The 1127139-nt window shown below is 39.1% G+C and overlaps 7 protein-coding genes, 3 long non-coding RNA genes and 5 pseudogenes across 55 annotated transcripts; 8 read left to right on the top strand and 7 right to left on the bottom strand.

The window, feature by feature from the left end:
- Positions 1-124193: 124193 nt before the first annotated feature.
- LOC118705529 lies at positions 124194-125374 on the bottom strand (annotated as a pseudogene).
- Positions 125375-175612: 50238 nt separating this feature from the next.
- On the bottom strand, positions 175613-594636 carry DST (dystonin). 33 transcript variants are annotated; one of them, XM_045573100.1, is made up of 104 exons: positions 594441-594636; positions 593809-593870; positions 545426-545626; positions 505857-506064; positions 420086-420147; positions 401893-401982; positions 401262-401360; positions 399625-399702; positions 397565-397657; positions 372905-373071; positions 355049-355161; positions 354852-354958; positions 352291-352410; positions 349460-349555; positions 349248-349375; positions 345500-345593; positions 345049-345203; positions 343207-343669; positions 342987-343115; positions 342728-342805; positions 342484-342645; positions 342290-342394; positions 339817-339912; positions 339120-339245; positions 338350-338502; positions 338051-338205; positions 337707-337833; positions 336818-337001; positions 335683-335840; positions 334696-334874; positions 334045-334183; positions 333120-333313; positions 331616-331778; positions 330829-330912; positions 329547-329654; positions 328962-329060; positions 318493-318621; positions 316229-316317; positions 315087-315222; positions 308716-314019; positions 308440-308589; positions 308022-308237; positions 307688-307837; positions 305862-306095; positions 304462-304614; positions 302513-302746; positions 301760-302026; positions 300476-301018; positions 299212-299388; positions 290162-290285; positions 287073-287281; positions 286127-286444; positions 285056-285222; positions 283318-283474; positions 282288-282414; positions 279717-279773; positions 278884-279125; positions 277705-277834; positions 274189-274388; positions 272347-272842; positions 269274-270745; positions 252639-252800; positions 250925-251095; positions 247853-248019; positions 246450-246609; positions 245910-246236; positions 245306-245390; positions 243656-243897; positions 242260-242466; positions 234007-234126; positions 233674-233781; positions 231778-231996; positions 228375-228578; positions 226722-226953; positions 225251-225477; positions 223742-223864; positions 223525-223626; positions 221090-221191; positions 218967-219140; positions 217714-217869; positions 214717-214914; positions 214237-214365; positions 211355-211525; positions 210113-210268; positions 209694-209900; positions 206996-207115; positions 203644-203813; positions 201712-201871; positions 198839-199033; positions 197949-198077; positions 195558-195701; positions 194721-194909; positions 192758-192887; positions 190977-191143; positions 189938-190100; positions 188520-188674; positions 188269-188343; positions 186814-186831; positions 184031-184148; positions 182701-182772; positions 181574-181773; positions 181063-181173; positions 177980-178103; positions 175613-176875 (listed from the first exon to the last, which is right to left on the bottom strand). In XM_045573100.1, exons 1-104 carry the CDS (start codon positions 594619-594621, stop codon positions 176613-176615), a joined length of 23289 nt encoding a protein of 7762 aa, XP_045429056.1. In that variant the 5' UTR covers positions 594622-594636; the 3' UTR covers positions 175613-176612. The 33 variants fall into 33 exon arrangements, with proteins under 33 accessions (XP_045429056.1, XP_045429058.1, XP_045429062.1 ...); XM_045573102.1 differs by having other exon boundaries at positions 593836-593870; XM_045573106.1 differs by lacking the exon at positions 181063-181173.
- Positions 499515-506083, top strand: LOC118706178. The gene is made up of 3 exons (XR_004983925.2): positions 499515-499980; positions 501084-501129; positions 505938-506083. It is a non-coding gene; the product is annotated as an uncharacterized LOC118706178 (long non-coding RNA).
- On the top strand, positions 594498-648838 carry BEND6 (BEN domain containing 6). 4 transcript variants are annotated; one of them, XM_036415487.2, is made up of 8 exons: positions 595284-595400; positions 613355-613513; positions 619498-619714; positions 626513-626690; positions 635609-635835; positions 637677-637869; positions 638931-639067; positions 647630-648838. In XM_036415487.2, the coding sequence occupies exons 3-7, from the start codon at positions 619595-619597 to the stop codon at positions 639056-639058; spliced, it is 846 nt and encodes a 281-aa protein (XP_036271380.1). In that variant the 5' UTR covers positions 595284-595400; positions 613355-613513; positions 619498-619594; the 3' UTR covers positions 639059-639067; positions 647630-648838. The 4 variants fall into 4 exon arrangements, with proteins under 4 accessions (XP_036271381.1, XP_036271380.1, XP_045429074.1 ...); XM_036415488.2 differs by lacking the exons at positions 595284-595400; positions 613355-613513 and adding an exon at positions 594498-594622; XM_036415486.2 differs by lacking the exon at positions 613355-613513 and having other exon boundaries at positions 595285-595400.
- Positions 643005-651718, bottom strand: LOC118705996 (annotated as a pseudogene).
- A 3315-nt stretch (positions 651719-655033) lies between these two features.
- ZNF451 (zinc finger protein 451) lies at positions 655034-740789 on the top strand. Of its 8 annotated transcripts, none has more exons than XM_045572680.1 (15): positions 655043-655325; positions 655821-655904; positions 665516-665596; positions 686338-686463; positions 691349-691460; positions 693512-693662; positions 694717-694843; positions 699003-699156; positions 699579-699726; positions 704303-705906; positions 707758-707898; positions 708893-709023; positions 709894-710080; positions 719183-719251; positions 740683-740789. In XM_045572680.1, the coding sequence occupies exons 1-15, from the start codon at positions 655305-655307 to the stop codon at positions 740694-740696; spliced, it is 3150 nt and encodes a 1049-aa protein (XP_045428636.1). In that variant the 5' UTR covers positions 655043-655304; the 3' UTR covers positions 740697-740789. The 8 variants fall into 8 exon arrangements, 6 of the variants coding, with proteins under 6 accessions (XP_036271378.1, XP_045428636.1, XP_036271375.1 ...); XM_036415480.2 differs by lacking the exon at positions 740683-740789 and adding an exon at positions 726583-728718 and having other exon boundaries at positions 655150-655325; XM_036415482.2 differs by lacking the exons at positions 655821-655904; positions 740683-740789 and adding an exon at positions 726583-728718.
- LOC118706180 lies at positions 659063-660369 on the top strand. Its single transcript, XR_004983927.2, has 2 exons — positions 659063-659232; positions 660288-660369. It is a non-coding gene; the product is annotated as an uncharacterized LOC118706180 (long non-coding RNA).
- LOC118705429 lies at positions 701008-702157 on the bottom strand (annotated as a pseudogene).
- Positions 715633-717013, top strand: LOC118706179. Its single transcript, XR_004983926.1, has 2 exons — positions 715633-716649; positions 716890-717013. It is a non-coding gene; the product is annotated as an uncharacterized LOC118706179 (long non-coding RNA).
- On the bottom strand, positions 717250-717836 carry LOC118705428 (annotated as a pseudogene).
- BAG2 (BAG cochaperone 2) lies at positions 731619-749644 on the top strand. Its single transcript, XM_036413857.2, has 3 exons — positions 731619-731843; positions 740683-740792; positions 743668-749644. Exons 1-3 carry the CDS (start codon positions 731731-731733, stop codon positions 744078-744080), a joined length of 636 nt encoding a protein of 211 aa, XP_036269750.1. The 5' UTR covers positions 731619-731730; the 3' UTR covers positions 744081-749644.
- Positions 747926-769697, bottom strand: RAB23 (RAB23, member RAS oncogene family). Of its 2 annotated transcripts, none has more exons than XM_036413856.2 (7): positions 769434-769697; positions 763543-763762; positions 761341-761426; positions 755626-755782; positions 753962-754044; positions 753057-753149; positions 747926-751374 (listed from the first exon to the last, which is right to left on the bottom strand). In XM_036413856.2, the coding sequence occupies exons 2-7, from the start codon at positions 763695-763697 to the stop codon at positions 751235-751237; spliced, it is 714 nt and encodes a 237-aa protein (XP_036269749.1). In that variant the 5' UTR covers positions 763698-763762; positions 769434-769697; the 3' UTR covers positions 747926-751234. The 2 variants fall into 2 exon arrangements, with proteins under 2 accessions (XP_036269749.1, XP_045428638.1); XM_045572682.1 differs by lacking the exon at positions 769434-769697 and adding an exon at positions 768604-768699.
- LOC123651399 lies at positions 769669-782817 on the top strand. Its single transcript, XM_045573158.1, has 3 exons — positions 769669-770016; positions 773203-773296; positions 782621-782817. Exons 1-3 carry the CDS (start codon positions 769669-769671, stop codon positions 782815-782817), a joined length of 639 nt encoding a protein of 212 aa, XP_045429114.1.
- Positions 782818-846530: 63713 nt separating this feature from the next.
- On the top strand, positions 846531-1125149 carry PRIM2 (DNA primase subunit 2). 3 transcript variants are annotated; one of them, XM_045572855.1, is made up of 15 exons: positions 846588-846700; positions 847600-847773; positions 849332-849435; positions 853541-853620; positions 855022-855142; positions 895198-895293; positions 897501-897638; positions 1006864-1006931; positions 1032529-1032601; positions 1037020-1037205; positions 1087650-1087776; positions 1093340-1093422; positions 1093501-1093549; positions 1115881-1115949; positions 1124550-1124687. In XM_045572855.1, the coding sequence occupies exons 2-14, from the start codon at positions 847626-847628 to the stop codon at positions 1115934-1115936; spliced, it is 1329 nt and encodes a 442-aa protein (XP_045428811.1). In that variant the 5' UTR covers positions 846588-846700; positions 847600-847625; the 3' UTR covers positions 1115937-1115949; positions 1124550-1124687. The 3 variants fall into 3 exon arrangements, with proteins under 3 accessions (XP_036270664.1, XP_045428811.1, XP_045428810.1); XM_036414771.2 differs by lacking the exon at positions 1093501-1093549 and having other exon boundaries at positions 846531-846635; positions 1124550-1125149; XM_045572854.1 differs by lacking the exon at positions 1093501-1093549 and having other exon boundaries at positions 1124550-1125149.
- Positions 983255-985599, bottom strand: LOC118705729 (annotated as a pseudogene).
- Positions 1125150-1127139: the final 1990 nt, after the last annotated feature.

Below are 1127139 nucleotides of genomic sequence, written 5' to 3'. Positions count from 1 at the left end.
AAAAAAGACTTGAGGTATATAATTTTATTTATTTAAGTAAGACTTGCAATGTAAACCCTCAAAGTTAGAAAAAATATGTGCTTGCCAAGTAAAATTTCTCAGTTTTTGTCTTAGAACATAATTGTAACAAAATCCCCAGTATTGCCTCTTCCTCATCAGCAACAGAGATCTAAGTCATAGACTTCAAATATTAGTGCAGAAGAGACCAAAAGAATACTCATTTCCTTTATAGTCCTACAATCATCTGAATCCCCGAGTTACTACATGCTAGAGCTTAACAAACTTCTCCCCTATTGAATCATAATGATGGCCAACTTCTCAGCCCCAGATAGATATCTTTTCTGTCCTCCAGCCTCCCTCATCGAGATAATTTTGCACATTAGGTTTTGTGACTTGAAGCATCCTACCTATGGCCCTCATTTCTTTATCAATTAGGACTCCTTGGTTGTAAGCACAGAAATAGTTTCTAATTTACACATAAAATGAATCCTTTGAAAATATAGGGAGTAGCTCACAGAAGGGCTAGAAAGCCACATTTAGGCAAAGAGGAACCAGGTAAAGCTGCAGAGGTAGTAGGAATTACTTAGCAATCTTAAAAGAATACCACGAGTGGTAGAAATGAGCTACCTCCCCTCCACATTCATATATTGATTTACTCAGTGTATAAGGATAGTGAGTTTCATTGGCCTACATAATGAACAGAGGAAGGCATCTAATTGTGGCCTGCTAAAATTGCTCGCAGTGGGGGGGGAAAGAAATTATCAAAGGAAATCAGGATGCTAGTACCATAAAAAGAAGAAATGAGTTCTGGGTGGGCAAAACAAAAACAGAACCACACACACACACACACACACACACACACACACAAAAGCTATCCCATTTTCTTAAGACATTTTTAGACCCAACTATAGGAGCCACCTCCTGCTGCTTCCAACACCTACATATACACACCTCCAGTTTGATGGATAAATCCAAAGGTCCTGATGTACAATAATTGTATTCTATGCAAGAAGATAGAGCACATAATAGCCATACCTTAAAAATAATTGAATTGGAAAACACCTCAGGTTATCACTACTGAGCTACAAGACCTTGAGCTAGTATTTCTAGAAACGTCACAGCCCAGAGGACATCATCCACATAGACTAGCTTAAGGATGACACATGACACATGGGCTAGAGGTTTTCTAGGACTTTGGAAGGAAGGTAAAGAGGGTTCTTTGTTGGTTTGGTTTTTTTTTTTTTTTTCTTCAATTTTGAACTGAAAGGACTATGTAAGCTTAGATCTTCCCAGGAGAGACCCTGGCTGAGAATGAAGCCAATACAGACAAGAGCAGAACTGCAGAAAGAGAAAACAATCAACTGACATCTTTTGAGTATCTACAGGTATCCCCAAAATGTATACACACTTGGAATAATTATAAAGGCAGTGTTTATTAAAACACATTTTCAAAAGGTAATAGAATCTACAGACATAGCGTGTATACATTTATTTTTGGAACACCCTTTGAAACTAAGCATATTTTTAGATTTTTCCCTTTTGTGAGCCTATGGATACTTTTTTAAAAAGCTAATTTGAATTGGACTTCTATTGCTCTCAATAAGAAGAGCTCTAACTTGAACACCCTAAAGCAATTCCAACGCTAAAAGACTTAAGAAAAATGTCAACATAAAATCCTTCTGTGTGTCAAATTCTTCTTAAATGTATAGCTTTAATTCTAAATAGTAACACTTCATATCACAGGTTGGCATCAATAATGAACATTTTTATAAGTCCTCTTTGGAGTCCAAAAATCCAAGATAATTTGACTCATACACTAATATGGTTGGATGATCTTCAGATTTTTTTTTTTTGATGGAATGTTCTTAGACCCAAATGTGACATCCCAAATTGTCAGGTAAAGATGCAAAAATATATATAGATATACAAATATACCCAAAAGTGCAGTCAGAGAGAGTTTGAAGATAATTCTCCCATTTCATAGTTTATTTCATCCTCAGTTTCAGAATACCAAGTCCTTTTGGCCAAGAGAACATTAAATGAATTAATATTCCCCAGGCTTTGGGTCATGTTTCTTATATTTTTATCTTAAGGCTTCATGGAAAATTCAACCACCCTTACAGTGAAACCATAGCATAACAATGAGAAACTACTTCTTTCTAATTAGTTGTAGAGATGATTTCTTATTGGCCGTCCCCCTACAGAAACTCTTCAAAGATGCTTCACTGTGATTAGCCCAGTGCAGAGGGAAGACAAGAGGTGGTTGGCCTCAGTGTTGAAGTCATTCACGTGCAGGCATCTTCAATAGTAAAAGAAAGATATAGCCTTTGTTGGTGAATTTGCTTATTATTGAAATGTTGCATCTAAAGTGAAACAACATATTCAGGACTGGCTTTCCTTTGAGTTACAGTTGAAAATTGGAGATGTCTGTTATAAATGTATGGGTGGGTTTTCTGGTCTGTTCAAAGAGGGAGTCCCCAAACTAATGTATCTAGCCATAAAGTTTATAGTATTTGTTTAGTAGGAAATACCTCTAAAATCAATGATTGTGTCTTAATGATAATAGATAACATTTAATGAATAGCATACACATATGTGCAAGAATTATTTTCTCTAGAAACAAAAAATGGAAATAGCTTCCTATTGACAAGGACTTTACAAGTCTCTGAATTCTTTATAGAAATGGTTAGTAACAGGCTGGGGTAGATTTTTTTAAAAAGAGTATTCCATTGGCTTTGAAGTTAAAATATCAATATATAAAAATAATTATTTCAAGATCCAAGATAGTTGTGTGCAAAAATGAGAAATATTTTAAGGTTTTAAAGTTACTTAATATATACTTTCTAAAAGTTGTAACAAACTAAGTTCTCTTAATTGGTCTTAAAAGTCATTATTTTCTTCCTCCAATCATTATCTTAGTGCTCTTCTGAGATGTCTTCAAGTTCTGCATAGGTCTCAGAATAATAATTCACGCAGGAAATTATTAGTGATGACCTCTTGGAGAAAACATTCAGTAAGTATGCTGCTTACTTTTAAAATAATCCTATCCTGTTTGGGTTCTCAATTCATTTTAACAATCACCAGATTTTCCCCCCCTCTCATAATAAGTCCTTTATTATCCAGTCTACATTCCCCGCCAGGTAAATGACTCAGCACTCATTTCCTTAAATTTTAATTCTGTTTAATTCCAAATATATTTTTAAAGGTCATTTTGACCAGATTTGAGAGATATTTCATCATAGATATAAAAAATCCAGATGATGGATGAAATCATGTCTATGGTCCCTTTCCAGCTCTGACGTGCATGGCCTTCTTGGGGATGGTCAAATCTTAGTTACAATCATACATTACAACCTTCCTTTTTATCCTAGTTCCCAAGTTCTATAAATCAAAGTTAATTTAACAAGCTATTTTAGATTCATCACTTTCTTTTTCAATTCTGGGTAGAAAAATCTTTCTTTCCTAACCTTCTAAATTGATCATTATTCTTGAAAGTGAGAGTGTATGTCTACTTAGTGTTTGTATGGATTTTTCCACAGTCCAACTGCACAGACCCCTGTAAGGCTAATCTTTTCTGAACAATATACATACCTTTAAAAAAAATCAGATGCTATCTCCAAAACATACCTTCATAAATGATGCCACCGCCCTGCATAACATCCTGTGGTTGGAAACAGGGAGAGCACCTCCTCCTCCCACTTTGCCAAAGTTGTTCCCTGGCTGAGAGCTTCCTTGGGAAGCCTCCTGGAGCAGCAATGGGCAGGATGAACGCCTTGGCTGGCTACACGCAGACTTTCCAAGGTTCCAAGTTATTCATCCCTCCACTGTGCCAGAGTCCTCTGCTAGATCTGTGTACAAGGAGATGTGGCTTTCCCTCAGCCCTTTGAGAGACTGAGTTTGATAATACCTTCAAACATGAGTATGAGAACACTACATTGGACCTGATTAAAAAAAAAAGGGGGGGGGTCCCAGCCCGATCTGTCACCCTACCTGGTCTCTGAGAGGCATAGAATGTACAGGAGAAACTATCTTGGTTTCTCCCAAATGTGGACTGGACAAGCCTTGGAGGTCTGCTTGGCTCATCTGAAAGAAAGAACTTCACCAAAGGTTCTCATCTAGTCATTGCTGGAGCCTCTGTGAAGGTGGAGGTAAGCAAACAATTCTAGAGTCTCTATTGGAATATTTCTGATTTTTTAAAATATTTTTATTGACTTCAAAGAGGAAAAGAGAGGAAGAGAGGGATAGAAACATCAGTGGTGAGAGATAATCATTGATTGGCTGTCTCCTGTATACCCCCACTGGGGATCAAGCCCACAACCCAGGCATGTGCCCTGGTTCAGAGGTCAACACTCAACTACTGAGCTATGCTGGCTGGGCTATTTCAGATTTTTTTTTTTTTTTTTTTTTTTTTTTTTTTTTTTTTTTTTTTTTTTTTTTTTTTTTTTTTTTTTTTTTTACCATACAGAGCTAAGAAGCTCCAGAATATTTTTAGCAGAGACTTTAACTTTTATAGGAATAAAGGAACGAGGTTCTCTAAATGACAACTAGCCTGAGATCAGGCTAAAATTAAAGGCGATTATTAGTCTCATTACACTGTTTAGCCCTAGTTACCTTCATCCTATTCTTCTTTAGGAGCTGGGAAATTTTACTATGATGATGCTCTTATAGGGCTTCAGATCCAGCCCCCTTATTTCTGGTGGAATTAGGGATATGGACAGATGGGAAGTACTCATCTCATAAACAACATTGTATTTTCCTTCATATCCTAATAAAATGTGTTCCTGCATTTTTATTCTCAGTAAAAATTTGTTTTATGTAAAAAAAAAAAAAAAGAAAGAAAACTTTTTTACTTGAAAAGTGTTTTCCATATGAATAGAAAAAAATTGAAAAGTTTTAAATTAGTGTCAACTTACAAGTAATAACAAGTATTGAGAGAGGTTATGGAGAAAAAGAAATCCTCGTTCACTGCTGCTGGGGATGTAGACTGGTACAGATTATGGAAAAACGATATGGTGGTTCCACAAAAAATTAATAATAGAGCTACCATATGACCCAGCAACCCCTTTCTGGGTACCTATTTAAAAATTTTGTTTCAATATATTTTTATTGATTTCAGAGAGGGAGAGAGAGGATAGAAACATGATGAGAGAGAAACATTGATCGGCTGCCTCCTGCATGTGCCATTGACCAGAATTGAACCAGGCACCCTTCAATCTTTGGGCTGAATCTCTACCCACTGAACAAATTAGCTATGGCGATTTTTGAAAACATGCATTCACTAAGATATATGCACTCCTATGTTCACTGCAGCATTGTTCACAGTGGTGAAGACATGGAAACAACCAAAGTGTCCTTTGATAGATAATTGGATAAAGAAGACATGGCACACACATACAATGGAATACTACACAGCCATAGGAAAAGATGAAATACTGCCATTTGTGACAACATGGATAGACCTTGAGAATACCATGCTAAGTGAAATAAGTCTGACAGAAAAAGTAAAAAACCATATGATCTCACTCATATGTGGAATATAAAACTGAAAGCAACAAATGAACAAACAAGCAAAATAAACAAGTAAATACTCATAGACACAGACAATTACATGGTGGTTACCAGAGGAAAGGGGGTGAGAGGGTAGTCAATGGTAAATGGGATCAAATATATGAAGATGAAAGTTGATTTGATTTGGGTAGTGGGCACCCACAATGCAATATTCAAATGATGTATCACAGAATTGTACACTTTAAATCTATAAAACTTTACTAATGAGTATCACCCCAATAAATTTAATTTAAAAAATTAAATAAATGAAAATCAGTATCAAATTAGATTTTTGAAAACCTGACAAGCAAATATTCAGAATCAGGAATAATTTTTGTGCAGTGTCAAAAGTAAAGCATCAAACAGAAAGAGATTCAAATTGTACCCTTTACAATATAAATCTATTTCATATTAAGGAGGGGTAAAATCTAGACTCAAGATTTTGAAGCCTAACTACCAATTCTCCCACTGCTCCAACCAACCAACATTAACACAAGTGTTACTCAGTCCTTTTCAGGGGCACAGCTCTATCCTTTTAGTGCCACGTGGGAGTGAAGCTAACAATGCTTCTCTGTTCAGGAGGCAAATCTATTCTTCAGCTGAAGGAGTAATGAGTGTGGGCATGTTCAGTTAGAAGGTGTAATGTTCACTCTAACATCAATCATTCAAAATACAAGTAAAGTCATGCGGACAGGCAAAGGACCCCTACTCTCAGAATTACATAGAATCAGATGCAGACTCTGACAAATCTTATATCCCCGTCATTTAGCAAGATTTTTCTTTATTAAACACTCCTATTTATAATGACTGAGGAGTAAACAAGTTCTATGAGGTCTCACAATAGGATATGTTGAGAGCAGAAGCTGCATAGATTCAGGGCTGCATTAAAAAGAAAGAGAAAAATTATAAAGCATGTGGCACTCCTCCAGCAAATTCTCATTACTAGCAAGGTAGGACTTGATTAACACTGTTTTATTATTAATTTTAAAGTAGTTGAAGGTAGGGTGGTATAGAGGTTATATTGCAAAAAAAAGAAAATCTTTGTAGCTCCCAAACAGTTTCATTGGGAGTAGAATTTAGTTTGAGAACTTTCTGGAAAGAAATTTGATATTATGTATCAAGAGCCTTAAAATATCCAAATCTTTTGATATAGAAATTCTATTTTTAGGAAACTACCCAAATAGAATAATCAGAAAAATAGGCAAAGATGTATGTGCATAGGTAACAATGAAACATCATTTATATAATAGGCAAAAGAATAAAAACCAAAGGAGACCCCAAATGACAGATTAATTAATTCACAGGTCATCACACATTTTCTGTAAAGGCTTGAAGAGCAAATATTTTAGGCTTCACACACAACTACTTCTCTGTCATTGTGGTGGGAAAGCAGCAGAGACAACTGTAAGTCAGTGAACATGGCTAGGTTCCAATAAAACTTTATTAAGGGACTGAAATGTTAATGCATATAATTTTCAAATATTGTGAAATGTTATTCTTCTGACTCTTTTCAACAATTTAAAAATGTAAAAAACATTCTTAGGTCCTGGGTTTTACAAAAACAGGTGACATACCAGATTTAACAACCCATGGCTTAAATTCAAACATCATTATTAAATTTTTATGTTCATTACTTAATATGAGTCAAAATTACACAATTGAGGGAGAGGAAAGAGAGAGGATGAAGAGGAAGAGGAGGGGAGATTAGAAGCTAATAAGCCAAAATACTTATAATAGTTATTTCTAGATTGAGAAATTATAGATGATATGGTTATTATTTTTTTTTATACTTTTGGACTTTTCAACAAGAAGGTATATGTTATTTTATGATTCAAAGTGATACTTTAAGGAGAACATTTTTGGCTCAAAGGATTCATTTCTTTCTCATTTTTTAGACATTACTCAAACTTTGGCCTTTCTGAAATTCTTGACAAAGCGCACACTGTTTTCAAGCAATAATTTTTAAACAACACTGTTTTATTAAACATAACATAACAATTCACTTACTTTTAGGGGCATATTATTTTTAAAATTAAATAACTTAGGTCTTAGCACCGAAGTCAGAGTCTGCCTTCCTTCCTTTTTCATTTCCCTCCCAGCCATGTGCACCCTTCAGCCTCTTTCTATCTACTGGGCAAGTTCGTGCTGCCCTAACTCCCCCACGCTGGCATCGGAACACCTCCAACTATTTCACCCTACCTGCACCCAGCAGAGTGTCTCAGATGCACCCATCTAACCTCGGATGCTCACATTCCAGCATCTCTAGCTCACCTGTTATTGGGGTTACATACCGGATAGTGGGCTGACTCTGTAAGACCTTCAGAAATATCTTTATATTTATTTTAACAGGAAGTTTGGAATCTGAATATCTTAACTCCATTGAAAAATTAGCTGATGACTACATTTCAAGCATCCAAGCCAGGATTTCCCAAGCATATTTCACAAACACTTGCCCTATGAGATATTGCATGGGGGCAGAAGGGAACCAAGATCTGTGTTCATATCATTTTGAGAGATGCAGCATATAGTACTTGTATTAAAAATGCATCCATTTTTGAGACTCAAGATTCATATTAGCATATGAAAGGCTTTGCAAAGTCCAAAAGTAAAGATGCCAATTTAACTTTGTGCAAGTCATTGTGTTCTAAATTTATTTTTCTGCCTCTCCACCCTTCCCTCCAGCCTTTTGTTTGAAGAGAAACACTTAAACATCCAGCAGACAGCTGATGGCAGTGTTTCCAAGGACGGCTCTTGGGAATATCCTAGCCTGGCCAATAAAATAGCTGAGTTGGATAGAATAGACTCTAAAGTTCCTCGAATCACTTTGCATTGAACTATGAGGGTCTCAGACTCTGAATCACACCATTTCTTTCTTTCTTTCTTTTTTAAATATATTTTATTGATTTTGTACAGAGAGGAAGGGAGAGAGATAGAGAGTTAGAAACATCGACGAGAGAGTCATCCATCAGCTGCCTCTTGCACACCCCCTACTGGGGATGTGCCCGCAACCAAAGTACTACATGCCCTTGACCGGAATCGAACCCGGGTCCCTTCAGTCCCCAAGCCAACACACTATCCATTGAGCCAAACTGGTTTCGGCTGAATCGCATCATTTCTGGCCTGGGATGCACTGTAATGCTTCATCATTACTGTCTTTGCATTTCTACTTAACAACTGAGTTCTTTCTGCTCCCTTCTTCTCCACCTGCTGCTTTTTAAATATATATATATATATATATATATATATATATATATATATATATATATTTTATTGATTTTTTTACAGAGAGGAAGAGAGAGAGGGACAGAGAGTTAGAAACATCTATGAGAATCATCGATCAGCTGCCTCCTGTACACCCCCCACTGGGGATGTGCCCATAACCAAGGTACATACCCTTGACCGGAATCGAACCTGGGACCTTTCAGTCCTCAGGCCAACGCTCTATCCACTGAGTCAAACCGGTTTCGGCCACCTGCTGCTTTTTCTTCTAGCAGTCTCATGGACTCCCTGCCACAGGTGCTTTCACTCTAGTACACGGCCATTATTGATGAATGTTCACTCAGCAATTGTGTGTTTAAATTGACATTAAAATCACCATAGCTTCCCTTGGCTGCTGCCAAAAATTAGCATATGTTTTCAGTATCATGAGACACACACAGCTGACATTTTTTTAAAATTACATGGTATCTATAAAAACATATGCATCCAACTGTGGTGAGATTAGATGATCCCAAATTTATTTTCCTAAGAATTTAGTACATCCAATATACTCTTCTCTGAATGCATCTCATTGTTTTTATTTTGGCAATATCTTTCAAATATCCCACAACCAGGGAGAGTTATGCATTAACCTTTAATTCAATTAATAGCTTCTTAGAAAAACTTGTATTTCTCCCAAAAGCTAATTTCTATAGCTAGGCTAAAAGTACATAGTTAGAATATTGCTGCTACTGTCACAAAACCAATTCCAGATTGCAAATATGTACCCCTTATAGCTAAAGCTCAAAGAAATACATGGCCGGTTCAGCATTTGTCAATTTCCAAGCCACAACATGATATCCTGGATTTGTTCTGGTCATTTTCAAATAAGTCTTATTACCAAAGAGCAAAGACATACTTTCTCATATTAACATCTGTATTTGACCCACTACCATCCCACCATACACACTCAGCAGGTTTCAAATTAAACAACAGTGAGAAAGAGAGTTGGAACTGAATAATGAGTCTGGTTTAACAGGAGAATATTACTCATGAATTTAGGCTTAAGTTAAATTCTAGTTTCTCTTCCCTCAAAAAATAACTCTGAATCTGATAGAGGGGTTCTTCTGTAGCCATGAATTTCACTCACAAGGAAGCCTCCATGAAGTTATGACAGTGCTATATTATTATGGACAATGTGGAAACTCCAAGGAGGATTTTTGAGAAAGTAGAAGTAGAAGGAAATTTTCTTCTCAAAGAACCTTTTTGGAGTAAAATTTGCTCTAAATAGTAAAAGCAAGTTTTATGTGTATAAATAAATTCTTCTGTCTTTTTTTTTCTTTCTTGAAATGTCCTTGCCTTCACTTTTTTACAGAAAACAGGAATTAACTATAATTCCACTACAATTCCAAAGATCACTGATGATCTTTGAAACCTCAGCCTCTCAGATCTCATCTCCTAACACTCTTCTCCCATTCACTCTGCTTTGGTCATAATATCACTCACTTGCACAAACCTAAGAATGAGTGCCTCCTTCAATTCTGCACCCTAGATCCTGCATGCTTGCCTCACCATAGACATGACCCTGACCCAGAAGCTAATATTGTAATCAGGAAGATTAATCATTGTATTAGTAAGGATGAGCTAAATCAAGCTGCAATAACAAAGCAGTCCTATAATTCTGCTGGGCTTAACTCAACAAAGGAGTGTTTGTTGCTCTCAGTACAGGCAGGTTAGCTGGAGCCTCTGCTCCACTTAGGGAACTGAGTGATAGAAGCTCTACCATGTTGTATCCCATTCATCAGAAACATGTAGTCTCTGGTAACTGCAGTAGAAGAAGAATATAGACTTTATAGTGTCCTCAACCCAGCAGTGACACGTCACTTCCTTGATTTCAATATCCAGAATTACAAGAGGACTGGGAGGTAGAGGAAAGAAAGTGAAATATTTGATAAAATTTATTGTCTCTGCTAAACGCATATATATGAGTAGCTGCAAATAAATGTAACAGATAAGAGTTTTAGCCAAAGCCGGTTTGGCTCAGTGGTAGAGCATCGGTCTGCGGACTGAAAGGTCCCAGGTTCGATTCCGGTCAAGGGCATGTACCTTGGTTGCGGGCACATCCCTGGTAGGGGGTGTGCAAGGGGCAGCTGGTCGATGTTTCTCTCTCATTGACGTTTCTAGTTCTCTCTCTCTCTCCCTTTCTCTCTGTTAAAAATCAATAAAATATATTTTTTTTTAAAAAGAGTTTTAACTATTAATGCCTCCATTCCCCAAATCTATGCTCTTTCTTATCCCCAGGCTTTCAAATGTAATGATCCTTCTGTTTGGTATACTCACAAATGTACTCCACTATCAAATCTACGCTTGGCTACTCAACATTCAGGTCTTGGCTCAGACAGCATTTTTTCTGAGAATCTTTAAATAATCCTCCTTAGTTCAACCTAGATCCTTCTCCTATATACTTTCCCTCACAATGATAGCTAGCATTTGTTACCTACTCTATATCAGGTACTCTCTGAGCACTTTCCATTTAATTCTCACAATAGGCCAATTAAATGGTATCTTAGCCCAAGTTTCCTTAAAAAAAAAAATTGAGCTTTACTCAAAGCATATATGCTAGCCCTGTGTTAGTGGGTGATCCAGGGAGACAGGAGGGTAAGAAGAGGGCAATGAAGCAGGGAAAGGCAGAACATATATTAGGGACTGGGATATATACCTGGCCATAGCTATGTGACAAGCTGGGTGCTCATAAGAAATCAAGAGGGATGGAGAGAGAGAGAGAGAGAGAGAGAGAGAGAGGGAGAGAGAGAGAGAGACTAACTACTGTGTCTCTGAGAAGTCCATCCCATCTACAATTAGGCAGGGCAGCCACTGCAGGATCTGGGTCTGCAGTAGTGGCAGCAGCCTGGAATGCCCAGGGGAAGAGGACGAGCTGTTACAAGGACAGCTCCAGCTAGAGAGCAAGGTGAGGATATGCATCTGGGGTGGCCTGCACACTGAGACCAACAATATTTCTTTCAGTAGTTGTGATTTATCTCCAGTTTTCAGATGATGACACTCATGCACAGAAATATAAAAATGTCAACAAGATGACACAGCTAGAAACAAACATAGCCAGGATGCAAACCAAGAAAAACTGGCCCCCAAACATATGGTCTCAACCACTACAATGCCACAAAAACACAAACCTCAGAAAATTAAGAACTACTTTGTCCCCAGCGCCTGTCACAAATATAAAATCTGACAGAGTAGACACCCAATAAGCATTTATTGAATGAATAAATTATAAATAATTGATATTTCAAGAAAGATTTTTTTAAAAATCAGGAAGAAGGCAAGATTTCCTTGTGATACATTTTATGGATTTGGTCTCGAAGGTTCCTCAGCAGAAGTCACATCTGAGCCAGATATCCTGGAGATTTAGAGGGGAACAAATGCTATATTTGGAGGTTGCAGTTTTACTGAAAGAAAGGATTGAAAAAGACGAGTGGTGGGAGATAAGGTTTAAAAAGTACATTGGCATCAACTTGTAGAAGCTTTGCCATCTTCAGGGTGAACAAGCTGCTTAAGTTAGAGAGAAGAATCGTGTGCATTCCAAATGCATGTCTCACTTGTAGCAAAGCCCCCAGCCAGGGAAGCGAAGAGTATGCCCCAGAATACACCCAAATCATGATTCATTTAAGCCACGTTTTATTCTGTACTGCAGGAACCCACCATTGTTCATTTTGTTGTAGGAAACAACTCTATTTTTGTTGTTACCCACGTTTCTATGGCTTACGATGAGGCTGTGTTCTTGTTTTTATCAGGAGAAATAGAAAACAGCTGCCGAACATGCTCTTTATAATAAGCTTTATACAATTCAGGCAGTTATTTAAATGTTTTCCTGATATTTGATCATTAACCCAGCACACAGCATAAACAATAGTGCAAGAAATCTTAGAAGAAATAACAAATGACAACTTTGGCTTTAGAAAACGAATTACTCTCTTTCTCACACACACATACTTTAAAAAACCTGTGAAGAATGAAATTATATTCCTTTATGGGACGACTCCTCGTTTATAATGTTTTCCTTGTGATACATAAAGCAGTGTCTTTATGATAGATGAAGCTTTTCTGGAATTGATTACAACACACATAGGAAGCAAATTGCTGAAATACATTTTTATTTAACAACATGAACCTCTCAAATAGATCCACAAGAGTTTCATTATGCTTCCATTTGCATATCCATTTAGATAATGTCCTCATCATAGATAGGAGCAATACAAACAGAATAATCTCAAACCACCCTTCTGCCACTTAGTTCTTATCCTACCACTTCTGTCCTATGCATCTTGTCCACCCTGGAAACCATCTCCTGGTTTTCCTTTTACATCTATGGCTGCTTCTTCTCAGTCTCCCTTGGAATGCTTATTCCTATTCACCCAACCACTTACTGTTAGAATTCCTCAAAGACCAATCTTAGACACCTAATCTTTCCATCCCAAGCTGTCTCCCGAGAATATCGCATTTACATGACTCACAAATTTGTATATTTTAAGACCTGGCTCCTGGAGTACATGTAACTAATTGCCCATGTGACATTTCTGCCTGGCTGTCTGCACCAGAACTCAACATATCAAAAACTGAATCTGTGGTATAAGATTCAACCTGATCCTACTCTGCTGTTCTCTCTCATCTCTTTCTCCTTTATTCCCTCCTGTACCTAATCTAACAACCTACTCATCACGTCCTATAAATGTGATCTCCTAAATATCTCTAATCTATCCATTTCTATGCTTTATCACCACCACTATCACAATAGGATGTTGAGTGGGACTTCCCTGTTGCCCAGGAGTCATCAGTAGTTCTTGGTGAAGTCTTTCCCCTTCTTTCCACACAGGGATGGATCGGTATCTATCACAACACAGTGAGGGAGAGACTATAAAAGAATCACTCAGAGAATTGGAGATGCCTATGTGAAGGGAGACTGGCATCTCATTCCATACTGGATATCTGCTTACACAGAGGTCTTATGGATTTTGTCCACAGAGCTTATTTGAACGAGAGGAAAATACAGTTGGAGTGAGACAGCTGGGCTAAAACTGGCCGGCAGTGAAACAATCTACAAACTATTTGAAAAAAAATCAAGAATGTGTGAGTTTGCCATGGGTTTGGATGCCCTATAACCCTTGGTGAGGTCTCCAAAACACTCCAGAGTGGACTGCTCAGGGCAGAAGCTAAGTGTGGAGCTGGAAGATGGAATAGAATATATGCAAGTTCTTCATGGGGAACTAGAATTTGGATGCTTTTCCACACAGGACTCACCACAGGTTAGTAAATGTTAGTCCAAATAAAACACAGGGACCAGCAGCTCAAGGACTACATAGAACCAACCAAGGAAGAGACACTGCCCTCTATTCTCTCCTTCCTCTCCACCCGACCTACCAGAAGGACATGATTCAAGGGAAGACTATGATACTCACCACCCCCATAACAAGTGAGTCTAAAGTCTAGTTCAAACACATTTGTCATATAAACAAATACTGTAGATAATTCCTTTACTTAGAGAAGGCTCTATATCCCACGGTTCACATGTGGGCAGGCCTGCTTCTACCTGCATCGTTTAATTCTGCCTCTTTATGGGTGTCTGCTAGGTGCACAGGGATGCTTCTTATTTTTCACTCTACTTGCTGATGACAACATTTTAGAAAACAATCCCTCCTAGGTAGTTCGAAAACATTAAGTAAAATGATTGATGCTACCCAGAGACTTACAGTGCAAATCTTTTGTAGTAAGAAAATTAAATTCCATCTACCTACGAAAAGAAAAATTAAGCAAATACACACAACCAAAGTTTCATCAAAGGCTGATTTAGTAAAAAAGAAAAAAGAGGCTTACAAATCCTTCTTTAGCCATCACTGCAGCCTTTCTACCAGTGCTTTTAATGAGGCAGCTTTTCTCTGGGTTACCAATGCAGGCCTGTGATCTACCTAAATGTGCCAACACAAGTAAGATTTATAGCTTCATTAGTGCTTATAACAAAAGACATAATCAGTCAATGTTATATGAGGTCATGGTCATTGTTCCCACCAGAAATCAAGGGGAAAGTAAAACTTCAAACTTTGTAGCGAGAAACCAGTTTCATAAATGTCAGAAACATCTAATATCAAATTAGAAAATGTAACCTTTTCAGAAAGTACAGAACATTTCTGACCAGGAATATGTAAACTATAGCCCATGGATCAAATCAGGGTTGCTGCTTGTGTTTGTAAATAAAGCTTTATTCAACACAGTGCTAGTGATTCATTTACATATTGTCTACAGGTGTTTTCATACTGAAACAGCACAGTCAAGTAGCTGTGACAGAATGTGCATGGCTTGCAAAGCCTAAAATATTTACTACTTGGCATTTTACAGAAAACATTTGCTAATTGCTGACCTAACTGAAATGCAATCTCTCTAGTTAGGTTAGAATGACTGTTCTCCTTTGAAAGAAAAGTACCAGAGTACTTGGACCTTTTTTAGGTTATTATTCATTTAGGTGATGATAGGTGAATAGGTGGGTGGATAGATAGAAAAATTAGATGATAGATAGATAGATAGATAGTAGATAAATATTCTACCCACGTGTAACGTTTTCATTCATACCATCTAAAGCAAGCAGGTCAAACTCAAAAGCTAACATGGGCCAAATAAACAAGGTTTAAGTTTATGTGGGCCACAAAAAAACAAAAGCTTCAATTTTCATAGAAACTTAGGTTTCTTTCTATAGAGACAAGTTGAATACAAAAGGCAAATAAACCTATTTTTCTTGTTCTCTGAAAGTGAAATATTTTCTGTTGCACAGACCAAAAAAGTCAGTACAAGACTAATGACTTGGCAATCGGCTGCTAGAATATTTGCTGCTATCGATAGTATTAGTGGAGAGAAATGGTATGCCTATGTGTAAGGCATGTCAGGGAAATGAATGCAACATAATTATAGTAATCAGTCATTAGTAAACATTGTAGTTCGTTATTAATAATTATGTTTAACAGGATATTGTAAAAATTAAGTTATGAAATTTTTATTAAAATGTTTCTTATATACTGTTATATTGGCTGGGCCGCAAAAATATTCGTTTTGGGCCACATGCAGCTCATGGGATGCGAGTTTGACATGTGTGATCTAAAGGAAATGATAAAAGGATATTGGAAGTGCTTTAGTAATCTCATTTTAAGAGTCATTTTATTCTTTAAAAAATGTATTTGATGAAGATTATCTACCTCAACTATGTTCAGGAAAAAGAAATAATTTCACCATTCTTTTCCTTTGCACAGTTAACTATTAATAGACTTAGTCATCTCTATACATTTTCCACTGCATATACTAATAGCTCAGACCTGGATGTAAATAGTTTAAAAATCTAGTTAATTCCTGGCTGGGTGGCTCAGTTGGTTGAAGCATCATCCCATACACCAAAAGGTTGCAGGTTCGATTCCTGGTCAGGGCACATACTTAGATTGTGGGTTCGTTCTCTAGGTGTATGACTGGGAGTTTGACCTGAAGTTCAACCAGAGGGGCAAGGCTGGCCCACCAACTGCCCACGCCCCCACCCATTAGCCCCACCCCTGGTCAGGACCCAATCAGGGGTGGGGCTGGCCGACAAACCAACCATGGCCCCTCAACCCAGCCAACTTGGCCAAATTGGCCCTGATTGGGGTGGGCCAGCTAGACCCCATCTGTGCATTAATTGATGCACAAATTCATGCACTGGACCTCCAGTAATCAATAAAAAACATAACCTTGAGTGAGGATTTTTTAAACTTACACTTGACTTTAAGGAACAGATTAGGAGTATCCTCTTTAACACCTTCCCCAAATAGGGGTGTAGATTATTAATCTTGGTTCTCAATATGGCACATATTCACCAAAAAATGTTTTATACTGCACATCACTTAAAATACAAAGGCATATGCCACAGGTGTCAGGCGCAAGCAGCAGAGAGAGTCCTCCTTTGTTAATGAGTTAAGTATCTCTGATTTTTCATACCCTTGCAGTCTGGCAGGCCTATTCTGGCCACTGACTTGCTCCCATTTGTGACTGACAGGTAAGCATATTTCTATGTCACCCAGTCCTTACTGGGAATGTGTCCATTGTCCAGTCCCTTTCCCCAGCAATCTGCAGGGGACAGACTTGGAGAATGTTAACTGCAGCTTTTTGGCAAAGCTGTATAAATGGCATGAATATATTATCTAGTCTCCCCTTTACACCTTTTCTGTTAACAATAACCAGTTTATTATAACAGTATCAAATGGACATAATTTGCCTCTTTGAACAATATTATTATATCATGCTCCAACAAATAAAAGATACTCCATAGACCTTTAATGTTGATGAGAATTATATAAAAACTTGTGAGAATTAACAAATAATAATTTAAGTAGAATCTGTATAATTAGTTGCCTTTGTATAACTGGTGCAAATATCATCATTTCCTTGTCATGAGATAACTATCAGTCTGTGTGTTATTAACCAACCTCACGTCTCATCTGAATTCATAAACCATCACTGACATTGTTATAGTTCACATGATTATATGCAACTTTTTTAGTATTCTTTTTTTAACAAGGATAATTAATATCTGAAATGACTTACCCAAAGGTGATAAAAAAAAAAAAAAGTGGATTCCTAAGATAAGTAGTTTAGGACATTTAAAAATCTTCTACACAGTTGCAAAAAAAGCTATATGAACTAATGTGTTTTTATAAATTATTGTGTTTGTTGATCTCAATAGAAATGACTAGTACATATGGTAGATATTACACATGCATAGTAACCATAATAAAAATACCTCTTGATTAAATTACAATGCCTGCTAGAGTTATTGTAACTGTGATAACAAACAAGTCTTCAAATGTATATGGGTCAAATATTATAGAAGCCTGATGCTACACCGGACCCCATTCCACCATGGATGGTAAACTCTGGACACTTTTGCCCTACTTTTGCCTCTGCTGGAGCCCCACCTGCATATTTTCCAGGATTGGTTTACCCAAGAAATACAATTCCACACCAATTAAAAAAAAAATTCACTCTCCCGTGAGAGTATTAGAAAATCCATTTTCTAAAGATATCGTGGGAACCCCACTCCCATGAGCGTCAGGGAAACTGGACCTCCTGATTTCTCCAGCAACACTTCATAACTGGACTTTACTTACAAACAATTGTGGATAGTTTGTGCCACTTTCATCTTCCCTTCCTCATAAGAATTCTTCCCACCACTCTCCTCTCCCTTGAGCATTAGGTCTGCCTCATTCAGATTATGTGGCTAGGCTAAGAGAAATGGTGCAGTGTTTACAATACTGGGAAACAACTGCATGGGGTTACACTTCATGATTTCAGAAAGCATTCAAGCTGACACATCGCTGTGCGAAGGCAAAAGGGAGCAGGAGGTTTGACAGCAGGAAGCTGGAGAGGGAGAGAAAAAGCAGCTCATTTTGATAAGCCATTCTTTGTCTTCTCTCTCATTTAGTGTTGCCTATTGAGAAGCCTACAAACAAGGCACCCCACAATGAGCCAAACTCCTGATAATGGCCAGAGAGGCTTCTTTTCCCTTATTCCCTTTTCTCCTTCCCTCCAGATATGCACAATATAAAATATACATCTTTGTGCATGCACGCAGCCCACTCACCTCTGTGCTCAAGAACAGCCCTGTGGCTGAGTAGGAGCAAGGTCATAATCCAAATGAAGAATCGAAACTCGGGACTGGCAGTGAGTCCCCACATCACTGGTGAATGGCTGGACTGCGAGACCCTCCACAGACCTTCCTAAACTCTCTCCTACACACTCACACACCACCACCTCCCTAAACACGTGTGCTCTTGAGATAGTAATAAAATATTCTGACCACCTAGTCCTTTGACAAATGTGCTGTGCATGAGAATGAAGCCACTTAGCATTGAACTGGGAGTTAGTGGCCGTAGAATGAGGCTGGTGAAGTTTCTGTGCTTGTCTGTAGCGGTGCTGGGGGCTGATATCCTTGCCTGGGACCCACAGTTCCTAGGATCACTGACAGCAATAGCAGGGGTCAGAGGTGTCTTTCTCTTGGAAAGAAAGCAGCATCCACTCCTTTGAGATGTAGTCCTCATGAGAATCCTTCGACTCCAGGCTTGTGCAGGAGAAATAATGGGAGTGCCTAAGGGTGACTCACACACCTCAGCTGCAAAATAAAAACTGTGTTCCTTTAATTGCTTAAAAGGGCAAATGAAGTTTATTGGTTTATGCTGATGAACAATATGGTCGGTGAGTAGGTGAACTAGGAAGATGTATTGTCCTGAATGAGGTGCCATCTCATCCTCTGAGCACCCACAGATTGTATCTCAGCTACATGAGTCAGGTGAGAATTTTCCCTTTTTCTCCAAGACCACCAGCCTCCCTCAAGGATGAAAATGAATGTTGAATAGCAATGACAGTGTCACTGGTGGGGAGAGGTCTTCATCTCCACCTGCTGCTCATGAGAGTGGAATTCTTGTGAAAACCCAAGAAAAAGAATTTTCTGAGACTTGCATGGGAGGACCAGTGATGTTTATTTGTGTGGAATTTTATCTCCGAGTTTCCGAAGTTCCATTTCTCTCAGTCCTGCCAAGGAAGACATGTAGTGTGGCTTGACTAGGGCTACAGTCCAAGCCAGTGTCCCTTCCATGTCTGCACAGTCCAGTCCTCCATCAGCTCGCTTAACTTGTATTTCCTGCTCCTTCTATTAGTCCATTGCATGTGAGGTCTGCATGGCCGTGGCCATATTGGCAAATGCAAGAGAGCAAACTCCTTTGTTTAGGCTGCAGTGGTTCTCAACCTTTCTAATGCCGTGGCCCTTTAATATAGTTCCTCATGTTGCGGTGAACCCCAACCATAAAATTATTTTCGTTGCTACTTCATAACTGTAATTTTGCTACTGTTACGAATTGTAATGTAAATATCTGTGTTTTCCAATGGTCTTAGGCTCTACAGCAGCGGTTCTCTACCTGTGGGTCACCACAACTTGAGGAACTGTATTAAAGGGTTGCGGCATTAGAAAGGTTGAGAACCACTGGTTTAGGGCATTATATAGTCCCACATTTTTGCAGTGGGCACACCCACTCTGGCCACTGATCTCTGCTCTCAGGTTTGATTGATGAGCACCTTCTCTAGGTCACCCCAACTTTACTGCACATGTGTCTGTCTCCCTTTTGTTGGACCCCTAATCCCAATGATTTGCAGGGAATGGGCTGGTGGTGCCTTGGGGAGTGTAAAACTACAGCTTCCTGGTGAAAGTGCCCAAATGACATGTCTATGTCTGGCCTGTCCATTACTCCTTTTCTATTCTTAACTAGAGGCCCAGTCTAAGAAAGTCATGCACTGGGGGCAGGGGTCCCTCAGCCCGGCCTGCGCTCTCTCACAATCTGAGACCCCCTCACTCCTTATTGCCTGCCTGCTTGTTGCTCCTTACCGCTCGGTGTGCTGCTCCTTAGTGCTGCTGCAGAGGAAGGAGAGGCTCCTACTACCACGGCTGCGCTTGCCAGCCATGAACCCAGCTTCTGACTGAGTGGAGCTCCCCCTGTGGAAGCAAACTGACCACTAGGGGGCAGCTCTTGCATTGAGCATCTTCTCCCTGATGGTCAGTGCACATCATAGCAACTGGTCATTTTGGTCTTTTTGCTCTAATGGTCTCTTAGGCTTTTATTATATAGATAATTAGCTAATTACAATGATATCAACAGGACATTAAGCTTGATAAATCACTCAGTTCCTCCGTGGTTCATCTGAACACCCTTTCCATTTCCTTGCCTGCCCTCACACTCCCTTCCTCTCTCTCTCTCTCTCTCTCTCTCTCTCTCTCTCTCTCTCTCTCTCTCTCTCTCTTACACACACACACACACACACACACACACACACGTGGCATACAAACAGTTACCATTTTCCATCACATACATCACCTTGCATATAATCTGATTTACTTGACCACCATCTGTGAATTTGTTGTGTCTTCTGTTTATTTGATCACGTTTTCATTGATTCAGTGACTATATATCCAGTGTCCAGTACCTGCCGAGCACTCAGCTAGGCGACCTAATCCCAATTCCACACGCCTTTCCTGTGCAAAGGTTCTCATTCATACCATTCACTCAATGGATATTAACCAAGCTCTGAACTATCTGAGGTAAGTGACCAGGTGGCACAGGAAAAGGCTTTCCTTGCTCTGTTCTGCTTCTTTCCAAATTTCTCAACTCTTCTCCAAGCATCTGGCATTATTGTAGATTCCTCTGCACAACTGAATGCAGTTCAGTGTAACTGCCACTCACAGAGACTCCAGTCTCCGCCCGGAGCTGAACTGGTTGGTAGAGATGAAAAGTGAAGAAGAGGCAATCCCTGCCTGGAAGGACTCAGCAGTCCAGTAGGTGAGGATAACATGCTGAGTGAAGTGCCACCAGAGAAGCTCAAAGGCTTTGGCTCTTAAGGCAGGAGGATGGAAACACCCCTGGCTTGTATGCTCTGTGACCAGGTCAGGAACTTTCATGTTTCGAACATGAAAGATGTTCTATTACCACTGTTGTATAGGTGAGAAAACTGAGGCCTGGGGAGGTGAAATAACTTACCAAAGGCTGCCTGACCAACAAGAGAAGTGTTCTTTCCACAGCACCACACTGTCTCTCCCGTGATCCTCGTGGGTTGACATCTCTCCCCTCCGTATTTCCTGCAGCTCTCATATCCAGTGGTTCCCAGGTGGAAAGACTTGGAAACAGGAGCACAGCAGTGTGTTAGGCCTGACAAAAAGGAAAGAAAATGGGAGATTTTATGTCATGGAAGATAATTACATTTTCACGAACAATAACAATATCAAATAACAGTTAGAAAGTTACAGTTTATAAAGAAGGCTTGCAGTAATGCCCACATGGTAAAAACCATGGGAGGGTACTGAGAAAGATTTCATGTTTTTGTAAATAATGTGGTAAGGAGAAAAGCAAGGAAGAAACTTCCCTCCTAGCCACCACCAATGACATCATCCTCAACCAAATAAGCATTCATGGTATGTGAGATCTAGACATCAAGAATACTTCCATAGTTTTATAAAAAATAAAATCTGCAGTTCTGCTGATATTCTTCCTCATCATGGACTGAGTGTTTTATTATTGCTGTATTACTTTATCCACTTCCTTCTATAAGCCAATTAACTTAATGCTGCTGACCGAGAGTGGCCGCTCCAGGGCCTGTGAGCTGAGTAGCTACCTCTATACCTTAAAGTGAAAACTTAAGAAACAATTTAACTACCCAATTATTGTTTTCATTGAGTTCATAATATGTGGGAGGCTGGGTGCAGGTATGAATCAGATGGTGCCTAGAATTGGCAGATAAAGCCTGTAATTATAATTAAATAAATCCCATACCCTAAGAAAAGGTGAGGTGCCATAAGAAAGATATGGTAAAAAAAAAAATATCCTGAGAGTTTAACCAGGAGAAATACTGAATTCTAGAACCTCCTAAAAAAAATGTCTTCAATGCTGCATAATTTCGCTATTGTTTAGGGAGATGATGTGTCAGGCATGGGTTTTTAGGATTGCTGTTTTCTCAGTGGTAAGTTTCCATTGTAAGTATTTTGGGAGGATTTCTAAAAGCCCTGGTGCCTTCAAATTACAGTTCTAGGCATGCCAAATAAGCAACTGTTGATTGGAGTCACACACAAAAAGTCTGTGTTCCCAGATTCCAGAAACACCTCAGAAAGCCTTAGTGTTGGTTACCATCAAAGCTTGACTACAATTACAGGAATCAATGAGAATTCTGATGGAATCCTAAAGGAAGAAAGAAAAATGTTAAGTGGGAAAGGATAAACAAGCTCCTTGTTTCTGTTGGGGGTGGTGGTAAATTTCATTTAAAAATAAGATTTCATCTTCTTTTACATGCATGGTTTTCCATAATAAGAAAAAATAATTTTGGAGCAAATGTTCCCCGGGGGAAAAAGTAAATTACAAACAAAGGTACAAAGAAAGACCAGTGCCATAGTTCTATTGTTCTATTATTACAAAACATGTGCAGAGAGAAAAGCCCGGGATGCCAGATCCATGAATAAATGGTTCGAAGTTTGTCCAGCACAAGCGTATGATGGGAAAGCGCCTCTGTGGTCAGACGGGCATGCAGACCATGGCACAGCATGAAGACTTCTTCCAGATGCATTGCTCTGTGTTGGATTAAGTAAACTAGATCCAGACCCTTGTTAGCCTCACTCAATTTTTGATATAGAAAGGCTTTCCAAGAAATGTATAGGTTGATTTTAATTATCCGATTATTCCTTACTCAGTAAGTAAAATTCCTTGCTACACAAAACCACATTGCCAACCTATTGTAGGGCCACTGAGCTAATGAACTCTGGCTCTTTAAAATTATTTGTATTGCCAAAACCGGTTTGGCTCAGTGGATAGAGCATTGGCCAGTGGACTGAAGGTTCCCAGGTTCGATTCCTGTCAAGGGCATGTACCTTGGTTGCGGGCACATCCCCAGTAGGAAGTGTGCACGAGGCAGCTGGTCGATGTATCTCTCTCACCGATGTATCTAGCTCTCTATATCTCTCCCTTCCTCTCTGTAAAAATCAATAAAATATATTTGAAAAATTATTTGTACCAAGCCCTAGATGGTTTGACTCAGTGGATAGAGCATCTGCCTGTGGACTGAAGGACCCTGGCTTAATTTCAGTTAAGGGCCACATGCCTAGGTTGCAGGTTTGATCCCCAGTGGGGGGCATGCAGGAGGCATTCTCTCTCATCACTGATGTTTCTATATCTCCCTTTCCCTCTTCTTTACTCTCTGAAATCAGTAAATAATATATTTTTAAAATTGAATAAAAAACTATTTGTATCAATGATCTTCTTCATGACTATAAAAAATATAAGAATATAGCCAAAACTGGTTTGGCTCAGTGGATAGAGCGGTGGTCTGCGGACTGAAAGGTCCCAGGTTTGATTCCTGTCAAGGGCACATCCCCAGTAGGGTGTGTACAAGAGGCAGCTGGTCGATGTTTCTCTCTCATTGACGTTTCTAGGTCTCTATCCCTCTCCCTTCCTCTCTGTAAAAAAATCAATAAAATATATTTAAATATATATGAAAGAATATGTTGCATCCACTTACCAGGCTACATATTAATCTATTAGTGTTAACTTTTTTCCCCATGGCTTTCTCAGCATGGATTTACTTTTTTGGATTAATCCTTCTCATTAAAAAAAAAAAATGTTCGGCGTAAGACAGAAGAAACTCCTATTATAATTAAGAAATATCGAGAGCATCACAATACATTCTAACATTCTGTAAATATGCTCAAAATTTTTGAAAAGTAATTTAACAATAATGACCTTCAAAGATAAATGCGCTTTAACCCAGTAAATGTCCTTTGAAGAATCTATCCTAGGTAATCAGAATTTACACAAAGATTTAAGTACAAGGTTCTCAGTGTAGCATTATTTATGGAAGTAAAGTTAAAAGGTCCATCAAAAGAGCATAGTCAAAAATTATTATGAATCAATTTATTGGAATAATATACAGTCATTAAATGTTAGTTTTTAACAAGTGTTTGATCATGTGGAGAAATTATCATAATCTAAGGTTAAGAGAAAAAATAAATAAGGAGAATAATGATTTAGTAAGAAACCATCTCCTAACTTTATGAATTAGTCTAGGTGTGAACCAAAGGCATACTTGAAATATACTAAGATTCTAACAGTGTGAGAAAACTTTATTGTGAATAAGTCTTATTTTCTTCTTCAACTTTCCTACAAGTTATAAGTATTTACAAGGAACATATACTATTTTTTTCTTCAAATTGTTCCTGTCATTGGTGCCCAGTGATTTAAAAAAAAAAAAAAAAAAAAGGCATGATGGTTGGCCATATATGAGAGGACCACAAATAATAAAAATTATGTTGCTCAAGAAAGAAATGAGTGAAAATCACACACAGATCTGAGTAGCTATCTGTGGGAGGAATCAATATTTTAAATAAACCTCACTGGAGAGTGTACCATCATTCAAAAGTTCCAATAAAAAAGAGATCCAGAAAGGCAGGGACACACACACACACACACCCCTCTCCAACTGGAGAGAGAGAGAAATCAAACAGTACTAACAGAACAAAGGTGGCTACCTGGAGCAAGCTTGCCAATTGTTTTGATTTTTTTTCTATCAATAGACATTAAAACTGTACTTACCAGGATGCAGATGAATGTCTGGAGTTTTTTAGTTGATGTTAAAAAGCTATCTTTAAACCTTAAAGCATGATCTGGATATTTTAGTGTTATCTTGAGATTCTCTTTTTCTCTCATTGGCCTCAGCCAATTGGTTAGCCAGACTGTGAGTTTATTCCAGAAATGTCTGTAGAATATCACTTTCATCTCCATCCTAGAGCCAATGCCTTTATTCTCCTGGACTAATGCAATAGCTTCCTGTCAATAGTGTTTTTTCCTCCCCACTCAGGAGCCCCACTCATTCCAGAATGACCATTCAAAAGTACAAATCTTATTATGTCCCTTCCTTACAATTCTTCCTTTGCTCTCAAAAACATTTGAATGAATAAATGAATGAGGAAGCCATCAAAAAGGTGAACTGGGTTGACTTTGCCACAACTTCTAGATAAAGTTTTTTCAGCATCAACCCTATTGATATTTTGGGTGAAATAATTTTTTGTTGTGGGGGAATTGCTGTGAGTTATTGGGTGCTTTGTAGCATACCTGGCCTCTCCCCATTATATGCCAATAGCACCCCCTAAAGTTGTGACAATGAAAAATGTCTCCAGATATTGCCAAATGTTCCTCAAGGGGGGGGGGGGGGGGGGGGGAGGAGAGGTGACAAAATTGTCCCTTGGTTGGGAACCAGTGGTCTTGAACAGAGATCCTCAATTCTAGTCATCTAAGAATCACCTAAGAAATTTTTTAAAAAAACAATGCTGCCCAGTGTTCTCCGTGGTTGAACATTGACCCATGAACCAATCATGGTCTGATTCCAGTCAGGGCATATGCCCAAGTAGTGGACTTGATCCCCACTAGGGGGCATGCAGGAGTAAGCTGATTGATGATTCTCATCATTGATGTCTTTTTCTCCCTCCCCCTCCCTTCTCTCTGAAATCAATAAAAACATATTTTAAAAATATTTTTAAAAAGCCACTGCATAGGCCATACCTCAAACTAATTAAATCAGAGTCACTTGGGGTGGCATCTCATCGCTCCCAGGTGATTTGACTGTGCTGCCAGATGTTGAGACTCACTTCTCTAGCTATTTGCTACTGAAATTGTGGTCCATGGATCAGGAGTTGGTATCACCTGGAACGTGAAAATCCTATATAATAAAAGGCTAATATTCAAATTGTCCCCTCAGAAGTTCTACTGACCAGGAGTTTGACCATTTGCTATGATGTGCACTGACCACCAGGGTGCAACATGGAATGAAGGAAAGCCCCGGCCTGCAGCCAGCAGCCAGGGGAAGGAAGGCTCCAATCAGCCCTGATTGCATATTTCATGCACCAGGCCTCTAGTTTCATATAAAGAATTGTTAACTAGGTATAAAGTTATTACCTAGGTAATTTAGAGACTAAAAATCTACCTAATAAAAGAGTAACATGTTAATTGACCATACCTTTGTGACACTCATCAGCCAATCAGGAGTATGCAAATTAACCCAACAAATATGGTGGGTTAATTTGCATACACAGACACAGAGCAGCTGAGGGTGGGATGGGATGCTTGTGTCATCAGCTCAGGCGTTCTGCACCACCTCAGCCACTCCAGGCTCTGGGCAACATGGGAAGGCAGAAAGGCGACTCGAGCCAGAGCAAAGGAAGGCAGTGCCGGAAGTCAGGGGAAGGGAAGCCCATCCTGGCACAAATCTTTGTGCATCGGGCCTCTAGTAAAACTATAATATATTATGAAGATAGCAGCTGCAGAAGGTAATTACCACTTGTCGAATGAGAGGAATAAAGGAAAGAGGTTGCATTCCCAGTGCTGGGATCTCCTACAGGTATAATAAAATTCACCCTAAGAGTGTTCAAAGCTACAAACTGGAAATTGCTACAACATAAAGGGATTGTTGCTATAGGATTGAAGAAACATTGCCTGGGTGACACCCACAGGAGCAACAAGAGGACTGGTGCCTTCTTCCTCCTCGAGCTTTGCAGTCTCCCTCTAGCACCCCCTACTGGTAAAGTTCAGTACAGAACCTGCTGGCAAAGCATAGACGTGGTTTGCTGAGTCCAGCCCCAGTAACACAAAGCTTAGAAGGGCAGGTTTGGAGTTGAATGACAATATCTTAATGATGAGTATATCTACTGATTCAGACAGACTCTGAATTTCAGCAAGACCCTCAGGGATTCCCACACAGGTAAAGTGTGAGAAGTCCTGCTTCAGAGGCTATGACTTCTTTCATCTACTCTGACTTGTAAATAAGTTACCTCAAGTTAATCAAAAGCTTAGCAGCCACCCGTTTCAAAATAATCACATACTGTTCCCTGACACCAAGGATACAAACCATTACTCTATTGTGGTTTAGCATCTTACCTGTAAAGACCATTTTCAAAGAGAGAAAGAAAGGTATTCAGCCTCTGTGTTCTCATAAACGCTAAATATTTCCTTGTCTCATTTTCACTTCCTACTTTAAGTATTACAAGCAAATCATCATCCTTTTGTTTCTTAGTCCTTCCTTAAATGGCTGAGTAAAATTCAATAACCTAAATTGTGCAGTTAATACCAACCAAACAGCTTTCCCCCCCCCCCCCCCCCCAATTGGCTCTGGGTCTTTTAACTCAGCAGGACTAGCATGTCTGAGAACTCAGTATTTCTTTCCCACACGGACAACTGGGCTTCTCTGAGAGAAAACCCCGTTCACCAGACAGACAGGGTGTTTCGCTCCACCGGGCATCTGCAAATGTGACTTTTTAGCCACAAGGGATACCAGGTGGGAAGCAAGGCAGCCCAGGGCTTGCACACAGCATCGCAGAGGAAAAGAGTTGGCTAGCGAATGTCCTCCTTGGTAGCATTGCCTTGGCACAGCCTGCACTTTCCCAGGGCTGGGTGGGGAGGTCTACTTGTGAACATTTCTGATACACTTCTGCCACCCAGTGGATGTCCCAAACACTTAAGCTTAGACTTGAGTCACAAATCTAGCATTTAAAACTTACTCAGAAGCTTAAGTGTAATTGTTCCTGAACATTGCCAATCCTTTCAACATGTATTTAAAATTCATTTAAAATGGAATATATTCACGCATGGGGATTAGTATAAACTATATATGTATAGATATCCAATGTAATAATAGGGAAATTTATAGTATTCTTTTATCATGAGAGCACAACTCACATGAAAGTGTGAGTTTTAAAAGTGGCCTCTTTTCCAATGTGGGAGATTCTTCATAGTCTAAAGATACACTAAGAGGATCACAGTTCCATCCATATGAACATGTTCGGTTTTTAGTTTCAAATGTCATAAATTACATGAAGAAAATTAAGTAACATAAAAAGTGTCAATGATTTTTGAATCAAAGGTTCACATCTGTGTAACAGGCTTGTCAAAACAAGTTGATTCTATAAGACTATAGGGTGATTTTCCTCACAGGTTTTATCAGCCATGATTTCTGAGATTTTATATCTTCTTTAAATCTATCCATGATATATGACACCTAGGAATTCTTTCATTTGAATGTGGGTAAGTAAACATGCTGATAAAATATTACTGGACAGTCTTCAAAGAACAACCAAAAATGTATCTATAACTTATAAAAATCATACATTTACTATGAAAAGACTAGACCAGGTGTCCTATATTAAAAGGGGGAGAATCTGTATTATACCATGTTATAAATTTATTATTATTTTTTATAATCAATAAGATAAAATAAAATTTAGATTAAAATTCTTCTGAAATTCTCTGACTCAATTGCTAACATATTCTAGAAATGCTATTCTTGATTTCAAAAAGAAAATTATCAGAGAAATCTAAAAATGATTAAGAAGAATTCAAGAAGGAAGGGCAGACACATGAAACTAAGTTTTTGGATTTTTTGGTTTCATCAAAATAATGGAAAAGTACATGACAGTTTCAAAACAGTTGGCTAATTATACAAAACCCATTCAGGAAGGAGAAGGGGGAAAGTTTCTATTGTGTTATGTTTCAACTGAACTTGAACTATACCAGCTGAGATGTTCTGGCTCCTTTTGGAATTTATTCTGGTTCATCGCAAAGCACATACGGTGAAAACTGCATGTGGTGAGTCAAACTCAATTAAAAGAAAACCACAAAATTGATTTGAAATGGCAATTTAGTTGAAGCAGAACTGGACCCAAATTGTTGTATTACTCTACCAATCATAATCACTCCAAACTCCTATCTTCATTTTGTTAAATACTGAAGATATCATTCTATTATATTTTGATATTAAATCATACAGGAAAGCAAGATTGAATAAGTAGCAATTCTCTGCTACTTTTGTGAGTTTACTGCAATGTGGGATGACATAACTTTTTTGCCTTTTCAGTCAAAGCTAAAAAAATAAATAAATCCCACAGAGAAAGAACATTTAAAGTTTTGAGAAACAATGTATATCAAATATTTTGCAAATTTTTCTTTTCATTCCATAGGTTGCCTTTCAAGGTTATCAGTTTTGTTTTTGTTTTTGCTATGGAGTTGTAGAAATTTCTTATATATTTTGGATATTAAATGTGGAGTTGTTCAATGGGTATGAAGTTTCAGTTATATTATATGAGTAAGTTCTAAAGATATGCTGTACAATAGAGTGCCTATAATAGTTAACAACACAATATGTGCCCTTCAAAACTTAAGAGGGTAGATTTCATGCCAAATTTTCTAGCCACAAAAAAAATTGGGGGGTGGACACAAGGAAACTCTGAGGTGTTAAATATGTCAATTATCTTGATTGTGTGATCATATCATGGTGTTTGCATATGTCTAAACCAGTGATTTTCAACCTTTTTCATGGCATGGCACACATAAACTAATTATTCTAATTCTGCAGCCCACCCTAAAATATATTTTTTGCCAATATGAGGAAAAATAATTATAATTTTGATTCATTCACACATCTACTGTTGTGTTGGCTGCTGTCACTTTTTTTTTATTTGACAATCTAAGGGAAAAGAGGTCAGTGCCATGACTAAATATTCAGGTACTGCATGTTTTAAAAGTTCTTGCAGCACACCAGTTGAAAATTGCTGGTCTAAACTCACCAAATTATACACATCAAATATGTGCAGTTCTTTGTATATCAGTTATATATCAATAAAGTTATTTTTTAAAGAAACAATACATAATATTGTCCTATATAATAAAAGCCTAATTATGCTAAGTGTCTAGTCGTCTGGTGATGCATTCAGCCAATCAAAGTGTAATATGCTAATGATATGCTAAGGCCATTCAACTGCTCATTATGACATCCACTGACCACCAGGGGGACGACGCTACAACTGGTAGGTTAGCTTATTGCTGGGGTCCAGCCAATCTGGACTGAGCGAGATCTGTCAAACATGCCCTGGAGCACTGCCGTGGTCCCTCCCTGGCTGGCCATTCCCCCTCATCCCTCCTCAGCTCCGATCATGCACCGGTGAGATCCTTCAGCCTGGCCTGCACCCTCTCCCAATCTGGGACCCCTGGGGGAGTGTCAGAGAGTCAGGTTCAGCCCGATCCTGCAGGCCAGGCCAAGGGACCCCACTGTTGCACAAATTCTTGCACTGGGCCACTGGTATAATGCATAATTATATAATGTCTTTTCAAATGGAAACTAATTTCACACTCTTGCTTTTTAGGTTTATAGAAAAGTACAGATTTTCCCATCTACTCCATTCTCTGCCCCCTCTACACACAGAATTTTCTCTATTAACATTTCATGTTAATGTGTTGCATTTGTTAGAAGTGATGCACTATTGATACCTCTTTACTAACTAAAGTCCATAATATGCATTAGTGTTCATCAGGTTGTACATTCTATATGTTTTCACTAGTTTATAATGAATGACATATATCCACCACCATTACCATATGATACCAATGAGTTTCACTGTCCTAAAAATCCTTTGCACTCCACTTGTTCATCCCTCCTTCCATTTTCTTGAGCCCCTAGAAATTACTGTTTCTTTTACTGTTACAAGAGGTTTTTCTTTTCATATATATATATATATTATTGATTTTTTACAGAGAGGAAGGGAGAGAGATAGAGAGCTAGAAACGTCGATGAGAGAGAAACATCGACCATCTGCCTCTTCCACACCCCTTTACCGGGGATGTGCCCGCAACCAAGGTACATGCTCTTGACCGGAATCGAACCCGGGACCTTTCAGTCCGCAGACCGACGCTCTACCACTGAGCCAAACCGGCTTCGGCAGGTTTTTCTTTTCTTGAATGTCATATAGTTGGGATCGCACAGTATGCAGTCTTTTTAGATTGACTTCTCTTACTTAGCAATATGCATTTAAAGTCCTTCCATTTATTTATTTATTTATTTATTTATTTTTTGTGGCTTGACAGCTCATTTTTTAAATCACTGAAAATATTCTATTGTCTGGATGTGCAGTTCATTTATTCACTCACTTAATGAAGCAACTTCCTGGTTGCTTCCAACTTTGGAAAATTATAAATAAAACTGCTATAGGTATCTATGTGCAGATTTTTGTGGCATGAATTTTCATTTCTTTGGAGAAATACTAAAGAGAACAATTGTTGAATCATATAATAGAAGAATGTTTAGTTTTGCAAGAGACTAACAAACCAATGAATGAGTTCTTATTGCTTCACATTCTCACCAACATGTGGTGTTAGCAGTGTTTTAGATGTTGGTCCTTCAGATATGTGTATTGTGGCATCTCATTGCTGTTTTAATTTACTAAATAACAAGTGGTGTTGATAATCTCTTTTGCTTAGTAACTTCTTTGGTGAGAAGTCTGTTCAGATCTTTTGCTCAAATTTCAATTAGATTGCTTATTTTCTCATTGTTGAATTTCAAGACTTCTTTGTATTTTGGATATCATTCCTTTATTACATATGTGCTTTGCAAAAATGTTCTCTAAGTTGGTGGCTTGTTTTTTCATTCTCTTGAAAAATATTCACAAAACAGAAGTTTTTCATTTTAATAAAGTCCAACTTCTCAAATTGTTTTTTCATGAATCCTGCCTTGGAATTGGAGCTAAAAAGTCATTGCCAAAGTCACAGCTTTCTAGATATTCTGCTATGTTATCTTATGGGAGTTTCATAGCTTGCATCTATGATCCATTTTGAATGAATTTTTGTGGAAGTCTGTAAGTAGATGTCCAGTTGTTCCAGCACCACTTGTTGAAAAGATTATCCTTTCTTCATTGAATTATCTTTGCTCCTTTGTCAAAATCAGTTGACTATATTTGTGTGGGCCAATTTTTAGGCATCCTATTCTGTTCCACTTAACCTATTTGTCTATTAGTTCACCAATACCCCACTGTCTTGATTACTGTAGTTTTATAGTAAGACTTAAAGTTTAGTTTTGTCAGTCCTCTGATTTTGTTTTTCTCATTCAATATTCTGTTGGTTATTCTTGGCCTTTGGTCTTTTCATATACTAAATATTATGGCCAGTTTGTCAATATCCACAAAATAACATGCTGGAATTTTTGTTGCAGTTGTGCTGAATCTATAGATCAACTGTGGGAAAACAAACATCTTAATAATATTGAATCTTCCTATACATGTACATGGATTACCTCCCCATTTACTTAAATCTTTGATTTTGTTCATCACAGTTTTGTTGTTTTCTAATATAGATCTTAGACATACATGTTATATTTATACCTATTTTTCTTTACTTTTTTGGTGCTAATATAAATGGTATTGTGTTTTTAATTTCAAATTCCAATTATTGATGCTAGTCCATAAAGATGTAATTGCCTTTTGTATATTAACCTTGTATGCTGCAATCTTGCTATAATTCCTTATTACTTTTGATTTTCTTGTCTTCTGTATGTGTCCAGTTGTTCCAACACTTGTTGAAAATACTATCCTTTTTTCACTGAATTTTATCTTTGCTCCTTTTTCAAGATTTATAGTATGATGAACTTATAGTACGATGTTGAATAGCAGTGAGAGAAACATCTTTATCTTGTTTGTGATCATAGTGGGAAAGCACTATTAAATGTGATGTTAGTATAGACTTTTTTTTTTGTAGATGTACTTTATCAGGCTGAGGAAATTCCTTTTCATTCCTACTTTGCTGAGATCTTGATTTATTTTTATGTAAATAATAGTATATTTCAACATAAAAATAAACAAAGTCTGTCTTAAAACATAATGGGTAATATGTCATCTTTTCTTGTTTAACCTAAAACTTCCAAAGGAACAGTATATCCAACATATATCATATTTTAAAATGAAGATAACTAATCAATCCAAATAATTTCTAATGAGCATAATTAAGTCAATAGCATTTTTCAGTCTTAGATGAAAACTATATTTAAGCAAAATTACCCTTCAACCTCCTGGTCAAAATTACTTCTTTAAGCTATTGAATATACTAATTATTTTAAATTTTTGTACACATTTAAAGATATTTTTAAACTATTATTATGTTTTCTCTTGAAAAATACATAGGTGCCAGGATAATAAACATGCAAAGGTGATTTTGTAATTTGTTTCCTTGGCTTTAAATTGTTGACAGATAATATTGTATGTAATGCTAAGCTTCAACTTCAAACAGTATTTAGATTGTGTCTTCATTATAGTAAACTAACATTTGGGGAGGAAAATACCAACACATGGATGACCAGATGAGAAAACTTCATGTAAAACTCCCATATTATTAACCACCAAGAAGAGTTTCTCAAGAACAAAAACTAGTTTTACATTTCATCTTCAAATAAATATTCATAATTGTCCACAGTATACTTGAAAAATGTTTTTCCTCAGACACTAAATATATTAAACAGATCATAGGAATGAAAATATGGCACATTTTATCAAAATGAGGATGGTTTTCCAAAATGATTTACTATCCATAGGCTCTTGCTTATTAATAGGTCTAACAACACGAGGAAGGCTCACCATGGACTATTACCATCCATGAAACATCGGAAATCCCTGTACCCACTTCTTGAATTTTCAGTCATCAGAACTCTTACTGTAGCCCACTGCCATATTAAATTGTCCATATCCCATAAAGATCCAACATGGACCACCTATATTTTCTAAATTTTAAAGGAAGGGGAACATTAAAAATAGTCTGAACTGCCTGGTCGGTGTGGCTCAGTGGATGAGTATCAACCCATGAACCAGGAGGGTATGGTTCAATTCCTAGTCAGGATACATGCCTGAGTTTCAGGCTTGATCTCAGCGTGGGGTGTGCAGGAGGCAGCAGATCGATGCTTCTCTCTCATCAATGATGTTTATCTCCCTCTCTCCCTCTCCCTTTCTCTCTGAAATCAATACAAATATATATATATATATATATATATATATATATATATATATATATATATATATATATATTTTTTTTTTTTTTTTTTAAAAAACAACTACAACAAAAACAAAAACAGGCTAAACTGACAACACACTTTGATAGAACAATGACTGAATACAGATCATGTTACAATGAAGTAGAGTTATGCGGAATAAATAAAATCTTGGACAAGTAAAAACTAGTTTCTGTCATTCTCTGCCCTTCCAATTCATCTCAGTAAACCCTTCCCCAAACCAGCATACCCAGAATTTTCTTCTTATTCCATTGTTTTGTTTATTCTCTTTGGCTTAAATCAAGTAAAACCTGAGATTACCTTTCACTGACCTTAAAATTTGATCAGTAGCCATCTGCTCTTACAAAGGTGGGCAGGTCCCTGTATGTGGGCCAACATATATATTTTTATTTTTGCTTAATGTTTTGTTGTATTGTGAAATAGTTCCAAGCTAGAAAAAAATGTAGTGAAGAATAATTAAGACATTTATTATGTTCTTTCATGGATTGCAATTTCTTTTTTATTTGGTTTCATGGGCAACTGATTATTATAACTCTGCCCAAAGAATGGAGCTTAGTTTCTTCATTGATGACAATCTGAAAATTAAAGTACTTTAAAAATGAGCATAGTTTATGCTGATAATAAAATGAGATGTTGGAAGCAGAAAACAATTTATACACAATGAAGTTATAGTTCTCAAAGGTCACAGCACCGTGGACTGATGGCATCTAAATGCCATTAATTCTGACTCAGAATTTGTTCCTCAAACAGCTGAACATTGTTACAGCTGGGGTCTAAAAGTTGAGCACCTTCTATAATTTTACCCTGTGTTTGTGTCTTAATGCTATACTGTTTCTTTTTCTTTAGACCTGAAGAAAAGGCATCTGGATGTGGGTGGAACCCTTGTAAGGAGTCAGAATTTCTGGGTTTAACATGCAAGAGTTGTGTTAATGAGAGAATTTTTGTTTTGTTTTGTTTTCCCGAGATTCAGTTTCTGTTAAGCAATATAGATGCTACAAGAAAAAAAAATACTTTGCACATGGTTATCATCGTGTAGAAAAATAAATTGGGAGGCACCACGTCAAGTGGTGAGGGAGGCTATGGCCACAGTTGATGAAACAGATGATGCTGACTAGAACCAATATTATATCAAGAGGTTTGGAGAGCAGCAAACAGATTGGATATATATTTATGGTAGAATTAACAGAATTTGACTTGACTGAATCAGGTCAGGTAGAGAGGGGCCAAGTATCATTCCCAGGTTTTTGTTCTTAGCAGTTGCAAACTTGGGGTATATTTCTGTGAGACAGTGAGCACAGGACATGGAGTAGATTAGTCAGTTGGATGGGAGTTAGGAGCAATTGAGTTTGCTGTGCCTGTACAAAACCTACCAATGTCACCCCAATAAATGCAATTAAAAATGAATTAATTAGCCCCCAAAATTCTACATGTGCATTTGGAAACTGGATGTGTGGTCTGAGGATGGAAGAGAAATGATCTGAAAATAATAATGGGGAATGAGAATGACTCCGCCCCTGCTCTCAATCCTGCAACTAGAGGGTTAAGGGAGTATATTCAGGTAGAACAAAGTTCCAATGAAAGCAAGGAAGTGAAGGATGTCTTCAGAGAAATAGTAGAGGGTGTGAGGAGATGACTGTTATTAGAAGTCTTTTGCTCAGCACCACTGTAAACACACCATCACCTTCACTAATATCAACCATGACAGAAACCAGAGGCAGGCTCCTAACCCTCTCTTCCTCCCTCTATTTGTATGTGATCTTCTGGAAATGTTTGGCTTCCTTTTATCACATTAATATGTAAAAACTTAGTATTTGATTTAAAAAAATTCAAACCAGGATCTCACCTTATAAATTCATCACCATAAAGCTTACAAGGGCCTTAAAGTCATATACAAATATCCCCTGGAATTTTGAAAGTTCACTTTGCCATTTCACTTTTAGGAAAGGCCTATGACAGTACCTATTTTTGCTAACAGGAAGACATCCTTAGAGGAGATTTTCGCTGTTTTGAAAATAGCACTCAGGTTTGTTTTGCAGTGAACCATTCATTACAGAGCAGCACACACTCTGACCAGAAGGCTGGCCACACTCCTTCCCTGGGAACTACATTCAGCATCTCAGCATCAAGCTGCCAGAGATTTGAACTGTGCGTTGTCCAGTTTATTTTGAATACCTATTAGGAAAATGTGTCACCCTAAGGTATCAGAAAAGCCTTAGAGAGTTCATGAAAGTATTACACTTAGTTTAAAATTAGACACGATTAAGCCATGTTTATCATGGTGAATGAAATAAAGACATTGTTTGTGCCTTGAACTTGCCTGCACCCACTATCTCTACTGTTTACATATTGAGAAAAAACACCTTGAAAATGGCTAAAGTAACTATTGGTTCTATTGGTACCAAATTGCTCTCTTTTAGTTGGCATTTACTTATGGATGACTGATGAGTGTACAAAGCATGTTGTTCTGTTAAGTAATCTTATACTTAAGGAGAAATCAATCTTTTTAATATGCTGAAATGAAGAGTACTGACTATAGTTGCTGCAAGTTCTGCAAACGTGGAATTTAAAGGTAGCCAGGGGTGGTTTGATCAGTTACTGAGGTGAGGGCAGCTTCATGGCTTAAAGTTTCCTGGAGAGAGTGCTTCTGCTGATACTGAAGCTACTGAAATGTTCCCATAGACCTGGAGAAAGTAATCATAGAAGGTGGTTTCTATGAAGCAAGAGACTAAGGAAGTTGGGTTTGTGGAAATTGATGAAAATGATGTTTAGGAGATTTTGGCATCTGGTGACCAAGACCTGACCAAAGAGCTGATGCAATCCCAAGAGCCAAAGATACAAATGGAAACCAAATACCATAGCAAACAGCCCAAAGGGAATTCATCCAGGAACTGAATGTGAAACACTTACATGAGTTTTTGCTATGACTAACAGTGCTACAATGATTGCAGGAAGAAAAAAAAATTTTTTTTCTTTTCCTCCCCCAAAAAACTATTTTTTTCTATTTTTTAAAAAATATATTTTATTGATTTTGTACAGAGAGGAAGGGAGAGAGATAGAGAGTCAGAAACATCGATGAGGATCAGCTGCCTCTTGCACAACCCCTACTGGGGATATGCCCGCAGCCAAGGTACATGCCCTTGACCGGAATCGAACCCGGGACCTTTCAGTCCCCAAGCCAACGCTCTATTCATTGAGCCAAACCGGTCCTGGCTATTTTTTCTATTTTTGAGAGGGCATATAGGTATAGGGCAGGCTTGCAGGATGTTTTGAATGCCTACAAAAAATGTATAATAGAAAAATGTGTGAGGCTAAGCAGTCAAGCATACTGTCATTTTTCAAGACTTCTACATGAGCTACACCAGCCACAACAGACGACAAAACTTGATCTTCAACATCAAGGCAGACATACATACAAGAAGTCATATAAGACAGACATATAAGATGCAAATTCAGATGATGGATTCTGATGATGATAAGTTCATATGTAATCCTCTTCCTCTCTCTCCACTGCCCCAGGGTCCTGTACCTGCCACCACTCCAACCTCCCAACCTTAGACTAACACACCATCATCACTACCTCTCAGCCCTCCATGGTGCTTACTGGCTTCCCAATTCTGGTAAGTGAAGCTATACTGTGCATCCATCATTTCTACTTCATACGGCCTGTGTATTTATCAGATCATTCCTGTTTTATTAGTGTTATTTTAGGTTTTATGTGTTATTTGGTATGATTTGGTAAGTTATTTGGGGGGTCTAGAAATACTCAAACTTTTTTTCATATAAATAAAGGCTTCTTCACTTTACATCATTTCAGTTTATGAAATGTTTCATGGGAATGCTTTACTTTTGGATAGTGGGAGAACCCTGTAACTGCTTAAAACAATTCTTATTCAAAGTCATATTACTTAATTAAGTATCTGTTTCTATACCACCATAGCTAACAGAATCAAGTAGTTTTGTTGATTTGCCACTTGATATAAAACCTCATCTTTTGTAATAAATGGGATGGGGGCACCAACCTGCGAGGTAAGAAAGTTGGTTTCTTGTTTCTGAACTGGCACTTTTTAGCTAGGGGACCCTTCAGGAATTCATTTAATCCAGAGACCTCAGAGCCCAAATATGGAGCTGAATTAGATCACTTTATATTTCCTTTATAGCTAAAAATATTTATTCCGAATAAAACAGATTCAAAAATCTTTCTGATTTCAAACAGTGGCATAAAAGGGAATTTCAGCTTGATCAATTTTAGAATGGCAAATTTGGACATGAAAAATTAGAAATTGATTTTATTTGTTTCTCCAAATATTTAATTTGTATTTTTTAATAAAGCACTGAATTAATAAATTTGCTTTGGTTCTTGATAGTTTAAGATTACAAGACAGAAGTAAAAGGTAGAAAGATAGAGACAACTATAAATGATGTATGATTTTAACATAATAAAATCATCATTCTTCTTCAGCCCAGCCAACCCTGATAATGTGCCCTTTTGTTATTATATTTAATATATTGAAGAAGGTCATTTATAAAAACTATATATAGATATATATGAAAAGATAGTATTTTAGTGCCCAAAAGAAACATTTCATATTTTTTAATGTTTTTTAATTGATTTTAGAGAGAGAGGAATGGGGAGGGCGAGGGAGGGAGAGAGAGAGAGAGAAACAGTAATGTGAGAAACATCAATTGGCTATCTCCTGCAAGCACCCCAACCAGCAATCAAGCTTGCAACCTGGGTATATGCCCTGATGGAGAATTGAACCCATGACCTTTGGTGCACAGAACGATAGTCAAACAATTAAGCAATACCTAGCCAGGGCCATATTTTAATATTTTATAAAACTGTATTTTGTATGGCTTCATATTTTATGATCAGACTTTCACTTTCATCAATAGTTTATTTCTCAGTTCTAGGTTAGAATTCACCTATTTCTAGAAGAAATTTTCCTTCAGAATATTCCCAATCCTGAAAGTCCTTTATGTTCCTTCTTAAACTGAATTATATATGTTTTACCTTAAGATTATTTATTATGTGCCTAAAATAAAAAGAAATAGAGCTTGGATTTTTCACTCATATTTCCCCTGTGGTTAAGAGCTCCTCTTTATCCCCTTAAGTAAAAATGCAAATATTGTTTTAACTCTACTTGTAATCTCATAAATTTCCACTTTGTAAGCTACTTTCTAAAATATGAATTGAAGTAATAGGAAAATTAAACAAGGCTGGCCTGTTTAGCATTTTCTATATTTAGTTCTGTTTGTCTTTCAGTACAAAATTCCACATAAGGCAAAGAAAAGACAGTAAATGTCAGAAAGATTATGAAGCCAGCAAAATGTGCAGGAAGTCCACATGAATATGAGGAAATTCATTAACAAATCTGCCAAAATGTGTTTATAAATGATTAATTTTCTAGATAAAATTATGTAATTCTGGGATTTGCTTGAAAATAATCAGGGTTAGGGTGGAGATGGAGCTGGGGTAGAGTGGAAAGTGAATAGATTAAAATAAGACTGGCCTTAGGATGATAGCTAATTAAGCTAGGTCATAGGTACAGAGGATCTGTTATATAATTCTTTCTACTTGTATGTATGTTTAAATTTTGTGGAATACATTGTTATTAAATTCTTAATTTATAAATTAATAAATTACTCATTAGACATAAATAAAAGTAATAAAAGCTTAATAAAAGTAATCATATAGATTTTTATATACTAACTTTCTTCATCAAATAATGCGTAAGTTCTTGATTTAATTCCTAGAGAATCATGCTGCCATAGCCCATTAGCCCAAGGTACATATTTAGCTAAAATAAACAAACCTCAGCCCAATTATTCAATCTATATTTGAGTTGTGAATCTGCCCCAAAATCTGTTTAATGGGTTGCCTGATCAAGTGATTATTGAATATTTCAGTCCATGAAGATGTTCAAAATTAATTTACTTATTCCGGACCCACTTTGTTGCTTCATTCACTCAATCAGCATCTATCAAATACTCTCTCTTCTTTAATTTACTTTAATAACCTCATTCCACCAAATGTATTTTGAGTGCATATGGTGTGAAAGACACAGCTTTATCCTAGGAATTAAAATCAGTAAGACCCACTTACACTCAGAGAGTTAGATAGAAAATCTATAAGGCAAGGCAGAGTCACTACAATAGTGCGATAGGCTGAATAATGGCCCTCCAGAGGTGCCCACATCCTAATCCAAAACTGGTGAATATGTTATGTTACATAGTAAAAAGCACTCAGAAGATATAATTAAATTAAGGGATTTGAGATGAAGAGATTGCCTGGATCTTTCGGCTGGACCTAATCAGGTCAAAAGGGTCATGATAAGTGAAGGAGGGAAAGAAGGAGGAAGAGACGTGACACTATGCTACTGGCTTTAAAGATGCAGGGAACAGCCACAAGCCAAGGAATGCAGGTGACCTTTAGAAGCTGGAAAAGACGAGAACCAGAGTCACTATTAAAGCCCCCAGAGAGAAACAAAGCCCTCCCAACACCTTGTAAGACCCATTTTGGACATTTGACTTTTAGGAACTCCAGACCTCCAGAATTCACACTAATAAATGTGTGTTCTTTCAAGCTACTAAATTGGGGTAATTTGTTACAGCAGCAATAAGAAACGTACCGATAGGAACAAGATTACTTCTGTCTAGACATATCAGATGCAGTCTTCCAAAGGAGATTAAATGGAAATATGAAGTTACCACTTCTGTATCCTTTAGATCTGTGATGTCTAATACTAACCACATGTGACTGTTTAAATTTAACTATTTAAATTTTAGCTGAAATTTTAAAATTTAGATTATTTTTTTAATATATTTTATTGACTTTTTTACAGAGAGGATAGTTAGAAAAGAGAAAAGACAGATAGTTAGAAACCTTGATGAAAGAGAAACATCGATCAGCTGCCTCCTGCACCCCTCCCAGTGGGGATGTGCCCGCAACCTTGACCAGAATCGAACTGGGACCTTTCAGTCCACAGGCCAACACTCTATCCACTGAGCCAAACCAGGGATAAAATTTAGTTTATTAGTTGTACTAGTCTCATGTCAAGTGCTTAGTAGCCATGTTTGGCTAGTGTATACTCTTTTGGACAGGGTAGAGACAGAACATGTCCGTCATTACAGAAAATTTGGAGGGCAGCCTGGCTTTAGATACTTAAGAGTGACAGTAAATTCTCTTATTCTCTGGGACATAATATGCTGTAGATTAGCTATCTTGGCCAGGCTGGAGGGCTGAGGGCTGGGGCAAATAGACAGGCTTCCATCTGACCTTCAATTACTTGTTAATGATGCTCAGCCTTTTATTCTCAGTGCTGGCTGCACACTAGGATGCACTGGAGAGTTTTTAAAAACATTAATGCCCAAGTTCTCATCAAACTCACTGCATTCGAATCTCCAGGAGAAGAGCTTGAGAATATATCAGAATTTTCAACATTCCCCAGGTGAGGATATTATCCATCCAACATTGGGAACCACTGTCTTAATGCCTGACAAGTAGGAAGTCCCACAGAATTGAAATAAATTTCCCCACTGCTAAAACTGTGCCCCGTATTTACTACTAAACAAAAATTTTATGTAAATGTACATGGGATCATCTTTCTTTTTATGCTTATATAAAGTTACTTGGAGACCATTTCCAAATACATAATGAGCCATAATAACATGTATGGCAATTAAGTATGACTTCTGGCAAAAACTTTACTGTCCAATGCCAAGGGGTATGTCCAAAACAAAGGAATATATATATATATATATTATTAATATAGTAATGTGTTTACTATTTAAATATTGTTATGGAATATTTAAAATATATTATATAAGCATATTGGTATTAGCATATACATTAATATATTTTTCCTATCAGCAAAAACCTATTTGGCCCATGAGTACATTTGAGGAGTAGATATTTAAAACATTCAAACATTTAATCCCTGGCACAAATGTAACAAATTAACAGAGACTTAATTTACAAAGCCAGTACTAATAAACAGTTGTAGTTTAAAAAATACATATAACATGGATTTAGCAATAAAATGCCAATGTATTTAAAAGCACTTTTCTATAAGGAGAAAACTTCCAAAAATCCTAATGGTAGCCCCTCAAACACTAGTTCTACAGAACACATGACTCTTTTCCTGGCAAGATGAACACACAAAGACTGTGAGTAAAAGATTAAGCCAAAGAATACAGGTCTTGGACTAGTGAGTAGAAACTAGCTCCAGGACATGAGTTGTTACATCAGGACATTTGCTTGAAAACATGTGCTGCAGACACAATGATGGGAGTGGTCCAGGGCAGAGCCCCTTCCTTGGCAGGGAGTCACTTGGGCCCCTGCAGTGCTACCCTACTTATTTTAATGCCTTCCCTTGTTCCTTATTGGATAAACAACGGGAAGGAGAAAAAAGCATTGAGAATAATGCTGTGGAAGCCTTTACAGTGGTTAAGTAGAGGAAAATTACACTCTGTATATGCATGACAAAGTACATAATTTTCCTTCTAATGATCTGCAGTATAGCTCTAGATATCTATATTAGTTTTCCTATACTTTTGTAGACAGCAGTTACTAAATGTGCTTATAACTATATAAATAGATATACATATATGCATGCATATTACATGATTATATGTACATATATTATTATTAATACTAAAGGCCCGGTGCATGAAATTTGTGCATGGGTAGGGTCCCTAGGCCTGGCCAGAGATCAGGGCCAATTGGGGCCTTCTGGCTGCTGGCTAGGGCTTCCCTTCCCCAGCTGGGGCCTTCCTTCATTCTGTGCCACCCCCTGGTTATCAGGACATGTCATAGTGAGTGATTGAACTCTAGGTCTCACGGTCAAACTCCCAAGGAGATAATTTGTATATTATGCTTTTATATACATAGATAACTAATTATATAGTATAATTAATAAGCATAATTAATATAATATACATCTAAAAACTTAATGGTGGCTCACAAGGTATTGAAGTGGGAGGTTCTGACATAAACAGCCTGCCCTTAAATAACCGCAGTCTATCAACCATTTGTTAGGACCCATTAAGCATTGGGCTCAGCCCACTGACTCTGAAGAGCAAAGAAAGACACACATTAATTACAAAATGTTGGGTTCAATGGCAGAGGATTCTATATTAGCACAAAGAAAGGACACCTAACCCAACATCACCTAACCTTAGGCTTCTTGGAGGGGGTGACACCTAAAACGTGTTTTGAAAATAAATGAGAAGTTATAGGCATTATTCTTGCTGAATGAAGGTTTGGAGCAGCAGTGACTAATGAACAGAGGAAAGTGTTTAGTGAGCTGACCAAAGGATTATGTGAACAGGGAACTATAAAAATTTAGCAAACCTGGAATCTGATATATGTATGCTATAAAGGTGACTAGAGATGAGGCTAGAAAGAAGTCAGCAACTGGATGATAAGGACTGGATGCACCTTGTGTTAGAGATTGAATTTTCTCCTTTACAATGGATTATATTAGTATTTTAGATTATTTAGTCTCGCTGAAGTATGAAAGATTTAAGTGGATCAATAATGGAAGCAGAAAGAAGGGCAATGCAGGCAAGCAATAAAGAGATTGTGAACCAGAGTAATGGCAACAGGGAAGGAGAGAAAGAATAAAGTCTGTGATAGAAATTGGTGATTGGCTAGATAAGAGAGAAAAGGTAGAAGAAGAAAAAATAAGACTGACTCTAAGCTTTCTTGCTTGGGTGACTGGGAAGTTGTTGATATTTCTGGGTTTGGGAATGATCAGTTTGAGTAAAAACATTTGAATGAAAACTTCTAGTTTTGATGTACAATTTGTTTGAAATAGCTCTCAGAGATTCAAAGGGAAATATCCAGCATGTACCTGATACAAGGATCTGAAGCTCAGGAGAGACTTGAAGGCAGAAAGGAAAGAAAGAGATGGTACGTGGAAGGCCTAAGAATATGGGTGTTAGTAAAATAATAATAATAATAATAATAATAATAATACATAGGACATTAGATGCCCAAAGAAAAAAGACATTTAGAGTAAGAACAATGGACAGACATATTTGGGGAATACCAATGCCACGGCAGTTCTTATGGAGGAAAGAGTTCCCTTGAGGAGACAGGGAAGGAAGAGTTAGATAGTTAGAAAGACAGCCAATAGAAATTGGTATCACAGAAACCAAGGGAAGAGAGCTTTACAAAAGAGGGGATGGTCCACGGTGGCAAAACCATCAGAGAAGTCAGTAAGAAGTCAGTAAGAAGTCAGTAAGACTCAGCAGACTCTCATACTAGGAAGACCAGCCACAGGGTGCATGTCTTTTATTATTTTGACTACTGAGCCATGCTTATAAATCTCCATTGATTTCTTTGGATCATTAAAGGTGATATGGGGCAAGAGGGTCCAGCTAACAGGCAGCTAGTAAGTGAACTAACATGGCCAAAGCATAGTGCCATGGAATGAATGATCTAGGGCACATGTGTCAAACACAAGGCCCGCGGGCCAAATCCGTCCCGCCAGGCCTTGCAATGTGGCCCGCACCGCGCTGTCATCACTGCACTCCGCTGCGTTTCCATCACAATGACAGTTTATGGCTGTTCAGTAAACCATTCGGCCCGCGATTTAGGCTGGATTTTAGATTTTGGCCCCTTCTCTGATTGAGTTCGACACCCCTACTAGGGCTTCAGAATCATGCAAACTTTGGTTTGATTTGTTGTTCCACCACTTACAAGGATGCTAAGTTATCCTCTGAGCCTTAGTTTCCAAAATTTGCAAAGTTAAAATTAAATAATGATAGCAAGTGTGTAGCACAGTGACTAGCATAAAGTAGGATTTTTATCTGGCAATGTGCCATGTATAGAATACCTGCTAAAAGTGGCATTGACAAATCCATTTCTTGTGAACCCTCTCTATAGCTTCCAGAATGTGAGAAATACAAGGCAAGACAAAAGCAACCACTTACCTGGAGACAGTAGTAGAGATGCTCAGCTTCTCCTATGCTCCGCACAATCCTCCCTTATTTCTCAGAGTGATATCCTGAAAAGGAGAGGGATGGAGTAAAGAAGAGAACCTCTATGTGTCCTGCTTAGTCAGCTTGAGCTGCAATACAATAGTGTGGGTGGCTTAAAGAACAGAAATTTATGTCCTCATAGTTCTAGAAGTCCAAGATCAGGCTGCCAGCATGGTCAGGTTGAGAATTCTTCTGGGATTGAAAATGGCACCTTCTTGCTGTGTCCTAACATGGTAGAGAGGAATATATATATATATTCCTCTTATTATAAGGTGACGTTCTATCTGATGAGGGCCCCACCCTTATTTTATGACCTCACAAAATTTTATCTCCTTTTTCCCACATAACCCATTCTGTGAATAAGGAACAGTACCTGGGTTCAGAAACAGGGACAGAGACACTCCCGTAGACCTTCCCTACTTGCCTCTGCCTTGCTCAGCATATTTTCTCCTCTCTCCTGCTTTGCCCAGAAATAATGCCCCAGAATCAATAAGGAAGATAATATTTTTCTCATTTTTACAGAAATGTGCTTTATTTTTAAAAGAAGTCTATAAAAGTAGAAATCATATACAAAAATACAGATTGACTTGTTAGCAAAATAGCTTTTGTCTGGACTTGAGACTGGAAGTATTAAGTTTTGAGAGCATCTGGAAGTTCGAGTCTAACCAGATCCTATCCAGAGCCCTTGCCACTAAAATGGAAACAATAATCTCAAGTAGTATTTAGAACTTTTAAACTACCGCAAAACTGAAACATAATCATTTCTGGTATAACTACTTTAAAATGTTCTTCCTTAGGTAGGCAGATAAGGGCACTTCATATCTTTGTTTCCAATATTTGAAAAACCTGAATAAAAAAAAAAAACAATGTTAATAGAAATGATAGGTTTTGGCTTTTCTGTTCCATTTTGAACATATGGGAAAGGTCATCAATTTAAGTAAGAGATTAATTCTTGGTGTTTCGTATGGTGTTGTTTTTTTAAGTAGAATTTAATCTGTATGATTCTATGTGCCATTTTTTAAAAATCACTGACACTATCAAAAGGTTCAAAGCCTGAGTTTTAACTTTTCTGCAGGTACAAGTTGTCCTTACTGAATATTTTTCCCTGAGAGAGAGAAAGCATATACCCTCCCCTTCCTTCAGACAACTGATAGATTAATTTTCCTTTCTTAGTATTATCACATCTTATTTCTTTATATAATAGCCTAAACCTTGAGCCCTCTCCCAAGTGAATATGCATGATTGTAATATTTGGTTAAGTACAAGAAAGATTCTCTGCCCAGGAGACAGGGCACTTGGATTCTAGGCTCAGTTCTACTGGAAATTATCTGCAGCACTTCAGCCAAAATATTTAAATCTTGGAGCTTTCTTTCTCAACTTTAAAATGGCTGGGTTGGATTCAAAGGCCTTCAACTTCATTCCATTCCTGATGTTGTATAGAATTCTAACAACATTGAAAAGCTTCTAAGGTTCAAACATTCATCCTCCGTAGAGTTTGATGAGCCTACTTTGTGATTTCCCACGGTAAGAAATAAATATTATTATATTATTCAGTGCATTTTCTAAATAGAACAGAAAGCAAAGAGTTTCCCTTATAATTTAGAATTAGTGCAAAGATTGCTTTCTATATGTAGCAGGCAGTACAGTAACTGTAAATCCAAGAGAAAACCACAAGAGGGCAGTACAGTAACATTTTTTTTTTTTGGTATCTTGATATTTCCTCATATAGTGGGTCAGCTGTAGACATTATGTAATTGCTAGACTCTCTGAGCACTTACAGTTTTATGGAGTGTCACTGCAAACACAAATTAAATCACTTAAAAAAAATGCAACCAGGATTTAATGCCAACATTAATATAGACATTTTGAGTGCCTATAAATGAGGCAAATTCATAAATGTCAACTCAAACTGACTTTCTTTTTATCTAATTACACAACAAGGGACATCTACATTCTGTCCTTTTTGAAGGGTTAATGACTCAGGAAGGGGCCCTGGGTAGGGTGGCTCTCCTCCACCTGCAGAAAACCCTCCCCTCTCCTCAGGCCCAGTCCCCCGGCTCTTGATTGGATCCCACCAGAACAGATAGCCCATAGACTGGCCAACCAGCCATGAGGTAATTTGATACAAAAGCTCTACTTAAAGGTGGCCAATGATGACTGGTGGCATCATAAGAGTCTCTGGTTCTGAAATTTAAATTGATAACTAAGGAGAGAATCAGTCAATTTATTACAGAAGTATACATGAGAGGAAAATGAAGAGCAATGATCATTGACTCCTTCAACTGAGGGGCATGATAAAGGTCTATCTTCATCTCTGGGGTGAATCTTTTCCATTTCCAAACTACAGTCCCCATTTTTCTCCAGAGGCTGTGCCTAGCTTCCTTTGAGATTTTTCTCTTCCTCCCTTCTTCCCTCCTCTTCCTCTCCCCCATCCCAACTCTGTTCTTGCACAGGGATCTTTATCTGAGCTAGTTTGAGTCCTTTCTCTTCCCCTCTGAAGAAAACAACTTAAAGTCACATTCACAGGAAGTGTGATGTCACTGCTAACCAATTTCCTTTTTGCACATGTGTTTCTATATTACAATTTCATGAACTTGAATTGCAAAGGGGTTCAAATGATAAATGTATATAAATTACACAACAAATTGAAACACATTTCCAAACAGATTACTGTTATTTAAAAATAATTATAGTTTCATAAAAATACTCAGGGATTTGACATTAAAAATTCTGAGCAGCAGACACCAAACAGCAGGTGTCCAATTTCAAGCCTAGACTGAAGCTCACCACTTCTCCTGAAGTGTACTTAGGATTGAAGACTGCAGCCTCCAGGAGATTCTCATTTTCATTCCAGTCTACACTCAACCTCCAGCAAGTCATCGACATGATCATTTAAGTGTTTCCACCAGGTCATGGCTCTCGTGGCTTCTGCTCCAGTTAAGCAGATCTCTGAGTTCACTTGTGAAGGTCTGAATTCAACTCTCTCTAGATCTCAGAGTGGTAGTCTGCCCCACAACCTCAGTTCTCTGAAGGTCAAGAAGAGTCACTTATTTCCGGTTTATTCAGCTTTTTCTTGTTGTAAGAATGGGAATGATGACCTCTACACTCTTTACGGGTCAGAACTAAAACAATAACTTCAAAAATGATTATTGAACTTTACTGTGTGCCTGAATTGCATAGAAGCTTCTATGCCATGGAGCAGACCTGACAAGCTATCACACATAATATCTGTCCGGATCCTTAGCAACTCCTCCTTAATTAGACCAGGTCTACACTATTTCTCGCATTTGAATTCATCCCTATCCCTAAGCTTTGGAGTATCTCAGGAATCATTAGAACTCTTCCTCTCTTTTTTATTTATCTTGTTACTAGTGGTTTTGTCTAGCCTCACAGCTTTATAAATACCAACTAGATATTTACAACTCCATGATCTTGTGTCTAACTTGACATACCACTTGAATATTTAATAAGCCTCTCAAAGCAAGACATACCCAAAATTTATATCTTACCCTCCCCCTAAAATTGTTCCTTCCAAAGCCTTCCACATTGCTATAAAAGGCTGCTCAGTTCTTCCAGGCTCCTGCTCCAAAACCCTAGAATCATCCTTGATTATTTTCTTCCCCCTACATGGTCTTCCCACTTCTTCTCTTGTGTTTCCTCATGGTATTTTCAACCTATTATCTTATTTTAAAATAAGAGCTTGGCACTTCTTAGCTCAAAGCCCTTCAGTGACTTACTATCTTATCCAGAGTGAATAGTAAAGTTCCTACAGTAACCTGCAGCATTTGACAAAACACACACACACACACACACACACACACACCACTTTCTCACATTATTTTATACTTCTTTCCCTCTCACTCCCTCTACACCAGACACATGACTCCCTTGCTGTTTCTCCAACTCACCAATTAGGACCTGCCTCAGGGTTTCATATTTGTTGTTTTGTTTGCCTAGAAATCTCTTTCCTTTAATATCCACAGAGCTTATACCTTCACCTCTTTCAGTCTTCTGTTCCAACATCACTTTATGAGAAAAGCCTAACAAATGTTTTCTAGCAATGCATTCTCCCCCAACACTCCACCCAGAAAATCTTTTTCCTCCTTCTCTGTCTTATTCTTTCCAGAGCATTAACATCTTTGACTCACTATAAACTACCGAATTTTTAAAATTATCAATATACACTGTGTAAGAGCAGGGATTTTGCTGCTTTGTTTACTACTTAATTCTTAGTGCCCAGAAAAGTGCCTGAACACAGGGAACATTCAATACATATTAGTTGAAAAAATACTAAATTTTATAGATGAGAACACTAAATTTTATAGGTTTGTTCACTAGGAGTAGAGAACTGATAGAAATTGCAAAACACAATTAAACACACATATTCATCACACCACAGTGAGGAACCAATTCTCCATGGGTTGCCCGTGTTTCTGCCATCTGATGAGCAGTAACTCTGACTGCACTTTGTTCCAGAATACATTTTCAAGGCTATTTGTCTTCCGATCAGTCCTAGAAATTAGAGATATCTCCCTGCAGACCATAGGGAAGGCCTGCTTCCTACCCATTATAAAAAACTGGGGTTCCCTGAAGTCAAGATCTCTCTCCTGTAATGAAAACTACCACATGTATAGGTACCAATGGATTTAACACATGGTCCCCATGGAACTATGGGCAAGGGAAATAACACAAGCATGCTGTAAAGTCCTCTGTCTCTCCCTTCCTGGCCCTGAACATGAGGTGGAAGAGCGTCCTACACTCCTGGATAGGAAGGTGTCAGTAGCATGGAAGAAAGACCCAACCCTGACCCTAATCAGGGGAAAATGAGATTAAAACAGATGTCCCACCACATCTGGACAGCCATGAAACTGCATTCCACCCACTTCTTTCACATTAATATAATAAATCAGATACTCTATATAACTGTGTCCTTCTTCTAACAGTCATTTGAAAAATATTCGCTGTGATAACATTAAGAATTTTAACGCAAAGGTAGAGCAGTCTGGGAAAACCCACAGGTTCTATTTTAATAAATTTGATTAGATATGTTGCCTTTTATTATTAAAGTTCTTCACACATTTTAACTAAATGCATATATACAAAGTGAAGAGCTAATTAAAATTTGAAACTCTTTTAATCCTTCTGAAAGTAATCAATGGCAGTAATTTTGAATAATTAGATTCTTTAGTTAGCTTAAATTTATTATATTGAAATATAATTTATAATTCATATATATTATTTTAAACAACCTGGAAAATTATTAAAAATATACTGATTTATAAGCAACAGGATAATCATATTTTTTCCCATTTTAGAAAGTATACCCTTTGTTTCTCCCTTCTTCCTAATTCCATTAGGCTCTCAAATCTTGCCAGAGGAAAGATTCTAAAAACAAATCGAATTACAATTAAGTGATATTGCAATGCAATAATGTAAAATAGCATCACAAATCAAAATGATAGTCCTATTTTTCTCTCTGGTTATCGATATTACATGGTGATCAGTTGACACTATTCTTAGAATTTTTAAAAAATATATATTGCTAGCAATTGTAACTGTTTTGATTAAATCATAGAGGAAATTCTGAAAACCTCTTTGTAAAAATAAAAACATTATTAATTCAATTCATACATCCAACTAAAAACATATTTAATTCTATCTTGACTGGATCAGGCACAATAGTGTGAAATACAGAAATGACTCTGTTTTGACACTAGACATGCACACCTACATCTGTCCCCAAAAGTTACTTCCACTAAAATCCTAGGCTCCATAAAAGGGAAATCTTAACAGTGAAGAGGAAATGCTTTCATTTCAACTATATATATTTAGGAAATGGTTGATAGAGATGCATGCTTCTTCAAAATGGATTATTTTTCCTTTTTATATAAACCAGTATGATCAAGTTAACCTTCTAATTGGCAACAGATGGCATAAAACTTTATTACTTTGATGTAATCCTTTTTGTGAACCTCTCTTAATATTCTGTACTGCCTTCAAACTTCCCAAAACTCTGTAAACATTTTTAAAATCCAACAACTTTTAGATAAGCTCTGGATTTCAGAACATGTGCTTACAAGTGAGCAGAAATAAACAAGTATTATCTCAATACATTTTTAAAGGAAATTAAAATGTGAGCTTTATGACACATGGCCTATAGTAAAGTTGAATAATAAAATGAAATGGTCCAGCCTAAGAATGGAAGAGACTAAAACAATGGATTCAGAAACAAGAAAATGGGCCTTTTTCCAGAAGCCCACATATGGTGAAGGGGAAAATGAAGCATATGAAAAAAATATCAAGTAACAGATCAGCAGCTAGAAGCCCTCAGGTGGAAGATTCCAAGTCAGGAAAGGAGTGATCTGAAGTCAATGAGGCACTTAAAAACTTCAGAGAATTATACCCATCTTGGAATAATGGTTGAGAATGTGAACTCTACAGATTAAACAGTCCTGATATAAAATCCTGGCTCTACTAGTTAGTAACTAGCTACTCTTAGGCAAGTTACTGTCCTAAGAGTTTTTGTTTTTTAGAGTAAATAGAGATAGTCACAGTGCTTGCCTCCTATGATGGCAGTGAGAAATAATGGGATAGTCATCCATATAATGCACTGACCATAAGGCCTGGCTGTACGGCCATCTCAATCTGGGACTAAGCCGGCAGCTGTAGGGAAGATGCATGTTGAGAAGAGGTGGCTTGGTAATGAGGAACCAACTTGCTATCTTATAGAATACTAGAGGCCCAGCACACAAAATTTGTGCATGGATACAGTCCCTAGGCCTGGCCTGCAATCTTTCCCAGCTGCCGGCAGCAAGCCCTGCCCCCCGCCCTCACCCACCCCTAGCTCCTCATTTGCATCTGGCAATCAGAACCTGCCAGCCAGAGGAAGAGACCCAGAAGTGATCAGTGCGCCTCATAGTGACTGGTCAAGCAGTCGTTCTGCTGTTAGAGTCAATTTGCATATTACCCTTTTATTATATAGGATAAGTAAGACAGGGTTCAAAGTTGCCAGTTCATGGAATATAAATAAGACAAAGTACAAACCCATAAATCTGGGGTCAGGATGCCCACTGTGGATCCTGGGAGTTGGGTAATTTGCTAACCATGTTAAAAAAAAATTACATATTCCAAATAGTCAAGAGATAGGAAAGGTGACATAGAAACGTATCCAACATATTTTCTAATGATACATCATTATTCCAATAATTCATGTTCTGTGACTGATAATCACATGGTTTCTAGAAAGTGACTGAAGCATTAGTATGAATCATCTTTTCTAACATTTTATGTTATGTCTTTAAATTTTGCTTTGTCTAAATTAAGCAGACTCATTGCTTTCCTTGTCTCCTTTCCTTGTAACTCCTTCCTCCACCAAAGTTCTCTACATTTTTCTCATTATATTCTTAATTATCTGAAAACTGTCCAGCATGAGCTAAGAGATTTAATAACTTCTCATCCAGAAAGATAGTCACATGCCTTTCTCAACATATAGATTAGGTTCAGCTCAGTATCAAACTTGGAAAAATACTCTTCTTTATCTTTTACATGTGAAAATTCCCCTTTAGGGAGGGGATATGGGGGAGGGAGGGAGGGGGGCAAAAAAAAATCATTAAAATATGTAAAATAAATAAATTAATTAATTAAAAAAAAAAAAAAGAAAATTCCCCTTTTCTCTCTTATCCCCCAACTTCCAACATCAAATATAAAAAATGAGTAATTAAATAGCTGCACACACTTGACATTCCGCTGAAGGTGTAGTCATGGTTTGCCCTTAGGATCAAACATTTTATTTTATTTATTTATTTATTTATTTATTTATTTATTAAATATATTTTATTGTTTTTTTACAGAGAGGAAGGGAGAGAGATAGAGAGCCAGAAACGTCGATGAGAGAGAAACATCGACCAGCTGCCTCTTGCACACCCCCTACCGGGGATGTGCCCACAACCAAGGTACATGCACTTGACCGGAATTGAACCTGGGACCTTTCAGTCCGCAGACCGACACTCTACCACTGAGCCAAACCAGTTTCGGCAGGATCAAACATTTTAAATGTTTATATTTTAAGCGGCTCAGGATTTATCCCCCCAAATTCTTGAATTATTTCTTAGACCTTTAATTGCATGAGTTAAAATAAATTGAACATTATATAAGCCAAGTATATAAACTTGTCTTTCAGTGGCAGCTGCAAACACTTTTAAGATCAAAATTTTTTTTAAATAGGGATTCTTTTCAATGAATAACTCTTATCTATTTTTAAATCTATTCCAATTCAAATTTGATATGACAATATGCACAGTGACCTCTAGGTACAACACAAGAATAGCTTTTGCACCACCAAAGTTGGTGCATAATTGTCTCTTCACTTGCCATTAGTTTTAAGACAGATTCCCAATCACAAATGTACATTACTTCACCTGTACCAAGCAACTGAAAGGGGTTACAATTCATCAGCTATTTGGTAATTATTTTATCTGTCCTTTGCACTGAAAAAAGAATCAAGTAGAGATTCTGCTTGTCATGTTTTCCACAAAACTGGCAAAGCCCAGGAGATGTTTTTGAATGAATGGCAAGTCATTCTGAAGCATTAGTGAGTCACATAATGATCAAATGTCTTTCAACTGGTAAAAGCTGTGTTTGCCAGTGCATCAAAAGCAGAAACACTTGATTGGATTATTTATCTTCCTTTTATTTAGTTGTATAAGCTGTTTGTAGATGTTGGAGATTAAACCTTTATCAGTAGTATCATTTGCAAATATGTTCTCCCACACTGTGGGCTTTCTTGTTGTTTGTTGATGGTTTCTTTTGCTGTAAAAAAGCGTTTTATTTTGATGTAGTCCCATTTGTTTATTTTCTCTTTAGCTTCCATTGCCCTAGGGGTAGTATCAGTGAAGAAGTTCTTTTGGCATACGTCTGAGATTTTGCTGCCTGTGGATGCTTCTAGTATTTTTATGGTTTCCCGTCTGATGTTTAAGTCCTGTATCCATTTTGAGTTTATTTTTGTGAATGGTGTAAGTTGGTGATCTAGTTTCATTCTTTTGCATGTGTCTGTCCAATTTTCCCAACACCATTTATTGAAGAAACTGTCTTGACTCCATTGTATATTCGTGCCTCCTTTGTCAAATATTAATTGAGCATAGTGATTTGGGTTGATATCTGGGTTCTCAATTCGATTCCATTGATCTATATGTCTGTTCTTGTGCCAGTACCAGGCTGTTTTGAGAACAGTGGCTTTGTAATATAGTTTGAAGTCTGGTATTGAGATCCCTCCTACTTTACTCTTCTTTCTCAGGATTGCTGTGGCTATTCGGGGTCTTTTATTGTTCCAAATGAACTTTTGGAGAGTTCTTTCTAGGTCGGTGAAATATGTCATTGGTATTTTAATGGGGAGTGCATTGAACCTATAAATTGCTTTAGGAAGTATGGACATTTTGATGATGTTGATCCTACCAATCCATGAACATGGTATGTTCTTCCATCTCCTTACATCTTCCTCTATCTCTTTTTTCAGTGTCATGTAGTTTTCCGCATATAGGTCCTTTACTTCCTTAGTTAAATTTATTCCTAGGTATCTTAATTTTTTTGCTGCGATGGTAAATGGAATTGCTTTTTTAGTCTCTGTTTCCAAAAGCAGAAACACTTGATATCCTACCTATTACACTCTCTTTGTAGAATTGATGACCAAAAAAATTACTTTGTTAAAAAATATTTTCAAATTCTTGAGAGAAAGAAGTTACTCTAAATATTGATCTCCACTATTACAGTATGTTTTTTCACCTACTATTTAAAAAATATATAACTAAAGAGCATACTATCAAATGTTTGGTATGGAGAAAATATTATACAAACCAGTTAATGGCTAACTAAGCTCACTGCCTGTGTCTGTTGGGGGGTTCAGTGACAACACCAGGATCACCTGACCAGCTGAATCCAAATTCTCCAGGAGCAGCAAGACTCCTGCTTCATGGAAACAGTTCTAAAAACAAAGGACCATATACTGTAATTCAGAGCTGAGGTTTAGGGCCAGCACACACCTTGGTTCAAATCCCAGCGTGGCCACCTACTAGCTGTGTGACCTAGAACATGTGATGTTACCTCTCTAATTTCAGCCTTCACATCTTTAAAATAAGAAAAGCAACATGTATTTACAAATTATAACAGATGAGGCACATAGTACAGGCTCAGAAATGATAGCTACTATTGCTGCCATTACTATACAACATGCACCTACAGTTATTTCAAGATTAAAGGATCTTCAGTTTAAGGACTACCTTATTAAGTATTTTATGTATGCCAATAATCATTCTCTCTCCCCCTCTACACACACACACCCTCACACACACAGTGATTATGGCACCACCCTCACTGGTTCTGTAAGCCTTGCCCCAGCTACTGTGCTGTTGGGGAGGTTAAAGGGGGGTGGAGGAAGTCAGGAAATATAGTTTACATTAGTACCTAGTCAAAAGCCAAATCTGTAAAACCACATTGTACCACTTCCTATCTTGATTTTTATATGACTGCCTGAATAATAGAGGGCCCCTGAACTTTTTTTCTTTACAGCAGTTTCATTTAGAGGTGAGAGGAAATGAAAAGGCTTGTTTGTCAGGAAATAAGGTCTCTTTATTCAGCTGAGAACATGCAGCTGATGACAGCTGTTTATGTAGCAATGTGCCTATCTAAGTTCACAAACTCAAGCTGCGGGTTTAGGTCATGCTATCATAAACTCAGAACGCACAAACTCTCAGAGGAAGCTCAGGTAGTCTGCTTCTGTCCTATCACAGGTGTGTCATGTAGTCTCAGATATTTGAACTAAGTTTTATAAAGTTTCATATTGGCCTGTGATTCTTATGATGGTCTATAGTACCATTGTAACTTCAACATGGAGAAGATATGGCATAGACCCATAGAGAATGCAGTCTTAACCACAAATTGACCCTTTGCACTCCGCTGTCCCCTCTCAGGGGACATCGGAATTCTAGCATATCACTCGGATGTCCCCTCTCAGGGGGGACGTTGCAGTTTATTAGTGATTACGGGGAATTGAGTTAATTCAACACACGTTTCCGCCGCAAAGTAGCGTCGAGTAGCTGGTAGCCAATGTCCAGAATGGTTCGGAGTGCAAAGGGTTGAATTTTCTCCAAGGACGTAACTTATCACGAATCTTATTAATGAACCTTCTCTGTAGATAGTTTGATTATCAAACACCACACACCATTATAATATCAAAAATTAAAATTACTACCTGCTTTTTTTTTTTAAGTTTTCTATTCATTATAGCCTTCTATTATATCTTAAAATCATAGGAAGTCTAGAAGGATATTTTGATTTGCTATATTGTGAAAAGTAAGTCAAGAACAAGGAGTTGTTCTTGAACATATGCATATATTTATCTCAAAATATATCATTCATATTTTAAAACATTTAATTCCTTAATCTAAATTTTAAATATTTAGAATCATGCAAATGAAAAATGAAGTTTAATTACTGTAACTTGGAACCAAGAATTTAGAGCAGATCTTAGTAGATACCCACTATTAGAGAATTGGGCATAAGAAAACAGGAAAAAAATAAAAGAACTCAAACACAACCAGGTAAATGCAACTTCATGGAATCTGAGGATAGAATTTCAAGAAGGCTGGTTAGTCAACAGTGCCAAGTACTATAGAGAGATTAAAAAGGGTAGACGTAAAGGCAACATTTGGTAAATGGGTTCTGAAAACATTGCAATGTAGAGTTCATTTCTAAATTCCTCAGTGTCATGGTTCCCATGTTAGTTAGCCTTTCATAAATGTTTTTAAACACGCCAGAGCATCATCACTATATTGTGAGAGGCCAGTTTCAGTAAAAATTTATAAGATCTCAAAAGGCTACAGAAAGAGGGCTTTGCCTGGCTGCCCAATCAAATTAGGATCCTCTATCCTTTGCAGAATTTATCACAATTTCGAATTATATACATACTTGTCCATTTGCTCTCCTAGAACACTGGTTTCAAAGTGGGCCCCTCAGACTAGCATCAGCATCACCTGTGAACTTAGAAACCCAATTTCTCAGACCTCTCTATGCTGAGGGCCTCAAACCAAGGCATACCAGAGGCCCTTCTTTTTTTCCATCATAATTCTTCCCCACTCTCTGCCTTTGATTCTCTGTCAAAACACAAGTGATAGTGTCTGACTCTCTTGCTGTTTGAAGGTCAGAATAAATAGCCTTTGCTTTTCTATTTGGTTGGTCTTTGTTTATTGCACAGTGTGTTGTAAACCAGGCTGGGCTGCCCACAAGGAGGCCACCATGGTTACCCACTTTACTTTGTTCTATAGTAATTGCTCAGGAATGCTGAAAAATGCCTCCATCTTGTGTTAAGTTTATTATTTTAACCGTGAGAGTTTGGGGGACTGCTTTTCTATGGATTCCATTCATTATTATCTGCCTGATGGCAATAATGATGACAATAATGAAGAAGAAGACAATAGGGATAATAACAGCTAACATTATTGAAAACTTGCAGAGTATTCTGTCTTCTGATAGCACTTACTTACATAATTAATTAACTAAATACGCCCAAAATTCCCAAAGTGCATCAGCCTGAGCACTTACTAGAAATGCAAATTCTCTGTCCCTCCCCCACATACTAACTCAGCCTCCAGGGGATTCTAAGGCAGCAAAAAGTTTGAGAACCACTGGAATAGCCCATGCATTCATTTTAATCCATATCATTAAAAAATTAGAACATTGAGGCACAGGGCAGCTAAGTAGCTTGCCCAAATTCACACACCTAAAAAGGGATAAAAGCTGGTTTCAAACCTGGGCAGTCTGATTTTTTATACTGTCTCTCTAGTTATGAAAAAAGATATGAAAAGTTTCCAGTCTTCTTTATCTATTAGTCTATGTAGATACTATTCACCTTGTGAGATTTTAAGTAATAAAGTTTTTTTTAAAAATAAAACAGATGAGAAGAAAATATTCTTATATTAAAGATTTCCCCCTAAAGACCTAAAGAAGGGCCAGCCATTGGTATTCTATAAATTTTCAAGATCAATTATTTTTCCCATTTTTTCGTCAAGGTTATGTAACAGTGCATTGCTGAAGAATACAAATTAAGGCCAGTCTCAACCAAATGAGGTCACTTATATGAAAATACTTTTTAAGGAATTATATAAATTCAAGTGACTGCCATTATTGTTAGCTAAGAACCTATTAAAGTATCTGCAAAGTGATCCTCCTTGGTACCTCCTCCCTGCCCTGTGATTTGTGTTGTGTCTACGCAATGCCAAAATTTTGGTCAATGCCCCAGGAGAAAGAAATTTGTCGAACCAGTTATTTTGTCCTCTCTAGTCCAAAACAATGGGTGGATTGTTTTTCATCTAGTTATTTTGACCAAACCAATATGGCCTCAGCTGCTTTGTTTTAACTAAGTAAATACTTTCTATGCCTTTCTCCACATTTAAATCTCCATGAATCCTCATCCCTTAATTGTTACATGGAACTGCTCTTCCCTTAGACCTTAGCTTTTTAAAGAGGTTTGTCTCATTTCTTTTTCTCTTTCAAACATGTTCTACAATGTTACTTTTCTTGGATGTTTTTCTTGATCCACCAATATAACAACCACTGAGTGGACAGGAGAATATCGGACAGCCCAAGTTTTTAAAATCTCCTAGGCAATGAACCTCTTTGCTATTTAAATGGGTTTCTCAAGAACTCCACTACATAACAAAAATAACAGTATCAATAACAACCATTACCATTTATTGAAGGCCTGAGATGTTCCAAGATCTTTCAGCGCTCATCCCTACTCTGTAAGACTTCCGATGCAAGGTATATTCCTTAGAAAATAAATGATTTCTTCAAGCTGTCCTGCCTCTAAACAGTCCTTCACATTATGTGAAAATGCTACACCACACTAAGAGTTATGAATGTCAAAACACTTCACCTTTGTGATTCTTAATTCTTGTTCTCCATGCACCACCTTCACAGTGTGCTACATCAAACTTTAACTTCATTTTGGAGATATACCATTGATTTGAGGTCATCTGCAGATATTAAAATTCAAGTCTCGTCTAGTCCAGACCAACTTAAAATTATAGCCTGACATTCACTTTAATGCTCATTTCTTCCCCTGAAGTGTCATTAACAGTAACTGGCTTTTTAAATGGAATTTTCCTCCCTGGTTCCGAATGGCATATGACTGAGTTCCTTTGTATTTAATGCTAAACAAAGTTATGTGGGACTAGGTTTGAAAGTTCTGGATTTACATTCTAATTTGTGGTTCTAGTTTTTATAAATAAAAACTTAAAAAAAAAAAAAAAACTTGGTTTCTGCTGTACCCTGGGGACAGAGCATGTAATTCAGGAGCAGGCAAATTTGGGAAAAATAGAAGTTTAGTTCCAGACATGTATACACATGGCTTGTATTATATTAGAAAAGTTACTCTAAACATCCTGGATTATTATGACTGCATCAGAGGCCTGGTGCACGAAATTCATGTGCTGGGGGGTCTCAGCCCAGCTTGCACACTCTTGCAGTCCAGGGCCCTTTGGGGGATGTCCACCTGCTCTCCCTGATGGTCCTGGACTAAGCCGGCAGTTGGACATCCCTCTTGCGATCTGGGACCCCTCACTCCTTACTACTTGGCTCTCTGCTCCTTAGGACTGCCACAGAGCGGGGAAAGGCTCCTGCCACTGCCATTCCGCTTGCCAGCCATGAGCCCACCTTCTGGCTGAGCAGCAGTCCTCCTTTAGGCCTGGGGCAGCTCCTGCATTGAGCATCTTCCCCCTGGTGGCCAGTGCACATCACAGCAACAGGTCGTTCTGGTTGTTCTGCCCTTATGGTTGCTTAGGCCAGTGGTTGGCAAATCGCAGCTTGCAAGCCACATGTGGCTCTTTGGCCCCTTGAGTGTGGCTCTTCCACAAAATACCACGGCCTGGGCGAGTCTATTTTGAAGAAGTGGCATTAGAAGTTCAAGTTTAAAAAATTTGTCTCTCAAAAGAAATTTCAATTGTTGTACTGTTGATATTTGACTCTGTTGACTAATGAGTTTGCCGACCACTGGCTTAGGCTTTTATTATATAGATGATTGAGTTCCACCCAGACCACCTAAGCATTTGTTATTTTGCTTCAATTCATCCTAATGTCCATATTACTAATCCTGGTGACCTGAGACAAAACTGCCCTGGTCGTCCCCACTGCAGTTAAATGCTCATGGGAGCGAGCAAAGAATTCACCACAGAACAGGCAGCTGACCTGTCTGTGTACTGAATGTCTGGTGCTACACGGGCAAGATGCAATCAATGCATGCACCTTACTTTACACTTCATAGAATATTTTCAACCATATTAGAATTTTACCACCTGGCTTATATGTCATCTACTTCCATTTTACAGATGGAAAAACACTCCACAGAGGTCAGAGGGGAGGGAAATAGGGGGGACTAGATGAAAGAAGGTGAAGAAATCAGCCCAAGAGCATATATGCATAACCCATGGACATAGACAACAGTGTGGTGATGGCCAGAGTAGGGTGGGGAGAGGTGGAGGCAGGGTACAGGTTGATAAAGCTGGGTAAATAAATAAATAAATAAATAGGATGGGGGAGAAGAAATCACTCCAATGTGTTCTGCTCAAAGTGGCTTGGCTAGTAAGTATCAGACCGGGAAACAAACATTTTACAATAAATAAGCTGCTATCTGCTTTCAGTGGACAAGGAACTGGAGATATACAAACTTTGCAAAGCACAAGCCACCCTTCAGGGTAAGGAGACTAGCGGAACCACCATCTAAAACTCTTTTCTTCCTCATGCATTCTTTTGTCAACAAACCACACTGAAAGGTCCCTGCTGGTGTGATTGGCTGTTCTCAGTTCTCAGCACTTGTGGGGCAGAATCTTGCAGGACATTTCCAATTAGAACTTCCTGGGCACCTCAGTCAGTTCCTCAGCAGGAAGAGACTTTGAAGCTCAGTGCCATGGGGCACACCACTCACAGCCCACAGCCCACAGCCATCCATTCATGTGAAATTTTAAGGTGGGAACAGCTAACGGAAGGACTCCAAGCCTACATAGGGATAGACCTTGGATTGTTTCTCAATGGGGCTCTAGGAAAATGAAATTTGTATTCCTGTGGACCCAACTCTGAAACATCCCAGGGTTGAGAGAAGAATTTACCCTAAAATTAGTCACCCCTGGGGCCAACCAAGAAGCAAGGCAAGCCTATTAATAAGCAACTCAATGTCTGTACCTGGTCTTTGAAAAGATACACAGTTCCATGAGAGATATTTTGCTTTCTGTCACAAGGAGCAGCAGTTCCCCAGTGCAAGTGAAAACTCACTCTTCTAGTCCCATTGCCTGAGAAGTTAACCCTCGCCTTCCTAGTCTGTCATTTTAAGAGCCTCCAAATAATAATTTGGACCCCAAATAATAATTAATGCCAAGCTGTAAAAATTTGCATTTTTCTTGCATATGGAAGCAATAACTGTCAACTTCCAGCCCAATTTAAATGCTAAACAATTCTATTTTGACCCTGCTTAACTGATTTTGTCCCTGGCTCTTTACACATTTGTAGAGTGGAGATGGAGACTACTTCACCTATCTCAGATGCCTCCCTCGGCTTCAGAAGCAAAGTCACAATAATAACTAGCTAAGGTTGGAGGTTGAGAGGTGGTGGACAATCGTTCTTGACTGTTGGTTTCAGCAGCTTCCCTTGTGAAGAGCAACTCCACTTTCAGAGTTCAAATCTGCCTTCCAAGTTTTCCTGAATTCTATTTCTGTAGCTAAAGTTATTCAAATAAAATACATTATTCAGTTTCATAGAGATCAAAGAAAAATTATTTTTCATATAGTCATTGACATGAATTAATTATCTTTCTTGTGTATTTCACCAAGAACATTTTTCCACTGTGTGTTTTCCATCATGTAATAGTAACAATCTCTTAAAATGTACTATTATGGGGTCAGGGTAGAAGAAGGTAAAGGGGGTTAAGTGGGGGTGGAAGGAGGCTTGACTTAGGGTGGTAAACACACGATACAATACACAGATGATGTATTGTAGAGTTGTATACCTGAAACCTGTTAACTTTATTATTAAACAATGTCACCCCAATAAATTCAATTTTAAAAATGTACTATATGAGGAAAATACCAAAAGACTCTATTTCCAGAAGTAATGTTTCCAATACAATTACAGTTTTCCTATTTTCTTTCATGACTCTGCTATACAAAAGAGAAAAAGAAAGATGTTTTGCAAGAAAATACCATGCTAAAAAAATTTATAAAACTAAATTCTTTAGATGTTTAAGTAAAAATTTCATCTAACCCTAACACAACCATTTCTGAACATTAATGATAAATAATCTGTTATTATATGTATATTTACATAGTAATATTCCTATAATTTGTTTATAATAAGCAGATTATTCATTCATTTATCCCACATATATTGATTAAACATGTATCATGCTTGGCACTATTCTGACACTGGAGATAGACCTGTGAAAATAAGAGAAACATCCTCCCTCAGTGTATTCCATAGGTGGGTATATTCTAATGTTGTGCTTGCTTTTGTAATTTCTATTCCCCTTATTTCAGTAGAAGTCCCTCCAAAACAGTTTTCTCAAGGCCTTCCAGTGGACTACTTTGTTGCACAACTCAGGAGGGTACACATACTGAGATGCTAACAAAGCCTATTGCGGTTGTACAACTTAGCAGTCCTGCAAGTGGACTCAAATGTAGTGCACCCCACTACCCTGAAGGAAGCACATGGAATAAGTCTAGCTAGTTCCTACTGCCAGAACTTGGTGCCCACCTCCAAAATGACTCCAGTGATCCTTGCCTTGTGATATTCATGCCCTTGAGTAGTCTGCACTCACACTAAATCAAGGCTATTTGTGTGACCAATAGAATAGGGCAGAAGTGCTGTTATGTAATTTCCAAGGCTATGTCATAAAAGTATTGCAGCTTCTGCCTGCTTTCTTAGATTGCTCACTCTGGGAAGCCAGTCTCCATGTTGTGAGGACACTCAAGCAACACTGTGGAAAGACCTACATGGAGGGGAACTGAGGTCTGCCATCAACAGCCAGGACTAACTTGACATCCATGAGCACCTTGTCAGATAACTACAGCCATCTGATACCTAACTAATTTAATAAGAAATAACAAGTCAGGACCATTCAGCCAAGCCACCTTCCCAATTCTTAACTCTCGTTGTCTGTGAGAGATAATAAAAGATTTATTGTTAAGACACCGAGTTTTGGAGATGATCCTTACAGAGCCATAGATAACTAATAAACAGGGTTAGTATCAGCCAAAATCTTGTCAATCCTTAGGCACTACCATGTTCTCCCATAAACTATATGTTGGAATAGCTTCTTCCTAACCTCAAGAAACGTTCCCTGGTAGTTATTAAGCAGGTGATATGATAAAGTTATAGGGGTATAAAATATTGCAAAAATACTAATAGTAAATATTTTCCTTACTAACACAATTGCAGTTTTAAAGAATCCTTCAAGTTAACAAACAATAGGTATTTACCTATATAAATCACTGGGCAGGACCCTCTGTGGGTTGCACAGGTGAAGAGAAAATACACTCTTCCTTTAAGTACTTTATAAAGTAACAAGGGAGATAAAGGGCAGAATATAATTAGAAGCAGAGAGCATTTGAGTTGGGAACTGGGGAAAAAAAAAAAAAAAAAAAGAGGATGCCAGAAGAATATCCCTGTGTAAACCAAGACCCAGGACTGATGGCGATATTTGGGTAAGTAGTCATTTGCAATCCTATAGCCCCCCAAAATAATAAGGACTCATTTGTTGAGAGATGGCCATATGCCAAGTTCCTATGTATGATCTAATTTAATCTCCACAGCACAATCTTTAAAGGAGTTCTCTCCTTCTACAGATGAAGAAACCAAGGTTCTGGAAGACTAAGCAGCCTCTGCAATATCACTCAGGTAGAAAAGGTAAAGTCAGGTGCTGAATTCACGTCTTTTTTATATCGAAACCATTATTTTCCCCACTTCACCGCAGTGAAAAGAAGCAACTTTCCCAAGGTCTCAGAGCATACCCACGCACGATCCCTGGTTCTTCTAGGGCCACTTATGGCACCAATCTTTCCTCCCCAAAATACCATTAGGATGTGTTGACAGCTCAGCTTTTATTTTAAAGGAGCCAGTATGTCTTTAGACAAATCAATTCCAGGAGGAGAGTTTTGGAAAAATGCTGTGGTAACAGAATGACATCTAAAAATTTCCAAGACAAAAAAAGAAGTTGTCAGAGGAGGCCCAGGGACTTTTGGTGAAAACACATTTTCCTCATAGCTCACGTCTAAATCTTCTGTCTTCTCTCTCCACCATTCCAGGGGGGCTTGCTGAGTAACCACTAGTGCATTTAGGCACCACATATATTTTTGTCTGGCATCATTCACTTCTTAACACTTGGCTTTATATTCTGACAATTTAGCCCACATTTTTTGGGTGAAAAATGAATAGAGCTGTTTTCTTCTTTTACTCCCTACATTTTTAGTACTTTCAAATTTTTGATTTATATACAATAAAATACACAACTCTTAAGTGGACAACTCAATGACATTTTAATTGTGTCTACATCTATATGTCTGCCACCTAGATCAAAATATGGAGCATACCCATCAACCAGAAAACCCCCTCATGCCCTTCTAGTTAATAAGACCACCCTCACCTCAATGATTACTTCTATTCTGACTTCCATCACATAGATTATTTTCAACTACTCCTCAAATTTATATTAATAGATTGATGGAACATGTGCTCTTTTGAGTCTGGCTTCTTTTGATCATTGTTTTTGCATTTCACTCACATTGTTCCATGTGCCAGCAGTTTCTTTTTATTACTGGGTACCATTCCACTGTACTAAAAGTACTTTATATAAAACCAGAAGCCTGGTACATGAAATTTGTGTACTCGGCAGGGTCCCTCAGCTTGGCCTGTGCCCTCCGGAGTCTGGGAGCCCTTAGGGGATGTCCGACTGATAGCTTGGTGCTGCCACAGAGGTGGGAGAGGCTCCCGCCATCACCACTGTGCTCACGAGCCATGAACCCAGCTTCTGGCTGAGTGGTGCAACCCCTGTAGGAGCACACCGACCACCAGGGGCAGCTCCTGCATTGAGCATCTGCCCTGGTGGTCAGTACGCGTCATAGTGACCAGTCATTCTGCTGTTCCATCAATTTGCATATTAGCCTTTTATTATATAGGATAGTATTGAGAAACTATTTAGACCTACTTCTGAGTTAATCCTTTATATTATGTGTGTCATCTCAAAAATTTACACACCAAAACCCAGCCTTATAAGAAAAATAACTTTGTTATAATTATTTTTATCTTGCCCTCTTGTCCCTAAGGTTATTGATAACAGAAGATATGACAATTATATCATATTCTGGCTTAAACCAGTGTATATTGGTCTAAATTGATTTGGAGTGAATATTGATTCAACTCGAAGTTCCAGTCCTTATGAGAGCTAAGTATTCTGAGAGTCATAATTGTATAGAGCGGAAGGTGTTCTTGCCCACAGGGTAGCAGGAAGCAGAGTTTCTGACAATTACCCTCCAGGATTTTGCTGCTCTGTTGCCCACTGAAAGAGTCTGGTCCCTCCTGGTCTCTTGGGTATTATGATGCCTCTTACTGTAGTGCTCTCTGTCAGAGCCTCTTGCAGGAGGTTTCTGCACTCAGGAATCTCCCATCTCAATGTGGGTTTATCTAGTCAACCTATTCTGTTGCCACTTCTTCATCCCCATTGAGTTCCAGAACTCTCAGCAGCCTTGGGTTCTGCAGGCTTCCTTCTGGCCCACCCACTTAGTCACACTCCTCAGATATTCCTAAAATATCACCTGGGCAACCTCATGCTCAGCACCAGGTTGAATACAAAACCTGACTATGTGGCTTAGGATTGTCCATTGAAACATCTGAGAAACTATGACACCCAGGCATCCACCAACGTTTCAGGGCATTTTTACTGACTTACCGACCCTGATGCCAGGGTTCAGTCCTCAGGAGAAAGTCATATTATCCTGTTTGATCTGTTTGCCCTGCTCTCCTGTTTCTCCCTCTCTGGTGGAGTGGGGTCTTGCCATAATCAGATTGTCAGGCCTTGAAACACTACAGAGATGTTTACAAAAAGTGTTCTCAACTTGGGCTACACATTAGAATAATGTGGGAAACATTTAAAAAGCAGTAGTATCTGACTTTTATTTTTATCTTAGAACAAATACAATAATTGAATCAAAGTCCCTAGGAATGGATCTGGGCATTAGTATTTTTTAAGGCTCTCCAAGTGATTATGATATGCAAACAGGGTCAGAAACCACAGGTTACAATAACACTCTTGGCTTTGAGTTAGCCAGGCTTAACTCAATGAGTAAAATGAAATTTCAGGGATTTATAAAATCTCTTTCTAATTATGACATTATATTGTTAAAAATGCAAGAATGTCAGCTCTGAGAATGAAAATCAAAAGATAACTTCTCTTCTCTAAGAGTACCTATTATTTCACTGAAATAACAAAACACATTGGTTCCATGTGTGGGGAGCTGAGGAGTATTATTGGTTTAGGAAATTTAAAAACTTAGTTCAATGTTTTCAAAATGCCAACCCCATATTCCATTCATTTTTTAAAATTATTAATTTTCTCACTCACTATGGCCCACGTCATTCTATAGAGGAATGGCTGGGGACCACACTAAATAGAGGGGGAATAAATAGTCACTTGCATATTATACTAGTAAGTGCAACAACAAGAAGGTCCTTTTCATTTATTAATTTGCTGAACAAACATTTGCTAACTTGGGGTCATGAACACATAGGAAGGGCAGAATGGAGAAACCTGCTCTCTCTCCTTAAGATTTTTAAAGTCCAGAGTGAAAGGCAATCATACTGAACTAGAGACCGAAGGACATAACTGTGGCTGGGTGAGTTGAAGAAGGATTCTCGAGAGTTCTAAGATGACATGTAGAGACCAACTCAGGGCAGACCCCACATTGACTCTCCCTCCTTTCCATTTAATTTCCCCCAAACCTAGGAGCATTTTCCACATAACTACTGTGTGGGAGTCCTTACCTCATTCATCAGAAAATTTTCTAGCCAACGTAAGATTTCTGGAAGAATGAGAAGGAGTGAAGACAAGTTGAGTGGATCTCCAGGGAGGTAAGAGAAGTCAGTGGGAAAGGATGATTCTGTGAGAGACCTGAAAGAGTGAAAAGAGCCAAGAACTACAATCAGAAAGGTGAGGGAAAGCAAAGAAAACAAATGCAATATCCTTTACACAGACTCCCTCAGACACACTGGGATTCCATAACAGGGAAATTTCCCTCCTTTGGAAGACAAAGGGATGGTGTTTTACAATCCTAACATTTCCTCTTTGTGGACTTTTCTTTTTTGATCCAGGATTTACCATAAAATTTCTCGTATCATATATCTATGAATTTAAGAAAGGCAAAGGAAATCAGTGTTTTTATTTAATTTGAAGAAGATGGAGAAAGGTAGGGGTTAAAATTTAATGGGAAAAGTTAGCCTGATTAAGTCAAAACATAAAGATGCCACACATGTCTCTATTACTAAGAGAAGAAGGGGAAATAGAGTTTTCCTTTACCAAATGTTCCTTCCAGGTGGGAAATGTCCCTAAAGTGAGAAAATAACAAAGAATAGATTCCGAGGAAGAGGACTTGAAAGTATTTCTATTCCTTGGGCAGGGCACTAAGAAAATGAATCTTAAAAATAATTCACTACATGAGAATTATCAGTTTAGTGAGAAGGCACTGTCTTTCTTATCGGGCACCTTGATACTAAACATTAAAAGAGAGTAAAATGAATTGAGGTAAGAAATGGAACTTTAGTTCCTTTAATTTTATGTTTCTTAAAGACAGAGTTTGATAATCCATGAAGATCACACCCTCACAAAGAAAAACAAAAGTTAACCACACAGACTGAAGAGTTGAGTCATCATAAATCAAAAGAATGTTTAGAAAACAAAATCAGCCTGAAAAGCCATAATTATCTCAAGTTGTAGTCTTGCCAAAAAAGTGGTTTCTGACCAAAGAAATTGGAAAGGCTAGGGCAAACACCAAAGTGGTGATAGATACCCCTATATATGATTAAATGCTTAAACATCATCAATCAGAAATAAAATAATTAAAAATTTCAAAGCACAGAATTTTAAATTTTATTTTAGTAATGAGGGAAGAGGAGCAAAGTGATAATTTAGAAAAGATGTAAAATTAATTTGCCTATCTTTCTAATTAACCAGTCAGAATTATTTGCTGTCTTCTTTTATGTTATTGGTAATAATTTTATGTAGCTTGTAATTAATTTTGTTTTGTCATTTTAATCAAGAAAAATTCTGTTGTTAAAAAGAAAACAAAGAACACAGAAATCCACTAGAGTTGGCACTAAAAGGACTTTTACCCTAAGGAACTGGGGTAGTTTCTGGAATCAAAGGCAAAAGTAAAGCCACCTCAGGGGAACCTGGGACACAGTAGAAACCAGATATAATTCTCTCTCCGTTTCTCTCCACCTCTCTCAGGGGCTGACACAGACTCTTTACTCAGCTCCTCTCTACAGGCTCTTCTTCCTCTCTCTGCAGTGTAGACTAATACGTTTTCCTTACTAATGAGCCACCTGGCCCCAAAGTTCTGCTCAAAGTGGCAGTTTTTTTCCATCTGAAGCCACATCAGCAGGTAAACCTAGCCAATTCAGAACTTGGTCTCAATTTAAAATTATCAGTAGAAGGAATCTAACTGGCCAGCTAGGTCAAGGGTGCGCTTCTAGTCCACTATAAATTGGGGGGAAGGAGTAGAGGGCTGCTGAGAGTCCCATGGTCTGCCACCAATTTAGCGGGGATAAGGCAGCCTGAGATGACAGCATGGGCAGCTGAGAAGGACAATGTGAAGGATAGGCAGAGATGACTCAGGAAGGACTAGCTACTCTCAGAGCACCTGTAGTATAGGATATAGATGTCTTAGCATCCAAGAGAACGCTAGCTGGTGGAGAGAGGAGAGTGGGGCAACGACCACAGCTTTTTAAATAAATATTTCCTCTTATCCCTCAAAGAATGTTCAGGTTGCCTCTCACAAAATACACGTTAAGCAATGTGTACTGAGAGAATAAGTAAAAGACAAGCTAACATGCATTTCAGGGAAATGTTACCCAATGAGAGCATTAGTGATTTTTCAGTTGAGTTTTGTTTTCTGGATCTGAGTCAAAGGGCTTGACGTCCTGACGGCTCTCCCCCAGATGACCTGTCTAGTAATGTGGAAGAAGAGGGTGCAGCATTGCTGGGCATGCACCGGGATTGGATTTCAGATCCCCCATCAGCTGGGTCTACTTTCTACAAGCTAGTTACCTGGGCTTTAGACTAGAGCCGGACAGCACGGAGACAGGCTAGGGTGTCATTGCTGAATCCTCTCACCCAAGGACACATTGGCCTCCCGCTCAGCCCACTCCTGCACAGGCCAGCCACCAGAGGTCCCTGTGTCTGTTCTGACTAACAGAGACACCTGTGTAATGAAAAATTAGCTCATTTATGAATTTTAGAACTTTGGGATATAATTTTCTGTAGTCAAACTTTATTTTTTTTAAATATATTTTATTGATTTTTTACAGAGAGGAAGAGAGAGGGATAGAGAGTTAGAAACATCGATGAGAGAGAATCATCAATCAGCTGCCTCTTGCACACCCCCTACTAGGGATGTGCCCGCAACCAAGGTATATGCCCCTGACCAGAATCGAACCCGGGACCTTTCAGTCCGCAGGCCGACGCTCTATCCTCTGAGCCAAACCGGTTTCGGCTGTAGTCAAACTTTGAATAGTTATGGTGCTGAAGTCTGTCACTGACCACTTAACAGATACTGATTGATACCCTCTCTGCACCCAATCCAGTGCCACATAGAGACACAGACCTGATACACAGGCATGGATCTGACAACCTAGCAAGTCTGTGGGTTCTACAAAGGCAGTTAGCTGCCCAATTTGACATAAAGAGCCTATGTTCTATGTGGCATCAGCAGTCCTGCTAAATTCTCTTTTGGGTCTCTATTCAGTCTCTATTTGTCATATTGAAGGATACAGCAAAGAAAAGTACATACTTAAATATTCTGTAATGCAGTGACTGGTGCTGAGAGACAGAAAAAGCCATCCTTAATGTGGAAAGAGAATGAGGGGAATTCACATTATGTTTTTCCTTTCTCTTGCCTCTTGCAGCATCTCCTGAGGGCAGGCCCAATCACTTGTAAGAGCACACTAAAGCCTCATCTTTCTGGGCAGAGGGGTCAGTAAAGGGGAATGTGGGAGCGAGGGAGTATGGCTGAAATCTCAGCAAGGGATCCCCAAATTCTGTGTATGAGCCAACATAGTCCTAGGCTCAATCTCAAACTGCCACATGCATTTTCTTTATCCAAAGAAGCAGAGCAAGGCACTGAGAACTAAACTACAACATAAACCACCACCCGGTCCTGAACTAACCCTGGTGGCCAGTGGCAGACACAAAGCATGGCAAAGCCTCTGAAGTCTGCACTGATGTGGAACCACCACTGAAAGAAGCTGTGAGAGAACATGCAGCCTGCACCTCACCGAGCTGAATGCCTGCTCAAACAAACAAACAAACAAACAGACAGACAGACAGACAAGTCAGCACTTTCTAGGTGAATTTAACAGAACACAGACTTGCAGCATAATAATCAAAATGTCAGGGCTCGGACTAGGATGAAGTCAGTGAAACATGCCCCATTGGGTGCAAAATTCAAAGGAGATGACAAAGGTAATACTCACTAATCAAGACAAATGACATTTTAATTCCGTATCTTAAAAAGTGAAAACAGATGCAAAAAAAATTCCACAATGTACAAAATAACAGAATCCTAAATAAAGACAGGATCAGGATTACTAATTTTTCCTTGTATCAGGCTCTGCTATGGCTCACACAGCACCATTACTGATGCTGAAAGCAGAACCCAGGAACCCTAGGTCTTAAGCAGGGTAGAGAGAAATGGAAAGTAAATCTAGAGATGTGACAGAAGACATGTCAAATACCTGAGAAAGACCCAAGACTTACAAGCACTAAGTCTTGGTGTTTATCTGAAAACAGAGATGTGTTGGAAGGGTTTACATGGAGCAATTAGACTACCAGCTCCCCAGGGAATTTGAACTCAGAGAAGTTGCTCAGGAAAAACAAATGCAGTTGAAGAAAGGAGGATTAAATGAAAACCTGTTCTCTGAACCATGGTCACTCCCACAAGCCAACTGCAATCTCCTTTCTCTCTGCATCCCAGTCTAAGGACACCAGCAGATGGGCCTATCCAACACTGACCTACTGCCTGATAGACTTATAGACTGGAGAATTCATCTTAGGAAGAACTCAAGAGCCCTAAAGACAAGACCTGCACATATCAACTGCACTGGCTGTAAAACATGTCTACAAATGACAGCATTCATTCCATCAGGGAGTGGAGTCCAAGTCCCGCTATTTTAATACCGACTGGCCTTAGCGGCTCACTCCTAGTGCCAGCAATGCTATAGAGGTGATAGGGCATGGTTTCCCAGGCTGTCAGAAGAGACCATCCCTAGAGTTTCCATCTCTATGGTAAGATAATGCCTTCATGTGTCTTTCTAGCCCAGGAGCCAGATGTGAGAGTGCCAAATCTTCCTTCTGACCCAAAACCACTCACTCTGACAGCAACCTACTTGAGTCTATTCAATCCTCAGAATTTGAGAGACTATAATAATAAATATGCTGCTATTTTTTGCACTAAGTTTAGGATGATTTATTATAAAGCAACTAGGTAATCAGAATTCTAACATTTCTAGTTCTCTCTGAAATAAAAATGTGTATTCTCATCATTACCCAACAGTTGCTTCTAAATGACTATTTTATATTTAAATATAAATAACCAGAGTCTCAGGGAAGCTAGTAAATAAAAGGCAAGGACTATAGTAAAACAATCAGAAGGAAAATGACCTGGATCACAGAGACAAGGCAGTAAACAGAAGAAAAGGTGAACATAAAGTTGAGAAAATCCACCACAAAGTAGAACAAAAAAAATTTTTTTTAACAAGCAAGAGAAGAGAATTGAAAAGTTAGATAATTCATCCAAGAGGTCTAACATCTGGTAATAGAGAATGAATACACTATTGTTACACATAAGAACATGGATGCATTTCATAAGCAAAAGGTTGAATAAAACAAACCAGATGTAAAAGAGAACATACTGTATGACTTTGTCTATATAAAGTCAAAACCAGGCAAAATGAATCTATGGTGCAAGGAGTCAGGTAGTGGTAATCTTTGAATGGGGTAATGACCAGAAAGGGCCAAGGCATGCTGATAATTCTCTTTTTATTGATAGGGCTGTAGGCATTTTTTTACTTATATATTATACTTCAATAAAAATAGTATTTTAAAATTGTTTTAATTAAGGGAGAAAATCAAGCCATCCATTTATATTGCATGGTAAGGCCAATAGAAATAGTGTCCATTTCAGAAATGAAATAGCTGTCTAAATTTAAAAAAAAAAAAAAAAAAAAGGCAGGAACTAACTTGAATAGATTCCCACTGGCCACAGATGGGACAACTTAACTTGAACATTAAGAGTAATTAGAATAAAAATAAATAGAATGGAATAAAATACAACCAACATGTTTAAAGTCCATGATAATAAAAAGCAGTTTTCATTTGTCACCAGAACAATGATGGGAAAACAATTCATTATTTAATAAGGGGAAGAATCAGGCTTTTATTCTGCAGTTCCTGTACCAATTAAACCTCAGAGGGACTTCAGAGTTGATAAGGAGATTTCTCTTTGTGTGTCACTCCAGCTAATCAATTAAGAAGATACTAGAGGCCCATCGAGTGAAATTGCAAGAGACCCAGAGTCCCGCCCACCGCTGCCGTGGGACCCACCAATGCACCTCCTGGTGACCAGTCGTTTGGTCATTTCAGTGTTCTGGCCACTGGCTTTTTATAATATAGATGATATAATTAGAATATCATCATTTTGAAACCCCTAGAAAATTACTGGATGGGTGGTTACTAGGATCACAGAAACAGAAGCTAGTAATCATTCCATGTCCATATTGTAGGCACTCACCACCACTTATGGGTCAACACCTCAGAGAAACCATAAGCACAATCCAGAGTGTAGGAAACTCTAAAAGGCAAATCACTGGCTTTTCAGTTAAAAAATTACAAGGAAAACAAAAGAGAAAAAGATGGAGGAGCCTATAGATTGAAATTATCTTAGGAGACACATCAACCAATTATAATGTGTGGATCTTAGTTGAATCCTAACTACAAAAAATATATATAAAATATGACTAAGTAAATAATAAAAGAAGGAATTATTGCTCATTTTTTAGGGTTTTGATAATAGCATTGTGATTTTTTTTAAAGCATCTTTATCTTTCAGAGATACACAGGAAGTTCAGATGAAATTGGCTTCCAGGAGACTAGGAGACAGACATGGAAGATGTGATAAGAATGGAGTTGATGGTTGCTGAGAAGGGGTTATTACACTACTCTCTCTATTCTTGTTTGTAATTTGTAATTTCCTATCACAGCATAAAAGCCTTTTCTCATCTCTTGGGTTATAGTTATTAAGGTAAGAACACTGATGAAGCTCCTAAGGCCTTGGCATCAAATCTGAACTCTCAGAATGGGAGCAGAGCAGAGGCCCAGAAGCAGAGGGAAAGAGACGTGCAGAGGGCTTCGAATAATGATCACTCCCTGTTCTCCTGGCCTGTTAGCAGACAGCACCTTGAGAAAGTGTGTCAGCCAAAGTTAGGTGGTAATTAAGTGTGTAAAACTAAGTATAAATAACTAAAATGTCTATACTTTTATTATTATTCTTTAGTAGGCAGTCTTTGTTTCTTTACTTGGTAAAATGGCTTCAGAGTTATTAAGTTTTTCTTCTTCAAATCAGTAGAGAGATGCAATGGACAGTATTTTTGTCTTTTTATCATGCTTCCTGTCCTCCTTCTTCTAGTTCCTTCAAGGAACTCTTTAACCCATGTGGCAGCAGGTGGGCTATTATCCACAACTTCAGTCTGTATCACAAGAGTGATGTTCAGATGTAAATACACCAGTCAGCAGTCTCCATTCTCCTAACCACAGGCACTGATCAGTGTTGGTCTCAACCCCAAAAAGGCAATTAGAGTCTTTCCAGGTATTGACATATGAGACATTTCTCTTCTCCATGGCTAAACTGGGAAGATGTAAGTTTGGGACTTCCCATGGCCATCCTTCCCAATATGTGGAGGCAGTCTACACACAGAGTTACGTCAAGTTACGTCAATACAGATGAAGACCCTAATCATGCCTGCAGCTTGATCTACCCTGACTTCAGAGTTATATAAGCCAAAAAGCTTTTGTAATCATTAAACTAATAAGTAGAGTTTTAGGGATTTGGGACCAAGGAGCCCCAATTTATAGAAACCTTCCCTCAAACACATACTTCTCAAGCAACCACATCCCCTCTTACGAGAAACTTTATTTCCCATAAAAGTTAGAGGTTCTTCTAAGTAGCTTGGCCCATGTTACATTCCTCTGAGCTTTTCAATATGCAGTCGCTGAAGAGATAATCCCTGAGGGCTTACATGCTCTTGTGCAGTGGACACCAATGCTTTGCCTGCTCAGTATGCCTCTTGTTCTAGAAATTGCTCTTGCCTTTAGCTTTGTCCACCATTGAACAGTTCAGGATGGACAACTGACCCTAGGTGGCCAACACGGGAAACAGAATTTCCTCAGAATTTTTGAACTGGACCCCAAAAGAGGGGCCTATTCCCTTTCAGGGGAGGCAGACATGAGCCTGAGAACTCAAGAACTGTCCATGGCCATGTTCGTCATGAGGAAGGCTGCAGGTCACACAGAGAGAGAAGCAGGGACAGGAGACAGGGAGAAAGACTTGCCAACTTTCGTTGTTCCTGGACACTACAACCCTGACCCTGCTAAACCCAGGTTTTCAACATTTCCTGGGATTCTTTATTTTGCCTAAACTAGCTCTAATTGGATTTTTGCCACCTATTTGAAATGACGTAAAGTACTCAGGCGCAATGCCAGTGTGTCTGAGGACATAATAGTGACCAAACCAAACTCCCTATCTCCACGGAGCTTCAAGTATACTGTGAAGGCAGGTCAGTAAGAGCAGCTGGTTTCAGAACAGAGAGGTAAGCTCTGTGAAGGTGACGAGCGCAGGGCCCAGGGAAGAGAAGCCCAGAAAGGCTTTCCAGAGGGAAGACTATTTGCTGGAGCTGAAGAACAATTAGGGACTAGACCAGGAATCCCAACCTCGGGGCCATTGACATTTGGGGCTTGACAATTTTTTCTCCTGTCACTTGGATGTGTAGCAGCATCCCTGGCCTCTTCTATGCACTAGATGTCAGTAGTACCACTACCACCCACCTCCAGGCCTGTACATTAAAACGTCCACAGACTCAGCCAAATGTCCCCCGGTGTGTGTGTGTGTGTGTGTGTGTGTGTGGTTGTGGGGGGCAGGGTGTCATTTCTATTCTGTCTCTGTAATAACATCAGAGAGGTGCTGCTTGAAAGGTGGCCAATGGAAAATGGTGACTGCCTTATGGAACAACAATGTGATTTCCTCATCAGAGGTCTCTTTTGTGGCCAGATGTTGACAGCTTGCTAGCAGCTTACGTTCCTCCAGCATTGCCTTGGCGCATGCCTGGGGAATTTGTTGACACATTCTTGTTTCAACGGATAAATCCCTTAGCCACCAAGTCCTGCTGTGAACCACTTCCTTCTGAAGGCTTTTGTGTTGTGGTGTGTGTGTGTGTGTGTGTGTGTGTGTGTGTGTGTGAAGAAAGGGAAAAGAAAGAAGGAGAAACATCAATGTGAAACCTAGGCATGCGCTCTGACTGGAAATCAAACTCCAGACCTTTGGGTGCCCCAGACTATGTTTCAACTAGCAGAGCCACACCTGCCAGGCAAGGCTTTTGTGTTTTTACTGAAGAAAAAGTTTCTCCGTAGAGAAGCCCAACCGCCCATTTAGAGAAATAACACCAAGTACCCAGTGGTCCTGACCCTGAATCAATCATGGCAACTTTAATGGTTTTGGTTCAGGATATGATGCATAAAAAAATTATGGAATGTCTCTTTATTTGTTTTTCAGAAATCATAACCAAAAGCCACTTACATTTTACCAGTGCTTTTGTAAAATCTGCAGTACCTGTGAAATTTTTTCTGGATACTCCCTATGTAAGAAACTTGTTTCTCTATCAATAGGAAACCTGATTCCAGGTAAGTGAACAAGTATAACCACTTTTCAGTTCTTCTAATAGTTACTTATGGAAGGACCAACTCATCCATCCTTCTCATGAGGTCTGTTTTCTGTATTCTTGAATAGTTTTCCTGAGCGAACTGTAAATTAGAGGGAATCATACCTACCTCACAGAGTTACACTAATGATTAAAGGGTAGCACTCCATACTTCACTGAACTGAGATGTGCACGATTATCCACAACTGAGCATCTGCAGAATGGGAATGTATCTTATAACCTGCAGCATCTTAAAACCCTATTAGCAAGGAAGCAGTCACTATCCAGCTGTCCACACCAGCTCACTGCAGGAACTAACCCTGGGGCATGCTTGGCAACTCCTCCACTTCCAGTCTAGACCACTTCAGAATGGTTTAAAGAAGGAGTGTGGGCTCTGATAGTTGTCTGAAAACCTGCTCAAGAAGGCACCCCCCCAGCCTTGCAGAACAGGTGTCAGCAGCAAGGAAAGAAATCCCAGAGGTCCTAAGGGAGCCTCCTTAAGAAATGCCGTAGCCAAAACCGGTTTGGCTCAGTGAGTAGAGCGACGGCCTGTGGACTGAAAGGTCCCAGGTTCGATTCTGGTCAAGGGCATGTGCCTTGGTTACAGGCACATCCCCAGTAGGGGGGTGTGCACGAGGCAGCTGGTTGATGTTTCTAGCTCTCTATCTCTCTCCCTTCCTCTCTGTAAAAAAAATCAATAAAATATATTTTAAAAAAAGAAAAGAAAAGAAAGGCTGTGTCTCCTGCATTCCTAAGAACAGAAAACAATATTAAATAGAGAGACAAGAACCTCAGCAACTCTGAGTCAAAAAGTGATTTGATAAAAATAAACTCTGAAAGTAAGAAAAAGAAAAAAATATTTTAAGAATTCCCCAACCAACTGAATTTATTTATATATATTTTTCTCATGTATGCACAAGAGTGATATGATTAAATACACCATCATTTAGCTAAGTCCAAAACAACATTTTTAGTATGTATACAACAGATAATCCTGTGTGACATGAAAACATCTAATAATACTTCAATTGCATATTTTTAAATTCCTTAGTGATTGATAAAATATGGTGCAACTGACATTTGTTCTATATTTGAGGAATTACAATGCAGAGAAGGCCAATACAGTGGCTCACACTTAGACTGTTCTCAACAAACTGTAGGTGTTATTACAATTTTATAGCTCTTGTTTGAATCAAGAGACAACATTTGAGGATAATCTGCACATTATTAAGTAAAAAAGTCCCCCAATTCAAATGTGAGCCAGAGGATGCTATAGTATAACTTAAATGTTAATGTCCTCTCTAAGCTATTAATTTCATTTGTGAATTTGAATCCTCAAGCCATGACTGTGAAGTGTAATTTGAACCACATCCTCTTTTCTTCTTTAGCCAGCTATCTTATCTATGTGGTGGCCACTCCAACAGTGTGTAAGGAGGCAGGCAGGGCAACAGAACTAGAACTTAAAATTACTCTATCCCACCAGCCTATGTGCCCTTAATTCATTATGTCATTATGCTCCTAATGCTTTTAATTAAGTCTCACTGGAATTTAAAGGAAGAAAAGGAAAAACATTAGAATATGACATTCCCCAAACATAGCTCAAAGTCAGGAAAACTACTCAAAGAATATAAATTAAAGAAGGAAAGAAAAGATCTAAAATCTCGAAATAGTCTAAAAAAGAAGTCACTTTTATTAATAGTATTTTAGATTGCGAAAAATATACTCGTTATGGCCAAATGGATAAACAGACGTGTAAGAATGTGTTTGGAATCTTTGTTTTAAACAAAAAGTGCGGAGTGCTGTCCCTTCTGAATACCAAAGGACTTCCATTTAAAAGATGTTTACCTAAAGCAAAGCCACATTTTGTATTCTTTTAGTATTGTTTTCTACTTATACTGAATAATTCTTTTAAAATTTTATTCATAGAATACAAATTTTAATTGATTGATTCAATTTCAAAATAAGTTATTAGAATATTTCAGCTCATGACACATCAAAATTACTGTAGAAAAGTTTTCCTGATAATAGTTATTTTCTGAAAACTAGTTCAAATATATATGAGTATATACATATTTATATATTTATTCAAATATATATTATATATATATATAGAGAGAGAGAGAGATAGATAGATAGATAGAGAGAGACTAAGTCCTCACTTGTCATCAATTGGTCCTGCGACTTTAGGCAAAATAGCATTTCATAAAACCAGCTTTAGCATAAGACAATTGATATCAACAAGAGTTAAGTTGAATGAAACATTATTTGAGGACTTGTGTGTGTTTGCATATATACATGCATACGTGTGTATATATATTTATACATATGTAAACATATGCAAAAACGTCCAGTAAATTAGCCCACTGCAATTCTATGGTTCCCTGAAGTCTGAATCAGTCACGGGACCCTGGGACCTGGTTTCCTTCCCTATAAAGCCTGGGGATTGGAACAGATCAAGGCCCCTTCAAAATGAGCCACTAAGCTACATCTATGTTGTTTATGTTGTTGAGATGATTGGCCGCCAGAGGGCGGCAAAGCACCTCAGAATACCTTTCTTCCCTTTTTTAGTTCAAGTCAGATCATGGAATTCAGGTGCTTGCTTTTCTATTTATGACTTCTAAATAAAGTTACATTTTTAAATATTAGGTTTTAGGACATAGGTGACTGATTTTTCTAAAAGAGCACACACCCAAATTTCTCTTTATGAGTTATGTTCCCATTTTTCAGTAGTGCTTAGGATTGGCATATTAATACAGGATGAAAGATAAAGACTTCCAGTCCTAACCATGTAGCTTATTAAATTAAACTGGGTGATTTTGGCAGAAGGATCCTTGGCAAGATTGATGTTCTCTTATCTGAGTCTGAAAAGCAAGACAAAGGAGACTGCCAGCCTCTGAAGTCTTGCCGAGGCCTACATCAAAGGAAATGAAACATATTCTGTAATCTAATCTGTGGTCCTCTTTCAATATAAAGTCATTGCAAACTGAGGAACATAAACTATCAAGACAGGATGTGCTCAGAACACCAATGAAGAATGTTATTTGCATTGTGAATAAATAATCACATAAATGAATGAATATTTGTTGATTATCCCCAAAAGAATGACAACAGTGATGTTGTAGCACTGATTCTTTTTCATAAGACTTTAAATCATTCTCCTGGGATTGGAAGAGATGGTGGCAAGAAAGCAGAGAGCAGATGACTAATAAAAGCAACAAAGAAGGGATGGGAGGGTGTGTGTTACCTGCACAAAGACGGAATAAAGCCGGGTGTGTTATGCCAGACCTCCGTTTTGGCTTCACACCCCTGTGGTGACTGGACCATTCTGAGTAGTGGAATTGCAGCATCAGGGGGAACTGATGCTGCAGACCCGGGATGTGCATGAGAATATTGCAAACCTGATGAAACATGTGAAAAGGCCCTTTTATTAAAAAAAAAAAAAAAGAAAAGAAAGAAAGAAAGAAAGAAAGAAAGAAAGGAAGGAAGGAAGGAAGGAAGGAAGGAAGGAAGGAAGGAAGGAAGGAAGGAAGGAAGGAAGGAAGGAAGGAAGGAAGAAAGAAAGAAAGAAAGAAAGAAAGAAAGAAAGAAAGAAAGAAAGAAAGAAAGAAAGAAAGAAAGAATCCTCTGGCATGGTAAATGCTGTGAACCTGAGAACTAACAGAGGTGATGTGGCAGTAAGAGTTCACAGACATGGAAACTAAAACAGCAGGCCTAGGACAATGCAGTGGCAACAGGTAAAAATGTGTTGGCAGACAGCTGGCAGCATGAATTTAAAAGGCATGGAAGAGGTTTAAAATGAAAATGGTGTCGGGTGAAGAGAGCAAACAGCCATGGTAGCTTTTCATGCACCAATCCTCGGAAATAACGCAAATACATCTGAATAACAAAAACTTATTTCTCTAAGCCGCAGGTAGATAGAATGCTGGAATTATTAGTAGCAACCCCGCCTTTCTCTTCCCTTATCTCATTTTTAGATCTAAGACTACTGAGTTTACACGTTAACAGATAAAGGATACAAGACAGGAAGTTGGAAACCTGTAGTTGCTATTATTTGCTTGCAATGTCACTGGGACAGATAGTTTAGCTTTGCTGAGACTCAGGCTCCTACAATATAAAATAAGAGGTTACTCTGAATCAGTCCCTCAACCACAGAGTCACATGTCCATCTCCCGATTTCTTCCAACCCAGACTCTGTCTCATACACAAATACCAGGGCATTTATTAAGCATGACTTTGTTTGTAGGTGAAACAATTATGTGCCTTATTTATTTATTTATTTATGTATGTATGTATGTATGTATGTATGTATTCCTTATTGTTGACAGCATTACAGATGCATCCCTTTTACCTCTCCTCCCATTGTCCTCCTCCACCCAGATCTCACCCACCCAGAACTTCACCACCCTATCGTCTGTGCCCATGGGCGATGCATATATGCATATAAATTCTTTGGTTAATCTCTTCCTGCCTCCCCTGCCCCATTTCCCTCTGAGATTCATCAGTCTGTTCCATGTTTCCATGCCTCTGGTTCCATTTTGTTCATCAGTTTATTTTATTCATTAGGTTTCTTGTTTATTTTTATTTTTAGATTTAATTGTTGATAGATATGTATCTATTGCCATTTTATTGTTCAAATTTTTTACTTTTTTTTTATTTTTCTTAAAAAAAAACACCTTCAATATTTCATGTAATACTGGTTTGGTAGTGATGAATTCCTTTCACTTTTTCTTGCCTGTGAAGCTTTGTCTGACCTTCAATTTTATTTTATTTTTTATTTTTTTAAAATATATTTTATTGATTTTGTACAGAGAGGAAGGGAGAGAAATAGAGAGTTAGAAACATCGATGAGAGAGAGTCATCGATCAGCTGCCTCTTGCACACCCCCTACTGGGGATGTGCCCGCAACCAAGGTACATGCCCTTGACCGGAATCGAACCCGGGACCTTTCAGTCCCCAAGCAGACGCTCTATCCATTGAGGCAAACCGGTTTCGGCCTGACCTTCAATTTTAAATGAGAGCTTTGCTGGGTAATCTTGTAGGTCTTTGCTTTCCATCGCTTTGAATATTTCTTGCTACTCTCTTCTGGCCTGCAAAGTTTCTGTTGAGAAATCAGCTGACAGTCGATGGGCACTCATTGTAGGTAACTAACTGCTTTTTTCTTGATGCTTTTAAGATTCTTTGTCTTTAACCCTTGACATTTTAATTATGATGTATCTTGGTATGGGCATCTTTGAGTTCATCTTGTTTGGGACTTTCTGTACTTCCTGTACTTGTATACCTATTTCTTTCACCAGGTGGGGGGAGTTTTCTGTCATTATTTCTTCAAATATATTTTCAATATCTTTCTCTCAACTCCTTCTCCTCTGGTACCCTCATGATGTGAATGTTGGTACACTTGAAGCTGTCCCAGAGGCTCCTTACACTATCTTCATATTTTTTAAAATTATTTTCTTCTTTTTTGCTCATCTGATTGGGTGTTTTTTGCTTCTTCATACTCCAAATCACTGATTTGATCCTTAGTGTTCTCTATCTACTATTGATTGCCTGCAAATTCTTCTTCATTAGTAGCTTTACCTAATACATAGAAACAAATACAGGGAAGCAGCCAAAATGTAGAGACAAAACAACAACAACAACAACCAAACAAAAAAAAATGTAAAAAATGAAAGAACAGTAGAAATCTCCAGAAAAAGAACTAAATGAAATGAAAGCAAGCAAACTACTGGATACAGCATTCAAAACAATGGTTATTAGGATGCTCAAAGAATTTAGTGAGAATGTTAAGGAAAATTGTGAGAACATCAAATACATGAAAAAGACCAGCCAGAAATGCAGGATACACTAACTCAAATGTGTAACTTTATTTTTAATGTGATAAACATTATTTGAAAATAAGTCTACAGTTTAAAATAAGAAAGTCAATGATAATATATTATTTTCCTTTATTGTAATACATTCAGTAAAGTACCAGGTATTCATGCAAAATGATGTAGAACGCTATGCACTGGCCTGAGGGAAATGCTCATACTAGTTTGCTACCGGGAGAAAAAGAAACTGCAAGCAGAATGATCACACTTTTGTTTTAAAAAGAATAATGGCATCTAAATGTCAACAATGTTTATCTCTGGTTGGTGGGGTCATGTTATTTACTTGTTTATTTTAAATTATTTTTGAAAGTACAACATATGTCCCCTTTCTTCCCCCTTGGCCCCTTCTAACCAGCTCTTGCCCCCTCCCCAGACCTTCAACACCCTTTTGTCTGTGTCCATAATATATGCATACAGTTCTTTGGTTAATCTCTTCCCACACACCCTCACCATTCAAAATTCCACAGTCCATTACATGTTTCTATGTCTTTGTACCTATTCTGTTCATCATTTTATTTTGTTCATTAGATTCTGCATATGAGTTAGATCATGGGATGATACTTGTCTTTTGCTAACTGGCTTATTTCACTTAGCATAATACTCTCCAGGTCCCTCTATGTTGTCTCAAAGGGTAAGAGATTTTCTTTTTTTACTGCTGCACAGTATTCCATGATGTAAATGTATCACAGCTTTTTTATCCACTCATTTACCAAGGGACACTTAGGCTGTTTCCAGATCTCAGCTATTGTAAATTACACTGCTATGAACATAGGGGTGCATACCTTATTTCTGATTGGTATTTCAGGTTTCTTAGGATATATTCCTAGAAGTGGAATCACTGGGTCAAATGGCAGTTCCACATTTAATTTTTTGAGAAACTCCGTACTGCTTTTCATAATGGCTGCCCCAGGATCATTTTAAATGAAGAACAAAAGACTAAGGTCCAAACATCAAGAATTTCACAGCAGTTTTTGATCTGTGGAATTATGGGTGATTTTTACTTATATTTTATCTGTAGATGTGCTTTTCTATAGCACAAACAACAGAAAGATGACCAACATCTTTTCAAAGACTCCAGAAATCCCAGTTCTACCTAAGCCCATACAAGGAAACAAGGCTCAGAGTGGCCATGGTTCACCCACAAGGTTACTGAGCATTGTTTGCCAGCAGACGTAACCTTTTCCTTTGGCCCACTGGCCATTTGGCCTCCCATCAAGAACCACCACCTTCCTGGTCACCGAGAGGATATGAATCAGGCCTCCGGCTCACGGAACACAATGAGCCCTGGCCCCTGGCAGTCCTTGCCTGACCTCACACTCCACAGGGGCCCCTCTGATTTTACCAGAAGATGAAACACTGATGAGTGGCAAACTTGGACAAACTAGAAAGACATAGTCTTGCAAGTAAAAAAGAAAAGAGTATATAAAACGTGGCCTCAGTTTTTTATTAAAAAAAAACCACAAACTTGTAACAGTGATAACACATGAAGGAAATTTACCAAAATATTAATCATGATTATCACTATGTGGTGGGATTATGAGTACCTTGAACTTTCATATTTTTGCTTATCTCTGTTTTATAATTTTCTACAATGGTGTATTTTTTATAATTTTTAAATGAATAAGCTATTTTGTCAATTTAACCAAGCTGATACTTTAAGATCATATTTTTATATAGACCAACATAGGTTACAGATCTCTAAAGGATCTAATGGTCTAAAATATTGGAATTTTTTCACCCTGCCAGCGTGGCTCAGTGGTTAAGCATCAACTTGTGAACCAAGAGGTCACAGCACAGTTCAATTCCCAGCACATACCCAGGTTGTAGGTTTGATCCCCAGTAGGGGGCAAAAGACCTCCCTCAATATTGATGTTTTTCTCTCTCTCCCTTCCACTCTGAAATCTATAAAAATATACTTTAAAAAATAAAATATTGGGATGTTTACTAATTCACAGTAGCAGTGACTTTGAGTTTAAAGAAAACCAGGTTTGACTTTCACCCTATCTGACTGACATTCCATTTGGGCCTTTCCTTGAAAAATTGTCTCTCCCCTATTCACTCACCAAGACACTTTCCTACTTTACCTTTGAGCACAGTTCCTCCCATCCCTGCTGATTTTTTAAATTGAGATATAATTGACATATAATATTGTATTAGTTTTTAAGTGTACAACATAATGATTCAATATTTGTATACTAGAGGCCTGATGCACAAAATTTGTGCAAGAGTGTCCTTTCCCTGGCTGCCAGCACCGGCTTCCCTCCAGCACCGGGACCCGGGCTTCCCTCACAGCCCTGCTTGGTCCAGAAGGTCATTCAAAAGGACGTTGGTCTAATTAGCATATTATGCCCTTATTTTTATGGATATTGTGAAATGATCACCACAATAAGTCTAGTTAACAGCATCCCTGTACATAGTTACAAAATTTGTTCTTGTGATAAGAACTTTTAAGATCTACTCTCTTAGCAACTTGCAAAGGTACAGTACAGTATTATTAACTATAGTCACATGCTGCACATTACATCCCCAGGACTTATTTATAAATGGAATGTTGTACCTTTTGGTCCCTCATCCACTCACTCATCTCTTCCATCACCCACTCCCAGAGCACCCACCTTCTGACCTTTAAACACAATTGCTTGGCATGGATCCACCCTCTCTGCTCCCACCTGCTAGGCCCTCAGCCCCCCGCCCTTCCCTCATCACTGTGCAAGTCCCTATGTGTTTGTATGTTTGGATCCCAGATCAGTGCCTACTGAGAGGATTTATGATTCTCTCACAGGGCAGAACAGCCTTCAAACTCATCCTGCCCCATCTTGCCCCTCAAGCGAGTCTCCAGGGCTTACAGAGCCTGCCTCTCCCTAATGCCTTTGACTCTCTACCCTGAATCTCTAACAGGGCTGGTCTTCACCAAAGGCCAGAGGAGACTAGTTCTGCCTCCATAACTTCTCTGGGGCACCCTTTCATGAAATAGGAATGGATGACACCTGTTCTGTGTAACCCTGAATGGAGAACAAACTGGCATCTCTACACTGACAAATGAAGGCATGTTTTGAAAGACCAAGGACTCACTTTCTTGAACTTCTGGGGACCAGGTTTAGGTGTCCTTGTCCTAAAGAGGTGTCACCAATAGCAGAAGCAGCTGGCCAAATAAACATTATGGGTATCATGTGTACACATCTTTCTTATTTACAAAGTGACCACACACTCATCTCTTTTTAGGCTTATAACCATGTGAGGTACCTTTAATGCTTTCATTTTACTGATATGGAAACAGGGGTTTTCAGGGGCTAAGACACTGTTAGTGTCAGAAAGAGACTTAAGTACAGGTCTTTTTGACTTTACACTCAGAGCAGTTCATTGTGGGAGCAGTTCATTGTGGGAGTGGTTTTGAGGCCAATCACCTGTAGCATTACCTGTTAGTTGTGTGTTTCAGATTTGCTTGAGATGGAGATGAGTGGGATGCCTAGGGAGAAGCCAACCTGGGTCTGAGAGGCAGATATGGAGCAATATTTCTCCATTTGTACTCACCTTGGACATTTTGGGTGGGGGAGTCTTTCATTGGAAAGGTCTCTCCTACTTGTTTTAGGGTGTTTAACATCCTTGATTGCTGTCTACTAAAATCTGATTGGAACAATCCAAAATGTCCTCCCGCTCCCTACCCAAACCAACCCCACCCACCCACCCACACACACTTTCACACTTTCGAACACTCCTGGGTCAACTATGAATTCCCAAGTTGAAAGCTACTGCAGGAATCTGAGAACGTTGACTTAAAAGCAATATCTATATTGCTAATAGGTGACAAAGCAGAACAGTCATTAGATCAATAGAAAGATAATTACTGAATAGAGCAGATAATTTGGACCAGATTGATCTGGACTAGCTCATAGTTCGCACTGGACATCAGATTTGATGGTTGATGTAATCAGCAAGTATTCAATAGGTTGGCTGCCAAGATAAATGCATTACAAGCATAGTGAGTGTTGTGTAATTTCATTAGAATGAAAAAAACAAAAACAAAAAAACAAATATCTACATCTTTGACGGAGTATGTGTCTCTCTCTCAGAGGGCTGTTGATGCTGAGCTCTTTAATGTTAAATTATTTCTCATTGGCAGAGGGAGCCATGGAGAGGGTACTAATGGATCCTGGCAGAAGAGACGGTCAGGTGCTCTCAATGAGAAAAGCTAGGCAGCGACCTTTTAGAGAAGAGGCAGACGGACAAGAATGAGAAGCCCGGTGATGCCTCCGCCTCCATGGAAACAAGCCGTCTCTTTCAGGAGCACACAATGCTCTCTCACAGATACCATCTTCCAGGGCCATTTTCTCCTGGATGTTGTTCACAGATGAATGAGCTTTCCTGTTTGACCAGGAGAGGGGATTGTGTGCTAGGCCCTGTGGAGGGACCCCTCCCATAAATCCAATTTATCTCCATCCACAGCAAACCATCTGACCCGCGGGAGCAGCTGGTGAAAGGGGCTTTGTGCGGAGCTGCCTTTCGCAGCCACAGCCTCCCCGGTTCTCAGACAGCTGGCCTCGGCGCCTTTCATTTTCCCCTGGGCGGCTCTGGGGCTACAATTTGCTTTCCCCTGAGGAAAGATGACAAGGTAAAAGCAGCTCAGATCTTATTCTACCCAATTTGCTCGATGGTATCTCTCCCTTTAAAGACCCCCAGAAAAAGCAGCAGTCTGATCTCTCATGGATATTACTGGGCACGTTTTCAGGCTTCTAAAGAGGGACTATAGGAGTTTCAAGAGAGTATTTTGTTTCTGAGTCACTGGTGAATGAATGCTCTGAAAGCCCTGTGGGGTTGGTTGTGTAAAACCCTTTCCCCAAGAGAGGATGTGGGGGGCTTATGTTATCTCTCTAGAATCTTGCTTTATAGGTAATGATTCCAGAAAACGTATATTTGGAGGTTCTTAAAATGGATTCTAGCATCTCGTTTAACCTCTGGATTAAATCTGAGACTGCTTCATCTCTAAATAGTCGAGTCAAGTTTATCAGGAAAAAACAATTACAACTCACCACAAACGCTCTCCCTAACCTTCTCAAATCTCTAATGATCTTAAACAGCTATCCTCGTTTTCCCAAAATGACTCACCAGCAATAAATCACTTTATCTTCTGTGTTCTTCAATGTTTCCTATATAAAAGTCTACATGAGAGGTTCCTGAATTGAGAGTGAGGATTTCCCCCCGCCCCTCTCCAAATGAATGGACAATAGAGATAATAAGACCCGTGTACCCTCAGCCATCTCTTGATTCTAAGGAAAGTGCTAAGGTTTATCCTTCAAAGAACAGTTTAGTAAAAGTCACTTTCTAGTATATACTCTGACCTTTTAACTTCTTGGTTTTTTATTCTTTTTTCTCCTCTTATTTTAAAGGTTTTGCTATTGTTTTCTTAGAATGTTTTAAGGTAAGATGCCTCCCCTCTGCTTTGGCTGTATGTAGGATATAAATATGGTGTTTAGGATTTTCTAAGTTATTTCTAATAGTTTAGTTTATTCAAATAACTACTTTAGTCAGATTTATTCTCAATCTAGTTCACCAAGGCCAGAAGACCACCCAAGGTTACAAGACTACGAGTTCCAATATGGTGGTAAATGTTCTCTCAGCTCATTTGTCAGAGCCTAGTGGAAGGGGTGGTTGGGGGGCTGGTTTGCCATCGAGCAGTTTCATCGATCTGATAGATTTGACTCTGAACCTTTACATCATCTGTAACACTCCATTCTTTCCAGGTCTGTTTTCATTTCCCCACAGCCCCCTCTCTAATACTAGGAAGGCACTTCAGAATATAAGAGGATTTTGAGGTTCCCCAGGAAAAATTTCACCCCCTAAAAAAGAAAGCAAGAATAAAATCTTTTTCCTGGCTTTTACTGAAGACTAAATGTCATGATTAGAAATGTGTCTCACTTGAAAATTTAAGGGGAAGATTAACACAAATATGTCCCTAACCTTCTAGCACTTACCCCTGTATGTGACCGAGGTTACTGGATTCCTTTTCTGAAATCATATTTGAAGGAAGGAAAGGCATAAAACAAAATCTCCTGGCAGAGACAAAGGAGAGAAGATGGAAGTATAAAAGGACTAAAAGATGAGATGGTCTGATTTATCACACAAAACCGTGATTAGGGCACAGCCTTGCCAAAGCTGATGTTCCAGTGACACCTCTCTGCACGTTGTAGACCCCTGGACCTGTCCTGGGGCAGGCTTTCAGCTTGGACAGTCAGGTCTAACAGCAGGAAAATCTGATGACTGTCTGGCTGAGATCACATCAATTCTCAGAAGCCGAGTATCAGAAATGAGAATGGGCTGCTCCCTCTGGAAAAGACTTACGTTTTTTAAAAATATAGCAACATCCAAATGTATAACCAACCGGTGCCAAAAAAGCAACTAACCAAGAGGAGGATGTCATGTAAAGTCGTATTTCTCTCTTCCCTTGCAAACAATATATCTTGAGGAGCTCTGCCCTCTGTCAGGTTGCAAACAAAGGGAGAATTCTTCACTCCTGAGACTCTGTGGCAGGAGCAATTAGGTGATGGTATTTGGTTTGAACTCTAGGCCAACACCTCTCAGAAGTGTTGCAGGTTTCTTCAGATGAGTGTTTCCATGGTACCATGAGTGGAAAATTGTTTCATGGCAAGAAAAAGAGTACAGTGATTTTAGCAACTGATGAAGCAATAGCTTGTTTCAGTCCCACTGGGCTAATTTGTCTTTAGAGGGAGAAGTGGTCAACCGTGGAAGACGAATGGCACTTCTAAAGTTTTGGGGTGTCCTTTGTACTATTAAAAACCAACCTGTAGTCCTTGCTGGTGTGGTTCAGTTTGTTTGGCCTTGTCCCCTACACTGGAGTATTGCTGGTTTGATTCCAGTCAAGAAACATGCATGGGTTGCCGGCTCGATCATGATGGAGGACATGCAGGAGACTGCCGATTGATGTTTCGATCTCACATCAGTGTTGCTCTCTCTCTCCCCTCCTCTCTCTCTCTAAAAATCAATGAAAAAAAATCTTTTAAAAAATCCACTTGTATAGATACTGTACCTTAACTTATTTAACAAAAAATGAAATCTCCTCAAAGTTACATCTAGATAAGAAGTTTAAAATTTCAAGAATTACATAAGGTCTCTGTGGTCTTACAGATAAATACATAGCTTAATGGCACATCAGAAATATGTAAACTAAGTAGCTTTTCCTTTTTACTTAAAATCAATATTAAAATATTTGAAAATGATTAAAAATGCCACTATTCCCTGCTTACTCAGCACGTATGATAGCCTTCTCTGTCTTTCTTGCTTGTAGAATCCCAGATTTTTTTTGCTTATTTATCACTTCCCCATGTGACTCAGAGTATAAAACCTGATGAGTCTAAACTCACAATGGCTGTCTTATTTTCCTTGCCAGTGATTGATCAGGAGTGGGCACATGGCCCAGATCTGGCCAATGAGATGCAAGGAGAAGACTTCTGGAAAATGTTTCTCCCTCTCAAAAAACAGGAGGAAGAGAAAACAGTCACATTCTTCTACAGGCTAATTCTGTGTCTTGAAATAATGCTTTGAGACAATGAGGAGATGACCAATCCCTTACAAATACCCTGAGAATGCCAGAGCAGAGAAAGAATCGAGAAGGTCAAGCCAATGAATAAGCTTGGTCTGGAGCAAACACCACTGCACATCTCGTAATGTGAGCTGACCAATACCCTTATTGTTTAAGTCCACTCATCCACAGTCTCCTCTTACTTGGAAATGAAATCATTCTTAAAAGTGCATTATAAATAGCCATAAGCATTTGAGTACAGTTGCTTTATTTAAAAAAAAAAAACACTATGAAATGAAATCAAGCATTTCTAATGTGTACTAATCTCCACACTTTAATCAGAAATGCTCAACAATCTCTCCTTTGACTCAGTAGGTGGCGGTGGGGGTTGGTATTTTCAGAGTATTTGTATTTTCATATTGAATAAATGATTCTAAAAATTAAATAAATTATTCTAGAAGAATATTACTCTTTTACGTTATTCCATCATTTGTTGTTCTATAATTTCTGACTTATGAACTAGACAAAAATAAAATTTTAAATATATAGCCTTTAAAGAGATATTGTTTAGGTATAAGAATTAATCAAGAAGAAATAAAATGACTTTTTTTTTTCATAGTAATTTTAGGTGGATGATGAAATACCAACTGCACAACTGCAGTAGAAAAATTAATACTCAATGGTTTGACTTTCTTTCTTTACTTATTTCTTTCTTTCTGTTTGTCTTTCTTTCTTTTGTAATTGAAAGGAAGACTTGGTTAAAAGTGCAGAAGTGTGCATGCAGGGCAGGGATGATTTTGTTGTTTGATTAATATTGCAGTTGGTCATAGTTGGAAGCAGGTCCTCACTCCACACTCTCTTCTTCTCACTCCCATTAAAATTCATTTACATTTTCCTTTGTTTCAGAATTATCTGCCTTTGTCTGATAGGGAAAGTGTGTTTATATTTCTTGGGAGAGTAGTTTCAAGGTCACTTCCTACCATTAATCCCCTGTCAGGGAGGGTCACTGGGGCATTTCCTGTTCATATTCTCAGTAATGCTGAGGAAGGAAAATTCCAATTCTCTAATTTTTAATTTTCCACAACAGCCTTCAAATATGGACTATACCATTCATTTCATTTAACTGTGACTATCGGATTAAAAAAATATCAACATAATTTCTCTAGTATCATATAAATCTGGTTTATTTCTTGCTGTGTTGGACTCTATCTGTAGAATAGGCAGCACAGTGTTTTCTACCATCTTTGAAAATTAACTAGATTGAGTATAGATCACTTAGAAGTCAATCCAAGTAAATATTAGGTTTAAATCCAAAATATCAACTATTAGCTGAATATCAAGAATTGATTGTTTTTTGCCAAAACCGGTTTGGCTCAGTTGGTCTGCGGACTGAAAGGTCCCAGGTTCTATTCCGGTCAAAGGCATGTACTTTGGTTGCAGGCACATCCCCAGTAGGGGGTGTGCAAAAGGCAGCTGGTCGATGTTTCTCTCTCATTGATGTTTCTAGCTCTCTATCTCTCTCCCTTCCTTTCTGTAAAAGATCAATAAAATATATTTTTTAAAAAGAAGAAGAATTGATTGTTTTGGTCATCTTTATTAACTAAAAGTAATAGACCCCATTGATTCCATTAAGAACATTCAATTCAGTTAAAAATTACTTTAAACATTGATAGTTTTGTAAAGAAGAAATAATTCCTTAATATTATGATAGCTTTCACTTTCTTTTTTTCTTTTTTTAATTTTTTTATTAAATTATTATCTTTATGCATATACCATTGCCCCTTGCCTCCCATACATGCCCTCCCTCCCCAGAGTTTTGTGTCCATTGGTTGTACTTATATGCATGTATATAAGTCCTTCGGTTGATCTCCCCCAGATCTCCCTAACCTCCCCGTTGTAATTTGACAGCCTGCTTGTTGCTTTACCATCTCTATATCTATCAGCTTTCACTTTCTGATTGAATACGCAAGATCATAAGGTGAAAGCTTATTGAAACTTTTCAGTAAACACATGGGTGAAAGCTTATTAAAACTTTTCAGTAAATACGTTACATTATAAAGAGCTTTAGATACCTGATCATGTTTGACATATGTGATAAAAAGATAGATCTTTTTATTTTTATAAAATATCTGATTTGATACATTCAGATACTAGAAGTAATTCTTATCTATTCTATGAATGTTCAGAAATCTCCATAGTAGATGGTGACCTGTACAGTAGGAAATTATCAACTATTTTGTTCTATTATATTTGCATACAAACTGGGTGTTTAAAAAAAATTAAATTAAGCTCTCTTTTTTCCCCCATAGACTATCTGTGTTAAGAATTATGTGAAAAAAATTACAAAAATACCAAGAGAGAATATACAAGACTATTTAAATAAAAATGGAAAAAACCATTATGTTCCTAAAGGGGAAATTTTCCCAAAGGCAATTTGATAAAATTCTAAAATTTATGAAAAAAAAATTCAACTGGCACAAATAGCCAAGGAAATTCAGAAGCAATAGAGGGATGTCTTACCTTCAGATATGAAGGCATATTATAAAGTTATAATAATTTAATCACTGTGGTAATGGTATAAGAATAAACATACATCAATTCAAAATAGAAAATAATACTCAACAATATGAACAATTAAAAACCACCCTGCACATCACACAGCAAAAGAAATACCTGATATAAAAAGGAATTATATGTAAAATTGAATCCATGAAACAGCTTTAGCCGATTTGGCTCTGTGGCTAGCGTGTCAGCCTGTGATCTGAAGGGTCCTGGGTTCGATTTCTGTCAAGAACATATGCCCGGTTGTGGGTTCGATCCCCAGTAGAGGGCATGCAGGAGGCAGCCAATCAGTGATTCTCTCTCATCATTGATGTTTATATATCTCTCTCACTCCTCCTCTCTGAAATCAATAAAAATATACTACAAAATAAAAGTAAAATAATAATAAAATTGAATTAATGAAATAACTGAAGAAACTTGGGTGAAGAGTTTCCAATCTTGGGACCCAGAGGCTTTTCTGGGCATAAAAGCAGCAGAAGAAAACATGAAGAAAAAACCTGACATATGTGACTGTATAAGTATGTAAATCTTCCTTAAAAAAATCCCTGGCCCTGTCTGGGTAGCTCAGTTCTTTAGAGTGTCCTCCCAAGGCTGCGGGTTCAATCTCTGGTCAATGTTCAACCCCTTCTTTAGTTTTTTAAGTTCTTGATCTCTCACTCATTTCTCCTGGTCAAAGCCCTAAAGGCCCCACCCCCTGGGCTTCAGAGAAGGGAAGACATCTGATAACAGGAAAGAGTGTCCAGCACCCACCCCTGGGACCCTGATCGGCAGAGCTGGGGGGAGTTTCCTTGTGATCTGGGTGGACCCGTGACACAGGGAGGCCAGAGGGTGAAGGGAACATGACAATAAGCCCTGTACCCTGGGGACTGAGGAGACAACGCCAAGGAACTCATTAGGAATACATACAAAAAGCAACCCCCCTCTCTCTCTCTCTCTCAAAAAAAAAAAAAAAAAAAAGGCAATAACTTAAAAAAAATAACAATCCTGAACAAAACAGAAGGCAAAGAAATGTGTAATCTATTTGCAATGCATGATAAAAGGAGCCAATAGGTTTAACCAGAAAGAGAACTATCTTTCAAAACAATTTGGATGAATTCAATGCCCTCCCCAACAGAAATATGGGCAAAGGGCATGAATAGACAATTCACCAAAGAAGAATTCCATAAATGGCCATAAGCATGAAAAAAAAAAAAAGTTCAACCTCAATGATACTCAAATAAATACAAATTAAAACAACCACAATGTAATCATAGCCACTAAAACTTGTTTCCCTCTAATTAAAAGCAAGGGAAATGCTCATGATATGTTTTCATTGGAAAAAATCTATTATAGAACATTTAATGTTGAATGTTTGTTAATTACAAAAATATATGCTTGTGTGTGAATTCATGCAAAGAAAAGACTTGAAGGGTTATTCGGGGAAGAGGGGGGAAATACACGGTTATTTTAAATTATTTTTTAAGCTTTTCTGTATTTGTCTTTTACTTTATTAATCAAAAAACAGGTACACAAAATGCCCCTCATGGAGTCTGCTATCAGACTCTTTCTCGCCCCCGTTCACTCTCCCATTGCAACCAGTTGGGGATACTTCTGCTCTGTGGCTGCCCGATTCAGACCTGAATATTTTAAAAAGTCTGTCCCCAGCCTTTCTCACAGGGTTCAGCTTCCCCTGGCTTTACGTTCCTCCCTGAGCACACATAGTGGGAACTAATCAGAGCCCTTCGGTAAAATGTGAGATTTGTCAAATCTATGAAAACTAAGCAGTAAAATTTGACACACCAGCTAAATACAGTGGTGCTGGCCTCCAGTTTAAAATAACTCCGGCCCTCCATGAAGGCATAACACATGATTCACACAGAACTCTACCCGATGGCTAATGTTATTCCTGCATTTTTCACATGCTTCTACTCGAACCTTTTCAAAATAACCCGTGGAATTGGGCTTTATGTGCTTATATGGCAAGGTTGCTCCCTGTGATACCGTCTCAAGGCTCAAGTATGAAATCGAGTGGAGTGTTCGTGCCAAAGCATGAATCAGTTGCAGCAGAATATTCCGAGCTCTGTTCTTCTTCTTTTCCATTCTCTAATATTTCTTCACATCGCAGCCCAAACAATCGCTCATAATTAAACTGCGGGAAGGAGCAGGCCCTGGCAGGAAATGTAGTTGGCAGGGATCCCGTGGCTCTTCGCTGTCCTCCACGCAGAACAATTACATCAGTTCCTTCCCCTTCCAGGGAAAGAACAGATTTTGCAGAGCAACAGATGAGACTAAGAGGAAGGAGGCCGCTTATTTACATACTCCTAATCGGATTAATATATGATGTTGTTATGGGGAAAGGAAATGCCTTAAAGAATTGAAGGGTCATTGTGCAAACCTGCTTTCACTTCCTCTAGGATCCACACCATATGCCGACCACAACCTCTGCTCACCCGTCACTCCTGTTTGCTGGAAGCCTTCAGGTCCCGAGGGAAATGTAGCCAACAAGTGTGATAAGTTCCAGAGTCTGAAAGCTTCAAGAGAAGTGAAATGCCATCCGTGTTTGAAAAGTTAAAAATGTATCGCCACTTCGTTCTTCAGCACCTGCTATTTACTCAGTAGCTTCTACTGCAAATTCTAATGCAAATGTGGATTTAGAGTCTGGATGTGTACCCAGAGATGGCGTGCAAGGAAGGGCATCCTACAGGTTGTTTGGCATCAGCTCAGTTAAAGGACAGCATCGTGGTCAAACTGCTGCCTCATGGTGGTGAATGCCTCAGCAGTTCCTGGCCATGCCAGGGGCCAGAGGCCTCACCCACCTCCACTGCAATCCAGGCCTCACTCACCTCTACTCCAACCCAGGTTAACCCGTACACCCTGATCATCCTTTCTTCTGGCATTTCACCAGCTCTTGGCAGCCTGGAATTAATCACAGTTCCCTAAGAAATGCCAGTTTGGGTTGAGGGCCCAGTTCTCACAAACCCCAAAAGTGTCAGAGACATGCAGAATCTGTAGTCCAGCCTCCCAGGGACACCAGGTGAGAGAACCACACTCTCTGTGGGAAAGTCTCAGGCATTCAGGAGGAATGAGCACATTTTTGGGTGCCAACAAGACCTTAGAGATTCCCTTCTTTAGTTCTTTAAGTTCTTGATCTCTCACCCATTTCTCCTGGGTCTTCAGAGAAAGGAAGACATCAGACAAGCAGGAAGAAGAGTCCAGCACCCAACCTGAGGGCCCTGCTCAGTAGAGCTGGGCCAGTTTCCTTGTGATCAAGGTGGACCCGTGACCTAGGGTGGCCAGAGGGTGAAAGGGACCAGACAATAAGCCCTATGTCTTGGGGACTGAGGAGACAACTCCAAGGTATTCATTCATTCCTCCAGAGGATAAATCTTGGGATGCATCCCACACCAGAAAACTAATTCCATGGCACCCAAATATACCAATTCCTGAAGGGGAAGGATTCAACCCTGATCCTGTTCTTACCAATCTACAAAGTGAGTGGACACCTTTACCCTGCCATCGGACACACGGCTGGTTCTCAGTCTCTCCAGCTGAGAAAAATATTTTTTTTTTAAATACAGGAGTCTGGAGCAAAGCTAGGGCAAATCTGGGAGTGCTGTCTGAGGCAGCATGCACACAGGATAAGGCACGGTGGTTCTCTCCTCCTCACCCAGGCTTGTCCATTTGCCAGCATGCTGAGAGTGTTCAGAAAGCCCTGGCAGAGGAGACTCAGTAAAAATGTCCCCACCAAGGAGCAGGAATATGATTTCAACACTAATAATGAAAGCAGCACCATATAAGGCAGGCATCTTTTATTTACAAGTGACAGATGCTCAACTCATAGGGAGTTGGTAACTTATGCCAATGGGGGAATTTTATCAGCTTAAACAAATAGATCAGTGTTTTGTTTTGTTAAAAAGTCTCAGGCACATCTCGATTCAGAAGCTTCGATAATATCATCTGGGTTTTGTCTGTCTCTTCATTTCTTGGCTTTTCCTTCTCCACCTTGGCTGAATTCTGCAGAAGAGTTCTCCCATGACTAGGAAAAGTAGCTGTTGTAATCGTGCTGATCATTGTTTTGTTCTGTAGCATCTGGAACTCCTCTCTCTGTTTGGGAATTTCCCACCTCATAAGTCTTGGTGGGGCACGTGCCCTTCCAATGCAGAAGAGGGAAAATGTCAGATGCTTGATTTCCCAAACTCCTATGCAGCTGGGGTTCAGGCATGTAACCCAGACAACGCCAACCAAACACAGCCGTCCTAAATTTGGAACTAGACCCCGATAAAGCAAAGAAGTAAAGAAGAAGAAGAAAAAACACATACACAAACAAAATGGCAAGAACTTTGAGACCTTCTCCCTGCCGAGCCCACGTTCCTGGGGTGGCTCTGTGCTGGTGTCTTGGATCCTGTGCTCATGTCAGTTCTGTAGGCTGGAGGGCTTTGTGCTTAGCCACAGTGGCAAAGGTGTCCTCACTGGACCTGTCCTGGGTCATAATTTGGGGCCATGTTCCTGGTTGTTGAATAGAGTACCTGATTCTCTGGCCATCCTGGGAATTCCTTCTGCTAGCCAGTAATGTTCTCATAAATGTCTGCTTAAATCATCCAAAGCGGGTTTCTATTGCTTTCAGATGACTGCCACAGGCTCACACCATTCCAGCTTCACAACTCCAGGTGAGAAGTAACTTATATCAACCCAGCCAAGAATACTTATTGATCTTTTGGGGACCAAAGGGCAACCCCTAGAGAAATGGGACTTTATGATTGGCTCAACCTGTGTGAAACATCCATTTTGGTGGCCAAGGACAATGGAGCTCACAAACACAAACTCACAAGGACCTTATAGCTTGGAGGAGGTGACATTTCCAATGGAAATAGCTGCCCATGATAAACATTTTCTTTTTATACAGACTTTCTCCTGATGATTCACCAGGCGTTTAAAGTGTACAAATACCGAACTGCAAAGAAGTGAATGAACAAACCTTGTTTGCTAGTTTCACCTCCTCAGAACAGCAAACTACAATATACCTTCAAGTGAATAAACCAAGAAATACGATGAATAAAAGGGATCTTGTGCATGTAATTTCTCAAAGTAAGATATATTGTTTTTTTGTCTCCAAGCCTTAGAAGGTCTGTAGAAAGTATTTTCAGCAACAGCTAGACATTATTAGGAAACCACTGCTTCTAAACAAGATCCTCACCCCATTCTCTTTAATCTTCTACCCTTTCTGTCACCTAGAATACAGTAAGATTCTTCAGTCTCATGGAAATTTGTTGTTCTTTTTATTTTCTTTAAATATTTTTTATTGATTTTTTTAGAGAGAGAGGAAGGGAGAAGTAGAAACATCGATGAGTGACAAACATCATCTATTGTTGCCTTCTGCAATGCCCTCCCCACCCTTACTGGGGATCAAGCCTGCAACCTGGGCATGTGCTCTGACTGGGAATTGAATCAGTGACCTCTTGGTTCCTGGGTCCGATGCTCAACCCCTAAGCCATACCAGTAGGGCTCTCATGGAAATTTGAATCCTCTGGGAGAAATTTTCCAGAAATCTAATCTTTGCTGAGAGAAATAAACAACTTCAGCCATCACATAGTGTCACTGTGCCCCAAAGAGCAGGAACCCTACCACATGCCAAGTAGAGTCTCACTCATGGCTATAACTCTTGGGAAGCGTGGGCTCAGCTGGAGGCAGAAAGCTAGCTTAGAAGAAAAGTGGGGAAAAGCCAGAACCAAAGGGACTAGAATAGAAAGAATGTTAGGGAATGAGAAAGGGGACATGTACAGATTGCATCAAGGTCAGCAAAACCCCAATATAAATAGTAATAGCTGTATGCTGAGTCCCAGCAGCAGGAGCTGTGCTGGATATTTTCCGTTTGGCTCTCCAGATCCTCTCCCCTTGCTTATCCACTCTGCTCACTGACAAGCTATAGAGAGTGTATCAACCAGCTGTCTGTCTGTCTATCCATCTGTCAGCTTGCCTCCATCTGGGTTCAGCAAGAGGGAGGCACCAGCAGAAGATAGATAAGTAGAAGAAAAGTCAGGTCTGAGATATTGCTTCTCTGCTTGCCTGTCCACGAGATCACAGCTCCTTCTCTATACAACCATTCTCTGGAGGTTCTGCCCAGTACTCACTACTTGATCCTGTGCCTTCTCAGGATTAAAGTGGATAGCACTCTCTGCTACCCTAGCCCCAGGTCACTGCTCCATCCTTTGTAGGCTTCCCTTACCATGGCCACTCTTTGTAAAGAGTACCTTCACACAGTAGTTCTTACATCCTTTAGTCATAGCATTTAAACATGCCATCTGTTTCCTGCTGGATCCATGACTAATACAAAACCCAAACACTTAATGATTGACCATGTGTGGCTTGGGGTGGGTGGGTATGGGGAGCCAATGAGTAAACATGATGGCAGGAAGAGAGCTGAGAAAATGGGAATGGGGACAGTAGATGTGCTGCATTCAGTCCAGACATTATCCTATATTGCATCCAAGTGGAGATGTCAAACAGGTACATGGGGGTTGGGAAGTCACTTTTGAAGATGGAGGTTTAGGAATTTCCACAAGTAGGTAGTTGATAAAACTAGGAAAGGAGATGTGGTTGTTCAGGAAACAATAGGAGGGGGAAAAGGGATAACTGGCACTTTAAAAGTTTCAAAGAGCTTAAATTTCAAATGTGTGATAGAAAACACTTCATTTCATTTATCAACTTTTATAACTGAAATCCCTGTAAATGTTGTGTACTTTTCTCTCTCTCTTTTTTTTTTTTTTTTTTTGGCAGTTTTTGTTGCTGTTTTTAAATCAAGGAAGTGCTTTGTCAGGACTTCTGGTCTACTTAAACATCAGCATGCCTTTCTATAGAAACCTTAACCATTGCTGCCATCAAGGTGACAAAGTGGCCCAGAGATAAACCTGTCCTCTGCAGGAAAAGATTACCATTCTTACTTAGAAGCAATTTCCTTTGGGAAAGAAATCATTTAGAATTCAAATTTAAAAAAAAAATCCTAAGTAATTCCACTCAAATATGCATGTACTTAGGGTACTTTAAATCATTTTTTTTGTTTTCTGACAGTGTATAGAGAAACCTATATGTCCAAGTAACATGGTAAATGACAAAACATGAGTGAAATTTAAGTTTAAGAAAATGAAACAATTAGCAAGTGGCATTAAGAACAAAATTTTGGTGAGAGAGAGAGAAAAAAACAACAACAACAAAAGAGGGTTTAGAAAACATAAATGTCTATCAAGAGCTGAGTGGATAAACAAAATATGATATCCTAATATATATATATAAAAAGCCAGGGGCTATCACGACCAAAACAACCAGATGGCTGATGGAACAGCAGGCTGTGTGGGACAACCAGGCCAGCAGTGGGGATAGTGAGGGATGACCAAACTACTGAATATCAGGCTGCATGGGGTGATCAGGCCGGGGGTGGGGCTGGAGGGTGTGGGGGGAGGGGACAGTGGGGGTGACCAGGCTGGTAGGGGGGAAGTTAGGGACAACCAGGGCAGTCAGTGAGGGGAGACCAGGCTGGAGGAAGGGGGGGAGGGGGCAGTAAGAAGCAACCAGGCCAACGGGGGTGGGGGGAACAGTTAAGGGCCACCAGGCTGGTGGGAGAGGGCAGTTGGGATGACCAGGCCAGCAGAGGGGAAGTTAGGGGCAATCAGGCTGGCAGGCAGAGGAAGTTAGGGGTGATCAGCCAGGCAGTCAGGTGAGTGGTTAGGAGCCAGCGATCCCAGATTGTGAGAGGGATGTCTGACATCCCCTGAGGGGTCTCAGATTGAAGACGGTTCAGGCTGGGCTGAGAGGACCCACCCTTTCATGCACCAGGCCTCTAGTATCCATATAATAAAGTAGTTCTTCATAGAAAAAAAAAAGTCTATTACTGATACAATCAAAAACATTATAAACTAAAATATTATGATGAAGAAAAGTAGCCAGAAACAAGAGTCCACAGTATACTATTCTATTTCCTAGTATATAAAACCCCAGAAATTGCAAATTAATCTACAGTGACAAAATGCAGATTTCATTAGTTGCTGAAGTCAGGGATCAGAAGAAAAATAGACAAAAATGGAAACCTTAGGTATGATGGAATTATTCTGCATCTGGATTGTCCTAGATTCATGTGTGTATATATTTGTTAAAATTCTTTGAATTGTACACTTTAAGAGGGTACTACTTATTGTGCAAAACTTATACCTCAACAATGATTTTTAAAAGAAAATGAAAACAGGGTGGGAAGAGCTGTGGGAGCTGATGTGTTCCCCAGAACATTAGTGTTCTCCGGTAAAAGGAAGAATGGAGACTGCTGGGACCAGTCAAAATGTAGGAATAACACCAATGGAGAGATGTCACTCAAGCCTCAGGAGTCTGGGTTTGAAGAGGAAAGAACTGACTGGTTAATAATGTGAGTATAAAAAGAGAGCTCTTAAGATAATAATTGGAATTTATCCGTTGGCTACAACATTTGAGGACACATTTCTAACTTTGTGAGAACAGTTTCCAAAGAGTGGGACTGTGAACACCAGCTGGGAATCCCAACATTCAGAGAAAGGGAAGAGATGGAGGCAGGATGTAGAAACTTGAATTCAGGGCATCTTGTATGAGAAAAGAAGACAGAATAAGATCTGACAATAACCAGAAAGTGGGGGGCAGGGGTGAGGGGAGAGAGTGTTTTGCTTTATGGAGAGAAACATAACAGTCAGTCTTTATATGCAAAGGAGATTAAATCAGTAGAGAGGGAGACTTTCATCTTGTAAGGGGCCAAGGAGAGGCAGGCTCCAGAAAGGTGAATTCAGGGCATCTTGAAAGAGCTTCATCCCTCGTGTGTCACGGGGGTAAGTAAGGATGTGCTGATGAGATGTAGACAAATCTTTCAGAGAGGGACATCAACTAGAGACATTTTATACCTTATGGCCTCAATTATCTAAATAAATTAAGAGGCATGGAAATTTGATGTGAGTTGTTGAAATAGGATAGGGGTCCTGGAGATTTGAATAGTTATATTTAAAAAAAAAGAAAAAAAGGAGAGGAATCTGTAAATACTTTGACTGGTCTACAAGGTGATGCATGACCTAAATTTTTTATAATTCAAAACCCAGGGGAGAAGTCTTTAGCAGAAAGAAAGAGTTAAACATAGATATGATACAGATTAATATAGATAATATGTAAGTAAATAAGTAGACTAAGGCAGGATAATCCGTAACATCAGTTTCCCACCTTCTCCTCACTGTACTCTCCTGTCCCAAAATTTATATTCATAACTGTTAAAACTCTAAGTTTAGAGGAGGAGGGGATGGGAAGAAGAGTAATCCAGAATCTACAAGTAGACAGATATAATCACATAATAGGTTTCCTATATAATAAAAGGCTAATATGCAAATAGACTAAATAGCAGAACAGCGGGTCATTATTATGTGTGCTGACTACCAGGGGGCACGCAGGGAATATGGCAAGCAATAGCAGCAGGCGAAAGAGCGCAAAACTTGGCAGTGGGATGGTGGAGGTGAGCAGGGCACCAGACCAAGGCGGGACATGGGTCACTGTCATCAGGTCTAGCCTCTGGTGGTTACTGAAAATTGTTTGCTCCCACTCGCTGCAGTCCTGCCTGACACTAGCACCTGCTGCTGGTGCTGGACCCGCCCACACCCACTGATGGCACTGGCCCCAATTGCTCAGTGCCGTCAGCAGGTGTGAGCACCAGATGCCAGCCCCAATTGCCTCTCAGGACTTCTCAACCTTCCCCTGCTCCTGAGGGGCAATCAGGGCTGGCAGCCAGCCCTGCTCAAACCTGCTGCCAGTGCCAGAGCTGCCACTTACACCCACTGCTGGCATCAGCTCTGCTTGCACCCGCAGCTGGCACCCAGAGCCAGTCCCAATTGCTCAGTACCATCAGCAGATGAAAGTGGCAACTGCTAGCCCCAATTGTCCCTAAGGGCTACTCCACCTTCCCCTGCTCCTGAAGGGCCATCAGGGCTGGCACCAGCAGTGGGTATGAGCAGCAGCAGCAGGAGCAGGGCTATTGGCAAAGAGAAAACCAGGCAAAGTGCAAAAGATGGGTTGAGACCCACCCCTGTGCCCATTACTTTCAAGGTGCATGAATTCATACATTGGGCCCCTAGTTCTTTCATAAAATTGAATACCATTTACTAGTCTTGATGTATCTGTATCATCACTCCTTTAACCAGAAACTTGTTATGGACATTTAAATTATTATCGAGATTTTTGCCTTTTTAAACAAGGCTGCAGCTGCAATGACTAACATTCTATATCTGTCATTTTGCGTGGACAAAATGGGAATATATTTGGACTTGGACTTGCTAGGTGAAAGAATATATGGTTTGGTATTTAATATCCTATACCTTTGCATTCCCACAGACAAAACACAACAGTGCTTGTTTCCACATGACCTCTCCAACATGGTGCTTTAACGAAATGTTCTCTCTTTACTAATCTGATAGGTTCTAAAATGGCACCTAACATAATTAGCATGAGCTATGGCACTCTTAGCTATGAGTTCAGTGTTAATGAAGGAATAATATATAGTAAATAAGGTGTCTTGAAACAGGGACACACATAAAATGAGGTTGTGTATCGATTGGTTGACAAAAATGTTGTGACCAAAGGCTTGTAGGAAACTACACTGTCTCCCCTAGGAGCAATGGTTCCGTACTTGCTAATTCAGTGTTCAAATTAATTTTATAGAACAGAACTACTGTGAATAATGACAACCACTTGGGAAATCGGCTCTTTGTTTTATAAGTTGCAGTTCCTGTGTCTAGCTTGTCGTTTTTCTTTCAGTTTCACTTATTATTTTTTTGACAAAGATATATGTTTTACCTTTTTTATGTGGTCAAGTTTAAATATTATGAAGTTAATATTAACCATATACCGTATTTTTCGGACCATAAGATGCTCCGGACCATAAGACGCACCAGTTTTTAGAGAAGGGAAATGAAGAAAAAAAGATTCTGAAACAAATAGTGTCCTAAAATATTTTATGTGCATTAAAACCCAACATCACAGTCATAAACACATGTAATCAACCCTGTAAAGTAAACAGCAGCATTTAGAACCGTTTTAGAGCCGGGCAAGCACACAGAGACCACACAGAGCTGGGTAAGTAAAAAAACTTTTTTTTAAAAGTATATGTGAAGGCTATATTTGGACCATAAGACGCAGGGACTTTTCCCCCCCACTTCTGAGGGAAAAAAAGTGTGCCTTATGGTCTGAAAAATACAGTACCTCTGGCTATTGTGATTTTGTTAGAAAGGGGGAAAATGAATGAGTGTGATCAACACCTGAATCCAGGTATTACTTGCCGTCTGGCCCGTGGATCTCTGCCTAAGCAGAAACCTTCTCTGTTGCCATCCACTTAACTAAAGCCCACCTGATGGAGATGAAGAGAGAGACTATATGACTGCTATTTCAAAGGGGAGCAATTAGACTCCCAGGAGTACTATTTCACTTTATCCTTGAAATATTTATTTGGGAAGAGTGTGAGACCATGGCCTCAGTGACAAAGAGATTCATGAAAACTTTTACTTCTATTTTTACAAGATTTGCAGAAGGAATATTGTAATATTTTTGGTTTCACATTAACCTTCACCTAACACAAGTTACAAAAGTTGCTGGAGGCAATCCTAATAAAACTTTCTCTTTAATCAGTTTGATGGGAATCATCCCCAAATGAATGAAGACCTACCTTCTAGCAAAGTGAGGACTATTTTTCCAATTGTCAGCTAAGGATCTACAGTTGTATTTTAATGAAGCCAAAAGTGACAAACTGACTCCAAATTGGAACTCACATTTCCAGCACCTCGGCTTGTCAAATCTCAGGTGATGGCTGATGTTCAGACTCTGATAGTGACACACTTACAATGGCACCATGCAAAAGCTTTCCCTGGCTCTCATCCTCTTTGCCAGGAATTTGACTTCAGCAATAGATATGAATCTGTGACCTACATGCAAATTATTCCTGATGACATGGATACAGAATTATAAAAGGAAGAGTAACAAAAACATCTGGTTAGACAAGCAGTCAAGTGTACCACCACTAGAGCAGTAAGCAGACCCCACTTGTCAGAGCTCCGGAGTTTTATTATATATGATCTGCACAGTAGTATAATTTCCAGTAAGTTGATGACTAATCCCATATTTTTTCCTGAGAACTGCATGTGGAATGCTCAAGTTCCCCCTTCTAATTCACCACCGGTCATTCCAAAATACTTGTCTTTCATGTAAAACAAAAGCACAGTACTGTCTCCATATTTCCATAATTCTATAGGTAAATCAAGTGACTTTGCTGCTATTGTTCTTTAAGAAGACAGCCTTGTAAAGAAGCAGGTATTGCCTAAGGTGAAATTGGGAGATAAGTTCTCCTCACCAACCCGCCTGCAATAGACTGAACTGTGTACCCCCTCCCAAATATATATTAGATATATTGAAGCCCTAGGAGATGGGGCTTTTAGAAGGTAATTAAGGTTACATGAGGTCATAGAGATGGGGTCCGCAACTGGTGGCCTTCTAAGAAGAGGTAGACTGGCTTGCTCTCACCTCCCACACACACACACTCCCTCTCTCTCCCCATTTATGCTCCAATCAAAGGCCAGGTGATCACACATCCAGATGGTGGTGCCATCTACAAGCTGGGAGGAGAACTCTCACCAGAGCCTGACCATACTGGCACACAGACCTTGAACTTCAGCCTCCAGGACGGGGACAATAGTTTTGTTATGGAAACCTGAGCTAAGGCACTGCCTCTCCTTGACTCCAGGGGCTGGGGCTTCCATGTTGGTTCTAATAGTCAGTGTGCAGCCTCACATTTCCCCAAACCATCCTCCAGTCCTGCCCCATCCTAACCTTTCCAGCCACTTCCTTCCTCCCCCTCCCAATTTAGTCAAAACCTCTCCCTTCTGACTACCCTTCCCCTGGATCCTTATTTTCTTAAGTGACTGGATGATCTGATAAACTCCTCCATGATATAGTGTCAATGTCTGCTAATGATTTGAAGTCACATTCACTTCTCCCCTGTCTCCTATCATAGGTACTTAAAGGCAAAGTAGGTCTCCTGATTTTGATAAGGGCAGAACAAGCTTGACTTCCCTAGGCTTATTCTGGAGCTGGGCAGAGGATGGAGCTTAAGAAGCACTATTCTAAGGGTTAATAGCCAAGGAAGACCACCTCTTTCATAGCCTGGTCCCGTGCTCTTGGGAAACAGCCCAGTTCTTTGGCTTCCTCTTTAACAGTCCTTCTAGCACACAGCTACCTCATTTAATGACTTTATGGCAATAATTTCCAAAAAGCTAAGATGTGATCATTTCAGATACTGAAGGAGGTGGCCAGAGGAGCTACTGGAGGACAAGGCAATCTTTTAGATCACCTCCCTGCAGCTTGATACTTTTGTTACATTTAATCAGAAGGTGAGGTATTGCATATAAACAGGAGGAAAGGCCCACAATGGTCGATTTCTCCCTGGTGTCCCTGAGGTCCTCACTGGTGAGCCCACACAGCTCCCTTGAACAGGCATCTCTTTGCTTCTGCACATGACTGGGGTCCAGTGACTATTGTCCAATCACCTCTCACACCCTACTTCTCTTCTTTGACCTTTCCATTTGATCTAAAGAGAGGAAACCCTCTCCTCCTCTGATGGTCCTTAAATGAGCTTCCCATGAACTTGTCCAAGCTGAGGCTTCAGAAAAATAAAAGCCAGGAAGAGAAAGAGCTTACTGAAAACGTCTGCTTCCGGCCCAATAACAAAAACTTCCTCTACACCCAAAGAGCCTCAAAGGGCTTGGTTACACTTGTGGAAATGGGGAAGGCAAAATCAGAGAGGAAAAGTGATGCTTTTCTCAATTACCCCGGTCCACAAACACAAGTCCTTAAGAGAAACAGCCAATACAATTACAAGCAAGTAAGTTCTCCTTGCTGAGTGCTATCTGCCAGCTCCTGGCAGCACCAGCCTAGAAAGAAGGTTGACTCCCAGCTGTGTTAGCAATTCCCTATAAGTGATGTCACCAATCTGGACTAAATTTTGTCCATTATGAGTTCAGCAAACTTTTATAAGCACTGCTTTCAACAGGAATTTGGAGAAGCATGTAGTATAGGTCTTGGGGCCTAAAACTTGCCATGAAATCAAGTTGTACCTAACCCTATCTAATAAAGAGAGAATATGCTAATTGACCATCATGCCCTCACAAAGATGGTGGCACCCACAGCCAATAAGGAGGTAATATACTAACTGACTGCCACACTCTCAAAGATGGCAGCACCCACAGCTACAATATGGTGGCTGCCCAGCCGCCTAGGGCCACCCAAGGCTCAGGTAATCAGGGCCAGCCGAGACAGCAGCAGAGTTATGATGGGGGTGTCACCTTCCCCTGATCACCAGGTTGCCTCCTACCCCTGTGGGCTCCTGGACTGTGAGATGGGGCAGGCCGGGCTGAGGGATGCCCCCTCCAATGCATGAGTTTTCATGCACCGGGCCTCTACTCTGTACATAAGTCAAAGGATGCAATTACAAGGACAGCACACACCCAAGGTGCTATGGGAACACCTAGCTTGAAGGGGAAAAGTCTAAGCTGAGTCTTGCAGGAGTAGATAAGTGGGGCAGCACCAGCAATAGGAATGATGAATGAGGCCCCTGGGAAGGCTGGCAGGGATCAAATTCCAGCACAGGTTACCTGCTACAGTGAAGAACTTATCTCCCAGTAATAATGAAGTATCTTGGAACAGCTTTGAGAGGAGTGGTTATATGCTATGATTTTTTCTTAAGCAGCTTAAACACTGTTATATAGTTTTGCGTCATCAGCATGGCCACAACACAGCATTCTGCACCGCCCCAGCCGCTCAGGGCCTCGGGGCAGCACGGGAAGGTGAAAAGGGTCTCACTGGGCAAAATCAAGGTGTTGGCAGGGCTGAGTTCCTCTCTGGAGACTCTAGAGGAAAATCCATCTCCTTGCCTTTTCCAGCTTCTAGAAGCCCACCACATTCTTTGGCTCATGACCCCTTCCCTAGTCTTCAAAGCTGGCACAAGCATGCTGAGTCCTTGCACACTGCATCACTGTGAACTTCTTTTCTGCCTTCTTCATCTACTTTTTAAAAACATTTTTTTATTTGAAGTGAAATTCACATAACATAAAATTAACTAATTTAAAGTGGCAATTCAGTAGCATTTTGTACATTTACAATGTTGTACAACTGCCATCTCTATCAAGTTCCAAAAAAATATTTTTTTAATTTTTGAAGAGGAGGGAGGGAGAGAGAGAAACATCACTGTGAGAGTAAAACTTCAGTGGGCTGCCTCCTACACTCCCCCTACTGGGAATCAAATCTACAACCTAGGCATGTGCCCTGATTTGGAATCAAAACTGGCAACTTTTCAGTATACTGGATGATGCCAACCAACTGAGCCACGCTAACCAGAGTAAGTTCCAAAACATTTTAATCACCTAAAAAAAAACAACACCCACCTGTATCCAGTAAGCAGTTACTCCCCTCTGTCCAGCTCCCGGCAATCACTAATTTACTTCCTATCTCTTTATATTTACCTATTCTAGATATTATATACAAGTAGAATTATATAATACTAGACACCTGATGCATGAATATTTGTGCAGAATGGGCCTTCCTTACCTGGCACAGCCTTTGCTCAGGCCCAAAGCTGCCTTTCTGCCTTTGCTCCACCCAGAGCTGCCTTTTCACCTTCGCATGCTGCCCCGAGGCTCTGAGCGGCTGGGGGCGGTGTGAATGCCTGTGTTGTCACCATGGCAATGATGCAAGCATTCCACCCCAGCCTACTGAGCGCCTGTGTATGCAAATTAACCCACCATCTTTGTTAGGTTAATTTGCATGCTCACTCCTGATTGGCATAAGGAAGGTATGGTCAATTTGCATCTTTATCTTTTATTAGTGTAGATGTGACCTCTGTATTTGGTTACACTTACCATAATGTTTTCAAGGTTATGGCATCTATCAATACTTCATACTTTTTTTAAGGCTGAATAATATTCCATTGTTTGAATATTCCACATTTTCATCTATCCATTCAGCCTTTGATGAACAACTTGTTTCTGCTCTAATGTGAATTAAGTAGCTAATGTGAATTATGCTGCTGTGAACATCTGTGAACAAGTGTTTGTTTGAGTGCCTGTTTTCAGTTCTACTGAATATATACTTAATTGTCAGGTCACACGGTACCTCTTTGTTAAACTTTTTAAGAAAACACCAACCTGTTTTCCACAGCAGTTTCACCATTTTACATTCCCACCAACAGTGTATGAGGGTTTCAAACTCTCTATATCCTTGCCAACACTTTTCTTTTTCTATTGGTGTTGGTGTGTGTGTGAGTATGTGTGTGTTATAGCTAGCCCAGTGGGTGTGAGGTGTTACCTTATTGTGGTATTTATTTGCATTTCCTTAGTGACTAATGATATCTAGTGTCATTTTAAGATATGCTTTTTAAATAACTGAATTTGGAGGTTGATGAAAGATGGATTTAAAGGGAATGAAAAGAAAATAGGAATACCAGTTTTCTAGATAAAATCTTATGAAGCCATGAATAAGCAATGGAAGTAGGGAAAGAGAGGGAAAAACATATTGGAAAAATATTTAGAAAAGAAAATTGTCAGAATTTGGGCACCAGTTGAATGTGGGGGTTAAAGGGAGAAATCAAAGCACCCTCATCTTCATTCATAAAGTAAAAGGGGTTGGCCAGACAACCTGGTATTAACATTCTTTCTCAGAGTGACTTTACCTTGGAAATATAAAAAAGATTTATAAATGAAATTTACTTGGGCCCTTTTAAAATTGATGTTGCATACATACTTTACTAGTAGCTGCTACTAAGATAAGCCCTTTTCATTGCAGGGAAAACTGAGACAAAACAAAATTTAAATGGAAATAATAAAGTGTTAAATTATTTAAATAGCCTCTATGTCATTGTGTTTTACATAACATTTCACAAATCAAGTGCCAGGGATTTGTCACCCTAATTAAGCCCATTAAAATGAAAATGTGAATTAAAAAGAGAATTATTTTTTAGTCTGTACAAAGGAAATAAGTCAATGCTAACTCACAATAAAAGGCATAAAAGTTCTGTTTCAAAAATAACATAATTCCCTGATAAGAAGAACAAAGATTACATTTAGATGAATAAATTTTATAACTTGCAATTTCCCTGTTTTGGGTTCTGGTTTCTTCGTTCTTATAGAAAAATGCCAAGATTGGTATACCTCAAAATTCACCTTACTCGTGACTTAATTAGAGTCAAAACAGTTTCAATAAGAATGTGTCTTCAAATTTAGAATTGAATCAATAAAAGATTGTTCATTATACAATCTTTTTAAAAATTTAAAAATGAAACTAATTTATAAAATAAGTTTAAGTGGTATAATTTCAACAAAAAAAGAACTGTACCTATTTTTAAAGATTAAAAGTAATCATTTTATCATGTGTGTTAATGCTAAATAAATATAATTTTGGTAGTGGACACATGAGATTATACACTAAAACCCACCCAATCACTATAAAAATGACTCTTGGGAAGATTGATGATTCCTTTGGTTTTATTATCACTAGGTCATTAAGATAGTAAATGAATGGAAAGATTTTGCCCTTCGTAAGCTATATTAAACATTTTTCACTTTCTCAAGTACTTTTCTCCTGTTCATTCTTTCACAACTGTTCATTATTTCTTAGCTTAGTCCTCTTCAAGGCACACATTCCATTCAACCATTAAATTGAATTACCACCCTCTCTAATTTATATTCTCTCAACATTATTCCTAATAAGATATAAGATGTTCATTTTTCTAGGACTCAACCTGATCAAAAAATCATTTCCACTAAAGGTTCATGGGGAGGCCATGATAAAAGTGAACATGGGTAAAGTGTGAGGTTGTGAAGAATGGAATTAAAGGAAAGGCTTCCACTGAGCTGGTCTTCTTCAGCTCATATACCTGGAACTTCTTTACCCTAATGAGCTCTGCTCATGTTTGGGCCTGCCATTGTTCCTGAACCAATCCTGCAGGGTGAGCAATGATCATAGCTTCTGATCACCCCTCTCTTCTCATTCATCAGTTCCTCTCTACAGGATATTAGGGAATTACAATATGTCCCTCCTTATCAGCAGCAATATTTTTTGTCTTCAAGTCTATGTTGTCTCATCTTAGTATGAATACTTCAGCACTCTATGGATGCTGTTTGCATGGATTATCTTTTTCTACCTATGATGTAATAAAAAAATAAATATTTGGTCTTTGTGTCTGGTCTCTGACACTGAGCTCCTAAAACCTCTGTAAATTATGTCTTTCATATGCTAATGAGATGATTCTGCTGGAGGGTGGGCATAGCTCCAAGAGGGAGGCTGACTGTCAGAAAAATCACCCACATGATTGGAAGGTGATCCCCAATCTTCAGGGAGGATGGAGGTTGAGTTTAATCACATATGGCCAGTGATTTAACCAATTGTGCCTACATAATGAAATCTCCATAAAAATCCCCAAATTATGGTGTTTGTAGAGCTTTTGAGTTGGCGAATAGTATACCCATGTGTCAGAAGAGTGGTACACACAGACACAGACTACATGGGGACAGAGACCCCTGTGCATGGGATCCTTCCAGATCCAACTCTATGTATCTCTTCATCTGAGAGTTTGTTTGTATCCTATGTAATAAACTGTGATAGCAAGCAGAGCACTTTCTTGAGTTCTGTAAGTTGTTCTCAAGAAGTATCAAACATGAGGTGACGGTGAAGTGTCCGTTAGAACCCTGAATTTGTTATTAGCTGGACCTAAGTGTGGGTTTCCTGGGAACCATACTTGCAGCTGGTATTTGAAGTAGAAGCAGTCTAGTGGGATTAAGTCCTTTAACTTGTGGTATCTGATGCTAACTCCAGTTACGTGGTGTCAGAATAGAATTGAATTGTTGGCCATCTAGTTGGTTTAAGAGAATTAGACAATAGGTGTGGAAAAATGATGCATATTTGATGTAAAAAATGTACACCGCTCTTTAACCTAGTTGTATTTTTAGATTGCATAATCTCTACTGATCTATATTCAAGTCTGCTAATTTTTTCTCCTACTAGCAAAAATACTCGTTGAATTCCTCTAGTGGATTATTATAAGAATAGTTCTTGACATCACTTTATGCTCATTTTTTTTTCTAAACCCAGCAATTCAATTTTGCCTTGCAGAGTGCCCAAAGCCCAAAGCCCAAAGCCTAATTATTCCCTCCTGAGAGATTTCAGGACCTTGTCCCTACCAACTTTCATAGAAGTTTGGCCAGCATCTTCCAACTCTAGCAAAAAATCATTTACTGTCAATAAGGCAAAAGCTATCACTACTGTTTAAATAAATGACAAATTTAGGACCCAGAATTGAGAAATAATTTTCCAATAAATAAAGGACTAGAATATTAACCAAACCACTTAACGAGTATGTATAAGAATCACCTAGGTTTTTTTTTTTAAAGTTCATATACTTGGCTCCAGTCATTCTGATTCACCTTACTCATGACTTAGTGTCAAAACTGTTTCAATAAGAATGTGTCTTCAAATTAAAAACTGAATCAACAAAAGGTTGTTCATTATACAATTTTTTAAAAATTTAGAAATGAGACTAATTCATAAAATAAGTTTAAGTGGTATAATCTGAGGCAAAACCCAAGAATTTGAATTTTTAACAGCACCAGATTATTCTAGTATACGGAATCTGAGAACATTAATATAATAGTCAACTAGTTTTGGTTCCAAAGTACTTGGAAGAGTACAACAGCCAGGCCAAGCAAAACCAAATATGAAAAAAAAAAAAATAGAAACATTTTCATTTTCTAATAGAAAGATTGTTACTAATATGGAATCAAGAGTAAGGACTCCAAAGTAGGGCCTAGTGACCACAGAGTTCTTATCTTTAATAAGAACCAAGTAAGAACATTATTTTAGTTAGATCATTATCCTGAAGATGACTACTTTTCTCAACTCCAATTAATTTTAAAGAAAAGTCTGCCCTTTAGAACATTTGAAGCCTTTAGCAGAAATGAGAGCTTCAAAGCCAGATCTATAGATTACATCTGGAGGTGGACAATTTCCTTATTATTTTTTAAAATTTTTATATACCATCTTATTCCAATAAGGTTTAAGATTATTTGTGAAATTTATTTTGGTATGAAAACTTATTCTGGCTTTTTATATAAATGGATAGAATAAGGCCCAGGCCTCAGTGACTCAGCACACAGGGAGTTGAGCACATTGAGTGAAACACAGCCTGTGGAGGAAGGCAGCCCTGAGTCTCTGTCTAGCTCCTTTCTTTATTGATGTGAAACCTTGGGCTAGTTATTTGACATCTTTAATCCTTGGGTTCTTTATAACAGAGAAAACAACATTCTCTACTTCACTGGATTTTGTGGGAGTTAAGTAGTTTAATTTGGAAAATGTTCAAGACATGACTATCCTTGGTTAGACATAAGGGGTCCTGGTGGAACACAAAGGATACTTGGGAGCCAGAGAGCAAGACAAATGTCTTTGCTTTTCCCGCAGGAGGGTGTGCACACTCAGGGTCTAGCAACTCACACACTGTTAGGATGGTCTGCTTGGGGTTTTATGTCTGATGCAGGACCTCTGTCCCTCATTCTTTTTTTTCTTTTTTTTAAAAATATATTTTATTGAGTTTTTACAGAGAGGAAGAGAGAGGGATAGAAAGCTAGAAACATCGATGAGAGAGAAACATCGATCAGCTGCCTCTTGCACACCCCTTACTGGGGATGTGCCCGCAACCAAGGTACATGCCCTTGATTGGAATCAAACCCGGAACCTTTCAGTCCGCAGCCCAACGCTCTATCCACTGAGCCAAACCGGTTTCAACTGTTCCTCATTCTTGATTGAAAGAGCTTAGGCTCACAGCAATTGGCTAATTCAAAGGAAAAGGGGAGGGGTTGACCTTTGCCATTTCAAAATGGCGGCCCTCAGGGGAGCTACAAGTCAATTGGGCAAAAACAGCAGCTGCCTAAACTGCCTTCTTTGACAGAAAAGATGACTTGTTTATTCTCATATCTTCAAAACTTATAGTAAACATAAGACAAAAAGTTATTTAGCTTACTAATGAGGAAACCAGCAGGTTATATTGACAGAGCTAATATAAAGGAATATGGGAGCCTAATTTACATTATAAATGAAAAGTGCTGGAATAAGATTGCCAAAATATTTGTAAAACTGGTTACTATTCTACCAGGTAATAAAACTTAATACTTGGGATACCTTTTCTATAAAAACGATTTGCATCTCTACCATTCAAACATTTTTTGTAATGTATCAACGTGCTACAAATTGGCATCTAATTCCATCTGAGCCTGAAATTTATTAATAGTAAACAGAAGGTCAAACAAAGATGCATTGCTAGAGAATAAGATAATCCTTTGGGTGTGGGAGGCAGGGGATGTCCTGTTATACAATGTCCTAGCATGAAAAGGCATGCAGTCATCATTTTGCCTTATTTCCAAGGTTTGGATATTTTTCATTAATATACATAAAGTGTCTAGCAAAGAGCCTGCTACAAAGTAAGTACTGATAATACGATAGCATATTTATTATTTCTATCTTTATAATCCTATCTCTGCCACATACTGGCTGGGTGATCTTGGGCAATATTCTCTCGTTGCTCTAGCTTTCTCTTCCATAAAATGGGGATAAAGGTGTTTTCTACCTCTCAAGGCTATTGGGAAAGTAAAGTAAGGATTTAATCTGTGCAAAGCAGTGTCTGGCACGTAGTAATCACTAAATGTGTGAAAGCAAATGCTGTCACCCTCCAGAGCGTTTGATGTAACACTACAGCCAACGTTTTCACAATATTAGGTAACTAAAGTCTGGGGGGTGGGGGTGGGGGGCACTGTTTTGGTGCAGAGGCTGGGCACAGCTGATCAGTGGATGCCCAAAGACCTTCTGCAGCTTGAACTTGGACTAAAGATCAAGCTATTTATAACTGGGCTGGGAAACCAGCTCTCCCTTGCCTCAAACATTATTAAAATGGACATATTCCAGAGTTCTGAAAGCAAAGATAAATTTTATACTCTTGTTTGTCTACTTTTGGCCCTCATCCTGACACAGTAATAAGATGCAATAGACTTTCACAGGTTACTACAAGAATAGCCTGATGTTTCTAGACCAAATCCATGACATCTTTCCCCGGGGACAAAAATGTTAATTATTCTTTACTAAGAGCAGCTTCCTCAACATGTTTGACTGCCTTATTTGATGTGGAAATAGAAAGCAAATGTCATCACCAACCAAACACTCCGCACAATCACTGCCCAAACAGTCAAGAAGCTACAGCTATTTTCCTATTTTCCCCTCTATGCAAGGAGCATCTGAAATGCATATAAAGCAGACAGATGATTATCTTCCCAGAAATCTTCTCCTGGCATGGGTCATTGGGGAAAGCACTGTAGGCATCCATCTGAGCTTTGTGGACTTCTCTTTTCCATGAGTCATGACATGAAAAATGAAGAACATGATTATAAATACCCAGAATCCAGAGGCAGCCCATTTAGGTTTTGTGTTTTGTTTTTTTTTAAATACCCGAATATTGATGAAAATAGATTTGATGGCAGTTACACTGGATACAAGTTACTAAACAGCCACCCACAATTGCTTCTCTCTCCTCCAAGGTCGTGTTTCCTGTGTTGAGAATGCAGGGTCTGGGAAGCCAGGGAGCTCAGTATACTGCGACTGTCACAGAAGTGCACTTTAATGAACATGTTTCAAGAATAAAGTGGTTTATAATGCGTCACCCTGTAGACAGGTGATTAGGGTTAGAAGATTATCATGGCCTTTACAGAAGTGATTCATCTTTTCTACTTGTTTATTCAGCTAACTCATTTGTTGAGTTAGTCTCTAATGATAGAGGTAATAAATGTGTTACCAATATCAGATAATCTGCATATCACAGAAAATACAAAGGAATTGCCAAAGATTCCACCACCCAAAAAAACAATGTTACCAACATGTTTTGGCTTTTTGGGTGAGGGAGGGAGGAAGAGAGAGAGAAAGAGAGAGAGAGAGAGAGAGAGAGAGAGAGAGAGAGAGAGAGAGAGAGATCATACCTTTGTAGATTTGTACATAAGATTGTAAGGTGCCTGACAGCTAAACCATTGTTCCAGTTATCCAAGTCTGAATAACAAATCACCTCCAAACTTAGGGGCTTTTAAAACAACAACATGTATTTTGCTCACAAATCTGCAATGTGATCAGGGTTTGATGGAACAGTTTGTCTTTGCTCCACTCAGGGTCAGCCAGGGCCGGTGGCTCAAAGGCTGGGTCAGGCATTGTCTAAAGAGTCCCTCGCTTACCAGCCTGGTGCCCAGGCTGGAAGACAAAGAGCTGGGGCTGGACAGCGGGATGTCCTTGGCATCTCTTGTTTTCTATGTGCTCTGTCCTCACGGTGTCTCCAGCGAGGTAGTTTCAGGTGAGGTGAATTTCTTACATTGACGTAGATTTCTTAAGGCTTTTGCACTGTACCACCTTCTATGACTTAGCCTTGGAAGTACATATCATCACTTCTTCCACATTTTATTTATTATAAGTGAATCATTAGAACCAGCTCATATTCATGGGAAAGGTAAACAGGAATTCACCTTCTTGGAGGGAGTTCAAAGAGTTTCTCACAATATAAACAAATGAACAAAACAGAAACAGACTCATAGATACAGAGAACAGACTGATGGTTGCCAGAGGGCAGGAGGTTGAGGAATGAGATGAAAAGGGTGAAGGTGTTGAGAAGTACAGATTGGTAGTTGCAAAATAGTTACAGGGATGTAAAGTACAGCATAGGAAGTATAGGTCAATAATCTATATATGTAAAAGCCTAACTGACTGTCCAACCGTTTGACAGTCCGATGGTAGTTATGATGCACAATGCCACCAGGAGGCAGATGCTCCCACCAGTAGCTTTGAAATGTACTGATCACCAGGGGGCAGATGCTTAACGCAGGAGCTGCCAAGCTGTGGTGACTTGGCAGCTGTGGTTCTCAGGTGAGGCACCTGGAACCAGAGAGGAGGGAGCCCAGTTCCGGGGTGTGTCATCTAAGAACTGCCCTCTCGCACTCCAGGACTCCTTGGGAGATGTCGGAGAGCTGGATTTGGCCCGATCCCCGCAGGTCAGGCAGAGGGACCCCACCAATGCATTTGTGCACCAGGCCTCTAGTATTGTAATAACTATGTATTCCAGGTGGGTACTGGAAATATCAGGGTAACAACTTGTAAAGTATATGATTGTCTAACCACTATGCTGTACACATGAAATTAATACAAAATAATATTCATATGCTGTTCACATGAAAATAATATTAAATGTAAACTGCAATTGAAATCAATTTTTGAAACTGTTTCTTAATATGTTTTAAAACCCTAGGGACTTAAGGACTAAATGAATAGTTCAGTAAATAAATAAGGAAGGATGAATCATTTTTAAGAAAGATTGTGAAAATTTTTTAACACTAGTCATCTGTCTCTACCATGTGACATTATAGTCAATCTGATTCTTGAAATATACCTATTAAATAAACACATATGTTCTGTGTCAGTAAACATTTGTTGACTGAATGAACTTATTTATTTTTTTTAATATGTTTTTATTAATTCTTAGAGAGAGAAGAAGGGAGGAGAATAGAGAGATAGATATATCCATGAGAGAAAAACATCTCTAGTGGCTGCTTCCTGCACCTGCCCACAGTGTATTGAGTCCACAAACCCAGCATGTGCCCTGACCCAGAATTGGAACTGGCAACCTCTTGGTTCTTGGATCGATACTCAGTAACTGAGCCACACCAGCCTGGCTGACTGAATGAATTTAGTAAGTCACAGATATTTTCCTATATCAATGAATTTTTTTAAACCTCCCCTGAGGATATATTTTTATTGATATTTAGAAAGAGAGAGAGAGAGAATAGAAAGAGAGAGAGAGAGAAAGAGAGAGAGAGAGAGAATCATTGATAGGTTCCCTCCCATATGCACCCCAACCGGGGATCAATCTGAAACCTAGGTATGTGTCCTGCCCAGGAATCAAACCTGTGACCATATGGTGTACAATGCTCCAACCAACTGAGTCACCCAGCCAAGTCTATCTATATTTTTACACCATAATTTTAAGAAAAGGATTGTGGATATGTCATAATTTATTTAACCAGTTTCCAGTTACTAAATGCTAGATATTTGGACTACTTACTTTATCACATAAGATAATTCTATGCTTAACATTCCAGAATAGAAGTCTCCATTTTCTTTCGATAAATTCATGAACATAGTTTTTCAGGGTAATGGGATATTTTTTAAGGTTTTAAATATATTTTAATAGATTTCACTTTTTAGAGGAATTTTAGGTTCACAAAAAAATACAGAGATTTTCCATATACTGCCATCTTCACACATGCCTACCCTCCCGCATATTCTCCCCATTATCAACATTCTCCACAAGAGTGATACATTTGTTACAATTATGTTCCTACATTGATATATCATTATCACTCAGACTCCATTTCATTCGATTTCACTCTTGGTGTACATTCTATGAGTTTGGACAAATATATAATGATATAAATCCATCATTATAATATCATACAAAGTATTTTCAAAGTATGACATGTATCCACCTTTATAGTATCATACATAATATTTTCACTGCCCTAAAAATCCTATATTCTACCTATTCTCCTTCCCTTCCCCCTAAGTCAACCACTGATGTTTTTACTATCTCCATAGGTTTGCCTTTTCCAAAATGTCATAAAGTTGGAATCAAACAGTATGTAACTGTTTTAGATGGTCTTCTCTCGTATGGTAATATGTACTAAAGTTTCCTCCATATTTTTCATGTCCTGATAGCTCATTTCTCTTTAGCACTGAATAATATTCCTTTATCTGAATGTACCACAGTTTATTTATCTATTCACTTACTTAAGGAAATCTTAGTTGATTCCAAGTTTTGGCAATTATGAATAAAGCTTCAATAAACATCTCTATTTTTTGTGTGTGAACATAAATTCTCAACTCCTTTGGCTAGACACCAAGGAACATGACTGCTGAATCATAAGTTAAGCCTATGTTTAGTTTTATAAGAAACCACCAAATTGTCTTCCAAAGGGGCTGTGTCATTTAGAATTTCCACCAGCAATGAATAAGAGTTCCACATTCTCACCAGCATTTGGTGCTGTCCGTGTTCTGGATTTTGGCCATTTTAATGGATGCCTGTGGTATCTCCTTGGTTTAACTTGCAGTTCCCTGATGATATATGGTGTGGAGCATCTTGTCATATCCTAATTTGTCATCTGTATATTTACTTTAGTGAGGTTTTTGGCTCATTTTTAAATCAGGTTGTTTGTTTTTATTGTTCGGTTTTAAGAGTTCTTGGTGTATTTGAAGTAATAGCCTTTTATCTGATGTGTCTATTACAAATATTTTCTCCTAGTCTGTGGTTTGTCTTTTCATTCTCTTGATCAAGGATTTTATTCTTAATGAAATTCAGTTACTGATTACTTTTTTTCATGGATTGTACCTTTTGTATTGTATTTTAAGTCTTCACCAAATGCCAAGTCATTCAGATTTTCTATGTTCTAAAAGTTTTATAGTTTTGCATTTTACATTTAGATCTGTGACCCATTTTAAGTTAGCTTTGTTAGGAACGTATGTAATCTTTTACTAGATTCATGTGACGTCCAGTTGTTATGTTCCGTTTGCTCCTTTGCCAAAAATCATGTGGGTCTATTTCTGGGCTTTCTATTCTGTTTCATTCATCTATCTCTCTAGTATCACAACAATACTATACGACCTTGATTATTGTAGCTTTATATTATTTTGAAGTCAGATAGTGTCAGTCCTTTAGCTTGTTTTTGTCTCTCCATATGATATTGGCTATTCTTAAGTTTTTTGATTATTGGTATAAGCTTTAGAATCAGTTTATCAATGTCTACATAATAACTTCATAGGATTTTGATTGGAATTGAATTAAATCTATAGGTGAAGTTGGAAAAAACTGACACCTTGACATTATTGAATTTTCCTATCTATAAACAGGAAATATATCTCCATTTATTTAGTTCTTCTGATTATTTTCATCAGAGTTTTATAGTTTTTGCATATAAATCTTGTACATATATTTTTCTTATAGCTAAGTATTTAAGATTTGGGGATGCTAATGTAAATTGTACTGTGTTTTTAATTTCAAATTCCACTTGTTCATTGCAGGTATATAGGAAATCAATTGACTTTTGTTTATTAACTTTTTATCCTATAAACTTGCCATAATCACTTATTAGTACTAGGAATTTTTGTTGAGTCATTGTTTCAGATTTTCTCTGAAAGAGTAATCATGTCACCTACAAACAAGAGTTTCATTTCATTTTTCCTAATCTACATACTTTTTATTTCCTTGTCTGGTCTTATTGCATTAGCTAGCATGTCCAGTGTAATGATTATAAAGTACTACTAGGGCTGGCCAGTATGGCTCAGTGGTTGAGCGCCAACCTATGAACCAGGAGGTCATGGTTCAATTCCCAGACAGGGCACATGCATGGGTTGTGGGTTCCATCCCCAGTGTGTGAAGTGAAGGTGTCAGCTGATCAATGATTCTCTCTCTCATTGATGTTTCTCTCTCTCTCTCTCTCTCTCTCTCTCTCTCTCTCTCTCTCTCTCTCTCTCTCTCTCTCTTCCTCCCTTCCTCCCTCCTTCTCAGAAGTCAATAAAAATATAAAATATAAATAAATGAAGTACTAGGAGGGAATGTCACATTGCCTTATTTCTAATTTGAGTGAGAAATATTATTTTACCTTTAAGTATGGCATTAGCTATAGATTTTTTGTAGCTGTTCTTCATTAAGTTAAGGATGTTTCCTTTATTCCTAGTTTACTGAGAGTTTTGATCATGAATAGGTACTTGATTTTGTTAAAAGATTTTTCTAAATCTATTGATACCAACATGGGATTTTTCTTCTTTAGCCTGTTGACGTGATTGATTACGTTAATTGATTTTTGAATGCTGAACCAGTCTTGCATAAGTGGGATAAATCCCATTGGTTTTTGTATATAATTTTTTATATACATTACTGGATTTGATTTGATAATACTAGTATTTTATTGAGGAAGTTTACATCTATGTTCATGAGAGATTTTGGTCTATATTTTTATTATAATGCCTTGGTCTGATTTTGATATTAGGAAAATGTCTTTATTATTCCTTCACTTTTGAAAGATAATTTTACAGGGTGCAGAATTTTAGGTGGGTAGGAGTTCTTTCTTTCTTTCTTTCTTTCTTTCTTTCTTTCTTTCTTTCTTTCTATTATTTAAATATTTTACTCCAGTCTCATAGACTTTAATTAATAAGTGTGCCTTCTGCTTCTATCTTTTAAAAGAACTGTAGAGAATTGTTATAATTTATTTCTTAAATGTTTGATAAAATTCATCATTAATCCATCTAAGACTGATGCTTTCTGTTTTGGAAGATTATTAATTATTGATTCAATTTCTTTAATAGATATAGGCCTATTCAGGTGATGTGTTTGTTCTTGTGAGTTTTGGCAGATTGTGTTGTTCAAGAAATTGGTCCATTTAGGTTATCAAAACTGTGATTATAACTTATTCATAGTATTCCTTATTATCCTTTCAGTGTCCATAGTATTTGTAGTGATGTCTCCTCTTTCATTTCTAATATTAGTAATTTGTGTTTTCTCTTTATTTATTTAGTTAGCTTAGTAAGAGCTTTATCAAATTTGTTAATTTTTTTTTAAAGACACAGCTTTTGGTTTCCTTGTTATAATTATTTTGAAAAAACTGTTATATACTTAAAGAATAAAAAAAAAAGTTCTTAGTTTACTTTCACTTATTCCTTCTTAGCTACTCTTCTTTACTTTATGTAGATCTAAGTTTCTGATCTATATCTTTTTTTTCTCTTTCTAAATAATTTTCAACTTTTTTTTGCAAATATAATGACTATAAATCTTATTAATTTTATCTTAGTAAGTCTTTATTATTCCTTCACTTTTGAAAGATCAGGGTACAGAATTTTAGGTGGGTAGGAGTTTTTTCTTTCTTCCTTCCTTTCTTTCTTTCTTTCTTTCTTTCCTTCTTTCTTTTTTTCTTTCAATTATTTAAATATTTTACTCCAGTCTTTTCTTGCCTGCATGAGTTCTGAAGATAAATCAGATGTAATTCTTATATTTGCTGCTATTTAAGTAAAGAGTTTTTCCCCACTGGCTTTCATCAGGATTTTTCCTTAATCCTTGATTTTCTATAGTTTGAAAATAAAATTGTGGTTTTTTTCTTTGTTTGTTTACTTCATTTATCCTGAGTAATGTGCTCTAACACCTTCTGGATCTGTGGTTTAGTGCCTAACACTAATTTTGGGAAATTTTTAGTCATTTTGGATTCAAATGCTTCTTCTCATTCCTTATTTGTTCCTTTTTCTCTTCTTCTGGTATTCCTATTATGCATATATTGTACCTTTGATAGTTTTCCCACAGTTCTTGGATATTCTGTTCTAGTTTTATTTCAGTGTTTGTTCTCTTAGCTCTTTTGTTTTTCTTAGCATTTTACTGATATATCATGTTCTGAGATTCTATCCTCAGCTATGTCCAGTCTACTAAAAAACCCATTGAAGTCACTCTTCATTCCTGTTATAGTATTATTGTCATTTTAATCTCTATGATTTCTTTTGGTTCTTTCTTAGAATTTCCATCTTTCAGCCTACATTGCCTTCTTGTTCTTACTTTCTCTCTACTTTACCCATTAGAGCTCTTAGTATATAAGTCACGATTGTTTTAAATTCCCAATATGATTATTCCAGCACCTCCTATCATATCTAAGTTTAATTATTTTTCTATATCTTCAAATTGTGTTTTCTTTCTTTTGCTACATCTTAGATTTATTTCTTTATAGTTTAGTACAATGTACTGGGTAAATTAAACTGTTATAAACAGGCCTTTAGTAATGTAATGAGATGTGGAAGAAGCAGAAGTGTTCATAGTCTAAGAATTAAGTTTCAGTGTTATATTTGCTTGGATTATGAATCCAGTCTGATATCTCATGCAAAACTGCAGAAAATGTATTTTTAAATTATTTTGGAGCACAAATTCATGTCAAAATGCTGTTCTGATAGTATTTCTATCAATTCTACTTTCCAATCTAGCAATATTTCATTACTTTCCCTATTAATTGCTTTGTTATGGACAATTTTTAAAATTGTGCATAATAATTTCTCTTACATTTGAATGATTGCCAAATATGTAGAATTTTATTCTATGTCTCTCAATCTGCTTTCATTCCTTGAAACGAATTCCTTTCTACTGATCTCGCTATGATTTTTTTAAAATTATGGCCTATTTTTAATACACAGTGTAAACAAACAGCTTTTGTTAGAACTGGAAATTATGCTTCCCAATCCCAGCTTTCCTCTATTTCTGCTTTCAATTAAAGATAGATTTCACTCCATTGTTGGCCATATTATTCGATGCACTATATAAAATCTAATTTGCATATACTGAAACATTAGAAGCACACCAGAGGCACTCTTTAGTTATTTAAATTCTAAAATTATTCCCTATCCCACATCTGGTAGAATCATGTAATGTTAACTTTTTTTTACCCTCTGAAATTCCCCTGTGAGCTGTTAGCGTTAGATGAAATCATCCTCAAAGGCTTTGAAAAGAACTCTATCAAGAGTCATACCTCTAGCATCATGCTTTCTTGTTTTATTCACACATAAAAAGTCCATATTCACATGAACAACATAACTTTACTTATTTCTACAAGTACAATGGCATTATATTTATTCTTAAGAAAGTAAGAGCAATGATTTATTTGGAATTCATATTCTCTTTCTATTGTGAGCACGTGAGCATACACACACACACACACACACACACACACACACACACACACACACAGCCTTGTATATATTCTACTTTGATTATGACCTCTATGGTTGCACAAAGCAGAAAAACAATATAAATTAGTTTTCAACAAGTGAAAATTCATTGGTTCATAGAATGTCCAAGATTTTTTCAGGCATTGTTGGACCTAGGGTCTCTAGCAACAAGCAACATCATCAGATTTCAATCTCCATTTTTCTGTGTCCTTTTCTTTATTCGTTCACAAGTATTTGCCTACATGGGGGGCAGCATGGCCACCAGCATCTTTGGCCTTACAGCCTCCCAGCTTAGTGACCATATTAAGAAAGATTATATCTTCCTGAAGAGTTCCAATGAAAGTTCTAGGTGCTGAATTGGTTTGGGTCAGATACTCATCCCTGAACCAACTACGGCAGTCAGAGGGTGAATCCTATGTTTTAACATAGCTGAATCATGTGCAACTTCCAGACCTAGGCCCATTCAAACACTTGGACAGAGAGTGGGAGGGGGTAGTTCCCAATGGAAAATTAAACTGATTGCCAGAATATGATGGTATATTATAGACAGATACAAAAATAAACATCTACTACACCCCTTAGAAAGTTTGGAAAATCAAACCACATTTGATTCAGCCTTCTTAACTACTGTGTTTAAGTAAACCAAATGTTTCAGTCATTGAATCAGGTCAGTGAAAAACATTTAAAAACTTGTGCTGTGTTGAAATATAAAGACTCCAAGTATTTCTCTTTTTAAACAGTATATTGTCATCATATATCCCAATGCAGAAGTTCGCTGTAGTCATCATAATGATCAGAAGGTTGGCACCAGTAAAAAAGAAGGGTTAATAATTCCAATCAAAGTTAAAGAAACATATTTATTTTGTCTATCTTACAAAAGTCCACTAAAATGACAGTTTTTTTTTTAATTTGAGTTTATTCTTCATTTTAACTTTTATAACACTACTATACTTGAATATTAATACAAAAACTACAGTAAGTAGTGAGCATATTATGATTACAGTCCTTCAGTCATTCACTACTGTATATAATATCAGCAGTAGTGTTATTCACTGGCCCCATTAAGAGGTCTGACACTGAACACCTCCCCTAGGATGATGTTTATCCCTCATATGCTTCTCCATTGTAATGGTGCCATCTTTCTTGATTTGGATCAAAGTCTACCAGTTTCCACCTGGTCCATTTCATCAGTCTCTTCTACTTCCTTCCATTCAAGTAGGAGTTTTTCCAAAAAAGAGTTTATCAGGTGAAAGAAAGCCATTCTCAGGAAAGTTTACCTTAAATATGATGATTAGGAGACCCTTTTCATATGGTCTATGATAAATTGGCATGCCTTCTTTTAATACACACTTGATATCTCCATGTTTGACAATCTGATCTGGATGAGAAATGATGACTATGGTTCAGTTATCAAGAGTGGCTATTGGCTTTTGGAAGCCACAACAATGCTTCAACCAACTGTATGTCCGTACACATGAAAAGGTCTTCCCCTTGTTGAGTGAAAACAACATCGTCCTTCTGATCTAACACAATGATAATATCTCCTGGCTCCAGTCCTGGTTCTTAGTCTCCTTCTCCATGGATTGTTATCTTTTGACCATCTTTTGTGCCCTAATCAATATGAACTTCTAGAATCTTCTTCTCTCAAACTATCTTCCTTCTGTTGTAGCTTTTACGTCTATCTTTAGGACTCATCCATTCCCCATAACCCTGGCACTCCATGAACACAGACTGAATTTGCTGAGCCATTCCAGGTCCTCCTATCTGATGAATTCTTTTTTGCATTCCAGAACCGTGGCAATTGGGACAGCACTCTACTGCTCCTTTCTTATCACCTCAGCTTTCACATTTGTCACAAATCACATTCCTTTGCAGAGCTAGTTTTCTTGTTGCACCATGATATAAGTTTTTCAAAGTTACAGAGAGCTGATGTACAATGTTTTTACCTCTCCTTTCTCTCTGCATCCTTCCTCTTCCTCCAAAAAACATATCAAAAATGCCCATGGGGGAACCAAAACCACCACACGCTCCACCTTCCTTAATTGCTTATTCTCCTTATTTGTCATATAATTCCCTTTTCGTTGCATCAAAGATCAATTCATAAGCTTAAGAAATATGTTTAAACTTTTCTTTATTTGGATTCTTATCAGGGTGGTATTTTAAGGCCAGCTTCCTATATGCCTTTTTCAATTCTTCCTGGGTGGCATTGGTTTTAAATTCCAAAACATCATAGTTAGTGGTTCTTTCACCATTTTTGTTTGACAGCCGGTGAGCAAGCTGAGGCAAGTGTGGAGGAGCAGGAGAGAGCACGTTGCTGTGCACAGCTCAGGTAGCCGCCGCTCCTAGCTTCTACACCTCTCATGGAATGTTCTGGAAAGTTCCCAAAATGACAGTTTTGTTTTGTTTTAAAATAAGCATAAACCTGGCACTGCAAAAAGAATTATAGAAGAGATGACAGCAAAAAAGATTTTGAAAGCTGGAAAGCTGATGAACAAGACTTGTGAAAGGTAAAAAGGGGATGTGGGACCCAGAAGCAAGTACTAGTAAAAAAGCTGAATTGATGAGAAGTTTAAGGGCATGGAGCACAGTTCAGGTGGAGATGAAAGCATAAAATTCAGATAAAAGTTAGGCAGAGAAGTAGACAGATGTCCAGACCTGTCAGCCAAACCACAGTAGCCCAGAGACTGGACTTAAAACACTCGGTAGAAGACTGGAGGTGTAGTCTCTGGAGAGACTCTAACTGTGGGGACAGCAAGCATGGATGAGTGTGGAGATATATAGTTCTGAAATCATGTGGGCTTCAGCAGAGCTCTATACTGAAAGGTTAGTCCTCAGCCCCTTCCCTCAAAGAATCCTAAATTTGATTTTTTTCACTGAGATATAGCTGACATGTAACACTGGGTAAATTTAGGTGCAAAATGTGTTGATTTGATATTTTCCAGGGTGGAGCAAAAGTAGGAATACAGTGGTGAATATATAAAACAGTTTATTCTTGCATTATTTTTTATTAATCATTATATTATTTTTCATATGAACAACTATAAATCTACTTTTGCTCCACCCTGTATATTATAACATGATTACCATAATAAACTTGAGTCTGACTCTCCAAGTTATTATAAAGATATAGATGTCAAGGTAGAAGAATAAGACACATTTCATTAATAATTTATTATTGTTATAATTTTTATAGAGACGTAGTATGTGGGCTTCCATTTATACCCTTCCCTGAGGTCTTGAAAACAGAGTTCCAAACACACAGGAAAAAGGAACCTTGAGAAAAAGATAGTATAAAAAACAGAAAACAAACAAACAAAACAATAAACCACACTATATATGATGTTCTCATAGAGAAGGAGAAGGTAGTGCCAAGAAATCTCATGAGCTCGCTCTTCTCCCAGTGTCTCTGCCTCTCCTGTGGCCTAGGCAGTACCTCTGGCTTGAGTAAACAGCTTCTCAGAGCTTCTTGTGCTCCGGGCTTAAGAAAGGTCCCACAGAGCTGTGTGTGCTCATGGCAGAAACTGTCTCCCTAAAATTCTATTAGCTTAAGGCCTGACCTATGTCCCTTGGTGATTGAAAAACAACAACACCAGAAGCTCAACCCAATGGTTCTGTATATTCTTTTTAAAAAAAAATTCTATATAATAAAAAACCTAATATGCTAAGTGTCCAGTAGTCCAGTCATCTGTTCAACCATATGCTAATGATATGCTAAGGCCGCTCAACCACTTGCTGTGACATGCACTGACCACCAGGGGGCAGACACTGTGACTGGTTACACACTGTGACTGGTTACTTTGCTGCTAGGGTCCAGCCAATCAGGACTGAATGAGACGAGCTGGACACACCTTGGAGCTTTCCCATAGTCCCTCCCCAGCTAGCCAATCTCCTGTGTCCCTCCCTGGCCCTGATCATGTACTGGTGGAGTCCCTCTGCCTGGCCTGAACCCTCTCACAATCCAGGACCCCTGGGGGAATGTTGAAGAGTCAGCTTTGGCCTGATCCCGCAAGCCAAGCCAAGGGACTCCACTGGTGCACAAATTCATGCACCGGGCCCTAGTATATTTAAATTGATTTCAGAGAGGAAGGGAGAAGAAGAGAGAGATAGAAACATCAATGATAAGAGAGAATCATTGACTGGCTGCATCCTGCACACCCCCATTGGGGATCAAGCCTGCAACCTAGGCATGTTCCCTGACTAGGAATACATGTTTTTTAAGTTTTGGGGGTATATACCCGGGAAAAGGATTGCTGGGTGAAATGGTAGCTCTATTTTTAATTTTTTGAGGAATCCCCAGACTGCTTTCCATAGTGGTTGCAACATTATTCATGGTGGCCAAGATATTATCGACCATCTAAATTTTCTACCTCTATGGGTAACTTTCTTCAAGATTATTCCAGTTATAACACTTGGCAGTTTCAATACATACATAATCTATCCAATAACCTGGCTGCTCAGTTCCTCGAACTTCCCTCCTCCAGGAGTACTTTCCTCAATTTATCTGTGCCTGGAGTCCTCATTACTATTCTACATACATGCTCAGCTCTCTCGTGTTGACATACTTGTTTAATCAAATCCTAGTTTTGTTTACTCCATGCATGTGCCTATGCAGTTGAACATGGCTGGAAAAACAACAACACAGAAAATCATGCTGACTTAACTTATTTTAAATTTGTGATTACTTACTCCATGTGGGCCTTTAAAGCTTATCTGAAGCACCAAAACACTTCCTTCTTTCTGTTTCATTCATATTTTTCTCGATTAATATTTCAAACCTTCTCCTTTCTCTCAAACGTACATCTTCAGCCCTATCCTCAGCTGATGCTATTGTTTCTTATTTCACCAATAGAAATAGTCAGAAAAGAGGTTCTACTTGCTATTACCACAAAATCTCCTAATCTACCTGCATCTGTATACTCTTATACTCTGCATTTACTCCCATTAAAAATGGATGAGTGATTGATCTTAGCTTCACTCCAAGGCCAGCTCTTTCAATATTTACTGAATTCCATCACCACCCCTAATCACCCAAAAACAGATGTGTTATAATAGTCCACTCCCTATACTGCATCATCAATTGTTCCTCTTAAATCAATAATTCCCTCTGGCATTTTCATAAGAAGAAGGAGGAAGAAGAGGGAGAAAAAGAGGAGGAGGAGATAACAGGCTTGAACTCATTCATCTCTACCTATTATTACATCATTCTGTCACACTTTCAGCAAAACCCACAATAGAACACCTACAGTGTACTGGCTATATCCAATTTCTCTCTTTCATTTACCCTTAAATCCACTGTGGTCAAACCTTTGGCCCTTATCACTCAATCAAAACATTTTTTTTTAAATACATTTTATTGATTTTTTACAGAGGAAGAGAGAGGGATAGAGAGTTAGAAACATCAGTGAGAGAGAATCATCTATCAGCTGCCTCTTGCACAACCCCTACTAGGGATGTGCCCACAACCAAGATACATGCCGTTGACCAGAATCAAACCTGGGACCTTTCAGTCCACAGGCCAATGCTCTATCCACTTAGCCAACCCAGTTTCGGCTAAAACATATTTTTATATTATCAATGCAATGGCTAATTCTCAGTCCTCATCTTATCAAATCTAGTAACAGCATTTGACAGAGTTCATCTCCTCTTCAGAAACATTTTTTTTTGTTTTGTTTTGTTTTGTTTTGTTTCTCTCAGTTTTCCTCCTATCTAGCCAACTGCTCCACATCAGTCTTTTTGCTGGTTCCTCCTCATCTTCCCAATCTCTGAATGCTAGTGTCCCAGAACTTAGTCCCTGCAGCTTTCTTTCCTTCCCTTTAAATGGCATGGGATATTGATCACTCCTAATTTACATATCTAGCCCAGACCTTTCCTTTGAATTCCAGACTCATATATCCAACTGCCTTCTTGATAAAGAAACTTGGATCTCTAATACACATCTCAAACATAATAGGATTAAAACTGAAATTTTCCTCCCCAAATGGCTCTTCCTTATTATAGTAAGTAGGAACAAAACCTGTCTTACGCTGCCTCCTAAAACCTTAGATTTATCCTTGAAGCACTCAAATTCTTGAGCAAATCTTATCAACTCTTCTTTTAAAATATATTCAAAATCTGGCCACTTCTTACTCTAGTAGCCTATGAGTTATCATTGCTTCTCATTTGTGCTACTGCAATAGCTTCCAAACTATTCTATTTCTATCACTGTCTTCCTACTGTCTATTCTCCACAAGGGAATATTTCATTTCATTTTATTTTATTTTATAATTATAGTTGAGATTCAATATTTTATTAGTTTCAGGTGTACAGCATAGTGAATTAGACATTTATATAAGTTCCTAGAGGTCTGATGCATGAAATTTGTGTAAAAGTAGGCCTTCCTTCCCCCGAGCTGCCAGCACCGGCTTTCCTCTGGCACTCAGAACCTGGACTTCTCTCTGGCACCTGAGATCCGGGCTTCCCTCCAGCTGCCAGCAGGCACCAAGGACCCAGCAACCCCAGCTTCTTCCTTAAGGTTATCCAGAAGGATGTCCAGAAGGACATCAGGTCTAATTAGCATATTATGTTTTTATTATAGATAAAATGACCCCCCCCCCATTAATCTAGTACTTGATACCATACATGGTTATTACAATAATAGAGGCCCAATGCATGAAATTTGTGCACTGGGGAGGGGGGGTCCCTCAACCCAGCCTGCACCCTCTCCAATCTAGGACCCCTTAAGGGATGTCGACTGCCTGTAGTCGGACATCCCTCTCACAATCTGGGACTACTGGCTCCCAACCGCTCGCCTTCCTGCCTGCCTGATTGTCCCTAACACTTCTGCCTGCCAACCTGATCACCCCCTAACTACTCTCCTGCCAGCTTGATCAACACCTAACTGCTCCCCTGCTGGCCCAATTGCCTTCAACTGACCTTCCCTGTCAGCCCGGTCGCCCCCAACTGCTCTCTCCTGCAGGCCTGGTCACTCCCAAATGCCCTCCCCTGCTGGCCATCTTGTGGATGTGGGCACTGCCACCTTTGAGGGCGGGGCAGTCAATTAGCATACTCCCTCCTTATTGGCTGTGGGTACCACAATTTTTGCAATGGTGTGAGGGTCAATTAGCATATTCCCTCTTTATTAGATAGGATTATTGACTATATTCCCTAGGCCTTATTTCACATCCCATGACTATTCTGTAACTTTGAATTTCTACTTCTTAATCCCTTCACCTTTCCCTTCATCATTTCTTTTTCTGCTAGTTAATTCTTGTTTTATTTTGTTCTTTAGATTCCACATATAAGTGAAATCATATATTTGTCTTTCTCTGTCTGACTTGTTAAACTTAGCATAATACCTTCTATGTCCATCCATCTTCTTGCAAATGGTAAGATTTTTTTTTTTTTTAATCTTCACTGGAGAATATTTTTCTACTGATTTTTAGAGAGAATGGGAGAGAGAGGGAAATACATAGAGAAATATCGATGTGAGAGAAACATGTCAATTGGTTGCCTCCTACACAAACCCTGACCAGGGCCCAGGCCACAGAGGAGCCAGAGACCAAAGTACATGCCCTTGACCAGAATCAAACCCAGGACCCTTTGGTCCACAGCCTGATTCTCTATCCACTGAGCCAAACTGGCTAGGGCCAGTTAATAGTCCATCATTCTTTTTTTATGGCCAGGTAATATTCCATCATACATATGCAACACATTTTAATTTTCTTTATCTAATCATCTATCTATAGACACTTAGGTTACTTCCCTATTGTGGCTACTGTAAATTATGCTACAACCATAGGGCCACATATATCTTTTCAAATTAATGTTTTGGTTTTCTTCAGATAAATATCTTGAAAATTAAAACATGACAGCTGCAATTAAAATCTAGTGGACATATTTAAAGACAAAGTGGAGAAAATTCTCTCAGAAAATGAGAAGAAAAGAAAGCCATCAAAACGAAAAATAAGGAAAGGGGGTGTGACAAAATTAAAAGGATTGGGATAGAAGGGAAAATGCCTAAATACTTGGAATTCCAAAAAGTGATATAAAAGTAGAGAGAGAATTGAAGTGTATGTGTTTCCATATTAATGTGTAAATCAAAAGAATACAAAATTATACAATACCCTTGTAAGGATTTTGGGCTATATCTAATGCATTTACCATTAGACCAAGCAATCACACTCTAGGAATTTATCCAAAAGAAATATTTGCATATATGCCAAATGACATATGCACAAGAATATTTATTATAGAGTTATTTGTAACAATAAAAGACTGAAAACAGTCCAGATGTCTGTCAATAGGAGAATGACTGAATAAACTTTGTTATCCAGTTGAAAATAAAATTTTAAGCATTAAAAGAAATGTGACTATAAATGAAAAATTAGATAACATTAAGGCACTATCATTTATTTTTAAAAAGGTAATAATGACATCATAAATATGTTAAGAGAAAACGCATTTCTTAGAGATGGCTGTTGAAGGACTTACAGGTAAAATAATAGATGCTTGTGTTCCTTTATAATATTCCAGGGGGAAAAATATTAAAAGAAATGGATGGATGTTACAAAGCTGGCAAGATATTATTATGTATTGTAGGTGACAATATATAGTTGTTCACTATATTATTCTTTACTTTTGCATATTTTTGAAAATTACCATAATAATAGGAATTACAATGGCACTGAACTCCTCGATAGCAAACTTGACCCCAGAAGACAATAAAAAAGTTCCCTAAAAATTCTAAGGAAATACCCCCCAAAATAGGAGAAAATATTTGAAAGTTATCTTATTGGAAAATATCATATAACTAATAAGTGACTTGTATCCAAAATGGTAAAATAATCTTTACAACTCAAATATAAAAAGACAAATGATCCAAATAAAAATATCAACAAAGAATTTGAATAGTCATTTCTCCAAAGAAGATACACAAATTGCCATTATGCACATGAAAAGAAACCCAACAATATTGGTCATTAAAGGACACACACACACACACACACACACACAAGTCTAAAAGCCTAAGCAACCAAATGACCAGTTGACTGATTGCTATGATGTGCACTGGCCACCAGAGGCAGATGCTTAATGCTGGAGCTTCCCCCTGATGGTCAATCAGTTGCAGAATTTTAAAAAATATCTCTTACATTGATGAGTTGTTTGAATATCTGCATGATGAAAGTGGTTTGAACAGGTAGCCATATCACAAAGAACAGTGCATTGTTGTTTTACTCTATTTCCCCTTTTTGAGCATAAACTTAAATTCTTAGAAACTAAGTTTATGAAGATAATATATATTAAAGTAATTACAAAAACTGGCGCCCTCACTTGAAAGAAATGATAGTGGTTAAAGAAATGGATTCTTGATGATATTGAAATACCAATATATAGCATCAAAGTTTATCACTTACCTGAAGAAGAATCAATTGAAGATGAAGAGTTTAAAGATCAGACTGGCCCCCCAAAGTCTAGGATTCCAATCTTTATAGTAGGATCCAATTGACTGAAGGAAGTGAGTGGCAAGAGAGTAGAAGTCATTTCTCCTTATGGAGCTTCATGGGGCTAGAGATTCTAGAACTACTGAGGCCGGCACTCATTGCTTACCTGCAGATCTTGAGGGGTTAATCTAGGACTTCCACTCCAAAAACTTTCACTCTTGCAGGCTTTAAGAGAAATAACAGAAAAGTGAAAAGTGAGGACATGGATAAAGACCAGACCTTGTTGCAAGAAATTTATCAATATATAGGAATGCAAGCATAGATGCAAATGCAAAGGTGGGACAAAATGGAATCAGCAGAGTCCATGAGTACCTGTATACTAAAACATGCCAGAGCAGGAATGAATCCAGTTGTGGTTTTCATGAAATGGTTGAAAAAATGCTCATCATTTTAATAATTTTGATGTAATTTAATTTTGTTTTTATCCTTAGATGTTTGAACAAAATTATTACTCAGTGGAAGTTAACAGTTGATGATATTTATGGGAGTGGGGGAACCTATATTTTTTATATTACTTTTGGTTTTGCTGCCTAGATTCATAAAAATGTTAATGATATTGTATATGTCCTTTTACCAAGAGATTACTAATCTCTACCTATAAAAATATATTTTGGAAACATTGTTTTATACAATAATCTTAAATCTACCAAACTAACTTTTTATCAATAAAACACTATGGTTAAAAAGTTAGTAAGTTAGTATTCTAGAATATTTGAAAGTATCAAAACCATAGTGTTTTATTGATAAAAAGTTAGTATACTAGAATATTTGAAAGTATCAAAACCATAGTGTTTTACTGATAAAAAGTTAGTTTGGTGGATTTAAGATTATTGTATAAAACAATGTTTCCAAAATATATTTTTATAGGTAGAGATTAATAATCTCTTGGAGGTGTTTTTCTAGAACATTAAAATAATTACTAGCTCCAAGAGGGGCAAAAGTTATATAATATTAAAAAAAATAAAATCATATTATACTATATTGCCCAGTTATAAATAAAATTTACATGAGGATAATAATATAAGTGATGAATATTGAACTAATTAAATATTAGCACATAAATATATTGGAGAAATGGGAGAGAAAAAGTTATTTTGCCTTTGTAACTTGTTCCTGAGCCCATTTCTTCTACAGCTCACTCCTGCCTCTATAACTTTCTAGTAAATAAACTTTCTCTTATAGTTTGAGTCTTGGTTCTGAATTCTTTCATAGCCAGAAATCCAGTTCCATGATTGCTGAATGGAGGTCTGATCTCACCACAACACAACTTTTATTAAAATACTAGTGGCCTGGTGCACACATTCGTGCACAATGAAAGGAAATTAATTTGAAGAAATATTTTAATATCACTATTTGCCCTTCCTTTATGTGTCAACCAAATTCACAATCAATAATGACAGATTGAAACACATGCATCTAATTGGCTCAAGCTAAAGCTTTATATGTATTGTGCATGTGTGAGTCACACATGCACAATACATATAGGCTTTTATAGATATAGAATAAATTTGCTTAATTAGACCTGCTTTCTGATGTAGCTAAACTTTTTCCAGCCCCAAATTCTCTTTCAGGTAATTGTTAGCAACACAGCAGTAAATGTCAACACAAATCAGATTATTATTGTAGATCATGCAGGGAGAACAAAGGGTAAAATATTTAACTGTAACAGTATTTGACTATATTCCGTGCAGCGAGAAAACCCAAAGTCATTTTTAAGGTCCACCATTTTTTGCTTCTTTCCAGTAGGGTCAAGTTTCTAAACTTTCTAAATCTCCATCTTCCATCTAATGAAAATAAATAGGATTCCACTGAGTCTCCTATTTACCTATCCCAGTACTTCTGTGAGGATCAAATGAGATGAGGCATGGGAAAATGCTCCACAGACATTTGGTTATAGTGTGAAATGTTCCCACCTGGCTATAAAGCAAATTGTGTTCCTGGGCTGAAGAAACTGCAAGGAGGCTAGTGTTGCTAGGGAGAGGAAGCTGGGTGTTGCTAGGTAACATCATTACCTAGATGGACACTTTAGCATAACAGCCATATATATATATATATATATATATATATAATTTTTTAAGAGAAATCTACAACATAAGAAATATAATCATAGTATGCTATGTGGCCCAGCTATATATAAAATTTACATTAGAACAATAATGTGATGAATATTAAACTAATTAAATATTAGATTCAATTCTAGCCACTGTTCAGTACTTAACTCTATACAATGGAAGAGAAACCTTAAAACAGAGGCTCAAAATGCCTTGAATATGTCTTTTACAAGTGATAATTAACTTTTGAGGATCATCAGTGAATTCTTCCAGAATCTGATGAAAATTAAGATCCCTTTACCAGGGCTGGGTGTCTCAGTTGGTTGGAACATTATCCTATACACTCACAGGTTGTGCGTTTGATTCCCAGTCAGGGCATATATTTAGGTTGCAGGTTCACTGCCTGGTTAGGATATGTTTGGGAGCAACTGATTGATTTTTCTCTCTCTCACACTAATGTTTCTCTCTCCATCTCTTCCTCTCTCTAAAAACATCAATAAACATACCCTAGGGTGAAGATTTAAAAAAAAAAAAAAAAGGCGGGGGGTCTCTATCAAGAAAAATGAATTCAGAATTCTAGAGTTCCATAGATATCCTGAACTCATCCATAGGTCCTGGGGACAGTCACAAGTCACAATTTAAGAACACTTATTTTGGAGAAAATAATAACTATGAAGATATATTGTCAAAGTCTTGGAATGGACCACATGTAAAGGGTTTTTTACTCACTTGAGTAGCATTCATAAAATTGTCTGTGATCACACAGCAAGAGGTGAGCCATTACATCTTTTTTACAGGTCTACTGTTCCAAGTGGATCTCAAATTAAACCAGACTTTGAGTCTCTGAAATTATTTCCTGCTCACTGTGGTTTTAAGAGGAGAGGGCATTATTTCATGTATTAAATAGATCTCTTTGTTACAAGAAAGCATATCTTGGAAATTTGATTACACAGGATCTCCACACATTTCCTCTCCATTAGCAATGCTTTGTTTAGTTAAAAACTATAAGTCCATGGTTTCATCTTCTGGACCCAATTTGACCATAAAAGATTAAAGAAACCAAAACCAGATTCTTTTCACATTAAAAATGATGAAGGCCCCATGGAATTTGGTATATGCATGCTTGCACTTAACACAAAAAGTCTTTAGAACACTACTGAGGTGAACCAGATTTGGCCAGAAAAGCATATTTTCCAGATTCTGATTCATTTGCAAAGGTCCACTGTAGGAGTTTTAAGACATATTAGAAAAGACATATACAGAAAAAAATAAAATAAAACCCAAATTAAGAAGCATTAGATAAAGTACTAGTTTGAAGTGGCTTCGAACCAGTGAGTTTTCACAGATGTACAATGACAACCGTTGAGTAAGACTTGACACCAATCATCTCTTCACTAATCTATAATTCACATAGAGCCTGCTGCCAAACTAAAAAGATGCCAAATTACATTCGTTATAACATGCAGGGGGGAAAATGTAAGTTGCTCCATTTTATCAGGCTGGCAGGCTTCCCTACCTGAAAGAAAGAAATTAAGATTTTTGCCAGAAACTCACAGAAAAGAAAAGAAACTTCATTTCTTTTTTAGCCTTCTTAGAACTGGTCAGTTGCAAAGCTGCCCTCTTCTCCGCCAACTCTTCCAACCCCCTCGTTTTTTAAAAAAATTATATAAAACTACCTCATAAAGTACTGATTTTCCATATTTGGGCCTGTATTCAATTGAATTTCACCAAAGCTCTCTCAATTTATTTCTCCTTTCCAAAAAAAGGCCTTCATGAACCGGAATATATAAAAAAAATTATTTTTCACTATTAATTTAGATACTTTCCTTACATGTTTTTCCACAAAATAAGTTAAAAAAAAAAAAAGAATTTCAACGAAATTAAAAAATAAGAATTAAGAATACAATTTAAAAAGTATATATCAAAATAAAAAGCTTCTGCACAGCAAAAGAAACCATCAACAAAACAAAAATGGGCCGGAACCGGTTTGGCTCAGTGGATAGAGCGTCGGCCTGCGGACTGAAAGGTCCCGGGTTCGATTCCGGGCAAGGGCATGTACCTGGTTGCGGGCACATCCCCAGTAGGGGGTGTGCAAGAGGCAGCTGATCGATGATTCTCTCTCATCGATGTTTCTGACTCTCTATCCCTCTCTCTTCCTCTCTGTGAATAAATCAATAAAATATATTAAAAAAAAAAATGGAGCCCACTGTATGGGAGAACATATTTGTCAATGATATAGCTGATGAGTGAGGGGTTAATATCCAAAATATGTAAGAAACTCATACAACTTAACGTAAGGAAGACAAACAATCCAATTAAAAAATGGACAAAAGAGCCAAAACTGGTTTGGCTCAGTGAATGGAGCGTTGGCCTGCGGACTGAAGGGTCCCAGGTTCGATTCCAGTCAAGGGCATGTACCTTGGTTGTGAGCATATTCCCAGTGGGGAGTGTGCAAGAGGCAGCTGATCGATGTTTCTCTCTCATCGATGTTTCTAACTCTCTATCCCTCTCTCTTCCTCTCTGTAAAAACTCAATAAAATATATATATTTTTTTAAATGGGCAAAGGACCTAAATAGACACCTCTCCAAAGTGGACATACAGAAGGCCAAGAGACATATGAAGAAGATGCCTTATTGTTGTTTTTATTTGCATCATCAGATGCAAATGAAAAATGACAATGAGGCATCCTCTCAAATCTTTCAGAATGGCTACCATCAACAAATCAACAAATGACAAGTGCTGGTGAGGATGTGAAGAAAAGGGAATCCCTGGAACACTGATGGTGGGAATGCAGACTGGTGAGGCCACTATGGAAAACAGTACTACGTTTCCTCAAAAAAATAAATATGGAACTGGCACCTGACCCAGTGATCCCACTTCTAGGAATATATCCTAAGAAAACTGAAACACCAATCAGAAAGAATAGATGCACCCCTATGTTCATAGCAGTGCTATTTACAATAGCTAAGATCTGGAAGCAGCCCAAGTGCCCATCAGCAGATGAGTGGATAAAAAAGCTGTGGTACATTTACACCATGAAATACTATACAGCCATGAAAAAAGAAGTATCTCTTACCCTTTGAGAGGGATCAGAAGAGTAATTGTGCTAAAGGAAATAAGGCAGTCAGAGAAAGGCAAGCATCACATGATCACACTCATATGTGGAATCTAAAGAATAAAATAAACAGTTGAACAATATAGATTGAGAGAAATAGAAGCATGGAACAGACTTTGAAATATCAGAAGGAAGGTGGATCGGGTGGGTGGGAAGAGATTAACCAAAGAATTTATATGCATATAAATATATATATATATATATATATGTATATCCATGGATACAGACAATAGTGTGGGGAGGACTGGGGTAGGAGAGAAGAAGGTTCAGGCTAGAAGGGGTCAATGAGGGGTGAGGGTGGGAGAAAAAGACATCTATAATACTTTCAACAATAGAGATAAACTTAAAAACAACTGTTCCTAGCAGGTAATCATGTCCTAAGGCATATTTTTCCCTAACAAAGGTCAATCTTTACCTTAACTAAGCCTGTCTATTGTCTTTTTGCATCTATGGTAATATACCTGATAAACATCTCTTTGCAAAAACAATTTAATTTCCCTTTTTTTGACCCCACAAAGAATAGGCACCTTACCTGAGTAGAGACCACAAATCCCCTCATTTTTATTGTTATCATGTTAATTTCTGACTGTTAACTATCCTGTACCCACCTCTATGATGTATCTATCATTTTACTTTTTATCCAATCCCAGAAGTTTTCTCCTTTGTTTGTTCCAACCTTCTTAATCTATCACCAGTGGATTTCATGTAATCCACTTAAATTCCCGTTTAATTGTAAATGTATAAAGCAAGGTGCAGAAATTCCATTTATGGGAACATTTTTCTCAATCCCTTGAGATTTTGTTTCTCGGCAATTGTTGTCAGTTTGGCTCAAATAAACTCACAAAATTTCTCTACAGGTTTGAATGTTTCTTACATTGGCAGTAAGAAATAATTCAAGCCAAAACCGGTTTGGCTCAATGGATGGAGCTTCAGCTTGGGGACTGAAGGGTCCCGGGTTTGATTCTGGTCAAGGGCATGTACCTTGGTTGCGGGCATATCCCCAATAGGGGGTGTGCAAGAGGCAGCTGATCAATGACTCTCTCTCATCGATGATTTTAGCTCTCTATCTCTCTCCCTTCCTCTCTGTACAAAATCAATAAAATATATTTTTTTTAAAAAAGAAATAATTCAAGTCTTTTCAATGCTCCCTTCTCAAATTAAAAAAAAAAAATAAGTAGGGAATAATTATTAGCTCAATTAGCATACATGTAGATTCCACTGGTTGATGGATTTGAAGGCCTTAATTAATTCTTATTATTTCCCTTTTTCAATATATTTCCTTCATTTTTTTATTCTAACCAATGCTGTTAAAATACATTATCATCCTATTTCTCTATTTTAAATTGCGTTAGTTGTAACATATGAAATATGAATTTTAGGGGGATATAGGCAGGTTTAGGAAATTTTTAGAATTGGAGGTTCATGGAAAAAAACACAGGGTGATAGACTGGGAGAAGTTACATTTTCACTAGACAAGAGAGCTGGGAGAAGGTACATTTCCATAACACAAGGGAGTGGAAAGAGTTATATTTACATAAGAAAAGAGAACTGTAGGTAGCTAAAGTCTTTATTTACAAAATAAAAAAGGAATAGGAGGACAATGAGGGAGGAGGCCTCTGGGGTTACTATAGTAATCAATTCAAAAGGGAATATGGACCAATCAAGGGGATATCAGGACACTGGGACTTAGAGCATTTATAATCAGTGGAAACAGGAAGTGGAAGAAGGTGGAACTCTTCCTCCTCCCCAACTGGGAGTCTGTGCTGTGAGCTTCTTTCCCCCTCCCCATGTGGGGTCTGTACTTGTTCTCCAGTAAGTCTCCACCTTTGCCATACCATTTTCAGTTTGTGGATTCATTCTTTGACTCCAACAGACAAAGATCCAGGGAACATCGTGTATTCCAGTCCAAAAATCATGTATCACATATAATGATATTAATTATCAGGTAATTAAAAAACAAACTCTAATTTATCATGTTTTATGAGATTTATGATTAATTATTAAACTATGTATTTATCAACCTGGGATGAGAAATAAGTTCTCAAAATAAATAAAACTAGAGGCCCAGTGCACAGGTGGGGTCTAGCTAGCCCACCCCAATAGGGGGAATTGGGGCTGGCTAACCAGTGGGAGGGAATATAGGAGGTTGGCTGGCCAGCCCCAATCCCATTCAGTCAGTTGGTTGGCTGCAGTGCACATCATAGTGACTGGTCATGCCGGTCCTTCAGATCTCTTGGCTTTTATATATATAGATAAATGTAATTTATAAATATAAAAAAATAGTATATATAAATCACATACAATGAATCATAGAGATATGATAAAAGACATTGAGTAGTCTTATCCAGTATGGTGCAGTGGATAGAGTGTAGACCTGTGAACTGAAAGGTCCTGAATTAATTCCAGTTAAGAGCACATGCCTGGGTTGTGTGCTCAATCCCAGTAGGGGTATGCAGGAGGCAGCTGATCAATGATTCTCTCTCATCATTGATGTTTCTATATCTCTCTCCTACTCCCTTCTTCTCAAAAATCAATAAAAATAATTTTTTAAACAGGAGGTGCTACCTAGGATTGTTATAGCCTCTCATTAACCAGATGAAGAATAAAGCCAACCCTCAGTGGACGGTAGGCCCCAAAGAGGTCACAGTAAAGCAAAGACAGAGCCTAAATTGTTATTCCTGGAATGTGCCTTCACCCAGGATGTCTTGGAATGTCAAATGAATAAAACCCTTATTGTTGCAGCCAGTTGGGTCCAGGTTTTCTGATCCTCTCACCAAACAGCAGCCTAACATCTTCAGGGGGGAAATCCAGAAGACCTTTGTACAGAGGACATTCCTCTTGGATCTCCGCTCTGCTCTTTGCTAGCATTCTCACAACTCCCACCCCAGGGGGTAATAAGTAGCAGTTAAATAAACCACCCCTAGGCCAGAACACTTATAAAATTTCCCTTCACATCTTCTAAAATAGGGCAGATTTCCTGAAAAATCTCAAGATATGTCTTTGGGAAAAGCTTGAAAACTAAGTTGTAATATTTATTAATGATATAGAGTAATACTCCACAGAGTGAGCTTATAGGCAATTACCTTCTATCATTTATTTGATGGTTTAAAGAGAAAAGTTTCATTCTAAAAACAAGTAAACAACAACAACAAAAGAACTGTCCAGAAGTCATAGAAATAAAGATAAAGTAGGTAGGTATAAATTAGAAGAAAAAAAAACACCTCAAAGAGATGGATCTGCCCAACCAAGAGAACTCAATATAGTTTGTGAGAAATTTCAGTTCTAAATAAATCACTTTAAAATCACCAATGGATAAGCAGAATAAATAACTTTATCATTAGTTGTACGTCATCAGCTTTAAAATCTACAATTCATACTTCTCTGAGTGGGTTACTGAGCACTGTGGGATGGAGAGCTAGATTGTAAAGAGCTACAGCTCCTCAATTACTGATAACAAGGCTTTTTAACTGGACAAAACATGGAAAAGGGGCCCAACAGGGGTATTTCGAGCTGTTGTGGGCCCTAACTAGTTGCTAGGATAACTCGGCACATCAAGCTAAGTATAGAGGACAGTGATCCAACTAACTCCCTGCACTTCCCTGGAACATCTGGGCGAATGTCATTCTGCTTTCTCTTAAACTGACAAGCTGGCTCTTCAGATGGAACTGATAGAAAGCGAAAGAATGAGTCTAATGTGCTAAGAAGCTGTTAAAGGATTAGTTTTGGCTTTTAGTGGAAAAACAATTACGCTGAATTACAAACACATCTGCCACACACTCAGCAAACTATCAGAGAAGTCAGATTTTCCTCACGTTTTACTTCATGGACCCTTTTCAATTTTCAAATAGAACACAGTGCTCTAGTTATTGCTTACATGCATTTTCTTTAAATAGACTCAGAACAAACTTAGAAAGCCTGATACCGGGTGGAACAGAAATTCCCATACACACACCCAGAAGGAAATAAAAGTTACACCCTCTATTTCTATAGTGCTTTACAGTTTTTAAAACTCTTTAAAGGGTTTAAAGAACATTCATTCACTCACTTGCATAAATTCATTAATAAAAAAAAAAAAAAAAAGCAGACAAGCTCCCTACAGCTCTGCTTAGAGCAATGCTACAAAGAAAAGAGTGTGCCTTTGGGTCTGCAGTCCTGTCTGTCCATTCATTGATTGATTCAATAAACATTCATTGCCTGCTATGTGGCAGACTTCCTAAGCTCTGGGAACACAGCCGTGCGAAAAAGATATGGACAAAATCCTGTCCTCATGGTACTTACATCCTCATAAACACAGTATTACTGCTCTACACATTTCCATTTAGTTATGGGCCCGTCACTAGCAAATAGCTTAGTTTTTCTGTGCTCCATTAAGTGTGGAAGATGGTTTAAATAAGTATCTGAAGGAGCAAGACCCTGAAACTAATAAATTGAGATCAGTTTACTGATTAATAGTATGGAGAAAGTTTACTCCTCTTGAAGAAAAACAAAATAAGGCTCCATTGAAGTGTTCCTCGAATAAGTGAGTGACTTTTCCTTTACCATAAACCCAGTGAAGAACAATGATCATTGCAGTTCTTATACCTATCACACACAGACTCATTATTTTTTTTTAATAATTTTTAAAATATATTTTATTGATTTTTCACAGAGAGGCAGGGAGAGAGATAGAGAGCTAGAAACATCGATGAGAGAGAGTCATCGATCAGTTGCCTCTTGCATGCCCCCTACTGGGGATGTGCCCGCAACCAAGGTACATGCCCTTGACCAGAATCGAACCTGGGACCCTTCAGTCCACAGGCCGACGCTCTATCCACTGAGCCAAACCGGTCTTGGCCAGACTCATTATTAACAGGGCATTATTTTCCCCACTTGAATACTTTCATGAGCACTTAGATGTCAGTTGAAATATCTAAATTTTCCAGATTTAAGTTTCTCTCTCCCTCTCTCTCTCTCTCTCTCTCTCTCTCTCTCTCTCTCTCTCTCTCACACACACACACACACACACACACACACACAAACATTTTAGAGAAGGAAGCAAGGAGCATAAAGTTAAATTTGTTGTGAGGTTTAGTAAGTGAAGAGATATGACATGCTTAAAGCAGTGCCTTGCAAAGAGAAAGCATTCAACAAGTATTACATATTACTATTGTCACATCAACTTTAAAGATGTGAAAACTGAGGCTCAGACAGGTAAGTTACCCACTGTGCACAGCTGGTGGATGATCACCTCCCTCCTCAGAGTGGCTGAAAAGGGACCTAGACCTGGACTCTTGGCTGTGGGGCTTTATCATGTCCAGTTCATCCTGCACACCATGGAATACCCCTGGCCACTAATTACTTTAGAAATGGGAATATAGGGTTATGAAAATATTGAAAATAAGACGCTCCTTGTATGGGGGAAGCAGCATGGTCAAAGTGACAGACAGGGCTGAGTAGGGTGAAATTTTCCTCCTGGGGAGCCAGGGCAAGGTCAAGGTCACCAGGCGCTGAGAAACACCAAAGACAAACACGCCTACTTTGTAATTTTTCTGGGATTTTTCACTTTTTAAAAATTTACCATGGGTAAGAGAAGAAAACCTTGTGGCTACATAACTCCTGATGGTTCTATTCTCTCTTCATACACAAGTACTTGAGATATGGGATGGGTCAATGGTATTGGAGCAAAGTTGAGGCAAAGGGAAGGAGGAAGAGAAATGAGAATCCTCTCTTCAGGAGAAAACCTGCCCTTGTCAAAGTCAATTCAAATTAATAATCTAATTTTTTTTTTCTTTTACTTTGGCACTCTTCTGATCCTTCATTTGTCTCCACACTGCAAAACGTCAAAATGGCTGATCCAGTACAAGTTCCATGCTCCCAGGTGCACTTCAATTCCTAAACATTTACTCAATGTAATAGAGCCAGCAGGTGGTTAGCGCTGTTTCTTCCTTAAACTGACCCTGCCAGGTGACAGAGGGAGCTTATGGGGGTTGCAATTTAATGTAAAGGTGACACTCTGGAGGCCCAGCAGTAGGGTTTTCCGGATGCTCCGAGAGCAGAGCATGTGCACATTTGCCGATGCCCTCTGTGCTACAAGCATCCTATGCAGAAGGCCTGCTGTGTTTCTCATTTTCATCTGGGGGTGACAGATGAAAATGAGAAACACAGCAGAATCCTCTTGCCTCCTTGGGGGCTGTCAGAACCTCTTCATACTGAAGGGGCTGGTAAGAGCCATTGGCTGGCGTTCTAGAATGGTCACTACAGATTGTGGGTCCAAGTTCTATCTTTGAATGTGGGCTGACCGTGGTCCTTCTGTATAACGAGTCTCTCATCTTCACACTGAAGATGCTGTCGACCTCTCAGAGCACGGAAGGCTCAGGACCTCTCCTACTTCTCATGCCTGTGGGCTCTTTTCCGTTTCTCCCGAAAGCTGGATGCTAGACGAGCTCTGGCTTTAGTTACAAAGCCCAGAGGATCTGAGAAAGCCAAGTGTGTGTGCCAAGCAGCTCTGACCTGCAATATTCATCAGGACCTGGTCGTAACTGCAATCCTTACAGTTTTAGAAAGGAATCTCACTGAGAAGCCAGAAAGAATCATCTAGTGTCACACAGGATAGATTTATTGGTACAAGAGCTAATGATAAGAGAATTACGAAATCTTCTTAGTCTGTTATTTAAAAAATGCCAAAGTAGTTAGCATCCTTCAAACCGTGAGAGCACAAACAGGAGTTTAAGAGATGCTGTTGCCTTATGCCTCTAAGTCCACTGATGAGCCCAGGGAATTTGTTGAGGGGACTGCATCTGGCTACCAATCCCCTGAGGATAGGAGGTGACAGATGCAATGACACCTCCTAAGAACCAGAAGTCTTGGGATAACAGAGCTGGGCCGGGCAACCTTGGCAAAGTCACTCTGATCGTTGAGTTCAAGAGGAGGTCAAGAGCTGTGCGGTGCACACCACCCAATTATAATCTATTTGCAGAAAGCATAATGTGTATTTTTTCGAAAGGGTGACCCTGTGCTGTGGAGAATTAAGTTGGCAGTCTGGTGTTTAAGGGATCTGTATCATAAACAAAGTAAGTGCAAAAGGAAAATTCACAAACAAATATTCAACTCAAAGGGAGATATGCCGAGGTGACAGATGGAAATGAACCGCACGCAGCATTTAGTTGCACCAATGTGCTCAAGGTGACCGAAAAGTCACACAGCTTTCTGAGATGGACAAGCCCTGAAAAATGAGCCCCAGCTCAAGCAATTCATTTACTTTCCAGCCGACCACAAACTTACCCAGTAAGCCATGAAATTGCTTCTGGAGGCAAACTGTGGTCAGGCCTGCGATGACAATTTATCACTTCCTGGAACGGCTTTCAAATTTAAAAATAGGAAAGACACTACATAAAACGCTAGATACTTCATTGCACGATGAGTCTCATTGGACTAAGAAAACAGCAGCATTTAACTTTCTATTTACAGGACAAGAGTTGAAATTGGGGTTATCTAAAAGGACCTCCAAAAATAAGTGAGTAAAGAGACTCTTTTCCATGATGTTTTCAGACTATGGGCCTGTGCGGCAGGGGCTAGCTGGGTATGTGACTGAAGCCTGTGAGGTTATACTTCTGTGCCTTCCAGAGAGGAATCATAGCCAGTGGTCCTACCTCTGCTTCTTGATAACATCTAATCTGCAATAAAACCCTGCTTCCTTGAACCAGCACCCAAGTCACCTAACACAAGCCCCAATTCTGTAGTAAGTCCTTTATTACACCTCCTTGCTGAGACACCCCGTAGTTCCCTATGGAGTGAGTCGCCTTCAATGGAAAAAATGGATAAACCCAAACTTTCTTCCACAACAGGTGGATTCCTGGGGGGTCTCTGACCAAGGGTTGAGTGCAGGGGAAGCAGGGGGTGGGGGGTAGGGAGGGAAGAGGGAAGAGTAGGGGAGAAGGGGAATTGTCAGTGTAATAACAGACTAAATTGCTAGAACAATCATACAGTTCAAACTGAGGCAGGCAGCCCCTTGTGCCATGTACATACATATAAAAAAATATACAGAGTGGGAAATTCAGTCAAATTTCTTTTAAGATTAACTCCCAATCATTCCATAAATCAAATAAACAAACAAAAAAAAATCAGTAGTTGATGCATGTTTGTAGCCGCTTTCCCTATCTCTAGCTCTAAGGAGAATTCTAAGTGCTTCTTCCTCTCTCCTGGACCCATGCTCCCTAGTAGGAAAAGTGTCGATGATATAACACCCAGGGAGTGGGAATCAGCACCAACGGAAAGACTCATTGAAGGTACAATCATCCTAGAGTGTGACGATTTGAGCTGCGGAGGTGCGGGAGGGAAGAGAAAGCCTGCACCAATGGGACTTAGAGGCACCAATTTTGGAGATCAGTTCGGAGCCAGGGAAGAGCCGCAGTAGTAAAAAACTTAGACATTTAATAAGATGAAAAAAAGAAGTTTTCTTGTGCTTTATGAAAAGTACCACATGCCATTAATCCTCCATCTTCTTAAAACAAAAACTAAAACAACTTGGTCTTTGGGAGAAATGGTAGGAAGGATATCAATTTTTTAAATTATCTATTATTGTTGCTTCTCGCTCTCTCTTTTTTGAATGCCCTCCCTACCGCGCCTCATGACAGTTTTGTATTACAGCTGAGTATCATGCAAGTTACATTTACAAGTTAGTTCAAGGTATCTAGTTTCAACTCATTCCAGACTTCTTGTGCTGCACCCGCCATGGCGCTCGGAGAGGTAAAGGAAGGATGGCCCAGAGCATCATACTACTGCTGCTGCCACTGCTTAATCGCCAGGTCTATTCCCGCTGGGAATGCAGACTCCTTGAGGGCAGAGGCTGGGCACTACTTCTTTTATCTCCTGCACCCATCTGTACAGCATAGTCACTCAGCACGGTTTGTCTTATCATGTATCAGCTGGCCTTTTGAGCTGGCCAACAAATTGTAAGGAAGCTCTGTGACCAACAAATTGTAAGGCAGCACCTATAAGTCAACCAGCACTGTATCCTCCTAAATGCTTCTGCTCCATCTCTCTTTTCTTCCAAAACTCAGACCCTCTTTAGAATAATAATTAATGCTTGCACAGGCAATATACTACACCTTGTATCCATTATACTAATTCTCACAGCAATTGTGTAAGGTATAGGCCTTATTCTTCCCATTTTAACTTTCAAAATCTGGGGCTTGAAGAGGTTTTATGATATGCCTAGGACATAACCGATAAGTAATGGAAGAATTAGGAAGAATTTTTATGTATGCATCATTCACTGTTTTCATTCACACCACAAAACTATTCTGCAGAGTATGTGTCAGACCCAGGGCTAGAAGCTACATGAGTTTGTGCTCTTGAGAGCTAGTTCATCACGATCCTGTGAGGGGACAGGTGACCCCAGACTGCGTTTGGGCTGGTTGTGGTAGAAATGTCCCAGCTGGGATTTTATAACTAACTCTCCTTGGCTTTCTTCCTGTTGTGATCCTTAAACTAAGCTGTGGTGCAATCGAGGGTGATTCTCTCCCCATTTGGCACTGTCTGGAGACATTTTTGGTGCCACAACTGGGGGTATGGATGGTGCTGGCATTAGGAGGATTGAATCCATGGGAGCTGCTAAACACCCCACCATGCACAGGGCAGGCAGTACAGAGTTACAACTGCCCAAATTGTCAATAGTGCCTTGCCTGAGAATATAAAGAACAAAGTCCTGTACCAAAAATCAAAGATGCAACTAGTAGATAATTAAGGCCTAAAAATCTAATACAGTGAATATAGGCAATAAAACTATAATATAAACATTACATTTGCTAAGAGACTAGATTTAAATATATATATATATATATATATATATATATATATATATATATTATTGATTTTTTTTTTTTTACAGAGAGGAGGTGAGAGGGATAGAGAGTTAGAAACATAGATGAGAGAGAAACATCGATCAGCTGCCTCCTGCACCCCCTCCACTGGGGATGTGCCTGCAACCAAGGGACATGCCCTTGACCAGAATCAAACCTGGGACCCTTCAGTTTGCAGGCCGACACTCTATCCACTGAGCCAAACTGGTTAGGGTTAAGAGTCTAGATTTTAATTGTTTCCAACACTAGAAAAAATGATAATTATGTGATGTAATAGTGGTATTAGGTAATACTACAATGGTACTCATACTGAGTATAAATGTATCAGATCAATATGTTGTCATCTTAAATACACAATGTTGCATATCAAATATAACTCACTTTTTAAAATCAAAGATGAACAAAAAAGCTCTCATTTAGGGAGTACCTCTCTAACTGCTCAGGGAAAAGCCCTGTGTAATTTTGAGAAAAATAAATTCAACTACAGCACTGATGAGGAAATAACGCATACACAGCAAAACAAAATCAAGTATGAAACGCTCCCTGAATCTGCAGTATTGGCAAATTAACCTAATTACTGGGAATTTTGCAAATGCTGCCAGTGGTGCTGGTGTGCTGGAGGAAGGAAAATTCAATTTCCAGCCTGCCCCAGAAATTCCCTGGGGAAAAATCTCTTTGTTAGCTACCCTGCATGCTACAGGGCTGAGGTTCTAGAATGAGAAACTGCTTCATCTGGATGAAACATGACTTCTAACCCTGAGGTGGACAGGATGCCTAGCTCAGGAAGACCATTCTATTTTATAGGTTTAGTAGGGACCCAGTGACCATCTCCTGCAGACCAAGCCTCCAGGGAAGGGGTTAGATGGCAACCTCTTTTGAGGCTGCACAAGGCCCCCTCTGCCAGACTGGTTGCCCCCAACTGACCCCCTGCCAGCCTGGTTGCCTCTAACTGATCCCCTCAGCCAGCCTGGTTGTTGCCAACTCTCCTCCCCCTCCCCTGCCAGTCTGGTCGCCCCATGCAGCCTGCTGTTTGATCATTCATCTGGTAATTTAGGTTGTGACGGCCTCTGGCTTTTTATATATTAAGATTAGAGTGTGAACTCACTGAAGAGATTGCATCTCATTTTTATGGACTTCCTTAGGCTTAGCACAGTGACTGTGTTACTCTCATAATATATTACAGTGATTAAACTGCCAAGCAATTTTGCTTCTGTTTGATGTCAATATTTTATTCAGGAGCTTTCTCATCAGTGTTAATATAATTTTGAATTTTTAAAAAATGTGTATTTGTTGTTGAAAGTATATAGATGTCTCCTTGTTTCCCCTTTGACCCCCTAGACCCTGCAATAACTCCCCTCAGGCTTTCACCAAACTACAATACAAACTATTGCTTGTATCCATGGGTTATGCATATATACATATAAATTCTGTGGTTAATATCCTCTTTCCCTTCCCTCAGATGCATCAGTCTGTTCTATGTTTCTATGTCTCTGGATCTATTTTGTTCATTACTTTATTTTGTTCATCAGATTCCACATATGAGTGAGATCATGTGATACTTGTCTTTTTCTGGCTTAATTCTCTTAGCATAATACTCTCCAGGTCCCTCCGTTCTGTCTCACAAGGTAAGAGATCCTTCATTTTTACTGCTATATATTATTCCATTGTGTAAATGTACCACAGCTTTTTATTCTCTCAGCTACTGATGGGCACTTGCGCTGCTCCCAGATCTTAGCTATTGTAAACTATGCTGCTATGAACATAAGGGTGCAATATGGAGTTTCCTCAAAAAATTAAAAATGGAACTATCATTTGACCCAGTGATCCTACTTCTAGAAATATATATCCTAAGAAACCCAAAACATCAATCAGAAAGAATATAATTTTGAAGTTTTTCCAAGTTATTAGATTATATGAGAACTTTTTTTGAGTTTATTTAGAGTTAAAACCAAGGAATATTCTCACAGAAACTTAGATTTAGTCATTTAAATGATTTTTAAGTGTTTTTTTTGTTTGTTTTGTTTGTTTGTTTATTTGGTCAGTATGGAGAAAAGGAACTGATAAGGGTTCACTTGGGGTTGGTGTGTGGAAATGGGAGATGAGAAGACAAATATGAAAATGTTTTCTCATTTCCATTGGTATTTCTTTTTTGATGCATTTGTTAATTTTTATTTCTACTTTTTTATGGAGTAAACCACCCTCATCTACTAGTAAGTGTACAGCAAAATGAGTTGTATGTATGCATAAATGTTTATAACCACCAGGTCAGGATCTGGAACAAATAATTCTAGCACCCTCACTCCTTCCTAATCAACTCTCTAACTTTTATCACTATCATTAGTCTTATGACTTCTTAAACTTCATAAAAATAAAGGTACTTTCCCTTTATTCCCCTGCTGGTAGCTTAATTGTTTTAATTTTCACACTTAATTCTTTGGTTCATTTCACATACAAATGTGAATATATATATCCAGTTACTTCATTACTATTTATTGAAATGAGTATTCAGTACTATTTCCCTACTGCAGCAATTTTCAACTGCTGTGCCACAAGTATTTTTAAAACATGTGATACGGGACTATTTAGTCAGAGGCAACAGACCTCTTTTCTCTTATATTGTCAAATAAAAACATGATAGTAGCCAACACAACAATAGCTGTCCGGTGTGAATGAATCAAAATTATACTTTTTTTTTTTTTTTGTCAAATCAGAAAAACATATTTTTGGTGCACCACAGAATTTTAGTAATTAGTGTATGTGTGCACTCAAGGGGGTAGGGTGGCAGCGTCCCTCAGCCCAGCCTGTGCCCTCTTGCAGTCTGGGAGCCCTTGGGAGATGTCCGACTGATGGCTTAGACCCGCTTCCCCAGGAAGAATGGGCTTACGCCATCAGTTGGACATCCTTAGCATTGTCATAGAGGCAGGAGAAGCTCTTGTCACTGCCACTGTGCTCACCAGTGCCCGGCTTCTGACTGAGTGGTGCTCCCCCTGTGGGAGTGCACTGACCACTGGGGGGCAGGTCCTGCATTGAGCATCTGTCCCCTGGTGGTTAGTGCACATTATATTGACAGGTCATTCTGCCGTTTGGTTGATTTGCATATTAGTCTTTTATTATATAGGATGGATAGAGGACTTGGAGAGGGTAATTTACTCAAGTTTGCAGAACTAATCAATTGTGGAGCCATGATATTAATCTGGGTCTGTTAGATGGCAGAACTACTGTACTTGGTAGAGGTCAGAATAGGTGTCCAAATATCCAGAATTATTCAATAAAGTATTTATCAATTCTCACCACCATGGGCCAAAAATTACACTGAAATCACAAAATGAAGGGATCTGAAACATCTATTGCCCTATCATTTCATTTAGGTATGAGAAAACTGAGCCTCACAGAAGTTGAGGAATCTTGAAGTGGCTTCCTATCATTGTCAACTATGAACAGGAGACAAAAGCTAAAAAACAAACAAACAAACAAACAAAAACTAAAAAACTACAAAATCAAACAAACAAAACATTAGAAGAAATGATAACTCTATGGACTTTAATTTTAAAACATTTAGGTGGTGATGTCAGATGATGAATCAAGAGCCCTCAGCCTCAATTCCCTATCCCACCCTCCTAAAGATCAAGAATTAGACAGTAATCCACCAACAAAAATAACTCTGGGAGAACTCAGGAGTCCACTTAAGAAACTTCAGCAACACAGTGGAACAAAACAAACAAACCAGGAATAACAGCACATGAAGGGAAGGAAGAACAAAGAAGAACAGTTTCTATTTGCTGCATCAACCTATCCCAGGCCAGCATCGTTGTAGGCATCCCTGGGTGGCTTGGAACATATCCCCAGTGGCTAGGGAACTACTGTATATGCAAAGGAAATGAAATCACTATTTTGAAAAGAAATCAGCACTGTTTATCTCAGCTTTATTCACAATGGATATCTATCAACAGATGTATATGTGTGTACATGTGTGTGTGTGTGTGTGTATATATATATATATATATATATATATATATAGTATATATTGCATATTATTCAGCCACGAGAAAGGAGGAAATCTTGCCATCTGTGATAATATAGATGAATCCTGAGGGCATTATGCTAAGTAAGATGAGTCATATGAAGAAAGAGAAATACTGTATAATATCATTTACACGAGGAATCTAAAAACATTGAACTTGTAGAAACAAAGAGTAAAATGGTGATTGCTGGGACGGAGGGACTGTGGAAATGTAGAGATGTTGGTCGAAGGACATAAACTTTCACCTTATAAGATGAACAAGTTCTGGAGATCTAATGGCACAGAATGGTGACTACAGTTAACAATACTTGATTGTAAACTTGAAAGTTGCTATGATAGAGCATTAATTTTTTCATCATACCAACAAAATGGTAATTATGAGAAGTGATGGATACCTAATTAGCTGACTTATTGTGGAAAAGATTTCACTATATATGTGTATCAAATCTTCATATTGTATACCTTAATTTACACAATGTTGTAATAGCTATATCTCAATAAAGCTAGAAAAAAATTTTAAAATTAGATGTGTAAACAGTCCTTTGAAGTTACTGTTCTTATATTTAGCTAGTCATTTAGATTGAATATGAATTAAAGGGATATTTATTTCTTTTAAATAAATCAAGAAAAATTAAGTGGCATTAACTCCCCGCTCTCCCAACCCGCCATCCCTGCCCAAATTGCTTTCAGGGTGAAGTTTTGGCTTGCATGCCTTTTTGTCTTTGCATTTTCATATTATGCTGTGAGGTACCTTTCCTAGAATTATTCTGCAATGGGTTTATAATGACTTCTCGTAGACTGCTTGGAGACTTGTCTATTTAAATACGGCTACTGAGAGAAGCAGGACCTCACCAACAAAGGACATGTGGCTTTTAACTGCAGTCAGGAAGACTTTAAAAATTCCCCGGCTTTAGCTGCCCCAAACTTGGCATTTGCCATTCCAATGGCATTACATGAGATGCATTCATTGAATTAACATCTGGGTATGGTTATCAATTTGTTTTCATCTGGAATATTTATCTTTAAAGTTTGGCCCATGCTGCCCATTTATTTTTCAGAAGGTATATAAGTTTCCAAATATTTTAAGCAACCCAGGGCGGACATCAAACTGGCTCAATCCTTGGAAAAGACTTACAACAGAAAAACCTCTCTGGGCTAAGTCACACCCGAATAATTTGGGCAAATTGCAGTGGGGAAGGAGATCTGCTTGATACTAATTACTTAGCAAGGGTGTGCTTTATGTAAACCACATAGGTAAACTTTAATCCAGTTCCAGGAACTCTCCTCTATTTCTATGTAATGCAGCCTGACTAACAGGCCATGATTTATGTGAGGGCTGTGGACATGATGGTTCTTGTTTTAGGCCAGTAAGAAACCAATGCTCCTGAGAACAAGCAGCCATTCTCAAAGTATATTCCACAGAAAGATGATAGGTAATTAATGTGGAAAATTAACTTTAAAAAAAAAAGGGGTCTTGCAGGCAGGCAAATCAGTTTGGCAAATGCCAGGTGAAATCTAAGGTAGTGAGTTTCTCTGCTAATGATATTTAGAATGTTCAATGGTCTATTGTGTATTGTGCCTCTCGGGACTTATTGGAAGCTGGCCTTTTAAAATTATTTGTTTGTTTGCTTGTTTGTTTGTTTTTGAGAAACACAGGTACATACATTTGTTTGTTTTTGAGAAACACAGGTACATACATTTCACTTCAGCAGGAGGTGTCAAAGTCTTAGTTATGAATAACATGATCAGTTAGCAAGAGGGAACTATAACTTGTTGCATATTTTCCTAATGTATTTCACAACCCCTCTTATCCCACAGTATTTATGGGCCCCGATGGTCAGAAGAACATGTCTGGAAATGCTACTGTATAGGCTGTGTGGAAATAAAATGGCTTCACTGATAAAGAGAAAGAGAATCTCAGAAAATTTATCCCTAGTATCTCATATTGTCATTGGATAAAGGCTAAGTGTGACTACAATTAAGTGTAAAATTGTGGAAGCTAAATGTACTTATTGAACCCAGTATAATTGCATTATCATAAAAACCATTTTGAAAATGTCACGCTAAAAAACTTCACAGAGAGCAAAATCTTGAGTAACCTAAATATCCTATGAAGTACCTGAATATATTAGGGTGTTTTTTTATTGTTGTTTTTTACTCAGGTTAATTTAGGCTAAATGTATTATTGGTAGAGGTCAGAATAGGTGTTAGAAAGTATTTGAAGCCTGATTTCTGTGATTTATAATATCTATAGGTATACTTTCTAGGCTTTGTCAAGTCAATGGATAAACATTAATGAAAAGTGCTTTGATGATTTGAGTTCTTATTTATACAGGGTGATTAATTTCAGTGATTATTATACTGTCCTACACAAGTAGAGCATTCTGGGGGTTTGGATTGAATTTTTGCTGATCTCCAACATATCTTAGAAGCTTTAATTATTTTAATCACTAAAAGTTTATTTTCTTGACATATGCATTACATCACAGGGTTTCTGGTATGTCAATAATTATCTTAATATCCATATTCTAGTATTAATGAACCTGCAACATTGACATCCTTTGGATAGGACAAATCTCTGCACCACATAACCCTCCTCCTCTTCCACAGATTATTGGACCAAACTAGGTAACTGACCCAAGATTAGCCAATCAGATTCCTTCTCACTGGAACTTGGAAATGGAAACTAAAAGTTTGAGTCCATATTCAATGCTTGCAGTTATATGTAATATTTACTTGGGGCCCAGTGCAGCCAAAGTTGCACATGCAAATGACAGCAAGTGATTCAACTTTTAGGTGATACAGATTCAACTACTTGTAATAAAGACAAAAATAAAATAGCTTAAACAAGATAGGAGATCTTGTTTTTCTCTCCAGATAACAGATATTTTCTATCCCAGGTAATAATCTCAACAAAAATAGTCCAGCTCCTTATATCTGTGGCTTAGCCATCTTTGGATTACATGGTCCAGAATAGCTCCCTACCATATCCATGTTCTAGACAGGAGGATGGAGAAAGCCACCAGTAATCACAAATTTGCATACAAAACTTTCATATCAAACCAGAACTTGTCACATGGCCACAACTAGCTGCAAGAGAATCCAGACTACATCATCTTTAGCTGGTATATTATGTGTTTAGCTAAATATGAGGGATCTGCTGTTAAAAGAAAAAAGGGAAAAGGGTCTTAGAGAACAACTAGTGGTCTCTGAAATAGGCTGTAAGCTGAGAAAGGTGGTGCTTAAAGAGAATCGGTAGAAAGGAATCTAGAGTGGATACACCTGAGAGTAATCACATGAATTGATCTAAGAGCAAAAAAATTCTGAAGTTTTCAAAGAGAGATAGATTGACATAGTTTCAAAGCATTTAGCTTACCAATCTTCCTCCTGTATTATTTCTATCCATTTGTGTGCTAGAGTCAGAAGTTTCTCACCTTTCCAACTGCATCTATCTTTTACTTAGCAAATACCAGCTGGAAATATTTAGAAATAGGTAACTTTTAGTAAAATTCTAGAATCTCAGAAATCAGGCTCCAAAGGTTTTCTAACACATCTCAAACCTAATATTTGCTAATGTGTATTCTTGCCTGTAGATGGGGTTTCAAGGTGGAGTAAAAAATATATTTTCTTCTACTCCGTTCTTGATAGGCTAGAGAGATATGAAATATAGATGTATTTATATGTATATACACATAGACACACAATCATTTGTGCCAAAAACCACTAGGAAATTAAACAGGAAACGAATGAAATGGGATGAAGAGGAGTGGGATTGACACTTCCATGTACACCTATTTTATAGTTTTTACTTTCGAATCATGTAAATGTATTCCCTATTAAAAACAAAATTAAGATGTTACCAAAAGAATAAATAAGTAAACTAAGGATAGGAAAAGCTGAGAACAGAGAAGAGGCAGTGGAGCAAGGGTTGATCCTCCCAGGTCCTCGGATATAATGGACACATCAATAGTGGCTTTATTCCAAGTGTCTGCCATGTCCATTTGTCTTCGTCAAATGTGAGATTAAAGGGAAATGCTCCTAGGAGACAGGCTGCAAAGGCCTGAGAATTCCAGTGCAGGAGACATGGCGTGCCCCAGGCACAGGACTCCATCCAGCATTTGCTGAGGAGGGAGGGATACGGAGGATTGGGGGGCTGGAAACGTGCTTGGAAAACTGTATACTATATATGAAGGGAACTGAGGTCCAGGGAGGGAGTGAAGGCCAGTCACACTGAGGGAACAGGGAGCATAGGCCTCAAAGGGGAAAGAGCAAACAATAGCTTTAACTATTGGGTAGATTCAAAGAGGAAGAATCCTGGAATGTCTCCAATGCCACTCTTTTCAAGAGGAGTTCATGTACGTAGGGTTCTTTCTTCCCTATGAAATATAGTATCCCCAGCTAACACCTTGATGGACAGCTCTCTCTATGGAGATTCAGTTTACAAACTGCACACTCGCTCTGGACTCCAGCTCAGCTCAACCAGCACCCTGGGATGCTAGAAACCAAAGATAAGCTAGCTCTCTCTCTCCTCTCTCTCCTCTCTCTCTCTCTCTCTCTCTCTCTCTCTCTCTCTCTCTCTCTCTCTCTCTCTCTCCCCCTCCCTCCCTCTTGTTCTCCCCCAGGCAATGCCAATTCACTACCTGGGTATTTGGCAAGCAAGGTGGGTCTGGTGAGGATAATATTATTTTTCTAGGAAAATTGTTCCAGGCTTGTTAGATACATTTCCAGAACTACATTTAATGGGTGTATACTTAAAGCTTTGACAGACATTGCCAAATCATCTCCTATAGAGTCCACTTCAGTTTTCGCTCTGGGCAACAGTGCCTCATGAGGGCATTTGCACCACTTTCTCGCCAACACTGCGCACAGTCAGACTTTTCTACATTTACCGGTACCAAACTACTAGGGGAGAGTGGGATCTCAAAACTCTCAAATTTAAGTAGGGTTAGCCATTCATCCACTAACATGATTTGCATTTTCATGCTCATTAAGAAATTTGTGTTCTTTCCCACTAAAACATCTCCCCAGTTTGACTTTGGACTTCATGACTCTTGAATTTTGGGTCTTGCTTAGAAAAGCACTCTAAAATTATATTTTGAAGAATTCTCATATTGTGAGGCTTTCTGAGTTTCAGTCTGGTTTGGGTACATTAACAGAATCCTATTTGATGGAAGGCAGGTGTGCACCAGTTAAAATAAAAACATTTCATAAGACTGGGTATTTCTCTTACATAATGGATATGGCTCTGGTCCCTGACTCTCTAAGGCCATTTTCAAGTACTTCTCATAATTGAACCTAAAAATATATATATATAGAAACCACGAAGCACACACACAACTGCCTTTTCATGCCTTGGGCAGCCTGCATGCTGTTCTGGCAAACAGACAGGGATTGTTTTCACAGTCTTAACAACAGTCTCCAGTAAACAGACCACACTGCATGGGAGGACCACATTTGAAAGGGGCCTCACTTGAACTTTCATTATTTGTCAATTATCAGCATGAACTTACTTAAGAATTTCATGTGACAGGTCATTAATACTATGGGCTATACAACATCCATTACAGAAGAATTCTTCTAAAGTGCTTTATTCTGAAACATTTAGAAATGTTTCCAAATATATGGTTTCATCCACTTCAAAATAGAGCCAACTTTTATCTTCTTGTGTGATTTGGAGGGTCTGCCAGAAGTAATTTATGCTGATCCCAATCTCTAGGAAGATATTTCCAATGCCTTAATCTTTGGGGGAACGAAACAGAAAATATATGGGAAATGCTGTATTTTAGTGGTGAAAATTCCAGAATTCCGGGTAGAAACACAATCCTCCACCACCAACGTAGTTTTAAAAATATTAATAAGGAGCAAAATGTTTTCTTTTCTACTCACTACTGTCCCCTATACCTACCAGAGGCTGGAGAGCAGTGAGATGATCCTGCCATAGGAATAGGAAACATGAAAATGGACAGACCATAAAAAGCCACTGCTCCTCAAAGTCATGGCCTGCAGAGTCACTCGGTGCCCCTCTAATACCTGGCCTAGTTCTGGACTCAATGGAGACACCCATGAAGATAAAGAAATCATGACCCTACACTCCATGCACCTCTATGCCTTCTGACTATCAGACCAACAATGCACCACCTCCATGTGATCATTAGTAGTTTAATCTCCAGCACCAGGAAACAAATCTTTTCCAAATGGGGTCACTATATTAAGCAAATGAGAATATAGGGTAAGCCCTGGCTGGTTTGGCTTAATGGACAGAACATCAGCCTGAGGACTGAAGGGTCTCACGTTTGATTCCTGGCCAGGGTACATGCCCAGGTTTCGGGTTCAATCCTCAGTGTGGGGTGTGCAGGAGACAGTCAATCAATGATTCTCTCTCATCATTGATGTTTCTATCTCTCTCTCCCTCTCCCTTCCTTTCTGGAATCAATCCTTTGTAATAAAAGGCTAATATGCAAATTGTCCCCTCAACTGGGAGTTCAACCAGGGGGTGGGGCCAGCCAGCTAATCTCCTGTGGCCCCTTGCTTGGCCAGCCCAGTCCAATTGACTCTAATCGGGGCAAGCCATCTGGATCCCACCCATGCATAAATTTGGGCACTGGGCCTCTAGTAAAAACATATATATTTTTAATGAGAATAAAGGGCAATTTCAGATAAACAATAAATAATATCTATAATAATAAAGCATAATGTGCTAATTAAACCAGATGTCCTTCCATCCTTCTGGACGAAGCCAGGGCTGGGAGGGAAGCCTGGGTCCCAGATGCCAGAGGGAAGCCAGTCCAGCAGCTGGGGGAAGGAAGACCTACTCTTGCACAAATTTCATGCATTGGGCTTCTACTTTAATATAAGAATGTCCCACAGAATGCTTTGGACTTATTTTTATTAAAAAATACTTTCCATCATTATCTGAAATTCAAATTTAGCTGGTGCCCTACATTTTATCTCACAACTCTATTTCCAAGGCAACCATCTCAGAACAGCTATAATGAATAAAAAGATCTTTCCCTTGAAGAAATAAAAATCTGTATTCTACCCATTAGTGGTCCTTCATATTTTTTAAGAAAGCTATAGCAGCATTAAAGTCAGAAAAATTTGGTTATAGTTCTGTTACTTTGTGCCTTGGGCAGTTTATTTAACCTCTTTGTTTTCTTATCTTTAAAATGAGATATTTTTACCTGCCTTACAGGGAAATCATTATTATTATTATTATTTATCAAAAAAATATATAATATATAATATATAATATATAATATATAATATATAATATATTATATATTATATATTATATATTATATATTATATATTATATATTATTATTATTCTTACAAGCCCCAAGTAATGCCATTAAGCCTAGTTAAAGTGATAGTTCTAGTCTGCCACAATTCTGAATAATCCTGGACATACAGACAAGACTGTTTTTATAAGTGTCAGATATTAAGATTGCTGTTACCTCTTTCTTGGGGGCTGAGCAGAGAAATGGTTACAGGATGTTTACCTACTGATTATCCTACATGTATTCTGTATGTAGTCATCATGAAGGATCCCAAGTCTCAGAAGTTATATATATATATATATATTCCTGTAATAATCAGAAATTTTTAATAGATACTTCTCAACTACAGTAATGATAACCTTGAGGCTATGTTTATTTGTTATAGAGAATAAATGTCAGTTGTTGGGAAACTTCTATTAGCTCACATAAAAGTTGAAGTGGATTTTCTTTCTTCCTTTCCTTTTTAAGACTGTAACACATCAAAGTAGGATAATGTGGCTCCTTCATCTAGGTACTTTACTACCAAAAGACAAAGCTGGTTTTCTGTAGCACATCCCATTTGTTGCTTCCTGCACATTAGTGCCTCTTAACCCAGAATGTCCTCAGGGCAGGACTCAGCTCTCAGCTTTCCTCTAAAAGAATGGAGCTCCCTCTCCTACCTCCTCACAGATGGTTGGGCAAAAGTGGTGCCAGGCCTCAGGGCAAGATCCTGTGGGCACAGTTCTTTGTAGGGAGTGGTTATAGGGTTAATAAGCCTCGGACTGACCTGCTGGCAAAGTTGCAAACAAGTACCAGCTTTAGAGGGCTCAGTCCTCTAAGCATAATTAAGGTTGATCTTGTGACTGCTCCCTAGATCCTTCCTGGGTAGCTGATGGGCTGTGGGAGGGGCAGCAAGTGCTGCCAAAACAAGTGAAACTTACAAAAACATTGTAAATTACCTTGTTTGCCCCTAACTATAAATAAAGCATCAGCTTTGCAGTCTGGATCTGTTCTGTGGCTTCAACAAGGCTTAGAAGATCCACCTAAACCCAGCTTATTCTCTTGTCTGTCTTTTTTCTCCATCCTTCACCGCCCTCCCTCAGGCTCTCCGAACACTTGGCTGTGCTGGCATGGCACAGTTCTTTCTGCCGGTAACTTTGAATTTGGAACTACCATTAGGCAACATCTGGAGTTCTGTTCAGCCACATGCTCCATTCCTAATGACTTGAATTTGACTGGGTCCACTCCCCCCCAGGTGGCAGAGTATCCCACAGGACCCCATTTGGCTTTCTCCTCCCCACCCCTCTTTTCAGCCTCTCCTTGTAAATCACCTTCTAGCTCCTTCTGGGTAGCTAGTCAGGAATGGGTGTGGAGGTGTTTCTTTGCAATTTGAATTTCTGCTCTGTACAGGCTGGTGGCTGTGGGTAAGTAACTCAGTGTTGCTGAGCCTTTCCTGTCTCAGCTACTGTGAAGACCGAATAGATATGGTGCGTAGGAAGGCCCGCATAACAGAAAAAATCCAATGGCTGGGATTAGAGGATTTTTTAAATTGAAGCTATAACAAGTAACCTGTTAACTATAATTTAATTGATCTGTTATAATTAAATAGTATATTATATGTGCAGATTCTCTTGCAAAAGTAGCTTTGAAATAATTAGCATGCAGGAATTTATAGTAACCAAGAATGTAAGACTTTATTCTTCCAAATTTATTTTTTATTTTTTTTTTAAACCAATTTTATTTTATTTTATTTTATTTAAATATATTTTATTGATTTTTGTACAGAGAGGAAGGGAGAGAGATAGAGAGTTAGAAACATCGATGAGAGAGAGTCATCGATCAGCTGCCTCTTGCACACCCCCTACCGGGGATGTGCCCGCAACCAAGGTACATGCCCTTGACCAGAATCGAACCCGGGGCCCTTCAGTCCCCAAGCCGACGCTCTATCCATTGAGCCAAACCGGTCCCGGCTATTCTTCCAAATTTTGATGTCCATTTCCAATATGGTTCTGAGACATATCCTGGTCCCTCGCCTATAGAGGCTGGCCAGTTGCCTATATCTTATAATGAGGTGCCACAATGGAGCAGAACTTCCCCCAGTTCCCATGTTCTGGGCACTGTATGGGTGGGGCAAAATATGGTTTGCAGTTGTGAGTATGTGGAACACAAGTTTATTCTTATATTCTTATTTATTATTGTACCAGAGGCCCAGTGCATGGATTCATGCACCAGTGGGGTCCCCCAGCCTGGCCTACACCTTGCAATCCAGGACCTCTCGGGGGAGGTTGGAGAGCTGGTTTCAGCCCAAGCCCCATAGGCCAGGCTGAGGGACCCCACCAATGCACAAATTAGTGCACTGGACTTCTCTAATATGCATATAAGATATTTGATTAATCTTTTCCTGCCTTTCCCTCTCCTCCCTTTCCTCTGAGATATATCAGTCTGTTCCATGTTTCCATGCCTGTGCATTGAGTGTCTGCCCCCTGATGGTCATTGCATGTCATAGCTACTGGTCAGCTGGCCGATTGGCCAGTCTGCTGATCATTTAAAGGGGTGTTATATATAGAGAGAGATTATTTTCCATAGGAACAACTGTAAACCTACTTTTCCCCCACCGTGTACGTGTATTAATGCAGTTTAAGACCATTTAATACATACCCACTGATCTGTCAACTACAATCACTTTTTCCCCTTAGATCCCACATTTGGTTTCCCCATTCCCAAATTATTAAAACTTGTTAAATTTAGCTTTTATTTATAGGTTGCCAATCTAGCATGTCCAGATTGTTTCTGAACTCTTTTAAATCTTCATCTGCCATTTATTTGTTATTATTTTTAAAAAAATATATTTTATTGATTTTGTACAGAGAGGAAGGGAGAGAAATAGAGAGCTAGAAATGTCAATGAGAGAGAAACATCGACCAGCTGCCTCTTGCACACCCCCTACTGGGGATATGCCCGCAACCAAGGTTCATGCCCTTTTTTTTTTTAAAATCAATCTTTATTGTTCATATTATTACAAAGATTCCTCATTTCTTCCCCCCCTCCACCAGGTTCCCACCCCACCCTCCACCCCCTCCCCTTCCCCCATTGTCCTCATCCATAGGTGCACAGTTTATGTTCAGTCTCTTCCTCCCTCCCTTTCCCCAATAGTAAATCCCTTTTCAGATAGTAAATCAGTTACTTAGCATTTTCTCATATCAATAATACCTCCACATGCCCAATGATACACTTCACACAAAAGACATTTCCAAATAGGTCAACCAGCCTCATCCAGGCCCCACCCAAGGCACTCACAGATCAACACAGATCAACACCCCAGCGCTATACTAACTCAACACATCCAGATCTAAGCCTTCATCACTTGATTCAGCAGACCCTCAAGTTCCCGCAAAAGTTTCCAGCCATGTCTGAGAGGCAGCCGTGGGGGAGGGGCAGGCGAGGAGCGAGCTGTTCCAGGCCTGGCTGCTCCGGGCCTGGCCTCTGTTGCTCTGGTTCGTTCCACAACCAGCTGCTCCGGGTCTGGTCACTGCTGCTCCCACCTAGTTGCTCCAGGCTTGGCTACTGCTGTTCTGGGCCTGGCTGCTCCTAACCCGGCTGCTCTGGGCCCAGCTTCTCCGGGCCCGGCCGCTCCGGGTCTGGGTGTTCCTGGACTGACCACCCTGGGCTTGGCAGCCTCCGCCTCAGGCCTGGCTGCCACTGCCCCAGGTCTGGCTGCTCCAGTGCTGGCTGTTGATGCTCTGGTTCTGGCTGCTGCTGCTCTGGGGCCTCGCCGTTGCTGCTCCAGCCCCGGCTGCCACTGCCTTGTGCCTGGCCACACTAGGCCTGGCCGCCGCCGTTCCAACATTCTGTCCTTTTTTTTTTTTTTTCTTAAAAAAAACAAACGCATTTATGTTGCAGTGTTGGCTGGTGAGTTGAGTTCTGACTTAGTCTTTGATTTTTCAAGATCTTCTTTGTGTTCTTTCTTAAGTAATTTTACTATCTTTTGCTCTCACTTGATTTCTTCAGATTGAGAACTTCTTTGGTTTCTTCTTCCTTGTCCTGGGAGCTCAGCAGGTTGGCCTGTGGCACCCCTTTGTTCTCCGCGGGCTCCTGCGCTGCTTCAGCCTGTTGCCGGGGTCGGCACCGCCCAGGAAGCAGCCCCAGGCCTTGGCTCCATTGCCAGCGCTCAGCGGTCGAAGGCTCAGGGGCGCACCCCCCCCCCCGGGGGCCCCGTCACCCGGCTCCTTGCTGGTGCCTGGCTGGCCAGTGTCCTGCAGGGGCTCCTGCTCCTTGTCGCGTTCCTCTAGTCTGGAGCTTTTTTTCTCCTTCCCGCTAGGGGAGTCTAGTTTCAGAGTCAACAGACTGTCCTCTACGCGCAGTGTGCGCGACTCCGGGGGCTCTGCTTTTCGCTGCTCCCCCAGGACTCCACCTCACAGCCCTTTCTCCCTCTGCTTGGGCCTGGGTCCCCAGAGATTGGCCTAGAACTGGAGTTCATGGCAGTCGGGAGTTGGGCTCAGGACCGCCAGAGATTTTGTTTCTTCCCGTCAGGGCAATACAGCATCAGAGTCAACATTCTGCCCTCTGCATGCATTGTGTGCATCTGCGCACAGTGTGTGCGACTCTGGGGGCTCCGCTTTTCGCTGTTCCCCTGGGATTCCGCCTCACAGCCCCGTCTCCCCCTGCCTGAGCCTGGGTCCCCAGGGTCTGGCCTAGGACTGGGGTTCAGAGCAGTCGAAACTGGGGCCCAACATGGCCGGGGCTCCTGTTTCCTTCCCTCCAGGGCAATCCCGCATCAGAGTCAACATTCCTTCCCTTGCAAGCAATGTGCGCGACTCCGACTCCGGTGGCTCGGCCTTTCGCCGCGCTCCCAGGACTCCACCTCACAGCCCCGTCTCCCTCTGCTTGAGCTTGGGTCCCCAGGGATTGACCTAGAACTGGGGTTCAGAGCAGTCCAGACTGAGGCTCAGCGCCACCGGAGGCTTTGTTTCTTCCGGCTAGGGTAATCCAGCATCAGAGTCAACATTCAGTCCTCTGCATGCAATCTGGGCGCGACTCCAGGGGCCCTGCTTTTCGCTGCTCCCCTGGGATTCTGCCTCACAGCCCCGTCTCCCCCTGCAGGAGCCTGGGTCCCCAGGGTCTGGCCCATAACTGGGGCTCAGCGCTGCCGGTTTGGCGGTTCAGCCCAGGCCGGGAGTTTTATTTCCTTCCTACTAGGGAATGCCAGGCAGCACCCAGTCCTCTCCTCCTCTCGGGCTGCGACCTCTTCGCGCGCGCGTGCATGCGAGAGTGCAGCATGTCTCCGTACCTTAGGCTTTTTTTCAGCTCCTCTGATTTTCCTTCTGGTTTTCTCTTTCCTTCTTGTTGTAGAATTTTCAGTCAGTCGACTACCTGTAGCTCAGGGCAATGTCCACTCTACATTTTAGTTGTATTCCGTTGAAATTGTTGTGTGCTGCTGCGGTTAGGTGTCTATCCGAGCAGCCATCTTGGATCCTCCCTGTTCCTTTCTCCCAGGTTCATGCCCTTGACTGGAATCGAACCCGGGACCTTTCAGTCCCCAAGCCGACACTCTATCCATTGAGCTGGTTTTGGCTGTTGTTGTTATTTTTAAGAATAGTTTTATTGAAGTTTTAGAGAGAGTGGGAGAAGAGAGAAACATCTATGTGAGAGCAACATCGATGGCCTGCCTCCTGCATGCCCCTACTAGGGATCAAGCCTGCAACCTGGGCAGGTGCCCTGACCTGGAATCAAACAAGCAACCTCTCCATACATAGGATGACACCCAAACAACTGAGCCACACCAGAAAGGCCTGCCATAATTTTTTCTTAAAATAATTCTTGAGTTAGAAACTCAAACTTTGATGAAAAAGAGCTGAGGAATCTTAGTTTTATTAACTAAAAAAAAAAACACCCTCTGTATCATGTTACATCAGAGTGAGGATATATATATATATATATATATATATATATATATATCCTCACACACACACACACACACAATATATATATATATATATATATATATATATATATATATATATATATTTTTTTTTTTTTTTTTTTTTAAGGGAAAGTAATTGGCAAAGATGATAGCAGGTCTTTTCAGTATTCTGAGCTCAGCAGAAAAAAAAAAGATAAGCTTTATTTTGCATTTTCAAATGTGTTTTAGAATGTGTGCTAGAATCAGGTATTGTTCTTCCCTAATATTTTCCTGCAATCATATCAGTAGGTGCATAATACATGATATTATAGTTCTGACATTTTTAGTCCTATATGTAGGTTTGGAACAACTTTCTACCTGGCAGTGAGGAAGAAAAACGTACTTCACTCCAAAGGCTGTCCTTGATCTTAAGAGACCAAAGCACCACATATCAAAGAGATAAGAGGCAACCACAGGCCAAGATTACTGACTCTTGGCACAGAAGATGGACTCTCTACCCAGTTGGAGCCATAATTCAGCCTAATCCTAAACAGTGTTTACATATTATCCTCTAAAGTCAAGGATTTCCCTCCAGAGCTGAGCAGAAATCAGTTGTGTGTTTCAGATATACATCATGGGGTCAAAGACCCACGTTTCTTGTTGCTTCCCAATTGACATTTTAAACCCTTCTGCCTTTCCCTTCCTAATCTCTCCCCACATTTAGCTCTCAGGTGAGTAATGTTTGCATAAACTAGGCAAATTTTTAAAAATATGTGCTTTTTAAAGCTTTTTTGTTGGTGAGAGGAGCAGGATGAGGAAAAATACATTTTTAGGTTTTTTAGCTACTGAAGCACTCAGGTTAGGAACAAATAAAGCAAGAAACTGATCAATAAGACATAGGTGAGGACACAGACATAAAATAACATGCTCACACAAGTAGCAGGGTGCGGTAGAAAGAGCAAGGGTTTTAGGTTCCGACGGAACTCGGCTAGGAACTCGGCTAGTAAATATGAATTCTTGTTTATTAACTGGGTAACCTTGGGCATGTAATTCTCAGAGCCTCGATTTCTTCATATTTGGGGGTAACTGCTATCTCAGAGGGTTGAATGAAAATGAAAAACAAAACAAAACAGTTCTTAGCACAGTGACCTGAAAGAAACCAAATTCATTTCCCCCGCTCCCCCATCTGTCCACTGTGATGTGTGGGGTGGGGAATGCCAAACCCACTAAAATGGCTCTGGTGTTCTTTTGCCTTTTCTCTAGAAGTCATAAAAATTGAAAAAGCTTTGTTCCCTGATAGTTGATATATGTGTATGGTAATAAAAAGTGATATCTCAATTGTTTATGGATTGTTTAACAATAATTCACAGGCAAGCCGGCTCCTGGCTGCTACAGAATCTCTAAGTAGCGTTGCTTCATTATATATAAAATCTCTTGGATAAACTTTAGTTCAAAGTCCACAAAACAGAGCCTGCTCATGATGTCTTTTGTGTACTTCAGTTTTCTAGAGAACACAATGAATCAGTTCCTCTGAATATGAAAGTGATCTCATTGGGCACAAACCAAATATAAAACCACAGTGGGACATACAAACAAAGAGGGGAGGCCCATACGAGCATGTTTTATCTGCTGCCAGACTCCTTTCTCCTGCTTCACAAAAGGGTATGGGTCTTTTAAAATGCATGCGCTACAAATGTGGGATCCCATGGAAGAAAATTTAAAAAAGATATTAATCCTGGACAACTAGTTAATTCCCGGGGGCTCCTAGGCAGCAAAGGAACACATAGGCGCTGCTGACAGCAAGCACATATTCCCAGCCAAGAGAATTAGGTGTTCCCTGGTAGAGAGAATCTAATGCCTTCATATAACAGCAGTTGAAAGTCTCCAGGATTACAAGGGAAGGGGATGCAGCGAAGGCAAATGAAGCAAGACAACATTTAACCAGTTGGGGTGAGTTGGGTTCCAGTGAGTTCCCAACCTAGAGTCTTGGCCCCATCAATGCTCTCACCTATGCCTTTGCATCACCCTATCAGGGAGTCACTGATGCTCATTTGTATTCTAATCTGTTTTTGTTTCTTGTTTCAAATGTCAGATACCACACATCCTATGGCTTGGAATAGACAATGTCTACTTGAATCCTTGTGTTGCTCATTTTCCAATATTATAAGTAACTTTTTTGCAAAGTTTTGAATAAATACTCCTCTTCTATTCTATATTGTGCTGTCCTAGTAACTGAAATTTGATGTGTCATATTTGTCATGTGTGATGAAAAATACTGAAATTTCTAAAGCAGTCTTTCCATTATATAAAGAAGTTAAAGGATCAGAATAAAGTTTTTCTGATTGAATATTGTATTAGGTAGCTTTCAAAGATGGCCCTCATGATCCCTGCCTTCTGGTAGTTATGCCCTTATATCATCCTCTGCCCTTAAGTGTGGGCTGGATCTAGTAATTTGCTTCTAAAAGAATAAGGCAAAGGTGATAGGATGTCATTTCTGGGCTGAGGTTATAAAGACTGTGACTTGTACTCTTGTTGGACTCTATTGTCTTCTTGGTGTGGATAGTTTGGTGAAGCAAGCTGCCATGTTGGAGGGGCCATGTGCCAAGGACCTGAGGGTGGCTTCTAGCAAGGAACGGAGGCCCTTGGTCCTACAGCCCATGAGAAGCAGAACCTTGATGACCAACTAACCAATGAGTGAATTAAAACTGAATCTTGACCCAAGTGAACTGTGACACAGATGAGTATAGCTCCAGCTGGCACCTTGAATGCAGCCTCCTAAGAGACCCTAAAACAAAGGACCCAACAAGGCTTGCCTGGATTCCTGATCCCAGAAAGTGTGAGATAAGTTGTTTGAAATCACCAGGTTTAGGGAAATTATAATATAGCAATGAAAAGCAATACAAGTATCATCCTATTTTAAGATATATATATATATATATATATATATATATATATATATATATATCATTGATTTTTTACAGAGAGGAAGAGAGAGGGATAGCTAGAAACATCGATGAGAGAGAATCATCGATCAGCTGCCTCCTGCACACCCACTACTGGGGATGTGCCCACAACCAAGGTAAATGCCCTTGACCGGAATCGAACCCGGGACCTTCTAATCCACAGGCCATCACTCTATCCACTGAACCAAACCGGTTTCAGCCTATAATATTTTAAGTTTTAAAGACTAAAATAACTATAGATAAATTACTTTATAATAAGTAACTTTGGTCTTTTGTAGTTTATCTAATGTGAGTGACAGAATCAAGATAAATGCCTAGGACCACTTTATAAAGCACTATAGTCAAACTGACTAAGATCAAAACAAAAAAATAGAAATTTACATCATTCCTTATTATATTTATTAGATTTTTTGGTTAGATCATACATACATGTGTCTCTACATCTTAAATAATTTTTTGAAAACCACATGATTTGAAAACACTACACCATGATATAGTCATGATTTGAAAACACTACACCAAATATAGTTCCAATATTTATCTACATACATATGCTGTCAATGAATTTACAAGGTAGAATATTCAAAAGTCTAGTTAAGGCAAGTCATTAAGGATACCAATTTGGCAGCAGGAGAAATAAGAACTCCAACAGTTGAGTGATGAAGCAACTTTGCAGAGGAACTCATTGTGCATCTTGTAATGATTGGAGGGAAAGGCGGTGTTAAATATTAGCTGCCTCCAATCAGACCATCACAATCAGCAAACCGATTTTAAAAGGTCACCATTTTTTGGAATCAGATAATTCAATGAGACGTGAAACAATGAGAATTAATCTAGCTATGGAACACAGACTTTTCCAACTTATCTAAAAATTATTTTAAGATAAAGTTTGCTGCTCTGGAAAATCCAGATATGACGTGGTTTCCTGAGAGAAGTCATGATCATGTCCTCTTTGTGAAGTTACCATCTTTAGATGGTAAAAGGATGAGGTGTAGTAGAATGATTATTGGTCCCAGTGTGAAAATATTTATCTACTCACTTATTTTTTTAGCTGTAATAATCTCTCTAGCTTCATTTAAGTTATTTATAAATTTAAAATAATTCTTATTTAATATTTCATATATATATATGTACACACACATATACATACACACACACATACACATACTGATATGTATAGACTTCAGAAAAGAAGGGAGAAGGAGAGATAGAAACATCAATGATAAGAGATAATTGATAGGCTGCCTCCTGCATGCCCACTACTGGGGATCCAGCCCCCCCCCCCCCCCTCCCCAGGCATATGCCTTGAATGGAATCGAAACGTGACCTCCTGGTTCATAGGTCAATGCTCAATCACTGAGCCACACACCACTGGGCCTTATATACTATTCCAATGACTGATTGGGAACTTCATTATATATATAAAAGCCTAGGCGACCAGTATGACCCAATGACTTTTTGACTAATCGCTATGATGTACATTGACCACCAAGGGGCAGATGCTCAATCTAGGAGCTACCCCCTGGTGGTCAGTGCATTCCCACAGCCAACCTCCCATGACCCCTCCCCCGAACTATCCCCTCCCCCCCCAATAGGCCTTAATTGCTGGCTAAGCTGAGGGACCCCACCTGTGCACAAATTTGTGTACCAGGCCTCTACTATATAAATAACAGGTTGTTCCAAAAAAAGTATACACATACATTTTTAATAGCTCAACTGATGTTTCTTTTCAAATTTAACCTATTGGAATTAATAATTATTCAAAGTGTGAAAACAATTTTGGGATACCCTGTATTTATGTTAAGAGCTTTATAAACCTACACTGTGATAAAAAACCAACATGTGCATAATCAAGTACCTAAAGAAACAAAAGGTTCCTTGGGAGAAACAACCCCAAAGTAATCCATGGTTGGATAGGCATTGTAAAGTCTATGGTTTATATCTGAGACATTTCTTCAAACCTGCTGTTTCCCTGAATTTACTTGTCAATTCTCAAGCAGGTATAATGTGACTAAACTGTTGACCAGAACATATGTTCACTAACTGGTTATTGTTTAAACAAACTGTTCTACACTAGCAATTAAAAACTTAACTATGTCCGTTTTTCTTCCTGGTTGGTCCTCCTTTCAAAAATGTAGTTTTGTGGTAATCTATTTTTTTAGCTCATGCCAACAACTACTGTGTTTCCCCGAAAAGAAGACATCCTCCGAAAATAAGACCTAGTGCATGGAAAGATAAGACATCCCCTGAAAATAAGACCTAGCACAACTTTGGGAGAAAAATTAATATAAGACACTGTCTTATTTTTGGGGAAACAGGGTAGATCTACTAACTATATATCAACATTCCATACTTTGGAAGCCTGAGACTCCTGCCTTCTTACATACGCACACACACATCAGCCTACTTGGGGCTTTGAAGCATAACTAATCCCAGATGAAAGGAAGGATCCTCCACCTTCTCCCCAGCTCTAGATGACTATTGCTCTTCCATGCAGATTCCATGCTATAAGCACCATACAAATCAATGAAGACTTGGAACAGCTGAGACTAATTTTTAACAAACTGATGAGGCCATGAAAATTCACATTCTTGCAATCCTTAGACAATGTCCTGAATATGTCACTCTTGGTAACCCATATATTCCTGCCTGCTCGTCCAGACTGCTTTAGCCTTCTACCACCCTGATCCAAACTCCCTCCCACAGTGTGCTCTCCTCCCAAACCCTTTTAGTACCTAACCCCTGATTCTGAGGTAACAACCCATCATTTGCTCTCTGCTTCTTTCCATTACTCATATCTTTTGCTTTCTTTTAAGCCTGGCTAGAAAAACCCACACTCTAGATTAATGAACTTCCTGCCCTCTCTGTTCCTACACCAGGCTGCACCCTGTAGATCAGAGTAACTACAAACCCAAGGTCTCAGCTCTTTCAAACCTTCTCTGTTCCACTCAAATACCTTAGCCTATAACCTTCTCCTTAACTCCAAGCAGGACACATTTACAATACTTTGCTGACAGAAGTAAGTCACTGCTGGGTAATTTACTAAACTTCCCTTGTCCCACCTTAATCACCCTTTCTTCCAACCCTTCATGTCAAAGGCATGTCTCTCACCTTGAGTTCAATTCCTCCAAATTGATGTCTGGAGTAGACTTTGGAAATGAGGAGATAAGTAGGTGATCATTAGAGAAGCACAAGCGAGAGGTAATAAAAGTCAGAAAACTGTGGCTTCAGGAATATTGGCATATGTCCCCCTCCACCCTGAATTTTCAGAGAATAGCTAACTGGGACTATACAGGCACACCTCAGAGACACTGCAAGTCCAAATCCAGATCACTGTAGTAAAGTGGGTCTCACAATAAAACGAGTCGGGATCTTTTTGGTGGGCCTTGCCTTCAGTTTGGAAGAAAATGCAACACCCATGAGGCATGATGACCCAAAGCACAATAAAAAGAGGCATGCCTGAGATTACATAAAACCACTAGCACAGGTGTAACTTCTGGAATAAGTAGGAGCAGAGGAGAAAGAATCTTTATTGCATACTTCTATCCTGTGAAAAAAAGATGGCCGAGAAAAGGTAGAAGAAAATAGTGTAGAACAGTGATTTAACAGTTACGGAAATAAGATGTCTATTTATATTTCATCTAAAAGGAGGAGGAGGAAATTAACCTTCACAAACATTTCCTACAGACTGACGCTGGTGCCTGTCCTTTGGTGACCTCCACAGTGTCCTCTCATGATCAGCATCTGACCTGAGGAGAGAGTGGGCACCCAACAGCTCCCTAATTCCTAGTTTGCTTTCAATATGTAAGCTGCAGTTTATCTATATAAACTGGGCGAAATGACATATTTTATCTCTTTTAATGAAATAATCTTTACAATATATGGCTTATATGAATCCCAGCAAAATTTAGAAAAATAAACAACAATATGGATTTAAGATCTTACTGCAAGAAGAAAATGCCAGAGATGACACTTCTAACACGAGCCGCATCGTGAGTTAAACTAGGGTGGATCTCATCAGATGTGATGCAAACTTGGCCAAAAACGCATCAAAAACTATTTGAAATATGTCTGTACATCATCACCAATGTTGTTAAAGAGAAATCTTGCCCCAGGACTATACCGAGCCTTGAGAAATTAACTCACGATAAAACATGTCCAAATAGTAACTTAGAAGACATTAATATACATTCATTGGAAGTGTTTGCTTAAAAAACTTTTATTGGGAAATCTGGAGACCATTGGCATAGAAGGCAGAGTCTAAGGCAGTGTCATCAGACACACAATAGCTTGTGCACTAGCAAATGTTCTGTTGGATGGTATCAGATCACACACTTGACAATAAAGCACATGCATTTCAAAGCACCTTGTCAAAAAGGAGTAAAACTGCAACTCATTATAATTTCCCTTGTTACAATTATTTATGGCAAGTATTAAAATTACAAAAAAAAGAAAAAAAAGAAAAAAAAAGAAAAAGAAACAAGATCCTTTCCTAGGCTCTCCTTTTCACATTCACAGGTCAATCTCCCCAGAGCCAACCAGAGAGAGCCCTTCCACCTGGATTTGCCTAAAAGGAGCCAGACCTGAGAGTTGGCCAGGTCCATCTACTTTTGCACTGATATCAAAGAGAGATGTTCTATTATTTCAAAAGGAGGTAGCAATAATTAAGAGTTAGTTTTGTTTTTTAAGACAAAAAATGTCTACTTTATGATCCAACTCGCCTCCCTAAGGATTAAGAACTATTAATTAAACAAGAAGGCCATTAGAGCGAGAGGGGGGCCTGGGAGGCAGAGGGTGGGGGACCAAAATCTAAGCCTATAAATGCCTCAAGGCTATGAAATCAAAGCTCTAAGGAGAACCAATCATAAGCAGCCAACCAGGCTTCCAACTGTGGCCAATCATTTCCTTCCTTTGCTTCAGCCTCCAATTAAAGCCTCTTTCCATCGCCAGCCAGGTCAGGGGAGCAAGACCTCAAATAAGCTCTTAAAATGTTTACTCATATGAGCCTAACCAGTGGTCATGGACAACAGGGGAGCGGAGGCATGTGTGGGGAGGGGTTTGGGATGGTAATAGGGAGGGGAGGGGGATGATGACAAACATGTGATACTTTAATCAATAAAGTAATTTAAAAAATGAATAAAAAATAGTACTACATATATCAACCTGAGTGGATCCCCAAAATAAAAATGTTGAATGAAAAAAATAAAATGTTTAATAGGCCTCAGTTTGTCTCTTGACAGTTGTGGCGTGAGAAGAGGAAAGCGGAGGAGGCTGCTGGCTGCCCCGGGGTCAATGCCAACCAGGCCTGGGTACCTGCGGGCGCTGGGCTCCTGCTCCCGGCGCTGCCTCTGGAGGTGGCGGCGGTGAGTCGGTGTGGGCTCCTGGCTCCGCAGCCTCAGGTTACACGCTGCAGGCTTCACCTGGGCATTTCTGTTTCCGGTCTGGGCCCGGAAACCAGCCAGAGTCGGACGGGGTCCAGGAATGGACAGCGGCCGACTTGGAAACCGGACTGAGGTCAGTGCCAGGATTCCGGTGAAGAGCATTTTGTTTTAAAGCTGGACAAGTAGGTTAATCTTACCAAAGACAATCTTAAGTTATCGTGGCCATAGTGGAGAACTTTAAGCCTGGAACTGCTCATTACACAAGGAGGCTACTAGACAGAGGTGGCTCCGAGGCATGCAGGACTGTACGGCCTACACAAGCAAACCCAACCCTAAGCCTGTGATTGCCTCAAGGTTACAAAATCAAAACACTAAGGATAAGCAAGCACAGCCAGCCAGCTAGGGTGGCAGCCCACCCGTATTTCCTTGCTTTGCTTCTCAGCCTTTTCTTTATTTTTAATATATTTTGTATTGATTTCAGAGAGGAAGGGAGAGAGAGAGAAACATCAATGATAAGAGAATCACTAATTGCCTGCTTCCTGCATGCCCCCCATTGGGGATCCAGCCCACAACCCAGGCATGTGTGTCCTGACTGGGAACTGAACCATGGCCTCCTGGTTCATAGGTGGATGCTCAATCACTGAACCACACTGGCCTGGCCTTCTGCCTTTTCTTTTTTTTTTAATTTTAATTTTATATTTTTATTGATTTCAGAGAGGAAGGGATAGGGAGAGGTAGAAACATCAATGATGAGAGAGAATCATTAACCAGCTGCCTCCTGCATGTCCCATTCTGAGGATAGAGCCCAAAACCGGGCATGTGCCCTTGACTAGAATTGAATCTGGGATCCTTCAGTGCACAGGCTGACGCTCTATCCACTGAGCTAAACCAGCAAGGTCTCTTGAGCTCTTTATAAAAGACTCTGAGCTCCAGTTGGTGTTCCTAAGCACATTTAATTTGGTACTACCGATTCCAATCAATTTTTTTTCTCAAACTCTTTATTAAAGTTTACTTTGCCTGTTTATCTCTTAACAGAACCAGCCTTTACATTAAGATATTTAGAGCTGAGATTCATGCCAATGTCTTGTAGTGTGTGTGTGTGTATTTGTGTGTGTGTGTGTGTGTGTGTGTGTGTGTGTGTTTTAAGGCAGGCAGGCAGGCAGGCAAGAAGGAGACAAAACCAAAAATAAAGAGGAAAAGAGGAGGAATGTGTATAAGAAGAGGACTGTCTGTTGCCTTCAGTGAAACTTGAGGCTCTAGCATTATTAGTTCAAGAGGAAACAAGTATCAGACATCTATATTTGAAAAGTTCCCCTGAGGGCCGTTGCTAACTAGGAGCAGTCCCAAAGACATCTCTGAAATATTTCTTAAAGCTCTTATTTTTCTCCAAAAGATTATTTTACTACTAAAAAAAAAAAATCAAAACCCCTAGCTCTTTAACAGGGTGGCATTCAAACAGGCTTAGATAAAATCATTCCCTTACATTTGTCTTTGAAATGGAAATGAGATCTCATGCAAAGCACCAAAGGAAAAACAACAATTTCAACTGCCATCTTGGGTGACATGCTTATAATCAAATGAAGGAATTACAACATGTGATCTCTTAGGTTAGAATTACTTTTTCCATCAAAGCTCCCACTTGAGACCTATACTTTCAAGAAAGAAGGAATTACTATCACTTAAAAATGGCACCTAATTTCTGTTTGTGGAAATTCCAGACTCTTCAACTTTGCTCCCATGAAAAAGGCCACGCAGGAAGCATATATTACTCCCTTGAACCTGAACTCCACCATGGCCATTTGCTAAAATAAATTTACAGAGTTATGAGGAAAGTTGTGACCTATCATACCCAAAGTAATAATCTGCCATCCTTCTCATTATATTTGACACCATTATTTTATAGTTAGGAAAAGTCTTTCATTTGCTTTTTAAAGGTACACAGACCAGAAGAATATTACTATATTACTGTAATTAAACCCTATCACATAGCTCCTGTAAGCAGCTTATGTGCTCTGATGATTTATTTCTTTATTAACTCTTCCCCCTTGAATAGAAGAGGGTAGGAACTCTGTAGACTCAGGGCCACTGCCTGGCTATCAGATGGTTGACACTTATTCAATATATTTATAGAATGAGTAGCTCATATAATTTTATTATATAGTTATTATAATATCATATTGCTGATATCCCCAAGCTTAGCCTGTTAACACTATTAGTAATATACATCATACAGATAACATTTATTTTGAACAACAAAAAAAGAACAGAAAAAATTCACTTTAAATAATCAAGTATTCCATATATGCAAGTGAATATGTTTTATTAAATGCACACTAATATCTTTCTATAGTGAGTATACATAATAAGTTAAAATGTATATATTTATTAAATATAGATATAATACCAGAACATGATTATTTCAGATGAGAAATCAAAATAAACCCATTTTTAAGTATCTTTTGGTCACTCCAAATTGATATTGCTCATAAAAAAATACACGGATTTTTTTCCCTAGGGAAAAAAGAAATTAATTCCATAGCAATGTGGTTAAGGGACATGTTTTATTTCATAGCTTTCTGCAAGCAAAAATTGCTTTAATACAAAATGAGTTCAATGATACAAGTGCTACTGTCCACTCAAGCAAAAGAAAACCTCACAGTTATATGGATGCACTTTATAATGATATTCTTACAGTATAATAGGTCTGCTGTCCGGGACACCTGTGGCCTCATGTGAAGAAATGGCACAGAGATGGTGCAAGGCTCCTGACCATCATAGCTCTCGCAGGGGCTTCAGAGTTCTCTGTCAGATACAAACTTACAGAGCTGGGTGAGGATGTGTCTGCCTTTCTGCCCTCCAGCTTTGAGTTTACATTTACATCATCTTGAAATGGATCCCTTGTGTGTGTGTCTTTCCCCCCTTCGGAGTTTCCACAAAAACAAGAAAAAGTCATGAGGTATCCTTAGCGTCAGCTACCCACGTAGGGCTGTGGCTTTGGAGGACGTGGACTTACCTGCAGGTACGGGAATTGGTTTTAGTGTGTGCTCCCGCCGTGACGGTGCAGAAATGTTAGTGCGTGTTAAACTCTACCTTCCCCTCACATAGAATGTGACTGTAACCCCAGAGTATCTGACAAAAAAAAATTATACAGATAAAATAAAAAGACAAATACACAAATAAGGCCATCTGCAGAATTTTTAAACTCACCTCTTGCAATATTTCACAATAATTTCTACATCATATTTTACATCTTTCAAACTTAAATAATAAATGCTCAAGGAAGGGCCTTGGTGGGACCAATGGCACTATCTTTTCGAGGATTTGTCCAATTTGCTGGCCGGTGACTTCCTCTGGGGGGTGGGGATTTTAGAAGGCTTGGCTGTGGACGGCCGAGAGCTTGCTCGGGGTGAAGGTCTGTATGTTGGGGGGGCAGTCTCCACGTCGGAGCACACGGACTGGATTTCGGAAATGTCAAAGTCTGACGCGTCACTGCCCCGGCGGCTGCTGGCCCTGCTGCCAGCCTTGCTTCCCGCTCTGCTTCCTGGTCGGCTGGGAGTCTTCTTGGGATCTGGGGAGGAAAGGCAGAGACAGGTCACCCTCAGCACTGGGTCCCCCTGCAGGAGACTCGGGAAACCTCCTGCCTCCTTGGATCTCAGCGATTGCTCTTGACACCTTGTGGGCACTCAGAAAACACTGTGAGTTCATGGTTCTCTCCGTTCCACAAGGGTAGGCAGCCCCCCTCTGAGCAGATGCAATATACACAAAGCTAGATATACTAACACAGTTTAGGTTTGGGCTTAAAAGAGGATTCCATTCACCACAAACAGATACAAAGAACACAGCTCTAACGTAAGGTTGTGCATTCCCAAGTTCAGTGTGTATACCCAGATGCGTGCAGTGCACACACGGAGCAAACTCTTAGGTGCAGGTTTGGCCCGAGGACCAGTAATTGAAAGGACTTGAAACTTTAAAAAAAAAATTCAGGCTTGCTGAGCACAGAACCCCAGAGGTTAGGCTCACTCTCCAGTGAGAAAGATGAGAGGCACTGGTGTCGGGCCCAGTATGGGTGAGTTTCTCTAACCACCTGAAATAGAGCCCAGGACCTTTTCCATGCAGACAGAAGGACCAAGACTTTCCAGCTAAGAGGGGCAGGATACTATTATCATTTTTCTCTGTTCTCATCTCCCAAAGGGGTTTTCTAGTCACCCACTCCCATGGCTCATTTATCCCCTATCTTGGTGGGAATTACTGGGGTTACATGTCATCTCAAAAGAACACAGCATCATCAGTTCACAATCTCTTCCCATTGAAGACAGGGGACTTCCATCTTCAGAGTATACTTCAAAAGCCATTAAAGCAATACATGCGCCCTGGCCGATGGGGCTGAGTTGTTAGTACGTCAGCCTGTGCACTGAAGTGTCTCTAGTTCAGTTGCAGGTTCGATCCCAGGCCCTGGTCAGGGCATGTGTGGGAAGCAACCAATCCATGTGTCTCTCTCACTCATCTCTGTCTCTTTCTTTCTTTGTCTCCTTCTTTCTCTTTATCCTCCCTTCCTCCCTTCCACTGTCTCAAAAAAAAAAAAAAAAAAAATCAATGAGAAAAATATCCTTAGGTGAGGATAAAAAAAAAAAAAAAAAAAAAAAAAAAAAAAAAAAAGGCACGCAGCACTCACCAGCAAACTGTGTTCGGACTCTGGCAGCTGCAGTTGTGATCAAGCCACTGTCGTCCCCCGAGTGGAAGCCTTTCCCTGATAAATATCCTGGAAGTCGAAGCTTGCTTCCTTGTATCGGTGTTCCCTGTATTCGATCAGTGAAAGCACATGTCAAAACTCTGCTCGAGTTCATCACTGACAACACTTTAAAAATGGCTGCAAACCCTCTGCTAGACCTCCTCGGCGAGGCATGGGGTTCTCACTTGCTTGTCTCCACTAATCTATTATTCTCTCCCTGAATTCAAAGGGAACCTTCCAAAGACAAGGAATTCGTGCTGAAGAATAAACACAAAAAATGGAGACCCCCAAATAATGGTAAGGGGAAAAAAGACAAATTAAGCTGTGAGTACATTAGTATTTTCAGTCTGTGGGTAAATAGTAAGGAATTAAGAAATACGGATGAAACGATGCTGACTGCCTGGCACAGAGAGGAGATGGGGCTCTGAAAAATTGTGCTTGGATACGCGCTACAGCCAACGCTTTTGGGAAAACAGTCAGAAATGAACCAACATAAATAGAACAATAAGTAAACAAGTAAAGCTGAGATAGCCATAATTTAAACAAATTAATTGCAAAAAAAGTGACATTTCAGAACTTGGTAAAATGTCACTTCATTTTCTGGCTCCATGAACTTCTGTGTTCCTTACGTACAAAATACCTAGGCAATGTTTGGGATAATTCTTTTAAAATTCTCATAGAAGAGAAATTTTATCATAAGCCTAAAACTACTGCACTTTTTATAGATCACTACAATATTTTGAAAATTCTCTGAAAGTTAAAAAAATAAATAAACCAATTTCCTGAGAAGTGTAGGGACTGTCATATTCCTTGAATTCAAAGGGGGCTATTTGAAAAAATTTATCCAAATTATGTGTGCATTTAAAAAAACTGAACTGTCCCTTTATTAAATGGTTTTAAATGTTTAATAAAGAATATATAAGACATTTTGATACATCAGGGTTACAAATCTGTAATGTTAACATAATATTTATAATCCACTTACATATATATCCATACATATATATTCTATACATATACTTTACATATGTATTCTATGCATATTTAACTATAGAATTTATATATTACTTCTATACATATAATACTTAAGTTTTCAAAATATTCTCGGACAGACAGCCACAATTTATCTTCCCAACTCATCTAATCACAACTTTTTTGCAAATGTGAAAAATGAGGGCCTGAGGAGGGAAGTGATTTGCCCAAGATCTGACATCTCTAATCTAGTTAAATTCCTAACCAAGAATATCTCAATTATCCATAAGAGAGTAAGGACCCACAATTAAAAAACATATTACTCAAGGTGGCAGAATCTATTACCATGGAAGACAGGAAGCATTATTCTCAGAATGTCTGGGTGGATTTGAATGGATTGCTCTAAACCCTACCTTTTAAGCCCTTCTATAAAGGTACACTGTTGTTTTGTCTGTCTGTTTTTTGTTTTTGTTTTTGTCTGATGAGCCTACTTGAAATAAAGCACAGTTTTCTTTTGAGCAAAATTAGCATGCTTAGACTTTGATTTGGAGACTTTCTACTTTTTAAAATTGTGAACTAACATAGCAGCTTGAAATAGTTAAAGCAAACATGTTGCTTGAGGTTCCTTGAACTGGACTCAGTTCTTGCTACAATAGATCCATCATGAGTGACAGACACATCTAGATGTTATAATACCACTGCTTCTCATTTAGGGGAGAGGGTGCAAAGGAGGGGCTGGGGAATGGGGAGGAGTTGAAGAATGAGTTGTTTCTGCCCCATTTCTACCCCTGTCATTAATGTCATTTCCATCATTTCCCTCTGAGGCATGAGGGAAACCAAAGTTTCCCTGCCTATGTTTTATCACTGATGTGAGGATTAAATAATACATAAGAAAGTGTTATGAAAAGCACAAAGGGCTTTCTAAGGGCAGCATATCACTTTCAGTCTTGGATTCTGGCCTTTTACCTGAAATACTCACTTCAATTCAAAAGCCGTTATTTAGGGATTTTCTCCCCCTAATGATTATGGGTGTGTTTTTTCTAATCAAACATGTGCTTATTTGGTGCCTATGTTTGTCATTTTACAGAGAAGTTCTTTAAAAGATATGGTTGACTTTCACTTGAATGTAAAGGATCCATGTGTTAATCTTGGCAAATTTTATATTAGCTAAATATCGTATCCCCATATATCATGCCATATTAAGAAAGCTAGAGCTTGCTTAATAATAGCCATTGAAGTCTAATAAAGATATGTTGAAAATGACACATAATTGTTTGCATGAGTAGGCCCCTACTCTTATGTCTCACCCACCCAGTGTTTTGGGGCAGAAATAAGTATAACAGACATTCAGAAAAACCTTGCCTACAAGTGAACACTCAATGAAAATTATTTCAGTTAAGTGATTTCTCTTTCAAATGGCACCACCTCTCCTCACCTAAAGGGGTTTGGTTGTATTTCTTATGTCTAGAAGCAAAAGCATACCATCAGCTTTAAAAGAAACTTTACTTAAGTCTGGATATAATCTCTTGTATTTCACTCTCGCAAGAGAGAAAAGTAAAATTAAGTATAAGGTGCAGAACCTGCAGGTGTGGCTATGTTAAACTGACATTATGCAAGGAACAAAATCTAAAATCTGTCTTTTCTGTTAACCCTTTACTCTCATGTCTTCCAAGAACTGGTGGGTTGATATTTATCTTATACAAGGCTATTAAAAAGACATAGCACTGCCCTAGCTGGTTTGGCTCAGTGGATAGAGCATTGAACTGGGAACTGGAAGGTCCAGGGTTCAACTCCAGTCAAGGGCACATGCTTGGGTTGTGGGCTCGACCCCCAGTAGGGGGCATGCAGGAGGCAGCCGATCCATGATACTCTCTCATCATTGATGTTTCTATCTTTCTCTCCCTCTCCCTTCCTCTCTGAAATCAATAAAAATATATATAAAAAAAGACATAGCAGTATCAAAATTACATATATTCAGGGAGAGGTAAAGCAATGTTAGTGGGTGATAGTTTCAATGAAAGGCTGTTAGACTGGAATCTGGGGCCTTACGATACCTCTGCAGATGGCACGGAAAAGTCTGAGCACTCTGCTGGCTTACAAGGAGTTGACATTTTGCTGTTTGTCAACCATGGTTTACCATAATTGCGTGTTAAAGGATGAAGGATCTGTATGGAACAATGGCAAATCAAAGGTAAAGGATAGCAGGTAAAACACAAAGCCACAGAAAGAGATACTCATAGCAAAGACTCACATTTCACAGTAGGAACAATAATAATTAAAAATACGTGGAAAGATCTGATGGCAAATCATACACACCAAAAAAATGAATGAAGCTTCACAAAGGAAAACCAATCTGAAAGGGAATGAAAGCAGCGCCCAGTCTTACAGGGGCCATAGGGCAAAAGCATGCATTTAAAAAAAATAATAATAATCCTTCATCTGCTGTACTGTGAGAAGGAACATAATGGAGAAAGCTCACAGATTCTAGGGTCCTAACACATTCAAAAGTGTATTCAAGGCACGGATTGCAAGGGAGGAGGAAAGCATTTCCCACCCGAGTCCTACCTTGGGAGTGCTGGTGGCATGGACCTGCGGGGAGGCCGCCTGGCCAGCCGGGCTGGACACGGATGTCGATCGGTTGGGTGAAGCTCCACGCGAGGAAGGCCGCGATCTTCGGCCGCGAGGTCGGAAAGCAGCCATCCCCTGACTGGCACCATCTGCTAAAATGAACTTCTCCCGAAGTTCCATGTTCGTCCTTCCTTTGGCTGGATCGCGTAAGGAGGTACACAAAACAGAAGAGGAGAGAAAACAAGAGGCGTTCAATCGTTATTGGGAAGAACGACCACCTGGCCACCACAGATAACGCTGAGGATTTGAGGACATCGTTTTCCATGCCAACTCCAACTCAGCATAACAAAAAAAGGTGAATGCATTCCGTTGCAATGCATTCCTTTTGGATACAAGTCAGTTTGGGGGGGAAAGAAAAGGAAGAGTGTGTTTATTCCAACACTAGACACCAGCCAGAATAACCACTACCAAAGAAAGAGTCAGCATGAAAATGGAAAAGCTCATGCTAAAGTATTGTTAATCCACCAGCTCCTGATGCCCACATGGGTTCATGACCCTTCCCCGCACACTGAGAAGACAAGCCAGTCAAGCAGGGACTGTGCCTTTTGCACATACTGCTGGGGTAAGGAGAATGCCATAATTTTAACATTGGGAGTCATCAAACAACGGAGTTACACAGAATGGCAGATGGCTTGTTAATCATGAGGACAACATTGAAATTTCAGATTTTCCACTGGGATGAGGCAGCTAGCCCTTTTATTTTATGCCTTGAATAGCTCTCTTTTACCAACATGCGATAACAAAACACCAGACCCAGGGACCCAGGAGGTCATCGGTGATGCCACACTCACACGAACACATGTGTGCATGGAGAACACTCCACGAGGACCCGATGCAGCGTGTTAGCACGTGTTTGACCACTTACATCACACCTACACTTGCAACACACCGCAGGTGTGTGACATGTTCAGACTTTACGTCTGGAAGCACCAGCTCAGTTGGATATGACATAAGCCATACGCAATGGATGAAGCGTGTTATTTTTAAAGCAAATTAAAGCAGGAATGTAAAAGTAGGGGAGAGAAAAGGTAAAGAGGGGAGAGGCAAAGAGAGGGGTTGCCAACCTATAGTAGGCTGAGTAGTAGTAATTGAAGAGTTTGATTCCGAACGTAACATTTTACTCCCGTGATGATGAACTAGAAAAAAAATGACACAGGAGATCAATCACATTAAAGAATACTGTTAGCAGGAAAAGAAACAAAGTACAGTCAGTAGCTGACTATGCAAAGGGATGCTCAGGTCCGGCCTTCAGCACACATTTAGGAGAAAAGTTGCATCAGGAAAAGCGCTCAAAGGTTTGACTCAGTAAGAAACATGTATTAAGAAGGCTTTGCCACCGTCATGCTAACTTTAGAACACTGCATGTTCTAATCTCTCTGTTTCATAAAAGGAACTGCATTACCTTCGACTGCATTATTTTCAAAATATGAAACAAAAAGGAACATTGTGTCATTTCACACCATTTAACGTGCAGCCAGCAGAGCTCCTAGGTATGGCTGTGTGATCATCCTACGGTGGCTCCGCAGAGGCCTGCTGACCACATGGCAATTCACCCACCGCACCTGTGTCTTCAGTGGCAGCTCAGTAACCAAGAGCCCACTGGGGGAACCGTGACCTCCTGATAGTGCTGGCACCAACATTTGCTCTTGTTTGTTTGAAGGGATTAAAATGGGTTCAAGAAAAGCACAAAAATCTCTGTCTTTTTTCAAAGAAAAATGGGCCTACTGCTGAGTCCATGGGAGCTAACTAGAAATTATAATCAAATGACCACCTGTAAGGTGAATCAATTAAGGATTCAAAAATTGACAACAGGATTTGAGAAATAAGGGGAATTAAAAGCTGATCGAGGGCTCTTAGGCTGGTAGACATGGTGAGAGCTGTAGTTTATGTCTGTATTTTTAATGTTCCGCCACTTCAAAGTCAGAGTTGGGTTATCAGTTCTTGTTTGTTTTTAATCTTTGAGTATTGCTTTCCTCACTTCTTCCTACTTGTATAAAAAATTTCACTTTTAAACTTCTACTATCCAGTACCTTCAGTATTCATCACCTCAATTTCCTTTCCCTCCTCCTTTGCTATTTAATGAGAAATGAAATGCTCCCCTGGTTGGTGCAATTGCTCATTTTGAAAATTGCAGATGAGATTGTCTTATCAAGAAAATCTAGTATTTCTCGCCTCCAGTCCCATGTTTATCCAGAGAAGTCAAAAAGCAACAGGAAGGACACGGTTTAATGACTGCCACGAGTTCTCTGGAAACTTCCGGCTGACAGAGCAATGTGAAACACTCTTGTCAATAAATGACCAAAGTTATACCCGAGCATGTGTTTGTTGCTGGAAATGAATACAAAACCGACATCCTTTTATGGTGCGATAGTCTCAACATAGGTATCTCCTTACCCCTGCAAGGGTCGTTTTTCACCAAGAACTCATCAAGCGCCATCCATCCCCCTCCGACGCGAACCATCACGGTGCTTCGCAGGATGCGGACCAGGCGCAGTTGCTGGGAGTCTCCAAACTGTGAAGATGAAGAAAGAAGACCCTCTAATTGTCACTACTCATTCTACACTAGCGGGTGGTGTGCGATCTGCAGTAGCGTAAGCAACCGACTTTTAATGTTTTGCTTAGTTCGCAGCGATTAGTAAAATCTCAAAAAAAGGAGTTTGTAATGGTCTGCGTTAGGCTGCTGCATGCTGATTTAGCCCAAAAGAAACAGTTTGAAAAAAGATAACAAAGGTTTATCAAATAGAATATGAAAGATTTCTTCTAAAATTAATTTTTTTCTTTCTTGTGACACATAGATTAGTAACGAGGTGATTGAAAAATGTTTCTAGAAATTAAGCCATGAAAATAAGCACAGGCCCACTTGCCCAGGGTTTATACAAAGCAAGATGATTCTAAAGAAGATGTAGTAAACTCTGATTCTTCTTCATTAAAACCTCCTCTTACACTAAAACTTTGCCACTAAAATCTGTGGGAGAAATCTTCATAAACTCATAAGGCATTAATGTAGTAAATGAACATGACCAATAAATATTTCACAGCCAAATAAAATGTCTGCACCGCTAATAACCTGGTAAACCCATTTGTTAAAGACTGGATGACTGTGCCATTTTGTATTACTATAGCATTAGAACAGTCACTGGCACATTAATGAATACAGCTTTCAAATCCAAAAGGCTTTCTCTTCAAACTGTTTGTACCGTAAACTGCCGAGCGGAATAAGCAGTCATCTTTGTCTTGCCCTTTCCATGGATCTCCAATCACTTGGATAGGATATATATTCTGCAAGTCCTGAATAAATGTCTAGACTACACGTGGTTTCTGATCACAAGGTTTATTTGTTTTGAAAGCCCATGAGAAATAATTTTATACTTTTAAATCATTTCTAATAGGCTCACATCCAACTTATAAAAGGCACCATATTAAATTTCACGGCTGCCAACCCGCAGATACCATAGCAAAATGAACAGTCAATTAAACATAAATAGCTTTTTTTTTTTTTTTTTAAGGCAGGTAAAATACAGTTGTGACTTTGACTATTTGCCTAGGCTCGTGATGGATAAACAGAACATTTTAAGCAGAAACAATCTGCTACTCTTCAATACGCTCAACCCCTGAGTTTCAGGAAGTGAACCCTAAAACAAAGCCAACCATTCAAGACCCTGAAACTCAGGAGGACCTCAGAGGCATGTAAAATGCACCGGCAGGAACTCATGCGCTTTACCTCAACCCTTTTTATATTGCAATTTCTGAGTCCATTTTGAAGCCTTGAGATTCAACTTTTCTATAATTGAGCCTATTTCTATAATGTAGTTGAAGTGTAAAAAATAAAAATAAAATATTTATTTTGTTAGAAAAAAATCTGGTGCTGCTGATAAGCAAAGGGAAAGGAGGGGATTGAAAGAAAATTACCCTTAAGTAACCAGATAATAAGGCCTGGCATTTTTGGTTCAGGATTACATTCAAAAGAAAAGTTTTAAGGAACTAACTGAAGTTCTTTACACATGTGAAATTTCAATTTTAATAAACAAATTATTTTAAATTTTAATTTGAGAAGACATTATCTAACATTGTCTTCAGAATTTCCCTAATTTTCCTAAGAGCCAAATTGTGAGACAAGAAAAAAATAGACTAATGCTGTTCTTTGGGCTTTCAATGAAAGAAAACCTTTCGAGGAATTTAATCCTTTCTGCAAATAAATGATGCTGTGCTAATTGCTACTCCAAATAACGAGAAAAGTAAATTTTTATGTATTATAACAGACAGCGGTTTTAAAACCTCTATTCAAATTAACTGCACATTTCTACTCGAAACCGTTATGTGATTGAATAAGTGGGGACCATAGATAATTTGAAGTTTAAGATGTAATATGGGTTCAAAACTGTGAGGCAGAGTAATAACTAATATGATGCGGTAAGGTACCATAAAAAGCACAGCTTTTCCAAAAGCACTTAGTAAAAAAAAATATATTCTCCTTGTTTAAATCAAAACGTGATTGCTCTTGTCTTTAGTTCTAAAATTCTTCTGTGCAGCGCCACTACACAGTTTATAAACTGACTTAAATGTGAGGTCAAAATGGCATAAAATGTGACTAAGATTTTGTAAGTGACAAGAGATATGTTTTCTCAGGAGGAATTACAACACTCAAAACCCCCAGGGTTAAAATTTCTACTCACAGGATGCACAGTTCTACATTGATTTAGGACAAATGGACGATGTTTGCTTTGGAGAGGACACATTATTTGTGGCTGAGTGCCCTGTCTTTGTGTCTCTGCCTAATGCTGATCCTTCTCTAGCTACTGTGTACCACACATCCTCAGTGGTAAACACCAATGAAGCTATGTAGAGATGTGTTTCCAGTGAGTACTGGCATAAACCTTATGCTAATAGTATTATCAGCAAAGGGAACCAAAAATGGCATGTGTAACACTGTAACCAGCCAAGCTACAGTTCATTATCTGGTTTGCTTAAAGGTAATCTCCTCACTTGAGACACAAGGCAAAAAGGGATCCTGGATCAAGGACCCTTTATAGCATTTACAGAACCACCACGCCAACCAACAATGTAGTAGCTAGGGGGGCAGCATGGGAAAGATTGGCCATGGCAAGCTTTAATGACTATGAATTAAAGTTTAAAAAAAAATCATTGGGAACTTGCGAATACATTCCACTGAATTATACCTGATTTCCCAGGAAGAACTGATAAAAAAATGAAAAAATGGAAGAAAGATATAATTAGTTCAACAGGAAACTTTCTATATGGCTGTAGATTATACACACTCTCACACTCAGGGCTTCTAGAGATAGTATCTAGTTTACAGATGTGCAGGTATCCAACTTCAACCCCAATAATCAGAAAATTCCCTATGTAAATTTTCTGAAAATCTCTGGGTTTAAAATTTAAACTAAAAATTCCAATACTTAGACGAATATTTTTCAATGTGTAAATATAAATATATAAATAAACATGAGTAACGTTTCATTTGTAAGTAACATACTGTATTAGGGATACCTGGCACATTTTCTTTCTAGCTACTACATATCAGAGATGTTCCAAAAATGAGAAAGAATGATGAAGTCATGTTGGTCTTCAAGTAATTGTTTTGAGGAAGGTAAACCAAGGTATCGAGATACTGAATAAAAGGGTATATTACCGTACAAGTGGAAAACATCGCCTCTTTTTCATTTTATAAAATTAGACAACATTTTTAATTTTGTGGATGTGACTTGGAATAGCTTTATTATTTGAAAGATGAAAACTTACCTGTAATCATATAAAATAGGTTATCTGCATATATAAAAGCCTAAGCGACCATTCCACTGGTCACTATGACACACACTGACCACCAGGGGGCAGACGTTCAATGCAAGAGCTGCCCCCTGGTGGTCAGTGTGCTCCCACAGCAGGAGCACTGCTCAGCTGACCAATGGGCACCAGATGCCAGGCTCATGGCTGGCAAGCACAGCTGCGGTCCTGTGAGTCTCTCCCACGGACACACTCCCTGTGCACCCCTCCCTCATCCAGGGATTGGCATCGGGACTCACTGGGCAAGAGCCGACAGTTGCTTCTCGGTCATGTGAGTATCAGTACTGCCCTAGGACGGGTGCGCAGAGACCGCAGTGGAGCAGCAGCGAGCCTACTGAGCGGAGGCCGTAGCAGGCACAGTGGGGCTGAGATGAACAGGAGCAATGTGGCTCCAGGCCCTGGCTCAGGCTCCTCCCTAACTGCGCGCGGCTTCACCCACTACTACATCCCTCAGGGGATGCTGGACTGCTGGTTTTGGCGCAATCCCCATAGGCCACACCTAGGGACCCCACCGGTGCACGAATCCATGCACCGGGCCTTTGGTAAAGTCATATGAAGCAACATAAATATAAGTAATGTGTTTTTCTGCAAATATTTTTCTCCTTAAAAGGAATGTACATGTTATACATGTTAAACATATGTCCTTATATAAAAAAATGCAGGCTATTTTTATGTAATTTAAAATGATGAGAGTTAGTCATATACCATTCAATTTTTATATGAGGTAAAAATAAATAATTAGCACTCCTGGAAAACAATGCAGGTCAAATTACAAACAAATTTCGAGTTTTACCCTTTAAAAGTACTACAAAGTGACTTTGAAAACTTACCCTGTATTTGTTGTCTCCAATCTGCTCAACTTGAAATCGTTTTGCACATTTACACTTAGCTACCTGCCTCGTCACCTGCCAAAAACAATGAGATGTCCACTTTAATGTTAGCATTACATAATGAATGCTTAAAACCCTGACCAACCACTGAACATGGAAATAAGTAAAAGGGCTGCATGCATGGCGCCTGAGATCTGGCAGAACACACTGTGCAGGCATGTTGCTGCAAGCAATGGAAAGATAGTGAGTACCTCATCTTCGATCTTGTCAGCATCGGTGACAGGTTTATATGCATCCTTATTTGGGTGAAGGGCGGCTACAAATTCATAGTAGTCGATGTAGCCATCGCCGTCTCTGTCGAAGATGTCCGCCACTGCGCTCATCTCCAGGCGGCTGGTGGGGAACTCTACGTATTTTCAAAACAACAGCAAGTGATGTTACTTACTTGACAAGGTTGTAAGATCATTTACAATGCACATTGTAATCACTTGATATTTGTATATATCAGGGAAAGAATTCCTCTATCTGGTTAATTAACATACCTATCACCTCACATAAGTGTTTATCTTTTATGTGTGTGAGAGAGAGCATTTCAGGACCACCCTCAATAATACAATACAGTGTTAGCAACTATGGTCACCATGTCACACGTGAGGTCCTCGGGCCTTATTCATCTTACCGCTGAACGTCTGCATCCTTTTACCAACCTGCTCCCATTCCTCCAGAACCTGGCAGCCACTCGTCTGTTTCTATGAGTCTGACTCCTTATTTAGATTTCACATACAAGTGACAGTTAAGACACTCTCAGTATAAGCCACACAATATTCCCAATTAAACTTTATCAGACCTGCTACTTACTATAACGCTTTATAAAAAGACTTGTCTTTAAAAAAAAAATAGTAGGTAGTGTTACTTAATTCTGCCTTAAGACATTCTCAGTTGTACATTTTAATTTTAATGTGGCTGATTAAATTATCAGGGTCATAAAATACATTAAAATCCTTTTTAAAAAAATTAATTTATATAATAACAAATGAAATCACACACACAAACTAAAGTTATCTTTAATTACTATTAGGGTGAATCGTTTGAAATTGCTATTTTTCTAGGTTGATAACTGTTTAATATTAGCAAATTTCAAATGTTTCAACTACCACTTTCCTTAAGGAATAATTTGTATGAAATTTACTTTAAGAATGACTTCTAGTAATATGTGCCAGAGCTACCACATACACATGACTGAACCATCAAACAAGGGGATGATGTGTGCCTTCCGAAGTTTATATGAAAGGGTTCTAATTTCCTCCTAGTGATCATGTTAGATCAGAATGTCAATCAGAAAGGAAAGGAAGAGAGACTGGCTTGCTGGCTTCCACTATGCCAGGCAACACAAACAATCTAAGAATCAAAGTTTATTAACATTATTGTACTCATGAGGACACAGCTTCAGTGGTGTGAGGAAACACAATTAGTTAAGGGTGTGTGACTCCAAAGTCATAAATTTTACAAATTTTACAAAGACACTTTTCTTTTTTAGAGTGGTGACTTCATAGCCAAGTTTAAAGGCAAAGCTTTATGGGTAACACGAGTTTACTGGCCCCACAATTTGAAACTGTGCTTGTTTTCTTTAAAAATTACACACATTTCGGTCACTCCTCGTGGGACTTACTTGAAGAAAGAATGCCATCAATAAATTCTTGTCGGGTTATTTTTCCGTCCTGGTCTTTATCAATTCTCCTGAAGAAGTCCATCACCCGAGATTTCTTGTGGTTCATCCATCGCATGTATTTTTTGCGCCAGATATCAAAATCAAAGTTGGCAAATTCCCTCAGCTGAAATGGGCAGAAAATATTTGGGGGTAGTTAATGCTGTGCTCAAGCTATAGCTTCTATGAAGAAAGTTATTTTTAATGAGCCTCTAGATATACAGGTAGTATCTTTCCCCTTCAAAGGAAGGTATAATCTTATAAAGGAGACTCAGAAAAAACAAAAAAAAACTTTTCCTGTAAAGTTTATTTCATTACTTGTCACTGTGGTCATTCTGGCTTTTCTTTACAAATACAGGGGAAAATAAAACTCCCAAAAAAAGTCCTACTGAAAATTCCTGACAGAGCCACTAGGCAACATGCCCAGCTCAGCAGCACAACTCACTCTCCGCAGTTGGCACTCCCCTAGACTGCTAACAATGCCCCAGTTTCACAATGAACTCTAACTCTCAGATCAAAGAATGAATAGAAGGAAAATAGCTGAATTATAAATGGTTATATTTGCCAGTTAATACCACCAAGCAAACCTATGTCAAGCTAGATCTTGTGTGGGGTTTTTAAAAATCCTCACCACTGATGAGTTGCCTCCCGTAGCAATCGAAGCTGCAACCTTTTGGCACAGGGGCGGGTGACGTTCCAACCAGGGGAGCCACCCAGCCCAGGCGAGACCTTTTCTTGAGCCAGTTTCAGATTATGTTAAGACATATTAGTTTTTCACCTTATTGCTTCCCTAAATCCCAGTCCCACATATCACATCCCCCGCCTCCCAACAAAAATGTACATACTCGTGGTATTAATTTTTGAAGTAAAACACACACTCAAATAACAAGTTTGCTGACGTATTATCGGGAAAGTTGAAAAATCAAGACGTCGGCAATGTGTCCCGGTAATAAATGGAGGAAATGACAATATATATGGGGAGTGTACATGCGAGTGTTCGAACCTCCTCCAGTCTGTCCAAGGCGTCATTGAGCTTCCTCCTCCTTTCCAACGCGAGGAGCCAGACCTGCTGCCATTTGCTCACCAGTAAGTTGACCCTGGGGTTCTTGGTTTCAATTTGTGTCTGTGACCCAGAGGGGTATAAGTTGGAGGCTGGGGTATAGCGTTTTCCTGTCAAAATAAAACTTGAGTTAGGACACGGCAGTTTCCAGGCTTCTGAGATATGATAAGGTTTGACCTTTGTCTGTTCCTAGCTAAGGCTGAATCGACTTCATTATTGGGTAGGATAGCTAGAAATACCCTGTTTAGATGATGCCTCTTAAAAATGGCAGGTGCATTTAAGTACTGGAAAGCTCTCTCAATGAATGGATGCTTAAGATGTTTTTTTGAGCTTCAAACTCATGCCACTTCAATGAGAATGAAGTACGCTGTGACCCTCCTCTTTGTTAAGGCATTCCTTTGTTAAGGCATGATAACAGAAATCTCCCAGGGTAGCGAGAGTAGTCAGAATCAGTTACATAAACCTAGTTGCCCTTTGCAGAGAATAAGGCTGAAAGCAGGACAGGGGAGGGCAAATGAGGGCAAGAATACTGGGCATCCATTGGAGTCAGAATGAGACACTGGACAATTCCAGTCCAATGTGGAAGTAGGACACTCGCTTGCACCCAGGTCCGTTTCCCACTGACACTGTGGTTCCCAGGCTTAGCCTCACACACAACTTGCCGCCTCACTGAAGTTGGCTCCCTTTCTGGCTATTTTTTCACCAATGTCTACAACTTCACCGAATAATTGTCTCAACACATTTTCCTCACTCACTAAATAGTTAACTGTGGCTTAGAAAAATTACTGTGGCTTAAGGTCATATAGGAAGCTGCTGTCCATCTGGGATTTGCCCAGAATTCCTATCTCCCACAGGGCTTTACACATGTCAGAATATCAATAGCTAATATTTATGGAGCATTTAACTATATGCCAGAAAATATGCTAAGCACTTGACAAACATTAGCTCACTTAATCCTCACCACAGTCCAATAAGGTTGCAATTATCCCCCTTTACAGATGAGAACACTGAGGCTAAGAGAGAGAGAGAATTCAGTAACTTGTTGAAGGTTACATTTCCCAGTTGGTGAGTGACGTGGACAGATAAGGAGTCTGTCTCCAGAGTTCTTAACCACTTTGTTGCTTTGCCTTCTTGTGAAATACAGTAACTACAATAGATCTGAAACAATGTTTTGTTTTTATCATAGCACCATTCAGAAATATACACATAAATGATATAAATCATGCTTTTTAAAAATCTTCTCCAAGCTAGCTATTTTTTTTAAATATCACTTCATTGGGTCAAGGTAGCCTACAGTTATACGAACATGGGCAAAAATCTATCAGATTGCTGGTCACTACTGAACAGTTATGTCAAGAACTTTATCCAGGTTACGGTCATTTCTGTTCCATTCAACTCTAAGGTTATTTCTATAACAGAAGCAAAACGAGAAGATTCAAAGGGGCTGATGATTTCAGTTCTTCCTGCAAACTTTTCCATTTCTTCTAGCTAATTGAAAAGACAGACTTCAAGCCAATGAACTTGTATACTGTGACCTGGATGTGTCTTTTTCTTTATTTCTAAACAGGTGGCTATGAAACTTGAGCCCATGTACTCTTTCGAGAAAACCTTTTACAATAGAGAGCTCACGTAGAATCACCAATTGCTCCAAAACTTCAAACAATAAACCAAAATGAAAGACAACCAATTTCCTTGCTTAACCATCAAACTTGGCCACGGCTTACTTCCTGTTCGTCCCTTATCCAAGACGGGGATGTGGGACTGCAACGAGGAAGGATCGGCCGCTCTCCTCTTGTAGGTCTTGGTAACTTTATCCACATCAGGCTGCTTCCTGGTCATTTCCTCCATGAAGGTCTGAAATGCAAGCATCGATATCAACTAAACACAGAGAAAGCCACCTTTAGAAACAAACTAAAAACAACAAGATAAAAGGACCACACTATTATTTCTGAAAAAAAACAAATAGATCGTATCATGTTTTATCTTTTTTTTTTTTGAGGGGGAGGAGAACTAAACCATCATGACATAGCATTTTCTCATTTCTAGAGACTAAATAAAAGGTTATAGCTGCTAAGTAATTCCAGTATTACAAAAGCAGCTGGTTGTCATTTGAAAACCACACATGGGAGCGGCTGGGTGAATAGCGGAACCTGTGTGTGCACCAGCCAGAATCAAGAGTCCACGCTCTTCAAAGGGTCTCAAAATGAGCATTTGTCTGCAAAGGAGCTAGCTCGTTGGGGTGGTCCCTAAGACTTCTCCATGGCACACTTCACCTACACATTTAAGATGGCTGTGATATAAAGAGACAAAAAGCATCCACATTAAATGAGGGATATATTTAAATATTTCTGTCAATGAGTATGGTTTGCCAAGGAGGGTAAACATTAATCAGATTAAAGTTTATATTTAAGAGGATTGACTACCTTGCCATTTCTTATCTTGTCTCCTTAGGCTTATTATTATTGTTGACTATATGATCAATATTATATATATACTTATTATTATGATATGCATTCCTCTATCTGGAGCATGTAGCAAAAGGCAGAGGCTGCTGTGAAAAATGATGAGGGAAGGAGGAGTCAGATGACAGTGAAAAGTGACACATTTCTGGAATATCTGTTACACTAGAGAACTCTGATCACAGAGCACATGGCCTGAGACAGTGCACGGCCATGACAGTTACCTTTTTATTAAAATATAATGGCAATGTTCACTGCTTAACAACCTAAGCTGACACAACGTTTCTCTAAGTAAATGTAAATTACACTAACAAGCAAACAGATCAAGGTTAGTGTTTTGCCCATGATTTCAGAGTTTAAGATAGGCATGATATACAAGAGAAATTATTTTTTAAAATATATTCTTTCATTGATTTCAGATAGGAAGGGAGAGACAGAAACATCAATGATGATATGGAATCACTGATTGGCTGCCTCCTGCACGCCCCCTACTGGAGATTGAGCCTGCAACCCAAGCATGTGCCCTTGACCAGAATCCAACCTGGGACCTTCAGTCTGCAGGCCGATACTCTATCCACTGAGCAAAACCAGCTAGAACGAGAAATGATTTTTTGAGTAAAACTATATATATATAGTTTATATATATATATATATATATATATATATATATATATATATGCATATTTGGAGTTCTGATGGTGGACATCTCAGGAGATGTTCAGCAGCAAACAGTAGAAAATGCAAACATGGAGCAAATGAGCCTTTGAGGGCGAGGTCAGAGAAAAGGGAGAGAGATGAAGAGAGAGAGAAGAGAGAGAAGGAGGGAGAGATGGAGGAAGAGAGAGAAGGAGAGAGGCAGATAGGAAGAGAGAAGGAGAGAAGAAAAGAGAGGAGAGAGAGAGAAAAATGGAGTCTATAGCTACCACTTAGAATGCGAGAGGCAGGGGGGCAGGGGTGGAGCCAATCTGATGCAGTGCCCATGAGTGCACCTTCACAGAGGCCAAAAAGGAAAGAGTTTTGGGAAGATAACAGATAAAGAGGAGAGACCGTCAAAGTTCAGTATCTGTGAGGTGTTTTAAGGCAGTGGTAGAATTAGAAACCCAGTTGGAAAGAGTTGAAGAGTGTGTTTGAGGAATGGAAGTGAAGGTACAAAGCGATCTTTGAGCACTACAGCCGTGAAAGAAAGAAATCACCCGAGAAGACAGGGGTAGGATGGCGTTTACTTTACCTGGTGTTCTGCAATGAGGGCCTTTACTTCTTCAATTTCCTGGGGGATGGGCTCTTTGTCCTTATCACTCAGCGTGGTTTCAGCCCACTGCAGCCAAGTCAGCAAAGCTTCCAGCAACTCCTGTTTGGCAATGAGCCCAGCCAGGGCACTTGCTAGTCTCTGCTGATGTTGCTTTGCCCAGGCCAACACCTGGCGGAAAAATAGGAATGTCTCTGAATTTCTTCCATATTAGTGAATAATTTCAGTGTGAACTAGGATCATCCTGGGCTGGAAGTCTTTCTAGATCCCATCCGTGGTACCAAGACCCAGCTCAGGATGCCTGTCACCTTCAGAAGTTTAGAGATGTATGCCAATCACCCAGATTTCTCTTTGCTCTCCAACTCACATTAAAATATGCATTCTCTGAAGGACCATGTAGGCTTACTCCACGTAGAAATAAAAATAGCTAAGATCTTAGATACATAATTAATGTGCTTTGTGTATGCAATTCATTCCATACGCATATACTGCTATGAAATACTATCCAACCACTGGGTTGTTCAACCGACAGACACAGTGTGGAAAAGAGAAAGGAAGTAAGTTACTACACAGTGAAGCAAGTATTTGCCTTTTCGTGTTTCAGGGATGTAGCTGCCAAATGCCTCTCCCTGTCTAAAGAAAAGTGGATTGCAGGGACAGGTGATGCTCAAGGAAAATTATGCTGCAGACATTTCTCTCTGCAGAGGCCTCAGGCTCCCAGGGCCGTGAGTGCATCTTAAAAGCTGACGTTTCCACACCCCCTGCCTGGCTGGCTGTCAGAGCTGCCACTGCTCTGAAGATGGCTGGAGCCACACTGACCTCCTCAAACCTGGCCCGGATGATGGTTATCCAGTGCTTGATGGTGGTGATGGAGTCGGGGTGGCAGAGAGCCAGGACGGCGTCCCCCATACTGGTCGCTTTGTTGAGGGCAGCTCGTTTTTCCTCCAGTTTCTTCATGAATTCCTGCAGCAGAAGCAAAAGCTTCCATTAGCTGCTGGCATGGCTGAAAACAAAACTCCAGTGACAGTCATGTGACTGGCAAAGTTCAACAAATACACAAGAACTTCAGCTGGTGTCTTCACACCTGAATATGATCCACTAATTGGGGCATTAAGGGAGAAGAAGGCACAAACATAGGAAACAAAGTACTTTCTACTACATATTTTAAAATACAGTTATATGATACTATCTCATGATTTACATTACACATTTTTAATACACAAGTTATACTCTCTCCTGATTAGGGAGATATTGTAATTATCGTATTGATGGAAAGTAGGATTGGGAGAGACAGTAATACCACAAATAGAAATAATACTGATTGGAGAAAAAAACAAAAACAAACACCTAACAAATAAGACAAGGAAGATAGTATTTTAAATGGTATTAACTACGTCAGGAAAGATAGGAATATGTACCCAAAAAGGTACCAAGGAAGCGAGAAGGCGGGGCAAGGAGCTAGGAAAGTTGAGGGTGTGGGAGAGAAGGCACAAACACCCAGCCAGGCAGGTGTGAGAGGGAGGCTGGAGCGAGAGGGCCAGACAGCGGGCACACAGGGTACAAGCTGTCCCTCCCCTCCATGCCGGTAAGAACCGCTCTCTGCCCCAGCAGCACAGATGAGCCGCGAAAGTCCAAGGAAAGGGTTTCCCATCAGCTATTTTACAAATGCCTCTCACACGTCACTACTTTCTGTCACCAGAACTCTGTCCATAGATTCATGAATCAGAGAGCTCTGCAAGTGTGCTTAAGAAAATGGGGACCTCTACCCTAAAACAGTAAGTTCTCACTTAACATGGCCAATAGGTTCTGAGACTTTAAGCAAAATGACACAACAAAACTAATTTTATCATAGGCGACTTGATATAAACAGGAGTTAAAGTCCTATTGCCTCTCTTCAATATTATAACAAAATGTTATTGGAGGACGTACAATTTTTGTAAAAAACCATCACTTCTGCTGCTCTGGATCCCTGCCTCCTAGTGTTCCTGGGGGTGCCTGGTCCTGCTGGAGGGTGGTGAGACCCTCCCCAGGCCGAGAATGTTAGAGTAACTCAGTGCTGGCTGGTGGTCAGCCTATGGAAACACAGACTAGATTTTTAAAATTCTGAACTGAATAAAGTAGTCACAGTAAATTTGATACACTTTTCATACTCTTAGCTGAATTCTTCCATTCTAGCTCCAACTTTAAATGATGTGGGTAGCATTTCATTCCTCCAGATAATGTTATACAAACTCCCATCACTTTTATTAATGACAAGGTAGTATTTCATGACTATAGGTTACACCATGCATCATTGAGAGAGCACAGTAATTAAAATAAGAAGTCTCCATAGATGATGTAACCCATGCTACACTGGAATTGATGATGTATTTCTAATTTGACCTTGGAAGGCGAGGTCACCCAGTGGTCAAACAGATCCTTTAAAGGTAACAGGAATCCTGACATCAGTATAACACTGAGTGCTAGCATTACAAAGTCCTGGTAGTTAGAATCAAAGGTTAAAGAAACCCAAACATCTGTTAAGAGCTATCTGTACCACTCTCTTAAGGGTTTTGCTAGTTCTACGCATTATCACAGGAAGATCTTGATCTGAACCTCCACGGCCAGATTTTTACTTTATTATTTAATAATATGTCTACTTACATAATTCCTTTATCAACTTATAATTTATCCTAGAGTTACTTTTAAAAGAATTTAAGGTGGCCCTTGATTTAAAACAGAATTGGCAGAGGCTTAAAAAATTAAATTTGAAGACCAATTATTAAATTACTTGTTTGTCTTGAAAGTCAAAATTATTAATGAACAATTCTAATGGTATACTTATGCCAAATTGCTCATTAAGGAAACCTCATCTTTAAAATGCACATAAAAGTGCAACAAAATTGACCAGTTTTGGTCAGATACCAAATAACCCCCTAGAAAAAAATCAATAAGCTTCCTAAAGATAAAAAAATCGAGTGACTAATTCTAGAATAACCACCTTCTTTATAAAGGAAACATAAAAGGATAGCTATACATACCTGTGTATAGGTGCATAGGACACACCTGTGCAAGTATGGAGGACACAGGTGAATTCTCAAATGTATTAGATCTTTAACTAGTTCTTGGGAGGGAAAATATTCATGCAACTGACATTTGCAATCACGAGTCCATTTTCTTTACTTTGTTTGATTTCCTCATTCAGTTTGACTTAGCATTTACGTAACTCACTTTATGCTGATCAATGAGGGTCCGAAGAGCATCCTCGTCCTCCGGCAGGACGCCATGGAAACGAAGGGTTTGCTCCGCCTCGGCCAGCCACTCCAGCAGGGCGTGCACCACCGAGTGGAATTCCTCTGCCTACAGGTTCACACAGACACACGCACCCCAAACAAGAGTTCCAAATATGCTTAGTACAGTTTATTCTTCCTCTCAATGAAAAAAAAAAAAAGTTTTCTATTTAAATTGATTAATCATATGCACTGTCCCCATTAAGAAGATAAAGCTAGATGGTGCTGCATTTTACAAATGTTAGGAAGCATCTAATATATAAAAAGGCCTACGGCCCTAGCTGCTTTGGCTCAGTGGATAGAGTGTTGGCCTGAGGACTGAAGGGTCCCGGGTTCAATTCCAGTCAAGGGTAAATGCCCAGGTTGCAGGCTCGATCCCCAGTAGGGGATGTGCAGGAGGCAGCCAATCAATGATTCGCTCTCATTGTTGATATTTCTATCTCTCTATCCCTTTCCCTTCCTCTCTGAAATCAATAAAAATATATTTTTTAAAAAATTAAAAAGGCCTATGTATGAAGAATGACTCACTATTCTAACAATCTGGTTTTAGATGAATGGCAGCCCATCTTACACTAGGGCTGAACAATTACTCAAGCAGCACACTTATGGGAAGATTAGGAAACCGCCCTTGGAAGTAATTTACATTTTTGGTGGAAAGACACCGAGGGGCTCCGGTGGGGGGGGGGGGGCAGGTGGAGTAGGGGGAGGACCCAGGCACTGATGCTCTAAGAATATCCTTCTCCATGATGGTCTTGGTTAAGAAATGGGTAGCTCTGATGGAGGCCCCAATACCTTCTCCCTACACCTGCTGTAAGTACATATAATGTTTACCTGGCGCAGAGCTGCTTCTAAACGAGTTTGCTTCGACACAGACAGTGCGCACACGGTCTCCCAGCGTGTGCTCAGTTCCTGCATCTGGACCCGGACCCAGGAGGAGTCGTCCCGGCTGCCTTCGATGAGCTCCCGGGCGGAGCGCTTCAGGGCCTGCACGCTGCTGGTTCTCTTCCCCAGCTCCTTTTGGAAGGCCTAACGAAAACCATGTTTTTATAGGCGTTAATGTTTAATTACAAAACCCGAACAGTAAAACATAGTTTCAAATATATGTGTGCAAACAATCACATCATGGAGAGATCTCTGAGACTTGGGATTGTTCACAGGATCCGTCAGAGCATCGTTACCGCCAGTCTCGTATCTGAGACACAGACAGCGGGCTGCTGGCTGCCAGTGGAGAGGCCAGCCTGGAAGGTGGTTGGAAAAAAGGCGAAGGGATTACCAAGTACAAACTGGCAGCTACGAAACAGTCATGGGGATATAAAGTACGGCACAGGGAATATAGTCAGTAATATTGTAGTAACTACGTATGGTCCAGGTGGATACTACAAATATTAGGGTAACACTTTGTAAAGTATATGACTGTCTAGCCACCAAGCTATATACCTCAAACTAATACAAAATAATATGGAATGAAAACTGTAACTGAAAAATAACATTTTGGTTTTTTTTAATAGCAGTCTTGTATAAATTGGTTCGATCTTGTAACATTCTTCTGAGTGAACCACCCTATTTTTCTAAATGACACATTGGATGCAAATATTGGTGACCACCCTTTATTTCAATTCCATAAAACAATGCATCACGTTCCATCTTCTCTATGATTCCTTAAAATGGTGTCTCGATTCCTCTCACATCGTTACTGAGTACCAAGTGTGTGTTGGCTACCACACTACTTTTACTTAGTGTAAACAAATGAAAGAGACTAACAAGTAATGAAGGAATCCTGGGGTACTTCATGACAATGGCAGGAAATCTCATGGAAAGCTGGCGTGTAGTAGTCCCTTTTCTCTGTAGCATGCCTTCATCTTTTCCAGCACCCTGAATACTACTAACCCATAATGTCAAATTTAATTAGCTTAAATCCTTGTCACTTTGGAGTAAAAACTTTTTGGTTTTTGCTTCCATCTTATTCAGGTGAACTCTGATGAACCAGGAGTTAATTTGGCTTCTTTTGGTCACAGTCTTCATCAAAATACAAGCCCAGGGATCTTTAACTCTGATACAAGAGTCTGTTTATGAGACTAGATCTTTCAAAGAGCCAACTTTATGTAGAGAACAATATTATCTTATCTTTCTTTAAAAAAATGATCACAAATATTGCCAAGTACATTTTATCACTATTGCTGTATCCATGGCTTTCTATTTTGGTACTCGGACCATTCATAAAAGAGAGCCCATTAAAACCAGTGATGAATTCTTTGCTGATTTCCTTCGAATAGTGTTAAACAAGATGTTTGCACACACACATGCATGGGTGCACACGTGTGCGTGGGAGCACACACACACACACACACACATGCATAGATGGGACAGTGTCTCAACATTCTTGTGATAGGACTAGTCCAATAGATCTGAGTAGACTTTCCAATGTACTCTGTATACTTAAATTTCTTGAGCCTTCCAATTGTATTACTAATGCTGGATGATTAATTCGTTCTTGATGACCTTTAATATATAAAAAACCTGGCAAGTGCCTAGGGGAGTAAATGTTTAGACAGTGAGCTTACAAAAATGGTATTTATGTAAAAAGTAACATTACACTATTCATTACTCATTGAATGGCTGCCAGGGAATGGAAAGGTTTATATTAATCATGCACAAAACATTTGTTTTAATATAGGCGAGGCAACGTAATTCTTTAAATTTTTTATTTGTGTGGGCCTGATCAATGTTCTTCATTTATTCTTTTATTTTTTAATATTCAAAATAACAAACTCTCCTTTATTGATATAATGAGATAATAGAGCCAGAAAAGGGGAACTAAATATGCAAAAGGACCAGCTGTTTAAGAAAATAGATAAGATCAAAAGAGCATAACCAGGGAAGTAGAAAGAGAGCATTTTTAAATGAAATAAATTTTCTGAACTCAGAAAGGATGAGGGGAAATACAACATGAATTCAAGTAGTGCTGTAAGATATCTTTATATAAATTAAACTCAGACATAATCCTTCTACATTAGTATAGTACCTCCTGTTGTTTTTAAGCTCTTTAAGTTGTAATAGCATTTGATCATAATAGAACCTTACACTCAATATCAGCTGGAGGTCTCAAATATGACCTTTGATTTGCACAGTTTAACATACATATCAGATGATTTTCGAGGAAACCAATGTTCTTGAAATAATAATCAAATCCCTCAGCATATGAGGTTATCTCATAAGTTGCTGTAGTTCAAGAGCAAGGTTAAAACGTTTTTTAAAAAAAGAAAAGCAGCTGACCATGACCCCATAGATCATGTCACATTATCTATCCACTTATGCAATGATCAAGTTCCAGGTCACTCAATGAATGCTCTTAAATTACATTACATAATTATTTAAATTAATTTTAAAAAAAAGATAGTAAAACATTCTTGAAACATTTATTAAAGCACCAGGGAATGAAATTAACTTTCCAAGTTCTAAAAGGTCTTGGATCTGGAAATTCAAAACAAAAGCGTTTCACTTTCATTGACACTAAAATGATTTTCTTACACCATCTTTAACGTTGGCTTCCTGATTCTGCTCAGCTGCACATACACCTCAGTATTAAAGATTATTATGGAGCATGTTACATAGTATCTACGATTTTAAAAGGCTACGGGGAAACAGTTTCTTCTCTACCCAGAATAATCACAATGAAATGAATAAAATGACCCAGATAACAATACCTTGTGATTATCGATCAGATTCATCACTAAATCAATGTCTCCATGGACAGGCTGGTCTTCGGCCAGCTGGGGCTCCACTCTGTATAACCAGTCAATGAGGGCCTGCAGGGCATCTGTGAATTGTCCGGAAAATAATAGCGCTTCCTCCAATTTGTTTTGTCTGGGGGGTAGGCGGGAGAAGAATCAATCCAAGCAACAAAAAAGCCCGCCTGTACATCCTAACAGCTAAAATGTACTGAAGTTTGAGCCAAACTCAGAGGAAAAAACAATGTATTGGTATCCTCTGCTGTTTCTTTGCTTCCCTTAAAAAACAAAAACACAAACACTTTTCTCAATCCTTTTCTTTTATTCCTTAAATGCATGGCACTGTCCCAGGAAAATTCCTTCATCATCACCTCTGGAAGCCACAGACCCTTCCATTTCTTCATGAAAGTATGGTTTTTTAAAAATATTTTTTTATTGATTTCAGAGAGAGAGGAAGAGGGAGAGAGAGATAGAAACATCAATGATGAGAATCACTGATTGGCTGCCTCCTGCACGCCCTCCTACCCCCCACTGGGGATTGAGCTCGTAACCCAGGCATGTGCCCTTGACCAGAATTGAACCTGGGACCCTTCGGTCCACAGGTCAACGCTCTATCCACCGAGCCAAACTGGCTAGGACGAAAGTATAGCTTTTTAACAAAAACAAATTTTTTTTTTTTAATTTATGTTCTAAATTATCATACAGTAAAATGGAGGGTTTTTGGATATATGGTTCTGTGAATTTTAACACATGTATAGATAGATTCATGTAATAATTATCATCATAACCAGGATACAGAACAGTTCTATCACCCCAAAATCTCTCTGTGCTGCTTCTGTATAGTCTCAGTCTACCCCCATTTCTAACCCTGGCATTGACGGATCTGTCTGCCATCACTGATCTTTTGTATTCTCAAGAATGTCATATAAAAGAAATCATTTATCTGACTTATCTGACTATATGACATTGTATAAAGCATGACCTTTTGAGATTGGAGAAGATTTTTAAATTTTTTAGAAAAACACAAAAATATTACTGTGAAGTTCCCTAGAATGGAACATAATACTCTATTTTATCTGGATACTGACAAAAGCAATTTGACTAAGATCAATGAAAACTTTGAAAACATTTCTAATATATTTAAACTCTTTCAGTATATTGTTTTTTCTTAAAAATTTTGGGCCTTTGCTCAGCTGTCGTGACTCAGTGGTTGAGCACCGTCGATTTATGAATCAGGAGGTCGAGGTTCAATTCCCAGTCAGGGTACATGCCCAGGTACCTCGGGCTCAACCCCCAGTAGGGGGCGTGTGCAGGAGGCAGCCCGATCACTGATTCTCATCAATGATGTTACTATCCCCCTCCTCTCTCTGAAGTCAATAAAAATATATTTTTAAAAATTTTTTTGGGGGGGCCTTCATGTTGAAGTGTAATGAGAAAAGGAAAGATTAGAAAGGGATGGATGGAAGTTGGAGGGGAACACAGGGATGAGATCAGTGGATCTTGCCCAATAAGAGTCTATATTTTAGTTCACACCAACATTAAGTTCCTTAAGGGCATGAAGCAGAGGATGATCAGCTTCCACTTACTTTTAAAAAGACTACCTAGTAGTTTTGTAGAAATTGGACTAAGGAGGACAAAAGAAGACCTGAAAGATCAGTCAAGTGTTAGATGACAGAAGTTTGGGGAATGTTATAAGTTTTGAGTGAATTGGCTACTTAAAAACAATCGTGATGATTAGCAAAGCCTTCTCAGTGCAGACACTGTGCACCGAGACTAAGGACCAGAGACGTTTCCCAGGCAACGGACATATTTCAGGTTCCTAAAATGTCCCTGCAAAGTACAGCTCTTGTGTATCTGAAAGAGGTCTATAAAGTGACCAAATGTTTGGTTCATTAAAGAACATCTCACCTTTCCACAGACTTTCCACAGATAGTGTCCCACTTGTCTCGGAGCTCACTCAGCATGTCATCCAGTTTCAAGTTGTCATCAGCCAGGGAGGTTTTCTCCTTCAGAGAACGCCCAGTTCTGTTGGTGGTGTCGTACACTGAATGCTTGGCTCCAAGGGATTTCTGAAACTCCTAGATGTCAAACAAGGATACGATGTGCATTTATACTTGGGACTAATACACAAATGGGTAAGAGACATTAAAAGAGGCATCCTATATAAGAAAAGGCTAATATGCAAAATCAACTGAATGGCGGAACGACCAGTCGCTATGATGTGCACTGACCACCAGGGGGCAGATGCTTAATACAGGAGTTGCCCTGGTGGTCAAAGTACTTTCACAGGGGGAAGCCGGGCTCATGGCTGGTAATACAGCAGTGGTGGTGGGAGCCTCTCCCGACCCTACAGCAATGCTAAGGATGTTTGACTGATGGCTTAAGCCCTCTTGAGTGGGCCTAAGCCATCAATCGGACATCCCCCGAAGTCTCCTGGACTGTGAGAGGGTGCTTTTTGTGGGGTTTAAAACATTTAACAAATTTTGTGCACCAGGCCTCTAGTCTCTAATAAATGGGTCTAACCATTGCAAGATATCAGCAAATAATCAAGTCAAACAGTTCAGTGCTGTACTCGACACCGGAACACATCAGGATAGACAATAATCTTTACATTTTCAAATTATCTTTCTCAGAAGCTAGGTGTCTCCTAGAGCACTTACTACTATAGAGGAAGTAATTTAAAAACAAATCCCAAATCTTTTGTAGCTATATATTATAAACAGTATGCTAGTTATGATACCACAGAATTGCTAATAAACTATTGAAAATCCCATGGTTTAGGAAGGAAAATGTAGTTAACATTCTATGAGTAACTATCGGTCCAGTAAGGACACGGAGGGACTCAATACTGTATAAATTTATGAGTGTTTTGCCAAACATTTTTTTGGCACACATTTCCTATATTCATGATAATTTTACATGTAATTTTATCTGTGAACTGGGGCGAGGGACAAATAAGAACCACACCGTTAGGTCCCTATGTTTAGACTTACTGGTCACTCTAATCACACCACTTGGGAGGCCTACACCCCTCCTCTCTACCTCTATACTGACCTACCAAAGTCTCAAAAGAGCTACAGATTACTCTTCCAAGTACCAAATAGCTATCCTGCTAACACGACCTCCATGATGTGATACTTCATTTGTGTGTGCATATGTGCAGGAGGGGTGAATTCTATTCTTTCTACACAACTCAATTATAAGCCTTTCTGCAGCAGCGATATTGTCTTTGTAAGCCTCTCATTATCAGGTTATATTTTCTGTGTGTTTATAGAATGTAACAGAAAGAATGGGCCAACTGCTATTGAATACATAATCCCAGGGATGAGAAGAAAGCAAGGACAACTGAATAGTCAGTTTACAAGCTCATAAACTATCATGAGAACACTTAATGTAGTGATTCTCAATCCTGGAAGCACATTGGAATCACCCCAGATAGTAAAATGCTATACAAATGTATAATTTTCCAAAATAACCTCAGTTAAAATTACCTAATAAGTTTTTATTGCCTTTAAAAGCGAGACAGTTTAAGTGTCTTATAATGACTAAGATATTTATTTTGTCTTGTAAAAAAGGAAGCAACTACATCTGGGAAATTTTTTAACAATGAGAACAATTACAATATCACACTATTTCTGCCGTTCTCTGTACATATTATCTTCATGTTATTCTAAACAGAATGCTAGTTTTAGAAGCACGGTATTGACAGATCTCTTTCACAGAGCGAATACACAACAAATGTTATATTGAATACAGGGCAGGTTAAAACTCTTTAAGGACAAAAAGTACCCAAATAATGAACAGAAAAGACTTCTTTTAAAATTGGCTTAATGAACCTTGTATCTTTATCTCAAAGAAATGGTGATTGTGGCAATAGATCACAGTAGGGAAAATAGAGAATCTCACAGGATTCTTTGCATATTGTTATTTCTAGAATTTTCTAATTTAAATATTCAGTAGACTTTCATAAGACTACATGACACGACATCTACAATCAAGTTCAGATAAGACATTCTACATTGAGAAGGAGGCTCTCGTTTTTCCATTAGAGGGGGAAGGAAGGAAGATGCAGCTCACCGTCACTGTACTGCCAGCATTACGTGTGGTAGCTCAGGGACATGGGACACCAGCAGGACAAGCCATTCATAAGCCCTCATCTTGCCAAAACAGATGCTCGATATGTTTCCTTCCATCTTCCTAGGATCGTGACTTTCCGAGGTAGGTGGATTCACTAATCGAAGCAACCATCTAGAATTTTCTGATGATGACCTTCCATTGCCCCATATTTTTTTCAATCCTTTTATAAATGATCATGTTTCAAGCAATGACTTATATGTAGATACCTAAAACTGTGCAACTATTTGCAGGAACCACTGCCCTTTACCCACATCCTCATCCTGAGTGCTGATGATCAAAAAGAATGACAGAAGGACTCAAACTCAACAGATTTGAGGAGGATGGGGAAACGCACTTTGAATGCCATGTGGTAGGAACAGAAAAGGTAGAAAATATAAAATGCAATGTCTCTAGATCTTACACAAGGAAGCCACTGACTGTGTTTCCTTGAGGGTTAGGATGGAGTTTCATATACCTACACATACACATTGCAGAAGGAACCAATTTCCCCCAATGCACTTGTTAAAAAGAAATTTACATTAATTTTTACTATAGAATTATCTTCTACATGGCTTATGATAGGAAATACAAGATAAGACAATTGTGATAAAATTGAAATGCCAATGTTTTAACCTCCACAAAACCTTTATATGTTTTAGGTTGTGGAAGAATTCCAGCTTTAATTTTGTCTGTTTTTCTTTTACCTAGATCATAATGGAATGGACCAATGTGAAGGGCAATTGTTTTAAATTTCATGTATAATAGTTCACATTGAACAACCTTTCTCTCTTCCAGTGATAAATAAATGTAAAGCCAGGTAAGAAATGAAAAGTAATCTTGAAATATATAAAGACATACTATGCTTTTTTTTTTTTTAATCCTCACCTGAGGACATGTTGTTGTGTGTTTTTTCATTATTGATTTTTAGAGCAAAAGGAAGGGAGAGAAAAAGAAAAACACCGATGTGAGAGAGAAAAACTTTGATTGGTTGCCTCCAGTACACTCGCCGACCCAGATGGGGGATCTAACCCATAACATAGGTATGTGCCATAATCAGGCAATCTTTTGGTGTACTGGATTGACGCTCCAACCAGCTGAGCCACTCAGCCAGGGCACCAAATGCTTTTCCTAACTGGAGACTCACCTTATGCTGCGAGAGTTGTGTCTTTAGTTTGTCCGGATCGTTGGCAATTTCCAGTTCAGAATCCAAAGACTTTTCTGACTCTTCTAGCCACTCCATAAGTTTAGTCCAAGCTTCATGGAACTGTGAAGAAATTGATATTTTGTCCAGGAAACTTTCACTACACACTATATTTAAAATCTAGTATTTATTTAAAATAGAAATTAACGTTAATGGAAATGTTGAAAATTATTAATTCAACAATTCCCCTGAGGAAGAAAACAGCAGTAGTCTCAACAGCAGATTACAAACTGTCTTGTTTACACTTGGCATGTGTGGTCCTGTCCATTGTCACTTTGTTATAATTCATTCAAGCACACAAAGTTTAACAAAAACAGATATGTTAGAAAGCATCAGGGAAAACTTCCCTCCCTTCCTTTTTCTTAGTTAACATCAACTCAGAGAATTTTATTTGCTTACTGCTGTCTCTTGACATTCCTGGGTTGACTTCTAAGGTGTTTAACTCTTATTTTAAGAAAAGGAATAAAATGGGAGAGAGAGGATAAAGTTTGTAAACTGGCTTTAAAATGTAATAAGAACAAAAAGAGGTCATTTCATTCCTGTTTGATACAAAGATAGCTGAACATCTTTATTTTTGCTATCAAAATCCTTAACTTAATATCCGTGCCTCACGAAATTGGTTTGGTATGTAAGAGCACCCATAGTACTTGAGTTCTAACAAAATCTAATTCTCTTTGTCATCAACCTTGAAATAGTCTGGTGCTACATATACTTCATTTCACCCACAGTCTGTTTTCTGTTTATTCCTGAGAACTAGTGGGTACTATTTTTGGAGACCAAGTTGTGAAAATGGTTATAAATTATGTCTTATAATAAAGTTAAGTGAACAGATACATAGCAAAGACTTAGGTAATCAAAATAAAATGTGTTTTATATCAAAGCACATTAATAATGGAATAGCAAAAAGACACTTCTTACCAAAGCAGCACAATAAGAGCACGGAACCGCAAAGCTGCAAGGGCCCCTTGGAGATCATCTCATCAAACCAGCTCTCCCTACACACCCCTCCCACAATGCTAATCAATATAAGCATGAAAACATGGCGGACAGAACAGGAACAGACATTGTCCAAGTCAGAGAACTATGGTCAACATCTGAGCCCAAAACTGAGATCTTAGAATAGAAAATAAAATTTAAAAAAATAGAAAGAAAGAAAAAATAAAATAAAGATACAGCTAGTCATGGTTACTTTGACTAGATACAGCTAGTCATGGTGTTAGGTAGTCTTACTACAAATAACATTGGCTGTAACAATTAGATGGTAAGTTTAGTAATATAAACACACAGGTTCTAAGGCTGGTCCTACTTTCAAAACGATTTTTAAATGGTACAAACAGAAGAAATGCTATGCTTTTGCATTGAGACCAGAAGGATAATCCTTATGAAGTTATGAAACAAACAAAATAAAATTGATTAAATGGAGAAGAGAAGAATAGAATGGGCAACTGGCTTCAGGCACCCAAGAGATTTTTATAAGCTAGATGTCCTTAACTCAAAAATGCCTCAACTACAGATGACACTGTTACATATGTGGAGAGGAAAATGTCAGGCTCAGTATTCATGCTATCTTACAGAATCATGAGGGACTGGTTCCATTCCAGGGACTCACTTATAATACTGCTTATATCATACCTCCCACTCAAAGAGGGATGTATGGCATGTAATCCTATAACAGTGTAATCCGTCATTTATAAAGCCCTTAAAAACTTACGCTGATAATTTTAAACAGTGAAACACTAAACTCCCAGGACATCTTTTATATCACCCAAGTGAGCCTAGCTCTCCCAAACAATGGTGCCCGGCACCAACGATGGGCAAATGCAACTGAATAGGACAGAGAGAGTCATAAAAACTAAGCCTTGATATTACACTTCCTAGTTTAGAATAAAAATCAACTTTGACAAACAAGGTGAGTGCATCTTTCTTCCTGCTAGAGAACAAAAGACATGCGCTTTTGCTTCTCCTCCGTGTGTAGTCTAGAACACAATATTAAAAACAGGTGAAGAAAGTAAAGCTAGTCCCTTGTGTCACTAGATTAAAAAAAAAAAAATGCAGCCCCAAGAGATTCAAACAGTTTAGAAGAGGGATGGAGCTGTATCAAAATATTAGCAAAGAAATAAAGGCTTGCCAACAATGCGCAGATTCAGGGAGGTGAGGAGTCCCCACCCACTCAGACACAGAATATCCCTTTCAGAAGGTTGTCTGAGAAGGCTCAATGTCTGGCTCTCAGCTGACAGTTTGAAGGAAGTCTGGCTTAGGAACTAAATGAAAGGTAGCCTTATCATAAAGTAAGATGTCTCACTCCAAGTATGAGAGTGGAGGTTGACAGGACAAAGAAACAAACAAACCAACCCAGTGACAAGAATTCTGAGGGCTTCAGATAATGGACTGTCTATGAAGACAACCTATAATCGGTCTTTTCAGGATCAGTCCCCAGGGCCTGAAGCTGCTGCCGGGTAAAAAGTAATGTCATCATCCCAACCCGGGCCACAGCCCTTCCAGGAAAGGAACACCTTGGCTTCGTGCCAGGATTGTTATCCCTCATGCAGCCTGCATGGCCAGTCCTTGACTAACATAACCTGTATTTTAAAGGCTAGAACTGATGCATTGCCAGGTTCAGAGAATCTTTATCAAGGTTTACCTGCTTGGCCCTCTTCCTTGCTTCATCCAAGGATCTTCCTCTTTCTACTAACCGTTGAACCACTTTTTCCCATCGGCTCTGGACACTGATAAGCAGATTCTTAATGAGGACAACATCTTGTTTCTGGCTAAAATACTTCAGGTGGGTTCCAGTTTTATCCAGCTCTATTATCTGCTCACGGTGAGAATTTACCTCATTGGCGAAGACCTTTCCCCAAAAAAAAGGGGGAGGGGGTTAAAATGAGAAACAAAATAAGGAACAGACCTATCTTGAAAATGCTTCTGGTGTCATAAGCTGAAACTATTTCAAAGGACAAAAGAAAGGTTTTCAAACTAGCACATTCGTGCTTTTGACATGAAAACAGCCAGCTGTCTAAAAGGTCTGGAGTCAGAATGCTCTCCGTGTGAGTTATGGCATACCTTGTGTTCATCGATTTGAAACAAGACTGTGTCTAAGATAAGACTTGGCCGAGAAGCAACATTTAGGGTCTGTTCAGCCTGGGTGAGCCAGTTGATGAAGTCTTGGAGAGAATTGTGGAACTCCATTGCCAAGTTGAGGGCTTCTTCCAGTTTAGTCTGCGAAAAAAGGTTGTTTAGTATTTGATGATATTTAAAAGTGAATTTTTTTCCTCCCAGTTAAACCACTCTCTTGTGGCTGTCCTTCCATTCCATATTTTATTTATGCATAAGCTATATTACCTAAACAGTTTATGAAAGTAATGGACCATCCCTAAGGTACTGGCAAGTCCAACACCTTGAAGTATATTAAGAAGCATCTCACTGCAGCTAGAAACATTTTAATATATATTAAACTATGGTTTGGGATCAGTTAAGCATAGAACAGTTAATGTTCTGTTAAAAAGCATCTGTAAAATGAAAATTTGACAGTCATAAGATTAGTTTTTTGGAATTATAATACTATGAAATATATATATTCACACACATACATGCTGTGTTGGCGAGGACTTACAATCTAGTACTATTCCTATCCTACTAAATATTTTTTCTTACAGCATTAAACAGTAATGTTTTTTAAAATCTGCTTTTATTGATTTCAGAGAGGAAGGGAGAGGGATAGAAACATCAGTGATGAGAGAGAATCATTTGTTGGCTGACTGCTGCACCCCCCTACCGGGGATCAATGCTGCAACCAGGCCTGTGCCCTTGGCTAGGAATTGAACCACGACCTCCTGGTTCATAGGTCAACACAACCATTGAGCAACACTGGCCAGGCAGCAGTAATATTTTTTAATATCATGGATTTTTGTCAAGTAAGTGCTTACTAGTATGGACAATTATTTCATTCTCTTGATCTCCCTCACTCCCTCCCCTACATACATCCTTTCGTTTAATAAGAATGACCAGAATAGAATTATTTAACAGCCTAGAATTTGAGTAGTTCACAAATTTAAAAATATAGCTAGTAACAGTGATCTCTGATACACTGTTACCTATGTTTGAATAGATTCCTTTAACTCTTTTCTTCATTTAAGACAGAATACGATTTTCAACTGACCCCATGAAAACGCCTCATGTATACAAAAATACATTCAAACATGGATCATTAAATGTCCCACTGATCTTGCTACTCAGAGATAAGGTAAAACCCATGAAATAAAACAACTAACACATTCATTCTATTATATTAATCAAGGCACATACTTTCCTTTCATTGAGTTTGGTTTCCACTGATTCCCATTTTTCTTTCAAGTTATTTATGTCTTGGTCAATATTTGTCTCTGCAGATTCAGGGCATCTTGCAAGCAGCTGTTGGCCTTTCTGCATCAGACTCTTAAATGTCTCTTCTTTCACATCAAAGGCGGCACAGATTTCCTATCAAGATACCCCAACCCCCAAGTTATATCACTCTTTAAGAGAATAAAGTCTAAGAGTTCTTATTCCATTTCATCAAACCCAAGCCCCTTATCATATACTCATCTCTATCCAGCATACAGCATAACCCTGAGACATAACTCTTCACTATATTGAAACAACTAAACCTATAGCCATACTGTCTACCGAGAAATCTCAGAAATGCTGCCACCATCACCAACCCATTCTGGCATGCGAAGGTTTGTAAAACAGTATTTTAAATGCTATGGAGAAAGGCTTCACTGTATAGTAACCAACCTTTGGCTAAAAAGTTAACCTCATTGAACCTTGACTTCCTCCTTTGAAAAGCAGGTTTTAAGTCTCTCCTGGGACTAGCTAATACAATAACTATAATATTTTTGGTATAATTTAATTCTGGGTTCAGAAGACATTCAGTGGGTAGAAAATAAAGACTCAATTTAGTAAGACATTTAAATTGATTATTAAGACTTTGGAATTAAAAAAGCCAAACTTGTAGTACTTTGAGGATTTTACTCTCACTTATAACATTTTTAAAGCTTTCAACTAGAATGCAATGTGTATCTTCTATAGAAAAATTTTAAAAAAATATTGCTTAAATAAATCCAGAATTTAAAATCAATGAAACAAGAGTTACATTCCTATAAAAATATTAAGACTAGTTGTAGTCCATTGATTAGATTATAATGTTGGTCAAATCATAGCTCCCCAACTGAAAAATTATATATTCTATGTCTAACATTTTCAACTTCATAATTTTTAAGTGTGACATGTAATTCAAAGAATTCGCTCATATTAAAGTATAAAATTCAGTGTTTTATTAGTATATTCACAAGGATGTGCAACTATTACTAATTACTGCAGAACATTTCCATCCTCAAAACTTTATAATTTCTTAAGCCTTAAAAAAACCCTTTCTAAACATATTGACCTTATCACCTATTGAAAACTTTTAATCCTACAGCAAAAGTTTTAAATATAGCCAAATCTCAGGAAACTATAGTCTTCTAATTTTTCTGGTTTTCTTCAACTAACACAACCAAATCAAAAGAATATTACTAAAAATGCATTACAAATATCAATAACCCTTTAGAATCTCTTAAATCTTGGAATATCTATAATTTGGTAAATTATGCCGGGTTATAGCAAATATCCCACCCAAACCACATAAGCTAATATCTAATATTTTCCTAAAAGTAAAGTATTCTAAAGAAAAGCTCTTTGCTGTTCAATTTCATACTTATATTCTTCTAATTTAACATTTTAATAACATTTTATTAGAGATTACTTCCAGGCATGTTTGTACAAGAATCTATTATACTTATATTTAATGAACACTGTAATAGCTACAGTGGTACTTCCAGGAAAGTAAAGAAGTATCTGGAAGTCAGTCAGGTTTTATGGAAAAAACAAACACTCCCAAAAGTTATTATTTAGTCAATTATTTTTTTCAGTGAACAAATGGTCACTTGTAGCACCAAAAATAAACCAAATGAAAACAGTAACAACATAATCACAGACATAATAATTTTCTAAAATAATGAAGATACATGAAAGGTTTCTAGAAAATTTCATAATGGATTAGTAAGATTTATTTTTAACTCCTCATGGCTACAGTGAAGTAAATAAGATGTTAACTCTGTTGTGCTTCTTCATAAAACCTCCAAGATGGTTGCTTGCTCCCCACATCACCAAATTCCAAATTATTTCCAAATAAGTACAGTTTTAATAAGCTCTTACAACAGCATTAGACATCTGCCAAAGAGTGCAGACTTTAATGTTCAGTGGCCCATTTCTTTTGTCAAATTCCTGAATACTACTTCTTTTATTCCATAAGATACTAATTATCAGCATTTGAATATTAAAATGAATTCCTGATGCAAATTCACAAGTGTAAGAATTAGAGGATTCGTTTTCAAACTCTGAAACAGGCTGTTTTCACTTAGAACTTTTAGAGCTGATTTATAATGGGAAATGAATAACAAATGTCAATAAATCAAAGGCAGCCTACATTCAATTTGTCAGCCCGTATCTCTGTGAAAGAAAGCCAGAGACTTGATTCTAATTATTTTTTCCCTCCTTATGCTTTGGCACTGACAGGGCCGCAGGACCTGGGTGGGACCAGCCCAGAAGCAGAATGCTGCGGTTGGACAAACAGAAGCCTCCTCTTGTCTCTATCTGGTCCAGCATGAAGCTGAAGATGCAGCCCTGTCACCAGCAAAACAAGTTAAGTGACCTTGTGTGAGCAGGACAAAAACATATTTTCCAGGCTTCTGTGAAGCAAGCTGGAAATGCAATGATTAGCAGCAGTAATTTTTAAGTCAATTCTGATTACTTGAGAAGGAATTTTTCCTTTCACTCAAAGAGCAACAGTTTTTAATTTACACAACGTTTATCACTACCCATACAAGTTTATCATTTTTATGGGGGGAAGGTATACTTCTAAAAAAATGTCTAGACTTTCTAAAACCTCTTTCCATGTTCTGAACACACCAACCTTTGAAGTAAAGAATAGGTTCAGATTTGAAAAGTTAAATCAGTAAATGGTGTTTCTAGCACTTACACACAGAGATTCCTGCTGTAAAACTCTATATCCTTTAGACCTCCTGCCACGATTTACTTTTCACCAGGGCCCATACAAGATGGTTCGTTTCTTAATCTGAGGCTAGAGCTGTAGGAAACAACACACTCACCATGTGGGCATTCAGCTGCTCCCTGGCCGTCTCTGGTAAACCTCCCAGGGGTTTGGATGCTAACAGATGGCGCTCTGTGTCGGTCAGCCACTGCTGCAAATCCTCAATTTCGCCATGAAACCCTTTGGCCTAGAGGGACAGAGAGTTTTAAGTTTGGGCCGTAAATACTGTCGCTTCCACACCGAAAACAAGGTTTAAACAATCCCGCCTGCTGAGTCTCTTTCTGCATTCCTAAGAACAGCCAGGTGCCAGCCACCAGGTTGGCACTACCTCTCTTCTTCAGGAGGGCGCTACAAGATAAGACTATTACACTAAGAACTCGAGAGCCTTCTCATCAGCGCTCTTTATCCCACTTATTTTTACACTTCTCCTTGAGGTGGGAAAATTAAGCAGGGGCCTGTCTGCAAACCAACGGAAGCATTGCATGCTCTTTTGGTCCTGAGGACGATAGACAGTTTCAGAACGCATTCTCTCGTTCACCTGGCGCAAGGCACCATCCAGCTGCTGCTTCCGTTGCTCTGTTTTTTCCAAAACATTTTTCCAGCGTTGGTTTAAAACCTCTAGCTTGTTCTGAAGGCTGCTTGCTTCTTCTCCTGCACTTGATTCAAGTAGATCACTTCCTGCTTTATTAACAGTTTCCACTGTGGACTGATGAGCTAACACATCATTTTGGAGCACCTGAAAATATTAAGATAACACAATGGTTGCTAGTTTATGTTAGCATCCCTTTTTAATGCAATGGTTTTGTTTCCTGGTTTTGAAGCATTTTGAAACAAAAACATCATCTACATAGAATATCAATACTAAAAAAAAGTTTTAAAACGATGGACTTCTTTTCCCTTACCTTTGCAGCTTTCCTGTCTCCCAACATCCCTGAAATGATTATGGGAGACCAATGCAAGTTCTTCCCATTAGAATAGCTTTGCAATGGATGACATTAAGTATTACAGACATTATAATTAAAAGGCTCTAAAAGTATTCATATGGTTCAAGCTCATTTTAATTGAACTTAATTTTAATGTTGCAAGTAAACAACTTAAGAGATATTTATTTTTATATATCCATTTTCAAATATAAAATTATTACATTTCTAAGATAAATGGCAGTAGGGTTTACATTTAGCACTCTAGAAGGGGAAAATGATCCTAGAATATTCTTTTATCCCTTCTCATTGGAATGGTGCTGGAATTGACTGCTAAGTTGACAGGCATCTTAGGAGGAGGCCCTGGCACTAAAGGGAAATAGATTTATTTCACTGTATATCGGGGATTCTCAAGCCCGACATTCCAAATTCGAGCTATTCTTTTACTAGAAAATACACATGAACTGCTTGCTACATATCCCAGCAAATAATGTCCTCCTATTCTGTTACACGGCAGAAATACTAGAATGGGTTAATGACACTTCAGTGCACTAACATAGGCGAGCCTGGCTCAGTACAGAATGCAACTGCCAGGCTAAAAAGATCAATTTTCTCATACTGAAAAGAATGGCAAGATTTACACTTTAAAGAACAAATATAGCTGAGTAATAGTTTCCTTTGAAGAAGACTGTAGTTTTGTTTTTGAGAACCAGACAAATCCTTCCTCGAATGTTAATAAAAACTAGTAATAATCCTTCTCTCCATTCACTGACTCGGGATTGTCCATGAGAAAGAAACATCACTTCCGGTCCTAGGTAAGGCATCTCACATCTGGACTTGGAGGATTTTCACTGATGGGTACCACCCACCAACCATCACTGTTTCTCTGACTGTATATACTCATTCTCTGAAGTATCTGGTGAGGGAGTGATTTTCAAAGCCTGAAAAATCAACTAAGTAAGAAATCTTCTTTATAATAAGCATGCTCTCAGGCATGCTAACATTGGGAGTAAGGTCAGGTTTAAATATCCTTGTAGCCAAAATGTAAAAAATGATTCTAAAAAAGTCATTCTCTTAAATGGTCCAAGTCCTATATAAGCCACAGCTTAGGAGTTAGAGAAAAAGGCAGGAGGGGATGGAAACATTTCCTCCCTTCCTCCAACAATTGTTCTGGCAATTCTAAGTCCTTTAACTTTTGACCTTTGAGAAATGAAAGGAGAAAGAGATCCATTTTTAATGCACAAAGATAAACGAACAGAAATAAAAGGTCCCTAACTCATCCCTCGCCCAAATAACTGGGTCAGAGTGCCTCATTTTTCCACCTCTACTGTATTCTACCAAGTTCCTGTCACTGATGTATATGACCTTTTAGGGCAATTGCTAAGTTTATGGAATGTAAATGCTATAAACTCACACTATGAGAATAAACACGTTTTGTTTACGTGCAGAGTCAGCCTCACCAGTCATTACTGCCCTTAGCCATGACATTAAATTAAAAATATTAATGATGCATAATATAACTGCTTAATCAAATGTGGTTGGGCAATGACTACAAATATAGACAGAACAAGGTAAAAAAAAAAAAGAAAGAAAGAAAGAAAGAAAGAAAGAAAGAAAGAAAGAAAGAAAGAAAGAAAATTTTAAATTAGGGAAAAATTATTCTGGGGAAAAATATGGAAGGAGAACTAAAGCACAAATAGTCAAAAACTGCATATCATACTCTTAGAGTGCTAAAAAAAAATACTTTTTCCTTTTAAATGCTACTAAATATGTAAAACAAACTTTTTCCATTTGACAATCAAAAAATCTTATTTAAGGTTAGAATTTAGGACCTAATCTTAATTAAGATACCACTATTGGTATGAATGTTAAGGTTCTGTGAAAGGCTGTTGAATATCAGGAATAACACTGCTGAGCACATAACCTTATATTCAGTAAGCCTAGTGACTTAAGGGAGGGAACTTTCTATTAAGATTTACCAACTAAGTGTCACAAAGATGACAATAATATAAAATTGTATTGCGAAGATCTCAATTTTCAATTTATAAGCTTTAAATCTAGTGCAGGACATGAAAACTCTTTTACACATAATATGTTAAAGACCTAATTCATAAAGAAAAAGACTGGGAATGCAAAAGGCCAGAAAAGCAAGCCTCAACATAATGAGAGACAAACAGATAGAGGTATGTTAGATGTGCCACTCAAGCAGCAAATGAGATCAGGGTGAACAGAAGAAAAAAACACACTACCTACAGTGGAATAACATTTTGAATCTATAACTTATTAGGCTATTCTCAACAACTTTTGAAACTTTGCTACATTAATGCGATGACAGGTATGATCAGGGAATTAAACCTGCCTGAGCCCTAGTAAAATTCAGCCAAAAATTTCCCATCCTTGCTGTTTTTGATAATTCCCTTGAGCAACGAGAAAAACATTTTTATAATATTTTTAAGAAGTGTGTTTTAAGTAGTTTAACCTTTAGTTACAAATTCAAATATGAACTTGTGTTAAAATGACAATTTAAAATGCATAAGGAAACATTAAAAAAAAAAACCTGACGAAACTGGAAATGTATAGAGAAGAAACGTAATAATGCAACCACAGCTACGTACGTGATGCTTGGCAAGTTCGATTTCAATAGCCTTAGGGTCTCCTCCCACGGGTTTCTGTTCATTTAGCAAGCCCTCGGTGTGAGTCAGCCACGCCAGGAGTTCGTCCAGAGCATGTTGGAACTGCCCCAGGGCTAACAGGGCACCCTCCAGCTTATGCTACAAAAAAGTAGAGATAAAATAAATCCATGTACAAACCTGATATAGTGCATAACGTCCTATATAATAAAGAGGAAATATATTAATTGACCCTCATGCTGTTGCAAAGATGGCAGCACCCAGAGCCAATAAGGAGGGAATATGCTAATTGACTGCCCCACCCTCACAGATGGCTTGCCCTCATCCACAAGATGGCAGTGCCCAGTCCCCTCAGCCCCACTGGGGCGGCAGGTACATGGCAAGGCTGGCCCACCCTCAGGCAGGTCTGGCCACTCTGCACACCTGCCTCCAGAGTTCCCCAGTCCCCTCAGCCCCCAGCCTCCCAGGGCTGGCCTGAGGCTCAGGTAACCAGGGCTGGCCTAGGCTTGCATTGCCAGCAGTGGCAGCAGCAGAAGTGTGATGGAGCGTTGTCTTCCCCTGATCACCAGGTTGCCTCCCAACCCTGTTGGCTCCCAGACTGTCAGAGGGAGCAGGCCAGGCTGAGAGACTCCCTCCATGCATGAATTTTCATGCACCAGGCCTCTAGTATATTTATAAAAACAAAGGCAATGAATCAATGTTCCCTGCAGCATAAGTCTATAAGCATATCCAGTGAAGCCCAATTGTCACAAGCTTCTACATTCTAAGTCTGAAACACTTTATGGTTAAAAAATGGCATGTGACAGGCAGAGAGAGTTCTAACTAAACTAGAGGCCTGAAATAAACAAACAAACAAACAAACAAACTAAAGGCCTGGTGCATGAAATTTGTGCATGGGTAGGGTTTCTAGGCCTGGCTGGCTATCAAGGCCGATTGGGGTCTTCTGGTTGTCAACTGGGGCCTTCCTTCCAGCTGCTGCCCAGGGCCTCCCTTCCCTAGCTGCCAGCTACCGGCTGGGGCCTTCCTTCATTTCGCACCACCTCCCAGTGCTCAGCACACACCATAGTGAGCAATTGAACTCCCAAGGGAACACTTTGCATATTAGCTTTTTATAGATAAGAGAACTTAGGGGCTTCCAAAGTTTACGTAATCACCTAATTTTAGTTTTTAATAATTATTTTACATTAATACATAAAATTGGGATTTTATAAATTCTTAACAAAAGTCTTGGTATTTACCTGTCTGTTGATGATTCTCTCATCCAGACTATCCCATATCAACTTCAGTTCCATTAATGGGTCCTGAACAGTGTGTTTGTCACTTTCTTCTGTTACTTTCTTCAGCAAAAGCTCTGCTTGATGGTTCAGTCTTTCCATCTCTATCTGTTGTTGATAGGCCTCTGACTTAAATTGCTATATTTTAAAAGAGATATACAGGAAAAATTTGCTGTAACTCCATAACTTTAAACAAAAATAATTCTATGGGTTAGACCTATATTATAACTCATACTTCTTATTGGGTAGTAGGGTGAATAGGAATTAAAATGTAACACACAGTTTACCAAATAAATTCCCAAAAAAGGGAATTCTTTTTCCTTTATTCATTATTTTCTGATGAAAAGATATTTCTATTTATAATTTTGATATTTCATTTTTATACTCTACAACAACAAAAATAACAAATTTCAGGGCTAAACTTAATTCAATATCTAATTATATATATTCAATAAATGAATTTTGAAATTATAGCAAATAAGAAAACAAAATGTTATAGACATATAAAAAACTCAGAAAAATATCTCTAAGAAATTCAAATTAATATTTACTCCTAAAAAATATACACATATATTACATCCACTGAACATCTTGTTTTCTATAGCTGTGTTGTGTTCATTTAATATTTAGTTTTCCCTCTGACTCATCCACTGCTGACTCAGAATAACACTATTCTCCCTCTCCCAGTGCTACTGACACATATTGGTAATCTTGCCTTTGCCAACCAATACAGGTTAACAAACGGTTGCTTGTAATAGGAAACTGTCCTTTCATAAAATATTTAATGTATAATAGTAAATCATTAAATGGTAAGTAATAACTAAGCAGCCCCTTAATTTTTTCCAAGCATATGAAAATAAAAAATAATAACCAATATATACGTTACTCTCCATAAACTAATAAAGAAAATAATTTCATCCTCAATTTAAACTAAGGGTACAGAAGTGTGACCAGTTAGATGACTTTCCCAAGATTGTTTAGCTAGTAAAGTGAATGAACTGAAATGCAATCTCAGACAACCTCATTTCATAGAGAGCCTTCGTAACCCACCAGCTATATGAAAACCACCGAGATACATGCAAATGTCCAAAATAAATAGCCCTCCACAGCCATAAGGGTATATAAAATATGTCATGGGTTTCTATATTATCATATAAAAAAGTTTAAAATAAAATCCCAATCTAATGATGGTAACAGTAAACTTCTCCAAAAATCCCCACTTTTTTCTTCTTCTAAACAAAATATTCTATATCACGCTTGTAGATGAAAATGCTACAATTTTAAAGCCAAATCATAATTTTATATAAAAATCTAACAGAGTTCATTGGAAATGGTGTGATGTGTCTATGGATGGACACCTAAAGTCGGAAGGAAATCGCCGATTCCACTTTGATAAATGATCAGCTCAGAGGAATTCTAAGAGGAAACAGTCCAGCCCTTTTCACAACTGGAGATGAAGAACTCCCCCTCACCCCCAAAGGAAAAAAAAAAAAATAGAGAGGAGAGCAGATGATAAACAAACATTTTGAGAAACACAATTGTCCTATACGTGGTTCTTCAGCCTGTAAGACTAAATGAATTATTCTGAACACAATGAAGAACATAAAAATGTTGCTCTATGTATATTGACAATAGCAGACTGTTGAATAATAAAGCTATAAAAATCCTTACAGTTTTATCTCATATGTTTGATATAAAGCATGACCCCTATACCTCACCCTGCCCCCCCATGAGAGGATATGTCAAAGGCTATAAATTATATCTCAAGTGTGCCTCTGAGTAGATAACAGTTTGGGTAGCCAAAAAAACCCAACTTTTTGCTTCTTTGTATTCTCTGATTTTTTTTTTTTTTCTGAAGTAAACAGATACTGATTTAGTAAGAAGAAAACTATTAGTATTTTTATATCCTTTATTTAAGGAACACTTATATACTGGTTAACAGGTGAAGGTACTATATAAACTAGTTTCATAATCAAAATGTAATACCTCAATTATGCAAAATAAATACAGTTATGTAAAGAGAACCCTGTGAGTGAAGAACTTAAAAACAGAAGCAAAGTCTTTGACAAATTATCCCTCAGCCATACCTTCAGCTCTTCAATCTGCTGCTTGACAGTTTCAAGATCTGTTCCAATTGGAGACATTGCAGCTAATTTTCCACCTGCAATATCTACCCAGTCGAATATTGCCTGAAAAAACACATTAGTCCACATGTCATTCTAACTACATCTGAAACTGCTTCAATATCTCGATGTTATAGAAAAGCCTGTGAAGATAATATGCAATGAGTCTATTTTACAAATAATAAAGATGGTTCATTCTCAATAGGTAAAAGCTACAATATACTGCAACAGTTGTCCAAAATATGAAATAGATGTCACCTCCAATTATGTGTCCAAGTTTACAAAGGAAATTCTATTCTATTCTATAGAATTTTAGAATGTTAAGAACTTTAAATGCCCATTTGAGAAAAACGTTTTGTAAACTCAATCACAGGAAATAAAACTCTCTGTACTCTCTTATGTCCCCCTAAAAGCAGAGTGTATAAATATGTTGGAAGAAAAAGATTCAAACTCAAATACTTATTCAAATAATCAAAAAACTTATTGTTTGGCATTTAGGAAAATAAATATTTGACTCAACTAAACCCTTCAATATCAATTAGGTTAGTGTAAAAATCCTGCATATATAATGATTAATATTAATATTAAAGACTATTATTCTGAATTGCAACATAGACTTCAAAATTCCCTATTTTTCTTATTATTTTTAGGTAATATAAGCATCCTAAAAAGGCTTAACTCACTTTTTTTTTTTTTTTTTTTTTCGGGTACTGACTATACAAAATTATTTTGTACTTTAATGAAGTTGCCAGACCATACAGTAGGGGGAATCCTTGGGAAATATCTGGTATTATTTTTAAGACTTTTAATTGATTTTTTTTTAGAGAGGAAGAGGAAAAGAGAAAAACATCCATGTGAGAGTAAAACACAGATCAGCTGCCTCCTGATCTCCCCTACCAGGTACTGAGCCCATAATCCAGGTATGTGCCCTGACCTAGAATTGAACTGGCAGCCTTTTGGTGCACAGGAGGACAACCAACTCACCGAGCCACACCGACCAGGGCAATATCTGTTTTAAAGTTACCACTGATAAACTCTAAGAACTTAAGCAGCAACCTGGGAAATAAGAATTTATTTTACTTTACAGCCAACCTCAAAACCTCTGGAACTTCTGGAGCTCCCAACCTCTAGCTCCAGCTAAACATAGCTATTTAGTAAGCCAAGGTGCCCTTCAGTCCCACAGATGATGTTGCTAACCTATGATGGACCTTGTTTCCCCTGCAGTGGTAATGAGACTGTATGAATCATGGTGTTCAGCCTGTGGCTCCTATGGTTCATGGCTCCTGAGGTCAAATGGCTGCAAGTGGTGACAGTAACATTTCTAGCCATGAAGGAGGGCACAACTCAATGACTTCCCAAAGTACGTGAAAATCATGATCTGGCCTCACAGACTGAGAGCTGGGCCTCAATTAGTTAGTTACTAGTCACGGATATCTAACCGATGAATTATCACTTTGGTTGAGAAAGGGAAAGCTGTGGAGGGGGAAATAAAAAGGGCTTGTTTGTAGTGAATTTTTTCATCTATTTCCAAATTCAACACGCCTTTCAGCTGGCATAAAGCCTGGCTTACGCTATTTATTTTTACAAATATAGAAGTGGAGTGGCATAATAAAAAGGAAAAGACGTTCTCGTCTGAGCTTTAAAAATAATAGTCACTTGGTGTTATGGAAATACTTAGAAAGGCTTTTTCCATGTGGTAGAAGGGAAGAAAGATTCAACTCTTGCCAGCCTTAACGACAGAAAATGGAATCAAGTTAAGGAAGGTGGGGAAAGAAACAGCCCAAACCAGGCCTCAACTGACAAGATAATTTTTAGTATTTTTTTAATTAAAAATGGCTAATAAACTAAATGAAAACCCAGAGGGATCTGAAAAATAGCTTTTAAAGGAAACGATGTGCATCAAAAAAAGAGAAGAAAACCCTTTTTACACAACAGATTATGACCTAATAAAATAGAAACCTATTTTTGTTTTGGGGGAACACTGGCCTCAAATCAAATTTCCTTACTTCTGACTTTGGTGAAACTTGGTGATATTTTAGATGGTGTTTATTCCATTCATCTTACCCCACTCAACTGTAGCACAGAGCTCAGACGCAGGTCCATGCCAGCGCCTGGCACTGAGCCATTTATGAAAAAGACTGTGAGGGAATATTTACTTTCACTTGAAAAATTAAAATACTTCTTTTCACTGAATGTGTGTGTAAAAATGTATTTAAATGTGTATATAAATCTATATATATTGCAAGTGCCAGAAATATCTTCTAGAGGCAAAACATGGATTGGAGTAAGAGGAGGAAACTGCACGGACCCTTGCAGGCGCCCGTGGTGCCAGTGTGTAGATGTGGAGACATCAGTCAGCACGACTCCCTCTCCCAGCAGGTCCACCCGAATCCCCGTACCTGCAGTCCATCCTGGTAGTGAACGGCAGCCTGCATCGCCTCCTCCAGTCTGTCCACCCGGTCCTTCCAAGCTTTATTGAGAGAATCCCATGCTGAATTTAACTACAACAGAAACATTAAAACTCTTTTATTGTCATACGTTTTCAACTACTTCTATCAATATGCCTTAGTGAATAAACCTTTAAACATAGCATCCTGGTAAGAGTAGAAAATGTACCTCATCTATACTCTTCTTGACAATGGGTTTATCGGGTTCCCCACATGCGGTGATGAGTTCGGAGCCCAGGTTAATCACTACATCCAGCTCTTCCTGGAGTCCGTCTATTTCTTCCCTGATGGCCTGGAATAAGAAATGGCAGCCGTAGAATTTTAAGCAAAACCACACTGAAACTAAGAAGATGCACACAAGCATTCATGGCAGTTATTTCTAGGAGGTGGGGTTATAATCAATTTCCATTTTCTTTCTCTATTCTAAGTCTCTGCAATTAATCTTTTCAATGAGGAAAGATAACAGAAGAATATTTTTAAGAAATAAAAACATCCTTTGAGCAACAAATATCAAACATTTATTAAAAGGGCAATATTTAGGAAATATTTCTATGTAACAAATACCAGAACAACTTTTTTTAAAGCATCAACACAACAATACTTATAAAACTTACAAAGACATTTTGTTTTTCAAACTGCCTTGTTTGACAATACACATTTAAAATAGGCATAAGTAAAACATGAGTTCAAAGACCTCACACAAATTAATGTATTTGCTTAGCGGATTTAGGCTAATCTAGCTCTGGGTTTATATTTTTACCCTAGTATATGTAAACTACAAACAAAACAAAACAAACAAAAAACCGTAACTGAAATCCAGTATTCTATCTTTGCTTTTATCTTGTTGCTTAACTATATTAATTCAAGAAGCCTTTACCAAGCATAAGACAAGCCCTAAACTAGGGTTGAGCATTCAAAGAAAAATAGGTATATGACTATTTCACTCATGCATGGTAAGTCACACTATGCATAGAGTCCTTTGCCTGAGGAAGTATTATGAGAACACCGACTAGCTCTGCTAAGGAAACAAGAAAGGATTTTCCATAGACGGCAACTATCCAACTGCATCTTGAAGTTTGAGTGGGATTTGCCAGAAGAGTGACAGGAAAGACATTCTGGGGAGAGGAAATAATAATGTGCAAAGATGCAGGTGCCAGAAAGAGCACAACAGTTTGGGGGAAAGCCCCTGTGTGTACCACCATAGGAGCAGCAGAAGAAAATTGCTTTGGATACATAGGCACCGGCTGGCTGGGATATAAAGGCCCAGAGACCCTGCCCAGGGAGTCTGGACTTCATCCGTAGGCAGTGGCTGCCTCTGAGGGGTTTGAAGCAACAACACAGCAAGAGCAGATCTAGAGAGACGACTGGCAGCAGGGCTAGAGGCCTGGCAAGGAAAGGGACTGTGGCAAGGGTATCACTTTGGATGGCTTTTGAAAACAAGTGAGAAAATGAGGCCCTGAAATAAGGCTGAAGCAGGAGGGATGGAGAGGAATCTTAAAATATATGCTGCCTGAAGTAAAATGCGTGGGTGTGCTATTCTCCTACTATCTCACTATGCTTTCCACTTTCAGAACCAAATATAAATTTCAGTAGAGTCATTTTGAATATTTACCAAAGCAATTCACTTTACAACATACAACAACTTATTTCTTCACTTTAAATGGGATACTCTGCTTACCTCTGCTGCTTCTTGCTGCTGTTTGACTACGGAGGGATCAATTCCAGGATCCTCCAGGTCCCGGATGAAATCCTGGGTATCTTTTGTGGTCACGACCAAGGACATGTGATCACACCAGAACTTTTCTGCCAATTCCATTACATCCAGCAGTTTGGCTTCCCTCTCTTCCACCAGCGTGTGGATGTTCTCCCAAATGAAAACCATTTGGTCAAGCTTATCCTGAACAGCTAGGGAGCGAAACGATATCAAAAAGGCAGTATGTCAGCCCCATTTCAGCAAGAAAGCAGAACATTTTGGTTCACACAGAAACAGTGATTCAATATGGTCTCTAAAATTGGACCAAATGTTGGTTGATCCCAGTCTTGTGAGTCCCAGCCTATTTCAGACAAAGGTGAGATCTGAGGACACCCAGCTCCATCTGGCTGAAGGCTTTTCTGATGACAGTGGATGCTCAAGGGGAAGTGAGTTTACGGGAGACCTAAGGCCATCCAGTTCCAAGTTCATCAGGTCTCCTTAATTCCAAGGAAAGGGAAATAACTACCTAAGTACATATTCTTTATGGTCTCCAAATCAAAAGGACAGATGTCTGTTCAGTCCCAGGAATGTAACAATGTAGGGTGTATATCCTGGGCGCATATATATATATATATATATATATATATATATGAATAAGCAGAGGGCAGAGTATTTTCAGTCAGTGAAACTATTCTGTATGATACTATAATGGTGGATACATCATTATACATGAGTTCAAGCTCTAGACTATACAACACCAACTCTTAACATGAATTTTTTTTTAATATATATTTTATTGATTTTTTAGAGAGAGGAAGGGAGAGAGATAGAGAGCTAGAAACATCAATGAGAGAGAGTCATCGATCAGCTGCCTCTTGCACACCCCCACTGGGTATGTGCCCACAACCAAGGTACATGCCCTTGACCGGAATCCAACCTGGGACCCTTCAGTCCGCAGGCCGACGCTCTATCCACTGAGCCAAACCGGGTTTGGCTCTTAACATGAATTTCCACCAACCTGTGTACATGTTTTTTTCTACCTCAGCTCATGTCTTTAAGACTGGCTGGTTGCAGTCATGGTTGGTTGCCATTTCTGTGGCTAAGTGGGATAGAATACCCATTCTATGTAAGGTAGTGTAGTTAGTAATGAGGAAAACAATCCCTAGGCTTAATCTTACTGGTATTATGCTTTCACCAACTGGTTTAAAAGGTCCGGAGAATGAGTGATTTTTGTATAATGGCTCACTTTGTATTTAACCGATTATTTTACAAACACAGGAAGACATTAACAAGGGATTAATGTACACAGCCCTCCAACCCCAAACACGTTGTATTTGTAATACCTTTTCTAAAATCTGGCACCCCGATATGCGATTGGACTGTGGTCAACAGCGTGAACATGTAGAATTGTCTTGAGACTAAAGTTCAATTGTTTCCCTATCCTGAAATCCATTACCTCTGGCAGATATGTCTTTATCAGTGCCCCCAGACCGAGCAATCATTTCCTCTCCCCGCTGTTTCAGAGTCTCATACAATGGCTGCAGCTTCTCCATGTCCACCGACACGTTCTTGTTTTCACTGATCTGCTCCTTGATCTTCTCCACCTCAGCAGAAATGGAGGGTGGCTGCCTCAAGCGCTCCACAATGCGGTCCAGGCTCTCAAGAATCTGGTCTATCTTGTCATGGAACTGGTGGTAACATAAAGGTGTCACTTATGGGAAAATGATCCCTGATACCCAGTGTGAAAATTAAAAACAAACAAAAAACCAACACATACAAAACCACATCTACTTAATGTCACAAACAAGAACTCAATCTTAGTCCTTTTTGTTGACACATCCATCCAAAGAATTATATCCAGCTGGTGTATCAAGACATCCTGAAACCATGATTCACAGACAGACATGACCTTCTCTGCACCACATTACTTACGTAATCTGGATTGCTTCTAGCAAGTAACCGAGTGAATCATTAAGAAATGGTATATTTTAATGTATAAGTGGGACACCTGAGAGCATTTCATCTACTGCTTCACTTTGTTACCTTAATTCAAATTAACGTTTTAAAATAAGTTAAGTAATCTGGGTGTTTGTCTATCAAAATGGGTTGTTTTATTCACTTTTACTGATTCTTTTGGCATCCTAGAAAAGTTATATTAATAAATGTGAAATTTATGGGCAGTTTTGGTTAAAGGAGTTTCTTAAGTTATAAGTTTCCTGAACTGAAAAATGTTTGATGCTGAAATGAATGGTTGTATTTAATTCATGATCAAACACATAATCAGATTAATGCAAGCATTTTAAACTTTTGTTTGTGAAGTTACCATAGACAGTGAAACAAAGTTATAAAAATGTGTTCATTCATAGATTCTACACTATCCTCAACATTAAAGGAATCATCACTCACTCGACATTATAGGAAATGGACCACTGAATATCAGCATTTTGTTTATAAAAACCAAATCTTGAAAATAGAAATCACAGGTAATTTCAAATGCAACTTAAAAAAAGATATATCAAAAACAGAAAAAATCGTTTTCCAATTTTGTATTTTTTCTTTTCTTATTCAGCCTATCTATCATTCACTCTTTACTTCTTTGTCTACTTTATTTCACTTTTTCCTATTACCATTTATCCCCTCTATGCTGTCTTCTACCTCCACTCAGCCCTATGCTCCCACCTACCATTACCACACTGTTGGCCATGTCCATGAGTTTTCTCTTTCTTTTCTTTTTTGCTCAATTCTTTCTTATTGCCTTCTTGGGAGTGCTTCATTCATAGTGATAATAACACTTTCTTTTACTTCTCCAAATGGCAAATACTGCATTATATTCTGAATAGACACATTTAAATATTTGGACAATGTGGACAACTGTATTTCTCAAGTCATTTAAAATTATTTTTTATTATATCTATAAGCAGACAAAGAAATATTGATATAAGGACTAGACTCAAGCAAACTCCATCTCCCAGAGATGAAGATATCAATACTCAAGAGATAATGTAGTGAAATGATTTTAGTTGAAATTTAATCAGGAGATGCGGTGAAATGTCTTTCCATGCTCTGTTGTTTGAAAGAACCCAATCATATGTCTGGTGCACATCATTACCTGAGTGGACTGAGAAATGGCTTCATCCAGGGCCACGGCTCGCTTTTTGACATCTTCTTTAATTTGACTGTAAAGGCTGTCAGCTGCCACATACTTCTCTTGGATAGAAAAGCCTTCCTCTGGGCTCAGTTCCAATAGCTGTGGCCCAGTTTTGTTCATCTTATCTATATGAGGTTTGTGTTCGGCTATCAACTCTCGCAGTTGCTATAACAAACCAAACAGCTTCTCAGTATCTGAGGGTCACACCTCCATATTACAGCTGTCTGCAACCCCAATGCATCCAGCTGGCAGGAAACTCCAAACAAACACCCTCCCCTCTCAAGGCACTTAAGACATGATGGCTCGTACAACTCTTTGCCAGAAAGAGATGCCCCTGACACGAAGATTAAACAGCAGTCTGTTCGTGTCAAAGTCCTTCTGAGGACACATGAAAAACGTTGGTTGAGGGAAAGAACGGATTCTAGTTCATTATGCATTTTATAGCATCATATATTTTGACAAGAGTATTAGCCAAGGGTCATATTACATAAAAAGATTCTGAACTTACTATGTGTCCCCAACATAACAGAGACTAAGCCATAACTCTTGATGCCTCTTTACGCACAACCATAATACATACAAATATTAATTAAAATAAAAGAAAGAAGGGAAAAAGCAAAAAAAGAGAGGAAAAAATGAAGAAAGGGAGGTAGGCAGGAAGGAAGGAGGTAAGGAAGGAAGAAAGGAGGAAAGAAGAAAAAGGAAGGAAGGAAAAAGTAAGAACCTCAGTAGAAGGTAGCCACAATGCTGAGAGAAGAAAAAAACTATGTATAAAGTTACCTTAGGTGAGGTAAGCCCACAAGGCATTGTAATTGTATGTAAATCAATATAAAAAGTATGTACATGTATATTATATTACACATATATATATATATATATTAATCTAGTCTGTGTACATATATGATATATGACATATGAATATATACACATGAATGAACTATTTATAGTTACTTTTAAATGTTAAAGAATGCTAGGGTAATCAATATCAAATACACAACTGTATATGAGCATTATTTATAAGATGTATTTAAGGAAAAACATGTTAAATGAATACATTTAACAATGTCTAACCAATGACACAATGATATTTATATTAATGAGTATGAAATTAAAATGAAGCCCCATTCTTTTTAGGGAGACAAATAAATCTGGAATATCTACAATCCATGGAACCCAGTACCTCCACTGGGCAGTATTTCATGGGCCAAATCCAAAGCCACTCCCAGGGGAAAGATCAGTCATTGCCTGCAGGTTTCTCTAAGGCTGATCTCTGTAAAGCATTGGAGAGTGTTCCATTTATGCCACATTATTCATTTGGTTCCCTAATCAGCAGTTCCTTGTCCTCAGGTATTCTCCAAACTGTTTGCTATCTAGACCCAAATAAAAGCTTGTCTGAGAGAAATTATATTCAGGGAAAACAGTCTAGAGAAAAGCTACCAACCTTATCCTGCAAATATTTTAATTTCTATCATTCATCAATAAGAATCATCAGGATGGCCACATACCATTTTTTATGAAAAGTGCCCACTAAAATCAACCAAGAAATTCTTTTGAAAACTGAGGGAATCACTTCATTAGATCATTAACCATCTCCAATGTAATATACTTTTTTTGAAGTGTTTCTGAAGGTGACTTCAAAATTCTTTTGCAAAAGAGCTAAGTAAACACAAATTCAATTTTTACAAAAGGAGGGGGATCTAACCTAACATGTTGCACATAAGAATGTGGAAAAGGTCATGTCTGCAGTCTAGCTCCTGGGTGGTCTAGGCTGCGATTTTTTTTATTTTTGTTTCATATTGTTAGACCATATTTTCATGCTGCTTTACAGAATAAGAGATGGTGATGATTATATTGGCTAACATACAATCTAATGGAAAAGAAATGTGTTACACACCTTTCCATTTCAATATTCTATAAGGCATGTTTGTAAAACAAGCTCACACTCACTTTGAATTATCAAGGGACTCTCAAGTAACATGAGAGATCTAGGAGTTCTTGAGTCTTTAGAGTCTAAGTAGATCTCATCTGTGTAGCACTACTACGAGACACCTTTGCTTGGGAAGCAGTGAGATGAGCCTTTGTAAAACCATTTCATGACTGACAAGAAAAGACCTACTAGGTGCCTATGTGGGTATATGTGTGTATGCATGAAGAAAGGGCTCCAGAGGAGATGTCTTTTGCTTCATAAGTAACAAAATGACTCCTGGCAGCATTATACTACCATGAGAGTCCAGTTTTATGTATGCTGGAGACACCTAATGTAACTTCAAGATATCTACCATTTGGTAAGATGGCTCTTGGAACCATTTTTCATTCCTGGCTAGAATGAATTGAAAGGTATTTCCAAAAATAGCTGGAGAAGATATTGTGAAGTTTCAGAGGACAGCGGCTCTAGAAGGGGGAACATAGTCTGAAAAGTTTAGTTTGAACAATTTGAAGACTTGGCTACACAGTTCTGTAGTTCTCTTTATATAGAAAATCATAAGTTTGTTTTGAAAGCTGAAAATTATGCAAAAATATTAACTCAATTTTGAAATTTTTAAATCAATAATAATAACTGATTTTACGCTAATAATGTAGCTACTCAAATCTCATCTTGAGGTAGAAGAAATCCTTGAAACATTTTATACTAAAAAATCATCCAATGGACAGGCATCAGGATTTTTGTCACAAATAAACCTTTACACTAAATTCAATTAAATTCTACATAGTTTGTAAGTCTTTCTCCTGCTGAATGATTTAGACAGAGAACTCCATAAACTTTCCATTTTTGTGTTAAATAGTGTTCTCTTAAGCTCTCTTCTAAATAAATACTTCATTTAGAGATATTCTCCAATGCCAATACATTAAAAAAATAAACAAACAAGATTAGTATGTCAGATACTTCAAACAATGATGTAATATATTGTGAGTTAAACTTTATGTGTGTGCGTGGGTGTGGGTGTATACACACACACACACACACACAAGGCCTCTAGTACATATAAAATATAAAACTTAGTCAAAATATAAAAATTAAAAACAATCAAGATGCACAAATTAAAAGTGCTTTAAAAACTTATTTCTCTAACACTGTAGATGGAAATTGTTTTTATACCCAGGTGGTTAATGCTATATGCCATCCCATAAAAGCTGTGATATAATTAATGACATACGCAATGTTGTCTTCCCACATGAGTCTTCTTCCTGTAAACCTGGATAACAGGTAAGCCAACTCTAAGGTAAGCGAACTGTGCAGACCAGAACAGAATATTGCTAAAATGTCCTCGTCGTGTAAGGTGTCTAACAATAGTTAGAAAATCATCATAAAAATCATGATTCTCTTTCAGTAGGGAATACAGCATTCCTTTCGCATGGAGCTTACCCGATGTTCTTCCTGTTGTTGTCTTAGAGTTTCATACTCAAGGGCTGGGGCGGGGAGCTGAGAGATGATTCTTTGTGTTTCTATTAGCCATGGCCAAAGTTCTTCATATGTTTCCCAGAACTGGTTAACCAGGGACTGTGCCCGTTCCAGCTGTAGGTATCTCTCTGAGTTTATCTGGCAGATGGAGTCATAGTTCTTCAATATCTTGTCCAGTTTTTTCTAGAAATGAAGATGATGAAATGTGTGTAACTGGTGAGGTGGGCCAGGTAGCACACATACTCAAGAACGTTTGGTCCAGTACTAGACTCCTGGTGCCGAGGAGACACTCAATAATGTATGTTACAGTAATAAATCAATAAAAACTATTTATATTTTAACTGTGACTATGTATTAAAAAGTTCATTTTAAATTAAAGAAAGGCCCTGTTTCATATCCATGTTTTTGCATTTGGCAGGATTTCCTTCCTTTTAAAGACTGAATAATATTCCAGTGTCTGCTAATATTAAGTGTTTTTAACACAATAATAATAATTAAAAAAAAAAAAACCCTATACATATCCATATGTAAACAATAGCAAAAATGTGGAAGACCAGGCTGGTAAATTATGACATATTCATACAGTGGAATTCTACACAATCATAAAAAAATCATGGAATTTAATAACATAACTTCTCAAAAAAGATGTTAAGTGAAAAACATTAAAATATAAATAAAAAAATACAAAAACAAGGCCTCCCTCAAATTTTTATAAGACAGTGACTTCTCTAAACATAATAAGAAAAATTCAGTGTCTTCTAGGTTAGAAAATGACTCCTGAATCTAGTAACATTTACATTACTTTCTCAAAAAAAAAAAAAAAAAAAAGACTGCCTTCCACTAATGAAATTATAAGAGGAACTGGTAGTCAGCAAAATTAATTACATGTCTTAGAATAAATATAGAACATTATGCTATCCACTGGTTTCATGGGGTGGTCAAAGTGATCTAGATTACGGTATAAATCCATATCATGAACTAATAGCAGAAGATAAAGCACAACAGCGGTCAAATAAACCACAGAATGATAGAGAAATTATTACGTGATGACCTGTGCTTTCCATGTCAGAATCTTTACAAAAATAATAAAGGAAAGATTAAATTATAAACAAGTAAATTGCCATTGTGGAGGATAAATAAAAGAGAAAGTATTACTATATAGTATACACTGTATTACTCATCTAGGTTATATCTTAAGAGAAATGTACATCCTTTAAAATATGACCTTAGGCATAGGCATTTATATAATTTAGTTTTTGCCATGGGATAACTTCCTATTAGAAGTGTTCATTTCTTTAGGCTTTTCAGATGCCAGAATGTGAAACAATGCGGCTGGTTTTCCATCAATTTAGAGAATCATTAAAACTACATAAACTGGATGCTTCCTTAATGACTCAGCTCATTTTCCCTCCTATTCAGCTTACAGTAACTTCCTCCAGCATGAATTTTGGTATTAGAGAGAACCACATACTCTGGTTTTTCTTCCAGCTCAAGAGGCCCAAATGTTTCTGAAGTATGTAAACAACGGTTGACACTTATAATAACAATTTATAACAATAATAATGGCAATAATGCAGCGAACATTAATTGAATGCTTAATGCACACCAGTTAACCAAGGGCTCAACCTTGAATCGCTTGTCTGTAGATTATAAAGATTATTGCCCCAGGGTGACTCCCTTCAGGAATATTCCTTTCACTGTTATTCTTGACCGCTTGAAACACGCCTTATTTGCAACCAATGACTTAGCTGTTTCAACGGCAGCTGTGGCTAAAGGAAAAGTGCTTTCTTTCCTAGGGCTGAAAGCTCAACAGATGCCTTTATTCAAGAGTGTCACTACCAGTCACAGACAAGATTATACCTTCATTGATTGCTTTTCTTCTTCACTGCACGTGGGCATGATTTTATGTCCAGATTTAACAAGTTCGTCAATAATATCCTTGTGTCTCAAAATTTCCATGGTGAATGTCTGTGATTTACAAAAATAAAGATTTAAAAAGAGAGAGAGAGAGAGAGAGAGAGAGAGAGAGAGAGAGAGAGAGAGAGAGAGAGAGAGGATAAGAATAAAATGAAAACCATTAGGCAAAGTAGCTGAAAATACCAAGTTACACTAGTGGAGTTCGGCAAAGTAAAGCATGCGAGCACATTTTCTAGCCGAGCAGATAATTGAGATGTAACTGGAAATGCCTTTCACCTTTTGAACCTGCAGCTGAGCGGCCGTCTGGTCTTGCTCAAGCCTGATGTCACCCAGAGACATCAATTTCTTTTCTGTTTCAGTAATCCAGGATATCTCAGCATCAGCCGCTTGGTCAAACTAAACAAAAGATAAATAATTAGGTCAGCAAGTTCCTGTAACTGTTGCCAGAAAAATACCTATGTACCTATCTTTTCAATATCCTTATTACACAAGTGGGAAAATCTGAGCTTATTTCTTCAGGACATCCTGAAATAAATCATGATCATGACTGAAGTTACAAAGAAAGGAAAACAACTTCCAAGAGTAATTAAACACAAGCTCTTAAAACAGGTTGAATCCATAACCTGGCATCCATGATTTAGGACACCAAACACTGCTGACTTCATTTGGAAGTCATAAGAAATTTTCTCCCTAGGAGCACTATCCAAATTGGTCAGCTATAAGAGTCCATAGCTGAATACCATCTTTCAATCATTTCCTCATCACTTTAAACCATATGATATGCAGGTAGCGTTCTAAATATACAATTCCTAGGGAGGAGGGGGGAAGAAAGAAAAGAAAAAAGAAATGTTCCCATTTTTTATTATCTGTGTGTATATAAATGTATGTATAATACGTTTCTACACATACAGAACGTATCTCCAAATGACTCATGTACAATTTTTTACATCTCACTTAATAATAGCAGAAAACGTACTCAAGAGCTTTCTTAACTATTTCAAGAGATTTTTGTTTTCCTGATCATAATAGTTATTCATGGTAGAAATTCATACGATACGGAAAAATATACAGAATAAAATTAAAAACTAGAGTGAATACCATTGGTATTTTGGTGAATTTTCTTCCAACAGTTGAGAAAGGTTTATAAAGGTCTGGATAATACTGCATTAACAGTTTCATATCCTGCTTTTTCATTTATTATGAACATTTCCCATGGCATGTTCTTTTATGTGTGATTTTTAAATAGCACCATTGTATTTTAGCATATTTTCATTTAGGGTCTCTGCATTTTGTTGTTGTTGTTATTATATAAACAACCCTGTAATGAATATCTTTGTATATAAATCTCTATTGACATCTCTAATTAGTTCCTTAGGGTGGATTCCTAGACGATGACTACCAAGTCAGAAAGCATGACCATTTTTTAATACCTTACATCAGATAAACCCCAATGCCCTCCAGGGCCAAGCACTTATCACGTACAAGTGAAGTAAGTGACACCACAAGCACCAATAACAAAATGGTAACCAACCAACAGCCTCAGCTGGAAGATCTAGCGGGTAATGGACATCATGAGTATTCAAATCCGGTACTGCCAGACCTTCTAATTTTTTAAGAGAACCTGGAAATCCAGAAGGGGGATGGTGGGTAACTAGGTGAGGAGTGAGAAAGGTGGGGATAAGAAACTAGATTGAAAAAGAATTCACACTTTGAAGAGTCTATGTAACATTATATAGACTCCTGAGAGGATGGAGTGAAAAAAAAATCACTAATTCAGCTTCAGATGTGGGAAAAGAAGGCTCCTAAAAAACACATGGAAGAGTCCTCTGTGCATGGATTACTAGCTGACGAGGTTAGAAAGCAGACGTGTTATGCTAAGTGAAATAATCTAGTCAGAGAAAGACAAATACCGTATGATTTCACTTCTATGTGGAACCTAATGGACAAAATAAACTACTAACGGAGTCATAGATACAGAGAACAGACTGATAGCTGTCAGAAAGAAGGGGGGTTGGGGAGGCTGTGTGAAAAAGGTGAAAGGATTAAGCAAAAAACAACAACAAAAATCTCACAGTCAACAGCATGGTGGTTACCAAAGGGGAGGAGAGGTAGAAGAGAATAAAGGAGGAACAGATGGTGATAGAAGGAGACTTAACTTTGGATGATGATGTATTATAGATTTGGACACTTGCAACCTATATAATTGTATTAGTCAATGTCATCCAAAAAAAATTTTTAAAACAAGTACAAGAGTTTTCTATGCATGGATTATTAGTTTTAAAGCCATATACTGTACAATCGAACTTCAAGGTAGAACTTCATTTCATGGACTCACTTAAATAGCATAGAACTGAGAAAAACAGTCCAGGCCTTCTACCTGAGTGCAAAAGATATCCGAATAAAATTCAACAGTAATGATTTGTTTTCTTCTGCTGGTCCCTAAAAAAAATAAAGCGACACAACATCCCTCTTGTATGTGTTCAAGCAATTTTTAGTATTTATATGACAGTCCTCATAAAGAAAGGCAGGCTGTTAGTGTTAATATTAGCTTAGTACCACATCTCCCTCTCTTTAAAAAAAAAAAAAAAAAAAAAAAGTAGCCAATAAAAAACAGTATGATGATGCCATCTAAGTTGCCAAAATGGAAAGCTGAAACTCAAACACTGTTTCTTTAACCCAGGCAAATATTTGCTCTGCTGAAAGAAAACAAGACTGTAGCAGAAATTTCCCTTCTGTCTTTGAATGTTGTTGTGGTGTTTTGTTTTGTTGTGTGTGTGTGTGTGTGTGTGTGTGTGTGTGTATATGTGTGTGTGTGTTTAATTAAATTGACAAATATTTATTATTTAGCAACAAATGGAATAGCCACAGGGTCTACATTAAGCAATTTACAGTTAAGCAAGGCATTTTATTAAGTTCTGTGGCTCTTTTAAATGACTGCTGAACATGGGTTATTTCCATTGAACCATAAAAACTGCTTATTTTATATGTGAGCAACACGAGAGCAAGATTACCAAATCTTAATAAATCTGCCCATGGCTCATACGAGTAATAAAAAGTGACTTCAAATGAACTGTAGATAATCTTAGCATCTGCAACTGCATTCTGGGAAATACTTGGATAGTATGCATCATAAGTGGAGTCTAGTCATCAATCTTGGCCACTTATAGCTCCCTTCCTGCTATTAATAACTAGGTTAATTACAACAGCATCACTATTACAGATGAACTAGCATTTCAGGATGTTTTACAAGTTAGAAAAATACATTTTATTTGGCTATCTCTAAATATTCCTGTAATACACTCTCTAAACTGGTAACAGCCAACCTTCTACTGAAGGCACTAAGTGCATAGCATGTAATATCTCTTTTAATCCTGACAACTATATAAGATATTACCAGTAACTCCATTCACCACCAAGAAAACTGAGGCAGAGAGAAGTTCTCTGAGTTGCCAGAGATTTCTCAGCTTGGAAATGCTGGACCTGAGATTTGAACCAAGGTGGTCTGACTGGATCCTAAGAGAAGGGAGCCTATAGCGTGTCTTTTATTTATTTTATTTTATTTTTTATTTATTTTTTTATAGCATGTCTTTTAATTAACATGTACTTTCTGCAGTCTTTGTTGCCATGTTTTGCCCCTTGTTCTTGAGCTCCGTGAACTAAAAGTACTCATGCGATTGCACCAAAAACAGTTCAAATGCCACAACAGTTCATAAGGGGTAGGTTCTAACTTCCTATTTAAACATTTGTCCAGTCTGACAAATTGCTTTCGGATTTATCTAGAAAGTTTCCCTTGAGTGGCAACGGAGGTTTGAGAGTGATAAGGAACCTTAACCTCAAGGACACCCTTTCACTCCCTTCCCCTGGTGAGGATCTTATCTCTCTCTTCTGATTAGCACTTCCTTCCATTTTGCTGCACATTATTCACACCACATGCCATACTTTCCCACCCCAACACCTGGAGGGTCTGAACAAATCTCACTTCCGTGGGAGAGGTTTCCTTCTAGTTCTTTAAAAGAAATAAACAGGTGTTATGGTGTTATTTTTTCTCCATGGCTGAATCCTAATGACCCAATGAGCCGTTTATTTTAATTGGACCCAAATCACCAATACATGTGCCTTTATGTCGGGGTTATGGGATCTGCTAAAATAAACCAGGCAATTAGAACTCCCAGGGAGACGGACACGTTTTAGCGGCTTTTGACAATTGTACATTTATAAGAGGCAGAGGACAACAATGAGCTTCTCTGAGGTTTAAACAATCGCAGTGGTCAGAATTCAGGCTACAAATCAGTGCATCCTTTAAGCAAAAGTGCCTTTCCCATTTCCACAGGGCTGTTTGGTTCAATGTGCAACTCAACGGAAGAAAGCAACAAAAATGTGTTACTTTGTGTAGATTTAACATGTAAAAATGTAGTTTCTAACTCAGAAAACGGAGTTCAATGTTAGGAGGCAAGTGTCTTTCTTATTCTGTTTTCTTTCTTTTTTATTTTATGAAGCTCATCACCACTGTTTTCAACGCTGCCTTGTCCACTTCAATTTTTCCTATTTTTTCTAAAAGTAATAAATGATTCCATTCTTTTTAAAAATGTATCTTCTTCAGAATATCAGAGCCTACAAATCTGTGGTCAGATTTGGGGGCCAGTTGACTGGTAGCACTAACTGTACACAGTTGTCACTCATTTGCACATAATTGAGGCTGCTCAATTGTTTCCCAAATAAAAACAAAACATCACTCAAAAGGACATAAGGCTCTTGTCCCCATGATTTTAAAATTTAATGCCACATCTTTTCAAAACTGCTACTATGATATAGGATTAATATGAAAAATCTACCCACGCAAGTGTGAACTTTTTAAAAAAACTAAACTTATACAGGGCAGTTAGAAAGTACATGTTAATTAAAAGACATGCGTATAGCTCCCTTCCCTTATGTCTTCGAACTTTAATTCTTTTTAATGTTTTCCTGGACATCTTTCATGTCAATATTTGGAAGCCAATACAACTCTGATAGTGGCCTGACAGTTCACAAAGTCCCTATGCATTTGTTGAATTCCAAAAAAGCAGGTTATAACCCTATAAATGTGCTGGATTGGTTATGTAAACAACCTTACTGTGGCAAAAGATGAAACATCTTAAGAGAAATTTGCTTGGAAAACAGGTATTCAAAATTCAGTTTAATTTAACTAGGTTACTCCAAGACAAAACATGAAATCTACAAACTTAAAAATTACCAAGTCATGCCGAAACCGGTTTGGCTCAGTGGTAGAGCATCGGTCTGCGGACTGAAAGGTCCCGGGTTCGATTCCGGTCAAGGGCATGTACCTTGGTTGCGGGCACATCCCCAGTAGGGGGTGTGCAAGAGGCAGCTGGTCGATGTTTCTCTCTCATCAATGTTTCTAGCTCTCTATCTCTCTCCCTTCCTCTCTGTAAAAAATCAATAAACTATATATTTTTAAAAAATTACCAAGTCATGTTCAAGGCACAAATCCTCACCTTGTCACACTGGTGGGTGTGGTTCTGTTGGGGGTTGGGATCTGGGATGGAAGAGTGTTACTAACACTAAGAGTATGTGTCTAAAGACATGTCTAAAGAGATGGGCTGTGGTCAGATCATGTCCATGTTTTACATGGAGAAGAGAGAGAATGTTAGATGATTTGTATATACCGCAAAAAGTATATAATATAGAATGTAGGTCTGAAGATTTTTCTTTATTTTGCATCACATTCCTTTTATATATCGCAGTATCAAACTGTACTCTGGTTCTAATTCAAAACATCTCTAAATGGGAAAGGTAAAATAATTTCAGTGACACATTAGCTCCTTTATAAATCTGAAAATTATGGGTGTAGAAACTACTCTTTTGAGTGTGAAACTAAAATCCCTGTCAATTCAGAGAGGCAGGTTCCAATTTTGTCTTAAACTTGCCTGGAGAGTGATCTCCGTGATCCTAATGGTGTGGCAGCCTCATGGCTCCCAGTCCTTATAAACTGGGAATATCCTCACTACATACGTCCCTTTCCCTATAGCAACGGCACCTCCCTTCACATTAATGAAGGAGGTGAGACAAAAAGGACCACCCCCAGGGTTTCCCCTCCCAATGTAATTTATAAGGAGGCACTCCAGGGTGGAAAAATGAGGTCTGGATAAAATTGGTTGCGGCTCCACCACATACTAGCTGTGGGACCACAGGCAGGTCACTTTACCACACTGCACATTTTCCTCCCGGCTCTAAACCGTGTCTTTCTTTCTTTCTTTCTTTCTCCCTTTCTCCCTTTCTCCCTTCCTTCCTTCCTTCCTTCCTTCCTTCCTTCCTTCCTTCCTTCCTTCCTTTCCTTCCTTCCTTCCTTCCTTCCTTCCTTCCTTCCTTCCTTCCTTCCTTCCTTCCTCCTTTCCTTTCCTTTCCTTTCCTTTCCTTTCCTTTCCTTTCCTTTCCTTTCCTTTCCTTTCCTTTCCTTTCCTTTCCTTTCCTTTCCTTTCCTTTCCTTTCCTTTCTCTTTCTTCTTATTCCTTCCTTCCTTCCTTCCTTCCTTCCTTCCTTCCTTCCTTTCTTTCTTCCTCTCTCTTTCTTTCTCTCTTCTCTCTCTCTCTTCTTCTTTCCTTTTCTTCCTTACTTCCTTTCTTCCTTCCTTTTCTCTTCCTTCTCTTCTTCCTTCCTTCCTTCCTTCCTTCCTTCCTTCCTTCCTTTCTTTCTTCTCTCTCTCTCTCTCTCTCTCTCTCTCTCTCTCTCTCTCTCTCTCTATTTTTTTGATGACTTAAGTTCATTTTACTGTTTTGTTTTGTTTTTTATTACTACAGGCATTCCATTGGACAGACTTGCTGGCATTTCAAAGGAATGCACACACAAATGCAGAACAAATACAGATAAACAACCAGAAGATATTAATGACATGAGCATGACCTACTGGTACTAAAATATGTTTACTATCCATATTCTCTCTCTCTCTTCCTCTCTCTCTCTCTCTCAATCTCTCTCTCTTTCTCTCTCTCAGAAGGAAAGCCAGAAGGATAGAGACCACTTTGTTTATACATTCTTTCTTCCATGGGTTTGTATTCTTTCAGAATATCTTAACATTTTCTATAAGGAATGATTTTATCAGGAAAAAAATAATTGTAATTTTCCTAAAGGATATATATTTTGGGTTCTAGAAGATATATACTGCACTGATATATATATATATTTTTAATTTTTTTTTTTAACTTTGGAAAACACTTGCAAAACCTTAAATAGAACTGGACACATGCTTGAGCTCACTAACCAACACAAGCTCAGCCTGTCACCTTGGTACTATCTTGCTGCACTGAACTAGCCAACCACAGTTAACTACTCCCAAGAGAACAGAATATTTGTCTTGCTATGTATAGAGAAGTCTCCAGAGCCAATTCTGAAGCTTTAGAATAAATTTCGGTGGGAAAAAAACAAAATTCAGTATTTTCAACTATCCGAATAAACTTCACAAACAAGCACACTTATTTTCTGATAATAAAGAGGCATACAAGTCCCTCCAAGCTTTGAAAACAGTTGTGAAAGAACATTCCAGGGGCATGAATGCCCTCCCCCGCAGACATTTCTCAGGCAGGCCTTCTGCTACCATTGTACTTGGTCGGATTCTGTGCCTCCCGAGCGCAGTACTGAAATGAGCAGCGAGGCATGTGCCCCAGAACCGTATAAATCACACTTTGACGGCAACCTTAGAAAATTAATTTCGGATGCTCCCACACAGCCTGCTTGATTTGTGTTTCTTGCTCTTGGCCGGCACTAGCGAAAGCTTAGTGAGACACCTTCTCACGCTCTGCTCCACAGCCACTGCACGAACCCCATCCCGGAGAGCTGGCAATAAGGCGCTGATGACTTAATGTAAATATCCAGGGATTTCAATAAAAGCTCATCAAAACATGTATTGTAAACTTCTATTTCTACCCCCCCTGCCCCCCCTTCATTGGCTATAATTTTCTGAGGGAGCTGTGGCTAATGGTTGGGTACCTATAAAACTCTCTGGAACCACTCCAACTCCATGTGAGTCACAGATAGATTGAAAACTAACCTTTTCCCCTTTACAGAGAAAAGCTCTACCAACACAACTCTGCCCTTGTTAGAAAGACGACAGCCACTCTTTGCCATATAGCTCCATGCAAATGACCAGCTAATACTGATGTGCATGACAACTCAAAATATTCACTCACTTACTGATTAGACTTAGCCAGTGCATAAAATCAGCATTCGTCATATGCAAATATGTACACACACAAAAAAAGAGTTTTCTTTGGAAAGCAGGGATGATCTACCCAGTGGCTGATCTGGTGAGGATCCGTCTGGGAAACAGAGGGGCAGATGGCAGCTGACAATGTGCAGATTAGCCGAGCCCCGGCACTCAGACGTCCAAGTAACCAAAATCTTTTCAAATCCCTCCTTTCATTGTGGAAGCAGAACCAATGAATGGAAACACTATTAACGGAAATCTTTGTTCAGGTAGAGGCTCTGGGAACAGCCAGGGAAAATGTATCGCCTGGACAACAAACCACTCGCCCCTACCTGCTGTGTTCTCAGAATGGCGGCATCGATCTCCTCCACCTTCTGGGTGATGGTGTCGCTCACTAATCGGTAGCGCTCATTGTCCTCCGCCACCATTTTTTCAAGCCCCTCCCTCGCCCTCCAGGGCACCAGTTCCAGCAAGGCACTGCTCACTTCATTAAGGGAATCCAATAAGGCTTTGCAGCTCTTGGCTTCCTTTTTCAGCTCCTGAAAACAGAATTAAGAAAGCATGCAAACCTGTGGGTAAATGCTTTCATGTCTGAACAGGTTGCTCCTTTTCCTAATGTGTTTGGGGCTAACATGCTTTGCAAGGCCAAAAATGCAATGCGCTGGCACTCTTGGTTTCAGCTAGGTTCTAGAAACCTTTGTTATTTCAAGCAACAGGGAAAGTGTTTCCTGAAAAGTTCTGAAGGACCATACATTTGCCAACATGGCGAGATTTCACCCTTGAAATTTAATCTGAATGTCTGTAAGTTGGGAAATAAAACCAACCAAGTTATCTTGTATTATTCTTTGCTGTCTGGTAACCTCTAAGTCAGTGGTTCTCAACCTTTCTAATGCTGCGACCCTGCTAGCGGTTCTCAACCTGTGGGTTCTCCACCTGCTGAGAACCACTGCTGTAGAGCCTAAGACCATCGGAAAACACAGATATTTACATTACAATTCGTAACAGTAGCAAAATTACAGTTATGAAGTAGCAACAAAAATAATAATATGGTTGGGGGTCACCACATCATGAGGAACTGTATTAAAGGGTCGCGGCATTAGAAAGGTTGAGAACCACTGCTCCAAGTCATCAGGTGCCATGGAAGTAAAATAAAGAGGGAAGTCTGAGCCAGGATCAAGTGACCCTTGAAAAGAGGCCAGACTGGCTTTAAATCAACCCAGCTGAATCATTATAGGCTCAGCAAGCCTGACCTCACTGACTCCCTTTCCCCCAGATATGATCATACTTCAAGGATGATAAAGACCGGCTCATATCTCAGGGGGGAAAAAAATGACTAGCAGGGTAGAAGATCACATTTGCAATACAATTTTAAAAGCCACCTCACGTTATGCATCTGTCTCATAAAAATAGTGTTATTCTAACCAAATTGCGTGCATCTCTGGAAACGGTGATCCTTTTCCTTGATTTTATTTTTCTGTTTTCATCATCCTGTCTCTTGTGTAATAAACTATAAGACTCTGAGAATAAATTATAATACGCTGTTTTCATCTCTGGGTCCCTAAAAGTTTACACAGTTGACCTGCTGCCAATTTCTGTTGGGCCCCCGCCCACCAAGGCATCCTTCAGCATGTTAGTAATGACACGAGAGAGATAGCGCTTCATTCCTGTGTGGATAAGACGCCCCCTCAAGATAGCAAACAGGTCCAAGGTGCATAAATCAGAGCATACTTTTTGTCGGGCTTGCACTCGGCTTGCAGCTTCTCCCTTCAGAGCCTGAGTCTCGTAGGAAAGCAGTTCCACCTCCACTCTGTCCAGCCAGGTGCAGAGCTCCTCGTGTGCACAGTGCAGTCGGCTTGCAAGCTGCAGGGCCTGCTCCAGAGTCTTGGCTACATCCGCGCTCAATTTGGTAATGTCTTTGTACCTTGCTTTAATGGCCTCCAATTTATCTTGAATTATTAAAACTTCATCACCTAAAATTTCAAAGGCATGTTATAGCTCATGAAAGGAAAAAGAGAGGGGGCAGAAGGAAGGGTTTCTTCAGAGAGTGTTATATACTGATGAGATTTTCAAGGTTGTAGGATCGGGGGGGGAGGGGCACTTTAGAAAACATTTTTCTGAAGTTCTGACTCTCCCGGCCAGCATGGCTCTGTGGTTGAACATCGACCTATGAACCAGGAGGTCACAGTTCGATTCCACATCAGGGCACATGCCAGGGTTGCAGGCTCCATCCCCAGTGTGGGAGGAGCAGGAGGCAGCTGATCAATGATTCTCTTTCATCATTGTCCGCTTCTATCTCTCCCTCTCCCGTCCTCTCTGAAATCAATTAAAAATGTTTTTAAAAACACACAAAACGACAAGTTCTGGCCCAAGAAAGGCCCTTTTCTGGGCTTTAACCTTTCCCAGGATTTCTGGCAAATCTTAATAGGTCCAGAAATGCAAATATGGAAACTGGAAAGGACCACAGTGCCTTCAGTTATGTGGAAAGTATCACGTAACTATGTATGGTGCTTCCAGCTCTCAAACAGTCTGGATTCATATACCGACTTCATGGCCTGAAAACATTGAATTTGTGGCAATGTTCCCTTTCACAAGATACTGGACCCCTTGCTGGTCACTGTTCATTACATGAAAATAAGAATGGAACCTACTTCATAAGATTGTGATGAAAATTCAACGAGTTCACATTTGCTAAGTGTTTAGAACAGTGCCTGGCATATATGTGTGCATATATTAAAAATAATACACTCATCTGCATGATTCCCCTATCTCATTTTCAGACACACACAGAAATTGTGTCATGGGCTTCAGACTTGGAGTTCAAGGCTCTAGATACTATAATGAATTTCTCCAACTTGGTACTTGCCCCCATCATGCACCTCGGCTGAACTGGATAGAGGTCTAGTGAAACTTTCCTAAGCCAAAGGAATTACTAAAACAAGTTAGATTGTAAGCTCAAGCATGAAGGTATGGCACCTGGGTTTAGCCACAGTATGAGTCACTGAATGCAGTCTGTCTTAAAATATAAAAAAAATAATAATATTGTCTACAGTCTATGCGCTCATCTAGAACAACAGCCTTCCGCAAGCGGAAAACCAATGTAACTCCAGCGTCGGCTTCTCTGACCATCTCCTGTGCCACAATGCTTTGTGTCATGAGTAATACACTCAGTTTCCATTAAGAGCTCAAGTGAGATCATGAGAAAAAAAGTGAGATCATATTCCCACCCAACTCGGTCTGTCTTCAAAGTATTCTCCAGAGTGAAGGGTTGGAGTGGCTCACAAATGATAACGTTTTTTGTTTTATCCCCATTCCTAAAACAATGTGAAAGCAATGCTAAATGTTGACTCTAATAATTACTTAATTTGAGAGATATCTCACCTGTTGTGTGTTTAAGTAGTTCTAAACCATTTAGCAATGCCTGATCTACATTTTGTTTTCTGAGTAGTATGTCCTCTTGCAGAACCTAAAAGTCAGGTACCATTTTCATGTGGGGAAAGAAAAATTAAATACACATTAGCATCAGTTAATATCACAGAACTTTTCATTAGGCTTTATAGAGATATATTTGAGTAAGCACCCACATTTTCAAATATTCATTATTATCCCCATGTTTACCCTCCTCTTTCTGTCACTGTGGCCCAGGTCCCAGATTAATCTACCACAACTGACAGCACTCTGTGTTTCAGAGAATACTTAGGGCTCTAGGAAATGAGCTACATAGAGATATTAGAGCACTTGTTAATTATGGGTCTTTGCATATGGCAATAAAATAAGAAGTGAAAAGTGCAAAATCGGCTATTGGATACATTCAATCTCTTTTTTAAGGTAAGTTCACTAAAAGTTATCTGTATACACAAAGTATTTGAGTATAGCGATACACCTACATCAAAACAAACATAAAATAATGCAGAAATAAGGAAGACTCAGAAAATAATGGCAACCAAAATGAAAAAATAAAATAAAATAAAATAAATCAAAATACCCGAAGTTCAGACTGCTGCTCCCACAGACCCTCAGTGCTGTAATCCTGGACTGAGAGCTTGCTCAGCTTGTCATGTACTTCATTCAGCCAATTCATCAGCTCCACTTCATCTTCCCCAAAAATCTTAGCATTACACAAGGCCTGCTGGAGCAGCTCAGACCTGCTGTGACTCTTCTCTTGAATCTCAATGTACCACACTTGAGAGGAGTCTAATTTATTCTGCACCGTATCTTTATCCTCCCTGGAACTCAGAACCTTTAAGGACTGGCCAATGCTAATAGCCTGGTGTAAATGTTTACTGTGATTGATGATGTCATCTTCTAAGGCCTAAATAAAGTTAAAAAAAAGAAAAAAGAAAGAAACAAACAGAATGGACAAATAAAAATAAAAACATAAACAGAATGAAGAGTTGACATTTGAAATGGATTTAATTCACAATGACTCATAAAAAGAAAACAATGCATAACTCAAATTTTATGTCATAAAACCAAGAAAAGAATGGGAGAACTGAATCTTGCTAAGGTGGTAGGAGTATCTTACTTTGTGCTGTGCGATCTGTTCTTCAAGTTTGGACGCTTGGGTACCTACGGGCTCACAGTTTGCCAGCCTCTTTTCGATGGTTGTGAGCCACTCGTTCAGCGGTTCTAAGGTTTCATGGAATTGCTGTGCTACCACCGAGATGCCTTCCAACTGACGATTCCTACAAACACGTCACGATAAAGGTCCTTTAGGGGTGAAGACTGTGTGACATATTCAATAAAAATCTTCACTCTCTTGCTTCTGAATTCTGTTCTAAACATTTTTTTTTTTTTTTTAGAAAATTTCTAGGGCTAAAATTAGTATCTCTCACATTTAAAGAACATGTTAAAATCGTTCTAGTAAATAAAACTGAAGTTGAACAACAGACCAACCTCAAGTGCCTGAATCTTATGAAAGTCTTTAGTAACTTAGTTATAATATTTAAAACAATAATAGTTATAATAATAGTAACAATAGTAAAGTTATAACAACAGTATCATCAATAATAATGACAATAAGATAATATTTATTGAACACATTTTTGTAGGAAAAAGTAGAGAGTATCCCCCATGGGAGGCATTACAGAGAAGGAATAATCTACTGACATGTATTATAGGTCAACACAAAACCTTTAACCTCCTCAGGAGCACCTTATTCTAGGTCCTAGAACTATAATTAATTCTACTCCATTATTCAAAGTCAGCCAAATTTTTCTTTTCACCATTTTGGCTCCAGAGGAGGTAGGAATGTATGGAAATATTCTATCCAGTGTTTCATCGATTTTCAACCCAAAATTTCTAGGTGGCTACACTTTAATGTAGCTACTCCTCAAAAAGTGGTCAAGAGAGAGGATGCAGAATGAAATACAGAAAAGTGGAGTGCAAAGTGGAGCCATGCTCTAGGCTTCCCGGCCTCTTCATGTATGTTACAGCACCATTCACCTGCCTAGTTTCCTAGCTAACTCCTACTACGCCTTTGGAAGATAGCTTATAGCTGTCACTTCCCTGCCCCCAGACTATGTTCTTCCTATTACTTGCTCAAATGACACACTGTATTTTTGCTTTGAAACATTACATTTGTCATTACTTTTCCACTGCTGTAAAACCTACTAGACTGTACCCTATCTGAGGACACAGATGATCTGTCGAGCCCAGTTCTGCACCTGATACATAGCAGACAGGCAATAACTATGTAATAAACAAATGAATAAATTGCCCTCAAGATAAATGTTTTTCTCAAAACAACGAGTTGGGATATGTCTGGCGATTATAAGACACTACCATTAGAGGAATGAGGAGAGAGGTACCATACACAGCCCTTGTTATCTGTGCTCTCATGATAAACATCAGAAAAGTATTACCAAATAAACATCTCTGTTAAAGCCATTGCTTCTCTCACAAAAGATCAGAAGTAGTGTCTGTTACCTTGTTTCAGCTTTATTAAGCAATGCCTCCCATCTACTATCCAAGAGACTCAGTTGTTTCAAAATTTTAACTTTATCTGCAGGTTCTGCTGTGGCAGCAATTTTTTCTCCTTCTCGTTTGATTACCTCTACAGTAGATTTGCGGTCATCCAACAATCTTTGGAGAAGCTTGAAAGAAATAAAGAAAAAAAAGGAATAATTGTATCAACATAAAGAAAAATCTATTCTAGGCACTTTTGTGCCATATATATATATATATATATATATATATATATATATATATAGAATAAATTCACATGCAAAGGATCTGAAAAGTAGAATTTTAAGAGTAACTCATTTTGCTTAATGACTCATTATGATTGTGTCAGACACTGGGTTAGGGGCTTTTCATGGTGGATAAAACTAATATTGATAAGGCCGCCAAACCATTCATTAATAATTTTAATGCAAAATAATGGGGTAGAAGGTGTTGCTTAGCATAACTCCACTGCACTGGTGGTGACAATTTCCCATTATTGTAATGAAAGGGGAATCGTCCTATACATTCAACAATTATCTGTCCCATTAAGACAAAACAGATTATTACAAGTCATTACTGTGTTCAAAACCTTTCCCGGTGTTAAACAGTGCCGTACAGGTATAGGGTGAGACACAGACCAAGCTCACAAAGCTAGTGAGGCAAAAGCAGAGGCTCATGGCTCTTTTTACAGGTGGGGTCTGCTCCTAAAACCCTCCATGAGGATGAAAACCAAACAAAGGCTTTTAAATATCACTCCCTAAAGGAACAGAGGGTGGAATGTATGAGAACGCTCCAAAGCTGACTAAATAAGACTAATATTTCAGGATTTAGCAGCAGAAGACAAAAATTCAGTTCAATTCTAAGTAAATATTTCAAGAAGCCTGGAATGGAATGTTTCATACAGGTGGGCAGAGCTCAGGGCTCCCTTGCTCTTACCTAAACAAGCAAATATTTCATGAGCAAAGCTACCTATGCACAGGCGCCATGTTAACTAACAAGGAGAATGGCACAGGGGATAAAATACCACCTAGTTCCCGGTTTCCTTCATCTGATCCTGACTGATAGATAAGGGGTAAAGAAATGGACAGGCAGCCAGAAGTAATACTAAGCTAAAAGTGCATTCACTCACTTTCATTTTGTAATCAAGACCAATGAAGTAGGAGGTAGAGAAACACATTTAGGAAGAAGAAAAATAAACCCTCTTGACACAGGTTAGAGTCATTATAAAATCAAAGTCCACCAGTAGGTTTAGGCAGTAAAGAAAACTACTTAAGTGGATTACTTTTTTTTTTTTAATATATTTTATTGATGTTTTACAGAGAGGAAGGGAGAGAGATAGAGAGATAGAAACGTCGATGAGAGAGAAATATCGACCAGCTGCCTCTTGCATACCCCCCCGCTGGGGATGTGCCCGCAACCTACATATATGCCCCTGATCGGAATCGAACCTGGGACCTTTCAGTCCACAGACCGACACTCTACCACTGAGCTAAACCGGTTTCGGCATTAAGTGGATTACTTTTGATCAACTTTAATAGCAAAGTCTCTGGCAACTAAGAAAGCCAAATTATCAAATAGGTTTTATTGGCTAAGCATAAGTTCAATAAATCTGGGGGAATTATAAAGATTTAAATTAAATTGTGAATGGTAGGCAGCAGTTATTTTATATATTATATATTTTGAATATTACATATATTATATATTACTAGAGGCGCAGTGCACAAAATTCGTGCACTCAGGGAGGGGGTCCCTCAGCCCAGCCTGCACCCTCTCGCAGTCCGGGAGCCCTCAGGGGATGTCCAAAGCCGGCAGTCAGGCATCCTTAGTGCTGCCCTGGAGGTGGGAGAGACTCCCACCTACACCGCTACACTTGCCAGCCATGAGCCATGCTTCTGGCTGAGCAGCACTCCCTCTGTGAGAGCGCACTGACCACCAGGGGGCAGCTCCTGCATTGAGTGTCTGTCCCCTGGTGGTCAGTGTGCATCATAGCGACTGGCCATTCAGTTGATTTACATATTATTTTATAGGATTTTACTACATATTATAGTAGTAAAATTATAGCCTTTAATTATATAGGATTTTACTACGCATTATATATTATACAAATTATTCAAAAATTGCATAAGTGTTTCCTGTGATGTTTAATTCTTACCTGTAAATATATTTCTAATAGGTTAATTTCCCAATACAAAAGTCTTCAAAGTTCTGAATTTCAAAATTTAATGAAGCTTCTTTATCCATCCCCTTCTTCTTAAGGTTTCATCCAGGAGAAAACTCACCAATGTGTTTTGTTCCAGGCCCCTCCCACATGTCCTTTCATGTCATGGCTGACAAGTTAGTACTGAGAACATCACTAAGTGCTAACTAAGTGACCAGCACCAGTGGGAGCACAACTGTATGTGAGATCCCAAATAGACATCACCTCTCTACTGAGTGTGTCTTTCCAACTTGGTCCTTACTGAGTGTCAAAAGATGTAGCAGCACATTCATCAGCATATGTGAATCAAATATTTGCTTCTTTAGCATAGGCTGAACCAGCCCATATTTAATCTATACCAAAGGCAATTTCATATGCCCAACCTAATATATAAAGGAACGGTGACACTTCTGTCCAAAGTCCCCTTCTTCCCTGACTTCTCTATTTAAAACTGCTCACGCACACACACACACACATCCTTTACTCTAGCATTTCCTGTCCCTCATTCTTGTTATTACTTTCTAAGTTTTATATCCCATGCCTGCTTCACTTATCACTTGCTAACTTATCACAATTTACTCATTTGTTTTATTGTTTCTCTCTCCCTGTTCCTCCTGTCCCACAAAACCGTAAACTCGGTGAGGAAATTTTATCTTTTTTTATTTGGTGATATAGCTCCAGCACCCAGAACAATGCCTTGATCCGAGGCACATGGTTCCATAAATATTTGTTAAGTGGACAACAAAATAATGTCTAGAACATCAACAACCAGTTAGCTAAGATAATCTATTAATATAAATAGAGTTTCATTATTAATGTGGCACAGGAAACACAATCCAGAAGCATCACTGACTTACCTTTTGCTCTTGTATCTGGGCCTTCACCACTTTAAACTCAGCTGATGGTGGCTTCTGATTGGCCACAAGCTCCTCGGTGTCCACCATCCAGCTGAGCAGGGACTCCAGGGCATCCTGGAACCTCCCGCAGTGCAGCAGGGCCTCCTGCAGCTGGGCTGCTCGCTGAGCCACCTGCAAAGTGCCAGTTGGTCCCACTTATTTACTAGCTTAATGAAACAACGAAAGTGCCTACCGGCCACCACTTTTCATGTTTATCTTCCTATTTGGTCCCAAATTTTCTTTTCTTTTTCATTTAAAGTCTACCCAAAGCATAGACAATGGAAGGGTTGGGGGGTAGAATAGCATCAAACTTTGGCAAATAAGCCAAGAAGAGAAGGCTACCATCATAAACAGTCAATGTAAAAGACAAAACCTTTGTGATTTTGGAAATATCCTATGCATTTATGATTAGCAATGAATGACTGAATTATTTTCAGGCTGCTGAAAGAAACAATGCATTAGTCACTTTTATTAGTATCCTTGGGATTCATTTTTTTTTTTTTATTTCCTACTGATGCATATCAGGGATAATGATTAAAAAAAAAAGACTATGATTTTAAAATAATGATTATAACAGAGAGAATGAGAATTCTTGTTTTGCTAGGCAAAATAACTATAAAGTATCCCATTAAATTCTGCTGGCTCCAAGCTCTGTGCCCTTATTTAACTGACCAGGGCCTTTGTCTTCTGGTAAATGGAAATCTCTAGGCCCTACAATACCCTACTGCCCTTCTCATAGATCTCCTTTTTGTACTAAAGAAGTAGTTGGCAAGATATTTTAAGCACCATGGAATATATTTTCATCTGACACTGCATTCCAATTGTGTTCAAAGTGCACTACAATATGAATCCGACTTCAAAGAATGATAAATGTGGGTTTGAGACCTGGCGATGCTTAAGATTTCAATGCAGCAAAATTTGTGTGCAAACCATCACCACCACCACCACCACCTGACAGGCACTGCCATCGAATCACAATTTTCTGGTAATTTATGCCATGGGAAGATCTGCTATTGTGGGTCAGCATTATTTCCTTAAGATATCAGAGCGTTATTTCCCACATGGGTATTTTTTTAAAGGTGGGAATCTCTACCCTATACATAAAATAGTATTTGCTACTAATGGTCTATCAGGAGGGTGGCAACCCTTAGTCCAGAGCAGACAGACAGGCATAGTTGCTTTCACTCGCACAGTGTGACCTATTAGACGGTGAAATTTGTTGCTAACGTTTGAAAGTTAGAAGATTTCACTAAAAAAGGGAGATTTTTCCAGGTTCCTTGAAAGCAAATATACTCTTTGGCAACAGTGAGCATAGAACCTCAGAAGGCAATGCGTTGCTGGAGCTAAGTGGTTACTGTACCTTTAAAGGTGCATGAGGTCTCTCAACACAAGACAGTGTCACGGGCCACCTGTTATTACACCTGCACTATTGTGTCTCTATCAAAGTCAAGATAATGACAGGGAGAGGCCCTGTTTCCTCCAGCTGGCTGCTTTCGCTTCTGCTTCCTCACAAGCCCGGTAGGCACTGGAGTCTGCGCCATCCAGTTCACAGCAATATAAAAAAAAGTGGACGTGTTTAGGGAAGTCTGGCTACTGTAAATATGAACTGTGGTCACAACAAATGCTGGTGACTGATAACAAACAGAAAGGACGGCGAAGGGGAAGACAAAGTTACCTTCTTATTGAGAGTCTTCCACCTGGCATTGACATCGTCCAGGTCCTGCTCCAAAGCTTGGGTGCTGGTGCTGTTCGCAGCACTCTGAATAAGGCCCTGGCCCAACCAGTTGACATCTTGCTGTTTAACCTGCAAGGGTTCAATCTCTTCTTTTTGGAATACCTGCAGTTGGAAGAGCAATAATCATATGAGTTATATGACCTAATAACCACCAAATATAAACATTTTTTCAGTGATCGGATATCAATCACTAGAGATAAAGATAATTTTTGTTGCGTATTTGTATCATAACAACCTCATTAATAAGAGTCGTGAATACAAAACAATAGTCTAAGTACATTTAATCAGATTACCTATAAACCCAAGAAAACAGTGCATGTCCTCTCTTTATTGTTTCATTATCATAGCACTAGAAATTTCCTATCATTTCAATTTAACTATAGTATAAAAATGTATGAAAAATGCTAATGAACAAAATGATCAGATGGGTCCAAGATGAACCTATTTACTGGGCAAGGGCTCTTACAGGCATTCTTTAAGAATGCCTGCTGTTAGCTGGAATTAAAGTTTGATGAATCACTGACAAGAAGATAAAGTAATCCACGATGCTAATCTATGACTTGCCAGATGGGCCAAAATACAGGGATAGGAAAAGAAAAAGTGGCTTAGGCAAGCACTGCAGTAGTATGTATCTCTAAACATCTAGCCCCCTCAATGTCTATCAAGATGCCAATAGGCTTGCAGGAGGCATGGAGACCTCACTCCTGGGCCTGATCACACATACCACCAGCACAGCAACTGTGGTTATGCTTTGGTCACGGCCTCCCCTGTCAGCAGCTGTCCAGAACTGCCCCCCGAAACCCGACTCCTCCTCCCATTCAACTTATGGTCCCCGGTTGCCTGCCAGTAACTGTCCAAAGAACTAATGTGTTAGAGCAAAATGCAAGCTCCATGGAAGCAGAAAGTTCTCTTTTCCTTATAATAGTTTCATGCCCTGGACCTCCCATAGTACCCGACATCCAATATTGTACGTGATGATTATTTGCCAAATAAACATCAGTATAGAAAAGTAATATTATGTCTTAGAATGAATGATATAACCCCTAAATAGATAATTCTAACTGGGGGGTGGAGGGTAGATCAACATTTTCATAGACAATATAAATGTTTTTTAATACATAAGTTAAAGGATGTCATAAAGACAGTAAGTTAATTTAACTCAGAAAGGAAAGTTCCAGCTAAGATATTAAGGTGAGACAAGGTCTAGTGTTCTGAGCTGTTATACTGTAGGGCACTATACAAATATATCAATAGCCCAAGTGAACAAACAGTTAGGCAGAACATATGAAGAATAACAAAGGCAAATACCAAAACAGTACTTAGGATGAAATTCAGGCACAGCGTGGAAAACAATTGTGAAAGATACAGAGGCTGCAGGAGACAAACTTTCTAGATTCTGGCCAAGGCCCCAAAAGCAGGCTACTTCCGTGTTATTGTATGACTGAGTACATTAAGGAACAGCAAACAAATAAATGGTCATTTCCTCCAGAGTTCCCCTCCCATATAGACAATTTCCACACTGGAGAACTGTCTCTGTATAACAATACCATAGTCACTTAATCAAACAAATTATAAGAATTCCCCAAGTCACTGAGGAACAAAAACACAAGCTTTCGTAAGTTTTTAAAAGGCATACATTTCCTTAATAAGGCATTGGAAAGTTGAGACAAGGTGGTAAAAATAGAGTTTGGTGCGGTATTATGATTCTATTTCTTTTCCATACCACTTTCTAAGTTACTACTCCTATGAATTGCTGTGGATATGTTTGACCACACACACACACACACACACACACACACAGGAGGAGGGACTGCTACATTCTTAAGCCCAAGAACTTGTCTGGGAAAAGTTCTATTCTCCCACTCAGATAATTTCCAGGACAAAAAAAAAAGTTCATCCTAATATAATGTTGCAGTAAATGGCCTTAATCTCTTTCTTACCTTGGTTTGAAAGAAATTAATTTTAGAGTTGCCTATCAGAGTAGGGCCAGGTGAGTCTGTGGTAATTTTCTGAGGCACTACAAAAATACATTGAGGGTTATAAAAGTTAACTACTAAAGAACCTATGCACTCCTAAGAGCCTCATTACTTTCTACCAATAAACTGCAAGATCCTTTACATAGAAATGTACTTAGCCAAGCTTTTACACTAGCATGTCGTTTAAAGCATGCTCCGGGAAAGGGCATCGCTGACTCGAGCAATCATTTCATGGACTGAGAAGAGAAACTTTTCTGAAACTATCCAAATCCCTTATCTCTCTGTGGTAGCAAAATACTTACCCAGGGAGACTTTCTCCCTCATCTAGTCCATAAGCACACACACAGAGAGAAGCTTAAAATAAAGTAAAATTATCTCTGAGGCAAAGTTTACCAGAAGAGCTCAGGAAAAAAAAACTACCAAAATAACCAAACTTCAGTCTAAGTGGGAAGAAAAAAATTACAGGCCTGACCAGCAACCTCTGCTGATTACGGGGCTGCACCCTTCCCTCTCCTACCTCACTCACCACTCACAGGGAGTCAGACGCTAGCTGTCTAGGCTGCAAACTACAGCACAATGCAACTTCTCTGCTTCCACAGGCAGAGCTACTGGGGGGAAACTTGCAGCACATTTTAAGACGTCCTTAATTCGAGTGGAGTACTTCGCAGACCACAACAATATAATGTTGTGTTTGTACCTTCATGACTAAGCCTGTTCAAGCTTAATAAATCCAGTGCTACTGCCCCTAAATGGCAGTGTCTTAAACCACAATTTGTGTAAAAGCTGAATGCTCACATAAATTCACAGTGGAGGCATTCTGAGTGATGGCACACAGCCACCAGCTGCACAACCAATAGCAGGACTCTGGGCAGCTGGGAGCAATCATTCCCGCAACCCCCCACCCAATTCGTTTGCAGTGATGATCCACTTATCAATACCTGGCACCTCGGAGGGCACTCGTCGGCCCCACCCCCAGAGGAAACACCAGCGACCACTTGGGAACAGAAGCACACAATTTGGCAGGCAGCGTGTCCCGTTTCTGGGAGTTACCTGAACTGACGGAAAGCCATTACAGACCGTGTCCAATACTCCTGCCCGGACCCTGGTTTTCCGGGGACCTTTCTTTCTCGCTGCTCTGAATTTCGGGGAGCACTTCGTAGGGGCCACCTCCATCTCCTGGGCAGAAGGAGGGGCCTCCACTTCTTCTTTAGGTGGAGGGTTCGATTCTTCCGAATCGCATCGTGGTAACAGGGACACGTTTTCTTCCAAGCTTCTGCCTCCACCATCTACGTGATTTCCCCCCAAATCTAAATGAGAGAGCCCCAAGTCTTCAGGAGAACCTGCCACACACTCCCTGCTCTCTGCTGTGATGGGGAATTCTCCCGGTCTATAGGTTTTCCCTTCCCCTCCTGGGTTAGAGATACGCTCATCTTCTCCATCTCTCATTAACGGGTCACCCTTCACAGAGGTCTCCCCCCAATCATCCTGCAGGCAGCAGTGTTCACCCGGGATTTCCCTCCCACCATCCACACCAGTGGTTTGCTCCAGGGGAGACATGCCACGTAAAACCATTTGGAAGCTCTCATCAGGGCGGGCGCTTCTACAGGAAAGCAAGGGGACTTTCTGTTCGCTAACGGGGTGGGCAGGAAGCAAGGGTGCATGCTGTTCCGCTACATGAATGTCTTCGGCAGAAGACAAGCTTCTGATCTGTGACTGGTCCCCGGTTAAAATGGCCTGTTTTTCCTCCCTCTCGGCCGGAGGGCTGCACAAGCCAGAGTCGTCCTCCTCCGACGTGAGGGAGTTCGTCCCCCACCTGCCCTTGCTGGCCTTGCCAACCGCGTGGGACACATCAGCCGGTTCAACAAAGGAGCTTTCGCTTTTGTTCGCATAATCCATAAAATTGGCCGGGACAAACATCCTCCAGGACCGTCGATGCTCTTTCTTTTCGGCGTGAGACTTGGCTTTGGGCAGCCCCGTGGTTCGGATGATGTCGCTGTTGAGTTTGAGCGCATCGAAGATCATCTTTTCATCGAGGGTGTGGGCCTCCCGGCCCCTCAGCTCAAACACGTTGGAAGAAGCCAGGGCACCGTTGGAGCATAGAGAACTGACATCCAGTGTCCTGTGACTGTAGGGCAAAGTCCGGTCTCCGAAATGCCTGGAAGCCAGGCTGCCTTTTGAACCCGAGTCTATCTGTTCATTTAGCCTGACGGTGTCATAGATGGACCGCTGTGGTACGTAACAGTCTTCGATGTTCAGGTCCTCCTCCTCCTCACCCTTCCCTACACACGGGGGATTCTGACGTAAACAGTCTGGTCTGCTGAGTGGCTTCCCCATCTTGTGGAAAGTTAAAGCAAATATTGCAACTCTTGAGACAGAAATTAAGACGTAAGGCAAAGCATCTCTCGAAAAAGGGATGCCTCTGCACAGAACTAACTATACAGTGTCTCGGCATAAAGACACATGCTCAAATAACGTGTGCCATAATCTATGAGGTGGTTAAGGTCATCATCAGTGCAACAGTCTACATGCAACTATCCTTGTAGCTGGTCGTTTTTAGAATGATTCTAAAAAAATAAAGTGCATCAAGAACACGGAGCAGAAACCACCTAACCAACCGACCCCCCAGTCCCCACAGTTCCCTTTCACATAACTCCAAAAACAACAGAAAAACAACAACAAACATACACTCAACAGTGGCTCAAACAGTCAGAACATTCCATTGTCAGTTCATTTCCCTTTTTTAGTCTAATTTTGCATCCGAGATTTCCAGATTAAAAATTTCCAAGGGAGCAAGCATTTCAGCGGGCTAAATGCTAATTTAGGCAGCAGCGCTCTGGTTAACTGTAAATCCACTTAAAGACGGCTTACACAGCTCTATCCCCTGTATAAATAAACCATGCTTCAGAGACTTAAAAGACAAACACGAGGACCACGTACTATTGTCAGATCAAGGCACAGAACAGATCTTCCGAGAAAAAAAATCAGTCTAAGGTTGCAAGAAAGTTAAAATCTTTCTTTTGCCTTTTTTTTTGGGGGGGGGGGGGGGTAAGTAGCTATAAATAATCTGGATTCAAACGGCAGTTTTTCTTCCCATATTAAGCTTCTTTGAGGCTAATCAGAACTACCCAAAGGAGGGACAGGGGGAGAGAAAATTCGACTTTTGGACAGCCGGGCCAGGACAATCCAGCGACTGTTTAAAGTAAACAGTTTAGAAAGCATGGTGTTCTAGAAACTCTCCTTTAAAAAAAAAAAAAAAAAAGCGCAGTTTCCAGAGTCTTATCTGATGCTCCTTCGGAAGGCATATTCCACCTGAGGCAGTTGCATGAGGCAGTTGCAAGCAGCGAGGAAGAGCTCCGAGGTCACTCTAAGGCACAGGCAACAGGCAGCGTCATTCCCATTCCAGCCGGGAGCCCGGACAGGTCTCAGCCTCGGACACCGACCCGGGGCGGCCGCAGGTCGCCTCGCATTTTAGCTGCAGCTGCGGAGAGGCAGGGGGGTGGGGGGCGGAGGCAGAAAGGGAGCCCCGGCAGGGAGCTCCGGCGCTGTCCCCGGTTCCCAGCTCCTCAGGGCAGCAGGGCCCCCGGCGGCGGCGGGGCGGGCATCCTCCCGAGCCGGGGCGCTCCCGGGACCGGCCTCACTCCCTGGGGGCAACATCGGCTCCCGGTCCCTCCGCCCGCCGAGCGCTCCGGGCGCGCAGCTCCCGCCGCTCCTCCTCGGCTGCCAAGCCCGCCTGTGCCTTCACTCCGCAGTCATCGTGTCTTTGACTCCTCGCCCCTCTCTCCGAGCCGGGGCAGCAGCAGCTTCAGGGGGAGGAACCTAGAGGCCGGGAGGCTGCAGTGCAACAGCTTGCTGGTGACATCAGCGCAGATCAGACCCGCTGGGGAGAGTGGGGCAGCTCGGGTTCAGAGTCGCCCAGAACGCACCACCTAGCTCCGAGCAGGAAGGGAGAGAGAGGAAGGGCTCGCAGAGGTTGAAAGGCCGGTGCTCATTTGAATATTAAATGGGTTGAAAAAGAGCTAACAGGTCCCCACCCTTCTGCTGAAGCCACTCCCTCACACAGTTGCAAGACTCCGTGTTAGTATCTGCCCCGTGCGAAGGGCGGATCGCTTTGAAGTCAGAGTGTTGTGTCATTCCTTTTTTAAAAAGCCCAAGTTCCAGTCTAACCGTTCTGCAGCGTAAATTATCCCCGTGGCAGGGTGCCCTGAGCACCGCTGACATGAATATTAGTAGTTTCTAATAACCATGCAGCCCTCTTGAGGTTAACAGATCAAGGGCAAGTAAGTGACTCCAGATATTTCATAAACAAAATCACATGCACAGATTTTTATCTACTGAACAAACACACTCTTAAAATACTGTTTGAAAATAAATTCAGCAAACCAGGCCTCAGCCCTGGGTGGAGGGGGACTAATACTCTTATTTAGATAAAATACAATCTACCCATCCTTTATTTTACAAAATAAGCAACATTGCCAGATTAGCAGACAGAGTAATAGGTGAAGGCAGACTATCTTTTCTCAGTCTCACAAGATAATAATTTGTACATAAAACTGCACTGATCCCAAGTGAAGAAGGCAGCTCTGGTAAAAACAACCTTATGTTTTCTCAAACTTTTACAGAAAAGACACCGGACAGAACTTTTGTTCCTTTACTGAGAAAACAACTCCAAGACTATTCTTACAAACCTAAAACTTAAATCTTTTTTAAAAATCAGTGCATAACCAGACTCTATAAAGTAAGCACACCTATTCAACAATTATTAGATACAAGTCAGTATGTGGTCATCAAGTTGAAAAAATATATTAAAAAATACCCATCAATATCACACTATCAATTCAAGGCCCATTTTTCATAAACAAGAAGGGAAATGTTTCAACAAGCACTAGATCCTGAGGAGTTAGAGCACCAGGCTGCTCTGAGGTGCTGACAATAAGAAAAAGAAAAACATGCACACACATTACCATGTCTGAGCAGTGGGCTGAGCACTAGGCCAGGAATTAAGAGAGACGAAGTTAGTCCCAATTGCCACTATCTTTCTTGTTGTTGTTAATCCTTAGCTGAGGATGTATTTCCCCTTGACTGAACCTGCAGTCCAGGTACATGCCCTTGACCAGGAATCTAACGGGAGACCTCTGGATTTGAGGGCCAACACTCTAAACATTGAGCCACAGCGGACAGGGCCCACAGGCCACTATCGTGACAGGTAAGCCTGTAAAGCTACTTATTCATGGCGATATTAATATACAACAGTGAAGTTTCCATGAAATGTGAATGAGTGCCTTTCTCTAAATACTCTGAGAACTTCTCATAAGAATGGCCCTAGCTCAGTCTACCTTACACTCCAACTCTGAATCATTAGTACAATAAGAAGAGCAACGTGTAACCTCACATTTGAGGTGGACAGTACGTTTTAAAAACTACAAAGGTAATTCATTCATAAGTTCAACCATTCATCAAACAATGCTCACTATCTACCAAACCCCATGGCCAGCACTGGCAGACACTGAGACAGGGGGATGAAGTGGCACTGTCCTTACAATGGAAAATCTGAGTGACAGAACACAGTTTGGAAGTAGGGAGTGCTGTGAAAAAATCCTCTAGTTGATCATGTTTAAGTATATGCTATTTACCGAACAGCTAGATTCCTATTTTTTAAACTGATTTTGACTAATTCTATAAGTGATAATGCTAATACATTCTGATTCAAGTTAAAATGTGCACTATTATACTGATATTTATGACAGCAGTGCACGCACACACACACACACACACACACACACACATATCTTATTACTTGAAACCATATTCCAAAGACGTATCTAGATAACATGAAAGAACTTATATTTAGAACAGAATTGGACTGGTTTACCTTTCCCTCCCAAATTTGGTTTACACAGCTACTTTAAATATTATTGTATCTGATGTTAATAAAAATCAAGATATAATAAATTGTGTTCATTATTAATCATGATAGCTAGATCTCTCACATTTTCATTAGAAAAATATACAATGAATAAAATGACCGAAGTTTTTCTGAAAAACTGCCAACACTATTATTTCATACAATGTTAAATTTTCTCAATACATTACTTACTTTACATAGCCTACTAGATGGGATCTAGCTATAGTAACTTCTAAAGCAAGATGATCTTGGAAAAGTATGCAAATACTAATTTACCTAATAAAAGAGTAACATGCAAATTGACTGTACCTTCACAACACCCACCAGCCAATCAGGAGTGAGTATGCAAATTAACTCAATAAATATGCCAGGGTAATTTGCATACTCAGGCAGGAGTGGATGGGGGTGGGGGAGGATGTTTGTGTCATCACCATGGCGACAGCACAGGTGTACTATACCACTCCAGCCCCTCCAGGCCTCTGGGCAGTGTGGGAGGGCGGAAAGGCAGCTCTGGCCAGAGCAAAGGCACTGCCGGCAGCCAGTGGAAGGAAGCCCATTCTTGCACAAATCTTTGTGCTTTGGGCCTCTAGTTAAATTATATGGAAAAACAGAGCATTTGTTCATTTTGATATTTGCAAAGTTAAATCTTTCAAAAAGGAATTCCCTCAAAAATCTTACCACTAAGTACAACATTGTACTTCACAGAAAAGTTAAAAGGCTAATTTTATCAACTAAGACATGTTGATAAAAAGAATTTAAAGCTGAAAAAGTGGAGTTATTAAGAAATCCAATGTGTAATAAGGGGGAAAAGGTTTGTGTGAATAAATACAACATTATTCATGAAAACTGACAATCTGGATTAGATTGAAATCTGGATTAGAAGCCAAACAAGAGATATCTGTGTGTTTTTTTGCTATGAGTATAAAAATATGCCTTAGGAGCAACAATTTCTCTTATTCTTTCTAATTCTGATAGGCCATTTGCTAATGAAAACTGAAAACATCCTATATTTTTAGTTTTCAAACTAATACACTTCCTCACAAATGGCTAAAAGGGTTTATGAAGATAACCATCAGATGAATATACAATAGCTACTTAATATTTCAGTGGAAAATTCTTATATTTTATAAAAGTAGGCTATTTATACTCCATCACAAAAGCAAACAAATTCAGAACCTCTTAATGGATTCATTGTCTGATCTTGATGGAAAATATCCTATATAATAAAAGGCTAATATGCAAATCAATCCCTTGACCAGGAGTTTGACTAGGAGTTCAAAGGGGAATTTGACCAGGGGTGGGGCCAGCAGGCCAACCACTCATGGTTCTTCCCTCTGATCAGTCACCCCATCAGGGGCAGAGCCAGTCCACCAACCCCCTGCAGCCCCTCTACCTGACTGGCCCTGGCTGATTGCCCCCTCCCCCCCCCCTGACCTGGACCGGGGGTGGGGTCAGACAACCAACCATCCATGGCCCCTCCCCACAGTGGGCCCAGCCTGATCCGCCTGGATGCCACCCATACACAAATCCGTACACTGGGCCTCTAGTTTTATATAATAAAAGGCTAATGTGAAAATTGTCCCCATTGGTGGGAGTTCAACCAACCGGGAGTTAGATGTGTGCTGATCACGATGAGGGATGAGGGAGTGGCATGAAACAAACGAAGGCCCCAAAAGGGAGACCCTAGCTGACAGCCACTAGGGACCTACCCATGCACAAATTTTGAGCACTGGGCCTCTAGGCTTTAATAAGCACTTGCTATTCTCCCTATAAGTTACTACAATACTACTAAGACTATGTTTTCCCCCCATCTTCAGATGATGGTGGATAAAAAACATTTTCTGTCTATAACACAAAATAATTCTATAGGTAATTATTAATTAAAATATATGCACATGTGCATATATAACTTCTAAAATTGATTTTTTAAAAATATATTTTATTGATTTTTAACAGAGAGGAAGAGAGAGGGATAGAAAGTTAGAAACATCGATGAGAGAGAAACATCAATCAGCTGCCTCCTGCACAACCCCACTGGGGATGTGCCCGCAACTAATGTACATGCCCTTGACCGGAATCGAACCAGGGACCCCTTCAGTCCGCAAGCTGACGCTCTATCCCACATGTGTCAAACACAAGGCCCGCGGGCCAAATCCGTCCCGCCAGGCCTTGCAATGTGGCCCGCACAGCGCTGTCATCACTGCACTCCGCTGCGTTTCCATCACAATGACAGTTTATGACTGTTCAGTAAACCATTCGGCCCGCGATTTAGGCTGGATTTTAGATTTTGGCCCCTTCTCTGATTGAGTTCGACACCCCTACGTCTATCCACTGAGCCAAACCGGTTTCGGCTAAAATTGATTTTTAAAAAGCCATCCAGCAAACAAAACCAATATACATAGTAAAGATCCCATTTAATTTCCTTCAGATTAACAAAAAAAGAATCTGAAAACACTTTTCATGTTAAAACACTGACAAAAGAAATAAGTAATCTTGAAATTAACACAAAGATATGTACGGAACAGTCCGTGAGCGCAGACATTTTCTCTGGTATCCTGGTTCTTGCACAGCTCCAAAAGCTTTTTACTTCATTTACAATCCCAGCATCTGGCTACCCTCGGCTATGATTTCATGAATGAGTGGAAACTTACATAAATATTTTAAAAAATAAAACAAAAAACCTATCAAATTAACAACAAAGCAAATTCTTTTCTGTCCCTCTTACACACACAGACATAGACACACCTTTAAGCAACTTTCCACATTCCTTAAGTTCATTTTCTAAGTATCCTTTTTATCTAAGGGGCCTGTGATAATGACGGTAGGTAATACAGTTGGATGCTTTTTAGGGGATCACTTTCCATTGGTAATACAGGATTATCCTGTTAACAACAGCTTAAAATTTTTTTTTAGAAAATCCTGTTATAAAACCTCCGGCTGGAACTGCCCTTAGAACACCTGTTTTCAGGCCCCAGTATTAAGTAAAAGAAGTTAAGAGAGGCTATGTAACATGGAGAGTCGCAGCATTAATCAGCAGCAAACATGGAAAAAGGACCCACGTTGCCGGTGCCCTTTGGACAAGGCTTTCGGAGCAGTATGGGATATTCCCATGTGATGGGAAAGAGGGCATCTATGCTGTGCAGGTGACAATATGAGGTGTTAGTAATACTACGAAGAGGACTGGCTCCAACTCTCAGTAGCTTCGTGTGGTCTCTGCTTCAGTGGGGCTCTCTTTAGCCCATCACCTGTGATATTCCTTCTTCCCAGAATCTTATGTGCCGCTTGGATGTAGCTGATTAAATAATGTGATCTTCCTCTAAAGCCCAGGTATCAAGTTGCAGTTTCTGTAGGGAACATATTTTCACCTTTAAAAATAACAGAGGGGGGTATCACACAGCTTCCTTGCTAATATACTCTCATTAACAAAAAACAAAAAAACAAAAAAACAAAAAAAAAATCCAGCCAAGTAAGAATCCCCCCCCCCCCCTTCAACAGAAACCTCTTCTGTAACAGCTCTATTTAATTTCCCCCTGCTCTCAACAAAAATGGAGAGCAATATATCATGGGCCTGCCTGTATATAACAATATGGGCACACTTAAAAACCGCTATTAAAGCATTTTTTGGACAGTGTTATCTTTAAAAATATGGTGATATCGCCCTAACTGGTTTGGCTCAGTGGACAGAGCATCAGCCTGTGGACTGAACGGTCCCAGGTTCAATTCTGGTCAAGGGCATGTACCTTGGTTGTGGGCACATCCCCAGTAGGGGGTGTGCAGGAGGCAGCTAATAGCTATTCTCTCTCATCGATGTTTCTAGCTCTCTGTCCCTCTCCCTTCCTCTCTGTAAAAAAATCAATAACATATATTTAAAATAAATAAATAAATAAATAAATAAATAAATATATGGTGATATCACAGAGGTTGTTTTAAAATCATTTAATAAGTGTCTTTAAAAGCTATTTGCATTTCAGCAAAAGTATTTACAAACAGTGCTGAAATTACTTGGCTTTTCCACCTCATGACACCCGGCATTTTAGTTCAGCCAGGATTCAAATAATGCTGCCAGGGTTAAACAGTGTCATCACCTGGACCAGAGAAAATTTATTACAGTTTAATTAGGTATGTGTCTTGGTCTTTGTGGTTTCAACTTGGCTTCAAAAATTCTCTGCTCTGTGTAATGCTATTTTCATTTTGAGGGGTGGGGGGCGGAATCTCCGGCTCAGTCAGACTTGCACCAGCGATGTGTTTTTATGTGGGAACAAAATGAATTGCTCTTGGGGCAGAAATAAACAGTAAGCAGGTTCTGAGCGGAGACTTTTTACCATGGCCTAGATAGAAGTGGGGAGGGGTGTATATTTAGCTACAATGTGACAGTACATGTGTGGTAAAACATCAAGTTTCTTTGATCTTCATTGAAATTAAATCAAATCAATATGGTGATAATGATTACTTCATGATAATGAGAAAATCTGATTGGCTGTTGATGACATCATGAGAACTGCCAGGACATGTTCCTTGTATATAGTTGGCTACATATGTCTTTGATAAATAAATAAAAAATGTGGAAACATTAATATTACTTAATAATGTAGCTTCGATTTGAAGATAATCTTGACCTAAGAGTTTTCAACAGGAGGTAGGGATAGGGGGAACCCCAAAGGACTTTTAGACTTTCTGCCTCAGAATTTACGAAAGTGTGCAAACAATCTAATGTAATAAGAGCAAAGTGTAAATAGGAAGATGGTACTGTGAGTTACCAACAGTAATAGAAAACACCTCGCATGTCACACATTTTAGTCCAATGACTAATACTTAGAAGTAGAAAAACCTATGGCAAATGGAACTTACACAATCACAATAGTTTAAAAACTTGAAGCTAACTCAAAAGGTAACACCAATCTATTTTTGACACTTGGAATAGTTTTTGCTGACAGTGAGTTAGGACATGTGGTTCAGAAGAGCATTTATTTTTAATCATTATGTCTGGGTTGGTATCTTAAACATGAGTTAATTTTGTCCTTTCAAGGATATTAACTGTTATTTCTTAGGTTGAATTTGGGGGAGGGAGATAATGGTAGCAGAGAAAGTCTGTCCTACCTACTTTGAATAATCCATTAAGTTACTAGCAAATAAAAGGCACTCCATACTGAGTAACTGGGTAATAGCTATTATTTAAGTTTTAGTCCAACTCTAAAGGTAGTTTATTTTTTATTATTAAAAATTATTGTAAGATTTTATCTGTGACATTAGGCGAGGCTAAATCTACCAAAAAGAGTAACGGGGGGAAAATATTTTGAAGTCTAAAAGAAAAATAGACTTTAAAAACCCAGTAACTTCAGTGCTTTTCTGTTCTATTTGTAGAAATTAGAATAACTAGTAGTTTGCTATTTTTTAAGCAAACTACTGGTTTTTCACTCAATACAAATCATTCCACTTAATGTCTATGCCCTACAGAAACTAAATTAAGATCTAAATTGTAAACTAATTTATCACTTAAGATATAATCACCAGGACAATGAAAGGTCTGATTTCTCCTGTTGGTGGCAATCACCACCATCACCATCACAGCATCTACATATCAGTTTCTAAGACAATTTCATACATATTTATCCCATGTTCTCATAGCAGCCTGTTATAAAACACGTTCCTCCAGTGGATGTATCTGATGCTTTGGATTCAAATGAACAATGGCTGGTTACTCAGGCCGCCAAATAAGGTTACAGCAAAGCGGATCTGAACATCTCCCAGAAAAAATAACAGATGTGCAATGTGATAAACATCCAGGCTCTCACGCTCACTGCATGTGTGACCTTGGGCAAGTCACAGAACCTCTCTGGATCTCAGCTTCCTTAGAATAAAATGGGGATAATAACAGCACCCACATCTCCTGATTGTTAACAGGATTAAAGAGAGTTTAGAAAAAGGCTTGACACATCAGTGTTAGCTGTGGTTAATGCTCCTTTTCTAGAGCACGCAGGCCCGAGTGTGTACACACACACACACACACACACACACACACAAATAAACAGAACTAGTGAATGTATAAATTACCAAATTATTTACCATAATAATACTCTTTTTTACATTAGTTTGTTTTGTTAATCTTCATCCAAGGATTTTATTTTTTAAGAGAAAGTGGAAGGGAGGGAGAAGAGAGAGAGAGCTAAAACGTTGATGTGAGAGAGACACATCAATTGGTTGCCTCCTGCACATGCCCCCAGTGGGGGCCAGGAATCAAACCTGCAACCCAGGTACATGCCCTTGACTGGGAATCAAACCCATGACCTTTTGGTGCACAGGCCAATGCTTTACCACTGAGGCACACTGGCCAGGGCACTAGACTATATTAAATGCAGATGATCTGTCCACTTGGAAACTTTTAGTTGAATCACTGGGTCTCAAGACATTGGTGGTATATCATTATATTTTTTTTATTAGTGAATGTCATTAAAACCAATCAACTCCCTCTGAAGATACCAGGGAACAGACTGACGTAGCACCCTAAGTGGTTTATTTTTCTTCACAATCGAATACAACAATCTCTGTAACCACTGACGGTAATGATGCTAAATTTAGTACTTTTCCATTTGCAAAACACTTTCAGTGCAGTGGTGAGAGGACTCCTGTTTCTTGCTTTTTCTCACTTTCAAAAGAATTCTCTCAATGGAGAGCCACATTTCCCACCACCCTCAGGCAGCAGCTCCATTTTTGCCCATTTTCTTACAGATAGTTGAAGTAGTGGAGAGAAATGAAGAAACTTATTTGTTTGTTTTTCAATACAAATTTACATAAAATCTAGAGAAATGAAAATGTTTCACTAAGGCACTAAGCATGCTTAAATTTCCTGAGTAAAAAGACAGCTTGGTTACTGTCACTTATGCTTTCAAGTTTTGCCTGAGTTCTTCAGAAAAGTCCGATGTTCTCTCAGAGGAGACTCACCCCTCCTCAAGCTCTTCCCCCAGGCTGAGAGGCAGCAACTGCCACAAAGCTTGGCTTTTCTCACACAGAATCCTCTCATATGAAGTCTCCATGTTGCAAATCAGAAATATGGAAGTTTGATGGAGTAATGAAGAAAGTAATGTCAACAGTAGATAATTTTCTTCACCTTAAGAATCAAGATCTAAATTCAGAATCAAGATGTTTAAGCCCTGAAGGTACGGGGCTTCTAAGGCACTTTATAAACAGCAAATAACCATAATGGGGGGAGGGGAGAGTGAGGAGGAGGAGGAGGAAGGAGGAAGGAGGAGGAAGAGAAGAAAGTAGGAGGAGAAAGAAGAAGAAAAGGAGAAAATGAAGTTATTCTGAAGTTTTCAAAACTCAGTCACCTTGATACTGTTATTAAGGATGAACAAGGGAAACACTGTGTCAAATATAACAGCACAGAATTTGGAAGTCCACTTCATTTACATTCACTTCTTTTTTTTTTTAATTTTTTTTAATATATTTTTTTTATTGATTTTGTACAGAGAGGAAGGGAGAGAGATAGAGAGCCAGAAACATCGATGAGAGAGAGTCATCAACCAGCTGCCTCCTACACACACCCCACCGGGGACGCGCCCGCAACCAAGGTACATGCCCTTGACTGGAATCGAACCCGGGACCTTCCAGTCCCCAAGCCGACACTCTATCCATTGAGCCAAACCGGTCTCGGCTACATTCACTTCTCATGGGAAACAATTTAGGCTTTGCAAATTGTTTTTATTTGGTCTTATTTTACCCTTTATGTGCTAATGGTGGGGCTTATCCCCACCCTAGTCTCTACTGGAAAGTAAGACACGCCTCATCAATAGGACAGGGCATGTGCCCACAGCACAAATTCATAAGTCCCATGCAGCAAATGCTTGCTATTTCAGACCTTCTCCGTGCAGGGAGGAACATAGCTTTGCCCCCTGGTGAGATGCCACTTCTGTGCTTCCTATCATAAATGAGGCCCATTCTTGTGACACCGCACCCGGCCGACCATGTTTACCTCATGTTCCCTTCCTCAAGCATCACTGAGCGCTACCAAGCGGCAGACATTCCTCAGCTCCGAGGAGCCTACTGTCCAATCAAAGAATGAATGATTTCCTCCTAACCCGCTGGGGCAATGCACCCAAGATCTTTGTTCTATAAAACCAGGATTACAACAAGGAACCCTACTCTTTAAAAACATGAACTCTTGGAAGTAAAAAAAAAAAAAAAAAAAAAGTTTACAAAATGAAATTCAATTAAGAAGGATAAGAAGACCATAAAAAAAAAAAAAAAAAAAAAAAAAAAGGAAAGGGCAGGAAAAGCCTATAATTCACCATTAAAGAAAATGCTGGGAGACAAACACGAAGAGAACAAGCTTTCATGTACAGGAATGGCCCCGGCAGCAGAGTTCAAAACACAGTTCTGGCCCCTCCAGATGTCAGCCGTGAATGAGATCATTAACAGACTCCATGATGTCAGGTTCAGCCTTTGTAGAAACGTGCTGGGATGCTCCAAGCACTCTTTTGAACTCTTTGTATCATCTCGGGCCTTATCCTATGAGGGCTCAAACCCCCAGGAAGCTTGAAACGCCCCTCCCCCATGGGCCTGGATATAACCCCATTTATGCTCCAACACCGCGTGGCAGTCATATGACAAGGTTCTACAAGAGAGACCATCTCCTTTCAATAGCAATGAGAAATGCCTTATAATAATAAAAGTGCTCAGTAAAAATGAAGAATTCCCTACCTTGAACACATTAAGCTGCTGGTTGATGGTCTCTGTTTCCATAGCGACGGGGCCTTGAGACTCCTCATGTTCTTCGGCCTTCTGAAGCAGAGTAGAGAATTCCTTCAATTTGCTGTAGAAATCGCCGAGACGCTCAATTGTCCCTTCTACCTGCTCTTCTCTGGCTTGTGCTCGGTCCAGCAACTTCTTGCACTGTTTGCTCAGAGCCTCCAAGTCCCTTTTGATTCCCACGAGGTCAGGAGAGGTTTCTTCCGTGGCCAGCATCAGCTTGCAGGTTTTGTTGGCATTGTCGTTGCTAGCTATGAGGGCTTCTAGTTTCTTTAGGAAGGCCGTAATAGCCTCCTTCTGCTTTTGTAATGTGTCTACATCTCTCCCCACGGGGGCCATGCTGTCCAGTTCATCATCAAACTCTGCAAACTGGGAAAACATTTCCCGGATGGTATTCTGGAAATGTCCAATGCCCTGAAGCTTGGTTTCTAAGAAGGAACACTTCTCATCAACCTGCTGACTTAGGACATTATGCTCCTGAGCTACGGTTTCTGCCTGCAATAAAACATCAGAGGCGCCCTTTGAGTCGGAGGCCTCTGCCACAAGGTCCCGTGCAAGGCCTTTGGCCAAATCTACCTGTTGCTTCAAGGCCTGGAGTGATTTTTGCTGAGTCTGCAGCATGGTCAGGTATTTGCTACTGTAAGCCTGGGGTCCCAGAGAATCATGGACCTCCAGCTGCTCCTTTGCACACTGGAGCTGCCTCTTCGCTTCTTTGGACACTTCTTGAAATTCTTTAAACTTCTGGGCCATGTTCTCCAGAGAGAATTTCTTAGTGTGAAGTTGTTCAGTGACCATGTCTACCTTCTGGTTCAGTGATTTGTTCTCATCTGTTACCACCTCTTTGTCTGTCTCACAGACACTGAGCAAGCTGTTAGCTGCGTTGTTCAGCAATTCCACCATCCCGAAGTGTTGGTCCATCTCCTTCTGCAGAGACTTTAGCTTGGCAATAGACTTCTCTGTTTCAGCAGGATCCAGGTAAAACTTGATCTCCTCCAGGTTACTTTGACATTTGTCTATCCAGGGCCGGAGAGTCTCCACGTGTTCTTTATGCTTGAGGGCTTTCCCCAAGCAATCTTTTACCTTGTCTTCTCTTTCTTTCACCTGCTTATTAAATCCATCCCAATGGGTTTTAATTGTGTTCAGTTGTGACTGTAAGGCTGCCTTCTCAGACCCTTGTGTTTCTAATAACAGCTTCTCGCCTTCCTCAATGGCTTTTTCATAAATACTAGACTGAGTAGTCAACGTTTTATTAAAGTCTTCCTGATCTTTCATTAAGGATTCCAAGACATCGAGTTTAGCTGATATTGGCTGAGACTTGTTTAGTTCCGCCTTCTTTGTATCCAGCCACGCCTGAAACTCTCTAGACATCTGCTGAAACTGATGAGAGCTGGCACAGGCCAACTGAAGGTGCTGGACATGATTCTCTAAAAATGAAATGACAGGCATGTTTATTTTACATCAAAATGCTGATTTAATCTATGAGAAGCCAAAAAGGAAAATCACCAAATACGTGTACAGGACTATCTAACAGCTAGCGTTTTCTCCTCACTGACTATAAGAACTACAAGTGAGCACAAGTTATCGACAAAGAGGGTAAAGGGAGCCAGAGGTAGGGGCAACATCAACAAAAAGACAATGGGGGGGGGGGGGGGAATGATGGGAATCAGGAACACTGCGGAAAGGTGCAGGGTGGTGGAGGACAGGCAGAGGACAGTCACGTGCTGTCTGCTCTGCGAGGTCCTCTCCATTCCAGGAAGTGGAAGTGACAGCTGCTCACAGTTCCAAGAATGCTGATAAGGAATCCATCTCTTATCAAATATGACTGCTTCACTTCTCTGACTTGTACGTTATCATAGAGACAATATAATGAAGCCCATAGGAACAGCGTGGGTTTGGGTCTCACCTCAGTCTCTCTGGACCTGGGGAACCCTGGGCTAAGGATTAACCTCTAAGCCTCATTTCCCCCAGATGTAAACGGGCAACATTCGTAAAAGCTGTTGTGGCCCTTGAGGGACAGTACGTAAGTTCTTAGCTTAATGCCTGTATTTATAAAAATGTCCATCGTGCCCTAACCGGTTTGGCTCAGTGGATAGAGCGTTGGCCTGCAGACTCGAGGGTCCCAGGTTCGATTCTGGTCAAGGGCATGTGTCTTGGTTGCGGGCACATCCCCAGTGGTAGGTGTACAGGAGGCAACTGATCGATGTTTCTCTCTCATCGATGTTTCTAACTCTCTATCCCTCTCCCTTCCTCTCTGTAAAAAATCAATAAAATATATTTTAAAAAATAAATAAAAGTGTCCATCGCAGTAATAATCATAATCTCAATAGCTAATATTATCCATATGATGTCAAAGTAAATGAGTAAGCCTAGCTGATGTGATCAGCAAACAAATTCAATCAGTTAAAAAGTATGAACGGAGTCTTTACTCGGCTGCAAGACACCTTGTTACTTTTCAGGCAGGACAGACAGAGCAGGTGAGTATGCTCTTCCCAGGCAGGCCCCTCTGACCCCAGGCCCTCCCTGCTGCTGCTTGGGACAAGCCCTGGTCCCCACGCCATGGAATCGGGGCCACAGGAGGCGAGAGGGAAGCAGAGCCCCACACTTCTCTTTCACACATTCCTCTGGAAAGGTGAATGTCTGACAGAGTCAGACAAAAATCACTGCCGATGAGAAAATAAGGAAACCCCTTTTTTCTCATCGGTGACACAGGTGTGTCACACGGCAACAATATTTACGTCTTCTAAAAATCAAAGTGGAATATAGGAAATGTGAACGGGCCTTCCTTCGTTAGGTGGATTTTGCCAACACTGTCCCTCCACTGTCTGCGTGGAACGACCCTCACTGTGTGTGTCCTTGGACACACCTGCTCTCCACACACACTCGTGTGAGCGGCCTCCTCTTCACATATGCTCCCGATGGGGACAGATTCTCTCTAGGATCCCAGGTTCCTGGCAATAGCTAAGGAATAGGCCACCTAAGATCTCTATTTCCAGGAAATGGGTGTGTGAAAAGAAGAGAGACAAACCTGCTCTCTGTTCAATATCCTTGAATGACTTTAAGATGCCTTCTAGCTGCCTACTGAGTTCTGCCTTCAGGTACTCCTCTTTAACCAGCGCTGACAGCTCCTCACAGAGGGCCTGGGCCGCTTGTATCTGCTTCGCCTCCTGCTCTATTTCCTGCTTCATTTTCTGGGCTGTTTCCAACTGCTGGCTCATAGCGTCAGGGTGCGTGCTCACGGCCACACTGCTGCTGAGTTTGTCATCCAAATCCCCCAGTTTATCAGAAAGGCTTCTCAGCAGGCTTTGATACCGGGTGCTTTTGACAATGGCTTGGTCGATCCAGTCACATCTGTCACTCAACTGTCCTGTGAGGCTGTCCCATTTCTGGGTCACAGCTGCCAGCTGCTCTCTCACGATCCCGTGGAAGGCAGGGTGTTCACCAGGTCGGCTCAGGATGCCCTGGCCCGCTGCCGTGAGCTGCTCATACTGAGGTTTCCGGGTATCAAACTCTTGCAGCAGAATCTAAGGTAAGAGGAAATGAGGGTAAATAAACACTCAAGTCATGGAATAATTAAATGCAGAAAACACAGCTCTAAGTTTCTAAAAAGACAGAAATGCTACTTACTTCTCTAGTTTTTTCTTTTTGAGGGTTAGCTACTGCTTTCCTACTTTTGATTTTGAGGGCAGTGCCATTACCTTAAAGTAAAGTAATCCAAAAAGCTCTGGTACTTCACAGAGATACCAAAATAAGGTCCCCCAAAGGGGAAAACAAGGCAGATAAATATTTTCAGCAGTCTGGGCAAAAGGAACAAAAATTCATGTACGAATTTTCATATAAAAGGAAAATACTGCTATTGGACAAATTCCCACCGCACTAACCCAGATTTGTTGTTTTTCTCTTTGTAGGATTTAAAAAAATTATAGCATTTTACACCAACGGGGTTAGACTAGATTAACTCATGTTGCATTGATTTACAAAGGTTTCTTTGAACGTAAGATTTATTGACAGTCTTTATAATCATGGTTTTAAATCATGTTGCTCAGAATGGTCTCTCATAAAATGAGAAGACCCAAACATTTTATTTTTCTTTAGTACAATATTTTATCTATCTCTGAGAGACTCCCAGGATTGGGGGCGATTACTTCTCCCTAAATGTTTATGCACAGCTTTTGTTTCCATCCTCTTCACATGGCAGATGTACATGGATTTGTATCTTTCAAGTTCAGGGCCAGCCTCTCTGCTCTAACACCACTCCTCACCCGTACAGAAATCTCAACCCCAACAGAGCTTCTGTGATTCCAGCAGACTTAAATGTTATGGATGTTTTATCCCTTGTGGATTTATTCACTTCTAATTAGTCTAGTCTAACTAACCCCCTGGGTTTCAAGGTTCCCTCTCAGCTTCCCTTATTCTTTCTCCTCTTATTCAGTTTCTTCCCCTCCACACTCCCATCCCATCAAGACTGTATTGCATGAAGTTTACAAGTTTCATTATCATGCTCAAAATAAACAAAACCTCAAAGGAGGCATTTCTAAACAATAAAAAGCATTTACTAGCTTCTCATAAAAAAATGTTATTACTTATACAATCACATTAACACTTCAAAGATGGCCCATTGTAACAGGGTCTGGGCAAACCATAATCCATATGAAATGATCAAGGGTCTTAACCCACCCCTGGGCTCAGTAGGCTATTCTGTGATGCCTCCCAGCTTTCGTCCTTTGGGGTTTATCATTAACCTCAGGATGGTATCTTAGGGGCATTGGAGACATTACAAACACACTCCACAGCCCTGAAAGCACATACTCTCCAAAGCTAATCTATTTGTAATGAAAACATTTGTCTTGTTAAGTCAAGTAATACTCACCTGCACCTGCTGCTTTTGTGTGTTCAGCATATTTGGGTCAATGGACAAGGGCCCAAGAACACTGATCATCAGTTCTTTTTCCACAAGCCACTGTTTTAACTGAGCCTCTCCGGTCTGGAACTGAGTTAGATTGTTAGAGGATTCTTCCAGTTTTTGTTGTCTATCAACTGTCAATTGATTGAGTTCTTGCCACTTAGAGTCTGAAAGAAGACAGAAAACTGGTGTTTGGTTCTTATACATTTAACATGATTATATCAAAGAAGACTCCAGGATGTGACTCAAAATGTAATTGCTATCACTCTGCATTTGTAACTTTTCTTACAGAGCTGATTAAAGTCTAAACTAAGAGAATTGCATTTATTGATACAGATTTTATGGCCCTGATGGTTGTCTGTGAACTGAAGTAAGAGGAAAGTAAATGTGAATCTGATGTTAGAAGATAACACAGAATATGGAATATTCCTTACAGCAAACAAGATCTTGAGCTCCCTCATTCCTTCTAGAAGTTCTCTAGAGTCTGTTAATCCAACTATAATATAACTGACCTGCTAGAACAGTGGATATTAATTCTTTCATTTAATAATTAAATCTCCAATGATCAGTTCTAGGCAAGTGATTCCCATTTTTAAAAAATTTTTAATTTTATTTATTGATGAGAGAGAGAGAGAGAGAGAGAGAGAGAGAGAGAGAGAGAGAGAGAGAGAGAGAAAGAGAGAGAGAGAGAGGGAGAGAGAGAGAGAAACATCAATTTGTTGTTCAACTTATTTGTGCATTCATTGGTTGACTCTTATAAATGCCCTCAGCGGCGATCAAACCTGCAACCTTGGCGTATCGGGATGACACTAATTCAGCTTCTCAGCCAGTGCCGTGACCCTAAAATTTTTATATCTGCACTCAATCATCCTCTTCTATTCAAGTTGCATGTAAGTAACCAGATGCTTGAAAAGTACACTAAGAAATCTCACTAATTCGTTAAACTCAACATTAAGAAAACACCAAAACCTCATTACTTGACTGTGGTGATAAACAAACAATATAATATACAGATGATGTATCATAGAATTATACATTTGAAACCTATGTAATCTCATTAACCAATGTCACTCCAATGCATTTAATGAAAAAAAAAATTTTAAACTCACTATGCTCCTATCAAAATTTGTGGACTTTTCTGACTTGTATATTTATTTCAAAGGTTATTCTCTCTCTGCCATGTCCCTGAGATGCAATAATTCAGAATGTTATTTTATGACTCTCCTATATCATTTGTCCTAAAACCTCAAACCCATCCTTTACATTTCCAATGCCTTAATTCCATTTTGGTCCTCACCATGGTTTGCCTAGAGACCAGTGTTTCTCAAATTTTAGCTGCATTAAAGTCACCTGGAAGGATGATTACCACAGGTTGCTGGGCCCACCCCCAGAATTTCTGATTCAGGAGGTCTGACATGGGGGCTGAAATTTTGCATTTCTAACCTGTTCCCGAGTGCTGCTGCAGCTGCTGCTCCCAGGAACATACTATGAGAACCTCTGAAATGACCTAAACTGAGGCTCGAGAGACACATGAGACTCTTTGGCCCCCTGAGTATGGCTCTTCCACAAAATACCACGTGTGGGCGCTCACGTACAGTGCCATTTAAACTTCTGTGCATAGGCACAGAAGTCGGTTTTCAGCTCTCAAAAGAAATTTCAATCGTTGTACTGTTTGATATTTGGCTCTGTTGACTAATGAGTCTGCCGACCACTGATCTAGACTACCAGTCTCCTAACTATTTTCCCTGCCATTAGTGTTTCTCAGCTGCAATGCATTTGGTTCTACAATAATTTCTCTCTCAAAAAAAAAAAAAAAAAAATTAATCACTTTTACATATGTCACTTCCTAGGCTAAAATGCTTGAATAATTAACTCCTCACCACAGATGATAAAATCTGAAGACCTCTGCTTGACATTCAGGGCATTCTTCCACAAAATGACCCTTGTCTACTAATCTTAGAGGGGTTGTACTTCAAGATGAATCCTCAGATCCAGCCCTGCTGATCTTAACCAATATCATCAAACTGGCTTCTACTCACACAGCCCCATACTGGCATACTCTACCTCCTCTCCATGTATTCCAGGTATACCCTTCCTTCCCACGCCTCTGGATTTTACCCTCTGTTAGGAAACTGTTCCTGTTCCTGTCCCAACCCCCTCCCCCGCTCGCCCAGCCCCTCCTGATGGCCTGCTCCTGAAGCCAAGTTATTGACCAGCACTGGAACACAATAGTCCCTCAATAAACATTCACTGAAGGACAGAATTGGTTGATTTGATGGATTTTCTCATCTAACATACCATATAATAAAGGCCTGATTTTAATAGACCCCTCCCCAAAATCCTGTCTAATGGCATCATTCTATAGGGCACGTTGTAGTCACACAGTCTGACAAAATCATAATGCAATCAAAACAATAAATTGAGAGGAAGAAATATCTAAATCTTATCAGGAAACTTTTTTGAAATACACATTCTTCACTCCACCCCTATTGTAAAATCGTAATAATATTCCCCCAAGTAGCTCTGATATCCCAGGTGAGAGCCACTGAATTAGGGACAGTTTATTATAGGGCAACAGGACTCTATCATTGGATTCAATACACCGTTGAACATTAAGGTCCCTTAGGATAATGAAAACACACCGATTTCTAACTATATCACGGCATATCTGAGTCTAATCTTTAAATAAAAATAATGGGATGATGGAAAGTAAAATTATACTTATTATCATCAAAGCAAACACACAGCACTATGTGTCAGGTACTCTTCATCTGTGCTGTACACACACTAACTCACTGAATTCTGAAAAGTGATTCAATGCAGTGGGAAAACTGGTATCATTGTCTTACACTCGTTTTCCATATTGTTATAATGAACAGGGGTGATAAGATAATTAGGCTTGTGAAGATTCTTCACCTAGGAGAAAGAGTTTATATAGGGGCAGGACAACTCTGGAGGATAGGGGAGGATAACTCTGGAGGCCAAACCATGAGACTTCTGTGGGGAGCTCCTTTTTCATGCTGGTTGGGAAAGAGAACAAGAGCATAATGTGGGAGTCCCAAAGGGAACCCCGGGGAAGAGAAGGGAGCCTACCTTTTTTTTAGACAAATAAACTAAAAGGAACATTTCAATTAAAATATAATACAGTATAAACAATTAGAAGCACCAAAAATCTAGTAACAAATAAGCAATAATGAAAACATGATATTCAACACACAGCATGTTATTAACTAGCATCTACCTTCTTCATAAAAAATAAATTTAATCACCGTGTTTAGCAAAAATCCAAAAGAGACCCACCAGATAAAATAATGCCAAGTTAGCACAATTTAATTTGAAATGACACTTTTACATACGCAAAAATAGACTGTGAAACTGTCAAATAAGTGAGGCTGTTGGATAAATGTTTTTTGATAAAGATTAGGATTGGGGGGGGGGGGGAGACTGAGCTTCTGTTCATGGAGTCGGTGTAACATAACATACCTATTTCTGTCAACGTCTGTTTCCATTTGGAGGCCTCAGGAGTGTCTGGGTTCTCCTCCAGCAGCTCTGTCAATTTGTCTTTCATCTCCTGCACCTTGTTTACATTCTGTTTCAGTTCTGCCTCAAATGACTAAGAAGGAGGGGAAAAAATTAAGTAACTGCATTAAAGTACGTCTACTACATCAAAAGACAAGAACACAATTACAATAGGGAACGTTTTCTCTAGCATGACCAAAAGAGGAGAAATTCCACCGTGAAATGCTGAAGCGGGTGAGGACCTGGATTCAACAGGGTCTTTCCTTTCCTGCTCCTACTAGTCTTCAATGATCTGACAAAGGAATCCCAAAGAGAAACACTATCGCTACAGAGATAACGACTCATCCCCATTACCTAGTAAGATTTTCATATTTTTCTGAAACAACTCCTTTTGGGAAAAAAGGTGACATCACAAAGATTGAAATTAACAAGATAATCGGACGTGGAGATGGGCAAAGGACAGGAAATGGGGTCGGGGAGAGACTTTGCTCGAGGTGATGGGTACACGATACAGTGTGCAGATGATGTTTTGTTGAAACCTGTATGGTTTTGTGAACCAATGTCACCCCAATAAATTCAATAAAATAAAATCCTTAGCAGATGAATCAAACACCTGGTGACAAAGACTGCCAGATATGAGAATGTGCTAGTAAATAAACATTTTTATGGACAATACAATATAGAGTTCAAATATAGGTTAGAGTTTGTAGACATTTTTGCCATCATCGCCTCACTGTAAAACTGTTTTCCCAGTATGGACAGTTGTAGAAAGAAATACTGTCTATGAAAGAATAGGGAAGCATGACCTCCCCTATTTCATACTAGACAGAACAGATCCCTAATACACCTAGCCCTTACATAAATCTTTCCCAATAGCTGACGGGTTAAAATCCCAGACTTAAACTGATTTAAAGGTGGCAACGCTGCTTATACCCAACAGTTCACTCATCTTTATAATGTCTGTGTGCAAAAATAGGTGATTGGTGTAATCAATCTCTACATAAAGGCGCATTAAAAAAACTGGCCAATTATTTGCTGAAGTTTATGGAGCAAGAAATCAGAACAGGCCTCCTGAACACCAGGGCTCACTTCTGAACACCAATCTGTTCTCTTTCGTGTCTTCAGGAAGTCTCCAGCACATACCTTATTCTGCTCAACTTGGGTCTTCACGGCTTCGGTATCTGTAGGTGTAGGTGCCTGATGCCATTTTGCTGCAGTTTTGTTCATCTTCTGTAACCACTGCATCATTGCACTTGATTCTTCCTGAGCCTTCTGCAATTTGGTGATTTTAGTACTCAGTTCGGCTATTTTGTCCTTAAGTAGGAGGCCAAGATCTTCATAACTGTGGCTTATGTCAGTCATGTCTTTTTTAATAGATGTTAATCCTAAGAATAAGAAAAAATATTACATTTTTAGGACTCGTTTTCAAGATGTTTAGAGAAGAGCTCTAGAAAGAAATGTTGGCTTTATATGATATTCCCCTCTACTTTGTTAATATTAAGCCTATTATGATCAAGTGATAGAATTTTAGAAGTAAAAGGTTAGATAATCTTATAATGCTATTTAGTGACAAATAATTTAGGGATATTACATAATACAAGTGGAATGAAACAGATATTTTAATTAGAATAAAAAACCAAAACCATGAAATATTACTTATTAATTATTCAGGCATCAAACTCAAGGAAGTAGCTTAAATAATATGTCAAGTGGCAAAATAGCACAAATTAATCTAAAGAAGGAAACATAACCAAATGCCAAACTAAACTGCCGGATTTCACTAATTTCAGATGAACAAAATTGCATAGGATGTCATATAAGTATGATGTTTATAGTGAATGCGACTATTATGTTAATACCATTTTAACTCAAATTTGAAATGTCAATATAACTACTGTATACTTCTAAAAATATCTCCTCTAAAAAAAGAAGACCCATTTATTTTAATTAATAAGCACTTAAGAGTTACTATTCACCTTTATTTGCCAAAATTTCTTGGGTATCAGTCCCTTCACCATTTAATATAACTCCACCTGCAAAAATATTAACACTGAAGTCACTTGTCATAAATTTCAGTAGTATTTCTATACATTAATAGTAAATGACATTAAATCAAACCCCTGTAAGCAATAATCATTTAAACATTTTATTACTACTTAAAAATGTAAAATATAGGTAACTCCCCCACAAAAAAAATGTTACACACTTTTAACAGCTAATAAGTCACTTAATTTTTACTCCGTTTCAGGTTTAACTGATTTAAAATAACAGGTGAAGCCAGATTAAACTTTGATTAAAGAAAAATATCCTGAAGTGCTGCTAGACTATTTTTTAGAGGAATGCATAAAAGATAAAGTTTATGGTACAAAACCAGCAGCAGTGGATGAATTGGGATGCATAAATACTGAACAAAATGATTCTTGATGTTTGTGATTCCATTGGTTCATGCTATCAGCAGTGCCTGGACCAGAAGGGTCATCAATTTGAAAATAGGCATTGACCAAAAAAATTACTCATTTCTGTAGATTCTTTTAAATTTTGAAAATTAACTACATGTTAATAAATAATGACTTTATAATCATTCAAAGTGTGTACCCATATTTTGGGACATCCTGCATGATTCAATTTCAAAATAGAATATCCAAAGTGTAAAGATCAAGCCATACCCTGTCTTCTATACAAAATGTATTCTTACAGTGGTAACATGATCATCTTAAACATTAGTTTCAGTAAATTTTGAGTATACTACAATACATTACTCATTAAATATACACTTATAATAATACAATTTTGTGATAAAGTTCCTTTGTTGGTAAAGTTACTTTAATGACAAATGATAAAATCTCTGAAGCTCAGAAGTCGCTCAATATGTGTGCACAAAGCACACACAATTGACAGACAAAAAGAATGTCTGCCTCACTTAAGGAACTGAAAATTGTCTGATGCAGGTATTTAGTGTTCACATGGGTTGAATAGAGGCAGAGTGATGTAAAAAGACATGATAGAAAAAAAAATAAAAAAACACAAAAAACCCTATTACTAAACTCACATTATGTCAACACAAAGAGAGGAGAGCACAGTGGCTCTGAGTCCTTGGGCTCTGGCTTTCAACTCACCTGAATTTTAATCCCAGTCCCACTAATTATGAGCTGTGTGACAGGGCAAATTAATCACCACTTCACCACCCTGGTGGGGACCATAATACCTATCTGGTGAGACCACTGTAAGAATTCAACACAGTAAACCTATTGTCTACCAAATAGACATGGCTCGGTGAGCAGTAATTATTATTTCTCTTTAATTATATAAGCATATAGCATTGGTACCTTTTTCATCATCAAAACGTTAAACAAATAATTAGACTTCCTCATTCACATATGCATTGGCTTACCTACCCAAAACACAGAAGACATATCCCAAAACTAACCACATGAGGAGTCCAAACAAACAGAAACATTTAAATATCTGAGTCTTCACCTAAATGTTATCCCTTTTTAAAAAGATGACACAGAAAGGCATTTCAAATGAAAATGCTCAAGATTTATTCCTACTATGTGTAGTAGTTATCAAGAATAGGGGGAAAATTTTTTTTTACTATTGCTAATATAAAGTGAGCATAAAGAACTAACACAATTGAATTCCTTTTCTTAAAAATAAACTTGACATTTCAGGAAGTCTGATTGGGAGAGAAAGGGGAGATCATCACTCCATATATAATATGAGAGTTCCCTGAAATGGGATTAATAGAGCAGAATAAATGCTTGGTCGAGAGGCCCAGGTGAATTGTCCCTCACAATGGGGACAGCTGGGGGCTGGCAGGACAGATAAACCACAGAAACTCTCAGAAACTCAAGATATGTGATCTGCCTTCTGTCTATTCTGTCTTATAAAGAAAACCTGATATTAAATTAAAAACTATTCCCACAACATAAATTAATTTTACGAACACTATTCATCCGTGAGTCTCCCTTTCTATTGAGGAGAATGGAAAAGATTGTGATTTGGATATACTGGTTCAACTATTACATACCGGCTTTCTTTGGGAATGGTGGAAGGAAGAAAAGCAGATGGGAATAGAATGAAAGGTCCACTCTACAGAAAAGAACCTGTTTCCTTCCCTCACTTCTTCTCTCCCAGGAGACCAGGCTCCTTTCTTTATCCATTATTTCAAAGAGAATTTTAACATCCCCATTAATTAAGGTTAAAAAAAAAAAAAAGACACCCAACAAATTGAAATGTGATCTTTCCACTCCCCTAATATGTTGTTCCTTATTCTTACAGATTAATTTGGCTATCTTTTAGCTGCCGTCTTTCATAAAATAAAACATAGAGGGATTTGAAATGTGATGAATACAGATACTTTTCTATGGCACTATTAAACTTAACTTCTAATAGAGGTTAAGATGCCATCTTTCTTGTCACTTTCCCTTTGTATTTCTGAGATTAGTTTATGCATTAAAATCTAAAACGTAACACACACAAATAAAATTCACACGCATAGGCCCAATTCTTAAGGTGTTTGCCATGAACATCAATGAAGCACCTACCTGATTTAACTGCTGCTATTGCCTTTGCAGGCGTGGTCACGGCGCTTATGAGGTTACATAGTGAAATCCCACTGTCACTCACTTTCTGAATCTCTGGTGCTTTCAAACTCCACTTCTCTTGTAATTTCTTGAGGTATAAAAACACATTATTTTTCAGTCTTTGTAATATTTTCGAAGTTACACATTATAATCCAAATTCTTTAAACATGTCTTAACACAATGATGATCGTGGGTCCTGATTCGTGGGGGAGTGGGTGGAGGGAAAAGGCACCATCCCTACGTGCTCCGACAGCCCAGGTGACGGTTAACGCTGTTAGCAGGGAGAGGGAAGCGGGGCCCAGCTTGCATTCTGCTCCCAGCCACCGTGGAAGCCAGCTACTCCTCGCTGCCATAGGTTCTAAACTGTCAACTGTAAGCATGGGAAACTATGCTAGGTAACCATCAAGCTACAAGAAGAAACAGTTTTAAAGGGAATTCAGAATTCCACTTAATAGCAAGTTTTAATCAGCGAAATCTCAATGAATTTAAAAAAAAAACACAAAAAAAACCACGCACCTCTACAGATTTGGAATATAAAAATCGGCATAACTGGTCGTAGGTTGTGATGAGCCAAATAACAAAAAAAACGTACACTTTCCACTAGAGATTCAAATCACGTTTACCTTCCAATGCTAGTTATAGTGACATCTCCAAGCTACAGTAAAATGTTGACTGGAAGAGGGATTCTTTTACTTTATATTATGAGAAATGGTGTAAAAAATAGCTGGCACTAAGCAAAGACTTGGTGGAGAAGGAAACTTAGATACGTAAGAGCCAGCAACTCACTAATATATCTCTTAAAACACACAAATTAATTCCTCAAAAGGATTGGTTAACCCCATTCACTGATTTCCAAATATCACCAAAATACGTTGTACGTACATGAGGCTCTAACTTACGTGATGCTAAATAAAAGGAAACCACTGTTAATCTTAACCTCTAATTACTGACACAGGCAAATGAGAAATTAGTATTTGATTCAATGATTCACCTTAGTTTCTTCTAAAGATTTTTCTAAATCCTCTGCACCAAAGGAAGGCTGCACGACGGGAACTCTTTCGGTTGTTTCTTTGATCCAGGACTTTAATGACTGAACAAGGACTTGGAAGGCGTCCATCTGTCCTTGACAAGAAGACACAGCTTCTTTTCTATGTAACAGAAACCATTTGAGGAATTTAAGCCATGGAGAGTGCATACTCCAAAGAGCTAATTATTAATAAATAATCATTCTCACATTGGGCTTACTATCAAGAAGAAGAAAAAAATCTTCCCCCACATACGCTCTAACCATTTGATACAGGAGGAAAAGGTTATCGGTAGGAAGTGAAATCTCTTTGTCTATTTCTCAAAGGCAGAGTCCATAGATAAAGTGAGGAGAAGTAAAGAAATCTGTAACCCATATGTAAAGGCGCTCTATAAGGCTACATAAGCTCTAAAGCTATATAAACAGCTTTAACATTATTTAGATTCAATGAGCTTTGATCTGTCCACTTAATATGGTGCTTACGGCCAGAGGGAAACATTTACACATCACAGACATGAGGGGAAATGCACCGCCACCTAGTGGTTTCTACAGCATACTACAGTCACTTTACTGGATGGCTAAAAGCAGGTGCCTTAGAACACACATAGTTGAGTCACCAAAAGAGACATAGTGACTAAAAAGTTTTAAGGGGTGCCTCCCCTACAGAGATTCTGGAAGCTCCACAGTTAACTATATGGATCTTTCTGTACCTCAGCACCTCGGAGGGAGGGCCCATGCCTAGCACATGAACAGCTGTGAAGACAGTTCCATTTGGAACGTGGACAACATGTGGGTAACATGTGCACATGTGCGAGTGTGTGGAATATTGGCAGATAAAAGTCTACTCCAGCTGGACGAATTACTGATGACTACATGGTTTTAAAACTGAATCCATTTTAAAGGAACAACCTAGAGTTTACCTAAGAAAATGAAGACTGTTTCTTCTGTGTAATATGTGAATTAGATGTGATATGACAAAGTGGAAAATATAGCTCTCTGAGTAGTTCATACAAACAGTCAAAAGTTTTAAGTAGAGATTAGGAAGAAATAACAAATACTTGAAAGAGAAATAGTTCTTTTCTATTTGGGGGGGGGTCTTCTGTATAAATGTTAGCAAAACCAGATGTACTATGTACTCTAAACTAGCATGAGATCAGAAATATAAAAGTGCAGTCACAAGGCTTATCTCTACACAGCTTTGTAGCTCAACTTAGGTTCCTTTTATTGTTTCTTATCTTGTTTGTTCATAGAGTCATGTATTAGCTATGACTCCTAAGAAAGTAAACTGTTTTTAAAAAAAAAAAAAAAAAAAAAAAAAAAGCCAGCTTCTGAATTGAGCCCAGAAAGCAATGAGCCATGGGCTATTTTTCAAGGTTATTTCTGCCTTTGCAAATAAAAGATGGTATTAGCCAAAGGCTTCAGACACTATAGTGAGTTAAGGTTATTTCAGTAATACACTACCACCACATTTTCCTTACATTAATGCTCTCCAGTTTTATGTAAGAAGTCTTGAGTTTCCCTCCTAAATATTTTAACAAAAATAAATTTAATTTTAATTGAAAAAAATATTAATGTAAAAGCACTTATAAAGTTGATGCTTATGCACAAGTTTTCAAAATTGTTTCAAGTTTCTATATAAGTAAATATAAATAATGTATTATAATTAGTATCATGCAGAAAATCCAGCTTCTTAAGTGATGCTTACTTTTCTTTGATGGTATCCTCCATTTCTTTGAATTTCTTTGACAAATTATTTGTTTTTTCAAACACCAAGGCCTTATCACCTGGTAAGCCATGGTTGGATATGTCCTTTAAGAGACTCTGCAAAACTTCAAGATCTTTTTTGTGTTCTAAGAATTCAGAAGTTGATTCCTACAAAGCATTTAGATAGTCAATTAATGTAAGATGTTGCTAAATCTTCAAAAGACATTCCATCAAGAAGTATGCATGGGACACGCGTCTCACATGAGAATAATCCTGCCCTGTAGTCAGTACTCTAAATATAAATAAACATGTGAGCAGGCTGTGTAAAGAGGAACACAGTAAGCTTCATTTAATTTAAAAAGGCACTCTTTACATCTGTCCCTTTGTGAGTGCTGCACATAAGAAACTTATATTGCCGAGCCAGCTTGGCTCAGTGGTTGAGCATAGACCTATGAACCAAGCGGTCACGGTTCAATTCCCAGTCAGGGCACATGATCTCCATAGGGGACATGCAGGAGGCAGCTGATCAGTGATTCTCTCTCATCACTGATGTTTACATCTCTCTCTCCCTCTCCCTTTCTCTCTGAAATCAATTTCAAAAACATGTTTTTAGCCATAGCCGGTTTGGATAGAGTGATGTTAGCCTTCAGTCTGAAGGGTTCCAGGTTAAATTCTGGTCAAGGGCACATGCCAGTGTTTCAGGCTCAATTTCCAGTAGTAGGCATGCAGGAGGCAGCCGATCAGTGATTCTCTCTCATCATTAATGTCTCTATCTCTTTCTCCTTCTCCCTCTCCCTTCCTCTCTGAAATCAATAAAAAATACATATTTAAAAACAAAGCATTTTTTTTTAAAAAGAAGCTTATATTGCCTATGATATGTGAAAAGTGCAGCCAGCAAAGGCTTCAAGGATATGTTGGGGTTTGTGATTTTTAAAGGAGGGGAGCAGAGATCTTTACGAATCCATCAGCAACTGAAATGATGACAGCGAATTATAATTCTGCCGGTAAACGTATGCGCTTGTCTTAATTGTTACTCTGCTTGATCAGCTTGTGAATGCTACGGAAGGCATACCTGCATATACTGAGACAGTTCTGTAACATCTTTTCCTGGCACATCTGCCTCCGTGAGAGCCCTAGTTTTTGTCTCCAAAAATGTCTGAAGCTTTTCTGAGAGGCTCTCAAACTGTTCTACTTTGGTTTTCAGCTCCTCCATGCTGGCCAGTTTCTCCTTGTGTGTACGACTTGCTTCTGAAAACCGAATGGACAAGTCCTTCATTTTGGCTTGCAATGAGGATGCAGTAGATGGGTCTGTTGTTTCCATGAATTTCTTCACTTTCTCGTTCATGGCATTCATGCTGCTCTGGCGACTCGCAATGTCCTGTTCCAACATCTGAAATGAATCCAACCAGGGCACATGTTTTGTAAGGATGTTTACAAATAATGTCCCGGAGTCTCAAAAAATTACTGTCCATAACAACATTAGCTTGGACAAACTGTGACTAAGGAAGGTCAACGGAGAGGACTGACTGACATGACTGATCTCTCCCTTGAGGAATCCCATCCCAAATCTCTTCAAGGGAGAGGAGAGAACAGCTGGCTAGTGGCCTGCACGAGTCAGGGGGCGGCTGCCACTCAGCGACCCCTGGGATCTAATGAAGCCTGGGGATTATCCACGGTCCTAATTTTTAAGAGGCTGGACAACAACAAGATTGATCTGATTAACCTCACGCGCAGCTGGATGAAGCAAGGCTAAATGAGACAGGACTCAATGTACGTGTAAGCCCTCTACGGTGAATTCTATTCATGAACAAGGATACAAAAACTTTTCCCCTACGCCATAGAAAAAATATCATTCTATACATTTGCTTTTGTGCAAGCACTGCTTTCCACAGGTACTGGTACATTCATAAAATGTCTGTTGTTCTATCTCCTTAAATTTACGCATCTTGGGAGTTTAATCTGTGTGTTTTCTTACCCTAAAGTGGTATTATTTATTTTCTTTTTTCCTGGTCACTTACAATGTGCTTGCTGATGACATCCTGAAGAGCAGCAGAGTTCAAGGGCACTTGGCCTTGATCCTTCAGAGAACTCTCCACACCTGCCATCCAGTCCAGCACCTCGTCCAGGCCGTCCTGCACGCTCAGCGAGCGGGTCAGGGTTATCTGGAGCTTTTCATTCCGCTCGTTCACACACTTGGACAGATCGTCATATCTCCCAACAATGTCATCTAGTCCCAAAAGATCGGAAAATATTATCCACCTTAAAAGTCACCTTTGCCCTATTCCTTGTCAAAAATACACTAAGGTGAAATTACAAAAATGTCCACCTCAAAATTGGAAAGAGAAAAAAAAGTTTCAGGGATAAATTCATAATGCGCAATTAGGGCACCATCTAAAACATTAAAAAAGAAAAGAAAGATCACAGTGGAGAATGAAAAACCAATACTTTTTAAAATAGTAAATATGTGTATCATCCACATTGGAAAAAAACATTGTTGGATACAGAAACATTTGAGTTGCCCTGGAGAGATGAAAGCAATCTAACCAACAAATCTTTGGAGTAAATACACGTTTTCAATGTGGCATGTCAAATTAGCCATACTTATTGATAACTATATGGGAGGGAAAAGCTGACACGCATACAAAGCTATTCTCAATGAACAATATACAGTCATAAAGACTTAACCTTTATGTTTAAAAATTTACCTTTTTTTTATAAAAAGAATTAACCTTTATGTATAAAAAATCCCTCCCACTCCCTCTTGCTCACATGTATAATGTTTTTAAAATTCATCTTTATTTTTGAAAGTAGATGTCCCCTTCTTCCCCTTATTGATGCCTCTTCACTCCATACCTGCCGCTCCCCATCATCATTCTAAGCACAGTACTCAAAGGCACAGAAATTAAGTGCAAATGTATTGAGAAAACATACAACAATGAAAATCCACTTAAAATAGAGAAGGGTGAGATTATGAAAATCCACTTAAAATAGAGAAGGGTGAGATTATGCTTCTAAAATAAAATTTAATCCCAGGCAAAAGGGAAAAATAAACAAGATTAACAGTTCTATCTCAGATAAGGTTAATTTTACTTTCAAGTCTAACAACCCAAGATGCTAAAGAACAAACACAAAAACACCTTTCTGGTCTAATTTTTACTTGCATGTAAAGCTCTACATTTTCACACCTTCCATTCTATACTGCAGGCCAATGAGAAGTTCCAAGGACAATTTTTAATATCTCTCTCTCTCTCTCTCTCTCTCTCTCTCTCTCTGAAACAATCTTTTGTTAGTTGTTAACGTTATCACTTAATTTCCCAACAATTTGAAAAGTATTTCAATTATTTCCAAATGTTTTAGTCTGATATACTATAGAATGCTTCAGGAGAAGAAAATTTGGAACTGAAATATCTCTATAAAAAAATAATCTCTTACATGCTTGTGGCTGGCCTGGGGAACATATCCATATAAACAAAATTTCTTTTTAATTGTTCTAATGTTATAGCATGAGAACACAGTTTGATGAATTTTCACTGAATTGAGACTTTAAGATGATTTTTAAAGAGAAAATGGCTCCTGTCACTAAAGGGCAATGAAGATTCTCCTCCTGATAATGCTGATGGGGGAGAGGCACGGCATTTTATGAGCATCGAGGTGACACCAGCAGGAGAAAAAAAAAAAAAGCAATGGGTTAAGCATAAGCCTTCATTTGATAGTCACAAAAGCCAATGTTCTGAACCACAGGCCATGATTGGGCAGCTCTGTGCATCAGCAGGGTACCATCAGCTATCTGTTCAGTTATGGCAGGTGATTTCTGGAACAAACAGCTATCCTAATAAGGTTAATACAATTTCAGCCTGACTACTATTTTTGAACTTCTTAGTGATGAAATATCACTGTCACTGAAGTAAATTCTTGATTTTTAGTAATTAAAAATTATTTTAGAAAAAGGTACAGAACAACATGTACCAACATTTTTTATTTTTTTAAGTAATTTAAAAAATTTTTATTTTCTTAGAAACTCCTCTAAATCTTAAATATGCAGAATGGGGCAAAAATAGGTTTATAGCTGTGAGTAGAGGAAACAGTTTATTCTTTTATTATTTGTTACTTATTTTTCATATGAACAACCGTAAGCCTATTTTTGCCCCACCCTGTACTTACATATATTCCTAAAAAAATATTTTTTCAGAGAGAAGTTTTAAAGTCTTAAAATAAGGTAACATGTGGATTGGAAACAAATATAAGTGAAATTATGTATGATTAACAATGGGGGAAAAATGTCAAAACACCTCTTAAAAGTAACGGAAGTACATATAATACAGTCTTTCTTTCTCCTCTCCGTACCTATGCCCAAGTCCTTATAGCAGTGCACTGGGATATAGGAAAAAGGACTCCCATTCAGATTTTTGTCTTGTACTTTAAATTTTTATATTTTTGTGTTTTATAAATATAGTACATGTGATAGGATACAATAGTAATATGTGTATATAATTTATCAACATATATGCATATATATAAGGGTGTATACTAAAATAATCATTTGATGGGATACAAGATCAAAAGAGTTTGGATGTCTGTAAGAAAGAAAAAATAGTTTTCCTCTCTATACAGTGGTTTTAGAAGAGCAATGTTTCTTCCTTCTCTTTGGCTAAAATTCCTATTCAGATTTTAATTCAGGTGCTCTTTGGGGGGAGGAAACATTTATGTAATCATCTGCTGGTCTCTCATCCTCTTAAAGCCATGCTCCTGCCTTTGGTAGAGTCAGATTCCTCAAGAGTCTGTTGTGGCCACAGGTTGAGAATCTAGCTCTGCCCAATCCCATCTTGGGAACTTCTACTTTCTGTGGTGATTATCAGGTAAGAAGTTCCTGTTACACTGACTACATATAAAATTAAAATTGAAATACATTCTTCTCAAACTACACAGCTCCCATTTCCAGCCTGTAATATTCCTGCCAAAGAAGGAATATTCTCGCCAGAGAGAGAAACATTATTTCTCAGGGATAGGGTGTGAATGACAACAGACACTAGTGAGCCTCTTCTGCCTGTCTGTCAGAACCCCTTCTCTGAGAGTGTGCCTGAGAGGAAACAAGGGAATGAGCACTCACCCAGGGTCTTCTGGATGTCATTCTTGGCTGGAAGTAGAGATCCCCTGGCATCTAAAAGCACTTCGGCTGTTTTCTTCAGTTTCTCTACAGCCACCTGCTGGCTTGATATCTGTCCTTGCAGAGCCTGAAGGATCGAATGCTTCGATTAGACTCAGGACTGAACAATAGATTTCCAATGTGAACAAAAAAATGACTAACAGTAAGATAAAGGTAAATTGCACAGAGTCAACTTTTCATCATTATAAACTTAGTCCAGAATTCTTAGAATAAAGCCAGCTATAAAGCGGCGCTAGCAAAACCATCAGCCAGTTGGGGAAATACAAATTCAGCCTGGAGCATATGTTCATGCTAATTGGCCTGATTCCTGAACCTGTGACCCTCAGCCTCAGCTCCACAACTCCCACTTCTCTGCTTTGTACAGTACCCGCCCCCCGCCCTCCACCACCAGGAATAAAAAATATAAAAACAAACAACAGAAAACCTTTGGGACCATTTCTACTCTACCTAAAAATACAATTAAAGGCTTTTATTTGAAGCATATCCTAAGTCACTATGGAGTCTAAATTCTGTTAATTCAATAAAGGTTACTTAACATCTAACATATTCAAGAAGCTCTTGCTACATTTTGTGAAAAACACAGAAATCAAACAGACATAAAGCTTCTCCACAGGAATCTTCTAGTCTAGTCTAGTGGAAAGTGCCAAAGGGGGGTAAAAAACAGTTCTACCAGAAGCTGAGAGGAGGGGTCACTGGAGAGAGGCACTGAGATGGTCCTGGAGCAAGTGTGGGTGTGGGCAGACAGAAGAGGAGAGGGAGGACATTTCCCTGCAGAATGAACAAAGATGGCAACAGAAGCATCCGAGGGGAAAATGAGGGTCCCATCCAGTCTGAGAATGTGTGCAGCTGAATAACTAGCAATAGGACTGAAAGGTCTCCAGTGTCAGGCTGAGGAGTTTGCATTTTATCCTGAAGCAACAGGGCTTTTGAGTAAGGGGTTGGCATGCTCAGAGCTGTCTTATGAAAGGAAGGCTATGTTGGTGACACTGTGCGGGAACATTCGATCGGAAAGAAATGAAGCAGGGACACTGGTTAAGGACAAGGTCAGCAGTCCCGAGGCGGAGAGTGCCTGTCTGAGCTGGGCAAGTAGAACTGATTTCGGAACTGGGAGGAGTCCACAGGACTTGGTAATCGATCATCTAAAGCTGCGCTCGCCAATATGGTAACTACTCCCCACAAGTGGCTTTTACATTGAAATCAATTGCAAGCAAGTGAAATTTAAAACTCAGTTTCTCAGCTGTATTAGCCACATCCGAAGCTCTAAGTAGCTAGGGTTACCATGTGGGACAGAGCAGATCATGGGACATTCTCATCATCACAGAATGTGCCCCTGGACATCACTGCTGGAGAGGACAGGTGCACGGGACAAGAGGTGAGCTAGAGGAAAGAAGTACTCCAAGCTTCTAAGACCAGGTAATTAATGGGATTCATAAGCAAAAATGTTTAGGCGCAAAGGAGCATCTGTTGGGAATTTGCAGCTGCCAAGCGCTGTTAGGACACTCACGTAGAAAGAAATAGCACAGCTGGGAACAGAGGAGGCTCTGAACTCAGGCTAGAACTAGACCTGAAGCACTGAAGGTCAGGACCCATGATGAGACTGTGAAAGGAGAAAGCACAGAAACACAAGAGAAGGGCCATGCAGCATCATGGAGGATATTTAGGTGTAAGTGGTAAGGAGGGGGAGAGAGGTGGACAAACATTATCAGGGACAGGGAAGGGAGCCCAGAGTATTTCTGTCCCCAGAGTTTAAAAGAAGAGAGAGTGGCAATGGTGAACTGCCAACTGCTTCAAAAGGATAATGCAACCTTTAATTTGTTGACTAAAGATCCCTGGAGTTCTCTGAGCGAGCAGATGCATTTCAAGAGCAAGAATGAGGAGGAAAGGGACAGAGATGGAAACCATAGATAAGTCTGCCAGAAGTCTGGCCCTGCCTTCGTAACACCTCTGTCTAATGGGCTGCCTGGCCACACAGCCCCATGCTTGGCTTTAATTCCACTTGAGGTTCTCAAGCTCCTCTTCTAGTCTCACATTTGGATTTCGAATCCCATATGTCGGACTGTAGATGAACTCATCCCTGGCCATGGGCCCAGGTTTCCAACAGCCTCTTGAATGTTTCCATCTGGGTGTAAACCATCACCTCAAATTCAAAAAGCTCAATTTGAACCCATTATCTCATTCTCTACACCTGTATTTCCTCCTGGGTTTGCATCTTATTACCCAGGTAATAAATCTGAGGATCCTCCGCGACTCTCAATCCTCCTTCCCTCATGCAAATCAACCACCAAGACCTACCAATTTTACCTGCTTAATATATATGTGTGTATCTTTTTCTTTTTTAAATAAAATCAGACTTCTGCTCTGTATTTCTGGATCACTATAAGATAACCTCTTGCTTAATTGGAAAAAGCATCCAATGTCTTCACTGCTATAGACCCCCAATGTGTTTTGTGGAAAATACATATCTATGTATATCACTCCCCTCTTTAAAATCTTACAGTAGATCCCCACTGCCTTCACAATAAAAGGCAAAAACTTGAGCATACTATTTAAAGTCCAGTGAAAGCTATTCCTTAATTCTATCTTCAATGTCATTTTTCTCTATTTTCGGTTCCAGCTATTTCATACCTATTTGCTCACCCTAGATACCTTAGCATCTCTACATACCAACTTTCCTAGCAACCTACTCCCCATCATTCTCAGCTGAACTAGTATTCACTCTTTAAAATTCATCTGGGAAGCCTTTCCTAACTCTCCTCAATCCTAGTTGTAAGTACTTCACCCAGGAGCTCCCATAAATACCTACCGGTAGTAAATATTGCTGTATTTATTTGTCTCTTCTATCAAACTATACCGTCCTCAAAAATTAGGCATTTTTTTCTTATTCGGGTTTCTGTTATCAATGCCTAGACCAATGCTTGGCATATAGTAGACTTTGATAAAAGCTTCTGAAATATGAAGAAATCCAAAATGCTAATTCAAAAAGATATAAACACCCCTATGTTCACTGCAGCATTATTTACAACTAGATACCAGGTGCACAAATTCATGCACAAATTCATGCACAGGTGGATTCCTAGGCCTGGCTGTCAATCAGGGCCAGTTGGGGCTGTCTTGTCCAGTCCCCACTGGGCCAATCTGGGCTGGCCAGTGAGGGGGAGGAGGGACCATGGGAGAGGTTGTGGAAGGTTGGCCATGGGAGTGCACTGACCACCAGAGGGAAGCTCCTGCATTGAACATCTGCCCCCTGGTGATCAGTGCACATCATAGCTACCATCTAGTCATCTGGTCATCTGGTTGTAACAGTCACTGAGGCTGATAGATAGGTAGATAGATAGATAGATAGATAGGTAGGTAGATAGGTAGATATCCAAGATATGGAAGCAACCTAAGTACTTGTTAACAGATGAATGAATAAAGATGTGGTACATATATACAAAGGAATATAGCTCAGCCATAAAAACTAATGAAATCTTGCCATTTGTGACAGCATGGATGTACCTAATGGATATTATGCTAAGTAAATAAATAAGAGAAAGACAAATACCATGTGGTTTCACTTGTATGTGAAATATAAAAACCAAAATAAATGAACAAACAAAATAGAAACAGACTAACAGATACAGAGAACAAACTGATGGTTGCCAGATGAGAGGTGGCATTGGGAAAATGGGTGGAAAAGAGGAAGGGATTTAGATATACAAATTGGTAGTTATAGAAGTGTGATGGGGATGTAAAGTACAGCATAGGAAAATTAGTCAATAATCCTATATAATAAAGAGCTAATATGCTAATTAGGCTGATCAGCAGAACAACTATCCTGACAACCTTCCAGACAACCATCCGGATGACCTTCTGGACAAAGCTGGGGCTGCGAGGACCGAGGCAGCTGGGACTACGAGGGCTGAGCCCTCTGCATGAATTTCCTGCATCGGGTTTCTAGTCCTATATAATAAAAGCCTAAAATGCTGAAATGTTGTGCCTTTTGGCCAACATAGTAGACAGTGAACAATATAACCAGACAAACTGAGAGGAGCAAAAATGGGGAGACAAAGAAACAGCCCCCATATGAAAGAAAAGGAGGAATCACAGGAAAAGGATGTGTCTAGTCATCCGGTGTCCTGTAGTCTGTCCAACCAATCCAATTGTAATATGCTAATGATATCCTAAGGCCACTCAACTAGACTCTATGATGTGCACTGATTACTAGGGAGCAGACAGTTGACCGGTTGACCAGTTACTATATTGTGCACTGACCATCAGGGGGCAGATGCTTCGACTGGTAGGTTAGCTTGCTTCTGGGGTCTGGCCATTCGGGACTGAGCAAGATAAGCCAGTCATGCCCTAGAGCCCTCCTGCAGTTCCTCCCCAGCCCTGATTGTGCACCGGTGGGGTCCCTCAGCCTCTCCTGCACCCTCTCCCAATCCAGGACCCCTTAAAAGATGTCAGAGAGTCAGTTTTATTCCGATCCCACTGTAAGATGCAGGGCTTACAGCTGGTGAGGGCTGCTGCAGTAACACAAGCCTCTCTGGATCGAGACTGATTGGATGCTAGCCCACAGCAGGCACAATGGGATTGGGATGAGTGGGAATGGCAGGCAGGAGCTGCAGGCAGCATTGGACTACAGGTTTCAGCCTAATCCCCGCCGGCCAACCCGAGGGACCCCATCTGTGTACCAATTCGTGCACTGGGCCTCAAGCCCTATCAAATAAAAAAGAAACATACAAATTGACTGTACCTCTGCAACACCCACAAGTCACGCCCACCAGCCAATCAGGAGCAAGTATGCAAATTAACCCAACCAAGATGGCAGTTAATTTTCATATCCAGGCACAGAGCGAAGACTAAAAACAGTAGAAGGAAGCCAAGTGCTGCAGCAGGAAGTGAAGCTGCAGAGAAGCAAGCAGGCAGAGTGGGGGAGAAGGGAGGGAAGCAGGCAGGGTGGCAAAGAAGGTCGCAGGCAGCCCTATTCTTACAGGAATCTTCCTACAATGGGCCTCTAGTATTGTAATAACTATGTATGGTGTCAAATGGGTACTAGACTTAGGGTGATCACAGTTTAGATACAGAAAGGATTATATAAGAAATTCCTCAAGGAACCTTGCCTATAACCAGACTGAAGTCTAAAAAAATTATTTTTAAGAATGTGAGTTCCCCAAGGGCAGAGGTAGGGTTTTAATACCTTTATGTCTTCACAAAACCCAATAATGAGCCTAGCATATAAACGTCTACCAGTAAACAAATGCATGTAAAAGCTGTCATGGTTCTATAAAATCAACCAGGACCAAGGATGGCCCTGCAACCAGCTAAAACTTAGAAATGACTCCTTCACCTCTTCTCTTCAAAACATCCCACGCCTTTTCTCTCCTAATTGTGACCAAGGAAGTCAATAGTTTTTCATTCCTAACATGATACCAGGTTATAATTGAGCTGCAGTCATGGTTGATAGTATTACTTTGGGGGGGGGGGGGGGCGGAACATAACTTCCAATTAAAGTATTCAAATGGATGCCATATATTGTCTTTAATAGATTTCAGTGAAATTAAATCATGAAAGAAGTATCTGGGACAGAGAATACTGCAAGGTCATAATCTTGGTCTCCAGCCTGGGCCAGCAAAAGATGAGCCTGAGCCAACTCATAAAAGCTTCCTGACTTATGGCCATCACAGAGATCAGGGAAAGGTTGGAAGGTGGTCATTGTCAGTCAATGTGACTGAGCTCCACGCCTGGTCCCAGACCCAGGCCTCCAGACTGGTCCCAGAATCCTGTCTTTCTGTGCTTCGTGTGGGGCAGAAAGTCTGTAGTGTTTGTGGATATCCTAGAAGCAGAACTTGCATAATGTCATTATAGCCCAGGGGCATCAGATTGTTGACAACACAGCAAACAGTTCTTTGAATAATTATGCTGATAACAATGTGCTATTGGACAGAAATGTTTCAAATGAGCCAACTGGGTTTCCTCAATTTACATGTGTTATACGATTAACTTTAAGTAGAAGTTAGAATTATAAATACAGAAAAGGCTGAATTTTTGTAGTGGTCTTATGTGTTTATACTATAGTTAAAGAAAAATAACTTTTCAGTGTTGTTAATAGAGCTGAAAGGAATAGAGACTGCCTGATTCTCATAAAAACTACGCTCTCTGAAGGCTGAAATCATCTGTGAGGAAAACATCAAGTGCCAGGAACAACTTTAATCACACATTTAATTTTTTTTTTTTTTTTTTTTTTTTTTTTTTTTTTTTATATATTTTATTGATTTTGTACAGAGAGGAAGGGAGAGAGATAGAGAGTTAGAAACATCGATGAGAGAGAGTCATCGATCAGTTGCCTCTTGCACACCCCCTACTGGGGATATGCCCACAACCAAGGTACATGCCCTTGACCGGAATCGAACCCGGGTCCCTTCAGTCCCCAAGCAGACGCTCTATCCATTGAGCTAAACCGGTCCCGGCCACACATTTAATTTTTAAAAGGATGCTGTGGCTTAATTAGAATTCATGCTCCTCTGAGATGCTGCTTTTCTTTTTACACTTTCTCGGCTGTCTTAGGAATAGAGAAATCATCTTCCACAGTACATGCCAAATAAGATGTTTTAAATTAATTCACGTTTCTGCTTGGTTAAAATAGCCATACATTCTTTTGCCTTTCCTTTCCTTTCTTTTCCTTTTTTCCCCCCCTCTAGTTACAGAAAGAAATTACTTTTACAATGGATATAACCATCTTCCTAATACAGATACAACTTAAAATGTGTTGTTTTCTATACTTTTTTATACTCAAATACTTAGCTATATGATTAAATGTAGGCAGTCCTAATAATTACCTAAAGCTACTGGCATTTCCTATAAAAATAATAGTCTCTATGTAACAGCATCTCCTCCAACGCTCTCAGGTACACTGTTCTTAGACAAGTTATCAAGTGAGAATCAGAAACTTAATTAAGACAGATCTGTTTCTGTGCTTGTGAGAAAGAGAGAGAGTAAACAAAACAAAACAGAAAAAAAAGCAAAGCCCCGGCTGGTGTGGCTCCACTGGTTGGAGCATCTTCCTGTACACTGTTCAATTTCCAGTCACGGAACATACCTAGGTTGCAGGTTTGATCAACGGTTTGGGTGTGTGCACAAGGCAACCCATCAATATTTCCCTCTTCTCTCTCTCTCTCCCCCCCCCCCTCTCTTTCTGCTTTTCCCTCTCTCTAAAATCTATAAGCATATCCCAGGGAAGATTAAAAATAATAATAATTCACCACCATAGTTAAAAAACAAAACACACACACACACACACACACACACAAAACAGTGTTAAAAATTTACATTCAAAGGAATGTGGCAACCACTTGGAGGCTGCATCAACGTAGGGAGGCTGAACCAGTCCAAGACATCTCCTTGGTGCCTAATGTAGAACCGGTAAACTCTCCAGCCAGGAAAATAGAGGGCCACCATCCCTCTTACCTCCCCATACTTCCTTCTCTCATCCCATACTTCCAACCCTCTTCTTTCTGCCTTGGTCAGACTTAACCTACCACGTTTCATCCAAGGGGATGACTTAGCTTTCTTCCAGCCTGAAGTCATCAGTCTCAGGCAAAACCTAAGGTTAAGCTCACTCAGTCGGGTACCTGTTTTCCTAGTTAATTCTGTAACTAACAGAGGCAACTAAATTCTGAAAGGCATTTGTTTAACTGGCAATACAGTGTTTACTTTCTAGCTCCAGACCCAATAATACTGCTACTCACCTGCTAAAAGGAATCACAGGATAGATTAATGAAATTAAACTTTCAAACTCAAAATAATTGGTTATGTGGAATAAGAATAAGATACTTCAAAAATTATCTCCACTTAGATTGTAAAAGGGAGGGATAAGTGGTAATGGAAGTAGACTTGACTTGGAGTGGTAAACACACAATATAATATACAGATGAGGTATTGTAGAATTATATACCTAAAACCTATATAATTTAATTAATCAATGTCATCCCAATAAATCCAATAAAAAATAAATTAAAAATAATTATTTCCCCTTACATTATGATGTAAAAATATGTTTAAATTTAAGAAACAGAGACTCTCCTTGCCACTGCTGTACGCAGTTCCCACATCAAGCCTGCGTTTTTTAAAGAGCAGGTAGATTCTTTGAAAATTGTATTAGGTAATAACAAAAGTTTATATCTCTATGAATCATGGGAATGTTCAATAAGAACACCAGTCCTAATCCTCAGAGCCCACATGTGACAGTAACATCCCTTCCTACCTTCTACCTGTCCATAAGTACTAGGTAAACATTTACCTAGTACCTATGATGGCCAGATCCTGTACTAAGTGCTTCTCGGTGCTGGGGATAGAGCAATAAACAAAATAAACAAACACACCTGCCCTCATGCAGTTTAATTCTAATGGTGGAAAAAAATAAACAAAATAAATATGTATAAAGATAAACAAGTGGCCCAGATGATACTGGTTTTTGTTTTTGGAGGAGGGAGGGAGTGGTGGGATATAACCAATCAGCCCTAACAGCAATGTCAACCCGGTTAAACAGTAATAGAAAAATAATCTCAAATATATATATATATATATATATATATATATATATATATATATATATGCCTAATATGCAAATTGTCCCTGCAGGAGTTTGACCGGGAGACGGGGAGTTCAACTGCACACTATGATGTGCGCTGACCACCATGGGATGGCATTGAGCGAAGGAAGGCCTTGGCCGGCAGTTGGCAGCCAGGAAAAAGAGGGCTCTGGCCGGCAGCCAAAAGGACCCAATCAGCCCTGATCACCGACCAGACCTAGGGAACCTACCTGTGCACAAATTTCGTGCACCAGGCCTCTAGTTAGACAATAAATAGACTGCTAAAAATTAAAGTTATAACTTTAATTATAACTTTTCTCATCCTTTGTTCTACTTCCAGGTGAAACTATCACAAAACTGTGGGAAAGGTTTTCAGTAAGACTCAATGAAGGGCTGGGTCCCCGTCCTCTCTCTCTCTCTTTACCTTAGTCTCTTCTAACTGCCTTTGCAGATTTTTAGGGTCCACAGCAATGGGTTCAGACAAGTGTTTGCTGGCTGTGACCTCGAAGGCTTGGAGCTCGGAAAGAAGTCCACATGAAGCATCTTCATAGTGTTGATACTTATCCACCAGGTCTTTAAGATTATTCCCAAGGACACTGCACTAAAAATATCAAAAGAGAAAAAGAGTGGAGAATTAAAATCTACCATTTTTATTTGTGTTAAATAACCTTAGCACCTGTGAGTGCTATAACTTAGAAAGCACTAGACTTCAAACCAATGTGAGCTGGAACTGTAGGGCTAAGATTTTTCTCCTTTATATGAAAAAGCATCCTCTAACAAAATCAAGAAATACCATAAAAATGAGTAGATAGTCCTAAATTTATACACATTTTAAGACATGTTTTCAAGGTCTGAGTCTTGATCCAAAGTGAAAGGTTTGGATATCAATCGTCAGAGGCAGCAGATCTACCAGAGCACATTCCCATTGAGTTTTATATACCAGGTGTCTAGATATGTATGTGATGGAAGGGTTTTCAAGGTCCTTAATGAATCACCTCTATACATTGCTCAAGATTAATTAACACAAGAAGGGCAAATAATCTACATCAGAAAGAAGCCAAGGCCAGGAGTAAATGATGCTCTTCAAATCACTTGTGTAACTTGGCCAGTCTATTCAGCTTATATAGTAAACAGAGAAATGTTTTCTTAATTTTGCGGTTTGTCCAAGGGAATAAGAGAAGCTGAAAGAGTCTGTGAGTTATTAAGTATTAAAATAATGCACTGATCAAATACATCTGCAAAACAAACACTTGCAGTATTTGTGAAGGGAATTATCTGAGACGAAACTTTAGTTCTCCAATTTGTGAGGCTGTGAAATTTAGCAAGCTACTCTGTTTGCTTGGAAACAAAACATAAATGCCACCTGGTGGTAGAACTGGGTATTACTGAGTTTTAGAGTTAGAGCTGCCTAGAAATCACTCAAAACTAAAGTGATAATAATAATAATAATAATAATAACAACAACAACAACAACAACTACTATTACTACTTTAGGCTCCTAAACTTGAAACACAGTTTCTGAAATAAAGAAGATGAATAAGACTGATGTAAATAAGATAAAACTACCTATTTTCCTTGCTTTAGTTGTTTAGATTTCTCGCTTCTAATTCCAAAACAAATGTTAAGAGAATAATAAAAAACTATAATCACAGATTGATCTTCCCCTTAAAAAATAAAACTAAACTTACCTTAGAGTAGAGAGATCTGAACCGGTCCGTGGCACGATCCAATTTGCTCTGGACTTCTCTGTGAGCAGCAGAAGTGTCAGTATTATGCTGGTCAGCCTTGCCATCTCTTTTGCTGTAAGACTTGGCTGCTTCCAACACCCTGTTTCCAGAAATTGTGATGTATCTCAAGTCGCCTTTGTGAGAAATAACATCTTCTGAGAAGCTCTTCTGCCGCTTCAGTTTGGCCATTAAGCCACTGAAGTCATCTGCCCCCGCCTGCAGGTTTTCCAGCTCTTGCTCCGACTGCTGCAGCCAGTGCTCGAACTCTCCATAATCCGCATCGAACTTCTCCAGTTCCTCTTGCAGAGAATGCGTTAACTTCATTTTCTTCTCTGACTCGGCCAGTGCGGTTTCGTAGTGCGCTTTCAGTTCCTTCATGTTCTTCTGCAGTTTCTCTTTGTCCTCGGGAGAGAGATGGTGACCCTGCGTCTCCAGCAAGGCTTGTGCAGACTGAGTGGCCAGGAGGACGGCTTGCTGCTGAGAGATGATCTTCTCGTGTTGGGCCTACGGGGAAACAGAGACATTGTGACTTTAAAGCTGGGAAGGGGTTACTCTGAGGTTGTGGGGAGCTCTCCGTTGCCTCAAGACCTAAAAACTTCAACGATCTATAGACAGACAACTTGCTTCTTGTTAACCTTTCAAGATGCACAGTACTTGCCTTTTATTGGTAAATTTCAGAATAGAAAATGCTACGTTTCAAGTACTCTAATGTTATTTTTTTTTTAATTTCCAATCTCCTTGAAAGTACTCATATAATCACATAGGACACAGACTATTGTTGAGAAGCTTTGGGAAAATGTAACAGATCTGTCCTCCAATTCTAAAACAAGCATCTGCAGTCAGGTCTCATTATACTCACTGCTTCCTCACAACACCTTAAGAGACTGCTAATGCCTTTACCTAATTACTGAGCAAATAGGTATAATGTTTACCTATTACATGATCCTAAAAGGACAGTTCAACAGAATACAAAATTTTGTAATTTTAAAGTGATCAAAACACTATGACAATAGTTAAGCAAGAACAATATAGATGCTGAGAAGCCCAATGAACTTAAGAGGAACACACAATAAAAAAGAATACTGCAGTTACTACTAGTTCCACGGGGCCTCAGTTTCCTGCACGTGGAAGATGGAGACAGCAACCCAGACATGTCACATGTGCCAAGTTGCTCCTCTCTTTTATAGACCTTTTATAGACCCGACAATAGGATTTAACAACATCATTATGTTGAAGACAGCACACCTTAACTTTCTGGTATTGCTGGTTCAGATTCTCCTCAGTGGTTCCAACTGGCCCATCCACCTCAGTTTCCAACAGGTTACCATTCACTTCGTCCTCTTCTCCAATCTCCGACTTGCTGTCACCTTCCTGGAAGTGAGTCCCGTTCTGTTCAATCACCGGTTTCTGTTTTATCCCCACCCTTTCTGAGTCTTTGTCAACATGTGACAACCAGTCCAAAAGGTTTTCTATTTTGTTTTTGCTCTCTTCCAGCTGCTTCACAGCTGCAACCTGGGGGGGAGAAGGGCGTTGACCATGGGTATTCTGAATGCTGGCCCAGGTGTTAGTTTTAAGACATCCCCAAAGGTAAACATTTAGATCATTTAAAATTAGAGTGGGCATACGACACAATGACATGCACTGAAAACTGAACACACTGACATTAAACCTTAGAGGAATAGGAAGCTACTCTGACGTTTCCACTGTTCTTAAAAACACATTCCAAAATTTTAACTCTATAGCAATTAATGAGCCCTCACATACTTCACAATTAGGAAGTCTCAGAATCCCACTTAAACTTTGTAGAAAAGGTAAGCAAAGCCAGCTCTTCAAACTTTTTGTGGTCATTTGGTCAATCACAAACGTGGAAACCCAGAATTCTAGTCCTGGGTGCCTGTAGTTAGCTTAGCACTGCCTGTCCTCACTTAATGAATCAAGAAGCTGTGATCCTAACTACTTTCAACAAAGCCACAGTGCACCGCATGCCTGAATAAGGACCTTTTCTGTCTCTTCCTTGATTGCTGTCATCACAGCTTTCTCCAGCTCCTTTTTCGACTGCTCCGCCTTCAAATTGAGTTGTTCACACTTTATCTTAGCTTCCTTAAGTTTCTCTTCAATCAAAGCCTGATCTTCTCGCGACAGCTTTTCACCATTCTCTTTCAGGAAATTCTCTGTGTTTTTCACTATTTCTGCCAATGCCTGTGCACTTCCTTGCATATCTTTCTGTAAATCCTTATAACACAAAAGGGGGGGAAAAACATATTAGCAGATTACTACCTACTTAACTTTTCCAATGTTGTGATTCTAAAAGGGGATCTGTGCAAAGAAGGAGAGTCTAGCACATATAGACTGAAAGAGCACACTCAGTAGGTTCATTGAGTTGGTTTACTTCAATCACAATATTTAATACTAAAGGCCCAATGCACGAAACTCATGCAAGAGTAGGCCTCCTTCCCCTGGCTGTCAGCACCGGCTTCCCTCTGGCACCCAAGGCCCAGACTTCCCTCGCAGCTCTGGCTTCATCAGGAATGTCGTCCAGAAGGACATCCGGTCTAGTTAGCATATTAAGCTTTTATTATTATAATTTGAAATCTCAAATAGCATTAAAGCAATATATGAGATTTTCATGTTTAACAAAGAGATAGAGTTTAGAAAACATTGAACAATAAAGTATTCAGTATATAACCTATTTAAATTTGAATATATCAGATTTTTATGTTATATGAGTGCATTTATAAAAGCTTTCAGATATATAACTATATTATTTATTCCATTTCTAAACACTTTTTTTTTTTAATATACATTTACTGCTCAGGGTAAAATCAGGTAGTTCTCTAAGTTATGGACTAAGTTGTTGCTAAAATAAATTTTTAAAATATGTTTTCATTGATTTCATAGAGGAAAGGAGAGGGAGAGAGAGAAATATCAATGATGATAGAGTATCTTCAATCAGCTGCGACCTGCATGTCCCACAATGGGGATCGAGCCCACAACCTGGGCATGTGCCCTGACCAGGAATCAAACTGTGACCTCCTGGTTTATAGGCTGATGCTCAACCACTGAGCCATGCCAGCCAGGCACTAAAATAATTTCTATACAAAGATAATCTCTTCTAAATAGCTTTCCTACATCCAGATTTCTCTGTATTTTCTCCTCTTCCTTCTTTATTTGGCACTTTAATTCTCTATTATTGCACTGTGTTTGAGTTTTCATATTATTTTTCATACTTTCAAGACTCCTCAAATTCTGAGTATTTGAATTGAAAGAGGTACTTATTGAACTACAACATTGTGATATTAACTGTGCTGGTCATATAACACACAATATTCACTTAACTTTTACCATAACATGGCAATGGAACTATATGACCAATGAAGAAATTGAGGCTCAAAAGGTTAAATTATAAAGGTGTAGTATCTGGAATTTAGACCAAGAGCTAGCTAGTTACAATGAGAATGTTATTTCTTCTGACATCAAAATAAAGATATCTTTATCATTATTGCTTGTCTCTTCAATGAAAAGAGACACATTGCAGAGAAAGGTGAAAGGGATAAGAAAGAGCTAAGCAAGTGAAAGAACCCTAACTGATGGCTATTTCGCCTGATTCTGAAAGTGAGTGGTTGGCCTTAAATGGATCCAAGTTTTAATTCATCAGACAAGGTATTTCCACTACCAAAACTCCTTTATTATCTCCTCTACTCAGCATTTCACCAAAAAATCAGTCAAGAAAATTATCTGGCTTGCCTGAATTTGGAAATGTGACTCTCAGTATAAAGTTTATAGCTCAGGAGGCCTGGTGGCATCTAGGTATGGTTTGTCTCAGAAAAGCTAAAATGATTGTGGTGGTTTTTTTGTGTGTGTGTTTTTCCCCAAAATCCTAACTACTTTCCAAATAGTAATTGAATTCCACATCAACACAGAACTACTGAGGCAAAACCAAATCCTACCTCTTGCTTGGACTGGTATTTCTTTAACTCAACTGTGCCGTCGCCAATCACGAAGGCTTCCTGGTGCCCAATCAGGCGGTTTTCAGTCTGAGTAAGGAGATCACATATCCCTTGGAGTTTCTCTCTGTACTCCTGCTGGCGCTCTGCCACGATCTACAGGGGAACAAAACCAAAGCATCTTCAGGGGTGACCACACACTCACGATTGTGCTAGCTCCTTATTGGAATACATTTCGCAAAAAGTTTCCTCTAAAAGAAGCTTTCTGAGTATGCTGTAAACATGGTAGCAGTGGGGTACAAACTGAGCAAGGTGACACAGACAGTAAGAGCTCGTCCCAAATACAAGGAGAGAGAGCGTGGTTGGATGAAACTGCTCAGCAGAATACTGGCCATGCACGAGTGTAAGAGATGGAACTTCTGACCAACAGGAAGAAGCATTCCATTTTCTTAAGCTCTTGAAACCTGCGACACACAATTAATTCTGTAAAAGGATATCAAAACAGAAGTTAGTCGTGATGTGTCTGTTAATATATCTGACATGTGCATATAGATTGTCATGCTAGAGACAAAGCCTGGTGCTTCGAGAAATAATAAAAAGAACATCGCATGCAGTAGCTTTACTTATTTGCTTTGTCTGATTCCTTTCCCACCTCTTTGTTCCTTATTGATTGCTATTGGATGCAGCATTCTAATATAATTCATTAAATAAGGGATTTATTTCATAAGTCAATTACTTGTATCTTGCACTTTCTGATTACAGACACACACACACACACACACACACACACACACTTGTTTATTTTATTCATCTAGTAGCCATATATCATGTTTACTAGGAGCCTACCACATGCTGGGCAAGGTGCTGAGTGTTTTATATTCATTATTTTATCAATGTTCACAATACAACCAGGCCAGCACTGTTACTATTTTCAATTTACTAGTGAGAAACCTGTGGATTCATGACTAACCCTAGCTTCACAATGAGTGAGTGGTGCTGCTGGGATGTAAACTGAGGCAGTCTGGCTCCAGAGCCCTGCTCTGAACTCCTGTGCTTCACTGCCTCCTAGGGGCCAAAGATACCCTTACCTTTCTTTATTCCTATGTTCATCAATCTAACCCTTGATATTTCTGAGTGCATCTGTATATCCTACTCGTAGGAAAAAAGTGAAGACTCTCCCCGGAAAGCAGTAGTTTTAGGGAATCATGAGAATTATAACAATGAATTAGAACATTATTATGGAAAGCAGTATTATTCTATATGGTAGAATCGCTACATTATGCCCTGTTCAATAATTGCCTTTCCAGAAAAATCTTTCCTATCACACCATAATCCCTGGGTATCGACATTACAGGCTTCACACTGAAGAACTAAAAACACAGAATCCACAAAGAAAGGCAAACCTTCTGATCATCAAGATCTTGTTCTAGCTGTAACTGAGCCTCTAAATGTTCCACCTGGGTAGTTACTGATTCCTGCACATCAAGAAAACACCTCTGAGTTGTATTTAAGAGCCTCAGCAGCTGTTTGCTCTGGCTGGGAGACAGATCTTGAGCGTATTCAGAAATGAAGAACTGCACATCAAAGGCAGTAGTGTCCAGCTGCGTCCTGATGTGTCCAAGCTCCTTTAACAAATTCTATGAACAAAGCAATACAAGTTACCAACGGGGAGGTAAGCCGTAATATACAGCTTATATTCACAATGATATTTATTTTTAGAATATGCTTCTTAGATCAGGTTTTATTGATATCTTTCATTTAGTCAAAAATCTATTCATCACCTAGTAAAAATGATAATGATGAAATTATTTAAATTGTGCAGCAAATCATGCATATAAGTACAACCAATGGACATAAAACTCTGGGGAGGGAGGGTATGTATGGGAGGGAGGGAGGGGGGCAAAAAAAATCAATAAAATATATTAAAAAAATAATAATAAATAAATAAATAAATAAATAGTGTGGTAATTAATCCTATATATAATAATAAAAGGGTAATATGCAAATTGACCGAGCAGGCGGAATGAATGGTTGCTATGACGCACACTGACCACCAGGGGTCAGATGCTCAATGCAGGAGCTGCTCCCTGGTGGTCAGTGCATTCCACAGGGGGAGCACTGCTCAGCAAGAAGCCCAGAAGCTGGGCTCACAGCTGGTGAGTGCAGCAGTTGTGGCAGGAGCCTCACCTGCTTCCATGGCAGTGCTAGGGATGTCTGAATGAGGGCTTAGGCCGAGCTGGCTGGACATCTCCCAAGGCCTCCCAGACTACAAGAGGGTGAAGGCCAGGCTGAGGGATTCCCTCTTGCCCCCAGTACACGAATCTCGTGCACTGGGCCTCTAGTATTATATAAAATGAAAATCCCTCTAAGAATATTTTAACCTTGCTTGCCACAGCATACTTCAAATGTAACTCTGACCAAAGGTAAAGTTCCAACTGATATACATTTGACACGCTGAAGGGAAATATCAACATTAAAATATTACTTGCTAATATTTATAGTACTCATGCAACTATGGCCACACATAAACGAAACTATGGGGAATTTGAAACATAAATTAAGTGGGCCAGCATTTCAGTTTCCTGACTTCCAAGTCAAGGGCCTACTTTCATGAGACATGCTGTTCAAATTAAGAACTTGAAGGTGGGGAGAGGAAGGACAAAAGGACTAAAGGACTAATGCATAAAAACTATTGCCCTAACTGGTTTGCTCAGTGGATAAAGCATCAGCCTGCGGACTGAAGGGTCTCAGGTTTGATTCTGGTCAAAGGGCATATACCTTGGTTGCAGGCATATACCCAGTAGGGAGTGCGCAGGAGGCAGCTGATCAATGTTTCTCTCTCATCGATGTTTTTAAACCTCTATCCCTCTCCCTTCCTCTCTATAAAAAAATCAATAAAATATATTTTTTAAAAACTACTTATATTCTCATATGTTTATATGGTTAGTGTATGCTATTAGGGATCTGAATAATATATATAAATAAAAACATAAATACAAATCTCAACATATTGATAAGCGTTTCATAAGGCAGTTGGGATAGCATCAGAATGGCATCCATAAAGTTGACATTATTTTATAGTTGTGTCAACTATGAACAAACATCTTGTAGACACAAAGAAAAAAATAAACCTTCATAGCTTCAGAAAAGTCTTATTTTTTCTAAATATCTGTTACATTAAACCCGTAGGTTTTTAAATGTGCTTTGTCTTAGTTATTTTGATACCTGCCTTGAGAAACTCCAAACTTTTGTTTACATGCTCAGTATCTTGAACATTCACTGGCTCCATGTCCTTTACCAATTTGTTCTTCTCTGATATCCAGTGTGAGAATGACTTCAGTTTGTGTAGAAATTCTCCATGGGAAACAGCTAGTTTAGACTAGAAAACAAAATTGTGCATTCATTTCTGTTTCTAAAATTCAAATTCCTACAAATGGTGATTCTGTTTTAAGAGCTTAGCACATCAAAAATATTATAAAATACTTATGTCTTATGATTACATTCTTAAATAATCACATTTTCTTCAAAACTTCAATCTCAGTGTGAAACGTATTGACACCTACCATTTCACTGTCAATCTCCAGAACAAGGTGTTTCATTCTTTCTGAAGATACATCAGTGAGGGAAGAGAAGGCATTCTGTAAGCTTTGGTGGCTTACACTCAATTCCTCACGATGGTTTCTGGGGAAGTCACTGGGAAGAGACTTTAAAAATTCTTCTGCCAACTTCATGTCCTTTCTTAAAATAACAGCAATTGGAGCCAATCCCAATTCAAATGTCTACAAAAAAAATGATGATAGAGATGATAGATAGATAGATAGATAGATAGATAGATAAATAGATAGGTAGATAGATAGGTCCCAGAGTTATTTAGTGACAAATACAACTAATATCCAAAACATAAATGTAAAGTGCTCTGCTTATTTTCCCAAACTAACATCAGCTGACTCCCACCCATTACAGGCAGCAGATAATTCTTACCTCTAACTGCTTAAGCTGGTTCTTCAAAGCTTCTAGACTGTTATCCAGAGACTCTTGGTTGTCTAAGGGAGGCTTCATATCTTGAAGCAAAGCCAAATACTCGTGCATTTTTGATGTGTGCTGTAAACACTGCTGTAGCTCACTGGATAACTAAACACAAATATGGACATTTAATTCAATAGCCTCCATGCAGGTTTTTAGATCAAATAAAATGCATGAGATGATTCCCAAATGTTTCATGCAGTTATTTCCATATGAAATGTAAAGTCAACTTACTTGTTCCATTGAGCTATCTCCAGAAGTCATGTCTTTTGACCCTGAAATACATTCCAGATGGTCTGGGAAATCACTGCATTGTTCCTCCAGCTTCTCATCTCTTGGCAAGGCTGATGCACATACAGTAGAATTTTCTGGTCCAATTTCTTTTATGTCTTGTAAATTAAGGGAACTGTGGTTTCCTTCTTTGCTTTTATTCTCATCAAGAATCTGTGGCTTTTCATGCACCATCTCAAAAGTAGTAGATGATTTTTGATTCAAGTTTCCAACCTGCTCTGCTTTGTCTGAGCAGCCTTCGGCAAGCAGCTTATGGAAAATATTTTCAAGTTGCAATGGAACTTCTTTAGATGTCATACCTCTTTTCTCTAAATCATACTCCATCTGCATTAATTCTTTTATCAATTCAAATGCTCCTGTCATTTTTTGGCTGCGCTGATTTTGCTTGAGTATATCAAGGAGAAGCTCAGACTGAAGATTTGCAATACAGAATGGATCATCTCTGCTCTCTGCTCTTAGTTCTGGTGAGTTATTCACGAGGGACATTCCAGTACAGTCACTGATCTTAGAGTCGTCGCTGGGCACACTAGTTGCATCATTTACCAACTGTGATGGGCTAACCCTTTTAAGCAAGCTTTGAATTAACATTTTAGTATCTGCACAAGCTGAAGGTTCTCCAGCCTCTTGAGAATTCACATGACCTTCCTTCAACCTACTTTTTAAGATGTCCTTTACATCCTCAACAAATGCCTGACATAATTCAGGGATCTGAACCTCTTTTTCTTGGGATCCTGGAGACAAGGCTTGTTCTTCTCGTGGCTGTTGCTCAATTATTTCTTTCTTATTGTTTATTTCTGAGAATGTGCAGTCTGTGCTTAAAGCGTTACTGGAGTTATCATTTCTTATTCCAAGGCCTTCCACATTTCTCAGAGGTGAGATCGAACGTGTGCTTTCATTTCTTTCTGCTGGGAACTGAGGAATTTCCATTCCTCCTTCTGAGATACATTCTTTAGGACAAAGGTCATTCTGTTGAGTCAGCTCATTTAGAGGTGAGTCTTCCTGAGTAAGGGTTGCTTTGTCTTTTGCATTATCAACTCCTAAATGTTCTTTCATGGGAGGGAACGCTATTAAAGTACCACTTGGGATATCCTCAAGTGGCTTCAATACATCTTTTGCTTTTACATTTTTTGCACAATGTTTTAAATAAGTAAACAGATCAAGCTCTTTCTCAGGTCCATCAGTGGATGATTCGTTCTCAGTTGTATTCTCTTCAGACCATATGTCTGAAGTAATGTCACTGGTCACTTTGGAAGCAGATGAGTCAAATATTTCTTCAAGATTCTTAAATGAAACAGGACTTTGACTAACACTTGTTTGTAGATTCTTTGGTTCATCTTTAAGAGCTACAGTTGTTTTTTTAAGGCTTCCTTTATGATCATGTCCTTCGTTGGTTGTGATTTGTGGAAACTGACTAACGAAATCAAGACTCTCCCTCGTACTTTTACCAGGCAAAAGTTTGAGATGTGTATCACCTTCTACTAGACCTGCCATAAGCCCCTCTTCTTTACCTGAGAACATTTTATGAATTGATGTTTCACCTTCTATTAGTATAATGCTTTTGTCATCTCTCGTTTTCATTACATCTCTTCCATTTCCTTGATGATCTTTATCAGTTACAGAGTCCATGGGTGACAAATGGCTTTCCTCAGCAGGTTTTCCTATTAAGACAGTCTCAGAGCACATTGTTTGATCAGAAGTTGGACAAATATCAGTGTTATGTAAAATACCTACAGGGCCAAAGGTGGGTTCTGATTCAGTGTCTTTAATGCTAGGCAGCAATATCTCCTTAAGGGCCATCTCAGGATTCAACAGATTTTCTTTGCTTCTTCCATCCACCGCAGTTGTATTTTCTGGAAGGTTGCCTCTTTCAGTAGCTAAGCTACTTTTACTACTTGATTCTCGCTGTAAAACATTGACACTCTGCTGTTTTTCTAGAGAACTATAATTTTGCTCTTTACTCGGGAGAATCACTTCATTGATACTTTGATTTTCATGGCTATTTTCCCTTTCTTTCATAGTGGTAGCACACAACTGGATATCCATACCAGCAGCCTCATCTTGGCACATGGGCTTTTCCTTCTCATCTCCTACTCCTTCTTCTTCTTCTTCATCATCATTATCATAATCATCATCCTCATCATCCTGATGGTGACTGTCACACAAATACTCCCCATAACTTTCTTCATATTGCATAGAATCAAAATGACCAGTATCAGATATCGATTCTTGTCCAATTACATACCCTTCTTTTCTCCCTCTCCAGCAGCCAGTGTCATCAAATGTCAATGAAGCACTGAAGCTCTCTTCCCTTCCTACTATTTCAGAATCAGTCAATAAGTCAGACTCATCACCTTCTAGGTTATCTGTACTTTCCCTTTCAGATTCAGTTTCCAACAACTGTTCATTGGTCTTAGATGAGCCGACTGAATTTAAACGCATTCTTTCATCAGAATTTAATTCCTTTTTCTCCACACTTATGAGACAATCCTGAAAAGACTGGGCTTTCCCCCTCACTCTTAAGCTATCAACTAGTCCCCCGTGAGTCACCATAGGCTTTTCCTCCTCTCTGGGAACATCATCAAAAACAATGCCAGGAGAGGCAGCCCCATCATTTTCTTCTCGCAGAGTGTCATAGTCCTCGGGTTGCAGACAATCACAATCATCACTTTCAAGAAGCAGAGAATCATGGTCATCATCTTCAAACAAGGGAGTATCATAGAAATCATCATCGCTATCAGTGTCTGTTTCGGTGTCCTTCTGCTGATTATCCAGTAGTGATGTTTCATAGTCACCAGCACCAGCAGTTTCTTCAAGCAACGATGTGCCATAAGCATGAGATGCACTGGCATTATCAGGATCATCCGCTGGTGTTACGGCACAGGAGTACTCCTCTACTGTGGACTCGTTTTGCATGTCTTCAGGTTCCTGTTGAGAAGCAGCATGTATTTTTTCGTCTTCCCTACTAGTATCTGAAATAGCTTTGTCATTGTGACATTGAACCTGAGGATCACTATGAGCAGTATTTAAAGATTTTTGCCCACAGTGTTCTCCCTTCAAACTGACGTTAATAGCTGCAATTCCTAGAAACTGGTCTTGAGGTTTTTCTCCCATTCTTGGGCCCAATAACATGGATTGGTCATTGGATGATGCTGTAAAGGCTTCACATTTATTTCCATTGCTCTCTGCGGTGTGTAAATCATTGAAACTTCCCCAATCATTCCTCAATTTATCATGACTTAACAAGGCACTCAGCCTGGGGGAATAGTCAAAGGCAGGTGAATCCTTGCCTATCTTATCTTCAGTCTCTGTTTCTTTCAAGTTACAGATGCTACTAGTTTTTGATCTCACTATAGAGTTTGTTATCGAATCAATTTCAAGGTTTTGCCTATGTTTAGAGTGACTACACTCATCTGCATGTTCACTTTTTTCAACTTGACTTTGATTGGCACAGTTTTTAGGTATATTTTCAGAGTCTGCAAGTCCAGGCTGTGTAAAATCGGATGTAGAATTGAGGACATTCACATTGGATGAATTCTTAACTTTATGATCTGCTGCCATTATATGTATCAGGTTTTCCGACTGACAAAATTCACTGACAACATTGGTTCCCATTTCATTAAACTCTTCTTCTAAGACATGCTTTCTGTTTTCAGGGATTTCTTTAGGTTTAGGTTCTCCACAATGGCATTTGTCAAGACTGCTTGGTGAAGTTATACTCTCACCCATTTCTTTACTTGGGGCATTATTCAGAAATACATCAGGGAGTCTTAAGGCATCAATACATTCTTTTATAGGTGTATCCTCATCAAATTCTGTTCCACAGCCTTCTAGTAGCATACCAACAGCCTCGTTCAGGTCTCCATCATACAGCAGCAGCCTTTGCCCTGTGTTTGCATCCATGTAGCTATTAATCATCAAATAAGACAGGAACATTTTTTTAGTCTGTTCTGAACTCTGAGTTGCCACTGGCTCTTCTCCATCAAAACAATCTTCTTCTTGCCTATAATCATGGGCTGTTGATGGCTGGAATTTACAAAAAGAGAGCCACCTTCTGGCATTCTTACAAGCTTCTAAATCTCCCAAGTCTGGCATTTCATCGGGCAGTCTTATGCTTTTTAAAATCGATGCTGTGTTGTGATCTATAATTCCTAACTGCTGCGCATCATCTAAACCGATGACTTGAGAAGTTTCTGGAATATAAAAAGCAGCTATTTTCTGCCTGCCATTCAGGATTTTGTATGCCAATTCATTTGTAATCAACTTCTGCTGCAGGGAAGAAGATGCAGGAAATATTTCACCAGAGTGAGGCCAAATGAGTCCGACGTAGCCTCGCTGAGCCTCGAGTACCAAGAGAGCACTGCTCGAAGTTATTAGGTCACACTGGACTGCTTCATCTACAGTGAGACGTTTGGCAGGGTTTGAGTGGATGATCCCACCTGTTTGAACCTGGTATGTCAGAATGCTGTTGGCAGTATCTCTGTCAATCACCCCATCTGCCACAGCCTCTTCAACAGTCATCCTTTCACCAGAGTTGCAATTGATCAGACCTCCAGAAAAAAGCTGTGCACCTAACAACCGAAACATGGTTTCACGGTCTATGAGACCTTCATGAGCTGCCCTTAAAATGCTAATGCTCCTTCCACATTTTAATGTTATTCTGCCTCCTTCTTGTGGTCTCACAGGTAGAAGCCGCAATCCAGTGTTTTCCTGTAAAATACTTCTTTCCATAATATCTACTAAAGACACCTTCTCAGAGGTACATGGATCGATAAGATCTTTGCACATCTTTTGCCTTTCCAAGACTTTAGAAAATAATGCTGAGGAAACCATGTTCTGTTGAAAAGCCTTCTGGAGGGTCAACTGTTCCCCTGTGGCTGGAATGACTAGAGAGCCTGTGGACAGCAGTATCTCAAGAACTCTGATGGCCATGGACTCTGATATCAAGCCTTGAGCCAAAGCATCCAGCACTGGAATTGTGGTGGAAGGCACAGCAGAAATAATCTCCTTTGCTTGATTCAGTTCTTTGAGTTGGCACAGAACTTGTTCATCAATAAGGCCTTGACTTTTGGCACCTCTGAGGTCAAAGCATTGTCTTAATTCTGGTGAAATCAAACCGGAAATCACTAGCTGTGTCTCAAGCAACCTTATTCCTGTGTCATAGTCGATAAGGCCTTTTAAAACTGCCTGAAAGACTGAAAGGACTTCTCCAGTTGTCTGGTCAAGGGTGCCTGCAATCACTTTATCCAGCTGAAAGGAAAATACAAAATCCTCAGGTCAGTCGGTGATTCAAGGGTGGGCAGGGTTTCACGAAACTTCACATGCATTTTAAAAAAATAAACAATACACTTCAACATGAAAATCCTCTACTTACCAAGGCGTGGCAATGCTGTGAATGTTAGGCAGCTCAAATGCACAAGTGATCTATGTCAGTGATCTATTCAACAGCACAGGATGTGATAAAAGCTTTGAAAACAACATGCATCTGTGAATTGAAAACTTAATATTGTGTACATTTACAAGGTTAGTGAAGACACAACAGAGTAAATGACAACAGTGAGAAAACAGAACACGTACCTAGAAGGCAAACCATGCTTTCTGCAATTGGGTGAGATTAGTTTACTAACAGGAAAGAGAGTATCAAACCCCATGCTATTGATGTTTACAGCATACAGATTTCTTTCTAGTAAAAAATGATGAACCAGAAAAACTGTTACATAACCCCAAAATATGGAAAATAGTGTGTAAAGTACTCCAGGGAATAAGGGAATTGAATACAAAGGTAACTTTTTGAATCCTGAATATTGTATTGAATAATGTGAATCTGTATTGTGAAGTTTTAAAATCTTAAGAAGAGGCCAAATTTAAGTGATTTCTGTTAGATTTTAAGATGATGCTAGGATATCTTCATTATAAATACGTTCCAATGTTATTCAAATAAATCTATGGTTATCGCTAAAAATCAACAAATCCCATAACACTTCAACTTCACCTTTAGACATGACTCAGAATCTATTTTATAACATTATAATCATATAGTAAAATACAATGCAGCAGCAGAATGGCTTCTAAAGAGAAGAGTTAGAAAAATGAATGATTCTTTCCTTTTATCATGCAAGGCGCAGATTAAGATGTCACATAAACTGATGACAGCAAGTGAAAGATTGCAATTAATAAACAACACTGAAATCTCTAAATACTTACATAAATTCCATGTTTTTGCCATGTACACATTTCAAGGTCATTTCTTTACCATTTCTACAATCATGCAGTAAAACTAAGAACCTTGAAATAGCTTCATATTTTAATAATATTACCTTCTCCTCTACCTTTACATCTCCTGTGGTTTGTAATTCTTGTAGTTCTTTCAGAGATCCACTAAAGAATAAATTATAACTTTCTTGGAGAGTTTTCATTTGTTTTTCCAGTTCACTTCTTTCTTCATCTGTCAATCTAAAATAACCAGAAAGTATGAAATGAAGAGTGCAAGTCTTCAAGCAATAAAAGTGATACATTAGGATTGATGATTTTATAAAGTACTTTTCTAAATAAGTATACAATCATAAAATAAAATATCTCATATACAGACTGCACAGGTCTTAGAATGACTGTATTTGGAAATTAAGGGTGGTGCTAAACACATCTAGGAATGCTTCTGTTGCCTAAAAAAGGGGGACTGAAGGAAAGGATATAAATTAATATATTAGCACCTCTCCAGTGTACACACAAGAAGCATTAGCTTGTTAGTCCCAACATGGAAAAGGGACAATAAGATGAAACTTGTTGAAGCTGAAGGATGAATGAAGAGGAAATTAACATTATTCTCTAAGGTACCATACAAAATCATTCTAGAATAATCCTAAAGTGGCCAGCCAAATGGGTTTAAGAAAAGGGTAGATTCCTTCTCTGTCTGAGGCATGAGCTGAAATATATGCAATGCCTTGTTGCAAAAAGTAGGACCAAAATATGAGAAATCAGGTTGCCGTAGGTCTCAGTTAAGAAAATGGAGAATTTACTTACACACATTTTCCAAAAGATAAGTCTCAGACAGTACTACTTATATTAAGACCTGGTTTGCAGTCTTCACAACTCACTAGCTACTGATCCTCTCTGAGCTTATTTTCTTATCAATAATATATGGGGATAATAAGAACCTTCTAGGCTTTGGGTAAAGGCAGACTAAAGTGACCAAAAAGGACAATTACTTAAATTGCTAAATTTATAATCTCATGTAAATTTATAGTCTCTCAGTAAACTATATTACTAAACTATATTACAGTTACTTAAATTGCTAAATTTATAATCTCAGTAAATTTATAGTCTCTCAGTAAACTATATCAATCTTGTGATTGAGTTCCATTTTTTAAATCTCAGCTGAAATTTACCATCTTCTATTTTGCCAAATGTTTTTAAGACTACTTTCCTGTATTGATAAAAACGTTCATGAAAACCAACATACTTGTCTCCATGTTTAGCCAAAAACAGCTGCATGGTTTGAAGTGCCTCCGATAATTGTTCCTTCTTGGTTAATATTTCTTCACTGGAAATCTGTAAGGTAATGAAAATGCATTCATATTCTGCCCTCATAGAGGCTAACCAACAGTAATTTTTAAAAAATGAGTCCAGTTTCATCAAGACTCAAATGATGTCTATTTTCTGAGGGTCCCAAGTCAATAACTCATTACTTATTATCAGTCTAAGGGCCTGGATAAGAGGAGTGCTTTACTTTTAGAATGCATAATTAAGAAAAGCCTTTGTTATTTCATAAGGAAGTAATAATACAGCGTTATACGGTTCCTACATTTGTCCCCTGCAACCATGAATCAAGGTTGCCTTGTCCCAGTGGTCCAGTACCGGCCCAATGTCTTCCTTGTGCTCAAAACATACATGAATGAAGAACACTACTCCCAATGAGTATTATCCTTCCCCCACGCTCCTGGATACCATGCTCCTCTTGAAAAAAATTATCATGACAGTTTAATCTGTATGTCTGCAGATCAAGAGTAAATACTTTTTATTGCTAAGGCTTTCACTTGTGAAAGTTGCCTGTGATGGTCAGAGCCATAAAATTGATTGAGGATAATACACAACACTTTCTCCTAATTTCTAGTATATCATTTCTGAATACCTCAGAAATTAATTGCCATTCTTTTAAATGAGCAGAAATGAGAGTAAATGATGGACCAATGAAAGGGACTCATTCCCCTTGATGTTATTTGACTTACTAGTACAATAATTTCAAGTCTATTTTCCATGGTTACAGGTAATAATGGACCCATATTGATAATTTGAAAAACATTTATTATTCACATCAAATTGCTTTAAATTCTTTTATCACATTTATTAGAGATTTATAATTTAAGCCACAATCTACATTTAAAAAAATATGTGTCTACTTTTATGTCCAGTAGGTCTAAAATTGGGCTAGTAAATTTTGGGAGAATTTAAAACTGCAGAATGAGAAAATACCAATAGTTTACAATCCACATTTCTCAAAAGAAACTATTCTCTCAAGATATTCTTGCTAAGCTCTTGTCCCTATTTTAGTTATTTTCCTATTTGACAAGAGAGGAAGAAAAGAAGACATTTTAAACTAAATATATGTATAATACTATTTTGAAGGTTTTGCATTTAAAACATTGAATGTAGTTGCTTTCCAGCTTCTTATTTGTGGAAGAAATGAACTATAATAGCAAGACTATGCGCGAATTTGGCTTTATTTCATTGAATAATCAAGTATATACGCAGGTTTGTAAACTTCAAAGGGGAGCCCTGTATAAATACATCTGCTTTCATGCCGCAGGGAAAATTGACATGAAGCTGAAGTTTCCCGTTTACTTATGTCAACAATGTCAGCTGATGAAGAGTACTGATGCCGAGCTAGAGGGGGAACACTAATGATAGCTGACAGCCCCTCAAGTCTCCAAACATCAGGCAAGGGCAGGGTAGGACAAGTTTTCCAAAAAAAAGTGCTGCTTAATTTAGCAGCCATATTTAAAAAACACAGCTGCAATTTGCTGTCACCACCAGCAGCAGCAATCCTGAAATTCACACCTTAAGGACCAATGCCCTGAGAGCTTCAAGCGGAGGCAGTGCCATAGACACCAGGGAGCACTGGCACCTCAGAAGCACACCTGCTAATGCCAAGTGGTTAGGGTTCAGAAAATAGCCCAGAGAACTAAAGAATTCATGTAGGTAAGGGAAAAAATCTAAAATTTCCAGTGGTTGGCTGGAGAGCACTTCTTCACAAAACAAAAAAAGGCCCAGAAAGGCACAATTAAACTCAAACCTCCAAAATGTGAATATCCCAGTTCGTATTTTTGTAATTCTAGGAAGCTTTGTTTACATTTGTGAAGAATGAGACGACCTACATTTGTGATACGGAGGATTTACTCTGGGCACAAAACAGGATGCCTCTGCTCCTCTTCGGCAATTCTCCAAATAGTCATCAAGAAGCAGGTCTAACCATTAGGAAAAGCAGAGCAACATATCTGTTTACTACTACTAAAACTAACATACACTGTTCAGGCTTTGGAATCAGAAACACCTTTTCCTACTGTGATTCACTGGGCAAGTTACTTAACCTATGTGGTCCTCATTATAAATACCTATAAAAATGGGGCGGGGGGGGGGGGGGGGGAGACACGGAAGAAGGGTAAAGAACTGTCATGTCAGTAAATTCTACCCACTATTATTATGATTAACCAGGACCTCAGTGAATACCTTTTGCTTAGAGAAGGGAGATTTCCCAGCCTTCTCTCCATCTCTCAACGTCTTGCTGATATTTGACACCCATTTCTGTAATTCTTTGGCTTTTTCAACATGCTCTTTTTTTTCTTCTTCCAGTGACTTCTGACAGGTGTGAGTAGTAAGAAAAGAGATATTCCAGTAAATGACTGAGCTATGAAACTCACCTCTCCATAGAAAACAAGTGTAAAAATGTGTTTTCATCACACTCAGGTTCCTGAGATCTTTTATTCATTCACTTAACCATGCTTATCACGTCACATAGCAGATGTGCTTCCAAAATGTTTATGGTAGCTAAGTAAACTGTCACAAATATTCTTCAATGTTCAGTCTACCCTTCCAGCTAGTCTATCAATAACAAATTTAAAAAAAACATTTTATTTTATTCATGAAGCACTAGAAGGCCTCTGAGTGGCTGCCTTTGCATTAGCTGTACAAACACAATTGCCTTGGCAGAAAAGTAGGAAACAACAGAAGGCTGAAAGAATAGAGAAGGTGTATACACATTTGGAAAATACATAAAATGAAGAAAAGTCTTTCCCCCTCTCCCAACACACAATCTAGTCATCACAAAGTCTAATGGGAGATTGTGGTAAATGTTTAATGTGTAAAGAAGGCTACTACATACAGAAAGACTAAACCCTTTTGTATTTTTCAAGGCAATCTGAAACACCATCGCTTCAGGGATGTTGGGTAAGAATGTGCATCTCCTCCTTTGGTTCCACATGAGCTCTTTCAGTGAGTGCGAGGGATCATCCAATGGATCATCAGGCTGGATCCATTCAGTGGTACAGAGTTCTAAGGAAAGGATGCTCTGAACTAGTTGGAGTTCAAGCTTATACTATATTCTAGGCAAAAATACTTTTATTTGTAGTGTGGGCAAGATAGAAGAAAAAAAAGAACTCCTCTCAAAGTTAAATGAAACTTTTTTTAAGAGCAGTAAATCTTTTGTGATTTTCAATTTTATTCTCTCTTCTGCAGCGTCAGCGATTTCCAGCCCTCCAGAAATAAATGCTGTGTTGAGTATGTGACACAATTGCTAGACTGCATGTTTAACTGACTTCATCATGCTCTGGACAGCTCACGGGAACTGGACTGCATCGCTCCCGTTCAAAGTTATTTCGACATGTTCTATTGTGATGAATAATAGAGGCTAGAAATTCCTGTCATCCAGGGTTCAGATACTTCTAAGAGTTTAAGCCCTGTGTGGAAATCAAAATCAGCCTTTTCTAATGCTTCTTTGTATGTCAACTTTCTTTTTGTTTGGGGACATATGATATTTCTGGCATACGACTTTTGATCTTTGAGGTTGGTGGCAAGGAAGACATCGATAATACCTACTTGGAGAGCTTCTTCGATGGACAACCGGGCGTGACCCTGTGGCTCTATCAACCCCCCAGTCAGGTACTGATACTCCAAACACCGGATTCCCATCTCCTTACTGATGATATTTGCGTTCACAGCATCCACCACTGACATCGCTTTGTTTGTGACGGGGTGGCTAATGCCTGTGATGACTAACTCACACTGGCGCAGCTGCTGGGCAAACCCCTCATCCACTAGGCCTCGATGCAGAGCTTCCCCCACCCGGTACCTTTTGCCAGTAAGAGGATCAATGATCCCCCCTGTGCTGACCTGGGCTTCAAGGCATCGGAGGGCTGTAATCCGATCAATCAAATTTCTGCGGGAGGCCTTTAGGACAGAGATCCTTGCCCCACTGGATGTCAGCCAATACCCTGCAATAGGACTATGCAAATCCTTCTTGGGAACTAACCGGCTCAGTAAAGAATCAGCAAGTTCTGTGAGTGTGATGAGGCCTTCCTGATACTTTTGGACCAAGGCTTTGTCGAGTGTTCCCTGTTCCACGGCCTCATCGATATTGAACTGCAATCCTGTCTTAGTGTCAGCCAGCATGTGAGAAGGATTCCCATAGGATTCAAAAAATGTGGCTTCTCTCCACTGGTATTGCTGCCCTGAGAGCTCAAGGTATGTGCTTTTGTCTATCAGGTTTCTAAGGAAAGCATCATACGCAGTCAGTTCTGTGCCTGTCTTAATATCTACCACAGAAATCCTATGAGTTTTTGCTACATTGAGATTGGAAATGTCCCTCTCCCCAAATGGAAACAGAAAGCATTGGCAATCTACATCAAATACACACATCTGCAGTAATTCTGAATAATACAGGGCTTGCTTGTTATTGGGATTAGGAAAGACTCTTGTGTTGCTTGATGGCTCGTGTAAGAACTGGAGGATGGCATTATTTAACAAGCCTTGCTGCAGGGCCATTTCTGGTGACATGCGCACTCCCCTTACAGGGTCAATGACGCCCCCGCTGGCAATCTGAGCCTCCAAGATATGTTTACCTTTTTGCCTGTCAAGCACTCTACTCTCCATAGCCTGAAACACTGACAAGGTCTTAGAATTATATGAATATCCTACGGCTGCCTTCTCTGCCTCAAGGAGCCTAATTTTGAATTCGGAGTCAATAACCCCTTTAAGGATTGCATCTTCGACAGAATACGTTAGACCTGAAATGGGATCAATTATAAAACCTGTGGCAGCCTGCGCTTCTAAAAATGCTAGAGCCATCATTTTGTCTATTATGATTTTCTTGGCTGCTGAGGTGAATGAAATCTTTTCTTTTGTGGATTCTAAGTAAAGCCCTGCAATCGAGGTGGCTTTCGTCAAAAACTTGCTAAGCGTTTTCTGAACGTCTTCAACGGTCTTAAGGCCAAGTCGCAGCTGCTCAATTGTTTTCATGTCCAGAAGCTTAGCCTCAACCAACTGCCTGGCCGTCACTGTGTGCCGGAGCCCTTGGAATGTAAACTCATCGTCCTTAACCAAACATGACTGGTCGCCATCAGCGTTCTGGAAGGTCTCCGATTCTAAGCCTGTCTTAAGAAAATCTCCTCTCTTAAGTCCAAACATCCATCCGTCAGTACTGGAAACGGGTTTCTTTTCTTGTTTTAATGTTGTGACTTCTGTATGGATATCGTACTGCTTGTTCTTAGCTATCTGTAACAGGAATTTAAAAGGCGTTAAAAGTTATCTAAAGAACACTGTCACTTTACTCAATCCAAATATAATTCCTAGAGAAACAAAGGTGAGATAAGTAAAAAGAAGAAAAATTTCAAACTAAATGTGATTTAGGAATAAATAATATATTTTGAAAGTCTGAAGCTTATTTAGATGACAATTAACGTATTAAAAAGGTATGAATGGCCCTAACCAGTTTGTTCATTGGATAGAGCATTGGCCTATGAACTGAAAGGTCCTAGGTTTGATTCTGGTCAAGGGCACATGCCCGGGTTGTGGGCTTGATCCCCAGTGGGGAACTTGCAGGAGGCAGCCGATTCATGATTCTATCTCATCATGGATGTTTCTATCTCTCTCTCCCTCTGCCTTCCTCTCTGAAATCAATAAAAATATATATTTTTAAAAAGGTATGAAGGTGAATGGATTAAGGAAAAAACACTTATAGACCACAATAATATGGTAATTACCAGAGAGGAAGAGAGATGGGGAAAGGTAAAAGAGGGTAAAGTGGGGATAAATGGTGATGGAAGCAAACTTGACTTGGGTTTTGAAAACACAATACAGCTGAAACCGGTTTGGCTCAGCGGTAGAGTGTCGGTCTGCGGACTGAAAGGTCCCAGGTTCGATTCTGGTCAAGGGCATGTACATTGGTTGTGGGCACATCCCCGGTAGTGGGTGTGCAAGAGGCAGCTGGTCGATGTTTCTCTCTCATCGATGTTTCTAGCTCTCTCTCTCACCCTTCCTCTCTGTAAGAAAATCAATAAAATATATTTAAAAACAAAACAAAACAAAACAAAAAAACCCACAATACAATATACAGATGATGTATTATAGAATTATACACCTGAAACCTGCATAATTTTATTAACCAATGTCACCCCCAATAAATTCAATTTCATAAAAGAGGAGAGAAAAAGACTAAGATGATATTTTTCCACAGAACATGTTAGAAATTTAAGTTAATTGCTTGGTTTTTCTAGTTTTATGGGCATATTTTTCAGAATATAACCCCACAGGTATAACATATAACCACTACATCCATGTGTTTAATTTCAAACATTTAAAAAGGAAAGATTAATAATCTCTAGTAAAGATTCAGTAAATCGCTAGAAATTGATAGCGTTATTTCCTATCAGAACAACCAAAAGCCAATCACATTTATCATTATTTTTAAATAATCTGGTCTAGCAAGGAAAGGAAACAAGAGAGGAAACTTAACCCAGGTAGCTGATAAGGTCTGGGAATGCAGATTATACCTCTAAAGGTGCCAAAAGCTTCACCAGGTCCACTTCACATTTGTCATCTTGACATCTCACAGGTGGCCTGGCATGGTACCGAGCTTGATCTCTTATCTTCTCTATTTCTGATAGTCTTGACATAGGGTTTTTGTCATCAAAAGTTATCTGCAACTCAGTGCTTGTTTGAGAAAAGTACTCGGAGTAACACTGCTGGCTTTTCTCTTTCTCCAGCGGGGACTTGGACGGCCAGCAATGGGCATCCTTTTGTGGTTCTTGAGTCCATCTCAACAGAGGAGACCTGGGCGTCGGGTGAAGCTGTCCCGTGTTCCCCGAGAAGAGGTCTCTGGAGTGTTGATATTCCTTCACTGTCGCCTCAAAATCTGGTTTGAAGCTACAGTCCTTGACGGGGCTCTTTTTTTGGATTTCACACTGGAGCAAAAGCAACTGATGCTCGTGCTCCTTTATCTGTTGATCCATTTTGTGCTTCAGGTTTTCAACTTCACGTTTCTGGGCTGCCAGCTCCTCTTCAAGTCTCCGGCATTTCTGGTAATGATTTGCTTCCACATTCTGCCCCTGCTGGATCTGCTCCCGGTATTGTCGAAGCTGTCTCTCAAGTTCTCGAATATTTGTCTCACAGAGCTTAGCATTCTCCTGAGCTCTGCAGTTTTCTCTCTGAAGAGACGCAAAGTCAAGTTTGATGCTGGAAATGTCATGTTCAGTGATAACTTTGGAGCCCATTAGTTTTTCCATCTTTTTCCGAAACTCCTCGGCCGAACGTTTGAATTTCTCAGATTCTTCCTGAAACAAGACCATCTTTCTGTGGATCATCTGCTCCTCTATGGTCTTTAAGTGCAGTTCGTCTTGTACCCTTTTCAGTCTGTTATTTAACTCTTGCACCTGAGCTTGCTGGATCTGGACTTTCTGCTCCCCCAGTCGCTTCTCCTCTTTGGAAGCATACAGCTCGGCGTTCAGATTTCGAACCTCTTTCTCGGTATTCTGGATGATGATGTTCTGCTGGTCACACTTCTGCTTAAACTCGTTTACTAGATTTAGACTTCTGGCCAGGTCTTCTTCGAGGCATTTGATTTTCCTGTGGAAATCCTGCTCTGTTTTTGTCTGTTTGTGCAAGTGTTCGTTTGTGCTACGTAGCTGATCTTTAAAACCATCCGCCTGGATTTTCAGTGCTTCACACCTTTGCTGGATAGCTTGTTTCTCTAAAACCACGTGGGTCGATTCTGCCTGAATTCTCTGCATGGCTAACTTGGTCTCATTATTCTGCCTAATCAGCTCGTCTACCTTTTGTCTTTGCATTTCTGCACACTTATTACTTTTCTCCAATTCTTCCTTCAGCTTTTGGATTTTTGCATCGTTTTCTCTTTCAGCTTTAATATTCTGGAGCAACTGCGCGTGGCTTTTCTCAAACTGCTCTTTTAGGTGATCTGATTTCCTCTGGCATGACTGCATTCTTTCGTTAGAGAATTCCTTCTCGCCCCGAAAAGCATTCACCTGTGACTTCAGATGCTGAATATTCTTCTCGGTGATGGCATGCGTCCTGGTGATGCTGTCCACTTCTCTCTGCAGCTTCCCTTTCTCCTGTTGAAGAGATTCCAGTTCCACCTCGTAGCTCTGCTTTATCTTCTTGAGGTCACTGGCTTCCTGCATGACTTCTTCGGCTTTATCCGTGGTCTGGTTCAGCTGCCGCCCCAGTTCCCTGAGCTGCTGGGAGTACCCTTCCTCTACCTGGTCCTTCCTTTCCAACTCCAGCTTCAGGCACTGCAGGGTGTTATTCGTCTCGTCTAGTTTCTCTTTCAGCAGGCGAGCCTTTTCCTCGGAGGACGTCTTCTCGAGCTGGAGGGCACTGAGCTCGTACTTGAGCTCCCTCATGTCCTTCTCGGCCTTTCTGTTGGCGGCCATGAGCTCATCCACCTGCTGCTTGAGCTCCTCTGCCTTCTGCCTGTCCCGCTCCCCGTGGACCGTGGCACACGGGGGCACCGCGGTCTCCCTGCAGGTCAGCTGCATCTCCGTTATCTTTCTCCTCGCTTCCAGCTCGATTTTCTGCTTTTCTTTCAGCTGCTTCTCCGCTATCTGCTTCTGGGACATCAGGTCCCTCTCCATCTGCTTCATCCGCTTCAGGAGTTCCTCCTCGTTGTCCCTCTTCCTCCTTAACTCCTCCATCAATTTATTCTTCTGCTGCTCCAGGTCGCTGAGGCTCGAGTCTTTCCTTTTCAGGTGATCCTCGAGGGTCCTTCTGGTGAAGGTGTTTTCCTCCAGCTGCCTCCGGAAGTTGCGGAGGTTTTCCTCCACGGCCTCCCGCTTGGCCTCGGCCTCCAGGGTGAGCCGCCGCACGCGCTCCAGCTCCCGCTCGGCCGCCTCCTTCTCCCGCACGAAGGCCTCCAGCTCCCGGCGGTACCGCTTGGCTTCGCCCTCGGCCCTCATCTTCTGCAGGGCGATGTCTTCCACATTCCGCTGCTGCTTCCTCAATTCGTTCTCTGCAGCCTCCTTGAGCTTGGGGAGCTCCTCCTCTACGCGGGACTTCTGTTTCCTTAGCTCGGCTACCATGTTCTCCAGCTCGCTTATCTTCCCTGTGAGTTTGCAATTCTCCATCACCGTGGCCTTCTGGCGCTGAAGCAGATCGGAGTAGGCCCCGTGCTCAGAATTCTCCTTACACCTTTTCATCTAGGAGAGATGTGTAAAAGTGTCAAGCCTGTTTTATTCCCCCCCTTTTTTTTTCCTTTAAAAATCTGAAGCGAGGCTCCGGAAAGTACTTACAGAAACAGGCAAACCTCAATGCAGAACAAGCACTATCCACCACCATCACCACCATCACCACCACCACCACCTTCTTCTGAGAGGAAGCTTCAGGCAGGCAGCAAAAGGAAAAGACAAAAACCCTTCTGTGGCTTTCTAAACCTTTTTTTGTTTGTTTGTTTGTTTGTTTGTCTCTCGGAAATAATTCGGTTGTAAAAATTAGCTAGCTCAGGGTTTTATAGCAAGAAGGGACCTTCCGGAACATACAGCCTATAGATGAGGAAACTGAGGTACAGGGAGGTTAAGTGAACTTGAAAAGTTTCACAACAGTACTTTCCTGCTCTCGCTCACAACTGAGTCCAAGCTAAGACTGTACAACACATAGGAACAAGATGACATTCACGAATTTAGTTTTCGATGTGTAGCCCAATGGAAATTGAAAATGATGTTTACATCCCTATTTGTTGGTTAAAGAAACAAAACACAGAACTTTGGGACAGAGAGCCAAATCAGGAAATAAAACGTAACACGGGGAAGGAAGAACATTAAACAGAAACTTGCCATTTCTAAAGTCAAAATTTTTACTTGTTTATATTGCCATATTATAATTACCATCGGAATTGCTAATGCAAAGGCAGCTACAGTCCCTGGTGGCTTTAGAAAATACGTGCTTCACATACTCACAGATTTTGTTGTTCTTGTTAATGACATGCCTCCTAGGAATCCACCTTGACAAGTACCTTTAGATACTCCGTAAATACAAAGATATTTGTTAAATATAATGTTTGTTAAAATATTCCTAGAGATTCAGCTCCATATAGAATAAAATGTAAGAAGATTTTTTTTTTTTTTGTTCTATTAATGATAGAATCGATCTCAACTGGGAGGAGTAGACTTTGCATTGACTACAGAACTACATGATCAGGGCTAGTTCTTCATTACAATGTAATTTCTCTTTATTAACACCATTAGGTTGTTAGTTTCATATCATCAACCCAAAATCATAAACAGTTTAAATGAGAATAGAAAAATGATTCTAGAGAGCAGATATTTTTTAATTTTTTTTTTGTAAATTGAAAAGCTTTGATGAATTTCAAAGTTTAATTTATAGACCATATATCTTATTTTGCTTCCTCTAATTCCTTGATCCCCAATAATTTTGACAAGAACTTCAATTGTTTCCTTTGCTAACCTAAATATGGTTTAAATAAGAATTCATATAAAACAAATCTCATATCAGTCTGCAATACTTAGTGCTGATGCTCTATTTTGTTATCAGGGTCAACTTTTAGGGACACTGAAGTATCTTATCTGTTTAAATACTAAATTTTCAATATTTATTGAGTAGTTGATTTCTAATATGGTATTTCTCAACTCCTTATCAAAACCTCTTTAAAATTTGCTAAGAAGTTTTGAGCCTTTTCTTCTTAGTTATGTTCTAAGGTTTGAAAAATAAAAAAGTCTCTTGGGGAAAAAATATATTGTTGAATCCTTAGTATCTTAATTAAACTAATTTTACTGTTTAATAATCTCACATTGTCTAAATACTCTGAATTTTTTAGCAAATACTATAAAAATTACAAAAAGTCATTTAGTCCTGTTGCTCATTTGCTTTCTTGTAGATCTCAAACTCACTCATATAAAAATAACTCCCTCAGTTTTCTCCAACTTTTCCCCAAGGAGACATGTGCTCCTTTAATCTCAGCATTTAATCTTTAACATACAGTATTTTGCTCTATATAAAGATAGAAAATCTCCTTATCTATCTAATACCCATTACAGATGCTCTCCTTTCATTTCTAATTTGATATTATCTTCTGAAATTAACTTGCATCCCTCTTTGATTTTAATGTTTATTATGAAAAATTCTACTCTCAGACTAAGGTTTCCCATATGGCTCCTCAGACTCGGTTTCAGAAACACTGCTCTTTGGAGTCTAAAAACTGAGCTATATATCTTTTATAAAAAATATCCTTTACATTCTATTATTATGATTCCTAAGTAATGAATTTTTTTCAGGAACTTTTAAAATCTATTTTATAGTACAGTCTTTGCATGGCATATATTGTTTTGTCTTTCAATTCACTATCATTCTTTTTCATTTCAAAGGATGAGAAGCACAATTTGTAAATATTCAGACTTTGTGAAATACCATTCGATTCTATCTCATCAGATAAATTGAGCAAAGTGGATCATGTATGTGCAATAAGATATATACTATAAAAAAGAAAAAGGACTTAAAGTACTTTAAAAATATAATTTAAAAGACCTGTATGACATTTAAAATGGAAATGTATCCCTTAAAAAAGTAAAGATATTAAAAATTATGGATGTTCTTCCATAAATGAGAGATGTATGCCAATTATTTGCATGGTCACAAATATTCTGATTCTCCTGTCTAAGCAAAAAGAAAGCTAGTTATAAAGACATGCAATTAGCTATGTTAGTGACTTAGTTGCAGAAAACTGTTAACATTGAACAGACTAAAATAGTTTACAAAAGCAGTGACATTTTTAGAAACTAGGAATGTAATATCCATTAGACATGGACTGCTGTTTTGGCTCTCTCATTATATGAACAGTTATATTAAGTATAATTATCTTCAGAATTTTCAACAACAGTCTATTTTAAAATGACTAATGCCCCACAATTTACTAATTTTAGCATTCAGTCTACTATTTTTGTCTGTTCTAAAGTTATGAATAGAAATCATACCAAGATAATAGAGCATAGCATAATCCCTTCAAAAGTATATATAATAATCTTTTATGACAAGATATTTATAAATAACTCCTTACTCTATTTGTGAATATTTTTTTTAAATGCTGAATCAAAGCTACAGAAGTACTCCAAATTAGAGTGATACTTAAACATTCTTTTTACTATATACCAAATCTTTTTGGCAAATGAATAAATATTAATAAATTTTAAAAACTGTGCAATTCTTAAAAAGTACTACCATTTTGTACAAACATCTACTATTTCTAAATAAAACTGTGTTTTATATCCTTTAAGATGTAAAATAATTTAAAAGGCATAAAGCAAATTTGTTTATACAGCATTTCTGCAGGCATTGTAACAGTAGTAACTATATTTCAAAGTATACTTCTCAACTGTGAGACAACTGAGAAAAATTCCACCAGTGTCAAAATTTCAGAATTTAAGTAGAAACATTTAAGACATTAATCCTATCATAATGTAGTCCTACAATGAAAATAAAAATTTCCTATTTGGGAAAATCTTTAAAATGTTAAAAAAAAAAAAAAATCCAAGGCCTCTACTCTTGTACATTATAATTTTATAATAAAACAGTTACTTACATATCAGTTATCAACCATATAAATTTACCATGAAACCATTTTTGTTTTTCCAAACCATACTATATACTTCCTTTTCAGTTAGATGTTCATACTTAATGGTTACCTCTTCTTCTTCCAGCCTCTTCAATGAATCACCAGCAAATTTAATATAGTGTGTCATGAGGGTGAGCAGAGCAGTATATCGTGTCCGTAGGTCCATGAACTGCAAGTAAGAAAAGAATAATAAAAACATAATCTCCAGATGCCCTACATGACTTGAATAAACATTAACAACTACAATATAAACTAGGCTTTGCGAAAGCAAAGTACACAATCCCCAGTAATAGTAACTGGAATTAGCTTATTACTGCTGTGCAAACCATACTAAATGGCAGTTTTCTTCTACATTTCATCAAGAAGTACATTTATTATCATCTGCAACTAATAATTAATCCAGATTAAAGATTTTTATAAAGTGTAGTTTATAGGTAGAAACTTTCTTTTTTGGAATGTTGAAAATTTTCTGGAAATGGTTAGTAGTCAAGGCAGCAGAATATTATCAGTTTACTAAATGTCAATGAATTGTGCACTTAAAAATGGCTAAAATGATCAAGTTTCCATGTATATTTTATTATGTAAATATATAAAATTTTTAAAGTGCTGTTTCTCTCCCTTATACTCTCTCCCTTCTCTGCGGTACTTGTATTACCTCTTGGATGATGAGATCTGCGGAGCTCTGCATTCTCCGCCGTTTCACTGGAGACTTTTGTTGTGAATCTACCATGGCCCGGTAGGTCATTGTTTGTAATTCGTAGTCCTGGATAAAGGAGTCAATGAGATGAAATTAATTAAAGCAAAGAGCTAAGGCTTCCTAATGGATCTTAGTTTCACTGAATGACTTTAAAGAAAATATCACAAAACAATATTTTTAGAAACCTATCCCATCCTGACATGTCCACTCAGTGGTAATAAAATCAGAAACATTAAGGATGGTGAGGAAAGTTCCTAAGTCTCTTTAGAAACTCATGAAAACATTTAGTACAATATGCTAGCTACACTCAGCCTCCCTCTCCTCTAGCTAGGCAATGGCAATGGGTATCTGGGTGGCTGAAGATGATATATTACTGAAGATTTCACAATGCATGAGAACAGAAAATGTTAGAGGTTCTTTAATGGGATACTCTAGCGCTGTTAAAGAAAGGAGAGAGAGGGCAAGACTAAGGCTGAGAGGAGGCAAAGAGGGAAGTAGAGAGAGAGGTGGCCCAAAGTGACTAAGAAATAAATTTTAGCCCTAGCCAGTTTGGCTCAGTGGATAGAGTATCTGCCTGAGGACTGAAGGGTCCCAAGTTTGATTCTGGCCAAGGACACATGCCCCGATTGCAGGTTTGATCCCCAGTGGTGGGGCGTGCAGGAGGCAGCTGATCAATGACTCTCTCTCTCATCCTTGATGTTTCTATTTATCTCTCCCTGCTTCTCTGAAATCATATATATATATATAAATTTTAGCCCAGCTGATGTGGCTCAGCAGTTGAGCATCAGCCTATGAACCAGGAGGTTATGATTTGATTCCCAGTCAGGGTACATGCCCGGGTTGCAGGCTTGATTCCTAGTAGGGGATGTGCAGGAGCAGCCGATCAATGATTTTTATCATTGATGTTTCTCTCTCTCTCTCCCTCTCCCCTTATTCCCTAAAATAAAAAATATATATTTTTTTTAATGAAATTAATTTCAAAGCTCTGTATTTCATATGCGTATAGAGGGGCATTTGTGCATGTGCTGTGCAACATAGAGAAAATGAACAAACCAAGGGCTCTTATGTGACTCAGATGTCAAAGAATTATAAGGTAGGTAAGTGTCAAAAAGTTTTCAAATGAAGACTGTTTTCACTTTCAACACAGAGTGAAATGACTTGTAAAGGCTTTGAAAGTTCAATGTAGAATCACATGCCCAAATAGTAAATTTGATAGAAGTAAATAACTGGATCCACATACCTTCACTGCAGTTGAGTACTGTTCTGCATATTTTTGACATTCATCCATTTTGCTCTGTTTCATTTCTATCTCTGACACCAGCATCTATAAATACACACAATTTAGAAGAAAAAGGAGAAAGGGATTCTATGCTATTCAACCACTTAAGATGCTCAGGAACTAAGAAATATCCACATAATTTAAAAGTATTACTCCTTAGCCCTTAGTACATAATATGTAATGTGCCTTATGGGGAAATCACAAACTTCTAGATTAAGCCATTTAAGTGACCCACCCACATGGGGCTCTAAAGCAAAAATTACAAAACTTCATAAAAATTATCCAAAAGTAGACTTAATCCCTTGGCCCCCACCTATCCCTGATCATAACAGAGCTAAAAATTATTGGCCCTTCAAGACAGAAAAAAATCTCAAAGCAATGCACTTTCTGTCAAATGTGGCTATTTAATTTTCTACCACTAATTATTTTCATTTATTTAGGATCCCATAAAACTATTGTGACCAGCGAGTAACAAAGAGATTTCCGTACTATGATTAAATGATCACTAGAAATTTTAAAATTACCCCAACATGTCACCTTCTTAGTCCTTATGCTTTCAAAATGACTTCCAACAAATCAAAGTAAATGATATGTATAGGTTTGCATTGCAATATTTTAATATTTATGATTTTTCCTACCTTCTTCCAAATAGCTTTTTGTTTTTTCTTTTAACAAGGGAAAGTAAGATAGAGGTCATTACTGGCCAAAGGCAAACACAACCCTAGCACAGGGAATTGTGTTCACATACCTTCTGTTGATTCAGCTGTGTGGCTAAGGTTTTACTATTTTCAGGCTGATTTTCCTGAATCTTTCTCTGAGTAATTTCAACCTGTTGGATCCAGTCATCTAAAGGGTGATAGGTATCTCTGTAGTACTTCAGTGATTTGCCAATGCCTTCTAAGTCCCGTAACCTAAAAAAATAACAGAATAGTCACCGTCTCCAATAGCATCCATTAGAAGGGTGATAGGTGTAGTGAAGAAGGGAGAGACAGACTAACTGTACTGCAATGCACTAAGCACAACAATTCAAGGGCACAGCACCCTGAGACACACCTCTAAGGGTAATCATGTTGGCTTGGGTTCCATCTAAATATTTTATTCATGGAGTTGTGCACGTGAATATCCCTAGGGACAAGCCCAAGGGACTAAAGCTAAAAAGCAGGAAAACTGGAAACTTAGCCATAATCATTATCAATCAGCATGCCTTGCATACCCAAAGCTTGCATCAGATGGCAGTTCACTTTAGAAATAAGGACAAGATGTTCAGAGAATGGTTCAACATGGAGTTGTGATTAAATGATTCAGTCTATATGATTTAAAATCACTAAATTAAACCTATATATCACATATTTTATAGAGATGTGATATTCTATATTTGAATATAATTTTACTTCTCAAGAATGGTATTATATCATTAAAGCATTTTCTTTGCCTTAATATAAACATGAAATTAATGAGAAAGACACTATTCTGTTTCTTTTAAGATGGAGACCTAAAACCATCAAATTTCCTTTCACTTTTTTATTTCTTTTCAATGTTTTTATATCTCCCATAAAAGTGAACATCAAATCACTGCAATTTATTTACACCTCTTAGGTTTAGTAGAGAGTGCAACATGGCTCATGCTCTTACTAAATCTTGTAAGTTGGTAACAATTTTGAATTATTTAAATATTGTGTTTGAGTATTGTAAGCTGTAATAAAAGGAGAACTATATTGTTTTACCCTACTTGCCTTTAAAGGCAAGTAGATTAACTGTCCAAATACCAGAGTATATCAATAGTTTTAATAACATAAAATTGAAATTTTTATTTTGAAGTTAAATATTTTACTTAAATCCAACATTTAAGAAAGAATATAATTATATATATATAATATATATATAATGTGTCCCTCAGGAGACCGGGAGACCGCAAGTTTGATCGTGCACTATGACATGTGCTGACCACCAGAGGGTGGCACAGAACAAAGGAAGGTCCCAGCCAGCAGCTGGCAGCCAGAGAAGGGAGGCCCCAGCCAGCAGCCAGAAGGCCCTGTTCGGCCCTAATCACCAGCCAGCCAGGCCTAGAGGCCCTAGTAGTGCATGTATTTTGTGCACTGGGCCTCTAATTAAATATGTCAAAATTAACTATGTATATGAAATTAACTATACATAAAGAATTTTAAAACAGCCTAATAAGTTTAGGTTTTACCTAGAATATAAGGATAGACATTAAATCTGTACTAAACCTGAACAAAAAAAGAGATACTAACCTGTTGTCAATCTGAACATGAACATTTTGCCACCTTTCGGCTAACTGATCGGCCTTTTCTTTGTGCCAGTCAAAATCAAGGTCCCGTTCTTTGTATGTCTTAAACATTTCATCACTGATGGCTTTAGCCTTCTGCAGCTCATCCTCCAATGAGTGGAATACCTCTCTCTTCTCATCTACTTCAGCCCTCCATTGCTAAAATACATTAATAGGTGGAAGTTATAAAAATGTGTCAACCACTCACTGAGCAAACACGTTATTTACCTAATTTTACAATTTATTTATAGCAGTCCCTTGACTGCTATAAAATCAGAGAAAGAAAAGAATATCTTTCATATACAAAAATAATGTATTAGGTTAAACCGTATGAGAGTTATTTTTAAAATAACTCTCTTTTTCAGCAAGAGAATAAATTACAAATAATTTAATTTTTAGCTTCAACTCCACTTGCTGCCAACATGAACTGATTATAAAAAGCTATTGTCAAGAAGATTCAAACTTTCAAGATCTCACCTCAAATTACAAATGCCTGAACATACTTATTTGTAGTAAGCTATGGCATTATAGAGATATGCAACAGAGTGAACGTAAATATAATCAAATTAAAATATTTAACTATTGATGTTTGAAGATCAAAATGCTAGTGAAGCCAAGACCAGTTTGGCTCAATGGATAGAGCGTCGGCTTGGGGACTGAAAGGTCCCGGGTTTGATTCCGGTCAAGGGCATGTACCTTGGTTGCGGGCATATCCCCAGTAGGGGGTGTGCAAGAGGCAGCTGATCGATGACTCTCTCTCACCGATGTTTCTAACTCTCTATCTCTCCCTTCCTCTCTGTACAAAATCAATAAAAATATATTTTAAAAAAATGCTAGTGAAATACTTTCAGAGTATGACCTTGAAAAACAGCCAAAGGTGAGACTCATACCTTTAAAGTACTAATTAGATTCTCGATATTATTCTTGTCTGCTGTTACTGCTTCTTCTTCACACAGTTTTGTCTCATACAGCTTTACAAGGGCTTCTGCATCTTGCGTATATTTTATCACAAAATTAACAGTTTTCAACCTAATAAGGAGAATTAAACAACAGCCTTCTATTGGTAAATGTTTATTTTCCCATCATGCAGTCCTGAAGCACCATTATGATACATAATATAGCATGTTCTTCATGTTGAAACACTGACATATTACCTACAAGACATATTCATTTGACTGTCTTCTTGATAGATAGTAGGGACCACAAGTGGTATTTAGCAAGAGATTCCAAGATAAGATGGTCTTCTTTCAAGTATTGTTTAGACCAAGCTTGAGAGGAAAATCCTACAGACTGCAACGGCTAAGTTACTAAAACTTTAGGCAAAATGTGAAAAGATCATACATTGCGCCCTAATCTCTGTGGCACATTCCCTTTCAACATGAAGAAGCATCCCAAATCTTTAGAAATACTTACTATATTGTTAAGGAAAAATAAAGGTGAATTATAAATATTCATAAAGTGAATATTTTAAATGCATGGCACATATGTAAAAACAGGACAGTTGTCGGGAGCAAAGTTATATTAAGACAGTGGTCACATACTTCTCTATGTAGGTGGAAGACATAGAGTAGACTTGGTTCATGTTCTGAAGGACCACACTGAGCTCAGAGCGTAAGGTAGGGACTGATGGAGAGGCTGCTGCCTGACTGAAAAAGTCTTCACATTTATTTGTGATTGTTCCCAAATCATCTTTCAGACGCTCCAGCTCTTTCTTGAGTTTCTATGAAAGAGAGAACAAACATTGGTATTAGGGGTTTTCACTCCAGATGAAACAGTTTCTTTAAACAGGTTTTGTTTGTTTGTCTGTTTTTTTTTTGTTAATCATCGCCTGAGGGTATTTTTTCCATTGATTTTTAGAGAGTGAAAGGGCTGGAGGGAGGAGAAGACAAAAGGCCAAAAGGAGGGAGAGAAGGAGAGAGGGAGAGGGAGCCACGTTGATGTGAGACACATGGTTTGGTTGCCTCCCGCAGGCGCCCCAACCCGGCAGGGAATCGAACCCAGGTACCTCCCCTTGACTGACAATCGAACCCTAAACCCTTCTGTGTACAGGCTGACACTCTAACCACTGTGCTCCAGCCAGGGCTCTTTCAACAGTTTTAAAATTCACGTTTTACATTATGATCACTGACTTAAAATTCTGCATATGCTTTACTTTTTAGCAAAGGAACTAAGCCATAGTATCAAGTTTTGTTATCATTAATTCCCTTATTGCTCATCTTTTCAAGCCCAAACATCTAACTTAGTGCTTTTGCATGTAGCATATGGTGAACAAACGTCTAATGATTTGCACTGTGAGAAGCCCTTACAGCCTCCACCATGATAGGTAAGGGGGGACCTATTTGCCTGAGTCAGAGGTGGAGCTGAAGTAAAGAAATGCTGGTTTACAATAACCAATAAGAACATAATCACACCTTACAAAGTGACCACCGGGCGAAGTTGAGCATGTTAGAAGTTACAGGAGTTGGCAGTCATTAAGATAGTAATTTACTTTAAGTTAAATTATACCCCAACACATTTACAAATCTCACCTCCTGCTCTGTGATTCTGAACACACTTTCATGCAAATCGTCTCTTTCCAGTGGAGTTCGGATCTGTCTGATCAACCGATCTTCACAGTTCTCTAACCGAAGTCTAATGTTTCTCACTTCAGAGATGTAGAGATTATAAACTGATTCCTCTTGCTCCTCTGTGAATGTAAACATAATGATTGGAAAACATCTTGTTTTCTATCATTTGGATGCTCTTCTCGTGTTTTTTTTTTTTTTTTTTTTTTTTTTTTTTTTTTTTTTATAGCAGTTTTATTACTACTGGAACATAGTGAGTCAGACTAATGCTACCAGATATCATCACAAACTCATCCTAAGGACATAAACCTTAAAAGTGTGACCTACAATTTACAAAGAGTTAATAAAATTTCCCTAATGCCATTTGAGGTGCCCATTTCTATCATATTATGTTCAAGGAAAGTAATATATTGCTCTTTCATGTTCAGGAAAATGTGAATTGCATTAGTTGTAGATTAACTAAAAAAGTAAATAAAAATCCTGAAAAATTAAAGGTAGATTAAAATATGTTCATGTTTAAAATTTTTAAAAATAGAATATTACTAATACAGTTTTTGTCTCTAAGTAACATCAAAAGTTTCAAATAAAATTTATATTAAATAAAAATAAACTAGACAAAAATCTTTTCCTTTAACCCTTGTGTAAAGTTTGGTTATGGAAAAATCTCTACACCTTCCTCTCAGTTTTGCTGTGAATCTAAAGATCCTCTAAAGAAGAAAGTCTTTTTTAAAAGTCCAAGTTTGGTACATGGAAAAATAAATGAATCTTTTCTGAAACGAAAAGATCATCATTCTGAACACTACACTGCCAAATCATGAAAATGTTGAAAAGCAGATGCATTAAGATGCCATCATTTGTCATACTATTTGGTTGGCATCTTTTTATTAATTCATCAACTAGAAAAAAAATTAATCCCTTTTTGCATATTCACACCTTAAACATGCTTTTAATTTTTCTGCAACTGTGTCTACCTGTCACAGGCTGAGTGGCATAACACACCTAAGACTGAAATTCCCATTCAGAGCAAGAAATAGCCTGTATTAAGCACCTATGTGGGGTCGGCGGGGAGGAGGGGGAAGACAAAGATGCCGTGCTTTACCTCTTTCTGCAGATTTCAGAAGTTCTTGATAATACTGCTTACACACATTCACCTCCTTTTCCAGCTGTGTGATATCTGGTCCTGAAAATATCTGGGATTCCTGGCTATCTTCCAGAAAATCTTCAAAACGAGACTGTAGATTACTCAGTACTTGCTGATGTTCACCAGGTAACATTGTCTTTATCTAGAGAAGACCAGGGACCATATAACTGAGTGACTATAGTACTGAGTTAAAATTAAATGGGACAGATCTCAGGTTAAATTTTCATGGTATAGGCCTGTTCAAATCAATAGTCATAAATACAAGAACCATTTGAAATTAATTTTCTCTTTGTTAACAATTTCAGGTTTCAAAAAACAAAGAAGAACAAGACTCTAAAATTCATTAAATGACATTAAACTGGACTCATCTCTGGAAGTCCAAACACTATATTCTGTCTCCCTATCAAAATATAAGCATCAAGTGAAATGTGTGATCTCCAGATGACCCCAATTCTTAGAAAGTGCCCCATAAATAGTAAGAATATAACAAATAGCATGGAATGAGTGACTGAACATTGGCCCTGCTGGAATCCATCCTATCGTATAGCACAGTGGTCGGCAAACTCATTAGTCAACAGAGCCAAATATCAACAGTACAACGATTAAAATTTCTTTTGAGAGCCAAATATTTTAAACTTAAACTTCTCCTAACGCCACTTCTTCAAAATAGACTCGCCAAGGCTGTGGTATTTTGTGGAAGAGCCACACTCAAGGAGCCAAAGAGCCACATGTGGTTCACCAGCCACAGTGTGCGGACCACGGGTATAGCAAACACAAACTCTATTCTTCATGACAAGGTGCCCCACATTTTTGGACAGGTTAGGTTAAGGTGTAGATTTATACTTACTGAAGCCACATTGCTAGCTCGGATTTTATCAATTTCGTTGATGAGATAGTGCCAGGATACTACACTCTTCATGTTTATGTGAGTCTCATGCCAAAGAGTTAGGACATTCTGATATTGTTGTTCAATTCTGAAATACATGAAAGAAAAGACAGATTAAGCTTTTTCCTTGAACACATGCTACAATTTCTCTCCTTTCTTTCTTTTTTAACGTATGTGTGTGGGTGTGAAATAGCCCATGTTTGCTAGTTTTAGATCCTTCTGATCCTGTGGGCCCTGACAAAGTATTGATTATTTATTTAACCTTCAGAGAGCTTCCCAGATCATTTCAGCTAATGCACACGAACCTGTTTGCAAAGTCAACCGCTTCTTTGTTTGGTGGAGGGACTGAGAAGCACACAGAGGGGACCATGGCCTCATTCCCCGTGGGGCTGATGACCTTCCATTTGGCGCGATGAGAGTTGTTTGCCAGAACACATTCATCATCTTTGTAAATGGTTATCTGGTTTAAAATGAAGAACAGAACAACCAAATGAGATCACTGTTGACTAATCTTTTTTTCCATACCCAAATCTTGGGAATTGTTGTTGTTGTCGTTTCTTATGAACAATGCCAGAAACTGGTCTGTTTCTAGGAGCTTAAGTACCTCAATTTGTCTGTAGTCACAGATGGCTTTGATTGGAATAGATGTTTTGAGTGGACAGTCAGGGTTCCTTGGCTTCAGCTGAATTATTGTTTTTGCTCTCCCCACCAGGCTTGCCACTGTGCTTTTATACTGCAAGAGCTCTTCTTTCTCCTCCTACGTAGTAAATGAGACAGATTTTAAGTGGCAAAAGACTTGTGGTCTCTGTTGTTTGGGGGCTTTATAGAAATGCAACCATCAGAGAGGCCGCCCTGACCACAAGGTCTAAACTTTCAATCCCTCCCCACCCCACCCCGTACATCTCCCTTCCCTGGTTTTGTTTGTTTTGTTGTTTTCTTCCTCGTTAGCATTTACTGTTGTCTAACATACACATATTTTACTGATTTGCCATGTTGATTGTCTACTCCCACCTCTAGCCTGTAAGCACCATGAGAGTAGGGGTTTCTTGTATGTTTTATTCATACTCTACCCTCAGCACCTAAAACAGTACCTACAATACAAAAAGTACTTAAGTACTTGTACTTGAATGAACACACACACACACACACTTTAAGCATTTTAAAATATCAAAGCTATAAAAAACACTTTCTTATGTTACCAAAAATACTAAAACTAAAAATAAATGTTTAAATGCTTGATTGGACAAGGTGGAATTATTAAGAGTACTAATGAAATATTCAGTCGTGCTTCCTATAAAAATATAATGAAAACTATCAAATTCCCATTGTACATTGTACATTACTAATGAAACTTCTAGGTAATCTTTCTAGTACCATTGATTCCTGAACAAGGTCTTCCAGCTTGTGAATGCTGCTGGATCTGTCACAGCTGTACTTCCGCTGAATGGCATCTTTCAGATTCCTCAAGTGATCAGTAGCTTCTTTGGCGTCATTGAAAAACTAGGGGAAGATGAAAACTGGTTGTTAAAGTAGATTATATGCCAGTAAAGTACAGAGTGACCAAGTTCAATTACCAGGGCCCTTTGTGTACCCCTCATCTGTGAGAACAGAATAAAATCAAAACAATGCAACATAATAGCCACATCCCTCCTTTATCCCAATAGCAACTCTTGAACTTAGATAATTATGAGTGAACAATAAATGCCCAAGGTTTGTTAGATTCCAAGCAATTCTTAGGTAGGGGTGAAATTCCAAGAATAATCTAAAACTTCTGAAGAAGAATACATTTTTGAAAAGAGTTCTCGGTAATGACTCTCTGTACTGAAAATACTTCCTTAGTAAGAGATGTATTTGTAAAATAAAGATTTTTCTGACACTTTAAGGTTGTTTTTATTAAGGATTTCCACCGTAATAGAATGCTTCAATGCATCCTTTGTGTCTTACAAACAAAGCGTTTCAGTTCATCTCCCCCTGCACCTTAGGTACACCTTACAATACATGATGAAAGCATTTCCTGTGAGTCAGCCAAAATCGCAATGCCGTGGACACAAGTGGTGACCCCATCACATACCTCGAAATAGGCGGTGTTCTCCTTTATGTGCTGCTCCACACACTGGCAGAGCTGCAGGATCCAGCTCCACTGTGTCTGCATTGCCGCTCGGTAGGCCTAGAAGTAAAACCCAGCCACTGTCAGTGGGGAGAACAATGACATGCATACACAGCCATGCTTTCAAAGGAGAAAAGACTCTACTATCCACATAGATAGTAGGATTTATTTATTTATTTATTTATTTATTTATTTATTTAGCAGATTAAGACTTGAAAATTAGGGTAGTGAATGTCCCTCTAATCTAAGATTATCACTTCCCCAAGCCAGTCCTAAAAGTTTAATGTCAACTTTTTAAATCAGTCCAGTCAATTTCTTTCAAATTTAAGTTATTTTTTCTTAACATAGTATATGGAAGAAGCTATTTTTACGTGAAAAAAAATTTAACATTTGAAATGGATGCAAGCTAACCCTCTACTCCTTTCTCACCAATCCTTTTTGTACTCTAGAATCCTCAAGATTCCTTTCCTTTATGACACTGTCCCTTCAACTTTATTTCTCCTCTCTGAATTTATATATTTCTGGATCATAAAACACGCCTTTGACACAAAATATATGGTTTTGTAGTTTTCTCCTTGTTTTTGCTTCTAAAACTAGGCCAGAAACTCTTGGGACTGGAGTAATTAATTTATTCGTTTTTACCAGGAAAATATTTGGGGCTTTTGGGATGGATAAAGAAGAGAGTATGCAATCAATCCTATATTACTGTAATTCTGGAATTATAAAAATTATAATACTAGAAATTATAATTAAAACATTTGTTTGCTTTAACTTTTATTTAAGACAAAGCATATCTTTCATGGGGGCAAAAAACTTGTATAAGATACCTCCTTAGGGGAACATGCAATACCCTTTTATATTATATTTAAGGTGCAATTCACTGCCTTCCAGAAGAGAGCACTCTAGATGCTTTAAGTAAGCCTATCATATTTCCTCTTGGAAAATTTCATTCCTGCTGAGCCTATGTCCAGGCAAGCTTTTGTATGGTATGTACGTACAATTTCCAACTGCACTGGAAATCCAGCAACATGTCATGACTATATTATCTGTTCCCCCAAATAAAGCTACTTTGAGTAAAATGGCTATTAAAGACCTATTATGCATTGTTAAATCAGTAGTTTCTTTTTCATATAAAATGTGAAATACTGTTGATAACCATTATCCATGTACACACAGATATTGACTAAGCCAATGAATTCATAAAGATGACTAATCTTATCCCCAAGAAACATGTCATTAGATTAGCATTTCTACATAAAAGTAACCAGGTTCACATCCACATTTTCTATTTCCATAACAATCCTTAACCTATAATTATGTTTCCTACCAGTTTTCATCTCTCTACTCTGGGGACAATTCTGTCTTTAGTTTATCACTGTTCAAAAGTGTATCCAGACCCTTCATTACTCCAATTTCCTTCCCTTATTATCATCCTTCCTTCTCTTGTATCTTTAACATTCCTAGCTGGCATTTCATGTGGATGCAAATCCCTATTTTTCTATAAAAGAAGGTCAAATGTACACACTCCCAAACTCCCCAATGACACCTGAAATTTCACTCATCTTCTGTGTCATGACAATGTCAATGAACTAAGGCATTTCTTTCTTCATCTGAGACACTGTAAAGCATGTCCCGTTGTAAGCACAGCTGCATTTCCCTCTGGAAATACACATCTAATCCATGTCTGATGCTCCTTGCCACCTTACTTAACCTCTCCTCCCCGTCTTGTTAGTCAAATTTAGAAAGTCACTAACTCTAACAAGTATATATCAGGCCAGAAAACTACAGTAAACACACCACCACCACCATCACCACCACTGCATTTTATCAACCTGTGTGATAAAATCCCACATCAACTATCCACCTTCTGGATTAGAAATGTGCACTCCAATGAGACCTTTCCAGTTTGTTGTTTCAATGCACTTCACAAAACTAAGATCCTAAAGTACAATTATTAATTAAATAACAGTAACGAATACGTCTTAAGAACATACTACGCACCCTAAACTATACTAAGTAGGAACCTTACATTATTGCTCTTATTCTCACCACAGCTCTACAGGTTAGAAGCAATTTTCCCATTTAAGCAGGAAGGTGAGGCTTAGCAAGGTTTCACCACTTGTGCCATGACACAAGTCGGGAGGAAATAAAACATCACAGTTTGGAAAGTCAAAGTCCTTTGTATTTCCTGCAATTCGCCTCTTGGGTTACAGGGGTGACAAAGGTACCTTTACTTTCAGTGAAGGGCAGGTGACACACTTAGAACAAGGGAAGTGAAGGCAAATCAGGATGATGTGTCAGAAACATTGCTGTGGAGCCAGGTTGTAATAAAAAATTGGATAGCTGGCATTTTTTCAATTTGTCAGCAATGAAAAAATACATAGGGTGATAATCGCATGTGGATATTCAAGCATGACTGTTACACTTCCTGACTCACCTCAATAGTTAATCGGGCTGGGTGATTTTCCAGAAGCAGCTGCTCTGCTATCTCCTGAACTGACTTAATATTTTCTTCCTTTTGCTCCAGTTCTCTCATTAATTCCTAATTCAAGAAAGAATTCAGAAATGCATTAGAAAAAGATCTAAACCTGAAATGCCACTTTAACATTCCATTACCATAGTTGCACTTACAGCATGGTAATCTTTTTTCCGGGCTATGTGGGTATTTCTTTCACTCCAGTCATAAGCAACTTCCTCCTCTTCTTTTTCATTCAACCAAATAAGCTCATTCGTGGCACGAGTTATAAAATTATGGAGCGTATCAAGGTGCCGTTCCTGATTCCTGGATGTATTCTTTATAAGGAAAACCACTGTAAGGATCACATCTTTCACAAACAGAGATAAGGGAAACAGAAAGTATAAAATAAAAACTTACCAAGAGTTTTGCGTACAGACTCTCTAACCTGTGCAACTTCTCTGCATAAGTTAACTTAAGAGGCGCCGTCATTTGGATCTATAACAAGGTGTAAGAAAGACACCAAGGTTAGGAATCTTGAAGATTTCTGATTCCTACTCAATGTATCTATTACCTTGTCACAGGGTCTTTACATGAAAAGCAAAAACAAACAAACAAACAAACAAACAAAAAAACAGTAAGCTAACATGAAATAGATATAGATTTTGAATGCATATACCTCACTGATCTTAGCTTCTTTAAGGCTACATTCAAATTCTTCAATAGCTCGGTGAACATTTTTATGGTTATCTAAATGGCTTTCAACACTTGGCAAATCTGATCCCCATTCAGTGCGGTCCAGCTGGCCCTTTAAACAGAAAGACCCTAGGTTTAAAAAAAGAAATTGATAGCAATAAAGATGGAAACTTTCAGGTAAAGGACACACTTTTTTTTTTTACCTGCATCTCATCAACCCAATTCAAAAGATCCTGAACAAATTTCATGTTGATTTCCTCTTCCGTTAAGTTCTGATCCAGCAAAGAAGACTTTAGAAGGGGCTTTCGGATCTGCATCAACTTCAGGGTTTGCAATGCATTTGTGTCTACTCCTGAATTGAAATTGGGAACTAATCCTGTTGGGAAACCAGGTGTGTAAACTGGAGTGAGGGATGGAGTCAGGCGGGAAGTCAGACCTGATGACAGGCCAGATTTCACACTAGAAGGGGTGAGGGAAGGCGTTAAACTCTGGGTCAGCCCTGAGTTCAGACTGGGGTTTAAGGTCTGTGCAAATCCTGAGTTTAAACTTTGAGTGATTCCTGATATCATGAGCTTCGTCTGTTCTGTCGTCAGCATGCGTCCTTTGCTGTACACTGAGGAACATTCATTCCTTAAGGCCATAATTTCATCGCGCAGTTTTGCTACCCTGAAAATAAAATCAAAAGGGATGTAACGTAAAAATCATTCTTTATAAAGAGCAAGCCCTAAGTTAAACTATGGACTTTCGTTAACCACAATGTGCCAATACTGGTTCATCAATTATAACAAATGTATCACACTAACGTAAGACGTTAATAGGGGAAGAAGTCATGTCAGGAGGCATATGGGAAACTCTGTACTTTCCATTCAGTTGTTCTATTAATCTAAACTGCTAAGTACAGTCTACTATTTGAAAAATACATTGTGATCATATTGATAAAATTTTATACCACATTTTCCCCCCACAAAATTGTACCAAGAGCACTTTCATTACCACACAGTCTTTATAACTATCCTATATAATAAAGATGTACTATGCAAATGGTCATTATACAGTGAAGCGTAACAACTGACCGCATAACAACTGAATCACCGATCAGCAGGAGGGTGGGGCAGCGAGCTACAAGCGGGTAGCAGAGAGCTACAGGAGAGGGCAGGGCAGCAAGCTATGAGGGGAGGGGGGTTGGGGGGGCGGGGGGGGAACGGGGGGGGGGAACAACAGGAAGGTGGGGCAGTGGCTAGAGAGCTGCTGGAGGGCAACAGCAAACTATTGGAAAGCTACTGGCACACGGATTTGTGTGCAGGGCTACTAGTCATTTATAATGAACATAATTACTGAACTATGATGTGATAATGCTCCTCTTATTTGACTTTTAGGAAATTTTCAAACTTTTGTTATTATAAAACATTTCTCATCTAAACCAAAAGTTTTTATCTGTATTTATTTAAATGTTTTATTGTTATAATTCCTAAATTGTTATTGATTCCTAAAAGTGGAACAACTGAATCAAAACATCATTTACAACTTTTTATATATATACATATACATGCATATATATATATATATATATATATATATATACACACATATCCATATACTTATACATTGACAGCAATATATATAGCATACAGCCAAAAAGATTCCATCTCTATCCCCAGACCTACTTCCCAGAGATACAGCTTTTTATACCCATATATTTTCCCAGCATTTTGTTATAAAACATTTTCATATAAAGAGAAAACTAGAACACTGAATTAAGAAAAGATACTTTTCAAATATACCCACACATATTTTAACTGTATGTTTAGTACTATAATATTAAATATTGTATGTATTATTAAATGTTTTTCTATTATTTATCTTTGCAGAACAAATACCTTTTAACACACCAACATATGCCAGAATTAACGTGACATGCATTTTCAACGGAAAAATGCTTAAGAAAAATAATTCACAAAATCGTCCCACTCTACATTCCCATCATAAGGGCCCAGGAAATGGTGACACAGAAGGACAGGGCATGAGCAGGTGAGTAGCACATTTACCTCTGCACCAACTGATCTGCATGGTAATATTTTCCATCAATCAGTATCTGCACATCGATTACATGCTGGCGTAAGAGGTTCTCACATTCAAGTATATAGCCGGCAATTTCTGCTTCATTCTGAAACTGCACCCCCGATTCTAACCTTTTAGCATCCTGTATTTTAAAAGAGGTCAATATTAATTTTGTAAAACAAAGTGTCAAAACTAGTAAGCTATATTGGAACACAAGGCTACTTGAGTTCTTTTTTTTCCCCCTTATGGTTCAAAAACATGTTTTGCCTCTGTTGACTATTTCTCCATGAAGCAAATACTGCTCCGAATATTTAACAAACCTTAAGTTTCAATGGCAAAAATACCAAGAACTGACCACATGCTATGCAAACGTTTTTAGTTCATCCAAATGCACAGATCCCTCTCCCCCAAACCCAAAGGCTCCTAAAATTAACTTACAGCCTGAAGAGCATTTCGAGCAAGTGTCAATTTGTCTGCACAGATGACACTGTCCCTTTGAACTCGGTGGGCAATCTGCTGCAACATTTCCAACCTGAAAGAAGGAACAAAACAGAATATAGCCTCTCCCTCCGAAGTCGCAGAGTTCACAATCGCTAAAAAAGGCCGCCGTCCGCTGAGACTAACACACAATCCCACACCAGGGTTTCCATACCTGTGTCCATCCACGGATTCATTGCCGAAGCTAATGCAGGAGTTGATTAGCGTTGGCCCACAATGAACAGAGACAAAGTTTTCATTTGAATCGAGGCTGGTTCGAGTGCTCGTGGTGTTACTAAACACAGAGTCACTACTATGGTAGCTGTAACTACTACTGTGCATTTCTAGCCCCGAAATGATATTCTTTCTTGACCAGCAAAAGTACACTAGAAAGTAGATCTGCAAAAAGCTCTACTTCTAACGGTGAAAAGGTGGCAGCTGAATGTTGCTGCTTTAATGGCTCCTTAAATATGCTCCTACATGCATATTCAACACAGAGAAAATAATACGCTGATAACTATTCAAAAGAATCTCGCCTAAAGCCACGAGTTTGCTAGCTGAGGTTTGCCTTTTGTAGCTTGCATTAACACGCTGCAAGTATGGACAAGGTAGGCTGATGGGGCGGCACTGAAAAAAAGCCTGGCCAAATATTTTCACCGAGTGTCATCCAATTGCAACCACCTAAAAAACAGCTCAGAGGCCTCATCGAAGCCCAGGCACAATTAGTAAAAGTTAGTCAGGCAATAGCAATCATCAGCTAAAAACCCACAAATATTCAGGTACAGCCTGGCTTTTATAAAGGGCCAGGTCTGAATCCAAATAACAATAAGGCTGAATGGTGGCATTTATAAGCATGGTAAACAAATTCATGTGGTGAGAAATGAAGTCCATTCCCATTTTAAGTTGCATGTCATTTGTTTGTTAGGTTAAATTAACTGGAGAAAGACCCACTTATCTTTCTTTCAATGACATGCTCTCAGGAATATGACTCTAATCTTACTACAGTTACTTTATTTTTAAAAATATATATATATATATTTTATTGATTTTTTTTTTTTTTTTTTTTTTTTACAGAAGGAAGGGAGAGAGATAGAGAGTTAGAAACATCTATGAGAGAGATACATCAATCAGCTGCCTCCTGCATACCCCCTACTGGGGATGTGCCCACAACCAAGGTACATACATGCCCTTGACCGCCCTTGACCGGAATCGAACCCAAAACCTTTCAGTCCGCAGGCCGATGCTCTATCCACTGAGCCAAACCAGTTTCGGCTACTTTATATTTTTAAAAGTCAAAATGCTAAGTAGAGTATTGAGACGTTGCTTGCAATTTTCATTGTCTATGCTTGTTTTTCCTTTTCCTGAAAAGAGTTTATCATTTGTCTTCTACACACTCCCATGCCACATAGCTATTATTTGCAATATATATAGTTAATGCCAAAAAACTTGTTGCATCAAGAAAACTTAAAGTATTTATCCAGACAATCTCCTAAATATCTTCTTAACCCCCAACACTACAAAGCCACAGTTGCTTTGATTTTGAAAGTGCCTTATCAAATACAGGATGTCCCCAAAAACTGTATACACACTTTAACAGCTGACAGCTCAATTCTGAAAATGAAATGTATTTTAATAAACACTTTCCTTATAATTATTCAAAGTATGTGTATTCTTTTTGAAGTGGATATTGTATATAGTTAGTAAACAGAAAATCTCAAAATAGTAAGAGCAGCTAATGTTTATAAGGCAATTATTATGTGCCTGGAAATCCACTAATCATTTTACACACACCACTTCACCTCATACTCATAACCACCAAATGTGGTAGACACTACTACATCCTGTTTACAAATGAGAAAACTGAGGCTTAAAGAGATTCATGAACTTGTCTAAAATGACGTGGCTTGACAGTTGAGCTACTAATTTAATCCGGGATGGACTGGTTCCTGGACCTGGAACTCCTGCACTGCCTTCATTTATTAACACATAGTAAAACCCAGCTACTATTCTTATGACTAAAAACCTACTCCATATCCCTTCTCCAGCCGACTTGGCCATTGCTTCAGATGATTATCTTAGTATCTCTCTTGAATCGCCTACAAATGCCTCCCCCATAAAAGGCCCATCCCGTGTATTTCAAGTTTATGTTCGTTCCAAAGATCCAATTATGTTGATGTAATATTAAACTTTAACAAGAGTGTAAGCAGTAATTTAATAAAGGACTGACAAGTTACACTTGCCCTCATATTGTCGCTGCTTCGTCCCATTTCAACAACACTGAGGTCAGGTGTGGGGCACAGAGAGCATGAGTGTACTAAGTGCCTCTCCATATACCTGGCTCCCTGTTAAACTGGTCACACAAGGGGCAGTGAAAGCACGTTTTCCTCCACATTCTTGGAGCTCAAAGCGGTGGAACAGGTAACCCTTGGTCAAATGATCACAGAAATAAATATACAATTACAACAGAGATAAGTGTCATGAAGGAACGGCACATGTGAACACGAGACTTATAATAAATAAGACATCTGAACCAGCCTAGGAGATCATGGGAAAATTTCTTGAGGAAGTAACCCTAAAGACGAGATCTAAGGATGATTAGGAGTAAAGAGAGTGGGGCAGGGTGACCTGGACTTCCCTGCCAAAGGTTCAGAGGGTTGCAAACCTCCTGGGTATGGAGGAGGGTGGGACCCTGGCACTCAGAACTCCCGAGAGAGCCAGTGTGGCTGCGGGAAAGGCAGAGAGGTGGAAGCCCAGGCCATGGAGCTCACAGCTTCTGAGGAGCAGAGATCCCCATCCCCCCTAGTCAGGCTGGGAGGTAAGGACTAGAATGAAGACAAATGCATCCAACACATCTCCCAAGGCACCTGCCAGGGCCACTGAGTAGAGGAGTAGAGAGAGAATGATGAAGTCAGTGACAATTTCATGGAATAAATGCACTTGTAGAAATATCCAAAGGGGAGCTTAATCCCAATATTCACTGAGTGTTTTCTGGAAGCCACCTCACTGCCCTGTAAATGGAGGCAGTCTAGACTCTGGTTTCCATGGCCCCACTGAAAGAGGGCACAGCCAAAACTATAAGAAGCAAAGCAAGTCCTTTATGGGCCTGTAAGCTGCCGGATCCAGGCCCCGGTGCTTTAAAAGCCAATCAGAGGAAGACAATATCACAAGATCTCATTCATATGTGGAACCTAATGAACAAAATAAACTGATGAAGATCCAGAGACATGAAAGCACGGAACAGACTGTCAAATCTCCGAGGGAAGAGGGGGAAGGGTGGGAAGAGATTAACCAAAGAACTTACATGTATATATGCATAACCCGTGGACACAGCAGTGAAGGAGGGGGAAGGGACCAATAGGGGAAAAAAGAATAAAAGCCAGTTTGAGAAATTCTCATAGCTAATTTGATAGGCTTTAAACCTGTTACCATCTTATTAGATGATACTTCACGGACCAACCCAGCCTATAAGGTATTTTTTGAATACTGCTTCACTGATTTAACCCCTCAAACCTCTTAGAAGAGTTTCTAGATAAGAAAATGAAACTTCAGAAAGATTACGTGACTTACCCTAGGTCACACAGCCAGGGAAATGGAAAAGGTAAATGTTGGTCCTAGCTCATCCTGGCTCCAAAATGTAAGTTCTTTCCATGAGAGCAACCGGATGCCCACTCCTCCTCCCGGTTTCCATGGCAAAAATAGCTCAGCTCACCTTTCCACTTCCGGACGAAGCGCCTTCTCCCTCTCGAGCATGGCAATGATGAGCTTGCCCCACTCTTTTTCTATGTCATTTGGATGATAACCTTGAAGGAGTTTGATGCGTCCAAATTCTATCCAAATCTTAAGAAAATTTAAAAAAATAATAATTAATGCAAAGCAAATATGTAAAAACAACTTGATCGAAAAAAGGAAATTTCTGCTTACCTCTAATAATTTATATAGGCGTTTGATTTTTGATTTTTCTGTCTCCTTTGGAGGAATTTCTGTCTCTTTAAACTGTAAATACTGATTGTAAAGTGCCTAAAATGAAAGGAAAAATAAATGAAAGCTCAACATTCAAAGACCTGTTTTCATTATGGCATAATGTTACCACTTCAAATGCTACCGACTGTGTGCTATGCATTCAGTGGAATTCCTTTATAAAATTGATACTCAAGGCCTGTACTGACTGCCAGCTAGTTGGCGACTGAGTTATGTAAGGCTTGATGAGGGTGTAACTACTGATGTATGCCGTGATTCAGCAGGTGCCACACTGGTGTCTGCATAATGAATTGTGGTAAAACTTACTACAGCTCTATTAACAATCTCATCATACAAACAAGAAAACACATCCTAAAAGACACACTTTCCGCCCTAGCTGGTTTGGCTCAGTGGATAGAGCGTCGGCCAGTGGATCAAAGGGTCCTGGGTTCAATTCCAGTCAAAAGCAAATACTTTGGTCGCAAGCTTCTCCCAGCTCCTGCAGGAGGCAACCAATCAATGTGTTTCTTTCACATTAATGTTTCTCTCTGTCTGTCTCTCTCTCTCTCTCCCACTCTCCCTAAAAAAAAATCCTTGGGTGAGGATTTAAAAAAATAAATAAAAACATACTTTCCAAATGTGGCAAATTAGCTTTTGGAAAAATAATCTGATGCAATTTCCATAAGGGGAGAAAACAAAACAAAACCTGTTCTTGTCTATTCCATGGATCTATCCTTGAAAACAGAATTCTTATCAGATAGATGAAGTTAAAACTTGAGGTCAATGTCCCTCTGGCTAAGTTAAACAGATCTCTTTGTCAACAGAGATAGATGTTAATGGTTACTGCTTTATTACATTAATAGACATTTCAACCATGTAATTAAATTATTATCTAGTTTGCAGATACTAATTTGGAATCTCTTATTATATTGTATTTACTAAGAAGGACCATCATAAAATGAAGAAAGCATCTCCACATTTAATAAGTGTATACTAATTATTTCATCCTGATTCATGCTGTTGTTGTTTTTCTTTAAAGTCCCTTTTAATCTTCAAACAGACACATTTCTGATGGACTCCATTCAATATTCTGCTGGCTAATAACATTACTAGCATTTTCTCCACATATTTTTAATTTTTTTTATATTATATCCTATCCCAGGCACCAACAAGTAACTTGAGTATTCACTCAAACTTTTTCCAAAACTTAAAGAACCTGCATTAATCAGAAGCCAGAACACATTTAGCCAAGTGTCTGACAACAGGAATCCATTTGGAAACAATTTGAACTTGAAATCTGAAAACTGTTTGGTTGTAAACGTAGTAACTGTTTTAAAATGTTCATCAGTAAATAAACACCAAATGCCATTATAGCTAATCGTTGCTGTGGTAGATGTGGTGATGGGGGCCAGAGGGATCCTTCTTGTCCTGGAGATGTTTACATCCACATAGGGAGACTACACACAAACAGCTTCAGAGCAGTTAAAGAGCATCCTATCAACCCGGGCCAAGTGCCTGGGTGCCAAGGACAAACTCCCCTGGCAATGTGAGCAAAGGGCTGCTTCACAGATGGTCTGCAGAGAGGCCTGAACACAGTGAGTAACTTACACAGGCCCACCCGAGGCCATTGCAGTCTGTGATTCCAGTGCGATCATGAAAACAGAGCTTATAACTCAAGGAATTAGACTTCACTGCTAATATTCACATTGTATGTGTTTCTTGAAAGAAAGTAGGCTATTTTGCTATTATAGGTCCTAATGAGACAACGCATTCTTCAATTAAGTTTATGTATCTAGAATGTCTTCTATATTTCTATAATATCTTTGTCTCAAGGAGTTAGACCTGTTTTTAGGTAGTAGCACATTTTTTAAAAATATTTTTTTATTAATTTCAGACAGGAAGGGAGAGAAAGAGATAGAAACATCGTTGATATGAGAGAATCATTTGATTGGCTACCTCCTGCATATTCCACATTGAGGATCAAGCTCACTACCAGAGAATGTAGCTGGACCAGGAATTGATCCATGACCTCTGGTTCACAGGACAAAGCTCAATCACTGAGCAACACTGGCCGGGTAGTAGTAGCAAATGTTTTACTAAGCCATGAATTCATTGATCCTGGAGGTCAGGTATGTGTTTTGAATTCACAGTGAAGTAGAGTATGGACCTCCTGCTACACAAAAGGAGGATCTAAAGCGACTTTATAGGATTGGACACCACAGGCACAGTCCCAACCACGGCCACCCTTATACAAGCTTCCCAGGGTCCCTCCAACCAGGTTATCTGGTGAACCTCAAACATTTCCCACACACCAAACACGAAGTGGCAAGGTCACCTCTAGAGACTCTCTCAAACCTTACACCCTCAATGCAAAACTAAGGGACTATAAATTTATTTAAGATACTGTATTACATTTTAATTACTAGTTGTTACCTCTATTATCTCTGTATAATGGGGAGATGAGTATATTTTTTAAATGCCTATTTATTAATGGCTTGTCAAAGGCAATTTTTCTTGAAGTTCTAAATAATAGAATTGCCCTGGTCAGGTAGCTTAGTTGGTTAGAGCATATTTCAATATGCCAAGGTAGCAGGTTCAATTTCTAGTTCAGGGCACACAGAAGAATCAGCCAATGAATGCATAAATAAGTGGAACAAAAAATCAATGTTTTTCTCTCTCTGCCTCTCTCTCTAAAATCAAAAAATAAATAAAATTTAAAATAACAGAATTATTACAGCATTATTTACAAGTTAAATATCAAGTCAATCCTATTTAACCCCTGTAGTGCCACTGACCTTCAGTTCTACGGGATTATTGGGAAATGCTCTCTCAGACATTGTGGTCACATGGTGTCGAATCCACTGGATGAGGTAGTTCACCATATTCTGGTATTCAATCCATTTGACTTCAACATCCTAAAACAAGAAAATGACAGGAAAAGCCCATGGCTGTAGATAGTAAGATTCATTTCTAACACAATTTAGTCAAAGGTCATTCTTGTAATTACATATTTTTAAGCCTGACAGAGAGAACCGGCTAAATGATTTATTTCTCACGCAGTCCTCACCCTGTCCATGCACTCCCAGCCCTTCCCAATGCACAGCTTTAAAACCACGCTACCTACAGGGGCCTGATGACCTCCAATTCTGAACCAGAGACAGGGCTGTCTGGGCACTGAGTGGAAAGGGTTCTGAGGCCGTGCTCACGCACAGCAGGAAAGACTTCCACCATCCACTTGCCAGGAGTTCAAGAAAGGGGGCGGACAGCTTGCATTAGCCAAGTCGGTTGCCACTCTGTCAGCCTTTTTAGATCTAAGTCCTCTTTACGTATGAAACTCAAAAGAGCTATGCATTATGTAAGAAACTATCGATAGACAGGAATGAAAACAACAGGAAATGTCTATGGTGAGATTACTCGAGTACTCATTTAGCAAACTTTTTTTTTAAATGGAGAAAACTGGAAGGTTGTCAACTGCTATATTCAATTAAGTATTTGATAAGCTCTCATTACGTTCAAAGCATTGTGCTAAGTGTCGTAATAAAAATATCATGCTTTAAGACATAATACCTATTATCAAAGAGTTGCCATCTAGATGGGGAGATGAGAGAGATTCATAATATGAACAGCCGAGCAAAATGAAAAGCAGTATTCAATTAAGTGTTGAAATACCTGGTAGAGTATGCTAGGAGTTGAAATAAGAATCAGGTAAGCATCAGTGTGCCTGAAGTGGTCACTAAAAGCTCCTTGGGAAGCGGCCCTCAATCCCTGAGCAGTTCTCACACTTCCAGTACTTTTTTTTTTTTTTTTTTTTTTGGGGGGGGGGGTGATGAGTAAGAAGAGAGGAGTGCATAAAAAACAGAGTCCCAAGTGAGTCAGGACTCTGAAAGAGGAATGCCCTGGTTACCAGCAAACAGTTTGTATTGAGATGTCAGAGCTAAAGATGAAAAAAAGCTCCATTTATTTATGCAGAATTTTGAATGTCAGAACATCTAGAATGGAGTTAATCATGCAAGTGATATGTAGCCACTGAAAGTTTTCAAGCTAATTTGGTGATAGTGTGCAGAGTTGATGAGGGGGAAGGAGAAGAGGAGGAGATGAAAAACTATAGGAAAGCTATCATCCTGGTTCTAAGAATCAGGAATGGGGTGGAGGTAGTGAGACAATAGAATGGCCACAAGAAACATTCTCAAGCAACAGCCAACACGGAGTCCTTGGAGAACTGCACTGACTCAGAGGAGAGGATAACCATGGAAGCAAGTTACTTAGGGATCAAAAGAACAGATGAAACGTTTGAGAGAAAGAACGACAGGAAGAGAAGGGGGATAAGTCTAAAAGCAGCAGCATACAAAGGTGAAGTAAAATACCGGGAAAGAGCTCACCAAGATGAGCTCCTAAATCTTCAAAGTAAATTGTTTGTAATGGTGTCTGCAAGGAGGAGGGAGAAAGGCCCGGGGTGAGGGGTGCTCAGCCCCAAGTGTGAAAGGCGTATCGGGCTTCCTGTCTCTTCTACAAACACATAAGCATTTGTTAGCATGGCCACTAAAACACACACGGCTGAACTGAATGGCACAAACCCGTGGCAAATTGTGAACTAATAAAGACCCAAAGCCACGTTTCAGAGACCTTGCCCTGCTTACAAAGGAGCTCTGTCAATCTGGCAAAAATAAATCGCTTTCCTCTGGGTCTCACTGTTAAATCAGAGAAGCAATACCGAGCCAACTTCTCTCATGGAATCATATGAGGTAATAAACTTCACTGAAAGTGACTTCAAACATGCGATGTTCTATACAAATACCTCAAATAGAGCAGCTGTAAAACAGCAAGTTAAAAAATGAGTATCTCCAAAATGCAGTGGCGTATAGCTACTATTTATCAAACAAAAAAAGTAACTCGGAATAGCCTACTTTATGATACAGAACGAGTTTTTTCTTGCTGAATTTTAATTTTAATAATGGAATGATACTATCCAAGTGCATACAATATCAGTTTGATAAATAGCATATTAAAATCAACTTCTTTTTAAAATATTTTCTATTTAAGATAAAAAGCACTATCAAAAAATTCAGTCAAGCAGCCGGGACCGGTTTGGCTCAATGGATAGAGAGTCGGCTTGGGGACTGAAGGGTCCCGGGTTCGATTCTGGTCAAGGGCATGTACCTTGGTTGCGGGCACATCCCCAGTAGAGGGTGTGCAAGAGGCAGCTGATCGATGACTCTCTCTCATCGATGTTTCTAACTCTCTATCTCTCTCCCTTCCTCTCTGTATAAAATCAATAAAATATATTTTAAAAAAAAAAATCGGTCAAGCAGACTATGCCACATCAGAAGCTTCCAGAATGAAGAAAATCAATACTCACATTTGCACCGATGCCTTCACCGCCTTCAGGGACTTTGGGAAATGCATCATAGAGAGACGACACATATGTTATTACTGATTTCTCATCAGGAGAGGAAACATCAACGTCTAAAAGCAGCAACACAAATTATTTCAAGATGCTGACAGATTGCTATTGACCAAACCTTCAGGCCACATCTAGTCAAGGCCACAGCTCACCTTCAGGATCCAGGAGTCTGTTGACGCCAATTTTTTCTGCTACATAAAAAGCGTGCTCTAAATTTGCAAGGTTGCTTTGAACAGCAACAGTGTTCATGTCTATCAGGTCCGGCCTAGGGGGGGAAAAATGACTGTATTAATTACGTTTTCTCAGGTGCCTTTCCAACATTATATTTACATGCATATCTATTTATATAGCAACTGCTGCAAATATTAATTCTAAGCCTGCATTAAGGAGATTTTCACCAAACATTGCTTAATTCTCTCAGAAACATGTGTGGCAAAGGCAAGTGTAATGAGGAAAAAATATATAAAAACGTGAACACACATAATTTTCGGTAAGGTCTACAAATACCTCATAATTAGAATCTATAAGAACATCTGTCCCATCCAGCCCATGCAAGTTCCACTACTCAACACCCTCCCAATCCAGCCAGCATTCTCTCAATGTTTCTCCCCAAACACAAAAGCTTATACTCAGTTCAATGCCACACCTTGGCATGCCCCATCCATCCAGGCTGTCCTTCCCTGTCACCGTCACTTTCTACAATCCTATTCATCCCCGCAAGCAGAGAGCGAGCCCACCTCATCAGTGGGGTCTCAGTTTTCTCTCCCTGTTCCCTGAACTCCTTATGCTCCTTGGCCTGTACTAGTCAAGTTGGCACTTAGAACTTCCTTGCCCTATTAATTCACTGTTTAATGTGCATCTACATCTTGTTTCTCCCAACTAGTCGAGGCCAAGATGGAAAGAACCATGCATTAATACACATTTGTATTTGATTCTCCTGCTGAGATAAAAGAGTGGCATATATTTGGTAGACATTCCATAAATATCTGCAAGTAAGTTGGTAAATGGGTTGGTTAGTTAGTAATTTGAATCATAAATAGCCAAATAAGCACTAGTTTGTATCTTCATAAACATGCATGTCCACACACAAAACACTCTCTCCTACCTTAGACTTCTCCTCCTAATCCATAAGACATACATGACACTCTAAAGCAGCAGTCACCAGCCTTTCAGACCTCACGGACTACCAGTTGGTGACCACTGCTCTAAACCACAAGGGTACCTCGCTTTATCTATATGAGATGAGAAAAGACTCCTAAAATACTCCTTAAATTAGGAGGCAAAATATGGCCAGAAGCCAATCGGGAAACTTTCACCTAAAAAATAAAACATTAGTGTCTGGACAGTGTTGCTCAGTGATTGAGCATCAACCCATGAACCAAGAAGTCACCAACTTGATTCCCAATCAGGGCACATCCCTGAGTTGAGGACTCGATCCCCAGGAGGGGGGTGCAGGAGGCAGCCGAACCATGAATGTTTCTCTCCCATCGATGTTTCTGTCTTTCTATCCTTCTCCCTTCTTCTGTCTTTAAAAATCAATAAAAACATATTTTTTTAAAATTTTCTTTTTAAAAAAATCAATAAAGCATTAGCACTGGCTGGTGTCGCTCAGTGGTTAGAGTGTTGGCCTGCGCAACAAAGGGTCACGGTTCAATTCCTGGTCAAGGGCAAGTACCTGGGTTGCAGGTTCAATCCCCACCCACATGTGGGAAGCAACCAATTGATGTTTCTCTCTCACATTGATGTTTCTCTCTCTCTCTCTCTTTCTTTCTCTCTCCCCCTCCTTCCTCCTTCTCTAAAAATTAAGGTGAGGGGGGAATATCCTCAGCTGAGGATTAACAAAGAAAACAAAAAATAATTAAAAGAATGCAGAAACAAATATGGAAACAGTAAAGCCTTCAAAAAGAGTGGCACCCAGTCCCAAAGTCACTGAGTTAGAGCCTATTTATCAGCTTCTAAGAGAAGGCTCCCTCTCCCACAGGCACGCTGCTTCCACAGAAAGGCAGGAGGGCTCCCAGGCGGAGTGGGACAAATGAAATGCAAGTTATTCTCACTACTACTTGGAAGGCTGTTTACATGAGAAACTCTTTGAAATTCTACCATTCATCTTGGGAAGGTAAACAGCAATTTGTACTCCTATTTTTATCTGATGAGAATGTAGACTTCCAAAGAAACCTAGTCACAGCTTTATAACTCTTTGAAGTGTTCATTACCCTGAACTACAGCTAGCATTATCTACTACTTGTTTCCCAGGAAAGTCTTTTGTGTTTTGCATGCCACCAATTCCATCGCTGAAAAGTGGCCCAGCATGTAAAGTCCACTGTCACCAATAAAAGAATGAAATGACAAACCTCTAGATTTTCATTTTTTATTCACATAGAAGCTTTTTCCCCCTACACACAGACCCTTTTGAAACATCTGCCAACTTTAGGATCACTAAACAGACGTGTATAACAGTCTAGACAAAAACAAATACCTTAAGCTCAAAAAATTGTTTTGCTCCCATAAAGCTCACACATTTGGGAAAAACGGAAACCAGCTTTTCTGAATTTGCCAAGGCCGCAACAAGAAAGAGCATGTTGTCCCGCGAACCCTGCCATTAGCACTGCGTAATCCCTGCAGAATGAATCAAGGCATTGAAGAATCGAGTTTTTGAGAAAGAGAATAAAACATAAAACTCCCTCCTGAATGACACAGTCATTTCAGCACAAAAGCAGCTGTAGAATACGTGAGTTTGGATCAGTCACCTCTTGATCATGACATTTGACACTGTAATGGAACAAAAACTGAACCGGCTTTCCCCCATTAAAAAATTAAGCAAAAAAAGAAAAGGGATAAAACGTTAAAACCACTATGAAGAAGTAAGTGCCTGGGCATTTTCAAAAGCCTATCCCTCCCCCTGTCCTCCTCGGAGGACTGCGGTACTGCTTTGCCTCTCTCCGCCTGCAGCTGCCAGAAGAGGCGCGTGCTGTGGCCTGCCTCCCTTCCTTCTTTCCTCATGGCCCCGCTGGGATAACACATTTACAAACGTCAGCTAATTTCCACGTAAAGAAGATGGGTTTCATCGCACTGTGATATCTCCTTTTGGGGTAGCATTAACAGGAAATCTCATTCTCATTTCAGGTTTGGCTAACCAAGGACTACACTATACTGTCAGCATGGAGAAGGCAGCAGCCATGTCCCTGAATGATAGTTTAAGCGGCTGAACATGAACTATTTTGATTTCCTTAATTCCTGGAAACCTTTCAAAATCATGTAATTTAACCCCCCTGCTGCCTAAAATAATATATACGAGTTGGTTTTTTTGGTTTTGTTTTGTTTTGATTTTTATGGAAAAGAGGCAATTCTAACTCTTACTTTTGTTATTATTTTGTAATAATGAAATCTTTTCTGAATGACTCAATCATCATAGATTGCCATTTCAAAAAACATATATTTATATGCCAACTTTTTTTAAAAAAAATGTTTATAAATAGCTTACAAAAAAAGGAAACTATAAGAAAATAACATAAATTTTAAATTTGAATTATAAAACCAAGATAGATCGTAAGATGAATGGAACAGAATAACAGATCTCAGTGGGGTGTGGTGGGGGAGGGGAAAGGGAAGGGACAGAAAGAGATTAACCGAAGAACACATATGCATAATCAATGGGCAGAGACCTAGGATTGGGAAGGCCTGGGGTGGGGCAGGGCTGGGTGGAGGGGGGCAAAATGGAGAAAATGAGAGACATCTGTAATACTGTCAGCAATAAAATAATAATAGTAATAAAATAAATTTTAAAATAAAAAATAAAATGAGGCCAAAAAATAATAAAACACTTATATGCATGGTTAGTGCCCTTAATTTGTCCAAAAAATATAGAACAAAAGGTTACCAAAAAGTGGCTGTTGCAATATAAAATAATTTTGGATAAAAATAATGCTTATCTTTCATACAACACATCTTCTCGACCAAGTAGATGTATATATTCACATGCAAACATATATACTTGTATATGCATGTATCCATATGTGTACATGCATGTGGATACGTGTACATGTAACATTAAGATATCCACACTGACAGATAACCAAACTAGCATAACATTGAAATTGCTTAAGAATTTATTTTTGGTACAGATATTTCAAAGTAACTTTCTGCCCTCAAACACTCATGAATATATGAGCTCACATGAGAATTAGATACAATTCTGGGAGAAAATGCATTGTCCTATATAATAAAGAGCTAATATGCTAATGGTCTTCACACTATCAAGCCTTAAGGACCTATCAGCAGGAGGCTGTGGGCACGGCAGGCGTGCATGGGTGGGCAGGGACTAGACACTGTGTCCTTCTGGACAAAGCCACAGCTGCTGCCAGAGGGTCAGGCAAGCCATGGATGGTGGCTGCTGATGCCCAGGGCCGGCTCGAGGTCCAGGCAAGCCGCAGGTGGCGGCTGACACTGCCCAGGGCCCAAGACTCAGACAAACTGTGGTGGCTGTGAGGGCCAAGGCTCAGGCAGCTGTGTGGCTGGCAGTGGCAGCAGCAGAGGCGTGATGGGAGCATCGCCTTCTCATGATTGCTAAATCGCCTCCCACAGAGGGAGGCCAGAGGCAGCAGCAGCGTGGGTGGTGGTAGGAGTGGTGCCTTCCCCTGATTGGCCACAGGGAGTGGCCTAACCCATCAGGAGAACATCCCCTGCGGGCTCCAGGACTGCCAGAGGGGGCAGGCTGGGCTAAGGGACCCTCCCCCAGTGCATGAATTTTCATGCACCAGGCCTCTAGTAGTTAATAATACAGTTCTGTATATTTGAATGTTGCTTAGAGTAGATCCTAAAAGATCTTAGCACAAGAAAAAAAAAATTGTAGCTACGTGTGATGACAAATATTCTCTAGACTTATTGTGGTGGTCAGTTTGCAATATATACAAATATAGAATCATCATGTTATAACCTGAAACTTGTATAATTTACTAGTACATGTCATTCAACTTCAATTTTTCTAAATTCACAATACTATCAGATAACTGTCACAAGACAAACACAAAGCAGAAATGAATACAAACGTGCCTACTGTCTTATGTCCTCACCATGAAACAGCGATCCTTTTCACTCTTTTCCAGTGTCGATTTTTATTGTTTAAATCTAGAGGCTTAGAGCACACTTAGGTTGGGGTCATTTCACATTAGCCCAATTCTGGAATACACTGTACATGATGAAGTCTGGACACCGCTTCTCAAATCAAAAGCACTTTAACTCTGTGGTTTGAGGTATCGGACCCTCTGGAAGGACAGTGGGCACCCATTCTCTTACTCAATTAAACAAAGGACAACAGAAAGCAGAACGGTGGTGGCTAGGGGCTGGGAAAGGGGGAAATGGGCAGTTATTGTTTAATGGATATACTGTCCCAGTTTTGCAGGATGAAAGGAGTTCTGGAGATGGGTGGTGGTGACGGTTACACACCAATGTGAATGTACTTAAAGCCACTTTACTGGACACAAAAATGGGAAGTGTTAGGATGAGAAGTTTTACATTATGTGTATTTTACCACATTTAAAAAATATATATAAGACAGTTTTTACATCTTTGAGAGTAAAGGCTATATGGACATGGAAAAAGTAAAAGGATGTGACTCAGGTGTCTGCTGATTTAGACCTAACTTGCTCTGTTTAACTTAGAACGCTAATCCAGAAATTTGTGTCTCGATTACCTTCCACACAAAAAATGAAAATCAGGAATTCCAAGTATCATTTAGAATTCCAATTACCCCCAGGGAGCAACTGGAAACGTGCTGGGGTAGAGGAAGGGCATCTGTGGCTGCTGCTGCCATGAGATTTGAAGAACCTAACTGATTTGCCCAAGGTCTCCAGAGAGGATTCATGTGGAAGTACTTGGGAAATGAAGTATAAGCAGCAATGTGGGCAGGTTATAAAAAGCCATCTGTTGGCATATAAACAATGTAAAGGAAATACAGTCAGAGAAGGCAGAACTTGGTGCTTTGATTGCCAATTACAAATAACTCTCCCCAGTCCACACACTAGCAAGTTGATTCATTTTCGTAACATCTAACAAGCATGCACCACGTGCCCGGCTCTGCTGCGCTTAGAACACAGGCACTTTGTATACCGAGAGCTCAACACGCCAAAGAAAGCTTGGAAGCAAACCAGGAGAAAACCCGCCAGAGAGACACAGGTAGAGGGCACAGGTGTGCATGTGTTCTGTACCTGGAGGGAGCGTGAGCATAAGGAGGCCAGTTCAGGGGTGAGAAGCAGCAGCAAGGGGACAGATGAGAGATAAGGCGGGGGGAAGGGGGACCAAGATGATGCACAATCTCATGAACTTCTGCAGAGATTTTGAATATTTTTTTTACGAGAACTATAAAAAACCATTAAAATGCTTCAAGGGCCCTAGCTGGCATAGCCCAGTGAATAGAGCGTTGGCCTGCAGACCAAAGGGTCCCAGGTTCGATTCCAGTCAAGACACATACGTTGGTTGCAGGCTCCTCCTCAGCCCAGGCCCTAGTTGGGGCGCGTGCAGGAGGCAACCATAATCAATTGATGTGTTTCTCACTGTCTTTCGATGCTTCTCTCTGTCTTTCCCTCTCTCTTCCACTCACTCTAAAAATAATTGGAAAAATATTTTCGAGTGAGGATTAATAACAATTAAATAAAATGCATCAAGGAAGGTGGTAAGAGATAAAATTATCAGATCTGAGGTCCGATGGAGAAGCAATTTAAAGTGGTGAAAGCATTCCCACAGAATCCAGGCCGGGGACCATGGTGACTTGCAAAAGAATGTGGTAGCAGAAGGCTGGGACATATTAAGAAGGTCAAATCCACAGAAGGGAGTATTATAACCCTGGTTATAACAACAGAGGGTATAGGCATGGGTGACAGTCAGCACAGAAAGTTGAACAGGCAACCTAGCAAAACTCTACCCGAGCCTCATGGGAAAGAGATGGTCTGCAGAAAGAACTGTGCAGGAGCAGGCCACAAAACAGGAGGGAAAAAAAAGGAATGTTGTCCTATAAAGCTTTACAAATAAGAGTATTTTAAGAAGAAAATCAAATACTGAGAAGAAAGATGAGGTCTGAAAATGGTCCACAGGATTTAGCCACAGGGAAGTCACTCCCAGAAGTCATAAGCCTAAAAGTGTTTTTGGTGGGTTATGGTGCCAGAAACCAGGTTAGCATAGGTTGAGGAGTAAGTACAGAGCAAAGAAATAAAAATTGAGTAGATAGACAACTCTGGCTTTAAGGAAAGGAGTAATATAAGGCAGTTACTGTTTGTTGTTTTATTAACAAAGAGGTTCCAAATGAGATTAAAGTCCAACAGAAAGATCTGTTTACAGAGAAAAATCTGATACAATGAGAAAGAAGGCTTGGGGAGCAGTGGTTGAGATGGGATCCAGAACATGGGAGTTGGGAGACAGGTCTTGGGTAGGGGGAGAGAGGCCTGCTCTATTACCAGGGGCCAGGGTGGATGCAACTGAAGGGAGGTTTGTCCCTTGGTAGCAAAAAAACATATTTTACATCAAGCATGTCAAACTCACAGCCCACAGACCACACACCTCCTTTATTGGGCCTGTGTTAGCCTTTGAGGTTGACATGCTTGCTTTACATGGATGGGTTCAGTGTCTCTGAGGGAATTGAGATTATCAGTTAACAATGGTTATCCATTAACAATGAGAGATCATCAGTCATCAAAAGCGAGGTGAGGTTGACAAAAAGGTGAATTAAGACGGATGGAAAAAGAATGCTTGGTCAGAACCACTTGAGGCTGGTAACCATGAAGTTATAGTGACACCCATCTCCCCTTAAATCTAACGTTCTCCGGGGTGCTTCCCTGCGTGGGAACATGCACACACAAAGCAGACAGCGGGGCTCACACAGGGCCAGGCTTTCCCGGAAATGAGTAAGCTCTCAGCAGCTTGCATGGAATGGCAAAGGATCCCGGGGAAGTTACACACTCACACACAAAGCACTCCCTTTATAGAGATCAGTCTTAGAACACCCTCTGAACTCCAGAACACAACTCACCAACTCACATACGGATACATGAAGCCATATATGCTACTTTAACATCTGCCCTTCAATAAATCACATGATTAAAATATTCATTAAATTTGCCTCACTTGCGCTATGATGGCAAGCGGTTGCCATAACAAATTCCTGAAGATGACTGTTTGAATTCAATCATGTTTGGGCTTAGCGTATTCTGACTGTTCTTATTGGTGCAAAAAGCATCTCACCTCCCCACCCCACCCATGGGGGAAAAAGGACTTGTAATATAGTCCTCCCTTCTCTCCCCACTCCCTCCCCGAAATAAATATGAACATGCAGGAGACCCACCCACAGTTGTGTAACTGGGCGTAGGCATTCCTTTATGCTCATATTTGGGCACATGTTGTTGAAAGAAACACAGCCAAGAACTCCAAGGTGGCCACAAGCTATGAAGGTGATTTTCCTTTTTCTCAAAACTAGATGCTTGAGTTTATTTCAAATATTCTTCCAATTATTTTTTTCTGCAAACTCTCTACTAACCACAGAGTGAAAGCAAAAAATGAGAAACTGTCATTTATAGCAAGCTTTATTAGTACTTCAAGATTGAAATCTCACAACCTCAGAAATTAAAAGATACTTAATAAACTATGACTCACTTTGCAAACAATCCACTCCATACTGGCCTCATAGACCTTAGTAAGTACAGAAAATAGCACTGATTTTGATAGTGTACAGACTCCTTCATTACACACTTCCTAAACCTCTGTCATTGTGATAGACACTCGCCTATGTTAGCCCAAGACAGCCCCTACTGCTGATATTCAGTTAAAATGATGAGATCACTCCCAATTTGCCAACCTAATTTGCCCTTTACCCCAGTAAACTCTTAATGCATACATGTTTAGACGAATAGCTTGCATATAATACTCAGAGAAACACAGGTCTACAATTTCAGCTCTAGAAAAAAGAAGAAGAAAAATCAAAGGGTAAATTAAAATTGCTAGAATGCAATTAACAAATAAAGTAAGAAATTGTTTCTTTCTTAAAGGCATCAGGGAAGGGAAATAGTATAGAAGACATATATTTCAATAAGACTCTTTTGGCAGACAGTTCAGATATATGTCTTAAAATTGGCCCAGCAATTCTACTTCTAGGACTTTATCCTACAGAAACATTCTCACATCTGTCTCACAAGACACATACAAAGTACAATACAACTTTTTATTTTTATTTTTTTAAGTTTTGCACCTATGGAAGATTATTATATAATATGTAGAGAACATTTAATTTTTTAATATATTTTATTGATTTTTTACAGAGGAAGGGAGAGAGATAGACAGCTAGAAATGTCAACGAGAGAGAAACATCGACCAGCTGCCTCCTGCACGCCCCCTACTGGGGATGTGCCCGCAACCAATGTACATGCCCCTGACCAGAATCGAACCTGGGACCTTTCAGTCCACAGACCGATGCTCTATCACTAAACCAAACCGGTTTTGGCTATCAATAAAGTGTGTTACATCCATATAATAGAATTAGAGGCCCAGTGCATGAAATTTGTGCAGGGGGGGGTGGGGGGCGGGGATGTCCCTCAGCCCAGCCTGCACACTCTGCAATTTGGGACCCCTCGAGGGATGTCCCACTGCCTATTTAGGGCAGTCGGACATCCCTCTCACAATCCAGGACTGCTGGCTCCCAACTGCTCACCTGCCTGCCTTCCTGATTGCCCCTAACCACTTCTGCCTGCCAGCTTATCACTCCCTAACCACTGCCCTGCCCGCCTGATAGGTGTCTAACTGCTTCCCTGCCAGCTTGTTTTCCCCCAACTTCCCTTCTCTGCTGGCCTGGTCAGCCCTAAATGCCCTCCTCTGCAGGCTTGATTGCCCCCAACTGCCTTCCCTTACAGGCCTGGTACCTCCCAACTGCCCTCCCTTGCTTGCCTGATCACCCACAACTGTCGTCCCTTGCAGGCCTGGTCCCTCCCAACTGCCTGCACTGCTGGCCATCTTGTGGTGGTCATCTTGTGTCCACTTGGGGGCAGGATCTTTGACCACATGGGGGCAGCTATCTTGATCTTGTGTGTTGGAGTGATGGTCAATCTGCATATTACTCTTTTATTAGATAGGATAGAGGCCTGGTGCACAGGTAGGGGCCAGCTGGTTTTCCCTGAAGGGTGTCCCAGATCAGGGTGGGGATTCCCTTGGGGCATGGGGCAGCCTGAGCAAGGAGCCTGTGGTGGTTTGCAGGCCAGCCATGTCCCCTGATGACCCAAGTGGAGGCCCTGGTATCTGGAATTTATTTATCTTCTACAATTGAAACTTTGTAGCCTGGAGCGGAGCCAAGCCTTCTGCTCGCTCTGTGGTGGCAGCCATTTCTGTTGGGGTTTATTCACCTTCTTGAAAGTTTGTAGCCTTGAGTAGAGGCCTCGGCCAGCCAAGGCAGGTGGAAAGCTTGGCTTCTTCTGTCGCTGGGGCTAACCCTAGCCTGCCCTCTCCAGTTCCGTGGCTACTGCCATTTTTCTTGGAATTTATTTTCTATAATTGAAACTTTGTATCCCTGAGTGGAGTCCTGGGCCAGCCAAGGTATGTGGAAAGCTTGGCTTCCTCCATTGCCAGGAAAACCCAAGCCTCCCTCCTACTCTCTGTGGTGGCAGCCATCTTGGTTGGGGTTAATTTGCATACTCACTCTGATTGGCTGGTGGATGTAGCAAAGTGCTGGTTAATTTGCATATTACTCTTTTATTAGGTAGGATACTATGCGTTATTTAAAAGAATAAGGTAAATCTATTCTGATACGGAAAATGTGTAAAATAAATGAAGGGGAGAAGAATAATGTAAAACATATACTGTGCTTTCATTTATGTTTTAGAAAAGATCATATATGTTTTCAAGATTTGTGCTTATGTAAATTATACCTCAATAAAATTGACACCCCCCCCCAAAAAAAAAAAAGAAATAGGTATTTGTATATGCATAGAAAATTTCTGGAAGAATATGAAAGAAATTTAACAGTAATTGCCTCAGGAATTTGAGGGGAAGGAGAATCACATTTCTATACATACCCTTTTACTCTACTTGATTTGTTCATGTATTTTCAGTTGGTTGGTTTTTTTTTTTTTTTAATCACAGATATAAGAAAGAGTAGAACTGTGAAAACTGCAAACAAAATTGACCAGGCTTTCATGGTGAGGACAGCCAAGTGAGCCATCTTCCTATCATGGTAGGGTCACTTGTTCAGTTTTCTGACTCAAAAAAATATGTTGGCTATTTCTTACCTCATATCTATAAGGAACTACTTCATATAATAATAGAAGAATTGGTATTATAAAGAATTTATATATAAATTAATCTTGGCAAGAGGGCCAGAAACACAGAAAGAAGGTAATATAAGTAGATATCTCCACTACCTGCCAAATTGTATTTACAAATGTACAGATACACTAAAAATGATCACCGGATGTGGCCACAAACTCATACACCTGAGTTGGATGCAGATGCACCAGCAAGCAGCGCATGTGAGCTCTCTAAGGATTTAAAAGTGTGATACTGCTTAGAAGTCAACCATTCATGCTCTCAGGGTTCAATAGTTTTGAGTTTATTTGGTAAGGTAAGTAAGCAATGTGATTTTGCCTCACAAACTGAAATACTTGTGACTTCTTAGAAATGCATCATCTACAAGACTCTGTACTTAGCCCATGGCCACACAAACCAGAGCCCAACCTGTATATGTGTACACACACACACACACACACACACACACACACACACGCCTCACCCTCTGGGTTCTGCAGCCTGAGGGCAGACCTGACTGAGGGATAAAAATCCTCTAGTCAACAAGAGTCCAACTTCCTCTGGGAACATTTCATACCCTAAAGGGGCCTACTCTCTCTGTGAAAACAGTCCACTCCAGTTTGGCTTGCAAGGTGTGGCTGACTCCAAGCATGTGGCTGAATCACAGGCCTCCGGGTCAGACTATTAAACAAGATTCTGACCACAGCCTTATAGTCTCACCTTCCCAGTTACAGCACCTTTAAACACTTAAAATAATGAAATATGATGGTCCCATTAAATTCTAATTCAAAAGGCAAACAATGAACAAAATAATTGCTACCTTCCCAACTACACACTCAGACAAGTGAAAACTCCCTAGCTGCCTAATTAGAAAATATCGAAATGGCATGTTCGTGAACACAACCTATTTCAAAAACATGGAGTCTTCCTTGGGTAATATATTGAAAAACAAGCTATGGAAAGAATGCCAGAGCTCTTAAGAAGAGAATTAATTAAATGAATGGGATAATTAAAAACAAGAATAGGACAAGCAGAAACTAGTAAACAGAAATAATCTCTCTTCAAAACACCCCCCCCCCCCCTCGCATCCCTCAGGCATTTTAGTCTTGACACACTTAGATCTTTCCATATCGCCACCTTAGGTTCACCGGGCCCTACTGCACACTTTGTACTACCCCTTCTGGCCTGTGGGCCACATTCATGTCCATGCCTGCTCAGGCAAACATGTTTTCACACTGAGAGATGCTGGGTGCTGCTGTGGCGGAACTTGGCTTTCATCAATGATACCCACTTGGAGAGACTGATAAAGTAAGACAAGTCAGGAGCTGAACGTCAAGCTTGAAGACAGAGCTTTACTTGTCTCAGAAAAAAAAAAAAGAAAAAAAAAAAAAAAAAAAAGGTCCATTTGTCCTGATGCCAGAGCACAATTAAACACAAGAGCACAGAACTATCTGTTGAACCCTCTGCTTGTAATACCTACCTCTGAAGAATGTGGACTACGGTGGAATTTTATTTTCTCTCTCTCTCTCTCTCTCTCTCTCTCTCTCTCTCTCTCTCTCTCACACACACACACACACCTTGGTAACTCATTAATCTACTACCCTGTTTCTCCGAAAATAAGACAGTGTCTTGTATTAATTTTTGCTCCCAAAGATGCACTAGGTCTTATTTTCAGGGGATGTCTTATTTTTCCATGAAGAATTTTTCCACATTTATTGTTAAGTGAAAATAAAGGAAATTTATTACCTGTATACGATACGGTAGTACGGAGGTTGTCAATACAAACCAGACAAACTATGAATCCTACAGTATCAAGAATTGACTTATTTATTCAATGACAATCATGTCATCATCTTCTGGAACATCATAACAACAATCCAATTTCTGAATTTCCTGGTGAATTTCTTGTGACTCTATTTCTTTCAGAATCAGTGGACCAAATCTCTCATGTTTAGCCTAGGGGAGGGGGGGGGGCTTATTTTGGGGGATGCCTTATATTTCACTCAGAAGGAAACCTGTAAGTAGGTCTTATTTTCGGAGGATGTCTTATTTTCGGGGAAACACGGAAGTGTTTAGGGAATACTCCTAAACCCCTTGGCTCTTGATTCTCAGTTAATTCTACTTCATCCTCTCTTGCTTTTAAGTTACTTATCAAATGCTTTTGTGACATCCTTTTGATATAAGCCCATCAAATCCAGTCTTCCTTGTTATTCTTCTGAATGAAAATCAAGGCCAGGGGCAATAGTGAGGCTTATTTACCTAAGATCTCTTACTAGTGTGGATTTTAGTGGGGGGGAAAATTAACATGTTCCAACATTGTTGAAAAAAAATTTAAACTATACAAACAAGAGAAACTTGTTTGTACAGATATATGGTATTTTTATTATTTTAACCCCTTCCATTGAAAACTAAACATAAAAAAAAAATTCCTAGAAGAAATCAGGTACAGAATTTCCTAAGACAACTAATAGAACAACATAATGTACATATCAATGACCTTTTAATTTTATTTTTATTTTATAATTTTTTTATTGTCTAAAGTTTTACTAATGTCTTCTTTTTCCCTAATTATCAATGACCTTTTTAAATAGAATCTATACAGCCATCTCTTGTAATGTTTTCAACTAAACCATATTAGTTTATCACCTTATTACCCACTGATAATCCAATCTCTTCATGCTCTTTAAGACAGTGTGACATACTAAAACTACAGAACCATTCAGTTGTGATTTTGCTCTTATGTATGCTAAGTGTTTCCTTGTAACAATTTTCCTTTTCTGTGAACTGCCTGATCCTATCCTTTTTACATTTCTTATTGGTTTCTTGGTCATTTTACTGATTTGTAAAAGCACTTTGTATTAGGATTTTACCTCTGATATAATTTGCAAAAATTTCTTCCAGTGAATAAATAAAAAAGGTAAGTGATCTTAAGCATGTTATTTACCTTAGGAGCCTCTGATTAAATAACTTGATAATTTAATAAATGGATGACATGGAAATGGTGCCATCTATTTCACAGGCAGGACTGCGATCATTTTAAAAGATACCACATAAAAAAATACAGCTCAGCTAGTCAGAAACTAGTATGTGGTCAATATTCTGCACATACTTCTGGAGTACCTACTATGTAACAGTTACTTTCTTTTTACCTTTATGAGTCATTTCTATTGCATAGCATCTATAAATTAGTTGCATCATATAAGTTTCTTCTCATTTTTATTTCACATAATTGTTCTCTCAAAACACAGAAATATTAGAAAGTTAATTTTTCTATGAAATGCTTTAGAATAACTATATTATAAAAGTACTACTCATTGGGATTGACATTCTTTCTACTTTGAAAAGTCATATTCTAGGTGAGAACAATAAAAATATGCTAGAAAATCCAAATTAATGTATGTGATTAATAACTTTTGACAATATGTACATTAACATGAAATCTGAAAGATATTACTCTGTTCCCATTTCAGATCAATATTTCTAAATCTTTAGAACATCTTAGACAGAAATCTTACTAAAACACTAATTACAAATAATACCATTTTGCTTTTAAATAACAAATGTTATCTATTTTTCTTCTAATCTCCAGAGAAATCTTTCATATTCTATCTAGGGCACACAGACTTACTGTAGGAGGCTTTAAACCCCTTTCTATCCAATGCAGCAATCATGAGGTTCTCTCCTGCTAAGCCCTCACTCCCTTCTAAGATCCTTCTCAACAAAGTATTCCATGTAGTTAGACTTGATGCTTGAGTAGAAACAAAACCCATGAACTGGAAGTCAAATAAAATTCATATTAATCATAAAACTTTTTATCTAAAAACAATATCCAAAAAGTCCAATAAGTGGATAATGTTTCTATAGCAAATATATATCACAAAACTTATGGGAATAATTATCAATTAAAAGCAACTGTTAAATAATTCACTATTCTCTACATGTGAATATTATTATCTAATATCCAAATATCTACTTATAGTGATTTTTCAATTCTTTATAACTATATCTCTTTTGTCATTAGAGTAAACAAAAACATTCAATCATTCAACAGTGAAAACTGCAGTTCAGCCACATCCACTTAATTCTTATACATGCCAGAAGAAAATTACGCAATTGTTTTTCAACTAAAAAGAGCCAAGGACTTTAATTAAAATACAGTTCTCCAGATGAAAAGTTTTTTGTAGTGAAAAAAAAAGCACAACCACAGAGTAAATAAACTAAACTTTAGCAACAAAAAACTCTTGTAAGCTGTTAGACCTGATATTCAGTGTTTTAATCAATAATTCTAAGAAAGGAAAACAAAACAAATTAGGAAATCAAAGTTAAACAATTTTCTAAAATGATCACACTGCCAAAATAAAAGTTCAAAATAAACAACAGTCATTTTTCTCCTTAAGCAATATAAGCTCTATACCATTAAACTTGCCTAGGAAACTTTAGGATCTTGGACATATACATTGACTTGTGTAGGAAAAAAATGCACAGTGTGCTATACCAGTTTGTACTTGCAATCCTTCATAAGGATTGTAGAGACAATGCCTGGAGACCACTGTTTTTAAAAAGTCAATTATTTTAGGGTATTTAGCTTCTTTTTTTTTTTTCTTTTTTTTAATGTAAGCATTCTTTTTTTTTTTAATATATTTTATTGATTTTTTTACAGAGAGGAAGGGAGAAAGAGAGAGAGCTAGAAACGTCGATGAGAGAGAAACATCGACCAGCTACCTCCTGCACACCCCCCACCGGGGATGCGCCCGCAACCAAGGCACATGCCCCCAACCGGAATCGAACCCGGGACCTTTCAGTCCGCCAACCGACGCTCTACCACTGAGCCAAACCGGCCCCGGCTAGGGTATTTAGCTTCTAAATGTGACACTTCTACCTCAAAGGTTTCAAAGAAGAGGACAGAGCACACCCTCAAAAATGCATCATGACATAAATCCTTTAAGTGTAGCAATCCAAATATTTTTATTCAAAAACCCAGATCTTATCATCCCAGGTATAGAACGTGCCCAGCTACACAGGCCTTGAATGGCCTCACGTTTTAAGTCACATGGGAAGTGCAGTGTGATAATCACGGTATCTGAAACCACTCAACCCTCTTGTCACTGTGACTCAAGGAGATCTGGCACGTGATTTGGGGCGAGTGTAGGCAAGTTGGTCCTGGCTTTTCCTTTTAATTCAGCAACCTCTACCTCCCTCTATTGAAATGCTGTTCCATAAAGGAAGCAGACTATTGTAGTGTTTTTAAGGGGGCTCTTGGGTGTGGATATATAGGAGATTCAGGTATTAAAATTTTCAACAGAAAAGAGGGAGAAAAAAGAAGGGGAGTGAAAAAAAGGAAGAAAGGGAAAAGGGAGGAGAGGCAGAGAATAGGACTTCAAGTCAAACAGACCACGGTTAGAATCTTAGCTCTGTAACTTTTTAGCAGTGTGGCCTTGTTGAGTCCCTCATCTGTAAAAGTGGGATAATAACAGTCCCTGTTAGGAGATTTGGATGAGATAACATATGGATAGCACTTAGAATACCTAACCCATAGAAAGTTATCCAAACATTAACTGTTCTATGTAATTATTATTTTTATTGTAATCAAATGTTTGTCAGTTTCATGAGACATAGCTTTGGCTTATTCTACTTAGGAAGATATTCAGTTCTTCAACAACAGGATATAACCTTGAAAAACTAAGAAAAATAACTGAGATCAAGAAATATGTAGTTTTGAATCAATAGTTTTCTAGGGATTTAACGTCACATAAGGTAACTAAAGGCCCAGTGCATGACATTCATGCACTGGGGGTAGGGGTGTCCCTTCAGCCCAGCCTGCACCCTCTCACAGTCCGGGACCTCTCTGGAGATGTCCAAGCAGGCCTAAGCCGGCAGGCAGACATCCCCTAGGAGTCCTCAGCACTGCCTTGGAGATGGGAGAGACTCCAGCCACCACCACTGCGCTTGCCAGCCATGAGCCAGCTTCTGCATTGAGCGTCTTGCCCCTGTGGTCAGTGCCTGTCATAGCGACCTGTTGTTCCGCCAGTCAATCAATTTGCATACTAGGGTTTTATTATATAGAATAAGCAGGGACTCAAGAGCCAGAGTGCCTGGGTCTGAATCCCAAGTTTCTGGCTGTGTGACTTTTAACAAGGATTTACTCTGTATCTCACTTTCTTTCTGTTAACTGGGGGTGACAACATTCCCTTAGGGCTGTGGTGAGGATTAAATGAATTAATACATATAAACTGCTTATGATAGACTTAGTAAGTGCTAGGTAAATGTTAACTTGGACTTAGTTGTTACTAATTCTCACCAAAAATATGTTTACCACCCCAAAATTGGCCACTGTTAAACCAAGCTAGTCACTAGAGTAACTACACTGGGAGACTATAATTGGGAAATTTGTGAGCTCTAAGTCTGAACTAAACCCTTACCTTACTACTCATCAGTTCTCTATATACACAAACTTGGTCACCTACCTGTATATTCTACATATCAGGGCTTACTATCTGCTATATTACTAGCACAATCCAGACATATTACAGCTGTGTGTGCCTGTGTGTGCACACCACGCTTAGAGGGAAGATCTCTGAGTGGTGGAAATGTGAAGTTTTTACTTTTACTCGTCTGTATTTTCTAATTTTCTGCCACGCACCTGTATTGCTTCTATAATAATAAAAGCTTATTTTAAAATGTGTAAATGAAAGAAGCTCATATTTCTCTAGGGGAAAAAAGTCCCACGGATTCCATACCTGTATTTATGAATGATGGCATTGAACAGTTTTCCATCTCTCCAGCAGGTGGTGAAATTTTCGCAACGTATGCCAGCATAACCCTCCGTTGCCTGCTGTGTCCAGAGCAGCAACCTCTCTTTCGCAGACATATCCTCTGACTCTCCAGTAACGTGGATATCAGATATCTAAACAAAAAGGGAAGTGTTCAATCATTAGGAAGGAAGGAAGCTAACTCAGATAAAGGACCTACTATGTACCAAGCAGTGTGCTAGTGATACTTTACTTAATCCTCATAACCCTCACTTGTAAGCTAGGTCTATTTCCCCCATTTGTATCTAGGGAAAGTGAGTTTCAAAGAAGTTAATAGATTGAAAAAGTTGGATTAAATCTAAGCATCTAATTTTTATGTAATATCCAAATGTCACAACATTAAAAATAAATCTACATTCCTCTTGATAAATCAGATCTGTTCAAACAACTCAAGCAAATGTTTTTCCACGTTTAAGTGGATCAAAAGTAAAACAAACAAATAATCTACATGACCACCTGCAGCATAAAGATCCAACAGGTATTGTGCAAAGATGGCAAGACAGGACCCTCTCCAATGAACTATATTACATAACAACTTGGCCTAAAGGTTCTCTCATTTTCGTATGAGTCCTTGCTCAGCCTACTCAACATGACACCTTTAACACCTGATTGCTTTCCCTATACTTTTTTGCTTTCATTAAATTTTCTAAAACTCTCTTCCATTAAATAATAGAAACCAGGTCACCAGCTCAAGTGATTTACATTCTCTTAAGGAGCTCTTTGGTAAGGTTCCTCCTTAATCTGCTGATAATGATATTAAGGCACCTAGAGACTTGAGCCGTGGTCACCCAGTAATTCCAAAGCTGGGATTAACATCAACAAACAACTGTTCCTCATCCAGTGCAGGACACAAAGCCAAGGGATCAGGAAGACAGCAAGCCAGGGTCAGGACAAGCAAATAAGAGATTGGAAGCAGCCAAAACCGGTTTGGCTCAGTGGGTAGAGCGTCGGCCTGCAGACTGAAAGGTCACAGGTTCGATTCCGGTCAAGGGCATGTACCTTGGTTGTGGGCACATCCCCAGTGAGGGGTGTGTGTGTGTGTGTGTGTGTGTGTGTGTGTGTGTGTGTATATATATATATATATATATATATATATATATATATATATATTTTTTTTTTAAGAGAGATTGGAAGCAAGACATAGGGAGATACAAGTCACGTAGTAACAAGTCACTTAGTAATAAAAAAATAAATCACTGGAGTCACAATCACAAGATTGGCTTCTATCCTGGCCACGAGTCCCATGGCTTTGAATAATTCATGTCATGTGTGTGAGCCAACTTCTTCATCGATAAATGAGGAAGTAGGAGGCAGAAGCAGATAACATTTAAGATTTTTTTCAGTGTAAAGTGTTACTAGGAGATTATAAATACAACACAGAAGTCAGAGGTCAAAACAGGCAGAATGGAGCAACTGAAAGCAGAGAATTTGAAAAAACACACAAGATTAAAGAAAGCCTTTAATCACCGTGGCAATGCCAAGCTACAACAGGAAGCCCTTTATTTCTCCCAGATGCCACAAGAGCCAGAGGCGTGGCCAACCCAGGGACCTGGGGCAAGTAGGCTGCAGCAGTCGATGGCCACAGTAGGGCTGGCAGTCCCTACCGCCAGGACTCGGAGAGGACAGCCACCCTCAGTCTTTCTCCAGCACACAGCCAGACACGTGCTCCTGGACAAGCGGCAGGATTTTAATCATCTTTCCTAGGGGTCTGTGTTAACATCAGTGGCATGGAAAAGAGCTATAAATCGTGAACACACTATATAGAATTTATAGTAGGAATGTCTTTCCTTTTTTTCTAATTTATTTTCTAAAGAAGGAGGAAGGAGAAGCAAGAGAGAAAGAGAGGGGTGGGTCAGCGAGAGAAACAGAGACAGAGCAACACCTCAACCAGGGATCAAACCTACAACCTAGGCAAGTGCTCCGTCCAGGAATCAAACCCATGACTTTCTGGTGCACAGGATGATGCTCTAACTTAGGGGTGTCGAACTCAATCAGAGAAGGGGCCAAAATCTAAAATCCAGCCTAAATCGCGGGCCGAATGGTTTACTGAACAGTCATCAACTGTCATTGTGATGGAAACGCAGCGGAGTGCAGTGATGACAGCGCGGTGCGGGCCACATTGCAAGGCCTGGCGGGACGGATTTGGCCCGCGGGCCTTGTGTTGACACATGTGCACAGAGCCACATCACCAAGGCTCTGTCTTTTTTTCTAACGTGGACAAAAAGAGCTAAAAAAATTACCGATATTTTTCTTCCCAACATCCAACTGATATTCTAGATTAAAATTATGCTGGGAACTTTGCAAGCACATTGTGTAAGTTTAAATCCCATCTCCACCACTTACACGTTCAAATGACTTAGCTGCTTTCACCGTTCCCTCACTTGTGAAAGAATGATGGCAATAATTATGACAGTATGTTGTGAGAATTTAACAGGTGAGCACAGTGGAATGCCTGGCGTGAAGTAAGTGCAGGCTCCACATGTCACCTATTCTACTGTTTTGGTTATTGGTCTTTTTGACAAAGGGAGAAGCACAAACATGGCTCTGTTGTTCTCCCAATTCTCTCTGTGTAAAAGAAGAGTAAAAGATAAAGCTCTTAAGTTTGCTGAATCAAAATAATCAAAGTCTATCAGCAGGAGGGCTCAGAGAAACTAACCTCGGAAACTGCAAATGAAAAAGCTGAGGCTCTCTGTAAAATTCCACAAGTCCCTTCTAACCTTCACAAGTTATGAAATCAACTGCCTGGGGGAACCTTGCCTTGCAGGAGCTACCTGGGTGGTATTTGCAGCTATATAAAGACAAAGCAGATAGCTGGGAAGGGGGAGGGCACTTCCTCCTGGGTCAGGAACATTCCATGCCAGTTCAGTCACAAAAGTAATTACCTAGTAACAAGGGAAGTCCAAGTCGGTAAATTTCAACTGCAAGGTACCAATTTAAGTTTAATAGGTTAAAGCACTAAACAGTATTTTACCCAAGGAACGGTATCAAAGGAGGAAACATTTAGAACTCTGAAAATAGTCTGAATACAAACCAAGGGAAAATCACATACTCTCATTAAATAAGTTTCCAATAGATGGATTTCGGATTGTTACACACACACACACACAAATTTAGAGTTACACATGCATACACTATTTAAAAGGCTATATACTTCAAAAATGCCAATTAATATTTCCAATTAGCTGAAGATAATCTCCACGTGGAGATGTAAGGTATTTTTTCCCCCTTTTATTGAATGTTCTAGAGGCCCAGTGCACGTAATTCGTGAATGGGAGGGGGTTGGGGTTGTGTCCCTCAGCCCAGCCTGCACCCTCTCCAATCTGGGATCCCTCTCACAATCCAGGACTGCTGCCAGCTCGCCTGCCTCCCTGCCTAATTGCTCCTAACTGATTCTGCCTGCCAGCCTGATCACCCCATAACCACTCTCCTGCCAGCCTGATAGATGCCTAACTGTTCCCCTACCTGCCCCTAACTGCCCTCCCCTGCTGGCCTGGTTCACCCCAACTGCCCTCCCTTGCAGGCCTGGTCCCTCCCAACTGCCCTCCCCTGCTGGCCATCTTGTGGCAGCCATCTTGTGTCCACTTGGGGGCAGCCATTTTTTGTGTTGGAGTGATGGTCAATTTGCATACTACCTCTTTATTATATAGGATGGGGATAACACTGGTTAATGAAATTATACACGTTTCAGGTGCACAATTCTACAACACGTATCTGTATACTGTATTGTGTATTCACTACGTCCAGGGCAAGCCTTCTTCCATCTCCACTTGAACCCTGATACCCTCCTCCACATTCCCTCTTCCCCAATGTCACCACACTGTTATGCCTGTCCATGAGTTTTTTTCTCTCTTTTTTCTTTTTTGTTCAATCCCTCCATTCTCCCCTTCAAACCTCCCCCCCGAAAAAAAACAAATATATATATATACTGTACCATTAGCCACTAATGGACTCTATCAAACTGTTTGTGACACCGTGCAGCCAAAAAGAAAAATAAATGCTAATGACTATAAATCTGCTCTTGTTATCCATGACCCTTGGTATAAAATTAACAAGACAGCCTGCATCCTCCAGCAATAGCAGGTCAGGTTGGGTTCTAGGAAGTAATCAAGACTCCTTCCGTCAAGCCCTGGAGGCAATCCAGTGATGATGAGAGAGGGTTTCAATTCATGCTGCCTGGGTTCACATTCCATTCGCCAACAGTTATTTTTTCAATTTTATTTTTCAGTTACAGTTGACATTCAGTATTACTCTGTATTCCTTTCAGGTATACAGCACAGTCAAATACTTGACAAAGTGGTCCACCCAATAATCCTTATGCAATACTTTACATCCCCGAGACTATTTTCTAACTATTATACCAATTTGTAACTTCTTAATCCCTTTACCTTTCCACCACACCCCCAAATCCCATCTCCTCTGCCAGCCATCAATCTGTTCTATGTATCTATGAGTCTGTTTCTATTTTGCTTGTTCATTTATTTTGTTCATTAGATTTCAGATGTAAGTGAAACCACATGGTATTTGTCTTTCTCTGTCTGAGTGACTTCACTTAGGAAATAACAGCCTCTAGGTCTACCCATACTGTCACAAATGGTAAGATTTCATTCTTTTTATGGCCAAGTAATACTCCACTGTCTATGTGTGTCACATCTTCTTCATCCACTCGTCTATTGATGGGCACTTGAGTTGCTTCCATATCTTGGCTATTGTAAATAACTCTGCAATGAACACAGACGTGCATATAGTCTTTCAAATTAGTGTTTTGGGTTTCTTTGGAAATATAGCCGAAGTGGAATCGCTGGGTCTTTTTTAATTTTTTGAGGTATCTCCATAGTGTTTTCCACAGTGACTGCACAATCTACATTCCCACCAACAGTGGCTGAGGGTTCCCTTTTCTCCACATCCTAGTCAATAGTTGTTTGTTGATTTACAGATGACAGCCATTCTGACAGGTATGAGGTGATATCTCACTATGGTTTTAATTTGCATTTCTCTGATGATTACTGACATTGAGCATCTTTTCAGATGTCTACTAAGGGCCCAGTGCACCTTGAAAGAAACCGTGGGCCATGAGGCTGCCGTGGGCACAGGGGTGGGTCCCAGTCCATTCTCAGCACTCCTGCCTGGCCCCTCCTGCAGTGGCCCTCAGTCCCACCTGCTCCATCTGTGGCAGCCCTGCTCCTGCTGCTGCTGCTCCCACACCAGGCCCCGCTCTCACCTGCTGACAGTGCAGAGCAATTCGGGCAGGTGCCAGCGGCCAGTGCTAGAAGAGGCTGCTGGCCCCGATGGCTCTTTGGGAGCAGGGGGAGGTGGAGAAGCCCTCAGGGGTGATCAAGGCTGGCTGCTGCCGCTTGCACCCACTGATGATGCCAGGCAATCAGGCCTGGCACCGGCAGGGGATGGGAGCGGGGCTGACGCTGGCAGCAGGTGCAAGAGCCCAGTGGGACCTTGACACACGGGAGCCTGGCATGTGGGAGCAAAGAATTTCCAGTAACCACCAGAGGTTCGCCCCAATGATAGCGACCAGCACCTTGCCTTGGTCTGGTGCCCCAGCTCACCTGCTCCACCATCCCACCGAGGCCGATGCCCACCATGTTCCACACTCGCCCTCTGGTGGTCAGCGCACATCATAGTGACCTGTTGTTCAGTTGTTCCGCTATCGGTCTATATGCATATTAGGTTTATATTTATATGTAGATTGGTCACCTGCATGTCATCTTTGAAAAAGTATCTATTCAGGTCTTCTGCCCACTATTTAATTGGATTGTTTTGTGTGTGCTTTTATGTTGAATTGTATGAGTTCTTTATAAATTTTTAACATTAACTCCTTTTGTGAGATGTATCATTGGGCAAGTATCTTCCCCCATTCAGTAGGTCATCTTTCTGTCTTGTTAATGGTTTCCTTTGCTGTGCAATACCTTTTTAATTTGATATAGTCCCATTTCCTTATGTTTTCTTTTGTTTTCCTTGCCCAAGAAAATGTACCCTATTTTCCGGCATATAAGACGACCCCCTAATTTTACAGTTAAAACATAGGTTTAGGCCTATATTCGCTGTATAAGACTACCTCCCACTTCAAAGAAAAGACTTACTTTGCCGTCAAGATCTGCAGGTAATTTTTGTGCAATTTTGGTCTTTTGCCCCCGATTTTCAGTTGACTTTTTTTTCGTTTCAAAAGTCATCTTATACGCCGGGAAATACGGGTAGCAGAAAAAAATATTGCTAAGAGAAATGGTAGAGGGTTTTGTTGTTTTTTGTTTTGTTTTTTCTTTTAATATATTTTATTGATTTTTTACAGAGAGAAAGAGAGAGGGAAAGTTAGAAACATCAATGAAAGAGAATCATCAATCAGCTGCCTCCTGCACACCCCCTACTGGGGATGTGCCAGCAACCAAGGTACATGCCCTTGACCGGAATCGAACCTGGGACCTTTCAGTCCGCAAGCCAATGCTCTATCTACTGAGCCAAACCGGTTTAGGCAAAATGTTAGAGTTTTTACTGCCTATATTTTCTTCTAGGAGTTTGTGGTTTTGAGTTTTACATTTAAGACTTTATCCATTTTGAGTTTATTCTAGCATATGGTGTAAGAAGGTAGTCTAGTTTCATTTATTTGCGTGTATCTGTCCAATTTTTCCAATACAATTTATTGGATAAACTGTCTTTATCCCACTGTATGTTCTTGCCTCCTTTGTCATACATTAATTGGCCATATAGATGTGGGTTTATTTCTGAGGGATCTCTATTCTGTTCCATTAATCTATGTGTTTATTTTTTATGCTAGTAACATGCTGTTTTAATTCTATAGCTTTATAGTATAGTTTTATATCAGGAAATATGATATCTTTTCTTTGTTCTTCTTTCTCGACATTTCTGTGGCTATACAGGATCTTTTGTGGTTCCAGATTCATTTTTGGATTATTTGCTCTAGTTCTGTGAAAAACACCATTGGTATTTTGATAGGAATTATACTGAATCTATAGATTGCTTTGGAGAGTATGGACATTTTAACTATATTAATTCTTCCTATCCATGAGCATCTATCCATTTATTTGTATCTTCCATTTCTTTCTTCAATGTCTTATAATTTTTCAAGTTACAGGTATTTTGCCTCCTTGGATAAATTTATTCCTAGGAATTTTTTATGCAATTATAAATGGATTGTATTCTTAGTTTCTCTTTCAGATAGTTCATCATTGGTGTACAAAAATGCCAACAATTTCTGAATATTTATTTTGTATCTTACTACTATATGTATCATTTATCAGTTCTAGTCGTTCTTTTTTTCTTTTATGGAATCTTTACAGTTGTCTCTTTATAGTATCCTGTCCTCTACAAATAGTGACAGTTTTACTTCTTTCTTTCCAATTAGGATTATGACCCAGAGCTATTCACATATTCTCTCTAAAATCCATGTCCTCGTTTTAAAAATTTCAAATGATGACATATAACTTCTATTCCTTGAGTAGTTCTAAGGATTGGATAAAATAATCCACATTAAGTGTTAACACATTGCATGGAATGTAGAAAACTATAAATGTTAGCTTATCCCACCACAATTTTATTTATAGTATTTTCTGCTTAAAGCTTCTCACCAGCAATCTGTCAGCTAACATCAAAAACAAACAAAATACTTTATCCCAGAGTTCCTTTTGGAAACCTGAAGCCCTCGTGCCTCACATCCAGGTCACTGTTGACTACCACCCAAATTCAAGTTCTTCCTGTAACTGAGCCTCTCATGCCCTTATGACACCTCTGCTTGATCTCTCCTGACACAGCTGGCCACCATTCCTAAACTTCCCAAAAATATTATTCCATGCAACACAAAGTCTCTTACACCTTCAATACTTTACACTGTGTCTGCCTTTTTACTAACTTACAGGTCTTTGCCACTGTATTAACTCAAGTCTCAGGCTCCACAAACAGAGCGAATGTATTCTAACTCCCTAGTGATGCAAAGCCAAGAGTTGCCATTAGCCATGCACACTGCAGGCCACTCTTGCACTAGCACCTTCTTTCTCTCCTCAGGAATGGTTGCCACATCCCAAAGATCTGGCACCTGGCTGAGTTTGGCCTTTTTCCATCATCCCCATAACATTCTTGATCTCCTCTCTGCTTTAGCTGTTCACGTACCACATCCTGGATCTCATCACTTTGAACCAGAACAAGTCCACCTCAGGTATTTAATTTCTCAGAGCAATTTTCCATTTTTTTCTAGCATTTTCATTCCCTAACTCTAGTTAAACCAATTATCTGGCTTTGCCAACATCTCAGAGTCCTTGCCTTTTTCAATTTTGTCCCAATCTATTATATGAGCCCTCTTCTATCTTTACCTCCTTCTCTACCTGGTCTGCACTACATGATCCGACACATCAATCAATATCCTCAACTCCCTCATACCTTTCCCTTACCCTGCAACTACCCAGCCAAACCTCAGTCCCTGTCAAGTCAGCTCTATGTCTTTTCTATGCTTGCCTTACACTTTAAGCTATAAAGATCTATCACAGAAAACCATACTATCATGTGAACCAAGTGAATGCAATTTCCACTTCAACAGCATCTTTTAAGCCCCAATTATAATAGGCCTAACGTGATTCTGGGCTCAGCAAAGCTTCTGCCTTCTTCTAGAACTGAGTCTCGCTGTTGGGAATATGAGGTTCATTTTTAACTATCATATTTTAATCTGCATCTCAGCAGCTATAATATAATCAAAATAATTATTTTGCCTTAGTATTTTTACATTTTTAACTAAATAAGAAAATTCTCTGAATTTTTTTCCCCTGGCTTATTTGCTTTAAGTGTGAAATTTGAGAAATTATCACAGATTCTGCTAAAATAACATTTTATTATTTATTATTATCAGATACAATAAATTCAAGTCCCACATGAAAATGGTACTGAATTGGTTAAAGCAAAGTACTGTAACAGAAAAACACCTAATCTTCATATACTTTTTTGCTATATATATTAGTATGCCCATGCATGAATAGGCCAAATCTTTATTTCACTTGAATTACAGGGAGAATGTTTTCCTCCCCAGATAGCGGAACTCAGAATGGGATGGTGCCAGTACATGGCTACAACAAGAAAGGGTAACTTGTATTTTGCCAACTCTCTACTTAAATGCATTTATCTTCCTAGATAGTCCAAGCCTAAATTAGAAAGAAGGATCTTCAAGGTTTTTACGTCAAGGGCAAATATTTTCCAGAGCCCTGCCACAAGCTGTTTACAGAAAACAGTTTTGGGCTATAAAAATACACAACAGGAGGCATTCTCAAAAGCTGTCTGGTCATGTTTGGAAGCAGGTTCTCCAAATGCATTTCCAAGAATATTGTTCCCACTGGTAATGAAATAAATGCTCAGAAAATCTAACCATTTGGATAAGAGGTCCTCAACCCATTAAACTAGAAATGTGGCTGGTGGCTATATCTTAGAGAAATTATATTGAGCCCTTCAGAGCATAGCAAAAGAATCCAGGTGCCCAATTATATAAAGTCATTTTTATAGTTCAGAATTCTGGGCCTTGAGAACAAAGAAATCTCCATTTCTGTTTTAATTTTTCACTCCAGATAAGCAGGGTCCAAAATTAAAATTTAAAAACCAAACACTGAAAACTTACCTCAGCCTGAAAAAAAGCAATGCCACCACCAACAAATACACCCTCTAACGCTTTCATATATCCACCTCTCTTTTTCTCACAATACCATTACACACAACACTGGTATTTTACTATATACATATATATTTCCATTCTCCTTCTAGGGAGAGAGCCCAGAAAATGTCCAATAATTAAAACCCTAATAATTGAACTAAAAGGATATGGCAGAGGTTGTTGTGAGCGAGGCTCTAAGTAGGAAACGGGGAATTGTCATCTTTTACAATGACACTGATAAAGACACAGTCATGATAGACCTAGAATGACATCTGGGCTCCAGAGAGTATCTGAGATCCTCTGGAACTAAGCCCCAGTGCCTGGATTAGTAGTAATCCAGGCACAAAGTCTAGCTCTGCTCTCACTTCCCAGTTCTGGTTTACTCCACAGCCATAGTAATTGAGTTCAGTCTTGGCTGATCTCCCCAGACTCAAGACATTCTCTTTCTGTTCAATGACTAAATCATATAAACTTCAAACCTTGTGAACCACATGTTCCCTCTCTCCTAGAGTCTTCTGTTCTCGTTACTACCCACCTTGGAACATTCTCTCCATACTCTGCCTAACATGGCATGGACTGGGTGCTCAATAACTGTCTGTTAACTCAGAGGGGGGAGATATAGAGAGAGGGAGATGAGAAACACATTTCATGTTTTCATGTGGTATGATGAATTTTAACCTGTGGTTCGAACCCTGTCATCTTGGGAAAATAAAGGTTTCTAATTAACCTCACTTTCCAATAATAACAGAACACACTGACCACTACACAAAAGTCCCCAGCGGAGAGAACACACCCAGAGACTACTCAGTGAGAACCCAATATCAAGTAGTGAACCTAAGCTTCATCTGCATCATTTATCTAAAACTATTTTTATAAATTTGAGACAGTACAGAACCTCCAAATGTATTTTCGATGAAAGAAAACCAGCCAACATGTCCCATCTCATAGCACTTTCTGATTCCATTCACAGCTTATTGCTAGGTGACCCACTTACTGCTAAGTGAATTGCAACAGCCTCACTGTGTTGGTCAGCTGAGGCTGTAAATGTGAAAGTCCTTTGAGTGAAGTCAATGCCACCAGACAACTGGGCGACAGAAACACCCTATTTTTACAGATGTTGTCATGGTTCTGGTATGCACTGACGACACAGGAACAGCCAACTTCCAAAGTTGAGTCAGATACTCCCTAAAACATAATTCACTTTTTTTTTTTAATGTATGTATTTCATTATTCCATGAAAGGCAAATAATAAAATTTTCATTTAAAAAAATAAATACTTAAAATGTATTAAAAAAAAAAAGATTTAAAAGTTTAAATCAAGTTTACTGTTTGAGTATGATGCTAATGGAAAAGGACAAAAACCATATGACTTCACTGACACAAGTGGAAAAGGACAAAAACCATATGACTTCACTCTTATGTGGGATATAAAGCAGAAAGCAACAAAAGAACAAACAAAACAAACAGCCGGCTGGCATGGCTCAGTGGCTGAGTAACCTATGAACCAGGAGGTCATGGTTTGACTCCTGGTCAGGGCACATGCCTGAGTTGTGGGTTCCATCCACAGTGTAGGGCATGCAGGAGGCAGCAGATCAATGATCCTCTCTGATCATTGATGTTTCTCTCTCCCTCTCTGTTCCTCTCTGAAATCAATAAAAAATATATTTTATAAAAAACCTCATAGATAAGGACAAGAGTAGGATGATTATCAGAAGAGAAGGGGGATGGAAAGAGAATGAGGAAGGTAAAGTGGGTCAAATATATGTGATGAAAGATGACTAGACTTTGGGTGGTGAGCACATGGTGTAATACAAAGATGATGTATTATAAAATTGTAACAAATATTACTGCAAATTTTTAATTGAATAAGCAAGTAAATAATGTATGTGTAACATTGGCAAAGGCAGTATCTCTGAAGTTAAGGAAACTAAGATATTAGTTTAGAGCAGGCTATAGATACAGGGAAGGATTAAAGAACCAAAGGAGCTCAAAAAACTCAAAGCCATTTGGTGAATGCCCTCATCCCACTGGTGAAGAAGCTAAGATTGAAAAAGGTGATGTGGTTTGTCCAGGGAATCATTGCACACTAGTAGGAGGCCTGGGGTATGGACTTAGGTCTCCTAGATCCAAGCTCAGAATCTACAGGAAGAGAAAATGGCTACACACACATATGCCACAAAAAGGCATCACCTGGCCTTGCCCCTGGCATTATGTTTTCTTCCTCTCTCATATCAGAGCTGCTATCAATAATGCTTTTGAAATGTATCTGTATTAAGGTGTAAACAATATTAGCTAAACTTTGCAGGCCAGAAACTATTAGCTAAACTTTGCAGGCCAGAAGGGAGTGGCAAGAAACATTTAAACTGATGAAAAGCAAGGATCTATAACCAAAATTACTTTACCCAACAAAGCTATCATTTAGAATTGAAGGTCAGATAAAGAGCTTCACAGATAAGAGAAAGCTAAAGGAGTTTATCACCTCCAAACCAATATTATATGAAATGTTGAAGGATCTTATTTAAAGAAGAAGAAGTGGGGGGGGGGGGGAGATAAATATTAACAATAAAATGGCAATAAATACATATTTATCAATTATTGAATCTCAAAATAAAAATAAATGACCAAGGAGTCTAAAGAACAAAATAAGCAGATGAATAAAATAGAACCAGAGGCATGGAAACAGACTGAGGAATCACAGAGAGAAGGGGGAAGGAATGGGGGGAAGAGATTAACCAAAGATCTTATATGCCTACTAGTATATGCATTACCTATGGACACAGACAATAGGGTAGTGAAGGCCTGAAGTGGAGTGAGACCCAGGGTGGAGGAGGACAATGGTGGGGGGCGGGGGAGGAGGGTTAACATCGATAATACCCTCAACAATAAAGATATTTTTTTTTAAAGAAAATTATTTGGTTCCTCCCAGGGGCTATTTCTGTTCCTACAAGTGGACAAATTTCAAAATTTTAAGCTAATTATGGAATTAGAGGGATATAATGTTTGACATAATATTCAGTAAACATTTGCTGAAGAGATAGTGAGTGGGTGAGTAAGCTGGGGGGAGGGTGGGGACGGGTGAAAGGTGGCAACCTACTCTACTTATGCAGAATGCTTTTGGTCCAAAGGAAAGACAGAGTGCTCTGTTAAAAATTTTGAAAACTTATAGAATTCTTCTACTCAGTGGATGGTTACAAAATGTTTTCTCTTTTCTACAAGAGCATAAGACAGTAATAAGATAACAGCATAAAGTGCTTACAATGTACTAAGTCCTCTTCAAATATATTACTTCATGTAATCCCCAAATGAAGAAACCACCCCCCCTTTTTATTTTTACAGATAAGGAAAGTAAGACTAAATTTAAGTCTTCTGACTCAAGATCTCCTAAGTTATATTCTTCTGCTATCCCACATCCCAGAAAAAGCTTGATCTATTGATGAACCATCTCTTCCCTACAAAACACAAAATCCATATTGGTTCTGGGGAAGACACAAGAGCACTATTAAAGGAAATTTAATCCCTCCATATATTTTTGTTAAAATAAAAACAGAGTTTATACTATTTGAGAGAGTTTGGATATTAATGTGAATGAATCACAAGATTCTTCTACCTCTTAAAGTCTCTTTTTTTTTTAAATATATATCTCCTATATTTTATTGATCTTTTACAGAGAGGAAGAGAGAGGGATAGAGAGTTAGAAACATCGATGAGAGAGAACCATCGAGCAGCTGCCTCTTGCACACCCCCTACTGGGGATGTGCCCACAACCAATGTGTACATGCTCCTGACCGGAATCGAACCTGGGACCTTTCAGTCCGCAGGCCGACGCTCTGTCCACTGAGCCAAACTGGTTTCAGCTACCTCTTGAGTCTCTTAACAATTATTTCAAAAGTAGAAATTTAACTTGGGAAGACTGGCACACAGCTGTGAAGGGTAGTGACCAGTGTTCAATTCATAACGCCACCACTTACTGACCCTGTGATCTCTGGACCTCCGTTTCCTCTCATATAAAATATCCCTACAAAGATACTGAGAAACTAAAATGACATGCCCACAGGGTTCAGTACAGGGCTGCCCTCTAGTGAGAGATGGTAACTGTGTACCAGGGTGTAGATTGTTACTTAAACTTATCCATATTGATTTTGTCAACACAGGCAAAATTTTAAGCCAAGATGTTTGCTTCCAAAGACAATCTCTTCCAATATGTTTTAACTATCCTGGCAGAAACAAATGTAATCAACACATTTTTAGTGTCTCCAAGTTTCAAGAATGTGTGAAAATGCTCTGCAAAATATTTTTCACTATGAAGATGACACAAATGGCTACCTTTAGCAAATGCTCATTTATTTCTTACACATAAACAGGGAAAATTGACCATAGATATAACTATTTTTCTTGCACAGCAAAGAATTTTAAACTTTTGCATGTCCTTCATTTAACTGAAAAAATAGAGGTATTATAATGCTCACAGAGACTCTAAATCTATGTAACTATTTTATAACTAAATTTTCACAAACTGGTTATGAAATCCAAGTGACTAGAAATAGTAAAAAAAATATATTTTTTCATTAAAAAATATAGAATGATTGAGAAAGAAATGAGTTAGTTAACTGTAAACCAAATGATCTTTGTTTTCAAGATCTGTAGAGCAACACTATCATTTGAAAGGTGAAACATTTAATTTTTTAAAATATATTTTATTGATTTTTTTACAGAGAGGAAGGGAAAGGGATAGAGAGCCAGAAACATCGACGAGAGAGAAACATTGATCAGCCGCCTCCTGCACACCCCCCATTGGGGACATGCCTGCAACTAAGGTACATGACCTTGATCAGAATCAAACCTGGAACCCTTCAGTCTGTAGGCCAATGCTCTATCCTTTGAGCCAAACCGATTTCGGCAAAAGGTCAAACATTTAGATGTTATCCTAGTCCTTGAATTCTAAGTAAAATTCTGTAGCATAAGATTCATCAAAAACTTGGTTAAATAAAAAGGTTCTGAATAAATATTATATTTCAGTGAACTTGAATAATAATGTATTGTAATATCTTAAGATGGTTCTCAATTTTTAAGGTTTTATAATAAAAATTCAATTAATAAAAATATTCAACTCTTCATTATTCAGATCCTGACAATATCTATCGATATAATAATAAAAGAGTAATATGCTAATTAAACTAGACAGCTGAATGACCTTCCAAATGTCATTCCAGATGTCCTTCCAGACAAAGTCAAAAGTCATTAATCCCAACCTGCTTGTCTCAGAGTAAAAATGTATCAAATGGAGAGAATATGAAAAAGTTCTTGAAGAAACCAATAAAAGGAAAAGGGTCGGCAAACAGCCCACTTCTGGAGTGTGATATTAATCAAGGGCTAAAAGCCCTCTAATTCTCCATTGAGAAATACAGACTCCAATGCAAAAGAGCTCTGTGCAAAGCTCTAACCGAAGATAATGAAGCAAACAGAGTCCAACCCCTCCAAGGTAACAGGAAGAATGTCCTAAGAGCAATAGCTTAGCTGCTGGTTCTGGCTCTGTATGGCACCAAATAAACACTTTATCTGGACTACAGGGAAGGGAGACTTCAAACTCCTCAGATGAATAAAGGTCATACCATTCATCCTTTACCTAGAAGAGAGGAGACTTTGGTAATATCTCCATATCACAATTATTGTACAAATTTGAATGGCAGGTTTATGACTTATTTTCACATGAATTTTTCATTGAAGTCTCAAAAATTATTAGATATACAATTAGGAGGGGGAAAGTGGCTTCAGTACCAATGAGGATACAGATTCTTAAAGTTTCCATTAATGAAAACATGTAAGGCTTATTTAACTCCAAATTATGCAAAAAAAAACAAAACAAAAAAAACAGTTGGAAAACATATGTGAACAAACCAAGTGGTTTCACTCATAAACATGTGGCAACCAAGTCGCTTCCTCTTGCACTGACTTTCACACCAAACCTACAAAGATAATGACATAGACTAGATTCTTCCTTCTCTTTTTTTAAATATAATTTTGTTGATTTCATAGAGAGGAAGGGAGAGGAAGAGCGAGGTAGAAATACGGATGTGGGAGCGCAACATTGATCAGCTGCCTCCTGTCCACCCCCTGCTGGGCCTTGACCAAGAATCGAAAGCATAGACTGGATGCTTTCTCTTTAAAATGCAGCCACTGTAAAATGTAAATAGAATTGATGACATAATATTGGCAAGGTGTGGTGGTGTCTATAAACAGGAGCACCTCAGGAGAACCGGCAGCTGAGGCCAATGATGACGGTGGTGCACACGAGCCCTAATAAATGCCTCATCCTGTGGCTGTGCAAATGATAGAAGGACCTAAATATTCACCTTCTTTTAATCCTTACTAGAGGACATACTTGAGGGAGAGGGAGAGGGAGAGGGAGAGGGAGAGGGAGAGGGAGAGGGAGAGGGAGAGAGAAGAAAAACATCAGTTGGTTGCCTTCCATATATGACCCCGACAGGGGACCAAATCCAAAACCCAGGTATGTGTCCTGACTGGGAATCAAACCAGCAACCTTTTGGTGCACAGGACAATGCTCAACCAACAGAGTCACTCCAGCTGGGCTCAGTCATACTCAGTCCACTAAAAGCCCCAGAGAAGGAACTTGTCTAAAACTAAGTATCAGTGTCAGGAATAAAGAGCTCAACTTCCTGGCAGTCTGTGTTGTATTCAAGCGCTGCCCAAAAGATTCTGATTTTAGACTGGGGCTGGGGAAATAACTCACATAACAAAGACAGAATAGATGTGGGCAATTTCACGGGTGCCCCTCGCCCCCAATATACACACAGAGAGAGACTTGAAAGCAATTACGTGAGTTTTTCTGAATATAAAAACTGATAAGAGAATTAGAATCTGGCTTTTCAAACTTATCGATCAGCCAGTCAGTACTAATAATTGTATTGCATCCCCCCTGCGCTTGTCATGAAGCTATCATCTTGTCATGAGTGCTTTCTGATTTGTTATCTGCAGTGAAGCTAAGTTTCCAAAGGCTATGCCACAGGAAAAAAGTCAGGCAACTTGAGCTACAGAAACTCAAAGAGGTGCATTCTCTTAAAGAGGTAGTCTCACCATAACAGAAAGGCAGGCTTTTGAAATTCAAGTGTGATAAAAGAAATGGATGTCATACAAAAATAAAATCCGTAATCATCAACCCTATGGCTACCAATTAAATGCAGCAAGAACTCTACAGCTTTCACACTTAAACTGATAAGAATATACTAGATGTGAGCGCCTGGGGTACTTATTGACACCTTACACGCAGGCTCCCGGGCCACTTACCTCATTTCCACACGTGTCCTGAGAAGCCGAGGGCACATGAGTATAGAGGGAATGACACGTCTTTTTTTCAACCTGAAAGTGCTGTCCTGCATGAGGGCGAAATCTCTCAGTGTTTTGCTTTTCTTGCCCGCTGCTATCATTTTGGGATGGGTCTTCAGAGAACCTACTTTTTTCAAGGGATCTCCCTGTAGCACCGTGGGTGGGACGTAAGCTGGCTGCCTTTTGGGAAGGAAAAAGGTCAGTTTTGCTCTGGAATGTTGTGTCTCTGGTGCTGACATCCTCTAAGTGTGTCTTCCTCTGTGCACCATACGGAGTGCTGTCTTTTCCTGAAATCCTTTCCTCCTGCTCCCTGACTTTGATTCCTGCTTCCCTGTCTTTCGAGGGAGAAACGGTCACCTGGTGAGACCCACGGCCTGCAGCACCCGGCAGAAGTTCCTGCTGCTCGCTGTCAGCTACTCCTTCTGTCTTCCCGGGTGGAATAACGCCTTGCAGGGGGAGGGCTGGGGTCGCGGATTCTTCCCGTACCAGTCGCCTGGATGAAAGAGCTGGCTGTTCTCTGGAGAGTCTGGTGCTGCTTCTCAGCTTCCCTTCATTTTCACTGTTTGGCTCGGCTGGCTCTGTGACATCTACAGTTTTCTTGATTAGTTTTCTTCTGAAATATCTTCTTCCAGGAGAGTATTTTTCAGGGCTCAAAGGAGTTTTAGTGGGATCTACATATTGTTCTTCCTTCTCAGCTCTTACGCATCCACAGACATTCCCCATTTGCTTTGCAGGAAATCACAGTTCCACAGACTCACTCATTTCCAAACACAGGGCTTTACTTGGATCTTCTCCATGAAATCCCAAAACTCCACGCTGACCTCTCGCCCCTCAGACTTTGCGACCATCCTCTTCAGCACGAGGCCATGTTGCTTATGAGAGAGGCGCACGCAAGGAAGGCCGTGGCATCCTGCCCAGCTGTGTCCCTGTGTCTCATTAGACAGTGTGGCTTATTCCCGGCCACCAATCCTCTTAGGCAAACATCACTGCTCACTGTCAAATTACAGCGCGGAGGAGCTCGCCAGGCAAACCCTGGGCTTTATTACAGGAGAAGATTCCGACCCTCGCTGTAACTTTCGGTTTTCTGAGCTGCAGCTACACTACCAAAGTTTGCGTTAACCTTTGAAACTATTGGTGGCTCAGCAAATCTGAGTGCAAACAGAAAGCAAATGCCAGCTAAGAGACACTTAGCAAAGTGCCTTTCACAGTTAGTTTCAAAGTGCCTTTCAAATTTCCCTTCAGAGAGTCTCTACCCTATCACTTTTTTCCCCCCCTTAAGAAGCATCAACTAATTTTGGCACTTGGAAAAAATAAAAGAGAAACCTCAAAAATATACGTAAAATACACTAGGACTCATTCAAATCAGCAGCCATAAAGAAAAAGAAAAAAGAAAAAAGAAATTTAATAGCAGAAGGAGATAAATGCAAAGTGCCTAAAAGAATCAACCTTTTAAGATTGTAGTATTTTTCCTATGACATAAATTTCCAGGCCATTTCCATTACATGCTCATGAGGATTTTCATTATAAGCAAAGAGATAAGTTTTATGATTTAAAGCATGGAACACTTAGCCAAAAGAAACACTTGCGTGTTCTCATACATGAATTGGGGCAGTTAAGCTTTATATGTAACTTTTATAATTGTACCCTAGTTAAATATTATGCAGTTTTTCTAGGGCACTGCTATAAAAATAATAAGCCAGCCTGGAACCTGATTAAGCTGTGCATATTTCTGACACTGAGTCATAGATACAGTACAAAGGATATTAGTATCGCATGACTGGACTTACACGTAAGCAGAAATCATCTGACTAATAAAAACAAATTGATAATTGCCTTCCTCTAGGTAGCGTTTGGACTGATCACAAGATGAAGCTCAGTATGGTGGTTACCAGAGGGAGAGGGAGGCGGGGGAGGTAGCAGAGGGTAAAGGGGGAAGAAGTGGTGATGGAAGGAGACTTGACTTGGGGTGGTGAACACACAATATTCAAATGAAGTTATTATAGAATTGTACACCAAAAACCTATATAATTTTTTTTAAATATATTTTATTGATTTTTTACAGAGAGGAGGAGAGAGGGATAGAGAGCTAGAAACGTCGATGAGAGAGAAACATCGACCAGCTGCCTCTTGCATGCCCCCTACCGGGGATGTGCCCGCAACCAAGGTACATGCCCTTGACCGGAATCGAACCCGGGACCTTTCAATCTGGAGACCGACGCTCTACCACTGAGCCAAACCGGTTTCGGCAGAAACCTATATAATTTTATTAACCCATGTCAACCCCATAAACTCAATAAAAAAGTTTAAAATAAGATGAAACTTACTGTTTTTTAAAATCCTATATAATGAAACCCTAATATGCAAATGACTGAACGGCAGAACGACTGGTCACTATGACACGCACTGACCACCAGGAGGCAAACACTTGACACAGGAGCTGACCCCTGGTGGTCAGTGCGCTCCCACTGGGGAGGCACCACTCAGCCAGAAGCTGGGCTCATGGCTGGTGAGCGCAGTGGCGGTGACGGGAAACTGCCCCACCTCAGCTACAGCACCAAGAACCCCTCAGGGGATATCTCACTGCCCATTGCTATCATTTTGGGATGGGTCTTCAGAGAATCCACTTTTTTCAAGGGATCTCCCTGTAGCACAGTGGGTGGGACTTAAGCTGGCTGCCTTTTGGGAAGGAAAAAGGTCAGTTTTGCTCTGGAATGTTGTGTCTCTTGTGTTGACATCCTTTAAATGTTGGGCCCAGAAGAGTGGGCCTAAGCCAGCAGACAAACATCCCCTGAGGGGTCTCAGACTGCAAGAGGGCACAGGCTGGACTGAGAGGCCCTCCCCCAGTTCACAAATGCCATGCACCAGGCCTCTAGTAAGAATATAATTAAACAGTCAAGATAGAAATGTTGTTGATATTTGTTAATTATAGGCCTGCATGGTGAGCTTCTCCTTAATCATTTAAAGAGAAAAGTAAACAATCGTCAATGGCAAAAACTGAATATCGTAGAAGACAAGCCGGTAATAGTAAAGCTTCTGGTTTGTTTGTTCCTTTTTAATTTGATTTGCAGTGTCTATGGCAATAAAACATCATTCAAGATAATTTAAAAATGGAACAACTTGCCCAGCCAATGTGGCTCCGTTGGTTAAGTGCCATCCTAGGCAACAAGAGGTCACCAGTTCAATTCCTGGTCAGGGCACATGCTTGGATTATGAGCTTGATCCTCAGAAGGGGCCATGCAGGAGGTAGCTGATCAGTGATGTTTCTCAACAGTATCTCTCTCTCTCTCTCTCTCTCTCTCTCTCTCTCTCTCTCTCTCTCTCTCTCTCTCTCTCTCTCCCTCTCTCTCTCTCTCTCTCTCCTCCCCCCCACCCTCCCTCCGTCCCTCTCCCTTCCTCTTTCTAACATCAATAAAAGCATAATTTTTTTTAAACAGTGGAATGACTGGTATCTATTGACACAACAGAGGCACAGCCAGTGATCTGCCTGCCTCCAGCCCTGCCACCCTGAGCAACTGCCCACTCCTCTCTCAGAAACACCCAACCTCACTCTCTGCCTGGTAGCTGGCAAACATCTTTCAAAGCCAATCTCTAATATCAGTGAAAATTCTTCCCCTTATTCTCTAAACCTTCCTGATCCTATTACAGCACTCCTTCTCCACACCCTTATTTTTATTTCTATCACAATAGATTTATCGCCCTAAATTATAGTCAGTTTTATGAACATTCTCCCAGTAGATAGAACAATACACTTCCTCATCTTAGTATCTCTGGATCTAGCCTATGGTAGCTAAGGGTATAAGATTACTGTGTTGGCCATACTTACCTTCAGATAGCCTAATTAGAAAAGAGATTCAATTTATGATGCTTATAACAGATAGTTTATAAATAAATTTGTCTTCTGAAATTACTTCATTTATTTATGTAAAGTATATATAGAGAGGGGGGGAAAGCCCAGTCACTTTGAGTGAGGATGATTACCACCACTATAAATAGCCTTGTATCTTGGCATAACCAGTAAAATCGTTCTAATCTTTAACTGTCACACTACTAAGAAAAGTCATTTCATCTAAATAAAGGAACATTTCTGATTTACCAAAACACTGATGTGTTTCATTTTTAATAGATGTTGGTCTAATTTTTAAAAACTGGTAATAATTTAACAATCACTATCTTGCAATCTGGGTTCTACAATACACTGGATTCTATAATACAGGCCACAGGATCATATTAGAAGAAAAACATCCTTTTGATTCTTTTGTCACTGGTCCTCCTCTCTCTTCCGAAGACACCTGAACTTTAAAGAGCTTTTTTAATATAAATTATTTTTTAATGACTTTTCACTTACATTTCCTCAAACTTGCTATTTCTAATTCACTACCACTTACTACTGACATTTTTGTCCATTATATTTTCTGGTTTCTGGTCACAGTATCTTGAGAGTATTTTCTCCATGGTCTCCAATGTCTTCCTTGTAAACAAAACTATTAACCTATAACAAAACTGTTAACACTAAAACTATCAGTGTTTTTTTAATCCTCACCCAAGGACATTTTTCTATTGATTTTTAGAAAGAGTGGAAGAGAGGGAGAGAGATAGAGAGAAAGAAACATCAAAGTGAGAGAGACACATTGATTGGTTGCCTCCTTCATGCACCCCAACCCGGGTTGGGGATCAAACTTGAATGGAATCAAATCCGGGACTCTTCAGTCTGTGGGCCAATCCTCTATCCACTCAGCCAAACCAGCCTGAACTAAAACTATCAGTCTTAAAGTTTGCAAGCTCTCTAGTAGCATTTCACATGTTCATTATTCCTCTCTACCTGAAATTACCTTTCCTTGATTTCATCAACACTACATTTCCTTGTGGCTTCATCCATTTCATCAAATGTTCTTTTTCTTTTTCCCCAAACAGATCTTCTTCCTCTCTCACCCCAATAATGGGCCTTCCCCCAAATGTCTGTCTTTGGTCTTGGCTCTCCTCCATGCATGCTCATCTCTTAGGTCTCCTAAAGACCCCTTGTCTCTGGTAGATTCACTGGCCACTTGTGCACTGGTAACTCCCAAGTCTATCTGTACCTTTGACTTCTCAGCTCTGCTCACAAACCTCCAACCTCTCAGCAGACAAATGGAAAAGATACCCCACCATGCCATCGAACCCGGCACATGTGTCAAACACAAGGCCCGCGGGCCAAATCCGTCCTGCCAGGCCTTGCAATGTGGCCCGCACCGCGCTGTCATCACTGCACTCCGCTGCGTTTCCATCACAATGACAGTTTATGACTGTTCAGTAAACCATTCGGCCCGCGATTTAGGCTGGATTTTAGATTTTGGCCCCTTCTCTGATTGAGTTCGACACCCCTACTAAGGTGTTGGGTTTCCCCTTTACCATCATCCCCATTTCTCTCAATAGTTTTCTTTTTGTTTGTAGGTTTGTTGGCTCAGTTGGCTTGTATCTCCCTGGCTGTAAGTTTAGAGTAATCTTTATTCCCTCTCCTTCATCCATTATTCACTATCACCAAGTCCCTTTCTTCTTCCTTTAAAATGCCATCTCTTGGGGTCCATTTTTCATCCCCACCTGAATCTTGGCCTTTATCACTCCACTCAGAAATCACCACCTCCGCTTCTTAGATTATCTCCCTCATTATGGACTCTGCTCATTTCAATTTATTTTACATAGAATTTGATAGGCTGAGTTCCCTTAAAAAGTTACTTTTCAGGTTCAGAATGATTAAGTGACTTATTCAATGCCATCACAGCCATAAATGAAAGAGCCAACAATGAAACTTAACTCTGCCTCCCCACAAAACCTGAGTGTTTCCCCAGCCCCCACAGGCATTCTCACTCCAACATTCAAAGCACAACCTGTCTCTCCAGCTCTGGTGATGTGATTGGCTCCCTGCCCCAGTTGGTCTCTAAACCTCCAAAATGGGGTTCTTGCAGTTTCAACCCTACTAAAAGTCGAGGAACCTGATCCACTTGGGGCTGATTAAAGACGCCCTAAGAGAGCTGCTGAGGAAATCCATGTGAAATCAGCTTTTGGTCAGTTGTACTTAGTCCTTACCCAATTCTGGTAACAAGGTCTGGCTCCACGCCCAAATATCTGCCTTGGTTTATGGCTCAGTCCCCTGGGCCCCCTAAGGATGGGGTCCTCTAGAAACGGAAGCCCTCAGGCGTGCAGGGTCCTGCCTCCACTTCCTGTTACTGGGTCTCCCAGACATCAATGCCCAGAGGAGTGGGCATTCACCTATGTGAGTTAACCTGTAGTCTGGCTGCCTGACTCCTGGCCCCTGGATCTCCTGGTACCTGAGTCTGCTCCTCTGATTTCTGGTTGCTGCATCTTCTCTCTGCTGCCTATTCAAGAAGCTGGTACCTACCTAGACTCTACTTCCTGTAGCTCTCCATACCTGTCAGACTTTCCCTGTTCCCAAATGAGCCCCAAGTACACGATTTTCCACCATTCCCCTACAATCCCTATGTCCTAGTCAAATTTTTAATATAGATATATATTTTTTATTTCAGAGAGGAAAGGAGAGGGATAGAGAGCGCGAAACATCAACAATGAGAGAGATTCACTGATTGGCTGCCTCCTGCATGCCCCCTGGGGGGGGGGGCGGGTAGGAGGGGCAGGGGAGCAGCCCGCAACCCCAGCATTTGCCCTTGGCCAAAATCGAACCTGGGGCCCTTTAGTCCACAGACCGACGCTCTATCCACTGAGCCAAACCAACTAGGGCCCTAGTCAAATTTTTAAAATATAAGAAGTAAATCTAACTCCTCTCAAAAGCTGGCTCAAACCCCCAGCTCCTTTCTAAAGCTGGCAGGCTACTTCCTCCTCTTTCAAGGCCAACAACACAGTCAATCAGTAAGATGTGCCACGTGCCTACTGTGGGCCAGCTCTGTGCTGCACACAGACAATGTGTGTGCAGGCACAGTATTAATAAATAAAAGCAAATTCCAAAATTAGGACTCAGCTTTTCAAATGAAGACTTTTTTTTCAAAATGATACATTTTATAAAAACTAAAACTCACAATAGCTCTCAATTTATTAAATAATCATTCATGGTGAATAAATTTTTATGTATTTGCATTTGTTCTCCACAAATCTAGCTTGAAAAAAGTGTAGTTCTATACAAAAACATGAATATTAATAGAGAAGATCGCTTTATCATAATTATACTGCCACCTAGTGTCTACCAATAAGAGAAAATAGTTTGCATAGTGGAGAAACAATAAGACCCATGAAAGCCGTACTATATTAAAGATTGAGTAATAAAATTTTCATATATCTATATCACGTAATACTTTCCAATAAACAAAAGAAATGTGTCTGCATTCAATTAAAAGGAATCTTGTCATCCAACTCTGAGATTGTAAGCTTTGCCCTAAAAACATTTCAGGTTATCAAAAACAGGAAACAGAATACCAGGTTCACAAGCAGTTACTTGAAAGAAATAATACAAATATATTGTTTAAGAAAAGAAGCCTAAAATTTACTATATTCCATTGGATATGAATGCATAATTCATCCTTGATGTGAATGAACCATTTGGAACTAGCAATAAGAGGCTAAAAGAAATGACAATCAAGAAAAATCAAGCTTACCTGAAAGTGCAAAATTATTGTCCATATTAATCCCAAAGTCAACTTGGGATTTCCATCTGTTATGTCATCATTTCTAATATTCACTAATTTCACCTGTTTTATATATGAAGAAGAGATTAAAAAAAAAACTGTTTTTCAAACCATCACAGGACTTATCTTTATATAAAAGTAATGCTAAATTACACAAAGAAAAAAACTGAATGATTTAAATGATTTAAATAATCCTCAAAATACTGTTTTATCTTCACTCATTTTATATTGCAAATTATAAAGGAACCACAAAGAAAAGCAGGGATTATTTGGTTTTGTCTTCTAGACCAAGTAATAAAACTACCCATTTGTTAAAACAAAAATACAGCTCAAGTGAGAAGTCTTAGATACCTGAAATTTTTTTTAATCGGACATTTGTCTTTTGAAAATAAGCTTTACTTTACAATTAAGTAGGAAACCGTTCTAAACCATAAAGTAATTTTTAAAACATTGTCACACTTCTTTCACAAAGGTTTAAATAAAAACTAGCATTACTTTTCTATTTCTTTATCACAAACTGTTACCAAGATAAGTAAATTCGTGAGTGACTGGACATTTGTAAGGCTGTTCAGATAGATAGATAGATACACATATAAAGCTTAACAACTGTCATAGTATGCATTCAAGTAAATCAATGCAATGATGACATCTAACATTACCTCCTGGATGGACAAAATAATTATATATCATGAATTGAATATCAAAAATTAAGTACAATGATAGCTAACATTTTACTTCCCAGAGAAAATACTGTCAAATACATTTCATACCAGGAGATTATAATTAACCATTAATCCTCTGGGAACTTCCACTGGAATTGAAAATAATAAGGCAAGTACTAATAACATTTAAAAATATTTGAACACATAATATTTAGTAGAATTTAAAAACTAAAAGCACTTTCACATTCATAATAACCTAAATGAAGAACTAATAAAAGACAGTGTTTCCCTCTCCCCATCTCCCTCCCTTCCTCCTACTCCATCAAAAACAGAATTGTTCCCACCTCTGAGCTCCCATTGTCTTCAGCAACTTTCAATTCTCCTGAATGTCTTTTTCTCCTTTTCTCTACTCATTGAAAGCTACCAATTATTTGGTTTATACCACTATTATAACAATGCTACCAAAATCAAGATCACATCCAATATGGTGTTCATTCTTTTCCTTGATTTTTCTAAGCCAGTTGGAGACTATAGTCAGAAATGTTGCCTTATTTTTAACTACTTATACATTACCCAGTATTATCTACTTATAAAAAATAAACCATCGCCTCATCACTACTAAATATTGAAAGTACTTAATTTTTAAATATTATGAACTATTTTTTATGAAAATAGTTTTATAAAATAAGTATAAGAATTAAGGTATTGCCTCCCTACTATTAAGAACTGTTCATAGACATTCTTAACATTCTGTCATTAACTTCCTAGGCAAAAGCACTCAAATTCCAACAGAAGGAAAATCAGTAGCTCTTATTCAAATGGAAATGTAGCCACTTGTAATTCCTCTAAGCTTACAACTACTATTAGCTTTCTTCTTTTTAGAGCAAATGTTTATATTTTAGAATATTTGTCTCACAGAAGCACAAGTATAATGATTACAATTCATAGTCTAATTTAACCTTTTCATTCCCTGGCATGATTCTATGTAGATTAACTCAGTCACACATGGTTATTATTAGAGGCCCAATGCACAAATCCATGCACCAGTGGAATCCTTCAGCCTGGCCTGCAGACATCCCCGAAAGGGTCCTGGCTTGTGAGAGGGCGCAGGCCAGGCCAAGAGACCCCACCAGTGCACCATTGGGGCTGGGGAGGGGCCACAGGAGGGCTCCAGGGTGTGTCCAACCCTTCTCGCCCAGTTCCAATCAGCCAGACCACAGCAGCAAGCTAACCTACCGGTCAAAGCTTCTGCCCCCTGGTGGTCAGTACACATCATAACGACTGCTCAAACAGTAGAACAAATAATTGGACACTTAGCATATTAGGCTTTTATTATAGGATGATTATAGTCTTTGAAAAACATCTTACCTGGCGTCTTTTCAAATAATCAAGTGCAATTTGTACATTCTGTAGTCTGTGAAAACGCATCCGACCTTTTTCTCTGGGCTAAGAATAGAAAAATGCAGAGTATGAAAAACACTAGTTTTTTATAACACTGACAATATACTACATAAATATATATTATGATTATCTTAATATGTCAAAACAGTATTTACTGTTTGGCTAAGCTCATTAAATTCTTTAAAGGCAGTTCTAATTTTTTTGTATTACCTGGGATTAAATTTATAGTAAACTACTAGGGATTTTTCCCAATATGTTTTACTTAAACATATAATATTCTATATTCCAAATGCTTTATTTAAAAAAGGAAAAGAGACAATACCATAAAACATAGAATTTTTTTTATATTCACTAAAATACAAATCTAACCTACAGGTATTAAGGTATGGCTGCACAAGAAGAATTAAATACCATTTTCCCTTCTTAATAAATTCTAACAATTATCAAAATGATTTTTAGAAATATATATGTATATACCGCATGTGAATGAAAATGAGGTAAAGTAGCATGCGATTAGTATTAAAAAATCACCAAGAAGGAGAAAGACAGTGGAGTTTTACTTAGCCATGATAGAGGAAGAGAGAAAAGCAATTAAAACCATATAATATATTTCCTCTTTATTTTATTTTAGTGTTTTTCACAAAATTGGTAGGGCTCTATGGAAATTATGACAAACCATAATTCTTTTCCTTCGTACTGTTTCCCTTTAGAATCACTGCAAGTTGGCAAAAGCAAAACATAAGGAAACAGAGCTGGGAAAAATGCTTAACAAAAATACAAAGAATGAAGCTGAAATTTGCCACACCAAATCTTCCAAAGGGGGAAAAAAATAAAACTGAGATCTTAGCTTCTCAAATATGAATAGGGTGCTGAAGCCAAGGCCCCATAATAAAAAAAGACAGCAGACTACAGAATGGAAAGCTAGGTTCTATACAACAGGTAGGAATGATGTTGGTGAATTCACCCACGAGATAAAAAAAAAAAAAAAAAAAGGCACAATTTCCAATGAAATCAGGGGGCACTAGGGATGTAGATGGCAAAAGAAACATACTGGTCTTGCAAAGGCGGACGTGTGGTCAACTAATTGTCATCATCAGCTCTGTTAGTTGCCAGGACTCTAGGTTGTTAAAACCTTCTCCCTTTCTAAATAAAAGGATGCCCATTAAATATCTAATACCAACAGGTATGATTTAAAGTATAAACTTAAATATGAAATAAGTTTTCAGAAGTTCCTTCAGATAAAGCAAAAAATAGTTGCCATGTTTGAAAAATAAATTCCAGGAATAGGATAACGTTGCATAGAAATTAGCAGGCTAGTTGTCAAGATGTCCTTATATAAAATCCTTTCGCTAAAATGCCATCTTATCCCTTTAGTGCTTTTGTTCGATTACCATGCAGTGCACAGTAATCTATAAATAAATTTAAAGAGAAAATATTTCCTTTGTCCAATGTCTTGGTTCACACACATCCATCTCATTGTGGGTTTTGGTCCTTTCTAACGTTTTCTAAAAAGGAGCCCAACCCGTGGGTTACTTCTCTATCACGTTAGCGCTCACCGCACTGTAAGGCTATAGGTTAGTTGAGTTATGGGGGCCGACACCTACCCCCTTATCCTCATCCTCCACATCCTCATGCTGTTCATATTCGCATGCTTCTGTTGCACTCACCAATCGTAAGGTCTTCAAAAAATCTCGCTCCCTTGGCTAATGAATATAACAGACAGAAGATAGAACAGCAAAGACACAAGACAGACCAGAAATGAAAAGAAGAGCATGAACAGAACATAATGAAGGATAACAGGTAAGCAAGAATGGGGAAGTCATGTTCACAAAATAAAGGAAATGACACCTGTGGAGTGGGTTAGACCATTTTTCAGAAAGCGATGCTTATTTCCTGGCTATTTGTGAGTCTTTTAATGTGTGGTTATATTATGCATACAACTTCTGCTAAACAAAAACAACCCAAGGTAAACAAAAAAAAGAAAGCAAGAACAAAAATAGTATTTTAATTATAAAACTGATCATATAAGCAAGGTAATCAAAGTGCTTCAATCTCCCAAAGTCACATCATTCGAAATCTGAAAATGCTTGGAAATCCAACCAAACCTTTTTTTTTTTCAGGCAGAAATTGCAGCTCAAAAAGATGAATATTATAAAAATCTGAACAGTCTGTGCCAAAAACATCCTAGTCGTATGCATATGTTCTTCAAACTGAATTAAGAAATTTACAACTTACCAGGGTGTCTCCTGAAAGAACCTCTAAAAGAGAGATCAAGTTGTGTCCATCTCTTAAGTCTTCATAGAGATCATTCACGTGTTTTCGAACCTACACGGAGAAAAGCAATTTAACTTTTGGTTCTAGAACCCAGGATCATCCTTAATACTCAAACAAGGAAGAGGAGACAGTAGAAAACATTTCTTATATGGTATTCATTCGTACAGTGATTTTTTAAACTTTTATTCTCTTACTACTTAAATTCTACATTTAAATTTAAAATCTAAACTCTAAATATGTAATTTCCAGATTAATAACTCACAAAGACAAGTAGAATTATTACAAGTTTTAACACACTATATAAATACTAGATGCCCTGTGCACGAAATTTGTGTATAGGAGTTGGGAGTGTCCCTCAACACAGCCTGCACCCTCTCCAATCTGGGAACCCTCAAGGGATGTCCAACTGCCCGTTTAGGCCCAATCCTATCCTAAATGGGCAGTCAGACATCCCTCTCACAATCCAAGACTGCTGGCTCCCAACTTCTTGCCTGCCTTCCTTCCTGATTGCCCATAACTGCTTCTGTCTGCCAACTGGATCACTCCTAACCACTCCCCTGCCAGCCTGATTGCCCCTAACTGCCCTCTGCTGCTGACATGGTCATCCCAACTGCTTTCCCCTGCAGACCTGGTCCCCCTTAACTGCTCTCCCCTGCACACCTGGGTCCCCCCAACTGCCTTTCTCTGCAGGCTCAATTGCCCCCAACTTCCCTCCTCTGCTGGCCTGGTCACCCCTAACTTCCCTCCCCTGCAGGCTTGATCGCCCCTAACTTCCCTCCCCTGCAGGCTTGATTGCCCCCAACTTCCCTCCCTTGTAGGCCTGGTCCCCCCCCCCCACCCCCCAACTGCTTTCCACTCCTGGCCTGATTGCCTACAACTGCCCTCCCTTGCAGGACTGGTCCCTCCCAACTGCCCTTCCGTGCTGGCCATCTTGTGGTGGCCACATGAGAGCATCCATCTTTGATCACATGGAAGCAGCCATCTTGTGTGTTGGAGTGATGGTCAATTTGCATATTACTCTTTTATTAGATAGGATAAGCCTGTACTAATACATGGAGTTACAATTTTTAAAATACAGGCAATGCCCTGATTTTCATGACTTCTGATACAGCAACTGGAGCTAACTTAACAGAGGCAACTTTTTACCCCCTGTTGGTCTTCCTACGCTCTAGCCACAAGATCTGGATGCCAGAAGCATACACTCCACACATTAAAAATCCACAGATGGCCTTGGCTAGCATGGTCAGTTTTTAAGAGTGTTGCTCTACACACCTGAGGGTCACGGGTTCAATTCCCAGTCAAGGGCATGTACCTGGGATGCATAACTGATCCCCTCCCCTGGTCAGGGAGCTTGTGGGAGGCAACTAATTAATGTGTCTCTGTCACATCTATGAGTGTGTGTCTCTCTCTAGAATCAATGGGAAAAAATATCCTCACTCCTCTGGTGAGGATTAATTTAAAAAAAAAAAATCCACAGCTATAAGCTGGATAAAGGCAGTATTCTTAAAAGCTTCCATGAATCTATAATTATTTCAAAATTTAATGTTTTTTAAAAATTCACAGATGTAAGGTTAGAAGACCTCTGTCTAAACCTTCCTCTGCACAGCAGAAATCTTGTGGTGGTGGAGGGTTTTCATGACCATTATCACTAGCACAGAGTTCACCTCATCTTCTTCCTCTCTTCCAAGAGCCAGATTTAAGCTTGTGATTTTAGAGCTCAAACCACCAAAGATTTCCCCAAACCTCTGTTCAGTCTGCCAAGCAGGGGTATCTGCAACAAATGCTTGGCCTCCTGAACCCATGCCATCCCACCCACGTCCTGAAAGACTCACATGACACTCCTCATTCCACTTCCCCTGTCTTTCTCACTCCAGGACAGTGAGAGATGGGGTGTGATTCTGAACACTTATTTCATAGGAAGGCTATTGCACAACCTGCTTTGCCAGATTGCACCAAACCTCCTACATCAGGGAAACTTTCCAAAACAAAGTGTCATTTTTCTCCATATTTATGCAACAATAAATAAAAATTAAGTTAGGCATGTTTATAAAAGAAAAACAATAATATTACGCTCTCAAAACTTAGAAAACATGTTATAAGGCAAAACAAGTTAGGAGGTCTGCATTTTAGTGTTGCTTTTACCACGAGTCCCATAAACTAGTCCTAGCTGTCTATAATCTAAGCCTAAATTTTCTCATTGGCAAAATCAAAAATTTGAAAAGAGAAGGCCTTTGTTCAAACTAGAAAACAAAAATTCTATGATCTGAAAATAAAAGCTATCATATTTTCAAAATTCAATGTGACAACTTAAAATATGTAAAATGGAAAGCTGCTCTCAAGCCTTTGGCCTAATTTCTTAAGAATCTGGGAGGGGACCAGTTGGCCAACATGGCTCAGTGGTTGACCCTCAACCTATGAACCAGGAGGTCACAATTTGATTCCCAGTCAGGGCACAGGCCATGGTTGTGGGTTTGATCCCCAGGAGGGGGCATGCAGGAGGCAGTCGATTAATGATTCTCTCTCATCATTGATGTTTCTCTCTCTCCTCCTCCTCCTCCTCCTCTTCCTTCCTCCCTGAAAGCAATAAAAAAGTTTAAAAAAATAATTTGGGAGGGGTGCAGAAATAAACTAACATCGTAATGCTTGAAAAAATTCTGAGGCATTGGTTGTCATGTAATACTGCCTATTTTTCCTAATTCTGAGGGTCTACAAAAATACTGCATATGAAAAGGCTAGATAAATATACGACATTATCATATTTATCATTCTATGAAAAACAAATGCAACAATCATTAATAATAATAAAAATACACACATGATAAGTTAATACTAGGTACCGACCCTGTACTAAGACCTTCTAAAATTTGGCTCATTCTACTCTTCACTGAAGAATGAGATGAAAGAGAATGTTAGTTAAAAATTACAAACCAACATTATGGGGAAAGAGTGCTAGTGGATGAACTGGAGGGGGGGGGATGGGGTTGTGGAGAAATATCTGAAATTTAGGAGAAAGAAAAGATGAAATTAAATAGTTAAGCTGACACAGAAAAGCTTTTTATTTTGTCCCGGGTCTGAGTCACAGACATCTGGCCAGTAACTTTCCTTCACAAATGACTCCACTAACTGCCAACAGTCGTAACCTTCCGTTTTCAATTTTTAATAAAACAGCCTTTCATCTCTTTTTGGAGACTTTCTCCCTGTGGGACAAAAAACTGTCTGAATGAATAGTGCCTGAGGGGCAGATGAGCAAAGTGAAGGCACTGTGAGACACTCTGGGATTAAGTTGCATAACGTGAATTACATAAGAAGGGGGAAGCATCATTTTCTGTATTTCATACAATTCTCCCAGAATTGTGCAGTGTTCTCTAAAATGTGGGTACTGCGCTGCACCTGCAGCTCACCCCTAGAGGGCACCAACCTTCCAATCTTCAGAGCAGTCTAAGGAAGAAAAATAAGGTAAGCAGAAAAAAATGGTGAGACTTAGAAGAAAAGAGATTCTAAACAGGGTGCTGCTGGTGATGGTGACAGAGGCAAATTTATTTTTGAGAGACAATAGAAGAGATGAAGTCAGGTCTTCCCATTTAAGTGGCTTAACTGTTGAAAATACTACTGTAAAATTTTTATTGCAATTGATTTTATGTGGGCTACATCAAATTCGACTTTAAAGATTCAATCACTGTCTAGCTAGTTTAAAAACTGCCTTTTTCAAAAGTCTGACTTTGTATTGGTTGATGCTAATCCAAATTCGACAAAAGTTTTACTTCCCAAATTTAAATATACTGTTACCACATAGGTCACTAAATATTAATTGAGCATCCACTATATGCCAGGGAATCACTTATGTTCCTAAGGGTACAAAGATGAATGACAAGAGAGTGCCACCTCTTCAGGCTTGCAGTCTGCGATGACAGAAATTCAGAGAGGAAATTTCAATCTAGAGTAAATACACTCAGAGCAGTTCAGAAAGCTCTGAGGAGCTCTAACCAAGTCTGAAGGCTAAGAAGACTGCCTGATTAAGACATGAAAATGTGCCAGGTGACGGGAAGAATGAGGACAAAGGAAAAGGGCAAGGATATATGCACCTGCAGGTGCAGGGAAGGAAACAGTCCATGGAATCGAAATGGGAAGGTAAAGTAGGAAGGTGGGCCAGGAGACATGGCGGCTTTACATGTTGTTTTAAAAAGCGTAGACATTTCCTAAGTAAAGAGAACCACGGAAGGCTCTTAAACAGAATGAGGACACAGCATCTCTGACCAACATTTGACCTTGTAAACTATCAGGAAGGACTCAGTCCTCTCTTAAAGAGTGCTACACCTAAAAGATGCAGTTTTCTGGAAAACAACCGACTATCTTTAGAAAGGATCATAAATAACAGAAGAAGGCTTGTCCCAAATGAGATCATCTCACTGCCTTGCACGAATTGGGTAAAGAGAAGGGGCACAGTCAGCTTCCGTGAAAATGATTTTCAATATCATTTTTATACTTCAAACACATGCATTTATAAAAAATAAGCTACCAAATTCTCTTGGTAGACCTCCTTAAAAGTTCTACTTCAAAAAAATAAATTTAAGCCCGGCCGGCGTGGCTCAGTGGCTGAGCGATGACCTATGAACCAGGAGGTCCACAATTCAATTCCCGCTCAGGGCACATTCCCAGGTTGCGGACTCAATCCCCAGTGGGGGGGTGTTCAGGAGGCAGCTGATCAATGATTCCCTCTCATCATTGATGTTCCTATATCTCTCTCTCGCTCTTCCTCTCTGAAATCAATAAAAATATTTTTTAAAAATCAATTTAAAATAGTCTATCAATATATCACCATCATCAATTACTGATCAGTAAATTGATCTTTTAAAATACACAGAAATGTCCTGGCCTGTGTAGCTCAGTGAAATGAGCATCAACCGATGCACCAAGAGGTCACAGGTTTGAATCCCAGTAGGGCACATGCCCAGGATTATGGGCTCAATCCCTCAGGAGAGGCCGTAGGCAGCCAATTGATGTTCCTCTTTCATCAAAGTTTCTCTCTCTTTCTCCCTCTCCCTTTCTGTCTCTCTCAAATCAATAAAAACATTTTAAAAATAAATCAATAAAATACACAGAAATGCTTAAAATGAGATATTCTCTTAGGTCATTGCCCTATCTGAACAGTTTTGTATATTACAAATTTATTTCAGTATTATTTCTTTAAGAGTTGTGAAAGAATAAAAAGCAAAGCTCAAACTCTATATAAATTCTATACTGATGGAGGGAGTGTAATGGGGAAACATCCTATGGAATGTAGAAAAAAGATGGTCATACTTTTTAGGCAATATGTTAATAAGGCATCATTAATGCCAAATGGGATTAATTTTTTAATGTTTTTTTAACTATAAAGATATTTGTCATATATCTTAACACATTGTGGACCTGTAGTTTTATTGCCAGCTTTACCCAGTGGCCAGATAAGTTTCTATTGAACGAGAACAAAAAACGTTTTACATAAGTAAATTAAATACTCATTGCATATTGAAGTTATTTATTACATGTTCTTACAAGCTAATATCTTTTTAAAGAATTATCATGATTGGCCACAATCCTTAGAGCAGAAAACACGAGAATTCTCATGATTCTCGAAATGTATTATGGTATTAATGAATAAAATAAATAACAAAGAGTTTGAAACAAACCAATGTTGGCCCTAGGCAGCAAAATGATCCATCTATTGTACTTCACATGGAACTGATTATATCTTTGGCAAAAAGTGTTTCTCTGTTAAACTTTCAGCTAGACAATCTACAATCAATTAAACATGCACACACACACACACACACACATTTATAATTACTGATAAAAACTTCATTTTTTGGGGGGGGCATTTTAGTCATGGTTTCAACTTGCTGTTTTTTGTATTCTTTTCTGCCCAGCATTATCATAGGGACCTTTTTAAAAGGCAATTTCAATTTTCAAATTTTTAAAGCATATTACACCTGTCTGTATTAATTTGGGGGTTGGAGTGATTGATTCTTATCTGTGTTGGTTTGGGCTTGAGTCCTCTACCTTTCCTGTCAGCTTCTCCTATTTGTCAACATAAAGACAGACATAAATCTGGTTTTGCATGTGCTTTTCCCTCATCCTGCAGGGATCTTACTAAGATCTTAGATCTTACTAAGCAGTTACAAATAATGTAACTAAAAGAGAAAAATAAATTCAGAAATCAATTACTTTGCACACTAAATTTTATAATATTTGCTCACTGTTTTGGAGTTCATTTCTATCCTATATAATAAAAGGTTAATATGCAAATTGACCCTAACAGCAGAACGACCGGGAACTGGTTGCTATGAAGTAAACTGACCACCAGGGGACAGGTGCTTAATACAGGAGCTGCCCCCTAGTGCTCAGTGCACTACCACAGGGGGAGCTCCACTCAGCCACAAGCTGGGCTGACGGCTATGAGGGCAGCAGCAGAGGTGGGAATCTCTTCTGTCTCCTCAGCAGCACTAGGCCTATTCCTGGAGGACATAAGCCATCAGTTGGACATTGCCCGAGGGCTCCTAGGCTGCCAGAGGGATGTCTGATTCCCAGCTTAGGCTTGATCCCCCAGGAAACAGGCTTAACCCAGCAGGTGGACATCCCCTGAGGTGTCCTGGACTGCAAGAGAGTGCAGGCTGGGCTGAGGGACCCTCCCCCGACAATGCATGCATGAGTTTTCGTGCACTGGGCCTCTAGTTAAAGACATGTTCTGGACAACCTTCATATTCCAATGTCAAACAAATGAGCACTAGCTTATATAGACACAGTCATTATCCATTCCATGTAGTCTTTTAAAATCAGGGGTTGAGGGAGATTTTAGGTGAGACTAAAAGTTGTTTCTGACCAGAATTCTGTCTCTGAGGGTGAAACCCAGTGATGGCAGAAAGATTTGCCTTTTTTTTTTTTTTTTTTTTACAGGGGTCTCACCTTTTAAAAGTTCTTCAAATATCCTCCTAGCTCATTATTTATATAAACCTTTAAACTAGTTATTACTTCAAAAGATCATGGTTAAGTACTATTCTATCAAGAGCAGTTTTCAACAGCATAATGAAAGGAGGAGGTACCAATAACCAGCATTTTTATGCTCACCTCTTTCCCATTCCTCTCACATTCTCACTATTTGGGCAATAGAAAGAAAAAGCTGGGGAAAGTGGGGTTATAATCACTTGACCTTCTAACAAATAATAAATAAATTTGTCAACAAAACTAAATTTTGATATAAATGTAAATATATGACTATAGCAATATAACAAGACAAATAATGACTATTGAAAGTCCTATGTAATAAAAGGACAATATACAAATAGACTGAACAATGGAATGACCAGTTGCTATGATGTGCACTGGCCACCAGAGGGCAGATGCTTAATGCAGGAGCTGCCCCCTAGTGGTCAGTGCACTCCCACAGGGGGAGTGCGGCTCAGCAAGAAGCCAGGCTGTTGGCTGGCGAGAGCAGTGGCAGTGACCTAAGCCAGCACTCAGACATGCCCTGAGGGCTCTCAGATTTCAAGAGGGCGCAGGCTAGGCTGAGGGACCCCCCCCCCCCCCCGCCCCACACACACACACACACACAAGTGAACAAATTTTATGCACCATCCTAATAGCTAAGTCCTACATATTTAAATACAGGAGTTCATTTGTGCCAAGTCCCAAATAATATAATAAATACAAAATATCTGTTTAACAAAGGTAATTTATATCTACATCATCAAAGTACTGGTCTTTACCATCAACATTTTAAACAAATTCCAGCATATTTTCAAATTGTAGTTTTCATTGAAGAAGTTTTGAAACAGAATTGTGCATATTTTTCAATAAAAATCATATAAAATTATTTTAAAGAATTTTAATTGGTTTTAATTATACAACTAGTTTTATAAAATTTATAAAATTAACAACTAGTTTTTTAAAATGTGTATTTCCTCAATAAATCCCCACTAAAGATTCCCCAGTAAGGTCATACCAATGCCATAAGACAGGTTCAGATATATTATTATACATTGGAGGTACATTCAGGTAAAATACATTCAGTTCCTACATGAAAATAAAGACAACTTCTGAGATGGGGCAAGCTATCAGTCATTTGTCCCTTAATGTCAGGTCACTTTATCTGACTAGCTGTCTTAACACCTATGTATAATCTGTATTATCGATTTCAAAGATGGAATTACATGGGAGGAGGTGGATTTTAGAAGTCAATGCAAGGGCATGATGGGATTCTAGAGGAAGAGCTTCTAACACTGAGAAGGTAGTGGGAGGACCCTGGGTAGCTGGTGAGTGAGGCGAGAAGGGTCCAGGAAAGGGATATAGGGAAATGGCAAACAAAAATGTCAACTACTTTGCAATTCTGATTAAAGTGCTGGTTGTGGCTTACTGAATACTTCTGAGCTGAATCATCTCCTTTGGGGCTCATAGATTGTTGATGCCTGATCTGCTACACAGCAATTCAACAATTAAGTGGATACCTGTGGCAAATAAGAACTCTCTTTCTGGCACAATTTAAAGTACTTCAGCGCAGTTTTGAGGGGGAAGGGAGAAAGGAACACTACACTCTCAATACATACAAAAATATCAAAGAACCAACTGAGCCCCCAAAAAGTAACTTCATCTACTTCAGAGATGGTGTGTAACACCCTCGTCAGCCCCCACCCCTCAGGGGAACAGGAAGCCACTTGCCGAAATGGTTGGAATAGGATGAGTCAGGCTCTAGGCTGGAAGAAAAGTCCTCATAGAGGGCAGAGAGAGCTCAGCAGTAATCAAATCCACCTGTGGCACGGGCTCCAGAGGGGTGGGGCTGGCCAATGTGGGTGTCTTCTGGCCACACCACCGCAGGCACTTCCTGGTGTCCCTTTCAGAGCCTTCTTTGCCAGGGAAAGACACTACCAAGGGTGGGGATGACACAAGTGGTGGCTCTATCTCTTTCTAAGTCTCAAGGATTGGGAAAAAATGACAGTCTCTTACCAGCATATTTTACAGTTTTAAGGCATTTATAGTATTCCAATACTTCCTGTGCAAATGAATTCCCTCTCCTTTAAACATAAACCCATTTCCTCAAGTCTTTACAAATAAACAACTGACAACTGCTTTATATCCTCCCTGCTAAACCTTCAGAATACAGGATTATGATCGAGACAACTGCCACTGGGAGATAAACACTGAAACTATTTTTAAAGACGCCCCCAGATGATGAGATCCCACTGCCTCTGCTGCAGTTCATGCTGATGCCTACCACCTCCTCCCTGTTCTTAACATTATTTTGTTGCCTTAAATTCAGATGGAACTCCAAGTCCTCAGAACCTAAACAAAACCTCTGTAAAACTATCTGAGAATCTCATGCTCGGAAGGAATTATAAATAAGGGCTTTTTTTCCATTGTGTACTTAAAGGAAAAAAAAATTGACACATGTTAAAATTAATCTCTGCAACAGAACTACACCTTTCATAGGAAGAGTAAATTTTGCAAAGATGCTACCAATTTTTTTCAAAGTGAAAACTTATAAATGACAGTACAATTTTGCCAAATTTCCAGATTCTAATCGACTCAACAGAAGTCTGTGGACCACGGATGCTCACTCTTCTCCACTGTGCATGACGAGTCAAAAAATATGCACATTGTTGTCTTATACTAAAGCGTGATAGTTAAGCAGAAGTCCTTTTGTCTCTAGCCCATGTTATAAGCACCCTATCTTGTAAACATATTTAACCAAGAGTACACTTGAGTCAGGTTGACACCTACCAAACCTGAGATCCCATTTGCAAGATACATGGGTCCCAGCACCCTACCAATGGAGTTAACTTCCAACCCAAAGACTAAGAGAATTTGAAAAGAATGTCAGCTGAATTGAATCGGTCACATCCTCAAAGCCACTACTGTCATATCTCTCTCTGCTTGCACTATGATGTTCCTTCTACCCAAAGTGCTGTTCTGTTTCAACTCCTCCTCTAGCTACTGAAGTCTTACTTTTCCTTCAAGGTCAAGTTTTACAGTCATATTCATTGGTTTATACCAAGATACCAGCACTGATAACCTTGTCTGGGAAAGGTTGAATTAAAAAAAAAAACAACAACAAATAACAAGATTAAAATTTCAAACAGTAATTTTCATACGAAATAGATGCTTCAATATTATGATTAAAATCCATAAAAATGCAAACATCGGGCCACTGTTATGGAAGATGGGAGGACAAACCTTAAGCTTCTTGATGATTTTAAAAGGTGTACAGATATAAAGAGGGCATTATTCTTTTTTTTATTCTTTATCAATTAAGGTATTACATAAGTGTCCTTATCCCCCCTCCATTACCCTCCCAGCCCACCCTACCCCCCCGCTCATGCCCTCACCCTCCTAGTGTCTGTGTCTACTGGCTATGCTTATATGCATGCATTCAAGTCCTGTGGTTGATCTCTCCCCCTTCCTCCACCCTCCCCTGCCTTCAAGAGAGTATTATTCTTATCACTGCCTTACAGATGCAAAAACAAAGGCTTTGAGAGGTTCAAGGTCACACCTCCAGTAAAAAGCCCTGGGTAAAGAAAGACCCAAGCCTGGCAGACCACAGCGGGTGCTCTTCAGCATCACACTGTACCAAAGTACAGTGAAGGGCAAGGCTTGAAAAGCAGGAACAGCTTGGAAAATCTGACCACCGGGGCAGACTCCGGGCATCACTAGCTTACTCCCACGCTGCCCTTCCCATCCGTAACTGACTCTCTTCTGGAATCTGTCTGAAATTCCCAGAGATTTATTTTCCTGAAGAATGGCTAGAGTGCTCTATCGTTTACAGACTTCAGTGAATTAGGGTCCCCTCAGAGCTTCCCATCAAGCTTTGCTCCTGATCCTACATGAGACCAGCTGGACTGGAAGTCCAAAATGGGATATGAACACACTGGGAAATAGAGTATCGTAGGAGGACAGACACATGCCCTGGGCCCTTGAGAGGGGAAAAAATGGAGTGAGTCTAAGGAAAGATAAAGAAATGGAGTGAGGTTTGAAACTTAAAATCTACTTGGGGATGAGGAGGAGGACCACTCTTTCTCCTTTAGGGTATTATGGCACCTTGATCTCAGGACTTAACACCCATAACATAGGATATGCATTACATAAGATCTAGTGGCCTTAGAACAAGGCCAGGATTATGATATATGTCTGCCACTTAGGGAAATGACTTATAAAAGTCCCCATTTATATGTCAAGGACTCTCTACATAGACAGCAGCAAAAACTGTCCTTATAATGAACACTATGGACTCCTTAAATTTTATTTGAAAAAAAAATATTACTTTTTTAAAAAATCACAAGCAAGAATACTTGAACAATTTTAATAGGGAATTCCTTAAGCAAATATTGGTGTCTGAATATGTTAGTAATGTAAATCAACAGCACAGTGCCGTCAAACTTTGATGTCAGCATTTTTAGAAGTATGCAACCGTTTTCTCAGACTCAACACCTTGGAAGTCATTCCCTTTCTCTTTGCTACAACACAGACATTTCTTCTCTCCTATATTAAGATCAACTGACTCTGCTGCATGGGCAATAGTTTCCAAACTCCTGGGCAAGCCCAACACGACCCAGGACTCCCTTTGACACCCTGGCCATTTTCATTCTCAAATTCTCCCATCTCTCTCCGATTACTGGCTCCCAAGTCCTTTGCTCCTTGCCTTCCTCTGTCAGGCCCCTTTGAAAGGAATCTCTGAATTCCCCTCGGATGTGCAGCACCGTAAACTCTGACTAGGGTCCAGAAACAGTTTTCTATTTGCTTCTATGGGAAGAAATGTTTTAGAAAGTATTTTTCAAAGAAACCTGACTGCACCCTCATGATGAGGTTTAGGACACACTAGCCTAACATATTAAATATTCAGCATATTAAATATTTTGAGCTGGAGAAACTTGGGGAGTAGCATGTGCTGGAAAGACTCTGCCTCCACCCTACCTCTCGCTGGAGTGGAGGCAGCTCACAAGACCCTCCTGTGAGAAGTGCCCTCCCTGCACCTGTGGGAAAGGAGCGCCCTTACCTCTGCAGGTGGAGACATGCTGAGCAGAATCCAAACCAACAGGCCTTGTTGTTTTCGCCCCTTGCCTCACACACTTTTGTGCTTTCACATTTTCCATGACTCCCACTCTTAATCAAACCTAATATAAAAGCACTCAGGTTTAACCCTTTCTTCCGGTCTTCAATTTCCTTATGAAGGCTCCCATATCCCATAAAACTTTTATTAAGTCTATTTGTATGTTTTTTCTCTTGTTAATCTGTCTTTCGTTATAGAGCCAAGAACCTCAAAGGGTAAAAGAAAAATATTTTTTTTTATCCCCCTACATGGAGTAAGACTGCAGAGGATCTAATTTTAATATATTATTAAGATAATTTCCAAGGTAGAAGAATCTAGCGATAGGCAATATTCTTCTACATTCTGAACGGATGAAAATAAGCAGTGAAGTTAATTTGTACCTTTAGGTAAATAAATTAATCTCGTCTGTTAACATGAGTAAACTTTCTAGCCACAAATGGAGAAACAATATATCATGGAAAGGGGACAGAAGAACAGATCCTAAGTCTGGCCCTGGTGATCATGACCTGTGTGACTTGGGGCCTTACTCTCTATAGCTGTTATGAAATAGGTCTTTTCAGCTTTAAAAGAAGGAAGTTGTCCTAAACTTATTTTTCCTCCAGACTAACTTTTATGTCGCTCCCACAAAAGTAACCCTTTCAGTTCCCGGTCGTAGTGGTTATAGTTCTATATCATAAACTACGGGGGGGACGTTTCGTTCGGTTTCACACTCATTCATTAAGCAACACATTTCTTAGTATGGTTTGAGGAATACAGCAGAGTATTAGACACTATGTTAGTTAGGTACAGGAGATGGACTGTTTACTAAGACAGACACAGCTCCATCCCCTAGCTGAGTCTAGTGTTAAATAACAAAGCAGTGTTCCGCTTTAATCAGCCTACTACAGAATGCAGACACTTCTGATATGAAGGCCTACACAACGTGATTGAGAATGTTAACACCTGATCAAAAGTGTTTTTCTTCTTTGAAAATGCCTGAGTTGGTCCCTTTCTCCAGCTAAAACAATGACCTTCAGGAACGCTGCCTGATTTCTTCAGATACTTTTATCTATATCTCTCAATTCGTGTAAAGTAAATTGATTAGAGAGGAATGTAAATAAAAATGTACGGCCATATAATGGGTCTGAGCCCAAAGAAAAAAAAGACTTAAAATATGCAGAATAATGCAGAAAGAAATTAGAGCCTAGTAAAGCAACATATTGCTTCTCCCTCTCCCTCCCCCCCCCCCCATACTTCTCTGTCTTTGTTTCTTTTTGATCATTTCTGTCTTTCTATTGTGGCATGATATGGTGGTGAGACAACGTTTTTCTGTAGAACCAGAAGGGCCAAGAATTAAATGGTAGCCCTGCCACATCCTAGCAACTTCATGCTGGATTAAACTCATTAACTTCAATAAATGGTAGTGACAGTAAAGGCAGCAGTCTATAATAATAATCTATAATAATAAAAAGGTAATATGCTAATTAGACCAAACGTCCTTTCCACGTCATTCCAGATGTCCTTCCGGGCAAAGGGGAAGCTTGGGCCGGAGCGAAGCAGCCCAGGTCCTAGGTGCCTGCCTGTGGTGGCCAGAGCAGCGTTATCACTGTGTTCTCAGCCTGGGGATTTACATTTCCTTCCAGACACCAAGTCAGAAAAAGAAAGAAGTGTGTGACTGGTTCGGAGGGGCCATGAAGTCATTGATTCTCCGGGCGGGCAAAGGATATCTCTGCCAGGGGTAAATCAAACTTTCCAGGGATATGATGGATCAGAGAAAAAATCTGATAGTCAGTTGGGTGTTTCCCATGTGGTAACCGAGCAGATTACCAACAAGCAGGGTTCAATATTGGAACCCAGGACCTCTTTCTCTCCAAATGCATTTAGGTATCAATAAAATAAATTTAAAAATTCAGACCAAATATCCTATTACACAATGTTAAGGAATAAATTTACAACAGAGCTAACCAGTGCTGAAGAATACACTCCTGTAGATGAAAAGGGGCCACATACTCAACCTGACAAGCTCAGGGGAGGTCTCCATGGCAGTCATGCAAACTCAGAGACCTAACATAACCACAAAGGATGGTTTGAAATTTAAAAATTTTAACTGAAAGCAGTTTATGGTAGGTAGTCATGTCCTAGGCCAATTTCTTCCCTGACAAAGGTCAACCTTTACCTAAACTGAGTCTACGTCTCTTGTCTTTTTTGCATCTACGATAACACATCGTTGGAATGTCAAAGTAGCTTTCCTTTCCCCAGACCCCTCAAAGCACAAGCACTGCTCTGCGGAGACCACAAATCAACTCGTTGTCACTGAGTTAATCGTTGACAGTTAACTATTCCGTACCCACCTGTGTGAAAGAAGCATGCATCTATCATTTTACTCTTTATCCAATCCCAGAGGTTTCAGCGTTTTGCTTTCTCTCGCCTCTCTAACCTGTCACCAGTGGATTTCATGTAACCCACTTAGTCTCCTTCTTTGATTGTAATGCATAAAATAAGGTGCAAAACTGCCATTCTACAGAGCATTATCTCACCCCGCTGAGATTTTGCTTTCCAGCAATTGTTGACAGTTTGGCTCAAATTATCTCAAAAATTCTCTATAAGCTTGAAAGTTTCTCACATTGAACTTCCATTATCAATTGCCAATTAGAAGGTCCAATATAAGGAAAAACCATTATATGGACTTCTTCAGATTCTAATCTCCTAAAAATCACTTATCACCTTAAATTATTCCTTTTGCATATAGCCTCTCGGTCATGGCTCAAGTTTTAATTCTGGGTCCAAGTAAACAATTAAAAAGGAATCTTCTGATCTTCAAAGTGTTTCCAAAAACAAAGGGTTTCCTTCCTTCTTCTTTTTTTTTTTTTCTGAGAACAACACAAAAGCTAATCATAGGTACTTAAATTTAAATCTTAGGTGCCATCTCTTATACTGCTGCCTTACAAATTTCTAGACAAGACAGAATTGCATGTGACCAGTAAGTAAAACTAACTAGTTATATAAGACCTCTAGTTTATAAAGTAGAATGGGTATAAACTAATATTGTACATAATAAAATAATGTTATCAATGTTACATTTTAGAATATTTCTCTGGGTAAAATTTAGCTTATCAAAGTCACAGGTATTTTTTAAAACAACCAGCTCATGTTTCAGTACAATAATTAAAATTATGCTAAAGAATCATACATAATGTTACTGACACCAATGGTTTACCTAGCAACCATAACTTGCGAGGTAAACAATTGGTCTACTCAGTGTGTGAAGAAACTTGTGTAGGCAGCAGACTTGAATGCATTAACTGGGCTTTATTATTAAAAGGACTCTGCAGAATGATGAATCAAAGGAAAGCATTCTTGTCAGAACAACCAGTTTAAGGACAGGCTTAGTCATACAACTGAAATACCAGAACACTCAAATTTAAATACCTTAAAAAAAAAAAAGCCAAAGACTTCAGCTCACCAACAACCCTAAGTTTTAATTAAGCAATCTGTTCGGTTTAAACGAATGTAATTTTAGCTCTGATAAATCTGAAAATAAGGCTACATTCATTTTTTTCTGGAGAAAATCTCTATTAAAAAACCCTAACCAGTACAGTGTATATTTTAAGGAATGAACGTTTACCCATATGGACATAATAGTAACTTAAGCAATCCTTTAAAACCCCACAATATTTACTTTTCTTAGTCATATAATCCTTTAAAATTCACCTTGCCAGAATCAGCCCCAAGCACTGGATGTGTGCTATTTACAGAAGCAAAAATCATAATTTCCTAAGTCATGGTGATTAAAAAGGGAAGAGTTAAAACTCTGAGGCAGAGAAAAGTCAACACAAACTCCTAACCAGGGAGAGCTTGCAACCTCCCACAGTCACAGAGAAATCAAACACAGCGCAGTCCCTGCTCTCAACCCATGCTCCCTCTCCTGTCCTGACCACTAGGGCAGCTCTGCCAGTGAGCAGCTGCGGCGAGGGTCCCCTGCTATTACACAGGGGCCGTGAACAGGAGGGTTTGGAAGATGCCCTCCAAGAGTGAATCTAAATAAAATGACAACTGGGGGCCCAAAGCTGCCAGACGCTCAGGACCTTGCGGCCTGAGTCTGAAGGCTGTGTCACTACAAAATTAAACACCTCGGAGGGTTGTCCGAATGACTAACCGGTTCCCGGTATACGCACAGTAGGAATACCCTTGCCAGCCCTGTGATGGGAGGGAGCAGCACAGCTTTTGTGCACAAACAGCTCAACTGCTGTTCTCCTATGCCCAGTCATCCAATTCATGAAATACCCATAAGGCTGGTCTAGTTCCACATGCCTGGCACTTAGCAGACCCCCATTAGGTAACTACAGAATGCCAGCACTGTGGTTCCCGAGGGAGTTATCCTCATGTGTGCTTCTAGTTCTCTCTAGTCCCCACAAATCCACCGTACAATTCAAGTCACAACCTGGAACCCTAACAATTACGCCCCAGATGGCATGGGCAACCCTCTGCGACACCCTCACCCACAGATACCCAGCCACCACAGGGGCACCCCTTCATCTACAGCCCTGCTTCCCGTAGGTGCACCTCAGAAATGGAAAAATCCTGTCAGAGCCTTCAGCTCCAAAGGTCCTATCCATCCCCATGCTCACATCTGCCCTCCCCTGTGGGGAAGCTCCACTCACATCAAGTGCGTGGTACATGTAAGACGAGACAAAGCCTGGGAGAGAGGAGGTAATCGGCTGGCAGCCTTCATTAGCACTCGCAGTGTATTTCCTCACAAAAGCTGAGGATCTTAACCTTTTATCTCTCGCCAACACGCCAGAGGATTCTGCACCCTGCAGTAACAGCCCTCCCTGCAGAAGTGATTCTTCATGAGGGAGGGGTGATCTGGCCTCTCGAAGGACGTATCGGAATATTGGCAAAGGGTTTTTGTCAATGGGTGGGGAGAGGGGGACACCTAGAACACCTCGCAGGGAATTCTCATCTGCCCCCTGGAATGAGAACCGCTTTTATAGGTCATCAGCTGCTTTCACATTACTGGGACCACTCCTATATGACATGATGGTTCCAGTAGGACTTGTAGAATAACTTAAGAATATAAGCACATTTTAAATTTTTTTTAACATATATTTTATTGATATATATTTTTTTCCAGAGAGGAAGAGAGAGGAACAGAGAGTTAGAAACATCGATGAGAGAGAATCATCGATCAGCTGCCTCTTGCACACCCCCTACTGCGGATGTGCCCGCAACCAAGGTATATGCCCTTGACCAGAATCGAACCTGGGACCTTTCAGTCCGCAGGCCGACACTCTGTCTACTGAGCCAAACTGGTTTTGGCTATAAGCACATTTAATTTAAATAATGTTTCTAGGTGAGAAAACTCTTTCCAAGTCCCAAGCAGCAGACTTAAAACATCGCCTCTTTCCCATTTGCGACTGTCCGCAAAAGAGGGGAGAAACTGACTAATAGTGAACTGTGAAGTCCTCTGCATTCTTCAGCTGAGACTCACAGAAGCGCTGCAATGGGATCCAAGAGCTCCATGAAATTGTACGCAAATTTTGTGTATTTTTCTGGAGAGCTTATATCATATGAGCCATGGCACACAAATGAATATTATTTTAAGAACTGCAATTATGAACTGCTTCACAGACAGAGAAACGTATGTAGCCAAGTACCAAATTCTGGGTCATATTAAGTACAAGATATAAAATGAGTCTGGACTTCTGTCTCTATAGTACACCTTCATTCTCATCGAACCCTCTGGCATCCACATAAATCTGATGCCACCACGTGGTTTGAATCTTGGTGGAGAGGGGGAGAAATCTTACTGAGAATTGTAGCTTTCCCATGCCCTAACATATAAATATTGACGTATTTCTTAAGCATCTGAGATTTTCTTAGAGTCCAGTAATAGGTTATCCTAATGCCACAGAATGCACTGTGATCACTGGGTACACCTCCATCATCACCCACAGGCTCCACACCGAATAATTACAGATGCCTAATGCATGTGACCTGCTCTAGAATCTAAACTGTTAGGCTGTGATTCGGGGCTGTTCAATCAATTACTGCACAGTAAAGCATGCAAAACAATTCCACGATGTGAAAGAAACAGAAACTGACCTTCATGAGATGCTGATTTATCCATTTTGTAAACGTTTTCTTTTGTACTTTGTCCCGTTCATCTGCAAAGGGGGGAAAAAGACATAAAACAAGGTTGGTAAAATCCATGAATAGACTTTAATTGTGATCAAGCACAGAAACAAAAATAAGGTATTTCAAAAAAGAACTGTTTAGTGCATTTGAATTTTGTTGTTGAATTCTGGCAACTGTAGGCTGTTTGTAAGGAAGTATTAAAGAGCTATGTTCTATCAGACTGGTCTCTTCCCAGAGCTGCAATGACCAACATTACTCCTTTAAACAAATGTCCTCTGCATTCTGCAGCATAAGCCCCAGTCACCACCACACCACCACCAAGATATCCAATCTAAGCTTTACACCTTCAGGTAAGTCCTTGCACTGAATTGCCCAAAGTGTTTTACCACGTGTTACATCCCATTGAGTCTTCACATTCATATAAGGGGTAGGCAGTTCCATTGCCATTTTCAGAAAAGGAAACCAAGACTCAGAGAAGTTAAAAGAAATGATGAGAGAGAATCATCGATCAGCTGCCTCCTGCACACCCCCTACTGCAGATGTGCCCGCAACCAAGGTATATGCCCTTGACCAGAATCAAACCTGGGACCTTTCAGTCCGCAGGCCGATGCTCTATCCACTGAGCCAATGGTTTAAATTGTAATAAAAGACAAGACTTACATTCTGGGCCTCTGGTTTAATTACTAACTATACTGCTTCTCTCCTAGATGCCCCATTTTGAAATGTCTGTTTAAAAAAAAAAAAAATACACCCCACCTAGGTCCTTCCTACAGAGAGGAATACTGCACTGTGGTTGCTACAGCTAGGATGCACAGACCTTGAGAGACAGCTTCTGATGATTGAAAGAGAAAGAGTATTGGAATGTTCTGGTTCATCAAGCTAGTATTTCAAAAGAGAATCTTACTCTTCCAACGTCTAAGTGAACATTCAGCGCTACACTACTTTCTTCCTCCCTGCATCCAAGGAGGCAATCCCCTACTTTCTTGTTTCCTTCCTTCCTCCCCTCTGTGTCTGGGGACACCTCTCTCTCTTTCATTGGTGGTCTTTCCTCTCTCACCAGAGTCCAGACATTCTTGGTCCTTTCCCTAGGGCTCTCTTCATCTCTTTTCCTTCTCATTCATATATTTTTTTAATTGTTTTTTTGTGTTTGTTTTTTTTTACAGAGAGAAGGGGAGAGGAACAGAGAGCTAGAAACATCAATCAGCTGCCTCCTGCACACCTTCTACTGGGGATGTGCCCACAACCAAGGCACATAGCCCTGACCAGAATCGAACTTGGGACCTTTCAGTCCACAGGCCAACACTCTATCCATTGAGCCAAACCGGTTAGGTCTCCTTCTCATTCTTTATCCATGAACCTTCTTAAGCTATTTAATGAAACTAAAATTTCTTTAAAACGTTTGTCCTATTTATTAAAAGTATATGTATGTACTTTACAATAATTTAAATATAAAAATAAATCAGTTGGGAAATATCTCGGTAAGACAAAGGTTACTGATATTAATATCAAAAAAAGAAATTAAAAAATGAACTTCTTAACACAGACATATGTAATCCATTGAAAAAATATTAATGCCTACAGGTACTCAACCTCTCTAGCAACGAATAGTAGTAATATAAAATAACACAAATCAAGCTTTCTAACCTATATAATTGTCAAGATTTTAATTTAAAAAATATTGATGTTGACAAGCAAACAGGGAATAGACACACATATATATCACTAGTGGAAAAGTAATTTGGTTTAAATCTTTTAGATACTACTCAATACTATAACCACTAGTCACATTTGGCTATTTAAGTTTACACCAAAATTGGCCTAAGATATTGGACAGTACAGACATAGGATGTTCCCGCATCACAGAAATTTCTACTGGACATCCCTGCTCTAGAGCAATTTACGACTAAATATCAAAAGCCTTAAAAATATATACACTCTTGACCTGTAAGTCTACTTCTAAAATTTGGTTGTGTACCAAATGTATCTATAAGAATATAAATTCTAGTGTTTACAATAGCAAAAGAAAAGCTCTGCAAAAAATAATGTGTTCAGTGATAAGAAAATGGCTAAATGAATTTTAGTAAAGCAATTCAATGGTTTGTTCAGATTCAATTTTCTGCCAAGCTCTTCAATGATGGCATATTACTCAGAGTTCTCCTACACTTTAACACCAACATGAAAGGGCAGGAAAAGGGATCAAATAACCTAGCTTGTATTTCATAAGCAGTTATTCTCCAAAGTACCACCTTCAAACCCTTTCTGTTTCCAGGGAGAAACAACATTAAAGACACATAAGCATATCCTATCCTTTGGCCTGTCCATTCTCAGTGCCCCAAACATCTAGTTTACTTTTTGACTTAATTAACACTGGGTGTGAAAAAAACTGGAGAAGAGTTTGCAGAAAGCAGACCTAGAAGACAGAAGCTTGCTGGATCTGAATATAAATGCTCAGAATGTATGCTAAAATTGTTAAATTTCCCTGATTCCCAATGTAAAACCCCCAGACACTTTGCTTGTAACAACTCTGCCAAGAACAATAATATTAATAATTAATACCCAACATTACCATCCACAAAATATGTATTAATCATCTGTTGGCCCCTTTGGGACATCATCTATACCTCATTCATTTTGTCTATCCCATAGTAGATATTATAATGTTTTTATGCACTCAACAAATAAATATCACAACGTGAATTATGTTTCAAAAAGAACAATCCAAACCAAAATAACAATGTGTAATCATTTGTATAACATACAGTAGATACACCACTGTATCTCTTAAAGCAAAATATGGTGACTTAAGTGTCTTTCAGCCTTGCTATTGCTAATGCATTCAGAATAGAAATAAAGTATTCATTAGTATCTAGGGCAAGAACAAAGGGAAGCAATATCCTAGTCCTCCTTACTGACACAACACAGATTCTATACTTCCCTCATTTACCCAGTCATCATTCCAGCACCTATCAAGTCCTCCGATGAGCCCAGGGCCACAGAAGTGCGGAGACACATGACTAGACAGAAAGGGCACAGGCCCTTGCTCTCTGCAGCTCATCACCGAGAGGGCACCTGACAAGAAGGCAGTGTGGTAAGCACGCTAACGGCACAAAGGCTGTGGCACTCACCATGCAAGCAGGCACAAATGAGAGAAAGACCAACTCTGTCCAGGGCAGTCAGCTGGGCTTACAGGAAAGGAAGCAGAGTAGCCGACCACGTGCAGCGTTCTCCATCAGAAAGAAACCCTGGCTGGCCCTGGCCAGTGTGGCTCAGTTGGTTGGCACACTGTCCTGTACAAAGGAGGTGGTAGGTTTGATCCCAGTCAGGGCAAATACCCCGGCTGTGGGTTTGATTCCCAGTCGAGATACATGTGGGAGGCAACTGATAGATCTTTCTCTCTGTCTCTCTGTCTCTGTGTGTGTGTGTCTCTCTCTCCCCCCCCTCCTTTCTCCCTCTCTCTCTCTCCTCTTTCTCTCTCTCTCTCCCCGCCCCTTTCTCTCTCTCCAATAAAAAAAACAAAAAACAAAATCCTGGTTTAATAATTTGAGATTGAAAGAGCTCTAGTTAGAACCCAAGCATTGAGATTCCCTCCAGAGTTGCTTCCATTACCCCAAGATACTGTCATCCTTCCAATGGAAGTGCTGAACACACCTCAATCTCAATCACAGCCTGGTGCTGAGAAATGTGGCCCTGCTGTGTGATGTGAACTTTGGACAAGTAAATGCAAACAATGGGACTTCTGTGCCAAAGTTTACTACTCATATCACATTTTCAGCATTTCTAAGCCTCTAGCACAAAGAAAACAGAGTGGACAAAATAAAGATTACTTCCTAGGCAATATCCATATTATCCCCACCCAATAATAATCTAGGATCCTAATGTAAAATAACCAAGAAAAAACATTAAAATATAAAATTAATTTTAAATCCTTATAAGTAAAGAATAGAAAGCTTCCACATCAAGTTTATTTATTTATTGAATCATAACATAATAAGAATTCTAACAATGTTTTCTTCCCATGAAATTTAGCATGTTGTTTGTGTATTATATAAAATCTTGCCTCTTGGTATATAAGTTAATAAAATCTATTTCTTTTTTCTAAATTATTAAAAACTGGTCCCCATCAATAAATTTAATAATAATTCTTCATTATTATCAATAACCCAAGCAAGTATTCACATTATCCCAATTATTTAAATTTTTTCAACAGTTCATTTGTTTAATTGAAATCCAAATAAAGTTCATTAATTGTGATTAGTTAAAAAAAAAAACACATAAAAATAAATTAAAACTGGTCCTATGTCTTCAGGAACATGAAAAAGTAGAACATATGTTCTAAAGACCAATCATTTATTCATTAATTTCTTACCCATGAGGTACATCAAGAAAGCTAATTTAATCAAATACTTTACTTCCAAGTACTGGTTGAGACATTTACTTAAATAATTAACTCTAGAGGTTACTTTGATCACTGAGATTTTGCCTGTGGTGTTTATTGACAGAAGCTCAAAGGTATGCTTAAAATGTTAGATGGGTGCTAAATATTTGACAGGTTAATACTAATATATTATTTTAGGATTATGATCTACAACTCAAGTTCATGAGTAAGGTACCAAAACTAAAGCTAACAAATTGTACACATAATTCATAAATTCTGATACTATTTTCTAACAGTAACAATCCAAATCTTCTCTTTTTAAACATGGTAAACCTTGATGGGTCCCATTCAAGTATACCAAGGGAAGCTCTTTAACACTAGGCTCCCAAAATGCTACCACAATGAGGAACGAGTTAATGTGGACTTTGAGGGCATCAACTTTCTTCAGGAAAGCAATTTACAGTCAGAGAATAAGTTTTAGTCTGGGGAGACTGTGATTTACCACTTTCCATATGCATTCTTCCGAAAGGGAGTATTCCAGGTTGCACCATCTAATTTCCCAATTACCAGCCTCATAATAGTTCTTTATTTCATCTCAGTGAGGGATGTCTAACGCTGAGGTTTATATTGACGGCAATGTTGCTATGACAACAAAAAGGGGAAATTATTCCTGAAGTTTAAACCAACTCAACTGGTTTTATAGACTACCCAGTTACTTTTCTGGATAAAGTTTTAAAACATTCCGCTACTGGAAAATTATTTCATTTACAGACTAGGTTTCAAATGAAAATATAGTATAATGTGGCTGAAAATATGTAATAACACAGAATGCAATAAGAGAGTTTGAGGAAAATAGACGTACAAAAAGAGCATTAGTTATTTTACAACTTACACCAATTGGTTTTCAGTAAAATCTAATCCTTAGTATCACATCACATACATAGCATTGAGATTACTTAAAGGCATAGCACTGAGATTATTTAAAGGCATAGAATTGAGATCATTTAAAGGCATATGCTATGTACCACAAGAGGGAGGGAAATTCTCTCTCAGGAGCCTATTCAGGTTTCTGAAAGGTGCCCCACAGCCTGCTGATGTCGCACCATGCCAACCAAGACTGACAGCGCGGCTGGCTGTCCTTCTTGGGAGCTGAAAACATGCAAGTGACATTGCAAGGGAGACTACTGACCGATACAGCACATCAGCCCCACCAGCTTTGCGTTCCAGTCTTGGTCATGTCTCATGAGCTGCCCCATCATTCTGCAAGGAATTGGTCCAACAGGTCCCTACACTCTCTCCGGACAAACTCCGACGTGCCCGAGTCCTGTTAACTATCTATGCAGAAAGGAAAACACGGCTAGACACTCCCACTTGCCAGCTGAAAACTTGTCGACTCCCCCTTTTAAACAAACACTAGCAAAGCCAGCCTTCCTCATTTTGGGGTAGGGGACGCATGCAGGGTCACCAAAAAGAAACTAAATTAGCTTAAATGTCCTTTTAATCTTAAAGACGACATTCATACCAAGTCCCTTAAAAAGAGGGTTCTGGTTCTCTAACTTTCTTGGCAATGAGGCAAAACAATAATAGGTTATTAGTTAGATTTCTCTGCTGAACCAGCTCATCTCATTCTCTCTTCTAACACCCCAGGCAGAATTCCCCTGGAATAAAAACAGCAGCCAGCCTGGCTTGTTTAACAATTCCTAATCTGCCTGCTAGGAGGTGATTTGGAAAGTTTATAATCCAAACTTTTACAATCAATTTAAAATCCAAACACATAGCCTTCAGGGGAAGACCACTACCAAGTATTCCTTGGCGTATACTTCACATACACAGGTGTCCCCTCCCCCAAAAAAGTATACATACTTTAACGGCTGATAACTCAATTGGTGTTTCTTTTAATCATGTAAAATAAGTGTGTATACATTTTGGGGGGACATCCTGCACTGTCACTTGAATCTCAATACTTCTTTGAGCTGGATGGTACATCTTTTTGTTTTTTTTAAGTTTTTTTTTAAATATATTTTATTGATTTTTTTTTACAGAGAGGAAGAGAGAGGGATAGAAAGTTACAAACAGCGATGAGAGAGAAACATCGACCAGCTGCCTCCTGCACACCTCCTACTGAGGACATGCCTGCAACCAAGGTACATGCCCTTGACCGGAATCGAACCCGGGACCTTTCAGTCCACAGGCCGATGCTCTATCCACTGAGCCAAACAGGTTTTGGCAGGATGGGACATCTTCATCTTAAAGATGTAAAAACCAAGGTTTCAAGAGATTATGCATCTAGCCTAAGATTCCACGGCCTAAGTGGGATCTTAAAACTGATTTCAAAAACCCACTTCTGTTCTCTGTCATCAAACATTGGAACCCCTAATCTAATAATGTAGGGAAAACAAGGAGTCTCTAATTTGTAAGGACTTCACTTCTGAGCATGAAGGAATAAAAAAATGTTTAAAATGAGAACCCTTATTCCAAAGAAGCAACAGACAACGTATCTCCAACACTCCTATGTTTGTGTGAAACATAAGACAAATAGACCTGCCTAAATAGAAACTGTACAAACAGTAACTCCAAAATAACAAACATCACACACACAAAAATCACTATTTATTTTCAGCAATAGAAAACCAGCAAATTCCATCACGCCAAGGGAAAAGACACTGCTACCGTGTTTCCCCAAAAATAAGACATCCTCCGAAAATAAGACCTAGCACATGGAAAGATAAGACATCCCCTGAAAATAAGATCTAGCGCAACTTTGGGAGAAAAAATAATATAAGACACTGTCTTATTTTCAGGGAAACAGGGTAGATTAATCACTGCAAATATGTTTTGAAGCATTCATATATGACTGCTAACTTAATTGTAAATCTATAATAATAAAAGCATAATATGCTAATTAAACTGGACAGCCAAACGACCTTCCGGACAAAGCCGTGGCAGTAGGGGCCAAGGCTGAGGCAGTTTGGGGAGATCAGGCAGGCAGGCAGAGTGGTTAGGGGCAATCAAATAAGCAGGTAAGAGGTTAGGGGCGACCAGGCAGGCAGGCGAGTGGTTAGGTGTGATCAGGCAGGCAGACGAGTTGTTAAGAGTGATGAGGCAGGCAGGCAGAGGCGGTTAGGGGTAATCAAGCAGGCAGGTGAGCAGTTAGGGGTGATCAGGCAGGCAGGCAAGTGGTTAGGGTAGATCAGGAAGGCAGGCAAGTGGTTGGGGGCGATCAGTCAGGCAGGTCAGTGTTTAGGGGTGATCAGGCAGGCAGGCAAGCAATTAGGGGGATCAGGCCTAAACAGGCAGTCAGACATCCCCTGAAGGGTCCTGGATCACAAGAGGATGCAGGCTGGGCTGAGAGATCCCTCTCAAAATTTGTGCACTGGGCCTCTAGTATATTATAAAAGAAAAAAATATATATCAACTTCTGCTGAGAAGTTGAAAGTATGTATCTGCTTAGTCAGTACCCCTTCACTTCCTTTCTCTCTCTTCCTAATGGTTTTTGTTTCAGAGACCTTGCCTCCACTACAGAAAAGCTTGAACCCACCTATTCCAGTTGAAGAGGTTTATAATATTAACCAGAGGTCCAACGCACAGAAAATTGTGCGCGGTTAGGGTCCCTAGGCCTAGCCAGGCCTCCATCACTGGCCTATGCCACCCTGCAATGCTACGTGAAGCTGCCCACCCCGGGATCCTCCGTGATGCTTGCAGCCCATTGACTGCTCCACAAGGCTCCAACCACCTCATCATACTCCACAAAACTCCCCCGCCCCACGACTGCTCCTCGAAACTCGCTGCCACCCTGCAAAGCAGCCCACTGCCACTGCTGCTCAGCAGTCCCAGTCCTGCCTGCCGCCACCCCTCCCCCCCAATGGCGAGCAGCTTGGGGTCTTGGGGGGGTGGGGACCACGAGGTGCTCCATGCACTTCATGGTGACCAGTTGTCCGCTCAGTCGTGATAGCACCTGGCTCTTTATATATATTAGGATAGCGAATATTTAGGGAGCACTTACTATGTGCCAGGTATTATTCAGCTATAGACAAAGACTGCATCATCCTCCCAACAACCCTAGGAGATTATGCCCATTTACAGAAAAAGAAACCGAGGCACTTTAGAGGTTTAACCTTCTAATCAAGGCAAGAGGTGGAGAGAGAATGTACATAGTTTGCAAAAGCATGTTCAATATTATCATTTCATACTTGGAAAACAAAATGCTAACTTTTTAAAAAACGAGGTCTGACAGAAAGGAAAGAAGTTTGGCAGCAATTTCAAGGGTGAGAATACACAAAAGGTGGAATTTCAATTCTGCGGATCGGTGATTCTAAAGGGTGGAAGAAGGGAAACCATAATGCTCTACTAACAGTAGGCGGAGCATAAGATTTCTATGTTGTTATTAATAAGTATAAGATGTGAATTTTAAATGACTAAAAAACATACATTACAAAAGGCTCTATCTAAAGAAACGATGGGAGGGAGGGAGAGAAGGAGGGAGGGATAGGGGAGGGAGGGAGGGAAGAAGGGAGGGAAGAAAGAAAGGAGGGAAGGGAGGGAAGGAGGGAGGGAGAGGAAAATATGAAGTATTGGGTGTTGGAGTTGTGTGGAAAAAAATAAAGTGGGGAAAGTGAAGAAGGGAATCTGGTCAACTCCCCACCATTGCCCAGAAATAGCATTGCGGTACAAATGCAGGAAAAGCAGCAAAGGTTTGAAAAGCTACAAAATTTCCGTTGTTACAGAAGAAAGAAAACTGGCTGGATGAAATAGTTGGGATTGGTGGGGGGAAAAAACACTCCTGAAAGTGATAGACAATGTGTAGCTGGTTACCAGGGAGCAGGGTAAGTATAGATGCTTTCTGCTGGACCGCACCACTGCCTGCCCTGCCCCTGCCCCTGCCCAAGTCAGCTCACTCCTCACCTAGGGGCTCTGCCCCTTATCCTACAGTAACAACTCCCGTGCCTGTCTGACATGACCCTCACCCACAGCAACCTCAGCAAATTCCACTGGGGAGTGGAGATTGTAGATGAAATGAGAGGTTAAAAAAAACAAAAAATCTAGTTGAAAAATCTTATCAATATTCCGTACAAACATCATTACGGTTTATTCCTATGAGTACAGAGCTACAACAGATACTCATTTTCCAGTTAATTCAACTCTGGTCTGAATGACCCACCTCTGTGGAACTACAGACCTAGAGGAACATAGTGCATTGCTCTGAGCCTTAGCTATGACCTCCTCCTCCTCCTCCCTTTCTGTTTTGTTTAAAAAAAAAAAAAAAAGATTTTAAAGAAAATTCCATTATGGTCATGCCATTAAATATTTGCAGGAAATATTTACATATATTTGCTTAGCTTACAAGGATGTTTACTGTAAAAAAAAAAAAAAAAAAAAAGTTTGCAAACCATTTTCAGAGTCCATAGGTCAAAGTATACCAATGTGACTTCCCAGCAATTTCTTAGCCTAGATATTACTGCAAAGCCTATAGCTGATCCCGCAGTAATGAGTATTGCTCTGCCTACACTGTCACTGTTTTGGCAACAGCAGATTCCTGTGCTATTGCACAATACAAAAGTTTGGTTGAGAGAGGCATTCTTCTTTCATGTTCAAGGTTCAATTCTTCCTGAGAGGAGGTTCAATTCTTAAACTGAACCCTCCCTCTTCTACAAGAGCTGACAGGGTAAAAAGGTTTTAATAAGAAAAGGCTGTCCCTTTCTCATTACTGGCCTTATCACTTTAAATTCCCAATCTTGATGTGGGGGGGTTTTTTTGTTTGTTTTTAGCTTCTGCTTTTGTGTAACTATTACTTGTTAGGATTTGAATCTAAATGAAATTGTCATTGATTTCTGCTAGTCCTTCCTTGATCAGAGTATAATCAATCTGCAGCTTTTATGCTGAATACTAAGTATGGTTAAAATTCACATTTAAAAAGGAGACACTGACAAATGTAAACTATAATCTTCATAAAGAAGGTCTTTACAATTTCAGAAACCCTTAATCCTTCTGCCAAGAAAGATGACCATGGAACTCACAATGCATCTCAGACATAAAGTTACAATAAAATCTACAGATTTATACTACCTGCAGTAACATGAGAAAATTATGCAATATTAGAAATGAGATATTTTTAGAAACAAATAAAACCATTAGAAAAAATATATATAGGAGACTATGTTTTTAAAGGGGCTGGGTAGGGAGATTATTTCAAAACACTTTATAGAACCCAAAAGAAACTGAAAATATAAAGGGTGACATGTTTGATAAGGAACTGATATAATAGCAAATACTGTAAATGAAGTTTAAGAAAACAACTGACTGGCCAAAACCTGTTTGGCTCAGTAGATAGAGAGTCAGCCTGCGGACTAAGGATCCTCGGTTCGATTCCAGTCAAGGGCATGTACCTTGATTGTGGGCACATCCCTAGTAGGGGGTGTGCAGGAGGCAGTTGATCGATGATTCTGTCTCATCGATGTTTCTAACTCTCTATCCCTCTCTCTTCCTCTCTGTAAAAAATCAATAAAATATGTTTAAAAAATATTTTTAAAAAGAAAACTGACTGAAAGAAAATGCCTGCCATATATACACAATATCCAAAATAGATTAATAATTCCAATTAATCCATAAGAAAAAAAAGGCAGCTCCTCCTCGGTTACAAATGACGTAAGCATACAATACTGGTGTGTGTGTGTGTGTGTGTGTGTGTGTGTGTGTGTGTGTGTTTGCAATGTCCAAAGCTTTTCTGAGGGCAACTTAGCAGATTCATTACAAATTAAAATGCATATATTTTCTGAATCAATAATTCTGCTTGCAGGCAATATCTGCATACATTTGATTAGCAGACAAGGATGTTTACTGTAGCAAAATATTTGAAACCATTGAAATGTCAGTCAATAGGATGCTAGATGAATAAATTATAGCTCACCCATCCTCCATGAAAAAGATTCTAAGATATACAGTTAAGCAAAAAAGTGCAAAAACAATAAGTATACATAAAGGATGCACAACAAATGGAGGAAGAACGGTTTCATCAGAAGAGAGTGGAAGCTAGAAGGAGAGGAGATTGGTATGATGTATCTCGTATTTCATTCTGCATCTATCCAGGCTGTTTGAATCTTTTACGAAGAAGATGTATTGGTGTTGAAGGGCTTCAAGAAAAAGCCTCCCGGAGATGTGTCCCGTTGGCCTGTGAATTATTTTAAGCCGAAGGCAACTGAGACACTGCGGGCTCATTAGAAACTCTTACCTCTCCCTTAAAGAATCTAAATCAGGAGCCCTGCCCATACAAAGAGTTATTCCCAGAAATAACTTTTTATGTCCTATCCACAGGACAGAGAAAACTCCTAGCTACTAACCATCTGCTCTTCTCATCAGCCTGAAAATAGCCGCCCTCTCCTCTGAAGCCCCAGAGTGCCTCGCCCTCATCCTGAACCCAGAATGTCCTCTCTACCCCATTCTGCCTTTCTGTCTCTGGACCTCTCATGTAGGTGGGGTCTCTGACTCTCTGTGTAAGTCAGGTTCCTATATGCCCATTGTGTAATTAGTTTGGCCATTTTCTCCTGGAAGAGCCTAGGAGAGTGGAAGAAAGTGTCCCATCCTCCCCCACACACACGCAAACACACACACACACACACACACACACACACACACACACACACACAGTGGATTACTATTACTAGTAACTGTGAGAATAAAAATGTTGCAAATTGTTTTATGTATTCAAAACTCGGTACTCTTTAGAAGATACAGGGGGGAAACTAAGACACAGGACAGAGGATCCCCACTCTTAGGCTGCTGGCTGCAGAAGGGAAGGCAGAGGGTAGAGGAGACGTGTGGGAGGAGGGGGAAGAGAGAGATGGAGGAGCTGGAGGTTGGGAGGAGATGGGGAGGCACACCTGGTGACGGTTGCCCAGGCTGGGATACGAAAGGACGAGGCTGTAGAGTGTAAGTCTCTGGAAGGAGAATCGGTAACAGAACATATTCGGAAATCTCCTGCTTGAAGGGTTTAATTGTCACCGAACAAACCATAGTCTGGTTTTACCCTTAATCATCAGGAGTCTAGAAACAGCTCGAGGATAGAATGTGCTCAGTGAGCTGAGGCATAGATGGCATAAGTATGTCAAACTCAAAGGCTAACATGGGCCAAATAAACAAGGCATGCAGCCCTTGAGTGTAGAACAATAGATGCCATAAATCTCTCCCCACAGATGCTTTTTTGAATCCCTGCTCCCCATGGCCATTCCGCCTCCCTCAGGGAATGACCAGATCCCATGCTGTACTGTCAGTGCAGGGGCTGTGTGGCTGCCCATCAGCAGCATCGGTGGCGGGGAACAAAGAGGTACTGGGTTCTGCTCAGAAGAGGAATATACTGGTATCTGTTTCTCACGACTGGTCAAGAATCAAATAAAATTAAAAAATCCTAAAACTTCTTTTAATCTATTTTCTCTACAGAAGCATCCTCAAAGCATGTGAACATAAAGAACCTTCCTTCCGAGTACAGGTACGCTGCCAGAACATGTAAGTACTGCTTCTGATCTACCTGCTGCTATTCTGAGTCACTGTTACAGAACTTTTCTGCAATTCCTTTATCTGTGTTGTACTAACTTACAGAAATTAGAGTTTTTTAAAGTTTTCAATCTTATGATTTTCCTTATATATGAAATCTAAAAGAACAAAATAAGCAACCAGAGCAAAAATAGTCTCACTGATACAGAGCACATCACAGCTGCCAGATGGGAGGGAGGTGGTGGGGTGGGTGAGGGGTAAGAAATACAAATTGGTAGCTACAGGACAGTCAGGGAAATGCAAGCATAGGAAATATAGTAAATAATTGTAATAACTGTAATGACTATACATGTCCAGTGGGTACTAGATTTATCAGGGTGATCACTTTGTAAATTATATAAATGTCTAATCATTGGATTGTACACCTGAAACTAATGTTATCTTCTACAACAATTGTAATCGAAAAATAAAAATTATTTTTAAAGCAAAGTTTCCAATCTTAGTCTTTCTTTCCAGTATCAGAGGTCTGTTTAAGAATATAACCAATGTTGCCCGGTCAGTGTGGCTCAGCGGTTGAGCGTGGTTCCATTCCCCAGCAGGGCACATGTCCAAGTTGAAACCTGAGTCCCCAGTGTGGGGTGTGCAGTAGGAAGTTGATCAATGATTCTCTCTCATCACTGATGTTTCTATCGCTCTCTCCCTCTCCCTTCCTTTCAATATATCCCAATGTGTTCAGATACTACATAAATGGATGAAAACAAATGAAATAAACATATATTCCACATTGTTTATATATGAGATAGTCTGTTATGAATACCTTCAATAATTTTAGGTGTAAAGTTTAAACCATGCATTTTAAAATTCAAATTAATCCAAAATACTCTCAAAAATCTCCAGCAACTCAGATATACTAGAAACAAATTCTAGTGAATGTACATAATTCCTCAGGTTTCTTTGAAATTTTAGGGCTTACTGGTTTCTGCGAGAACCAGATTTCCTCTTACCTTTATGTTATTTCCTATCCCAACCAACATCCTATTTAGATACTACATGCCCACATATGTTCATCAAGAATTAGGTACCATCACACTTTAAATAGCTGACATAGTTCACGATCTGACTGATTTGGCAGGTTACGGGAGGTAGCCTATGACAGGGATAGAGAGCAGACAGAAGAGTCAGCAGGACAACAAATCTATACAGACACAGGTCCAAAACCTGGCAGCAACACTAGCCAGCAATTTCAGCTTGGAAAAATGATTGTTCCCATGAAACTCAAGTTTCCTCATCTGTAAAATAGAGTCACCATCTTCACATACCATACTAGGGTACCTACAACCTAGAATTATTATAAACATTAGATTATATAGTATAAATATGCTACAGCAGGCCCTCAACAGATATCCTTGGCTTCCTACTCACTTTAATTCAAGGAGCAAATATGCACTGAGCACCCACAATGAAGGTCAAAGTCATATCAAAGTTGCCGTGGTATGCACTCAGAATTTTGCATAATCTCCCAATAATTCTACAACTGTATTTACACATCAGTGTCCTCATCTTACTGATTAAAAGTTAATAAATACATTTAAAAGAACTTAATCTGGACCAAGATTTCTCTAAGCAAGGGGGCCACAGAGCTAGTGTTTAACCCAGGTTTCTAATACCCTTTTCATTGTAACCCCATATTCACCAAAATCAAGGAACTTAGGAAGGAACATGGGGAAAAATTTCTTGCCCTATCAATTCCAGAAAAAGAAAAATCCTCATCTATTGAGGAAACAAACCATTAACTAAATAAACTGCATAAATGTTTTCTATATTGTAGATTAGAAAAAGGTACAGATAAATTCTTCATTCTGCCCAAGGTGACAATACAATGACAAAAACAAGACTTGGGAGTTCTCTCCTCTCTCTGGAACTAGACTATGTTACTGCACAATGGAACGTCCTAATGCCTTTTACCTTGAATATAATCAGAGTCTTTATTGATAAGTACTGATTGGTACCATGAATTTGTCACTGTCGTCCAAGGAGCAGAGCCACATATGCCTTTACACCTGGTCCAAAATTCACCTAACCAATTTCCTTTTTCGTGAAGAAAAGTGATCTAGAATTCTTTTTATTCTAATAGAGGTACCACAGAATTCTTAGTAACTCCTTTCACACAGTTGTGGTCTCCTTTATTCTGACCAAGAGTTTGAGAGTGTTTTTTTCAGGTTGTTTGGCTACACTTCTCTAGTCATTGGAAATTACAGGGTGATTCGATTCACAAGCACAGCACTTTCAACTCCTATAGCACAACAGGCCAGTCACGGAGTGAGTCAGCAGCAGAGAGAAAAGGGTGGGGAACACCAAAGACAGCTCCTCTGAACCACTGGAAAAAATTCAACGGGGGCTCATTTCATAATAAGACTGCCTCTCACCTAAACTTTTAAAATGTAAATTAGTTTACAGCTTGTAGGGCAACTGCTAGTTACCAGGTTACCCTGCATGCTCTAGAGGGCTTCAGAAGCCACACACCAAGTGACCCAAATCCACTACCAGAAAGGCTCTGCCACCACCACCACCACCACCATCACCACCACCACCATCGCCATCGCCACCGCCACCACAACATCACCATCACCACCACGATCAAAATCACCACATCGCTGAAAGCAGTTTGGCTCAGTGAATAGAGCATCAGCCCTCAGACTCAAGGGTCCTGAGTTCAATTCCGTTCAAGGGCATGTACATTGGTTGCAGGCACATCCCTGGTAAAGGGTATGCAGGAGGAGGCAGCTGGTGGATGTTTCTCTCTCATCGATGTTTCTAGCCCTCTATCCCTCTCTCTTCCACTCTGTAAAAAATCAATACAATATATTTTTTTTAAAAAAAACCACCACCACCACCACCAAAACCACCATCATCACCACCACCACCATCACCAAAACCACCACCATCACCACTACCACTACATCACCATCTCCACCACTACCACATCACCATCACCACCATCACTACCACCAACACCACCAACACCACCATCACCACTGCACCCACTGCCTGCAGTCGCACCCATGAGCACTTGATGAGCAAATGGAAAGACACACATCCTAGTGTTTGGTTGCCAGGAGACTTCTCCCTGAGGCTTAATTTCTCTGGCAGGAGGAAAAGATCTTCAAACTTGTTTTAACCAAGGGCACATTTTTGCAACAAAAACTTGCCCACAACATAACACAGACAGGAGAAAAAATAGCTCTGACAGAAGTCAGAGGAGAAAAGCTTTTCCCTAAGTCCCCACTAGAATAACATAGTGGGCTGGCCTTTTCCTCACCTTGACTTTCTACAGGACTCTTGCTTTGCCCACTTTTTATTTTATTTTATTGTTTAAAGTATTACAAATAGTAGTACATATGTTTCCTTCCTTCCCCCTCCCTCCCCCCCCCATTTCCCACTTTTATTTTTCCTTGAAAACCAAAGGCAAATTTTTGGAGAAGTGGATACTCTCCTCAGATATCCTTTCAGGCATTTTTTAAAAAATATTCTATACACTTTTACTGACTACTATTAGAAGAGTAGTTTCAAACCTTCAAATTTCTGCCTCCTCCTATTATCTGTATTTATAGGTAGCATGTCATATTCTAGCCCCTAAAAAGAGAAAAACTATATTAAAAAAGCATAGTCAATGTATTTTGTGGTTGTTCCCACACTTTTACTACAGAGTAAATTATATAATAAAAATCAGGACTAAGAGCAAAGAAGAAAAACATAAACAATGATGTGCCAATAACAACAGAAGCATATGAGGAAGTTTGGCTAATAGCTAATTCTGTGGTAAAAACAGGCACCCTAGGACTGCTGAGGGAAGACTCCACTGGTATACCTAACCTTATGGGAATTTGTCAATACTGACAAAGAAGCTTTTAAAATGCTTAAAATATTCATGTGTTCTGATGTAGTAAGTACAATGCTTGATATGTAAGTAGATAGCATTTACTGTATGCCAGGCCCTCACCCGGCATTTCATATCTTCTCAGGGGAGGCCTGTCATTATTCTTAATTTACAGATGAGGAACCTCAGGCATTGAGAATAAATATTTATTAGCTGCATAAGTGTGAAATTTGAGCTGGCTTAATTACAGTAACTGAAGAAATAACTACACATGTAAACATGGCCACCAACACCAAGTCTCACATATATTAGATCTGGATTCAAACAAACCAACTGTAAAAAATTCGTTTGAGCTAGAAATCTTTTAGTGTGATGAAAGAGATGACTTCATAGCTCGAAGACAAATTTCTAAAACCTAAAAATACTTTCAACAGTCATAACTACATATGAATACAGTATTTAAATTAAAACATATGCTTCTTATCTTGTAAGTTCTGAATAACTTCAGCTAGTTAGACTTATTTGGAGATTAGGTACTTTTCAGAATCAGAAAGGGATCAGATAAGAGAATTATGAAGTAAATGTAACTGGATTATTTTTTTATTTCACTGCCTTGTAGTAATATTAACTAATTCCAACTCTTTTCAGCTCCAAAATGTGCCCCAGAATTATAGAAAATACCCTCTCAAATATGAAATATAAAATAAGTGAAGAGGACTAGTTAAAACAAGCATATAATACAGGGATATTATGGGATATTATATAGGTACAGTATACAAAATATATCTTTTTATTTTATTTTATTTAACATATTACATATGTGTAATATCTTTATCCCCCCATTGCCCCACCTTCCTCCAAACTCATGCCCTCACCCCCCACCACCACCCCACCCCACCCCACCCCACCCCCGGTGTCTGTCTATTGGTTTGGCTTATATGTATACATACAAGTCCTTTGGTTGATATCTCCCCCCTAACCCCTAGTTTCTCCTCCCGCCCCTACTTTCCCTCTGAGGTTTGACAGTCTGATCGATGCTTCTCTGTTTCTAGATCTGTTTTTGTTCATCAGTTTATGTTGTTCATTATATTCCACAAATGAGTGAGATCATGTGATATTTATCTTTCTCTGACTGGCTTATTTCGCTTAGCATAATGCTCTCCAGTTCCATCCATGCTGTTGCAAATTATAAGAATTCCTTCTTTTTTACTTCAGCATAGTATTCCATTTTGTAGATGTACCACAGTTTTTTAATCCACTTATCTGCTGATGGGCATTTAGGCTGTTTCCAAATCTTAGCTATGGTGAATTATGCTATTATGAACATAGGGGTGCATATATCCTTTCTGATTGGTGTTTCTAGTTTCTTGGGATACATTCTTAGAAGTGGGATCGCTGGATCAAATGGGAGTTCCATTTTTAGTTTTTTGAGGAAACTCCATACTGTTCTCCACAGTGGCTGCACCAGTCTACATTCCCACCAGCAGTGCATGAGGGTTCCTTTTTCTCCGCAACCTCGCCAGCACTTGTCGTTTGTGGATTTGTTTTTATAGCCTTTCTGATAGGTGTGAGATGGTACCTCATTGTTGTTTTGATTTGCATCTCTCAGATAATTAGTAACTTTGAGCATGTTTTCACACGTCTCTTGGTTTTCCTTATGTCTTCTTTCGAAAAATATGGTACCTATTTAGGTCCGTTGCCCACTTTTTGATTGGGTTGTTTATCTTCCTTTTGTTAAGTTGTATGAGTTCCCTGTAAATATTAGAGATTAAACCCTTATGGGTGATAACATTGGCAAATATGTTTTCCCATGCAGTGGGCTTTCTTGTTGTTTTGTTGATGGTTTCTTTTGCTGTACAGAAGCTTTTTATTTTGATGTAGTCCCATTTGTTTATTTTCTCTTTAGTTTCCATTGCCCTAGGAGCTATATGGAAAGATTTTGCTGCCTGAGGATTTCTCTAATATTATTATGGTTTCCCATCTTATGTTTAAGTCCTTTATCCATTTTGAGTTTATTTTTGTGTATGGTGTAAGTTGGTGGTCTAATTTCATTTTTATTTATTTTTTGTATCTGTCCAATTTTCCCAACATCATTTATTGAAGAGACTGCCTTGACTCCATTATATGCTCTTGGCTCTTTTGTCAAATATTATTTGAGCATAGTGGTTTGGGTCGAATTCTGGGTTCTCTATTCTATTCCATTGGTCTATATGTCTGTTCGTGTGCCAGTACCTGGCAGTTTTGAGAACAATGGCTTTGTAATACAGCTTGATATCTGGTATTGAGATCCCTTCTACTATAAAATATAGCTTCTTCTACCAAAGCATTTCAAATCTCACAGAGGAAACAATAGTAAGATATGTGTCACACAATGAGAGGCCTATTGACCACCTGTGGGACGGGAGCTAAGGGCAGCATGCCCCGTGTAATCCTGGTACCACAACAGACCGGCGACATGCAGAGGAGCTGTACGCTCTGCAGAGGGAACACCAGCAGGAGTGCACAAAGATGAAAGCATGATGTGGGCTGGGAACCGTAGTATTAATAACACCAAACAACACTCCAGCACCGGCAGACTGCTCTCACTAACCGCCCCACTTTATACTCACATATGCTTTGGGAGTTAGATTCCTACCCTCATTTAAAGATGAAACAACTGATGCACCATTAACTGAGAGTGATTTACTCCCCATCATCTAGCTGGTAGCCAGGACTTGAGGACAGGTCTTCAGATTGCAAGGCCTCATATTCTTGCAAAGAGAATGAGTTAGATGGGGTAAAGTTTAAGAAGACTGAAATGTTGCCACATCTTAAAAGCAAGTGTAATAAGGCAATTATTTTGAAAATTATTCATACGTTCTACTTTGCCTTTTAGCATAGTGTTCATGAGCCTTAAAAAAAAAAGAGAGATGACAGAAGTGCTACAAAAAGATGGTTAATCCCTTCTGACTTGAAAAATTGGATTAGTCAACAAGACTATAGCTTTGCTAGCCATCCTACTATCTTAATTAAAGATAAGGCTAGAATTGGTTTGGCTCAGTGGATAAAGCATCGGCCTGTGGACTGAAAGGTTCCCAGGTTCGATTCCGGTCAAGGGCATGTACCTTGGTTGTGGGCACATCCCCATAGAGGGTGTGCAAGAGGCAGCTGATGGATGATGTCTCTCACATCGATGTTTCTAACTCTCTATCCCTCTCTCTTCCTCTCTGTAAAAAATCAATAAAATTTATTTTTTAAAAAGATAAGTTGCTTTATTCCTTTCCCCATTCCCTGCCTCCTTTTATTCAGGGACCTGATGTAGCCTGCAGAATTCTTCCTCAGGGTAGAAAAGACAGCCCTCCCAGCTATGACAGCAGAGTCACAGGGCTATAGGGAGCATGTGACACAGGGGATGTGGCATATGAAACAAGTATATTGTGGGAGGAAAGAGGCCCCTGTCCAGGCTTTGGTCCTGACAGTGGGAGGTGTATTCTGTGAGGAGGGATGTGGAAGAGAGAAGGGGCCTCTCAGACCAACTTCCTATCTGTTCCTCCCACCACCACCCCCACCACCAGAAGGAGCTATCCTTGGCTCTACTTGGTATGGCCTAGACCAGCGTTTTTCAACCGCTGTTCCGCGGCACACTAGTATGCCGCGAGATGTTGCCTGGTGTGCCGTAGGTGCAGACAAGACAAGAATTTTATAATTTTTCACTATTTTGTTTACTTAATATTTCATAATAAAGTAATTATAAAATACTTTCTTTGTGTTTATTTGATTCCTATTCAAGAGAATTACTTTATATATAGTCAATATAGGCACAGAGTTAAATTTTTTAACATTTTCTAATGGTGGTGTGCCTCGTGATTTTTTTCATGAAACAAGTGTGCCTTTGCCCAAAAAAGGTTGAAAAACACTGGCCTAGACACAGAGGTGCCTGTGACTCCAGCTGGGGCACTGGCCAGAGGGGCCATCCTGGCAGAAAGAAGGGTTCTTGCAGCAAGGGCCGCAGGGCCGATCACATGGTCCAGGACAATTGAGCATCCCAGCCAGACCGCATGGGGGCTTGTGGCTCCAGCAAGATCCAAGGTGAAGTCAAGCAAGTGAAGGTTGTGGCCTGAACCACAAGAGGGAGCCCCAAGTTCACAGGTTGCTGACTTGGGACTCAGTGGCTAACCGAGTGCCAAGTACTGAGCAGAAAAGAGGTATCACCCAGGAGGCAGAGATGAAAAGGAGGATAAAGACACTGGTAGGTGGGAGCACCTTACTTCCCCAGAAGGGCATGGTTGCAGAAGCCACACCAATGTCTCCCTCTACAGGCACAGAGAGAAAGAGAGCAAGGCTGTGCACAAGAAACAAGCATTTTGCTGAAACTGGTTTGGCTCAGTGGATAGAGCTTCGGCCTGGGGACCAAAAGGACCCAGGTACGATTCTGGTCAAGGGCATGTACCTTGGATGCAGGCACATCCCCAGTGGGGGTGTGCAGGAGGCAGCTGATCGAAGTTTCTCTCTTGTCGATGTTTCCAATTCTCTATCCCTCTCTCTTCCTTTCTGTAAAAAAATCAATAAAATATATTTAAAAGGAAGGAAGGAAGGAAGGAAGGAAGGAAGGAAGGAAGGAGGGAAGGAGGGAGGGAAGGAGGGAGGGAGGGAGGGAGGAAGGAGGGAAGGGAAGGGAAGGGAAGGGAAGGGAAGGGAAGGGAAGGGAAGGGAAGGGAAGGGAGGAAGGAAATAGAAAGAAACAAGCATTTTATCCAGGTGAATTAGAACAACAGACTGCTCAAGTGATCGCAACAGAGTAATCTTCAAAACACACTCCACTTGAGCACATTACTATCAGAAGGTGGAAAGCACACAGACAACCAGAGAAGCTAGAAAATGGAAAGAGCATATTTTCCTTGCATTTTCCCCAAGTTTCATAGTGAATTATATCTTTCAACCCTATTATACAGGGCAGAACATTTGCTTGATCTGGAGAATAACAAAGAGTCGTGGTACTTTCCCAAGAGAGGTATGAGCACAATAGCTCTATCACAACTGCACGTGGTCTGGGGATGAATCAATGCCTCACAACTATTGTAGTTCAGCCTTGCACCAGAAATGGCTACAAATCTTCATTCAGACTATGTCAATTCTAAAGCAAAAGGGGGGAGGGGAATCTTTCCAGGGAGCAAAAAATAAAAATAAAAAAGAAGCATACTTTTAGAAAAGCAAAACCTCACACAATGCAACTCTGACTGCTGAGAGACGATGACAGATGGCCCATTATGTATATACCAGAAACGGGGTTGCTCTTTTCCAGAAAAGGCTTTGAGCGCTGAGGCTGGAACAGTGACAGCCTGTGTGCACGGCCATGTGCAGCCTGCCAGTAAACATCAGATGTCCCACAAACTCAAGTGTTTGTAACAATGGGGAACAACCAGCTTGTGTGAACGCAAATGTAAACCAAAACATTTGTAAACTCGCTATGCGTTTTCTAACCATTTTCTGTCTGTGTTTCAACATATATATATATATAATGTGGTCCAAGTTCTGGCAAACCATATAGTCCTTTCTGAATTGACGGTGTGTGGTAGCAGAGCTTCCTGATGATTCACGTGGTGTTATAGAAACCCAGATCTTAACACTACACTTCCCCGGCAGGCATGAGAAACGAAAATGTTCTGGTCAATGAAACGAAAGCAGAAGTGTCACAAGGCAACTTCCAGGAATTTTCTATGAAAGACACCTGGTGTGCCCGGCCGGGGTGGCTCAGTGGTTGAGCATCAGCCTATGAACCAAGAGTTCTATTCCCAGTCCAAGCACATGCCCGTGTTGATCCCCAGTAGGGGGCATGCAGGAGATAGTCAATGATTATCTCTCAGCACTGTTTCTCTCTCTCTCTCCCTCGCCTTCATCTCTAAAATCAATTATATATATATTATTATTTATTTTTATTTTTTTTAAAGAAAGACACCTGGTGTGCTTCTAATTCCTTCTTCCCTCTTTCTTCCTTTCTATTGGCTGGAAAGCCCACCCAACGGATCAAGTTCAAGCATCTTGGACCACAAGGCAGCACCTTAAGGCTGCAGGAACAAGACAACAAGAGCCTGGGTTGCTGCTGGTGCTGGTGTGTACCCAGGATTGGTACAGCCATTCTTAGCCAGCCCTTGACTGCCTCCTGCTGGACTTCTTTTACACGAGAGAGAAGTAAACTTAATTCTCTTTTAAGTCACTGATGCCTTGTTTTAATTTGCAAAACAGGATTATTATTAATGGATTCAAAATACAGTGTTATCCAGCAAACCTGCTCCTGGGAGGTCTATAAAATGAAAATTATCCTAGGAGAAAAATAGATACCATTTACAAACTACAAAGAAAAGAATTTAGTATAATCAGGCCAAACACCTGTAGCACAAATTATAACTTTCCCTATATCCATGCATTCTTTTCTCTAAAAAAAAATATATATATATATATAACTTCCCCAATTTTTTTCCATTGATTTGTTTTTAAAAAGTGTGGAAGGGAGGATAGAGAGAAAGAGACAGAGAGAAAGAGAGGGGGAGAGAGGACTAATCATCAAATTGGGAGACACATCGATTGGTTGCCTCCCACTCTCACCTTGATCTGGGTCAGGGATCAACCCTGCAACAGAGCTATGTGCCTTTGACTGGGAATCGAACCCACGACACTTCAGTCTGCGGGCTGACTAACCACTCAGCAAAACCAGCAAGGGCTCCAATTTTTTCTTTAGATTTCCTAGTTTTTAGCCAGATACATAGTCACCGGGAATAAGTACACAGCCTTAGCCGGTTTGACTCAGTGGATAGAGCATCGGCCTGCGGACTAAAGGGTTCTAGGTTCTATTCTGGCCAAGGGCATATGCCCAGGTTGGGGGCTCGATCCCCAATGGGGGACATACAGGAGGCAGCTGATCAATGATTCTCTCTCATTATTGATATTTCTATCTCTCCCTCTCCCTTCCTCTCTGAAATAAAATTATTAAAAATATAAAATAAAATAAAATAAATCCACAGTACCCAGTCTTCTTTCAGCTAGCTGTGGCCATGTTCTTGCTAAGTTCTGGCCAATGAGATGTGAACAGAAATGAATGTGCTACTTGCTTAGGAGTGTCCTTAAAGAGAAAGACAGTGCTTTTTGGTGGTTTTTTTGTGTGTGTGTTTTTGTTCTGTATCTCTTCAGTCCAGATGCCTGGAATACAGATGTGGTAGCCCAACATCTAAGAACCATGTGAGGGGGAACAACAACCATGTGAAGATGGCAAAGAAGTATCACAGAAGGAACCTGGGTCCCTGTTCTGGTTACTATTGCTATGAACAAATCACCCCAAAACTGAGCCTGTAAAGCAATTGTTATAAATTTTGTCGGTCAGAAATGCAAATCTGCAGAAGGGGGAATGCACCTTATTCTAAGATGTCTAGGCCTCAGCTGGTAAAACTCAACAGCTAGCCCTAACAAGTTTGGCTCAGTGGATAGAGTGTCAGCCTGTGGACTGAAGGGTCCCAGGTTCGATTCCAGTCAAGGGCATGTACCTTGGTTGCGGGCACATTCCTATCAGGAGGTGTGCAGGAGGCAGCTGATGGATATTTCTCTCCCATCGATGTTTCTAACTCTCTATCCCTCTCCCTTCCTCTCTTGTAAAAAAAAAAAATCAATAAAACATCTATTATTTAAAAAAATAGATAAAACTCAACAGCTAGATGGTTTGACCAGTGGAGGTTGGAATCCCTTGAAGGTACCTTCACTCATATGTCTCATTCGGGGAGCCAGCCAGATCAGCCACAGAGGACCTCTACCTGTGGCCTGACTGCATGGTGACCTCAAGGCAGGGGTTCAGAATTCCAAAAGCAAGGCCCGGGAGAGCAAGGCGGAAGCTGCATCATTTTCCAGACCTGCCCTTGGAAGTCAGGTAGCATCACTACCCCCACATTCTTCTGGTTACAGGTGAGCCAGGTGCCCAACTATACTTAAGGAGAGAAGACAAAAACTCTGACTTTTTAATGGGAAAAGCAGAAAAATAAAAGTTTATGTACCCATTTTTTTTTTTAAATCATCAACTGTTCTAAAACCACCACAGTCCATGACCCCGAACATCACCCCAGCCCTGGCTGAACTCATGGAACTGAGTTGCATTCAGTCCTGACTCTCCACCTCTCACTGCCACCTTAGTGGACATAAAAACGATCATTTTAAAGCCACTGTTATTGTGGGTCTCTGTAGAAATTTTTTTAAAAATATTTATGTGCCCAAAATTTCTTTAAATCATCAAACACAAACAGTAACAATGTCTAGCTCAAGAAACTAATTTTGTAACTACTATAATGACTTTGTAGCTATCATTTATGTTATATTATCAGCTGTTGATATGTTTTTATCATTCAAAATTATTAGTGAACTAGAGGCCTGATGCATGGATTCATGCACTGATGGGGCCCCTCAGCCTGGCCTGTGCCCTCTTGGGACCCCTCAGGGGATGTCAGAGAGAGGTTTTGGCCAGATACCCACAGGCCAGGCTGAGGGACCCCACCGGTGCATGAATCTGTGCACTGAGCCTCTAGTATGCATTTATAAGATCTTTGGTTAATCTCTTCCCACCCTTCCCTATCCCCTTCCCTCTGAGATTCATCACTGTTCCATGTTTCCATGCCTGTGGCTTCATTCTTGTGTTGAGCATCTGCCCCCTGGTGGTCAGTATGTGTCATAGCTACTGGCCAGTCAGCTGGTCACTTAGGGTTTTTTATATATAGATATCATAAACCTCTAATACAGTTCAATCCTTTTGTACCTTGCATGCTGCCCATTCCCTTTTGGATTGGTGCACTCAAAGGTTTCTGAGTCCAGAAAATAGAGATGCTGACACAGCAAAGAAACTGCAGCCTGAAAAACAGAGTTCCTGATGCCCTGCATGAATGCAACTGAACAGGCCCTAAAACCTCTCAAATCACAGCCACTCCCCAGACCCTATGCTATCTAGACCAAGTGAAGCCCTCATTCCACCTGCCCTTCTTCTCATCTATAATAACTAAGCAAAGCAAATCCTTATAGAATCTATAAGTTTCACATCCTAATCATATCATCTTTATATTTTTTTAAATTAGTGGACAATTGGATTTCTACCTCCTCATACACACTGGAAACAAACCATCTAAATGGATCATTGATTTCTTCCCATCCCCTCAAACACACACACACACAAACACTTTGAGACCACTAATTTCACAGAAATAGTGAAACTCTGAATGTGTCAAAAATACATTCTAGCCGAGACTGGTTTGGCTCAATGGATAGAGCGTCAGCTTGGGGACTGAAGGGTCCCGGGTTCGATTCCGGTCAAGGGCATGTACCTTGGTTGCGGGCATATCCCCAGTAGGGGGTGTGCAAGAGGCAGCTGATCGATGACTCTCTCTCATCGATGTTTCTAGCTCTCTATCTCTCCCTTCCTCTCTGTACAAAATCAATAAAATATATTTTTTTTAAAAATACATTCTAAACCACATACCTTATTTTGAAAGATGTACTGAAAGGAGAATACTTTACTAGTAAAATCTATGAATGTACAACTCAAAAAAGAGGCTTTTAAAACAGATTATGTTAAAATTCAAGTTCCAAGACTTACTGGCTGCAGAACCCGAGGGAAGGTACTTACCCTCCCTGAAACCTACTTCCCACGCAATGTCCCAAGGATCAGATAGAGTTCCTGGCACAGAGCAGACACTCAGTGTATGTTATAGCTCCTCTGCCATTCAGGGACGACTAAATAACTGTGCCTACCACTTAATCTTCCACAGTTTTCTTTCTAGGTCACAACACATCCAGTCTCACTTCTGAAAGATTGCATAAAACTGTGCTGGAGTTTTAACAAACAGAAAATATAGATAGTATTCACTTAAGCAGAACCACCACCGATTCTCGCTGGCACTATAATTAGACAACTTTCATGAAGTGCTGCTGGGTGGTTGGCACACAGAATATGCCCCTAGGAGAAACCTAACGGATCTGTATTCTCTTTGTGGATTGCAGTCAGGACCCACAGAATGGGGTCTCATCTGTGGACGGGCCCGGTCCTGGGAGAGTCCACGTTTTAAGCCCTCCAAGGACAGTATCCTGGCAGGTAGCATCAGCAATCATGTTCCCAACGGGCTCTGGGGTCGTTCTTTCTCACAGGTTTCCACCTGTGCTTCGCAACTGAGATTAAGAGCTGTGTGTGTGTGGCCCTAAGTGGTTTGACTCAGTGGATAGAGCATCGGCCTGAGGACTCAAGGGTCCCAGGTTCGGTTCTTGCTTGCAGGCACATACCCAGTGGGGGGTGTTCAGGAGGCAGCTGATCCATGTTTCTAACTCTCTATCCCTCTCCCTTCCTCTCTGTAAAAAAAAAAAAAAAAAAATCAATAAAATATATTTTTAAAAAAGAAAAGAGCTGTGTGTGTGATTGGGTGAAGGCTGTCTGTCCAAAAGTAAACACTTCCAGTTATAAGATAAATAAATTCTGAGGATGTAATGTACAACCTATGACTATAGCTAACAATGAATGCCGTTGTGTATGTTGAAAAGTTGTTAAGAGAGTAGATCTTAAAAGTTCTCATCACAAGGGAAAACACTTATAACTATGTGGGGTTGAATTATAGTGCTAATCATTTCACAATATATACATATGTAAATCATTATGTTGTCCACCTTAAACTTATGCAGTGCTATATATCGATTATATCTCACTACACTGGGGGAAGAAAGTTGTTTGTGAAACATAGGTTTGTCATGTAATGTAAAAGGAGACCTCCCCTGTGACATGTAGCTCAAAACAGGTAGCTCCTCGGGGAAGGGCTAACCATTACTTTTTACAAGAACTTTTCATTATGGAAAAACTCTGACAAAAATACTGAGGAGGATATCATGAGCTTCCACATATCCATCACCCAATTTTCACAATTATCAACTCACTGACAACCTCATTCTGACAACATCCCCACCCACTCAATCCCACCATGAACTGTTCTGAAGTAAATCTCAGTTTGTATATCATTTCATCCATAAATATTTCAGCCTGTGTCTCTAAAGAGTATAAACTTCCTCATAAAATAGTGTTCAAATTTCCCCTTATAATCTGTTAATTTCTTTTTACAGTGTGTTTGTTTGATTCAAAATCCAAAGGAGGTCAATATACTGTAGCTGACTGACATATCTCGTTAGTCTCTTTCAATCTATAAATTTCCATCCTTCTCTCTCTCTCTCATTATTTCCTTTAATTTCTTTGTTGAAGTAACTGGATCGCTTGTTGCCCTGTAGTTTCCCAGTTTGAATGTTAGTGATTGCATGCCCATAATACTATTTAGCAGGTTCCTAATACAGTATTTCCTGTAAATTGTAAATTGGATCTAGGTAATTGATAAGATTCAGGTAAATAAAATCTGGTTGTGCCTTTTGTTAAAGTTGGCAGCCACTGAATGATCACTGTCTAGATTTCATTAGAGGTTGTAAAACAGTAGCACTCTAATTCTATAATTCATTCTTCATTTAAAAGCTAATTAAAATTAATTATTTAAATTAATTGGGTAAATTATTATTTACAGAAATAAATCTCCTTTCATTAAATATTTGTTTACCTTGAGGTATAGGTACAATACATAGATGTAAATGCTTGATTTTTTCCCTTTATTTCAAATTTCAAAATAATTAGTTGGCTTTCTCAGACTTTTCCAGTACTAGGTGGCTGATAAACAAATAAGGGAAAGAAATAATAGGGAATACTTTACATTCCTAAATTTCTATAGTTTCATGATCTATGTTTTCAGTTAGAGAAAACACAAGGATAGGGAAGAAGATGCTCAGTTTTGAACATAGCAAGTTAAGCAGTTGGACACACTAGTTTAAGTTTTTTTTATGTTTCATTTTCAGTTCTGGTATAAACCCTTTGGTTTATAATTGGGAAATATTTCTGGTAAACCAGATGCTAATTGCTAAAGGAAACAGGAGTAAGAACTAAAACATGTTTTGCCTTTGAGGAAATAATGTGTTGGTTTTTCCTTTCCCCTATAAGTAATAAGTAAAAAATAAATAAATAAAAAATACTATGCAGAAACAGTATGATCTTGTTTCTCTGACACACACAGGGGCCTAGGATCGGGCCTAGCTGGCAGTCAGTCAGAGACCCATCTCGCAATCCAGGACCCCTCACTCCTTACCAACCACCTGCAGCAGAGGGGGAGAGGCTCCCGCCACCGCAGCGACAAGCTTGGGTTCTAGCTGAATGGCACTCCCCCTGTGGGAGTGCACTGACCATCAGGGGGCAGCTCCTGCATTGAGTGTCTGCCCCCTGGTGGTCAGTGTGCATCATAACGACTGATTGTTTTTGCAGTTCGGTCAATTTGCATATTAGGGTTTTATTATATAGGATTAATTTAAGCCTCATCCTATTATGTCAAAGCACTTCTTTTCTCTGCTTGGATCAAGTTGTCATGTGCTAGATTTTATCTATGATTAATTAATTGGGAATAAGGGAGTGATGGAGGGATGGAGGGAGAGCAGGAAGGAGGGGCAGAGAGAGAAAGCTAAAGTGTTCACCTAGAAAACTACCACTTATCTCAAGAAATACTGGTCCAATCTCACAAGGAAGTCTAGTGCTAGATCACCTATATTTTTTACTGTTCGAGAATGTACTTAGGTTAAGTACACAATTACCTAAGGCTTGGAAATATTTTTGTTGTCTAGTACAGAAGGTCCCCACTAATGAAACTGACCACTCTAAATATATAAATAACAATCCAACCTAACAGTTTAACAGTAAAGTTCGATCATTAATAAGTCTCCAGCCAAAGCCCAACTATCTGTTTCTCAGCCAAAACCTTTTCCCTGCCCTGGTCTGATCACTTCTACCTGTGAGAGTCACAGCGAGGCTCTCCTGCGCACCCCAGTGGCTAGCCTGAAAAATGCAAGTCACCAACGAGTAAAGCAACAGCACATTTCCCAAGACTATTTGCAGTCAAATCACTTTAATAGCAAATGCCATTTGCTATTCTGCCTGACCAGAAGTTCTTCTTCTTCAGTCATTGTCAGGACTCTGTAACTTCCGGTGTCCCGTCATGCTCCTCGGCCTCTCACGCTCCCTCTGCACTAGGGGCACTGGGATCCCCCAGTTATAGGTTCAGGTCCAGCTCCTTCAATACTCATGACAAAAATCTAAGAGCAAGACCTTGTTTCATTTATCTTTGTATTCTCGGCAGCAAGCACTTGCCTAGCAGAAAGAAGGTATTCAAATACTTGTTAAAAAGAAGAAAAAATTAGGGAAAGGGAAGTTAGGAAGGACATGAAGATTTTTTTTTTTTTAATGTTGGGAAGGCAATGGACAAAGAAAGAATCAAAAGACACTAAATGCAGACTTAGAAAATCTCTATATGATTGTCTGTCACTATCTAGCTATCAATACATGAGCAAGGGACATGTATTCTTTGGGTCCAATTTCATCATCTGTAAGATTACTAGACTACCATCATGCTCTTAGAGACTCTATAACCTTACCTTCTAATCTCATATTGTCTTATACAAGTGCCCAGCAGCTAGCCAAGGTCACCAGAGAAAACACCCGTTTTCAGTGAGATTCTCAAAAGCAAAGCCCTCCTCCTTTCTTACTTAACCTCTCTCTGTCAGTTCCCTCTAATTTTATGCTGCAAAATATTTTTAGTTTCACAATAGATGTGGACACTGAAAGGTAATAACTGAGAACTTACGAGTGCTATCTGCAAACCACCATTCTCGAAGTCACCTACCAATTACCAAATCATTCATTCACTTTTGAAAACTAATATTTATTGAAAGCTTATTATATTTCATAAGCTGAATACACATTGGTTAACGAAATAACTCCTCCCTGCCCTGAGTGCACAAATTTCTAGTTTAATAATAAAAAAGTTAATCCTATCTTCAAAAAGCTTATACTCGTATTACTTTATCATCTATATCCTGCCCACTTCCAAAATGGAGTTGAAATGACACATATAAAAAGGATAGTAATTATAAACTATCACAACCATGTATAAGGAAACATACAACTGTATCAAAAATTTAAGGTAATGAATTCCTTTTCATATGTGTTTGCTGACTTCCATCTGACAAACCTCATTACAGTTGGCCTCCGTATATGTAGGTCCTGTATGAGATGAAAAATATTCAGGGGGAAATGTTATGTTGTTGCTGATATGTATTATATAGATAGGCCTGCAATGGCTGCATCCATACTGAACATGCACAGACTTTTTCTTGTCATTATTCCCTAAAAAATATAGATAACAGCTATTGCATGGAATTTGCATTGTATTAGGTATAAGTAATCTAGAAATTATTTGAATTTAATGGGACTTGAGCATCCTTGAATTTTAATATTCGAGGGTGTTCCTGGAGCCAATGCCCAGCAGACACCCAGGAAGGCCTGTGTAGTCTATCATTGCTCTATGAACTTGTTTTTTTATTTTTTTTAAGAAAAACATTTTTTAAAATAGTTTTATTCATTTTCAGAGAGGAAGGGAGAGGGAGGGAAAGATAGAAACATCAATCATGAGAGAGAATCATTGATCGGCTGCCTCCTACATGCCTTCTATTGAGGATCAAACCCACAACCCGGGAGTGTGCCTTTGACTGGAATTGAACCTGGGGCCTTTCGTTTTACAGGCCGATACTCTATCTACTGAGCCAAACCAGCTAGGGCTGACCCTGCTCTTCACAGCACCTATTCTAATAATAATTTTACAGGAACATGTGCGATGACTTCATCAATCTCTGCTCCCACATTAAATTTCTTAAAAGCAGATAAAGGGGTTTAGTGATATGACAGTAACCAGGAAGCCATAAATTTGGTAAGGAAACTGAGTGACAGAGAAGTTAAATAACAAAAGGTGCACTCTTAAAAATGGCATAGCCAGGATTTCAACACTTGGAGCTCTGCTGGGCTCCAAGAACTCATTGTCTTGATGTGACACCATGGAGTATGATATCATTTCTGTACTATCCTATCTTCAAGCTGTTGACTAAATACACCTCAGTGATTAAGCAGGAAATCAGCCTAACTTAAAATAAAAAACAAAAAATTAATAATTGCTCATTTTAAACCTTATTAATAAACTAAAATCCAGGGCGTGAGATGCCTTATTTTATCCCATAGATCTGCCCAGAGCTGGGAGCATGGGTCCACTGCCGAAGGAACATAACCCTGCCATGCTCAGTTTATTCCAGACCCGCAGAGTAACAAGGGTTTGCAAAGATGTCATCCCAGGCTAGTTTTTGCTACATCTGTAAAATGGGACTCTCAGTAAAACCTGCTGCCTTTAAATATGTAAACAAAGAACTAACCAGCCAGGCATCTAAGTTATGGAGGGGTTAGGTAGGAGTTGGAAAAGGGAAAGCTGTATTTATAAAAGTATCTCTTCTGGGCCATACACACACAGTCGTAGAGCTCCCACAATAACTTACCTTTTAACATAACTCTGATCATAAAATTATCCTGTTAGATAATAGAGTCTCTTCAAAAGGGAGTAGAATGGTAAACATCACCTAAAAAAACTGGGCATTGCGTTAGAAGTTCATAAATTCTTTTACCCTGGGCCCCCAGTTTAGGCTAATGCTAATCCTCACACTGGCATGCGACTAAAATTGTCTGCAAAGAGCAGTTGTCCAAAAGATATTCTGGCTGTGTCTGTAATGTAATAGTTAAAGAATGTGGTGTCATTTAAGGAGACACTTTAACTTCCTGTATTGAATGAACAGTATTAAACTGTTTACAAAAGATTAAACTGCAAATATGATTATTTTGGAACAATTATAAATGTATAAATAATCATCAAATAAGTGCAAAAATCCTGGGTCAAAATATCCATGTGTATGTAGTGTTTTTAAGTATTAATGGGCAAAATATTGAGACTCCATTTTCCTATTCAAAAAATTAGGAAACTATACACTGTTGACCATGAACACAAACTGCACATACAAAGAGCAAAATGAATCAAACACTAGGGCAAAAATGTACCGAACACTAGCACACACGAACAGAGTTTGAGGTTTTGGATCATAGGTGCCGCCTTCAAGAATCTGGTGAAACTTGTGGCGTTTCTTGAACGCACAATGTTACCTACAAATATAGAGAAAACCAGACTTTACCTCCGCTTAAAAACTTCTAATCTGGAGAAAAACCCCATTGCAAGTGTACATTATAGAATTGCTAGACTTGCACGCTAGCCTGTAAGACATTGGGTCAGTGACGTACACATAGAGTATTAATATTCCAGTGGGAAAGGCTAATCTGGCCATGAAAAAAAGAATCAGACAAAACCAAATTGAAGGATAGTCTACAAAATACCCAACCAGTACTCCGTAAAGCTGTCAAAGTCATCAAATACTGGAAAGTTACCCTGGCCAGTGTGCTCAGTAGTTGAAGTGTCAGTCTATGCACCAAAGAGTCTCGGGTTCGATTTCCAGTCAAGAGCATGTATCTCAATTGCAGGTCCACTCCCAGCCCCCAGTCAGGCATTGTGGGAGAGGCAACGGGTAGGTAGATGTGTTTCTTTCATACTGATATTTCTTTCTCACTACCTCCCTCCCTTCTACTCTCTGAAAAACAATAAATAAATAAATAAATAAATAAATAAATAAATAAATAATAGATAGATAGATATTATATACATTAAAAAAAAAAAAACCTCAGGTGAGGATTAACAAAAAAAAAAAAGACAATTTATGAAAGATCATAGACCAGAGGAGACTGAAGAGATATGTTCTTAGATGAGATCCTGAAACAGAAAATGGATGATAAGAAAAACTAATAAAATTCAAGTCAAATAATATGTTTAATTAAAGGTTATGTACCAATAGTTGTGATAAATGAATGTTCGGTACTAATGCAATACAACAGAAAACTGGGCACAGGGTACTCAGGAACTATCTGTACTATATTTCCAATGTTTCTGCAAATTCAAAACTATTCTAATATAAAAAGTTCATTTAAATTTTTAAAAAATTTCAAAGAGGTTACCTATTTCAAAAAATTTTCTGAGTGGAAAATAAGATTAGACTGAAGCTTTACACTAAAATTTTAATTTAAAAATGCTATACCTAAATTATTTATTTTTAATGTCTTTAAAATACTTTTGCTCCCTACAACTCCTTTTTCATGTCTACATATTTTATTTTCAATAATATCACAAAAATGTCTATTTAAAAGCCATAATCAAATAAAAAACTTAAAGTTCTTGTACACACCAGGGAGAAAATGAGTTTTGTGGAGACAGACATATGACAGCTTCATTTAAAATTTTAACATTTATCACAGGGAACTACAAATGCAAATACTGTTTGGGGTCCTAACAGGGCCCATTAAGCTTTAGAAATTAATTTACTAGGAAGTAAGAATGAATGTTGCTCATCTTTATGCAAAGATGAAAGGGCTTATCTTTATTGCCAATTGTTATGGCAGTGGCTCTTTATACTTGAATTAATCCTGATTTCTCTACACAAATAATAAATGGCATGTAATTAAATTCAGAAATGTTACAGCATTAAAAAAAAAGCACAAGGCATTGATCTGAACCTATTGAGAAATGAGCTAAAATAGATTAGAGATAAGAGGAATTATTTAGATAGATGGATCAAAGAGAAATAATAAGGCAAACAGAAAATCAAAATGTCACCTTTACTTCCAATAAAACATAAATTGGAGAACATCCCTAGAGACAAGGATGTGGTTTCCAAATACTGAACCCCATGATTAAACGGATGTACCATCCTCGTCACAGCGGTGTGCTGCCCTGGGAGGGGAGGGGACAGCCTGCCCCGTAGAACAGAGCATGATGGAACAGACTAGAACTTGTTCATAAGAGACAGAAAATAAAGGGGGATAGGCCACACAGGATAAGCCCAGTGCTTCAGAATTTAATATTAATCTTGTCTGACCTTGTTCCAGTGTTAGGTTTCCTGATAGGTCTATACCACATGTGTCAAACACAAGGCCCGCGGGCCAAATCCGTCCCGCCAGGCCTTGCAATGTGGCCCGCACCGCGCTGTCACCACTGCACTCCGCTGCGTTTCCATCACAATGACAGTTTATGACTGTTCAGTAAACCATTCGGCCCGCGATTTAGGCTGGATTTTAGATTTTGGCCCCTTCTCTGATTGAGTTCGACACCCCTAGTCTATACTGAAAGCCAAGACCTGCTGAGTGACTTCTGTGTGTTTATCACCAAGTTCTGATGTTTTCTCCCCTTGATACCATGTGCCTAGCATGCCATTTCCCCGACATTTTTAACCCAAGATGTTCCTAAGAATAAGCAGTTCTATGCACTGGTACCAAGGGCCCATCAGTGATGGCACAGAAAATCAGTCATCCCCTGATTGTGCACCATGTGCTGCCTGTTTTCATTCATGCACTAGAGCAGCGTTTTTCAACCGCTGTTCCGCGGAACACTGCCTGGTGTGCCGTAGGTGCAGACAAGACAAGAATTTTATAATTTTTCACTATTTTGTTTACTTAATATTTCATAATAAAGTAATTATAAAATACTTTCTTTGTGTTTATTTGATTCCTATTTAAGAGAATTACTTTATATATAGTCAATATAGGCACAGAGTTAAATTTTTTAACATTTTCTAATGGTGGTGTGCCTCGTGATTTTTTTCATGAAACAAGTGTACCTTTGCCCAAAAAAGGTTGAAAAACACTGCACTAGAGCAGTGTTTCCCAAAGTGTGATACACATACCCCCAGGGGTACAGGAAGAGTTTGGTGGGGGTACGCATTGCACCGGAGTTGGGTGGGGATTTGCACTGCACCGTGCTTAGCTGCGCCTAATTCTACATTCTCATGAGTGCGAGGGTTACTCAGCTTTACGAAAATTATAGAAGGGGTACACATATGTCGAAAGTTTGGGAACACTGCACTAGAGGATCAGACAGCACTTTCCATACCCAAAATGGCTGAGGAAATAGCTTCAGGGAGAGTTTATGGCTATCACAAAAATTTCAGGAGAAAATAGCCTAAATTCTCAATTCAAACGTCAGCAAGAATCTTGATTATTAGGAACCTCTGGTTCTTCTCACTAGTCTACTACGATGGAATATTAGTTCCCTGAAAAAGCAAGACACTAAGTTGATTACTAGGCAGAATACAATGTCCTTAAAACCATGATTCACTACACAGTAATAAATAAATAAAAATCTATCAAATTAGAAGTTCTTATTTATTAAAACATTAAAAGTTTAAGTTACAAACAGCTACCACAGACTCTGAACTAAGAGAATAGCAATACATTCATTGCAGTATTGAGTAACCATGTGCCAGGCACTGTTCCAAGAAATTCACAGGCAATCACTCATTTCATCTCACAATAATCCAATTTAGTAGGTACAGTGATCCTTCCCATTTTATAAGTAAGAGACCTGAGGCATAAGGATGTCCAACAATCAGAGCACAAGATGGTAGAACAGCTTCTTGGCATGTAAATTTGAAACTTGACTAAGGTAAATGAGCCTAGAATGAATAATATTCTATTCACAAAATGATGTGTCTGTTATCATCTCTGTTTTTATGGCATATGAGTAAGCTGATACAGAGGGACATCAAGTGATTTAACCAAGGCCACTAAAACTGAGAGTTGGCTTGGAAGTTTAGGATCTCTAAAACAAACTAGACTAAATGGTTTGCATTCCTAGACACTGTACAAAACGTTACGAAATAGCTTTTAGGAGCTGAAGTACTTTATTATCTAAGACGGACTGCTATCCCCACCAGGATTAACAAGGAAAAAATGTGGAACATTATAACATACACCACAAAGGCAACATGTAGATTTTCATCACTTCAGAATTAAAACCGAAGCTTACAGAGAAGCGCACTAATAACCCATGAATATTGTTGACCATCATCTTTGGGAGTTATTTATGACCAAATAAATGCCAGATGGATTATAGAAAGAAACACGGCTGTTAGATGCTAACACCGAATCACATAATAGCTCTCTGCAAAAGTGACTACTGTAATGTAAACCTGATGAAACAAATATTAGGAAAGAAGATAAAACTTTCATGAAATACACACTTTTTAAAAATCAGACTCTGAAAAACATTTTAATTTAATTATGACAGTTATAAAGAAAAATGCCCCATTAAGTTCTTCCCTATCAACTATTTTGGGGAGCAAAAGCTTATGAAATACTTAATTGTACAAGCCATACTTCTATTTTACTTAATTGTGTAAGATACAGCATCAGAACAAGGGCAGGGTTAATTTGCACATTCAAGAGAAACCTCCTGCAATAGTGGCTACAGTACAATATGAAGAGTTATACATGGAACCCATATTTTTAAGCATTAACAGTATTTTTCAATGTCAAGATATATTTCTGCAACACTCTAGTCCAATGAAATGATGGCTGCACCATAGTCTATTTAACTAGTTGCACAATACTGACAATAATATTTGCTTCCAACTTTCATTGCTATTATAAATAGTGCGGTAACCAATAACCCTGCTAAGCCTTTGTGCATACTTATCTTTCCCTTGAAAGAATTCTTAAAAGTGAAATTTCAGAGTTAACATGAATGTGTACTTTGGCCTGCAGAAAGACTGTATCATTTTCAGTCTTAGCAAAGGTACTGTTTGAGATAGCACAATATGAAATACATATGTCCATACTAATTTTTAAATATTTGTCTTCTGTAACCACACACACACACACACACACACACACACCCCTCCATTATACAAAGAGTATCTTTTAAAATACTGTGTTTATTTTAAATACTAGAGGCCCGATGCACGAAATTCGTTCAGGAGTGGGCCTTCCTTCCCCAGACTGCCAGCACCAGCTTCCCTCTGGCACCCAGGACCCAGACTGGATTCCTTTCAGCCAAAGGCAGGCCCCTGGGACCAGAGCTTTCCTCACAGCCCCGGTTTCGTCCAGTCTAATTAGCATATTACGATTTTATTATTACAGATTGTAATGTAGAAAAATAGATAACAAAATCTATCATCTTAATTATTTTAAGTGTATACAGTTCATTGGGGTTGAGTATATTCACATGTTGGGCTTTCATCTTGCAAAATTAGAACTTTGTTCACATTAAACAACTCCTCCGATATTCCTGATCCACCCCCCATACTCTTTCCCTACTAATCACCATTAGACTTTTTGTTCTATTTGACTACGCTAGCTACTATATGTAAGTGAAATCATATAGTGTTTGTCTTTTTATGACTGGCTTATTTCCCTTACCATAAGGCCTTGAAGGTAGCATGTTTCAGAATTTCCTTCCTTTTAAGGTTCAATATTTAAGGCTCCAACATCTATAATCTATGTTTTGTTCATCCAACAGTGGTCACGTGAGTGCTCCCACCTCTTGGCTACTGTGAATAATGCTACTAAGGAGAACACTATGCTTATTTACCGTGTTTATGCTTATTCATAAACACAGTAAAGCCCTATGTTAGGAGTCCTTGGCACAACGCACTCTCATATTTCATTATAGAGAGAGGATAATTCTACTTTATATGGTTTACAACTGGCTAGCCCAAAACTTGGCACTTGTGAGCACATCAATGCATTTCAAAAAGCAAGCACGTACTAGACAATAAAAATCAATCCATACTATCTCCACAGAGAGGCCAAGATGGGAAGGTCCACCTGCCACTTCTCAGCCTCTGGAGCTCCCCTACTGGCAATGGAATCACTCAGAGTCACGAGTAGACGCAGGAACTCTTCTTAGCCTGACCTCAGGAGGTATCGGGCTCCAGTCTCTACCACATGAAGCCCAGTGGTCCACCCAGCTACGACACCCTCACCTCTCGTCACACAGGCTGCTCCTGGGTGTTCAGATCACACTTCTTGGAGGCTGCCTCTATTCCTCTTCCTGACCATATTTTTTACTTGATAACATTAGGGACTTTTCCATTATTTCTCCAGAGCAGGGATTCCTGACTTGCCAGAAAGCAGTAAAAGAAACCCAATTTTTTTTTTGTCCAATCCTCTATGATTTCTCACTTATGGTCCCTAACTGTCTACTATGACAGATGGCAGGTGTTATGATGCCTATTGGGCAAAAGAGAAAACCAAGACTCAGAGTGCATTTGTAATTTACCCAATGCCACAATGTTTGAATGAGCCAGATGTGGAACTTAAAATTTAAAGCTTATGTTCTCTCTATAAGTTTATACTACATTTTACAAAGTCTCTTGTTGATTATCAGTCACTAACACCTACAACAGATAAAAACCACTTTTCTTCTCAGAAGATCAAGTTTACACACTTTGAGCACTTACTTCCTCTTCTCATTCAGAAATCTAGACATGTGTTTTTCTTCCTTTGGGCTCCCTGTAAGAACACATCATCAATAACTAAATAAATCTGCCCTGTGTACTAATTTTCACTTGTTCAGAAAGGGACTATAGTTTGTTAGTGGGCAAGCTGGAAACAAAGCATATTTTAATAACTTATTTTCTAAATTATTCATGAACTTAAAATGTACCATTAGCCACACTTCTATGTGGAAGAATGTATAATTATAAGAAGAAAAATAAAACCAGTTTGGACTAGTCCATGAAACCTAAAAATGCCCTCTGATTACACGGATCAAACAAAAGAGAGCAGCCGCATGCTTGTAACAAAAGAAATCCCCATCCCCCTGCCCTTGGCCAGCGCACCAAAGGTACTTCAAACAGGAGATGCCCAACAAGAATGTTATTAGAAGGTAAATAATTAGCTGAGTAAATACCTCAATACTTGGAAAGATTGAAGATGATAAGTCCAAAGAAATGATAAGGTAAAACTTACTAAATGTTCTAATTTCACGGATACATGCCACATAATAAGTCTTAAGGGGGAAATTAAAGCTGATTCCTAATTTATAATTTCTTAGATTTACTTCTTTTTTTATTTATTTAATATATTTTATTGATTTTATACAGAGAGGAAGGGAGGGAGATAGAGAGTTAGAAACATCGATGAGAAAGAGTCATCGATCAGCTGCCTCTTGCACACCCCCTACTGGGGATATGCCCGCAACCAAGGTACATGCCCTTGACCGGAATCGAACCCAGGATCCTTCAGTCCCCAAGCCGTCGCTCTATCCATTGAGCCAAACTGGTCCCGGCAACTTCTTGATTATGTGTTTGTTTGTTTTTTATCAATCTATGTATCCTATAATCAGAAAATGGGTTTGAAAACAGCGTTATGGAATTAATTATGAATTAAATGGAATAATGCAAACTATTCTTAAACTTTAGAACATAATTCTATAATAATTAGAATTACATTTTCTGACCTCCATGAACAATGAGCAAAATTTTTCTTAACTTTATGAATTCAAGTTCCACTTATAACTTGGGGGGGGGGGGGGGGGGGGGCGCGCGCGGGGAAGATTTAAGTCAGTCTTTTAAATTTGATAACAAGAATAAACTTCTCAACAAACATCACCAAACAATGTGCAACCTGTAAGATTTTAATAAGTATTTTTGCTTGGGCTTTACTACCACTAGTTTCTTGACAAACTCAGAACATCCTAGCAACATTGAACCCCTGAGAATTAGACCAAATATTGACCCTTTCCTGCCAGGCAGGCTCGAATAGGACCCCAAGACAAAGACGTCTTTTAGTACAAACATGAGCTCATGGGAACATACTAATTGACCTCATACAGTGCACTGCCCTACTTGTTAGTAGCAAGACCTTTCCCTTGCTCTACGCACATAACCCCCATTGATAGCCACGGAGCCCGAAGCAGGGAAGGAGCACCATGTGGCCTCCTGTAAAGGGGGAAATTTATGTCTGCTTTTGAATGTTCGCCGCCTGGCTCCCAGCCAACCCAATATGAACATCACCATTCATGAAGTGTTAAGATAATTCCTTGTCTTCTGTGAATTCCAGACTTTTGAAAAGGTCAACATTAAATGTGAAAAGAGGGAAATCATTATACTTAAGAAGGCCCAGACATAGAAAGAATATCATATAGTCCAGTACAAAACTGACAAAGAATCAAAAATATTCCGCTGTAGCTACCATGAAAATCCGTGCAATAATAATTACCCTTTGGGGTGTTTATCATGTGCTAACCACTAAGCTAAGTGCTTTACATACGTATCATCCCATTTCATTTTCACAAAAATTCTGCAGTGGATAGTATCCATATTTTGCAGGTAAGGAAAGTGAAACAGAAAGATAAACTGGAAGAGCCAAGATTGCAAAACTTTTGTGCTCTTATACTACTACTAGAGACCTGATGCACAAAATTCGTGCAAGAGTAGGCCTTCTTTCCCCTGGGTGCTGATACAGGCTTCCCTCTGGCACTAGGACCCAGGCTCCCCTCGCAGCCCCAGCTCCGTCCAGGAGGATGAAAGAAAGTCCAGAAGGATGGAAGGACATTCGGAAGAATGACCGGTCTAATCTGCATATTACACTTTTATTATTAGAGATGGTATATCTACCATTAACTCTACAACATGGGCAACAACATTAATTAAATATTTGGAAACAGCCTATTCCTTTTGAAATCATGTTTAAACTAGAGGCCTGGTGCACGAAATTCATGCACGGGATTGGGGGTGGGGGGTGTCCCTCAGCCCAGTCTGCACCCTCTCCAATCTGGGACCCCTTGAGGGATGTCCGACTGCCCATTTAGACCCAATCCTGATGGACTGCTTGCCTGCCTGCCTTCCTGATTAGCCCTAACTGCTTCTGCCTGCCAGTCTGATGAGCCCCTAACCACTCCCCTGCCAGTCTGATTAATGCCTAACTGCTTCCCTGCCAGCCTATTTGCCCCTAACTGCCCTCCCCTGCAGGCCTGGTCACCCTAACTGCTCTCCCCTGCAGGGTTATTCGCCTCCAACTGCCCTCCCTTGCAGGCCTGGTCCCTCTCAACTGCTCTCCCCTACTGGCCATCTTGTAGGGGGCAGGATCTTTGGCCACATGGGGGCAGCCATCTTGTGTGTTGGAGTGATGGTCAATCTGCATATTACTCTTTTATTAGATAGGATAGAGGCCTGGTGCACGGATGGGGACCAGCTGGTTTGCCCTAAAGGGTTTTCCGGATCAGAGTGGGGGTTCCCTTGGGGCATGGGTTGGCCTGAGTGAGGGGCCTGTAGTGGTTTGCAGGCCGGCCACGCCCCTGGGCGACCCAAGTGGAGGCCCTGGTATCTGGAATTTATTTACCTTCTACAACTGAAACTTTGTAGCCTAGAGCAGAGCCAAGCCTGCTAACTCCGTGGCTGCCGCCATTTCTGTTTGGATTTGTTTACCTTCTATAAATGAAACTTTTTAGCCTGGAGTGGAGGCCTAGCTCAGCTAGGGCAGGCAGAAAGCTTGGCTTCTGCTGTTGCCTGGAAACCCAACCCTCTCTCCTGCTCTCTGTGGCTGTAGCCATCTTGATTGGGTTTATTTGCATACTTGCTTTGATTGGCTGGTGAGCATGGCTTGTGGGTGTGGCTTGTGGGTATAGCAGAATTATGGTTAATTTGTATATTGCTCTTTTATTATGTAGGATGTTATGCTACAATCTTATTTGATACTTTGTTTTCAAAGTTTTCTTGGCAGGATTTTTGTTCCTTTCTCAATCTCTATAGTAGGGACACTACTATGTAAATACACCTTTAGGCTCTTAAGTGTTCGAAGACTGCAAAATAATCATCAGTATGGACAGCACAGTCTTAAACCAAACAATCTGAGTGCAAGCATCTGCTATTTAAATTCACCATTGCCATTTTCTTTTGATATAATCATCAAACTTCCACCAACCATTTTCCTGACTGCCAGAGGCAGAACTCCCTTTCAGTGAGAAAGCTGTGGAGGAAATCTGTTCTGTCTCCCACAGCCCCTAACGTGAATCTTTCCAGCAGACCAAACTGGACAGCCAGTCATCACCCATGGAGCAGAGCAGGAGCTCAGTTTCTCAGTGCGGTGACCCAGACCTTTGGAATATTCCAAGATGTCGTAATCCTCTTGTTAAAGCTCCTCCACGGATCTTGTTAGAGCAACACTTCTAATCTGGCGATAATAATTATTAGTAATCCCTTTCAAATAAGAACACTTTTCCCCAGGACTGATTCATAAAAAGTAGAATTGGTGTCCTGGCCGATGTGGCTCAGTTGGCTGGAAGCGTCATCCCAATTGAGAGTTCGATTCCCAGTCAGGGCTCATGCCCAGGTTGTGGTTTGATCCCTGGTCTGGACACATACAGGAGAGGCAACCAATCCGTGTTTCTCTTTTCCTTTCTCTTACTTTTTCCTTCCTGCTCTCTCCAATAAATAAATAATAATAATAAAAAGAACTGGTAGCTCTTGCTCCTGTATTTTTGCATGAGAAAACTGAATTTTGGTTTCTACTTTAATGTGCTCTCTATCCCCTTTTGACTTTTCCTTTATGGAATATTTCTTCCCCAGCACTATTTTCTGTTGTTAACTTTTTTCCAAGTGCCAATGTCTTGAATGAACAGCTTATCATACTGTCTTACTGACATTCTTGGGGTTGTTGTAAGACTTTAGATTAAGCCAAAAATATCATTTCAAGCTGAAGCTGCTGAATTGATTTTTAATTCACTGTATAAAAATATAGAAATTATATTAATCCCTTTGAGTGCTAAAAATCTTCCATCAAATTTCCTGTGATGTACAGTTTTCTATTATATCATTTCCATACTTTTAAAGTTATATCTTAATTTTAGCTATTTAAATAAGTATACACTTATTCATAAGTGAACATTTGTTCATTAAAATTATTCCAAAAAAAATTTTTAGTGTTTAAAACAAGTTGCAAATAATTGAGAGTTCTGAAGCTTAGCTGATATATAATTCATAAATCACGTGTATCATGTAGTTTCTAAGGAAACTGAAGGAGCTGGGACTGGGAAAACCAACCAGGAGCCAAGTGTTTTGATTTCCTAGGAGGCTGTTAGCAAATCAAATACCTTCCTTGTGACTCAGGGAGTTTATGTAGAAACAAGGTAAAACACAGGACTGGTGGAAAATCCGATTCAATACTGGAAGACAAATTTTCCATGTTATTTTTAAAAATAAAACTGAACTTGGTGTTACCAATTATTTGAGAATCACCATGGAGTCAAAAGACTACCCTCTGAGTACCTACAACAATAAGATCAGCTCATAATAAAAACAAATACATTCACTGTTTTTTTAATCAAAACCTCAGTATTTTCTATGTAAGCAGTATGGTTAAAGAATGAAATGATTGGTTAAACCATCCGTTTAGCTAAGTGATTTTTACTGAACAAAATAAGTAAGCAGAGGATTTCACTCTTAAAAAAACTAGACCAAAACAGGCTTTTAACATTCATTGAGTACCCACCATTTTCGGCACTGTTCTGAAAGTTTAACAATTTAATCCTCCAACTAGACAGGCACTGTTCCCTGTTTTATTCCCATTAAAGAGAGAAGGAAACTGATGCACAGATAGGATACATGCCTGGCCCAGAACTGCATGGTTATGAAGTAGCTTATTTTGTTCTAAAGCTAACACTGAATAAAACATAACAATATTTGATGATTCAGAAGAGTAGAATATTTAGTGCCAAAAACAGAATACTCTTTAGAAGCTAAAGCATGACTGATTTAGAAATGCAGACATCATGTAGACATAGAATAAAAATCCCAAACCTTCCCACGGGAACCCACTTCCATTTCCCTCTGCTCCCTGCAAGGGACAGTGACACCCAGCAAACCTTGTGGGGACAGTGGAAACAGTTATGATTCTGATTTCCAAACAATGGATTTTCCAAATTCATAATGCTGATTCAGATAATATCAAATCTTTAATACATTTTAAAATAAAGATCTCACCCTAGTTCACCCCCACTTTCCCATCAATGAGGCAAATTTGACAAATATGGAGTCTGTGTAAAACATGAAATCCTAATAAACTTAAGTTACTGCACAATCTGTAAAATACTCAAATAGAAACTGGGGTGGCTGTGAGTGAGGCAGCCCCAGAACTCTAAAAGTTAAATGAACACATGATAGGAGAGTTCAACAGCACACTTAGGACAGGAGAACACGTAGGACAAAATCCTCCGAGCAAAAGCAGAATGCAAGATTGGAAAACTAGAAAAGGGCTGGGCTGGATGCAAAGGAAAGCTGTGGTCTAACCAATGCTACTAACATAACCCAAAGTAAGCATGTGTGATGGCTACAGCTGGAGAATGTCAGTGTGATGTAAAGAAAAGAGAAACCCAAAGAGCCAGAGTTTGCCCGAGTTCGTTAGCCAAGCTGACAAAAAAGGGAGCCCTGAGCAGCTGCTGTCTGCACACTGGCCAAGAATAACCAGCTGGCAGAGACAGCCGTGCCAGGCTACCACTACTTGGTAGTAAAGACAACAATGATGGTAATGATGACAACACCCAACTTTTATTGTGCACTTAACTTTTTGCCAGCCACCAGGTTAGGCCCTTTACGTACATTATTTCATTTAACCCTTGCAAACATCAATGAGGTATTATCCCTACAGCTTGAGGCAACTGAGTTACTGAAGCTTAGCAACTTGCCTAAGGTCACTTACATAGTAATTGGCAGAGTCATGAGCTGAACACAGATCTGAGTCCACAGTCTATGCTCTACTAATCTTTAAAATAATGTACCTAGAAAGACTGATGAGAGAAATTACAGATATGAATAAATACTGTGTTTATAGATTGGAAGATGCAGTATCATTAACATTCAATTTTCCCCTCAACTGGTCTATAGATAGGTTCAATACAATCAAAATTACAGCAAAATTGTTCATAGAAGTTAATAAGCTGATATATATATATATATATATATATATATATATATATATATGAAAATACAAAGAAATAGAAAAGTCAAAACAAATTTGAACAAAACCATAGCCCTCGCACTGCCTAATGTCAACACTTAAACCTAAATCATCAAGATGGTGTGGTACTGGCATAAAATTAGACACATGGATCAATGAAACAGAATAGGGTCCGGACAGACCAAGCCATACATGATCAATACACTCTTAACAAAGGAAATTCAATGAGGAAAAGATAGTCTGTTTCACAAATGGTGCTGGACCAACTAGACATTCGTATGCAACTACCATGTGTACCTAACTCCACAGACAAAAACTAATTCAAAATGGACCTTGAAGTCCTAAATGTAAGAAAATCATTATAAAACTTCTAGAAGAAAATACTGGTGAAAATCTTTGACCTTGGGTTAGGCCATGGTCGGCAAACTGCGGCTCACGAGCCACATGCAGCTCTTTGGCCCCTTGAGTGTGGCTCTTCCACAAAATACTATGGCCTGAGTGAGTCTATTTTGCAGAAGTGGTGTTAGAAGAAGTTTAAGTTTAAAAAATTTGGCTCTCAAAAGAAATTTCAATTGTTGTACTGTTGATATTTGGATCTGTTGACTAATGAGTTTGCCGACCATTGGGTTAGACAAATGCTTCTTAGGACCTCAAAAGCATGAACCACAGCGATAAGTGGGACTTCATCACAATAAAAAATGTTTGCTCTGTATGTACACTACACCTTTTCCTCTAGCTTGTCCGGTGGGGAGAATGCGCTAGTCTTCTATCCAGCACAGTCCAATCCACTTGGCAGCTACTTTCTTTCCCCTGCACGTCCATAAACGGACATTCTGGTTTACACACCCGTGTCCTGAGAGTTCATCTCCCTGGAACAGCTGTCGGTCTCCTTGAGTGGGATGTGTTCATGAGACTCAGTTTCTATACCTTCAAAACTAGAAACCCAGCCCTGGGCCATGATGACCTCATCTAAGTCAGCAATTTCAAACTTTTTCATCTCGTGGCACACATAAACCAGTTACCAAAATTCTGCAGAACACCAAAAATATATTATACTTTCCCCCCAATCTGACCAAAAAAAAATAAGTATAATTTTGATTCATTCACACCAGGTGGCTGTTGTTGTATTGGATGTTGTCATTTTTTTTTTTTAATCTGACCATCTAAGGGAAAAGAGGTCAATGCCCCTTTCTAAACAGTCAGGCATTACATATTTTAAAAATCCTTGCAGCACACCAGTGTACCTGCGTGGCACACCAGATGAAAATCGCTGACCCAAGTTAGCATCCCAATGACTCCAAGCCCACGCACTCAAACTCTATTAAAGTCTCTCTCCATTTGCCCATTTTTTAACTATAACAAACAGTCCTTTGGAATACCAGGGCTCTGTTTAAGAAGTCAATTAAAAATTCCCACACTGGCCCTAACTGGTTTGGCTCAGTGGATAAACTGAAAGGTCCCAGGTTCGGTTCCGGTCAGGGGCATGTACCTTGATTGCGGATCCATCACCAGTGGGAGGTGTGTAAGAGGCAACTGATTAATGTTTCTCTCTCATCAATGTTTCTGACTCTCCCTCTCCCCTCCTGTCTGTAAAAAAAAATCAATAAAAAATATATTTTTTTAATTTCCCAAAATGATTTTTCTTTTCAAAGATATAGAAAGTTTGTTGCAGTCTACTGGAGTAGTTAACATTTGCTACTATATGCTTCAGCGAGTCTAAGAACAAAAAGGACAGAGAACTTTCTGGTTTAAAATGAAAACAAAGAAAGCCAGTCATGAATTAATAAAATCTGATACAGTGGAGGGGGGAAAAAACCTTTGAAATGCATGTGTGTGTGGTGTTTTTTTTTCTTTTTCATTTTTATAAAAAAAAAAATAATGGACAGGCATGAAGAAAAAAAATGATCTACCATTAGTCTAATATCTTGTGATCATTTCCTAAATTAAAATAATAAAATTATACACAATTGAATCTGACTAACATTTTTTCAATAACAAAAAATATGGAGATGGCTACTTTGAATCAGCCTGAAATACCAATTCTATTTACTAACTACTATTCAAATAAAACTGATTTCCCATAACCGTTAACAAACAGTCTACAATATGTTTGTCTTACTTAGTAAGCTTCGATGCAGAGGCCAAAAAACAACAACAACAAAAAAAATGAACCACTGACATTTTTACAATCAGCAGATGGGGTACAATCTAATAATAGAAATTGAACAATGCTTTTTACCACCTGCTGGTGGTCTGCGTTTATTAGTCAAGGGATAAGAATCTCAATAATTTCTAAATAATGGTTACTTGGCAAATCTGTTGCATGAGGCCTGACATGATGGCAGGTGCCTGAGTGTGTGGGGTGGACCCCACGGTGCCGCTCAGCCTTCCTGATCCCCTCCGCCCTCCTCAATCCCTGCCATGTCAAGTCACTCAGCATCTGGTGGCAAAGGGAACAGCTGGGAGGCAGGACTGTCCGAGGACCACCTACACTAGGGCTCTCTCCTCCCAGCTCCACACACACACACACACACCCCTCCCCCCGCTCTTAAAAGGCATTAATCCCTCTCTGCCCCATGATGTGCTTCTTTAGGCTCTCCCTTAGATCCCAGGATACCACCCCACCGCAAATTCCTGCAATCTCACTCCCCCAGCTCAACTCATCAGTCACAAGCATCCAAAGAATGGGGCTGGGCTGGGGAAATCACCCTCAACTGTCCCTCCCTGAGTAAGCACAACTTCTGAACGGCTCCTACTTCTTTTCCCATCGGAGCCTCAGGGTGCTGTCTGAAATCGGGTATACAACTCTGTCAATGCTATTCAGGATAAAGAAAAAGGAGGCTTACGATTGTTCGTATGGAAAATAAAACAATCATAAATAATAATATAAGAATAATATCTATGTTTTGTGTACTCACAACTGTACACCCACTTCCTGCCCCACCCTGTAGTAAATAACCTTGTGTATAGCTTAGGCATTTGGGTGGCAGCAAAATTTAAATGTAACATATTGCCACCTCATAATAAATGTATAATATTATAGAGTAAAACATTAGACACCCAACAAAAGATGGCCTCCAGTATGCAACCCCTCATACTGCTTAGAAGAAAAATGCATACATATAATTGAAATATAAATTGATTGTTGGTTGGTGTTAGCACACATCTCCCCTTCCACCTTCCACATGGACAGCTGGTAAAATCACAGTAAATGTTCCCACTGGGGACTCAAAGTGGCAGCATACTAAAAGCTTTGGTTCTGTCTACCACCTTCAACTAGGACCAAAAAAATCTATATATTTTAGGTAGATTTTCAATCACAAGGGTGTGACTTAAAAAAAAAATTTTCTGCTTCACCTTTACATAAAAAAAAATTCCATGAACTATTTACATTTTGTAAACTTTGAGAAATTCTAAATACAGCACTTTTACTTAGCAACATTACTTCACTTCCTTGTATGTTTGTCTGCCTGAAGCACTTAGTGAGTTAGAGTAAAGAAAATGAAAGAAGAAAAACTGCACTTTCAGTAAACAGCTAACCAGCACGTTTTAGGTATAATGTTAGTATCATATATCTCTACAACGTGATACCAGCCCCACCAGACATGGGGGCATTTCATTGGTAATACACGGAGATTATAATGTCAGTTATGGATAATATACTCAATTCTAAACATCCTAATACTAAGGATTTTCTTGGTCAACCATGAGTAAAATAATTAAATTACCGCTTTCTTAACTTTTAAGAACCTAATCATCTATAAACCCCCTGAAATATGTGATCACTGCATATAATATTAAAGCAGGAAGGGGCAGACGAGGTCACCTAATGCAGCCTACTTATCAGCTACACTACACTACCACCAAAAATTAAAATTAAAGTAAGATGTCTTGACCAAAGTCCTAAGGTAAGGAAATAACACATCAGGCTAACTCCAGGCATCCTGACTTCACATGCTTCACTCCTGCTACATCGTGTTGTCATCGTTAAGCGGAACTAGAGACAGCAACCCCTCTGTCCAGCCCACCTTGGCTGGAAAGCTTCAGATTTATAGGGACTCTGACCAGCGAGTACCTGCGGGGTGAATGGGGAGCCATTCCCAGGCCCAACCTGAGAGAGAGAGAGAGAGAGAGAGAGAGAGAGAGAGAGAGAGAGAGAGAGAGAGAGAGAGCAGGAAGCACTGGCCCCTGGCGGGAAGCAAAGGAGGAAGCCAAAAGGCCTCAGGTGGCACCAGGGAGGAAGCCGGGGAAAAGCCAGCTCCTCTCCCCTGGCTACCAGAAGGAAATGAGTTCGCTGGGTTGAGGTGAAGGAAGGGTCATGCATCCAGGTGTCTGCTTTTCTGAAAGGAACTAAGGGATATAATTTTCCCATAAATACCTAGGGATGTCATAGCACCATCAATAGGAAGTCTTGGCTTAAGGAAAGAGCTATGAGGTCCAGAAAGCCAATTAAAAAAAATAAACCTTTAAAACAAATCCATTTGTTCATTAGATGCTGACTGATTCACTGTTCTTTTAAAACGGAGGAGGGGGGACGGGGAAGGGGGGATGATGTGATCTGAAAGCCATGAATGAAACTGTCAACTCCATTTTCCCTCATGGGAGGTAAACACCGTGACCTGTCAAAGGTCTTCCTTTTTCAGCAAGCCAGAATCTGATACCTCAATGTCTAGGCAAGAGACTGGCTTGGCTGGAGAGGCTCAGTGGTTGAGCATCAACCTATGAACCAGAAGGTCACGGTTCGATTCCCAGTTAGGGCTTATGCCCAGGTTGTGGGCTCCATGCCCAGTGTGGAATATGCAGAAGGCAGCCGATCAATGATTCTCTCTCATCATTGATGTTTCTATCTCTCTCTCCTTCTCCCTTCCTCTCTGAAATCAATTCGAAAAATATGTTTTTAAAAAAGAAAACAAGAGACTGAACTCTCTAATAACAGTGATTAGGAATATGAATTCTTAGTAAGAAAACAACAAATAGGCTTAATAATTTTGGCAATTTATATGTCTAACAAAAATTCTCAGCAGATATGTTATGTGAGAGTCATATTTAAACAGTTTACTTAACGTTAAATTGGGCTTTATAATGCTTGTTCAAATCTAAAATTCCTCTTTAAAAATAAAATCAATTTTTTTCTGCTTTTAAAAAGTACATCACAACTAAAACTAATTAAGATAGAGAATTTACTAATAAGTCTAAAATAATTTTTCAGAAAAAGTCTAAAAATAGAAGAAAATGTAAACCTGAAACATAAACTATATTCCACACAAGGAAAAAATATCTTGTGGTAAGTACCATAAGGGGCAAAATTTTTCAAAGGGCAGATCTAAACTAACATCAACTTATTCCCTCTTAAAAAACAAACAACAAAAAAAACTTTCAACTTTTTAAAATATTTGTGCTAAATAAAGTGGACAAATGTTGTTAATATAGGATATTATCAAAAACTTCAAATTCTGGCATAAAATACTAGACTGAAACAATGACAACATGACTGAGTAACTTCAAACCTCAGAATAACATAAAAACAACTATCGATGCAACTATACTCATTTCATTTGAGCTGTTCACTTGTGAAGCAAATATGCTTTAAATTCTATTTCAATATATTTAATTATTCTTAATACATGTTTGCCTAAATAAACTACAAATACTAAAAATATTCCAGCTGTTTTATCCCAAAACAGCTAATCTTTACTAGATTACAAATAAAATAAATGAAATCAGTATCTTTCATGACATCTTTTTCAAAATTACTGAGCCTAAACATGCTTTTTGTGTCACTAATTCAAAAGTTGATTTGCAAAGAGAAAATAATTAAGAATATAAATGCAATAATTGTGATGGTTCCAACATACAAACAAAATTACTCATTATTAGCTATTATTATATTTATTATACAAACACAGGCTTATATGAAAAAGTGTGCTTCAATATGCTTTGTTTTTAAAATAAAAAATTCATGTATGTGAAAACTGTGTAGAGAAAGTGAGCTATTTTATTTTAAATTTTATTTTTACCATTACACAAGGCATTTCTATATGATATATGATGCTATGTCTCAATAAATTAGAAGCAAAAGCACTCTTTGATCAACATCCTTTCACAAATGGAAGGATTGAGAGAGAGTGACAGAATGCTTCTATTTGGGGATGTCACTGCATTAAAAATTAGCAGAAACCATTCTGGTGACAGAAATAGCACCTGCCACTAATAGCCCCTCAGAACAGGATCTGGCCTCCTATTAAGTCTGTGAGAGACCAAAGAAAACACTTAATGGAAGCATATCTCTTCCCCCTGCTCACAACGAGTGGTTTCTGCCAGCAGCATTTGTCACAGCTGTTATACCAGAGAAAGAAAACCTGACTGCACCACACAACAGAATGATCAAAAGCAAACCCCGAAAAATGGAAAACTAATTCTTTATCTACCAGTATATGAGAGGACTCCAAAACTGTTTGTAGAGATATATTTTGGTCAAGGTTCCTCATGATGTCTTAGAAGTTTAATTGCTTGATCAAAGTACTGTTGAACAAACACAGAGGCAAAAAATATGCTGAAATGTTTTACTATTTGTTTATTAGTATTCTCACCATGTTCCAAAAATTATTTGAAGCCACTTACAAAATTATAGCAAGATACTGTAATTTAGAAAGAAGGCTGTATCGTGTAGTGTAGTGTAGGTGGGAGATGAGGAGGCATAGGCTGCAGAGATGCTCACTATCAGATCTGTGTGACTCTGGGTGACCTTGGACAAGTCCTTTACCTTCTCTCTGCACTCACTTCCTCATCTGTAAAATGGGATAATGATACCTCGTGAGCCTATTGTGCAGAGTAACTTAACATATATATGCCTTTAAAACAGTACCTGGCAAGAACTGTCAGTCAAAGATAGTAAGGTGAGGCGGGGAAAAGGACAGAAAATGGATCCATAAAAAAGGCCAAGGCACACGGCTCTCTACCATGTGCTCTGTATTTGAGATTTGTTTCTATTTTATCCATATTACCAATTACATCAAGGTGTAAATTTTTAAATTTTACATTTTGGGCACTCATCCCCTATTCTATGTTTACAGGACAAGACAGCTTTGGTGTATGACGTCTCCACTAACCAATATAATTATGCACTGTATTTAGCTAACATGAGTTTGCCATATCTTTCCAAAAAGGAGTATGACCGATTCGGGCCATTTTGACAGCGCTGTAGAAGTGCTCCGCTTTTAGAACTGGGTGAAAGGTCTGGACACCTGCCCTTTAAAGATGATCCCCACAAACGGGAATGGAAGATACCCATGGAGCCCAAATCCCCGGCACCTCTGCCTCGCCTAAGTTTAGGGCATGAGGCCATTTCAGAGGACAGTGAGGGAGCAAATGAGGTAAAACTGGAACAGCTCACCCTAAAGTAACTTACAAAATGCCGTAAACATCTGATTTCTCACTCTTTCTAATGTATATGTTTTAGTCAGTGATGAACTCCAACAATGTGATCAACTATATTAAAATAAAAAGCACTGCAAAATCATATAAAATGCATTTTAATCTATTAACAAATCTTTGCTAGCATCTAAACAGATACAGCCATTTAGGACACGAGATTATTCCATATAATTTATGTATTTGATAATAAAATGATGGAAGTTCATGGCCTCCTGCTCCAACTCTGAACAAAATTAGGATTGAGAAATTTATTTTGCTTTTCCTTTCTTCCTCTGCTTTCCAGGAGAACTTACGATATTAATAAAATATGTGTACCGGGCACTCCTGAGTTTTGACCAATAAATGCCCTTCAAAGAGTAGTTTCTCTTGTTGTCATAGTCCCACTGCCACATCCCTAAAACTGCCCGCTGACTTAGCTCGTTTCACATCCCCAGTTAATGAACTCGGGTCCGTGACATGAGGTGAACCTGAACTCACAGGGAGCGAGGAGTTAACAAACTGATGAGAATGTATGGACCTTGGGAGACTGCTTCCCTGATATATCCCAGCTCCCTATAAAATCAAATGAATGCAGAAACGTTGCTTGATACTCCAGGAGAAGAGTGAAACTTGTGTTTTCCAGGCCTTACACATGGCCCACATTGCAATTATTCTACAGACTCAGGCAAGTAGAGAGGGTTAGCAGAGCCCTCAGGACTATGGCATGTGAGAACACGTATTCCTTTTCCTAAAGTATTATTGTAGATATTGTATATATTGTAGATCTACTGCATAGGGTTCAACAGCACTGCATTGTAACCACTGTGGTCGCTCATTATAAACATTCTGGCAGTTTATTTAAATAGCACCAAAGGAATCTGCTATGCACGTGCAGGGATCCTGTAGGTGTTGGTAGTTAGCAGGAAGCATTCAATGAGCCTCAATGTGCCAGTCTGATTAGTCTATGTCTCCCTGGATTTCAAATTTCCTATACCCAGGAATATATTCTAAGTAGAAGACACTGTTTTAATGTTCTGGTATACCTTTCAGGATCTATATAAAAGTATGTAGAGTATAGCTTGTTAACAGTATTTCCATCGTATTTAGTTTTAGAATTCTCTCCAAAGATCTTTACAATTGAATTAAATTGAATTCTAATTTCACAAGGCCCTAAAAACCAAGTACAAATGCAGGCTTGTGAGATGCTGGGCAGAGAACTACCAAGTAATGTCCAGACTCCTGACCCATGGAAACTGTGAGAAAATAAATGAGTGCTGTTTTAAGCCCCTTAAAAAAAAAAAAAAAGTACAATTTAATAGCTAAGATTTGGAAACAGCCCAAGTGCCCCACAGCAGATGAGTGGATAATAAAGCTGTGGTACATTTACACCATGGAACATTATGCAGCTGTAAAAAAGAAAGAACTCTTACCATCTGCAATAACAAATACCTCACTGCCTCACTGTCTTTGGAATGTTCATGCTTCTGTGAATTCCCCATAGGTATATATAAAACTTTGATTTTTTTCTTCTGTTAATCTGCCTTATGTAATTTTAATAATTCTACCAGCCATAAGAACTAAGGGAAAGTTTCTGCATTCCAAACATAGCATAATACAAATTAGCCAAACTTATCATATTTTATTTTTTATTCAATCATACTTATTGTATTAAATCATGACTTTTCTAAAGGTTAGTGGACATCATCACTGATCTCCATTATGAGCAACGAATACAGAAAAACTTGTGCTAGCTGATATTTTATCAGTAAAGCCACCGAGGAATGCAATGGAGAAATTAAAGTCGTTTATCTGCAGGGCTCCAAGCAAAAAGAACGGGAAGCTTTTGTTTAAAACCCAAACTCCCCGAAGGTTTTTAATCAAGGGTTTTTAAAGGCAAAGACTGAGGGTTAAGGGTTTGGGGGAACAAGAATGGAGAAGTGCTGGGGACCAAGTTTTAACTGGAGGACCTTGGATCTTGGCCATTGATGGTAAGGGGCTTTAGCACCCATTTCCTGGACAGCGTACTCTTTGCTGCTTCTGAAAGGGTTTGGGGTCCAAGTTCCAGTAATATCCCAGTCCTTTGGTTCCATGGGGTTGGGAGCACAAGTGTGGTTCCTAGAAGTCAAAGTTCTCTCCTATGTGCATGCTTCAGCTGCATGGCTTGCAGTTTTGGTCAACTGTATCTGAAAAGCAACTCAGTTATCTCGTCAGAGACAGGATGGCACTAGCGGTGGCTCTGCGGTCACAATTACTTGTCAGTGAATCACATATTTTCTAATGAAACCGTCAGCTCTCTGCCACCTCCCCCAACCTCTTTTCCCCCAGTTGCTGAATAAGAACGCTTTCACTTTAATCATATCCATGTACACACTTAGCACTAGATCTGCCGATAAGTCATCATTCAATTAGTGTTCGTCCCCAGAAAGAGACACAAATCAAAGCATCAGTCTCTAAATTTTAGATTCTAAAAGATCCCAGGTGCTCTGTACATTCCTCAAAAAAGGTTGTAGATAAATAGCTCAATGCATTAAACACATCAATACTTGTAACTTACAGGCTCTACAAATTACAAAGCAATTTCTCATAATTGTATTAGATCTCTTAAATTTTGGAATATCAATTTGACATACTGAAATTACATAAAACACCATGCATTGATTCTTAATTATAATTTTAAATATTTGATTAGGCCTCATCATCATTATTTGAACTCAGAGTCGTTTTCTGATAACAAAATGTTTCTAAAAATAGGTCAGAAATACTTTTAAAAATAGCTTTATATAAGCAAAAGATCAAGAAATTGTTGTATTTGCTTCATTAACAAGTAGAAAATTAACAGGTTCTAAAATGATATTTATGGAGCCCTACTATGTGTCAGGCAGTCTGCAAGGGTTGGCTTAATATCGTGAACAAAATGGGTACTGTCCCTGCCTCCAATGTTTACAGGCCATTGTTAGTGTCTATGAACTGCCTATTGAAGTCTCTATTCTGTTTTTCCACTGAAAAGAATACCGCTAGTCTTGCCAATTTATATAAACATTTCGTATATTAAAGATCGTAACATTTTGTCATAAATAAAAATACAAATACAGTGGAACCTCAGATCTCAAACATCTCTCATCTTGAACAATTTGCTGAAGAACCTGACAACCCTTTCATGCTGATTCCAAACAAAGGATAGAACCCATGAGTATGGGTCACTTTATCACTAGACCTTTTTTTGTTAACGTCTCAGGAAATTATGCTGTGAATAGTTTCATGTTTTTTTTTGCTTTTGTTGATGCTTACTATTATTATTAAATTTTCATTTTTTACTGTACATTTCCGTTCCTTTGTTACATTTTTTTTACATTTCATGTCCTTTTTGTTTTTACAGTGTTTATTTATAGATTAAACACTATATTAGATATGTACTGTATATAAGAAAAGTTAAAACAGGGACTCATTTGGAGGTCTGGAACAGATGAATTCAATGTGAGAAAATGTTTTGGTTTTCGAACAGCTTTTGGGAATGAAGTAAGTTTGAGAACCAAGGTTCCACATAAATCTAAACAATTACCGAAACAGGTCATAAAATAATTCTTAAGCGTGAGTAAATCTGCACAGTGCAAATACTATCTAACAGTGTGCTGCTGAGCATCTCGTCCCAAACCTGCACTGAGTGATGCCAAGTTGGTAACCTAACGTAGACCACGGTGAACGCATTTACACCACGGGAAAGAGCAAATGCTATAGAAACCAAGATTTTTTGTTTGTTTGTTTTGTTTCCCTCTCTGAAATCAATACAAATACATATATATTTTTTATAATATTTTTTAAATTTATTTATTTATTTATTTTTACATATTTTAATGATTTTTTTTTGCCCCCCTCCCTCCCTCCCCCATATCCCCTCCCTCCCCATAGTTTTATGTCCATTGGTTGTACTTATATGCATGTATACAAGTCCTTCGGTTATCCCAGAAGAACTGGTTGTCAAATATGTATCAGCACACTGCTGCCTATTATTACAATGATTATTATAATAAATCATTTTTAATGTCTTTCCTTTTCACAGGAAAAAAAGAAAGGGTGGACATTCAAAATGTTAGTCCTCTCTAGTCTGTCTCCAGGTGATAACTATACATACACACATGACAGCCAAGCTCAGGTTCCTTTTCAAAACCGTGTCCCTAAAGGACCACATACCTGTCTATGATTGTGACAGACAGGGGCCTTGCTTTTCCTGTGCTGCCAAAGCCAGACAGATTCAGAATTCTTTAAAAATAACCAAAGGCTAATCTGCCACGGTTCAATATGGAGGCTGCCTTACGGAGATAAAAGCGAGGTGCCAAACTGTCATCAGATACAGTCCACACATCTCTCAAAACTGTTTTGACCTTCTGATATCACTTAGCAACTCAAGTCAATATCAAACAGGCCCCCAGCCGCTGTACCTGAAACACAAATATTAAACTTGCAAAATAACGGTCAAGTGCTCAAGTGCCTTCCAACTGCTCCTTGCATGTCTGATGTTAGGAATTAATACAGTAAATATGTAAGTAATGTGTTCAGGGGGGGCCAGCTAAATGTTTCCATTCATGTCCCAAGTGTGGCTTGAATGAAGCTTGCCAGGAAACGAGGCTGAGCCCTCAAGTCTTCCCCTACTTGGTCAGGCACAGGAGGAAGAGGAAGTGAAGCAGAGGCACTTGAGTGCTAAAGGACATTCTTAGGGCAGCATCATTAACTGTAAAAAGCATTCAACCAGAATTAGAATACCTGGGCTCCAAGTCTGATTCTAAGCAGTTCTATGAGCTTAATATCTCTGAGCCTAATTTTTCTCAGATTTAAAAGGCAGGAGCTATTTGACACAATCTCAGCTCTATGACTCTGCTCTATTTGCTCTATTTTTCAGAATAAATGTGCTCTCACTACAAAAAGAATCTTTCCTCTCTGCCTACCTTCTTATGATATTTATATATCACATAAATAGAAACATTTATGTTAATGTGCAAATATGGAAATCTTATGGATCATGTCTTAAGTCTCCAGCTTTTATATTTTTAGAGTTCATACTAATACAAAGGAATATAATTCTTCCCTGTCTATACTTTCTTTTCTTAAATATATTTTTTATTGATTTCAGAAAAGAAGGGAGAGAGAAAGAAACATCAATGATGAGACAAAATCATTGCTCAGCTGACAGAAAGAAACATCAATGATGAGACAGAATCATTGCTCAGCTGACTCCTGCACTCTCCCTACTGGGGATCAATCCCTCAACCCATGCATGTGCCCTGATTCATGGGAATTGAACCATGACCTCTTGGTTCATAGGTGGACGTTCAACCACTGAGCCATGCAGGTCCAGCCTTTGTGTACTTTCAAAGCTGAATACAGAGCTGCCGTCAAACAGAAAGAATTTAATAAACGTGGATAAACTGTACATAAAGAAATCTAAGAATTCTAAGTCTACAAGATTACTGTAGTCTCATTATAATAAATAATAATTAATGAAAATTTAATATGCACATGAGCCTTTTTTAAAGAGAAAAGGAGGACCTCCGCCTCTGGGTGTGATGGGATAACAGGGACTGGATTTACTCTTCTACTTTATACAACTCTGAAAAGAAAGACAAAATGTATGAAACCACAGTTTTTGGACATGAGACAATAGACAGACAGAGGGGAATGATCTCTGAGAAAAGGGAAACACTACAAGATGAACCCTATCACCCCACTTACTGCCTGGATGGAGTTTCCAAGCTGTATTTAATTTTATGAAAAAATTAAAATATATTTAATATATTGGGGGGTAGCAATCTCCCTACATGAAGGAGACAGAGTTCATCTGTGGAGGTCAAGGCAATGAGAGTTTCCGGGGCAGATACCGAGGAAGAGCTGCACAAGAGCCAACTCTAAGAATCAGCGAAGGGGTTGCAGCTTTATCTGAGTTTGAGGTACATACGTGCAAGGAAACTATCAGAAGTCCTGTAAGAACCACCAGAAAAAAGCGGGCAGAATGCAAAACGACACTGCCTGGGTTGTAGGGAAAAAATTAGCCAGAGACTAACAGAGCCTGTCCCGCTCCTGCCTAACAAAGCTTAAAAAGCAAACCTTGAAAGGATCCACCTATTGCAAAACAAAACTACAAAACTCCAAAACACCTCAAACAGTACAGTAAAAAAAAAAAAATTCAGCACCCACCTACATAAAATTAGCAATGGCTGGCATCTATATAAAAAATCACCCGGCATGCAAAATAAAACTGGAAAATATAACCCGTAATAAGGAGAAAAGGAACAGACTTAGAAATGACACAAACAATAGAAGTAGATAAGGATATTAAGCGACTATTACTAATGTACTCCATATGTTCAAAAAGATAAAGGAAAGCATGAGTATGTTAAGAGAAATAGAAAAATATTAAAAGACCTAAACTGAATTTCTGGAGATAAAAAAAAAATACACCAGATGGGATTAACAGATTAGACACTACAAAATAAAGTATTAGTGAACCTTAAAACAGAATAGTCTACTGAGCTTAGTTAAGAAAATGAATTCAGAAAATCTTAAAGCCCTAAACCCTCAACAGAAATTCATTCATTCATTCAATCATTTTAAAAACAAAGTAATTATTGAGCATCAACAATATGCCAAGTACCATGATAAGCACAAAAAACATTTAAAGGCTTAAATAAAAAAAAAATATTTTCTACTTGGTTTTGCAAATTTCGAAAGTATTCAACACTGCCTTACCTGATGATCCTAAAAATAAACATGCAATTTGTTTTTCTCAGTCTCTCTACCGTATTTCCATATCATCTCTTAGTATTAGGTACATTCCGGGGTTACATTTATGTTCAATCCACATAAAAAGAAGTTTTACAAATACTAGGGCTCTACTATGATTTCTTTATTCCAACTTGTCAGAGAAATAAACCTTTATGATACAATCTAAGGAATATAGGACACACTGGCATCACCAGGTCAAAGATGTAAGAACACTATTCCTGATTCACACTGCATGTACCACCTTCATAGTTTCCTAATTCATTTTGTTGATTTTCCCCATCACACTGAGATCTCCTAAAGGAAAGTAAAACCATCTTTTTCATCTTTGTGTATGTCATGGGCACTCAATAAATTTTTATATAGCCAAAACCAGTTTGGCTCAATGGATAGAGCGTCAGCCTGCGGACTGAAAGGTCCCAGGTTCAATTCCAGTCAAGGGCATGTACCTTGGTTGCGGACACATCCCCAGTAGCAGGTGTGCAAGAGGCAGCTGATTGATAATTCTCTCTCATTGATGTTTCTAACTCTCTATTCCTTTCTCTTCCTCTTTGTAAAAAAATCAATAAAATATATTTTTAAATAAAATAAATTTTTATATAATTTGTTAAATAAATGAATTAAAAAATGGAGTCAGAGAAGGAACAAAACCAACAGGGACTCTGGCTAAGGACAGCACTCCTTAGAGACTGCTATTACATTCCTTTGTCTGACCTATTCAAGTGAGTGCCTTCTCACCCCACTGGATTTCGCCTAAGAAGACAGCCTGCGAGTATATGACCAAATCAGAGGCTGAAAATGATAGCTGAGATCATAATGAACCACCTCAGTTATAAACGACCACACAAACCATAAGTCCGTAAATTGTTTATGAAAGTGCCAGATGGTCTATTAAGTCAATGTCACCTAATACCACAATGTTGCTTATAAATTATGCCCACCAGAATCACATGGAGGAAGCTTTTCCCAAAAACCAGCATTGTTTCATCATGTCATCCTATACATGCAAATATTTAATAATGCTCTTCTCTTAAACTTCCTACTTTACTTATGGTAGTAGTGTTTACACTTATTGCAGAAGTAACAGATAACTTTTTTAATTTTTTTAAATATATTTTTATTGATTTCAGAGAGCAGGTGGGAGAGGGAGAGATAGAAACATTGATAATACAGAAACATTGATGATACAGAAACATTGATAGGCTGCCTCCTGCACACCCCCTACTGGGGATGGAGCCTGAAACCAGGCATGTGCCCTGACTAGAAGTTAACTGGTCACCTGGTGCACACAGGATGATGCTCAACCAACTGAACCACATGGGCCAGGTTATAGATATTTTTTAAATGTCAAATAAATACTGAGATTTAAAAAAAAAAAAAAAAAGTTAACCACTATTAACAGTTTGGTTTATATCTTTACATCTCTACCTATGTTTCAATATAGATCTTTTACTCTTTTTTTATATATAAAAATAACATATACAGTCCTCTGCCTTTTAATTTTCTTTCATAATATATTGGGGTAATGTTATCAGTCAATATTTAAGAGATCTAACTTGCCCAGCCAGTGTGGCTCAGTAGTTGAGGTCAACCTATGAACCAGGAGGTCAGGTTTGATTCCTGGTCAGGGAACATGTCCAGGTTCCAGGCTCGATCCCCAGGAGCGGGCATGCAGGAGGCAGCCAATCGATGATTCTCTCTCATCATTAATGTTCTCTCTCTCTCTCTCTCTCCCTCTCCCTTCCTCTCTGAAATCAATAAAAATATTTTTGAAATATATTAAAAAATAAAAGGATATTTTAAAAGAGAGAGATCTGACTCATAATTTTTATTAGTTGCGTAGTTAACATCCCAAGGCATGGAAGTATTAAAATATATTCAACTATCCCCTACTGATAGTCATTCAGGTTATTTCCAGTGCCTTAAAATTATAAACAATGTGACATTGAATGCTACCTGTAAGAAAGCCGAAATGTTGGTGGGTTAAAGATGTGCCTTCAGAAACAACCTTCTTTACTCAAAGATGGTGACACATCACATGGCACAGTGCCTGGGATTCCTCTTTCCCCACATCCTGGCCAATACTGCATGTTACACTAAATGCTTTTGGAAGATGATGATAAGAATAAAAATGGATGCTAACTTTTAAAAAAAATACTACATCTAACTTATTTTCTAATATTTTTTAAATTTCTCCCATTGTCTCCAATTTACCAATGGGCTGTGCTATAGAAATGTACTTGCAAGTTCCAAACAACAAATTTAAAATTTCTCTAAAAATTGCTACTTAAATAAAGATTACTAGTATATAATCCAGGCTAATACAAGGCTACATTTTTAACTTAGAAATGGTAAAACAACAACATTACTGATGTCTAATATACACTGGTGTTTTGGAGTCAAACTAGAATACTACTTAAAATATATAACACGGGATCTATTAAAACAAAAGTTTAACAGAAACATACAATTAGCATGTTCCTATTGCAAACACACTTTCCAAATCACATCCTTCCCAACCACATACCCACCTGCTATTATCATAGAGAGAACGGAGGGGACAGGGCCAGCCAGGAGAAACACAACTGAGCAAGGAGGGAGGTAAGGAAGGGCAGGTACAATGTATGTATGGAGACCCAAAAGATGAGAAATGGAGTCAGGCCACCATCCACCTGAAAACCTGTCTCCCAACTTCCCAGAAATACCGGGAGATGCTCACTCCCGCTCCTCTTTTCCAGGCACATTCCTCTCCACATGCCTACCTCCCACCCACCTCATGCCCATTTGAAGAGTGAGCAAATCCAAACTTTCCATCCCTCCCACTGCTGCTCCTACTCTCTAAGTGTGCTAGAATTGAGGTCACAAAGCCTCGTATTCTCCTCTACCCATTCCTAAAGCACAGCAGGAGGGAAGTTTCCAGATTCAAACAGATCCTGAGAAGGCGGGCCAAGGGGAAGGGGTGAAGTATGGGGTGGTCAGTGAACTAGGAAATAGCCAGATATCCATATGTTGACCCAAAAGCCGCAGCCAAAATGCCAAAAAAAACTTTTAAGGTGGAGGAATATTTTAATTGCATGTTATACCTCCTATTTATATTAAGCCTAATTATCTTCTTAAAGCTCCGGAATAATGATGAGCCTGCTCCATGCAATTTATCATCGCTGACATAATGCTGGTCCCTAAAATCCATAAACATCAATCAAATGCAACACTGAAAACCCGACATGCCCCACACTGCATGTCTAGAAAAGCACTGCCATCACTACTTCTATTTCTGCTATTGCTTCACTTACTCCACTCATTTCTTTCTATATTGTATTATTTTCCTTACTAATTCTTTAGTAAGCCATGGCTTTCTCATGAAATGACCTACATGTAGCCAAGGAAAGCATCTCTTCTATCTACCCACAAGAAAAAAAAGTACACTGAACATCTCGAGAACCAGAAATCAGGAGGCCTCAGTTTAGATCTTGCTTTTTTTTTCTCTCTCTCTCTTTGTTGACCCTTCTCTGGATTTCAGTTTTCTCAAGCATAAAATGCAAGGACTAAAAATCAGCACACTCCAAATTCCTATCTTTTCCATATATCTACGACAATCGACGGTAGTTCTCAAAGATGAGCAGATAGGAGAGTTGAATCAGGGCTAGACATAGAACTAATGTTCTGTTATTTGGGGGAGGGCGGTGTTAGACAAAGATATTAAAAAAAAAAAATCAAAACAGCTTAACCAAACCTCCAGGATAAAGAGCCTTCAAAACTGAGACCACTTAAGACTATAACCCCTAGACCTGAGGAAGGCTGTAGCTCCATCTCAGATTCAAAGAATGGCCAACCAGGAAGTCTCTGTTCACATTCATTTCCAAAGTGAAGAATTACAAGTACCATGAAAGAAATCTCCCAATCAGCCAGAGATGGGAGAAGGAGGCTGGGAGAGGACAACATTTAGGTCTTTCCTCAAGTTGGGTAGGTCCTCATTTAACCAGACACAACAGAAATCCTGGCCTAAACATGCAAGAACAATGCACAGTGATTAAGACAGATAACAATTTAAAACTTCCAAAATGTAGTCACTTGTATACACTCTAAGGTAAAAAGATTACATATCATTAATGCATGTGATGAGGGTGGAAAAACTTTTAAAATTATGAATTTCTGCCAAAGTTGTACTTCAATCAATGTTACAGATAAACCTAATCCCTCAAAGTACTGCTTAATTCAGGACCATCCTATATAATAAAAGGCTAATATGCAAATTGTCCCCTCTGGTGGGGGTTCCAAGCACCAGGAGTTTGACTGCCTGCTATGACATGTGCCAACCACCGGGGGGCAGCTTGAAACAATGCAGCCTGGGGAGGAAAGGCCCTGGCCAGTAGCTGGAAGGCACGGATCAGCCCTGATTGCAGGCCAGGCCTGGGGACCATCCCGTGCATGAATTTCTTGCACTGGGCCTCTAGTTAATAAATAATAGTTTTGAAGACTAGTACAAGTAATGAAATACAAACACAGCCAATGATTACAACCCATATCAAAAGCTTCGAAGGCATTTTTTAAATCAATAATAGTTCCTGGAAAAAAATAATAAAGCCCATGAATATTACGATCATTTCAAAAGTAAAAAAATGAGGTGTATGTCATAAACAATAAATGGAAAGTATGTCAGAAAGTGATGCCAAGGGTAACCAGACAGATTCTATCAGTATAAAATTATATATTCTCAACTCAACAAAGGATATAACATACTTGCTGGCACACACTCAATAATTGTCTAAATGAATAAATGATGAATTAATTCATTAAGTACTGTATTACATGATGGTAACCTTGGCGAAGCAAGCATTCATTTTAATTTACCGGTATAAGCCATCCAACACTAGCTAGCTAACAAAAGACCCAAGAATGAAAAGCATATCTCCTGATTATTCGTCATTGTTTCCTTTACTGTTGGAATTTCTACAATTCAAGAGAAATTATAATTTTTAAATTGGATATAAAACTCAATAATCTATTCAATTAGAAATTAGTGTCTTATAAACAGTCAACTGGTAAGTGATTTATATAATCCATACAGTTACTTTCTTTTCTTAAAAACATACATTTCTGAATTTTGTAATTAAATTTAAAGATACCAATATAATAATATTAACCAAAACTCATCAGAATAAAAAGTTGCTTAAATGGTTTCATGATACTGTTTATCACAACTGCATAATAGAATACATCATTAGTTATTAAATATGTTTTAAATAATGATATTAGAAAATGCCATAATATATAGTGAATTAGCAACTTTATATACAGTAGCCCAGATTTTTAAATATATTTTATTGAATTTTTACAGAGAAGAAGAGAGAAAGAGAGTTAGAAACATTGATCAGCTGCCTCCTGCACACCCTCCACTGGGGATGTGCCCACAACCTTGACCGGAATCAAACCCGGGATCCTTCAGTCCCCAGGCCAATGCTCTATCCATTGAGCCAAAAACGGTTTTGGCAAGCCCACATTTTTAAATGTTAATATATTCAGAAAAAAAGAGAAATGGAAAATAAAAAATGTCAGGATATTAATGTATTTGGCTAATGAAACTACAGATTATTTTTATACATTTTATTTTTCCGAAAATGTTAGCAAGTTTACATCATACAAAAAAAATTTTTCCCCACATTCCACCAAGCACTTACATAGTTCATCCTTCTCCACTGAGTAATACAGAAATTACATCTTTAGTCAATGGGATAGTTGTCTAAATGTAAAACCCTGTAATTTTAAGAACTGCTTCAATTAACAATGGTTGGAGTTTTCCCCTCGAGTCACTAAATCCTCAGCAGCCAGCAACAGAAGTTTTCACTAAAATTTATAGATTATGGATAGCCCAAAACCACATTAAATATAATATAAACCATACTTCTCTCTCTCCTAAATATGTACCTCTACCAGTAACTCTAGAACATAGTCAATGAATATCTTCTTAAAGTAAGATTATTCACCTCTCACCACATGCGTTACTTAACTTACACTTGTAATAACTTTAAATGCATATAAAAAAGGGCCACAATTCTCTACAGTGGTTTCCAGTCAGCCACCCAGTCAATGCTAGCAGGGGTTTCCTCAGCTATAAAATTGGCTCTTATGTTACTTGTCTCAAAGAGTCGGTGTAAGAACCAACTTACATCACGTATGTAAAAATATAAGCAAGTGTGGTGCTATCATTACTATGACCATCGATCTAATTCAGAATTTCCTACACCACGTGAAGAGTGCCTCATTCAATCTTTACATTTGCTGAGTCATGCCTAAAAGGTATTTCTCAATACTAAATCCTGAGACTTTCTATTACAGCATTAGCAGAGTTCTTTAAAAAGAGAGGATACAATTGTCAACTGGACCCTGATTACCTATAAACAAAACTTCTCTGGTTTACGCTCAAATATTGATAAAGTCATCGAGGGAATACCTTTCCTAAAATGAATGCAAAGAACGAAATGCAAAGCCAGACTGTCCAGATGAAAAGAGCTAAGGTTGAAAAAACCCTCTGCCCACACCGCCCACCCACACACAAGCACCATGAAGCGCCCCCTCTGAAACTCTGCCCTCCTTCAAATGCCAACCCTGCTTGTGAAACTCTTGGCTGCTCAGGTTACTCCTCTTTGGCACCAATCACTTGTAAGTGCAACTGGTCCAACTTCCTCACCAATTATGCTTTTTGGGAGGCTGCAGTCCTATAGCCGTGTTCCCCTTCCATCCGTAGACCCTAGTGCCTTTGCACATTGTTAAAGTATAGGATCAATACCCTGTTTCCCCGAAAATAAGACAGTGTCTTATATTAATTTTTTTCCCCAAAGTTGCGCTAGGTCTTATTTTCAGGGGATGTCTTATCTTTCCATGCGCTAGGTCTTATTTTCGGAGGATGTCTTATTTTCGGGGAAACACGGGTAGCTACTTAGAACTAAACCACATAACCCAGTTTGGTGATGATCCATTTCTCCTGGCCCCAAGTGCTTTATCTCTTCCCTGATTTTCTAGGGAAATATTGAGTATAAAATGTGATGGAGGCTGAGGGAAATGTGTATGTAAACAATTAACTCTGACTGAAAATATGAGAAATGTGAGTTTAGGAACAATGCTGCTGAAATGTTTCAAAGTGCTAATTACAGAAGTGCTTCCTCCTGTTTATTTTATCATTTTGATTCTACTGAAACACAAATTTAAATTTCTCTGCAGTTTACTAAATGCAAAAGAATGGAGAGTAAATATATCTCTGTTTTTCCACTAGAAAAGTAAAGTTTCCTTGCATTTTGCTTTCTGTAACTTACAATTTTTCAATACATCTATAGACCCTACAAAATTTTCCAAAGAAGTATGAAGAGCACAAATTATCTCTAGTAACTAAATTGTTATAGCTTCTGAGATTGCTTGAAGGACCATTCAAATAACATTGCAAATGCCTTCATAACTGTGAGCCCTCACTTAAATAAAATTCACACTACATTCAAAATTAAACTTTGAATTTCATCACTCAGCTTTTTATTTACTAAGAATTTTCAATATTCAGTAGTTTGTTATGTAGATAAAGCTTCCACAAAAATCACAAAGTGAACCAAATACTCTTTTAATCATTTGCTTAAATGATTGCAAATGTTAGTAACCTTTTGCAAATGTTAGTCAACAGTGTTCCAGCATTCATAAATATTTATGGGCTATAACTCTTCTAAAAATATTCTTTAAAAAATTCAGGTAATCTTGTTCCACCTCTTAAGCCATGTGGTTTTAAAACTCAAACATGATCATTTCCGTAAAAGCAATGTCTTAAAACTCTATAGGGCAATAGGAAAACTTTGTGTTCCTAATTCTTATATACATGCAGTACTATACTCACATAACAAAAACTTCCTAAAAAATTGAAACAAACTACTTTCTATCTAATCCTATCTCTGATTATATCTTAAAAGAAGTAATGCAGTATCCTAAGAGTTTAACTTTCATATGTTTTGCAGGACACAGACTACTAATTTCAGTCTATCCTTAAAATAGAACAGTTCAACTAATTTTAGAATCAAGTGTTACAAAGCATCATAGCTGCCAGGCAACTGGACACCTGATTACAGCAGCGTATGTAGATACGCTAAAGCAAACTGTCAGATTGCTGAACTCTGAGTCGCCACATGCAATTCTACGAAGTATGTACAATATACATTGTGAATACCCCACATAAAAAGGTACAAAAGAGCAATATGATTATATGAAAGGAAATAATCGGGGCCTCATTTATTTAAATAATATCTATAATATGCAATGGTTTAAACATGTCGAAAGGAGGTAATGGTATAAAAGGTTACCAACATTTGCAAAATGCATATCTGATTAAGATATATAAAATATATATAAAATACGTGAAAAATCTTAAACTCAACAACAACAACAAAAAAAAGCCCAATTAAAAAGTGGACAAAAGCCCTGGCTATGTGATTCAGTTGGTTGAGCCTTGCCCCATGCATGGAAAAGTCACTAGTTCGATTCCAGGTCAGGGCACATGCCCAGGTTGCTGGCTCGATCCCCATTAAGGGGCATGCAGGAGGGAGTGATTGATGTTTCTCTCTCACACATTGATGTTTCTCTCTTTCTCTCTCCCTCTCCCTTCATCTCTTTCTAAAATCAATTAAAAAATATATTTTTAAAAAGTGAGCAAAAGATCTGGACATCTAAAGGAGATATACAGATTGGGCAAATAAGCATATGAAAAGACATTCCACATTATATATTAGAAATTTGCGAAATAATTCAGTACTACTACACACCTATCAGAATGGCTAAAATCCAAAACATGGACAAACCCAAATGCTAGTGAGGATGAGGGTGGGGAGGTGGGGAGAGGAGAGAAACTCTTATTCATTGCTAGTGGAAATTAAAAAATGGTACAGCCATTTTGAAAGATAGTTCAGCAGTTTATTACAAGATAATCACAACTCTCCATATGACCCAGCAGTCATATCTTACATATTTATCCAAATGAGTTGGAAACTTATGTCCACACAAAAACCTGCACACAAATGTGTGTATCAGCTTTATTCATAGCTGACAAAAATCGAAAGCATCAAGATGTCCTTCAATCGGTGAATGTGTGTATAAAAAAACTGTGGTACATCGAGACAATGAAATATTCAACAACAAGAAGAAATGAAAAAACATGGACGAACCTTCAATGCTTATTACTAAGTGAAAAAAAAAGCCAATCTGAAAAGGCTACATACTGTATGATTCCCACTACGACATTCTGGGAAAGGCAAACTATGGAGACAATGAAGAGATCCTTAGTTGCCAGAGATTCGGGTAGGGAGGAATAGGTAGAACACAGAGGAATTGGGAGGCAGTGAAATTACTGTGATAATAGACACATGACATGCATTTACCAAATCTTGAACTGCACACACAGTGAACCCTGATGCAAACTATGGGTCTTAGTAATAATCTATCAATATTTTGTTTATCAATCGTAACAAACACACCACTCCAATGCAAGACATCAAAATGGGAAAATATGGGGGGGGGGGGGTAATATAGGAACTCTGTACTTTCTGCCTAAACTTTCTAAACCTATAATTGCTCTAAAAAGTAGTAATTAAAAAAAAAAGAAGAAAGAAAGAAAGAAAGAAAGAAAGAAAGAAAGAAAGAAAGAAAGAAAGAAAGAAAGAAAGAAAGAAAGAAAGAAAGGTAGGTTTCTGGCCTAGGAGGGACCAGAGGATTTGAATTCGTAGGTCTACCTCATTCATCGACTGTCTATATAATCTCTACTTTTCAATATACTTCATGTGCACTATTTTATCCTTATTAACTCAGTGTGGGCGACAGTGAGGCCACCTGCCACCTCTAACCCACTGGCGTAATAAAGGTAAGATGCAATAGGCACCAAGTAATATTACTTCCTCCCCAAAATCAAGAATACAAATTCTCACACTGGCATGGCCGGCATGGAGAACTGGAACACTGAATTAGAGGCATTTTTTAATTCACTGGAACAATCGTATCATTGTATAATGTCTTTAATACCAGGAGTCACTGGGAAATATTTCCACCCAACAGAGAAAAATCGGGACTTTGTCAACTCCCTTTGCCGATTCTTTCCAGGAAACATTTCAGGCATGTATCAAAGCAGCCACATTCACTGGTGACATTTAGGAAACTTAATCCCTTTTCAAGATCTCCCCAACCTCTATACACACTGGAGGTTAAAATTTTACTTTCCTTTCATGGATAGCTTATTAGAATTTATAATCCAACTAAGATACAACAGTTCAAGTTCCCAGCATCTGAATATCTGAACTGATATAAATCTCTTTGAACGTTGAAACTATTAATTTTTATTTTATGCACCCATTTAATACATCTCAGAAAGTTCTAGTAATCAAAATTATAATTCTAGTAAAAAAAAATTCTCATAAAAACGATTTCTGCCACATTCCCAGTCAATGCAATGAACCCAAAATATATAGTTTATGTAAAATATGCACTTGATGTTCAAATGCCATTGCTACCACTTATAGCTATACTATTTAAGGAAAACTAATTTCTCCAAGCCTCAATTTTCATATTGTTCAATGGCAGTAATTGTAGCCAAGATAAAGAGGTATAAGAATAAGAGGTATAAATATATATCATTAATTTGTAATACTCAGCACTATGCCTGGTATATAAGCAGGTAGGCATATAAATGGTAGATATAATTTTTACTATTTTAATTTAAAAATTAAGGGCTTAACAGATAAACTTAAGGATTGATTAGAACTTATATTAAATGATCATATAACCACTGACTAACTACAAACTAACCAAACTAACTACAAAACTGCTAAAATTTATGTGGAAAAAAAAATTTAAGAGAATTCTCAAATAAAACCAAATAAAAAATTGTTGAAATATATTATTAGAGTTGTTTTTTTATGCTGTATAGTTACGTCTAAAAAGGATTTGAATGATTTTATTTGGTTATAGAAAACAGATTCACTGCTGTAATACACTACAAATCATCCTCAGAGGATCCCCAGCAAGAAGACTGATAAGGTAAACCCTGGCCAGGTAGTTCAGGTGATTAGAGCATCATCCCAAAATGCCCAGGTTGTGGGTTTGATCCCCAATCAGGGCACATACAAGGACCAACCAATGAATGCATAAATAAATGGAACAATCTTTTTTCCTCTTTCCCCTCTCTCTCTAAGAAGTCAATAAATAATTTTTTAAAAAAATACTTATAAGGTATTACTTATGGAGTCTCATATTCAATAAAGCATTCCACTTTTGTAGGTCACACAATTTGCTGTGTTTCCAAGGTCAAGTAACACAGCATTCACTTGATTTCACTACCAAAGAAGGTCTAATAATGACTACTATTCCACATGTTTCAAAAACATTCTTTCTAATGAACTTTGTTTTACAAATTAAAAAGAAATTTACCCAAGCTTTTTCAAATATAACTTCAACACAGAGGTTGCTGCATCCCTCCTGTCCACACATTATAGAACCAACCAGTCAACTGTGCTGTCAATTTCTGAAGTTTCTTTTAAATCTAGCCTTCCATCCCAAGCTCCAGAATTTTATAGACCTGTCTCCCTGCTTCCTGCATCCTCCCTTCTGTTCAATCCTCCACAGTGTTACTAAGTCATCTCTCTAAAACCTATCCCGTTAGCAATATTCTGCTAAACATCAAGGTTCCCCTCCCTACCTACAGAATAAACCCCAAACTTGGTCTTGCGTGTGGCATTCAGGTCCTGTCCAATCTGACCCAACCTAACCCTTTTGCATCTTCCAATAACTTCTGTCCACTCCCATTTTTAAAACTTGCCATGCACTTTAGCCAAGTAGACAAATAGACGCTGCGGTTATGCTGATGAAATGAAGAAATCATGCCAGTCTCTCCTCTTGGTTTTCCTCAATGGTACCTTCACCTTCCCTACGGGGTAACATCTCATTTGTCCCTGAGTACAAAGCTTTCCCCAACACCCAACCCAGGCAGAATTATTTGCTTCTTCTTCTGAGAGAGATGAAAGTAGGGTGGGAAATAACAGCACATAAAAAATTTGCATTAACGGGTGGGCCAAACATAAATAAATAAAAACCTAGAATTTCTCTTTGGAAGTTGGTAGAATGTGATCCCTGAATTAAGAGCTGAGAAATGGACCCAGAAGTTTTCGACAGCCATTATAGAGAGGAATTCCATGTAACTAAGACTTTCTTTTTAATTGATATTAAATTCTAAAGATCTCAACTACAGATCTTCTCACTCAACTCCTTCATTAGGCTTATAGGGTCAGGTCATCTTGACTGCATTTATACATTTTTATATTCAGTTGGGGAATGAAAACAGAAAGGAATATATGATTGTGCCTAGATATTTCATCTTTTGTCACCTTTACAGCTTCAGGGGTTTTTACAATCTGCAATTTCGTGGAGATGATTTGGTCAAATTCTCCAGACCCCTGAGCACACATGGCCCAAAGGTAGGAACAAGCATTTCTTTGCCTGACTGCAAAACAGCAGTTAGACAAGAGAGCGTTCTCACCACTGCTCCTTACATGTTGTTTATTACCGAAAGTCATCATTGAGACAGAAAACCTTCTCCAATTTGCTCCAAAAAAAAGCTGTAAGTAGCATAAAGCTTTTTAAAAAGGCCCTGACTAAATAAAAGTTGAGATAACGGTATAAGGCTAAGTCAGAACAAAAGGAACTACAGGAGCATCAGTGTGGTATTTGGGGTTCAGAGTTAAATTCACTAACAAATACCTAATAATCAGTTACACTCCTGAACTGGATATATGTTTCTTATAATGTGAAGCAATGAACAAGTTCTTTGGCCCATTTAAATCCTGATTATCTGGTAGAAATTACTTTTCAAATCCGTGTTGTAATAACATTATAAAACATTCAACTGTGTCACTTTGAAACTCCTCAGAGACTTCAAAGGAGCCCTCAGATGGTCTCTCCAATGTCTGCAAGGTCAAATACGTTTTTTATGGATGGTGATGTATCCAAACTTTAAGTTTCCAATTTCAGGATAGACACTTTATCCTAAGTGTGCCAGACCCAATACCTATTCTTTCCTTATTCTTTCAAACAGAACTCCAATTGTGTTTAGGGCTTTATGTGGGGCCAATCTAAAACTCCCTATTTTCCAGTCTGCCTTGCAGAGAGCAGTGGCCCCTGGAACAGTTGGGCCACAGAAATACAAGTGAAAGTTGCTCAATGGGCTTCTCAAAAAGGTCCTTAAAAAAGAGGCTGAACCAACTGTTGTCCTTGCATCGGGAATGAAGACAAAAGGGCTGGGCGGGAAGCAGCCTTCTGGTGATGACAGAGCCCCCACATAAGCAGAAATACAGGAGTCTGGGTCCTCCTGGCAAACAGAGAAATGCCCCAGCCCTGGCCTGCCACCCTGGGCCTCTCAGCACCTGAGAAAAAGCAAATATCCAGTTGGTTAAGCATCATCATCTGTTTTTCCCTTACAGCCAAACAAAATCTTCAGTAACACTTATCACCAAATGAAGCCTATTGCATTTTTTTAAAGAAAAGAAAAAGCCCAGACTAACATCGGTTCAAGCAGCTACACTATAACACGGTCATAAAACAACACAGTTAAAGTTCACGTATTACACAACTGGCCACTAAGCCATGAGCAGAGCATGAGCAGATGAAATTGGAAATCAAGTTTTTGACGAATCCTGGAAACCAACGGAAAACCTCTGAGCTAAACTGTATATCTGATTGCTGGGGGAGGGGGAGGGTAATTCCTGGAGACCTTTATATATTACTTCCCCAATATCCATGGTTTTACTTTCCATTGCTTCAGTTACCTGAGGTCAACCACAGTCCAAAAATATGAAAGGGAAAGTTCCAGAAATGAACAATTCACAAGTTTTCGCCCTTCTAAGTAGTGGAATGAAATCTCTCCTGTCGCGCTCTATCCTGTGCAGGATGTGAATCCTCGTTTTTCCTCTCTGTAAATACGGCCCGCCTGTTAGTCACCTAGCAGCCACCTTGATTATCAGATCAACTGTAGCCCAAAGCACAAGAGTAATGATGCAATGTACAGTATTTGGCATGCCAAAGAGAAACCATAAAGTCTACTATGGATGTGGGGGGGAAAAACGAAAAAAAAACAGTGTACAGGGTTCAATACTACCCATGGCTTTGGGTATCCACAGGGTTCTTGAAATGTATCCCCGGTAGATAAGAGAGGATTACTGTACTCCAACTTCCAACTCGCGAGCCACATGCAGCTCTTTGGCCCCTTGAATGTGGCTCTTCCACAAAATACCACGGCCTGGGCGAGTCTATTTTGAAGAAATGGCGTTAGAAGAAGTTTAAGTTTAAAAAATTTGGCTCTCAAAAGAAATTTCAATCGTTGTACTATTGATATTTGGCTCTGTTGACTAATGAGTTTGCCGACCACTGGCCTAGGGAATTTGAATCAGGAGCACTATAAACTTTTATACAAGTTTTCTTAAAAGATCAAGATCTTGGTGTTTGAAGCACAAATATCAATAATGTGACACTATTATTTTCAAAAATTGTAACAATCTTATCCTAAAACAGTGGATATCATGGGGAAGTACGAATCATAGTAATGATTTATGGCCTAGAGTCAAGGCCATGAAACTGAATTGAAAATGAAAACTACAGCTGGAGTGGCTCTCAATTCCTGTTGACATCATGAACATAAGCAGAATTAGATTGCCCTATTGGCAGAAGGGACTAAAGGAATTCCTCAAAAGTTTTGTGAAAAACAGAAAATTTTGATTTTTTTCTAAATAATCGAAGTGGGTTTTTAGTGATAGTATAAACAAGTAACAGATCTGCCATCCGGCTTTCATAGAGAATAATAATGAAACACTTTTTACAATTGTCTGAGGACAACTAATTTCCAGGTCAAGAGGAAAACATCCATTGTTCTGGACCAAAGTCATTTAGCTTTTTAAATAAGTCTAAAATATATTGGATAAAATTTATTGGGTTCACATTAATGATCTCATCTTCACATATATTTTTAAAAGTAACAATATGGTGAGAATATAAAAATCTTCTAATGGCAGACTCAAAGCACAGAATTCCACAGATTAAAGTGACAGCTAATTGATTTTAATAACAATATATAATAGTTCATTATAATAGCAGCATGTAAGTTAGTTTACTTACACTGACAAAAAAACATTGTCTCTTTCATGCTAATTTACCAAAAAAAAATTATTTTATGACAAATAGACTGGGTAATTTACTACAGATATGAAAGAAAGCTATTAATATGGATATTTCTAGCATAAATAATAATTGTAAAGGTGTTATGCATAAATAAATGCTTTTATTCACCCTGACTGTGGTATCAGCAATGTGATTTTTTTTAATCAGATCCCTGAACATTATAGTTGTGAACTTATTTTGTAAGTTAAAGGATTAGAATATGAATCAGAACACTATGCCTCTCTGTAGCAAATAGCTCTTTCTGTGTTATTCTAATTCGGCGAACAGTTGCCTATTTTCACTCAGAAGGACCAAAGCAAGATACCAGAATAGGCCACACCATAAATACTTAGGCCTCACTTGCCCCTATTCTTGTTTTTCTACAGAGAGCTGGGTTTGAAGTCCTTCCAAGGCCATCTGAGGACTAAGTCTAACAAAATTCTCAATCTGAATCTAATACTCCTAAATGCTAACACTATAGATTATTATAATTCTACGTTTCTGACTACAGACAGATTTTGAATTGGTTCCAGCTGGCTCTATTACTTAGCACTATTCAACAGCTGGGCATATGATAACAAGGCAACCTGATAATATTATATTCTAGCTCAATGCAAACTCATTCTGTAACCAAGAAACTTTGCCAGAAACAAAAATCAAAATAACCCCTCTTAAGTTCAAGTGGGAATGTAACATGTTTTGAACTATGCATGATTTCAGAAAATGAGCAACTGTACTTTGAAAGTTTAGTGAACTGACACTCCCTGTTCAAAGCCTGCCATTCTTTTCTGATTAGATCAGCCCCCATAGCAAGTCATCAGGATAATAAGCCTTGTAGTGAAGTCATCGTATTGGACACTGATGGGAAATCATAACCGGCTTCAAAACATCAGGAAACAATGAGTTTTCCAGGTCTCCAGTTTTTCATGTAATACACTGGCCAGTACTCTTACTTTCTTTTCCAACATAAATGAAATATAGAACATCTGTAAAGCCGAAAACAAATTGATTTGAAAGCCACAAAGAAGATGAAAGTAAGCACTGCCCCTTTTTTCAGCAAAATTTTGCAGTATATGTTTGGAAAAGGACCTGATTATGTGCAATACTGATCATTAGGATAAAATTAAAATGCAGTGTAGTGAGAACTGTAATGGCCTATACATCTTTCATTTCCTTTTACTTCTAAAAGCAAATGAAGAAAAGCTTTTAAGTAATGTCTGCTTCCTCTGGACAAGTCAAATCAGCACTTGAGTTACATTCCTTTCCAAAGTTACCTGAAATCACCCATGTGTCACTGATGTAAAACTTGATGGGACAAAAAAACTCATCCAACTATAATTTCTTTCAAAGTAAAAAATGGCCGAACCAGTTTGGCTCAGTGGATAGAGCATTGGCCTGTGGACTGCAAGGTCCCAGGTTTGATTCCAGTCAAGGGCATGTACCTTCGTTGCGGGCGCATCCCCGGTAGGAGGTGTGCAGGAGGCAGCTGGTTGATGTTTCTCTCTCATCGACGTTTCTATTGTAGTTCTCTATCCCTCTCCCTTCCTCTCTGTGGAAAATCAATAAAATATTTTTAAAAAGTAAAAAATGTATACCCTTTAGGACTTTCAGACTTTGTCTTTCTGACTTTAAAGAGCACAGGTGTATATCTTCAATAAATATACATATAATTATATGTATTTTTCCGGCGTATAAGACGACCCCCTAATTTTTACAGTTGAAACATAGGTTTAGGTCTATATTCGCTGTATAAGACTACCCCCCACTTCAAAGAAAAGACTTACTTTGCTGTCAAGATCTGCAGGTAATTTTTGTGCAATTTTGGTCTTTTGCCCCTGATTTTCCGTTGACTTTTTTTTCTTTTCTTTTTTTTCTTTTTTTTTAATATATTTTTATTGATTTTTATACAGAGAGAAAGGGAGAGAGATAGAGAGCTAGAAACATCGATGAGAGAGAGTCATCGATCAGCTGCCTCTTGCACACCCCCTATTGGGGATATGCCCGCAACCAAGGTACAGTACATGCCCTTGACTGGAATCAAACCCGGGACCCTTCAGTCCCCAAGCCGATGCTCTATCCATTGAGCCAAACCGGTCCTGGCTTCCGTTGACTTTTTTTTCAGTTCAAAAGTCGTCTTATACACAGGAAAATACAGTAGTAGTCTATACTGATATTTATAATTTGTAAAGTTCTGGAGATAGCCGGTTAAGAATTTTATTTTTACATGGACAGATATAGCCATGAGCATATTACATGTGCACATATGTACATGCACAAATTCTACAAACGTGCTTTAGCCTACCAGTGGTCAGCAAACCACAGCTCGCGAGCCACATGCGACTCTTTAGCCCCTTGAGTGTGGCTCTTCCACAAAATACCATGGCCTGGGTGACTCTATTTTGAAGAAGTGGCGTTAGAAGAAGTTTAAGTTTAAAAAATTTGGTTCTCAAAAGAAATTTCAATCGTTGTATTGTTGATATTTGGCTCTGTTGACTAATAAGTTTGCCGACCACTGGCCTAAACCATCGCTGCACTTGCTCAGTGGCAGCATTATACATACACAAAAGGGTGTTGGCACAAAGGAGTTCTGACTGTACTGTTTACAAAATTCTACATGGATTAAAAGCATGTCAGTAATAAAACATGTTTTTGAAAGAGATAAAAACACATTTGTGGGTGAGTTTTGAGCTTTTTGGAGATCTGGAATTTAAATACTAAATTCAGGATTTTATATTTCTATGTCCAACTAATAGAAAACTATGAATATGTGCGTTTTAACCGTAAAGACCCCATTCAATTTATAGAAACTGGGTATCTTAAACCAAAGCAAAGATTCAAAATGCAAAATCATTTGAACCCAATCTTTGAAACAGGCTGCTACTATTCACTATTAACACATGAAGACTCTGTGACCCACCTCTGGGTGTAGAGAGTTTTAGGAGCCACCGTAAGAGATCCTTTGTACACACTGTAAAATAACTTCCTGAGACAAAAAGGCCCTTTAAGATGCGAAGGTGCATTTTGTCTAATGCTATATTTCGCCATAAAGTCAATGTAAACTCAATACTAGAAATATCAGTATTTACCAGTTTGACATAGAATTTCCCAAACACAAAGGATAAGACAGAATAACATCTCAAAATACACTCCTTTACATTTAAATTTACAAGTCTCACTGACTAAAGTCTTACCGCATCACACGGTCAAATAATGTTTATGATCCATATGGATATATAATATATATATATATATATATATATATTATAATATATATATATATTATAATATATATATATCCATATTATGATCCATATGGATATATATTATATATATATTATATATCCATATGGATCATAAACATTATTTGACCGTGTGATGCGGTAAGACTTTAGTCAGTGAGACTTGTAAATTTAAATGTTATTATATATATATATATATATATATATATATATATATATATATATAGTTTCAATCCATAAACTTTTGTCAAATAGGGTCATTTTGGGGGGAAAAACGACTTGGTAATGCTCTCGGCGGCGAAATAGCCCATTTAAGAATCCCAGAACCTTTTCAATAGGCTAACCAATACCCTGTGCCAAGCGAGGGCAGCAATGCCTTGGTCATCCCATGGAGAATTAATCGGGATCCACCCTCCCAGGGAGAAGTATGATTATGCCTAGTGCTAAGAGCCTTTACAAGGGAGAAAAGAAAAAGAAAGAAAAGAAAAAAAAAAAAAAAAACACGCAATGTGCTTCTTGGAAACGAAACCCCTCCCACACATACACTCCATACCCCCCCCCCAAGGGTGTCTCCGGACCCGTCGCCCACCCGACCACCCTCCCAGCATGGGGGGCACCGAATCGCACCCAAAAGGACCCAAGGGCTCATTCCCCAGATTGGATCCAGACACCTGTTTCCTTGTGACCACACAGCGGCGGCTCTGGTTAAGCCAAGGTAACGGTTTTACCCCGCTGGTCTGGTCTGTGTCCAGCCCTGCAGCCCCAGCTAGGGAGGGTGGGGGGGAGAGAACCACATACCTTTGTACCTCTCCAGGACATCCTCGTAGGCCTGGAGGTACTCCTGCTCCTCCACGTACAGGTAAGCGGCCGGGGAGAGGTACCCCGCCATGCCCAAGTTGATGGGAGCGATGACCGGCCGGCTCCCTTCCTCGCCCCCTCGGCGCCGGGACAGGACAGGGTCTTAGTCAGCAAGAACGGGAGGAGAAGCGGAAGGAGCGGCCAGCAGCGGGGAGGGCGAGCGCCGATCCAGCCGGAGACGCGGAGCCGGGGGCGAGGGGGTGGGCGGCCGGGGAGACGCCCAGGCCCCGGGCTGGCCGCGCTGCAGGGCCGCCCGCGCCCGGGAGCCGGCGCCGCTCTGGGGTTTTAGCAGCAGCAGCGGCAGCGGCAGCGGCAGCGGCAGCAGCAAATCCCGGCGGCGAGCTCGGGGCGGTGACCACAGCGCCACGCCACGACCGGCGCGGCGAGGAGCCCGGAGCTCGGCGGGGACGGGCGGGCGGGTGGGGACGGGCTGGGGCGGAGGCGCCGGGACCCTCGGAGCTGCCGCGGCCGCCGCCCTGGCCGCGCTAGGCGCCCGCTCCGGGCCCCACCGAGCCGGCGGCGGCCGTGCGGGGGGACAGGCGCGCTGCCTCCGCCCGGGATGCTGCGCGGCGCATCTGCGGCATTTCCCGGCCGCCGCGCCGCAGACACTCGCCCGGGAGAGAGGGAGGGAGGGAGGGCGGGCGGAGTGGAGAGGGAGGGAGGGAGGAGGGCGAGCCCGCAGGTCAGCACCCCGGCTGGCTGGGCTCCGGCCCGGCGCCGGCGGCCCCTCCCTGCGAGGCTGAGCCGCGCGCCCCGGACCCCCCTCTCCTGGCTGCACCGCGCGGCCAAGCCCGCCCACCCCCGGACACTGGCCGGCCGCCCCGGATCCCCAAGGGCGAGGTTTCTATTTGGGACCCACAACAGGTGCCTGGGAAGCAGCAAAGCCGCAGCTCGCAGCCAGCGCTGGGTGCAGCCCCCTGCGTGCGGGGGAGCTGGCCACTGTCCTCCTCCGTGGGAAGGGGTGGGTGGCGGGGAGGAGGGGGGAGGGACATGCATGTGTGCAATCCTGCTTATGGCACGTGAAGGACTCGGGGTTAGGGACTCGGGTCACTCCGGGGCAGCGCAGAGCGGGAAGGGCACGGGGGTCCAGGCCCGGGGCACAGTGCGGGGCGGAGCAGGCGGCCTCTGCAGGTGGCCCCGCGCATCAGGGCCTGACAGCCGGCGTGTGCGCCTGCGCGCCCGGCCGCCCCGCCCCGCGGCCCCTCCCTTCCGCCCCCCAGAGCCGGCCGGCGGAGCTGCCACCCCGACGGCCACAGCCCAGCAGTTTACAGCTCACTCCCCAGGCTTACTTGGTCCCCTCCCTCCTCCTCTCCACCAGCAGGCCTTCCCCACAGTACTGTGAGCGCTGAACTCGAGTAAAAATGGGAACCATTCATTTGTATCAGACGCTAACGTGGGTGAGTTGAAGGGGAGCCAGTTGGTACCCAGGCGTGTAAGTAAGTGGATCTATTTCAGATTATCCATGCAGTCAGGCTGCTCTGGAGGGGATCCTGGCTCCGGAATAACTCTGATACAGGCGAGTTGCCCTCGCTGAGCCTCTCTTCATCAGTAGCATGGGGATAACAGTGCCTACCTCCTGAAGTTGCCGTATTTAAATAGCTTTATAAGTGTCAGTTATTATTATCATCATTGGATAAACTAGCTCATTGTTCAGCATCTGAGGTATGTGAAGGGAGAGGGGGGAGAGAGATAGAAACGTCAATGATGAGATCATCACGGATCCGCTGCCTCCTGCAAGCCGCCTACGAAGGCTAGAGCCGGCAGCCTGGGCATGTGCTCTGAGACTGGAATCAACCTGTGACCTCCGGGTTCATAGATGGATGCTCCACCACGGAGCCACACAAGCCAGGCTTCACCATCTGTCTTAGGACAACTCCACCTCTAGCCCACATCTTGTCTCCTTGTGTCTTCCTTTCATATGTACTAACTCTTTATCCTCGGTGAAAGTTTTTCTTTCCTTTTTTCAGTGTTGTGAATCTGGACCATTTTCCTTCCATTAACTCTTAGAAGTAGGTGAGTACTCTTGAAAGAAAAAAAAAAGTTTGCATTGGGAAGTTTTATTCTCCTCAGCAATTGGCCTATTCCAAACAAAGCAAGACCACATCTCTTTTTTCTATTCTGTACTCTTGAGGAAAAAAAAAGTTTGCATTGGGAAGTTTTATGCTCTTCAGCAATTGGCCTATTCCAAACCAAGCAAGACCACATCTCTCTTTTCTATTCTGAACACTAGCTTATAATCTGAGTTTGATCCCATGTCCCACTAAGCCTTTAGGATCACTAGAGTTTTCTTTCCAACGCAAGGTGTTTGAAAACATAGGTGTTTTTGTGAACATTAGTTCCTGAAGTAACAAACATGTATTATATGGCACACCTTCTGGAAACGAGAGGGTTAGCAATTAGATTCCTAAGAGTCATTTCATCTACAGACCATTTACAGTCATTCCATATGTACAGAGGTAGATTCTCAAAACTGCCTTGTCTCCATCACAATGACTAAGGTCATTGAGGGCATAGTCTGAGTTTTCATCAGAGACTGATGCTTAGTGGAACCCAGTTTTATGAATATCATCAGCACACACTTAAATGATTTTAAATGTCCATTTAAGGAGCCATCAAAATGAACAGAAGCAGCATTTAGGGTTGTCTGCAAAAACAGCCTTTGCCCCGTGCATTCCTGGAATTGGCAATATTGGGACAGACTGCTGATGATAATAGTGTATTCCTTAGAGAAGCACAGCAGGGCCTCTGGAGTCAAGCCTGCCTGAATCCAGATCCTAGCTCTACCACTTCCTGGCCAGATGAGCTTACCTGACTCTGCTTACCATCCTCCAACTTCAGAGAACTCACATGAGATCAAAAAGGAAAAAAAAAATCTGCATTTTAATGTAACATTGTCAGTGATAAACCATGTACCCTCATAGGCACTGGAAGACTGAAAAATTCAATTTAAGCTATCCTGTAGCTAAGAACAGCCTATCTGTACTGTTTTTTATGTAAAAAGCATTATACAATGGGTTTTTCCTTACATTCTTCTAGCTTATTCTCACATGGACCCCTCTAAGAGATAGGAGAGGCATACATTACACTCTACGACTTTAAAATGAAGAAAATATAATAAATGCAAAAGCACTTTTAAAAAATATAAAGTGTCCGCCAACATATGACACCATCACCAATAAGACTCTCTGAAATGTAAACCATATGATGTCACTGCACGGGTTAAAAACCTTTCAGCTGTTCCCCACCACTTAAGTATAAATAGTCCAATCTCCTCAGTATCGCACGCAAGCACCTTCCCAGTTTCTGCTTTCCCAAACCCCGTGCTTTAGCGACACATCCTCCCTACTTTTGTCCCTGCAGTTCCCAGCCCTCGGAAATGGCTTTCCCTCTCTCCCTCATTCCATCGGGCTCTTTAAATCTCGCCTCCAGTGGCGCCTCCCCCTCAGAAACCTTCCAGGGAGCCCCATGCCTGCCCTTCCCTGTCCAAGTTAATTAGACTCACCTCTGGGTTCTCTTCCTATCGGGTCCTTACAGCCATTACACCTCATCTCTCACACCATGTTTACTACCAGCACATCCATTTATCATACTGGACTATGACTTCTTTAAAGGCGGAGCTGTGTGTTTTTCTTCATTTTATTCCAGAGGCTCAATAAATATATATAAAATGTGAGTGCATGAAGGCATTCCACAGATCATCTGGTCTTTTTTTGGCTCTAAACATTTTCATATTCAATTCTATTGTTATGCCCTTAAAAAACAAAAAATATTGAACTTTTAAATCCTTTACTACTAAGTAATGAACACTATGGACATCCTCATACATGTCAGAGCCTCACCCCATCTCTTACTAGGGATGAATTTCAGAGATAAGGTGAGCTTTAGGCAGAGAAAGAAAATGTCTAATAAAATTAGAAATCAAAAATCTATTTTTTTCATCTTTATTATTGAAAGTATTAGAGATGTCGCCTCCCGGCACACTCACCCTTTCCACCCCACTTTCTTCCCCTCCCCAGGCATTCCCTGCGCTATTGTCTGTCCGTGGGCTATGCATATACACATATAAGCACATTGGTTAATCTCTTCCCACTCCGGACATATTAACAGTATGTTTGCAGACTATCCTCAGGACCAAATTCCCTCAGAAGGCCTGTTCCCTGATCCTCACACTGGGTGATCAGTGGCAAATTTCACACTTAATACATCTGAATTTCATATTTTAGCCACAGATATTTGTGAACTGGCCCCCAAGTCTATGTTCCATGTATGATTATTGATTATGACTTGTGTAGCAAACTGCATTTTTTTATATCTTATTAATTTTTTACAGAGAGGAAAGGAGAGGGATAGAGAGCTAGAAACATTGATGAGAGAGAAACATCAATCAGATGCCTCCTGCACACCCCCTACAGGGGATGTGCCCACAACCAAGGTACATGCCCTTGACAGGAATCAAACCCGGGACCCTTCAGGCTGACGGTCTATCCACTGAGCCAAACCAGTTTCAGCACAAACAGCATTTTACCAATATTTATTTTAAACAAAGTAGTACACTTCCGTACTAGGGCTGCTTGTTCTGTTCGTTGTTTAATTTTGTTGCATTCTGTTGCCAATTAATATAGCCTTAAAAGTATGTCACTTTGAGGTTTCGCGTGCAGCAACTACAACTGACTTCGTGGCTATCCCACAAATCACTCAATGAAGATTTTACAAAAAAAAAAAAAAGTCAGACATGGCCCCTGCCCTCAGGGAGTCTACAGTCTGCTAGCATCAGCATCAGCGTCTGCTTGTCCATGACATCCCGAGTTCTTCCGCACTTTGCGTGAACATTTCAAGTTACTCCCACCAGCTCCCCTTGGCTTTCTGCCGGTCATCCCCCTCAGTTTACATACTCTCATTCTCCAGACACACACCTGCTCTGTTATTCTTTCAAACCCCCTTCCTTCACTACCTAAATCAAAATATCCACCTCTGCCACCACCATCAGGTGGTGGGAGATGGGGAGGAAAGGGGGACTGACCTGCTGGATGCAGAAGCCAGTTTGGAGAGCCAGAAGCCACCTTTTACCTTCCATAAAAACATACGGAATACAGGCCTCCCATTCCGACAGCCAGACTCTGCACAAAGCCCCAACAACTTCGGCTCTGCACAAAACCCCAACAACTTCGCTCCCATCCACCTTTCTAGTCTTCCCTTTCTGCTGAGCCAGACATCTGTCACCAGCACTGCCCCTCCCGGTGCCTCAGTCCCGCTGGAGGGCAGGCCGGGGGTGTCTCAACAGGGCAAGAAGTCAGGCCTCCATGACTAAACACTTTTGGGTACTCCAGACGGACACTGAGAGCCAGGTCTGCCCCAACTCCCCAAGCCACCACCCCTGCTCACTCTCCCTGCTCTCAAACAGTCCCTCTGACCTCCATCCCGCCTCCTCCTCCCCTTGCTCTACTCCAAAACCCTGGGTGAGACCAGCCAGCACCTCACAAGGGAAGCCAGAAGAAGCTCAGGCTGTTGCCCCAGAAACCCAGAACAGAGAATGGCTGGCTGGCTGGGCGCTGTTTGTTTTTCCCTGTAATCAGAAAAAAATCCCACTGGGGGGAGGGAGGGGGAGGGCTCTCGGGAGACTCTCAGTTGCCAAGGAGGCTGCGGTCCTGGCTAGCCCCTCACAGCCCCCCTCAGAGGAAGATAAAATACCAACTTTGCATTATAGAAGGAAGCAAAGCAAACTGGGTGGGAGGGGGCCCAGAGCTGAGAGTAGGAGATGGGGAGGAAAGGGGGGCTGACCTGCTGGGTGCAGAAGCCAATTTGGAGAAACATGGAGCCTTTGGCCTTTGCAAGAGAGCCCCATGAACATACCCATAACCATTTCCGAGAGGAAAAAATATATATTGAAGGAAGGGAGGGGCAACCACGCGAGGAAGCAACTTTCATGCACAGAACACATACACACACACACACACACACACACACACACACACACACACACCACGGGCCCTGCAGGTGGGAGGATGGATTTCCAAGGCGCTCTCAGCTTTCAAACTAGGTAAGATGAGCCATCACTTCTGGTTGGACTTTGACGGCCAGTGCAAGGGAACACCGGTTAACAGCACAGAAACACTGGCACCTCCCATGTATTAATTAATCAGGAACGCGTGACGGCTAAACCCTCCGGAGCTCCTACAGGGTGCTCACAGGGATGCTACACTAACAAAAAGAAAGAAAGAAATGGCATCTGAGTTGCCGGAATGCCCTCTGCATCCTGGGTACCAAACACCAGGACCCTACCCCGGTGAAATCAGCATCGCTCAGTGCTCCCGGGCAAAGAGGAAAATGAAGGCTCTCACAGCTTCCAGCAAACACACGAGTGATTGCTGGAGCTCGTACTGTACTCTGAGGCTGCCACGGTGGCTACTGCATGTAAACAGGAAAGTTTAACGCAGATGTGTGTAAACAGCTCCTTGCATTTCGAAGGTTATCGATTCATCCAGCCAGAAGGCTGGGCCAAACAGCTTAGTCACCAGCCGCAGGCAGGGCAAATCGCTCTACCGATAAATCGGGGCATAAAGTAAATATGGTCACCTCCCTCCACCACCTCGAGCACAAATCTGTGCCCAGTTCATCAGCTCCCAGATACACAGCTGATGTACTGAGCACCCTCCCACCCTCACCACCCCCACTCCACCACCCTCCCTGGAGCTGGTGGGTGAATTTCCGCAACTCTCCTCCGGGCTCCATCCCTTCCTTACCTGCTATCCTAAGCACGGCCCGCTCGGCGGGGTCCAGCACCGAGCCCCCTTGGATCTTCCTCTTCGATCTCTCATGTTTAGGCAAATTCCAGGGTAACGTGTCCCCAGGAGCTGGAGATGCGGAGCCAGATTTCTGGCTGAAATCATCCTCATCGGAAAAATCCGCAGAGGAAGACATCGAGCAGCGGTAGGACGCGTTCCCGGAACTCTGGGGAGGATGACACAGAGGGGGGGAAAAAAAGCATTAACCACAAAGCACTCACACACGCTCCCGGATCAGCAACCCCCTCCCCGCTGCCCCCACGCTGAGCCCAGCATCCTGCATCCGAGGAGACACACAGACAAGACATGAACGCCGAGGCTCACCATCTCCTGCCGGCCACCGCTCCGGCCGCGCGGATAATACCGGGCCGGCCCAGCACACGGAAGGTTTGCACAGAAGTGTGTGTGGCCTGCGGTCTGGCCACCAGCTCCCCAGTGACCGGCCCAACAATGAAGCCCGAATCAACAGCCTTCCTGGTGCAAAGCTACAGTATCTGGCTCCCCCAGCAGGACGGGAGAAACATTTTCCATGACTAGGCTGCTGGTTAATTCATTAAGGGCAACTAACTCGAAGTTTCAAAAACAAAAGCACAAACGCAGGATGTGGCGTCCCCCCCGACTCCTTTCCGTCTCAGGTCGCCCCACTGCTGGCGCCTCCTTTCTGGCCGGTTTGGAGCCCCGGAGCCCTTGATTGGGTTTTCTTCCCTGAAGGGAAGCAGGTTACCAGACAAGAGCAGGGAGGGGGGAAGGGCGGCTCTGAGAAGAGCCTTTTCTTAAGACTGGGAGAGCAGCACAAAAGCCTGTTTGCAGAAGCCCGAGGCAGCTCCCATAAACAAACATCTGAGTCCTTGGGATCCTTTAAACTTCTAGCAGAGGAACAGCTGCCGATCACGTAAATGGGAATGAGGCAGCGCGGTGACAGGAAACAGCTCTTCCCGGCTCCCGGTCATCACACGGTGGGGCCAGGGACACATGATGCTTTTACCGCAGCACTCCGCCGAAGGTTCGCCCTCTCTTCATGGAGCGGGAGCAACCTGAGGGACTCATCCCCTCGGTAAAGGGGCTCTGCCTTCTGTGCGGAGAGGAGGCACTCAGTGTCATTCCTTCCTTTCTTTTGTGGGTTATGTACGTTGGTGATTATTTAGAGAGCTTGCAATCAAAACAAGGATGCTGGCCATCTGGGCTGTGAACTCGATAAATAAAGCAAACTATGATGGGAAATCTTCACGTTCCCATGTAGAATTTCACTTTGCTGAAGCTCCTGGCGAAGAGGCCCAAACGGGTATAATTCGAATTCCCAAAATGCTCCTGGCATTTTAGATACCTAAGATGGCAAGTTATGGGCATACATCGGTGAGGCATAATCCAGTGTGAGCCAAAACATGGAGCTGCTCACAAAGGCAGGGTCCGCCACAGCGAAAACAGGCTGGGTGAGCCACAACCCAAAGCACTCACCGAAGGCATGTGAAGTAAACTACAAGAGAATCAGGATCATTGACCCGATTCAGACACGATGCTGCACGTGGTCAATACCATCTTTATTTTTAATTTTTTTAAATATATTTTATAGATTTTTTTACAGAGAGGAAAAGAGAGTGATAGAGTTAGAAACATTGATGAGAGAGAAACATCGATCAGCTGCCTCTTGCACACCTCCTACTGGGATGTGCTAGCAACCAAGGTACATGCCCCTGACCAGAATTGAACCTGGGACCTTTCAGTCCGCAGGCTGACACTCTATCTACTGAGCCAAACCAGTTTCAGCAATAGCATCATTTTAAAAGTAGGCTACATTTCCCGCAAAATAAAGCATCTAAGATTTATCTTTACCTATACTCTCTCTTGAAAAAGCAATCTTCCGTTTTATTTCACTTGAGATTGCATCACCTTGGCAAATTTACTTATTTAGAGTTTGTGTGTTTTTCCTAAGTGGCAATGCTGTAATTGGCACACTCGAGGCAAATAAATAAATAAAATTGATTTTCTGTATTGTAGCTAAAGTCCATGGAGAGTTGTGAGTGGCATTAAGTCGGTCACAGAATGCTCTCATCAAGCTAATTTATTTTCCACGCTTTTCTGGAAACTCGTCTTGAGCTGTCTGAGGTGGTGCTGTTGGCTGGATCTGTGAAAATGGTGACATTCTTCAAGACTCTCACCAGGGTGTTGGGTTTCTCTGGCTGCCTTCTGTCTTCCTTAAAAAGGCTTCCTACCTGTCCTTACTGAAGGTCATCCTTTATCTGTGAGCTTATATTTCTTCTGGTTGCCTGGACTGTTTTCAATAGGTATGGTAATGTGATTGTTTATCTTTACAAGCAGGCTTAGAGAATAACTGTTCAAGAAAACTGCCCCTTTCCAAAAACCATGGGTTATTGATTTTTGTGGAGTAAATTTTTTTAATGGCCAGAGTATCAGCTGATTGAACAGCAAACCGTTATTCACGCTACGACATAAGCACCATTAATCACAGGGAGCCAGATGGGAACGGTTACTAGCCCTGGACCCGAGGGTGCTGACTGGGGCAGCCTCTAATCTGGTAGTGTCATTTGGTAAAAAGATAAGAGAGAAAAGACAATCAGCAACAGCTCTTTCAGCAATATATCACCGAGAAATAGAGACACACACACACAGAGAATGAACGAAATCATACATATTTATATGTGGTAAAGTCTCTCCCAGGTTATATGATGCAAGCTTTTTAACAATTAAAGTATTCAGGTTTTTTCCACAGTAATTTTTAGGAGTGCTTTCTTTTGGTAAACTATATAAAATTAGGCTCATTTGAACACTAAAAGTTGAGAAGTGATATCTTAAAGAAGGCTGCTTGGAAATCCATCGATCATCTAAAACTATTATACTCTTTATTTGAAATGACTTGCCAATTCCTGTCACTATCTTGGGGTTTAGAGGGAAGAGTGCAAGAGTACATTTCTCTCTTCTTTTCTTTTCTTGTGGAAAAAGCAAACATGTTCTCTGACCCAAAGTCCAGAGCCTAACCTTTGATGTGGGGCTTGGAAGAGTAAGACGAAGGAAGAGAGCGCTTGTGACCAGCAAAAGGCCCAAGTCCCTGTCTTTTCTTCTATTCTTGTTGCCTACGGTTTGATTCCTGTTAAAATCTAAATATCTGTGTCCATCCATACGGGGCTAAATAAATTACAACATATTCATACAACAGAGTACTCTGCTGCAATTAAACAAAAGTGTTATTGATCTACATTTAGCAAAGTGGAAAGAATTCATATAGAATTATTTTTTTTTTATCTGTGCATGAATGTGTATGTAGGTGAACAGGGATGACTGATAGATTAATAGGTTGATAGATAACTATGTATCAATATATATACAATAGTTATTTCTGGGTAATGACTGATAAAATAAATGGATTTTATTCCTTCTAATTGTGTAATCTAAATACAAAAAAAAAGGTTACTAAAAATAAAATACAAAAATAGTGTGTCAGGGGTCAGAGAAAGATCAAAAGCTCCAGAAAGAAATAACTATTTAAGCCAGTGCTCCTAACCATTTTGCCTAACCATTTTGGGCCCAAAGATCCTCCTAAAAAGCTGATAAATCTATGGAAACCTCTCTCCAAAACAAAGTTCATAAATAAATACACACCCACTATGCATGTAAATTTAAAGGGTCCATTGACCCACTAACCCCAGGTTAAGACCCCAATTTACACCCTCATCTGTCATCGCCATTTGGCATGTGTGTTGAGAACAAGATAAAGAAGAAAGAGCTTTGGAGTCCAGGAAAACAGGGGAAAGGGTAACTAAGATAACAAAGACAAAGTTGGGGAAAGGGTAATTAAAATAGCAAAGACAAAGTTGACACCTTATAATATTTTTTAACATTTGGTCTTTTATTTTTTAATAAAGGAGGGTGAGCCATTATAGACTTATACTAGAGGCCTGGTGTATAAAATTTATGCACAGGGGGGTAGGGGGGGAGACGGTGTCCCTCAAACCAGCCTGCATGCTCTCCAATCTGGGACCCCTCAAAGGATGTCTAGCTGCCCATTTAGGCCTGATCCCTGTGAGGTGGGGCCTAAACGGGCAGTCGGACATCCCTCTCACAATACAGGACTGCTGGCTCCCAAACACCTGCCTGCCTGCCTGCCTGCCTATCTGCCTGATTGCCCCTAACTGCTTCTGCCTACCAACCTGATCACCCCCTAACCACTCCTTTGCCAGCCTGATCGATGCCTAACTGCTCCCCTGCCAGCCCAATTGCCCCTAACTGTCCTCCCCTGCAGGCCTAGTCCCCTCCAATGTCCCTCCCCTTCTGGCCTTGTTCCGCCTAACTGCCTTCCCCTGCAGGCCTGGTTCCCCTCAACAGTCCTCCTCTGCAGGCCAAGTCACCCCTAACTACCCTCCTCTGCAGGCCCAGTTGCCTCCAACTGCCCTCCCCTGCAGGCCCAGTCACCTCTAACTTCCTTCCCCTGCTGGCCTAGGACCCCACAACTGCCTTCCCCTGCTAGCCATCTTGTGTTGGCCATCTTGTGTCCATATGGTGGCAGCCATCTTTGACCACATGGGGGTGGCCATCTTGTGTCTTGGAGTGATGGTAAATTTGCATATTACCTCTTTATTAGATAGTATGTTGGATCTGCACAACCAAAATAAATAGATAGATGATAGATAGGTAGATAGATAATGCTATTTTGTGAGAAACAAAAAAAAAAACAAAAACAAAAAAACCCTGCTTTGTGTCTTATTGCACCCTAGTTATTAAAGCAGTTTTAACAATTGAATTAGATCACCATGACCTTTGAAAGGACTTTCTTAATAGCCAATTCATTCACATGGTTTAAAAACAACCCAAATCTCCTAAGCCAGGATAATTACACAATACAACACTTTTAGAAGGGGAACTAAACAATGACTTCTCCAATTGAAACCCCGGTGGGAGATCGGCGATAAGTGCAATGGGACTGCCTGCACTGGAAGTCGCCCAGCCTCAGCACCCAGAGCTGAAGGAAAGGGCCAGGAAACTGCCTCTGCACTGGGCAGTCTCTAAGCGCAATGCAGAAACAAGTGCAGAGATAAGGGTTTGCAAAACAGGCAGACTTTCAGAGTCCCAGAGGCCGGGAAGTTAACTTCCACAAACCTGCATGCTTCTGATTTACGTATATCCCCTTACGTATATTTTGAAAATTTTACCAAAAAAGAAATTTAAAAACAAAAAGCGCATGGGGAAACAACTGGGCAGATCCAGATTGTGGGGCATTCTACAAATTAACTGTCCTGCCCTCTTCAAAAAGGTCCATGTCATGAAACATACATACCCAAAAAGCAGGCGCTACTCTAAATTTACAAAGACAAAGAAAAGCATAACAACAAGTCCATGAACTTTGCCTGGATTCTGGTCTGTTTCGTTTTGTTTTGTTTAAGCAAAAAAGATATCTTAGGGACAACTGGGAAAATCTGAACATGAATAGTGGTTATGTAGGAAAGTGCTCTTAACCTAGAAGATTCAGGCAAAAGAAATTCATAATGTATGCACTTATTTTTAATTTTTTCAATAAAAGCAGAAAAAAATCAGTAAAAGCGACAACAGGTTAACAAAAGGTATACATGGTTTTACTCTTTCAACTTTTCTGTAAATTTAAATATTTTCAAAATAAAAAGTTGTTGTGAGGGAGACACAAAAGGCCTTTTTCTTTCTCTTCTTTTTCTTTTTTTAATGTCTCTTATAGTGTAGGCTTGTTTTCACAAGTTCAAGATCCTCAAGCTGTAAATACAGTGATAAGGTCCATCCAAGCACTTTCTCGTAGCTTTTCCTCACCTGCACTTAGAGAAGCACTGAAGCGCTGGCCTGTATCGACAAGACACCAGAGAAAGGCCGTCTGCTTGCCACAGTCCTAAGCATAGGTTTAGACAGAAGGATATGAAAGAAGCTTTGCCCTAGCTGCTTTTGTCAGTGGTTAGAGCAGACTGAAGGGTTGGTTTGATTCTGGTCAAGGGCACATTCCTCAGTTAAAGGCTCAACTCCTGGCCCCCTCTGTTATTCATTTAATATACTGTCTGGTGAACACACAGTTGGCTTATTATTATAGTGTGTACCTGAAACTTGTATGATTTTGTTAATCAGTGTCTTGCCAATAAATTCAATAAAAGGGGGTGGGGATCAGCCTGGCTGGCAAGGCTCAGTGATTGAGTATCCTCCTAAGAACCAGGAAGTCACGGTTTGATTCCCGGCCAGGGCACATGCCCAGGTTGCAGGCTCAATCCCCCAGTGTGGGGAATGTAGGAGGCAGCCTATGATGATTATCTCTCATCATTGATATTTCTCTCTCTCTCCCTCTCCCTTTCTCTCTGTAATGAGTAAAAATATTTTTTAAAAGGAGGGAAAATCATATTTTATATTTTATGTAAATAAAAAAGAAATCAAGATTAGAAAAAAAAATGAAGGTCCAATTTTGTTTAAAATCCCCTTGATTAGGTAAGTAAAAACACTAACTGCTTACATATAGTATAAAATACATGGCCTGGCCCAAGACTATCCTTCCTTATATACAAGCTTTTTTATTTGGAAATAATTCAAAAAGCAAAAGCATATTATCTGGTTTTAGATATTCCAGGAAATACAATCTCTACCACAAATAAATAGACATAGAATAAAACAAAAGGAAAACTAAGGAAGTGTGTTTAACCCTTGAAGACAATGTCAGTGATGATAAATTGGGGGACCTGGAGCTTGTTTTAGTTTAAAATTTCAAAACTAGCCAAACAATTCAAATACTCTATCATCATATAAATAGCTCCTAATTAGCCTCTCAACTAAAAACCACCTTTAAATAGTAAGAGGGAGAGGGCTCTCCAGGTTGGTGAGACCTCAGCTGGCTCTTAATCTCTCCTTTTACAAGAGATTCAGGGGAGCCTTTAACTCAGAGAGGAAGAGGAGCCTGGGTGGAGCCAGAGAGGAAAGGGAGGTCAGAGGGAGGAGAAGCTGGAAGGTTCTTGGATCTGACTCAAGGGAGGAGGCTTTGAGAAAAGAGTTAAGGAAGTCAAAGGTTCTTTCTTGGAGGCGAAGCCCGGTTCATCAGCCTATGAAAGAAGATCTCCAGAATTCAGGATCGGTCTTTTTGTAGAATATAAAGATTCTACATTGTGCCCTGGCAGGGTGGGTCAGTTAGTTGGAGCACTGCCCTGTGCACCACCAGCCTGCAGGTTCGAATCCCAGACAGGGCACATACTTAGGTTGTGGGTTCCACCTCTAAGTATGTTGGAGTGCATACAGGAGGCAACTTATCAATCGATTGATGTTTTTCTCTCTTTTTCTCTCCCCTTCCCACCTCCTCCCTCGGTTTCTCAAATCAATAAATATATCCTTGGGTGATGATTTAAATTAAAAAAAAAAAAAAGATTGTGATATAACCCCTTGGTATTATATTTCTGGGGAAACTGAGCTTGCTGTTGGGACACAGGAAAGAGAAAAATTCCAACACCACTTTCCTCTGTCTGTGTAAGAAGCTCTCCAAGGTAAGTATCAAAGACTCATTTCCATGAAGAGCATGGCTTCAGATTCTAGGCAGTCTTGATGTAGCAGAACTAAGACATTCGGTAAGACTTCCTTTCAATTTAACCAGCCCGTTCTAACCGTACAAGTCATTTACTGAGTGACTGGAGTCAGGGACTGTACTAAGCATTTTCACTTACTACCTTATTTAATACCCAGTGCAATCCAGTAAGGAAACAGATACTTAAGGAGGTTAAGTAACTTGTCCACAGTCATCCTGTCAGAACAAATTTGGGGGGAGGGGACTAGGATTTCCATCTGGGTCTTTTTGACCCCAAAGCATGTGCTCTCAACCATGTTATTATGTGCTCTAAAATGTCTCCCCAGGCACTGAGAGGGACCTATACCATACTCACAGCTCTCAACGATCTTACCACCTTATTTGGGGAAACCCAAAAGGATTAGACTTGTTCTGTGCTCAGAACGAGGCCCAAAGCATGGAAACAACCAGAGACAGGTGTCAGTTCACAATCAAGAAAACCCACCCAAAAATATGCTCCTCAGAAGTGGGAAGGACTGCCTTGTGTGGTAGTGAACACCTTCCTACGCCAAGGAACCAAGCCCTCGCTGAGTGAAATGTCAAATTCATTCCATGAAACACTAAGAGGCTTCGGTCCTATGTGTTCCTCCTACACCTCCATAAATCCTCTCCCCAAACAGTTTACAAATAAAAGGAAAACTATGTTAGGTATCAAACTATCAACCTTTTCTAAAATTTTGCAAGTCTACCTTAATTCAATCATATTGAAATTATAGAAATAGAGACATCGAGGATTCATTTGCTTTTGAACGTCTAAAAATAGTTTTTCCAAACTGAGGAGAAAATTTTAAATAATTTGCCTAAGAGAAAATAAAGCATAACTAAAATTAATTTCAGAAAACAGAACTACATTAAGGAGACAAACTCAAACACTGAAAACATCTCTTTAACTAGATGGTCCTTAAAGAGATGTTTTTATTTATACCAGTACAAGATGGAGCCAGGATTGCACAGTAGTTAGAAGTCCCTAGGACATTAAAGGGATGTTTATTTATATCAGTCAATTAAAAAGGCCTTAAGCCAAAACCAGTTTGGCTCAGTGGATAGAGTGTCGGCCTGTAGACTGAAAGGTCCCAGGTTCAATTCCAGTCAAGGCCATGTACCTTGGTTGTGGGCACATCCCCAGTAGGTGGTGTGCAAGAGGCAGTTGATCGATGTTTCTCTTTCATCAATGTTTCTGGCTGTCCATCCCTCTCCCTTCCTCTCTGTAAGAAATCAATAAAATATATATTTTTAAAAAAAAATTTTAAAGGCCTAAAGCACCCAGAATATTCTGTCTTGGAGGAGCTTAAAATCTAACTAGGAGAGCAAAAGTCATAAATAGTCAAGTCATCCTTAAATATTATCATTTATATATATATTAGGCTGACACGTATGCCTTCCAGTGGAATAATATAAAGGCATAGATAAAATGTGGTTTCCAGTATAAAGTCAATTAGGAGGAAGAAATCGACTGGAGCATCTGAGGCCCCTTTGGAAGCCAGGATGGAGCTAAAAGTGTTCCCCATCTCCTTGACTCCTCAAACAGTACCATTTCCAAAACGTGACTGCTGGTAGAGCCATCCTGTAGTTGTGTTGTGGTTGCCCTACTCATTTAAAAAATAAATAAATAAACTAATAAATGGCAAACATTTAAAAATTGGGAATTTTACATAAAAATTCAGATGTGGAACATGGGGTTTAGTACTAGTTTCCCCTAATTAAAAAGGGCATATGCTTTCTGGCTGACACCATCCTTGTCTAGCCCACTTCATCCATTTATGATATCTGAACCTGTAGGCAAATGACTTTGGGGCTTTGACATCAATTAAGGAATGGGTGACCCTTTTGCTTTCAGAGAGTAAAGGTAGGAAGCTGGGGGCGGGGGGGGGGGGGGGGCGGGGGGGGGAGCTGTTGCGTTTAAAAAGTAAAGAGAAGAAAACTAGAGGGAAAGGAACAAAACCAAACAAAAGGAAGAAGGCTACCCAGAGATCTCAGTTAAAATGAGGGTCAAACAGAATTAAGTGATGCCAAGTTCCTACTGATGTCCAAGCACTGATCTCTCCATCTGTTCCATGGATTTGGCTCCAAGGGCCCTGGTTAGCATTTCAAATGCTCAGGAAGTGGCCCTGAACTGTATGACTCAGAAAACGCTGGCTCATGTTCTCCATGTGTCCAGCTGAACCGCCCACCCATCCCCACTGCTGTGGATTCCTGCTCTTTTTTTTGCTCCTTCCTCTACCCACGGTCAGCCCTGCTCCCCACAGGTCTCTCCTGCTCTGTCTGGGTCACGGAGGAGGCTTTGAGGTGAAGGACTTCAGACAGCTGCAAGACGGCTCTGACTTCTGTTGGAAAGAAGATGTCGTCTATGATCACTCATGTGGGGCCCAAAGGTAAAAAACACAGGATGTTTGCAGACACCAAACCGCAACTACCATCCATCCCACCTGGTGATAAAGTTAAAAAATAAGTGCATGTCATGCCAAAGATTAAATGTTGGGTAAAAGCTGTATGGTCTTGGAAAACGGCTTGGCCTCTCTGGCTTTGGTTTTCTCATCTGAGAAATGGGAACCATCATAAGGCGTATGTAAGACACAGAGTTGTTGTGGGGGAATAAATAAAATACTTGCAAAGTGCTAAGAGCAAGGCCCAAAATGTAGGAAGCATTAAATAAATTTCAGCATTAAGTGGTATTACCTAGTCACACTTGCATGACTCAAGGGTAGGTGACTAACTCCAGCTGAACCCATGTGACTGTCATTCCAGGAAATAGGAAACAACAAACAAAAACGCAGAGACTAGAAGTAATTGGAAGCCGGGTCATTCTGTTAGTGGATCTCAGGAGACATATCTACCCTACCCAAGCTTTGTTATTGAATTTTCAATTCTTTGGGAACACCCTTGTATCTTTCTAATATGTTCCTCTTTCTTTATTTTTTGCTTTTAACCTCAGGTTTTTTTTTTCTTTTAAATCCCTTGTCCCCCGTCGTTGGAGACAATAACAACAAAAACATATAAACACGTTAGCTTGAAAAAGCAATTACATGTAACTCTTCCCTGTTGAAACATAAGCAGGGTTGGGCCTTTATCCCTTCATTTTCATTACCTGTCTTCATTCACGAGACTTCAGAAAATTGCTTTTGACAGCCGCCTTTATAGAGTTGTTCCCTCACTTCAATTACTACTTCAATCAAGTGAAAGAATTACTTTTTTCATTTTTAAAAACAGCATTTATTATTGCTCTGAAGCGAAGTCCGTGAAGCCTGAAGTGCCGAGCACTTCCATGGCCCACTCTGCGGAAAACAGGACTTGTTCCCTGTGTGTGGAGTGGAAATAACCTTGCAGGCACAGCCATAACCGATCGGCACCAGGGAGCAGTTCCTGGACGCGAGGAGGTCCACCGCCTGGGAGTTGATTTGGTGGAAAACTGCCCAGCTGGCTGCTTCCTACTGGATGGTGGCAGCCAGTTCAATTGCAGCCTCCCCACTGGGGAATAGATGTCAAGTGCATTACAAATGCCCTTAACGAACACTGGGGTTTCCCCTAGGATCTGCTGCACATGCCAGTCTTAGAGCACTTGGATCCATCCACAATACTATGTGACCCAAAGCTCCCTACATCTATAATAAGAGCTACCTCCTGCTTCATGTTGTCTTGTAGTAGATCTCTCTTTCAGATAAAGCAAGGCCTGGCCCTTTCCTTGCTTTTTCTCTAGGGAAAGTTATATGTCAAGGCTGGAAGCGGAAACAGGCTGCAAGCATACCTGCCTTTTATTTTCCACAACCTAACATGGTTGAGGCTGAGGTTATAGAAAAGGGAAGAAGGCTCTGGACACTTAGACTTTCCCAACCTACAAAGAACACCCTCCTACCCCCCCACTCCAGGTGAGAGGGAGTTTCTGTGGGGCCTGGAGCAGGGGACTTGGTGAATCTCAGAAGACCTGAGAGACATGGGTGCCTGGTGTGTCTAGGGGGCATAGACACAAGGTGTTTTCCAAAGATCTCTGTGTCCTGAGGGTTTTTAGCAGCCTGAAAGGCCCCATGGAGCAGTCACAGGGATGTGTCTGCATAACCTGGAGGCGCCGATGCTCCCTCCTATTTTCTGACACTTTGGCATCTTATAAGACCCCAGAACCTTAATGGAACTCTGAGATGGAGGAAGTGGGAAGCACCAGGCCTGGGAGACTGGTAGTCAGAAACTACAATAAGTTGAGATGAAAAAAAAAAAAATGAAAAAAAAAGTGATGTATCTTACCCCAGAGTTTATAGACTTAGATTAAAACTCACTGTGTGGGCTTGCTTATTGCCACTGTTTATCTACTTTCAAATCCCGGTGAGGGTATATGCCCAGGTTTTGGGCTCAATCTCCAGTAGGAGGAGTGCAGGCGGCAGCCGGTCAATGATTCTCTCTCATCATTGATATTTCTATCTCTCTGACCATCTCCTTTCCTCTCTGAAATCAATAAAAATATATATTTATTGCCACACTTCACTTTAAAAATCTATATCCTATATAATAAAGTGGTAATATGCAAAATGACCATCATGCCCTCACACAAGATGGCTGCCCCCATGTGGTCACAAGATGGCCACCACAAGATGACCGGCAGGGAAGGGCAGTTGGAGGAGACCAGGCCTGCAGGGGAGGGCAGTTGGGGACAACCAGGCCTGCTGGGGCAGTTGGGGGCAATCAGGTCTTCACAGGAGGGAGCACAGTTGGGGGAAACTAGGCATGCAGGGGAGGATGGTGGGGGTGATCGGGCCAACAGGGTAGAAGTTAGGTGTTGACCAGGCTGGCAGGGGAGTGATTAGGGGGTGATCAGACTGGCAGACAGGCAAACGGTTGGGAACCAGCAGTCCCAGATTGTAAGAGGGATGTCCGACTGCCGGTTTAGGCCCGATCCCATAGGATTTGGGCCTAAATCGGCAGTTGGTCTTCTCCTAAGGGTCCCAGATTGAAGAGGGTGCAGGCTGAGCTGAGGAACACCCCTACCTCCCAGGCACAAATTTCGTGCACCAGGTCTCTAGTATATATATAAAAGGTTATATGCAAAGTGTTACCTCGGGAGTTCTACCAGGAGACCAGGAGTTCAATTGCTCACTATGACAGGCAATGACCACTAGGGGGTGGCGCAGAATGAAGGCCCCAACCGGCAGCCAGAAGGCTCCAATGGGCCCTGATCACCTGCCTGACCTAGTGACCCTACCCATGCATTAATTTTGTGCACCAGGCCTCTAGTACATCTATATATATATATATATCTATATATATATATATATATATATATATATATATATATATATATATATATATATATATATATATATATATATTGGGTCGGCAACTAAGTAATTGCGGGTTTCACACATATATGGCTTCAGTTGAATTTTTAGGTTTGCAGACGTAGTACAAAAGTAAAACACATTTTGTTATTTGATAGTTGGCTATTCAGCTGTTAATCAGTAAAAAAAGTTTTTTGATCTGTTTTGTAGTTTTCGTTTGGCATTCGTTGAAAAATGGAAAATCAAAAGGAACATTTTCGTCATATTTTGCTTTTTTATTTCCGCAAAGGGAAAAACGCATCGCAAGCTCATAAAAAGTTATGTGCTGTTTATGGTGACGAAGCCTTAAAAGAACGGCAGTGTCAAAATTGGTTTGCCAAATTTCGTTCTGGTGATTTTTCACTCAAAGATGAAAAACGCTCTGGTCGTCCAGTTGAAGTTGATGACGCCCTAATCAAAGCAATAATCAATTCGGACTGTCACAGTACAACATGTGAGATTGCAGAGAAGCTTCATGTATCACATACATGCATTGAAAATCACTTAAAACAACTTGGCTATGTTCAAAAAACTCGATACATGGATTCCTCACGAACTGAAAGAATCACAGTTAACGCAATGCATTAGCAGCTGCGATTTGCTAAAGAAACGAAATGGAAATGATCCATTTGTAAAACGACTGATAACTGGCGATAAAAAATGGGTTGTTTACAACAATATCAAGCGGAAAAGATCGTGGAGCAGGCCAGGTGAAACAACTCAAACAACATCAAAAGCTGATATTCATCAAAAGAAGGTTTTGTTATCAGTTTGGTGGGATTACAAAGGAATTGTCTACTTTGAACTCTTACCACCCAACCGAACGATCAATTCTGATGTCTACATTGAACAACTAACGAAATTAAACAATGCAGTTGAAGAAAAGCGGCCCGAATTGACAAATCGAAAAGGTGTTGTATTCCATCATGACAATGCAAGGCCACACACATCTTTGGTCACTCGGCAAAAATTAATGGAGTTTGGTTGGGATGTTTTGCCACATCCACCATATAGTCCTGACCTTGCACCATCTGATTACTTTTTGTTTCGATCTTTACAAAACTCCTTGAATGGTAAAAATTTCAATAATGATGATGATGTCAAATCGTACCTGATTCAGTTTTTTGCTAATAAAAACCAGAAGTTTTTTGAACGTGGGATTATGATGCTGCCTGAAAGATGGCAAAAGGTCATTGATCAAAATGGACAATACATTACAGAATAAAGTTATTTAGTTCCATGAAAAAATTGTCTTTGATTTTCTTTAAAAAATCCGCAATTACTTACCTGCCGACCCAATATATATATATATATATATATATATATATATATATATATATATATATATATATGTTAAGCGATCAGCCGAGTATGACACACACTGACTACCAGGGGGCAGACGCTCAACACAGGAGCTGCTGAGCGACAGCAATTTTGCAGAGTGCCCTTTTGCACCTGGGACACTTCAGGGGATGTCTGACTGCTGGTTTCGGACCGATCCCCACAGGCCAGGCCGAGGGACCCCACCTGTAGGACGGACCCTGCTCACTCCGCAGAGCCTTTTGAGTCCCGGCACCACCCCAAGTGTGGCCGGCTTTCTGAGGAAGGAACGCAGGAGGTTGGCTCCAGGGAGGACTGTCTTGCCCAGTCCCACCTCGTCAGCCACCTTCTAATTAATTCCCTTTCAATGTGCACAAACCTGTGCATTGGACCTCTAGTAAATAATAACATAAAATAAATAAAACATTCATTTAAGTAAAGGAAACTAGGTAAACTTCCCATTGGGCTTATAAAGCAAATTCATTCATTCTGTCACGGCTGGGCTCCCTTATCAGTTATAACCCTGTACTCTGGCTTTGCATTCCACCCTTCTCCTCCTTAGTCATACTATATACTTTTGGTTTATGTGAATTCCTATCGCCTGACTTTCCCATTCCCAGTTGTATTCCAGATCCCGAAATATTGCTTAAGGGTTTTTCTCTCCTCCCTTTCTCAACTGTTGCTTTCCTAGCTATTCCAATAGCTTCCTCCAACAACAACATAAACAATAAGAAAATTTTTAAATGCATATCCATGTCCATAAAACAATAAGATGACTTATATCAGAAACACACCCACTCACACACAAACGGAAGAGACCAGTAGCTGTTCCCTTGCATCTGCTTCATTTCCTCCTGACTCAGCTCTGTGGCTGTATCAATCCACAGCACAGGACCCAGCTGGTAGCTAGCAGGTAAAGAAGCCAGGTATTTTCTAAAGTATGTTCAGTAGAAATCACTGTTTATTGTTTGGATCGTTAATTTTATGTGACAACTTGGCAGGGCTATGGCACCCAATTTCAGGCAAAACCCTACCTTTATGTCAAACCTGATGCCTGGGGAAATCAAGACTGAACATCAACTCTTACCTGAATTTCTAGCCTGCAGACCTGCCCTACAGATTTTGGATTTGTGCGCCCCACAATCACACAAACCAAATTCTTAAAGTAAATTGTGTGTGTGTGTGTGTGTGTGTGTGTGTGTGTGTGTGTGTATTTTCTTGGTTCTGTTTCTCTGGAGAACCCTGACAATTACAACTGGGTACAATATTACTTCAAGAGTTTTCTGAGTCACCTTTACTACATGTTAGGGAAGTAGAAATAACTGCTGTAATTCGTACACTGTATAGTGTCAGGGGAAGAAAGACGATGCAGGACTTTCTCAGACTGAGTGAGAGGCCACGGTGTTTCCTCCAGCTCCATTCCTCAGCACCCGCACTACTGAGAGCAAGTTGTTTAACCTCTGATTTGCCCATATTCCAAATGTAGATAATTGCACTTACTTCACAGGATGTCACACAATATTAAAGTGACATAATGTATAGAGAGCATCTAATAGGCCTGTCGGACACATAAAACTCAAAACATTTTTAAAAATATGTTTTTATTGATTTCAGAGAAGAAGGAAGAGGGAAAGAGAGGAGAGAGAGAGAGAGAGAGAAAGAGAGAAAGAGAGAGAGAGAGAGAGAGAGAGAGAGAGAGAGAGAGAGAGAGAGAGGAACATCAATGATGACAGAGAGTCATCCATTGGCTGCCTTCCGCATGCTCCCTACTGGGGATCAAGCCTGCAACCCCAGCATGTGCCGTGACTGGGAATCGAACCATAACTTCCTGGTTCAGAGGTTGATGCTCAACCACTGAGTTACACTGGCCAGCCAATCCCCAAAACATTTTTATAACATTTCATCCTAAGATGAAAAGATAAAATGAAAACCAGTGAATACCTAAAATATCAGTACATATAGATATATTACCAAAAAGCATATCATTTTGAGGACCTAAAAAAAATATTCACCTCCCTTCACATCACCTGCACACAGATGCCTAAAATTCCAGTAATAAAGATTTGTTCTTTTGGTTTAAAGATTCTTTTTTTTTTTTCAACAAGCTTCTCATAGATATAAAGTAGTAAGTGATATCAGTCATTTGTACTTCAGTGTGAATAAGGCCATCAGACTGCATCCCGAAGAAATATTTTGAAAATAGGAACAGGGAGCAGTGAGGTTCGTAGACGCAAAGCATGATAAACACTGTCTCCCTCACAATTTTCCTAGAGCCAGTTCAGACTCTCAAGAGATTCAATGAGCCAATGAGTCTCTGTACAAACAGACACACAGCCTAGCCCTAACTCATACTGCTACTCAAGAGAAACACTGCCCAGGGTTCATGATTTTACTTTGAATGTGACAATCCACTCCTCTGCTATCGGTTCTCAACCTGTGGGTCTCGAGAACCCAGTAAGAGGTTGAGAACCGCTGCTGTAGAGCCTAAGACTATCAGAAAACACGGATATTTACATTACGATTCATAACAGTAGCAAAATCACAGTTATGAAGTAGCAACGAAAATAATTTTATGGTTGGGAGTCACCACAACATGAGGAACTGTATTAAAGGGTCACAGCATTAGAAAGGTTGAGAACCACTGGATTCTAGGGCGACATGATATATATTTGTTAACTGCATGCTGTCTGTCTCCCCCTGAACAACCAGCTCTGGGAGTGCAGGGACTCTTTTTTGCTCAGGGTTGTTCCTAACACAGGGACACACCCACCACAGGCGCTCAGTAAATATCTGTGGAATGGAAACATGAATCTATCCTGCCTAACACACAGTCAGTACTCAGCAAATACCAATCTCCTTCAGTAAATATTGGTTCCTTCTTATTCTCCTTCACTCCAATCACTGCCTGTCATAAGTGTCTTGAAGTTTGTCTTGGAAGAAGGTTTTAAGCATTAGTCTGGTTTCACAAGCTGCAGCACAACTTGCCTGGCCATACACCAGAAATGAAACTGTTCTCAGCACGCTAACTGGGAAGACAGCAGAGAATGGATGTGGCACCGGAGTCTGGCAGATGGCTGTTTCCCACCCCACCTTCACTCCTCATTAGCTTCTTGCCAGTGGACAAGCTACTTAACCTTTCTGGGCTTTGGTTTTCTAATCTGTAAAGGAGATCTACTTCCTAGGGTCGCTGTTAGGATGAAGTGAGCTAATGCCCCTGGCCTAGCACAGTGCCTGGCTCACAGGAAGTGCTTAAGAAATAACACCTACCATTGTTATTATCATTATCAGCATTTTATCACAATAAAAATGCTGTGGACGTGAAATATGTGTCTTTAGAATGTCTTTTCTTGTATGGTTTTACTTTTTTATGATCATCTCTAGAGCTACGGAGAGCTGCAGATGTTTCAATGAAGTCTTAATAGGATTAAGAAACAGGAAGTGGTAGTCCTTTGTTTATAAAAAGCAGCATTCTGGGCTCAGAAGGGGCTTTTTTTTCTCACTTCCCTGGTATCCTGAAGCGTCTACATCTCAGACTTCCTGATTCTTTTCTCTAATAAACAGACACATTTGTCTGGAGTCATGGTGATTACACATGTTATAGGAATAAACTTAAGAAATCAATGCTGCCTGCTTAATAGTCCCATAAATTCCAAAATCTATTCTGTAATAGATTTAATGTACTATGTTTGGGTTTCCTAAATTAATTTTAAACATGGGAGGGGTCAGTTCATTTTACAAAACATAAGTATTTTTAAATTGATATAAAAATTTAAAGTGCTTTGCTAAGCATGGCATATAAAGAGGGAAGCGTACCACATAGTGATGATGAGTGTGTTCAAGTAGGAGGTGGTGTTCCCAGCTGTGACTCCAGAAGGACAGGGTTAGGATGTGTGGAATCTCAGGTCACTTTGTCGGGGTTACTTTGTTTCCTCAACGTGACAACCCAGGCTGCATACTTTTTGAGATTCCTAAGTTGTAAATGATTTCTAAATCATCTCTAAAGCTTTTTTAATTGCCCAAATTCCAGCATGTTTTGTCATACAACTTACGCAATGCCTGTTTATTTTTTTTATATAAATATATCTTATTGATTTTTTTTACAGAGAGGAAGGAAGAGGGATAGAGAGCTAGAAACATCGACCAGCTGCCTCCTGCACACCCCCACTGGGGATGTGCCTGCAACCAATATACATGCCCTTGACCAGAATTGAACCTGGGACGTTTCAGTCCACAGACCAATGCTCTATCCACTGAGCCAAACCGGTATTGGCTTGCAATGCCTGTTTATATGTTTGTCCTGAACTAAGTTTAAAAGCTAAAGAATTAGAAATATCATGTGAGAAAGAAAATAGAAAGTATCTCCTTATTTTCCTCATTGCTCTTCCAGAAAAAAAAAAAAAAAAAAAAAAAGATGTGTTTTGGAACATAACATTTTTTAGAGTTGTTGATTACCAAAACCAAAAAGTAAAAATTAATTAATAAAATAACTGCTTTTTTAAATTTATTAGAAATTAGTAAATAAAATAACTTTATTAAAATAACTATTAAAACTAATAAATAAAATAACTTGTTTTTTATAATTGAAAGATACTGCCTCATTGTGCTCTAAAATATCTGTACCAAAAGGCAGTGATTGTATACAAGTGACCTTTGCTCTGATTCTGAGTCGAAGAGAACAGATTTGTGTATAATCACAGACTAGAAATTCTAGAAATTCTACTCTTATTAGAGTGAATTAGAATAAAGTTTGTTGTGAAGCTTAAAGAATTTCTAGATGAAAATTTAAGCTTTAGGACACATTACGATAGCTGTTTTTAAAAACTACACCCGCCCTAGCTGATGTAGCTCAGTTGGTTGGGTGTCATCCCTCCGTGCACCAAAAGGTTGCTGGCTCCATTCCTGGTCAGGGCACTTGCCCAGGTTTTGGGCTCTCTCCCCAGCAGGGGCCGGGCAGGAAGAAGTCAATCAGTGTTTTTGCTCTGCCATTGATGTTTCTCTCTCTCCCTTCCCCTTCCTTTCTCTCTAATAAATCAATCCTATATAATAAGAAAGGAATATGCTAATTACCCAGGACGCCCTCGCGGGTAAGTCTGGCAGGAGCGGGTGGGCGTGGCTGCGTGCTGCATGAGGCCAGGCAGGTGAGGCTGTGCCAAATAAAATAAAATGCATTCACGTGCCCAAAGATGGCAGGGTTCAAGGGTTTAAGGAGGCAGGGTTCAAGTTTCATTTCTCCTTCACCCAGCTAGGAGGGCTCCCTGGGGCAGCTCTCCCCTCCAAGCCCTGAGCAGGACGGGCGCTCCGCTCAGGCCTGGGAGCTCTGAAGGGAGGCGGAGCGAAGTGCTTTCCCCCCGCCCCCCGGGGACCCGCTCTTCCTGGGAGTCTGGTGCAGAGGGAGCTCTCTCTGGGAACTTGGAAAAAAACGCCTCCCTCCCGGGCAACTGTGCAGCAGCCAGGCCTGGCGAGCTGCAGAGAGGGGGACCTACCCACAGGCCACGCAGCTGCCCTAGTTGAAGTTGCCCTTGATGGAGGAGCGGGAGTAGTGGGGATCAGAGTGGGCCATCTCAGCAATGAAACTCCAGCTCCCCACCAAATAACTAGAGCACACGGACCTCAAAGGTCCTCGGTCACTTCCTGAGCAGGGATCAACCCAAAACCTAAATAGGTGCCCTGACAGAGTGGAACCCAAACCTTTGCTGTGGCAGAGGAGCTTCGGCCCACAGCCGGGGCCAGGGCATGCGAGAGGGGTTTTGTTGAGGGGCCCTGACAGGCAGCCCGCAGCGCATTGGGTTAGAACCTCCTCCTGATACAGCAAGGTTGCCGGTTGGATCCCTGGTCAGTGCACAGACAAGAAGCAACCAGAGAGAGCATAATAAGTGGAACAACACCCTGGTGTTTCTCTCGCTCCCTTCCTCTCTCTAAAATAATCAATCAATAAAAATTTTAAAAATAAATAAATCCTCTGGCCATAACCAGTTTGGCTCAGTGTTGGCCTGTGGATTGAGATAGAGAGTTGGCCTGTGGACTGAGGTGTCCCAGGTTTGATTCCGGTCAAAGGCATGTAACTAGGTTGCAGGCACATCCCCAGTGTGGGGTGTGCAGGAGACAGCTGATGGACGTTTCTAACTCTCTGTCCCTCTCCCTTCTTCTCTGTAAAAAATCTATAAAATATATTTTTAACAAAATAAAAATAAACCCTCTGGCTTGCAGAGTTGCTAAAACAGTTAGAAAGTGAAGTCCCATCCCTTCCCGTACATTCAACAAACACTTCATATGCTCCTTCAATAATCACACTGGGAATGGGTGTTTGTTTGTTTATTTGTTTTGGTTAATCTTCACCTGAGGACATATTGCATTGATATATATATTTTTTTAATTTTTTTTTAAAAGAGAGTGGAAGAGAGGGAGAAAGACAGAAACTAATGTGAAAGAATTAATTGGTTGCCTCTTGCTGAATCCCCGAACAGGGCCCTGGATTAAGCTTGCAACCCAGGTATGTGCCCTTGATCAGAATCCAACCGGGTACCCTTCAGTCTGCCTACAGAAGCACTATCCACTGAACCAAACCAGCATTTTTTTTCCTTTTTAAGTCCTCCTCTAAGGATATGTTCTTTTCATTGATTCTAGAAAGAGAGAAAGGGAGAGGGAAAGAGAAAGAGGAACATCGATCAGTTGCCCAAGCAATCCGACAGAAATGGAACTCACAACCTGTGTATGTGCCCTCACCTGGAATAGAACCCATGACCCTTTGGTGTGTGGGAGGACACTCTAACTACAAATCCACACTGACCAGGGCCTGAAGGTACATTTAAAAAAAAATTTTCAAATCTTCCCTGGCCAGGTAGCTCAGATGGTTGGAGTCTCAACCTGTACACCAAAGGATTTCCTGTTGGATTCTAGGTTAGGGCACATACTGGTATTTCTGTCACGTGGATGTTTCTCTCTCTAAAAATCAATTTTAAAAAATTCTCAGGTAAGAATATGTGTGTGTGTGTGTGTGTGTATAATTTTCAGATCTAAAATTTTATTTGGTTATTTTTTTAAAATTTTATTTTTTCATTTACAGTTCACATTCAATATCCTATTCTATATAATAAAACCCTAGTATGCAAATTGACCGAATGGTGGAATGACTAGTCACTATAAACTAACCACCAGGGGGCAGATGCTCAAAGTAGGAGCTGAAGCGTGGTGATCAGTGTGCTCCCACAGTGTGAGGGCTGTTCAGAAAGAAGCTGGGCTCACGGCTGGCGAGTGCAGCAGAGGAGCAGCAAGCAGGCGGGTGGTAAAGAAAAAAGGGTCCTGGACTGTGAGAGGGCACAGGCTTTCCCCTCATCCACCAGTGCATGAATTTTGTGCACCAGGCCTCTAGTAACAACAAACAAACAAACAAACAAACAAACTACATCCCTTTCCCTCTCCCAAAGCTATTTTATGATTTATCTAAATTTTTTGTCTCTGTTTGAAGTTTTATGTTCAACTCCAAATTATAACAAAACATTGTGCAATCAGAAAACTGACTTGGCTTTAGCTGAATTAACAAATAGATACTGAAATATGAGACTTGAAAACAAGTGCGTCACTAGAGTACTTCTCAGTGCCCTGAGTGAGCATGAGTCCTACCGGCTGCAGGAAACGGAGGTGCTGGGTCATTTGCTTTAAGGCTAGGAGATAAGAAACAGTTGGCTCAATGTACTACTGCACAGCCCCAAGTAGAAATAAAATCACATACAAAGGAGAATTAGAAGCCATGCCTTGGTTCCCTGGTTGGGGGAGGATGGGAGTGTATTGTGACAATGATGTGCAGAATTGTTAACTCTCCATGGCCCTAGGAGGGAAGCTGGAACTTTGGAGCACATGTAGCTCTGATCTGAGAAGAACCAGTTTGGGAAACCTCTTTAGTCTTACAAAAACAAGACAAGGGCTTCTCAACTATACTGCATATTTAACATCCTAACAAGCCTTCCTACTAAACAATATCAAAAATGCTGGATGAAATAACAACACGTGTGCCTGTGTGTGTGACTGTGTGTGTGACTCTGTGTGTGTGTGTGTGTGTGTGTGTGTGTCAGGAAAATAAGGAAACTCCTCAAAAGCAAGAGAGATGGAGGAGAAAAGCACAAATACAAAGCCCCCTGAAGGCCATGTACCTGGTGGGGACAGAAGACAAAGACAAGGAAGTGTGACTGGAACATTCTCAAATAAAGCAAGGGAAAGTATGAATTAGGAAGAAGATGTCTGAGTATTGAAGGTGCCTGCTCAAATACTCCTTAGGAAGGCTTTTTTAATCAATTCTTATTTTCAGTCCTCATCTCATTTCAGCCTGCAACCCATCCTGGTGATACCTATTCCTGACCATGTCTGGGAAGGGGGCAATGGTTAGAGTCTCTGTAAACATTTCCTCTTCTTGGCGAGGTCTTTTACCTTTCTCCATTTGCTTTCCTCTTTGTGTATTGTGGTGCCTGATGACAACTTCTCACACTTTCTTCAAAGATTGACTTTGTCTTTTAGTTTCTTATTCTCTTGCTGTTTTTGGGAGTGTTTTATGAGAAGAGCCAGAAATGGAAAAGTTTTTACTTACCATCTTGAAATAAAATAATCCCATGTACTCTTCAACCCACTGAAATCTGGTTACTATCCAACTTTAGACATCTATCCTTTCCTCTTCCCAAAATATTAATTTCCTTTTGGTTGCTTAAAATTCAGAGCAAAATTAAGTCTTCACCCTTCTTGACTTCTTGGCAATATTATATATCATTATCACTCCTTTCTTGGGATCCTTCTCCTCTTGCTTCTATGACACAATTCTCCCATGGTTTTCCTCTCTGATTGCTTCTGTTTGTTTGATTCTGGTGGCTTTCTCTCCCACCACTTAATACTCATACATTATTTTCTGGAATCTCAGCATATTAGGATCTCATCTTCCTTTCTCATGCTATAGGCTCTCCCTGACCATTTTCACTCACTCTTATCACTTTAACGACATTCTATGTACTGCTGACCACCAAAGCTGTTTTGCCATCTTTGTCTCTTCCAGTGAATTCTGTATTCTTATATACAACTGCTTCCTAGAATCATACCTTGGATGTCTCACAGGCACTTCAAAATTCAACACATACAAACACCAACGTATCTTCCCCCCTCCCCTACACAACACCCTGTTCCTCTCATCTTGTTTTATTCCCATTTAGTGACAGACTCTAAAATTGTTTAGATTAAAACAAAAAAAAAATTTTTTAATAAAAATTACTGAGGAATATCTAGACAATGGAATACTATGCTGCTGGGGGGGGGGGGGGGGAAAGAGCTCTTACCATTTGCAACAGCATGGGTGGAGTTTAGCATTATGCTAAGTGAAATAAGCCAGTCGGAGAAAGATAAATATCACATGGACTCACTCATTTATGGGATATAATGAACAACATAAACTGATAAACAAAAATAGATTCAGAGACATAAAAGCATCAAATAGTTCAGAGGGAAGATGAGTGGGTGGTAAGAGATCAACCAAAGGATTTGTATGCATGCAAATAAGCATAACCAATGGACACAGACAGTAGGGAGGGTGAGAGCATGTGCTGGGGGTTGGGGATAACCAGGGAGAGGTCAATGGGGTATAAAGGAGACATATATAATACTTTAAACAACAAAGAATTTAAATTTAAAAATATATATATTTCTCCTTTTTCCTCACCCCACATATTATTTGTTACTGAATTATATTTATTCTAATCCTTTATAGTTCTCAAATTAATTGCTCTTTTCACCTACATTATTACTATCTTAATCCAGGCCTATTTATTTCTTACTTGAACCATACTATATTACTCTCCGTACTCTAACCTGTACTCTATCAATCCAGTTGCTACACTGGCACAACACCAATCTTTCTAACTCAAATTTTCATCCCAACGCTCCCTTATCCATGGATCTTCAGGGGCCCCTAATGCCAAAGGATAAAGTCCAAAGTCTTTGGCATGGAAAACAGGGCCCTGTGTGACCTTACTTATCACCAACCTCATACTCGATGCCAGCTTCCTTAGGAACTATTTCTATTTCCCCAAAAGGACAGTTCTCGCTCTTGCTCTCGCTCTCACTCTCCTGCTCCTTTAGAATATCCTACTCTTTCTACATGGAAGGCTTTTCCCTATTTCTTCTTAGTCCTTCAGTATTCAGCCCAGCAACCACTTCTTTCAGGAAGCTTTCCCTGAACGCCCTACTTTGAGATAAGTGATACTAATATTCTTGTAGAGCACCTCTATCACCCTACATTGTAACCATCTGCTTGTTCACTTCCCCAGGACTGTAAAATCCCTAAGATCAGAGACTTCATGCTATTCACCTGCATATTTTCAGTACATCTAGAACCCTATCCCGCACATAGGTTGTTAAATAATAATAGTGAACAGGTACAGCACTCACTCTGTGCCCAGCATGGTTGTGAGCACTATAAAAAGATGAATCTTCACGATAACATTATAAAGTCATGATGCACACTCTACAATTGAGGAACCTGAGCCATAGTGAAGCTGAATAACTCACTGTGCCAAAGGCACTGAGCTAGTAAGTGCCAAAGACCGAATGTACACTTATAAAGGCTGTATGGCACCAGAATACACTCTCCCACCGTTTATGTTTGCTGAAAAGTTTGTTAGCTCAAGCAAAAATAAACTAGGACCAGCCCATTACCAACCCAGGTGCTCTTATCATATAATATAAAAAACATTTTGCCCTCGCTGGTTTTTCTCAGTGGTTAGAGCGTTGGCCTGAGGACTGAAGGGTCACAGGTTCCTTCCTGGTCAAGGGCAGGTACCTCGGTTGCTGACTCAGTCCCTGGCCAGGGGTGGGGCACCTGTGGGAGGCAACCAATCCATGTGTCTCTCTCATGTTGATGTTTTCCTCTCTCTGTCTCTCCCCGTCCCTTCCACTCTATCTAAAAAATCAATGAAAGAACATCCTGAGGTGAGTATTAACAAAACAAAACAAAACAAAACAAAAAACCCTTTTAATTTCTGTTTCCATGATGAATAGATAGCATTCAAAAGAGTATCAAGAAAGGTACTTCTGGAGAGCTAAAATACAATCTAACTTGGCAACTGGCCACAATAACTGAACCTATGAGTTTCCTTTTCTCCATGGATTTTTCCACTTACAACTCCTCTTACTCCATGATAGCTAAGTAATAACTATCTCTCCCCCACCTCCCCCCCAAAAAAAATAGACCAGAGAGTCATTATTAAAAATTTATTGAAATGCCACAATTCCCTAGGGTTAAAGTTTAGAACACAAAGTATCATCTCTTTCTTGTAAGGTGACACCATTCTCCTCATTATTTTTTTTTAATATATTTTATTGATTTTGTACAGAGAGGAAGGGAGAGAGATACAGAGTTAGAAACATCAATGAGGGAGAGTCATTGATCAGCTGTCTCTTGCACACCTCCTACTGGGGATATGCCGGCAACGAAGGTACATGACCTTGACCAGAATCGAACCCAGGACCCTTCAGTCCCCAAGCCAATGCTCTATCCATTGAGCCAAACCAGTTAGGGCCATTCTCTTAATTATTAAAATAAGAATAAGAGACAGAATTGCAATAAGAAATGACTTTTGACAATTTCAGTACATTTCTGTTTTGTTTTTCAACTTATCTTGCTTTACATTTAGCATAAAAGGTATTTTAAAATATCAACTAATGTGATACTTCTTAATGCCTAGCAATATAAAATACTGTCTTCCTCAAAATTACCTATACCTAGGAAATGAAAAGAAGCAGTGAAAATAACTAAGAAAATAAAGCATACACTAAGTAAGTGACAAAAGAATCAAACAATGTTTGACATCAAACTGATTCATCTCCCCAGTCACCTCCCACCTTAGGACCAGCAGCTTACTTTTATGCCGTACTTTCCGGTGTATAAGACGACCCCCTAATTTTACAGTTAAAACATAGGTGTAGGCCTATATTCACTGTATAAGACTACCCCCCACTTCCGAGGCAACACCAGTTCTTTTTTTTTAATAGACCGCCTCTCTAACTCAGCCAATCCAAGCAGGCTTTTTATGCATGCAAATTATACATGTTCTGTACCCGAAGCTACACTGTGTTCTAGTAAAAAGCCTGCTCAGATTGGCCAGAGTCAGAGAGGCGGTTTATTAAAAAAAGAACTGGTGTTGCCTCGGAAGTGGGGGGTAGTCTTATACAGTGAATATAGGCCTAAATCTATGTTTTAACTGTAAAATTAGGGGGTCGTCTTATACGCCAGAAAATACGGTATTTAGGTTTTTAGAATTCTACCATTCTCCAACCATACTCAGATTTTTAAGCCTGAAAATAGTCAGATATTTAATGCAAGTGTTTTTGCTTTATTGGTGCAAGTCATAATACCTAAAATTTGTCTTCAGTGGAAAAAAAATCAGTCTGACTAACTCTAGTTCACACTTTATTAAAATGGAGGCTGATCTTCTTCTGTTTCAAAGAGACAAAGAAAACCACCACCACCAAACAAAAGAATAGGAAAATGTGCCAAGAATCTTAGCTAATTACTTTTCTATCATCTTCGTAATTCCAAAGAGCTCAATAAGCACATGAAACTCCACTTTAAAGTATATGCTCAGGTTCAATGTACAATTTTGGCCATTCTAAACCCTTGGGGAAAAGGTTTATGCTCAATAATGCTCAATCTTCTTGGAATGCAGGAGGAGAAAAGGCTGAAAGTGATATGTCACAACTGACTGCCATCACAGTTCAAGGGAAATGGCTTCCCTGATAGCTAAGAGAAAGGAGCTCATTTCCAACACTTAGGCTCGCTATTTAAAAATAAGCATTTTTCTGCAGCTGCAAGTTATAAAAATTAATAGCATGAGAGCACATATCCTGTAAAAATCCCATTGCTTCTTAAAGACGTGTGCTTAGCGGTCCAATTTTAGTGAAGGTAAACGGGGGAATGTTTTTTCCATTTGGCAAAGCAGCTAAAAACTTAATTCGTTCTCAATTATTGATGCCCATTTCTAACATGGCTAGTATAGAAATAAAATTCGCAGACAACTTCAAAACACCCTAACTAATGATAGTCTCAAGTCTTCTTAAATAAGCTTTAAACAGAGGTAGAAATGTGCAAATCACCATCTCACCACCCTATTTAGCAACAGAAAAGTTGAAGTATGAGCAGCAAAATGAAACAACCTACCTCTGAAAAACCATCTCCTGAAGGCAGTTACATAATGGAATGTGATGTCAATATTAAAGATGAGCTCAGATCGATTAAGCAACTATTCAATAGCTTGCATTTCAGCCATCATCAAAATTTCATGAGTTCTGGGCGAAGATATAAGTGTACTGTGCTGGTGGGGGAGGGGACAGAGGGGGAAGTACTGCTGGAATATAAGAATTCTAGTTAGAGATTACCAAAGAACATATATACATAGTTCATGGACACAGACCATAGTGTGGGGAAGGGAGGGAGCTGGGTTGAGGGGGACAACGGCTAAGTGGGAATGAGGGACATCCATAATACTGGCAACAGTAAAAAAAAAAAAAAAAAAAAAAAAAAAAAAAAGAAGTGGCCAAAACCGGTTTGGCTCAGTGGATAGAGCGTCGGGCCTGCAGACTCAAGGGTCCCAGGTTCAATTCCAGTCAAGGGATGTGATTGCAAGCACATCCCCTGTAGGAGGTGTGCAGGAGGCAGCTGATCAATGTTTCTCTCTCATCGATGTTTCTAGCTCTCTATCCCTCTCCCTTCCTCTCTGTAAAAAAAATCAATAAAATATATATTAAAAAAAGAAGTGTAAAACTAGGTATCAACAGAGTTTCAGCAAGACAATGTCAAGCAATATTGCCTTTGGGGTCAATTTTGTTTTGAAAGTAATTCTATTTTCATATCAATAAATCTACAAAGAACAAAAAATCAGCCTTGTCTGTTTTACATTATTTGTTTAAATTTTAAATGCACCAGCATGGTATTATAAAATGTTCTAAGTAAAAAGCTAACAAATAAGCAAATAGGCCTTTGTTTTAAAAAAAGATAATTAAAAGATATCCAAAGATAGCCACAGGAATATTGTCCCCTTCCTTCTGCCTTTCTATACACCTTCTAATGGTGAATATCTAAAATTTGGAAAATGATTAGCAAAAAAATCAGACTCAATCTATGAAAAACAAAAGCCAGAAAAGAGACTTGATGAAGCAAAGTGTCAATGACATAGACTTGATGAAGCAAAGTGTCAATGATTTCAACAAAAATCTGTGTGTTTTTTCCCCTAATGACTTAAACCTTTTATTAAGGACAATTTCAAGCTTTTACAACAATAGAAAAGTATAAAGAACTACCATTTACACATCATCTGGCTTCAAAAATTACAAATCCTGGTTGGTCAGCGTTGTTTGAACTATATTCTTACCCACATTTCCTCCTCCACCCCCCTGGATTATTTTGAAGCAAATCCCAGCGACCTTATTATCTCATTACTAAAAAGGCATGAAATAATACAGCCTTTGCAATTACCGTAATATGCAAGTTTACATTGTTTTAGATCAGTTTAATCCAGAATGTTTTGATTCATATGCAAATACAATATACAGATACAATGGCCCTTAAAACCTCAACTAAGAGTTTACATTCCTAGCAGTTTCTCTTTTTTAAGAATAATGATACCACTGTCATCTCACACATATGAAACATGTCTTGGCTTCTGATGTCCATTCAACCAACTGTCATGCCCACACTCTGTGTATAAGTAATTAAGTTATTTTCTCAGCATTTGCTACTCATAATTACCTCTTGTTTATGTTGTGCCTCTGATACTTCATGACAATTTTACTTAAAATAAGCTAAAAGTATATTCTTATCATTTGGGTCCTTATTCTATGAACCTTTATTGTAATTCTTCTGCCTCTGTGGCTGCAGTGGCTGTTTAAACTTAATTTCTTTTTAATTTTGGTAAGATATACAGAACATAAAATTTCCCACCTTAGTCTTTTTGAAGTGTACAGTTCAGTAGTATTAAGTGCATTTACACTATTGTGCTAACAATCTCCAGCACTCTTTTCATCTTACAAAACTAAAATTCTATACTCATTAAACAACTTCCCATTTCCTCCTCCCAACAGCCCTTGGCAGCCTCCATTCTAGTATTGCATCTATGAATTTACTACTCTAGTCACCTCACAGAAGTAGAATCATACAGTATTTGTCCTTTTTGTGACTGGCTTATATCATCCTGTATAATAAAAGCATAATATGCTAAGCATCCGACTGCTCGTTTGACCAGTCACTATGATGCACACTGACCACCAGGGGGCAGACACTCTGACCAGTAGGTTAGCTTGCTGCTGGAATTCATCCAATAGGGACTAGGGGAGATGGGCCTGGACAAATCTGTGCCCTGGACAAATCATCTGTGCCCTGGACGAATCTGTGCACCAGGCCTCTAGTTTAGTATAAAGTCCTCAAAGTCCATCCATATTGTATCACATGTAGAATTTCCTTCCTTTTTTAAGGCTGAATAATACTCTAACATATGTATATATCAGACTTTGTTTATTCATTCATCCATCAATGGACACTTGGGTTTCCTCTACCTTTTGGTTAATGTAAATAATGCTACTATGAAAATAGGTATACAAATATCTATTCAAGACCCTGCTTTCAGTTCTTTTTGGTATGCATCCAGAAGCAGGATTGTTAGATCTTGTGGTAAATCAATTTTTATGTTTTGAAAAAGTGACATACTGATTTCCCTAACAGCCACATGATCTTACATTTCCAGTAACATTGCACAAGAGTATTTAAACCTAATCTTAACACCAGATTAAATTAGGTATCTAATCTGCATCCATCCTAGTAATGTAATTGGTATGTAGTGGGTGCAAGGGGTATCAATGGTGTTAAGTCAATGACATTCCCCAGCATTAGAGCTGACAATCCACTTTACATTTGATAATTGAGATGACTTGCCAATACATGAATTCTCTAGTGTGGCCAGTATAGATAAGGCAGGCTATGAGCGGCTCTCAATGATATATAGCTACTCCCTGGGAATGTGTCAGGTTGAGAAACACGAATAATTCCTCCAGTCTACTGGAATCTCCATTCTTTCTTTCTTTTCTTTCTTTTCTTTTTTTTGAATCTCCTTTCTTGTCCCTGAAACCTCTCACCCACTTCCCCAAGTGTTATCTGAGTAAGAGACCTCCCAGATAGATTACAAGGGTGATGGATGTCTGCCTCCATCAAGACTCACGACCTTGGGTCAGTCCCTTACTAACTGAGACACAGTTTTGACAAATTGGATTAATAATATATACCCTCCCCAATGCACAATTTGGTTGTGCAGATTAAATGAGATCATGAATATGAGCACACTTTTAAAAATATGAAGTTCTATTTAACTACAAAAGTGCTTCTACACAGCAGGAATTTTCCTGAAGCACTGCTGTTATTTCCAGAGCTGACCTCTCCACCGCCGCTGTGACACAAACTGAATGCTGTTTGGATATGCGCAGTTTCCAGAGTTTGGTTTTCTTAAATCTCACTTCATTATGTCACAACAACAACAAAAGAGGCACTATTGAGAAATCAGACAGATCCTTGCCATAGAGGAGTGCAACAAAGGTGATGTTTGGAAAAATTGAGAATTAGATGTAGGAGAAAAGGTCCAGAGAAATGGAAGCATGAGCCTAGTGAAGAAATAGCTTTTTTATTCTCAAGTACAATTAACTTACTAATAATAAGAGGCATCTAGCAGTGGGGGATTTTTAAAATTTATTTTTATTGATTTCAGAGAGAGAGAAAAAGAGAGAGAAAACACAAAACACAAAATATCAACGGTGTACCTAGCCGGTTTGGCTCAGTAGATAGAGCATTGGCCTATGAACCAAAGGGTCCCAGGTTCGATTCTGGTCAAGGGCACATACCTTGGTTACAGGCTTTTCCTCAGCCCGGGCCCTAGTTGGGGCACATGCAGGAGGCAACTAAAACCTATTGATGTGTTTCTCTCACATTGATGCTTCTCTCTGTCTTTCCCTTTATCTTCCACTCTAAAATGGGAAAATATCCTCAGGTAAAAATTTTTTAAAAAAAGAAAGAAACATCAATGATGATAGGGTATCACCAATCGGCTGCCTCCTGCATGCCTCCCTACTAGGGATGGAGCCTGCAGCCCAGGTATGTGCTCTGACCTGGAATCAAACCCAGGACCCATCAGTCCGCAGGCTGATGCTCCATCCACTGAGTCAAACCAGCTAGGGTTCCCAGCCCATAGTTCCACTGCTTGGAAGAGAAGTCCCCATAACTGCTAGTTATAAAACCAGTGGGAATTGTGGCTGAGAGAGATAGAGGGCTAGGCTAGAATCCCAAAAGTTCCTCTTAAAGAGCTCATGCATGGATTTACTCAGACTCACACCCTCTGAGTTCCAGCACTAGGGCACCAGCTCAAAAGACACCAGGAATATACAGGGAAAAACTGAAGCATCTTGCATCTGGGTATGAATTTTATCAGCATAATCACTTAGTAAGTTATATAATGTTTAATTACTGGGGTATATACCTGAAACTAAAATAATATTGTATGTCAACTATAATTAAAACATAAAATTATTTTTTTTTAATAGCTAGGGCTAACAATGGGAGATCTTATCACTAAAGGTACTCAAGCAATAAAGACTAGCATTAGGGGAACGTTGAATTGGATAAACTCTAAGATTCTCTCAAACTTCAACATTTTGATTTCATAGGGACTGATGGTAACACAGTAGCAGAGGAGCTCAACTTTATCCTCTTCACAGATAATAAATACAACAGGAAATGGTCTTAAATTGAAACCCAAGGGATTTCGGGCAAAGATTAAGAAGTCATCTGAGGCAAAGACAACTGTTTAAAGTCAACCAGAATTCCAAGGGAAACTATGCCTGTGTCCTTTAAAATAAAAGAATTTATATCCATCCTCCTGGAACAATGTAAAGACTGTTCTGGTGAGAGCAAAGTAATAAACAAACACCTTTGAAGGGCCTTTCTTTTCAGTTCTTTTATCCTCTGCTGTCCATGAATCATAAGTGTCTATCTAAAAGTTTATTTATTTAAGTTTCCTTGCTTGGAGTTTAAAGAATCTAAGGGGGGACCCTGAGGACAAGAAAGACAAAATGAACAGCAAGCAGACAAAACGCTGACCTTGATGAGGTTCAGGAGCTACAAAGATGTGCTCATATTTCTCCAAGCAGAACCCCAGAATCCCTTTACCAAGTTCATCTTGGTTCCATGAACTGTTTGAGAAACTAACTCTTTGGTAGCACTACTCATATAATATAGTCCACCTACCTTGAAAGTTTCTGTGTGTGTGTGTGTGTGTGTGTGTGTGTGTGTGTGTGTGTGTGTATATATATATGTATATATATATATGGCTAATACGCGAAGTGTCCTCTCAGGAGTTCAACTGGGAGACCGGGAATTCAGTTGCTCGCTATGACATGCTCTGACCACCAGGGGGAGGCGCAGAATGAAGGATGGCTTCTTCTGGCAGCCAGAAGGCCACAATCAGCCCTGATCACCAGCCAGGCCTGAACCTCATGTGTGTATGTAGCAAAGACCCAGTAAGTTGAATGAACACAGTTGAATAAATCCTTTTGGGGCAGTTAGCAAAAGGAATTTGACTTTATTAACTCAATTCATGCTCTAGAATTCCAAAGATGAAAAAAAAAAAAAAAAACATTTCCTTTAGGAGCTCTGTATTTGACAATTAATTAAGCCAAAAAAATGTATGAGCCGTATAGTCAAACCTTCCACAGAAAGGGAAGTATCCTTAGGTTTTTCGAATAAAGCTGCCTGGTCCTACATGTTTGAAAAGGAAATGGAAAGGGAAGATCTTTTAATAATCTAAGCAGGAAAGGAACAAAGAAACATCCTACTGTATTTCAACAAAATCAAGGATGTGTAGTTAGTTTTTCCCACATTGTAGGCTTCCAAGTACAAAAATGACCTGAAATCCTGTTACTATTAATTTAAAAAAATAAAAACTATGCAATATTCAAAAATACTTTGCAGCCTATAATGATCTGAATTGCAATCAGAAAAGTGGGGAAATTTCCCAAAACTCAAAAGCAAAATCCAAAAAAAGAGGGAAAAGAAGGGTGTGTTCAAGGAAGTGGTTTAGGAGTAGAAAGAACAGGAAAGAGAAATCATTTTCTGCTACTTTCTGTCGTTTCTACCTGAGTTGTCTTTTTTGGCCTAAGATGAATATCCTTAAATGAAAGTCAAAAGACCTGGATCCATCTTGGCTGAAGACAGCTATATTGCTGAAGGAAGAGTTGGAAGTTATAAGGAAACTTCAAACCTCTCAACACTAGAGAATCCGAGGCTCAGTTCCCAACTTAATTATTTTTTCTATCAATATTCACTTTCTGGTCATCCCATCCTGTGTTATGGATGTGATAATATCAATGTGCAAATGACTCCCAACTCAGACTATGTCTTCCCATGAAATCCAGACACTAGGATATATAATAGATATGTCAAACTGAACATATCCAAATTGGAAATTTGATTTCCAGCCCCCAAACCTGTTTCTTCCTCAGTGTTCACCATTTCAGAGAACAGGACCACCAATCATCTATGCAAAGTCTGTCTGTCCTCCAACTCCTGAGTGAAAATTCTCAGGTTCACTCATTCATTTACTTGTGGTAGTGGGAGCCCCAGAGTGAAAAAAGACAAAAGCTCTTGGACCAAGGTTTTGCCAGCAGAGGGAGCAGGCTACAGCTTGGGCAATGATGTGGGAGTGCTAGCAACTGTCAATCAGATATTCTTTCACCTCCGTGAGAAACTCTGAAATTCTAAGTCATGAGAAAGCATATAGGTTGCTGTTGCAGTGTGCAAAAAAACAGTAATCAGTACAACGTAACAGGAATAAAGACGGTGTGCCTGATTATTTTCAAGTACTCTGAAGTTTTTATTTTTCCTTATTTCCATCACTCCCCCCCCCCCCCCCAATATCAAACACATACCAATTCCTCTCAGGCCTGAGAATTGTTATATATGAACAGGTTCGTCTGAATGAGCAATAAGGTAGAAGACTTTCTACTTCCTAAGTGCTCTGCCAGAGAAATAGAGGATCAATAAAACTCATGACAAAAAGGTTTAGGGTTTATCTATGGTTTTTGATATTATTTGAAAATAGGTTTTGAATGATGTAATAGTTGAAAGACACAAAGATCTCATCTATATCTACCATCTACACAGGCAGGAAAACATTCTTGGAGCTTAATGCTTTGGGAGGATTGATTGGGATAAACATCTAGCACTAGAAGTGTGATGGTTTGGATTTCTCCATTCCCCAACTGCTCCAGACAGAGTGCTTGGGTCTAAATCCTAGTCCCATCATCTATCAGTTATGTGATCTTGACAAGTGTCCTCTGAAAAGCAAGTGCCAATCCCAGAGAATTGCTGGGAAGATTAAATGAGAAAAACATAGGAAAGTACACAGAGAACAAGGTCCATGTGTTAGCAACAGAGAAGCATGCAGGAAAGGGAGAGCTCTTACTAGGATGAGGAGGATGTTTAAAAACTCTAGGATTCAGGCACACGCAGAATACTAAAGAACCAATGGAGGCTGAATCTAATTATCTCTTATGCTTCAAGGTAGTAGAAAATTCCTAAGTGTTCCAGTGTCTTAATGTATAGCATAAATCCCAAAACATATGTATTTCCTAAGAGAAAATCAGAATAAATTTCTAGTTAACTCATCCTTAGAAACATTCATATTTCATTAATTTTTATTTCATAAAAAGCATGCATATTATTAAGTTTACATTACTGATCTCCATTATAAATCCTTATAGGCACATTTGAGTATAAATTATGAATTCAGAATAGGTAATTTGGCTATAGCAGCCACGTGGCACGTACCTACCCATCTCACACAGAGGACAGTCCTCCTGAAAGTGGCTGAAACTGCACTGTCACCATCTCTGACTCATCTCCTTCCCGGCTACATCTGTTCCAGTCTCTCTCACGCAAGGGCCTATTTCTTCCTCAGATTGCCCCTGGAAATGCCTGGAGTTCTTCATAGAAAATCGTTCAAATAATCCTGAGTCACCAGAGAGGGTTTATTTTCACTCCCAGCCACCATCAGAGTTGACTTCATGGCCATGTGTGGTAGCACTGATTTTCCCCAAATGTGTAAGTTAGAAAGGCTCAGGCTTCAGGCACATGTTAAACAGGGTGGCTCTCGCAGGCACTGCTGACTACACCCAACCAGAAGAGGACAGGCACAAGGCCTCAGCTCATGTCCTCACAAAAATAAGGAATTGTCAGTACAGGCCAGAGGCTCCAGAAGGCTGAGCAGGAATCCTGTGAGACAAGGAGCCAACAGCCTCCTCACCACCAACTTGATGATAGTCAGTCTCCAGAATGACCCCCTAGGACAGTGGCCGGCAAACTCATTAGTCAACGGAGCCAAATATCAACAGTACAATTGAAATTTCTTTTGCGAGCCAAATTTTTAAAACTATATAGGTAGGTGCATGGTTATTAACTTAATTAGGGTACTCCTAAGCTGGCCTTTGCTAAAAACTCAAGGGACCAAAGAGCTGCATGTGGCTCGCAAGCCACAGTTTGCTGACCACGGCCCTAGGAGATGCAGGAAGATGGGGGACATGAGTTTTACCTGCCCCAAAGAACATTCCCCAGGATCTTTCTATGGCCCCAAACAACAGAGTAGCCTCCACTGTTATTTCCTGCCCTCTAATGTCCCCCTTTTCAATTGCTCCTGAGGAAGAGAGGGTGAAGGCCCTCCTCAGATTCCCCATCAGCAGTGACCACCAGACACCTGCAGAGAATGTCATGGGTTAGACCCTAGTTCAAATCATAATCACCTCACACCTACACTCTGTATTAGTTGCTTCACAGGTCCCTGTCCTGCTCCCCTCCAACTCACCCTACTCCCATTTAATCTTCCTAAAACCTTGCTTTGATCATGCTACTCACCTCCTCCAGTGTCTCCATGAAGCACAGAAAATGGGTTTAAATGCAGCGGCTGTATGGAATGTATCCTGGCCCCAATCTCTTTTTCCAGCTCCATCCTGTACTTCTCTTCTATAAATCCTCACATCCAGCCAAATGGTTCTCAGTACTTTTGCTTACTCTACTTCCCAGACGTAACACCTGCTGCCTATCCAGTTCCTACCAGGATCTTAAAGCCCAACTCAATGCAATCTCTTCCCAGAAGTATTTATTCCCTGATCATCCTATGGAGTAAGGGAGTGTAAAAAAAAAATTACCTCTCCATTCTTTCAGTTTCTATAGTGCATAAGTGTATGTCATGGATAATATCATTCATTCATTTACTCAATAAATGCATCCAGATGAGATATTCTAAATCACATGAGCTGGCCCCCCAAAGAAGTCCAAGTCTAGGGGAGGAATGGATAGGAAGGAATTACCATTTACTGAGAGTTTATTCTAAACAGGTCACTGTGCCATCTATTTCCACATCAGCTCAGTTTATCCTCACAACTCAATGAGGTAGCTATTGTGATTGCTTTACAATAAGAACTGAGTCTCAAAGAGTTGAACAATTTGGCAAAGATTACCACATGTGATTTCTATTATCCTCTGTCCCTTTCTCATCTCAGAATCTCTGTCCATCTCTGCCTCACTCTGTTCTGGGGATGCTCACCTCTATAATGTGTGTTACCCAAACTCCTCTGCCCTCTGGCCTCCAATCAGGTTGGGTGTCCGAGAAGCACCAGATGTAGACTCACTGCGCCTGCTCCCTTCCTGCCTCATCAGGTTCTGGTCGTGGCTACACTTCTCAGCCACAGCTCCTGGGGAAGGGTTTTCCACGGCCCAGCTCCTCTTACCAGGATCTAGTTTTGGCCATGGTCTTCGGGTCAGGAGTGGTAGGCACATTCTACATGAAAGTTGGTGAAGCAGCTTAGCCCTGCCCACACCTCTGTAAACAGTCCTTTCATTAAAATCTCTTCAATTAAACTCTCTTAGTGTGCCAACTATTTCCTGCCAGATACACAGAGCTGGATTTGAACCCGGGTCTGTCTTACCCCACAGCCTGCCCTTTTCACTTGAATAACTGCTATGTTGGAGACTTGTACAAAGTGCCACGGATCAAGACAAATGGCACCTCACTCTCATAGGAAGGATCCAACAAAACTTTTCTGAATAGTCTCACCAGCATAAGCCAGTCTTAAGAGGTGAATTGAAATTCGTCAGGAAAACCAAGAGTGAGGCTTGCATTCCAGGACAATGTAGACAGCAAGTTCCAAGTCCAGAGGCATCAGGAATGCACCGCACCACCTAAGGCAGTAGGTACAGTGCTCCTGAGAGAATGATGGGCTCTCAAACTGTGATGGGAAACACGTCTCCATTCTGACCCACATGGAAAGGTTACAAGGAGCAAAGAATTGGCTGGATTCTGAGCAACAGAAGCAGTGTGCCCATTCCCTACCTCCAGCGGATCCCCATCACAGACAATAAACCCAACTATTTAGCATAATATGTACGCCCTTAATGACCTGGCCCTGCCTGACTCATGCAGTCTCATCTGCCAGCACCACCGGAGCTGGTCCCTCTGTGCTTTTGTACATGCTCTTTCATCAGAGATTTCCGCCTCTACTTTCCACCTGATAAACTCCTTGTCTTCAGGGCTCATCTCAGATGTCTGCTGCTCGGTAAATATTCCTGACCCTCTAAGATGCTCCCATAGTGCCTTGTGCATAACTCTACACAGCATTTTCCTAACACAGGCATGCTTTGTACTTGCTTGTTTACATGCCTGTCCATTTGCTCAGCTGTGAGCTCCTAGACCAGAGGTAAATGCCTGGGCTCTGGAGGCAGGATGCCCAGATCCAAGCCCTAGACTCAGTAAACTTAGACAAGTTATTTACCTTCTCTGGGCCTCAGTTTCATCATCCACAAAATGGGAATAACAACAATACGTACTTCCTAGGGTTGTTAAGTGAGTCACATAGAATAATTCTTATTACAAAGTAAGCCCTCAATAACTATTAGTTATTCATATATGTACTTCCCTTATTTCCTGTATAAAAACATTTGTTAAATGGATAAATTTTCATATTGCTCCACAAAGGGACTAAATTCTACTAAGCTTTTGTTGTACTAAATTATGAAAAGAACACTCACCGCTAAATGCAAGCATGGGCAAAAGTAAGTTTATAATTTTTTGTAGGGAAAACCATACGCTAATTGATAATGATACAAGAATAAACTGTGTCTCACACACTCACACTGTAAGCCTACTTTTGCAACCCCTGCGTGTACTTAATTTACAATTGGTTGAAGTTAAACAGGACTTTTTCTTGCCATTGCCCTTGGCCAGTCACTGAGTCAGACACTCTCCTGGGTTTCTCTCAATGCCCACATGTGCCTGCCACACATTTGCCCCACACAAGGGCAGTTCTGCTTTAAGGACTTACAAAGACTTATTAGGAAGTCAAATCTCGATGGCTCCCCTAGGTTGGCACGAGGAACGACAGAAACAGGCTCTCAACACTACAGGAGCGAATGCTAAAGCAATGCAAAATTATCACAGTTCTGAAATTGTTTTCTAGAAGCGTTAAAGGGGCATTTTCTAAGCCAAAACCCCTCACTGTCACAGCATTGGTAAAAAGTCCATGTGTCCACTAAGAAAAAGAATCCACGCACCCAGAGCCATGGGCTGACAGGTGAGCAAGAGGTGGAGCCCAGCTTCCAGCTGAATGGCAGATGCGTCGGCACTGTGGCTAGAGACGCTGGGCATCCCGATGGAAAAAAAAAAAAAAAAAAGGGCAACTCAAAGGCCACACCTGAGCAGCCCAACACCTTACAGAGTCTCTCTGGTGGCTGCAGAGGGCAGCACAGGCCTTACTGGCCGAAAACCCCTCTGGAGGGGTTCAGCTACCCCCCTGGACACCAGGTCCAATTCCACCCCCTGCTTCATCCTGACACTGGCTTTGCAGTCACCTCTACCCCTCCAAACCCTCCCTCACCACCCCACCACCACCACCAACTCTGACCTCTCCCACTGCACCGCAGCTGGCTGGCCCGTCCTCAGGCTAGACCTGGTTCCAATGGGGCTCAGACCTCACCGGTTTTTAAACCGATGTCTGCCAGTGACTGATCCGGCCTCTGTGACAGCTCTGTGCCCCAACGCCGGCTCTGAAACCCGTGCAACCACATTCCTTCCAGGACACAGGTGAGTGCACTGGGCACTTGGCACAAGAAGTGGAAAACCTAGTTATTTAACGTTACTCTGATGATTTTTCTTCTTTTTTTTTTTTTTAGCTAAGAGGCTGACCACACCATGTGACAGTGTCGTTGGCATTCTCATAAAAGACGGTTCTGTACTCACAGGCCTTCTGGTGGCTGCGCCTTGGACGGAGTGGTAGAACTCCGGCTGGACGCGGCTGTTCTTCTTGATCCTCCGCTTCCTGGCCGAGCTGTCCTGCTCACTCTGATGGGCAGCCTCCAGCACGGGCTTGGCTTCCTCCAGACGGGCAGCCGCGGCCGCTGCAGCTCGCCTCCGAATGTGCCGGGGGCTTGCTCTGAATCCCTGCGGCAGGAGACACAACCCAACAAATCCCCGTTTGTTCTGGGTTCGTCAGGAAATTCCATGGGGCTCCTTATAGAAAGGGCGCCCAAAGCTACCAAGCTCGGTGAGGTCACTTACATTCCCAAGGTGGGTACGGAGAAGGAGGCTCAGCATGCCAGCGAGATGCCTCCACCAGGGTTCTCTGAGGCACCTCCACGGGGCAGGGCCCAGAGTTATCCCTCTTTAAGAAATGTTTCAATCCCATAAACCCAGTCCCCCCATCCCACCCCCTCAACCCCCAGAAAAGTGCAGGTGAGCACATGGCTTTACTTATGCAAATAGAAATCAGACTACAGGGGAAGAGCGGTGTTCCCACTTAGACAGGAAGCAGGGCACGGGGAGTGGGACTGACTGCTATTCCAGGGTAAATACTGGACAGCAGACTCATTAAAGGAGAAAGCAGGAATGCAAAGCATTGTCATAAAACACCACACAGTGGAGGTCTAAAACTAAAGGGAGGCCAATGGGAGGAGTCGAGTGGATGGGTTCTGGGGTCGGATGAGGCTAGGTCCAAATGCTGATCTGTTCATTGTAACTGCACACGCATGAAACATGCATGAGTCTTAACTTTTCTAATCTAAGAAATGGATAGCAGTTTCGTCACAGGGTGAAGTTATAGACATAAAATTCTAAGCACAGCATCTGGCCAATATCAGATGCTCGAATTTGAAACTTCTGCTTCCCTTCTAAAGTGAGGATATGGGCAACTTGCTAGCAATGGAAACAAGTTCAAATGAGCCCTAAAATGTATTTGGAAATGTGCAAACGATGTTGGAAAATATCCAAAAATGAGTCTCTGTCCTATGTAGCTACAATTTACTAACAAGCAGGAAAAGAAGTCTAACGCAGAGTTCAGAAACACGCTGGAATGTGCGCTCGAGGGCTAAAGTGAGCACCTGAGGACTCACAGTGCTAGCAGATCTTGGTGAAGGAATCAACAAATGAAGCTGAGAATAGTCTGTATTTGACTTAGTTGAGTGGGTGGCATTTGAAGGATGCATAGAATTTATATCTCAGGGAAACAACATAATAAATAAGATGCTAGATGGATGGATGGATAGAATATTTATTCCAGCCAATTCTTTGCTCCTTGTAACCTTTCCATGTGGATCAGAATGGAGACGCAATAAGAAACATTATTTGATGATACTCGTACAGGCTACACACCCAGGATGGTGGCAAAATAGAAGGGATGAGGCATTAAGACTCCAAGGAGGGCTTCTCGGAGACTGTGGGTCTTCTGAATTTTAAAAGACATGTGAAAACTTAAAGATTGCAGTCCAATGCAAAAAGAATGGAGCATAAGAACTTCAGGGGGAGAAGCAGTATGACCAAAGGCCTGAGCACGATGGTGTGGGACACGGAAAGATTCATGTGTACAAGGGATGCTCACTGAGGACCACGGGGGAAGGTCTGGAGTCGGATTATGGAGACCCCAAATACCAGGCTGACGGGTATGAAGAAGCAGACAGAAGTAGGGAGGGGATGGCCCACAGGGTCCAAAGTAGCACAGAGGTCAACAGAAATAAATGAGGAGGAGGAAATGCAAATGGATTCAGTCATAGTTTGGGCGCTTTCTTTCTCATCCCCAAGCACACAGCCAGTCTCCATCCTTCCCCTGCGTGCCAGCTCAGATGGATCCGCTTCAACCCAAAACAGCCCATGCTGGTGAAGAGGAGAGAGCTGGGCCAATTGCTAACCTGTGCTTGAGGGCAGAAGTAGGACCACATGCGTAACCACCACAGGCTGCTTTTCAACATGCTGTCGCCTGGACACGCTCCACCCCGCCTCTGCTCTCGCTCTCTCTCCCCGCTCCCTTCTCCACTCTTCTTCCTTCTGAATTAGATTCGCCAGGGGTAAGGACAAGAATCTGATTTTTGGGCCAGCTCCTCCGCCAGTTTTCAGCACTTTGAAGATGGGCCCTCCTCCAGGAGCCAAAGTTTTGTCTAACCACTAGATGGCACTAACTGTCACAGCCCTTGCACTCTTTCTAGTCAGAAATGCATGCCCTAATGTAAATAAAGTATCTGATGATGTACTAGCTTCTGTCATAGTAGGATGAGTTGAGTGTGTCTTCGGTAAGAATGCAGATTCTCCTCTTGTGCTCTGGAGAGCAATATCCCAGTAAATCCACATCCCTGTATCTAGAGAAATTCTTCCAACAATGTCTAAGAAGATAACCAAGCAATACCTATAATAAAAACCAGAGTTTAAATGTCTTTCCAAAAGTTCAGTCATTTTCATTCCACATTCATTTTTTTCAAGATGTGGGCCTCTGTGATTTCTATCCTATCCAAATACATCTGTACTATGTTGAAATGACTTTTTATAAGCACTCTGGTACACTACGCAGATTTCAGCAAGACCATCTGGCGTTAAGTACTGCCTCTGTCACTTATTCGTTGTGTGATCTTGGAGAGTTACTTAACCCTTTCCTCATCTGGAAAATGGGGTTCAAGCTAGCGCTTATTTCATAGCGACATTGAGAAAGATATCGCTTATTTCATAGCGACGTTGAGAAAGACATCACTTATACAGCATATGTGCCAAATGCTCTTCTAAGTACTCTTCTAAGTGGCACATATGCTGTATAAGTGATGTCTATGATTATTACATAGATGACTTATATGAGTAAAAGATATTCTTAACGACAAAAGTGTTATCAATCATATGTAAAAAGGAAAATGAGTCACAGCAGGTGTACCTTGCTGACAGACACAGGTGAGGTACCACCAAGATACAAACCACCCCTGATCGTTAGGAGAGATTTCTTTGCCCAGAGAGTCCCAGGCACTTACTCTCCAGTAAGTCAAACTATCTGGACTCGAATACTACCTCTGTCATTACTAGGTATGTGATCTTGGCCAAGTTACTTCTCTGTGTCTCAGTTTACTCATTCTGTCAAATGCATATAATAATACCTCTCTCACATAGTTATGATGGTGTGCTTAAATGAAATAATCCACAGGCTTCCCTCACAGCCCCAGCTTCATTCTAAAGGATATCCAGTCTAATTAGCATGTTATTACCGTAGGTACTCAAGAAGAGTATATAGATTTCAACAGTAGTCAATAAAGTATCACCATTATTACTACACTTCCTGGCTGTTAAAGCAGCAATTCACGAGCCAGCAGTTCAGAGGTATGACTGCAAACACTATAAACAGCATGAAGTCTTCAGTGGGCAGTCACCTTTTTTATTTTTCTAAACCACTGCCTAGAATTATAGGCCCTTGGTTTATTACACTTGCTTGTCCTAATTACTACAAAAAAATAAGCCTTTTTAACAGAAGGAAATTTTAGTTTAAAGCGGTAGGTGGTGCTATAACCCTTTATAGGTGTTAACTGGATTTGATGGCTGGTGCATAAAATCCATTTCTCTCTTACATGTTTGATCTTCCCTGGATACCCTTTAACCAATAGGTGAAGGGCACTTGCAAGTCTCTCAGCAGTGGAGTTCTGCCTCTTTTTAGGCTGCCCCATTTCATCAGCACTGTTTGAGTATTAGCTTGCAAGAAGGGCAGTCTTGATACATACCGTATTTTCCAGCGTATAAGACGACCCCCTAATTTTACAGTTAAAACATAGGTTTAGGCCTATATTCGCTGTATAAGACTACCCCCCACTTCCAAGGCAACACCAGTTCTTTTTTTAATAGACCGCCTCTCTGACTCTGGCCAATCTGAGCAGGCTTTTTACTAGTTTCAAACGTCGTCTTATACGCCGGAAAATACAGTAGCTAAGTCAGGGTGCTCCACAGACCACTCTGGATCTTGCCTCTTAATAACCTGTGCATTTCTTGAGTAGGCACATGGCAAGGCTGAACCAAAGTCTCTCTGCTTGGCTACTGAATACGAGGGACAGAAAGACTGCAAAATCTGAAGGAGTTCATTAGTTCTGGTGGCTGCGCAGAAGACCTTCTAACCTGCCTAGTTTTGTCTTGTCTAGCCAGTCAGTCTTGATTATGAGTTCTATCATATATTTGTAAATAAATCTCTTTGGGTTTAAGTCAGATTTTGTTGCCCACAACAAAGAACCTTGGAGCATACTCTTTCTTTTATGTTTTCAGATGATTAGCTATTTTCTTCTGAGGCTCATTACTCAGACTTAACCAGGCTGTTTGGCGGTGTAGAGTGGCATAAAAAAAAAAAAGAGAAGATATTGATAACAGTAAATTACTAAGCCTAGTAAATTACTAAGCCCCACTCTGGTGTTAATATATAACATATAACGAAATCCATGCAAGAGTAGGCCTTCCTTCCCCTGGCTGCTGGCACCAGCTTCCCTTTAACACCCAGGACCCAGGCTTCCCTCACAGCCCCAGCTTCATGCTAAAGGATATCCAGTCTAATTAGCATGTTATGCTTTTATTACTATAGATTATTATAGATATATCCATTTCATAGACCAGCAAACAGGATTATCAGGGTTAAATATTCTACCCAAAGTCAAAACTTGCAATTAGAAAAGCCCACACTAGAACCCAGCTCTATCTAACTCTAAGCCCCTACCACTCTGCCCTTATACTGAGACTAGAGGCCTGATGCACAAAGATTCATCCAAGAATGGGCCTTCCTTCCCCTGGCTGCCAGCAGCACCTTCGCTCTGGCCAGAGCTGCCTTTCTGCCTTCCCACACTTCCCAGAGGCCTGGAGTGGCTGGGGTGGTGAAGAATGCCTACATCCTGCCCCACCCCACCCTCAGCTCCTTGGCACCTGTATATGCAAATTAACCTTCCATCTTTGTTGGGTTAATTTGCATATTCACTCCTGATTGGCTGGTGGGTGTCGTAAAGGTACAAATCGTACAATCAACTAGTATGTTACTCTTTTATTAGGTAGATATTATAAGGCAGTAGTAATGCACTCAGAGCTAATCTTCTGTAGGTGTTTACAGGCCTGGCACCAAGAAAGTGCTCAGGAATATACTGATTGATAAAAACAAGAAAAAGCATATAAATAAAATAAGTGAGACATAAATGGAAAAAGTTAATACTTTGAAGTAAGAATTACTGTTTTATGAGATCAAACCATCATTCAGATTACTGATGAGGCATCTGAACAAAAAGAAATTTAAGATATTGAACCATTGAGTATTTACATATGATTGCTTTTGTGTTCTTGTTATACCTGGAAAACTAAGGTTTATAAGTATATAAGATACAAATTAGCATATGCAAATATTATGAAGCTTAATAAGCTGATGTTTATAAAGTATATAATAACACTGTAAAAACTATGATTCTCCCTATCCAATGCCAGAAATAAACTGTATAGTAGAAGTTCTTGAATTATGAATAAAATTCAAGACAAATGGGGAAGGCAATGAACCTGGATGGGGAAAAATTGTCCTTATTTTTACTAAACACTAATTTAGCAATTATGAATGTAGGCCATAATCCTGGTATTATTAGCAGTACCCATGATTTTTGCCACCAGAAGAAATCACAGATATTTAAATATTAAATTATTGTAACCTTAGATATTTTGAAATATCATTTCTACTCAGTGTCGCTTCAAAATCACAGTAGTTAGTAAATCTGCCACAAGATTTTGTTATTTAATCTATAATAATCAAAGGGCAATATTCTAATTAGACTGCATAGCCAAACGACCTTTCAGATGAAGCCAGGGTTGCCAGGGCTCCGAGGGCAAAGCCCCTTGCATGAATTTTGTGCACCGGGCCTTTAGTACATTAATAAAATAATATATACATTGCTCGGTCAAAAATGTTTTTAATAATTCACCATTATATTTCAGTTGAGTTGGCTTCCTTTGTAGTTCTGTTTATTATTTTATACATTTTAAAACATTCTGAGAATAAGTCTGTGAGTTTCACCAGACTATTAAAGGGATTTATGGAATAAAATAGGTCCAGAATACAGAAAATCTTCAGAAATTTCCATAAAGCATTTATGACAAGGGATTACTAGCAACTCACTGAAATCCAAATTTGCCTTTTTTGGGGGGTTGGGGGGTGGGACGACACAAGCTCAACTACATTTCCCAGCCTCCCTTACAGGGCCATGTGACTGAGTTCCAATCAATAGAATGTGGACATAAATAACAATGCCATTCCTGGACCTAGCCCATGAACACTCTCCACTGCTACCTCTTCATGCGCCTCTCTTTGGCTAGGATGACCTTGAGAACCACCTTGGAAGTACATGTTAAAGATGCCAGCGCCTTCATCAGTCTGAGTCCCTGAGAAACTGCATGGAGGAGGCCACTTTGCCAACCTGTTCAGCTACCTGTACCTTTATATGAGCAACAAATACATTCCCATTTTGTTATACACTGAAGTGTCTATTTGTTATACGAGTTTGCAGTACTCTAATCAATGATTACCAAACTTTATCAAGCATCAGAACCACCAGTAAGGCTGATGGAAACACAAATTGCTGGGCCCCACCCTCAGAACTTCCAACTGAGCAAATCTTGGAAGGGGCTGAGACTGCATTCCTAAGTCCTCATATGCTGCCATCTCTAATACCAGGTCCTGACCCTTACTGTGTGGCTAGTGAGTAATCTGGGTCATAATAACAAGTTTCTCCATTGTGCTGTGTGCAGCAGGACCCTGGAGACTAAAGCAACTTTGTCCTTTGTGGTTTTAAGAATCCTGCATTAAAAGAATGGCCATGAAAGCCACTCCGTCAGCTAGGTAAGAATAGAATGTAGCTAGCCCAGCGCATGCTGCTCAGTGGTTGAGTGTCAACCTATGAATCAGGAGATCTGGGTTCGAGTCCCAGTCAGGGCACATGCCCAGGTTGCAGGCTCAAGGGGATCGTGCAGGAGGCAGTTAATCAATGAGTCTCTCTCATGATTGATGTTTCTATCTTTCTCTCCTTTTCACTCGGAAACCAATAAAAGTATTTTTTAAAAGAATATAATATATCTAGAACTACCCTCCTGTTTTCAGAAAGAATATATTCCCTGACAAATATGAAATAGTGGGGCAAAGTGTTGCTTTTAAAGTCTTATTTTCTAATTATTAATCATTCTTTGGTAAAGATCACTGGTTCCTGGAGATATGATGACAGCAAAATGTCTATTTTTAATCTTTGCAAAGTCTAAGGAAGTATTAGATAAGAGTCTAGACAATTTCATAGGTTACTAATAATAGTGTTTCTTCTATACTGACTGATACTATATAAACTGGTTATCAGTTTATATAAAAAATCTAATTGGCAGAGAGTCTTGATGATTTTTTATAAATTGCAAATTAATTACAACTTAAATGCAGTTTGATAAATAGAAATCTTTTCAATCTCTTACTGATTTCAAACATCCCCTTTGGGACGTATGCCCCCCGCCTCCATCCCTGCTGCCTGGGGGAGTGTGTTTTGTACAATAACACTCCCCACCCCTACCACCACCTCCAGGTCGTGGTTACTGGGTCTTGATACTTGGTCAGAGTCTCTCACTTGAGAGTTCAGTAGAGAAATACCAAAGCCTCTGTCACTTAGCACAGAAGTTGAAACTGGAGGAGGGGGTGGGGGAGATCATTTTGTTGATATATATGTGTGTGTGCATGGATGGGTGCAGAGCCTAGGATTCTTATTAAAATACATATTTTGAATGTCTAACAAACTCCCAGGGGATCTCAATGCTGCTGGCCTGTAGGCCAAACTTTGGGTAACAGGCCTGGTGGAGTGTGTGGCCCTGTATAGTCTGAGGGTAACAAGTACAGAAATCACGGCGAGCAGAGAAAAACAACTGATAAAGGAAAAGCAGCAGCTAGTGGAGTAAACCTGAGTCATACCTTCGGCATTTCACTGCAGGGAGGCGGGCTTAACTCCGCAGCCAACTCTCAGTTATGTGAAGCCAGACCCTATCGTGAATCTTTTTTTCTTAAAGTCCTTTAAATGACACATATATCCTTACAATGTGCCCTAAAACACATAGGTCTCTGATTCTGCATCACACTGAGCTTAAAGATACAAAATATCGCCTCCATGGTAGGAATGGGGAAAAGATAAAAAGAGACTTTGGGATTGAAACTACTTGCGATATTTTATCTTCTCCTTTAAGGAGGGTTTGAAGTGCTTTCTAATCATAACTGCTAGGTTAACTAAGCAAGGATCCTCTCTCCTGGCTTCAAACCCACAATAAGGGGTTAGCTTTCTCCCAAACCTACATAAAATTTGGGGTAGATCCTGTAATTTTCCTGGTCTCTCTCAGATAATTAAAAAGCCTTCTAGCTACTGCTAGTCACCAAAACAGTACCATTCCAATGAGGTCATTTCACTCTTCGTGGCTTCCTCTTGGACAGGATTTAAAGTGCGTCCAAGTTCTTTCTCCCAAGAGATCCATGAGAAATACTCATGCATCCTTTGCCCCAACCCATTCTGGGAGAGCCAGCCACCTCTGCTCACCCAATCACTAGAGCAGCCAGTCAGATGCCGTCTCTGGTCCAATGGAACTGTCAGGGTGGTGTGGTCCCATCCTTGGCACACAGATACTGAGGGCACAAGTGTCTGTGTCTCCTTAACGCTGCTCTCACTAAGGCTTAAGAAGATTTGGGGTGAGACTCAGGGCACTGTTGGTAATTTTCCAGTCTCTAACCCTGAGCTATCCAGTACGATACCACTGTCCACATGTGGCTATTTGTATTTAAATGTTAATTAATTAAAATTAAACTAAAAATTCAGTTCTTCAGGCCTACTAGCCACATTCCAAGTGCTCAATTCCACATGTGACTAGGGGTTACTTACTGGATGATGCAGATAAAACATTTCCATTATCACAGGAAGTTCTATTGAACAGTATTGCTCTAACCTCTCATAACTGGATCCTCAGCCGTTATCCATACAGCCTAAAATTGGTGATGGGTGACTATAAATATCAGGGTAGGTGAACTGCTGTAACAGAGAACAACAAAATCTCAGGATCTGTACCCAATAAAAGTTTATGTCTCTCTCATGGCACAGTCACATGTAGATCAGCAAGGAGCTAGGTGCTCTGTTCCATGCAGTCATTTAGGGCTCCAAGCACCTCCCATCCTGTGGCTAGTGAGGTCTCTCTCCTCTGCTCATTTATGGGAAAAGAGCCAGGACTGTGTGTGGATGGCTTTAATGAGCCAGGCTTGTAAATAGCATACATCACTTCTCCTTCCATTTCATTAACTAGAAGTCAAGTACATGGCCACACCTAACTGCAAAGAAGCTAAGAGACAAAGAGGCCATGGATCCGGAAGAAAAGAACACAGATATTGAGGAGCCACAGCAAACGGGGCCACAGAGCTAGTGGCAAAACCAATTCTATAGCCACTTCCTTTGCGAGACCTGCATAGGGGTCTAGCCCTTCTCTCTGGCAATGTGCTCCTTACCAGCTACAACACTTGGTGCCTCAGACAAAACTTAGACTGAAAGAGTTCCATTTGGACATCTGATTACATGGCCAAATATCATTGAATACTTTTCATTGTTGTTCAGCTGGGTAACTATATCCAACTCTAACTCTTTACAGTTGCATAAATAATAATAATTTCTATGTGCCAGACACTGTGCAGGCATCATCTTATTATTTCTTGAGGTATTCCTCAGAGGTGAACACTATTTTAATACCTGTTTCACAGATTAAAAAAAAAAAAAATAGGCACTTAGAAGTTTGGAATTAAAACACAGGTGACCTGACCTGTTCTCTCCATCAGGGGTCAGTGAACTCTGGCCCACAGGGAAAATCTGACCTACTACCTACTTTTGCAAAGTTTTATTGCACTACAGCCATGCCCACTCATGCACATATTGTCCATGGCTATTTCTATTACAAAAGTAGGGTTGAAGTGTTGCAAGGTAGCTCAGACTGCCTGCAAAGTAAAAAGTCTTTAATAGGCAGCCCTTTACAGAAACACTTTGCCAATCTCTGCTCCCTAGTGTCCTGTAGGGCCTTGAGCACACTGCTTCCATCACAAACAGAAAGTAATCTTGACTCAATGTTTTGGTCTCCTAATGTGTTCTCTCCAACAACACCCTGGGCTGTGAAGGAGGAGATCAGTCTAATCTCGCTCTGGCAACCACGTCCACTCCATCTGTCTGTGGTTTCACAGGCAGATTAAACAACGTGTTATGCTGTTGCATCAAACACATGTTACTACCCAAGGACACACTTGCATTATTTTTCTAACAATAATTATGCCTATTCCAGACGATTTTTTTTCAGATGGACTATTATTACCAAGCAAAGGGATTGCACAAATTTCTCTGTCAACTCTACTGCTTTAGGTACACCACATTTCATGCCATGATCCTTTCCACCGCCTGCTTTGGTTTTTAGAAATAACACCATCAGTAAGTAGAGTGACAGTGAGCAGTGAGTTTTACGGGCCATGGCTGTCCAGTAAAGCAAGGCTTATTTGGTTGAAACTGATCTATCCTCTTATTTTTTCTTAGATGGAATTCATCAAGATCATGTTTTCTACTGGAATGAACCATGACAAGAAAATAAACGTTTGACTTTTAAGAGTGTCACAGAACATTGGAACCCGTACTGCATTTGCATTAAAATCAAGTTAAAAGAAGCGCAGACATCTACTACCCACAAAACTACCCCAATGGCTGCTGTGGGCACCACCCCATCTCACCTTCGTGAGGGAGCACTCATTTCCCCAGCAGCTAGGACGAGTGGCCCTGGTTTCTGCTGAATCCTGACCACACCCACTCCCCTGGGGCCAATGCCAGTCAGTGGGAAGGGGCGGGGCGAGGGCTTGCCTCAATGAGGAGCAACTCAGCTCCAGAACTTCCGTGGCATCCGAGAGAGGCCTTTGCAGCATGTACATCACAATTCACCTTCATCCTGTGCCCAATCCCCATCCCTAGAAGGGCTATTCCGAGGGCACTCCCCCAGTCAATCTCCTGCACATAACCTCCCCCTCAAGTCTATTCCCGGGCCCCCGACCTGCGACAAAGTCACACCACATGTGACTTCCCAAAGAGTGCCATCAATAACTTCTCAGCCGTATTTAATACTCAGTGACCGGAAGAATCAGCAATAAAGAGTTTCTACAAGACAGCAAATCCATCAGTACAAAAAATGTGTGTAACAGCAAAAGAACTGGCAGTCTATGCATCAAAAACAGATAGCCATAGGGGACAGAAGCAGCAGCAGCTCAGGAACAAGTGAACTGGGGAGTAGACAACTGAAGAGGGAAGCTGATGCCCCTCTCTCAGCTAAGGAGGGCAAGTGAGGAGGCTGGGGTGGGAGAGAGGAGCAGAGAGCTGCTCCCAGGCAGCTAAGCTCAGCCCCTCTCCGCAACCAGGCACCCAGCCCAGGGCACAGACAGCCCTGCGCAGTGACAGGCTCTATAAATAGCAGAGCAAGCAGCAAATCACCGCCAGCCTTCATAATCACAGACTGAGGGAGCCTGCGGACCATGCTGTCAATGCGAGTACAGTCTGTTTGCATGCAGCCCCTTTCGGAGCTGCCCACTAGCAGACAACCTCACGAGCGACCATGTCTACAGATAAAAAGCCACAGTTTGAAATGTAAACATGTCACAGACAACGTCCTTGTCCAGATAGAAAGATAGGTTATATAAAACAAGGAAACATGTTTTATGGGAGGCTTACCACCTCCCAATTGCAAATACTGAGGAGCCAAGTAGCACTCCAACAGTAGTAAGATTCCTGAAGTGGGCAATCGTCACACAAGGCAAAGGCCATGAGCCACACCAAGCGAATGTCCCAGAGTCATAAGAACGAAGGCAGCATGGGGGTGAGGGAGAAGGTAGGAGAAGGAAAAAAGAGCCACAGAAAGTGCACTGGGAGGAATGTCCAGGGAGGTGGGTGAGGCTGCGGTCCACTGAGTGTGCAGGAGAAAAATGGGGGTGGGAGCAAGATGGAAGAGAAGAGAGAAAATAAGAGGAAAATAACAAAGTGGGAGTGGGGGGGGGGGTGTAAAAACAACTTGTGCTAATTTGCAACAAGTCACAGCAAAGCCCTAACATGTGGTCACTAAGTCTTTTCCAAGGACATCCTTGAGTGCCTTTTAAAACCCATTATACAATCAGAGTCTTTAAGAGATGGGTCAATTTATCAGACAATGCATCAGAACAACTCAAGACACAGAGGAGGGACGATGAACTAAGTAAGACCAAGAGGTCAGAATAAAGACTGAAACGCCAATGCAAACCCAACTGCTACCACTGGACAACAAAGGAAGGGAAGTGGTTAAGCTAACCTTACAACTACAGCTATACCAACAGAATCCCAATGAGCCAATCAATCTCAAGTAACAACTTAATCTTCAGGTCCAATTTAGTCCCAATAAGCTACTATTGATATTTCTATGAGGCATTCCTAAATTGAGTCCAACCCCATAATGGGCTCAGACACACTCAGCCACAAGGCAAATGGGGCCTCACTCATTCACCTGGCAGACAGGTAGGTGAGGGGGGCAAGCAGCAAGTGGGGCTTGCTCAGAGTCATGAGTAAGTATAGGCAAGACCAATGAGTCCGCATCAAATACTCAAAGCCAGGCTGGCAGGAACATTAGGGCACGAGGAGATTAGTGCAAGCAGAGCAGGGCCAGGGCAGCCATACATGGAAGAGGCCCTAAGACCTCTGAGTGTTCTAACCCTGTTGCTCGCCTCCCCACCACTCCTGCACCTCTCCCAGGATCTAGCAACAAAAAGATTCTTCATTTGGCATCTGTTCTGATTGTTCAGCGCCCACTTTCTACTGGTCGTTAAATACTATTTTAACCATCACCTCTACCAATGTACAAAGTGAACAAAAGCTATTCAGGCCCGGCCGGCGTGGCTCAGTGGTTGAGCGTCAACCTATGACCTAGGAGGTCACGTGATGTTCAATTCTCAGTCAGGGCACATGCCTGGGTTGTGGACTTGATCCCCAGTGTGGGACATGCAGGAGACAGCTGGTCAATGATTCTCTCTCATCATTGATGTTCTGATCTCTCCCTCTCCCTTTCTCTCTGAAATCAATAAAAATGAATTTAATTTAAAAAAAAAAAAAAAAAAAAAAAAGCTATTAGGCTTTGGGGCTGGTGTCCAGGGCAGGATTTCAAGTCCCAAAGGTGAGCAACAGTACCAAACCAGGAAAGCAGGGTAGTCATTACTGAGCCACCGGGCCAGGAGTCGGAGGATGAATGCCTGCAGGGCTCACCATCTAGCCCCAGGCACGATGCCTCTGAAGCAAGCCCAAGTACACAATGGACAGAGGTTTCCAGCACAAACTGCTCTGATCAGTCGGAACATCAGCAGCCCCCACTGAGGACTCACAGAGCAGGAGGGAATGACCATTCTGCCCTCAGCCTGGAGGCTGACCTGTGGCCCCTGCAGACACTAATTGAATGTGCACTTGGTCTGCGTTCAAGACTTAAATGCTTTTCTGGCAGCACATTCCCTCTCAAAATCTGCTTACTCCGAAGATGTACTTATCAGCAAGAAGAAGAAAAAACATTTTCATGACCTACAGTATTCTGATAATTTATACTAAGTAAAGAGAAAGAGAAAGAGCAGAGAGAGCTGGCTGAACCAGGGTCCAAACAAAGACGGGAAATTAGGGGTTTGTTTGAAATATTTGCGGCTAGTCCACTTTGACATCTTTCATTGTGCATGCCTGCTCTTTGACATAGATCACTTGGACAGCAGCTAAATCTGCATTAGAAGTCACCTTGAATGCACTCTTTTTCCTAAGGTAATATTATTGAATAGTAGCTAAAAGCTTCAAAGATTTTGTTACCTTCTCTTGCAGTCATTTGGGCAAGAGCTATGAACTTTTTAACCTAGGTCATATGATCCTGTTAGCTTTTTCTAGTAGATTAGTTTAGTGGTATTTATTTTAATGGGGCTTTTTTTTTTTTTTTTTTTACAGCATTTACCGCAGTTAAACTTATCCAAAGTGTATTTGCGGATATGAAGGTTGAAACATGCTTCTTTTTTCTTTGAATTCTTCATTTTTCCAACTTACATATGGCATGATGTAGATTTTCAATATGTTTTGATTTTTCTTTTCTTTAAAGATCTATTTGTTGCCCTGGCCAGTATGACTCAGTTGGCTGAGTGTCATCCTATGCACCAAAAGGTTGCTTGTTCGATTCCTGATCAGGACCCATGCCTGTGTTGCAGGCTCAATCCCCCAGAGGTGGCATGCAGGACACAGTGGATCAATATCTTGCTCTCACATTAATGTTTCTCTTTCTCCTTCTCCCTTCCTCTCTCTCTCTAAAAATCAATAAAATATTTTTAAATATATATATTTATCTAAAACTTGCAGAAAAGAACAACTTAGAAATTCAAACCCACCAAAAGTAATATTCCACACTCACTCATTTAAAAACCATCTAAATAAATTAATATCCCTGTTTGATACCTCCAAATACATCTCTCCAGAGCAACACTGTTAAGTTAGCAAATATCATCATGATTTTTTCCCCCAGTACAAGTGCTTTCTTTAAAAACTAATTTTATGAGATAGGACAAGGGGGACCATTACATTCCATTTTATGCCAAACTTTGATTGAATCAGTTTCCATTATATTTGTGTCTGTTTTTTATTCCTAGGGATTAAGGATAACTGATTTTGGCACCTTAAGAGTTGGCTAATTTCATTTTATTTTTAAAATTTTATCTTTATTGTTGAAAATATTACAGATATGATTGGCTAGTTTTAAAAGCTTTCTTAGCATAGTGCTACAGAACTGGCAGGTCACAAAAACTGTATTAGTCAAAATAGAATTAAATAGACAGAGTGTTATTTTCTCATTAAATCCTGCAACGATTGGCAGAGCCAGCAGTCACAAGTCCAAGTTCACCCACAGAAGATGAGAAAAGGAGAAAGACACCAACCTTCTCAAGATGACTGATGACGGGGGCTGGGGAAAGAGTAAGGTGCAACAATGACAGGGAAACAAGAAGACAAAACTCCTCTGCTTAGATATAGAGACCAAGAAGAAACAGAAAAGTTAAAGAATAAAAGAGATCTGCTCGGCAGGCATGTCAAGGTGGTTGCTTATTGACCTCTGACCCAAGAGGTCAGAGTTTGATTCCCTGTCAGGGGGCTTGCAGGCTCCATCCCCAGTGGGGGCCATGAAGGAGGCAGCTGATTGATGATTCTCATCGTTGATGTTTCTATCCCCCTCTCCCTTCCTCTCTGAAAATATAAGTAAGTAAGTAAGTAAATAAATAAATAAATAAATAAATAAATAAATAAATAAAAATTTTAAAGAATAAGAGATCTAAATGCATGGGCTGTGACCTGGCCCTGGACAGAGACTCTTACTGGAATCCAGTGTGCACTTATTTTAATGAAAAGAGGCAGCAGTGGTTCCACTCTGTATCCGTTGGAAAGAAGGAGCAACTCCCTGGGGAGGATCCTGTTTCTATCCTGCACCCACATCCCCCACACCTTCAAGGAAGACAGAAACGAGCTCTGTGGGACAGAAGTGGATAGAACGTTGGCTTGCAGACTGAAGGGTCCCAGGTTGGATTCCGGTCAAGGGCACATGCCCAGGTTGCAGGTTGGATCCCTAGTAGGGAAGGTGCAGGAGGCAGCCAATCAATAATTATCTCTCATCATTGATGTTTCTATCTCTCTTTCTCTCCCTCTCCCTCTCTGAAATCAATTTTTAAAAATATTCAATTTTTTTTTTTAATTTCACTGACAAACAATTTTCCTCCCTTGGGGGTAATGCTAACCTCTTTAAAATGACTAATTATTATTATTGATGCCATTCAGTAATAAGTACAGACATGCATGCAAATCTTCTCCAAAACTTGTCCCTGTGCAATTCAGCATGACTAAAAATAGTTGGATACAAGGATAAGAAAAGCAGAACATAAAATTTCTACCTAGAGAGTACAGAATAAAGAATTCATTAAGATGTGCTTTGGGCAGGTGACATCGGGGGAGCAGCAGAATAAGGATACCAATGTTTGTATGTTCCTGAATAATTCTGGTGGCTAAGGTGGGTCCAAAGAATTTCTAAATCCTCCCTTTTTCACCCAAACGCAGATTGCCAATTAAAATTTTCCGGGCACCTCGGGAAGGGGGAAAATTCAAGCTAAACATAATCCCAGGCTCCATTTATATTTATACTTGCCAGATGGAGGCATCATGGAAAGAGCTTTTATTTCCCTCAAACCCCTCCATTTAATCCGTGGGTTTCAGGTCATCTCATCTCCCAACAGGCCTATTTTTAGCATCCTTTATTACTCCCTTCGAGTCTCCATCTCTACGTTCATCATTTCCTGAAGCAGGACAAAATTTCCTGACGCAGGAAAGATACACACAAAGGTCTGATACAAAAGGTGAATTATTATTATAAAGTGGCCAGAGGATTTCAGGCTTTCACAGACAGCCTTCAAAACTGCCTTTCTGACTTATTCTGATAGACACCTTCTAAGAAAGCAGATTTAGAAAGTGTGCTGCCAGAAAAGCCTCCACGATATAAGCATAAATCAAATATAAATTAAATTCACGCTGAATGAAAACACTGTTTATTTTTATATGGTGCAGCTGGGTTATTAAAAACCACCTTTTTGCATCTGGCACATGGTACGGAAGTTCCCTCAGAGTCCATTTACTCATTTGCTATTCCTCTTCCTTTTTCTCTACATTTACTTGGCTTTTATTTATACAATAATACATTTTTTTTAATCCTTATCCAAGGATATGTGTTTTGGTTTTTTTTAATTGATTTTGAGATAGAGAGGAGAGAAAGAAACATTGATTTGTTGCCTCCCATATGCACTCTGACTGGGATAGAACCCGAAACCTGGGTATGTGCCCTGACCAGGAATTGAACCTGCAACTCCTTGGTGTATGGGACGACACTTCAACCAACTGAACCACCCAGCCAGCGCTCACCAAATATTTTTTGAGGCCTCCTATGTGTGCAGCACTGTGCTAAGCATGGGGAACAAAAAATGAATACACCATGAACATGCCCTTACGAGCAACCAGCCAGTGGTGAATGCAGACTAAAAATCAAGTAATGCAATGAAGGTAACATGAAGTATGTTCAGGAGGTGGTCATTTCAGAGGACTGGGTGAGGGGAGGGGTACTACTATGTGATTAAAACCAGGGCCACAACTTCAAAAGTGAGTCAAGATCGAACAGAGTTAATGGCAAGGAAAGACCTGCTGGTCAGAGAGAAGAGGAAGCATAAAGGCATCCACACTAATAAAAGAGAAAAATGATAATTGACCATACCTTCGCTATGCCCACAGCCAATCAGAGTGAGTATGTAAATTAGTCCAACAAGATGGAGGTTAATTTGCATAGGCAGACTGGAGCGGTGTGAAGCCTGATATAAGAGGGAGAGGGGTGAAGGAGGGAGCTACTGGAGTGATGCTCCAGACAGAAGCCAGGACTTGCGTGGGAGCCTAGACTTGCCAGTTCCCAGTGGGAGCAGGGACTTGCCGGCTCTGGGTGGCTGGGAGTAAAGCCAGGGGCTTATTCTCGCACCAATATCATGCAATGGGCCTCTAGTTGGAAATAAAAGATGAGCTAGGAGACAAGAGATCAGAAACTTGAACAAGGTATTATTTCATATTTTCCTTCCCTCCCTCCAAGGTAGTTAGGTAGTGACCTGATGCTTTGACTGCTTTTTAAGAAGGCTGGAGACCCCCTAAGGTTCCTGAATGAAAAGCTTATTAAACCTGTGTAAGTCAATGTGAGGATACACACTCCTCAATCTGGAACCCTTATACCTCGCCTCAAACATAAGTATACTTGGAGAACTTTAAAAAGACAAAGATGATGCCAGACTGGCATGGCTCAGTTGCTGAGCATCAACCTATGAATGGTTGATGGTCACAGTTCAATTCCTGGTCAGGGCACATACCTAGGTTGTAGGCTTGATCCCCAGTGTGGGGTGTGCAGGGGGCAGCCGATCAATGATTCTCTCTCATCACTAATGTTTCTATCTCTCTCCCCCGCTCCCTTCCTCTCTGAAATCAATAAAAAAACATTTTAAAAAAAGACAAAGATGATGTAAAACATAAAGTATTAGGATCCAAGATACTGTCATGACCATATGCATAATTCAACTATTAAAATGCAAATATTTCTATACAGGGTCATATTTCAAAACTGTATCAGTTATTAGTAGGTAACCTCAGTGGGTCTGGGTTTCAGAATAGGATGGGAAAGAGGAACAGTAAGAGAGAGAATTACTTAGAGACATAAGGACAATAATTATGGGATTAAAAAGGCACAGAAGACAGTTTGGTTTGAGCCAGCCACCAAAGCTTTTTTTGACTAGCCCAGCTAATGCAATATCAAACATCAGGTTTTGTACTGATCACTCAGGATTCATTTAATGAAATAGGTCTCCTATTATATAATACCAAACCAGGACCAGTCCCATAAAATCTCACAAAGAAATGCCACCAAACCTTAATAAACAAGATAAAACAACAGCAGAAACCTGAAAAGGTTAATGTTAAATGCTATTGAAACTGTTCCAGAGCTAAAAAAAAAAAAAAAAAAAAAGAAGAAGAAGAAGAAGAAGAAGAAGAAGAAGAAGAAGAAGGAGGAGGAGGAGGAGGAGGAGGAGGAGGAGAGAAGGAGGAGGAGAAGGAGAAGGAGGAGGATAAGACAGGGGAAACACAAAAGTTTTTATTAAGTACATACAGAATTGAAATAAAAACCTGACATAGATTCCCAAAAACTTCAGACTGATTTCATGTATGTATATAAATGCTAAAATCCTAATGAAAGTATCAGCAAGTAGAATCAGCAGCCCATTAAAAAAATACAACATGAAGAGGGGGAATTTATTACAAAAGTTCAAGAGGAATCCAGTATTAGAAAATCCATTATTATACTTCACTAGAGGCCCGGTGCACAACTTTCATACACTTGAGGGGGGAGAGGGAGGAGCCGGTCCCCTCAGCCTGGCCTGCGCCCTCTCGCAGTCTGGAACCCCTCAAGGGATGTCCAACTGCCAGCTTAGGCCCGCTCCCGGCAGTCAGTCATCCCCTGAGGGGTCCTTAGAGCTGCTATTGAGATGGGAGAGGCTCCCACCACTGTCACTGTGCTCACTAGCCTTGAGCCCAGCTTCTGGCTGAGCAGTGCTCTCCCTGTGGGAGCATACTGACCACCAGAGGACAGCTCCTGCATTGACTGCCCCCTGATGGTCAGTGTGAGTCATAGACTGGTCTTTCCGCTGTTCAATCAATTTGCATATTGGCCTTTTATTATATAGGATTGGCCTAACAAAAACCATACAATCATTGGCATAGAAAAAGCATTAGGAGGAAAAGTCAGAAAACAATCTTGGTTTAAAAAACATTCAATAACATAGGAACAAATGAGTCATCAGACTGGTCCTTTCAGAAAAGCAGAAAGAGCGGCAGGCATGTATACAGAGAGTATTTAACAGAGGAAATTGGTAAAAACAAGTGTTGGGAGGACTACATCAGCAGAAAGAGGACACAGGTAGCTTACAGATAATAAATGCAGGAAGCAGCTACCACCTAAAGAGCTGGGGGAACAAAAGGGAAGCTGTTAGGTTGCAAGAATGTGGGAGCCCAAAGGAGAGGCCCTGCAAAGTTGGGGCTCAGACCTGTGCTGTTAGTTCCTCAGGAGCTTACAAGAGGGAAGTGCCTCTGAGTTGGGGTCATACCTCTGGGTGAGATACCTCAGTGGGGCACCTCTGACAGAAACAGCAAGAGACAGGAAATGCTTCTCCCACCTCCCAGGGCCCCCCTAGTGCCCCCTTCCCAACAGGAAGCTACTGTCATAGGCATCTGAGAAATGTGGTTGGCTGACTGCCAGTCCCAACACACCAGAGATGTAGTATATAGGAGCAAGGTGAAGTTAAGAGACCAAGGATAATTGACCAGCACAGATGGATACTTGTGAAACATAATAAAATGTATTTATCTCAACTCCAAGCCAGCTTCTGTTTATCAGGGAAACACCAGAGACATTCCCAGTAAAGTCAGGAACAGGACGAGTACCTACTCTTATTACTATTATCCTATATAATAAAGAGCTAATATGCTAATTAAACCAAACAGCAGAATGACCATCCCCACAAAGCTAGGGCTGCAAGGGCCAAGCCCCTTGTAAGAATTTCATGCACTGGGCCTCTAGTTGGGCCTCTCATATATTGCTGGACATCCTAGCCAATACCAACATACAAGTGAAATAAATAAGAAATTTAAGCAGAAACCGGTTTGGCTCAATGGATAGAGCATCGGCTTGGGGACTGAAAGGTCCCGGGTTTGATTCCGGTCAAGGGCATGTACCTTGGTTGCGGGCATATCCCCAGTAGGGGGTGTGCAAGAGGCAGCTGGTCGATGACTCTCCCATCGATGTTTCTAGCTCTCTATCTCTCTCTCTTCCTCTCTGTACAAAAATCAATAAAATATATTTTTTTTTTAAAAAGAAGAAATTTAAAAGTTGGAAAGGAGGATGTACAATAATCCCAACTTGCAAATGGTTAAGTTTGTATACCTGGAAAACCCAAGTAATTCTATTGAAAAGTGCTACCAATAGTAAAATAATTAAGTTAGCAGTTTATAAGATTAAAAATAATAAAACCACTAGTTTTCATGTATAGAAACTACAGACAGACGATGTATTGGGGGGGAAAGACCCATTTTAATCACAACCAAAAAGATAAAATACTAGAAACAATTTTAACAAGAAATGTGGAAGAACTACATGAAAAAGGCCCTTGCACAAAAGAAGAGTTGAAGTAACAGAAAATCCTACAAATTATTAGATAGGACAAACCAAATCATAAAGATTCAATTCTCCTTTAACAAAATCCACACTTAATATGATTGCATTAAAAAATACTAATTTTTTTTCTCAGAGTTAAACAACCTGAATCTAATATTCATATGAAAGGACAAAAAAGATAACCAAGCAACAGAGTATCCCAATAAGAGGAGACCAAACTATATTTTAAAGCCTCAATAACAAACAAAAACAGACCATTATGGAGGGTCATATGATAATATTTATCATAGCTGAAATATATATAAGCCTTGACCACATACTCAGTTGGTTAGAGCATCATCCTGATACACCAAGATTGCAGGTTCAATCCCTGGTCAGGGGACATACAAGAAGCAACCAATGAATGCATAAATAATTGGAACAACAAATCAATCTCTCTCTCTCTCTCTCTCTCTCTCTCTCTCTCTCTCTCTCTCTCTCTCTCTCTCTCTCTCTCTGTCTCTCAATTCTAAAATCAATCCATAAATTTAAAAAAAAAAAAGCCAAAAAATATAAACTGTGACCCCTATATTTCCCCTTCTAGGAGTTTATCCCAAAAATAAAGTTTGCACCATGTGAAATGACTCGTTTTACATTTAAGCATTGTTTATAATAATGAAATATTAGAAAGTTAACTAAATGTCATTAACAGGTGAACAATTAACTAAATTATGTTCAAGCATCCAATGGAATACTATGTAGCTATAAAAACTAGAGTGCTATCCTCAGGAAGCTCTCAACAAAACACTAAGTGAATAAAATGAAGTGTGAGAGTTTATACAGAATGTTACTATCCTTTTTTATGTTACTATAAAAAAATGAGAAAAATAAAATACTTTTATGTCCTTGAATATAGAAAAATAGATAATGAAAAGATTCACAAGAAACTAAGAACAATAATTATCTAAGATTTCCTTAAAACTGAGGGACACTAATGAGATAAAGAATTTTCATGTATATATTTTACATGTTTTATGTTTTATATGTTTTTTTTAATATATTTTTATTGATTTTGTACAGAGAGGAAGGGAGAGAGATAGAGAGTTAGAAACATCGATGAGAGAGAGTCATCGATCAGCTGCCTCTTGCACACCCCCCACTGGGGATATGCCCTCAACCAAGGTACATGCTCTTGACCGGAATCGAACTCGGGAGCCTTCAGTCCCCAAGCCGACGCTCTATCCATTGAGCCAAACCGGTCTCGACTATGTTTTACATGTTTTAATTTTTCATGTGACTATTGTATCAATGCAAAAATTAAACTAAAATTAAAATAAATAAGCAATAATAGCAAATGCTACCAAACTAAATATTTAATCCCTATAGCAAAGAGATTGAGAGACCAACAGTTAAGAGACCAACACTCAAAAAGTTTTTCCTATTTCCTTTCTCTACTTCCCTGGTCTTATTACTAAAATCTCAGGTGTAAAGCCAGAAAAAAAAATAATAATAGCCTAATGTATCCTTTGATTCTACACACAAGACACTGAATCTCTTAGAAAAATGCAGGTATAAGCATCCACACTAACTTCAAATAACAACAAATTTCTAATAGGCTCGGACATCACTGTGAAATAAAAGAAAGAAAAAGAGACTTCTTTAAAGGCAGAAGCAGGTCTTATTCAACCTGATTTTATTCCATTTAAGCTTCTGAGCAAGAGAGCTCAATAGGTTGGGTTCACTCTCCTGGCAAAAACCCAGCCCTTTGGAACTAATCGCCCAGAGTAAACTGCCCTTCAGGCCCTGCTGGTTTCTGGGCAGGTTAGGAAAGCAGGTAAGGAAAGTGGCAACGGTTTTCAGAGCCTCTGGCCTCATCTTGAAGGTCTCAGTACCCAGGTCAAGGGCCTATGCCACACCCTGGTTTTGTGGGCCCTTGAACTTAGAACCTACTAAAGTAGTTGCAATGAAGATATTAGCTAGCTTCCAGCTGCTTGGAGGATTTAAAGCAAGGGTTAATAACATTGAAGAGAGGCAGCTTGAAGGAAAATCCAAGCATATCTTTCTTACCTTTAACAGGTGTCCCACCCCATGTGTGCAGATGTCGCATGAGAGACTTAGGTTTCAGGCCCAGAAACTAAACTATAAGGTGAGGAAATCCCAAGTTATAGCTCCACCTTTGCATACAATCTTCTAGAACAGAGTTCCAGAATTCTATCCGTGTTCTTTGCCTTGGCTTTTTTTTCCCTATGTAATAAGACTAGATAGATAGTCTTAAATTCAAGGAGCATCCATTTCACACTAAGAATTGGCTCTTTTGCCTCATCTGATGATTTTTTTATACCTTTGTCTACAGTGCATTACCTGTTTGAGACCTAATTCCCTTATGTCCATTCATGTAAATTTAAGAGATACAAATAAGCAATAAAATATGCAAATAATTGCACACATGCTGCTAAACAAAGACAGCGATGTTACTGAAACTGGTGGCAGGCAGGCAGCGCTCCAAATATGCCTTTGTCATAATTGAATGACATAATCCAAAATCCTGGCATGGAAACCTTTTTAGAGATGGTATTAATATACTATATAAAAGGAGAGATTATATACACAGTCAGAAATCTGAACAGGCAAGCAATCCCCCTTATATTGCGAAATTCAAATTTCAGGCACATCCTGCAGTCTCCCAGTCAGTCTTTTATGGCCTGGAATGGATTAGGTTGAAATTATTATACTCTAATTATCCCTAGCTGCATGCTTAAGTGTGGAAATGGCATTCCAATTGGCATTGGGGGTAGAGTTTGAGGAAAAAGGCAAAGCGTATTTGAGAAGCGGAGGGGCATCTGGGGATTGGACAAGCCTAGGCAAGAGCCTGAAGAAGGGGTCTGGGAAGCCAGAGACCAGGCATGAGAGCAGAGGGTACCTGGAGGAGCAGAAGAGGGAGAAAGGGGAGGAGGGCAAACAGCAGAACCAAACTTCAATGACTGTGTTTTCTCAGATATGCCCTCGTGCCTCCAATTATTTTACCCACTTAATCCCACTCATCAAATATTTACCAAACATCAAATATTCAACTAAAGTAACTACGCTTTCCATAACTCAGAAATGTAAATTCCAATATGCTTGAAAAAGGAACTCTCAGAAAATAGACTATATTTCCTGATATTACACAAGGCCTTCAAAGACAGATGTGTACATCCTCACCTCTGGTGCCCTCATCCAGTGCCAGAGGGGAAAATACTTGGGAGGAAGGAGGGAGGGTTGTGAGATGAAGGGAAGAAAGAGGTGATGTTCAATCCTCGTTTTGAAGTATGAGCAGGCATTTGCCGACCCTCCTTCCCTCACACACACCTACACACATACACACACACACACACACACACACACACACACACACACACAGTAAAGGAATTCCAGCACTGGCAATAGCATGAAAACGAGGGGAATAGTGAACATGGAGAAGCTAGACCTTGTTTGAATCATGTATGTATTGAAGGAAGGCTGGAGCTGAGACTGAGAAAAGGTATACCAATCCTGTAAGCAATGAGAAACTATTAAGCGAAAGGGTGGAAGATCAGATCTGATTATAGACCGCCCACTCTGCCAATAGAATAATAAAGGTGAACCGGAAGCCAAAGCCAAAGAGACCAGATAATACACCATTGGAAGAGCCAGTTGCTGGCTCACGAGCTTCACATATTTAACGATTACATGCTATTCCGTTACACGCAACTCATCTTTCCAGCTATCGTCCCTATCATCTAGCCTTCAAACAGGCACATGTTTAAAATATATTTTTAGCCGGCACCAGTTTGGCTCAGTGGTAGAGCGTCGGTCTGCGGACTGAAAGGTCCCGGGTTCGATTCCCGTCAAGGGCATGTACCTTGGTTGCGGGCACGTCCCCAGTGGGGGGTGTACAGGAGGCAGCTGATCGATGATTCTCTCTCATCGATGTTTTTGGCTCTCTATCTCTCTCTCTTTCTCTCTGTATAAAATCAATTTAAATATATTTTTTTTAAAAAGAAAGAAATTCTTTAAAAAAAATAATAAAATAAAATAAAATATATTTTTAAATTTATTCCAGAGAGGCAGTGAGAAGAAGAGATAGAAACATCAATGATGAGAGAGAATCATTGATCAGCTGCCTCCTGCACGCCCCACAATGGTAATCGAACTGCGACCTCCTGGTTCATAGGTCAACGCACAACCGGCTGGGCAAGCAGGGACACTTTTAAGAGTGAGTGGAGACACTAATCAGACAGGATGCTAAAGTAGTCGGCATAAACTCAAATTCTCTCTGGCAAAGGGGACGACAAAATCTTTCCATCACTCGTGTCGTTAGTGTAATATCTATATCAGTCCAAGAAAAATGTCAACTCTGACTTTTCCATTTAGTTTTTGGTTTTCTGTAATTACTTTTTTGGCATGCTCTGAGTTTATAATTCTAGCATGTTGGCTGTAAATGTTTCAGTTCAAGAGTGGAGCCATTTACTAATTTGTTAATCCCCATCCCATGTATATATATATACTGGGGCATATACATGGTCTCCACTGTCAAAACCCACAGATCACACCCATTTTGTGACTAGCCCGGTTTGGCTGCCCTCTGAAACGGATGATGTCTCCAGGCTGCCCTTAAGGCCCACTGTCAGTTACCATGTACTATGGAAACAGAAATGAATTTGAACATTAATTTTAAAAAAACCAGTTTGGCTCAGTGGATAGAGCATCGGTCTGCGGACTGAAGGGTCCCGGGTTCGAATTCAGTCAAGGGCATGTACCTTGGTTGCAGGCACATCCCCAGTGGGGGATGTGCAAGAGGTAGCTGATGGATGTTTCTCTCTCATTGATGTTTCTAGCTCTCTATCCCTCTCTCTTCCTCTCTATAAAACAATAAAATATATTTTTACAAAAAAAAGAAAGAAATGCTGCAGGTTCCATAGTGTGTCCCTGTCATGTTTAAAAATAAAAATAAAAAAATAAAAAAAACATAATTAAGCTGAAACCGGTTTGGCTCAGTGGATAGAACGTTGGCCTTCAGGCTGAAAGGTCCCTGGTTTTATTCCGGTCAAGGGCATGTACCTTGGTTGCAGGCACATCCCCAGTGGGGGGTTGCAAGAGGCAGCTGATTGATGATTCTTTCTCATCATTGTTTCTGGCTCTCTGACCCTCTCCCTTCCTCTCTGTAAAAAATCAATAAAATGTATTAAAAAAAAACAAAACAAAAAAATGTAATTAAAAACCAATATTTTCTTTAAAAATATGTTATAAAATATTCCAAAGCCAAATATCCATTAAAAGAGTTTCCTTGGGAGGGTGGGGGGTTCAATAGAAGAGGGTTTTGAGGGGATAAATGGTGATGGAAGGAGACTTAACTTGCGATGGCGAACACACAACACAATACACAGATGATGTATTATAGAATTGTGCATTTATAATTTTATTAACCAATGTCACCCCAATAAATTCAACAAAAAAGAAAAATGTTTCCTCTTTCTTTGAACAGTTTAGATAATAAAGCTAGCAAATATATCTAAAAAGAGATTCTTTTCCAGTTTTCTGAATTATTCCCATACACTCTCCTTATCAGTTGGCAGCATCTCTCTGTTTTTTTCTAAGCGGCACACATACTTCAGCTTTAATTAAAAGGCCCCGTTGCCATAGTTTCTCAGAGAACAGCTCGAGGCATGCTCGAGTCCATTATTTTCTTGAGGTTTCTAGAGAAGCTGTACATAGCAGTAGCCAGTCAGAATGTCCCAGTTTTACCTCCTACCCAGTGCAGCATACTAGTCAAACAAAGCGAGGTATTCTAAATATTTTAAGGAAGTCTAAACAACTAAGGATATTGCTTAAAATTCAGCCTTTGGTTTCCTCTGTTCTGACACATCGGTAGGCAATGTAAGCAGCAGGCTATGGCTTAGGCAAAGCCAGCCGCAGATGGAGGGGGAATTCAACCCAACAAATGCACCGCACCTGTGGGAAACACCAGCCCATTTTCCCTCCTGGTAATAATGAAGAAAATGCACCGTATTTATGTTATAATCATCACATTGTTGCTTATTTTCTAATAAATCAGAAATGTAAAAATTCCACTCTGCTTGAAAAAAGGAACTCTCAGAAAATAGACTGCATCATCTTTACAGATTTCAAAAATTAAAGGGTGGAACTCAGAGAACCTTATTTCTTAAAGCTAAAACTTGATTCCTCCTCCGGAGTCCCTACCCTGCTTTCAAGTGGCAATTACCGCTATCTCTCAGTCTTGAAAAGCAAGCTCAAAGGTTCTTCTGAGCTTTCAAGGTTAAAGAATGTAAATTAACACCGATCCCAATGAGCTTTAGAAAGGCAAATGCCAGTTCAGCTCCTTGTAACTCGGCCTCCCTTCCCTGCTCCTAGGGAGCGATGAGCATGATCTGTGCAGGTAACAGGACCCGGGCTGAAATTTCAGCTCTCGGAGCCACATGACCTAAGGCGGGTGATGATTAAATGAGATAGGACATATGTAAAGAGAGAAAAGCTCTCAGAAAATGGCAGCTCCTATCCTTCATGCCTATAACTAGGTCATCTCCAGGGCAGGATGTGGGGCAGGATGAGCTCTCACAGTTTTCAGAAATCATCCTGCTTCCTCTGACTATCATCTTAAGAGTTCATATAAACTACTCAATTATACTGATTTTTCCAACATATTATACAAATCATTTGACTTCCTCATTCTAAATCACTAAACTTCCTTTTATTCTCTCTTTTCTACAACAGATGAAGAGTCTTAGAAGTATTTGGGAGATAGAAGGGCCATATTTCTAACGAGAAGCTTAGGGAAATTAAAGATGCCCTGTGCATGTTAAAATCATAAATGAATAAATGCATGGTGAATGAATGAAGGTTCCATTCTACCACAGCTATTAAGCTATGTGTCCCTTTATCTTTCTACTCCACAGGCTTAAGTATATATTTTTTAAAAATCATTTATTACTTTCACTGATTCTCACAATGATCTGTGAAAAGATATTACTGTCCGAAACCGGTTTAGCTCAGTGGATAGAGCATCAGCCTGTGGACTGAAGGGTCCCAGGTTTGATTCCGGTCAAGGGCATGTACCTTGGTTGTGGGCACATCCCCAGTGGAGGGTGTGCAACAGGCAGCTGATTGATGATTCTCTCTCATCGATGTTTCTGACTCTCTATCCCTCTCTCCTCCTCTCTGTAAAAAAATCAATAAAATATATTTTTTAAAAGAAAAGATATAACTGGTATTGCTATTTCTAGTTTCCCAAAAGAGAAAACAAATCTCAGGAATATTAAGTGACTGACCCTTTGGTAAGCTAAGCAACAGGGTTTGACCTCAGGTCTTTTAATGGTAAGTCAGGATCCTGTCTACTGAACCATTCAGCTTCTCCCAGCGCCCTATCACTAAAGGAAGTCTGAGAAACAGCTCCCCAGGGAGGTTCTGTAGCCGATATTCCTGAGTAAGCACTTCTTCATTGGTAAAGTAAATGAACCTGGAGCACCTCCTCCTGAAGGGTGCTGTCTATGCTGCAGGGAAGAAGATCTGAGCTGGAAGCACAAGTTGTAGACTGTGGATTAGGGAGGGCTTTGTGAATTACTATTTCTCCAAGTATCACAGGTCATTTACAGGACTGTTATCTACATCAGTGTTTCCCAACCTTCTCTCATGATGAGAATCACCTGGTGGAGTTGTTAAACCACAGATTCCCGGATCCCAACTAAGAAGTGCTAAACTAGAATTTTTGGGAACATATAGGTAAAATTGTATACTTAACTAGTGCTCTAAGACAGATTTTATATACAGAGCACTAAGTTAGGTATACAATTTTACCTATATGTTCTCAAAAATTCTAGTTTAGCACTTCTTAGTTGGGATCCGGGAATCTGTATTTTAACAACTCCACCAGGTGATTCTCATCATGAGAGAAGGTTGGGAAACACTGATCTACATCTCATACCTAAACCGTGCTGGGAACTGCCCTGCCCTGCCAAAGGCATTACCCAAGATAAATTTCACCTGGAAGGGGTTTTCAGGAAAAGCTAAGAACCATATGATTTCATTCAGATGTGGGATACAAAACTGAAACTTGCAGACACCAACAAGAGTGTGGTGGTTGCCAGAGGGAAGGGGGAGAAGAGTGTGGGTGAAGGGGACCTAATATACCGTGACAGATTTGTCTTTGGTTGGCGGGTACACAGTCCAATACACAGATCTTGTATCGTAGAAATCTACACTAACACCTATATGATCCTATTAGCCAGTGTCACCCCGATAAATGTAATTTTAAAAAGTGATCCCCATATTATTTGGACAAAGATATCTAGTCACTTTATTGTGGGAGTTCTTAACTCTGTTTACATCTCTGACCTGAGAATCCACAGATGAGCATTAAGAGGGCAGGCACTTGAAAGTATATGCAAAATGCTATGTCTTTGTTTCTCTAATATTTATAGCGATATAGATCATAGCTTTCATCGGATCCTCAGAACGCCCTCCACAGGTTAAGGTACTGCAAGAGGACTTCAGAAGACTAGAAATTAGACCTCATTACTATTGAATTAATTTTTTTTAAGTTTCTATTTGCATTTTTGCAAATTGCTATTATACTGCATTACTTTTAAAAAGCTAGACAATGTCACCAAGTCTTTCCAAATATATTTGGGATTTTTTTGGGGCACCCTATCATACCCTTCAATGCAAAAGGCAGCTATACTCTAGATCTGTGGTCCGCAAACTGCGGCTCATGAGCCACATGCGGCTCTTTGGCCCCTTGAGTGTGGCTCTTCCACAAAATACCAAGGCCTAGGCGAGTCTATTTTGAAGAAGTGGTATTAGAAGAAGTTTAAGTTTAAAAAATGTGGCTCTCAAAAGAAATTTCAATCGTTGTACTGCTGATGTTTGGCTCTGTTGACTAATGAGTTTGCCGACCACTGTCCTAGATTCGTTTGCAAATGCCTGCTGCCTCCTCCACATAGCTCACTGCAAAGTTGGTAGTGGTAGGAATTTATTTATTTAATATCTGTTAATGATTCTCCAGAGTTAGTCAGTTAGCTATTTAAAACTTATTAATGGGTTCCTTTTTAATGTGAGAATTCCACTCTCTTTGTAAATAGCCTCAATCATGATTAAATGTATATTGTTTTCTGTAAAATCTGCAGGCAGTTCTATAATCTCAATCTATTTTGTTTTCAGAAATTGAAGAAAAATCTGGAGAATACTGGACAGAAAGAAAAGGAACAAAATTTTTTCAAATGAAAATGCATTGAGGTTGGGTTTCTAAAACTTCTGTATAATAATCAAATAAGTGGAATCTTCAGATTGCATCAATTATGTGTTGCAATACACATGTCTACATCATCTTACTTGATGGCAAAATGCTATAAGATTTTCCAAAAACTAATTAAGTAAAAAAAGAAAAGCAGTGGACTTAAGGTGGGATAGACTAATTAAAAACACTGATTAAAAACACTAATTAAAAACACCACCGGCTTGGCTCAGTGGATAGAGCATCGGTCTGCGGACTGAAAGGTCCCAGGTTCGATTCCAGTCAAGGGCATGTACCTTGGTTGCGGGCACATCCCCAGTGGGGGGTGTGCAGGAGGCAGCTGATCGATGATTCTCTCTCATCAATGTTTCTAACTGTCTATCCCTCTCTCTTCCTCTCTGTTAAAAATCAATAAAATATATTTTTTAAAATAAAATAAAAAAATAAAAACAACATGGTTCTAGTACAATAAAGTAAAATGTATCCCACTGAACACAATCACACAACTGAACAGAATGCGCCAGGCAGCCATTTGAGGATTCTGAGAAGTAAACAGTAGCGATGAACTTGGAGTTTTTAAAAGGCCAGAATTTGAAGTACCACCAAACCAGTGGGGAGTTTGCCATATTTACCTCCAGTGTCCCCCAGACCGAAAACAAGGCAGCAACGCACCTGAAACCCAGCGCTGGCTGGGTACTGAGGCTCAGACAGACAGAGCTCCCGGAGAAGACCTCTTATTCTGGCCTGAGGAGTGAGAAAGAGAACGCTTAAGACTTAGAGTGCAGAAATCCTCCCTTTGTTCTTGGAGTCTCCTAAACCCCAGCCTTCAAGCAATCCACAGGCAATGACATTAGAAGTTCCAGCAGAAGAGGAAACCTTCCTCTGATCCCAAGAGAGTGGAACAAACTCCCATCACTTTATACTCCATTACTGTATAGTCTCTCTCTTTCTTCCTCCCACTCAGTCCTGAACACAAGCACAGTCGCAGAAGTGTGCAACGGAACAGATTAGCAAAAACCCCAGTTTTCTAACCAGACAAACAAAAAGGCATCTCAAAGTATTACCACCCATACAGAAATTACAAGGCATAAATGGAAGTACTATTGGACCAACAAATTAGACAATTTAGATGAACAAATTTCTAGAGAGGTACAAATTACCAAACTGACTCAAGAAGAAATGGAATATCTGAATAGGAATATATAAAGAAATTGAATACTTAAATTTAAATTGATAACTAAAAATATTTTCACAAAGAAAACACCAACCTCAAATTACTTTCCTGATGAACTCTGTCAAATATTTAATAAAAATAATACTAATAATTCACAATCTCAAAGAATAAAGAAAAGCTCAAAATGGATCCTAGACCAAATTAAGAACCAAAACAATAAAATTTCTAGAAAAATTGTCATGACCTTGGGTGAAGCAATGAATTCTTAAATATGATACCAAAAAAAACACACAATCCATAAAGGAAAATAACCAATAACTTGGACTTAATAAATATTTAAAACTTTCACACCTAATAAGATACTATTAATTAAAGTCAAAAGACAAACCACAGCATAAGCAAACCTTTGTAAATCACATGTATGGTCATGGACTTGTATCCAGAATATATAAAAAACTCTTACAACTCAATAATAGGACACAGAACCCAACTTAAAAATGGGCAAAGATTAGCCCTGGTGTGATTTTGTCCTGCGCAGCTATTCCATCCGCTTTCTCTCTCACCTAACTGTGTGCCAACCCCCATGGAAAAGTCAGTGGACAAGGACATGAGCTCCCTCTGACCCCAGAACTAGCCTTTTGGTTTGAAATAAAGACTGACAGAAATTATCAATTACAAGCAATGTCCAGAAAGGCAACTCACTAGACACCAAAAGCAGACTAATGGTTGTAGGGCCATAGGGTAGGCACATTTCTCACAACTGCAAACAGGCATGAGAGATCATTCTAGGGTGACTGAGAATAATCTAAAACTGGAAATTATCCCTCAAACATTTTTTGAAAAATTGTTAGGCCTAGAAATTTCAGGTGGAGATAATTTTCATATACATACAAGCCAAGGTATTGGAAACGACTAGGGAAAACGATAGAGAAAACTTAGAATGAGTGCTTTGTGGGGGGAGAAATGAGTGCTTTGGGGACAGTAGACATCAGCAAACTAGAGGTAATTCTAAAAATGACCTATGATAGATTGCAAAAGTGACCACAAAACTAGGCAACTTCTCTCATCAGAACTCTATTTCCCCCACTCCCTGAGACTTGCTTTGTCCAAGATAATGTGTGAGCTGAGTTACTGTGAGTTCAGAGCCTAGACATCAAGAGGCCACATGCACTCCCACTCTTGCTGCTTTTGGAACCGGAGTCTGATCACATATGAACAAACTTGCGTTGGTTTGCTGGAGAGGAGAGAACAAGTACTGGCAGAGGAAAACTGAGTCACCCAGAAGCTGGCCAAAGGCACATAACACAGTCCAAGCTGTGTTGAGCCAAGCCTGACTCAGACCAGAAAAACTGCCATCTGAGCATAGCCAAAACTGCCAATCCCCAGAACTGTAAACTAAACAGTTAATGTTTTAAGTGGTTTGTTACAAAGCAGAAGCTAACTGATGCACTGAAAAGGAGCTGTTGAATAACACACCAACCACATGACTGGGTTTTAAGGAGAAGTATCATAGGCACAAGAATATAAATGCAGTCAATGAGTTGAGCTCAGGTCTGGGAATTGTCAACATCAGTGTGGCAGAACAACTAACTGCATGAGCAAAGTGAGAATAAGAGAGAAAGCTTCTCTACATAGTCACGTGTCAAACACAAGGCTTGCGGGCCAAATCCGTCCCGCCAGGCCTTGCAATGTGGCCCGCACCGCGCTGTCATCACTGCACTCCGCTGCGTTTCCATCACAACGACAGTTTATGACTGTTCAGTAAACCATTCGGCCCGCAATTTAGGCTGGATTTTAGATTTTGGCCCCTTCTCTGATTGAGTTCGACACCCCTAACATAGGTGATTAAGGGTCTATAGTGAGTAGAAAGGTAAGTGAAGTGAAGTGCAGACAGGCTTAAATCTAAGGAAGATTTAGGATTTACAGTCCTGCTCAGGTAAGAAAGAAACTCACCAAGAGCTCATAAGGAGGTGCAGACTGGCAGGTGTGTGGTCAAAGAGAGCTATTTTGGAATTCAAGATTTGGAATTAGAGCAATTCTAAGACATATGATTGGGTTTTAGATGGACGAATGAATGGATAATTAGGGAACTATAGGTAAATATTTGTCCATTTCAACTAAGTTGTCAAATTTTAGACAGAATATTGCACAAAATATTCTTTTATCCTTTACTGTCTGTGGCTTCTGTAATTATAATGTCTCTTCCATGTGTCATACCAGTGATTTGTGTGTGTTTTTCTCAATCAGTCTCGCTTATATTATTTATAAACTCTATTGCCCTTTTCAAAAATCCCCCTTTGGCTTTGCCAATTTCTTCTATTGTATGTTGTTGTTGTTTTCTCTATTCTATCAATGTCTTTTATCTCTATTATTTCCTTCCTTCTACTTTGTGTTTACTTTGCCTTATTTTATCCCCTAAAGTTGAAAATTTGCTAGATTTTAGAGCTTTCTTCTGTTCTATTATAAGCAGGTACAGCTATGTGTTTTGCTCTGAGCACTGCTTTGGCTGCATCACACAATTTTTAAATAATTGTGTTTGCATCATCATTCAGTTCAAAATATTTTCTAATTTTTCCTGTGATTTGTTTTTGATGCATGAATTATTTGGAAGCATGTTATTTCATTTCCAAATAGCTGAGAATTCCCTAGACATATTATTGTTATTGATTCCTAATTTTATTCCGTTATAAGAATCAAAAATATACTCTATATGACTTCAATCCTCTTAAATTTAAATTTATTGTGACATTTTTAAGATATATTTTTATTGATTTCAGAGAGGAAGGAAGAGGGAGAGAGAGATAGAAACACCAATGATGAGAAAGAATCATTGATCGGCTGTCTCTTGCATGGACCCTACTGGTGATTGAGCCCATAATCTGAGTGGGAATCGTATCATGACCTCTGATTCATAGATCAGCACTCAACTACTGAGCCACACCAGCCAGGCTGCTGTGACTTGTTTTATGGCCAGAATATAATCTGTCTTTGTGAATGCATCATGTAAGTATAAAATTCTATTAATATCACTTAGGTCAGGATAGTTGAAGGTTATTAAGATCACCTATATCTTTACTGTTTTTCTGTGTGTATGTTCTATCAATTGCTGAGAGGATGTTAAAATCATTAACTCTAATTACAAAATTGTCTATTTCTCCTTTTAATTTTGAGAATGTTTAAATTTTGCATTTTGAAGCACTATTATTTGATACAGACACAGTTATAGTTATGTCTTCCTGAACAATTAGCCCTTTAAGCATAACAGAAATCCCTCATTATCTCTGTTAATACTATTTACCTTGATATCTATTTTATCTGACTTGAATATAGCCATACCAATCTTCTTAAGCTTATTGTTTGTATTATTTATGTTTTTTCATTCACTTTCAGTCTAACTGCATCTTTAAGTGCATGTTTTAAAAATAGTATATAGTCAGATGTTGCTATTTATTCATTCTAATCATCTGTCTCTTAATTGAAGTGTTTAGTTTATTAATACTTAATGTAGCATAAATTGAAAATAAAACTGAAATTTAAAAAAATAATGCTCTCAATTAGCTTGTAATCTGTGTATTATGCAGTATTAATATTCCGCAGCATGTATAGTCTATATAGTAAGTAGTTGCTCAATAAAACCTTTTTTTTTAAATAGTTAATAACTAACCAAATGTAAAATTCATGACTGCTAAGCAAAAGAATTTTACCCACAGTGTAATAGTTCCATCTAATAATATGTCAAATTCCTGGAATATATGATGTCTACACTCAAGTCTTAGTTCAAACGACTTTGACATTTAAGACTATGAAAATAATGTTGTCATAGCAATTCTAGTATCCTTCCCCTGCAAAATTATTAACAACAAGAAAATGATTGGACATGAGCAAGGGGACATGTATATTGAGGTTAAAATCAGAGTCTTTAAACAGTAATTATAGGACTACATTCTTTTGCCTATCCTCATCAATGACTCTTTGAATTGTCCAAATGTTACTTTCAAGTACAGTAGTCTTATCTTTGTAAATTACATATTAGAAAAAAATCCACAAAGAAAAAAATTTATGAAAACTAAACAGTAAATGAAATTAAATTGCTTTTTTACGATTTTATATCCATTATTTAAAATACACTGATATTTTATAGATATAATGTTGTTTCTAATGCCTTCTTCAAGTTCTAATGCACCACTTCATATAAAATGTAGAAACCTTGCAATCTATAGGGAGTTCCTTTATTTCCCTGTATTTGTCTACACTATAGCTGTCAAATGTATATATTTATTTCTCTGTATAATACATATTATAGAATGTTATAACATATCCTATATAATAAAAGGGTAGTATGCAAATTGACCCTAAGGCAGAATGACCAGTCACTCTGATGTGCACTGACCACCAGGGGGTAGACGCTCAATGCAGGAGCTGCCCACATGTGGTCAGTGCGCTCCCACAGGGGGAGTTCCATTTAGCCACAGCTGGGCTGATGGCTCTGAGTGCAGGGCGGTAGCTAGAGCTTCTCCTGCCTCCTCAGCAGTGCTAAGGATGTCCAACCGAGGGGAGTGGACCTAAGCCATGGTCGGACATCCCCCAAGGGCTCCCAGGCTGCCAAAGGGGTGTCTGACTGCCATCTTAGGCCCGCTCCCTGGGGGACATCTCCCCAGGGGTCCCAGACTGCAAGAGGGCACAGGCCAGGCTGAAGGACCCCCCTAAGTGCACAGATTTTCATGCACTGGGCCTCTAGTTCTATAATAATACATACTATAGAATATGTATGTTATAAATACCATAAGACAATATTTAATTTGTGCTTTAAAAATTATATGTAGTTTTTTAATTAAGAGGAATAAAATTGTATTTTCTATTATACTTACCTTGACATCTGGCATTTCTAATGCTCTTTTACTTAAATTCATCACCACATTTCTCAAAACTAGTTAATAAAGATTACCAAAGCACATAATTTGGCCCTCACCAAGCATGAATGCATAAATTACACATTAAAATTGCCCCTGATCTTTTCTCTTAAGATCATGACAGTAAAGCAATACCAATTGATACCTATGTGATTGTAAACAAAACATGAATTCAGGCACTAGAATTGGGTGACAATACTAGTGATAAGGTACATTAGTTACAAAATATTTCAGAATATACTTACAATTATTTTTTTCAGATTATAAATTAAAATGAAAACATTAAATATTAAAAATTTTGTTCAAAACTGTCATATCAAGGGATGAAAATCACTTCAATAATGAATAAAAATGTCAGGGAATATTTTCAATCATTTTTTAAAAGTTCCTGAATCTGTGTATTTTCTAAGTAATCATAGCATGTTAACCAAGGCATAACTGTATGTCTGAGATAAAAAATGAAAACCATCTGTTTCTTTCCCTTTAAGTAAAAGTGGGATACAGTAATATTTAGAAAGTTACAGAATCCATTGGAATTGAAAATTATGCTAACTTGTAGAAAACGTTTAATATTCATTCATTCCGGGAACATTTACTTAGCTTCACTCTGTGCCAAACACTTAGCTAAAAACTAAAGATTTACACTGCCTTCAAGATACAATCTTGTAGGAAAGAAAAAGAAAAAAAATTCCACAACCTCAATTGTGATTATGAGGACTGAGCTAAAAGTGTTCTGGAGGAGATGAGCTCTGAACTAGGTTTTAAAGGAAGAACAGGAGTTAGTCTTTTGTGCCTTTAGTTTAATTAGTGTTGTTGTTGTTGTTGTTGTTGTTTTTAGGGGTGAGTGGGCAGAGAAAAGGAAGAGGAATGGAAGTTTTCCCAGTAGGAAATACCATGGACAAGAACAATAATCCTAAAGGTCATGGTTCTTTTGGAGAATTACAAGTGTGAACAGATGGTTAGGTTAGAACTATCACAAGGACATCAATATAGGGATCTCTCTGATGTTACATTAAGAAGGTTGTCCTTCATTACCTTGAAGGAAATGGGAAACCACTGAGGGGTTTTATTATTACTTTTAATCCTCACCTGAGGATATTTTTCCCATTGCTTTTCAGAGAGAAAGGGAGGGAATAAGGTAGGGGGAGAGAGAGAGAGAGAAAGAGAGAGAGAGAGAGAAAGAGAGAGAGAGAGAGACATAGACTGATTGCCTCCTGCATGTGCCCCAACCCAACAACCCCCAACCTAGGTACATGCCTTTGAATTGAACTTGCAACCCTTTAGTGTGCCAGCCGACACTCTAACCACCTTGCCACACTGGCTAGGGCACCACTGACGATTTTAAGTAGGAGAGGAATATGGATTACCCAACCATTTCTTTCTTGTCTACTTCTACGCAGATGGAAATGTGTCAAGCTTCACTCGAGTGTGAAAGATGGCTTTGTGACACAGTTCTGACCTGTCAAGTGTAAGAAAAAATCTAACTGGAAAGGTTTCTAGCAAAGCTTTCTGATGAATATTCTTCCTTGGCGGCTCTTGAATTTGGGTATGATGTCTGGAACCATGCCAGCCATCCTGCAACCAGGAGGGAAGGGCCAGGAATATCCCAAGCACACTAGCAATGACACAACAGAGCAGCTCAAGCAAAGCCAGCAGCAGATCTAGACTTCTTGTGACAAGAGAATATAAATCCCTGTGTATTAATAACCCATTTTATATTGAGATTACTTGAATCTGAATGTCTCCATGAGTGAGAAAGGTTTTCATAATTAACTTATATTTTAGAATGATCCTTATGAAATTAGTGTGTATGGATTGGGGATAGGGAAACAAGGAAGACAGGCTCTAATCACAGGCCAGGCCTAGGGACCCCCACCTGTGCATGAACTTAGTGTGCCGGGCCTCTAGTCAACATGTAAGTAGGAAGAAGACCTTGTACAGGAACAGAGAGAGGCATAGCCAGCAAAGAAGAGGAAGATGGTGAGTAAAGAAAGTATTGTCCATCCTGGCCGATGTGGCTCTGTGCTTGAGTGTCGAACCATGAACCACGAGGTCAGGGTTTAATTCCCTGTCAGAGCACATGCCCAGGTTGTGGGCTCCATCCCCTATGGATGACATTCAGGAAGCAGCTGATCAGTGATTCTCAAAATTCCTATCTCTCTCTCCCTTCTCCCTTTCTCTCTCTGAAATCAACAAAATTATTATTTTTTTAGAAAGATATACTTTATGTCGGGCCAGCATGGTTCAGTGTTTGAGCATTGATCTATGAACCAGGAGGTCATGGTTCAATTCCTGGTCAGGGCACATGCCCGGGTTGCAGGCTTGATCCCCAGTGTGGGGTGTGTAGGAGACAGTCGATCAATGATTCTCTCTCATCATTGATGTTTCTATCACTCTCTCCCTCTCCCTTCCTCTCTGAAATAAAAAAATAAACACACACACACACACACACACACAACCCTGTCTTTCAGAAAGCTTACATTTAAAAAATAAATAAAGTCACTTAGGCTCCCCCGTAATTTTTTAAATTTCTAAATCAAATATATCAGTTTTTACCATAATTGATACTGTTGGCCACTGATTACTTCTTGAAAATCTTCTTGAAATGTTTTTGGGAAATCTTTTCTTTTAAAATATATCTTTTAAAAAATATATATGTTTTTATTGATTTCAGAGAGGAAGGGAGAGGAAGAGAGAGAAACATCAATGATGAGAAAGAATCATTGATTGGCTGCCTCCTGCACAGCCCACACTGGGGATCGAGCCCGTAACCCAGGCACATTGACCAGGGAATCAAACCGTGACCTCCAGGTTCATAGGTCGATGCTCAACCACTGAGTCATGCTGGCCGGGCTTAAGTGACTTTAAATAGCAGTAGCAGCAGAGGCTTGGTTATGGAGCTGAGGAGTGAATGAGAGGTGAGGAATAGGAGGTGACAAATTAAGAACATTTTTCAGGAAACTTCTCATGCCAAGAGAAGAGCTGATGGTATAGAGAGAGGTTTGTATTGTGGTTTTCAAAAGGAAGCATGTATGACATTAATATATAAGGGAAAGGAGACCACAGAGAGGGCACAATGGCAGATAAAAGAGGAAGGAAGGACTAATGGAACATCATCCCCCAAGAGATGAAAAAGATTTTTCCACAAAATAAGCATAAACTATTATTATAAAGGACAAAATCAATTTTCCATTGGACTGGGAGGGAAGTTTAAGATGCCACTTAGTTTTTAGGGGCAAGAACTGTATGGTGCTGTTACCTGATGGCACTGATGCTCACTGTGAGTTATGAGATAAAGGTCAGCCGAAACCGGTTTGGCTCAGTGGATAGAGCATTGGCCTGCGGACTGAAGGGTCCCAGGTTCAATTCCAGTCAAAGGCATGTACCTTGGTTGCAGGCACATCCCCAGTAGGGGGTGTGCAAGAGGCAGCTGATTGGTGATTCTCTCTCATCGATGTTTCTAACTATCTATTCCTCTCTCTTCCTCTCTGTAAAAAAATCAATAAAATATTTTTTTAAAAAGTCGTTCAGTCCAACATTTCAAAAAACAAGAAATACACATGAATTTCAAAATGATAAGAAATATATATTTTTAAAAAGAGACAAAGGTCACTGGCTGAGAGTGGAGAAATAGGCTAGAAGATCTGAGGAGTGTGTACCGGTTAATAATGAGGATTTTGTAATCAAAGAAAACATGATAATTTCAAGAGAAACATCAAAAGCGCTTTATTCAAAGTAATGTCCATCGTTAGCTACACATTTCCCCCATCTTTCAGATAATTTGTGGATACCATCCCAATAGAACTTTGCTTGTATTGAAGCAAACCAGTCAGAGATCCAATTTTCCACTTCTTTGTATGTTTTGATGTGCTGCTCAGAAAGTGAGTGTACCATCAATAGGAACAATTGGTCATCTGAAGAAGCAAGGTCTGGTGAATATAGTGGGTAGGTTAATACTTCCCAGGCAAGATCTTTTAATTGTCTTTAACTGATTTTGAAGTGTGTGAGGGAGCGTCATCTTGAAGCAAAATTACTTTTCTGTGCCTTCTGGAACATTCTGGACATTTCACGATCAAAGCGTGGTTCAAATTGATTATTTGTTGTCAGTAGCGATCAGTATTAACGGTTTCACCTGGTTTTAGAAGCTCATAATACACCACACTTCCCTGACCCCACCAAACACAGCATTGTCTTCTTTCCAAAGCTATTTGGCCTTGCAGTCGATGTTGATAGCTGACCTAAATCAACCCATGATTTTGTGCATTTGGGATTCTCAAAATAAATCAATTTTTCATTGCCAGTCACAATTCAATGCAAAAAAGACTTTCTTGCGTGCTGCTGAAGCAACAATTAATTGATGACTTTCCAGTTTTCCATTTGTCTTTCGTTCAGTTGATGTGACACCCATTTTCCTTCTTTTCAAATCTTTCCCATTGCTTTTAAATGATCAGAAATTTTTTGCTGAGCAACCTTGAATCTTTCTACAAGTTGTTTTTGAGTTTAACATGCATCCTCATCCAATAATGCTTGTAATTGTTGGTCTTCAAACTTTTTTAGTTGACTTGGATGTTCTTGGTTTTTCACATAGAAATCATCACTTTTAAAGTGTTTAAACCAGCATTCACAAGTATTTTGAGATGAAGTATGTTCACCATAAGCTTCCCAAAATATACAACAACTTTCAGCAGCACTTTTCTTCAAAATAATGAACTAAAACTTCCTGCAAATGCTCTCTTTTTGGCACGAAATGCGACATTTTTAAGTGTAAAAGTATCTATGATGTTAACACCTTCAGCAAATTTGACATATGAAGTTTTAAAGCTTGTTGTCAATACAACACAATATCATACAAATCAAATTGCACGTATATCAACATATGTGTAACTCCATCTATTGAAAAAAATCCACATTACTACCAATACACCCAGTAAATATTTAGACTAATTCTTGTGGAACAGGAATTTTCAAGGAAGAAGTTTAAATATAGACACATTTCAAATACTTTATAAAAGTGTGAAGTATTTCATAGCTGATAAAAAAAAAATGGTCATGTACATAATTAAATACCTGCAAGTTTATTATATTTTGCATGAGGATTTGTCATGAACACTGAGCACATGTGCAGGTTGTCACAAATCCCTGGTCATGTGGGCTCTTTAGTCAAAATAAAGCCCCACAGTGAGCCATGCTTTCAGGCCCTCCACACTACAGCAGAGGCCATGACTCAGAATTTTCCTCCAAAGTGAAAAAGAGTGATCAGGCTAGGAAAGAAAGAAATAGGCAAATCTTGCTTCTCTTGGAAGGGCTCATCTGATGACAGGAGGGTGATATGACTTTGGGTGGTGGGCACACAGTGCTACATACAGATCTTGTAATATGGAAATCCACACCTGAGACCTATATGATCCAATTAACCAATGTCACCCCAATGAACTTAATTTTTAAAAGGGGGCTCATACCAGGTACCCTTGAATCAAATGTTATGTCAAAGGCTTTTGTCAACTGTCAAGTAGTATGCAAAAATTATTTTTTACTGTAGATGGAAACTACTTATATTTCCAGCTCTATATTCCTTTATGCAATATCAAGAACCCTTCATGCTAATCATATTGGTGTACTCTGAGCTCTGAAAACAGGCGTGCCTTCCTAAATCTTTGTGTCTTTTCATGCCATTCTGCAGGCCTGTGGGTGTTGCTCTCATTCTCTCTGTGTCTAGCTAGATATTACCCAAACCCATGCTTCAGCTTACACCACCTCCTCTTGGAAGCCTTCTCTGATCGCCTCGGCTAGAAGCAATTATTTCATCAGAACTGTTCCAACCATTCCTGTTGCACATGTAATTTGTTACTTTGTGCTTCAGCGAATTATATTTTTATCTTTGCCTGCCTTACGCTCCTAGAAGGCAGGAATCATGTTTTACAGATGCCTTTTTAGCATGATGCTTTACACATACCAGAAACATGCCCTGTTTCTTCTGGAAGGTGCTTCAGAGATCATCTTTGTATTACTAGTAAGGGCACCAAGCATAAATCTTGGAGACACTAAGGGACTTGACCAGTTAATTAATAGCAGGGCTGGAACTCAAAATTAGGATTTTTGATCTCGATTCCGGTATTCCTTTCATTAAGTCAACACTTGCCTTTGTCAGCCTGGTTATATTTTGTAATCCAAATCTCAAAAAAAGAGTCATTGTTGAATCTTATCGTCAGACACAGAGTCAAACTTTTCTGGGAAAGCTTTTGTTTCAACATTCATCTAACGCATTTAATTAGTTTGGATGCATGAAAATAGGTGTGTGTGTGTTTTCCCCTTTCTTCTTTTACTCCTTCCGGCATTCTGTTTTGCCACCATGCAGCTAAAGGGTAAAGTACAGTATATGGTAGTGGTGACCCTGGTGTAATAAACCTCTGCGAATAGGGTGGATTTTATACAAATATTAATACATTGGCTGTACTTACACCCCTCGGCCTCTAATGTCCTCGTCACATTTGTGACTCATAGTTGGAAAGAGCACAGCAGTTCAGTTACCGTAACAGAAGAAACCAGTAACTATAAAATTTCAGCACTGATATTGGGAGTGACCTAGAACTAATAATCAAGGGCACAGTCCATTCCTCAGACCTTTTGTTAGCCCTGTATCTAACATCGTATGTAATGTTAAAAGCAAGTGTTTATTTTAAAAATAATTGAATGAAGCTAAATGAACACTCTATGTGTAGAATTCAAATGACAACTAATTTAATTAGCCCAGATTAATTTAGACCTGAAATTTAATTCTAGGAAAAGAATTTGTAAAGATAACCTAATTGTAAAAGATAACTAAATAACAAACTTGCATTTTTTCCTAATCCATTAAATTAGGTAATTTGTAATGAAAGCATAAATGTAATAAGAAGCTGTGAAATGTGGTTATCTCACTGAGCATTCTACCATGGTGTAAGACAGGGACACTGGGAATATAATGAGGCCACTAGGGTTTGTGTGGACCATCCTTTCAACTAGGAGAATGTGAATAATCACTGGAAAATCCTAACGCAATTGCCTATTCAGCTTTGTAAGAAATGTCCATTAAAAATGCACTCAAGTTAGCTTCTCTCTTTCATTAAGAATTTCAGCCCTAGCTGGTTTGCCTCAGTGCATGGAGTGTCAGCCTGTGGACTGAAGGGTCCTGAGTTCAATTCTCGTCAAAGGCACATGTCTGGGTTGTGGGCTCCGTCTCCAGTATGGGGTGTGCAGGAGGCAGCCAATCAATGATTCTCTCTCATCATTGATGTTTCACTCTCTTTCTCCCTCTCCCTTCCTCCCTGAAATGAAAAATATATTTAAAATTTTTTTTCAGGCATATTATTAGTTTCTTAGCTGGAAATTTCACAGTTAAATACCATGGGCAGACCAAATGTAACCAGGGAATTCTTGTCTTACTCAGTCCTTATCTTGCTATGTGACTCTACAGGAACTGCTTCACTTGAGTTAACTCTTTTGGTTCCCTTCCCTGAACTGGGAAGTGAAGACATTTACTCAAATCCTGATAGACATAAAACACACTCTTCTCCCTACTCCCAGGGAACAAGGCTCCCCTTATTCCACTGAGCTGATGAATAGGGATCATTTACCGCTGCTCACGCTGGATATCCTCAAAGGGCCTTATAATTGTCTTCAGTCTACTCAAGTACTCCCAAGACTCTTTCTCGTAACCTAATGGTACCTCAATTACCCATATCACTTTCTGAAATTTCCTTAGAATCAGGATAAGTCACTGTCTGATTTTCGCCATAGGACTCTAGAGTAACAGTTAACCATTGTATAAAGTCACAGCACAAAACCTTTTAAAGCCTCAGGAAAAGGGCGCTTCTTAGAGAATGAACGTTTGGTTTCTAGACTGAGTCCTACATCAGTGTGAATTCACTTCTCCTCATTAGCAATTTAGGACTTAATTAAATCACCGTACAACTTCTTTCTCTGCATACGCAAAACCCATGTTTCTGTTGATCTAATTGGCTTTTTTTTTAATCTGTCAATAAATTAGGGTTATCCTGTTCAGCCCTTGCTAGATGGATTAAAAATTTCACATTCTCTTATGTTAATTATTAAAATTTAGAGGATTATTAAAAAGTGAGTAAAGACAAGTTTGCAAGTAAGTGGAAAATAAAAAGGGTTGTTGGTGGTTATGGTTCCAAAACATCTTATCAGCATATTATTTATTTCTAGCTTCCAGAAGAAGAACCTGAGTTAGTTTATTCTACACGCAGTGAAGAGCTCATCTACACTGTAGCACCTGTCAGAACGTCCTTCCTTTTTAAGGCTGAATAATACTCCATTGCATGGATACACCATGTTTTGTTTACCATTTATCCATTGATGGACACTTGGATTGTATCCACCTCTTGGCAATTCAGAATGACTCTGCCTTCAACATGGGTGTGAAAACATCTCTTTGAAACTGTACTTAGTTTGGGAGGTGCTTGCATACAGCTCTTTCTCTTACAGAATTCAAAGCAGTTATTTTCAAATCAGTCTCCTTTCCCTACCCAGCCCTGGCTGATGATGGATATCTTACCTACCCTGCCCAGAAGGGGTTTCTAAGATTATCCCCACTTAATTTATGAGGAGGAAACTGAGGCATAGAGAGAAACTCGTCCCAGATCACACATTAAGGAACCCACTGGAGCTCCTCAGATGAGATTGGTGTGGCTTTCTTCCCTGCTGCAGAACTCCCCCAAAGCAAACCAGTGCCATGGTTTTCCTCCCTGGAGAAGTATTTCTCTATCTGGGAAGGAACATCCTAAAATTGCCTGCCCAACTAGACTCATTGCTGAGCATGTGGATAGCCCAGTGATCGGCAAACTCATTAGTCAACAGAGCCAATTATCAACCGTACAACGACTGAAATTTCTTTTGAGAGCCAAATTTTTTAAACTTAAACTATATAGGTAGGTACATTGTTATTAACTTAATTAATTAGAGTACTCCTAAGCTGGCCTTTGCTAAAAACTCAAGGGGCCAAAGAGCAGCATGTAGCTCGCGAGCCGCAGTTTGCTGACCACTGGGATAGCAGAAGCAATATTCTCTGCTAAGTAAAGTGTTAACAAAACTTCTTTCATGTGTTCAAGGGCTTTCCCAAAGCTTTTTTCCATTTCAAAATGAGTCAGCGGATTCTAAACTCATTTTCCTCACTTGATCACTACAGAAATGTTGAGCTACTTACTGAAATGTGAATGATCTACTTACTGAGATTGGGATGAGGGACAAAAAGACACTGAATTCTTACTTAAATATGATTATGACTTGTCAGAAAATGACAAGTTTCTTTAATCGTTAATTATTCTGCAGCAACTACTGGTAAATGGCAACAAGAATATCCATTCTAATTTTTTAGTATCAAAAAACTTCAGAGGTATTTCTCAAGGAGAAAATTCCACAGGAAATAGCATTTTGATAGAAAGGGAGAAGGGGAAAAAAATTCCCTAAGTTACTTTTTAGGGAAAATGTTTTATTTGTGGTAAACATAAAATAGTGATGAAATATGACATTCTCATGCAACACAGTCTAAGGATTTTCACTTGTAAAATAACATTCTTATAGTACTTTATTGGTGGAACTTGGTACAAAAAGGAACACAGGCAGTCCATCAACAAATTAAGCTAATTTTGCATTTGATTTTCTGAGGAGAAAAATAGTTAACCAAATCTATTTCATTATAATTAGTGACTCACATTTTTAATACAAACTCCAATTTTTTTAAAAGCCTAGAAAGATCTAATAAGAGATTCAGCAAATGGATTCTGAGCAATGTCCTGAGAATGTGCATTTTTATTTTCTGCCCAGTTATGGGAACTGGCACCCACTGAAGAATTTTTCATTCACTCAATAAATATTTCTTAAGAACCCACTCTACCAGGCAGTGAGGATACACCCCTAAATAAGAGAGATATGGTCCATGCCCTCAGGGAGCTCACAGTTTAGCAGATGAGACAAATATGAAGTTTCAACAGAATGTTCAGACTATACTAGTATTCTTATGAAACAAGTTATGGCATTAAACAACTGGTCCCAGCATTCCTAACAAAATGCAAGTTTGGGACAAATGTTTAGTTAACTGCAAGATAACTAAACAAGACAAAGTTCTATTTTATTTTTTTCTATTTGTACTTTAGTTAAAACACCTGATTGCAAATAAAATAACCCATAGCAGGCCTAGTTTGTTTGGCTCAGTGGACTAAAGGGTCCCAGGTTAGATTCCAGTCAAGGGCACATGTCCAGGTTGCAGGCTCCATCCCAGTTGGGGGCAAGCAGGAAGCAGCTGATCAATGATTCTCTCTCATAATCGAAGTTTCTCTCTCTCCCACTCCTTCCTCTATGAAATCAATAAAAATATATTTAAAGATAAATAGAAGTATTAAAAAAAACATAACAGATTATTCTTGTTCTATCATTTATTTAAATTGAACTGAATATATCTTTAAAATCAAAATCTTAAATTTTGAAGTTTGCACCCTGACCATTATTTTTGTCACATTTATCTAGGTCATTCTATTAAATTAATTAGATATTCAAGCGTTGCTTTATGACAGACACCATTTGTGTTGTTTCTCAGAAACTTGAATTAATTAATTAATTAATTAATTAAGACTTTAAAATTTGCAGGTTTTTATTTTTACACATTTTTTAATTCAGTTTCACAAAATGTAATAATATAATACCTAACCAGTATGGAATGCCTTCTATGAGCTAAGTGGGTTTTTCCTTTATTTTTTTTTAATACTTCAAAAAATGTTTTTATTGATTTTTAGAGAGAGAGGAAGAGAGAGAAATAAAGAGAGGGAAACATCAATGAGAGAGAGACATTGATTGGCTGTCTCCCCTACTGGGGATTGAGCCTAAAACACAGGTATGTGCCCAGACCAGGAATCAAATCGGAAACCTCTTGGCTCATGGGTCTATGCTCAACCACTGAGCCACACCAGCAGGGCTAAGTAGGGTTTCTTACATAATTACTTGTAAACCCAAAATCTTCCCCCTACAACCCTGTCAGTACTATCAGTTCTATTTTACAGATGGGGAAACTGAGGTGCTGAGAAACTAAGAGAGTTTAGTTAGTTTAGTTTCACCACACTGCTAGTTAGTGAAAAGCCAGAATGCACTGTCTGATTATCTGGTTGGTTTAATTTATTCTCTTAAGTATCCTACATTGAGCAGAGTCCTCACCCTCCAAAGCTACATGCAGTAGAATTACGCATTGGGCATTAGAATGCCGTTATAATAATGCAGTTAAAGCTTTCAAACAACCAGAGTCCAATAAAACACCTAGGGAGCAATAAAGCATCTGATTAACTAGTGAAATGAACTGTGAAATAACTTCTCAGGCAAATGACAAGTAAATGGAGGGTGTGTAACGATGAAGTTTGCTAAGATGAATAAACCAGAACAAGCAGTGAGACCAGGAACCTCCAAGCCTGGCAGTGTGAAACTCTCAGAAAAAGAGGGGAAAATATCTCCCCCGGAGGGGGACTGGCCTGGAAACGCATAAAGAAATGCTGGGTTGGGGGGAGCTGATGTTTTGTTTTGTTTCGTTTCCTTCCATCTTCAGTGGAGCAGGTGCTGCAGAAGCCCCACCCATTCTCTGCACCTTCCCACCTGCCCACGGAGGGTCAGTCCACATTTTGAGAGTCGAGGCTAGGATACGGGACCTGATAAAGCCCCATCGCTACCACCCTCACTTTGCAAAAACCATCAGATAGCCCCAGTAAAGCATGGCGAGCCTTACCAGGGAACAGCAATGTAAGCCTGAGAGTCTAAAATGAAATGGATATGGACCACACTGCTCTGCACTAACTTCCTACAAGCTCCTCTCTGCTGTTGGGATATCAGCGAACAACCCCAGCTGACAGCACCCGGGAAGCGTCCAGGGGCAAATGACAGATTGTCAGGGACGCTGAGAGCCAGCTTGAGGCTAAGTTTTGTAAAGTCTGCAGTGCTTTTAAGAGGCTGTCTTTTCCCCCTCACGTACAGCGGCTCCACTACACACAACATTTGCTTAAAAAAAAAATTAAAAAAAAACTGCTCGCTGGGCACTGGTTTGGTTGGGGACAGCATCCCCCTCCACGCAATGCCCTAACACGCATATGATTAATATTGGTACTCTGGAAAGAGAACTTCTGACCTTGAGCGTGCGAGCTAAATAAATTACCTCAGAACGAAAGTGGTGTGATCTCAAAACAGCATCTGGGGAGAAAAGAGAAAAAATGAGACTTCGTTGGACTCCCTGTTCTTCACCTGCTGAATAACTGATGACTTACCTGGTTGGGGGGAAGGAGGGGGGTTGAGGGGTCGGGAAGGCACCTTCCCGACGCCACACATTCGGTGGGGGTACCCTGCAGGGCGGGGAGGTTGGTTACTAGGCCATCCATCTCTGGCTGATTTCAACAAGAGAAGTTCCAGGGAAAGTTCTGGGGCAGTTGGGGAGCCCGGAACTCTCCATAAGGAAAACGATGGATGGGTGAGGAGAGGCTGCCGCAACACGGGACTGCGCTCCAATGACCCTCTCAGGGGCTTGAGCAAACGGACTCTAAAGAATTTGCGTCCATGCCTCTCCTCCCAGCACTCAGCATCGCTGTGCTTCTCCCAGCCCCGGAGCCTGGAGGAAGGGGGTGAGGGCCAAACATTAAATCCATAAGCGCCCTCAGCCTGGGGAGCGGGCAGGGATGAAGCTAAGAAGGGCAGCAGCGCCAAAGCGAGCGAGCCGCGCTCCCCTTCCTCTCCCAACGGGCTGAAGCCACTCGGCGTGCGCCTCACCTCTGCTCCTGGGACGCCCCGAAAAGACCGATCTCATCGGATGCCTCCCCTTCTGGAGCTTGCGGTGCCAGCAGCAGAAGAAGACGATGGTGGCGATGGTGCCGAGCAGAAGCAACAAGAGGAAGAGGGCGCATTGGATGCTGTAGGGTCTCAGCAGGACCAGGAAAGCCGCGGCGATCATGGTGCGGGCGGGCGCGGCGGGGGCGGCGGGCGGCGGCACAGGCTCCCGCGGGGCGCACGCCGGAGCGGCGGGCACGGGCGAGCGCGGCTCAGCGCGTCATGCCCGGCGCACGCGGCCCCGCGCCCGGCCCAATGGCTGCGCGCCCCGCGCCCAGCGAGCGGCCCGGGGCTGCGGGGGGCGCTGGCCGTGACTCAGCACACAGGCGGCGAGCGGGCTGGGAACGGGCGGCGGCGGCGGAGCGCCTCTCTCCTCCCTCCTCCCCAGGCGCCCCCGCCCCCGGCCATGCGCAGCCCCCGGGGAGGAGCAGCGCTGCCGCCGCGGCCACCCGGGCCCCGTGAGCATCGTCTGGCGGCCGCCGCCGGCCCGGCATCCCCGAGCCCCGCGCACGTGGGTCGGGGCGGGGACGCTGCGCCGAGCTGCGGCCGCGGGGGGCGGGGAGGGGGCGCCGGGCGGGGGCCGCCGATGACATCACGGCCGGGCTGCGGCAGCGCGGGCGCGCGGACATGGCTGCGGCGGCGGCGGCGGCGGTGGCGGCCGCGGGCTGCGCTCGGGCCTGAGCGCCCAGCGCCCTCCTGCGGGGCCGCCCGCCAGGCCGCGCCGTCTGGGGGTGCACCGGCCCCGGGCCTCTGTCCAGCCTCCCCTGGCCTGATTGCAGGGAGCCTGGCGTCAGGGGGCGCCCAGGAGCCAGGGGTGGGGGAAACCTCCAGGCGGTGCTACCCCCTCACCTCCCAGCTCCCCGCTCCCCGCCCCGATGGTGGGGCTTTGGAAGATGCTGCCGGGTGAGCTATTGCTTGCGGGAGGGAGGGTTCCTCGCACGCTCACGTGTGCACTCCGGGAAGGGCATTCCCTAGGGATTGGGGTCCTCCAAGAAGGGGAGGCTCACCTGTCTCCAACCCCTTCTAACTGGGAGCGCTCCCCCGGTTGAAAGCCCCGATCCGCAGACCTGAACCGTTCCACCACCCAAACTTGGTGCCATATCCGCAACCGAGACATGAGCACGTTAGAGCCTCTTGGGATCCTTGCGTTTACCGTAAAATCTGCCTCATGTAATGCATTTGCAAGGGAGGGTCCATGTCAGATGTAGGGAACTGGCAGATGAAGGAAGTTGGGATTGGCTGGTAAATATCTGGAGGAGAAATTTTGTTAGGGAATGTGAGAGAAATGATGGATCTGTCACACAAAATGCACACATTGCCTCTTCATAACCCACAAAGAGTATATTGTATCTGGTGGCTAGGAGAGATTTTCCAGGGCTCGCTGATGCAGGGCCAGCGCAGGAGGGATGGCGGGTGTGCTGCACTGCACTGCGCCTCCCTGTGGACTGGCCACCGCACCTGGCCAGACAGCCACCGCCGATGCGGCGCGGTCTGCGGCATCTTGCAGCCTTGGCCCGGCGGCCGTGCGGTACCCCGCGCGCCGTTTGCTGCTCCGGAGGCAGTGCTGTGTGGAGCTGGGTTTTGTTTGCTTTATTTACTTGCATAAGGAAACTGTGATGGTAATGGCAAGGTAACACATTAGTGCATTTACGGTGATTCTAGTAACTGCTAAGGTGGACTCTTAAGGATATTTAAGAGACAGGAATTGTGTCATAAAAAAAAAGTATTGTAATTTGTAAAATTCTGAAAAGCCAAGAATGCATGGACATGCTTAAGTTTTTGCTATTTGCTTGAGAGATCTCAATATCGCTGTTTCCTAATGATACAAAAATCAATTGTACATCTCTGCATAAAAGCTTAACCATTGATGTTCTTTTCCATTTTAACGTATTACCATGTGTGAGCATTAAAGGAAACTCAAAAAGGCATTGCCTAATGCATTTCTTAAATGCTAGATTCATAAACATGGGAAACAATGGATGAAGGTGTTTTGTTTTTTACTTACATCTTATTTCCCAAAACAAAATGAGCCTTCAAGTTGTTGATCTGCTGCATCTCAGGTTGGGGTGGCAGGACCTTGCTCGCAGAGGCTGTGTAAGGTGGGAATGTTGAATGTCAGAGTGTAGGTTGCACAAGTCCGGAGAGGCTTTCCTAGGCACCTGGGACTCCGGCTGGCTGACAGGTAGCACTGCATCATGTGCACTTTTCTTAAAGGTTTCTGGGTACCGCAGCCCACTGCAGTGAGAGACTGCATTCCAGTCCATTGTGTAAGGGTTTTTTGAAGAGAATCCAAGAACCTGCAATGCGTGGCACAGCAGGAAAGGAAGAATCCTTTACTGTACGGACTAACAGTGGCCTAGTGGAGTAATTTAAAACAACAAAGCTGAATTAACTTGCTGCAAACATTGGGAGTCACAACTAAGAATTTAGTCACAACTAAGAATTTACACGTCTCAATAACTCAGAATTTATGAGTGCTCTGAAATGGCCTTAGTAGCTTGGAAACATGTCTAAGACCACAAATACAGCATACTAACCAGTTGGCTCCAGACTCTGCACTTTTACAACAAAAAGCAACTAAATAGCAATTACGGTTTTCTGAGCTATTTAGCACAATTGTTATCATCCTGAGTCTTGCTGCAGCCATTTATAAATTTCACATGCATGCAAGAACATCATTTATCTCTTCTGGCAGGCAAATGCTTAACTGCCGTGCGGTAGGATTCTAGATATTTCTTTTTAGATGCATTCATTTCTGTTCTTTCCATTAGTTACCTTAAGGACCCTAATAATAAGCAAACGAAGTCATTGACACAAGTTAGCATTTAGGTTATATTGTTATTTTCTGATTTGTTTGTTGCTAATTTATCATTTCCTTCTCCCAATAATGTCATGTTATTAATTGCTTCTTCCTGTGTGTTTCTGTGATGCCTAGTGCATTGTGGAATTCAATAAATATTAAATCAACTAATCAATCCTCTTTAGAAGTTAATTTAGTAGAATTCACACCTTTTCTTTCTGCTAGGTTTTCATTTTTAAAAATTGACATTTTATTGAAGTCACAAAAATTTAAAGTTTGGGGTAAAAATGGAGGAGGAAGGCTTTTGACCAAATCTTTCATCCCAAGAAATGAAAAATAGAAATGGAAAGGTATATTTAATTTTTTGACTTTTTATGTTACTGAATACTATCACCCAAGAGAAGACAATGAGTTGGGGAAAATAAGCGAGTTTCATACCAGGTGTGTAGAAGATGATCCACCATGCAGCTCTTCTTCCCTTTGGATTCTCAACCATTTAGAACACACACAGGGAACTAAAAGGAATTTAAAATATTAACTTTGTTGAGGGTAAGTCAGAGTGAAAAATATGGCTTAGACCCAAGGCCAAAATGGAGCATCTTACTCCTCCCCTGGCTCAGCATGCCCCACCTCCTCAGCCATAGCCAAAGAACTGTAGTAGACCCTTTAATAACACAGGTTTAAACTGTGAGGGTCCACTTATACCCGAAATTAAAAAAATAATAAATACTGAAAATATGTTTTATCTTTCTTAGGATTTTCTTAATAGTATTTCCATTTCTTTAGCTTACTTTACTGTGAGAATATAGTATATAATACATATAACATACAAAATATGAGTTAATAAGCTGTTTATGTTATTGGTAAGGCTTTTGGTCAACAGTAGGCTATTGGCAATTAAGTTTGGAGGAATTTGAAGTGATACACAGATTTTTAATCGTCAGTTCCCTTAACCCTCACGTGGTTCAAGGGTTAAATGTATAGTGCTTCCCAGCACGAGAACAGGAACAGCCCTACCTGTACTCCTTACCTGAAGACCAGAGGCTGAGAAGAGCCTGACACTCTCCAATCCACAAGGCATTCTGCATGAGTGAGCAAGAGATAGGACCATTAGTACCTAGCAGGCATTCCCCAGTTTTTCCCATCAAAGAGTCATTCACCTCCCAAAGGTAAGAATAAGGGGCTTTAATAAGATGGCAGATAGATCTGCAGGACTTCCCGAGAAGTAGGAAATTGTGGCACAAATATCAAACTTACGGATCAGGAAGAAGAAAAGCTTCCACCCTGAGAAAAGGGGTGGGGAGCAGGCAAATCTGACAAGTTTTGAGCTAGGGCGGAAGAAGAGTTTTGAAGGGGAAGATGACAAACGTAGTTTTAGACCCACTGAGGTGGAGGGTGTCAGAAGGAGAGCCATGTGAAATGATGCAGTTAGCTCATGTGGGTGGAGAGGTCAGAACCAGAGACAGGAGTCATCAACTGAAATTATAGTGAAGTCGTGGAAATGGATGAAATGACTGAGGAAGAGAAACTAGAGAGAAGTGGAATCAGACCTTTGGAGACTGCTGCTTCCATTTGTGGACTGGAGAAAGAGAGCAGAAGGCAAGACCATGGAGGCCAAGTTGCGGGGAGCTCCAATTTAGTGGCTAACTGGAACAGTGCACAAGTGGGAGGTTAAGGAGGGTGAGGACTGTGGACTGGTGACTAGGAGACCTCAGGAAACCTTCCAAAGAACTGACTCATAGTGGGAGAGGCTAAAACCAGACTAATGGGTAGAAGAGGAGGAGGTAGGTGAAGAGAGGACAGCTGCTGTCCACAATCTTTGGAGAAATTCCACTCTAAAAGGGATGAGTAGAAATGCAATTAAAGCCTGGATAAAGGCTAATAAAGATCCCTTTGTCAGACAGGAGTTCCTGAGCAAGTTTCTAGGGGGATGGAAACAGCAGTGGGAGAGATACAGACATGAAGAGAAATTGAGAGGAAAGGGGAGAAGAGGGCATTCCCCTGGGCATTTGTGAGTTAGCTATTTGTTTTAATAAACCATGAGTCTCCCAGACTGGTTCTTTCTCCTCTAAGGCTCCTTTGGACTCTGAAGATTTAAAATTGACCCTGACTGCCGAAACAGGTTTGGCTCAGTGGATAGAGCATCGGCCTGGGGACTGAAGGGTCCCGGTTTGATTCGGGTTGGGAGCATGTACCTTGGTTGTGGGCACATCTCCAATGCAGGGTGTGTAGGAGGCAGCTAGTCGATGTTTCTCTCTCATCAATGTTTCTAACTCTCTATCCCTCTCCCTTCCTCTCTGTAAAAAAATCAATAAAATATATATTTTTTTAATTAAAAAATAAAATTGAGGATCCAAGATGGCTGCGCCCAGGTGAACACCTAGCCGCAGCTGCACACAACAATTTCAATAAAATACAACTAAAATATAAAACGGACATTGCCCAGAACTACAGGAAGGTTGACTGACTGGAAATTCTACAGTGAGAAGCAAGGAGAAAACCAGAAGGAGGTGCAGAGGAGCTGGAAAAGCCAAGGTACGGAGACGCGGCGTGCGGAGAGGACGGAGCCGGAGAGGAGGGAGGCCGAGTGCCTGGCGGGCGTTCCTGAGCGGAAAGGAGAGAAAAGCTCCGACTGTGCTGGGCCCCCAACTGCTCTGAACCCCGGTTCTGGGCCAGACCCCGGGGACTCAGGCTCAGCCATAGGGAGCCGGGCTGTAAGGCGGAACCCCGGGGAGAGGCGAAAGGAGGTCCCGGAGGCGCGCACATTGCGCGCAGAGAAGGGACGGTCGGCTGTGCCGCGGGATTGCCCTGACGGGAAGGAGACCTGGGCTCCAGACTGCTCTGAACGCCACCTCCAACTCCATTTCCAACTGAACTGAACCCCAATACCGGGCTCATTGGGGGAGAGCATAGACTGTGTGGCAGCAGGCGAAAATCGAGGGCACCTCTCTCTCAGAGGCGCTGGCAGCAGCGAGCACTGAAGGACCCGCATAGGGCGGGGCTGACAGAAGCCAAAGCTGCAGGCTCCACCCTGAAACCCCGTCCCATCTGTAACTGCGAAATGCGACAACAAAATAGATCACAAACGAAAGAAATGGAGGACAAAAAGCGTCTGGATATAGAGTTCAAATCTACGCTTATAAGTTTTTTCAAGAATTTCTTAGAAAAGATGGATAAGGGCTACGAGGATATGAAAAGAGATCAACTAGAATTAATAAGGAGTCAACAAGAAATGATAAGGGATCAACAAGAAATAAAGAATACATTGTCTGAAATAAAAAATATTTTACTGAGTCCTAAAAACAGAAGGGAAGATCGCAAGAATCAAGTCAAAGATTTGGAACATAAAGAGCCAGAAGACACTCCTCCACAGAAGCTAGAAGGCAAGAGAATCCAGAAAATTGAAGATAATGTAAGAAACCTCTGGGACAACTTCAAGCGAACCAACATCAGAATTATGGGGGTCCCAGAAGATGAGAGAGAGCAAGATATCAAAAACATACTGAAAGAAATAGTGACAGAAAACTTCCCCTACCTGGTGAAAGAATTAGACTTACAAGTCCAGGAAGCGCACAGAACTCCAAACAAAAGGAATCCAAAGAGGACCACACCGAGACACATCATTATTAAAATTCCAAGAGCAAAAGACAAAGAGAGAATATTAAAAGAAGCAAGAGCAAAGAAGGTAGTAACCTACAAAGGAGCACCTATACGATTGTCAGCTGACTTCTCAACAGAAACCATGCAGGCCAGAAGGGAATGGCAAGAAATATTCAAGGTGATGAATAGCAAGAACCTACAGCCAAAAATAATCTATCCAGCAAAGCTATCACTCAGAATCGAAGGCCAGATAAAGAGCTTCACTAATAAAAAAAAGCTAAAGGAGTTCATCACCACCAAACCAGAATTATATGAATTGCTGAAGGGGGTTCTTTCAGAAGAGAAAGTAAACAAAGATAAAAATTATGAACAACAAATACATAACTATCAACAAGTGAATCTAAAAACCAAGGAAATTAAAAAAATCTGATGAACAATATTAACTGTTGAATATAATAGAATCAGAGGTATGGAAGGGGAGTGAACTGACGATTCTTGGGGTAAAGGGGAGAGGGGGGCGTGGGAAGAGACTGAACATAAACTGTGCACCTATGGATGAGGACAATGGGGAGAGGGGAAAGGGCAGAGGGTGGGATGGGAACCTGGTGGAGGAGAGCAATGGTGGGTGGGGGGAAAGGAACATTTGTAATAATATGAACAATAAAAACTTATTAAAAATAAAATAAATAAATAAATAAATAAATAAAAATAAAATAAAAAAAAAATCAAAAAAAAAAAATAATAAATAAAAAAAAAATAAATAAAATTGACCCTGACTAGTTATGATGGATCCCTATCCACAGTCTCCTCCGCATCTGCCCTGGCTACTGACAGACACAGGGGTGGGGAGCGTCTGGCCAGAGGCTGTTATAAGACCCATGAAATCATTTGGTCCTTCGACCAAAAGGAACAGGCTAATTTTTCAGTTAACCATTCTGTATGGCCCTAGAATGACGTTATAAACATCCAAATGGCCCTTGGCAAAAAAAAAAAAAAAAAAAAAAAAAAAAAAAAAAAAAGGTTCCCCACCCTGGCATAAAAGAATGATAATTTTTTTTTTAATCAATCTTTATTGTTCATATTGTTACAAAGGTTCCTCATTTCTTCCCCCCTCCACAAGGTTCCCACCCCACCCTCTGCCCCCTCCCCATCCCCCATTGTCCTCATTTATAGGTGCAGTTTATGTTCAGTTTCTTCCTCCCTCCCTTTCCCCGATAGTAAATCCCTTTTCAGATAGTAAATCAGTTACTTAGCATTTTCTCATATCAATAATACCACCACATGCCCAATGATACGTTTCACACAAAAGACATTTCCAAATAGGTCAACCAGCCTCATCCAGGCCCCACCCAAGGCACTCACAGATCAACACCCCAGCCCTATACTAACTCAACACATCCAGATCTAAGCCTTCATCACTTGATTCAGCAGACCCTCAAGTTCCCACAAAAGTTTCCAGCCATGTCTGAGAGGCAGCCATGGGGCAGGGGCAGGCGAGAAGCAAGCTGTTCCAGGCCTGGCTGCTCCGGGCCTGGCCTCTGTTGCTCTGGTTTGTTCCACAACCAGCTGCTCCGGGTCTGGTCACTGCCGCTCCCGACCTAGTTGCTCTGGACCTGGATGCTGCTGCTCCGGGCCTGGCCGCACCCGACCCAGCTGCTCTGGGCCCGGCTGCTCCGAGCCTGGCCGCTCCCAGCCTGGCAGCTGCTGCTCCGGGCCTGGCCACTCCCAGCCTGGCAGCTGCTGCTCTGGGCCTGGCCACTCCCAGCCTGGCAGCCGCTGCTCCGGGCCTGGCTGCTCCCAGCCTGGCAGCCGCTGCTCCGGGCCTGGCAGCTCCCAGCCTGGCAACCGCTGCTTTGGGCCTGGCCACACCAGACCCGGCTGCTCCGGGCCTGGCCACTCCCAACCTGGCAGCCGCTGCTCCGGGCCTGGCCGCTCCCAGCCTGGCAGCCGCTGCTCCGGGCCTGGCAGCTCCCAGCCTGGCAACCGCTGCTTTGGGCCTGGCCACACCAGACCCGGCTGCTCCGGGCCTGGCCGCTCCCAACCTGGCAGCCGCTGCTCCGGGCCTGGCCGCTCCCAGCCTGGCAGCCGCTGCTCCGGGCCTGGCCGCACCAAAAAAAAAAAAAGGTTCCCCACCCTGGCATAAAAGAATGATGATTTTTGAAGGAAAGATAAGGAATACCTTGGAATATAATCCAGGCTGTCTGTAAGCTTTTATTACAAACCTATGTGGAAGTGAGTAAATTACCCAACTGGTAACCACACAAGGACATTACATGGAAATATTACCTCCTCAAAAACAGAAAGTTTATGTACAAATGACTCTAGCAATAAGTTATTAGAAATAAATCATACTGATTTGGGGCTGGTGATCTACTTGTTGCTAGGTGAAGTTTTTTACTCTCAGAATTAAGTGATATGAAAGAAATTGAGAAGAATCTGAGGAAATGTGTTATATGGCCTGTTTATTTCCAACTGGTTTTTCATGACATACATGTTATTTGTATTGAAAGGAAAAGAAACTACATTATTTGGAAGAACCTACTGTACATTACCTTAATGTACCCTTGTAGGTGATTTTTTTCAACCACCGGAATCGGGAGAGGCATCATGTGGATGGATCACTATTTCTTTTTTAAACTTTGAATTTTTGAAGGAAAAACAATTATTTGCAATAATAGCAAATATTATTTTCAGCAAATATTCCTTAGGAAGGGCCTTTTTATTCATTTTCCCATAATGAAAACCTTAAAAATAATTTAAAGACATCATTATAAGAGAAAATATTTCAAATGGAATCATCCCAAATTGTTCTTTTAGCATTTTAGAAATTTTAGAGCCTAATTTAGGATTGTTCCCCTTTGGGGTGTGGAATCCATGATAATGCTGGGGGGAGGGAAGATTGGGTGGAGATTTCCTGTGCAGTGTGTGTGTGTGTGTGTGTGAGAGAGAGAGAGAGAGAGAGAGAGAGAGAGAGAGAGAGAGAATATTGCAGACTTCTCAAAAAAAAAGTCTGAGTTTGAGAGTTTAAATTGTCAATATAATTGAATTCATCTACCCCATAATGCTTTGCAGACAGTTTTGGGAAAATAGTCATTTGTTATCCACAGAATAGAATAGAATTCATTTATATAGATTCCACATTGAGTGTGGAATTAGTCATGCAGCAAAATACTGAGTCATTTGGCCAGAAAATTTACTTATAGTTGTCTGAGCTGCCAATGGAAAACTTGAGAGCTGTTCATAAATCAAATTATAAAGCTCTTAGAGTTATAAATCATGGAGCAGCATTGTTCATTATTATTCAGATAGTATAAAACAGTTCCACCATTTCTAAGAATGGGCAATTTACAAAGCAAGTTTGAAAGTGAACTTATTGCCTTCTAGATCCAAGATTAGAATTTCCATACAAGTTACAAACATTTCTACATTCTTAAGTGAAAAAAGAAAATAAAAGTAAGGTGGAGGGTTAAAGTTGCACAGTAATTATGTTAGAATATGAGATGTATAGCCCTAGCTGATTTGGCTCAATGGATAGAGCATCGGCCTGCAGATCAAAGGGTTCTGGATTCCATTCTGGTCAAGAGTACATATCTTGGTTGCAGGCTCTTCCCTGGTCTGAGACCCTAATCAGCACTCATGCAGGAGCAACCAATGTGTCTCTCTCACATTGATGTTTCTCTCTCTTTCACTCTCCATAAAAATGAATGGAAAAAATATCCCCGGATGAAGGGTTAACAAACAAAAAAAAAAGAATATGAGGTCAATAAAATCTTGACAAGTAATGTTTATGAATTAAATTTAGATTGTCTTAATAAAATAACAGCAACATTTAATAGCTAAATTTCTTACAAATAATTTTTAAAAAATATATTTTATTGATTTTTTACAGAGAGGAAGGGAGATGGATAGAGAGTTAGAAACATTGATGAGAAACATCGACCAGCTGCCTCCTGCACACCCCCTACTGGAGATCTAGTTTTATTTTTCCCCCCAAGTTCCCTTTTGACCCTCAAGGCTGTGCAGGGTTTAGTGGCACAGAGACTCTGGCCCTCTCCGCTGCAGTTTATAAACACCCCACGCACTTCCACATGTTTGATCTAAACTTGTATGAGGGGAATCTAGGTCTACTTACTTCAGTTAGTAATTTTAAAACTACTATTATAAGTTAATATGTTATTAACATACCTAACATATCAACTCACAATGGGGGACTATTCTCATTATTTCACAGATGTGGAAACAGTCACAGAAATTTAACATAGTAAGTATTGGTTCTAGGGTTGTGGATCCAGACAGTTTGATTCTAGAGCCTGTGTTGAGACCCTAACTCATCTATATGTATAAAAACCTAATATGTAAAGTGTCCCCTTGGGAGTTCGACAGACCAGGAGTTTGATTGTTCACTGTGGCGTATGATGACCACTAGGGGGCAGTATGGGATGAAGGGAAGCCCTGGTCAGCAGCTGGCAGCCAGGGAAGGGAGGCCCCAGCCAGCAGCCAGCAGCTGCTAGGGACCTTACCCATGCACAAATTTCATGCAGTGGGCCTCTAGTCATCTAATATATTTGGAAGAGAGTCAGACTGGAAGACTATCTTGAACTATCGATATCTACTAGTATATTGCAAGATTTTACTTACCAATAAATAAGTAAATGATAGGATTTTACTAAGCTTTCTATCCTTTGGTAGAAGGTCAAGTTTACCCTTCCCCTCTTCTTATAAATAGGATGTACATTTGCCTGAAGTTCTGTCTCCACCTGGCTGTTTGAGCAACTTCTCTGCTATAGGATCACTGGCTTACAGCATTGACCCAAAGTGCCACTGCTGTTGAGTCCCCTTTCTTTGACATGCCTGAACCTTGAGGCTGGCTTTCACACAGTCCCTTCAGTGTATCCTCCTTGCTTTATAACAGTCTGGGTTTCAGTGGGATTAAGTCAATCCATTCCATTTTCTTGGGCTTCCTTCCTTGATTAATACTTGCATTCTCCACCCTTAACTAAATTCCTAGTTCTGACTTGTCCTACAACTGTCTATACCCAGGCTTGGCCAGACAAGTAACAGAGAGAAGATAGTCTCTTACACTCCCTTCCTTTTCATTATTCTATGAATTTATTGATATAAAAATACTGTCCCTCATAAATATATACTCATGTCTTTTCTAATGACCTATACTTAGGAGATAAAGAAATGATAAAAATGTGAAATGTAGCTGAACATTTTTTAAAATGTTGCTTCAACGTGGTGCAAAAGAATATTAGAGCAAGAAGAGAAACTTAGTGGTAGTAGGTGAGGGGGCAAACCACTTAAGATGATTTATTAAGTAAATTATCTAATGCATCTCAGCACATTAATTATGTTTAGACTTAAACTTTTGAAACAATAAAAGTACAAAATTAACAGAGACATTGGTAAATGGTAACCAGTTATTTTGTTAATACATGATATTAATATAAAGTATAATGAAGTACATATTTCAAAGAGAAATTAGCTTGTCCTTTCATGTTATAATTGTAAGATAAATTAATGTTTGAAGGTTGCATTACTCCTGGTTATTATGCATAAGGATTGATTCTTACATCAAAATTATTACATCTTGTGAATTTTTAAAATTGGCCTGAAACATTAGTGTTTTAGAATATGATTACTTAAAGCAAAAAAACATGATGATCTCATCTTGCTCTCAGCTTTAAAGATGAATAAAATGTTCCACATGAATCAAAAAATCTAAAGTGGAAGATGATTTGTATGACTTACAGTTATTCTAAAATAGAACTTTTAATTGATTCTTACTCTCCTTTAAGCTTAACTCTGCATTCGTGTTTCTGATAAATAGGTTAAACACATGTAAATATAAGGTGGTGAGGAAATAGTTAGTATACTACAAGAAGAAAGTACAAAAATTAGTATTGCTTTCTTTTTTAAAAACCTTCATTGTTGAGAATATTACAGATTCTCCCCTTCCCTCCCCCCGCCCTCCCCCCATTGACCTCTCCACCTGGTTCCTGCACCACCCCAGGCATTCACCACCCTATTGTCTGTGTTCCTAGGTAATGCATGTATGTATGCATATCAATTCTTTGGTTAATCCCTTCCTGATCCCCCTCCCCACTTCCATCTGAGATTCATCAGTCTGTTCCATCTGTTCATGCCTCTGGTTCTATTTTATTCATCAGTTTATTTTGTTCATTTAAATTCTTTGTTCATTTATCTTGATTTTTAGATTCAATTGTTGATAGATATGCATTTACCAGTATTGCCACTGTTCACATATTTTTTTTTTAATCTTTATTTGTTCTTCTTTTTCTTAAAGAAGACGCTTTAACATTTTATAGAATACTGGCTTGGTGATGCACTCCTTTAGCTTTTCCTTGTCTGGAAATCTGACCTTCAATTCTAAATTATATCATTGCTGGGTAGAGTAATCTTGGTTGTTGGTCCTTGCTTTTCATCACTTTGAATATTTCTTGTCTTTCCCTTTTGACCTGCAAAGTTTCTGTTGGGAAATTAGCCGACAGTCATATGGGCACTGCTTTTCTCTTGTTGCTTTTAAGACCTTCTCTTTGACTTTAACCTTTGGTATTTTAATTATGATGTGTCTTGTGTGGGATTCTAAGTTAATCTTGTTTGAGACTCTGTGCTTCCTGGACTTGTATGTCTATTTCTTTCACCAGGTAAGGGAAGTTTACTGTCATTATTTTTTTCAAATAATTTTTTTTTTATTTCTTGCTCCCTCTCTTCTCCTTCCAACAATCCCCTGATGTGAATATTGGTATGTTTGAACTTGTCTCAAAAACTCATACTCTCTTCATTGTTTTAGGTTCTTTTTTTTTTTTCCTTCATCTTCTTTTTCTTCTTCTTCTTCTTCTTCTTCTTCTTCTTCTTCTTCTTCTTCTTCTCCTTCTTCTTCTCCTTCTTCTTCTTCTTCTTCTTCTTCTTCTTCTTCTTCTTCTTCTTCTTCTTCTTCTTCTTCTTCTTTTTTTGGTCTTTTGATTGGGTGTTTTTTGGTCCCTTATATTCCAAAATCTTGATTTGATTCTCGGCATCTTCTACTCTACTATTGATCCACTGTAAATTATTCTTTATTTTTGTTAGTATTGAGGAGTGGAAAATAACTGACCTTGCCTGGAGGGTAGAAAGTTGCTACTCCCTCCCCCTGCTGGACCTGAAGACCAAATCAACAGTCTGGGTTAGTCAAGGCTGAAGATAGCAGAACAAACCAAGAAGGGAGATTAGGCCATCTGGCCGATGCATGCAACCACAAGGTTAAGCAATATAGAAACTAATCAGCTTCAGCCCTGTGGACCTCCACCCCCCCTTGTTTGGAATGTGCTTGTTTGAAGAGTGCTTAAAAGGAGACTGCTTTGTAATGGCTGCTGCTCCTGGCCCGCGCCGTTGCCGCGGCAGCAGCCCAGATTCGAATCTGCAATAAAGTTTGTTATTTGACTCCGCAATTGGCTAGTTGGAGTTATTTCCCGGGTAGGGGTCTCTGCCTCTTGGGTGGTCTCGTCTCCATTCAACAAGTATATCTTTCATTTCTTACTATTCCTTTTTTATGTTTTTTGATGTTGTCACTAACTTCCTTGAAATTCTCATTAAGATCCTTGAGCAGCTGAAACCGGTTTGGCTCAGTGGATAGAAAGGTCCCAGGTTCAATTCCGGTCAAGGGCATGTACCTTGGTTGCGGGCACATCCCCAGTGGGGGGTGTGCAGGAGGCAGCTGATGGATGATTCTCTCTCATCAATGTTTCTAACTCTCTATCCCTCTCTCTTCCTCTCTGTAAAAAATCAATAAAATATATATATATTTTTTAAAAAGATCTTTGAGTATTCTTATAACTGTTGTTTTGAACTCTGTATCTGGTAGTTTTCTTCTATTTCATTTCATGTGTTTTTTTCTGGCGATTTCTCCTATTCTCATTTGTGACATGTTTGTTTTTGTGTGTTTTTTTCCTCCACATTTTGGCTGCTTCCCTGTGTTTGTTCCTATGTATTAGGTAGATCTACTATTTCTCCCAGACTTGGTAGAGTTGCCTTGTGTATTAGATATCCTGAGAGCCCAGTGGCTCAGCTTCCCCAAGTGTGCCCCTGTGGGAGCTGTGTGCACTGTCCTATTGTAGTTGAACCTTGATTAATGTTGGCGTCACTGGGAGGGATTGACCCCCAGGCCAATTGGTTGCAAGGATCAGCTGTGACTACAGCTGAAGAACTGCTATGCAGAAGCTGACCCTATAGAGCAGGACTCGTTTCAGTGGAGCTTTGTTGCTCACTGAGTCTTTCCCTTAAGTGTGTCACTTTTGGAGGTGGTAGGGCTGTAATCGGGTGCAGTTGAAGTTGACCACGGGGTACAGTGGCTCTGAGGCCTCCCAGTAAGTGCAAAGTCAGCCTCAGCCTGTGCCCTTCCTGGGGCCACCTAGCATGAGCTACAAAACAATCTACAGATGGCTTCTCCTTGTGTTGAGCCTGGATGTACTCAGGAGAGGCCAAGCTGTGAACCAGGATAGGCTGCTGCTAGCGATGGGCCTGGGCCCACTTATTGAGAGGTATGGAGCATGCTGAGGCCAGGTGCTGCTTATTTGAAAGCTTTTTTTTTTTTTTAAAGGAAAGTTCAAAGCATGAGTCAAGAGAAACCAGTTGTATGAAAAAGCCACTGGAAATGGCTTGGATGAGCCTGCAAGTAGGGAGGGGCAGGGTCTCAGGGAATCACCAGGGCAGAGTGAAAAGTGTGAGCCAGATTAAAAGAGATTCAGATATGGCGCAATCCATCAGCTCTTTGGCCGGAAGATCTCTGCAAAGGAACAATGGCCTCTGCCTGCACTTCTGTCTGGGAGAAAGCTGCCTCTTCAGCTCTTGCCCTGATTCCAGGCAATTTAGTTCTTCCCCAAATGTCCCAGGTTCCTTTCAAGCTGCTGCCCCGGTGCTGGATTTCAAAGGGAGTGAGTCTGAGTACATCTGTGTGCAGGCCCTTTAAGAGGAACCTCCATGTCACTCAGATACAATCTCTGTTGGCTTTTTTAGCCAGAAGTTGTGGGGACTTCTCTTCCTGGCACCGGACCCCTGGGTTGGGGCTCTGCTGTAGTGCAGGAAAACCTCCACAGCCAAGATATTCTCCTGATTTCAAACCACTACATGTGGGTGTGGGACCACCTGGTTCCATGATTCCACCCTGAATCTCTGCCCCTCCTACCAGCCTCAGTGTGCATCTTCTTTAATTCCTTAGTTGTAGTACTTCTGTTCAGCTAGATTTCAGTTGGTTCTGAATGATGGTTGTTCTGTATTTTAGTTATAAATTTTGATTTGGTTGTAGGAGGCACCAAGTATAGTATTTACCTATGCTGCCATTTTGGCCCACTCCAAAAATTAGTATTTCTTAGAAAAGATTTTGGAGGCTCTAGAATTATAGGAGACCTTGTCCAGAGTCCCTCTAAGTTTTGCATGTACATTCTTGTGCAAATTTTCAGACAGTTCCACACATGGCTACAGGCTTTTCATAGACAATTGATGGGAATAGGTGACATTATGGAGCAGATAAAGCTTGTCCCCCATTGTTTCCAGAGTCTAATTTCTGTGCTATTTTCTCTCTGCCAATGGAAGTCTTCTTCCTTCATACAGCAAGAAGAAAGTCAGCTAGTCACACTGTCTAATTTCAGGTAGACATTTAGCACCTGGCTCTCTTATCAGGTCAGGAGCAACAGAGACTGAGACAGATGATGAAGCTAACATGTGTGACTGGTGTCTTTGTCTGTTGGGAATGCTGTAACAAAATACCAGAGACTGGGTAGCCTGTAAACATCAGAAAGTTATTACTCACAGATCTGGAGGTTGGAAATCCAAAATCAAGGTGTTAGGTTCTGGTAAAGGCACTCTTCCAGGCTGCAGATTGCTGACATCTAGCCATGTCTTCAAATGGTAGAAGGGAGGAAGGATCTCTCTGGCGCCTTTTTTATGAGAGCACAAATCCCATTCATGAGGTTTCTCCCATAATGAGCTTAATTAACTCCCAAAAGACCCATCACCTACATAATATCACCTTTGAAGGTTGAGAATTGGGGTTTGGAGGGAAGGACACATTGAGACCATAATAGCTGGGTATAGGAAAACCATGAGGAATGGTGCTGTACCTCTGGGCTAATCATAGTGAAAGTGTTACTAGTCCTAGACTCAAAGCAAGAGGGAAGAGGGAGCCAGGAGAATACATCTCCTAACTCACTGTCCTCCCTCCCTCAGATGTCCTGCCTGGACACCCCATTAGCTGAACCAAGCTGGAAAATGGACAAGGGAACCCAAGCACCTCAACCTCCAGGCTTAGGAAGCAGAATAGAGATGACTGGAGAAGGGAATTGGGGGGGGGGGGGGGAAAGAGGGGATCTCCAGCACACATGTCAGCAGAACTACAGTCTTAAGAAGAGCTTGTTGAGCAGGTCAAGACTTCTGTCTCTGGAGGAAGGGATGATGAGGCAAGGAGAGCCCTGTTAGGGACTTAGTCAAAAGAAAAGAAGAAAACAAAACAAAACACCTAGGTACTGGAATTGGCAAAATCTGTTGCAAAGCTGACTTGACGATTAGTTTCTAATTTCTAGCTCTAAAGAATCCTTCTTTAGCCTGCTTGTGGGTGAGCAACTTGGGAGTGGTTGTCAGGGTCCGCTAGGGACCCCAGTTCCCACATCTGGAAAGTATGAATAATTATATCTATGAGAATGAAATAAGTTTGTGCAAGTTAAATGTTTAGAATAGCACCTTATACATGGTAAGCACTCAATAAAAATCAGCTATTTTTTATTCTTAAGAAGTCAGGAAGATGAATAATTTTACAATTGTAAAAAATAAGCTTTTCCATTTCGATAATTAAAAGAAAGAGAAAACCCTCTAGCTAAAATAAAAAAAAAAAAAAAATAAAATAAAATAAAAAGTCAGCATGAGGATATCACATAGGACAGTGTAGGAAGAAAAATGAGTTTCTTTTCTAAATAATAGCTACATACATGACAATGCAGGATATCACTGCTTACTCATTAAATTTGCTCCAGGAAAATTATATCCACAAACTCTGGCCGGATAAGAATGATTGTTTTCTTTCCTTTCCCATTATGGAAAGTTGAAAATGATTCAGATGTATAGTCCCTCTAACATACTTAGCATTTCTTAGGCTTCTGCATAGTCTTCCATCCAATCTAAGTAATGCAGTCATGGTTTGGCAGCACTGCCGAACCATCCTAAAGTACATTGATCATCTTTTTAATCAGGATATTGCTGGAACATCTTGGAAATGGAAAATGTGTTTGACGTCATTTGGACATAAAGGGAGTAAAAAGAGTGAGTAGAATTGCTCCCTAAGGACATTAGTAAAACCTAGTAACTTCTTTTTTATTTTTATTTTTTATTTTTATTTTCTTTTTTTTTTTTCTTTTTCTTTTTTTCTTTCTTTTTTTTTTCTTTTTTACAGAGAGGAAGGAATATCCCGTTTTGGCAGAACCTAGTAACTTCTATCTAGAAGTCAAAAACAGTGAAGAGCAAGCCATCCAAGCACTTGTTTTAGAGTGCTGCGGATGCCGCAGAAGGCACCCAATGTTTAGAGCCATTCAGATCTTGATTTCTCTTCCTCTAAAATATATATATTAGGTTTTGGTGAAGGCACTCATGGAGGAGGAATATCCATATTACTATTTTTAATTATATATATGGATATTCCTCCTCCATGTCCCACCATGCTTAGTGCTGGGCTGAAACTAGTAGTCCATTTCACAGAAAACTTAAAACAGCCCCTGAGCCGAAATCTGTTTGGCTCAATAGATAGAGCATCAGCCTGCGGACTGAAAGGTCTCAGGTTCGATTCCAGTCAAGGACATGTACCTTGGTCGAAGGCACATCCCTAGTAAGGGGTGTGCAGGAGGCAGCTGATCGATGTTTCTCTCTCATCAATGTTTCTAACTCTAAATCTCTCTCCCTTCCTCTCTGTAAAAAAATCAATAAAATATTTTTTTAAAGCCCCTGAATGTTTAGAATGACATTGACACTATTTTCCTGGCACTTTGGAACTCACTTAGAGGGGAATCCCCAGTTTATATTCTGTATTGCAGGTGACCTTGTATGTCAATATGGTCCAAAACTGGAAAGTATAGAAAGCAACCCAAAACACTTGAAAATTATGAAAGGGTATTTAAGATTTATTGTAGTACCATACTTGCCTTTTACATTTTTATTTAATTCATAATAGTGTTTATGTTTAAATCCAAAGACAGATAAGATACCTGAATTACATTTTGATATTCATTTGGGTTTCCTTAAGCTTGGTGACTTTTGTTTCTTAGTATCTCAGAGGTGGCTTTTGAATTTTGGAATTTCTGCATTTTTTTTCCCATTGATTTATTAAAAGTAAACCTACATGCATTAAGAATTTATATTTTTATTAACTTCATTTGCTTTCTTTAGTTACTAAGTCTTTCTCTGTCTTACTTTTTAGATATTTTTTTACAGTTTGGTTGTTAGAGCATTATTTTCAAAACATGGCTTAGCCCATGTTTTGAAATCAATTGAATGTGCTCTGACCAGCACTTTAAAAAATGAAATAAAATCCAATAGTTATAATTGGAACTGAGTAAGTGCATCATATGTAGTAAGGGTGAGTATATTTCATGAAATTTTGTTTTAGATATTTATGTATGTACATGTGTGTTTTAAGTCAAAATGTAAAATGAATTTTTTACTATGAGCCAATTCAAAGACATTGGCTTGTGTTCTTCATCCAACCACAGATATTGGATGTTCTCATGGATGTGGGTGTGTTTAAATTCACCCATATAACTAGCTAGGGAGTTAATGAAATGCTTCCTATCAGCAAAAAAATAAAGAGGGGGAGATTACTAATTTTTTACTATCAGGAATTCAAAGTGTTTAATTAATAGAATATTATTAACATCCCTTCTGAATTTGCTAATAGGCAAGTAATATAAACATAGACTTATCTGTTTATGGAAGTTATAATAAACAATGGCCTGAAATCTACCCAAAAGTAGTCATTATAAAAGAGATATGATATATTCATTCAGTTTTGTCTCAAGCAAATTCTTGATGAAGAAACTTGAGGAATTTCTCTGTAACTAAATCATATCAGCAGGAGAGAATTTTAGCATTTTGTTTTTGTTAACTAATGTTTTTCCAAATTTTTCACTGTGGTAAAACACATGATATAATTTAGCCTCTTAACCATTTTTAAGCGTACAGTCAGAGGCATAAAATATGTTCACATTGTTATGCAATCATCACCACAATCCAACTCTACAACTCTTTTCATCTTGCAAAACTGAAACCCTATACCCATCAAAAAATATCTTCCCATTCCCTCTCCCCCTACCTTGGGGTTATCTTCAACCCAGCAAACTGGGAATTGAACCACAACCGGGCATGTGCCCTGACTGGGAGTTGAACCAGTGACCTTTTGGTGCGTGGGATGATGCTCAAATAACTGAGCCACACCAGCCAAAACCACTGAACAATATTTAATAGGTCCCTGTAAGTTAATAATGTTTTTTAGTTTTAGATAGTTGAAAAAAATAATATAAGAATAGCATATCATGATATGTAAAAATTATATAAAATTCAAGTTTCAGTGTCCATAAATATATTGGAACCACACCCACACTTATGTGTTCACACGGTGCCTGTGGCTGTTTTCATGCTGTGCCACAGATTTGAGTAGTTGTGACAGCAACCATATGGGTCATTCTCATCACTGTGCACTGCTGCTCAGTGTCCACAAATCACAGTGATGCAGTTATTATAACTCGATGGTGTTTTAGTGTCATGCATATTATAAATAATGTGGCATCTATTTTATTTTTTGTGATCAGTGCATGGCAATCATGTTAAAACAAGAAAAATAAAGAGAAAGCCAGACTTAGTGTTTTAACGCTGAGTGAAATATGGATTATTTTGTTATAAGATTAGGTGGCAAAGCATTGTGTGTATTATTCAATGACACTATAGCTCTGATAAAAGAACATGATAAATGGCAACATTACCAAAATAAGCAGTCATTGCAATATTTCCAGCTTACAGGACAGCAACTGTCAGAATAGTTAGAATTTTAAAATGAAATGTCACAGCAGAATTTCTTCTCAAAAAAAAAAAAGAAGAAAGAAAGAAAGAAAAGAAAAGAAAATGAGTTTGCAACCAAAATTATAATAGTTTCTGAATGGTTCATTTGTCAGCTGAGCAAGGAATACCACCTACCAATAATGAATTAATTAAATCATGTTTGATTGCAATAGCTGAAGACATGTGCCCAGAAAAAATAAACTTACTTAAGACTATTAGCCTTTCAACAAAAGCAGTTGCTCAAAGAATTGAGGACATGAGGAACAACATACTAATTCATTAAAAAATAAGGCAAAATGGCTGAGTTTTTCCATTTTTCCAGCACTGTTTGTTGCAAAGAGTCTTCTCATTTAATTGCCTTAGCAACCTTGTCAACAACCAATTGACTGCCCTAGCTGGTTTGTTTGGCTCAGAGGGTAGAGCATCGGCCTGTGGACTGAAGGGTTCTGGGTTCGATTCCAGTCAAGGGCACATGCTGGTTTATTGGCTTGATTCCCAGTAGGGGATGTGCAGGAGGCAGTAGACCGATGATTCTCTCTCATTGAAGTTTCTATCTCTCCTCCCCCTTTCCCTTCCTCTCTGAAATCAATAAAAAATGTATTTTAAAAAAACAATTGACCATAGATATAAGTGTTTATTTCTGAACTCTTCATTTTATTCTAATGATTTATGTGTCTATCCTTATGTCAGTACCAAACTATCTTAATTACTATATCTTTGTAATTGGGAAGTGCAATTTTTCCAAGTTTCTTCTTTTTCAAGATTATTTTGGCCATCATGACTCACATTTCAAAAAAAAAAAAAAGTTAAAGGTCACCTTGGCAATTTCTAAAAATATCATATATCATTGACTAAATAGTGTCAGGAGTGAACTTCGTTCTTGTGGACTTGACCACTGTCAATTCCATGCATTTTTTTTAATAAATAGAAATTGAATATTTTAATTTTCCTTGCTATATAACATTTTACTAGCTTAGCAGTAGAAATGTTTTACTGCAAATGTTTTAACTCAGGGTCAACACTGACATTTTTGTGAATGAGAATGCCCCTCAACCACCCTTATGGAACACTGAATGGCTTTGGAAATTTTGGATTTGCTGCAGACTTTATAATATTTCTTAATAAATTCATTAACAAATTACAAGACAAAACAAGTATTTAATGCAAAACTTACAAGGAGGAAAAGCCATTCTAATAACAACTAAATTGTGGCTTACAAGTAATGTTAACCTATTTTGTACACGCAGCCTGCTGCCAAAAGTTGAAACAAGAAATGAAATGTTTACCCTGACTCAGATTTGCATTGGATTTGCTTTTCAAGTTCAAATTACAGCTCCACCATTGTCTTTCAGATGTCAATACAAAGGCAGAGGAAATTTCTATATTTTTTAAATATAGGCATACCTTGTTTTGTTTTTGTTTTTTTGTTTCATTTTTTGCACTTTATAGATATTATGTTTTTTACAAACTGAGTGTTTGTGACAACCCTGCATCAAGCAAGTCTATCAGCATTTTTTTCAACATTTTTTTCACAAATATTCAACAGTTTTTTTCACAACAGATATTTTTCACAAATATCTCTGATATTTGTGAATCAGAAGTAACAGTCTAGCCTATATATTAGTCAAGTACTATTTATGTATTTGAAAACCTCACATAAGTTTTCAGCAAATCACAATATAAAATTCTGGCAAGACTGACTTAAATATTATTTTATGGTTAGGGTAGAGAATAATGGATTTCTCTTAAAATAGGTAAAAGAACCATGTTTTCTAAAATTATTACTTAGTGTAATTCATTTGTTCATTTCCTGTCTCTGTGTCATTTTTTAAATAATTATATTCCAAAATTTTCATTATTATCATTATATCTGTTATGGCGATTTATGATCAATGATCTTTGATGCTACCATCATAATTGTTTGGGGCACCACAAATGTACCTGTATGAGACTGCAGATTTAATTAATAAATGTTGTGTGTTCTTACTGCTCTACCAACCAGCAAATCCCCATCTCTTTCCCTCTAATTGGGCCTGTTCTCTGGGACACAATAGTATTGAAATTAGACCAGTTAATAACCCTACAATGGCCGCTCAGTGTTCAAGTGAGAGGAAGAAGTGTACATCTCTCACTTTAAATCAAAAGCTAGAAATGCTTAAACTTAGTGAGGAAGGCATGTCAAAAACCAAGATAGGCCAAAAAGCTAAGCCTCTTACACCAAACACTTAGCCAAGATGTAAATGCAAAGGAGAGGTTTTTGAAGAAAATTAAAAGTGCTACTCCAGTGAACACAGAAATCATAAACAACCTTATTGCTGATATGGAGAAAGACTCAGTAACTGAGTAGAAGATCAAATCAGCCAATTAAACAAGATGTGCTTTTTTAAAAATTCCATTCCTGTTAGTAGACCTGTGTTACAAAAAACAAAAACAAAAAAAAAACAAAAAAAAAAACAAAAAAAAAACTTGTACTTAATTATTAGTAATATATATTCAGTTTTATAAATAAAAACTTGGGGAGACTTGTTCTTTTTAGCTCTGTACCTACGTAATATCCTTGATTTTACCTCTTGGCCTGCAAAGCCTAAAATATTTATTACCTGACCCTTTACAGAAAATGTTGATTGACCTCGCTCTGGGTAAATAGACTAATGACTTTTATGAAAAGTGTAGTTTTCATCTATGGAATGCTCTTCATTGTATATCCCAGATTTAGGATTGCTTTTGGAAAACATACCTAGATTTTATAGATTGATAAATTCCTAGAACGATCATCTAAGCTAGACTCTGTGAAATACAACAGAAGTGTGTCACAACTCAACACTCCCCGCTGTGCACGGTGACCTGCAAACCGCATTTAGAAGCCTCAGCTATTATTCTAGACTACAAAGTACCTATATGGTGTTAGAAGGAAGGTCCTATAAGCCAGTAGGATGTTCTAGACCTCTCCTTACTCTGCCTGGGCCTCTTGGTTGCTGTATCTTTGAGATTATTAATAAAGCTTAATTTTAAGTAAGGTCTCTGATATCTGTGAATCAGATGTAACAGTCTAGTCTATATGTTAGTCAAGTACTATTTATGTACAATATTTGAAAACCTCATGTAAGTTTTCAACAAATCACAATATAAAATTCTGGCAAGACAGTCTTAAATATTATTTTATGGTTGGGGTGAGAATAATAAATTTCTCTTAAAATAGGTAAAAGAGCCATATTTTCTAATATAATTACTTAGTGTAATTCAGTAAAGAGTATATATTACCTTCTACTCCAATGTCCACATATTTCTTGAGGTCCCTTTAAGCTCAGTCCTTTCTGGTGATAAAGCTTTATTGTTTATAATAAAATATCTTTTCATGAAAACAAACCAATATATGCAAGTGATAAGGATGTTAAGATCAAATATGCATCATCTATGTATCATCTGCAGTGAAAGTTAAATTAAATCATCTCAACCCTATTTGACCTAAGAACTACATTGAAAAATGATTATCCCTTAAAATTTTTCTAAAATGTATTGTTGCCTTTAAGATATTTTTACCCCATTTTTAAAAATTGATTTCAGCGAAGAAGGAAGAGGGAGAAAGAGATAGAAACATCAATGATGAGAGAGAATCATCGACCTGCTGCCTCCTGTACACCCCCTACTGGGGCTTGAGATCCCAACCCAGGCATGTGCTCTTGACCGGAATCAAACCTGGGACCCTTCAGTCCGCAAGCCGATGCTTTATCCACTGAGCCAAACAGGCTAGGGCAGTGGTCGGCAAACTCATTAGTCAACATAGCCAAATATCAACAGTATGACAACTGAAATTTCTTTTGAGAGACAAATTTTTTAAACTTAAACTTCTTCTAACGCCACTTCTTCAAAATAGACTCGGCCAGGCTGTGGTATTTTGTGGAAGCCAAGGAGCCTCCCGTAACTAATTGATACAATGCAGACGACCTTGCAAACGGATGTGGCTCGCGAGCTGTGGTTTGCCAACCACTGAGCTAGGGCATACCGCATTCTTTATGGTATAATTCTTATACCATGTATACCAAGAAAAACTTTAGCATTTTTAAGGGGGAAAAAACCCTCAGGAATTCATATTGATCTACCTTGGAATATTTTGGTCCTGATGAGATCTCTACTATTGTCTTTTTCCTAAAGATGTATAACTTCAGTCCTCTGAAATAGTGTTTGCATAAATTTATAACATTTCTACTTTGTCTTATAGATTCCTCATAACTGATTGACAAGAAAAAGGACTTATAAATATGGGGGGAAATTAACTATTTTATTTTATAGGTGACAACTCAGTGCATATCACATTATAGGAACATTGTATCATGATGATGGTGATGATGAAATTGAAAGACTTTTGAGTCAAATAAAAATGTGTACTAAATTGGTCAGTGAGAAAAAGAATGATGGGAAACATTTAGTAAAAGTAATTTGAGCGGCCGTAGCCATTATGAAACATACAGTTGTAAATATATTATGTATCCTTTTGTTTTTGTTTTTAAGGAAAAACATTAACTTTGGGGCTACATCTGAAATAGCATCATCTACATGGACATTCCCTCCTACAATTTCAGAAAACCTCCCGTAACTAATTGATACAATGCAGACTACCTTGCAAACGGATGAAGTTACCAATACCCAAGCTCTTAGAAAAGGAAAGAGGAAAAGGACAGAGACAATGGACTCAGAGAATGCCAACAGTGACATGGATAAAGGACAGGTTAGTTTTCTGTTTCTTTCATATAATATTATTATTTAGCTCCATCACAATTCCCTAATGCCTCTCATAATGTATTAGTACTTTCCCCTGTTCTATTAATTTAGTCTTCCTTTTAATTTTTTACTCAACCAGGGAATAAAATTGCATGTTCTCTTTTTAATGTTGAAAAAATTGAATTTGAAACATACTCAGAATACATTTTACCTGCTTCCATTTAAGAATGGCCAATTATGCCATTGTTCAAATTCTCCATGGTGTTCTAAGAAATTAAAGATCAGCAAACTGTCAGAAAATATATTTTTCTTTCAAAAAAACGTTGGAGACATTGGAATACCTCTTCTGTAACATGTTCTGTTTTCTTTTTCTAATTACATTTTCTAGCCCATCTTTATCACTAGTTCAGTCAGGGTGCCTTTCCTATTTTTATTTATTCATTGATTCCTTTTTGAGCTAAATTCCTCACTCCCTTCTCTTCAATCTATTAATGTGCTTATTCGGTGTCTTTTTATTTGTTTAACTTTGTAATACAAGTATTTGTGTATGTCTCCATAACACATAGTATTTTCTGTGTGTGTGTGTGTGTGTGTGTGTGTGTGTGTGTGTGTGTATTTAAATATATGCTGTACATTCTCATGGTTTAAAATATTTTCAGTCTTTTTGGGGATAATGTCTAGAGACATTCAGAATGATCCAGCATTTGACATACTGTTTTAGGCTATCTCCTATAATACAACCTATAACAAAACTAGGCCGTCCTGAACCTCTTGTAATGGAAATTTATCTTTATACCATGAAAGTTGGGAAGCACCAAAATCCACAAATGGAGGAGTTTAGGTCATAAGACCAAAAGTTCTCCTGAAGTTGTCTAAAATGCAAAAGTATGTCAGTAATACCCATGGTGGTTCCATGTGTGTGAAATGTATCTGTGACATGACAAAGCATACTTTTTTTATTGAGGACCAGAAAATCACTATAAAAGTATTGGAGGCATAAGCACAGAATCAGAAAGCTAAATTTTAAAATGAAGTTTTTTTAAATAATAAAAAATAAAAAGGATATATATATCATACATATATGCAATATATGTATGTATATACATACACACACACACACACACACACACACACACACACAAGATATAAATATAAGCCAGGAAGGGATGACTCAATAGCAGGGGTCAAGGTTCAATTCCCAGTCAGGGCACATGCTCAGATTGTGGGCACAATCCCCAGAGGGAGGCATGCAGGAGGCAGGTGATCGTTGACTCACTATCATCATTGATGCTTCAATCTCTCTCTCACCTTCCTCTCTGAAATCATTAATACACACACACGCGCGCACACACACACACACACACACACACACACACACACACACATATATATTTCAGAGGTAAACACTAAAAAGTCTCTCTGCCTTCCCTGTCTCCCATCCATGCTATTCCCACCTCCTACTCCCCTACTACAGATAACAGCATTTATTGCCTTCTTTTTATCCCTTTTGTGTTTCTTTATTCAAATAAAGCAAATGTTAATATAGATATTCTTAACCCTTCTTTTGCACAAAAAGTAACTTACCAGAGATGCTGCTTTGTTCTTTGTTGTTTCACTTATTTTGACGATCTTTCCACTAATATATAAAGATCTTATTCGTTTTTACAGCTCCATGTTATTCCACTGCATGCATGTACCATTCTTTATCTAACCAGTAGTCCCCTATGATGGATTTGGCTTGCTACCAATCTTTTTTTTTTTTTTTTACAAATTATGCTTCACTGTACAACCTTATAGATATATCATTTAGTAGTAATACATTGGTATCATAATATATACCTTGATTTGTTTCTGATTTTTCAATCATCACTGTTTTTAACATCTATTATGCATCAGATCCACTGTGTCTAACTACTACATAACACCATATTAACTTATCCTTTCCTCCTTAATGAACACTTAGCCTTTTGCTTCTACAAACACTGACAAAATAAATATCCTCATGTATGTTCTTTTAAGAAACAGTGTGAGAATTTCTCTGAACTAAATACTTAGGATAGTGATTAATGAACTATAAGTTATAGGTTTGTGTCTAGTTCATTTGACAAGGCACCGTAACATTGCTTTCCAATATGTTCACTTCAGTCTGCAGTACATGAGGGGTTCCTATACTTGTTCTTTTTTACTAACACTTTGCATTGATATCCAACTTTCATGTTTTGGACAAGTTGATGGGAGAAAATACCTCGTCTCAATTCTCTGGTGCAGGTTTGGGGGTCCCCTGGTTTCTTGAGGGGTAAGATAGTCACATGCTCTCGCAGGTTAGTATTGTGATTTCTTTAGCAATTTGTTTTTCTCAAAAACTTAATAGCTTTTTAAGCTTCTTATTTTACTCAGGATCCATTACAAGTAACTACAGACAGAGAGTTTATTTGGTCAAAAACAAGCCTGAAAACTCTCCTCTTATTATGGTATCTGTGCTCAGCCTCTTTTTTCTTCAACTTTTGGCAGTTACCTGAAGACTTCATGAACCAAAAAGCTTGAATCTGATCCTTCCCATTGGGATGGATCTCAGCGCCTCGCTAAGAACTTAAGAAGTTCTTGAAAAGGCCTTGAGGTCACAGCCTTACCCTCCAGCTACTTAGATGTAGAAGTAATTGGCTTTTTCAAATCTTGCAATCTTTTTTTATTCTCTCCTAATGATATGTGTAATGATTTTTAAAAGAGGAAAGAAGAGAAGGAGAGAGAGGGAGAAGGAAGAGAGATCAACAAATTAATGTGAGAAAGAAACATCAATTGAGGGGCACTGACAAGGAATTGAACCTACAAACTAGGTATGAGCCCTGACCGGGAATCAAATTGCAACCTTTCGATATACAGAATAACGCTCCAACCAACTGAGCCACCAGCCAGGGCTCAAACCTTATAAATTTAATATGACTGGACTGTCAGTCGGTTGAGATTGCAGGCTGCATTCTAAATGCAGATGAAAGAAAAACCTTTCATCTCTGCACACTGGTCAGCACCAGTAAGAAGCCACTGATACACACCATCATTCATTTTCCAGACTTAGTAAGCACATGGTCTCCCAGATCACAGTTTTACCAAATATGTCAACAAGGTCGGACAAAAGTCAATAGCCTTCTGCTATGTTATACCTGTGCTCTTTTTGCTCACAGCTTGATGTCACCAGGTTTGGGGTATCCTGCTTCTAGGTATCAAAATCTGGATTAGACTGTCAAACTACAGCAAGAAGGTAGGGGCGAGTTGCGGGGATAAAAGATCAACCTAAGGACTTACGTGCAGGCATATAAGTACAACCAACAGATGCAAGATACTGGGGGAGGGAGGACAAGGGCAAGTGCCAGTGGGTAGGGGAGGCTGGGGGGAAGTCAGTGGGGGGAGAGGGGGGGAAAGAGACACATGTACTACTATTTGTAATACTTTAAACTAGGGGTGTCGAACTCAATCAGAGAAGGGGCCAAAATCTAAAATCCAGCCTAAATCGCGGGCCGAATGGTTTACTGAACAGTCATAAACTGTCATTGTGATGGAAACGCAGCGGAGTGCAGTGATGACAGCGCGGTGCGGGCCACATTGCAAGGCCTGGCGGGACGGATTTGGCCCGCGGGCCTTGTGTTTGACACATGTGCTTTAAACAATAAAATTAAATTAAATTAAAAATAAAATAAAATACATGTTTAAAAAAAAAAAAAGTCTGGATCAGCTGGTGTGGCTCAGTGGTTGAGTGTCAAGCCAGGAACCACAAGGATACCAATTTGATTCCCAGTTGGGCACATGCCTGGGTTTCAGGCTATGTGGGGTGTGCAGGAGGTGGCCAATTAATGTTTCTCTCTCATCGATGTTTCTATCTCTCTATTCCTCTCCCATCCTCTCTCTCTAAAAAATTAATTAAATTAAATTAAATTAAATTATTAAAATATATGTATATATATAATCATACATGTTGCAAAGGCTATAACAAAGACTCAAACAGTGGCTTATACAAGATAGAAGATTTTTTTCCCTTTCACATAACAGCAAGAGCAGTCCAGGTTGGTATGCCAGCTCCGCAATGTTGAGGATCCCTCTAGTCTTGTGGTTCTGCCTTTCTCACCACACAGCCTCTCTCTCTGGGACTAAGGTAACAACCACAGCCCTCACCATCATGGCTTTCTCTCTACCAGCACAGGAGAACACAGACAGGAGAAGACATGCTCATTACTTTTAAGGTCATAATGCAACAATGGTACACATTACTTCTACTCAGATTTTATTGCAATACTCAGACATACAGCTGTACTGAGCTGCATGGGAGTCTGGGACATATGATCGTTAGCTGACAGATACTTGCCCACCTAAAAACTTATTATTGTAGAAGAATGGGAGAGCGATAACTGGAGGTAGCTCGCAGCCACTGCCTCTGTGCATTTTTCTACTGGGTTTTTATTTTTTGTTGTTGTTGGATTTTTTTTTTAGTCTCTTCAAGTGGTTTTCAATTCTGATCTTAATTGATTTGCATAAATATCTATTATAGAAATTGGTCTCTAGTGGTTTTAGATATCACAAATATGTAGGAGCTTGCCAAAAGTGGTTCAAATGATTTATTTTAATGTTTTTTAATTACAACAGGTCCTCAAATAATGTCATTTTGTTCAGCATTGTTTCATTATAACAGTGATGAGATGCCATAGGAACTTAACTCTTGTATCTATCAATTAACCTATGGTAAAATTGGTTTCATTATATGTCATTTCACTTCAAGTTGCAGAACTCAGTGACAATGATAAGTGAGGACTTACTGTACTCTCCACAAAACTATGGTCTCAAAAGAGATCCTTAAGTAAAAAAAAAAAAAAAAAAAAAAAAAAAAAAAAAAAATCCTTCATTTCTATTTAATCAAATCCACTGGCATTTATATATTTGAGTCAGTACATTAGCTACTTGCCCATATATAATAATAGCAATTTTCATTTCCATATTTACATATTACACATATGTATAATATACACTGAGTGGCCAGATTATTATGACCTCTGAATGCACGGGGCTCTAATATATATATTAGAGAATTCATGCATGGGTGGGGTCCAGCCAGCCTGGCCAGGGGGAGGGGACATGAATGGTTGGCTGGCCTGCCTGCTGGTCAAACTCCTTGTCCAGGGGACAGTGTATCCTATATAATAAAAGGTTGATATGCAAATTGTCCCCTCGACCAGTTTGACCAGCAGGCAGGCTGGCCAACCACCCATGTCCCCTCCCCCTGGCCAGGCTGGCTGGACCCCACCCATGCATGAATTCTCTAATATATATATTAGAGCCCCGTGCACAAAATTTGTATCCCTCAGCCTGGCCTGCACCCTCTCACAATCTGGGACACCTTAGGGGATGTCTAACTGCCAGTTTAGGCCAGATCCCACAATCCAGGACCACTGGCTCCAAACCGCTCATCTGACTGTCTGTCTGATCATCCCTAAACACTTGCTTGCCTGCCTGATCTCCTCTAACTGCTCATCTGCCTGCCTAATCACCCCTAACTGCCTCTGCCTCGGCCCCTGCCACCATGACTTCGTCCAGAAGGACAACCAGAAAGTTGTTTAGCTGTCCGGTCTAATTAGCATATTACACTTTTATTATTATAGATACACTGAGTGGCCAGATTATTATGCATTCAGAGATCATCCCTACCCCTGTCATCTGGCTTCCTTCTCTCCAACGGGCAGGGCCAGGAGGAACAAAGATAACCGAACCTGATTCTCTGCCACTTTGGTTCTTGATTCCCAAGGCTCCTCTTCCTCGTTGCACCAGGCTCTCCTCTTCCCAGGCAGGAGGAACTTTACGTCATGCTTTCATCTCTACTACTATAAGGCATCTTTAAAAAACAACAACAACAAAAACTTTACACTTGAATCTTCTAGATTTGGAACTTTAGCAATTCCACTCTGTGCTCCACTTTTCCAAGTTTGGATATATATATATATATATATATATAGATGACAGCTTGGTAATTTGAGAAAATTCTTTTCTGTCGCAACGCGGCCTGGGTTTTACAACTCAAGTGCATGTATGTTCAGAGTGTTATCTTGCTACTGACCTTAAGGACTATTTTAAAACTAAAAGGTAAACACGAACGCTTTTTTCCTAGGTCAGTGGTCGGCAAACCGTGGCTCACGAGCCACATGCGGCTCTTTGGCCCCTTGAGTGTGGCTCTTCCACAAAATACCACGGCCTGGGCGAGTCTATTTTGAAGAAGTGGCGTTAGAAGAAGTTTAAGTTTAAAAAATTTGGCTCTCAGAAGAAATTTCATTCGTTGTACTGTTGATATTCGGCTCTGTCGACTAATGAGTTTGCCGACCACTGGCCTAGGGAAATCTTATCCCTCCTTTCTGTGATGCAGTAAAGCCCAGCATTGTCCTATGACAACAGCGAGGCCGTGAATAAGAAGGAGGGGAGGAATGGAGGACGGGAATGAGTTACACAGGTGTGAAAGGTAGTCTTGTGGACTCTGCTCTGTTACACTATTTTTCTACTTTGTATTTCTCCCTGACGGTAGGTAGAACGTCAGAATCCTGATTCCTGATTTTCAAGAGGCACGTGCATGGGACTTTGATATTCTTCTGAGTGCCCCTGGACAGTGGAAGACAAAGCTGAGGCGAGATCATTAGTGAGAGCCCAGCTCCTCTCTTGGACTGGAAGTGCCTGAGAGAACAGGCACCCGTAGGTCCCTTCAGCATACAGAACCTGCGATAAACCATTAATTAAGGTCACTTTGAAGCTTCTTTTCTTGTCCTGCCTTGTGTTTCAGAGAGACCCATTCTCGGGAAATGCCTTTCTGCCCGGCGAGAGCTCCAGTGAGGATGACGAGCCTTTAGAAGAATTGTCGAAGGAGGAATTGTGCATGAAAATAAAAAGCCTGAAACAGAAACTGACAAACACCCGGAAAGAGAACAGCCGACTTCGACAGTCTTTGGTCATGCTTCAAGGTAAACGCTGAGGAAACTGACATCTTTAGAGGAAAGGGAAGGTACATTATGAGTGGAAAGTGTTGCACATCAGCTGTCAAGAATAAAAAAGAACATCAAGACCTTAGAGAAAAATAACAAAAGCCACATTTTAAGAAAATCTATGATTGCATAATTTGATATGGGAGCACCCTTATTGAAGCTGCTAGTTTATTATTTAGAAAGTTTTAAATTATTCCTACAAAATGCTTAATATTGTGTTCATTTAACAATGTTCAATGGACATTTATTGAGTACTTAATATATATGACACTCACTGGTAGGCCGGGAGAGAAAAGATTAGTAAAACAAAACAAATATGTTAAGGTGTTCATGATATACTTGTCTCAGTCACCTTTGCTAAGGAAAACACTAGAAAATGGGGTCTGTTCTAACCCACTATAGTACAACTAGAATTAAAGAGTTCATGTATTAAATGTTAGTCTTGGTGTTGGGAGGAGTGGTTTGAGAAAATAATCACATTCATGGAAGACTTATAAAGGAGAAAGATCAGCATAAGCTCATTAAAAACCAGTTGGCATAATGCCTTTCGGTAGTATCTTCTGTTGTGTTTATGTGTTTATTTTTCAAAGTGTGCCTTCCCTTTGTAGTTAAGCACCACACACTACTTTATACAGCTGAGTATATGGCAGTTACTTCCTATATTGGGCAGCATTCTGTTGTAAACAGTAAACACACAGAACATTTTGAAATAAAGCCCTCTGGCTGCCGTGTGCAGAATGAGTACAAGTGACAGAAGAAAGAAAATGAGGATGAACTTGAAAGGTACTGCAGCCATCCAGACTAACATGATGGCAGCCTAGCCTAGGGTGACAGTTCTACAATATTTTTGAAGTCAAAAATAGTGAGACAGATGGAATATGTTGGTGAGCGAGGTTGACAGAATAATGGCTTATTTGCTTTCCTCGGAGTATTTATTAAACTGAAGGCTTTATAGTTTTAAGTAGAAACAGCCACATGTGAATGGAAATATAATGTTTATAATAAGCCATTATCTCTTTATTTTTTTCAACTTGAAATGTTGTATTTTTATAACAGATGGTTTTCTCTGGTGAGGTTTTTTGATTTAAAACAAACATCAAACAAAAACAAAAACAGGTAACTCTTATGTTTATATAATCTGTTCCAGAACTTAGAGTAATATGAAAAGCTTTATAAAATTAAAAAGCCTGAAACAAAAACTGACTAACACCTGGAAAGCTAGTATGAATTGCTGGCTATAAGTATTGATTTTGGAGTTAAAGACCTGGTTTTAAATATCAACTCTGCTTATTAGCTATAAAACTTTGACCATGTCACTTTACATACCCTCAGTGCCAGTTTCAATTTTCTCAATCGGGGTAATTTATCATTTTCCTGTTGTTATGAGGATTAAATGAGATAATGGGAAGAAATCACCAGTGGTACATAATAGGTGCTCAATAATGGTAGTTTTTATTATTGTCTTGCTTTTATTGACACAAGGACTTGACCTAAAAGCACCACCCAAAAAATTATAGTCCAATTTTTGTTTTAAATATAGGTGAGAAAATTTAAATTAAAGAGTAGCAAATCAGTTTCAACAGTCTGTGAACAGAATCACTGGCTATGACAAGTTTCTTCTCTCTCTCACACTCCCCAGTTGCCATTTCATTTTCTCCTCACCTGCCAACTCCCCACATCTCCTCCCTTATTCTCAGTCTCACTTGATGACTTCATTTCCTACTTCATTGAGAAATTGCAGGATATGAAGACTGTCATCTCTCTACACCTGGACTTGTATGCTCCACTTTTTCTCCTGTCACTCATGAATGACTTATTCTGTTGTCCAGCTACAGGCAGTATCTCCATCTGTGCATCAAATCCCATCCTCTTTCACCTAATCAAGGATATTGCCACAGAAATTCTCCCTCTCCTATGTGATCAAGTTTTTCTCTAATGAATCATTCTGATTGGTATTAGACACATTTTTATTTCTCCCAATAAAAGTAAAATAGAAAATATTTGGTGAAATCAAGAATTAGTTCAGGAAATAGAATTTCCAAAGACAAGAGAGAAAAGAAAAGAGGGAGAAGTTATTTTTTAAATCAATATTATAAATTTCTAGAACTGAAGGACATACATTTCTCAATCAAAAGATAGCACAAAAAGAAAAAAGGCTTGTCCAAGGCATATCATTGTAAAATGACAGAACACCAGAAATAAAGACAAGATTATAAAGTTTTCAGAAAGAACAAGCATGTAACATACTACCAATTGGGAACAAGAAAGGCATTGGACTCACCAGCAACACTGGAAGCCCTAAGATAATTAAGCAACGCTTTCAAAATTCTAGAGAAAACTTATTTAAATCTATACTTTTATACCCAGTGACATTATCAACCAAGTGTGAAAATGAAATAATATTTTAAACTTATAACCTGTCAATAATGTACTTCCCATGCTTTCTTTTAGAAAAGCTAATGGAGGATATGGTCCTACAAAATGGGTGTGAAATAAGCCAATCTGAGAACGACAAATATCACATGATCTCACTTATTTTTGGAATCTAATGAGCAAAATGAATTGATAAAAAAATAAGACCTGAAGCATGGAGGCATGGAAGAGACTAGGGTAGAGGGGAAGAGAAGAGATAAACTGAAAAACACATATACTTATATGCATAGCCCATGAACATGGACAATAGGGTAATGGAGACCTGAGGGGGTGGGGAGAGGCTGGGGAAAAGAGGGTGGGGAGGATGTGTGGAATGGGAGATATCTGTAATATGATCAACAATAAAAGATATATTTAAAAAGAAAAAAAATGGGATGGGAGTGAATAGAGAGAGACATGGCGACCAGAAAACAGGTAGGTGTTCTAATTCAGGAGAATGACCAGACAAGCTACAGAATGAAGGGAAGTTTGGGGTGACAAGTAGCCAGCAGGAGCCAGTCCAGATTGTGGGGAGGTTTGGAAGGTTCCTGGAGAGAGATCTCCAAGAAAAAATTGAAATTGATAGGTGACATAATGTATCAAAACATACTGAAAGGAGATTTTACACCTCTGGTAGGGGGGTTAGAAATACATGAGAGAGGCAGTTAAAAAAAAAAAAAAAGCAAATTAAAAAAAATGAGATTATCGTTAACTCTGGGGAGGGGGTGGGAATCATGTTTTAAAGGAAAGGAATTGTGAATAGTATTTGTCACTAAAATAATGTAAGCACAATAATTATTAAACTAGCAATTGTGCAACCACTACACTGGGATGATGGAAAAGGTGAAGATTGTACATATGTTTTCATGTGAGTACTGTGTGTGTGTGTGTGTGTGTGTGTGTGTGTGCGCGCGCGCGCTAATTACATAGCTGAATGTCAATAAATAATTATATTAATCTGAAAAAAATCAATAAATACCTGTATATGTATATTGTTAGGACTAAGAAGATAGCTATCAGAAAAAAAAATAACAGTTAAATAGGGGAGCTAGTGGCCTCTAGGAATGGTAATCAGGGTATTTACAATAGGGCAGAGGACTACTTTTCATTATAAGCCTTATTTTATTTAGAAAATAATAAATGCCTAGTACATAATAGGTGCCCCAAATCCAGTAGCTATCATTTTTTAAAAAAATCAGTAATTTCCTTCTTGCTGCTTCTATGCCCATCCTTGGTTTGTTGTCTTAAGTATATTTTTGCTATGGTTAATAAATTATTGCTTTATTTCCTAAATAATAATAATAATAATAATAATAGACCTCAAAAATCATATTTTCAAGAAGGTATAATAATTTAGGAAACATATTCAACTTCCAGACTTAATTGGAAAAAAACGGAAACATGCTACAATGTTGTGTATATAGTATGGTCCTAATTGTGTAAAAGAAAATAAATGAACACCTGTCATAATGGCCAACATCAACAAATCAACAAACGACAAGTGTTGAAGAGGTTGTGGAGAAAAAGGAACCCTAATGCACTGCTGGTGGGAATGCAGACTGGTGCAACCACTGTGGAGAACAGTGTGGAATTTCCTCAAAAAACTGAAAATGGAACTCCCATTTGACCCAGTAATCCCACTCCTAGGAATATATCCCAAGAAACTAGAAACACCAATCAGAAAGAATATATGCACCCCTATGTTCATAGCAGCACAATCTACAATAGCTAGAATTTGGAAACAGCCTAGGTGCCCGTCAGCAGATGAATGGATCAAAAAACTATGGTACATCTACACAATGGAATACTATGCTGCCATAAAAAAAGAAGGAATTCTCATCATTTGCAGCAACCTGGATGGAATTGGAGAACATCATGCTGAGTGAAATAAGCCAATCAATGAAAGAGAAACACCACATGACCTCACTCATTTGTGGATGATAAAGAACATTATAAACTGATGAACCAAAAGATAGATATAGAGACAGTATATCAACAAGTAGACTGTCAAATTACAGTGGGGAGGGGAGGAAGATCTGGGAGAGATAATAGATCAACCGAAGGACTTTTATACATGAATATAAGTACAACCAATGGACACAAAACTCTGGGAAGAGAGGGGATGTTTGAGAGGGAGGGAGGGGGGCAAAAAAAATCAATAAAATATATTAAAATAAATAAATAAATAAATAAATAAATAAATAAACTCTGGGAGGGAGGGGATGTGTAGGAGGGGGGGCAAAAAAATCAATAAAATATATTTAAAAAATAAAAAAAAATTAAAAAAAAAGAGAAACACCACATGACCTCACTCATTTATGGATAATAATGAACATTATAAACTGATGAACCAAAAGATAGATATAGAGACCGTAAAACAACAAGCAGACTGTCAAATTACAGTGGGGAGGGCAGGGAGATCTGGGGGAGATAAGAGATCAACCAAAGGACTTGTATACATGCATATAAGTACAACCAATGGACACAAAACTCTGGGAAGGGAGGGTATGTATGGGGGGGATGGTAAGATATGTAGACAGATAATAATTTAATAAAAAAAGGAAAACAAAAATAAATGAATATATAGAGAGATACACAGAAATGACAAAGATATATTTCAATGAGCAGGTACAAATTTCATTATTAGAAAACACAATAAATATTTTTGAAACCTCGCTTTATGGCAAATTCCTTTTTTCTCTTTACATTCTATCTTTGGCCTTCTTGCAGTTCCTCAAGTCAATGTGTGGTTCCTGTGCCTCTGATGACCTTCTCATTCCCTCTAACTATTTAATTCCTGCTCAGCCTTCAGCTCTCAGATCAATCATGACCTCCCCATCAAAGCTTTCCTTTCCCAGGTTGGGTCAACCACATTAAGCTTCCCCTTCGTGGCACTCAGTCTAAAAATAAAAGGCCATTCTTTTTAGATCCAAAAAAGTAGCTTATTCAGGAAGAATCCAGGCAGAATCCCAAATAGTATTTGAATTAGGAGTTGAAGGCAAGTGGTATTTATGGGAAAGAGAAGAAGAAGAATTATATCAGTAGGAGGAAGGAGTTTCCATAGATAGAGATAAGCTACCATAGTGATGCTAATTTGAAGGATGTTTTTCATTTTTCACTCTAGTACTCATAATATCTGCTCTCTTAAATTTTCAAACAGTTGTTTGAGATATTACTGCTTTGGATCCAGTCCAAAGGGTATTGTGACCAGTTTTAACATTCCAAAAGTTTGGGGAGTGAGATGTGCAAAGACAATTCCTAAGTTGGAGTATTCCAACTCCATCTTAAAGTGGCTCAATTTATATTACTTTTTTACACACTTAACGACTGTCTTTTTTTTTTTTCTTTCATTTCTTGGCATGTACCTTGACTTAGCCAAACTGCAAGTTCAAGGGCATGGTCCTCTAGACTGCCAAGTCTGCCTAAGACTTTTGATACCAACTGCAAACTCGGGGGTTTTCCAAAAACACCCTCAGATTCAATAGTTTGCTAGAGAAACTCACAACTCACTGACCCCTGTTACATTAATGGCTTCATTTATTACAATGAAAAAATACAAATTAGAACCAGACAAAGTTAGAAAAGACACACAGGGCAGAGTCCGGGCAGTTTCCAGATGTGAAGCTTCTGTTGTCCTCAGGATGCATTGCCTTCCTAGCATTGATGTGTTATAATTTGCATGAAGCATTGTCCATCTATCTAGAAAGCTCACCTGAGCTTTAGTGTCCAAAGTTTTTATTAAGGGTTTGTTACATAGGCATGACTGAGTGGTTGATTGATCACCTATGTGATTGAACGTTCTGGCTTTCTGGCTATGGCCAGCTTCTACCCTAAGACTATTGAATATGGTCATTCCTACCCTGAGAAACCCCGTAATCATAAACTATAAAGTGTGGTCTGAGGGGCTCACCATGAATAACAAAGACATTTCTATGGAGAAATTTTGAAGCATTTAGAGGTTACCTCCCAGGAACCGATGGGGAAAGATGGGAATGGGGAAGGGAGGAGCTGCAGAATAGACCTTCTGTTGAGCAGGCCAAATTCTTACTACACAGAAGAGTTACGTAAATAATGTCCTCCACCCTCTCTCAGTTGCAAAAAACTAGAATCACATCTGGTTGTGCTTTCAGTTTCATCCCTAGCACCTAACTTAGTGGTTGGGAAATGTTGAGTGTTTGCTTCATCAGTTGACTCTTGAACAATGCAGGCAAAGATGCTGACCCCATTCATGCAGTTGAAAATCCATGTATAACTTTGACTCTCCAAAAACTTAACTCCTCCCCTTTTTAAAAAAATAAATAAATTTATTGGGGTGACATTGGTTAATATAATCATATAGGTTTCAGGTGTGAGTTTCTATGTTACAAGATCTGTATATTACACTGTGTGCCCACCACCCAAAGTCAAATCTTCTCCTGCCAACATGTATTAGGACCCCTTCACTTCCCACCCCCTTCTCTCCGGCAACCACCACACTGCTATTTGTGATCACCAGTTTAAATTTTATATCCCACATATGAGTGAAATCAATGGGTGTTAGCTTTTTCTGACTGACTTATTTTTCTTAGCTTAATATTCTCAAGGTCCATCCATGTTGTTGCAAAAACTTAACTTCTAATAGCCTACTGTTGACTAGAAGCCTTACTGATAACATAAACAGTTGATTAACACATATTTTGTGTATGTGCTATATGCATTCATGAATACCTAATTTTCTCTTCATTTTTTTAGGCTATGGAGTTCATCTGTGAGTTTTTTTCAAGTTGTCACAAATCTCTAAAAATTTTCATATATATATATGGTTGATGAGAGAGAGAGAGAGAGAGAGAGAGAGAGAGAGAGAGAGAGAAAGAGAGAGAGAGAAGGAGGAATAGAGGAATACTTAGTCTTGTGTTTCATGACCAGAGACTGAGGTCACAACTTTGGCATATCTGGATCACACTTTAACCAACTAAGCTGCCTGGCCAGGACTTCCAATATATTTACTGGGGGGGAAGGGGGAGATTGCATATAAATGGAGCTGTGCAGTTCAAACTCATATTTAAGGATGAACTCTAGTTTATAGCATGAAATTGGCAGAGTCTGAATTTGAATCTTGGTTCTTCTCACTACTTGGGTTGACCCTGGATGGGTTATATAACTTCTCATTGCCTACTTGTCCTCATCTGTAAATTAGGGATAATGATGATACCTGTTTCATGGAGTTGCAATAAAGATTAAATGAATGAACATGAGCAAATTTCCCAGCATAAGGCCTGTCACAGAGTAAAAGCTAGATCAGTGTTTAATATTATTAAATGCTCAATAAGTAATTTATGATTGAAAAGTGTCTGGCAAAGGAGAGGTGATTAGTAAGTATTAATTGAAAGTATATAAAATAATATTTTCTTCTTTAGTAAATTTTTCTATTAGTATAGTACCAGATGTATTAATTTGGACATGTCATCAATATGCCTGATTTTCAGCTCTCAAATCTTATGTTGTTCTAAAGATTATAGCTCAGTAATATGTTTAAGAAATGTACCAAAAAAAATTTTTCCCTCTTTTGGTTCTTAACAATAAAGTGAGGAGTGGAATTAGATAGGGCTCAAGGTGGCTTCCAACTCCAACAAAATGTTATTTGTCCTTAGGAAACAAACTAAATATAACAACAGAGAAGACCATTTAACATGGAGACATGAAACGTTTGAATGTGTAAGTTTCTACTGAAAAAAGAACAAAGGACATTCAGTTAATTACCAGAATTCATCTTTGATGATTTGAATTGTGACAATGAATTTTTATTAGTTTGATGGAATTTGACTCCATGGCAAACCACACACAGAGGTCATGGAAAATTTATTTTAATCTGCTAGAAATGGTTTATCTTGTCACTTAAGCTGGTTTAATGTGAATATCTGGAAGGCGATTGGTAATAAAATCAGTCATGTCTCCAAACACATTAAATACTTTCAAATAATGCTATTAGTAATTAGAAAAAAGAATCAATGTGTAAAAACATTCATTTTAGTTCCAATGTGATGTATAAACATTTAAATACTGTCACCAAATATTTATAAATTAATTTTTTATTACTGAGCAATTATTAAATTATTTAATAATAAATATGTCCCAACCACTTTTTTTTTTCTTTTCTAACATATTTTTATTGATTTTTTACAGAGAGGAAGGGAGAGAGATAGAGAGACAGAAATGTCGATGAGAGAGAAACATCGACCAGCTGCCTCTTGCACACTCCCTACCAGGGATGTGCCCGCAACCAATGTACATGCCCTTGACTGGAATCGAACCCAGGTCCTTTCAGTCAGCAGACTGATGCTCTACCACTGAGCCAAACCAGTTTCAGCCAAACCACTTTTCTTACCATGTTTGTTTTCCAAAGGTAGCAAATGTTAATAAGTTGTTCTACATACAATAAGAAATGTATATATGTCCTGTTTCTAAAAAACAACTTGTAAAGTGTTAACTTTTTCTTGCCATTTTAGTGTTACCACAAGCAGTGACCCAGTTTGAAGAGTTGGTTGGTATGGCGGAGGCCGTGCTTAAGGGCCGAGGAACCATGTTTACATCTTCATCCACCCTCTGGAGAGCAACGAACAACTCCTCACCAGATTCATTTGCCTCCATGTGCAGTAATTCTAGTTCAAATTCTAATTCCAGTTCACCAGTTTCCTTGAGAGCTGAAGAAGAGCATCACACTGATGAGAAGCAGGTCAGTTGGAATACCCACCCTATCTTTCTCTGGGACACAATTAAATACAAAAATTAAAATAAGAGCGCCTCTAGGAATATATTCTAAGGATCCAAAAAAAACAATCAGAAAGAATATATGCACCCCCATGTTCACAGCAGTGCTGTTTACAATAGTTAAGATCTGGAAACAGCCCAAGTGCCCACCCATAAATGAGTGGGGGGAAAAAGCTCTGGTACATCTACACAATGGAACACCATGCAGCTGTCTAAAAGAAAGATTTCGTACTCGTTGAGACAGCATGAAGGGATCTGGAGAGTATTATGATAAGCAAAATAAGCCATTCAAAGAAAGACAAGTATCACATGGCCTCACTCATATGTAAAATATAATGAATAAAATAAATTGATGAACAAAATAGATCCAGAGACATAAAAGCAAGGATCAAACTGATGAATCCCAAAGGGAAGAGTCAAAGGGAATGAAGAGATTAACCAAAGAATGTATTGCATATGTGCATAATCCATAGACTCACAATAGTGCAGTGAAGGCCTTGTGGGGAGGAAGAACAAGAGGGGGTCAATAGGGAAAAAGGGGACATCTGTAATACTTTCAACAATAAAGATCTTAAAAAAAAAAAAAGAACACAAAGTGACCATTGTTTTATATATAAGATACTTTTAAGTAACTTTAGATCACAACCATAACATTCCTATTACAGAAAACAGTAAATCGAATACTTATGAAACAAATATCTAGTTTATTTCTAAAACTAAAGTCAAATTGTAGGCAGTGATGATGTTTTAAAACTAGATAATTCTTAATCCAATAACAGAAGGATAACTGTGCATTAAGGGCTATGAAATTGTATCATTGGGAAGAGGTAAATTTCATCCTCTGCATGCTGTCTGGACACAGTTTTTTTTTGCTACTTCCTCAATTTCTCTTAATAAAAATACAGAAGCTAAAAAAGACAGGAGTTTTGTTTGAATCAGGTATTATTGTTGGAAAAACAATATTCAATTCTAAAAATCTGCCATTCAGAATATTTGAATCTTAGTGTATTTGTTTCCTTTCGCTGTATAACAGGTTACCACAGGATTAGTAATTTAAGAACACAAATTAACTATCTGAGAGTTCTGCAGGTCAGAAGTGCGGTAACATCACGCTATGGGCGGGGTACTCCTTTCCGGAGGCTCTATGGAAGGACCCGTTTGGGTTGTAGAATTCAGCTTCTGTGGTTGTAGAACTGAGTTCCAATTTTCTTACTGACCATAAACTGAAGGCCATTCCTGCTGCTAGTGGCAACCACTTTTCTTGTTTTGTAGCCGCTTCCACCATCTCCAAAGCCTGCATGGCAAGCTAAGTCCCTCTCACTCTTCAATTCTCCTCCATCATGTCCTGTTTCCTGGCCCTTTCTTCTGCCCCCCTCTTCTGCATTGGAGGGCTCCTGTAGTTAGGTCAGGGCCCACCTGGATAACCCAGGCTAGTCTTCCCATCTCAAGATACTTAATTTTAATCACACCTACAAAGTTGTTTTCCCATTCACAGTTTCCAGGCCATTATTCTGCCGCCCACACTTAGTTAAGCATTGAAAAGGGGACTAATTCTTAAAGCACCAAATCCAGATTCCATAACAAGAATATGTATATACTCTGTATATACTCACAAATTTTGGGAATTTTCTCAAAGGCAGCATTTAACTCTAACCCCTGAAATGTAAAGTATATACTAAAAGTATAATGCATCTCCTTAAAGAACATTGATTTTGTTTTCTGATATGCCTTAATTAATAATATGCTCCTCCAGATTTTACTTCCTTTTTCCTCTTACAATTTCATTCTTTTTTTTTTTCCTTTCAGTTCAAGATTGAAAAATGGCAGATTGCTCGTTGTAACAAGAGCAAACCTCAGAAATTTATTAATGACTTAATGCAAGTACTGTACACAAATGAATACATGGCCACACACAGCCTGACCGGTGCAAAATCCTCTACTTCAAGAGAGAAAACTGTAAAGCCAGCTATGAATCAGAACGAAGTTCAAGAAATCATAGGTGATAAAATGATTGCATTATACTGTCATGATTTTAAAATTATTTTAGCTTTCTGGGTTGTTATTCTTTTATGATATTTTTCTTTAAATTTACTTTTCTGTGAAAGAAAAATCTGAGGACAGTCTAAACCCTAGTAAATATGGGACATTTTATAGAAAAACTTTACTTTAAAAGTAGATATTAAACTAAACACTAAAATTGAATGTCACTGAAAAGTTTGGAATTAGACAATTTATAAATTTATAGCTTTAGAAAAGTAAATTTTCAAAATCCTTTCAATCAAAATTTCATTGACAGTTTATATCTTATTTTCTCTTTATCTTAGTTCTAGCCTTATCTTTTATCCTAGCAAGGCAGAGGCTAATTTGACATTACTTATGGTTTTCAAGTGAATGATTCTCCTTAAATATAATAATCTAGATTGTCAAATAACTTTTGAAATATCTAACAAATTTAGGGAATCGCTTAACCCCAGCTCTCTCTCTATATATATTTTTTAAATATATTTTATTGATTTTGTACAGAGAGGAAGGAAGAGAGAGCTAGAAACATCGATGAGAGAGAGTCATCCATCAGCTGCCTCTTGCACACCCCCTACTAGGGATATTCCTGCAACCAAGGTTTATGCCTTTGACCGGAATCGAACCCGGGACCCTTCAGTCCCCAAGCCGACACTCTACCCATTGAGCCATTGGCGCAGCTCTCTATATTTTAATAGTATGTAATTTCTTATTTGGAAAAGGGTCAGACTCGACTGTTCGAACTGATGTTGGGATGGATACAATTAAATCCCTAGCATTTTGGAGCAGGGAGAGATTTCAGAGCAAGCAGTAAGGTTAAAGTTGAGTGGCACCATAGAAAGACAAAGAACTTTCGTTATCTCTTGCTTTCTTTGCAAAGCCTACTTATCTATTCATCTATTTAAAGATCTCATGGGTGACTGGGCTACTTTTGCAAAATGAAGACAAAATTGTAATGTGCTTCATGTTTTATCTCAGTTCATATCCTAAGACGCAAAGGCCTCCTAAAGTGTTTTTGTTGTTGCTGTTGTTTTTTTACAGGAGTCACAAAACAGTTATTCCCCAACACTGATGATGTCTCAATCAGAAGAATGATAGGGCAAAAACTGAACAACTGTACTAAGAAGCCAAATTTAAGCAAAAATATGAACTCTCAAGATATTAAGTAGGTCCTTGTGGTAAGTATTTTCAACCTTCACCATCCTTCTCATGTGGCAAGAAGATGCAATACTTTTATCCCTGAAAAAGCACTTTCTGAACCCTCTACTCAAGAATACCAGTGGCCAGTGAAATGCTGGTGTGCCTGGGGCTGAAGGTGGGGACAGGGAAGGGAATTTAAATCTGGGAAATGATGGCTTCAGTGACACAGATTTTCCCTTTCTAAAAACCCCCAGATATTTTGATACCTTTTCAGATGCCCAAGTGCACCCAGAAATCTCCAAGAAGAGCATACAGTGTGTAGTGTTTCCCAAATGTGTTTTACTGAGGAACTTTTTTTTCCCTTCACAGACACATGTTAAGTTGTGGGTAAGGGTAGGAAGGAGCCCCAGGAGGAGCACATGACAATTTAGGAAGTGTTTCTCTAGAACACATGAGATACATATCTTTTGGGGAAATCTGTGGTAGGTCAATGGCACTGAACTCACAGCTCTAACCCAGTGATTGTACAAACTCCTGGCTGGAAGTATTCAGGGGTTTCCTTCACCACCGCCCATTCTGCTTCTCATTGTCTTTAAATCAGTTGTGATAGCCAGCTTGTTGGATGAGGATTTGTATCAAGATGTTTGTATTATGCTAAGGAAAAGAATTGTTTCTTTACAGCGAGTTTTACAGAGACTCACTTTAGAGACAGGCCCAGCCCTAGGCAAATCCTGGAATGGAATTTTGTATTTGCTTTTGCAGCCCCAAGTCCTGGCTGTTTCACTGGTGCTCACCCTTCCTCTCCATTATTTTGATGGAAAATATGTGAAAATATGCATTATTGTGTTATTTGGGTTTTTTAAAAATATATTTTAATTGATTTCAGAGAGGAAGGGAGAGATATATATATAGAAACATCAATGATGAGAAAGGATCATTGATCTGCTGCCTCCTGCACGCCTCCTACTGGGCATGTGCCCTTGACCGGAATCAAACCTGGGCCTTTCATTCCGTAGGCTGATGCTCTCTCCACTGAGCCAAACCAGCGGGGGCAATGTTGTTAATGTTCTAATTGCTAAATAGAGCCATAGGGTAAACACAGGAGGGCGGGTTTTTTGTCCATGTAACTTCTGCTTTGCCTGTTCTCAGTCTAACTCTATCACTTCTGAGACTATTATTTGTCTTTTTCTTCTGACTGTATTTTATTATATATTTTTAATATATTTTATTGATTTTCTTACAGAGAGGAAGGGAGAGAGATAGAGAGCTAGAAACATCGATGAGAGAGAAACATCGACCAGCTGCCTCTTGCACACTCCCTACTGCAACCAATGTACATGCCCTTGACTGGAATCAAACCTGGGACCTTTCTGTCCGCAGACCGACTCTCTACCGCTGAGCCAAACCGGTTTTGGCTCTTCTGACTGTATTTTAAATGAGATGTGGAACTGTGTGGATTGCAGTAATTTAACCGACCGACTCTCCACCCATTGCTGACCACCACCCTATCCTCCTTGAGGGTCCTTTACTATTTTGCTATCCAAGTAAGGCTACTGATAAGGGCCAACAATAGTCTCTCTTCCTTAAAGACAAACAAACAAAATTATTTATAACAACTGCAGGATTCTTTCCCTTGGCTCATATATACAGGTAGACTGACTTGAAGATTTATAAAACATAAGGACATTTTATCCCTAGTGATTAAAAATTTAAGTAGGCTGTGAACTTCATATTTTCTCAGTTAGTAGATAGTATTTCAATGAGCCCTCAGAACTTCTCGTTTTAACGCGGGCTACCTTATTAATGTGTATAATGGCCAGGTTCTCTCTCTAAATGCCATGTTACCACACACACGAGTCATAGAGCTTTTTTTGTAGCATATCATCACATTTCAGGGCTCTCCAAAGCATTTTAATATTCTAACTTCTGCCTTTTTAATATCTCAGACTGCCAAGGATAAGTACAAAACTCATCTTTTACAAGATCAGTCAGCAGAGTGTTGAAGAAATTTAGTCAAAAGGTTTTTATATCAGTTTTTGCTTGTGCTTGCCAGGAGTAGTGTTATCAAATCACCCGGCTATGGCCTCAATTAACATTTTAAAAAGGAACAAATCTCTTGCTACGAACTCAATATATTCTTGTGCCTTCTGAGCCTTAGTCTTGCTTGATTGTCAAGTTGCTTGGAATGGAAATAGATATATTTTGAATCAGAAATAGATATTAACAAGGTGTCAGAAATAACTATGTTCTGAATGGGAAAAGTTTTTTTTTAATTGGCAGGTATCTTTTATTTGAAATATAGTCAAATCAAAATTATTTCAAAAAGGGCTGAGAAATTGTGTGGGGAAGGGCAGTATTTAGCCATACTTGATGCATTAGTCAGGTTTAGCACCATCTAGTGGTCATTTAACTAACAGGAACCCCAAGGCTGACTACACTTAGGTAAACCACTGTCCCTTAAAAAGTATTCTTTGGAAAAATAATTTCCTTGCATTACTATTAACAGGGAGTATTCTTCAAAGTCACATAGACTTATATGAACTCCTGTTTGTTCAAGAAGCCTAGCAACCCCCACCGATGCGTCCTGTGGCTGACTGTGCCCTCCACACAGTACTGAGCTCAAGGTTGCCATTGGTGGCTTGGATTTGAAAGGGCAGCCATTTCCCAGCTAACACTTAGTTCTTTGAGGATTAACACTAAATTACATCTGTCCCCCTTTATCGTCTATTCTCTCACATTCCTGTGACAGCTGTTAGGCCAAAGTGAGAGGCAACAGCATTTTTTGAGATCTAAAACAATAGCTCTTAGGAAAGCACTGATTTGGGCAGGAAACCAAATAGTGTTCCAATTAGGAGGGAAGGCAAGGGGTGTTTATGAGAAAGGGAAGGGGGAACAATTACAATAATAGGAGGAAGGATTTCTATTGTGCAAAGAAGCTAGCACAGTGATGCTAATTCTAAAAAATGTTTTCAATTTTTAGTCTGGTCGTCATAATACCTGCTTTCTTATTACCTTTGCAAACAATTGTCTGGGATACAATGCTGCTTTGGGTTATTTTGCCCAGTTTTAACACACACACACACACACACACACACACACACACACACACCTGTGCACAAATTTTCATGCACCAGGCCTCTAGTATATTATAAATTAAAGATGACCTAACACAGCAGTGCTGAAATTGGATTGAAGGGATTTTGTCCCCTGCCCCTCCAACTGGGGGATATTTAAAAATGTCTGGAGATATTTTTGGTTGATTCACTGGGTGATACTACTGACATCTAGTGGACAGAAGCCAGGGATGCTGCTAAACATCCAACAATAGAACATCAAAAAATTACCCAGCCCAAAATACCAACTGTGCCAAGGTTGAAAAATCCTAGTCTAAAATGTTTTCCTTATTTTAAAGATAATGAAACTAAAGCCTGAAAAGGTTAAGTGAATTGACAAGGCTATTAGAGAGCCAACACTAGTATAAAGTTTTTTGTATTTCTATTTTGGGGAGGATGGGGAGAGAAGTGGGAACTTTTAAAAACATACACAACACTTTACTAAAATCCAGGGGGCAAATAAATCATAGAAACCATATACAACATAAAAAATGGCCATGTTTGCAAAGCTGCGACCTTGATAAACGACTGGCCGTAGACACAGCATGGAGCTTATCAGTCCCAAATGCCCTCATCTGCGCAGGAGGGACCGGTTCAGTGGAGGTTCAATTGGGTCAGACCTGGTTTCCTGACCCTGAAGAGCTGGCCGGATAACCCGGTGTGGTTCAGGCCCAGGCAAGCACAAAATGCCCTTCTCAAACCATGAAGGGCTCTGTGTTTTATTTAGCACCAAAGGTTGCTTTGTACTCCTATCCCTGAAGTATCCTGGGTTCTGGAATTTGTAGGATTCTTCTCATTCTTTCTGCTGCTGACGGCCAAAGTCAGACTGTGGTAGCAGCAAAATGGCTCCTCCTGGTGTGTGGAGAGAAGCAGCAGCTCACTCCCTGGGAGAGCACTGGCTGAGCAGCCCACCACAACCCTCATGAGCGGCCCAAGGCCCTGTGGAGCCGACACTGGGCCATTGGTAGAGGGCCTGGCAAGTGGAGGTGCCACCCTGCAGCAGATGCAGTGCGGGTCGAGGAGCAAGTCAGAGAAGAGAAAGAACATCCGGGGAAGGCTCTCCCTGGGGAGGCACCACCCACAGTCAGTCCTGGCTCAGGAACCAGCAAGGTGAGGTAAGGCCCTTTGCCTGGCGTCCGCTGAGCAGAGCCTGGACACGCCGGAGGAGAGCTTGCCCAATTCCTCCGTTCTGCCCAATGGTGTGCACTGGCTGGGTGGTCTGCTTTTTGGCCCAGCAGCCCGTGTGTGACGTTAGTGCTCAGGGCTGCTGGTACTTGGTTTTCTGCCAAACCAACAGCAAGATTCTCATATTGCTGGAGCCTCCAAGGGCTAGAAGGAGCAGGTCCTAAAGCTGAAGGCTTCCAAACCCAGGGCGGCCTTCCTGAAGCCACACGGACTCCAGAAATGCTTGCTTTTCCTTAGTTGCTCTTGGAAGGTGGTCCAAGACCCCTCTGTATTGGCAGCGTATTGGGTGTAGAGTGCCACGTGGGGGCAGAAACCCTCCAGCCCCCGTGCCCTGTGGCCCCCTTCAAGGCAGGAAAGCAGCTCTTGGTTGGCACATAAATGAGCTCCCGAGGCCCAAACTGAGCCTGGCGTTCCAGTGGGCACGGGTGCCCTTTGCTCTCAGAATCCCCATGAAGTAGGTGGCCACAAGCCCCAGCTGTTCCAGGTACCCCTGCCAGGTCTCTAGGAGCTCACGGGCAGTGCAGGGGCACATGTGCTTCCAGTGGGCACGCTGCTCTTGCACCAGCTACGGAGCTCTCGCAGCAGACTCTCCATACTTGGCTAAAGGTGGTTCTTTGCTTTTCTTATGTATTCGCCGTGCAGTTCTTTGACCAGATTCAGAGCATCCCCAGAGAAACAGAACCCAATAGGTTGTTGATAAAGATACATTTATTTTAAGGAATTGGCATGCACAGTTATGGGAACTGGGAAGTTTGGAATCTGCAGGGCAGTCTGGAAACCCAGATTAGAGTTGATGCTGTGGTATTGAGTCCAAAGATAGTCTGGCGACAGAATTGCTCCTTCCTTAGAGGACCTTAGGTTTTTGTTTTGTTTTTCTTAAAGCCTTCAACTGATTGGATGAGACCACCCACATTATGAAGGGTATTCTGCTTTACTGAAAATTTACTGATTTAAATGTTAATCTCATTTAAAACACACACACACACACACACACACACACAAAACCTTCGCAGTAAAATCTAGACTGGTATTTGACCAAACAACTGTGCCACAGCCTAACCAAGAAATTAAAGTACCGGTAAGTGTGTTTGGGCCAGAAAGTCTGGGATTGAAGCCTGCTCCTCCTCTCAATAAATGTACAGCTTTTGGAAAGCCACTAGATGTCTCTGAACTTACCTACCTCAAGGATGGATCCAGAATTTGTGGAATCTTAGAGACTCTGGACACAAAAATTATGAGTGCACAATCAGTTATAACTGCATATATTATTTTCAAATAAATAAATCATGAACACTACATAGTGGTTAAAAGTTAAACATCTCACCTGGCTGGTGTAGCTCAGTTGGTTGAGCATCATCCCATGCACCAAGAGATCGGCAGTTCGATTCCCAGTCAGAGCACATGCCCAGGTTGTGGGCTCAATCCCCAGTGGAGGCAGCCAATCAGTGTTTCAGGTTTCTTTGATATCTGAGCTATAAAATTTCAGGGCACTTCTAGTTTTCTATGGAGTGCTCTTAAATATCCTTTGAATTGATCACATTCAGAGCATTCCAAGAAGACAATGCAAAAAGGAATGACCAGCAATAACATAACTAACTATACATGGAAGAGACTGCAAAGCAAAAATATATTCTCCAGTCAACCCTTAACAAAATCTCAGGAATGGCCACGGACACTCCATTGTTTCAATTACAGGACAAAAAAAGAATGAGGGACAGTTGAAATGAAGAGACCATGGTCTTAACTAATTAAGGTTGAAATATCTAATTTTGGCAAATTTATCAAAAACATAAACATGTGAGGCTATAACTAGGGCCCCTTTTTTGGAAGATACTCATGCAATTAAGCATTATTAGCTTCATAGTAATTCTGCCTCTGACCTAGGTCATTTGGTTTTCTTGAGTTTTGAGAGATAAAGCATATTTGGAAAACTGCTTAATATTTATATAATCAATAAATGTTACTAAAGAGTTGTTTTTACAACTAAGTGATATTTTAGCAATAAAAAATAATAAGTGTTAGTGAAGAATGACAGAATTTTTGATACTTTTTTTAAAGATGTTTGATGGATATGTGGGGATGGTTCATTTTATTTTGTGTGCTTGGAATTTTACCTAATAAAAAGTTTCTTAAAAGCCATTTGAAATTAAAATATATGTTAAATATTTCAACTGTTATCTATGCTGGAATTCCTCTGATTAAGTCATAAAAGAATTTCTAAGTCACCTCAGTAGTAATAGTTCTAATTAAAAATTATCACTTTAGCCGAAACTGGTTTGGCTCAGTGGATAGAGCGTCGGCCTGCAGACTCTAGGTTCGATTCCCAGTCAAGGACATGTACCTTGGTTGCAGGCACATCCCCAGTAGGGGGTGTGTAAGAGGCAGTTGATGGATGATTCTCTCTCATCAATGTTTCTAACTCTCTATCCCTTTCGCTTCCTCTCTGTAAAAAATCAATAAAATGTATATTAAAAAAAAATATCACTTTAGCCCAGTGACATGGCTCAGTGGTTGAGCATCGACCTATGAATCAGGTCATAGTTCAGTTCCCTCTATCAGGGCACATGCCTGGGTTGTGGGCTCAATCCCCAGTAGGGGACGAGCAGGAGGCAGCCGATCAGTGATTCTTTCTCATCATTGATGTTTCTATCTCTCTCCCTCTCCCTTCTTCTCTGAAATCATTAAAAATATATATTTAAAAATAATTTAATGGAACGCTTCCCAGTGATACCAACAATAAGCAAGGCTTATCAACAAGACTGCACACACAGCCCACAAAGGGCTACACCAAGACTGTCCACTGCAGGTAACTGGGAAGGCTGTGCTACTGGGCTCTACCAGAACACCTAGCACACAAAGCTATTCCATCAAATCAGGGAAACAACTAAAATGCAGACAAGAAGAAGGATACAAAGGAAGGAGATGGAGGAAAAGAAAAGATTGGACATTGAATTCAAAACTACAGTTATAAGGTTATTCAACAATATCCTAAAAAAGGCCGATAAAATAAATGAGACCTATGAGGATATGAAAAGGGAGCAACTAGAAATAATAAGGGATCAACAAGAAATGAAGAAAACATTGTCTGAAATAAAAAATATTATACAAAGTCCTAAAAACAGACTGGAAGATCGCAAGAATCAAGACAAAAATTTAGAACACAAAGAGCCAGAGGACACTCCTCTGCAGAAGGGAGAAGATAAGATAATCCAGAAAGTTGAAGATAGTGTAAGAAACCTCTGGGACAATTTCAAGCGAACCAACATCAGAATTATGGGGATTCCAGAAGAGAGAGAGCAAGATACCGAAAGAGTACTAGAAGAAATAGTGACAGAAAACTTCCCCCACCTGGGGAAAGAAATAGACTTACAAGTCCAGGAAGCCCTCAGAACCCCAAACAAAAGGAATCCAAGGAGGACCACACCAAGACATATCATAATTAAAATTCCAAGAGCAAAAGACAAAGAATATTAAAAGCAGCAAGAGAAAAGCAGGTAGTGACCTATAAAGGAGCACCCATAAGATTGTCAGCTGATTTTTCAACAGAAACCATGCAGGCCAGACGGGAATGGCAAGAAATATTCAAGGTGATGAATAACAAGAACCTACAGCCAAAAATAATCTACCCAGCAAAGCTATCACTCAGAATCAAAGGACAGATAAAGAGCTTCACAAATAAAAAAAAGCTAAAAGAGTTCATCACCACCAAACCAGAATTATATGAATTGCTGAAGGAGGTTATTTAGGAAGAGGAAGAAGATAAAGATAAAAATTATGATCAACAAATACGTAGCTATAAACAAGTGAATCTAAAAACCAAGGGAATTTAAAAATCTGATGAACAATATTAACTGGTGAATATAATAGAATCAGAGGTAAGGAAGGGGAGTGGACTGACGATTCTCAGGGAAAAGGGGAGTTAGGGTGCGGGAAGAAACTGAACAAAAACTGTGCACCTATGGATGAGGACAATGGGGGGTGGGGAAAGGACAGAGGGTGGGGTGGGAACCTGGTGAAGGGGAGCAATGGAGGGGGGGAAGAGGATCACATTTGTAATAATCTGAACAATAAAGATTTATTTTTAAAAAATAATAATAATTTAATGGAGATATCTGCAATATTTTCAACAATAAAATTATTTATGTTCAACAATAAATATTTAAAATATATATTTATTAAAAATTTAAGTCGAAATTTGTAATAGACACAAACATTTAAAAAACAACAACTCATACCACTGTTAAAATACTGTAAGTATTCTAAAATAGATTTGCTCTGTTTTTTTATATGTGCCTTTTATAGGTACTATAGGTATCTGAAATAAAGCACCTCCAGTTTTGAATATAATGTTGGATTTTGTTGGACAATCTGCAACATCTCTGGTGAGCAAAGAGTGACAGCTAACCAGGGACAGGATATGAGACTTCCGTAACATCGATGGACTCTGATGGACTCTGATGGAGCAACAAGCTTGCTGAAAAAGCTGCATGTAGAATCCACCCTAAATATCCACGATGCATCAAACTAGAGAATTTCTAGCAGTTAAATAAGCATGCATTATGGTTTCTTGCATTTTTCTGTCCCAAAATGTTTCTCTGTACAGCTAGCTTAACAGGATAGTCAGAACTTTTATCATAACAAAAACGTCAACCTTTAAAATTTGTCAATACCATCATCAATCGCTGTACATTTATTATTACCAGTGACTCTCCATGTTAGTTTTTGGATCTTTAGCATGAGTACATGAGTGGAAAAGTACAGGGAAATAATCCGTGTTCACAAATAGGAGAGCAGCACAGTCAGCCTAAATTCTGATAAGTCTATCGAACCGAGTCATAGTGTTTGAGCAATAAAATTACAAGATAATTCTGTTACTTAAAATATATAGGATAGAAATTTTTAAAAATGAGAGCAGCAAGATCTTTTATTTTAATATGAAACTGTCTCATTGTATTCCTAAAAAGGAAATAAACCCAGAAATTTGTAATTGTTAAACAATGCATCGACTTTCAGAAAAATATTTTATGTTTGTTTACATGCCTCTAACTTTTTATTGCCCAGAACTATAAATACAGATATGCAATATAAAACACCAATGTCATCTAAAACAGCCTATGTAAGGTACAATATCCTATGTATTTGGTTATAGTGCATTGCTTAATTTTAACTGGTTTGTTTTCATAACATCAGGAAAAAAGTAATTAAACAAAGTCATATGGGGTTGATAATAACCACACAAAAATAAAAATACCATTTTGTAAGTGATTGAAAGATAGGTTGTTAGATAACAGCTCTGCACCGCCATGCCATGCTTCTCTGGTACACAAGGTTATGCATAAACTTGTGAAAAACGATGCATATAATAGACAGTTCGGCACTGAAGACCCAGGGAACATTCCATAAATGTTGCTTGATAACTTTGTGGTTGTACAAAATTCCTAAGGAAATAACTTATGTCAACATTTGCTACTTTTATTTAAAAATAAACAAATCCCATTGAAAACATAAAAAGTATTTGCTTGTTTCTTATCAATGTATAAAGCCCAGGGAGGAGGGGGATGAATCCCTTGCTAGGTTGATGGCTTCTTTACCCACACATTGAGGCACTACCATTACAGTTGGGCTGTGTGGCTCTAGCTGGTTTGTCCTCTAAAGAGCCCTGATGCCCGGCCTGTGTGGCTCAATGGTTGAGCGTAGACCTATGAACCAGGAGGTCATGGTTTGATTCCTGGTCAGGGCACATGGCTGGATTTCGTGCTGGATCCCCAGTGTGGGGTGTGCAGGAGGCAGCCAATCAGTGATTCTCTCTCTCTCTCTCTCTCTCACTGACCTCTCTCTCTCTCTCTCTCTCTCTCTCTCTCTCTCTCTCTCATCTCTGAAATTTAAAAAAATATATTTTTTAAAATAAAATAAAAAATAAAGAGCCTGCTATGCAGATTAAACAGAATATCCATAGTAAATATTCATTCTGTGTAGGATATTTATACAATGTCCTTATATTATCTATGTTATTTCCTTAAAAAATATTTTGTAACATAAGTTTTGCCTACTAAGTGTAAATAAATTTTCCTTTGCAAAACATAACTATATTATTCAACTGAAATGTCAATGGTCCTTCTTTAAAGGAATCTGAGATATATTGATATTTTTATAGATAATAGAAGATATGCGTGGTTTTTAATTCAGCTTCATATATTGGTTTTAAATTAATTAAAATTAAGAAAACTAATGAAACTGGATAGAGTGACCAGAAAACAACTGATATTCATATATGTGTAAGGTACATATTATGTACTCACATATATAAGAATTTAAAACATGATTAAAGTAGAACCTTTAAAAAGTAGAGAAAGGGAGGTTTATTCAATAAATGGCACAGACAATTGGTGAATGAAAATTAAGTTATATTTCTATTTCAAACCATATTTCATAAAGAGTTCCAGATTAATAAAAAGTAAAAATGGGACTAAGATGCGAAAATACAGGCCTGGCTGGGTGGCTTAACTGGTTGGAGCATCGTCCTGAACACCAAAAGGTGGCAGGTTTCATTCCCAGTCAAGGCACATACCGAAGCTGCAGGTTAGATCCGTGGTTGGGCACCTACAGAGGCAACTAATCAATGTTTTTCTCTCACATCAATCTCTCTCTCTCTCTCTCTGTCAATAAAAAACATGTTTTTAAAAAATAAGCAAAGCACCTGAATAGACATTTTGCTAAAGACATAACGAATGGCCAACAGTTATATGAAAAGTTGCTCAACATCTTTAATCATCAGGGATCTGCAAATCAAAACCACAATGAGGTTTGCCTCACACCTGATGACTATTATAAAAAATTCCAAAGATGACCAGTGCTGACCAGAATGTGGAGACAAGGGAACCCCCTGCACTGCATATGGGAATGTAAACTGGTACAGCCATCATAGAAAACAATATGGGAAGTTCCTCAAAAAATTACAAATAGAACTACCACATGATACAGCAATCCCACTTCGGTGTATATATGTGAAGGAAATGAATCAGTTTCTTAAAAAAAACACACACATTGATATTCCTAGGTTCACTGCATCATTATTCATATTGTAATAACCAAGACATAGAAATAACCTAAGTGTTTGTCGACAGATGACTCTTTCTGAAAATCAATAGAAAATACCTTCAGGTAAGGATTAACAATAACAACAACAACAGAGTATCTTCTAAGAGATGACATACAGGTGAAGGAGTAAGAACAGCTAATGATGAAGAAGGATGTTGAAAACAAGAAGGGTTGTAAGAACTCAAACCTGAGCTTCATAACATGAAGGCAGATATACCGTATTTTTCGGACCATAAGACGCTCCGGACCATAAGACGCACCAGTTTTTAGAGAAGGGAAATGAAGAAAAAAAGATTCTGAAACAAATAGTGTCCTAAAATATTTTATGTGCATTAAAACCCAACATCACAGTTATAAACACATGTAATCAACCCTGTAAAGTAAACAGTAGCATTTAGAACCATTTTAGAGCCGGGCAAGCACACAGAGACCACACAGAGCCGGGCAAGTAAAAAAACTTTTTTTTTTAAGTATATGTGTAGGCTATATTTGGACCATAAGACGCAGGGACTTTTTCCCCCCACTTCTGGGGGGAAAAATGCGTCTTATGGTCCAAAAAATACGGTAATAGTTTGAATGTATCACTAATCTCTGAGGCCATGATGTTACAGCATAATGAAACCAAAAATGTGGTGGTCCAAGTTGGTTGCTGAAAGGGGCAGCAGGAAAGGGGCCTAAAATGGGTTACACTGAAGCTTCTTTGACTAGTGGTAGATATGTGTTCTGTTGGCTTCTGATTGATCCTTTAAAGAATCCCGCACAATATCCAATCATTTTAAAGCTTAAGGACCTGATTGAGGACTGCCACTACAAGATGACATCACTATTCCTACCTACAGCAGGTCTAGTTACCACCCCCATCGCCCCTCCTTAGCAACTCCTGCCAGCTGGGTCTAGTTCTAGGACCTTTTGTTTATCTTGTGATACAGTCAGCAGACTGCATTCTGCCCTTGTCTGCAGCACTCCACTCCGAGCCCGTGCCTTCCCACCCCCCTTTCCTGGTCCTATCCCTGATTACCTAGCCCTCCTATTCTATCTCCTCAATAGTACAATTGATGTTCATAATGAAGATCCCTTCGGGACAGTTGTCAAGCATTCATATATATTTATGTTGCCTTCCGTGCACACCAGGACCAGGGCTGGGGGTGGAGCCTGGACCCCACTCCAGATATATTGAATCAGAATTTGAAGGCAATGCCTAGGAGCCTGTATTTGGCACAAATACAAGCGCAAACGAGTCTTTCAGCATACTTTGTAATTGCTTTAGGAAACGTACGAGAGAGTTATAGACATTTCGGTATGATTTTCACCAAAAACTTAAATCATTACGAAGTTTACGTTTAAAGAGATAATTTAGGTAGCTAAAATCACTTCTATTCCAAACCATTCTGATTTCTGTGATGAGTTGAGATTTGTTGTTGAAGGTGCATACTTTTTAAAAACAAATGCCAGTATAATGTGTGTGTGTGTTTAGTCATTCTACCAGTAGGTTCAGAGTAAACGTTGTAAATCACTTGTTCTTTAGATAAAAAATTTTCCCCTCCCTAAACATTGTGTTGTTAATGTTGTTTGTTGTTCTCCTGGGGATTGTATAGAAATTCTTTTTACAAGGCCTTTTCCTTGACCTTCTTCCCCATTCCTACAGTACCTGAGGATTTGTGGGCTGACTTGGCCTCCTCTGTGGTGAGGAGTAAATGGTGTAGCTTTGGAAAGTGAAGAGCCACATGTTTGTTTTTGTACTGAAACCATTTAAAGAGAGGATTTTTAGGTCCTGAGGAAACATAATTCCTTTTACATTGACAGAAATGAACGGGACACTACGATCTTGATGGTGTTTTATGTAACTATAGTTAGGAGTGACACATGTGTTTTGATCTGTGTGCTTTGAGAAACAGAGGAGGAATCTACAAAATTAAGGTTGGAAAAATAGTTATATGTTTGGTTGATACTCTGAGGACTAAAAAATTATATTGTAAATTCTGAGTTAATACTATCAGCTTGTATTCGGCTGAGTTCAAAAGCCTTTATTTAAATTTTATTTTAAATATGGCAATCTTTTGTTTGTGTTCTGGCATCCAGAGATTTGTATATCCAGCTTTGTATATTTACTTTTGTTTCCAAATAGAGGGTTGAAGATTTGAGCTGGGAGCAGGGTGATAGGAAGTTGTCTTGGTTCAAACACTCTTGCCTTTGTTGCAGAATTTTCTGATTTTTCTTGAATAGATATTTTATTTGTTATTTGTCCTTGGGCTTAGTACCACTTCTATATGTTTTAAATATTTTTTAATGCAATTTTAACCAGTTTCACTTAGGAGCAGGTCCTCTTGTTATTATAACAGAAGTACTCTGTACTATTTAAAAATATATATTTTTATTAATTTCAGAGAGAAAGGCAGAGGAGAGAGAGATAGAAACATCAATGATGAGAGAGAATCATTGATCGGCTGCCTCCTGCATGCCCCCCACTGGGGCTCAATCCTGCAACCTAGGCATGTGCCCTTGCCCAGAATTGAACCTGGGACCTTTCAGTCTGCAGGCCAATTCTCTAACCACTGAGCAAAACTAGCTGGGACCTCTGTACTATTTTTTTTTTTTTTTACAACTGCATGTGTGTGTAAAATTATCCCAAAAGAAAACGAAAACAATGAGAACATACATATATATATAGCATGGCAAAACTACATCTAAGGTAAGTATTATTATATGTTTCCTGGTAAAGTAGACCCATAAGAAAAGCTGTTAGAACCCCTGATATTGTAACCAAACAACCAATGGGTCTGGGCTGTGTTAACGAAAAACACCATTGAAACCTGTAAAGAATTTTAGTGAGTTTATTTGAGCCAAACTGTCGACATATGCTGGGAAGCAGAACCTCAATGGATTGAGATAATGCTCTGAAGAATGGTGGGTTACATTTCTATTTATACATTGCAATCAATGGAAGAACATAGGTGGGTTACATGAAATTCATTGGTGATGGATTAAGGTAAAATGACCAAATTTTAACATTGGTAAAGCAGGACCCCATTGACCGGGGCGGGGCGGGTGTGTGTGTGTGTGTGTGTGTGTGTGTGTGTGTGGTGGTGGTGGTGGTGGTGGTGGTGGGGGTGGTGGGGGTGGTGGTGGGCGGTCCTTGATTAAAAATTTGGTCTATATGGAGCAACAAAAATTTTCATAGAACGCAAAAATAGTATTGTAATATATTTTTTTAAAATTTCAACATAAGTACAATTTACAAATATAATGAATTAAAATTATGTATAGTATTATTTTATTCTTTAGCATATTTCTCATTTAAGTGATTTTTTTTTTAGTAGATTGCTGTCCTTGTTTAAAAGGTCATGAAATTTTTCACAAGAATTTGTTAAATTATATTTCACACATAAAATGGCTTTCAAAGTCTCAACACTTAATTGTGATTTTTTTGATGTCCACACTTTATTTACCGTAGAAAAAACGCGTTCAGTCGCAGCATTAGTTCCTGGTAAGGACAACGTGTATTCCACAATTCTAACAACTGATCAACAATGCGAACTTTGATAAGCAGTTCTCGATAATCAGTTCTCAACAATTATTTGTTATTATTAAAGTTTAACGTTATAAAATTAATAAAAATAATATGAAACTCATATCCTGGCTAAATAGCCACATGGCCGCTGAAAACCGTATATTCCCTTCTCGTTCTCCCGCCATTCCCTAGCTTGTCATGCATTCTTTCCAAAAATCGGGACTTTTTTAAAACACCGCGCAACGCGGGACAAATTGTTAAAAATTGGGACTGCCCCGCCAAAAGCGGGACGTCTGGTCACCTTACTATATATATGTGCGTGTGTGTGTGTGTAGCTTAATCCTCACCTAAGGATATTTTTCCATTGCTTTTAGAGTGGAAGGGAGGAGGGGAGAGAGAGAAAAACATTTATGTGAGAGAGACACATGGATTGGTTGCTTCCCACAGGCGCCTGCAACCAACGTACATGACTTTCTCCAGGAATCCAACTGGGCGACCCTCACTTAGGTTCTTGGGCCGAAGCTCTAACCACACCGGCCAGGGCACGAACACCTTTTAAAAGTACATTTTAAAAGCGTGGTCTGGGGCTTAGTGATCAGGTTAGCTAGGCCTCAGCTTCCTGTCCTATTGGGCTCTGGGCTCTCTAGCTTTGCCCGTTTCCTTCAAGCTAACCTGGAGACTGGAGCACTAGTCCTCAATTTTCTTCCCAGGTTGTATTACATGCTGGGGAGCCAGCCCTTGAATGACGAACAAATACATCAGATTCCTTTCCTGATCTCAGGCTTCTGCTAAAGCTCCACGTGCCTTTTGCAAAAAAAGAGAAACACTCAGAAATTAGTCCCCGTCCCCACCTTTCAGCGGCCTTCCCTTCCACAACCATGCAAACAAAACCCAACTCGAAGCCTCCTTTCACATCTGAACCCACTAGGAACCGAGCCCACCCACCGCTCGGTGGAACTGCTGTGACGTCACCGCGGGGAGGCGCATGCGCCGTGCCGCCTTGAGGCCCCTTTTCCGCTCTTTTCCAACGAAGCTCCTTGTCCTCGGGTGCGACGAGAGAACTACAACTCCCAGCGTCCCGTGCGGTGCGGCGGACGGAAGGTCGGGATTGTGGTAAAGAGGCTCGTCGGGAGGATAGCGGGCCCGAGGGCTGGCCGCTCCTCCTTCGGAAGCGGTTTTGCATCTCTTTCTGCCCCGCGGCGTCGGCGGCGTCGGCGCTCACGCAGGGGCGGGTCACGGCGGCGCCGAGCGGGGTTGGGCGGGAAGGGAGGTCGCGGTGGCGGTGGCGGTGTCGGCGGCAGGGACAACAGCCACAGCGGCGGCCACGGGGGCAGCAGCAGCGGTGGTGCTGTCAGTGAGGCCGTCGGAGAAATGGGAGACCCCGGGCCGGAGGTGAGTGGGTGGCGGGGAGGGGAAAGAGGGGGGGGACCGCGAAGGGTTTTGTGTTTTGTTGGCCGAGGCCTGGTGCGGGGCGATGCCCTCGGCGGCTCGGCCGAGCAGGCGTTCGGGGTTGTTGCAGGTCTGAGCCAGGAACCAGCGGCAACAATGGCCGCCCCGGCCCCCGGCCGGGCCCCGAGCTCCTTGTTGTGGCTGCTGCTCCGCCGACGGGCCTGCTCCTCAGCGGGGAGCCTGCAGCCCTCGCTCCGGAGCCGAAGGGGCCTCCGAAGGGGCCCGCGGTTGGCTTTTCCGCCCTCGGGTCCCTGCCACTCCACGTATGCAGGATGCATGATCCGACTCCATGGAGTTCTGTGCTTAGTCGGGGTTTTGCGTGGAATTGTGCCCTTTAAGTTTCTTTGGAAGCTCTTCCTTTTTCGTTCCTTTTTGGGGAAATCTCTTCCCGCTCGTCCACGGCTGTATAGATAAGCGTGTTTTGGCTTATTTTTGTAGATAATAGGATCTGTCCCTCCAGCTGGGCCTGGGGCATCTGAGTCCACAACGGATGAAAACGAAGATGACATTCAGTTTGTGAGTGTAAGTAGCAACATTTCTGGGTTTTTCAGAGTCAAAGACTGCGTGGTAAGCGGTTATGGGACTACACCTCACCTGCTCATGCATCAAACAACAAATGTGTGTGCATGTCTGATGGGTACTAGACAGTGTGGAGCAGGGCGTTAGGAAACGGACCAAAGAGTTCTCTGAGCAGCCACGGTGGTCATCACAAAGACTGTGGGCCAGAGGACGTGTTGTGCCCTTAATCACTCTTCTCCGGCCTTCCAGAGGAGGGCCATTTTATACTGTGGCGAGGCAAAGCTCTGGTCTCTTAAGACTGTATTGAAATGGGTCAGGAGGATCTCCCAAGAGGAGACACACCGGTGAGGGAGAAGGGGCAGGATGTAGAAAACAAGGAGGGTTATAAGAACTCAATACTTGAGCTCGTAACATGGAGGCAGCTAGCTTGTAGGTGTCACAAATCTCTGAGGTCACGATATTACAGCACAGTACGGTTGATCATAATGCAGGTACCTGCATCACCAGGAACTTACTGTATTTTCTGAGTTTATTCCCTTTGAGACAGTTATGTGTGTACATTCTGGGCCTCCCTCTGGACCTATTGAGTCAGAATTTGAAGGTGGGGTCTAGGAATCTTCATTTTGGAGAAATGCAAGGATAGACAAATCTCTGAACCACACTTAAAGCATTGGTTTAGGGCAGTGGTCGGCAAACTCATTAGTCAGCAGTCAGATATCAACAGTACAACGATTTAAATTTCTTTTGAGAGTCAAATTTTTTAAACTTCTTCTAATGCCACTTCTTCAAAATAGACTCTCCCAGACTGTGGTGTTTTTGTGGAAGAGCCACACTCAAGGGGCCAAAGAGCTGCAGGTGGAGCCGCAGTTTGCCGACCACGGGTTTAGGGAAAAAGTGGGTCTGATGTATTTTGGGATGATTTTCACCCAAAACTGTTAACATATGACAAGGGCTCTGCTTAGAGAATACCTCTACTCTAAAGGACCCTTTGAATATGGTAGTTGAGGTTTGTTATTAAAGGTGTATAATTTTTCTTTAACAGAGTATATGACATGTATTTGTGTTTGGGACAACTTTGTAAAACTGGTTATTAAATAATATTCTATAGTATCACAATATTAGGGCCATTGTGAGGGTCAATTGTTGTGTTTTAATGGGTTTGTGTAGGAGTCTTTCACAAGAGCATGTGTGACTTTTTCTCCCGTGCTAGCATATATGGTGCTCTTTCATTTTACACTTTTAGTTTCTTTTTAAACTAAACTCATGGGAGGTCAGAAGAATTTTATCCTGCCCGCAGTCACTGTGACTGAAGTATATGCTTGGAAACAATTCCCTGGCTCTTTAGGACAGATATTTCAGGCTCTTCCCGAGTATTGATATATTTGTGAATGGAGAGTACTTATCTCGATATTTTGTGCAAATATAAGAATGACACAATTCTTTATGAACTACAGCTTACTTTGAAAGTCACAGATGGAATCTATTAAAATAAAATTTTAAAAATGTTTTTTGTGGTACTCTGGGATGAAGAATTGTATTGTAGCCTGTGACTAATATAAGCTTGTATTCAGCTGAATTTAACTCGTTTTATTTTAAATGTAGAGAATGTGTCATATCTTTCATCAGAATAAAAAAAATACACAATCAGTTTTGTGTATCCAGCTTGACACAACTTGTATTTATACCTTTTTTCAACTATAGATTCAAAGGTTTGAAAGTTCTAAATGGGCCAAAACCGGTTTGGCTCAGTGGTAGAGCGTCGGTCTGCGGACTGAAAGGTCCCGGGTTCGATTCCGGTAGAGGGCATGTACCTTAGTTGCGGGCACATCCCCAGTAGGGGGTGTGCAAGAGGCAGCTGATTGATGATTCTCTCATCGATGTTTCTAACTCTCTTTTCCTCTCTCTTCCTCTCTGTAAAAAATCAATAAAAAAAATATATTTAAAAAAAAAAAGTTCTAAATGGACAGATGAATTATATGTATCAAGTACAATTATAATAAGTAGTAGAAACTTATTCAACATTTCCTCTGCCTTTGTAGTGATAACACTAAATGACAATGATACCTGAATTCTATTTTAAAATTCATTTAGAAACAGACTTTTCTACTTCTTTCTGTGACCCAATCTTATCCTCTAGGTCAGTGTTTCCCAAAGTGTGGAACGTGTTCCCCCAGGGGTACGGGAAGAGTTGGGTGGAGGTACGCGTAGCACGGGAGTTGGGTGGGGATATGCACTGCACTGTGGTTAGCTGCGCCTAATTCTTCCTTCTCATGAGGACGAGGGGTACTCAGCGTTAGGAAAATTATGGTAGGGGTACACATATGTCAAAAGTTTGGGAAACACTGCTAATGCTTATCCAATTAAAGAATAAACAGTTCCCTGGTTAACTTAAGATTAATTCAGATACAGAAAAGAGCATTATGATGTCATTTCTTGATTTATTCTGGTTTGGATTTCTTAGTTTGCTGTTAACTAATTTAATTTTATAATCTTTGATCCACCTGATGGCACATCATTCTTTCTGTGGTTTGCAAAAATAGAATCTGAAACTAAACAGTATGCAGAAGGAAAGGAAAAATATAGATGTAGAGGCCCAAAATGACTCCTTTCATTTATATTTTATTGAAATTAACATTAAATTCAATTCATAAGTGTACTGTTTGACTTCTGCAAAGCCAGGACACCTGTGTAAACAGTGCTCAAATCAAGAAACAGAATGTTACCCTAACAAAAACTTTTCATTTAGGTCTTTTTTCTCTCATTTTCTGTTTAGTTTAGTGGCATGACTCTTTTTTCAGCCATCTTTATGTCTTTCTTTGAAACTAAGTATTTTAATTTACTCACAGAAAACTATTTAGCCTAGGAACCCATGACATGCTTTTTCACAGTGCTACTCTAGATACAAAGGTATAAAAACTGCTGAGGCAACCTATCATAAACTTGAAAGCAGCACATCAGCCTTGGCTGGTTTTGCTCCATGGTTAGAGCATCAGCCCTGGCTCTCAATGGTCATGGGTTTGATTTTTGGTCAAAGACTTGTACCTCCATTGCCAGTTTGATCTCCAGCCCCAGTTGAGGTATGGTGTGCGGGAGGCAACCAATCAACTTCGGTGTGTCTGTCTCTCTCTCTCTCCCCCCCCCCTCCCTCCTCTGTTTCCCTCACTTCCCCCTCCATCCCTTCTACTCTAAAAATCGGTGGTAGGATTTTTAAAATATCCTCAGGTAAGGATTTAAAAAAAAAAAAGAATAGCACATGAGATTTATGTTTCAGCCAAGATTGTTGGCTTAATGTGGAATTGTTGAACCTGTGGAAATAGTGGAAGATACTGAGGTACCCTATCTAATAAAAGAATATGCAAATTAACCATCACCCCCTATGCCCACAAGCCACGCCCACCAGCCAATCAGGAGCGAGTTTGCAAATTAACCCAACCAAGATGGCTACAGCCATGGAGAGAGCAGAAGGGAGGCTTGGGTTTCTCTGGTGATGGAGGAAGCCAAGCTTTCTGCATATCCTGACTGGACCAGGCCTCAGCTTAAGGCTACAAAGTTTGAATGATAGAAGATAAATAAATCCCAACAAAAATGGCAGCAGCCATGGACCTGGAGAGAGCAGGAGGTTAGGGTTTCCCCTGGCAATGGAGGAAGCCAGGCTTACTGTAAGTAGAAGTAAGCCAAAGCCCTGGCCTACTTTGGCCTCTGCTTAAGTCTACAAAGTTTTAATTATAGAAGATAAATAAATCCCAGGTACCAGGACCTCTACTTGGATTGCCGGTAGTTGCAAACTACCACAGGCCCCTTGCCCAGGCTGCCTCACACCCCAAGGGAACCCCTACCCTGATCCAGGACACCCTTCATGGCAAACCAGCTGGCCCCCACCCATGCACCAGGCCTCTATCCCATCTAATAAAAGTAATTTGCAGATTGACCACTCCAACACACAAGATGGCTGCCCCCATGAGGTCAAAGATCCTGCCCCCATGTGGACACAAGATGGCCAGCAGAGGAAGGCAGTTGGGAGGGACCAGGCGTGCAAGGGAGGGCACTTGTGGGCAATCAGGCCAGCAGGGGAGGGTGGTTGGGAGGGACCAGGCCTCAAGGAAGGGTGGTTGGGGGTGATCAAGCCTGTAGGAGAGGGGAGAACAAGGGTGACCAGGCCAACAGAGGAGGGAAGTTGGGAGCAAACAGGCTGACAAAGGAGCAGTTAGGCATCAATCAGGCTGACGGGAGTGGTTAGGGGGTGATTAGTCTGGCAGGCAGAAGTGGTTAGGGGCAATCAGGAAAACGGAGTCAGACATCCTTCGAGGGGTCCCACATTAGAGGGTGCAGGCTAGGCTGAGGGTCACCTCCCGCTCCATGCACAAATTTTGTGCACCAAGCCTCTAGTAATTTCATAAATAACTTGAGCACATAGTTCAAATGGTATTTCACCAGCAGTAGAATGGGTCATAGGCAAAAAAAAAAATAAGATATTTTTTGTCTGGGTGTTTTTAAGGGTTATAATTAGCTTAATAAATAATGTTGGAGCTCATAATATGCAAAGCCATGAATTAAGTACCTTGGAGCTACACATATTAATTGGAAATACATTTTACCCAAAATATCAGTATTTTAGTGTGGGACATGAAGTAGGAGATGAGAACTATGTAAATAATTATAGTAAAAAGTTCTTTTATAAAAAAAAATACATGGTGCTATCACCAGAAAAAAGTCCATCAGTTTATTACTTTGCTATAAGTAGTATTTGTATGTGTTTAAAAGGTTCTTTTGAGAAGAAATAAGGGAAAGCATCAAAATTAGAAAAGCAGTATTTTGTGTAGTTGTGGAAGATAAGAATTTTTTCCCTCCAAGTGTTAGAGGAAAGGATGGGCTAGATAGTATAGATCGCGAATTGTGGACTACATTTGAACTTAAAATAGGCATTTAGGAACCATTTGAAATTTTTGAAATTGGCAGGACTGAAGAAGTAAATTATGCTCCTAACTTACCTATATGGAAAAAAAAAATCAAATGAATTATTTAGAGTTTTAGATAAGATTTTTGCACGTGTGGTTAAATCCATATTTGTTTTAGAGTGAGGTAAGGTTTTTTTGTGTGTGTATATATCTTAGTGTATTGACAACACTTTCCAGTTAGTCGGCAATTGGTGTTTTGGATTTGTATGAGAATCAATTTTCTAATAACAGAACTTAAACTTTTCTTTATTAAAAAATTTTGTTTTTAAACTTAGATTATTAAGTCAATTGTGTTCATAATCTGTTTTGCTTGTACCTGTGCTTCTGCTCCTGAATTGTGTGGCCTTGGAAGTAGAATCCTTTGATTTGGTTTTGGTACAGAGAAGATGAGAATGACAGTTTACTAATTGATATATGGAGCATCCTATCTAATAAAAGTAATATATAAATTAACATCACTCTGCTAAACCCACAAGTCACGCCCACAAGCCAATCAGGATCACATATGCAAATAAACCTAACCAAGATGGCTACTGCCACAGAGAGTAGGAGGAGGCTTGGGTTTCCCTGGCAATGGAGGAAGCCTGCCGTTGCCAGCCTAGACCTCCACTCAAGGCTACAAAGTTTCAATGATAGAAAATACATAAATCCAAACAGAAGTGGCAGCAGCTGGAAAGACCGGGAGGCTAGAGTTGGCCCTGTTGATGGAGGAAGCCAAGCTTTCCACACACCCTGGCCAATCCAGGCTTCTGCTTAAGGCTACAAAGTTTCAATTATAGAAAAGACATAAACCCCAACAGAAATGGCTGCTGCCACTGAGCGAGCAAGAGGCTTGGCTCTGCTCCAGGCTACAAAGTTTCAATTGTAGAAGATAAATAAATCCCAGATACCAGGACCTCCACTTGGGTCACCAAGGGGCGTGGCTGGCCTGCAAACCACAGGACACTTACCCAGGCTGCCCCACGCCCCAAGGGAACCCCCCACCCTGATCCAGGACACCCTCAGGCAAATCAGCTTGCCCCCACCCATGCATCAGGCCTCTATCCTATCTAGTAAAGGAATAATATGCAGATTGACCATCACTCCAACACATAAGATGGCTGTTCCCATGTGATCAAAGATTCTGCCCCCATGTGGACATAAGATGGCTAGCAGGGGAGGGCAGTTGGGGGTGATCAAGCCTGCAGAGAAGGGAAGTTGGGGGCAACCAGGCCTGCAGGGGAGGGCAGTTAGGGGTGACCAGGCCTGCATAGGAGGGTAGTTAGGGGCAAACAGGCTGGCAGGGAGCAGTTAGATATCAATCAGGCTGGCAGGGGAGTGGTTAGGGGGTGATCAGACTGGCAGACAGAAGTGGTAGGGGCAGTCAGGAAGGCAGGCGAGCATTTGGGAGCCAGCAGTTCTGGATTGTGAGAGGGATGTCCCAGATTGGAGAGGGTGCAGGCTGGGCTGAGGGACACCCCCCCCCCCCCCCGCACGAATTTCATGCACCAGGCCTCTAGTATTCAAATAAAATACCTTGTAAATGGAGGACCGCATGCATGTATACTTGTTAAGGATATAAGCAGTCATAAATATTAGAAAGTATTGTATTTTCTCTTGGTCTTTGTGCTTTAAACATTACTTCTTTGGAGGAGTTTATTTTTTGGTTAGTGTTATAAGTTATTCAGAGTTGGGGATAATAGCAGGTAGTCCTTTTTCTCTTATTGAAAAGTATCTTATCTCAGAAACTTAAGTACCGTATTTTTCGGACGATAAGACGCACTCCCCCCCCCCCCCCCCCCCCGCCCCCAGAGGTGGGGGGAAAAAGTCCCTGCATCTTATGGTCCAAATATAGCCTACACATATACTTTAAAAAAAAAGTTTTTTTACTTGCCCGGCTCTGTGTGGTCTCTGTGTGCTTGCCCGGCTCTAAAATGGTTCTAAATGCTGCTGTTTACTTTACAGGGTTGATTACATGTGTTTATGACTGTGATGTTGGGTTTTAATGCACATAAAATATTTTAGGACACTATTTGCTTCAGAATCTTTTTTTCTTCATTTCCCTTCTCTAAAAACTGGTGCGTCTTATGGTCCGGAGCGTCTTATGGTCCGAAAAATACGGTAATAAGCATGGATTTAAAAATATTATGTATCAACCTAGCCAGTTTGGCTCAGTGGATAGAGGGTCAACCTTCGGACTGAAGGGTTCCAGGTTCGATTCTGGTCAAGGGCACATGGCCCGGGTTGAGGGGGTGGTGGGGAGGGCAGGGGACAGCCAATCAGTGATTCTCATCATTGATATTTCTATCTCTCCATCTCTTTCCTCTCTGAAATCAATAAAAATATATATTAAAAAGTAAAATAAAACACACTCCTATCAATATTTAAAAAAATTATGTATATTTTGAATTACTTCAGAGTTGCATTGGGCACACAGCCAGTTACGTGTTTAGAGAACCAGGTATATACCTCACTTAGTTTTCTCTTTTGTTAAATTGGATAATAGTAATTTAGTATTTCACCTTGTCTAGTAATTATGAGGACTCGATAAAATCATATGCATGAAAAATTTAGCACAATCCCTATACAGGGCAGGATGACAAATGCTACTGATTAGTAGAAAAATAAATGGGGTACTAAAATATTTTGATTCCCTTATTATGGTGGAAGTTTTTCTATATCCACTGTGGAAATTAGAGTATTTGTTTATAAAATAATCTTTTCCTTTGGGGTACTTCTCTTATTTTTCTGTTCAGCCTCTTTGTCTTTTTGGAGGTCTCGGACACTTGTTGTCTTTCTACCATTCTATCACGTACAACTCCATAGTTATTTGTTAGTAATAAATAGGTGTCCTAACTGACTCCTTCTTTTTCTTACTTCTGGATTACCTGTTCTGATTTCTTTTTATTCTTCTTAATTAGTGTGAATTATATGAAGTTGCCATTGCTTAGTTGTGCATAACAGTCCAATGATTCACTCCAGTAGTAAATTTCTGGTAGTTTTCTCTTGTCTGTTTTCATTTCTGCCTCTTCTAGAATTTTTTGACTTATATTTTAATCCTGTTTGTTATCGTTTTTCGTTACTCTGTTTTTTCTGCCCATTCTTCTTTTTGCTTTGTGCCTGTTACTTTCTTTCAACTCCCTTATTTCTTTACCTACTATCTGTGGAAATTCTGTCTTTACCTCTGTTTTTCTGGTAACCTGGGGACTTTCTTGGTGTTTCTTTCTTTCTTGTTATTTCTGTGGGCATGTAATAAAAAATTTTAATGCAAATTTCTTGAATAGTGCAAACTCAGATAATTATATGAACAGTAGAAGCTATTTTTATCTCATCTACTTCCTTTTTAGATTGTTTGATTTTGGGTAATATAGCTCTTCTTCCTGAATCCTAAAATTCTAGCATTTCCTCAAGCATCTCCTTGAATTCTTCTTTGTCCTCTTTGCTTTTTTTCTTTGGCTACAAATAGTTTCAATTTAAAGCTACAGTTAATAGACTTTTAGGGGAGCCATTCCCCAATCTCTATTCTCAGTTATTTCATACATCCAGATTACAGGCCTGCATTTCCACCTCTCTGCCAAATACCTCTGTGTACCATTGGCATATCACATCATTACGTGCAAAAGAATATCAGCATTGTGTTTCTGTATTCCAAATCTATATTAATGGCATTAGTATCCTTCTAGTTACCCAAGCTTGAAACCTTAGAAGATCACTTTTTTATTTCTCGTTGTTGTTGGGATTTTGTTTGCCAATCTTTGTGCTCCCCACCCTTCCCTCTCCATTATACCCATATACAGTATTTTCTTCTATATGGACCACCACACTATTCTTGCTGTCACCATTACTTTAGTTCTGCATTTTTATGTATCTGAACTGGTTAATCTGCCTTTCCCACTCTTTATACTTCTTTATGTGATTTACCTTGATGCACAAGTCTCATATGTTACTCCCATGTTAGTTTTTATTCTCTTTTGCCTATAGGATAAAATCAAGGCTTTTAAGTCTAGCATTCAAGGCTTGATTCTTAGAGTCAGTATGGATGAAAAGAAAAGATGGAGAAGAATTAGGTTTAATGTTTGACTTTATAGAAGTGGGAGATAAAGCTGAGCTCTTGGTCAAGGAACTCTGTGATTTTGAGTGTGGATATCTAACAAACCATTGATACCCATTACATTTGAAAAGTACTGGCTCATAATATCTGTGTTCTTATAGCCTGCTTCTGTATTGATTGACCTAGTCCCAATACTCTTACTGTGGTTTAGGCTCCTCCTCCTAGGCTTCATCATCATTTCTATTTCTTGTCGTCATTTTTATTTTATTTTATATGTCTTATTGATTTTTCACAGAGAGGAAGGGAAAGGGATAGAGAGTTGAAACATCAATGAGAGAGATACATTAGTCAGCTGCCTCCTGCATACCCCCTACTGGGGATGTGCCCGCAACCAAGGTACATGCCCATGGAAGGCCGATGCTCTATCCACTGAACCAAACCAGTTAGGGTTCGTCCTCATTTCTTATTCATGTACACACTTTGAATATTTTTCTCTGCATTCTGATTATTTTCTGCCAGCCATAAGGAATTCAGAGAAATTCTTGCCAATCCCAACAAACGTTGTTTAAAATGCTAGTTTAGTTTGAATAACTCTTTATGACTTGTTAATTTGCTCAATTCTTTCCTAGGAAGGACCATTAAGACCTGTTCTTGAATATATTGATTTGGTCAGCAGTGATGATGATGAGCCTAGCACCTCTCATAGTGATGTAAGTACATTATATTTGATTTGTATTTCTTTACTCCTGTCATTTACTAAGCATTCTCTGAAGAGAGTTATCAGATCAATGATGGTTGTGTTTATTACTTTAGAGGATGGCCTATTTCTGTTAGAGTGGGCCATATAGGTAGTCCAAGGAGTCCTTTGCCCAGAATATCTCCTACTTTTAGTTTTGTTTCTTCACTTTCACTGAGGGTGTGAAAGGATGACATGAAACAGGCAAGTTCTAAGCCTTGATGATAATATCTGATAAAAGGGAAATGGAATAAAAACTGTAAGCTTTTTGGCTCCTTGTGTCCTTCTCCTTTCCTATTTCTCTTCAGGTGCCCTATAGAACTGGATCCTTTTCATCCAGAACCATGTAGACATAGAAAATTTGTTTTATCTTGGAAGAAAGGATATGTGAAGATCCTTTAGGAAATGGCATGTAGGAAGGGTTATAGGTGATATATTACTTTAGACATCATATCTTTTAACCTCTTCTAATGCCCCATATTTGGAGTTTTCTCTTTTACTTGTGATTTTTTGTTTGTTTGTTTGTTTGGGTTTAACCCTTTAATACTTTCCTTTGAGAGCCAAAGTAGCTGAGCCCTTTGTAGCACTCTTGTTCTACATTTGTTGTAGCCCAAATTGCTATTAATGGGCTATTTTCTTGATGGATTACAGAACTTTTTGGTCTTGTTCAAGGTGGCCAGAAGCTTCTGCTCTGTAATAAAAGAGATTGAGACTTGAACTTGGAATAAAAATATCTAGGTTTTAGTCTCAAATTTACTCCCTATTAAGTCTATGATTTTGGATAAATTAAATAGCTTTTTAACTTAGTTTCTTTATCAAATAAAAATAATACCTACCTCACAGGGTTGTTGTGAGGATGAAATGAGGTAACAAAAATAAATTTGAGCTCTTTGAAAACTACAAATCATAAAGTAGGACTATGCAATTGGAAAGTTTTGTTATTTGTGCAGAGTGAATGGGAGAATTTTTAAAGGGGCTTAAAAGTGGTTCTACAATGGAGGACTTTTGTAAAAAAAAAAAAAAAAAAAAAGAAAAAGAAAAAACTTTTTTTTCCTCAGTGGGATTTACCCCAAGTGTTCTCGGCAGTTATTAGCTCCTTCTTATTGTCTTAAATATATCATATGTGATTTTTTTTTTAAATTGTTATCACCAATGGTCTTACCACCTCTTATCCTATCATGGGACCAAGCAGTTGGCAAGGATGGCACCACTTGAATTGGGCTTGTTTATATTCTCCTTTTTTTCAGGGACAGAGTGCCAGATTAATGCCAATAGTTGGTATTGGGTCTTTGGGAACGTGAAGCTTGTGGAATTGATTCTTGTCATCCCTTGCTGACCAATAGTGGATTGCATCATTCATTATTTTAATTATAGTAATTTTTAAAAATTGAATTCTACTTACTGGACATGCATCTCTGCACTTGAAAGTTAACATATTAAAAGCATTTTTTTTTCTTCCTTGGTTTTCTTGTTCATGTGGATAACCCAGAGAATGCCTGAGTCTAAGGTGCCATCCTCTGAGAATCATCGCCCAGAAATGTGCTCTAGCTGCAATGTTCCTCTTCCCATTGGAGACAACAGCTCCTCTGGGAGTTGTACCAGCAGTCCACAGAGGATAGTTTCTCAACCTTCTTCTGTTGAGAACCCATTGGAGAACCAAAAAAATGATCAAAATAATTCAGATTTTAAGATCTCTGAGACAGATACACTTAAACCATCACAAAATTATCAGAATCTGCCTTCATCTCCTCTTCTGGTCCCCCAAGAATCTTTGGCCTCTTCACAGGTCAAGGAGGATTTACCACCAGAGTCTTCAGTTTCACAGCATGGACAGGATGCAATCCTCTATCTCCAGACACAAGTGGCTGAGATGTCCCGAGTGATACGTGATCTGCAGTCCAGAAGTTGTTTCAGATTTCATCATTCTAGGCCAAGTGAGAACTCCTCAGTTCCTTGGGACATCACCTCCAAGGAAGAGAACTTATCCACAGTTGAAGAAGAAGTAGATTGCAAATCCCCCTCAGCTGATGACAAAGGACAGCCCACGGATCCCAGTCAGACCAGTTTCACAGGTCTTTTGAAGAGAATGGAACAGAGAGGTGTTATAAAGAGAGTAACTTTACAATCTGAAGCAGAGTCATGTGATGGGAAACCTGATTGTGTGACTTCTAAAAAACGTCTGGTTCCTCCGCTGCATCCTCTTCTGAGAATTGCCACCACCGAGGTTTTTAAAGACCCTGCTGATTGCCATCCTTCTTCTTTCATGGGACACAGGGTATATCCTGTGGCCAAGGATACCTCTCCTTTTCAACCAAATCCTCCAGCTGAGGGTCCCATTGTAGAAGCATTAGAGCATAACAAAAGAGGAAGCACAACATCTCTTCTAGATTCTACCTCAAAGGAAATGGAGGTCATGGGTTGTAGATTTTACCATGCTGCTTCCATTGCAGCCCGAGCTGCTAGCTACATGGCCTATATGACTCAATATCAACGTAAACTCTGGGAAGACATGGAGGATCTGGTCCATGACCCAGAGTTTGATCGCGGAAAAGCAAGATGTATAATATCTGATGGTATGGATGCAGGCCTTTGGCAGCTTTGTACTACTAGGGACATAATGGACTCTGTAGTCAGAGTTATGGCAATGGCAGTAGACTACAGAAGGCAAGCCTGGCTCCGACTTACATCTCTCACTAAGAAAACCCAGGAGAAAATCTCACACTTGCCCTTTGATGGCACTTCCCTCTTTGGACAAGATGTGAATGCTGTTGTTGCAGAAGAAAACAGTATAAAAGAAAATGACTATAAAGACCACCACAAATATTATAACCAACATCGATACTTTTATAGTCATGATCAGAAAGCACATTATCACAGTAGAGGGTACTCCAAAGGGGATTGGTACAAGTCCCGAAACCACCCCTATAGATACAGAAAAAAGGGAGAATCTCCAGAACGCCACGGGTACAAGAATTGATAGCCTGTCTGTTTAGCAGTATAGCCATCCAACATCCTAAGTATTTCACTTGCTCTTCCTGACTTAAACAGATCTACATGTAGGAGGTCACCTCAAAACGGAATGCATGTATGGAATTGCTTTAGCTTACATTTAAATTCTAGACTGTTGGAATGAATTATATAATAAATTATGCTTATTGACCAAGTAAGCAGTGGAGATTTTTCATCTAAGTAGGGTTGGACAAAGATTTACCCATTATTTCTGATTCAAAGTAAGTACAGAGGAAGGTGCTCAGGAATCGGAATCCTCTTGTGATCAAAGCAAACTATAAAGATTTATTCCTCAGGAAAATCTTGCTGGTAAATTGAGGACCAGCAGATTTATGGCCTGGAAATAACCCACTACTTACACAGATCTCTGTTTAACACAGAGGCAAGTCCTTCATTTTTAGTTTAACAGTGCTTCCTTGTTCAGGCTTTGCTTGTCAGATCTTTACAAAATGACAAATCTTTTTATATCAGGATGAACTCACTGAGTGCATACAACTCAAGCTCTGTGAGACTTCAAAATCAACCATGAAGCTGTATATCAAGAACTGGAATTCAAGTCCAATTTTGCCAAATCTAGTTTGCTTCCAGTGGGATGACTAAATGTTACAGGCCTACAGTGGGCACCAGCTGGAAAAAGACTTTTTCTACCTATACTTTCTAGAATAATTTCACAGTTAACTATCTTCATCAAGACTGGTTGCTATCATACCATTATCACTCCAAGTTACATATGAGAGCATTCTTAGTTGTTGCCACTTATAAGCATCTGACCTATTAAACTCGTATCAATCACCAAGTTGTGAGACCCAGTAATGGTGTTCTCTCAGGATAATCTGGACCTTTCACCAAGATGACCTTCTTAAACCCATCTTCTAAACAGTTAAATTTTTTGAACTTGATAATTCATCACACTTTAAATACAAAACAAGATATGTGTATTAGTGACTGGAAATAAAAGATGTTACACCATCCAGGCATGCAAATCTGAACTCTAAAAAGAGCAAGAATTCCAAACATGCCTGACAATCCAGTTCTCTTACTGTAATAAAGAGGAATGCCATCAATTGATGCTATTGAGAAATCCATAAGTTTTAGTCTAAATGTTGATATAGTAAAGAGAACATCTCACATAGTTCTGTTTCTGGATATCTATCTAAATGATATATCCTTTAATGATAACTTAAAAATCTGAAATCAAGACTTCAGTGACATGTTCTTTGTTTATTGTTTCCTTAACCTAGTCAGACTTTTACCATGAGAGACGACCGTGGTTTAATTAATAGTTCACTCTCCTGGAACTAGCAGCAGATACCTCAAATACATGTCTCACAGTATCTTTTCAATCTCAAGGGAGTGGCTGTACTGTATACCAACCCTTAGATCCTTGTCTTCGCAGCATGACTTCAGAAATGGAGAAAATTGTCAAGTTTGAAGGGTCTGAATACATGACCCATTATTACTTGCTTTGCAGCCAAAATAGTTTTTTTTAATTGACAGACTTATAACTTTGTAACTTGTTTGTCAAATATCTACATCTTTTTATCTGCTTGATTGAAATATTTTGGGTCTACTGTTAGTGGGATATAATACTGTTTTAGTTAGGATTCATGTGTTTTCAGTTTCTTGCCATAGTTCTTGTACAGTGGTAATTGACGGTTTTCCTAGAGCCCCACTTTTTAATAATTTATTAGAATCTCATTCTTTCTCTCCATCATAACCATATTCAGCACCATATTTGTGTTATAAGGTTGAAGAGGCAAAAAATTCCTACTTGAAAGAAGTTATTTACTTAGATACTTCGAGTGTATTGTTTTAGTCCTATTTGTAGTTTAAGTCTAAACTACAGTCTTGAGATCATCATCTTGAAAGTTTGGTCATATCTATGGTTCATATTTACCTTTTTATTTCTGAATTTCCGTAAAGTTTTACTTCTACTACTTTAGATTCATTCCAGTGCTGTAGAAATTGTCTTTCAAATTGAACTCTAGAAGAGCATTAATTAACTGCCTATAAAGAAACCGAGGCCTAAAAAATCATACCAAGAGTTTAATAATACATGATATGTACTACCCCAATAAAGTAGTCTTATGTGCCATCAACATGGGACTACAGTTTCTTCTGTGAAAGGACTAGTCACTGGTGAGAGAGGCAGACCTTGGAACTGTTCTGTATGTCTGCACATAGGTGTTCCAAATTAGCTAAGACTACTTTAAACTGCTCCCACTTTTCCTTTCTTTCCCTGAATTAAATTCTTGGCCACAAACTTGATTTTTGAGGTATTCTTATTTTCCAGAAACCAAGCCAAACTAAATGATGCTTTAAGTATGATTTTCTGAAATTGTGTTGGCACTTCTGCTTAATATGCTCCTCCTTTGTAATTTTTTATTGTGGTTAAAAAAAGATAACCTAAAATTTACAGCCTTATCCATTTTTAAGTATAGTTCAGTAGTAGTGTTAGCTATATGTACATTGTTGTGTGTAGCTCCTCCTTTTTTAAATATTTCTAAAACAGCATTGCTATTCTCTTCCTCCTGTTATGTTGCTCAATAATAAAGCTGAAAACATTGCTTTATCACTCTCTAATTGCTATGTCCAAGTCTCTCCAGGAGATTTTCCTACAAGTAAAAAGATTTAGAAATTATTGAATTTTGGTAATCAAGTAGGTAACATCTGAAGGGATTTGACAATTGAGTGGGGATGGGGACAAAATGCTATAGAGTTAGGACAGTTTGTAGTTATAGATTAGCTTCTTGACTACAGAAGAAACATTCTTAACCTGTTTGACTTTTTGTTATTTTAAACTTTCCCTGACATACTTGAATGATGATGGTGTTATGAAACAAAAAATGAGGATTTGGTCTACTGAGACTACCCCAGTAGCATATAGAACTCATAATTAGATAAGTTTTCATATGTGCCTGTGATGTGCAGAGCCTATGACAAAATTCTCCATTAGGCTAACCTCTTATGTTTAAACACTTTTTGGTTTTCTGGGAGGCCTTGGAATAATTGTAAGTTAATAATTTGGTATTTTCAAAAGGGATGTATCTAATGATCCTTTTTCTTCAAAATGTTATTTCTTGACTAGACATAAAATATATGTGGACACAATATGATTTCTTGTAGTTCTGTGTATGGAGAAATACTGTTTCCATTAATTGTTATATGAAGTGCCTTTTAAAATTTCACACATGTTTAAAAGTTAACATTTTGATGTCTTGCATATGTTGCTGGTGATAAGTGAATTTTGTACAGTGATTTTTAATCTTGTAGTTTATTCATTTGTATAATTAATTGCACTATCTAAATGTACTCTCCTTCTGAATGTTTTTTGGTTTTTTTATAGCACTGTTTATCCATTTCAGAAGGTTGTAGAGTATGTCCCTCCTTTATTTAAATAACTTCACAATAGTACATTTTAGTTAATAGTGATTAGCTCAGTTTTGGGGGCATTAAGGCAGCTTTGATTTCTATCTGTAGATTGTAGGCTTTCTGATTGAGTCATTTGTCTCCTATCTAGCCATGCTAACACAACTTCCATTTGACATTAGGAAAAAGTAGTAAATTTGCTGACACTTTATCTTTCTATTTTTTCTTAAGACTGTGTGACAGCTTCCTTATCATTTATAATTGCAATTTAAACTTTTTAAAATTGTGTGGCACCTTCTTTATCATTATAATTTCATTATTTACTTAGTCCTCAAAATTGCATTTAAGGGGAGCATAAACTCTTTCAGCCTACTTGGATACTATTTAGTATATCACATTAGTACTGTACTGAGTGATCTGATGAGTAATGTCTTTGAGGTCCCAATACATACAGGATAAATTCTCAATTACCAAATACAAGGAGGTTGGAATAGGCACAGTCCAGAATCCCTTCTAGTTATAAAATTGGATACAGTGTTGAATGACATGAATAGCATTAAATGCCACATTCAGTATTCTTGAGGATATAATTAATTGGGATTCTAATGAAGGGCCAAAATTATGGATTAGATCTTTGTAGAAAGAGTTTTAAAGATTGCAATAACTGAAAACTTTTTTAAAAAATGTGAGGCATATTTTGCCTGTGACTTGCACTATTTAGGTTTCCTCATATTTTGAAATTTATAATTTTTTACCTAATGCTAACCACAAGTCCAATTGTCATATCTGTATGCATCGGCCAAATCCATTCTATATAGTTTTTCATTAGTGGATACACTTAACAAAAATATACACGTGGAAGTTATCAGTAAGCTGATGATCATTGCATTGAATGAAAATATTTGTTATTTTTTTCAGATAGAACAAGTTTTATAAGCCATTAAAATGTCCTTAAAGGAGTTTCCCTTCCTGACTGAATGAGAATATTGTTTTATTAAATCTTTTTTCTCTTGATTAGTGGAATGGTATTTTTGTACTATTTTGTCTTTTCATTTGCTTGATTTTATATAATGAGAACTTTTCTATAGTAGTGTTTGATAACATTGAAGTATCTTATTACTGGAAATTATGTTTGCTTCTAGTTGGCTATCACTGGAAGCAATCACAGTCCAACCATGACCTTTTGATGGTAGCATATCAGTTCATTCTTTGTATTGCTCTTTTCTTCTTTATGTAACATCTCTTAATCTCTTTGATGGAGGTTATATTTTTCATTCTACCCATAGAACTAGCCAAGATTCTACGGCCATACCACTCTGAACGCGCCCGATCTCGTCTGATCTCGGAAGCTAAGCAGGGTTGGGCCTGGTTAGTACTTGGATGGGAGAACTAGCCAAGATTTAAGATATTTTCTAGTTTTCTCTTATATTGTCTTAAAAAAAGGTAGCGAGTCCAGTCTCTTAAACTACTCCCTCTCTATTGAACCTTCATTGGTTTTTAATGCTTTCTTGTTTAATGGTAGTATTATTTTCTCATTTTTATATATTCTTCACACAAATGTATTATTACATGTAGTTTATGGTCAATTGCATCTTTTCTCTGTATAAAGATTTTAGTCCCTTCATGAATTTATAGTATAGTTCTGAGATGTGTACTCTATCTTAAAGTTAGCCAGTTTTCTCTAGGTCTTAAGGGCTTTACTGATTTTGTTGAGGTAACTGTCCATTTCAAATGGTCTATTAGACTTTCTGATGCCTTGCTAAGAATTCAACAAGAGTTCTCAGGTTGTCTGTACTTTTAGGACTTAGGAGCTCTCTCAAGTTGTATTGAGTTTTCAAATATTCCTGAAAATATTTCTTGGTAGGGGTGAAGTAAGTGCTTTATATCTTGTAATAATTTTTAAAGTTTTTCCTCTGACCTTAAATATTTCAAGGGTTGTTTTGAGTTTTGTTAGTTGTCCCTTTATAAGACTAACTTTGAGATGCTGTTTCTCCTCCCCCCAGGAGCTATCATATGCTTTCTGTTGTTGTTTTCCCCCCTGGCCCATAAGAGTTGTTCTATCACAGCATTCAATTTTAAGGGCTACAATTAGACCTCTTGTTAACTCCCATTTTTATTTATGATGACTATGTTTCACAATACTTTCATTTATAATGTAATGTGCTAAAATATCTAGTTGGTTTGCAGTCAGCTTTATCTGTTCTTATTTTAATTAGTGGTGCAACAATGATGTAAACGTGGGGGGAAAACAATTTTTGTCACAAGTTTTAAATTTTCAGCTCTATTTTTAAACATTTATTTACATTAAGCTTCCTGCTGTTAAGTGTGCAGACCATTCTTTTCTGTATTGGGTGGAATATAGTTAATTTGTAATAGTCTCATTTAGAATCTGAGCATAGAGTTGCATGCATGTTGGTCTTTGTTTAATAGCTTGTAACAGCACCTATTTTCTTTTACTTTTGGCAAAAATATATTTTGATAGATCTTGGAAGCACCTTGATAGCCTTGAGTCTAATTGTCATCTGCCTGAGAAGGAAGTAGAGGAGAGAAACTTCACTTATAGAACTTATATTTACTAGAATGCTAGAAGGCACTTGCAGACATTCACCCTTATTTTGCAGATGAGGAAATGAAATTTACCAATAAGCCACTTGCTCAAGCAGCAGAATTGAGCTTTGAATTCTATTCCTTCATAGTCTCAAGTCAATTGTACTAGGCTGCCTCCCTGTATATTTCAAGGTCCCACTCAGATCTTACCTTTCTGATTAGCTAATTTGAGATATACTAATCTTTGTCTTCCATGATACACACTAATCTTTGATATATAGTAGTAGTGTTTGTGATTATATATATATATATATATATATATACTCTCAACCCTTAGTATTTGATGCCTTATATTAACTAATTCCTGGTTATTTGGCTTGTCAGATAAAAGACTCTAACATCTTAGTTTTCCCATTGAAGTTTTACTGTACTAGACTATGATTATTCTTGATGCATAGTCATTGGCTTCTCTTTCATATGTTGCTTATTTGCGTCATATTTATTTTCAGCACTGATTGTTTAAGTCGGGTGGGGAAAGTCTGGCCCTGGGGCCATATAAGGCTATGAAATCATTTGGTCTGGCTCTGCCAAGGCATTAGGGGTGAATTAATTAAATGTTTGGCCAAATAAAGCAGGCTAATTTTTAAGTTGGTAATTTTGTATGGCCCAAGACTGATGTTATAAATATCCAAATGGCCCGTGGCAGAAAAAGGTTCTCCACCCCTGGTTTAAGTAATGGTTCTTACTGCTTTTTTTTTCTTTGTTCTATCTTTTTTGTTTGTTACACCCATTTTGTTTGAGATATACACAAACATTTTTTTACTGGTAACTTGAGGATATTGGCTTATTGAAAGGAAGGTAGAATGATGCAAAGCACGTGGTATTTGAATTTCAAACACCTTGACCTGAGTATTAACAAGGCACTTATTTTCTGAGCCTCTGTTTTTCTACTTTCAAGTGAGGTAATGCCTAGAAGTACTTTGAAAAGTCGAAAGCCCAATATAGATTTTCTTCAGTAGTTCTGCTATTTCTGTCCATATTGGTAGTTTCTTGTTACTGTGGGATGGTATTGGATATAAATACAGATACACTTTAAGATGTATTTAATAGCATGTAATAGTTTCGTGTCATCAGATTATGTTCCTCTTGTTTTCAGTTTTTTAAGGTTGGATTCAACTATATTGCAAGCCCAATAATGTACTGTCATTGAAAAACATTTAAAGTAAAACAGTTTCTTTTTTCAAGGGCAAGCTAAGAAATGTTCATAATAAACAATAAGAAAAATTAAAGAGAATGTAGAATGAAGAGCTAGGATATGTAGGTATGTGTATACAATTTTTGATGGATGGTATTTTGTCATTTTGTGTCAGTGTTGAAAACAATAATCTTTTTATTTGTTAAACATCTCTTTCAGTAATTGCCATGTGCAGGCAGGTAGTCTGTCTGGGATGCTGGGTGTTAATACATTGTGGACCAGTAGTTTTATTGCTAGCTTTAATCAGTGGCCAGATAAGTTTCTATTGAACGAGTACAAAAAATGTTTTACATAAATTTTAAAGGCACGCTTTAAAATTAAATATCCATTGCATTTTGGAGTTATTTATTACATGTGCTTACAAGCTAATATCTTTTTAAAGTATGTTTGGCCACGAGCCTTAGAACAGGAAAACATGAGAATTCTTGTGATCTCTCTGCAATGTGTTAAGAGATGTTATATTAAGAGAAAGGAATACCAACACAGTGTAATTATCCTGTTTAGAGGAATGCCTGTGATGAAGTTGGGACAAAAGAGAGATTCATCTGGAGGGTTAAGGAAGCTTTTCTTATCAAATTCTTGAGCTGAAGTTTGGTACACAATCAGCAATGGTTGATTGGACTAGTGGAGAATAGGAGCAAGGCAATCGGGTGAAGGAATCAGTGTATGAGAGCATGGGAATGATGTGTTTCTGGTTTCAGAATTGTAAGAAATGGCCCTTAAGAGGCCAGAATTGGAGGGGATTAAGCTGAAGGAAGAGGATACATTTCATTACCCATGAAAACATTGGTTCCTATCTATTCAGAATACACTGTTTGTGTAGCCTTTACTTGTAGAAAGTAAGTCTGTCTAGACTAGAGGCTGGTTTGTATTGTAGTCCACTGTAGACATCTGGAGCAATTATTTTTCTTCCTGAGCTGAGCCAAAGGAGAGCTCTCAATCAGTGCACCCCTACCCCATAGCTCAAGCATTGAAATAGAAGTGAGATATTGGTAGAGAATAGCTTTGAAGATGAACAGGATAATGTCCCTGAAGTGGAATATGACATCCCATTATGGGTGTATAGTTGCATACTTTAGGCTTGTCTATTGGCAGTGTATCCTCGGAGTAGCTAAATGTGGGTAATTTCCCTGTATGTTGGCTTACAGATCATTTGTGGGTGGACTTGTGGAAAATGAAGAAACTTCTAAAAAAGTTGCTTCATTGTAGTTATGAGGTATTGTATTGAAGGAAGGCCCTGTGAACTTCGTGCAAGTGGTATCTCCAGCAGCACACAAAGCACATTTTGTCAACTTCCTGTTGGTTTTTCCTCTGTTTGATTTTCTTGCTGCTGTTGTCACTTTCACCTGTTCTCTCTGCATAATTCATCTTTTTTTTTTTTTTTTCCCTGTGCCAGAGGTAGAGCAGTGGCACTCAGGATTAAAATGATGTAACTCTGCTTTGTTTTGCTTTGCTTTATATTCAGATATATTTTTTAATTCCTTTAAGTTCCAAAGTTACATTTATTTATTTATTTTTGTCCTGTACTGAAGGAGAATCAAAGTCATCCTTCCTAGGAGGGATTTTTATACAAATAGATATTGTCAGTTTACCCAAAAAGACAATACAGGAAGAATCTTATTTAACAGGCTCAATGGTACTAGCCTTCTTAACTTACTAAATTACTTTACAGAATGGGGTATAGCTGTATGTATGTTTTAAAATTTGTTCGTATAAAATAGATGAAAAAAATAAAGTAGATGTTCTGTGTACTTTGTATTTGTAAACAATAACCATTTGGAGTAGGATGGAGATTGCTTTGTACAAAAGGCTTGTTTCCTGGTTCCAAAGCTTTGCTGCTGGAGATGGTAAATAAATATTGTACTACTTTGCTGTGTTTATTTCTTCTGCTTTATCTGTATTGAATATAAAATTCTTGAGGAAAATTGTTGCTTTTCAAAATGTTTTTTGGGATGTGACTTGAGTTCATGAGTTGGGCAGAAGAAACTTCTAGTAAACAGCACTTCTAGGGGTGCAGACTTCAGACTAAACTATGGACCAAAGCTTTAGGATGGGCAATTTAACTTTGTATGAAGTAATGCAATTTCAGGAATTCTGTTCAAGTGCGCTAGTTAGATGGATAATACAATTTGCAAAGTTAGTTTATGCCACTTTTGCAGTTAGTTGGTTGCTCCATTGAACTTTTTTAAAATTGGGATCCCTTACATAGAATATAAAGATGAAGGAGAGAATAGACATCCTCCAATTGGTATTCCTCTGACTAATCAGTGCCAGCTGACACTCAAGATATCCTATATAATAAAAAGCTAATATGCAAATCTATCAAACAGCGAAACGAGTGGTCACCATGATGTGCACTGACCAGCAAGGGGCAGACACTCAATGCAGGAGCTGCCCCCTGGTGGTCAGTGCATTCCCATGTGGGAGTGCTGTTCAGCCAGAAGCTGGGCTCACAGTGGGCAAGCTCAGCAGTGGTGGAGGGAGTTTCTCCCACCTCTGCAGCAGTGCTAAGGATGTCTGACTGACAGTTTAGGCCCACTTTACGGTAAGCCATCAGTCGGACATCTCCCAAGGGTTCCTGGACTGCAAGAGGGCTCAGGCTGGGCTGAGGGACTCCCCAGAGTGCACAATTTTCATGCACTGAGCCTCTAATAACAATATAAATAAACCTTTGCCTTGTGTTGTTTTATCTATATTCCCTCTCCCTTTCTTCACCACCCTCCTTCCTTCTACAAGTTTCATCTTTTTTTATTCCTGACTTTTTTAGTAGCCAAAAAGTGCCTTGGTGAGTCAGGGAACTGGGTTGTTACATCACTTTTCTGGATAATCGCTATTTTTACAAAGTGTTTTTTCGTAGAGAATATCACCTAGTATGGTACATAGAATAGAATTATTCTATTTCACAGAGTGGGCCAGTGACTGTATTTATATTTTTCATTAAAAAATACTTAATTTTTTTAATGGTTTTTGTTACTTAAGAACTAAAGTATTTTTTGAGATAAGTAATTTTAAAATATAAATCATTTGCCTATCATAAAAAAGCCACAAAATTATCTACGCGCCATAGCTGGTTTGGCTCAGTAGATAGAGCATTGGCCTGTGGACTAAAGGGTCCGTGTTCGATTCGGGTCAAGGGCACATGTCTGGGTTGTGGGCTCAATCCTCAGTAGGGGATGTGCAGAGGAAGTAAACCAATGATTCACTCTCATCATTGATGTTTCTATCTCCCTTTCCCTTCCTCTCTGAAATCAATAAAAATGTATTTTAAAAAATGATCCATTGCCACAAGCTGTTATAAAATAATAATATCTCCTGTGTAAGACCCACTTTTCTGCTGATTTTTTAGAGATTGCTTTACAAAAGCAGAATTGCTACTTTTGAATAGAAGAAAAAAATCCTCTATTTGATTTGATCTTGGGTAAATATTTCTAGAAAACCGATTTAGCTAGTTATGGCAATAACAAATGACTTAGAGACTCAACTTTGGGTGAGCTGATGAGTGGGAAGTAAAGTGAAAGATCTGCCTGTATTTAATATTTGAGAAAGTTTGGATGCAGAAATTCTTACCAAAATATTATCAAACTAAATTCTACAGTAGATTGAAAGGATCATACAACAATCAAATATAATTTATTTTGGGGATGTAAGGATAGGTCAACATTTGCAAATCAATCCACCTGAACACCACAGTGACAAAATGAAGGATAAAAATCATATACAGAAAAAAGTTTTTGACAAAATTCAACATAATTGTATTGTAAAAACCCTAAAGGAAGTGGGTATAGAGAGAATGTACCTCAGCATAGAAAGCTTTTCCTCTGAGATTAGGAACAAGACAAGGATGCCACTTTTATTCAACACTAGAGGCCTGATGCATGAGATTCATGAAAAGGGCTCAGCTCTCGCAGCCCCAGCTTCATCCGGAAGGTCGTCTGGACAATCGCTCTGCTGTTCAGTCTAATTAGCATATTAGCTCTTTATTATATTGAGGATATATGATAGTGTTGGAAGTCCTAGCCAAGGCAGTCAGACCAGCAAAGAAAAGGCACCCAACTGGAGATAGGAAAGGAAGAAGTAAAACTCACAGTTTGCAGATGATTTAGTACTATAGAGATGGTCCCTGATTTAAGATGATTTGACTTATATACCTTTAGGATGGTGTGAAAGTGATACACATTCAGTAAAAACTGGCTGGGCCAAGCTATGTTCTGTAGGTTAAGTGTAGTAAGTGCATCTTATCCACTTAAGATGAGTTGATTGGGACATAACCCCATTATAAGTCAGTGAACTTCTATATATTGAAAATGCTAGAGAGTCCAGCAAAAAAACAGGACTAATAAATGAACATTAAAGTTGCAGTATAAAAAGTTAATATGCAGAACTATCAGAAGAAGAAATTAAGAAAATTCTATTTATAATTGCATCAAAAAGAATAAAATACCGAGGTATATATTTAACCAGAGAGATGAAAGACCTCTACACTGAAAAGTATAAGACATTGGTGAAAGAGATTAAAGAAGGCACAAATAAATGAACATAAATTCGTGCACATGTATGGGAAGAATTAATATTAAAAATGTCCATAGTACTCAGTGCATACACACATTCAATGCAATTTTTATCAAAATTCAAACAGCATTTTTCACATAACTAGAACAAATCTAAAATTTGTATGGAACCACAAAATACCTCAAATAGCCAAAGCAATTTTGAAAAAGAACAATGTTAGAGATAGCACACTTTCTGATTTCAAACTGTATTACAAAGCTATAATAATAAAAAACAGTATTGTTTTGGCATAAAAACTGATACATAGATCAATGGAACCAAATAGCCCAGAAATAAATCCACACATATATGGTTAATTTATGACTAAAAACAATTTCTTCAATAAGTGGTAGTAGGAAAACTGGACAGCAACATGCAAAAGAAATGAAACTAGACCACTATCTTACACCAGGCACAAAAATTAACTCAAAAATGTTTGATTACAGACTTGAATGTAAGACCTGAAACCATAAAACTCCTATAAGGAAACAGGCCCCTTGATATCAGTCTTGGCATTTACTTTCTGATCTGACTCCAAAAGCAAAAATAAACAAGTGGGACTATATTAAACTAAATTGTTGCACAGCAAAGGAAACCATCAAAATGAAAAAGCAGTTTACTGAGTTGCAGAGGATATTTGCAAATTATATATTCAAGAAGGGGTTAATATCCAAATGTATAAATAACTAGCAAAACCACCAATTCAATTAAAAATGGACAAAGGATATGAACACTTTTCAAAGAAGGCTTACAGATGAACAACAGCCACACTAAAAAATGTTCAACATCACTAATTATCAGGGAAATGCAAATCACAACCACAATGAGCTATTGCCTCACTTCTGTTAGAATGATTATCAAAATGACAAGAAACAGTGTTAAAGAAGATGTATGTAGAGGAAGGGGAACACTCGTACACTGTGGGAATGTAAATCGATGCAACTACTATGGAAAACAATATGGAGATTTCTCAAAAAATTAAAAATAGCACTACCATATGACCTAGCTATTCTACTTAAAAAAAGGTATATGCACCCATATGTTCACTGCTGCATTGTTTATAGTAGCCAAGGTATAGAAACAACTTGAGTGTCTATTGATGGATGAGTTGATAAAGAAAATGTGATACATACAATGAAATAAAACTCAGTGAAGCAAGTTAGATAAATACTGTCTGATTTGTATGTGCAATCTTAAAAAAAAAGAAAAGAAAACTTAAAGATACGGAGAACAGGTTGGTGGTTATCAGAGGGTAATGGGTTGGGGGTTAGAGGATGGATAAAATGAGTGAAGGGGCTTCAATTGTATAGTGATATTTGGTAAGACTTATTTTGGTGATTATTTTGTAGTGTATACAGAAATCGAATTATGCCATATACTAGCTACCCTATTTCCCCGAAAATAAGACAGTGTCTTATATTAATTTTTGCTCCCAAAGATGCACTAGGTCTTATTTTCAGGGGATGTCTTATTTTTCCATGAAGAAGAATAAGGTACACATTTATTGTTAAAAGAAAATAAGGTAAATTTATTACCTGTATACGGTTCAGTAGTATGGTAGTTGTCAACACAAATCAGACAAACTGTGAATCCTATAGTATCAAGAATTTATTCATTTATTCAATGACAATCATGTCATCATCTTCTGGAACATCATCATAACAATCCAATTCCTGAATTTCCTAGTGAATTTCTTGTGACTCCATTTCTTTCAGTATCAGTGGACCAAATCTCTCATGTTTAGCCTGGGGGGGCTTTATTTTCGGGGGAATGCCTTATATTTCAGAAGGAAACCTGTAAGTAGGTCTTATTTTCGGAGGATGTCTTATTTTAGGGGAAGCACGGTAATATAGTGTTATATACCAATTTTACCTCAAAAATTAGTATAAAAATAAGAAAAATATTTGAGAAAATTATTCAAGAGACCTTCTTTGAAAAGTTTTATAAAACAGTTTATAGCCAGTTTTTTCAGCATTCAATATCAGTTTGTAATACCAAAGTGGGGGGTTAGCAAGCATGTGGTACTTAGCTTTCTATTCTATAATACATTTCAGGATTGAGAGTGAATATTTCATGAAATAGGCATTTGTAGATAAATATTAAAAGACCGCTCATAAAATCATTTCAGCATGCATTCATCAAGACTAGACAAATGGACAGAAATTCAAGTTCTAATAAAATGTCTTTGTGACGTAATTAGCTTCCTTTTGAATAAATCTATTAAACTTTGAGAAATTACATTTGTGATTTAAAAAGCTAATGATTTTGCTTTCTATATTTAAAATCCAAACCAGAAAAGCAGTAGATCGGGTCTAAGTTGAACTATATATATATATATATATATATATATATATATATATATATATATATATATAAATAATTGATTTTTTTTTTTTTTTACAGAGAAGAAGAGAGAGGGATAGAGAGTTAGAAACATCAATCAGCTGCCTTCTGCACACTCCTTACTGGAGCATGTGCCTGCAAGCAAGGTACATGCTCTGGACCAGAATCGAACCTGGGATCCTTGAGTCCACAGGCTGACACTCTATCCACTGAGCCAAACCAATTAGAGCTAAGTTGAATAATATTTTTAAGTTTTAACTTTTAATTTGACTGTATTTACTTTTTAATATTTTAAATACATTTTAAAATACAAATCCATACATGTGCTTTGGAATTTTTAAAAGCATATATGTAATTTGCCGAAACCGGTTTGGCTCAGTGGTAGAGCGTCGGTCTGCGGACTGAAAGGTCCCAGGTTCGATTCCGGTCAGGAGCATGTATGTTGGTTGCGGGCACATCCCCGGTAGGGAGTGTGCAAGAGGCAGCTGGTCAATGTTTCTCTCTCATCGACGTTTCTAGCTCTCTATCTCTCTCCCTTCCTCTCTGTAAAAAATCAATAAAATACATTTTTAAAAAATAATAAAAATAAAAGCATATATGTAATTAAAGAAAAATACACATTTACAAATGTGTTTTAATTGCAAAATGCTTTTTGCTTTAAAATAGTAATGGTGTTTGACCTCAGAACTGTATAAAAATATTTACCCAGTAGCCATTAAGCCCGTTGAACTGAAAATGATTTGCCCTAATTCTTGCTTGATATCTATTTCTGTTATGTTTGTAAAATAATATCACCTAATTATTGCATTACTAGAGACAAAAATCTAGAGAAAAAAATACAATCTACTAATAGATTATGTTCCTTATAAATACAAAATTTTCACCTGTCTTTATGAAGGGTATATGTTAAATGTAGTTTTATAAGGCATAAATTAGTGATTTAAACAAAATCCATTACATTTTCAAACAAGAGATTGAGATTCTCAACAGTTTTTGTCCTTATACAGTCTTGTTCATTAATAAGTGAAAATTTATTAATTTTATTAATTTACATATGCTGATTGTAGAAATATTAGAAAATAGAATTATAAAAAGAGAAAACTCTCCCGACAAAAATAACTATTATCGTTTTTATTTATACTTGCTAGATTTTACTATATATTTTTAAAGGAATCATTTTTACTTTTTTTTTTTTTAAATAGGTTTTTATTGATTTCAGAGAAAGGAAGGGAAGGTGATAGAAACATTAATGATGAGAGAAAATCATTAATCAGCTGCCTTCTGCACGTCCTCGATTGGGGATCGAGCTGGAAACCCAGGCATGTGCCCTGACTAAAGGTCGAATCATAACCTCCTGGTTAGAGAGTTTACACTCAGCCACTGAGCCACAATAGCTGAGCTCTAATAGAAAAAAATATATATATATGATTTTATTTGTTTATTAAAAAAAAATTAGGTTCACAGCAAAATTTAGACATGCATAGCTTCCCCTATTATCAACATCCCCCAATGCAGTGGTACGTTTGTTATAATTAGCGAACCTACATTGACCCATCATCACCCAAAGTCATTAGAGTTCACTCTTGTTGTAAATCTGTGGCTTTGGACAAATGTATAATGATAGGTATCCACCTTTATAGTATTATACAGAATACTTTTACTGCCCTAAAATTTCTTTGTACTTAGCTAATTTACTCCTCTCTCCCTTCCCACAAAGCCCCTGGCAACTATAGATCTTTTTTACTGTCACTATAGTTTTACCTTGTCCAGAATTCCATATAGTTACAATCATGGCTTTTTAGATTGGCTTGTTTCCTTTAGTGATATGTATTTCCGTTTCCTTCATGTCTTTTCATGCCTTGATAGCTTGTTTCTTTTCAGCAAGAATAATATTTCATCACCTGGATATAACACAATTTATTCATTCACCTACTAAAGGATATCTTGGTTGTGTTCAAGTTTTGGCAATTATTCATAAAGCTGCTAATTATACTACGGTAGTACAAGTTACTTCACCCCTAACTATTGCTTATTTTATTTGCACCTTTTTCTTAGGAAGATCATATCATCTGAGAACGGAGGGATTTATTTCTTCCTTGATTAGTGGTTTAGTATCTGACATTGACTTGGGAAAATTCTTAGTTATTGTTTCACATGTATTCTCTCCCTTTCTTCTACCATTATTCCCATTATGCATATATTATATCTTTTGGAATAGTTTTTGGATATTCTGTTTTGTTTTTTAGTCTTTTTTCTCTGTTTTTCAGTTTTGCAAGTTTCTGTTGACATATCCTTAAGTGCAGAGTGTGCAGTAGAAGTCTATCAAAGTATTCTTCATTTCAATTAGAGTACTTTTTAAAATTTCTCCAGATTTCTCTTCTTTCTTAGGATTTCCATATCACTTACATTACACATCTGTTCTTGCACGTTGCCAGTTTTCCGTTAGAGCCCTTAGCATATTAATCAAAGTTATTTTAAATTCCTGATTTGATTATTCCAGCATCCCTGCCATGTCTACCATTCTGTGCTTGCTCTGACTCTTAAGACTGTTTTTTGCCTTTTAATTTTTTCTCGAATGGTGGACATGATGTACTAAGTAAAAGAAACTGGTAATTAGGCCTTTAGTAATGTAGTGGTAAGGTATGGGAGAAGTAGTGGCATTCTTTAATCCTGTGATTAGGACTTCATCTTGGTGAGCCTGTGTCCTGGGACTGAACTTCAGCAGTGCTTCTGTGTCCCTCCCCTCAGTGGGGCAAGCTAGTTAGAGGGGCCTGGATTTGGTTTTTCCTTTCTCCTATTTGGAAAGCTGAAGAGAGTTGAGGTTGGGTATTTCCCTCCCACCAGGTTTGTTAAGCTCTGATAAAACTAACAGGTTAGACTCTGGTAAAAGTTTCTCTTGAGCACAAACTTTGTTAAGAAGAGAATGATCAGGCATATTCCTCCCAGCTATTGGAAGCATGAGGGGATTTTTGTCCAGTCTTCACTGTGAGAACCCGGTAGAACTCCTGGAGGTAAATTCACAAAAGTGTGAGGTTTCCCCATGACTGGATCCCCCTGTGATTCTTTGTATCTATCCCCTCCAAGCCCCCTCCCCCCCTCAGTACTATCACCTCACTTTGATGAATCTAAGAGATGTTGACTTGATCAGTTTGTTCAGCTTTTTGCTCATTGTTAGGATGGAATGGCAACTTCTAAGCTCCTTACATGTTGGACTAGGAACTGGAAGTTAGATCTACTTTTTAAAATCAATAATTTCTCTTAAGTAAATACTGTCCTGGCATTGCTGAAAAACTAGAGCCAAGAATGTTTGTACTTTTTGACTGTAAATTAATGGCTTGATGGCGTTATCTTATACACTCAGCACAAAGTGATGCCAAACTTTTCAATATCCAGATGATTATAAAGTAAATAAAGATGATAAATGTCCTACCAGCTAGTTTATTTAACTTTGAAATAAGGTGCTAGTGGACGATTGGCTGACCTACAAAATAACACATGAAATATAAAATATACAAGACAGTTTCTTAGAAATTTGCTAGTGGTAAAGGTAAGTAGTTCTTCAGTGCAACAACTCTTGTAAACGAATATATGTTATCCCAAAGCTAAATTGGTTAAAAGGAATGAAAATTGTTTTTTAATTATAGGATAATGTTAAGCATAAGGACCATATTGACCATCAGAAGGATAAAGTTGCCTTAACTCTGGCTCGTCTAGCCCGCCATGTTGAAGTGGAGAAACAGCAGAAAGAAGAGAAGAATAGAGCATTCAAGGTATGTGACTATTTTAATTGGTGTTTTACAAAATTATGGAATTGTTTATAATAAATTTGTAAAGAGAAATTTGTAATAAATGAATAATTGAATCCATGTTCAGCATGGGTTCTAGACATCAATTTAGTAGAAATTCATAATAGCTTTTTACATCTCTGTTTTTAGTTTGATGGATTCTGATCATATATGTATATAGGGGGGAAAGGCTTACTTTAGTGGATTTTATTTTGGGGAATTAAAATCATTTGATTACTTAAAGCAAATGAGCAATTAAAGGGTTTCTAGTTTATCACAAGAGTGAAAATTGTTTACCAGGTTTGTATGTATAAACTGTTGAAAGGTTATTTTCTACTAAAAAGAGCCAGTCCACTTTCTCAGATTTCAGCCTGTCCTTTCAGATTAAATCAATTACTAAAAGAAAGAAATTTGAATCAGGGTTGTAGAAGAGCTGCTATGTGGAAAATGAAGCCTAATTTAGAATCTTGTGGGATATATTTTCCTTGACTTGCTTTAGAAAGATCCAAATGAAATTATTTATAAAACTCCCTCAATATTGATAAATGTCTATTAGGAGTAGAATGTTGATGTGTTGGGTAAAAAAATAAGCTTCACAGTAGGATTTTAAAAATGGAAATCGAAATCAGGGCTCTTCCAACAGCTATTTGGATTTTAGCAAGTCACTTACCTTTTATTGACTTAGGGCCTCAATCTGTAAAGGGATAGAGTTGGAGATGATCTCCCCGGTTGGGATAAGTTCTATGATTTTATAATCTTAACATCTGTTTTTTATTCTTTCATTACTTATTGGTTATTATAATGGAATGTATATATTTCTATAGCTTGTGTTTTAGTATATCCTAATTTGATATAGAATAAATTAATCTTTAAATTTAGAACTAGGTTTATTTGGAGATATTAACTTTATTATGTAATACTAATTAAATTAGAGCATAGTCTTCTAATTGTATATTTAAAATACTTAAGGGATAGTGATATTTAAAAAATAGAATTATTTCTTTTCTGGCAGAAACATGATTCAACTTTAAGGAAGATTCTTTCCCAAAACTATGTTAAATGGGTCCTGGGGAAAAATCTCTTTGAGAGAGAAATGATTTGCAAGCTGTCCTCCCATTCTGCAGATTTCCTGAGTGATGCTAGCTTCTTTTCCTAGGCAATGTTAATAGACACATCCTATATAATAAAAGGGTAATATACAAATTGTCTCCTCTACTGGGAGTTCAACTGGAGTTTGACCAGGGAGCAGGGCTGGCCCACCAACTGTCTGGGGCCCCTCCTCCCAGCTGGCCTGCCCAAATCTGCCCAATCGGGGCAGACTGACCAGACCCCACTCCTGCATCTGGCCTCTAATAGATAATAAAACTTTCAGATGAGTTCAGAATCTTATAGTCACTATGATAACCAATGGTTTCCTCAAGGAAAGTTTTAACCTCCATCTATGTAAATGTTCATTTGTTATATTAGAGCAGGCGTCCTCAAACTTTTTAAAGTGGGGGCCAGATCACGGTCCCTCAGAGAGCTGGAGGGCCGGACTATATTAACTACTAATTCCTACTGTAACACCTTGGCTGCGCTCACTGCCCAAAAAACCTGGCGGGCCGGATTAGACTCCTCTGCGGGCTGCATGTGGCCTGTGGGCCGTAGTTTGAAGATGCCTGTTTAGAGGCTTTACGTTAGCAATGAAGAAAGTTTTTTGAAATTTTTGTTTAACCAACTGTAAAGAATAAATTTATGTTTTCTAAGAGAAGCTGATCATTACAGATGTTTTAGCTCGTTGTTTGCTATCCATATATGATTTTCTTTTGTGGTTGTTCCTATTTGGTTCTCTTTATGGATAAGTTTAAAAAAAAAAAAAAAAAAAACAACTAGATGACAGAAAACAAAAACTACCCAGAAAGGAAGATAATGAAACGGAAATAAAAATAATTCTTGCCCAGCTGAGTGTGGCTCATGGTTGAGCATCAACCCAGGAACCAGGAGGTCACTGGTTCAATTCCCTGTCAAGGCACATGCCTGGATTGCAGACTCAGTCCTCAGTCGGGGGTGTGCAGGAGGCAGCCAATCGATGATCCTCTCTCATTATTGATGTTTCCATCTCTCTCTCCCTCTCCCTTCCTCTCTGAAATCAATTAAAAAATTTTTTTTAAATTCTTGAAAAAAATCTAGTGGTTGATAAATAACTCAGACTAAAAATAGATAATATTTGTGAATGGTGTTTCACTGTTAAAGTGGATTGTCCGTCTTCGTGATATTAAAGGAAAGAAAAAGAAAATTCATTAAAATCTTTGTTGGATAAATCACTTTCAGATATAATGTGCTGTGCTGACTAGATAACCAGCCACCAGCTTAGCTTATTGGTATTTCAGGAGTTAAGATGACACGCAAGAGTGATGTAACCCTAAGGTTTGTGGAAGTAACTTTGTGATATAGAAAAAAAGGGTGGTACATTTGGAGGTGATTTCAGCCAGCAGATTTTTTTTAGCATTTACTTAGGCCACAGAGTTAAAATTCTGTTGTGAGAAATGGCAAAAAAAAAACATTTTTTTTTAAACTATAAAATAAATTATTGGCATTGTTTAAAATAAGTAGGTTACTAGCTGGCATGCAGTAATATTTAACACCAACATAGTAATTTAATTTAAGAGTTTTTATTGTGATAGATTTTTGTAAGGAATGTCAATATATCATGTTTAATTTTGTAAATAAGAAAAAAAAATCTTTAAAGCCCCCTGGAAGTTTGCCAAATTGCTTTTTTTGGATAGACTATCTTGGTTTCTCATAGTGTGTTATTCAGACCACTTTGAAAAAAAAAAAGTGATTTGCTAAATTGGGATACTGCATAATCTATGGATGAAAAATCACAGGCACATTATAGAACCTTAAGGCTTTGGAAATCCTGCAGTAAAGGATCCTTTTAAACTTGATATTAAAACCAATGTTTTTATACTTACTTAGATGATACAGAGGATTTTTAAATATATATATAACGCATATTAACATCTTTGAGAATATGTCTTCTATGGCTGTATTTGAATAATATTGTAAGATTTTTTTTCAGATGAAAATTTTGAATCTCTTTGTCCTTCTGCTTACTCTTTCTGATAGAAGATCCTGTTATTGCTAACTAGGCCATTCATTATTCTGACCTATGTCTTGAAAATCTAATGTTCATGAATTTGTCATTTCTTGTTAAGAATATAAGCTTTTTGAGACACAGTACTGTTTAAGTGCGTAGATCCTACAATCTGATTACAAGAGTTTAAATCCTGGAATTGTTATTTATCCTTGGGCAATTTATTTGACCTTGGTTTACTTCAGTTTCCCATTATAAAATGGAACAATAGCCCTGGCTGGTTTGGTTCAGTGGATAGAGTGTTGGCCTGTGGACTGAAGGGTCCCAGGTTCAATTCTGGACAAGTTGCTGGTTCGGTCCCCAGTGGGGTGTGTGCAGGAGGCAGCCAATTAATGATTCTCTCTCATCATTGATGTTTCTCATCTCTCTCCCCTCTCCCTTTTTCTCAAAAATCAATAAAAAATATATTGAAAAAATAAAATCAAATGGGAACAATATACCTATTATGGAGTTATTGTGAGGATTAAATCTACAATAAAATGCTTTTACAACAGTTTCTCAAATGGTAGGTGGTTAATAAGTGTTGTTAGATACAGCATGATTAGAAAATATGCAAGTAGATTTATAGGTAATATAAGTAGAAAGATTTAGAGACTCTTAATAGTTTGAAGTATATAATTTAGTGGTTTGCACTGGCCTGCAGTCTGTTTTGTAAATAATTTTTTATTGGAACATAGCCATGCCCATTTGTTTACATATAATCTATGGCTGCTTTCATGCTACAATAGAGAATGTATAGGATACAAAGCCTAAAATATTAGCTATCTGGTTCTTTATGGAAAAAGTTTGCCAACCCTTGATCTAGATGGCAATAAATGCTTTATATTGGCACATATTAAGTGTGTGCTTAATATGTAAGTAGTACTATTCACTGAACAAATATTTAATAGGCTTCTCTTCACTCCATTCTCTACATAGATAGAGCGTCGGCCTGCGGACTGAAGGGTCCCAGGTTTGATTCCGGTCAAGGGCATGTACCTTCGTTGTGGGCACATCCCCAGTGGGGGGGGTGCAGGAGGCAGCTGATTGATGTTACTCTCTCATCGTTGTTTCTGGCTTTCTATCTCTCTCCCTTCCTCTCTGTAAAAAATCAATAAAATATTTTTTTTAAAAAAGTAGCTTTACAATTGTGAGTACGAGAAACAGTTTGTATTTTTATTAATTATTGTATTATTTTCCATATGAGTAACTATAAACCTATTTTGCCCCACCAGTATAAGAAAAATCAGAGAAAAGTACAAAAGTTTAAAAATGCAACTAATAGTTCATATCTCCATTCCGAGATCTAGCCTTTGAATTTAATATATTTTCAGTCTTTCCCCCCTCAGCAGATAAAGTTATACGTATCTTGAAATTAATCTTTGTTTATATTGGGCCTTATTTGTTTTATACTATTATACTTGGTGGCTTGTTTGATACTAAAAGTATGTTTCTACTTCACTTAAAAAGTGGTTAGTCTTTCTATTGACTTGAATGAAATGTACTTACCTTAATTTACTTAACCAGTGCCCTATTTTGGAGATGTAGGTTGTAGTGAACTTTGTGTAGCTGTAGATAACATTAAATCAACATGTTAGAGCGTAAACCTTTGTTTTGGGACCTAGTTGTGAAGTTCCAAGGATAAAGAGTAATCATAATCAGTACTTACTAGTCATTGATATGTCAAAATCTTTTCTCAAGGAAACCAGATTAGTAATCATAGTTGGTTGATTTTTTTTTTCTTAATATCTTTAGGAAAAAGTTGATTTTCAGCATGCTCATGGCTTGCAAGAATTGGAATTTATTCGAGGATATTCTGATACAGAAGCAGCAAGACTCTGTGTGGACCAGTGGCTAAAAATGCCAGGTATTCTTTAGAGATGAGTGGAACATGAAGGTTATCTAGCTTCCCTACAGTTTTAAGATATTATGTTCATTTATTTGGTTGCTAATGAATATATAAAGCACTGTCATTTAATTTTAATGAATCTTAACGGCCTACTTTACCAATTACCTTCCTACTTTGGCAAAAGTATATTTTGAGTGTAAGTAGTATAAGTCATCCTTGAGCTTATTAGATATTGCTCATTTAATCATTTATAATTTCATAGTTATTACATGAAATAGTACATGTGTATATGGGAGCTTGTGTAACAGGTTACTTGAGGTCAGGAAAAGCTTCTCTGAGGAAATGGAATTTAAGCTGAGATTTAAAGGATGAGTGTTTACTTATTTGTCAGTGCAGCCTATGTAGATATTCTGTAAGTGTCCACGTGGGAGTCTCATCTAAAGCATTGGGTAGCCTCTTCTTCACTAACTCTTTGCAGACCTGACATTCCTGGAAATCTCACTATAAAACATTTTCCCTTACTAGATAATTTGTGGCCCCCCTGTGCCCTGTGTGGCCTCTCCCGGGGTTGGGCGCTGTGGCCTAGCCCTTAGCAGGCCCGGGGACCCTCCGCCCTCTCTCTGCTGTGGGCGAGGCTGGCCCCTCTTCTGACCTCAGACGACTCTGAGCCTTATTTCCCCAAAGTGGCTGAGGAGCATGGGGGCTCCAACCCTGGGTGTGGCAGGGGTTTAACTGGAAGCTCCTGACCCTCCCCCCAGCCCAGGTTCCCCCCAACTTCCCAGCAGCCGGGCCCTTGGCCCAAGGTCTTCGGTGGCCCCTGGGGGCACCAGCCCTGCACCAGGAGGAGCGCCTGCGGGGCCAGGGCTGAAGCTGGTGCACGGCTCTGTCCCCTCTGCACGGAGCAGGCCCGTCCTGCGCCCCTGTGCTCCGGGCCCCACTCCTGTCTCTCCCTGGCTAACTGGAAGTAGAAAATGACCAAATCAGTATTTTTTTTTTTTTTTTAATGAAATGTCATTGTTGGAGGTGGCACAGGCAAGCCTCGGGCAGCATCTCCGGGCCTCTGTGCCCTGCTCCCTGGTGGTTGGGCAGGAAGGGCACCTCCCCAAACCCAGAACCTGCCCCCACCGCCCAAAGGCGCTCACCGGCCCCTGCCCTGCCCGCCCACAGAGCCTCCAGTAGGCGGATTGGTGCTCCTTGTCTGACTGGCTTCTGGGTCTTGGGGTGGGACGAAGCCGGTGTCACCCTCCTGTGAGAAGACATCCAGCCTTGACCCTTGGCTCCCTGCCAGCCCCCGGCCCCCTGTCCGCCATGCATCTCACTCTGGGTGTCTTGGTTTTTTATGTGTCCTTTGTATAACTAAATGCCCATGATAGTATTATAGCTTCAGACTGGAAAGAGCAAAATAAAATAACGCAAAACCAAAAAGAAGAAAAAAGAAAAAAAGGATAAATTGGAAGAAGAGAGATAACAAGTAAATCCCTGCTTTGTGTTCTAGAAATGTTATTACTGAAACCTGTGTAACTTGATGTCCAGGTTGGAGCTTATTGACCAATAGCTGGATTCCTCAGAAAGTATCACTTATTCTCCTTACCTCCTTATCTTCTCCACTTCTCTTGCCCTCTCAGTTACATTGTTCAAGATAATTTTTATAGAACCCAGATCCTCTGTAATATAGCTATACCTTATAATGTGTTTTAGATAGTTAAAAGAGAAAATAAGAGTTACAAGAAAAGATCTTTGCAAACATATAAATGAAAAGAAGGGAGGTAAAGGTTCTGTAGAGCAACTGATTTTCTAATGCATTTGATCTTTGATATTTTTTGGGTATTGAATTTAAGGAAACAAGATTTTTTTTTTTCCTCAAGAGAGGGCTAGTTGGAGATGTTAACTGCTTTTCTTTTCCCAAATAACTATTTACTTTTAGGTTATATCTTTTATAAGAAAGCTTATAAATATTTAATTAATGATGCATGTGGTTGATTTTTCATTGTTTTGTCATAATTTTGATTACCAGTTTAAAGGACAAATATCTGAAATAGAGACTTAAGAATTTATATCCAATGATGCAGGACTCAAAGCAGGAACAATTAATTCTGGAACAAAAAGCTCATTCCGAAGAGGAGGCCAAATGCAAGTGTCTGGGAAAGCAATTTCATGTCCCATAATGCACTGTAACAAGGAATTTGATAATGGGCATCTTCTCTTAGGACATTTGAAAAGGTAAATGTGATATTCAGAATAGTGGACACTGAAGGTCAAGTGAGTTAAAAAGTGAAAATGATTTCTTAAAATGAAAGCATGATGTGCCTCTGCCATTATAATTATAGCTTGATATTTCAAATTCAATTTGTTTTGTGTTGTTAAGATGTAATTATTTACAATTACATCCATTAGGTATCCTAGAAGGTGTGGTGAAGTTAGATTCATCTAGTGATATTTTATCTTTAAAGGCATTTGGCCTTTAAGTATGTATTTGTTCCTAAAATTCTCATAAAATTTTGAATAGATTTTTTGCACTGCTGTGCAATTGGATCAGTGTTAGAGAAATCCAGCCCATAAATGCAAATTTCAAAAGACATAAAGTAGCTAATATGGCATTGCAAAAATAAATGCTAAAGGCAAATAAAATGTGGCCAAATTAATGATAAATATTTTGCTTATGAAACCCATCTTACTATAATAACTTACTGCACTTTTGAATATTAGAGCATGAGAAAGTAAATATCAAGGAAGACAGTATTAGAGTCATTAAACATTCTTGTCTTCACAATCCCCTTCTAATAGTTTAAAGATGTCTCACCCTACTTATGCCTTGCCTTACCAAGAGAGTTTTCTAGAAGGAGCTTCAGTGCTCTGCAAATAAATGGGTAGCATACTGTATCTGAACTACTTTAAAAAGTCTTCAAGGCAGTTTAAAATGACACAAATTTTTAATATGGTTAAATGAACATTAAAGGATTAAAAGCCATTTTTAGGAATCAGGGTTATGTCAGAAATCTTGACTTGAGATTATTATTCCAGTGGTTCATTTAAATTATTTGTGAGTACTTTCATGAAATTTTAAGTTAACTGTAGGTCACTGTCTGAAAGGATTGCATGCCTTAATGGGAACCACTTGAAATTTTCTGAATATGAAGAACATAATTTAATATTTTAGTAGGAAAGTGTAAATTCTGAATATGTGTATGTGTGTTTATTTGCTTAACAAATGAACTTAATAGTGCTGCGCCTAGAATGTGGGCTTTTCTAATGTTACCTCTCTTTTGCCAAGTAGGTTTGATCACTCACCGTGTGATCCAACAATTACACTACATGGACCTTCCATCAATTCCTTTGTTTGTGTAGTATGTTATAAAAATTTTGTTACTCAACAACAGTATAAGGAACACCTTTCTTCTAAGGTAAGAGCATGTCCTAAGTTAAGAGTAGACATTATTTTTCTTCTTGCTCTTAAGCTTGCAATCCCTAATGATACACATAAGGAGGATCAAAATTCTGATTGTTTATGAAGAGCAAAATGATTTGGAACATTAAACTATTGTTGGCAGGCAAACTTGATAGGTGAAAACCAGCAGTCCTAAAGATTACCATAAAAACCCTACTTTTTATGGAGTTGCTTTATGAAATTAATGTACCTTGTTTAAGATGCTCTGTGAGTTAATCACATGATGAGAACTAGACCCTTCTTAAGTCCACTGCTTTTCACTGCATTTTGAACTATTGGAGCTATATAGTGTCTAACAATTCTTTTATTAATGTTAGTATTACGAAATAGGTCTAGTACTTAAAAGGCTATGCTATGTAACTCTTATTGATATAGCTCAAGGGACATATACAAATACTTGTTATATAGAACTCTGTAATAAGTATACCATGTTTGATATTAGATATAACTCTCAACAAATATTCATTATTGCTTATTCTTTGGAGTGTGTCACAAAGACCTTTCCTTTAAACTAGTATGCAATTGCCTATCTTGAACCACCCAGAAGAGGTCGCTAGAAGATCATATACCACTGATTTCTATTTTGTAAGGCTCGCATTCTTCAGTGAGAGTGGAATTATTTATAGTTTGCATTACTTGTCTTGCTTCCTCCCCCTTTTCCTTTCATCTCTAATTTCTTCCATCTGGACTAGTGCTTATCAAACTTTAATGTGCACACAAATCACCTGGGAATCAAACTTTAATGTACATATGAATCACTTGTTACAAAATGAAAATTATGACTCTAGATCTGAGGTGGGGCCTCAGATTCAGGATTTTTAACAAGCTGCTAGATGATGCCAGTGCTGCTGGGTCATGCTTTGTAAGTCTAGTGTTTCTTGAACATTGGAGTAAGTCTAGTGTTTCTTGAACATTAAAGTCATCCAGTGGGTCTGGTACCAGATAGCTTCCTGCCTTTCTCCTTTTTGGTGGTGGTAGTGGTAGCGGTGGTAGATGTACTGTAAGCTTCAGTGTGCCTCAAGGTCACTTGCAGATCAATAGGTACTACCATTCTGTTCCTAGGGCCATTCTGTCATCAAAGGTTATTTTTCCGTTTGCTAACCTATTCTTCCCTGCCCTAGGAAACCAGTAAAATTACTTTCTGCCTTTTTGGTTTTATCTTTTCTGGACATTTCATATAAATGGAATAATAAAATATATACCCTTTTGGTGACAAAATTCTTTCACTTACCATAATGTTTTGAAGGCTTATCTGTGTTGTATAATAGAATATATTAGTACTTTATTCCTAATTTTTTTTAAAAATATATTTATTTTTTATTTCAGAAAGAAAGGGAGAGGGAGAGAGAGATAGAAACATCAATGGCGCCGAGACCCGTTTGGCTCAGTGGATAGAGCGTTGACCTGCGGACTGAAGGGTCCCGGGTTCGATTCCGGTCAAGGGCATGTGCCTTGGTTGCGGGCACATCCCCGGTGGGGGGTGTGCAAGAGGCAGCTAATCGATGATTCTCTCTCATCGATGTTTCTAACTCTCTATTCCTCTCTCTTCCTCTCTGTAAAATATCAATAATATATATTTAAAAAAACAAAAAAAACATCAATGGCGAGAGAGAGAATCAGTGATTGGCTGCCTCCCACATGCCCCCCACCAGGGATCGAGACCACAACCTGGGCATGTGCACTGGGACCCTTCAGTCCATTGTATGGATATATACCACATTTCGTGTATCAATTCATCTCAGTGATAAACACTTGGTTTGTTTTCACTTTGGCTATTGTGAATAATGCTACTCTAAACAAGCATGCAAGTCTTTGTGTGGATATATGTATTCACTTCTCAGAGGTGAAATTAGGTCGTATGATAAGTATGTTTAATTTTTTTGAAGAACTGCCAATTGTTATATAATCATTATACCATGTCACCTTCCCAATAGCAATGGGTATAGTTCTAGTTTCTTCTTATTTTTACTAATTTAGAGAGAAAGAGAAACATCAGTTTGTTTTTTCACTTATTTATGCATTCATTGGTTACTTCTTATATGTGCCCTGACCAGGGGTCAAATCCACAACTTTGGTATATCAGGTCCATGTTCTAACTAACTGAGCTACCTGGCTAGGGTCTAATTTCTTTACTTATTATCTGTCTTTTAAAATGGCTATTTTAGTGGATATGAAGTAGTATTTTATTGTTGTCCTAATCTTTTAAATATATACAAAATTTTATGATGTATGTTATTTTAATGTATATAATAGTAAAAATAAATTTAGCACTTTAACTTACCAGACATTCTGTTTCCCTTACCTTCCTCTAGTTTGTAGATGGTATTTGCAAATATGCTACATTTATATAACAGTTATATTACAGTAAAATTTTATGTAGAACCATTTTTGTTCTATTGAACAAACCACTTAAATGAACATTATATTGAATACATTTATAACTCAGAATTGAACTAAAAATTATTTTTTTTTTAGTTTAGAGGTCTTCATTAGGGGGTCATTTGTATAAATCGATGGTTAATAAATGCTTGTAGTGCTCTTAACTTTTAGAACCTTCTAATGAAATACAAAATATCTTCCCAATGTAATCTTTTGTGTGGCACTTGCCAAATTAAAATGAGATGGAGAATAGTGGAAAGAGCATAGATTTTGTTACCAAAAATTTAAAGCTGTATTTGAATGGTAGTTTTGTCTCTTCTATGGTAATTTTGTTGACTTAATCTAAATGTCAATTTTCTTGTTTATAAGTGAATAAATTAATATTTCATGGGATTATTATAAGAATTAAATGGGAAAGCACACTTTGAATCCTAATATGGTGCTTGCTTGACATGTACTTAATATAAATGTAAATTTACGGTTCCTCCTCTTGTTGCATCTCATAAGACTACACAAACTACTTTGATATTCCTAATGTAAATTTAAGATAATAAATTTAAGAAGACACAACTTTTAAGGCTGTTAGGGATAAAGGAGGCTTTTACTAAGTTTGGAAACTTAGATGCTAAAAAAGACATACCATTTTCACCATATCATAATTTTAAAGTGAGCATACACAGAATTCCTTAGCAGATGTTTGAAAATATTTGCAAAATAGAGGACTGGACAAAGAGTTTTGATAATTAAGTTGACCAAAAGGAGAGAAAACAAAACCATGAAATATGAGGATAAAGAATATAAATAAGACTTCTACAGAATGTGGAATATCCACAGAATTGTATGAATAAATGCTCAAACTCCCTAGTAGATTGGAAATGCAATTAAAGTAACAATGAGTAGCACCTCTGTCAGATTGCTAAAGTAATATCTATTGCTGCCAGGCTAGGAGATACATGAATTGGTAAAGCCATTTTGAAAAGCAAGCATACAACATCTTTTAATATTCAAAGAATATACCTTTTAACCCAATAGGACCACCGATGAGAGAGAGCACCTATAATAAGGATATGTACTCAGGGATGTTTACAATATTATTGTTAATAGTGGCAAAAATAAGGCCTCAGAATGAATACTTGACTAAATCAGTAGATTCAGAGATGGAGTAGTTGACAATTATTAAGAAAAATGAATTAAAGTTATACCAGTTGCATTTTAGGACTTTCCATTAGATATTGTGAAATAAGAAAACTAAGAGACAGAAGAGTAAGTTGGAAATATTTGATAAAACAATATCAATCCCCCTTGTATGTTTGTATATGTAAAATTTTAAGCATGAAGCTATTTATGGATAAATACATATTTGTAAACAAAGGTTATATTGTAGAGTAGATTGAACAAAGTAAAACTTTAGAAAAAGTGTATATCACGTGAAAACATTTATGCAGTTATATAATGTTGCATATGGGTATGTACAAAAGGAAAAATACATAGAAAACAAATATACTTGTATATTTATTGTCATTATTATAATTGTTGTCAAGGGAAAAAAATTTTAAAATTTTATATATGGGACCTCATTCATGAGAAAAGCTCCATTGTTCACTCAGGGAAGAACTTTTCATGTTAAAAACTGTTAGAGAATATTCCAGATAATAAATATTTTGAAAGTTAATTTTAAGAATTTGAATATTGGTTGATTTTAATTGTCTATAATTCAGCTTTGCCTTATGTTTTAGGAAGCTGCAAATGATGGACATAAAAACAACCTTCTTCCTCAGATTATTCAGTGTTTTGCATGTCCAAATTGCTTCCTTCTTTTTAGCGGCAAGGATGAGTGTATGAAGCACATGACTGGAAAGAATCATTTCCATCAGCGTTTTAAACTGGGCGGTATGTCCTCTGAAAATTATTTAAACCACTTTAATTTTTGCTAAGTTTCCATATTACTGGGATAATTTTTAAGGTTTCTTATCCTCATGCTAGTATGCAAACTGTAAAAGTGAAACATTTTTAATTATTTTTTTTAAGAAAAGATTCTCAATATTTACCCATACCTAAGAATAAGGTTTACTTTGAGAAATGAAAAGAAGCTTGGGAAGAAAACGTTTATTCAGAATAATGTTTTCACATACATGATATCTGGGAATTTGAGTGTTTTTTCACATCTTTTGTACGTAAGGCTAGAAAATGAATTTCAGATTTTTATTACATAAATATCTTTTACTTATTCCAACTGATATTGAGGAAGACAAAAGGGAGGAAAAGTTGGGTTACTATACTCAAATCTTTGCACGATATAATTTTTTTTCCAGATGACAAGAAAATAGCACATCCAATATCATTTCCATCTTTTGCAAAGAAACTTTTGATCTCTCTGTGCAAAGATGTTCCGTTTCAAGTTAAGTGTGTGGCCTGCCACCAGACACTGCGTTCCCATATGGAGCTCACTGCCCATTTCAGGTTAGTAAGGGAATCCTGCCCAATAAGCTCTTCACCAGTGGGATTCAACAAATATGCTCTATTCCATGTTTCTATCCTTTTAAAACAAGAATGTGCATTTGCCTGGAAATTAACCAAATTAGCATAAGAGAGAATTAGAGTTATGGAAGAAGTGGATATATTGATATTGCTGTGAATATAAAACAAGGTAATAGTTTTAAGTCGGTGTGTAATTTTTCTCTTTGTGTTCTCTGAATGTTATATACAGGAAAGGAGAGTGTTAAAATAGAACTATGGCTTTAAGTCAACCGGAATGGAATGTATCATATCCATATGAAAGATTAAGTTTCATGAAAGGCCAAATTCAACTTAATCAAAAAGATTTCAGTATGATTTTTTTGTTTTTACAAAGGAAATTATCAAACATTATACAAAAGGAGAATAGTGTAATGACCCCTATATACCTTTTAGCCAGCTTCAGTAGTTATGAATACATGGCAGTGTGTTTTATTTATATTATGTATTTAGTTTTATAAGAAACTACTAAACATTTTAGTGTATATTTCTAGCAGCAAGATAGGAGAATTCCAGTTATTCTATATCCACACCAAGATTTGGTGTTGCCAGTCTTTTTCATTTTAGCTGTTCTTTTGAGTGTCTCATTGTGGTTTTTAATCTACATTTTCCTGAGGAACAATGGTGTTAGGCACTTTTTCATGTACTTAGGACCATTCATTTATCTTGTGAACTATCTGTTCGTCCTTTGCCTATTTTAAAAATTAGATTGTTTGCTGTTAAATGTGAGTTGGGGTTCTTTATATATTCTTGATACAAATCTTTTGTCAGGTATATCTACTGTGAATGCATTCTGTCCCAGTCTGGTGCATATTCCTATTGTTTATTGTGTTTTTTGATGAGAAGTTTTTAATCTCATTAGGTATAATTTATAGATATTTTTCTTTTATAGTTATACTTTCTCTATCCTGAGAAACCTTTGTTTATTTTTGTTTCAGGAATATATTTTTTGTTTACTTCATTTTTTTAAAAAGTTAAGCTTTTTAAAAGCTTTTACATTTATTTCTATAATCTATCTTTGAACAGATTTTGTTGATCTTTAAAACAACCAGCATTTGATTTCACTGATGATTGATTCTCTGTTGTTTTTTTCCCCATTTGTTGATTTCTGGTCTTTAAACTTTGGATTTAATTTGTTTATCTTTTTCTAAACTTTTTTTTATACCCAAAATGTATTTATTGTTTGGTTTTCTACTCTTCTGTTTATTTTTATGTTTATTGAGCATCAATGTTTATTGAGTATCAATCACAGGAAAGCTAGTCCAGGAGGGGGGAAACAGCATGTGCAAAGGTCCTGTAATGGGTGAGGGGGTTACAGTTTCAACAGAATAAGGAAAACAAATCCATTGTGATTGAAACACAGTGGGTAAGGAAAAGACAGGCCCAAGAGGAGGGTGGAGAAACAGCAGGGAGGGCCAGAGGAGTAGGACTGTGAGAACCTGTTGAGTTGGATCTTAGCCTTTACACTGGGAAAGCCATGAGAATGTTTTAGGTCAGTACGTGATCTGATACCTACTTTTTTTTTAAGAATAAACATCTTTATTACATGAGCTAAGATAGGAGGGCAGATGATTTATTTGCTTTTCCGGGGCTTTGATTTTCCTCAGATAGAACTCCAGCTCCCTGCCCTGGAGCACCTAGCCATCTGCTCGGCCACACTGGCCTGGTCTTGAAGCGATGCATGCAAGAAGCTTGCCCGGCTGAAACTGCTCCTCGAGAATACTGCTGATTTTGGCATTTTTTTTCCTTTCATCATATTTCTTCTGAATTTTTTTTTATCGTGTTTTTTTTTCCCCAAAATCTCTTCCTCGTCAGGCGTCAGCTTGGCCCCCTGCTTGCAGCTCAGGGGCAGTGTGTAGTGGGACGTAGTGGGACTCGTACGACTGTCGGTACGGTGTGCTCAGTGAGAGCGATGCAGTTCTTTACTAGGGTCTTGGGGGGACCAGTTCGTTGTTGGATGCAGTGTAGACATCAACAATCCTTGTTTTGCGCGTAGAGCACTCTGAGCCCCGGAGAAGTTGCCCAAGTCCAGCCTCGAGGCTAGGTACTTCTTGCTGACTCCGGGCACTCAGTCTGTGTGTATGCAGAGGAGTCCAATCTTAGTTTTGTTTCTCTTCTTGTGGTAGGGCTTTCTCTCGCCCCTGGTCATGTGGCGCTTGTGCCAGTTATCCCAAGTGACCAAGTGACACCCACGGCTCGGCACCGGCTTTTTGTCAAAAGCCACGTGCGCAGGAATGAATTCTGGAGGTGCAGCCTGCTTAGGTTCACCATAAGTTAGAGGTAGTACCTTATTGGCCAACGCATCCAGGTCAGCCTGGGACAGCTGGTTGACCTGGAGCCGGTCCCCGCCTATTCCAACCGTTGGGCGACGAGCCATTGCATAGCCATGCGAGTAGTTGAGTGTCTGGCTTCAATGGAAGTCTGTTTTCGTGGGGTCCGCACAGGATGTGCCCTGGAGAAAGGCTCCGAGTTAGACATCATCGCATCCGCTATGCTGCCGGCGCCTTGGGAAGTTTTTGTTGTATTTGGTTGCCCGGGCGACATGCTGCGAGTGGGTCTCTCTGGGTTCCATGGTGACACCAAACAGCGCGAACCGCGCAAAATGCTGGGCCACGGGCGCTGCGGGACAGGTCTGCGCGTCTTGGTTTCCTACTCTTCTTGATTTGAGGTGCTTTTAGTGCTGCTTCCTTCTGAAGGAGCAACCAACACACAAAACTATTTTTTTTTTGTGCAAGTTAAAGATGGTGGTGATTTTGTAGCATCCTGGGCATTTCACATCCATGAAGTAGGAATTGGGCTCTGCATCAGGCACTTTTTGTATTTCCTCTTTGCTTCTTCTGGAGAGGGAAGAAGGGAGCTCCTTTGTGAGAGGCATATTGTTGTGGGGAGGTTGTCTCTGCCAGAAAAAGGTTTTATTCTAGCTTTTTAAGATAGAAGTTTAGATTAACTTTGGACCTTCTTTTTCTATATAAACATTTAAAGTTAAAATTTTTTGTCTAAGCATTGCTTTACCTGCATTCCTCAGATTTTTATAAGTTGTTTTTATTTTTATTAAGTTAAAAATATTTTATCTTTTCTCTTTTAATATTTTCTTTGACCCGTAGATTTATTAGAAATGTGTTGTTTAACTTGTAAATATTTAGGGGTATAATTTCCAATTTAGGGGTAAAATTTTCCAATATTTATGGATTTTTATTATTATTTCTTGTTTTCAGTTTAATTCCACTATAACTAAAGACCATACTCAATATAACTTCCCACTTTTAAAATATATTAAATGTATGGGATGGTAGCAGGTCTGTTCTCTTTGGAGTTTAGTAGTGAAAGGAAGACAATTGAAGCACAGTTCCATTTTTCTTTTTCCCAAAAGAAGGTTGTTGTTTTTTTCCCCAGTTAATTTTTGGAATAGTGTCTCACTTCTTTGAGCCTGATTTTTTTAATATAAAAGTAATTATTGACATGGCATATTCCTGACATAAAGTAAATCAGTTCTTAATGATTGGGTACAGGTTATTGAGAATCTTACTGTAGCATTCCTCCACCTAGTTTGATTATTAAAGAAGTTATTGCTTGTCTGATAAGGTCCTCTGTCAGTGTATTTGATTCTGTTCTTAGTTTTTTTAAAGTTTGTCTGATTTTTAAAAAATCTTTTGATTCTAGTTTTACACTTTTGTATATAGGATAGAAACAGATAAAATGTAGGTAATACTCAGGTACATTGAGTTGATAGAATCCTATCTAATCCCATCTAATAAGGAGGGAATATGCTAATTGACTGCCACACTCTCAAAGATACTGATTCGCACAGCCACAAGGGGGTGGCACCTAGTCCCCTCAGCACTGCTGGGGCAGCAGGTGCGTAGCAAGGCCTTGCCATGCACCTGCCTCCAGAGCCCCCCAAAGTCCCCTTAGCTCCCCAGCCGCCCAGGGCCGCTGGAGACTCAGTTAACCAGGGCTGGGCGAGGCTTGCATTGCTGGCAGTGGCAGTAGCAGAGGTGTGATGGGGTGTCGCCTTCCCCTGATTGCTGGGTCCCTTCCCCAACTGTGAGAGGGGTCAGGCCAGGCTGAGGGACCCCTCCCCGCTTCAGTGCATGAATTTTCATTCACCAGGCCTCTAGTATTATATAACCTGCATCTTTACTGAAAATATCTTTTAGTGCTTATGTATATGTTGTTTATTTTATAATTCTTACAATAAAAGCAGAGATACTGCATTTAGAAAATACTTATGAAAGAGTTTTTCTTATCCACTCTTATTTTTTAAAATCTTTTATTGAATTTATTGCAGTGACGTTGCTTAATTAAATTATAAAGGTGTCAGTATAGAATTCTATAATACAGTATCTGTATATTGTATTATTGTTCACAACTCCAAGTGAAGTCTCCTTCCATCCACATTTACCCTGTCTTCGATCTCCCCTACCCCCTTTCCCTCTAGCAGTTACCATACTGTTGTTTGTGTCTATGAGTTTTGTTTTGTTTTGTTTTGCTTAATCTCTTTACCTTTTCTTATCCACTTTAGAGTTCATTGTCGGAATGCTGGTCCTGTAGCTGTAGCTGAGAAGAGCATTGCCCAGATTGCAGAGAAATTCATATTAAGAGGTTATTGTCCAAATTGCAACCAAGCCTTTGTGACTGAAACCAGTACCCGAAATCATAAGCAAAATTTAGGACACAAAGTCCGAATCATTAACTCAATGGAAGAATCAGTCTTACTTTATAGCTACATCAGTGAAGGGAAAAAATCTTCTGACTTGAATCTATTGCTAGATCAATCGAAATGTTCATCACTTAAAAGAACTATGTCTTTCCAAGAATCTAACTCACAAGATTGCAGTAACATTCCAAAAAAGAAGATGAACTTAGAAGATAAAAGCCATGAAGGTACGGTTTGTGTCCAGAAAGGAAAGTCAGTTGTTAAAACCTGGTTTTGTGAATGCCATCAACGATTCCCAAGTGAAGATTTAGTAGAAAAGCATGTTTTCTCAGCCAATACAATGTGTTTTAAGTGTGTGGTCTGTGGAAAGGTATGTGAAGATTCAGGTGTGATCCGTTTACATATGAGTCGGATACATGGCGGGGCACATTTAAATAACTTTCTTTTCTGGTGTCGAACGTGCAAAAAGGAGTTAACAAGGAAAGAAACCATCATGGCACATGTGACTGAATTTCATAGTGGTCACAGGTATTTTTATGAGACAAATGAGGTAGAAAGTGAAACTTTGCCATCATCCTCTACAACATTGGGGAGTAATTTGACTGTTAAGAATCCTTCTTCAACTATTGCTATTGTTGATCATTCCCCACCAAACAGTCCTCCGAGGGGTAAATGGCAATGCCGAATCTGTGAAGATATGTTTGATTCCCAAGAATGTGTAAAACAGCATTGCATGTCTTTAGCAAGTCACCAGTTTCATAGATACAGCTGTGCCCATTGCAAAAAGACTTTTCACAAGATAGAAACACTTTACCGACATTGCCAAGATGCCCACGACAATGAGATAAAGATTAACTACTTCTGTGGGCTTTGTGATCTCACCTTTAATGTGGAAGAAGCATTTTTGAGTCATTATAAGGAGAACCACAGCATAGATTATGTGTTTGTGCCTGAAAAAACTGAAATTTCAATTAAAACAGAGAATGATTTCCCTGTGCCAGAGAACGGTAATCTGTTAACCTGTGGTTGTCGTGAAAGTTACATCTGTAAAGTCAACAGAAGGGAAGATTATAGTAGATGTCTCCAAACGATGCTGGATAAAGGTAAATTGTGGTTTCGCTGCAGTTTGTGTTCAGCAACAGCACAGAATGCAGCCGACATGAACACTCACATCCATCAAGGGCACAGCGAAGCAAAGAGGGTGGAGGAGGAGCAGCAGTATGTAATCAAGTGTGGCACCTGCACCAAAGCGTTTCATGATCCTGAGAGTGCTCAGCAGCACTTCCATACAAAACATTGCTTCTTAATGAAAGCCAGTGTGGCGCATTTTGGATTTGAAAAAACCAGCCCGTACAAGTTTGCTGCCAATGCCTTACGTACAGAGAGAAAACTGAAACAGGCAGTAAGCTATCCAAAAAATTCAGACATGGAGAAAGGAGCTGAGAACGACCTAGGCTGTCAGAATATAGGTATGCTTTACCACTCTAATGTCTGTGCAGATTTCTGTATTAATGTAGAAACGTGTATTGTAGCCATTATTTTTGTGAAAACTAGTAATGATTCACTTTTGAAGCAACAACCATGATTGGATGATACATTAGTTAATTGCTGTGGCATATACTTTTAGGGATTTATATTCCTACTACTACACCCAGCCAGCCATTTTCTAAACTTAAGGGGACCAAGAGTGTATGTTAGCTTTAAGTAGTATGTACTTTAGATAACATTTTTTCTTTTACAAAAGGCATGGGGATTTGAGAAATGAAGGAAATTTACAGTGTTTCAGAAAGTAAGATTTTAAAGTTATCCTGGACATATTATTTTGATTTTAATTCAAATGATGATAAATCAAGTAGAATTTTTTCCTTTCTATTTTTGGCTTTATTCTATAAGTACAAGAAATCTTTAGGGACACTTTAGAATTTATATATTTTTGTTATGATTTGTTTTTAATCAAAGCTTTTACTTATAGTTAAAATAGTAATTAGAAGTAGAGTTATAAGTGGTAGCAAAAACCAGGGAGAGAAATGAGGTGCGAATTCCTTATTTGTACTTACTCTGGACTTTCCTTCTCCTATATGGTAAGATTAAGTAAGTAATGTTTTTATTTGTTTAGAAATATAATTTGTTTTGTTTAGAGTATAATTACAAGTCTATATCCTTAAAAAAATGTATTGAATTTGTTGGGTTGACATTGGTTAATAAAATTATATAGTTTTTCAGGTATACAATTGTATAATACATCATATATATAGTTCATTATGTGTTCCACCACCCCAAGTCTTTTTCCATCACCATCTATCCCCCCTTTACCCTCTTCTACCTCCTCCTACCTCCCTTTCCCTCTGATAATCATCATACTATTATCTGTATCTATGAACTGTTGTTAACTGTTGTTTTTTTCTTTGCTTAATTCCTTCACCATAACTGTTAACTCTTGATAAGTTTTACCATGTGGAGTGGAGACAATGAGGATATGTGAAAAATTGTCTAATAAAGTATTCTTATGAAATAGTGAATTTTTACAGGTTTTCTCTCATGTGGATCTCAGCAACACCTTTAATCATGGCATATTTTATATAAGAAATCATTAACTGACTTACTACAGACCTAACATTGCTTCAAACAGTAAACCTGTGGTCACCTCATTTTATGTTTTCTTTTGCTTTTCTATTGTTCTTCTGGTTATTTTTTGGAAGTTTGGATTGGTTATGTTTAATAGAAGATGATAGTAGTATCTAAATCTATACTAATTAGAATTTTAAGAAAAGATATAAGATGATGGGTGGCTTGGAAATGGGAGGGATTACTGTAGTATATTTGAGAGAGTCTCTTTTAGGTGGAGCAGAAGCTATTTATTTTATAAATAATTTAATATTTTAAGGTTTGCATTGCTACCGCTAGAGACTTAAAGGCTTTGTCAAGGTAGAAAAGTATGAAAGAAGGGAAAGGGAGGGAGAATGAGGGTTGGAGAGTGGTAGAGGATGGAAGAATCTGAGAGAATCAAGAAAGATGTGCTTGTAGTGAAGTACTGAAATGTAACGAATGCCTATTGTGCACCACTTTATGGGCAGGTTGTAGGTTATCTCGTTTCTGTTCTATATGGTGTTTATAATCACAAGCCAGAGGGCTACTAATAAATCAATCTATATTAGGAAAAGAATGAAATTATCCAATTTAAATGTACTGTGTCATGTTTGAACTTTACAAAAAGGTTTAGATGAGAATAACATGCAAGATTAATATTTTGCATATCCTCTGAGAAATTAAAATGTTTTTAGCTAATTCTTACTGAATCCATATTAATGTTTTTTTCTTAGATGAAGTTGTTGAACTTCCAGATTTGGATTACCTGCGAACCATGACTCATATAGTATTTGTAGATTTTGATAACTGGTCCAACTTTTTTGGTCATCTACCAGGGCATCTTAATCAAGGAACATTTATTTGGGGCTTTCAAGGTATGGTTAATAAGGAAAACATGTGAGGCAGTCCCCCGTTTGTTTTCTTCTTAGAATGTGGTTCACTTTAAAGGATTCCTCTTGAATCATCCTTCACCCATAGAACATAGAAATATATTGCAATATTGTCAATTTATATGATAGTTACTCTGCTAGAATATTTTTTTTTCTACATTTCTATATGGTACTTGTTAACTCTTTAGTGACCCAAAGTTTGTCGATCTTTAGATAAAGCTTTATTTAATACCTTCAATGTGCCAGGAACTATATTTGGTGCTAATTCATGCTTACTGATTTTAAAATATAAAGAAGTAGGCTGAGAAGTTTATTTTTTCTAAAATATAAAATTTTTCTAAAATAAGTAACAGAGTTAGCTTTTGAACTTGGGCCTTGTGGCAACTATGCTACTATTCAAAAATGTGCAACTTTATCTAAATCTTTTTACAAACCATGACCAAACCTTGGAGAAAGACTTACTTGATTTACAGAAGTTTAGTATACTGAGCATCTGATATACTTCATATTTGATTGGAAGCCACATATAAAGAGAATTGGAATTTAAGAGAAACATAGTGACCTAGATAAGCTAGCCAGTACAACCTGTTAGTAAATCCAGCTTTGCTGATTGCCCATCATGTCTCTCCACTGGACAGCCTTGGCATATTTGTGAAAAACCACCAGGGCTTACATTCATATGGAATGATACCATTCAAAGAATTTTCACACATTACTTTTGATTCTCCTTAATATCCCTGTGAGTTTTCAGATGAATAGGCAGATTCAGGGAAGTTGGTCTACGTTCCCAAGATTGTAAAGCAACAAGATGGTGATACCTGCACTAGAACTGAGTTCTTCTGCATTCTAATCTGGTACTTTTCTCTGGAACACTTTATTTTTCCTAGTGCGTTTTCTTGATAAAATTTTCAATTGTATGTAGTGTCTGGTTCTTTTTCTCCCGTTTGACTATCATTTATGCCTTTTTAAAAAATAATAGGAGGAAACACCAATTGGAAGCCTCCACTCAACTGTAAGATCTATAATTACCTGAATAGGATTGGATGCTTCTTCCTTCATCCTCGTTGTAGTAAAAGAAAAGATGCTGCTGATTTTGCCATATGTATGCATGTGAGTCATTGTTTTATTCCAGATTGAATGTAAATCTAGGACCTATTTGGATCCCCCCCACTTTAATCATAACGAGACTGTAGTTCATGTTTAAATGTTATATTTTTGTATTAAACCTTCTATATCAGGTTCTACTTATGACTACTATAAGGGCAGAGACTAGAGCTTAATTATTTATTGCTTTTTCCCTAACTTCTATCAGACTCTTAGGTACCATAGTAAACTCTCAACTATTTATTGAATAAATGATCAAGAGAGGACACTGCATTTGAAGTATACTAAGACAGTTTCACGTTTTAACATCTCTGAAATTGGGAGGCACCTTAACAATCACTGTTGGCTAGGCAGGATTTGCATGTTTCTACTTTGCAAGTCACCCAGAGAAACAACCAGCCTGAGACCCAGTTTAAATTCTCTGCTTAAAGATTTACGTGTCACATTTATAACATGAATTTACTAGTACTCTGAAAACTTGTTAAATGATACTTATGCTTTAAACCACAAGAGATTTCTTTTTCCACCCATTCAGTGCCAATATTGAGTGTACTAGTTACATTGCTTACCTTTTCTCTGTGGTTGATTTATAGCATTTCAGCTTTATGATAGGGGCCTCCTATTGGACTCCTTTTGGCTCCTCCCTGTTTCCATCCCTTCCTTCCTCCCACATAAAATAGCTTATCTTTTAGTTGATGGTATTTTATATTTCATTAAATGTGGTGTATTTCATTTATGAAGAAGATCTTTACTTTGGTGGGAACTGGGAAACAGTCTATATCCTTCCTGGGTGTGTGTTCATTCTGAAATAGATGTAACTTGATTTGAAACTCAAATGCTGATTTTTATCAACATCTGCTATTTGTTCCAACTTAGGCTGGCCGTCTAGATGAACAATTACCCAAGCAAATTCCTTTCACCATCCTCTCAGGAGATCAAGGTTTTCTGGAGCTAGAGAATCAATTTAAGAAGACTCAGAGGCCAGCACATATACTGAACCCTCACCACTTAGAGGGTGATATGATGTGTGCCTTGTTAAATAGCATATCTGATACCACCAAAGGTATGCCGCTGCAATCACAGTGTAAACCACCCAAGAGGAGGAGACTTCACTGCTGAGAGAAATAATAAACTGCTGTCCACTAGCAAACTGTTGCCTGCTCACTAAACCTTCATGCTCTCATACTTCTATTTGTTTTCTCCTTACCTCACTTCCATTCTTAAGTTTATTAGACTAGAATGAATTCATAATCTTTTGAAACATTTTTGATATAATAGAGAAAGTTTATATTCATGTATATAACATATTCATAATATGAAATAATGTTTGTATAATTTTACAAAACTAAGAATCTAGACTTTCACTTTGTTTCTGAAATTCCAAATTTATCTTTATTATTTCAGAAAACAAAGCTCTTAAAAGGTGAATCCAGAAGGCAATAAATAATAATATGTCAATATCCCTCCATCCCAAGAAAAAGACCATATAAGAATTTGACAGTGACAAAATGAAGCTCTGAAAGATCGTTTTTTAGTTGTTGTTTTTATTTTAAATATAATTTTATTGACTTCAGAGAGGACAGGAGAGGAAGAGAGAGAGAGAAACATCAGTGATGAGAGAGAATCATTGATTGGCTACCTTCTGCATGCCCCACCCTAGGAATTGAACCGTGACCTCTAGGTTCACAGTCAGTGCACAGCCTCTTGCAGAGCCATGTTGGCCAGGCTCTTCAGTGCCTTGGAAGGGCTAGTTACTCCCCATCCTAGTCCTGGAACTTACGCTCTCTTATCTGTCTTTCTGAAATTGTTCAAAGAAAGAGTACTGTTGTCCAGTTTCACCAGTATTTAAGAAAGACTGTAATTCTAGAGGTTAAGAAGGGATTTTCTTTTTTTTCAGAATTTCTGAAGTAAATGTGGTTAGAAGAGAATAACTGCAGTTATGCTCTACATTTTGCATTTATGAATAAGAATCGAAGGTATCGATGAATGACCTCCATGAAAAACTAACTACTTTTGGCATTTTTATTGCATGGCTTTAAATTTTTCAACTTTGCTCACCTTCTAGCTATTTTTTTCATTCAACTTTCTTGGAGCCCCATTTTGATTGAAAACCCATTCTGAATAATTTTGCTGGATCACTTATTACAGTGAATTAATTCACTTCCACAAACTTAGGAATCATTCATTAATCGAGATCAACTATACATTTTAAAGGAAAATTAACTCTTTTTTACATATTTATGTCATGTCTTAGTATTGACTTTTATCTTTCTGTTCTGTAATTTTTAGTTTTACCAATTTAAACTTTGTTTGTTTGTTTGTTCTTGTATTTTTGCTTGTTTGCTTTTTCCAGATGCCTTCTTTTTCTACTCTTTTGCCATCCTCTTTCCTTAACATTTATTTAATATCCTGTAAAATACTTAAATTTTTACCTTTACTACCATACGCCAAACCCTTTTTTCTTCTCTTTTGCTAATGCTTTTGGGAGTGTTTGTTTTGCAATTTAGAATATGAAGCCTTTACAAATTTGCCTTTATTTCAACTTTGGAATAAGAATTGCATATGAGTAGGTCTGCATGAGTATATTAGGGTTGGAGGTAAGATATAGGTTATTGTTATATGTTGATTTTTCCTTTCCGAATGCCTCTCTTATGTTCTAGGTTTTTGGGTTTTGTAATCATTTGTTCACAATCAGTGCTCTTGTGAACTTACTGCTCTTTGTGAGCACATGTATACTTTTTTCTGAATTTTTGTGAAATGCAGAGATCATGCAGTGCATAAAGAATGGCATGGGCTTTTTTCTAATGCTAACTTTGCTGCTTCCTAGCTGTGTGATTTCAGGCAAGTTACTCAACTTTTTATGAGTCTCACTTTTCATATCGATATGGTTGTAGAAATTAGTGATATGTATAAAATGCTATAGGTACTATAAATAGCAGCTATTTTTATTAATACTATAAAAAGAAAATATGATTCCTAGCCAATAGACTTTTTTTTATTTTTTCCAACTTTTCTATTATAGTAAAATGTACAAAACATAAGCTTTATCATCTTAATCATACTTAATCTTTTGAGTTTACTAGTATTCCCAGGAATGGAATAGCTGGATTATATGCAAATTCTATTTTTAATTTTTTGAGAAACTACCTTACTGATTTTCACAGGGACAATACCATTTTATTTACATTCTCACCAACAGTTCACCAGGTTCCGAATTTTTCTACAGATTTGCCAGCACTTATTTTCTGCTCCTTTAAAAGTTTTTTTTATTTATTTTAGAGAAGAAGGGAGTGGGAGAGAGAGTAGAAACATCGATGATGAGAGAGAATCATTGATTGGCTGCCTCCTGCATGCCCCCTTCTGAGGATCAAGCCCGCAACCTGCACACGTATGACCAGAATCGAACCTTGGGACCTTTCAATCTGCAGACTGACTTTCTATCCACTAAGCCAAACTAGTCAGGGCTATTTTCTGCTTTTTGTTACCCTAATGGGTATAAAGTGGTATCTCACCTTAGTTTTGAGTTGTATTTCCTTTATGATTAGTGATGTTGAACATCTTTTCATGTGTCATGGCCACTACATTTTAAAAGTCATGAAAATTATTAATACTAAGTGGCCAAACAAATCTAAGTCCTTAAATCATATTTTATGTAGATCTAAATTTAAAGATGCTTTTGTAATTTTAAAATTAAAAAAAGTTACGCTGAATTGTAGTATTCAGTTACCTGATTAAAGACACATTTTTTTTCTTCATGAACAAATTAAAGACATCAAATTGCCTGATAGTGAACTTATGCAATAGTATCTCCCCTCCCAACCCCACCTGTGGGGATGCTTTCTAAGACTTCCAGTGGATGCCTGGAACTGCAGACAATACCAAACCCAATATATACTATGTGTTTGTTTGTTTTTTAAATAAATAAATAACTTTTCACTTAAAGGGAGCACTTTATGGCTCCTCTTTGGCATATCAGAATTGCCAGCATTGCCATTCTCAAGCTTTGGGGCCATTATTAACTAAAATAAGGGTTACTTGATCACAAGTCCTGTGAGATACTGTGACATTAACAACTACAGCTATTAAGTGACTAACAGCATACATATACAGTTGACCTTTGCACAATACAGGGGTTAGGGGTACTGACCTCTTACACAGTAAAAAATCTGCATATAACTGCAGTCAGTCCTCTATATATAGATTCCCTACCACAGGATAGACCCTTGAAGGTCAATTAAAAACATCCATATATAAGTGGACCTATGCAGTTCAAACCAGTATTGCTCAAGGGTCAACTGTACAGTGTAGACACCGGGCAAGGGATGATTAATGACCTGGGTGGAGTGGAACTCGATGGCATGAGATTTCATCATGGTACTCAGAGCAGTGCACAATTTAAAACCTATTATTGTTTATTTTTGGAATCTTTCATTTAATATTTTTGGACCATTTTGGACCACACGTAACTGAAACCCCAGAAAGTAAAACGTGGATAAGGAGGACCTAAGGTAGTAATAAACTCAAGAACAATCACTTTCTTGGATAACTTTATCACATTTCCTAAAAAATGGCTTTTTGAATAGTAGAGTAATAGTTTCTGTTAAGTAGTGTGGTCTTTATATGGATTGGGATTTAGAAAAATCTCTCAATGCTCACAAATATGGTAACTTTCATTGTGCCTTTAGGGTAAGAATGCCAGGATAGCTTCTTTTATCTAGTTTCTTAGCACAGTGTTCCCATGTTCAGATTTGACAGCCAGTCTCTTAACACAGTGTGGTTTTTCTGGGCAGAGTCAGTGAGCCTTTTTGAGAATCTGACCAAAGCCTCTTTCCATAGAAGTGAACATGTATATACAATATCACATACAGTTTCAGGGGATTTGTGGTCTCAAGGTTTTTGGTTACCAACAAACCAACCAACCCATACAACTCTTATTTATTTTTATATATATATATATATATTTATTTATTTTACAGAGAGGAGGAAGAAGGAGAGAGTCAGAAACATCAATGAGAGAGAAATATCAATCAGCTGCCTCCTGCACACCGTCTCCTGGGGATATGCCGGCTACCAAGGTACATGCCCTTGACCAGAATTGAACCTGGCACCCTTGAGTCTGCAGGCCAAAGCTCTATTCACTGAGCCAAACTGGCTAGGGCTACAACTCTTATTTAGGAATGTGACAAAAGTTCATACTATAAGTAACATACAATGGAATTTCTCATATGTTTATTATTTTATAAGCAATCTGGCAATTTTTTAAAAAAGTCGGCATACTATAGATAAATGATATCTGTTTGAACCTCTTATTCTTCTCTAATGTTTCAGACATTTTTCATTATTAGGACCAGAAAGAGATTTTATATAAACAGGAAGAATCTGTTAAATAGTGTCACAAGAATCAGTGATCATAATGATATTTAATACTTTGAGAATATAATCTGCCAATTTTTCAGTTAATTTAAATTTTTTTCAGGAGGTACTTATCTCAGTAAAAATAGAGATTTTTTGGAGTTGTTGGTTTCATATACAGATGTCTAGTTATTTGGCCATAAATATTAAAGCTGCTTTCCTACCTGTTACCTTCCTACCAAGCAAAAGAGTGACAATAATTCTTTAGGGTAAGAATGCCAGAATAGCTGCTTTTATCTAGTTACTATTCTTTAGGGTAAGAAGCTATCCTGGCATTCTTACCCTAAAGAATTATTGTCACACTTTTGTTTGGTAGGAAGGTAACAGATAGGAAAGCAGCTTTACTATTGGTACATTTTTAGTTCTCTGACTTGGTTAGTTAAGCTAAATCAGTTACTCTTTGTAGCAAAGTGAGCCTAATTTTGATATTTAAATACATCATGCTTTTTAACCTGTAAATTCTCTCTCCTCCTAAGCATCAGAGTTTTAGCATCAACATTTTTATTACAGCTATGATATATAAAAATATTTATATCTTTTTAGAGGCATTTTATTATAAAATATTAATCTGTCTTAATTAACACCATTGACCCCCTTACCCTTCATCGATTTTATTTTATACTTCACTTTTTTAAAAATTTGCCAAAATACATGGATCCTTTACAGTAATCCTAATTAGAGGGGCAAGGTATAGGCTCTTTTAGACCTTTTACATTTTTTCCCACAAATATATGTTAATTAAGTTACGCCTCATGTTTCAAAGGAGCAAATATTACTTGTCACATAAGTGTTATTTCAGAGAAGAGAAAGGAAACTAATCTTTATTGAGAACCTATTATGTGCCAGCCATCAGGCTAGCTGCCTTTTATATTTGTAGGGTTTGAAGATGTTTAAAGAACTTCTTCCACATGATGTTTAATCATCTTTGCAACATTATGAGTTAGGATGTGTTAAGTTACCCCATTTTATAGATGAGGAAGCAGAGGTCCAGAAAGGTTAAAAATAAGCTACATGTGGCCACATGTGTTTTCCCCCATCAATATCACCAATACAAATACCTGATTTTATGGTATATAGAGAGACTCCAATGTGAATTATTGTCTCTCAACATATCCTGGAAGAATGAAGATAATGAGAGTCTGCTTCAGTCTGACAACATTTGCAGAATCAACTTCGTAAAGACATCAAATATGAGGTTTTTTTTGTTTTTGTTTTTGTTTTTTAAATAACATTCAGAAAGATGTAAGGTTTTGTTTTGTTTTCAGAAGATGAAAAGACTTGGTTTTGGATCCTGATACTTTAAAAAGTAAGCTGATTATATGTCAATCATAGCCAAGAGAAGTGATCAGCATTATAAGATCCTTAGGATCTTTTGTTCATAATTTAACAAATAAGCCCCAGTTTCTTTTCTTGTGACTGTAGAAATGCAATCTCAATGTGATAAACTCATGCTGAGTTATAGAAGCCATGCAAGCACCACTTTCATTTACCTTGTATGATGTTGCTTCCCAGCTTGTAATATTCTCCTAAGATGAAATGACTATGCTTATTGTTCTTACTACACTAACCATACATATTTTAAGAGTTTTTTGTTTGGCTTTATTTTCCCAAGTATTAGATTATTACACCTACCTTAGACAAATTCTTTGAATTTCTGAATTACCATTTTTCACTGTTTCATTGCTTATATAAAAAATTTTGTGGGCTCTTAATTATCTGTTTATATAAAAAACTTGACCATATCTTGTAGCTTAATGGAAGAACATTAACTTGATTAATGTTAGATTTTCTTTTTAAAGACATTGTTTCATATATTCAATAGTTTATCATTCTTACGTACATTAAACATCCTCTTTGCAATTTTATGCAAAGTATTACCTAGAATATTTTTTTTCTGAGGCAATGCAAAAATGAATTTGAGGCTGTTATATTGGTGAATTCAAGTTGAGAACACAGTTTACTATGGTTTAAGAAAATTCTTGTTGAATCTGAATACTTTATTGGACTTTTTGTTTTATGGGCCTAGGACATTGTTGTATCTACTTTCTTTGGGAAAGAATGGAGTTAAGTATTAAGCATAGTTGGTATGTATAGAATCGTATCAATTACATAGACTTTAAAAAGCCTTATTAAAAATTAAATATAGAAGTTACTCATGCTTTGAAAGTATAGATGATTGAAGTAGTATCAAGCTCTATTTATTAGGCATTATATAAAACAGTGGTTGAGCCGAAACCGGTTTGGCTCAGTGGATAGAGCGTCAGCCTGTGGACTGAAAGGTCCCAGGTTCGATTCCGGTCAAGGGCATGTACCTGGGTTGCGGGCACATCTCCTGTAGGGGTGTGCAAGAGGCAACTGATCGATGTTTCTCTCTCATCGATGTTTCTAGCTCTCTATCCCTCTCTTCCTCCCTGTAAAAAATCAATAAAATATATTTTAAAAAAACAAAAAAAAAAACAGTGGTTGAATTTCATTCTAAAACTCTACCTTCCTGTTGCTTCCTCAGCCTGTTAATTAAATTATATGTTGTCGCTTTGGACACCATCTCTAAAATCTATATGATGTAATTCTATTCAAAGTTCTGGGAACAGAATGAAATTCTCTACTGGTAAAGCTGATTGAGGAAAGGAAATCGTTTTTAATTTTTGCAAACTAGTATCGAGCTAACCCTAGTATCAAGCATTCAGAATGTCAGCAAAGCATTCAGAATGTCAGAATACCACCATGACCAGGGCTATCTAAAGACACATTCAGTGGTGTGTTAACTATTCAAAAGAGACACAGTTTACAAACAAATTTTACACAGCCCTACATTTGAATTTTAAAAAGTGAGTGAATGTCTAGAGGGGGGTTAAATGCTTTATAGACAAGAGAAATAAACACAGACTAGAATTAACTGATTCATCTTCCTCCTCCTCAATTTCTTCATCTTCCTTCTTTTTCTTGCTTTTTTCATTCAGGTTTTCCGTTAGCTCTGAATGCAGCAATATTCTTTCCATGTTTCAGCTTACGATCTTTGTTTTCCTCAGGCGACTTGTCACCTGCAGCAGGGTTACCTCACACCTCTCCCAGCTTCTCCTTTTGTTTGGGGTAATAAAACAAGAGAAAGGCCAAAGGAGGCCTCTTAGGTGCTTTGGGATCTTTGAATTTCTTTTTGGTTTCCCTTTTAGGAGGGATATGATTTTTCATTACTCCTTTATAATGGGCCTGTCCACCTTTTGCCATGTCTTCAAATTTTCCTTTCTCTTTAGCAGGCAGGTCCTCCACCTCTCTGAGCACTTCTTAGAGAACTCTGAGAAGTTGATGGAAGCATCTGGGTGCTGCTGCTTGTGCTCCTCTAGGCAGATTTGCACAAAGAAAGCAGATGACATTTTGCCTCTCAGCTTCCTAGGAGCCCCTTTACCCATGTCTAGTTACTTTTCTTCCGTGAGCACAGTCTCTCAGTGCCCGTCCTGCTCACACTTGACCCAGCGCTGTCTGTGGAGCTCACGTCCTGCAGTGTCTGCAGTGATGAATTGTTGAGACCAGCTAAGACAGTCTGCTTTTGACTGGTATTGACTTTGAATTATAATAACAGAAAGCTTGAGTATTTTATCTTTGTACCTAGTGTTTTAAACTTAATTTGTTATTCTTCAAACTGTAATGTTCTTTCCCCCCTAAAACATTGCTTGAAATATTTGAAGTATCAGATGCATATAATAGAATGTAGAAAAAGCAATAGTATTTTTGCTGGAATGGCAAAAGATAACTTGTAATAAGTTTTTGCAACAAAGGAATATAAGGGATATGCCGTGATTTTTATTTATAAACAATTATAAGTCTTTAACTTTTAAATGTATATTTTGTTTTTAAATATTCCAGAGAAGCAAATATGCCCTTTTGACTTGTATTTAGATATTAAAACTCTGATTCCATCATTCTGAGCTATATACAGGGTAGGGCAAAAGTTGGTTTACAGTTGTTCATATGGAAAATAATAATAATACAAGAATAAATTGTTTTGCATACTCACAACTATAAATTTCTCTCTCTCTCTCTCTCTCTCTCTCTCTCTCTCTCTCTCTCTCTCTCTCTCTCTTCCTCTCTCTCCTTTGTGTGTGTGTGTGTTTGTGTGTGTGTGTGTGTGTGAATGTAGTTAAAGTAAAAAGCCAAATATTAGGTCATTGATACACTATGATTCAAATTTGAAGTGACTTTGGCAATATCTTGTCAGTCATGGCATCTTCATAAAGCCTTAGCTCTCATTATAAAAGCATATAAGACATGAGTTGAATAAGTTTGTCCCATGCAGAGGCATTGTTAATTATCTGATCTCTATAGAGATGAATACATATGATTTTCAAAATAATAGGAGAATTTTATATGGCACCAAGGTTATAAGATGATTCCATGCAAGTGAAACTTTGGGGTATACTAGCATCTTATAATTTAGTTTTTTTTAAAACCAGAATTTCCTATTCAATAGTTATATTAAAAGAATTTTTCAAATAATTCTTTGACTATAGAACTAAAATTGAATTGCCTATTTCATTAGTCTTATTTTATTCTTGATTTATGTAATGTAATTTGATAATCATTTTTTAAAAAATTAACAACAACAAAAACAAACCTAAAAGGAAATTGGTATTCTAATGGATGGTAATTAGTAAGCTTGGATATGGGAGAAGTCATTGATAAATGTTTGAGAATATATAAATTATGGCACAGTAACTTCTTCAGAAATTCATTTGCATTTATTGATTCTGTCTTATAGAATGTGACAGTGATGACAACCTGGGTATAAAAAGTACTCCAATGGAAGATGATTTCAGATCCACAGAAGGTAACCTAATGGGAAATTAATCCTTTCCCTACTTGAGTGTATCTTGTCTGTATTTTTCCCCCTTCTCACCTGTTCATCCCCCCCTACTCCTTCTCACCCCTTAGTTGAAAAATAGTTATCTCCACATTCAAAAGATAGTTTGCATTTTCTCATGTAAGTTGATTTAGGCATAATACTAATTTAGTAGGCAAGAACAAGATCAGCCAATTATGGCTCTTGAACCAATGCCAGTTCACTACCTAGTCTGTAAATAGTTTTATTAGAATACACTCCTCTTAAATATTGACTGTGTTGTGGCTATTATATTGCAAGAGCAAGGTTGAGTAGTTGTGACACAAATAGTATAGACTATCCCCCACCCTTGCCCTAGCCTAAAATAATTATCTTCTGACCCTTTGCAGAAAAAGTTTTCTAACCCCTGGGCTTAGAGAAAATGTTTATTTCCTAATTTTTACTTTGAGTAGATTAAAAGTTTTATTAAAAGCTTTGCAGTAGAACTATGAAAGCAAATTCTTCTGTCTAAATATTAATGGGCTGTTTCTATAATTCATGGGCTGTGTCTAAATATTAATGGGCTGCAATTAAAAGTTTTCCCTCTTTTCAAATGAAAATCTACACATTTTCTTTCATAGGTTAAAGAGAACTTTACAACAAATAATTTACTGACTATACCACTATTTGGCTATGCCTTATGCTCATTTTTTTACTTTGGCTTTTCCATCATATACTGATTTTAAATAATCATGGAAAGAAATGAAACAACGGATTTTTAAAAATATTTTAAGCTTCACTCATACCTTACATTGGTATCTTTGACATAAAGGACAGCAGTAGGAGTGAGAATGTGGAGATTTGAACGTACGGAGGGAAATGTAGCTAAACAAACATACATAGTGGCCTGATTTGTTTTCTATGTATTTGCTTGATCTCTCATATAATTAGTTTGAGACCATACTAGAGCTTTGTACTATTAGGAATTTGGGAATCTGAATCTGGCAGTGGAATTGATTCATCCATTTAATGAATTAGAAAATGAATCTCTCTCTTATAGCCAGAATTACTGGTTAAACAAAGTAAATCTGCAGCCTAATTGGAAGCAAGCTTTTTGACAAGTTGTTATCCCCGTCATGGTTTTTGAAGGACTAGATTAGTGCATAGCAGCCACATAATGATGAGTTAAACAAATGAAAGAACTTTTATGATTTTTAAATAAAAAACTGCTAGCTAAGTTGCTTATCAAGGACATCACAAGTTAAACACCATTGAGCATTTACGTAGTTCAGACTTTGCAACCTTTGCCGCACACAACCAGTCCCATAGAAAATGCCAGACAAAATTTTAACTTTTAAATAACCACATCTGGGAAGCCTTCACAGTTATGTGGGCTCCTAGCTAGTCCAGAAAACTCTGAGATGTATAACAACTGAATATGTGTCAGAATTTCTAGCATTATCTATATAATGTATTATATGGTTTAGAGATTTGTAGAGGTGTTACATTTTTGTGATTCCTTAGTTTGGAAAATGGATTATCATTAAAGGATGAAAGAGAAGGTAAGAAGGTACTTTATATTTTTAAATAGTTGCCTAAAAAAAATTGAAAGGGTGTTGTGTGTGTGGTCTTTTATTTCCTTTTGCTATATATATTTTATCACATATAATTATTATACATACTAGAGGCCCAGTGCACAAAATTAGTGCATGGGGGATGGTCCCCTCAGCCTAACCTGCACCCTCTCCAATCCAGGACATCCCTCTCACGATCCTGGACTTCTGGCTCCTAATCGCTCACTTGCCTGCCTGCCTGGTCACCCCTAACTGCCCCCAGCTGCCAGCCAAATTGCCCCTTATTGCCCCCTCCCTGCCGGCCTTGTCACTCCTAACTGGCCACCCCTCCTCCGCCAACCTGGTCACCCCTAACTGCCCCCTCTGCCAGCCTGGTCACCCCCAGCTGACCCCCCACCAGCCTAGTCACCCCTCACTGCCACCTCCTGCCAGCCTAATCGCCCCCAACTGCCCCCCTGCTGGCCTGGTCGCCCTGAACTACCCCCCCCACCCCCCAATCGGCCTGGTCATCCCCAACTGCCCCCCCTGCTGGCCTGGTTGCCCAGTTCCAACTGCCCCCTCTTCTAGTCTGGTCACCCCTCATGGCCTTCCTGCTGGCCTGGTGCCCCATGCAGCCTGCTGTTCAATTGTTTGGTTGTCTCTCACTAATCCCCCTGCCGACCTGGTCACCCCACACAGCCTGCTTACTCAGTCTTTTGGTCATCCCTTGGGTCAGCCCTGGGTGGCTGGGCAGCTGATACATGAGGCTTGCCTGCACCTCGGGTTGGCACTGGACAGCTGGGGGCCTGAGGGGACTGGGTGCTGCCAACTTGTGGCCGTGGGTGCTGCCATCTTTGAGGGTGTGGCAGTCAGTTAGCATATTCCCTCCTTATTGGCCGTGGGTGCCAACATCTTTTTGAGGGTGTGATGGTCAATTAACATATTTCCTTTTTTTTTAGATAGGATTATATATTATGACATATATAATAAAAGTGAGAAGCATACAGTGTTCCATGTAAGTTAAGGAATCTGATCTCCTCTGCACTCTCCTCTAATACCCTTACTTTCCCTTTTCCTTTTCACCAAACAGGAATTAGCTCAAATGTTAACTTTTAGGTTGAATTATATATAATTATCATTTGTGTAAGCAATTTTGTATGGTCAATGCCTCTCCTAGATTTTCCATCTTTAGAGAGAGCTAATTCCTACTTCCTCTAGGCTCTCTTTGTACCATACCAAGTGGCTTTAAAAAAATTTTTGTCTGACCATAGCTAGCATGGCTCAGTTAATTAGAGCATCTCCCCGTATACCAAAAGTTGCAGGTTCAATCCCCGGTTGGCACACATATAGAAGGCAACCAGTAGATGTTCTCTCTCACATTGATGTTTCTCTCCCTCCCGTCTCTCTAAAAGTAATAAGCGTGTCTGTCTCTCTCATCTTCATTGAACTATGAGCTCCTCAAGGGGTAGAATCATGTTTTATTTATCTTTATTTCAACAGCATCTAACACAGTGTTTGGCACTAAATGCTTGGTTATTGAATGAGTAACCAATGCCATGTGTCAAGTTATTCTAGTAAAATAGGTATGGGAATAGGGGAGCTACCTTTCCCCAAGATAAAAAGCCACGTGCAGATTTATCCTGACTTCTACCGCCATTTGTCAGGCATTTATTTTACAGTGTTGTGTTAGGAAGGGAAGGAGAGACTTGAGAAGTTATTTTAACTTTTTTTTAGTTTTGCTATCAGGTCTGGACTAGAGCATCACTTTGCTTTCATGGTACAGGTTAACAAAATCACCTAAATTCTTCCCAACCAATTGGCCTCAGTCTTAATTTCCCTTATTCAATTACTGAAAGATTAGTCTTGGCAGCTCTATCATGCTTTAAGTTTGTCGTAAGTTTACTTATAATAAATAGACAAATGTAATATTCAGATTTTGTTTCATTTTGTGTCAGTTTTGTAGAATTGTTTTTCAAGAAATTTACCCATATTACCTAAATTGTCAAATGTACAAATGTAAAGTTGTTCATAACATTCTATATTACATATTTTTATTTCTGTAGGGCATTTTATATGAATATTTATGTGATATTCCAATGATATGCAGATTAGATGTTCCAGCTGGTTTTATTTTTCTTCATCCTAAAGAACTTCCTTTCATTTTACGTGATGCAGTTTTGCTTGTAATGAATATTCAGATTTCATTTGTATGAAAACATCTTTATTTTTCTTTAATTTTGAAGGACATTTTCTCTGGCTTTAGGATTCAGGTTGACTAATACTTTTCCCTTGAGCACTTTAAAGATGTCATTCCATTTTCTGGCATTCATTTTTTTTTAATGATAAATCACCCTAATTTGCATTATTATTCCTCTATGTGTAGTATGTCTTTTTTTTCTTTTTCCCTTTTGCTGCTTTCAATATTTCCTCTTTGTCCTGGGATTTTAGCAGTTTTTAAAAGTGTTCCTAGATAGAGTTATCTATCCCACTTGGGGTTTTCTTAGTGCCTTGTATCTGTAAGTTTATAGGATCCCTTGGTTTTAGAAATTTCCAGTTATCATTTCTTTACAATTTTGCCTCGCTTTCTGTCTCCTTTTCTTTTGGAACTCCAATTACACATGTATTAATCAGCTTAAATACACATTTATTCATTTTATTCCAATCTTTTTTCTTCATTTTCAGTAATTTCAACCTTCCCATTTTATTGACCCTTTTTTCTGCTGCATCTAATGTTAAACCCATCTACTGAATTTTCCATTTCAAACATTGTATTTCTCAGTTCTGAAAGTTCTGTGTTTTTTTCTCAGAGTTTTCATTACTCTATTGAGATTTCCTATCCATTTATCCTTAAGTTCGTGAAAATAAAACTTTGCTAATATCCTTTTCTGCTAATCCCAACATCTTAATTATCTTAGATATTAGTTCTATTTTATGTGTTCATCATATTAGACAACAAAGTATAGTCTGTATATTTTTATGTTTGGATGTCTTCAATTAACATTGTTTTATAGATTCATCCAGATATTAGCATGTAGTTTTGGTTTGTTCATTTCCAGTACCTGTATATTCTATTTTATGCATATATCACAATTTATTTATTACTTACAGTCATTTGGTTTGAACTTTTCAGATATTATAAGAAATACTTAAATGGCCAAAGCCTGTTTGGCTCAGTGGTAGAGCATCGATCTGCGGACTGAAAGGTCCCAGGTTCGATTCCGGTTAAGGGCATGTAAATTGTTGCAGGCACATCCCCGGTAGGGGGTGTGCAAGAGGCAGCTGGTCGATGTTTCTCTCTCATCGACGTTTCTAGCTCTCTATCTCTCTCCTTTCCTCTCTGTAAAAAATCAATAAAATATATTTTTTAAAAAAAAGAAAAAGAAAAAAAAAGAAATACTTAAATGACCATTCTTGCCCATGTCTCTTGGTGTACATATGTCCAAATTTCCGGTTATATACTAGTATACCTAGAGGTTGCTTATGCTCAACTTTGGTAGGTAATGCCACATAGTTTTTCTAAAGTAATTGTTCTAATTTCTTTTCTTATAGTAGTGTATATGAATTCTCATTAATCTGTTTCACTAATCATTGAAATAAGTTAGTCTTTTTAATTTTAGTTAGTGATGGGTATGTACTGTTATTTCTTTGTGGTTTTAATTTTTTTTTTCCTGCTGAGTAATATTTCACGACCATTTTGAAACAATGTTTTGTCAATGCCTCTTCAAAAATTTTGACAGTTTTCTTTTAGGTTATCTTTTGGTTGCTTTTTTTGAGTTAAAAATCTTTCAGTTCTGCCCAAACCGGTTTGATCAGTGGATAGAGCGTCGGTCTGAGGACTGAAAGGTCCCAGGTTTGATTCCGGTCAAGGGCATGTACCTTAGTTGCGGGCACATCCCCAGTAGGAGGTGTGCAAGAGGCAGCTGATCGATGATTCTCTCTCATCGATGTTTCTAACTCTCTATCCCTCTCTCTTCCTCTCTGTAAAAAATCAATAAAATATATTTTTAAAAACAAACAAAAAAAATCTTTCAGTTCTTTCTGTGTACACAAGTTTCATATATTGCATATATTTTCTCCCACTCTATAGTTTGCCTTTTTACTCATTTAATGGTGTCTTTTGATGAATAAAAGTAATTTTAATACATTCCAAATTCCTATTCTTTTCCATTATGTTTTTGACACACCACCATTTATTAAATTAAAATGACCATCTTTTCCCACCATTCTGTAGTGCCATCTTTATTATAAATCAAGTTTCCGTATATTTATGGAAACTGTTTCTAAGATGTCTATGCTGTTCCTTTCCTTTAGTCTACTCATTTATTCTTGAGCTAGTGCCACTTAATTACTGTAACTTCGTTACTTTTAATTACTGTAACTTCATAATGAGTTTTCATATCTTTATAAATCTTGTCATTTTAATTCTCCTTTGCTAAGAGCCTCTTGGCTTTCCTTTGTACTTCTTCCTCTCTCTCAATTCATCTGAGGACAACTCACTGACCTAGAACCTAGGTTTAGCTTAAACACACTATATACCAGCTTATAGTATTTTATTTTATTTTGTTATTTTTAAATATATTTTTATTGATTTTTTTTACAGAGAGGAAGGGAAAGGGATAGAAAGCTAGAAACATCGATGAGAGAGAAACATCCATCAGCTGCCTCCTGCACACCCCTTTCTGGGGATGTGCCCGCAACCAAGGTATATGCCCTTGATCGGAATGGAACCTGGGACCTTTTAGTCGACAGGTCGATGCTCTATCCACTGAGCCAAACTGGTTTTGGCCCAGCTTATAGTATTTTAAACTACAGACAACATAACACCAGTGTCCCAGCTTAGGAAGGTACGTATAGCAGCATCCTAAAGGGATCACTGGTCCTATGAACCAAATAGTCTTTGAGAGGCAATCTACTGGATGGAATGAGATAAATCTGGTGTGACAGGCTAGGGAAGACTAAAAAATTGGCACCTAATTCCACCCTTCTGGGCATTATTAGCATCATACTCAAGGAGGAAATGGAGAGACCTATGAACCCCAAAATGTCTCCTGTTCACTACTATATTTCTATGCCTGATATACAGTGGGTATTTAGTAATATTTGTTAAATGAATGCATATGTGTATTCATATAAAAGGCTAATATGCAAAATTGTCCACTCTGGAGTTCTGGGAGACCTGGAGTTCAATTGCTTGCTATGATGTGTGCTGACCACCAGGAGGCAGCACGGAATAACGAAAAGCCCTGGCTGGCAGCCAGAAGGCCCTGATAGGCCCTGATCACCAGCTAGGCCTAGCGACCCTACCCATGTATGAGTTTTGTGTATAAGGGTTCTAGTATAATATAGGCTTCTCAGAAGATATATATATTGTCATGATTGAGATTTTACCATTTCATGGTTTTGCCTATTTCTATTTTGTCATATATGCATTACATCAAGTCTTTGGAAATAAGTAAGTGCATGGATTTTTTTAATGTTGAATTTAGTGGCTACCTATCAGTGATTCTAGAAATTTGTTAACTATCTACATTCCTAAATGGAAAAATTTGCAAGTTCCTTAACACATTAAGTTCATATATGTTATAACTCAGTTTGAGGTTATATCCAGGTTCTCATTTTCTGAAATATTCAAATTTTATGGAGAAACTTCCAAGTTGTTATAAGTTTCTACGTTTTGATTTTCATTTACATCTTTAAAAGACAAATGTAGTTGATGGGACTTAAATAAAGTACATCTTTACTAGTTGCTTGCCCTAAATATTAAAATTCTCTGTTTTTTTAATGCAGATGTAGAATTAGAAGAAGCTATTAGAAGAAGCCTTGAGGAAATGTAACTAAAGATATTACCACAGAGCATCAAGTAGCCTTGAAGATACTCAGGATAATGAATTCTTGATTTTGTTTTCTAAAGAAGGCCAGCAATGGCCTAACTAGTACAGAAGTATTTGGAACACTGCTTTTTTTGTTTTCTCATGGTCAAAATTTTATATTTGCTTTGTATTTTTGTGCTCTTTTTAAAAAATGTAGAGGAATAAAATACATGTTAATACAAATATATAAACCATGTATTCTATTAGAGGTATGACAGTTTCCCAGTTAACTTGGAATTCCTATATTTAGGTTAAAAGAATTGAAAAATAGAAAAGCTCTTGACTGTTTATATGTTTCCCAAATAGCATTATTTCTTTACTTGTACATTATTACATTTTTTACATTATTTCTGTACAGGTGATTCTAGGTTGTTTTTTGTTTGTTGTTTTTTTAGGATTGGAAATGAAAATAAATAAAGCTGCCATAGATTAGTTTTTCTGTAAATTCTACTTCTCATGTGGCACTAATCTATGTTTATAATTACCTTTGATTTCTCTGTTTATGATTATTAGAAGACAGTAATAGAAACTAATTGTGGAAATAGTTTAGAAGTGTTACCAGCACTGTTCTTTGTGGATTTCACTTAAAGGTGTAATTCCTGCTTTAATTAGAGCAGCACATTGCTGGAATAAAAAGAGCACCCTTCTTTGAAATAATTAAAAAGAAACCTTTTCTATTCCTTTTACCTGCTTAGACTTTCATGTGACTTGTATTATCTACTGTTTAAAAGGAATGTTGTCAAAATACTTGCATAGAATTAAACTTATTTTTAATAATATTAGTCTTTTTTATATATTTGTGTAAACATAATCTTAAAAAAATAATGTTCCAGGTCTACTCAGGAATAATCTTCCTTAACCCTTTAAAATTTTTATTTCATATGTAAGTCCCTTCATTTTGTTATTCATTAAATTGTTTTTCAGTTTCCTACATTTGGTATTGCATATTTAATTTTTAAATGTTGAGGCCCCCATTGTGAATAATTAAAATATTACATTATTAGAGTAAGAAGGACTGTCATACTGTCTTTATGTACATGCTTCATGTCATTTGACCAGAAATGTTATTCCAAAATTTTTGAGTAGTAATTGCTTACCAAATTGAAAATTTTCTATAATTTTTTTAAAGAAAAAAAAATCATTGTTAGAATTTTGTTCTTTTCTGCAGTTATATATTTTAGTGTGAAATCACATTGCTATATATTTTTTTATTACAGCACAGTCTTTTTACAGTATAATCTTTTCAACTCACATTGGAAATCAATTTGTGTTTTTATTTTTTGAGATATCAGGTCTAGACTAGCCGGCATGACTTAGTGTTTGGGCATAGACCCATTAACCAGGAGGTTACCGGTTCAATTCCCAATCAGGACACATGCCTGGGTTGTGGGCTCAATCTCCAGTATGGGGTGTACAGGAGGCAGCTGATCAATGATTCTCTCTCATCATTGATGTTTTTTCCTCTCTCTCTTCTTCTCCCTTCTCTCTGAAATAAATAAAAATATATTTTAAAAAATATATATCAGGTCCATTCTACCTATTTATATATGTATATTTTTTAAGTAGACATCATAGCTTGAGAATTTACCAGTCATTTTTCCAAAATAACTACATTGTGCTTTTAATTTGTATGTTAAAGTGGTCAAGTAAGGCCTTAGGAGGTAGTCCCTGAGCCAGACCTTAGACACCTAGAGGAGCTTGCACGGTAGTGAGAAGCATAAAGGACATTCCAGAAAGGAGTGTGGCTAAACAGCCGTGGGGAAGAGGAAGAAACAACGGCTCTGTGCCAGAGCTGCCACCCCCGGGTGTGAGGTACACTGATGCTTTATTAAGCAGCTTTTCATCATGACCCTTAAAAAGGTAAATTGAATTGTTTAATGTTTTAGTTGTGACTGATTGTCTTTCTATCTGTTAAGCAATTTAAAATAATTTTTTTAAAATTTTATTATTTGAATTTAGTTACAAAGTGGGGTTAGATTTAATCAATGGATAAAATTGCAGAAAATTATGGGTAAACTAAATTACCAAAGTAAACGTTTCTAACATTGACAAAGATGCTTATCTTTTTGTTTTATTTATTCATTCACTCACAGAATATTTATTATCTGCCATGTCCAGCGATTGATTGTTCTAAGCACTTGAGATTTATCAGTGAGTAAACCAAAGCCCACTCTGTAGAGCACACATTGGAGGAGAGGAGGTTGGATAGAGTGTTAGATGATAAGCGAATATATCCAATGGCGATAAGTTAATGAAGGAATATAGGAAAGGGAAAGATAGTGTGGGGGTGGGAGGTTTATTTTTAGTGGGTTGGTCTGGAAGGATCCTGACCATATTAACTTGAGCAAAGACCTGAAGAAGTTGATGGAGTGAGCCATGGAAATATGTCTGAGGAAGAGAGTGCCAGATGGAGGGTGGAAAGGTCTAAAAGTCAGCTTGATGTATCCATGGAAAAGCATGCAGGCTATTATGAGCTAGGAGAGCAATAGAGAAAGTTCCTGAGGCCTTTTTAGGAAAGATCTTGGTTTTGACTCAAATGAGGAGCCATTGAAGGTTTCGGAGAATAAGTTGTGTGATCTGCCTTATTTAGAAGGGTTAATGAAGGTAATGCATTGAGAACGTACCTGAAAGGCAAGAGTAGAAGGAGGGCATGCATATAAGCATAACCAATGGACGCAAGACACTGGGGAGTAAGGGTATGTATGGGAGTGGGGTGGGGGGACAATAGGGGGATATGGACCCATGTAATGCCTTAATTAATAAAAAAATTTAATTAAAAAAAAGAGTAGAAGGTACTGTCTGGAGGAAGACCAGACTGGAGGTACTGCTGCAGTATCATCCAGGTAAGAATTGGTGGTGGCTGGGACCAGAGTAGTGGCAGTGAAATCAGGGAGATGAATTTGGATACATTCTGAAGGTAGATCTGCAGGGATTTACTTAAGGATTGGATCTGGTATATGAGAAAAAAGAGAGCCTAATATTATCCTAAAGTTACAGGATAGACTTTTAAACCATATTTTTCAAGATCAAGTAATCCCATACATCAAGGGTTCATTAGTGTTTATATTGAAGTCTTAGGGAATTGGGTTCCAGTTTTAAGGGCCTCATCTCTGTTCAAGTATTTAAATGGCTTTGACTTCAGATTAAAGATTGTGATTCAACTTTAACCTATTTTCATTCTATGCATTCTGTACATTCTCATCCTTGCAATATGAAGCATCCTAATATAAAAAACAAACAAACAAACAAAAAAAACGAGGGTCTGTAACATCCACAACGACTGGAGGTTCAACCAGAAGTCAGTGCTGGGTTGCCATGTTAGGGGTGAGATCAGGCCAGCAGGGGAGGGCCGTTAGAGGCTTCCAGGCTGGCAAGGGAGGGCACTTGAGGGCAAGATCAGGCTGGCAAGGAAGGGCTATTAGGGGTAATCAGGCAGAGGCAGTAATGGGTGATCAGGCTGGCAGGCAGGTGAGCAGTTAGGAGCCAGCGGTTCCAGATTGCTAGAGGTGGGATCAGGCCCAAACCAAGGCTGGACATTTCCAAGGGGTAAGTGATTGGAGAGGGTGCAGGCTGAGGGAACCCACCCCCCCTTCCCCACCGTGCACAAATCTTGTGCACCAGGCCACTAGTAGAGCTATAATAGGAACAAGTCACAAGTTTTAAAGTAGGTAAAAAAAAAAGTAGAAGGGAAGAGAGAGAGAAATATCCATTGGTTGCCTTCCACATGTGCCTGGCTGAGGTTCAGGACCTGAACCAGAATCCAAACCAGGCCCTTCAGTCCCACCCAGCTAGAGCAAAATTAGATCTTTGTACTCCCAGCCCAATTCCACTTTTACAAATTTACGTAAATTGGGTGTGAAATGGCCTTAATGGATACTAGTTAGTTCACTCAAAATCCCAACTAGAATAGTTTTTAAAAAATATATTTTATTGAATTTTTACAGAGAGGAAGAGAGAGGGACAGAGAGTTAGAAACATCGATGAGAGAGAATCATCAATCAGTTGCCTTTTGCACACCCCCTATTGGGGGTGTGCCCACAACCAAGGTACATGCCCTTGACCTGAATCAAACCTGGGACCTTTCAGTCCTCAGGCCAATGCTCTATCCTAGGGGTGTCGAACTCAATCAGAGAAGGGGCCAAAATCTAAAATCCAGCCTAAATCGCGGGCCGAATGGTTTACTGAACAGTCATAAACTGTCATTGTGATGGAAACGCAGCGGAGAGCAGTGATGACAGCGCGGTGCGGGCCACATTGCAAGGCCTGGCGGGACGGATTTGGCCCGCGGGCCTTGTGTTTGACACATGTGCTCTATCCACTGAGCCAAACCAGTTTTAGCTAGAATAATTTTTAATAGGGGGAAAAAAAGCTCATTAAAAACCTCTTCTTTAGAAAGGGTTTGAAATGAAGTCAATTCACCTTGCGAAAGTTGGGTCTATTTTTATTTTTTCCCTATTCCTCTTTCCCTTTCAGTCTCAGGACAGTGGTAACCGGGCAGGCAGGCCAGTCCTGGCTGCCTGGGAGCTGTGGTTAAGTGCCGTCTCTTCCCCAAGGGGACCTTTTCTCCTTGCATCCGTGGACTTGAGCGTTTTTTGTTCTTTGCTGTGAGTTGTGGGGGCTGGGAGAAACTGAGCGAAGCCATCTCTGAGCGATATCCTTAGGTCCTTTCGCGGGTGGGCGATTGGAACTTCGGGCTGCAGGGAGGGTTGGGCCGGGGGCTGCAGGGTCCGCAGAGCAGGAGGGGTCGCGGCGGGGCCTCCCCTCAGCGTCTGCCCCTCCCGGGGGTGGCCTGGCCGCCCGGCCTCGTCCCTCAGGCCCCCGGAGGCCCGCCCCAGCCGGCGCCGAGCCCCCGGCGGGCGGCGCGCCTGCCCTTGTTTGGCCACGCGGCGGCGGCGGCGGCGGCGTTGGCGGCGGCGCTCCCCCCGCCCCCCCGCCCCCCGCGGCGTCAGGGGAGGCGGGGCCCGGGGACCGCACCGCCGCAGCCGCCTGCTCGCCACTCGCCGCCGCCGCCGGAGAGGCCGGTGACCTCCTGGCCGCCCGCCCGCCCGCCCGCCGCTGAGCTCCGATGGCTCAGGCCAAGATCAACGCCAAGGCCAACGAGGGCCGCTTCTGCCGCTCCTCCTCCATGGCCGACCGCTCCAGCCGCCTGCTGGAGAGCCTGGACCAGCTGGAGCTCAGGTGCCGCGGGCGCGGGGCGGGGGCGCGGCCGCAGCCCGGGCCGGCACGTGGTGCAGGTGTGCTGGGGAGGCGAGGGGTCCCCACTCCGGGTCCGAGAGGGAGCGCCCCGCCATCCCGCCCCGCCGGCCGCCACGTGCGCCCGCGGAGGGAGCGGAGGAGCCAGGGTCCGTGGGGTGACGTCATTGGCGGCCAGGGCCGGTGGGACGCCGGACCCCGAACTTCTGGAACCTTCTGATCGCCGGTGTGCGGTCTTCCAACGTAGTCAGGACCGGTTAGGCATTTTTAGGAGACGCGGCAGATGAGCGGTCCTTGGTGGGGATGGTCGGTTTCTTTGCTTCCAAACACATGAGAGAAAAAAATATATATATATTAAGAAGCTGGGAGCTCCCCCGGAGCAGGGACTGGCCCGGAGGAGACGACTGAGGGGCAGCCCGGTGCTGGTGGGATTGAGGCTGCAGCGCCCAGTTTCCCCGCAGTCCGGTCCTCAGTCCCTCCGCACTTCTCATTTATTGTGCGCCTTCTCCCAGCGAAGGCGCCGCGCTGACACCTTCTTCAAAGTGCCAGCCGCTGGCCCGAAAGGATAAAAGTGTTTGCCTCTGAGCTGATGGGCGATGTTATTCACTGATCATTGTAGGGGTGGGCTGGCGTACAATTCCTAAGTAAGCCATAGCACATTTTTTGGAATGTTTACTTCCTCTAACGGTGTGTGGAACCCTCCCTGTGCTTCCCGGCCGCGGGCACTGTGCGCGGGGGGAGCTCGGTGGAAGTCCCGTTGAGGCACCACAGCCTCCTGGAGCTGCCCCGAGGTTTCCCAGAGTTTTTTCCCCCGGGTTCCGGGCGGATGGAGCAGTGTGTGAGCCAACCGTGTGGAGAAGCATTCCGTGGGGTCTGTGTCTCCCCGAGCTCATTCACCAAGGCAGGAGGAGGGATCCGTGTCCCAGGTCAGTGCGTTCATAGCCACAGTTTGTCTCGGCGTGACTGCCCCCAGAAAGGAGGCAGGCAGAACAGGAGGAATCCTCCGCCCGCCGTGACTTCATGGATGGCAACAGTCAGAGAAACCAGGGCCAAAACCACTGTCTGAATTCTGCTGCGAATGAGAAAAAGAGAACAGGAGAAGAGGAATGCTTCTGCATCGCTTTCGACACGAACATTTTTACATCAACCCCCAGGGTGGAGCAAACCTACAGATCAGTGGCCTCAGCCACTTAATGTTTTTCTGGAAAATACTTTTTTTATGTAGCAGCATGACAAGGAACAAGAAACACACATCTCCCCAGGTCTTTTTTTTTAAATTGATTTCAGACAGGGAGAGAAAGAGAAACATCAATGATGAGAGAGAGTCACTGATCGGCTGCCTCCTGCACACCCCACATTGGGATGGAGACCACAACCCGGGCATGTGTCCTGACTGGGAATGGAACCTCCACCTCCTGGTTCATAGGTCGACGCTCAACCACTGAGCCACACCAGCCGGGTTCCCAGGTCTTTAGAACTCTGAGGGTGTGTTCTCAACCATTTTGGGGGTTTCTCTTTCCTACTCAGAAAGGACTTTTCCTTAAAGTAATGAGGTCATTGCCCCGCCTTCAAGCTGAATTATTGTCCTCAAACTTGAATTAATGCCTCATGTGCGGTACGTAGGTACAAAAAAGGCCGGTTCTCAGTTGGATGCAGCATTGACCTGTCTGTACACTGCTAGGTGGTGGGTTTGATTCCCAGTCAGGGCACATGCCCAGGTTGGAGGTTCTACCCCCGGTCTGGGCGTTCAGGGACAGCTAACTCATCTGATATTTCTCTCTTACTTTGCTGTTTCGCTCTCTCCCTTCCTCTGTTTTAGTGTTAATACTTTTTTTAAGTCAAGTACTCATCTCTAAAAGAAAGCCTCTGGATTTGAGTTTATTATATTTTAATGTTGATTAATATAACATGAATTCCGATTACTGTATACAAGTGATTAAACTATAACTTTTTTAAAGAAATATTCCAAAGGATATGCTTTGTTTGTTTTTTAATTGATTTTGAGACAGAGAGAGAGGCATTGGTCAGTTGCCTCTAGTGTGTGCGCCCAGACCAGGGATTAAACCTGAAACTTTGGCATTGCCCTCACAGGTAATCGAACCTGAAACCGTTTGGTGTATGGGCTAAACTATAACTTTTTAAATTAACCCTTGAAAATATTTATTCATATGTGTTGAATTGTTCATTGTAAGCTTAGACTTTTATAAGCTTTGTTTCTTTAAAAAATAAGTAATATTAACATTAATGGTAACGAAGTTTTTTAGAAAATGAGTAAAAATAGAGAAAAATGCAAATGCATGGACAAAGTCACAGTACTACACTGTTAAAAACTAGAAGAATTATGTCTACAAGGTGAATTTTTAAAAGAAGACATGATATTCACTTGTAATTCGTTTCTAACATTTTACCAGGACACTAGCTAGTCTTTTCCAACTTCTTCTAAGAAGGTGATTCCTTTATCTCCTGGTTTCATTACCTATTTTTTTTTTTTAATTTTATTTTATTTAAAGTATTACTAATAAGTCCATATATCTCCTTTCATTACCTATTTTAAATGGTGTATGGTTTTTGCATTCATCAATGGCTCAGAACACCTTAAGTTATCGTAATTATAAATAATACATGCTAATATTTATTCATTTAATGAGCACTGACTATATGCCTCTCTGGAAGGTATTACCTCCATTCTCCAGTTGGGAAATTGAGACTTAAGAAGTTCAGTCTTGTCCTAGGTCACATAGCTAGAACCCAGGAAGACTAGCTATAGAGCTTAATACTTCATTACTAGTTTTCTTAAATATGTCGTATTTTAAAATGTGGGAATAGTGTAAGGATGAATATATGATTTTACTAAAAGAAGTGAAAATTCCATCAAAACATAATTAAATTAGTGTTTAATTCAGTAAATATTGAACACCCGCTCTGTGCCAGGTGTTGTGTGGCTCTTAGTCGTCTCTGGATGGTGGTAAAGATGGGCCAGGGGCTGTGGAGAATGGCACAGGGCCTGAGGACAGGGTGGGAGATTGGCTGTTCACACATTTCCCCAAACTGATCGTACTGTGGCTCCTTCTCCCTCTTATCAGCCTTTTGCAGTGGCTTCCATGGAGGGTTGGGTGAATGACGGGTGATATGGATCATTTGTTTGCCGGAAAGTTTCTAGTTGCTTAAAAGTTTCTTAGGGTGTGGCAGTGTCCAAGGAATCATCAAACAAGACAGCACCATAGTTAATGTACAACAGCCTATAATTTACAGGAGCACTTCATAAACATTGAGATTTGACGCTTAAAAACCCCTTGGCTAGGAAGGCAGATGTTATCTCTCCTGGGAATGAGGGAACGGAATCCAGAGGGACTGACAGCAGAGTGAGGAGCTGCTGCTCACAGTAGCTTCTCACATTGAGCACCAGTCCCTCTCTTACACCAAAGTGTCTCAGTAGTGAATGTAATTTAATATTTTGGTTATGATCAGGAAAAGCCTTCAAAATTTTAGATTGCCTAAAATATGAGTGATCATTGTAGTATTCTTTTGATACAAGAGTATTGAATAAGAGACACATGATTTTTTTTTATTTTTTTATTGTTTAAAGTATTACATATGTCTCCCCCCCCCCCCCCGCATTGATTTCTTCGAAGAGACACATGATTTTAAGAATTTAGAAATTCTTTCAAATAAATCTATGATAGGAGCGCTTGCCATTTTCACTCCTCTTTATGAAAACACAAATTCTTGTTACTCGTAAGCCCGAGTTCACAATGTTCACCAGCCCTCATCCTGGGCCCATTGCACATAGCTACTCATGTCTACACTTTTTTAGTTGATGTTGTCAGTCACTGTGAAAACTTGTTTACCTGCTTTACTTGATTCAGTCACATCCACCATCGCATTATCCCTGTTTCATAGATGAGGAAAACTGAAGCGAGGAGAGTTTCAGTAACTGCTCAAGGTTCGGACAGCTGGACTGGAACACCCTTGCCATGCCCACTGTGTCCTGTATTAGCTGACGGGAGCAGCCAGTGAGGTGAAATTGCTGTCTCCCAGCTTTGTGTGTGATACCAGGCTGCAGAGACCTGTGGGGTGTCAGAGACAAGAGGACTAACTGAGGAGGAGTGCCCTTCAGTTCTGTCCTTGGGTGAATATGCTGACCGCAATTTATTTTGGTAAAAGCCTGCTTAGTTGTGATCTCATGCAGAGAGTTTTCCAGAAGCACAGCCCAGGCCGGCCTTGGTGTGAGGATGGGTTCTTTCCCAATTTGGACTTGTAGCTGCTTCCACGATCTGTTAATAAAAACAGAACTGCCCTCTCTGCCAAGAAGAGTGCTGTCAAATGATGTGTTAAAAAAAACAGCCGTGAAGGATAATGTGAGATAGTCCAACAGTTGTCTACCCAGAGTTCCAGAAGAAAATAGTGGAATGGAGGACAGGGAGTATTCAAAGATACAATGGCTTACAATTTTCTAGAACTCTAATGGAAAGGTAGATTATAAGAGTTGTATTTAAGGTACCAGTAGCTGATAAACAGTACAAATATTACTTAAACAAGCTAAGTGGAGATCTGGGTAAAGCTTTTTAAAAGAAAAAATTAAAAATCCAACGAAGTCCATACATTAGAAAGATGTGCAGTAGTGCATAGGGAGGCACTGACCAACACCTCCTCAATGGGGGCTGGGGGGAATGGGGGGAAGTTAAGGAAACAGTTCCTGTGCAAAGGATTGGGTTTTGAAAAAATGTCACCAATGGACAAGGGTCAAGGATAAAGAATGTTGCAGAAGAGGGAATAGCAAATGAAAGGTCAAGGGTGCCAAAAACAAACAAAACTTTGGTTCTGAAGAGTGACATTTTACCTTTGCTATGATATGAAAAAGCAAATGTGAAAATATATGTAAGAAGTTCTGTAAAAGGTGAAATCTGTTTTTCACAGGAAAAATGCCCTGGTCATTTCTAGTCTTGTGTGTGTGTGTGGGGGGGGGGGGGGGGGAAAACCCCATGAAAGTTGCATCTAATTTCCTTTAATGACAAAATACTTCTTCATATGACAGGTTATGTTTTTCTAGAGTGTCTCCTTTTAAACCATTTCTTGTTAATAATACCGTGAACTTACTGTTGTAACTTGCTGTTGTAAATGAAATGTCCTTTTTTAGGAAAACTTTCAATTCTTTATCATCTCCCATTTGAGTGCAAACACGAGTGTTAAAAATTTAATCTCTTCTTTAGCATCTTCACATTTACCAGTCACATGGTTCATTTAAATACTGGAGTCGTGGTTTGTGTTTTTAGCACAAATATTTCCTATCAGTGCCAACTCAAGCTCTTTCAGATGTACTGGGCCCTAGGCTACCTGAGAGTTTGCAAATGTAAAATGTGTAAGTACATCCTGAATGGTGCTAGAAGGCCTGGTACTGCATTATTCCTATTTCTTAGATTATTAAATTTCATTGTTTCCCAGGCCATATCAGGTAGTAAGATTCTTACCAGCTCTTTGCTTTTACTGGTTTTTATAAATGCAAAGTCCAACATATATTTAGTATCTTGATGAGTAAAGGGACCCGGTGACACTTTTCTGCTTGTGAGTGCTATTTTGGGGTGTAACAGGTGGGTGACTGTGGGGAAAAGGCATATGTGTGGTGGGGGTGAGGAGGGGGGAATCCTTATATGGAATGTACACGAGCTAAAACATTGGTGAGGTTGTTCCTTCTGGACCCACTTAAAACAGCAGTCAGGATTAGATATGTAGTAATCTTGGGTTTCTGAGACCATCTGGATACTGGGGATAGATCCGTCACTGTTTATTTTGGAAAAGTTGGCAAATTATGTAATTGCAGGGTAATATATAGCAAGAAAGTGCCCTGGAAACAATGCACTCTAAATATACAGGATTCCTTTTTCTTGCTCTCATGATTCCACATGACTGGGTGTGTTCATGTGTATGTGTAGTGATAAGTATGCGGGTGTGTATTCTTGGGGAAAGTAGTACTTCTGTAGTCTGCTCATGGCTCTGTGCCAAAAGCCTGCAGAGGCATTCCCTTTAAATTTGGGAAAAGGCAAAGATGCTCTCTCTTACGACTGCTTACAGTACCAGAGGACTGTAGTCAGTATTATATAAAGAAAAATAGGAGCTAATAGCTCTGGCGGAGTAGCTCAGTTGGTTAGATTACCATCCTGATATGCCGAGGTTGTGGGTTCCATTCTCAGCCAGTGAGTGTGTGAGTTCATGGATAGGTGGAACATCAGATCAGTGTTTCTCTCTCCCTCTCTAAAATAAAAAAGAAAAAGAAAAATAGCTAATAGCATTGAAAAGGAAGAGATAGCCGAAACCAGTTTGGCTCAGTGGATAGAGTGTCGGCCTGCGGACTGAAAGGTCCCAGGTTCGATTTCGGTCAAGGGCATGTACCTGGGTTGTGGGCACATCCCCAGTAGGGGTTGTGGGCACATCCCCAGTAGGGGGTGTGCAGGAGGCAGCTGGTCGATGTTTCTCTCTCATCGATGTTTCTAGCTCTCTGTCCCTCTCCCTTTCTTTTTGTAAAAAAAAAATCAATAAAATATATTTTTTTAAAAAGAAAAGGAAGAGATAAAAACTATCATTTCTTTTGATCATCAATCTAGAACAAGCATGCCAAACTTGCAGCCCACCAGCCACAAGTTTGACATGCTTGATCTAGATCTAGAAGAACCAACAAAATCAAAAGATAAACCATTAAAATTAAGTATAAGTCATGATTGCCAATTAAAAGATGAAACTAGAAAAACAGCATTTCTCTAACCAGAAATAGCCAGCTAGAAGATATCATCAAAAATATGTTATTCACAGTAGCAACAATATCCACAGACTATCTAGAACACTGAAGAGTCCACAAGACTACCATTAAGAATACTTCATTACAAGACGAAATCACCACCTACAGTGTGCAGTTCTGGGTAGTGGTTCCTGACATAAAAAAGAAAAGAAAAGAATAATAAAGAATACTTCAAAATTCTAATAAAGCATTAGAAGAGGATCTGAATAGAGATGTATCATGTTTTAGCATGGAATGACAACATAGTATTAGATGTCAAATTTACTCCAGTTGTTTTAAAAACCCAATCCACTTACTCTGGAATTTACATGGAGGAATAAAAGTCTAAGTAGATAAGTTTTCTTTGCAAATATTAAGGCATATTATAAAACTGGTGCTATTTTTTAAAATTTTTAATGGATTTTTAAACAGAGAGGGAGGAAAGAGAAAGATGAGATGAGAGCAAAACATCCATTGGCTGTCTCCTCCTGCACGCCCCCTACTGGGGATTGAGCTGCAGCACAGGCATGTTCCCTGACCAAGAACCAATTGAGCCACACTGGCCAGGGCAGGTGCTGTTTTTTAAAGTGGGTATTTGTGTAAAAACAGCCAAATGGGATAGAGATTTCAGATGTAGATCATCTACAAGTCACTAGGGGAAAGATAGATTTTTGGTGGATCATGTTGGAGAAAATGTTCCACTAATGGGAGAAAAATAAAACAATATCCTTACCTAACTACATACAAAGATGGGTTTTACATGGGTTAATATGTAAATAGGAGCCCCGGCCAGTGGCTCGGTTGGAGCATCATCTGATTCACCAAAAGAAGGTGTGGGCTCCATTCCCGGTTGGGGCGCATATGGAAGGCAGCTGCTCAATGTCTGTCTCTCCCTCGCCTTTTTCTTCTCCCCTCCTTCGCTCCTTCCTTCCGTAGCTCTTTCCCTCCCTCTCTCCTCTTTCTCTTTCCCTCTCTGTCCCTCCTCCTTCCTTCTCTTCCTCTCTCCTCTTTTCTTCCATCTCTAAAAATCAATAAACTTCTCAAGTGAGGATTTTAAAATAAAAGATATATTATAAATAGGAAAAAAATAAAATGATAAAGTTAATAGAAGGAAATGTAGGCCAACATCATATGACCTAGGGATGGGGAAGACCCTGAAATAAAATTTCAAAAGCATAAATAATAAGGCAAAACAAAGCCAGAAAAAGATGAACTTGATCATTTCAAAATAAGGATCTCTGTTCAGTGAAGGGTATCCCAGCGTTCATATATGATAGGATGGGAGAAGATGGTTGCATTGTCTGTAACCAACAAGGGATTCATATCCTGAGTATGCAAACCAACAAGAGGACAACAATCCCTGTTTAAAGAAGAAAACAGAAGGCTATGAGTAAGCTAACACGGATACAAAGAGATGTCTAAAATTATTAATGAAATAAATGCAAATTAAAAATTGAGATATCACTATACTTACTGTCAATAAATAGTTAGAAAATTGGAAAATGCTGAGTACTGATAGGGTTGTGGGGATATAGGGACACCTGTGCTTTGCTGAGCAGTCCTCATACTGCATCAAATGAAGGCGCACACACCATGTGTCTCAGCAGTTCTGCCCTCACCCAGGTCCTGAAGGGGCATGCATTCATTGAAGTGTTACTTGTGCTGATGAATAGCTGAGGAACAAGGAGAGGGTCTCCACTGGGAGAGGTAAAGCCAGGTGGATATACATGTGGAGAATTGGGCAACAATGAGAAGCTACTGATTAGATGGTTCTTAATAAAATAATGCTGAGAGTGAGATATCAATTGAAAACATGAATACACAAATACATATTTTTGCAAGAACAAACAGATAACCACTAAATAGAACAGGGAGGAAAATGGGAGTGGGGTAAGTGGGTTTAAAAAGAATATAAAAATGAAAAGATTAAAAAATAAAAAGGAATAAAGACTTCTTGAAAAGTGTTCCTAATGATCTTTTAACTTGAATTGAATGACAGAAGGGTGAGGACCACTGATCGTCTGTGTAGTAACTGCTCTGTTTCCCTGTTTATAGGGTGGAAGCTTTAAGAGAAGCTGCAACTGCCATTGAGCAAGAGAGAGAAATCCTCCTGGAAATGATCCACAGTATCCAGAACAGCCAGGACATGAGGCAGATCAGCGATGGTGAGAGCGGATTCCATAGGCGGGGCTCGTCTTTTACAGCCCTCCACTGGGGCTGTGAAAGGCATGGGTCAGTTTTTGGTTGACTTGAGCACACCCGATTTCAGCATTTCATGTGAGCAGCAGGCAGCAGCTGCAGCTGTCGGTTTATTACAAGAGATCATTCTCCCACTGTACTCTCCAGCCCAGGCCAAGACTGGAAGTAATGGAAAAAGGCCTCCAGCTCCTTTGGCAGAAAAGCTGGCTCCAAGCAAGAAGGCCAAGTATAGAACTTCAGTTCTATTGAAGTCACTGAAATGTAGATTTAAAGTCTGAGAGAGCCTGGCCGGGGTGGCTCAGTGATTTTAATGTTGACTTATGAACCAGGAGGTCACAGTTCGATTCCTGATCAGGGCATAGGGTTTCGGGCTTGCTCCTCAGTATGGGGCTTGCTAGGAGGCAGCTAATCAATGATTCTCTCTCATCATTGATGTTTCTCTCTCTCCTTCCTTTTTATTGATTTCAATAAAAACATATTTTTAAAAGCATAGGGGAAAGGAAGAAAATGCAAGAAAATAAATTACAAGCCAAATAAAACCCTATTAATGTAAAAATGTGCCATCATATGAAAAGCATGACTGCCCCTGGAGGAACAGGTCAGCTGTGATTGGTGTTCACTGGTGATGGCCTTCCGAATGTGGCGCTTCTTCACAGAACAAGCCAGTGGGCCAGGCAGCTGGTGCAGTTCGTGAGTGAGCAGTCTACCTCCAGAGTCCACAGTGGGGTCAGATCTAGTTTGTCTCTTCACCATCCTGGCCAAAGATCAATGAGTTAGGAATTACAGAACTTCCCTCCAAAGATCAATTAATTAGGGGATTGCTGACTGTTGACAGAGTCCCTTTCCCCATCATTGCCTGTGGGTGCTGGCCAAGACATAGACCAGTGGCCATCTTACATTTGTCTTGAGGGGGTGAAGTTGAGGCCTAATTTTCAGCCAGTTTTTCTCCACTTTCATGGCTTTTTTCTCAGCCCAAATTGGGGCATTATATTCTGATAAACGTGCAGAATATGCCATCGCAAAATATGCCGCTTTGGCACAAGGATATTTTGAGCTGATTATTTTTGAGAAACTGCAGACACAGGAGAAGCTCTGGATACAGAGAAGTTACCCTTTTGTAGGAGAAGTTTACATTTTTTTTTAAATATATTTTATTGATTTTGTACAGAGAGGAAGAGAGAGAGATAGAGAATTAGAAACATCGATGAGAGAGAATCATCGATCAGCTGCCTCTTGCACACCCCCTACTGGGGATGTGCCCGCAACCAAGGTACATGCCCCCGACCGGAATCGAACCCAGGACCCTTCAGTCCCCAAGCCGACGCTCTATCCACTGAGCCAAACCGGTTTCGGCGAAGTTTACATTTTTAAAGCAACTTTCCACATGTAAAGGTGTCTCCCTCTCTGTGTCAGGGCGGGGACTGTGAATCACAAAGACTTTTATCAATGGAGAAGGTGCCCACTGTAATTAAATCTTACTCTTCCAGTGCTTTTCCTGGCCACTTCCCATAACTGGCTTCCTTCCCTCGCCAACACCTTTGTCTTCAGCTGAAGGTGGTGTTTAAGGTGGAGGCTTAGTCATCTCGGAGTTATTCAGTTTTCATGTACTATATGTGACTTATACATGTTAATAAACATTTGTGTTTTTGTCCTTGTTAATCTTTCTTTTATTCTCAGGCAAGAACTCAGATAGAGAGACAAATTATTTTTCCAACCCTACATGCACATCCTTTGGCGAGATACAGGACGTCTGCTCTCTGCAGCCTTAACCAGCACAAAACCTGGTTATGCTCACTGTTCACGCTGTGCTAAGACCTGATCTCCATCCCAGCTACAAATGCATACCTGCTCAGACTTGGCAAACATGACCGCTTTAGAAGTCATCTGGTATTCCATGTATACAGGAAAGTTATTTCAGGGAAAAGTATTTTTTTTTTTTAAGTGATTTCAGAAGAGGAGAGAGGGAGAGAAAGAGAAGAAACATTAATGAGGGAGAATCACCGATCGTTTGCCTCCTGCATGCCCCACCCTGGGGATCAAAGTACAACCTAGGCATATATCCTGACCGGGAATCAAAACTGTGACCTGCAGATTCATAGATCGATGCTAACCACTGAGCATCGCTGGCTGTACCAGGGAAAGGTATTCTTCAACCTCTCTCTCTAAACCAATGTACTTCATCATCAGTTAATCTTATATGCTATAGTTTTAAGATTAACCCTCAGGAAATTCATAGCAGAGGTGATCACAGAAAATAGATTTAGCCACAAATAAATGTGTTAGTGTTCTTGTCATTGTTAGGGTAGGAAGAAAATTTTCTTTAGCTTTTTAGATCCTTTCGGCTGGTATAATAATTAAATCAACATGAGACAGATTGACAATGGAAAAGTAACTTCATTACATTCGTTCATATGGGAACCTCACATACATGAGAGTCAGAGACACCCCCCATACATGAGAGGTGCAGAGATAGAAAGGTAAAGTGAGGTATACTCGACACTGAGCTAAGGTAAGAGACAGGGCGTCTGGGGCTGCAGAGGGGAGAGGGAGATTTGCAGGACAACAAAAGAGATGTTCATTTAAGAGAAGTTTGCCCTGCCATATGGATAGGTCATAAAAATTATCTCCAGCAAGAATTCTTACTGTGAGCAAACCCCCTAATTTAAATTCTTTAAGGGAGAGGTAAGAGTTTCTCATGAACCCTCAGCGTCTCAATCGCCTTCAGCTCAAAATAATCCATATGCCAATGTAGCCCATCGCGGAGAAGCCTGTTCTGAACCCCTTCAACTGAGATGAGTTTATGACTCACAGCGATTGGTATTTCAAACTTTTTCTGTTTAGGAGAAAGAGAAGAATTAAATCTGACCGCAAACCGTCTGATGGGACGAACCCTCACTGTGGAAGTTTCCGTGGAAACCATTAGAAACCCCCAGCAGCAGGAATCCCTGAAGCACGCCACCAGGATTATCGATGAAGTGGTCAGTAAGTTTCTGAATGATTTGGGAAATGCCAAGAGTCACTTGATGTCGCTGTACGGTGCGTGTTCGTCTGAGGTGCCGCCTGGGCCAATTGATCAGAAGTTTCAATCCATAGTCATTGGCTGTGCCCTTGAGGATCAGAAGAAAATTAAGAGACGCTTGGAGACTCTGCTTAGAAATATTGAAAGCTCCGACAAGGCCATCAAGCTGCTAGAGCATTCTAAAGGACCGGGCTCCGTAGCTCTGCAGCAGAATGCCGACAGCAGATTCAATTAGTTTCCAAACCGGAGAGCAACGCTGTGCAAAGGATGACATGCTATCTTAAGTGATAACTACTTCTTTGTTAGGCATAACCACTCATTTGATAAAGATGAAAATATTCCGGTGTCAATCAGTTTTATGAATAACAATTAAAAGTAGAAATATTTTAATTATCTTCCTGTAAGTTTTTAGATTGAATTGTCTTCTAGGAACTAGCACCCAACATAAATATATATGTATTTTTTACTGTTCTGCGGATCAATGCTTCGTATGTGGGGGAAGTACGTGCTCAGCTATGGGTAAAAATCACTGTTCTTACAGTGGCTTTGTCTGGTGTGGAGACACAGGGGCATGTGTGGCATTTGGTTGACTAGAAAGCTTTATCAACAGCACATGCACATTTCCTGTTAGCCATGCAGTGTGATTACAGGGATAAAAGGAATCACACAGTAAGAACCTTTCCCTGCATTCTCTCATTCAGTAGTGTTTTTAGATATGCATGTCAAATTATTTTGAACTTAAAGATTTACACATCTCATAATAGGAATACATTTCTTGATATTCATGAAAATATGGCAAATGAGAAAATTCACATCTGATTTTACCACTGTGAACAATTATATATTTACTTCATCTTTTCCACATGGATCATTTCTCTAAAATGTTAATTACTATGTAAATACAATGTTGTAACTTGCTTTTAAAAATAATTAAATGCTGCTATAAAGTCCACTTAAATTGTCAGCTTAAAAACCGACTTACCCAGTCCCCTTACTAGACACTTGTTTACAGTTTGTTGCCATTACTACATAGAGCTTTTCCATTCTTCTTGTTTTTTCTTTTGTTTTTATCAATTTTTAGCAGTGAGTGAAAGGTTATATACAATTCATGGCCTGACATAATTCCAGTTGTTTTTCTTTGTCTAAGAGTTATCAATTTATACTGTCTTCAATAATTAAAATGTAGCTATTTCACTGAGCTTTCCAGCATTAAGCATTTTTCTAACATTAGATATGAAACATCTTTAGTTTGCATTTTTTTTACTAACAAAGTTGACTAGTATATTATTTTTATCTGTAACAAATGAAGCAACTATAGAAAACTTTTATTTATTACTAGTGTTATTGACATACAAAGCCCTCAACTTTCCCAAATGCTAATGCAAAACATATATTTCAAACTCGATTTTTATTGGAGCATAAGTATTCTTTCACACTGGGAAAAAAGTTAAGATCCAGATATTTATGTCAGTGTATGTGTGTGTGTGTGTATATGTGTATATATATATATATATATATATATCAATTAAAACAATTCTGAGCTTTGTTTTCTGGACAAAAATGCCCAATTAGTCTCTCCATAAAAAGCAATTACAATTTAAGGATATTCATGGCTGTGTTGATTGCCAGCCCCAAGTCCTCATTTAAATCTTTCCATTTCATGGGGAACATTCATTCTCACTGATAATGGTGGCAGACTCTTGATTTGCTAGCAGATTCTAATTTGCTGTTATAGGTTCACTGTCAGATAAAGATTTTCTTTTTGTGCCATCTGTTTATCAGCTTTTTGAAAATTAAGAAACAGACGATCAAGTTTTCCTCAAGTTCTCAAGGACTGTCAGCATCTGTACATCCCATCTATTTGGGGAAATAAGTACTCCCCCTTTCCACTGACTCCTCGTCAACCCGGGACTGGACCACAAACTGCCAGCGCAGTTTCTATCTCATTCTTTACAATGAAGTTTATTGGAGGGTATTCCTTGTCACAGACTCAGAGCTGTGATCTGCTGTCTCCAAGCTGTGTCCGTCCCTGGTCCGCTGGCCTCCAGCCTGAGCCATGTTCAAAGGGCAATGACCTCAGTGGATTCTTATTTATTTTTAAGAATGGAAGTGTGACTTATTTTCAAATGATGAAACTCCGAAGTGTCACAACTCTACCTTTATTTAAACTGTCTTCTTTTATGTAGGTAGTAGATTTGGACTGTAAGGGAATTCCTACTATGTTTTGTCTATGTCGATATATTCCCTAACGGCTGTAATTGGGATCGGCTGTAATTTCTAGAATGTAATGTACAATTTCAGGGCAGCCCTTTGCTATCCCTCATGAGCACTGCTTCCCAGTGGTGTTCCCAAGCCCACCCTAGCTCCTAGGTGTGAGCCCGCAGGACCTGCAGAGGAGCTGACAAGGGCTGTCAGTGCTGCCCAGGTAGAAATCTGGCAGGTAGAGAATTGACCCTCCTGATATTTTAATGTAGGGATCCCTGACATTGACAAAAATCCCTGGATGTGAACTGTTGGCCTCCAGCTCTGTTCCCCTCCCAGAACCAGTATTGCATCCCCCATGGTTTGCTGCTGTTGACTAATGAGTTTGCCGACCATGCTCTAGGCCAGCGGTCGTCAACTGGTGGTCCGCAGACCACTGGCGGTCCATAAGGTTGGCGACCGCTGCTCTAGGTACCTGTATTCTGTATGGTGGGTCCTCCTTTTAATTTAATGAAACATTAGCCAATGAGACTTTCTGCAGAGGGACAGAGTGCAGGCAGGCAGGGCCTTTAGTCTAGTACCCTGACTCAGAACTCACCCTAACCAAGGGATCAACCCTGTTTGATATTTTAAAACTGGAAAGCATGAAAGAATTTAGCAACCATTGAAAGAAGCAGAGTAAAGATCTGGCTCACCAAATTATATGCAATAATTTTTAACTAGGAAATATCCGTGCATCTGTCCCTTTCACATGGCTGTGATAAACACTCATATTTTTGGAGTGCATCCACATGATAATGGTATTTTTGAAAGATGGATTTTACAATTATTCAAAAACAATAATGGAAAGTCAGAGCTGAATAGGCAAGACAAGGACAGCAGTGAGCTTGAACTTTTTGCCTGTCTAACTCATACAACAAGCAAGCCAAATGAAATGCACCTTCCTCTTAGGGACACAACCACATTCTTAAGTTTTCAACATGAAACTAAGGGTAGACAGCTTGAATTGGACCACACACATCTTTCAATTACCCACCTCAAACCACTAAATAGTGTAGCAAATATGCCTCTTTTGCATGTAGTGGGCATTCAGATCACTTTGGCAGTCACATGTTTGGTGAGAAGCCAATTTCAGTATCTAGTCCAACGTTAATATGCCATATTCCAGGGTGACCAGAACAGGTTAAATTAGGCACAGATTCTGCAGGAAATTTGACAAAGGAATCAGAAAAGCCTGAAAAACCTGGGCTTGGACTTAGGATTCGGATCCAGGGAATATTATGTCCCAAATGTAACCGTCAGATCTTAGGTCTGAAGACAATACTAGACCTGAGACGACAACGCAGAGGCCATAAGCTTTGCTGCTGGGAGACCTGGCACAGGCCTCCCACCCTCTCTTACTGCAGAGGGCCCCAGGCACATCCCTGTCCTCCCCAGCTGTAAAGTGGGGTGAGAATGCGCCTGTTAGGAACTTCAGGAGATACAGCATGCAAGGTACCTAGCATAGTAGCTAACAGAAAGCACTTGTTATATAAATTAGAACTATATTTTGTACCACAGAACAAAGTAAATATATTTTTTGGCTTGGGGGAGGGGCTGGTGAGAGATGCTCAAAGCACAGGAAAATAACTTTAAACAGACTGATACTAATAGAAATAGAAAAAAAAACTTAAGTTTCAAAGGAAAAATTGCTTTGAAACTAAGTTTCAAAAAACCACAGTGCTACTCAATTGCATTAAATATCTACTATCAATAAAATGAGTATGCTAAATATTGGCAGAGTATTTGAAATATGAAATATTCTTAAGTTGTTTTGCTTTTTAAAGAAGTCATACCTTTTATATTTGGTTCCACACTGGTGATACATATCACACAAAATTCAAGCGTTGAAATGCATTTATTTCTTTAATTATTGGAATTAATCTTTCATGAAATTTTTATTAAGTAGTATATTTTAAATTAAGCTCATACGCATAATTGCAACCCAATAGCAATACAAACAAGTGATTTTTCATTCAGATTTACAAATTTAGTAGTAACAAAATATAGAAGGGGTTGAGATTTCCTTTTAATCCAAAGTTTTTATTTTTAAGACCATCTACGAGCATCTAACTATAGATATTTAGGAGAAGAAAAGGTATACGAATAAAAGTTATTATAGCAAATCCATCCAGTTACCTGGGAATTAGGTAACTGGGTATTTTAGAGTCCACCGTGGTTTTAAATGGTTTCTGTTAGCAAACAAATTCACTAGTAAGATAAGCTTACATGTTTTAGGTTGAAAACTTAAAGCATGAGAACAGTACACATGATATTGGTGATCGTAACTAATAGTTAAAACTGAATAAATAAATAAAAAAACTGAATAAATCTACCTGTTCATTAGATTGTGCAGTGTGGGAACTTTTTATAGTTCACTTTGTCTTCAGAGAAACAGATTATTTAGTAATGGGAGCACTTCAGCAAATTACCAGTTAACTATTTCAGAGGTTTTGAAAGGATGCTCTCAATATTTTACATTAAAATAGTTCACTATAAGTTGGGACATTAGGTCCTGAAGCCAACTACTCCTTCTGAGATCTTCAGAATGGACTCCAATCCCTGAGTCACAGGCTCAGTGGGTGCAATGATGAGCGTTTTTTCTGCACTGAGTTGCCAACTTCTGAAACAAGCATCTAACTCCACAGGGAGAAAAGGTGTTCACTCTCTTTTTGCAGTGTCACTTGTACTTTATTTTTAAAAAGTATATGTGGGTTATCAACTTTGGGCAGGTGAAAAGAAAACCTTTAGCCTGGTTTTATTTAACTATATTGCCTTATCTGTGCTATTCTGTGTGCTACTTAATTCAATAGGCAACTGAAGGAGGGAAAGGAAACCTCAGGAACTTTAAAATGTGGCAGTTGCTACAGAGCTATATGTCTGAATGCTAAAAATTAGCCATTATGTAAAAATTACATTAGAGCACAAATGTACAACCTCCTAGAGGCTTACACAAGTTTTCTTTAGCAACCATGGTTCGTTAGAAACTAAGAGTAAAGTTATTTAAAAGAATTAAAGGTCTTCGGGGGGGGGGGGGGGGATTAATGTTAATTTAAGTTTTAGAATTAATTAAATTGAGAACTTATAATGATTATGGTTAAATTTAGAATACAGAAGTGCAAATTAAAAACTCAAATGTGCAACAAAGATTTCTCTTCGGTTCTTGAAAAAAAGAAAGACAAAACTAAGTACATAAAATTATATTACAAATATCAGGGGAACTGCAACCATCAGAGATTACACTTTTTTATATGGAACAGTAACAACACATTTAATTAACATGAAATACAACTACAACATATTACATAATGTGATTTTTCTGTACTAAAAACCGTAAGACTATTTGATGCAAAATATATTTTGTGCAAAAATTAGAGACTATATTTCAAGAGAGCAGAAAAGAAAAGGTGAATCACTAGCAGGTATCCATTGATAGGAGCTGATTTTTTCCCAACACCTATCCCACTGCCAGCAAGGGGAGTGATGACAACTGGTGACATAAAAATAAACATATTACTTTGAAATACGTAATGTCAGATTATTTCAGTATTCCGAAAAGCGAACATCCACACTTGACCACTTAATGACATGCCTCAGAAAATTCTATTAGGTTCTCAACATTAATCTACATGGAGGATGAGGGTGGCAAAGATGGAAGACTTAAGGGGAAAAAAAAGGAAACGAGAAATATATAGAAACATTATGCATTTACAAATAATGAAAAAGAACTTGATCGCACATTTTTCAAGAAGTTATTTGTACACATTTTGAAATCCTATAAAAACAAGGTATATTGCAAACGGTTAAAAAACAAAACCATTGATAATTAGTTTTAACAGAGTTCATGCAATTATCTTAGCTGGAAAACTACTGTCCCAAGTCACAAGTTTATGTTCTGCCACATGACTACATATTGAAATCCTTTCTTAAAAGAAATTATATTTGTTCCTGAAAGAGGTCTTGAGAAAGTGCTGTACAAATCAAAGGTTATAGAAATTTTTAAGCGATAATCTTAAAATACCATACAAAAAGGTGTAAACAAAAAGATGCTTTACAGTTGCAAGGCATTATAAAATCCATAGTGTGGATTACGACAAAAGATCACTTCTTGTGCATTTTTAAAAACTGTTAGCATAATCCTAAAAGTTCAAGATTGCGTTTTTAGTCAGCAGCAAAGGCGCTTGGAAGCACCAGTGTGCTTCCGGCCTAAGGAGTAGCCGCAGACGTGCTGTGTCTGCTCCAGGACTTGGCCAGCACAAGCTCGCCACACTAAGAGGGACACGTGAAAAAGTTTTGCAACAAGTCTCACCTGAGAGATGACCTAGCACTAAAACATTTAAACTCTTTTATCTACCCCGTCAGAGAGGAAAACTGCTTTTAAAAGATATTATAAACAATATAAATTCTGATAGTAAAGCATTGTAAAAATTAGAGATGATATTTTTTGGCACAAAACACTTTTTAAATCTCAGCTCTTTTGCAAAATATATGTCTGAAATTTCTTACTTGAAAATAAAAACTTTTAACATATACACAAGGTGTAAATGATTCTATGAATGAATGAGTTAGATTCTGTTTCATTAAACAGTGCACATACCTTCAATTTACTTCAATACCAAGTACCTGCATGCATACCTCCATACCCGAAATGGTACAGATATTGCATAGTAACATTGCCCAAGTACACACTAATGCAGTCTCACCAAATTTAGGGTTTATCTTTCGTTATTATTTTTTTAAGTACTTGGGTTCAATACTATTTCTCAGAAAAGGTTGATGACTAATTTCAGAAAAAGAATGCTATCTTTTCTTAACCCATAACATTACAATCCGTACCATATATTTAGGCATTTCATTTATATTTTCCAGCATTTAAAATTCAGCAAAACCTGTTTTTGACATTTCTTATACCATTCTTTCCAAAACAGGAGAAGCTTCGTCTAATGTAAAAGAAATTAAAATGAGTCCACAGGGCAGTAATTTTTCCTCCAAAGATTTCACTCCATTCTGAAAAGCACTGAAGATCAACATTTAAGTCTGTCAACTTTCAGAACCATTAGGTGCAAAATCTGCTAAAACCTTGTAACATACCATGTGAGCTGGATGTAGTTCTCACTGAATTGCACAATTTTTTTTCCTGCCTACATTTTAGGGTATGCTACAGCTGCTAAAAGGATTTCTGCTCTTCTTGGTCCTCTGTTTGTTGGGTCTAAGATTGATGACATCTCCACCATTAAGGGTACTTGAACTCTGACCCGAGTGACTTCCACCAGATGTGTTGAAGACACCTGTATTAAATTGAAGGAGGACACAGAGGTTGACACTGACATGTCTCACTGCAGCCAGCTTCTTAGTGAATCAGTAATATTTTCAACGTTAAGCCTTTTCATTTTATTTATTTTTATAGAAATACATATGGTTCAAATTTCAAAGGGTACAAAAGGGTTCACAATGAAGGCTCCCTCCCACCACCCCAGTTTTATTCTCCTTAAGGCAAGCATGTTTTATCAATTTTCCTATGTATCCTTCCAAAGATATTTTATGCATATGCAGGCAAAAATACACATATATATTCTTTTTTCCTCCCAATGTTACTCAAATGGTGACATATTCTACACATTATTCTGCACCTTTTCACTATTTTTGAAATATGGAATCAGAGAATAATTACAATAATTTCACTTACTAACGTTATATTAGATAACTTCTTTAATACCTGATTTATAGTTAACAGTATTTGTGATATTTTATGTTGATCAAAACATTACATATGTAAAAGCTGGTAGTAATATAAGATTTTCCTATCGAGGCTAAACTAACAAAGTGGTCTACAGATAATTAAAGTCATGAGTTGATAAAAAAAAGATAATTTTTTTTTTAAAGTTTATTATAGTTTCTGTTTTGAACTGGGCTGGTCTTTCTGAACTATTTATCATCCTTGAAACACAGAACTACTGGCCAGAGACACTATCAACAACACAAAGGTGACTGCAACAATTCCTGCCCACAAGACGTTTACAATCTTTAAAAAAGAAGTTTACAATCTAATAGGTGAGTTAGTATCCACAGAACAGTGCTATGTATAAGACATTATATGTTAAGAGCCATAAAAGAGACACAAGATCCCATAAATGGTTCAAAGGCAGGACAAGTGACATCTAATTTATTAGGAAGGAGAAATTATAGGAAGCAGGTGGAACTGGACACCTGGCAATGTTCTGGACTTAGATCTCTGTTCACTTCAAGGAAAAGCATGAAGCTAACTACATAGCTGATTGAGGTTTCTAGATAGTCTATAAAGAATAAGTAGTTCTTTAACAGCCGTAGCTGGTTTGGCTCAGTGGATAGAGCGTCGGCCTGCAGACTGAAGGGTCCTGGGTTTGATTCCGGTCATGAACACGTACCTTGGTTGTAGGCTCCTGGCTCTGTCTGGGGGCATGTTGGAGGCAACCAATTGATGTGTCTCTCTCACACTGGTGTTTCTGTCTCTCCCTTCCCTTCCACTCTAAAAGTCAATGGATAAAATATCTTCAGGTGAGGATTAAAAAAACAAACAGTTCTTTGACAGACAGGAAAGGGAGGTTATTTTTGATAGAAGAATCAAAACAAGCAAAAGTGAAAAGACAGCCCTGGGCATGTTCAAGAAAGAGCAAGACTTCTGGTGGAACTGGTAAAAGGGGTACATGGTACATACATAAAAGTGGGGCATGAAGTCTCACAGGAAGGATGGACAAAACTGTCTTTAAATATTTGGATGAAGCGAGCTTATATTTAATGTGTTACATAATGCGAATCAATATACCTTTAATAAGAGACCTGATACTACTAAATTTAATAATCATTGATCTAGCACATTTTAATTACATTCTTAAACAACTGAGCACACTGTATGAAAAAATAGTAAATAAAAATAATTAATGGGAAATAAATTTACCAGGTAAACATGAGTCTAAAATGTCCGAGTACTTACCAATTTTGTTACTACTTGAATGCCTTACTTCTGGATCCTCAGCTACTTGTTGTTTGAGTTTTTGAAGATACTTTTCAGCCAAATATTTAAAAACTAGAATAAAAATGAACAAAAAGCCTACCAAGTTAGTATAGTATAACTTACGCAGATAAAATATGTTTTTGTACATACTATACTATAATATTTACATGTACTAAACCAATTTAAAATTAAATTAGAAATATACTCAACTTGTAAATTTATTTCAGCAATACCCATGTACAATGAATGACAATACTAATAAACAGATAGTGGCATTTTATTAGTAAAGAAATAAAATAGTATTTGTAATCATTGGCTCTTTAGTTTCCAGTACTTGTAGAGTAGTGATTAATATTCAGCAACACTAAATGATTTAGTCTTAAAAAAATGTCTCATTTCTTTAGGTGATAAAAATAACTACCCAGAAAGACACCTACGCAACAATCCAGTTGCTGTCTAATACAGTAAGTAGCAATTCTGGAATGAGAAAAATAATCCTCTTTCTCTAATATTACTTTCTTAAATTATGAAATATTAAGGCTATTGTAACTACCTAATAGAATAGCCACTATTGTGGAGCTCTAAAACAATTCAGTAATTTTAAGAGGTGTGCATACATGAATATACACTCACACATACAGTTATATTTTTTAAGATAAAAAAACAAAACACCCAGCAGCGTTTTGTTGTAGAGTACCAAGTATTCCAAAACATCAGTGAATAATTAAAAACTAACTCAAAGCAGCAGCATGCTTTAATTTTTTTTCTTAATGATAGGTGACAAGAAAATTCTATTCTCATCATAAATGTTTTCTAAACAACACAAAAGAAAACTAAGAAGAGTAAAACAGATTTCCTGTTAAGTTTTTAAAACGGCAGTTTACCTTCATTCACATTTAGGTCTTCTTTCACCGATGTTCTGTAGAACCTTAGCTTTAGCTTTTTTGCCAGTGCTTCAGCTTCCTCGCTATATCAAAAGGGGAGAAAGTGCTTATAAAGATACTTTCTGAGAGCTTGTTTAAAAAAAAAAATCACTTTTATTACATTTATTGATAAGCTTGGGGGAGGGGCGTTGTCAGATGTTCCACACCAGTTAAAGCTGTGTTCTCAGCTTGAACAGGGTTTTATGTTTTCACTACTCCTGGGGGATAAACACCAACCATGATACTGTAACTGTAAACACACACTTTTCCATAAAGTCACTAAGCTCTGGCCTTAAAATAGCAAAATATCGCTTTTCTTTATATAATACTTTAATTTTCTCTTCTGTTTTTAAAAACATTCGAATATAATTATACTCTGAAAATCACACAGTGCAACATTTATTTTACTCTGACTGGCTATGAAATTACTTTGCTGCCAAAGTCAACAGTAGAGTAAAGCTGTCTCTACAAGAGTGGACTCCTAACTTTAGTTTTCTTATGACTCCTGATGGTGGACTCCTGGTTTTATTAAGACTACAGTAGTTAAGCTCTAAAATGGTTCCCAGTGATTCCATCCCATCCCCCCATCCTCCTGGTCTTCATAACCTTGTGTAGTCTCCTCCTACACTGTCATCTATGACAGTGGTCGGCAAACTGTGGCTTGCGAGCCACATGCGGCTCTTTGGTCCCTTGAGTGTGGCTCTTCCACAAAATACCATGTGCAGGTGCACATGTTCAGGGCGAATTAAACTTCACGGCCCGTGTGCAGAATCCGGTTTTTGGTTCTCAAAAGAAATTTCAATCGTACTGTTGATATTTGGCTCTGTTGACTAATGAGTTTGCCGACCACTGGTCTATGGGATCAATAACATACAGAAGTGTAGTATGTGACTTCTGAAGTGAGGTCTTAAGAGGCTTCTGCTTTCCTCTCTCGTGGCTTGCCGGCTGTAGGAAGCCAGCTGCTTTATTGTCAAGCAGCCCTAGAGAGAGAGATCCACATGGCAAGGAGCTAAGCCCCCTGCCAATGGCCAGCTGCGTGAACCTTCCTGGAAACAGACCCTCCAGCCCGTCAAAGCCTTTGTGTGACTATAGGCCTCACCAATATCTTGCCTCAACCTCATGGAAAACTCTGAACCAGAACAGCCCTCAAACTATCCAAATTCCTGACCTACAGAAACTGAAATAATAAATGGTAGTTGCTGTAGCCACTAAGTTAGACTAACCTGTTTTATAGCAACAGATAACTTAAATAAGAACACATAAGCAAAACTTTAATAATACAGTAAGCAAATACTTATAGAAGAAAATTAGCTGGATGCTAAACTCCATTCACAAATTTGAGCATAATAGTTTTGAAAATACAAAACAATATGAAACTCAACATAGGCTATCTATCTACTCACTCTTTATTAAAGCATCTTTCATATGTTTAATGTTTTTAAATGTTTTCTTTAACAATTATCTCTTTTTTTTAAAGCAAACCAATCACATAGAACAGCTCACAGAAATTTTAAATATAAGGCATTCTTTATATAAACATCCTTAAATTTTGTAAGTCTCTGCAAAAGTTAAAATAGGTTTCCTTTATAGAATTATCACCACCCCTTCAAAAATAGCCATCTTACTTCTTTATACAAGAATCATCCAAGAGATCAATCTTGTTTTGTACAAGTACAGTTGGTATATCTCCAACTTCAGCTACTACTTTCTCTCTCCAACTGGAAATTGCTTCAAAAGATTCCCTGTCTGTGGTAGAAAATACAAGCACACAAGCCTGGGCTCCTGTAAGGTCACAAAATAAACATGTTATTTATATTAATTTAACAATCCTGTGCAGAGTTGCAGAGTGAGGGCAACTTTTACCTAAAAACAGGTTTTTTTATGTAAATAACTGGCAAACTCATCTTTTAGCATTCTGCTTATTTTTTAAAATATAAACTCTATTTTCTAATTCAAAGAACCATTTTTTACCAAGAACAGTGGTTCTCAAACTTGTACAAGTGTCAAAGTTCCCTCAAAATTATAAACTTTTTTGGGGGGGGAACATCATGAAATATTAATATATTTAATTACATTATAAGAGCTAGAGAGAATGTTAAAACTAAACATGAATAATGGGCTGTTGCCAAGTTCTTCCTGTTAATACTTGTCATTTGCTTCTTAATTTCTTTCAGCATAGATTTAAGAAAAATTTATATGAAAAGACTCATAATTCTATTTACTTTTCTAAAAATCTGTTATTATCTCATGTTAGTAGCAGAAAAACAATGATGCTAACAAATACCATTTACAAACCAAGGTCAAGAAAAAAATATATACAATAGAAAGGGAAAAGGTTTAATTTAGTTTTTTACCCTGTTTAACTGTATAATTCCCATACTGTACCCATTGGCAATATTTTATCTATCAATTATCACATTATAGTTAAATATAATTAAATATAATTAAATATAAGCAGCAACCTTCTGGAAGCTATCTCTACTGTTATTTTTGGTGGGGAGCCCTCCATGTCCGCACTGGATGCTGGTAGAAGTGGGCTTCTTGTGATGTCACAAGAAAAGGAATTTTCGAGACTGGTATGGGAGAATGAGTGGCATTTATTTGTGTGAAATTAAATCCCTGAGTTTCCAAGGTTCCCTCCCACTCCACCCTGTCCCACCATGGAAGAAGTCCAGCTGTGTCCTTAGTAGAGCTAGGATTAAAGCTGCTGCCCAAAGTTTCTGTTTCATATTTGCACAGTCCACTCCAGCATCAGGCTAGCTTAGCTTGTGTTCCTAGCTGCAGTCCATCAGTCCATTAAGTGTGGGGTCCACATGGCCATGGGCTGTGCAGCTTCTAGGAACACAGGCAAATGCAAGGAAGCAGGAGCAAAGCCAGAGGAACAAAGGAGGAATCAGAGTGCAAGAATTCCTTTGTCTGGGGATTTTAAAATTCTAATATTTTGTGTACTTGCAGTGGCCCCACCCCCTCTAGCTAATTATCTTTGTTTCCAGGTTAAACTGGCAGGCACCTTCCCTACATAATCCTGACTACTACATGCATCCATCTCCCCTTTGTTGACCCCTTCCCCAAGTGATTTGCAGGGAATGGGCTGGTGGTTCCCTGGGGAGTATGAAGTTGCAGCTTCATGGTAAAGCTGCCCAGATGGCATGCTTATTGATGTCTGTCCTCCCTTTTGCTCCTTTCCTATAATAAGGATATTTTTCCATTGATTTTTAGAGAGAGACTAAGTGAAGGGAGAGACAGAGAGAGAGAAACATCAATTAAGAGAGACACATCAATTGGTTGCTTCCCGCACACACCCCAACAAGAGTCACAGATAGAGCTTGCAACTGAGATACATACCCTTGACCAGAATCAAACCTGGGACCCTTCAGTCCACGGGCCAATACTCTTAACCACTTAGCCAAACCAGCTAGACTCCTTTCTAATTATTAATAACCAGCTAATGACAATGTTATCTTTTCTATTTCTTCCTTTGATAACAGTTCTGTATTGGTACCAGGTTATCTTTAGGAAAGCTAATGTTTTAATTTCTCTGTTATAGTCATTTGGACATCTTAAAGCTTTGATATTTAAAAGAAGCATGTGTTTTCTATACATATATTTTTAAAAGACCTTAATTTTCCTACTATTCAATCTCCCTTCTATACTACCTTCCCTAAGAATCACACTTGAAAAAGTTACTTCATTATATCAGTAAACCACCCACAAAGAAATAACTTCTCATAGTTAACAAACCACACATCAGGAAATGAAGCTTTAAATAAACTTTTGGTATAAGGTCATATTCCCCAAGAAACATAATATGTAGAGAATAATTCTACCCTAAAGTAACTGGAAGATCCTACAAGACTTAGTTCTGAGTATAGCTGAAGACCAGCAACATCACTTGGGAGGGTGTAGCAATCTCAGGGCCGCCCACTGAGCTACTGAATTAGAGTCTGCATTGTAACAAGCTCCCTGGGGAATTCATTTGCACACTAAAACATAAGAAACTCTGTTCTACAGAACACAGTGTAAAATCTGACAATGGCGAAGACCAATCAGAAACACAATTAAAAAGATATTATTCTAGATTTATATACCACTATATAGATATTACTCTAGATTTAAAGTGCTTGTCCCTTATTCTCTTGGACACTCTATATAATCTAAAGCAGAAAAAGCAGCATCTTTTTCTTAGAACCAATCACAGTAAGAAAGTGTAATGAAAATTGGACACTCTATATAATCTAAAGCAGAAAAAGCAGCATCTTTTTCTTAGAACCAATCACAGTAAGAAAGTGTAATGAAAATTATTTTATGTTGTATGAAACTTTGTGTGCAGTATGGTTTCTACTGCCTAAGCTAGACTTAACTTGTATGCATATAAGCATAACCAATGGACAGACAGTAGGGCCTGGGCGGTGGGGTAGGGGGAGGCGGGAGAGGACAATGGGAGGAAAAAGCGACATATGTAATACAACAATAAATAATTTTTTTTTTTTTAAAGAGCTTAAGAGGAATAATTTGGGGTCCCAAAAGGCTTCCTAATATGATCTGTGTCTATGCTAACCTACTAGAATTTACAAGGAGGTCATGTTTCAACATGTCTCACTATATAAAAAAGCCAGCATTCCAAGAATATAAAAATGCCTGAGAGCAATGGTTTTTGGTATAATAGGTCTTTTAAATGAATTATAGTTAATTTTTTTTTAAAAAAAAATAAAATTTACAAAATTTTTATGCATCTTTAATAATACATTTCTAGGACATAAATCAGTAAGTCGATTTCATAAAGCATAATGTTTCACTACTAAATCCATATTTTACTTAATTCATGCTTCCTAGCTAGCCCTTTCCTTCTCTTCCTAGTCTTTATTTCTATTTAATTACATCATCATCTGAATCTATACTACTAGCAGATATTACCTCTCTTCCTAACACCCATCCCCCAGTATCCACTAGCCAGTGTTTAGGATAGGTTACCAGTAGCCTCTGGTCTGGGAGCTGAGGCCCTACATGCACCAAGCCAATTAGGGTAATTCCATTCCTGACTACTTACTGTAATCTGGTCAAGAGTGTCTAATCAGATAAAAGCTCAGGACTTTTAATCACTTGGTGTGGGAAGCAACCCTCTCTCCCCAAGGATGTGAAAACTAAGTGCTTCCACTGCCGACCAGAGAGAAAAGCAGCATAAGGAGGAACTAATAAAGTCAGCTACGTTTTAAGAAAAGCTTTTAACAAACATTTACTTATATGCTTGGGATTATTTAATTTAAAATGTGAAATATAGGAAAATCCAAGTTGTTTAAAGCCTTTTGTTCAAATGAAACAAACTGGAAAGAAATTTAAGTACCCATTGTAAATTACAATGTAAGGACTAGTTATGGGCTCTTTTTTGTTTCTGGCCCACAATGTTTTCTGTAGATATAGTAAAGAAAAGTCATATGATTTCTGGACACCTGAAAGTACCAAACAAGAAGTAAACAGCAAACTGGATGGACCAAATTTTAAAAATTAAAAGATAATTTTAATCACAGTCTTATGGAAAAAAAACAGAGAAAGCATTAATACTTAAGTACAGTGCAAATGAAAATATTTTTAACTACCTGGTCTTTTGTAAAAATTTATTTTTATTTGATTTCAGAGAAGAAGGGAGAGAGATAGAAACCTCATCGATGAGAGAGAATCATTGGTTGGCTGCCTCCTGTGTGCCCTCTACTGGGGATCAACACTGCAACCCAAACCATGACCTCCCAGTTCATTGGTCAATACTCAAGCACTGAGCCATGCTAGCCAGGCAACCTGGTCATTTTTAATCAGGGACCCAATTGATCTACTTAACTGTATGGTTCCAACATTTTCTCCTTTTTATTTATACACAAAGCAAATCATTTTTTACATTTGACCAATTTTGCCTTTTTTAAGCTAAAGGTTCATAATAATAAATATATTCTCTAAAAGTAACATACTGATTAAAAAGTAATACTATCATATCAACTCATCAAAAGTTTAAAAACAAATAGCCCAACCTATTTTTCTTCCTCACAAAAAGAACATATATTTCAGGGCAAGACTTTATAGAGAAATAAACTAGGTAAGTAAAAAGAAAATAATAACAATCTCATGCATTCCTCCTACCTGTTGATGTTGCCACCTAGGTTTTCGGTTTATTTTTTCCTGTGTTGTGTGGGAGAGGCAACTGTGGTATAATAACCCCACTAAAAAAGTACAAATAACTTTTACTGAAGAATAAACTGTAGTTAGGACCCAACAGTGTCAATGCTCATGAAATTCATAATTTGATCTATTTTAAGAGCTTTGGTAGTAAGAGCATAATTTCACCTCACACCATGATACAGGTGCTCAAGATCCAAATTGGCATCCACAGGAGAGCGATAAGCAAAGCCTCTATAAATGGGAAGGCTTTAAGGACACAGTAAAAAGAGTGAGCAGTAAGGAGTGGTGACCTTATTAGGATGACACCTGAGAGGAATACCTCCCTTATTTCTCAAGGACCCAAAATGTTTTCTTAGAGTGGGCAGTGGAAGTCAAGTTTCCTTGGTAATGATTTAGAAAGCCAACTTTTTGGTTGCTTATATGTTAGTGTAATTATGTTTTTATTAGACCGTAGTTACATTATAATAAATCACATTTTCAAAAGTGGAAAAAACCAATATATATACATTCAAAAGTATCAATAGACTATAATTTTATATGGTACTAGATTAAGCTTTCAGTTATTTTGTTCTCATCACAATCACCACTGGCAGTGAGTTGGAGGAACACTAAAAATGCTGTTTTAAATTTCATTAAAAAAGGACAAAAATTTATAGAAAAATGTAATGGAAACCTAGAAATCTAAGCTCTTTTGAGGAATTTAACCCTACATTTTAGATCTTAAATCCTATAGTTGTAGTTGTTTCCTTTCACATGTATTGCACACTTCTTTTAACTCCTACAGCCCTGAAAAGGCTTTACTGATGAAATTTCATGTAATAAAATGTCATCTCATTTACAGGGGCTTTACTTTTTTATATAATGGTTTCCACTCTCTGACTATCTAGTCACTTCCTTGGGGTCAGAGATAGGCGTTTATCAGTTGCTGACTGACTAGGTCTGGGCATGCCTGTATAAGTCATGTAATTCTAAAGGCAGAGACTAGCACCCTATAGTACAAATACTATTTACCACTCATCAAGATCCTTTGAAGAAAAACGATCTAGCATTTTTAAAAATTGCTTTGAAATTAGTTTTAGTATTCTTAAAGAGAACCCTTTCTATGAAAAGAAAGTTAAAAGTAAATTTCTGTTTAGCCAAAAGAACATGCCCAAACAAAACCCCCCACAATTTACCTCGATAGTAGGCCTTTGTTATTGCATCGAATTCCTCTTGACCTGCCGTATCCCATAACATTAATCTGACATCTTCGTCATTAACTCTGAAACAAGAGATAGACTTCAAATGTAAAGAAAATGTCTTTAGTAATATAGCTTTGTGTATATTTTTATTTTTCAAATTTGGAAGTATTAAAACCAAGTTATTTTCACTCTGAAAAAGTCTGAGTAGTTTTAAATGCAGATACAATTACCAAGCAAAAGTAAAGGTGAAAGACATCCCCGCAAAGTTTTAGCTTTACACAATTTGAATTTACCTGGCATGTTTTCCCCTTTGACAACAGTCACAGTTAGTGGCCTCAGCCGAGCAGTATTGGGAAAGAGGAATTCCCTCAGGTCAGTGCTTGCTCTCCTCTGGTACACAACTGACAGAATTAGAAAGGAAAACTGCAACTTACCTGCTTGGTTGCCCTTAACTCAAAAATTTACTCTATTTTATCGTACAGTCCATTGTCTTGCTCACATTCTGTTAAGTCACAGCAAACACTGAATTAGCAAATACTAAACTACTGCTCTTAGGGGAAATACAAGGTTAAGTTCCTGTGAGCCCCTGGTTACATTTTCATCAGCTGATCAATACATAACCTTGTTTTGTGTGGTTTTGTTTGAAGACATCTTACTTCATATATGTTGTTAATTCATTAACATTAAACTCACAGCCTACAGCACTATAACTTATGCCTGAAGGAGACTTATCTAACACACATGTTATCTCTGTAAGGCACATCACACACACAGCCTTCTTGCATTTAGGATCACTAGACAGTATTTCAGTACTATGTTTGGGGGCCATCTTAAACAGTGAAATCACCAACAAAAATGTGGCACAAAAACAGAACACTAAAACGACACTTGTTTACAGTATGAGAGATTAAATAAAAAGAAAGACGGCTGCCTTGTTCCACCTAGGCTGGGAATGTGTGTATAGAGTAACTCAAGTTTTTGCTGCTTTGTGCATGTCCACGAATGACCACAAAGCACTGGGAGTATTGATTCTGGGGTTACAGATAAATTTCAGCAAGTGGGTAAATTTGCAAATGCAGTCCACAAATAATGAGAATCGACTATATACTACTTAAAATATTCATTTGGTTCAAATAACAAGTACAAAAACACAAGCATCAATCTTCTTAAAATATCTAAAGGAAGCAAATACAAAAATATTTTAAATTTCTCTTTTTAAAAATATTTTTATTGATTTCAGAGAGAGAGAGAGAACATCAACTTTGAGAGAGAATCATCGATCAACTGCCTCCTGCATCCCCTGCTTCTCCTGTGGGGATCGAGGCTGTAACCTGGGCATGTGCCCTGACCAGGAACCAAATAGTGACCCCCTGATTCATAGGTCAATGCTCAAACACTGACCCACACCGGCCAGGCACAAAAATAGTTTTACAAACAGGGTAACAGAATACAAATTAGAAATCCAACAATCCTTAAAACAATGAACACAATTATCTTGGGTGCAAATGTCTGGGCAAGTCAGATTTGTTTAATGTTACTTATTTCCATAATACATTTTACAATAGTTTTTCTCTTACAATTTAAGATACCTTATAAAGTTCTCAAAACTAATGACAAAAATGTTACTTTGATGTGATTAGAATCAAACAGGATTTCTTGAAGAGTTCCTTTTCACAGAAGTATTTAATCCTCCCAAATCTGCTTTCTCTTATTTCTTTAGAGTAAAAACAATTATTAACTCTCTAACTTCTATATAGTCTTGCCCAGTTTTAAAAAGAGACGAGACATTCTAAACAAAAGGATCCCATAATATAAGAAATGAGAAGTATTCTGATAGACAAGTAACTTTCAAATGAAATAGAGCATGGAATCTCACTGGAGTCACGAATCAGTTTGTGTTTAAGAAGTGCTTAAAGTGCCACCAATAAATACAGAACAGATATAAGATGAAAAGGGAGACCAAGAGGAATAGGAAAAGAACGTAAGAGAGGAAGGGAAAAGATGAAAGTGGGGAAATACGGAAAAATAAAGATATGTTCAGCATGAGTAACTGAAAACCACAACCAACTATTTCATGAGCCCCTGCCCTAGATGCCTCACCTTGGACTGTACTGTAATTAGTTATTATTATTCTGGCAAAGTCTTGGACACAGTTCACAAATCAAAAATTAGAAGATAAAATGGCCAAATACATACTGGATTTGTCGCTCCAAAAAATCAACTCCAATGGTTTTCTTGTAATCTTTTGTAAAAATGCCTTTGCAATATCTCTGAATCATACTTGATTTTCCAACTGCTCCATTCCCGACAACCACCATCTTGATGGCCACTTCCATATCTTCCTCCAACATTTTTGGAGTTGAAAAGGTTTCTGTTCCAACTTTAATTCCAGGTGATCAGATCTTATTTTTCAAATCTGCAGTTTAAAATGAAAATAAAGTTATTTTTTTCATGACATAAAAACTGAACAATATAAAATAAGCTATACTTGTTTTATCAAAAAATAATTATATCAAATTGCAAGAATTTGTTTCCACAATGAAGGCCCCCTCCCCACTGTTTAGCTAATGTAAATTCTTTAAAAGGAGGGGCTATACTGTCGTTCATTTTTGAATCTTTATCAACAAACCTCTAAACAATCTGTGGGCCAAGAAGAAGCTCAAGAAAAAAATTTAAAAGTAATTGAAATTAATAAAAATGAAGACATGTCAAAATTTATGGGACATAACTAATATGCAAAGGGAAAATTTATAGCAGTGAATGCTTATTTTAGGAAAAATCTCAAATCAATAATCTAAGTTCCCACTTCAAGAAAGTACAAAAAAAGAAGAGCAAATAAACCCAAAGTTAGCAAAAGGATAGAAATGAGTAAGATTGAAAACAGAAAAATAGATAAAATTAATGAAAAAAAAGCTGGATTTTTAAAAAGATCAATAAAATTGACAAAAAGAAACCACAAATTACCAAAATCAGTAATAAAATAGGGATATCAATCATTACAGACTTTGCAGACTCAAAAGGATAATACACCAAACAACTCTTCATAAATTTGAAAACTTAGATGGATGGACCAATTCCCTGAAAAGTATAAACTACCACAACTCACCCACCATGAAATATTGTAGATAATCTGAATGGCCCCATTACTTTTAAGGAAATGGAATTTGTAACTTAAAAGTCAAAAAGAAATCTCCAGGCTCAGGTGACTTCATCGAAGACTTCTACCAAACTTTTAAAGAATTAACACCAGTGGGTTCAATACTCAAAAATCAATCAATATAACCCACCATATTAATGGAGTAAAGAAGAAAAAACACATTGCCATATCAAGTAATGCAAAGAAAATATTGGACAAAATTCAGCAGCCATTTGTGAGAAAAAAATCTCAGCAAACTAGTAGAAACAGAAAGGACTTCTTCAACCTGATAAAGGACATCTATTAAAACAGCATAAAGCTAACATCAAAATTAATTCTGAAAGACTGATCATTTTCCCCTTTATGGGAAATGTCCACTCTCACTTCTCCTATTCATCATACATGAAGTCCTAGCCAGGGCAATAGGCAAAAAAGCACCTTACAGATTAGGGAAAAAAGAAAAGCTGTCTCTATTCACAGATGACATGAGTATTTATGTAGAAAACTCCAAGGAATTAAAAACAACAACAACGACAACAACCCTGCAGCTAACAAGTGAGTTTAGTAAGGATGCACAATAAAGAGCAGCACACAACACTCATGTATTTCTATACTCTAACAATGTACAATTTGAAACCACAAAATTTTAGATGACATTTATAAGAATTCCAAATATATTAAATACTTTAGAACAAATCTAACAAAACGTGCAGGATCTGTATGCTAAAAACTACAAAATGCTAATGAAACAAAGATGCTAATGAAATAAATGAAAAGCTATATCATGTTCATAATGAGAAGACTCAATAAAGCAAAAACAGCAGTTCTCCCAAATTGACCTATGGTTTGATGCAATTCCAAAGTAACAGCAGAATTTTTTTTGTAAAATTAACACAAGTTGATTTTAAACTTTATATGGAAAGACAAAGGAACTAGGACAGCTAAAACAATTTTGAACAAGAATAAAATTGGAGGAAGTCTTATTACTTGATATCAATATACTATACAGCTTTGTTAATTGAAAAAGTATATTCAAGCAGAGAAAGATACATAAATCAATGTAATAGAACAGAGGTCCTCACATTAGATACACACAAATATAGCCAACTGATTTTTTTTTTTTTTACAAAAGTGCAAAAACAATTCAATGGAGAAAGACAGTCTTTTCAACATATGGTGATGGAACAAGTGGACATTTGTATTTTAAAAAAGTAAATCTTCCCCTCACACTTTAAACTATATATATACACACACACACACACACACACATATATATAAATAAATAAATAAATATATATATATATATAAAATTGATGATTCTATCTTGCTCTTCACATACATATATGTGAAGAGCAAGATAGAATCATCAATAATTAGAGAGAATCATTAATTTGCTGCCTCCTGCAAGCCCCCCACTGGGGATAGAGCCAGCAACCTGGGCACATGCCCTGACTGGGAATTGAACTATGACCTCCTAGATCATAGGTTGCCGGCCGGGCTCCTCACATTTTATACAAATAATCCCCTAAATGAATCATAGGTATAAATGTAAAATTAAAATTTTTAGAAAATATTTTTAGAAGGTAAAAATCTTCTTGATCAGGAATTTGGCATTATTCTTTAAAAACTGATAAATCAGACTTCTTGAAAATTAAAACATCTGCTCTGTGAAAGACAAGCTACAGGCTGGGAGAAAATATTTGCAAAACACATGTTGAACAAATAACTTTTATCAGAGCATATTAAGAACCCTCAAAATTCAACATAAGAACTCTAACAAGCACCTGAAAAGATAGTTAACATCTTTAGCCATTAGTTTAAGACACATTAAAACCACATGACACTACTACTAGCCTATTAGAATGGCTAAACTTAAAAGTATTGACAATACTAAGTGCTAGAGAGGTTGTGGAGTAACTAGTACTCTCACATCACTGGTCAAAATGCAAAGTGATTCAGCCACTCTGGAAGTCAGTGTAAAATTTTCTTAAAAGTTAACTATACTTCACATGACCCTAGCAATAGCCTAGAGAAACGAATACTTAGGTTCACAATAAAACCTGTACATCAATGTTGATAGCAGTTCTATTCATAATCACTCAAAACTGGAACCAACCCAAATGTCCTTCAATGGGTGGGTGTATAAACTGACACATTTATCATGGTATCCTACTTAGCAACTTAAAAAAAATTGATGATACATGCAACAATTTGGAGGAATCTCAAAAGGCATGAAAGAAGTCAGCATCAAAATGTTACATATTACATGATTCCATTTATATGATACTAGAGGCCCAGTGCACAAAATTCATGCATGGAGGGGGGTTCCTCAGCCTGGCTTGCACCCTCTCCAATATGGGATCCCTCTTACAACCTAGAATGACTACTCCTAACCACTCGCCTGCCTGCCTGCCTGCCTGATCGCCCCTAACTCCTCTGCCTGCCGGCCTGATCACCTCTACCTTGCCCCTCTGCTGGCCTGATCACCTCTACCTTGTCCCGCTACCTACCTGATCACCCCTAACTGCCTCTGCCTGCCTGCCTGCCTGATTGCCCCCAACTGCCCTCCCCTGCCAGCCTGATCGCCCCTAACTGCCTCTGCCTCAGCCCCCACCACCATGGCTTTGTCTGGAAGGAAGTTGGACGTCTGGAAGATGGCAGGTCGACCTAGTCTAATTAGCATATTACCCTTTATTTAGTATAGATAGGTTATATAGAATAGGATTGCTTAAATGGGGGGGGGGGGGGGCGGGGGAGCTTTTTTCATCAGAAGGAGATGCTCTTGGCAGACAAAAACACATAATCCCTATATCTGGACTGATAGCCAGCCATATGCACTATACTGCCAAACGGTCCTTAAAAAATTGAATCGCTTTTTTATACCTTCCTCCAAACAGCGATTGCCCTTAAAACCCCTCCTCAACCCCCACCTTAGGTTCTGCCTTCACAGTTCACCCAGAGTAGGTTCTGATTGGTCGGTTTCTATGCCAGTCAGCAGGGTCTGATCACCTTGCTTCTCTCTCTGGACCTTGCTGACAGCCATCATCAATGCTGATCAGCCCTGCTGCTCTCTCTTTCCCAGAGAGGTCAGCAGTTCAGTCTGCTTGCCTGCTGCATGTGCAGCCTTCAGTCATTTTGGATGTTACGACCCTGGCTCTTTATATATATATATATAGATTCTAGGAAAGAACAGTGCAGATGGTCCCAGACTTACATGGTTTGACTTATAATTTTCAACTTTACAATGGTGTAAAAATAATAAGAACTCAGTAGAAGCCATACTTCAAATTTTGCATTTTGACCTTTTCTCAGGCTAGTGACATACAGTATGATTATACTCTTGTGATGCTGGACTGTAGCATCAAGAGTGGGAGGGGACATGAGGAATGGGGGAAGGGGTATGTGGCAGCTTCCACTCAGCCAGGAAATAAGGAGGGTAAACAACCGATACCCTGCAGCAGTGTTTCCCAAAGTGTGGTACACGTACCCCCAGGGGTAAGCGTTGCACCAGAGTTTGGTGGGGATATGCACTGCACCATGCTTAACTGCGCCTAATTCTACGTTCTCATGAGTACGAGGGGTACTCAGCGTTACGAAAATTAGAGAAGGGGTACACATATGTCAAAGGTTTGGGAAACACTGCCCTACAGCATAGTATGTATTAAATGCATTTCAAATTATTTTCAACTTATAGTGGGTTTATCAGGTCCTAACCCCACCGTAAATTGAGGAGTATCTGTAATTGATGAGTTAGGGAAAGGATATCAGGGTTTTTGGGGGGAGGTAGTAGAACTGTCCTACATCCTGACTGCCATGGTGGTTACATGAATCTCATTTAAAAAAATAATAAAATTTGAAGGAAGAAAAGTTATATCAGATTTTAACACCGTTTTTTGATTGGCAGCCACTACTCTATGGTCTTAAAGCACTATCTCAAAACAATTAAGTTCTTAGAAAATAAGCACAATCCTGACTGAGTACAATTCAAAAGCTTGACAGTAACGCTCCACATACTTTTTACCGCAAATTTAATTTTAAAGTTTTTTGTTTGTTTGTTTTGTTTTGTTTTGCCAACTAATGCAGTCTTCTGTATTAGAAAGGGAAAGGACGCGTTAACTCACTGATCAAAAGAGGTGTGGTTGGTTTTTGTTTTTTTTTCTTCGTCCCAGCCAGCACTGAAATACAGCTGTGATCACATTTTAAAAATACCGAAACATGTCTTGGGTTCCATGAAAATTACCTCGATGCTAGGAGTTACAGAAAACCTACGGAAACAAACGGCCTTCTTCAGAGCCCCCGCTACTAGACGGCGAAGTTTGCAGCCGCGGGTTCCCCTGCGGGGGGAGCGGCGGAGTAAAGCCGATCGGTGACACCCAGAGCCAATGAGAGTGTGCAGCCCGGCTCATTCATACCCCGGCTGTCTGGGCGAGAACCTGGGCGAGGGTGGGGCCCCCGAGGCGGGAGAGGGGTCTGAGAGCCAGGGCGGAGCTCTGGACCCCGCCCGCTCCCCATCAAACCCAACCCGGGCCCCGATCGCCCCTCCGCTGGGGTCCCGCCCCGCCCGGGGGCCGGGGGAGAGCGAGCGGCCGGGAGCCCCGCCAGGATGGAGGCAGCGCCCCGCACCGCTCCACCCCGCTCTCCCGCCCCAGGGGCGATCCCAGGCACCCACACCCAGGAAGCCGGGACGGCGGGGCGCCGCCGCCCACCTCCTCCGGCCGCACCGGGGACCCCGCGCTCGGAGGCGGGGAGGCGGGCGCCGGGCGGCCTGGGCCGGGGGATGGGAGCCGGGCCTGGAGCCTCCTGACCCCCAAACCAAACCCCCCTCCAGCCCCTGGAGAGAGGCACATCCCGGGACGCCGGGGAGAGCCGATCCTGCCCCGGAGGGGACCTCCGCCCTCGGAGAAGGCGAGGGAGTCCACGCCGCCGCCCCGGAGGGCGAGCCGCTACTCACCGTCCCCGGCGGCCGCAGCCCCGCAGCCCGCCCGGCGCGCCCGGCTCCTCCTGGTCGCGGCGCAACCGCTGCCGCCGCCGCCGCCGCCGCCCAGCGCGCCCGCTCCCCCGGCGGGGCCGCCCGGCCGCCTCGCGCCCTCTCTCGCTCTCTTAAGAAGGACTAGGATTTTTTTAAAAACGAACTTTATGGGCGATGGGGGCTGAGAACGAGCGGCTCCGCGGCAGCTCCGCCGGGGATGGCCGGGCGCGGGAGACTCCACTCCCCACATCGGCGGACCCGCCGCGCTGCGGAGCATGCGCCGGGCTCGCGCCGCGCCGGGCTCGGTGTGCGCATGCTCCGCGGGGACCGCTCCGCCGGCTCCGCCCGGGCGCTGGCCGGTGGCGGGCCCCGCGCCCCCCGGAGCCCGCTGGGCGGTGGGCGGGCCGGGGCCCCGGGAGCGCGGCTTCTGGCGGAGAGAAGCCAGCCGGCCGGCCGAGAGGGCCCTCCTGAGGTTCGCCCGCGCGGCGCCCACACTCCCCGGGACCCAGGACGTGCCGGGGACACACACCTGGTTCCCTGGAGCGGACAGCATCCCCGGGGCAGAGTAAGCAGAAATGTGGAACAAAGTCGAAAACGCACTCCCAGCCCGCACCTCGTGGCTGGACAAAGTAGAAGTCTGAAACGGTTAATAATTCAGAGAACCAAGCCAAAGACTAAAAGGTTTCCCCAAAAGCCAGCCTAAACTTTGCTTCAGTTGTTTTTGTATTTCAAAATAGAATAGAGAGCCATTCTGAATAGCGTCATGAAATCTCTCTCTCTTTTTTTAAATATATTTTATTGATTTTTTTATAGAGAGGAAGAGAGAGAGGGATAGAGGGATAGAAACATCGATGAGAGAGATCAGCTGCCTCTTGCACACCCCTCACTGGGGATGTGCCCAACCAAGGTACATGCCCTTGACCGGAATGGAACCTGGGACCTTTCAGTCCGCAGGCAGATGCTCTATCCACTGAGCCGAACCGGTTTCGGCAACGTCAAGAAATCTCTTGATGTCTCGCCACTCTGCCCACCTGGGGCATGAATCCATTCCTTTGTCCACCTATCCACACTATATACGCTCTCCTTAGCCACTTAGTAGCCCTCTTGGTTATTGAATTGAATGTCCCAGTACTTGTGTTCAAGTAACACTTATTTTATTTCATAATGGCCCCAAAGCGCAAAAGTTATTAATGATGTTGGTTATTCAGATATACCAAAGAGAAGTACAGTATCATAAGATACCTTGAGAATGCTCATTCACATAACAGTATTTTTAAAAAATATTTTATTGATTTTTTTACAGAGAGGAAGGAAGAGGGATAGACAGTCAGAAACATCGATGAGAGAGAAACATCGATCAGCTGCCTCCTGCACAGTTCCCACTGGTCATTCCACCGTTTGGTCGATTTGCATTTTATCCCTTTATTATATAGAATTTGCTCTTCATGAAATAGTTTTGATGTGCTGAGAGAGCTCTCTGAAAGGTCTGGCCTGTTGTGCAACTCTGATTTTTATGGACTTCTCTGATGGCACATAAGAGTGCACCTGTGGCCTGGCCAGAGTGGCTCGGTTGGTTGAGCTGTGAACTGAAAGGTTGCTTCTGGGGCATGTACAGGAGGCAACCAATTGATGTTTCTCTCTCACATCAGTGTTTCTCTCTCTTTTTCTCCCTCTCTCTCTCTCTTTTTCTCCCTCTCTCCTCCCCCCCCCCCACTTCCTCTCTCTAAGCATGTCCTCAGGTGAGGATTAAAAAAGGAAAGAAGAGTGCATCCGTGTGACATTTTTTCTTGTACATCTATTGGAACATTGGTCACTCCAAAGATCTAGCATTTAATGCATTTTCAAAAGCATATTCACAATCACCATTTTGTCAGCCACTCCTTAATTTAAATTCCTCTCAGTACTCTCATAAAATAAGTAGGGGACTATCTGATTAACCCTATTTTTAGATGCAAATGAAGTAAAGGTCACATGCTCTGCAGGTAAATTAGATACAAGAATCCAATTCTCTTGATGGCCAATTATAAATCTAACTTCATACGGTTATCCATTACCTGCACTTGCAATTATTAAGCCAAATACAGTGATGGGAAAATATTTTACTTATCCTAGCAATCTAATACTCTATGCCCTCAACAGAATTTTTTTTTTCCCACACACAGTCCTTTGCACATTAATCAGTGATTGAGGTTTCATGCCTGAAGAGTGTTATTTATTTACTTATTTAAGCAAACATTTAAGATTAAATTATTTGATATTTATTGCTTAAGAGAAATTAAAGGAGACTTAAATAAATAGAGATATATATTATCTACATGATCATAACACTCAATATTATTTGTTATCAGTTTTCTCCAAAAGATCTATAGATTCAACGTAATTCCAATAAAAATCCCAGAAGTCTTATTTTGTTGAAAATTTCAAGCTGATTTAAAAGTTATGCAAAAGCCCAAGATAGCCAAAACAATTTTGAAAAAGAACAAAGTTGAAGAACCAAAACTCTCTAATTATAAACTTTTAATAAAGGTACAATAAACAAGACACATAGATCATTGAAACAGAATTCAGAAATAGACCCACATAAATATGGCCAATTGATTTTTCAACAAAGACTCCAAAACAATTCAGTGGAGAAAGGGGGAAAAAAATCTCTTGGAATAACTGGATATCTAAATAAAAAAAATATATGTATCAGGTCTGACTTCCATAATATGAGTTATAATTTAATTAACAATTATTTGGGACTACTTCTCAGAAGGGTTGTGGCTTAACCTAGGACATTTGCACCTTCTTTATGAAAACTGATCAAAATGACCAATAGAATGAAAAATCAAGGAACAACCCAAGTAGTAAATAATCTCCAAAGATGGTCCCCAAATAATTCTGCCCCTCCCTGTACATGCATGCAGCTCCTTCCCTCAGGACAGGGATCTGTGTCTTCTCTTCTTGAATCTGATCTGGGCCTGTCACTGCTTTGTCCAGGTGGCTGCAGAGAGGTCACATTCTGGCTCTCTGAGCACAGGCATTCCTCCTCCTGAATCACAGTGGCCATGCTCTGAGGAAACTGATGCAGTCAAATGGAAAGGCCCATTAAAACCCTCCAGCAAACAGCACCACTGAGCTCCCATGTGACTGACAGCACCAAGCTAGAGCCGTCTTGGAAGTGGACCTCTGCCTCTGAAATCCCCCCCTCAACCCTCAGCCTTAATTAAATCAACCTGGCTAGTGTCATGGGGGAGCAGAGATGAACTGCCCCCTTCAGCCCTGTGCAAATGCAAACCAATCACAAGCAAACAAATAATTACTGTTTTAAGTTAGTAAGTATTGGGGTTGTGTATTATACAGCAATGGATAATTAAAACAACTTGCATTAGTACTGGGATAGGAAGAAAACTGCCCTATCCATGCCACATATTTCAAGGAGTTTCTGTCAGGTGGTATATCGATATATGTGGGACCAGATCAAAGGCAGTCATATAGGCTTTGCTCATAATTATTTACCTGAGGAAAAAGTGCTGGGCTTTGGAGAATGAGTAGAGGAAATTCTGGTAGAAATTCAGGATTTGGGTTGGGATAGTATAAACATTAGAGATTAATTTGGGGCAAATTGTCATCTTCGTCATGTTGAGTCTTTCTATTCAGAAACATTATAACATCACTTTACTCCAATCTTTGCAGTGTGTGTGTGTGTGTGTGTGTGTGTGTGTGTAAATTTTCTGAAAATTGTTTTTCTGTTTGTTCATTTTAACAGAGTATCTGTGTGGGTCCAGTATTGGAATTTGAGATGACTTGTGTTGGAGATTATTGGGTCCTTGGGCAATTCTTTTGGTCCCAAAGAAAAAGAGGTAAGAGTTTATATTGAATATTTTCTGTGGTAATTTTGCAAGATTTTGAATGTTGATAGCTTGTTTGAGGTAGGGAAGAAGCTATCTCAGAGAAATCCACTGATATGCTGGTTTGGTTGTTTCTCAAGGCTTGTTCCTTGGCAGTGCCCCTGTCCCACGTTCCTTCTTACACTCACCCTGGCAACAAGCAGCAATCCTGGTTTTACAAGTTGCCTTTCAGTCACAGTCCCTTTCAGCGGTGGAGCCGGGAGAACTTGTCAGTTGGTTCGGGGGCTGAGCTAGTGAGCTTGGAAAGCAGATAGAATGCAGGTGCGCGATCAGGTGTCTTCAGGACAGTTTCCATTCCTAGTATGGTCTGACTCTGGTGTCCAGCAAGTTTTTCCTGGTCTTTTATTCTCCTGCAGTGGGAAGCTTACACATGGCTAAGTATCATATTGCCTTATAGTCCTAACACTTAATATCTTTGAAAAACATGTTGAGAGAAGATTTACAGTTCTAGAAGAGTGTGTAGGGTAAATTAATGTAAGATACATAGAGAACTAAACAAGTGACAAAACAAATTCCAGGAAAACAAAAAGTTGTACAAGAGAGGAAATATAATCATATTACATGGCTCAGCAATAAAAAAAATATCTCATGGTCATATCAACATAAATGATATGTACTGTGTTTCTCCAAAAATAAGACATCCTCCCTCCCAAAATAAGACCTAGCACATGGAAAGATAAGACATCCCCTGAAAATAAGACTTAGCGCAACTTTGGGAGAAAAAATTAATATAAGACACTGTCTTATTTTCGGGGAAACAGGGTAAATACTGACTATTGATCTAATCAAAAGCTGAGACAATAATACATTATGGGAAGGAGGAGATATGTGAGAGATCTGTGGGTGTGGGATAGGTGTTGGGGGAGGACAGTAAGTATGTAACAGAACTATATTTTCATCTTCCATAATAGAACGTTGATAGATATATAAAATTGAAAAAAATTTAGAATAGCAGTATTAAGAAGAATAGAAATATGGCTCTAAATACTAAAAGAAACATTAAAAAAGGATTGAAATTACCCTTTGCGAATATCCCACATCCCATGTGGTTCAGGGTTCAGGTTCAGGGTTCAGGTTCGGGCTTTGGAGGAGGCTGCGCACAAATGAAAGAGACAAGAAATACTAATTTGGACTTTGGGGGCCAGGCGGAATCTCAAGAAAGGACTCCAATTTGCTCTGGCCTCGCCATTCCTTTTATTCAGGTTTGGGATACACGCATAGCCCATAGGCAGGCAATTCCAGTAATAGTTCCGTGATAGACTATCAACAAGGATTTACATGAGACTAAAAGGTGGAAGTTGCTTCAGTTCCTTTGTCTCAAATCCACAGGGGGTGTAAGGCTCTGACCCTTGCCAGAGCCTCAAGTCTGACCAGCCTTCTGGACTCCTTGTCCACCCCTTTCTGCTAGTGAGGCAATAGGTGGCTTCCTGCATCCCTTGGAAACGAGATTTGGGAGGGAAGCACATGAAACTCTTGGATTACTGTTTTTCATCAACTTTGTGGAACTACTTAATTTTTTAAACTATGAATATATAAACTGATTAAAAATAAAATTACATAAAATTTATTTGTAAATCATAAAATAATGGATAAAGACTATATTATTGATAGTATTGACAATAAACTACTTTTTTTAGTTGCTCTGGTACAATGTTTATGCTAGATCAGTGGATGGCAAACTCATTAGTTAACAGAGCCAAATATCAACAGTACAACAATTGAAATTTCTTTTGAGAGCCAAATTTTTAAACTTAAACTATACTGTAGGTACATTGCTATTAACTTACTTAGGGTACTCCTAAGCTGGCCTTTGCTAAAAACTCAAGGGGCCAAAGAGCCACATGTGACTTGCGAGCCATAGTTTGCCAACCACTGTGCTAGATAAATGAGAGCTTACAAATTAGTGTCCAGTCCAGAACACTGGCATATAGCAAATTCTCAATAAATAATAATTTTCTTCTAAATACAAGTACCTAAAACTTTCTTCATGTCAAAACAAATAGAAAAAAGTGAGACGTTTTGATTTTTTGTACTACCAACAAATATTGTTCTATTATAAACAAGGCTCTTTTTAAAAATAATAATTTAATATTAGAAAAAGTTATAGTTTCTGTAGCTACAATATGGAAATCAAATAGCTTACAATTGATTTAAAATGTTTCCTGTTTCCCCAAACCAATATGATGGTTACCAAATCAAAAGGAAAAATATGCTAGTTAATCATAGCATAAGCTTTTTGCCTAATATGGTATGAGCAGTTTTAACATTCTTACTGTATGACATCTTAGGGTTTGTATTTTGTTAACTCTCAGAGGAAGATTAGTAACGTATCATGTGCATTTTTTTTTTTAAACCACGTTGCTACCCGACTTTATTTAGAGCTCTGAAAAGCCTATGCTCCTTACATTATAATTAAGAAGTGATGTAATCTGCTCTGGATTTGTGTCTGAAATAATCACCGGCAATTTCACAGTGAAGTTTGCCTTGAATTTTTGTTTTATGAATAGATTCTCCTGGGGGAAAAAAAAAAACTTTCTAGAAATTCCGTTTTAAATGTCTTCTGTGAATTTCACAGATATTCTCAAACATTATAGTATTATTTGTTCCAAAACCCATGTTCCCCAATTTGGTATCAACTATCAATACCATTTACCAAAGCTAGCCATCTCTCCTATATGAGCTCTCAGAAGGTTCCTTATGTTCAGTCTGCTCTCATCTGCAATCTACAATTCTGCAGTTCATCATTTTACATTTTTATACTTTCCGTATGTCAATTACACATCCTTTTAAAATGCAAATGGTGAAAAAATCCAAATGGTGATTGGCCATTCACTACCTAATATTTTCCCCTTAATAACTAGGATCAAGAAAAGAAAGCTGTTGTGGGGAGAAGAGAAAGGTTAGGAGTGTGTGTGAGTGTGTGTGTGTGTGTGTGTGTGTGTGTGTGTTTGTAAGTGATGGTGGTTGGCTACGAAGAGCTTGAGCACAGAATGGGATGCTGTGCGCATGAGAAAGTGGGAAGAAGGGTGTGGAAAGAAATGGTGCTGGTCCCTAAGACAAAGTTTAAGAGGAAGGGAGGGAGGAAGGAAAGGAGGGAGAAAGAAAGAGAATTATATTCTTTAGAATAGGGTAACTGCCTCATTAGAACAAAGAGTTATCTAATCAGCAGCAAAAGCTAGGGTACCAGTGGTCTCTGCTGTATCTGTATTGCAGATGCCCGCAGCCTACACAGCTCACTCCTGCAGAATGCCTGGGAAACACTTTGATGGATGGGAGCAATTTTCAGTAACATAGGGAATGATGCTGCTTTGTACAACACTGTTCCCTTTATCTTGCAACACAAAGTCAAGTTCTATTTACCCAATGACATGGCATTTCATGGCAGTGTGCTTTTCTAGCCAGGAGGGTGGTACAAAGGCATGATCTTTGAACAGCATTGCAGGATTCTTAGGAAAAATGACACACTATATAGATGGACATTTATCTCATTTATTTAGAAAAGGCCATAGGCTTTTTGTCTTGTTTTATTTTGTAGACAACAATCAATGATAAACTGGTCAAAGGAGCCACATTTTTAATATGAGGAGGAAAAAGAAAAAGAATTAATTCAATTAATATTGATTAAAAGTAATATAATTAATAAACCTCTAAAATCCATATTTTTGGCATTCCCCCTCCCACTATGAATGGTCCACCCATTGAGTAAACATTTAACTGACAAGGAATGTTTCTTAAAGTTTTTATGTTGGTTAATGGTTTAAAACTTACATATCTCCTTTTATAGGATAGAAACAGTTTCATTGAAGTTATTTGAAATACCAGACACATTTGAAATAACATCCTGTAGAGGGTGGAGGTAATACAGATACTCTGATAATAACAATTAAAAAAAAGAATGGAAAATTAATATGTAGCACATATAAATTGAAAAGTACATTTGCATAAAGACTCATTTTCCAGTTTTATGATTTACATGATTTATTCTTTTATTTGGTCATTTCCTTACTTGTCTCACAAAGACTTAAAAGTAGTCCTGAAATAAATATTAAAATATAAATAATTTTAAAATCTGTATTAGCTAAAATGTAAATAGGAGTAAGCCAAGATCTTGAAAAAACATACAGAATTCAGAAATGAAGACAAAAGGGATAAAAGAAGTTATATTAGCTACCTCAAATAAATGTTTGGAAATTGAATTCATTTTTGTTGACTATTACATTTTCTTGAAGCTATTGAAAACCATAGCCATAAAGTTTTGAGAGTGTGGGGCAAGTCCCTCAGCAGATTTATATAAGTGCTTTGTACTTTGTAGACATTTAATAAATTTCTGTTGAACTGAGAACATTACACCTTTAGTAGTTAGAACATGAGACCAATCAATTATTGTCTTTATTATAACATATTTTTGTTGTATTTGTTTTTATTTTTCTAATTTTAAATGTAGTATACATCATTGTATAAAATTATGTACTTAGATATTAAAAATTTAAATCTTGAAAGGAGAGAAGAGAATTGAAGAGAAATGAAGCAATATTTGATAGTGGTCAACAATTTTCCAAAGTTGGTGGGAGACATTAAGCCACAGATTTAAGAATCACTTTAAAACCCAAGCAGAAGAAATCAAGAAACCTGAACTAGGGCCTACTGTGGGGTAACTGCTGAAATATAAAGATAAGGGGGAAATCTTAAAGGAGCAATAATACTGACAGGTGCTCAGCAGAAATAATGAAAGCTAGAAGGCAATAGAAAGATATCTTCAGGAGAGGATCCAAGATGGCTGCTTGGGTAGACATCTAACCGCAGCAGCACACAACAATTTCAGTGGAATACAACTAAAATGTAGAGTGGACATCGCCCAGAGCTACAGGTAGTCGACCGACTGAAAATTCTACAATACAACAAGAAGGAAAGAGAAAACCAGAAGGAAAATCAGAGGAGCTGAAAAAAAGCCTAAGGTACGGAGACATGCTGCACGCTTGCACGCGCGCGCAGAGAGGTCGCAGCCGGAGAGGAGGAGAGGGCTGGGTGCTGCCTGGCGTTCCCTAGCAGGAAGGAAATAAAACCCCCAGCCTGGGCTGAACCCCCGAACTGGCAGCGCTGAGCCCCAGTTATGGGCCAGACCCTGGGGACCCAGGCTCCGGCAGAGGGAGACAGGGCTGTGAGGCGGAATCCCAGGGGAGCAGCGAAAAGCAGGGCCCCCAGAGTCGCGCGCACATTGTGCGCAGAGGACTGAATGTTGACTCTGATGCTGGATTACCCTAGCCGGAAGAAACAAAGCCTCCGGCAGCGCTGAGCCTCAGTCTGGACTGCTCTGAACCCCAGCTCTAGGCCAATCCCTGGGGACCCAAGCTCAAGCAGAGGGAGACGGGGCTGTGAGGTGGAGTCCTGGGAGCGCAGCGAAAAGCCGAGCCCCCGGAGTCACGCACATTGCTTGCAAGGGAAGGAATGTTGACTCTGATGCAGGATTGCCCTGGAGGGAAGGAAACAGGAGCCCCGGGCTTGTTGGGCCCCAGCTTCAACTGCTCTGAACCCCAGTCCTAGGCCAGACCCTGGGGACCCAGGCTCAGGCAGGGGGAGACGGGGCTGTGAGGACAGACTGTTGACTCTGATTCTAGACTCCCCTAGAGGGAAGGAGAAAAAAAAAGCTCCAGACTGGAGGAACGTGACAAGGAGCAGGAGCCCCTGCCAGACACTGGCCAGCCGGGCACCAGCAAGGAGCCAGGCGACGGGGCCCCCGGGTGGGGGGGTGCCCCTGAGCCCTCGACCACTGAGCGAGGGCAACGGAGCCAAGACCGGGGGCTGCTTCCTGGGCGGCGCCGACCCCGGCAACAGGCTGAAGCAGTGCAGGAGCCCACGGAGAACAAAGGGGTGCCACAGGCCAACCTGCTGAGCTCCCAGGACAAGGAGGAAGAAACCAAAGAAGTTCTCAATGTGAAGAAATCAAGTAAGAGCAAAAGATAGTAAAATTACTTAAGAAAGAATACAAAGAAGATCTTGAAAAAATCAAAGACTAACTCAGAACTCAACTCACCAGCCAACATTGCAACATGAATGCGTTTTTTTTTTTTTTTTTTTTTTTTTGTTTGTTTGGCATTCACGGGGTTTATTTGCTTCTCTGGGAAGGTCAGGAACACGGGCCTGTCACACATCGAAAGCAGAGGGGGCGGCAAGGGCACTTCAGCGTCGGCGCTCGGCTCGAGGACCTGGCGGCTTGAGGAGGGAGGGGGTCCATGCCACTGCTTGGGGCCACCTCAGAGAGGGCCTCTCCTCCCACCACCAGGGGGCAGAGCTGAGGCAGGCCGGGCTGATTTCAGGCAGCCCTTGCACAGCTCCTCCTCGGAGGCAGTGGTGAGGGGGGGCTACCTCAGCCTGGGCACCAGGTTTGGGGGCCAGAGGAGGGGCCCAGATGGGGCCCGGTCATCCTATAGCCTACACAGGAGAGGGCGCATAAGCATGGGCATGAATGTGCCTCTGAGGATGAGTGTGGCTGCAACCTGGGAGAGGTGTGTGCACGCCTGGGTGTCAGCTGCCCAGAGCAGGAGAGGCCCTCACCCCTCACCCCTTCCAACGAGGTGGGGGAGGCTCCCATTGGGCTGGGTAGCCAATGGGGTCTCCTGCTGCAACTCAGGGGGAGCTCCCTGCCCCAGGCTGTGGCCCCTCCACTGCCCAGAATGTGCCAAGCCTAGCACCCTGCACAAGGCGGGGTCACGTGAGCCACTTGTCCGGAGCTCCCACCCTCACTGGGCCCTCCTTCCTCCTGGTGCTAATTTGAGGACCCTAGGGGGCCGCCCCAGCCCATTCTCCAGTCTACTTGGGCCAGAGTCCTGGGTCTCCCTAACTGTACCCCAGAGATCAGGCCTACTGCCAGCGTTTTTGTTTTTTTTTAAAAAAAGGACAGAATGTTGGAACAGCGGCGGCCAGGCCTAGAGTGGTCAGGCACAAGGCAGTGGCAGCCGGGCCCGGAGCAGCAACGGCGAGGCCCCAGAGCAGCAGCAGCCAGAACCAGAGCATCAACAGCCAGCACTGGAGCAGCCAGACCTGGGGCAGTGGCAGCCAGGCCTGAGGCAGAGGCGGCCAAGCCCAGGTTGGCCAGTCCAGGAACACCCAGACCCGGACCGGCCGGGCCCGGAGATGCTGGGCACAGAGCAGCAGGGTTGGGAGCAGCCAGGCCCAGAACAGCAGTAGCCAAGCCCGGAGCATCCAGGCCGGGAGCGGCCAGACTTGGGGCAGCCGGGCCCGGGGCAGCTGGGCCCAGAGCAGCCGGGTTGGGTGCGGCCAGGCCAGGAGCAGCGGCTGCCAGGCTGGGAGCGGCCAGGCCCGGAGCAGCCGGGTCGAGTGCGGCCAGGCCCGGAGCAGCGGCTGCCAGGCTGGGAAAGGCCAGGCCCAGAGCAGCGGCTGCCAAGTCCAGAGCAACTAGGTCAGGAGCGGCGGTGACCAGACCCGGAGCAGCTGGTTGTGGAACGAACCAAAGCAACAGAGGCCAGGCCCGAAGCAGCCAGGCCTGGAACAGCTTGCTCCTCGCCTACCCCTGCCCCACGGCTGCCTCTCAGACATGGCTGGAAACTTTTGTGGGAACTTGAGGGTCTGCTGAATCAAGTGATGAAGGCTTAGATCTGGATGTGTTGAGTTAGTATAGTGCTGGGGTGTTGATCTGTGAGTGCCTTGGGTGGGGCCTGGATGAGGCTGGTTGACCTATTTGGAAATGTCTTTTGTGTGAAGTGTATCATTGGGCATGTGGAGGTATTATTGATATGAGAAAATGCTAAGTAACTGATTTACTATCTTTAAAGGGATTTACTATCGGGGAAAGGGAGGGAGGAAGAGACTAAACATAAACTGTGCACCTATGGATGAGGACAATGGGGGTTGGGGAGGGCAGAAGAAATGAGGAACCTTTGTAATAATATGAACAATAAAGATTGATTAAAAAAAAATTTAAATCTCACATACCATCAACTCTAAAGGGAAATAACAGTAAAGTTTATTTTTCTTCATTAAGTTTCTCTTCCCCATCACCTACTCTTCTTTGTGAGGGAGGAGGAAGATGATGATGACATATCATAAAGGTACTGAAGTAGGGATACAGAAAACCTGTATCCAGTCAGGGCTCTGCTACTAGCTGCACCAGTCCATGGGAGGTGAATAGATTTCATCTTTAAGCCAGATCTCTGACTATAGAAGCTGCCTGGAGTGCTCCTTGGTCCTTGGTCACATCTGGATTCAGCAGGAAACCATGCCATAATGGGGACATGATTTTACTAGTGGCCACCCTGGAGTCTGTTATTAAATTTATCAGTGATATGGGTTGAACTGTGTTAGGCAGTTAGACACACATGAGCTGAGCAAGGTTGATGGACCAGGTACAGAAGATCAGCAGGGCAGAAAGCCCTGGGTGGCTAGCAATGTGCAAAACTGGGCGAACAAGGACTCTGATCCCAGGGTGACCTTTCCTCCCCTAGCATATGGTTGGCCATGCAGTTCAGACCCTCCCCTGACCTTTTCCCCTTGGCATGTTGCTAGTCATGCAGGTTAAACCCCCTTAGAGGAGGAACAGAAAGGGGGCCAGAAAAGAGTCCTTAAATATTAAGTACCCAGGACAATGAGGTTCTGATGGAATCAAATATATCTAGGCCACAGTGTGTTTCTGCTCTAGGCCCAGAAAAGCATCAAAACCAGACAAGAGACACTGTGGCTGCCTCAGGACCAGCTGTGTTGATTAATGACCCCTTGCCCTGGCACTGACCAGTCAATGGAGACCATGACCCTGTAAGTATTATTCACACCTGGATAGCTGATGAATAATCTATTGGGATAATCCCCTGCAACCAACAGATAAATTACCCTTAAGACAGAGAACCCAGTACCCAGCTCTCTCTGGAGCACACTGGCACCTTTCCTCAACCTCTTCCGCTAGAAGTATTTTCCTTGTCCCCGTTGCTCCTAAGTTTGCTTCTGTAACTTGTTCTCTGAGCCCATGCAGCTCAGCTGGCTCACTTCTTCCATCACTCAGTTCTTCCAGCTCTGTGACTTCCTAAATAAACTTTTGCTTGTGTTTGCATCTTAGTTCTGAATTCTTTCTTAGCCATAACTCGGGGGGACTAAGGTTGCTAAACCGAGGTCCATTTGCTGATAATACTTCAGTGCCATTTTCACCTCCAACAGAATTACATTATTTATATAGTGTCTTTCAACTCTAATATATTATTTTTAGGTAAAGAAAAATCATAGTTGAAGTTCTCAGGAGTATTTTAAAATACAGGTTTCATTGTTACTTAGGTATGGCAAGGCTGACAGATCAGGGGATGACTGCCATGAAAATGAAAATTTATTATGCTCACAGATCCCGAGAGGAAAGGACACACCCCATCGTGAGGATCACACAGGGAAGCATGGGTAAGTCAGAGGCAGACGGAGTAGGGAGAAATGTTGGCAAAAGCCTTGACAGTGGTTTCTGCAAAAAGAAACAGGTTTAGGATTATCTAATTCCGATAATTCCAGTAGGGTCTGGAGCACAGGAGCTGTCCCTTAGTTGTCAGGTAGCCAGCTCTGGGGTGATTAGGGCAGGGGAACAGCTGCCCTGAGTGTGGGAGCAGGGAGGAGGCGGCTGGGGGTGTGGGCTCTGGATTGGTTGGTTTGCAGTCCCTCTGGAGTCATCAAGGTCCCAATTTCAAAGCATTAAGATACAGAAAATAAAAAGACATGGTTAACACCGTGCACTTCTTAGAATATCAGTTCTTTTTTGCATTTCATTTAGGTCAATGCAGTGTCTCCTACTGCTATGAATCCCTTTGATTATGGGGAGAAAATGTAAGCAACAAGTACAATAATAATCTGTTCTTTTCCAAATGAGAGAGTGCTCAGACATCTGAAAGAGATATCCCCTTAAACACTCTTGTATTGTTTTGGTTGTAATAACAGCAGTTTGGATGTAGTTGTCCACTGTTAACAAGTTCATGATCTGTTATTGAATATTTTCAGAATATTATTCGGTTTATTGTTGAGACTGCCAAATCCAACCAATCAGTTTATGATTGCCCATCTTGTGGCTAGGCATCACGATAATCTTACCTAAAGAGAAAGACAGTCAATATCATAGATTATTATATCTTGCTAGAGGCCCGGTGCATGATATTCATGCACTTGTGGAGGAGGGCTGGGGATTGTCCCTCAGCCCGGCCTGCCCCCTCTTGCAGACCTGGAGCCCTTGGGCAATGTCTGACTGACGGGCCTCTGCCACCACTGCTGCACTCGCCAGCTGTGAGACTGGCTTCTGGATGAGCGGTGTCCCCCTGTGGGAGCACACTGACCACTAGGAGGCAGCTCCTACAAAACCAGCTCTCTGACATCTCACAAGGGGTCCCAGATTGCGAGAGGGCATAGGCTAAGCTGAGGGACCCCACTGATGCATGATTGGGGCCAGGGAAGAATCTGAGAGGTTAGCCAGAGAGGGAGGGATTATGGGAGGGCTCCAGGGTGTGTCTTGTCCATCTCACACAGTCCTAATCACCTGGACCCCAGCAGCAAGCTAACCTACCAGTTGGAGCGTCTTCCCCCTGGTGGTCAGTGCATGTAATGGCGACTGGTTGATGGGTCAACTTCTGCCCTCTGGTGGTCAGTGCACGTCATAGCGAGCAGTTGAGCAGCCTTAGCATATCATGAGCATATTACACTTTGATTGGTTGAACAGACAACTGGATGACTGGACACTTAGCATATTAGGCTTTTATTATATGGGATTGCTAGCTCTTTTATGACTTTTTAAAAAAAAGAGATTCTTTGCAGAGAAAACTCCATCATTGTTTAACATGACACTTCCCTTCTTTTTTCTTTTTTTAAATCCTCACTTGAGGATATTTTTTAAAAAATATATATTTTATTGATTTTACAGAGAGGAAGGGAGAGGATAGAGAATTGGAAACATTGATAAGAGAGAAACAGCGATCAGCTGCCTCCTACACCCCCCCTACCAGGGATGTGCCTGCAACCAAGGTACATGCCCTTGACCGGAATCAAACCTGGGACCTTTCAGTCTGCAGGCTGACGCTCTATCCACTGAGCCAAACCGGTTTCAGCAGGATATATTTTTTGTTGATTTTAGAAAAAGAGGAAAGGAGAGAGGGAGAGAAACATTGATGTGAGAGAGAAACATTGATCAGTTGCCTTACATACGTGTCCTGGAGAGCTTAAGTAAGTGTATCAGACTAATATGACTACTTTAATTAAGCACTGAGATTTTTAGGATCCAACAAAAGAAAAGGAAAAAGAACAATTATTGACCCTTTTTGAATGTTATGATAGATAATTAGTTTCAAATTTGTAGTAGCAAAAAATAATTACACTGAATAATTGTCCCTCGGGATTTATATTACAGTACTTGATTATAAATGGTAGGACATGAATATTCCTGAAATACAGAACACAATGGAACAGAACATTGAATTTTTTATTGAAAATTACAATTTTTAAATTATTGAGAAAGATGAAACGATTGTTTATAGTGATTGTTTATAGTGTCACCTTAGTCATAAAAAACACGAATCTAGTCATGGTTTTGTGTCAGAGTACTATTATTTTAGTGGTTGCTCACCTATTGTATCACAGCTATATCTATTCATCTATGCTTTATATATCTCAACACTGTTAAAAAATTGAATTTTCGTATAAATTATTTTCTTAGTCTAAGATGTCTTTTAATAACTAATTGAAATGTTAATTTGTGTGACAAAAAGCTGTTATTTGTTCTGTAGGCTATTTATGGATGAAAGGATATTATGGGCTTTCTTGGTATGTGTTTTAAAAGCATTAAATTTTTTGGTTCTTGTATATCTTCTTATATTTTCAAGTGGAAGATAATAGAAAGTTTGATTTCCTTTATCCCAGAGGCCAATAGAAAATGGCTGTAAAACTAGAAATAATGCTATTCTACCTAAGCTGGTTTCTGAGTTTCCTAAGATGTTCATGAGATATAGCTGAAGAAATGCTTCACATGAAAAGAAAAACAAACTGGCTCAGTCCTCTTCTGGTCCAAATGCTATCAACAACTTCCCCCCTCCAATCTCTGCTCATCCATCTGACACTTTGTTTTGGTGATGGGAGAGGAGCAGTAATTAAAGATATGATCGTGCCATACCACCTCAGAAATAGGGAACACAGTTACCCCTAATGTATTGGTACTATGATTTATTCAGCCTGTTTAATAAACCCATACCTTGCCGAAACTGGTTTGGCTCAGTGGATAGAGCGTCGGCTTGTAGACTGAAGGGTCCCAGGTTCGATTCCGGTCAAGGGCATGTACACTGGTTGCGGGCACATCCCCAGTAGGGAGTGTGCAGGAGGCAGCTGATCGATGTCTCTCTCATCGATATTTCTAGCTCTCTATCCCTCTCCCTTTCTCTCTGTAAAAAAATCAATAAAATATATTTAAAAATAAAAAAATAAACCCATACCTGTGCCCAGATAGATGGGAAATGGCGAGAGGAGAGGCAGCCCTTGCCAAAACCACCAGGCTGGAACAGGGAGCTCACTATTGCCAGGAGTGTGGGGCAGATACATTCTGAGGTAACCATTCCTGCTGATTCTCTCACCTGCTAGCTTCTGCATCTGCCTTTATAGTCCTCATGTGATCTTTCCTGCCCAGTTGATATCCTTGGACATGATTTTTTGATTGCCTAGACCTGGGGTATCAATCTTCTCCCCCATTTTGTTGGAAAACTAGCCTTATCCCTTTCAAGCTATACTTCCTTCATTGCCATTACACCCAAGGGGTGACAATGATTGAGTTGTATAAAATAATTCAGCACTCCTCTGGTCTGGAAAGATTGTTATGAGTTTTAGGGGTTGTCAAATTTCAAGGCTCTGTTTCACAGCCCACTTATTGCAAAGTGCTTAATAATTATCCACAAATGAGTAAGCTTTGAAAGAAGATAAATACCATTATGAAGTAAATGACAGTTATAAGTGAGGCTTATTCAGAGAAACATTATTTTAGTATATTTTGAACACCAGATAAATGTCAAAGAAACCAATAAAAAATAGTAAAAACTGCTGACATTCACATTAATAGCTGCTGCAAGACAAAATGGAAATGTTCTTCACATGGTTGGTCTGTATGAGAAAGTGTTTCACAGGGCTACCAAAATTCTATCTTAGGATGTTGTTTTGGATACTAACAATTTTCAATGTTTTTTGGTGGATTCTTTAGGGTTTTCTATATATAATATGTCATTTGTAAATAGTGACAATTTTTCTTTTTTCTTTCCAATTTGGATGTCTTTTATTTGTATTTCTTGTTTTATTGCTGTGCCTAGGACTTCCAGTACTATTATAATAATAGTGGGAAGAGTGGGCATCCTTGTTTTGTTCCTGATTTTAGATGAAAAGCTTTCAGCTTTTTACCATTGAGTGTATGTTAGACAAGGTTTTATCATATACAGCCATTATCAAGTTCAAGTAAGTTCCTTCTATACCCACTTTGCTGAGAGTTTTGGGTGTTTTTTTTTTTTAACCATAAGTGGATATTGAATTTTGTCAAATTTTCTGCATCTGTTGAGATGGTCATATGATTTTTATCCTTGGTATTGTTGAGGTGTTGAATTATATAAATTGCTTTGTGGATATTGACCACCTTTACATCCTTGGTATAAATCCCACTTGATCATGCTGTATGTCCTTTTAAAAAATATTTTTTGAATTGATTTCAGAGAGAAAGGGAGAAGAAGAGAGATAGAAACATCAATGAGAGAGAATCATTGATCATCTGCTTCCTGTGTGCTCCCTACTGGAGACCAAGTGCACAACCCAGGCATGTGTCCTGACCAGGAATTGAACCGTGACCTCCTGGCTCATAGGTCTACACTGAGCCATTCCTGCTGGGCGGGATGGGCTATCCTTTTAATGTATTGTTGAACTCAGTCTGCTAGTATTTTGTTGATAATTTTTACATCTATGTTCATTAGAGATATTGACCTGTAATTCTCTTTTGTTTATGTTGTCATTGTCTGATTTTGGTATCAGGGTAATGCTGGTCTTGTATTGAATATAATGAGTTTGGAAGCATTCTTTCCAATTTTTTGGAATAGTTTGAGAAGGGTATGTATTAATTTTTCTTTAAATGTTGGGTAGAATTCAACTGTGAAGCCACCTGGGCCTGGGCTTTTGTTTGTTGGGAGTTTTTATTTTTTATTTTTTTTATTACTGCTTTAGTTTCATTGCTAGTAATCAGTCTGTTCAAATTTTCATTTTCTTCCTGGTCTAGCTTTGGAAGGTTATACATTTCTAGAAATGTATCCATTTGTTGGCATATAATTGTTTATAGCATTCTTTAATGATACTTTGTACTTCTATGGTATTGGTTGTAATCATTCCTCTTTCATTTCTGATTTCATTTACAATATTTGGGCTCTCCTCTTTGGGCTTTGTTTGTTCTTCCTTTTCTGTTTCCTTCACGTGTAAAATTAGATTGTTTATTTGGAATTTTTCTTACTTCTTGAGGTAGGCCTATATAGCTATGAACTTACCTCTTATAACTTCTTTTACTGCATGCCATAAATGTTTTTAAAGCTATGTTTTCATTTGTCTCAAGGTAGTTTTTTATTTATTCATTGATCCATTGAGTGTTTATTAGAAAGTTGTTTAATTTCTGTTTGTGTGTATTTTCCAATTTTCTTCCTGTATTATCTAGTTTCATGTCATTTTGGTAAAAATATATGGTAAATATATCTACTTGAATTTATTGAGGCTTGTTTTTTGGCCTATCCTGGAAATGTTCCATGTGCACCTGAGAAAAATGTGTAGCCTGTTTGGATGAAATGTTCTAAAAATATCTATTAAAACAGTTTGGTCTAATGTGGTATTTTAGGCCAGTATGAGATTATTTCGAAATACTTACAGAATAGTAAGGTTAAAGAAAAAGCAAGACACTAGTTGAAATAGCATCTAATTCAATCTATCCTTGGGAATTTTGAGTTTAACCAAAAAAAAGAATTGAACCCATTTCAGGGGCCAATGGTCAGAATGAGACCAGGTGGGGAATTAAGGTACATATGTAAAAGGCATTACATAAATCATGCATATCATGTGGCATATAAAATCATATAATATAAATGTCACATGGCTTAAGAAATTATCCAAGTGTTACATGCCTCTTTGAGTTATAACGGCAGAGAGTTGGTCAGGAAAGAGTAGTCCCCAGACAGTCAGCGAATTAACACTGGAAACAGATGGTAGGAGAAGTTTGAAGCTGAGCCAAGCTCTTTAGATTCCAAAGCAATCTTTAAACTCATTTTGCTATCCATGGAGAGAGATACATCATACCTATTAACTTACCTAATTGTCCTTAGCTAGCAATATGAGGTTCAGCCTTGTACTCTTTTAACTTTCATTTGATAGGCATTTGAAATGGAATATAATATTTAAAAGGCGTCTTCCAGTGGGTTAATGATTTCTGTTCAATATCTTTAAATTATTACTTCAAAATAACAGAATTCATTGAATAGCACTTATATCAATTTGCTCAGCATGTTGGTCTCTGTAGAACTGATGGCTTCCACTCTCTCCTCTCTTTTTTGAAGCCACGTTAATATGCTGGGTAACAGACTCAAGCTTTGAACAACGATGAAAGGATATTATAAAACATGTGAATCTAAAAGGCTAGAATATGACGCCACTAATTAAAAAAAAATTGTTCTACAAATATGTCATGCCTGTTTCAGTGAACATTTTGTAAAGAGTGAAATGTAGAAAATCTAAAGTAGCATTTCCTTTTCTTCCTCTGCTTCTACAAGAGTATGTCCCACCCCGCTACAGATTTGCTGAGCAATTCTTTTTCTTTTGTTCATTAAATGTTAATTGCTGTTTAAATTGTCCTATTTATAAACAATATGGGGTTTCTTGGCCTCATGATACAAAGCAACATTAAACTGTAGTCTAGCAGTGTAGGCAAGATCACAGGAGCCAGAAAAAGGCCAGGCCTTAACAGTAGCCAACACTTTTTAGTTGAAAATATCATTTTACACACATAGAACACTTATAAAATGTACTTGCTTGTAAACACAGTAAAATCCTGTCATTTACAATTCTATAAAGCTCTAAGTAGATAAAAAATAGAAAAAATTCTAATGGATATCAATAAGGCATTTTAAAACTGCAAACAGCTTTCTTTATTCAGTGTCAAAGCTAACCCCCTCACCCCCCCCCCCCATGCTTTTTTTCTCACTTCTCACCCACACTCTCTCATTCTTTACTGCTGTTTTATTTCTACTGGGGGTGATTTATTGACATCAGCGAGGCCGCGGTGGCTGTCCCAGTTTTATGTTCAGCAGCAGGAGGGTGTCAAGAAAATTCTGGTTCGCTTTTGACTTCACCACCTTCTGACTGCAAATCGCTTGACCTTTCTGAATCTCAAATGCTGCCTCTGAAAAATAAGGATAATAATTGTGGCAACTTTACAGGCTGACGCAAGGATGAACGCATGCAAAGGGTTCAACACAGAGCCTGGCACAGTTGCTGTCAGGTTGATAAACAGAAGCTATTATCATCGCCAATGCCGTGTCCTCCTCTGCTCTCCACCTGAGAGAACTGCTGCAGGAGGAGCAGGCTGCCCTCTGCCATGGCTGCTGGTTCCTGCCAGTGGGTGCGTGGCCCTGATGGGTTGCAGAGGGAGGGTCCAGCGGGCATGCAGGAATGACTCTGGGCCAGTGGTGTAAGGTGGCAGTGGTGTAAGGTGGCACCAAGCCGGGAAGGGTTGGCAGAGGCAGGCGCTGTGCTGTGGGACCCAGGAACCAAGTGCAGAGTTGGCGGCTGGCTCAGGCTGGTGCGGGTGGGGCTGTGGGCTCACCAAGGCAGGAGGGTCCCACTCGCAGCCCTGGCTGTCTCGGCTCCCGCCTTGGAAAGACATCCGGAAGGATGTCTGGAAGGTCATTAGGCTGCTGGTCTAATTACCATATTGCCCTTTTATTATTACAGATAGGTCAGCTGTGAAAGAAAGAAACCCTTTCCAGCTGGCTAACTTGTTGAAAAGCTAGGCTCTCTTAATTAGGAGTCAGAATAGCACAAGTCTGCTTGGTCAGAGTAGGGTCAGGTTTGCCAAGATGAGATACATGTTACTAATGAGAGATAAGGAATGCTCAGGTTAATGTGCTGGCTGAAGGCTCGGAGCCGACAGGTTGGGCAGAGACTAGAGCTGGCACAATAAGTGTGAGAACTGAAATGAATGGGAAGGCTTTAAATGGAATATTGGTTATTGACAGGGGGAGTGTGGCTCTTTCATGGGCCTGATGCTCCTGAAACTATTACCTCCTGCCTGGAGTATTTATTGGCCTTTCTGGTAGCTAAAAGGAAGACTAGTAGCTAAAGTCTATCTTTTTTGTTTCAGTGCAAGTTCCACTGTGGCAGATGGTTCACCTGGTGGTTTGGGGTGTAAATTCTAAGAGATAATGAATGAAACTATTATTTGTTGATTGACCTGATGTGCCGGACACTGTGCCAGACAGTTCATATTCCTGACTGATTTGTTTTTATTCCCTAAGTTTAATTGTTTGATTCAATAAATACTGCTGTTCTTCAATATGTAAAGACTGACCCAGATAGTGTGTATCATTTCTCCAACGTTTCAGATTAGAAATCTAGAAATTCATTCATCAAATATTTATTAGATTTTTAGTAGTATTGGTACTATGTTGGCCATTGGATATAAAAGAATGAAATAAAAGAGACATGGTCACTGTCCTTATGATATTTATAATCTAGGCAGACTGATTGACTTTAAATAAATACACACGCGCACACACACACATACACACACACTATATATATTTGTGTGTGTAAATATTCTTTATAATAAAAGGGTAATATGCATCACTGACCTAGAAAGAACTCTCCAAAAGTTCATTTGGAACAATAAAAGACCCGGAATAGCCACAGCAATCCTGAGAAAGAAGAGTAAAGTAGGAGGGATCTCAATACTAGACTTCAAACTGTATTATAATACAAAGCCACTGTTTTCAAAACAGCCTGGTACTGGCACAAGAACAGACATATAGATCAATGGAATCGAATCGAGAACCCAGATATCAACCCAAATCACTATGCTCAATTCATATTTGACAAAGGAGGCACGAATATACAATGGAGTCAAGACAGTCTCTTCAATAAATGGTGTTGGGAAAATTGGACAGACACATGCAAAAGAATGAAACTAGATCACCAACTTACACCATACACAAAAATAAACTCAAAATGGATACAGAACTTAAACATCAGACGGGAAACCATAAAAATACTAGAAGCATCCACAGGCAACAAAATCTCAGACATATGCCAAAAGAACTTCTTCACTGATACTGCCCCAAGGGCAATGGAAGCTAAAGAGAAAATAAACAAATGGGACTACATCAAAATAAAAAGCTTTTTTTCAGCAAAAGAAACCATCAACAAAACAACAAGAAAGCCCACTGTGTGGGAGAACATATTTGCAAATGTTACCACTGATAAAGGTTTAATCTCCAACATCTACAAACAGCTTATACAACTAAATAAAGGGAAGATGAATGATCCAATTAAGAAATGGGCAATGGACCTAAATAGAACATTTTCAAAAGAAGACAGAAGGAAGGCCAAAAGGCACATGAAAACATGTTCAAAATCACTAATTGTCCGAGAGATGCAAATCAAAACAACAATGCACTACCATTTCACACCTGTCAGAATGGCCAACATCAACAAATCAACAAACGACAAGTGTTGGTGAGGTTGTGGAGAAAACGGAACCCTCGTGCACTGCTGGTGGGAATGCAGACTGGTGCAACCACTGTGGAGAACAGTGTGGAGTTTCCTCAAAAAACTGAAAATGGAACTCCCATTTGACCCAGTAATCCCACTCCTAGGAATATATCCCAAGAAACTAGAAACACCAATCAGAAAGGATATATGCACCCCTATGTTCATAGCAGCACAATCTACAATAGCTAGAATCTGGAAACAGCCTAGGTGCCCGTCAGCAGATGATTGGATCAAAAAACGATGGTATATCTACACAATGGAATACTATGCTGCCATAAAAAAGAAGGAATTCTCATCATTTGCAGCAACCTGGATAGAACTAGAGAACATCATGCTGAGTGAAATAAGCCAGTCAATGAAAGAGAAATACCACATAGCCTCACTCATTTATGGATATTAAAGAACATTATAAACTGACAAACCAAAAGTCAGATATAAAGACAGTAAAGCAATAGCAGACTGTAAAATTACAGCGGGGAGAGTAGGGAGATCTGGGGGAGATAAGAGATCAACCGAAGGACCTGTATACATGCATATAAGTACAACCAATGGACACAAAACTCTGGGGAGGGAGGGTATGTATGGGGGGGGGCAATGTTAAAATATGTACACAGATAATAATTAAAAAAAAAAGGGTAATATGCAAATTGACCCTAACAGCAGAATGACCGGTCACTATGATGCACACTGACTATCAGGGGGCAGATGCTCAATGCAGGAGCTGACCCCTGGTGGTCAGTGAGTGCAGGGGGAGTTTCATTCATCCAGAAGCCGGCTCATGGCTGGCCAGCGCAGTGGGGGGGACCCTCTCCTGCTTCGGTGGCAGCACTAAGGATGTCCGACTAATGGCTTAGGTTCGCTCCCTAGGGGGAGCAACTTAAGCCATTAGTTGGATCTCTCCCAGAGGCTCCCGTGCTGCCAGAGGGATGTCTCACTGCCAGCTTAGGCCCAATTCCCCCAGGGAGCAGGCCTCAGCTGTCAGTTGGACATCTCTCGAGGGGTCCCAGATGCACCAGGCCTCTAGAATACTATATTATATACATATATAGATATGTACACATTATATATGTAATTACAAAATAAACAGTAATTTATAGTAAATAATATGAAAGGAAAAATTCAGGGGCATATGAAAGACAATAATGAGGAGGGAGACATAATTTAGATTGAAGAGTCAGGAAACAAAGTGACATTTGAACAAAAATCTGAGATCAGCTAGGAGAGAGTTAGCCACCTAAAGAGAAAGGATAAAAAAAAAATTCTAGGCAGAAGGGAGGGCATGTGTGAATATGCTGAGGTGGGAAACAACTCTGGGCGTTGAAGGTTCTAAAAGGCCACTGAAATCTAGTGGGCAGGTGGGGAGTGGTACAAGAGGAGGTAGTATTTGACTCTTTCTTCCCCATCACACCCAATTAGTGTTTTCACATGTAGGTATTATTATTCAGGCACAGTGAGGCCAGCAGACCAGGAGACCCCTGCTATGGAAAAGATAGATTATAAAAAGAGGAGGGCACACCATGCTGAATGGGGTCAAGGAAGGGAATCACAGGGTTGGTCAGGAGGCAGCAGGAGTGAGGAGAGAACATGGGCAAGAGTCTTTATTGTGGTTTTCAAGGGGAGAAATGAATGAGGCAGAGCGAACAGGCTTAGGTTTTGCTAGTTTGAGTAATTTCAGCAGGCCTGGGGCATAAGGGCTGCCGCTAGTTGTCATGTATCTGGACCTTTGGTGATTAGGGCAAGTGGATAATGGGTCAGTGTGAGAGCCCTGTGAGAGCCCTATAAAGGAGTAGTTGTAATGTGGGATCTAGATTGGTTAGTTTGAATATAAAGTCATGCCCACAGGCTAGCCTTTACTGTCACAGGGAATAAAAAGGCCTGATTAATACAATCAGTTATTATTGATTTCTCTCTAGTTATGTTCCTCTCTGCTGTATTTTATTTTCTGTTTCTTCCTTAATCCCACATTTAGGCACCTATTATGTAGATGCTAAGTTTTTGTATGAGATTTTTAACTGATCTCTCGGCTTCCATTTTCTCTTTTCCTTTGATCATCTTGCAGGTCACCTGCAGAGAAGTGTTGTTGTTTTTTAAGTCTCTCATTAATAAATCTATGAATTTGAAGGGATATTTAGAGGTGATATAGTCTAACTCTGTGGCCAGCAAACTGCAGCTCACGAGCCACATGAGGCTCTTTGGCCCCATGAGTGTGGCTCTTCCACAAAATACCATTGCCTGGGCGAGTCTATTTTGAAGAAGTGGCGTTAGAGGAAGTTTAAGTTTTAAAAATTTGGATCTCAAAAGAAATTTCAATCATTGTACTGTTGATATTTGGCTTTGTTGACTAATGAGTTTGCCGAACACTGGCCTAACTTTATATATAATTTTTATTGATTTCAGAGAGGAAGGTAGAGGATAGATAGATAGATAGATAGATAGATAGATAGATAGAGATAGCATTTTTATTGATTTCAGAGAGGAAGGGAGAGGGAGAGATAGAAACATCAATGATGAGACAGAATCATTGATCGGTTGCCTCCTGCACTCCTTCTACTGGGGATCGAGCCCACAACCTGGGCATGTGCTCTTGACCAAAACTGAACCCGGGACCCTTCAGTGCATAGGCCAGTGATCTATCCACTGAACCATACCAGCTAGGCCCTAACTTACTATCTTAGTCAGGTAGGTGAACCACTGTTTTCAGTGTTCCCCAAACCACAGTGGTGTAATACAATACAGGGCTGTTTCTTACCGGGTCACAGTTTCATGCAGTTTGGCAGGAGAGTGACCTCTGCTCCCTGCAGTCATTTACTGGTTTAGGTCACTCCATTTAGTGGGTCAGCCATCCCTGGACCAATCCCAGATATCTAGAAAAGAGAATCTGAATGTCTAATTTGGACTAGATACTGTCTTGATTCAATCAGTGGGGGCCATTGAGGGGACAGTTAAGTACTTCAGAAGGGTACAGTGGTCATTTTTGTGGATTGGAACCATTTACACAGAAGGGGAAGTGAACTGGGCAGATATCATCAAATTAAGTGTTATTGGGAATCCATTTTTACTTCATATGATAGATCTTTACATATTTGAAGAAAATCATCCTCTTCTTTCCCACCAGCTCCATTTATTTCTTATCAGAGTAAACGTTCTAGAGTCTGTACAATCTAGGATACTTACACTAGCTCATCAGCTTCCCTCCTAAAACTTTAATTATGACTTCCTTCAAACTTTACTTACTCTTGGAAGAGGTATTTAATTAACTTCAGTTCTTACTAATTATTCTTTGATTTTCAATTCCTACATGGTTTGATTCACCCAATTAAGCAACCCTTAACCTTGCTTGTATATATTAATAGTAGTTTCATAACAATAATCATTAACTTTTAAAATTCCTTGTCTCGCCTTACACCCTTCACAAAAACTAACTCAAACTGTATCTTATATCTGAATATAAAATGCAAAACTATAAAACTTTTAGAAGGTAACATAGGAGAAAACCTAGATAACCTTAGGTATAATGATGCTTTTTTATATATATTTTTATTGATTTCAGCGAGGAGGAGAGAGGGAAAGAGAGATAGAAAGATCAATGATAAAAGAGAGTCATTGATTGACTGCCTCCTACATGCTCCACACTGGGGATCAAGTTGGCAACCTAGGCAGGTGCCCTGACAGGGAACTGAACTATGACCTCCTGGTTCATAGGTCAACACTAAACCACTGAGCCATGCTGGCCAGGCTAGTGATGCATTTTTAGATATAACACCAAAGACACAATCCACGAAAGAAATAAATGACAAACTGGACAACTACTGAGAGAAAATACCTGCAAAAGACACATCTGATAAAACACTGTTATACAAAGTATACAAAGAACTCAAAACTCAATAATAAGGAAAACATCTCAATTAAAAATTGGTCCAATTGCCTGGCCAGTGTGGCTCAGTGGTTGAACATCGACCCATTAACCAAGAGATCACAGGTTTGATTCAATAAAAACATTCTTAAAAGAAAATTGGTCCAGTGACCTGAACAGGCACCTCATCAGTGCAGGTTTACACATGGAAAATAAGCATATGAAAAGATGTTCTATATCATATGCACCAGAGAAATGCAAATTAAAACAACAAGATACTACTGCCCAACTATTAGAATGGCCAAAATACAAAATACTGACAATTCCAAATGCTGGTCAGAATGTGGAACAACAGAAGCTCTTATACATTGCTGGTAGGAATGCAAAATGGTACAACCACTCTGGAAGATAGCTCAGTGATATCTCACAAAACTAAATATATCCTTACCATATAATCCACCAATCTCTCTCATTGGTATTTACTCCCCTCAAATTGAAAACTTTTGTCCACACACACACAAAAAAAATGAACTTGGACGCACATGGATATATATATATAAAAGCTTTATCCATAACTACCAAAGCTTGGAAGCAAAATAGATGTCCTTCAGTAAGTGAATGGGTAAGTAAACAGTAATACATCCACAATGGAAATATTATTCAACACTAAAAAGAAATGAGCTGTCAAATCATGAAAATACATGGATGAGCCTTAAATGTATACTTTACTAAGTGAAAGAAGCCAATCTGAAAATGCCATATTCCATATGATTCCAACTATAGGAAATTCTGGAAAAGGCACAACAATGGGGAAAATAAAAGTCAATAGTTGCCAGGGGTGAGAGTGGGGAGAGATGAATAGGCAGAGCATAAAGAATTTTTAGTACAGTATTTTAATAATAGATGCATGCCATAATACTTTAGTCAAAATCCATAGGATATACAACAAACTGCACACTTTGGGTAACTATCAATATAGGCTCATCCTTGGTAAAAAATGTACCCTTCTGTTGAGTGATGTTGAAAATGGGGGAGGCCATGCATGTGTGGCAGCAAGGAATATATGGGAAAACTATACATACCCTCAAAACCTCTGAAACCTAATTCCTCTGAAAAATAAATCTTAAACAAATTCCATGCCTTGATCCATTGAGGATGAAGACCATCTCTTCTCCCTTTGGATTCATTAAAACATAGTGGTGACTAATTCCTTCCTGAATCCTATTTCTTGGGAATATTTTTATATGTATAGAAGGCAATAAAAACTCAGTTATCACTTAAATCTATATTGTGCATTGTCTTTTAATTGGTAAGAGATAGTGTCATTGATTCATAAGAAATGGAAACTCCAAGTTACTATTTGTTGAAGTTCGCCATGTACTGGGAGTTCTGCTATGCACTTTTATGTGCATTATCATTTAATCGTCAAAACAAGCCAAAGAACACACACACAAAATTTCACAAGCCCATGAACCTATTATTATTTCCAAGATCACACAGCTAAGAACTAGCTTATCTAATTCTGGAACCCAAGTCTGTCTAAGTTTCCAAGCTCTTGCCTCAACCCAAACTCTATACAGACACACATTAATAAATTGGCTAAACTGGCATTCCCATCGCAGCTCTCTACTGTCTCAGTCCTCACCCCTTTCATTACGGATGCCTCATCTCATTTTCTTGCCTGGCCCACTCTGGGTTACATTGATCAGAAAGGAGTTCTATTTTTTTTGAAGGAAAGAAATGTGTTTGGTTTAGGAGTTATTAGAAATAAGATATGCTAGGCCAGTAAATTTATGGGAAATAAGAGACAAGACAAAGAGGTTGAGGTTTCCCAGTGTTTACATTCCTGTGACTCAAGAGTGCTGAGAACCAAGAGCAAAGCTGAAGTTTCGCCAGGAGGATCAGTTGTCTGGGTTTCAGGAGCCCCTCCTCAATTTCCTGATAAACAGCATACAAATGAAGTAAACAGTAGTGAGAGTGAAGAAACCTGTGTAATTGGGGCTGAAGTCACCTATAGTATATAGTTAGCTTCATTTGGAGAATGATCTTAGTGGTGGTTTGTGAGAGGTTTGCATCACAGCAAGGAGGAGACCATGAGTACAGACTTGTGTATAGCCCTAGCTGGTTTGACTCGGTGGATAGAACATCAGCCTGTGGACTAAAGGGGACCGGGTTCAATTCCAGTCAAGAGCACATTCCCGGCTGGTGGGCTCTATCCCCAGTGGGGGTCAAGCAGGAGGCAGCTGGCAGCCAATCAGTGATTCTCTCTCATCATTGATGTTTCTATCTTTCCATCTCCCTTCCTCTCTGAAGTCAATAAAAATATATTTTTAAAAAACATGGTGTATAAATCAAAGTTTATACTACCTCTGTGAGCCTAAGTGCTTCTTAGGTTCTGTGGGTTTAATATGCTACTGGACTGATTTGGTTAGTCTGAGAATAAATTGAAAACCTGTTCCATCTGATACTGGAGTTGTGCAAATGGATGCTCCATCGTCAGCACTGGGAGACCATAGAGCTTGTCCTCCTGCTGATTTTTAGAATTGAAAATGGATTAATAGGTATTAATTATATAGTTACTAATAGTATAATTAAGGTAATTTTAAAATAGTGATATAATTATTAACTCAGGTATCTCCCTGTATACACCTATCACTAGTTTCTATCAAGGATGGCTGAGCCCACACAATGGCTTAGGATAGACTGGAAGAGAGTCAACATCCAGAGGGGTCTCTGGAACCCTAGTTCCATTGTGAACACTCTCTTCTATCCCCCAGCCTTTCTCCGTAACGCTTTTTCCAGATCTTGGTTCTGATGAAATCTAAATATCAAAGTAGACTAACAAAAATTGGTTATTATGGCAAATGGGTGGGTGCTCACTTGTTCAGTTTTTTCCATGGCAACTTCTGAAAAAGTGGCTCTCAAGCTAGCAAGAATCTGCATCAAAACACTGATTTCTGAGCCCTTCACTCAGTTTCTGATTCAGTAGATCTAGAGTGGAGCCTAGAATTTACATTTCTAACAAGTTCCTAGTGATGATAATATCATCGGTCTGGGAACCACAGTAAGAAGTAGTGTCCCATGAAAATTACAAACATAATATACAGTAGAAACCCTTGAATTTGTAAAGGTGGGGAAGACTACATCTAGTTAAGATGATCAGAAAATGTGTCAAGTTTATTATGGGTGACACAGATATGAATAAAATACTACTAGTTCTAATGCTCTTAAGTATAGGAATGCTGGAATTTATGTTCATTTCACTGACAGTACCTCACACCTTTAAAAAAAAATTAATAAATTGTGTCTTTTCTAATGTGTTTCTTTATTCCTTATGCAGTGCAAAGTGCTGTAAGAGTGCTCACATAAGTACATTTAAAAGTGTATTTTGAAGAGATTTATCACTTTATATATGTGTAGACTCTCACACACATTTATTTGTTCTAAAAGCATAGAGAAATCTGGGGAGGATGAATACTGTCTTACTTTCTCCATTGGCATGTTGTTTTCATTTGTGATGAGGTGAATGCCCCTTTCTGTGATCTAAACTTTTGCAGTAAAAATTAAAATAGTATTTTGGGAAGAAGGATATTAATTTGTTTTTGGCAAGAAGAGGTGGAAATAATAATACTTTTTATGTTTCCTAGGACCTACCATATGTTAGGCACATGTTACCTCATTTATCCCTCATCAGTACTCTGCAGGGCTGTATTATGCATTATCTTCATTTTGCAAGTGGGATTCAAACAAATTATTGCATTTTATCAGTTCTAAGATCAAATTTAAAAAAACCATTTTGAATCTTTGAAATTTAAATGAATCTTATAATTGATGGTGTCTGAGATTTGATGAAAAAAACATAAAATGTGCTATTATTCCTGCAAATTGAAAGGCAATTAATTAGACGGGGGCTGGCGCCCTGGAGCCAATCTCCTACAGACCCTCCCTAGCTGGCTGCACCTAGGGCAGCACCGGCATCTGCAGAGTGAGGGGATCCCTCCATCAGGTGAGGTCCCTCTGTCTGGCCTGTGGGGATCAGGCTAAACCTGGCAGCCTGACATCTCCTGAGGGATCCCAGATTGTAAGGGCGGTTCTCAGGTGATGCACCCAAAAATTGGGCTCCCTCTTCTATGGTTCTGGGGTGCATCACTGCAGCTTGGCAGCTCCTGTGTTGAGCGTCTGCCCCCTGGTGGTCATTGTGTGTCATAGTTTCCGGTTGGATGATCAGTGGGTCAGCTGGTCGTGTAGCCTTTTATATATATAGATTACATATAATATTCTCATTCATGGTTGATTAGGTCTAAATCCTGTACTTTCCCCCCAATAAATTGCTTTACCTTATGTTACAAAAACAGACTTTTTGTTCCTTCTCCAAATTTCCTCTCTCCCTCTTACACACACACACACACACATATTCTCTCTCTTCCTCTCTCATTCTCTTTCACATGGTCTTAAATTCAAGTACAAACTACAAATATCCTAATCATACGATGCTCTGACTTATGGCAAGTCTTATACTTATTTTGAGTTGGCAAACTTCATCTAACTGTGTTAGTCTTCTCTCTCCTGCTAAATTACTCCATCTATTTTGCTCAATTCCCTTTTATTCACAACCCTTCAGAATCAGGTGCTTTGACAGTGGGGAAGAAACTGAGCTTCTTTTTTCAATATTTGGTTAATTGGACACATTAATTCTGACTGAAACAATAAAGGTATTTTAATTTTTATTGAGCAGCTTAGCTCTCCTGAGCCAATACTTTTTAAAAAAATATATTTTATTGATTTTTCTTACAGAGAAAAAGGGAGAGGGATAGAGAGCTAGAAACGTCGATGAGAGAGAAACATCGACCAGCTGCCTCTTGCACCCCCCCCCCCCCCCCCACCGGGGATGTGCACGCAACCAATGCACATGCCCTTGACAGGAATCGAACCTGGGACCCTTCAGTCCACAGGCCGATGCTCTACCACTGAGCCAAACCGGTTTCGGCTGGGCCAATACTTATCAAATGGTGCACTCCACCTCAAATACTTAGCATAAATTTCACTTAAAGAAGTAGGGCATTTAAAAATGTAGATTAAAATCCTTGAAAAAAGTATTTGTTATATTAAAAAGATTAGGGATAGGATGAGATATTCCTTTGTATTTTTAAGGTAAAGTTTTATGAAGTTTGGAGCTGGTGGTAGACCACTGGTGGCAATTTGTGGTTGAAACCACAGACTTTGGAGCAAGACTTTGAATCCTAGCTCCATTTTTCTCTGTGTTTCTTGGGCAAGTGGCTTATCTCTTCATGTCTAGTTTCTCAGTGTCCTCATTTATAAAATTGAAATTATAATGTCATCTGCATTATAGGGTTATGAGCATAAATTACAAGTATAAATTAAATGTTGGAACAGTGGCTGATACGTGGTGAGCTCTCATGAATGTTACCTATTTTCATTTTGATTTATACTTCCTGATGTTCCAGGGGCAAATTTTTTTTTTTGGTTCTTCTTTTATGTTAAGGTATCTTGGCATAAAATTTGAGAAGCCCTTCCCCAGGATTCTCTCCAATGTGCTGTATTTGCTTCTCTCCGTTGATTTTTGTAATGTTTCAGGAATGTATTGTTTTCTTTCTTTCTTCCCCCCCCCCCTTTTTTTTCCCTCCCAACACGATTAAAAACAAAGAGTAGCTGTTTTAGGAATTTGGAAAGTGAAGGGGAATGACCCTCAGTTTCATTCATATTTAAAATAAAATAACATAATAATTGGGAGCTATGGTGAAGATTTCAGAGGTAGGGGAGTGAAAATTTCCAAAGTCTCAACTCCCCTTGGGATCAATATTTGGACACACTGGTCATAAAACATGAAGTCTGTAATTGAAACTTTCTCTTGTAATACTTGGGATATGTGTAGTCGCAGCTGGTTATGGCTCATTAGGGAATAAATTTTCTGACGCAAATGAGGTTAAAAAAAAAAGCGTAGTGTCTCTTTATTTGGTTAACATTATTTCTGCAGTTTGTTTTCCTTGTCAGCTTTAAAAGGAATTGAAAAAAAGCAAAGCACCCTGTCACACTGCCAAAACTTGGCAGAAGAATTTCAGTGAGCAAAGAGTTTCCACCTTCAGCAATGTTTGAAGTAGCTGCACAGTGGGGGCCCACAGGCTATTTTTGATGCATCAAAACATCATGTCATGTAAAGTGTAGAAGGCTCGGGTGCCTGAAAGCCAAAGGAAAAGACCAGTGTAGAACGGGAGGCACCAGTCCCCTGTTCTTTCTTGCCTCTTCCATCTGATATTATCTTTGGCTCAGTGGTCCAGGAATCAGAGAATCAGAGGCCAGATCTTTCATTTACCATTGACATTCCTGGGCCCTGCTTTGCCATTGCCACCACCTAGGATAGGAACAGCTAAGAAATTGGAGAGCAGGCGAAGCCGGTTTGGCTCAGTGGTAGAGCGTAGGTCTGCGGACTGAAAGGTCCCTGGTTCGATTTCGGTCAAGGGCATGTACATTGGTTTTGGGCACATCCCCAGTGGGGGGTGTGCAAGAGGCAGCTGGTCGATGTTTCTCTCTCATTGACGTTTCTAGCTCTCTGTCTCTCTCCCTTCCTTCCTCTCTGTAAAAAGTCAATAAAATATATTTTAAAAAAAAGAAAAAAGAAAAATAAATTGGAGATCAGTGGGAACCACTCTTCCTTTGCTACCCTTCTTTACAATATTTTCTAGGCTTGCGATTTTTGCAACTAGAAATAAATATCTTCTAAGTTCATAATTTTTGCAACTGGAAATGAAAGCATACAAATATTGACCATAACTCATAGTAAATGAGTGCCTGTGAGTTGTCATGTTCAATACTAAACTCACACCATTTTAGAGCAGACATCATTCTATAGCAAGGGTGAACTTGAGGCTTAGAAAAAAAAGTTGGGTAAATTATTCAAGGTCACAAGTAAGTCATTGTATTAGTCAGGTTTAAAACAAAAACAAAAACAAAAACAGGACTAATAGGAAATATATATTTATTATGAAGAATTGGATCAGACATGTATGGAGGCTGAGAAGTCCCATAAGAAGATTATATCCTTTGTCTGCAAACTGGAGAACCAAGAAAGTCAGTGGTGTAATTTAGTCGAAGTCCAATGGCCTGTGAACCAGCCGAGACCGGTTTGGCTCAATGGATAGAGCGTCGGCTTGGGGACTGAAAGGTCCTGGGTTCGATTCCGGTCAGGGGCATGTACCTTGGTTGTGGGCATATCCCCAGGAGGGGGTGTGCAAGAGGCAGCTGATCGATGACTCTCTCTCATCGATGTTTCTAACTCTCTATCTCTCTCCCTTCCTCTCTGTACAAAATCAATAAAATAAATAAAAATAAAAATTTCATACAATAAAAAATATAAAAACAAAACAATGGCCTGTGAACCAGAGAAGCTGATATAAGTCCCAGGCCAAGGTCATGAGATGCCCCAAGTCAAGTAGTGAGGCAGGAAATAAGAGGGATGACTTCCTTCTTCTTCTGGCTTTTGTTTTATTCTGGCCCACCCAAACCAGGGAGGGCAATTTACTGTGTCCGCTGATTCAAATACTGATCTTATCAGGAAACACCCTGACAGACACACCCAGAAGTAATGTTTAATCTGAGTATCCTGAAGTCAGTCCAATTGACACATAAAGTTAACCATCACTAGCCAGAGGTACCAGATGTTGGAAAAGATTTGACCATTGCATCGAGCCTAATATATCAAGTTGATATCAATGAATAACTAATCACGTCATACAAAAGGCACATTTATTGCTAAAGTGTCTGTGGGTCATCTTGAGGGCGGGCGAATCTAGACTGGCTGATGTAGACTAGGTGGCTAGCCGGGATAGCTCTGCTCTATGTGCCTCTCATGTTCTGCCTGAGATCAGCAGGTTAGCCTGGACACGAATAAGATGGAAACTGGGAACGCCCAAGGTTTCTTAAGGCCTGTGCTTGGAATTGGCATACTCACTTCTACCCCATTCCATTGATCAAGGCAAGTCACAAGACCAAGCCCAATGTCAAGTAGCAAAGAGATATATTCCCTTCTATGGGTTGTAGTGGATGCTGTGCTGCACCTCCTCATCACCTTTCAGAACCAAGCCACTTATTCCCTCAGCTACCAGGAAGGTTTGTTGAAGATGGCTCACCAGATATCTCTACCCCTGACTCTCATCCTCCTACTTCAATCCTCAATTCAGGTTCCCCATCCCCACTGTCTACCAGGAACTGCCTTCATATGTGAGGGCATAAAGACTGAACCCCTTGCCTCAATTCAAAACATCTCTGAAGGGCTCTCCCAACTCCAGGTCTTCCCATTTGGTTGGCTGAAGCCTCGGTCCCATTTTTCTCTCTGTCTATTCTTGCTTCCCTCACTCTGGTAAAGTGCTGTTCCTATGAGCACTCCTCAATAATGATCACCTGCAAATCTAACCTTCCTCCTGGGAGGAATTCCAAAGACAATGGCCAAGGGCATGGATAGAGTATAGGATAGAATCATATCCAATCTATAATAATAAAAGCATAATATGCTAATTAAACCGGACAGCTGAATGTCGTTCTGGACATCCTTCTGGACAAAGCCATGGCAACTGTGAGGGCCGAGGGCAGGCAGCCACGGCTGCTGGCAGTGGCAGCAGCGGCAGGGTGATGGCAGTGCCTTCCTCTGATTGGCCTGGTCCCCTCCTGCAGAGGGAGGCCAGACTGCGGCTTAGGCCTGCTCCAGGCAAGCCATCAGTAGGCCATCCCCCGAGGGCTCCCAGACTGTGAGAGGGGACAGGCCAGGCTGAGGAACTCCCTCTCCAGTGCACAAATTTTCATGCACCAGGCCTCTATTAATACAATATTACCATACCTTTGCAGTTAACAACTAGGCTAAACTGCATGCCAACTTAAAAAAAAAAAGAAGTATGAATTAGAACACTGAATCTGTCTGAAATGCCCTAATATGTATTTAAATAATTGATATTGAACCTCAAAATACATTTGAAATGAAACTCAGTTTGTAAAGGCAGGTAATCCTGAAGAGTTGTGGGCAAATAAATGGAAACTTTGTAAATTGAATTACATTACAAGTGTTGGTAGGAGTTTGCTATTCTAAAGTGGAAAATGCAGTGAATTATTTTGTAGATAATCACTTTAATAACATTGATTTTTCTTTGTCAGGTTTTATATATCAGCACTTTATTTCATTTTTATAAAACCATTTCAGATTTTTATAATTCTGTGTGTGAAATTATAGCATGTTATCACAAATTTAATTTTGGGCTCTGATTCTTAGTGGGTTTCCTTTGCATTAATTTTAAACTGATCTGAACCTTAGCTGATTCAATGGACTCTGGAGAGATCTGGGGGCAGGATTGTTGGAAATGGGTACTATAGAAATAATGAGTAAAGCGGATGAACAGCTCAGGAGAAGAAACTTTGGGCCAAGTAGTGCTTCTACAGTAAACAAGCAGGAAATACCTATTCAGGGACAGGTATTGAGTAAACAGCTACAGCAGGCGAACAAATCAGTAGGAAAATCAAGCATTGCAATGGAATATTGCCTACACACACTTTGTAATCTGCAGGGGTGAGAAGGACAAGCTGGGCCAGAAAGCATGTCAGAACACTGTTGGCTGGGGAGCTGGAGGCCCCATGTCAGGAAGCAACAAGCTCAGAAGAGTGATAGATCCATCAAACATTTATTCAGTACTTTTGGTATGCAAGTCATGTTTACATTCATTGTCCTCCTACTTTCCTGGGAAGGTTGTGACTCTCTGATATGTTCACTATATCAGCCAGGGTGCAGAAAATATTCTTGATACTTTTAAACAGAGAATTTCGTTCAAGGATTGGTTACACAGGAGATGACAGAGCTAAGAAGTCTAACATGGACTGTGTGAAATCCTTGAGATTAAGAGCAGGAAGGTGCTACCACTGCCTAAAGCTTAGAAGACAAAGAGATCCAGGCTCGACCAAGCAGAAGCTGGGGTGATAGCAGTCCATGCCGCGAGGGCAGGTTCATAGAAGAGACAGTCACTGCCATAGATAAGACCTGAAGCACAAAGTCAGGGGGAGAAATTCCCTGGCTTCTCCTTTTCTTGCCTCTGAATGGTGGTTTTTAGTTGGGTTAAATGGGAAAATCTGTGTCATCATTTGCCTGTTATCACAGAACAAAATCTCACATTCTTTTTGTGTGTGTGGTTTTTGTTGTTGTTAATCCTCCCGAGGATATTGTTTCCCCCATTGATTTTTAGAGAGTGGAAGGACCGAGGGAGAGACAGAGAGAGAGAAATAATGTGAGAGAGACACACTGATCAGTTACCTTTCACATGCTGCCCTACCTGGGAGGGGCTAGAGCCTGCAACAGAGGTATGTGCCCTTGACTAGAATTAAACCTGAGACCCATCAGGCTCTACCCATTGACCCGAACTGGCTAGGGCTCACATTATTTTCATATTTCAATTTTTATGGCATGAATTTCCATCATACTTGACTTCAAGAGATTAACTCCCTTCAAAGTATTTCCAGTTATTTCTAGACATCCTCAAAGAAGTTCCCTTGCCAGCTTGTTTCTTTTGCAGTTGCTGTGGGCTTCTGTTCTGTTATTTTTTTCTGCCCTAGCTCCCTCATGTCTAGCATCTGCTTGCAAGGCCGCTTGCTGGGGTTTCGCCAAGGCTGAAGTTTATCCAGGGTCACTGTCCATCGGGATAACGTAGCCCTTGCCAAGGGTGTTGACTCTTAATGCTCCCAGAGAGCCCAGCCCTTGGGATGCCTCCATGTGGCTTGTTTCTGTGGTGAGGAGGGGAGAATGGCCTGCTCTGGCTCTAAGCTGTCTCAGTCCCAAATATGCAGAGCCTCTCAGAGTCGCTCTAACTAGTTCCTCACCTGTTGTCACATAAAAACAAAACAACTCACAGAGGTTCTGGAACTGACTTCCATCCTCTCCGCTACAGGGATATCTGGGCCAGGGCTTGGAATGGGAATAGATGCTTTGCCACAACTTTCTCCCAAACCCCACACCCTCCTGCTTCTTCCATTTTCCACACTGAAGCTTCTGTAAACATCAATCATGTGGGTTGGGACAGGGAGAGTCAGGTAGGGAGAAGAGGTCTAGATGTCCTTGGTCTGTGAATCATTCCTGGAACAATACTTGGAATATGGTATATTCTCAATGATTGGTAATTATCATATAAATAAGAACCCCCATTTCCTACCATTCAGATGCCACAAGTCCTTCCAGTTTCAGTTTAGATGTCAGTTCTTATAAGAACCCTGGCTGTAATCGCTTCAGAATGAAGTGGCCTCTCCCTCTGTGTGAGTTTCCTGGGGCCGCAGTACGAAGTGCCAAACACTGGGCTGCTCAGAACAACAGAACTGTGTTCTCCCACGGCGCTGAGGGCTGCAGGCCTGAAATGAGTGTGTTGGCACAGCCATCTTCTCTCTGTCTGCTCTAGGGGACATTGCTACTTTGCCTCCTCCTGGCTTCTTCTGGTTCTCCGCAAACTTGTTGTTCCTTGGTTTGTAGCTGCATCACTCACGCTGTCTTTGTTGTTTCATGGATGTCTTCTCCTTGTTTGTCTTCATCTTCACAGGATGTTCTCTTCTCTTATAAGGACAACAGTCAGAGTGGATTAGGGCCCACATCAAAGACCTCATTTTAACGTAATTATGTTTGCAAACACCCTATTTCCAAATAAGGTCACATTTTGAGGTATTAGGGTTTAGGACTTCAAAATATCTTTTTGAGGGACATAATTCAACTCCTAGTACCCTCCAATATTCTGAAATCTAATAGCAGCAATCTTATTCCTCTTTAGACATCTATCATACTCTAGCTTCATTTTTAGTAATTTATCTTTTCTTTCCCTTTACAACACTGAACGCTCCTAGGGCAGAATCTGTTTTTGTGCCCTGACAATACCTGCCTGGCCATAATAGGTTTGATAGTTAATAAATGCCTGGGCTCTTTTCCTGACTCACAACCAATCCCTTAGATTGGAGTAGACTGCCACCTTGCTTGGTATGTGTATTTCTGAGTTTTCTTGTGTTTTTGGCCTTTTGGTTGACTTTTTTTTTTTTTTTCTGGAAAGAATATAGATTAGGAGGATGGACTTGGCTAGCTGAAATAGCTGGTTTCAGCCTGTCTAAGTGGTTAAATATTTATGTTTTCTGGGAATGAACAGTAGACTTTACTCTACCAGGGGAAATAATCTTATTTATCTCCAGTCTCTTTTTCTTTCTTCCCTTTTTTTTCTCCTTTTTTTACATTTTCAGCATCCTTAGTTACAGTTGCTATGGAAGTACAGTAGAGCAGCGTTTTTCAACCGCTGTTCCGCGGCACACTAGTGTGCCGCGAGATGTTGCCTGGTGTGACGTAGGTGCAGACAAGGCAAGAATTTTATAATTTTTCACTATTTTGTTTACTTAATATTTCATAATAAAGTAATTATAAAATACTTTCTTTGTGTTTATTTGATTCCTATTCAAGAGAATTACTTTATATATAGTCAATATAGGCACAGAGTTAAATTTTTTAACATTTTCTAATGGTGGTGTGCCTCGTGATTTTTTTCATGAAACAAGTGTGCCTTTGCCCAAAAAAGGTTGAAAAACACTGCAGTAGAGTTTCCTGCACTGCTGGGTGGGGTGGTGTCTGGAGTCCTCTTCAGGGCAGATTTATGATGATGCCCGAGCCATGGGTTTCATTTGCTAGTTTTATAGCTTAGTAATTGCTTGTCATCGGGGAAGTGATATACATTTATCTTGGGCCCCTGATTTATCACGCTGATTTTTTTTCCCCTTCTTCATTGGTTCTGGAGTACTCGTCCTCTTCTTAAATACTCAACCTATGATATCACAGGATATAATGGCAAGGCCAGCCCCATCTTCTTGTCACTGAATCAGTGAATGGATGCAGTCTCTCCATATCAATGTGGTGAGGGACTATGGAGGCTTGTCAAAGCACTTGAAATCTTTTAAGGATGTACAGTTTCAGAATTGAGTCTGAGTAACAGGAGGAGAGAAAACAGTGCTGTCTGGAGACTTGGACTTTGGTAGCTTCTATAAAAGGGAAATAGTAATAGTAATAGTAATAGTAATAGTAATAGTAATAGTAATAGTAATAGTAATACATGTCCCACCCACATAATAGGATTGTTATAAAGGCCACATGATTAATGTATGTGAAAGCAACTTATAAGCTATACAGTGTTATAAATGCTCTCAAATGTCATTGTGAATCACAACTAGAATGTTTTTAAAAATATATTTTTATTGATTTCAGAGAGGGAGGGAGAGGAAGAGAGAGATAGAAACATGAATGATAGAGAATCATCGATCAGCTGCCTCCTGCACACCCCCTCCTGGTGATCAAGCCCGCAACCTGCACAAGTGCCCTTGACTGGAATCAAACCCTGGATCCTTGAGTCCACAGGCTGATGCTTTATCCACTGAGCCAAACCAGCTAGGGCTCAACTAGAATTTTAATAGTCCTAACTCCCATGAAACAATGAAATATCATCTCACACCTGTCAGAATGGCTATCATCAATAAATTAACAAACAACAAGTGATAGCGAGAATGCGGAAAAAATGGAACCCTCATGAAATATTGGTGGGAATGCAAATTGGTGTGGCAACTGTAGAAAATAGTATGGAATTACCTTAAAAATAAAAAATGGAACTATCTTATGACCCAGTGATTCCACTTCTAGAAATACATCTGAAGAAACCCGAAACACTAATTCAAAAGAATATATGCACCCCTCTGTTCATTGCAGTGTTATTTACAATAGCCAAGATTTGGAAGTGGCCCAAGTGTCCATTAGTAGATGAATAAATAAAGAAAACTCTGATACATTTACACAATGGAATATTACTTGGTCAAAAAAAAAAAAAGGAAGAAAATCTTAACTTTTTTGTCAGCATGAATGAACCTGGAGAATATTATGCTAAAGAAAATAAACCAGGCAGAGAAAGACAAGTACCATATGATTTCACTTATATTTGCAATTCAATGAACGAAAGAACCCCTTAACAAACAAAATAGAAACAGACTCATAAATGACAGAAAGCCTACTGACAGCTGTCAGAGGGGAGGGGCATTAAGGGGTTGGATAAAAAAAGGTGAAGTGATTAAGCAAAAAAGAAAACATCTCATAGATACAAACAACAGTATGGTGATTATCAGAGGGAAAGGGGAGTGGAGACAGGTAGAAGAGGGTAAAGGGGAGGCATAAACGATGATCACAAGATACTTGACTTGGGATGGTGAACACACAATACAATATACAGATGATGTATTATAGAATCATACGTCAGAATCCTATAATTTTACCAAGCAGTGCCACACCATTAATTCAATTAAAAAACCCAAACACACATACACACACACACACACACACACACACACACACACACACACACCTCTGATGAAGCCTGAGTTGGCCTCTTTACTAAACAATCTGAACATATGCTCAGGTCATTTTGCAACATTTTCAAGGTCATCAGGATCTATGTGTTAACTTCTATTCTACTGTCTTCTTTTCAGAAGGGAAGGGATAATTCGTCCTTAATTATCAGGTTGAAAAGGAGGAAAAATATTGATTTTTTTAAATATCTTTTTCAAGTTATTTAATATCAAGTCTCTCTGAAGCATCTATACTTGTTTGGCATATTGGCATGTGCTATTGTAATTTTGCTCCTTTGCATAGTTGTATTTGTTTTGTTTTTTTTTTTGGTATGTACTTTGGTTTAGCATAGACACTCAGCCACCTACTAGAACACATTTAGGCATGCAGACTTTGACAATTCTAGGGAGAAGTTCTGAATACACATAGCAATTTGATTCATGCATCCTAGTTTTTAAAAATCTGTTAATTTATTCTGGAGATGCTCTAAAAATTGATGTCATTACAATTAAACAATTCTTAATAAAGTATATTCTGCCTGACAACTCTAGATACATTTATTATACAACTTTTCTTAAAGAATTTTTCTTTTTTTTTTAATTGAATATATTGGGGTGACATTGGTTATGGAAGCATTTTCAGTTTGCTCATTTGGAGCACATTTTGTGTGCTGAGTTCAGTTGGTTTCTAGAACTGACTCATTTTCCAAATACAAGTATAATCTGCCCCCGCTGCCCCTGTTGACTGTCTTCTGCCAGCATGTTGTCCAACTCTTCTTTAAAGTGCTGTCAGAACACGGTCCACTCTCATTAACAGGAAATGGGCTTCTTGCCCACTCCAACAAAAGTAGAAAGAAGTCAGATAATTAGATTTTTAAATTATAAGAAGAAACCAAACTATTTTCTGCTCCCAGGACTTTTACTATGAGACACTTAAATAAATGACCTACCCAGAAATGAAAGAAAAGCTGCAATTTGCAGAATTTGAGTAGAAAGCAGCAGAATTTCCATTTCACTTTAAATATCAAGCAACTATCTTGTGAGTCAGTATAAATACATCAAGACACCAAGGCTTTGTGAAAGGTAAGAGTAGTTTCATGTGGGTGGACAAGTAATTAGGCAACTCAGCATGAAAACTGGGCCATACGCTCAGGCCTATTTCTCTGTATTTAGATTTTTGATGCAAATTCTATCTCTGACTCTAGAAAATAAAACCAGAAGACCTTCAAAGCCAACAATGAAGAATTCATTTTACTAAAGTGCCAATAATGCCAGCTCTAAAAAAGCCCAGAATTTTCAGTTCTATCTAATCAAATAATCATCTTGACAATTTTTGCAACCATAGTTGTTTATGGAACTGACAGTGACCATTTGTTTAAGATAAAGTCCAGCGTTAGTTAAACATGCAATATATAGCGCACATTTGATTTAACCACGTGGATGGTTTACCTTAAAAATGTCCTTCATAAATTGCTGAGGAAAGAAATAATTGGTTGCTGTTGAATTATCTGGTTACCTGCCTCGATCTTCTGCTTCACTATGGGTGTTTATGCAGACTTCATTAGAATAACATTGTGCAGGGTAAAAATAGCTTATCCTGCCACAGCTTTCTCCATTTGCCAGTTTCAAACTTTCTCTTTCATTTTTGATTGGTACCACTTTGGAACTATCTTTTTATGATTCAACTTTTGCATTTGTGGAGAAGATAACACCTCTAAAATAATATAAGGTTGAGCCACAGCAATCCTGAGAAAGAAGAGTAAAGTTGGAGGGATCTCAATACCAGACTTCAAACTATATTACAAAGCCACTGTTCTCAAAACAGCCTGGTATTGGCACAAGAACAGACATATAGAATAGAATTGAGAACCCAGATATCAACCCAAATCACTATGCTCAATTAATATTTGACAAAGGAGGCATGAATATACAATGGAGTCAAGACAGTTTCTTCAATAAATGGTGTTGGGAAAATTGGACAGACACATGCAAAAGAATGAAATTAGATCACCAACTTACACCATTCACAAAAATAAACTCAAAATGGATACAGGACTTAAACACCAGACGGGAAACCATAAAAATACTAGAAGCATCCACAGGCAACAAAATCTCAGACCTATGCCAAAAGAACTTCTTCACTGATACTGCCCCAAGGGCAATGGAAGCTAAAGAGAAAATAAACAAATGGGACTACATCAAAATAAAAAGCTTTTTTACAGCAAAAGAAACCATCAACAAAACAACAAGAAAGCCCACTGTGTGGGAGAACATATTTGCAAATAATACCACTGATAAAGGCTTAATCTCCAACATTTACAGACAGCTTATACAACTAAATAAAAGGAAGATGAATGATCCAATTAAAAAATTGGCAATGGACCTAAATAGAACATTTTCAAAAGAAGACAGAAGGAAGGCCAAAAGGCACATGAAAACATGCTCAAAGTCACTAATTGTCCGAGAGATGCAAATCAAAACAACAATGCGCTACCATCTCACACCTGTCAGAATGGCCAACATCAACAAATCAACAAACAAGTGTTGGCGAGGTTGAGAAAAAGGAACCCTCATGCACTGCTAGTGGGAATGCAGAATTCTCCACGGTGCAACCACTGTGGAGAACAGTGTGGAGTTTCCTCAAAAAACTGAAAATGGAACTCCCATTTGACCCAGTAATCCCACTTCTAAGAATATATCCCAAGAAACTAGAAACACCAATAAGAAAGGATATATGCACCCCTATGTTCATAGCAGCACAATCTACAATAGCTAGAATCTGGAAACAGCCTAGGTGCCCGTCAGCAGATGATTGGATCAAAAAATGATGGTACATCTACACAATGGAATACTATGCTGCCATAAAAAAGAAGGAATTCTCATCATTTGCAGCAACCTGGATGGAATTGGAGAACATCATGCTGAGTGAAATAAGCCAATCAATGAAAGAGAAACACCACATGACCTCACTCATTTGTGGATAATAAAGAACATTATAAACTGATGTACCAAAATATAGATATAGAGACAGTAAATCAACAAGCAGACTGTCAAATTACAGTAGAGAGGGTAGGGAGATCTGGGGGAGATAATAGATTAACCGAAGGACTTTTATACGTGCATATAAGTACAATCAATGGACATAAAACTCTGGGGAGGGAGGGGATGTGTGAGAGGGAGGGAGGGGGGCAAAAAAAATCAATCAAATATATTAAAATAAAATAAAATAAAATAAAATAAAATAATATAAGGTTGTTGCCCTAGCCGGTTTGGCTCAGTGGATAGAGCCTCAGCCTGTGGAGTGAGGGGTCCAGAGTTCGATTCCAGCCAGGAGCATATAGCTTGGTTGCGGGCACATCCCCAGTAGGAGGTGTGCAGAGTCAATGCTTCTGACTCTCTGTTCCTCTCTCTTTCTCTCTGTAAAAATCAATAAGATATATTTTAAAAAATAAAATAATATAAGGTTGTTGCAATGATTAGTGGAATAGTACTAAAAAATTTCACACAGGGCCTGGCATATAGTAAGTGCTCAATAAATCTTACCTGTCTTGCCCTAGCTGGTTTGACTCAGTGGATAGAGTTGGCCTGGAGAGCAGACTGAGGGGTCCTAGGGTTGATTCTAGTCAGAGGCACATACCTAGGTTGTACACTTGATTATTGGGAACATGCAGGAGGCAGCCAATCAATGATTCTTTCTCCTCATTGATGTTTCTCTCTCTTCCTCTCCTTTCCTCTCTGAAATCAATGAAAACATACTTAAAATAAATCTTACCTGTCTTTACTTTTACTATTAAAGATGTGAACTTGGAAGTCAATAAACATTTGTAGTTAATTCTTTAGTTATGAAAGACAATGTCTTTTTAAAAAAATATATATTTTATTGATTTTTTACAGAGAGGAAGGGAGAGAGATAGAGAGCTAGAAATGTCGATGAGAGAGAAACATCGACCAGTTGCCTCTTGCACACCCCCTACCGGGGATGTGCCCGCAACCAAGGTACATGCCCTTGACCGGAATCGAACCCGGGACCTTTCAGTCTGCAGACCGATGCTCTACCACTGAGCCAAACCGGTTTTGGCAAGACAATGTCTTGATAAAAGTCTGCAAATACTCTTATAATGGATATAGTACTTCTACATGCAAAGTGAAATGTAGAATTTAAACAATTACCCTCACTTAATTATTCTAGATTTTCTTTATCTTTCTGAGTTATATATTCAGGTAAAAGCAGTGTCAATAGTTGGAAAGCACAGGGAGGCAAATAAAATCACTGAGTAAATGGAACTGCTTGTGAGGGGCAGCACATTATCTCATTTAATTCTTGCAAGAATCATGTGAATTGGAATCATTACTTTTCCTCTCAACCCACAACTAAACTATTTTACAGATGATAAAATGAATATTTCAGAGGTTTTGCAATTCACCCAAGGTTGAAAAGCTAGTTACTGCCAAGTTCAAAGATAAGGACTTGAATTTGTTTGATGTTGGAGCCCATTCTCCTTCCTTCATTTCAGACTAAATTATTCTCTCTCCCAGGAAGTGTTCAAGCAGAGATTGGTTGCCCACTTTGAAATTAGGAGGTATTCCTGTAACACGGTACAGAACCAGATGACTTTCAAGCTTTTTGCTGTTAATAATTTAATAGTACTTTGAAATAAATATCTTAGGATAGACCTTCAATTTTAATTTGTTTATTTCTCAAATTAGGAATTTAAGTTCTTGTTAATTTTAATAGCCATTGCAAGTTTTTAATTTTTATTTATTTATTTTAAATGTGTTTCAAAGAAGAAGGGAGAAGGAGAGAGGGAGAGAGGAATAGAAACATCAGTGATGAGAGAGAATCATTGATTGACTGCTTCCTGCATGCCCCGCTCTGGGGATCGAGCCTAAAACCCAGGCATGTTACCTTCTGGTTGATGCTCAATCACTGAGCCACATCAGTTGGATCACTTTCTGTTTTTTTGTTTTTGTTTTTTGTTTTAATATTTTTATTGATTTCAGAGAGGTAGGGAGAGAGAGATAGAAACATCAATGATGAGAGAGAATCATTGATTGGCTGCCTCCTGCCCTAACCCCCCGCCCCCAACTGGGAATGGAGCCCACAACCTGGGTATGTGCCCTTGACTGGAATCGAAGCTGGGACCCTTCAGTCCACGGGCTGATGCTCTATCCACTGAGCCAAACTGGCTAGGGCCCATTAAATGTTTTTAAATCAACTTTGATTTTATTTGATACTAATGCAAACTGTTTTGTTAATTGTTTAAAGCATTATCATAGCATCTTTCTTTAATTATATTGGAATATGCTGCTTGAATCAATAATAGTTTAGGGAACCAGAGGTCATTAAAAAAGTGAAGTAATAAAAGGTTGTAAATTAATAAAGGCTAGAAATGGAAAGATAAATGAAGTCCAGACATGGAAAATAAAGGACATATTATGTTTAACTGTGTCCAGAAAAGATGTGAGAGATGCACAAAATGAAGCCTGTTATAAAGAGGGGTTGCTGAGCTATAGGAGTTGAGTGTATGGGAGCAGAAGCACAATCCTTTCATTTTTATGTATGTATGTATGTATGTATGAATGTATGCATGTATGCATGTATTCATTTATTTTTGTTAATCCTCACATGAGGATATTCTTTCCATTGCTTTTCAGGGAAAGTGGAAGGGAGGGAAGGATGGAAAGAGAGAGAGAAATATTGATGTCAGAGAGACACACACACACATCAATTGGTTGTCTCCTGCACATGCCCCAATTGGGGATGGGGATTGAACCCACAACACAGGTACATGCAGTTGACTCAGAATGGAACCTGTGACCCTACGGTGTGTGGGCCCATGCTGGAACCACTGAGCAACGCCAGCCAGGACAGAAGCATAGGTCTTTTAGTGTGCCCATCATTGTCTGGGCTCTAAAAGAATAATGGCTTTTGTATCTGGCTTTACATTTGAAGACAGATGGATTTAGAAGAACCCTGTGATCTTTACTGAAGTACTGGGGGTGGGTAAAAGGTTCTATGAATTTCGATGAATTATGTAAGTTGTTACTTCTGTCTCCAGTGGTAGGGAAGGGAGGCATTTGGCCAGTCACATTCCTTCTTCGTCTCAGGAAACCACTTTGTTATTCTTTCCTTCAAGTCAGGAATGTAGTCAGAATGCCCACTAGGTGGTGCTGAAATAATTGTATAGAATTCCGTGACCTCTAGTAGGATATAAGGATAGGAACTGTTAGAACTGAAAGGCATTCTGCCTAGGATTTCAGCCTCAAGGCATGAAGATTTTATACATCTAGAGGACTATCAATGCTTTTTTAAAAATACAGTGTGATATCAAAATGTTTGATAAAAAATGAAAAAAATGAAAAAAAAAATGCTACCTCAGAATCAGGTTAATATTATTGGTAGGAACATGGATTTCATTCCATAGAGATTGAATGAAAGCTTTAAGGAGAAATCTAACTAATTAGATTTGGATGCATTTATGATTATTTCAATTTATATTATTGTATCTTATGGCTACCATATACTGTTAAAAAGTTGTTTTTTCCCACATTTATATCTCATCCTTAAATATCATCTCCAAAGTATATAAGATGTGGATCAATACTTGTGTAAAAAGCAGTGACTTTTTGGGGAAAAAAGAAATAAAAGGCAAGCAGAATCAAATACTAATTGCTGAGGCAAAAACCCCCAAGACTTTATTTTAGTTAAAAGTAGATGCTGCGCCGAAACCGGTTTGGCTCAGTGGATAGAGAGTCGGCTTGTGGACTGAAAGGTCCCGGTTTCGATTCCGGTCAAGGGCATGTACCTTGATTGCAGGCATATCCCCAGTAGGGGGTGTGCAAGAAGCAGCTGATCGATGTTTCTCTCTCATCGATGTTTCTAACTCTCTCTCCCTCTCCCTTCCTCTCTGTAAAAAAATCAATAAAATACATTAAAAAAAGAAAGAAAGAAAGAAAGAAAGAAAGAAAGAAAGAAAGAAAGGAAGGAAGAAAAGAAAAGATGGCAACTTGAATGAATGCATTCCTCCTCACTGCCCTTGTCAAACCAACACAGTACCCTCTCTGAGGCTGGGGCTCTGAGGGGCTTGGAGGGTGCTGGCTCCATCTGAGTCCTCATGAAACAGCCAACTGGACTTTCTGTTCAGGGGCCAACTGGAACCCATCTTTATTCCAACCTAAAGGATAACAGAAATGTCCATAGCAATAGTGTTTGTAATAGCAGAAAATGAAAACCACCTACCCATCAATTAGTAGCAATATAAAGTAATCAGCTGTGATATATGTGTACAATAAATATTATATTATACAGCACTGACAAAGAAGGAGCTATGGTTCTATGTTGCCACATAAAAATAAGCACACACTGTGCTTATATATAGTGGCTACTTTTAGGAAAAGCTACAGGGGCCTCAACTATAACTGTAGTAGCTTAATTTATGAACTGAATGGTGGGTTGAGATGTGATCATTGAGGTATAATTTATATTTTTGGCATGTCCCAAATAATTAAAAGGAGAATGGGGGAGAAGAAGGAGGAGAGAAGAGGATGAGGACAAAAGGAAGGGAGAAGAAGAAAGAAAAGGAAGAGAGAGAAGACCAATTCAGAAGGACCTGGAATGGGAACCAGCAGGCCACTGAGTTCTGGGAGGTGTGTGGTTTTAGGCAAGAAGTCAGCATCCTGGAGACTCAGCATAAAAAAAAGGGGATGAATCTGAGGTCAGAGTATATGACTACTAGGAACATCAGATGAAGCAGCAAGGATAGGAAGGCACCCTTTCAAAAGGAGCAGATTCATTCATTCAGAATCTCTTTGGTAACTATATGTGCTCTGCACTGTTCCAGGGTACAGCAGTGGACAAAACAGCCAAATATCTGCCTTAAGGAGCTGACCTGTCTGATGGGTAAATTCTTTCTGTGTCCAACCTATTTGTATGTGAACTTTTCAGCTAGGCACCTGGGGAGGGAGAGAGATTGATTCATTCTATACATACACACTGAACACTTTCTAGATGGCCAACGATACTGGATGCTGGAGATATGGGATGAATCCTTGCCTTTGAAGAGTTCATAATCCATGGGGAAAAGCCACACATGTGCTTGGGGAATGCACAAGGTACTTTGGGAACCCAGAGGAAGTGACAGAGCATGTTGGGGGTCTGATTTTGCTTGGAAATAGAGTGGCTGATCTCTGAGGACCATGATGGGAATTCAGAGTCAGTGTCAGTTCATGAGCATGGATTACAGCTTCTGTAGGTCTGCTATCCCAAACCACCATCTTTTACCTTTGTGTCTGCTCTCCACACACCAACCTGTCATTGTTAGAAATTCATTCATTGGCTGAAACCGGTTTGGCTCAGTGGTAGAGTGTCAGTCTGCGGACTGAAAGGTCCCAGGTTCGATTCCGGTCAAGGACATGTACCTGGGCTGTGGGCACATCCCCAGTAGGGGATGTGCAAGAGGCAGCTGGTCGATGTTTCTCTCTCATTGACATTTCTAGCTCTCTATATCTCTCCCTTCCTCTCTGTAAGAAATCAATTATATATATATATATATATATATATATATATATATATATATATATGAAATTCATTCATTGCCTCAATACATATTCATTATTTTGAATACTATGCCATTGTACTGAAAGTTTATAAATGAACTAGAAGCCCGGTGCACAAAATCCACGCGGGGGGTGGTGGTGGTGGTGATGTTGCTCAGCACTGTCTCCAATTTGGGACCCCTTGAGGGATATTAGACTCACAATTCAGTACTGCTGGCTCCAAACTACTCACCTGCCTGCCTGCCTGATTGCCCCTAACCGCTTCTGCCCACCAGCCTGATCACCCCCTAACCACTCCCCTGCAGCCTGATTGACACCTAACTGTTCCCCTGCCGGCCTGATTACCCCTAACTGCCCTTCCTTGCCAGCCTGGTCACCCCTAACTTCCCTTCCCTGCAGGCCTGGTTGCCCCTAACTGTCCCTTCCTACAGGCCTGGTCACACCCTACTGCCCTCCCCTGCTGGCCCAATCACCCTTAACTTCCCTCCCTTGCCAGCCTGGTCGCCCCTAACTGCCCTCTCCAGCTGGTCTGATCACCCCTAACTACCCTCCCCTGCCGGCCTGGTCACCCTAACTACCCTCCTCTGTAGGCCTGGTCCCCCCAACTTCCTCTCCTGCAGGCCTGGTCACCCCCAACTTCCCTCCTCTGCTGGCCTGGACCCTCCTAACTGCCCTCTCCTGCTGCCCATCTTGTGGCAGTCATCTTGTGTCCATATGGCGGTGGCCTTCTTGTGTGTTGGAGTGATGGTCAATTTGCACATTACCTCTTTATTAGATAAGATTCTTCATAATCTAATTTGGAACTGTAATGTTTTGACAAGAGCTATGCCCCAAAATGTCTTGTTGGCAAAAACACATAAAATGCCATGACATTCTGAGAGGCACAATTTAATATAAAATATGGATTTAATGTGTGTATGTTATTTTCTTCTTCTTTGAGTCTTCTAACGTTTGAAGAGTGCCACAGAGGAAAGAGGAGCTGTGGATGTGGGCATGGCTTCAGGAGAGGACCCATGAAGGAGGTGGGAAAGGGCGCCCAGCAGCTGGGGAGGGAATAAGGAGCCTGGTTATGAATCAAGGAACACACTACGGTAGGAGGCCTCTTCCATCAACATTGCTCTGGAACTCTAAAATATTCCCCCTCTCCATGTGATAATTGTATTGATACAATGAATGAAGTTAAAAAAAAGAGAGAGACTGTGTATTTACTCCATTATTACTTTTTGTGCTTACTACCTGCCAACTATGCACCAGGCTCTGTGAAAGGCACTGGGGCCCGGCCTGAAGCATCCATTAAAGACCGTGGGTTGTGACTGCTTAGGGGGTTTGTTCTGCTCCCAAAAGGAGGGACATTATGGCCTGTGAAACCCTAAACCCAATGCATTGAAGGCATGGTACTTGCGGTTTGGCTTCCAACATGGTTTAAAATCCTGTCTTCAAGTCCAGTCTGAAGAAGGACTTGAGCTTGTAAAGGGTTTATGTGACGGAAACTACACATTAGAGCTGGAAAATCTGACTGCCTACTTTGCTGGTTTCCTTTTATTTAAAACCCTTTTTTTTTTTTTTTTTTTTTTTTTTTAATGTTAACTTCTGGAAACTGCATTTGCTAGGTCTGGGAGGAAAAGGAAACCCCTGATTCACCTTTTTTCAGTTCCCAAGTTGGGTAGCTTGCTGTTAAGCTATAGAGAAATAGCAGGAGGAAAAACTGGGCAGCATTTTGAACACAAAACCTTTTGTGGGTCAGTAACTGCTGTGCCCTTGAGAGACTTCCAGGAATTCAAGACCTCTGGGTCAGTCTCCCCCAGGCAGGAGAGAGTCACCCCCTTTTTGGAGAACTGTATGACTAGATTGAGGCAGGTTTCTCTTTGCATATAGAGACTAAGGGGAAGGTGAGATGGGGTGGGCTAGAGGGGGGATAATGAATATATTGAATAAAATTAGTGTCCTTCAGAAAAATGTTTGTGCCTCTAGTAGGTGCCAGCACTGCTATGCTCCAAAGTGGGAAATAACACAGAGCTCTGTCTTCAAGGAGCACCCAGAAAAGTGGGTGAGGCAGATCAATGGGCTGTAAATGCTAAACTCAGCCCAAGCGTGGTACAAGGAAGGCCTGGACTGAACCCCGAGGGAGCAGTCGTTAACCAGGAGAAGACTGGGGGACAGGACTTTCCAACTGAGGACATCCTACATGCCCGAGGCAGGTGGGAGGCCTGGAAGTGCTTCAGGATGTTAAGGGAAGAAGGCAAGAGATGAGGAGATGAGGGTGGAGAGGGAGATCCTCTTCCACCACGAGGCTCCCCTTGGACACGCTAAGAAACCTGGACAGCCTCCTCAACACGCCACAGGGACACGGAGGGATCATTAAGGCCGAGAGCATTTAGAAAGAGGTTATTTTATTTTGTTTCTTTAATCTTTATTTTCTTCATGTGTACATTTTTAAAGTACGCATTGAAGAAAATTTGGAGGCTTTATAGTAAGGTGTAAAGAGAAAATGGAAAATCAATTTTTATTCTATCACACAGAGACCATTGCTAATATTTTGGCATTTTTGGTATATAACTGTACAAACTTGTGAGCAGTTTATATATAAAACTGTATATTTTTCATTAACACTATTTCTTGGATATTTTCTTATTTTGTATTCTTTTTTTATTGATAGATTTCTAATTTTGAAATCATTTGAGATTTATAGAGATTTATAGAAGAGTTCCAAAGAGAGTGCAGGAGTTCCCACAAGCCCTTTACCCAGCTTTCCCTAAGATTCACATTTTACCTTCTATCTCTGTCAGAATGCACCTTCCTCTGTTCTATTTTCACTGAGTTTTCTAAAGTGACTACTAGGGAAACTGGACAACCGGCCATAGTACTGTGAATCAGTGGGCATTCTCAGCCTGAAACAGAATTGTGCTCGTGGAGTCACAGTGCCTTAAGCTGGAGGAGTGGGAGTTCTGGCAGAATTCTGGGTAGGGAGGGGTTCCTGGGTAGGTGGGGTCTTCAGGATCCCACAGCTTCGCCTGCCTGTGGGAGCAGCTGTGAGCCCTACTTCCGATGATTTCTGACTCAGTAAGATACTGATAAGTGATCTGCAGATGTTTCCTTTTATATTTAAAAAAGTAATAAAACTGAGTTTCTACATTGTTATCTCAACTACTTTAAACCCTGAGTCTGATCCAACATTCACTTGCATTGCTCAAGCCAGTGCTGATTTATGATCTCTGTTAAAATCACTTGGTCTTTACAGATTATCCAAGGAAAACATCAAATGCAGGCAAAGGTCACCACTAATGATAGAAAAAAACTATCCCTAAGCCTTAGTCCTTTACCCGCTGCTTGTTCCTTTTCAACATTGTTATTTCTTTCTTTCTTTTTAAAACATCCTTGCCCTAGCTGTTTTGGCTCAGTGGATAGAGCACCAGCCTGCAGACCAAAGGGTCCCAGATTCGATTCTGGTCAAGGGCACATACCCAGGTTTCAGGCTCAATCCCCAGTAGGGGGCATTTAGGAGGCAGCCAAACAATGATTCTCTCTCATCATTGATGTTTCTTTCTTCCTTCCTCTCTGAAATCAATATAAATATATATTTAAAAATCCTCTTTACTCATTTGTCTCCTTTTAGGGCCATTTTCATACTATGCCATTCACGTGCATATATTGTGTTTATTGCTTATTATAGTGTACATTTCTTGAGAGTAATGCTGTATTTTTTTAAAATACTTTCTTTTTAAAAAAAATATATTTTATTGATTTTGTACAGAGAGGAAGGGAGAGAGATAGAGAATTAGAAACATCAATGAGAGAGAGTCATCGATCAGCTGCCTCTTGCACATCCCCTATTGGGGATCTGCCCTCAACCAAGGTACATGCCCCTGACTGGAATCGAACCTGGGACCCTTCAGTCCCCAAGCCGACGCTCTATCCTAGGGGTGTCGAACTCAATCAGAGAAGGGGCCAAAATCTAAAATCCAGCCTAAATCGGCGGGCCGAATGGTTTACTGAACAGTCATAAACTGTCATTGTGATGGAACGCAGCGGAGTGCAGTGATGACAGCGCGGTGCGGGCCACATTGCAAGGCCTGGCAGGCCGGATTTGGCCTGCGGGCCTTGTGTTTGACATGTGTGCTCTATCCATTGAGCCAAACTGGTCCCGGCTGTATTTTTATTTTTATGTACTGCACTAGATCTTAGCACAGTGCCTTGCTATAATTACATGCTAAATAAATCTTTTAAAATTTAAATTTATTAATTCTTTACACTTTTTCCTTGTAGAAATCATGAAGTCTCTCAGCTTCAAATAATATCTTTTAGTATGTAAATTTTGTTGGGTATCTCAAAATGCTTCCTAAATGGTTCTACTTCAATAACTTAATTTCATTGCAAATTCCAGAAAGCTAATATTGAAGTAATTCTTCTTCTCAGTATCTTCTTATGATGGGCTGAATTGTGTGTGTCTCTCTCCCCACCCCCTCCTCCAATTCTAATGTTGAAGACCCTAAGTACCCCAAGAATGTGATTATATTTGGAAACAGGGTCTTTCAAAGAGACAATTTAAGTTAAAATGAGGTGACATGGATGGGCCCTAATTTACTATGACTGTTCTAATAATAAGAGGAAATAAGGACACAGGCCTGGAGGGAAGATGATGTGAAGACAGAGAAAACATCAACAAACTAAAGAGAGAGGCCTCAGAAGAAACCAACTCAGCCGACACCTTGGTCTTGGGCTTCCAGCCTGCAGAACGGTGAGGAAACAAAAGCCAACCAGTCTGTGGTACTTGGTTATGGTATTCCAAGCAAGTAAATAAATATATATATATATATATATATATATATATATATACACACACACACACACACACACACACACACACACACACACCCCGTATTTTTCGGACCATAAGACGCACTTTTTTCCCCCCAGAAGTGGGGGGGAAAAGTCCCTGCGTCTTATGGTCCAAATATAGCCTACACATACACTTTAAAAAAAAAGTTTTTTTACTTGCCCGGCTCTGTGTGGTCTCTGTGTGCTTGCCCGGCTCTAAAATGGTTCTAAATGCTGCTGTTTACTTTACAGGGTTGATTATATGTGTTTATGACTGTGATGTTGGGTTTTAATGCACATAAAATATTTTAGGACACTATTTGTTTCAGAATCTTTTTTTCTTCATTTCCCTTCTCTAAAAACTGGTGTGTCTTATGGTCCGGAGCGTCTTATGGTCCGAAAAATACGGTGTGTGTGTGTGTGTGTGTGTGTGTGTGTGTGTGTGTATATATATATATATATATATATATATATATATATATGTTTTTTTTTTTTTTTTTTTTAACCTGAATTACAAACTGGCTTTTCCAGTGCACCTCCACATTTTTGTCATTTACTAACATTCTCTCAGGCAAAAATATTTGAAGGTCTTTCCCCCTGATATTCTTAACTCCTTTTATGATCACAAAATATTTTTGTGATGTCAGAAAGAAAGAAAACAAAGTACTCTAGTGCACCTCAATTTTTATTCTTTTTTTAATGGCCTCAACACAATTCTCTTTTTACACCGATCTCTGTATGTGATTTCTCTATTATGATACTCTACATATGAACTCTGAGTGTAGCATATACTGAATGATTGATAATCCTAGCACTTCTGTCCCCATATTGTTGCCTCTTGTGGGAGTGACGTTTTTTCCTCTTCCTTAAGGCCTAGTGATTTGTGGATCTGGACATATAACTACATGCCTTCTTGCTAACCTCTTCTCTGACCTATATTTCTGACTTTGGCATGTCTCAATCTCCTAACCTGTCTCTCTGCTCTGTTCCTACATCAGCTATAGTTTAAAATATTAAATTAACATTGAGCAACCCCTGCAATCAAAGAGGTACTTCTCCATGTAGTAAGCCACATATACAGGTAGCAGGTACTGAAGATTAACATAGGGTTATGTTAGAGTTTTTGATTTTGTCTCAGTCTATACTTGCTTTGGGACTTTGGGAGAACTTTATAACTTTTTTCAGCCTCAATTCTAAAATGAAGATAATATTTAATTTCACCTGTGTATTATAAAGAAAAGTAGATTACTAAGTGTCTGAAAGATTTGTAAGGTCTTAAGAAAGCAGTATTTGGTGTTATTTGTTGTTGTTGGCCTTCTTGACATTTGCCAGAGTGCCTTTTATTGCCACTGGTCCTGTATCACTAAGTGCCTGTTAACTTTCTTGAAAGACCAGCTCATGGTAGAAACTATAAAAATACTCGAGGTATCCACAGGCAGCAAAATCTCAGACATATGCCAAAAGAACTTCTTCACTGATACTGTACTTAGGGCAATGGAAGCTAAAGAGAAAATAAACAAATGGGACTACATCAAAATAAAAAGCTTTTTTTTTTTTTTTTTTAACAGCAAAAGAAACCATCAACAAAACAACAAGAAAGCCCACTATATGGGAAAACATATTTGCAAATGTTATCACTGATAAAGGTTTAATCTCCAACATCTACAGACAGCTTATACAACTAAATAAAAGGAAGATGAATGATCCAATTAAAAAATGGGCAATGGGCCGAAACTGGTTTGGCTCAGTGGTGGAGCGTCGGTCTGCGGACTGAGGGGTCCCAGGTTCGATTCCGGTCAAGGGCATGTACGTTGGCTGCGGGCACATCCAGGGGATGCGCAGGAGGCGGCTGGTTGATGTTTCTCTCTCATCGAGGTTTCTGGCTCTCTATCTCTCTCCCTTCCTCTCTGTAAAAAATCAATAAAATATATTTTTTAAAAAAATGGGTAATGGACCTAAATAGAATATTTTCAAAAGAAGACAGAAGGAAGGTCTAAAGGCACATGAAAACATGCTCAAAGTCACTAATTATCCAAAAGATGCAAATCAAAACAACAATGCGCTACCATCTCACACCTGTCAGAATGGCCAACATCAACATACAACAAACGACAAGTGTTGGCGAGGTTGAGAAAAAGGAACCCTCGTGCACTGCTGGTGGGAATGCAGACTGGTGCAACCACTGTGGAGAACAGTGTGGAGTTTCCTCAAAAAACTGAAAATGGAACTCCAATTTGACCCAGTAATCCCACTCCTAGGATTATATCCCAAGAAACTAGAAACACCAATCTGAAAGGATATATGCACCCCTGTGTTCATAGCAGCACAATCTACAATAGCTAGAATCTGGAAACAGCCTAGGTGCCCGTCAGCAGATGATTGGATCCAAAAACGATGGTACATCTACACAATGGAATACTATGCTGCCATAAAAAAGAAGGAATTCTCATCATTTGCAGCAACCTGGATAGAATTGGAGAACATCATGCTGAGTGAAATAAGCCAATCAATGAAAGAGAAATACCACATGACCTTACTCATTTATGGATAATAAAAAACATTATAAACTGATGAACCAAAAGATAGATATAGAGACAGTTAAGCAATAAGCAGACTGTCAAATTACAGCGAGGAGGGTAGGGAGATCTGGGGGAGATAATAGATCAACCGAAGGACTTGTATACTTGCATATAAGTACAACCAATGGACACAAAACTTTGGGGAGGGAGGGTATGTATGGGAGAAGGGGCAATGGTAAGATATGTACACAGATAATAATTTAATAATAATAATAAAAAGACCAGCTCATGGGTCATATATTATTTCTGAGTCCTACAGCACCTAGTTGCTGTTTAATAAATCTAATTCCTAAAATCACAGTAGTTAAAATTACTTATAAGTAGGGTGATTATTCAACCTACTTTGTATGTGATGTTTCTGGTTTACTCTTGTTACTCAGCATAATTACTATAGCACACCCTCTCACTCCCAAAACTCTGCTTATTTGGACAATAAAATATATATGGTCACTCACAGGAGAGTGACAGAATCATAATAGTTTGTTTCATGAAAATATAAGGGGTACAGGGCAAACTTTCTCTGAAGGAAATAGAGCCTGAAGATAAAGAGAGTTGAATCTAAAAATAAAAGTTCTACTGGGAGACTATTTCAGCTAATAGACATTCTAAAGCCTGTGGGTAAATTTATTTTCCTTAAATGTCTGGATGTCAGATAAGATAAACCAGCTGTACTCCATGGCAATACTGCCAAGTTTAGTCTTTGAGTTTAACTTTTGGCAGATACACTTGGATGGCATGCAGCTCAAAAAGCTATTAATCATATTGTTTAAATGTGTGTTGTCAAAAGTTGAAGATGTAGTTTATGTCCTGATTTTTTAAAATATATTTTATTGATTTTTTTACAGAGAAGAAGGGAGAGGGATAGAGAGCTAGAAATATCGATGAGAGAGAAACATTGACCAGCTGCCTCCTGCACATCCCCCACTGAAGATGTGCCCACAACCAATGTACATGCCCTTTACCGGAATCGAACCTGAGACCTTTCAGTCCACAGACCGACACTCTACCACTGAGCCAAACTGGTTTCAGCTATGTTCTGATTTTAATAGTGTATGTTTTTAATTACCCAAGGAATATATGTGTATAATTTTGCCATGCCTAGTTAAAATGATAATAACTTATAGTGAGTAAAAATGTGTCTCCCTCAATCACCTCTCATCCACTGAATCTCACTTTTCCATATGTAAACCAATTTTAATAAAAAAACAACACAGCATAAAAATTGAGTATAAATAAATTATAAATATTAAAACATTTTATAGATGCAACAAATTAGCAATTTCATTACGTTAGTCTAACCTTTCAGAACAAGAATTTGGCAAAAACATTAAAATGTCTAACATATTCTTTGACTCAGCAATTTCAGTTCAAAAAAATAATCAAAGAAAGATGTATACACAAAGATATTCATTGCAATGTAGTTTGTAATAGTGAAAGTCTAGACATGACTTAATGTGTTATTAATAGAAAATTAATTAAATATATTACAGTACAGTCATGCAGTGGAGTAATATGGAGTCATTAAAGAGGACAATATTAGTGCTACATTTATTGATAAGATGGAGAGAGGTCCATAATATGTCACTAAATGAACAAAAGCAGACTCAAACAGTTTTATGGTGTAATCACATTCATATACATTTATATATGCAGGTAATATACATATATAATATAAACTTTTACTATATATATATATATATATATATATCTGATAAAAAATACTTGAAGGGAGATACAAAAAATTAGTCATTTCTAAATGATAGAATCTTAGAATTTTTTACTTTGTCACATTTTCTATATCAATTTAATTTTTTATAATAAAGATATATTACTTTTATAATCAGAAAAAAAGCTTTTTTTGTTTAAAAAAATTGGTAGAATTCCAGTTTCCAAACGTTATTTATAAGCCATCCATTTAAGAGTTGTTTGCTTCTTTCCCCCCAGCTGGTGTGAGGAAATGCTGCCAACAATTTTAGTGCCAATAATTATACCTACATATCAAACACATCTGCATTCTGAAACAAGATTTTCTTATCAGTAAGAACAGGACTTTATATTAATAGCAGTTTAGATGTGGAATATCTGATCCAGTATTTAGAGGTTTAATCAATAGTAAATCACTATTTTACTTTGAACCTAGTTAGTCTACATTAATTCTATAGAAAAAGAGTCCTAAATGTTTCTCTGCCAAAGGAAATACTTGGCATGAAAAAAGCCTGGTTACATGTTTGGTTGATAGCATATTATAGTTTAATGAGATAGAATTATAATCTTTAGTTTTGTTCTTAACTGACTGATTTTGGGGAAATGAAAAGAAAGAAATGGAGGGGATAAAAGAAAATACAAATTTTCCAGGAACTTAAAAGAAGGACTTGTTTCCCTCCTTGTTTTAAATCTCTTCTGTGTGGCAAACTTAATTGCCAAACCCTGATGCTCACTGAACAGGTCCATAAGCACCTTAACTCCTCATTTTCAAAAGTGAAGGCTCACCTTTTTCCCACACATATGACATATATCCTTGTTTCCCCAACTTACCTAAAAGCAAAAACATCACTAACACCCGGGTTCAAATAACACGGGGATTGATGAAAGGAATGGAGGAGCGGGCACATCATCTTTCCCTGGAAGGGCATACTCCTGTCAGAATTGCACCCCTTGAATTTGATCATGAGGAAACACGGGCCACGTACACAAGAACTAGCTAGCTAGTACTCTCCAAAAGTATCAAGGATGTGAAGGACAAAAAAACAACAAAAACAACAACAACTGTTCAATATAAAGGAGACTAAGGAAACATGACAACTAAATGTGATGTGGGACTTTGGATGAGAAAAAAAGATATCAGTGGGGCAAGGTTGTCGGAGTCAGCTGAGGAAGGTTGACAGGTAATTTTTGGTGCTATTTTGTACTTTTTTATAAGCCTAAATGATTTCAAAGTGAAAAGTTTAAAAATTTAAACACCAGCTTAAAAAAAAAATCCATTTGCAAACTGGCACTCTGGGCTGACAGAATGTCGAGAGCAGAGAGATGAAGAGTGGAAGCGCATAACTGCTGGGGATGCTGGGCGCATGCAGTGCACCTGGGGAGGTGACCTGAAAAGCAGGGCGAGAGTCACAGGTGAGGGGGGTCAGATGTCACCATGGAGAGCAGAGTTTTAACAGCTACAAAATCGGGCCTTTGTGCAAACCACTAGATTCCCCTTCATTCTCCTCCCCCTCCAAATTATGAAAAGCATTTGCTCCCTTTAAACAGTGAAAGTAGTCCTTTTATTGTTATTTTCATTGGTGTGAGAATACTGTCAAGTTGCCCAAACTTGTGTATTGCTCCAGAAATTAAAAATCATGTACAGAAAATGCATTTCAGAATAGTAAGCAACCACAATACCAAAAATAGCCTAGCTGGTGTGGCTCAGTGGTTGAGCATTGATCGACCTATGAACCAGGGAGGTCAGGGTTCGATTCCTGGTTTGGGCACATGCCCAGGTGTGAGTTCGACCCTTAGTAGGGGGCGTGCAGGAGGCAGCTGATCAATGATTCTCTGTCATCATTGACGTTTCTATCTTTCTCTTCCTCTCCCTTCTTTTCTGAAATCAATTCAAAACAAAACAAAACAGAAAACATACACACCCAAATCTGAATCACTCTGATTCTGCATTCTCCTCTGCCTCCCCTATTCGGTTCTCCCATGTCATTTCCATCTTCACACTGTTTCTTATAGTAGGATTGGAATAATCCTTTTGTATTTACGAGTCCTGTGATTGTAGGCATTTATTTCTGTGCCTGAGTTTTTGTGTGTGCAGGTGTTTATTTAGGGAGGAGAGTGTGTAGGGTTCCAATGAAATAATGCACATGAAAGTTCTTTATAAACTGTAAGGTATTGTAAAAATGCTAGGTATTATTCAGGACGATATATGCATTATCTTCAAAAGTTCCCAAATTTTATGATTTTATGAAACTTAAAAAAATTGATTAACTGACAGAATTTTCCATTTAAAAATTTTTTATTGACTTTTTTACAGAGAGGAAAAGAGATGGATAGAGAGTTAAAAACATCAATGAGAGAGAAACACCCATCAACTGCCTCCTGCACGCTCCCTACTAGGGATCACACCTGCAACCAAGGTACATGCCCTTAACAGGAATTGAACCCAGGACCCTTCAGTCCACAGGCCAACGCTCCATCCATTGAGCCTAACCGGTTTCGGCAAGACCCCCTTTCTTCTGAGCTTTGCTGTCCTTTCCACCTCTCCTTTTAAATACTGCAGCCAGAGCTGAAACTCGTGCTTGGCCCTGAGTTTAGATCATTGTCAGGCCTGGTGGTCTTAAGAATGAAAGAAACAGACCTGGAAGTGTCATACCTGATAATTTGAAATAATTAGTCTTAAGAATAAAGTGGAGAAAGTTTGCCAGACTGAATCTGATTTCCTCCACATCTGCACTAACATAAAAGGATATAAAGATGTTTGTTGATTATTGATTATATGTGTCGAAATCAAGGATGAGTTAAGGCCGAATCTTAAGGCAACTCTGGTTCTATTTTCCTTTGCTTTCTCCATGGCACCCACAATAGAAAAATACTTCAGCCAAACCGGTTTGGCTCAGTGGATAGAGCATCGGCCTGCGGACTGAAAGGTCCCAGGTTCAATTCCGGTCAAGGGCATGTACCTTGGTTGCGGGCACATCCCCAGTAGGAGGTGTGCAAGAGGCAGCTGATTGATGATTCTCTCTCATCGATGTTTCTAACTCTCTATCCCTCTCTCTTCCTCTCTGTAAAAAAATCAATAAAATAGATTAAAAAAAAGAAAAAAAGAAAGGAAGATACTTCAGAAGACATTCCTAGTGACTGGCTGGGCAGTCAAAAGCTGAGATAAATGTTCAGTCTCTACCCTTGTGGGGGCGAGAGGTGCACCACAAAATTCTCACTTCCAAATTCAAACTAATTTTACTTCCAAATTGAAACCACCAACTATGATGCATTGCCTCAAATGGACCTTTTATGATAATATAAAATTATTTAGGTGGAAAATTGCTTTAAATATAAATCTCTGCCAAATAGCTTAGTTATTATTTAGTTTTTTGAGCAGAGTCACATTTGAAAAGATATGAATGTAGAGTATGTTCATTCAAGGTTATTTAACTCTTGAGTTTTTAAGTATCCCATTTAAGTACATACTTGAATCATTAGCAAACATTTCTGGCATTAAAATTTTCCTCCAGCACTTTGCCATATGTTTCATTGAGTTCAAGATGGCTATTGAATTTTAAATAGTACATTAAAAATTATGTTTCTAACAGAGATATGAAAATTGTTGCTTAGTTATCCACAATATGGCTTAGAAATAAATATATCAAATGTCTTATCTCTGTCTCTCAGATATATACTACTAAAGTACATTTTTTCTCCTTAATATTTTGCAATTACATTAGAGTTAACAGATGTTCTAAACCATTTGGAAGAGAAAACAACATTGCTTGTCACCCATAAAATAAACACTCTATCCCTAAGTCACTGCATTCTGGAAATGACTTAGTCATAAAAGTCCATGATCTCTAATTCAAATAAAATAATTATTGAAACAGAAAGCAATAATTGGTTTTTAAATTTCTAAAATCTAAATTGATTTTAAATTTGTAAATTTGTCAAAAACCATATTAAGTTTCTGTAGGTAGTGTTTATTCTGAGAAGCATTATAAATAAAAAGGTTTACTGTTTATTTATGATTAGATTAGTACTTCCCAAACTTGAGTAATGTAAAGAAGCCCTTAAGAAAATTATCAAGGATATCTGGAGTTGGTGTGTATAATTTTGATGTCATTGCTATTATGATAGTTTTTATATGTGTAAAGTTAAGACACCCACATAAAACCTAAATACATTTACATGTTAAATACAAAATAGTAAAATTAATACAACTCCAGTTAACAGTATAAATTTAATTTTCTTGGTGATGTTTTGCTAAAATTAAAGAGCATGTGTTGAGGTTAATTATAGAAAGATTTAGTCACTTTGTTACTTGATATTTTTTTAAAAATACGTTTTTATTGATTTTCTTTTTTAGAATGAGAGGAAAGAAGGAGAAAGAAAAACACTGATCCGAGAAATATCAACCACGTGCCTCCTGCGTGCCCCCTACTAGCGATTGGGCATGTGCTCTGACCTGGAATGAAACAGGTGATCTGTTGGTGCAGTGGAGAATGCTCAACCAACTGAGCCTCAAATGCCTGGGTGACTTGATGTTTTTTATTTGGCAATAGTAACTCATTATCTGAATCATTGTCCTTACCATGTCGCTTATTTAGTATTTTATTAAAAAAATAAATTTGTTTTTAACCACTACACTTGATTGGAAGGCCAATCAATTTAATTGTCCCCTGCAAAATGCTAACAGAAAAATTTACACTGCTTGTACACTCTTGCCAAGTGGTATACACAAAGGCAGAATCAGAGCAATATTTCTACTTGCAGTGCCAACTGAGTCCTGGCTAAATGGGCTCAGTAATTTCGTTGGAATCAGTAAATGTCTTTTGAATTATAATTCTGGTGAAAATCCATGTGCTCTACCACAAATATTTACTCCAATTACAGTGAAATATTTTTTTAAAAAATTTAATAATGTGCTTTATTTAACATATCCAAATTTTTATCATTTCAACACATAATATCAAACATGTTAATGTGATATTTTATTCTACTTTTCTTAATTGATTTAGGTATTATATATGTGTCCTTATCCCTCCACTGCCCCCTCCACTCATACCCTCACCTCCCTAGTGTCTGTGTCCATTGGTTAGGCTATATTCATGCATGCAAGTCCTTTGGTTGATCTCTCCCACTTACCTGAACCCTCCCCTACCTTCCCTCTGAGGTTTGATGGTCTGAAGCTTCTCTTTCTGAATCTGTTTTTATTTTTTTATTTTTATTTTATTTATTTATTTTTAAATCAATCTTTATTGTTCATATTATTACAAAGGTTCCTCATTTCTTCCCCCTTCCACCAGGTTCCCACTCCACCCTCCGCCCCCTCCCCAACCCCCATTGTCCTCATCCATAAGTGCACAGTTTATGTTCAGTCTCTTCCTCCCTCCCTTTCCCCCCCCACCCAGAACAGTCAGTCCACTCCCCTCCCATATCACCGACTCTACTACAATGAACCGCTATTATTGTTCATCAGGTTTTTCAATCTCCTTTTGTTGTTGTTGTTTTTTTTTTTAATTAATAAACTTTTACACTCCTAAGAATAAATTTTAAAATCTAATAATTTTAAACCTTGTTTTTTTCTGCCCTGGGAATTGAGAGCAAACTTGTTTACATGTAAACTTGCCCTTAGGCTCTCAAAAGGTGTAGCCATTCAAGTGTAAATGGACACATTGTTTAAACATAGCTGCTGGTTGGAATTGGATTACCTGTTCTGGGTGGGAAGGGCTTGTCATTCCCTTTCTCCATTAAAATTAAGGTGTTAGCTTTAAAACCTCCTTTTGGCAAGAGACCTTAAACTTTCAGAACTTTAATTTTTCAGATAGTAAATCAGTTACTTAGCATTTTCTCAAATCAATAATACCTCCACATGCCCAAGGATATACTTCACACAAAAGACATTTCCAAATAGATCAACCAACCTCACAAGGCACCCACACAAGGCACTCACAGATCAACACCCCAGCGCTATACTAACTCAACATATCCAGATCTAAGCCTTCCTCGTTTGATTCAGCAGACCTGAAGTTCCTCCGAAAGTTTCCAGCCATGTCTGAGAGGCAGCCTTGGGGCGGAGGCAGGCGAGGAGCGAGCTGTTTCAGGCCTGGCTGCTCTGGGCCTGGCCTCTGTTGCTCTGGTCCATTCCACAACCAGTTGCTCCGGGCCCAGCCACTCCAGGCCGGGCCGCTCCCAGCCTGGCTGCTGCTGCTCCGGGCCTGGCTGTTGCTGCTCTAGGCCCGGCTGCCACTGCCTTGTGCCTGGCCACTCCAGGCCTGGCCACCGCCATTCTAACATTCTGTCCTTTTTTTTTTTAAATGCATTTATGTTGCAATGTTGGCTGCTGAGTTGAGTTCTGACTTAGTCTTTGATTTTTCAAGATCTTCTTTACATTCTTTCTTAAGTAATTTTACTATCTTTTGCTCTCACTTGATTTCTTCACATTGAAAACTTCTTTGGTTTCTTCCTCCTTGTCCTGGAAGCTCAGCAGGTTGGCCTGTGGCACCTCTTTGTTCTCCGCGAGCTCCTGTGCTGCTTCAGCCTGTTGCAGGGGTCGGCGCCATCCAGGAAGCAGCTCCCGGCCTTGGCTCCATGGCCCGCGCTCAGTGGTTGAAGGCTCAGGGGCACCACCTCCTCTGGGGGCCCTGTCGCCCGGCTCCTTCCTGGCGCCCGGCTGGCCGGTGTCAGGCAGGGGCTCCTGCTCCTTGTCGCATTCCTCCAATCTGGAGCTTTTTTTCTCCTTCCTGCTAGGGGCATCTAGCATCAGAGTCAACAGACTGTCCTCTGTGCGCAATGTGTGTGACTCCAGGGGCTCGCTTTTCGCCGCTCCCTCAGGACTCCACCTCACAGCCCCATCTCCCTCTGCTTGAGCCTGGGTTCCTAGGGATTGGCCTAGAACTGGGGTTCAGAGCAGTCAGGAGTGGGGCTCAGCACCGCTGGAGGTTTTGTTTCTTCCCGCCAGGGCAATCCAGCATCAGGGTCAACATTCCGTCCTCTGCGCGCAACGTGCGTGACTCCGGGGGCTCTGCTTTTCGCTGCTCCCCTGGGATTCCGCCTCACAGCCCCGTCTTCCCCTGCCCGAGCCTGGGTCCCCAGGGTCTGGCCCATAACTGGGGCTCAGCGCTGCCGGTTCTGGGGTTCAGCCCAGGCCAGGGTTTTTATTTCCTTCCTGCTAGAGAATGCCAGGCAGGCACCCAGTCTTCTCCTCCTCTCCGGCTCCATCCTCTCCGTGCATGTGCGAGCGCGCAGCATGTCTCCATACTTTAGGATTTTTCAGCTCCTCTGATTTTCCTTTTGGTTTTCTCTTTCCTTCTTGTTGTAGAATTTTCAGTCAGTCAACTACCTGTAGATCTGGGCAATGTCCACTCTACATTTTAGTTGTATTCCATTGAAATTGTTGTGTGCTGCTGTGGTTAGGTGTCTACCTGAGCAGCCATCTTCGATCCTCCCTGAATCTGTTTTTATTCATCAGTTTATGCTGTTCATTATATTTTACAAATGAGTGAGATCATGTGATATTTATCTTTCTTTGACTGGATTATTTCACTTAGCATAATGCTCTCCAGTTCCATCCATGCTGTTGCAAATGATAAGAATTCCTTATTTTTTTACAGCAGTGTAGTTTTCCAATGTGTAGATATACCACAGTTTTCTAATCCACTCATTTTCTGATGGGAACTTAGGCTGTTTCCAAATCTTAGCTATGGTAAATTGTGCTGCTATGAACATAAGAGTGGATATATTCTTTCTGATTGATGTTTCTAGTTTCTTGGGATAGAAGTGGGATCACTGGATCAAATAGGAGTTCCATTTTTATTTTTTTTGAGGAAACTCATACTGTTCTCCACAGTGGCTATACCAGTCTGCATTCCCACCAGCAGTGCACGAGGGTTGCTTTTTCTCTACATCCTCGCCAACACTTGTCATTTGTTAATTTGTTGATGATACCAATTCTGACAGATGTGAGATGGTACCACATTGTCATTTTGATATGCATCTCTCGGATGATTAGTGACTTTGAGCATGTTTTCATATGTCTCTTAGCCTTTTTTATGTCCTCTTTCAAAAAGTATCTACTTAGGTCCATTGCCCACTTTTTGATTGGGTTGTTTATCTTTCTTTTGTTAAGTTGCATGAGCTCCCTGTAAATGTTGGAGATTAAATCCTTATCAGAGATAACATTGGCAAATTACTGTGAAATCTTTGTTCAATGAACTGAAATATCATTTATTGTATTTGGCTTTATTGAATCCTTTACATGTTAAAGTTCACCTTTTTAATAGTGCTTTATTTTTCTACACTGGTTTGTTTTCACAGTAGCAAATCAAACTTCAACTTATTAATGTCTTAAGAAACTAATGACTTATACATGAGACTAGAATGTCTTGCAATTGCAAATTATGACCGCAAGATAGAAGATAGTTTTGTATTTATAAAAGTTTTTTTTTTTTAGAATAAACATTTTAAAAAATATATTTTTATTGATTTTTTTACAGGGAAGAAGAGAGAGGGATAGAGAATTAGAAACATCAATGGGAGAGTCATCGATCAGCTGCCTCTTGCACGCCCCCTACCGGGGATGTGCCTGCAACCAAGGTACATGCCTTTGACCGGACTCGAACCCGGGACCTTTTAGTCCGCAGGCCGACGCTCTATCCACTGAGCCAAACCGGTTTCGGCTGTATTTATAAAAGTTTTAAAAATCCAAATTAATAACACTGGTAAGGCAAGGTGCTGATTGAAATTTTGGCCTTAGAATGTGCTAATAATCTAAGGGCAGCTAGACATGTTTACCAATACATGGCTGGCCACACTGTGATTTCAGATGAGTGCACTATACCAATGGGCTTGGTGTTGCATGCAATGGCTGTCACTGAAGTCATATAGCACTATTTGGAAATCGCATAGTGTCCCAGATGATACTTGATATGTTTTTTATTAAACTTTTAAAGCTTACTATAAAAATGGATGGACAAAATGGAAATTATAGTTGAATGAAGAGACCCTAGAGATAATGGGTTTGAGAAATCCTGGGTTAGATCATATAAATAAAATTGCTTTGAAAACTATAATGTGTTCCACAAATGCCAATACCATTATTATTAGGAAACAAAAATAATTGGAAAAGTCTGGAGTTAATATAAAAAAGATTGGATTAGCTCTGCATAGCAGACAGAAAATTCCCAGTGAAGATCCTTAAGCAGAGTTTCTGGGAAAACAGCTGCTCCTATCCATCCCCTGGAAAGAGCACATAAACAACCTAATTCCTTAATAAATGACCTCGAGGGAGACTGACCTGGATCCTAAAGTTGCCTGTGTGGCCTGGGTATCTGTGGGGGTTGGGTGAGGAGGGGGGATTGAATGGGGAGGGAATGGAGCCTGTCCTGCTGAAAGAGCTTGTAGCATTTGATTTGGGGGCTCATGGCCTAGCCTCCTGGAGCAGACAGATGTGGACAGAGAGCAGTAAGTGAGAAGCCCATTTAGAGTGAAGACCCAAGTACATAGGATGTTGCTTCTCAGGCATGACCCTGACACATTTAACCTCACAGGAAAAAATCACTAAAAAAATCAGATGGATGAAGCTTTTACCACATGGCTGTGTGGCTGATGGATGTGCTTTGCTGTTCAAAGAGGAGAAAGTGCAGATAAGGCGATTCCCTGTGTGTTAGGAAGTTCTCTTTTCTCTCTGCACTTAGGCTAACCCTGGACATCGGTCCTGACGTGTTTAGAGTAGTCAGAGTAAGGTAGATTTATTATTATTACTTTTTATTTCCATTTTCTGAAATGTTAAAGTCATTTTCTAGCGAAGAATGAGAAGTTCTGGACATGATTATCGGTCAGGTTGGAACTGCATCTTGGCATAGTAACAGGATCATATTTACACCTACTTCAGTTTCTAAAAATCAGCCAACTGGAAGGAAATATTTTGATTAGGAATTTGAGTGGGCAAGCCAGACTCTAAAGTGGAAACACATCTTCTGTGAAAGATTACATCATGAAGCACATGAAAGCCCATCTGGAATTGGGTGTAAATACGGAAGGGTTCGGTTCAGTTCAGTTCAGCAGACAGCTATGGCGTGTCTGCCCTGCGCCAGGAGCCGTGGTAGAGGCAGGAGCGTGAAAATGAATGAGGTCGTCAACTTGGTCTCAAGGAACGCATGATCTAAAAACCAAACTCGTGTTAAAAATTCAAATACTCAGAGTAGTTCAGGCACAAAAAACAATGGAAATAGCCAGGATCTAATTGAATTCATGCAAAATAACCAGTTCACTTTAGTTCTCATTTGTCATGTTGTACAGACAATACATTGAAAAATGTCATTAATTATAGAGCATAAAATAAAATTACATTTAAGGCTAATTCCTTGATTACCTAGATTCTTTTCTCATGCTCCCTTTCTTCAGTTAAATTCCTTGTAGCACCAATAAGGTGATTCTAGGATCTAGCACAGTGGATTCCAGTCAGTTTAAGTTTAAATAGGGAAAGAATCAGGGACATTCTACTAAATTGTTAGGCACCAAATTGGGTTGTGTGCTTACCTAAATTAGGTATTTCTTATAATTTTTGAATGTTCTGAGCTGGCATGAACAATTAGTACTATAAGAAAAATAAATCCTGCCAAAAGTTAACTTAACACATAGCCACGAAATGCCTAAAATTGTAGTGTAAAGAGTAATTGTCCATAAATGATAAGTAGTGCTCATAGGTACCAGTATTTAAATGATTTCCACATGGCTAAACCAAGATTAGCTTTTTTCCCCCTGTGCCTTTTATTAGTCTCCCATATACTGGGTGGGCAAAGTAGGTTTACAGTTGTGAGTAACATTCTTTTGAGTTAATAAAACTATTGTAATAAACATAATCTGCATGTCTTCTTTTTCAGATAAATAATTATAAACCTGCTTTTGCCCAACTCCTATGTGTATATATATATATATCACCAAGAACAAGCAGCTTTAATGGATAATATGTTCACTGTGATATTAATTTCCCTATCCTTCCCTAGTCCTCACCCCACCCTCCCAAATGGATAAACTCAAAGCAGAAGTATTGAATCAAACTTTATGTAGTTCCTATCCCATGTCTCTTCCTGGGCTCACCCAGATTCAGGATTCTGTGCTCAGTTCCACACTACCCTGCCGCAGGTGAGAGGCCCAGACTGGTGCATCCAAGAACACCATCTCCTCCCAGATGTATGCAGGGTGCCGGGAAGCTCCAGGCAGGACAAGCTGCATGGGGGCTCAGGCGATCCTCCTACCTGGTCATCGCAGCGAGGGGTGAAATGCACTGGCTTTGGGGGTGAGAATTTAGGCTTGGGTGGCAACTCCCACAAAAAGGACCTCTGGATCTTGGCACCTGAACACTTCAGAGATAGGGGAGACAAACAAGGAAGAGGACTTGTGTTGTCAGGGTGAGCGCCTGGTCCAGGACCATGGATGGAAGAGGCAGGGGACCTCAAGTGTTTGTCTGCCAGAAACCTCCACACTGACCCGTCCGCAGTCCATGCTCTGAAATAAATCTCAGTCCCCATTACTACATCAGATTTGTTTGGGTCTCACAGAGAAAGGAGAGAGCAGAAGGGTTTTGGGGGGCTAGGAAGTGGGTATGAGATGTGGGGATGAGGGAGGAGGAAGCTAGGGTGAAAATCATTTCACAACTCCCCAGTGTGGAGGATGGCTAATTGTGCTTTCCTTTTTTTTTTTTTTTTTTTGGGGGGGGGGATATCCCTGCTATGATTATTCTTTCCTTTTAAAATGTCCCCTATACAATCTGCACTATTTAAAGAAGAATAAAAGGGTCATTTCTGTACTCACCATTGAGCAATACCAGAACTTTCAAAGCTCCATGTGCCCAAACTGTGCATCTTCTTCCCACATCAGCATTAACCACTCTCTTGATTTTTTAAAAATAATACTCTACCTGTAGTATGCATCCCTGAACAATATATTATTTCATCTTTTTTTAAGCTTTTATATAGATGCTGAGTGTACCATCAGGGTCCAACAAGAGAGACAGATGGCACACTCAATATAGGTTAATTCAAAGATATATATATATTTTTCAGAAACTGTTTGTGAAGGTGTGGAAGTTGGGAACTATAAGGAATATAGTTAAGTCAACTAGGATTTCACCGAGGTAGCCATGTTACTGTGTTGAGACCCGAGGGTATAATAGAAGGAAAGGAGCTATTACCAGACCTAGAGAAGGGAGTCCTTCAGAGTCAGTCACCTGGAGAGGAGCAATGACAGGTTGAGGACACAGGCAGCCTTGCAGGGAGGCAGCCAAGGTAATAAATACACTGGCCTCTCTTCCTTCCCTCCTTCCCATTGGCTGTTGGGGCTCCTAACTGACTTTAGAAGTTCCAGAAACAGCAGGTGCAGGAAGACATATATATGGTTCATACAAGCCAGGAGCAGAGGGCTGGGGGCAGAGGGCATGTAGGATGAGGGGTGGAATGGAGTATACCCAGCACACTGGTGTGTTCTTCAGTGCCTGATTTTTCAGTTAACATGTTTTTGAGATTCATACATGTTGACATGTTTACCTTAATTGTAATTCATTCGTTCGCACTGTTGTTTTTTTCATATTGCACTATGTGAATTGACTGGAATTTACTCATTTTCCTGATGATGGGTAGTTTCCAGTGTTTTACTGGAAACTGTGATGTTGTTATGGACATTCTTGTTAATATTTTTAATGCTTATGCAAAAGAATTTCTTTAGAGAATTTACTCAGAGTAGAATTACTGCACTGAGACAAAGGGTCAACTTTACCAGGAGATGTCAAATTGTTTTCAAAAGTAGATGCATCAATTAATACTTCTACCTGTAGACTATGCGTTCCCATCAACATTTGATATTTTTAGACTTTGAATTTTTTGTCCATCGAGTGGGTGTAGAATAGTACATTACTGTGATTCTAATTTGCATTTCCCTAGTTACTAATGTGGCTGAACATACTTTTGTATATTTCTTGGTCATTATGTTTTATTTGTTATGAAATATCTATTTAGGTTCCCCCACCCCTTTTCTATTGTGTTTTTATCTTTTTCTCCTATTTAATAAATAGAAACTGAGTGGCCAGTTTATTATGATCCTTGAACACATAATAATCTGGCCACTCAGTGTGTGTGTGTATGTATGTGTGTGTGTGTGTGTGTGTGTGTGTATTAGAGGCCTGGTGCATGAATTCGTGCCTGGGTTGGGTCTGGCCAGCCTGGCTAGGGGGAGGAGACATGGGCGGTTGGCTGGCCTGCCTCCTGGTCGAGTAGACAATTTGCATATTAGACTTTTTTTTTTTTATATAGAATATACACTGAGTGGCCAGATTATTATGTATTCAGAGATCATAGTAATTCGGCCACTCAGTGTTGTTCTGAGACTAAAACTGTGTTAATTATAGCTGACAACTTTCTTTTCCCAATTTGTGGCTCATTAAAAATGTATATTATGTGCTTTTTAAGAAAAATTGATGTATATTACACAAAACTTATTTTAATCATTTAGAGTGCACAGTTCATTGAGTGGCATTAAGCATATTCACACTGTTGTGCAACTACCACCGTCTCCATGTCCAGAACTGCTTGTGCTTTTTCTTTACGTCTTATTTAAGAAATTCTTTGGTATACTAAGACCATCTGTATATTTATTCTAAATTTTTAAAGTTTTGCCATTCTTATGTAAGTCAATAAATCATCTGGAATTGATATTTGCTTATAGCAGAAGGTAGGAAATACATTTCCCCCACATAGAAAGCCATTTGTCCCAGCACCATTTAGAAACGTCCATTTTCCCCGCCATTGATTTGTGCAGTGGATTTGTCATATACCAGGCTTCTTCATAGGTGTGGGCCCATTTCTGGGTTCTCTATTCTGTTCCATTGGTTGATTTGTCCATTCTTATGCCAATATCGCATTGTCTTAAATACTAAGGAATTATGATAAGCCACTCATCTGCCTGAAATGCTATTCTCCTAAAGATACACATTACTAAGTCACTAATTTTCTTCTGGTCTTGCCTTCATGATCATAGTTTTAGCCAGCCTTTCCTGGCCATCCTTCCTAAAATTTCAATGTCTCTTCCAAAAACTTTATATCCTCCTTCTCTGCTTTATTTTTTTTCTGTTTAGAAATTATTATTTAACATAGAATATATATATATATATATATATATATATATATATATATATATATATAAAATTCAATATATATATATGAGTGTGTGTGTGTGTGTGTGTGTGTGTGTGTGTATATATACATATTTCTCTTATTTATTATCTCTTTTCCACTAGAATATAAGGTTTATGAGGTCAAAAACCAAAAACTTTGGGCTGTTTCATTATTCTTGTATCCTCACCATAGAAAACATTGCCTGGCACTTAGTAGGTACTCAATTAGTATTTCTGGCATAAATCACATAATGTTGGTATATTAAAAGATAACTCTACATCCCTGCCCTTCCCTTTAAGAATATGCTTTTTCTCTAGTTCTCTTGCTTCTTGATGCCAGATTGATAAAAGCAACATGAAGCAAAGGGAGAAAGACGTTTTCATTAAGGTTTGTTCCTCAGCCATGTCCCAGAGATGGGCAGTGAAATGAAAAGATGGAGGGACCAGAGGTTGGCTCACTATACCTTTGTCTCTATGGGTCCGCTATCCTGCTGGAAATGCCCCCGGTCTTGCTTTCCATGGTGAGCTGAGCTGGCAGGATCTAGAGTTAACTTTATAGCGTCCTCAGTGGGAAGCAAAATGCACCACACCTTTGGTTTTTAGGGTGACACACCCTGCACAAGGGGGGAGAATGAACACCTACTTTGATTTGGCAACTAAAATCTCAGCTGTAAGTATGACCCACCACAGGACAGAGCTCCTGGAACTGTGGAGTCATCTAAAGGTGAATGCTCTGTGCGACACTCTGTCTGCAGCTGGGGAATGCCCAGGGCTGGCACTGAGCAATAATGATTCATGGAAATTCCATCTGAGAAGGTACTCTGTGCTTTATTACAGGATAAACTGGGGAGCCAAGTCATGCTGGAAGGAATGTGGATGAAGTTTTCCGATGAGGACTTGAAGTTTTATAGGTTGGAGTCACATTTGATTCAAACCATCTGTTGAAATGTCAAGCTGAGCCCATCACTTTCCTCATACATCTCTCATATTTTATGTCAGTTCAGTATAACAGATATTCGTTGAGGGCCCACGGAGTGCCAGACGCTGGGATTACAAAGATGAACAACTCAGTGGTTCCTGTTTTTGAGATGCTTACCGTGGTCTAATGGAAGTCAAAGTTATAGTTCCCAAGTATTTTCTAACCTCAGTTGTGAGGTCAGGGTTTGTAATTTATGTGCATCTCAGTTGCCAGGGCTGAGCATTGTGTCAATTCACTTTTGCTGATGAAATACAATAAAGAGCTTGTGTGACTTACCAAATATGGCTACCGAAAAGCATAACATTGTGCATTATTGGTGCTGTGATTGATAGATTTGTATTGTAATTGCCTCTGGATGCAGAAAACCTTCTTCATGGAGGGAATGACCCAAAGTGGCATTAGGAAACAATAAAGATGATGGAATAGCCTACTGACAGATTCTACTTTATTCTCTGAGATTTAAAATAGATTTTTTTAAGTGCTGAAAAACAGCCATTATGGCACATGTTCAGTAAGATATTCGTAATGTTAAACATGAGCATTTTTTCCCACTTCTGTCTAAACTGTTCATAAAATATCAATACTTCATTTTTTTTTTAAAAAGATTTATTTTTATTTCAGAGAGGAAGGGAAAGGGAGAGAGAGAGGTAGAAACATCAGTGATGAGAGAGAGAGAGAGTCATTGATCAGCTGCCTCCTGCATGCCCCACACTGGGGATTGAGCCTGCAACCCGGGCATGCGCCCTGACCAGGAATTGAACTGTGATGTTCATAGGTTGACCCTCAACTACTGAGCCACACGGACAAGGGTGAGTACTTCATTTTTTTAATTTGGAAGCTATTTTGTGTGGTAGGCACTTTAGGGATCAAAAAGACAAACAAAAGGATCTGTGCAAAAAGAGCTTAAAAGGTGGTAGTGCTACTCTTAACTTGCTGCGTATATGCTCACAAACCTTTTGAAATAGTGTACAAACTTGGTGTGTAGGTGCACTTTTCTGAGGAGTGTGTACTTCAGATCATCCGGTGGTTCATGTTCCTAAAACATTAAGAACCAATGAAGTAGAGAAATATAATTAAAGGAAGAATTTACTATATGGGAATTACAGAGAACATGGGGATTTAAACGAGAAGCAACCCAGGTGGCATAAGCCAAATCTCAATGGGATGAAGGCAGTATTTGACTACTGAAGGCCGATTGGGAAGGCATTGAGCTCCTGAAGTGGACAGATTCCTGCAAAGAGAGACCAAGGTAGGGAAGTGCAAGGTGTTCTTTGGGGAAGTCTGGTAGTTAAGCTGGAGGACATGTGTAGACAATAAAGTGACCAAATCTTGGAACCATGCAGCAGGAAGGCTTCAAATATTTGTTGAATGATTAAATATAACTTTAAAAATATCATCTAATGTTTATCCATTTTATTCTACTGCCAGAGTCTTAGTTGCCACTAACGTAAGCATTTTTATGTTTGTGGTGAACTATTTAAAAAAAATATATTTTTATTGATTTCAGAGAGGAAGAGAGAAGAGAGAGATAGAAACATTAATGATGAGAGAGAATCATGGATTGGCTGCCTCCTGCATGCTCCCAACTGAGGATTTAGCCCAAATCCCCCTTCCTCCCATCTTCTTTCCCCAACTCCCCTCTGACTGGGAACCCAACTGTGACTTCCTGGTTCTTAGGTGATGCTTAATCACTGAGCCACACCTTGCACGCCCCCTACCGGGGATCTAGCCGCAACGCAGGCATGTGCCTTTGACCTGAATTAAACCCAGGACCCTCCAGTCCGCAGGAGGAGGCTCTATCCACTGAGCAAACCAACTGGTAAGTTTCTTTTTAGATGCACAATTTTATACTTTTAGAGTCAAGTCTTTAGATTTTTTTCTTTGTACTTTATTATATTTAGTTTCCTTTCTTACCCAGAGGTTAAATAAATATTCATGTATATATTATTATGGTCTATGCTCCAGTTTTTTTTCAGGCAGGTCTCATGCTTTCAGGTATCTTCTTTAGACCAGGTGATGTAAATTGTGTGTCTAATACAGGGCGGGAGGAATTAAAGTGAGGTGCAGCTGTCTGTAGGGGGTGTGGTGGTTAGCGCCGTGATTTGGAGACAATCTCTCTGGCTTTGAATTTGTTTGTCGCTTATTATGTGATTTGAAGTAACTTCATTTTAGCTTTCCTCATCTGTAAGATGAGTTAATAATAGGACCTACCTCATATGGTTATGATAATACAGTGAGTTAGCATGTAAGTCACTTAGAACATGTCAGGGCCAGCCACAATTTGGTCCATGCTGGGTAGGTAGGTCCTTTGAAGCTTGATACAGTTTCATTATACTTTGCATTTCTGAAAACTTGAACGTTTCAAGCATCCTTCACCTCTAACAACTAAGCAAGCTTTCTTTTGTTAGTGAGACACGCCCCCAAGAGGACACAGTGTGCTTTATTTCCAGCTCTTGAAAACCCTGCCACTGCGGGAGCTCTGACCCGCCTCTTCCAATAGTCCTCAATCCCAAGTCCACTGTCTCCCCAGCACGTTCCACTTCTTCCACCGGCTTCTTCCCTCCGAGCCTTCTTTCTTCCAGTTTCTGTAGACCCCGGAGCGACGCCTGTGTGCGCACTTTTATTCACTCTAATCTCAGACATTTTCCTGCTCGCTCTCCAGGCGCGAGGTGTTGGGGCGGAGCTGGGGTGCTGGGGCGGGGGTGCGGGTAGTGAACTAAAGGTAGGATCTACCTTGATGGGGCTTGCCTTCTAACAGAAAACACACACACACACACACCAAAACGCATTGTACATAGATGGACAAACGAATAATGATCTTTTAGCTACTGTTTTCCCACCCGTAAAATGGAGTAATACCACTTACTTGAAAGATTAAACAAGAGAAATCAGAGCTTCTGGGGGGCGGGGAGGGGGGGAAGCAAGAGGGGGACACTTTGTCAAGTATGTGATTGTCTAACCACGGCACTGTACACCCGAAACTAATGCAAATCAATATCGAATGTAAACTGTAACTGGCAAATGAAAAGTTCTTAAAAAAAAAATAAAGCCGAACTAGAGCTCCTCATAGTGATCCAGGTGCAGTAAATGAACCCGGTAGAGCCCTCTTCTTCCGTCTTCCCCGATCCAAGGCGGGAAGCGCCAGCCTTGCGGGTGAGGGCGCCCCGTGTTCACCTCCGGGAATCCCGGCTGCGTCCCCGGGGCTCCCGGGACCCCCCTCTTGGGCCCGCGGACACCTGGGCCACCAGCCTCCCCGCACCCCAGTGCCGACCGCCCGGAGCTACCGACTCCCCGCCACCGGCCCGCGTCCGGGGGGTGGGGTGGGGTGGGGGGCCCCTCAGCCCGCTCGGGGCGGAGCTGCGGAGGCGGGGCGTTCGGGGGCGGGACTTATCCGTCACTTCCGCTTCCGGTGAAGTGAAATCTCCCGCCACCCGGGAAACCCGGCAGCCGGCGCTGGTGTTTCTTCGCCTTCGGTGTGGCTGCAGGTAAGAGCGACTCCCGTGGATTTCGGACGGACGGAGGAAGGCCATCCTGGCGTGGAGACTTGCAGGTGGAGACCGCAGGGAGCGCACTTGGCGGGGGATGGGGGCGGAGGGGCTGACCTGGCTCTGGGGTCCGTTATTTGGGGCTGACACTCAGGTCGGCGAGTTACAGGGACAGCTTGGCCGGAGAAGGAGGAGGATCAGTGGGGTGGGCAGGATTTTTATAAGGAACGTGTGGATGCTCCCTGAAAGGAGTTCTGAAAGGCTGGATTCCAACACAGCTCCGTTTCCCGGGGTCGTTAAGATAGGTGAGTAATTGGATCCGGCCCGGGAAGTTTCTTATTGGTGAGAACCTCCCGCGCTCTCCCAGGAGCTGGGGATGGCAGTCCCTAATGAAACATCATCTAAGCTCCGGGCTGCGGAGACCAGGTGCACAGACTCCCAGGGGGCAGCAGCACCACCTGGCTCCCCTGTTGATGGAAGTTAGGGTCACCACCTGCATCTTCCCTCCCTGGCAGCCCCGTCCCCCAGCCCCAACCACAATTACAAGATGGTTACAGGTGTATTGCAGGAAATCTGGAAAATACAGAAAGACATCACCCAGGGATAACCACCGTTAACGTTTATGAACAGTGTGCTTTGTTATAGTTAGTTTCCTTTCTTATCCAGAGGTCAAATAAACATTCATGCATATATTATTATGGTCTGTGTTCCTTAGTTTTTTTTTTTCTTTCTTTTCTTTTCCAGGCAGGTCTCATGCTTTCAGGTATCTTTAGGACAGGTGATGTAAATTATGTGTCTAATACAGGGAGGAATTAAAGTGGGTACAGCTGTCAGTAGGGTGTATGGTGGTTAGCGCCTTGAACTTCAGTGTTGTTTTTTTTCTGTGTGTGTAGACTTATTATTTTTGTTTATGTTTTTGGTTGGTTGTTTTCAACACCACTTTCCATCATTTCAACCTTTTTAGGTGCTTCCTTGTAAGGTAACGAGGAGATGGAATTTTCAAAGAGGAGGAAACTGAACTTGGCAGGCGATCAGAAGAACGCTTGCTACCCTCACAGCCTTCAGTTCTACCTGCAGCCACCTACTGAAAACATATCTTTGATAGAGTTTGAAAACTTGGCTATCGATAGAGTTAAATGTGAGTGATATTTGAATTAGAATTGACGTATTCTTGAGGATCTCTAAACTTTGTGAGAATGAGTGGGATAACATATTTCCTTTTTTAAGCAGTTATTTAACCAATATTTATTGAGGGTTTGCTATTCACTTATTTATCGGACAGTTCATATTTATTGAGTCCACTCTAGTCCAGGTGGTAGGGATTTTGAGATGAATATTGTAATTCTCATCTTTGATGAAACTGTATTCTCGTACATGGAAGCAGATATCCAAAATAATAATCATAGTTTATATGTTAAGGGCTCTAGTAGTGGCTGAAGCTAATGGAGATGGGGATAGCAGGAAAGGGGGATGTGGAGGGGGAGATTATTAATTGCTTTGGTATGCCATAAAAAGAGGTACCCAAGGGCCATGGGTTTATGTTCAGGAGTCATTTGAGAAGTTTTTACTTCTTGAATTAAAAAAAAAAGACTCTTTTTGTATTGATGGAAGAAGAATTCATCTGAAGAAGGATTGACAAGGGGCTGTAGGAACTTTTAAACAGGATGTAGCATCTATTTAGAGAGTGTTTGGATGATCTGAGGGCCCTGCTTCTTCACTATTGTGTCTTTTCTGCTTCAGTAGAAAGGAAGGGCTATCTTTCTTTTTTTTTTTTTTTTAGTTTTAAAAAAAATTATTGATTTTTTTTTTTTTTTTTTTTTTTACAGAGAGGAAGGGAGAGGGAGAGAGTTAGAAACATTGATGAGAGAGAAATATCCATCAGCTGCCTCCTGCACACCTCCTACTGGGGATATGCTGCAACCAAGGTACATGCCCTTGACAGAAATCGAACCTAGGACCTTTCAGTCCGCAGGCAGACAGCTCTATCTGCTGAACCAAACCAGTTAGGGCAGGGCTATCGTTCTGATGAGTGTATGCTGAGAAAATAGAAGCAGACCTCCTAACAGGCAGTTCCACATGAGGGATGCGAACAAGGGGTGCTTAGTCTTTTCTCCAAACAGACACCCTTTTCCATTCTTCAACCACGGTGGCTCAGTACAGCAGTGGTTAACAATTCCTCTCTTCCCCCTGGTTGAGACCCGGCTATTAAATTATGCTGTGGGACCTTGATCTTTTCTATACATAAATGGAGGTTAGCTTCTAACAAACATACTAGTGGCCCAGTGCATGAAATTTGTGCATGAATAGAATCCCTAGGCCTGGCCAGTGATCAGGGCTCATCTGTGGGGTGACTGGTGGGGTGATCAGGGGGCCCCTGCAGGCATATGCCTTGCCTGGCCTGTGGACTATGGGCTGGGGACAGCTCTTGCCTTGAGTGTCTGCCCCCTGGTGGTCAGTGTATGTCATAGCAACCCATCATTCCACCAGTCGTTTTGTCATTCAGTCGGTTTTCATATTAGGCTTTTATTATATAGGATATAATTTATATTATGTACTTGCAGAAAATTTATAACTTGTCATCTTTTATAAATAAGTAATTACTCAATTGCCATTTATAGATTTTATTTCTTGAATTTAGTTTTAAAAAATTATCTTGCATTCATATATTTTTCTTTTATTAAAAATTTTTTTCCCAGTGCTAAAAGCAGTTGAAAATCTTGGTGTGAGCTATGTGAAAGGACATGAGCCATACCAGAGCAAGATGGAAGCTGAGATTCGAAAGGTCAAGTTTTCTTACAGAGTAAGTAAAAGGGAGAACAAATGTTCATTTAGTTCTATATATTCATGTACTGAGTCTCAGTTGTGGAAAAAGTCTTATATTAGACACAAGGCCTTCATAAAGATTAATATAGCATAGACTCTGCCTGAAGATACCTACGGTCTCCTGGAGGTGATTGACATGTAGTCAGACCATTGTAATATCGCAGGTTTTCTCAACTTTGGTACCGCTGATGTTTTGGGAATGCTAATTCCTTGTTTCAGGGACTGTTCTGTGCATTGTAGGATGCCCAGTAGCATTCCTGTTTTCTACCCACTAGATGTTTCCAAACACTGTCATCTGTACCCTGTGCATATAGAGTGATGAATGCTGTGATGATTGCTGTTATTGGATGTGTGCTTCAGGAACTCCAGTAACACAAATAACCACCCAGTTTAGAGTGGGGTGATTTGGGAAGGCTTCCCAGAGGAGGTAGTGCTGAATTGCATCTTGATGGAGGAAAACCAGTTAGGACCCTGGAAATGATGAGCGGAAATGAATGGAGAGAAGAATGATTGCAGAGATATGAAGAATCAAAAGATTTTAGTGACTGGTTGTAGGGAGAAGAGTTGTAAATGACACCCAGGTTTCTAGTTAGGACAATAAGGTGGATAGTGGTGATATTTTGAGATGTGTATACAGACTTAGAAGAGAAGCAAAACTTAGAAGGAAGATGTTGAGTTTAGTTCTAGACATGAGTTGAGGTGCCTGTGGAGATCTCTGGTGGACAATTGGATATTCACAAAGATCTGGTTTTAGGAGATATCTGGAGTAGGAGTATATAAGAAGAAGGTTGCAGTCATTAGGAGTAAGTGAGAGAACTGGAGGAAAATATTTGAGTGGGAAGAGAAGATGATGGAAGATAGGATATGAGGAATACCAATAGTTAAGGTGAAGTAGAATTGGAGGAGAATGGGAAGGAGCTGCCTGAGAGGTAGGAGATCAGTCAGGATGACAGTGTCATGGCAGCTAAGGAAGGCTGGGGTTTTAATAATAAAGATAATTATATTAATAGTGATATTATAGGAATGACAGCAGCAAGCATTTCTATTATGCTTACTGTGCCCCAGGATTTTTTCTAAGTGTATTATATATTAGCCCATGCAATTCACACAGCAGTCTTATGAGGTAGATACTATTATTATCCCTGTTTTATAGATGAGGATACTGAAATACAGATAGGAAAAATAACTTGTCCAAACTCACGAGAGAGTAAGTGGTGGAACCAAGATTCAAAACAAGATATAGTTTCAAAAGCTTTGGATAGATGAGTTATACAGAAGCCATTGATTTGTCAACTGGGTGGACTTTTTGTAGATTGAGGTAGAAGCCTGAATGATGAAAGTGGTGGATGAGGGAGGTTGAGAGGTAGAGATGGAATATGCATTCTTTTAAGATGCTCAGCTGAAAAGATGGGAGACATAGAGCTGAATATGGAGGAAGTATGGGGACAAGTGGAGACACACAGACATAAGTATATATACATATACATATACATATACATATACATATATGACAGGAGATAGTTAAACACTTATAAACCAAGCAGAAAGATCTAGATGAGAAAGAAGAGTAGGGGAATTTAAAGATGTTCTGAGAAAGCATTTGATACATCATGATCCTTAGGAGGCAGGAAGATGGATTGCAAGGTTTAGGTGTAGGGATTAGCATTTTGTAGGGGAATGGAGAGAAGCTTTGTTCACGGATAAGGAAGGGAAGGCAACACAGTGTGGACACCCAGACTTGGAGCTGAAGTAGTCAACCTGGTGGCCTTTATTTTCTCTAAAATAGGTGAAGTTGTCAGCTGAGAGAGAGTGGTGTGGTATGGAGTTTGGGCCAACTTGTGAAGACTGAAACAGCTTTTCTTTTTTTAAAAAAATCTTTATTATTGAGAGTATTACAGATGTCCCATTTTTGTCTCCCTATTACCCCCTCCACCCAGTTCCCACTCCGCCCCAGGACTTCACCACCCTATTGTTGTGTCCAGTGTCCATAGGTAATACATACATGCATATCTTCTTAGGTTAATCTCCCTGCCGCCTTTCCCTCTGAGATTTGTCAGTGTGTTTCATGTTTCCATGCCTCTGGTTCTATTTTATTCATCAGTTTATTTTGTTCATTAGATTCCTTGTTTGATATTTTGATTTTTTACATTCAATTGTTTATAGTTATGTATTTGTTGTCACTTTGTTGTTCATAATTTTTATCTTTACCTTTTTCTTCTTCCTTTTCTTAAAGAATGCCCTTCAGCTGGTTTGGTGGTGATGAATTCCTTTTAACTTTTTCTTGTCTGTGTAGCTCTTTATTTGACTTTCAATTCCAAATGAGAGCTTTACTGGGTAGAGTAATCTTGATTGTAGGTTATCACTTTGAATATTTCTTGGCAATTCCATCTGGCCTGCAAAGTTTCTGTTGAGAAATCAGCTGACAGTCCTATGGGTGCTCCATTGTAGGTAACTAACTGCTTTTCTCTTGCTGCTTTTAAAATTCTCTCTTTGTCTTTAAGCCTTGGCATTTTAATTATGATGTGTTTTGGTGTGGACCTTTTTGGATTCCTCTTGTCTGGGACTCTGTGCTTCCTGGACTTGTAAGTCTATTTCTTTAACCATGTAGGGGAAGTTTTCTGTCATTATTTCTTCAGATAGGTTTTCAATATTTTGCTTTCTCTCTCCTCCTTCTGGCACCCCCATGATATGAATGTTGGTACATTTGAAGTTGTTCCAGAGGCTCCTTATACACTATCTTCATATTTTTTTGGATTCTTTTTTCTTTTTGCTCTTCTAATTGGGTGTTTTTTGCTTCCTCACATTCCAAACTGCTGATTTGGCATCCTCTACTTGACTCTTGATTTCCTATAAATTATTCTTTATTTCAGTTAGTGTATTCTTAATTTTTGACTGCTCCTTTTTCATGTCTTTGATGTTCTAATTTTCTTGAAATTCTCACTAAGTACTTTGAAGTTCTTATCAAGCTCCTTGAGCACCTTTATAACCATTGTTTTGAACTTGGTATGTAGTAGTTTGCTTGCTTCCATTTCATTTAATTCTTTTTCTGGAAATTTCCTCTGTTTGTTCATTTATGACATGTTTCCCTAACTCCACATTTTCGCAGCTTCCCTGTGCTATGTCTCCTGGAATTGGTAGAGGGGCCTTGTGTAGTAAGTGTCCTGTAGGGCCCAGTGCTCAGCCTCCACAGTCACCTTAGCTGGACTCTCTAGGTGCATCCCTGTGTGGATTGTGTGCACTGTCCTATTGTAGTTGAGCTTTGATTGCTGTTGGCATCTCGGGGTGAACTCCCAGGACAATTTATTCTGGGGATCAGCTGTGACACAACAGAAGAGCTGAAACAGCTTTTCTAAGAAATGAGAACAGAGATGGTTATGTGTCAGATCCCAGCTCTGCTACTTAAAAGTTTTGTGACCTTGGACAAGTTATATAACTTCCCTATGCCTCATTTTCCTTGTCTTTGTAATAGGGATACATAGCAGAGTCTACCTTATCGGGGTTTTTAAAGGATTAAATGGGTTGATAGATGAAAAATGCTTAAAGTAGTGCCTAGTTCCTCGTAAGTGCACAAGACATGTTTGCTCTTACTATTTTGGACTTGGATAAAGTTTCCTTAGTGTTGATAAAGGTCCAGCTGGGGTTAGAGGCTGTAAATTTTCAACATTCCAAATTCCCAGAGTTGAATATCTTTTCTTCAGCGGTTTTAACATTTTCAATAGACTACAGAATATAGCTGTAGATTAATTTAGAATCTAGATTTTGCCACAGTGTTGAAAAGCAAGAAGTTGAGGGTTGATACAAGAAGTTGTTGAAGTGGTGAGTACCCTAGGTATAGGATGGATAGCAAAGGTTAGCATAAGAAAATAACAGGGTTAAACCCAGGAGATTTTGCTGAGATGAGTTCAGTTCTCAGTGTCACCTGATTGCTAACTTATGAAAAATGATCATTATCCTGGAAAGCATATTATGAAATTTGTATTTATGAAACTTTTACTTTACATTAGCTTATGCTGATTTAGTATTTCTTTACACCTCGTACTATTCTAATGCATTCATTTTATTCATGTCCTATTATGTTTAAGGAAAACTTAGAAGATGAATATGAAGCACGAAGAAAAGATCACATTTCTCACTTTATTTTACGCCTTGCTTATTGCCAGTCGTGAGTACACATTTATTTTCTCACTGTCAAATTTGATGTCTTGGGTTATACATTGGTACATGGAAAGTTAACATGTATTGTACTGAACAGAGGAAAACTCGGAACAACAATAGAAACCAGAGGTTCATGAGTTAAACACTGTTGCAGCAGATTGTTGGAAACAAGTTGTTTACTATGCAATATCCCCAAAAAATTCTACTGAAAAATTTTGCCAGTTGAAACACTTTTTACCTTTATGGAGAGACTCTTCATATGGGATTTAAAATTGAGGGAAATTTTATTAGATATTTTTATTATCACTGCCCTTCCCCCCCAAAAAAAACAACAACAAAAAAACAAACAAAAACAAAAACTGGTAATATTTATAAGAAATAATGAATCAAATACACACTTGAATTCAGTGCAGGTTTTTAGAAGTTGAGATGTATGGACCAGGGCCCATTAGATTAAGGTATTTTCCTCTGTTAGTTGGTTTCTTATAAGTCAGTAGTGCCACCCAGAGGGAAAGGAGTTAGTTGCCTTTTAAACTTGGTGGTGTTTTTTTCTTGTATTAATTCTGGCATACAAGAACATTAAAAGGACATCTTATAAGTTTATTTTCCTTTTCTTTTTACTAATAGGCTTATCAAATGAGAACATTAAGTTATTTACTATCCCAAGATAGTAACTAGAAATTATTGACCAGTTTTGGTCCTTGAGATTTTCTTTGGTGAAAAAGTATATGTAGTTTATGCAACGTATGCAGTAAGTGAATTGCTACCGTGTGAAGACCACTTTGGTAAAAAAACTAAATCATATTGTACATGCATCAGCATCATTGTCTAACAACAGTAATGCTGATTATGGATCTTTCTTGCAAAGTAATATACAGTAATTGTGTGTTGGCTTTTGAAAAATTGAAGTATACCGTGAATATTAAATTTTGTGAAATTATAAACAAAAAAGCTGAAAGCAAAGGTTGCATTGTGAAATTTATCTGATCAGAATCTATTCAGAGGTAAATTACCTTTATAAAATTTGGGTTTATTTGGCATGGATGAAATCATCTTAGAAGTAATAGTCTATATTCTAATGTAATTGTTATTTTGTGGTTACATCAGATGCAGTGAACTATTTTCTTTTATAATATTGATAATAATGCAGTTAAGCTTAAAGTATTCTATATTTAATTATTTTAATTTTATGTTCATTACACCTCTTTCCCCACATTCAGCCCATCCCTGGAAGATTGCGGGGTGTGTTATTCATACACTTAGAGCACTTTTAACTTCTGTCTATTGGCATCGTGGTCATGTTTGAATATTGTTTAATATAAACTTCTTGGATTTAAAAATTGGTGGACTTTTAAAATAATCACTTGACTTATAATTTATACTTGTAATTTTCCTATCTACATTTTAGTGAAGATCTTAGACGCTGGTTTATTCAACAAGAAATGGATCTCCTTCGATTTCGATTCAGTATTTTACCCAAGGACAAAATTCAAGATTTTTTAAAGGATAGTCATTTGCATTTTGAGGCTGTGAGTATATTTTTGTAGTCATTTCCAATTGTTTGCACCACTCATCCCTCCTAAGTGCTAGTAGTCATCCCACCTTAAGTGCTAGTATTGACATGTGGCATGTGTTTTCTCCCTAAGTACCTGACTGAGAGAACAGCTCTTGGCTCGGCATGATGGTGAACCTTTTCCTTTCAGTGACTAGAAGAAAAGGGGCTCCTTAGTACCAGAGCCTCACATTTAGTTGCTTTATTAAATATGTGATAAATGACAGCACAAAAATGTTTAATTTATAAAAGTTCATCTTAAACCAGAATCTTTTAGGCCAAAAATTTAAAGTTAACATATTAAAGAAAACAGAGAAGTGGTAGAACTTATATCCAATAAGGAAGTTTAGAGGGGTAATACTTATTTTATTTTTTTATTTTTTTAATATATTTTATTGATTTTGCACAGAGAGGAAGGGAGAGAGATAGTTAGAAACATTGATGAGAGAGTGTCATCGATCAGCTGCCTCTTGCACACCCCCCACTGGGGATATGCCCGCAACCAAGGTACATGACCTTGACTGGAATCGAACCCGGGACCCCTCAGTCTCCAAGCCGATGCTCTATCCATTGAGCCAAACCGGTCTCAGCGGTAATACTTATTTTAAAAGTCAGTTGCTAGGAGGATCCAAGATGGCTGCACCCAGGTGAACACCTAGCTGCAGCCGCACACAACAATTTCAATAAAATACAACTAAAATATAAAACGGACATTGCCCAGAACTACAGGAAGGTTGACTGACTGGAAATTCTAAAGCGAGAAGCAAGGAGAAAACCAGAAGGAGGCGCGGAGGAGCTGGAAAAGCCCAAGGTACGGAGACGCGGAGAGGACGGAGCCGGAGAGGAGGGAGGCCGAGTGCCTGGCGGGCGTTCCCGAGCGGAAAGGAGAGAAAAGCTCCGACTGTGCTGGGCCCCCAACTGCTCTGAACCCGGTTCTGGGCCAGACCCCGGGGACTCAGGCTCAGCCATAGGGAGCCGGGCTGTAAGGCAGAACCCCGGGGAGAGGCGAAAGGAGGTCCCGGAGGCGCGCACACGGCGCACAGAGAAGGGACGGTCGGCTGTGCCGCGGGATTGCCCTGACGGGAAAGAGACCTGGGCTCCAGACTGCTCTGAACGCCACCTCCAATCCCACTACCAACTGAACTGAACCCCAATACCGGGCTCATTGGGGGAGAGCATAGACTGTTTGGCAGCAGGCGAAAATCGAGGGCACCTTTCTCTCAGAGGCGCCCGCAGCGAGCACTGAAGGACCCGCATAGGGCGGGGCTGACAGAAGCCAAAGCTGCAGGCTCCACCCTGAAACCCCATCCCATCTGTAACTGCGAAATGCGACAACAAAATAGATCACAAACGAAAGAAATGGAGGACAAAAAGCGTCTGGATATGGAGTTCAAATCTACGCTTATAAGGTTTTTCAAGAATTTCCTAGAAAAGATGGATAAGGCCTATGAGGATATGAAAAGAGATCAACTAGAATTAATAAGAAATGATAAGGGATCAACAAGAAATAAAGAATACATTGTCTGAAATAAAAAATATTTTACTGAGTCCTAAAAACAGAAGGGAAGATCGCAAGAATCAAGTCAAAGATTTGGAACATAAAGAGCCAGAAGACACTCCTCCACAGAAGCTAGAAGGCAAGAGAATCCAGAAAATTGAAGATAATGTAAGAAACCTCTGGGACAACTTCAAGCGAACCAACATCAGAATTATGGGGGTCCCAGAAGATGAGAGAGAGCAAGATATCAAAAACATACTGAAAGAAATAGTGACAGAAAACTTCCCCTACCTGGTGAAAGAATTAGACTTACATGTCCAGGAAGTGCACAGAACTCCAAACAAAAGGAATCCAAAGAGGACCACACCGAGACACATCATTATTAAAATTCCAAGAGCAAAAGACAAAGAGAGAATATTAAAAGAAGCAAGAGCAAAGAAGGTAGTAACCTACAAAGGAGCACCTATACGATTGTCAGCTGACTTCTCAACAGAAACCATGCAGGCCAGAAGGGAATGGCAAGAAATATTCAAGTTGATGAATAGCAAGAACCTACAGCCAAAAATAATCTACCCAGCAAAGCTATCACTCAGAATCGAAGGCCAGATAAAGAGCTTCACTAATAAAAAAAAGCTAAAGGAGTTCATCACCACCAAACCAGAATTATATGAATTGCTGAAGGGGGTTCTTTCAGAAGAGAAAGTAAACAAAGATAAAAATTATGAACAACAAATACATAACTATCAACAAGTGAATCTAAAAACCAAGGAAATTAAAAAAATCTGATGAACAATATTAACTGTTGAATATAATAGAATCAGAGGTATGGAAGGGGAGTGAACTGACGATTCTTGGGGTAAAGGGGAGAGGGGGGCGTGGGAAGAGACTGAACGTGGACTGTGCACCTATGGATGAGGACAATGGGGAGAGGGGAGGGGGCGGAGGGCGGGGTGGGAACCTGGTGGAGGAGAGCAATGGTGGGGGGGGGGGGGAAAGGAACATTTGTAATAATATGAACAATAAAAACTTATTAAAAAAAAAAAAAATAAAAGTCAGTTGCTAGTAAAATCTATGAGTAGTTTTAAATAATAATTTTGCAGACAAATCTGAATGACTTACATTTAGTAATCCTATATAAGGGTAATATACAAATAGACTGAATGGCAGAACAACCAAACGACCAATTAAAGTGTAATATGTTAATGATATTCTAAGGCTGCTCAACCGTTCACTGACCACCAGGGGGCAGATACTCCAACTGGTAGGTTAGCTTGCTGCTGGGGTCCAGCCTATTGGGACTGAGTGAGATGGGCTGGACATGCCCTGGAGCCTTCCCACATCCCTCCCTGGCCCGATTTTACTAGTGGGACCCTCAGTCTGGACTACACCCTTTTGCAGTCCAGGCTGAGGGGGACCCCCCTTCCCCCCCTTCTCCCCAAGTTCACACACTGGGCTGCTAGTCATGTAAGAAAGAAGTGTCTCTGCTGGTGGGAATGCAGATTGGTGCAGCCACTGTGGATAATAGTACAGAGTTTCTGCAATAAACTAAAAATGGAAATCTCATTTGACCCAGTAATCCCATTGCTATGACTATATCCCAAGAAACTAAAAACACCTATCAGAAAGGATATATCCACCCTTATGTTCATAGCAGCACAATTTAGCATAGCTAAGATTTGGAAACAGCCTAAGTTCCCATCAGCAGATGAGTGGATTAAAAAACTGTGGCACATCTACACAAACGAATACTAAGCTGTTGTAAAAAAGACATAGATGGATCTGGAGAGCATTATGCTAAGCGAAATAAGTCAGAAAAAGATAAATATATGATTTCACTCATATGTGGAATATAATGAACATAAACTGATGAACAAAAACAAATCCAGAGATAAAGAAGCATCGATCAGACCAAACTTCAGTGGGAAGGTAGGGAAGGGTGGAGGTAAGGGGGAGAGATCAACCAAAGGTTTTATATGCATGCATATAAGCCTAACCAATGGACACAGACACTAGGGGGCTGAGGGCATGAGTGGGGAGTGGGGGAGCAATGGAAGGATAAAGACACATGTAATACCTTAATAAAGAAAGAATAGAAAAAGGGGAAAAAAGAATTAAGTGTAGGCATTCCAGGGGGTTGGGGAATGGGTGAAAATGGTGAAGGGGACTAATAAGTATAAATTACCAGTTATAAGTCACAGGGATGTAATGTATAGCACAGGGCATAAAGCTAATAATACTGTAATAACTATGGTTACTGGAATTATCATGGTGACCACTTCATAAGGTATGTAAATGTGTAATCACTATGTTGTACACCTGAAACTAATACAATGTTATAAGTCAACTTTAATTAAAATAAATTTAAAAAGCAGAAAAATAAAAAGAAAGAAGTGTCTGGGACATATTTAGCAGGGATATCCATTGTGGGTGGAAATAGAATATATGTCCTGTAGGTGGCTCTGTACTCCAATAATTCTGCTTTGGAAGACTTACAACAATGAGGTGATAGTAGGACTAGTTGAGACTCAGGTGAGAATGGGTGACTTAAAGCCAAAATGAAGTAAAAAAATAGAAATTGGAGTAGATAAAAGACATTGTCCTATCTGAGAAGTGGAAGATGTAAGACTCAGTGTGGGTTATTGAGTCGGAAAAAAAGAGATTGCACGAAGGGCAGTAAACAAACGTTTGGTAGACATTTAGTGTCCATTATGTGCTCAGGAGGCACTTCCCACAGTTTATCTCACTTTCCGTAAGAGCCCCACGAGGTTTCTATTGTACATTACATCTACCCAGGCCCAGAAAAGTGTCAAGCCCAGGACCACCTCCCCCAAGCTCCATGCATTTTCTACTTTGTATTTTTCTCCTTTCATTGTCTGTCTCTCATTTCTTTAGTTTATCTGTTTTAGTCTTTCATCTTGAATGTATGATGATCCTTTACTATTTGTTTTTGTTTAAGATTGAGATGCTGAAAAGTAGGTTGGATGAGTGGGCTTTATTGTACACAGGCAAGTGCATGAGACACTGATTTACCAGTGGTGAATATCTGACATGCCAGCATCACTGCTCTTGTGCGTTGGGCCCATTGTTAAGTGAAATAAGGGCTCCTTGAGCACAAGCACTGCGATACCATAACAGTTGATCTGATAACCAAGACGGCTACTAAGCGACTAATGGGTGGGGAGTGCATGCAACATGGATAATGGACAAAGGGGTAATTCACCTCCTGGGTGGGATGGAGCAGGATGGTAAGACATTTCATCATGCTACTCAGAATGGCACACAATTGAAAACTGACGAATTGTTTGTTTCTGGAATTTTCCATTTAATATATTTGGACAGTAATTGACCACGACTAATTAAAAACCGTGGAAAGCAAAACTGGAAAAGGGGGAACTACTGTACTCGTATCTAGTGTGTTGGTTGAGACAATGGTTTTTCATATTACTGTAGTGGTTAGCCTGCATGCTATGATTTTCTCTTTCTTCCTTTCTTTTTTCCTTTCTTTCGTGTTTCATTCTGCAGGCCATTTGAGATGCATGATAATAAACTTACATTAAAGTGTAGGAAACACAGATAAAATTCAGAAATTCAGGAGAAAATATCCACATTCAACGCCACCAGGGTGGAGGGTGTCCTATACAGTTTCTAAAAGGAACACTAGTTTTGGCTTCTTGTGTGACTGTTTTGTTTTTTCTGGTTCAGAGATTCTCAGTGGGGGGATAGGATACAGGTAGTCGTCCTCAGGGGTTTATCAGAACTAGAAGTGTGCAGAGTGTGAAAAACATCATGCCACTTGTTTTTGCAGTAAACACTGAGAATGTTAAACTTGATCAACTGTTTGTAGCTGGTGAGGATTCATGGAAGTTAGAGAGAGAGAAATCTTTGCAGGGGGCCTGGCGTGAAAATCATTCCTGTGATAGATTTAATCACTTTCCTGGGAGAAACCTTTTCTTTACTTTTTTTAAAAAAATATATCTTTTATTGTTGAGAGTATTACAGATATCTCCAATTTTCTCCCTCTTTTCCTTCTCTGGGAGAAAGCTTTTCCCTCCTCCTCTGGTGCTCTCCCTTGGTGTCCGGTGATAAAGGAATTTGAATTCAGGTGCTGTTGATGGGCTTGCCCCTTGGCCCCATAGCTCTTTCCACTTCCCAGCTTTCACCTTTTCATTAATAGGAACATGCACGTTTTCTTCACTTCGATTAGAATATTAGGATTGCACTTGAAAATTAATGTGCTACCACAGGTATCAGTGATGTTTTTAGATTCACGACCATATTTTAGACTCAGGACAAAACAAGGGCTAGGGAAAAGTAATTGGCATTTGCCCCATAAGCTGGTCTCTGATGTGCATGGGCCCTGCTGCCTAAGTCTAGGCAGAAGGACACAGTGGGGAGTGGAGGGTCATGGGGCCATCCTGGTCTTCATGTCCCGGAAGCTGGATTACTGGCACACACATATTAGAGTGTACGTATCTGGAATTCAACTGTGTGTGTGTGCGCGCGCGCGCACGTATTTCTCTATCATTTCAGTTTCATTAAAACTGCAATGACTTTTATGTTGGTCTACTTCTGTAAAATAAATGCTTTTACTTTAGGAGGAAATGCACTGGTATAACTAAATTGTATTGTGTTTGCTTTGATGGAGAAATATGTACAGGAAAAGGGAGAATTAATACTTTGTATAGTTTTTTTTCCTCTTAAATTTTGTTTTTGTTTAGCTTGCCATGGCTGATGTAATTTTGTTTTATAAAAACATGGAAGAGGTGAATGGGGCCAGTTATTGAATCTGGGGGCTCTCGTGTTCTATTTTGGGCTCTGGCAGTTCTCTGAAACTTTGCCTATTTTAGTCTATATGTCGGTTTCCAGTGGATACTAGAATTTGAATCTTTATGACATACAACAGAAAGCCTTAATACGAAGTACTCAAAAAGGAAAAACTGGTAGTTTTTGGTTTTGGACTTAGGTGTAAATAGCTTGCATTTTAAATCTGAAATTTCTAGGAAGGTTTAGAAGTGCATAAATGTTGCTATCTGTGGGGACCATTCTGGAGCTCTCCTTGCTGAGTTGATTGACTTGCTCTTGTGTCACATGACAGGCGGATGGGTAAGGTTAAACAGATCCCATTAGCGTGTCTTCAGTTGACCAGTTAGGGAAAGGTCAGGCTTTGGCAGCTGTCAGCCTCACAGACTAAAGGTCTCTGTGCTGTTGCAGTTCACAGTCTTGACAGCAGCTTATAATTTACCTCAATGTTTTCAAACCTTATCAGGACAGTAAAAAAATGTTTGTTTGTTTTAATGAATTTGAAGTACCAGTGGAGCTAATGGCAGGATGTTTTCGTTAGAATAGTACAGAATGGCAGGGACAATGAAGGGGAGCATCCTAAAAGATGTGGAGAGGATTCTGTGTGTGGAAGATGAAAACTCTGCTGCATATTAAAGAGAAGTAGTGCTGTTCAATTGACAAATATGTTCAAGATCTAAGGGTTTTGAGTAAAGGCAAGTGCGGCTGGTAACCTTTTATCGCCCTGCTCAGTGAAAACAAGTCCATGTGAAACCCTGAATTACTTACTTTTGCTTAGTTTAAAATAGTTTTCCTTATCCTGAACCTGACATTTAAAATTTGTTTCTTGTCCCTTGTAGTTTGAAATCTTAATTTCTTCTGTCTTAGAAATTATTTCATGTCATTTTTGGCTGATAACTTCTTTTCAGTGCACATGAATTAGATTGTCTTTTGTAATTGAAAATGTCAGTTATATGAATTAGGAACCTTTGGATGCCTTTTTCCAGTTAACATTGGGACATTGATTTACATTGATTTTAATAGTTTTATGTGTGTAGACTTTTAGAATAGTTTTTGATGTTTACTGGTGCCAATATTTCTTAGATATTTGTAAGTTGACCTTAAGCTAGCAATGCCTTTCTGATAATTTTGGCTCTTATTGTACAGGTTTGGGCAAAAGTAGGTTTATAGGTGTTTGTATGGAAAAGAAAACAATCCTATATAACAAAAGGGTAATATGCAAATAGACTGAATGGCAGAACAACTGAACAACCAATAAAAGTGTAATATGCTAATGATATGCTAAAGCTGCTCAACCACTCTCTTATGTGCACTGACCACCAGGGGGTGATGCTCCAACCGATAGATTAGCTTGCTGCTGGGGTCCAGTAGATCAGGACTGAGCGAGATGGGCTGGACACGCCTTGGAGCCCTCCTGATGTCCCTTCCTGGGGTCCCTCAGCCTAGCCTGTGCCTTCTTGCAATCTGGGACCCCTCAGGAGATGTCGGAGAGCTGGTTTCAGCTCAATTCCCCAGGCCACTCCCCTTGGGAGGGCACAAGTTGCAGGGCTCATGGCTGGTGAGTGTTGCTGTGACAGCACAAGCCTGCTGTTAGATGATTCTCTCTCTTCCTCTCCTTTCCTATCTCTGAAATGAGTTAAAAAAAATATTTTCTTCTGTTTTGCAAGCACTAGGTAATCCTTAAGATGAGTACAGTAACATGGAATAGTTATCTTTTCTCAGGGCTAAATATTGGGTAAAATATATATATATGTGTGTGTGTGTATTATATATATATATATATATATATATATATATATATATATATATATATATATATATATATATAAAACTAGATACATGGGGGGGTGTGTCCCTCAGCCCAGCCTGCACCTTCTCTAATCTGGGATCCCTCTCATAATCCAGGACTGCTGACTCCCAACTGCTCACCTGCCTGCCTTCCCGATTGCCCCTTACCACTTCTGCCTGCCAGTCTGATCACCCCTAACCACTCCCATGCCAGCCTGATTGATGCCAAACTGCTCCCCTGCAGTCCTGGTCTCCCCCAACTGCTCTCCCCTGCAGGCCTGGGTCCTCCCCAACTGCCCTTCCCTGTAGGCCCGGTCGCCCCCAACTTCTCTCCTCTGCTGGCCTGGTCACTCCTAACTGCCATCCTCTGCAGGCTTGGTCGGTCACCCCCAATTGCCTTCCCTTGCAGTCCTGGTCCCTCCCAACTGCCCTCCCCTGCTCTCCATCTTTGACCACATGGAGGCAGCTATCTTGTGTGTTGGAGTGATGGCCAATCTGCATATTATTCTTTTATTAGATAGGATGAGCTTTTTCTATTGAGTTGAATTTGCGGGATTATGCTAGTTAGCAAATTTCAATTTGTTTTGTATTTTATATAGGGAAATTTATGACTTAAACAGAGTTCTTTATGTGTTTCTGTTACAATTACATAACTTTAACTTCTTTCCAAATTAGAAGGCATTAACATGGGGGTTCCTTTCTATAAGCAGACTCCACAAACACTATAATACTTTCACTCTCACAGTGTTTTTTCAAATGAAATAATTATGGAAGCCAACCTTGTATTATTTTATATGTGTTTTTTGGGTGGGTATAGTATTATATTTTGAGAATGAGGAAAAGTTTCACTGAATTTTCTAGTCAATTGAGGCCTAACCATTTATGCATATAGTTGTAAAAATACACCATGGCAGATGGTCTTTACTGGCAATATTTTAGAAGTTCACAGACTTTGGATTTTCCTTATCAAGCTACAAAATTAGATTCTGCTCATTATAAGATTGTTTAAACCTAGCTAAATGTGAAACTTCAAGCTGAATTACCCTTGAAGGCTAAAATTAACATATGCAGAATTTTTTGAAATAACTTGTAAAGTCATTTCTCTCTTTTAAAGTTTTCATACAGCTTTTGAATATAGAATTCCTTGTATTCTCATTGATGATGACTCCAGGGCTATGACTTTGCCCTTGGAAAAAATGTATGACTGAATTAGCTGAAGTTTCCCACAGATACAGCTATTGCCTAATTGTCTTATAATATCACACATGTTACTGTTTAGATCCTAAAATGGTGAAATTAATTTTACTAAATAGCATTGTTAGCATTCTCCTATTTTCTGTAGTTAAACATTTACATTGTAAAGTGGGATGTTTTCTGAAGGTGTTCCAAAAAAAGATACTGAGTTTTTAAATTATTTTTTCACTTTGTAATCTTCCTAACCTTTCCTGTTTGCCTCAAGTTCCCTGAAAATGTAATCCTTTTTAGCTGAAGCCATATCACTGACTAGTTTAGAGCCTAGGACAGACTGGGACTTATGAATGAGAATGAGAACCAGGGATATGGAGGGCTAATGAAGTTGTAAAGAAAATCATTTTGTGTTCTCAGTATTGAGTAGCTAAATCTGATTTACCAACGGCAGGAAGAAGTAGTTGCAATAACAATAGTTAGGCAATTAGCCCAGGCCCTGTCAGTATATCCATCCTGCTAATGCCCACTTCTCTGAAGGCATACAGACAGAGCAATTAAAATTCTTGTTCTGAACTTCCCTCTATTTATTCTCTACCTGCTACTGGTTGCTGATCTATTTGACTCTCAGAGTCCTGGTGCCATACTTAAGCCATTGAGTCCTGCCAACTATCTGGGTTTTTTCCCTGTTATCTCTGGTTAAAGTGTGCTCTCCCAGTTCCAGTGTCCCATGATGCTTTTGGGCAAGAGAATCCTTCTGTCATCTATATTGGAGCCTACTAGCCAGATATTTCCTAGCTCTTTTTAGTTGATCCAGGGAGTAAGGCCTCTGCAGGAATGTTAGAAAATCTAGATTCTAGAGGACTGTGTTGGAACTTGCTTTGGGTTCTCATTCACCAAGGAAGGAATGCTTGTTGAATACTCATTGAGTGGTGGACCTATTAAGGTTTTGGTCTGCCTCCTGATGTAAAGAGACAGAGGAGAGAAGTTAGTCTCTAGTAGCTAGCATTTGTTTTCTATTTGCTGAGTATCACACACTTAGCTAAATGCTTCACATGGACTAAATGCTTCACATGGACACAACAGCTCCATGAGAGACTGAAGCTCAGGGTGGATAAGTAATCTCCGCAGAGTTAAGTGATAGAACCTGAGCCCTAAAGTCAGACCTCTAGGCTTTTTGAAATGTGCAAATCACAGAGCATGTTAACTAAATATATGAGCAGGTTTCTTTCCCAGTTAGACCTTATCTAGTGCTGCAATGAAGTGGAATCGATGCTGACATTTAAGGTGACAGGGCCCATCAAGAGGAATATGCAAACACAGGTGTGAAATTAGAGGTTTACATTAATGTAGGAAATTAAAGCATTAAGTGTAATTTTACAAAGATGTTTTATTTTAGCAGACAGTTCTTGGCAGAAATAGAAACCAAATATATAAAATATATCCTAAGTCGTTTTTCCAATGTAATATGTGTTATTCCTCTAGGGAAAACATTCATTCACACAGCTTCATGGTTGAGGGGCTCATTGTCTAGTTCATGGCTTTTCTCTATCCTTTGCTGCTTTTCTTCTCTGGTACCTGTTTTGTTTTTAAATTTTTTTTTACACTGTACATTTTAGTCATGTCCAACAATAACTCATGTAATGTTCATGATGGGTGTAAACCAAAATCCAAGAGAAGACTTATGCTTGAGATAGGAACAATTTAATTTAACAGGTCGGGGAAGAGAAGTTATGGAGGTTTATTGGCTTTTTCAGGCTGGGCCTTTCAGTGTTTCTGGGAAAGGGTACAGAATCTGACTACCTGGCCATCCCACTGAATGCACTATGCCTGATCATTTATGTATTATTTTGTTTTAAATTACTTTGCTTTTACTTTTCTTTTATATTTTATTTATGGACTTACCCCTTTAAAAAACATAGTGTTTACCCCACTAATTCTAAAGTGGCTATCATCCCAGGCACAAGTTATATCTAGATACCTTCCTATTACTTATTATTTTTTTTTTTTTGGTAAAAAAAACAACCTTCTTAAGTTAAACCCTCAATGTCACATGCTCCCAGTACCCACACCAACTTGTGAGCCTAGCAGATGAAGGAAACAGCCAAAAGTGGCATCACAATAGCACTTCTTCGTGGTCCTTACCAAACAGGGTTGAAAGCTCTTCATGAATTATGAATGCAGTTTCCCAATATCCCAGTGGAACAGTGAAGGCAGACTTCTGAGATGCAGAGAATGAAGACTGGCTGTCTGCTCACAGACCCTTTAGTGGGCCTGTGGCAGGACGTTCGGTTCTTTCTGTTCCTCTTGGGCTGCCTTCATAGAACATGGAACAGAGCGAAGGGGGCTTTCCCCTAGATTGTGCTGCCCTTACAGTGAGGATCACCTTTGCATAGAAATAATCCCTAGAAAGTACATATTTATGATTGTGACTTCAAATAGGCAGTCTTGAGGAATGTTAATCACCAAAAGAATTCTACTTTTTTTCAGTTTGTTTATATTTTAGTTTATAATGATGTTGACGATGTGTAAATAATGCCAGAGAGGAATTCCAAGCATTGTCAACCACTGAGAGAACTTTGCCTCTTGGTTTCGGGACCACTGAGATGTATTTAACTTGCCAGCCTCCAGGTCCTGCAGGTGAGACCTGAGGGGTGCTTTGGGATGGGAGGGGTGGCTTAGGGTGGTGTCTTTCTCCTGCTTCTCTGTGGAGCTAGGTGGCTGCTGGAGTTCTGGAGTTGGTGACAGAAGGCCTTTTCTTTCTTTTCTCTCTTAGCAACAGCAGCTGCTCTTTCTTCATGCAGCGTGGTCTTTCTCTTCATTTCCAGTTTGAACACATGCAGAGTTCCATCTAATTTTTCTTAATCATCACGTAACTCCAACTCCTCTGGAGGCCTACTGGTGCCATATATTCTGTTCATTTAACATTATTTTAATGTTTTTCTTTTTTATTTCAAGGACACACATGTGTACTGATTCTCACATTAACCTTGGTTTACTTGTCCATTTTTAAGGCAAGGAAGTTTGGCATTAAATTATAGGGAAGAGTGGAGATGAGGCTAGCAAGTTAGGGTCAGAGCAGAAGGGAGTTGTTGAAGGTTTTTGAGGCATGGGCCTGCCATAATTTAGTGTGATGAAGATAACTGCAGTATCTGAATGGATAAGAGGTGGAGAGTTGATACCACTTCACCTGTCTTCTAGTTAACCTGCTTACTAAGCGAACATGAGGCAGAGTCTATTATATTACAGGCTTAATGAGATTAATTAATTAGCACTAAGACCCTCAGGGTAAACATAATTACTCTCAATTGTGGTTGTTTCACAAATCTACAAATGTGAGGAAATGGCATGGAATTATACACACGTCCCATCATTAGTCTTGGTTTAGATATGTACTATAGTTATATAACTATAGTTATGTACGATGCAACCATTGAGGGACACTGGGTAAAGGGTACTTGGGACCTCTCTACTATTTTTTCAATTTCTTGTGAGTCAATAACTATTTCATAATTAAAAGCTAAAAAAAAAAAAAAAAAAAGATTGCCAAGTAATAGAATGTGGAGGCTATGGCAGAGTTCTGTTAGGATATTGCCAATTTCTGTGTTAATGTCATGTATGGGGAGTTTGTTGAGTGAAAGACTGACCAGATGAAGGGACTGAATGAGGGTCTGAACTCTAGCAGTGGCTGTGGCAGTGGAAAGAAGTGGGCAGAGTTGATAGATAGTACGGAGGTAGCTTGAGGATTTGATGGCTAATGGAATGTGAACTGAGGATGACTCCAAGCTATTTGGCACATAGAGTACAAGAATAATGTGATGTTCGTGACAGTAGGGAATATAGGAATAGGAGTATGTTTTGGTATATCTGGTTGTGAAAATATTGCTTGTGAGTCCTGGTGGGCCAATGGAGATATACAGTGGATAATTCAAAATGTTTGTGTTGAAGAGGTCATTGTTGAAATTATACAATCAAATACCATATAACAGTATTATTTGAAATTGTGGGAAAGAAGATTCCAAAGGGAGGGAGCATGAGTGGGAAGACCTGGGATAATAAATTTTATAGGGGATTTCTTATGGCCCCTCTGCAAGTTACCTAATCTCTCACTGCCTCATAAAATTGAGAATATCATAGTATATCCCTTTTAGGGTTGTTGTGAAGCTGAGTGAAGTTTTGTATAAATTACATAGTGCTTGGCATGTCATAAATACTAAAAGTTAGCTATCTTATTATTTATTAAGCACTTTGGTTATGCATCTAAAAACAGAACTGAATTATACTTCTAACTTTAGAAATTGTGTTGAATGTTTAAAATTAAACAAATGACCTTATTAGCAGTGATATTTTTATTTCTCAAATTAGGACTTTCAGGTTTTTGAATGTCTGGTCAGTTATAATCCTGGAACTAATTTTTATGATAATTTATTTAATTCACTGGAAGGTGTTTTAAGAGAAAGCTCTCATTGTTCTTGATTGTTAATTCCTCTACAACACAAACTTGGGTGCAGTGGTTTCACCTGTACTTTTCTCATCTGTTTCCTAATTATATAGTTCCTTCACCTATTGGGATTTAGTGATAAACTCTTGGTAGAATATATGTAATGCTTTCCTTTGATGGAGTAGAGAGTGGGGTACGTGAGGGGTGATGATGGTAAAAATGAATCTAGTAGTTGGCAGATTCCTCGATGAAGGCCGGGTAAAGGAACCCTGATGCAGGTGGCCTCTTTTCTTCTCTCCGGCAGGATTGTTCGCCCTGACAGCGTCACATGGGGGAGCCAGAGTACTGTACTTCAGCTTCAACAGTCCATCCATGGAGGAGGGATAAATAGTGAGATGAATGGATGGTCATGCTCTGCAGTTGTTTATTTTTCCCCCCCTTCTGCTTTAAGAGTAAATGGCTAAAGGGCTTTATTAAATAGAACATGAATAAGACTAAATGTTAGGTGCTTATAAACCGAGAGTTCAACCTTTTTATATTTGCATTTCAGTTGCCCTGTTGATGTTGTAAGGGTGAAGAGGAATTAGTATTTTCAGTTGGATGTATGTCATGTTATTTCAGAGCTGTCGTGGCTCCAAGTTAGGCTGCCGATTCCCTGTCTGATTGAGACCCGCTCTGAAATGCCTGGAAAAGCAGCCTGCAGAATGCAGGCCTGAGTTTTCCAGTCAATGAGCTGACTGATATTTTTCTGAGTATTGTAGATGCGAAACACTGTAAATTTTATTAAAAATATTGCCACTTGAGTGAATCCTTGGTACTGTGTGTTGATTAGTGTGCACCAGAGCAATTGTTTGTTTCTCTAGTTACAGGTTGTCCTGGGTGCAGTCAGAACTGCATACAGAGAGAGCGGAATTTGCATTTGGCAAGAAGAGCTCCTTCATTTCAATCTGCCTTGGTTTTCATTGAGTTTGTTGCATTCCCTTTAAAATGGATTAGAATTCATTTTCCATCCCTTCTTAAACCTTGACATGATTTTTTTCTCTTCTTTTTATTTACGACTTCCTCTGACACACACGCATAAAAAAGAGCTATATTTTGGGTAGAATTTATGGCAGGATAAAGATGCGATTTATTTGAAGTTTTGAGTAGATTGCTGTCTGTAGTCATGAGAATAATCTACCTTTGAATTTTGCTGCCTCTATTTTTTTTATAAGAGGATTAATTCTAGAACACAGGGGCTATTGCCAAGACCACGTCTTCCTCTGAAGCTGGGGTTCAGGGTATGTTAGAGAGGAAAGACTGGATGCTTCCTCCACCATCCCTTAAGCTCTTGCAATTTACTTGATTTTGCACATTAAATTGTAGAGTTGCTTACTTTTGTTAGCTGATGGGTGTTTTGGGTAATTTAAAAGAGAATACCCCCCCCCTTTTTTTTTTTTTAAAAGAAATGTCAGCATCAGTGTGAAAATGTAGTTCCTGTAGATAAAAGTAATGTCTTATCTGGGTTTGTTGTGATGGCAGCTTTGCTACTTTATTGTCTTCTGATTTCTCTTTGTCCAACAAAGAAAATTGACAGGTTACTTACCTTTTTATGAGTGCTTTTCTTTAAAACTGTATGATTGAGCACCTGAAATTAACCTTGGCTTCTGCAGTATTGAATGACAAAAGTGGCAAGTCTCCCTCCCTCCTTCTCTCCTTCCCACCCTTTTTTCTTTCTCTCCCTCCATCCCTCCATTCCTCCATTCCTCCATTCCTTCCATCCTTCATAAAAAATGCCATTTGAATCCAATTTGGGTAAAGACCTCTGAGAGAGTTAATAGAGAAAACTGATATAAAATATTTCTATTCTAAGTATTACCATAATTTGCACAAAATGACAGAATTAGCTTAAATGTTGTGAAGTACTAGGTTTTAGCATACTAAACTGAACTTGATTTGTATTTCTTTATTTTTCTGAATATGTGGTAAAATTAGATAATTAATAAAGATGTAAAGGAATATCTAACTGATAAATTCACCCCATTTCACCTTCTTAAACTTAAGCATAATTTGCCTAAATTATGCAAAATGCTAATTAAAGGGTTTAATTTGCTAATCATCTCAGTTTGATTAGAAGCAGATGCTGATTATCTGCACAAGTCTAAATGGACCTTTCAGAGATGGCTTTCATTATTTAAAATCAACTTGTCAAACTAATTAAGACATAAATTTAAGGAATAACAGATATCAGTGGTTACGTATAGACTTCCATTGCAGCACAGGGGAGCATAATCCACAAAGCTGTACCCCAAAGACAGGGTGTAAACAGTGTCATGCATTTTAGTTTTTCCAAAGTTTATGAGAAGTTTATGACTTTTTTTTTACTGAGTTCATGAGATTCTCTAGTTGTACCTTTGTTGGTCCTTCAGGTCTCTGATTTTTTTTCCTGGCTCCTTTTTCCTTCTGCTGTGAATCAGACAGCGCAAGGGAGCTGAGACACGTGCATTCAAAACAGGCTCAGAAACAGGCAGGTGTATTAGAGATAGATATGCCAGATTCTCCTCAAAGGTAACAGATCTTGCACTTAACAGGTTGAGATGTGTCAAGAAACAGTCAATAGGTATGCCAGAGATAGATATGCCAGATTCTCCTCAAAGGTAACAGATCTTGCACTTAACAGGTTGAGATGTGTCAAGAAACAGTCAATAGTCAGTATTAATGCCTAGAAGCAGGGGAAGCATCTTAGTTCAGTAACTGAGCAAGAATTTTGATCCATGTTCCCAGCCCTTGTATTCTTCTGGGCTTGGCTTTTTCTCAGGGAGAGTGAAGACAGAAAACTAGTCAAGTGTCTGTAGCTGATTTAGGGGTAAGACGAGGGAAATCAGAAATTGTATGTCCCCTAAATCAAAGTCAGATATAAATGTTTGGGGTCTTGGTTGGAGACCTAGGGTGTTAGGACAGGCGATCTGAGATGGAAACATATGAAACCTGCTTTGATCCAGGCTAGTGTAGGTGAGGTAGCTGCTTTTTCCTTGGGAACAACCTATGGGTCATATGCTCTGGGGTGAAGAGCACAGGCTCTGTCTGGTGCCATACCCTCTAGGGGTATGGACAGCCACGTACTAGTTTTTTTCTCTGGTTTCCTTACCTGCAAAACTGAAAATATGATTGTATTACCTCATAAGGTTGGGGGGCTTTAATGAGTTAATATATTTAAGGTACTTAGGACAGTGCTTGGCAAATAGTAAGCATTCAATAAATGTTAACATTATTATTATTTTTTGCCATTCTAGCTTTTTCATGAGATTTGCAAAGGGTGGTATATATAGAAAAATTGGATTCTTTCCCCAATATCCCTTTGACTCATTTAAAAATGATTGCTACAAATACATGTACAATAAAAACTTATAAGAACTTCAGTTGTATAAGATAAGCTAATAGAATTTTAAGTACTAGAGTTTTATTAAAATAAACAAACACAGATTTTAGTCCAAATCTTGCGTTTTATGTAGTGTGAGGGAATTAGGGACGATATAGAGAAGTGCTAGACTAACAAGTGTACTATTCCTGATTATGAGCATGCTTTACATTTTAATTCAAAGTGGTTGAGCATCAACCTGTGAACCAGGAAGTCACTGTTAGATTCTGAGTCAGGGTATGTGCCTGGGTTGTGGGCTGGATCCCCTGTGTGGAGCATTTAGGAGGCAGTTGATCAATGATGTTTCTCTTTCTCCCTTTCCTTCCTCTCTGAAATCAATAAAAACAAACAAGCAAAAAACAAAGGATAAAAGGAGAAGTTACTTTGCAATTCAGTTATTTGTAGCTTCCTGAAGATTAAAAACAAATTACTGGTACTAGGATGAAGGGAAATAGAGTGTTGTGGGTTTTGTCACTACTTTGATTAATAGAATATGGTGGAGGGGACCCTGTACCAATTTCTCAATGCAACCTTAAGAAACTGACAACTTCCACTTCCATATCTGGCACACTTACTCTGGGAGTCCTGAGATGCCATGTAAGAAGTCTAACTAGACTTGCTGCTTACTCAGTGGATAGAGCGTTAGCCTGCGGACTGAAGGGTTCTGGGTTCGATTCTGATCAAGGGCACATGCTCAGGTTGCCGACTTGATCCCCAGTAGAGGGTGTGCAGGGGGCAGCCAATCTATGATTCTCTCCATCATTGATATTTCTATCTCTCTATCCCTCTTCCTTCCTCTCTGAAATCAATAAAAATATATTAAAAAAACCCCCCACAAAAACAAACAACAGCAACACTACTTGCTCTTTATGTTTAGAGCTGGAGAGATGTGTTCTGAAACCTGGCACAGACCAGCAATTGCAGACTGGCAGCTGTGTCTCAGCATTTCCCAGCAGCCCCAGCTGAGCCCAGCCTTAAAGCCATCCAGCAAGGTGCCAGGTTCCTTGTGAGTGAAGTCACCTTAGACTCCTCATAGCAGTGAGTTCAGTACCTCTAGTGACCATGAGGACCAGATAGGCTGCCAAATACATCCTTTCTGAATTTCTGACTAACAGAATTGGGGAATACTTTAATAAAATGGCTGCTGTTTTAAGCTGCTATGTTTTGTTATTCAGTAATAAATAATCAGCATCCATAGCTAAGCCAGAGCTTTTGGCTTCTTCAATTTGAGCTGAGAACACTATAAAACAGTGTACCCCAAATGCTCTCAAATACCCTACCATGATTTGAAAAGAGTTTATGGAATATAAAGAAACCTATATAAGTAAAAAACTATGATTAATAGTATGGAAAATGAAATTCTGATAAGTAGGTGAATAGAGAAGTTAACTCTGAGGGAGCTCAGATGACTCAGCAGGGAAAGGAATGGGGAAATGGTTGATCCATGTTTTCTATCATTCATACATGTGATTGGTGAAGCTGCTTAAAAAGAGTGGGTTGAAAAGTTCACGGCTTTTTGATTTTGAAGAAGAGAGGCTTACCACATGCCTGAGATCTGCCATGTGTCTTCTTTACTTCCAAAGAAACCTTTTTATGTTTTAGGACCCTGGGAAGTAAGGTATTAAGGTGTAAAGCAGTTGTTGTTACACAGTGCTCCTACCCCCTCAGAGTTTGTGAAAATTTAAAGTAGCCTGAATTAATGAGTTTATTTCATAGCATAGATTGTGAATAGTCCTATTGTTTACTAAAGTCAATTCAAGTACAAGATGTGCACTAAGAGATATGTTCAAGGCACTGTATAGTTGCTACAAGAGATTTAAAAGCACTTTCTTAAGTAGAAAGAACTATAAATAAATGAATAAAAGCGATCATAAGTTACTCTAGATGCTATACCAGGTAGGTTCCTTGAATTTCTGTGTGCCCTTTTGAAATGGTTGTTGACTTTTACTTTTTTATTTTCAAGATTTAATGCTTTGTATTGTCTCTTGCTTTGTGAAGTTTGGGCTTAGGAAAGGGGGAGATTTTAATTCATATGGAAAATCTATTGAAATTACTTCTTATTGAAAGACTGAAAATATATTTAAAAAGCCATTTCGTAAGTCCAAGCAAACAGGGCAGTTGAAGCCTAATAAAACCCTTTTGTGTTGTCAGAAAACACAGTTTATTGCTATCACAACACTTTGCTTAAAGAACAGGAGAATCATGGATGGATGCAAACACACAGACAGCTGTTTGCATTTGCTGCTCAGCTTTCTGGGTTCCTTAAGCTGTATCACATTTGGATTGTAATGATCTTGCCGGAGGCAGAAAGAAAGTTAACAAGATGCAGCATAAAATTTAAGTTTCCTAAGGCTGCTTGTAATTATTTCTACAAAACAGAAATAATAGTTTTTGCCTTTTTCCCCCCTCCATAACTTAAAACTACAGCAAGGAGAATATAGATAAGGAACCAACTGACAGATATCTTGAGTAAGAGATCAATGTCAAGGTCATTACAGAAAACAATATGAAGGATGTAGAATAATGAATTCAACATTTTCTCTTTTTTCAAATTTGAGGGCAGAGAATTCAAACGGCCACATTGAGGTATGGTAGGAGTTCAGGCTTTGGAAGGAAAAGCTACTGTGTCCCACTGTGGGTGAGATACATAATTACAATATTACAAGAATATGATGGCTTTCACAAGAGGTTCATATTAATGTTATAGGTCCCTCCAGGCTGAAATGAGCTCTCACCTCACATCTCTGATGGAGAGGAGTGGGAGGAGGGCTGTGAGTTGATGGGGCATGGAAGAGTGGCCTCTGTGCTGCTTCCTGTCATACTCTACTCCTTGGGAACTGGATGTCCCTGAACAAAGCTAACCATTCTGAGTGGCATCATGGCATCTTCCTGTATGTGAACTTGTACTGTAAGTGCCAGTGAAGCACTTGGACAGTTTTAGGACAGTAATTAGGGATAGAACTGTAGGTTGAATAGGGGTATTACCAAGGGGAGGAAGCTATTGATGGACTTTGAAGAAAGAGAAATGGGTGAATAGCATCTTTTTATCTTTGATGTATGTTTAAGATAAGTCCTTAGTGCGCTGGCCTAGTAGCTCAGTTGGTTATAGTGTCATCCTAATACGCCATTTTTTCTGGTTTGATTCCCAGTCAGGGCACATACAAGAATCAATCAATGAATGCATAACTAAATGGGACAGCCAGCCAGAGTGGCTCAATGGTTGAGTGTCGACCTATGAACTAGATGTTCCTGGTTTGATGCACATGCCTGGGTTGCAGGTTCAATCCCCAGTAGAGGGCATGCAGGAGGCAGCTGATCAAGGTTCTCTCTCATCATGTTTCTATCTCTCTCTCCCCCTCTTCCTTCCTCTCCGAAATAAATAAAAATATATTTAAAAATAAATAAGTGGAACAAGTTGATGTTTCTTTTTTTTCTCAAATCAACTTAAAAGAAAAAGTTAAGTCCTTAGCTACCAGAATTCTGCTTCTGAGCCCGTCCTACATGGAAGTTCTATATTCACCTTGTCCTTGATGTTACTTTATAGCTAATGTTTAAGACATGTTTTATGTGTCTTCAGCATTATGCTGTGTGTCATGGAGGATTTGCATTAATATGCTTCGCTAGTTTGGGAGAACAGGAAGAGACTGTTTTCATAAAACAGAGAACAAGTAAAATAATTGCATGCCAGAATGTTTGATATAGCCAATAAGATCTAAGTTAAAGAGAATATTGCTAGGGGCTGGATTAATCGAGGAAGGCATCATTGAGCTAACAGTATTATTGGAAATGAATTGGAAAAGAAAAGAAGGCAGAAGGTAGCAGAGAGAGATTTTGTGCCAGCTTCAACCTCAAGTATCTGACTAAGTTTTTGAGGAACTAAAAATGCTGTATTGGGTCAACAAATAGGACACCTTTATCAAAGCCATAAAGCTGCTTTCTATTATTTCCAGTTATAAATATACAGGGGGGCCCCTTGGCCTGGCCAGTGATCAGGGCTGATGGGGGCTCATTGGGGCCGGCCTGAGGGACCCAGGGAGGTTGGCTGGCCAGGGGAGGTTGGCTGTGAGAGTGCACTGACCACCAGGGGGCAGGTCCTGTATTGAGCATCTCCCCCGTCCCCTGGTGGTCAATGCGTGTCATAGCAACCAGTTGCAACAGTTGTTTATACAATATATAGTGGTATATATACATATATATAGATGTATGAGAGCATCTCTTGGAATAAACACTTCTTACCCTTCACTCCAGGCACAAAAAATAGCTAGTATTCTATTATCTGCTTGAATTTGAAATATATGATGAAAATATAAATTAAAAAACAGCTGACATTAAAACTTGATATCCAAATATTTGGTTTTTCTCATGGCCTATAAGAGAAAATGTAACATATTAATTTCTTTTTCTGACCTTATTCTTTCCTACTTTTTCATTTCCTTCTCCATTTGCTTGAATAAACTATTGGCCTGTATACTAGTAGACTGTAAGCAAATTTTTTCCTTTCCTCCCAGCTAAGTGAAGCCTTATTTTTGTAATATACTACTACTGTTAGCTGCTTAACTTGGGAAGCTTTCGTCTTCATCAGCTATTTTGTGAAGCAGAGCTTGGCTGCCTCTCTTCTAATGATCTTGAAAATGTCCAAAATGACACATAGTTTAAAAACTTAGAACTAAGTAAAGTTGCACAGTTTTCTACTGGGCTACGTTGTAAAGTGGGAAGGGCAAATTACTCTTTGTTTTTTTTGGAAGACATTTGCCAGTTGGAACATTGAGAAAGATGGAGTTTGGAGGCCTTTAAATGGTGCACGGAAAGGTTATTGTGGAAGCTAACATAAGGGAGATGTCATAAAGTAGAAAATTTGATGCTCAGTAATAGGAAGCCTTGTGAAGAAACAGGCATCCTGCCAATTAACAGGGTGCTTGAAATAAATAGTCTGGAATTAAAGAAACAGTTGCAAATTTCAAATGCTTGATTCACTGAGTTCGTAGGATGGGAGAGGGGAACAAATTTCAGACTACTTTAGTTGTAAAGCATACTAACTATTCCTTCAAGTTTGCTTCAACATATTTCCTGGTTATAGTTTAATTATGTGAAATTAGAGAAATTGTTAATCTAATATTTTAGGTTAAGCCATTGAAATAAAATTCCAAATATATTTTGATGAAAATGAATTATGATCATAAGAGTTCAGTCTTAAACTATTGACTGTCCCAGCAGTCAGTAAATATTTCCCAAACTGGGTCAGTGTGGCTCTGAGTGAGCAGGAGAGAGATCTAGTGAAGCCTATATAGTCCTTGATGCCTGACCCTCTGGTCTTATCTAGTGAGGAACCATAACACAATTATGTAAATAACTAATGCATAAGAAAACGTGATTGTATGTATAAAGGAGATGTGCAGGAAAACAGTAAATGTTCATCTTTCCATAATGTCCAGCTGTTTTCATGTTGCATTAGTTTGAAGTAATGTACTGATTTTAGGCTTTATTACTATACTTCTTTTATTTGGATAAAAATGCTTTTATCCGAACAAACACAAGAAAGTAGATTGCATCTTTATTGAAAGGTGTTTTTGCTCGATGTAGAATTCTAGGTTGGCAGTTACTTTTAGCACATTGAAGATATATGATTCTACTGTCTTCTGGCTTCCACTTTACTATTGAGAAGTCAGCTGATGTCTAACTGTAGCTCCCTTGGGCGTAAGATAGCCACGCTCCTGGTTGTCTGCTTTCAGGGTACTCTGCCTGTTTTAAACATTCTCAGATTGTCTAGAAGTGCAATTCTTCTAATTTATTTTTGTGAGGCTGTAACTAGTCTTTTTGAATCTGTAGACTGGTATCTTATACTAATTCTGAAAAAATTCTCAGCCATTATTGATTTTAAACTTCCCTCTCCTGTTCTTTCTCCTCTCTGTCTGGAATTCTAATAAAAAGTATTTTAGACCTTATTCACATCTTATTCTCATATATGCATTTTTCTTTGTTTCTTTCTCTGCTGAATGATAGATTTCTCCTGAATTATTTCCCAGTTTATTTATTTATTTATTGTGTTTTATCTATTCTGTCATTGGGTTTTACATTTTGGCTAGTATAGCTTCTAAAAGTTCCATTTAGTTCTTTTAAAGATCTGCTATGCTACTTTGTATGGATTCTTGTTCCTCGCTCATATTTTAAAATTTGTTGTTCTCTAAATGTTGTAGGTTACTTTTAATCTGTGTCTAGTAATTCTAAGATGTAAAATCTGTGTTGTCTATTTCTGCTATTATTCTTTTTCTCATTCATGCTACCTGTTTCCTTGTGTGTCTGGTTATCTTTGACTATTGTCCTAGCATGATTTTTTAAGGGGTTCCCAGGGTAAGTGTGCTCTCCTCTGAGAGGTATCGTGTTGCCTCTGCCAAACTTCTGGGGGCATTATCGATCAGGGACTCTTTTCAAACCATTTTTAGGATCTTGACTCTCTGGCACACAGTGGATGTGTGGCTGGGGTGGCCACATCTTCTCAGAGACTTTGTTTTCTCCGTCTTTTTACTTTCCTGCTTTGTCTGGTGCCAAGAGAATCTGGTCTTCATTCTCATGTGATTGGGGGAGAGGTGGTTGGTCAACTAGTTCATTCTTCCCCTGGGGAACTCATCCTTTGGGGCCCCAATTTAATGCAGGGAGCGTCTTCTTAAGAATCCCATGTTTGGCAGGTATGTGTCTTATCTTTTGCCACCTTGTCCCTTGAGGATGAGCATCTGAAGTATTGCCATGGCATTGGCTGATGTGCTCAGGGAAAAAGTGACTTTGGTTCTCCTGGGCTTAAGTTTTCCTCAAAATTTGGGCTGGCAGTTCCCCTAGTCTTGTCAATTTTTTAGTGCTCTCAAATCCTATATAATAAAGAGCTAATGTGCTAGCTAATTAGACCGGATGCTGGAACAACATTCTGGAAGGACCAGGGGGCAGGGGGCGGGGCTGCAAGGCAGCCGGGACTGCAGGGCTGAGGCAGCCAGTGCTGCAAGGGCCTAGCCCCTTGCACAAATTTGGAGCATCGGGCCTCTAGTATCCTATATAATAGCTAATATGCTAATTAGGCTAGATGGCAGAACGACCTTCTGGAATGACCAGTGGGCAGGGCCTTGCACGAATTTCGTGCATCAGGCCTCGAGTGTGTGTGTGTGTGTGTGTGTGTGTGTGTGTGTGTGTATGTGTATTTGTTTTTTACAATTTTATCCATTGGGTTTCATTATTTTCTGTGGGAAGTAGATCTGAATAATGTAAGAAATCAGAAACTGCCCAGTGCTGGAACCTAAGAATCTACTGCTGGGCTGTTGGAAATACTGTTGTAAACCTTGGCCCCCTCCACGCAGCATATGCTCTGCAGCCTCTGTAAAGGCTGGGTCTTAGGGTGATATTACTTCGCTTGACTGTTCATGTACTAGTCTGGAGGAACTGTGTCAGGGAAAACCGTTTTTATTAGAGGTATTCTTACATCCACTCAGGCATGAGCCTGTCATCTGTAACTTCTTGGTGTTAACTTTCCATCTTTCTTAATTGGTTAACTTTTTCTTCCACTTCTGTCACAGTATTCTAGGATTATTTTACTTCAGTTTGTTGGTCTACTGTCATAAAGATTGATTGAGAGCAAGAATGAGAGACATGGAAATAACTGAACAAAAGACTCATTGAGGTTTTTGGTACACGTTGTTTCAATCCTGACTGAGGAGAGAGGTAGAAGGAAGAGAAGGGAGAGGGAGACATTGGTTAATTGGAAGTGAGTTACTCTTATCTTCATTGCCCCACTTGGCTTCCCAGGTTTCCCTGTCTCTGGAGGCATCAGGCTATTGTCAGTAAATCTGCATGTTGAATGCTCTAAATGCTGCCCAGTACCTATGCCTCAGCAGCAGTCACTGCCATAGCAGTGCCATTGGTGACTTTCAGCTCAGTTTAACACAGTAGTTTGAGCATGGCTGAGCTGGGCTCTGAAATTAGGTTCCTTGAAGGATCACCTGCCACCTCTTGTCCACTATAACGAGTGTGCTTCCCCTCATTCTGCTCATCTGTGACTTAGAAGCCAGACCAAGCCCAGGCGTGGTGGGCGTTCAGGCTCTCAGCTTTGCTCAGTAGCTTGCTGGCCACCAGGCTTTTCTCTCTTGTGAGTGGAGTCAACTTGTCTTCTTTTGTAAGCTTTTTGCTGTGGTTATAAATATTATAGTTAATTTGTGGATTAGCATCTTAACTGTTGTTTGAATTATCTGCCGGGCTGTGCCTGGCTAATAGAAAGTACTGCAGAAGTGTTTGTTGAATGGGGTGGCCTGGAGTGGAATGTGTATTTGATGTGGCCGGTCAGATTGTAATGTAGTATCTAACTACATGTATCTGATCCTGTCATGGCCAGCTGGGGAATGGCTGCTGTTTTGATTTATTCAGGAGACTTTTAAGAAGAACTCTTGTGTAAATTAACCATTTAAAAAAAAAAAAGAGAGATTTGTTTTCTTGTAGACGAGAAGAAATGTGCTTGATTATAAGTAATTAATCTTTCATTTTAGTGTAATTTTTAATATATTTCAAATGTGCCTGTATTGTTTAAAAAAACAGTAATAAAGTAATCAGATGATTGCTTTTACATTGATCAGCTTGGCGTAGTTACTGAGACATCAACATACTAATTAGAATGTCAGGATATTAAATTACTCTTCCTTTTCTAACTTTTAATGTTGTGGATGATAATAAATGATAAAAGAATCTATAACTGAGTTAACATACTGTCCTGTCAGTTTTGGGTAATTAACAGTTATACAGTGGTAATTATTCCCCCCCCCTTTTTTGTTTAATTTCCTATCTTTCCTAAAGATTTACCAATTATTAACAATTTAATGGAAATATTTTTTCCGCCCTGACCAGTGTGGCTATATGGTTAGAGCTTTGGCCTGTGCACTGTGGGTCTTGGGTTTGATTCCCAGTCAAGGGCACGTACCTGAGTTGCAGGTTTATTCCAAGCCCCATTTAAGGTACATGTGTGAGGCAGGCAATTGATGTGTCTCTCTCATATCAATGTTCCCCTCCTCCCCCATTCCCTTCTTTCTTTGCTCCCTTCCTCTCTTCCTTCCTCACCCACTCCTGTCCACTCCATCTAAAAGCAATAGAAAAAAATATCCTTCAGTGAGATTAAGTAAAATAACAAAAATAAATGAAATATTTTTTCCTGTATATGGCTTTTTTGAACATTTAAATGAAGAAAGTGTGTTGTAAGCATTGAATTGTAAATAGAAAATTATTCTCAACTAACTTTTATTTTAGGTTGATTGTGTTCTGGGTATTAGTTATTATGTAGCAACTCGCCTAAAACTAAAACAATGATTCTAAAGCCTAATATCAAAAATTAAAGCCAAATTCTAACCCTAGCATTTTCAAACAATAATCATTTTATTACTGGATGCCCGATGCATGAAATTCGTACATGGGTAGGGTCCCTAGGCCTGGTCAGCGATCAGGGCCGGTCAGTGGGGCAATTGGGGGAGGGGCCCGCTGGCACCAACCTTGGCCAGCCTAGCACCCCCCCTGCTTGCCGGCCTCACCCTTTGCTGCTGCCGCTGGTCACCTCCTTCAGCAGGACGATGGGGGGGTGGGGCATGCTGGCCCCTGCCTTGGCTGGCCTGGGGCCTGCGAGCTGAGGGCAGCTCCTGCATTCAGTGCTTGTCATAGTGACCAGTGGTTCTGCTGCTTGGTCAATTTGCATATTAGGCTTTTATTATATAGGATCTCACAATTTTGAGTGTTGGGATTCAGACTGGGCTTAATGGGGCACTTCTGCTCTATGTGGTGGTCATGCAGTTACTTGGTTGGCTAGCAGTCTGGCCTAGGATATACAAGACAGCTCTACTCCCATGCTGGTGCCAAGGTGAGGATTGTAGAAGGCTGGTCTCTGCTGGGATCCTCTCCATGTGATTTCACAAACTAGGGGGTTGAACTTCTTCTTTGGAGTCACCCAGGACTTCACAAGAACAAGGCAGAAGCCTATGCCTGGGACTGGCATGGCATCACTCGTGCCATGTTGGTCTAAGTAGTCATAGGCCAGCCCAGATCAAGGGAGGGCAAATAGACCTCAGCGCTCAATGGGAAGAGTGCCAAAGAATTGCAGCCTTTAATCTCCACAGGGGGAGTAATGATTAGGTCACAGTGTATTTGGGAAACAAGGTGCCCATTATAGAGCTCAATGCTTACTACTGATATAAAACCTGTATTTATTAAAACTAATAAGGTAATAATATTAAAAATCACGATATTTGCTCTCATTATTGGGGTCTTTCACAAATTAAAAAAATTTTTTGTTTTATTTTATAGATTTGAGAGAGAGAGACATCAATTTGTTGTTCCACTTATTTATGCTTTAATAGGCTGATTCTTTTATGTGCCCTGACTGGGGATGGACCCTGAAACCTTGGGACCATGTTCTAACCAACTGAGCTATCCAGCCACAGCCTTCCTCTACAACCTGTTTATTCTATTTTGTTTAAAAAATTTTCCCTCCACAAATTTTTAATTTCATTATAAAAGAAATTATTCTTAATGGTTTCATTGTATATTGGGTGTTTTAAACAGTCTTTTCATTAATTATTTGTTTTAATTGCAGTTTTAATATTGCTGGAATTGTTAACATGCATTTTACCTGCTAGTACAAATATTTTTCATTTTAAGAAAAACTGATACTAGTAAACCATTTATTTACATTTATTGATGCATGTCCCTTTCCACAAAGGACTCGAGGTGACTTATAACAAGACACACATGACAAATCTATATAAAAGTAAAACACAAATAGCATAATGAGGACCAAGAAAAACATCAAATAAATGGCATCACTTTCTGCCTAGTGACTAAAGCACCAATCCTAGAAGTCTTTTTCCCCCCCAGAACTCTTTCATTTGCAATCAATCTGTCTGTGTCATCTCCCAAATCTACCCCAGATCTGTCCCTTTGTGTTCTTTCCAACAGTGCTTCTATTATCAGGCCACTATCATCTTTTCCCTGAACTACTAAGATAGCCCCTTAAGCATAAGCAGTAAATCAGATCTGAGCTTTGTTCTGCCAAAAGCCTTTGTTTAATGCACAGATCTTAGTTTAAAAGTATCTCACCCAGGGCTGGGGCTCCATCTACTTCTGTAACCACTTCTCACACCACCCCTTGCTTGCCATTGCCCTCCATGCGCCTTCTCTCTGTTCCTTCCAGATCTTTAGGAAAAAGCACCTGTTACCTCTGCTTGGGATGCTCTTGCCATGGGTTTGCAGAGCTGGCTCCTTTTCCTGCAAGTTTTCATTTAAAATGTAACTTCTTCCGAGAGGTTTAATTGATCACAGAACTGAAAGTACAAATCTGCTGTCCATCTAATAGCACTTCTTGTTTTATTTTCAGTCTAGCTTGCTGATAGTTTCTTATTTGTTATTTATTGTCTGTCTCACCCCATTAAAATGTAAGCTTCATGAGAACAAGTTTTGTTTTTGTTCATAGTTGTACTAGAGGCCCAGTGCACAAAATTTGTGCATGGGTAGGGGCCTTCCTTCATTACACACCACCCACTAGTGATCAGCACAAGTCAGAGCCAGTGATCGAACTCCCAGTTGATTGAATTCCTGATGGGACACTTTGAGTATTAGGTTATATATATATTCATTCCATCTGCTGGAAGTAGTGCTTTGTACATAGTAGGTCCTCCGTGCTTTAGAAAGAATAAGTGAGTTCTACATAAAAAATTGCGTATTAGAATTAATGGTGGTATTTTCAGGACATGACAAGTATATTTTAGAAAAGGTAATTCTTTCCTTGGGATTCATGTGACACTGGTGACGTGTGTCAGGATCACTGATGGACTTTAAAAAACTGTACAGCTGATCTTTGACCCATAGGGCTAGGTGGCACCAAGAACCTGTAATTCTGAAAAGCTCCTATGCAAATCCAAGGCACGTTCTTGCTTAAGGGCCAGGGTGCGAGAAAGAAAGCGAGCTGTGTGCATTCAAGTAGAAAACATCACAATATTTATAAACATGATTGAATATCATTGATTGGAAGTTTATAGAATAACTCTCTGGGAAGCCTTATTTATATCTTTACTCTAGAAGCCAGTGTAATAGTTTAAGGTTCCAAAGTAGTATACCCATAATTTGGGAATATAGGAAATAAATAAAGAATACAACATATATTTTTAACCTCATTTTAAAACATTTTGGGGAAGGCTTATTTTGCATACATAATGTACAGTAATACATGTGTGTAATTTATAAACAAGTATGTATATACTGGAAGTATGTGCTCAGCATAATGGATAAAAATGTTGATCCAAAGTGGCTGGAGATGACTCTGCCGGTAAGGGTAGCTTACCAGTATCTCCTGAGGGCCATCTCCAGCCCTGCTCTTTGTCGTATTGGCGCTGGCTCACCTCAGCTGATTGAGCTGGAACTTCACCAGGTGCGGTGGCAGAGGGTGGAGAGACGCAGGTAAACCATGTGCTCATTAGGCTCTGTTTGGGAGTGACACACATCACTTCTGCTTAGATTTCACTGGCCATTGTATGACCCTCCCTCAGTGAGGGACTCTGCATGGGGCGAATAGCAGTGTGGTCTACACAGTCAGTCTCCACCTGTGAGTTTCCTGTGTGGGACGCTGCCTCTCTGGCGCCGCTATTGACCTCGTTCGGGATGCCTGGCAGAGGGAGACTGCTCTCTCAGTTCCTGGTTTAATGAAGAATATAAGAAAGGAAGGAAGGAAAGGAAGGAAGGAAGGAAGGAAGGAAGGAAGGAAGGAAGGAAGGAAGGAAGGAAGGAAGGAAGGGAAAGAAAGGAAGAAAAGAAAGAAAGAAAGTAATGAAAAGAAAGAATGAAAGAAAGACTTCCACAAAGCCCAAATCCTTAATTCTATGAGTAAGGTAGCATGTAGAGTAATAGGATTATAAAATATAGTGAAGCATCCATCTTATATAAAAACTGCTGTTTGAAATTTTAACCCTGCTATTTTGGCTTAAATAATAAGAAATAATAAGAAATAAGACTATTCCCATTCCAGAGAGGCCATAAACCTTCCCCGGACGAAGTTATCAGTGTTGGTGCCAGGTTAGGGCTTTGGTTGAGATCTCAAAGCCCCAGCACAAAGGGCTCTTTAAGAACTTGCAAAGGGGACTGACAAGCCCAATATTTGGGAGAGTTATAGAATAACTCTCTGGAAGGGTAAAAAGATATAAATAGGGAAACTTCCTTCATGGTTTTTGGCCCAGAATTTGAGAGACATTTCTCTTTGGGCCTGTGCATAATAATAATAATAATAATAATAATAATAAATGTAATTCCATCTCTCTAAGCATTGCTTGGTTCTTCTCTGGTTTTTCTGTAACAATAGAAATAAAACTTTACCCATACTTTTAAAGCTTATTGTGGTTTGTGTTTGACAAAAATATTATGCCATTATACTCTGCCATTTGAAGCAGTACTGACCATTGAATGGATGGATATAGAATAGATCCTAAGGATTGAAGTGAGGGGATTTGTGAATAGTGCTGTAGAGAGAATTTCAAAGCTCAAATGCTCAGGGTCTTTGCTGGTTGAAAAATTAATCAGAGTGAAGGTTGAACATCTCTAGCACAGTAATGTAAACCATTCAGAAATGTGATTCCATATGATTCCAGATAGAGCAGTTTGTTTATACACCTCTGTTTAGGAAGATGTTTATTTTGTGAAGCATGATATACAGCAGGTCCTCGAATAACTTTGTTTCATTCAATATCAATTAGTGATAATGCTGTTGATATGCTGTGGGAACTTAACTCTAGTTTATATCAATTAGTCTGTGGTAACATTGGTTTCATTATCAGTTGTTTTGCTTAAAGTCACAGAACCTTCTACGATGCTGAGGACTTCCTGCACTTTGATTGTAAAAGATGTTGCAGTGATAACCTAGCTTATTTTATTAGTTTTGAACACCCCATTAAAGATCAGTTTTATGTTAGTTTTACTAATCAAAGTAATAGTTTTAACTAATAAAAGTTTATTGAAACCAGTTTAGATACAGGAAACATTTCACTTTATTCCTGGGAAAAAGCTGGGAAAACAGAAGGTAGTAAAAATGTACATTGCTGATAGTAATAATAAATATTTACCATTAATTAAGGTCATGCTATATGTTATGTCTGTTCTAGAAATTTCTGTATTTTATTTAATTTAAAAGCTACATGAAGTAGGTATTTTTTTCTTTATTTTACTGTAGAAAGAGAGGTAGGAAGAGGTTAATTAACTTGTTCAATTATTTGAACTTAGGTTTCTGCAATTACAAAAACTATATACTTTCCACTCTGTTGCTCTGCTTTTATAATTGTTCTATAGTAAGTGTTTTTACTTTCATACATGAGATTCTTTGTTAGTAGAAGCAGGAAGCCATTTAATTTTGTCTTGCTCTTTTAGAGGATATTTTTGAGGCATGCATTAGGTAACCTCATTAAGAGATTCTGAGAAAATGAAATATGCTCATATTTTCCTAGTAGTTTTTAGCCAGAAAGCAGAAGAGAATACTGAGGATTATTTAAAAATTTTGAAATAATGAAGTCAATAGCAGTTTATACTAATTAGTAAAGTTTCATATAATCATCCTACATTTTTTCAGTGAGAATTCTTTGAAATTTAAATTTTGGTTATAACTAGCTAAATAGATAAGTGACAATTTAGAATATGTGTGACAAGTCAATGAACTTTATTGATTTAAAAATTTTTTTTTAGAAGGAGAGAGAAACATCAATTTGTTTTTCTGCCTTTTATGCATCATTGGTTGCTTTTTGTGTGTGCCCTGACTGGAGATCAAATCTTGGTGTAACCGGTCAGTGCTCTGGCCAGGGCCAAGGATGAATTACTTTTTTTTTTTTTTTTTAATAAACACCTTTATTACATGTGCTAAGATAGGAGGAAAAAGGATTTATTTGCTTTTCCGGGCCTTGATTTCTTCAGCTAGAACTCCAGCTCCTTGCCCTTGAGCACATTGGGCTGGTTGTGGCCACATTGGCCTGGTCTTGAAGCAGTTCATGCAAAGGAGCTTGCCCTGCTGAACTCCTTAAAAAGACTTAATTTTTGCATACTTTTTCCTTTTCATATTTCTTCTGAATTTTCTTTGATCGTTTTTTGTTTAAAATCTCTTCCTCCTCCGGAGTTGTTTGGCCCCCTTCTTGCAGCCCAGGGGCAGTGCCTGGTGGGACTCGTACCTCTGTGGGTACAGTATGCGGTCACTGAGCATGGTGTAGTTCTCTACTGGGGTCTTGGTGTGGACCAGTTCATTGCTGGGTGTGCTGGAGACAACATTAATAATCCTTGTTTTTGTGTACATTACTCTGAGCCCCGGAGAAATTGCCCACACCCAGCCTCAAGGCTCTATACTTCTTGTCTCTCCACACAGGACTGTGTGTATGCGACGGGGTCCAATCTTAGTGTTGGCAGCTAGACGTCTCAGCTCATATTTTCACTTCTTGTGGTAGGGCTTTCTCTTGCTCCCTTGTGGAGCTTGTGCCAGTTGTCTCAAGAGATTCCCATAGTTCAGCACCGGATGGAAAGAGGATAGATGAACTTTCTAACACACCAAGGAAATACTGAATATTACTGAAAGGCTAGAATACAGGATATGACATAAATTTTAGATAGCATGCATGTGATTTGGAATGCATGTGGTTACTTTGGTTAATGGTTTAGAAACATGTTGAACTCCTTAGAATTTTATGTTATTTCTAATGTAAGAAGACTAGATAACTTTCTTTTTGCACCCCCTCCAGGGGGCAGGGTGGGGGACGGACGAAGTACATTTCAATGAAAGAAAATGTTATTACATTCTTTAATAAGCTACCCTAGTTTTTATTCAAGGTCTTAAGATTATCTTTATTTGAGTCTTGACTGAATTTCTAAGGCAGAAGACTATTTGACAGGTCAAGTCTCTTGTAACTAATGTAATCTGTTGTATGACAGTGGATCTGATGTGTGCTTCCTTTGCTGCCCTGACATTTACTTGGTAAGCAGGTAATTGCTTGTAAACTCCTATGGTATTGTTAGTACAAGTATTTTAATTGAGTTTAGGGAAAGGAGAGTATTATCCTAGAAGTGTTGTTATATATTGCCTTATAATTTATTTGGTTAGAACCCCAAATATTATTAGGACAAGCATCTGTATGTTCAAAGTTACCTATTTCTTTGTTGCTGTAGTAAGTGATTATAACAGGGCCATGTAACACAGTTGGTCTCAATTTAAGTTTTTCAGATTCAGTTAAAACTGGGCAAAAAGTGTACAAGCAATTATGATTACCCTTATTAATGGTAGAGAGAATATTAAGATTTTATTTAATTTCAAATAAATGTCCATTGAACACATTTGAAATATATCGTAATATTTAAATTGGAAATTTACTTAAAAATAATGAAAAGACCATCATAAAGACAGGAAGATTTCTTTTTCTCCTTTTACCGTTTCTGCCAATCAGTTTGTTTCTTTATCAGTGCTGTTTCAGAATTACAGCGTGGCTCTAAAAATAGTCTAAGACATAGCTACCTTCTCTCAGATATTATCGGCAGTGTGTATCTTGTTGGCTATTTCAGTTTTGAAGGAATTCTCTTATGGAATGCAAAATAAAAGATAAATAGTCAAATAGAGAAGTTACTGTCAGCAGGTATACGTAAACAAAGCAAACACTAAAGCATAATAATCTGGTGTGAGCTCTTAAATATTTGCTATTGTTAACCATAATTTAAACACTGGAGTGTTGATTATATATAATATGTACTCTACATTCTTTCAAATAAATCTTTTTACCTATAAGATTTCTCATGATACCTAGTTATATTACATTTTTAGTTTCTGTATTTTAATTCTGGGGAGGGGTGTGTGTGTGTGTGTGTGTGTGTGTGTGTGTGTGTGTGTATGAGAGAGAGAGAGAGAGAGAGAGAGAGAGAGAGAGAGAGAGAGAGAGAGAGAGAGAGAGAGAAACACCATTGATGAGAGAGAATCATTGATCGGCTGCCTCCTGTATGCCTCCTACTGGGGATCAAGCCCGCAACCCAGGCATGTGCCCTTGATCAGAATTGAACTTGGAACCCTTCAGTCTGCAGGCTGATGCTCTAGCCATTGAGCTGGACTGGCTAGGGCTGAATGTACCCTTTAGAAATGGGTCAAGGAAGGGCAGAGATGGAGTAATGGTGGGTTGAATGGCCAGTGCTTTGGGCCTAGCCTTACTTCAACCAGAGTATTTTTTTTTTCTTCCTACTAATTTCTGCAATGTAATATCATTCCAGGCAAGATTTCCTTTGAAGAAAGATTTTTGTTCCTAAAAACACATTTGTAAGTCAGTTTCCTATTGTATTTCTACCTCCTATGGAAAAAGCAGAGAAAAAAATGCTTAACTAATACCAGTAGTAAGAAGCCTAAGTCCTTGACTGAATAGATTTAGATAAATGTGGAAGTCACTATGCATGGCAAAAGTGGAGATTCTGCGTGTCTCCTTAATACTTTTGAATTTAAGCTATCTTTAATTTTGGACTTAGCAGTATTTTTAATTTTGAAGTAAATGAACAAATTAAAAGGATATGCAAGAAAGCAGTGACTCCCCTTTATTACAATATAATAGCTAGAACATAAAATATCTAAGTGATAAATTTAATAAAATATGTGCAAGTATAAAGAAGAAATTATCCATAATCCCTTTACCCAGAGTTAGTTATATCTCTGTGTAGACTATTTCCATGCACAAGCTTATACAGAAACATGCTCGGATCTCTTAAAAGATTTATTTTACTTCGCCTTTACCTAACTGTTTGAATTTACTTTCACCTAGCAGTATTTCACAGATATCCTTCTACGACAGGAATCATAAATTTCCATAATTTAAAAAGAATTTTACTGACTGCATATTTTGTTGTAACACAATTCATCTGCTTTCTTTTCTCTTTTTCCTTTTACTTTTTTTAACCTTTTAAACACTAAGAAGTATAAACATATCCAGAAAAGTACATAAAACAAAAATAAGTGTAATATATTATTATAAAGTGAACATTAGTCTGTCATTCAGATGAGGGATAAAGCGTTGCTATTACCCTTGAAATACCTTCTTGTGTCCCTTTCAGCCAGTCTTTTTCTCTCTCTCTTAAAGGAAACCACTAGTCTGACTTTATGGTACCTCATTACCTTTTACCTTTTAGTTGATCATCTGACTATTCATCCCTAAACTATGTAATTTTCCGTATTAGACAAATCTTTCTATAAATGGAATACTCAGGTATATTTTATTTTGTCCATGGATTATTTTACTTAATATATATTTCAGGTTATGCACATTGTGTGAAGTTGTATTATTTTTGTTGCAGTGCCATATTCTACACTGAATATCCCACATTTATTCATTCTGCCTTTGATGATGAGTTTCCAGTTTTGGGCTATTATGAATAGTGTTGCTTTATTGTTATACAGATAATGCTGGTTCATGTTTACTTGTTTGTATGTTGTCCTATGGCTTTGGTCTGAGAACTGGAACATTCCTGGTACTAAAAAACTTACAAATGCTGATTCTTGGGATCCACCACATACTTAAGAATCAGGAACTCTAGCAGTGGTGCCCAGTAATTTGGATTTTAATAAGCCTTACAGGAGATTCTTGTGAGTGGTACAGTTTGAAATTCATTACTTAGGGCAAGGGTCAGCAAAATATGGCCCCTGGGCCAAATCCTGGCTGATGCCCGTTTTTTCACATGGCCTGTGAGCTAAGACTGGTTTTTACATTTTAATTTAATTTTATTTATGTTATTAAATCTGTTATTTTGTTTATTTTCCCCCCCTTATATTTTTTAATAGTTCAAAAAATTAAAGGAAGAATAAAATTTCTTGGCACAGGAAAATTATTTAAATGTAAACTTCAGAGTTTATAAATACAGTCTTATTGTTTCACAGCTGTGTCCATTTATTTACATAGGCTGTTTTCTTGCTCACAGGAAAGAAAGCTGTACTTGTAACAGAGACTTTATGGCTTGCAAAGCTTAACACATTAACTATTTGGCCTTGTTTAGAAAAAGTTTGCTTATTTCTGCTTTGATGTGTATACTTGGGAGGAGTAAAATTGCCAGGTTATGGGGTGTATTTACCTTCACCTCCTGAGATAATACCAAATTTTCTAAAGTAGTTCTACCAATTTACACTTCTGGTAGTTGGTTATGAGAGTTCCCATTGCTCTCCATTATTTTTTAAAAATACATTTTTATTGATTTCAGAGGGAAAGAGAGAAACATCAATGATGAGAGAGAATCTTTGATCTGTTGCCTCCTGCGTGCCCCCTACTTGGGGATCAAGTCTGCAACCAGGACATGTGCCTTGACCAGGAATGGAACCTCGGCCTCCTGATCATAGGTTGACACTCGAACACTGAGCCACGTCAGCCGGAAGCATTGCTCTTTATTCTTACCTGTATTTTCCAACTTAACTTTATTGTCACAGTGGGAGTATAGTAGTATCTTCATTGTGTTATTTTGCCTCCAAAATTATGAAAAACTTCAAACATATGGAAAACTTGCAAGAATCTTAGAATGAATATCCATATTCCTTACCTAGATTTTACAATTTACAGTTTATTATACTTGTTTTTATCACCTCTTATCCATTCCTCTGTCTACCCACCAATCCATTTCAAAATAAGTTTCAGAAATCATAACCCTTCTCACCAAATACTATAGCCTGCATATCATTAACTAGAGTTCAGTGTTGGTTAAGAGTTTTCTTTTTTATTTAAGTAACATGTACATACAATGAAATGCACAAACCTTAAGCACGCCTAACTCATGAATTCTAACAAATGCATAAACTTGTGCAACTTAAACTTATCAAAAGACACAGAGCATTAATATCTGAAGGTTTCCTCATGCTGCATTTTAATGAATCTGTCTTGGTAACCACTACTTAAATCTTTTCCCACCATATTAGTTCTGCCTGTTCTAAAACTTCATATAAATGGGATCATGTAAGTCTTTCTGTGGTCATATACTTTCATTTTTCTTGGATAAGTGCCTAGGAGTGAGATTGCTGGGTCATAGGGCAGATATTTTCAGTCTTATAAGCAACTGCCAGATCTTTTCTCTAAGTGGTTTGTACCATGTATATTCCCAACAATGAGAGTTCTAATTTTTCTGCACCCTCACCAACATTTCCCCCCATTTTAATGTTAACCATTCTAATGAGTGTGTAGCAATATGTCATTGATGTTTTCACTGTGGTTTTAATTTGTCCTTACCTAATGATTAAGGAGATTGAGCATCTTTTCATATATTTATTGACCCAATGAGTTTTATCATTTTGTAAAGTTGCCTAGTCATGTGTTTTGCTTATTTTTTTAGGTTGACTGTCTTTTTCTTATTTTTGTCTTATCTGTCTGTGGCCATTTGCATATTTATGTACATTTTAGAACCAACTTGTACATCTTCTTACACACAGACAACACATAAAAGCTATAGTGATTTTGTCTGAGACTGTATTGAATCTATAGATCATTTTGAGAATCGGTACTTTTATAACAAGTCTGTAATTATAGGTTTCCCTCAGTAAGGTTACAGTTTTTTTGTGGAGGCCTTCCTCATCTTTTGTTAGGTTGATCCCTAGATATTTAATAGTTTAAGTTTGGTTGTAATTGGTATCTTTTAAAAAATTCTATTATTGAACTTGACTGCTTGGTTGGTTGATTGGTTTTTCTATATGTGATCTTATATCCAGAAACCTAGATTAATTAGGGTCCAGAGGTATAAGAATTTATCTGTAAATTTATTCTTCCAGCTTTTCTAAAGATATTAATAATATAATCTGTGAATGCTGACAGTCCTTGTACTGTCTTTCCTATCTGGTTCCCATTCATGAGTCTTGTTCCCTGAGTGCTTCATCTATGACTTTGTACTGGCGATGTTATTTGCAAAGTTATTTGGAAGGCTACATTGAGGCCTAGGAGGATTACCGGTATATCTTTCTTCAAAGAGGTTTCATTTGTTTCTTTCATGGGTCTCGGGGCATTGATAATCCAGGATAATTTTAATTAAATCCATAATTTGAGGTCCCTGGCCCACTCGATAATTGGAAACTGGATGTAGATGCAGAGTCTGTAGACTAATAATCTTCTGGTTTACCCCCTCCTACATTCTTTAGAGTCCTAGAGAGTAGGGGATAGTTTATCCACTGCAGGCAGAGTGTCCTTGAAGCTGCTTTCCCAGCATCAGTAACTGTAACAATGGACTTTAAATGATAGGCTTTGACTGTTGGCCTGGCAATTCCTAGGTAACTTACCTATAATGCAGATGGAGTGATCTAAATCAACTACTCCACAGGAACCGAAACTCGGTGTTTCTTTATGATTCCATTGAGTTTCTAATTCCTGTTCCTGAGAGTTTTTTGATTTTTTTTTTTTTTGGTGGGTTTCTAGAAGTTCTTTGTTTTCTTTCATTTTCTTCATTCCTTCCTTTCTTTCTCAAATAACTTACTATAGTTTCCCATTCATCAGCTGTCATCATCCTTGTTTTTTATTTCTCTGTATATCTCCATGCTCTGAGTCTATCATTATTGTTATTGTTATTATTATTTTCTCATTAAGTGATGTTTTACAATGTGGCTTGTTATAGAAAATGCAATTGTATTTTAAAATGTATTTGTAGAAATTCTTTGAAGTATGATTTGAGTTTGCTTCTGCCAGGTGGCTGGGCATTTGAATCAGGGTCCACTTTAAAAACCAGTCCAAGGCTTGGGTTATTTTGAATGACTCATGGCATTTGATCAGGAGGATCTCAATGAAGTGAAACTAGATACTGTACTTCTTATGGGCATGACTGTATATAAGTCCTCTGTATTATAAAGAAGATACTTTAAGAAATTTTATCAGTTTCTTTGATTTTTGTGAGAGGTTGATCTGGATAATATAGCCTGCTTTACTGAACCATTAAAGTCTACTGCAATTTATTTAACCAAATACCTTTTGTTGGACATTTAGGTTTTCTTCTTATTATTACAAATAACATTGTGATGAAGAAAAATTATTCCTGGAAGTAAAACTGTTAGGGTCTGCATGTTTTAATGCTTTTTGAAATGTTTTGCCCTTTGGAAAGGTTGTTCCAACACTGTGTATCCTAAGTTTGCCTGACTTGGGCCATTTTAATAGGTAGAAAACAATACGACATTATTGTTTGAATTTACTTTTATTATTTTCACCTACATGAATAGTAGCTATATTAGACCTTTGGATTACTAGTACTTTCTACTTTCAAAGGTTTTATTGAGAGTTACTCAGATGTCAAATGATATAAATATTTCCCTCAGTTTGTAATTTATATTTCATTTTAACTTATAGATTTTTTTTAAATCTTTCTGTATAAGAATTTATAATTTTTATCTAGTTAGATCCATCAGTCTTTTCTTTTTAAAACCATAATTAGTCTGAGATAATAGATTTATAATTGTGTCTAGCAAAACTAGTATTTTTAGTTCGTAGTTGTTTATATGTCTAGAAAATTGAGAAGTAGTTAAATTGCTCATAACTACAAATAAGTATTTTAATAAGAAACATAGCTCCTGAATTCAGATAATGCTCATTTTAAGTCTATATTAAACTGAGTTTTTATTATAATTCCTTTGCTTTTATATTGTAATACTTTATTATTATTTTTTTTTTTTGCTGTTGTTCTTTTGGTATATGTTGACAGAATTGGCAGAGTAGAAATTTGAAAGTGTATTGAATTTAAAATTTTAAAAGTATTTGGCTTCATTAATGCTAATACTGATTTAGTGACTATATTAGGAATGATTTGAAATATCAGGGTTTACAGATTTTATAAAAAATAGAATATTCACTGCTCTAGTGAAGGAAAGTATTGTATTGAAACTGAATGAAGACTTTTACTTCCTTAAACAATATGAAATATGTTTTCTTTTAGATAAGTAAGGATGAGAAGACTTTTCCAGAAAGTGATATTAAAGCTTCATCATTCAGTCCAAATGAGACTGGCTTAGAGTTGGAGTCAGTTTATAAGGTATGTAAACTTTGAACTACTTTCTAGGTTTTGTTAAATATATCACATGGAGCTTTCTATATATGTTTAATTAACACATGCGTATAGCCTGTTGTCACCACAGCCTCTCCTGCTCCTGCGTGTATTTCTTCTTCACCCCACTAAGAGTGTGCCGGCATTCTGTGTCAGGATGTCCTCCTACACAGACACTTCCCTAACCCTGCCTGGGCTCTGACCCTGCATTGCCTGCATTCTCTAACAGGAATTCTCTCCTCACAATTCTTAGGCTTTTATGCTGCATTCTGGGCTGCCCCCTGCAAGGACACTCCCATCACCCCTCCCTCTGGATCCCTGCTCTGCATGGAAAGCTTTTTTTGCCATTGAAGGGCTCTGACACCTTCTTGGATCATCTCCCATGTGAACTTGCTCTCCTGTGGAAAGACCTTCTAAACCCACCCAACAGGTTCCAGCATTTAGCATGGGCTACCTCTGCTGCTCTCTGTCCCTTAGCCCAGATACCTGCTTTGCTTGAATCCATTAAATAGTTTTGGACTAAATAGTTCCAGAGGGGAGAGCGGAAATTCATGTAAAAATTTGATAGTTGCACCCCCCCAGGTTCCTTTGAAAAGAATGTACTCGACATTATTGGTGAGTGCCAGTGGCTTACAATCCTGCCTCCGCGTTAGCTCCCCATTCTGACTTCCCTGTTCCTACCAGTTAGGCCATCATTCACTCAGCCTTCCAAATGTAGAGTTTGGGAATCAACATTTATCCTTCCCACATCCCACATTTCCCATTACTCTGCCTTCATATAATCTTTCACTTTTGCTTAAGCATTTTTATGTCCATTGTGACCACCCTGATAAGCTAGAATCATGGAATATGAGAGCTAAGGAACCCCTAAGAGTCATTTGGATGATTCCTTCCTGCCCTATCCTGGTTTTTAATTATTCTATATTTTTATAAAATGTGTAAACCCCGATATTTCAAATAATTTCTAATATAATTACTAGATCAATATTGTCATTAATGAAGTCAAATTTGTTTAAAAATTTAAATTCAGTATACTTTCAAATTTCTACCTATAAACCTTTACCTCTAAGGTTTAGAAGCAGTAATTAAATGTTCCAAAATCATAAGTCTAGTGAGTAATAGAGCTTGGATTAAAACACATTTCCAAACTTTCGTCTCATTTCCTTGCCTGAGTTATTGTAATAAAGCCTCTTACCTCCTCCTCTGATGTGTCCTGTGTGAGTTACCTGTTTGGTGCAATGTCACACATGTACTGCCCCAGAGAGCTGTTTGACTTTCCATCTGTGTCTAACTTATTTTCTCAACTAAGTGATGACCTACTCAGGACAAGGACTGTGCTGTGGTAAAAACTATTTGTTAAAAAAAGCACATGTTCTATTATACTATTTTGTGATGTCGTTGAGTATATTGAAGAATGGGCATATAGATTTAACCCTAACCTAAAACTTGGGTAAATAGACAATTTGGGGATCATTTCCTTAACCTAATTTTTTCTCTCATTTTTGAAAAGAGAAAAATGATTGGATAATAAGGATGATTTTCACAGTTCAATAACGTATTTCTGATATCTAAACATTTAGTATAGTTCATAAGACTTTATAAATGTATAGTAGTATTGTTTTTTTTTTAAACATTTACTTGGCAACTACTTATTTTAATAGCAAAACCGAATGCTTATTATTTTTATTTCTTATTGTTGAGATTAGCATTTGCAATATATTTCTCAAAAGAAAGAAGGAAACGTAGATGAAGAAATTTGTATTGCTTCATTTGTTGGTAATTTTCAGCACTGAACATATTGTATACACATTAGGATTCTACTTGATGCAGAATAAAATGTGGAGTATATCATATGAAAGGAATACAATGTGCTTTGAGGGCTTGAGTTGGTAGTTTGAACTCCTGGGGACTATAATTTGTAAATTCACTAGTTAAGTAAAAAGAAAGCATTTTAACTTGACAATATTTTTTAAGACATTTACTCTGAAATAAACACATTTTTGGATTGCCACTTCTTTCTTGTGCTAATTGTTTACTTGTAAGGAGTGTAAATTGATCTTTCTTTTCTTCTGATCTGTGGGGATTGATGAATTTGTCAGAGGAAGAATTTTATTTAGACTTGGTACATATGAAGACTTGGGAGGATTTCAAAATGACAGGTGCTGCTTTTTCTCCCTGTTTCACTCTGAATTCAGATCCCTTTTGCTGACGCTCTGGATTTGTTCCGAGGAAGGAAAGTCTATTTGCAAGATGGCTTTGCTTATGTCCCACCTAAGGACATTGTGGCAATCATTCTGAATGAATTTAGAACCAAGCTGTCCAAGGCTTTGGCAGTAAGTACTTTTCTTTTTTAGTATATTTCCATATCCGCTTTATTTCCACATATTCACTTTTTAATTTATAAAGTAGATCCTCAGGTCTCAAACTTAATTCCTTCTGGAAGGTTATTTGGGAAGTGATTTGTTAAAAAATGAAATCATTTCCCCCCTATTAAAATAATGAAAATTAAATTAATATAATTGAATTGAATTAATCCATTCCAGATCCCAAATGATTCCCTGTTTAGACCTTTCTCATATAAACTACATGTCTAATGTGCTGTTTAATTTGTAAATAAACACTTCTTTTCTTACCTTTATGGAACACCCCCTTCTAGCTTTAAAGGAATCTCTTTTAGCACTTATTTCCAGGGCTGTCTTCCTAGAGGTCAGTATGCAGCATCTTCACTTTTCCCCATATTGCTTCCATCCGATTGATTACTTTTCATTTATCCAAGTCAACAACAATTTTTCTGCCTCTTCAATTGCTTGTGATTGTTGTTTTGTGAACACTTTCATACCCTTAGCTACAGCAGCACTTTTGATGGCCTCTTTATGTTTTAAAATTGTGCTAATCGTCGATTTGGCTAGCAATAAAAGCAAAAGAAACCCAAAAACACAAAAACATTTGGAGCACAATTTTGTGACACGTTAACAACAGGAGGTTCAGTGGTAAACTGACTCATATTCAGCATTCTGTCCTTGGTTTGTGGCCTGAAAGATGGTTTTTTGTTTTTTTTTTTGTTATGTTGAGGCATTAGCATGAAAGGATTATTAGTCAAGAAATGAAGTTTTGTTTGACTACCTAGACATTTTTTTCTGTGAACAACTTGCTTGAGAACCAAATTGTTTGAGATGAGAGATGTTTGAGAACTAAGGTTTGACCGTATAGCCTTGGTCATTTTGATCTTTACTTTTTAAGAAATAAATTAATTTTTATAATGATATTCAAATTGCTTATGATGTTGTACTGGTAATTCTAGAACTGTTAGGTTTTTATTCATTTCTACCCATAGTTAGTTTTCTTATTTTTTCTTTCTCTTGGTAATACTAATGGAGAGCTGGTTAATTTTGTAAGTGTGTTTTTTCAAGGTCCTGTCTCTTTGCTTCGAGATGGATTTTATATAAGGCCCTTCACATTAGAGTGGTCTTTGGTGGATATAACCCTTAGATTTTTGTTCTAAATTGGTATTTTGGGTCAGTAGAGGGCAATGTAGAAGAAAGTCTTTATATTAAAAAGTAAAAACAGTGATATGATAGTGCTGCAATAAAGAGCCTACTGCTGGGTGAGATTGGTGCTAGCTGTGTTGAATATATAACATGATCAATGCTTTTTCAGAGATTTGTTGAAACTGTTAGACTTAAGTATAACATCTTAAAAATGCACACAAAAATTGTATTATTTTCTGGTGTAAATAATTTTTATTACTGGCTCTCCTGGTTAACTAACATGTATAATTCAGCTATATCAGCATTTGGGAAGACTAAAATGTTAACTCTGCTTTTATGAAAGAAGGCACTTTATTTAAATACATAACATTATGGGTGTTTCATAACTGTTAATATTCTTCCTCTTTCCCTAATCCTGTATGTTGTGGTGGTTGTTATGTTTTTAATCTTTAGTAGAGTTGATGTTTTTCAATATTTTCTTTACTTCTCTTGTAACTTATCCTTGACCATAATCTATTTACAGGTAAAGATAATATCTTTTATACTGTCAGCCTCTGTAGTAGACAGATTTGCCTGCTGGTGGTGGTTCTCCTTGCTTTATTATGGTTTCGCTCACCCACTCTGCCTGTTGACATGTTGGCTAGCACCTCTTTATGTGGAACAGCCATGTGCTTTTCAGGACAGTGGGAATCCTTATCTCTCATCCCCCTAAATGCCAGTAGTGGTCCAAGTCCCTGTAACAACCAAACATATCACCATGTATTTCAGAAAGCTTCTGCAGTGTTGATATCATCCTTGGGCTGATCATGGTGGTTTCTTCCTCCTTCCCAATTTGCCGATCTATGCATGCAGTACAATGTAACTCTGGCTGAAAATATGAGAAGTTGTTTTGGGGCTTCTGAAAAAAGCTTTCCTTGCTAATAAAAATGGTCACATGCATATTTGCTAGTCAACTTAGTTTCCTAACAATCTTATGTACAAAGAAGGATATGTGGCAGATTTTAAAAAATAGCATTTTTATTTATTTCAGGGACAAAGTGAGAGGGAGAGAGATAGAAACATCAATGATGAGAGAGAATCATTGATCGGCTGCTTTATGCATGTCGAGCCTGCAACCCAGGCTTGTGTCCTCACTGGGAGTGGACCTCCAGGTTCATAGGTTGACCATCAACCACTCAGTTACATCAGCTGGGCCATGTGGCAGATTTTTACAACCCCCCTCCCCACTTCTTATGGGCAGAAGATGGGGAATATAAATACACTGATATTAAAAACAGAACTCTGTGGGTTCCTAAGTTAGGAATAAATTTATTTTTTCAGCAAATTACACTTATGCTTTGTACCTCCCTCTTTCATTCTTTCCCCCTTCCAATATACTATAAGAATTTTTAAGATACTTTTTTTAGAATTTTGAAGTAATCACAAACTTACAGAAAAGTTGCAAGTAAAATAACAGTGTTTTTCCTAAGTCATTTGAGAATAAGTTCCCAACCTTATGTCTCATCACTCCCAATACTTTATCGTGTAATACCTGAAAACACAGATGTCCTCCCATAACCACAATTCACCTGTCAAAATAAGGAAAATGGCCATCAGGTCATGGCTGCCATCCAGTCCTCAGGCCCCTTTCTCTTGTCACCAGTTGTCTCAGTCGTGTCCTGTATTTGTCCTAAATCAAAAGTGCTATTTAGTTATTGTCTTTTTAGTCTCCTTTAGTCTGGAATAGGTTTTTAGGTTTCCCTTGACTTTCGTGATTTTGTTACTTTTGTAGGTTCTGGGCCAAGTTACTTTATAGAATAGCTCTCAATCTGGTCTGATATTTTTCATGTTCAGATACAAGTTATGCATCTTGAGTAGGAATATCATAGAGGTGAGGGTGTGTTCTTTTCATTGCATCCTATCACGTGACATGATTTTGATTCATTCCAGTTTTGATTGACTTTATTTAACAGTGTATTTACTTACCTATTCTTTTACTGATGTGCATCTGGGTTTTATTTTCTTTCTTGTGGTTATTACTAATACTGCTGCTCTGAACATTCTAGGACTTCTTTGGCAAATACATTTCTGTTAGTTCTATGCCCAGGATTGGAACTGTAGGGTATAGGCTGGTCCACCTTCTGCTTTAGAGGATTCAGACTTACTGGGTTGGTCCTGAGTGCCAGGGCTTGTGGAGAACTCTGGCCTCAGTGTCTTTGGATTTGAAAGAAGAGGGACAGTGATTGTTACTTGACTTTCTCCCAGCAGGGTAAGGGCCATGTCAGGTTGAAAGATTGTCCAAAGAACTGTTTGCCTTTTATTTATTTTATCTTCACCCGAGGATTTTCCGCCCCGTTGATTTTAGCAAGAGTGGAGTGGAGGGGAGAGAGAGAGAGAGAGAAACATTGATGTGAGACTGAGGTACTGAGGTACGTGCCCTTGACTGGGAATTGAATCTGCAGTCTGTGGGTCTGACACTCTAACCACGGAGCCAAACCAGACAGGGACCCTTAGTCTTTTCATTCAGGAGAGGGGATGGCGGGTATTGCCTAGCAACCTGATCTGACAGCTGTGGGAGGGAGCAGAAGGAAGGGAGGGGATTTCTTTTAGGGCTATGGTGAAGGAAAAACCTATTGCTATGGTCTCTTTATTACTGTCCTTTCCCAGGAGGAAAATTTTGACCTTGGGATAGATAATTGAAAAATATCAGCCTTATGAATGGAAATATCCTTGTAGGATGAGAAAAATTGCCCTGAAGTACTTTAGTGGCAGAGGGTGAAATAAATGAGGCTGGGGGAAGTCTAAGGTGATAGAAGTTTTATCCCAGGTGATATCTAAAAGCTTGTTCTTATTGGGATTTTTATGATAATGGAACTAGTCTGGCTTTTGAGTACGCTCTAGGACTTCTCATTTGATAAACCCTTTCTCACCTTGCTGACCTGTGGAACTCAGCGGTGGCCACTCTTCCTCCGGAAGCCCTCCCCAGGCCTCCAGGCTGTGTGAGGTGCGTCTTTGTGCTCCCACAGTACTCAGCTCATTAACAGCTATGATGACATGATTCCAGTTATGTGTTTCTCTCCTCAACTAAAATATGAGCTTTTTGAGAGTAAGGGCTCTGTCTTAATGAACATTTTCCATCTACCCCATAGGGACAGTGCTCAGTAACATTTTGTTGAACTGGTAGGTGCTGAATAATATTAATTTTTATTTGTCCATGTTTATTGTTTATGCATTTGACCCTCACCATGAGTCTCTGAGATAGAGATTACAATCTGTATTATATAGATTAGGAAAATGCAGTTCCTAGCGGCTATTTATCCAAGGTTATTGCTGGAGCCATTTCTGAATATCAGGTCTTCTAATTGTATTTCCTAGGCTCTTTTGATAGTAACTGTTCCTTTGTTAGACTTTGTATTATCAGGGAACTTACTCTGAGACAATATTGGAAGGTAAATTTTACTAGTGTCCAGTTACAAGAGCAGGCAAAAAAGGTGAATTTGGAGCTGAGATGCAATATATTGATAACCAGTTATGGAAGAGAAATGAGGGAAAGACATAATTTTTGCTTCACAAGCAATTTTAGAAGCTTTGGCCAATTCTATCAGTTAATGGTTTATTTTTCAATAACTTTTGTTCACCCACGTATTGTTTTGGGTACTAGGGACACAGTATTTAACAAGATAAAGGAAAATTTTCTTTTTTATAAAGTTTATATTCTAGTGGGAAATAGACAATTACTAAAGTAATAAACAATAACAATATTGAATACCAACGTCGACCGAGGGAAGTGCATTCCAGGAAAGGAAAGTCACCAATGCAAAGGCCCCGAGGGGAAAAAAGGGGCATGTGAAATACTTTCAACGGTAAACATTAAACAAGCAAACACACAAAAAAACACACAGAGGCCCGGAGGAGGGACTGTTGGTAGTTTTGGAGAGTTAAAAAGGCCTGTGCAGCTGAAGGGTAGTGAGCTAGCAGAGAGTGGAACCAGGTGAGACTACAGGGCTGGATGGAGGACTTTGAATAAACCAGGGTTTGGTTTTTAGCTCAGTGTAGTCGAAAATCAATAAGGGAGTGATGAGATCTGGCTTATATTTTAAATAGATTACTGCAGCTGCTACTTGAAAACCTCTGTGGAGGGTATAGAAAGGATGGAGGCAAGATTAGTTTGGAAGTTTATCACATTAACCTAGATGATGGCTTGAAACAGGTTGGTTCAGAAGGTAACAAGTGAGAGAAGTCAGTGGTTATCAGCTTTGTTTTTGAAGCATTGTTGACATGACAGACTGGGTGTGAGAGAAAAGGAGGAATTTTTTAAAGTTTGCCAGGTGCTGATCTAAATGTTTTCCACAAATCAACACATTTAATCTTTCTAGTAACCCCATCTGGTGGGTACCATTATTACCCTCTGAGGCTTGTAATATCTTTGCACAGGATATCCTGAGCAGCAGACAGGACTTGAATCCGTCCAGCCTGGCTTCTGAGTCTGTATTCAGAACACGGTATTACACCCCCTAGATTTTGGCCTGAATAACTGATAACAGGGGGATGCCTTTTCCCAAGATGCTAAAGACTGAGAGAAAGAGGCACAGAAAATGAAGCCAAGAGTTCTGTCTTGACCATGATAAGTGGGAGGTGCTTATTAGTCATCCAATTAGAGGTATCAGGTACGAAGCCAGGTTTTGAAGTTTGGAGTTTTGGGCAGGAAAATGTGAAGCCCTGAGGCTGAGGTGGCACAGGGAGGCTGTGGGTATCAGTGGAGAAGAGAGGAGGGCCCACAGCTGAGCTGGAGCTTTTCATGCGTCTGTCTGCCATTCAGCAGTGGGACCGCTTTCTTTAAAAACAAAAACAAAAACAAAAACGGACAGATTCTGAAAATGTAGCTGAATTTCTTTAAAGCAGATTCTCTTTCTCATGTAGTGTGACTGATTTCACTTTCTGATTGTGAGACTCAGTCTTAAAAGGCTCTAGTGAAACATTAAAAAAAAGTCTTTCAGAAAATATATCTGTACATTTTAATTTAGACGTAGAAAGAAGTACTTTGAGAAGTTCCCAAGGAAATAATTTGCAGGCAAGTAAGCAGCTCTTGGAGTTACAGAGAAAAGTAAAGATTTTTTTTTTTATAAAGGATTTCTTTTTTTTACATTTTTGGAATCCTCGTTGAGTCTATGACTCACCAAGTGTTTGTTGCTGTGGAAAAATGTTCTTTATAGGCACTTGATCAAGTAATTTTTATTCATAAAGAACTCAGAATCCTCTTAATTCTTTTATCCTCTTTTTAAACGCAGTCTTCAGCTTAATTCCTTAAACTGTGGTTAAATACTATTATTTTTCTTGAATGGTTACTTACTGTGGAATCATAGGAATTTTATTTGTCTTATTTGTGTATTTCTTTAGGTTTTCTAATATGCCGTTTCTAATATTGCTTCCTGATTATTTAATGCTGTTTTTAAGTGGTTGCAATGAACTAGTTAATGCTGCAGCCAGTCCATCAATGTGCAAATTGTGACTACTCCACCTTCACCCCCACTTTTGCTACCAGACTCTACCTTGTTTATTTTGTTTTGGCTTATTTTTAATTTTAAACATTTGAACTTCTTTTTTAGATTTTCACCTTGTTTATTTTCCCATGTACCAATCTGTAGGGAACAAAACATTGCAATTGAAAGCATGAACCTATCAGAAAGAAATCGTTTATTTTTTTTGGGATGGGAAATAAACATGCTGTTTCTACTTGGAGACATGCTAGTTGACAGAAGATACTAAGCTGAACTTGGTCATTGCTCTGTTTGTGAGTCATTGGTTTGTTAAGCCCTTTAATAATGTGCAGTTTACCATTCAGTAAATTAAAAAAAACAACACCAGGTTTAATGCACAGTTTCTATGGGAAATGGAAAGTTTATGACACAGGACTCTGACACTCAAGAATCCCCTTGTCTAGTAGGGAGAGCTTAAGACCCAGTTACCAGGTAGAAAATGGGTGTGTCCTGAGAGTTGTATCACCTGAGCTAAGGAAATTAGTGAGAGTTGACATTGACTTCAAATTATTTGGCTTCAACAAGCCAAATGAGATGAACAGTTTGCAGGGAACAATAGAGCTAACTGGTTAGGTGCCAGAAAGCATGGACTGTTGGAGATGTGTTAGCAATAGGGATGTGAGACCACGCTGTTTGGGAGAGGAAATGATTTTGGTATTGGGTCTTGGAGTTTATTGGTTTAGTAGGACATCCTGGTAAATTTGGGTTGAAACTTAGAAGAGTGTTTAGAGATTAAGAGATAGATTGGGGAGTCATCTACATCCGTGGATGGCAAACTGCGGCTCGCAAGCCATATGCGGCTCTTTGGTCCGGGAGTGTGGCTCTTCCACAAAATACCACAGTCTGGGTGAGTCTGTTTTGAAGAAGTGGTGTTAGAAGAAATTTAAGTTAAAAAAATTTGGCTCTCAAAAGAAATTTCAATCGTTGTACTGTTGATATTTGGCTCTGTTGACTAATGAGTTTGCAGACCACTGACCAGATTGTGAAATTTGAAGCCTAACTAGTAGATGCAATTTCAAAGGAATAAAGAATATAAAGAGAAGGAGACCAAACTGAATATTTCAACGTTAGATGAGGGGATCAGGCAGATGCAATGAGTTGGATACAACAAACAAACAAGTTATTATAAGTGAGTCTTAGTATCTTTCTCCATATGTATTTTATTTTATAAAATGGAGCTTTTGGCACCATTCACAGAATAGGATCAAATAAAAGTGCTTTTCTTGTTTTAGTGAAATATTCTAGGTTTTTGATAAAAGAAGTTTTATTCATTGAAAAAAATCAGTAATGTATATGAAATTCTGTAGTGCTATATATTTTTTAGGTGTTCATTTGAAGGGGCTAGTTTATGTGAATAATATTTTAAGTTTTGATTTTTTTAAATTTCTTTCTGCAGTGCTTAGTGTGGTTCTGTGTTCTGTGTTTATGGAAATTATTGGCGGCAAGAATTTTAATGATTCACTTATTTCAAGTTCTTTGCTTTCTAGTTGCCAGCAAATGTGAGCACATAGAGTTTTAGAGCAGGAAAGGATGTTAGAGCTGTGTTAATCATTTGTGTGTTGCCTTGCCCTGTTTTTTGGCAACTAGAAACTCAGTGGATATGCTTGCTTTATTATGTATGACAGTGCTTATTAGCTTTATTTTATAAGGGGCTTGCAATAGCACTTACCAGGTAGGCCCCTTCTTAGTGGTAGGACCTGAGTCCTGCATAACTCCTTAAGTTCAAGGCCCTTTTTATATAGTAGTTGGTTACCTTTCCCTAGGCCCACGTACCTCTGCTCCTCTACTGCTTTCTCTGATTCACTTTCCCTATAGCAGTGTTTCCGTCATGTTTTATGTTATTTTTTAAAACTTAACATTATTGTTGAAAGTATTACAGATATCCTTTTTTACCCCCCCATTGACCTCTTCTAGCCTACCCCTGCCCCTGGCCTTCACCACACCATTGTCTGTGTCCATGGGTTATGCATATACATTTCTTCGGTTGATCTCTTTCCACTCCACCCTCCCTGTGCACCTCCCCACTTCCACCCCCCGCCCTTTTCCTCTGAGATTCATCAGTGTGTTCCATGTTTCTGTGTCTCTGGATCTATTTTGTTAATCAGTTTATTACGTTTTAAATGTTGGGTTCCCCAGGGTAAGGAGTGTGCCATATCCAGTTCCATTAGCTCTGATGCGTAGCACAGTGCCTTGTGAGGAGTAGATGCTTAGAATCTGATGAATTACCTTGTGAGAGCAGCATGCTTGTATTCTCCATATTTGTTGAGAAAACTAAAGTTCAATGGGATTGCACTTCACTGTACTATTTATAAAGGAGTGAGGTACCTGGATAATGTGTGCGGTGCTGTACCTGCAGAATATTCCTGAAATCTCAATTGTAAATGTTTATCGTCTCAAAATACTCTCAAAGAATTTCAGTTGGCTGCAGCAGTTAAAATTATTAATCTTTGGACAGTTTTTCTCTGGGGTTTGTAAGAAACTATGATGCAGCATAAACCAGGTTTAAACTCTGGCTACTTTGAAAATAGCAGCTTCATTCTTCATGGTTGAAGTAACTCTCCAGAGGAATTCTTAAGTTACTACTTTTATGGTCACATTTGTGTCTCCTGCACACCTCTCCCCATTCATAGGAAAGATAAGATTCACCCATATAAACACGCCCAGTCCTCAGATCACTTACCAGATTTAAGCATTATAATTACCTGTTTCAAATCCTCAGCCTAGATGGTTAGATAATACCTAGTATCTTTACACATTACTTATAGTATTTTTCATTGAGCTGCACTGCTTTCATTGACACCAGAGTGCACTGAAACACAGATTTTGATTCCAATTCCTTACTTGTGATGAGAAAATATCAGGAGATTCAGTTGCTAGGAAACACCTGAATACTGAAAAAGGTGTTTTTTGTTTTTTTTTGTTTTTGTTTTGTAAATTCAATTCTTTGACAGTTTCACTGTCATAGAGCAAAAATGTATTCAGTCACTACAAAGAAAGGTGCATCACCTGTTAATTTCCCAATTAAAAATTTTTGCACAGGGGGATCTAGGATTATGGAAAATGTTATAGGATTGATTAAGTGTTGAGAGTGTAAGTTTTAATAGTGACCAGACATTGAAAAGTAATGATGATGTATATGTCTTTGGATTTTTTTTTTAAGTTTTTGATTCATTATTAATGAGAAAAAGAGGAGAACAAGACACGCAAGTGCACACAACACACACACACACACACACACACAGAGGAAATTAAACCAAAGTAAAATACTATATGAATTAAACTAACTTTGTCTCATAGGATTGGCCACATCCAATATTAAGTCACCCATGTCTGCTCTTTTACCTTTGACACCTAGTAATTATTATACGTGCCAGAGAAAGAATGAATGCTAAAAGGAAGTGCTTGGTTATAATCATGTATAGCTTTCCTTTATAACTGATTTTCATTTGGAAAAAGATGTTTATCCAAGTTCATTCCAGTAACTGTTTTTGTGTATCTATCACGTGCCGGACAGAAACACTGGGGCACAAGTGTATGATTAAGTTTTCAGGGTGCGCATAATGTTTGAGGGGGCAGGAAGCAGGGAGAGATGATGATGACCATCACACAGTGCAGCCAATAAAAGAAAAATGTACACTGAGTACGGAGGTAGCATAGAAAAGAGAGTGATTGATGGACGTAGTGTGGGGGTCACAGAGAGAGCCTCAATGATGTCAGCTCCAATCTGGGTTTTGCATGGCTCTGTCTTTGATGTGAATAATCCCTTGACCTTGTCTTTTTTGGGGTGGGGGTGAGGAATGGGACCACTGTGATTTACCTTCATTTGTAAGTTCCCTCTGCGTTTCTTCCTTGTCCACATCCTTGGCTGATAACAAGCCCTGATATTTCTTTCTTCTCCTGCCTGCTCCATTCAGACAGGTGAGTACTGTTCCTAGACCGGATCCTAATTCTATACCTTCCAATTTCACTGCTTGTCTATTTAATTGCGCATATATACTTGAGGAACTTGTCAGGGAGTGCAGGATCCACCCTCTGATTTACATGCATTGTGATGTCTTGAGTCTCGGAAATAAAACTCTGTTAAGTAAGGCATTAATGTCTTTATCCTGTGACACAGCGAGAACCCTGTGAACTCAAGTAGGCAGCATATGTACTGAAATTGGAGTGGTGCAGAGACTTGTTTCTGAAATGTTCTAGGAGAGCAATGTGCAAGTTCAAACCAAAATAAAAATAACAAGTGAACATTGTTCCAGAGTTGAGATAATAGTTGATACTAGAAATAATCAAGGAACCATAGACTTGAGAAAAACAAAACGAACAGGTTTGATTTCCCCTGAAATTTAAGAAAGGCACTAAGGTTAGAAGTAAATGTTTTATGAGGCTCTTGCTGTTTGTATGAAATTCTTTTTACTCTTTATAATTTTATTCTTTCAGGGTAATTTAAAAACATGATAGTCGGCGAGTTTGTGTTTTCATGCCTGCATTTTTAATCAGAAGCCTATCATAGAGTTATGAGCCTCTAGTAATATAGAAAACACTTACACTCTGGTTTTAAAAATGTTATGGTTGTCCTTGGTGAAACTATAATTTTGTCCATGTACAAATTATATTTGTTGAGTTGCAAAACATTTAGGTGAACAGTGTCAATGAGTTTAGTAAATTGAGGTGTGAATGGGGTAATGGTCTAGAAAATAGAGAACTGAAATGGGAAGAAAATATAGAAGGCATATTTTTTTCTCATAAATTTGAAAACAGAATAGTAAGCAGGATTGGCAACTAGACTTTATCTTTTACAACCATGCTATCAAAAATTCCAGTTATCACATTGATTATTAAAGCTAAAATAATGGAGAGAAGGTGAACTAATGTTAAATTTTTGAGGGAAAAAACAACAACAAACTTTATAGCTTTGGATGTTGGCAGGGCAGCTATAATCCTAAAGAGAGAGAATAACAATTTGCATTTATAGTCTTTTCTCTCAAGTAGCTTAAATCTTTGTTAAGTACATTTTCATTAATCCTTTGGACTACTTTTGAGTTTTGTTGAAAGTGTTAAGAAGGCAATCATTTCTTCTTCTTGAGATGGCTGGGAAAAAAAATGACATTCTGAAAGTCATAGAAATTACATTTTTACCTTGATGGTTGCAATGCTTTGGTCTTAGCATTCTCAGTTCTTAACATTTTGATGAAGAAATTTTTCCTTCAGCAAATATATATCAATTGCATACTGTGGGATAGGCCTAAGGCAGCGTGTACACACACACACACACACACACACACACACACACACTCCCACACTCCCACACTCCTTCAATCTGAAACTGTATATTTTCTCCTTCAGTTTCACGTGGTGCTGCATCATTCTTCATAAGTGAAGAAGCTCTGAGCTTGACCAATATTAACTAAAGAATTGGCCTGCTGGGTGATGGCAGTTGTGGTAGTGGTGATGGGGGTAGGTTTCTAGGCTTTTATGAAGCACTCACTGTAAGCCAGCCACTATGACATTTATATATTCAATGCCAATTTGATCCTGTCTGTAACATTATGAGGTGGTTAGTAATATGATTTTTGCAGATGAGGAAACTGAGGCTTTGAAAGGTTAAGTAGCTTATCTAAGATCACAGTACTAGTTGCTGAGCCAGAATTCTAGTCCAGTATGGAATCCATAGTTTCTCTGCCCGTGGTCTTTACTGATATCTGCTTCTTTATAGGAAGTGGTATAAATAGGATCCCTTTTTCCTTTTTTTTGGATCAGTGTTGATGAGCACAAATGTGTTAATCCCTTACTTTATTGCTGTGGTAGAATTGGTGATTTTATCAACTAAAATACCTTAAACAAGTAGTTGAAGATGTTTAACTGAAGTAGGGGTTATTTTTCTGACCCATCCTGAGATAGGCGTTTGTTCACCATTCTGCAGTGGCTTGGTAATGCCCGGGCATCTCTTAAATCCTCTTATACGTCTCTCCAGATTATGTCTCTGGATTGCACCAGCTGCTTAGCTTGTTTCCATGCCTTCGTTAGCCAGATCAGCTGCATCTGCTCCTCTTCATCAGGGGAGCAGATGTTTTCTCAGAATTGTTATCCCTTATTCCTCTTCCTAGCAAGATGCTGTGTATTTCTCTTTGGCCGGAACTTGCGTCTCATCATCTTTGGGAGAGCAAATATTTCATGTCTTCAGCCACTTTTGGTAGAGGCAGGCAAGGGATTAGGTGATTGAGGAGCCAACTTGTGGGTTTGCATCAAGATTGATGAGCTCTCCTGAATGTAGGTGAGAGAAGTGCACTTAACACGCAGATGGATTGGAAGAGGACTTTCTCAGTGTCCACTTGATGGCATGTGCTCTTTTCCATGGTGGACGGCAGTACTAGGAGGTGACAGTATTGCTGATGAGTTAATGGAACATACCTTCATCTTCAGCTAAATGAGCTGGTGATCTTTAGCAAGTTCTGAAGAAAAGAGGCTTTGGGAGAAAAGGAGCGTGCAATTTATTTTTGAGATAAACTGGGTTGAGTGAGAACAACTAAAATCAAGAATGTGTTGAATCCATGTGAGACTTGTATGTAGGGGCTCAATAATAAGTTACTAGCCAGAATTTTTTTTTTTTTTTTTTTTTTAATAACATGTGTTTTTGAAATGATCATCAGATTGATGTTACCATTAACATTTGGATCACTAAATTCATATTGATTACTCTCTTGAGTGATGGAGGGTAGTCACTGTCTGGATACTCTTGGGGATGAATTGTTTCTGATCCTTCCTGTTCTCATGTCCCAAGTTAGCAAGTATAGCTGTAGAAGGTATTAAGGGAAGGTGGAAAAAACACCCCTATGTTAAGTTTTGGAGCCCTCTGAGTTTTCGCACCTATGTAAAAAAGTCTGCAGACAATGGAAGATGTTGGAACAAATGCAAAGTTATTATTGTCATCTACTTTGTTGGGCCTGGGTGCTTGGCAAGTGACAAGGTAGCTTTATATTGTATTAATATAAGGAACTCTGTATTGTATTAATTTGTTTACATTTAGGTTGTTTCATACTTGGCTAAGTTATCCAATAAGTATATCCTTACTTTTATTATTATTTTAAAACTGTTTTAAAAATTGATTTCAGAGGAAGGGAGTGGGAGAGATAGAAACATCAATGATCAGAATCATTGCTCAGCTGCCTCCTGCATGCCCCCTGCTGGGGATCAAACCCACAACTCAGCATGTGGCCTGACCGGGAATCAAGCCAGGACCTCCCGGTTCATAGATTGAGGGTCAACCACTGAGCCACACCAGCTGGGCTATCCTCACTTTTAAAAACAAGTTCCTTTCTTCAAGATTCTGTCATGTGAAGTTGCTCTGCTGACTGAGGTCCCTTAATTCATTGTTGTTTTAGACATGGACGTTGTAGTGTCTTTGTTGTTGTTTTTTTGTGTTTGGAAAAATATGATTTATTTTATACCAACTTAATCTTGAATGAGACACTTCAGTAGATATTCTTTTCAAACCTTCCATCTCCATTAACTCTTTGTATCCTCATTTCTGCTTTCTCTAATCCTACAGTCTACCCATTTCATGTCTTTGTATTTCATATACTCCTCTTATTATTATCACTCACCTACTCCATGATCTTTCAACTCAGTGTCTTGTGTCTTAGCTTTTTTTATCCATATTTCCCCCAATCTTATTATTGCGGTAAAATACACATAACATCACATTTATTCTTTTAACCATTTTTAAGTGGATAGTGTAGTCGTATTAAATACATTTATATTGTCATGCCACCATCTCCAATATCTGTCTCCAGAACTCTCTTCATCTTTCAACCCTGAAACTCTGTACTATTAAAAAATAACTCACCATATTTCCCTCCCAGCTCTTGGCAACCACCTTTCTACTTCCTTTCTTTTTGTCTTCTCTTTTCTTCAAACCCTCAATCTCTTATAACCACCATTTCACTCTGTTATCACGAATTTGGCTCTTTTTAAAATTTTATTTATTTTTTTAAGGATTCCACATGTGAATCATGTAATATTTGTCTTACTGTGTCTAGCTTATTTCACGTAGCAAATACCCTCAAGGTTTGTCCATGTTGTTGCAAATTATAAGATTCACCTCTTTTTATTAAAGGCTGAATTAATATTCGTGTGTGTGTGTGTGTGTGTGTGTATGTGTGTGTATGTGTGTGTGTGTTTCATCCATTCATTTGTCAGTGGCCATTTAGGTTGTTTCATACTTGGCTAATGAACATGGGAATGCAGATAGATATCTCTTTGAGATAGTGAGTTTTATCCTTTGGATTGTAGTGTCTTTGAATAAACAGAATTTAGACTACCCATTTTCTTTATAAAATAAAACTAAATTCTCTTCTCCTAATATGAATCTAATATATTCTTTGGAAATGCACTTTTCTCTTTAGTCCCCATTAATTCTTCAGCCATATTTGTAGTTGTGTGTTTCTTCTCTCTCTCTCTCTCTCTCTCTCTCTCTCTCTCTCTCTCTCTCTCTCTCTCTCTCTTTTGTAAATCTTTTTACTTTCTCTTAGTGATAAAGCAAGGCAAAGCATGAAGAGATAGGAAAGTGATGTGATGAGGAACTTATTAGTAAATAACACTTAGTTTTGGTTTCAGTAAGATGAGGTGCTTATGTTAATATAGCTTAGTGAAAATAGTGTGAGAAATACAGAAAAAATTGTTCAGTGTAAACGTTTAAGGAGTTGCTTTTGAGCTTTGTATCCTACCATATTTTATTTAGGAACTCTGTATTAATTTGTTTACATGCCTGTCCTCAGGTGAAGATTAACAAACAGACAAACAAATTAAATTCCATAATTGTCTATGCTTCGTAGTATATAGTGTTTGGCATATAGGAGGTGATTGAAAATATTTGTTGAACTAAACATTCACCCTCCATTTTCCTCAACTATTTCTTGAAATTGTTTTGAAATAAATATATATATATGTTTTATAATCTTTATATATATTTATATATAAAGATTATAATATATTAAGATTTATAACATATCACATATCAATATATCATTAATTATGTAATAATATTTAATAAACATATTAATATTTAAAAAATAAATATAAATATAGTAAGAGCTGCCCTAAGGGGAAGCATGATCACTATGTTTTTACAGTTTTAAATTTTACCCAGTGACATAAGCTGTTTAGTTAAGGTGGTAAACAAAATATGACATTGCAGACAATATTGCATAATAAATACTATGAGAAAGTAAATTAAAGATATATAGTAAATTGACAAATCAGAAGACTTTATGACCGTTTTATAAAAGTATAAAGGGAGAACAAATTATAATCTACAATATATTTTAAATTATTGATTTTGAAAACACTGTAATTTTGTACGTGGGGAAATTGTACCTGGCTCCAATTGTCACGGAAGGTGAATGTCCTGTGAGGAAAGCTCCCGGGCCCTGATCTTGCAGCTGTGGAAACCCATGGGGGCCTTTCTTCTCATTCTGGTGATGAACTACACTTGTACTTTTTTATTTTATTTAATATATATTTTTTATTGATTTTTCACAGAGAGGAAGCGAGAGAGGGATAGAGAGTTAGAAACATCGATGAGAGAGAAACATCGGTCAGCTGCCTCTTGCATACCCCCTACTAGGGATGTGCCTGCAACCAAGGTACATGCCCTTGACCGGAATCGAACCTGGGACCCTTTAGTCCGCAGGCCGATGCTCTATCCACTGAGCCAAACCGGTTTCGGCTACACTTGTACTTTTTATTGCTTGATCACAACTTTTATTGTGTTTTTGTGGCCAAATACAACTTATGGTTCCTCTAGTTCAACTTGTAAATTTCTTCATGTACCATTGCTAAAAGTACACAGTGTGTGAATGAATTAAAAAACATCTGAGTGGTGTTTCTTATTTAACATTGATTTTGCCTCAGTAAGTCCTTATCTTCTGAGAAATATCATATATTTGAGCCTATTGTTTTATTTAGAAAAAATAATCAGTGTTAAATAGAGTATTGTAATTATCTTTTAAAAAGTTCACTTGTAGAGTCCTGCCAGAGTTGCTCATCTAATTGAGTATTGGTCTGGCACCAAAAGGTTGCTGGTTCGATTCCCAGTCAGGGCACATTCCTGAGTCATGGATTCAATCCTGGTCAGGGAGCGTATGGAAGGAAGCTGATTGATGTTTCTCTCTCTCTCTCACTCTTCCTGCCTCTCTCTCTAAGCATGTTCTCACGTGAAGATTAATAAACAGACAAAGAAGCAAATAAATAAATAAAATGGTTATGAACCTTTTAAGTTTTTATATTATAGTGTCAAACTATTCAATTATGCTCTTGGTTTATTGTTTCATAATGTTTCTATATTACTTCAACACATTTTAGACTTAATTCATAATTCAGTATGTTTTGGACAGTAATTCATGATTCACTGTATAAACACACACATATTTACATACTCTCCAGTTCTATTTTTAAAATTTTTTCTTGCATGATTTGGCTAGTTTGTCACAATATTATGGTAAGAAAGATTAGCAACTTCTGGGAAGATATGTTTGGGAAATAATAGGAAGTGTAATTTTAAAGTTGCTTAGTCCAAATGGACAAGCTTTATCTTCAGTTTAGTTTTAGTTTTTTATAATAACTAGAGGCCTGATGGATGGATTTGTTCACTTGTGTGGTCCCGAGGCCTGGCCTGTGGGAATCTGGCTGAAACCAGCTCTCTGACATCCCCTGAGAGGTCCTGGATTGTGAGAGGGCAGTTCTCAGGTGATGCACCCTGGAATCTGGCTCCCTCCTCTCTGGTTCTAGGTGTTTCATCCGAGAACCACAGCTGCCAAATCATCAAGAGAAAGGAGCACGGCAGCTCCTATGTTGAGCATCTGCCCCTGGTGGTCATAGAGTGTCATACCTACTGGTTGGATGTCCAGATGGTTGCTTAGGCTTTTATATATATAGATGTATTTCTTCACTAAACAAATATACAAATGTTGACTATGTTTTACTTCTGGTAGAGAACACTATGAATTAGTAGAAGGTCTTATACCCTTGTTGCTTCTACTGAAGCTTTATTTTATTTATTTTTAATCTTAAGAGACTATAAAAAAAATGGAGCTAGCTCAGAGGGAAGGCAAGGGAGGGTGGGAGAGGTAAGAGATTAACCAAAGGACTTGTATGCATGCATATACTACCGTGTTTCCCTGAAAATAAGACATCCTCCGAAAATATGACCTAGCGCTTGGAAAGATAGGACATCCTCTGAAAATAAGACCTAGTGCAACTTTAGGAGAAAAGATATAAGATACTGTCTTATTTTCGGGGAAACAGGGTAGTAAGCATAACCCATGGACACAGACAGTAGTGGGGTGAGGACATGTTCTGGGGTGTTGGGAGTGGCTGGGGAGAGGTCAATGGGGGAAAAAGAAGACATATGTAATGCTTTAAACAAAGAATTTAAATAAAAAATTTAACAAAAATACATTTTAAAAATTGAGCTAGATTTAAAATGTACCATTATATTAGTTTTTGGTGTATACCATAATAAGTCAATATTTGTATATACTGTGAAATGATCACCACAATCATCATACAAAGTTTCAAAAATATTTTTTCTTGTGATGAGAACGTTTAAGACTTACTCTTAGCAACTTCCAAATATACAGTCTAATACGTCACATCCCCATGACTCATTTATTTTATAACTGGAAGTGTGTACCTCTTTTCCCCGTTTACCCATCTCGCCCTCCCCACCACCCTCTTCTCTGACAACTACCAGTCTATTCTCTGTATCTGTGAGTTTTGTTTTGTTTTTTAGAGTCCATATTTGTGAAGTCATATGGTATTTATTTTTCTATGTCTGACTTATTTCACTGAGCATAATATCCTCAAGGTCCTGTGAGCTTTGTTAGTAAAAAGCTGTTTTCTGCTTTTATATGCATTGCAGGCTTTTCTCTCTAGGTCATTCTCTGGAAATTGTTAAAAACTATTCCCAGATATATATATATTTGTGTGTGTGTGTGTGTGTGTGTGTGTGTGTGTGTGTGTGTGTTTGTTTCTCTAAAGGAACAATGTCAGTTATCTTCTTTGCTCTCATTAATCTGTTCACTTTAACTGTGCTTAGTATTTCTCTTTATGAGCACCCTTGGCATCTGAGTCATTGAGACTGACATTTTGTTAAGAAATGCTTCACAATAGGGCCTTTTATTCAGCAGCTGGGCTCCAATCCTTCTAAAAATCCCTAGTCCTACTTTCACAATCTTAAGGATCAGATGCACTTTTCCCATGACTATTAAGCAGAAGCTATTAAGCAGAATAGAAACTATTTGAAGCAAGAGTATAGTTTTTTTCACCCCTCACTTTTTAAAGTTTGCAGCATATTCTTGGAAGATAAGTTTAATGAAGATTAGAATTACATATGGCCCCATTATACTTTGATTAGTAATATATACAGATTATTTTTAAATGTTTATGAGATCTATTTTTTCTTTTTAATAATTGTTTATTTTTTATAATATTGGGACTATGCTTTTTATTAGTATTAGGTTTGAATTTTTAAACTAGCTTTATTGAGGTATAAATTCATAATAAAATTCACCAATTTTAAAGTGTATTGTTGGATGAGTTTTGACAAGTGTCTGTGGCTGTGTAACCATCACCACAATCAAGAGATGCAAACATTTCTATCAATCCCCAAAATCTCTTTGTGCCTTTTAGCAGTTAACCCATTCTTCCCACCCCTGGAACACTCATTTGCATTCTGTCGAGATAATTTTGTCATTTTAGAATTTTATATAAATTGACTCATACCGTATTTATTCTTCTATGTTTAGCTTTTTAAAAATCTGCATGACATTTTTAGTGTTCCTCTATGTCATTTCATTTATTGGTAGTTTCTTGTTATATTTTTAGTGTTTAGTAGTCCATTGTGTGAATGCAACAGAGTTTATCCAATCTCTACTTGATAACCACTTAAATAGTTTCTAGTTTTGTGAATATGTGAATATGACTACTGTGAACGTTTGGGTAAATACCTATGGGGCTGCTGGGTTGTATGGTAAGTATGTGTAAAGCATGCTTAATTTTATGTGAAACTTCGAAACTTTTTCAAAAGTGACTGGGCCCTTTTACATTCCCACCAGTGATGTATGAGTTACAGTTACTCTACAACTTTGCCAGAAGTTGGCATAGGCAGAGTTTTACTGATTTTTATTTTTTTTAAATTGAGGTAAAACTGACATAGAACATATTAGCTCCAGGTGTATAACATAAAGATTCAGTATTTGTATGTATTGTAAAAGAATCACCAAAACAAGTCTTGTTAATTTCCTTTGCCACACATAGTTACACGTTTTGTGTGTGTGATGAGAAGTTTTAAGATTTACTCTTTTAGAGTTTTAAATTTTAACAATTTTTGTCAAAAAAGATTTTTTATGACAATCGAGATGCTTTGTACTTCCTGGGAGGCCCCAGAGTCTGTGCACCCATTGGGCAGCATCATACCATATCAGATTACCATTCTACACATCCACGAGGGACATGCTCAAGGGACAGACTCAGTGATCACCAAAGCCCCACTGAAGTGTAAGTCCTGCTCCATGAGGGTGTCTCCTGCATAGCAGCTCTTTCACTGTAGTTGAAGCTGGTCCTCACAGCCAGTTGGCCTGGAGGTCAACTCCTCCCAGTGGCACCAACAACCACAATCAAGGCTCAACTACAACAAGAGCGTGCTCACAGCCCACACAAGGGTGCATCTAGAGTGCCCAACTCAGGTGACTGGGGAGGTTGAGCCACTGGGCTCTATAGGACACCTGCTACACAAGGCCACTCTACCAATTCCAAGAGACATAGCAGCTCTACCTAATAGATAGAAACATAGGGACATAGCCAAAATGCAGAGACAGAAACATGTCACAAATGAAAGAACAGAAGAGATCTCCAGAAAAAAACCTAAATGAAGTGGAAGCAGTTATTATAATGAGCCACTCAAAAATAGTAATTTTAAAGAAGTGAAAGAAAATAGCAGTGAAATTAAAACTGTGTGAAACAATAGGCAGAACATTTTGTCTTTATTGTAAACTAGAGTTCCGTTGCATGAAATTCATTCATGGGGGGTGGGGAGGGGTGTGTGGCCCTCAGCCCAGCCTGCACCCTCTCCAGTCTGGGATCCCTCAAGGTAGGAATGGGCCTACAAAGGCAGTCGGACATCCCTCTCACAATCCAGGACTGCTGGCTCTCAATTGTTCACCTGCCTGCCTGCCTAATCATCCCTTAACCACTCCCCTACCAGCCTGATTGATGCTAAACAGCTCCCCTGCCAGCCTGATTGCCCCTAAATGCCCTCCCCTGCAGGCCTGGTCACCCCTAACTGCCCTCCCCTGTAGGTTTGGTCCTCCCCAACTGCCCTCCCCTGCAGGCCTGGTCCCCCACAACTGCTCTCCCCTGCAGTCCTGGGTCCCCCCAAACTGCCCTTCCCTGCAGGCCCAACTTCCTTTGCTGGCCTGGTCACCCCTAACTGCCCTCCCCTGCAGGCTTGATTACCCCCAACTGCCCTCCCTTGCAAGCCTGGTTCCTCCCAACTGCCCTCCCTGCTGGCCTGGTCCCTCCCAACTGCCCTCCCCTGCTGGCCATCTTGTGGTGGCCATCTTATGTCCACATGGGGGCAGGATCTTTGACCACATGGGGGCAGCCATCTTGTGTGTTGGAGTGATGGTCAATTTCCATATTACTCTATTAGGTAGGATTAGTTAGACAGTACAATTTAAGGACATGGTTGACTGATAAAAACTTAGAAGGAAAAATGGAGTGGTATATGTTTGAATTGAAGTATGTTTTGATAGATAAAAAATGTGAATTTTTAAATAGAAACAGTGTATATCTTTTTTATAGTAAGTAAATTCATTTATAACTTGTTTCCTCAAAATATCTGAGGCAGCTTAAAATAAAACAGATTGATTGAAATAGTAAGAAAGAAAGGAATAAAGAAAGATGAAAATTAGAACAAGTTATAATTATCAAGTGTTAACATGGGTGCTGTGTTTGTGTGTCATGTTAAGTTATCTGCCTCCTGGGAATGCAGGCAAATAGGAAACTAATAATTTACACAGAAGGGAGTGGTTAGATGTTTCTGTAATCTAAGAGTTAAGGATTGTGCTGTGCCAGTTAAGTAAAAATTTTTACTGATGAAAGATATATGAATTAATATAAAATACAATAAATTATCAAAATGCTCAAATCTTCCACTATATTTGAAACTTTTGTTAAACTCTATAGTAGACATGATATGTACTATTATTTCTATATCTTGGTATTTATGCATCTGGCCCATCTATGATGTTCATTGAGAAGCTACCATCCACTCAGCACGTTGTCAGGACTTTGAAGGGATAGAGATGCATTTAATGTAGTTCCTATATCATGAATGCTTAAGTTCTGGACATGAAGGCAAATGAACAGCAGGAAACATTTAGAAAATAATTACACATAAGGTCAAAGGTACTTGTAAAGACATTGATGTGTGAACTGTGTGAATTAACTTGATCAGGTTCTAGAAGCATCTGGTTAAGTGGGAAATAAGTTGTGGGCAAGGAAGACGTGTATAGATTTTATGCTTTGATAAAGGTGAAGTACAGCTGGTGTTCATCTTTTGAATCACAGTCTAAATAACATCAGAATGGAGAATAAGAGGCCCCTTTTCATATCCTCTGTAAAGGATGATCACAAATGATAGATCACAAATGAATTTCATTTAAAGAACATGAATATTTTTATGACATGTGAGAAACATAGATTGAAAAGAATAAATGGTTCTTTTTCACCTTTAAATTCTCGATGCTTACCATGCTAGTTTACATATTATAAAAGATTAATAAACTATTATTTTTCTTTTAGCTGTTCCAATTGGTGTTTTCTGCTACCTTGTCTTCCAAATTGCTAATTTGATCCTCTGCTTCATCTAATCTGTTATTCCTTCTAGTATATTCTTCATTTTTAACCTTTTTTTATGGTATTTATGTTCTTTTCTTTATCTTGACTATTTCTTTGTTGAAATTCTCACTAGTTCATATGTTCTTTCTCTTCATTGCACATTCTTATAACCAGTGTTTTGAATTCTGTATCTGGTAGATTGCTTGTGTCCATTTTACTTAGTTCTTCTCCTGGAATTTTCTCCTGGGATTAATAAATGTTTATTGAATGAATGACTAAAAGGAGAAAAATGGGAGAAAGATGTTCTATAATAATTTATAAGAGAAATAAAAAATAAAAGAGAAACCTTTTTAAAGAGAGTTAAAGAAAGTATTGGGTAATGAGAGTAGCTTATTTTTCTAATATAGTTATGGTGACAACTTGTCAGTATTATTTTTGTATAAATCTAGTTTATGTTTTGTATTTCAGTGAAACAATACTCATAGGAAGTTGTATATACTTACAAAATAGTCTCACATATGAAGATGTTGTCACCTACCTGGTAATGAAACCACAGATTTTGATTAATGAATATAGTAGGTGGTGAAGCATTATTTCTTAATTATCAAAGTTTTTTTTATTACTTTGTTTATTTCTAGTCCGCATACTAGACAATAAAATATTTTATTATTTCTGGTACCCAGCATGGTATCCAACACAGTATTTAGGGAATGTGTCAACTACTGTTTCTTAAGTGCTTTCTACATAGGAGATGTGGAATAGAAGTACTGTAAGACAGGATTCTTGATATGAGTGGCTTCTATACTCTTCTAGTTGACATGAACAAATAAACAGAGGACACTTAGTATGGCAAATAGAAACATTACTCAAGGGCTGTGCCATTTGAGTAAGGAGAAGGAAGAGATCTCTGACTTGTTAAAAACTATGAAGGCAATACTGATTAATCTTTAGAACAAAGACAGAAGTTCATAAATTTATGAAACCACTTTCTAAAGAAAGAAAAGGAACTATGCATTTCTTTTCTTTTGACAAATATGTGTGCAGCCATCTAGATCCTTGCTAATCTGTTAGAGCACAAAGATTATAAATCATTATTTTAACAGGAATATATCCTTATTGCAAATTATGAATATTTATAGCTAGAAGATTGCTACAAGGCAACTCTGAGGGAAATCATAGTGTAAAATAAATGCAAAAAAAAATGCTTCACCAAACAAACAAACAAAAAAAAAAATAGGAGGTATTTATAAATAAGAAGGCTTAAAAATGACCATATACAAGTGCCATAATAATACGACTGAATGGAGAAAATTACTAAGCAGAAGACTACATTTTATGTTAGACTAATGTAGGGGAAATTTTAGGGAGACAACTGAAGTAGGAAAAGTGCCTGTTAGTCAAAAGGGTTTTTTAGAAAAGTCTAGGGCTAAATTAAAAAGTTAATGAATGAATTTAGAGTCTGGATAAAAACTCAATTTAGAGATGGTAATGGAATAGCATCATGTATCCTATGCTTTTATATTCTTATTCATTCATTAAATAATTCATGAATGCCTCCTCAATCCACAGTCTGTAAAGAGGAACTTAGAAACTATTTTTCATCTTTTAGTTCTGCCAAATCAGTTAGAAAAGAAATTAGTTATTTGCTTGCCAAACCTGGTTGTCTTTCCCATGTCTACTTATACTTCATGTATGAAAGTGATGAGGATGATGAAGAACCAGTTGTAGATCTCATTCCTCAGAGTACATTTCCCACAGTGCTTTCATATTTATGCACAGCTTACTTTTCTGAGGTATTCAGTCTCCCAAATAATTAAATATTTAACATGAATTCTATATGCAAATGCAAGAGATGGTATAAGGGAAACTTTACCATTGGAGAAATTGTTAGGACCCTGTTGTAATATTCAGATAAGAGTTACCAGAAACCCAGACTGGAATGGTGATAGTGGGGGTAGAAGGAAAGGGATGACTGTGAGAGATGTGCCCTCGGATTTTGGTGGCCAGTGGATGGCTGGGAAATGGCTCACCTAGGAGGATGGGGTGAGGAGAGTGTGGGAAGTTGCCTGGCAAGTCCTAGTCTTCAAAGGGCATGCAGAAATCAGACGTACTCTAGATTGGTTTTGGTTTTCAAGAGGATTCACTTTGGTACAGCAAGTGTCTTGTTACTGCTTAAAGTCTGTTATGACATTGGTGTGGTTTTGGGGTGGTCTGCCTTGTATGGGGAAGGAACTAGCTATGGCCAGGGGAGGGGGTGTTAGTCTTAGGAGCAGTGTGTGGTCTCCCGGGACCTGGTGGTGGGCAGTACAAAGGTAGGGAATTTCAGCACTAGCCAAGTGACCTGGGCCACAGAATGGGTCCAGTTCCACCAAGTGCATTGAAGTGTGCTTACCCAGTTCTGACAGGATTGGACAGATCTACTGTAGGCCGGGGACAGGGCAGGAAGGAAGGGTGGTATGTAGTAGTTGCATTCATATTTAAACTCACCTTTTGAATAGTCTTTACATTTGGTAAAAAATTTCCAGTATAAGTTTAGCTTTGCTAATAATGTAGGAATCAATCATATCAACCTGGAAGGCAGTACTCAAATTTTCACCCTCTTTTGTAGTCAGATCATGGACATATAGAATTCACCAATGAGACTCACTTCCCACAAGACTTTGATTAGAACAGATTTTGCATAGAGTTTCCATTTTTGCTGGTGGAGGCAGCCCACTGGTTGCATGGTTGATTTCCAGAAATGGTGGTAGTGATGGGGTCTTTTTAGTTCTCTGGAACTACAGCATCGGTGACCATTTTCTGATCAGTCTTGTGATGTGGCATGATTTGGACATTGTTCCTGGAAGCTTAACTTTGAGCATTGTTCTTCATCATTGTAACAATCCTGTGAGGATTTACTCTTAATGAACTCCTTTTCTGCTAACCAGCCAGGGTTAGCCTCTTTTGTGTTCAACTCAGAATCCTAACTAGTCCTGGCTTGATTAGGAGACAAGGCAGCGCAGATAGTCGAGGCTTCTGATACCTGCTAGGCTTCATCAGATTCATAGTAACTGGTTGCAGTTGAACCAGTGGGTGTCAGCCAGTCAGTGCCTGCTGCTGAATAGGAGCAAGGATGGCTAGGAATAGAACTCAAATCAACAGGGACTTGTTTTAGACTGTATTTTAGGGCGTTCTGTGTGTTGGAAGAAGAAATTTCTGTTTACCCTTCCAGGTTCTTTCAGCTAGTCTAATAATTAAATCTACACGAGACAGATTAACAAGACAAAATCAAATTTAATTATGTACATATGTACCTATGGGAACCCCACATACAGGAGAGGTTCAAAGACAGAAACTTAGAATGAGGCATTCTAAGGTACTTGGGGCCTCAGGGCTGGAAGAGGTCATTGGCAGGATGATAAGAACAGATGTTCAGTAATTAGATGTTTACCCTGTCTTATAGAAAAGTCATGGCAAGTTATTTCTAGGGATAACTCTTATTATGGGCAGGGCCCCCAATTTAAATTTTTGAGAGAGAGGTAACAGTTTCTTGTGGGCCTGCAGGGTCTCAGTTGTCTTCAGTTAATAATGATTCACATGCCACAGTGGCCCGTGTTGGTGGGGCCCTGCTCTGAACTCCTGCTGCTGGAAGACAAATGGAAAATAATGCTGGTGATAATTGGTCTGTTTGGATGTTGATGAGTGTGGACAATGATTTCACTTTTGGACATATTTAATTTGAGATACCCATAGAAATAATCATTTTTGGAGATATCTGGCATATAATTGGCAATGCATTTCTAAAATTCAGAAAAGAGATTGGGATAGAAGTGACTTACCCAATTTAAAGTTATCTCAAGGCTCTGTTGAATTGGATAAGAGTGCTAAGGGTAGCAACAGGGAATGCAGAGAGAAGAGGGTTGAGGAGAGATCCCTGGGGAAGGTTCATAATTATAGGAAGATTGGGGGAGGAGAGAGCAAAGAAACCCGAAGAGGAATGTTCTGGAAGGATGAAGAGAACTCAGAGAGGGAATACTGTATGAGAAGTTTAGAGACAGTAGAAGTCTAAAAAGCAGGAAATAGAATAAAATCCTAGACAAGAGAATTAAGATTGAGACGGGGCCACTGGTATTATAGTGACTTTGGTGACAGTTATGGGAAACAGAACAGCACCTTCAGGAGCAGAGCAAAGGACTGGGGTAATACCTGAACAAGAGAGGTTAAGTGGAGATTCAGGTCACATTTTGTTAGAAAGTTCGGAATCCAAATCACAAAATAAATTCTGAAACCAGAGATCAATCGATATCTTTCTGGTTAACAGATTTTTATCAGGCTAGCTGTTAAGTTTATCTGTCTGAGTAAGTAACACCAAATTTGATAATTTGGTGTTATCAAATTTCTTTTGTCTGATTGAGGCAACAGCTCTATTGTGTGAAAAATTTGGGAAAATATTTTGCATTACAGTTTTAGTGCTCATTAAACATTATTATGTGAGCTGTAAACAAATGTTAGGGTATTTAAATGTTTGTGACATCTGTGTTTTTATTGTGAATGTGAAGTTTTCTTTTGTGAGTATTACAATGATCATTGTTAATATTTTGACCTTGCTTAACATTTTTGCCAAACTATTCAATGATAGCTATTTGCAGTTTGTCTTTTCTTTCTTTTATTGTAGCATTTCCCCTTTCCTTATGCTCGTTAACAATGACTTCATTATTACTGAACAAGAAGCTGTCACTGGCTAAAGCCTCTGCCACTCAATATTTTCATTTTTTCTGTGTTGAAGCGCTGTATTTTTACGTTTTCTTTTTCTCCATTTTAAAGAACTGTCTCTTTATGTTTGATATTTTGATAGAATTTATCTGCTCAAAATGAAAGTCTGCTCCTTGAGTTACGCTTCAGAATAATCCAGAATAGATGTAAGATACCAGAGCAAGATGCGAGATGCAGAGATGCCAGTCTTAATTTACAAAGGTTTATTATCAGCAAGATGGGATCGTGACTTGTACCAGTCTTAAAAGATGTATCTTGCGTTGCATCTTGAGCTACGGTATTTCACCAAACATACATACAATTTCAATTTATAGGATCCTAATTTATTTTCCTTAACATATGTAGTCAAATAGAAGACATGAAATTCAAAAAGGGTTTCTTAAAGATTTATTTAAATGTTCTGTCCTTTTTGTGCTGAGCCTTTTAAAATTAATTGCATTTCACTTTTAATTTATGCAAGATGATGACCTGAATATTATCACATATTATAGAACTTTAAATTAAGGATACTTCGATGGTCACGCAGCCCAGAATCTAAACCCCTCTCTAAATTATCCGTTGCGTAAATGAAAGTTTAAAATATCTTTGAGTTATTGGTTTTTTCTATGATGTAGTTCCATGCGGCACACACGGTAAGTGTAATCTCATTTGATCCTTCTGGTGGAGAGTTACTCCTATCCCTACCCCCCGGATAAAGAAAATAAGGCTCAGTGAGGCTGGCTGGCAGCTGCTCAATTTCTGGTAGAGTGGATGTATAGAAGGGATTTTGAATTTCTAGCTGATATTCATTTTTCTATATCAACAGTTATTTATAAGATACTTCATATAGTCTAAACATTAAGTGTTTCCATGTTTTTTTGCCAACAGCTCCCTTGACTATACTGACCACTGAAATTTAGAATTTTACTTAGAGACCAACTTGCTATAAAATAAACCCTCCAAACCAAAACAACTCTTTAAAATAACTTTATTTGAACTAAAGTCAGAATTTCAATGGCAAAGATAGCATTTACATTTTTTTTTCCTTCTTGATGGCATTTCCCCCTATAGCTTATTGCTCTTATATACAAACTAGAGGCCTGGTGCACGAAATTCATGCACTCGGGGGGAAAAGGGGTTCCCCCAGCCTGACCTATGCCCTCTCATAGTGTGGGAGCCCGGCGTATGCCCAGAACCCACAGGAACCCTGGCAGAAGCTGCGCAGAGGGGTTGCTGAGGCCCCACCCCCGTGGTGCACAGGTGGGACTGCGGGAACCCTGCCTCTGCTGTGCCTGCAGCCATCTTGTGACCACCTGAGGCATCATGGCATGACAGTGTGAGGACTACCTAGGCTTTTATTTGTAAGACCAGAGCTCCAGTGCATGAATTTGTGCACGGGTGGGGTCCCTCAGGGTGGCCAGTGGGGATCAGGCCTCAGCTCACAACCTCAGCCTTGCAGTCCTGCAGGTCTGCATGGCATCTTACTGTATCCTGCTCCACCATCCCACCTGTAAAATGATGGATTGGGGCCAGGCCCCCTGCGCCTGGCTTCCTTAGCACCTTGGAGCCGGGCAGTGGTTCCCTGTTGACTCTGCTGGTTGCCATCTGTGGAGCAATTGGGCCCCTGCTCGCACCCACCTTGGCCTGGTGTCGCCTGCTCACCTGCTCCACCATCCCGCTGTGGTCCTGCTCTCATTGGGGCCAGCAGTGCCTCCACTGCCATCCGTTGCCAACACCGTGTCACCAATGCCTGCCATGTTCCACACCACCCCTTGGTGGTCAGTGTACATCATAACAAGTGGTTGAACTCCTGGGTTGAACAATTTGCATATTAGGCTTTTATTATATAGGATGATAGTGTTTTATGCTAAACAGTTTTTTTTTTTATTCCCCCTAGATACAGCAGAATTCTCTTTACACAGTGGCCTTTCAGAATAAATTGGCAAGCATGTCAGGTGCTAAGAAAGGTTGGGGAAATGCTGTTTTTTTGCAGGTGGATCTTTGGGATGTTGTGTTTACTTAAAATGTTAAACAATGAGCTAAAAAACCATGCTGAAGCATGGATGTTTCAGAGCAATGATTAATGAGGAGCTTGTCACTTGGAATGTACTTCAGGAACTATGTTTCCAGTGTTAGCCCAAGGTAATTCCTTGTAGCACAAATGGATGACTTTTATAATATGCCCACAAAGGTTAGTAGAGTAAGGTAATTTAGCAACACAACAGAAGTCTGATATTCTTGGTTTTGTTTTTTACTTTGAAGTTGACTTGTTAGCCTATTAGAAAGCGTATTTTCATTACTTTATTAGCATTATACCATGGCCTTTTTCTGACAATTTATGGTCCTTCCCACTCTTTCCCTTCCTTCCCCCCATCTGAGAAGTTCTAGATTTAGGAACGTTTCAGTAGATTTTTATGTGCTTTCACATAGTTCAGTTTTCCATCATTAGTTAGGTAAGCATATATATATAAACTTCATTTTAGGCCAGTGAGTTGAGAAATGCTGCAGTTGACAATTTGCAAAATTAATCAGTATCAATCAGTTGATAGTTAATACAAAAGAAATCTAGAAGGCCTCAGAGAAAAATATGAGACAACTCACCCTTTACATTGGACACTATTGCCCTGAATGGGGAATGGGAGCTTTGGCAGAGGGAGTGATGCTGAGTGCAGTGGAGGAGTTTGTGGCAAAGTCGGGAAGCTTGGGGGCAGCAGAAGTAGGGTCTGGTGAGATGCCAGTGCTTAATAGGCAGTAGGATTTAAGTAAAAGATTCATGGTCTAAGATGTGGTCATGAGTCCTCTTGAGGTAATTATGATGAAGTAGCAAACTAAACTTGGTGTATGCAAAATCAAGGGAAGCTATGATTCCTTAATGTACATCTCTGACCAATTTATGTCCTGTTCTCTTGTCTGAGGGGAGAAAAATGAGAGAGAAATACCAACTGGCTACCTCCTTCAAGGCCCCAACTGGGGATCAAGCTGAAAGATCCAGGGCTGGATATAGTGCAAGCATTCTGGGGCATCTGCCATCCACTGTGGGTTCTTGGTGCTGTGCAGGAAAGAATTCATATGTGAGCCAGCACATAATTTAAAGTGAAAGTGAGTTTTTAGTGAAGCAGGGAGTGGGCAGACAGAGCAGCCCCCCTTTAGTGGAATTTGTTTCCTTTATTGAGGTTCATTTAATCGGAGTATTTATTCAATAAAGGAGGAGAAATATTCAGGGTCTTCCTGGTAAAGGGGTGGAGATTTCTCAGAGGAGCTTCCTTGGCTACTTGTGTCCTTATAAGGTCTTTGAGGTTTTTTTTTTTTTTTTTTTTTTTTTTTTTTGTGTGTGTGTGTGTGTGTGTGTGTGTGTGTGTGTGGTTTTTTTAATGTTTTCATTGGTTTTTAGAGGTAGAGGAAGGGAGCAGGAGAGAGAGAAACATCAATGAGAGAGCAATGTCCATTGGTTGCCTCCTGCAAGGCCCCCACTGAAGATGGAGCCGGCAACCCAGGCATGTATCCTGATGGGGAATTGACTTGGTGACCTCTTGGTGCATAAACTCATTATGTTCTTATATGATCTTTTATTTTGTGATCATGGCAGCCCAGGGTGTGTCATTTAGCATGCTAATGTTCTACAATGAACATATAGTGAGGCCAGATGAAATTACCTTTAGATGAAATTAGTCACCACATTGCATTGAGCTGGTCTCTGCCAGTTTTAAGTCATAAATCCAGTTAGGGTGGAGAGGTGGTCTTCCCTCTTCTTGACAGTGCCTGTAGCTTTTATTAATTGCAGCTGTTTTACTACGGACTCTATCTCAGGGATAGCTAGAGTAATACTGACTGATTAAGGGTATGTGTTAGTTCCATAACGATCCCCATAAGCCAGGGAATCATCAGTTAGTGCAGAAGTTTTAGAAGTCCATGTCTGAAGGTGGAGTTACAGCTTTTGGCTGTGTTGGAGCTTCTCCTTTAAAAAAAAAATATTTTATTTATTTTTTACAGAGAGGAAGAGAGAGGGATAGAAAGTTAGAAACATCGATGAGGGAGAAACATAGATCAGCTGCCTCCTGCATACCCCTACTGGGGATGTGCCCACAAACAAGGTACATGCCTTGACCAGAATTGAACCTGGGACCCTTCAGTCCGCAGGCCAACACTCTATCCTCCGAGCCAAACCAGTTAGGGTGTGTTGGAGCTTCTTATATGTGTCTGCATGTGTGTGTGGTGTATGTATGCCTGTAGATCAGACTTTCCCAAACTTTGGCATATGTGTGCCCCTTCTATAATTTTCGTAACACTGAGTACCCCTCGTACTCATGAGAACGTAGAATTAGGCGCAGCTAAGCACGGTGCAGTACATATCCCCACCAAACTCCGGTGCAACGCGTACCTCCACCAAACTCTTCCCGTACCCCTGGGGGTACGTGTACCACACTTTGGGGAAACACTGCTGTAGATGAACATGGTGGGAGATGTGCATGTGTGTGCCTGCATGTGTGTGTATTCCACAGGGTTTCACTTGATTGAAGCCCAATCAGTATTAGTTCAAGCCATGCACTGAACATTTTCTTTTTAATACTTTATTTCTTAGTAGTGATATTCTTGCTTTTTTACTTTGGATTGACCAGAAATATTTGTCTGTGAGGTCAGTAGTAGATAGATAGATATAGAGGTAGAAATGGGTTTATTTTAGTCAGCATGGATTGTGAAAAAGTGCATTTATTTCAATAAATTATAAGTAAAATGAAACAAAATATGGATATGATTTAAACATTAGATACTATTGGAAATAAATATTCTTTTTCTGTTTATTCACTCATGGCTAGCTAGTTCTCTGGGATTTAACTAAAAGACCAAGATGAATTAAATTGTTGTTTGTTACATCCACATCTTAAATTGCTTGAGTAATGTGCTTTATTAGCATAAAGATAGCAAAATTTTAGCCAATGTAGAGAATATATGAAAAAGTTCTTTAATTTTTATCAAGGGAGAGATTAAACAAAATTGAAAGTCTGCAAAAACCAACAACACCCCAAACCACCAGATTTTAAATATTTAGTTAATTATGTGAGAACAGATGCAAAAGATAAGAGCCTGCCTGTAGAAGATAACATGAGTAAGTGCTAAAATAAAGGTATTTAAACTTATCAAGTGATTGGTAAACAGCATATCAAGAATAGATAGATATAGCTTCATTGCAATGGCTTCATTAAAAGACTATCAAATTTGGGAAACTCTTATATTTAGGAGATTAAATTAACATTAAGTCAAAGACATGTTTAAATAATAACATTGGTCTATAATTGAAGGGAATCTTATGAAGAATAATGCCTTAAAAAGATATCAAGTTGGAAAGTTTAGATGGAAGATATTAGAATGTGCATTTCTGACTTCAGTGTTTGCACATGATTCTAGACAAATCTTTTTTGATCAACAGTCTTTAAAAAGATTATTACTGCCCTATCCCCATGGTCAGCAAACTGCAGCTCATGAGCCACATGCGGCTCTTTGGCCCCTTGAGTGTGGCTCTTCCACAAAATACCATGGCCTGGGTGAGTCTATTTTGAAGAAGTGGCATTAGAAGAAGTTTAAGTTTAGAAAAATTGGCTCTCAAAAGAAATTTCAATTGTTGTACTGTTGTTATTTGGCTCTGTTGACTAATGAGTTTGCCAACCACTGTCCTAGCCAGTTTGGCTCAGTGGATGGAGTGTCGGCCTGTGGACTGAAGGGTCCTGGGTTCAATTCTGGTCAAGGGCACATGTCTGGGTTGTGGGCTTAATCTCCAGTGGGGACTTGCAGGAGGCAGCTAGTCAGTGAGTCTCTCTCATCATTGATGTTTCTATCTCTCTCTCCCTTCCTCTCTGAAATTAATAAAAATATGTATATTAAAAATAAGATTGCACTGACTGGTTTGGCTTAGTGCATGGAGTGTCAGCCTGTGGACTCAAGGGTCCCAGGTTCAATTCTGGTCAAGGGCATGTGCCTTGGTTGCAGGCACATCACCAGGAGGGTGTGTGCAGGAGGCAGCTGATTGGTGTTTCTCTCTTATAGATGTTTCAAACTCTTATCCCTTTCCCTTCCTCTCTGTAAAAAAATCAATAAAATATATTTAAAAAAATATTATTACTAATTTTGATGCATCAGCATAATTTGAGGCAACTAAAATATATAATTAATTATTAACTGCACTAACAAGAATCACTTTAAACCTTTTATGCATATGCAAATAAATGCTATTCAAATAAAATAACAACAGCAAAAAAAGCACCTTGGCAGTGTTCTCTCAAGTAAAAGGCAGAAGAATAATGAATGAATGAGTGAATGATAAACATACATACACATAAACATTTTTTTCTCTGTTAAATAGGTAACTATACAATTATACTTAGAAATAGCTTTGACTTTTCACACTTTCCTGACATAAAATATGCACTGTGTCTATCTAGATTTAATTGTGTGATTATGTATTTAAATTATTTCTTTGAACAAATAATATTTGATTTGGATTTTAAACCCATTTTTCATTGAATTATTTTAAATTATTCATAATGTGGCCTAATTTATAATAACATTAGATATTTGAAATGTTACTCAAAGATTAGAAATCTCCTTTGAGCATGTAAAACATTTGGTCAACATAAGGTTAATTATCTGTTTAAAGATCAGATAATTATCAGAAGCTAGAAGTCATTAATAATCTGAGTAATGATGATGGTCATTTAGTAATACAATTCCAAGGTACCTCAGAAGGCCAACAATGAGGGATGGTGGCAGAGACTAAGTAAATCATGTTTCTCAGAAGTAGTGTACCTTTTTACTCATTTTCTCCCCAGTGATCAGTTGAAGGATTGTAAATAGATGGAAATCCAGAAAGACAGGGTCTATTAGTCAAATATAGACTTGTTTGTGCCAGAAGAGACCCTGAACCTAGATCTCAGAGTCAGATATCAGTTTTCTGTTACAAAGGAGTTTTAAAACACAAGTATATGTGGGCAATTAATGACTCAGCACTTCTTTTTACAACACAAGAACATTATAATTCAAATATGATGTTTGAAGATATGCAATGTATCTCATGTAGTGTTTACTCAGATATAATCCTATATAAGAAAAGCCTAATATGCAAATAGACTGAACGGTGGAACAATTGGAATCGAAAGAAACAGTCGCTATGACATGCACTGAACACCAGAGGGCGTGTGTGGAAAATGGCAGGCATTGCCATGGTGTTATGGCGGAGCAGGTGAGCGGGGGCACCAGACCAAGGCTGGGTGTGGTTGTTGTCATATGGGTGAGCCTCAGGTGGTTACTTGAAATTCTTTGTTTCTGCATGCTGATGTCCTGCCCGTCACTTACACCTGCGTCAGCCCCGCTTGCACCCGTTGCCATATCCAATCACTTGGCACCATCAGTGGGTGTGAGCAGTGGCTTCTCCACCTGCCCCTGTTTCTGAGGGGTGACTGGGGCAGCAGCTGCCACTCGCACCCACTGATGGCTCCAGCCCTGCTTGCATCTGCTGACAGTGCCGGCCCCAATCACTTTGTGCTGTCAGCGGGCGCGAGTGGGGTCAGCGCAGCGCGTGTCAGTGGCAGCGGCAGGAGTGGGGCTGCCAGCAGACAGGGAACTGGGGGCCGTGGTGGGAGGGGCCGGGTAGGGTTGCGAAGGATGGACTGAGACCTGCCCCTGTGCCTATTGCAGCTTCGCAGCCCACAGTTCCTTTCAAAGTGCATGAATTTGTGCACTGGGCCCTAGTTCTATATAATGAAAGCATAGTATGCAAATTGTCCCCTTGACTGGGCGATTGTCCAGGAGTTTGACAAGGGGACGGGGCCAGCCCGGGTAAGGGAGGGAGGCCCTGGCCAGCAGCCTCTAGGAACCCTACCAGTGCATGCATTTCGTGCACTGGGCCTCTAGTTTACATATAACGAACTTCATGCATTTAAATAAATGGGCCTCTAACTTTTGGCAAAAGTATACGTTTATGTAACTACTATTTAAACCAAAGTAGAACATTTCCATCTCTTCAGAAAGAACCCTTGGGCTTGTTTTTAGTCAGTCTTCCCAATTCTCTGCCCTAAGCAACCAGAGTGATTTTGAATATTATAGATTAGTTTTGCCTATTTTAAAATTTTATGTAAGTGGCATCATATAGTATGTACTCTTTTATGTCTGGTTTCTCAGCAAGATGCCTGTATCATTTGTTATGTTTGATTCCTTTTTATTGCTAAGTAATATTCCATTGTGTGAATATCCTGAAATGTGGACAAGATTCGAATAGACATCTTACTAATGGTCTGTGCAAAAGATGCTAGCATCATTTGTCATTTAAGCGAAATTAAAGTCTCAGTGAGATACAACTGCATACCCTTCTAGAATGGCTAAAATTAAAAACTGCTAATACCAAGTCCTGGTGACCAGATTATATTCTCAGGCATTGCCATTGGGATTGGTAGAATGGTGCACTTTGTAAAATAACTTGGCAGTTTATAAAATTAAATATACACTTACAATGTGAGGCAGCAATCTCATTCCTACACATTTATACCAAAGAAAGCAAACCATGCCTACACATAGACTTGTTCATGAATATTCAAAGCAGTTTTATGATAATAGCTCCAAATACAAACAAACCTAATGTCCACCATCAAGTGAAATACATTCTGATGTAGATTTCTTTTTGTTTTTGTACTGAGCTTTGTCCTTGGCTAACTTGGAAATGTGTAAAATTTTCAGATATTTTAAAACAGAAAGATTCTTAAAATAAATAGCCAGGTAACCCTGGCCTATGTGGCTCCACTGGTTGGGTGTCGTCCAGTGCACTGAGAGGTTGTCAGTTCAATTTGCAGTCAGGGCCCCTGCCCAGGTTGTGGCCTCAATCCTGGTAGGGGGCACATCGGAGGTAGCTGGTCAATGTTTCACTCTCATATTGATATTTCTTTCTCTCACCCTCTTTCTCTCTTAAAAATCAGTTTAAAAAAAGCACAGTCTTTGTTAAGCCAGAAATCACAATTAATCTTATTTCATTTTATTCCTAACCTGAAAAAGCAGTGGATTTCTGCATTGTGTATGTGACCTGGAATAAGCTAGTGAATCTGATTGAAAGTGTTGCCCAGCCATGTCCTGTTTGTATGAAAATAGCTGCCTCCTGAAAGTCCCCTTCTCCTGGGGTAAAACTGAATTCTCTAGAAAATGAGGTGGACTATCACCACAGCACAAATGGACTTTATTTTTTAAATTATTTTTAGTTTTTCTTTTTATAGTTGTTAAATTGATTGAGGTGACATTGGTCAACAGGAGCATATAGTTTTTAGGTGTGGGATTCTTCTATGATACAAGAACAAATTGACTTTAAACAATAAAGAGGTTTGTTTGAATTCTTCTCAGATTCTTTTAGTCTTAGTTTTTGAGTTGTAAGTTTTCTTATTTTCCACATTTCATAGGTATTAAATAAGAATTTGGGAATGCTTGTGTCAAGAACTGTTAGATTATCTTTTAAACCAAACGTTTTTCTGGAATAGTATTTTAATGGTGTGATTAGTGAATTTATGCCAGTGTTGTTTTTTATTGTAATCATAATTTTTGGGGAGTGTTGGGGTTTATTTACAAATGTATTGTTTGAATTCATTGAGGATGATGAGAGAGTCTTATCAGGGATATCTACTGAGATGGTAGAAAATTGTAAGATCAGAAGTAACAGATCTCAGTGGGGAGGGTTGTGGAGGGAACAGAAACGATTAACCAGAGAACATATATGCATGTATTCATGATTCATGGACACAGATAATCCTGTGTGTGGAAGGCCTGGGGTCGGGGTGGGAGTTGGATAGAGAAGGACAAAAAGGGGGAAATGGGGGACATCTGTAATACTGTCAATAAAAGTTAATTAAAAAAGAAAGTCAGTACTTTTGAATCCTTTACATATGGTCTGTGTATTATAACACTGCTTTTTCATGAAATAACAATACTATAAATTTGAACCTTATTTTTATAAGTACAACTTTGCAGATTAACTCCAAATTTCAAATTAATGTAAATGTATGCCGAAAACTCTGTGATTTTTTTTCTTAAGGGGACTTTAGGAATCCCGTGGCTAAATCTAGACAGGAGAGAAGCTAGATTGAAAACAAACTTTTTTTTTTTTAAAAAAAAGGATTTAAAAATATATCTTTTTATTGATTTCAGAGAGGAAGGGTGGAGAGAGAGAGAATATCATTGATTGGCTTTCTCCTGCACACTGGGGAGGGAGGAAGGGAGAGAGAAAGGAAGAGGGAGAGTGAGAGGGAGAGGGAGAGAGAGAGAGAATATCATTGATTGGCTTCCTCCTGCACACTGGGGAGAGAGCCAGCAACCTGGAAAAGTGCCCTGACGGGGAATCAAACTGACCTCCTGGATCATAGGTCGATGCTCAACCACTGAGCTATGCCAGCCAGGCAAAATGATTTTATTAGGTGTAAATTGTCTATTCCAGGCAATGGGAATTGATATATATATATATTTTAATACAAAGTTTATTTATGCCCTGGAAAGGATTTTCTTAAAAAGAAATACACACAAGAAATGTGTTACACCTGTCATTGTCTTGTTGCTGAAATATAATTATTTTTGAGGTAACTCTTCATTAATTGAATATGAACTAATACTACCAAGATTTAAAGTTGTTTACCTTTCTGCTCTATCTTCATTGTTTCCAAAATTTGATATAGGGAGAATAAAATTAATAAGCAGCTTTTGAAATCTGGGCCTACCTAAAGGGTAAATCATTCAAATTCTCATGTAAATATACTTTGAAGAAAAAAATAATTAAAGCCATTGATAATCTTTGCCTGAAACATCAATTCTCAGATATTTTCCACTAGAACTTCCTATTCAGGCTTCTCAGTCCCTGGAGAGCATACCCCTAATATTGTGGTGGGACTTGAGTATAATGGGTCGGGGAGTGGGGAGAAGACACAGCTGAGACCATAATTTTTTTTTAGGGGTGTTTGGAGTGAGAGCTTTGCATCTGGCAGCATAGCCACTAAGCATGATTCTCTAGGCTTCACCAAAGACTCTATGAGCTATGACTATATATATATATTTTTTTAGTTTTTTTATGTGGAAATGTTCATAGACTCACATAGAAGTTGCAAAAATAGTAGTTTCTTTATAGTGCTCACTTAGCTTTCTCCAAGATAACATTTTCCATAACCACAGTACTCTTATCAGCTATAAACCTTTTTCAGGTTTCACCAATTTCTACATGTACTGTGTGTGTGTGTTTTATAAATTTTGCCACACTCTGATTCTCAGAGCCATCACATTCAGGCTATAGAACTCCTCTGTCACACCAAAGAAATATTCTCATGCCATTCCTTTATAGTAATACCGTCCCTTCAACCCTGGCAACCATGATTTGTTCTCGCTCACTATAATTTAGTCATATTAGAGATGTTATAGAAATGGAACCATATGTTTTGTGTCTTCTCAAAATTCCTTTGTTGAAACCCTAGCCCTCAGTACCTGGGAATGTGACCATATTTGGAGATCTTTAAAGAGTTGAGTTAAAATGAGGTTGTTTGAATAGGCCCTAATCCAGTATGACTAGTGTCCTTAGAAGAAGAGAAAATTTGGGCACACAGAAAACTCGGGTACAGAGAAAAGACCACACGAATGCATAGAGAGAAGGTGGCCATCTGCATGCCAGGGAGAGGCCTGAAGAAAACAATCCTGCCAACACCTTGATCTTGAACTTTTAGCCTCTAGAACTGTAAGAAAAATTTTGTTGTTTAAGCCACTCAGACTGTGTTTTGTTATGGCAGCCCTAGCAAACTAATACATACACAAGCTACTGCATCTTTTAGCATTAAAAAAACAACAACATATTATATACAGCCAGCCTGCAGACTGAGGGTTCCCAGGTTTGATTCCAGTCAATGGCATATGCCTGGTTGCAGGCTTGATCCCCAGTAGGGGGCATGCATGAGGCAGCTGATTGATGATTCTCTCTCATCATTGATGTTTCTCTCTCTCTCTCTTCCTCTAACTTCCTCTCTGAAATCAATAAAAAAATATTAAAAAACACAACATAATTCTCCACCCAATAGTGTACCAGTAGTTCCTTTAATTGTTGAGTAGCATTTCACTGGTGGATGTCTCACAGCTAGCTTGTTTTTCATTCATTCATTAGTGGACATTTGGGTTGTTTCTAGTTCAGAGCCATTCTGAACAGAGCTTCTATGAACATTCATGTACAGGTCTCTGTGTGAACATGTGTTTATTTCTCTAGGGTAAACGCTCAGGAAAAAAGACTGTTGGGTCATATGATAATTGTACATTTAACTTTATAAGAAACTAGAGGCCCAGTGCACGAAATACATGCATAGGGAGGGTCCCTAGGCCTGGCCGTGATCAGGGCCTCTGGCTGCTGAATAGGGCCTTTCTTCACTGGCTGCCGGCTGCATTCCTTTGTTCTACGCTGTCCCCTTGTGGTCATTGCACATCATAGCGATCAAACTCCTAGCCTTCCAGTCATACTCCCAAGGGGACACTTTGCATATTATATACACACACACACACACACACACACACACACACACACATATATATATATATATATATATATATATATATATATATAGTTTCTAGACCAGCCAAACCATTTTACATTTCCACTGGCAATGTGTGTGAGTTCCAGTTGCTCTGATTCTTACAAGCACTTGGTATTGTCAGTATTTTTCAGAACTTGTACTGTCAGTATTTTTTTTTAATTGCTATTCTAATAGGTGTGTGATGATAGCTCATCTTGGCTTTAATTTGCATTTCTATAATGGCTATTTCCATAATGAGGTTTAACATCTTTTCATTTACTTATTTGCAATCCTCATGCCTCCTTGTGAAGTAATTGTCTCTTATTTTAGTTCAGATTTGTAGAGCATTGTAAACCTAGAGTCAAGGCCAGGAAATTGAAATTGTGGCTGGATATGAAGGATGTTTGGCATTAGCAGGTGGTGGTGGAATATTTTAGGATTGGTGAATTGTTAGCTCAGCCACAATGAGTCCTTTGAATTGAATTCTGTAATTGGGCTCTTTCCTTGCTGTTGTGCTAAGAAAAACCAGTACCTGAGTGAGAAATCCATTTTGCTGGGACTTCAAATGCATGAATGTTATTCATAAAAAGTAATAGTGGAACTGATTTCTTCCTCTTTACTCATTTGCTCATAGTGGTAAGAAGCTAGCAAAGACCAGGATTCTCAAAATATTGGATTAAAAGCTGAGTCCATAAATAAGTAATGGGAAACAGAAAGCAATTTTATACAAAATGTTGGTTTTTCACATGAGCTTCTCAACTCTTGAAAAGCTACCGTTGAGAGAAGCATATTAGACTATATAAGTAAGTAATACATATAATTAAGTTCCTTAATGTAGTTTTGAAGATTATTTGGATATTGAATAATTTTTAAATGCATCTTTTGTTGACTTCAGGCATTTTCTTCAAATAAGCTTATCCTACTTTTAATGGAACTGATTGCAGAAAACCAAAACAAACACTTTTGCATGTTTTGAAGATATATTATTTCAGTTCACACCACTTTCTCACATAGTGTTCAAAACTGTTGTGGACTTTGTAGTAGACAGTTTTATAAGAGTGAATGTTTCTCTCTCTGTCTCTCTCTCTCTCTCTCTTACACACATACATACACACATACACACACACACACACACACTCACACACACAGTTTTTCTTCAGTCCCTTTTATTTTCCTTTTCTTCCTATTGGATATTTGTCCTCAACTGTTCTATTTCCTTGTTTTCAATATGTCCACACAGAAATTAGTAAATTACTATTCTTATATTGTCATAGTCTCTAGCACAATGGAGAGCACACTCAGAGAAGCATGACTTTTCCCAGGTGGCCACAGAACCACATCATCTTTTCTCATTTTATGTAACAACAGGGAGCTACCTCAGCTCTGTTAAATATGCTTCCCAAAGATCAGATAAGATTGGCCTGCTTTAGTATCCAGTGACTAGACTGTTCTTGACATACTTTTTAAAAAGAAAATTTAAGCTGTTCATTGAGAGATAAACGTATTTACTCATCGTGGACTTAATGATATCTATCTATCTATATAAAAGCCTAAGCAACCATCCGACTGTTTGACCATCCGACTGGTAGCTATGACATGCAATGACCACAAGGGAACAGACACCCTGACCGGTAGCTATGCTGTGCATTGACCACCAGGGGGCAGATGCTTAATGCAGGAGCTGCTGAACTGTGGTGACTTGGCAGCTGCAGTTCTCCAGTGACGCACCTGGAACCAGAGAGGAGGAAGCCCCCTTCCATGTGGGTTACCCGACAAGTGTCCTCCCACAATCTGGGACCCCGTAGAGGTTGCTGGAGGGCTGGTTTTGGCCCGATCCCCACAGGCCAGGCCTAGGGACCCCACCAGTGCACGAATCCCTGCAGTGAGCCTCTAGTTTTCATATAAAAGCTGCTAAATGTATGTTGGTATTGTGGCCCAGATTTAACTTCAACAACTTCCCTGTTCTTATCTCATCTCTCTTTCTCCACTTTCAAACATAGCATGGTTTCATTTTTATAAGTTAAGCTTTTCTAAGATATGTGTTGCATGTTTTATTGCTATATGTATTTCGAACCTAAAGTAATAAAATTGCATGAGTAGTTGTGGGTGCAATTCACAACACTGAAGCAGGCTTTCTAGGCTTGGGTTTACAGTAGCATTTGGTTTCACCATTGGAATTACATGCTATTAAAACATTTTCTTTCTCGATGTGGATGTAGTCTGTTCCAATTAATATGTTATCACCAACATAGCCTTTGTAAAAGTAAAGTGAATGAAATACTGGCATTATGAGGTTTTGTGAAAAGGAGAGGAAATTAGATTACTAAATTTGCCAACTCTTGGAATAAATAAACTAGGAAATATGAGAAATGAGAAAAACTTACTTTTTTGGTAGACTTTAAAATGACTTTCATGAAGGAAATGTGCTTAGATTCTAATGAAAATAGTAAAGCAGAAACTTTTTGAAACTTGGGGTTGATATGTTAAAATATCAAGAATTGTATTGAAATTTTTGTGAAGCAGGAAGAGCAAAAAACAGCCACAAAGATTTATATACATTTTTCATGCCATCATCTAGTACTGAGGTCAGCAGTCTGACGGTAAATACTTGAAACTTCAAAAGCCAGTCTCTCTCTCACAACTCGTCATTTGACTTCCAACCATTCGACCATTTGACTTCCAACTATTCAACTGGTAGCTCTGATGCACACTGACCACCAGGAGGCAGGAATCTTGAGGAATCTTGGGAGGCCAGACTCTTGGCTTTGTTTATTCTGTGATGGGGATTGTTAAAACTGAAGAGTGGGCACAACTATTTCTTAGAAAATAAAAAAGAAAACCTGTTTGTCTTGATTATAGCCAATTAGCAAATACAACATTTGCATTTAAAAACAATTCCACAAATAGTTATAGTGTCATTAAAATAAAAATTTAATTTTCATTTCATTTTTAAGACTGACAGTTAACAGTAATTTTGAAGCCGTACCGGTTTGGCTCAGTGGATAGAATGTCGGCCTGAGGACTGAAGGTCCTGGTTTCATTCTGGTCACGGGCACATACCAAGTTGCAGGCTTGACCAGGGGGTCCTGATCAGGGTGCATGCAGGAGGCAACCAATCCATGTGTCTCTCTTTCATTGATGTTTCTCACTCTGTTTCTCCCCTTCCTTTCCACTCACTCTAAAAATCAATGGAAAAATATCCTCAGTGAGGATTATAAAAAAATTTAAAAAACACACAATAATTTTGGGAAGAATTTCTATAATTCACAGAAACATATAATCATTTTTTTCAGTCTTTTTGAGAGTCTTCCATTAATATATGCCTCACAGGTGTTAAGCTCTTAAAAATTGTGGAACTTTGAGGAATTGAGTATGAGTCCTTTGTCATAGTGGGCAGTTGAATATTTGTTTGTCTGATTTGAGAAACAAAATTTTGCTGTGGCTCAGCAGTGCTAGCAGAATGCCCACCCTAAACCGTAACTTAAACAGGGACATTTATTAGAAGTAGTTAGGAATTTTAATTAACAAACAAGTCATTCAGCCTTTTCTAAATTCTTCTTTCATAACTACAGTAGGTCCTTGGTTATGTCGGAGATCCGTTCCTATGGCGCAATGTAATGTGATTTTTGCTGTGGGTCGGAACCCACCTACATAAGCACCTACATCACTCACATGGAGCATAGACACAGCAGTGATGAAGTGAAACAGTACTAAAAAAATTAAAAAAATATAAAAGATAACAATTCCTGACCTTTACTTGTGGCAAATAAATAATAAAAAACATGAAGCACATATGTACATACGTCGAAATGATGGAACTTTTTTTTTTTTTTTTTTAAATAAGTAAATGGGAGATGGCAACGTGACCACGAAACAACGTAGTTGAGTCCAACATAACCCAAGGACTGCCTGTAGTATCTTTTAACCAGGAATTGGCACCCTGAGGCTCTGCAGACCGAGTATAGCCAGCTGCTAATTTTTGTAAATAAAGTTTTATTAGAACACAGGCATGCCTATTCATTATGTATTATCTAGGGCTTTGGTGGCAGAGTTGACGAGTTGTGAGAGAGAGACTGGCTTTTGAAGTTTCAAGTATTTACCGTCAGACTGCTGACCTCAGTACTAGATGATGGCATGAAAAATGTATATAAATCTTTGTGGCTGTTTTTAAACTGTATTAAAAGATTAGGACTCATTCCTGGTTTAAAAAAATCAAGTTATTGCTCTATACTGAAGGAAACAGGGCACATATGTTGACAACCGTGGGGATCCTTTGAGAGGCAATTTATTCTCTTAGTGTGGAGCAGAAATTATTAAGTGAGCTTTATCTTAACTAGCAGTTATGGATAAAATTAAACAGCAGCCACAAGTTCCAGTGGTTGAATAAAGGTGACAAACCAGTATCCTTTAAGAGGCTAATATTTAAATTATACAAGAGGCTAATATTATCTTTTCTTTTAACAATTCACTTTTCAATTATAGTTGATGTACAAGATTATATTAGTTTCAGGTGTATAGCATAGTGATTAGACATTTATCACAAGGTGATCATACCAATAAGTTGTATCCTAGTTTTCTTACCTGTAAATTGGAGACAACAGCAAGACCTACCTCAGAGGGCTGTTGGGTTAATACATATAAATGCTAGGTTAGTACAGTGCCTTGTATATTGTAAATGCTTAATGTATGTTGTTGTCAGAATGGTTTGCTTTTATAATATTTTATCGAAGCTCCTCCAGTCACAAGATGACAGCGTCTGTAATTGAAAGCAGTGTGCTTGGATGAAGGTTAAAAAAAACCACACAAGAATTTGCCCTGAAACCCCAGCTCTTTCTGTACTGGTAATAACTGTCAAGTGATGCTATTCATTTGAGATATCAGAGTTGAAAACTAACCAAGTAGCTACATTTCTGAAGTAGAATGAAATTATCTATTGAGTACAATTCATTTTAATTATATTGACTAGAACATGAATTGAGGTAGGTGTTTCTTTTAATTCCTTGATTGAACTTTTTTCCTTTCTGTCGTTTGCCTGATGCCATTGAAGTATTTTTCTCCACCAGCTTGAGTTTCTGAAAGGGTGGTGTACTTTGTAATCTCAGAATCCTGGGTCTCTGCTCTGACCTTAGGGAATTAGAATCTCTAGGGATGGACCCTCAGGGGATTCTTATGGGCACCAAAATTTGAGAACCACATGGGAACAACCTGATTTGAAATATGCAAACCATTGAGTTCTCTGACTTTTTTCAGTATTTTTTGGTAAGAAGCTAGACTGTGGAGGAGATGAAAACTCTTGACTGGAAATGGATTTCTGTTTGTGTCACAGAATTTGCTGAGGTTTGAATAGGGACTGTGGAGGAAGAACATTCAGGAGGGACATGCTGTCTGAACTCTGTGATCATTCTTGCCTCTGTGTTGCTGGTCCTTGCCGGGGACTCCCTTCTCTCACTCATATTTCACCTTCCTCTTTTAACCTCCAGCTTAAACTGTGCTTACACTGAGCTAACCCTATTAAGACAGCTAGATAATTTCAAAAGAACTTTGGAGACGAAGTAGAAAACAAATACTTAAAAGAAGAGACAAACATTGTAAAAATACGCTTTTTTTGTTATTTTAAAACCATTCTTTTTTTTTCTTTTTTTCAAATATATTTTATTGATATTTTACAGAGAGGAAGAGAGAGAGGGATAGAAAGTTAGAAACATCGATGAGAGAGAATCATAGATCAGCTGCCTCTCGCACAACCCCTTCTGGGGATGTGCCTGCAACCAAGGTACATGCCCTTGACCGGAATCGAACCCCGGACCCTTCAGTCCACAGGCTGACGCTCTATCCACTGAGTCAAACTGGTTTTGGCATAAAATATGCTTTGATGTAGGGGCTCCTATTCTTACGAATCCTAGTGAAAGGAGTGGAGAACTTCACTGGGCCTCACATCCCTTTCTTCTATATAGCACTGGAGCTGGTACAGCTTGCCTGGCTAACCTTCCCCTCCCATCTCTATCCCCTGGGTACCTTTTTTCTTATTACACATTGAGGCCACCTCCCTGCTCATTTGCTTCAAGAAGTGGCTACTCCCCAATTTCCTTTTACTATTATATTTCCAGACTCCATTGGATCTCAATTTAGCTTTAAGTGTCTCTCCAAATTTGCTATTTCTTTGTCAATCCAGGGTAATTAGTACTCAAAGAATCCTAATAAATTTTAGATTTGCTGCTCCTTTACTTTTCTGGAGCATTCCATTAATATCACTCCCACAAAATGAGTTTTCCTTTTCCTTCATTTACTAAGCTCCATATAAGGAAGTACACAATATAACAGGACTTTGTCTGCATGTTGGTTTGTTGTATAATTGTCATCAGAATTAGATACAGTTAGAGGAAGGGCAAGGTTGTGCTTTTGGCTTGCAGCTTCTGGTCCTCATTATTGTGGATAATTGAGAGCTAACTGCTCAGTGACTATCGTTGTAAAATGTGCATCTGTACTGGAATGTGAAGTGTTGCCAGGAGCCTAAATACTGGCCCGGGCCCTTTCTATGTCCTGACTTGGGCGAAGCCTGTGCTTTTAAGCTGTTGTATCATATTTTTTAAAGTTTCTAAGAAAGACAATTTCACAACCTGTCATGGTAATCTGTCTCAATATTTAATCAACATTATAATGTTGATTTAAATACATTTCTCTTGTACCACTATCAAGCTGTATTTCACATGAAGTTTCTTTTAAATCATCTTTTAATGCTGATTGATTAAACTTGTGGTCCATTTTGACTTTGAGATCTTTCATTGCTAGCACCTCTGTGTGACTAGACATCGCCCACAATTGCTCTGTGGGCGTTTATTCTTCTATCCATCACTGGGCCTTATTTTATTTCTTGAGTATAGTGATTGATCATTTTTAATTTAGAATTCTCTGGAGCTGCTGATTGATTGCTCTGTCAGCAATTCGCAAGTTACATTCAGATTCTAGCAACATTATGTCACTATTTCATTAATAAAATTAGTTCTAAGTTCAGCTTGTTTTAAATACTTCTTCCATCTCTTCCTTTTGTCCCCATCTTCTCTCTTCCTTGCATTCACTTCCTCTTCTTCACTTATCAGAATGGGGAGGCGGGTAATGCTTGATTTCATGGCTTTTGCTGAGTTTGCCAACAGTGGTATTGACTGGGTTGTAATTTTTAAGAACCAGGGGGGACAGTTTTATTTCTGATGAAGAGGATTTGAAATGAGTAAAGGTGTGAAAAACTACATCATATCTTATAAATCCTGGTAAGCTTCCTAAGTCTCTTCCAGAGCATAATGTGATTTGTCAGTGGTCACCTTTTGTGAGCTGCAGATGGCATCTATCAGGAGAGAGAAAAATGCCTATTTAAATGTTTGATCATTCGTCTTCAGAAAACGTGATTTTCAACTTTCTTAGAGTCACAGAACTTATAAGCAATAATGAGTTGGATTCCCATTGGCAGTACTGACGGCTGAGGAGTGTTATACAGACTGACGTGACATAGATTGGATGCTGCTTCCCAGCCCCAGGGCCTTTGAGTTGTGCATTGGGCTTGATTGTTGATGGGCAAAGGACCTGTAATGAAATACATTTCTGCACGGCACATTTCACGTAAAGGTTTAACCCTTTGTTGTTGTGGTGGTAAATATGCTTATTTTATTATCGGCCAAGAATTTGAGTGAAAGAATGAAAACACGGCATTTCCCCCACAGAGTCTTTTATTTAATTAAATAGCACAAGCCCTGAGAGTCTTGTGGATATGTATATTCCTAACAGAAGTTATTTTGTGCACGGGTTTTGAAATTGAAAGAGTTACTACTTTATTTCTTGTTATTGAAATTTTTTATAGAACATAATTATCAGGCATTTTATTATTTTTTTGCTTAGGGGTGAGGTTTTGGGATGCTGTCATTATTTTTCCCACCTTTATTCACTCATTCTTTATCTTTTTCAGTTACTAATTTTCACCCGACTCTATTAGTTCTTGCTGAAACTTTCTTTCATACCCTTTGCCTAGCAGAGGTGGAATGATAAAGGTTCAGAAAATTGTTTGAAGGGGAGGGTTAAGACCTAGATTTCATTTTCAGTGTAGAATTTTATGAAATAAAGTTATTGGAAGAGAAATGATTTATACTTTAGCAACTAACAAAAATCCTTGGGAAGGATTTTAAAATATATTCCTCCCCCAACTCCATTTTCTATTTAAATGGTATTGGTCACTAAAATAAGTTAGATGTTTTCCTAACAGCATTCTAAAAATTGGCTTCAAAAAGTCTATATTCAGTTTTGAAATATTTTAAATGTAGTCTTTTGCCAAATTACTTTTTTTCGAATATATGATTTGCTCTTTAAGATTGCCTCCTAAGCTTTAAGAATGCAAAGATTCTCTTTTTAGTGTATCAGTGACAAAAGTACTTCTTTTGAAATCTTCAGATTTATAAGCTTTAATTTACTACTTTGAAATGAAAACCCTTCAGGGGAGGGCTAGTTTCAAATAGTCTTGAATCTTAGTGAATGTGTCCAGGGATATGAAGAGCAGGAAAACTGTCACTAAAAATAATAAGGGAAGTGCTTTACTGGCTCTTACAATGTGAACAAAGAGGAGATGGCCTCTAAAATTACCCACCATGCCTGGCCTGCAGTTGTAGCTCTCTTTGAGTTTGATGAATATGCGCGTATTTTAAAATTAAGGTATTCCAGAAATCAGCATAATTCTGGAGATTATTGCACAGAAGTTAGTTACATTACCTCAAGCATGAAGGAAAATGGAATACATTTAAATGCTCCTTGACAGATTTACCTTAAAATGATTAGTTTTGTGAAACTTGGAGAATTCTGTGGCGTTTAAAAGCAGTGTTGTTGTTTGTTTATTTATTTATTTATTTTTTATTGTCATCTCCATGGCAGGATGGTCCCTGGCTCTCCATGTTTATTCCCCAAGTTAATGAGCTCAGCATCTCATTTCTGAGCTTCATGTTAGGATAGATATCACCTAGACACTACTGGTTTTTTAAGGAGTTCAGCAGCTATAATTTGGATTTATTATATTGTTTACATTAGACTCTTTATGCTGTTTTTTATTTTAACTATGGCCACTTTGACTTTGGATTTGTATTGAAGGCTTGTAGGTATTTTGTTTTTTCAGTTTGAGTTGGCAGTATTGTATGGAAAAAATTACATTTATTTTAACTTTAAAAAACTGCCCAGCCAGTGTGACTCAGTGGTTGAGCATCGACCGATAAGCCAAAAGGTCATGGTTTGATTCCCAGTCAGGGCACATACACATGCGGGCTCAATTTCCAGTGTGGGGCATGCAGGAGTCAGCCCATCAATGATCCTCTCTCATCATTGATGTTTCTAACTTTTACTCCCTTTCCTTTCCTCTCTGAAATCAATAAAAAATAAGTAAATTAATTAATTAAAAAAAAATAAAAGCATGTTCCTAGCAATTTGGCTGAGTGGATAGAGCATTGTACCCATTGCTTTCAAGTCTTGGAGGCAATACAGTGATGATGAGAGTGGGTTTCAATTCATGTTGCCCAGGAGAATGGGTTCAAATCCCATGCTCCAATAGTTAAAAGATTATTGTAGTTAAATTTTATTTTTAAATTACAATTTACATTTAATATCATTTTGTATCAGTTTCAGGTGTACAGCATAGTGGTTAGACAATCATATAATTTACAAAGTAAATCTTTGGTTTTTCAAGTACCCATCTGCACCATACATAGTTATTATAATATTATAATATTATAATATACATAGTTATTATATTATTATAATATTATCCTAAGTTATACTTTATATCCCTGAGTTATTTTGTAACTACAGATCTGTATTTCTCAATTCCTTCACCTTTTCACTTAGTACCCCCAACCTTTTACTCCCACAACCATCACTCTGTTCTCTGTATCTATGAATCTGCTTCTGTTTTTTTGTTTGTTTATTTTTCATTTATTTTGTTTTTTAGATTCCACATATAGGTGAAATAATATGGTATTTGTCTTGCTCTGACAGACTTATTTCTTTTTATTTGAATCGAAACTAGGCAAACCTTTCTCTTTTTCAGATTCTTCTTTCTAATGTGTAGTTTGAATTATTTTATTTTTTTGTCCTACATTGAGAGGGTTATACTGCCACAAACTTTGAGAACAACACTTTTTTTTTCCTGAGTACTTATATAAATACTGTCACTTTATGTGCCTTATTTAAGATTATGTAAAATATCTTTAAACCAGATTCCAAAATTTTAGTTTCTAATCATTAAATATTGTATAGTTGATGTGAAGAATTTTTTGAAGTATTTTTTTTTAAAGCTAATAAGATTATTAATTAAAAATTTAGGCTTATTTCTTAAATTATTTTAAAATGGAAGACTTTTGAATGATCAATGTTCTTTTTAAAAATATTTAAATTTCCACACATATACATATGTTTATATATGTCTATTTGCTTTTGTTTTGATGATCAGAGTAATATTATGTTCCCTTCAGAAATTTCAGAGAATACAGAGGAATGCCAGTAAAAAATTAAAGTAATTTAGAATACCATCACATACGAATAACAACAATTTGCATTCTGGCAGAGAGCTTGCCATGGCTTTGTCTTGTTCAAATTGTATTTTATCTTCAGGAGAATCTTTTAAGCCAATACTTCCTATTGAGGATTCTGTGAGCAGTTTTGATTACTTGTTGACAGCTGAGGAGAGATGTAAGAAAAGGGAATTAGAGATTAGTACTTGTTTGGAATCATATTCCCTTTAATTCTTTCCTTTGGAAACAAATTGTAGTTGTTTGTAGGCAGCTGATTTACTTTGAATCATATACATACATTCCTCCATGCCCTTGACTCAAGAGTTTTCTCTGGATTGAAGGTTACCCCGTACACTGATTAACCCAGTCTTCATGAAATCTCTTATCATTTAGGGAATACATTTGTTTTTTGACTGGCAGCATTTTGAATGATTCCATCAACTAGCAAGGTTTTACAGTAGCTGTATTTGTTGACCAAATTAAATTGCCTCCCAGTAGTCTCATTTGTGCATTCTCAGTGAAGCTCACTCTGTTTAAATCTTTTCCTTATAGAATTTCCTACAGAAAAATTTTAAAGTAAGACCCTTCTACTTGCCTTTTAACATTAAATTCAGATAATACTCTTGAGCAAAATAAATATAGCAGAAAAGAAATCATACTGGTTGGACATAAGCAGCGTGAGCCTCTCATTGAACCTAACGTTAAGAAATGTCTGCCTCTCTTGGCATCTCATTGAGAGTGGTTGGAATTACGGGTTGCTATGTATTGTTTGCTGAAGTCAAGCGCATAGTTTGTCATTTAGTAAGAGACCGTGCTGTTGTATTGAGTGTATCTGCACAGGTCCCATTGCTCATTAAGCATGTATTTGTATGGGTTTTTCACATCTCTATGTACTCGTTCATTCTCAAGCATAATTTAAGGAGGCGCTCACTCAACAGAGCCCCCTGCCAATTGCCAGAGCTGTGGCTCCCTTGTCTGTGAGTTGTTCATTAATGGTCAACACTTTTCTTCCTAGCTTTGCTGAGCTTACTAGAGAAATTATAACCTAGAGGGTATTTTGCTCAGTGAATTAAGCCAGTCAGATAAAGAAAAAATAACCGTATGACTTTACTTACATGTGTAATCTAAACAACAAAATAAATGAACAAACAAAACTGAAACAAACTCATCGACACAGAGTTGACTGATGGATGCCGGAGGGGACAGGTGTGGGGGGCTGGGTGAAACAGATGAAGGATGAAGAAATACAGATGGGTAGCTGCCAAACAGTCACGGGGACGTAAAATACAGCTTAGGAAATATAGTTAATAATAACTATAACAGTAATATATGGTACCAGTTGAGTACTGAGATTTCAGGGGAACACTTTGTAAAGTACATGATTGAATAACCACTATTCTGTATTTCTGAAACCAATACAAAATAATATTGAAAGAAAACTGTAATTGAAAAAGAAATTTAAAAATGAAAAAAAAATTCAATTGAAGAAAATGAACCAGTGCATTAATTTTTTTTATACTGAAAATTATGATTCCTCCGAGGGAGACAATAACACACGATAGTATGTAAATAGTTTTTATTTTCATCAGTATTTTTTTTAAAATCTAAACAATTAATAATGAACAGGGTGATTGCATAAACAGACCCACATAATTATGTACAGACATGGTTTATGTTTTGTATTAAAGGATAATTTTCTAAAAGTCAAGATATGATATAAACTTGTAAATATAAAATGAACTTGTCAGAGATTTTATTTAACTCATGAAATTAATGAGGAAATCAGTAAGATGTTATGGTGGTTCACATAGCATTTGAGATACCATGTAATTCTAGTAGCCCTGTGCACGAATCTGTGCGCTAGTAGCTCGCAGCTCCCCGTTGTTCTCCTGTAGCTCCTCTTACCTCCCCTCATAGCTTGCTGCCCTGCCCCCTCCTGTAGCTCTCTGCAGCCTGCTTGTAGCTTGCTGCCCCACCCTCCTGCTGATCCGTGATCCAGTCCTTATGCGGTTGGTCCTTACACTTTCAGGGCATAATGGATAATTAGCATATTTCTTTCTTATTATATAGGATTATATAGGATAGGCAATTTAAAATATATTTTTATTGATTTTGTACAGAGAGGAAGAGAGAGAGATAGAGAGTTAGAAACATCGATGAGAGAGAGTCATCGATCAGCTGCCTCTTGCACACCCCCTACTGGGGATATGCCCGCAACCAAGGTACATGCCCTTGACCGGAATTGAACCCGGGACCTTTCAGTCCCCAAGCCGACGCTCTATCTATTGAGCCAAACCGGTTTCGGCTAGGATAGGCAATTTAGCAAAACAATGTTTCTGAGTTAGATAGAAAATAAATATATATTTCCTATAAGAATCATTGAGTAGAGTTAGAATGGTTATCATGGTGTCTAATGCTAAATCTGTTTCTGTTGCTTATGGGGATGGCAAAGTTGTGAACAGAGTAGAAAAGTTCATAGATACATGTTCAGTTTACAAGGGCATTTTGTACTTTAGCTTTAGCAGAAAAGTAAACATTTTGATTGATATATTTATCAAGGTTATAAGAAGCAAAAGCTAAAATTAATATTTCACAATTCTAATTGCTTTTCCTTGGCTGCTCTCTGCATGTTATGTGTTCTGGTTTTTAATATTTAAAATTTCATCTCTAGCATAAAGTGGAAGTGAAATCAGTTAGAGCGGTAGCTTTTTGTCAGTGATAGTCCCCCCTCTCCCCTTTTAAAGCAGAGCAATGTTCATGTCATGTCTTCCTAGCATCAACAGGAATTATTTGCTGAGGTGACAACTTCTCTAAGCGCTAACAACATCTAGAGAGTGAACATTTATAATGTGCGACTTCATGTTGTGTGGTAGGCATAATTGATAATTCTGCTTTCTCCTGTTGAATATCTAATATTTTACTGTCATGACATGTATTCCTGAAATATTATCTGCAGGAGGTTTAGGCAGATTGCAGAAAGGTGGATCTCTCAACAATTTAATGCTGGAACGGATTCAGGATGACTTTAAGATATCCCATTGTATGTTATTTTTGTAACTAAAAAAAATGAGACTATCTGGGGACAGGATTGGGACTATATATACATACACACACACACATGTGTGTGTGTGTGTGTATGTATATATCATATATAGTATGTATTTGATTGGGATATATATATATGTGTGTATATATATTAAGGTTATAAGAAGCAAATACACATACACACATCCGTATACATTTCTGTATCTATCTGTGTATGTATAATGAGATCATGGGTTCTTAATGATACCTTCAATACTAACCCAGCATCTTGGAGTTCTTTGTAAATACGTACTCTGGCAATGAGAAACATAGCACCTATTATCCTCAGTATCTTTTTTTGCTCAACCAAAAATAACTCAACCAGATCTCCCACTCACATTGCTGTCTTTGCTGCCTACCACCTCCAGGTCACCCCTGCCACAGCCCTCACTGGCTGGGGTCTCTACATAAAACCCCCACTCTTTCTCACTGCTGTGTCCTTAGCCACCTCAGCCACTGTGCTGTCTCTTCCTTGCTGGAAACAGGAAGGAAGGCAAGATGGAAAAGGCAGGTTATAACCTTAATATTTCACAGATATTACCCTCAGCCCTGTCACATTTTTTTGGAAAATTTCTTTCATTTTCGAGATTCCTCTCTCTTTAGTTGCCTGAAAACTCTCAAGGGCTTACTCATTCCTATAGTTGGTTCTGGTTACTATTTTCACAGACGTGAAACATGAAAATCTCATTTTACCAAAGGGTTGTATTCCCTGCAGCCCAGTGCAACCTTTGTCCCTGGTTCTCCCTGCACCTAATGCCCCACAGTAATAGACAAGTGTGCTGCCAGTGCTAGTCCAGCACTTACTTCTAATGGTGGAGGGAGGTTCAGCCACAGTCTTCCCAGCACTTTAGTTCCAGCTTCTAAGCTTGCACAGACACTCAGAACCGTTCCTTGGTGTTCACTCTCTCAGCCAGGGCTGGGGCCCAAGGAGTTGCAGTCCTCGCCAGTACGGTGTTTGAAAATTTTTCTCGTGGAACTTCAACATCTTGACCCCGGAGAATAGAGGAGTCTTTTCTATTCTGAAGCCTACGGTCTTACTCTTTTTTGTGCCTCAAACCAATGAGTGACACTTCTTTTTAGTTGCAGGTAATAGGACACTTGCCTCAGAATAGCTTAACCAGGAAAGGGAACACATTTGTTCCTGTGATGATAAAATACAGAGGAGGGTAGGCTCAAACTGTATGTTTTGACAAAACAGTTCTATATATTAATCCCTGAAGAAAAGGAATTGGAATGGATAGCCATTTGCTTTGCTATTGTCCTAATAGATACAAAAATATTCCCGGGCTTCCAAGGTTAACATTGGGGGTAGTTGATCCTGAAGTGTTTGAGTTTTTGTTTCATTAAGTTTTGGAAAATGCACTACTCCAATCAGCATTCAGCTTTGTGAAGTGAATTTCAAAGAATTAAAAAAATTTGTGTTCAGATGTATAGCAAATATTTCTAAAGTGCACAGATCTATTTATTAAGATTCTGCTATACTGAAATTTCTATAGAAAAAATCTAAAGTCTGTTCCTGAAAAGAAAAATTTTAATCAAAATAGGTTAATTTTAAGTCCAATCACTCTTATAAAATATCTAAATTTTCAAATCAATGAGAGTTTACAGTATCATAAAAATACAATTTTCACTTAAAATTTATGGTTTCTTTGAGGTAACAGAATAGTTTTTGAGAGCAGATTCTGAAGTAGGGTGGAGATTAGGTGGGAAGAGGGAGGGAGTTCAAAGGAATTCACTTTTGTGCAACAGTTGACACTTTTGAGAATATGTTTGTTTGTTTTTTAAATCTATTCTACTGATTTTTACAGAGAGGAAGTGATAGGGATAGAGAGTTAGAAACATTGATGAGAGAGAAACATTGGTCAGCTGCCTCCTGCACACCCCTACTGGGGATGTGCCCACAACCAAGATACATGCCCTTGACCAGAATCGAACCTGGAACTCTTGAGTCTGCAGGCCTATGCTCTATCCACTGAGCCAAACCAGTTAGGGCGAGAATATGTTTTATCAAATAATATGTATGTATTTGGATCAACAAGGATTAATTGGGAAAGTTAAAAAATATTGGCTATATATATGTAAATTTCTATCCAAGGCTTGATTGGCAGCTTGGCCTTAGGTGCTGAATTTGTATCAAAGAATTATGACCAAATAATTTCTCATTAAACTGGCACACATTTGCTTTAAACAGTCCTCTTGAACAATTAAAATGACTTTGTTTTTCTTATGTTTGACTCTAAACTGGAGAAATCAATATTCTAATTGTAAAGAAGATAAAATGACAAAATCTGTCAGTTAAGAGTGTTCACTTATTTTACATAAATACAAACCCATTTACTTTAAGGAGAATAATCACACCTTTTAAAATAAAATCAATCATCACCTTTCTTAGAATTGCTTTCATTGAGCTAATGAATAGATATTCTTTTTCTTGAAATATTGCATTTTTATTTTCCTTATTAATGGCTTTCCCTGCACACGAGTAAATAAATTATCTGGCTGCTGGTAGTCTAAGTGCTTTTCAAAGAAAATTTAAGCGTTTGTAATCACTAAGCAAAGGAGTACTATAGATTAAATGTGTTGTAAGCCATGCAGGAATGCAGCATTTTTTTTTTTCCATTATCTGTAACATTAATGGAGAGAAAATGTTAATTTAGGGTAACGAAATAGACCTGCAAGTATGATGGGTGAGTAGACCGTTAGGTTAATTAAGATGAGGAGATGTATCACGGCTGCGCTGGACTGTCACATGGAGGAGCCGTTCACTTAGTGCTGGAGCAGTAAAATTCAGAACGTGTCACTCCCAAACTGGGCTTACTGCTCACAGGAACAGGAACAATGACAAGGGTAATTCAGTTTTATTTCATTTACTTTTACTTGTCACATGCCATTCTACACAGCCTGTCACTTAAAGATGGAAATGTATCCAATCTTTTAAAAATCAATTAAGTATAAATTTTGTTACTCTCCTATTTGTCCATCATCCTAGCTGAATTAGACACAAAAACAAGATTTAAGGACCAGGCAAGCATACAGATGATAATATAACTGTCAAAAAGTTAGGCACTTTAAATTTATTGATTTTAAAAATACAATTGAAACAACTTTTTGCTTATTACTTCATTTCAGTGTCTAATACCCAACCCTGTTTTAGGGCCATATAAATTTTTTTTGGCTACCTAGAGCATCTAATAGGTCTCAGTTAGTCCTGTTTTTATTTTTTTATTTTTATTTTTTTAAATTGAAGACTTAACTTAGGCTGTTTAAGAAAAATAAGGGATTATAATGGTTTGTTCATCCTAAACATGGCCAGAAAGCTGTAGTGATAAAGGCAGCTCTAGGTTTGGAAGTTCATCACTATACTCATGAGCCACTTGACCTCTCCTGATGAGTCTGTTTTTTTCTTTGTGTCTGTTCCATTCTTAGAATTATAACTGCAGACTACATTTGTCATCTTTTGTCTCTTTTATGTCTCAGCTTCTGCTCACTCATAATTTAGTTTTGGCTTGTCATAAAGTCTTTGCATTTGTCATCTATTGCTTATCACCCAGTTTTTTCTCTTTCTTAATTTAAATTCCCGAGGGAAATAATCGAATTGAATTTTATATTAGTCAGAATAAGCTAATTTATGTTGAGGTGACAGAGATGGCCATATAATTTCTTATTTGTGCCATGTGTTCATCATGGATTGGTTTAGGCTCTGTTCCTTCATTGTCCTCATTCCGGACTCAAGCTGTAGTCATCATTTGAAACACTGCCAGAAAAGAAAATGCCCCATCATGCACCATCTTATGCAGCTTCACACAGAGGTGACATATCACCCTGGTTCATATTTCAGTGACCAAAGTTAGCTACCGGGCCACCCATGACATTAATGGGATGAGAATGTACAATCCTTCCACGTGCCCTGGAAGAGAGCTACAATTATTTGGTGGGCAACACTAGTGACTTACTGCAATGGGTTTCTCTAGCTATCAACTATTCACTTTCCTTTACTCATGTGGAGTAAGGAATTTAAAAATCTTATAGGACATGTGTATCCACATCCTTAGCTATTTGGTTTCCAGTAATTTCTAGTAGGCAGAGTGTACTCTGTCCCCACACAGTAAAGCTTATCATGTGACTTGCTTTGTTTGGTCAGTGGAATGTGAGTCGGCATGATGTTTGGCAACTCTGAGTAGAAGCTTTAAGTGTGGCTTGTGTGATTTGGCTTGAATTCTTTTCAGAAGGGGATTGCTCCTCAGGCTTGAGTTCCAATATGAGAAGACATGCAGAGTAGACCTGCAGCATAGAGCAAAGCCTGTAATTTTCATTCCACCTGAACAAAGACTAAATGACGTGGTAGGTCACTGGGATTTTGGGTTTGCTACTACCAGCAAAAGCCAACTTAACCACAGGGGGATTTGGAGTTAAGACAACTTGGGCTTTATGCTAACTCTGCTAGTGGTGTGATTTTGGATAAGTTATTTAAGTTCCCTGAGACTGAGTTTTTTCATCTGTAAAATGAAGAAAATAATGTCTATCCTACATTTCTGATGTGAGGATTACATTGAATGACTTATAAAATATTTTGTATAGCACTCAATATACGAGAATAGTTTAAAAAATGTCATCTCCCTTCCCTTTACCTTGCACCTTACTTCTTCCATTAGTAGAGTTGTTTAAATATAGGATTATTTGAAAGGAATTCACTAATTGAAAATAACCAATAGTGAGAATAGGGTTTGGGTAAAATGCTTAAGTGGATCTTTTTAGGCCCAATTTAAACATTTCCTTCTGAGTAGAGGTCAAGATGCTCTTATTACTTATCTTTTCCACAAATGATGGGTTCTCAGACAGTGGTGAGTAATGAGGTTTTTATCTGAGCTAAATAGGCCTCTGTGCAGCATGCCTACCAAACCTACAACACTTCAAAGGGACACTCCCTCTGCCTGTGGAATAGTCAGGTTGCATGAAGAGTCCCACCATCTCCACCACCAACGTCCTCCATGCAAGTGGATCTTCTGCACTGAAGCCAGGAACAGTTAGCCTACTAGCCAGCCAGTGACCTAGGATTTGCCCCTGCTCTAGAAGATGAGACATCTGTAAAGAGTTTATGTACCTAATAAACTTGTACTTATAGAGGAAGAGCTAAAACAAAACAGAATGCTAATGGTGTGCATGTTGGCTGCTATTAAAATGCAATGAAGTGTCCAGTATACAAGTAGGAAAAGAAAGTATATAGAGTCTACACATTTAGAGACTTGTAGAAAGGAAAGAGAGAAACTAATTCTCAATTCCAATAATAGGCTAGCACTAAGAGAACTAAAGACCAATTAAAGCTCAATGGTCAAATCAAGATTATGGTTTCATGCCCTTTGGTGGTTTTAAAATATGTCTAAAAACTCTTTGTTACTGTTCCTGTTAAAAGGTGGAGTGTGGCTGTTTATGGACAGAATATAAATAGTAAAAGTGATGGCAGAGGACTTCCAAGACTAGCTCATAATAGGCACTGTGGCAGCCTCCTTGTTCTTGGACTGCTCGTGTTGAGAGGAACCATCTGCCATGATGTGAGGACACTCTAGCAGCCCTGTGGAAAGTACAGGGGAGGAAGAACCGAGGCCTTCTGCCAACAGATAGGAGAAACTGAGGCCATTATCCAAGGTGAACGAACATTCTTGGAACAGATCTCCGGCCCCAACAGCCCTACTGAGGTGTTCAGATGATTGCAGCCCTTGCCACCAGCTCATCTGCAACTTAGTGAGAGATCTTGGGTCAGAACCACCTTGCTAAGGCACATGTGGATTCCTGACCCTCAGCTCCAGTGTGAGATAATAAATTGTAGAGTTACTTATTACACAGCAGTGGATCATTAATGCTTGGTGAAATCTCTGAATACGTAAAGTACCATATTTTTCCTTGTATAAGACGCCCGTGTGTAATATGCCCCCACTTTTCCAATCCAAAATTAAGAAATCAATATTTTAAACATTTTGCTGGTTTTCCTCTTAATGCCTTTTTCTTTCTTTTCTTTTTTTTTTTTTTGTATCTTAAGGAGTTGTTCTTCCTGTTTTCTCCACTGTCTGATCATACACTCAGTGGGAGGAGATCCAAATTGTCTCTCTGCAGCTCTATTTCCATGCTCTTTTGTATATCTGATTACATTCAGTTTGAATGTTGCAGAGTAAGACAATTGCTTACCAGTATTTTTTTTTTTTTTGACATCTTTATGGGCTCCAGTTCCTGTTGTATCTGCACACTCTCTCTCCACCTTCACCTCCACTTATGGCATCAGCTGCTGTCAGTAACAATAAGGCTCGTGATTGGAGGAAGCCTGTTTGACAAGGTATGGGCAGCTGTGCACCCATGAGACTCACTCCTCAGCTGATTTTCATGTATAAGACGCCTTTCGATTTTTAGTCTAAAAAAGTAGCATCTTATACATGGGAAAATTCAGTATCTTTTCAGTGACACCCAGTATATCCTTTTAATGACAACAGTGTGTCCTTTCAACTGGACAAAATGACTTAAAAAAAAAAAAAAAAAAAAAAAGACAGCCTTGGCTGTTGTGGCTCAATTGGTTGAGCATCATCTCAGGTACCAAGAGGTCCCTGGTTTGATTGCTGATTAGAGTTGCAAACTTGATTCCTCTCTCTCTCTCTCTCTCTCTCTCTCTCTCTCTCTCTCTCTCTCTCTCATTAATAAAACCATATTTAAAAAGAGATAGAAGTCATATCTATAGTTTACATTTCATTTGTCCTGGGTTAAAAATTGTTTTTAGTAAAACACTAAAAGGGGTACTTGGATGAAAAGCTTAGTCTTTGTTGAAAAAAAGTATAAAGTACTTATCTGAAAACTGTTATTGGTGGTTTCTTTTTGTTTGATTTTGTACCCCAGTGATTTTCCGAATATTTCCTAAGTCTGATACTTAAAACGGGTTGTGTCATTCCTGACTCTCCAAAGAAACAGAACCCATAGGAGATAATAGGAGACAAAAAGGGGGGTGGATGGAGGAGACGAGAGAAGGGGAGGAGGAAGAGGAAGGGGGTGACAGGAGAGAGAGAAATTAAGGAATTGGCTCATATGATTGGGGAGACTGTCCAGTCTGACATCTGTAGGGTAAGCTTGGAAACTCAGGCCAGAATTCAAGTTGCAGTGTAGAGCCTGTAATTTGCAGGGCAAGCTACCAATGCTGGAAACCCAGGTAGGAATTCTGTATTACAATCTTGAAGCAGAATTCTTTCTTCTCCAGGGATCTTGTTTTCACTCTTAAGGCCTTTAACTGATTGGATTAGGCCCACCCAAGCTATTCAGGATATTTCTTTTACTTAAAGTCTTATTTAAAATGTCAATTACTCCTACAAACTGCCTTCACAGCAATACCTACACTACTGTTTGACCAGACAGTAGGGCACCATAGCCTAGCCAAGTTGACACATAAAATTAAATGTTGTATAGGCGCGGAGGGATTTCCTGAAGCAGAAGAGGCTGTGAGGGGAGCAGAGACCCAGAGCCATCTCTCCCTCAAACCATTCATATTGAAGGTCATTGCACCCTATCTCCGTGCTTTTCTAGGACATTTGATGCCACTTAGTGGGAGCAGCAACACAAAAGCCAGTGTGAATGGCTTTTGTGGTTGCCAAACTGTTTGGGGGTTCTGTTTCTCAAATTTAAAGAAAAAGAATTCTGTTCACAATTAGAGCTAAAAATAGCTTGTCGGGTATCAGAGGGAGGATGGGAATATTGCTGCTGCTGCTGCTGCCCAAGTGCTTGCTACCAGTAGAAAAGTTATGAGCACGCTCAATTTGCTGGAGTGCTTAATTCAGTGGCAGTTTTGCGTAGGCTTTTGTAGAGCGTTCCCAGGTATTCAGGAATATACTTGGGTCTCAGTAAGCATCTCCTTCTATTAGGTCTAGTAATAATTAATGTCGTTTTCTAATACTTTTTTAAATCGAATTTATTTAAACAATACAACAAAATTTAATCAACAATATAGTTGCCGTTGTTTTCTACTACTTGTGCCCAACGCTCAGGAAGCATTTTAATCCCTCTGTTGTAAAATTCTTGTGATTTTGATGCCAAAAATTCGGTCAATGCATTTTTGAGGCATTCTTCATTATTAAATTTTTTTCCAAGAAGAAAGTTTTGCAAAGAATGAAACAAATGGTAATCGGAAGGGGCAATATCAGGAGAATATGCAGGTTGAGGGAGAACTTCCCATTCCAACTGGCGCAGTTTTTCAGCAGTGATTCTTGTAGTATGCGGTCATGCGTTATCATGGTGAAGAATTACGCCCTTCCGATTAATCAGCGCGGGTTCTTTTTCTCTTAAAGCTTGGGCTAACCTTTCCAATTGGGCACTATACACTGCACTTGTAATGGTTTGGTTAGATGGTAAAAGTTCATAATGAAGAATTCCTTTAAAATTCCACCAAACACACAACATCACTTTTTTCGCATGCAAGTCAGGTTTTGGCGTGGGCTGCGGAGCCTCATTTTTGTCCAACCACTGAGGCCGCCTTTTCAAATTAACATACAGCACCCATTCTTCATCTCCGGTAACAATTTGCTCTAAAAACAGCAAACGGTTTTGACGAGAGAGGAGCGAACTGCAAATTGTGACTCTTTGATTACGCTTGTTGTCAGTCAACTCATGAGGAACCCATTTTCCAAACTTTTGGACTTTGCCAAGTGCACGCAATTGATTGGAAATTGTTTTTTGTGAACAATTTAAAGTTGTCGCAAGCTCTTGTTGGGTAATTTGAGGATTTTGCACCAAAAGAGCTTGAAGAGCTTCTTGATCAAAATTGGACACATGGCCTCGACCACTCTTGTCATCTAACGAAAAATTTCCCTCGCGAAATTTCTCAAACCAACGCTGGCATTTTCTGGCGCTAACTGCATCTTGACCAAGAGCACTACAGATGTTTTTTGCAGCCTCACTTGCTTTTCTTCCTAATTGGAACTCGTAAAGCATGCAGTGCCGAATATGCTCTTTATCCGCCATCTTCTTAGCCCTAGTTTTGCAACAAAAACCAAACCAAACACAAACTTTTTCAAGCAAAACTTGTTAATTGCACTTCACACGTTCTGTAGATACCACGTGTTTGAAGGTTATGTCAATACAAGTCAACGCCAAGCAAGATTTTAAACGAATGTTTAAAAACGACATTAATTATTACTAGACCCGATACAGTTGAACAGTTTCTGCAATTTCACAGCCGGCAGTACTTCTGAAAACCGCCAGGGGGATATTCTGGAAAGCTTGTTAAGTTCTCTCTTCTTCTGGCAGGTTAACTAGATCTACTGCATTTTAAACCTGTGCCATTTTTAAAGAGTGTCCTTTTAAGATTTTACTGAGTTAAGCCTTCCGATAGACCTGGCTTATGGCTGTCAGCCTGATTTTACTTTTTGAAAAAATGTCTTTAAATTGAACTTTAAGGTTGACTTCTAGGTGTAACTTCTGAAATCCCCCTGTGGGTTTGATTTACTGCAAAAGTAATATTAATTTTATAAAACTGCTTCTGAGCCATGTTTTCCTTGCTCTTGGATTTTCCTTATGAAAAATGAAGGACTCCTTAACGACGTTTTATTGGGGTGAGATAAATTTTATGAAGCCTGACGACTTCTTATTCTGAATCTTACCTGAGTGATGTTTCAGCTCAACTGAATGACCCATAATATTGAGTGACTCTTTTGTCAGCACCTTTATTGATTAATGACACAGATGAGAAAGATGAGCCTTGTTGCAGGGGGATTAGAATCCAGGAACCCGGAGTCTCTCATCTCATCTTGCACCAGTGGAAATCTGTATTTAAGGATGACGCGATCCATGAAAGAGAAGGACAGTCAACGTGCAATTAAGCACAGAGGATGGGGAGAAGGTGAACAGGGAAGGCTCAGCAAGTGATGTCGTTTCGAAAATAGCTTGTGGGAAGGGGAGGAGGAATCACCTGGGCGGCCAGCAAAACGTTCCCTAAAACCTGGATGGTGGCTCTGCTGACGTGTGGAAAGGTGAGCACTGTTCCTCACCGCCTTGTTGTTTAGCTGTCAGAGGAGGTTGCGCTGCTCCCTGCGCCTGCCCTCAGGTGCCGCCTCACAGCTCCCTCCTCCTGAGATGGATGAACCTTGCGGTTCGGGACTGTCAAGGGCACCGCAATTAGTATTGCATCATTCTTGCTCCGACAAGTTCTGGCAACAGAAGCTTCTGGCAGGTGTGCACGCGCGTTTTCTGTGTTCCCGAATGTCCGAATGGCAAAGCACACCTCCCAGCTTGCCTGTAACTTAATCTGATAGCGAATTCAGCGCAAGTCAGCTTTTAGAAGAGGAGGCATATTAGAAACCAAGATGGGCTGCTGTGGTAATCTTGTGCTAATTACCATCAACTTTGGTTAATTTTGGGGGCCTATACCTTTAATAACACAACAGGAAATTCACGCAAAAAGAATTGGTGTATAAACATGTTGGTATAATTCAGATGCAGTCAATGCCTGCTTTTCTTGATAGAATTCTTGAAAGAATTCAGTAAGCCAGTTGTGGAATAGCATGTGTGGAAAATGAGAGCAATCACAGTCAGTTTACATAGAACAGTCTCTGGCAAATCAGAAAAGATACCCGAAGAATTAAAACATTAAGGGTTGAAAAACGTTATTCTGCCATGAAGGAGAAGCTATAGTGATTGGTTAAAGGCTTGTGCTCAACAGTAGAGCGAGCCAGCCTTCTCAGTGCATTGAGGCAGTGTTGACTCCTGGGCAGATTAAGGAGATGGGATTTTCTGAGTAGCAGGAGACAGCTCTGGAGTGGAAATCTAGGACTGAGGTCTAGTCCTGGTTTTGTCACTAACGGCCAGTATGATTTCTTTTTCTAGGAAGCGAGGGACATTGGGCAAGTGAGTGTCTCTATCCTTTCTGTCGTTTTCAAAAAATATATTTTTATTGACTTCAGAAAGGACGAGAGAGGGAGGGAGAGATAGGAACATCAGTGATGAGAGATAATCATTGATCGGCTGTCTCCTGCATGCCCCCTACTGGGGATCGAACCCTCAACTTCTGAGCCACACCAGCGGGCATATCCTTTTCTATCTTTAATTTATCTTCCTTTGGTTCTATAATTTAAAACACTTTTTTTGGGGGGAAGTGGAGGGCAGAAGTTCCAACATGTGTTTTTTAAAGCATCTTCAGAGATCTTAAACCATCCAGGCCTTCATAACACTGCATGTTAAATGGTGGGTATTAACAATATCTTAAACCCACGTAAGCTATTTCACGTGGTGACGACACTCCAGCTTCCCAGGTGTGTGAGGAAGCTGGTTAAAGAAGCGAACTCGGTGCTTGGTCCTACTCACTGGCCGTGAGATCATAGCATCTCTTAAGCGGTTTGGAAGTCTCGAATCATCTGGTCCCTGCCTCTTCTCTCTGTCACACTGCGCCCCCTTTAGTTCTTGGAATGCAGTGTTTTCTCTGGACACATGGTTGGCCATTCTCCCTGCCAGGACTGCTCTCTGCTGCCCCGCTTTCCTCAGGGGAATGCTCTTTGCTGGCTCACCTCTCTCAGTTGGCTTCCTCCTACTCTCCGGCCTTCCCTCAAGAATCTCTTAAAAAGACCAGTCTTCCTCACACAGCCGCAGTGCCATGTACCTCTCCTTTGTAGTACTTGCCTTCATTATAATGTCAGTTATCCGTATGATTATTTGATTACTCATTTCCTTCTCCTATGTATTGTACTTACCATAATGAGGATCATGTGTGTTTTGCGGTTTTCATATTTTTTGCTAAAGCCTGACTCAGTAATTGGAACCTACTAGGTGCTCAGCACCTGTTTGTTGTGTGACTGCACAGCTAAACTACCTGGGCCTCTTGACTTGGGATAAATAATGATGATAATACTAACCACAGTAGCAGAGGCTCTTTATTATGTTCTCCAGAGTGCCAGGCACCATTCCTCTGCTCTTGTCCCCATCCCCATCTTCACGATTTTCATAATCACTACCACAATTTCTTGAGTATTTTAACCCAGGCACAGACCCTGGAATCCACATCCTCCACAACTGTGCTCCACACTTGGGAATATCATAGGAGAAGATCAGAGGCTTTCTGTGGATTTGTCACCCACATCAAGTCTTGCCCTTTGCTCGTAAATCTTTTTTCTTCTTTGCTGTATCAACCACTACCATCATAGCGTGGCAGAGATCTTGTCGTTTAGTTACTATAACTTTGATCTCCTGGGAAATTCCTGTGTGTGGAAATCCTCTCCTGCCCACGAGGACAGACCTCTCTCTTTTCACACAGCAGAAAATGTCAGACACCTGCCTTCCCTGCTTTTCTTGGAGCTAAGGTACAGGAACGTGATATATCTGCCCTAGTTTCCAAGTCAGAAGCTCATGACACAGAGAGGAAGGTACCAGAGAGAATCCGTTCCACTGAGGATTAGGTGGTAGCTATATCGGGCTTTCAGAAATTGCACTACCAGTCACTCTAGAGAGCGAGTCCTGGGTGCAGAGCTGGTGGAGTTTGTAGAGCCTGTGCCCAGAAAGAGAGCAGGTCTCCTCCTGGACTTTGCTTCTGACCTGCTTGTCTGGGAGGCAGCCCAGAGTGTGGGGTGTGGATGCAGGTGCAGACTGATTGCGATCGTATCCCTGCTGCACGCCAGCCCCGCCACTTCCCAGCCCTGCACCTGTGCTGGAGGAGCTCACCTCATCTCTCTGTGCGTCAGCTCCCTCAGACGTGAAAGGGGAAATGATAGCATGGACCTCGTAGAGTTGTGAGGATTGGATGAGTTAATTAAAGTAAAACTCTTAGGGCAGTGGCTGCATGTTTACTATAATGTGTATTAGTGTTTTCTGTCATTGTACTCGGGCCCTCTGGATATTCTCTGAACATACGCATCTATTTATTTATTTATTTATTTATTTATTTATTTATTTAATTGATTATGGTATCACATAATTGTCCTCATCCCCCCACATGCATCTTTTTTTTTTAAAATATATTTTATTGATTTTTTACAGAGAGGAAGGGAGAGAGATAGAGAGCTAGAAATGTCGATGAGAGAGAAACATTGACCAGCTGCCTCTTGTACCCCCCCCACTGGGGATGTGCCCACAACCAAGGTACATGCCCTTGACCGGAATCGAACCCGGGACCTTTCAGTCCGCAGACCAATGCTCTACCGCTGAGCCAAACCGGTTTCGGGTACACATCTTTTAACAGATTATTTTTCTGCTTGCATTTATCAGTTGGAGGATTATTTACAACTTGGTGCCCTGACTGATACAACATACACTTATGAATGGTAACTGCGTGGGATATAGTATAATTGGGTGTTTCATTTTCTAGAAGGATATATAGAAGAACCATTTTCTTCTGTGTGTCCAGGGCCAAAAATTTGTATAATTAAAAAAAAAATACATACTGTATTGATTTTTTACAGAGAGGGAGGGAGAGGGTTAGAGAGTTAGAAACATCGATCAGCTGCTTCCTGCACACCTCCTACTGGGGATGTGCCTGCAATCAAGGTACATGCCCTTGACTGGAATTGAACCCAAGACCCTTGAGTCCACAGGCCAACGCTCTATCCACTGAGCCAAACTGGCTAGGGCTGTATAATTTTTTTATTAAAATGCTTAACTCACTTGCTCTGGAGTCTCTTTGCGTTGACTTACTTCATTGAAGGCCTCAGGCTGTGAGGCCAGGCGTGGTGCAGTATTTGTCTGTAAACTCTGAGACAGAGGGTCTTTGTGATGGTGACCAGTTATGAGGAAGGCATCTTGTGAGGCTATGGGCTGTCAGGTAGTGATTGCATCATCCCCACCGCCTAGCTGATCTCACATACGCTGTTGCTCAGCAGTATTGTCTGTGAAGAGGCCGATGAATGCGCTTCCCACCCGATGGAGTGGAGGCCCCTCCGGGTGCTGGGTTTCCCTTGGAGCCCCTTGACTTGCCGAGGAGCACACTGCCTCCCGGCACGCTCACTTTCGGTTTGTGAAGAAAGATACTTTCAAATGGGAATATGTCATGCGAGGTGAACTATTGGTATTTTCACAGCAGGCACATTCTTACCATCCTCACTATGAAAACACTGTTGAAGCACATTTATGGTTTTGTCGCCATTACAATGAGAACAGACAGTGACATTTAAACCTAGGAAAATTCCACCCTGGTGCTGACTGTTAATGTGAAAAACTTAAAAAAGCAGGTAGAACACTGTGACCTTAGGGATGTGAATTCTCTAATCAGAGCATACAGAGCAGTCAAATATTTGACTTATTGATTTCTGGAGAAGCAAGCTGTTTTGTATGCAAGGTATGAAAATAGTATGAGTTTTTGTCCTTGGTTCAGAATAAGTAATGAGACCCAGGGCTCTATGTAGTAGATTTGAATTTATTTGAATAGTTTACACACTTTTAATATTTTAACAGAAGGGGTATTCAGTTTTCTCATGGGTTTATAGCTGTGTGTTTAAAACACAATAATTTATATTTAAATATGAATGTTTGTTTCGAAAATGATATTTACCAATAAATACATGCTGTTATTAAGAACGTAGCATAGTATCTTAGAAAGACCCTAGCCACACAGCATTCTAAATTTCCTCTACCTACATCTGAATATATTTCTTTTCTGCGTTCTCATACTTTTAAATTTTGCTCTTTTGTAAAATTACCCATCTAGAGCTTTATTGGTCAATTTGTAGTACATTGGAAGCTGACCTGTCAAAGAAGCCTTTCCATTTTAACTTAAACACAGATTGTCTTTTTGGACAAATACTAATCTCTCAATTCTGCTTTCGGAAAGGTTTTTATTTGAGTATTGTGGCATTTTATCAGAAGTGTTTTCCATTTCCCCTTAATCTTTTTAATCACATCTTACAAATATTTGAAGACACCTTGAATTCCTAGGTCTGGGTAGCTCTCTTGCCCTTCCCACCTCCTTTTCTCCATGGGGCTGTGTTTTGCAGCCAGCTCTTCATGAAAATTCCATCACAAATTAGCTGGCTTGGGTTTTTAGTATGCTAGTTGCTTTAAATAAAAGAAGGGGCATTTTTCCCCCCTGATTTTTTTTTTTTTCAATAGTAGTCTTTAGGTAATTTCTAGCAAAGCTTAGGACAGGAGCTTTGCTGCTTTAGTAGAAAAATGTGCGGAGAGTAAATATGAACCGTCATATTTCAGAATGACTTTTGGGAACCCGAAATCCCAGGATCCTGCCTTAATCTTTAAGTGCCATTCAGGATTTAGACTAGAAAAGGGGTTTACTGAATAACTGCCTGGAGCCTCACTGTTAGCAGATACTGATTCTAGTTTGGTAGGATGAGTCTACATTGTCTTTCACATCTCACTGGGTTCCAGTTACAGCCAGCTTTAGTTATAGCCTATTATCTTGTGCTTCCATTTTATGGTTCAAATAGTTCCTGGATTCTAGGTTTTCATGAACACCTTGCTTTCTCCTTTAGTTCTTGGCATTCCAGTTGTTCTTCCCCACTAATTACCCTCTCATAGGAACTTCAAAGATTGAATAAGGGGAAGCCAGAATGAGCTGCAGTAATAGCTTCCAGGGTACAGTTACAGAGATGAATAAAACCACTTATTTGATTTTATGAGATCAGAATGGAATTCTCTCTACTCAGTTTTTAAAAGAATACTTGCAGAAAATTATAGTGATAGCAGTAATTGAGGACTTGACAAGGATTTATAGTGTGAGATGTTAGTGTTGTTATTTTTAAATCCAGAGATTGGAGTTTCTAGTTCATTGGGATGTTAGCGCTTGCCTTTCTTCGGGGAGCACCTGTTTTGGGACAGGCACTTAGACAGTGAAATGAGGTGTGAGCTCCTGGAAGGAGACTAGGACAGGGAGTGAAATAACCAGTGGAGAGAGGAGGCTAAGGCAGCAGTGAGAGCCAGAGATCAAGGCAAAGGAGTTGTCAGGCCAAGAAGAAAATCAGCCGGTGGGGGTGATTTTGGAAGAGGGAGCATGGAGGAGGAGAGGAGGTTGGAGAGAGCAAGAGTGTGTCTAGAGGAAAATAAGTGGTGAAAACAGTGGAAGTTGAATGGATTCAAAGTAATGCAGAAAAAAGTAGTGATAAGAGAGGTTAAGGGAGAGGAGGAGGTACAAAGTCAGGGACATAGGTTAGAAGGATGGTGAGGAAGGAGAGATGGACCTGCTGTAGGGGGCAGGAGTAGACCCATGGGTTTAGTAACCTCGGTCCTTGAGTTCTGGTTAGGAAAGAATTCAGAGCCAAGACCCAAACTATAAGAGAATGTTTATTTGGTAAATCACAGAGATAGAAAAAGTAATTCCTAGAAGAAATGGGCTTAGGAAACAAGTTATAGAGGTAAAGGAAGGTTGGGAGTGAGGTAGGTAATGATAGGGAGTGTGGGTGTGAGGGTAGGGAGGGGGGAGGGGAGACAGAGAAGGAAAAGGGAAAGGTGTGGGTGTGCTCCTGGGAGGGAGAGCAAGCTGCGTTCTCCTTCTATGGGGTTTAAGGGTGAAGATTTCAGGGGAGGTCCCAGGGGAAGATCTTAATAGAATATTCAGCAACTTTCCAGGTATGTCCTTCAGGTTTGGGGTCTCCACTGATTGATTGGTTGGTGCCAGGGCAGAGGGGTCATCTGGTCCTGTGTCTGGTTTTGTGGCTTTTCTTCTAGGCCTGGAGCTGAAATACAACTGAGACCTAGATGTTATATCTGGGAGGAAAGGTCAGGGGGTCCAAACTGCATGACCAGTGATATGTTAGAGGAGCAAAGGGACCCTGGGAGCAGGGTCCCGCACTAGAATTGTCTATTGCTGGGCACCTGGGGCTTTCCACCTTGGCGACCTTCTGAACCTGACTCATCGTCCTTGCTCTGCTCGTCTGTCTGTCTACAACAGACCCTCTACCCAGTATCCTGCTAAAATAGGTGGGAGACACTGCTGATGGTTTCTGTTGAAGGTAGAATCCCAGCAGGCCCAGTGGTTGTCAGTCCTTCACAGTCCCGAAGATGTGCGTAATTTTACTTTTGCAAAGTTATAAACTTAATCTGAATTAGGGAAATCATCAATTTACTGTACATTCTTTTCCTTTGGGAAAAAAAATGAAGCATACTTTTCAGTAAGAGAGCTTCTTTGAGTGATGATAATAATTTAGTACATACATAAAAGCTGAATTTTCCATATTTCATTCAAGATATGAAAGAACAGAAAACTTAAGCTGAGTGTTTTTAACGATGCAAGTTATTGCGTACGACTTTGGTAGAATTTTTTCTGGAGCTCTTGTTTTGAGGTGTGCTGTTTTTTTTTTTTGTTTTTTTTTTGAACTGTCATTATTGACCAGGTGGTACTTTAAAATTAAATAAGGCCTACCTTCAACTGAAGAGATTCTGGAGCCAGTGACCAGTGAGATGGCTTGGGTGTGGGATAGTGGAAGAGATTTAGAGGCTATAACGGAGTTTTGCTAAGGAGGGCTGACAGGGTTCTCTCTAAAGAAGTCCTTTGTGCATTAAAACAAAGTTCTGCCTACGGCTGCCCTTTCCTAAGTGAAGGGCAGGTGTGATGTAGGGATTGCCTGAGTGTTACCCGTTAGCGGGTTCCTAGCAGGGTACCCTGGTTGCTTGTTGCATCGTACGGATGGTGTCTTTCAAATCCTTTTTGATTTGCATTTTTATGTTGGGGCAATTTTACCAAAAATATCCTTCTATTAGGAGAATACAGGAATTTAATCAGTATGAAATCTTGGAATGTTCAAGTCTCAGAATAACTAATTAAATATGTAATAGGCAAATGTGACAATTTGGCCCTGCTATTCTATTAGATTGAATATAAAAAGGCATAGCCGAAGAAAATTTATTTTGCTTAAAATAAAAGCGTACATTTTAAAGTTGGCTTTGGAGAGCTGGAAGCAATTGTATTGTAAGTGTGTGTAATTATCTGCATTCCTTTCCAACCTCTTTGGGATCAAATTGGTTTTCTCCAGGAAAGGCAATTACATGCGGGAGGCCACTTTTTGCTGAATTACTGTGCGGTGCACCCAGTGCGTCCCACAAACCTGAAATCACAGATCCGGCTGCTATGATTTATAATATCCATTAATTACAGCTTTGTATTAAAGGCTCTTAGTTTTCTGCTCCAGTAAACCCAAATTCTCCTTTTGAAGAAGAATTGCTTACATTAGGTCTTATGCTAAACAGTGAAAGTCCTGTCTTTTAGAATCTCATCAAAGGGCTGGATGCAGTAAGAACTTCTCAGTTGGCTTTAAATGTGCATTGCTGAAGCTGTTTAACTTTGGAGGGTGAGGAGGTACCTGGAAAAGATACTGGTCCTTGATGAGGAGGTGGCCCGCATCATGGTCCAGAAGGGAGAACGGCAAAGCATTCATCAGAAAGTGTTTATCCACCAGATGTTTGTTACCCTTACAGCATCACGACAGGCTTTGCACTGCACCTGGCCTGCACTCTGCTTTGTGGCTAGCTCCTTGGTTCTCAACCCCAGCTGTTCTTTACATTCACCCCCCCCCTCCCCCAATTAAATACTGGGTGTGGGTTTTCTTTAAAGGGCTCCTTGTGGAATCTAATGTGTAGCCAAGCATTAAGACACAGTCTATTCAGTCCTGTCTGATAACTTCCCTTTTCTTTCCTTTGTTTTTGGCCCCATATTCCCATATTCCTCTACAAGGAGAAAATATGATCGAGTGAAACAAATGAACAAAGCCAGGCTGCATTGTTTTCTCCTGGGCCTCTTCCAGAGTATAATTCTATTCAGAGGCAAACAGTTCCCTGGCAACTCTTTCCAGTTTTGTAACTTTGCTGTTTTCACCGATAAAGAGAATGTCTCAATCTAAGGTTTCTTTGCTAAACTTGACCATTTTCTAGCCAGTTCAGGAGCCTGCAAGCCTGTCAAAGCAGCTTTGACATTTTTTTGTGTGTGTCTGAATATTTAAAATCACATTTTGACTTAGGAAAGTTTTGAAATAAGGAATGATAGTGTTTTTCATGACCTCTTTCTTGCAAATTACTCATTAAACTCCATTTTGTTTACATTTCACATGCCTGAGGAATTTATTATGTATTCTTATTAAAGGAGGGGAGCCCAAGAACAGATTCATCTTACACAATATCAGGTTGCCCATTTGAAAATGGAGTTAGTGTCTATTATCTAATGATGCTACTTACTATGCTGTCTTTTATTTGAATATTAGAGGCCCAATGCACAAAATTCATGCACTCAGAGGGGGTATCTCTCAGCCCCGTCTGCACCCTCTCGTAGCCTGGGAGCCCTCGGGTGATGTCCAACTGCCAGCTTGTGAGCCCATCTTCAGGCTGAGTGGTGCTACCCTTGAGGGGCACCAAGGGGCAGCTCCTGCATTGAGTGCCTGCCCTCTGGTGGTCAGTGTGCATCATAGCAACCGGTTGTTCTGGTATTGGGCCAAAACTGGCTCTCTGACATCCCTTGAGGGATCCTGGATTGTGAGAGGGTGCAGACAAGGCCAAGGGACCCCACTGGTGCATGATGGGGGCTGGGGGGTTGCGGGAGGTTGGCCAGCCAGGAAGGGACCACAGGAGGGCTCCAGGGTGTGTCTGGCCTGCTCAATCTTGATTGACCTGACCCCAGCAGCAAGCTAACCTACCTGTCGGAGTGTCTGTCCCCTGGTGGTCAGTGCATATTATAGTGACAGGTTGACCGGTTGACTGTCTGCTCCCTGGTGGTCAGTGCATGTCATGGTGACTGGTCGACCAGTCGACTGTCTGCCTCTGGTGGTCAGTGCATGTCATAACAATTGGTTGAGCAGCCTTAGCATATCATTAGCATGTTACAGTTTGATTGGTTGAATGGACGACTGGACACTTAGCATATTAGGCTTTTATTATATAAGATATAATAAATTTTACATACAATGCAATTCAATCATTTAAAGTATACATTTCGATGGTTTTTAGTATATTCATGATGGTGTGCAACCATCACCTCAGTCAATTTTAGAACATGTTCATCACCCCCAAAAGAAGCCATTTAATGTTTAGCTTTCATCCTCAATCCATCTGTCTCCTTACTCTATGGTTTGACTACTCTGGGTATTTTACGTAAATGGAATCAATACAATATGTGATCTTTGTGACTGGCTTCTTTCACTTAGCATAGGGGTGTCGAACTCAATCAGAGAAGGGGCCAAAATCTAAAATCCAGCCTAAATCGCGGGCCGAATGGTTTACTGAACAGTCATAAACTGTCATTGTGATGGAAACGCAGCGGAGTGCAGTGATGACAGCGCGGTGCGGGCCACATTGCAAGGCCTGGCAGGACGGATTTGGCCCGAGGGCCTTGTGTTTGACACATGTGACTTAGCATAGTATTTTCAGGGTTCATTCATGCAGTAGCATGAGTTAGTACTTCATTCCTCTTTATTGCCTAATATTATTTCATTGTGTGGATGTAGCAGATGGGTGAGTTATTGTATGAAAGTAGCACATTGGTTATTTTATTCTGTCTTCAGTATCTTTCTCCTCTGACTCCCAACATTGTTTTGGTTATAACAGCTAAAGCCATGCCTCTCAGTAGCACAGGAGAGAACAGAAGCAGTTGCACTGTTAGGGATAGAATGGAACCCCTCATTCTTTTGTGCATTTATCACAGTTATATTGAGTGCCTAACATGTGCACAGCACTGTGCTATACATAAACTTATAAAGGAAATGGCGTAATGTTTGACTGTGCTGTAAGCATGTTTGTTGTAAGCAAAATCAGGTTCAGAAGAAGGAAATAATTGTTTCTGCTTATAATTTGAGGTTGCCAGTTCTCCTGGCTCCTAGGTCCTTTGTTTCTTTTTGTCATTCATCACCTTATCTGCCACTGAAGTGGCAATGGTCTCCGATATAGGAGCTCTGTTCAACAATTTCATTCTCCTACCCCCATACATTTAAATATTGAAACATGAATCTGAATCATTTTGGAATTTTTCCAGTTTAAAACCAATAAATATTCTTTTTAGAGTCTTGAAGGTCATAGGTTATAATGGATCCAAAAATGTAGAGTATCATTTAGTACCAAGTTATTCAGAAATGTTCAGAAATGGCAAAGTTCATTCAGCCACCAAAATTGCATAGTGATAATATCCTATTTAATTCAGCTGGAATTCAAGTTAAAGGCAGGTTTAATGGATGGGAAACCTTGTAGCTTCTGCGTACCCCGATAAGCAATGCATAAATACCAGTTGTAGCCACTTGAGTGAACTTCAGATTCACAAGAGAAATTCTCTTTAGGATATTTTGAAATGCCGTTCATCTGCTTCACTTAGATTTTATAGCTAGCATATCATCTTTTCTTGTTAAAGCTGTGTAGTATATCATATAAAAATATTCACAATGTCACTGTCTTTGTGTTTATAATTAGCTGTGAAAGATGAATGTTTCTCTGTACTTATATTGCTGTCTGCTAATACTCTGTAGGCCATCTCAATTCATTGATTTTATTATTATTATTTGAATATATTTTTATTGATTTCAAAGAGGAAGGGAGAGGGAGAGATAGAAATATTAATGATGAGAGAGAATCATTGATCAGCTAGCTGCCTCCTACACAACCGCTACTGGGGATCAAGGCCACAACCCAGGCATATGATCAGACCTGGAATTGAACTGTGACCTTCTGGTTCATAGGTTGATGTTCAACCTTGAGCCACACTGTCCGGGCTTGAATCATTTATTTTAAAAACCATGTTGCATAAGTAATATGATTATGCAATTTAAAACATTATAATAAACTGTAAGTACCGGGAAAAGATTTTATTTACTAATTTTGTAAGTAAGTTGGATTTTAAGGATTTTGTAAAATTTTGCTCCTAGTTTTTGAAGGTATGTTTGCTATTACAAATAGTACTGAATAGTTCTAATTTGAAGCATATGTATTCATTTCAAAGTATAGAAGTATAAAGATATTTCAGAATTAATAGCATCAAATATAAAAAGTGTTTCTTTAAAACTTGAAATCCAAAAGAAAATAGCCTTTTCCTCCACTCTTCAGAGGTAACCAAAACACCTTCTATTTGTGTAGCCTTTGTTGTTAAAAAAAAATTTAAATAAGTGTTTATTTTTATGCTGTGTTCAAATGTAATTTTTAACATTCACATGTCTCTAAGCTGTATATTATCAGCAACAACAACAGTAGATATTTTAGTTAAATAGTAAAAGACTGTAGATTTTTATGGGTGGAATAATAGACAGAAAGCTATAGCAGTGAGAGCGACTGGTGATAGGGGATAGGAGACTCCTGAGCAAAGACACTTCCAGATAATAACTTATATGGAAGGAGTCAGCATAAACCAAATAGTGTGTATGTGTGATTAGAGGCAGTAGTTTTTAAAGTAAGTTTATAGTAAGTTTAGATGGCACAGTATCCCTTGTTCATAGCCATAATAGATACTCATTGCATCAGCGATAATGCAAAATCATGCACTGCAGTAAAATGTAAGTAATAACAAGACAGTAGTGGCCAGTATTTATTGTTTACTATAAGCCAGACAATGTGCATATATTTAACACCTGAAATCCTGTGAGGTGTAGTGATTTCTTACTTTCTAGATGAAGAAACTGAGATACAGAGTTAAGTAACTTGCCAAAGAGAATTTAATCTTGACTAATCCCATTATCTGTGTTCTTCACCACTGTGATACTGCTATTTTTTTGTTATTTTTCTGTAGGATTTTTTTTTCTTGTGATGAAATGCTATATGTTCATTGTAACAAGTTAAGCAAATTAGAGACTATTGTCCCTTCCTTGTATGTTTCTTGACATACATATATGAGATATTTGGAGATTAACATATATTAATATTTTTTAGACTTTGTCTTTCTAAGAAAGTATATTTTCTTAGTTGGAAATTTGGAAGTGAACTTTAGCTGGTGGGAGTATTTGAAGTTGTGTCTACTTTGGGTCAGACAGACCTAGATTTGAAGCTTAGCAATGCCTGTCTGCTAACTATTCCCTAAGGCAAGCTCCTTAGGTCTCTGAGCCTGAGTTTCCCCATCTGTGAATTGGTTATCATCATCTCCATGGCTCTAAAACTGACTGTCATATAGTGAAGAGAATAGGTTGAACTATATTCTAGGTTAAACATTTATTTCAGTCTTTCTATATAATTTTAGTAGTTGGCCTAAAATGAAAATAAATCCTCTGAATTAAATCATCTGAACTGATTTACTTGAGTGTTAATTGATAACTCTGAGCATTATGTAGAAGTCTTTCTTCTACAGTAGTGCATGTGGAATTGCTTGATTGGCCATATTTACTTGGTTAATGTATTGTGGATTGCTAAAAAAAAAAGGCTTCAGAACTTAAAATAATTCTTTTAGAAAAAACAGGATTAGGAAAAGTTATTGGCTGGCTGCTTTTATTCATACCCTTTTTATGATTCATCTCGTTTCTCTGGTCTTAAGTCGAGAAGAACTAATGATTTTTCCTGTCTGAGTAGGGGATGATTTGCAGCTGGTCCATGGAGATTTCTGAAAGATAGACTTTTAAGCATAATCTAACATGTTCTTATTACTGTCTTACAAGGGAAAAAAGATTTTTCCCTCTGTCTGTCTCTCTTGCCTCTGGATATATTGCCCCATACACATGTGGCCTTTACAGAACACTGTCCTCATTATGGTGCTTAGATGGCTAAAGGAATGCTAGATAAAGACCTGGCAAATTGCACCTATTCTCTCTTCTCCACTGCCACACTATTGGCAAACACTAAACTTTCCTTTATTTTTATAATTATATTAAGAATGTTATATAAATGGAATAATATATTATGTAGCCCCCCTTAAAAAAAACACAAAAAACCCCCACAAAACAACACTTGTATTTTCAAATAATCTTAGATCCATAGGAAGTGTGAAATACAGTATAGATGTCCCTTCCATGTACTCTACTCAGTTGATCCCAGTGGCTGAATCTTGCACAATCATATTATAATATCAAATGCAGGAAATTGACATTGGCACAGTGTATGTGTATAGTTCTGTGGATTCATGTAAACACCAGGAGCACCAATATACACAGCTGTTCAGTCAACACAGAGATCCACCTCATTCTACCCTTTATGGCCACACCCACATCCTTCCTGCCTCCGTTCCACCCTTAATCCCTGGCAACCACCAATTTGTTTTCCATATAATTTTTTTCATTTCAAGAGTATTATTTATAGGGACTCATGCAGTATATGACCTTTTAACGTTGACTTTTTTGAGACCCACCCACGTAGTTGCATGTTTCAGTAGTTCCTTTTTATCATTTTGTGGTTTATTTAACCAATCATCTGTGGGAGAACATTTGGACTCTTTCCATTTTGAGCTATCATGAATGAAGCTGACATTAACATTTGTGTACAGGTTTTTGTGTGAACATAGGTTTTATTTTTTCCTTTGTGATGAATGCCCATGAGTTCAATTACTGACTTAAGTGGTAATTGCCTGTTTAGTTTTTTAAGAAGCTACTTCCCAGAGTGGCTGTTCCGTTTACATTTCTACTAGCAGTGGAAGAGTGGTCTAAGTTTTTTCCATCCTATCATTTGGCATCATCATTTTTTATTTTCTTCATTCTGATAGGTGTGTAAGGTAATCTCACTATGGTTTTAATTTGCTTTTCCCTCATGGCTAATGATATTGAACATTTTTCTCCCCATCAAATACTGTTTGAGTTAGAAATCGACGTGTTTCAAGGAATTTTTGTTTTTGCTTTTGTGATTTTTCTCTGGATTGGACAGGTAAGAATAGAAAGAGTCAGAAAGGTGAATTTGGAAGCTATTGAACTAGTTTAAGTGGGAAATTCAGAAGGCTTTTTGGCTGGCTAAGGTAAACAGAGAAAGAATGGTCTGCATAAATATGAAAAAGTAAGGATAATGGAGAGAAAAAGTAAATGAATATTTTGGTATTGATGATTTATGACTGAAAGTTCAGGTTACACTTGACAAAAATAGATAATTTTGAATTTTCTTTTTAATCTGGATATTCATTTGGCTCACATTTTGCTTGGATAAAAGCAATAGTAAGCAAAAGAAATATATAAGTCAGAGATCTGGAAGGGGCAACACAGGAGGGACCAATTTCATAGGCATTGGTGGTCAGCAGAGTCTCAGCCAATAGGAGATTCAGGAAGATAAGGGGGAAGAAAGGTATTGGGGACACTTTCAGTTTCCTTGTACATGCAAATGCAGATCTGAAGGGACTGAGGTATAAATGTGACCAATAAGCTTGGAGTTTTTTTTTTGTTTGTTTTTTTTTAAACAGGAGAAGTAAACATAGTTACAGAAAGAGAAAAGAGGGACCAAGAGAACCATTAAAGGTTTAAGACACATGTGAGAACAGGTTGTCTCAAAGCTGCAAGCAAAGGTCCTTGATGGAAGCAGGGTGTGAGGGGCATGTTAGGGACAGTGTTAGAGGCAGGAGGAAGCATCCTCTCTGTCAGGGAAAGTAAATACATCTTTCACGGCCCAGGAGGGAGGAGAGAGAAGGATGTGCAGAACAGAGTTTTGAGGAGGGAGACTGAGGACAAGCATCAGATGGCTTCTTTGATCTTGGGAAAGAGGATTTTTTTTTTTTTATCAGACATTTTGGATGATTCCAGGTTATTTATTTTTAAAACGATTGCTTTGATTAGAGCCCCAGGATATCAGTACAATACAATCTTTCATTAAATGTTTAAACAGCAGCAGCAGTAGCAGCAGCAGTGAAAAGAAGTGCCAGCAGCATAAACAATATATTTTACAATCCTGTCAGTGGGTTTGTTTAAAAGCGACACATACATGTCTACCTGTATATCATGCCAGAAAGAGACTGTATTTAAAATTGGATGGTGAGCATGAAATATACTAATCACATATGATAGTTAAAAACAAAACAAAACACCCATCACAAAATTGATCTCTCAGGTCTAACAGAAGCTAGGATTTTTTTTTAGTGATGCAGGGAAGATGAAAGGTTCGCTGGGCAAGGCATTGTAATACTGACTGTTCATTCACGCAGATTATGATAATCTGTAGGCCTAGAAGGCAAAAGAAGGAAGAGACTCAGCAGGAAGGGAATGGGAAAGTGAAGGAAATGCCCTTCGTTGTACTACACATAGAGTTTCTGATTATTGGGAGAGGTGATGGTGGTGTGTTATACCATCATTAATCACTAAGAATTAGGATTTCATCTAAAACGTTTCATCTAAATATTTAATAAAAGTAAAGTTAAATATTTATTTCTTGGCAATGTAAGGTTATGTAACTTGCAGTGAAATGTGAGCCAGTATTGGTCTAAATCTAAACTAAAGGCACAAGAAGACAAATAGTAATGTAGAAGTAGTAAAAAAATAAATGGCCTGAGTTTAGTGCTAAAATGATTAAGATATTAAGTAGTTCTGATATTCTCACAATAGTACAAGGCTTTGTATCATCTTATTCATTGATTTAATGGTACTTTATGCCATGTCAAATACTTGATCCTATGATTATTAGGTACTATTCATAGTTGAAATTTATTTACTTTGTCTTGCTTGTTCACAAATATTTATTTGATCTTGCTTGAGCTTCATAGACTTAAAAGCTTTAGCACATGGGAAATAAAAATGGTGTTTTTTCTCTTGGATAATTACATAAAATCTCTTTATAACTGATTCTAAAACCTGATGCACAATAGTATTTACACATGTGTTTGGAAAATAAATAATAGTGGTAGGGATTGTTGTAGGGATTATGCTGTCATTAGCAGTTGTAGTTGATTTTTTTCACCCTAGAATTAGAAGGCATAGACATAAGTGTATGGAATGAGAAAAAACGCACATGGTTTCTTGTAAACTCAGAATAAAAAATCCTTGCCTGTCTGTCCAGTTGTATTTTGTGAAACTACTCTTTTCCTCACTCTCCTCTAGCCGTACCTCGTTTTTCTGTCTCAGAGCCTTTCTGTATTCTCTCTTCACAGGGACTACTCTTTTCCCAGATTTTTGTGGTTCCCTTGAACACTTGCACTGTAGACCCTTACATTTGTTTTGCCCTCATCCTGGCATGCTCTCTACCCAGATTCTCATGTGGTTTGTGTTCTCACTTTATTCTGGCCTCTCTCCTCAAATGTCATCTTCTAAGAGAGAATGTTCTGTCTAAAATACCCTTGCCTTCCCAAACCTTCCTTCTGGCGCTGTATGCCCTTAACATGTTTTTTTGTTTGTTTGTTTGTTTGTTTGTTTTTAATTATAGCACAATCTCACAATACATTAAATTTTATATTTCTTTACTGTTTCCACCAAAGGGGAGGGATTTTTTTTGCCTTGCTCACATTTGTGTTCTTAGCATCTAGAACTGGGATTGTCTGGTGGGGGTGGGGGTGGGGGGTGGAGAGGAGAGGTACTCAAATAAGTAATGATGAATGGATACTTACTTAAGTTGTTATGCTCAGCTGAAACTAATATAATAAATGCCAGCTGTAATTGGAAGAAACAAACAAACATAGTTTCTTACAAATTATAGAGATAAGCTACTTTGGAGCTAGTATTTGGAGATACTTGAATAGGGAGTTAGTTGTCTGGGTTGGTTAGTAGAGGGACAGATAAATATCCACACTGCAGGATCAGATTCTGTGACCATGTGAATAGGCTGGGAAATCATAATTTCACATCCTTCTGGCCATGGTGGTTAGTCTAGGATGTCTTGGCCCAAACTGAGCTGGAGGACAGAAAACCTGGCTCTATTATGTGAGACCTTGCTGTACGTATTTTCCAGCGTATAAGACGACTTTTGAAATGAAAAAAAGTCAACCGAAAATGAGGGGCAAAAGGCCAAAATTTCACAAAAATTACCTGCAGATCTTAACAGCAAAGTAAGTCTTTTCTTTGAAGTGGGGGGTAGTCTTATACAGCGAATATAGGCCTAAACCTATCTTTTAACTGTAAAATTAGGGGGTCGTCTTATACGCCGGAAAATACTGTATCTGCTTTCTGTCGCTCTTCCTTAGATTCTGTGAGCTATTCCAGACTGGACTCCTGTTAATAATTGCTGGTTTCCCCTTTGGATAGTTAAAGTTTTGTGTCTGTTCTTTAACCCCTAAGAGTTCTGCCTAATACAGGTAGGCAGAGATGGTTCATGAGAATTCGTTCAGATCTTTCCATTATAAGATCTGAGCTGGTGTTAGTTTATGGTAAGGGTTGATAAGGATAGCCCTGTGTTTTCCTGTTTTTATTTTAGGTTTCTAAGGCAGAGTAGGAGATGGGAGGAGGGGGAGATATATCTATATTTTGAAAACTCTTAGTTTATAGGAAAATTGAGTGTCTATAGATGTTCACACATTATTACCAGTGGCTAGAGAATTATTCATTTATTTGCTTATTCTGTAGATGTCTAATGAGTGCTTATCCTGTGCAGGATATTATCTTTACAGGCAAAGGTTAATTACTTCATTTGTCAGTCACCCATTGAGTGAAAACTCTATGCTGTGCTTTTCGGGGGCAGAGATGGACAAGCCTTGGCCTCTGCCCTAAAGGAGCTTGCTGCCTGGGAGGAGAGCAACGAGCAGATAGGTGTGTGCAAAGCAGAAGCATGTACTGTAGAGACACCAACGAGGGAGTCTTCAGCTGAAAGGTTAAGGTGTAGGACAGATCGAAGTTTCCTGGAAGGCCCTTCAGGAATGGAAAAGATGAATATAGGTGTTTGCCAGGGAGATGGATGAGTTATATAAAAGGAGAACTGGATTCCAAAGAGCAGAGGTGTTGCAACTGCTGGGCCAATGGGAAGAACTGCTTTGCAGAATGGCTGGAGCATCTAGCCTAAGGGGAGGAAGGTTAGGGTGGGGGACTGAATGAAGCTGAAGCAAAGGGAGGTAGAACAGGCTAAGGGTTGAGTCCATTTGAAGGCAGTGAGGATTCACTGACAAAATTTAAGTGTAAGGGAACAACAGAGCAGTTTGTATTTAGCAGGATCCCTGGCATGACAAAGTGGAGTGTAGGCGGGAGGTATATAAGATGAGGCAGGAAGACCTTGGAGAGAGACATCTGAGGCCGCATGTTCTTAGACACAGGTTTATCCTTAAGGAAAGAAGAGGATCAAGAGACCTTACCTGGTTAGAGGCAGTAGATTCAGCCTCCAAAGGGCCCTAGGCACAGAGGATACATTCCTGATATGTCTAGTTTCGTGCCATGTTCAACCTCCCTAAAAGTTTATTGTCTTCCTAATTGAACTGCCATATTTCATATTAAATGACAAACCTAGAAATCAGAAATGAGATGTTGGAAAACAGTTTGATAAGCAGTATTGACCAGTATTTATTGTGAAAATACTTGGTCTCGTGAGATGATGTCTGGGAAAAATGGATCAAAATTGAGTAGACACACAACAATATTTCTGTGGTTTGTTATTTTATAAAAATTACTGGAGCCATAATCTTGTGTTCCCTCAGAGTATACATTTGTTTTTTTCTAGTGTGAAGCATAAAGGTTTTTATTCATATTCCTTAAAAAAACAATTCCAAAAAATGTGTGTGCTGAGTACAAATCAATTTAATGTTTATTTATAGTGGCTTTTATTTAGCCCCTGAATTTTACATTAGAAAAACAATTTTAAAAATCACTAGTCCAATTCTAACAATTCCCCTAGAAAATTACAACAAAGAAATGTCTTCTAATGAACTTGCTTAATATTAATTTTTAATTGGAACAAGCACTCAACTTGATTTTGAATCAGTGTCTTCAAGTCCACCCTCTTCTACAAAATATTCATGTAGTAAAGACAGACAAGAAGGTGGAAAGTAGTGTAAAAGGCATATATCTAACATATGTCTCAAGGTGTTTGTATGTGTGTTTGTATATATGAATGTATGTATATTATTTTGTAAATAATTGTCTACTTTTGAGTAAAAAATGTAGCAATGTATATCATGTTTGGAGCTGAATATAATTGATCAATAAAGTTTGGGACCTTAAGGTCATTATTTTTATGGTATTACAAACACTATATTTAGAAATAATGAGAAGTAAACACATTCACTGACTTGTGGAGGAGACATTTTAGTAAAAACCACATAGTAATAGTTTGATTTTACTTTTTTAGAAGCAGATTGGATCCATTGGGAATTGACATGATTTGAGAATTCAGTAAATGTATTCTTGGGGTAATTACTTCAAGGGTAATAAGCTTGTGAATTCTGAGCAAAGCTTAGTCAAGATATTTGAATTAACAGAACTAATAGTAGCCGAGATCGGTTTGCCTTAGTGGATAGAGCGCCAGCTTGGGGACTGAAGGGTCCTGGGTTCGATTCCGGTCAAGGGCATGTACCTTGGTTGTGGGCACGTCCCCAGTGGGGGGTGTGCAGGAGGCAGCTGATCGATGACTCTCTCTCATCGATGTTTCCAACTCTCTATCTCTCTCCCTTCCTCTCTGTACAAAATCAATAAAAATATATTAAAAAACAAAACAAAAAACTAATAGTAATGGTCATGGTGCTAGTTGAGTACTGGTTAGTACTAGCAACAGCCAGTAGCTCTTAGTACAGAGCTTGTTGTTTTTGCACAATACATATTTGCTGAAAAAATAAGTAAAGACATATTACATGTATGTTTTATTTATTATTCTTAGTTCTTAGAGTAGGCATGTAAAATAGGAACAAGTCCCCTCACTTTATACATGAGGAATTTGAGGCACGAAAGGAATTAACCCCTTATTTCAAGGCCATATTGCTAGGAAGGATTAGGATTTGGATCCAGGCATGTCTGACTTCAAGCTCAGTGTGGCATCATTCATTACTGTATCTTTCTGCCTGATTTCTCACTTCTTTTTCCAGTCTTATATTAAAATCCCATAAGTAACTCTGGCTATAGTGAGATGATACACAATATTGATTTTGTGTTGTAGGTAGTTGGAAAGGAGAATTTCACTGGGACAGACAGCCACAAATGGTGTGGTGTTTGGTGGTGGTGGTGGTGGTTGGAAACCCTCACCCCCATCATCTGCAATCTATAATAATATGAACCAGGAACACGCTCCTGGGAAAACTGTAGTCTACACAGGGCAGTTTGAAAGCTGTGCTGGTTTAACAGTGGAAATGGGAGGATTAGTACAACAGAGGAAAGGTGGTTAGTGGTCACTCAGTCATTCACTGAAAAATATGTGATTCTGAGAATGTTTTTTTTTTTTAATATTGAAAAGAATTTTAATTGATCCATTGCAAAGACATTGAACAAGCAAATAATGTTAAAAAACTTTTAAAATAAAATATTTAAGACAAAATAGCAGTACAAAAAATGAGATGTTTGCATAATTATGCACATTTTAATACTTTCACATTCTTTTTGGAACTCAAGCCTTTAAATTTTGGAACCATGTTAACTTACAGGCAAATAAAAGAATGTAATGAACATGTCCTACATAAAGTTATAACCTGGAAAACTACTTCCCTAGAGTATTATTGCCAGATAGCAATTAAATGTTTTTTAGAATCAACAATCTGAATAATTCCTTGCTTTTCAAAGTAACCAAGAATTATACTAGAAAACTGATTTTTAGAGAGATTAAGACATTTGGCTGTATCTACATAATGTCATGTTCTCTGGCCCATTAACCTAGATATATGTATTCACTAACCTAGATATATTTATTCACTAACCTTGGTTCTGATACTATACATTTTGTTAGATGTCTTAGAACAAGTAAGATGTATTTTAGATACGCAAAAATTTTAAAATGTGATAATATGAATCATCTAATCCTAATTGGGCATCCATTTTGTTGATGATTTCAATTAACAGTAATAATTATACTAAAGATAAATAGCATAATTAACATATTCATACACCAAAAATTAAATGATAGTAGTGCAGTTACTAAGTTTAATTTTAATTAAATCTGGTTAGAATTTCTTTTGAGTAAAGATTTTTAAAAAGATTAAAACATTAAGCTATATAATTCTTTTCTCCACAAATATCTTATTTTTATTACCTTACCCTATTATTGTACAAACTAGAAATTTAGAACACTTTCTGAATATATTCAACTGAGCTGCTATCTGTAAGGTGAGAATTCTGTGTACAGAATTTAGAAATTACCTTTAAAAATTGGGCATTGAAATAATTTGTCTTTAAATTTTCCTGTTTGCTTCTGAGTAAGCATGAAATAACTCTGGTACAAAAGTGCTTAATAAAATGCAAGTGGTCACATTCTTGTGGAAAACATGTCAGTATTCCTATATAAGGGGCAAGTAATTTCCAGCTATATCTGCAAAGTTTCATAATTAAGGATTCAGAGTGTTAGTATACATCATCCAAAGGTTTTTCTTTTCTTTGAATCTCCAGATAATTTTCAACAAATTTATCCCTGAGTTTTCAATTCATAAAGAATTAAACAACCAGGTTGTGTATGTGTGTGCGCGTGTGTTTTAGTATTTTTATTTTGACATTTGCTAAGTAGTTATTATATGATAAGAAACTGTCTTAACTCATCCATACAGTAACTATTCTATAGTTGGAATTGGCTTTAACTATTAAAATTGTATACAAGGAAATTAGCAGTGTTGCAGTACTTGGCTGTGAATAGCTTGTCATCCTGGTGTTGGGTCAGAAAATGCTATTTCATTAGTTCTGAGAAAACAGCCAAACATGAAGTGATAACTGAGTATGTCCTATTAGTTGTCTTGCAATGCATTTTCTTCTCTTAAACCTGAAGACCCAGACTCTACTTATTCCACAGACTGCAGGTACTGGTACATTTGAACATTACCAAGCCCTGTGACATTCCTTAGAACTTGGAGGTTCTGGACTAGTTGGTTCAGACGGGACATGGAAGGTCTGATGGGTTCTGCAATTAAACACCCTACTAATTACTCTCTTTTCATCAGATATATTTTTGTTTGGACATCTGGGAACAACTTGCTGAAAGCCCAATTCATTACCAACAAGTTCTTGCACTTCTACCTTTTTGATAGCCTAATTTGGATCATGTGGAAGAACCAACACAATTTTCCCATCCCAAAACTGTGCTACTACACGTTCTTTATTTTTAAAAATATATATTTTATTGATTTCAGAGAGGAAGGAAGAGGGAGGGAGTGAGGGAGGCAGACAGAGAGGGAGGAGAAGGGGAGGGAGAGAGAAACATCAGTGATAAGACAGAATCATTGATCAGCCTTCTTCACACCTCCCACCGGGGATCAAGCCCACAACCTGGGCACGTGCCCTGACTGGGAATGGAACCATGACCTCCTGGTTCAAAGGTCAGTGTTCAACCACTGAGCCACGCCAGCTGGACACATTCTTTTTTCCGCCTGTGTATTTGATTCCCTCCAGAAATCTGTGGTGATGATGAACATGCTGCAGTTCATCTTCAGGGTCGGAAGCAGTATAGATCATGCCACAAGACTTACACATGGTGGCTCCAAAGGTTTCTGACGTGCATCGGTGATGAGCTAATTTTTTGTTTCTTTATTTACATCTCTGGCATTAATACTTTTCTGTGTATTGGTCTCTTTCAAAAAGTTAGTAGGGGTGATGGATGCCACAGAAGACTGTTCTCCAACTAGAGATCTTTTTGTATTGACTGAAGATGCACTGAAGATGGGATAGATAGTGGATACTGAAGAAACTACCTTGCTTTCACTGTCAGAATCCTCTGAAGAAAAACATGTATTTTCTTCAGGTTTATGCTCCCTTGAAGAAACTACTCCAGTTGATGAATCCTTTATTATTAATTTCTCTTCATTTTTACTTCTCATACCCAGCAGATCAATGTTCAATTCCTTTTCTAGCAACAAGTACTTTAGCACTTGCCTTGTCTCAAAACTTTGTCTTTCATTGACAGTCTCTACTCAGAATCTTTAATCACTTCTGATTTATTCTCTTGAGTGAGTCCCAGAAATGGTTATTTTCCAGAGACAATTTTCTAAGAGAGGATTTTTTTTCCTAACAAAAAATGCTGCTCCACCCTGGAGTGTTACTTGTGGTTTGACTTTTTGGCTTAGAACTCGAGGAGCATTTAAATTATTTTCAGCTGAATAACAACTATTCTCTTTCTCTACAATGGGTTTGCAGGCCACTCAATTTTGCTTGGAATTTTTAGAATTCTTTGATACAGGCTTGCTGCATTTATAACTTAGTTGACACTTAGCAGTTAAACTCTTCTGTGTTTTTTTTCCTTCATCTTCTTGGAGCAGATTGGTTTTTCCTGCATTTTTTCTGTCACATGGGGAAAAAGGTACTTCATTATTAGTGTTTAGATAAATGGGTCTATTCACTGTTATCATCTTTCTCTCTAATGGACTGAGATAACACTTATTTTTGTTATAAAAGGGTACAGTAGACACACAAGATTTAAAAGGTGGACCTTGATTTGCAGATGCTAATCTTTCTTTTTCAGTTGTTTTGAGCAGACTTGAAATGACCTTGTTGAGAGCAATGCACATTTTCTTTTGATCATTACTTTGGCAAGTATATTTTTTATTAGGTGATGAAAATATATTTTCAGTAAAGTCCCAAATTAATTTCTTTGATGGAATGTCAGATAATAGGTTGTCACAGTTCAAAGATTTCTACTTCCTTTTCCTTGGAGTAAAAGCTGACATCTTTTTTTTTTTTTTTTTTTTTTTTTAAAAAAATATATTTTTATTGATTTTTTTCAGAGAGGAAGGGAGAGAGATAGCTAGAAACGTCAACTAGAGAGAAACATCGACCAGCTGCCTCTTGCACACCCCTACTGGGGATGTGCCCGCAACCAATGTACATGCCTTTGACCGGAATTGAACCTGGGACCTTTCAGTCTGCAGGCCAAACCGGTTTCGGCAAAAGCTGACATCTTCTTAATTGAACCCCTGCACCTCAGAGCCCTAGAGCTGTCCTCAGCCAAGCCAGTTGCTCCACCCCTGAGAATGTTTTTGTATAATATTTGTTGAGCAAGTTACACCTTGTTGAGGAGTCCCACTCTGTGGAGCATAGCTTAGGGCTGTGGTCGGCAAACCGAGGCTCTTTGGCCCCTTGAGTGTGGCTCTTCCACAAAGTACCACGGCCTGGGTTAGTCTATTTTGAAGAAGTGGTGTCAGAAGAAGTTTAAGTTTAAAAAATTTGGCTCCCCCCCAAAATTTCAATCGTTGTGCTGTTGATATTTGGCTCTGCTGATTGAGTTTGCCGACCACTGGCGTAGGGCATGACAATGCCTGCCACCACTATGTGGATTGTAGGAGTCCAAGTCACCAAGAAAGGCATAACTCACACAGACGTTAGATGGAACAGCACTTTTTTTCACAGAGAAGAGGCAGAGCAAGTCAGCTTCAGTTGAGAACACGGGTTCCCTGTGGGCACGCGATGCCACAGGGGGATGATCTGCAAGCACCCTCTGTGCTGCAGGTGAAGGACCTCATTTACTTACTGCCCAGAACAGAGAGAGCAGTGGGCTTGGCCAGGTGCCACATGACACAGAGGCTCACGCAGAACAACAAAGGTCAAACCCAGAGCATGTAAGGATATTCCCAAAACAGAGAGATACGACCAGTACAGGTTGTAAGAGCGCTTTACCTCTTTGTAAGAAAATCTGGGCCCCAACCCTCTTCTAATGCCGCACATGACTGCCTCTCCCAATACTTACGTTGTACCAGAAATACCTCAGGTTAGTTGTGTGAAGGAGTTTGGCTGTATTTTAGGAAGTATTTTTAATTGTTGATATTAGTCTGATAATTGGAATACATGTTTGTTTGTATTTTTAAGTGTACCTGTGGTACTTAAAAAGTGTTAGATTACTTACACTTAGTGTTGTCAATGAATCCTTACAGGATTTTATCATATTTTACCAGCTTCCTAAGCTGTAGCACAGGGATCTCATTCCTTTGCTAAATGATCTGGGGTTGTGTGAAGGTAGTTAATGGGGATTGTTGGCTTTCTGTGCCAAAGCTAACCATGGAGAGGAAAGAGGAAAGCATGGACCAGAGGAAACAACCCAATAACTGAAGAACCCCAGGGGTGACTGAGGCTGTTGAAAGTTGGTGAATGTGCGTGGATAGTTTAGCCTATGGCATGGGGTTGCCTGAGGAATCAGGTCATACATTAGTTTGTTTCTTTCCTTTTAAGATTTGTGTTGACCTGATTTTCTCCAATTACTTTGAAACGATAATTGCTGCCCTTCTGTTACAGAAATTGATATCATTAGGGTGCAGTTAGGGCGGTGTGACAGCCCTGCTGGGTGTTAACAGGCACATGTTAACCAGCAGACCAGGCTCATTCCTTCCAGGGCTCACAGATCATACTTCACAGAGATGCCTTCCTCCACTGCTGCCGCTTTAAGAGATTAAAGGCTAAAAGGAGTTGCCAGGTGGCACACAGCAAAAGAAGTGGTCAAGAGTGGTTATTTGGCGCAGGTGGCTCATCCCCTCCATCTTTCTCAGAACTATCGGGAAAGGTAGTAGTAGGACTTGGGTTTTGGCCTTTTTTTTTTTTTTTTTTTTTTTTTTTTAACACACGTTTCCAGATCTGTTAGCTCATATCCTTTGGTGAATATGACCACCTACACCAAAATATTGGGATGCATGAGGAGTACAATCACTATTGAAAGCATAATGGGATAAACTGAATAGTATATATTTAATGAAGCAGAGTTGTGAGAACAAAGGAATCAGTAATTTAAAATAGACATAATTATATACTATATCCTGTGATAAAGGAGGATAGTATTAGTATTAAGAAGGAACAAGAAGTGACAAAGAATAAAACAGAAATATTAGATAGACAAATGTAGCTGAAGGAAAGAATTGAATAAACAGATAAATAGTATGGATACAGGAGAAAACTAAGCTAATGAACTTGAAGATCATGTTGTAGAAATCTGAAGGCGGAGGAAAAGCAGAGATAAAAAATATCAAGAAGGCTAAAAGAGATGATGAAGAGAGATATTAGTGCTTTCATTAGAATAGTAGGATTCCCAGAAGGGAGAAAAGAAATTGAGGAGAGAAAAATATTGAAAAAAATAATGATGATAAATTACTTAAAATTAAAAAAGAACAGTCTTTAGATCAAAAGGGCTAATAGAATACCAAGGAAGAAAGATATGAAAACCTGCATCTTGGTAGTCTAGTGAAATTTAAGAATATGATATGTGCTGAAACCGGTTTGGCTCAGTATAGTGCGTCAGCCTGTGGACTGAAAGGTCCCGGGTTCGATTCCGGTCAAGGGCACGATGTACCTTGGTTGTGGGCACATCCCCAGTGGGGGGTGTGCAAGAGGCAGCTGATTGATGATTCTCATCGATGTTTCTAACTCTCTATCCCTCTCTCTTCCTCTCTGTAAAAATCAATTTTATTGATTATATATATATATATATATATATATATATATATATATATATATATATATAATTATATATATATAAATAAAAGAATATGATATATAACACCTTAATCAATATAGAAATTAAAAAAAATATCATAGCTAAAGAAATCTAAAAAGTTTTGGAACACAAGCATAGATTATCCACAAATGAACATAAATCAGACTAAATTATCTTTTCAGCTCAGAGGTTCTCAGTTATTTTGCATATTCCTAAGGTTAGGGAAATTGTTTGTATAATATGTAATTCAAACCTTATAAAATAAATTTACTAAATCACATTGCATTTACTAAAGTATTTCTCCATGGAATAAGGAACATGCTTGGTTTTATAAACTTCTCGCTTGAAAAAAATTTAGGGTGGCTGATCACAATATATAATTTTATGACTTTATATAAATAATTGGGGAAAGTTGTTATTTTTATTAAAGGGATACGTCTTTCCTTATTTTCTTATTTTCATTTTATTTTTTTAATTGTTCTTGATCTCATATTGGGCTAAATACTTTTTAGAGATATGTTTTTGTAGCCATAGAAGTAAAATAGATAATTTTCTACTTCTTGTAATTAGATATGATTTTTAGTTGCTCTTCTTCATGCTCCTGGATTTTCAATTATTTAAAATATTTTACATATCACTGCTTATGTACCAGAAAAAAAGCCATATTCATCTTTTGTTCAGAAATTCTCTGTCCAGTAAAAATATAATGTGACACATATAATTTAAAAATGTCTATATCCACATTTAAAATGTTTTATAAGGATGAAATTAACTTTACTGTATTTTATTTACCCAATGTACACTAAATATTATCCGGCTGACATGTAATCAGCATACATAATTTAAAACGAGATATTTTACATTCCTTTCTGCATACAAAGTCTCTGAAGTTTGGTGTATTTTCCAGCACATCTCCATTTGGACTAGCCAAGTTCCAAGAACTCGGTACCACGAGCGGCTAGTAGCCAACACACTGTGAGCGCACCCCTAAAGCGAATGATCGTTCCGTGTTCTGAGAAGTGGTGGGTGGCTAACGAGTTCCTTGTAGGAAGGGATCTTCTTGAATTAAGGAATCTTAGCGCTGAATGGTCCTGTAGCAACTGATACTTCTACCCATTAATTGCAGCTAATCATGAAAAGGGTGTAAGACATTATTTGATTGCTGTTGTTTTCAGGGTAGAGCTAATGTTAAACACTTAAATCTATAGACTGTGCCGAGATTGGCTGATTTTATAGTTGTATAGTTGTAGTTCATATAGTTCCTCCTGGTCTTTTAAAAGGCAGTTCAGACTTAACGTGGACAAAACTGAAGTTCTGATCTTTCCTTCCAGATCGGCTTCTGCTCATATTTAGTGAGTGGCATCTCTGTTCTTTCCCACCACAGGGCCAAAAATTCTTTCTTTGACTGCCAGCTAGCACAGTGAAAAGTCACAGGCTGCTGTTGCAAATGTCCGGCTCCCTTAAGTCCTTAGCTGCCCATGCTTTTGCAGTGATGTATCTTTAATGAAAGAAGTCTGCTGAGTACTTTTAAGTAATGTTAATGTCACTTTTAAAAAAAACACCTCAGTAGAGATTTAGGCCAAACCTATGTGTTTTTCAATACTTGACTTTAAAATTCTGTCAGCTGTCTGATAGTTCATATGCCAACACTGTTGAAGCATCTTGGTAGGACTGATTTTAGTTCCTGCTGGCATTCATTTACATCTGATTGAAGGGAGCAAACTGAGGGCTGAGTATAAGGCTGGCAGAAGGGCAGATCAGGAAAGCCAAGCTTTGCATTTGGTGTAATACTGTGCTTTGCCCTGGACGTCTTGTGGTCATATGAGCAAACGTTTTATTAGATAAAGCAAACTTCGGCTAAGATACAAACCTCTCCCTCTCCCCAGTTTTATAACTGTTGATGACTCTTTACTTGCAACAAAATTTTTATTTAAGGATTGGCTGCTTCAAAGTAATACTGACTGGGGCCTTTCTGTGTGTAGTGAGATCTTTTGGAACTAACATTGCCTAACTAACAGAAAAGGGTTTTTGTTCTTTTTTCCTAAAATATGTAATAAAATACGGAGGTGTCAGATATAAAGGATGGCTCTTGCTCAGACTTGTCCTTTGCTTGTCTGGTTATTCATCAAACACTATCAACTCGATTGTGCCAGGAAATAAGAAATATTGTCATTAGAAAGCAATCAGTCAAATGTGTATCAAGGTCTTTTAAAAGGCTCAACTAGACCTAACCAGTTTGGCTTAGTGGATAGAGCATTGGCCTGTGGACTCAAGGGTCCCAGGTTCTATTCTGGTCAAGGGCATGTACCTTGGGGGTGTGCAAGAGGCAGCTGATTGATGTTTCTCTCTCATTGATGTTTCTAACTCTCTCTCCCTCTCCCTTCATCTCTGTAAAAAATCAATAAAATATATTTAAAATAAGATAAGATAAAAGGCTCAACTAACTGTTGATATCAAAGGATGTTTTACACATATGATATGCTAAAATGGTTACTCTTAGGAACTGTCTTTGACAGGCTTGCTTTAACCCCCTCTCTCTTTTTAAAAATATATGTTTTTATTGATTTCAGAGAGAGGAACATAATGATGAGAATCATTGATTGGTTGCCTCCTGCAGACCCCACGCTGGGGATGGAGCCTGCAACCCTGGCATGTGCTGTAACTGGGAACTGAACGGTGATGTCCTGCTTCATAGGTCAATTCTCAACCACACCAGCCAGCCCCTCTCTTGACTTCATACCATAGTACTTTCAGCCAGATGGGCTAGGTGCACTTAATGTTATGTCACAGTGGTGCAGCTTGCAGGAAAGTGTCAGCTAGAGTCCATTCCCTCACTAAAATGGCAGCTCCTAATTTCAGGCAGTCAAAACAATAGGCAGTTGTTATAATAATAATCATAGCCACATTATTTTCTAAAAATCTTTCCAGCTAAGCATGGAAGGATTCTTTCAGACCACTATCTCTTCTTTACCATAGAATTTAGTTATTATTTACATTACAGGCATGTCAAACTCATGGCCAGCAGGTCACATGTTTGACATGCTTGGCAACTTTGAAAATAATAGAAAGGCCATAACCTGGAAGGATATAAGGAATAAGAAAAGTATCTACTTTTCTCAGAAAAATAGATCTCTGCATGCAATTTTAACTTATAAGGTCATCTAAATGAACAATGAACAGATTTATTCCTTTATGTTAATGAATTCAGAAACTTGGGTTTGTGTTCTTAAGGGGATTGTATGTTATTTGAAACCTCCATGAGTTTATTATGATTGCCAACGGGGAGGGGATGAGGAGAGGTGGTGGAAGGTTTAGGGAGGATAAACGGTGATGGAAGGAGATGACCTGGGTGGTGAACACACAATGCAATGATGTGCTGTGGAATAGTGCACCTGAAACCTGTATAATTTTGTTCACCAGTATCACCCTAATCAATTCAATAAGAAGAAGAGAAACAGCCATAAGTTTAGAAATGAGAAGACAGCAGGGATCCAGGGAAGTACTTGTGCTAATTCCTCATTTGGGAGGAAAAAAGGCAAGAAAGAAAAGAGGAGGCCTTGTGGGAACAAGTTGAAATATTTAAAAATACATTAATTTTATGTTTCTTCTTGTTTCTTTAGTTATCTTACATGAGCTTTCTCTCTAAATTTATGATTAAGTGAATCTTTCGGAAAATGCATCTAATCTGATGTTAGAATGTGCAATGAAAAGTCCATTGTTGTGTTTGAATGTTCCTATCACAGCAAAGACATTTTACTTCTCTGTTTCCTTTTCATAATGAACGGTTGTTAATGAATGGTTGAGTTTTATGTCCTAGTAATGGAAATTATTTATTTTTGTCTGTTCTGATTTGTTTTAAATACATTCAGATGTTTTTATAATTAATCACAAAGCTCTAGTTTGAGCAGGCAGAACATGCTTCTCTCTGTGTAATTGAAAGCTGGTCAAATATTTTAGGAAGCTTCCTTTAGAAGCTTAAATATAAAAATTCTTTGGTGGAGGAGCAAAATTATATAATAGCCTATAAAGGAAAACTGTAGGACTACTTCGTGAACAGAGAAGATTGCTTAAATTTCAACTAAATTGAATTGAACCTAAAAATAGTATAATGTCTGATTATTTCAGGTGAGAGAAATAGACTGTGAGATGTGGAGGCACATTGAGCCATTTACACTTAACTAAAAGCATTTCCTACACTTACAAAGGGTCTCTGCCAAGGAAGAAATCAAGGTGCTCTGAGACAGCAGGGAAAATTAAGTCACAGAGGCAAGGAAAGGTAGGAAGCAAATGAATAGTTTCTGCAGCATCTGTTAGCATAACCATTAGAGGTATGTTGTTAGCCATCTGGGGCCACATTCCTTGAATTATAAATCTGGATCAGTGGTTTGAAGTTCAGTGGCTGCATTTCCCTGTGGAAGGAGATGGAAGTCTCTATATGTCCTTGTTGATCAGTTGTTTCTGATCACCAAGGGCCCTCTGGTTCTGCAAGGGCATCCCCAAGGACAGCTTGTTTTGTCACACAGCAGATCAATGTCACAGGCGCTTCAGTAGAAATCCTATTCACCCCTTCACTCCCATTGCTTACATGTCCAAGTGTTCATAACAGTCCCAAATCAAAGGAAAAAGAGTTCTTGTAAAAAAAAAAAAAATGAAAGTATTAACTTATTCAGACAGATCTTTTGCGCCTCTTCACTTTGGTAATTAAATATTTTTATGGGTCCCTTTGATTCGAATTTCAGCTTATTTAATAAACAGATTTTAAGTATATAAGTGTAGTCTAGAAGAGATTATATTGAATTTAGTTTCCAACATTGGAAGTGGTACACCAGTTAGTAATATTTAGAAAGGAGATAAGATCGCCAGTGTAATGAGAGGTTTATGCCTGACATTTATAATAGGAAATAGACTCAGCAGGAAGTTGAAGACTTTTGGATTATACTACTTAAAGAAGATAAATAACATCCACTACGAAAGCCACTAGCCTGTCTGGGCAGTCTTTTAAACATTTACTGGAAGCCTATAGATACAGTTGGCAACTCTAGTGCACACAGTAGAATTTATGTGCATATTTAGGAAGCTTTATGAGAAACTTCCACATAATAAGATTTTGTTCAAGATTCATGCTTACAACAAACAGTGAAAGAACAGTTGGGTTCTGGAAAACCCAGATAAGAGTATTTCTTACATTAAATAGGAAATTGACAAATGTAAATTTAGGTAAATATGATGCAGGTGTTTTGGAAGACAAAAATGATAAGTGAAAATATGATCTTAATGAGTAAGGAACATTAGAACTTAAGTTATTGCCTCACAGATTGAGTGAAACATCCAGGAGGGTAAATGAGCTTTACAGTTTTCGCATATGAAGATTATGACTGAAACGGCAGTTGTATTCTTTCTGTAATTGTGAGGGTCACAGGACATGGCCCATGAAATCTGGCAAGACTCAGAACCATCTTAACCAGCTCCCCAACCCTCAGTGTATATGGAGACTAAAGGGAAACTGTAAGGAGTAAAGATGTGCTAACAAGTTTTCTAAAGCTATCATATGGCCAAAATATATGGGACTAGATGTACTAGGGTATAATAAAGTACATCTATACTAATATAAGGGTAATATGCTAATAAGACTGGGAGACCTTCTAGACGTCCTTCCAGACAAAGCCATGGTGGCAGAGCCAGGGCAGAGGCAGTTAGGGGCAGTCAGGCCAGGAGGGGAGGGCAGTTGGGGGTGATCAGGCCAGCTGGGGGGACAGTTGGGGGCGAGCAGGCTTGCGACAGGGGGAGTTGGGGGTGACCATGCTGATGGGAGGGGGGCAGTTGGTGGTGATCAGGCCAGCAAGGGAGTATAGTTGGGGGTGAGACAGCTGGCGGAGGTGGGGGGGGCAGTTGGAGGTAAGCAGGCCTGCAGGCAGAGTGATTAGGGGCAATCAGGCAGACAGGCAGGTGAGCGGTTAGGAGCCAGCGGTCCCGGATTAAAAGAGGGATGTCCGGCTGGGCTGAGGGACACGCCCCCTCCATGCAAGAATTTCGTGCACTGGGCCACTAGTATAGGACAACAATGGCAATGGTAAAATAATTAAACATTTTGTTAGTAAGACCAAGAAGAACATGTTGTAGAATGAAATGCACATTTTGGATACATTTTAAACATAAATTCCTGAAGCTAAAAGAACTAGGTGCTTAGGGCATAAAAGGTTACCTATTCACTCTGTGTGGGTGTCCAGATACATTTGGCTGAATGAACAATTTGCTAAGCCCTGGGGTGCCTCAGAGATAATATCACTTTTAGGGATATTGTGAGGATTAGTCTATATAGAACTCCCAGTAGAACACCCTGCATGCAGTAAAAAGATGAGGAATGCCAGCTGTGTTGCTGCTGCTCTGATTCCTACTCCACAAGAACAATCCTTTAAGAGGACAAACAAATCATTGACAATTTAATCTCTTGGGTCCCAACATGAAAGACAAAACATATTGCATTTTGCTTGCCAGATCTTTGCTTTGCTTATGGGGAGTCAAATTGTAAAATTATTTGCTGTAGTGGCTTAAGAATTTTCAACCAAAATTAGCAGGCATTCTAGAGGTAAAATGATTTTATGGGTATTTCACTCTAAGGGAGGAAATTCAGCGATCCATGTGTATTTATCACTGCACATCTCTTAGTATCTTCTTTCTTGCTCAATCAATTGTTTTATATTTCTAGATGATACAGAGCATCAGTAAGGCGCTTAGGTTAGCCTTTGAGTAACAAGCTTCTTTTCACACCATAGGTTTCATGATCAAAAGTCAGCACTGGGATGTCTGCTTGCACTATTCCCAGGTTTACTCTCCCAGTTCTTCATATCATCCAGCCCCTTGAACTGGAAATATCTTGTTAACTCTGTACTGTTTAATATTCTTTGGAAATTAAACTAGTTGGGCATGTTTAAAGCTCAAATGGAATCTATGTGTTTTGCTCGACAAGGTCGTTGGTTGGGTTTTATTATAGAAGCCTACATATTAAAAATTGTGTTTGTGGCTAGCTGATAGAGAAATACCCATGTACTGGAGCATTGTGGGATGAAGCCACCACTGTCGTGAAGATCAGTGAGATAATGTGTGTAAGAGCCCTGTGAGCACTGGGAAATCTGGGAAATGCTTTGGGCGTCTGAGCATGAGCCTGTTAGGATTAGTGGCCCACCGCGTCCCAGCAGCCACCAGAGAACATGAAACTGGGAAGCAACTTTGATTTCAGGAGCAAGACGGAAGATAATGTGGAGCCTCACAGTTTGAGATTTGTAATTGTGATCCGTTGCTCTTATAAGAAAATGTAGTTAAAAAAAAAAACGCAGGATTTTCCGTTGTTAAAATCAATGAAATTAAAAGAGCAGCTGCTTGTAAAAGTTAATTTTACTTCACATCTGTCCTGGTCCCAGTAATAAAAATGATAGTTCTGTAGAGCAACCTGTTCTCTCTATTGCTGTACCTTTTTTTTTCTTTTCTTTTTTTTTTTCCCTTTTTTTTTTTTTTTTTCCACTGTGTGGTCTCTGTTTAAATTTACCTTTTGATTTCACAAATTCTTTTCTGGATCTATAAATTGTGTGTCACTTAGAATATATGCATAAATATAATCTGTACATCTTCAATTCAGTAGAAAAGGGTTGGTATTCTAGATTTTGAGTTGGTATCTTGGTGATTTATAAGGTGCAGTAGGAGCCATCTCAACCCTTTTTTTTTTCCTCACTCCTATTTAGAAAAGTTTATTGAATGTTATTTCTGCATCATACTTATTGAAAGAAAAAACAATTTTCTCTGAAGGCATCCTGTTATTTCTTACGTTCTATATATCCTAATGCGTTTTTTTGTATTAACAGGGTAAGCCTGGCTAGTGTGGCTCAGTGGTTGAGTGTGGACCCAGAAACCAAAAGCGCAGAGTTTGATTCCTGGGTGGGGCACATGTCTGGGTAGCGAGTTTAATTCCCCTTAGGAGGCATATGGAAGTTGGCCATTGATGTTTCTGTCCCTCTCTCCTTCTTCCTTCTTCTCTCTGAAATCAATAGAAACAGTACAAAAAAATAATAATTAAGTTAAATATAAAATTAGTAAATGAAGCATTTGAAAGGAGGAGGATGTAAAGACATTTTGAAAAGCATTCTGTTTGTCATTAAAAAAGACATCTGTTTGAAACTTGTGTCCACACAAAAACCTGTACACGGATGCTTATAACAGCTTTATTTATAATTGCCCAAACTTGTTAGCATCAAAGATGTCCTTCAGTGGTGAATAGGTAAACTTGGTACCTCCAGATGATGGAATACTATAAAGAAATGAGCTGTCAAACCATGAAAAGACATGGAAGAACCATAAATACATAGTGCCAAGTCAAAGAAGCCAATCTGAAAGCATACATACTGTATCATTTCAACTCTGTGACCTTTTAGAAAAGGCGAAATATCAGAGGTGGCCAGGAATTGGGGGTGATCGGGGGAGAAAGGAGTGAATGGGTAGAGGAGTTTTAGGACAGTGAAACTATTCTGTACAATACTATAATGGCGGATACATGTTATTATACATTTGTCCAAACCCATAGGATGTACAACACCAAGAGTGAAACCTAATATAAACTATGGGCTTTGGGTGACAATGATGTACCAGTGTAGGTTCATCAATTATAATAAACTAGAGGCCCTGTGCATGAAATTTGTGCACAGGGGGAAGGGTGTCCCTCAGGGATTGGAGAGGGTGCAGGCTGGACTGAGGGATACCCTTCCCCCTGTGCACAAATTTCATGCACCGGGCCTCTAGTTTATTATAATTGATAAACCTACACGGTTCGAGGGATCAGGCTTAAACACGCAGTTGGAAATCCCTCTCACAATCCAGGACTGCTGGCCACCAAACACTCACCTGCCTGTCTGCCTGATTGCCCCTAAACCTCTGCCTGCCATCCTGAATCCCCTCTAACCACTCCCCTGCCAGCCTGATTGACACCTAACTGTTTCCCTGCCAGTCTGATTGCCCCTAACTGCCCTCCCCTGCTGGCCTGGTCACCTCTAACTGCCCTCTCCTGCCAACCTGGTCACCTCTTACTGTCCTCCTCTGCAGGCCTGGTCACCCCAACTGCCCTCTCCTGCTGGCCCAGGCATCCCTAACTTCTCTTTTTTGCCAGCCTCGCCGCCCTAACTGCCCACCCCTGCAAGCTGCTTTTCCCTAATGTCCTGGTCGCCCCCAACTGTCCTCCCCTGATGGCCTGGTCATCCCTTACTGCTCTCCCTTGCCAGCCTGGTCACCCCTAACTTCCCTCCCCTTCAAGCCTGCCCCCTGCAACTGTCCTCCCCTGAAGGCCTGGTCACTCCCATCTGCCCTCCCCTGCCGGCCATCTTGTGTCCACATGTGGGCAGCCATCTTTGACCACATGGGGGCAGCCATCTTGTGAGTTGGAATGCTGGTCAATTGGCATATTACTCTTTTATTAGATAGGATGTACCACTTTCATAGAGGATGTCAATAATGGAGGAGGCTGTGTATATATGTGGCAGAGGGTATATGGGAAATCTCTATCTTCCTCACAATTGTGCTGTGAACCAAAAACAGCTCTAAAAAGTCAAACTATTAGAAATAAAAAACCAAACCCGAACAAAACCCATCTAAATTTGGTCTGTCATTTGTAAATGTATCTAAGTGGCACTATCATGCTCTCACTGGGAGAGAGCACGTCTTGTGTCTTGAGGAGATGAAGATTGTGTGAAAAGAAAGCTCTAAGTTGTGCTGATTACCCTCCTTGGATTGCCTTTGAGGTACAACTCTGGTGTTAGGGCATATTGTAATTTCTCTTGAGTTTTGTAAGGAACTGAATTGACTGGTAGAGGGTAAAAACACCGGAGAACAGAATTGAACAATATTTTCCAAGTGAGCATTGTTCTCCTGTCATTTTTATGTGTTTTAATTTAGCCCGTGTTGGGTGAGTAGTACAGAGAGAAGGGATTTATTCTTTTAAAATGAAGCCATCCTCTAGTTCTTCATTTCCAATTGATCGAGTCACGTTTGTTTTCCAAATGTTGACTCTTTAAGAACCATTTACTGTATTTACTTACGTAGTTACTTCCTTGTCTATTCCTGTTTCCTCACTTCATATCCATCATTTGAAGAAGAAAACCATGAAAAAAATTTCTTTCCCTATGGGCCTCTTGAAAAAAATTCTGCTTCAAAATAGCAGCAGGTTGGAAGCACAGTCTCCTTTAGGATTTTAAGAGCATCAGTCAGCTTCATAGCTGGAGGCAGAATGCTTTCCTCAGGGGACATTTCCCCTCACCCCACAAAGTGAAATTAATTCATTCGAGGTGTGCAACAATAGTTAAATTAAAGGAGCTATTGGTTGTATTCTCTCTCTCTCTCTCTCTTTCTCATAAACCCGTGGTTGCTTAAAATCAGTGTTATAAAACTTTTAAGTCTGTTGGCTAAATTTTTTATTTCTTTTTATGATCTCACTAGAGGCTGAGGGACCCCATTGGAACACGATTGGGGCCAGACAGGGACTATGGGAGGGTTCTAGGGTGTGTCTGGCCTGTCTAGCCCAGTCCTGATCAGCCAGACCCCAGCAGCAAGCTAACCTACTGGAGGAAGCATCTGCCCCCTGGTGGTCAGTGTGCATCATATTGACTGGTAGAATGGTCAGAGGGACAATTAGCATATTAGGCTTTTACATATATATATATATATATATATATATATATATATATATATATATATAGACTAGGGGCCTGATGCACGAAATTTGTGCAAGGGGCTCAGCTCTTGCAGCTGTGGCAGCTAGCCTTGGCCCTCACAGTCCCGGCTTCATCCGAAAGATCGTCCAGAAGGTCATTCAGCTGTAAAGTCTAATTAGCATATTACACTTTTATTATTATAGATTCCCAGTAAGGGTAGCACACATCTGGCAGATATCTCTAATTTCCCAGTCCATATCCAGAGCATATTGGTAATCAGTCCTGCTCTTTCCCAGATGTAGCTGGGAATGAACCTTCAACACACTGCCCTAGTCAGCTACTACTGGTGAATGACAATTGGACATTCTTGCTTTCTGCATAAGTCCTGGGAATCTTTAGTCATTCCATGGCTTTACCTGCTACTTCTTTGCTGATAGCAGTTAAATATAAATCTGTAACTCCATAGCCTCTCCTTGTGCCTACAACCATAAATATTCATTTGCTTTTTGGAAATTGGAAAGCACCTCAATTCAGCATACTTAAAACTAATAATTTTCTTTCATCTCCCCAATCTCCTCCTCCTATTGCTGCTGTATTGCAGTTAATAGAAACAAGTATTTACCCACCTGGATTTCCTCTCTTATTCTCCTTCTGTTTTAGACATGAAGTTATCTAGAGTATATCTTCTTTATACTTCTATTTTTTTAAAATATGTTTTTATTGATTTTAGAGAGCTAGGGAAAAGGAGAGAGAGAGAAATATCAAATCAGCTGCCTCCTGCATACCGCCTACTAGGGATTGAGCCCACCACCCCGGGTTTGTGCCCTCACCAGGAATTGAATTGGAAACCTGTAGGTTCATGGGGCAGCACTCAACCAACTGAGCCACACTGGCCATGTTCCTTCATATTTCTTAGTCATGTCTTCTTTTCTATTGCTACTGCCTCTGCCACAATTTGGTTCTTTATTTTGGATTGCTGGATCACTCTAACCTATTCCTCATATCGCTAGAAAATCAGTCAGCCAGCCCTCCTTTCCTCCCTCCCTCTCTTGAACTATTTTTAAACACAAATGTATGCAAAATAATATAACAAACACCCATGTCGTTACCTGCAGGATCATAATTCTGAAAAGTACTTTTTCCTTGATGATTGAATTTAAGTAAAAAGTCTAAGAATAAATTATCTTCTGTGCTTGCCTTGTTCTTAAGAAGTTATAAGCACCAAGCATGCTTTATATCCAGGTTTTACCATCCTTGAATAAATTAATCTTCTAATTGCTATTTGGATTTCAATGTTATTGAAACTTTATGTCCTTTAGGGGTTGGAGTGTTTTGAGACAAATGTTTTGGGTTCTCTTTCAAAATAACTTACCTGCCAGAAACAACCACCCATTTACTTAGCAGTAGTATCTTGAAAGGTGTTTAGCACAGCACTTTAATTTTTTTTATTGTTATAGAAATGTTTCTTTACATCTGTCTAAGTGAGTCTTACTTGAATATCACATTTCCACTGTCTGTTCCTTATTCCCTTCCTATAAATTTTTGAGACCGTTTCAGTCTTGCCAGGTTAAGTTTTGTGTGTGTGTGTGTTTTTAAGGATGTTCACTGTAAAATACTTTGAACTTTGTACGTGTTAAAATTTCAGTAATGTTAGAAAAATATGTATTTAGCTGACATTTCTGCTTTATTTATAGCTATTATTTAATGACCAAAACTGTACACAAAAAGCAGAAGGACATAGTTTAGAAGGAAGGAACTATATCGTGACTACTTTTTTGGTGGGGCCTGTTTCATAAACATAATTTGGGTGTCAGACTGTTTTGAGCTATTTATTTCCTTTGACCAGGGAGCCATAGTGTAAGCTGCATTGAGTGGTAGAACATTTGCCCTTCTTGTAAAGGGAGGACTTCAGATACTCCATCAGCCGGAAGTGGGAAAAGAAATGTGTGTGCCCTGTAGTTCTTAGGTCATGTTTACTTTTGGAAAGTTTAGAAATGCAGGACCAAAAGGGTCAGCGTCTAGGGCAGATTTTTCTAAACTCATACTTCTATTGGAAATATTTGAGAGAGGTGAACCTTTCACTCAATATTTATTGAGAGCCTACTGCTACTGTTCTTACCAGCATGTGGGGAAAAGTGGAGTGCGAGGCAGCAAAGGTTCCTTCCCTGATGGGCTTTATATTCTTGTGGGAGAGAGAGACAGAAGTGAGCAATCTAATAAGTGATTTCAGATCCTGATAAATGTGAGATGCCTGCAGCAGAAGACCTGCAGCCAGGCTGCTGCTTCAGCAGAGGTGGCCAGGGAAGAGGTCCCATTTGAGTCAAATCCCAAGTGGTGTGCAGGAACCTTCGATGCAGAAATTGGGGAATCTTTACAACAAAATTCAAGGGTTTGTGACCCTTGAAGGGCACTTCCCTGCTTGAAAAGTGAAAGGACTAGAGGAGACAGAAGCGTGCTTCTATGAAGCAAAGGCCTCCGGCTGGTGCATATGCAGACTGAGTTGCATTGCTGCCCTGCAAAGTGCCCTGTCTCAGTGGCTGCAGTAGCTGGTCATGGTCTGAAGAACCCAATTTCCTCAGGATAGTACAAACGGGTTGGCCCTCCCAGACTCTTGTTTTTATGTGCTTTTAAATCTATTGGCAATAAAAGGAGAATCTTTAGCTGGCAAAATGCATTATTGTTTTTTCCCAAATATATGGTGAACTGAATGATTCACTAATTATACTAATCTTTAAGGTGAGATTTGTTTAAGAATTAGTGATGTTAGTTAATGCAGTGTGTTACATATCCTATATAATAAGAAGCTAATATGCAAATGGTCATCATTCCCTCATGCCCTAATGGCTCAGGCACTCAACACTGGGGAGAGAGGAATGGGGACAAGCTGCTTGCCCCGCAATCCCAGGCACCAGTGACTGGACTTGCAGCCCAGAAGAGGAACAAGTTCTTCCCGCCCCGCAGTCCTGGGCACCTGTGGCTGTGGCCTGGGCGATGCCACCTGCCTACAGTCCCCTGTGGCTGCAGCCGGCCCAGGCGAAGCTGGTCTGGATACTGGGTGCCTGGGGGCTGTGCAGGGCAAGGCAGAGGCGGTTAGGGGTGATCAGGCCAGCAGGAGAGTAGTTAGGGGTGATCAGACTGGTAGGGGAGCAGTTAGGGGTGATCAGGCAGTTAGGCAGAAGTGGTTAGGGGTGATCAGGCAGGCAGACAGAGAGGTTAGGGGCGATCAGGCAGGCAGGCGATCCTGGATTGCAAGAGGCAGTCAGACATCCCTCGAGGGGTCCTGGATTGGAGAGGGTGCAGGCTGGGCTGAGGGATCCCCGCCCCTCTCCCGTGCATCAGTTTCATGCACCGGACCTCTAGTTTACATATATAAAAGCCTAAGCGACTGTTATGATGGAACCACTGGTTGACCAGTCGCCACGATGCACACTGACCACCAGGGGGCAGACACTCAATGTAGGAACTGCCCCCTGGTCAGTCTGCTCCCACAGGAGGAGTGCTGTTCATCCAGAAGCCGGGCTCATAGCTGGCGAGTGCAGCTGTGGCAGCATATTGAGCTATGGCAACAGGTGCAGTGGGTCAGGCTCCAACCTGGCTGCCTGCCACTTGGCACACTGCTCTATCTCCTGAAGGGTCCTGGATTGCGAGAGGGTGCAGGCCGGGCTGAGGATGCAGGCCAGGCTGAGGGGCCTGCACCCTCTTGCAATCCAGGATTCCCCCTCTCCCCCCAAAATTTATGCACCAGGCTTCTAGTATTCTTAATAATGAAAGGCATTTTAACAGCGCACCTCTGACCTCTCAACCATAAGAAATGAACTATAAATTACGCTGACTGTATTATGGTAAACAACTCATTAAGGTTTTGCAGATGTTAACCAAGATAGATCTTTCTCTTTCGTTCTTGGTGATTTATATGTCAAGGACATTGTTGTTTTAGAAAAAACAAACAAATAAAATGTGGAAACCAAAGTCTATTTCAACTAGGCAGTTATTCATTTTGGTGTGCAGGAGAAAGTCCTTAAAGCTGAAAATCTCGTTATGATAGTGTATTGCTTTCTTGGAAGGCTGACAATTGTGATTTAGTTTAGTTTTGATTTGGATTTAGTTTTGCTCAAAGCAGGAATTGGAAACGCTTTAACTATGAAATGTAGATGTACTTTTGTTTTCATCAGTGAATAGAATTACACAGTTGTGAGTTTTTGGGTTTGTCACACATTTAATAACTATTTATTGAACACCTGTTACGTTGCAAGAGCTAGGCCTGCAGTGCCCCTCAGAGTCCAGTGGAACTAGTAGTAACTGCTTGGGCTCAAAGAGACTTTCAGTAGAAATGGTGAAGCCAGCAGCCTCTAAAAGAAAGCTTACATCCGGCCAGCAAGAGGTCAGCCAATGGCTTTGCCACTGAGAGCTGTGGAATGCAAGCTTTACATATATTTCATCTCCTTAACATGAAGAGAGTGTGCTCTTCCTGAAAATACTGTTTTAAAAGTTGAAAGCAATGCTCTCCCAAAACTCAAAACCTCCCTTGAAATTATTTTACTCGGAGCATTGAACCACGGTTTAGGAATTCTTCTTGTCAGTGATTTAAACTTGAATATACGTTGTGGGTTGGGGAGGAGTAGAGAGAGAATCCATTGTTGTGCACATGTGTTCCAGAAGCTGGAGTCATGGCAGGTTTCCACCTGCTGGCTCCCGGCTCCCGGCGTGTCTGGTGGAGTGGGCAGAAGTGGACCATCAGTCATACTCATCCTGTGCCCAGTGTTTCCACAATGTGGCCCAAGGGAGTATTCTAGGAGAATCTGATGAAAGAACAGACTTTAGCCTGGGAGCCTAAGGGAATTATTAAATGGTTTTAATTAGGGGAGTGGTTAACTTGCATTTTGAACATTTTAATCTGGGCTTGGTGTGGAGAATAAATTAGAAATGATGCACAATTGGAAGCAGAAAAAACATGGAGATGTGTAGTTTAGGAAAAAGGAAACGAAGGCTGAAAATGAGTGAATTGAGAAAATTTTCCTATGGGGCAGACATCTACACTGATAAAAGAGAAACATGCAAATTGACCATCACTTTGAGACACCCACCAACCAATCAGGAGTGAGTATGCAAATTAACGGCGCAAAGATAGTGGCGGCCAAAGAGCCAGCCAATGTGATTGGGAGGCTTTGGATACTCCTGCAACCGAGGAAGCCAAGTCTACCTGGCCCTGCTGCCGAAGGAGGGGCCTGCGAGCAGAGGACACGGCACCTGCCAGGTGGTGCGGGAGGCTTGGGTCGCTGTTGCCTGAGCCGGCCGCCGAGGGAGGGTCCTGCAAATGGCCCTCAGCCCCTTACCCAGGCTGGCCAGGCCCCCATGGGGTGAGGGTCCCCACTGGGGCAATGGCCAGCTGCAAATAGCCATCAGCCCCTCACCCAGGCTGGCTACGCCCCCTAATGGGTACCCTCACTCCATGGGGGCATGTCTGGCCTGCAAACTGCCCCAGCCCCTTGCCCAGGCCAGCACTATTCCCAGTGGGGACCCCCACCCCAATGGGGATGTGGCTGGGGGGGGTAGTTGGGGGTGATCAGGCTGGCGTGGGGCATTTGGAGGTGAGTAGGCCAGCATGCAGAGTGGTTAGAGGCAATCAGATAGGCAGGCATGTGAGCAGTTAGGAGCTAGCAGTCCTGGATTGTGAGAGGGATGTCCAACTGCCTGTTTAGGCCCAATCCCACAGGGACCGCACCTAAATTGGCAGTCGGACATTTCTTGAGGGGTCCCAGATTGGAGAGGGTGCAGGCTGGGCTGAGGGACACCCCCATGCATGAATTTTGTGCACTAGGCCACTAGTCTATTCTAATAAAAGGGTAATATGCTAGTTAGACTGGACATTTTCCTACCATCCAATTTCCTTCCTGACAAAGCCATGGTGGTGGAGACTGAGGCAAAAGTGGTTAGGAGTGATTAAGCCAGCAGGGGAGGACAGTTGGGGGCCACGAGGCCAGCTGGGGAGGGCAGTTGGGGGCCATTAGGCTGGCAGGAGAGTGGTTAAGTGGCAATCAAGCCAGTAGGCAGGCAAGCTGTTAGGAGCTAACAGTCCTGGATTGCGAGAGGGATATTTGACTGCCCGTTTAAACTGGCAGTCGGACATCCCCTGAGGGGGTCCTGGATGCAGGCCGGGCTGAGGGACACCCCCCCCTCCCCCCCCCCGCCCCACACGAATTTTGTGCACCAGGCTTCTAGTTTAAAGATAGTTTGCTGTTATTGAGGTGTGTTTTTTGTTTTTGTTTTGTTTTGTTTTTCATTTAGAAAAGATGGTTTGATTAGCAAGCATGTTGTATAGATTGACAGAAGTAACTAAAGAAAATCCAGTCTGTGTGTTCCATCTATTTTCAGAAAATTGACTTTTGAAATATCTAGATAAATTATTTTAATTTTTTCAGAGCATAGCATTGGTTCTGAGAAATGAAATTTCTTAAATAATAAAAATGACATTTTGTAAAGGGATTTGACATTAGCAGATATAGAATGTATTCAAGTGTTTTGTTTGTAATACCTTGGTAACATTTTATAGCATTTCTTAGGGATACAGAGAATCTTATGGTTGTGCTACAATCACAGATGACTAATTGTCTGACTTAATTGTACTTTAAATTAGTCTATTACTTTGCTGACTTGCATAAAATTGGGAATATTTCTTCAGTATTGTTATTAGATATGATTTAATAAAAATGACTTCACATGTGGCATTTTGTTCAACATTGTATTTATTAGATGTTTTAAAGGGCATGGTTTTATTTTATTTGTATAATATTGAAAATTAGGCTTGATGAATTAAATGTCTGTTTTTAGATAATTTTAATTAATGTATGAAATAGTTATAGAGAACAGACACCCTATATAAAACCAAAGGATATCTTTCAGTTTGTTGCTTGTCTAAAGGAAAGTTCTCTTTTGTGAATTGTCAAGTGATCTGTTAGTAGGATACAAGAACTCTTTTGGCAATTGAATCCAGAAGAAATTTATCTTATATTTTTGTTTTGGTATTTTATTAAAGTTACTTCAAGCTATCTAGTTACTTTAGGTCAATATTTTTAATTTCTTTGGGTCAAATTCTTATAGCACAAGACGACTTTTTTAAGAATGGAGAAAAAAATGGATATAGGTAGAGATATACTTAATATTATTGCAGTGAAGTCCACCAGAGGCTCACAGTTCATGATTCTACTGTGAACCTAATGCACAGCATTTAAGAATAAGGCTTTGGCTCTCACATTTTGTCTCCTAGGTCAATTTGACATCGTATGCCAATATTAAATATTTTGAGTTCCTCTTTTTCTGTGTAAAAGCTCTTCTTAGTCTCTTATAGTAATGTGGTTGTCAAAACGGAGGAATGGATGGTAGCGTGTGTGCTTCTGCACGTAACCAATTTCACAGTGGCTTAGCTAGAAATGAATGTCTCTCTCCCCAATTTTTTCATCATCCCAGGGTTCAGTGCTACAAGATTGGTTGCTATAAATTTAGGAGTTTTCCATTTTTATTTACAAAGATAATATTTTCATGACTAGAGGCCTTTTCATGAACTCAGATGTTATTCTTTGTTTTACCTCCTTTTCTTTACTTGTAAACTCAATGACATACCCTACAAACTTAGAACCATAGAGCTAGCTTGGATCACGTAATGTATCAGCTTTCTATACAATTCTCCGATTTAAAAAAAAGAAAATGGTCCTTGCGTTTTAAGGGCTCCATCTCTCTCTGCCTCCCCACCCCTATTTTGCACCCAGTGTTTAGACCTGTTTATATTTGGCCTTTGCTTTTCTGACTAACCTTATTCTCTGCTTCTATTGTAGTTAACAGCCCGGTCCTTGCCTGCTGTGCAGTCCGATGAGAGACTACAGCCTCTGCTTAACCACCTCAGGTAAATGAGGGCGTCGTCGCCCTGCCATGCTTCTAAATGAGAGGGCCTTACAATGAGGAAAGCATATTAGAGTGGGTGAAACCCCTTCAGTTACCAAAAGCTTCTTTTTTTTTCTTGGTTTAATTCATTGATTTAAGTTGAATTTTTAATACAATACACTTATGATCCTTGACTTTTAGGTACTATAGAAAGCAGTTTTAATTTAATAAGAGTATACAGAACTAGTTGACAAGTTTAAATTAAAATGAGTAGAGATGACTAGCTACAAGAAAATAACAAAGGAATTTACTTAAATATAAGGCCAACACATACTTTTGGAGCCCCACATATTTTATGGGGCATAAGAGAAATAGGGATTTGCTTTTCAAATACAACAATAATGTATCTTAATTTAAAAACAACAACACAAACTTAGAAAATACAAGAGGGTAAAGAGAAAACTAATCAGCACTACTCAGAATAATTCTCTTATAATGTTTTAAAACCCAGTGTTGAAATTATACTTTTGTATAATTTGCTATTTTTTCCTTTTAAAATAAAAATTGTAAGAATTTGTTAGTTATTTGAATCTCTCCAAAAATATATTTTTAGTGACTGCATGAAGTTTTCTTGTATAGATATACTGTAGTATATTTATCCCCTTAGGGGGACATTTAGATAATTTCCAATTATTTTCACTAGTATAAAAAATGTCATATGTATACCTTTATTTGTGTTTTTGACCATTCTTTAATATAGATTTTCAAAAGTGAAATTATTTTGTCAAACCATATGAGCCATTTAAAAGATTTAAGTATACTTTTTTTTTCCTCTTTTTAAACCACAAAACAAAACCTTATTCTAGCTCTTCCCAGTATGGCTTAGTTGGTTGGATCTCATCCAGTGCACTGAAAGTTTGCTGGCTCAGTTCTCAGTCAGGATACAATCCTTGGTAGGGCGTGTAAGGAGGCTGATGATCGATGTTTTTCTAACCCTCCCTCTCTAAAAATCAATAAAAACAAGTGAAAAAATACTTTAAACAATAAAGATTAAAAAAAAAACCACCAAACCTATTCTTTAAAAACACACACACCTTATTCTGCCTGTACTTTCATATTGTATCAGATTGCCCATGTTACTGTACCCTAAACTAGCTGGGACAACCAAAACATTGCTAACTTAATAGTTAGTCATAAAGATACTATTGTGATCCTGTACATTTCACTTATTATTAATAATTTTAAAATATTATAATCTTAAAACATTTTTATTTTGGGGTGGGATTAACTATCTGTATTTTTGCCCCGTTTATTGATAGCATCTCTTGATTTTTATTTGATCTTAAGTACTTTAGATATAAAGGATATTATTTCTTCATTGTATTTGTTACAAAATTTTTTTTCCTGCAAATTTTTTTATTATGTTGCATTATTCACCATACCTAAGATTTCAAGTTTTATATAACCAAGCGCCAATCATTTTTTTTTTAATTCTTTTAAAACTGAGAATGCCACTTCTAGTTTATAAATTTTGGGTTGATACTAATTTCCAGTATCTTTTAGTATTCTTTATTTTTTCTCCTTCCTTCCCTTTTCATTTCTCTTCCTCTCCTACCCTTCTCTCTAGTAACTTTTCCTTTTCAGGCAGATACTTTTAACTCTGTATAACTGTTTTTTTGGGGGGGATAGTGGTGGTCAGACTAACATTTCATCAGGTCTGAGTATCATAAATATTACACCTATTGTTAAATTTTCTAGAGCATTGTGGTAGGGAATCATGTTTGAGTCACTTCCCTAACCCCCTCTCCTGCTTGTTCTAATCTGTTAATGATTTTATCTCTCGAGTATCTGTCTTCCTATAGTAGCTTCTTATCTGTTCTCCTTGACACCAGTTTTGCCTTCTCTAAAATATATCACATTAGTGCCAGAGTGATTATATTGTTCCCTGGCTTAAAACTATTCTATCCCCTCAATTTCATTTTGGATGAAGTCTGAACTTCTTAGCCTGACATACGAGGTTCTTCTGGAAGGATTCTGACTTGTTTCTTTGGACTCTTCGTTTAGTACCAGTACCCCAACTTCTAATGCCACTAAATGCCTTAAAGTTACTCTAAGACAGCACACTTACTCACCTCTGTGACCTTGTAAATATTTTCCTTCTGCCTGGAATGTTCCCTCCCCTTCGCCAATTTTATAATTTGACTAACTTTGTCTTGTCCCCATCCCCTTCCCCTCAGTCAGCATTTAATGTTTTTTTTATATGTATTTCTACAATACCCTATGGCTACATCTGTATTACAGAACTTATGATGTTGTAATTGTCTGTTTACTTGTCTGATTATTCAGTTAAAATGAGCTGCTTGAGAGCTTGGAAAGTGACTTTCATATTTGTGTTTCCAGTGGCTGTGACATGATAGGTATTTAATATGTTGAGTGAATGAATGTGTCTTTTAGCATTAATGTTTGCTTTTACTTCTGCATAGTTTTATAATTTATAAATCACATTGTCATAGTATTTCCTATAAAACCACTGGTATCAAAGGTATAAACCTAAAAGGGCTGAATCATACCTCTAGTTAATGCTCAATTCTGTGCGATAATGATGGATTTTCCTGCCTCCACCTCAGTATGGTAATTGTCAACTAGAATTTAGATTAACTACTGACATGCCTCTTCGAGTCCTTGAAAGTTGCAGAAACTGTACATTCGTTTGGGCGTTCATTCTCCATGCAGTTCACTCAGGACTGGTTGCTAGGCAACCAGGGCTAGATGCTACATGTAATATGCACCAACTGGTGTTGCTTTTTTATTATTATTAAACCAAATGGTTTCTCATTTTATTACCATGTCAGCGACATCTGTATGGAGGGTGACAGTTGATGTGCATAGCTTGATATTTCCTGTTGTACAAAGTAACCTTGTGATATGGCTTTCAATCATGTTGGATTGTCTCTTTCGGCTGTCTGAATAAAATGTTTTTCTTTTACCTTCCTTAGGTCAAAATAGGAATGCATACTATTTCGTTTGAGAAATTCTAATGATAATCTTGTTAGGGAAAAATAATCATCATTGATTTGCATGAACTGTAATGTTTAATGTTACCTAGAGGGGATGGACAGGAGGTTGAGACTCAAATCATTATTAGGTCTAATTTTGTTCAGGGCCCTAATGATCAAAGTGGAATGATGAATAGCATTTTAATTAAATTTGTCAATAAAACTAATTTAGGATGATGGTACAAATACCTTTAAAAATTGAAGAAGCAACGCAGAGAAATTCTCAAATCATTTTACAGGATTTAAAGGCTCAAAGATACAACATTTTGCAACCCTAAAAATCCTAGATATTGTTTAGTAATATATATTATTTCCAGAATACAGAGACTACAGTTTTCTAGTCAAAAGTTAAATTAAGCACAGAAAAACATTTTGCTTTAATATCTTAGGGAAATACAAACTTAATTTTATTCAATAGTAGCATCCATCTATTTATTAGTAAAAGTGAGCCTATTATTTGGTTGGAATTTAAAAGATAAACAATTTCTGTTCTCAAGGAATTTACAGTTTTGATTTCATTTGAAAGATAGACACTTAAACATATTACAAAGTTTGTAAACCTTTCTATTTAGAATTAAGGACAAAGTACTTAATGTTATGAATTGAACTGTGTGCCCCCTGCAGTTATTTCCTTAAGCAATAGTGCTAAGACTTCCTGGTTTAGGATTCCATACTCCTAGCACTGTGGGTATGCAGACTGGCCTGAACTTTCATCTTACTTGGGTGATGATGTTGTCTTAACTAAGAATAATAATAAAGGAAGACAAGGGATTAGGGAATGAAGGTGACTACTGAGATTATAAATTTAGTAGTTTCAGACATTTTAAACTTGAGTTGCCCGTGGAGCATATGCGGGGGCAGGGGATGTTTAATAAGTAGCTGAAAAAACCCATAATGTAAGAGTGAGGTTTATACCAGAGAGAGAGACATTTGCTAACCATCAGTATATAGGTGCTGGCTAAAATCAGAGGAATGGTTGACATCACTGAGGGAGACAGTACAGAGTGACAAGCAAAGGGGAAGTGTCTCTGAATAGATGCTGTAGAACCCCAGTGTTTAAGTGACTTTGATGGGCAGCAGTGGAAGGAGGAAACAAGTTGCAAGAGAAAACTCAGTAAAAATACCAGGAAGGAATCTTGAATGAGACAGGAACACAGCAAGGGATAGTGGTGTCAAGAATACTAAGGGGAAGATTTTAAAAAGGAAAGGTAAACACTGTCAAACGCCCTCGGAAAGTCAGGTCAGAACTACATGATGTCAGTTGGATTAGGCACACGGGAGCCACTGGTGGCTTAGCCACACATTGTGATGTTACAAAGGCAAGTCTGATTCCCTGAGGAGTCTGAGAGTAAATGAGAATCGAGGCTGTGAAGATACAGGGTGTGTAGGCTACTCTTGGTAGAGCAGGGGAGGTAAGAGGACTCTGTCCTCTTCCAATGAGCTTCATGGTTGAAGAAGTGGCTTACTTTTCCTTAAGATTGAAAAGATGAGCCTATTTATAGATTAAGTGGGAAATTATATCTCTGGCAGTAAGAGGAAATAATTGAAGAGGGAAGTTATTAGAAGAGGTAAAAGGAGATGGGACCAAGAAATCAAACGGGCAAGAACGTACAAAGTACTTCAGTTTATATTCAGAAAAACACAGTGAGGGCAATAGGTGATAATTTATCATCATCCCTCTTTTAAAGTTTGCTGATGGAGCCTCAGGAAATTCATGTTAAAATTTGATTTTTCAAGTGAACTATACTTCCTCAAAAGAGATGCATGGATTATTTTATAAGACTTGACTACTTTTGAAAGTTTATGCCCAAAACTTCTCCATTGGAAGAAATAAACTTGCTTAGACTTACCCCAAAATGTCAAATTCTGAAGTGTCAGAGAGAATTTGTGTAAACCATTGTTTCTGTTTTCAAGTCACACATCATTAGATATATTATCTAATGAGTCTACATCTCGGCGTGACTTTATTGTCATTCTCACTGCATTTTCTAAGATGAACTGTATAGTGTACTGATGTTTTAATTTAGATATATATAAAGGTGTTGGGATATGTTTTTGTGAATGTGGACATTTATTGTTCATAAATATCTTTGATACCTTAATGAGGATATCCCTGGATACTTTTTATATAATAGTACTAGAGGCTTGGTGCACGAAATTTGTGCGTGGGTTCCCTCAGCCCAGCCTGGGGTATGTCTGACTGCTGGGTTAGGCCAGATCCCACAGGGCCTAAACTGGCAGTTGGACATCCCTCTCACAATCTGGGACCGCTGGCTCCTAATCGCTTACTTACCTGCCTGCCTGATCGCCCCTAACCACTCTGTCTGCCTGTCTGATTACCCCTAACTGCCTCTACTTCCTTCCTGATTGGCCCTAACTGCCTCTGCTTGCCTGCCTGATTGCCCCTAATCACCTCTGCCTGCCTGTCTGCCTGATCACACACAATTGCTCCCCTGCCGCCTGGTCACCCCCAACTTCCCTTCCCTACTGGCCTGATAACCCCCAAATGCCCTCCCTGCTACCCTGGTCACCCCAAATGCCCTTCCCTGCCAACCTGGTCACCTCCAATGGGCCTCTCCTGCAGGCCTGATCTCACCCCTAACTGCTGTCCCCCCTGCAGGCCTGATCTCACCCTCAGCTTCCCTCCCCTGCCAGCCTGATCACCCCTAACTGCCTCTGCCTTGCCCGTAGGATATCCAGAAGATGGCCGGTCAGCCTGGTTTAATTAGCATATTACCCTTTTATTAGTATAAATGGATTATATAGAACAGGATTGCTTAAATGGGAGGGAAAAACCTTTTTCAGCAGGAAGAGATGCTCTTGGCAGACAAAAATACATAATCCCTATATCTAGACTGATAGCCAGCCATACTCACTGTACTGCCAAACTGGTCATCAAAAAATTGAACCACTTTCTTATACCTTACATCAAACAGTTGTTGCTCTTAAAACCCTTCCTCAGCCCCCACCTTAGGTTCTGCCTTTGCAGTTCACCCAGATTAGGTTCTGATTGGTTGGTTTCCATGCCAGTTATCGTCAAAAGCTCCACCTCCTAGTCAGTCATTGGCTTCTTGTATTTAACCCAGATTTGGTTCTGATTGGTCAGTTTCTATGCCAGTCAGTGTCTCTGGGCCTGATCCACAGCCTACACAGCAGCTGCAGATTAGGCCCTGCTTCTCTCTCCAATCCTCTCTCTCTCTGGGCTTGATCTTTAGCTGCCATGCTCACCTCACTCCCTATCCCCCACTGCCCTGCCCACCTGCTGGCCCTCTGCTTTGATAGGAGCTTGTGGGCTGCGGGGAGGGACTGAGAGGTGCTCCATGCACTTCCTGGTGACCAGTCATCCGTCTGGTCATTTATGTCATGACAGCCCCTGGCCTTTTATAATGTAGATTAGACTCTCCAGGGTGTATGTTAAAGATGATTATTTTTATGTATTATATCACTTACAAATTCTGGGTATAAACAGGTGAGACTAGAGAGGATAACTTGCAGCCTACCTTCCACATGCATTAACTTCAGTCGTGTGATTGAGATTTCTCCCCTTAAAAATAACTCCATTTCCTATAGTGACGCAGTCCTCTTCACACCTCTGCCTCAAGGTATGAAATGAATGGGGGACAGCAGTCACTTTAATAGTTGCTTTTATTTAATTTTTTCTCCTCAATTAAAGAATAATTTCAAAAACATGTATTTGTTATACAATTTTCCTAATTATATTAGCACAGTTTAGCTCAACAATGAAGTAGAACTAAAGGATAAAACAAACTAGCAATGAGAAGATTGCCCGTAGTAAATACATTGTACTGCATGGATTAACTTGTGGTACATCCTGAATTTGTAAGCAGATGTTTAGATTGACCTTTAATTTAAAATCATTAAAAATGATGAAACATCTTTACTCAGTTGGTATTATGTTATTACAGACTGTTTTTGTGACTGTTTTTCTAATGCAGTACATTTGGTTAATATGCACGTTTCTCTTTATTCCTGTAAAGAATATGCTCTCAAAGATTTTTATATCAGAAATGAAATCCCTGTAAGAAAGCTTTTGCCAGTATCCATAGTGGCACAGTTCTCAATATTCTCATTTTGAATTAGTGCTCATTTTTAAATCAGAAAATCGTGTGGACATTCTTGTGCTAGAAAAAAGTTCAGTAGACAGGGACTTCACCAGTTGAGAGTGGAAATGAAAGCCTCACTAACATGGTCCACAGGCTTCAGGTATTTGTCAGCTCTTCCTCATCACCTGTGTCCACTCTTGGCAGTCCCTTCAACTATTTATTTTTCTATGTGCAACAATAACAAGCATGATCATTGTGAAGGCTTTTCAGGTAACCTATAATATATTAATACATTAGAAGTAATATGTTTTCCATTGTTTATTGTCTTTGAATTATCCCTTCCTCCCCCCCCCTCTACCCCCGCATCTGTATGGAAAATGTGCATGCCTTCTTAGAGATGTACTTGTCAAGAGTCAGCATTTTGTTAAAATCAACCCATTGTGTTAAGGGCATTATAGTATAGTTTGATTAAGTACAAAGGAGTTGATAGATGTTGTCCCTTAATTTGAGATATTTATACCTGTATTCTAACACACACACACACACACACACCCCTCTGCCCCACCCCACAGAGCTGCACTGCATTAATGCTCCAGCTTAATCAGGTAAAGAGAGAGGTGGGAAATCTTTTGTGAGAGTCCCTATACGTGATTTTGTTACCAATTTAATGTCATTTTGTTGTTTTTGATAAAATTTATAAGCACAATATGTAAAATTGAAAAAATAGAAGAAACAGATCCTCACCAACCCAACTGCTGCGAGGCATTTGTTGTAATCTTCATGTGTATTTTTATGTAATTATAACTAAAATGGGTAAACTTTGAAACGCTTTTAACTTAATATATCATAACTATGTAATAAAGTAGAAAATTGGTTTTCATGGCTTTAATTATAACTGACTCTACAATATTCAGCTGAGAATGGATAGATCTACTTCTACTTAGCCATTCCCATTTTATGGGGCATTTAGGCTTCTTTGGTTGAATTAAACCTGTGAAGAAAAATTGTAGCATGGATGTTTTCCAGCAGATGGAGATAAGAACAAAGAAGCAGCAAACTAGGTGATGCATAGCTTTGAAAATACAAGTTCATTATTCTCTTTTTAAAACTATATTTTTTCTTTCATTGATTTTTTTTTTTTTTTTAAGAGTGAGGGAAAGACAGAGAGCAACATTGATGTGAGAGAAACATATAGATTGATTGCCTCCTGCACTTGCTTGTACAGGGCCCGGGCCGGGGAGGAGCCTGCAATCGAGGTATCTATATGTGCCCTTGACAGTAATCGAATAGAGCATCTGCAGGCCGATGCTCTATTCATTGGAACAAATCAGATAGGGCAAAGAGAGTTCATTATTCTAATGGTGTCATGTTGCCCAGGTGAGAAGGTGGCAGTGACTGGAAAAATACAGAATTCAGGAAGCTGAAATTTAAACCTTATTAGTGCATCTAGATTGGAATCTTCTGTTGGAGCCATAAGAAGTGACCACAGATTTAGTGGAGTAAAACAACACAAATTTATTTTCACACAGTTCTGTAGGTTGGACATCTGGCTTGGGTCTCACTGAACTAAACTCAGGATGTCAGCAGGGCAGTGGTCCTTCGTGGAGACTCAGGAAGAATCTGCTCCCAGGCTTATTCGTGTTATTGGCTGGATTTTTAGTTCCTTGCAGTTGTAGGACTGAAGTCCTCTTTCATTGTTGGCTGTCAAGCAGGAACTGTCTTTGCCCCAGAGGCTGCCCACATTCCTTCTGATGCTTCCCATGTGCCCCGAGGGTCCTTGCACGCGGGTCCCCTCTCAGAGCAGCAACCAAGCATCAGTCCTCCTCGTGCTCCGAATCTCTGATCTCCCCTTCTGCCGTATCGCTCTGCTTCCACCCAGGAACATTTTCTGCTGTCAGGCTCATGCGATTAGATTGATCCACATGAACATCCTGGATAATCTCCCGTCTCAAGGTCCTTAATCACATCTGCACAGTCCCTTTTGCCATGTGACCTAACATAGTCACAGGGTCCAGGGATTAGTGTGAACAGTTTTAAAGGATCATTGATCTGCTTAACAGGAAGGGTTTTCTTTGGGGGTGTTTGTTGCATCGCTTTGCTTCAGTGTTTCAAGTAAACCACAACTCTTAAATTTCTCCAGAGTTTTGTGGTTATCTTAATTCACGTGGCTAGCTTAACATGTTTTAGAGTTAATGCAAGATTTAATAAATGATTTTCACAGAAATATAAGTAAGTTACTGATTTTCTTTTTAATGACATAGAAAGAAGGCAGGAAAATCTTTCCTATCTCTGACTCGCTAGCTAGCCAAGGCAAATGTATACCTTTGCAAACATTAGACTTTGTAATGAAGTTGTATGTCGTGGCTGCAACTTGTGGAGGTACTTTGGTATGAGAGGTATTTAGTAAATATATGGTCACAAACTAGCCTCCTAAGAGTTTATTTTATTTATCATTCATTTAACACATACTAATGGAACTCCTACTTGGTGCTAGACATGGTGTATGTTCTAGGGATATGTATTTATGTTGCCCTTATAGGACTTTCTGATCACAGAACAGAAGAATTTTAGCTCAAGTAACTACAATAAAGTAGGATGATTTAGCGGAGTAGAGGTACATGGCTCTGGGAACACAGGATCGAGGCAATAGCGAGGCCTCGTGTGTCACGGTACCCTTGCAGCTTGTCCCCAATTAGACATTCTAGCTTTCCATTAGCCCTCTGACTCTGAAGTTTCTTCAGGGATTTCTGGGATGTGGATTCTGGCAGTCTTCCTGGAAAGCAAAATCTATGATTATACCAGTTTCCTATGCTTTACTCATTGGATTTCTTTAAAACATTGATTGTCCTCTAAATAATAACAAAGAAAATTAGTTATTTTAGACTGTGTTAGTTATTTTAGACATGTTTCCTTTACACCTAACATGCCAACAAAATAGAAAATGATGCTGCTGATACAGGGAATAACTTTCTTTTTTTTTTTCTTTCTTTTATTATTATTATTTTTAAATAAATCTTTATTGTTCAGATTATTACAAATGTGATCCTCTTCCTCCCCTCCATTGCTCCCCTTCACCAGGTTCCCACCCCACCCTCTGTCCTTTCCCCATCCCCCATTGTCCTCATCCATAGGTGCACAGTTTTTGTTCAGTCTCTTCCCGCACCCCCACTCCCCTTTTCCCTGAGAATTGTCAGTCCACTCCCCTTCCATACCTCTGATTCTATTATATTCACCAGTTAATATTGTTCATCAGATTTTTAAATTCCCTTGGTTTTTAGATTCACTTGTTGATAGCTACGTATTTGTTGATCATAATTTTTATCTTTATCTTCTTTCTCTTCCTAAATAACCCCCTTCAGCAATTCATATAATTCTGGTTTGGTGGTGATGAACTCTTTTAGCTTTTTTTTATTTGTGAAGCTCTTTATCTGTCCTTTGATTCTGAGTGATAGCTTTGCTGGGTAGATTATTTTTGGCTGTAGGTTCTTGTTATTCATCACCTTGAATATTTCTTGCCATTCCCGTCTGGCCTGCATGGTTTCTGTTGAGAAATCAGCTGACAATCTTATGGGTGCTCCTTTATAGGTCACTACCTGCTTTTCTCTTGCTGCTTTTAATATTCTCTCTTTGTCTTTTGCTCTTGGAATTTTAATTATGATATGTCTTGGTGTGGTCCTCCTTGGATTCCTTTTGTTTGGGGTTCTGCGGGCTTCCTGGACTTGTAAGTCTATTTCTTTCCCCAGGTGGGGGAAGTTTTCTGTCACTATTTCTTCTAGTACTCTTTCGGTATCTTGCTCTCTCTCCTCTAGAATCCCCATAATTCTGATGTTGGTTCGCTTGAAATTGTCCCAGAGGTTTCTTACACTATCTTCAACTTTCTGGATTCTTTTTTCTCCCTTCTGCAGAGGAGTGTCCTCTGGCTCTTTGTGTTCTAAATCTTTGTCTTGATTCTTGCGATCTTCCAGTCTGTTTTTAGGACTTTGTATAATATTTTTTATTTCAGACAATGTTTTCTTCATTTCTTGTTGATCCCTTATTATTTCTAGTTGCTCCCTTTTCATATCCTCATAGGTCTCATTTATTTTATCGGCCTTTTTTAGGTTATTGTTGAATAACCTTATAACTGTAGTTTTGAACTCAATGTCCAATCTTTTCTTTTCCTCCATCTCCTTCCTTTGTGTTCTTCTTCTTGTCTGCATTTTAGTTGTTTCCCTGATTTGATGGAATAGCTTTGTGTGCTAGGTGTTCTGGTAGAGCCCAGTAGCACAGCCTTCCCAGTTACCTGCAGTGGACAGTCTTGGTCTAGCCCTTTGTGGACTGTGTGTGCAGTCTTGTTGTTAAGCCTTGCTTATTGTTGGTATCACTGGGAAGCGTTGATCTCCAAGCCAATTGGCTGTGAGGATCAGCAGTGACTCAGCTAGGAGGGTTTCCGTACTCTGCTTGAATAGGGCGGGGTCTCGGGGTGGCGCAGACAATCTTTGGTTCCCTGTCAGTCTCGCCTTAGAAAAGTCCTGTTCGTGGAGAGTTTTTGAAGATTGGTTGCAGGCGAGTGCGCACCTCTTTGGTAAAGGCGCAGACAAGCTTTGGATTCCTACAAGTCCCTCCTTAGAGAAAGCCAGCCTCTGGGAGAGCTTCTGTGCTCAGCCACAGGTAGGGCGGAGTCTCGGGTTGGTGCAGACAAACTTTGTTTTCCCTTCGGCTCCTCCCCAAGACCCGCAGTAATGGCCTCTGGCTTCACACACCTCCAAGAGATCTCTGCCCACTGCCTGACAGTCTGGCTTCTCCCTGTCTGGGGCCGTTTATCAGAGCAATAGGGTGATTCTGTTTTCCTCTCGGACAAGAAAGCCAGCTGCGTTAGCTGTTTGCCCTCTCCGCGCCAGGAGTAAGCCAGTAGCGAACTCAGCCCAGCCCGCCCTCTCTGCATGCAGGGAGTAAGCCAGCAGCAATCTCGGTCCGGCCCTTCCTCTCCACACTGGGATTAAGCCAGCGCCTTTTCGCACACACAGTTCTCCGTACCTTCACAGTTCCTGAGGTTCAGCGTGCCTTCTCTCTCCTTCCCAGATGGCAGAGCCTCCTCTCAGCCAGTCGTCTGGCGCTTCAGGGAAATGCCTCCCCTGTTTTTCAGTTCTAAATTCAAATTTGTTGTGGTAGGCTGCATTCGGGTGTCTACCCTATGCCGCCATCTTGGTTTCTCCGGGAATAACTTTCTTAAAAAGCCCAAGAAAGCACTGTGGTAGTTACTGTGACATGTTAGCAGCTGAATGGTAACTTGTTGAGTGCTGTGCAGGGGAACCTTCTAGGCTGATGGAAATGTTCCTTACCTGAGCCGTTCCACCCAACAGCCAGTAACCACATAGCTCTCAAATGCTTGAAATATGGCTAGTGTGTTTTTAAGTTTTATTAAATTTTACTTAATTAAAATTTCAATAGCCAGTAATAGCTAATGAGTACTTGATTAGATAGCATAGACCTGTGTCATATTTGAAATACATTTAATCATATATATATATATATATATATATATATACACACACACACACACAATATATATATATTTAAATCACAATATGGTTTTTAGATTAATGGACTCCAGAGTTACAGCTCTGAGGTGGCCCTGGAAGTTATATCTGTGGAGGTGTCATTAGAAACTGTGGCTTTTGAGGGTCATGAGGCTCCTACACCAGGGCCGCTCCTGCTCTTGCTGGTGTGGATTTTGCCTCCTTGCACAAGAGCTGTCCACCTGCACAGGACTGTAGCAAGAAGTCCCGGAGACTAGGAAAGCTTGGAGCTGCCAGCCAGCTGTGATTCCAGGGCTGGATCTCTCGGAGAGTCAACTGATGCTGATGGGGATAGCAATCTGAATCTACTTATTGCCCCTTGAATTGTCTGGTCCTGCAAGATTTGTTTATAAACCTTCCCTAAGCAAAGTTATCAGTGCTGGCCCAGGCCAGGCCTTTGGTTGAGGTTTTAAAGCCCCAGCACATAGGGCTCTTTAAGAACTTGCAAAGGGGACCGGAAAACCCCATATTTGGGAGACAAAGGGCTGAAAAGGATATAAAAAGGGACAACTTCCATGTTGCTGTCCAGAATTTGAAAAACATTTTTCTCTGGGCCCACATGTAATAATAATAATAATAATAATAATAATAATAATAATAAAGTGTAACTCTATTTCTCTAAGCGTTACTTGGGTTTCTCCAGTCTTCTGCCACATTGCGATGTGTGGCCTGTGGTAATCTCACGAGTCTAAATACTTAATCTAAGAAGACCTGGTGTTCCTGACACAATTGACCTTTATTCACCCAGAGTAAAAACAAACAAAATTGGATAAATTGGGCTGAGAAAAGACAGACTGCCAAGACTCATTAAAGTTTTAATGTCCCCTCAATTGTTTACAACTACTATTTAGAAAATAGTTCTATAAAATATAACATAAAATAAATTAAAAAGTCAGTTTTTACTTAAGCTACCTTACCTTGTCCTTGACATACTGCATAATTACAGTGTAAAGGAGGCCCTTAGGTATAGTCATCCCACGAGCATAAGAGTGTGTCTTCCCAGATCTTATGGAGGTCTGCTCCTCACCACCCAACGTGAAGTCACCCCCAGTGCTTTAATATTACTTCACTCCGTTTTCTTCACAAGCGACATCACTAGCCAAAATGATCTTCTTTATTTGTTCATTTGTTTATTTTATTCATTTGTTTGATCTCTCTCCTTCCCCAGATCCCCACCAAAACCCTAAAGACATTGTGTCCTTAATTCTGTACTGTTATTAGAGAGCAAATGTGAGGAGGTGATCCTAGAATACCATAAACTTGGGCTAGCTGAAGCACTCCACACTCTGTAGATGATTTGTAGGAGAATGAAATGCCCATCAATTTAATGTATTCTTCTGGATGTTAGAACTTTGTTTCTTGCTCCACACTCTCCTCGATTTTTCATCACCACTCTCGTAGGCAACTTTTCTGTGTTGTAATTATTTGAGTATCCTAGGGCAAAAGCAAATAAAAAAACAGCCTCCATTTAGGCGGTCATTAAACTACTAGAATATATGCTAAGAATGCAAAGGAATATGCAAAACTTACTTATGAAATGGAGATATTTGTTGGAGGCTTTAAATGTGTATATTAAAAATACCTTTGTTGGTCTGTAGTTTGAATACATCGTGCACATATGTATGTATTTTACTTTTTTAAATCAGTTTTATTGAGGTGTGGAGAGTGGCTACTGTGTTTGGCCAGGTTCAAGCCTCAGACTAATGAGAGGACACAGTCCTCTCATGGCAAAGTCACATGCAAGTCCCAGCTTGGAGGGCAAAGCCCTTCCAGCACAATTATGCCCAAAAGCTCTAGTTGTAAGCTTGAACCTGTGCTCCTAACACGTGGTCCCATGTGATGAGTGATGTGGGCTTGGTAGAGTTCAGGTGCGTGTAATTGAATAGATTCAAAATTCAAAAACCACGCCCTTACTTTGCCTCGTGGAATCTGGCTGTAAAATAAAGAGACAGCTTACAGGCTGTGGTACTGTCTCCATCAGAGAGGGCAGCAACCCACCCAGACCCAGCTTTCTTCTCTTGTCTGTCTTTCCCAAATCCTTCACGGCCCCCTCCCAGGTTCACCCTTGGCTGTGCTGGCGCGGCACATTGAGGTATAATTTATATGTTGTAAAGTGCACTTATTTTAAAGGTACAGTTCAATGATTTTTAGCAAGTGTAAGGTACAAATGTTTTGATTGAACAATGAGATGCTCCTTTCAGTTCATTGGATTGGTGCAGTTTAGAAATTGAGTGAATAGGAAAATGTGGACCGCCTGGAGCAAGATGAGGCCAGCCTAAAATAAAAGTAGCAAATGTGTTGAATATAGTTTTTACCTGATATGGAAACCTGTATATCCTGGTTTTTATTGGATATGTGAGCCTCTTGGTATCAGAATTTGTCCCACTTGTAAAGAAATATAGATTATCACACTGCATATTGTGTGATGGTAGTTTTTAGGGAGATTTTTAAAAAATGCAACTTCTGACTTTATGCTTGTGGAAAATAATTTACATTTAATTTATAATAGAATTGTATTGACTGTGTTCTGATTTGGAATAACTGCAGGGAAAATCACCTGGGCCAACACAAGTCGGGTGTCATTTATTAGGGGTTTAGTTGTGAAAGGAAACTAATTTCAATTTCAGCACTGACAGCTGTTGAGTGAATGTTCCTGTGATATCCTTCACAGCAGGAAATGATATATTGTAACTTCTGCTCCCCCTGATTTCCTACACGCCCAACAATGCAAACTGCAGGGATTGTGCTTTCTAAATGTCTGAATAGCCTCGCTCGTGTGGACAGATTGTTTTTTGTGTGTGTGTGTTTTGTATTTTTTTTAACATCCAAAGTGGGTGAAATTGTGATTGCAAAAGTGGATATATGGGTGATACACAAAATCTTGGTTTCCTCCTCCTGAAATTGTTTTTCCATTTGTGCCATGATTACACCTGGCTTTCTGAGGAAAGGTCGTATTGGAGCTCTTTCAGAGAATGATGTAGGAGATTGCAGCTTGTTTGAAAGATGCATGGGTTTACTTTTTTAATGCTCCAAATAGATATGTTTCCTGTATGCAGAGATCAGTTTTGGTTACTTGTGATACTTTCTTCACTGCTTTTTAAAAATTTTACACTAGTTTTTAAGATATGATAAACTATAGCCTGCCACATAGAACGGAGTAGATAGTTTTAACCTCCCTAGGTTCAAGAGTACTGGGAAATTCTTGACAAAGAAAGGAAATAGGTGTTATATGTTATTGTTTAGGAGCCAGTCTGTTGCTCTGGAGGGTGGCAGAGTGACACTCCCCAAGAATGGGAGAGGAATTCCTGCCGGTCTGGCTCAGGGTCTTGTCCCACCTAAAGTGGCTTCTTACAAACAACAGAGGAGTGGACAATTGCAAATAGATGTTGAGGCAGGCCAAGCAACCTCAAAGATTTCCAAATAGAAATTTGTCACAGCTTTATTTTCCCCCAAAGAAACGATTCAGTTTACCTCCAAACTAATAAGAATTCAAGATTGCTTCTCTAATAATGCACATGGCAAACTGTGGCTCAAGTTTAAAACTTGATTCCTAAGTAAAATGCTGTGAAAGGAAGCATATTTGCAGTAGACTTGAGGCACTTTCTTTAGTGGTTCAATTGCAGTTTATATTCTGCTTGCAGCTAGCAGAGCCTGATCTTAACTTGGCAGACAGAAGTCAGGTGGTCAGTTGACTGTTCCACAGATATACCTAGTCCTTGAGAATCATTTGACTGTCTTATGTCATTATGTGTTCTTCACTTTACCGCAGTGTGTTCGGTAGAAACATAGTGAGAACCACAAATTTAGTTTTAAATTATTTAAGTAAAATTAACTTTATTTAACTTCTTTCCAAAAGATCATTTAAGATGTATTTGATATGAAAAAATCATTAATGAAATTTTTCCTGTTGTATCGGGTATCAGCGAGTGAGATACAAGACGCCTTAATGAACCAATTAATTAGGATTGTTTATTGCATGCGGCCCAGAGGAGGTGTCTCTTCCAAAACTCTGAGCGAAGTCACACAGGAAGTTTTCTGTATTTGTACCCTTTGAGCTTCTTTGTCTGCAGATTTCACAAAGAGCTCTGTGTGAGTTATTGTTACAGACAGTTTGTAATCTTGGATACATAAAGAACAAACATCTGGCATAAGAATATGGGAATTAGTATCGGTATTAGTCCATTACGTTAGATGGCTAGCTTGCATGGTCAAACTAAAACAGTTATTTTCTAGAATAAGAGACTGTCTAAAAATGACAGAGTTTACAGAACAAGGGACTATCTAACAATAGCAGAGAATTTCAAACAGCAGTTTCTATACAAGATGGAGGTTACTATGCTTCATTACATTATTTTTTTTTTCACCCTAAGTCTCAGAAATCCAGTGTGTGCTTTACATTTATTGAATATCTGAATTCAGACTAAGCTATGTTTCAGGTGCTCAGTGGTCCCTTTTGGCTAGTGCCTGCTGTATTGGACAGTGCAGCTCAACCGAATGGGGCTCCACTGAAATGGAGATGGAAATGGAGACTGAAATATTTGATGTTGAATGTTTGTACTTTGGAAACTTCCTGAGAATGAAAGTGTGGATAAAACCTTTCCGGCCACCAGGTTATTCAGGGACACTTAAATCCTTCAACTTCAAGAATAAATATTTTATGTGATAGTATAAAGTAGGTTGGACAGAAATACATTTCCCCCATAATATTCAAGGAAAGAAACTGGTAAGTGTTAAGAATAAAAAAAACAACCAAAACCTTTAAATGCAATAAATTTAGGCTTGGGTGATGATGATGATTGCAATTTGAATGAAAAAATACTGTGATAAACTCAAAGATACTGTTTACAGAGATCTGCTTTGGTCCCTGAGGCAGCTCTTGGTGGGAGGGTCTTTAGATCTCCTTTCTAATCCTTGTTTGCCTGTGAGCACACTGAAGGGGATTTAGAGATTTCTTCAAAGTCACACAGAGAGTGTGCCAACCCTGACCAGCGGATTCTGAAACCTGTGCTCTCACTCACTTTCTGACTCCCTGATTCTGCCTTGCCTCCATGATTGCCTTGGGCCACTTGGACTTGGAAAAATTATGCAAATGAAGAGAAGCTACCGCTGACTCCTCAACTGTTGCAATGATCCCTGTGCTCCTTGTTTATTTCCTCACATTTTCCTCAATAGTCAGAAAAGGAGATGATTGGAGAAGTAATCACCCTTGAAAAGCTGACCCTTGCCCTCTCATTTGTCAGTTCCACCCTGTGGCATTTGTGTCTCTGTATAGGAGCTCCGGCTGCCACCGCAACCCAGGTGTGCTGATTCATCTGCTGAGGATCACGCCACAGCATGAAAAGGTTATTATTTTTTCTTAACCAGCTCATCTTGCTGTGGGACCCACAAATCCACTTTCCTACGATTTCTTCCCTTTGTTTTGAATTCTCAGCTGCTCAAAAACAATTCCCTGCCGAGAACCTAAGTGCTCCTATTGATATTGTGGGGCATTGAACAGGACTTAAATTTCTGTCCTTTCTACAAAGACCAGGAGTAGCTCTGCCTTTCCCTTGTGATTCACAGATCAGACGTGAGCAGATATATCTGTTTCAGATTTACCTGTTCAGATGGCCACTGTGTTTTTATTCTGTAAACTAGATGTTTGTGTTGAAGTGTTTTGGGAAAATTCTGGTTCCCTGGGCCTGTGATGAATTATGCTTTCCTGTCTCCATTATCCCTCAACCTCCTCAGCTCTTTGGATTAAGATTTGATTGGATTTAAAATAGGGTTGTTTTAATTTGATTATATAAATATGTTATGGATATTTTGAAAGTCGTCTTTTGCTTTCGGTTTTTAATATATTGAAGCTGTTAGCCTTACCATTTTCTGTTTACTGTGATTTTTTTTTTCCCTCCTGTATCTGAAACCTAGTTGTGCTTACCTCTTACTGTTTAATGAGCAAGATAATCTGGGAGGAAAAAGTTCCTCAGATGTGGCTGAGTTTTAATTAAGTTGCATGTAAGTTTATTGGACAAATGCTGCAGTAAGAAGATGCTTTTATATGTTCTGTGTATTTCTAGCTCTCTCAGAGTACACTAGATAACTTAGGAGCAGCTCCTCAAAATAAAAACATAATCAAAGACAAAGACTGAATTACAATACTTCAGTGTCAGCAAAGGGTTCCTTATCCACAGCTGCACAGCTCTGTTTTCTTAGAGACTGCTGTTATGCATACATGTACATTTTTAAAGGCTTTAAACTCGACAAAGCCTCAAATTTTTATTAAAATGGCAGCTTAGCACCAGTTATTGCAAAAGGAGATAGGATTTAAAGCTTGCTTTTTATTTTACTGTTTTTTTTTGTTTACAAATCTTCCTCAAGGCCTACCTATCCAATTTTAGAGTTTGCTGCTGCTTGTTTTGTGATTTGTTTTTTTATGCCACCTATCCCAACTTCTTTATCTATAAACTGTACTTTAGAAATGTCCTTGGTTTTACTTTGATTTTTCTGCCTATCTGATATCTGCTAATAACTCTTTAGATTCTGAGAAAAATAGTCTTTTTTGTATTATTCCAAAATTCCCTCTCCATATCACAGGCTTACCTTTGCACCCCTACAATAACCTTAATAAACGCAAACTACTTACCGTATTTTTCGGACCATAAGACGCTCCGGACCATAAGACGCACCAGTTTTTAGAGAAGGGAAATGAAGAAAAAAAGATTCTGAAACAAATAGTGTCCTAAAATATTTTATGTGCATTAAAACCCAACATCACAGTCATAAACACATGTAATCAACCCTGTAAAGTAAACAGCAGCATTTAGAACCATTTTAGAGCCGGGCAAGCACACAGAGACCACACAGAGCCAGGCAAGTAAAAAAACTTTTTTTTTAAAGTATATGTGTAGGCTATATTTGGACCATAAGACGCAGGGACTTTTCCCCCCCACTTCTGGGGGGAAAAAAGTGCATCTTATGGTCCGAAAAATACGGTACTTTTATGAACCCGGTCAACATTTAAGAACATTTAATGCATATAAAATTGTTAAACTACAATGATAAAATACTAAAACAAGCAGGCCTTTGACTTTTATGTGGTCATCACATCCTACTTCCAAGCCTTCAAATTCAATTCATTTTCTAGCAGTAATCTACTTTTCCACTTTGCTCCCAGCCGCTCATCCTCACTGATTGTCATCTTATGTCAGCCTTCCCTGCTCAACCCCAAGTCACCTCTCCTTTCTGGCTAAACAGGCTTCTCTGTCCAGTCGAGGCTCTGGTGTCAGTCATTCCAAAGCATTCTAATAACTATCCAGAATCCTGTAGCCTGTAGCTTTCGAAAGCATATAACTCTCTATTCTGTGCCATTTCATTGTCTAAGAACTGGATGCTGCCCATTGCTCTGTCCTCCCTCCTCCTTCTTTTAGAAGCGACCTTGTTCTCTGGGCTCCGGGACATGTGAACATGCCGTGGCACTCATCACATGTACCTCTGCATCATCTCTGGATTCTTCACTACTCTGTGACTCTTCCTTGGTTACAAAGGTGCTTAATGATTGTATGCTGAGCGATTCAGGGGTCAAACAGGGACATGTGAATACATTTTGGTTGTTTTCTTGGTAATTAGAATCTGTTATATCCAGATAAGGAAAGCAACTAGAAAAGCCTGTTATAGAGTCTGACAATCTGATGACTTTTATCCTGGGTTTTATGCATTCATAGCATTGAGTAGCGAAGGTGATAATTTTACTGGTACAGTGTAATAATTATTACATTTTAGCAAAAGTACATTATAATTGTTACATCCTACTCTCTTCAATTACATTAGAATGTAATTGACTGCTCACTGAACACATCTTTATTTTCACTACTTTTCTGGCTTTTTGGTAACTTGATAAAACTCTGTGTAACACTCACCCTTGGTGCCTTTCACCTGATACTCTGGCAAATAAAATACAAATTATGCATAGAGACTTAAGCATATATCACTGAAGTCCTTTACCACTGTATTTATGGATGAACAGACTGATGCATAGTTTGACTTGCCTGTTTTTTACTCATGGCTAATTAGGGGATAAATTAAAAATTAAAATCATATCTTGTTTTTGTTTTTTTTCAGTCTTCTCTGATTATTTCTCTTTATATTTGTCAAAATAGTGATTAATGACATTATTGGATTTTTGTGGCCCATTAAAATATGTTGGTCTGCTGTATTGAAAAAATGGAACTTGTGATATATCTCAATTTATTATTTTCTGAAAGGCTAGATGCAGGAAAACTTATACCTCCTGAATCCCTCTTTTTTTAAAAAAATTGTACATAAGTGACAATGAATGTTTCTCAAAATAACATAATTTAAAATGGACAGAAAACAGTATTTTCTGCTGATCTTTCATGTGTTTGTCCTACCTAATAATAAAAGAGCAATATGCAAATTCACCATCACTCTGCTCCACAAGTCACACCCACAAGCCACGCCAACCAGCCAATCAGAGCAAGTATGCAAATAAACCCAACCAAGATGGCTACAGTCACAGAAAGCAGAAGGAAGGTGTTTCCCCAGCAACTGAGGAAGCCAAGCTTTCCACCTGCCCTTGCCGGCCTAGGCCTCCACCAAACAGAAACGGCTACAAAGTTTTAATTATAAAAGATAAATCCAAACAGAAACGGCTGCTGCCATGGAGCGAGCAGGTGGCTTGGCTCTGCTCCAGGCTACAAAGTTTCAGTTGTAGAAGGTAAATAAATCCCAGATACCACAGCCTCTGCTTGGATTGTTGGGGGGCGTGGCCAGCCTGCAAACCATCACAGGCTCCTCGCCCAGGCTGCCCCACATCCCAAGGGAACCCCCACCCTGATCCAGGACATCCTTCAGGCAAACCAGCTGTCCCCCACCCATGCACCAGGCCTCTATCCTATCTAATAAGAGTAATATGCAGATTGACCATCACTCCAACACACAAGATGGCTGCCCTCATGTGGTCAAAGATCCTGCCCCTGTGTGGACCCAAGATAGCCACCACAAGATGGCCAGCAGGGGAGGGCAGTTGGGAGGGACCAGACCTGCAAGAGAGGGCAGTTGTGGGTGATCAAGAAGTAGGGGAGGGCAGTTGAGAGGTACCAGGAGAGCAAGGGAGGGCAGTTAGGGGCGATCAACCCTGCAGGGAAGGGCAGTTGAGAGAGCCCAGGCCTGCAAGGGAGGGCAGTTAGGGGTGATCAAGCCTTCAGGGGAGGTCAGTTAGGGGTGACCAGGCCAGCAGAGGAGGGAAGTTAGTGGCAAACAGGCTGACAGGGGAGCAGTTAGACATCAATCAGGCTGGCATGGGAGTGGTTAGGGGCATCAGGAAGGCAGGCAGGCAAGCAGTTGGGAGCCAGCAGTCCTGGATTGTGAGAGGGCAGTCTGATATCACTTGAGGGGTCCCAGATTGGAGAGGGTGCAGGCTGGGCTGAGGGACACCCCCCTCCCCCCCCGCCTACATGCACAAATTTCATGTACCAGGCCTCTAGTAAATCTATATTTGTACTTATCTTTCTATCTCTTGAACCAAGTAGAAATTATGTTGCTGTTAAAAATTACTATTTTCATGTTTTCCCAATATAAGAAATGCTCATTCATAAAATTGATTTAAAAAAAAAATCATGATGATAAGGTAATATTTTGACAATTCCTTGATGTAGCAGCTGCATTCATGCAGGAGCAGTTTGATGTAAAGCTGACACTGAGCTCTGCATGTGTTGGGAAGTGCCTCACCTCCTATTAGGAGTCTCATTTAGTAAGGTCCCTTGGCACCTCTGAGTAAAAGCCAAATGTCCACTAAAATGTTCTTAAGGATTTTTATTCTTTTATGGCAGCATTACATGTTCCTCTCCCCCCCACCCCCTTGATTGCCTTCCTTTCTTCATCTGTGGGCACTACTTTATTTAGGATCTCACCTTCTCTTGTCTGGAGTATTGCGGTATTCTGCCAACTGATTTTCTATTGCCCAGTCTCTCCCCTTTCCAGTTGTTCTTCCATTCTGCTTACTTTCGCAAATATAAACTTGATTACGTAACTTCTTGCCTGAAAAATGTTTTCATGGTTCTCTAGTATTGGATACAATGTTTCCTATGACCTGTCTATGCTATATCCAATAATATCCCCCACCTAGGCCTCATCTATCCATAACTAGTTCAAAGATATATGAAATAGTTGTGATGTTCCAACTCTTTTGACCAAAACGTAAGTTATCCTTTTTGGTCATAAATAGAGGAGAAGTCTGTTTCCTAATTCTGAAGCTTAACATTTCATTTCTGTCATTTTTCCTTCCCATGGGCTCCATACTTGTCCTCACTGGGTTGGCTGATGGCCATTTTCCTGTCTATTAATAATGATTTTAGAAATATGATGTCTATATAGTTTCCTTATATCCTCTCGGTAGTTATTTATATCCATTAAAGTCTTTGCACTAATCATTGCTACCATTCTGTTTCTTTTTTACTTTTCCCCCTTGGAATTTAGCCCTTTTGCATATTCTATCAAAGTATGGAGGAATAGGCATTTACACTATCATTCGGGCAAATGTTTGGGTTCTTTTTATATATCTCCTCTTTGTATTTAGTATACTACATTAGTCTGGGCTGAGAGAAGCTTCCTTGTGCTAACCGCTAGCACTGTTTACTCAATAACTATAGTCATGTTCATACATCGTCTTACAGTTTTTAGAGGACTTTTGCATTTCTTAATCAGTTGATCTGAACAGCCCTGTTAGAGGATTACAATCACTTTATAGGCTAAGAGGCTGAAGGTCATGTGGGTCATTGGAGCGGCCTGTAGGATTGTGCTTCCTCCTCCTTCCAGCCTGTTTTCGCTATACTCATTGGTCAAGGCTGCCATTGTTCTATGTACTGGAATACGATTTACCGATTTTAATTAGTACTTTGAATATATTATTTCACTTAATTTGCCAGCATTCCTGGCAGTGGACATGCCTGGCATTATTAATGCCATTTTACAGATGAGGATAGTGTAAATCGGGACAGTCAAGAGACTCACCCCGGTTTGCCAGCTCGGGACTTAGAAAACAAAAACCAGGGCAAGTCTTTGGACACTGAGCCCACTGCTGTTTCCATTGGCCATGCTGCCTCTTTGCTCCACTGTAAGGTGGAAACTGAAACTCGTTTTTATTTTTGGGATTTCATTGACACAATTATCTGATTTTGCTCTATCCTGAAGGGGTTCCTCATGTATGGCAGTGGGAGATTTGACATTGGGTGGTGGGCACACAGTACAATATACAGATCTTGTAACATAGAAACCCACACCTGAAACCTGTGTGATCAGATTAATAAATGTCACCCTAATAAATTTGATAAATTAAATGGCAACTTTTGGTTTAACTAAGCATGAATTTTATGTGCCATGGAATCACTGTGATTAAAGGAATGGTTATAGTGATACATTATCACAGAAATGTATACATTTCTGTCATACATTATCAGATACTTCTTACTTAAGGGATAAATACACCAGAGGCAAGAAGGTGCGTTTTAGGTAAGGGATTATTCTGTATCACTCCTTGGCATTCCACTCATCTTGCTCTCTGTGATTTTTCAGGCCTTTCTTAGCACATGGAAGGGAGGGCGATAGGAAGTCTACACTCCTAATAGTCTCCTAGCCTGTGGCTAAGGCATCCCCAGTAGTACTGTAGTTTTGCTTCATCATTCATTCCCATTGTTTAGTCAATATAATTGATTGATTGTAGGAACAACAGCCTTTCTACAGAGCCTCTTGAGTGTGTATATTTATACTGTTCTGCAGCAAGAATCTTTACTGACCTGGTCGAATGTGGAGGTCACAATGATGCTTTATTCCAGGTTTCCCCTTAGCTGTGGAGTCTGCATAGATCATGGTTTGATTATATTTTTCTGTGTAAGCCAGCAGCTGGTTTTCACTGTGTCAGTGTCTGAATGTCTGCTTCTGAGTCGCTGTTTATGGAGTTAGACATGGCTGTGATGCTATGTAAAGACATAAAAAATTTACAAAAGTATATACATACCAAGTTAAAAATCCTAACTTATGAATAATATTACAGGGAAACTTGTTATGGTATGTGAAAAGGCAAAGAATCGGGAGTCAAAAAGTTTGAGCTCCTTACTGTACTGTGGGCTTCCTTTCTGATCTAACAAGTTTCCAGCTCCTCTGAGCTTTCATTTCCTCATTTGTCGAATGTAAAATAAAAATGCTCTGTCGGGGCTGTGAGGATGTTATTTATAGGATATAGATAAGAACTCTGCATATCTAAAATGCCATATAGATGTTATTTATTTTAGTAAACAGTGATTACTATATGTCAGGTCTTTTTAAATAATGTTTTTTTTTAATTTTTCAATTACAGTTGACATAACAATATTATGTTATACATATAGTGGTTAGACATTTACATACCTCATGAAGTGATCACCCCGGTAAGTCTAGTACCTATCTGACACCATACATAATGACTACAATGTTACTGATTATATTCCCTATGTGGTACTTGATGGAAAATTATTTCAATTCAGACCGCCTATCAGCACTGGAAAGCAGGCAGTATTATCTCCATTCGACAGACAAGGAACCAGGGATACAGAGTGTGTAAGGAACTGGCTGAGGGACTTAGCACTAGTGCATAGTCCTGATTTAAGCTCCAGTTTCTCCTTTGCTGCTATTAATTAAAAATCAGCAGTCGAGGTTTGAACTTTAACAATTTGCATTACGTTTCTAAGAATGGACGTGGCATGCGAGACTGTCACTGTAGTTTTGTACTGTTTTAGGGAAGTTACTACTTAAATGGATTCTACTAAAACACTTAGCTATGTTCCTGCTAAGATTTATGTATAAAATGTTTTCTCATTCTGACTTAACATCAGCATAAAAAATTCCCTTTGATGTGATCTAAAATGTCTTACAAATCTTATCTTAATAATTTTTCTTTTTCTCTTTAGTCATTCCTACACTGGTCAAGACTACAGTACACTGGGCAGTGCGGGGAAGATTTCTTTGGATCAGATTGACTCGGTAAGCATCACATCCTTTTAAATTTAGATCTTTGTCAATGGACGAAGCACAGATTTTCTTCAACCGAAGATTATTTTGGGGTCAGAATATTGGGAGAGAGTATTATTCCTTTGTCTGCCAATCATTTTAAAGAAATCCTATTTGCTATAAAAAGAAATTTTAAAATCATAAAAATACCAAAATTAATCAGGAAATTGTTTGTATTCTGAGGAAAACAGGATTTGATTAATTAATGGGGAATTCTTTTATAGCTAAGTGGTATTCATGTGTTTATATTTAAATAACATCTACATTTAGAAAAGAAGAAATGGAAAATACTAAATGTATCTGTTTGCTAGGCTTCTGTAACAAAATAACACAGACTGGGTGCTTTAAACAAGAGAAATTTATTTTCTCCTAGTTTTGGAGGCTAGAATTTCAAGATCAAGATGTTAGCACATTTGATTTCTTGTGTGGCTCTTCTCACTGGGTTCCCACTGTACAGCCATCCCTGGTGTCTCTTCCTCTTCTTAGGAATTAGACCAGGGCCCCACCCCCACAATCTCATTTAACTTTCCTTTTTTTTAAAGATCCCATATCCAAATAACAGTCACATTCTGAGGTACTGGGGATTAAGACTTTATCATGAATTTTGGGAGGATGAAATTTTTTCTATAACACTTGAGTCTAGGTAGGCTCCCATCCTTGGGTTGCCACTAGATTACTGGTCAGCTCATTACAACTCCACTTTGTGGTACCATTGTAAAATGAAAGAGTAGCATACTTTACTATAGTCTGTAGGATTTCTCTTTAACACATAATTGATAACACACTTTATTAGAAAAAAGAAAAATAAACCAGCCATAAATTATGATCAACACTGGCGGTTAATATGTCTATACATAACAATAGAATTGCCCACATTATACAGTTGATTTGAAATCTCTAATACTTCCTCCTGCCAAATAATTGTGTTTGTTATGTGAATAGTTAGAAGTTCATTCTACTTCTAATCCTATCCTATTAATTTAAGCAAATGTGAAATTGGTTGAATACTGTAGGAAGACACAGAAATATAGTCATTTAGAGATTATATATTGAGCCTATCAGTTAGATACCAGCCTCTGTGATGTGGATACAGAGGTGAATAAAACAAGAAGAACCTCTCCTTTCATTGACTTACTGGAGGGAGTAGACAACATCCTATATAATAAAAGGCTAATATGCAAATCGTCCCCTTGGGAGTGCGACCACTTGCTATGATGTGCACTGACCATCATGGGGCGGCACAGAATGAAGGAAGGCCCTGGTCGGCAGCCAGAAGGCCCTGATTGGCCCTAATCACTGGCCAGGCCTTGGGATCCTACCTGTGCAATAATTTTGTGCACTGGGCCTCTAGTAGTAAATAATAAGCAATATCATGATAAATTAAGTGCTGTGATGGTCATTTCTGTCTGTGGGTCTGGGAAAGATCCTGTGCTAGGTGATAGACATACCCTTATCTGGATCTCTTTCTAACTCAGGTCTTTAGCACAGCCCTGGATGTTCTCCATGTCTTTTCTAAATGTTTCCTTTAGATTTCTCACTGAAATCTGGCTCCCTTAATGACACCATTGGCTCTCTAGCCTCTTTCAAGTAGAAACTGCTTTTTTCTTCCACACCCTCTGTTAGATTATGGGATGTGTCTTCCTTGGTCCACAGCACCACTTCCAAACTGTTTCTCTGCCTCCATTGTCAGAACTCCAACTCCTTTCAAGCCCTTGCGATCCTATTGTACCACCTTGTTACTTACTGTTCTTGGCCTCCACAGTACCCATGTTGATAATTCACCCCATACCCTGGCCTTATCATCTTTTGTCTGCTCAACATCCACAATCATGTCTCTGCTTTTCCATTTCCATTTTTGGATTATTGTCAAAATCTCTTAAGCATTCTTCCTGCCTCTGTATAGTCTGTTCATTACATAACAGCCAGAGTTCTCTATGTTTATTAGATCATGTCAGTCTTCTGGTTACAACCCTCTGTTGGGTTTCACCACATTTAGACTAAAATCTGAACTCATTATTATGGCCTCTAAAGTCATATGTTCTTACATTTCAATTTCATCGTCTCCATTCTGGCTCACTCACTGTGCTCTGCCATAGGGACCTCGAACAGTATTCTTGGATCTTTATTGGACTGGAATCCTACTTATGCTGATGTCTTAGCTGCAGTGCCATCTCCTCAGAGGGACCTCTCTGGCCACTCAAGTTGAAATACTCCCCTCTCATTTACATTTGACCCCATTATTCTACTTTATGTCCAGTGCTTTTGGAATCAGACATTATGTGTTTTTTTTGTATGTGTGTGGTGTTTTTTTTTTAATTTAATTTATGTCTGTGTATTGCCTAGCTCCTCCCATTAGACTATAGCTTCTTTAATGATAGGGTGTTTGGTTCATTGCTGGTTGTCCAGGACTGTATACACAGTTGTATTCAATAGATATTTGGTGATTCGATAAGTAATCAAGAATTGTGCCACAAGCTGTTGAAGTTGTACTGGGTCTTGTCAAATGGCTTGATTTTGGCTAGATAGCATGGGAGTGCCAGGACTATACCAGGCAGGGCTGGTGGAGTGAGAAAAGTGAGAAGGTACAAAACATGACTTGTGATCATGAGATAAACCAGCTAGCTGGAGCACGTGTTCATGATGGTACAGTATCAGGCTGGGCCTTCTTACCCCTCCCTGACACAGTGCTTCCATGGCATTTGGTTTATGCCCTTGTTGGAGTCCTCATGTAATTTGTTATATGAGTTTAGATTATATGACATGGAATGTATTAGTGACCGCTTCTTTTTTTTAAACTGAATTACAAGGAAATTTATGTTTTACTCACCTTCTTGTTACCTAAAACATCTAATAAATATTTGTTTTGTGACATAATTGAAAAAATAGTTCAGTATAGACATTGAGGGAATCTTGTATGTTCAAACTAAGGATGTTGAATATTTATTGATGTTTTTGAACTAGAACAATAGTTAAGAAAAGTAATTTTGTAATAGTATGAAGGAACATAGAAATCTTTCCAGTAGTGCTGCCAAGGGAGGATAGAGAGAGATATGACTCTGAACCAGGAATGGACAATTCAGTTGTTATTATGAAAGGATGAAGAAACTCGTGGCCACTAGAGGGAGCAGCAACCTCAATCATAGTGAGTCCTGCGCCTGTTTAAGGTAAAGTTGAGTTTGTCAAGGAATACATAAGGGGGTGAGAATTTTTCTCGAGAGGAGGCTATTTGAGGAAGTCAGAGAGGATGCAGTTAAGACCATAAATGAAAAAGTTGAATTGAAAGTGGGCAATGATAGCTTATGTTCGATACCAAAAGAAAGACCTGTAATTTTCTTCTTTTAATACTTTTTTTTAAAGATTTCTTTTGAGACTCATTTTTCTAATTTTTGTGTGCTACTTTGTATGTGGGTTATTTTAAAAGTTCATCTGTGATTCAGCCACTGTACTTCTAAACATTTATCCCAGGGAAATGAAAGTGTAAGTTCACATCAAAATCTGTACATTCATTTTATTTGAAATAGCCCCAAACAGTACGAAAGAGCCCAAGTGTCCTTCAGCAAGTGAAAGGTTAAACAAATTGGGGTTCATCCATACCGTGGTATATTACTCAGCAATATAAAAGGAATGAGCTACTGATATCTGCAACAATTATGATGAATTTTGTGGGAATTATGCTGAATAAAAAAATACCTAATGCCAAAACATTACATACTATCTGGTTCTGTTTATATAACACATCTAGCATAGGGCTAGAGAACAGATTCATAGTTGAAAATGGTGAGGGGATGGGGAGGGTGCCGGAGTCAGGTGGGGTGGTTATAAAAGGGAAGTACCAAGAATCCTTGTGGTGATTAAACAGTTTTGTATTTTGACTGTGATGGTGGATGCAGGAACCTGCATGTGATAAAATTATATAAAGCTACAGATAGTATAGAAATGTGTACATAAGTGCAACTGAGGGAATATAAGACTGGTGGATTATTAAAAACGTCAGCATCATGGATGAGATAATATACTATAGTTTTGCAAGCTATTACCTCTGGGGGAAACTAGTCATCTGCGATCTCTTTATATTATTTCTTACAACTGCTTGTGAACCTATAGTTTCTCAAAAGAAAATATTTAATTAAAAACGTGTTTAAATAAATAGATATAATTTTTATAATATATTTTATTTATCCCACAAAGCAAAATATTTATAATTTCAACATGTAATCTATATGAAATATTAATAAGAGAGTTCATCTGTAATCTCAGTAAGATAGTAATCTTTATAATTTTTGTTTTTATACCAATCAGACCAAATTTGCTAATTAGGTTGAATTTGCAACATATATTGTGAATGACTTGGTAAGTCTTTCACATAACCAAAAACTCTCTTTCTCTTGTAGCTTTGTACCAAATCCTTCCCACCGTGCATGCGTCAGTTACACAAAGCTTTGCGGGACAATCACCATCTCCGGCACGGGGGCCGGATGCAGTATGGCCTCTTCCTGAAGGGCATTGGTTTAACGCTGGAGCAGGCACTGCAGTTCTGGAAGCAAGAATTTATCAGAGGGAAGATGGATCCAGACAAGGTAATTCTGAAAAATCAAAGCAGTAACTTTTGTTTGAAACGAAAAGGTCTGATTTTCAATATGCCCCTGAAATGTAGTTGCCAGTTCTAAAAGATAAACATGTCTACAGATTCTTTTAGGTAAAAAGAAACTCATGTACTAATGTAATAGATACTAAACAAAAGATTGGGAGAGTTAAGTTAATTCCAAGGGGGGAAGATTGAAACAGCAGAGCCGGGTGTAAACTACTGCTTAAACTGAGGAGTCTTCTCCTCTGGATATACTGGCAGCAGATGTGATAAGATGGAAACTTCCCTCGGAGTTATATTTCTGTAGCAATGTATATGTACATGTAATATACAAATGGTACGTGTGTGCCGAAACCGGTTTGGCTCAGTGGATAGTAGGGGTGTCGAACTCAATCAGAGAAGGGGCCAAAATCTAAAATCCAGCCTAAATTGCGGGCCGAATGGTTTACTGAACAGTCATAAACTGTCATTGTGATGGAAACGCAGCGGAGTGCAGTGATGACAGCGCGGTGCGGGCCACATTGCAAGGCCTGGCGGGACGGATTTGGCCCGCGGGCCTTGTGTTTGACACATGTGGGATAGAGTGTCAGCCTGTGGACTGAAAGATCCCGGGTTCGATTCCGGTCAAGGGCATGTACCTGGTTTGCGGGCACATCCCCAGTCGGAGGTGTGCAAGAGGCGGCTGATCGATGATTCTCTCTCATCGATGTTTCTAACTCTCTATCCCTTTCCTTCCCTCTCTGTAAAAAAATCAATAAAATATGTTTTTTAAAAAAACACAAAAAAACCCCAAATGTACGTGTGTACGCGTGTGTGCCCGCATGGAGCTGAGTCAGCTCTGATTTCTGGCCAACCTGAGAATGAGTGATGTCCACAATGTCCTGTCCTTAATAGCCAGTCTTTAAATCCTTGTTTTGTTGTTCATATTTGTTGACATATTCTTGTTAGGAGTATAACAGACAGATTCAGTGTCTGTGGGTTGAAAAAATTCTATTGGTATTCCAGCCGCCCCTGGTGGTTTATTTCTTCCCAATACTTTGAAGGCAGCTTTCAATTCACTTTCTGGAATTACAGATTCATCCTCCTAGGAATCTTCAAAGGTGCCTTACATTCCTTTGTCTGTTCTCTGTAGATTGTCAGCATATTGTTTCCACCTTCTCTTCACTTTCTCCTGGTCAGATAATGTGCTTCCGTGTCTGCTTGCATTTCTTGAATCTTCTGGTAGCAATTTCTGATTTTCCATTGTCATTGTTCTCTCTCCTTATATTGACATTGTAATCATTCTCTTTATTTCTACACTAGAGGCCTGGTGCATGAAATTTGTGCATGGGGAAGGGGTGTCCCTCAGCAATAATCTGGGACATCCTTCTCACAATCAGGACTGCTGGCTCCCAACTGCTCGCCTGCCTTCCAGCCTTCCTGATTGCCCGTAACCCTTCTGCCTGTTAGCCTGATCACTCCCCTAATCACTCCCATGCCAGCCTGATTGATGTCTCACTGCTCCCTGCCAGCCTGTTTGCCCTTAACTTCCCTCCTCTGCCGACCTGGTCACCCCAAACTGCCCTCCCCTGCAGGATTGATTGCCCCCAACTGCTCTCCCTTGCAGGCCTGTCCCTCTCAACTGTCCTCTCTTGCAGGCCTGGTTTCTCCCACCTGCCCTCCCCTGCTTGCCTGATTGTCCACAACTGCCCTTCCTTGCAGCCCTGGTCCCTCCCAACTGTCCTCCCCTGCTGGCCATCTTGTGGTGGCCATCTTGTTTCCCTATGGGAGCAGGATTTTGACCACATGGAGCAGCCATCTTGTGTGTTGGAGTGATGGTCAATCTGCTTATTACTCTTTTATTAGACAGGATGACCATTGTTTAAAAAGTGACTTCAGGTTTCTAACCTTGGCCTTGTCACCTTTTACTTTTGCCTCTGGTCTGCTTCTAACAATTTTTAATGTTTCTTCTGTCAGCCATCTCAATTTGTCTTTCCGTTTTACTTCTGGATTTTTTTTTATTTTTTATTTTTTTTTATTCTTCCTCCATAATATTTCTAGGTTCAGTTCCTCTTGTTCTTGGTAATTTAAGTTTAACAATTTAAACCTGCTTTTATGTGGACTTTAAAACCATCAGGAATGTTATACGTTTGGCACTACAATTCTTTTGGTACTGTTCTTCAGCTTTACTCTATGTTTGATACTAACAGATCATAGTCGGTACCACAACCTGCTCGTGCTCTCGTTTGGCAGAGCGAGCACAGCTTCTCCATCTCCTGCATCCAGTCACACAGTCGGGTTGGATTTCTATATGGGCCACCTGGTGATGCCCATGTGTGCAATTGCTTGGTCATTTGTTTGAAGCATGTGTTTACGATCGACGAGTTGCTAGCTTTGCCCAAATCCATGAGCCACTCTCCTGCTTTATTTCTGACCCCTAGTTCCAGTTTTTTTATGGCATTTAATTCTGCTTTATTTCCTACTTTTGTGTCTCAGTGTTTATTTTTATCAGCATGTCTTGTTTTGGTGTGTGCTCTGTTTCTTTTTGGATACGTGTATAAAAGTTCTCTGTTTTTTCTTCTCCAGTCTCTGTAGTTGGAATTTGAAAGATTGTTACATTAAAAGGTTTTCCTAGAGGTCTGATTACTTACATGCATGTCATGTCATTCAAGCTAAAAACTATTTAAAATGTTTTCTGTTGTATTATGCTAAGTTACATTGTGGAGCATTTTTAGGTAAACATTAACTGCTTTTTTTGTTCATCAGTTTATGTTGTTCATTAGATTCCACATATAAGTGAGATCATGTGATACTTACCTTTCTCTGACTGGAGAGGACAATGGAGGAGAAAGGGGATATATGTAAACTTTCATCAACAATAAAGATTAAAAATAAAAGAACTGCTCTTAAGTCTATTAATAGAAGTCAGATTCCCACTCCTATTCCTTATTTAATAGTGCTAGCTAATAACATTTTATTTTGGAAATATGTTTTTTTCTTTCTTTTTTTTTTTATCCCTTCAGAGCCATGACACTGGTATGAAGTAAATTTTTTTACTGTTTATTTCTGAGTTTTCTTCTTCCCAGCAAAGATAAATTATAAAACCAAGAATATTTACCAAGTACATTTTATAACACTTTATTATGTCTTTTATTAGTCTCCTAGAGCTAGTACAGCTAGGTGGGTGCTTTAAATAACCGCATGTATTTTCTCCAGTTCTGGAGGCTGGAAGTCCAAGGCCCAGATTTGGGCAGATTTGTTTCTTCTTAAAGCCTCTCTCCCCGCTTCCATCAGCCACCCTCTCGCTGTGTCCTCACCTGGCCTTCTCTCTGCTTTCACTTCTCTGATGCCTTTTCCTCTTGTGAGGACACAGTCATAAGGGAATGGAGTCCACCCTTACACCCTACTTAGCCTCAGGACCTCTTTAAATGCCCTATCTCCAAATGCAGTCACTTGGGGAGTTAAGGCTTTAACATGAGAATTTCAGTCCATAACATGTCCCTAGCTTTATATATCTTTAAAGTTCAAGATTCTTTTACAACATCTAAAAAGCTCTTATAATTTTTACAGATTTATTTTAAAAACTGCTTCCACTGATAAATTCTTAATTTATCTTTTTTAAATAGAATCTTCTTTAAACACAATTTTGGGCCATGTTTTTATACTTCTAATATAATTTTATAATTTTAAAGATATATAATTTTTAAAGATAACATTCTGATTTTAGAAAATATGAAAAATACAAAAAAATGACCTCCCATTTCCCCATTCAGAAATAATTATTGTGAAAATTTTAGCTTTTCCTCTTTAATCTAGATAGCTAGATACCACTATGTCCCCACCTTTTGAAACTGACATTCTATTATCATTTCCCCATGTTGCTGAGTGATTTTTGAAAATATCATTTGGATTATCTGCATGACAGCATATCCTTTGAAAGTGATATAATTGGCACCCAGAAATCTATGGCTTTTTTTAAACACCAATAATGAACTCACGGAAAGAGAAGTAAAAAAAAAAAAATCCCATTTGTCATTGCACCAAAAAAACTAAGTTACCTAGGAATAAACTTAACTAAGGATGTAAAAGACCTGTACTTGGAAAACTATAGGACATTGAAAAAGGAGATAGAGGAAGACATAAATAAAGAGTAGAACATATCATGTTCATAGGTTGGTAGAATCAACATCATTAAAATGTCCATACTACCCAAAGCTATCTATAGATTCAATGCAAAACCTATTAAAATACCAATGGCATATTCCAAAGATCTAGAACAAACTCTACAAAAATTCATCTGGAATAAAAAAAGACCCTGAATAGACACAGCAATCCTGAGAAAGAACGAATTTGGAGGGATCACAATACTAGACATCAAGCTATATTACCAAGCCACAATTCTCAAAACTGCCTGGTACTGGCACAAGAACAGACCCCCCCAATGGAACAGAATAGAGAATCCAGAAATTAACCCAAGCCATTATACTCAATATTTGACAAAGGTGGCAAGAGCATACAATGGAGTCAAATACTCTCTTTAATAAATGGTGCTGGGAAATTTGGTCAGATACATGTAAAAAAATGAAACTAGATCACCAACTTACACTATACACAAAAGCAAACTCAAAATGGCTAAAGGACTTGAATGTAAGATGGGAAACCATAAAAGTCCTACAAGACTTCCTAGGCAGCAAAATTGTAGACATATGTCATAGCAATATCTTTACAGACACAGATCCTAGGGCAAGAGAGACTAAGGAAAAAATAAACAAATGCGACTACATCAAAATAAAAAGCTTCTGCACAGCAAAAAACAACCCCCCCCCCAAAAAAAAACCCGTCAACAATACAAGAAAGCCCACTGCATAGGAGAACATATTTGTCAATTTTATCTCCGATAAGGGTTTAATCTCCAACATTTACAGGGAACTCATACAACTTAACAAAAGGAAGATAAACAATCCAATAAAAAAATAGGCAAAGGACCTAAATAGATACTTTTTGAAAGAGGACATTCAGAAAGCCAAAAGACATATGAAAACATGCTTAGTCACTAGTCTTCAGAGAGATGCAAGTCAAAACAACAATGAAGTACCACCTCACACCTGTCAGAATGGCTATCATCAACAAATCAACAAATGACAAGTACTGGTGAGGATGCAGAGAAAAAGGAACCCTTGTGCACTGCTGGTGGGAATGCAGACTGGTGCAGCCACTGTGGAAAACCGTATGGTGTTTCCTCAAAAATTTAAAAATGGAACTGCCATTTGACCCAGTAATACCACTTCTAGGAATGTATCCCAAGAAAACAGAAATACCAATCACAAGGATATATGCACCCCTATGTTCATAGCACAATTTACAATAGCTAAGATTTAGAAACAACTTAAATGCCCTTCAGCAGATGACTGGATTAGAAAACTGTGGTACATCTACACAATGGAATACTATGCTGCTATAAAAAAGAAGGAATTCTTACCATTTGCAGCAGCATGGATGGAACTGGAGAGCATTTATGCTAAGTGAAATAAGCCAGTCAGTGAAAGAAAAATACCACATGGTCTCACTCATTATAATGATGAACAAAAACATAGCTACCAAGGCAGAGAAGCATTGAACAGACTGTCAGATTACAGCAGGAAGGCTGGGGAGGTTTGCTGGGGGAGGTAAGAGATCAGCCAAAGGACTTGTGTGCATGCATATAAGCATAACCAATGACACAAGACACTGGGCAGGGCAGGGTGGCGGTGGGGAGGTGGTGTGTGAGGGCATGTGCCGGGGGGTAGGGGAGGCTGGGGGAAGGTCAATGGGGACATATGTACTACTATTTGTAATACTTTTAAAATATATTTTATTGATTTTACACAGAGAGGAATTGAGAGGGATAGAGAGCTATAAACGCCGATGAGAGAGAAACATCGACCATCTGCCTCCTGCACACCCCCACCGGGGATGTGCCCACAACCAAGGTACGTGCCCCTGACCGGAATTGAACCTGGGACCCTTCAGTCCACAGGCCGACGCTCCATCCACTGAGCCAAACTGGTGTCGGCACTATTTGTAATACTTTTAAATAATAAAATAAAAATTAAAAAAACACACACAATTTTGGACAATGTTTTTGGACTATATATATATATATATGTATGTAAATAATTTTAAAGGTAACATTCTGATTATACAAAATATGAAAAATAGAAAAAAAAACCCTGCCATTTCCCCATTCAGAAATAATTATTGTGAAAATTTTAGCCATTCCTTCTTAATCTAGATAGCTAGATACCACAATGTCTCCACCTTCTATTAATAAAAACTGACATTCTATTATCGTTCCCCCATGTTACTGAGTGATTTTTGAAAATATCATTTGGATTAGCTGCATGACAGCACATCCTTTGAAAGAGATATAATTGGGTTAATCATTCTCCGATTGTTGGACATATGGCTGTGTCTGTCTGACTCTGCCATCAATGGTATTGCATCACTATCTTGAGCACATAAATCTTTGATTATAGTTCTGATTATGTCCTTTGTATATATTCATCGGATAATAAAATTACCTGGTGAAAACTGTAGGCAGGTTTAAAGTTTTGATGCATGCTAGGAAATGATGGTTCGGGAGGGTTTTAAATTAGACTCTTATCAAGCCGTGTATCTTGCTTTGTCATTATTATTTTAAAATGTTTTTTGATATTTTATTACGAGTTTGATATATTAAGGAGGTAGGTGTATTAGGGTTTTCCAGAGAAACAGAACCAATAGCATGGGTGTGTACTAAAAGAGATTTATCATAAGGAATGGCTCCTGTGATTATGGAGGTTGACAAATCCCAAGGCCTGCAGTCAGCATGCTGGGGATTTGTGCGCTAGTGTACTTCCAGTTCAGGTGCAGGAGACGTGAGACCCAGGAAGAGCTTGAGCCTGCGTCCTTGGGCAGGGAGAGCCCATGGCCCAGCATAAGGCAGTCGGGCAGACGGAAGTGCCCTGTCACTCACTGAAGGGCCAGCCTTTTTGTTCTGTTGGCATTTTCAAAGGATTGGCTTGGTCCCCCTCACCACCACCAGGGAGGGCGATCTGTCATACCAGTCTCCCAATTCAGATGTCACTCTCATCCAGAATCCCCCTCAGAGACACACCAGAATAATGTCTGACCACAGTCTAGGCCCTCCTGGCCCAGTCAAGTTAACACAGAATTATCATCAGAGTAGATAAATTTTTATGAACTGTTGTTCTGAAGTGAAAAAAGAAGTTGAGTTAGCAGTCTAGCTTGGTTTGTTCTGTACACTGAGATGGGGAAGAGGAAGGTGAGAGGAGGGAAAACTTGCTCTGAATACTAGCCTTTGACTTGTACATCTGATCCCTGACTCGTCTTTTTTAGGTGTATCTGCCATGGCCTATGCATAAATGTATTTAGTTATTTAAAAACACACACAATAGTTGAGAGAGAGAGAGGAAGTGAGACTGCATCGATTGGCTGCCTCTGCATGCCATCCACCCAGGATCAAGCCTACAACCTAAGCATGTGCCCTTGACCAGGAATTAAACCAGCAACCTCCTGATGCATGGGACAACACCCAATCAACTGAGTTATTCTGGCCAGGGCAGTATTTAGTTATTTTTAAACCTGTGTATATGAAAACATTTTTTGAATGGGACTTTTATTTTACATTGTAAGTTTTCTTCAAGAATTATTGCAAAAGGAAATCAATAAATAATTTGTACCTTTCTAGATAATATATAGCAATCTATATATTCATTAGTTTATTATTGATTACAGCAAATATATTATTTTGACAAAAGACTATAAATTATACATATGATTTATGGTGCCTGTCTAGTGTTCTATTGTTAGAGTCTGTATTTGTAAATACATGTTCATGCTTTTCTCAGTTGCATCTCTTACATATTTTGCAATGAAATGTTGTACAGTATCTTTTGGTTTATTAAAAGATTCTCTTCAGCCGAAACTGGTTTGGCTTAATGGATAGAGCATCGGCCTGCGGACTGAAAGGTCCCGGGTTTGATTCCGATCAAGGGCATGTACCTTGGTTGCGGGCACATCCCCAGTGGGGGGTGTGTAAGAGGCAGCTGATCGATGATTCTCTCCTTATCGATGTTTCTAACTCTCTGTCCCTCTCATTTCCTCTCTGTAAAAAAAATCAATAAAATATATTTTAAAAATAAATAAAATAAATATACTATGGAATCATTAGGAGAATAAATTAAAAAAAAGATTCTCTTCAGTTTAATGTACTTTTCTGTTAATTCTACATACAATTAAAAATACTCTGAAGAGATGAAGAAAATAGATGGCTTCAGAACTGTTTATAAAGAGTGATTATGGAGGATGCATATTAGACATTTTTTGTGGAGCGCAAAGCACTTTGGTGTTAAACCTAGGAATGACTTGGAACAGCTACTGTTGCCGAATAGCTCATTTCCTGACAGTGCAAGAAAAATGTGGTGGTGATAAAGTCAGTTTTAGCTGAAATTCTCCTTTACTATTGTTTCCCAAATGGTCATATATCTGATTTCTTTCCTTTTGTGCTTATGTCCTCATTGTAACTTGCTTTATGCACCTAAGCAAAAATTGTGGGTGCTTAGCCATTACTTTTGAAGCAACAGAGAAAGAATTGGTACTCTGGCACTTTTTAGCTGTCACTTGTCACTGCCACCTTTTCGGGTTACATTGTCTAGAACGAAATATCCCTTTTCCCTGCCTCCTTTCTAAAAATTATGTTTCGTTCTCCATGAATCGTTTGCCTAATTAGTGTCTGGCTCTTTCTCCCATCTTCCCTGTGCTTCTGTTTATTGCAGAGATTTATCTGGCTGTTTTTTGGTTTTTTTTAATACTTGGAATACTTTTCTATCTCAGATTATGCTTACAGTTGGAGGGGAATTAGTTGTCCATATTGTAAAATAATCTAACACTGTATGATTAGCTTTTGTAACTGTCACCCAGAGTGTTAATATTAAAGGTGCATGTCCCTAGATACTTCTTATTAAGGTTAAGCAGCTTTTGTATTATAGTCTGCACATTCTTATTTTCTCTTACAACCATTTTTGAATAGTAATAGTGTGGTTGTGAAAGAAGCTTAAGGATCTGATGCTCACTGTTATCTTTTATAAGGAATTCGATATACTAACTCAGTCCCTCTATGTATGTAAGGAGTAAAAGGCTTACTCAGTGTTGTTTGAATTATTTTTCTTTTCCTTTGAAACAACTTGTAGACTAGCATACACACTCCAGTAAGTGGTATTATATAATAACAGAGAGAGGTGTCACCTTATAGCTTCCAATTACTTGCTACCAGATTATGCTCTTATAATTTTGGGCACCTATCACTACCTCATATTTATTGTTCATTTATCACCTATATCCTACAATTAGAATAAAAATTATATAAGAGCAGCTGTCCTGTTCATTGCTGCATGTTTAGGCACCTAGAATAGTGCCTGAATCATAACAGGCACTCATTAATTATTTATTGTGTGAACTAAAGAATAAGTCCCCATAGATATCAATTCATGGAAAAATAAGAAAATTTGGTCTATTTTTCCCAATGCCTTTACATAAATCAGTTCTATATATCTGTTTGTTAATGTGCTGTCGATCCATTTATAGTGAACTTGAAACTGCATTAAATTGAGCATTTTAGTAGGACCTGAACTTTGCAACAGAAACTATTGATTTTATAAATTGGAAGGGATTTCACATCATGGGCTTGCCAAAGGGGTTGTGGTAGAGAAAAGGTTTTCATAGCAGAGGACAGGGCTTCCATAACTGTTATCAAATTGTTGTATCTTTGTGCCCTAGCTGGTTTGGCTCAGTGGATAGAGTGTCGGCCTATGAACCAAAGGGTCCCAGATTTGATTTCGGTCAGGGGCACATGCCTGGATTCTGGGCTCCATCCCCAGTGGGGGTTGTGCAGGAGGCAGCTGATCAATGATTCTCTCTCATCATTGATGTTTCTGTCTCTCTCTTCCTCTCCCTTCCTCTCTGAAATCAATAAAAATTTTTTTTAAAAATTGTAGTATCTTTGTTGCATGTGTGGCTTTGGGCTGGATTTTGAACCACTTGAATGCAGGGACTATGATTTTGTCACTTTGGGTCTCAGGGACATAACACAAGCCCTGACAACTCTTAAATGTTTGCTCAATATGTGGTAAATTCTGCCCAAGCTTTAAAAAGTGGCTTTCAGTATAAGAAAATAAATATTTGTTTCTTTGTAGGTAAAGCTATTATTTTCAAAAAGTTATTAAAGAATATAATTTTGGTATATTATAATTTCTTGACTTCCATGTATTTCTCTAAATCAAAAATGTAGGTTGGAAGATAATGCAACTATGTAAGTAATGGTAACCAGTAATCATCATTATTTTTTAGTGTCCAGAAATACAGTACATATTCAAGTTACAAATATGTAAATAATACAGTTGTCCAATTATGATTCGTTTTAAAAGTACAAAAATATGCCTATGTTTGTGTGTGCATACACACGCATACATATTCCGTCTACTTTGCATTGATCATTCAACAGATTTTTATTTTTATATAGCCCTTCTTTATGAGGACCTCACAGTCTCCTGGGCAAACCAGATAAATAGAAATATACAAATTCAGTATGATAATTGATCATTATTGTGGTAGAGGTGCCATAGGATTCAATAGGTCAGAGGAAGGAGCCGTGAGGAAGGAGAATGGCTGCTGTGTGTCACTGAATGAGGATGTTCTATTTGCCAGTTATAATTAAGGAGTTAGAGGAAGAAGTGAAGTGCTCTGTTGAGGGGGCAGCATTTTCAGAGGACCTTAGTTGAGGGAGGGTAGCCCATCCTTTTGATGGTGTGACCCTGAGCTGGAGGAATGATTGTGGCTAGAGATGATTCAGTAGACATAGTGTTTGTTTTTAGCAGTTACCAAAGAATAGGATTAGTATGCCAGGAGGAAGTGGTCTTGCTGGAGAGGGAACTGCCCCCCCCCCCTGGGATCAGGTCAGCTATATAGGATCAACTGATAACTGTAATTTAGTTAAATAAATTTAATTTCATAACTTTGAATATTTACTGCAAGTGTGAAGTGAATCTGAGGATGGATGTTATGAAAGTGTGCTGACAAAAGGAAAATAGTATGAACAGTTTCCACTTATATTGAGGTATTTCCACTGGATTCAAATTAATTCGGCCTCTCTAAATATGGATTTCTGATCATCTGAGCCAATATTGATTTAAAAAAATAAACAGTCATTTATACGTATGACTTTAATCTTTAACCTACTTGTAACAGGGTAAGTTGAGTGGTAGATGTAATTAGAAAACAGTTACAAAACGTGGGGAAAAGGAAAGTGTTGTTGAGGTTATGTGGAGTAAGGAAGTTATCATAGTAGATCGAGTTTCTGAAGATTTCTTGAGGATCATTCTTGAACTAGGATTTGAAGGCAGTGAATGACGTGGATTAGTAGGTAGATAAGGATGAGAATACTCAGTGAACAGGAATGAGGGGAAAGTAGAGGAAAGTAGAGCATCGCTTGCTTTCTACTCTTTGTGAGCTTTGATTGTCTTCATTCTCAAATCTGTGCTTTCAGTCTTGAATTTTACCTGGTCAGTATATTTGAATATCATTTTTATTTGGATGCATATTGTCCTAGAATATAAGGGATTTTAGTATTAAAATATCAGCCATTTGCAAGAGAACATTCTGTTGTTATGACTGATCTTATAACAAACTATTGTAATTGCTTTAGGTTATCTCTTACTCCAAGAATAGTTATTTTATAATATAGGGTTTTTATCATTAGATATAATTACATATATTGAATATGAATATTTATAATATATCAATTTTTTAAAGTAAAGCCTTTTCAATGATCCTTGTTATTGTGGGTTGGGGACATTTGAAAATTGCATTTGGGTTGTCAAATATCAATAGCATACTTTGGATTTGTGAGTGATTCTACAAGAAGTATTTGAAGCTTTGAATATCTTATTCTTTAAATAATTTTTTAGATTCCTGAAATAAATGCATCTATGCTTTCTGCAAATAAAATATATTTAATTAATCACAATACAGTTTTCTGCAAGTGTTTCTTAGTTGTGATTATTTACATGCCAGTGTACCTGAGAAAAAGCCTCACTCTGGACATTAATCAAACCTCGGTTTAAAGAATGAAAAAATATACTGCTAAAATATTCGTTCACTTGGAACTTGTATATTAAATCACTTCAGCCACTAGCTTTGTTAAGAATAAATTGAACTGGATAATTCTTCTAATAAATCCAAAGCAATGTGTCCTCTTAATCAGATTGCTCATATTGGTGCTGTTCTGAATGGCTTTGACCTGGCTGTGCTGGATATTAAGCACAACATAGATCATGCACATTTTATGTAGCTGAATTTCTGTCCCTGATGATAGCATGCTTAAGGTGTACTACATGTTGTTATAATTGGGTCAAGGAACATTTAGCACTATTTAAAAAGCTTATCTCTTGTCCCAGAACCCAGTTTGCATCATGACTTAGAACAGGCCTATGTTGTTAAACATTGCCAACCAAAGGATTAAATACCTGTCAGGGGGATGGAGGGAGTGAGTACATGAAGCCTATTTATCACTAGAGTTTTTGTTTCTAAGATCAGTGGTTTTCCCAGGACCTGTCCCAATGGCATCTGGGAATATGTTTGAAGTGCAAACTCTCTGAATCAAACTCTGGGCACGGAGCCCATAATTCGGGGTTTAACAAGCCTTCCAGGTGAAGTTGATGCACAGTAAAGACCAAGAAATTTTATTCCTTAACCTTTTTATTGAATTCATTGGGGTGATATTGGTTAATAAACATTATTTAGGTTTCAGGTGTATAATTCTATGTAATACATTATCTGTATATTGTGTGTTCCCTGTCCCAAGTCAAGCCTCCTTCCATCACTATTTATTCCCTTTTTCCTACTCCTATCTTCCTTGGGTAATCACTGTACTGTTGTATATAAGTTGTTTTTGTTTGTTTGTTTGTTTTAATCCCTTCACCTTTTTTACCCTGCCCCTTAATCCCCTCCCCTCTGACAGCTTCAGTCTATTCTCTGCATCTATGAGTCTGTTTTTATTTTGTTTGTTAGTTGATTTTGTTCACTAGATTCCAACTGTAAGTGAAATCATAGAGTATTTGTCCTTTTTTGATTGGCTTATTTTACTTAGCATTATATTCTCCAGGCTCATTCATGCTGTCACAAAAGTAAGATTTCCCCCCCATTTTTTTTAATGGCTGAGTAATATTCCATTGTGTAAATGTAAATATTGCCCTTATAAAAATCTAAATTGGTTATTGGCTTTTCAAAATATAGGCACTGAAAATTTTCAGCTCTTATTTGTTCTCCTGTCCACTTCTGTTGGAATTTGAGCAAAATGTGTTGTCTTTTTTCAATAAGCTGTACATATATCTAGTATCTACAATATGTCAGGTACTAGTAATTACTAAATGGTATGTACAGCAGAGTTTCTCGGCTGGTATATTGCTAATGAGCCTCCAATATACTCCAGTATTGATCCCATGAACCTCTGAGAAGGCTAAGCTGGGCATGGGGTACTGAAAACTAGTTGCCTACTGTGAGCAGCTTCTTTCTTTTGTTCTAGAGAGCTTTACAAATCTCATTTTATATGTGCTTGGTGACATGAAAAAAGTTCAAAAGAACTAATAGGTTCACCCTTGGAGTCAGACTGAGTTCACGTTTGGGGTGTTAAAGTCTGATTCCACTATAAAAACAAAACAAAACAAAACTGTGTGCTCTTGGGCAAATTACTTAACGTGCCATTACCTATGGAATGTGGACAGTGATTATGTATATGTGTGTAGATATACACATATATCTCTGTCTGTCTACCTGTCTACGCTTCATTGAAAGTGGGGAGGATTAAGCAAGGGCTGAGTGCAGATTCTGACATTCTCTGAGTGCTAGCTGTACTTATTCTAGGACTTCATAGGAAGGAGATGTTAGCTTGACATGGAGTAATCAGTGGTTTCCACAGATAGAATAAAATTTGTGCTTTTTAAGAGCTTTCATATAGCCCTAGCCAGTTTGGCTCGGTGGATAGAGCATTGGCCTGTGGACTGAAGGGTCCCAGGCTCAAATCTAGTCAAGGGCACATGCCCGGGGTTGCAGTCTCCATCCCAAGTAGGGGGCGTGCAGGATCCAGCTGGTTAATGATTCTCATCATTGATGTTTCTATCTCTCTCGTCCTTTTCCTCTCTGAAATCAATAAAAATATATTTTAAAAAATACAGATGTTTCATATAACTTAGAATGCCAAGGAAGGTTAAGGGGAAAGAAAGGAATTAGGGACTGAATTCTGACAGAAAGTTTGTTTTAGGAAATAGTCAAGCAATTTCAGGCTGTGTTCGTGGGAGCTCCTGTGTTCAACAGCAAAGGGGGCAGAACTCACAAGGCAGATGGAGGGGTCTGATTTCTGGCCCTGCTTTAGGAAGTGTATTTGTATCTGTATCTTATAATTCTGTGTAAGATTTCACATAAAAGTTGGATTTCAGTACTTAAAATGTTCAAAAATTACTATCTTTTTGTAGTATAGAATTTAGGAAAGTAGTAAAGGTATGAGAAGAGAGACCAGAGCAGTATTAGTGTGAGAATATAGGTGCATTAAATGAAATTTGCTTTTAGTCAAGAGAAAGCCATTAGTGAATTTTAAACCAGGGCAGGATAATTGTTTTCAGATGATTAATATGAAAGTAATTGAAATGGAAGGGGCTAGGAATGGCATAGTTGACCAGATTAGGTCTTGCCGTAGTAGTGATAAGAGCAAAATGGAAGGGGTGGATTCAAGAAATGTTTTGAGGGACAGTTTGTAGGACAGAATGAGGAAAGAATTAAGTTTAACTCAGGTGGTCAGCCTATGTAAAATAGAAAGATAAGAAGTTCCATTAACATAGGTAGTAGGTGGTGATCGGACTTGTCTAGGCTTAGAGAGGAGAAATGGATCATGGGTTTGGTTTTAGATGTAAAGTTGAATTGATGTCTAATTACAAATTCTTGCTGATTGATTAATTGGCATCGTTCCCTCATTCGTTCTGTAATTATTTGTTGAGTATTCACATTGTGAAAGACACTATATGTTCTTTGTGAAGGAACATGGAGATGTTGATTTGAGAGTCAAAATAAAAATGAGAGGAGAATTTTTTGAAGATAAGTACATTGACAGATAGAGAATATAGGGAGGATTTTAGAGAACAGAGGACTCCACTTTGAGGAATATCCACTGCTTGGAATAGAAATGGAGGAACCTAAAGAGAAAGCAGAATTACTAGAAAAGTTGGAGTAGAAGAAAGAAATCAGCCTGGAGACCTAAAAACTGAGGAAGAGGAGAATTTAAAAAGTAAGGTGTACGTGGTACTTTTGAACTAAGAAAGGCATGGATATTATTTTGAGGAAGTTCTCAGAAAAGCATAGACAGGAGGCAGATTTCCAGGTTTCCTTGACCACATGAAGAAATGGAGTATGTATTTCAGAACTTTGAGAAATCAGAACAGAGAGAAATAGATCATCATAGCCAAGCAAAGATGATTTCAAGCTGGAACTCATGGAAATGGAGGGTGTGCTGGGAATAATTGAGGAAATAGAAGGAGAAGATTCCTGGTGTGGTTATTAAATAGTGTGACTCTCCTCTACCATATTGTACTCCTGAGAGTAGGGACTTTTTCACCCTCATATACCCAGCACCTGGCATGGTGCCCAAAGGGTCATGGATGTTCAATAAAAATTTGTTGAATGAATGAATGAATGAATGAATGAATGAATTGTGTAAAAGAGTTCATAGAGGATGTCTATTTGTCTGAGACCTGGAAGTTGTATGAGAGGTTTTAAGTTGGTAAAGAAGTGTTTGAAGGATGAAAGGAGCTGGGAAGTCATGCCACTGCCCATCTTTTCAGTAAAGTAAGTAGGGAGGTCACTTACTAGGGAATCTGGTGCAATTAGGACTTAAGGAAAGTGGAAAAGCGTGTAGAATAACACCTTCTGGAAGTATGCTAAGGAGTTTGCCTATGATAAATAAAAAGATTGCTAAGCTACAGAGTGATTGCGATATGACTACTTACTGAGTGCCTAGCATATGCCAGGCACTATAATTAGTACTTTGCATGCCCCATCTATGGAGATAGGTGTTATTTATGTCTAGTTTACTAATGAGAAAACTGTACCAGGCCATAAATTCATAGTCAGCTGAGTCAGCATTATTCTATTACTTTCCCTCACTATGTCTTGTGGCCTAAGAGCAGAAGTAAGAGAGGGCATAAGGTAAAATCTACTCAGGTGTAGGAAGTGGCAAAGCAGGCATGCTGTTATTAAATCCTTCCTATGTTTCTTATTTCATTAAATCCCACAACACTGTGAGATAAGCAGCAGCATCCTTTTAATGAGCTTTAATGAGCTTTCCCCAAGGGGCAAAGAGTAGATGGTACATGATCAGAACTGAGTTAGAACCCAGGTCTGTTTTAGTCCAAACACTGTGCTTTTCTCCGTACTCTCAGGATAAAGAGTTAACGTGCTATTTAAGTTGACATTGGTATGAACAACCATGTAAACTTAAGAAGACACAATTTACAATAGAGATTTTCAGTTCTGTGTTTAATCATTTAGTGAGTGCTTCAATCACATTGTTAAAATGGGGACATCAGTAATGTAATGACTACCATAATGTTGCAAAAAAGGAAGTATATGCATGAAATATTATGTAACCTATACAGTACTAAACCTATATTAGTCAATAACTTTAAAATGATGAATGGGTTATTTTATAATCATTCATATGTTTTTTCTATATTTACAAATGTATTAACTAGAAACTCAAACATTAATTAGCTTACTAGTTATATTAATTATAATAATTGATTATGTTTTTGGTTTTTCTTTCAAAGAAAACTTTGTTTTGCTTTAATATTCAAATTAGCAATATCCTTGGAAGGTCATTTGAATGTAATAAAAAGTAGTTTCTTGCAAAAGTAGTCTAATCTTTGTCATTATTGATATTGAGCAGCAAATTTAAAAGAGCCTTTAGTAGTTACCAAGTCATCCAGAATATATATTTTAAAGTTTTCCTATGACAAAATTTCTATTGTAGTCTCTCTTCTAAATACTTTGATGTATGTATAATAAAGATGTGTGCATATTAAAGGCTTAACTCTTATCTCTATGTTTTCCATTGCCTTTGAAATTCAAATTCTAGATAATGCAGTATGAAGATTAATATTTAGACATTGACTTGGGCAGGTTATTTGTTTACTTTCATGAATTGTCAAGAGTCTAGCTTGTCAAATTTTCAATTAAATTGTGTATTGCGTTAAGTCTATCATTAGGATCAAACAAGTATTACCCCTCCCTCCCAATGCCATCTTGGTTAGAGTTAGCTTTAGCCAATCTAATTGCTTTTGGTATTCTACTCCAATGCTTTTCAATTCTTAAACTATAAAAATGAGATAAAAAAGTAGAAAACGCCAACTTTAATTATTAACTTATAACTGTTTTATCAGTGGTATTTGTATGGATTAAAATAGATAGAAAATGACATTTTATCCAACATTTTAAAAGATAGGTTAAAATGTTAAAAATATATGTAGTACTTTTAGGAGAAAATGATAATAAGGAGGAACAAGTTAAGGTTTTACAGAATTTGCCTTAATTGCCATGTCCTGGTGGTAAATTTTCTCCAGAAAAATGGGGTGTGTAACTTCCAAAATGGGTAAGAATTCTGATACTGAGATATTTTTCTTTGGAAAGTGAATCAAAGTTAGGATTTGAAGGGCTCAGGGTGTGGGGAAGGTATCTATTTCTAGGCTTTCTTTAACCACTATGTCTTTATTACTCAGCTCATTCCACTAAATCTTTCTTAGTATTTTTTGGTTTTGTTTTCTCTAAAAAAAAATTACTTGGTTAACTTATTTCTTTGTAGAGTAGGATTTTATTTTACTTAAAAAGAAACAACAGCCTGGCTGGTGAGGCTCAGTGGTTGAGTGCTGACCCATGTGCCAAGAGATCGCTGGTTCTATTCTTGGTCAGGGCACATGCCTGGGCTGTGGGCTTGATCTCCAGTAGGGGGCATACAGGAGGCAGCCGATTAATGTTTCTCTCTCTCTCTCTCTCTCTCTCTCTCTCTCTCTCTCTCTCTCTCTCTCAATCAATAAAAAAAAAAATATTTTTTAAAAAGAGAAGCAACAAATAGCTACTTTGTGCATGCATGCCATCAGGCATTGCCATTTCTAGTAAAACATAAATTTCCATGGTTGGGGGCCTCAGAGAATGGCTGTGCTTTAAGGATGCAATTATTGTATGTAGATCAATCAGAAAAATAGGAATCCTAACCAGGTGAGGAATAGAGAGATGATTACTCAAGCAGAGATATAGATGATTAATGTTTGAGATTGGCAAGAACACCACTTTTTAGGTGAAGTAAGACTTTTAAGCAATAATAGGTTCAGAGAAGAATGAGGTAGGTTAAAAAATTTAACTCAGCTTAAAAAATTTGAGGAAGATATTGATGAGGCACTCTAAAAATAGATTGCTTTTATAGGTTAGAATAAGGTATCGGTTTTTTTTGCACTATCTCAGATATGCCCAAGCTAACCTCTCTTTTCCTAGGTAGCTATGTTAAAAGTGTATTTTATTCATCCGTACAACAAATAATTTATCAAGTGTTGACTGTGTCCCAGACACTCTTCTAGATACTAGAGGTACCGCAGTGAACAAAATTAGACAAAAATATTAACCCTCTAGTGTTAACATTCTGGTGGGAGAGATATAAGAAAATTATATATTAATGGTAAAAAAAAAAAATACTATGGAGGGAATTTTGCAGGGAGAAGATAGAGAACGTGGTTTTCAATAGGGTAGTCAGGGAAGGCCTAAATTAAAGATTACATTTAACCACAACTTGACTTTTGAAAAGAGTTCTGGACTTGGCATTGTTGTTGTTTATCACATCTTGGGATATGAATAAGTGAATGTTAGAGTTCGCTATTTTATAATGAAGAAAGCGTGAGGCAAGGAAACTGTCCAAATGTTCTCATAGTTGAATATAATATTCACTAACAAATCTGGACACTGGATCTTAAACCCTTGGATAGTGTGACTTGGGTATCTGGAAGTTGAGCTTCAGTGCAGCAGCCAGACCCAGCCCAAAAGTCAAGGTTTCAGGGAAGGCCAGCCCATGGCAGTAGAGCCCCTTGCAGTCATGAGGTTGGGCAGATCTAGCAGAAGCCAGGTGAGAAGCAGGACTGGGTGGACCAGGCATACACTGAGGCTCATTAAGCTCACTGCATCTCAGGTTTCAGTGAGGAAAGTCCTTTCAGACCCTTTATTATGAAGAGTTCTGGTTTAAAATAAGGTACTAGGCTTTGTGATCACTCTAGGACTGAATGAGGCTGACTCTCCATAATAGATAATTTAAATTTTGATCCTTATAGTCTCATAGGATGAGTCAAGGAAGACTGTTCATCACACCTAGAACCGGGCATTCTGTGATGTAATCAGGGTTTCAAAGTTTGAGGGCGAGGTGCAGGGCTTCCTACTAAAATCTCAGAAGAATTCCTGGCTTTTTTATTTTTAATTTTTATTTTTTATCCCCCACTAGAAAGGGAAATGGTTGATGACCAGTGTGGTTTCTGGGTCTTTTAGCTGATATAGCCTTAAATTTTTCTCTACATCTTTGTACCTAAAGACCTTTTATTACAATCTTTTGTTTCTGTTTTTTCTTTGCATTAAGATTGACTGTCCCTTACATTCTTCAGCTCTTCAGATAACTCCTATATTCTATCCTCACATCTGAAAAGTAATGTTGTTACACACTGAAGTCTAGTCCTACCTCTGGCAGATCAGCTCTGTCATCACGATGCAAAGAATCCAACTTTCTCTATGCCCACCTATCTTTTCTGCCCTGTTCTTGGGCAGATTTCAAAATAAACTTCCTGATGAAAATTCATGTCAGATATTCTCCATTGTAATATTAAAAACTCTACAAATAAATTGTATTTTATCCTATTAGATTTATTTTGAGAGTACAGTGGGAAAAAAAGCACTTGTCGGAATAGGTTAATATATATGAGATTATACACTATTGTCATTAGCGGAGGGAGTGGCTGAGAAATACTGCTCAGTGAATGCATACACAAAGTCAGAATGGTAAACACTGACATTTTATTGGAACTATGTGGATTAGAGACATTTTATTTGAATAGATATGGCAATTTAGATATAATGGTATACTTTAAAACCCATGAAAGATGAGTTGTGCTTTCCACTTCGATGTTTTTAAATAAATCATAGATGTGTTGTTTCTCTCCCTACAGAGGAGAAAAATGTAAGTGGACAGATTTTCTTTTATATAAGTTTTGTCACAATTATGCTTTTATTTCTCTACCTTCAGATTTAAAGCATTTAAAAAATCTTGAAAATATATATTTAGGAAAAAACCTAGTACAGTAATTTTATCAATATACAGAGTGGGGCAAAAGTAGTTTTGCCGTTGCTTGTGAAAAAAAAGTTAATTCTTTAAAAAATATATATTTTATTGATTTTTTTACATAGAGGAAGAGAGAGGGATAGAGAGCTAGAAACATCTATGAGAGAGAAACATCGACCAGCTGCCTCCTGCACACCCCCCACTGGGGATGTGCCCGCAACCAAGGTGCATGCCCTTGACCGGAATCGAACCTGGGACCTTTCAGTCCGCAGACTGACGCTCTATCCACTGAGCCAAACCAGTTTCAGCAAGAGTTTATTCTTGTTTTATTTATTAATTATTATATTATTTTCCATATAAACAACTATAAACCTGCTTTTGTTCCCTTCTTTCCCCCTCGTAGTTGAATATAATATTCACCAACAAAAATGATTTCACTCAAGTTAATTCAAGTAGAGGTCATCAAGTATTCTCTCTGCTTTTCTGGACATGTCCAATTCTTTCTGACTTTAAAGGTGGGCAGCATTCCTCTTTTGTGTTGTAAGCTTTGGTTGTCCTTTCCTCTTCCTGGTATGCCAGGTATGCCTCAACCACTAGGTCTTGACTCGTGTATTTTTTTGAGGTCTGAGTGTCTTCATTCTTTACTAATGCAATGGAAGCACTCTTGCTTGGTCCTTGGAGTTTCAAGGATGCTATCACACTTAAGGTCATGTCCAGAAGGTCCCCTCTTCTTGCTCCCTTATCCCTTGCAGAGCTTTGCCTTGGCTACACATGAATTCAGTATGTTTATGCAGTTTCCAAATTCTTACTGCAAAGAACTTGATCCAAAAAGTACCTTATGTATAGATAGCATTCTTCATCTCTTACTGTTGTTTTCTCTCATTTATGGACCTTCTGGGAATAGTACCAAAAAAGAATCTATGTTTAATAATAGACCCTTCTGATAAGGCAACACTTAAACATTATGTTAACACAATTTATGGCAATTATTATCTGCTACTGTTTTATGGATTCTAATTATTAACTTATTGATCGTACCTTGAGGCCTTCTACACAAAGGGTGCATTTGAATAATGCCATGGTAGTGCCATTTAATCTCAGTTTATAATTGTACTATGTTTCTTCTCAGCCAGTAGTAACGCCCTTCTGTGGACTCATGGCATGCATGGTTTCGGGTAAATATTGTTTTAAAAGCTTTATTTTGTTAAATCTGGACATTTACATTCAAGGCCATTCAAAACTTTTGTGATTTTTTAAAGAAGATAATTTAAATTTTTATCTACGTAAACTACAGATAAACTATTGCCTAAAGAAAAGGGAGAGGTTGTACTTTCAGAAGAGGGGAGAGGATTCTGAATAATTAAGCGCATGGTTGAAATTAATTTCAGTATTATTGGGGATAGATTGGATTTAGTTTAAGCCACTGTTGGTAAGAGCCAAAGAGTCTTTCCTATTTATCACGTATAGCCCAGTTCCTGGGTTAATCTTTTCCTGAATATCTTTTCCCAGCCAGCAGTGACTTTCCCCCACCCCACCAAACAACCCATTTAATCTCAAGTTGATTTTAAGTCTCTAAGTAGCAGAGACTCTATCTGAACATTGTTGCACTCTCCCCTACCAGCCTCTGCACTGGGCAGAATGCAGTGCACCTAGTTTTTTCTTAATATGTATTCATTAGTTGAAAATGGTCTTCAGTATGTCCAGCTGTTAGTTTTTCTCAGTAAAATATTTTTCCTTCTCCCTTCTCATTTGACGTTTACCGTAGTAATAAAGATCTACCTCTCATTTGTAAAAGTGTGATTGGTCAGGACCATAATGTTATTCTTCCAGGGAGTCCCTCCAGCCATGCAGTCTGCTCTCCTGACTGTGGCTTATAAGGTGGCTTATCCTCAGCAGTGGACCCTGACAGCCCGAGTGAATGATGGCCTGTGGCATTTTTCTCTCTATTAAAGATACATCAAGATCCTAAAAGAAAATATTTTCTATATTGTTTATAGGATTTATAGTGAGGGGAAGGACAGCTATAAATAGGAGCTTTATAATATTTTAGGTTGTTGATAGATACAAATGAAGTAAAAAGGTCTTTTTTTTTTTTTTTTTAAGAAACATGTATTTTTAATAGCACTTAGAAAAGATGATTGATTTAGAGTAAATTTTCTATCCTCTGGCATGCTTAAGGCATTTGGAGTAATTTGTCACAATAGAGTTACTAGCATTTATTGAGTCCTGCAGTGTACCCGACACTTTATGTAAATATTCTTATTTAGTCTTCAAGCATTCATAATATGAGAATAGGTGTTGCTGTTATCCAGATTTGCAAAGAGCTACCCTGATACTCAGTGAATTCCTTAGTAATTAGAAGCTCTAAGGTTCACAGACCTTTCTGTCTGCTGGATAGACCATACAGACACTAAATGTGCTTGATGATAGCATCTTCTTCAAGAGGAAAGATGGAAAATAAGAACAGAATGTTGAAAGAAATGGAGAAACAGGCATTGCTGAACACTTAGCTAAATTAGTTATTCTACTTGAGTCCTAAATTAAGCCGGGGGGGGGGGGGGGGAGGGTGATCCCATGATTTCTTTTTTTTTGGAAATAAGTACAATTTTTTAGACTAGAAAGCTTTCACATTTGTGTTCATTAAACTCTGCATATACCAATGTTTTTTTAAGTCTGTGAGTGAAAAAAAATGTGCAATAAGGCATTACTCATGACCTTAAGGAAAACAGTCTGTACTAGACTGATAATAACTTCTGTCTTATAATACAACTATTGAATTGCTTTCCAGTGAATTACAAGCTTTTTGAGTGGCAGAGACCCTGGTGTTTTAAAGTTTAAATTTAAGTAACATTTGTTGGACATTGGGAATTCTTTCACATAACTTCTTCAATAAAACACTGGCTTCCTGTAGAGCTAGGGTGTCGAACTCAATCAGAGAAGGGGCCAAAATCTAAAATCCAGCCTAAATCGCAGGCCGAATGGTTTACTGAACAGTCATAAACTGTCATTGTGATGGAAACGCAGCGGAGTGCAGTGATGCCAGCGCGGTGTGGGCCACATTGCAAGGCCTGGCGGGACTGATTTGGCCTGCGGGCCTTGTGTTTGACACATGTGCTGTAGAGGGTGGGTCAGCCTGTTGGAAGGCAGTCAGACCAGAGCCCAGACCTCATCTGCTGCCTGTTAGCTGTGTGACTGAGAAGTCAGCCTCTCTCAACTTCAGTTTTTTCTCATCCCTCACACAAGGAAGTGATGGAGTTGGTGTGGGGATTACATATGATAGTACTCTTACTATACTGCTATAACTTTTAATAGATAATCAATAAAATGCCCTCACTTTGGTTTTCATTTCTTCTGAGGCTGAAAGTGTTCAATTCAGTATTATAGCAAGTTTAAGAGATATTATTATATCCACCCTGGGGACCCAGAGAGGGCTTCATGGGGAAATTGATATGTGAATTGGACCTTGAAAGATGATAGGACTTGAACATACAGCATTGAAGCACATGAGTAGTTCATGATCCATGGAGCATTTGTGTAAAGGCTGTTGGTAACCCAATGGAGGACTTTTATAAACCACGTTTGGCTGAAGAACAGATCTATAACCCAAGTGGGCGAGTCATATAGTGAACCTTTGTAAAGGCCGAGAGCATGTTATTAAATCTCAGTGGGAGTATTCCTGCTGGATGCTGAGAAATTATAGGATGTCTTCATTGCTGGGAGGGAATCTTAATACTGAGAAAGAGATTAGAAAATCTAATGAATGGTTATTTGCTACATGTTAATTCCTGTACAAAGAAAAGAAAATTGGAGGTGAGTGCAGGGATGAGATCTCTTCAGAATTCAATTTTCTAATGAGTGCCAACACTAACTTTTAGGAAGTCATTTAAAAGATAACTTTTAGGCTTTGAGGTGATACATAGATGACTTAGATCAATACCTCGCAAATTGTTTGTGTCAGTCACACATTTTTGGATACTTGACTTGTTAGTGGCAGATGGAAAAGATTTAAGTTGAATGCACGAACATTACTGCAGAAATCACTTGGGCCTCCTTTCAGCCCCGTGTCATTGACCGCCTGATGTCAGTGTTTTGTGTGTTTAGTGAACTCACATGCTCTTTCCTTTGCTCTACCTCTTACCTGCAGCAAGTTGTGCCTCTCAGCTTTTGTTAAAATGATGTCTAGGGACCTACTCAGTTGAGAGTCCCATCTGATTGATGTCACAATAACCATTTTTCTTCAGTTGCAGCAAAGATAAATGAACGCTTTGATCAAAATTTGAAGAACTGTATCAGAAGAGTTCATGGCATACGTCATGGGCTAGATTGACAGCATAGATGTCATAGATATTCAATATCCCTAAGGCAGTATTCCATTTTTAAAAATATATATTTTAGTGCCCTAGGACACAGCATATTTCTTTAAAAAAATATCTGTCCGGGGGTGGGGTGAGGGGGTTGTCATTTGGGTAAAAAGGAGACACGTGTAAAACTTTAGACAAAAAAAAAAAAAAAAAAAAAAATCCATACTGACTCCTAGATGAACTCAGTCTCTTTTCAGGACTCTAATGTATATCTCTACCAGCTTAGCCGCCTCTCTGAGATCTTGACCCTGATACCCAAGCGCCTACTTATGATCTAGACTCTAGATCAGAAACATGCAATAATACTTGAAACATCTCAAACATAAAGTCTCCAAACTGAGCTCCTGGTCCACCAGTCTGCCCCAAACCTCCTCCTTCTCCAGTCTTTTCCATCTCATATAATGGCACTTAGATTCTTACACTTGATCAAATAAAAAACCTTGATGTATACAATCTTTGAGTCATTTTTTCCTCCCATGTCTATACTGTCAGCAAATCCTTTTGACTCAACCTTGAAAGTCATCACTTCTTATCACCCCTACTGCCCCAGTGCTGGTCCCTCTACCACTGTCTCCGGTGGATTGTTGCAGTGGCTTCCTAAGCACTTTTCCAGCTTCTCAGATTTGATCAATGTCAATAGAAGCTGGTGGAAGAAGGGCAACTGTTTAGGCCAATATTTTCCTTGAAAGGAATTTAAAATTCCTTCAATTCCTTGGACAGGATTTCTCTTAATACTCCATAGTGTTTCATATCTCAGATTTTTAAAATATTATTTTGATTTTAGTGAGAGAGGAAGGGAGAGGGATAGAGAGCTAGAAACATTGATGAGAGAGAAACATCCATCGGCTGCCTCCTGCACACCTCCTACTGGGGATTGAGCTCACAACTCCGGCATGTGCCCTGACCAGGAATCCAGCTGGGGGCCTCTTGGTTCACAGGCTGACACTCAACCATCTGAATACCTTAACTATATTACTGAATCTTAAAATAAAGAGAATATGAGAACATGCACTCACCTCCAGAAGTATACTGAAGTTAATTCCATCTTTTTTTTTTTTTAATTTAATATATTTTATTGATTTTTTACAGAGAGGAAGAGAGAGGGATAGAGAGCTAGAAATGTCGATGAGAGAGAAACATCGACCAGCTGCCTCTTGCACACCCCCTACTGGGGATGTGCCCACAACCAATATACATGCCCTTGACCGGAATCGAACCTGGGACCTTTCAGTCCGCAGACCGACGCTCTATCACTGAGCCAAACCGGCTTCGGCTAATTCCATCTTCTTTTTAATGACTTAGCATGAACTTTAGGATTTGGAGCTGCTGCAGGCTGATCATTAGAAACACCAGTTATCATTGCATAGTAAAGGAAGTTCTGATTCATGGAAATCTCTGGTGGAGTTATTGTTAGACAAAGCAGCTCTTTCTCTCTTCTAAAATAAAAACAATAGTTTATTAAATCTTTCTGATTATTTTTGCTTCTGAAATTTGGGGCATAAGGTCATCCACAGATATTATGGTTGTATATATTACTGTGGAATCACAAGCAATGATGGGTGACTGGTGGATTTTATATATTACTTTAAAAAGGAAAGTTCACTAATTGAGTTTTGTAGGTATTTTATTTGAACTGTATTTGTGTGTGTGTGTGTGTGTGAGTGTGTGTGTGTGTGTGCGCTGTAACTTTTTATATTTTTTCCCAACCATGTAGACCTGAGGCCCTTTCTAGCTTAGTGGCAAAGGATAAGATACTAATGAGAATGTCTTTGAGACATAATTATGTAGATTTAAAAGAGTGATGTAGTTTTAATTATACCCTTTAGCTAGTGTACTTGCATATTAAACTCATCCATGTCTTAGTGTACTTCCCTCTGAAACTTTGCTTTTCTCAGGCCTTAAATTGCTAATCAGCTCCTGGGTATACCTGAAGGTTATGTAAGCTAAGTTGAAGACTGCCAAAGAATGTGTTTAAACTATTAATCCAAAAATATACATAAGTTTATAGTTAGAAAAAAAAATGGCCCGTGGGTGTACAGAAGCATGTCAACTCACGAGCTGAGAGTTTGACATGCTTGGTGTATCGTGTTCTTTATTGGATTCATAAGGACAGAATTCTAGCGTTGTATGTGTATATACTTCCTTCCCTTCCTTCATCCCTAAATGAAAAATTCCCTTTGGTTGTAATGTGTTGAAACATGTAATATATTGTTTCCCTTGGGCTATTCTGTTTTAACCCAGGGAACTTGAAGTAAAATAATAATATATTTTCAGTTTTAATTTTTTTTTTACCTCTGATTTTTTGGCTTATTTGTTTATTTTCATTTTAAGCCTCTAGATTTAGCAGAAAAAGTAACTACCTTGAAGCTATGAAATGATTTATTCACTTATGGGAAAATAGTATGAGGCTACCTCAATCCTACTTTGTGGGTGATTTTGTTTGTATTTCTGAGAAGCTAGTGTAGGGAAAATCCTTGGTAAGTTTTAAGGAGAAAGTCTCTGAAAAATCTTTTGAGGCTAACTTTCCTCTCAGAGAGGCAGTAAAATAAAATAGAATTTAGAACAGGAATAAATGCATTCTCTTCACAAGGAGAGAGAGTACATATTTTTGGCTTTGTGGAGCATTTGGTTTCCACTGCACCTACTCTGTTGTTGTAGCATGAAAACAACCATAGGCAATATTTAACAAACGAATGAGACTATATTGTTACTGACAAAAAGAGACAGCTGCCTGGATTTAGTCTGTGGGCCAGGCATGGTTTGCAGACTCCTAATTTAGAACATGTGCAAACTCAAATCTCCATATTCCCATTACCATATCAAACAATTATTAATATTTTCCGTATTTCATTTATATGTCCCTCTTTATTTTTATTTTAGCTAAAGTATTTAAAAGCAAATTCTAGACTATGTCATTTGATGCCTACATGCTTTTATATCTTTAGAAATTATAGACCTTCTATATTAATAAAAGGGTAATATGCTATAATAATTAGACCGGTCGACCAGCCAGCAATCTTCCAAATGTCCGACTTCCTTCCAGACAAAGCCATGGTGGTGGGGGCCGAGGCAGAGGCAGTTAGGGGCAATCATGCTGTCAGGGGAGGGCAGTTGGGATGAAATCAGCTGGCAGGGAAGGGCAGTTGGGGGTGAGATCAGGCCTACAGGGGAGAGCAGTTAGGGGTGAGATCAGGCCAGCAGGGGGAGGGCAGTTAGGGGCAATCAGGCAGTCAGGCAGAGGCAGTTAGGGGCAATCAAGCAGGCAGACAGCGGTCCCAGATTGTGAGTCAGACATCTCCCAAGGGGTCCCTGATTAGAGAGGGTGCAGGCTGGACTGAGGCTCCTCGACCCCACATGAATTTTGTGCACTGGGCCACTATTTTCTTATTTAATTATAATACCATTATCTTACCACTTGGCAAAATTAACAGTAATTTTTTATAACATCCAATACCCACATCAATGTCAAGTTTTCCCAATTGCACATATATATATATATATATATATATATATATATATATATATATATGATCTAGTTTAGGTCATATGTTACATTGACTGTTGTGACATAAACTTGTTAGTAATCCTTTACTTTCATCTCCTTTTCTTGTTTGTTTTATTCAGTCTATAACTTGAAGAAATGAACCAATTGTTTTGTAGAATGTTTCACATTCTCAATTTATTTGTCCACCCCGCCCCCCCCCCCCCCCCCTGTGATGTGATTTAATTTGTTACCATATTTCCTATTTTCCTGTAAGTGGAGAAAGCTTAGGAACCTTTTTGCCAAGAATCTTTTGTAAGTGGTACTTGGTTTTTCATATTGTGTCACATTAGTAGACTGTAAGTTCCCCTTCACCTTTTCATCAAATGGTTTTATCCATTGAATCAACTTTTTCAAATCAATGATCTCATTTTCATGTCTACTTTTATTAGCTGGAATTCTTCTGTGAAGAATGTTCTTTAGTCATCTTGGGCACTTGGTTACCCTGAAATAAAGTTCATAGGGAATATTATTGAATCTTATTCTATAGTTTGGGATTGAGTCTCAGAAAGTTTAAATGAATTGTCTAAAGTCACAGAACTAGTAACATACATAGCTCAGAACAAATTGAAGTTTTTGGTACCAGTTCTAGTTATCTCAGATGCAATACCAGTGGGAACTAGAAGACTGACATCATAAGTTCTTGGTTCAGAAATTAAAGGGTGAGAAGTTGAGAGACTGAGGGCAATTTCCCTTTCCTTTCTCTACCCCCCTAACCCCCCAATAAACCCAGGGAAGAGAAGGTAGTTTTATCTGATAAACTACAGAAAGTTTGTTTGTTTGTTTGTTTTAGAGCAACTGAGTGCTTAGGAATCGGATTGCTCTGATGCATACCTCTGCTCTATCACTTAGCAGCTGTATCCCAACTTTGGCCAGTTTCTTAACCTTCCCATGCTGTAGGTTTCTTATCTGTAAAATGAAGATCCTGAGAGAATCTGTCTTAAAAGGTTATTGTACAGATTAAATGAAGTTGCTACAAGGAGAACAGTCCCATGAAAAAACAAGCACTCAATACCACCTAGCATTTCAGAAGTAAAACTGTCCCAGAGCTACACCTTTATTTCTATTAGTCATCCAACTGAGCATTCGAAATAACGTAGTAATGTTAGGAAAACAATGTTATGTTGTGCTATTGATGCAAAAAAGTGATAGCAGGTCAGTATTCAGAAGGTTCTATTTGTAGGTCTAAGAAAGAGCATGAATCTAAAGAATCAAAGCTATGGAAGCTGCACTTCTATTAACAGTTGTAACTGCAGAGAGACACTGTTTTAAACTTTATTTACACACATAGAATTAGTTATGTAGTCAACTTTGTAGAAAGTGATTGAATGCTGAAGGCCTGGAGTGGGGGCAGGGGCAGAGTGGGGAAAGTGAATTGAGGAAAAAGAGGTAATCTGTAATACTTTCAACAATAAAGATAAATTAAAAAATAAAAATAAAATGTAGAAAAAGATATATGTAATCTGTATGTTCTGAATTTTGGATTTTTTTTTATTTTTATTTTTTTTTATTTTTTATGAAGAATACTTATTTATGGAGTCTTTTTCTTTTCTTCTTCCCACAACCCCATCCACTTTTTTGGAGTCTTAATGCTTCTCCCAGAGCACAATAGGAACAGCTGTCAAATGTATTATATTTTTAACAAGATGTGCAAATACTTTATCATGTTATAGATGGTATTATTATATTTAAATTGTGTGTGTAGACATCTTAGTCATAAGTGTGGGCTTTTTAAAGACACCTTTGAAGAGTTTCCTTTAGTACAGTATTTTTTATCATCTTATAAGGCAGTGGAATTCATAATTGTACTAGAGGGCTGGTGCATGAATTTGTGCATGGGTGGGGTCCCTTGGCCTGGCCTGCTATTGGGGCCAATCAAGGGGCCTGACTGGCTGGAGGGACCAAGGGAGGTTGGCTTCCTGGCTTTGGGGAGGGACAGCAGGAGGTTGGCTGGCTGCCATGGGAAGGGACTGCGGGAGGTTGGCCATCTGTAGGAAGGGGGGTGAGAGACCAAAGGAGATTGGCTGGCCATGGGAGGTTGACTGTGGAAGTGCACTGACCACTAAGGGGAAGCTCCTGCATTGAGCATCTGCCCCCTGGTAGTCAGTGAATGTTATAGCAACCGGTCGTTTGGTTGCTTAAGCTTTTATATAGATTATTCAAGATACTGTTAAAGTCTATTAATAGCTTCATCATTTTGCATTATTTTAAAAAATTATTATTTTTACTGATTTGAGAGGAAGGGAGAGGGATAGAGATAGAAACATGAATGATGAGAATCATGGTTGGGCTGCCTCTTGCTCACCTCACAGGGGATCAAGCCCACAACCCAGGCATGTGCCCTGACCAGGAATTGAACCATGACCTCCTGATTCACAGGTCAATGCTCAACCACTGAGTCACGCCAGCCTGGCTTGCATTATTTTCTTATGGTTCATATTTTAACTCTGTGCTAAAGGTATGTATGTGTATGTACTTGGTTTGATCATAACTGTTTTGCTTTGTTCATAGCCATTTCTTCTCTGATATTTGTACGCTATTATGAAAGTCTTTTCACTATATATTTCTTGAGTTGTCACTTATCTTTGAGCTATATTCAAAAGGGCAGTTGTGTTATAGATATGTGCTATATACTTCATTTAACATTTTTCTGAGTATTTGAGAGTGCTTTGCTTTGCATTTGAGAGTGATTTGAATCAAAATGAGTATAGTTAGTCCAATTTCTAGTTGTATAGGTAGGTACAGTTTTTTTTTTTTAAAGCAATAACAATAGATTTTTAAAGCAGCTCAAATAAAGAAAAATGTACATAAAATTCTATTCTTTTATTTTTAATCCTTACCTGAGGATATGTTCACTGATGTGAGAGAGAGGGAGAGAGCAAGAGAGAGAAAGAAACACCTCTGAGAAACATTGATCTGTTGCCTCTGGCACATGCCCAACTGGGGATTGAACCCACAACCATTCTGGTATATGGGGCAATGCTCCAACTAACTGAGCCACCTGCCCAGGCCCAAAATTCTAGTCTTACAAAGATATGAAAGGAATAATAAATGTGTGATTAAATATAAAGCTCGGGGAGCTATCAAGTCTTCAAGGGGGCGTGCTTGTCCAAGTACTTTGTTGCAGATGCAAGTATTTCAAGTACTGACAAGGCCTGAGTGTTGGAAAGAGCTTCGGATTTGAAGCTAAAGGACAGACTCAGAAAACTATTTGCTATCTTTGGGCTTCTGTTTTCTCCCCTGCAGAAGGAAGGAAATAATACTTGCTGTGTGTGTGTGTGTGTGTGTGTGTGTGTGTGTGTGTGTGTATGTATCAAGTGCTAAGTAAGCTTCTTGGAAATGAAAATTCTTTCTAAAGTGTGGATTGTTAGTGTATCAAAGTTAGAATATGCTGCAGTGGTTATGGGGGAGCACAGTGATGATAGTTCGGTTCTATTAAGATTTGACCATTTGATTCATTTTATGATCTTGGTCAAGGTACCAACCCTCACCCAGGTCTGCCTTGTGCCCTCCTCTGTATATAAGATAATTCCTGTTTTGCATTGGTTCTTGTGAGAGAAGAAATTGTGCCTGTAGCTTCCATTGCCATTTACTTACAAAAATTATTGCTAGTTAACCAGTACTCATTTTGTACACATTAATGTGAAGGAAAGTGAGTCCTTTTGATAGAAGGAGGACATTGTAAGTATTAAGAGCATGTGGTATTTGTCAAAAGTATCCATTTCTAATCATTTTCTCTTCTAAGGTATAGAATTAATTAAAAATCAATATTGTGAAATTAACTAAACATTATTGATTTTCCTTGAAACCAAAACATTGATGACTATAATAAGGAACTTCTAAGCTTAGATTTTATTTGTACTTACAACCTTTCCTTTCTCCCTGAATGCTGTCATCTACTATATTCATTACTCAGACTTTTTAAAAAATTGGGATTTGAACACCAAATATGGAAGGAGAAGTATAATTAAATGAGAAAAGCTTATAAAGTTCATAATCTGCCAATGAATTCTAAGGTGAATTCATAAGCCTCCAGCTTTCGTTTCCATTCTCACTCTTGGCTCTGGTGGACTCTATTAGTTATTCTTGCCCATTATTTCCTTGTGGATGTGGAAATGAATAGTGTGTGCATGAGAAGCCATCGCCGTAGTTCATTAACTCATTATGGCCGCTGCTGAGCCAGGGTGACATCTTTAAGAAAGGTAATAGAAGCACTTGTCTGGAGAGTGTTCAGATCAAAGTTAACTGATGCGAAAGAGCTGTGACTAAGGCTTTTACATTCTCCTGTTTTAGATAGTTTTGCAGTACCAACCAAATACCTTTGCTTCAGCTTTTTTATTGGATTCATTGTCGGTATTGTGGAGTAGAAAATGATTTCTTAACATTTCTTTTGCGATTCCTAATTGACAAATTTCTTTAATTTCCTTTTAGTATTCATTAACTTGATAATGTCTTGGACATCACAGTTCTTTTTTTTTTTTTTAATCTTTATTGTGGGAAACATTACTTATGTCCCATGACATCACAGTTCTTTATACACTGAGAGCTTTCTCTTGGTATCTATAAATAGTATTGTTTTTGTAATATTAAGATAAATTTTCTGATTGTAAGTATTGTAAAATACTTAGGTACTAACATTGAAAGGATTGACTCCTTTCTGAGCATTCTTTTTTTTTTTTTTTTAATATATTTTATTGATTTTGTACGGGAGAGAGATAGTTAGAAACATCGATGAGAGAGAGTCATCGATCAGTTGCCTCCACCAACGTACATGCCCTTGACCGGAATCAAACCCGGGACCCTTCAGTCCTCAAGCCGACGCTCTATCTATTGAGCCAAACTGGTCCCTGCCTGAGCATTCTAATGAAAGGGTTTTGAAGGCTTTCCAGTTGTCCTAGATGAATGTAAAGATTCATAAAGCCTCTAAAATTGCAATTAAGTTAGGAAGAAAATAAACTATGCCATTCAACATACTTTCAATAATTGAATTCATTTCATGATTGGAATTAAAGCAGTGAGATTTTTGTTAGAAAAAAAATAGTGCCCTACATAATAGTTAAAAGCTAGGTGTGGCCCTATGATTGTATTTCATTGTCTCTAATTCACATGGCTACTATGCTCTCAGAATATCAAACCATGACAATTTTTTAAAAAATGTTGTAAAAATGTAGGTGTTACTAATAGCAAAATTGATTTAACTTTATACTTATATAAAGTGGATCTAATCTTATAACAAAGATAACTTTATATAGATCTTTAGGCTATACACAATTTATAAATAGTATTAACATAGAAAATATAAGTGACCATGATACCTACTTTTCAGACTTGTAAAATAGGAGGAATAATCATACTTGGAAAATGTTGTTAGCTACTGGTTAAAGTTTATATTTCAGGTTTATAACCCATCAATTTGACTTGAAAAAATTATATTTTCAGAATAGTTACCTTTAATTACTCAGAGCTGACTTCAGACCACTGACTAGCAGTGCAGGCTTCATTAAATAAGTTGCTTTAATTCTCTGAACCTCAGTTCCCACATCTGTAAAATGCTAGTGAAGTCTTTTTCATACTATTGGTAGGATGGAAACAGAATAAAACATGTACTGCAGTACCTAGAACAGAGTAAAGACTCAATAAAAGGCAACTATTACTGTGATTAGAAGACAACTTTTGCCAGAAAGTAAACCACCAATGTTGGGATGTGACTTCAAGATTATTATTTCATTTAAATGTTGGAATACTATTTTCTGAGGAAGGAAGAGACCTAGTTCAGTTTTTAATGGAGATTTCAGAAAACTGTAAAGTTTGTTACTAGTTATGTTGTAAAGCTGAGGAGCATTTTTTAAAATTGAAGCTTCTTTCAAACCAGCATCCTTCTTTTAATTTTTTTGGCCCCAAGATATTCACAATGGCAATATACAGATAGAATTTCATTGGAAAAGAAAAGCTATTTGATTTACATAATGATAAAATAATAAAGAAAGTGAGTGTTCCTCTAAGTCTTGTGTATTGAGGTTTCAAAAACCCCAAATAAAAAATACATGAAAAGCATTTTCTCATTTTTTAAAAATCTTTCATTCATTTCCCTTTAGAACACCTGCCTAAACTTAGAATTTCACTGCATTATTAGTTTGTGTTTGAAGATGGCAAAATTAGAAATGACATATCTTCTTCAAATTAGATTCAAAGCAAAAGTTCATAAATATCAATAAGGTACTGAATAAGAATTATGGTTGTTTTTCCCCCCCTCATGACTTCCTTGCCCTGACAGACCACACAGCAGTGAGAAACACAATGGAAGTCAGGCGCACAACACCAAAAATTGTTTTGGGGACTCCAGCATGCTTGGCAAATGTATAGTCATTTTTAACTGGGCTCATAGTTTCTAAAACTTGAAATGCATAACCCCATCTCCTTACGGGGAGGAGCGATAATGGGCAATGTGCATGAACTCTGAGTCCCCAGAACGGAGCTGTCTCCAACCCCAGCCAGCCCGGGTTTGGCCCTTGTGTCACTGTATTTGTTGAAATGTTTTTCTATATTTGTTTTATTACTTATGAATACTTTGCCTCTCTAACTAGAATTTTAAAACCTAGATTTTTTGTTGTTGTTGTTGACAGTCCTCACCGGAGGATATTTTTTCCATTGATTTTTATAGAGGGCGAAAGGGGGCAGGGGAGGGAGAAGCATCATTGTCAGAGAAACCAGAAACATCGATTGGTTGCCTCAGGGAAGCACCTCAACCCCGTCCAGGGATTGAACTTGCAGCCCAAGTACGTGCCCTTGATTGGGAATAGAAACCATGACCCTTCGGTCCATTCAGTTGCTCTAACCACTAAGCATGCCTGTCAGGGTGCAAAACCTAGCTTTTTTAAAACTATACCTTTTATCTGCTGCCTTCTTTCTTCAATGTCCACTATAGTTCTCTTTAGTCAATTTCTTTAAGAAAATAAAGTTTAGTTAATAAACAAGATGCTGTCAGTGTCGTACAGCAAGGAGAGAAGAAAAGACAGATTAAAGCGCCTTTTCATTTTGCTTTGCTCAATCCCCAGTTGAATGGAATAGTGCTGAGCGGCAGCCAAAACCATAGACTTTGAGATTACTTGTTTCAATATTGAATGAAGGCTTAGCCGAGAGAGATGAAGAGATGGGGTTTAGGGCATTATTTTCCCCGAGCGGAATTCGGGTGACTTTTCTTTGCACATTGTGTCACCTCAATTTTGGAGCTAAACAGCTTGGGCTTGTTGGTCGGGTAGCTTAATTTTACACGTTTGTAGGATATGATGTTTTCATAACAGAAGGGAAACGTAGGTAATAACCCTCTGAACTTTTAAGGAATTGAGTTTTAACAGTTCATTGTGCATTTATATGTGATTTTATGTGTGTACCTGTGGAATTTATTGTATAATTTTTGAAGGTCCTTGCTATCAAGGACAGTGGACAAAAAACAGAAAGATTTAAAGAAATAGAGAGAAGTCCCTGCTATCACACTCACTGTCCAATTGCATTTAATATGTTAAGGAAGAGAAACCTAAGCCACATGATGAGTACATTCATTGCCTAACGTGAGTCAGAGCAGCAAGATTTGTGAAATGCAAGTTGTTTATATTATAGAATTCTTCAGCTTATATATAAATCATGTAATATTAGCTACTTGATGAAAAGGTTCTCATTACTGCCTAGTAAAGTTTCAAAAGTGGTATTGTGTTTTTATTTCTTCAGAAATAAATTAAGTGCATCAACTTGATTTGAGAATGATTAGTATTCAACAAATTAGTCTTTAAAGCTGCACATCAAAATATTATTCCTGTAATTTTATGCTTGTGATGTTTCTCATTACTGTTCTGCTCATTTGTGTGTCATACGGGACACCAGAGGTGGCTTTCAGATCTTAAAGAAAATTAGTCTACATATGAGCTGCTAGTAGACTTGAGATTCTAGAAACTGTTGTATCAGAGTGCCATTTTTAGATTTTTATAGCTATCCCCAGCTTTCTTTTCTTTTCTTTTCTTTTTTTATTATCTTGTCATTTAAAACACTAAGTTCAAATTAATGAATAGTAAGAGTTATTTCAGGAACATCTTTTCTTTGAGAAACAGAACAGGAAATTATACTTTATAGTAAACGAGAGGTCCAGTGCACAAAGATTCATGCAGGGGGGGTGGGTCCCTCAGCCTGACCTGCATCCTCTCTAACCTGGGAGCCCCCTCCAATCCAGGAGTTTTTCTGTCTGTCTTTGCAAGATTGTGTGCAAATTGTCTGAGACCACAACCCAGTTTGGTTTGGTGCTCACAGAATAATAGAGGTCTTTTTTTTTTTTTTTTCTTTGCGCCATTGGTGGAGATTTCCTAGAAGTTGCAGGATATCTTCCCTTTAATTTTTCCTCGACACTCTGACACTCTCTCACCTTTGCTTTCCCTCCATCCTCCACCCGCAACAGTAACTTGCTCCAGGCTCACTTTGCTGTAGTGTCTAGGATAGGGGTGTCGAACTCAATCAGAGAAGGGGCCAAAATCTAAAATCCAGCCTAAATCACGGGCCGAATGGTTTACTGAACAGTCATAAACTGTCATTGTGATGGAAACGCAGAGGAGTGCAGTGATGACAGCGCGGTGCGGGCCACATTGCAAGGCCTGGCGGGACGGATTTGGCCCGCGGGCCTTGTGTTTGACACATGTGGTCTAGGAGATCCCAAACCACGTCTGCTATGAGAACTATGATTCCCAGAATTCCTGGTGCTCCTGCACTCTTGATTTCCACTTCTGGTTCAGGGACTACACAAACCAAAAGTACTGCGAACTCCAGCCATCCCCAGGCCTGGCTGACAGGACCGGACACTGCAGTGGTATCCCTGGGACCCTGGCCGCTTGGCGCTTGTGCACACGCACGCTGGCCACAGGCTTGAAGTGGGTAGGGTCCCAGGGACGCCTGCCGCATTGCCCCGGCTGCATGGAGGGTGGGTGGGCGTCCTGTGTGTGTGTGTGTGTGTGTGTGTGTGTGTGTTGTTGGGTTAATTTGAATACTCACTCCTGATTGGCTGTTGGTGTTGTGGAGGTATGGTCAATTTACATATTTATCTGTTATTAGTATAGATACTTAATTTATGACATGATAAACTGGAGAAGATAGATACTCCAGAAAATTTTTTTTTGTAGCAGAGTGGTAATTTGAAACAGTGTGTGTGTGTGTGTGTGTGTGTGTGTGTGTGTGTGTGTTAGGAGGAAAGGTGCTTCACATAATTATCTAGTAACTATTTCAGTAAAATAACAAGCAACTGACTTTTAAAAAAAAGTTTCTAAATGTGACATGGCATAGAAAAAAGCTAAATGAAGGAGAGAAAATTTCCTAATGTAGTTAAATGCCGTAAGAACGTATTTATGAATACACAACTCTATAATAAAGAGCCAGAGTGCAATGACCAATCATGACCAAAGGCTGACCAACTGGAAGTCAGCGCTAGGTTGCCATGGGGACCCAGCTCACACTACTGAGGCTGTAGGCACAGTGACCCAGCAGTGACTGCTGAAGGGGCTTTGAATCAGGCCCAGAAAGAGACCTGAAGAGAGAAGCAGGGGCTGATCAGTAGCATCTGAGGCAGCTTTTGACCAGTACTTGCCTCTCTCTTTCCCTCCGAGCCTGGCCAGCAGCCCTGCCTCCATTTCTCTTTGAACCTCCACTAGGTGCCTTTCTGATCAGGCCGTTGATAGGCCCAGAAACACTGACTGACATAGAAATCAACCAATCAGAACCAAATCTGGGTGAAGTGTGAGGAACCAATGGCTGCCTAGGAGGCAGAGCTTTTGATGCTGACTGGCATAGAAGCCAACCAATCAGAACCAAATTGCTAGCAGAGGAGGGCAATAGGGGGCAAGATTAGGCCAACAGGGGAGGGCAGTTGGAGTCAACCAGTCTGGCAAGGGGAGGGCAGTTGGGGGTTAGATCAGATGAGCAGGGGAGGGCAATTGGGGACAAGATCCAGCTGGCAAGGGAGGACAGTTAGAGGTGATCAGGCAGGCAGAGACAGTTAGGGGCGATCAGACAGGCAGGCATGTGAGTCATTAGTAGCCATCAGTCCCAGATTGCGAGAGGGATGTCCAATTGGAGAGGGTGCAGGCTGGGCTGAAGGAACCGCCCCCTCTGTACATGAATTTCGTGTACTGGGCCATTAGTATGTAATATTTCTGTATAGTTGGTGACAGACATGTTTACTCTTCTTCTGTGGCTTTGGAGAAATAATCCAACTGTTACTCAGTTATTTTAGCTATAACATAGTGATTGTGGTGCTGAGAACGGCATTGCAAATGTTTTTAAAGCCAACTGCTTACATACTTTACAAGAGGCTATCCTTAATTTCCTAATAATTACTTATAGACAGTGTCACTGAAAGGTTATCTCAGTCACCACCACCACCAGGGTATGTTTTTTCAGTGCCTGACATCACTGCGCAGGAACAGTAGCATGAGACCCTGGCTCCTTGCTCTGCAAAGGAGCAGGACCAACCGCTGCTTCTCCACTTACTGCTCTGCTCTTTTTCTAGAAAGAGCCATTTTTTTCTAGCTCAGGCCTAGAGGAGAGACTGAAATGAACAATTATAGTTTATTATTCATTCGATAAGTATTCGATGAAACCACAAAGAATTGCCATTTATGTAGATAAAAAATGGCTAATATCATGGCAATTGCATCTGGTCCCATTTAATGCTTACAGAGCCACTTGTATAATATGTGTCAGGCATTGTATTGATAGTAGAAGCTAAAGGATAGCAGTTAGCAAAACAGACAACTCCTGTCTTCCTGGGGGTTGCATTCTGGTGGTTCTCCTCTCTTTCTCTAGACTCAGCATCTGTCCACTGCCTTCTCTCTGTGTCCACTTGGGTTCCAAATAAGCATTAGACCAAGCTCCTGATGAATAAACAGTACACTTAGATCTTATCTGCTTTGTAGATAGAAATCACAGGTAGAATGATCCTGAATGTATGAGCTAGTCCAAGGTGTGTCTGTCTGTCCCTCTCTCTCTCTCTCTCTCTCTCTCTCTCTCTCTCTCTCTCTCTCTGTCTCTGTGTGTGTGTGTGTGTGTGTGTGTGTGTGTGTGTGTGTCAAGATAATAGAGCCAATAAACAAGGTGGTAATTTCTAAGATACCAAATGGTGATTTTTATCTATTGAATTTTAAAATGCACTCAGACATGAAAATGGAGCCTGGTAGACTGCTAAACACACCTATGATGTATTTGCTCTTTCTACTACATTTCGACAAGCTATTCTGTATCCTTCACTACACATGGTAAATAGCCAAGGCGTGTTATGATTCAGTGAATGAGCTCTGGATAGGGAATCGACAGAGCTAGATTGGAGTTTCAGATTTGCTGTTGAGGAACTCTGTTATTCAGGTGTCCATCAGGAAATAGAGTAAACTAACTGTTTATCCATGCTTCAACAATGTGGGGAAAGTAAATGAGATTACCAAGTGGTTTGAAAATTCACTCTTTAGAAAGGTGAGAATTGTATTAAAGACATAGGGAATTGCTGCTGGAGGAATATACAAGTGGAATTCCTCCGCTATTCATGAGAGTGGGTTCTTGAGGCATTACTGAAATAAGAATTTTCAGAAGTCCCATGGGAGGATGGGTACAGAGCCACTTGTATGTGCCAGGCATTGTAGGTGGTAGATTTTACTGGCATAGAGTTATGTTTCTCTGGTTCCAAAGTCCCCTGTCCTTTAAGCCAGTCCTGGAAAAGGTGCAGCTGGGGTTTCAGCAAAGCTAGAAATAAGGCCAGTGTCCAGAGCTTTCATTCCATGTTGCAACCAGGTGTGTAGTTCATCCAGGTGTGTAATTAAAGTGCATTAGGCCACGTGCAGAGCCCAACATGACTGTGTGCCATGTGGGTGCAGGGATATGCCACCCCCTGCCACAGGGGAGCTGGGATATCCAGAGAGAAGAGAGAGAGAGTTTACTGCTTTGCTTAGAAGTTTAAATATTCAGGTTTCTAGCAACTGCATTGCCCATGCCCATCCTGGGCACTGAAGCTGTATAAATGGCATACCTATATCTAGTCTTCCCTTTCCTCCTTTCCTGTTCAATAATAACCAGGTTATTATAGTGGAACCATAATAACGATTTTTATATTCATTGTTTGATGTAAACTATGTGTGATTTTAAAAAAAAAATCTTTATTATTGAAAGTATTATAGATACTGCCCTGCTTCCGCCTCCTCCCCAGGCCTTCATCTACTTTTGTCTGTGTCCATGGATTATGCATTAATGCATATGAGTTCTTTGGTTAATCTTTTCCTGCCCCTTTCCCCCACCCCCTTCTTCCCTCTGAGATTTGTCAGTCTGCTGCATACTATGTGTGTTTTTTATTTGCTTTTGGGTTTGTTTTCCTTGACTAAGATATTACAGGCTTCAACATTTTGTTTTGAACAAAACTCTAAAACCTTTGTTTTGAAATGTCTCAAACTATCTCATTTAGTCTTTGCTCAGTAATCAGATTATTCTCCCCAGTTGTTCTTTAGACCATGTTCATTATAAAATATCATTGATAGATTGATTTTTAAATTACATTCCTGTAAATGGATATATAAAATATTTGTTATGCTAAAGTATCTTCTAACATTTAAAAATATGTGCTCTAAAAAAGCAATTTTTCTAGCTTATCTTGTCATCATTTTCTCTTAGCATGTCCCTTCTATATGGTTAATTCAAAAGAATGGCATGGCAAAGTGAATTTAGTTTCTTAATGAGATAGTATAATATATCCAAGTTGAGAAGCAAACAGATATCCTGAAGCTATACAATAAGTGTACATAGCCTTCCCTCGGTAGAGCCTTCTTCCTGCATTGCTGAGAACACAGTCCATCAATAATTCAATTTAATTACATTTGGTTACAAGAAAGCAGCCACTTTGTTTTGAGACTTTAATTCTGATGCCTGTGAGTAACCCTATCAATAAAAGGGAAAAAGGGGAAGTATTTCTCTTCTGTCATGAATATTTTATTATTTCTCAGATATTTCCCTAGAGTTGATATGCTTTTCCTTTGTATTAAATAATATGTATATATTGGTTATGTAGGTAAGTGGTATAATGTTATGAGAAAAAACAGTACTAAAATAAATTCGAAAATTCACTTAAGTTTCTGTGCTAGGTACCTGTGAATTATATAAGAAAACACGTATGCCTGTTGAACAACCTTTGTAGCAAATCAACCTTTTTTATGCTTTATGTTGGGAGTGTAGCAGTGTGCTCTATTTTGTAGAGTTCTGCAAGACTTGCTAGATGTTACAGTAAATTAAAATGGCTGTACTTAAATATATAGTAATCAGCCCTTTATTTTTATGCTGGAAAACCTGTTGTTTCCATCCCTTAAATCACATATTTTAAGCAAATTGAAAATTATCACTAAGTTCTAATAGCAGGAGCTATTTTTAGAATCGTTGCCACTTTAAAATTTTAATCTAGTTTCAGAAGAGAAGACCTCTGTTTACTGGATGAGAAATGCTTGTACATGTGTTGATCATAACAAGGTAGAAAGAATATGAACTTTGAGCAAGTCATAAAAAGATTTCAGTCCTGACACAACTTTCTACTTCATCATCCCAAGCCTCAATTTTCCAGCCTGTAAAATGGGGATAATGACACCAATTTCAAAGGGTTGTTAGGAGAATCAAATAAGATAATCTGTATTATGCCTAGTTCACTGTAGGGCACGTAAACTTTTTAGTATTTTTTTAAAAATTGACTTACAGAAAAGTTGCAAAAATAGTACCAAGAGTTCAATATACACTTCACCCAGTTTTCCCTAATATTAACAATCTTACATAACTATTACACTGTTATCAAAACCAACAGATTCCCAGCAGTACAATACTGTTAACCAGAGACTTGACTCAGATCTCCCCAGCTGTCTCACTAATGTCCTTTCGTGGCTCCAGGATTCACTCCAGGGTTGTGCATTGCGTTTAGTTTTTGTGTCTCCTCAGTCTCTTCCAGTCTGTGACAGTTTCTTAGTCTTTCATGATATTTTTGAAGGTTACTGGTTAGGTGGTTTTCGTCCTTTTTGTTTGTTTTGGTAGACTGTCTCTCACTTTGGGTTTATTTTCTGTCTTCTCAGGATTAGATTGAGGTTATGCATTTTTGGCAAGAAGACCACCAGAGTGACATTCTCTCTGATTGCATCAACATCAGGGGCAAATAACATCAGCATAACTAATTACTTGGCCACTTAGTTAAGGTGGCATCTGCTGGGTTTCTCCACTGTAGGGTTACTACTTTCTCCTCAAAATGTCTTGGGGGAGATACTTTTAGACTGCATAAATACCCTGCTTGCTGATTGGGCCTCCCTTGGAGGACCTTGCCTGCAACTGTTATTAATATGGTGACCTATTGGCTATTTTCTCTTCCCTGTTCTCCTATATTTATTCATTGGAATTCTTCTATAAGGAAAAGCTGTTCTCCTCCCCCCACCCCCCCATTTGCCTATTCAGATACTTGTATCAGTAGGTACTCATGGGTAGTTTGAATTAAACATTCCATTCAGTGCTATTGTTTATTTTGTTGCTCAAATTGTTCCAACTTTGGCCTTTGAGAGCTCTTTCTGGTTGGTCCTGGAACCCTTTTGACATGCCCCATCCTCTTTTTGATCAAGTCCTCTCGGCAGCACCAGATGCTCCAGCTCATGCTGTGTTTTCCCTGCCATGGTCTTAGAATCAACTTGTTCTCCAAAAAACCTTGTAAATTCTCTTTTCTCACCCCACATACCTTTTCTAATTCTTGACATATATTTTGGAATTCCTATTCTGATCTTCTTCAGATGAAGCCTTAGGAAATGTAGTCTTACCAAGTGGAATCTATTCATTTCTAATCTTTGGAGAGAAACAAAACACTCGCCTGTGACAGATCTTCAGTTTATCCCTGAAATTGTAGAGCAGGTTTTCAACCTTTCTAATGCTGCGACCCTTTAATACAGTTCCTCATGTTGTGGTGACCCCCAACCATAAAATTATTTTTGTTGCTACTTCAGAACTGTAATTTTGATATTGTTAATGAATTGTAATGTAAATATCTGTGTTTTCCGATGGTCTTAGACTCTACAGCAGCAGTTCTCAACCTGTAGGTTGCGAGACCATTGGAAAACACAGATATTTATTTACATTATGATTCATAACAATAGCCAAATTACAGTTATGAAGTAGCAGCGAAAATAATTTTTGGTTGGGGGTCACCACAACATGAGGAACTATATTAAAGGGTCATGGCATTAGGAAGGTTGAAAACTACTATTGTAGAGGAACAAGTTGGCTTGTCACTGTAAATTAAAACTGTATCTCATGCCATTTGTCATTTCGGGGCATGATACATTTGTCTACCATTTATTGCTAGCTTTTAAAACCTAATGTAATTGTCTCTTTTGGTCATCTCTTATGTAGCCAAGCTAGATGACTAGAAGATGACATGTTATCTAGTAAGTGAAATATCTCACTATATTGTGGTGAATTGGGGAAATTAATTATTTTAGCAGTTCATTTTTAGAGTTATTTTGGAGCTAATTTTATAATTATGATGGTGCTAAAAGTGTGCTAAAGATGGTTGTTGTTTTGTTTGTTTTAGTAGAGAATCTGATTCATTTCTGGCATTCATAGAAAAATGTTTATTTTAATATGCTATGAGTAACCACTAGAGGGAGGTCATGGGTAACCAGTTACTCCACTTGCAATTTATTCAAGATGTTCTGATACAAAAAATTAGCATAAAGGAGGGTAGGGGAATATCTGCAGGTGTAATAAAAATAAAACTGGACTGAAAACACTAATATCAACAAAATTCAGTACAGGGAGAAAACTATTATGCAGGACAAATATATGCTTATAAAACATAATTCACGAGGAATATATTATAAATCTGAACCTTTATGTACTCAGAAATATATAATTGAAATGTATTGATATATGTGTAAATATTTAAATGTTTATAATAAAAAATATTTAAGTATTTAACATTTGTAGGAGTATGGGATTATATGTTTGTAATCATCCTGATAGTTCTTCAAAACCTTAAACTTATTACATACAACATATGTATATATGTGTTTGAGTATATATTTATGTGTGTGTGTGTGTGTGTGTGTGTGTGTGTGTATATATATATATCTATATAAAATAGTTGTAGGTAGTACCTTGGAACATTTTTTAATGATCAAGCTAGATCCTTAAAATTCCATGGTAATAGGAATTTAGTTATAGAAAATACTCACTGTGGATTAAAGTTGCCAGATATGGCAATCTAGAAAAGCAAAGTCGGAGGAGCGGGGTGGGGGGGTGGGGTGGGGGGAGGAGAAAGACAAAAATTCTGGGGAAAATAAATAGGATTAAGTGAATCTAGCAGAAGTTGAATAAATTTACATTTAATTTTTACTTCAAAATGTTTGTAAAAATCCATTCTTATAACTGTGGAGGAGAGGAGGCCTTTTCCTTGGTGACTGGAAGCCCTGGTCAGTGTGCTTCTGTGCAGTCTTTGAGGCTTGGCCGATGCTTTCCGTTGGCTTCCTTGTTTTCAGTGAGTGAAAGGACCACTGTATTCAAGCAGAGCCAGCTAGCTCACTTTGGACCAGAGCATCCTACCTCCGGCAGCCAGCGCCTGTGATTTTTCTGGTGGAGCCAGCTTTATGCTGGCTCTTTTCCTATCAGCGAGATGGTGACTACATTGACCACTTCTTGGGAGTTACTAAATTGTCCTTTAGGCTCTCAGCATGTGATTTCAGTAAATGCATTATAGGGAATGAAGGGCTGTTTGTGGTCTCTGTCTTCAAATTCAGGCAGAGTTCATTTGGAATCTGAATACATTTTCACTGTTATGTCAATGTTGTTATCCATGAATAAAGAACACTTTTCTAAAATAAGCTTCCCAGGTGAGATACTGAAAGTTCTATCACTGATATGTCCTTTTCTTAATATCAGGGACAGTAGCTGAACAGATAGCCAATTAAAGTGACCTACACAACTCTTCCAGCCCATTTCCCCCAGGTTGAATTGTTGAGGCCTCCATATAAGTAATATGTTATTACGGTGCTTAGTGATAGGAATCTGCTAAATGTCTTGTCAGTGAAAGTTAACAAAGTGATAAATATAAGATTAGCTTTCAGTCCTCTGGTAGGGACAAGCCAGTGACCATACTACAAAAAAAATATTCTTCTAAAATATATATATATATATATTTTATTGATTTTTACAGAGAAGAAGAGAGAGGGATAGAGTCAGAAACATTGATGAGAGAGAATCATTAATCAGCTGCCTCTTGCACACCCCCCACTGGGGATGTGCCCGAAATCAAGGTATATACCCTTGACCGGAATCGAACTTGGGACCCTTCAGTCCGCAGGCTAACGCTCTACCCACTGAGCCAAACTGGTTTCAGCCAAAAAAATATTCTTAACTGTTGACCCTCGTAAATGTTTAGTGAGCAGCTACAGTATGCTAGGCTTTGTGTTCAGCATTGGGGCTACAGACTGGATGGAAGTGCTAGATGCAGGCAATACAGGGCTTCCTTCCCCAACTCACGTTGCAACTTAGGGTTAGCCCCTGCTTTCCATGTAATAACAGCTGCGCTAGACGATGTCTAAAGCCCGTTCCAGCTCTTAACTCATGATTCTGATAAGCTAAATTTGCTAAAGCCCCAGATACTGTTGCCAGTTAAAAAAGCGATCGGTCCTCCTGGAGCGGCTCGGTTGGTTGAGCACTGTGCCATATTCTGAAAGGCTGCTGGTTGAATTCCTGCTTAGGGCACATGCCTGGGTTGTGATTTGATCCCCAATCAGGGAGTGTGTGTAGGGAAGGCAACCAACTGATGTCCCTCTCTTCCTCCCTCTTCCTCTCTCTCTAACCATGTCCTTGGGTGAGGATTAAATACATAAACAATGGTGTGTTCTGCATTCTTTTCTTTCCATTTTTTATACTTTCTTTTCTCTGACTTTGTTCTTCAGTTCCTGACCATGTCCCCAACTCTAATGTTATAGAGGAGGACTACCCAGTCAGTGTGCCCAGTAATTTGAAAGCATTCACAAGCCCTGTTTAGTGGGAGTTGTTTTAATTTTAAATGTGTAACTTCAAATTTGCCATTTTTTGTGATTCTAAAATTATGATAAATTAGAAACCAAATAAATGATCTGCCAGTGGTTTGTTAGACTTACCATTTCTTTTGGGAGTAGACAGCTTTTCCTGGTTTTCACTGGGCTCAGAATCATTTTGTCTTACTGTGGTTTGCTCTGACTTTCACCTGTCCCTGAAGGAGCTGAGTGACAGCAGGGAAGCAGCCTACAGTTGAAGGTTTGCCTTGGGTAACTGACAGTTGCCTGTATTTATTTATTTTTTCCCATCTATACTATTATAGCATTTTCTAAAAAAGCAGAAGACTAAGATTTTAACTCCATCGTTTCCACTAGGATTACTTATTCTTAAGTAATTGAAATAACTATTCACTTAACTTCTTGAAACTTCAATTTCCTCTTTTATAAAATAGGAATACCTAACTACTCTACCTTACAAGTAGTAAAGGGTCTAAGAATCATCACTTTGTCACTGCTAAGGATCTGTAGAACCGTAAGCTATTAGTATTGGAACATCACTGTTACTTTATTTTAATTGTTAATAACAGTATTGCATGTGCACTAAATTCTGCATTAAGAATTTATAAATGATAGTCTTTATTTAATGTCTGACCTAATAGATATAGTTAGAATGATGTCGATCACACAGCCCCCAGTCACAGATGGCCCTCAGACCTGTTTTCTGAGTGTGCGGGGTATAGTCTTATAGCGTAAGAAGAAGAGAAACATGAAGAAGAGAAACGACAGCCACTGGCCCACATGCCACTGGTATCCTGAACAGAAAGCTCCCCACTTTCCTCTGACGATATGGCAAGTTTTTTCATACACAGCTGATGTTTCTTTTCATCTGTTGGCTTCAATGAAAGTGGTCTGCTTAATCAATGATTTCATCTAATCACATACGACCATTTTATTTAATACTTTTTCGGTGGGTTTTGGCATTTCACTATTTCCTTTTCTAACCAAGTGGTTAATCACTATTTAAAAATTTTAGCTAGACCCTGCCCCCGGGGAAATTTGAGGGAAAGGAAATCTGCTCATTCTAGAACTGAAAATGTTCTCCATGATTAGGATGTGAAGATGGAGAACATACGTCCTGCTCTTTTTGGACAAAACCAAAAGGGAGGAAAATACTCTGTTTTTCTACTCAAGTTCTCCAGCTGCTGCCCATAAATTAGACTGACAAAAGATGGATTTACAAGAGAAAAACAAACAGATGTGCCTGCTTTCTCACTTTTCTTGAGTTCCATTGGTAACATCGTGCCCTTAAAACTAATTCACCGCTGACTTTGGCAGACATACAGATGGTGCTTTGCCAGTGCCACAGCTGGGATGGCAGGACTAATTTGGGAGGTCACACACTGCCACTCATCCACCTTCTGACCAGAGCGGATTTGCTGACATTGCCTGTCACTGAAAGGAGTAGGATGGAGGAGCCAAAATGGCAATGTGTGCTCTTCTCTTAGTTCCCACATAACTACTTGGAGGTGTTCCTTTAAGTTGTGGGTAGGGACACTTAGAAAGTGTTCTCTCAAAAACATCTCAGAGTAAATGCTCCCTCTCTGCAATGTTACAAAAGTTAGCCTGTCTGAAAACCAGAGGACTACTTGTGTTCTTGATATGCAGATAGTCTGAAAGCTCAGTAAGGTCCAAACTTTAGGCTTCTATACACACAGACAGTGGGTAAATAAATTGGAAAGGAGAGGGAGGTGAAAAAAATACTAATTTAGCCTTGTGTCCTTTCCAGAGAGTAGCTTTCCATTACTTTAACAGAATAGCTGACCCAGAAGTTCTCTCAGTGTTTTCTGATGAACATACAGAAATCTTGTATCTATTTAAATTCACGTCAGACCTAAAAGTTTGCACAAAGTGATTGACTACAGCTAATGTTTATGATTTACAAAACAAACAGAAGTTGTTTGTAAAAGATGCTTGCTAGAACTTCTAAATGTTCTTGTTTTCTCCGGTGAAATTTAATGTTGGTTTGAAAGTTTGTCTTCTTTTTTGAAAGTTGTTTTTAGGTTGAAATGCCTTTGTTTTCTTGGTTGTAGATTTCTATGGGCAGGTAGGTAGTTGTGAAGCCATAACTACTGATTATTGAAATTTCAGCAGTCTTTTTAAAAAATAGACATTAATAAGCTGATTCTGAAATTTATATGGAAATTCAAGGACATCGAATAGCCCAAACAATTTTGAAAAAGAACAAAGCAGGAGGACGAACAGTCTTAGATGATCTGAATTTGAGATTTAACTCTAAGACTTGGTAATGAAGACAGTGTGGGCCCTGGCTGCATGGCTCCGTTGGCTGGAGTATGGTCCTGCACACAGAAAGGTTGCAGGTAGATTCCCAGTCAGGGTACACACCCAAGTTGTGGCTTTGATTCTGGTTCAGAGAGTCTGCGGAGGCAACAGATTGGTGTTTCTCTCTCATAATGATCTCTCTCTCTCTCTCTCTCTCTCTCTCTCTCTCTCTCTCTCTCTCTCTCTCTCTCTCTCTCACTCTCTCTCCCCCCTTTCTCCTCTCTCCTCTCTCCTCTCCTCTCCCCTCTCCTGTCCCCTCCCCTCCCCTCCCCGCTCTCTCTCCTTTCCTCTAAAATGAACAAACAAAAAAGACAGTGTGGCACTGACAGAAGGACAGACATGTAGATCCCTGGTACAATACAGCATCCAAAAACAGACCCACACATTTATGGGCAAGTTTGACAAGTGTACCGAAGTGATTTAGTAAGGAAGGGAAAGTGTCTTCAACACATGGTGTTGGAAATGGCGCTTATCCCATGGGGCTGAAGGGTACTAGAGAATAAGCCATCCCAAAATACGCTACTTTGGCATAGGGATTATTTTGACCTAAAGGCACTTGAGAACCAGCAGATGCAGGAAAAACACTTTATATCCCTTAGCTACCTAAAATTAAAGTACAAACTTGCCCTTTAAATAAAGAAAATATACATTTGTAAAGATGTGTCTGTACCCTGTGGGAGATTGGCCAGCCAGGGGAAGTTGGCTGTGGGACCACACTGACCGCCAGGGGGCAGCTCCTGTGTTAAGCATCTGCCCCCAGATAGTCAGTGTGCATCATAGTGATCGGTCGTAATGGTCACTTAGGCCATACCAAGAAGATAAATAGACAAGCCATACACTGTGAAAATATTTGTAATACCTATGTAGGTATACCTCACTTTATTGCACTTCATAGATTTTCTATTTATTACAAACTGAAGATAAGACCCTCACCGGCAAAAAAATTAAGAGAGCCTTTACTGCTATGTACTCTTTATTGCAGTGATCTGGAACCTGACCACTTCAAGGTTTGCTGTATCTAACAAAGGGCTTGAGTCCAGAAAATGTGAAGAATTTTTACAATGGAATAATTAAAAGAAGACAATCCTGTTTTGTTTTTTTAAATGGGCAAAATATTTGAATAGACACTTAATAAAAAAAGGCATATCACTAACCAAGAAAGACCTATGAAATAGTACCCAGCAGTATTAGTCATAACGGAAATGTAAAAGGAAATATCACTACCCATTTCTTAGGAAAGCATTTTAACTAAAAGAAACACCATATTTTGGGGGGGAATTTGGAACTTACATGCATAGCTGGTGGGGTATACAGCAACTCTGGAAAAACAGTTGGCAACAATTCCACTCCTAGGTATTTATCCAAGAGAAGTCAAAATACATGTCCACAAGATCATCTGTCAGAATGCTCATGGCAGCTTTATTGATAATAGCCCCAAACTAGAGTAGCTCAGGTATCCATTAATAAGAAAACTACTCAACAATAAAAGAAAAAAACTCCTAATACATGTAATTCTCAAAAACATAGACACTTTTATTTGTATCATAAGGGACCCAAATGATGTGTGCAATCTGAATGTACATCTGCCCATGAATGCTGAATTTGTTTTATGAAATATCCCTCTCTGCTCTTTGGTCCTAGCCAGATTGCTGACACTACTTCTACAATACTGGCTTACTTTTGTCTCTCCTTTCTTTTTCCTCCAACCAGTTTGATAAAGGCTACTCTTACAATATCCGTCACAGCTTCGGAAAGGAAGGCAAGAGGACAGACTATACACCTTTCAGTTGCCTGAAGATTATTCTAAACAATCCGCCAGGCCAAGGGGATTATCATGGTAAGTGCTTCCACTTGACATGCTTGCAAAGTACAGAAACCCAGGAGCTCAGTGGGAAACGCTGAAACAGTGTGATGGCGTTTTGCATCACTGACAGGAACCAGTTTACAGCGGATGCCAGTCATCAGTGTCAAGCCGGAGCCCCATTACTCTTCTGTCTGTTTGCCTTGTCACCGAACTAGGTCAGGCAAGAGAACGTCACGCAGCTGCTGGACCGGGCTCTTTTGTTCTCAATTTCCCCCTCGCCTGCTCGTGTCTGTCTGCCTATCTGTCTGTGTCTCTCATTCTGCAAGTCTTAGCACCCTGACACAAGTTCTTCAGAGCTCTTTGAAGATGGAATGCCTCAAAGTTTAGAATAGTAAATTCACTATTTTCATAAGACTATCAAGGAAAAACGTGTTTTATTATCATTACTATCATCTGATTAACAAACACAGATTAAGTGAGGAATTGAGCAAGTCACAGTAGCAAGCATCTATCAATTTGAGTTGTAGGTTAAAAAATAAAAAAATCTGTGTTAAACTATTGGGTCGGCAACTAAGTAATTGCGGATTTTTTAAAGAAAATCAAAGACAATTTTTTCATAGAACTGAATAACTTTATTCTGTAATGTATTGCCCATTTTGATCAATGACCTTTTGCCATCTTTCAGGCAGCATCATAATCCCACGTTCAAAAAACTTCTGGTTTTTATTAGCAAAAAACTGAATCAGGTACGATTTGACATCATCATCATTATTGAAATTTTTACCATTCAAGGAGTTTTGTAAAGATCGAAACAAAAAGTAATCAGATGGTGCAAGGTCAGGACTATATGGTGGATGTGGCAAAACATCCCAACCAAGCTCCATTAATTTTTGCCGAGTGACCAAAGATATGTGTGGCCTTGCATTGTCATGATGGAATACAACACCTTTTCGATTTGTCAATTCGGGCCGCTTTTCTTCAACTGCATTGTTTAATTTCGTTAGTTGTTCAATGTAGACATCAGAATTGATCGTTCGGTTGGGTGGTAAGAGTTCAAAGTAGACAATTCCTTTGTAATCCCACCAAACTGATAACAAAACCTTCTTTTGATGAATATCAGCTTTTGATGTTGTTTGAGTTGGTTCACCTGGCCTGCTCCACGATCTTTTCCATTTGATATTGTTGTAAACAACCCATTTTTCATCGCCAGTTATCAGTCGTTTTAAAAATGGATCATTTTCATTATGTTTCTTTAGCAAATCACAGCTGCTAATGCGTTGCGTTAACTGTGATTCTTTCAGTTCGTGAGGAACCCATGTATCGAGTTTTTGAACATAGCCAAGTTGTTTTAAGTCATTTTCAATGCATGTATGTGATACATGAAGCTTCTCTGCAATCTCACGTGTTGTACTGTGACAGTCCGAATTGATTATTGCTTTGATTAGGGCGTCATCAACTTCAACTGGACGACCAGAGCGTTTTTCATCTTTGAGTGAAAAATCACCAGAACGAAATTTGGCAAACCAATTTTGACACTGCCGTTCTTTTAAGGCTTCGTCACCATAAACAGCACATAACTTTTTATGAGCTTGCAATGCGTTTTTCCCTTTGCGGAAATAAAAAAGCAAAATATGATGAAAATGTTCCTTTTGATTTTCCATTTTTCAACGAACGCCAAACGAAAACTACAAAACAGATCAAAAAACTTTTTTTACTGATTAACAGCTGAATAGCCAACTATCAAATAACAAAATGTGTTTTACATTTGTACTATGTCTGCAAACCTAAAAATTCAACTGAATTTTTGTTGTGTGAAACCTGCAATTACTTAGCTGCCAACCCAATATTTTCTATAGATTGCTGAGTTCAAAATATTTTTTTCTAAAATAGTTCTCTGAGCATACCTTAAAAAGCTTCCCATTTGTCAGGTATATCAGAGAATGGTTTAACAGTCCATATTAGTAAATATTCTAGACTACCAAAGTTTACTGCAATGTATATGTCAAAACATATTTTGTTTTAGCACCTTAAATGAAACTCTTTAAAAAGATACACATTTAGGTTATTAAAGACCTATAATCACAGAGAGAATTTTAAGAAAGATGTTGCATGTGTACGGAGCATTTAAAAATGCTTGTGTGTTCATATATTTCATGGGTGAAGAGGCAGCAGTGCTGGTAGTGCAGTGCACACAGCCAGTGAGTCTTACCGCTCGTCAATCACTTAACATACCTTTTAGAAAGGCGTATTCTCTACCTTCAGATATATAAACTCAGATGTATTTACAAGTTCCCTGGATGACTGTTATGTTTTCTGAACTTTGAAAACCATTGGCCAGATACTCCTGTTGAAAAAGCCTCGAGCTTTGCCTGGCCGCCACAACAGGCAGGCGATTTACATGGAGCTTGGCCAAGAAAAACTCCTCCCAGGGATTCTTCTGTCAATTTCTAGATCCTAGCATTTGTTACACATTTTGTTTACTTTTATTAGTTTAAATGCAGGATTTTATATTTCTTACTCCTGATAAATTGGGTTTTATTTATTCCATTCTGTTTGTTTTGAACTACCAGTTAAAAATATTATACTTAGCAAACACTCAATGATTTCATATGATTTATAGGCACATTTATCTGTCCTTTTGTTAAAATTAAGAAACTTCCTTTTTTTTTTTTTTTAAGACTAGTTTTAGGTTCAGAGCAAAACTGAGCAGACTGTACAGAGTTCCCAGATAGCTCCTACCCAGCACTTGCATAGCTTTCCCCGCTGCTAGCATCCCTCACCAGAGCGCTTTGTTATGTGTGAGCTGAGAAGAATGTGTCATCAGCTGTTGTTGGATGTAGTTGTTGGAATTGGGTATCCCCCCCACCCCTCCAGGTAGGTTAGACTTTGTTAAAGCCCCCAGCATTTTAGGCTCTGATAAAATAGTGTTTCCTGTAGGCAGGCCTTGTTAAGAAGAACAGATAGCTCTTTCAAAATGGTTACTTTTCCTCTCCCACTGCTAGGGGGATGTGGGGATTCTCTCTCTTATTCACTGTGAAGTTCTGGTAGAGCTCCTGGATGTTAAACTTAGAAAAGTGTGCTCTTCCCCCATGAGTGGGTCTCCTTGAGTTTTTAACCCTTAGAATTGACCACATGGAGACTCGAGCAATCTGTCTAGATTCAGTTTTCCTACCCCAGTGTTTAGTTCCCACAGGGATTTCTGCTTGGTAAGTTGAGATTCTCTGTGTCTCCTTCTCTCTCCAGTTTTGAGGACAGTGATTTGCCCAGTGACTCGCTTCTCAAATGGATCCAAGAACAGCTTCTGATTTTTCAGTTCAGCTTTTTACTTATTTGGATGGAGAGGCAACTTCTAAGCTCCTTACATGCTATACTGGAAACCAGAAGTCCCTGTCCTTTTATTTTTTTTGTTACTTCCAAAGCTAACTAGTCCCCTAGGTTCACATTATTTCATTAAGTGGCACTGCCTGGAAGGATTGTTCAACCAGTTATGAATCCATGTAGGTGTAACTGTATTCTGGATGATGTTTATCGATCTCTTCCACAAAAGCTTTGTCAAACACTTAGCTGAAGTCAGAGTTAGTTGTTTAGGAATTCACTTCTTCTTTAGTTATCTCATTAGTGCAACTCTTTCCAATTGTAAATATCATTCTCTCTGATGTGGAAGATAGAAACAAAGTAGGAGACGCTGAGCTCTGTTTTACTTCTGTTCTCTGCTATAGTAACTCCAGAGGCCCGATGCACGAAATTTGTGCAACAGTAGGCCTTCCTCCCCCCAGCTGCTGGGCACCAGCTTCCCTGTGGCACCCGGGACCCGGACAGCCCCAGCTTCTTTGTCTGGAAGAAAACCTGGTCTAATTAGCATATTATGCTTTTATTATCATAGATCAGCTTCTCTAGTAATCTGGTTCCTCTGTTTTCTTCTTATAGTGAACATAACTCTTAAAGACTTTTATGTGATATTTAATATTTTGGCAATCTTTAGTTTCTGCTTGGCTTTGCCCTTTCTGACCTTTCATACAGGTACAGCTATTATTTCAGATGTATAATACTTTGGGAAATTCAGTTAATGTTTTCTTTTGGTGTCCGGTAATTAAATTATGGACTAAACCAAAAATTCCACATGCACCCTCATGTCTTTCTCATTGTCATTCTTCATAAGTTCATTATCAGATTTTTTGTGTGTTTACTATGTACCAGGAGCATGTAAGATAAGAGCTTTATAGTCTGTTCCCACACGAGCTCAGTGAGTATTTCCCTCACTTGACAGACAGTGAAGCTGAGTCAACATAAAGATACAAAATTTGCCTAAGTCTCCTAGCTTGTAACTGTTAAACTCAGATCCAAACTTTCATCTCTGTGCTACACAGCTTCTCAAGACATTTCCTTGTACTAAAAATAACTATGATTTTAAACTGAATAAAATATATACTATGTATTTTGTAAATTTCATAATTAGTAGGAGTCCATAGTGTTATCATGGGTGTTTTTATTTGGAGGTAAGATTTTTGGGAAACATATCTGTAGACTCCTTTCCATTATTTTTGTCCCAATCAATTTCCTATTGTTAAAAATGCATAATTGTCTCTAACTTATAGATCTATCATATCTCTGACTGAAAAACTATCTGGCATCCTATATTAAATGTCAAATTAAGTATTTTGGCCTGTCATTGCAGTTTCTTACTAAAATATCTAAAATTTTCTAGATTTTGGTCTAATACAGCTTTTACATTTCAATTCTTTTGTGTTTTTGTTTAGACAAATATGTTTAGTAGTCCAACTTTATTATTCCCGTGAAATAGTCTAGAGATGTCATGTATCTACTATAATTTGTTTTTCTGTGAGACAGTTCCTTATTTATGCATCTCATTCCCATTCATGATTCATCTAAATTTATATTGTTTCTACACAATGGGAAATGGGTATGGAATTTACATCTGAAAACTTTTATATTTCTTAGCATTTGGACATTTTTCTTTTTGTCTACACCACATGTGTCAAACACAAGGCCCGTGGGCCAAATCCGTCCCGCCAGGCCTTGCAATGTGGCCCGCACCGCGCTGTCATCACTGCACTCCGCTGCGTTTCCATCACAATGACAGTTTATGACTGTTCAGTAAACCATTCGGCCCGCGATTTAGGCTGGATTTTAGATTTTGGCCCCTTCTCTGATTGAGTTCAACACCCCTAGTCTACACTATCTTCCTCCGATAGTATGTCTTTTAAGTAATTCTTTAGAAAAAATGTGTGCTAATATAAAGTTTTTAGATAAACTATTTTATAGCTACTTTGTGATTATCTCTGCTTATTAGCCAGTAGCACAATTAAAACTGTTTCTTCCCAGTGAATGAGCAACTGAGCCGGAGAATGCTGCAGTGCTTTATGTAACTCTTGAGCCTGTGGTACCCTGATAACCGTACAGCGAAGCCGTCATTTAGATAAAGAGAGGAACGCAGTTGCACTCATGGGCAATTAACTTTTTTATTAATAAGCTGTTAGCCAATTATGGGCAGCTTAGGCAGTCTCTCGAGTGTGGCTCTGTACTAAGTCCCACGTAAATAACCTTGTTGATGTGCTGGCCTGTTTTTTGTTGTCAGGGTGCCCATTCCGTCACAGTGATCCCGAGCTGCTGAAGCAGAAGTTGCAGTCGTACAAGATCTCTCCTGGAGGGATAAGCCAGGTAGGTCAGAGTCTGCCCTGCCTCTTCGGTAATGAGGTGCCAGACAGTTCCTCTCAGTTTCATTTAACGTCCTTGCAGCGATGCTGTGTACCACCGTCAGGCCGCACGCAGATAGCCTGCCTTCCAGGTGAGTTAAGCTAAAGCCTTGACTTTTCTGGTGTAGAGTGCTTGGAAATTCTGGTTCTTTCGTCTGCTAGGCTGCATTTTCATGTTTCTTGGTAATAAGGAAGCTGGAAACCTTTTTTTCTCTCTTAATATGTCTTGCTATCACAATTGAGGGCATTGAAACAGTTTTTAGAGGAATGCATTGAAGCTTATTAATGAAGCTGAAAATTGATGACATCTTATTTCATTTTGGAAATTGTTTGCTATGCCACATGTAGGTGAGAGCAGATGATGATGCAGTGTGTGCTGGCTAACTGTTCTGATAAACATCACTGTTGCTATGATAAATCTCCAATTCTGATGATAGTTCATTAGGTCTATGAAACACATTGTCTCGATGTAAACAATTTAGAGTTTTAAAAATGCTTCAATATAAAACCAACTATTTAGGAGTATACCTTTTAGTAAATATACTTTTAAAAACTAGTGACACTGCAAAGATTACTGTCTATAGTGTCCTTTTTAGTTGACTTGGATTTTGAAGGAGTTCAAGAAGAGCTTCTGCTTTCTCAGTTTAGAGCTAGAACACCTACAACATGTGTCCTTCCACACAGATTTCTACTGGAAGAAAGTAATTAGTCTAAAATGCTCCTGCTTCTGTTGTGTCCAAAGTTCAGGTTAGTTCAGTTCAAATCTCAGAGGTTTCCTGTACACTGCACAAGACAATGCTCATGTGCTGTTGGGGGATGCAAAGGAGGATCAGAGCCAGAGTCTGGAGGGAAGCTTGCCAAGTGTTAGGGGTCCAGCAGTCCCCCATTCCCCATAGGGGATATGTTCCAAGACTCCCAGTGGATGCCTGAAATCGCAGTTAGTATCAAACCCTACAGTAAATACTATGGTTTTTCCTATACATACCTACCTACAAAAGAGTTTAATTTATAAGATTAGGCCCAGTGGGAAATCCTACCTAATAAAAGAGAAAAATACAAAGTAACTACACCTTTGCTACTCCTACCAGCCCATCAGGGCGAGTATGCAAATTAACCCAACTAAGATGGCAGTTATTTTGCATATCCAGGCCAGAGTGAAGACTTAAGACAGCATAGAAAGAAGCCAAGCACTGCAGAAGGGAGCAAAGCTGCAGAGAAGCAAGCAAGCAAGCGGGACGGGGGAGAAGGGAGGGAAGCAGGAGTAGCTGGGAGAAGGGAGGAAAGCAGGCAGGGCAGCCACTGCAGCAGGAAGCCCTATTGCAGGAATCTTCCTGCAACGGGCCTCTAGTTAACAATAACACCTAATAATATAGAGTAATTATAACAATATACTGCAATAAAGGTTAAGTGAATGTGGATTCTTTCTCTCTTCCAAAATATCTTACTGTACTATACTCACCCTTCTTCTTGTGATGATGTGAGCTGATAAAATGTCTACCTGATAAGATGAAGTGAGGTGAATGACATAGGCATAACTTAGGCTGCTATTGACCTTCCAAATATACGTCAGAAGGAGGATCATCTGCTTTGGGTAGTCTTGGGTTTTGGAACCATGACAGTGTCGGTGGTTGGGTGTCAGGAGCAGACTATGTTGATGGTGCAATTTTCTATTTTTAGACCACTTTTGACTGCTGTAACTGAAACCACAGGTAATTGGTGGTGGTGGGGAGGGGGAACTATTGTATACATAGAATATCTTGGGTCTTCTGAAGAAGTGGGGTACTATAACCATCAGGAGAGGCCATGAAACACTTTCTGGAAGAGATTCTCTTTGAGTTGGGACTTGAAGGGGGGTTGGGAATCAGGAAGAGAGAATGAATGCATGAATAGAAGGCAGTGTGTGCATATTATTAGGATTTCAAGTTTAAAATAATGGTCATAAGTACATAAAGGTTAGTGGAAAACTTAAAAGAACTAGTTGATTAAAGAGATTAGTTTTAAAGGTGGAACATTTAAATGGCAGACAGAATGTGGATTTGTACTGCATTAGAGAAATTAAAACTAAAAATCTGGTGTTTTTTCCAGTTGAAATTGTAGAATTGTGGGATTGGAAGGAATATTAATTAGGAAGCCATTCTCTTTTATGGAATCATAGGATGTGACATGCCCATGGTACACAGATAGTAAGTCAGTGGTAGAATCAGAAACTGAAGCCACGCCTTCTAACTTCATGATTATTTTTCTCAATCACAGGTTACTATAGCACTGACTATCATAAATTTTCTGTGCCAGAGAGGGAGAACAAAATAGCAGAGAGAGGATGTAGAGAGTCAAAAATCACATCTCGAAATGGAATTCTGGCTAAAGCTTCCCTTTGTCAGGCTACAGAAAGAAGTGGGATATGTGAAGACTGAATGGCATCTAATGGGGAGGTAATACATTAGAGAAGTAAACTATCACAAAAGGCAAGGAGAGAATTTGAAGAGGGTACAGTCTACAATAGTCCTTCATAGCTGGGAGACTTATGAGTATCAGAAAAGAAAAGTGATATGTTGAGTGGATTACTCAACTTGGATTTGATGAGAGGTGTCAATATAATGGTGGAAACCAAGACCAAGTTGAAAGGTGAAGAATAAAAAACAGTGGATTGGATTTGTGAACTATGAGTAAAAGTGAATGATAGCAATATTAGTTTAAGTGTCATGGGTGTTTTGTGTGTTTAAGACTAGAGGAGACCTGAGCCTATTTGTAGAAAAAGAAGAAAACCCATCAGAGAAAGTAGGCTTGATAGAGATCTATGTGTATATATATATATATATATATATATATATATATTTTTTTTTTTTTTAATTTCTCTGTAACCATTGTTATTTTTCCATGGTTACACTGTTCATGCCTTTGCTCTTATCACACCAATTGTAATTCTTTAAAAAAAAAAAAAAAAAAAATATATATATATATATATATATATATATATATATTTTTTATTGATTTTTCACAGAGAGGAATAGAGAATTAGAAACACAGATGAGAAAGGATCATTGATCAGCTGCCTCCTGCACACCTCCTACTGGGATGTGCCTGCAACCAAAGTACATGCCCTTGACCGGAATTGAACACAGGACCTTCCACTCTGCAGGCTGACGCTCTATCCACTGAGCCAAACCAGTTTCAGCTATAATTCTTTTTTAAACTATTTATCTTTCCCATAAGTTTGTGAATTTTATAAAAGGAGGAATGGATTTTTATTTAACTTCCTGTCTCATAGTAATTGAGTGACTGGCACTTGGTAGGTCCTTAAAAATGTTGAAAAGTGGGCTTATCATACACCTTGGGTATGAAATAGACACTGGAGTATGTGTTGGTGGGGTGCAGAGAGAGGAGATTGGCACTCAGTGATAGGGATAATCTTATTGAAGACTGGGGGAGATATACTTGGACAGAGGACAGTAACAGAAAGAGTCATTGTGCAAATAAAGAGAAAAGCTTAGAGATAGAACAAAGGGAGGTTGATGGAGCATATCAGTTGACCTTACTCTTCTTTGTAAGGTGAGAAGTCTCATCATTAGCTGAGAGTAAATGGACTGGGAATGGTGTTCTGGACATGGGAAAGGTCACGAACTGTGGATAACAAATTTGATAGGGAATAGAGAAGAAAAGAATTAGAAGCTTTTCCAGCAATTGTAAAGAATTACTTTTTAAAAAAACACAGGCTATCATCAAGTCTACCGAGAAGATTGCTTTTATTTAATAGTGATAATTATGTTTATACACCCTTTGCTTTAAGTCATTTGCATTTCTCCATTTACTTTTGATCTATATGTAGGTTGCTTACTTAGTTGAAACTGGTTAGTAATTTCCAAATCATCCTTTGGACCTGCATCGCAACTTTTTATCTGATGTATAGTGCATGTGGGCAAGCTGTAAATAGTATATTGCTTTCGTTTGATGTCTTTACTGAGTGGATCTCAGTAGAGTGAAGCAACTGGGGGACTGTGTTCTAAAGGGCAGAAAGTTGATGAATGAAAAATGCATGTAAAACATTTTGATAAATACTTAGTAGCACTTTGGCATCAGTGTAAATTAGATCTTAAATAGTCAAAATGTATGTTAAAATACTGAATGAAAGTCAAGGAAAACACTAAAATGCATGTAAAGTAAAACAATGGAACTGCTTTTATTTCAGAAAAACCTACTTAAAAATACTTTCAACTTTTAGAAATACTTACCTAGATGTTAAATATCAAAATTTTGATGACCAGAAGAGAGATCGTTGTGACTTAACTGATATCACATACTTTTAAAACAAACATATATTTATGGGATCACATTTCATCTTCCTCTTGAATGAGCTTGGTATTCAGCTTCAGAAGACAGCAACTGAACAAGATACGTAAAACCAAAGAAAATGGGCAGTCCTGCATTTATTCCTCAGTCCTCTCCCCGAAGAGAAAACATAGAGGTCAGTTCACCCACAAGATAGCAAAATTTGAAATGTCTATACCCCCACAACATAGCTTTAAAATATATGAAGTAAATGTGGAAGGACCTGAAAGGACAACTAAATAAATCCACACTCATATTTGGAGACTTCCACACTCCTCTTTCAGTAATCCATCGAACAAGGAGACAGAAAGAACATCAGTGAGTGTATAGAAGCCTTGAAGCAACTCTGTCAACCATGCTGATTGACCTAATTGACATTTATAGACTGTTACACCCAACAACAGTGAGCACACATGCTTTTCATGTGTACAAAAAAACATTAATTCGGATTTAAATTTAAATAAACTGAAACTATACAAAATATGTTCTCTAATTATAACCAGTACAAAAAGGCAAGAAAATTTTTAAAAAGCAGATTAGAAAATAAGAAAAAAAACCTTTCTCTAGCCTCAATGTGATGATTTATGAAAAAAAAATCCTCAATGAACTTACCAAAATGCTATTATAACTAATAGATGGTGGGATTCTAAGTCAATGCACAAAAGTCAATTCTATTTCTTCCAATGAACAATTGGAAACTAAAACAAACAAAAAATTAAAGTGTCATATGCAATAGTACCAAAAAGACAGAGGTTTTTTTTTCATGTATTTTTCCAAAATATGTACAAGATCTTTATTTTGAAATACTGATGAAAAAATTTTTTTAAAAATTGGAAGTACAGTTACCTGATTCCAAGACATAAGTAAAGGTACTGGAATCTAGACAATGTGGTGTTAGGAAAATGATAAACATAAAGATCAACTGAATTAGACCCACATATATTTGGCCAACAGGTTAATTACGAGGGCAATACAATAGAGAAAGGATAATACTTTCAACAAGTAGTTCTAGAACAACGGAATGTCCATATGCCAGGAGAAGGGGAAGGTCATAGACACATACCTCAGATCTTACATAAAAATTAATTTGAAGTAGATCTTATGTCAAAATGTAAAATGTAAACCTTCTGAATTGGTTAGGCTTATATGCATGCATACAAGTCCTTTGGTTAATCTCTCCCCCTTATCCCCACACTACCCTACTTTCCTCTGAGGTTTGATGGTCTGAGCAATGTTTCTCTCAGTTTATATTGTTCATTATATTCCATAAATGAGTGAGATTATATGATATTTATCTTTCTCTGACTGACTTATTTCGCTTAGCATAATGTTCTCCAGTTCCAACCATGCTGTCGCAAATGGTAAGAGTTCCTTCTTTTTTACTTCAGCATAGTATTCCATTGTGTAGATATACCACCGTTTTTCAATCCACTCATCTGCTGATGGGCATTTAGGCTGTTTCCAAATCTTAGCTACGGTAAATTGTGCCATTATGAACATAGGAGTGCATATATCCTTTTGATTGATGTTCTAGTTTCTTTGGATATATTCCTAGAAGTGGGATCACTGGGTCAAATGGCAGTTCCATTTTTAGTTTTTTGAGGAAACGCCATACTATTCTCCACAATGGCTGTACCAGTCTGAATTCTCACCAGCAGTGCACCAGGGTTCCTTTTTCTCCACATTCTCGCCACACTTAACTGTTTATTGATTTGTTGATAATAGTCATTCTGACAGGTGTGAGATGGTACTGCATTGCCATTTTGATTTGCATCTCTCAGATTAGTGACTTTGAACAATTTTTCATACGTCTCTAGGCCTTCCATGTGTCTTCTTTGGAAAAGTATCTCTTTAGGTCCATTGCCCATATTTTGATTGGGTTATCTTCCTTTTGTAAAGTTGTATGAATTCCCTATAAATGTTGGAGATTAAACCATTATTGGCAAATATGTTCTCCCATGTAGTGGGCTTTCTTGTTGTTTTGTTGATGGTTTTTGTTGTTGTTGTTGTACAGAAGCTTTTTTTTTTTTTTTTAGTCCCATTTGTTTATTTTTTCTTTAGTTTTCATTGCTCTAAGAGCTGTATCGGTGAAGAAATTGCTTTAGCATATGTCTGAGATTTTGCTGCCTGTGGATTTCTCTAGTATTTTTATAGTTTTCCTTCTTGTGTGTGTAAGTCCTTTATCCATTTTGAGTTTAATTGTTGTGTGTGTATGGTGTAAGTTGGTGGTCTAATTTCATTTTTTTGCATGTATATGTCAATTCTCCCAGCACCATTTATTGAAGATACTGTCTTGATTCCATTGTATGTTCTTGCCTCTTTTGTGGAACATTAATTGGGCACAGTGGTTTGGGTCAATTTCTGGGTTCTCTATTCTATTCCATTATTCTATATGTCTGTTCTTGTGCCAATACCAGGCAGTTTTGAGAACAGTGGCTTTGTAATACAGCTTGATATCTGGTATTGAGATCCCACCAACTTTGTTCTTCTTTCTCAGGATTGCTACAGCTATTTGGGGGTCTTATTTTATTCTAGATGAATTTTTGGAGAGTTCATTCTAGGTCTGTGAAATATGCTGTTGGTATTTTAATGGGGAGTGCACTGAATCTATAGTTTGCTTTGGGTAATATGGACATTTTAATGATGTTGATTCTACCAATCCATGAACACGGTACGTTCTTCCATCTGTTTATCTTTTCCTCTATCTCTTTTTTTAGTGACACGTAGTTTTCAGAGTATAGGTCTTTTACCTCCTTAGTTAAGTTTATTCCTAGGTATCTTAAATTTTTTTGGTACGATGGTAAGTGTTTCTCTCTCTCTCTCTCTTTCTGGGGAAATGCAATTTTAAACTGCAGTGACTACTATTAGAATTGGACTATTGGAAAAAAAAATCTGACAATATCAAATGCTCAAGAGGATGTAGAATGACTTGAAGTTTTATGCATTGCCAGAAGAAATCCAAGAGGTAGAACCTCTTTGAAAAGCCATTTGGCAATTTTTTATAAAGTTAAATTTATACATATTGTATGAGATAGTTATATCACTAATAATTTTTAATATAATTGAAATAAAAGCATAACTTCATTAAAAAACCTATTTATATTATCTTTATTCATAATTGCCAAAAACTAGAAACAGCCCAAATGTCCTTCAGTGTGTGGTTGGATAAACAAATTATTCTATAATCTCAAAATGAAATATTACTCAGCAATAAAAAAGGCACAAACTATTGCTAAACCCAACAGCATTCATCATTCTTTATACTAAATGAAAGAAACCACATAATATGATTTCTTTTATGTAACAGGAAAAGAAAAACTTATAAGTATAGTATACACTAAAAGGAGTATATTTTACTTTATGAAAATTATACCTTATTTTTTTTTCAACGGAAAAAAAGAGTAAGTAGGAGGTAGCATAAATGAACCAACTATCTTACTTAGCAGAATTTAATAGATTAAGTTAATAAAGAACTTAACCAACATTTAATTTAGAATTATATAGAAAACATTCTATGTAACCAAAAATGGAAATGGTTAAAAGTAATTGCCTCTCAGGAGTATCTGCCTCCAGGCAAGGAAGAAATGTGATGTGGGAGGTGTTGATATTAATAATTAGCCATACTATGTACGTAAAAGAATTTTTCACTTACACTTTACTCAATCAAAGGTTGAAAAAAAACACACACTTTCATGTAATATATGGAGTTTAATTGGTCAAATGCCTAATGGATAGGTAATCGCAGTGAGATAGATACTGAGATCTTTGTATATGAGATTTTAACCTTCCCTTCAGTCTTCCCAGCGCCTACCAGTGTCTAGTCTATGTTAAGAACTGTGAAAGGTGTGAGATTTTATTTTACTTTCAAGCTAAGAATTTAGCTGTCACAATTTTATGGATTCTGGCAGAAGGTTTAAAGATTTCAGAAACAGCAGTACATCAGCATTTTCTTGTACCAGCTCCCTGAACCCCAGTTCCCACAGAGCAACATGAAGAAGGCCAGGCACTACCCACATGTGCTGGAGGAGAGAAACCCTGAGTGCAGAGAATCTTAATCTTCTGAAATAGACAGTAAGCATTTCCTTTTTTATATATTGAATATATTTTATGTTTCAATTACACTTTACTTTTCAATATTATTTTGTATTGACTTCTGTTGTTCAGCTTAGTAGTTAGACAAGCATTTACTTTGCAGAGCATCTTGACACTTTCAGGGGGAGGCACTGTCTCTTCTGAGGCTGTTCATTACATGAACGTCCTTGAAAAAGTGGCCTGGAGCAAAGGCTGCTGTTTTCTCTGGTTGCTCATGTTCAGAAACTTGAGGCCCCTGGAAAATCACCTCAGTAGTATACAGCAGAAGACAAATAGATAATATAAAAGTCTATGAGCTATATTGGCCAACTTTTTTTAATAGGCACCTTCCATTTTTCTTCTTAAAATATTGATGTGTATATTAATCTCAGTTTACTTTCATTATCATTTATTTTAAAAATTTCCAATGAGGGTAATAATTCTTTTAATATTCGTTAGTTTTTTCAGCTAACCATATCTATTAACAGTTCCTAATTTAAATATATTGGATTTTTGTTTTAGTTATGTTGCTTTCAGTTTTTGCTTAAAAGAAAACACTATAATTTTATGATAAAATAATATTTTGAGATGCAGAAATTTAAAGATTTTTAAAAATTGAAATGATGCATTATTTACAAATGTATTTGCACTAATATTTTTGAAACTCTTTTACTTCTCATTTTATTTTATTTTTAGAAAAAAATTTATAATTTTAACTCAGCATAACCATTAATGATGATTTAAAAGCAAATATAATTGGTGCTTTCAAGAAAACTTACTAATGATGCCAAAACCATGAAGTAGGAAAAGAAGTATGCTCTTTATACTTTTTGAGAGATTGGTTAACCTCTCATTTTCACAGTCCAAAAATTCGCAAGAAGTTAGTGAACATATTAAATCTAAAACTGGTAAAGTCCTGTTAATGAGAAGTCTTTCAGAAATAGTTTAAAAGACTTAAAAGTAAGTCTATGACAAGAAAATTTCATGGCAGAGATAAATCTCAGTAAGTCCGTATTCAGTGTTCATATAAATATGAACTACCTAAAATTCCTTTTTTTTTCTTCCTAAGGTGAGAGTACTTATCAATAGATAATGATATTCAGTCTGTCCATTACTTTATGAACAGTAACTGCTTTTAAGGGCAGCTTTTCCATCTATCTCATCTCCGGGAGCATCTCTCCTGATTTATAAGAGCAGCACTTTGCTGCACTCAGCTTGCTTTTGTGTTACAGCTGAAAATGTGTACACTGTTCTTGGTAAATCTTAGAACTGCATTAGGGAAAGGTGGGAAAGTGAGCATTAGAATTGGCACCAGGAGGATGTGGTTGTACTTTTGGCTCTATCGTACGTTGCTTCCTTTTTTACAGACTGATGATATATGCTCATTTGAAGGTTATTTAATATTGTTCAAAGTAGTTCAAATAAAAGTCATTTTGAAAATCAAATAACATATGCCATTTTTAGTTAACCCTAGTGAAGTTTACTTGCATTAAACTGGAAAACTAGTCTTCCTTATAAGAACATTTAGTACTATGTTTACAGTTATGTATTATTCTATAATTATTTTATTATCTATTCTGAGAAATTACTGATATCTATATACTTTATAGATATCAGTAACATAATTATAATTAAATAATACATATAGTGCAAACTTAGGATTCAGCCTGTCTACCTACAGACACAGCTTAGTTCTATTTTGTGATTAGTTTTACAGAGTATTCTTCTCCCCTCATTTCTTTTGGAGAAACAAATGTCAAGTATCCAGAAAATTAAATAACTGGCCTTATTCCAGAAGGCCAGTGTTTCAGATTCTTAGTCAGCTTAGCTCTAATCCATTTCATACTTCCTAGTAGAGTTTACCTCCAATTTACAGTGTGTTTTTTGTTAGCCAAATATTGTATTTCTAAATTTGTCTTTGTCTGTGTGCTCAGTGGTTAGAATATTGGCCCAAAGGGTCGCAGGTTTGATTCCGGGTCAAGGGCATGTACCTGGGTTGCAGGTTTCAATTCCCATCCAAGTCAGGGCAGGTGCAAGAGGCAGCCAATCTCTGTCTCCCTAACCCCCTTTCCACTTCCCTCTGTAAGAAGCAATGGGAAAAATACCCTCTGGTGCTGATTAACTCAATAGTTGAACTTCTGGTTGAGGGGACAATTTGCATATTAGCCTTTTATTATATAGGATATACACTGAGTGGCCAGATTATTATGCATTCAGAGATCATAATAATCTGGCCACTCAGTGTATATAATCACATATGACATTTTATATATGTACATACATGTGTATGTATACACATATTCATCTAGTCTGTGGAAAACCTTTAAGTGGCAGAGTTTAAGTTTTGCTTCTGTTTGCAATAACATACTGGATATGATACAAAAACATCTCTTTTTATAAGATATTTGAAATTAACTATAAAATTAGTATAAATTTTTTCTATTATTTCCATAAAAATTATAGGGCATAATGATGCTGAACTTGCTTGCTTGCTTTTATATTAGGCAAGCAAAAAAAATTAGGCAAAAAAATTAGAATACTTGAAGCACAGTTATAATTAGTAAGTAAACCATGGAATCGAGATTTAACAATATTTTTTTTTCCATATTTCCATACACATTTACCTACATTTACTTCTCCTATTCCTTTTCTTTCCCTCTCTCCCCCCCCCCCCCCCATTCCAAATTCACTTAGTTGTTGATGTTCCCTAATAGCTTAAATCCAAATGTTGGTATAAATCTGCACTGAGGAATTCAGTATTTTGGGTGGAAATTTAAATTGTTTCTTAAGAATCATTTTTTGGCCCTAGCTGGTTTGGCTCAATGGTTAAATTATGGTCAAGGACAGCAACCAATTGCTGTGTCTCTTTCACATTCATGTGTATTTCTCCCCTTCTTTCCCACTCTCTCTAAAAATCAGTGGGGAAAAAAATATCCTTGAATGAGTATTAACCACAACAAAAAGAATAGAGAATAACTTTGCGGGGGGGGGGGGTACCTATCTTTAAAGATTCAAAGCATTTATTAAAATATAAGTTAAAATACAATAAGAAAATTTTAATATTTGGGTTCCTATTTTGTCATAAAAATCATAATAAAGGAGTAAGGTGATTATTAATTTGGGTGTCATGCACCTTCCAGAAAACTTCACTTCTATATAGAGTTTAGCTAATATGTAAGAATATTTCAGGATGTGAGTTATGGCATATTATGTTTTACTAACTGAAGATGTTTACAGTTGTAATCAGATTCTCCAAGGTATCTCAAAGACATCTAAAAAATGGCTATAAGCATTTTTTAAAATTGAGTTTGTATATATACATGAAGAGCAGAATAAGAGAGCTGATAATTAAATAACTAGAACAGTATCTGATACATAAGCTATGTATTATCATTACTAGTGGCCTGGTGCATGAAATTCATGCACTGGGGGATGAGGGGGTGGGGGGAGTTTCCCTCAGCCCAGCACCCTCCAATCTGGGACTCCTCAAAGGATGTCCTATTGCCAGTTTACAGGGATTAGGCCTAAACCAGCAATTGGACATCTCTCTCACAATCCAGGACCACTGGCTCCTAATTGCTCACCTGCCTGCCTGCCTGCCTGCCTGTCTGATCACCCCTAACTGCCCGCCCCTCCCTCCCCCCAAGGGCCTGGTCACCCCCAACCAACTGCCCCCACCACCACCACCACCAGTCTGGTTATACCTAACTACACCCCCCCACCCCCAATGCTGGCCTGGTTACCCTACGCAACCTGCTGTTTGGTCAGTTGGTTGCCCCTCACTGCTCCCTCTGGTGGCCTGGTCGCCCCATGCAACCTGCTGCTCAGTGGTTTGTTCGGCCCTCACTAACTTCCCTGCCAGCCTGGTCACTCCAGGCAGCCTGGTGGTTGTCCACTTGGTTGTTTCAGTTGCGACAGTTGCTTAGTCTTTTTATATATAGATTTAGTTCTTTTTAAAACTGCAATCTTGAATTCTCTGTCATTTAAGTCACAGTGTTTTATGCCTTTGTTTTCCATGGACCTCATTTTCTTTCTGAGTTACTGTGTTACGTACTTTGGTTGTTTGTGGTACTTGATGGGATATTTCTCTGCCTGGGTATTTGGGAATTGAAATCATTTAGATACTTGTTTTTGGTGTTGACAATTTAGCAGGTTGATAAGTAGAGGTCTTTTGTTTCCCAGTAGATAATGTGATAGCACAAGTGTTTGTTTAATCTGCACCACTGGGACGTCCAGGGTTTCAGTGGGGCTGTGTTGTCCTAGCTGTGGAAAGTGCCCCCCTTTCCCCGAGGAGGTGGTGTCTACTCTGTGACTGGTTGTCTTCGTCTCAGGGCACCATCCCCATGTGGGTTGGTGGGCCACAGGGCTCTGGGCCTGTGAGTTCCCGGTGCTGCTTTCCTGTAATCAGAGGCTGCCCGCTGTGCTGTCCTCAGTATGGGAGGTGTCCCAGCTGCCTCTCCTGGGTCTGCTGCAGTGTGTTAGGGAGGATTGTGGGCAAGGGTGTGGGGAGGTTGTACATCTGTGGTTTTTACTGCTGGGTTTAGCCACAGTGAGCACCAGCCACTCAGGTGGGAATGTTCCTTCAGCCCATTTGGTCCTCTCTAGGCTGTCACCCCACACCTCCACTGCTATTGTGTCAGCTAGAGGCCAGCCCTTGGCGGGAGAAGGGGGCCGGGGGTCTGCACTTTTGCTTCAGCAAGCCCTTTCAAAGCCTTATGAAAGAGCTAAGTTTGGGATTTTTCCACTCTGTGGTACTACATCAAAAAAAGGAAAATAAATGAAGAGCAACTGTCTAATTGCAAAGTTTCTAATAAAAGTGTTCTAAGACTGATTGAAGCCGAGGCTGCTCTGGCGAGGAGAGACATTTACGATATCACCCAGTAAACGTTTACCGAGCACTCAACATGTCACCGAGCTTTCAGTATGTTCACGTCGGAAGGAGAGAGATGATCAAAACACTGTTTTAGGGCTTTAGCCTAGTGGAGTAAAAAAGGCATAATTAACTATAGTCAGGTATGATAATTGCTTTAATAAAAATATATTCTAAGTGCTAGTTGTAGATTCAGAGGAGAAAGATTTGTTGGGGGCGGGAGTGTGACATGGGTGATGTTTCTTGTAGGAAGTGAACTTGGAATTGGGTTTGAAAGTTGAGTAGGAGTTTCCCCAATAGAGGGAAGTGAGGCTTACCGCACAAAGGGAATAGCACTCACTCAGCATCAACAAATAACAATTGGATGCTCACTTCCTGCAGTCACTGCTCCAGACACTGGGAGTACAGTGATGAAGGACACTAACAAGACCCATGACACAAACAAGATCCCTCTTCATGGAGCTGACATTCCAGCGGGAGGAGACAGACAAGTTGGTGTGGTGAGAGGAAACTAGACAAAATAAGGGAAAAGAGCCAGACTTGGGGAGGTGAGCCTGTTTAGGTGAGGTTGGCAGGGTGTGTCTTGAGGAACCCTCATCCTGGGCGATGTATGAAAACAGCTTCTGGGGACAAATTAGTTGAGAAATTCCAGCCCAATCAAGTCTTGCCATAAAGAAATTGAGATAATTATGGATTAAACCAAATCAAACAATGCATAAGACTAGAAAGCTCACTGGTTCATCACTGGGGTTTTGTAAGCCGAGGAGACTGTGGGAGAAGCTGGTCTGGCGTGCAAGGATCCCGAGGCCACAGGAGGAGGGCCCTTTGAAGAGCTGGTGCCCCACCCACTGTGGGGAGCCCCCTCCTCCCGGGGGAGCCAGCACTGCCAGGATTCAGCTTTTAGGAAAGTTACTATGGCAGCAGTTTGGAAGCTGTCTTGAGTAAGGAAAGACTAAATTGAGAATCTTTGTGATAAGAGAATGATGAGAGTCTGAACACTGGAGAGTAAAAGATAGGTTTTAAAGGGATTTGGAGGCAGAATCAATTCAGCGAGATAACTGTTTATAGACAATGAAGAATGTGTCAGAAAAGTTCTTGGCATGTAATGTTTGAGGCGAATGAAAGTTTATCTTCAAGAGAAGGAAACTTGCCCCGATCTGCCAACAAATGAAGGTCACAGCAAGGTCACAGCAGAGTTGTAAGGCAGCACCGGATAAACTATGCTGAGTGTGTGAGAAACAGAAGCAAAGTAATGTGTTTTCAGACTCGGCATGTCTCTCACATTTTCTCCCATCTTTGAAATAAGGAAGGTTAGAAATGAAGTGTGGGGGCGGGGATCGATATGGTCTACATTTGAAAAGTTGTGCTTTTTAGGAAGAAACAAGCTTACAAGCCAGTCAGAGAAAGATAAATATCACATGATCTCACTCATTTATAGAAAATAATGAACAGTATAAACTAGTGAGCAAAAACAGATCCAGAGACAGAGAAGCATCTATCAGACCATCAAACCTCAGAGGGAAGATAGAGGAGGATGGGAGTAAGGGGGAGAGATCAACCAAAGGACTTGTGTGTATGCTTATAAGCCTAACCAATGGACACAGACAACAGGAGGGTGAGGGCATTAGTGGGGGAAGGGGGGTGGGGGGGACAATGGGGAGATAAGGACACATATGTAATACCTTAATAAAGAAAATAGAAAAAATGTAAATGCCCCCCAAAAAGGAAACAAGCTTATTATAACTTTTAAATAAGACAGAATATAACCTTGAATTAGAGACAGAGTAACTGCATGTCTAATTGTGAGCAGGGCACACCTAGCTGTACAGAACCCGACTCCGAGAAGCCAAGGACTAGCAGGTGGCTGCATTCTGCTGCCAGCTACATGCAGCTGCCAGGGCATCATCTGGTCCTCACTGGCAGGAACTGAGACAGAGAGGAATTTGCAGATGGCAGGGAATATTAGAATAGGAAGAAAGAAGGAAGCGTGGCTCAAAATTATAAATGCAATCTATATTTCTATTTTATGTATGTGTGGGGGTAAATATAAATATAGCATTCCCACCAGTGTATTGTATCACATATTTATCAGCTAGCGATGATCTATCACTAATCAAGTGAGGAAAATATCACCTTATTTGTTTTTTGTTCTTCCCCAGCAAAGAAATCTTGGTTAGTCACTTTATTAGAATCCAAACGAAACTGTACTTTGCCTTGAGGATGAAATAGTAGATGAGTGTAATTAATGCTTTAACCAAACTTACCAAATACAAATATGATGAATTTTTTTTGTAAAAATGACAAACTAGTGTTTAAAACAAGCAGGTCTGCCACAGCAGGTTTGCTCAGTGGTTAGAGTGTCAGCCTGGAACCTGAAGGCTGATGGGTTTGATTCTGGTCTATGGCACATACCTGGGTTGCAGGCTCAACCCCTGGTCCCCAGTCAGGGCCCAGTGGGAGGCAAGCAATGGATGTGTCTTTCCCCCTCCATTCCACTCTAAAAATCAATGGAAAAAATATCCTCAGGTAAGGATTAACAACAATAATAAAAAATAGGTCTTATATTCCTCTTGGCGGACTTTAGTCAACTGATAAAAAGAATATTAAAAATATATAGAGAAAAAGTCACTACACTTGATTTTTCTCATCCTTTGATTACTGATGAACTAGATTACAATAAATGAGTTCTTATGCCTGACACTTTGTACTTTAGTCTGGACATATTGGCATTGAAAACCAAAGGTCAAATTGCCATTTGATATTCTTAGATCTTCCTAGAAATATGTTCTTTAAATAATAATCTTGTGTTTCGAATACACCTTTATGTGGGATAATTGTTCAAATTGTTTGGCCATATATATATATATCTGGTGCATGAAATTCATGCATGGGGGGGCAGTCCTTCAGCCCTCCTTGTGCCCTCTAACAATCTGGTACTGCTGGCTCCTAACCACTTGCCTGCTAGCCTGCTTGATTGCCCCTAACCACTTTGCTTGCCTGCCTGATCACCCCTAACAACTCAACCTACCTGCCTGCTTGATCGCCCCTAATTGCCTCTGCCTGCCTGCTTCATTACCCCTCATATTACACTTTTATTATTATAGATTTTTTTAGGCAGAATTAGGAAACTCTTAGCCTAGGCATCAGAATTGGCATTTGATTTGGTTTCCTTTTCTGAGAGCTATTCATTTGGTATGAATGCCATATAAACGGAACTCATGATGCGCTCTAGGACTTCTAGATGGATATGAAAACTATGGAGTCCGTGCCATTGTGAGCTGGGGGTTACATTTTATGTTGACAGGCCAAGTAAGTAGTAGGTTATAGACTCCATTTTATTTACCTATTTTTCTAGCTTTGCATATTTTTCTTTCACCTGTGTTTTTTCATCTTCCTGTTTGCTTCCTTTTATCTCCTTTCATTTCTAATCTATCAGTGAGTTTCTCCCTTGGTGTGGTATGAGTTTCCCCCACCCATTTTATTTCTGATCCTCTGGATAGTCATTGCTGGCTGGAACCCAGCCTAGGGGAACTATCCCTTTAAAAAGGGCCAAGGCAGTGTGTGAGAAAGATCGCACCCTTCACAAGTTGTGTGGGCAAAACTAATACAATCAGAAAATACTGTCACCTGACTACATCTTCATTCTGGCTCCTCTACAGAATACTTTTTTTTTTTCCTTAAAAAATATTAATGTCATATTTAACACAAAAATATAAAAAAGTACAATATGAACTAACTCCTTCCCTTCCAACGCCTGTAAAGCATACTTTTTTATATCACATGATCTCACTCATTTGTGGAATATAATGAACAACAAACAGATACTCAAAATAGAACCAGAGACATAGAAGCATCAAAGAGACTGTACAGCCTATGAGGGAAGATGGGGAGTGAGGGGGTAAGAGAGCAACCAAAGGACTTGTGTGCATGCATATAATCAAAACCAATGGACACAGACACTAGTGGGGTAAGGACTTGTGCTTGGGGGAGGGGCTGGCAGGGGAGAGGTCAGTGGGGGAGGGGGAAAGGAGACTCATGTAATACTTTAAACCACATGTGTCAAACACAAGGCCCGCGGGCCAAATCCGTCCCGCCAGGCCTTGCAATGTGGCCCGCACCGCGCTGTCATCACTGCACTCCGCTGCGTTTCCATCACAATGACAGTTTATAACTGTTCAGTAAACCATTCGGCCCGTGATTTAGGCTGGATTTTAGATTTTGGCCCCTTCTCTGATTGAGTTCGACACCCCTACTTTAAACAATAAAAAAAAAAAAAGATAGTTTGAAAAAATACTTAGGTAAGTTCAAAATGAGCACATTGTAAAATATTACCACACCCAACATTTTCTTGAGAAAACATCAAAGAAACATTTCAGTTTCAAAGAAAATCAGACCACTTTTGGTTAGATCCTCATCTATCTTAGGTACACACTAGTATGGTTATAAGACAATCCTATCTGTCCACAGCCCTGAGATGTGGACTTTTTTGTTAAAACTTAGCACATTAGGCCTAGTCAGTGTGCTTAGTAGTTAGTGTCAGCCTGAGCACCAAAGGGTGAAGGGTTTGATTCCCAGTCAAGGGCATGTTCCTGGGTTGTGAGTTCCCTCCCTGCCCCCGGTTGGGGCATGTGCATGAGGCAACCAGTCAGTGTGTCTCTTCTCCCTCCACTTTCCACTCTGTCTTCAAAGCAATGGAAAAATTATTGTCAGCTGAGGATTAAAAAAGGAACACAAAAACAAACAAAACAAAAAAACAACTTAGCACTTTTAAAAAAGGTTATTTGAATTATGACTAAACAAAAAAATTTAAATTCTAAATGAGACCAATGATTCCTAAGAGCCTGAATTTCAGGCAGTAGGGTAAGGATGGTTCAGTGATCCTAACCGCTGTGCATTTCAGTCATCACTGCAGAACCAGGAAGGGTGCTTGAAACATGTAGAGAATTTAGCTTTTGTCCCCAAATTCTGTTTTCACAGATTCTCCCTCAGGCATCTGTCCTTCTTAGATTTTAGTGTTTCTTTGCCATGTTTCTGTGTTTGCTACTACTTCACCAACTGAATGTTAGTACCTGGCTCACACCTCAATTCTCCTTTCTCATCCTTTGATTTTAGGTTGGCATTCCCTGCCTTGGAGTCATCCAACCTGGCAGCAGAGTACACCAGCACTACCCTCAAAATAGACATGCCTGTAGAATACCTTAGTCTAGTATTTGTCAGTGATGTTTGTATCAGAAAAAGATAAGAAAATAAGGAGCTGCCGAAACCGGTTTGGCTCAGTGGTAGAGCATCGGTCTACAGACTGAAAGGTCCCAGGTTCAATTCCGGTCAAGGGCATGTACATTGGTTGTGGGCACATCCCTGGTAGGGGGTGTGCAAGAGGCAGCTGGTCGATGTTTCTCTCTCGTCAACGTTTCTAGCTCTCTATCACTCTTTCCTCCTCTCTGTAAAAAAATCAATAAAATATATTTAAAAAAAAGAAAATGAGCAGAAAGAGCCTCAAGTTGTATTCCATGTATAAATGTGAAAATTCTGAAATCAGCAGAAGGGATGTGCATCTAAAATGCTGGTGACATAAGGGGTGTCATGCTCATATAACTGCTTAAGAAGCATCTGTTAATCATATTGCTTAGTGACTAGTAAATGCTATTTTTGGTCTTTTACATTTAGTTTACACTAGCCGCTCTGTGACAACATACGTGCACTGAGGTGGAGGGGCCTAACCCTTACATTTAGTTTACACTGGACGCTCTGTGACAACATTCGTGCACTGAGGTGGAGGGGCCTAACCCGGCAGGTGGACATCTCCCGCAGGTTCCTTAGTGCTGCAGTGGAGAGGCTCCCACACCACTACTGCGCTCGCCACCCATCAGCCCAGCTTCTGGCTGAGCAGAGCTCTCCCTGTGGGAGCACACTGACCACCAGGGGGCAGCTCCTGCGTTGAGTGTCTGCTCCACTGGTGGTCAGTGAGCGTCATACTGACCAGTCATTTCGCATCATAGCAACCAGTCATTTCACCATTCAGTTGATTTGCATATTAGCCTTTTATTATATAGGATGACACATTATTTTACTGAATTTTAAAACTAGTTAGTTCTATTTAGGAAATCAGTCTGGAAGAGGAGGGACTAAATGACAGGTAATGCCTTATTCCAAAACATTGGGGACCAGGTATCTGTTGAGCATCTTCATGTAGAAAAGCTAGTTTTAAAAAACAGTTTATGGTCATTAAGTAGGAAATGCTTCCATCTCCAAATCCACTTCTCAGCACCACAACTGTTATCATTCTGACCCCAGCCTCCATCATTTATTCCCTGGGTTTCTGTAATTAGCTGTTTCCTTTACTCTTGTAGTCTGTGCATAATACTGAAGGAAGCATATTCCTGTTAAAAATGGAAGTCAATGAATGCTACTCATGTGCTTAGAACACTGCATACAGTAGCTCCCCATTTTACTCAGAGAGAAGCCAAACTTCATTCATTGGTCTAGAAGACCCTTCTCTTTTTCTACATCTCTGTAATATCAATAATAAAAGCGTAATATGCTAATTAGTCCAGACAGCCAGATGACCTTCCGAATGACCACACTATGACACCCACTGGCACCAGGCCAAGTCAAGGCAGGTGCAATGCAATTAGTTGTGGGTCCAGCCAGCACCCCAGTGCATGAATTTTGTGCACTGGGCCTCTAGTAGATTATAATGTGAAATCAAAATAATTTTTTTTATTAGTTGAATTCTTTTGAGTAATGTTGCACATTTTCTACCTTAGTTTTAAAACATGTATTTTATGTTCTTAAGGAAAACAGGGTCATTAAGTTGCATATGATTTTTTTTTTTTCAGACAGGAAGGGAGAGGAGAGGGAGGGAGAGAAACATCAATGAGAGAGAATCATTGATTGACTGGCTGCCTCTTGCACATTCTGAGGCTGCAACTGGGCATGTGCCCTGACTGGGAATTAAACTGTGACCCATTCGTTCATAGGTGAATGCTCAACCACTCAGCACTCTGGCCAGGTTGCATATGATTTTTTTTAATTTTTAATTCTTTAATAAATGGCCCTCACTGGATAAACAGATCACCCTATTTTTAAGAGGATATATTTCTTCATCTCTAAAATACAGAAAATACCTACCAATAATCCCTGGTCACCTCAGAGCAGTCCTTCTTTTGATTTCTCCTATTAGCTCATTAATATCTCCATGTCTTCATTACTTAGTGTACTCTAGCTCCTCTCACTAGGCCTAAACGTATCTTTCTTTGAAACCCTCATTTTCATCCACTGTACCTTTACATATGTACAGGAACTTTTATCCACTCAAATATGCTGTGACATGATCAGTAAAGTTGTCTAAGGATAGATTGTTAGATAACTTATTTGTGGATTTGCAAGAAAAATTCATCTTGGAAAGATTATCAAAAGAGACAAAGTAAACAACGTATTTGTTAATGAAGAACCTACTCTGAGTGGGGTGTGGTAGGAGGATTGTATGTGATTAATCAAAATTTCAAGACACGTAAATCTGCTTTTCTCACATGTAATGGCTTATATATCAGTTTTCCTTAATAACTTTACATATTTGTATATTACCCAACTGATATTTTTGACATTTCTTTTAAATATTTATAGCATGCTTCCCAATGTATATTATATTGTATGTGTATAAGTTACAGAAATATATGATGTTGGAGTCATTGTTTTGTTTTTATATAAAAGTAACATATACCACAGAGCTATGTGCTTATTTCTGTGAAGTCCTTTCCTTTTCAGGTAATTTGTGCAATCATTTCAAATTTAACTTTATGCTGTGTCTTTGCTTCTCCAAAATTTTAATTCACAGAAATTCATATATGTATTGGTGTCATTAATGTTTGCCAATAAACAATTATAAGTTCAATTTGAATTACCTTTTTGTAAAAACATTGGATAAGGTGAGCTCAGAATGTTAGAATTATTTGGAAAACTTTGTGACTTTTTAAAATCCATAGTCATTCATTTTACTTTTCATTTTGCTCTAATCACAAAATCTGGGTAGGTCAGGTAGGCAGACATGCAGGATCCTGGGTGCTGTGATTGGTTGACATTTCATATGGGATTTAATTACAAGATGACCTGAAATTCAGAAATGTAATCTATAAGACACTCAGAGAAAAACAATTTTTTAAGTACACTCTTGACAGGGTTGTATGATGACCATTCTGCAAATGTAATTTGTCAAAAGATATAAGCTATATTCAATAATGACGACAGCAGAAATTTGAGACTTGATGTGAATTCCTTTTTGTCATAGAAAAGTCAGGGATAGAAATTCACATTTCTCCAGAATGATATTTCTCCTCATTTGAAGCTGTCTCTTAATTCCAGTATTTCTTGGTGTTTGATAAACTGGCCAAATATATTCAATACATATTTTTTATTTGGTGGAGGAAGTGGTAAAACTTTACTAATTTCAACTGGCATTGCACTCTGCTGATAAGAATGGGAGTTTGCACCATTCTGAGGAGATTACATGAAGTAGACTTGCAAAGCAAACTGTATTTACAAAAGATAGGATGATGTTCCTAGTAGGTGTTCAGAATAGACCATTCACTCTCAAATTCTGCTGAGCTTTACTAGAAATAACTTCATTTCAAAAAAGGACAAATCTGATTGAAGGTAAAAGCATTCCCTCCCCATAGATACTCACCCAAAGGGTTTTCATGAAATTTTCTTGATGGGCACACAGCTGTATCTATCTAAACTGGTAATGTGGAAAATAAAAAGCTAAATACTATACTTGATTGCTTCATGCTGCAACCATTTAGATTACCATATTTTTATCTACAATTTTAGATGTTGCAATATGATGATCTGATAATAACTGTCAAAGTCATAATACTAGAATGTTTTCATCTTGTTGTCAAGGTCAAGTTACTGAAATTCATAGTTAGTAGATCAGAAAGATCACTTACTATCTCTTGTCTGTGGTTTAATGCTGACCTAAACAGTACTGTGTAATATCAATGTTATCTCAGTGTCTAGGCTGCAGAAGAAGTACACACATTGCATGATTTAATGTGTTTCCTGTCTAGAATGAAGATGGCCAACAATCATGAGCTACAGTGATTCAGAAGAAACTGAATTTCTAATTCTTTTTCCTCTCCTTCCCATTCATTTTAGATTTTGGATTTAGTAAAAGGGACACATTACCAGGTAGCCTGTCAGAAGTATTTTGAGATAACACATAATGTAAGTATATTTTTAAACTTTATAAGCCTAATTCTTTGTCTTTTGTTACTCTTTGCTTCATTCAGGGGTTTTAGTTGCAGCAATAGAAACCACTCCCGCCATTTTTAGCAGAAAGGAATTTATTACACATTACTGGGGGTGGCTTATGAAATTTATAGAAAGGCGGGAGAGTTAAGCTTAGATGCTCCAGAACCAAGAATGTTGTTACTAGGAGGAGCTACACCATGAGCAAACCTTACTCTATTACAGCTGTCACCCACCACTCCGCATCTAGAGATGAGACCAAGAGTTGGGAAACTTTTGTAAAGTGCCAGATTGTAAGAATTGTAGGCATTACAGTCCATATGGTCTCTGTCCCAGCTCTGCTGTGTATGCTGTACAGCCATAGACAGTATGAAAATGAACAGACATGGCTGTATTCCAGTAGAACTTTCTTTACAAAAACAGCTGACAAGATTTGACCCACAGGCCTCAGCCAACCTCTGGAGTAGATCTAGAACTTACGGCCACAGCTGTCCCGAGGAACCTAAGGCTTTCACCGTCTTCCCTGCAGAAAATGTGATCCTTTTACTTGTTGCCACCTCATGTTTATCTAAGCTACTACCCAAGTCTTGTATTTATGTGCATGAATAACCTAGGTTACATGGTAGACCCTTAACTTCAAGGGAGTCAGTGAAGTGTTTGGTTTCTCTCAATGCCAGCCTCTTTAGTATAAGAAAGTCCTGCTATAGTAGGTTCTGAAAGGTGTAAAAAGAGGATTGCAAACTCAGAGGATAAAAAATAAATAAAAAAGTGAAGCTTCAAATACTGATCCTGGTCATGGCTTCCTAACCTAATATAGACATCCAAGAATGGACTTGGAGATCAATGCACCTATAGAAACATTGCTTCTGTCAGTACATCGAGCATTCTAGGATACAAGGTGGGGGGGGGGGGGCATAACTTCTTTCAAAAGGTGTATTTATTGAATTCATCATTAGCTACCAGGCTATGCTAAGTTTTACAATATTTTTAAAAATTAGTTTTTATGAAATTTTTTCACTGTGGTTATAGAACTGCAGAATTTTTTGATAAAATATTTCATAGGAAAATGTATCCTATAATATTACTAATGATGATGGAAATAATAATAATGACATCAGCCAACATCTATAGAACCCTTAATGCATGCCAGACCCAGCCCAGAGTACTTTGGACACATTAGCTATTTTGATCCACACTTAAGTACTAACCAACATGTATGCAATCATAGTGCTTATAGGGGATGGAACTTGGATTTGAAATAAGCTATTGAGTAACTTGTCTAGCACTTATGAGCCTAACCAGGACTGTGCTATTCTACAGTATCTGGTACTGGATTTGTAATAACTACTGTTGAAATCATTAGCATTTTCCTTTTTAGATTCATGTGCCAATCATCATAGCTTACATTAAAGCAAAACTGAGATCCAGCACTTATACATGACTTGCCCAGGGTAATGAATCTGGTTAATGAGAGATCAGGAGCTAGAAATCCGGTCTGTTTTGTGTCTAGCCCTCATTCTATTATACCTAAATGTTAAAAATATCATTATTATTTTAAAATAATAATTTAGAGGCTTTTAGTCAAGGTGGTAGAGTAGGAAATGTGCTCATTTTCTTCCACAACCACAGCAGAATTAGAACTGAATTATAGACAATTATCATAATTAGAACTGAATCATAGACAACTATCATTGAGAACCTCCTAATGACTACCTGAACAGAAGTCCTAAAACTGAAGATACAAAGAAGCTGGTAGCAGGATGCAGATGTGGAATGGACAGGTCCCACATATATGGTGTGGTGAGTGAGAATTGGTAGGGATATCTCAGTTGTGGAGGTTCCCCCTGAGGAGCATGGGGTCCCACACAAGGTTTCTCAGCCTAGAGCTCCAGTGTCGGGAAAATGAATCTGGCTGTGAAAACCAGTGGCGATTGCATCCTGGTGAGATGGAGAGTTCTGGAGTCTTAGGCAATGCAGGTCTTAAAGAGCCCATGCACAGACTTGCTCATAAACTCACTTGCTCTGGGCTCCAGCAAAGAGGCAGCAGCTCAAAAAGCACCAGGGAAATACATAGAAGAACTAACTGGAGGGGCAGGGCTCAAAAACAACTCTCCAGGGACAGGAGTGCTGGTAGGCACCATTCTTCCTTTGCTGAACTGTCTCTGGAGATACCCTGAGACCCTGCCCCACCCCACTTGTATGCCAGGCCTCCACCTGTTCCAGCGGCTCCTCCACACAAACATCCTGCCTTGGCTTGTGCTGTGGATATTCCTAAAGATCTCTCAAAGGTCTACAAACTGCATTCAAGCAGCAGCTGGCCTCAGCATGCCCTGTACCTCTTGCTAAGCTATGCCAACATCAGCACATGTGGCAAGGTCTCAGTAACTCCTGCCAGGTAGCCCCAAGCCTAGCATAAGAAGCGGCCAATCTTGCCTTGGAATGTAGCCTCAAGTAAATGGCCACTAACCAGGCACAAGTGGCAGCTGGCCTCAACTTACATTGTGGTGCCCACCAAAGGGTCCCAAGCCTGACACTAGTGGCAGCCATCCTTAGTTCACAGAATAACCTCTCCCAAGTACCTCCAAGCTCAGCTCAAGCATCAACCAACCACAGATCAAAGAAGTGTTGGCCAGGATGTGGAGAAAAGGGAATCCTTATGCAGTGTTGGTAGTACTGTAAATTGGAAATCAATATGGAAGACCCTCAAAAATTAAAAATAGAGCTACCATATGATTCAACAATTCCACTTCAGAGTATCTGAAAAAAACCTAAACACCAGTTTGAAAAGATATCAGCATTATTTATAATATATAGAAGCAACTTGTGTTCATTGGTAGATGAACGGATAAAGAATAGGTGATACATATCTACCATGGAATATTACTCAACCCAAAAAAGAATAACATGGATGGACCGAGCAAATATTATGCTAAGCGAAATAGGTCAGTGACAGACACATGCCATATGATTTCATTTACATGTGGATTCTAAAAAGCAAATTAAAATAAGAACAAACTCAGATACAGAGGACAAACTGATGGTTACCAGATAGGGGAGTTGAGAAGGGGAGTGAAAAAAGTGAAGGGATTAAGAAGTATAAATTGGGAGTTACAAAATAGCTACAGAATTTAAAATACAACAACTATGTATGTACTGGAATTATCTGGATGATCATTTCATAACTTAAGTTAGTAATATTAAATGTCAACTGTAATTGAAAAATTTAATAATTTTTTTTGTAAAATTTAAAGGACTGAGTATCAATAAAATGTAAACAACAGGATCTCCTTGGTTTTATCAGAATAGAAATTTCACCAGACAAGCCACATATATATGTTTGATATTTTCAGCACCAGTGAAGACTGGATTCCTGAATTTGCTTGCTCAGATTGAGAATTTTAACTTTGTGTATGTTTTTAATTATTTGCAGACCCTTTTAATTAAGAGGTCTCAGAACCTTCACAAATTAAGTTCTATTATTCAAACTCTTTTTTAATAAGATGCTAGTTAAATTTAAACATTGACTTTGTGACATTCACTATTTTTTTTAGTTCTCAATTGCTTTTGTAGTATCTCTCCTATTGATTATTCCTACAAGAAAATTATTACTATTGTCAATTTTTAAAACATGCCTTAAATTGCCGAAACCGGTTTGGCTCAGTGATAGAGTGTCGGTGTGCGGACTGAAGGGTCCGGGGTTCAATTCCGGTCAAGGGCATGTACGTTGGTTGTGGGCACATCCCCGGTGGGGGTTGTGCAGGAGGCAGCCAGTCGATGTTTCTCTCTCATCGACATTTCTAGCTCTCTATCTCTCTCTCTTCCTCTGTCAAAAATCAATAAAATATGTTTAAAAAAAAAAACATGCCTTAAATTAATAAAGATATTGAAAAGAATGTGTCTAAATCCTCCCACATATAGAAAGTCTAACTTAAACCACATATAAATCAATGAAATATAAAGGCTATTTATGTTCACTGGATGTCTCAGTATAGATTTTTAGTTGTGAATATCTTCACTTACTGTTTTTTCTAATTCAATTTAACAATAGAATTTTTATTGTTAGATTTCTGCCATTCTGCCTGCCTCTTCCCCATCCCCCCCCCCAAAAAAAAGAGCACCCGCTGTTTATTTTCCTGAGGCTTCTATAATCAAACTCACTTTAATAAAAGTTCTGAAAATAAACCAGTTAATTGATACCATTTACGGCAGCACTGTGATCGTTCCATATGGCTTTTTTGGTAATACCAGCTGCCTCATTATAAGCTGTCAATGCAAAACCTCTTGATTAAAACCCAAACATCCCATAGGTAAAACAATATTGCTTCCATGCCTTCAAAATCTACGTTTCCTGTGGCAGAAATATAAGACTATGTTTGTGTGAAGGTCACCGTGTGCAAAACGTGTGGATTCCAAGCAAGAGTTTGAGGGAGATTCACTTAGTAGATGTCAGTAGATGGCCTATTTGAGAACTGTTTTCCTCAGTGTTTTTAGGGAGCAGTGTACCTTTTTTCCTTTCAGCATACTCCATGTGTAATGACAACATTAAGCCTTGGGCAGATTAATCTGACTTTTAATAGAAAACATGTCTTTAGAAATAGACTCCTTTAGGTGGAGTTTTTTGGGGTACTTATTTTCCAAACAGCTAAGCATAATGTTTTTCCAACCATATAAATCTCTACAGATATCTTGTTAAAATCTATCACATATTTTCCTACCATTTTAAACAGATATACCAGGTACAATTAAGATTTTTAATAATAACTCAGGGTCATTGTTACGAATATCAGTTAGAATCCTGGGCTAGAAGCCACCATCATCTCTCACTTGGACCACTGCAGTAGCTTCCTAACTCATTTCCCAACATCTAGCACACATGCATCATTCCTGTTCTTTCTCCTCCGCACAGCTGCTAGAGTGAACTTTAAGTGGAGGAATCTGGTCATTTCTGTACCCTGCTTTTTAAAAATCTTAAGAGGCTTCCTGATGGCCTTTAAGATGAAATCCAAATTTTATAATGTAGCCTATAGACTTCAGTTACACTGCTCTTGTTTCAGATCCTTTACAATTATTTGGGAATTCCAAGTTAATATGGCAGAATGAAAATGCATTATAGAATTTCCTCTCCCAATACCTAAAAAGTGCATAAAACATAATAATAAATTATCAGTCACAAAGAAAAAACATCACAGATAGCAGCCAAACAAGAAAAAAGGCAAGGAAAGACACACTAGGTTCACAGCAGGCAGAAGTGCGAAAATTCTCACTACTCCCAAATCCAGAATGAAACAGAGTATTTTTGTTTTGTTTTCAATGAAGAGTAAAGGAAACATCTATTGACTCATAAGAAGTGAAATTGTGGTATCTTCCTTTATTTTTTTTTCTAATGTAATTTAGATTAAAATCTGTTTCATTCATTTGATTTATGCTCCTCACCTTCCATCCCAAAAAAAGTCTGTTTATTTTCCTGAGCAAGATGAAAGGAAATTATCAACCATACATAATAGGTCTTCACATAATGTTATCAATAGGTTCTGTGACTTTAAACAAAACACCCTATAAATGTAAGTGAAACCAATTTTACCACAGTTTACTTATAAACACGAGTTAGGTTCCTATGGATCTCAGCAGTGTTAATAATGAAATGACTTGAGGACTGCTGTACACTTCAGCCAAAAGTAAAAGTCAAACACTCAAAAGACAAAACAAACAAACAAACAAAACCAACCTAGATGAAAATACAATGCAGTAAACAGAAGGAAACGCTTCATAATTTCATTATGCTATCAAGCAACTTCAGTAAAGTGAATTTATTAACAAAATGAATTAAGAAAGGGCAATTGTAAACCTGAGAAAACTGAAAAACATAACATTACACAGAAACATGGGACAGGTCCTCATTTCAAGACCCTTGGCACTGTTTTAATTGGTTAGTAAGGATATTAATGAAAATTGCAGTTCAGAAAAAATAAGTACATTCCTTATACATCATATTTTAAAGTATTAAAATGTCATTTACTTGCTAATCTTTTTTTTTATATTTGCCTCTTTTTTTTTTTAAATATTTTATTGATTTTGTACAGAGAGGAAGGGAGAGAGAGTCATCGATCAGCTGCCTCTTGCACACCCCCTACCGGGGATATGCCCGCAACCAAGGTACATGCCCTTGACCAGAATCGAACCCGGGACCCTTCAGTCCCCAAGCCGACGCTCTATCCATTGAGCCAAACCGGTCTCGGCTACTTGCTAATCTTTTGATGTAAGGGCAAGGCTTTTGTTGAGTATAGTTTTGGGATTAGTATTACAAGACCTTGTTTCTACTTATTGAACCACCTGTTAAGAGGGTTCGTTCTGGACCGTGACAGCAGGTCCTTAAGCCCCCCGCTAACCCATTTTAACCTACCATAAGATTACCCATAGCTCTGATCACATCATGTCCCTTCTTACGGATTTTAAATAAGTCCCTGTTGCCTACAGAATTAGGTCTGGACTACTTAGCCTGGTTTTCAAGGCTCTCCAAAGTCTGGCCCCAGCCTGTCTTTCCAGCCTCATTTGCCATTACTCCCTTTTATATGCCTTTCACACCAGGCCACCTGAACTACTTCCTTTCCTGGGATGTCGCCTCTTTACCTTGCTCATGTGGTCCTGCTGCTTATATTGCGCTTGACTTCATTTTCAGCTTTTTACTTTCTCCCTCTTTCCAGACTCAACTTATATACCACTTCCTTCACAAAGCCTTCCTTGATCTCCCCAGCCAGAATTTCTCTCTCATGTGGAGTATAATAGGCCTTCATCTGTGACCCCTATCACTTCATTCTTGGTAGAGGTTTTCAAATATATGACTTACTAGGCTGGAAATTTCTTTAGAGTTAGTCTTAGTCAAATACATTTCTTTGTTTTTTCCCGAGATACATTTTTATATGCTGAAAACTGCTACTAGCTCATAACATGACCTTATACATATTAAGTCTTCAATCAATATGTCAAATGCATGACTGGCTTACACTGGTTAGTTCTGAGCCCGACTTACTAAATATTTATTAGACATCTACTGTATACAAATCACTTCAGTATGAAGAGTGAGACATAAAAAGGTTGATAAATATAAGATAGATGACCAAAAGAAGTATAATTTCTCAGTTTATAAAAAATGAAATAAGAAATGAAAATACCCCTTAACCAACAAAAATCAGCAAAATAACTTGAGCAAAATGGTATTCTTTTTGTTGTCAATTCCAACTGCAGAAGACAAGGAAGGGCAGGGATTTGAATTAGGCTGTGTTATGAGTGATCAGCTCAGTCTGATCCACTGGTTAAACGTGAAGAAAATAAATCATGCAGGAGGTTCACACTCAGGAGAAAATTCATTGTACGTGTTATCTGGCTTCTATGGCACTCCCCTCCCCCAATATCAAACACTAGGAGTTAGTAAATGTTTATAAGTTTTAGAATGAATATAATATAAAAATATTGACCTCGGCATAAGAACAAGGCAGCTGCACATTGAGCATGGACTCTGCCGATTGATATCCCATCTCCTGCCCTGTCATTGTGTGTTGTTGGGCAAGTTCCTTAATCTCTCCCTTTCACAGATGCCTCATATAAAAAACTAGGAAATATTGATAACCTACCTTCAGAGGGCTTCTGTGGAAGTTAACTGTATATACATACATACTTACATACATACGTGTGTGTGTGTGTGTGTGTGTGTGTGTGTTTATGCCACTTAGAATGTCTTGCATCATTAAATAATTATCTATTAAAATATATTTTGTTCACCATTAGTAAATTTTAGAATAAAAATGTAGGGGAAGTAGTGTTTACTGAATCTTCGATTAAAGTATTGATAACCTCTCAAAGGCTCACTGAGTAGGTCTTCAGTAAACACAGAGTAATGGGTAATTTGAAATGATATTCACAATTTAATCTCAAGTTGTGCGATAATATTTGAAAAAAGAAATAGCATAAAACAATGAACCTGGTCACGTTTTCATTAAGCCACAATGATATTATGAAAAGATTTTCTGTACAAAGAAAGAGCAGAGAAAGGCCAAGATTGGCATGAAAAAAAACAACATTAAATTAGGTTGCTTTTTCAGAATTTGTATTATACTAAATGGGATAACCTATGCCAGATTTATAAGTCAGCTCTAACATATGAATGGTATTGAGGACCATGTCTGTACTCATTCCCTCTGATTCTGGAATGTTTAAAGACCATTCTTCCTTTTTTAACAACAAATATCTATTGACTGACAGTGTGCCAGGCATTTTGCTTGCAACTGCCTTTCAGCCACCCAAGATGTTGAGTAGGAGTTGGATACGGGACTGGATGGAGAGGGAGCTGGAGCCAAGTGTTGGCTGTAAGTGTAAATGCAGGAGTCATTGTTGAGGAAGTGGTTGAAGCTGCCTCTGAATGAGATGTAAGTAGCAGATTGAATGTTATGAATGAGAACTACTAGGATCGATGTTTCAGGTATTAAATAGATTTTTGAATGAGATCTGGGACAGCGTGTGAAGCCCTTTTATTTATACTTTAGCTACGTATTAATGTTATATACATTTACTTCCCTGTACAGGTGGATGATTGTGGCTTTTCATTGAATCATCCTAATCAATTCTTTGTGGAGAGCCAAAGGATTCTAAATGGTGGTAAAGACATGAAGAAGGAACCGATCCAACCAGAGACTCCTCAGCCCAAACCAAGTGTCCAGAAAACCAAGGATGCCTCCTCTGCTCTGGCCTCTCTCAACTCCTCTCTGAAAATGGATATGGAGGGACTGGAAGATTACTTCAGTGATTGATTCTTAGGCAGTCCGTGACCCTTTTTCCTCACTAGTTTTCATATCCTACATTTCTTTTTTAACATTTTGTTTAACTTTTCCCTCCACCCACCCTACTCCAATCCATCTATGTTTCAAGCAGGTTTGCAGGTAAAAATAAAGACCTCCACCATATTTTGCTTTAACAACAGGGAAGAGAAATAATTCTTCTTGAAATCTAACACTTTAATAGTGTGATGTAAGTCCTGTTTTAGGAGGTAAAACATCTTTGTGGACTGGTTACAGTCCCTTAGAAACAATACAACTAAAAACAACTTATTTTAACCTTTATTGTAATTTTGAGCTAAACCTTTTTTTTTTTTTTTTTTTTTTTTTGTTAATAAATATCAATGTGTATATGAGTGTGTCTGTGTATAATTGCAAGAGTCATATTATGTAATAACAGATTAGACATTGCCTTCATCCTTAAAGTGGTATTTTGGGATATCCAACACGATCGATAACCAATGAAGATTTTAAACTTTTTCTTGAATTGGCCGTTTGTGGTAATTCTACACCAGCATGGAGAACTTTTGTCCTGTGAGTGCAGCAAACTCTATTGAAATGAATTGTGATTCAGGAATTAAGAGAACCAGACTTTGTAGTCAGCTATGTAATTAACAAATAGAAGTGTTCTGTTATATAAAATGATGGTAACTCCTCATTTCCCATTCATTCTGGGGCTGAGTTCAGAAAGATCAGATAATTATTAAAACAGGAGGTTGTAAGGAAAGTTTGAAGTGTTTCTTCATCGCACCCTCCAACTTCCACACCTTATTGCTTCTGTGGATGCTATGAGCTGCCAAATAGGTTTAGTAAATTTATTAAGCTCAGTAATGACTATTCTGCCAGCACTGGGGTTGAGATCACATGCAGGCGTCTTCAAACTACGGCCCGCGGGCCACATGCGGCCCGCAGAGGAATCTGATCCGGCCCGCCAGGTTTTTTGGGCAGTGAGCCCAGCCGAGTTGTTACAGTAGGAATTGGTAGTTCATATAGTCCGGCCCTCCAGCTCTCTGAGGGACCGTGATCTGACCCCCACTTTAAAAAGTTTGAGGACCCCTGAATAGAGTCATGACCTGCTCTCTGCCTGCCTGTGGGAAGCAGGCCCTGCACTTTATGCAGAGCAGTGCCTTGTGGGAGGCCCTTAACTAACACATTTCCTCCCTGTGGTCTCTGCTCACTCAGAGGATGTGGCTCTAAGAAGAGGGACCCAGGTTGAAATGTACTCTTTCCTCACCTATTGCCTTAGATTATGTAAAAATATGTCTATTTCAGTCCTTTTTCCTGGTGAAGAAAGGTACTTTCCTTTTATCTTCTTGAATCAGATACTAACTACATGGAAAAGAGAACACTAACTCAAAAAACTGGACTGTGAGAAGCACTTTTTAAATCCCTTGGAAAATGGCAGCAACATGAAAAGGATTGAAAAAGGATCAGATGTCGGAACCTAAGCATGTCAGTTGATCAGGTTTGTATTTTAAGCTGCTGAGCAAAGATGTCTTGGAATAGTCTGTCATGTATAATTTAACGAGATACCATCTGAACCTTTACTTGTCTTTGTGAATTATTATTAGCTAGTTCAGAAAACAGTATTATTCCATTACAAATTACCCCTATAAATTCCTCCCTTCGGAAACCATCTGCTATTCTTTTTATCATTTATAGTTCTCACCAGGAATCTGATGATTGCCTACCACTTTATCCATGAACTGCAGAATCAGGAGTCCTTTTTTGTTTTGTTTTTTAAATGTTAACAAGAAGTGCTGCACAGGGCTGTTTTAACCACAGATTTAAGTTAGCTTTAGAAAGCCGGGCACAGAATCTATGTAGGTCTCTGTTGTGTTAAATAGAGGGGAAATATTAGAAGCAGTCTCGCTGCTGTAGTTCAATGGGAAATCTTATGACAGGATATTTCATATCTGGCAACATTTTGCAAGGCTATCTTTTCCCACTGCCTCACATTCACCTTTCCTTATGAAGCCTGAGCTCCCACCTGCCAAAGGACACAGCCATTAACAGCACAGTGTGTGTGTGTGTTAGCCGACTCATTTCATACTGGCAGTCCCAAGAATTTACCATCCTAACTTGAATGTTTTATATGTTTCTAGTCCAAAACAACACTGGTTTAAATAGTAGTTGCATTACAAGTTCAGTTTCTTTGTAATGAGGCTTGATCTCCTATCATGTGTTATACAGAAGAATATATAAATATATTGTGAAGTCTGTAGATTAGAGGAGTTAGAGGTTTATAGAAGACGACAGAAATTAATGTCTTTCTGGTGTTTCCTGGAGTTGGAAAAAGCAATTTATTTCTCATGCTTCACAGGTCTTGACAATTTTGATT

This window comes from Pipistrellus kuhlii, unplaced genomic scaffold (assembly GCF_014108245.1).
Source record: "Pipistrellus kuhlii isolate mPipKuh1 unplaced genomic scaffold, mPipKuh1.p scaffold_m20_p_5, whole genome shotgun sequence".
In the NCBI taxonomy this organism is placed as follows: domain Eukaryota; kingdom Metazoa; phylum Chordata; class Mammalia; order Chiroptera; family Vespertilionidae; genus Pipistrellus; species Pipistrellus kuhlii.
Note: the sequence above shows the minus strand (reverse complement) of the source record. Positions and strands in the feature narration are given on the sequence as shown.

Excerpts from the sequence above, each read along its gene's own strand:
- LOC123651399 (XM_045573158.1), top strand. The coding sequence starts at position 769,669 with ATGGCCGGGCGCGGGAGACTCCACTCCCCACATCGGCGGACCCGCCGC. Across the intron at positions 770,017-773,202 it reads GACAGCATCCCCGGGGCAGA|AGTATCTGTGTGGGTCCAGT; the intron begins GTAAGCAGAAAT and ends TCATTTTAACAG. Across the intron at positions 773,297-782,620 it reads TTGGTCCCAAAGAAAAAGAG|GTATGGCAAGGCTGACAGAT; the intron begins GTAAGAGTTTAT and ends ATTGTTACTTAG.
- PRIM2 (XM_036414771.2), top strand. The coding sequence starts at position 847,626 with ATGGAATTTTCAAAGAGGAGGAAACTGAACTTGGCAGGCGATCAGAAG. Across the intron at positions 847,774-849,331 it reads GGCTATCGATAGAGTTAAAT|TGCTAAAAGCAGTTGAAAAT; the intron begins GTGAGTGATATT and ends TTTTTTTCCCAG. Across the intron at positions 1,087,777-1,093,339 it reads AGGCCAAGGGGATTATCATG|GGTGCCCATTCCGTCACAGT; the intron begins GTAAGTGCTTCC and ends TTTTGTTGTCAG.
- BAG2 (XM_036413857.2), top strand. The coding sequence starts at position 731,731 with ATGGCTCAGGCCAAGATCAACGCCAAGGCCAACGAGGGCCGCTTCTGC. Across the intron at positions 731,844-740,682 it reads CTGGACCAGCTGGAGCTCAG|GGTGGAAGCTTTAAGAGAAG; the intron begins GTGCCGCGGGCG and ends CCCTGTTTATAG. Across the intron at positions 740,793-743,667 it reads CATGAGGCAGATCAGCGATG|GAGAAAGAGAAGAATTAAAT; the intron begins GTGAGAGCGGAT and ends TTTTCTGTTTAG.
- RAB23 (XM_036413856.2), bottom strand. The coding sequence starts at position 763,697 with ATGTTGGAGGAAGATATGGAAGTGGCCATCAAGATGGTGGTTGTCGGG. Across the intron at positions 755,783-761,340 it reads AACAAAGGCCTACTATCGAG|GAGCCCAGGCTTGTGTGCTT; the intron begins GTAAATTGTGGG and ends GTGACCTTACAG. Across the intron at positions 754,045-755,625 it reads GATGATTCTTGTATAAAGAA|CGAGGAAGCTGAAGCACTGG; the intron begins GTAAGATGGCTA and ends CTTTTGATATAG.
- BEND6 (XM_036415488.2), top strand. The coding sequence starts at position 619,595 with ATGCAGACTACCTTGCAAACGGATGAAGTTACCAATACCCAAGCTCTT. Across the intron at positions 619,715-626,512 it reads GTGACATGGATAAAGGACAG|AGAGACCCATTCTCGGGAAA; the intron begins GTTAGTTTTCTG and ends CTTGTGTTTCAG. Across the intron at positions 626,691-635,608 it reads GTCTTTGGTCATGCTTCAAG|TGTTACCACAAGCAGTGACC; the intron begins GTAAACGCTGAG and ends TTGCCATTTTAG.
- ZNF451 (XM_036415480.2), top strand. The coding sequence starts at position 655,305 with ATGGGAGACCCCGGGCCGGAG. Across the intron at positions 705,907-707,757 it reads CCTAGGCTGTCAGAATATAG|ATGAAGTTGTTGAACTTCCA; the intron begins GTATGCTTTACC and ends TTTTTTTCTTAG. Across the intron at positions 719,252-726,582 it reads TGATTTCAGATCCACAGAAG|ATGTAGAATTAGAAGAAGCT; the intron begins GTAACCTAATGG and ends TTTTTAATGCAG.
- DST (XM_045573100.1), bottom strand. The coding sequence starts at position 594,621 with ATGATCGCCGCGGCTTTCCTGGTCCTGCTGAGACCCTACAGCATCCAA. Across the intron at positions 329,061-329,546 it reads CAGATCTCATCATCCAAGAG|TTCATGGACCTACGGACACG; the intron begins GTAATACAAGTA and ends TCTTACTTGCAG. Across the intron at positions 283,475-285,055 it reads GAGGATACCATCAAAGAAAA|AAAAGAAGCTGTGTCTTCTT; the intron begins GTAAGCATCACT and ends TCTGTTACATAG.